At 43.0% G+C, this 941,553-nt stretch overlaps 5 protein-coding genes and 1 long non-coding RNA gene across 14 annotated transcripts; 4 read left to right on the top strand and 2 right to left on the bottom strand.

Annotated features, from left to right (window-relative positions):
- Positions 1 to 1,586: 1,586 nt before the first annotated feature.
- On the bottom strand, positions 1,587 to 25,270 carry PEBP1 (phosphatidylethanolamine binding protein 1). The gene is made up of 4 exons (XM_029570992.1): positions 24,990 to 25,270; positions 17,415 to 17,524; positions 6,627 to 6,727; positions 1,587 to 2,721 (listed from the first exon to the last, which is right to left on the bottom strand). Exons 1-4 carry the CDS (start codon positions 25,122 to 25,124, stop codon positions 2,504 to 2,506), a joined length of 564 nt encoding a protein of 187 aa, XP_029426852.1. The 5' UTR covers positions 25,125 to 25,270; the 3' UTR covers positions 1,587 to 2,503.
- Positions 25,271 to 39,628: 14,358 nt separating this feature from the next.
- On the top strand, positions 39,629 to 92,368 carry VSIG10 (V-set and immunoglobulin domain containing 10). Of its 3 annotated transcripts, none has more exons than XM_029571357.1 (9): positions 39,629 to 39,890; positions 51,315 to 51,578; positions 55,207 to 55,536; positions 58,917 to 59,195; positions 62,452 to 62,745; positions 72,346 to 72,456; positions 77,290 to 77,302; positions 78,394 to 78,551; positions 88,041 to 92,368. In XM_029571357.1, exons 1-9 carry the CDS (start codon positions 39,761 to 39,763, stop codon positions 88,103 to 88,105), a joined length of 1,644 nt encoding a protein of 547 aa, XP_029427217.1. In that variant the 5' UTR covers positions 39,629 to 39,760; the 3' UTR covers positions 88,106 to 92,368. The 3 variants fall into 3 exon arrangements, with proteins under 3 accessions (XP_029427217.1, XP_029427218.1, XP_029427219.1); XM_029571358.1 differs by having other exon boundaries at positions 55,228 to 55,536; XM_029571359.1 differs by having other exon boundaries at positions 39,755 to 39,982.
- A 6,898-nt stretch (positions 92,369 to 99,266) lies between these two features.
- WSB2 (WD repeat and SOCS box containing 2) lies at positions 99,267 to 225,530 on the top strand. 6 transcript variants are annotated; one of them, XM_029619554.1, is made up of 10 exons: positions 99,268 to 99,550; positions 101,354 to 101,411; positions 119,276 to 119,447; positions 129,416 to 129,672; positions 133,449 to 133,580; positions 139,592 to 139,692; positions 147,616 to 147,788; positions 160,332 to 160,448; positions 160,801 to 160,908; positions 161,819 to 162,831. In XM_029619554.1, exons 2-10 carry the CDS (start codon positions 101,375 to 101,377, stop codon positions 161,979 to 161,981), a joined length of 1,260 nt encoding a protein of 419 aa, XP_029475414.1. In that variant the 5' UTR covers positions 99,268 to 99,550; positions 101,354 to 101,374; the 3' UTR covers positions 161,982 to 162,831. The 6 variants fall into 6 exon arrangements, with proteins under 6 accessions (XP_029475413.1, XP_029475414.1, XP_029475416.1 ...); XM_029619553.1 differs by lacking the exons at positions 101,354 to 101,411; positions 161,819 to 162,831 and adding an exon at positions 191,812 to 192,394 and having other exon boundaries at positions 99,267 to 99,592; XM_029619556.1 differs by lacking the exons at positions 101,354 to 101,411; positions 161,819 to 162,831 and adding an exon at positions 225,489 to 225,530 and having other exon boundaries at positions 99,268 to 99,592.
- Positions 178,404 to 179,860, top strand: LOC115100742. The gene is made up of 2 exons (XR_003859182.1): positions 178,404 to 178,547; positions 178,602 to 179,860. It is a non-coding gene; the product is annotated as an uncharacterized LOC115100742 (long non-coding RNA).
- Positions 193,929 to 263,915, bottom strand: RFC5 (replication factor C subunit 5). Of its 2 annotated transcripts, none has more exons than XM_029619558.1 (11): positions 263,780 to 263,915; positions 256,212 to 256,276; positions 251,600 to 251,736; positions 247,301 to 247,380; positions 224,691 to 224,764; positions 220,268 to 220,427; positions 219,750 to 219,831; positions 211,645 to 211,774; positions 201,459 to 201,536; positions 195,710 to 195,764; positions 193,929 to 195,023 (listed from the first exon to the last, which is right to left on the bottom strand). In XM_029619558.1, exons 3-11 carry the CDS (start codon positions 251,609 to 251,611, stop codon positions 194,927 to 194,929), a joined length of 768 nt encoding a protein of 255 aa, XP_029475418.1. In that variant the 5' UTR covers positions 251,612 to 251,736; positions 256,212 to 256,276; positions 263,780 to 263,915; the 3' UTR covers positions 193,929 to 194,926. The 2 variants fall into 2 exon arrangements, with proteins under 2 accessions (XP_029475418.1, XP_029475417.1); XM_029619557.1 differs by having other exon boundaries at positions 263,630 to 263,885.
- Positions 263,916 to 281,558: 17,643 nt separating this feature from the next.
- Positions 281,559 to 893,409, top strand: KSR2 (kinase suppressor of ras 2). The gene is given in 21 exon segments (XM_029571387.1): positions 281,559 to 282,580; positions 358,869 to 359,009; positions 394,821 to 394,971; positions 429,199 to 429,262; positions 429,264 to 429,686; positions 483,351 to 483,532; positions 546,889 to 546,958; positions 565,841 to 565,924; positions 570,192 to 570,259; positions 571,078 to 571,196; positions 620,659 to 620,827; positions 632,158 to 632,244; positions 633,603 to 633,669; positions 663,050 to 663,098; positions 664,111 to 664,478; positions 775,766 to 775,862; positions 782,428 to 782,561; positions 832,938 to 833,069; positions 849,552 to 849,681; positions 858,458 to 858,591; positions 892,211 to 893,409. Coding segments are annotated over 21 exon segments (2,853 nt in total). The 5' UTR covers positions 281,559 to 282,403; the 3' UTR covers positions 892,218 to 893,409.
- Positions 893,410 to 941,553: the final 48,144 nt, after the last annotated feature.

The following is a 941,553-nucleotide window of genomic DNA, read 5'->3' on the forward strand; positions in this document are numbered from 1 at the left end:
GGCATCGGAGACATAGGCCCTCGAAGGAGAGTTGGGACCCGGACTCCCTGCAGGCCGAACATCGCGATGGTCGCGGCATGGGAGAGGTAAACTACCTCCAACACTCTCCCGAAGCTGTCAGCAGCCAGAGACAGGGGACAGAGGAATGGTGCTTCTCTGTTCCAGCTGCCCCGAGGAAGCGACTTCTCAGGGTGGGCTGCAGGGGGGAAAGAGGTCAGATCCACCAACTTACACCCCAGGACTGCAAGGTAAGCTAAACTGAAAAGGAAAAATACAAAAGAACTTACCCCCAAAGGAGAAACAAGTAAACAACTGTCCCTGACAGTTCAGCCTGCAAGCAGACGTGTGAGCAAGAGTAGATGTGAATCGGTTATTTACTCTTTCAGATAATAGAAAGACTAGGGGGCACTCCATGAAGTTAGCATGTAGCACATTTAAAACTAATCAGAGAAAGTTTTCACTCAACGCACAATTAAAGTCTGGAATTTGTTGCCGGAGGATGTGGTTAGTGCAGTTAGTATAGATGTGTTTAAAAAAAGGATTGGATAAGTTCTTGGAGGAGAAGTCCATTATCTGCTATTAATTAACTTAGAAAATAGCCACTGCTATTACTAGCAACGGTAACATGGAATAGACTTAGTTTTTGGGTACTTGCCAGGTTCTTATGGCCTGGATTGGCCACTGTTGGAAACAGGATGCTGGGCTTGATGGACCCTTGGTCTGACCCAGTATGGCATGTTCTTATGTGTTAGTGATGTATGGATATCTAACCCTTTCAATAGTTTTCTTTTTAAATTAACATATTATTCTCTTTTATATTTAGATGTCACTAGGGGCTTGTACTGTACTGGTGCCTAAGCATAATAAGTGTTTAGAAAAGGATAGGTAATATCAAGAATAACCTAAGAGTAGGAAACAATGAACAAATTTTATATTTTGAAAATTATCCATATAGATAGAATTACAGGCAGTGCTCCACAATGTTTACCCACACATAGCAGACATCTTCCAGGGATGAGGGTATGACAGGAGAGGCAACACCACACAGTTTTGGATTTTTAGAACTAAGCATATTTTAGCAGGAAAAAGTGATAAGTACTTGCAAAGATAAAGCAGGTATAAACATGTGTGGGTGTTTTTTCCAGGGTCAATAAAGCAAAAACTACCCTCAGTTTTGCTTTGATTATTCATACAAACCCACAGCTAAAAATCTACCTGCAGTAATGCAGCCAGGTTGATTCCTATTCCCTTAAACACCAAAAACTTTTGGATACTCTGAAAAACACCCTTAGGGACCTTGGTAGTCCAGTAAGTAAGCAGATCACCACTACCTATTTTATCACTTAAATATTAATAAGCTGTCATATTCACTTTCTGCATTCTGATTAAACCTCGGAAATTCCATGCATATCGCAAATAGGTGCACATTATTTCAAGCCCTATAAAATTATGAAGAATTAGAACAAAACCAAATGAAGACCCAGGATAAAGATGTGGGAAGGTGAGGGATAAACAACAAGACCCACTGCTTGAGGACTAGACAGCACTTTTTCTAATAAGGTACAATAAGGAAGCTGGCACACCTCTAGTGTTAACTGAAAATTTATTGATACATGAGCAAAAACACTAAGAAAAAAAACCCACCACCTCAAAACACTGTACTACCTCAGTGGAATAATGAACACTTCCAGGATTGAGGGAAAATGTATACAGTGCTTGAAATTCCCAAAAAATGTTTGCAGCTCACTGGAAGCAATCCTCCAGCATTTCCCAAGCCACACCATAGTTACTTAAGTACTTAAATTCCTGCTCCTCATCTTTGTTTAAACAGTAATGTAGAGTAGCATCATGCATCACAAACAAACAAACCCTCAGTGGATGGTAGAAGGGGAAGTTGATCCAATAATATAGAAAAATAATTTTAGGGGTAAGAAGCAGGTCTGAAATTAAACAGTCAATTTCTCAGACAAGATGGCTGCTCGCTCAAGTTCACTGTACACATCGGGCCATTCCCTCAAGCATGATGTGTTTCAGCGCTATAACTTTTTTTGCTTAGACGTAGTACAGCTATGACTGCAGGTAGTTTCCTAGGCAAAACTGTGAAATATTGAATTCTGTTTTCCCATTGGCACACCCAGCTATAGTTTATGTACACATTTGATAGCAAGTTGACATCCTCAAGACTGGCAAAAAGAAAGTGGCTTAGTCTTTTTGTTCTGGGAGCCCAATACAAGGACAGCAGCCAAGTGCTACAGGGGCATTCACTGATGAAAAATGGAATTCTGTGGACATATTAACTGGAAAGGGACAGATATTAATGAGTTCATTTCCAAGAACCCCACAGAAAGCATTTAAAGGAGGAGAAACAGGAAACTGAAAAGGAAGCTACCTTATTTTTGTGCAGGTTTGATCTGACCAAGGGAACAGTCTTAATTCACATGGATCTAGCTTTTCACTACATTAAGTGCAGAGATGTGTGGGCTATTACCAGTTCTGCACATTTCTACTTTCCTGAGAGTTGCTCATAAAGCTTTGGCACATAATCATCCCACTCAGCCTGGTAACATGTGCCTGCCACTGGTGCTCCCAGCTTGTACTTCTTACAGAAGGCTGCCACCTTGAATTTCCCTCGCTTGTCCCCTGAACGGTTGCACAGGACAGGTTCATCACACTGCAGCTGCCCTGCCTGCTCATACACCAGCCAGATGTAACGGTGCAGCCCTGAAGAGAAGAGACAGATAAGGGTTAGGTGATGCAAGCACTTATTCCATATATACAGCACATAGGTCTAGTAGCCACACTAGCCCTGGACCAACTAGATTTTTTGCAGATTAGAATAGCTTGATATGTTTGATAAAAGGTAAATTGCTTATGTATAACATATGTTCTCCATAGACAGCAAGATAATCAGCCACACAAGTGGTTTGATGTCATCCAACTGCATCAAGATAAAAAAGTTCTCAAGAGATCAGACAGAAGTGGTTCCAGCATGTGTGGACCTTCCTGTGCAGCTGCTTCCCATGCTAAAAGGTAGGAGGCATTCTGTAGCTGATTTAGCCTGCTGGTCTACAGTGAACACCTGTTACAAGTAAGCAACTTGGTTTTCCTTGGCCAAGCAGGATAGATTTCAGCCACACAAGTAGTGACTCCCAAGCTGAGGGTTACAGATGATTAGTTTGTATTTTCATACAAGTAGTGGATCATTGGAATTCATCTGTGTTGCTTGAGGATGGAAGGTAGAATTGGAGGAATTAAACAGGCTTTGCAGAACTGTCTATCCAAAGATGTTGCCTTGACAGAATGACACTGGCACTGAAACTGCCTGCATCCGAACCCTGGATGTCCAAACGGTAGTGTCTGGAAAAGGTGTGTAGAGATTTCCAAGTAGCCACCCTGCAGATCTCCTGCGGGGAAACCAGCTGACATTCTGCCCATGAGGCTGCCTGTGCCCTGGTGGAGTGAGCTTTCAGTCCATCCGGGACCGGTCGACCACGGCATATATATGCAGACAAAATAGCCTCCTTCAGCCAATGAGCGATACAAGATTTGAACACCTTCTGACCTCTCTTTGCACCGTGCCACAGCACAAATAGGTGATCCGATAAGCGGAAACCATTGGTAACCTCCAGATAGAGTAACAAGGCGCGGTGAACATCCAGCTGCCTCAGTTCATTTGAATGAGGATCCTTCAGTTGGGCATCTGAAAAGGCTGGCAGCTCCACAGACTGGTTCAGATGAAAAGCTGTGACCACCTTAGGTAAAAGTGATGGAACTGTGCGTAGTGAAATTCCGGAATCAGAGAAGCAGAGAAAAGGTTCCCTGCAGGATAAGGCTTGAAGCTCAGACACCCTCCTGGTGAAGCAAATAGCCACCAAAAAAAAATACCTTCAGCGCGAGATCCTTCAACTTGGCTTTCCTCAGTGGCTCAAAGGGGGCTTCGCACAATGCCCGGAGCACCAAGTTCAGATTCCATGAGGAGCAGAGACTGCGAGTTGGTGGACGCAAGTGTTTGACTCCCCTGAGAAAAAACGCACTACATCAGGATAAGATGCCAGGGAAGAACCCTGGATCGGGCCCCACAAGCATCCCCAGTGCCAAAAATCTGAGCCTTCAGGGAATTGTAAGACAGCCCTTTGTCAAGACCATTCTGCAGAAAGGAAAGGACCAGAGTCACTGGAGCTAGTCGAGGATGTACCCAAGCGGTTGACACCATGACTCGAAGACCCTCCAGACACGAACATATGCCAGAGACGTAGGAGGTCTTTCTGGCTCACAGCAGCATAGATATAACTGCCTCCGAATAACCTTTCTTCCTCAACTGTTTCCTCTCAAAAGCCATACCGCAAGATAAAAGCGATTCGCCTGATCGAAAAATACAGGACCTTGGTGCAGGAGATTTGGCAGATGACCCACATGCAGAGGCCCGTGCAAGGCTAGATTCACAAGATCCATGAACCACGGCCTTCGCAGCAACTCGGGAGCCACGAGAATCACTGGTCCTGAGTGAGATTCTATCCTTCTGATTATCTTGCCCACCAGCGACCAGGGAGGAAACATGTAGAGGAGAACACCAACCAGCTAAGGGACCACCAGAGCATCCACTCCCTCCACGCCGTAATCCCGTCTGCGACTGAAGAAGCGACGAGCCTTGGCAACTCAAGCAAATGCCATCAGGTCTACATGAGGATCGCCCCACCTACGACAGATCATTTTCATGGCCGTTTCGGATAGCTTCCATTCTCCTGGGTCTAGTTGCTGACAGCTGAGGAAGTCTGCTTGTACGTTGGTTGATCCTGCTATGTGAGACACTGCCAACGTTTCCAAGTGTTGCTCCGCCCAGTACAACAGCATCTCCACTTCAAGAGCTACCGGGCGACTCTTGGTTCCTCCCTGCCTGTTGATATAGGCCACAGTCTTCGCATTGACAGACAAGACAAGACTGACCACCTGACTGAGCAGCAAAGGAAGGAAGCTCTCCAGAGCCAGCTGAACAGCCTTTGTCTTGAGGCGACTGATTGACCAAGTCAACTTCTCTGGTGACCACCGGCCCTGAACAGCTTGGGCCTGACACACTGCCCCCCCAGCCGGACAGGCTGGCGTCCGTCGTCACGACCATCCACCGGGGTATCTCCAGATTCACGCTGTGCTCCAAGTGGCCATGGACAAGCCACCACACAAGACTGGACCTGGAGGTGTCTGGAAGTGGCAGCGGATGGTGGAATTGTTCTGACAGCAGGTTCCACCGGGCCAGCAACACTGCCTGGAGAGGTCTTATATGCGCAAAGACCCACGGGACTAGATCTAAGGTAGATGCCATGGAACCAAGAACCTGCAAGTAGTCCCAGACCCTGGGCACCAAGGCTTAAAGGCAGTCTAAGACCACATCCACCACCTATGAGAATAGAATCTCCGACTTTGCTCGGATGAGCCAATTGTCCAGATAGGGATGCATCAGAATCCCCTCCCTCCTTAGGGCCGCCGCTACTACCACCATAACTTTGGTGAAAGTCCGTAGGACCGTGGCCAAGCTGAATGGTAGAGCACAGAACCGAAAATGTTGTCCCATAATCTTGAATCTGAGGACCCCCTGATGGTCCTGGCGAATCCAGATATGGAGATAGGCTTCTGTCAGGTCCAGGGATGCCAGAAATCCGCCCTTTCGCACTGCAGCAATTACGGAAACAGGGGACCTTGAGAGCCACGTTCACCTTTTTCAAATCCAGGATGGGACGAAAGGCCCCTTCCTTCTTTGGGACCACAAAGTAAATGGAGTAATGTCCCTTCCCATGCTCCGATTGAGGGACAGGAAAAATGGCCCCCAGACTTTGGAGCTGACCCAGGGTCTGGCAAACTACAAATTCTTTTTCTGGAGACCCACAAGGGGATACCAGAAACAGGTGTCGTAGTGGACGAACAAACTCTAATGCGTAGCCGTGTTTTATCACTGAGAGGACCCACTGATCCAATGTAATCTTGACCCACTCCTCGAAAAAGACCCCCTATGACCACTGATCAGTCCAGACACCCGCCCGTACTAGATCTGATACGTCCGCTCAAATGCTCTGTCTTTTTCTACAGGTTTTTTCAATAATCTGATTTGTTGTCTACTATTACTAAAGGCACCGGAAGCATCTAACAGATGAAAATAAAATTGTATGCAAGAGCGTTTTTATTCATACAGAATCCTTTCAATTGTTTACTTGTTCAAATTGTTAGTTTTTTCTTATTGCTTGCTTGATCTTTGGGAAGTTATATCTGCTTTGAAAATACTTTATACTGAAGGGGTGTAGGGTAGGCTCTGTCCTGATATAGGATACCCTCACAGTTTTGGTCTGTCTCCACCTGCTGGATAGGAGGCTCAACCCACGGTCTGGACTGATCCGGGTACGTACAGGGAAATTGTTTTTTGCCTACACTGCATCATCCTATATACCACTGATATCGTCTCTGAAAAATGGTGTTCTTTGTCTCCTATTAGTATACACTCATGCATCTTGACTCGCCTAGCAGGATGAGGAATAAGTGTTGTATCATTTCATTCTGCCCACCTTCCATAACTGTTTCGGGATAAATCTGGGGCAGATCGACTTTCTCCACTTACAGAAGAATTGTGATTCTGTACTGACCTGATCCTTTAGGTGGACCAGACCCAACATAGTCGGCAAGGACATGACCACTGCTGATGTCACTTCCTTTCATATTTGTTACCAAGAAGTGATGCCACTCCCTACAGTAAAAAGAACCAAGTATTAGTATCAAATGCAGGGACATAGCTGAGTTTTCATTTTCAGATTTATCACAATTTCAGCCTATATACGAATACATTCAAAATTTATGCTCTTTACTAAAGAATATACAGTAACAAAAAAAATAAAATAAAATAGAAGGTTCATAGCAAAATACAGAAAAGGTGACAATGGAGAAAGTGATGTGTATCTAGATGGCTACCTAAAAGATGTGTGTCAAAATTAGCCAAAATTTGCAGTATAACACAAAAAAAATATGTTTGCTGTTGAGCTGGGATTAGCTCTTAGAAAAAACAGCAATGCAACAGAAAACAGCTAAAATTAAAAGCTACTTTGATTCCAGGTCAGCAACATCTAAGAGTGTGGTCAAAGGCCAGGCTGCATGTGAGAAGGCCTCATCCGAATTATAGGGGTAAGTGAATGAGGCACTTAGACTGACGCCGGAGCAAAGGAAATCACCCTTGTCCTAAATAAAGGTTTGGTTCAAAGAATTAAAAAGGGACTTGACCACTGTTAAAGGGGAGATACTGGATGCAATGAGAAATTACTACTTACCTGATAATTTAGTTTTCTTTAGGACAGATACATAAATCCAGAACAAGTGGGTTATGCACCTCTACCAGCAGATGGAGACAGAGCAAACTGACTTCACAGTATATATACCCCTGCAGTGACATCAGCATGCAGGTATTCTCTTCAAAAGCAACTGTGGACAGACTAACAAAACTGGATTAAACAGATAACTATTTCAATACTCAAAAGGCAACACTGAGCTCAGCCAAGAATATATTAACACTAGTCTAGGGACTAGAGGAGCACTTTACCTGTAATCCCTGTAACACAAAGCCATGGAGGAGGACCATAATACAACCATTCAGCACCAAGGGAGGGAAGCTGGATTCATCTGACCGTCCTAAAGAAAAGGAAATCAGGTAAGCAGTAATTTCTCATTTCTTAGCATCCAGCAGATGAATCCAGAACAAGTGGGATGTATCCAAGCTACTCCCGAATAGGGTGGGAGGCTGCCCGTGGTCCAGTCAAAACCGCATGTGCAAAGGCTGCGTCCTCCTGGGCTTGCCTATCCAGATGATAATACCTGGAAAAAGTGTTTCGAGGAACATGTCGCAGCTCAGTAAATGACAGGAGACAATTTCACTTCTGCCTATGACACTGCGTGAGCTCTAGTCAAATTAGCCCTGACCTGACTAGGTAACTGCTTCCCACCATCAACGAATGCAGCCGTGACTACCTCCTTAATCCAGTGAGTATGGTAGCCCGCAAGGCCGGCTCTCCCTGCCTAGTACTGCTGTGAAGAACAAACAGGCGATCCACCTTCCATAAAGGCTCAGTAACCTCCAGATATCAGACAATATGTCTCTTGACATCCAAGGGTTGCAACAGACGATACTCCTCTACATCTCTTTCTCTGTCGGGAGATGGACTGATTCAAGTAAGTGACCACCTATGAAAAGGAACAGTATGCAGCTGTACTGCCCCTGGAGACACTCAGAGAAATGGTTCCCAGTATGACAAGGCCTGCACTTCGGAAACCCTAAGCACAGAACAAATTGCCACAAGAAACACTATTTTCAAGGTCAGTAACCACAAGGTCAAGCTATGCATCATCTAAACGTAGCGCCTGCTAAGAAATCCAATATATATACCTCCTTTAATTGTGGATACCCCCCTATATATCAGAATCTCCCCCCCCTTTAGATAACCTCTTTCACGTATCCCACTTTGATAATTTTACTTATATAATCTAATCTGTTATTTGTATGTTCCTTATTTAATTATGCAATAATTGTAAAGCCTGTTGCTAAGTTCTGTTCTATGTAAACCGACGAGATGTTCCCAACGTTCGTCGGTATATAAAAGTTATTAAATAAATAAAATAAAATAAACAATACCAAATTAAGGGAGGATATTTCACTCCTTTCAGGCAACAGGCCATATCAGGATGAGCCGATAAGGATCCACCATTTACATGACCTCTGAAACAGGTGAGAGCTGATACTTGAACCTTTAAGGAATTAAGTGCTTAGCCTTTATTCAAGCCATCCTGCAAAAATGCCAAAATGAGCGGAATCTTGACCAAACAAGGAAGAGTACCTCGATCCTTACACTAGGCCTCAAACACTTCCAAACCCACACATAGGCCAAAGAAGTGGAGAACTTTCTAGCTCTTAGCAAGGTGGAAATCACTGCTGCAGAGAATCCATGTTTCAGCAAGCGAGCCCTTTCAAGAGCCATACAGTAAGACAAAATAGAAATAGATCTTCGTGAAGAATAAGACCCTGCTGCAACAGATCCCTGTATGAAAGGAGCCGAAGGGGCAATTCTGCTAGGAGTTGCCGCAGATTCGCATACCATGGTCTCTTGGGCCAATCTGGAGCAACCAAGAGCACCATCATCCCTCTGTGGCGCTCGATCCGTCAGACTAATCTGCCCAACATGGGCCATGGAGGAAAGACATACAGAAACTTGTTTTCTGGCCACTCCTGCACCAAGGCATCGATCCCCATTGACTTTGGATCACTCTTTCAAATGAAGAATCGCGGAACTTTCACATTGTAAGAAGCTGACAGCAGGTTTACAAACGGGAGACCCCAGCAATTCAGAATCAGCTGAAATGCCTCATTTGATAGCGTCCATTCTCCTGAGTCCAAACGTTCCCTGTGGAGAAAGTCTGCTCTTACATTGTCTTTTCCTGCTATATGCGAGGCCAAAATCATCTGGAGATATAGTTCAGCCCATTCTGTAAGTTGATACTTGCTTCCTCCCTGCCAATTTATATAAGCCACAGTCATTGCATTGTCAGACATTATCCAGTCCACACGACCCTGCAGCTTGTCACTGAACTGCAAACATGCTAGTTGGACTACCCTGGCTTCCAAACAATTGATGTTCCAGAGAGACTCTTCTGCATCCTAGTGCCTTTACGCTGTCAGCTCCTGACAGTGAGTTCCCCAACCATGGAGGCTCACATATGTCGTCAGTACTAGCCAGTCCTGTGCTGCTAGGGAAATTTCCTTCCTTAGATGATCCAGCTGTAGCCACCTCTGCGGTCGGGAACAGACCTCCATCGCTGTAGACGCATATGCGCTCTCGCCCACAGTACCACTTCCAAGTTGTCGCCATTAAACCAAGTACCTGCAGGTTGGACAATATGGTCAGGCGCAGAGTGTTCATCAATAGACATAGCTATGCCATCAACTTCTGAATACAAGCTTCCAGCAGGAAAACCTTGCCCTGCTCCGTGTCGAACTGAACCCCAAGGTAGTCCAATGACTGAGCAGGCTGCTCCTGTCTAGGTTCACCACCCAGCCGAGCTCCTGCAACAGGGAGATCACCTTGCGGGTCACCAGGCAGCTCTCTCCCAGCGACTTGGCTCGAATCAGCCAGTCATCCAAATACGGATGTACTAGGATCCCATCCTCTCTCAACTCTGCTGCAACTACCACCATTACCTTTGAAAAGGTACTGGGAGCGGTGCCAGACCAAAAGGCAGTGCTCGAAGCTGATAATGGCGTCCCAGAACTGCGAATCTAAGAAAGCATTGATGCCCTAGTCAAATGGGATTGTGAAGATATGCTTTGGACAGGTCCAAAGTGGTCAGAAATTCCCCCAACTGCACAGCCACTATCACCAAGTGCAAGGTCTCCATGTGAAAATGCATCGCCCACAGATGACAGTTGACACCTTTGAGAACCAGGACAGGATGAAAGAATCCCTCTTTCTTGGGCACAACGAAATAAACTGAATAAATCGCCCCGTATTTTCTTGAGACGTGGGTACCAGAATCACAGCCTTGCCAATGTATCCTCCACAGCCTGCTTCTTCTACGGGGAGTGGTAGGGAGAGACCATGAACACGTCCTGAAGAATAGTGTGAAACTCCAGTGCATATCCTTCTCGTATCACCTCCAGGACCCATTGATCCGATGCGATCTTGACCCACCTCTGATAGAAGAGAGAGGCGTTCCCCCTATCTCCTGTTCCCGGGGGTGGGTCAGCAAATCTTCATTGGGAAGCTCGGGAGGATCCACTATATTCTTACCTGAGCCCACACACCTTCTGGGCTGTCTTGGATGAAAAGACTGAGACCTACCAAAAGGTCAAGTCTTTTGAGAGGTCACTCCTCTATAGGGTTGAAAACACTTGGATCCCCTATCATAGCATCTGCTTCTTATCCTCTGGTGATTCACCACACTTACTGGCCAGTTTCTCCAACTCGCTTCCAAACAAAAGCAATCCTTAAAAGGGCAATTTCATAAGGTTAGCCTTGGAGGTCACATCAGCCAACCAATTTCTCAATCATAACTGATGTCTGGCTGCTATTACCAAAGCCACCCCTCTGACAGATGCAGACCAAATCGCAGCCTGCATCTGACAAGAAGGCAGCCACTGGCTCCATAACTACTCTGGAATTCACCCCCCAGTCATCAACCTCCAGAGAGAAGTAAACAAGAGTAAGTCACCAGAGAACCAAAAGAAGCTATTTGCAAAGTCATTGCCACTGCTTCAAATGCCTGCTTAAGGATAGTTTCAATCCTCCTATCGTGTACATCTTTTAAGGTTGCTCCTCCCTCTACGGGGATAGTCATCTGCTTGGAGACTGCACATACAAGTGCATCTGCCTTTGGAAAACAAAACACTCTCACCAGGGATCCAGAGGTTGCAGGCCTTCCAAAACCAGACCTCCTTTGAAATTAGCCTCTGGGGTGCCCCACTCAAGATCGATTCTTGAATGGTTTCCATCACAGGGAAAACACAAGAGGCTTTACGCAGAGAAACCAAAATGGGATTTTTCTTTGGCTCAGACATGGAATCTGCCCCCAGGCGTTGCCTGCATTTTGAAGGTCTGGGATATTAGGGCTGGCAGTTCATCTCTAAGGAAGAACCGTAGCATAGCACTATACGGTTCTAATCATGGAGGAATGTCACCATCCTCAAGAGAGTCAGGACTGGCGTTATCATCTGTGCCATCTGGATCTCTATTGGGCAGTCCCGCTGCCGCTCTAGGAGTACTCTGGTGATTAACAGTAGGTCCAGGCAAGGTTTGCACCAACACTGGACTGGGCTGAGGACTGTGCCTGAAGAGAAAAAACATTATATCCATGAAAATGTAGAAGGATCCAGACCAGGAGGTACTTGAGGCATACTCACTGACCTGCCTTCCCCTGCTGAAGAACCAGTTAGGGAGTTCCAAAATCAGGCACCCCACCTGAGAAGTCTTTACCCAGATCTACAAGCTGCTGGGAAGAACCAGGCTTAGTGAAATTAGAGGAAGATAACTCTCCCCGAGCCTCCAAACAGCACTGACACAAGTCAGTGGGCACTCCTAGTTGAGATGCCCGAATATGACAGGCAGTGCAAAGAGAAAGGCGCTTAGGTTTCTTAGATATAGGAGCCATTAGACCAGCAGCGCTTGTCTAGATTTTTTTTAGGCGTCCAAAAAATTCTAGGCGTCTAACCTAGGTGTACAAAAATTAGGCGTCCAACAACTAGGTGACTCACACCTAAGCGTCCCAATGCCTAAGGGTGCAAGACTTAGGCGCCCCTAGGATAGGCAACGTAAAAAAAATAAGCGCAGATCATCACTTACCTTGTGCGCACAGGTAAGGCGACAGCCACTTAAGATGCCACTTAATTTGGATGCACAGACTACTAAGCCTGCCTATGTGTCCAAAAACTGGACGCACAACTTAGATGCATAGCTAGACGCACACACCGAACAGACAATCCTGTACAGAAAGTGCACATATCGCCATTAAGGTCCACCACACAGCGAAAAAGCCTCAGAGCGGGGCCTAGCCTACAGAAGTTCCTTAACCCGCCAGGCTGCCCACCTCCCCTTGACCTCCCACAGAGCGGGATGAACGTCAGAATGGTGCGCCGAGCATGGAGACCAGGGAAGCAAGAAGGCTTTCCTTCTAAGTCTCTGTAAAAACCACTTTTAAAACTTACCAGAGCTCAGCCATACCTGGCTAAGTCCACGCCAGCTGAAAAACCAGCTACCAGACCAAGGCATTCATCTGAGGGACCACGGAAATCACCTCAGGAATTCTCAACTGTGGGAGGGACCTTTTGGTGTCACCACAGGAGAGCGGGGCAAATTATTTCTGAATTTTCCTTTTTTGAAAATGAAGCAATCCCCAGTGGGGAGAAGCATGTCCACCATCTGCTGGAGATTGAGAATACTGGTGGGTTGATGTAACTGCAGGGGTAAATGTACTGTGATGTCAGTTTGCTCAGTCTCCATCTGCTGGTGGGAATGCTTAACCCACTTGTTCTGGAATATCTGTCTGGATGCTAAGAAAACAAGTTTTTGAAAACTGCCTCCTCTTCCCCCGCACCCAAGGAAAATATACATGCACTATCCACAACAGGCACACTTTTCCCCTTGAGGGAGCAAGCTCTCTAAAGTATTTGTGGGTATTTCATTTTTAAATCCTTGCATGTACTTCACACATATGAAAGTACACGGGACAAAAAAGTTCTCTGGTGTGCCACTGCATTTTCAAAGGCAAATGGTGCAGGGCGTTTTCCCTCTGAAAACTGGCATGTAGATCCATAAGTAGAAAAAGGAAAATTAGTTTCTTACCTGATAAATTTTCTTTCCCGTAGTACCACGGATCAGTCCAGACTCCTGGGTTTTGCCCCCCTTTAGCAAATGGAGGCAGTTTACAAACAAAACTCCGCCTTATCTAGGAGGGTGCCACCTACAGTCTGGCAGTATTACTTAATGTCAAAGCAGAATGGATTCCAAAAAGCCCAAACTAACTATATACAGTAACCTAACAACTTTAAACCAGCTCATGGAACCCCCAATGGGATCAGTACCCAAGGTACTCGGAAGAACTTAATTGGTCTGTAAGAAAAAGAACTCCTCATGAAACAACAGCATGGACTCTCCAATTTCTGTTAAGACCCAAAATAGGGCGGGACTCCTGGACTGATCCATGGTAGTACAGGAACGAAAATTATCAGGTAAGAAACTAATTTTCCTTTCCCTGTACGTACCCGGATCAGTCCAGACTCCTGGAATGTACCAGAGCTTCACTTACTTGGGATGGGATCCGGAGAGGCCCGCTCGCAGTAACACCTGCTCCGAATGCCCCTGTCCATGACGCCTGAACATCCAAACAGTAATGTATGGCAAAGGTATGGAGTGACTTCCACGTAGTCGCTCTACAGATCTCCTCTGGGGAAATCTGATGACATTCCACCCAAGAGGTGGCTTGAGATCTAGTGGAGTGAGCCCGAAGGCCCACAGGCAATGACCAACCGCTCAACAAATAAGCAGAATTTATGGCCTCTTTCAACCAGCGAGCTATCTTAGTCTTAGAAGCCATATTAACCCGTTGGATGTCCACTCCAGAGCACAAAGTGATGATCTGAAACCCAGAACCCATTGGTAACTTCCAGGTAGCACAGTAAAGCTTGCCGAACATCCAACGTCCGCAAATCCTATAACAGGGGTCCGACCTCTCCAGATCAGAGGAAGCCGGAAGCTCCACCGACTGATTTAAATGGAAAGGAGATACCACCTTGGGAAGAAAGGAGGGAACCGTACACAGGGAAAATCCAGAATCCGAAATCCTCAAAAAGGGCTCCCTACACGACAAGGCTTGAATCTCTGACAGTCAGCGCGCAGACGCAATCGCCACCAGAAATACCACCTTCAACGTGAGATCTTTCAACGTTACTCCATGCAAGGGTTCAAAAGATGCCGCACACAAAGCTTTAAGAACCAAGTTTAAATTCCAAGACGGACACGGTTCTCTCACCGGAGGTCTCAAATGCTTCACTCCCCTCAAAACATGAGACACATCAGGATGAGCCGCTAGGCCCACTCCTTGTATGTTACCGCGTAAGGAACCGATTGCGGCCACCTGCACTCGCAAGGAACTCCATGACAAGCCCTTCGATAAATCATCCTGAAGGAAGCTCAAGATGTCGGATATTCCCGCTCGGGTAGACACAACATTCCTGGCGAGACACCAAGCATCAAAAACCAGACTCGGATGCAAGATTAAGATGTAGAGACCTTATGGGACCGCAACAACGTAGTTACCACAGCATCTGAATACCCCTGTGACTTCAAATGCTTCCTCTCAAAAGCCATGCCGCTAGACAAAAGCGTTCGACCTGGTCGAAACAAACTGGACCTTGATGGAGCAGGTCTGGTAGCTCCTGAAACCTCAGAGGACCGTCAATGGCCAAATTGACCAGATCCGCAAACCATGGGCGTCTCGGCCACTCGGGAGCTACTAGAATCACCTCCGCTGGATGTAATTCTATTCTGCGAAGAGTTCGACCTATGAGTGGCCAAGGAGGAAACACAAAGCAGGACATCTACTGGCCAGAGAAGAACCAGAGCATCCACACCCTCCACGCATGGCGGGCAAAGAAGTGTGGCGCCTTGGTGTTCCTGAAGGTCGCCATCAGATTAATGCAGGGAGTTCCCGAATGGGCACAGATGAGTTGAAAAGCTTCGTCCGCGAGTTCCCATTCTCCGGGATCTAGACAATGTCGACTGAGAAAGTCCGCGTGAACGTTTTCTACCTCGGCAATGTGGGAGGTCGCTATGCTGAATAAGTTCCATTCCGCCCAAGTGATCAGTAAACGAGCTTCCAATGCTACTGGTTGACTCCTCGTTCCTCCCCGACGGTTGATTTAAGCTACCATGGTCACATTGTCGGCGAGAACTCGTACTGACTTGCCTCGGAGAATCAGAAGAAACGCTTGCAGAGCTAACCTCACCGCTCTGGTCTCCAGGCGAATGATGGATCACCGAGCCTCCTCTGAGGACCACCTGCTCTGCACAGACTTCCGCTGACAAACCGCCCCCCCATCCGTATAGGCTGGCATCTGTCGTGACCACCGTCCAATCCGGAATCACCAAAGTTGTCCGGGTTGAGCCATCAGTCTAGGCTGGAGCGAGCGCATTCCGTCAGAGGAAACTGAATATGAAACTGTTCCGAGACCGGGTTCCAGCGGGAAAGCAATGCTGATTGCAAGGGCTGCATATGAGCGAAAGACCAAGGAACCAATTCCAGAGTCGAGGTCATAGATCCCAGCACCTGTAAGTAATCCCAAACTATCGGGAATGCTTGTTTAGTAAGGCCTGTACCTGGCCTTGAAGCTTGACCATACGCTCCTCCGTTAGGGATACCGTGCCCTGACGAGTGTTGAACAGAGCTCCCAAAAACTCCAAGGACTGGGAAGGAGCCAGTCGACTTTTAGACAGGTAGACCACCCAACCATGGCTTCGCAGCAATTGCAGCACCCGATCGATTGCTTCTTGGCAACGCAATTTCGACTTTTCTCTGATCAGCCAATCGGCCAAGTAAGGATGTACTAAATACCACTCCTTGCGGAGCTGCGCCGCCACCACTACCATAATCTTGGTGAATGCCCTGGGCGCAGTGGCTAATCCGAACAGTAGTGGTGATAGTGGCGTCCCAAGACGGAAAACCTTAGAAAACGTTGATGATCTGCTCGGATGCCGATGTGCAGATAGGCTTCGGTGAGATCCAAAGATGCCAGAAATTCCCCCCGTCGCACTGATGCAATGACGGACCTTAGGGTTTCCATACGGAAGCGAGGAATCCGCAGGCATCTGTTGACCCGCTTGAGGTCTAGGATGGGGCGAAAAGTTCCTTCCTTCTTGAGTACCATGAAATAGATGGGAGTACCAACCCTTTCGAAGCTCCGCCGACGGGACCGGCACGATGGCTCCGAGGGCGAGAAGTTGCTGTAGAGTCTCTTGAACCGCTCTGTGCTTTGGTGCCTGACCACAGGGAGAGAACAGGAACCGCTGGTAGGGGATACGTGCAAAATCTAATGCGTAACAGTGTCTTATCACAGAAAGGACCCACTGATCAGACGTGATTTTGGCCCACTCCTCGTAGAACAGAGTCAGTCTGCCGCCCACCACTGGAACTGAGGAATGAGTCGGCCGCCCATCATTGTGAGGTCTTTCCACCCGGCGTGCCCTGGCCGGATCCAGGCCTACCGAAACGCCACCCCCGAAAGAAGGAGTGTAGGACTGCTGCCTGCTGGCGTTGTGACACCTGCTGGAGACAGAAGAATATTGCCAGACTGTAGGTGGCACCCTCCTAGATAAGGCGGGGTTTGGTTTGTAAACTTCTGTCTCCATCTGCTAGAGGGGCAAAACCCAGGAATCTAGACTGATCCAGGTACGTACAGGGAATACAAGTTACCCACAAGGACTGAATATACTTCCTACATGGTTTAAATTAAACATGTTCCTAGTCATTCCTGCACTACAAAAGGTCTTTTCTGTGTAGTGTAGCTCATTCCCTGTGATTGCTGAGATTTATTCTGCAGAGTTTGAGAAGTTGAGGTTCACTTTTTAAATAAACTGACTCCTGAGCAATTTGTAAGCACATCACAAAACTTCAGTGGAGTGTTTCAACCAGCAAAACATGAGGGCAGTTAAACATAGAACACATTCTGATTTCCTGAAGTTATTTTGGTTTGAGCCCTTGATTTTATTGCAGATTGATAAGGGGTGTCACCCTGAAATACACAGGTGGCATGGATTACTTTCCAGAAGCAACAAAGTCAAGTGAAGTCCATAAGCTGCCAACTGCTCTTGGTATGGAACTAGCCAGCATGCTTTCTCCACTTCCCTCACCTATACTTTGGGTCTTTCCTGCTGGGGGCATCTGGGTCAACAAGCAACAATGTATAATGCTTGCTTGGGTCAATGCCATCCCATTCAATGGAGGTCGGTCTCTTCTGAACCTACAATAAATTAAACACAGTGCTGTTATACAAACTGTAATAACCTATCTAAAGTCAAACACAGCTAGTGAGAACAATCCCTACTGAAAATGTATCACACTAACAATTCTATACTTGGTGGCCAAGATTAATTTTTGAAACATACTGGGCAAGTGTGGAGGTTAACCAAGGAATTTATTGAAACTTAAGATGAGATTTTATTAAGATGTTAACCTGTCCTTGGCTCTTTGGTTTGTATTATGCATTTTATATGACAACTTTGTTGTTTTTAATGTATCTTATGATGTTTTAGTGCAAGGGGCCTTTTTTAGTAGGAGATGACTTTTACCTGGTGACTATTCCTCTATATAAAGCTTAAGGCTTTTTGGTTCAAATCAAAAATTTGGATGTATAGATACTACAGCAAGGTTATATTTTATTCTAAACATCTTTACGCCATGGATACCTTTTAGGGATAAACGTATCTTACTTTAGCTTACTTCATTATTTATTATGTAGGATAGGCTACTTGACTGTCGTTTGGCATTTTGTCTGTTTTATCACATAACGTATGAGAGTTATATTATGTGACCCACCATGAATGGATGATAGGTGGGAAATAAATCTTAAGTGAAATAATCTTTACACATACTTTGCTGTACATTGCTCTGAGCAACATATATGATTAATGTAAAATCACACATACAAAGTAGTATCTGCTCCCCCTGCATGCAGAGGCATCAATAAGCTAAAAGCATGGGCATGCTTGCTACAGCTCTGTAGCAGCATACTAGAAATTTTTACTTCCTCTTCATAACCATTAAAAGTATAGTTCATGGAGTGCAGAACAGCCATCATGAAAATTTTAAATTCCCAGAAAAGTCAAGTATAACAGGGTACATCCTTATCACAAGTACCAAATGTCAGTTTCATATCATAAGCTTTAAATTATGATGTTTAAAATTTTAAAACACAAACCATCCATTTCTTTTTTACAATTTAATTACACAACCCCTAAATAGTGACATGTTCAAAATCTCTGAAATCAATTCCACTGTGGATAATTCTCCTGATTCTTTCCAATTTAAAGCAATTCTTCATCATGTTGAAGCATACTGCCAGGCTTTTACATGAAATGCCTTCTTTTATATACCTTAAAAGAAGAATTAAAGTATAAAGTGGTACTGCAGTTATAAATCATTAACGGATTCAAAATTCTTCCAAATTCAGTAAAAATTAGACAAATATGAGGAAAATGGATGAAGTGGAATCAGAAGAGCAACAGCAGCTGCCATTTTAATCTCAAGCAGCTTGGCGCACAATGTAAGTGGAAAGTGCTGAGGAACTTCATGAAGCCTCGGAACTTAAAAGCCAGAGAAAACTAGATCATACCAAAAGGCAGCAAAAGCCCAATAAGCGTGCTGGTTCTTCAATATGTATTGGGGGGGGGGGGGGCTATTCAGTAAAGCAGAGTTGCTTACCTGCCACACAGGGTCCCCCCTTCAGTCTCTTTTGTAGCAAAAAAAGTACGAGCGAAAAATAAAATAAGAAAATGGTATCAAACCCAACTCTGCAGGGTGGCGGGCAGGTTTCGTGAGGACTAACATCCTCCTGTCCTGGGAAAACACCTGTTACAGGTAAGCAACTCTGCTTTCTCCCAGGACAAGCAGGATGGTAGTCCTCACAGATAGCTGAATAGCAAGCTACAGGTTGCCTCAGAACTAAGTGAGCCAACCAGCATCCAAAAATGTGCAACAGGCACAACAAACGGAAAGCTGTTGGCAACCAAGAGGCAGCCTGAAATTCACAGCGGGCCGAAGTAGGAAGATTTGGGTTTTTACACTGGGAATAAATTCCGTAGGACAGACTGGCCAAAGACGGTGTCTTGCCGACCAGCCTTGTCAAGACAAGGTATGGAGAGAGCTCCACGTCGCGGCCCTTCAAACGTCGGCAATCTGTACTGTATGGTAGTATGCTGACGTTACCATGGCCCTTACTGAGTGCGCCTTTACACGTCCCTGAAGTGGAAGGCCTGCTTGCTGGTAGCAGAATGCAATGCAGTCTGCCAACCAGTTGGAGAGTCTGCTTGCCCAACGCAACTCTAAGTTTGTTTTTGTCAAAAGAAACAGAGTTGGGTGGACTTTCTGTGGACTGCGGTGTGGTCTAAGTAAAATGCAAGCGCACGCTTACAGTCCAAGGTGTGCAGAGCTCGCTCACCCAGGTGATTGTGAGGTCTTGGAATGAAAGTGGGCAAGACAATAGACTGGTTTAAATGGAAGTCAGTTACCACCTTAGGTAGGAATTTAGGGTGAGTGCGGAGAACCACCCGGTCATGGAGGAACCTTGTATAGGGCTAGTAAGTTACAAGGGCCTGCAACTCTAACCTTGCTAGCAGATGTGATGACTACTAGGAAAATTACTTTCCATGTAAGATCAGTGTACTCTGTATTGGAGTCAATGGAGCAGAGCATTTTGAAGCAAACAAATGCTCCATCTTTTCCAGTCGAGCATGCCGGCCTTTGGGGGTCATTTGTGCACAACTAGGGCAGCGACAAATGTCATGTGAAGGCACTAGGCACAAATCACAGACATTGTGCGGGTCCGTTATGGACATAGTCCTCAGACACTCAGGGCACTTTCTAAGCCCGGTCGCCATGCCGAAGAAAAGAGGCACACGATTGGTGGCCGGACACAAAGGGGTATGCCGCCAGGAATCAACCGCGAATCATGGGAAATACACTAACAGAGCGTTGGAGGGAACGGAGTGCGATGGGGGACCCCGGTGAGGGTGAAATAGCGAAGATGGACTTCGAATTTTTCCGTGAGGAAAAGCGTGAGGAAAATTCTCAGAGCTCCTAAACCGCGAGGCAACTGCTGCACAGAAAAAAACAAACTGAAGAGGGACCATTATGAGAGCTTGAAAGCTTCCCTCGAGAAGCTCAGCCCCACCAGAAGATTCCGGCAAATCCGCTAGTCTCTGCTCACAGGGCAAAACACCCGGTGGTTGTGGAGGCGGTCAGCTTGTGCCAGGACTCAGAAAAACTCCTGAGAAGTTTACACTGTAGTCACTCGATGGCATCATGATGGTTCTCATAATGTGATCATCCACAGGGCCACGAATCACAGTTGAGGAAGGAGATGATGTAGCTGGTTTTAATTTCCTTTTCTTCACCATAAAAACAAAACAAAGTCGCACCCTTTTGGTGTGTGTGGCTTCAGCTGTGCGCCGTACTGCCTACGATTTTAAAGAGGCAGTCGGGCCCAAGTTGATGACATCAGCGCTGGTGTTTCAGAATGGGGAGGGGAAGCTCACCGTGATCCCTCCAGCTGGCTCGAATCTCCTGTTGCTGACCTAAGGATCTCACCAGCACTACTCGGCCAGGAACACTCCCTAATGTATATATTTAAAATATCCCATCATTCTTTTAAATGTCCATTTTATCCATATGAGAAGTTCATTGCAGAAACTTAATCCTTTTTGAGTTTTAAACGTCCATTATTCCATGCATTCTGAAAGGCTTATGTGATAGGCCAGAATAGAAATGTCCATAGGAAAATCCTACAGTAGACAAATAGGAAAAACGCCAAAAGAAAAAACTCCAAAAGAATGTCCTAACTTCCTTATCACTAATTATATGTAATTCTCCACCCCAGCCCTATATCATAACGTAAACTGCAGGTAGTTTACATTTTCAGCCTGCTTCCTGCTGAGGATTAAATGTGGCCAAAGTCTTTTACAAAGCCAGATATTAATGGGATGTGTAGAGATGGATTTAGCATGAACTTGAACAAGGAAGTCGCTAAGATGTTGAGATATGATTTCACTGGCGGAGAGGTAGGCCTCAGTTAAGTATATTAGTAAGTGTTTGGGCTCACGAGAAAATGAGTTAAAGGTTTTCTGTTGGTAACATTTTGAATATCTGATCCAAGGGAAAGCAGAACACTGGTGGATTGCTCTTTAGCTGGAACCAAAAATGTTCTTGATCGCTCTAGACAAGGAGAAGCGAGCAAGTATTCAGCATTTAACATCCAAACCATTGGATTGAGACATGGATGATGGTTTTGAGTTACCAATGTAGGGTGTGTCCCAGGTATATAGGGGCATGGTTGAAATTTGTACGAGATATTTATTTATTTAAAAACATTTCTATACCGTCTTTCAAAAGCGAAATCGCTCACCAAAACGGTTTACAGAAATAAACAAGAATTTAAAAGAAAAATAAAAAATAAAAATGGTAAATAAAATATGAAATAGTAGCAACTAAATTAAGTAAATAAAATAAACGAAAATATAAACTATACTGAAAACAATGAAAGTGTAAAGCAAGAGTAGTAAGAGTAAGAAAAATACAATAAATTAAATTAAACCCTAAATCTAATAAAATGTCTCTTAGTAATTAAAATTAACTAAATTATTTTACAAAGACAAGAAAAGTCAGAAATAAAGAATAAAAAATGAGACTAGAGAGGAACAAATCTAATGTCCTTTTGATAATATCTGCTGCAATACATTGAATGTTAACTGTAAATAGTATGAAACAGTGTGTGCCGGTTTAAAGGTAATTATGAAATCCTGTACCTAGGTCCCCAAACGCTTCTTTAAGCAACTGCAGATAGAGAAAAAAAACAGCGTATGACATTTCAAGGTTGATTATATTCCTGTGCCTGGATCCCCAAACGCTTCTTTAAATAAGTGTGTTTTCACTATGACTGTCCAGGTAACACAAACTATAACAAGTAACGAAGCATGGTTGTACAACAGCATTTGCACTGTCCTGGTAATCAGTAATAGTGGTGGAAAACCATCCATGAGGCTTGTCTCCCAATCAAGGAGAAAAAACACCCTAAGCCAGCCTAAGATCATTGGGCAAAAATAAGAAACACTCTATTCATCTGTTCTGTACCAATGCAAACAGGTCAAATGGTAGCTGACTCTCTAAAATGAATGGAGAAATTGCTACTTACCTAATAATTTCCTTTCCTTTAGTGAGTGGTAGGTAAATCCCAACGAATGGGTTATGCACCTCTGCCAGCAGATGGAGAAGGAAAGAGAAGGTGATGATGCCAGGGAGCAGAGAGGAGGGAAACAAGTAGGGAAAAGGAAAGGGAAGGTGATGATGCCAGGGGGTAGAGAAGGTGATTATGCTGGGGAATAGGAGGTGAGGGAAGGGAAGAGAAAGTCATGTTGCCAAGAGTGGTGGAGAGATGAAGACTGCAGTGGAGTGAAGGGAAAGGAAAAGATGGTCATGTTGTGAACGGGTGGGAAATAGAGATAGATGGAAGAAAAAAAGGTGATGATGCAGAGTCAGGGGAGGAGTGAAGGGAAGATGATGCCAGAGGGTTGGGGTTAGGGAAGGTGCTGGTGTGCCATGATGAAATGAGCCCAGTGCCAGGTGTGCCAAGAAAGCAGGTTGGGAACCACTACCCTAGAAGTACGCTTTAAGTAACCCTTCCACCTCTCTCCTTACTCTCCTGGCCAGACCTCTTTCAATCTGCCCTCTCAGGCCCCAACTCCTCCACACTCAACTTCTTCCACTATTTCCACCCCCCCCCCCCCCCCAGTTTGACCTCTCTCTCATACAGCCCTTCACACAGGCACCCTGTCCCTCTCATACACACACTCTGACACAGGCTCTGTAGGGAGATATCTCACATTTTACCACTGAAAGCACCAAATATGAATCATAATAGCCAAAGAAGTATGCAGTCAAATACTGACAAGCCCCAAAAGCACTGTTACATCTCAAGGAAAGAAACTCTGGCCAGATGAACTTTTAACAACTTTACACTGAAGGATACTTTATCTAGATCTGCCTGCTTTAAGTGCCTGTGTAAATAACCAAGGCAGAGACAATGCAACAACAAGCTGCTAAGCAGGAGTCATGAACCAACCAAGCAAGTCCAGAGGTCAGAAAGACCCCAACCCTTGGAAGAAAGGGGGCAGTCTGAGACAGAGAAAAACACTTTGGCATACAGATGTGGCAGTAACCCCGCCCCCCCCCAAAGAAATGGGGAGGAGGAAAAAGACCTGCAACGTGGCAAAGACCCTCCACCCACCACGTGATTATGCATAAGCTTAAGCATATTTATCAGCTGGAAAGTATAAGCGGGGGGGGGGGGGGGGGCAAATAAGGAAAACAGGAAGCAAAACCAGAGGAGCGACTGGGAGAGCAACCCTGAAACCATAGAGGGGACCCCTGGAAGAGAAGGAACCTGAAGAGCAAAAGGAAAGTCTGAAGCAGACCAGCATCCCCTGCTATCGAGAAGGGAGAAGACTAGGTGTGGCCAGGAGGCCTGAGAGACGACACACCATGCTCAGGAGCAAAGAGTGACATGGAGTCTGAGACTGTGAGGAGCAAGAGTAAGCCCCCAGACAGCCCAGCAAGTACCAGAGTCGGAAGCAAGTCTCCTTCCAGGACCGCTGCCAGCTTTGCCAGTACCAAACCCAGCAAGTAAGTCCTTCCCTGCACACATTCTCCAGACTTCCAGTCAGCATCTGCTTCATAGGTGAACAGAGGGATACTGCCTGAAGTTGGGACCAGGGGTAAGTTAGCTAGCCATAAGTATTAATATATTAAACAGGCTAAGGTTTATGGCATGTTTGCAACTACCCATGGTGCAGAACTTTCTTTAGGAAAAACTGGTGCTTAGTGGCCAGGATGTTACAGCCAGGAATTGTTATTTTCTAAAAACTATATCCTGCTAATAAATAAAAGTCCATTTCTGAGGATAATGCATTGTCTTTTTCCTGAGTTTAGGATTGTGAAGTGGGAGGTGAACTGGAAGAGTCCTGTAGCAGACAGGTCCCTGCACCCCTAAACTTGCTTATAGCTCTCTCATTCTCAAACACACATACAGTCACGCACTCTCACACTGGCTCCCTCTCTCTTATACCTGCACAATCACACAGACTATCATACTGGCACACACTCACAAGGGACACATACATCACCTTCAAAAAGGTGCGCTCTCTCTCACACACAAGCTTCCACTCTCTCTGACAGCACACACATAGAAAATCACACTCTCTCACTCAGGCACCCCACAGGACGCTTCCTCTCTCACGCACAGGCTCAGGTGCATTCTCTCCCTATGGGACAGCCTATTTTTGCTACGAACTGGTTGGCCTCCGCTCGCGACACGCCGGCCATCTTGATCTTCGGCTGCGAGCGAGACGGGGTACGCAACCCACCGAGGCTTGTTGATCCTCGGTCGCGAGAGGGATGGGTCCGGTCCGCTCGCGACCCATCAGGCTTTGTTGCTTCGCTCGCGGCCCGCCGGGCCTACCGCACGGGGGCGGGGGGGGGGGGGGATTCTCTCAGAAGTAACAGATTGTATAGAAAACTGCAGCAGACCAACCAGCACTAATGTAAGGTTAGCAACAGTCGCCTATATAGTTTATAGTAACAACACAAGCGGGAACCCCCCCCCCTCCCCGCACGCATGCTCCAGTTCTTTCCTTAAAGGTGCGGGAGGTGTTCACTACCTGGGTGGGAGTCAACGTTTGGCCCAATTCGTCTATCTCCAGCGATCCGTACTTCACCCGCAGGGGGTAGGTCGGCTTCTCCGCCACCTCCATCAGGCTCAACGGCCCGTTCCACTGCTCTAGATCCACAGGCATAATCACCTAGCGAGAAGCAGAGAGAGAAAAAAAAGACGAGAGACAAACTAAACGCTAAACCGGCTGCAAACGCTCAAAGCGGATTACGGTACCAGAAGACTCTACAATGCCAGCGCAGCCACGGGTCAGCTAACACTAAGCGCCTACCCTCTTCTGTCAACCAATAAGGAACGTGGAGGCGGAGCCCGGCTACCTCCCTCCCTTTCTAACGGTGCATATCAGAGGCTCGCGCTGTCTGTTATTTCTGTTTCCATGCCAGATTTACAGTGTGCAGTTTCGGTTCTTTGAGGATGCGCGGTGCAGAAATTTCTGGAAATTGGGCCTGGGCATTAAAATTGGATTTATTAAAGACGCATCTTTTTAATCCCAAATATAGAAACGATTTCAATTAAATGTAGTACACTTTTAAAGACGGATCCTTTGTATTGAGTAAACATGATCACAACTGTAAAACCAACTAGGTGTTTTAAATGTACTGCAATCAGACTCAACTCTATACAAGTTATTAATAGGGCCAGCTGGTGGCTGGGAGGGTGAGCGAACTATATTTAGAATGTACAGGGCTAAACAATATTTTTGGAAACAAGCAAGGGCTATTCTTATGCTTGTACAGTGATTATTAAAAGCCCAAAACGTTTTATCGAAAACCACTACACAGTAAAAAAAAAAGATGTGTAGGATTGGCAACGGTTGAATGATCTGTCACTGCTGGAAGTGATATAATGTTGCCTAGCCAAGCAAAAATAAGATAAAATTCAAGAAGTTAATAAAGCAAAGGTTAGTAAAGCAAAGTAAACTCTGGTGCAATGCATGAGGGTCAATAATGTGCTCAAAATTAAAATCAGAGAAACCTGAAGAACTGAAAAACAACTTTATTTTAATACCAGTATGAAAAAGAAATAATAAACAATCATTGAAAATTTATCCTTATCCTAGGGAAAGGAGTGGGATAATGGGCAATAAAATGACAGGACTGGGAATGAGGTTGGACTCTGTATTTGGAAGATTTTTTTGCATATTCAAGTTTAATAACATTCAAATTTGCTTTTATCCTAAGAAGAAAAAAAATCAACACCAGTATCACTGGTGCTAGGCCCAGATTTAGGTATAGGCAATGCAGGCCTAATTTTCATAGGCGCTTGAGTGCTACTGCCATGCCTCCGTCTGGGCTCCTGCTACTTATCATGGCTGGGCTGGCTGATTTGTGGATGCCCCAAGCACGGGGGAGCAGGAATCAGGAGGAGGCAGATCAGGCATACCATCTTCTGCAGAGGTCAGGAAGAGGCAGGACTGTCAGATCTTCTGCCTGATCCTTTGAGTTAAGCCCTCCAGTGCTGGAGACTGCCAGGTTTTCTGGAGTGAGGTGCACAGGGTCAGAAACAAAGAGTGCACTGGCAAGATGGCAGACAAGAAAGAACAAAGGTAGGGCAAGACTGAAACAGTGTACAGGGTAAGGAATATATGCAAACAGGATAGGCCACTGGGAGGTAATTGGATTCTTTTTAAACAGAAGAGTGGCTAACTGTTGAGGAGACTGATTAACAATTATTTTGGTAGAGTAAGAAAACTGCTGACCCTTGCCACTGAAGCCAACCAGAAGGCCAAGCCGGGATTAAGGGAATGGCACCCATACCATTGCTTGGGATCTAAATGTTGGAACTCTAGCTTCCACTGGATTAAAATCTTAGCACACAAACGATCAGAAATTACAACCATAAAGATCATTAGATAAGTGGGGTTTTTTTCTTTAATTTTCAACTCTGAAATGATTTAAGCCATACATAGATGACCCAGTACATCAGGAATCCAACTGGAGCACTAGCCACAAGGGGCGCCCTGCCATAGTGCTGCGCCTGCTGGCGACGTTGCTTATTGATGCCATTGGGAGCAACGCAGCCTGAGTAGGAGGAGTGTGGTGACCTGGAATCACCGGTAGGGCCTTGGGAGGAGGAGAAGTGGTGTGACCTGCTCTTCAGGAAGAAGCACAAGGCCAGAATTGAGTCAGCCCCTGAGGCCCCAAGAAGAAGTCCCATTGGGGACTGCTGTTTCAAGAGGGGGAAAAGTGAGAGAGTATGTGTGTGTGTGTGTGCAGGAGAGTGTGTGAGTGAGACTGAACATATATATTTGTGAGAGAGAACATATGTGTGTGTGCATGCATGTGTGAGTGAGTGAGAGAGAACGTGTGTGCCTGAGAGCGAGACAGCATGTATATGTGTGTATGTATGCTAATCCATGACAGTCTCACAGTATCTGGAAATCAAAAGTTCACAGGTATGGAGTGAATTTATAAAAATTCTTATGAGTTTTAATTATTGGGTATTATTTGATGTGTCTGTTTTGAAATATTTTATTGGTGTTCGGAAAATGTTTATATGAGCTTTAATTATTGGATGTTATTCTAGCCGTTTGCTGTTTTGAATTAAATGCTTTATTTGTGTGGTTTTACTACTATTGATGACATATTTCTTTATTTTATTGTTCTATGAGGAAGTAAATATTAATGTATCACAGTTCGCAAACTGCAAAATGTTATTGGATTTGTACGTTTTGTAAAGGGACCTTCATAATGAGAGGCTTTGCATCACTTTAATTATAGAGAAGTCACATTACTCTTTCTTGTGTCCAAATATAATCATAGGTCTCAAAAGTTTTTTTCAGCTGATTTTTTAATGCACTTCAAACAAAATGGTATAACCTAGCTTGTGAACAATGTCAACAAATCCAGACTTGGACCGTGGTTCAGGTAGTCCCTCTCCTTATAAGCAATGAGAAGTCTGCTAGTTGCATTGTACAAATCAACTCCTTTTCATCGCTTATGAGGACAACAATTCTTTAGTGATGTCACTTTTACAATGAATACCTTTGAATGTGTCTGTGACACCATCCACCTCAATTCAAAGTGCCCCTCTACCGAGATACCTTTATATAGAGTGTCAGACTAACCCTATGTAGAAATCTCTTCTCAGTCTCGTGCCTCATAAGAACCACTAGCAAAGTTATGCAGGCAACATTTGTGTGTTACCTTTGCAAAATTCATGGTTACATGCACCAGTCTTGGCCCACTCTTTTCTCCCTCTTTATTCTGAATGCACATTCTTCCTGGCTTCTTAAAATTGCATTGCTCAAGCACCGCCCACATAACACATATGTGGCCATTTTTGCATAGGCAATGCTTTTAAAATCTACCTTATAGCTCTGAACCCATTAATCAGAACATTTTTTTGTTTATTTTTGTTTCCTAATGTAAGGTCCTAATTGGTTGTCTGTGTGAGGGGTGGATTGTAATGGAAGTTTACTGAGTCTAGTTTGAAGGCTACAGGCCAACCTCTCTGTTTTACCCTGTGAAATGCTAAAAAATGCTTATGTACAAAAAAACCCCAAAAAGTGTAAGAATCTTTTCAATGATATGCATACAATCCCACTTCTCATGATAAATCATGGATAAAGCAGTTTTACTTTCCCAGAAGAATAAATCTTCAGATAAGTGCTGATTTCATTATAATAGAATGTGAAAATCTAGAGATTTTTTCAAAGTTTTAAATGCAAAACAAAAAGAAAATGCTTTAAAAATATGGACTCACACTTTAGAAATATGGAAACTCATTAAATATTAAATGACAGATTATTATATTTTAAGCACATTTCAGGGAATTTGAAACACAAATTCAGTTGTGTCAGCCCTGTGCTACATGATGGTCATTTTCACGTACTCATAATATGTGACTCTATGGTTTATCCCTGATTTATTGTGACAAGTGAGATTGTATGTATAAACATCTTTTATTAGGTGAACCAAAACAAGTAGTACAGAAACAAGCAGCAATGAAACAAATAAAATGCGAAGTGAACAGTACAATAGGAATATAATAATGCTGGACTTGAAACACAAGTGAGATTGTAAAAAATGCTTCTGAACAGGCAAGAATCTGAGAACTGTAGTGTCAGCAGTTTCTAGATGGGAAAGAAGGCATTTAAGTGGTACCAGAGTCAGAGATTTCAGGAGGCCTCACACCTGTGCTTGGAACTGATAAAATCACAGAGAGAGAAGGGACATTGCACCTGTCCCAATCAATTGCCAGTTTTTAGTATATAAAAAATGAGAGAATAGCTAGGGGAGAGAGGGATCGCTTCCTGGACATGATAGCACAGACTGATCCCTTGGAAATGTAAGCTTTGGGGCAGATTTTCAAAGCCCTACGTGCGTAAAACCAGGAGGATTTACGCGTGTAGGGGGGTTACGCGTGCCGGGCCTATTTTCAAAAGTCCTGCAGCGTGCGTAAAGTGTCCCGGGGCTTTTCTGAATGGGCGGGCAGGGGGCGGGATGGGGGCTGCAGACGGCTCGTGGGCGTGGAGGGGCAGTCCGGGGGCGTGTCTGGCTGGTCCGGGGCGGTCCAGGAGGTGTGGCCGAGACTCCAGCACAGCGGCTGGGGATTGCGCGCCGGCACAGCACTCGGCCGGTGTGCACAAGTTACACCTGCCTCTGGCAGGCGTAACTTCTAAAACAAAGGTATGGGTTTTTTTTTCCTGGGCTGGGGGGCAGAGCAGGTAGCAGAAGGGAGGGGAAGGTGGGGGTGGGAAGGAAAGTTCCCTCCGAGGCCACTCCGATTTCGGAACAGCCTCGGAGGGAATGGGGAAAGCCAGCTGGTCTCCCAGAGGGCTCGGCGCACGCAAGGTGCACTAGTGTGCATCCTCTTGCGCGCGTGCGCTCGCGCCGACCCCTGATTTTATAACAGGCGCGCAGCTGCGTGCGCATGTTATAAAATCGGGCGTACATTTGTGCGCGCCGAGTAGCGCACACAAATGTAGGCCACGTGCGTACGTTTTAAAATCTGCCCCTTTGTGTGTATATATCTATATATTTACATATGTAGGTATTCTCTTTAGTAATTGTTATTATCTGCAAGTAACTCTTCTGTATTTTATCATTTTATTTATTCTCCTTTCTATCCTCATATCACTTGAATAAACCTACTTTCATAAAGACCTGGAACCATGATGTACTGAGTCAGAGTGTGAGTATTTGTGTGGGGAATAAACTCCTGGGTTCAAGCTCCAGGGTATAATTCCAGTAATTGTGTGTGTGTTGACATTGGGGAAGCCCTTGAGGGAGTCCTGTGTGCATTTAGGTAATAAGCCCCTCAGGTAACTCTCAATGTAGATCCCAGTGAAATTAGTCCTCTGGGCAGAATGCCAGTGTGCATGGTCTGAACTGAGAACAATATGAAAATCCAAGGAGGAAGCTTCAGAATCAATGTTAGAAAATATTTCATCATCATAGAGATAATGTGTGGCAAACAATTTACTGGTCAATATAATTTACAATAGACTTTTTACAACATAGAAACATAGAAATGACGGCAGAAGAAGACCAAATGGCCCATCCAGTCTGCCCAGCAAGCTTTCACACTTTTGTTTTTCTCACTCTCTCATACTTATCTGTTACTCTTGGCCTTTAGTACTCTTTTGGTTCTATTTTCCTTCCACCCCCACTGTTAATGCAACCTTTTGGTTCTATTTCCCTTCCACCCCTGCCATTAATGTAGAGAGTAGTGCTGGAACTACTTCTAAGTGAAGTATCTAGCTTAATTGGTTAGGGGTAGTAACCGCCGCAATAAGCAAACTACTCCTACCCTTATTTGTTTACCCAGCCTGTGCCATTCAGTCCTTGTTGGTTGTTATCCGAATATAAATCCACTTTTCTTTATTTTCCCTTGCCGTTGAAGCAGGAATATTCTCTGAATATGTATTGAAATTGAAGTATCAGGCTTAATTGATTCGGGATAGTAACCGCCATAGCAAGCAAGCTACACCCATGCTTATTTGTTTACCCAGCCTGTGAAATTCAGTCCTTGTTGGTTGTTATCTGAATATAAAGCCACTTTTCTTCATTTCCCCCTGCCATTGAAACAGGGAGCTTCTCTGGATATGTATTGAAAGTGAAGTTTCAGGCTTAATTGATTCGGGGTAGTAACCGCTGTAGCGAGCAAGTTACACCCATGCTTATTTGTTTACCCAGACTGTGGAATTCAGTGCATACAATCACAGTGTTGGGTTTGTGGCATATTGTGGACTCTTGGTTGAAGTGGCGATGACTCCTCCCATGGGGAGGGGCCTCGTGGGGAACCACAACGATAGGCTAGCTCTAGGAAGCAGACACTGAGGAAAGAAAGCTTTATTATACTGCAATTGTAGAGTAGAATCTTGCCCAAGGAATGGTAAGTATTATTTTTATTTATTTAAAAACATCACATATTTCTGTTTTTATATAAAAATATAAAAACATTTCTATACCGTCTTTCACAATAGGAATTGACCAAAACGGTTTACAAATCATCAAAAAAAAACTATAGGGTATATTAATAAATTAAATAACGGTTCTTAAGAGAAATATGTTATGCTCAGGCTTGTGAACCCTTGGGCCGATGGGAGGATGGTATACCTTAGGAGGTGGATCCTTAGGGTCTCCCGTCGGGTGGCGAGGCGAGGCGAGACAGAAGATGTGACCGGCTGACCCTCGGCACTGGAGACTGAGGCAACTGTGATGAAGGCGAAGAGTCGAGACGTCGGAGGAGCCAACTGGGTCTTCGCCACTGGAAGCTCGCGGTCCCCCCGGGAGGCGCCCGTAGGGACCCGGGCCGCAGGGACTTAGGTGGGCCCTTGGAGACGATGGTCCAGAAGAAGTCCAAGGTCAAGTGCCAGAGGGTCGTCGCTTACCAGTCTGAGGTCACACACCAAGGGAACGCCGCTTGCCAGTCCGAAGTCACACACCAGGAATCACCGCTTGCCAGTCCGAAGTCAGGAACCAAGGAATCAAAGAGACGAGACAAGAACCAGGAAGCAAGGATCCGAAGTATAAGAAGACTCACCGAAGCAAGCAGACTCGAACAAGCTGTTGCCAAGTCAAGGAATGAGCAGAGGAAGTCTCCTTATATACTTCCTCTGCTCTGGCTCATTGGAAACAGGTGCAGGCTATTAAAGGGACGAGGTCCCTTTAAATCCTGTGAGGTGGCGCGGCCTCATGCCTAAGATGGCGACGGCCATCTTGGATTCCTGGCCACAGAGGAAGGTTGCCAGATGCCGCAAGGGAGGAGCAGGGACGGCTCTCAACCTGGCGGCCACCCCAGAGATCCGCACCAACATGCGGGAACAATGGGCACCGGATTCCCGCGGCTTCCCCCGACGTTGCCGCGGCGGCCTGCCGACAGGGCGAAGGTAGGGGACCGCGACCGCAGGCGTCCGCGGCCGCGGAACACAAAATAAAAGTCGAAGTAAAAATAAAAGAGTTAAAAAATATATAAAAATAAAAATAAACAAAAAACAGTAACAGAGAGAAATACAAATCATGGTTTAATCCCTATTCTCATACGTCTCAGTATATAACTCCTATGCTTAAAATTTACAAAAACAAGAAACAGTCAAGAAAGCAAATAAAACAATAAGAGAGTTCAATTGCATTAAGAAATGGCAGTAATAATATGATATATGAAGATGTTTGTTATTTATTTGTTCTGTTGCTCAAGGCCTGCAAATGCTTCTTTAAACAGATGCGTTTTTAATGATTTTTTTAATTCTTTGTGATTGAAGATTTGTCTCAGAGCAATTGGGATGGAGTTCCAGAGTATGGGACCAGCTATAGAAAAAGCTCTTTCTCTTGTGATGTTTAATCTTCCAAGCCGAACTGTGGGGACCTCAAGCAAATCTTTACTGTCAGATCTCAGATTCCTGGATGGTTTATACAGCCTTAGGGATGTACATAACCAGATGGAGTCCTGGGTATTTATAAGTGAGTGTATTAAGGATAGTATTTTAAATTTCACTCTGTACTTAATTGGGAGCCAGCGATACCTCAGTAAGCTCAGACAGTCTTGGTAGTAGATGGTCTCACCCAGGTGTAGCAAACGACCGGTAGTGTTCCGCAGCGCGGGATAAGCTGTGAACCTGAAAGGTGAAATGAGGAGAGCTGGAGCGTAGATGTACTCACAGAGAGGCAGTGCTGGTAGCTTCCTTTGGTGGTAGGATGAAGAGAAGGACCTGTTGTCCGAGGTGCAGGATACCCTGAGCAGGATAGGCCCTCGAGGAGCGAGTACCTAGAAGCGCTGAGGGATCCTGAAAGAAAGGTAGACAGGACCCCCGAGGAGTGGGTGTCCTTACGTTAGTCAGTAGAACCCTGAAGGGCAGGTAGAAGCGAGAGGCCCCCGAGGAGCGAGTACCCAGAGCTTCTGTAGGAGTGATATACCCAGGAGGGTAAGAGGAATCCAAGCGAGCAGCTTAGAAGCGGTCAGAGTAGCAAAACCGAAGTCCTTGCTAACTCGTTCTAGTGGAGCGGAGCGGAGGTTTAAATACCCGGAGGTACTGACATCATGCAGTGGGGATGCCCCCGAGGTTCCCGCCATGACGTATTCAAAAGCGTAGGGAGCGTGCGCATGCGCACCCTAACAGACCTCAGGAAGAAGCATGGCGGACAGGGATGCCCATGCTGTATCGGAGATGCCGAGGGTTTCGGCAATCAGCACCGGAGGCAGCCATCCTTCCAAGGGAGGAGGAAAAGGGTAGAAGAGAGGTGAGGCAGAGTGGTCGCAGCCGTCGCAGCCGTCTGCGACCGACGGACGCAACAGTACCCCCTTCAAAGGGCCCCCTCCAGGACCTCTTCCTGGTGGTCTGGGTTTCCGAGGGTGTGCGAGATGAAATTGACGTACCATGTCTTTGTCCATAATGTTGGCCAGAGGCTCCCATGAGTTTTCTTCTGGTCCATAACCCTCCCAGGAGATGAGGTATTCCCACATCTTGCCTCTCTTACGGACATCCATGATGTCATCCACAGCATACTCAATGTCGTCCTCTGTGTCCAGATTAGTGGGTTCTGGGGTCTTCTTAGAGAACTATGAGAGCATCAAGGGTTTTAACAGAGAGACATGAAAAGCGTTGTGTATTCTCGTAGATGGAGGTAGTTTCCAACTGTACGTCAAATTTCCCAAGCGCCGAAGAATTGCAAAGGGTCCTACATAGCGAGGTGCAAAACATGCTGAAGGTAATTTAAGACGGAGGAACTTGGTACTCAGCCAGACTTTGTCTCCAGGCTGAAACTGAGGTGCCTCTCGATGGTGAGCATCGTAGATCTTTTTTGCTTTCTGTCCTGCTTTGAGGAGCAGATCCTTCGTTTGCTTCCAAAGCTGAGATATCTCTGCTGCAGTGGCCTGTGTGGCAGGAGAAGCCACTGATAAGGGAATTGGCAGAGGAGGAAGTGGTTGTTGTCCATAGACGAGTTAGAAGGGAGAAGACCCCGTAGATGTAGCAGGATGCTAGTTGATAGCAAATTCTGCCCAAGGCAGCAGTTCTGCCCAGTCACTCTGTCTTGAATTAACGTAGGACTGTAGAAACTGTTTAAGCGTTCTGTTCATTCTTTCGGTCTGTCCATTAGACTGAGGGTGGTAAGCAGAGGTTAAGTCCAAGGAGACGTCAAATTTTTGACATAAGGCTCTTCAGAATTTAGCAGTAAATTGTATTCCTCTGTCGGACAGAATATATTTAGGAATTCCGTGAAGGCGGAAGATATGTTTGATGAAGAGTCTCACTAACTCCACAGCAGAAGGTAATCCTGGTAAGGCTACGAAATGTGCCATCCTGGAGAAGCGGTCAACGGTGACCCAGATGGTATTGCTCCCGTTGGAGAGTGGTAAGTCTACCTGAAAATCGGTTGTTATATGTGTCCAGGATTCATCTGGCGCTGGCAAGGGTTGCAGCTGTTGTGTCCATCGGTCTCAGACGGCCTCAACCTCTGTGCCTCACCTTTCTTCCTTCTCTGTCCTCAAGCCTTGGGAAGTTGGCTGCCACCTCGTCTTCATGCTGCTCTCCCCGGCGTCCCTGGATCGGCAACGGCGACGGCGTTCGCCATGATTTTCCTAAGGGCCTCCTAGGGTGCGCGCGCGCACGCCACCCACGTCTTTATCCACGTCATGGCGAGAACCTCGGGGGCGTCCCCTCCAAGTGACGTCAGCACATCCTGGTATTTAGCCTGCCCTTCATTTGCTAACAAACCGAGTTAGCAAGGATTGGAATAGCTCTGGTCTAAGCTGCTCTGCTGCTTCCTAGTTGCCGCTGGAAGCTCTCTCCACCCTTCGGGGTAATTCAACTCTAACTTGGGTACCCGCTTCTCGGGGGCCCTTTTGCTTTCTTTCAGGTGCCTATCCTGGGATACCAGGTACTTGCTCCTCGAGGGCCTGCTCTCTACAACTTCTGCCTGCCAGGAACTCTACAGATACAGCTTCTGCTTCAGTGAGTACTAACCATCGGTCTATCTCACCTATCTCTGTGTCTGAGTGTAAGAGTCTAGCCTGGTACTGCAGTTCCCCATGGGACTCCTCCCCATGGGAGTGGCCATCACTGTAGTACCCAAGAATCCACTCCAACACCTCATAACCATAACAGATTGCTAACTCCATGGATTCGGCTCAGCTCACTGCTTTACAGGCCATTCCGGGCTTGGCCCAGCGAATCTCCGAACAACAGAATTTGTTGGACAACTTGACTGCTGCCTTTAATCAGTTGCACGCACAGATGAATACACCAGCTGCCGCAGATAAACAAGTTACACCGCCAGAAGTAACGGTTAAGTCTACAGTGCCTTTATCTGCTCCAATACGCTATCTGCAGTTGCTTAAAGAAGCGTCTGGACTGATCCTTGGTACTACAGGAACGAAAATTATCAGGTAAGAAACTAATTTTCCTATTGTTTTTATAAACTACAAGTTTTGAAAAGGCTCAAACCCCTCCTTCATTTCCATGATTTTAGGACAGTCCTCCAAACCATGCTCTTTGCCAAAATAGACTACTGCAACGCTCTCTTCCTTGGGCTCCCCATTTCCACCACCAAACCACTACAGATGCTCCAGAACGCCGCGGCTAGAATCTTGACTAACACCAACCGCAGAGAACACATCACACCCATCCTCCGGAACTTACACTGGCTTCCAGTAAATTACAGAATCCTACACAAGTCCCTCACCTTAATACACAAAACCATCCACAAACAACTACAGCTCGACCTAGATATCCCATTCAGACTTCACACCTCTACTAGACCCATCAGAGACGCGTACAAAGGAACCCTGCAAGCTCCCCCAACCAAAGCCACATGCCACACAGCGACTAAAGACCGAGCATTCTCGACAGTGGGTCCTGCCATTTGGAATACTATGCCCACAGTCCTCAGACTGGAGCCCTGTCATCTAACATTTCGGAAAAAACTCAAGACCTAGCTATTCCTTCAAGCCTTCCCTTAAACTTTCCGAAACATGCAGATGGCCCATTAGCCATACTTCGCTTTATATGCAGCTAGGCACCTGTCTGCTAAGTATTTTTAATACATTCAATTTTTAATTTTAATTTGTTAACTGTCTTCTTCTGTCCTATGTTTCCGGCTACCTTAGCTCCCAAGTTTATTCCACCTTGTTTATTGTAACTGCTTGCTTCTGGTTTAATTGGTTTGTTAAAGTTATAACCCCTTGTTCTTTGTAAACCGATGTGATATGATAATGATCATGAATGTCGGTATAGAAAAGAGTTAAATAAATAAATGTATGGATGCTCTCCCTGCACCCGCACCTCCTGCTGCACCTGCAAATCCTGTTCTTCGATTACCCCTCCACCATGCTTCAATGGAGGTCTTCAAGAGTGCAGAGGCTTTATTAATCAATGTAGTATGCACTTTACACTTCAGGTGCCCCTGTTCTCTACTGTCAAGATGAAGATTACTTTCATCCTGTCTCTACTGGAAGGTTCTAACTTGGCCTGGGCATCTCTACTCTGGGAGTGAGAAGACCCTCTATTGGAGGATTTGGATAACTTCCTTCGGGACTTTTGTCTGGTGTTCGATGAACTGGGATGCCCCGCTTCAGTGGCTTCTGACCTATTGCAGATCTCACTCTGTCAGGGAGTAAGTTGTACAGTTTAGGACCCTGGCTTCTGAACTACAGTTGAGAGATAACAGCCTCATGGCAATCGTCTGGCAAGGGCTATCTGAAACCATCAAAGATGAGCTGGCCAGGTGGGAGCCAGCAGACTCTCTGGAGGATTAGATTCGGCTGGCAATCCGTTTGGATTGTATGGTTTCAGGGCCGGACCCGAGAGAGGGCTTCAATTCATCATCCAGCCCAACTAGCCCCCACCTTCTAATGCCCAGTCATTCTAGCCAAGCCTCCTCAACTCAGAGTCTCGTCTGAGGAGCCAATGCATAAGACTTGTCATACTGGGTCAGACTAAAGATCCATCAAGCCTAGTATCCTGTTTCCAGGTCACAAGTACCTGGCAGGTTCCATATCTGAAAGGAATAAAATGAAGAAATCTGAAGACCTGCAACAGGATTTTCATCGAGATGATCAGGACAAAGGCTGGTTACTAGGACTCATGTACAATTGTTCCATGTACTACAGGAAGCCCACACAGAGTAGGATTTTCCCCAGAGACTGGGCATCTTACCTCTCAGTGCAAGAATGCAGAGCCATAGCGTGCCTATGACCAATATGGCCACGGCCATAGGCACCGCTACCAAAAGGCACCATGTGCCAACGAGAGCAGTATGGCCAGCTGACAGCGGGTCCTCAACAAAAGAAAAGCAATGCAGCCTTCGTAAGCAGAAAAGCAGAGCAGCCCCGTTGGCAACATTGCTGATTCAGGACTTGGAACATCAGGACTTCAGGATGAGGAACAGATGATGAAGGAGATCCAATAAGGATCAAGACCAGGAACATCAGACGAAGGAGACCAGGAACATCAAGAACATGGAACACAGAACCATCTGGACAGGAGCAGACCACAGAAGATCTTGACCAGAGAAGAGGAACATGGACGACCATGGAACCCAGTTCGAAGGCCCAGAGGAAGTGAAGCTGAGCCCTTTTATAGGGCTGGACTAGGGCAAGGACTGATGACATCATCCGGTGGGGCCGCGGGCTTTTCCCGCCGCTGGCCCATTAAATGAAGAGGAGAGGCATGTGCCCGTGCCTAGAGGAGCCCGGAGGCAGATCGGTGTCGGCGGCGTCCCAGCCGCAAAGGAGCAAGGCCAGAGGTGGCTTCCTGCTGCGGCATCCTGCTGCGCAATTGATGAAGACAGCGGCGGCTCCATGCCACGAAGATGAAGACAGCGGCAGTACGGTCCGGGATGGGAGCTGCGCAGCAGTCCAGGCTGCGCCGAAGCAGAGTCTGGCGGCAGCAGTGGTGGCATGGGGGTGGCCTAGGCCACATGAAAGAGTCCTGTGGCGTCGGGCCAGCACAGTGGTGAGTGGAGGGCCTGCTCGCGGGATGGGCTCCACGAGCAGGATCGTAACACTATTTATAGTTTATGGTGTCCTTATTCTGTATTTGGTGAAGATCTGTCTGTGTTTTGCATGTATGACTAAAATGAGGTATTCTGCTAGCTTATAGGATTTACAGAAACCTGGCTTGTTCTATTTTCCTAATAGGAGGTGTATTGGTGTTTTAGGGCCTGGTGTAATATTTGCAGTGTTGTTTTTTCATAGGTAGAATTATTACTGTTTGAGTACTGATAGTACTGTTTTGGTATGAGAGGTTCACAATAATCATAATACCGTTTATTCCTGACTTTCTAAGGGCCAAGCCCATACCCAACAAACATTACAATAGGCCTAATATCAATTCCAAGAGTCCTTTTAACTTTTTTCTGCAGTTTTTCTGGTTGGCACCACAACAGTTCATATAAATATAATATACATGTTATAAGTGATATTTTTATCTCTGAAGATGGTATTTTAAATGCCTTTCTATGTCAAATTATTATAAATGCATCCTTTTATTTGTGTGTAGGGAGTGTGAGACCCTGGGGTGGGGTGGGGTGGGGTGGGAGGATGGGGCTGCAGGCTGTAAGTTTCACCTAAGGCACCTAATAACCTTGCACTGGCCCTGCTCACACCTAGAAGTAATAAGGGGAAATAGTAGTAGCAGAGATAGCGCCTGGAAAACTAAATTCTTTTGTGTGCCCTTTGAGATTAAGAAACTCATAAAAAGGGATTACAACTGTAACTTCTGTGGAAGAGCATACAGACTCTATGACAATGCATTTATAGTCTGCCAGGCCTCCTGCCTTCTGGGCACCTATTGATTTCATTTAATATATTTGAGTCTCCATCAAACGTATTAGATCTCCAGCAAAGATTTGTGGAAACAATGAGCATTTCTCTGAACATCATTCGGTAGCTTTTTTTTTTTTTTTTTTTTAAATCAAGTAGTACATTTCCTTTATTTCTAACATGTGAAAATATTAGGAGATATTTTAAGTGGATGGACAGGGAAGAAACTGCCTTTTTTAACTGAAAGTGAGAGAATGTGAGATGCCTTTTCAGATACAAAGGAAGAGATGTTTGCCCAGGAAATCATACGTAAAGTGTCAGTGTGTGTTTAAGAGCTGCTTACCTCACCTGAGCACAGTGGGCGTGCCTTCTCCTAGTTAATGAATAAGAAACCCGGAAGGATCAAATTGTGCAGCCCAGAAAGGAAGCATTGTAAACTACAGCAGCCTAGGCCAGGCTTGCTGCGAACCTGCTTGCTCCAATCACTCTCAACAAGTGTAGCGTCAGATAGATCTCAGCCTTTTGCCTGCTATAGTTTCATGGCAGCAACAGTGGATGCAGTATTCCTGCCTCATTCAAATCCTGATACAGGTTCTCACCGTTCCTAAGGAAAGACAGGACTGCAGTGCTTTGCACTTTCTGATCCAGGGCATCTGTACAAAGCTCCGCCTTACCCAGATTACAAGTAAGAGAGGGACAGTTTAAGCATGCGGATTGTGGCTGAAAATGCTATCATTGTGTGCTGGGCTTGGGAATTACTGTCCTGTGTATCCACAGGTAAGAGCTTGTTTTTGTTTCTGACATTTACTGAAATCCTAGAAAGCTCAGGTTTGGGTTTTGATACTGAAATGTCAAATTAACATCTAGTCCACTTGACAGTGTATGGAGGTGAACACTAGCTAAATAGTGGCCATTTCACATATAGTGCATTCAGAAAATATTCAGACTCCTTCATTTTTTCCACATTTTGTTATGATAAAGCCTTATTCTAAAATGGATACCATGCATTATTTTCTCTCTTCAAGCTACACAACACCCCATGACGACAAAGAGATATCAGGTTTGTAGACATCTATGCAAATGAAAAATAAAAAACTGAAATATCACATTTACACAAATATTCAGATCCTTTACTCAGTACTTTGTTGAGGCATCTTTTGCAGTGATTACAGCCTCAAGTCTTCTTGGGTATGACACTATAATGTTGACACACCTGGATTTGGGGATTTTCTCCCATTCTTCTTTGCAGATCCTCTCACGCTCTGTCAGGTTGGTTGGAGGAGCATTGATGTACAGCTATTTTCACGACTCCTCAGAGATGTTCGATTGGGTCCAAGTCCAGGCTCTGGCTGGGCTACTCAAAGACATTCACAGACTTGTCCCTAAGCACTCCTACATTGTCTTGGCTATGTTGTTGACCTGTTGGAGGGTGAATCATCGCCTCAGTCTGAGGCGATCCTGCCACCACTATCCTTTATCATAAGGATGGTATTTGCTAGGTGATGAGCGGTGCTTGACTTCCTCCAGACGTGACGCTTGGCATTCAGATCAAAGAGTTCAATCTTGGTTTCATCAATCCAGAGATTCTTGTTTCTCTTGCTCTGAGAGCCCTTTAAAGCCTTTTAGCAAACTCCAAGTGAGCTGTCATGTGCCTTTTACTGAGGAATAACTGCCATAAGACTGATTGATGGAGTTATTCAGAAATGGCTATCCTTCTGGAAGATTCGCCCATCTCCACAGTAGAACTCTGGAGCTCTGTCAGAGTGACCATCATGTTCTTGGTCACCTAACTGACCAAGGCCCTTCTCCGACGCTCAGTTTGGGCAAGCAGCCAGTTCTAGGAAAAGTCCTAGTGGTTCTGAACTTCTTCCATTTAAGAATGATGGAGGCCACAGTGTTTTTGGGGTTCTTCAATGCTGCAGCAATTTTTTTTTTACCCTTTCTCAACACAACCTTCTCCTGGAGGGCTACAGACAATTCCTTCAACTTCATGGCTTTGATTTTGCTCTGACATGCACTCTCAACTGTGGGACCTTATATAGACATGTGTGTGCCTTTACAAATCGTGTACAATTAATTGAATTTACCACAGGTGGACTCCAATCAAGTTGGAGAAACATCTTAAGGATGATCAATGGAAACAGGATGCACCTGAGCTCAAATTTGAGTGTTATAGCAAAGGGTCTGAATACTTATGTAAATGTGATATTTCAGTTTTGATTTTTTTTTAATTAATTTGCACAAATTTCTACAAACCTGGTTTTTCTTTGTTATTGTGGGGTATTGTGTGTCGATTGAGAAGGGAAAATTACATATTATCCATTTTAGAATAAGGTTGTAATGTAATAAAATGTGGAAAAGTGAAGGGGTCTGAATACCTTCTGAATGCACTGTACAAGCCCATGTACCCAACAGTTAGCTAAGAGTATGCTCTCTGGAGAAGTCAACATGAGCCTCTTCTGAAGTTTCACAATAAGGAGTTTCATGATTTGCTCTTGCTGGCTTCTTTGGAAACATACAATTAGCTTTCTTTTTTAAGGCCTGGGCCACATGGTCTTGCACGTGCGAAATTTGCCTAGTTGGAATGGCCAATGGTTCTCTAGCATGAAAGGTCATGTGGGTCCCAAACCTCTAACCTAGTTAAACCTTAAGACAAAAAACATACAATAAAAAGACAAAACAACAAAGCAAAGTTTCAAAATACGTGACCACTTTTTTAAACAACATTTGTAGTCACAACATTCAAAGCAATTAAACATCTTTGGTAATCACATTTTGCAAGGACAAGATATCAAATAGCACATGACACTATAACTGAAATAACCAGCACATTTTGTGGATCCATGTACATACATTGTTACAAATGTGCACACTACATATACAGTATTATTATCTTATCCTTCTGCAAAATGGTGATTACAGCAAAGAACCTAGAAAGTGGAAGTGGCAACTCAGTTGCTACAGCTCTAATGTTATAGCTGATGCCAACACAACAATGTGATGGCAAGAAAAGGCCCAGACAGTCCATGCTGAAAGACTGCACTCAAAGGAGACTGCAAAGGGCCTCACCAGCAAAGTTCACATAGCAGACAGCAGGACCAGGCCTGGAATATGCAGCATGGTGGCAGCAGCAAAAATAGGTGAGATGAGAGCAGCAGCCCCAGGAGATGAGACAGCAGCATGGAGGAAGCAGCAGGAAGAGATGAGATGAGACAACAGCAGGACCATGATAGAGACCACATCAAGGAAGCAGAACTACAGGCAGAGCATAGAGGAGGGTGTAAACAGTAAGCAGCAGACAACAGACCATCCACATCAGCAAGCCAGTGCAGGAACTCTGTAGACAGGATGGGCCCAGGAGTCATAAGAACATACTGGGTCAGACCAAGGGTCCATCAAGCCCAGTATCCTATCTCCAACAGTGGCCAATCCAAGTCACAAGTACATGGCAAGTACCCAAACATTAAATAGATCCCATGCTACTAATGCCAGCAACAAGTAGTGGCTATTCCCTATTAATTAATAGCAGTAACTTATCCAAACCTTTTTAAAACCCAGCTACACTATCTGCCTTAACCACAACCTCTGGCAACAAATTCCAGAACTTAATTGTGCGTTGAATGAAAATTAATTTTCTCTGAATTGTTTAACTTCATGGAGTGCCTCCTAGTCCTTGTATGATCCGAAAGAGTAAATAACTACTTCACATTTAACTGTTCAAGACCTTTCATGATTTGGGAGACATGACATATATTCCCTTTCAGCTGTCTCTTCTCCAAGCTGAACATCCCTAAAATCTTTTGCTTTTCCTCATAGGGGAGCTGTTCCATGCCTTTATCATTTTGGTCACCTTTCTCTGTACTTTCTCCACTGAAACTTTATCTTTTTTGAGATGTGGCAACCAGAACTTCACACAGTATTCAAGGTGTGGTCTAACCATTGAGCGATACAGCGGCATTAAGACATCCTCCATTTTATTTGCCATTCCCTTCCTAATAATTCCTAACATTCTGTTGCTTTTATTGACCGCCACAGCTTTCTTCCAACTAGACAGCACAGGAACTCTGTACAGAAAACAGGCTATTACGACTGTTGCTGCCCGACGTCTCTACTCCGCCCACCTTAGCTTTTTTGCGACTCCTCCCGCGGTTGATGGACATCTGGCTGCCGCGGCATCTGCCTGCCGACCTCTCTGGCGTCCCTGGTCCGGCTTGGGCGCTGCATCTCACCATATTGTCCAGGTACCATAGGGCGCGCGCACCCAGCGGCCCTGCTTCTTATTCTCTCTTTGGCATGAACCTCAGGGGCATCCCCCTGCGATGACTTCACATATCCCGGATACAAAAGCCTACACTTTTTGCTAGCTAATCGAGTTAGCAAGGAACTCCTTACGGATGGGATTCGCTCTCCGTGCCTAGCTACTCTGCCTCTCCAACTTTTGGATTTTTTCCTAACGAGGTACCCGTTCCTCGGGGCCCTCTCTCATTTCTTTCAGGCCACTATCAGGAACTGGTACTCGCTACTCGAGGGCCCATGTTCCCTGACTCGCTGCCTGAACTTATCGCTTCTGCTTGGAAGAAACCGCTGCCTACATCATCAGTGAGTTTCCAACTTTATCTCCTCAGAGCTGTTCCCTGGAACCAGGTACTCGCTCCTCGAGGGCCTGCCTCTATTCCAGCTTCTTCTTCCTTCCGGGAGAAACCGCTGTGTGAGTAACTTTAACAACGAGGCTCTATACCAGAACTCTGTGTATGCTCCACTGTACTCACTATCTCAGTTTTCTCCACTACAGCACAGCCATAGAGGGAATCGCTGTTCCAGTATCCTGAGGACCCAAGCCCAGCCGGGCTTCATCTCTACTCACTACTGCCACCTCTGGTGGCTTCTCAACTCTGTCTAATAAAAGGTATAACTCTGTTTTATGTATCCCAAAGCTGAGCCTGACCTGTGGCCCCTCACAGGACTTCTCCCCGTGGGCATGGTCAGCTGCCACAGTGTCCAAGGGTCCACCCATAACCTTACAAACAATAACAGATTGCTAACTCCATGGATCCGGCACAGCTCAGCACCCTGCAGGCCATTCCAGGCCTGGCCCTGCACATTGCTGAACAGCAAGACACATTGGGGAAACTCACTTCAGCGTTTCATCAACTGCATGCACAGAAGACCCAAGGCGCTACTTCCAGTAATGAAGGTCAGTTACCTGAAGTAACTTTAAAGACTATAGTACCGCTGGCTGCTCCAGTTCGTTTCTCGGGAGAGATTCAGAGAACCAGGGGCTTTCTAAACCAGTGCTACATGCATTTTGCATTACAGCCGTCCCACTTCCCCACAGCTTTTTCCAAGACTACTTACATTCTATCTTATCTTGATGGAAGGGCCTTGTCTTGGGCCTCTACACTGTGGGAACACAAGGATCCTATTTTGCAGGATATTGATGGATTTTTGGACTTATTTAAATCCGTTTTTGGTGATCCTGCCCGAGTGACCATTGCCGGTTCTGCCCTGGTGGACCTGAAGCAAGGCAACCGACCATTGGCTGATTTTGCGATAGAGTTCAAGACTCTTGCTACAGGACTCTGCTGGAACCCCAAATGCCTGAAAACTCTCTTCTTCAGAGGCCTGGATACTCGCTTGAAAGACAAGCTGGCCGCTCCAGAAACACCTGATTCGCTGGATGAACTAGTGGCTTTGGCTACTACAATCGACCATCGGCTTTGTGATAAGGTGAAAGAACTCCAGCCTAATAGAGGACCAGATCAGAAGGAGGCTAGTGCCAAACCTGCACCTCGGATGGTTCCAGTAATTCCTGTTGCCAGTGGAGATGAACCGATGCAACTTGGTCGAAGTCATTTGACTTCTAAAAAGAGAAGACTTTGGAAGAGGCATGGTCTGTGTATGTATTGTGGACAGGCTGGTCATGATGTTCCAACATGCCCAATTCGTCCGGAAAACGGATGGGCCTAAGTCCTGCAGGAGGACTGTTCTTAGGCCTTACTACGCCTTCTCCTCCACTCTTTCTCCCAGTCTCCTTGATCTGCGGACCATCTGAGTTTCAAACTCTTGCCCTAGTGGATTCAGGGGCAGGAGGCAACTTTATTCTTCGACACCTAGTGGAACATTTGAGGATTCCCCGCGTCACTTTGAAGGTTCCACTACTTCTATCTTCCATCCATGGGGAGCCCATACTGGGTGACGTGACTTGCCAAACCGAACCGGTAACTCTTCGCACCGGAGCTCTCCATACAGAGTCAATTCCCTTCTTTGTGTTAGAGAAGGCCATGCACCCTATCGTCCTGGGGTTACCCTGGTTGCAGTCGCACCAACCCCAATTTGACTGGGCTTCCTTGGAACTCTCCCGTTGGGGTCCAGGTTGTCATGGAAAGTGCCTTAAGGAGATTGCTCCTGTCATCTGCATGCCTACAACTCCAGCGATGCCGGGACTGCCGCCTCAATACGCATCTTTTAGTGATGTGTTTTCCAAAGAAGCTGCTGACATTCTTCCTCCGCATAGGTCCTATGACTGTGCCATAGGACTGAAACCCAATACTGATCCTCCTAAAGGACGTGTCTATCCACTCTCAGTGATTGAGAACAAGACTATGTCTGAATACATCGAGGAGAATTTACAGAAGGGGTTTATTAGACCATCGAAGTCTCCAGCCGGCGCAGGCTTCTTCTTTGTGGGGAAGAAGGATGGTACCTTACGTCCTTGTATCGATTACCGAGGTCTGAATGAGATCACGATTAAAGACCGATACCCCCTGCCTTTAATCCCGGAGCTGTTTGACTGGCTTCAGGGGGCCAAAATATTCTCAAAACTTGATCTGAAGGGGGCCTATAACTTAGTTCGCATTCACAGTGGCAACAAATGGAAAACAGCCTTCAACACTCGAGACGGCCATTTTGAGTACTTAGTAATGCCCTTCGGCCTGTGCAACGCACCCGCTGTATTTCAGAACATGATGAACGACATCTTGCGGGACCTGTTGTACAAGAGTGTCGTGGTATACCTGGATGATATCCTGATATTTTCTCAGGATCTGCCCACTCATCTAGAGGATGTCAAGCAAGTACTACGCCGACTCCGTGAACACCGGCTCTACACCAAACTATCCAAGTGCGAATTTCATAAAGACTTTGTGTCTTTTCTTGGCTATATCGTGTCTAAAGATGGCTTCCAGATGGACCCTCAAAAACTAGAGAGTATTAAAAATTGGACTCAACCTACCAGCCTGAAGGCCCGGAGACGATTTTTGGGGTTTACCAACTATTATAGAAGCTTTATAAAGAACTACTCTTCTTTAACAGTGCCCTTGTCCGCAATGACCCGCAAGGGTGCCAACGCTTCAAAATGGTCTGTGGAGGCCATTTCCGCTTTTGAGAAATTAAAGACTGCCTTTTCCATGGAACCATGCTTGCGTCATCCTGACCCCAACAAGCCATTCATCGTAGAAGTTGACGCTTCGGATGTCGGTGTGGGGGCTGTATTGAGCCAAACTGGAGACTCCAAATCCCTATGTCCCTGCTCTTTCTTCTCACAATGTTTCTCCCCGGCAGAGAAGAACTATGGGATCGGAGATAAAGAACTCTTGGCTATTAAACTAGCATTCGAGGAATGGCGGCCTTGGCTCGAAGGCGCTCAACATCAAATAACCGTATTCACGGACCATAAAAATCTAGAGTATCTCCGCCATGCACAACGTCTTAACCACAGACAAGCTAGATGGTCCTTATTCTTCAATCGCTTTAACTTTGTGCTTAAATATCGCCCCGGAGACAGAAATTCCAGAGCCGATGCTTTGTCATGCTCCTTTCACTTGGAGGATGTGCCTGAAGAACCTCAGCACATAATTGACCCGAAGAAAGTCATCTTGGTGACTACACATTCTGTGCCTGCTGGTAAAACCATCGTGCCTAAACACCTCAGGAAGAAAGTGCTCTTTTGGGCGCACAATTCCAAGCTGGCTGGCCATCCTGGTCAACGCCGCACCCTGCTCAAGATCCAGAAGTTCTATTGGTGGCCTACTATCAAAAAAGATATACTATCCTACGTGGCATCTTGTACCAACTATGCCAAGCACAAACCCGCTTCTGGCCAACCGTGGGGATTGCTGCAACCTCTGCCAGCTCCGGAACAGCCCTGGTCACACATCGCTACTGACTTTGTAGTTGATTTACCCCTTTCTGGAGGAATGAATACCATCTGGTTAACAGTTGATTGCTTCAGCAAGATGGCCCATTTCATGGCGCTGCCTGGTTTACCTTCAGCCTTGGAGCTTGCGAAGCTCTTCATACCACACATTTTTTGCCTTCACAGCCTACCAAAACACATAGTCTCAGACTGAGGATCCCAATTCACGGCAAGATTCTGGAGGGCCTTGTGCAAGCTATTCGACATCTCTCTAGACTACACTTCAGCCTATCATCCGCAATCAAATGGCCAAACAGAACAGATGAATAGAACCTTAAAACAGTTCATTCGAGCCTACGTGAGTTGCTGTCAGAACAACTGGGCTGAACTGTTACCTTGAGCTGAATTTGCCATCAATTCTCATCCAGCAACATCAACTGGAGCAACACCTTTTGAAGTGATATATGGAAGTTCACCAACACCGCCACTTCCACTGAAGCTCTCAGTGACATCCCCAGCAGCTCAATCTACTGCTGATGAAATCCATAATCTGTGGACTCAGATGAAAGACATGCTAGTTAAAGCGAGTGACCAAGCTAAGACATTTTATGATGCTCACCATTCTCAAGCGCCTGTCTTCAAATCTGGTGACAAAGTCTGGTTATCCACTAAACATCTCAGACTGAAGTTACCCTCCACTTGATTTGCTCCTCGCTACTTTGGACCATTTCCAAACCTCTGACGTCTTGGCAACGTCACTTACAGTCTGAAGCTACCACCCGGACTAAACATCCACAATGCTTTTCACGTTTCACTCTTGAAACCTCTCATACTCAGTGAATTCTCTTCCAAGACTCAGGAACCACCTGCCATCAATGCAGAAGATGACCTAGAATATAAGGTCAAAGCTATTCTTGATGTCTGAAGATGAGGCAAAACATTAGAATACCTTGTTTCTTGGGAAGGTTTCGGCCTCAAAGAAAACTCTTGGGAGCCTCAGGCTAATATCCTTGATAAAGAGATGCTCCATAAATTTCATCTCGCGCATCCTTTGAAGCCAAAACCTGGTACCTGCAGAGGAGACCGCCCTTTGAAGGGGGGAGGTACTGTTACAACTGTTGCTGCCCGACGTCTCCACTCTGCCCACCTTACCTTTTTTGCGACTCCTCCCGCGGTTGATGGAAGTCTGGCTGCCGCGGCGTCTGCCTGCTGTCCTCTCCGGCATCCTCGGTCCGGCTGGAGCGCTGCATCCCGCCATGTTGTCCAGGTATCATAGGGCATGCGTGCCGCACGGCCCTGCTTCTTATTCTCTCTTTGGCGCGAACCTTGGGGCATCCCCCTGTGATGATGTCACACATCCCGGATACAAAAGCCTACACTTTTTGCTAGCTAATCGAGTTAGCAAGGAACTCCTTATGGATGGGATTCGCTCTCCATACCTAGCTACTCTGCCTCTCCAACTTTTGGACTTTTTCCTAACGGGGTACCCGCTCCTCGGGGGCCTCTCTCATTTATTTCAGGTTGCTATCAGGAACCGGTACTTGCTCCTCGAGGGCCCATGTTCCCTGACTCGCTGCCTGAACTTATCGCTTCTGCTTGAAAGAAACCTCTGCCTACATCATCAGTGAGTTACCAACTTTATCTCCTCAGAGCTGTTCCCTGGAACCAGGTACTCGCTCCTCGAGGGCCTGATTCTATTCCAGCTTCTGTGTTACCTTCCAGGAGAAACTGCTGTGTGAGTAACTTTACCAATGAGGCTCTATACCAGAACTCTGTGTATGCTCCACTGTACTCACTATCTCAGTTTTCTCCACTACAGCACAGCCATAGAGGGAATCGCTGTTCCAGTATCCTGAGGACCCAAGCCTAGCCGGGCTTCATCTCTACTCACTACTGCCACCTCTGGTGGCTTCTCAACTCTGTCTAATAAAAGATATAACTGTGTTGTGTGTCCCAAAGCTGAGCCTGACCTGTGGCCCCTCATGGGACTTCCCCCCATGGGCGTGGTCAGCTGCCATAGTGTCCAAAGGTCCACCCAAAACCTTAAAAACAATAACACAGGCCTGGCTTGGTTGGAATTGTGATCTTTGAGTGCAATTTTTAGGGCTGGTTGGCATCAATCTGCTTCAAGGGACTTTTCCTCCCCAGGGCTTTTTGTGACTGGGAGTTGCATTTTTTTACTCGGCCTACTTATGGACCATCCTGAGAGTTGGGGACTGCTTCTTGGAGTGAACTCCTGTGAGGATGGGGATGGCATGGGTACAGGCTGTAGCAATTGTTGAATGAGTTGTAGTACTGCACTAGTCAAATTATTAATCAAAGTTGACACAGTGGTTAAGCCCTGTGTAAGTGCTGTTTGCTGGTGCATGGCATTGGTGTGGTTGATCTGAGTCCTCCTCAGGTGGACCAGCTCTGTCCATATATGGTGTAGCTGCAGTCCATGCCTCCTCTTGATGTGGTCTAGCGTAGCCTGCACAGTTGGATCCAGTGCTGGTGCTGCTGATGGTTGGGTTACAGGTTGCGGAGGTAGTGTCTGCGGCTGCAATGCTGGCATAGCTAGGCTCATGGGCTGAGCTGGCTGCTTGTCTTGGTCAAAATCCTGAAGGATATGTGGGGTGCTGGAGGCAGTTGGTGAATGGTCCAAGAAAACAAAGAGGTAGGCGATCTATAATGGCCGTCAGGTAAACACAAAGGAATAGATGCAGCAAACAGTGGAAGGTCAGGGGCCAGGCTAGGGTCAGGATCCAGGTAGTCAGGCGAAGACAAACAGGACAGACAAGACAAACATGGCCAACAAGACAAGTAAGTAAGAAAACAAGTAGGGCCAGGAACAAGGGCAGACAGGCAAGAGACTGGACGAGGAACAGAGCACAGAGGAAGTAGGACAAGACAGGGCAACAAGACAAGGAACACAGAACAAGGCACTGGGCAAGAACAAGACAAGGAAAGCAACTTGCACTGGAACACAAGAGCAACAGGATACCTGTTGCTGAGGCGCTGGCTGGTTACAAAGGCCTCCCAAATACTGATGGGGGGATGTGATGCCTTTGAAGAGTCTGAATGGTGGAATATAAATCAAATAAATAAATAAATAAATAAACCAGTACCACAGGAAGTCCTGACTAGGGAGCCTATAAGATGAAGTCCAGAATCACAGGAAGTTCTATCCCTAATCTTGTAATACTGTGCTGCTGGTGGCTATGCCAGTGTCATTTCAGATCAGAGGTGAGGAGCGAAACACAATGTATACAAGTTACAACCAAACAGTCTCTACCCACTTCTAGCACTCTTCTAACATTGAAGCTATATATTACAGCTGTCACACATGTCATTGCAGAAAGTCATCAACCTCATGGTATGATTATTGATGGCCCTGGCTGTTCTTCAGTATGTCCTCCAGTGATACACATTTGTCAGACATGACACAGTGACTAGGATTGACCCAAAATGCACAGCCCCCAGCTTCAATTGAACCAGTCTACCCCTATGATGATCAAGACAAACTGTGGCTAACACCCTGGCTGTCAGAGCACAAGCATTGCAGACAGGATACTGATATGGGCACCGTTAGCTGAGGGCTGGCAGAGCACTAACAGGGCACACCTGACCTGGGAGTCCCTTCACTGTAGACCCAAAAGGTTTTGGTTGACAAGTGATATTTAAACAGCTCCAAGAGAGAGGATTTGAACAGCCACTTGTTTAAAGCTGACATGTTGAAAGTCTGTAGTGCTCAGTCACACACTGGGCACACAACATAAGCAGGCATTATTTTGTACCTTGCATTTTTTTGGTGCAGACAATGTAGGTGCAAATGTCTGTTGATACATTCTTAAGTTAATTTTCAAAGAGAAAATATGCTCATATTGTCCCTTTGAGAAAATTGTGCAAATCCTACATGCAAAAGTATATGCAGAGTGTGTGCAGATGTATGTTTTGCCCTGCCCCCACCTCTAATGGTCTGATTCCTATTGATAGGAGCAGAGGTCATTGTCATTGGTGAAGTAAATGGAAGTATCATCTTATCTTGCAATAACCTGACGGAGAGCGTGGAGAACATGGTATGGTTTAAAGATGGGGTTCTTATCCCTATTCTATCCTTGGGGGACTCTCGGATTTCTCTGGTGAACAAGAGCTCTTTGCAGATAAAGGAGTTGCATCTGCAGGACGAGGGGAACTACACCTGTAAGGAAGACCAAGCTACCACCGACCACAAGTCACAGATCCAGCTCCTGATTACCAGTAAGTTCATCAATTAATATGTAACAATGGGGTTTTCAAAACAGGAGGCATAAAACTAACCCACTCAGAGACACTACCTCAAGAGAGGCTCTCGTTGGCACAATGCAGTAACTAGGAAAGACATCTGTAATCAATTTGAGAGATCATAGCCAACATATCCTGACTGCAGTCTCCCACTATAGTCAGTTGCCTTTGTTCAGTATTTCATTTATTGTTTTGCAGGCCATGTCTGCAGAAACGTGTGTAACGGTAAGAGCATGCTGCGATCATACACAATAGATGCAATTTTGCAGGATATATCTGCACTTTGGTGATTGGGTAATCATAAAGCAGAGGGAGAAGGGATCTCAGGATAATTGCATCTGCTGCCTGTGCTACTGTATGTTTACAGTGCCACATGCGCTTAAAAGAATACTCAGTATGCACTGTACAAGATTTCAGAATTCAATATAATAAGTAGTATGTGCCAAGTATCAATTACACTTTTTAAGGTGAATTTTAAAAGCTGGGTATGTGCCAAAATTGGGAGATGGGCACACACGTGTCCACCCAATTTTAAAAGCCGCCCACATGTGTACACAAGTCCCGATGTGAGGACATCTCGCAGCAGTGAAAAAAGGGGCAGAGTGTGAATGGTGCCTGGGTGATCTGGGGCGGGGTCAAGGGATGTGCGCGCAAGCACCTATGAGCCTGATATGCGACCAGGTCTAGTGCCGCATAATTCTACTTCTGCTATGGAGGAGGTGTAAGCCTACAAAAAAAAATAAATTACAGGCATCTGTGAGGTGTTAGAGGGGTCTGAGGTAACTGGGGGAGAGTATGCTAAAGAAACAGGTTGGGGAACCTAGCTGAACATTGGGCAAACTGGTAAAAGTGGTCATCAGCTGGACATGCGTCTGTTATAAAATACCCTCAGATGCATGTCCGAAAGTCAACTTAAGCTGCTGGACGTGCACAAGCTGAAAATTAGGCACACAGATACATGTACCTAGGCTATTTTATAATATGTGTGCGTGCATATGTACGTGCATGATATAAGATTGCCCCATCTCTGGGCGTGTGACCACACGCGCGTATATGTGTGCCTGTGCACTCGTTGAAAGATACCATCTTATTTTGGAGTGGAAGAGTAGCCTGGTGGTTAGAGCAGTGGGCTAACAACCAGGAGACCAGCGTTCAAGTCCTGCTGTCGCTCCTTGTGACCTTGGGCAAGTCACTTTACCCTCCATTGCCTCAGGTACAAACTTAGATTGTAAGCCCTCAGTACCTGAATGTAATCCACTTTGAAGTGCTGAAATAAGTGCTTTCGAATAATAGAAGGATTAGAGGGATTTCCATGAAGTTAGCAAGTAGCACATTTAAGACTAATCGGAGAAAATTCTTTTTCACTCAACGCACAATAAAGCTCTGGAATTTGTTGCCAGAGGATGTGGTTAGTGCGGTTAGTGTAGCTGGGTTCAAAAAAGGTTTGGATAAGTTCTTGGAGGAGAAGTCCATTAATGGCTATTAATCAATTTTACTTAGGGAATAGCCACTGTTATTAATTGCATCAGTAGCATGGGATCTTCTTAGTGTTTGGGTAATTGCCAGGTTCTTGCGGCCTGGTTTTGGCCTCTGTTGGAAACAGGATGCTGGGCTTGATGGACTCTTGGTCTGACCCAGCATGGCAATTTCTTATGTTCTTATGTTCTTATGTGTGTGGTATACACACTATTACAATCAGGACTGTTGCTGAAGCTTCAGAGAAATTATAAAGAAACATCTTACCTGTAAAAAATAAAATACAGCTGATAGGACTGACTATATATACCAAATTACATAAACACTAAAGATTATTTTTTTAGTGAACGCTGTAAAGATTCTCTCTCATAATGTGAGGGTAAACATTTCAGTATTTAGTGCTTTCTTTTGAATCCTCAACCATCCAAACTTAACTTCTGTATTTTCTTATTTATTTTTGGGGAGCTTTTATTACACGCTAAAAATGCAGAAGTAATCTCTAAGCAAGATGCAACATTTAATAAGAACAGTGAAACAGTAGAAAATGTAAAAAGAAATAATTACAAACCTAATATAACCAAGGTACAGATATCAGATAAAAGCTTACATAAAAAGAAATGCCTTTACTGCTTTCCTAAAGTCCAAATAATTTGGAGCAGCATGTTTGTCAAGGAGCAATTGGTTCCATAGAAAAGATGCAATGCACGAAAAAGGAGTGTTTCCACGTACTGACAAGCCTACGTTCTCTAAAAGGAATGTTAAAAGCACAGCCTGAGAGAAACAAAGTTGTCTAACTTGCTTATATTCAGACAGCCAGTCCTTTAGATATCCTCTCCCATTTTCATGCAGAGATCGAAAAAATAAACACAAGATTTTGAATTGTAAATCATACTCCACTGGAAGCAAATGTAAACTATTCAAAATTGGGGACATCCTGTCTCTATGGCTATAGTCTGATACTATTCGAGCAGCTGTATTCTAAATGAATTGCAAATGCTTTAAATATTTCTTTGGGAAATCAATCGGTAACACATTGCAATAATTCAATCTTGAGGTTATTTGGGCATGGGTGATTTTCAACAAATCCTTCTAATGTAAAAATGGTCTTAGTTGCTTATTCGGCCTTAAGTAAGAAAAGCAGACTTTATGTAAATAGTGAAAATGAAGAGCCCAGGGAAGTTCAAAATCAATATAAGCTCCTGAATTATGAACTTGATCTTATATGGGGATACTATCTCAAGCACTTCAATTTTTATGGACTTAAGCTTCAAAAAAAATGTGTTGTTTTTAACCAACGTTTAATGGCCTGTAAGCAATCAAATTTTGAGGAATCAAAATTGAGTTCTTGTGAAGGGGCACATGAAGCTGCAAAATATTGTATGATTTTCCCAACGGGCCCAATTTACAAACTAAATAACATGGGGATAATGTTGAACCCTGAGGGACACCTTGCAATGCTGGACCAAAATCAGAAAAATAGTCTCCTAAGGTTACCATTTGCAAGAGCGGTCATCCGCAGTTAAGAAAAGGGTGATTTCCGTGCAGGAAAACCCCCTAATCTTCGCCAGAGCCTAAGTTTGAGTGCAGAGATAGGGAGGGTAATTTAAAAATGCCTTGCATAGCAGTAAAGACTGTGCCTATCTGTTACGTACAAACTTTAGCACTAGTTTTCAAAGCAATTTTATACACACAAAATCATTTTGAAAATGCTGGTGTAAAATACCCTAGTATGTACATAACTCGTACATAGGATGTTACAGCTTCTTGTAGCAGTGTATAACTTTTGCATGTACAATTACATGCAGAATTTAGAAAATCCAAATGTCTGTGTCAAGTCCTGTCCCTGCCCCAAATCTGACTCCTGGCATGCCTATCATGAGTGTGCATAAAAGTGTGTCTGTATTTTTGCACACATGAGCATCAGAGCTATTTTCAAAGCCACCTGACATACATAGAGTTAGGAATCGTGTGCGTTAAGTGGCTTTGAAAATTGTTCCTGCAAAGTGGTGCGCCAAAGGCCACCTAAGTATCATGGGAGCTGGGATCTGAACCCGAGGCGCTCTCTCTCTCTTTCTGCTCCAGTGCCCTATGCTGACTGCTTGTCTTGCTTCATTTCTGCTCATCACAGATACGTTTCTCTCCATTTCAGACGGTCCGGATGACATCAATGCCACCATTTCCCCAGCAAGGGCTCTACCCAATGGCACCCTGATTGTGATGAAGGGCTCCAAGCTGGAATTCAGCTGTACAAGCCTGTCGCAGCCTGTGCCCCACATGGTGTGGATATTCAGAACGGAAAGCGCCACCTCTCCTGAACTCCTCCACGAAGTAAATAGCACCTCTATCAGCTTCGGTTTAAGCAACATGCCTGCCAATTATCAGGGGAACTACTCCTGTGTGGCACAAAACCTGTTAAGCAGAAGGAAGCAGACTTCTTCACTTCAAGTTCTGGTCTACTGTGAGTACCTAATGTCTATCAGAACTTAATATGTTCTGGGAATGTATTGGAAGTGGAGTTGTGTTCTTCCTGCTAAGGAGGAATCCTCACAGTTCTTTATTTCTTTATTTAAAAATATTTATATCCCGCACCCTCCAAAAAAAAAAAAAAGGTTTGTGGCAGGTTACAGGTTCACGTACACAATAACAGTAAAATAATGAAAATAAAAACAAGACAAAGTCAAATTGATGTAAAAGCGCTCATACAAAATCACTAGACTAGAGGGAATAAGAATGGGAGAGGCAACGTCTCTGCTGGCCTGTTCTGTTGGAGTAATTTGAAACAAGGGGAGATTGCTTTCTTCTTTCAAAGAGGAAAGTAAGCAAGGGTCCACTTGGCCTGAGAGAGAGAGAGAGAGAGGAGAAATGTTGTGATTAGTGGAAAAATCTGAATCTGTATTCAGAAAAGGGTATCCATCCAAAGTTAAAGGATGGTGTTGCCTTTATTACTCACAGGACAGTCTTGTGAGCAACTGCACTTACCCGAGCCTCACCAGCCAGGCCCCACAGCAGGAATTCACACTCTCGGTGCCTCCTGATGACGTCACACGGCCAGGTATTTAAACCCCAGCCATGCAGCATAGAATTGCCTCAGCAGGCAGGTCCCCTGCCTTGCCTTTGTCCAAAACAATATATAGTGACATATATCTCTCAATTTTTATTACATTGAAATCATTACAAAAACAATTCTTAAATATATCACATATCACCCTTGGGAATATGCATCTAAAACATACATAAATCAACACAACTCACACCATATTTTTCATACATCATACATCATACATACCCTTCACTATATATTGTTTTGTTTATGGTTTTGTGATATATAATTAAAGTTGCCAATACGATTTATCTTGCCTTTGTCCAAGCCTGCCTTACCCTCGCCTAAGGCTGCCCTGTTTTCATCCGAGCCTGCCTTGCCTTCCTCAGCCACAGTCCTCAGCCTTAGCCTGCTCTTCGGGTCTGACCATAGTTTACAGACTCCTGGACCTTATCCTAGCCTGGCCCGTGCAAAGACTCATTCGCCTGCTGGAGGCACAAACCTTGGGGCTCTGCCCAGGAGGTCGGATCAGTTACGCCACAGCAAGAGGGGCTCACGCTTATGCCATTCGCAACAGATAGGAGCAGCAGTTCAAAGTCTTTTCTTTGCTTTCCAAGACACCTTAAAGAGCAAAAGTTGGATCCTCTGTTGCTTTTACAGGCTCTCCCCTGAATACCTGCCTTCTGCCGATCCTTGAATTGGTGCGCCCGTCTTTTAACTTTGCATGGATACCCTCTTTTAAATACAGATGCAAATTTCTCCACTTATCCCAACATCAATACTAATTTCTCCTCTTTCTTAGGACAAGTGGACCCTTGCTTACTCTCTCCACTTCTGTCCAACTCCTCAAACGGAGCAGGCCAGCAGAGACGTTGCCTCTCCCACTCTGATTCCCTCTAGTCTAGAGATTTTGTGTGAGCGCTTTTATAGAACCATGAAGATTCCTCCCAGCGAGGAGACTCATGTATACAACTTCATCTCCAGTACATTTCCAAAACATATAAATATTTGCATGTGCTTTTTGTCACTTAAACACAGTTAAAAAAAAGCTGCAGTAAAAAGAGCATTTGCACTTAGTGTAAAACACTAAGGGGGTCGATTTTCGGAAACACGCACACGCGTCCATGTGCGCACGGTTCCTGGCGCGTGCACGTGGATGCACCGATTTTATAGCATGCGCGTATCGCCTCGCGCTTGTTATAAAATACTATTCCCGCGCGCACATGTGCGCCAGATTTTAATGTCTGCCCATGCTCGTGCATGCGGGGGTTTAAAACAACAGGCCTACCCCAGTTCCCTCCCAGTTCACTCCAGTTAAGGAGCGGACTGAGAGGGAACTTTCCTATCCCCCTACTTAACCTTCCTCCTTTTCCCCTTTCCTCCTCGACCGCTAACCCCTACCTAGCTAACCCAGTTTTTTTTGTTTTAATACTTATTGCTCCTTTGGAGCCTAAGTAACTTCGGCACGCTGGCCAGCTGCCGGCGCATGCTTCCCCGGGACAGCTCCTAATGGCCGCTTTCCCGGTCGGCCCCCACCTTGCTCCTTCCCAGCCATATCCTGCCCCCCGGCCTGCCTCTTTTGCATGGCCCGGAACTTCTGCGGGTACCAGGGGTTATGCGCGTGGCCGGACCCTTTCTAAAATGCACTTGGCCCAGCCACGCGCATATCCCCCAGTATTTGCGTGTACCAGGCTTCGAAAATTCAGGCGTAAGTCTTATCAAACCACTTCTCCCCCTCCCCCCGCCCCCGAGACAAGGTGCACTAGTCCAGAAGTATTTGTTTTGGTAAATAAAATGATTGATATGGTATAAAAGAGTGCTGTAGTCAGTGACCTGAACTTTTAGTCAGATGACTCGCCAAGGAGCAATAAAGGCTTACTGTGCACCAATTCTAATCATTTACCAAATGAAAAATATAATTTTACAACAAAGCTTTCAATATTGCAAATAAAACGACATTCAACATTAGAGATTCTCCCAAGTGGCAAACTGAAGATGTCAAATATCATCATGAGAAAGCTGAACTGTAAGGCTACTTAGCTTTCGTGGTTGTAGCACAGATAAGGAAACAGCAATAGCTTTGTATCGCGAAGAAAACCCAACACTGGCAATGTTTAGCACTTCCCGTACCTGCTTCAGAGGTGTCACTTGTGATAAACGAGAAAGATGAATCACGGTCTTAATCCTCTGGTGAGGGTTGAGAATCTCTGATGTTGATTGAAGTTTTAGTTGCAAAATTTAAAAATCTGTTATAAAAGTAATGCAAGTACATTTGAAAATGCATGCTAGTTCCATCCCAGGACCTAAACACGCCTCCAGATGTGCCTACGTTTTATATATTTTTATTGGTAAATGATTAGAATTTGTGCACAGTAAGTCTTTTCTGTCCCTCAGTGTGACGTCTGGCTAAGAGTTCAGTTTGTTGACTACAGCACTCTGTTATACCATATCAATTAACCAAATCTGTTATACCATATCATATTAACCAAAACCAATACTTTTGGATTAGTGCACCTTACATCGGGGGCTATAGTAAGGCTATTTAATTTGGATCGCCCTCACTATATTTTCTATTGTGTTTATGGAATGAGTCTGATTTTATGTTTAAAACATCTTTATTAAACAAAAGATATATTAATAAACATTTAAACTTTGGGGTCATGTTCACAAAATATATATATATCTTAGTATTATAATACCTGTAATTCATAACAAAATTGGTAAGTATTAGCCTCCTTAATTCCTCTTTTTTTTTTTTTTTATATATCATCCTTACAACCTTTAACCTTGCTTTGCAGACCCACCAAAGTTGAATCCAGTGTGCTGGGCAGAGACCTCACAAGTTGGATCTGGACTTCACCTCATTTGTAGCTGGCCTGGTGGATACCCAGAACCCTACCTCCAGTGGATGGACGATGGAGAAAGCTTCAGACCTATCATAAATGTCACAATAGCCACAGACTCCTTAGTGGTAAAGCTGGACAGCCCTCTGCTGCAAGATGGACAGCGATTTAAGTGCCTGGGGAGCCACTCTGCGAGGGATAAGAGAGAGGAGGCAGCATGCACTGTAGAGCTTAGTAAGTCTGAATTCCGCTCTCTGTTTTATCAAGAAAATCACAGCTGAGTAATAAAGCAAGGGTGCTGAGAAATGTCTTACAGTGGGCAGTGTCGAGGAGTCAGCAGCTTAGTGATAATGCCATGCAATATGGCTTTCCAACTAGATTATACATTAGGGTTACCTAGCAGTTCCATTATTTCAAGGCAGGCTGATCCAGTCTTGGTTTTTACGCACTACATGCATGGACAGTGTATTCCCCTTCTTTGGCAAATCAGGTCTATTTTATCAAGCCTGTTAACAAGTTATAGAGCAATAGCTTAGTTCTCCTTTTTCAAGGGAACCAAGAGAAGACTCAAAGAGAAAAATGGAAACCAGTTATTATGTGACTGCAAATCATACAAAAAACAGTGCACAGGAAAAGTGAAATGTATCCATTCACATTTAAGTCTTGGAGAACAGGAGCTGAGCAAAGCACACTATTCTGTTCTTACTGGTGAAGGCGCCCATCGGCCCAGTGAACACCATGGCTTAGTTTGGAGGCAGAAGCTCACCTTCGACTAGAGCAGGACCCCCATAGTCCAAAGGTGTCCCCAAACCAGCCACTGCCTCTTGGGAGAGACAGTTCTATCATTAGACAGGGTGAGGCAGCGGCCTCAGGCAGCAAACTTTGGGGGAACAGCAAGTGCCTCCCAAAATTTCTCTTCCGCGACTGCCTCATTTAATATTAAGACCAGTGCAGCTAGTTCGGCCTGCAAGCAAAGGGCCATTCTTGATCAGGCTGCGTAACATAGGGATATTATAGTATTCCTGAGTTCCAGCCTGTGGATCAGAAGTGAAAGCAGCAAGATGACCCACCTGGTCCTGGAAATAGGTGCACCAACTTGCTACTGTCTGTCTGCTTCATGTCTGAAGAAATAGGGCCAGCAGTGTTGCACTGGGCCAGAGTGATAGCAGCAAACAGCCACAGGCTGGTGGCAATCCCAGCATTGGGAAGATCAAGCAGTGGTAACAGTCACAGTAGTTGTAGCAGTAAGAGCTGCTTTATATTGTGTAGCTCCAGGCTGGAAAGTGAGGGAGGCTGAGCGAGGGAAACTGGTGGGGATGGTGGAGGAGATGAGAGAGAGGATGACTGGGGACAGAGGGGTGATCGGGAGGGGGATGAGAGATTAGGGAGAGAACTGATAGGGCAGGGATATGAGACAGGCAGACTGGTAGGGATTGTTGGGGGATGGGGGTTGCTAAAGAGAGAGGGAGAATGGTGGGAAGCAGGGGAGTTGAGAGAGGGAGACTGCTGGGGACAAGGCAGGGTGAGAGAGCGAGAGAGGAGACTGGTGGGGATGGGGAGATGAAAGGTAAATAAAAATAATAGCAGTGATATGACTGCATTGTGCTTCCTAGGAGGCGTGGAGTAAGTAACCTGCATGGAGCAGTATTATTATAGTGATTGTTTAATGGTTCTTTTTAAAGTTTGTACGTCACTCTGATGTCTTAGGGTGAAGGGCGAGTAATCAGGTGTTATATAAATAAATAAATAAATCCCTTTATGAGTGTATTCCTTTTGGATGCAGGATGGGGAAAGGGGCCATCTCATCCCTTACCTCAGGCAACAGATTGTCTTAAGCCGCCCCTGCTCTTGGGTTTAAAAATCTAGGAAAACACTGGTGATAAAACCAGAAAGCATGCAGCTGATTGGTAACCCTTATAGAGGAATGCTCCAGCAATGCCATCGGGAGTGTGGCATGCATAGAGGATAGCCCACGTCAGTGCTTCTAGATGCTTCCTTCGCTTTGGTCATTTTATTTAATCGGATGTGAAGTTATATGCAATTTGAATCACTTCAGTTACAGTAAAAGTAGATTCTGAGGATAATCCATGGCCCAGAATTTCACCCAGTGTTTGAATTGTATCTGTACGGATAAAATAAAGAAATGATTAAGCATGAAATGTTAGTCATTGATGTCACATAATAGGACATCTATACGTATAACAGCACCCATAATAGGATTCTAAAATTAATAAATCCAGGCATATCATAAATTAGCATGCAGTGATAAAAAGATGATTTTTAGGGTATACTTTTAAATTCCAGGAAAAGATCATGAAAAACATTGTTATATTGGCTTAAGTTTCCTTTTCTTGTTTAATATCTCTCCCCATGGTGGAATGTGCTGCAGTTCTCCGATAGTTTTTCTTATGTAATGGTTTAAAGAGCGTGTCTGCTTTTTTCTGTAACCAAGCTTTTCTTGGATTGGATTGTTTAATATTTAATAAATAAATAATATAAAAGACATTATTTATAATATCCCGTGCCCATCCGTCAGTGTTAATGCAGGGAACTCTACACAGGAAATCATTCTTCAGTGTTAGTGCAAGGTATGCTGTAGGGATGTGCATGAATGCACATTTGTTTAGGTTTTTTTCATTTTGTTTGTTTTTTTAAATTCATTTTCATTTAATTTGATATTTAGTTTCATTTTGTTTATTGAAACAAAATAAACAGGAAAAAAACCAGAAAAAGAATAAAAGACATGATAGGGCTTGGTTCCTTCCTCTCTAATCTGCTGCAAACCCCCTCCAGTATCACTCATTAAAAAAATTAAGGTAACCCTCCCCCCCCCCCAGCCATGCCCATCCCCCACCATTCCTGTTTCTATCTTACCCCATTCATTAGATTGAATAAGTCAAAGTGGGGTAGAAGCAATTACCAGTCAAAATGGTACCAGATGACCCTGAACTTGGCATCATTTTGTTGTACAATCTAGTGCCATCCTTGGCCCCAGCCAGCACCATTTTGAGAATGGGATAGAGTGGGATAGGCATGACTGGGGATCTCTCCTGCTCGGTTTGACTTATTCAACTCCATGAATGGGGTGAGATGAGAATGGGGAGAGTGAAAGGATGGGTAAGGGATGGGGTTAAGCTTTTTATTGCAAAATTGAGAGGGGTTGCATTTGGAAATGAAAGGAAAAACCCAATTAATTTTGTTGGGTTTCTCTTCATTTCATTATAAACCGACACAAAACAAAACAGGGTGTATCGTTGCATTTTTTCATGTCATTCCCTAACGAATGCACATCCTTAGTATATTGCAGGGGAAATCATCCTTCAGTGTTAGTGCACGGTTTGCTGCAGGGGGAGTGATTAGTCTGTGTTAGTACAGGGTACACTGCATGGAGTTGTTATTCAATATTCATACAAGGTACATTGCAGGGGGAAGTCATCATTCAGTGATGGTGCAGGGGGAGTCATATTTTAATCTTTTCCTCTAATTTTAGCGCTTCCTTTCCTTGAATCTCAGCCGCTCAGGACGTGTTTTGTGGGTGAAAACGTGACACTCATGTGCCAAGTATCAGGGGCAAACCCTGCAGCAAATATAACATGGCTGAGAAACATCAGCATGGCAGTGGAAGAGATCCAACAGAGTATTAAATACCATATTGTACAGAACTCCTATGTGTCAATCCTGACAGTACAGAACTGCTCACAGGACATGGATGAAGGCTATTTCATTTGCAAAGCAGAAAATGCCATTGGTGTGAAGGAACTCAACATCTGGCTGACCGTGATAAGTAAGATTTAAAACTTAACTACAGTTGGCTTGTGTAATCATGTACTGTATTTAAAGCATTTGACTCACAATCCTCTTCCATCCCTCAGTTACCAAGGTTGCATCTTATTTAGATATTGTAACTTCAGTTGAAAATTCTGGGTTTGTAGCTCATCACAAGGTACTCAGCTCCTAGCACTCTTTCATCAGGGGACTGATTTTCAATTCCTGTTTTGTACCTATAGGAAATCTGCTGCTGTGACAAAATAAACATCGGTGATCCTTGGGATGGGGGTATAAGGCATTGGCAAGTCTTTTTGTGACATGGAAGAGCAGGTGGTAGAGTTTGAGATAGGGTTTGAGGCCAGTCTTCCTGTGATGGGCTAACACACAGTATTAGAGCACTTGTTAATGTTTGGAGTTGGTTAGGAGACCAGTTTTTTTTTGAAATGTTAAGACACAGAGGAAGGGCAAGTGACACAGTTTCGTGTTGGGGCATAAAGCAGGTCTTCAATTGATGGTTTATAACACAATGGAAGGGCAGGTGGCAGTGTCTTGGGTTAACGTTAATTCACAAAGGGTTAGTGACAGAGTTTGCTTAGATTAATATAATAAATTGTTGGAGCTGCAGCATGGGCAGGGCTGATATTTTGCGATTATGTAGTCCCGACTTTTCCTTGACAGCGTAGAGAGGTAAGGAAATGGTTGCAACAATATCTTACAGTAGATATTGCATTCATCCTTTCATTGTACATAACCAAAATTTCTTCAGATTCTCTCAGATAAGACCTCTTCTTCTGGATCTGTACAATGTTCCCTCTAATTGTTTGTGGGCTATGTGTGTAAAAAAGTTCTCATGTGCAATTTTTTTGCAAGAAGTGTACAAATTTATGTGCAGTGTTCTTTGAAAGCTCATTCTATTTTCTTTTCTTGTGTGTGCTTTGTATTCATGTGTTGAGCTTGTTTCACAACCTGTGGAGCCGATGGAATAAAACTGTGTAGAAAACGGGCGCTTGCATTGAGCACCCATTTTCCTAACGTGCGCTCATCCACCTCTGCTGGGCACCCGATGCGATTTGGTAATGAGATGCCGCACCAAAAAGGATGCACTAGGAATAAATTGTGTGTCTCTAATGCGTCCTTGGCATCGGATGCTCAGGAGACAAGACTTTGTGGGTTAAGAAAACGGACACTCAATTTCTGAGCATCCATTTTCTTAACCCGCATACAACCACAGGCTAGGAAAACGGACACTGGTAAATTGGGCGTCCGTTTTCCTAACTTGACTGCCATCAAGACTTTTTATTTTCATGCTTCTGCTTTCTGTGGTTCCTCCTACTTAGTATCATGACAATATTAAGTTGGAAAAACAACAAAAAAGCAGGTTTTTTTGGCTGTTTTGTTGAGGCTTGGGACGCCTCAAAACTTAACAACAGCTCCTGGGCTAGTGTTAATTTTTGCGGGTTAAAATTTGCATGTTGGGCACATAGTGATTTTTTTGTATCTGGCATTTACAGATGCCAGATATTAGCTATGCGTTGGTTTGGATGTTCATTTTGGATGTGCTAACCCATTATTTCATTGGGAGTTATTCTAACAACTTCAACATGCACTTCCAACCATGCGTCAAGCTGTGTGGTAGTTTGAGCTCACTATATTGCATCGGCCTCTGTGTGTGCATGTTCACAGCTTACAGGGAACATTGATCTATAAAGGTGTCATCTGCATTGTCTGACATAACTTTCAAGATAACCATAATATAGGGTCACCACACTGGGGTCAGAGGAAACCTGACAACACCAATTTATCTTGACATAGGGTTTCTACCTCACCCCAGGTCAACCAAATAGGCTGATCCAGTTCTGGCTTTGCCCAATTGAGTTCCCTAGGAAAATTAGAACCACAAATCCATGCAGGCAATGAATCAGCCTGGTTGGATGATCTGGGGTTTAATGGCAATCCTACTTTGAGGGTGAACTCACAGTCACTCTTTACCCCGGTATAATTCATCTCTATAGACCTTAATGGCACTACGCTCTAAATACAAGCTCCCCTCCCTCCCATTATTCAACTTCTAAGACCCCAAACAAATGCTACTTAGTTACAGCAATTTTCAGACTAAATAAAAAGGTTTATGTGTTGTGCTCAGCTTCATTCATGGGGCCTTTAAAAAAAAAAAAAAAGGGACTTCTCCCCATTTTGTGCCTGTGGCAAAAAAAAAAAAATAATCTTAATTGCATATTTTCTTGTGTGTCATGGACATCTAGAGCTGCTGCTGTTCCTATCCTTTAAACATTGATGTGGTGTTTATTCTTTCTAGTTCTCCCCAGCAGGTGTGGGTACAGGGGCTTAACCTGTTTGAAAAGCTACTTTGACCATTATAGCTCTAAGTGGCATGTAGGAGTAGCCTAATGGTAAGCGCATGGGCTTAAAACTAGGGAAACCAGACTTCAATTCCCACTGCAGTTCATTGTGGTCTTGGGTGAGTTACTTCATTCTTCATGGTCTCTCTGGTACAATCTCAGAGCCTGATTTCCACCAAACAGGGGAGAAAAAAAGCATACAGATCATACAGGCATGTTTGGTGAGAGAGAGTCCCTAGACTCTCTCTCACCAAATGAATTCATAGGCTAGAAAAGGACAGCAGAAAAAAGACTAATTGGTTCATCTAGCCTGCCCAGTTATTTCTGTCTACTAGGGGTATGCAGGCAAAACTTTAGTTTTGGGTGGAGGTTTTTTTGTTTGTTTTTTGGGTGTGTGTTTTGGGATTGTGGCAATCCCTTAGGATTTAAACTAGATAGCCGTAGTCTGGGACATGGGAGTAGGCATTTGGAGAGGAGTGTACTATTTTCCTACAGGACCCTCATAAGGTTGACTGGAAGCCAAGCTTCTGTCTGTGCAAAGGCAAGCAGTGCAGGGGCTCAGTGTGGCATTTTTGGTTAGATTTAGATGGGGCAAGCATTGAAGCAATTTTTCTTGGATCCTCTGTCCCTGGGTGAGCCAAGCCTCACAATCTTGGGTCCTAAGATAAGAAAAGGCATTTTACCTTGCTGGTCCACAACCTGGCTGAAAGGGATGTCCTCAGGCTTTGCAGTTTGATGAGGATTTTTAATGTTTTACTTTTTGGTGTTTTATTTTGGATCCCCTGGTCCTTTATCAAGGAGGGAATCCTCTCTTTCTGGGAAGGATTAGAATAAGAGAAGCTTTTCGGTTCCATCTCACACCCAAATTATGGTTTGAGTGATTGAGAATTTTTGTGAAGATTTTTTTTCTTTGTATTTTGGGAAACAGTAGAGAAAAGAAAAGGGCTTATTTTCCCCAGCTCTCTTGGATCTTTCATGTTGAAAGATTGCAAGTTACCATCTGGAGAGGAGAAGTGGGAGTGAGAAGTTTGGTTAATCTGGAGATCCCCAGAGGAGAATTGGGAGTATGGGGAATCTTGTTTACACTTCAGGTGTTGTTTGGGAAAGGATTCCTGTACACCTAGGAGACCCCTAGCCTACCTGCAATGCTCACCTATCCAACACTTTATTGTATTGACCTGAGTCAATACAGGTCAATACTGACAGGTAAGACTATTTCAGGTCACCAATACTGAGGGACACATTCACAGACAGAAAGGTATTGGGGACAAGGATATAACCAGAATTAAGGTGTATGATGACAAATGATTTCTGTTGAAGATCTAAAGCTGTCAAGTTTTGTTTTTTTTAAGTTAGAACAGCTATCCAGAGTGTCCAGACTGCTGATTGTGGCTCCCAAATCCATCTAACACTATACAGACTGAGGGTAAATCTCACAGTAGAGGTTGCCCCTCGCACCTTGGGCTCCGAAAGTATATCCTCCCCCTTTCTCATTGGGGAATCCACACCCCGGGGCTGTTAAGACTGAGCAAGGACTTAGCTTCAGGACTGAGTTTGACCCCACCAGCCTTCCCAGATAATTGTAGAAGAGGTGCTAGAGGGATTTCTTTCTTTTCTTCAGTGCATGCTAATAGCCAGTAGCGCACAGTAAAGCATTTTAAGGTGTGCGGTTAGCAGTGTTCACTAAAAACTGGCAGCCAGCTCCACCACACCATCAGCCAACACCATGAGCAGAGCACGAGTGACTGGAGGAGAAGTCCATTACCTGCTATTAAGTTCACTTAGAGAATAGCCACTGCCATTAGCAATGGTTACATGGAATAGACTTAGTTTTTGGGTACTTGCCAGGTTCTTATGGCCTGGATTGGCCACTGTTGGAAACAGGATGCTGGGCTTGATGGACCCTTGGTCTGACCCAGTATGGCATTTTCTTATGTTCTTATGTTTCTTATTAGGACCCCAGAGATCTGTTAAGACTAAAAGTGGGAAGGCGCTGAAAGGGTGGGAGGGGTGGAGGGAAACCTGGGGTGTGGGACAAGTTCTAAGGCATGGGTTAACTTTCAGGGTGAGGAGGGGGAGAATGGGCAGGCTCTAACAAAGCGCAACAAAATGTTTCTATTTAGTTTCAGATGAAAGCATATCCAGATTGCTAAGGGTATATCCCTGCTGCCAGCCGTAGAGTGTGATAGGATATCACTTCTTATTCAAGACCGTTTTTATTTTCTTTTTCCATTGTACTCCACCTTCCTGAGTAACAGAGGATGCAAGATCCCCTTTTTACTTCACACTCATCATCTTTCACCTTCCATGCCCAACCACAAGGTCACATAATAAATCCAACAGCCACCAAGACCAGCATGACTGTTGACCAAATATCTGGCTTCTTAGGTCCCCAGAAAGTGCCCTGCCACCACCAACCCACTGCACTGATCTGGTCAACACACGGAATGCGTGGCCTACCAGACAGACCTGGCTACATTAAATGTTGGGCACTTAATATTAATTTATTCACTCCTTCACTATCTGCCGATTGGTCCCTTCACTGTCAGCAGACAGTAAAAGGACCAGTCCTCTTTCAAAAGGGTGTATTTTCAGCCTTCTGTAAGGGGATTGGTTCTTTCACTGGCAAATGATAGTGGAGGGGCTAATCCGCTGTCAGTAAGCAAGCGTGAGCAGCCCTGCCTGGAGGAGGTAAGGCCTCTCTGGCTGGGATTGTTTGGGGGTGGATCTGTTATATGGGATCTACCAGAAAGTTCTCGAACTGCCAATGTTTTTTAAGGTGAATGAGAGTGGAGGTTTGGGAAGGGAGGGAGGACCTTACCCCGCTGGCTGGCTCGGCCCAGTCCAACCCGACGAAACCCAAGCCTGACCCAATCTGAGCCGGCCTGGCCCAAGCCAGCAGTTCTGCTCTTGCTCGGCCTTCCCTCTGTTACAGTTTTGGCTGCAGTGCAACCGCCTCACCACCAGGGGTCCCTCTAGTGCTGGCTTTCCGGACAGGCCCAGTCCATCTTATCTGTCCACTCTGTGCTCTGGGTGTGTCCTTATAACCCTGCCTGACAGTTGCCTCGGTGCTTCGGCATCGAGCTCACCTGGGCTCCCTGCTCTAGCCTTGCGCGGCCTTCGGGCCTTTCCTTGCCTTGCCCTGCACGGCCTTCGGGCCTTTCCTTGCCTTGCGCGGCCTTCGGGCCTCCTTCCTCGCTGTTCTCACCTGGCCTACGGGCCTTCTGACCTGCCTGCTCTGCTTACGGTGTGTGGCCTACGGGCCTTCTGTGTATGTGTGGCCTATGGGCCTTCTGACCTGCTTGCCCTGACTACGGTGTGTGGCCTACGGGCCTTCTGTGTATGTGTGGCCTATGGGCCTTCTGTGTGTGTGTGGCCTACGGGCCTTCTGACCTGCCCTGCTCTGCTTATGGTGTGTGGCCTACGGGCCTTCTGTCTGTGTGTGTGGAGCCTACGGGCCTTCTGACCTGCCTTGCCCCGTTTATGGTGTGTGGCCTACGGGCCTTCTGTGTGTGTGTGGCCTACGGGCCTTCTGACCTGCCCTGCTCTGCTTATGGTGTGTGGCCTACGGGCCTTCTGACTGTGTGTGTGGCCTACGGGCCTTCTGACCTGCCTTGCCCCGCTTATGGTGTGTGGCCTACGGGCCTTCTGTGTGTGTGTGGCCTACGGGCCTTCTGACCTGCCTTGCCCTGCTTACTGTGCCCTGACCCAGCCTGAACTTAGACTCTGCTCATTGCCGCCTGCCCTGACCCAGCCTGAACTTAGACTCTGCTCATTGCAGCCTGCCCTGACCCAGCCTGAACTTAGACTCTGCTCCTTGCCGCCTGCTCTGACCCAGCCTGAACTAGACACTGCTTATTGCTGCCTGCCTTGACCCAGCCTGGAACCAGACACTGTTTCTAGCTTCCTGTCTCTCTCCACCTGGAGCCACCCTGCTGGGTGGTGTTCACGCCTCCTGACCGGAGCCCAAGCGTAACACCCTCTACTGCTAGTGTGGATTTGCGGTTGTAAGGCATGCAAATAGCCTCTGTGTTAAAAAAAAAAAAAAAGCATGCTTTTTACTTCTAGCATGCTTTTTACTTCTAGCATGGGGCATTTGTAGGCCATAGGTTACTACATCTTGTGAGGATCCCATGTTCCACTGGTGCAAAGAAAAACATGTGCTAAAATTTAAAGCCAATTTTAGCACGGGTTTTACTACATTGGACCCATAGGATGTTGGAAAGAAGTATGCTTTGAACTTTCTTGTTGGGAAAGTGTAATATAAATAAATGATGATGATGATGATATAAAAGGGATCAATGTTTCTCCATCCGTCTGCCTGTAGGCATAGCAACTCTCAAAAAAGGGACAGAATTTCACCAAATTTGGCATGCAGAAATAAAATGCAAATATCTCCAGCAAATGTATTTATGTATTTATTTCATCAATTTATATGCTGCCCATTCACAGCTCCAGGCGGCTTACAAAATCAACATATAAAAAATAGAACAAACAAAAACATTAAAACTGCTAGACAAAATATCATCCCAAGCCAGATTAGCTGAAATGCCCACGAGCAAAGTTTAGTTCTCAACTATTCAAATGCTGATTCTATTTATATATCAAAGGCTAATCAGAATAAGTGTGTCTTAAGCATCTTTTTAAAAACTGGAGTACATTCAATCATGCGTCGATCCATTGGTAGTGATCTCTGCAATGTGGGTCCAATGACAAAAAAAAAAAGTCTCTCTCTGATGTCGATTAAGCATACATGATGGAAAGAGGGTATCTCAAGTAAACCTCTTTGAGCAGAGTGGAGTGCCCATGTTGGGGTATAGATGCGGAACTGTTGATTGATCCATAGTAAGGAATCATTCTTTTGCAGCTGTGGATGAGTAGTGGCCCCTTAGACAGAATGCGTTCTTGGACTGGCAACCAATGGAGATCGCAGAATACAAGAGTAATATGGGCCGTCCTCGATAATCCAGAAACAAGTCTGGCGAATTAATTCTGGAGCACTTGCAGGGCAGTCTTAGGTCATGATATGAGGCTCTGAGAAGACTGGCTTGGGTATAATTTATTTATTTATTTATTTTATTTATTTATTTAATGGCTTTTTTTATACTGGTATTTGTAGGTACATCATATCGGTTTACAAAGAACTTAATGCATTACAAGGAACAAGGTGAATAGTAACTTGGAAGTAAAGGAGAAGAGACGATTGAAAGGGCAAGGAGTAGATACAGGGAGGAAAAAGTGGTAGCACTGGGCAAAAAAATACACTGGATAATAGAGATGTGAATCAGAACCGGAATCGGTTCAGATTCCGGTTCCGATTCACATCGTGGGGTTTTTTTCGTCCGGTCCGATTGCGGTTTTGTTTATCGGCTGCGCCCGAGCCGATAAACAAAAAACCCACCCCGACCCTTTAAAACTAATCCCTTAGCATCCCCCATCCTCCCGACCCCCCCCCCCCCCCCCGAAACTTTTTACAGGTACCTGGTGGTCCAGTGGGGGTCCCGGGAGCGATCTCCCGCTCCCGGGCCGTCGGCTGCCACTAATCAAAATGGCGCCGGCCATCCAGTGCTCCCTACATGTGACAGGGGCCGACCAATGGCACGGATACCCTGTCACATGGTAAGGGCAAAGGCCATCGGCGCCATTTTTATTAGTGGCAGCCGACGGCCCGAGAGCGGGAGATCGCTCCCGGGACCCGCACTGGACCAACAGGTACCTGTAAAATGGTTTTTGGGGGGGGTCGGGAGGGTGGGGGAAGCTAAGGGATTAGTTTTAAAGGGTCGGGGTGGGTTTAGGGGTTATTTTTGTGTGCTGTTTTTCCCGCCCTCCCCCAAAACGATAAGAGAACCCTCACGAACAATATCCTGGGGTTTTCCTATCGTTTTGGGGGAGCCCCCGATTTCTGACGATTTTGAAAATATCGACGATATTTTCAATCGTCCGAAGCCAGATTCACATCCCTACTGGATAACACAGGGCAAAATAATACAATGGTAACACAGGACGAGAATAATACAATATGTACAGTAAGAACAGGGATCGGAAATACCCTTTTGTCAAGAAATACCCTTTTCACGGAAAGAGTGGTGGATGCATAGAATGCCCTTCCAGAGTGAATGATGGAAATTAAAATGGTAACTTCAAGACTGCATGGAATAAGCACAAATAATACTTAGTTGCAAAAAAAGTGAAACAGTAGTGGAAAACGTATGTCCTTATTTACTAAGCTTTTTTCCATAGTCACTGAGAAAAAGCCTTAATAAATCTGGCCCTAATTAGCAGCTGGGTCTATTTGGCAGGCTACAAGTAAAGGAATAATTTGAAGAAGATGTCCCATTGGAAACTCAGGTTACCCCCCCCCCCCCCCCACACACCACAAAACGCCCCCCCCCCCAGCTACACATCTCCCGACACACATACACCACCATCATATAAATATCCACATATTCCTACATCTCCACATCCATCAAATACACACAACTCCCACAAATGCCCAAACACAGCCATATATATATCCATTCCAACTCTTCATACACTTCCACTCACTTTCCATGTATATAGATTCCTCTATATACCTCCACCCTCCTATCATCCTACTCCACATTCTTACATACCCACCACCCACATTCCATCCACCCAAGCATTTATACCCACACATCCACCCTCACACTCCACACATCCCACCTACAGTCCCAGCATACATCCACCCACCCCATTCAAAACAAATTTCCACGACAACCCCCCTTACACCCACACACATCCTTTCTACAAATCTATGTTGAAATTCATTCCTGAAGCCAAGCCTTTGCATGCTTTTCCTATTTGTTTAATATTGAAACGTAAGTGCCAAGTAGCTGACCACTCCCTGAGCTTTTTAAAATTTCCCCTTGTCTATTCTGTCAGGAGCTTCCATTCTGTTGCAGATCTTAGCAACATCCTTAAAAAGACAGTTTTCATCCTAACCTTCCCATAATATCATTCACAAAGATATTGAACAGAGCCAGCCCCAGGACCAATCTCTGAAGCACTTGATTCATTACCTTTCTTTCTTCAGAGTGAACCCTGTTTCCCACCACACTGCCATCTATCCCTCACGTTGGGCCTGATTTATAGGCAAGTCACCATTTTTGTATGAAGATAAATCCTCTGTCATCAATCTTGGGTTTATAGGTGTGTAAATGTCCCTGCATAATGCGAGACAGGTTCTGGGTGAAGTTCAGAGTATGACTATGAAAATAAACCCTTTCTTTTTACTTCAGAGCCGTCAAATATTGTGGGCATTGTCATCGGACTAGTGTTGCTGTTTCTGCTGGTCGTTGGGATTGTCACAACTGTTATTTTGTACTATAACCCATACTTGTATATAAAAGGTAAGGACAGGCAGAAAAATTAAATTTTTGATTTCATGGTGGAGGGTTTCAATCAAATATGGTGTCCACATTATCCAAACATGGTAAACAGCTATGTAAATTAACATATCCCTTAATGAACTGGTGTGCAAATATATTTCATAACTTTCTGTGGTTGTCGTAAAAACTGGATATACTTGGGGATCGTGAGGGCTGGATTTCAAAACCACTGTATTTGGGGCTTTATTGTTCTAAAAAATGACATCATTACCCTGTCCTTTGTGGGTTATTATGGCAATGATTACAAAACCCTTTTAATTTCTGGTAACAAGGTTCCAAGGTCATGAAATGGATTAGAAAGGAAAAGGGCGATTAGCCTGCCCGGGCAGCCAGTCCGACATTACAATGCCCTCCCAAGCCCCCCGCTCGGGTACCCCCGTCACCAGCATGAGGCAGTAGTTAACTTGCCTCCTGCTCCCCTAGCACCTCGTTGCGGCCATAGGATCCCCCAACAGCAAAGATTTCATCCAGTGCCGCCTGCAATGCATTGTTGAACAAGTCACGCCCTATGTCTGAAAAATGTAGAGCCCCCCGCATTGAGCATCGGCCCAACTGTGCTGGATCTGACGCCCCCTAAACTCAGCACGCATGCACCCACCTGCCTGTTCCACTTCCTGCACCCCCTGTTCCACAACTTGGAGTCACCCCATTTCCTATGCAGTATGATATCGGACCATACCAGGCAACTACATGTGAATAAAGTAGCTAACACCTTAAAGTCTTCCTTTATCGCTTTCAGTAGCTGCCTACATGACAATCTCTCAAGGTCATTCTCGCCAAAGTGAATAACTGCAACCTGCGGCTGTGCAGATGCTCCCAAAGCATGCCTCAGTGACCAACTCAGTCAATGTAGACCGCGGAGTATGCCAGCCTCAAATGGACCCCATATGGTCGCTTCTGGTGCCCTCTTGACTGCCCAATGAACGAAGGAGTATCCCACAATCCAGACGGTCCTTTGCCCGCTGGGCACACCTGCAACACAAATTAACGGCATCATTAGATACCATCCAGCCCCCTGATGTACAAATTAACCGCAGCCGACTTCCATCTACCTATTTTCTGAATTGTCTCTATGTTTAAACCTGCCCTCACAGCGCCGTTGCTGCACCAATTCTGAATGAGTGAGTGCCAAAATCCCCTTGGTTCCTTCCCAGGTGAGCTAGCACCTGTTTAAGCACCGCAGAAAACTGATATCTAATGAGTGGCACCCCATCGGTGTGCAACAGTAAATGGAGCCCCTCGGTCAGTCTGTATACTAAGTATAGATCCAAATTACTTAATGGGCAAGTGACTTAAGAATCGACTCTCCTCAAGCATAGCGTGGCATCCCTCCCCTCCCGGTCAGTTTCTGAACGATGGATTAGTAGAAACTCCGCCCCATCCTTGATATAGACGCTACGCATTAGCATGCCATTGGGTGACCACCGTCTGTTTTGGATTCGGCTACTAACTCGCTCACCCTCATTGCTCCGAAAAAGGCCAATGAGAACGCTGCCCTGAAGAGTTGAATCTCAAAATTGGAACTGCACACTGCTGGTAGGGCATTCCAAAGCGTATGTGAGTAACTCATGCATGATGGACTCCCTCAAATCCCTCCTTACATCCGCCCTCCGACCCCACCCCTGGGCCTTGGTGAAAAAGGAGAATCCGGCAAGATGGTTCGCCACTGCTCCCCTGGACGCTACAGCCTGCTTTGCCTTTGCTACATACTGGATCATCAGATTAGCCAGTACCAACCTCGTACCCATCTGTGCCCCTTCAAAAATGCCTGCTCATGATCATATCCCCGGGAATAGGAGGCCCACATTGCTGGGGCTAATGCTTCTTGAACAGGACTCTGGTGCTTCATAGGCACTCTGGGAATGTTGTAGCATCCATGTTTGGAACTTGCATGTGAAATGAATCCCATTTAGCATGCGAAAGTGCATCGGCCACCCCATTGCTTACCCCGGGCATGTGTCACACTCTAATTGTTATATTGAAACACAAACACCTCAGAACTATTTCCCTACAAAGTTCAGCAACACCCGAGCATTTGGCAGAGTGCCTATTGATGACCTCAACCATTGCCCAGTTATCACACCAGAAGATTATTTTCTTGTAACCAGCCTTCTGCCCAGTGCAACTAGTGCCACCGATATGGGAAACAATTCGAGGAACGTTATGTTCCTCATCAATCCCCCATCCCTCCAAGCTGCCGGCCAAGGTTCGGTGCACCAAGTACCTTGACATTATAATCCGAATACCCAGCCACCTGATGCATCCGAGTAAATATCTAAGTCGTGGTTGGAAGCCGGGGGGGGGGGGGGTCCTGCCACACAGATACCCCATTGAATTTGTTTAGAAAATTGACCCATATGGTCAAATCCTTCTTCATGTCTGCTGATATTCGGATAAAATGATGTGACCGGCTGATGCCCGCGGTAGCCCAGGACAACCTTCTAAGAAATACCATCTCCATGGGGATGACCTTACACATGAAGTTTAGGTTACCAATGAGGGACTGAATGCTGGCCAATGTTAACTTCTTTGCCACTAGTGCATTCTTAAGCATTTTGCGCAACTTGCACAGCTTGTGGGAAGTCTAGAAACCATCTCCTCCGAATCGAGATCTATGCCCCAGAAGGACAGGACCTTGAATGGGCCTTCGATCTTGTTCCTGGCTAATGGCACAGTGAACTCCTTGGCCATGTCTTGGAAAATGGCTAGCAATTTAGCACAAGTATCAAAATCGCCAGGCTCCACAAATGAAAATCGTCTAGGTAGTGTATGACATTAGGCACGCCAGTTCACTGTTCTACCACCCAATGAAAAAAGGAGCTGAATAATTCAATCCTAAACCCAAATCAAAACTCTTTTATGATCTTGCCAGTTGCACTTCGCTTGGAGTACCAGTCGAGCCAAACTATCATGTTGCCAAGTTGGATAGGAGTTGGCACCCTGGCGTATAAGTTATCTCTATTTTGCTTTTGCATAACTCCCTGCATTAAGCCTTTTTCTGCACCTCTCTGCCGAGTGAGACCCCGTGCACATGGAACAGGCGTGTTTAAACTTACAGTCCTGAAAATTTGCAAGCAGATATATTAAAGCACCAGCAGACCTTACTATTCGCAGGCAGGGACAATGCACCAGCCAAACTTCTTTTTTTTTGCGCAGCCATTCCCTGTGCACCCACGTCGGCCGCTTTACGCTTCATCTGCCTAAGCCACAGACCTATGTCCTGAGTGCCCCAAGACATGAACCGACTTTCCTCCATCTTGTCTCAGAAGTGCTCATCGTAGTTCAATGAAGCCCACCCTTCGTATTCCCTGTATGCTTCGAGAATAGTATCAGCATAACTCAGCATCGGCCCATACTGTGCAGGATCATCCTGGCCTACTATGCTGATCATCCTGAGGAAAGCCCTGGTCCAATTAACTATGTTCCTCGGTACTGTCATATCAGGGCCGCTTGCCTCCTCCTGCCCTTTGCCCTTTTTTCTATCTCACTTTTTCCTCCTCCCCTTCCACTAATCTAAAAATGTCCACAGAGATGCGCTTCTTGATTTTCTTACACAATGCCCTGGGAACGCTCTCCTGCAACTGCTACAAAGTGGTCAGCACGGGTGGGCCCCCTGCTCGTCTCAGCCGCATCCTCTGAAGGCCTGGGAGTGCCCTCGCCACAGGATGATTCTGAACCTGACGAGTTGGACAAACTGTTGGAACTGGAGCCCACCCTCACGGCCTGCTTCCTACTGTGTTTCCTTTTCTCCCCCCGCACCACAGTCACCGTATTAGACGACCTCCCTTGACCTTTACCCGTAGCCCCAGGTTCACTCCCATGTTCCCTGCCCTTGCACGCCATGGGTGTGTCTGTTTCTTCGCTGTTCAATAAAGTACCTGACACACTTGTAGCTGATGCTTCGGCTCCACGGCTGGCTGCGACGTCCGCTGCAGCCTGTACCGCCGACCCGGAGGGTCCCCCTGCATGATCATCGCTCTGTTGCTCTCCTGACACACCCAGGCCGCTGCCTCCTTGAAGAAGATGAGTCGCCACTCTGGACTTGACTGCCGTCTGCTCGCAGGGCAGCCGTCTGTCTGCCGCTTCCAGTTACAAGCACATGTGGCACATAGGGAGCCCAAAATGGTGGACGCACGTGTACGCCCCCGAATAGCCCAGGTAACCAGCACCCCATTGCGTGGCTCCCGCTTCCGTAATCGGCAATACGTTACAGGCCTGTGGGCCTGGCCCTGGCATCCAAACCCGAATCTGATAACGGAGTCTCCCAGCAGGCATTTTCTGCTTTGATCTTTTTTTTAACAGTATTTTACTTTTACAAGTTTAGCTAAAGGGCAGTGGTGTTTAAATTATCCTCTTAAAAGTGCAGGGGATTATGGATTGGCAGTGATTCTATTGCTTCAGTCCCCCTAACTCTTTAAGGAGATGACATGGCCCTGCTGTTAGGTGTAGAAGCCTGAGCCAAAAGTGAGTGGGCAGAGGCCTCCAATGGCTACACTACTGATCTGGCCCCTAAATCTCCCTAGAGAAACAGGAAATTGGAAGGCTCCCATACCACAGTGACACCCTCAAGGCATTATTACTGTAAACCAAAAATGCAAGCTGATCTTTTACTTTCATTGTTGCCACATTCATATTTATGAAACAAAAATAATGGAGTATATAAACTGTACAACTTTTTCGTATTAGCAAATATGTATAAAAAGAAATGAATGCTACTGAACTGGGAATGGCTTCAGCATTCATGTCTCAAACACTCATTCTTCTCCTTTTTTCTCCTCTCACCCCACCCTCCAGGGAACATCTTAAGGTGAGTATGGCTTCTTGAGACAAATCGGGAGAAGGAAGCCAACCCAAAGCCAGATGTATGTTATTGGAGTCTGGATGAACTCGTTAAATCAATTTTAGTTTAGTTATAGGGGCACATCCCAAGTGTTGTCCCCTTGGGACCGAGTCACAAGAACTGCCACAAAATTAACATCACCTTAGAATGCAAACCAGACTTTGCTTCTTATCATAGCTTTACAGATGGTAGACATAAGATTATTTAAATAATTTTCACCCTGCCAGTCTGATTCATACTTGGGATTTACTCCAGGGTTTTTCTCATGGGCATTTTACTTAAGGATCTGCCTGTAGGTTTTATGTGACCTACCAATGAGTTCAGACCAAATGATCATTGATTCAAAGCAGCCCATCATGTAACAGCACAGATATACTGAATCCACAGATTTTCTCTGGAAAATCAAGTAACAAGGATACATCCAAAACCTTGATGTGACCCACAGTATTTTCTATGCTGTGGCTCAAGTTAGGGGCAACTAGGCAGAGACATTTACCTTTCTGATGCTCCTGCCCCCCTCCTTGGTGATCACACAAAGTAGTTCTTTGTTCCACACCTGGGCAGAAACCTTTTGTAGGCAGATATTTAAACTGATTTTTTTTTTGATTGGGAAAGACAGTTTTAGACAATTGCCTTATGAATTGGGTCCCGCAGGCACAAGAAAATAAAGTAACTTGCCCAAAGTTACACAGAGTCAGTAGCAGAGGTGAACCTTGAACTCATGTCCCAGGACTTCTCCTGAATCAGGGTCCAGTGTTGTAAATGCTCGACTTCTTTGTTCTTCCAAATAAGTTACATGCAGTGTGCACACATGCTCAGAAATAACTTGGTAAAGGCATCCAGGAACCTGATGTCCTTGATGGATAGATGGGATCTATATTTTATAGTCTTAAGGCAGGCCATTGTCACTGTCTTATCATGAATGCACAGCTCCCAGCTCAGCTGAGCTGCGGTTAGAGATGCTGTGTGCATCTCAGGAGCAAGGATCCTTCATCTTGCATGCTTCATGACTTTGAAATCAGTTTCTCTTTTTTCCTCTCTGTCCCTTTTGAGAGCAGAAGTCCAGGTGCAGGAGACATGTTGGTATTGGTGGATTCAGAGAATGAGGAGGAGATGGAGGAGGTGACTACTGCTGTTGACTCTCAGGCATCTGATATTGGCAGTGCGGAGAATGGAATCATCTTGCACAAAGCACTCTACCACTGCACTCCAGAGGGTAAGTCCTTCACATCTTCTACAACAGGGTTAGACAACTCCTGTCCTGGAGTTCCATAAACAGATCTGGTTTTCAGGACATTCACAATGAATATGCATGGTGTTTACATACACTGCAGTGTTCCCTCTAATTTTTCCAAGCTGTGTATGGATAGGGCATGAGTGGCTGGGGGTGGGGGTGCAGGGGACTAGGACACTCCCCCTTCCAAGACTTAGTTTCTACTTATTGCTGCCACTGGGCCATTATCAAGGACCCATGTTCTGTCTTTCTCCTTCATTCTTTCCATCTCTCTCTTCTCAGATTCCATCTGTTCTCATTGCCATATCATTTCACTTCTCCCAAGTTTTTTTTCACATTTATTTATTTATTTAAAGATTTTTTATATACCGGGGCACGTTAGAAACATCACCTCGGTTCACAATTTAACGTAACATAGCAACAAGCTTTACAATAATTTAAAGTATAGTAACGAGACAGATAACTAAATCAACTTGAGAAGAATGGTTAAATAAATAATTCGAGAGGAGAAATGGGTAAATAAATAGCTCTAAAGGAGAGCATAGGAAGAGGGAAATTTTAACTATTAACAGGGTGGCAGGATGTAGGCGGTGTAGAGGGAAGAGGGGAGGGTGGTAGGAGTGGGAGCCGGGATGTATGAGGAGGCGGGGATGAGAAGAGGGGGGGTTGGGGAATTATTAAGAAGTGTAGAGGCATGTCAGTCTGAAAGGGCGTGTCTTTGGAGTACTCGGTTAGTCAGGGTATGCAAGTTTGAAGAGCCAGGTTTTAAGATTCTGTTTGAATCTTTTATGATCTTTCAGATCTCACCTATCTTTGCATTTTCCTCTCTCCTACGCACCCATTCATTTTGTCTTCCACCCCTTCCACCTCCTTCCCTATTCCTCCATGTACACATCACCCATCATCTATATAATGCCTCCATTTCCATTCTTAAACCTTGCCACCACCTAGCTTCTATTTCCTCCTTCACCAGCATCCACCCTCTTCCCCAACATCTGTCCTTTTGCCACCTCCTCATATAATATGGAAGAGGCAATATGAATTTAACAAAGAGAAGTCTTCCTTATGTTGCGCCGGAGGTGGACCCTTGGGCCGAAGTGGAGTTGACGCTACCCGTAGGAGGGATCCTACGGGTCCCCACCGAGAGAGGGTCCCCACAATTTGAGCCTTTGAGTGATGGGGCTGGCTGGACTTAGGTGGCCTCTGTCAGTGGTCGTTGATGGGTGGATCGAGGTCAGCCCAGAGGCAGCAACTGATGTAGGAGTCAGTCTGTACTGGACAAGGCAGAGTCCCGGGGATCCGGCACCAATAGGAACACAGTCTGACAAAGGACACCCGAGCAAGAGCAGGCCGAAGCCTGAATGAACCATGTCCAGGACAAAGGCTGAAGAGGCGTCTTTTAGCAAGCTGGGTTCTGGGCTGGGGGCAGTCTGGAAGCAGTGGCAAGCAAGGCTGAGGTCTACATGAGGAGAGAGTCATAGGATGGTCAGATGAAGCAGAAGTCCGGGGCTGGAGAGAAGCAACGGCATGGTCAGGCAATGCAGAGGTCCGGGGCTGAAGAGAGGCAACGGAGTAGTCAGGTGATGCAGAGGTCCGGGGCTGGAGAGAGGCAACAGAGTAGTCAGGTGATGCAGAGGTCCGGGGCTGGAGAGAGGCAACTGATAGTCAGGCGATGCAGAGGTACGGGGCTGGAGAGAGGCAACGGCATCGTCAGGCAATGCAGGGTCAAACCAGGTTAGCAATCTGAAGGAGAGATGAAAAACAGGAATACTGGGACAAGGGAACAGGAACGAAGGCGATCAGGAACCAGGAACAGAAGAAGCAACGAATACTGGACTAGGGAGGGGACCTGTTGCAAAGGCAATTTGAGAGAGCGGAGCCTGGCCTTATACACCGGAGCTTAGCCGATGTCATCATCCGGGGCTGTGGCCAGGTTCCCGCCGCAGGTCCTATTAAAGGATCAGCTGTGCGTGCATGCCTAGGGAGGGGTGAGGCGTTGGTCAGGACGGCATCTCTCCGCGGGCCATACGGAGAGAGAGGCCTGACGCAGATCATCAGGAACTGTAGCAGAACCAGAGGCCCCAGGGGCGGTCCGAGGATGGAGCCGGCGGCCCACAGCCGCCAGAGATGAGGGACCAGGTGCTAGATCACTTTGAAAGAGGTGAGGGGGCCGAGCCTCGGGTCTGCTGCGGCCGGCGCGTGAAACACCTTAACAATCTATTAGAATTCCTTGAAGGTATAAGTGCGAACGTGAGTAAAAGTTAGCCAGATGACATGGTGTATCTGGCTTTTCAGCAAGCATTTGACAAAATCCCTCATGAAAGGCTCCTCAGTAAATTGAAAAAGCATGAGATAAGAGGCAATGTATTGTGGCCTGGTAATTGGTTCAAGGATAGAAAATAGGATTATATGATCAAATTCCAAAAGGACAGAGAACAAAATGCTCCAAACTTATGCAAGTAGTTAAAATACAAGTAGACTAAGGAATTGCAAAAGGACTTTATAAGACTGGGAAACTGCAACTCTAAATGGCAGATGAAATTGAAGGTCAACAAATGCAAAGAAATGCACACAGGGAAAAGAAATCCCATATATACGTATGTATTGTTGGGGTTCCATATTTAGGAGATAGCATGGGCCAGCCAGCATCCTCAGCTCAGTGTGCAGTAGCGGTCAAAACTGCAAATAGAATGTTACAAATTATTCAGAAGGGAATTAAGAATAACTGAGAATATCATAATCTATAAATTTATGGTGCAGCTTTACCTTGAGTATTGGGTACAATAGTGGTTGCCTTATTTTAAAGATATAGTGGAACTAGAAAAGATACAGTACAGAGAAGGGCAACAAATGATGATAGTGATGGAATGGCTCCCTTAAACAAACATGTTTAACTTTTCTTTATATTTATTATGTTAGAGCTTTTCAGCTTAGAGAATAATGTGGAACAGGTTAATAGGGAATGGTTATTTATCCTTTCAAGTAGTACAAGGACTAGGGGACAGTCCATGAAACTAATGTAGAAAATTTAAAACATTGAATTTAAGAGTTTTTCATTCAACACACAATTAATATGTAGAAGTTGTTATTCAATGTCACCAAGGCTAGTAGTATAGCTGGATTTTAAAAGTTTGGAGAAGTTTCTGGAGGACAAGTACAATAATGAGCCAGGCAGACTTGCCGATTGCTAGCCCTTTTGAGACCGAGTAACAGGAATGGATCTTCTCATTTGGATCTACTGAGATGTCCAAGAGATCTCAATAGACCAGTGCTCTGACCCAGCATTGCACTCAGGGCCAGTGCTAGCATTTTCTGCCCTTTGCGAACAATTACTGTGCTGCTCCCCCCTTGTTTTGTTTTTTTTTTTAATTCCTTTATTTATAAGCTTTTAGAAAATTACAAATCAAAGATTTATAACAAATCACAGATGTCATATTATAGATAAACTAAAAGAGAATTACATCAAAAGAAAATCTTTATAATATATGACTTCTTACTTAATACGGTCAATGATTCTAATACCAGATCTAATGGGGACAGAAAAAGAGAGAATTTTTAAACAATTAACAAGAAATCAAAAGAAAGGGTTAAGAATACTGCGGCATGCTCACCTACTTATTTTTAATTATATCTCTGGGGAGGACGTGGGTTGTTTTTTAAACTCAATAAATCCTGCCAGCTGTTCCAGGGAAAAGAAAATATTACATTCGTCCCTCCTTTTTACTAAGCACTTACAAGGGAAACGTAATAAGAAGGTATATCCTAAAGCTAATACTTCTGCACGCAAATTTAAAAATTGCTTACACCTTTGTTGTGTTGCCAAAGCTAAATCTGGAAAGATTTTTACATTAGAATCATAGTATACAATATATATAGTAACCTCTTTGTTAAAACATTTATTCACTTTGTAAACCGGTATGATGGCTTCCCGAATAACGGTATATAAAACTCTATAAATAAATAAATAATTACAATTATGAAAATTTACTTTAGGAAATACCCAATCTTATTTACTTCATAATTTGTAACCAATGATATCAATAGAGTTCCTTTATCAATTACTGTTAATTCAGAATTTTCTAGGAAATTCGTCAAATTGCCTTGAAAAGGCTCATTTGACCTATTATTCTTGGAAATAGGCAAAAAATAGCAAGTATTTATTACCGGCATATCTACAGCAGAAAAACCCAAAATTTCAGTAAAGAATTTCTTAAGAGTAACATATGGAGTCTCTCCAACAATACGAGGGAAATTTAATATACAAAGATTTAAACTTTTAGAATTGTTTTCGAGTGACTCCATTCGTCTATCCAGTCTCAGGCGGTCTTTAGCAACTGCAGCTTTAAAATCTTTCGTTTTTTCATCTTCCTTTTCCAATAACATAACCCTTCTATTTGTCTCAGTCAATTTCGACTCCATAGCAGCCAACTCCTGGAGTTGTTTAGCATTGGCTTGATTCAATGTTTGATATGCGTTTTTCATCTCCAGCCTAAACCCTACGACCAAATCCCAGAGTCCCTGTAGGGTCACACCGGCTGGACTAGGGAGGACAGGAGGGGAAGAAAAGTCCCTTACACCGCTGGTTTCCCCCCTACCTGCTTCAGCGGGCGGTAGAGGATTTTCAGCGATTTCCGAGGCTAGTTGTACCGGCAGTATCAACTCCCCCGCAGCTAACTCCTCTTCTCCTGCGGGTTCTGTGGTACTGGTTGTAGCCGTTGTTGTAGTCATCCTCGGCGTATCTGGGGCAAAACTCCTCTCCAAAGCTGAGGTGACCCTGGAAGCGTTAACATTCCCCGGGTCAACATCGCTGTCTCCTCCGTCGTCTCTCTGTGCCGGCGGTTTCCTGTGATCGGGGCTCAGCGATGCCTCCTCCAAGAGCATAAGGGGCTCTCCCTCGTCTCTTCGCCCAGCGGGATCATCGGCTCCTGGACGAGTAGGTGCAGACAAAAAGCGAACTATTTCTTGCTGGATTGGTGAGGGTAAAGGTTCCATAGGAAATACCCTCACCTTTCCCTTACGTTTTGGAGGCATAATTTCACTTCTTCAAAGAAACTAAGAAATGTTCGCAAAGATGTTAAGAGCGTCTCTCTCATGCCGCCATCTTAACCGGAAGTTCCCCTCCGTAATTATTGATTTTATTCCTTGTTTTGTTTTTTTAATGCTCAATTGTTATTATTTTTCCAATAACCAACACACAATAGAAACAGTCTATCTCATATTCTGTCTCCCTTTAACTCAGTCTGTCCCAGGCCTTCCTTTCCTCCAGAAAATAGCCAGAGCAGACTTGGGATGCAGGCTGCAGAGCTGAAGACTGATGTCTGATGGGTCTGGAGCTCAGGCAGGAACCAAGGTCAGGGATGGAACACTGGAACAAAACAGAAGTTACTAATACTGGCAAGCTTGAGACAGGAGGCTTGGGAGCCAGGGAGCAAGGCTTGAGAAAGGAGGATTGGGAGCCACAAGGCAAGCTTGAAAACAGGAAGGCTTACGGAAGACACAAGGCAAGCTTGGAAACAGGAAGGCTTAGGGAAGACACAAGGCAAGCTTGGAAACAGGAAGTCTTAGGAAAGCCACAAAGCAAGCTTGGAAACAGGAAGGCATATTTATTTATTTAACTTATTTATTTAAGCATTTTATATACTGACATTCCTAATAAAGATCACAACGGTTCACAAGAAACATTTATAGATCATGGCTATTCGATAGTTTGAGGAGACATTCATAATATGGGTCTATACATTCATGGGGCCAGATCAATACGTTCATAACTCAGGTCGATACTTAAAAGAGGAGTAGTACATGGCATGGGTCTATACATTCATGGCTCAGTTTAATACATTCATAACTTAGACAATTCTTGAAGAGGAATAGCAGATGGCATGGAGAGTAAAAGACAAAGCAAACTGGAAAACAAGAAGGCTTAGGGAAGCAACAAGGCAGAAGGCTATGGAGAGCCACAAGGTATACAGAGACAAGAAGGCTTTGGAAAGCTACAAGGTATATAGAGACGAGGGGCCAAGCAAGGAGCTGGACAGACTCAATGGCAAGGCCCAGAGTGTGACTGAGGCAGGGCTAAATAGGCAGGGAAATGCAGAGTCATGAGGTCACTGAGAGTAAAGCTGGGGAGAGGACAGGCGCAGCTCCTGTATAACCTCTGGTGGTTTGGAGGCTGCATATCAAGCAGAATCACAACACAAACACACACACACTCAGGCATGCTATCTGGCTTACTTTCTTGCTCAAACACAGTTTGTTTGTTTATTTATTTATTTAAAAGATGTCTAGACTGACAATCACCATTTATCGGCAGTTTACAATATGTCCATAATCATCAAACAGACATACATATATTCAAGAATAACATAAAATCCAAAAACATAAAAAGTATAAATATCAATCAGTCGCATTCCCAGTACTCTTATGCTGTTATGCTATTAACCAACTTAAATCTGACGTAAATGAACGTTCAAACTCCTTTAATCATAAATTCCCTCATTTAGCTATATACAATCTCTGTTCTTTAGAACTGTCAATCTCAACTTAGTACTCAATGCTGCCAATGCATAAAAACTCAGAAAGCAGGTATAAATTGAGTATTAATGAAATATAACCACAATACAATAAGATGAATAAAATAATTCATAAAGATCTGTAAATACAACAAACTAAAAAGATTTGAAATGTTGAAATTCCAAGATCAAATCAGTAATTAAGAACATCGACCTAAATCCTGAGTCATCAAATCACATTAGAAAAGGCTTGTTCATAAAAATGAGATTTTACTAATTTTCTGAATTTTAATAATGCAAGTTAAGTCTTAATCATATTAGGGAGAGCATTCCAAATGATAGGCTCCTGACATAAAATAGACTCTGAATTCATCCAGTCTAATTGCTTTGAAAGTAGTGACACATAGCAAATTTTGTGATTCGGATCACAGACTCCGTTCTGGTTGATATAAATTCAGAGCCGTGTTAAAGTATGGAGGAGCAAGGCCTAGCCACGCGCATAAACCTTTTAAAATCCAGGCTTTCATGTGCTCCTGTTCCTTTTTTGGTTTGGCAGAAGTTCTGCCTTTAAGTGTAACTTCTACTGCAAGTAAGCTGCACAAAAGAGGGAGGGTCAGAGCATTTGTATTTTCTCAGCAGGAGGAGCTGGGAGAGCAGAGAGGAATTGCGGCCCGAGATTTGCAAAGGCTTGTTCTCTTGCCCTTGCTGGCCCGAATTTTGTTGGGGCCATGGCCCCTGCAGCCTACCCTTTCTGACGCCTATGAAACGCAAGATTGCTGTATATTTTCTTAGTGGGGATAAATAATGGTCCTTCAGCCTACATCAAAATCTATAGCCTTTTATACCCCTTTGAAATGGACGATGAGCAGTCACATCCCCTTCAGTTGAATCCCTGTACATTATTTATTTATTTATTAACTTTTATTTACCGACATTCGTGAAGCACATCATGCCGGTTTACAGAGAACTCAGGCGGGAAATACAATGAAACAATATAACAATATAACATTAATAACAGAACCAAAAATCAGAATACAAAAAGAACCAAAAGGGGCAAGGATGGCGGGGGGAGGGAGCGGTGGGGGAGGGGGTATGGGAAAGAGGGGATGGGGAGCGGATGGAAAGGCGTAGGTAGATGAAGTATAAGACAACAGAAACAAAAATGAAATAAAAAATAGAAGAGGGAGACTATGTACAGTTGAAGTATGTACAGGTACATACCGGCTATATTAATTAGGCGACAGTGTTCACTAGGATATAGTTTATTTAAAGGGAATCTGGAGGTGCAAAAGAGAGAGAGGTGTACTCGGGGAGGTGGTAGCGGCCAGGAGGCCCAAGGATCAAGGGATGGCTATGAGGGGGGAGAGGGGGTGGGGATGGGTCGGGCTAAGGGGGGATAGGGGTAAATGACATTATGCATGATGCATGATCTCTTCAGGATGGAATGATTGGGGAGAGATACTTCATGTACGATGGCTTCCTGCAAAGTGTAGGAGAGAAGCAACTGGGCTGACTGGTGAGCCACATGGTCCATATCTGCCAGCAAATGCTATATTACTATATTAAGCTATGGAGGGGAGAATGAGAAGATTTTCCTTATCTCTCTGTAGTCAGTCTTTTTCCATCACTGGATGTGAAAAAGAGAAAAATGCATCAGATCTTACGGTGATTGTAGGGAGACTAAGCTGACAATTGTAAGCTATATGTGCCTGATCAGTACCCTGTAAAATAAAGCACTGCTGGACCTGTGCCGCAACTGATGGATTAAGAGGAAGGGTGGGGCAGATGAGTCAGTCATCATGGGTCCAAGCTTAGAGGGGGTCCTATACAATGCCAGATTAAGGATAAAGGAGGTCTGACTGCCCCATCATCACCTTAACCTAAATATGGCCAAGACTGAGCTTCTTGTTTTGTCCCCAAATCCACTTCTCCTCTTCCCTCTTTTTCTGTCTCTGTGGATAGTATTGTTATCCTCCTGGTTCACTTGTCCTGCAATTTTGGGGTGATCTTTGATGCCTCTCTCTCCTCCTTTATACACATCCAAAATACTGCTAAAGCAGGTCTTTTCTTTATTTATAACATCTTTAAAATCTGTCCCTTCCTTCAGGGCAGGCTACCGAAATATTCATCCACGTTAATCAGCTCCTGCTTAGACTACTGCAGTTTGCTCTTTGCTGGCCTCCTACTGAACCAGTTTTCTCCAGGTCAATCTATTCAAAATTCAGCCACATAACTTATCTTCCTTCAGTATCGCTGTGACCATGTAACTCCTCTTCTCAAGTCATTACAGTGGCTTCCTGTCCATTTTCACATACAATTCAAGCTTCTCTTACTCGCCTATCAATGCAGTCACCCTGCAGCTCCTCATTATCTATCTTCTCTTATCTCTCCTTACACCCTTCCTCATGAACTCTGTTCATCGAGTAAGTCACTCTTATCATGTGCCCTTCTCCTCCACCACCAACTCCCAACGCCACACTTTCCAACTTGCTGTGCCGTAAGGCTGGAATAGATTTCCTGACTTTGTGCTTCTTCCTCCCTTTCTGGCTGTATTCAAATCCAGTTCAAAGACTCACCTTTTTAAGCCACTTTTAAATCCTAAGCACTTCTCTGCAATAAATATACCGTACTTCCCATAAATTCTTGTTTGTCATATATGTTTGTCTTGACTCGACTGTAAGCTCCATAGAGCAGGAGCTGTTTCTTATGTGTATCTGTAGAGCACTGCATATGTCTAGCTTCACTTTAGAAATGATAAATAGTAATAAAAGTAAGGGAGTAGGGGGACCAGATTTGGGGTACTGCCCATGGCACAAGGCATCCTTATTCCATCCCTGTGTGCTGCTTTGGTTATCAATCCATCCCTGTTTGGTTATCAATCATTTCTGTATAGAGCACTGCAGTATAAGAATGATAGCTGATAATAATGATGGGTTAGGATTTTCCATTTTGTCTCTTGCAGGTTACAATATTGAGCTGCATAGTGATGCCTCGCTGGAAGAAGAGAACCCAAAGCCTGATATTTAGAGCAAGGGAATGTGCTCTTTTTTTTCTATCTCTTAGCAGACATGCTCTGTATCTCCGCAGACATCTGGCTGCTTGTTTCTTCAGGGATGTTTTCTTTTTTTTTCATTCTTCCTCCCTTTCTCTTTTGTGTTCCCGTCTTCACTTTCCCTCTTTTGCTTCTTCTCTCTTTCTCTGTCCATGTTGACAGAGTATTTCTCAGGTTTTCTTATTCATATTATGAACTTCATGGACAAGCAGAAGATGCTGGAAAAGGTTACAATTCCCTGACAACAGGTCAGATTTGTGGTGCGCACAGGCACTAAAAGGGCAAGAATCAAACTGTCCGTCTTACTGCAAACTCTGCAGGCACATTTTACCTGCAGGGTTTGTGCCAGTAATCAAAGCAAAAGTACATGCAGTGATAGAGTTCACTCCTTATTTACTGCCTAGTGTCAGCATTTCAATATATCTAGGGAGAGATGCTAATTCTAATGCAAAATGAGAGTAAAAATGCACTGAATTTTGTATACGTGGATACTCATCGAGTTAGCATGATGGAAACATCAGTCTGGCAACCTAGATTTTTATTTCCTGGGAGCTTCTTCTTTTGAGCTGCTAGCTCAATCAGAATCTATCCCAGTCAGGTTATGGCATAATGAACTTGTGTAGGGGTTCCCAATTTGTATTTCCTTTTTCTCACACATCTAACCCAATTATTGTAGCGACAGTCCTTTGCTTCACAGGTATGGATCTTGACTGCTTTATTTTTTGGCCTGCTAGTTCTTCCTTTCTACTTTTTCTATCAGCTTTTATTCACAACTACCCAGGGATTTTTCCTCTTATTTATTTTAATAGACCCACCTTCCCATTGTTCTTAGTCTGATCGTTGCAGCAATGGTGCTAAATCTGGTCACCAGGTATCACCCTTAATGATGACTATGATTGACTCCCTCCCTCATCTAACAAGGGGGCTGTGAACATTCCTCCATAGCATCTCCAGCCCCGACTTAGGGATCTAATTGTGGACCTTCCGCATGGCACTGCTCAGCACTGGCCATGAGCTATTCCTCACCAACTGCATTCCTGACTCAGCTAGTAGGTGCCACTTTCAAGCAATGGCTGGGATTCCTGTCTATGGGGCTGGTAATTGTCAACTTTGTAGCACTCCTTGTCCCTTGGTGACCCAAGCAGAAGGAGCAGGGTGCAAGTATCAAATCTGGGTGTCTCACAGAGGTGCTGCCACTGGAATTCCTAGGCTGGTGACTTCCTGTGTCAGTGGAGCTCATTCTGAGTTGATAGTTCTACTTTTGAGTGCCAGTTGTGCAGTGTGCCATAAGCTTGTCATCATCCTGCTTTTCATACCTCAATATGCCTAGTGAGTTCTTAGCAGAGAAGCAAGAGTCTAGGTGATTCTGAAGCCTTCTACCGTAACAGGAAGTGTCCCGGTATAATCCATTAGTAGACTCTTTTAGGAACTTGGTACATGAACTATAAAAGCATTGTCTTCTGAATGCTAAGTCAATTTATGCTTGTTCAGTTTTAATCTCTGCCCATTTGTAACCAGCTACTACACCATCTTTTAAAATCAGCAGTATTTTATGCAAGGGGGTAGGCTTTGGATGTACACTCTGGCCTGGTCCCTCCACCTCTGAAACAGAACTATGGAATCCACTCTATTTGAGTCCAACCATTTCATTTATTTCCTGGCAGATTCCAGACATGAAGTAGAATATTGCATTGCAAAAGAATTCTAAATTGCAAGGGCATCAATAGATGTTAATACTGGCTGATACGATTTAATAGTCCAGCATCAGAATGTGCCATTCATACTCTTGAGAGTTCACTAATAGTGGAAATGATGTACCCCGTGGTACTCATGCACGCATATCTTGTTCCATGCCTTGGCAAGAGGAAAACTAGTTAGCATTATCTCCCCTGGAACCTCCAAATTGCTGTACAGGGTGCTGGGTTCTTCTAAGGCAGTGGTCCTCAAACCTGTCCTGGGGGCCCACCAGCCAGTCAGGTTTTCAGGATATCCACAATGAATATGCATGAGAGAAAATGTGCATGTTATGGAGGCAGTGCATGTAAATTTTCTCTCATGCATATTCATTGTGGATATCCTGAAAACCTGACTGGCTGGTGGGCCCCCAGGATAGGGTTGGGGACCACTGCTCTAAGGCAGCATGCTGAAAAGAGCAGATATTGCTCATTCCAGTGCCTCTAAACTGGAGCACGTCTATATATGGAGCAACAAAAATATTAAATTCCACTAGGAGCCGCTTGAGCACCATGCAGCTGGTAACCATGGGTAACACATTCATTCTATTACAGCTACCCTGAACAGTCCTTCTCATAAAAATATTTGGCTGGTCCTCTTAAAACATATGAGCTTGTCATTTTCCCCAACCAAAAATGTCTTTAATGGGAAACAGATGAATAGGTTGGACACAACAGGATTGGAGGCTGGGTTCCATGTGGGAATATGATCTACTCTGGGTAGATGTGTTAAAATCACTGCTGCACAGTCCAGATGGGCCTTTTTAGTCTTTTCTGTTGTCATTTACTATGTTATTGTGTTTTAAACATTAAGAGGGTGGAGATCAGTTTCCCTTAATTTTTTTTTTTGGTATGTGTGGGGAGCCTTGCTTGACAAAGCTAAATGCAAAAATTAAACTATGAGGCCATGTATTCATAAGGACAGTTTACAACAGACTCCATTTTTCACCAATAGCCAGATGCATTCCTGGTTTTAGCTCATTACATAAAGGAAATTTTAGTCCTGCTTGCCTTAGGGAAATCAGAATTAAAGTCTGAGGAGCAGAATCAGGTCTAGATCAGTTTGCTTAAAACAAAAAATGAGACAGCTAGGGTCATGGGTAGGCTGAATGGTGGTTATGTCATAGAATATACAACATACTTATTTATACGTATAGAAGTTTCACTTATAATTCTGAGAATAAGCAATGAAAGCATACAAGATTAGATTGTGCATTAAGAATATATACAAAGATACTTCCCCTTACTGTTTCCAGTGTGAGTCTTATATAACTTGGAAAATCAGAAACACAGTGCTGGAGATCAGGCATATGTCATCAGTCACTTTAATATCCAAAAAGCTTTTCTTTTGAGCTATTCTTTCTTCTGATCTAACCAGTCTGTCTTGACTTTGGTCTTTTTATGCAAATTTTCTTGACTTATGTCCCAGTTTTTTTCTCTGGGCTACTTCCATATGTTCTTGCCATTTGTTGAGGCCTCAACTATCTGTTGCTAATCATATCAGCAATAATTAGGTGTGGTTAGGTTGCTGATGTCCTATTTTCCCCTGACATCTGCATAGTTAGCCTCATGAGTAAATGCTCGTTAATATATTTGATCTCATGATTTGTTTCTTATTACAGGCAAGCTAAGAAAAATGGCATATTTATTCTTAGAGCGTATAGGTCTTATGTCAAGCAATTACACTAGCTATATTAGTGATTATCTTTGTTCTGCTAATTTCTATTGCGTTACAAAGTTCTTCACATTAACTAAATAACTCCTTAATAATTTTTCTACAGCTATCAATCCCTGTCTGTGATCTTTATTCCAATTATTCAGTCATTTCCTCCTTGTGTATTTAACTGTCGTGAGTGTCTATGTGGAAAGAGGTCATTCTAAAAGAGTGTGTTTAGTTCAACTAAGGTAATATGTCATAAGGGACAAGCTTAGCCAGGCCTGGTTTTACCCATTATGTGCACAGAGATATTCTGAATTCCCTAAGAGAAACAGAAATACAAGTTCATATGTGTAAAAAGTCAGAACAAGATCAGCATGTCTCTTTATAACACAGAGCTATCCAGTCATTTTCCATTGATATGTATCATAGGATCCAGTGTCTTGTTATCATTCTTCTGTATTTGCTGTGATAGCTTATGAGTTCATCTGTAATAGGTGAACCTATTGGCCAGTGCTGGGTTTTTTTAAACACTTTTTTAATTCTTTTTAAGTGAAAAAGAGCACGAGTGTTCTAGGATACACTAATGTGAGAAGTAGAAAGCCAGGAGTAGCCCAGAGCTGTCACTGAAGTCCAAGCCATCCAGGAGACATTAAGCTAGTCTTGCTTTTAAGCCTCTTGCCCTTAGTATGCTTTTGTCAATACAGAAGCATAAGATCTTAGAGAAAGAGCTGACATTACTGGCAGCTCTGACACATAAAATATCAGTTGGTATTTAAAAGTTATTTCCTGTGCTACAAACTGTTGCTCTAGTATATAGTATCTGTTTTATATTAAAAATTATTGAAATTTTCTTTAAAAAATCATGCTTCCTTTTTTATTATAATTGTTTGTTACAGTGTGTAAGGATGCATTCATTGTAGAAGAGCAGTATACTCTGAAAGATTCCAGTGATCAAAATTTAAAGGAGTGGTACAGCAAGAGACATCTATTCCAGGCATGGCCAACCACTGTCTCGCAAACTGCAAGTGGCTCTTTAGAGTATAAATTGCAGCTCGTGGGTGAAGATCTTCTCTACCGTCAACTGTTAGTCTGTTACTGCATGCTACGATCTTTACACTTCTCAGCAGCCAGCCCGCAGGCAGAAGCTGTAAGCTTACAACTTCTACCTGTGAACTGGTTACTCAGAAGGGTGAGGATTGCAGCATGCAGGATTGCCTATGCCATATCTGCCTTCCCCTCCACAGAGCTTGGGCCGAATTGGGGGCTTGTTTCCCTCAAACAGAGAAGAGAGAAAAGGGACCCAGCAGGCTGACATGGACCCCAGCCTGCAATGGCTGAAAACAAAGCCCAGCGGGGCTGCTGTGGATCCCATCCTGTGGTTGCCATAGACCCCATCCCACAGTGGCTGAAGAAGAGGCCCAGTGAGCAGCAGTATTCCTTGAGAGAATATATGTGTGTGTGTGAGAGAGAGAGAGATAGAGAGAGAGAGTGTGTGTGTGTATGTAAGTTAGAGCCTATAGGCCGGATTTTCAAAGCCGTGTGCACGCGTCCATGTGCACGCTGTTCCTGGCCCGCGCACATGAACGCACCGATTTTTAATATGCATGCGTTGGCTCACGCATGTCATAAAATATGGGTCCTGCACGCACATACACGCCTGATTTTCATGATCACGCATGCATGTGTGGGTAGGTGGCCTGCTCCGCACATGGTATGGGGGCAGAAGTTTAGAAAAATACACACAGCTACACAATCGGGCCTTAATTGGAGTGGACTGGGAGGGAACTGGGGGAGGCCTGGGAGGGAACAGCGCATCAAATGGCACTGTCCTGACCCACCCCCCACCCCATCTCTCCCCACCCAGACCACGCCCCCGGCTGCCCCTTTCTAGAGGTTCGGCACTTCAGTGCATAATGGGGGTTATGCACGTGGCTGGGCCCTTCCGAAAATGCGCACAGCGCTCACATGGCCCGGCCACATGCATAACTCCTGATTTTTATTCTCACACGTGTTTTAAAATCAGGCCATATGTGTGTGAGAGCTGCATGTCAGGGCCAGTGGAACATCTTTCTGACTGGGGGGTAACCAAGCTCCACCCCTAACTCTGCCACAAGCTCCACCACATTCCCATTACACATTTTTTCCATTACTTTTACAATTAATGTCATTCTATTTTACATATATTCCTCACATAAATCATAATTATTCATTCCCAATTAAATACTAGATGTTAGAAAACCGGACATAGGGCCTCATTTTCTAAAGTATCTAAAGTATTCGTACAGGAACTTCGGTATAGAAAAATTAAAAATAAATAAATAGAGAAAGCAGAGGGGGAGGAGCCGAATCGTTGTGGGACCACACTGCTGATCCTGGCCGCGGCATCGGCTGCTGGAGGAACAGGAAGAGGGCTGCCTGCACCCGCAGGAGCCCTCGATGAAGCCCGACGCCTCGGGTAATTATATTTTGTGCGACCGCCGGCCCGGACCTGAATGCGGCTGACCGTGGCCGGCAGCCATGACACCCGGCCCTGGTCGCGGCTTGCCGCGGCCGGCGGTGCTAACATATCCCATGCATATTAATTATGGATATCCTGAAAACCAAGCCTGTTTGTGGCTCTCAAGGACTGGAGTTTGCCACCCCTCATGTAGTGTATTTGGATTTCCAGAAAATATTTGACAAAGTCCGACATGAGAGACTTCTTAGAAATAAAAAAGTCATGGGATGGGGGCAGTGTCCAATTGTGGATTGCGAACTGATTAAAAATAGAAAACTGAGAGTAGGGCTAAATGGTAAATTTACCTAATGGAGGAAGATGAATGGTGGAGTGCCCCAGGGATCTGTTCTGGGTCCACTGCTTTTTAATAAATTTATAAATGACCTGCAAATGGGAACAAGTGAAGTGATAAAATTTGCCAATGACATAAAATTATTCAAAGTTGATAAAATACAAAAGGATTGTGATAAATTGCAAGAGAACCTTGCAAAACTGGACATGCAAATGGCAAATGTAATTTAATGTGGACAAGTGCAAAGTGTTGCACTTAGGGAAGAATAACCCAAATTATAGCTAGATAATGCAAGGTTCCACATAAGGAGTTATCATTCAGGAAAAGGATCTAGGCATCATTGTTGATAATTCATTTAAATCTTGTGCTTAGTGTGCAGCAGCAGCAGCCAAGAAAGCAAATAGAATGCTAGGAATTATTAGGAAAGGAATGGAGAATAAAACAAAGACTATCATAATGCCTCTGCATCACTCCATGGTGCGACCTCATACATAGATACATAGAAATGACGGCAGAAAAAGACCAAATGGCCCAACCAGTCTGCTCAGCAAGCTCCCACATTTATTTTCCCATACTTATCTGTTTCACTGACCACCAAGTTCAGGGCCCTTGTTGGTAACTGTTTAATTCGAATTTCCTCATCTTGAGTATTATGTGCAGTTCTGGTCACCACATCTAAAAAAAGATATAGCAGAATTAGAAATGATACAGAGAAGGGTGACTAAAATGATAAAGGGGACGGAACAATTCCCTTATGAGAGAGGCTAAAGAGGTTAGGATTTCAGTCTGGAGAAGAGATGGGTAAGAGGAGATATGATAGAGATCTATAAAATAATGAATGGAGTGGAATGAGTAAACATGAATTGGTTGATGCTCTTCTAAGGAGTACAAAGCCTAGGGGACACACAATGAAGTCTCTAGGTCAGGGGTGGGCAATTCCGGTCCTAGAGGGCCACAAACCAGTCTGGTTTTCAGGATATCCCTAATGAATATGCGTGAGAGAGATTTGCATGGACTCTGCCTCAATTGTATGCAAATCTATGTCATGCATATTCATTAGGATATCCTAAAGCCTCGACAGGTTTGTGGCCCTCAAGGACTGGAATTGCCCACCCCTGCTCTAGGTGATACATTTAATACTAATAAGAGAAAAGATTTTTTTACTCAAATGCATGATCAAGTTTTGGAATTCATTGCAGAGGATGTGGTGAAAGCTATTAGTGTGCCTGCATTTAAAAGTTTGGACAAGTTCCTAAAGGAAAACTCCATAAGCCATTATTAAGGTGGAGTTGCAGAAATCCACTTCTTATCCCTGGGATAAGTAGCAAGGAATCTATCTACCCCTTGGGAATCCTGCCAGGTACTTGTGACTTGGATTGGCAACTGTTGGAAACAGGATACTGGGTCTGATCCAGTATGGCAAATTTTATGTTCTCATGTTATTGAACAGCTGGACAGTATGTGCCCACAGTGCTGATTGTTTTTAGAATGATGGTATATAAAAGTTTTTAAATAAATAAATATTGTTCAGCTGTCAGTGCCTACCCAAACAGACTTCCCTTTGATCATATAGCACTAGGTGCCTGCCGTAGAGAGCTTATTCTTTTATTTTACTTGCCATCCCTTATCAAAATGGTTTTGAATGAGATAATGTCCCCACAAGCTGGGCTGCACAGCACCAATCTCATATACAATGTCATTATGGCAAGAAAAATCAAAGCATAAGCACTCTGGGGTGCACATCTTCAGTTGAATAGTATCCTCTTTAGTACTGAATATCCAACCTTGGCACCCTGTTCAGCTGTAGGTGTCTCCCCAGAGAGTTAATGCTTTGTTAGCCTAGCTATAGATGCCTTCCCCAGAGAGCTTATGCTTTGTTAAGATAGCTGTAGGTGCACTCCCAAGTGAGCTTATGCTTTGATTTTACTTTCATTTCCTGTTTACAATGGCCTTGGATGCAAGAATTTGCTCTCTGGAGCGGGCACTTATAGCTAGTTGAACAGATTGTTAGCTCCCTAGGGTGGGCATCTACAGTTAAAAAGTACGTTTTGTGGCACTGTTGCTGTAGAAGCACGGTGGATACCACCTCCGGAATGGGCAGAATGGCTTGATGAGACTAGGGATAAACTTGGGTGGTCCAGTGAGGCTGAAGTAAGACAGGCTCTGCAGACTAGACTGGAGCTCAGGAATGGACTGCAGGCTGGATTGGAACTCAGAAATGGAATGGAGGCTGGGCTGTAACTCAGAAATGGACTGGAACTCAGGAACGGACTGGAGCTGCATGGAGGTAAGAGTGAACTGGAACACAGGAGCTGTGTGGGGTAAGAGTAAATTGGAGCACAGAAACAGACTAGAGTTGGGTGGAGGTAAGAGTGAACTGGAATACAGGCTCTCAGACAGGATAGGACAGGACAAGGACAACACAGACCATAAAATATAAAGCCTAAAAGCTACAATAAGGGAAAGCCCTAAGGAGCCAGGCAGAGAGAGGCCTAGTGACAAGACAAGGTTAAGGAAGCCTCAGGGCTAGGTCTGAAGAAATCATAAGGTCAGGAGGCCACAGGACAGAGACAAAGGCAGAAGGCCGAAAGACCACAAACAGACTAGGATCATAGGGCCCAGGGGCCTCAAGGCAAAACAAGGCAAAGCTGTAGACAGAAGGCCCAATGGCCACAGGACAAAGCAAGGCAAGACTGGAATTAGAAGACCTGAAGGCCACAAGGAATGGCCTCGAAGGCCACAAGGCAGACATGGCTAGAGCAAGGAGCAACAAGGAGCACAAGGGAACTCAATGCTGAAGTATTGAGGCAGAGGCTAGACAGGATTAAATGACTGGGATCTGGGCGTGATGCAGGCAAGCAGGAGAAGCTTTTATCAGTCAGGGAAGTGTGCTCAATGAGATCTCCCTGGTAGAGGGGAGCAGGGCCGGTGCAAGGGGATTGGGCGCCCTAGGCACCTTCAGCCTTGCGCCGCCCCCAGCTGCAGCCCCGACTCCCCCCCCCCCAAAAGAAAACTTACAAAATACCTGGTGGTCCAGGTGGGGGACCGGGAGCGATCTGCCGCTCCCAGGGCCTCGGCTGCCGCTAACCAAAATGGCGCCGGTGGCCTTTAGCCCCTCCATGTGACAGGAGCTACTGGTGCCATTGGTTGGCCCCTGTCACATGGTAGGGGCTAAAGGCCACCGGCACCATTTTGCTTAGTGGAAGCCAAGGGCCCGGGAGCGCTGGACCACAAGGGGGGGCGTCAGGAGGGTGGCACGGTGAGGCGGGGGCTGGCAGAATTTTGAAAGGGCACTTTTGCCCTTTCAAAATTCTGCCGCGGTGCCCCCTAAATTGCAGCGTCCTAGGCACAAGCCTAGCTTGCCTAGTGGTTCCTCCGGCCCTGGAAGGGAGGCTGTAAGACTGGCTGAGGCAAGAAACCAGGAAAATGTAGAAGAGTAGAGTTTGGAGTGAGCTCACCAGAGTCCGCTGGTGGAGGGGAGACCCTGCAACGGCCGGAAGCGCAACAGTACGCCAAAGCTGAGATGCATAGCACTGGTGTACTGTTCAGCTGTAGGTACCCACCCTGAGAATTTACACTGAAAATTAAATTCATGGATCTGAGGTGGATTAAGCTAACATTCCTGGTTGCCAAAGTTATTCTATTGCTGTGCCCAGTCTGATACAAGGAGCTAGACACTACCATAATGGGCACAGTTAATTTTTTTTACTCCTGCTATGACCCAGGGGTTAAGGGGTAGATTTTAAAATGTGCACTTGTCCATGTGTGCGCGTTTCGTGGCGCGCACACATGGACGCGCTGCTTTTATAACGTATGCACCAGTGCCGGATTTTATAATCCGTGCGAGTGGCATGTGCAGGGGGGAGAATTTATGCAAACTCCACGTGACGATGCATTCAGGCCTTCCCCGGTTCCCTCCCAGTCTGCTCAATTAAGGAGCAGACTGGGAGGGAACTTCCCTACACCCCCTACCTAAATTCCCTCCCTCTTCCCCTCTCCTCCCCACCCCCCTAAACCCTACCTGGTTTTTTTTTGTTTGTTTTAAAACTTATTTCAGGTCCCCAGGCTGAAGTAAGTTGCACGTGCCGGCTGGCTGCCGGTGTGCGAGTCTTTGGGACAGCGTTCAATGGCGCTGTCCCGGCATGTTCCCCGCCCCGCCCCTTTGAAGAGGCCCGATGGTTGTGCACGTACTGGGGTTTACACGCGTGGCCGGGCCTCTTTGAAAATAGGCCGGGAGTGTGCAAGGCCCAGCCACGTGCATAAACCCCAGGATTTACGCACGTAGGCCTTTGAAAATCTACCTGTAAATTTCCAGCATTAATAAAATGTGCTTTAAGCTGTTTGCCCTTTAATGTACCTCCCTGCATTGGTGGAGTATAGCTAATGCTTTCTTTTATGTAGGATTTGCATGCAGCCACACTAATTGTAGCACTGGTTTTTACTTCTGATTTAGTGCACTTTTTTTAGGAGTTAAAAATAAGAGAGTTAACTTACCACAGAAAATTGCACACTAAAAACCTGCACTAGCGCACACCATACTACATTAACCCAATAATATGGCAGTGCTGGGGCCATGGTACAGCACAGAGAAAGTTAGTGCACATGTGGGTTTCTGTCAGAAAGGATGCATGTGTGTGTGTGTGTGTGGGGGGGGGGGGGGGGGGTGTCTTTGTGACAAAGAGCCACAGTGTGGGTGTGTATTTTTGTGTCGGCGACTGATCCACGCCTGGTAGTCCTTATGCCTATGCATGCAGATGCAATTCTGCTGTTTTAGAGAAATCAGAGCTTAATCTGTTCGCATGCAATGGGGTAATAGGGTAGACTCAATCTTTTTGGGTTGAGGTGGATTAAGTGACAGTCGCAAACGCAGAGAGCTTTTGCTTCCTGCTCCTGTCATCAACCCGTCCCTAGCGTGATACTGTCAATATGACAGCAGCAGACGTCTACGTTAGACTCGTAGCGCCGGTCCGACCGAGCCTCGGCGCCTCCCGTTGATCTCACGTGACCGGAAGTAACTGGTAGACGTTTCCTGCAGCTCCCCGGTAGACGGCCGGGAGCTGGGAGACTGCACGGAGGGGGCCGAGGTCGGGAGTTATGAAGAGTCGAAAGGAACCAGCGATATGTTGTCGGGCTGTGGGGAAGGTCACGCCCGAGTTTCGCCGCCTTTGAGCCCCGCAGCAGTCCCCCGAACATCGGCAGCCCCTCCCAGGCCCCCGCACCGCATGGAGCCACCCGAGGGTGAGTGCCTGGCCGCTCCAGACAACGATACTCTTCAGGAAGGTGAATACCCTCCAAATCCCGCCGTACACCCACCAGCTCCCCGCACATCTTCTGACCTGACTGTGCATCCCTTCAATGGCCCAGACGCCCATCAAAGCAGACTGCATGCTTCCTTTCATCTCTTCATTCCTTTACGTCCTCCCATTTATCCCCTTATTATAGGCTCTTGAGTAGCTGTACACACCCTCACTTGTGTCATACATCTACCGAGCCACATAGGACCCCACCCCAATCTTTATGAAACCAATCACCCCCTTGCTGCCCCTTACATCTTTCACGAGCTCTGCAGGGCCAGCGGTATATGGGGTTCTCCTCAGGGTTGCCAGATGGCAAACATTTTTAGAGCCCAATCAATCACCAAATCTAGCCCAAAAGTATCCAAAATCTCAAAAGCTGTAAAACAATTATTATGCATGATTGGTCACAAATTTCTGCATTTCATGCGAATTTACGGGGGGAGGGGACAGTGAGGGAGTTGGGCAGAGAGAGGCCTGGATTAGGGGGGCAGAGCGTGGTTAAGCAGCGACTAGACAGGATCATGGGGAAGAGGGGTGGCACAGTGGTTCAAATTTTGGGGAGGAGAACGGTTGTGGTGAAGCAGTCAGGCAGGCAAGTACTCCCGATCATGGGTGGAAAAGGGGCAGTGAGGCAGTTGGCCGGAATGCCCAAGGAGGGGGTGAATGGTGCCAGTTGGTTCCAATCGCAGGAATAGTCTGGTAGGGAGTGATCTGGATTGTGGTGGGAGTGGCAGTGAAGCGGTCAGGCAGCAAGTGGTCCAGATTACAGGGGTGGGAACGGTGGCAAGATGGTAGGGCAGTGAGTGATCTGGTTCATGTGGGAAGCAGGGGGAGTGCGCCAGGCGGTCGGGCAGTGACTGGTCCATTTCTTGGATAGGAGCAGCACAAAGCAGTTGGGTAGCGCATGATCTGTTGGGGGATGGGGGGTAAGGTGATCTGGCAGTCAGTGGTTGATTTGTGAGAGGTGCACTAGGCAGTCGGGCAGTGAGAATTGGCAAAAGGCAAATGCTTCCGGCTTTTAAGGCCGTATGCCTCGCCCACTGTGCTCTTCTTCTGGCAAGATGCCCCAAAAAAACACACACATGCCCAAAAAAATAGCCCCAAATCCTGCAGCCAAAAAAAATATAAATAAAATAATTTCCCACGCACACTCACAAAAAGTAGCCCAATTGGGCATGAAAACCACCCATCTGGCAACACTGCTGTCTCCTGCCCTCCTGCTGCTAGTATGCGGAAAGACTGGCCTTCAGTCTCTGACATACCTCCAGTCTGTTTATTCTTACTGGCTTTAACAGGAAGGAGCTCAGCAGGGTAGGAATGGGATCTCTGACTCCAGACTCTCTCCCCCTGATGTTACACTCTGCACAGCTTTTTACTGGTAGCTATTTATTCACGTATTTTGGGATTATCTGTGGTGACTAAAGGATTACTTAGATGTTACTTAGGGAAACAAGTTAAGTAATCCTAAGAGCGTCTCCAGACAACTGCAGAAAGCTGAGCCCGAGCCATGACTAGGAGGTTTGATTTCTCTGCTATAAGGAATGGGGTTAGGTCTGCAAGAAAAGTATGTGCTATTCAGTTGATAGTATAAAAGCAGATTTGGAATTTGCACTGTTTTACATTGGAATGGCTACATTTACCTAAGAATAGAGTAATGGGCTATATTTGTATGATCAGATTTAAATTTACCACTATGCTTTTGAGATGTATTTTCTAAACAGCATTTCTTTATTTTCCATGCCAGACCAGTCCAGACAAGTGGGTTATGCCCTCCTGCCAGCAGATGGAGACAAAGAAAAAAGGTCAAAGCTGACATCACTCACTATATAAAGGTCTTGTGCTGCCTTCAGCTTTTCAATGTTTCTCCCTTCTCCAGCAGATGATGCAGATGTGTGGACTGGTGCTGCAGCTAAAAGTAGACTGCTCCTGGGAATGTTTTAGGTCCAAATTCTGGTGGACCATAAGCTGAATCCTGGGATTGTTACAGGTGACAGGCCTGACAGACTGATCAACACTTTCCCTCAATTGACTCATCTGGGTTCGAGTTCCCACACCAATGGGTCAGGCACTGGGTGGTACCTAGTGATTTTATTCTCTTGGTGGCTCAGGCAGTAGGGCTCCTAGGGCAGAAATCTTTAGGCTGATTTTCCTGGTAGAGCAGGATCCTAAAAAGAAGAAAAAAGGCTTACAGCATAGCCTTTTCCCCAGACTGACTTCTGGTCTCCTGTGGTGCTGTGCCAGATTTAGACTTGGAAGGGAGTTGGAGGTTTTCACCCTCCCTCTCTCCACTGGCATCTGCTTTTTTTGGTGATGAGAGGAGGGTGAGGTAAGTCATGATGGCATAGGATGTTAGCTTGTGCATTTTGCATGGCTTACGAGCAAGCAGCAGGATGTGACCTGCTGAAGGTCGGCACCCTGCTGGAAGAAAACTGGGTGGGTTCCCCATTTCAAGCCCTGGCTCGTATGATGAAAGGCAGTGCTGTGGTGTGCATAGAAGGATTAGCAGCCATTTGACTTCCGCTATGAGCCAAAAAAATAGATGTCAAGCATAACAGGCTCTTTACCTTTCTCTTTCTTTCAATAGTCGAATGGTGAAGTTCCATGAAGGCTACAGATTTACTCTCCAGGATGGAAGTCTGCACAGCTCCAGTTTGCTATAGAGTTGTTATTACATAAGAAGGTACCATCCTGGGTCAGACCAAGGGTCTATCGGGCCCAGCATCCTGTTTCCAGCAGAGGCCAATCCGGGATACAAGTACCTGGCAAGTACCCAAACATTAACTAGATTCCATGTTACTATTGCAGTGGCTATTCCATAAGTCAACTTGATTATTAGCAGTTTATGGACTTCTCCAGAAACTTGTCCAAACCTTTTTTTAAACCCAGCTACGCTAACTGCCTTAACCACAACCTCCGGCAATGAATTCCAGAGCTTAATTGTGCGTTGAGTGAGAAACATTTCTCAAATTTGTTTTAAATGTGCTAATTGTTAACGTCATAGAGTGCCTCCTAGTCTTTGTTATCTGAAAGAGTAAATAACCGATTCACATTTGCCTGTTCTAGTCCTCTCTCATGATTTTATAGACCTCTATCCTGTCCCTCCTCAGTCATCTCTTCTCCAAGCTGAACAGCTCTAACCTCCTTAGCCTTCCTCATAGGGAAGCTGTTCCATCTCCTTTATCATTTTGGTCACCCTTCTCTGTACCTTCTCCAGTGCAACTATATCTTTTTTGAGATGCAGTGACCAGAATTGTACAGAGTATTCAAGGTGCGGTCTCACCATGGAGCGATACAGAGACATTATGACAGTCTCTATTTTATTCACCATTCCACTCCTAATAATTCCTGTTTGGTTTTTTTTTGATCGCTGCAGCTTTTAAACTAGAACAAGGGGGAAAACAGACAGTCACTCGGCAGTGCATGGTTCGGAGGAATGTATCTTTGAAGGATACCAATGAAATAGGAGAGTTAGGGCATCCCAACAGAGAGGTTTCAATAAATGCAAAAGTAGCCCATGTGCCTATAAGTAAAGAATTACCTGAGCTAAAGGATTCCAAATTATCCATATCAACTGAAAAGAAGGTTGTTAATACAAAGAAAAAATGCACTTTGAAATGTCTGTTTGCCAATGCCAGAAGTCTAAGAAGTAAGATGGGAGAGGTAGAATGTATAGCAGTGAATGATGAGATTGACGTAATTGGCATCTCAAAGATCTGGTGGAAGGAGGATAGACGTAATTGGCATCTCGGAGACCTGGGGGAAGGAAGATAGTGCTTATCAGGGTACAAATTACACCGCAGTGATAGGGAGGATCAACTTGGTGGGGATGTAGCACTTTATGTCTGGGAGGGTATAGAGTCCAACAGGATAAAGATCATAAAAGAGATACTATCAGTATAATCTATATGGATAGAAATCCCATGTGTGTTGGGTAAGAGTATAGTGATAGGAGTATACTACTGTACACCTGGCCAAAATGATCAGACATAAAATGCTAAGAAAGGTCAGGGAAGCTAACCAATTTGGCAGTGCAGTAATAATGGGAGATTTCAATTACCCCAATATTGACTGGGTAATTGTAACATCAGGACATGCTAGAGACATAAAATTCCTGGATGGAATAAACTGCTTCATGGAGTAATTGGTTCAGGAACCAAGAGAGGGAGCTATTTTAGGTTTAATTTTTAGTGGAACGCAGGATTTGGTGAGAGCGATAACGGTGGTGGGGCCACTTGGCAATAGTGATCATAACATGATCAAATTTGAACTGACTGGAAGGGAGACAATATGTAAATCTATAGTACTAACACTAAATTTTCAAAAGGGAAACTTTGATAAAATGAGTAAAATAGAAAAAACTGAAAGGTGCAGCTGCAAAAGTTAAAAGTGTACAACAGGCATGGATTATATTGTTTAAAAATATAATCTTAGAAGCACAGTCCAGATGTATTCTATGCATTAAGAAAGGTGGAGGAAGGCAAAACAATTACCGGCATGATTAAAAGGTGAGGTGAAAGAGGCTATTTTAGCCAAAAAACATCCTTCAAAAATTGGAAGAAGGATCCATCTGAAGAAAATAGGAAAAAGCATAAGCAGGCTAAGAGAAAATTTGAAATGAAGATGGCCGTAGAGGCAAAAACTCATAATAAAAATAGCCGTAGAGGCAAAAACTCATAATAAAAATATATCCGAAGCAAGAAACCTGTGAGGGAGTCGGTTGGACCGTTAGATGACCGAGGGGTTAAAGGGGCTCTTAGGGAAGATATGGTCATTGCAGAAAGACTAAATAAATTCTTTGCTTCTGTGTTTACTAAAGAGGATGTTGGAGAGATACCAGTTCCGGAGATGGTTTTCAAGGGTGATTATTCAGATGAACTGAACCAAATCACTGTGAACCTGGAAGTAGTAGAAGTAGTAGTAAAAGTAGGCCAGATTGAAAACTAAAGAGTAGCAAATCACTTGGACCGGCTGGTATGCACCCCCAGGGTTCTGAAGGAACTCAAAAATGAAATTTCAGATCTATTAGTTAAAATTTGTAACCTATCATTAAAATCATCCATTGTACCTGAAGACTGGAGGGTGGCCATTGTAACCCCAATATTTAAAAAGTGCATCAGGTGCGATCCAGGAAACTAGAGACCAGGGAGCATGACTTCGGTGCTGGGAAAAATAGTGGAAACTATTCTAAAGATCAAAATCACAGAGCATATAGAAAGACATTGTTTAATGGAACACAGCATGGATTTACCCAAGGCAAATCTTGCCTCACAAATCTTCATTTTTTTTTAAGGCGTTAATAAACATGTGGATAAAGGTGAGTCAGAAGATGTAGTGTATTTGGATTTTCAGAAGGCATTTGACAAAGTCCCTCATGAGAGGCTTATAAGGAAACTAAAAATCATGGGATAAGAGGTGATGTCCTTTCGTGGATTACAAACTGGTTAAAAGACAGGAAACAGAGTAGGATTAAATGATCAATTTTCTCAGTGGAAAAGGGTAGAGTGCCTCGGGGATCTGTACTTCGACTGATGTTTTTCAATATATTTGTAAATGCTCTGGAAAGGAATACGATGAGTGAGGTAATCAAATTTGCAAATGATACAAAATTATTCAGAGTAATTACATCACAAGCCGATTGTGATAAATTACAGGAGGACCTTGCGAGACTGGAAGATTGGGCATCCAAATGGCAGATGAAATTTAATGTGGAAAAGTGCAAGGTGTTGCATATAGGGAAAAATAATTCTTGCTGTAGTTACACAATGTTAGGTTCCATATTAAGAGCTACCACCCAGGAAAAAGATCTGGGCGTCATAGTAGATAATACATTGAAATCTTCATCCCAGTGTGCTGCGGCAGTCAAAAAAGCAAGCAGAATGTTAGGAATTATTAGGAAGGGAATGGTGAATAAAACGGAAGATGTCATAATGCCTCTTATTCGCTCCATGGTGAAACTGCACCTTAAGTTCTGTGTACGATTCTGGTTGCCACATCTCAAAAAAGATGTAGTTGTGATGTAGAAGGTACAGGAAGAAGGGCAACCAAAATAATAAAGGGGATGGAACAGCTCCCCTATGAGGAAAGGCTAAAGATGTTAGGGCTGTTCAGCTTGGAGAAGAGATTGCTGAGGGGGGGCTATGATAGAGGTCTTTAAAATCATGAGATGTCTAGAACAGGTAAATATGAATCGGTTATTTACTCTTTTGGATAATAGAAGGTCTAGGGGGCACTCCATGAAGTTAGCAAGTAGCACATTTAAAACTAATCTGAGAAAATTCTTTTTCACTCAACGCACAATAGCTTTGGAATTTGTTGCCAGAGAATGTGGTTAGTGCAATTAATGTTGCTGGGTTTAAAAAAGGTTTGGATAAGTTCTTGGAGGAGAAGTCCATTAACTGCTATTAATCAAGTTGTCTTAGAGAATAGCCACTGTTATTACTGGCATCAGTAGCATGGATCTACTTAGTGTTTCGTGCTTGCTAGGTACTTGTAGGCTGGTTTGGCCACTGTTGGTAACAGGATGCTGGGCTTGATGGACCCTTGGTCTGACCCAGTATGGCAAGTTCTTATGTTCTTACATTGAGCCGATTTCAATGTATTGTCCACTATGATGTCTAGATCTTTTTTCTGGGTGGTAATTCCTAATATGAAATCTAACATTGTATAATTATAGCATGGATTATTTTTCCCTATATGCATCACTTTTCACTTTTCCATATAAAATGTCATTTGCCATTTGGATGCCCAGTTTTCCAGTCTCGCAAGGTTGTCCTCTAATTTATCACAATTCACTTGTGATTTAACTGTGCTGAATATTTGATCACCTCACTTGTTGCTTTCCTTTCCAGATCATTTATAAATATACTAGTCATTAAGCCTGTTAAAACGGGCGAGATTCCATCGGTCAGACCAGCATGGTTAGAGCCGCTCTGTTCTCCACAACTTCCCTTTTCCTTCCATCCTCTCTCACCTCATCTACAACCCCTTCCCTCTCCCAGCCCTCCTCCACTCTTTTTTCTCTTCTCCAGAACCTCTTACCCTTCCCACTTGTTCAGTCATATACTCTTCCCTTTTCCCTTCCCCTCTCACCTTCCCTTTCCTTCCCCTTTCCCTCAGCCCTCCTCCACTCCCTCTTTTTCTCTACTCCACTTTACCCTCCCCACTTACATCCTCTTCCTTCCCCTCCCACCTCCTCCACAACCCCGTCCCTCTCCCTCATCCCTCCTCCACTCCCTCTTCTTCTCTCTGGCCCGCCTGACACTTAGATACTGCCGCCGCTGCTCCATGGGAGGTCTCTGGGGGTCTCTCTCTCTCGCGCGTGCCTCTCCACCGGGCTCGTAGCTGGCCCGCCCAATGCTCGGTGATGAGGCGCGCGAGAGAGAGACTCCCGGCGACCTCCCATTTGTGTCTGTGCCGCCGCTTCTCCCCGCGCGAGAGAGAAGACCCCCCGGAGACCTCCTGTGCTGCTGCCGCTGCTCCTCCTTGCCGTTTCCAAGACAGCCGTCCGCCGGGCTCCCCTCCGACCGTGCTCTCGCGCATGCGCAGTAGAGCTGCTCTCTACTGCTCATTTGCGGCACGTCGGTCCAAGCCCATTTATATGGTAGATTAAAAAGCACCAATCCAAATACAGATTCCTGAGGCACATTGCTGTTTACCTTTCTCCACTGAGAAAATGACTATTTAATCCTACTCTCTGTTTCCTGTCTCTTAACCACTTTGCAACCCACAAAAGTACATTACTTCCTTTCCCATGACTTTTTAATTTTCTTAGAAGCCTCTCATGGGAAACTTTGTCAAATGCCTTCTGAAAATCCAAATATACTATCTACCGGCTCACCTTTATCCACATGTTTATTAACCCTTTCAAAAACTGTGGCAGATTTGTGAGGCAAATCCATAGGTAAATCCATGCTGGCTTGTCCCATTAAACCATCTCTATCTTTATGTTGTGGTTTTGTTCTTTTGAATAGTTGCCATGATCTTTCCTAGCACTGAAGTCAGGCTCACCAGTCTATAGTTTCTCGGATCACCCTGGAGCCCTTTTTAAATATCAGAATTACACTGGCGACCCTCCAGTCTTCATGTTGAATGTATGATTTAATGATAGATTGCAAATTACTAATAATAGATTTGAAACTCATTTTTTAGTTCTTTCAGAACCCTGGCGTATATACCATCTGGTCCAGGGGATTTACTACTTTTCAGTTTGTCAGTCTGGCTTACTACTACTTCCAGGTTGATTGTGATTTGGTTCAGTTCCCATCTGAATCATCGCCCTTGAAAACAGTCTCCAGAATGTGTATCTCCTCAACATCCTCATTAGTAAACACTGAAGCAAAGAATTCATTTTAGTTTTTCTGCAATGGGCTTATCTTCCCTAAGTGCCCCTTTAACCCCTCGATTATCTAACAGTCCAGCTGACTCCCTCGCAGGCTTCCTGCTTCGGATATATTTTAAAAAGTACCTCTCTTGCCAACTTCTTTTCAAATTCTCTCTTAGCCTGTCATATCAATGTTTTACATTTAACTTGCCTCCTCAGAAGGGATGATACTGCCTGAGTGGGAAGACTATTCAGGAGATAGGAGATGGTGTCGGAGATTCAAGCGCTGTCCTGTCGGGAGCCCTTCCTGCAGTTTTCTGATTCGGAGGTTTCTCTCAAAACTGTCCCTTCCTTTTTACCAAAGGTTGTCTCTTCCTTTCATGTCAACCAGTCGGTGGAGCTTCCCTCGTTCTCTCCTGAGGACATCATGAGTTCAGTCGGGGGCGATCTTCGCCGACTTGACGTGAAACGAGCGTTACCGCGCTACCTCCAGGTCACCAATGACTTTCGGGTCTCAGATCACCTTTTTGTTCTCTGGAGTGGTCCAAATAGGGGCAAACAGGCTTCTAAGACCACTATTGCCTGGTGGTTGAAGGAGGTGATTTCGTCTGCCAAGATTGGGCGGTTCCTGAGGGCTTAAAAGCTCATTCTTTACGTTCTCAGGCTACTTCGTGGGCGGAGAATCAATCTGTCTCTCCACAGGAAATATGCAGGACTGCTACATGGAAATCCCTGCATACCTTTGCTCGTCATTACCGTCTTGATGTGCGAGCACCGGTTTTTGGTATTTTCGGTCGGCAGGTGCTTCGAGTGGGACTGTCTTGGTCCCACCCGTTTTAGGGAAGCTTTGGTACATCCCATGGTCTGGACTGATCCGGGTTGGTACAGGGAAAGGAAAATTAGTTCTTACCTGTTAATTTTCGTTGCTGTAGTACTACGGATCAGTCCAGACACCCTTCCCTGTTTTTTCTTTTTCGGCCGTCCTCTCAAAGCTCTTTTCTACAGGTCTCTGGAAGAAAGTTACCTATTATTGTCTTATGGACACAGGAAGCATTTGTATTTGATGATCAAGGGTATGCAAGAGCGTTCTTCTACAGAGGCCATTCAATGTTTGTAATGGCTTAGTTTGTTACTCACTTGAGTTTTCAGTTACTTGCTTGATCTTTTTCTTGGTTATCTTTGTTCTTATCTGTATTGACAATGGTTATACTGAAGGGCTGTAGGGTAGGCTCTGTCCTGATATAGGATACCCTTTCAGTTTTGGTCTATCTCCATCTGCTGAACAGGAGGCTCAACCCATGGTCTGGACTGATCCGTGGAACTACAGGAACGGAAATTAACAGGTAAGAACTAATTTTCCTATAGGCATCGCAGTGGAGTTGTGCCACATGGGCCATGGTTCGACTAATTTTGGGCAGGGCTACCAGACACTGTGCTGTCTTAAGTCTGTGTGGGTTGGCTTTTGCATTATTCTCATGCACCAGTTTTATTCCTGGTGCAGGCACAGAACAACAATGCAAGAACAGGCATATGCAGGAGGAGCTGCAAATGTTTGCTGTCTGCATGGACCACTTTCCAGACCCAAAAGCATGCCACTGTTTTCTGCCACTGCCAAGCGATTCTCACAGAGGCCTCAGCAGCTGCCTTGGGTGATGGTGATGGTTCCCTGCCACTGGGCCCACAAAGCCTCAGAAATACCTTAGGGTCAGGCTGGGGATGCTGGCCAAACCTTGGGTGGAGGGAGATGGCAGGGACGAGGGGATGGAGGGTTGTAGGAGAAGAGAAGGTGGGAGTGGCGGCAAACGGGAAAGAAGTGAGGGAGAAAGTGAATGGAAGTAGAGGCAGGAAATGGGGGTGAGAGATGGGGTAGTGGCTGGTGGGGAGATAAATCAGGAGAGAGGGTGATTGCAGGGAGGGGGTTTAGAGAGGGTGGGGCAGGGATAAAGTGCCTGCAGGGATTTGCACCTGTTTTACCTGTGAATACTTTTTCCCTGCAAACCAATGTACATGGAGGCCTATTTACTAAATTGTTTTTCCCGTTTTCTGTCTACGGGGAAAAATGCTTAGTAAATACAATGCTATGGATATTGTTGCCCCCCTCGGCCTAACCCGGACTTGGGAAGACCTCAACAGAAATGCAGATAAAAGGTACATTATTCTGCAATACACCTACTTTTATCCACATACAGGGTGTGCAATTTTCAAAAAGTCTTTTTTACCCCAGTAGCCATTTACATCACTAAATGACTTTTGAAAATTGCTTTCAATATGATTAATGCAAAGAAAGGATGTAAGAAAAAAATTATATTAAGTGTAAATATAAATTAAGAAATAAGTGTTTGGGGGAGTGGAAGGTGGTTTGTTTTGTGCCCCCCCAGCCAAATGGTGTTCCGTTGCCCCTGTGTTATATAATTTAGATTGTATAAATATAAAATATACCCAGAGATGATCATTAAATATTGAAGATTCATTAGTCCGTGGTATTTTAGAAACTGCACTGAATGTATGCAAAGCCATCCAGACCCCCCCCCCCCACCCCACCTTCCCCTCCACTGAAAAATATCTTTGCTGTACAAATACTTGTAATTAGAGGAATACTTCTCAACTGTCTCTAGTGGCCTAAATGGATTCATGGCCTGACCGCCATGGAAAAGTACAGGACTGCAAAACAAGAATTGTTTATACCTAAAAAGAAGATAGTGAAGAAATAGCCTGTAAGGACATGAATGAAAAAGACCGAGTCATGCGAATCGAATCTTCTGTGAAGTGATCTGGTTTGTGAGAAGGGCGCGTGATTTGAAAGATGCTCGTTTTGGGGAGGAGGGTAGCCTGGTCGGAGAAGTTAATGGAGTAATGTTACAGGGTGGGAGGGCAGTGGCGTGGGAAGGCGGAGTCAGCTGACTCATCATGGTAATGGAAAAGGAATGTCCAGAAATTCCAATGGCGAGATAAGAATATGCAGTTTTCCTGACGACAACTAGAATTGTAACTACCTATTACTTTTCCCTCTGCGTGGAAGCCTGATTCTCGGTACACAGAAAATAAAATGCATTCTGTTACAAAGGCTTGAATGCAGTGTTGTTCCCTGTAGAGAAGCCTGTGAATATTGAGGAAGAATTCTGTTCTGTGACACTGGACCAGACAGCTCCACATGTTTGGCATTCATTCTCATCCGCTCCCATGGAGCTCAGAGCTACCTCACATCTTCTATTCATCAAACCAGCAGATGCAATGCTCTCAGCTCTGAGGTGACAATGAGGTCTCTCCTGTGTGTACTTACAATCTCAGGAAATGCCTGTGACCATTTTAGCCATGAGAAGATGCAGATTTTTTAGCATAGGAAGTGGAGGATTGCATGGAATGATGCTGAAACTCCCATGCCTTCCTTTCTTCTTTCTGCCTAGGCCTGGCCTTCCTGTGTGATTTGGGGGAGGAAGGGTTAATTCATCTTCCTCAAGAATACTCTATATAGATAGTTGTTAGACAATAAGTGGACCTCTGGTTTTCTTCTAACCTAATTTCTGTTTATGATTGGAAAACTTAACCCTACCAGGGAAAATCAGTTTTCTGTAAAGTATTTCATTCATGGAATCAAGAATATCCACAGGTTTTAGCCTGTAGCCTTGAGCTTTTTGAGATCTCAAACAATTTCCTTGTCATCTATTTTTTTTTTGTGCTCATTGTTTTCATGGGTTTCAGCTGTACTAAGTTTTTGTGTTTTTTTATTTTGCTTTTTGGCTTTGTTTTGTTTGTTTTTTCTTTTTCTTTCTTTTTGTTGGTTTTTTTTTTTTGCTTTTTTTGTTTGCCATTTGTAGAATTTTTCTTTTGTGTCCACTATATTATTATTGTTGTATTTTTCTTTCCCTGTAACCTCTCTTTGGTGGAAGTAGGGAGCAGTCCTAGTTAGCAACAGCAGCTTCTCCTGTTGGGTTTGTAACTACTTCCTTCCATCTGCCTGAGTCTCTTAAACGAGTGGCAGCAGCTTCTGCTCTTGTGGAGCTCGGGCCAGTAAAGCGATCGAGGCTTATTTTGGGTCTAGCCTGGCTGAAGTGGCAACTATTCCCTTTGGGCTAGGCCAACAGAAGGCACTGTGTACCTGAGCAACCTGACACTTGGGAATTCCTTTGCACTCAGGCAAGCCAATCTACACCAGTGCATTATGCACTCCTGCCAGCAGATGGAGGAGGAGTAAAGCTGACTTGCTGATGCCACTGACATATAGCCCTACCCTAACATCAGCCTGCTAGTATTCTGTCTTCAGCAGATGGATGGACATGAATCTCTTTGTTTCTCCTTACTGGGGATAGTTTGTAATAATAAAAAAAAAAAAAAAGAAAATAGAAGATTTTGGCAAACTGCTTGAGCTCCTGAGGAGACACCCATTTGGTTCCTCCTTCAGGTTGAGTGTTTTAAGTCTGAGAGCCGAGCAGACGTAGACTAAAAAAAAAAACCAAAAACAAACAAATGTGATTTCTTAACATATGGATAGATGGATCCAAAGCCAGTGGATTATGCACCTTTACCAGCAGATGGAGATAGCAAAGCTGATGTCACTGCACTGACATCAGCCTGCCAGTATTCTCTGTCTCCAGCAGATGGTGGACATGCATCTCCCTAATGGGGATTGCTTAAAAATTTTTCAAAGGAGAAGAGAAGGAGATTTATTCGCCCCGCTCTCTTGTGGTGATACCTTATGGTCCCTCTCTCAATTGCGAATTCCTGAGTTGATATCTTTGGATCCCTTCCTCAGATGAATGCCTTAGTCCAATAGCTGGTTTTTCAGCCTGCGTGGACTTAGCTGAAAGGCAAGCAGGTGCAAGAAGGTCCTTACCTTCTCCCCCATAGCTGGAGACTGACCTTGTACTTAGCCAGGACAGGCTGAGCTCAGGTAAGGAGTAATAAAAAGAAAAAAAAAAAAAGAGAAAAGAAGGGGAGTTCAGTAGGGATTCCTTTTCCCCCCGGTCTCCATGCTCAGTGTGCTGATCTGACCCCTCCGGGAGAGCTTAAGGAATGTAGGCAGCTTGGATTGAACAGCCTTTCAGCTAGGCCCCACTCTCAGGCTTGACTTGTTCACCACATGGTAGGCTGCGACGGCGTTTTCGCATGTTTTCCTGCACATGACTGCCCTCATTAGTTGGTTTGTGTTTGTGTGCCTGGTTGGGCGCGTAGGAGCGCTGACTAGGGCTCTCACTTGTGCGCACAGAAAAGTGCATGTGCTTATTTTTGTGCATTATCTGGTAGGGACTCAGTTTGTGCACTTGTCAAGGTACAGTGTTGAGTGCCTAAATTTTGGGCGCCTAGTTTTTGCAGCATGAACTCAGCTGGGTGCACTTTTGTCAGATGCCTGTTGGGGTGTATTGACAGACTGATGGCACCCATAGCAAAGAAGCCCAAGTACGTTGCCCTTTGTGTTGCTAGTCATTTTTGGGCATCCCAGCCTGGCATTCCCTCTAACTTGTGTCAGCGCTGTTTGGAGGCTCAGGGAGACTTGCCTCCATCTGATTTTACTAAGCTTGGTTCTTCCCAGCCTGGTGTAGGAATGGAAAAAGAGCTGCCAGAGGTGTCACCTGATTTTTGGGGCTTCCCTAACTGGTTCATCAGCAGGGGAAGGTAGTTCAGTGCTCCCTGATTTTGTCATGGATCCCTCAGCCTTTTCTTGGATAGAATTTTTTTCAGTGACTGCAGTCCTTTCTTTGGTCGCAGTTCTCAGCCCCGGGCAATCTTAACAGTCAGGATTGAAGGCTGTGTATTCCTGCATGCCTGGTGCTGCAGGTAAGTGTCGGAGTAAGCCTCATCACCTCAATTCGCAAGTAAACGTTAAATCTTTTAAAAAAGAACTTAAAGCCTGGCTACTCTCACAGTCCTACAATGGTTGCTCACCTAATGACAACAGAACATAAATCTTTGATTTCATCCTCTGTACGTTCCATTCTACGTGAGCAATCCCCCTCCTACGACGACCGCCCTGACTCACAGAAACCTTCTCGCTTTTGTTACGGTATCAACCGTCCCCCTACAAGATTTTTTATACAATCATATTTTCTAATATTTAATGTATTTATTGACCATTACTAAGTTATTGTTCTGATTCAATTTTTTACTGTTATACTGTTATGGATTTAAATGTAACTGGTTTGTTATTATGTAAACCGGAGTGAAGGCAATGTCTGCTATACCTCGGTATATAAACGAATGCTAAATAAAAAAAAAAAAAAAAAATAGATGATCTGCAGGTCTCCCTAATAGGGTCCCAGATGGCACGGATGATGAAGCCGATCCTTACTCACTGGAGGAAGGGGAAATTCCTCCAGGATTGGAGCTGTATAGAACTATGTTGTATTTTTTTCATAGCGATGAGTTACTGGTTCTGATTTCCCAGACATTGGCTCGGACATGGATTCAGCCCCTGGTACTCCCAGCATCTTCAAAGAAAGATCCTATTTTGATTTCTTTACGTAAAGCCTCTTGATTCTTCCCTATTTTGGAGACCATTCAAGAATTAATTGATCTTGAATGGGGTGTCCTGGAAGCTAATTTTAAAGAGGCACGAGTCTTGGAAGGACTGTACCCTCTGGATCAAGCTGCAAGAGAGCAATTGCGCTTTCCTAAAATGGATGTGCTTGTGTGTGCTGTTACCAAGCAGATGACTATCCCCGTAGAAGTGGGAGCGGCCTTGAAGTACATACAGGATGGGAGAATTGAGGCCATCCTTAAGCAGGCTTTTGAAGCAATGACTTTTCAGATAGCTTCTTGTTCCCTGTTGGCATGCTCTTGTTTACTTCTATCTCAGGAAGTTGATGAATCTGGTGTGAACTCTAGGGCAGTGATGAACCAGCAGCCACCTTTTTGGCAGAGGTGGGCTGTGATTTGGTCCGCACTTCAGCCAGAGGGGTAGCTTCGGTAATAGTGACTAGACGTCAAGTATGACTGAGAAATTGGTTGGTTGATAGAACTTCAAAGTCTAACCTTATGAAGTTGCCCTTTAAAGGCTCGCTCACTCTTTGGGAGTGAGCTGGAGAAAATGGCCAACACGTGGAGTGAGTCCCAGGTTCCTCAGTTATCAGAGGATAAGAAACAGACGTTGCGCTCCTCCAGCACAGGAGGTTGTACTAGGGGGTTCAGATGTTTTTGACCCAACGGAGTAGCGACCTTTCAGAGGATTTGACCTTTGGGTAATTCTGAGTTCTTTTGTCCCACGCAGCCCTAGCTGGGGTGCAGGCTCAGGTAGTGGAGCTTTCCAAGCCTCCCAATGAAGGAGTGCCGACCCACCCCCGTGAACAGCAGATAGGAGGTCGCCTTTCTCTCCTTTTTTTTTTTTTTATCAGAGGTGGATCGAGATCAGATCAGAGTTTTCCTGATCCATGTAAACCGATATGATGTGCAAATGAATATCGGTACATACAAAACGTTTAAATAAATAAATAAGAGATGGCTATACACTGGAGTTTTGCAGTGTGTTCCTCGGGATGTTTTCATGGTGTCTCCCTCAACTCTCCACAGAAGAGACAGGCAGTGGAGTGTACATTGTCAAGACTCCTCAGTCTGTGGGCTGTGGTTCCAGTGCCCACTTCTCAAGAAAATGCAGGCCGATATTCCAATTATTTCGTTGTGCCCAAGAAGGAGGGCTCTTTTTGCCCCATCCTAGATCTCAAGGGGATCAACAGAGTAGTTAAATCTCAAACGGATTGTGATGAATTGCAAGAGGACCTTGCGAGACTGGAAGATTGGGCTTCCAAATGGCAGATGAAATTTAACGTGGACAAGTGCAAGGTGTTGCATATAGGGAAAAATAACCCTTGCTGTAGTTACACGATGTTAGGTTCCATATTAGGAGCTACCACCCAGGAAAAAGATCTAGGCATCATAGTGGATAATACATTGAAATCATCGGCCCAGTGTGCTGTGACAATCAAAAAAGCAAACAGAATATTAGGAATTATTAGGAAGGGAATGGAAAATAAAACAAAGGATGTCATAATGCCTCTGTATCGCTCCATGGTGAGACCGCACTTTGAATACTGTGTGCAATTCTGGTCATTGCATCTGAAAATGGATATAGTTGCACTGGAGAAAGTGCAGAGAAGGGCGACCAAAATAAAGGGCATGGCAAGGCTAAAGAAGTTAGGGCTGTTCAGTTTGGAGACTAGACAACTGGGGGGGGGGGGGTATGATAGAAGTCTACAAAATCATAAAAGGACTTGAACAAGTTAATGTAAATTGTTTATTTACTCTCTCGGAAGAGTCTCTCTGGAGCATCAATTGGCAGGAAGCCCGTGCCGTCTGGTTGGCATGCTTGTGGTTCGGCGACCGTTTGCAGGGTCGAGCAGTCCGGATAATGTCAGACATTGCAATGTCAGTGGCTTACATCAATCGGCAGGGAGAAACCAAGAGCCAATAAGTGTCGCAGGAAATAGCCCAAACTTTGGAATGGGCGGAAATGTATCTTCAGGAGATCTTAGCCTTGCACATTGTGGGAAAAGACAATGTAAGAGCAGACTTTCTCAGCAGACAGAGTCTGGATCCAGGAGCAAGGGAATTATCAAACGAGGCATTTCAGTTAATAGTGGATTGCTGGGGCCTTCCATTTCTGGATCTGCTGGTGACGTCTCACAATGCAAAGGTTCCTCGATTCTTCAGTCACAGGAGAGATCCAAAGTCCTTTGGCATCAATGCCTTCGTGCAGGAGTGACCAGAGGGCAAGCTGCTGTATGCTTTTCCCCTGTGGCCATGTTGGGCAGAATGGTTTGTAAGATCGAGAGTCACATGGGGATGGTGCATCTAGTGGCACCAGATTGGCCCAAGAGACTGTGGTATGCAGATCTTTGAAGGCTGGAGCACGGAGATCTGCTATGGCAGGGGACTGTTCTTCACGAAGAACTGACTCGATTTTGTCTTACGGTATGGTTCTTGAGAGGGCTTGGTTACTAAAGCGTGGATATTCTACTGCTGTGATTGCCACCTTGCTGCAACCAAGAAACATCGCTTCACTTTCCTTGCCTATGTGCGGGTTTGGCGAGTGTTTGAGGCTTGGTGTAAAGATTGAGGAATTCTTCCTTGTTCGTTTAAGATCCCGTTCATTTTGGAATTTTTGCAGGATGGCTTGAGTAAAGGGTTGGCCCTTAATTCCTTAAAGGTACAGGTGGCGGCTCTTACCTGTTTCCAAGGTCAGATGAATGGTGGATCCTTGTTGGCTCATCCAGATGTGGCCCGTTTCTTGAAAGGAGTGAAGCATCTTCATCCTCCCTTGCGATTACCGGTGCCCTGGTGGAGTTTTGTATTTTCTAGGGGGCCTTACTTTTTCACCGATGCTTAACCTTTCCTTCAGTTTACTGACCTTGAAAATGGTGTTTCTTGTGGCAGTTTTTTTGGCGCATAGGGTATCCGAACTACAGGCCTTGTCTTGTCGCAAGTCATTTCTAGGAGTGACTCTGGGGGTGATACAACTGCGTACTGTTCCTTCCATTTTGCCAAAAGTGGTCTCAGATTTTCACTAGAATCAGTCCATTTCCCTGCCATTTCTGGACAGGTAAAAGGATGCAGAGGAATATTGCCTATTATGATCCTTGGAAATCAAGAGACATATCTTGAGGTATTTGGAGATTTCTAAACCTCTCACGAAGACGGATCACCTGTTTTTTCTTCATGGTGGAAGTAAACAGGGCGAACCAGCATCGCAGGCTACAATAGCCCACTGGATTAAGGAGGTAGTCACGGGCGTGTGTGTGGATGCTGAGCTGCCATTGCATAGTCAGGTTAGAGCTCATTCTACTAGGGTTCAGGCAGAGTTATGGGCAGAGGTTAGATTGTTGACTCGCCTCATAAGTCCATAAGAACATAAGAGATGCCATACTGGGTCAGACCAAGGATCTATCAAGCCCTATATCCTGTTTCCAACAGTGGCCAATCCAAGTCACAAGTTCTTGGCAAGTACCCAAATAAATAAATCTCAAGTTACTATTGCTTATTAATTAATAGCAGTTTATGGATTTTTCTTCTAGGAACTTATCCAAACCTTTTTTTTAAACCCAGTTACACTAACTGCTGTAACCACATCCTCTGACAATGAATTCCAGAGCTTAACTATACGCTGAGTGAAAAAAGAATTTTCTTTGATTTGTTTTAAATGAGCTACTTGCAAACTTTGTCATTTGCCGAGCTGCGACGTAATCTTCCTTACACACCTTTTCCAGGTATTACCGCTGTACGTGCAGGCCCAGGAGGATGCAACTCCAAAGGCAGCCTCCCACCATGTTCGGGAGCTTTGGTACATCCCACTGGTTCTGGATTCACCCGTCTGAATGCTAAGAAGGTAGAAATTACTACATACCTGATAATTTCCTTTTCTTTAGTACAGACTAGTGAATCCACCTTCCCGCCCTGGTTGTACTATTGTCCTCTTGCATGTCTGTGTGTTCCAGGGGTTACTGGTAAGTGTTACTCCAGTCCTGAGAATAGTGCTAATATATTCTTTGTCTGAGCTCAGTGTTTTCCTGTTGCCTGAATGCTGGAATGGTTATCTGTTAATCAAGTTTTGTTAGTTTGTCCACAGTTGGCTTTTGCAGAGAATACTGGCAGGCTGATGTCACTGTAGTGGTATATATATACCGTGATGTCAGCTTTGCTCTGTCTCCATCTGCTGGTAGAGGTGCATAACCTACTGGTTCTGGATTCACCTGTCTGTACTAAAGAAAAGGAAATTATCAAGTAAGTAATAATTTCTCCATTGCTTAAATGCTGTCAGACAGCATTGTGGGCTTGATGGTACTTTGGTCTGACCCATTTGGTATTCTTAGACATGCGTTTGTTTTCTTTTTTCGGGGTTTGGCTGTTTCCTCCTGCTCCTTTGGGCTTCCAGCTTAGTTAAAACTCTGGCTGGGATCCTGTGTTATGGGCCTTCATTAACAACAGTTTGGATATTCTTTCCACTTATTTTATATCCTCTCCAAAGTCACCTAGCCCAGGCTGCAGCTGAGGGCTGTGAATCAGAGCTATTAAAGAAACCCTGCAATCATGGACCCTCTGGGCCACTAAATGTTATATTGCATCACAGGTGCTAACAGTTCTGTTTGCACAGCATCTCCAGCCTTGGCCACCTTAGGGAAGGGAAGACCTGATCCAAGAATTCAACCGGGGTCTTCCACATGGCAGTGCACAGCACTGCCACTGTTCCACCAGACCGGCCCATTATGCATGTTTTTATTGAAGTGGCAATAATGATAGATGGTGCGTTATAGCTGTCCTTGTCATACACTTTAGAAATACTACAATATGGATAGATGGTGCAGCTTTAGCTAGTAGTAGGAGGGATGATAAACTTCTGACTCTGTTTTCTCCTTCTTTCTGCAGATGTGCCTCTCCTGCTGGCAGAGCTGAGGCCAGGCCAGGCACAACAGTTTGATTGGAAGTCATGTTGTGAGACATGGAGTGTAGCTTTCTCTCCAGATGGTGCATGGTTTGCCTGGTCCCAAGGGCACTGCATTGTGAAGTTGATCCCATGGCCGTTGGGGAACACCAAACTGTGAGTGACTTATGTCTGTTAGGGGAAAGAAGGACCCTTTACTTGCAATACCCTTCTCACCAGCAGCACTAGCAACAAGGCAAAATGAAATCCTCCATTAGATTGACAGATATTTTAAGATGGAAACTTTTGAAATTACCAAGGTCCCATCAAATTCCTTAAATCATGCATTATTCTAAAAAGATATTCTCTTTGAACACATCTTTGAGGCACTCTATCATGGAACTTCCTTTCCAGATTCTCTGGAGTTCTTCATCCTTCTGTCACTTTAGAGAGTGCTAGTCTTGCATTTTTTTTAGACCAAATCTGGCAGTGCAAGTTCAGATCCTCTTTGATTGTCCCTGCATGGGTCATTTTATATCCCTGTTTCTCCTTTCCAATCCCAGCTCTGCTCCTGATAGTGTCTGACCTTGTGTGAGTCACTTTATGTCCCTGTGCCTTCTTACCTAGTTATAATTGGGCAGTAACAACAAAATTGCTCCTTTTCTCTACTCCCCTTTGAAAGTTGTTATGCTGCTCAGACACCAATATAAACATCCAGAGAAGGCGGTTGGTAAGTTAATTGCAATTGTATAAAACATATTGGGAATTTTGTTTGAATTAAAGACAGCAGAGCAAATCTCTCTCATCGTCATTCTCTTGTCTCCAAGCTGTCTCATAATAAAATGAATGACTTGATATACTTGTTTGCAGAGTTCTAGCAGTCATGTCAAACCTAGAGAAAAGTGGATTCTTCTCAGGTTATGATACCTTTATTTTTTTTAACTTATTTTTTATTGGATTTCAGAAACAAACTGCAGAATTTGCACTTTGGTTCCTATTCCATGAAAGTCTATACATTCAGTTATAAAATACATAACTGAAGCGACAGAATTAACATTTTTACAACCACTCTCTAATGATCCTTTCTTTTCTTTCTCCCCAAACCCACTGATAACTCATGACTCCACATCTTAGTAACGTAATATATGACAGCATATAAAGAACAAAATGGTCCATCTAGTTTGCCCAGCGAGATTTTGTATTTATTTATTTATTTATTTTAAGGGTGGTATAGCATAGTTGTGTCTCAGCAAAGTTCAGACTACAGCATTGGAATGGAGAATGTTGTTATAGTGTTGTAGCAGTTGCAAAGAGTTGGAATAATTTGAAGATATTTGGGGTAAAGAAAGCACCTCATTCAGCTGTAAGTATCTTGTCTTGGAGAGGAGCTGCTCCAATCAATAGGAGGCAGTCTAGAGCACAGCAGCAGAAATTCCATAATACAATCAATAACCATAAGAAAAAGCTCATTGTCCTGGGTGAACCAGTCATCAGAGGTACTAATCTGGGAACTCTTTTCGAGGGAAACGCTATAGTTAAAAACTTTCCAGGATTAATGGCTGGTAGAAATGCTATTCAAATAGTCAGTGCGATCAAAGAAGAAAGCAAAGACTCTGAAGTTGATATTATCATCCATTTGAGAATCAATGACCTTGCTAGAAACAACATCCAAGAGGTACAGAGAGAGTTCCAGTCTCTGGCGAAGCAGATTAATTACATGGCGAAGACTATTGCCTTTTCAGAAGTGTTACCTGTTCATGGAAAGGGGAAAGAGAGGCTAATCCATATAGATAACTTCAATGCATAGCTCTAAACTTGGTGTAAGGAACAAAGTTTGGATATATTGGAGGCTGGGGCCATTTATGAAACAGTAAGAGGCTCAGTACCAAAGATGGCTTACATCTGTCTGTGGCAGGAAAAAGGATCCTAAGAGAGAAATTCAAATCCTATGCCATAAGGCATTTAAACTAGACGTCAGGGGTGGCAGAAGGACTTTGGAATGTCACTTCCCAAATACAAAGGAAATGGGTGAAGGGGATAACAAAAGTCATCTGAATAAGACACAAAACAAGTCCAAGAAAAGCAATAACCTGAATGAGAAAAGCCAGGAAGCTATGAGCACAAATGCTCATAGTCTGGGCAATAAAATCCCAGACATGCAAGCCCTAATGGTGGAGGCAGACATGGATATTGTTGCTGTTACGGAGACATAATTCACGGATTCTCATGATTGGGATACGGTCATACTGGGCTATAACATATTAAGGAAGGACAGAGAGGACAGAAAAGGGGGAGGAGGAGAAGCTCTTTATGTCAAAAACAACACCCAAGTAACTGAACTGCAAGGAATATGGTGTAGAGAAGAAACATTACGGGGTTGTCCTAAAAAAAGATGATTATGCATCCATTTTTACAGGCCTCCGATTCAAATAGAAGAACTAGACAGAAATCTGGTTGAAGACATCCAAAAGGTGGGAAAGAAGGGAGAAGTGTTGATTGTTGGAGATTTTAATCTGCCAGACATATACTGGAGAATCCTTCTGCTGGACGTAGATTGGAGAATCCTTCTGTGGAATCTAACAGAAGTAGAGGGATAGTGGATGCCTTGCAAGAGGCTCTGTTCAAACAAATGGTAATGAAACTCATGAGGGAAGGAGTTATACTTGACTTAGTGCTCACTAACGGGGATAATGTCTCTAATGTCTGGGTGGGTGCCCACCTCAGCACCAGTGATCATTAAATGATATCGTTTGATATCGCAAATAGGATACGGAGAAGTTGCACAAAGACCTGAGTTTTGAACTTCAACAATACAGACTTTGTTGAAATGGGGACGTACCTGGAGGTAGAACTAGAAGACTGGGGAAAAAATGAGAGAGGTGGAACAATAGTGGGCCAAACTAAAAGGAACAATTTACAAAGACAACTAATCTATATGTTAGAAAAGTAAACAAAAGCAAGAGAAATAAGAAACCTATCTGGTTCTCAAAGGAGGTGGCTGATAAAATAAAAGCAAAAAGAACAGCATTCAGGAAATATAAAGGATCCCAAAAAGAGGAACACAGGGAAGAATATCTGGTGAAACTGAGGGGAAACTAAGAAAGTAATCAAGAAAGCAGAAAGTCAGGTGGAAGAAAGGATTGCCAACGAGGTAAAGAGAGGTAACAAATCATTTTTCAGATACATCAGAGAAAGGTCCAAAGTGGTATTGTGAAATTGAGAGACAAAAAGAAATAGCAGAAATATTAAACAAATACTTTAGTTCGGTGTTCACTAAAGAAGACCCTGGAGAAGGACCGTTGCTAGTTAACAAGACATTGGAGAGGGGTGGAGTAGACGAAACTCCATTTACAGAAGAGATTGTATGGGAAGAGCTAGGAAAACTGAAAGTGGACAAAGCCATGGGGCCGGATGAGATTCATCCTAGGATACTGAGGAAGCTCAAAGATGTGCTGATGGGTCCGCTGCACGACCTGTTCAATAGATCCCTGGAAATGGGAGTGTAAACTTTAGGGGGCGGATTTTAAAAAGGTTACGCGCGTAACCCTTTTAAACCCGCTCCTGTGCGCGCTGAGCCTATTTTGCATAGGCCCGACGACGCGCGTATGTCCCGGGGCTTGAAAAAAGGGACAGGGAGAGGGCGGGGGCGGGACCGAGGCCTCTGGCACAGCGGCTGGTCCAGGGGATTGCGCGCCGGCACGCACAACCTACGCCTGCCCAGAGGCAGGCGTAAATAAGAAAACAAAGGTGGTGGTGGGGGGGGATTTAGGTAGGGCTGGGGGGCGGGTGAGATAAGGGAAGGGAAGGTGCGGGGGGGGGGGGGACGGGGACGGAAGGAAAGTTCCCTCCAAGGCTGCTCTGATTTTGGAGGGGCCTCGGAGGGAACGGGGTAAACCATCGGGGCTCCCCTAGGGCTCGGCGTGCACAAGTGTGCACCCCCTTGTGCGTGCCGACCCCGGATTTTATAACATGGGCACAGCTGCGTGCCCATGTTATAAAATTGGGTGTAGATTTGTACGCGCCGGGTAGCGCGCACAAATTATGCCTGCGCGTAGCTACTAAAATCTGGCTCAAGGTGTAACAGAAGTTACCCCATTTCTTCATTTCTGTTCTCTAGCCAGAAGGGTATTTGTGTTTACACCAAGCCCTTTTGAATTCCATTACTTTTCTTGTCTTCATACCTCCTCTGGCAGGGCATCCCATGCATCCATTACCCTTTCTAAGAAGAAATATTTCCTGATATTTATTTAATCTGCTTTTTGGCACTTCAAAGCAGATTATATTCAAGTACTATAGGTATTGTAGCTGTCTTTCCCCTTGGAGTTTCATATTGCAGTACCTAGTTTTACAGCTCCCTTTCTATCAATATTTCAGTATTTAATTTGTGTTTATTTTGCATGTCTTTTCCCAGGTGTTCTTCAGGCTAACAGTATTTGTTTCCATCACATAGTCATCACACTTCAATAATAGAGGATGACTGTTTTTCCAATTAACTAGAATTACCCTATGACTAGCTAACAGTTTATTTTTCTGTCGAATTAGCCATTACTTGTGAGGTAACATCATTCAACAGCACTGAACAGACTTGTTCCCCCAAGCTGTAGCACTTTTAGCTCTTCTGAGCATGTGTGGGAGGTACTGCTGGGGTGCTGCTGCATAAGCCTTCCCAGTCATTTTTTGTTCAAGCTGAAGTATGGAAGTGTACTTCGTGTCTCCTATATTTTTTTACTTCAAACTTGCAATTTTCCTTCAAGAATCTTATTCAGCTTTGCCTTGCTGCTTCTACAGTCGCCCAAATAATGCTTTTAAGTGCTACCAAAAAAAAAAAAACCAGAGAGGAATCTTTCCTCTCACAGGATGTCAGACTACAAGAAAAAGCCTACAACGATGAGTGTTCAAAAACTGCCTGTGTGCAAAAGTAATGTCCTTCACTGACAGACCATAAGTTATGCTGTCGCTGTCTGGAACCAGACCATGACCAAAAAAAGTGTGAAACCTGTGGATGGATGTCCCCGCAATCACAGTGCTGCAGGACCATGTGCATGGAAGAGCTGCGTAATCTTTCTGGAGTGGTAGTAGATCTTTCTCTCACAGTGCAGCATCATCTGCCTCCTCGGCAAAGCCTTTGATTTGGAGCCATTCCAAAACTCCCCCAATCGTGAAGTAAGCAACCATGGGATTGAGTTCAGCTGCTTGGATGCCATCGAATCATAAGAGGCATCACTCCCTTGAGCCAGCCCTATCTGCATCAAAGAAGCATAATCAGCCCTTACAAGGTGCATTGGTGCTGGCATCATTGGCATAGGTCTCATCCCAATATGAAGCATTGAAGCACCGAAAGATTGATGTATCCAAGCATGCCTATGCTGCTTTGAAGCATGGTGCCCTGACACACTCAAAGCGCTCAAAAAATGGTGCATCGATGCATCTGCTGCATGATACATCGGTGAATCCTACAATGCACGATGAACCAGTGCAAGTTGTGCTGATGCACTTGATGCATCTTGACTCTTCTGATGAAGCAATGTTTTTTCCACTTTATGTCTCGGTATACCTGATGTGGACCATGATGCATTTGACTCATCATTTTGTTCTCTGATGTCCTTGGTCTTTCCTTGAGCATACAGCCTAAAAGGAGCTCATGATCCTCTACATTATCCAGATTCCGCATCACCTTCCTGGAACCCAAGAAGATTACCTACATAAAAATTTGCTAGCATCCAAGAACTACAGGAGAAAGGACAAAGAGTAACCTTACCTGTTCCATTGGCTAATAACCCCAAGGTTGATAGCAGAAGGTTTTGCATTACAAACCCCGGACCCTATCTGTTTGATAGTACCAGTGTCCTCAAATCCATCATATATCAGACTGCAGGAACCAGTTCTAGATTCAGAAGATGTCCCTCCACTAACCCCAGCCCAAAGGATATAGCAGTCCTATAACCAAGCTGTAAGGTTAGTGAGAAATTCTTTCTCATAGGACAATCAGGATGATACTCCTCACACATGATGACATCAGATGGAGCCCAAAACGTATGTCAAAATTTTTGGAACTTTGACTAAGCACACTGAGCATATCCAACTTGCACTATATCACTCGCCCACGCGAGGTCCCTCTTTAGTCTCTTTTTCTTTTCTATGGAGCTTTCTCCTTGCGGTTAAGTGAGCCCTTGGCGTTTTCCTTAGAAAATTGTCTTTGAAAAATGTCACCATTTAATTTTGGTTTTTTCACGTTTCCATCAATGCCAGATCTCTCTCGGTTCCTCTCCTTAGGCTCCTTAGTCAGATTTTTGGGCAGCATTGGTAAGTTTATTTTCGCTTCTGTTCCCCCATTGGCCCGGTGTCTTGGTGATCGCTGGATTCGACCTCCCGCTGTTACTGCTCTCTTTATTTCCCTTTTCGTTAGTCATGGCTGCATCTGGTTTTCGTCGATGCCCCCAATCCCCCAAGGACCATGTCCATCATGGATCATCACGAGATATGTGTTCTCTGCCTGGGGGCATCACATGACATTCAGGATTGCCACATGTGTGCCTAGATGACCCCTAAGGGACATCGAGCTCGACTTGATAAGGTGGAGAAACTCTTCAGGTTCAGAAAGTACGAGCCATCGATGATGGCATTGGTGGCATCTGCACCGATGGATGCACGCCAACAATATTGGCAGGGCCTTCGGTTCCGTCTATGCCGTCGGTTGGTAGTGGTGCCGGAAATCGGACCCTGTTGGTCTCTTCCAGGTTGAAGACGTCGGGTTTGTTGTCATCTACCTCTGCATCAGGGAAAGACCAGGCCAAGCACTGAGGGAAGCTGAGGAAGCATCGGCACTGATAATCTTTGATGCACAGTGTCAGGCTCACAGAGGCGCCTGCTCATGCCATGATGCACCCGAAGTGACCCCGCAGTGAGGACTGCCAATCCTCCATCGATGTCGCAGGTCCTTGATGGTCTCCACTGTTCCTGGTGCCAATTGCTGATCCACCTTGGGGTTCTGAGGAATATCTGGCCATCCCTCCTTTCTCCCAGTCAGTGTTGGCATCGGCAACTTTTGAGGAGGGGCTGGAGCGGAGAGTCCAGCTGGCGGTTGAATGATCGCTGCAGAGCATCGTGCTTGTGGCACTGACGCTGCCAATGCTCACGCTTTCCGTCCTGGAACTGCTGCTGGAACGGCTCAGTGTGCTCATCGGTGCGTTACTGACCCACCTGGCATCTATTCCCGGGAGGCCATTGATTCATGATGGGGCCCCCGATGCTTCCCTGACTAATATGGTGCTTGTTGCTGGTTCCTCCGAGGAGGAAGTTTCATCAAGGCCAGCAGGGATGCGGAGGCCTGCAATCCCCCTGTCTAGCTTTGCTGAGGCTGGCACTGGTGCCACAGGTGCCCGTGCCACTGGACGAAGGCCGAGCACTTAGGGCCCCATCCCCTGTGGACTACAGTGAGGGTGAGGCTCCATATGACCCCTGGGGGATGACACTGCAGATTCCTCCTCCAAGAACTTGAAGGGTCTCCCCTCAGAGCCTTTTCCTCCAGAGGAATGAAGGAAATCTCCACCAGAGGACTTAAACTTCGCAGGTTTTGTGCAGGCGAAGTCCAAGGCCATCCCTTTTCAGTTATTGATGGAGGAAGATGTCATGTACAAATGCTGGAAATCCTCCAGTTCGTGGAGGCTCCTAAGAAGATTGTGATAGTCCAGGTGCACGAGATCCTTAAGGAGTTGCTGCTGAGGATCTGGGAACAACCCCCTCATAGTTCCTCCCATGAACAGGAAGGCAGATGGTGTTTACTTAGCCAGAAGGCTACTGGATTTGAGAAGCATCAGCTATCACACCAAACAGTGGTGGTTGAATCCACCATCAAGAGGGCCAAGTGCTCTCGGACCCACGCTCTGTGCCTCTGGGGAAGGATCACAGGGCGATGGATGCTCTTGGGAGGAAAGTATTCCAGGGAGCCATGCTCATTGCCCCCATTGCCTTCTACCAGCTCTACATGAGCCAATAATTGCGGAACCTCTGAAAGCAAGTGCAGGAGGTGGCTGAGCAGCTGCTTCAACAGCAACAAGACACCTTCATGTCGCTGGCGCATAAGGGCCTGGAGTGCGGAAAACACAAGGTTTGTACAGCCTACAATGTTTTCGAAATGGCATTGAGATTCTCTGCAGAGGGAATTTGCGCCCATAGAATGGCATGGCTGCGGGCCTCAGATCTCAGACAAGAGGCACAGGAAAGACTTGCTAACTTACCGTGTACGGCAGAGAATCTCTTCGGAGATAAGGTGAAGGATGTGGTAGCCCATTTGCAGGACCACCATGAGACACTCCAACAGTTCTCCGCCAGCACTTTTGACCCACCCTCCTCTGCTAGGAGGTTGGCAAGACAGGGTCAGAGGAAGTCTTTCTACCGCCAAAGGAAGTACTATCTTCTGGCCCCTCACTCCCGCTAGCAGCGGGTGAGTTCCCGTTGCTGTCCCAGGCAGCAGAGAGCTCCAACGCCACAGCCGGCGCCCCAGTCAAATCTCAGGTCAAGTTTTTAACTGGATCGTAGGGAGCATGGAATGAAAGTGAAAGGGGCTAGACTCAGGAGTAATCTTAGGACATTTTTTTTTTTTTTTACAGAGAGGATACTGGATGCATGGTGATGGAAACAAAAACAGTATCTAAATTCAAGAAAGCATGGGATAAATACAGGGGGGTCTCTGAGTGAGTGATGGGAATTGTAAAACTAAATTAGATGGGCAGACTAGATGGGCCATTCAGTCTTTTTATACTTCATATTTCTATCTTTATCAATAATACTTGCATGAACATTACAAATAACGTGCATTAATGTGGTTTTAGTACACATTGTGCCAGATTCAGTGTTTAACATGTGCTACTGTATTAACACCACTTAATAAATAAGCCCCTATGTGTATACGGTATTAGGTTCTGTATTAGAAGGTACCACCCAGGAAAAGGAACTTGGAGTCATTGTGGATAGTATATTGAAATCTTGAACTCAATGTGCATCATCAGTTAGAAAAGCAAATAGGATGTTAGGCATTATTCAGAAGACAATTTATTTATTCAGTTTATTTAGATTTTTATATTCCACTTTTCGCCACTTCAAACTGTACATCAAAGCAGATTACATTCAGGTACTGTAGGTATTTCCCTATCCCCACAGGGCTCACAATCTAATTTTGTACCTGAGGCACTGGAGGGTAAAGTGATTTGCCCAAGGTCACAAGGAGCGACAGTGGGATTTGAACCCTATTTTCCCTGGGTTGTAGCTCGCTGCCGTATCCACTCCATAGAGAATAAAACTGAGACAATCATAATGCCTTTGTGCAATCATACCTTGAGTATTGTGTGCATTTCTCTTTAACTCCAAAAAGATATAGTAGAACTAAGAAAGCTACAGAGAAGGGCAACAACAATTTATAAAGGGCATGAAACAGCTCCCTTATGAAGAAAAGCTATCATGTTAGGGCTCTTCAGTTTGGAAAAGAGGCTGAGAGTAGATTTGATGGAGGTTTTGTAAAATCATGAGTGATATGGAACACTTTTAAGAAGGAATGATTATTCCGATATGTATTCTTTCAAATAGTACTAGGACTGGGTAATAGAAGGTTGAAAACAAATGTAAGAGTATTTTTTTTCAAGCAGCCTCTCAATTAAGTTGTGGAATTTGTTATTGGAGGATGTGGTCAAGGTTAATAGTTTTAAGCTGGATTTGAAAAAATAGTTATACAAGTTTCTGAACGGCAGCTTCATTAACAATTCTTAGCCAATTATTGGGCTTGCCATCTACATCTGGGTAATGAACTTTGGAATTGCTATCTACGTCTGTGCAATGAGGGACTATCCAATTAAAATCTGCTGGATACTATCCAGGTTACTTGGATTGGCTGTTTTTGGAGGCAGGATGCTAGGCTCTATGGATTATTGATCTGACCTATCATGGCCATGGCACCGCTTATGTTCTTACTCTCCTAACCCTTCACTAACAGTGCAACACAACACTGCAGGGCCGCAGCTTGCTCAGGTGATATAAGTATGCAGATAGTCTGAGAACCTTGGAGTTGTGATAAACCTACACTCTCTATAGTCCAGCAAGCTGTTGCTGGGGATCTCATCAGCTTTTTCTAATGTCTATTCTCTTCTTCATAGAATCCCCAAGGCATTTGACCATAAAAGCCACTGCCAGAAGGCTGCCGAAGTGAGGTCACGAGGGAGCAGCTTGAAAGAGAAGACTCTGGACTGTGGTCAGATTGTGTGGGGTTTATCCTTCAGCTTTTCACCTGTGCTGAACCAGAAGCAACTGTGGGAAACCAGTGAATTGCAAGCACCTTGCTCAGGCTTCTCCTGCCTGATCCTCGCCACGGGGCTCAATGATGGGCACATCAAAGTCTGGGAAGTGCGGACAGGTAGAGCAAGTTGTATTACATTCCACAAGTTGCTGCCCTTCTATGTACTGTGAATGATGCATTAGCTGAGACACCCTGCTGAACAGCTGTCATTCTGTATAGGATCATATGTTTTCAATTTCACTGACACACCCAAATGGCCTGGTATTGGGATCTGATAACTTATCTAACGTCAAGCTGCTACACCACCCAACAGTATCATCTGCTAGAGGCAGAAAATACCGGATCTCTGCTGCTAGCACCACCCCTAAATAGTGGCTGTGATGTCACAGTAGAAATCAGTATAATCTGCCTCCATCTGCTGGTAGAGGGAGATAACCTACTTGTCATGGCTGGACTGGTGTAGCAGGACTAATGGAAAGGAAATTAACATGTAAGGAAATTTCTCCATTTACAGGGCCAGTAACTTTAAAACAAGTATGCTGGTGCCCACACGTGTGTATGGGTACATGAGTGCTCATATGCTGGAATTTTAAATCGTGTGCATATGATGTAAAATATGCCTACCGTGTGTGCTCCTAATTTTAAGCGGTTGCTTGAGCAAATGTATTTTGCATATCTTCCTTGAGACTTTATTGGCTTTAATGTACGCAGGCATGCGGATTTTAAAATATGCTCATATGATGGACATTCCCAGTTTTACCAATTAGTCCACCAGTTTACTCAGTCCATCTCGAGGTCTTCCACATCCTCTGATTCTTCAGCCTGCACCCACCTCAGTTGACCCAGACTCCCAGTCGTTTTAGGCCTAAACAGATATTTATGCAGACTTAAACCTCATCAAGAGCAAAAGTAAACATATGCAGCTAACAGCCTGCCATGAACTGTGGCCACCAGATTTAAAATATGGATTTGTTCTTGTAAATTTTGGCCCCGCCCCCAACTCTGCCCCCTTTTTTTTTTTTTTAAACTTGCGAATGAGTGTATATGTGCATAATTTGCAGCTTTTAAAATTTGTGGCACTTACGCACAACCCATATACTCATGATTATGGACCTTTTAAAGTGAGCAGTGCTTTTAAAATTCACCCCTAAATGAATGGTAAAAGGGCAGCTAGTCCCGAGTATGATGTTGCCTCCCCTGTCCCCGGCAGAGTTAAACCATCCTCCCTCACCTCGCATCATGGCCCTTCCCCCTGGTAGAATTAAAGCATCCTGATCTTCCCGGTAGCCCCATCCTGTCTCCAAACTCTGCTTGCCACTAAACCATCAAAGGTACCTCCCCTCTTACTCAAGGAGTGTAAGGATTAATTAGTCTTACATGATTGATCTGACATTTAAATCAAATAAAATAAGGTCCCCGTTCATATAAAGAGCAGAATGTCTATACCTTTCTTGAGGTGGTAGATAATTTTATTATAGCAGCACAAGAATACAGTGGTTTTATATATGGTAGATATTGTTTGAAGTTTAACAGAGTAAATCGTTCTTGTTGCAATGATCTGAAAAGACCTTATGTCTAGCCCAAAGTTAACTTGCACATCATAAACACATTGCCAGTTAACTACCCAGCTTAATATAATAATTTAGCAAGGAGTGCATGAAGACTGCACGGGGACAATGTTGGGCTCTTTTATTTGCTGCAGTTGGGTCATCCTGGAGAATCAAGGTGCTGTTTTAGTATGGAGGACTGCCAGCTGGACCTCTGGCAGTAAAATGACAGGTTAACACCACTGTTTCAGGGCAGCAAACCTAGAGTTTACAGAAGTCTATGTAAATTGTGCAGGCAGGGGACAGATGCGGAGATTGGCTTGACCTGCAAAGGCTTGTGCCAGAATAATAACAGCAGGTACTCCAAACTTAATAGAGCAGGGTTGGGCTGAGCAGAGATAAGCTTCTGAATGTCTTTAACTGATAGGTTAAAGACCAGAGAGCAAAGTCACAGCATGTCACAAGATGATTGGTCAGCGAATACAGTGAAGAACCAATCAAAAGATTCTTCTTGCTTGGAAGATAAATGAAAGACATGGTATCCTTTTATTTTCGATAACAAAATTCTAAAATTGGATAAAATGGCACATCTAATTTCACAGACTAGTCGCTGCTTGTGTTGCAAAAATATATCATCAAAATCACTAAAAAAAACAAACAAAAAAAAAACCAACCAAAAATCCCTCCTAAAAACCATGATTTTCCTCCAACATTGGGCATCATTGGAGCTTTCATTCCAAATATTTAACTAGGCATTTAGAGGGAATCTAAACCAGAAAATTCCATTTCTAAAGATAAAATATCATTACATATTTAATAAATCTCCTCCTTTCAGCTGTGTTATCTGCAAATGTCATGGAAACCCTGTGAAGCTTGGAAATAAGAATCATCTTTATGGTGAAAAAAAGCTTTTGAGTCCAATTCTTGTCTGATTCCAGTTCAAAGCAAACCATCAACATGGATTTAGGCACCACTTTCTTCTGGAATGGCTTAAGTATTTGGGGAAGGTCCAAATTGTCCATTGAAAGTTGACTTTTCCCTTCAATTCCTTGGTGATCCTCATGCTGCTTGGCTGTAGGGGAGATAAGCCCTTATGGATGGCGGAAAGGCTTCTTCTGGAGTGCCAAGCACCTCATAGGAACAATGCTTAAACATTGCCAGTGGAAAAACGCCGCTTATTTTAGAGAAATTAAAATGCTAATTATTCTTCTTTAAAGGCATTTTCCAAATGTTCTTCTTTCCTATGTAGGACAGATTTATCACAAATAAGAGAGAATTATGTTCCTGGAGGGAGGAATCCTTCCTGTCAAGTAAATCCAAATGCCTAATACAAATTTTAGTATAATTGCTTGATTCACAAATTAAGAAGCTGTACCTTTTATATGAAAAATAAAAAATTCCAATATGGCCGGAAATGAGATATTCTGTATTTCCATGAAAGGTATTGATTTTGGGACCAGGAGAGTACTTTTCTACTCATTTTTTTTGTGAGGACAAGTAGCAGAGTTCAGTAGAAGGAGCCAACAGACTCAGTCTCACAAGCAGCCACTTTCACTCCTACAGCAGAAGAAACCCCTGCAAACTGACTCCTCTTTGTGTTATGCTGCTGCAGTCTGCATGGCTTTCTCCTCTAAACTTTCAGGTGCGAATTTTGTTTTTAGGGCCCCCTCCATCTAGTCTCCTGCCAGCACTACCATAATATGTGCGGGACCCAACGCTCCTTTAAGTTTGCCAGTGATGGGCAACCATATGGGAGAAACTCATTCTCCAGAGCTCAAAGAGTTATCAAACTCAGAATGTCCATATATCATTGGCACTCACCCAAGGAGACTCTGGAGCTGATGTAAAAAAAAAAAAATAATAAATTCATATATTGAGTCCAGGGTTATCTGAGGCAAAATGGAGGGATAAATTGTCACCTTTCCTTTTCTCTTTGACATAATGGAAAGACTTGCATTGTAAGGACTCAAAACCATCAGATCTGGTAAGAACTGACCTTGTAAGTCCTATTAGTTGAGGTCATCTTTGGACATTCTTCCACCACCTTATTTTCACTTAGATGAGTTCAAGGTACTTAGCACATCCAAGGTTTTGGGGGCTGTGAGTGCTCAGGAAGGCTCTGTATTATGGTAGACAGGTAAAAAAAGTAGGAACAGGTTGTGGAGGGGGGAGTTCCTTGATGCTGATATTATGCACTGGAGCCATGGAAGAAGGAGAATAACTGCTCCAGAAAGTGGCGCTGAACCCTTACAGCCCTCAGTTGATACGGGTTCTGGGTGGGTGATGAGAGACTGTGTGGAGCACATGGTGGTGAAGGTGAGCTGAAAGCTATATTCCTATCTGCAGGATGCCTGCTCTTTAACCTCTCTGGACACTTGGATGTTGTGAGAGATCTCAGCTTCGCTCCCAATGGAAGTTTGATCCTAGTCTCTGCATCCCGGGACAAGACCCTTCGTATCTGGGACCTGAAGAAAGATGGTATGTACAGTACGGCATGCTAACATCTTCTGAAGTCAATGAAACTGGCATCAGGGCAACTTTACCAGAAACACAGGATACTCACTATAACAGTTTGTGCTTATCCAAAGTGGAATAAGTGCATTTGGGCCTCTGCTATGTGAGTAACAAATCCCATACCAAAGAGGAAACCCTTTGCTCTCACTGTTCGCTGCACTGTTGTCATTTAAATTGTTGCAGTGCAGTGGGGTTTCTTTGGCTGATCCTTCACAAACAGTTTTGGCTTTTGCATTTGCTTTTTTTCCCCTCTAGTGTTCAGTAGAATTTGATGATCCTGTATATTATAATTAGACTACTATACATTGGATTCACCAGAAAGTGGGAATATCTGCAGCTCTTCTTTGCTCTCCCAGATCCATTTTTCAGTTAGAGGGTTCTGTGATGGATAAACTTCCAACTTTCTAGCTGAGATATGTTTTGGGATTTAAGGGTCATGGTATTGTGCATGTAATGCTCTGATTGTAAGGAGGGTTATATTTAAAGATGTGATAAAGGCACAGCCTTGGCCAGGGGTTTTCAATTCTGGACCATGAGAACTGTAAAGAGGCCTGGTTTTCAGGATGTCCTCATTGAATAATCATCATGTATATTTGCACATGATCCAGTGATTTTCAACCATTACCAAGTTGATGGGCTCCAAGGCCCCTTTCCCCCAGATGCTTTACTTTGCAAAAGGTATTTCAGCCGCCCTAATTCATTTTATATATCTCGCTGAAAGGAATACAGAAAACCTTTCTTTTCTTCCCTTGGACAGCAGTGAGGCAGACTGCTGTTACCCTCAACTCCTCAGAAAGGATAGGCTAAGAGTAGAGGCAAACAACCCTACTCATCTCTATCTCCTCTCTGATTTGTCAGGCAGGCAGGAAAGAGAGGGCAGACTACCCTGCTAATTTCCAACTCTTATTTGCTTCGTGGGTGGCCAGGGAGGAGGCAGACAGCCCACTTGTTCCTAGCTTCTTTCTCCTTCATTGAATGAGGAGGCCAAAGATTGTCTTGTTCATTCTCATCTCCTTTCAGTTTTGGCAGTTGGGTGGGAAACGGCAAGCCGCAGTTACCAAGGCACCCCTTATGTGGAGAACCACTGGTGCACAGAGTTGGGGGTTAATTTCTATTTCTCAGTCGCAAGCAGGACTAAATTAGCAATGACATGGATGATGTCATCTGATGTTGAATGGTTCCTCCATAAGCTCATAGAACTTTCGCTGTACTGAGTATGTGCAGGACTTCCTTACTGAGTATTGCCTTGTGAGCCCCTCAGTCTTTTTCATCGAGGCTTCTGTATGGGTGTGTACCCTATCTTTCTTTATTTTTTTTTTCCTTCATTAACATCTTACTCTCCATTTTTTCTAGTTGCCTCGCTGCCTTGGCAGCCCCAAATCAGCACTTTTCAGTGCTATAAAGAAAAGGATTTTATTTTCTTCACAAGATGTCTGGCTCTAAGAAGTCCTTATAAGTAGCTTTAAGGACTGTATATGTGGTAGGAAAATGTCCATTACAAATGGACACATTTGCTACTGCTGCCTAGGACCAAACCACAACTAGGCAAATTGTCACCACTGCAGCCAGATGTCTCTGTGCTCCCAAAAGTCCAGGGCCTGGAAAATGAAGAAACTTATAAGTATCTCAAGAGCCGCAGTTGGTCCTCTTCCCCAAGTGGAGCCTTGTCTGGTTCCCCTGATGTCGAGTTGAGCAGTAGCTCCTAGAAGTGTCTCCCTTCGGCGAACAAGATGAGTCCTAGGGATCAAGCAAACAGAAAAAGGCATCTAAGAAGAAGAAAGTGCCACTCTGAAGAGCTGGTGGTGCGTCTGTCACAGATTATTCGAGACAGTATATTTATTGCAAACTAGTATACTCTTAAAGTAAATTTTCAAAGTCACAATTCATTATTTTTCCATCTCGTTCAAGTTAGTGAATACTGTTGATTGTCTTCACATTTTACTCCAGGATGTAATTTTGAGCTTGGACTCCGGTCCATCACCATGTGCTAATTTCTGACCCCTGATGAAGAAAAAATCGAAATGTCATAGCATTGAGTGACATAATTTTGGCTGGTTCCTGTGAACTTTGAGTGACTCTACAAGCTCTTGGTAAAGTTTCTTTTCTCTGGAGATTTAAGATAAGTTTTCTTTGGTTTCATCATACTTACTTTACCTCTAGTATAAAGAATTTATTTGGAACAAAAAAATATTTAAAAAAAATATACAGACCTGGGATTTTTGGACATTGGATTTATCCTGGACCAATGATTATAAAATACACAGGCACCTGTTTTATTCATAAGACGTAGGACACCACATTCAATCTTGCAGTCCAAGTGCCCTTTATATGAGATCCGTTAGTGTAAAGAATGACATACAGAAAATATTGTACAGCATTGCTATTGGTGAAATCTTGAGTTTCGTGGCTAGATTCAGTCGTCCTTCAGAAGGGAGCTCCTCTTCATCCAAGTAACACTGGCGACAGATACCTCCACCAAGGGTTGTGGGTTCCATCCAGGCCTTTTCAAATTTAAGGCACTTGGCCATTGGTGGAAAGACAATTTCATGTCAAACTCTTAGAAATGTGGCTGTTCAAATACGCTTTTATGCGTCTCCTCCAAGAGAATAACATTCTCATTGAAACCAATCACTAGATAGCCATGTTCTACATGAACAAGCAGGACAGCATAGAGTCATGGGCTCTTTGCCAGGAGATGATAAAAGTATGGGAATGGGCATGCAAACATCAAATTGTTTTGCAAGCAACTTACTTTCTAAAGTTCTCCAGCATGTTAGTAGATTGCTTCAGCAGAGTATTCCAACCATACAAATGATCCCTGCAGTCATCAAGTTCAGTCTCTGGGGCCTTCTAGCAGTCAACCTTTTTGCATCTAAGGAAAACAGAAAAGTGGAAAGATTGTCTTCCATTCTTCCCAGCAAACTCAGATCTGCTCAGCATGCTTTTCTGCTCAACTGAAATGCAGATCTCATGTACACTTTTCCACTGATCCTACTCATAGCCAGAATGATGCGAAACATGCTCAAAGTCTGGGCCTGTCTAATTCTTCTTGCTCTAATGTGGCCCAGACTACTTTTCCTTACCTGTTTAGAGGAAATACAGAAAACAAAATTCAAACATAAGACATTTGAAGAACCAAATTGCCCCTCTTCATCATCAAAGATGTCTGCCATCTCTGCTTAATCTTCTGCGACCACCACACTTCCGTCTCTCATGAGATATATCCACGTTCCATAGGGCTTCCTTCTCAATAAAGTTTTGCCGTTTCTGCTTGTGCCTGACCCCATCAGAAAGACTGTAAGCCGCAGCCATTCATTCTCCTGCAAGGCCTGTGTTTCATGTTCCTTGCCACTGCCTCCAAAACTGCCATTTTTTTCATTTCCATTACTGCTTTGATTGAATCCTCCCTGTGGGTAGAAGAGGCCAACTGCGAAGCTGCACCATTTTGGCCACGTGAAGACAGAAAATGCATCGCTACCTTGAGTGAGTCAAAACTTTTCCAAACACCATTAATGTTGACAGTAAGTTTCGCTAGGTAGATTAAACAAAATTGCAACTGACGTTCATGCAGCAGCTTTTTAACCTCTTTTTTTTCTGTGTGGCATAGCTGTAGTTGGGAAAATCGCAGTCCAGCTACCTTTATATGAAAGAGATCCCAGCTCTTGTTCTCTCCTAAGAACCCTCTCCTTTGTTTGATATTTGTGAAATTTCAAAATAAAAGCACATGGAGAGTTATTGCCAGGTCCTGCCTTCTCTGGCGCCTGATGTCCCCGATCGATATCTAACTGGGGATTGCCAACAGCTGGACTCAACAGGTCATGGAGAAGCCATTCTAAGAACTCTCTCACGGTTTTCCCCTTGAGTTCTCAGGCACACCAACCACCTGTATATTGGATCTTCGATATCTATCCTCCAGATCCATTACTTTTTCTTCTAGGGATCAAACTTGTTTTTTAGTGCTGTTAACGTATTGGCAGCAGAGGATTTCCAAGTCCTCTACTGCTGATATTCTGTTCTCCAGTTCTTCCACCTGCGGGCACATGGTTTCCAAAATGAACCTTGATCGCCACTATAGAAGAGGACATCGATCTAAATCTTTGGTCACTTCAGCTCTCAGCTCCTTTATTTCCTATAATATTTGGGACATCGTGACTTGGCCACTCAGCTGACTGCTGTTTGAAACCTCCCATCTTCTCTGCTCCTTCTCCACTCCCCCCTTCCTAGTCCCCAGTCTTATAATAAAAATCAGTAATGTGCCTCTCTAACGTGTTGCGGGTACAACAGGAGCTCATTGCTAATCATAAAAATATCTCAGGACGGCAAACTCTTCAAATATCTGAAATCATGTTTTTAACTATACATTTATCTAAATCATTGGTTCTCGACCTTTTTCCCATGGTGACACACTTGGCGTCAGTGGTCACGTGTGACACACCGCTCACAACAATCCACAGCATAACTTAAAAAAAAAAAAGCCTCTGTATTACTTTTATTGTTGAGAATGACATAAGGGAATGTGGGCAGGGGAGAGGCGTGCTTCCTGGGCATGGTGCTGGCAGAGTGGGCAGGCTGTACAGGAAGGAGGCTAGTTTCTGGCTCTAGTGCTTGCCGGCTGTCTGGGCTGGTTCTCACCCTTCCTTGTCTATGACTCTGTGTCACTCTCTACACCTGAGCCGGGGTCTCCTCTCTCCAATCACCTAGCCACACCTGGTCATCTTCTTTCTTGATAGCCAGGAGGGCTAGTTTGCTTCTGGCCCACCTTTGCTTTCAGGGATGCTTCAGCACAGGTTTCAGGGTCGCTCTCAGGATCCGCTGTTCGGGTTTGCATTTAGGGTTTGTGCCTCTTTTCTTCAGGGATGTCCATTGCTTCCTTTTCCTCACTCTGTCCAGCTGATGAATATGCATAACCTCATGCATAATCTTGTCATCGGTGGAGGGTCTTTTGCCGCATTGCAGGTCTTTTTCTCCTCTCTCCATTACTTCAGGAAGGGTCCTGCCACGTTGCAGGTCCTTTTCCCCTCTCGATTCCTTTGGGGGGGGGGGGGGGAATAACTGCCACGTCTGTATGCCAAGCTGTGTGTCTTAGTGTTTTTCCCCATCTCAGACTGCCCCCCCCCCAGGGGTGAGGGTCTTTCTGACCTCTGCTTGCTTGCTGCACCTGAGGCTTAGGATCTTAAGTGGTTGCCTCCCTGTCTGCTTTATATTTGCACAGGAACTGACAAACAGGCACATCTGATAAGGTATCCTTCAGCGTATCAGGACAAGGCCTCTTCATTTTCCACAGCAACAATATTTTAAAGTTCACCTGGGCAAAGTTCCTTCTCTTGCTGTAACATTGTCTGGGGTCTGTCCAAATTTGGCCTGTACATGGCTATTATAATTCATAATTGGTGCATCAGTGGTAAACATGAGATATCTCCCTGCAGTTTAATGATTGGGCTATTCTGTGATACATAATAGTTTAATTTGAAACACATTAAAAATAACAGACCTGTTTTATCTGATCACTCATGTTTTCTTAAAATGCTACACGTCTTACATATTCTGCCAGGGGTATGTAAACTTGTGTGTGCTGGGAATACCAGATGGAGCTTCTTTATACTTCTTTTACATGGCAAAGGAAATTAGAATAAATTGTATGTATATTATTATGTGGAATCTTTGCAGGCTGTGATGTTGGTCATCCTAAGAATAATCCAGGTCCCTTCTTCAGGTTTGAATCACATCTGAAGCCAGCATTTGCAGGAGCTCCATAGCTCATGTACACCATCTTTGGATTGTATTTTTACATGGGGAAGGCAATTCTCAATCCTTGGGTCCTTAGTCCCAAAAGCTTGTGTTGTTGAGGGAGAAGGAAGTGGAGGAAGTCAGTTCAGCTCTGAACCTGCTCGCTTTTAGTAATGACCTGATATTCAAGAGTTCTTGCCCTCTTTGGATTTAGCTTCCTCTTACTTGTTGCACTTTGCCTTCTCCAGGTAAACAGATTCAAGTGCTATCTGGACACCAGCAGTGGATTTATTGCTGCTCTATCTCCCCTGACTGCAGCATGCTGTGCTCTACAGCAGGCGAGAATTCGGTAAGTACTAGTTTCACCATTTGCTCTGAACATGCCAGGCTCAAGGGTTACTGGTGATATATGCAAGATATAAGTTTTCACTCCAAGCTGGCCAATTGGTAAATGGTGTGCACTGCCCATATGGAAGGTCCCCAGTTTGATCCCTGGCCATATCTTAAGTTCCCCAGATCACTGGGGATGAGGTTGATACGGAGACAGCATTTACAACTCCTGAGAGGAAGGGAGTCATGGTCTTGCCTGAGGGTGATACTTAATGGCTAGATTCAAGGCCCATGATTGCAGGATTCCGGTAGGAGCCCCGGTGCCTGACCCCCCTTGCTCTAAATTGTCACTGCAATGACTAGACTAAATGTAAGCTAGAAAGAGATATAAAATAGAGGGGGAAAATTCCAAGGTAGATACAAATGAATGCTCATGGTGCCAGATCCCAACCCTGCTTCTGATTGAACTAGAAGTACAAAGGAGCAGAAGGAAAGTACCAGATTAAAGGAAAACAAAATCTTTCATGCCACAGTACCTCGTTTGCGCTGAGGCACTCAATGTCTGTTTTTCATAACACAAGAGACATTCTCCCACTGATCTGTCAGTAGTATGACATAAATAACAGATTGGAATAAAGAGTTGCTGAACATGTAGTGATAACACTTCTGCCTTATGAAGCAGGTGAGACTTGCAGTAGAAGTGGTGTGATCTGGTTTTATTATGATATTTATAATTTTATTTTATTTTTGTCTTGTATCTTGCTATTAACGTTTTGTGCTTTGTGAACCGTTGTGATAGAACACTGAACGACGGTATATAAAACCAGTAAATAAATAAAATAGTCTCTGATTTAGAAGGATGTTTTCAGCAAGGATTTAACTGTGAATTTAACAATGCATTTTATTTTCCAGTTAGGACCCAAGAAAAAGTAAAATCCATTATCCGTCAACTGTACACAAGTGGTTTCTCAAATTCAGTCCCTGAGAACCTCCAATAGGTTTCATTTTCAGGAAAATGAAAATATGAAAAATCTAGTTCTTAGACTAGCTGTATGCAGATATATCTATCTGTGAACAAGTAGGACATGAATCAGCCACACAAGTGGATGATGTTATCTGACTGTGCCAAGATTGAAAAGCTCTCACAGAGAACATTAAAATCAAGAAGGTGTTAGAGCTTGCACGAATATTCCCACAAGTTTCCACCATCTCTTTTTGCTGTCTGTACTTCAGCAGCTGTTCAAATTTTTTGCCTTCAGGTTTGTTTACTTATTTTTTGTGTGTGTAAGGTTCATGGAACTTTGTTGCTGTGGGGATGTTGGCTCAACCTACAGAGAAATCAGGGAGAACCTATAGGTTCTCCCTGATATCTAGTGGGACTAGACTGGTTGGAGACTGTTCTGGAGCTTCACCTATACCAGCTCCTTTCTGTCTTGGGTTTAGTCCTCGGGTTCCAGGGGTCGGCAGGATTTAGGCATGAGTCTCATGGAAATTGGAACTGGTGTAGGTCAGAGGCAGGTGGCAATTGAGGATGGTCAAGGTCCAGGCTGAGGTCAAAGGCAGGCAGCTGACCAGGATGGTCAGAGTTCAGGCTAGGGTCAAATCTGGTAGTCAGTCCGAGGGCAGGTGAGGAAGAAACTGGGAAGGATTAAGACAACAGGGCTGGAAGGATGAGGCAGGCAGGGCAGGAGAGAGAAGGCAGGCAGAATTAGGAATTCTGGAAACAGCAACACTCTCTTCAGAAAGCAGGTGGGTCATCTTGCTGAGGAATCAGTCTGTTGCATGACTGGGGTTTAAATACCCAGCCATGTGACGTCATCTCCTGGTGCCAGCCAAAGCAGTTCCCTCCTCAGGGCTTTCAAGGTTAGATGTGTGCCATGCGTTCATGCCTAGGGAGAGCCCCGCGAGCCTCATGGCAAATAGATGGCCATCAGTGGGCTTAGGTGAGTGCTCTGGCTCACGGGGGCAGCCTGTGAGCCAGCAAATGTAACAATGTGTTTTGCAAAAAGAAGAAATGAAATGAAAATCTTCAAAAAAAATTTAGAATTATTATTTCTTTCAGAAATTGAGTTCTATCTAGTCTTGGTTTTATTTACAGTGGTAGTTAGCAAACTGGGTTTCAAAATATGCTCCTGTTGCTCTGATAACCTCAAACGTTCCCATGTTATACCTAACTACACTGCCTATGCCTGTATATGCTCTAGGGCCAGGAGATCCAATTTCTGTTCAGTCAAGAGAATGGAGAAATTTGTTCGTTCTTAATAATTTTCTTTACTTGATCTCAGACCAGTTCAGAAATATGGGTTATGCCCACCAACCAGTAGATGGAGACAGCGATAAACAGGTTCACTAATGTCATCCCTTATAGGTTCCTGTGTTGACCTGCCAGTATTACTTGTAACAAACTAAACACATTAACACATGAAAATTCTCCCCTCCACCCCCTAACCAGTGGGCTTCCAAGAAACTACAAACAATAGAGACAAAACTATTTAGAGTATCAGCATAAGATTTACCTCCTCTTCTGAAGTGTCAACATGTGCACCTCATCCTAAATATTAATTGCTGAAATACGTTTGGCAGAACAGGGAGGGTCTTGCACTGGTCTTGCTGGATTCAAGGAAAATAAATTATTAGATGAGAACAAATTTCTTCTCCTCCTTCAGCCAGACCAGTCCAGGCATATGGGATGTACTGAAGCTACTCCTGAAGTGGGCAAAATATTGTCAAAACCACTGTCAAGACTTCAAAAGCAAAGGAAGCCTCTTCTCCTTTGCTTGAACATCCAAACGATAATGTTTCAAAGAAGAATGTAAAGAGGACCATGTTACTGCTTTACAAATATCTAAAGGCAAACTAAATGGAGCTCTACCCATGAAGCCCTGATACTCTTGGGCAAAGCCCTATCTCTGACAATGTAAACATTAGTGATATTCAGATATTACAAAAGAATCCTGCTCATTTCCAAACAGTAGAGTTGTGCATAGTCTTCCTTCCACAAATCCTTATCAAAAGAGAGCAGACATACTATCTAGTTAAGAAGATGGCACTGCAGGATTTTGACCATATCATTTGTAAACACTAAAAATGGCTCCATAAAAGAGAGCCCCCGCATTTCCTAAATTCTCCTAGCCAAAGAGATTGCCACCAGAAATGCACACATGGACGCGCCAATTTTATAACATGCGCACCCCAGTGCACGCATGTTATAAATTCCATGGGCCGCTCGCACATGCGCGCTGGAGTTTATAATCTGCACGCGTATGTGCGGGCTGTGAGTGCGGGGGGGGGGGGGGGGGACTTTAGCAATTTCTGTGGAGCGACGCATTTGGGCCTTCCCCAGTCCCCTCCCAGTCCGCGTGGCCGGGCCCCTTTGAAAATTTGCCCAGCGCGCGCAAGGCCCAGCCACACATGTAAACCCCAGGATTTACACGCGTGGGCCTTTTAAAATCTACCTGAAAGTGCTCTATGACACCATTCTAGCATTTTTCCAGGGAAAGAAGTTAACTAGATAATGGGCAAAAAGGTTTTGTCAATTGGCTATGCTGACATCTAGGATAGCTGCTTATCAATTTCATACGGTACAAAATACTCCCTTACAGAAACTACAAGACATGTCACAACACCTTCTTTCAGACTTTGCATCACCTCACTCATATAATAGAAGAAACGAAGAATGTGGGAAACATCTAATTCCATCAGCTGATGCGTATTTATTTATTTCTGTTTGTAGGCTGCTGATACCAAGGCCTAAGCAAACATAAGAATTGCCATGCTGTGTCAGCCCAAGGTCCATTGAGCCCAGCATCCTGTCAATGGCAGTAGCCAATCCAGAGCACAAGTACCTAGTAAATCCCATAATTCCTCTTACTCCCAGGCATAGCAATAGCTATCTTTAGTCTACCTGGCTAATGAGTTTTGTTCTTTATCTCCAGGAACTTGTCCAAACTTTTTAAACTCCACTATGCTAGTCACCTTGATCCTTCCATATTGGAACCAGTAGGCTAGCAAAGCTATGGGTTTTAGGTCTTTGTGAAGATGTTCATGAAAAACTTACTGATGCTCCATGAAAAGAGGATAATCTCTTTGGAGAGAAAGTGAAGAAACAGTGCATCTTATTAACAATCAGTGGTCCACTCTCCTTATCCTGTCAACATCTACACCCGAGCAATTTGAGTTTAGATTATTGATTTATTTAATCGCCTTTCTACCACGTAAATCAAAGCGATGTATAAAATTTAGAAATAAACAATATTAAATACTTAATGCATTAAAAATATAAATATGAAACCCTGTCTATTAAAAAACAAAAATAAAATGCATAATATAAATAAAAACTAGATATATCATTGAATAATTGCTAATAAGAGACCAGATAAAACAATAGTCCTAATTATTTAAAACTTGAGTAAAGATCCATATCTTAATATGTTTCCTAAACTTGAGATATTCCTTTTCAAGGCGACCATCCAAGGATAAGGAGTTCCAGAAGAGGAGTGCCTTATGATATAATCAGATCTCACAAGTCTCTTCCAATCTAATCTTTTTGGGAGATAGAAATCTGATGACCTGGTTTGTGCCAATTGAGTAGATTTGAAAGATAAATAGTGAACCTTCAATGAAGAGCTTTGAATGTAAGACATACAATCTTAAATCTAATTCTGCATAGAATTTTGAAGCCAGTGAAGGTTTTCCAAAAATCAGTATGTTACCTGTGTTTTGTAAGATTTGGAACCTTTTCAAAGTTCCCATGGCTACACCCTGATAAAAGGCATTTTAACCATCTACCGGGTGTTGCATAACCTTTGCTTCCCCACCCCACCCCCAGCGCCCCACTGGATTAACCCACTAATATTTTTGTACCATTTTGTAAGCCATTCAATTTTGAAATTAACAGTACCTTATAAATTACTTAAATTTATTATTTATGGCCGGAACATTGTTAGCGAAAACAGCGTCAGATTGACCCTATTAAGTATATTGTATTTTGTGATGCTGGATCAGTCTTTATTACAAAAATGCAGATTGCCGAAAAATTTGGTCGAAGTAAAAGTTGGGTTCAGAGGACATGGGGGAAGACTGCCGACCAGTGTTTTGACTGCTAAAATTGTCTCACGAAAGCCAAAAAATTATTGAAAATTCCAGCAATAAGAAAAAAAAGCTGTTACCCTGCTTATTTTAAAGCCATTTTGCAAGCTAACGGTGAGCACACCAACTATTAATTATGGGGTAGATTTTAAAAGGAGCGCGCATGGCGTACATGTGCGCGTGCTACCCGGTGCGCACACATGTATGCCCGATTTTATAACATGTGCGCATCTGCGCCGAACATATTCATACTCCTCTGCTCCGCTTCCAAAGAAAATATCTGCAAGGCCTGTTCTTTTGTCCATACCTTCACTGGTCATTGCTGCTAAGAAAATGCTTCATGTCAAGATAGTTTTGGCCAAGCAGTTTTCAAGAGCTTATTTAATTCCTTCAACTCTTCCTCTATCCACTAAGATGTGGGTTGCATGCTCCACTCGGAATATAGAAACATGAAAAATTTTCATTGCAACCCTCAGCTTGGGAGTCTCCCAGTTGTGTGGCTGATTCATGTCCTGCTTGTCCAAAGAGAAAGCAAAGTTGCTTACTTGTAACAGATGTTTTCTGTAGACAGCAGGACCAATAAGCCACACAATCCAACTTTCTTCTCCTTAGAGTTGAAAGTTAGCTTGCTATAAAGAATGAAGAGACTTGTGTGGTGGTGGCTTTGCGAGAAGGCCCATGCATGCTCAGAAGACCACCTTGGTTTTTCTGAGTTCTTGGAGATGTTTTCCATCTTGGTGCCATCAAAGGATATCGCTCCTTTGTATGGCTGATTTTTGCTACTGTGTGTGGAGAACACCTGTTATATGTTAGCAGCTTTGCTTACGAGGATATTCCGGATATCCAGATCAAAACAAGAAGGGAGAGAAAACGGAGGTATGGCTTCAGAAATGCTTTCCAACATGGATTTGTAGAGAAGGGGTGAGTGTGGGCATAGTGGTGGCGTGTTGGGGAGGGGAGAATGGGAGATGTGGCTATATAAGGGGATATAGGAGTGTGTGGGGAGAGTGCTTTTGTTGGAGTAGAATGAGATAGGTGTGATGCTAGGTGATGTATAAGAGAGCGTAGGAATGTGTGAGGGTGTGGATGTGTGTGTCAGTTTGATGGAGGGTGGGTGTGTAGAAAGTGGTGATGGAGGCTGGTGTATACTTTGGAAGTATGCAGGGGTGGCTTTGAAAAGGACCTTTTGATGCCATCTTTCACCAGCTGCTTCAGTTAATTTTCCTTCTGTTAACTATAGCAAAATGCTAGAAAGGTGAGGGGTAGGTGGGCATTTGGAATGGAGCACTGATCAGCATTCTAAACAGTTCTAACGGTTTCCCATAAAAAGCAAGTAGGATTTTGTTTGAGGCTTAGTTCTCTGAAAACACTGACCCAAATGTTTTTTAAACTTTGAGATATTCACATTTTCTTCCTACATGCCAAATTTGGTGAATTTCTGTCCCTTGTTTGGAGAGTTTTTGTGACTTTAGACAGATAATATTCCCTTTTATATACTTCTTTCCTACATTCCATATGTTGAAAAGCATAAAATGAGACCTGCTTATGGGGGTTCTCAGCCAGCCTTGAGAACCACTGAGCTAGACAAGAATACACAGTAGCAACCAAATATTTAATATTCCTTTCTTTCCAAATGATTTTCAGCAAGACACAGCATTCTTTAAGAGAAGTGCTGCCATGTTCTCAGTGGGTGGAGGAGGGTCTTTGTGTGTTGGGACGCACAGGATTGCACTTGAGGGAGGGTCTCGGTTTGCAGGAGATGCATCATCTAGCACCTGGGCTGGATCATGAGAGGAGCTCGATCTGCAGGAGAGGCACCATTTTGCTTCTGGGAGAAGTGGAAGGGGGTGGGCTTGGTCTTTGGTAGACACAACATCCTGCATCTGGGGGAGAGGGGACTTGGTTTGCAGGAGATGTGTGCTTCTGCACCTAAGTGAAGGGGAGGGATTTGATTTGTATGAGCACCCTATCCTGAGATGGGAGAGGAAGGGGGAGCTCGGTTTGCAAGAGACACTCTGTTCCATATCCGAGGGTGGGATAGAGTGCAGGAAATGTACTGTCCCGTACCTGGGGGAAAGGAGGGCTTAGTCCCCAGGAAATACTGTGCCGCTCCTGGGGGTTTTTGGGTCTGTCCCAGTCTGATGAAAATTCTGCACCCTGTGTAATTAATGTATTGTGTAAATCTCATGAAATGTAAACAAAGAATAATTGAAATTGAGGGATGGGGAGACGTGAATTCTGAGTACTTTGTTAGAAGCACAAAAATTATGCTTACCTTTTAATTGACATCAGTACATAAGTTTTGCTTATTTAGGAGCCAATAATTGGCTGTCTACATGAGAAAGCAGTTTGATTATTGCTCATCTACATTGTATAGCAGTAAAAGTATATATGCTGCTCCAGAGTGGACAAACTTACCTGCATAAAAAAAATGAATAGAGTTACTTTGGGGGAGTGAAAGTGCATGTTGTCATTGTCAGATTTTTACATGTTTTTACATGTGTGCTTTGCATCTGCTCCCATGCGGTTACTTTTGTTTCCACATTGTGTGCACTGGCTGCATTTTCAAAGATTAACTGGTTGAGGGCACAGCTGTATGTGGGATAGCAGGGAGTGTTCCACAGTAAGATTGAGGTGTGTTGGTGGAGCTGGGTGTGTCTCAGTACTGGAATAGCAGGGGGGTGCTGTGGCATGTGTGTGTTGAGACACTAGGAGGCCTGCACAGCTCCTGTCTGTCTTTACTTTTGAGAAGGAATTGGTGCAGACACTTCCATGTCTGAGCTATGATTTCACCCTATGTATATCTTCCTGTTATTACTGAATGAATTCTTTAAGTTTTGTATTTATGGCCCAGGTTCTTCTATGGAGCATGCGTTCTTACACATTGATCCGGAAGCTGGAGGGGCATCAGAATACTGTGGTCTCCTGTGACTTCTCGCCGGACTCTGCTCTACTTGCCACTGCATCCTATGATTCCTGTGTGATCATGTGGGATCCCTACACAGGGGACAAGCTACGAGAATTCTGGTATGAAGATGAAATAATGAGCTTTTATTTGGACTACTCAGTAATTCTTTGTTAGTGCTCTTTTAGAGGGCCTGCAGCCTTTAGTGCTTAACCACTAGAAGTTCAGGTTTGTTTTTTCCCCCCCTTTTTAGGGACATAGGAATATTGGGTTGTTTTATGCCACTGAGCTTAGTGTCTTTATTTCTGTGGATGTTTTTTATGACTTCATTCTCATCTCCCATTATTTTTTCCTCTTCGTTTCCATCTCCTCTTGTCACTTTTAAATTTCTTTTTGAGCTTTATAAAGGAAATGTGACAGCAGAAAAAGGCCATATGACCTATCTAGTCTGCCAGCCACCCAACTAATTCAGGTTTACAATTCCCATCACTCCCTCAGAGATCCCCTGTGTTTATCCCATACTTTCTTGAATTTAGCTACTGATTTTGTCTCTATCAACTCTACTAGGAGGCTGTTCCATGCATCCACTACCCTCTCTCTAAAGAAATATTTCCTAAGATTAAAGAGCCATGTTTTCAGTTCATGCTTGAAACTCTTGCTTTCTGTTTTCTGACATACTGGCTCTGGAAATGAGTTCCACAGCTTGGGACCTGCGATTGAAAACATTTGGTCTCTTATTTGTGTTAGGTGTGTGTTCCGAGTGGAGGGTACCATTAGAAGTCCTTTGTTTTGTGATTTTATGTCTCTCTTTGGTGTGTAGGGTTGAAGTGTCACCCCTAATAAGCATGGATCAATATTGTTGATGATAGTGAGAATTAGGGATAACATTTTATAATGAATTCTGGATTAAACAGGAAGCCAGTGCAAGGCAATCAGCGAGGGAGTGATGTGTTCAGATTTTCTTGTCCCTAGTAAGAGTCTTGCAGATGTATTTTGAAGTAAATGTGGTGGTTTTAGTAGACTTGAGGGGAGGCCTAGTAAAAGGGAGTTGCAGTAGTCTGTTTGAAAATATGTGTTTGTAAGACAGTGCGGAAGTCTTGTATTGTTAACAGAGGTTTTAGTTGATGTAATATTCTCAGCTTGGAGCATCCTGTTTTGATTAATTTGCTTATATTTATTTATTTATTTTTAATTTTTATATACCGAAGTTCTTGTAGGGGCTACAAATCACTCCGGTTTACATAAAACGAAGAACTGCTCAACAGAGAGCGGAGCTTTACATGGAACCGTATAACATATGGAACAGTATAACTGGTTGACAATTTAACATAGTACTAATTAAAGTAATATTTTAACTGGTAATAAATAAAGAAAGAAATATAATATTTTAACTAAGAAGTAATTAAAATTGAGATGAATAAATAATGTTATAAAAATAGAGGTTATTGAATCACATAGAAAATTGTATATGTACCTCAAGTAAAAGAATCATGTGTAGCAATGTATTTAATGAGCAATGCTCTCCAATGATTCCACATTTAAGGAGACAGTTATCTGCGTGGATGCTTTCACTGCAGGGTAATATACCAAACAGGTCAGGGTTTTGTTGTAGTCTCTTACAGATGGGATGAAGGTAATCTTGGATGTATGGGTGACTGTCCCATTTCTATTTGCAGATGATGTGTTAGTCGTGGAATATGCTCTATTTAAAGTTCCTTTTCATAGTGAAGTTCTTGTCAATCTGAATTCCTAGGCCTTATATGTCATCTGATGGAGTAATATTGGTAATTCCTAGGTTTTGTCTTTCCTATACTAATATGCTTAAAGCCTAAATAAAAGCAGAAGAAATCAAATTAAGAAAATTCCATCATTTCATGGACTCCCTGCATAATATTTCCACATTGTGTCAACGCAGCATGTACTGGTCCAAACCACAAACAACTTAACTATTCAGGCAATACATAAAAACATATATTTCACAGAACTGACTACATAATGCATGCATTCATTCATTCTGCATTCTCAGTATTACACATTTAACACATAACAGACATGACAAACTGTTGAGCTCAAAAATTAAAAATAAAAAGTACTTTAAAAAGATTTAAAAGAATTGGATCGATCCACAGTTTAGAGGTGGCAGTTTGATTATAGTGTTGTCTTTCCTTAGCCAAACAATTTCCATTTTTGGGGGGGTTTGGAGTTAATTTCAGTTGTGAAAATTTTTGTTGTATGGCCTTGACAGGGATGCTGCAGTTTTTTCTAATGTTTTGTCGAAAGGGACGTCGTCTGCATAAAGGAAGAAGTTGATTCCTAGATTTGTTAGTAATGTGCATATAGGCAGCAGTTAGATGTTGAATAGAGTGGCCGAGGATGCTGAGCCTTGGGGGGGCACCTGTATAGATTGGGAAGTTGTCTGAAATGTGATTACCTAGTTTGACTTGGAATGTCCTATCTTTTAGGAAGGAAGAAAACCATTTATTAACATTTCCGCCTAGTCTAGTTTCTCTCAGTTGGTGGCATAGTAGGGTATAGTCAACTGTGGCAAATGTTGCTGTTAAATCTATTAGTACCAGGATATATGATTCATAGTTGTCAAAGCCCTGTAGAACAGGGTTGGTTAAAGAAATGAGTAGGGTTTCTGTTGAGCGATTTTTTTTTTTTTTTGTTTGTTTCTGAATCCAAATTGGTTTGGGTATAATATATTGTCTTCTAGGTGGTTCTCTAATTGTGATAGAACTGCTTTTTCTAGGATTTTTGCGATAAAAGGTAGGTTGGATATTGGTCGGTAATTGTCCCAATCATTGATTCTGCTGGTTTTATTTTTAGAAATGGTTTAATCACAGCTTGTTTTGCCCTGTCAGGGACCAATCCTTCTGCTAGCAAATGGTTTATTATGGTTGTGAATATCAGGGTTATTACGCAGTTAACTTTTTTCAGGGCACTTGCCAGGATAGGGTCCAATGGGTGGGTTGCAAGCTTCATTTTAGTGATGATTTTGTTTACTTCAAGTTTAGATACCGTGTCGAATGAGGTCTATTTAACTTGACCAAATTTTTCTTCCGGTTCATTTGTTGGTAGGCATGGGGAGAATTGTGATTTGTGTATTGATTTTAACAATGAATTAGCATATTCATTGCATGAGTTCCTTGTAAAGTCGTAGTTATTTGAGATGGAGGAGGATGGATCCTTGATCAGGTTTTTAACTGTTTCAAAAAGTTTTGAATTAAATATTACACCATGAATATGCTTTGCGTAGTATTCTTTGTTTTGATTTATTGATTTGTTCACGGCATTTTGTTAATAGGGATTTGTATTTTTCTAGGGGTTCCATAGAATGGCATTTCCTCCATTGCTTTTCAGATTTTCTCAGGGTCTGTTTAGCATGTCTTAGCTCTTCGCTATACCAAGGCTTCTTTTGTTTAGTTGTGTTTCCTTCATTTTGGAACATTTTTTTCTGGATTGGGCATAGGGTATCCGCTATTTCATTGATGATTTTATCCCAGGAGTCAGAAGGTAAGGAGGCATTATCATGATCGAACTCAGTTATTTTACTTTTAATAGATTCTTCGAGTGTTTCAGGTTCTACCTTTTTTCAGTACGTGAAAGATGGATTATTATGTGTGTGTGTGTGTGTATGTTGTGTGGTGAGGAGAGTTACTTCAGCCTTTATTAGCTGGTGATCAAACCAGGATAATAATTTGTGAGAAAAAATTGATTACGCAGTTATTGCTATTGGGGAAAAATTTAGGTCAAAGATGTGTCCTGTTTTATGGGTGGGGTTGCTTACAGAGGGAGGGGCCGATGGTCTGGCGCCGGCACCCCCTGTCCCTGTGCAGCTCTCTGGTGCCAGTGGCTGGGCTGCCTGCTCTCCTCTCCAGCAGCGTTCTTCCTGTGAGAGGCAGCTACAAGGTATCTGAAAAATTTTTTTTTTTCCTGCAAGTAATCTCAACTGTTTAGCACTCCCTGTCAAAGTGTAAAGTGATTCTGCACTCAGCTTATTGTGTGAAACTTGTGCTCCCTCCCGATGCAGCCCTAGGCGAAACACGGGACCGTGTCGGGGGACGCATTCCAAGATGTCTGTACTATAAGTCAGTGGAGTTGCCGCAATAAATGAATAAAAGAATTTGATTTTCAGAACTTTGATGAATCCTTCTGATTAGGACTAATTATTTCTGCTCTGCACTATTATTGTGGATGGTAATTGAAGTCTCCCATTATTACCGTACTACCAATTTGGTTAGCTTCCCTAATTTCTCTTAGCATTTCACTGTCCGTCTCACCATCTTGACCAGGTGGACGGTAGTATACTCCTATCACTATAGTCTACCCCGACACACAAGGGATTTCTACCCATAAAGATTCAATTGTGCATTTAGTCTCATGCAGGATGTTTATCCTGTTGGACTCTATGCCATCCCAGACATAAAGCACCACACCGCCTCCTGGGTGCTCCTGTCAGTCATTGCGATATAGCAAGTGCTGCTTACCTGTAACAGGTGTTCTCACAGGACAGCAGGATGTTAGTCCTCACATATGGTGACATCACAGGATGGAGCCCTTTACGGAAACCTTTCTGTCAAAGTTTCTACAAAGCTTTGACTGACACTGGCACACTGAGTGCACTGAGCATGCTCAGCCTGCAATTATCCCTGTGAACCACAGGTGTCTCCCTCAGTCTCGTCTTATAGCTAAAAGCGCAAGCGAAACTAAAATAAAAGTAAAAACGTATACATACCCAACTCCGCGGGGTAGCGGGTGGGTTTCGTGAGGACTAACATCCTGCTGTCCTGTGAGAACACCTGTTACAGGTAAGCAACACTTGCTTTCTCACAGGACAAGCAGGATAGTAATCCTCACATATGGGTGAGTACCGAGCTGAGGATGCACGAGAGTGCATCAAATGCACCCAAGATGCACAAAAGGCGCAATGACAGGGGTGGAATTTGGAACGGAGGGCATCTTGAAACCCGTAATGAGTTGGTGGAAGGATGTTGGGTAGTTAAACTGAAAAGAATAAGAGTAGACGGACTGGCCAAACATGGAGCATGCCGGCTAGTCGTATCTAAGCAATAATGGGCTGCGAAGGTATGGAGAGATCTCCAGGTTGCAGCCTGATAAATATGTACAAGCAGCAGCGGCCAAGGGGAAGCTATTGAGGCTGGGACGGACGCAACAGTGTGTGGTTACACACAGTGTTGTAGTGAAATGCCTGCTTGTTGGTAGGAAAAGAGATACAGACTGTCAATTAGGAGGAATAGGTCTGTTTGCCCAGTGGAACTCGCAGGTTGACTCTTGCCACAGAAGGGAAGAGTTAGGTGGAATTCCTATGGAGAGTAGTGCGATCTAGATAGAATGCAAGCGCACTATTACTGTCCAAGGAGTGGAAAAACCCTCTCGCTTTGGTGAGAGAGAGGTGTTGGGGAAAAATGGGCAGAGTATATTCTGAGTAAGGTGAGATGCAATGTCTACCTTAAGAAGGATATGAAGTTGAATACGTAAAACCACTTGGTCACGGAGGAACGCAGGGTCTAATGAGTATGTAACAAGGTGTGTAACTCACTGACCCTGTTGGCCGAAATGACATTTATGAGGGAAAGAATTTCCCTTGTCATACTGTGAAATGAGAGGAATGGAAAGGCTCGAACGGAGAACGCATGAGACGTATAAGCATGAAATATAGGTTCCATTCCGTGACTAGTGAAAATAGAGGCAGCTTGATCAGTGGGTAATCCATGGTAAGCTGACTCAGAAGGGGTTTACCGTTAATCGGGTATCCCCACTCCCAAACGATACACCAACTGAAACAGAGGTGAACCTATGTGGAGGATGTCTGGGGAGCAGAATCCGAGGGAGCAAGAGTGGTGTAGAAAAAAAGAAAAAGGGTAATACCCTTTTGTATGCGTCATGTGGTAAATCATGCCATTTTGAATGGTAGGATTTATGTGTGGAAGGTTTTGTAATGCTACCAGTACTTGAGAACATCATTGAGTCTAAGATTTGTGACTGTCTGGTGAGAAGGCGAATTGGTTACTGGTGTGATAGACTGAGAAGTATGGGAAGCATACTGGTTTCGGCCAGGACGTGGGTCTGAGGAACAGTGAACCCCGTCCCGGTTCAGCAATAGAAGAGAGCTGGCTATGAGAGGCAGCGGAAGAGACACATTTAAGAGACCCTTGATGGAAGGAAGGCGTCTATGGGAACACATTGGAAACATGTGTAGGGAGTAGAATCTGTGCACCGTATGGCTCGATTTGGACGCAGAGGGCAAGTTCGGTTGACCTCAGCACCAGAAGATTTTTCTCGCCACACATGTAGTCCGAGACCTTTCGAGAGGATGAAACCTATATGGAGAAGGTCTGTTAGTGCGTTCAGTACGTCTCAAAGATAAGTGGCCCAAGGATGTGTAGCGTGAGCAAGGGCCAAGAGTAGAGCTGTGCAGCTTCCTTGCAGAGCAGCTAAGATGTGCGTGGTTGTGTGTTGGAAAGCACATTGTCTGTATGCACAAAGATTTGTTGCAGAGGTAGTATTGGAAGGCATAAGGGTATAACTCATGGCTACAAGCTCCAGGAAGTTTATGTAAAACTGCCTGGAGCGGAATAGACGCATATTGGGTTGAGAAGATTTTAGGTCAAACTTACAACCCTGAGTAAATGCGAGCATGAGCAGGATCAGACTAGGTTTTGGTTCTAGATCTGTAATATAGATGAGGGACGAAAGTGGTTGAACAGCTTAGACCCACTGATAATGGAATTTCACTGAATCTAACCCATAGCAGTTTTGGATCTATGAGGAACGTACATAGTGGAAAAAACCCCATAGCCTGACAATGAAGAATTGAGGGGCTGAGGTTATGGAATATGTGCACAGGGACATGTAGGAATTTATTAGAATGTCTGCGCGGTTGCTGGACAGGAAGGTCATTGTGACTGTGGTGTCCAAAAGTGTTGTATAAGGGATTTGTGGCAGTGACAGTAATCCCAGATAGTAAATTTATAGAGAGTCATGAAGAAGTTAGAACTCCTTGCGTGGACTGACTGTGGTTATGCAGCTGTCCATGCAAGGAAAAGCGTGAATGATGTTGCACTCCGTAGAGAAACAGCAGTCACCGATAGTGATTCAATGAAATACCCCAGTTGCCGAAGCTGGTGCAACCGGCAGAGCTTGGGATTGTAATATTTTTGACTCACCATGAAGCACATAGAAAGATTAGAAGTAATGTACTTACTGCAATATGGAAGCATGGTGACGAGAGATACCATTTTACCTGTGCCTTCTGAAGAAAGTTGGTATTTCTGAGGTCCAGGATGGGCGGGAGAGTAACTACTTTCTGTTGAAAGAAAGAATAGTGTAATTAAAACTCCCCAACCCGCCCCCCCCCCCCCCGTTTTGTAGCGTCTGGGGGAGTGTACCGGGAACCTTGGTGCAAAGTGGGGTGGCCGCTCTGATATCCGGCCAGTTGGGAGACCAGGAGGTGTCCAACTAGAGGGGCTGATGTAATCTGGATATCATGTAACCTCCCACGGGAGCGTGAGAGGTTAAAGTCTTACCCGCATTTCTGTGTGCTGTACAAGGAGACATTGAGACCTGTCATCAGGCTTTGAGATGGACTTGCACTTGAGGTAGTATTTGCTGGATCTTGTGTTTAGCAGATCAGCGAATACATCTGGAACTTTGGTTCTGAATTAGGAACTAGAAGCCAGAGTATTAATCAGTACAGAGCCCCGTTCCTGAAAATGGGAGGATGTCCTGATGCAATCCCAAAGAAATGATAGAGAGGTTCTCTTGGTATTGTGCCTGACATAGCTGGCAAAGCGATATGTGACACTAATACGGTTCTTGGAAGGTACATGACCTAGAACTTTTCGAACCATGTGGCCCGAATTAGAGAATATATCTCAATGGGAATGCCGCAGAAGCGGGTATTTACCATCTGACGTGGATCACCGAAGGACGAGCCGGTGAAGATTGCTGGCTCTGTGGATTTCAGGAGTCATCGAGGGGTGGCCTGTTGGCCGTAGATGCCCGTCTCAACTCTGATGCCTGGTATGGTGGCACAGGTATAGAGGAGACAGGCTGAGCGTGGCTGGCGCTACCACAGTAATTTTGTGGAGGCTACAATCCTGCACTGATGTCGGTGGGGCATGCCGCAGGAACAGGAGAGCCGATTAACAGCTCATGAACTTGGCCCTCGTCGCAGCGGCTTGATGTCTCGTGACGCCAGTGCAGAATTCTTCGGAACTCTTCCGGTGTTGCTGGAGCACCAAGGACTGCCAGCACTGTGCGGAACAGTGGCGATGGCAGTGGTGATGTTGCTCGGCCCGGGCGTTCTCCAGCACCGAGAAGGAAAGCACAGATGTGCTGGATGGCGTCTGTGGCGGACGGTCACAGTGTCTGTGACGATGCGTGCCACGGTGCTCGGCCCGGTCTTTCCCCAGCACCGAGATGGATGCCCTCGCTGTCTTGGATGGCGACTGATGACGGACTGTCAGCATGCCTGCACTGCTCCTGGCACTATGTAGTGTCGTAGGCTAATACGGGGCTTTAATAAGAACCCAAAGCATGGAGCACTGTGTTTAGGCGAGGGCATTACGTGGAGGTGCTATGTTGATATTGCCGGTGTCGATGGCGGCCGAAGCGGCCTCGAGGGTATCGTCAAAAATATATATGAAAAAATGTCGATGACCCAGGCAGAGCACTGATGACAGTGACGGAAGCACTGATGGCATCGGCGTAGGTATCTATGGAAACGATGTGGCATCGAATAATCGAAAAACATCGTTGGCATCGGAAAAATGATACCGGCATCGACTGAGTCGATGACCGCATCGATAGGAACGTCGAAGACACCGATGGAAACGATGTGGGCGTCGAGGGCATTGATGTATGGAGGTGGGCGCCGACGGCATCGGTGGCATGGCCACGGGCGTTGACTGCATCGATTGGATCGACTCAGGCACCAATGGCATCAATGCCACTGACATGGGCCCCGATGGAATTGACATTGGCATGGATGCCATCGATGGAATCCAGTTTGGCATCGATGCCACCGACATTGGCATCGATGGAAGTGCCCTGGGCGATGATGGCATCAACCCGGGCATGGATGTCACCGACACAAAAGTGTGGGTCGATGGCATCCATCCAGGTGATGGCACCAATGAAACCCAAGGAAAAATCAGTGCCATGGATGAAAAACATGGATGGCACAGAACGATGCAGGGAGCGATGGTATCAGTGTACCGTGGGGGGAGGGGTACCGATGGCATCGAAGAATCCAGGACGGTCTAAAAAGGGGTACTGACAGCGATGGGGGCATCGACTGCACGAGGGTACCGAGGAAATCGAGGGACCTGAACTCGACAGGGGTCCTGGCGGCAACGGAAACCGTGGAAGTTCCTGCCCCACTAGCGCTAATAACCAGGCAGAGTGTCACAGAGGGACACTCGCAGGCTATGTGTGGCTAACTGAAACATAGGTGGCGGGAAGGCCACAGTCGGTTGGCAGGCCAGGGAGGTGACAGGAACCGCCCGAATAAACAGGGCATAGCGTCTAATATACGTACGCAAAGGGAGCGTCGAATATTCATACGCGAAGGGAGACTCATGCAGGGAAAAGTGTTTGTGAAGTAAAGGTTTGTGTTTCCGTGGGGAAAAAGTGTTAACATTTCTCACAGAGCTCCTAACCGCTATGCTTACTGCAGAGCGGAAAAAAGAAGACTGAGGGAGAAACCTGTGGTTCACAGGGATAATTGCAGGCTGAGCATGCTCAGTGCACTCAGTGTGCCAGTGTCAAAGCTTTGTAGAAACTTTGACAGAAAGTTTTCCATACAGGGCTCCATCATGTGATGTCACCCATATGTGAGGACTACCATCCTGCTTGTCCTGTGAGAAAATTTGACCCCGGTATAGCACTGTCCCATTGGTTGTCCTCCTTCCACCATGTGTCTGAGATGCCAATTAAGTCTATGTCATCATTTACTGCTATACATTCTAATTCTCCCATCTTACTTCTTAGACTTCTGGCATTAGCATACAAACATTTCAAAGTTTGTTTTTTGTTTGTATTTTCATTCTGCTTTTTAATTGATAGGGATAAGTTAGAATTTTTTAGCTCAGGTGAGTTTTTTTAGTTACAGGCACTTGGACTACTTTTCTTATTATTGGAACCTCACTGTCTGGATGCCCTAATTCTAATGCATCATTAGTATCCTTTGAAGATACCTCTCTCCAAACCATGTGCTGCTGAGCGACTGTCGACTTTCCGCTTTGTTCTAGTTTAAAAGCTGCTCTATCTCCTTTTTTAAAGGTTTGCGCCAGCAGTCTGGTTCCACCCTGGTTAAGGTGGAGCCCATCCCTTCGGAAGAGACTCCCCCTTCCCCAAAAGGTTCCCCAGTTCCTAACAAAACTGAATCCCTCTTCCTTGCACCATCGTCTCATCCACGCATTGAGACTCCAGAGCTCTGCATGCCTCTGGTGATCTGCGTGTGGAACAGGGAGCATTTCAGAGAATGCTACCCTGGAGGTTCTGGATTTAAGCTTTCTACCTAAGAGCCTAAATTTGGCTTCCAGAACCTCCCTCCCAAATTTTCCTATGTCTTTGGTGCCCACATGTACCACGACAGCCAGCTCCTCCCCAGCACTGTCTAAAATCCTATCTAGGTGATGCGTGAGGTCCGCCACCTTCACACCAGGTAGGCAAGTTACCAGGCGATCCTCGTGCCCACCAGCCACCCATGTGTCTAAATTCTTAATAATCGAATCACCAACTATGACTGCCGACCTACCCCTTCCCTCCTGGGCAGTAGGCCTTGGGGAGATATCCTCGGTGCGAAAGGACAATGCATCACCTGGAGAGCAGGTCCTTGCTACAGGATCCTTTCCTGCTGCACCAGGTTGATGCCCTCCAATCATGAGACCTTCCTCCTCCAAGGCAGCACCAGGGCTGCCAGTCTGAAGTTGGGACTTGGCTACAATCTAACTTCAGTTAGTCAGCCAGAGTGACTCACTGCTTTCTTGATTAACATATGTTAGTACCTAATCAAACCAAATCACACTACCTCAACACCTTTCCAAGGTGAGTAACTGAACTGAACTTTTCAACCTTTTTACTTGGGTATAAACTACTCCTAGCTTATTTCTAGCTTCTGGCTACTTTTTTCTTTTTTGTTTTTAATATTGTGCTATCTATATTCTTTCCAAAGCACAAAGGAGAACAGGCTCTTCACGCCTTGGTCTGTAAAAGAGTCCTGGCATATCACCTAAAGAGGATTCAATCTCATGTCAAGCTTCTCCACTGTTCATGTCTGATCCCAATAGACTAGGAAAGGCAGTTGCCAAATGAACTCTGTCCTATTGGCTAGCAGACTGTATAGTGCATTGGCTGGCTTACAGATTATAAACTGTCAAGGCTTATCAAGAGCAAGCTATGGAAACTTCAGTGGTTCATCTTAGAGACCACTTCTGTTGAAGACATCTGCAAAGTTGTTACTTAGTCATCTGTTCACACTTTCACATCCTACTACTGTCTGGATAGCATATCCTGAGCAGGCTTGGATCACAAGTTGTTCATTTCAGTAATTCAATCTCCACCTGGTGAGCTGGGTTGTTCTACAGTGCAACTCTTAATTTAGGACTTCCCTTGATGGAGAAAACAAGTTTGCTTGCCTACAAATGGGGTTTGTCGTAGAGAGTAGGACGAATTAGCCCTATTTAATACCTGCCTGTTTCCCTGCGAAGTAGACTACCTCACTGAAGCTTATGCTCTGAAAGAGATGGAGTAGCTCACAAGGCTGGGTGTCAGCGCTATTGGATGATGTCACTCGATGTCCTGCTGTCTATGGAGAATTTTATTTATAAGTAAGCAAACTTGCTGTACAAACCCACAAGAGCACCAGAAACAGGACAGAAGTAACTGAAGCTGTACTATTTGGTCTTCTGTTTCCTAGAACTAAATTCAAAAGTTTGGTTTTCCATCAAAATAGGAATTAGATTTTACTTAGAAAAGTATTTTAATTTGTAAAATGTGTGCAGCACTAGGGAATAGTGCTACATATCATAGCCTTGCATTCCATCATAGGTGGTGTTTAGACATGGAAATGGCAATATTAAGTCACTTATTTTGCTTTCCCCTTTGTTAATTAGAGGGGAATGTTTTGTTTTACAGGAGGTGTAATCCTGCCAGTTTGACCAGGATCTTACAGATTCATGTCTTCAGTAGGTCAGGTGATAGGACATTAATCCTCCATATTGTACGGATTTCTCAGTTTCAACCAGAAGGCCAAAAAAGGTCCATTTTTAGCTCATGAATTAGACTTTATATTTGATCTAGGCCAAGAAATGATTTATTAAAGAGAGGGATGAGAAGTGTATAGAAAGTTTATATACAAATGAGCAGCACAGAAGGTAATTCGGAAGAGGGGTAGACATTTACAGGGGCAGAGGAAGATGGAAGGTGGATATGCGGCTGCTTCCAAAAGCTCAGGAATGCACATTGGTGACGAGCATTTCTGTAGCAAATGGAATGATTGTATCAGAAAAAACAATTTTACTAGTAATTAAATAACATAAACCAGTTTGATAGTCTTCTGTAAATCATGCATTCTTTCCACCTTTACCTACGCATGTTGTACTACTGGAATGTCTCTTGCTTTTTTCTGTCGTCAGCCACATTGCCCTCCTCCCTGCCCTGGATTATGGCACCAGTGATGAACAGCTCAGGTCACTGAGGTCCCTCTGCTTCTCCCCAGAAGGATTGCACCTTGCAACAGTGGCAGATGACAGGTGAGGAGAATAAGAGCTTAAAAATCTTTGGGTGGAGCCAGGGGTATTTTTGTACTAGTTACTTGAAATCTAACCCTCATTCTTACCAATCTGCAAATGTAGAAAATACCTCAAACACTTTGAATGGTAGCATTCTTTTCTCACAGCTCATGCTGTCCTCATCTAAAGATCTTGTGGAATCTCTCCATGTGAGGATGCTGTGTGTTGGATTTTGGCACTGCTGAGTTCCATTATAAATCTTCTAAAATGGACAGTGAGCAATTTCACCACTGAGTCTTGTCCATATCAGAGGCATGGGGGGCATAGGATGTAACATGCACTTGTCAATTTCATTCTACCTTGTCTAATCCAGGTTCCTGAGGATCTGGGCATTAGAGCTGAAAGTTCCGGTTGCTTTTGCACCTGTGACCAATGGCCTTTGCTGTACGTTTTACCCACGTGGTGGTATTATCGCAACAGGGTGAGTATCTACCACCCACTCACTGATCACCCAGCAGGAACCTCTGCTGCTGACATTGTGTGGGGATCTTTTTTCTGAGAGATGCTTTTATTTGTTTTGTTTCTGTTGTGTGATTATTGTGAATGTTCATATATAACCCGCTTTGAACTATGGAGTATGTGGGTAATACATTTTTTAAATAACTAAAAAATACTGCCTGGGAAGGACTTTGGGAAAATGAGCCAAACTCTTTTCTCCCATTCTGCCAAATCCTGGTTTTGATAGAGGCTGATGGCTTTCAAATAGCTATTTACAAAGAGCTGCTTTTTGGCACGTGATATTACCTAGATAGTGCTTTTGTTTGACTGATAGACACTGTTGCATTATACAAAGCAAAGTGGAAAGGAGAACATGGACATGGCCTGAGGCTTGTGGTGTTTGATGACCAGAACCTGTCCTCAGGACGCTGTATTGAACTGAAGCCAACAATCTCCAAGCTATATCAGTGTAATGCTGTACAAGAAACCTGAATGTTATCTTTGGATACTTGCCAATTGTTCATCAGAATCCTAGATGCTTTTCAAACACTAAAGCCTTTCTTATTGGCTCATCCTCTCTGGTTGCCATTATTTTTCCTGCTTTCTTTCATGTTCCTTTGCGATTTGAGGCATTGTAGTGCACTGTGTCCAGCTCCCTGGATAGAAAATGCCAACACAAGAGGAGTACATAGTTCTCACATGCATACCCACACACACGGGTTTCTGTGGAGGCGATATGCATAACAGATAGCTTGTTTGTTATTCCTCACCACTGGTATACATGTACCTAGGTATTTGAATGAACCCATTTTAGATTCTCAGGGTCTGGATATAGTGCTGGTTGGTCAAGGCAAGTTTAGGTTTGTGTTGACTAAATGTTCTGTTTCCTGCAGGACAAGGGATGGTCATGTCCAGTTCTGGACAGCCCCGCGCGTCCTCTCCTCACTGAAGCATCAGTGCCGCCAAACACTGCGACGATTCCTGACTACCTACCAAGTTCTAGCACTACCCATTCCTAGGAAGATGAAGGAATTCCTTACTTATCAAAACTTTTAATTCAGGTGTGCAGACAGCAAGGCATTGGCTGAAGACTGAGACATGAATGTAGGCTTTGTGGCTACAGTGGAACCTGAGAGCCATAGGGACCAGCTACAGCTCAACAGCTGCTTGTATTGATTATACAAATTCTAGAAAAAGACCGTTCTGTGGTCTTCCTAAAAAAAAAAAAAAAAAAAGTGTATTTACTCAGGGGGTTTCTGAATAATGTCTTAATCCGTGAAAAGAGAGCTCCTGTTTGACCAAATGAACTTATGGACTGAGGAGAACCAGTTTTCATTTAGCTCTTGTTACATGGGCAGGATTTCCTCTCCTAGAGGGGATTGTCCAAAGGCTCTGTGAGAATAGCGTGGGTGCAAATGTTCTGCCCTGAGGCCAGAACAATCCTCTACTTTCACAGTGGACTGCAACCCCCTCCCTCCCATCGTTTCTGCTCATGGAAGAGTCAGAAAGCTGTCTGGTCCTTAGTTGTTTCAGGGGCACATATTGCTGATGGCTCAGTTTGTGTTATCGATCACTACAGTAAAGAAACCAAAATTGTCAGTACAATATTGCTTGTCAGGCTCCTGGAACAGTTTAAAAATATGTATAAAAATGAGATGGTTTATAAGCTAGATAGGAACCTGAAAGTTTGATCATAGCCTGTGAGTTAAGACCCTAATGGATTTTACCTTATCTTGGCTGGGCATGAACTCTCAGAAAATGTCTTTTGGGGTGGTCACCATTGCTTAATGATCAGATAGGTCTGAGAATATCCTATGAAACAAGTGATGTGATTGGTCACTTTCCAGCTGGAAAGCTTTTTATTTTTTAATTTTTGAAATTTCACAGAATATTTATTTGCATCCAGTGTTTGATTCTTGACTTTTTATTTGGGATATTGACCTGCTTTATGTTTACCAGTATGTTTGGGTATATGGTGTCATAGATCCCTCTGGAGATGGATGTAACCACAGTCATGTACACAGCTTCCCTCCCCCAAGGCGTCTGTGTATTGTTTGGTGTCACTGGACATAGCATCAAGCATTATTGATGCTCATATGATGCAGAAGCTGTAGCAGTGAGGACCAAACCTCAGTAATACAGAATGTATAGAGGATCCAAAGCTGCTTAATGTACAGGATGGAGAGGAGATCAAAGCTCCTTAATGCAGATGTTCTAGAGGCTAGTGTAGCAGTGGGAAGGGAGGGTCACAGTTCCTTAATGCAGAGAGTATAGAGGCTGGGATAACAGCAGGAGGGAAGAGTTGAAGTTCCTTAATGTGTATAACGTGGAGGCTGGTTTGTCAGCCAAAGGGGAGGGTCAGAACTCTAATGTGGACACTTGCCATAGCAGGAGAGAGAGGATTGAAGCTCTTTAAAACAGATGTTGTAGAATATGGTGTAGCAGCAGGATAGGAAGATTGAAGCTCCTTAATATGGACAATATATGTGCTAGCATGGCAGCTAGAGAGGAGAGTCAAAACTAATGCAAACACTAGCATAGCAGCAGGGGGGTGAAACTAAAGCACCTTGAGGCAGAATCTGTAGAGCAGGGCTGGCCAATTTCAGTTCTCAAAAGCCATAAACAGATGTGATTTTCAAGCTATCCATAATGAATATTCATGAGAGTGTGCATATAAATCTCTCTCATGCATATTCTTTGTGGATATCCTGAAAACCAGATCTGCTTATGGCTCTTGACCAGAGTTGATTACCTCTGCATTAGAGAGGCTGGTATAGCAATGGAAGGGGAGGATGAAGCTTCTTGAGGTGGACACTCTAGATGCTGGAATATTAGTGGGAGAGGAGGTCAAAGTTCCTTGGTGTGGACGCTGCAGGGACTGACATGGTAGCAGGAGTGAGGGTCAAAGTTCTTTAATGCGAATGTTGGTGCAGGATGGAAGGGGAAGATGGCAGCTAATTAATGCAGAGTTTGTAGGGGCTGGTCGAGCAGTGGAAAGGGAAGATCAAAGCTCTTTAATGAAGTCCTAATTGGAATCAGTCCCACTGACAGTTGGTCAGGGAAGGGACCAGTCAATGTCCGAGTGTAGTGAATAACTTAATACTAAGTGGCAGTAGCTGTCAGAGTTATATACAGGCACATAGATTCAGCAGAGTGGGAGCAGGTAACAGCCTCTCCTGCTCCATCTCTGCTTTCAGAACAGTTGTAGGGATGGGGATTTTATACCTTTAAAAATTAAGGTGGTGGAAGTAACAGTACTACTCATCACAAGGTAAATTTAAATTATCTGGGGGCGGCAGTTGGCCCACTACAAGTTTTCAAAACATCTGGATGCGAACACAGTGGCCATCCTTGAATATAACCTCTATAACAAGGGAGAGCCACTTTGTCCCCTGATGTTAAGAGCCATGCCCTCAGAGAGGCCTTCCTGCCAAATTCCAAAATCAATGGAACTGGAATTGGCATGTTCCCAAGAACACTCTGTCATCTAGAGCAATAATCCACGCAAGCTCTCCAAACCTGCATATAGGCCAAGAAAGTGGAGAATTTTCTAGCTGTCAGCAGTTTAGCCACAACTGCCTGAGAATGACCTGAATTCACTAATTGTGCCCCTTCAAAAGCCAAACTGTAAAACAAAAACAATCCAGATCCTTGTGAAATGTCAGGACAATGGAAAGCCATGCCTTGAGCCTGAAGCCCTAGCAAGCTGCCATAGAGCAGCTGGAGATCCACATGCCATGGCCAATGGGTCCAGCCCAGAGCAACCAGCCTCAGCAGCCCTTGATGCCTGTCAGATCTTTGAAGACATCTGCCTATCTTGGGCCAAGAAGGGGAAAAACAGAAATCCCTGTCATTGGCCACGTCTGAACTAGGGCATCGATCCCAGATGAATGAATGTCTCTTTTGGCTAAAAAATCTGCACACCTTTGCATTCTGGCTGGTTGCCATCAGCTCCAGCAGATCCCATATGGAGACATTTAGAGTAAAGGCCTTTTGAGAGAGGGATTATTCCCTTGAGTCTACGACATGGCGACTGAGGTGTAATCTACCTGAACATTACTCATGCCTGCTATGTGAGATCCCAATCAAAAGGCCTGCAAACCTTTGAAAATATCCTGGGAAATGACAGCCCAAGGCAAGGAAGAAATTGCTAATGTGGTGGAAGTTGGCCCATTCAGTGTAGGAGCAGCTAAAGATTGCAAGATTACAGCTGCCTCTCCACTCACACTGTCCTGGCTAAGGGGTGGGCTGTGGCTGTAAAATGGCCAGCAAGGCCTCTGGGAAGCTAAATGAGTATGTAGTAACCTTTGTGCCAACTTAATCCCCGGTTCTGAACTGCCCCCCACCAGCATTAAGTCTCAGCTCCGGAACTCCACCCTGGACCAAAGAACACGTGTGGCAAAGTTTTGAGTCACTTCCTGTCCATGTCTCGCGAAGCAGATAGGTTGTGCGGAGTGCAGTTTTTCTCCCATGCTCCACAGCCTGCACCATTTTCCTCATACTGCTCTTCCAGGATGGGAAAAACGCAACACAATTGCAGACCCTCTGGCAGGCAATTAAAGTCAGTACTCCCCCACTCTGCAGTCCTTGAGCAGCATGCCCAATCCTCTGTTCTTTCTACTTTTTTTTTTTAATTGCTTAACCTTCCAGGAAGTGCAGCAAGGTACAGGCTTCAAATGGAAATAACCTGAGAGAGGGGAGAGGGCATGCAGAAGGCACATGGGGAAGGGAAGGAGAGAAGGAGCAAACCTCAATCCCTCTGGAAGCCTCCTGATCCTTGTCTGCTTGACACTTGAGAGGGAGCCCCAGGCTCACCTTTGTAGCAATATCTTTTCCAATCACAAGGACCCTGCTTAACTGAAAGGAACAATAAATCTTGAACTGTAGGATCTCCTTCTTTTTCATTCTGCTAGGTCTGAATCTACAGCACAAGATGGTGCAGATTCAGATTCTGTTATATAAGGAGTGGAATTTATTTATTTACAAGTTTTTTAATACCTCTGCTATTGGAGATACCGTAATAAGCGGTGTACACTGCAACATCTATAGTAACACATTACATCAGGATGATACTTAAATCAAAAATGCAAACAAAAGAAAAATTAGGAGTAAGCTTCTTCAAAAAGATAGGTTTTCAAGCTTTTTCTAAAATGTTTATAATCTGTGATTCTCCGAATGCTTAAGGGCAGTCCATTCCAAAGGACAGATCCCCTGACTGATAGAAACCGATTATGGATGGTTTGCTGGCAGACCATCTTTATAATGGGTATGAGCAAAAGATGTTTGTCCACAGACTGCAATGAATGTACTGGAATATAGAGTGAAAGTTTTATCACCTAAATAGGTTGAACTGTCTCCATAAAGGGATTTGAAAACCATCACAATAACCTTAAACTTAACTCGCTAGGTGATTGGAAGGCAGTGAAGTTATTTTAATAATGGCGTGATATTATCGCGTGCTGAACAGGATATCACCAAGTGAGTAGCTGCATTTTGCATTGCTTGCAGGGCCTGCAACATATAATTGGGTAACTCAATATATAAAGTATTACAATAATCCACTGTAGCTAAAATGAACGCCTGAACATAACTGATAGATGCAAGATTCCCTCATTCCTTTCCCACCCCTCATTACCCCCCTTTTTGTCTCCCCCACTTTCCCACAAATCACGCCACACTTTCTTTGGAGTAATAAGGCCGCAGTTTATTATACGAACCCGAGCCTCGCTAAGTACTTATACTACAATATAACAACCCCCCCCCCCCCCCTCCCGGTAACAGTCAAACAGCGCCCCCCACCGTTTCCAGTGGAAGAGCTTCCCCCCGTAAACAGTCCAACAGCGCCCCCCACCGTTTCCAGTGGTGGAGCATCCCCCTGTAAAGCCTCCGAGCATCGGCCCCCCTTCTTGCTCTTTGTCAATCTCGTGCAGCAGCCCCCCCGCACTGCACAAGATTTCCCCCCCCTTTGTAAACTTTAACAACACAATGCAATAAACAACATTTGAGGCTCGGGTTTACCGCCATAAAACAATAACAACATTAGTTGTCATTGTTTCCCCCCACTGCGGTCCTCATTTTACCCATTACCTGTTCTAAACCCTCTTGTATCGCATTGTTAAACAAGTCGATACCTACGTCCGATAGATGAACTCCATCGGAACGAAACAACCCTGGGATCACCTCCCAAGCCCACTCATGCCTCACCCAAAAACCCCCTTGCCTGACTACCCACTTACCAACCTGCGTATTTATCTTCTTAACCCCCCTACACCATAAATGGGACTGAAGGAATTTAAAACGCACAATAATATCCGACCACCCCCAATGTGTATCCTGCATAGCATTCAGCAAAGTACTGAAATCCTTTTTAATCTTAACTATCAAGTCCTTACAAGAACCTACTCCAACATCATTTCCCCCTAAATGAATAAGCACAATTTTTGGATGCCCGAGTTGTAATACACGTTGTTCCACAAATGATAGCAAATTGTCCCATTTCATCCCTCGATGACTGAGCCATAAGATCTGCCAACGCCGCTCCTCCAGCTCCAAGTTCAGTCCATACGGTCTGTGTCGTGCTCTCGACGCAGCCCAGTGAATAAAAGAATGGCCCACGACCCAGACACATTCCTGCCGCCCCCGCACTGTCTTTTTCTCTGGAAAAAACACACCACAATGAATACCAGCACAACAATCCCCATACACCCTTCATTCCTCCCTTTCGGTTAGGTATTAGAAGTCTTATTTTCCTAACGTATTTATTACTTGCTTATTCCTTTGAGTTTTGTTTTTTTTTGTTTTTTTTTTTTAACTGTTCCACTTGTATTCTTCCGCACTTATTTCTCATGACGAACGTATGACTGGAAAGCCTTCGATTTCCATCGCCCTATCGATTGGATTGCCCTATCCGGCAATCCCCATTCGGCCGCCGAAGTCGCCGCCCCTATACGGAATGAATGTGACGAGAAATGTCGTTCGTCCCAACCTAAACTCCTCAGCGCTTTCTTCAAAACCTGAACAAACTGATAGACCGTCACTGGCCATCCATCCCTATGAACCAAGAATAACCCCTCGACCTCCGGTCTAACTGCCATGTAACTCATGACATGCCCCACTGGACACACACACCCCTCCTCGGCCGGAATTAATCTGACTAATTGGCCTTTGCCATATGGATCCACCTTAGACCGATGGATACACAGTGTAACTATACCGTTACCTATCCAAACATTTTGCACCTTCAAACCCCTACCCCTTGTATTAAATTTTGAAGATGCTACCAACTCTCCCGCCCGCATAGCCCCAAAAAACGCTAATACGAACGCTGTCCTAAACAACAGCACTTCATAGGCAGACCAGCAAACCTCCGGCAAACAGTCCACTATCAACTTGAGATCTCTGTACCTTATGGGCAGCCGCATGTCCGGCAACGTGCCTTGCTCCCGTTTCCAGCCACCTAAAATTCGTTTAATCAAAAAGCTATTAGCTGGATTTCCCCATCCATACAACTTCTGAAAAAAGGAGAATCCCGTCAAATGCGCCCGCACCGCCGCCAAAGAATAGCCGCTAGTCTTGGCCCACAGGATAAATTGAACCAGCTGATCCTCCCGCACCTTTCCTCTGTGCCAGCCTTCACCCTTTAAATAACTCCCTACCACCCCGTATCCTCGCACATATGCCCTCCAAGTTGACTGCGCCAGTGACTTCCGAATCAGCGTCCAAACCGGCGTCCCAACAGCCATAGCTGGTCCGGCAGCTTCACTCCCTCTTCCTAATTCCTGCCACTTGCAACGAGAGAGAGCATCAGCTATCACATTAATTTCCCCAGGCACATGTCGCGCACTAACGGTCAGATTTAACTGTAAACACCGAAATACTAATTCCCGTAATAATTCGGATACCTTAGGACATTTTGCTGACTGTCTATTAATTACCTGTACCACTCCCAAATTATCACACCAAAACAGCACTCGTTTGTTCGCCAACTGTCTACCCCATAAATACAATGCCACCACGATTGGAAATAATTCCAAAAAGGTAATATTTTTTGTCAATCCCTGACACTTCCACTCCTCCGGCCATTGCTCCGCACACCACTGTCCCTGAAAACATGCTCCGAAACCGGTCCCTCCCGCTGCATCAGTATACAACTCTAGCTCCGCATTTGAAACCTCATCTTGTTGTAAAATGCAAATTCCATTAAAAGAAGCTAGGAACGCCTCCCACACTCCCAATTCGTCCTTTATTCTGGACGTCACTCTAATGAAATGATGCCTACCTTTGATGCCAGTCGTTGCACTGGACAACCTTCGAATAAAAGCCCTGCCCATTGGAATCACCCTACACGCAAAATTCAACACACCTATCAGGGACTGCATCTGACGCAATGTCACTTTCTTCAACTGCTGTGTAGACACTACTAACCTTTTCAACTTCTCCAGCTTGTCTGCTGGCAAACGCGCTTCTAAGGTTAAGGAATCTAGTTCTATCCCTAAAAACACCAAACTGGAAACCGGGCCCTCCGTTTTTTGAAATGCAATTGGTACCCCGAACTGGTGTGTCACCTGTAAGAAACCATCCAGGAGCCTCTGACATCTATCCGTCCCCTCTTCCCCAACAAATAAAAAATCATCCAGATAATGCAAAATACCCCCACCTCCCGTGCATTGTTCAGCAACCCAATGCAGGAACGTGCTGAATGCTTCGAAAAAGGCACACGACACAGAGCATCCCATCGGCAAGCATTTATCTACATAATACCTCCCCTCGAATCGAAAGCCTAATAAAGGAAAACATGCCGGATGAATAGGTAGCAGGCGAAACGCAGCTTCAATATCTGCCTTTGCTAGCAACGCACCTCTCCCTGCTGCTAACACCAAGCTGACAGCTGTATCGAATGAAGCATAACTAACTGAACAACAACTCCGCGGGATATAATCATTCACCGAACTACCCGAAGGATGCGATAAATTCAATATAAAACGGAACTTTCCCTGCTCCTTTTTTGGGATAACTGCCACCGGGGACAAGTGCATGTTAACAAACGGTGGCTCAATAAAAGGTCCTCCCACTCTACCCAATTGGATTTCAGCCTCTATCTTTTCCCTTACCATATGCGCATGCTGACTAGCCGACTGCGCGTTCCTGCCCGTACCCCCAAAACCGGGACCCACATAAGGAATCACGAAACCCACCCGAAACCCTTCCCTTAAAAACTGGGCCACCTTCTTATTCGGATATCTCTCCAACCAAGGTGTCATCGCCTGCACTGACACTGGAGAATCCGCCACCCTAAACAATGTATTACGCTTTCCCCCCTTTTCCTGGGGTTCCACTACCCCCTTGACCGCATTTGGGGGCTGAGTGCCCCCCTCCGCAACTCGAACACACGTGTCGAAATTTGCAATCGGGGAACAAGCAAACTGCCCTGTTAAATCGCCGACAGGTATCACTTCCTGCCCCTTTTGCCTTTCCCCCGGGCATGCTACGAAGGGCTTGCCCTCCCGCACGAAAGGACTGCCCTATCCCGCTACTGTACCCTGTTCCCACACCACCACTCGTAGCTCCACTGCCCGCACTAATAGCCTTGCTCCCACTGTTCCCTTTGGACGTCATTTGTGTTAACCACAAATTGATGTCTTGAGCGGCCCAGGACATCCCCTTGCTGCCTGCCATCTTATCTCTGAATTTCTCGTCGTAGTTGAGCCATGCCCAACCTTCGTAATCCCTAAACGCTCCAAGGATACTATCAGCATATGATAGCAAAGCTCCATATTGTGAAGCGTCATAATGCCCAACTACGCTGGCAAGCCTTAAAAATCCACGGACCCAATTAACTATATTCTTTGCTACCTTAACACCCTTTGGCTTCGAATGCTTCTTCTTATCTTTCTTCTTGCTCCTCTTCACCCTCCTCCTCCCTTCTAACAATCTAAAAATGTTCACATACCGTCGCTTCCTAATTTTCCTGCGCAACTTTCTCGGGACCCCTTCCCATAATTCCGCCAACGTAGCGCTAGCTGTCTGCCCAACCCCGTGCAAAGGCCCCTCCTCTAACACTCTCTTATATTTGGGGCCCGAATCCGAAGAAAACTCAGATGACTCCGACCCACTAGAAGATGAACTAGAGGGAGAGCAATGCCTCTTTCTTTTGGACTCCCTTTTTCCCCTCCTGGGTGTCTGCACGTCCTCACCTGCGCCTGTAGGCACCCTGCACCATTGCTCTTCCGCCTGGTTTCTTCTGTTGCAGTCTGATCCACTATGCACCGGCCTGGATAGTACCCCATGGAACTCCCGCTCTCTCCAAGCTTCCTGACTCGATGTCCCCGGCAGCTCGTCATCCTCAGGTTCTGTAAGGAAACACACCTCTCTCCCCTTTCGGGTACCCACCCCTTCTTTCCCGTGTGCCCCCAATTCCCTCGAAGAATGCCCTTTCCCCACCCTGCTAGCTCTACCCCCTACCTGGCCTACCTGCCCTCCGGCTGGGTCGCCCGCTGAAAGGTCCACCGCCCTCTCACCCGGCCCGGCCGAGCGCTCACTCCATGCCGGCCATCCTCCAAACCCCTCCCTCCCAAGTACTCTGCTGGACCTTTGCAGAGGGGGCGCCCGCACTCTAGGGGAAGCGCTAGGTAGAGCCTTACGTTGACCTCCTGAGCCTAATTGCTTGGATCGCAACAACCCCTTCCCCCGAGCCCCCAAATCCCTGCTGCGGTCCCAGGAGCTGGCATAAGTGCCCCTGGTGGATACTAGCGGTACTGCACTAACCCCTCTGCGATTCACCCCCTTCCCGCCGAGGCCTGCGGGGTCCCTGGGGCTGCGCATACTCACCGTACCGCTATCCTGGGGTGGGGCACACACCGGATGGGGGTTCAGTCCGGGGGACGAACCAGCGCTGCGCTGCCCGGGGGCGCCAATGCCAGGGAAGCAGGTTCGCGGCTTGTGGCTGGCAAGCTTGCCGGCTCGGCCCCTGGCGCCGGGGGCTCCCTTGGGACCCGGGGGGGCGGAACTGCTCGGGCGCGCACGGAGGGTGCCCCTGGGCTGCGCCGCGCGAAAACGGGAACGGCCGCGGGGGGCGGGCGCCGGGGTACAGGGTGGCTCGCGCAGGAGAGGCGGCAAGGGAGCGCGCGCGGCCGACGCAAAAGCAGGGCAGGGGGGGGAGGGGCTGGCCTCGGGAGGCAAGAAACTGAAATCAAAAACAGACGCGTTTAGGGAAACTTCAGCCGCATCGGCCGAGGATTCCTTGCCAGGGGAGGGGGGTGGGGGGCAAGCGAGGCCGGTGCCGACGTCCTCTGACTCGGGGCCGCTCTCACCGGACTCGGCTTGGGGGCCGGGGGGGGGGGCACGAACGGGAACGGAGGAGAGCCGGGACGGGGAAGCGCGGGCGGGCCAGCAGGCAGGGAACCAACCCGTGGGGGCCGGCGAGGAGGAGCTGGAGCGACCAGGTCGGAGGCGTGGGAGGGTGGCGAAGCAGCCCGGCGGGAGGCGGATGCCGCGGAGGCGCGACCCCGAACCCTGGCCTTCTTAGGCATGCCTAGGCTTAGGCAAAAGATGCCTCAAACAAATCGTACTGTTAAATTTGATATATCTATATATTTTTGAAGGAAATTAGGGATTTGAAAGGGCTATGTATATTTAATCTATATTTTTTTTTTTTTTTTTTGACAACCCGAACACTGCCAATGAGGTAAAGACTCACAATAGAAATAGGAGCTTGATACTGGGCAATCAGCTCACTATGTGAATTATCGATTGAGATGGAGCCTCAATTGACTTAGGTTTAATTTTGTTTATTATGAGATATAAATTACTCCGCTTACCCCACCCTAGGACAGAACGCAAGCCTCAACCTGTTGCCTCCTTCATTCCTCACCGACTGGCAGTTATTCCACCCCCTTCCTTTCCTTTTCCCCCTTTATCCTCCAATCCCTGTCTCCCATTTGAATTCTACTCCCACCCATTGGCTAGTGTCTCCTTAACGTCCCCATTCCCCCCCCCCCCTCCCCCTCCTTTCACATTAACCTAATATCCCGCCTTTCCTTTCACTCCCTTGACTACAGTTATGTTCGCAGGGGCAAGACAGGCTTGCCCTGCTTGAACAAAGTTCTAAAGTCCTCTGCTGATAAAAGATATTTTAGGGGATGGATTATTCTGAGTTTGAAGAAGGCAGATTTTATGACAGCTCCTAATTGAGGTTTTAAACAAAATAATGGATCAACAAGAAAGCCAAGATCTCTGATAGTACTAACAGAACTGAGAGGTGTACCTTTGACTGTAAGACCAAGCAACTGAGAAGAGAGAAAAGTTTTGCTAAGACACAAAGTTTTGATCTTTGTAATATTAAGAAACAAGTTCTGATGTAGCTAAAGATTGACTGCATGTAGGCAGCCAATAAGTATCTCAACAGTGACAGATCTGCATCAACTGATCGACTGAAAAAAATAGTTGTATGTCATCGGCATACATTCTAAATTCAGTCACATAAGAAGAGAGTACCGAGCAGAGCAAAAAAAAGGGAAAGATTAAATAACATGGGAGAGAGTGCAGAGCCTTGAGGAACTCCAATGGGTGCTTCATACCAAGATGAGACAATTAAGACTGAAACCAGCGATAAATACCAGCATCAGTACCATAAGAATGCAAACACTGTAAAAGAATGGAATGATCCATTCAAATGTTGCAGAGACATCCAAAGAGATCATGATTAGAGACTTTCCCTGCCCTAATTGCAAAAGAATAAAATTGGATAATGAGAAAAGTTGGGTTTCGGTGCTATGATTGGCATGAAATCTGCCCTGATGAGGGTGCAAAGATGTTGTCCTGTACAAAATCAGTTAATTGCAATTATTAAGCCTGTTGATATCTGTCTTCATCTGTTTCTTGGCACGCATAACGCTATTGTAAAGATTAGTCTGACTGGATGAAAGAGGAAGGAATGTTTTTGTATTCTTGAATCATAGTGGGGGATGGGAGGGAAAATTGGCTGCTGCTTGGCCATTATTTCTCTTCACCCTTCTCCCCCCCCCAAAATATTCAGTAACCTGTTGAACAGCAAAGTTACCTGGATAACTTTATCCAAGTATATTGTATGGCACATTTTATCTAGATAAGTGCCATTGAATATTTGGCTGAAGCCATCTGGGTAACTTCATCTAGATAATTTTTCTGTTCACCGGCTAACTGAATATTGACTTGGAAAGGACCAAATCAGAACAAATTTATTAACAATTAGTGAATGAATTGTCACAGGGATCTTGTAACAATTACACAGCTAAGGAGAATAAGCTATGCCCATTAATCAGCAGATGGAGATAGAAATTAACAGGTTCGCTGATGTCACCCCTTATAGGCTCCCATGTTGATCTCAGCTTGCCAGTATTATCTGTAACAAGCTAACTCAAAACCTTTCTTATCTTTCCAAACTAGAGAGCTTCCATGGAACATAAACAATATACAAACTATATAAAGCCACAGAGACCAACTTACTGGTAATATGTTCACACACCATGGGGCAGATTTTAAAAGCCTATGCGGGCCGGGCCTATTTTCAAAAGGCCCGGTGGCACACGTGTAAGTCCCGGGACTTGAAAAAATGGACGGGGCGGTCCGGGGGTGGGGTGTGGGCGTGGCCAGAGGTCTCTCCATTGCTGCTGGGCCCTGGGATCGTGCACCAGCACTTGGCTGACAGGCATAACTTCGGAAATATAGGTACCGGGTTTTTTTTTGTTCGGGCTGGGGCGGCGGACAGGGAGGGGAGGGAAGGAAAACTCCCTCCAAGGGAGGGAACGGGGAAAGCCAGCTGGTCTCCCTGAGGGCTCGGCATGCGTAAGGTCGATTAATATGCACCCCCTTGCGTACACTGACCCCTGATTTTATAACATGCATGTGGCTGCGTGTGCATGTTATAAAATCGGGCGTACATTTGGGCGCGCCGGGTAGTGCGCACAAATGTAGGCCACACACGTAGGTTTAAAAATCCTGCCCCATATTTCTTCGATGCCATCGATTGTAAGACGCACACTAATTTCAGTACCACCAATTAAAAAAGCTTTGCTTAAAGAAAAAATAAATTTCTCTTTATCTTTTAAAATTTTAGACATATCATTCTAAAAAATTCTATAAATTCCTAAGAATGATTCTAAGAATAAAATGAAACTCTAAAATACCGGTCTATCTAACAAATATTTTTAATATATGGTAATAGAATTCGATACAAAAAGAATACTGAAACACACTACAATAAACAATGTTACAAAAAGAAAAATACGGTACAAAATTCTAGGACAGGTATCTTACGGTATTAATTTCATCCTTCCAAATCCATACACAAGACAGATTCATCAGAGTCAGATTCTGAAACCTCTATATCTTCATTATCCCATAAAATATACTCTTCTGAGCCATTGAGAGTGTTAGTGATGCAACATTTTAAAAATGAGTGCTGCCACTATTCTTTGTGGGATTAGCTTCCAAGCTGTTGATACCCATTCTGCCAATTTTGATGCTGGTGCTTTCTTAATTTTTCCAGAAAGTTGTCAGTTAACAGCCAGGATTCATATTCCTTTCTCAAGTAATCCTTAAATGGTTTGTTGACTGAAACATCGAGTGGCTGTAATTGGCTAGTCATGTCACCAGGAATCACAACCAAGTCACCACGTTTTTGCACGATTTTATTTTTCACCTGGTCGGACAAATGTCCCCTAAATGCTCAAGTACTAGCATGTTAAGAGGGTTAAAAAGACATCCAGGACATCTATTCCACACAACTCTTAGCCAGTCTTCCATAAGCTCTGCCATCATTCATCCTTCTTTTTTGTGTACGCACAATAACATCTTTAGGAAAATGTCATTCTTCGGTATGCTTTTTCGATTTAAAATTAAATATGGTGGCAACTTATGACCATCAGTGGTGAGGCATAACATCAGTGATACGCTGTTTTTCATAGCCAGTACTTATAATCTTGACTTCTTTAGCACCTTTAGCATTGACGGTGTAATTTTGAGGTGTATCAAAGAAGACCAGTGTTTCGTCAGCAATTCCAATTTGACTGAACTCATATTTACTTTTTTTTTTCCCTTAGTTTGATCATATGTTACTGAAAGTTAATCAAATTCTGTTCAAAGTATGCAGGAATTTTTTGACAGATAGATGTTCGGTGTCTTAATGATAATCTACTATGATGCATAAATCTGTCATACCAGCCCGGAAAGCCTTTAAAAATTGTTTCTTCTATTCCAAGGGACTTGGTGATTTCTACGGCTTTCAGTTGCATGACTTGTCGAGTGATGGGTAATTCTTTTGCGCATGTCTGCATTACAAAATGTACCACAGCTTGATCGACTTGTGGAAATCTTCTTTTCTTAGGCCCTGTAAAGCACTTGGTTGTTGCTTTGTTCGAGAATATGGAATTGCGATCATTTCTACAACAACGAGCAATTGCTTCACTAATGTCAAAATGTCGACTTGCAGCTCTATTTCCATGTTCTTCTGCATATACAATAACTTTTTGTTTCAATGCGGCTTTGTAGTGCAATCTTTGTGCCAACATTTGATGTGCAACAAGGGATCAAAATGAAAGAAATTCAATTACCGGTACTCAACTTTTTACGTAGGTGGTTTCAAACAACTGAAACTTCCTATCAGTAGTTGTTGCTGAGCGAGCGCCACAATAATTAAATAATGGTGGCTCCACGCTTGGAAAGTGCACCACTTTATTCAACAATGGAACAAAGTGGAGCAATAATGGTAAAACTTGGCGGTGGGGTTTCCGTGTAAAAACAAACGTGGTGCTGTTTGCAAAGCATGGGAAAATTTGGAAAAACTGTGATTCTAAAACACACCCACGATTCTAAGATATATTTATTAACAAAGATGTAAAGATGCACCTTGTTTTTAGAGTTGTTTATGTGGGGAAAAAAGGTGCATCTTAGAATCGAAGAAATACGGTATATTTTTTTCTCCTTAATCATCAATGGTGTGATTTTAAAAAAAAAGTGGCACAGCAGGGAGGGTTTTGCACTGGTCTGGCTGAATTCAAGGAAAGGAAATTACCAGGTAAAAGCAAATTTCTCTCTACTCCTCATCTAGCCAGACCAGTCCAGATGAATGGGATGTACTCAAGCTATTTCTGACATGGGCAGGATACTGCCAAACCCACTCTTTAATATCACTGAAGCAAAGGAGAAGTCTTTCCCCATGCCCTGCACAACCAAACTATAATTTTTTGAGAGAGAATGTAAAGAATGTTTTATAAATCTTCTGAAAAGAAACCAAGCAGAGTTCTGCTCCTGATGGCACCTGAGTCCTAGTGGAATGCATTCTGATCTTCCTGGGCAAACCATTGCCCTTATCCATGTAAGCTCAAGTAATTACTTCCTTGATCCAATGAGCTAAAGCAGATGTGGTTGCTGCTTTTCCCTTACTTGAACAACTGAAAAAAATAAAAGGATGATGCAATGTCCTGAAAGCATTTGTGACTTACAGATTCTGCAAGAGAATCCTTCTCACATCCAAATGATGGAACTGTGAATACTGTTTCTCAGCAGAATCTTTACCAAAGGTAAACAGGCATACCAATTGGTTAAAATGGAAGGCTGTAACCATTTTTGGTTTGTTTTTTTTTGGGGGGGAGAGGAAAGCATCATATGAAACTTTTATCCCTCTCAAACATCAAAAACATTGTTCTCTACAAAAAATAGCCTGCAACTCTGAAATCTTTCTGGCAGAACAGATAGCCTCAAAAAGACCATCTTCAGCGTAAGAAGTTTCAATGAAATCTCGATAGGCTCAAATGAAAAACCTGCAAAGAAAACCCTAAATTAAGACCCCCAAGCAGGAACAGGATCCTTCACCAGAAGCTTAATAAACCTGACTCTTCTAAGGAAAATTAAAAACATCCATATGAAAAGTTAAAGGTTATTCAACTTCTATGGCAAGAGATAGCTGTCGCTTAGCCCAACCTTTGTAAGATAATTATAATCAGGCCAATTCAGTAAAATGTGCGGGAGAGCCGGTGCTCTGAAGCGAGCGCCCACTCTCCTGGGTGTGCGATTCACTATGCAAATGAGGGCCTGTGCTAATAAAGGAGGCTGTCAGCAGGTTTGACAGCCGATGCTTAATTTTACTGGTATCTGTTGTCGTACCCGCTGACAGCCACGGGTTCGGAAAACGGACACCGGCAAAATTGAGCATCCGTTTTCCAACCCGCGGGCAGATTAATTTATTTTTTAAAGATTTAATTTTTTTTTTTTTTTTGGGGCCTCCGACTTAATATCGCTATGATAGGGAGTCGGAGGGAGCACTTTCCTGGTGCGGGCCAAAATTAACTCCTGTCTTTGGCAGGAGTTAATTTCTGAGAGTAAAATGTGTGGCTTGGCTACACATTTTACTTTCTGTATTGAGCGAGACTAACTAATAGGCTCATCAATATGCATTTGCATGTTGAGGGCGCTATTAGTTTCTGGGGGGGGGTTGGACACACATTTTCCACGCGCTATTACCCCTTACTGTATAAGGGGTAATAATAGCGCATCAAAAACATGCGTCTAAACGGGGGCTAAAGGTGCGCTTGGCCTGAGCGCATTGTACTGAATTGGCCTGAATGTAAGGCATAGAAGCGACCCTAGGTACGATCCATGTTCCTGAACACCACTGAATGTAAGGCATAGAAGCGACCCTAGGTACGATCCATGTTCCTGAACACCACTGCTACAAAAACTCACTCAATTCTCATATCGGCCATGGAAGTAGAGTGTATCCACCACTTCCTGAGACTAACTCTTCCTGGTCACTCGACATCTCAAGGACCAGGCTATAAAACAAAATTGATCCAGATCTTGAGACAACAGGTCCCTATGCTGAAACAGCTGTAAGAGCTCCTTGTCCAATAACTTGACCAGTAACACCTTAGCCAGTCTGGAGCCACTACAATTACAAGCACTCGATGTTCTGAGATCCTCTGCGGAAGTCTGCCCATGAGAGGCCACATAGAAAACACATATAGTAAGAGTGGCTAACTCCAGTTCTCAAGAGCCACCAACAGGCCTGGTTTTCAGAATATCTATAATGAATATGCATGAAAGAAATTTGCATGCACTGCCTCCATTGTATCCAAACCTCTTGCATATTCATTGTGGATATCCTGAAAACCAGGCCTGTTGGTGGCTCTTGAAGACTGAAATTGGCCACCTCTGATGTATAGCACTGCTTCTGATGGTCATTCCAGAATGAAGGCATCCAGTCTGAATAACACCCATTTCTTCATCTGATTGAAAAACCTTTGCACTTTTGAATTTTGCTGGTCACCTTTAGATCCATCAGACGTTCCCCCCACTTGCGCACAATCTGATTGAATGCTTCTTGGGATAGTACCTATTCTTCAGGGTCTAAGAAATTGTGACTGAGAAAGTCCAACTGAATGTTTTCCACTCCAGCTAAATGTGACACTGAAATTACTGTAAAAAAAGACTGACTCAGAAGTGTACTCCCAACACACTGTTATGAAATCAAATACACCCCCCACTTGTCTATGCAAAAGCTGTTTGAGATTTTAATTTTTATTTTCAAATATAGCAAAAAAACATAACAGAAGTCAACCAGCTAGCCCCTGTATTTTAAGCAATGGTTTAAAAAAAAAGTGGAAAACCTCAAATAGCGCACCCATTGAATGTCAAAATGACAATCTTTAACAGTGCATCTAGGCACCTGGAGCTGCCTTCACTGTAAAAAAAAAAAAAACAAAACAAAACCCCTATATACCTGTCCATTTCAACATAACCATTGCTTTGACCAATCTCAGCAACTCCTGTATTTGCTTATATTAACTTTTAGATCCCAAAAAAATGGCTTCCTCTTCTAGTTGCAATGCAGCCAAACTGTATTATGTTTAAAAAAAAAAAAACAAAACTATATACAATCTTGTATAATCAATATCATTCAAGCACCAGTACTTATCTTATCCAGGCTTATGTAGACAAGTGGGGGGTGAATTTGATTTTGTAAACCTGAAATTACTTACATTCTTATCTGTCCAACAATAGTTCCATTTCCTCCAATATTTGAGGATTTATGGTGCTCCCTTGAGAGACATATGCTACTATAGTTGCATTGTCTGATAGAGATCAGGCAGTCAGGATCTTGAGAAGAGAAACAAAGTGCAGAAAAACAACACAATCACCTTGGTTTCCAGATGATTGATAGACCAGACTCTCTGGGCAGCCTGACCAAGGTTGTCCATCTGTTGCCACAGTCACCCAAGACAGAGATGCAAGATATGCTCTTCTCCAGATTCCTGGTATACAGCAATTACTTCAAAATCTCTCTGTTTTGGAACAGGGAATCACACAAAGTACTCCTGTGACTGAGGATTTCATCTGGCCTACAGCCTTTCTAATGAGGTATTATGTGTGCTGTTGCCACAGCACCAGATCCAAAGCCATCACTGTGGAGCCCAAGAGCTCAAGATAACTGCATATCATCAAATTCCTGTAAGCAAGCAATGAACCTGCTGCTGTAGTTTCTGAAATCTTTGTCCCATCCAATGAACATAACACAGCCTCATGTCAAACTACTCTTGGAGAAGTTCACCACCCACTCCAGCTCCTACAACTGGTCAGCCGTTGCTCAAACCAATTGTCCAGATAAGGATGAACCAAAATTATTTCCCAAAGCTACTGCCACTACCATTACCTTGGAAAAGGTCCTTGAGCTGTGTCCAGCCCAAAGGGCAGGGCCTGAAGCTGAAAATTTCACCCTAGCACCTCAGAGCAAAGGTATTTCTGTTGATATTCCTTATTGGTATATGAAGATAAGTCTCCATAAGATCTAAGGAGGTCTGGCATTCCCCTTTTCTCACTATTTCTATGATCAATTTCAAGGTTTCCATTTGGAAATGAGACACCCTCAAGTACTTGTGGACCTGTTTCCGATCCAGAATAGGACAAAAAGCTCCTTCTTTTATGGGAGTCACAAAGTAAATAGAAGCCTGACTCCATTGGTTCCTTGGAACCAGAACTATAGCTTCTGGTTCCAAGGAACCAGAAGCTATAGTTCTTTTCATATAGCTTCTATGAAAAGAGGCTGGCGGAGTGTCATCCTTAATACCACCCTCCTTTGAATAGAACAACAAATGTCTAAATTCGGATAGGAAAACTAGAAGGCATAACCAATCCATACTATCTCTATGACCTACTGATCCAAGGTAATCTGGACCCAACTCTGACAGAAACTCAATAGATGCCCATCTATCTACTGAAAAACTTCATTAGGACCTATGAGAGGGTCCTGCCATACCTGAGGTTATATCCTTGCCACCTATTTAGGATGAACGAAAGGCGTGAAACCTACTAAATGGTTTAGACCTCTGACTGCTTGAATACCTCCCCTGTTTGAACCTCTTAGAATTTCAAAGTACCTTTAGGCCTGCCCTCTAGTAGTCTAGTTACTTTGGAATCTTCCCTGATATTGGCCATCTTTTGAAGGCCTCGCCAAACTCCCCTGAATGGGGAGCTTTGACAGATTTGCTTTAGAAAAAATCTACAGCCCAGTTCCAAACCATAGAAGTCTCCTGGTCACCACAATGGAAGCCATACTCCTAGTAGAAGTGCACCAAGGCAAAGGAAGTATTAGCTAAAGGGGCTGTTCCAAATGAGATCTCTTTATCTATGACTGAATTACTGCCTTCCATGGCCCATGCCTGAAGTGCTGTAACAGACGTAACCCAGAAATTGTTACAATTTAGCTGCAAGCAGCCACCTGGGGTTCCATGCCGTAAGCTTCAAAGGCTTCCTTTAACACAGACTATCCTCATGTCCTATGCGTACTTAAGAGCCTTGCTTCCTACAGGAATGATTATCCACTTAGATACTAAACAAACCAGTGCCTCTATCTTAGGCAATTTCTTTCATGAGAAACTAGCAGAAATAACATAGATCGCATTCTTAAAATGTAACCTTTGGAAATACTGTTTCAGATCAATAAAGACCTTTAACACTTTATATCATGATGGGGATCCTCAGCTCAATTAGGATCCTCTTCCTTTTTGTCTATAGCAATATAAAATGTCCTCTACTCAATTAGGATCCTCTTCCTTTTTGTCTACAGCAATTTACAATGCCCTTAAGGACGGAGAAATTAAGGATGAAGAGACATACCATGGAAGTGTCAACTTTCCTTCCAGAGCATATACTCCTTTCACCCTCACTGTCATCTTCCCTCAGGACCTTAAATACCCCAAGGGGAATCTTCTAATCTGGATGACTTATCATTCACCTCTTTTAATAAGCGTGCGGTGACGCGATCAGGCCATCCCCAGTTCCCTCCCAGTCCGCTTCAATAAAGGAACTGACTGGGAGGGACCTTTCCTGACCCCTAAACCCCACCGCTCTACCCAAATTGTTTTTGTTTTAAAACTTGCTCCCAGAAGCAGCAGTAAAATTCCAAGCGCCGGTCGGCTGCCGGCATGTGCTTCACCAGGACAGTGCTTAATGGTGCTGTCCACGCTAGCCCTGCCCCCCACCCTTTTTAAAAGCCCAGCACTTTCATGCATACCAGGAGATATGCGAGTGGCCAGGCTGCTCTGAAAATGCGCTCGGCACACGCACGGCCAGCCATGCACGTATCTCCTGTATTGGCGTGTGCCGGGGATTTAAAATTCCTGTTAGTGCAGAAGGAAGCACCAGCGTGAATAGTGGATCAAACTCTGTCCCATACACCTGGTGCAAACATTTTGACATTGAAGCCCAGGCTACTGAAGAGGTTCCAAAGGCAGAGGAGTCAGGTACAGCGCCACTAAAGGCAAAATACTCCCAACGATGAAAAATCAGTACTTGCACTGTGGGACAGAGAGGGAAGCTCTAGCTGTTCTCTTTGCCACATTTCAAAGATGGGCCACTGTTCTGTTGTGGCAGGGCAGCTTGCTGATGGGAACTAGGTGAACAGCCTGCCCTGCTAATACAGCCTCCCCCCTAAATTAGTCAAAATGTCTGCAAAGTCAATCTTTCTCCTCCGCACAAGCCCAACAAAACCCAGAGCTTCCCCCGGCCTAGATTCACTGCACCCCACCGCCTTTGCACAGCAAGCACCCCACAGCCGCCCAGAGATCTGATTGGAAAAGGTTGACTCATCAAATCCTGTCTTTGAGTACCACTGCTGCTGTTCTGTCCCTTCAGTTCTATTATTTTTTTTTAATTTTATTTACTCCACTATAAAAGCAAAGAGAATTTTTTTCTTTTTTTTTAATAAGAAATAAAGAGGAAGTGGGAGGGAGGCAGGCTGACTATCATCTAACCCAAACCAGTCAATCTGGAAGCGCCCTGGGCTATGCTCAAATGGAGGAGGGGAGCACAAGGAGCAGCCCTTACTCTAAATCCTTTTCATTCAGTCTAACCGGCCTCAGCTCACAGTACGGGATATGCTTGCCTACCATCTGCTGGAGATGGAGAATACGGGAGGCCGAGATCAGCTCAGGAGCCTATATGAGATGACATCAGCAAATCTGTTAATCTGTCGTCTCCTGCGGTGGGATAGGCATAACTCGTTCATCTGGGCTGGTCTGGTTGAATGAAGAGACGGATTAAAAGATGAAATTTCTGGTAGCTTTCTATGTAGGGGCATGTTTAGGTGAGATGATTATGCTTTTCTTTTGTGACATTTTTTTTAGGGTAGCGGGAAGGGGACAGGGGAAAATAGTTTGCAATAGCTTGTTAGTGAGCATTGCATGGCAGTGCTTGGTATGTGATTGCCCACTCTGCTACATTGCCTGAGGGCTTGTCTTCAGAATGCATGTAAAGGGTCTGAATATAAATAAGGGGGTCCCTATAAGTCAATGACCAGATCGCTGGCATTTCTTCCATCTTCCATTCTGCACTAATATAGGTCTGGCTTACTCAAAACATTGTACCCAAATATGAAAAAGTTGGTAAGTACTAATGTATAGGCTTACCGTTACTAAACTTATGGAAATAAAACTGAAGGCTGAATAATCAATCAACCGATAGTGAAATTTAAAATTCACCTGTGCTTCATGGATACACCTTTGTGAAAGATACATATATGACCATCATATAAAAGATGGAAATATCTGCTTGTTAGTAGAAAATCAAGCTGTTTTTTTCCAGACCTCATCTTAAGTTATAATCATTGGTCATACAAATATATTTTTTGAAGAATTCTTCAATATGCAATTTTTTTTAGAAAAAAATAAAAGAACTTAACTTGAAACTCTTCTTCTTAAAGGAGAGCTGCCTGACACGGCCAGACCTGTTTCGGTTTCTTGGAACGGTAGTGTGACTGTCTTATCATTTGGCAGTAGTATTTCATTCGTAGAGATATCAGCAGATGAAACCGGCTTGATTTCTATAAGTGCTGGTGTTGAAGTTAGCTTTTAACCTGCTAATTGGGATGTGCTGAGCATATATTTGTATGACCAATGATTATAACTTAAGATGAGGTCTGGAAAAGACCAGCTTGATTTTCTATTAACAAGTAGACATTTCCATCTTTTATATGATGGTCATAAATATATCTTTCACAATGGTGTGTCCATGAAGCACAGGTGAATTTGGATTTTCACTTACTGTTACCAAAGATAAACATTTGTTTAATATTTCAGAGTATTCAGGGTTTGAGTAATAATAACAGGTGGCACTGCTGCTGAGTGGCTGTGACGTCCGTCACTTCCCCACAGTAATAGCTCCTATAATGGGAAAGCAGTAAATTTCACCTTTCACAGTGTATAGTACTATGTATGTTAAGAAGTGCAGTACAGGGTCAGAATAAAGGTCCATCAAATCCAGTATTCTGTTTCCAACAGGGGCCAGTCCAGATCACAAGTACCCAGCAGGATCCCAACTAGTAGATTCCATGTTGCTTATTTATTTTATTTATTTATTTAAGGTTTTTTATACCGGCATTCATGATAGCGTTCACATCATGTCAGTTTACATGAAAACAGGGGTGTGATGAATACAACCAAGAACATAAATAAACGTGATGAAGAGATGCAGTTACAATTAACAAGGGCTGATGAACTGGGGTGGAGGAAATAGAGAGAGAGAGAGATAAATAAATAAATAAAGAGAAATAAAGAGCTTATATCAAAGGATAACCAGTTTCCTGAAGTCTACCTAAGCATGTATGATACTTTCGCCCTAACACCATTGCACATGCTCCCTCAGTCATATGTCTGCCAACGCAAACCGTTGGGTCACTTTGTCTCTCCAATAGTCACCTCTATTAGATATAATTCTTCAGGATTTCTCTTCAATCCACCTATCTAAAGCAGACAGAAGTTCCAGGAAAGAACACCCTTTCAAACTTTGGGTTGTGACAAGAAGATGGGGGGGGCGACACCAGCACACCCTCTGCCTGACTTTCTTAGGCCTTGCGGTAACATGTTGCCTCGAGCCTGCTGCTACCATGTTCTCAAGTGCAAATATGAGAGACTCAACTCCAAATCATTGCTTAAAAGTGAAAGTGCATGTCTTTTCCTCAGAAGCAAGGGCAGCACTTCAGTAAGCAACCATCTGTACTTTCTCCTTTAATCGACTTCATCAGCTGTGTGGAGCGAAGCCATGGTTCCTTGTCAGCACCAGGATATGACAGAAAAGTGATTCAGGCTCTCTGAAGTATAGCACCAAGCTGCTGGTACCAGAGTCTCCCTGTACCAAAAGATGGCATTGACACACCGCAGCGAAGCCATCGTGTTGATAAATTGAGAATGCTCCCATAGTGCCGATTGCTTTGCATGGGGTAAACATTCAGCACCAAAGAAAGGAACACACTCAGTGCCAACAGTCATTTCCCCACTGGGAGCTTTACACGTTGGTGCCGAGGACAACAAAGTAGGAGTCTCTGAGCCTCATTGGACTTTGAAACTTCATAATTTTTGCTATGTCCCATAATGGATGCCAGATGAGTATCCCTTTGGGTTCTCCACTGTATTTACCCCCTAGAATATAACATGTTCCCCTTGCCTGTGGGATGCATTGGCTGATCCAGTGCATCCCACAGGTGAGGGAGCCTGATCCATATTGGTGTGCCTCAGGGATTAGTCCTGGGACCAGATCTTTTCAACATCTTCATGATCAACATAGTGGAAGGATTGTTAGAAAAGGTTTGTGTTTTTACTAATGATACCAAAACCTGCAACAGAGTAGACAACCAGGAAGGTGTGGAGGGTTCTAGCAAAGTTTGTGAATGGTAGCTAAGATTTAATGCTAAATATTCAGAGTAATGCATTTAGGATGCAAAACCTCAAGGGGGAGGTACAGTATTGGAGGTGAGATTCTTCTAAGCACAAAAGAGCAGGATGTGGGGGTGATTATCTTAAGGTGGCCACACAGGTGGATAAAGTGACAGCAAAAGCCAGAACAATGCTTGGCTGCACAGGGAGAGGAATGGTCAGCTGAAAAAGGGAGGTGATATTGCCCCAAATAAGTTCCTGGAAATATCTTATTTGAAATACTGTGTACAATGCTGTAGATCACACCTTCAAAAGGAGGTTGGAGTCTGTCCAGAGGGTAGCTACTAAAATGAGCAGTGATCTTCATTCCAAAGCATATAGGGATAGACTTAAAGAGCTAAACATGTATACCCCTAGAGGTAAGGTAGGGGAGATATGACAGACATTTAAATATTTCAAAAGTATCTATGCACAGGTGGCTAGCCTCTTTCAGTGTAAAGGAGGCTCTAGAACCAAGGGATAATGGGATAAGGGTAAAAGGAGCAGACTCAGGAGCAATCTTAGGAAATATTTATTTGCAGAGAGAGTAGTGGATGAATAGAACATCCTCTCGGTGGAGGCAAAAACTGTATCTGAATTCAAGAAAGCATAGTATAAATACAGGGGATCTTTAAGGGGGTGATGGACATTATAAAAAAAATTAATTGGGCGGCTGAGCCAAATGGTCTTTTTCTGCCATTATGTTTGTATTCAACAATTCACACACTATGGGATGTGTTTCTTAAATATGAAGTCAGTTATGAGAACTAAGGACATTAGGTCAATGTAGTCGCATGAGAAGGTGGCCCCAGGCCTTGCTATACACAGAGATTCCTAGGTGGAAGAATCTCTGGACTCTTTCTGTTCTCCCATATATCTGGCCATGCTGTTTTCCCTGGACATTTTCTTCAATCTGTCCCCAGAGCCATTGAGAGGCCCTACTACACCTGATCCCTCAACATATTCTACATTCCATACCCAAATTCTGACAGGTTAAGAAATTCAGTCTCCTTGGTGAAGATTCAATCCTGGCCTAAAAGCAGATGATGGTGGCCACCAGTTCTTTCAGCTGCCAAAATCCTATAAAGCTTTCCCCATGCATGATAGCCTCATGGACATTCATCGTAAGATGTGAACATTACCATACTCTAAATCTACATTTTCTAAATCTATAGACACTAAGTACAGGACTGCCCAGGCCATTCTAAGGTCCAGATTCCTCATGATTCCATCATTGTAGAGATCACTCTGCAACGAGCAAAGAGGACCAGAATGCACATCTATACCTTGGAGGAATGACTCCCCCAAACTACTAAATTTAACTGGCAAGAAAATATTTCAATCTGCCACTCATATCTCACAATGCAGCTCATCAGATGCAGATGGTGGAATTTATGTAAACCACTATCCAGAAACTGGAAGATATTGGCACTCATCTTAATTCTGATGTTCAACTGGAGGTACAGCAAATAGGCAATGATGCCAGGGACGGTCCCAAACAATTGACTAGATCCTCATATGACGTCTTCAATACTGCTGCTTGAGGTTCAGCCACGGATATCTTAATCACATGTTTGCTTGACTTAAAGTGTCCGGCCTTCGTGAAGATGTGCCCGAAAAATTGGCAGCCACACCTTTTACAGGTGAGAACCTGTTTGATGACAAAGTCAAAGAAGCTGTCGAGTATCTCAAAACACAGAGTTCTGTGATCAGTCTCTCTGTTTCTCAACCTTACCAGTCCACTCGATGTTAGTCCTTATCCCTCCCATTGTAAACCGTATTATGCTTCCCAGAGGTGGCATTTTGCTCCCACTTATTACAATTACAGACTGCATCCAATTAGTGGTTCAACAACTCCAACAGTGACAAGGTCAGCAGACGCAATCCAAAGGAGCAGGCACAGAGCAATGCAACAGCAGCCTGCTAGTGTCTCCCTCCTGGGCTTTTGACAATTATATCATTCCAGACAAATCTTTCCCACATCTCCCAGTGGGCCAGCATCTTCTTTGTTTTCACAATGTTTGGACACAGGTTACTTTTGACAAATTGGTGCTTAGTATTGTTTCTAAAGGATACTTCCTCACCTTTCATACTCATCCCTCAATCTCCCCAGTTTCTAATCACAGCATGCCAAAACATCTTCACATTCTTCAGCTGGAGTTGCATCATCACCTTCTCTGAATCAAGGTCATAGAACCTGTTTTCCCACAATCTGTCTTATTCCAAAGACAAGGAGGGATCTTCGGTCAATACTAGATTTGTTCTAGGGGACATTTCATGAAGTTAACAAGTAGAATATTTAAAACAAATAGGCAAAAATTATTTTTCAGTTGACATACAATTAAACTCTGGAATTCATTGCCAGAGGATGTGTTTAAAGCAGTTAGCATAGCAGGGTTTACAAAAAGGTTTGGACAAGTTCCTGGAGGAGAAGTCCATAAACTATTAACCAAGTTGACTTGGTTATTACTGAGCATTAGCAGAATGGGATCTATTTACTGTTGGGTTCTTGCTAAGTACTTGTTACCTGGATTGGCCTCTGTTGGAAACAGGATGTTGGGCTTGAAGGACCCATGGTCTGACCCAATATGGCAATTTCTTATCTTCTTAATCTGACTCTCCCTGGCCATAATGCAGGCTGAGTAGAGGCCCTGTGGTTGATGTGGCCTTCTTGCAGCTGCAGGCCCCACATTGGCACCTGTGTCTGTTCTTGTCAGTCGCAGCAGCATTAATGTCTCCCAGATCAGCTCCAATGAAGATTGAAGCTCAAAGCATCCCTGCCTCAAAAGCAGCCACTTACCCTGTAACAAATAGCCTCTCCCCCAAAGCCTACCGCCTGAATGGTCTTGCAGGTCCTACTGCTCAGCCATTACTCTTTTTTTTTTTTTGACAGTCGCTAAAGATGATCAGGTGATGGGAGTGGGGGTTGGGGGGAAATCAGGATCTCCTCTTTGAATTTCTTTGGTTTGTTTGTTTCTATTTGTTAAATATGAGATGACCCACTCCTGCCAAGCTTGACCTTTGGGACTGGGAATTCCTATTAGCAGGCTTGCTCTACTGCCTTACTAGAGGCCTGGCACGAAATAGCATCAGTGCCTTCTTCAAGAAATCCTGCTGCACTACCAATGAGTTGTATCATCTGCAGGAGGCAGTATATACTGGGTTCTCTCTGAGCTGCACCATCTAGTGGTGATGATGGCAGTGGAGTCTGCTGGTATGGGGGACATATCTCACCTGTTCAGACTGGACTGGTATAGCAAGATGAAATGGAATCAGCTTTTCTTATGAAATGCCCAAATTGCAATTGCTTGCAGCTTTAACCAGCTAAAATATTCAGAATGAAAATTAACTCTATTCCTTTCAGAACTACCAGAAAAAAGTGAGTAAATCAATATAAGTAGTACAATTTGTGACATTCTGGTAATCTGGGAAGCGGTAAAATATGGCATTTAATTTAGGGGGTGGGATATATATTTTATAATGGAATAACTTATGGAGAGACAACAGTGGTAGACATTTAACAGCTTTAACAATTAAGTGGAAGTGGTAGTAGCCTTATTGTTGAATAATGGTGTCAAAGATTGCAATAGATCTCTCCAGCATATATCTGTTTATATCTCTTTCCCCTCTTTTTAACCTGTTGTAGCTTAGGGTTGCCAAATTTAAAATGTAAAAGCAAAACAGCCAGCTAACTACTCCAGTTATTTTTTCTTGGAAGTGTTTTTCCAATGTCTGTACTAGCCAGGAAGGTAAACTGTGAAAGTAACTTGGGCAATGGAGCTTGGCATTTCATGATGGTAATCAAGAGTTTTAAAATGTCCCATATCCTAGAATGGTACTGTGTGCTAAGTATCTTTGCCAGCAGGCACAAAAGAGAAACCTGCTTTCTAAATACAGTTCACTGGTAAGAGTCCACAGTATTTGAAAGCAGTATTCTAGTTCATTTGTTAAAATGACCAACTACTAGATGTAGAGGTCCACTCTGTGTGGAATAGCTATTGTATATAAACTCCTAAAGTGTCCAGTCAAACCAGCTGATACAGCTGGTATGTTTTGCAATCTGAGCTCCATGAGCCAGTTCAGTCTGGAATGTATTCAGAAGTGTTTAGGCCAATCACTTTTGTTATTATTTCTTATCAGTATATGCTGATGCTTTAGTTCTGTCCAAGCAAGGCATCTATCTGGGAATTCAAAACAGAAGACTGGCATGAAGTACTCCCATCACGCTGCTCACCTATTTACTACAAGACTGCCTGTTCCTTTAAAAATGTAGACCAATTAATTTGAGTGCATTTACCCAGTATGTCTGTCAATACTCCTGCTCTTGCCAAGAGGCGTTTTCCTTAAAGAATTCCTTTTCTGCAGCTTTCTGAACATCCCCATTCTACTTCTAAAGGCAAAGGAGCATGTGTTTGAGTTGGAGGCATTTAAGACACAAGCTTTTGGTCTTTGTTCCTAACACGCATGTATATATCTATTGGATCCTTCAGAATACTAAAGCCAGAGGAGGGTCTGATTCTTCAGATGCCTCCTAGCTGTATTCACTTATACTATCAGCATAACCTGAGGAAAGGAAATGTTAATGCCTATTGACTAGAATGGTGCAAAAACCAGCACACCTTCTCTAGTAAATGCTAGTGCCTAGTGCTCATTGGCCTGTTTTTCATCAAATAATGTACAATGAAGATGTATGACATGGAATGATTTGACTGGCTAACATTTTTCTTCTGCTACCTTATAAGGAGCTCAAAATACTCACAACACTAACTGAAAATACTGGGAATGTTTGCACAGAAAAAAAAAAAAGAACTGTTTATTTTTGTAGAATTGCAGGATGGTATATTAATTCACTGTCTAGTTTTATCCTTAAATATAAAGTTAATATATTTTCTATAGTAATTTTGCTTAGTTACTGTGTTATCAGATCAGTTTAACGTTATTTAAATTAAAAGCATATGACAAATATATTGTTTGAAGTCTACATTACTGTGGTAACATTGTTTTCTGTATCACTTTTCATGCATTCATGATATAAAGTGTACCTTTAAGGTATTAATGGAAGTATTTGGCTGTGATGCTAGTTTCTGTCAGTCTTTTGGGTTAACTTCTGTTTGATCAATTATTTTTCTGCTGAATTTCATGCCAGAATTTTGCCACTACCCATGAAGAATTTAGTATATTAGGTCAAAACTGCATGAAATTATTTTAAAAAAAAAATGCTACAATTATTTTTCTAACTTTTCTATATTGGGCTTTTTTTTTTTACCTCTGTTCTATTACTACCTTTTTCTCCCCCTGAAAATATTTTTGCCCTTTTACTATCATCTTTCCCTCCCTGTCTTCTTCCCATTATTCAATTACTCTATAATCCCTCTTCTTTCCTTCTGTCTCCCCGCAATCATCTTTGCATCTTCTTCCCCTCCACAGCTTGTTATATCTCTTCCTTCATTCCTTACTCCACAACCTCATTTTCTCCCCCTTTATCAAACTAGAAACATGATGGCAGAAAAAGACCATATGACCCATCTATCTAATTACTTTAACATTATAATTCTCCTCACTGCTTTAAAGATCCCCTGTTTATATCCCCTGTTTTCTTGAATTCATCTGACTGCTGAGCAGCTAGAATCTCCCCCCCAATTTTTATTTTTTTAACTTTATGGTTATAGCAGAAACAGCTTCAAGAACTTGAAGGGGAAAAAAATCTCCAAAATTATCCTGAGAGAGAAATAAGCAGAGAGGGGAGGGAGAAGATGGACAACGGCAAGCAGTTCCCCCTTGTCCTGAATTGCACATCTGAGGGAATGAGCGAAGGCTTTCTTCTCAGGTTTTGTTTTTTGGTTAAATCCACCAAGGACCTCCCTCAATGGAGGGAGGGGAGGACAAGCCTTTCACGCCAGCAGCCACCTGCCAAAATCTTTCCTGTTCAGTCTTACCAGGCTGAAGTCCACAGCACAGGCTGCTTGTCTACTCTCTGCTGGAGAGGCTAGTGTCAACATGGAGGCATATAAGGCATCAGCAACGAGCCTGTTGATGTCTGTCTCCTGCTACTGGTTGACATGTATAACCCACTGGTCTGAATGGATGAAGAGCAATAACAGATTATCAGATTATCCCTCAGAGGACTCTGTAGTATCATCCCCCCAGGGGTCACTGGGACTCTCATCACTGTAATCAACGGGGTGGTGCCCTGTGTGCTCTGCCTTCGTCCAGAAGCGCAGTGACTGACAAACCCAGTGCAGGCCATGGCAAAGCTGGATATGAGGGGGAGGGGGGGGGGGGGCAGCAGGCCATGGTGTCGCTGCTTGTCTAGGCGGAGTTTCCTCCTTGAGGGAACTGGGAATGACCATTGCCATCGGTTGGGGAAGCATCAGTGCCCTGCTGAGCATTGATGGCATCCTGGGAACTGCACCAGCTGGACCAGTAACACGCCGATGAGCACATTGAGCCACTCCAATAGCTGTTCCAAAGCGGATAGGAGGTGCATCGGTGCAGTCAGTACCACAGGACCAATGCCCTGCAGTGTCCACTCCACCACCAGCTGGACACATGGCTTCAGCTCCTCCTCGAAAGGTTCCAAAGCGAACACTGACTGGAAGGAAGGAGGGGTGGCCAGATCTTCCTTGGATACCTGGGGTGGATTGGCAACTGGCACCAGGCCCGGTGGAGACCATCACAGACCCCCGGCATTGATGGAGGAAGGGCACTCCTCGCTGCAGGTCACTTCGGATGTATCATGGCATGAGCCGACACATGCCCATGCCTGGCACCGTGCATCGAAGGTGACCGGTGCCGAAGCTTCCTTGGCTTCCCTTGGTCCTTGGCCTGGTCTTTCCCCAGTGCAGAGGTCGAAGATGAGGAACCCAACTTCCTTGATCTGGAGCTTGGCTGGTCTGTGGTGCTCCTATCCACTGGCGTCATCGATAGTCCCACTGATGTTGATGGCATGGTGTCCATCGGTGCGGCTCCAAGGTCTAACGGTGTCGACGTTGCCGATGCCTCGAATTTGTCTGACCAGAAGAGTTTCTCCATCTTGTTGAGTCTGGCATGTCGTCCCTTTGGGATCATTTGGGTGCACCTGTGACAACCCCAGGCATCATGCGATAACTCCAGGCAGAAGACACAAATCATAGGGGTCCTTGGGAACTGGGCTACTTCCAGTTTTCATCGATGTCCCATGACTTGAAGCGAAAAAGAGGGACACAAAATGGCAATGATGGCAGCAAGCAACAATGACCAGCAGGCACCAAGGCACCGCCACCATGGGGAAATTCGAAACAAAAGAAAACAAAAAATGCCGAGAAACCTAAGGAGGCTACGGGAGGGACAGAGAGGGACCTGCAATTAATGGAACACAAGAAAAACTACAGGAAAATCAGGGAAAAAGTTTTAAAGAAAAAATTGAAGAGCTCACTCATACCGCAATGTGAAAGCTCTACAGAAAAAAAACAGACTGAAGAGGGACCCCGCATGGAAGCATGGTATAGGGCATGCTGGGCACGCTTAGTATTCCAAGTCAAAGTTCTGGAAACTGACAGAAGTTTTCAGTGCCAAGCTTCATCTGATGTCACCCCATGTGTGAGGACTACCATCCTGCTTATCCTTGGAGAACTCCAGTTCCCACACAAAACAGACATCCAACAAAAGCATCATTTCAACTACAGCTCTTGCTTCCAGCTCATCATATCCAGCTACCCACCCCTTAGAATACTGCATATGATATTCCTTCAACATTCCAGCACCTGTCTTAGAGATGGAGAATAAAAAAGAGCCATGTAAAACTCTGTACATCATTAAACAGATTTACAAATTTTAATAGTTTTTTGGGATAGATTGAATCTTTTTGATACTTGTTTAGTTTCACAAGGCCTATAAAGCAGTACCATCCCAATAAGTTTGGCATCACAAAATCCTGTTACTCATTTAAAGCCCTGCATGAGTTCTTTCTGTAGCTAACATGATTAGACTGTCTTAATCTTTGATAACATCAGCTACAAGACCTGCATACTATAAGCTTTCTAGTCTTTTTCATTGTGCAATAATGATTGAAAGAAAAAAAAAAAAAGACAGTAACCAGAACATTAAGCAGATCAACTAGAAGCTATACAGCAGGTTGACAGGGGTTCACATAAAGAAGCATTTACACACAACTTTTGTCACCAAGGGCACTTAAGAATTTATAAAAAGCAGCAAATGAAGAAAAAAAACATCTTTGGCGGAGATGACCTCTATGGCAAATTTTGTAGGTTTAACAAGATGAAATCAGAAAAATATCACACAGAGCTAGAAGTAGTTATAATGAAAGAATACAAAAGATGCTGCTTTCTCTAATAAAAAGAAAGTGCTATATCTGCCCTTTAATGACTAGGGAGTACCACTTCCCATTACTATAGACTAAGTAATTCTACTTAGCACATGAAGTCCTAAAGCAAAGCAGAGTGCATGGTATTCAGATTTTCCTTTAAGCCTTTTTATTCATTGATTCTCTACTTCCTATGCTGAAACAAAGTAACACTTCAGGGTGTATGCAAATACTGGGACATTGAGTATTCTGCATGACTCAATACAGAGGTCCCGCAGTTAGATGTAACATCCTAGGCTGTGCATGTGTACTACCCTATCTTACAACCTGTTTTCTAAGTCTGACAGTGTCCTTTCACCTTATGTACAGCAGGTGGGTAAAATAGCAGCTACCCACAATTTCCATGTGCGTCACATACGCTGACAAGGCCAGTCCTTTGGCCTCAATGCTCTCACAATGCTGGGATCCACTTTGAAAACAATTTAAGCTTCAGCTGCAATCATGTCTCGGGTAACCTGAAAGGCAGCAATAAGGGAGCTCAGCTGGATTTTCTCACTTGTCCCTGAGGCCAGTCTGTACCTGGAAAGAGCAAAAGAGAGGGAGAGACAAAAATAGTAAAAGCGTTGAGATTAGAGAGTGCTATGGCTTAGCAGAAGGATACAGTATTTCGTCTCTAGGTTGCCTGGCCCACAACCTGCTCAAGTTGGTAAGTGATCAAAACGCATTGCTTCATAAAAGCCACATAACAGCCTGAATGAAATGGTTTGGCAGTGGTATTCACATCACAAAAATGCACTATCACAAATGTTACCCTCATTGACAGACAGCAGAGAGCATGAGGAAACAAGATGCTCAAGAGGAGGCAAGGGACAAACGTTTTGAGTATAAACGTGTCTTAAATATGCAGGCAGTAACACATACATCAGTCATGAAGTCCTTCATACACAAGATAAATTTACAGAGCAAGTTGTCTTAAGTAAAAAAAACAAAAAAAAAACCCATTCACAGGAATCCAGCCTACACCATCTTGCTGCAGAATAACCCTCTTGTTATCAACCCATGTAATCGTCCCAGTGCAACACTCCAGTACAAAGAATGCAAACTACAGAGAGACGATCAGAAAAACCACAAGAGAACTCTACTGGTAGAGTCTAGATTAGGTGGTATTGGAACATGCGTATAGGAGGAACCCCAGAAGTGGCAAGAGACAACCCAGCAGGGTGTTCCTGTGCTGCCTAACCAAAGAAAAGCCAATGCATACTCACTCAATATCTGCCATCTTGCTCAGTAAATGTATTCGGACTGAAGGTGGAAAATCAACTGGGGAGAAAAAAAAAAAAGCATGAAAACTAGACTCTGAGGTGAAGTGGAAGTTTGTTTTATTTTAGTTTACATTTTTATAGATATTTCCATACCACACAGTGAATGCCCTAAACCCATGTAATTTCGAGAGCAAGTTTAAAAATGATTTCCATGAGTAAAAAGCATTTGACCTACATAAATCAGCTATCCAAAGACTGCCCATGCTCAATGCAGATCAGCACGCAGACCTTTAGCCACACTGGAAGTATGCCCTGGCACGTGTTTAGGTCAAGGGAGTAAAGTATGTGCATAAATTATATTTACAAATGTACACGCATACTTTTCCAGAAAAATGATACCCACACCAAAAGCTGGCACAAGTAACCATGCACACTTTGTACCTGTGACAAGTTTCAAAGTGTAAGTCCTTGCGTGTGTTCATGGACTTTGCATCTATGCAGGCAGTTTGAATATTGTCCATTTCATGTATTACAATGAATCATGTACAGTTAACAGAATGATAGTTATGCAGAGGGGGAGGAAGTATCATTTCTGTGCTGGGGCACTTCAGAGTGTTTACTTAATTAGAAAATGGAGAGGCCAATATTAAAAAAACCTCTAGAAAGCATAACTTATCCAGCTAACTTTAGCCAGACAAGTTATCCCGGATATTCAGTAGGATAAATGTTTTGCTCAATTATTCCCAATTAAGGTTATCTGGCTGCAAGGAAAAAAACAAAACACCTCACAGGCTTATTGACCCGAATGACACCCCGCCCCCCCCCAAGCTATGGCAACTAGTCCTACCAAGGCCCCACCTTAAAAAGATCTAAAACTTTTTTAATTAAAAAAAAAAAAAAAAAAAAAAAAAAGGTCCAGTTCTAGCCCTTCCCCCTCCTACACATCTTGTGTGTTAAAATACTCCTCCTTGTGCTTCCCTCCCACCAGCTTTAACTATGCTATTCTTCAGCCCAGATTGCGATACACAGTAACCACAGCCCAGGCCCAGAGCTTTCTGCATTGCTACAGGAGCAACAGACCTCTTTCTTAAGTGGCTGTCTCTTAGCTGGATGATGTCTTATCCAGCTACCTTTTAGCCAGATAAGCAAGGGGGAGGGGGGGTGTTCAAAACTTGCCATTTACTCTGATAACGTGTGAATTATCCAGCTAAATGGCTTTAAATATTGACCTCAGAATGTCTCTGGTGGCAGGATTCAGCCTGACAGCAGAGAGCTGACATGTCTTGATGCTAATCAATATAAAAATAAATGCATTCAAACTTGTGTTTTAAAAAATGGTTTGTGTATTCCATTTTTTAATGAAGCTAGTACATTTCATTACAGAGCTGGCCTCTACCTCCTGCACTGGTAGTCTATTCTAGGCTTTGCTGTCTTCTTTGGTTCTTATAATTCCCATGCTTAATCACACCTAGAACAGAAGTCAGTAAAATCCACAAACTAAAAATGCATAATTAGCAGCACACTACAGTGATTTCAAAAACTTGATAACTGATAAAGGTCTTTGTCACCAGGGAGAGGCAAAATAGTGGGAGTTACTTTTGTAGTATTATTGACCCAATACACTACAGATCAAGCACCTATCCGAAACAACATTCATAAGGCAATGCTGAAGAATGTTTCACTGGCTTATCGTTTACTAGAATTTATTGCCATCCATGTAAGCACATCCCCCTTCTGTGGCACATTCAAGGACTGCTGGCTCCAGGGCTTTCTCCAGCTCCACTCACAAAAAAAGTAAAAAAAAAAAAAAAAGCCACATGTGAACAAGTGACATCTTACTGCTGCACAAGCTGGAGAAAAGCAGGTAGGAAGGCTGCATCCAAAGAAACTATAACCTGAAAATATCCAGCCTTCCATGGCAGATAGCATTAGATTAAGGCCCAGTTCCCACTGGGATTTTCTACTACCTCTAACCGGCATAACAAGGCTGTCAGTGGTGCAGTTTATACAGCATATCCCAAAGGGGCTCCAGTCAGACTTCATCATTTGGACAAGCTGTCTCAAAGAAGCGAAAAACAGCAGCGATCCAGCAAATGATTCCCTGTAAAGGGAAGTGTCTCAGGAGAACCATGCAGCAAAAAGGCAGAAGTGAGTCAAAACTGCTATTCCCTTCCCCATTTTGGAATTTCAAGCTCAGGCAGCCTGAGATAAGGGTCTCCCCTTTAACCCTATCTTCACACATTCAGGCCAATACAATAAAGCTGCGTGGAAAACAGGCGCTCAGTGTTGAGTGCCTGCTTTCCTAATGCACGCCCAGCCATCTCTCCAGGGTGCACGATAGAATATTTAAAAGAGGGGACATTGCACTCGGTAATTAAAGTGGTCAGGAAAGGGGAGTTCTTGGCTTCTCTCGATCTCACATCAGCATACCTCCACATTCCAATCCAGATGGTGCACCATAAATTTCTATTTTCAGTTCTGTGCCCTTCCTTTTGGTCTTGCTACAGCTCCGCACATGTTTACAAAGGTAATGGTAGTTGTGCTAGTAGCCCTCTGCAAGGAGAGCATTCTGGTTGACCTTTATCTGGACAATTGGCTTATCCGAGCAAAGACTTGGGAAACGTGCCAGCAGTCAGTTCAAAGCACAATGCAAATTTTGGAGTCCGTCGGTTAGGTTGTGAATTTGACAACGAGCCACTTGGATCTTTCCCAAACCTTGAAATACTGGGAGCCCGTTTTGAAACCAAAGTGGGCAAGATATTTCTCACTTCAAAGAATTTTGAGATTGCAAGGTCAAATTCAAAGGTTGTTGCGTCTGCAGATTCCCTGGGTTTGGGATTACTTGCAGGTCCTTGGCTCAATGGCATCAACTCTCGAGCTAGTTTCTTGGGCGTTTGCTCAAGGCTTTGCTGTCGAGATGGAATCCTCAGAGAACTTCAGACGTCATCTGCCACTGTTTAGGGATGTCAGGGTAAGTCTGTCTTGGTGGCTTTCTTAGGCCAATTGGGACAGGGTCATGGACTTGGACATCCCAGATTGGATTGTAATGACAACGGATGCCAGTTTCACAGGATGGGGGACCATCTGTTGGGAGCAAACAGCACAGCAGCATTGGTCATCAACAGAGGCTGTCTGGTCTATCAACCATTTCAAAACCAGGGCCATTTGAATGGTGATGTTGGTGTTTAGTCTGCTGATGTGCAATCAGGCAGTGTGAGGTCTGTCTGAAAATGCAATGACAGTAACATACATCAACCATCAAGAGGGCACCAAGAGCCAGGCAGTGGCCTTGGATTTCAGGCATTGTTTCTTTGGGCATAAAATCATCTCCTGACCCTGTTTGCATCACATATGGTGGGGTAGAGAATATGCAAGCAGATTTTCTCAGCAGACACATTAGACCCCAGAGAATAGGAGTTGTTGGGCAAGGCAATATCTCTTATTTGGTCAAAATTGGAGTTCTGATAGCATCCTGGGCCAATGCCAAGGCTCAATGGTTCTTCAGTTGCAGAAAGGATTTGGGAGCAGAGGGGCTCCACACTCTCTCTCAAACCTGGCCACATGGGATTCTGTTGTACATATTTTCTCCGTGGTCTCTGATCGGCAATCTTATGGTGAACTGAAGTTCATCGGGAAATGTGATTCTGATGGTGCCGGAATGGCCATAGTTTGTGGATGTCATAAACCTAGTAGTAGTCAGACCATTGAAGCTTGGTCACCTTTCTGGGTTGCTTCATGAAGGCCCAATTTTCTTGGAGCAAGTGGATCATTTTTGTCTCATAGCCTTGCTTTTGAGAGAAGGTGGTTCATATGCTTCCGTACAGTGTATACACAGTGATTGCGGTTGGCAAAATGGCTTAAGTACCACAAATTCAGTGAAGCTTTGTTCTCTGTCTTCATCTACTGGTTGGGGAGAAAAAAATAAACACTCGTCTGGACTGATCTGGGGGACTTAAGGAACGAAAATTAGCAGGTAACAACCAATTTTCCTTTCAGCCAACTTCCAGGTTAGCCTGCTAAATGCTTTTGAATATGGCCCTTCTTTGATTCTGAAGAAACTCATTTCACAGACTACTAAATTTACCTAGATGAAAAGTAACAAAAGGTTACACTTATTTTGATACTTCCCTCAATCCATATCTTAGTTCAGTGCATTTAGGAAGTATTTAGACCCCTTCACTTTTTCCACATTGTTACGTTACAGCCTTATTCTAAAACAGATATATATTTTTTCTCCTCTTCAATCTACAAACAATACCCCATAATGACAAAGTGAAATCAGGTTTGTAGAAATTTGTGCAAATTAATTTAAAAAAAAAAAGACTGAAATATCACATTTACATAAGTATTCAGACCCTTTAACTCATACTTTTGCAGTGATTACAGCCTCAAGTCTTGGGAATGACGCTACAATTCTGGCACACCTGGACTTGAGGATTTACTCCCATTTTTCTCTGCAGATCCTCTCAAGCTCTATCAGATTGGATAGGGAGCATCTATGCACAGCTATTTTCAGGTCTCTCCAGAGATGTTTGATCGGGGTCAAGTCTGGGCTCTGGACCACTCAAGGGCATTCACAGACTTGTGCCGAAGTCACTCCTGCATTATCTTGGCTGTGTACTTGGGATTGTTATCCTGTTGGAAAGTGAATCGTCATCCCGGTCTGAGGTCCAGAGCGCTCTGGTTTTTATCAAGGATCTCTCTGTACTTTGCTTCGTTCATCTTTCTCTTGATCCTGTCTAGTTTCCCAGTTTCTGTAGCTGAACAACATCCCCAGAGCATGATGCTGCTACCACCATGCTTCACTGTAGGGATGGTATTTATTAGGTGATGAGCAGTGCCCGATATCCTCCAGACAGGATGCTTGGGATTCAGGTCCAAGAGTTTAATCGTAGTTTCATCAGACCAGAGAATCTAGTTTCTCATGCTCCAAGAGTCTTTAAGTGCCTTTTCAGAAACTCTAAGCAGGCTGTCTTGTGCCTTTTACTGAGAAATGGCTTTCGTCTAGCCACTCTACCATAAAGGCCTGATTGGTGGAGTTCGAGATTGCTGTCCTTCTGGAAGGTTCTCCCATCTCCATAGTGGAACTCTGGAGTTCTGACCACCTCTCTGACCAAGGCCCTTTTCTCCCGATTGCTCAGTTTGGGCCAGCTCTAAGAGTCCTGGTGGTTCCGAATTTCTTCCATTTAAAAATGAAGGAGGTCACTGTGTTCTTCGAAATTTTCAATGCTGCAGCAATTTTTTTGTACCCTTCCTCAGATCTTTGCCTCAACATAATCCTGTCCTGGAAGTCTACAGACAATTCCTTTGACTTCATGGCTTTCATTTTGCTCTGACATGCACTGTCAACTGTGGAACCTTATAAGGACAGGTATGTGCCTTTCCAAATCACGACCAATCAATTGAATTTATCATAGGTGGACTCCAATCAAGATGGAGAAACATCTCAAGGATGATAGAAACAAGATGCCCCCTCAGCTCAACTTTTTGAGGGTCATAGCAAAGAATCTTAATACTTATGTACTTGTGGTATTTCAGTTTTGTTTTGTTTTTTAATTAATTTACACAAATTTCTACAAACCTGATTTTGCTTTGTCATTATGTGATATTGTGTGTAGATTGAGGAAGCAAATAAATGCATATAATCCATTTTAATATAAGGCTGTAATGTAACAAAATGTGGAAAAAGTGAAGGGGTCTGAATACTTTCTGAATGCACAGCATGTTAACACATGTACAGAGACAATATTACCTCTGTGAACAAATAGATGCACCTCTGTCAAGATGTCATGCAAGGCCAGTCCCTTCAGGGTCTTCAGACTCAAGATATCTGAGGATGGTCAGTCAAGGAAGTGTCCTCAGCAGGGATCAGAAGGTCAGGCAAAAACTGGTTACTGATAACCATCCTCCCATCATTACACTTCCATCCAGCTGGATTTCACTTTAACATTTAGTTCCATTTGAGCTATAGATAGTTACATAGCTCTTTCCTTAGTCCCTGGCATTCAGTTTTCATTAGGCATACAGCAGAACTTCTGCATTTTCCTCTTTACTTCCATGGGCTCAGGAATATTAGAATGAAAACAGCACTATATCACATGGACAATTAAGTAATTAAGTGAATCAAGAACAGAGTTACATTAATGCATTTAGAAGACAATTCTCAAAGGCTTTTACCTGGGTTAACACGTTCTTACCTGAGTAAAACAGCCTTTTGGAAATTTACTGAGGCAAGTGGGCAGGAGGAGGCAAAGTATACATGCTGTTTCACAGAGTGTGTACTTTTGTCCATGGGAAAAAGGGGATGGAATTAGGTCGGGGGGGAGGGGGGGGAAGGGGAAGTATATGCTCTGATTTCATCTTAATCACTGTGTGAATTTTTAAGTGTAAAGTCTGAGTATTTTGGCACCCGAGCCAGATTTGTCTTTGAGACATTTCTAGGCCATATCATATCAGAGATTTGCCCCCAAGATTATTCCACAGTAAAAAGAGCACCTCGTTTTGTCCTAGCAATACTTTCCCATAAGATCTTCTCGAGCCAAGCTGTGGCATCCTATCGAGGCTATCCCCTTAAAGATGCAGAGGCAAGCAAGTAGCAATTCTTCAATGTTTCACAGAAAAGGAGAATATGAGAACTGGATATTTAAAAACAGAACATAAATAAAGACATCTTCAAAGTACAGTCTTTTGAGGTAAAACCATCACATAGGGCTTGATTTTCAAAATGACTTACCTGCATAAAACCCCATTTTGTGCAAGTGGCATTTTAATCATCATTTGGGTCAGTGAATTTAAAAATAAGCATGTAACTCAGTTTTGCATGTACTTTTACACATATTGAGACGAGATGTTCAGGGGAGGGTGGAGTTGGAGCAAAGTTGTGACTTACACAGAAACTTTTTTTTTTTTTTTTTTTTAAAGGTATGCATGCTTCCAGCAGGTATAAATTTTTGCGAGGTAATTTATGTGTGTACTCAGTCAATTAACTGAGGAATTTCAAAGTGAAATTACCCTATGAAAAGGTAACTTTCAAACTGTGTACAGAAGTGTAAAGTCTGCGCGTAGATTTTACCTGCAGACTTTACATCAGTTTTCAAAGGGAAAAATTTTCCTTTGAAAACTGAGGAGAAAAAAGCATCTACATAGTCCTGCACCTATTATTTGTGAAAGTACTTTTTCCAGCAAAATCATGCAGATACACATATGTGCATAAGTACTAACCCTCACCCCGCTCCACTCCCAGGAACATCTCTATCAGCATGTAAAAACATGTGTACTGGTACTATGTGCATATTTTTATGTGCAGAAAGGGCAGGTCATTTTTATCCATGGAAGTACCTTTGAAAATTGCCCTTCCTTTGTCACAAATATATTTACATGCTCTTAGTGCAATTAATTATTGAAAATACTGAAAAAAAAACCCCTCGGAACCAATTAATGTAGCAAAGCTGCCATGCCAAAACAGCAATAATTCTCAGGACTCAAATAACAATGATACCCATGAAAAGGCACCACTACAAATATTACATCAATATTCCTCCTATTGGAAAAACAAAATAAGATGAACTGCCCTCCGATTCTTACACAGAAAATACACACTAACAAATTACTGTGCGCCTCAGTCACAGTTAGAACAGAAAGAAAGCCTCATCAAATACAGAATTAGGGACCAACAAGTTAGAAATAAGACGACAAAAGCTGAACTGAAAACACCAAGAAGGCACAGTGCAACATCAAAGAAATAGAATTATTAGTAAAGAAACGGTGAATAAAACACAGAACGTCATAATACCTTTGTATCGCTCCATGGTGAGATTGCACCGCATCTCAAAAAAGATATAGTTGCACTGGAGAAGGGTGACCAAAATGTTAAAGGAGATGGAACAGCTACACTATGAGGAAAGGCTAAAGAGGTTAGGGCTGTTCAACTTGGAGAAGAGATGGCTGAGGGGAATATGACAGACATCTATAAATTCATGAGGGCTAGAACTGGTAAACGTGAAATTGGTTATTTACTCTTTCAGATAATAAAAGAGCTAGGGGGCACTCCATGAAGTTAGAAAGCAGCACATTTAAAACAAATAAGAGAAGGTTAAATAACTTTTTAAAAATACTATATTAAATTTCAGAAATATATTATAGGAATTAAAAAAGGAAACACAAACTTGAAAAACTTTACTATATACCATTCTTCTTTATTACACAAAAAGTATCAATATACAAGTTCACATTAATGGGAAACCTACAGACTTTCCAGAAAAGGAAAGGTTACAAATTAAGTAACCAAAATAATAGTAATATTTATAACATATTTATCCTGATTCCTAAACTCCTCAACCGTTTCCCACCCTAGTTTCTTTTTTCTATCAAAAAACCTCTAAATGTGAGGAGTCTCTAAACACAAATCTATTCCCCTATGTGATTAAACACTTACATAGGAATTTCAGGAAGAAAGAACTGCTGATAGTCAAAACCTTGGCTTTCAAAATTAAAACGCTTTTTCTCCTACATTGGGTTTCTCTTGAGACATCAGGAAAAACATTTTATGACCACAAAATAATTCTTTTTTTTATATTTGAAATATTGTTGGAGGAATATATCTATCATTATCCAAAGCAAATATGGCCACATAGGTAGCCCTAGTTGCAAACGTTTCCCCAGAAGATTGAAGAAAAGAAGATAAGTTAGAACTAGAAAAAGGAATCAACAAATCTACAAGCCCATTTTTCCCCAAAGGTTCCTTTCTTTTATCTGAAACATAATACAATTTGGACAGCAAAAAAGATTTCACCTTTGAAAATATTAACACCTTTTAAAAATAACTAGGTCAGAAAGAAATTGAGTACATTTCTAGTTCTCATTCTGTTCTCTAAATTTTCATTCTTAAGGTGTAGAATTAGATTGTCATTAATAGCAGATACTTCTACTATGAAGTTTATTTCCCATACCAGTTAACATAGAGGTAGATATTTCTACATTCTTAGGACTATTATCATGCTCCTCAGATTTTGCAAAGAACCCTCTTGTATATTCACAGAGTTGAGAAACTTATCTGTCAAATGCAACTTGATCCTTGAAACTATTCTCCAGATGTCTTTCAGAGATATTTCCCAAGTTCAAGTAAGAACTCCTGCTGTGTCACCCCATGCAAAGCTGGTTACAGGTGCAAGAACTGGAATATTTCACTTCACTTGAATTCCCAAAGGAGACTGAGGGGTAAATTACTTCATACCTTATAATTTCCTTTTCTTTAGAACAGTCATCCTGGCCATTCCCAATGGGTTATTCATGCCTACCAGCAGATGGAGACAGATCAAGAAACTCACTGTCATCATCCTTATATACTATTGTGCTGGCATCAGCCTGCCAGTATTCCTGAAAAAACTAATTGTGGACATGTGATCAACAACCAACTTTACAAATTCAATATGCTGATCATACATATCCATTCTCTTGTCCTTTATTTTTCATTTTTTTGTTTGTTTGTTGTTAAGGAAACAGAATAAAGAGCAACAGCAAAGGGAGAAGCTTGAAGCTCTAATAATGGAAAATGACATTAACCAGAAGGTCCATATTTATTTATTTATTTACTTACTTTTTTATACCGGTGTTCGATTTTACATATCACATCGGTTTACATTTAAACAAAATTTGCAGGAACTTGTGCGTTACCTTTGTCAAATACATTAAACATTTAAATATGGGGACTGTTAACAAGGGATATTTGATCTGAATGCCCAGACTCTTGCCACTCCTCTGCTATAAAGGCTCCAAAACACAGAAAATAAGAAAAAGCAGAATATAACATCTATAAGATGCCTACAATTCCCAATCCTGAAAGGTAAAAATACTGCACGATAAAGGCAATGCAGCATGATCAAGGCAATGCAGCATAGGGTGGGATAATGGACTGGTCTGACCATTCTAGAGGAAAGGAAATTATCATGTAAGAAGTAATGTAGGAGATACCAGAAGTTTCACTACTGCATGCAGCAAAATATGAATCCTGACTTCTCAAGATGGAAACTTGACTTGTATTTCAGCAAAAAAAACAGAGATGATTAACTTTGGCAAGAAGTGACTGAATTATCAGATCTGCCTGTTTTACTAAGCCTCTCTGTAGAATAGCATCTTTTCTTCACAAACAGAAGTCCTGAGACAAACAGGCCAGGTGTGTGTTTAAGGACAGTTCCAAGACCTGCAGCAGAGCTTAAATCTGCCTGGAGACAGGATACCCAATCCTGAATGCCATACTTATCAAACCAGCTCACAAGTAAAAACTCTGCCACAGCCAGGTCAGCTTGCTGGTGCAGATGTCACAAAACCGGACGATCACATGCCCTTGTCAGGCAATGTCACGCAGCAGCTGTCACAAGCCAAACGGGAGGAGGGGGGGTGCCTAGCAGTGCAAAGTAAAGGAGAAACTCCATTCTGTGCATATGCATATCCTTGCTTGTAAAAGCAGCATGGGAGAGGGACTCAAAAAAGGGTGAAGAGAGGGAAGACCCACTATCACCATCCGAAGACGATGACTGAACCATCGCTCCCAGCCCCTCCCCTCCATCCCAGCAGACATACTTCAGTATCCTAGACAGCGCTGCATGGGTGGTAAACTACAGCTCTTTTACAGCTCAGTAACAAAGATCTCTCCAGAGTGAAACAAAGCACCTTCTAAAGTCATGGGGATAGTTAGCTATGTTTATTAATAACTGCCTAAGCAAGTCTAGGTTATGTGATGTGTATTTACCTGAATTTTCTATTGATACACAAAGCTTTAATCATAAGTCTATACTATGTTAAGAATTGTAGTACTGTAACATTTTTTTATCTAGTCCAAGTTGCCTGTATTATTCTAACTGGGAAGACTGACCTGTCTGACAATAAAAATGTCTGATTCTGAGATTAACAATTGTCCTTTCCTGGGCTTCTCAGATCACATATAAGGTAGATAGAAGGTAGCACTGCTGCTCCCAAATAAGAAAGGGAGAGAAAGAAAAGGAAGGAAAGCGGGTTGTAGCCTACATGCTACCAGATAGTTCTAATATTCCTATAGTAATTTCACCTTCCTCTGCATCCAGTCAGGCCAGTCCATTACTGATCAGATATACCAAAGCTACCTCCTCATAGGGTAGGATGCTGCACTAGATCGTGGCAATACTACTGTAGGAAAGGCTGCATCCTCTCCAACTCGAATATCCAGACGATTATGCCTGGAAACAAAATATACAAGGAAAACTACCTTACTAATCTCCAAAGGAGATACTAGTTGCTACTCAACCTATGATGTGTCCTGTGCTCATGCATTATGAGCTCTAATTTGTTTCAGTAAAGGCATGCTAGAATTCAGTAATGCAGCTGCAACCACTGCTTTAATCCAAAGAACCACCCTAGCACAAGAACTCGCCTCTCCTTTCTTGACACCATCATGCAAAAACGAGGGGAAATTTTACCTGTTAAAATTTTTTACTTTAGTTCTACTACACCATTCCAGTCCCTTACAAGTGGGTTGTTCATCCTACCTGCAGATGGAGCCAGACAACACTGTTTTCCTCATGTGAAGTCATCATCATCAGCTGTTCCAAGCACAGGTCCCCAGAGATAGGCAGAGCTCTGGAGTCTCAATGCATGAATGGGATGATAATGCAGGGAAGAGAGATTCAGTTCTGTAAGGAACTGGCCAATCTTTTGGGGAAGAAGTCGTTGTTTCCAAAACGATGGGCTCCACCTTAATCAGGGTGGAACCAGGTTGTTGGTGCTAAACTTTAAAAAGTTGAGAGCAACTTTTAAACTAGAACAAGGGGAAATCCAACAGTCACTTAGCAGCACATGGTTTGGAGGGAGGTATCTTCAAAGGATACTAATGAAACAGGAGAGTTAGGGCATCCCAAAAGAGAAGTTCCAATAAAAGCAAAAGTAGTCCACATGCCTATAAGTAAAGAACTATCCAAGTTAAAAGATTTCAATTTATCCCTGTCAACTGAAAATACAAACAAAACACATATTTTGAAATGTCTGTATGCCAATGCCAGAATTCTAGGAAGTAAGATGGGACAGTTAAGAGTGTATAGCACTGAATAAAGAGGTAGACATAACTGGCATCTCAGAGACCTGGTGGAAAGAGAATAACCAATGGGATTGTGCTATACCAGGGTACAAATTATATCACAATGACAGAGTGGATCAACTTGGGGCAGGGTGGTGCTTTATGTTCGGGATGGCATAGAATCCAACAGGATAAAGATCCTGCAAGACACTAAATGCACAGTAGAATCTTTATGGGTAGAAATCCCATTTGTGTTGGGGAACTATAGTATTAGGAGTATACTACCATCCACTTGGCAAAAATGATAAGATGGATGATGAAATGCTAAGAGAAATAATGGAAGGTAACCAATTTGGCAATGCAGTAATAATAGGAGATTTCAATTACCACAATATTGACTGGGTAAATGTAACCTAAGGACATACTAGACAGGTAAAGTTTCTGGATGGAATAAATGTCTGCTTCATGGAGCAATTGGCTCATGAACCAACAAGAGAGGGAGCTGCCTTATGCATATCTGGAGTAATCATAAGAAAGGATTTCTGCACAATAGAGACTGCAACTCCAATATATGTCTTCCTGAACAGATAGCTACTAGCAAAACTGTTTTCAAGGTAAGTAACCATAGGGAAATCATCTTGAGGAAAACTGTGACACTGACAAAAAAAGAGAGAACTAAATTAAGGTCCCAACGGGGAACCAGAATCAAATTAGCAGCCAGATGTGCTTGACTCCCTGTAAAAAAAAATTTAAAAAATGGTCTATATTAGAATGGGAAGACAGGAGCCTTCCTTCAATTCAGTCCCTTTAATAAGAGAGGGCTGTTTCCTGCACCTTTAAAGGTATTAAGGGCCAACCCTTTGGAGAGGTCCTCCTCTAGAAATTCCAAAATCATTGGTACCGAAGTGCATCCTGGCAGCCACTGCCGCCTGTAGCACCAATCTTCAAAAACTTTCCAAACACATATGTAAGCAAGGGAAGTTGAAAATCTCCTCACTCTCAACATTTCACTATCACAGCCTGTGAATATCCTTTCTTCAACAATCATACCCTTTCAAGGGTCAGCCCGTAAGAGAGAATTTATCTGGATCTTCGTGAACCACCAGTCCCTGACACAAGAAGTTTCCCAAAGACGGAAACTGGAAAGGACAGTCGCCCAACCAGTGAGACAGATCTGCAAACCATGGTCTCTGGGGCCAGTCCAGAGTCACAAGAATCAGCCCCGGAATCCATTGAATTACTCTATTATAGGCCAAAGAGGACATACATACAAGGTTTCTCTTTGCAGCCACTCCTGAATCATCTGCATCAGTTGACCGCGAATCCCTCCTGCATCTGAAATAACGACATACCTTCGCACTCCTGCTGGTCGCCATAAAATCCAGAAATGGTAGCCCCCACCTTGCCACTATTAGGTCGAAGGCCACATCCAACTGACTTCATTCCCCCAGATCTAACATGCGTTGACGGAGATAAATCGGCCTGCATGTTTTCCGTACCCACTATGTATGACATCGATAAGGCTAGGAGATACTTCTCTGACCATGGAAAAAGCAGCTCCATTTCTAAGGAGATCTATCGGCTCTGGATTCCCCCTTGATAGTTTATATACACCACCATTGTAGCATTGTCAGACATCACTCTCACCACTTTTCCAATGAACTGGTGAGCAAATTCGAGAAAGGCTAACTTGATCACTCGTGCCTCTAGACAGTTGATGGACCAGATCGCCTCTACTGATGACCACTGACCCAGCCCAACCGACTTGCAAACATGGTTACTACTATCCAGAGGGTACCAAATCCAGCCCTCTGTTCAGATGGTCTCTCTCCAACCACCATTGTAGACTCTCTGCTGTCTCGTGTAGACCTAGGACCGAGGACTCCACCGAGACTGCAAGGCTCTTTACATAGGTCGCATATGGGCTCTTGCCTACGGAACTACATCCAAAGGTCACCACCATGGACTCTAGGGTCTGTAGATAAATCCAAACCGTTGGGCTCCTGGCCACTCAGAGTCCCAGACCTAGTTGTCCAATTTCAGCATCCGCAGTTCCGGTAAATACACTCTGCTGGCATCCGCACTGAACCAAGCACAGAGGTACACTAGGTTCTATGATGGATGCAGATTGCTCCTGGCAAGGCTGACTACCCAGCCTAAGTCCTGCAATAACTGAATTTCTCTTTAGGTGACCGATTAACTCACCTGGAAGGATTTTGTGTGACTCAGCCAGTTGCCTGAGGTTAAGCTGGATTTGGAGATACTGTCCATCGACCAGTTGTGAAAACAAAGAAGCCTGCATGCCGTAACAATGAAGGCCAAGCTCTAGCTGCAGAGCAAGCTAAATCATTCCTCGAATCTGTCAAAAAAACTGCCCCTGGCTCCAGAGGTGGAGAATATTCCCCCAACTCCTCTTGTACTTCCTGCGCCAACTGTAAGCCAGAACAAGCTATAATACAACAGGTCAAGATCTGAAGATTCATGGCCACTGCATCAAAGGCCTGCTTGAGCATAGCCTCTATCTTTCTGTCTTTGGAATCTTTCAAGGCCACTCCTCCCTCCACCGGTTGGTGGATCACTCGGTTACTATACATACCATAGCAACTACCCTCGGGAAACAGAACTGATCCTTCACCTGAGGCTCCAGGGGATATATGCCCGTTAGGGAACACCCCCTTTTAAAATTAGCCTCTGGAGAGCTCCATTCAATTCTATCCAAACTAGGCTAGATAAGTTTAAACCTAAGAGGCCATCTTTTGAATATAGCTGATTAGATCTAAATTTATCTGGCTAATGCTAGCTGGATACCTTTATTCAGGGATATTTATCCTACTGAAAATTCAAGATAATTTATCCAGCTAACATTCACTGGTTAAGTTATCCGTTCGAGGCTTTCTTGAATATTACATAGTAACATAGTAAATGATAGCAGTAAAGGACCCAAGTGGTCCAAATCCAGTCTTCTCAACAAGCTTTAGTTATTATTTTAATTTATTTATTTTTATTCTGTTAATGTAGTATTGACACTGATATTACTATACGTTCAGTACAGACATTTTGTTATTAAATGATATGGTGTCTGATGTGACCTGTGGTAAGAGGCCCTACTGCTGTTTTCCTTTTATTGGGGCTCCTGACTGATGAATGCAGGCAACACTGGCACAAGGGCCCCATCAAGTGCACATACATCGTATCTCCTCCTCTTCCTGTTCAACAAGCTGAGAAAACTTAGGGGCTGATAGCTCACACAACTTCCCTGGGTCTAAAGAGAAAGTGGAACATGTCCCATACTTCACACACATGCACCTTTACAGCATGGAGTAGAAAAAACTTTCTGAATATCAGGATATAGTGCAGCCAGTCAGCTCTCCCTATCTTTAAATTTAGTAATGATAAAACTATAACACAAAACATCTCAGTTGAACAAGACTGTCAAGTAGGTCTATGCACTTGTGCATTTTTCTGTATTTCAATCAAGATCCATACATTATTTATAATGAGGAGGTTGTGGGAGAGTTGTTTTTATCCTGAAAAGTTATCTAACTTCAGATATATTTTTACCATGCTGCAATACTAATCCAAACCTCTAAAAGAGGCTGCCCATACCCTTTATCCAAAGAGCTTCCAACTGGCTCTATTTTTTTTCAGGACAGACTAAGCCAGTCCTAGTTTTATCCCAATACCTGCATAAACCTGTAGCTTGGATTTCCTTAAGAAAATCAGGCATACAAATTCATGCTTACAGTCGTGTAAACTCAGGTCTGGATCAGCCTGACCATCAAAAATGGAGCCTGTAACCAACCCTGTACATCAAGTCACATGAAGCAATCGCTAAACCTCTTCCTCCTCTCTTAATATACTGAATGAAGCCTGTGCCTTCCCAAGGGAAGGATACTTTTATAGGCAGTGGTGAAGTCCTTGTTCAGCATCCAATCAAGAATACTGGCAATGTCAGTCTTCAATGGGTGCCCTGTGCAGGTGTACACAGTGTCCTCAGTCACCTTCCCATAAGCCATGTTTGTGCTCTGTGAAGAGACAAGCAAGGAATTGACTGTCAGAGACTAGCACAACTCTAACACACAAAAGAAAAATTGGTTCTTACCTGCTAATTTTCGTTCCTTTGAGTCCCAGAGATCAGTCCAGATGCATGGGTTTTTCTCCCCTACTAGCAGATGGAGACAAAGTATAAAAGCTTTACTGTACCCATGGTAATTAAGACAGTGTGCCACCTGCAGTGGCTGAGAATACACTGTACCTAAGCACAAAACTATGATAACCACAATTATCCTCACTCCCGAACGAGCAGGGGGAAGATATGCCCCCAACTGGAGGACATCAGAACATAGAGGAATTTGAACATTCTAAATAAGGCAACTTCTAATCTATTTACCTAGAGTACAGAGTGGTCTTCATATCCAGGGCAGGATTCTGGATTGATCTGTGAGACTCCAGGAATGAAAATTAGCAGGTAAGAACCAATTTTCCTTTCCTTATCATCCCCCAGGTCAGTCCAGATGAATAGGATGTATCCAAGCTTCCCTAAACTATACGAAAGACCCGCTGTAAGACACTCTTGCCAAAACCAGCTGAGTCCAGAATGCAAATATCCAGCCTGAAATGCTTGGCAAAAAAGTGTGCAGTGAAGACCAAGTTGCCGCTCAACAAAACTCCTGTAGCGACACATTCAGCTCAGAAAGCAGCCTGTGTCCTAGTGGAATGAGCCTGCAGTCCCTCCAGAATCGAGACTCCTTTACATACAGTATGTAAGCAGAAATAATAGCCTCTTAACCACTGGGATATGTTTACTTTTGAAGCCTTGTCCCCCCTTACTTCATCCACTAACCAGGACAAAAATGATTCGACCTATGAAAACTGTTGGTGACCTTTAAATAGCATAGGAGGACAACGCACATCCAAACACAGTTCCCAAGAATGTGTAGGAGAAGATGACTCTAAATTCCCAAAGACAAGCAACTCCACTGTCTGACCTAGGTGAAATGGAGATACCACTTCTGGCAAAAAATAAATAAATAAATAAATAAGGAACCGTGCACAGATACCCCAGCCTCCAAGAATTGAAGGAAGGTCTCTGCATGATACACCTGTAGTTCAGAAACATGCCTAATAGACCGCAATCAAGAAGACAACTTCAATGTGAGCTCTTTCAAAGATGCCTCTCTTGAAAGATCAAAGTTTGGACCACACAATATCTGTAAAACTAAATTAAGGTTCCACGGAGAACTACTCATCTCACCAGGGGTTGTATGTGTTTCACTATGTCTGGATGTAAAGCAAGGGAGGCTTCTCCTTCTGAAGCAGTTCAAAGCTGCTACCTTCCCCTAAGCAAACTTAGGCCAGAACCTTTTGCAAACACATCTGCAAAAAGGAAAAGTTCCGAGATACAGAGACATGAAGAGAAGCAATTCCCACCTCAAGGCACCATGACTCAAACACCTTCTACACCTGAACATAAACCAAGGAAGTTGAGGCTCTTCTTGCCTGAAGCAAAGTCACAATAACCTCTTCCAAATACCCGTTCAACCTCACATGCTGCGAGACAAAAGCAATACACCTACTCCAAGAAAACTGGACCCTGATGGAGCAACTCGAGAGATGCCCAAGCCTTAGAGGCTTATCCAACATTAGATTTATCAGATACGCTTATCATGATAGATGCAGCTATTCCGGAGCCACCAAAATCACCTTTCCACAATGACTCTGCCTATCAGAGGCCAAGGAGAAAACATGCAAAGCAGAATCCTGCAAACTCATGGCTGTGAGTGAGAAAGCATCATGAACCTCTGCTCCCAACTCTCATCTGCGACTAAAGAACCATTGAGTTCTGACATTTCATCTCGACACCATCAAATTCAGCTGGAGAACCCCCCACCCCAAGTAATGAGAGTCATCATCTTGCTTGACAACTCCCACACTTTCCAGGGTCCAACATATGCCTGCTGAGAAAATCCTCCTGCACATTCTCCACTCTGGTCACGAGACACAGACAGGACCAAGAGATATTGCTCCACCTAGCGAAACAGACCCTGGGCTTCCAAGAACACCATCAAACTCCTGGTGCCCCCTTGCCTGTTGAAGTAAGCTACCGCCATCGCATTGTCAGACAGAATTCTTACTGCCTGACTGTGAATTACTGGAAGAAAAAAGAGCAATGCTTTCCGATTCGCTCTGATTTCCAGAGTGTTGATGGACCATGATGCTTCCCATTAACTACTGCCCCTATGCTGTTTGACCCCCAGCAGATAGCTCCCCTAGACACTATGATCCAATTCAGGATCCCCAGCTCCACGCCTTTTCCCCCAAAGTGGCTTGTGAAAACCACCAGGAGAGACTCAATCTGGCCTCCCCCAGAAGAGGCAAACGGAGCTCAAAATCCTCCGAGTATTCCAGCACAACAGCAGCACCTTCTAGAGAAGTCGCATATGCGTGAATGCCCACGGAACTAGATCTAGAGTAGACACCAGAGAGCCAAAGACCTGTAAGTAATCCCAGACTCTGGGCATCTGGAATTGCAACTTCAACACCCTCTTTATCCTGTGAAACACTTTGCCCACATCTGTTTCGAAATGCAAACCCAGGTCCAGGTATTCCAGCATCTGCGAAAGAACCAAGTTGCTTTTTGCCAGATTCACATCCCAGCCCAGGGATTGTAACCTCTGCATCACCCTTTGTTTGGACTGATGGATGGCAAAGGTCCAATGACTTCGCTCAAATTAGCTAGTTGTACAGATAGGGATAAACCTAGCCACGACTACCATCACCTTGGTGAACATGTGAGGTGTTATTGCGAGACCAAAAGGAAGGGCTCGGAAATGAAAATGGTCCCTTAATACTGCAAATATGAGAAACCTCTGATGTTCTTTCTGGAGAGGTATATGCAGATAGGCTTTTGTGAGATCAAAACATGCCAAGAATTCTATTCTTTTGTTAAACCGTTATGATGTGAAAACGAATACCGGTATATAAAAAATGTGAAATAAATAAATAAATTCCCGTTTTCTGAGCGGTGTAATGACCTAGTATAGAGCCTTCATTCGGAAATGAAACACCCACAGGGATGCATTCAATGTTTAGGTCTAGAATGGGCTAATAGATGCCCTCTTTCTTTGGAACTATGAAATAAATGGAACATCTTACCTGTCCGCGCTTCCCTTGGAGCACGGATACTACCAACTCCAGCTCCCAGAGCCATTTTAGCATGAATCAGACCATGGCTTTCTTGTCACAGGAGACACAAGGAGAAACCATGAAGGCTTTGTGCTCTGGATGTGCCAATTCTAAGGTGTAACCTTTCCTTATGATGGACAGGACCTCGACTAGTTTGTCATTACCTTGGTCTACTCCTCATAAAACAGGCTGAATGCCCCCCAATGGATACATCCAGGGAGTGGACAAAGGATACTGATGGCCCAGAGAGGCTCTTGTGACCCACCACAGCCTCTTTGAGAGGACTGTGATTTGACTGCCTCCCACCACTGCGAGAAGGAATTCTTTCCAGGATGATAACACCTGGTCCCCCTTAATTCCTGCCCACTAGGGAAGGTTCTATAAATCCCTTTAAGCCAATTATTTGGCAAGTTATGGGATTATGATTCTCCAAGGTATATAACTCCTGAACTAATTTTCTGCAACTCTGTTAAGCTGCCAGAACAGACTCCTAGCCAAAACCACAGATACCATATTCAACATATGAAGCAAACCATACAAGGCATCCACTGTAAAAACTAAACTGGCCTCCAGGCACTCTGCCTCTACACTAAAAAGGGCACTGGCAGAGAATGTCACTAGATATCTGGTCTACCTAGTGCAACCAGACTTGAGTCCAGACAACTACTGCACCCTGCAGCACAGAACACCAGCACTGAAATCTAGCAGGCCTCTGTAAGATGGAGCTCCATCTTTCTATCCTGAGTGACTCTTAGCATCACACAGCCTTCCACTGGAATAAAGAGCCTCTTGGTAACAGCTGACACTAATGTCTCTATTTTTGACCCTTCCAGGAGATCCAAAGCATCATTAACCTGGAAGCAGGAAAAAAAATCCAATTCTGAAAAACCAGGGATTTATATTCCATTTCTTTCAGGCTCTTCAAAACAGATTTCAGGCACCATAGGTATTTATTTATTTTCCCAGAGGGCTTACAGTCTAAGTACCTGATTCACTAAGCGTTTTTCCCATAGACACAAAATGGGAGAAAAGCCTTAATGAATCTGGCCCTAAGTTTGTACCTGAGGCAATGGAGGGTGAAGTCACAAGAAGCAGCAGCAGGATTTGAATTCTGTTTTCCCTAGGTTGCAGCCCATTCGAAACTATTCTAAAGATCAAAATCACAGAACGTATGGAAAGACATGGTTTAATGGAACACAGCCAGCATGGCTTTACCCAAGGGAAGTCTTAACTCACAAATCTGCTACATTTTTTTTGAAGGGGTTAATAAACATGTGGACAAAGGTGAACCAGAAGGCACTTGACAAAGACCCTCATGAGAAGCTTCTAAGAAAACAAAAAGTCATTGGATAGGATTGCAAACTGGTTAAAAGACAGGAAACAGAGAGTAGGATTAAATGGTTAGTATTCTCAGTGGAAAAAGGTAAACAGTGGAGTGCCTCAGGGATCTGTACTTGGACTGGTGCTTTTCAATATATTTATAAATAATCCAGAAAAGGGTTATGACGAGTGAAGCGATCAAATTTGCAGATGACACTAAATTATTCAGAATAGTTAAATCACATGCGGATTGTGATAAATTGCAGGAGGACCTTGCGAGACTGGAAGATTGGGCTTCCAAACGGCAGATGAAATTTAATGTGGACAAATGCAAAGTGATGCATATAGAGAAAAATAAACCATGCTGTAAGCTACACAATGTTAGATTCCATATTAGGAGCTACTACCTAAGAAAAAGATCTTTAGCTCAGTGTGCTGCAGCAGTCAAAAAAGCAAACAGAATGTTAGGCATTATTAGGAAGGGAACAGTGGCATACCTAATGTATTTGGCACCCGGGGCAGATACTTCCTTTGACACCCCCCCAATATATAATTTTACAATTTCCTAAACCGATAAAATATTTGAAACAGTAGACAAATCAAATAACACCCAATAATTAAAACTAATAAGGATTTTTAAAAATCTCCTGCTCTCCAAATCTGTCATCCTAAGATTATTGTTGACTAGGGGTACGCATGCACACACACAATATGCTCCCTCTCACTCATACACATATGCTTGGTAATAGACAGAGGGAGAGTTTGTGTGTGTGTCAGAGAGAGACACAAACTTTCTCTGTACCTCTCTCACACACAAACACTTCCTGTGACTCCCTCTCTCACACACAGACATGCTTCCTCCATCTCTCTCACACACACTCACTTTCTTCTCTGTGCTCTCTCTGCACACACATGCTTCCTCTGTCTCTCATACACACACACACATGCAGACAAAACTGAACTGGAAACCACAAGCCAGATTCTATATGCAGTGAACAATGGAAAAGCAGAAAATCACTATTCCTCAAAACAATACAATCAAGAAATATAAATCAATCAGAACAGTAATACCATACTAAAAATTATACAATTCAAAACAACTGATGAATAGAATATTCAATAAGAAGTTCCTGTACAAATTTCCTAAACATTGATAAAATATTTCAAAACAGCAGACATCAAATAACACCCAATAATTAAAACTAAGGATTTCAAAACCCTCCCCTCTCTCCATACCTGTCACTCTGAGATTGTGTGTACCCCCAATCCATGACAAACACAAACAAATTATGTTCCCTCTGTCTCACACACACATACATGCTTGGTGAGAGACAGACAAATGTTTCCTCAGTCTCTCTCACACACAGACACACACACAACTGCTTCCTCTATCTCTCACACATGATTCCTGTCTCACGCACACACACACACTCTTATATACAGGCACACTCTCATACATACACATACACACACAGGCATCCTCTCACACACACACACATACAGACACACACAAGGCACCTTCTCATACACACATATACATACACACACATACCCCCTCTCATATATATATTGGTTTATTGTTACTGTTCAATGTTCCTTGTAAAAAGCCCCGGTCGGACCCCCCAGACCAGGGCAACTTATCGTTTCATGTAAACCGGATTGATTTGTATTGTATACAGGAATTCCGGTATATAAAAATTAAAAATAAATAAATATACACACGCACAGGCACCCTCTCATACATTGACACTTACTCTCACAGGGCCAGTCTCTCGCTCTCTCATACACATTTTGGAGCTCTTCTTCGGCCGCTGGCTGCACAGCAGGGCCTCTTCATTTGCCACACCATAGATCTGAGTACCTGAGACCATCCTTACCTTCTGCCATGGCTCTCACCAAACCAGCCAGCCGTCCTGCTGATCACTGGGTTTTTTTCTTTTTAAAACAAAACCTCTTAAAGGGAACAGACTCCCCCCCCTGTTTAAGAAAAGGAATTACATACGTCCCTTAGGTAGTCTTCTGTGGAGGGCAGGAGGATCCAGAGATAGAGAGAAGACACATGTGTAAGGGAGCCAGCACCACTGGCTACCATCACATCTGTCCAAGTAAGGGTCCAAAACATCAAGTACCACCGACCCCCTGCACGACTCCCTCAACTAGGGGGATGGTCCTATAACAGAGCCTAACATTCATGAGAATAACTTAGGTCTCCAAAGTCCAACTGCAGGTGTTGCACCTTTACCATTTGCTGGAGACAGAACACTGAGCACCGGTGGCACATTGCTTAAGTTCCATGGATACAGTAAAGCTTTTATTCTTTCACTCCGTCTGGTGGTAGGGGAGAAAAATCTATGCATCTGGACTGATCTGGGGACGATAAGGACAAGCTTATTTCATTAGGATGGAATTTGCCGAGCTGTGATTTAATACATTTTCAAAAATACTCAACAGTGCTATAGACCCCAGGTCTATTATACTGATATACCCTTGACTGCATGTTTCTAGGAGTAAGCCCTTAGTCAAAGATCCTAAAAGGATATCAGACCTCCACCTTCAAGACCACGCAGACATGTATCCAAATATGATTTTAACAACCATTGCATACATGATTTATGACAGTGAAATCATATATGTATAAAATACCACCAAACTGATGATTTAATTGAGACCCCCCCCCAAAAAGTGGAATTTTACTTTGGAGATTAGTGGGGTCTGGGAGAGTTGGCTGCCATTCACAGCTCTTTGCATACGGATCCAGACATCCACCCAGGACTGTCTCTGCAGAAGCAGGCTATACCCAAAGAGGACAGCTGGTATGAGAACAGAACAATTCAGGCCCCTTCTCATATACACACACAGGCACCCTCTCATACATTGACACTTACTCTCACAGGGCCAGTCTCTCGCTCTCTCATACACATTTTGGAGCTCTTCTTCGGCCGCTGGCTGCACAGCAGGGCTCTTCATTTGCCACACCATAGATCTGAGTACCTGAGACCATCCTTACCTTCTACCATGGCTCTCACCAAATCAGCCAGCCGTCCTGCTGGCTGAATTGCCCCTTGGTAGGAGGCAGATTCCCAACACATGGATGGATCTGCACTGGCTTAAGAGTGTCTTGGAAAGGCTGTTGCAAAAGAGATTTCCCTTCTATTCCTTGACCAGCAACAGCACCAACCAAGCAGCATCCCAAGATAATGGCAGGTAAGAGGGGCAAAAAAACCCCAAAAACCCCACAGAAAAAAAAAATACTTTTTTACTTGGAAAATTAATAATTAAAGGTTTCACACAAATAGCAAAGCCTTATTTAATTTTTAGTAAGACCTTAAAACAGATCTGAACACAACAGATCAAATAAAGGCACACAAGTCAGAATATGGAAGACAACACTGAAACAAGAGCCAGATGTTGTGGTTTCCAGCGGGACCAAGTGTGCATTCACTTGGCATTAGTGTCCTAGTGGAGTGCTTCAGTCAGGATCACCAGTAAATGTACCTGTAAAATATTCAAAGATCTACGCATGTCCCCACTGGAAAGAGTCACCAAAGCCTTCATGCCATCAGCACTGATATCAACGCTGAAAGAGAAAGGCTACATTAATCCAAAGTGTTTGATTTTATAGTGTACTCATCCTCCCCTTCCCATCCAGCTCTCACTGATGAGCCACTATTAACAGACTCCTTCACTGCATCAGACCTGGCTCTCATGAGAAAGCCATTGTTTAAAGCCTCTCTCTCACTACTTTCCACCTGACCCGCATAAGGAAGTCATTGAGCAACTCTTCTCCTTATTGCGATCCATTTAGCTGTCAGCATATATAGTCTCACCACTAGAATCCAGAACAAGCTTCAGCCAATGAACTATTAATGCTACTCTAACTAGCCCCAAGCTCAGCAATATTCCAGTAGCGACTTTAGCAGCATTCTTAGATTGGGGGGTTGTAACCTGAGCTGGGAATCAAACCCCAAACTCTCATTTGGCACCAAACGACTCCTGAGTGGACCTGCACTCACCTTTCCTGTTCAACGACATACTCCAAACGTGGTATCATGAGTTCAGGGGTAAGTGGGCCGAAGCGGAATCGTGTGCACCGGGACTGCAGCGCAGGTATAATTTTTGACAGGTAATTGCAGATCAAGCAGAACCGGGTGTTTTCTGTGAATTTCTCTATCACTGAAGAGGAAACAAGGAGAAATTAATTTTACCTGAATTTCCTTTCCTCTAGGACAGGCAGGTCAGTCCATACAACTAGGTTTTTGCACGCCAACCAGTAGATGGAGACAGATCAACAGATTTGCTAATGCCACTCCCTTATACCGACATTAACCAGCCAGTATTCCTGGAAAAGCTAATTGTGGACAACTGAGCAAAACTTCAATTGGTAAACTTTAACAAATCACCTTCCCTCCCCATGAGAATAAAAAATGTATTTTTAAACTTCCAGTAGCCCAAGAAGCTCTTGACCAAGAAAAGGGAATGGAAGGCACAAATTTACCAGGCCCTTAATCAACCCAGGTCTCATCACCTGCCTCCACCCTGCATCTGAAATGTCCCTGCAGAAGACGCAATAAAACTGTATATGCAATATAGGAAGCCCAAGGCAGGAATGTGGACTGGTCTGCCAGTTCTAGAAGAAAGGAAATTATCAGGTAAGAAGTAATTTCACCTTCCTCTTCATCTCGGCAGGCCAGTCCACATAACTGGAATGTACCAAAGCTACTTCCACCTAGGGTGAGAGGCTGCCTGAGCTTCTGTCAACACTACTCTTGCAAAAGATGTATCCTCCTGAACCCTAACATCTAGACAATGTTTGGAAAAGCTGTGCAAGGAAGACCACTTTGCTGCTCTACATATCTCAGATGGAAACACCAGTTACAATTCCACCCAAGACGCAGCCTGCAGTCTCGTAGAATTTGCTCGAATTTGTTTTGGCAATGGCATATCCACATCCACATATGCTGCCACTACTATCTCCTTAATCCAATGTGGCACCATGGCACAAGAAGCTCCATGAAGGACAAAGAGACGATCTATTCTCCGAAACTCCTTAGTAACCCTTAAGGTATCACAAAAGATGCATCCTCACATCCACAGGATGTAACTTCTCAAACTCCTACTTGTCCATACCCCTTATCCAGTGACGGCAACAATATGGACTGATTCGAGTGAAACTCTGAAACTATCTTTGGTAAAAAGTAAGGCATTGTTCTAATCTGCACTTTATCTGGAGTAATCAATAGGAAAGGCTCTCGACAAGAAAGTGTCTTTAACTCTGAAATCCACTGCACTGAACATATGAAGACCAGAAATACGGTCTTCATTGTTTAACAAAGGCAAGGAAAGTTGCTTGAAAGTTAAGTCCTGATAAAAAGGCCAATACCAAATTAAGATCTCAAAGAGGTACAGGTATCCTCAAAGGTGGTCAAATATACTTAACTCCATTCAAGAACCTAGACACATCCAGTTGTAAGGATAAAGTCCCCTATAGGAAGCCAAAGTTGCTACCTGTACTTTCAGAGTATTAAGGGCCAATCCCTTAGTCAAGCTTTCTTGCAAAAGTTCCAGAATGAAAGGAACAGATGCCAGAGTGGGCTGAAACCTCTACTCTAAACACCAATTCTCAAAATTCTCTAGTCCTGTACATAATCCGAGGATGTAGATAACTTCCAAGCTCATAACAAGTAATAACCCTGCTTCAACAGTCGAGCCCTTTCAAGGACCAAACCATAAGACAAAACCAATCGGGATTCTCGTGGAGGCTCAGATCCTGACGTAGCAAGTCCCTGCACATTGGCAAACACCAAGACCTGTTGACCAACAGCTGCTGAAGACCGGCATACCAAGGCCTCAGAGGCCAATCCGGAGCCACCAGAACAACCAATTTTGGGTGCCGAGCTATCTTCTGAAGCACTCTGCCGATCATTGACCATGGAGAAAATACGTTCAATACCTCTTCCTGTGGCCATGGTTGCACGAGAATGTCGACCCCAATTGTCTAAGTGATGCATTTTCGTATTCACATCTCTTGCCATCCAACCCAAAACAAGTTGACCCCCATCAGAAGACAATGAGTTGGAAAACATCATTTGCCAATTCCCATTCCCTGGATCCAGAGCATGGCGACAGAGATAATCTGCCTGAACATTGTTGACGCTCACTATGTGAGACGCTGATTGGGCCTGAAAATACCTTGCCTCGAGCTGTATCGACCCGAGCTCCCAAATATTCTAGTCTGAGTGCACTCCAAACTGCTCTTGGATGTACTGACTACCCATCCAAGCTCCTGCAGCAACTGAACAAACAAACCTGCAAGACACCATCTGACTCTCGTCCTTGATCAATTTTTCGTCTGGATATGGATGGATCAATATGCCTTCCTTGTGCCATTACCACAACCATGACCTTTGAAAAGGATCTGGGTGTCGTAGTCAAACCGAACAGCAAGGCCTGAAACTGTTAACAATGGCTAGGCACTGCGAAACACAGAAACCGCTGCTGATCCTTCCTGATTGGAAGATGAAGATAGGCTTCCATCAAACCTAGCAAAGTGAGAATCTCTCCCTTCTGTACTGCTATAACCATGGATTGCAAGGTTCCCATCTGGAAATTGGTCACTCGTAGAAACTTGATGGCCTGCTTCAGATCCAATATTGGATGAAAGGATCCTTTCTTTTTGGGACCACAAAATAAATGAAGTAACGGCCTGTTTCTTCCTGATCCTTTGGTACTGGAACCACCACCTTTAATGCGATCAGTCATTGCAATGTGGTACTATGGCAGCCCTCTTCTTGGCTGAATAATATGGAGAATGGATCCAGGCCGCGGTGCTCACACCACACAGAAAACCTCTTCCACTTCAGGCCATAAGACTTCCTAGTGGAAGGCTTCCTGGAAGCCACCAGGACTAGAGACACATCATTGAAGAGGCTGAGGGGCTGCAGGCTCAATATCCAGGCCATCAGGGACAAAGCCCGGAGATTGGGATGGTGCAGCCTGCCCTGATCCTGCGTGATAAGATCTGGGGAAGTCCCCAGACTGACTGGTTCCCGGAGATAGAGATTCTGCAGGAGTGAGAACCAAATTTGCCTCGGATCATAGTCCCCCTGCCCTGTCAAAGCTTCAGGAGAGTATTCGTCACCAGGGGAAGCAGAGGATACACGTACAGAAGGCCCTTGCCCCAATGGCGGGCAAACGCATCTGAGGCTGGTTTGCCGTCCCCCTGTACAGGGAGCAGAACTGGTCTACTTTCCTGTTGCAGGGGTATGCGAATAGACCTACGTCCGGGGTCTCCCAGAGGCGGAAGTTCTGATTCGCCACTTCCTGTTTCAAGGACCACTTGTGGGGTCAGAATGCTCAACTCAGCCTGTCCGCCTAATCTGACTCTACAGTTTCAGCAATCTCTCTCCGTGAGAAACACGCTCTCTGCCAGTGTGTCGAACTGAGTTCCCAGATACTCCAGAGTTTGCAAGAGGACTAAATAGCTTGTTGCTAGGTTCACCACACATCCTAGATACTTCAAGCACATCAGTACTTATGTGCTGATTGTCAGAGGTCATCTGATTTCACATGAATGAGCCAGTATTCCAGAGTCAGATACACCAACACACCCTCCCTATGGTAATGGTGGTGGGAGCAGCCACATTACCTTGGTGAAGCTACGTGGAGCTGTCGCCATCCAAAGGGAAGGGCTCGAAACTGAAAATGTTCCTTTAGGATCATGAACCTCAGGAATCTCTGGTGCTCCAACTCCGAGGTTTCTTTCCTTTCGGCACATAAGTTGAGACAATGGCTTCCTTTATCCAGACAGCCGCTTCCCCTTTACGTGGACCCCCAAAAGGTTTGAAGTCTGTTGGACTTGGGAAAAGCATTAGTCACTTCCAAATACCAAAGGAGAAGCCTTTGAACATCCAAGCATCTGAGAGTCAGGCGTGTCCATTTTGTTGCAGATTTCAGTGTCATTTGTAAGACAAACTTTCCTACTAATCCCTCTGTCATATTGCTCAAAGAAATTGAGCAGAACCAGACGCAATACTGAATTGCCCTGCCTTCCTCAGAAGAAACATTTACCATTATCTTCTATTGTCTATCACTATTCTCCTTTTGCTTTATTTCCCTTTCCCTCTTTTGCTCTCTCTTTCAACTCATTCTCCGCTTTGTCACTACCGGTTCTAATAAACCAAAATCTTAGCCCTAAGTAATCCCATGAAGTGTTTATTGCAGCCCTCAGGCTCTGCAGTAACAACTCTCCTCACAGTACATTTTTGGCACCCATCTCTCGATTTTTCCTCCCAAACCAATTACTGCCCAGGAAATGCTGTTAATCATAAACAAAGCTGCCAACCCTCTTACACTTTTCAAGTTCCTGCAGCACACCTTTTATATTCATATCCTCTATGACATACAGACTCCTTCCTCACCACCCGAAGTCCTCCTTACCTCGTCTCAGGGCATTCTGGGCATCCTGGGTCATGGCATCTGCTTCATCCAAGATAACAAGCTTGTAACCTTTTCTGACCAGAGAACAGAACAAAATGGCAGATAAATGTTTCTGCAGTCAGTATGGAGTAAATACAAATCACACAAAAAAAGCACACAGCAAAAGGGAGGGTGTGAAACCAATCACTAATGCTGTTCCATGACATGCTCATCTGTTCTCCAGGTTCAAGATGAACCCCAGAAGTATACTGATATTTATATTGACCCATTAACAGACCACAGCTTCCAAATGACAATTTGACACAAATCATGACATCACTAGTAACTATGTTCAAAAGGTTTTAAAAAAAAGGCATGAACAAGAAAGAAAACGGGTGACATTGAACAGACAACTTCCTTCAGGATTCGAATTAAACTTGGAATACAGAGAACAATTTTGGATTTTCACAGTTAATTCTACTGCTCCATATGACTTAAATGCTGAAATTGACTGGTATTCTCTGATTCAATGTTTGAATGATTTTTTGGATTTTTCTCTCCCGGTTTCTTCTGAGGTCTTGTTCATACCTTTTTTTTTAAACCTTTTGAGCATATTTACTAGTGATGTCATGATTTGTATCAAATTGCCAATTGGAAGCTGTGGTCTGCTAACGGGTCAATATAAATATCAGTATGCTGCCAGGGTTGGTCTTGAACCTGGAGAAAAGATGAGCATGTCATGGACAGTGTGTGTATGGATCTTAACTTGTTGTGCTATAAACTAGTATTCTATGCTTATGTTTTCCCTTTGTATTTCAGCATTTGATTTCTATAAGACAATTCCCTGAAACAGAGACTTACCTTGAAACACGGCGCATGTCGGAACTGATAGGATAAGCACATACAATAAATACAAAGATAAGTGGATTTCCAATTTTAACTGCATAAAAATAACCAAACACAATTTTTTTTGGATCAATGATTATTTAAAAAGCAATGAAGGACTGTGACCAGTAGTGCTTAGTGATGGTCCTTTTGTTCATGTCACCTAATTAAATGTGGGGGTTTTTTTGTTAAATTTTGTGCAATAGCAGCTTTTCTTGTGACTTTTGTATTGAATATCGCAATCCATACTAGTAGTAACTCCCCCTTCATTCACAGTTTTTACACACCTTTGACTAGATCTCTGTCCAGTTCTTCCATCCGAGTTGGAGGTCATTACATCAAACTGGTGTATATGGAAGTGCCAATTCCAAGATGATCCACAGTGCATCCTGCATATTGGAGGTTTGTTTTTTGTTTTTTTACACAAAGAGCTTTTCCTTTTTTCAGTCATCCCTATCCTTCCTAAAAAGATTATAGTCCGATATGATTTTATTGAACCACATATCTATCTATGACAACCATATCTAGATCTGCCTTCACCATAAGAACATAAGATATGCCATACTGGGTCAGACCAAGGGTCCATCAAGCCCAACATCCTGTTTCCAACAGTGGCCAATCCAGGCTAAAACTACTTGGCAAGTATCCGAACATTAGATAGATCACAAGCTACTATTGCTTATTACCATTACTGTCATAGCAGTTTATGGATTTATCCTCTAGGAACTTATCAAAACCTTGTTTAAACCCAGTTACACTAACTACTGTAACCACATCCTCTGGCAATGAATTCCAGAGCTTAACTATGTGCTGAGTGAAAAAGAATTTTCTTCAATTTGTTTTAAATGAGCTACTTCCTAACTTCATGGAGTGCCCCTGGTCCTTCTATTATCTGAGAGAGTAAATAACTGATTTACATTAACTTGTTCAAGCCCTTTCATGATTTTGTAGACTTCTATCATACCCCCCCCCCCCCCCCCCCCCCTCAGTCGCCTTGTCTCCAAACTGAACAGCCCTAACCTCTTTAGCCTTTCCTCATAGCGCAGCCGTTCCATGCCCCTTATTTTGGTTGCCCTTCTCTGCACTCTTTCTCCAGTGCAGCTACATCCTTTTTGGGATGCGGTGACCAGAACTGCACACAGTATTCAAGGTGTGGTCTCACAAAGGAGCGATACAGAGGCATCATGACATCCTCCATTTTATTTTCCATTCCCTTCTTAATAATTCCTAACATTCTGTTTGCTTTTTTGATCGCCACAGCACACTGGGCCGATGATTTCAATGTATTATCCACTATGAGCCTAGATCTCTTTCCTGGGTGGTAACTCCTAAGATAGACCCTAACATTGTGTAATTACAGCAAGGGTTATTTTTTCCTATATGCATCACTTTGCACTTGTCCATGTTAAATTTCATCTGCCATTTGGAAGCCCAATCTTCCAGTCACACAAGATCCTCCTGCAATTCATCACAATCCGCTTCAGATTTAACTGCTCTGCATAATTTTGTGTCATCTGCAAATTTGATCACCTCACTCATTGTACCCCTTTACAAATCATTTATAAATATATTAAAAAGCACCGGTCCAAGTACAGATCCCTCAGGCACTCCACTGTAAACCTATTTCCACTGTGAAAACAGACCATTTAATACTACTTTCTGTTTCCTGTCTTTTAATCAACTTGCAATCCATAAAAAGACATTAAAGCTCACAGGTCTGGAATTTTATTACCTATGACAGTGGTTCTCAACCTTTTTTCGGCTGGGACACACCTGACAAATGGCTCTCACATGTGTGACATACTGAACATGTGACCATCACAGGGCTAAATGTAAACATGCACTCTGCATCCACAGGAACCCCCTCGACCCCCAGCAATGAGAGCAGAGCAGAACTAGGGCATTATCCTGTACAAGTCACCATACAGAAAAGATATTCTGGTTCTGATGACATCTCAGTAAAAGCAAAACAAACTCCCTTTACTAGCAGGCACAATAGCCTCTCTTATGAAAAGACAGTAATTTACAACTAATGCATACCCTATTGAGAAAACCAAAAATAAGATTGATACAAATGCCTACATGCTAGTAATATACCTCACCTCTGTCACACACCAGAACTGACCTTCACCAAGTACAGAAAAAACACAAATTATAAATATGGAGACAGAAACTGGAATGGAAAACCAAAGCCGCCATTCTGCATGTAGTGCAAACCTGGAGAAATGGAAAGCGAAATACAGCACCTAACATAATCCCAGGATCTGCAATAATGCACACAAACTAACCCGCACAAAGTTACACCTGTATTATGGAACACACTCAAACAGTAACAACCCTATCTATGAAAATGCAACACTACAAATATTATACCAGGCCCTAAACACTAATACACTTCCTATTAGGAAAACAGAATAAGCCAAGTTGCTATAGAGGCCCCATACAGAAATAATTGTAAAGCTATACTAAAAATGTTACAAAACAGCTGCTGAACAGAACAACATCCAACAATTAAAAACTAAAAAATTATTAAAACATGTCCAAATATCAATAAAATATTTCAAAACAGAAAACATCGCATAATACCCAATAATTAAAATGGCAGTCAATCAAGAAAAATAAACCAAAGTCCTCCTGCAATTTATCACAATTCGCTTGAGATTTAAATATGCTGCATAATTTTGTTTCATCCGCAAATTTCATCACCTCACATGTTGTACCCCTTTTTAGATCATTTATAAATATATTAAAAAGAACTGGTCCAAGTACAGATCCCTAAGGCACTCACTGTTTACCTTTTTCCACTGTGAAAACAGACCATTTAATCTTACTCTCTGTTTCCTGTATTTTAAACAGCTTACAATCCACGAAAGGACATCGCCTTTTATCCCACAACATTTTAGTTTTCTTAAAAGCCTCTCATGAGGGATTTTGTCGAATGCCTTCTGAAAATCCAATACACCACATCCACCAGTTCACCTTTGTCCACATGTGTATTCATTCCTTCAAATAAATGTAGGAGATTTGTGAAGCAAGACTTCCCTTGGGTAAGTCTATCCTGGCTGTGTCCACTAAACCATGCCTATCTAAATATTTTGTGATTTTATTCTTTATAACACTTTCAACGATTTTTCCAGGCACTGAAATCAGGCTCACTGATCTATAGTTTCCCGGATCACCCCGGAGCCCTTTTTAAATATTGGGGTTACATTGGCCACCTTCCAATCTTCAGATACAACGGATGATTTTGATAGCTTACAAATTAATTGAAATAGGTCTGAAATTTCTTTTAGTTCTTTCAGAACCCTGGGGTATATACCATCCAGTCCAGGTGTTTTACTACTCTTCAATTTGTTAAATCTGGCTTACAACATCTTCCAGGCTCACCATGATTTGGTTCGGTTCATCTGAATCATCACCCTTGAAAACAGTCTCCAGAACAGGTATCTTCCCAACATCCTTTTCAGTAAACACCGAAGGAAAGAATTTGTTTAATCTTTCTGCTGAAATCAATATATTCTGTATCTTGATTTCAGCTGTGCTAGGACTGAGCATTCAACAACCAAGTTTTCAGATTCAGAGTTGCTAGCAAAGGAGTGTAGTAACAATTCGGCCTCCTGGGTTAGAAGTGTGGATGGATAGGGGTTTTTACGGAGAATTGTACGATACAGGCATACCATGGCTTTCTCCCTCATGAATTTTTGTATGGTCTTCGATATAAGTGGTAATTGAAGAACAGCATACATGAGGTCTCTGTCCCATATTATTAGGAATGGGCCCAAAAAACAAAGAGGAAGGCGGTCAAGAAAAGCCGTGAGGAACAAAAGAAGAAGGAGACCGGAGGTCCTTCAAAGGTGCTTTATTAGTTGCCCGACTCTAGGCCTGAGTTTCGCCTGTGAAGGCTGCTTCAGGGGCTACAGTAATAAATAACAATAAATATTATTTGAACAATCCAATAAAATACATAAATATTCAATTAGAATTATTAAAATAATTAAATTAATTAAAACCATGGAAAGAACAGACACATAAAACATACTAAACATACAATCATGGTTAATCTATCTAAAAATAATCTATCTGAAAGTAAAGGGAAACAGAGGAGGGACCTAGGGCAAGAGGAACAAACTCGATTAATCATATAACAGATGTTATAGTTACTGACATTAATTTATCAATCATAACTGAACAGATCTGAGATAAATGTATCAATCATACCTAAACTTACTTAAAATATATTAATAGGCATAATCAATTGGGTAATAGCACAGGCAATAAATGTAAACTAAATATAATTAATTACCTTTTGTAGATGTCTCTAACGAATTTTAGAGATATATTGTCCAATAAAAACAGATGTATAGTCATCCATTAATCAGGAATTCCTCAATTGTGATCAAAAGCAGTTTAAATTCAACTAGAAAAGGTTTGTGAAAAATAAGCCTCTTTAATACAGAAATCCTTTCATTTAAAAACTTAAATTATAATGTGTATTTTAGATCATAGAATTGTGTGAAATATAAGACTATATATAAAGTGATAAAAGTGCTACTAAAGTGTGTAAATAAATCAAGTGAACCATAAATTAGTTATATAAGTGTAATTGATAATTAATTGAAATTACTGAACGTGTCAGTTATGTGCATAAAAGTTCAATGTCGCAATTATATGACGAAACACAAGAAAGGATATTGCAAAAATCGATCCGATTTGGTAAATAATAATCAATTGTAACAATGAACGGGGAAAAAATCAATTGATACTCATAATACTGTATGGCCGCTATGAATAATAGTAATCAAATGAAGTGCTATCTTTTTTTTAAAAAAAATAATAATCTTTTAAAAAAATAATAATAATGAATCCATTTCTGAGCCACTATGGTTGTAAATATAGACACACAATGGTTAATATATCAAAAAGTATTTTAAAATCTAATAGTTGTACCGTATTAAATGTACCAAAAAACGGGGACAATTAAAATCAAAATGTTAATAAAAGTAGTAATGAGGATTGAAAAAATGAATGAATGCAACGCAGTGCACAAAATAAATGCCAAAGCATTTTTGAATTCATATCGGCATATTTAAATTAAAACGAAGTAAGTTAAAATTAACTAGTTTAGCCGAAATTTAAAAGTGCTTGCATGTTCTAATTTATAGAATATCTAATAAGTATACATTGCTTGAGTTTATATTCTCACTCCTTATTACTATGCGGTCGCAGGGACTCGTGGAAATGCAAGTCATGCAATGCTTAAGTTAATCTATCGAGACTACTGCGGCAACATACACAAAAGAGTCATAAAGAAAAATGAATGATTGCATACTTAAATGTTTTATAAACATCACTCCTTTAAAAAAACACAAGAACTTACGTAGCGTTTACTGCGCGTCTGGAATCGAATTGAATTGAAACAAACGTCGGAGGAACTCACACCGGAAGTTTATATGTTCGTATTTGGCGCCAAAACTGCTGTCAATCAATTGGAAGGGGAGTGGACAGAAACGTCCAAACAATATAATGCAATTAAAAATAAACTAAGTGAAAATATCAAGTGTGTGTCAAAAAAATATATAAAATTAATGAATAAATAAATGGAACATTAATAATAAAATTAAATAAAACATCAGTGATATTGTGTGAATATTTACAGGAAACCTACAGATTCTAATAAACTTTTACATTTTCACAGTTGCCATAACAGATCTCTAATGAACAATTTACCGTACTCTCAGTTTCTAAGACTTAGAAGACTTTGTGATGACGACGTAACATTTAAGCTTAGAGCTGGCGAAATGAAGCAAAGATTCCTTGATAGAGAATATCCTGAGAAGTATATAGTAAGTGGTCTCAATAGAGCTTTTAAACAAAAAAGGTCTGATCTTTTTCAGCCAAAAATCAAGAGTCAAAATAATAAGATCACTTGTCCGCTGACATATACCCATTTGTCACATAATATTATCAAAATTTTGCAACGACATTGGCCTATGATTCAATTGATAGAGGGTTTTGAGAACAAAGAGATACTAATATCTAATAAAAGATCCAAAAATATTAAAGACTACGTCTCTCCGTCAGCTCTTCCACAAAAACAGTCTATAGACATCAGACCAGCCGGACACAGACCATGTAACGCATGTTCTGTATGTAATGTTAACATCAAGACTAACCATGTCATCATCCCTGGTACTGGTAAAAAATTTTTATTGAAACGTTTCACCAACTGTAGGAGCAAAGGTGTTATTTATGCAGCCACTTGCCCATGCAACAAAATGTATATTGGGAAAACAGTGCGAGAATTTAGGAAAAGAATTATAGAGCATAAAAGTAACATCAATAGAAAAATTGCATCCAAACCATTAGTTGACCACTCTTTAGAAGCACAACATACTTTTAATGATTACAAATTTTGTGTCCTGTTGCAACCCCTAATACATTGGAGAGGAGGAGACCTAGATAAAACACTTTTGCAGCAAGAACAAAAATTGATTTATGATTTTAATACAATGTCCCCACATGGTCTAAACTTAGACATTGATTATTCTGTTTTTCTATAATTATGTATGGTCTTAAGGGGATGACAATTTTTCATACATTTTACTGAAACAGTGTGTTTAATTATTATATTTTTATATTAATTCTTCTTTTGCGTATCTTTGGGTGTATATCACAGGCTACAATTTATTTCCTAACTTTTAAGTAAGTAGTTACTATTTTCTACTATTTTAAAGGTTTGTTTTTTTTGTGTAAATATTTTTATTGGAGTACAGTAGGTAAAAGAGCATCTGAAAACACACAAAGTGCTAAGAGTGCGACAACAACATCAAGAAGAGCCATAGTGCAATGAAACACAAAACCAAGAGTCTGATCTGGAAGTCAGCTATGAAACACAGGACCCCAGTTAGGTAATCGCACAAAGAAACCAAACTGTAAACCGGTTGTTTTTTAACAATAATAAACTACAGAGATACCCTCCCCACCTCCCCCCCCCCCCCTTTTTCCCCCGGGCAGAGCACTGGTGTATAAGCTAAGAAACAGAACATTATCAGCAGAGGTTACGAAGAGCCATATACTTAACTAATATAGTTAGTGTAACGTGTAGAAGTCAAAAACAGGGGACAGAATACAAAAGTAATAATACACATCATGATATGACTCCAGATTCCTCCACTGGCAGAAGTTTCACATAGTCCTTCCATAATAATTGGATTTTTTGGTATTTCTCACTAGAACTGTGTTTGGCAGTTAAGAGTTCCATATGCATGAGGTTGTGAAATTTAGTTTTCCAGACTGGAATGTAAACAGGCGTGTGCTGAGTCCATTGCGCCAAAACCGCTGCCCGCGCAATAAGAATAATCTTTTGGAATAAGCCCTGTTGGAGGCCAGTAAGTTCGGTGTCCGCCAGCTCCCTCATGCCAAGGAGCCAAAGTCGAGGGTCTAGAGGAAGATCAAGTTGCCACATTGAATGAACTAAAGACTGCAAATACCCCCAGAAAACCTGTAAAGTTGGGCATGACCAAAAACAATGATAGAAATCAGGGTGTGAGGCGGCACATCGAGTACAGTGTATATCTGACGTAAGTCCCATATAATAAGCATGACATTGAGAGTAGAAAGCTTGGTGTAGAAACTTGTACGTCTGGTCCCGTAGCGTGACATTCACCACAGTTCGAGAGATATGTGTAAAGCATGCCTGAAGGTCCCGCGAGGAGACAGCCTGTGGCAAAACCTTATTCCATTTTGCAGTAACGCTCTCCAAGGTTGGTGCTAAAGTCAGTATCGCCAGTGCCGAGTAATATTGGGAGGCAGACATTCTTTTCCCGTCCTCACCAATCAAAAAATCACGGACCTTGTGGCCCTGAAAAAAGGTCGGATTTGCCTTTTGCTCCTCCAACATAAAATGCCGAAGTTGTAAGTATCCATACAGATCAGAATGAGGGACAGAAAAACGGTCCATGAGGTCTTGAAAACTGCACAGCCGATAGCGATCTGCTTCCGACTCCAGGAGTTGGTACATACACTGTAAACCTTTAATTGACCACAACTTGAAGATCATTTGCGACATTCCGGGCTGGAATGTTTGACAGCCACGAATGGGTAAGCAAGTGGTCACTCCCGGAGTAAGTTTAAATTGCCGACACAGCCGCCTCCACACTTGACGCAGGGGCCGTACCACCACACTGGTAGTTATTAATTTTGGAAGGGAGGAGTCCGATAGGTGTAGAGTAGCCCCAGGAGCGTGTGGAGAGAGCCAAGCTGTGTAGTGGTCCATTGGAGAATAAAAAGCCGTGCCACAGATCCAGTCCCTTACATGCCGTAATAAACATGCTTGATTATAGCGCTCCAAATCCGGGCAATTGAGGCCTCCCTGTCCTTTGGGTTGCATTAGAGTCTTTAAGGGAATGCGGGCCTTTTTACCATTCCATAGATATTGCTGAAGTCCTTTGTTAACATCTCGCACATCCTGTTTCCTAAGCCATAGCGGCAACATATGAAAAAGATACAACCATTTTGAGATTTCCATCATCTTTAATAGCAAAATTTTTCCAGATAGTGACAAGGGTAAGTCCCTCCACGCCGCGAGATGGGTAAGCAATTTCTGCTTCAGAGGGGTGACATTTAACCCATAAAGCTTACTAGGTAAGGCAGGGATGTGGATACCCAGATACTTTAGAGAGGTGCCCACCCACCTCAAGGGGAAGGTACCCGGCCACGTCGAGTGCAAAGTCCCCAGTATATCCAAAGCCTCTGATTTTTCCACGTTGATTTTTAACCCGGAAAATGTCCCAAACACAGCCTGTAAATGGAGGACATGTGGTAAGGAGGCAGCAGGGTTACAAAGAAAAACCAACATATCGTCAGCAAAGGCCGCTACTTTGAAATTCCCATTCTTGTAATGGAGACCCTGAATAATAGAGGATTCAGCCAATTTCCTTAACAGGGGGTCAAGGGTAAGAATATATAGAATCGGGGATAGCGGGCATCCCTGCCGTACCCCACGTGCAATACCGAAGGCTTCCGATATAGTGTCATTAGCTACAATATGAGACATTGGTTGATGATATAGAATAGAAATGGCCTGTATAATCTTATTGGGAAACCCAAAACGCCGCAGGACAGAAAACATATAATCCCAGGAAACTCTATCAAAGGCTTTTTCTGAGTCAAACCCTACCGCCATGGATTCAAGACCAAGGGAATGCGATGTTTCTATGGCAGAGAGTAGGCGAATAACATGGGCCCCTGCATTTCGGCCCCCCACAAACCCTGCCTGGTACTGTGAAATAATAGAGGGCAAGACAGAATTCATTCTTTGTGCCAAAATCCTTGCATATAATTTTAAGTCGCAATTTAACAAAGATATGGGGCGGTAAGAGGAGGCTAAAGTGGAATCCTTCCCTGGTTTGGGCAAAACAGTAATAAATGCTTTGTTAAACGAAGGGGGAAATTGGTTAATATCACAAGCATGGTTGAAAAAGGCTGCTAAAGGCCCCGCCAACGAAGCACTCAGAATTTTATAATATTCTAAGGTAAACCCATCCGGACCTGGGGACTTATGGTTTTTACCTGTTTTAATAACACCCCGTATCTCCCCTTCAGTAATAGGTCTGCAAAGAAAATCCCTCTTGTCCTCTGGGACCTGAGGCAATCTTATATCTTGAAAGAATGCCTCTTCTTCTGCCGAACCCCCTGCTCTGTCCTCACTGTAAAGTCTTTCATAAAAATCACGCAAAACTGTACAGATCTCTTTAGTAGAGGTAACATGATGGCCAAGGTGGGTTTTTAGGCCCCCAATAAAGGTTTTACGGCGTTTTATGGCTACCATCCGTGCTAGTAATTTACTAGATTTATTCCCATACTGAAAGAAAAAATTTTCAGAGGCTTTAAGTGACTTTTGCGCCCGAAGATGAAGGTGGGAATTTAAGGCAGTGAGGCAAGCGTTATAGGCATCTTTATGCACCTGGGACGGAGAGTTAGCTAACACTCTCTGGGCTGTGTGGAGCTGGGAATCAAGCTGCAAAATGAGTGCGTTTAATTTTTTCCTCTGCGCAATAGAATAGGCTATAACCTCCCCTCTTAACACTACCTTGCTCGTTTCCCAGTATAGAGTGGGGTCTACTACATGCTGCTCATTATTCTGAGCATACTCATCCCACTTTGTCCGGAGATACAACTGAAAATCCTTATCTGCATGTAAAGATCCAGGGAAGCGCCACGTCCTCTGTCCTGTCCGGGGAGCAGCTAGCCAGAGGTCCACCCACACTGGGGCATGATCAGCTATCACAATAGATTCAATATCTGCTGTGTCCACCTTGTCCAACAAGGGTTTGGACAGTAAAATGTAGTCTATTCTTGACAAGGTATAGTGCGCCCTAGAGATATGTGTATAAACTTTATTTTCTGGATTTAAGAGGCGCCAAACATCTAACAGCCCCAGACGTTTACAGAATTGGCGAACCCCAGAGTCCGCGGAGTCCTTGAAGCTTTTTGGAATGTAAGATTTATCCACGCCAGCCTGAAAAACACTATTAAAGTCTCCCACCAAAAGGAGTTCGCCCTGAGAGCTAGTTAGTAAGATATTAGTTACCTTAGTAACAAAGGCTGGGTCCGGAGTATTGGGAGCATATATAGTGCCAATAGTTACCGTGTTCCCTGCTAGAGTTCCTATAACTATTAAAAACCGTCCCTCCGGATCCTTAATTTCCTGGATAAGTGTAAAGGGGATATTCTTATTGATAAGTACCGCGACGCCTCCCTTCTTCCCCTTAGCTTCCGAGAAATAGCAAGCAGCAACCCAGTCCCTGCAAAGTTTCTTACTTTCAAGGGCAGTTAAGTGTGTTTCTTGTAAGCAGGCGATACCCACCTTTAAACGCTTTAAATGTTGGAAAACTTTCTTTCTTTTAATAGGGGTACCCAACCCATTAACATTCCATGAAATTATCCTGCATTTACTACCCATAACGGCCAAGGTATGGTGTGAGCCATAACACAGGATGAATAAAAAACGGAAGAGCAAGCTCCCAGCCTAACTCACCCTCCCTAGTAAAGAGCTGTGTCCAGCCAACAAAGGTGTTCATCACACAGAGAAATACCAGTAAGAAAGGAAAATGAAAATTCAAAAGCATACATAATCCCAATAACACCAGTGCCCTCCCCCCCACCCCCATCCCCGATCCCATAACCCCAACAACTAGTAACCCGTCCAGACACATAAGCCTGGTAGTGGAGTCAATCATGAGTGCTCGGACCTTCCAGAGCTCCCCCTCCCCCTCCATTTTAACTATATAGCCTTCCATGCGGTATTAATACTTAAGGGCTAGAATTCAGGGAGTCCAAGAACTTCGTAGCCTCTGCCACTGTTTCATACGATTGCCATTTGCCTTCATAATTAACGCGAAGCTTAGCTGGAAACTGCATGATAAACCGTAAGTTCTTGTCAATTAACTTTCCGCAAACAGGGGCAAAGGCTCTCCTCATTGCAGCCACTCTCGCCGAGTAGTCCGGTGCAAGCCGAACGTTTGCTCCCTGGAATTGCACAGTACCACATTTCCTAGCTGCTTGCATCAGTAGTTGCTTGTGATGGAAATTGAGTATTTTCATAATGACCACTCGCGGCCGTGACTGGTCTTGACCCTTGGCTCCCATCCGATGGGCCCGCTCGATTTCTAGACAGCCCTCCAATTCCGGCAGGCCCAAAGCCTCTGGCAGCCATTTTATAAGAGAAGGCCTAAGCAGGTGTTCCTCTACGCTTTCCGGTATTCCTAGGCATCGAATATTGGACCTGCGGGCCCTATTCTCAAGGTCATCAGTCTTAGCAATCTGCTCTTGTAGCATTTTATCAAAAGTAGCCACCTGCCCACGCAGGCCCGTGACTTCGTCTTCCAAGGAGGACGTGCGGTCCTCGATTTGATTGAGTCGTGGCGCATAATCCGTGATCACCTCTCTCAGGGCCCCAATCTGGTCTGAAATGCCCGTCAATTTGCAGTCCAAAGCCGCTAAGACTGCTTCTTTAATTTCAGTCACCGTAAGCGAAAGCGGCACAGTTACCTGTGCTTCGCTCTCCTGCATCGGCACAGCCGTTCCGGGCGCCATCTTGGGATCCGGCCCCTTGCCTTTTTCTTTATCACGTTTTGCCAGCTTAGGAGGCATGGGGGACGGCGTTTTGGACATAAACGAGGTAATCGACATAGGCTAAGTCCGTCTTGAGCAGAAAAGGGGTACCGCAGAAGATTGTTGCCAGTGGATGGAGGCGGAGGGGAGCCTGGCGTCCGGAGCGAGATCAGATGCGTCCGATCCCGTTCACCACATCACGTGACTCCTCTTAAAGGTTTGTTTTTAAATTATAATATTTTTTAGGACATGATTCCTTACAATAGTGCTTCTATTGTTTTTATGCATTTTATATTTATGTTATTCTTTTCACCTTATTTTTCACACCAATTTATATGCTTTTTATCATGGGTTTATCTGTGTGATTTACAATGTATAGCAGTCAAAAATTTTTTGTAGTTCACCATCTACAATTACACCTAATCGTTCACACACACAGTGCTCAGTTAGACACTATGCGCTTTGAGGCATTAAGACGACAAGGTAGTTAGTTGATCATGAGCATGACGTAGATTGTGAATCACGCCCATAGTTGTGATTGACAGTTGCAGACAACCACATTCACACAATATCACTGATGTTTTATTTATTTTATATATTTTATATATTTTTTTGACACACACTTGATATTTTCACTTAGTTTATTTTTAATTGCATTATATTGTTTGGACGTTTCTGTCCACTCCCCTTCCAATTGATTGACAGCAGTTTTGGCGCCAAATACGAACATATAAACTTCCGGTGTGAGTTCCTCCGACGTTTGTTTCAATTCAATTCGATTCCAGACGCGCAGTAAACGCTACGTAAGTTCTTGTGTTTTTTTAAAGGAGTGATGTTTATAAAACATTTAAGTATGCAATCATTCATTTTTCTTTATGACTCTTTTGTGTATGTTGCCGCAGTAGTCTCGATAGATTAACTTAAGCATTGCATGACTTGCATTTCCACGAGTCCCTGCGACCGCATAGTAATAAGGAGTGAGAATATAAACTCAAGCAATGTATACTTATTAGATATTCTATAAATTAGAACATGCAAGCACTTTTAAATTTCGGCTAAACTAGTTAATTTTAACTTACTTCGTTTTAATTTAAATATGCCGATATGAATTCAAAAATGCTTTGGCATTTATTTTGTGCACTGCGTTGCATTCATTCATTTTTTCAATCCTCATTACTACTTTTATTAACATTTTGATTTTAATTGTCCCCGTTTTTTGGTACATTTAATACGGTACAACTATTAGATTTTAAAATACTTTTTGATATATTAACCATTGTGTGTCTATATTTACAACCATAGTGGCTCAGAAATGGATTCATTATTATTATTTTTTTAAAAGATTATTATTTTTTTTAAAAAAAAGATAGCACTTCATTTGATTACTATTATTCATAGCGGCCATACAGTATTATGAGTATCAATTGATTTTTTCCCCGTTCATTGTTACAATTGATTATTATTTACCAAATCGGATCGATTTTTGCAATATCCTTTCTTGTGTTTCGTCATATAATTGCGACATTGAACTTTTATGCACATAACTGACACGTTCAGTAATTTCAATTAATTATCAATTACACTTATATAACTAATTTATGGTTCACTTGATTTATTTACACACTTTAGTAGCACTTTTATCACTTTATATATAGTCTTATATTTCACACAATTCTATGATCTAAAATACACATTATAATTTAAGTTTTTAAATGAAAGGATTTCTGTATTAAAGAGGCTTATTTTTCACAAACCTTTTCTAGTTGAATTTAAACTGCTTTTGATCACAATTGAGGAATTCCTGATTAATGGATGACTATACATCTGTTTTTATTGGACAATATATCTCTAAAATTCGTTAGAGACATCTACAAAAGGTAATTAATTATATTTAGTTTACATTTATTGCCTGTGCTATTACCCAATTGATTATGCCTATTAATATATTTTAAGTAAGTTTAGGTATGATTGATACATTTATCTCAGATCTGTTCAGTTATGATTGATAAATTAATGTCAGTAACTATAACATCTGTTATATGATTAATCGAGTTTGTTCCTCTTGCCCTAGGTCCCTCCTCTGTTTCCCTTTACTTTCAGATAGATTATTTTTAGATAGATTAACCATGATTGTATGTTTAGTATGTTTTATGTGTCTGTTCTTTCCATGGTTTTAATTAATTTAATTATTTTAATAATTCTAATTGAATATTTATGTATTTTATTGGATTGTTCAAATAATATTTATTGTTATTTATTACTGTAGCCCCTGAAGCAGCCTTCACAGGCGAAACTCAGGCCTAGAGTCGGGCAACTAATAAAGCACCTTTGAAGGACCTCCGGTCTCCATATTATTAGGAAGGCATCTGGAGCCTCACGTAGAACAGAATCAACTTAATTTTCTGCTTTGTTCTGTTTCAAAGAGGTCGATCTTTGACTTTCCCAAAGTCTGGACAGGCGATCAGTTATAGATAGTAACAGGGACTATTCATGTGGGTAGAATATTCTGCCGGGTTTGTAGGTATGTTGCTTGACGTGTCACACTGCTCTGTATCACAGATTCTCAGACTTGAAGGGTTTCTTGACATAGAATCTAAGACCCTGAACCTCTTTATTTGTTGATGTAAACATAGCAATTTGATTTTCTGCATGAATCATCATGTTTTTCTCTTGTAATGTGTTGAAAGGTTGCTAAAAAGTTGGCTTTGAATTCTAATAAGCTGACTTAAAATTTCTATTCCTGTAGAATCAGGTACCTTGTATCTTGTAATGGCCAATGTGGGATTGTAGAATTTAGAATAGAAAAGACCCTCTTGGTGTCTTAGAGTCTTCATTACTAGGCTGCATCAACCACACCACAGCTGAAGGGCCCACATCCGTGACAAGAGTCCAGCTGCTTCAGTCCTCCGGCCTCCTCCCTAAAGCCAATGCAATTCACTGTCGTACATTCACATTGAGCAGTGCAGTGAATGTACGTTATCCTAGGATAACTTACATTCGCTAGGATATTCAGTGGACTTACCCAGTTTTGTCTGTAGTTGAATGATTATTCCTAAAGTTACCTGGATAGTGACCCAGGTAACTTCAGGACTGATTTTCCAGACCAGACATCCACTGAGAAATTACTACTGTCCTGATAATTTCCTTTTCCTTAAGGTGGATAGATGGATTCACGACCAGCAGATTCAGGACCAGTGGGTTATGCACCTCTACCAGCAGATGGAGACAGAGCAAACTGACATCACAGTATATATAGCCCTGCAGTGACATTAGCCTGCCAGTATTCTCTTCAAAAGCAACTGTGAACAGACTAGCAAAAACTTGATTAAAAACAACCATCCATTTCTGTACTTAATTAACAAGAAACACCGAACTCAGGTAAGAATTAATGCATTCTAGTCTAGGGACTGGATGAACACTTAACAGTAATCCCCTGGAATACGCAATCACACAGGACCACCATCACATGATCATTCAGCAGCCCAGGGCAGGAAGCTGAATCCATCTATCCACCTTAACAGAAAGGAAATTATCAGGTAAGTAGTAATTACTCATTTCCCAGCATGTGGCTAGATGGATTCAGGACCAGTAGGATATACCCAGCTACTCCTGAATAGGATGGGAGGTTCCAGTCAACATTGCACATGCAAAGGCTGCGTCCTCCAGGACTTGCATATCTAGACGATAATACCTGGAAAAGGTGTGTAAGAAGGACCACGTCGCAGCTCGGCAAATGTCGATGGGAGACAACAATCTAACCTTCGCCTATGACACTGCCTGAGCCCTAGTAGAATGAGCCCTAACCTGAGTAGACAATGACTTTTTAGCTCCACATTCGCGGTCGTGACCACCTCCTTAATCTAGAGAGCTATTGTAGCCCGTGAAGCTGGTCTGCCATGTTTTCCTCCACCATGAAAGACAAACAGATGGCCCGTCTTTCAGAAAAGTTTAGAAACCTCATGACATGTCTCTTGACATCCAAGGGACACAACAGGTGATATTCTTCCGCATCTCTATCCTTATCCAAGGACAACAAGGAAATGGACTGATTCAAGTGAAAATCCGAGACCACTTTAAGCAAGGATGAAGGAATAGTACACAGCTGTATCACTCCTGGAGTCACCCAAAGGAATGGCTCTTGGCAAGACAAGGCCTGCAGCTTGGAAATTCGACTCGTAGAACAAATGGCCACCAGAAACACTGTTTTTAAGTCAATAATCACAAGGAAAGGCTATGCAGCCATCGAAACATAGGGCCTGCCAAAAAATCCAACACCAGGTTAAGACTCCACAAAGGAACCGGTAACCCCAAGGGAGGACGGAGATGTTTCACTTCCCTCGAGAAATGGCCCGCATCAGGCTGAGACAACAAGGATTCACCATTCACCTGGCCCTGAAATAGTCAAGATCTGCTACCTGTACCTTCAAGGAATTAAGGGCCAACCCTTTATTTCAGCCATCTTGCAAAAATTCCAAATTAACCAGAATCTTATCTGAATGAGGAAGAACACCTCGATCCTCACACTAAGCCTCAAACACTCACCAAACCCACACAGACTAACGAAGTGGAGAACTTTCGAGCTCGTAGCAAGGTGGCAATCACCACAGAAGAATACCCTCGCTTCAACAAGTGAGCCCTCTCAAGGGCCATACCGTAAGACAAAACTGAGTCGGATCTTCAAGAAGGACAGGCTACTGCTACAACAGATTCCTGTGCAGTGGAAGACGAAGGGGGGTTTCTACCAGGAGGCTTCTCAGATCTGCATACCATGGTCTTCTGGGCCAATCCGATGCCACCAGGAGCACCATCCACCTGTGGCCTTCGATCCTTCCAACTATTCTGTCCAACATGGGCCACAGGGGAAAGGTATACAGCAGCTTGTCTTCCGGCCAGACCTGCACGAGATCATCGATATCCAAGGACTTCAGATCTCTCCTGCGACTGACGAATCAAGGAAATTTCACATTGCGAGAAGTCACCAGCAGGTTTATAATGGAAAGCTCCAGCGATCCAATAACAGCCGGAATGACTCGTCCAACAATACCCATTCTCCTGGGTCCAGACTCTCCCTGCTGAGAAAGTCTGCTTTTACATTGTCTTTTCCTACAATGTGTGATGCTGAAACCACCTGAAGATGCATTTACGCCCATTCCATAAGTTGGTCTATCTCCTGCAATACCTGCTGGCTCTTGGTTCCTCCCTGCCAACTGATGTAAGTCACTATCGTTGCAACGTCCGACATTATTCAGACCGCACCCTGACCACTCAGCCAGACCACTCAGGCTTCCAGACTATTGATGTTCCAGAGAGACTCCTTTGTATTCCAGTGCCTTTGCGCCATTAGTTTCTGAAAGTGAGCTCCCCAACCTTGGAGGCTCTCATCCACTGTGAGTACCAACCAGTCCGGCAATGTCAGCAACTCCCTTTCTCAGATGATCCACTTGCAACCACCACTGGAAGTGAGAGCAGACTTTCATCGGCAGGTGGAGCCGAATCGAATAGTCCTCAGATAGTGGGTTCCAACTATCTGAGGACAGCAGGGAGCACTGAAGTGGATGCATATGCGCCCTCACCCACGGCATCACTTCCAGGGTTGCCGCCATTAATCCGAGTACCTGTAGTTAGGACCACACTGTTGGGTATACAGTGCTCACCAAGTGACGCACCTGAGACACCAACTTTTGAATATGAGATTCTAGTAGGAAAACGTTGGCCTGCATCGTGTCGAATCGCACACCCAGATACTCCAATGATTGAGATTGCTGAAGACTGCTCTTGGCTAGGTTCACCACCCAACCGAGCTGCTGTAACAGGGAGATCACCCTGCAGGTCACCAGATGGCTCTCTGCTACAGACTTGGCCCAAATCAACCAGTCTAAATACAGGTTACTAGTATTCCATCCTCTCTCAGTTCTTCTGCCACCACCACCATAATCTTGGAAAAAATTCTGAAAGTGGTGGCTAGACCAAAAGACGGTGCCCGAAACTGTTAATGGCACTCCAACACTGCAAAATGCAGAAAACATTAGTGCTCCACTTGGATAGGAATATGGAGGTAAGCCTCAGACAGATCCAAGGAAGTCAGGAATTCCCCCGACTGCACAGCCATTATCAGAGTGCAATGTTTCCATGCGAAAATGAGTCACCTGCAAATGATGGCTGACCCCTTTGAGATGCAGGATGGGATGAAAGGAGCCCTCCTTCTTGGGCACAATGAAATAAATGGAATATCAACCCATATGTTCTTGAAACATGGGTACTGGAACCACAGCTCTCAGACTGAGGATCCTCGACAGTGTAGACTCCACCACCTGCTTCTTCTGGGGGAGTGGCAGGGAGACTCAGAAACACATCCCAAGGAACACTGCGAAATTCTAGCACATATCCTTTTCGTATCACTTCCAGAACCCACTGATCCAATGTGATCTCAACCCACCTCTGATAAAAGAGAGAGAGGCATCCCTCCATCTCCTGTTCCTGGGAGTGGGTCAGCAAACCTTCCTTGCGAGGATCGGGCAGTTGCACTAACCGAGCCCCTACCCCACCTGGGCTGTCTGGGACGAAAGGACTGAGACCTATCAAAAGGCTGAGTCCTCTGAAAGGTAGTCCCTCTGTAGGGATGAAAACGCTTGGAACCTCTGTGTTTAAACGCTTGGAACCTCTGTGTTTAAAAAAGGATTGGATAAGTTCTTGGAGGAGAAGTCCATTACCTGCTATTAAGTTCACTTAGAGAATAGCCACTGCCATTAGCAATGGTTACATGGAATAGACTTAGTTTTTGGGTACTTGCCAGGTTCTTATGGCCTGGATTGGCCACTGTTGGAAACAGGATGCTGGGCTTGATGGACCCTTGGTCTGACCCAGTATGGCATTTTCTTATGTTCTTATGTTCTTATAACCCCTCACACCAAAGGGGCTCTGAAACTGCTTCTTATCCTCTGGCAACTGAGGAACTGGAGATTCGCCCCACTTACTGGCCAGCTTCTCCAACAAGCTCCCAAACAAGAGCCTTTAAAAGGCAATTTCGTAAGATTAACTTTGGAGGTCACATCAGCTGACCAATTCCTTAGCCATAACTTGCATCTGGTTGCTATTATCGAAGCCACTCCTCTGGCCGAGGTGCGGACCAAATGCAGCTGGCATCTGCTAAAAATAGGGGGGCAGGTTCCATAATTGCCCTGGAAGACACTCCAGTCATCAACCTCCTGAGACAGATGCAAACAAGAGTGAGCCACCAGGGAACAACAGGAAGCTATCTGCAAAGTTATTGCCAATGCTTCAAATGCTTGCTTAAGGATGGCCTCAATTCTCCTATCATGCACATTTTTCAAGACCGCTCCTACCTCCACAGGGATAGTTGTCCGTTTAGAGACGGCACAGACAAGCGCACCCACTTTTGGAAAATGCAGATCCTTGTTCGCCACTGGATCCAGTGGGTACAGGCCTTCCAAGGACCAACCCCCTTTAAAATTAGCATCTCATCCAAGATCAACCAATTCTTGAATGGCCTCCATAGCCAGGAAAAAAAAACCAAGAGGCTTTATACAAAGACACCAAAATGAGATTTTTCTTTGGCTCAGACATGGAATCTGCTCTAGGAACTCCCAGCATTTTCAATGTCTGAGAAATCAGGGCCGGCAATTCATCTCTATAAAAGAACCAGAACATAGTCCTATACGTACTAATTCTGGAGAAATGTTCCCATCCTCCAGAGAGTCAGGATCTGCCTCATCATCGGTGCCCTCTGGATTCCTGCCAGAAACACCTGCAGCTCGAGAAGTACTTTGGTGCTTAAATGTAGTACCAGAAGAGGAAGAGGCCACCGCCTGAGCGACTGATCTGACAGAACTGGACGGGGCTGAGGACTGCGCCTGAAGAAAGGATTGCAATCCCTGAAAAAAAATTCAACCCAAGAAAAGGCAGAAGGATCCATGCCAAAACCAGGAGGCACCTGTGCTGTGCCCACTGAGCTGCCATCCCCTGCAGAGGAACCAGTCAAGGGAGTTCCATTTTCAGGCGTTTCTCCTATTTACCCATGACCTCATCAGGCTGGGAAGAACCAGGCTTAGTGAAATCAGAGGAAGATAATTGTCCCTGAGCCTCTAAACAGCGCTGGCACAAGTTAGAGGGCACACCAAGCTGAGACGCCCGAATATGACAGGTGGTGCACAATGCAAAGCGCTTAGGTTTTTTAGCTATAGGCGATATATATATATATATCCAAAATTTAGGCGTTCCAAGACTAGGCGCTGCAAGGCTAGGTGTCTCAACTTAAGTGCACACAAGATAAGCGCACGGCCAAGCTGGACGCCACTTAACCTGGACATCCCAGCTGACTCTCAACTAAGTGTCCAAAACCTGGATGCACAACCTGGATGCATACCGAGAAGCACCGCTGAACCAATGTTCTATAGAGGGCAGCCGAATGCGTAGGCAAAAGCACGTAAACACACTGTTGCGGTCTACTATGCGGCACGCACTAGAAAAGCCTTGGAGCGGTGCTTAGCCAAGAGGCTGCTCAACCCACCAGGCTGCCCCCGTCCCTGAACATCCCTCAGGGAAGGATGAATGTCGGAACGGCATGCCGAGCTCAGAGTCCGATGAAGGGGAATCCCTGAACCTTCCTGCACTGTCTCTGTAAGGTACTTTTTTTTTTTTTTTAAAAAGCTTACCTTAGCTCAGCCCTTCACAACTGAGTAGAGATGGTCTCCAGCTGCAGTGGGAGAGGGCATCTGTCGTCACCACCACACTTGGCTTCCTGCATCCGCTGCCTTTATGCTATACAATCAGCTAAGTCCACGCTGGCTGAAAAACCAGCTACTGGACCAAGGCACACATTTGAGAGACCACGGAAATCAACCCAGGAATCCACCATCTGCTGGAGAACACTGGCAGGCTGATGTCACTGCAGGACTATATATACTGTCACGTCAGTTTGCGCCTTCTCCATCTGCTGGTAGAGGTGCATAACCCACTGGTCCTGAATCCATCTATCCACATGCTAGGAAACTAAATTTATCCATACAGCGTTGAATATCGGCGCTACCTGGATTTATTTAGGCCACACCTATAGAATGCATGTGCCTAACCCCACCTTCCTTTTATCCAGCTAAATAGCTACCCAAGTACAATTTCACCAGTCAGCAAGGCAGGACATTTAAATCTTGGGGTTTGTCTGGGTCGCTTTTCAATATGGACCTCATGGTATTTTCCTGTCAGGCAGTGATAATAAAAGCAGAAGTTTTCTCACAAATCAACTCACACATTATTTTCGGATTGTTAGAGTTTCTCAATAGCATTAGGTGGTGCACTTATTGTGTAATTAATGGGATCAGATACGTTCTGAGCATATCGTCCCCTTGTCCAGAATGATTGAGCATGACATCTGCAGCATTGAAGTCTTAGAATGACAGATCACTTATTCGTAGAGCCCATGACAACTTCACTTCACAGAAGCAGGTCAGAACATAAGCAAAAGTAAATACAAATAGGCAGATGCTAATCAACTGAGCTTTCTAACGTTCCTCTTATTTTTGTTTTTAATAAGGTCAAATAGGACAGAAGCTACATTTTGCATAAATGTTAATGAAGGCAAAACAAGCCCACACATACCCCGAAACAATAGCACTTACTTAAATATGGTCCTTGTACTGGCAAAACTGAGTATAGGTCCTCGGACAATGTCTATCCCTCTGTCATCTGAAGCATTCAGCTGAAGGAAACAGAAGGGTGGAAGATGAGCAGTTAGAACAATGTCAGCCATATAAAATAGCTCAAGCCACCCAGATAAGGCAAGGAGCAACTCACCCCTCCATTTTCCCTTAAATGGAATGGAAAAGTGGATTCTGGAGAATACATTTTCTTTTAAAAAAAAAAATAATAATAATAATTTTTAGTAGTTTCCCCACTAGTGGATTTCATGACAACCTATTAATTAAATCACAGCATCAGGGTCTTACAGTTTGTAGCATGAGCCCTGGAATTGCACAGCCCATCTTCTTCCATTAGAAATATCAACTCTACAGGGGCTCATGAAGGAAGAGGGCATATCCTAAATCTTGCTCGCCAGAGTGGGTCAATGAATAAAGCAAGTTTGCTTACCGTAAACATCTATTTAATTAATTAATTAATATATAACTAACCTGGTCACATATAACCCACAATTTTTCAAACATCCAATCCCCCTAACCAATACATTAATTCACCACTCATTCTACCACTTACCTCCAATCTTTTTTTTTTTTTTTTTTTTTTTTTAAATCCTTCTCCCCAAAATCTACTCACAAGAGAGCACGTATCGCATCATTTCTCAACTCCAAAGTATACACTTTCCATCCGCAATCACTAGCTAAACAAAACAACAATAACACAAACTATATTAAACCTACAGCTAAATTACCAACACCTTAATAATAAATCTGTATCACAAATATCACCCACCGGAAAATAAAGGAGTATTTTCTTTTTTTAGCTTCCCAATGCTTCACACGACTTCATCACAACGCTGTCGGCGTCCACGTTAAAAAAAACACGCCGTGGCTGTGCACACATCACATCCACACCCCTTATATACCTACATACGAAATGGCCCCATCTCCAATCAGCGAGCTCCACCAGTTCAACCAATCAAATATATGCACTCCACGCCACATCCTGATTCAGTCCCGTCGGTTTTATCGTACCCCAGTTGAAAATATACCACTGTTCCTTCTGCAATAATACATGCAAAACATTTCCTCCCTGATTCAGCTGTACCCGACAGAGTACACAAAATCTCAGGTCTTGCACTCCATGACCTGCCTGTTTCCAATGCTGAACCAAGGGTGCATTCTCTCTTTCTGTGCGAATATTGCTCAGTGTTCCACTATTCTTACCTTAATGGCATGCCTAGTCTGACCTATATACAATAATTTACATGGGCACATAATTACCGTAGATAAATTACTTGAGTGGTCTTGCAATCAAACATACCCAGAAAATAATATTTACAACCCAAAGGAACCTGAACTGAAGTGGTCTCAAACATATGGGCACTCTCCACAACTACCACTCGTTCCAATTTACCCACTACCTCCAGCATCATCGTAGATGTTAACATATCTTGCAATGATAGATTTTCCTTAAACGCAAAAATCAGAGGATATTGAAAAATCCTCTCATTCTCCAATATTAGCCAAAGTTGGTAAATGATAGATTTAATACCATTTACAAATTGCGAAAATGGCAACATGCACACCATCCTAGTTAAAGGAGTCTTATTACCATTCATTACAAGGTTATCCCAATTAGCATACAAAGCACGCTTAAACGACTTTTTAATAATCTTTTGTTTGTAACCCCGTGTCAATAATCTGACAACTCCTGTGCCTTGATCTTAAAATCAATTAGTCGTGCCTAGTGCCTTAGCCTCAAAAACTGACTAATAGGAATATTTTCCTTCAAACGTTTCGGATGAAAACTGGTAAAATCCAAAGTAGTATTCTTATCAATATCCTTCCTGTAAATTGTAGTATACAATTTACCTTGATGTTTATACACTACCATATCCAAAAAAGGTATTTGCTTTGATCCATATGAAATTCAAACTGGAGATTTACATCCAATGAATTAATCCACAACATAAATTCATCCAACCTCGCTCTAGTACCCACAAAAATACAAAATATATCATCAATAAACCTCTTCCATATAGCCATCTCCTTCCAAAAAGGGGATGGATATATGAACTGGTTCTCAAAATTTGCAATATACAAATAGGCTACCGATGGGGCCATAGAAGACCCCATCGGAATCCCCTTTATCTGGTGAAAATACCTACCCTCAAATTGAAAAAAAACTTTTCTTCAACACAATGGATGACAACTGACCCAATAACTGTTTATGTCTATCTGGTACTTCCAGTCGCCCCAACACCTCCTGAACAATTTGGACTGCTGAATCCTGCGGTATGTTCGTATATAGAGAGGAAATATCAGCAGTCAACAACCACCACTCCTCCTGTATCCCCTCTATATAATCCAACACTCTAATGAAGTCTGCTGAGTCTTTAATGTATGAGGAAATTTCTAATACACGAGCCATTTAGACGGATAATTATTATTCTCCCTAAAGGGAGAATGCTCTAGGGGCGGGACCCAACTGGTCAGGAGGAGCTCTATGGGCAGAACTCTAGGTGGTGTGGGGGGGGGGGGGGGGGGAGAAACGGGGACGTTAAGAGTTTGAACCCCTTTGAAACAAAATGCAGAACTCGGGGGTAATCCCCTTCAAGAGGGGGGCCCTGCAAAGACACATCTGCGTCCGGATCCTGATCTGGAGCCGCAGGAGGCTGAGGCAGGTACCCCTAGAACCACTCTGACTCGGACGGAGCCTTGTGTGTCTGGCGCCACAGCAGCGGGCGGAGTAGCCATCCGAGGGATTTTGGCAGGCGGGGGGCTAGGAGGGGGGGTGCTCCTCTTCTTGTAAAATAGCTAGGTAAGATTTGTGCAACAAAGCACAAATTCTGAGGAAAAAACGGGCCCTGGATTTAGGGTGCACCGGGCCCAAATCGGGGAGAGAAGGTTGAAAAACTGGTTCCCCTCCCCCCTGCAGCTCCGAATCGGGAGCTGCACAAACTCCCAAAATGTCCGCCGTTCCCGCGGTTTGCCGGGTCGAGAATGGGATGGCCATGCGGCTGGAGGAGCTCTCCTGGGTCCCTGAGGGAATAGGCGCCTCGGAGGGACCCTCACCACCCAGTAGACACCCCCAGCATAGCTCATCACGGGAGAGCCGCAAGGCAGGCTCCCCGCAGGCTAAACAAGCACGCGATCGCGGCATGAGGGTACGTACAGGGAATTTCTGATATGCTAATTGATATTTGCGCTTTGTTCCAGGCAGTGCAATGTACCATATGCTTTGATGAGATGTGCGCTGGGTACTCCTTTGCAAATGCATCAGGTTCTCCGATGCAGTGTGTTTGGGCTGATTTGACGCTTGATGCATTGGTTGCTTGTATGCATAGCAGTATGCTTCAACCTAATGGTCTTTGATTGCAATGAAGTCGTTTCTGACTCAGACATCGGTGCTTTTGATGCATCTCGATGCTTCTTGAAAGCAGGGGCTTGTTCCATGGCCCTGTTCTATTTTGTCTTCGATGCACTTCGGTCACCCTTTGCCATGAGGCAATCTGCTGGACCGAAGGTGGTGTTTTTGAAGAATGGTCACTTGAAATGCTGAGTGGGGAGCCAACCAACCCTGCACTTTCAGAGGATTTGCTCTCCATAAGGTCCAACACAGGCCTTCGATTTTGCAACCCTTGAACATTGAGACAGCAGGGTCATCCGATGACAGGCCAGACAATTAGGATGGTCATGGTCTGGGCTCAAACAATAACAACAAAGATCGTGACAGTCTCTTATGGATGTTGTCTGTCTACAGCTGCATGATTTGAAACCACTTACTGTGGGCTTCTTTTTGGCAGATACTGACGTTCCAGAAAGTTCTGAAGAAAATCTTCATGCCTTGTAGATGTTCTATCCTCTTTTTTCTTTTTTAGTAGAAGCACATAAAAGTGCTATTTTGGTGTACTGCAGAAGTAGCAAGGCAACAAAAATTAGAAAAAAACAGTTTTGCAAAGGTCTGTAAGGAGAAATTGAGGATCTGTCCGTGCAGCAGTTATGACAATAAAAAAGACTGAGGAGGCTCTGAAGCAACTCCCGCACACACTCAGAGCTCAAATCTCTACTAGCTTGGAGAGATGAATCCATTCGGTGCCACCACCCATAGATCATGGCTAATTCAGCCTGCTTATCGACGGAAAACACCTGCTACATAAAAACACATTTAGAAAATGAATGGCAGAGGGAAGGATGCTGAATGAAAGTGAAGCTTGGGAAGTCCCTCCTGCTCATTGTACATCCTCCTGCTTTCCTCTACAGCCTCCTCTGTATTCTTACCTCAAGCACCATAGAGCTGAATTCCCTGTCTTTGTAAAGTTGCTTGGCACATGCTAGGATAGTGGAGGTCTTCCCAGTGCCAGGAGGGCCATAGAATAGCAGGTGAGGGAGTTTGTCTTCATTAATGAACCTCTGAACTGAGAGGATAAAGAAAGCAGGAAACAGAAAATTATTTTAAGACAAGGAAAAATACATTAAGTCCTCTAATTATAGCCATCCTCACAGTCAAGCTTAGGAACATATTTAGAATTTTTGCTAGACCCATAGATCAAAACTATCTTGCCACCAAAATCCTGCAGCCCCAATCATCTGCTAACTCTAACAATTGTACAAGGCAGAGCAGTGCTGACATGCCACAGATAATCCATCCTCTGAAACTGTCTGTAATGCACCTCAGTACTGTAAATGCCCACATATGCACACTTCGTTCCTGCCTATTTTCCTTTATCAGTATGCTGGAAGGTCTTTAACTAGTACCAACCGCAGTAGCCACACTGACTAACCCGAGGCTACAGGAACTGGAACTCAAAATGATTTGTGTAGTTTTACTGCCTTACTGGGTACCATCCCGTTATTTTATTCCTAAACTGTTCAAAGAAATGGATCCAGTTATTCAGGTAAGGCTTGGTCTCTGGATTTTCCCCATTTGCCCACTCTGACCTTCCTGGGGGAACGGAGTGCTACTTCAGCAGCACTGTTGGTCCTGGTGTCAGCAAGAGTAGGGGAGCCAGAATCAGAAATGGAACTTGTAACTCATTAGCAACACATAGCACAAATCTCCAGGCTGCAGGTGCTCTTTCAGATCATGTGATGCATCATCCTTGGAAACTAGAGGTTTGGGCAATACCCAGTTGAATCCCTGAGTGCCAGGACCTTCCAATTTACATATATACATTTTGTATAAATGTGTTCATAATACAGAGATAAAAAGACAAGTGTCAATGAATAAATATCTCACCAAGATGTCAGAAAATACAAGTAATTTCACACTAACTAACAAAATCAAGGGATAAAGACAATTTTTACTGAGGCCTCATTATAAGGGTTTCCCCTCTCAATTTATACTCTCCCCACCCTTTCCTTCGAGTCCAATCACTGCAGCAACAGTCACAGACCATAGTTCCCTCCAGAATCTGCCAAAAATGCACTCTTGATCCAGACTGTAGGTGCAGATAGCAGGGGAAGGCAGCTGTGAGTTCCTGAAACATCTGAATTTCCAATTTCTAGCTGCCCTATGAAAACTGGCAGTCGAAGAGAGAGAGTGATTTAGCTCTTCTATGTATTGTGCAATAGATTAAAAATGCACAAATCAAGCAGCAATATTCACCCAGTGTCAACTAAATATTTCACTCTTCAAGGAACACTGTCAAAGTTGGTATCAGAGGAAACAGCATAATCTTTAAAAATAATCTTGATACTATAATTTTTTTAATTGTTTTTCAGGAAAAACAGAATGCTTATAATACTCACTTTAATGTACCACACAATGGCATGGTCATTCTAACATAAGAACTGCTATACTGGGTTAGACTAAGAGTCCATCAAGCCCACTATCCTATTTTCAAAAGAGGCCAGTACAGGTCACAAGTACCTGACAGAATCACAAATAGATAGATTCTATATTGCTTACACCCAGGAATAAACAGTAGCTTTCCTTAAGCCTACCTGGTTAATAAGTTCATGGACTTTTCCTCCAGGAATTTGTCCAAACCATTTTTAAACCCAGATATGTTAACTGCCTTTACCACATCTTCCAGCAATGAATTCTGGAGTTTAATTATTCATTAAATGGTTAAAGTATTTTCTCCAATCTTTTTTTAAAAAGTAAACTGGTTCGCATTTACTCATTCCACTTCACTCATGATTTTATAGACCTCTAATCTCCCCTCAACCAATTCTTTTGTAAGCTGAATAGCCTGTATCTCTTTAGACTTTCATTAATTGGGAAACATTCCATTGCCTTTATTATTTTGATTACTCTTCTCTGAACCTTTTCTATATAAATTTGATACTTTCATATATTTTTAATTATTCTCTCAATTTTTTCCTACATTCTGACATAAATTTAAGGGAGCTAAAACTCAGGAATGTTATGTAAGCCAGTTCTGATGCTTGCATATCTTTGGTGCTGCACCAGAAAGGAAGAGGAAAGGGAAAAAAAGCCATGTCAATCTTTAAATGTGAACTTTTTTCACTCAGCTGTCTCCTCCTACTCTTTTGGGCTTTCAGTTTTATGGGAACTGTTATCTACTGGACTACAGGACCATAAGCCTTCATTCACAACTAAACGAGTTGCTTGCCCCTCCCCCCACATCACTCCAAAGAAGTCTTCCAGCTGAGAGGCAGAGAATTCAGACCACTCAGAAAGGCAGCATCAGTGCACTGAGCCAGTCAGTAGGGTATCTTTAAATAATGACCCTCTCCCACACACAGCATTTCCAGCTCCAGATACTGAGCTATCAGGCCAGTTAGAAATCATAATGAATGGCATATTAAGTGCATATTCTCAGGAAAAAAAAAAACCTTGCGGTTTTATGGCTCTGCTTGAATTTGCTCTCTCTGTGGTACAGCAGCACATATGTACAGAATATGGTACAGCTCAGCTTGCAAAGCCAGTTCCACAGCAGCTTCACCTCTGCTTTGTGTTTGCATATGTTTGCTGCTGTAACAGAGGTTGTAAGGAAAAGAAAAAGTGATTTTAATAACACCAATCCTGACCGCATCCCTCCAAATGCACCATATTAGTCACAAATCAATAATTAAGACAATATAAAAATACAAGATATGCCATATAATGCAGTCAGATAATTGATTAGGAGTCCCTTTAATGTTCTAATTTTTATTTATGACCTGTAAGTATGGAGAAATTACTTCTTACTTGATAATTTCCTTTACTTGAATACTGTCAGACTAGTCCATACCAGCAGATGGAGACAGATCAACAGGCTCGCTGTCACTCCTTAAATGCATCCTTGCTACCATCAGCCTGCCAGTATTCCTGTAACAAGCTGTAGACAATTGCAATACAACAAGAACTCATCGGCTCTAACTTCAGAGCCTCCTTTTCTCTTTTTTTTTAAAACCCGGGGCTTCCAGTACAACAAGGAATAAAGACCCAAGGAAATTGAGAACAGAAAAGAAGGAATACTCACCTACTAGCAAAAGAATAACTCTCAGCCACCTTACTAACTTCATGGAGATAAGCATCATGAACAGGTTCTGCAAAGTCTATAACCACAACATATTGCCAGCTGCATAGGACAGGTCATGGACTAGTCTGACTATATTCAAGGAAAGGAAATTAACAGGAGAGATGTAATTTCACCCTCTCTTCATCCAGTCCATACCATGGGATGTACCCAATCTACTCGAGATTAGGGTGAGATGCTGCTTAGGCCCCCCTAACACTTCTATGGTGAAGGAGGCCTCTATCCTAACCCTGACATCCAGACAGTAATGTATGGAGAAGGTATGCAAGCAAGACCAATTTGCTACTTTACAGATCTTCAAAGAAGGCACCAAATGCAACTCTGCCCGAAAGTGCTTCACTCCTTTCAAGAAACGGGTCACATCAGGATGGGATAAGGAAACGCCATTTATCGTGCCTCTGAAACATGTAAGAGCTACAGCCTGAACTTTCAAGAATTAAGGACCACTTCTTTATTCAACACATCCTGCAAAAAAATCCAGAATAAGCGGGATCCTAACTGAATGAGCAAGGACACCGTGCTCCTTGCACCAGGCCTCAAAACACTCTCCAGACCCACACATATGTTAGAGATGTCCTCTCAAGGCGAGTCCTCTCAAGGACCAAACCATAAGAAAGAACTGAGCTGGATCCTCGTGAAGAACCGGCCCCTGTATAATAGATCCATGTGCAGCAGAAGACAAAGGGGTTCCTCCATCAGGAGTCTTCGCAAATCTGCATACCATGGACACCTGGGCCAATCCGGATTTTTTTTTAATAGACTATATTAAAAATCCACCCAACGTAACAGTAACCTAGCAAAAGGAGGTAAGGCCCAAAGAAAAATAAAAGAGAAAAAAGAGAGAACTCACAGCATCTCTTGTAAGACCCAGTTCCCAAAAGAAAGACCCCTGGTCATCGGGCACAGCTCAACTGGAAGAGGGATCCCGCAGACTTTCAACCAGAAGTAGCTCAACCAGAAGAAGAGGACGTCCCGAGAATAAACACCCAGGAGCAGCCTACTCCAAAATTTCCTTTTTGTCCGTCCTAAACACCAGGACTCTGATACAGTACAGGATGCTTGCCTACCACCTCCTGGAGACAAGAGAATACTGGCAGGCAGAATGCAGCAAGGGTCCCTATAAAGAGTGAAGTCAGCAAGTTTTGCCTCTCTCTCCATCTGCTGGTTGGGAGCATAACTCATGCATCTGGCCTGGACTGACTGGATGATGAAGAACAGATAATTTGTAATTGCTAAAAAATAGTGTTACTCCACACCTAGTGCCCAAGACATGAAAGCTGCAGTACAATACTGCTGTAACTGCTCATGTACATAGTGAAAACCTACTACACAAGAACCATTGATTGGATGTGTCAGTGACTGGGACTTTTCATCATGTTTACGTTCCCTCACTGAAAACTTACTTGTGCTCAGGATGTCCTGATGGGAAATCAGATCATTCAGTGTCTGAGGTCGATATTTCTCCACCCTAAGATAAACCAACATTTATATAGGAGTATATACAGTAAACAGCACAAAATATGTTGAGTTTTATATTATTTATCTCAATGAGGCACACAGAGTACATTAAGCCTCACCCAAGAGCCTAGTATTCCCCCTGGGTACAAATAAGGTCAAGATGTAATAGAATGAAATATTGACTGGCACACCTCACAGGTATACTTTTCCCTCCCCTTTTTAAACTTTTCCTGGGTGTCTTGAGTATTGTTTTTTCATTGAACAGTCACAGGTGCACCAATGTTATTTAAATTCTCCCTTTCAGAGGAAACGGATGGCTCAAGAAATCGACACAGAGCCTGTCACCTCTAAGACTGCATGGCTGAGGGCACTGGCACAAGGATAAAGAACATGTCACCTTCAAAGACTGGACAGGCACAGGGGATTGGCGCATAGACACATTACACTTAGTTGAGCTTAAAATTGGCATAAAAACAATCACAAATGAGCAAACTCATAACACAAAACAAAGAAAAATGCACTGCCCCACTCAATCAAAGAAGGGGGGAGGGGTTGCTTATGGCAATAGCTGTATACCCAAAACAGCCTAGTCAATAACACAGCCTAGCACATCAGCAGCACTTTCTCCTTTATGAAATGCCTTAACGGAAGGTGCTGATAAGAACCAAAACATCAGATGTGCTGGTCTGTGATCGTGTTTTGCTAATGTTTATTCTGGCACCATCATTACTTGCAACATTCTCAGTAACTTCAGTTTATTATTCTGCGTTGCCTTCATAAGAATGTCACCAGCACACAGACAGCTTGCTTACCTACTGAAGCTTGGGATTTTGTGGTTTTGTTTAACTGCTGTTGTCAGAGATTAGACTACCTTGGTAAGAGAGGAGTCAGAAATGTATTTAAAAAAAAAAAAAAAAGTCAAATTGTTTCCATTTTTTTTTTAATGTGCCACATAGTATACTTTTATACTCTTTAAAGAATCTACCTTGAGCTTGATTTATTTACAAATATTTATATACCGTCCTCCAGGTCAAAAGATAATTCAAAACGGAGAATGGGAAACATCAGCTGAAATAAAATAAATTATTCACACACTATTTGGGGTGGGTACCAGAATAGTCATTCGCAACAAGTGTTTCTGCTCCATGAGTAAATATTAGCAAAAATGGGCACAGCAGTAGCACATACTGCACTGTTCCTACAGCTGTAGTCGAGACCACCAATCGCAGCACAGAACTCACTCCTCAGTATTACCAAGAACCGGGGACACAATCAACTTGCTCTCCCCAAGGGACAAAATACCATCCCCCTGCACCTTTCCACAGATTCCAGCTCCTCATAAGGCAGAATGGAAAATTCTATGGATTTCAAAATGGCCTTCATTTCCACTGGAATGCTCCCTGCCTAGGCGGGAACCAGCTGATCAGTCGACTCAAAGCATGCGGCTCCCCCACCCCGGAGGGTTTCTACAACACGGCCCCTGGTCCAGCAGCCGAGAATAAAAATCACATCCCCCACAACAATATCTCCAGTGGTTCTGCACCAATCAACAGCTGTTGCTCTGTTCCAGCCACCAGCAGCCTTTCCTCCTTTTTTTTTTTTTTTAAATTTTAGTGCTGCTGCAAAAAAACAAACAGAATTCAAAGAGAGAGGAGCTTCCAAGGAATCAAACTAATACCAGAAATATCAGCTAGCATGAGAGGTGGAGGAGAACAGGGGGTAGAAGGGGGATAAATAAAAATATATCCTAATTCTACCAGCAATGCTGAAACATCACTTGGTCATAGAACTGCTCAACTGAGGAGGGAGACTATGGGGTAGATTTTCAAAGGGGTACGCGAGTAAGATACACGCATACTCCCCGAAAACCTACCCCAAACCCCCCCCCGCGCGTGCCGAGCCTATTTTGCATAGGCTCGGTGGCGCACGCAAGCCCCGGGACGCGCGTAAGTCCTGGGGCTTGCAAAAAGGGGCGGTCGGGGGCGTGGCCAGGGGGGCGCAGTTAGGGATCGGGGGCGTGTCCAGGGGCATGTCCAGGGGCGTGTGGGCGGTCTGTGGGCGTGGCAGAGTGCCCCGACACAGCGGCCTGTGTCGAGGCCTGCCGCGCCGGCAGTAGTAACTTCTCCGATAAAAGTGGGGGGGGGTCTAGATAGGGCCGGGGGGGGTGGGTTAGGTAGGGGAAAGTATTAATCAACAACAACCTATCAAAAACAATCAACCTCAACACCGGAGTCCCTCAAGGATCAGCTTTATCAGCCACCCTTTTCAACATATACCTTATCCCCATCTGCCAACTACTAAAAGAATATGAAATCACACACTTTCTCTATGCTGATGACATTCAGCTCCTCATTCCCATACAAAATTCGACTGAAGACACCTACAAGAAAACCTCAGAACTACTTATCTCAATCAAACATCTCCTAAATTCCCTGAAACTCATAATCAACTTTGACAAAACTGAAATACTACTCATGGATAAAAAACCCAATCCAACTCCGCCACCCCTGACAATACTTGACAAACAAATGATAACTATACTCCCTACCACCCACACCAGGAACCTCGGAGTTATCATTGATAAAAGAACTTTCTTTCAAGAACCACATAGCAAATAAAACTAAAGAAGGATACCACAGACTCCTAACCCTAAGACACCTGAAACCATTTCTCAACCCCTACAATTTCAGAACTGTACTACAACTTCTTATCTTCTCTACCTTCGACTATTGCAACTCCTTACTAATTGGAATACCTTTTTCATCCCTCAAACCACTCCAAATACTGCAGAACTCAGCTGCCAGAGTCCTAACTGGAACAAAAAATGAACACATAACATCAATATTGACCTCACGTCACTGGCTCCCTATTACTGCACGTATTGCTTACAAATCAATGACCATAATCCACAAAATCCTAAACAATAATCATCAAGGTCTTAACACCCTAAACATAATCCCTCAAAATCCTCCAAGAAACCTACGCTCTAATAACTCAGGTTACCTAAACATTCCCCCTATCAAAGATGTGCATCTGGCAACCACAAGAGAAAGAGCCTTTTCAATTGCCTCACCTAAACTTTGGTACACCCTACCTAAATTCCTGAGAACCCAACACGACCTAAAAACATTCAAAAAGAACTAAAAACACTTATGTTCCGCAAATTCTACATTGACCTTCAGACGTCTGATCATCCCAACTCTCAACTGAACTCTCAGTTTTAAACCTCTTAATACAGTCTCTTCACCCTGAACCTGCATACCCTCCTCATCCAACCTAATAATGCTCTCTGGACTTGATATGCTTATTTCTGATATTGTTCAAATTGTTTTTACTGTTGCACAACTGCTAAGAAAATGTATAACTTTCACATTGCTTTTCTGTTACACAACTGCTAAGAAAAATGTATACTTTTGTAAACCGTTGTGATGGCTCTACCGAATGACGGTATATAAAACTCAACAAATAAATAAATAAATAGATATCCTGACCAGGACGTGGGTTGCAGACCTCAGTCATGGCTCTTGAAAGTATCAGAGCTCTTTTCTGTTAGCATGCACACCTCTCCTTCCTAGCTACAGCGTAAGCCCCAGAATGTTATTCTTAATGGGCAGCATGCAGGGCCTGGGTAGCTGCCCCGCTTTGTGCAACACACAGTGCAAATAGTACCATCTTCTCTTGCCTCCTGAACCTCTCTCCCTGTGTGTTTTTCCAACCTCTTGTCTTGTCCCCAAGCTGAGTGAGATGGGGAGAATGAGCACTTTAGACTGGATGTGACTCACTCTGACTGTTGGGAGTAGCTATAGGAAGGAGCTGTGCCAGCTAAATTAGGCAACTAAGGTAAATAACCAAACTAGCTGTCTGCATCGCACTGACTTTTCCCTTCTCCTGTACTTGCATATAGAGGGAGCTGATACATCATGTTGGAATCATGTATGTTTCTGCTTCCCCTCTCCACTTTAGTTTTAAAATCTGGAAGAGAAACTAGTAGGAATTTCAGTGCTTTTCAGCCATATGAATCCCTTCCACGACATCTACATTACCTGCTTCATGGAGGCTAGTGTGCCACACAACATTTTTGTAAACATAGATAGGCCTTGGGTTTCAAAAGGCTGGGAAACACTTCCCTAGAGTGACTCTGGATCCTTCTAGTCCAGTGATGGCCAACCTTTGGCTCTTTCATGTGCAATATGCAGCTCTTGTCCTCAGGTCAACTGGGCAGCAATGTAAAGGGCAGAAGTAGAGAGGCTGGAGCTGGGAGCATGTACAGCATAAGAAAGCAGAGAAAAGCCATTCTGCTCAAGCCCTCCCCCGCCCCGCAATGCTGCTTGTTGCTGTGGAGATAGGGGAGAGGATGGAGCAGATACTTTTTCTGTTCTTCCCTCCTCTCTGCAACCAGCAGAAATGGATGGCAGGAGGAGCCAGAGCAAGGCTGGAGCTGACAGAACAGTAGAAAAAAAAGTCAGTCCGATCCCTTTTCCAACCCTTCCCATCACTGTCCACCCTATGCTGCCTGAATAAAGAGCGGATGTAGATGACACTGTCTCAGTCTCAGCAGACACTGTGCTCCCAGATGAAATCAGAGATGAAGAGGGAGCCATTTGGAGCTCCACTCAGGCACAAATGAATTGTGGCAAAGGAAAGGGGCTGAATGCATGTGATATGTTTTTTTTTTTTTTTTTGGGGGGGGGGTGCAGTAGGTGTGATAACTGGTGAATGCTAGGGGAGATGGGGACGACAATGTAAGAGGGGGTAAATGCATCTGGGGGGGAGGAGTTACTTGAAAGAAGTGAATGCTGGAAGAACTGGGGAGGGAGATGAATGTTGGGAAGATGTGAAGAGGGGGATGAATGTTGTCTCCTTTCTTATCTCTCTATAGTCAGCAATGGATACTGGGCTGTATAGCAACTTACTTCTCCAAAGTCTAAGCAGTCAAGTATTCTGCAACAGGTATGAGGGGCCCAGGGCTACGATGGAAAGAATAAGGGGCGGTAAGAGAGGCCAGGATAGGGAGTTACATGAGAACCATGTGAGAGGAGAGTTGTGTGTGAAATAGTATGAGAGTGGAGAGGACACAAGAGAGCTAGGAATGGGTATAAAAGTCGTTCAGAAGAACTGGGGAAAGGCAATGGAAGGAAAGAAGGAAACAAGAAAATAGGGGAGGGGAGAGGGAGAAAGCCAGAAAAGGAGAGGATGATAGACTTCATTTTACTACATCAAAATCAGACCCTTTTCCTTTTAAGTTATTACTAGAGCCATATCTTTTTCTTTTTGAACGTATTTCTCACATAGTCAATTATGGACAATCTAAAAGTCGCTTTCCCAGTTAAATGAAAATTGCAAGAGTTAAACCAATTTAAAAAAAAAAGAATCTTTGGACTTGAATATTATGGCCAATTATAGGCCAATTTCTAATTTACCAATGATTTTGAAAATCATTGAGAAAGTAGTTTTTAACCAACTTAATTTTGTTTATAAGACTAAATGATTTACACCCTAACCAATCTGGCTTTTGCACTAGTCATAGTACGGAATCTGCTATGCATTCATTAAATATTAGGCTTCATTCAGAATTAGGTGATGCTGCAATCACTGTATTTTCAGACACGAGTGCAGTATTTGACATCATTAATCAGTCATTACTCATTAATCATTTGGCAGAAACTGGCCTTGCAGATGCAGCCTTAAAATGGTTTATATCTTATTTTGCAGACCACTCATTTCAAATAGATTAGGCTAATCAAATAAAGTTGTGCTCATAAGTTAATAGACCCCTGGCAGAATTTGTAAGATGTGTAGCATTTTAAGAAAACATGAGTGATCAGCCAAAACACATCTGTTATTTTTAATGTGTTTCAAATTAAACTATTTTATGCATTGCAGAATAGCACAATTATTAAACAAACTACAGCAATAAAGGAAATAATAAAAATGGTCCTGTTCAAAAGTTTACATACCCTTGAATGTCTGGGCTGATAATATACACTCAAGCTGACATACATTGATTGAGATGGCAATGAAGGGTATGTATCCACACCTGTGCCTTGTTTTATTATAATTAGTGTCTGTGTATATATCATCACTGAGTTTCTTGGCACTTGAGAAACCCTTGTACATTTCATCCATGGCTGCACTGACTTTGGTGATTATTGAAGCATGGGGAAAGCAAAGGAACTGTCAAAGGATCTGCGAGGACCAACTGTTGACTGTTCAACTTTATAAATCAGGAAAATGATATAAAGATATCCAATCAGTACTGTTCAAACTCTGATCAAGAAGTGAAAAATTATGTGATTTGATTAATACCAAGCCAGACCAAGAAAGAATTTAAACATAACTGCCAGGAAAATTTGATGGGATGCAAGACAGGAACTTGAGGCTTTTTGCCAAGAAGAATGGGCAGCTTTACCACATGAGAAAATTAAAGGGCCATATTCACAACCATAACTAAAGACTGCAAGACGTCATTGATGCAAAAAGGGGCAATTCATGATATTAAGAACTAAGGGTATATAAACTTTTTAATTCACATCTGCTTTTGTATTCCAGCTTGGCTAACACAAGTCACAGGCAGTATATAAAATTGTAATAAATAATAATAGTTGTAGAGAGAGAGAGACACAGGTAGTGGAGGAGTTGGGATAACAGGGCCAGAAATGGTGATGAGTGGGGAAGAATTAAATATGGAGGGGTGAGAGGGAGCCACACAAGATGACTGGGGGGAAGGTATGACTACTAGAAGGAAGGGAATGCAGTCAGGGACAGGAGGATTGGGCACAGAGATACTGGTGTAGAAGTGGAGGAAAGGGGAGTAACACAAGGGGCTGGATGGGAAGTGTTAGCTTATGGATACTAAGCTTCCATAATGGTTGTATGGGGGGGATGCTATGCTGAGAGACAAGTTGAGGACTGGATGGGCAGATTGACAGAGACTGGTGGGGACAGGATTGGAGAATTGAGAAAGAGACTGATGAAACCACTGGGGCCAGGGTTGGAGGACCCAGTGACTAGTCAAGAAAAGGTGAGAGAACTAAGAGGGAGGCTAGTGGAAAGAGACTGGTAGAGACCAGATGACTGTTCTGAGAGTACTGGTGATATGGGGTTAGATGGGTCTCAAACAGTGAACACCATCCCATTCTCTATCCCCTTCCCAATCCTCATTTCTTGAAAATGATAGGCTGTTTAGTTCTGTGCATTGGGGTTCCTTGGCTCTTAGAAGGTTGGCCACCCCTGCTTTAGGCCAAAAACAATTGTCTACGGTAAGCATTCCGTTTCCGATCTATCGCAGGCTACTAACTTAGGACCCCACACAACGGGTGTTTTTATATGTTGCTCAGATTTCCAGACAGGGTCCGGTTCTTACCAAGGTAAGTTTCGGCTCTGCAGGGGCTGCTTGTTTACGGACGCCATGCTGCCTAAGCAGGTAATCTCCCCGCCTGAGGTATACTCTGAGAGCGTGAGTGGATTCGTCTTCAGCGGTCTGGCTTTAATTATTATTATTTTTTTTTTTTACCGTTTTTGCTTTTCACTGTGCGCCACAAGAAGAGGGGCACCGAAAGTCACAGTTCGCGCCACCACCGTTAACGCGCAGACCGCTTACGTAGTCTCGCGAGAACGGGTGGAGAAGCTTCCCGCCCTCTTGCTTGTCTCCTCCTCCTGTTGCTAAGGCCTCCATGCTGGTAACCAAGTAACGGTTAACCTCTTCGCCTCTACAGATACAGATTCTCCCGCGATGCCTCAGGATGGGATGCTCAACCTCTCTCTCTCTCTTTGCTACAAAGCCTCAGGCATTAGGAAGGTTAAGGAAAAACATAGGCATTATAGGATGTGTTATACCAAGGAATAGTTCTTTCGACCTTGAAACTGCTGCAAGACTGAAATGGAATTTCAAGAATTATGCAGACTGTTGACGTGAAGCTTAGCAAATGCTCGGAAGATATGCAAGGTTGCACTTTAAAAAATAAGGTTAATGAAAGCAAGAAATTAAGTATTTTGAAATAGAAAGGTATACAATAGTAAAGATTTTTGGAAGCTCCTTCCTGAAAACAAATAAAAGCGCGTTTCGATATTGTTTTGAAATTCAGAAGGCCAATAAATAATGTTACATGGGAGGACAGAGGAAATGGAGGGGGTAGCTGTATTAAATTGCTTCGCTTCCCCTCCCCCATAAGTAGACGAATAGTCCGTGCTTTTCAGAAAGAGAATAATAATTACAACTTGTGATTTTATATTTTAACCTATGAACTGAAAAAAATCCCAAATGCAAGAAGAAAATTTATTGGATAAAACCTCTTCCCCTAGTGGTCTTTCTCCCCTATCTTGGATGTTTTTGTGCCTTTTCTATGCAGATTCCTCAGCTGCACAGATGTATGTCTTTTTTATTCAACTGAATAAGGTAACCAGCAATAGTACATGTGCAGTGAAAACGCCAATACTGATTTTTTTGTATTCTCAAAGAGCTCATAATTAGCTCGAAAAATAAACTCCTATATTTAGAATTTATACCTAAGAATAGAAGATCTAGTTTATATTAATTATAGCAGGGATATTGTATTGATGTATGAGGTCTGCAGTGTAAGAGTTTTCAGACTTAGGGGAGCTGGAACAATTTTTAACGGGCACAAGAAAACTTTTTGACGTATGTACAGGGCTAAGCGAGCTAGGCCTAGGCCACTGACCATTAGGGTGTGCGAGCCATGTTGGGCTGCGAGTGGCGGCAGCAAGGAGTGGGGATTTGAATCTCCACTCCTCTTTGCCGCCGCTCACAAGCCATGGGGCAGCAGCTGCTTGTGAGAGGTAAGAGTCAGGGCTGTGACCAGGGGCGGGGAGTGTCAGTGCAAGGCAGAAGGTGCCTAGGGCACCTAATCCTCTTGCACTGGCCCTGCCCATGTATAAGTCTGTCCCCTCAGGGTCAACTAAAATTGAACTTATCTGACATGGGTACTCTATTGAATTCATTTTGGTCTTTCAGACCTTGTGTATCCCTCATTTTCCCAATAGGTAGTTTACTCTTTTTTTTTTTTTTTTTTTAATACTGGTGGAATGGGGATGGTATGAATGTCATGTTTTCCACTGAGTTCAGAAATGTGCCAACACAGCCTTTACCTTCAGGACATTAAAGGATGTCTTCTTCCAAAGTGGTACTCTTCAGTCACTCTTTATGCATTGAGAATTTTCAATTAAAACGTATAGCAATGGGTCTAGAATATGTCACCTTTGAGCAGAAATGTATAAAACCACAGCACAACTTTTAATTTGGAATATTTTTATTTCACAGCTTGTTATTGCCCTGTCAGGCCATGCCAAAAAGCATGAATACTTTCTAATGCACCATGAAGGTGAAGAGGAGTGTGGGATAGCATAAGCATCTGTACTTCTCAGAGGATAGAGACACTTGGACTCTGGTGTTCTCACATAAAACTTTGTTCTTCACACACAAATGGTTTCACATAAACCGCTTTCTCTCAGCAACATTTTCATACAGCCTTTACCTTCAGGACAGAGATGTTAGGTGCTGCCTTCTAGAGACATAGGGACTGTGTTCTCCTCTGGGCCCACACCTTTATTCCTGTTCTCAGGGGACCTGCCTACAGAGCTAAAAGCACAGAGATAGATTTACATATTCATTGTGGATATCATAAAAACCTGGCCTGTTTGTGGCTCTTGTGGACTGGATTTGGCCACCCCTGTACTAGCATATCTTTAAGGTGGACCAGGGTAGATGCCTGGTAATGCACAGGGAGAAATATTTAGAGGCAGAAGAGGAAAAAGCAGAATTACTTTACAAATATTTCTGTTTGAAATTCACTGTGAAAGGGCCAGGATAGGATTAGCTTATCTGGGATATTCACTGGTGTGGCTATGCCACTAAATATGCCCTGGTAAATTTATAGTTAGCCGGATTAGATAACCAGCTTAGACCCGCGCAATAGCAGGAGGGAAATTTTTGCAAAACCAGACAAATACACACTGCAGGTTGTTAGTTTTACTGGTCAGGATCCTGGGGCTGTCACGATTTGGTTGGATCTTAGTGAGATGTTACAAGTTATGTATAGGTATATTAGTACTCAATTATATTACAGATTAAGATAGGATGCAAATGCCCCTGATATTCAGAGACTATCAAGAGGAAACTATTATTACAGTTCCTTAACACAAGCACAAATTGTACTGCTCCAGGAAACACATTTAACTAGAGTGGAGCATGATACATTGAAAAGGGACTGGATGGAACAAGTGTGGGCGGCCCCATGCACATCACAGAATAGGGGAGTATGTATCCTAATACACAAGAATTTACTGCTTCAAGTATTATCATTATTTATTTATTTAATCATTTTTATATACCGAATTTTTCATGTGAACATATCAAACCAGTTTACAGCTGTCAAATATTCATTTAAAAATATTTGCATTTCCAAAAAAGAAAGGAAGTAAATACATAGTTTCATAATATAAATAAAATATTAATATAAAATAGTACACTAATCATAATATTTAATTTGATAGAGAGGTAGTATAGTAAGAGCAGAGATAATAAATTCAAAAATATACATTACCTTGATATATATTCAATAGTCTGAAATCGTTAAGTTAGTAGCTCCTGGAAGGCTTGTTTAAATAGCCGTGTTTTAATGGCCTTTTTAAATTAGATTACAAACCTGATGAGGAGGGAAGATCTCTCATTTTGCATTGTCGCCTTCAGTCTTGGGAGTTAGGTCTGCTAAATGTGTATGGCCCCAGTACTGATTCCCAATCATTTTATGCTGACTTGGTTGATAAACTGGGTGACGTTTCAGGGCTATTCTTGGTGGCCGGAGGTGATTGGAATGCATGCTTAAATTCGGGCATGGACTGTTCCAATGTAAGTTTGCATTGTAGAACGCCTGGCTCATTAATGGCAATGGTTTCCATGTTCCACCTGATAGATGCTTGTAGAAGTACCTACCCTTCCTCTCGGGATTATACATATTATTCTTCTAGGCACAACTCCTTTAGCTGCATAGACTATTTCCTGTGCTCTGAGCGATTATTGCCTCAAGTTTCTGAGTGTGGCATATTGAATTGTTTGCTCTCTGACCATCGTCTAGTGTCTATTACCTTGACATTGGTGGGGCATAGAGGGATGGCGGGGTTGTGGAAATTAAACCTTTCTTTGATGGGGGAAAAAGAATTTATAGATTTAGTGGAGAGGGTCCTTGAAGACTTTACCTTATCATCATACTCTTGAGGATTATGATCCTGCATTGAGGTAGAAAACATTTAAGGTGGTGTTGAGAGGGGCCATAATTGCTTATACTAGTCATTTAAAAATTATAAATTCTGCAGAGCAGGCACAGATGGAAAAAGAGATAAAGGAGTTGGAGAAGGAGTATAAACACAAGTGTTCGAACAAAGTTTATCTGCAGTTGCAAGGGCTGAGGGGTAATTTTAGAGCACCTCAGGTGAGGAAAATAGAGGTAGCATTACAATACACAAAACAAAAATACTATGAACATGGTAACAAGACAGGTGCTTTAACTAAAGTGGTCCAGAAGAGACAATCACAGGTCCAGATTTTTAAGCTACGATCGGAATATGGAAAGATAGTGCTGGATAATAAAGGGATAGAAGAGATTATGTGTAAGTTCTATGGGGAGTCTTTGTATACTGGACAGGAGAGTATAAATTACTTTTTAAATAATTTAGATCTTCAAACTCTGACAGCAGGGATGGCGCAGGATCTTAAGGAACCACTTTCTGGACTGGAGGTTCAGAAAGCAATTAGCAGGCTGTCAGCAGGGAAGAGTTTGGGACTATATGGCTACCAGATGGACATTTTTAAGAAATTTAGTGGTTTATTTCTGCCAAGACTGAAGGATCTGCTTAATTTTCTTAGATTCTCCAGCCTCTGCAACAGACTTAAATGATGCCATGTTGTGCTGTTATATAAACAGAAGGGGGATGAGCTGGAGGTGGATTCCTATAGATCCATATCCCTCCTCAATTCAGATGTAAAAATATTAGCCAAAATATTGCAACAGCGTATTGAGAATATGGTACCGCAGCATACTGCAGGAGATCAAAAGGGCAATGGTTCACACACAGTACTCGAAGACTTTTTAATATCATACACCTAACTCAAGAGCAGAAGGTGTCTGGGGCTATTTTAGCACTAGATGCTAATAAGGCATTTGATAGGATCCAGTGGCCTTTTCTTTTCTAACTTTATGGAGATTTGGATTCCCGGAAGAATTTAATAAAAGAATAAGAGCTTTATATACGTCCTCATAGGCATATATTATGTTTAATGGTCAATTAAGCAAGCCCATTCCAGTGGCCAGTGGGACATGTCAGGGATGTCAACTTTCTCCTCTTTTTTATTTGCTATCGCTATTGAACCATTGGCTCTGGCTCAGGCAATCCAGGAGCATAAGGGAATCCAAGGGATCAAAATAGACAGGGTACATCATAAAACATTTTTGTATGTTGATGATATATTAATTTACTTAATGCAAAAGGACAGTTCGGGCCCCTATTTATTTTAAATCTTTTCTATACCGTCGTTAAGATGGGTACCGTCACAACAGTTTACAGTAAGGCACATATTTAATGAGCCAGTTGGAAGAATATGGGATACTATTGGGATAGCAGATTAAGGGGGTCATTTTCCAAGGAGGTACCGCGGGAGATAATTCCGCAAATCGCACTAACAGCCGTTAACGCGATTTGCGAATGCAAATTTTTAATTTTGTATTCAGGGGGCGGAGTAAATGTAAAGTAGGGAGGAGTTAGAGAGAGAGAGAGAGAGGAGGTGGGGATTAGATATGAGTGTAGGGGGTTGGGGGCCACTTTGACATTCTACGTGATACCTACGAACAGAACAGTGGTCTCTTGTGAAGATTTGATGGCCTTCGGAGTGAGGAAACTCACTCCAAGATGAGATTTATGCAGTGTTCTCTCCACCTAGCTTGATGGACTCTCTACCTGGGCAACAACAAGCTAGGTGGAGAGAACATTGTCCAAATCTCATCTTGGAGTGAGTTTCCTCACTCCAAAGGCCATCAAATCTTCACAAGAGACCACTGTTCTGTTCGTAGGTATCACGTAGAATGTCAAAGTGGCCCCTAACCCCCTACACTCTTACCTAATCCCCACCTCGAGTTACTAGGTGGGCCTCCCATAGGGATACAAATACCTGTCTAGGGAGGAGGTACTATAGCAAGGCTCTCTCTCTCTCGCTCTCTCTCTCTCAGCTGTCCGGAAACATCGTGAACCGCGATAAGGTAACACCCCTTTTTGGTATCGCATGCGATACCATGCAATATTGGAAAATGAGGCCCTAACTTTGTAAAATCTGAGATCATTCTTATTGGGGGAGGGTCTCATATACCTAGGTGCCTTCTGGATTTACTTATTTGGGTATTAAGACCTCTACAAATCTGAAAGACAAGTTGAATTACACCCCACTTTTGGGTATTATTCGAAAGGATCTTAAGGAATGGGTGGATCTATAGATTTCTTGGTCTGGAAGTATTAACTTGATTAAGATGTGTATACTTCCCAAACTGATGTACCTTTTTCAACATGTTCCTTGTCTTGTTTTGCACTATGTGTTCAACTCTTTCAATGGGCAACTGGGGAGTTTTATTTGGAGTAACAAGGTGGCCCGCATCTGTCGGTCTATTCTTTGCCTAAGTCACAGGGAGCTATGGGATTGCTGGATTTTCAGTGCTACTATTGGGCAGCTAGATTAGTATGTAAATGGACGCTGTGCCGGAGACCTCTGGCCCTGCCCTGCCCCACCCCGGACCGCCCCTTTTGTAAAGCCCCGGGACTTAGGCGAGTCCTGGGGCTTTATAAAATAGGCCCGGCGTGCGTAACCCCCTCTACGCACATAAATCATCTGGATATATGCGCGTAGGGTTTTTAAAATCAGCCCCAAAGTGTTTTAAAAAGAATACCGCTGGTTCTCCCACTGCAGTTGGACAGTGAAAGAGTAACCAATGTTCTCTGGGGAGTCATAGGAGGCTTCCACTAGAAGTCTGATATGCTCTGTGTACCAAGGCCTTTTTGGCCAATTCAGCGCTATCAATATTACTTTGAAGGTGTGTCTTCCAACTTCTTTATCACCTTGCCTATCAGCAGCCACAGTGGAAACACATTCAGGAGTGTGAAGGAATGTCCCTGAAAATGTTACTTGACAAGAACTGAACCAGGCATCTAGCCTGGTCCACCTTAAAAACTAGAGACTGTCTCAACAGGAAGGAGTGAGTGTCATGATCCACTATGCTGATGGGAGGAGCAATCAGATAGGAGTGTCAATCTGATGTATTCCATAGGCGGACGTAGCAATCTGTTATAGACTGCCGGAGATAGTAGTAAGTGGATCCTTGGGCCGGTAGCAGATGACCACGCCCCTGGGGAAAGATCCCGAGAGGGACCACCGGCTAGGCTTAGAGTATGGAGACACACACACTAGTTCTTTTATTAAACGGGTCTTGAAACCGCCAGAGGTGGCAGTAGTGAGCTGAAGTGCCGGTAGGGCTGAAGTCTCTCAGATACTGTAACAGCGATCCCTGGAAGGCTGAGCTGTTGAGAAACTGTAGACAATGAGTAGGCAGGGTATGCAGAGATAATGAACAGAACTAGATGACAACACTCACATATTGGTCTCAGGGAGCTCAGGAGCTGGAAAGGATAGGCCCTCGAGGAGCGAGTACCGGTTCCTGTCTGTAACCTGAAAGGCAAAGAGAGAGAGCAAGGCCCCCGAGGAGCGGGTACCTCTGGTAAGTCCGAGGAGGCAGAGTAGCTTAGGCAGGGAACCCAATCTGAACCTTAGTCCTGTCCTTTGCTAAGTCAATTAGTAGCGATATCAGAGACCTTTAAATATCGGAAGCGGATGACATCATCTCGGGGATGCCCTTGAGGTTCGCACCCTTGCTGGTACTTCACTCGGAGCGCACGCGCCCTAGGCTTCAGGCAACATGGCGGATCTGCAGCATCGAGCCGGCCCGGGGATGCCGGAGAGAGACGGCAGGGAGACACTGCGGCAGCCAGCCGTCTTTCAGACCTGGAGGGAGTTGCCACAGAGGTAAAGAGGGCGGAGTGAAGAAGGGCAGCGACGGTCGCAACAGTGAGCCTTTGAGCTGCTGTAATTTGGCACAGCCTATTTTGTGCTAGCACAAGATAAGAAGATAGGCCTTAACAGGCAACTGCTGACACAGCACACAGACTGGGTTTTCTGCCTAGCCAGCCACCTCTCCCTTTGGGTTGAGCCTGCAGGTTCTGGTGGCAGGCAGGACTTTTCCTGGTCTGGTGCGAAGGTGGGTGATAGAACACTTAGTTGGTGACCCAACAGTAATGGAGGCAGGCGGTGAGCAGAACAAGGTCCAGTCCAAACCAAGGTCAGGGCAGGCAGAAAGTAAGGCGATCTGGGACTGATACGAGGTCAGCTATGTTCCGTCTCCATCTGCTGGTAGAAGTGCATAACCCACTGGCTCTGGATTCACCTGGCTGTACTAAAGAAAAGGAAATCATCAGGAAAGTTGTAATTTCTCCGTAAGTTGCGGCTGCAGAGCCTTTGCTGTTTTTCTTGGGAGCAGACCTCTTTTCCGGGCCACCTGAACTCTCCTCTTTCTCTCCTGCCTCCCCTCTATCTCCATTCTCTTTCTTTTCTGCCTCCCCACCTATATTCCCATCCCCTTTCTTCTTCAGCATGCCACCTCTCGCCCTATCCCCACCCTTCCTTGCTCTCTCCCTCTTCTCCAGCACCCTATAGCTCCTCATCACCAATGCTCTTGCTCCTTGTCCTATCCCCTTCATCTCTCTTTGGCTTCCCTGCTCCCACCTTCCTCCTGTTCCTCTCTCTTCCTCCTGCCCCAACCCATACTCACCTTCCACAACAAAAATTACAAAGGCTTAGCAGCTCTAGCATAATACCATATTATGTGTGTTCTGATCTCACAGCACCCATGCATTGCTAATCATTCAGCTAAACTAGATACTGAATCTTCAATGAAGATATCTTGTCTAAATTCCAACAGTGTTTATTCCAAATGGTAATCAAAACATATAATTTACTGGTTGCAGTCTTGAGGGGGAAGGAAGAGGAGAGGTTGATCTCAGGTTCAGAGCATTGACTCTAGAGTTGAAATAGCAGTTGTAGGAATTGAACTGGACATTTTAAGTACACCTATTGTGTGCACTTTGTTACGCCTGTAGGTCGCAGACGGCTACAACCGCTGTTGCTCACCTCTTGCCTCTCAGCTCTGACTCCATTGGATAGACTTGCAGCCTCCGCCAGGATCACCGGCCTGCCTGCCCCTGTTCCCGGGCCTCCCTGGACGCTGCCGACCGCCATCTTGCCCTCTGAGTTCCTTGGGTGCGTGTGGGCGCTCGGGCCAGTCTTAAGCATGTCATGGCGGGAACCTCAGGGGCATGTGTCCCCCCCCCCCCCCCCCCGGATGATGTCATTTATCATGGACTCTTAAGCTGGCTGGCTCTGTCTGCCTACAACTTGGCAACGAGTTCCCTCATTGATGAATCTGCTTCTCTTGCTAAAGGACTCTCCGTTCCAGCTTCTGCTTCCTCGGCATGAGACGTCTCGGGTATCAACTCCTCGGGGGCCCTTTCCTCTCTCTGGCTGTCCGCTCCTTGGAGGGCCTATCGCCTAGGACTGCTGCCTACCTCGTTCCTCTGGGCTTCTCCTGGAACCATCTCTACTCCTACTGTGAGTACCCTGCTCTGCGGACCCTTCTCATCTCATCTCCACTGAGGAACCCTCATCGGTGTACCTCGCTCTGCGGACCACTGCCATGTCATCTCTACTGAGAAACCTTCATCGGTGTACCCAGCTCTGCAGACCACTACAGTGTCATCTCTACTGAGGAACCCTCATCGGTGTACCCCGCTCTGCGGACCATTGCCGTATCATCTCTACTGAGGTATCCTCCTTGGATATCCCCCACTTCACAGACTTCGTGACACCCCTGTGTCTGAGGGCCTTTCCTCTTACATTCCCCGCTCCGTGGGCAGCGCCGCTTTTCTCTAATAAAGACTCTAGACCTGTAGCTGTGTCTGACGTCAGCTGAGACCTTGCCTCCCGACGGTGAGGCTCACGGGGCTGCTTCTCGTGGGCGGTACCCTCTCTCGCCTCGGCCCAGGGCCCACATACCCACAAATCCTAACACTATTTCATTTGTTCCATAGCTGCAACTAGCCTGCACCACACTCCGCCTTTATCTTCCCATTACTGTCTTATACTTAACATTCCCTCTGTTCATTTTTGCAATTGTGTTTCTTTTCACAATATTTAACTATGATATTTAAACATTTGTCTTTTTTGTTCCAATCATTACAACTTTTTGCACCCTGTATTTTATATCACTTTATTTAAATGTGATTTGCTCTGCTACTTAATCACTGACTTAACTAGCATGGACCTTCCAAATCCTTCAACTGTTCCTTATTTGTAATTAGCCTTTCTTTTTGTTTTGTTACTATTCTATCTAGTTCAATTGTTCAATTGTAAAGCACTGTTGCTAGTCGTTATGTTAATTGTAAACCGATGTGATGTTACTAAACGAATGTCTGTATATAAAAGCTGCAAATAAAATAAATGTGTCTGTCTGCGTGTCTGGTAAAAAGGAAATGCGTTCCCAAGGAATAGGAGAGAGGAAAAGCAGCTTGCTTCTTTCTTCGTTCTTTTAGAAGCACACATGCAAAATGAAAAAACTCCCAGCAGGCATGAACCAGTATCCAAGCCAATAGGAAATGCCCAGAATCAGTGGGAGCTGGAAACATGTGATCATAAAGAGCCAACAGCAACAAGGCTATAGGATTATAGGGGTTTGTAGTCCTGTGACATCACACTAACTTACAAGCAGGAACTGAACTTTTCTGCTCACAGTTAATGGGGGGTAGAACAATGTGGGCGCTGCCAAGCATTTGTCATATTTCTTGTTGGGGGGTGTTAGTAAAATAACAGCCTCTGCACAAGAGCTACATCAACTTTGGGAACACACAAACAACTTCTGCTGCAAGCCACCCAGAAGTCAAAGAAATTCTACGATGCCCATCATCGGGCAGCTCCACAGTTTAACCCTGGAGACAAGGTGTGGCTCTTCACAAGAACAATGAATGGGGCCCAGCTTAGTCAACAAGGAAATACATGTCTGTTTCTAGTGGTCCAGTGTAGCATGCAAAGTCTGACTTTGTTTATTCATTGAGAGTATTTTACATGTGTGACTAAGGTGAGCTATTCTGCTAGCATGTAGTTTCTATCAGGCCGATGCAATATTGGTGTGCGTTAATCGGGTGCTCATGATTGAGCTCCCGCTCTTTTAACGGATGTTCAATTTTACAAGCATCCATTTTCCTAAACTGTGCACAGCCTATGGTTGGGAAAATGGACGCTTGTTAATTGAGTGTCCGTTTTCCTAACCTGACCACTGGCGATACTTTATTAATTTTTTGTTCTCCTTTTTTAGGTTCCTTTGACTTAATATTGCCACAATATTAAGTCAAAGGATCTACAGAAAAGCAGTATTTTCTGATTTTCTGTAAACTTTTGAGGCTCCTCGAGAATTAATGCCTGCTCCGGGGGGAGGTGTATTGGTATTCTAGGGCCTGGTGTAATATTTATAGTGTTGCCTAATTATACATAGAGCTGTTGCTTTTAAAATCTTGTGAGTTAGTGCTGCTATAGTATGGCAAGTTTGCTATATGTTTTGTCCCAGATTTTGTTTGTATTTGTTTGTGTTTCTGTTACTTAGATGACACCAGAAGTTTTTGAATGGTGAGGTGTAGGGGAAAATATCATGTTCTGCCCCCATTGTTAGAGGGGGAATGTGTGTGTTTTGGGGGTGAAGGGGGATCGATGATCACAAAGTGAGTATTTACAGAACTAGAGGTACAGGATTTATTTTGGCTTGCCTTGCACATACAATAACAAGAATTAACCTCTCTTAGCCCAAGGTACAGTAAGTTAGGTATGATCTCAGTCCCTCATATTTACTGTTAGTGTTTTTCTTAAATCTTGCATTATGCCAAATGGTTTCTTTGTGAAGCTTTTAAGGTGTTATATATGCAATATATTGAGGTGAGCTTGGAAGTTTTATATTCAGGTAGATACTAGGTAGTGCCCAAACAAATAGGACTGTTTCCTTATCTTTAGGCTACATTTTCTTGGACTCAGATTATATCTCTTGGTATTTGCTGATCTCTCTATATACATAGTACAGAATAGTCACTTAGTACTGACACTTTTATTAGTAATGCTGTTTTTGTCATCTTCTCTTTTACCACTGTCTGGTTTTCTAGCATCAAACACTTAATTGGTCTAGGAATGTATAATTATACTTTATCATTTATAAAAAGAAGGTTGTAAGATAGAATGATTAACTGTAAATGTAAAGTAAAACAATTGGCAATGGAAATGTAGGCGGAGCTTGGGGCAGAGTTGGGAGCTGTAATGGAATTATTTCTGACTACTCTGGCTGAGGATGTATTTAGAAGTTAGGCTGTATGGATTCAGAGTTCTTAACCAGACACATACCAGTTTGAAGACCACAGGCCAACCTCTGAGTGAACTCATATTTACTGTTTTGCACTGTAAAATGCTCACAATATAATGGCATTATTTCTGACTACTCTGGCTGAGGATGTATTTAGAGGTTAGGCTGTATGGATTCAGAGTTCTTAATCAGACACATACCAGTTTGAAGGCCACAGGCCAACCTCTGAGTGAACTCATATTTACTGTTTTGCACTGTAAAATGCTCACAAGCAGGCAAGAATCTGTTTATTATAGTTATGCCAGTAGTTCTCTGGAGAGAAAGTAAGTAATTAATTGATACAAAGTCTAAGAGAGTGAAGGCCACACATCTGCGCCTGAAATTGATAAGAACTCAGAGGGAGAGAACATTGCTGCTTTCCCCAAGCATTTAGTGTATAAGGAGAAATAACAGAGAGAGAGGCAGAGTGAGCTTTTGGACGTGATAGTACAAACTGATCCTTTGGAAACATGTAAGATTTATATTTATATATATTTTTTCCCAAGATATATGTAGCAATTGTTATTATCTGCAACTAATTATTCTGTATGATCTGATTCTATTTGTTCTATCCTCTTATTGCTTAAATAAACTTACTTTCCTAAATACCTGGAACCGTTATGTACTAAATCAAAGTTTGTGTACGTGGCTATTTGTGTGGGGAATAAACTCCTGGGTTTAAGCCCCCAGGTATAATCCCCATAATTGTGCATGTTTACATTGGGTAAGCCCCTGAGGTATGCAGGGGCTTACCCTGCATACCTCAGGGGCATGCAGGAGACAAGCCTCTCAGGTAACTCCTAGCATAGACTCCGGTGAAATTAGACCCCAGGTCAGAGCCCCTGGAAAGAATGCCAGTGTTCACGGTCTGAACCCAGAACAGGAGTGGAGCTGGGACAAAGCTTGGCTGCTCCCCCCTCAACCAAAAGGCCATTCTGCTGCCCCTCCAGGTGGATATGATTCCTCGTCACAAAAATATAAGTAGGGAAGAGGCTGGGAATTACAGACTGTTTAGTCTGACCTTAGTGGTGAGTAAATTAGTAGAATTGCTGCTAAAACAGAGGATAGTGCAGTTTCTGGAATCCAATGGATTACAAGATCTGAAGCAGCATTATTTTTTTTACCAGAGGTAGATCTTGTAAGACAAATTTGATCAATTTCTTTGACAGGATGAGAAGAGTTGGAGCATTAGATGTTGTTCAAGACCAGCTCCCCAAGGGGGAGGAGCTAGCTGTTTATGGTGAATCCTTGGGCCGATGGCAGATGACAGCGCCCTCAAGTGGAGATCCTGAGAGGGACCACTGGCTAGGCTGGAGTATTGAGATAAACACAGATAGTTCTTAGACTGGAAGTAGAACCACCAGAGGTGGCAGTAGTGAGTTGATATACCCGGCAGGAACAACTGGATCAACGATCAACGATCAACTGGAACAACGATCTCTGAGTTGCTGAGCTGTAAGGAGAGACTACAGGTAGTGAGCAGACAGGGTATGCTGGGCATAACCAGTGGTAGATGATATACTAACAATTGTAGATCTCTGTAGTGTCTGCTTTATGCAAAAGAGTGTCCTCAATATTCAGGAACAGGATCCGCAGGCGAGTACTGGTTCCTGTAGGCAGTCTGAAATAGAACTCACAATAACTGTGTAGGGGATGGCTTCTGGATAGAGAGGCTAGAAGAGATTTAGGAACATAGGCCATCATGGAGAGAGTGCCGGTTCCTGTCCGCAATCTGCAATAGTAACTCACGAACTTCGTACCTGCAATAATGTCTTAGACTGAAGGGAGCCCTAGAGATATGGGAACAAGGGCCCTCGTGGAGCGAGTACCGGTTCCTTTCTGTAATAGGACTCACTGTGTTCATGTCTGCGATCACCACCAGGCAATAGGAGTCTTCTGAGTCTTTGAGACGGTAGGCCCTCGAGGAGCGAGTACCGGATCTCGTACTGCAAGCTGAAATCAAGAAGAGCGAGAACGGAGCCTCTGAAGAGCGGGTACTCCATGTAAGTAAAGGGAGGCAGAGTAGCTTGGGGAATCGTACCCAAAGGGAAGATTCGTGTCCTTGCTAACTCATTGGTGGTTAGCAAACAAAGACCTTTTAAAGTGAAAATGGATGACGTCACTACGGGGGGACGCCCCCGAGGTTCGCGCCCTTGCTGGTACAAAGTCTGGAGCGCGCGCACGCCCTACGTCATCAGGAACATGGCGGATCCGCAGCGTCGGGCCCGGAGGGAGAGTCGCCACAGCGGTAAAGAAGGTGGAGCGAGGGCGAGAAACAGGCATGAATGCAACAGATGTAGTGTATTAGAATTTCTGTAAGGTCTTTAACATAGTTCAATATATGCAATTCATAAATAAACTGGTATGTGTCCTATAGTGATTGACTGAGTTAGAAACTAATTGAGTGGGAGGCAATAAAGTGTAGTGGTAAATGGAGTTCATCTCAGCTTTATGGAGCTCTCTTCCAAAAGAAGCCTGCTTAATAAAATATTATACAATATTAAAATTCTAGAGAAAAACCTGGCTCTTTTATACATTTTTTAAGACTGAATTTTTGGGCTTTGATTTATGATTTTTCTAGTAACTTTCCTATATTTAAGGTTGGCTTTATGATTTTATTAGAGATTAATTTTATTATATTATGATTATCTATTGATGTCTTCAGTTATTTTCATGTAATTAGTTTTTTTTTTGTAGTATTTTATTAAATAGTATGATATAGTATTAGCTTGGGGATAGTCCGCACAGAGCAGCAGTTGCTACTACGCAAAACAAACAAACAAACAACCCCCCCCCCCAAAAAAAAAAACCCCAACTTACTGGGCAAAGTAGATGCCGTCATTTGCTACGAGGTAGATTTTAAAAGCGTTGCTCGCGCAAAAACAGCCACATACGCGCATTTGTGGGACGAGCGCAACTTACACGAATTTTAAGAATCCGTAAAGTTCGCGCATACATACCCATGCGCGCAAGTATAAGGGGATGGGGAATGGGTAGGGCATGGGTATCCTGGGGCAGGTTTAAGACTTTGTGCGCGTAACTCCGAATTTTAAAAAAGCTGACCATGGCGCACATCTGTGGGTTATCTGTGTAACTTTACTGAGGAGCAAGTCTGGATATCTCGAGTTTTAGGGCTTTCAGCACAACATGAAGGTTCAGTGTCAAGCGGGGGGGGGGGGGGGGGGGCTTACAGGATGAAGAACCAGAGGGGTCTTGAAGAGCTCAATATCAGCTGGTCCCATCTGTTCCCCCACCCCCCCTCCCCTGGAGTATAGAGGTAGAGCAGAGCCTGAGGAACCATAAAAGCAGCAGATTGCGTAGCCTGCAGTCAATGGGAATGCGCTAGAGTGGTGGGAGGGTTGCGGAAAAGTGGAGGCAAGTTACAGGCACAGGAAGGAAGAGGGTAAGCCAAGAGGAAGTACCTGTGCAGTGTTGGGGAGGTTTCTGACTGAGGTGACTGTACTGAGCTCTGAGAGAAGCAGCTGGCTGTGGAACCAGCGAGGTGCCTAGAGAATGAGATTGGGAAAGGGAGGAGGCTGCTGCAGAATGGGGAAGAGCTGGCAGCAAGCAAGAACGTTACACCATGGTGCAGCAGTGCTGGACTGGGAGCACGCTTTGTGTGAGCACATAAGCAACAGCACAGTAGATGTCAAAAAGTGTTTGTGTGTCTGTGTCAGCAAGAGTGAGAGAGAGAGACACACACACCCATTCACACTATGTGAGAGAGTGAATGTGTGGATGTTTTTCTCTCTGACAAAGATACACACCCACAGTCTGTGTGTGGATGTGTCTTTAGTAGGGATGTGCAATCGTTTTTGCTGAATTGGAAAATTTCAAAGAAATAGTCCAATTCGGCATGGGTTGGAGGACCCGAGACAGATTTCCCCTGAACTTTGGGGAAAATTCTTTGTTCGGGTTAGTGCGGGGGGGGGGCACATTTATTTAAAAACAAAAACAAACAAAAAACCAAACCCACCCCAACCCTTCAAATTTAGTTAATTACAACCCCCCCCCCCACCCTCCTGACCCCTCCAAAACTTGCCTAAAGTCCCTCGTGGTCCAGCAGGGATCCCGAGAGCGATCTCCTGCTCTCTGGCCGTCGGCTGCCAGTAAACAAAATGGCGCCGTGGCCCTTTGCCCTTACCATGTGACAGGAACTACCGGTGCCATTGGTCAGCCCCTGTCACATGGTAGGAGCAATGGATGGCCTGCGCCATTTTCTAAGATGGTGCCGGCCATCCATTGCTCCTACCATGTGACAGGGGCTACCGGTGCCATTGGTCGGCCCTTATCACATAAGGGCAAAGGGCCACTGGCGCCATTTTGTTTACTGGCAGCCGACTGCCGAGAGCGGGAGATTGCTCCCGGGACCCCCGCTGGACCACCAGGGACTTTAGGCAAGTTTGGGGGGTGGAGGGATTGTAATTAACTAAATTTGAAGGGTTGGGGTGGGGGGGGGGAATTTCGGTGAAAATTGCTGAGAAAAAAAGACTCGTTGGAAAACAAAGTTTTCCTCGGGTCGCTCGACCCGTCATAAAAAAATTATGCACATCCCTAGTCTTTAGGTCTGAGAGTATGTATCTTTGTGTGTATGTTCTAATAAAGTTTCTGCTATCTAAAAATCTGACTGTGTGTGTGTGTCTGACATTGGCTGGCAGTATCAAGACTATTAACCAGCACCAGAAAATATGATAACATCACTCCTACTTTGAGGACACTACACTAACTACCAATACAATTTAAATATAATATAAAGCATTTATGATCATATTCAATAACATTAACATAACAATGATCTGCTGAGAATATCACTTAAACACATCCCCCAACGAACGCTGAGATCACAAAATAAAGGTCCCCTCTCTATAACAACATTACAAACCTCCCACTTGTATACAAGAGAAAGAATTCTATCAATAGTGGACCTCTATACCGGAAGAATTAAGAACAACAACAGACAAAAAGAAATTCAAACAAGATCTGAAAACTTGGCTGTTCCAAAACACATATAACATTACATAATCTGTTAGGCTACATAATCTCTTATCAAAATAAACTGGCATCTCAAACCCTTTACCAACCTCTACATTTAGCACCTGAGTACCATACCTCAACGAGCATTCAATATGTGTTGTTCCCCTCTGTCTAGTCACTAATAATTGTGAATGTTATTGCTGTTACCTGTGATTTCTAATTTGTGAATTTTGACACTATGAACTGTAGTGACCTAATGAATTTCACTTGGAATAACGGTATATAAAACCTCTAAATAAATAAAGTGGTTCAAGGACAGATTGGAAATACAGGATATATCTTATAAGCAAATGTGTAAGGGACCCAACCAATTTGCATGGATGGAACAGGGGCTGCAGCTCTGCTCACCCCTGGTCTAGAATGTGCTCTACTTCTTAGTTATTTAGGAAAGATGAAGTTTATTTTGGAGATATTTTTGCTCAATTCTGCTGGGTTCTAGGGTTGACTTGGATTTTGGGAGCTGTTGACAGATGTGCTGCAGGGAAAGTGCATGAGGGTGTCAGATACCCCATGGTTGATTTTTGAAAAAAAAAAAAAAAAAAATCCCCTGGGCTGATATTTTTCTGCAATCTCCCTTGCCCCTCCCCTTTTGTTCCTGGAGGGAAGGGGCTGGATTAAGTATCAGAGTGGCACTTTGCTCTGCACAGTCCGCTCCAGGTTCACCTCCTCTCCTGTTGCCTACAGGCTGCTTAAGGGAGGGGCTGAAGCAGGTCCAGTGGAGTCTGAATCTTCCAGGTGCAGCAGTGACTGAGATCTGACAGCTTCCCATGCCTCCTCCAATGCATAAATAAGATTTGGCCCGCACTGCTGGGGGCGGGCTGTTGCCTGGACAGCAGTAGCAGCGCACCGGCTCTGAGCTTCAGCCATATCGGGCCCGAAAGGTGCTCCGGTGTCTTTATTAGTGCTGCAGAGCTCGGCCTTACCTCGCTTCCACTCTCCCTTCTACCCCCCCCCCCAACCGCTTTTCGTTTCTCTCCGGTGTGCTCGTGAGCACGCGCGCGCTCGCTCTGCCGGGCTCTTGCGGTTACAGCTTGCACGCGCTTGATTGACAGGAAAGATGTCGGGGTGGAGAGAGGCAGAAGGGGCTGCAGCAGCTGGCACAAGAGACGGGAAACAACCACCAGCAGCAATGCAGACAGCATCACCAAGGCGCTGAAAAAAACGTAGACAATACAAACCATCACAAATTAAAGTAAGATATTTCTGTTAACACAAAAAGCCGACAACGAAATTAAACAGCTACCTGGAAGCAATGATATACATACTGTATACTTTCCCCTCCCAATTTTTTCTTCACTACTAATGTTAGTGGTCAAGTACAGCCTCAGCACCTGGTCTGCCTCTGCTACAGCATCTCCTCAGGAGGGAAGAAAGAAGACACATTGATGGAGTCTTTCTGGAAAAAAAAATCAGAATTAATTGAAATATAAATACATTATTCATTCGCCCCGTTTTCTTTTACCCCCGTAAGGTATAGGCCGCCTTCATGGTGTTCTGCTGAGAACGAAAAGTGGGGAGGGGGACAAGGAGAAAACCCTTATTTTATTTTGGGAATAGCGAAACCAGCTATGGATGAGGAAAACATGACGAAAAGCGAAGAGCAGCATCTGAATGTGCAGAAAGCCTTGCAGCAGTGCGAGCTGGTTCAGAACATGATCGAGATCAGCATTTCCAACCTGGAAGGACTGAGGACTAAATGTGCCACATCTAACGATCTGACACAGAAAGAAATCCGGACCCTGGAGGTAGGTTCCCTTCACATATCGCAGAACAGCAGAAAATCCCCACTGTTTTCTTCAGTACACCTATGGAAGGGGGGAGGGGGGGGGGTGATGCATAATAATAAAAAGAAAAACGGATTGTCGTGTGGTAAAAAAAAAATAAAATAATAATAATAATAATGTATTCCCTCCCAGATTAGTGGAAGCTGATTTTCTATCTTTTCTTGGCAATTGATGACCTTCTCTTTATGGATGTGAATTTGTTGGTATACAGTAGGGGTTTATGTGCGGTGTAATAAATTAAGGAGCTGCAGTGAATTGAAATGAGTCTGCGCATTCTGCAGGTGGTCGAAAGGTGATTCTTCTCTAGAATCCGTGCATGCCCCTGCTGCCTGCAGAAACTGGCAGCTTTCTCCCCTCTTTTTTTTTTTTTTAATTGTCCTTTTGGAGTTTTAAGCAACGTTTGTATGCATTTGCTTTTTGTAATGTAAAACCTAGACAAATCCATGGGGGTGCAGCAAATACTTCCAGGACGTGGCTGAGCAAACTGCAAGTGGTGATCATGATTGGGAGGGGGGGAGGGATGATGCAGGTTCGCCTTATGTTTTAATTTAGCGGGCGGATTACACTAACCGTTGATTAAAGAGGTGGTGCAAACCCGAAGTCATTTTGTGCCGCCAATGGACACCAATGTCAGTACAAGCGATTCGCCTTTGTGTTTGCAAAGAACTGGTTTTCAGAATTACTTGGATACCGAGATTATGCAGTATAAATTGGTTTCACTGTAATATATATTTCGCTATCACATAAAACTGGTTTCGTTTTTATCCATTACTTGATGATTCCAGTCCACTGTTGGTACTTAAGATCGGAAATTGGGTGGAAGAGGAGAAAGTGTGGCGAAAAGTAGGCAGGCGAGTTTCTCTCCATTTCCACCATAAAAATAATCTTTTTTTTTCCACCTACAGTGCTTGCTTTAAAGTTGTTTTTTTTTTGCCTCTCTACCCCAGTGTAGTTCCGTGTGACCGAGTGAGAATCTTCCCTCTCCCCCCCGCTGAAATCGATGAAATAAAGTGTAATGTAACAACTGGGATCTGCCTTATTCTGTAGGTGGGGAGTTGGTTTTTCATTTTGCATTTCGAAGTCCCTCTGTATGCGATTTTCCAGTGATTCAGCTGAGGTAGTGACATCGAGCCGTTTCGGTGGCATTTGCACTTTCATCCCACGAGCGCAGCTCTGGGAAGGGAAGTTTGCACTACGTTTGAAGAGGAAGAGGAAAGACCAGTTTCTCTCTCTCACTACTGAAAAGCGCTGTACGTTTACTGCAGTGTTGGAGCTCGTTATTTTATTTTTAGAGAAAAACGAAATTGTTTCTAAATTGCAAAGGAGTGGGGATTCTCAGAGGAAAAGATGCCAGCAGTAGAAATCACAGTTAGTGGTTATTCAGATGGTAGATTCGTCCCGACTAGGTTATATAGATCCTGAATCAAGAATGGGCCAGATGTGCTTGGTGATTTTTCGTATAGACACATACAGTGGGAAACCCAAGGGTTATCAGTCTCATGTCTTAGAAGGCCTTTTTTTTTTAATGCAAATACCGAGCTGGATAAGTGACTCCGATGCCTTTATATACAAAGGTTTTGTACATGTGTGACTGGTGCACAGATGTAGCAGCCTCTCACCAGTGGTGAAGAAATTATGGACAGGTGTATCTTATTTTCAAGTGATATGTGTACATATCTCTTAAGATCCCTGTATGCTATGTGATACATTTTTTTTTAATCAGATGGGGCAGAAAGAATGTCTACAAGACTTTTGTGAAGTAGGAAGGATGTATCCATACATGACAAATTCTAATCTTTATATAATGACAGTATTCTCTGTGAGCCCATATGTAGACATAATTCTATATACAGTACATTATATTATACACACACTTAAATTTATGATAATTTCTGACCTAGCATTACCAACTAAGCTCCTATCTGTATTTTCATTCAGTTCTGTTTCTGATTGGACGTTTTCTTTTCCTCGGAGAGGGTTCCCAGCAATCATGGCTCAGATTAGGTGTATTCTGAATGAGGATGAGGAGGCAAAGAGGTGTTAGTTAAGGATAAAAAGGCCCACTGAGTTTTCAATACTGTCAATGTTTGACACATGACGAATGAACCCAGACAGGCAGGCCTAGATTTCCCAACAGGCACGCTAGACCTGTGCCTAGGGCGGCAAAAATCTGGGGGGAGCAGCAGGCCCAGATAAGATATTCTGTCTCCCAGCTATGCTGAATCTCAATCGTCAGAGAACAGCTTTCTTCTGCAGTCCCCCCCACCCCCCCATGCAGAGAACTGGCGGGGAGGGGTGAGGATGGAAGAGACAGAGCAAAGACAAATTTGTCTATTCCCTATTCCAACCCATCCCCTCCTGGTTTGTACAGGGAACAGGAAGAGAAAAGTGAAACAGTAGACAGCAGGGAACAAAGAAAAGCCACTCTGCTCCCTAACCCCCCTCCCCCCCCCCACACCTCTACTCTTGTTATTTAGGGACATGAGGGGAAGAGGTAAGTCTGAAGCAGATAGAGCAGAGCAAAAAAACCTGTGCCTTCTACTCTATTGGCCCTTATTATTGGGGGGAAAGGGACATCAGCACCTGGGGTATCAAAATCCTAAATCAGTCACTGCAGATAGGGGTCAGGTGCTTCCCCTCAGTAAGTTTGAAAACAAGGAGGATTCCATTTCTTTTTTTATATGCAACTGTCCCTTCCCTTTAGCAGTATGACAACTGAGAGCAGCTGCTAATCTAAGCATTATAACCATTCCAGTAGGAAAGGTGAAAGAGTTTAGAAACCATCTGATGTACCAAAGGGATTTTCTCATTTTGTCTATGGCAAAATGCTACTTTTTCATCGATAAACAGCACTGAATTAGCCATAATATGTGTAAGGGGGGGGGGGGGGGGGTGTAAGAGTCGCATCATCCGGCATTACTGAACAGACTCATCTCTCCTAGCTAGTAGAGTTTTTAGCTCTACTGAGCATATGCGTGAATTCCTATGCAGGAATTGCCTCATGAGCCTCCTCAGTCATTTTTTGTCAGAGTACAGCATGGATTTGTACTCATTTTGTCTGTATTTCTTCTCTGTCCTTGTGTTACTGAAATTTCTACTTACTTTCACTTTTTAATTACAATAGAGCTTTTCAATGCTACTTAAAAAAAAAAAAAATTACTTGCCGCCTCAAGATGTCGGGCAAAAAGAAGCCAACAGTGAATGGTTTTAAGAACTAAATTTGCAACAAGGTAACATCCATTAGATGGTCACAAACTTTGTTGCCGTTTGCCTGGGCCCAGACCACAATCAGGCAAACTGCTATGTCCCTGCGCACTTAATACGCCAGGGCATATAAAATAAGGGGGTGCATAAGTCTCTTAGTGCAGTCGGTCTTCTTGCTGCAGTGCACTTTGTCTGCCTCACTGGGAAAAGAGTTGAGCAGGAGCTCCTCAAAAACTCCCCCTTTGGTAAAACAGCCTGAAGCCTTTGGGTCGAGTAGTGCTGACTGTCCTGCATCAAAAAAGAAGCAACATCACTCCATGGAGTCATTGGGGCAGCCAGCATCGAAAAAGCATTGGTTTTCATCGTCTTAAACTCCGATGTAAAGACCTTCCAAGAATAGAGTATTGGTTAGGGATGTGCGAAGCCCAAACCTATTGGTTCGGGCTTCATTTTCGGCCCGCCACAGGAAATCTCATATTTCCCGCGGTTTGGGCCTTTAAAATTTGGGGAGGCCTAAATTTCGGTTTAGTGTGCACTAACCCCTGAAACTAATTTTTCCCAAAATTTCAGGAAAAAACACTTTGGGTTTCAGCCTCCCCGATCCGGGACGAATTGGGCAATTTCATTGAAATTGCCTAATTCATCCTGGACGATTGCACATCCCTAGTATTGGTACCATTGACATTTGCTGCATCAGCACCAATGACATATGGCATTTCATTACATGGCACATTGATGCATAGTGCACCAACCCACAGTGTACCAGCACCATTGACACATGGCGCCGGTACTCCATCAATGCATGGAACGCCAGCACTATCTGCATATGTGCCAATGGTGTACTTGTGCTTGGCGCCATCAGCGTCAATGCACTTAAAGCAGGGCAAGTTGATGACTTCGAAGTATCTGGCGCCATTGAATCATAAGCTAATAGTCTTGATGTTATTTACGCATCATACAATACATCATATTGAATTACTGATGCAACCTTACGCCGGTCACCCGATATCATCATCATTATCATCTTCGTTTATTACACACTCTTCCAGCAAGTGAGCTCAAAGCGAATTACAGAATAAAAGGGCTTGGAGGCCAACTTATTAACTTATATAGAACCAAACTAATGAAGATGTAGATGTCGAAGCTGTCGAGGTGGAAAAAGGAAGATTTAGTGACTGAATTTGGGCTTCAAAGGTGAAATTAGAATCCAATATGATGCCAAGACTCCTGACTTCATGGCTGAGGGTTTAGTTTAGTTTATTAAAATTTATGAATTGCTCAGTGCATGAGGCTCTGAGCGAGTTACAAGACTACATACATAATAAAATACATTAAAAAAAATAAGAATAGAAACATACATCACAATACTGCAACATACATGTAAAACAATAAAATAGCCATAACATCAAAATAAGAACTGAATGCCTAATAAAACCTGAGTAAGGATTAATAAAACACTATTTAAGAACATGTCAGTTTACAGGGTCAGTGTAGATCTTTCTAATACTACTCTGGGGCAGAGGTGGGAGTGGTCTGACTTTTCCAATCCACAATACTTCTGAATATTTTGGGATTGACTTTCAGATTATTGCAATGAAGCCAACTAGCAATCTTCTTGAGGCACAGGTTTAGGTTGGCAATATCTTGGTCAGGATTAGTGCTTAGGGGGCACAACAGTTGTATGTCATCAGTATATGTGTGGAAAGGGATTTGGTGATTCTTGATTAGCTTGCAAATGGGGATAAATAGATGTTGAACAAAGTAGGGGATAAAATTAAGCCTTTTGGGAGGGTGTGAGGTGTCTTGACTTATAGAGATGGTTTAGGTATGGGCCTATAGGAATGATTTAAACCAATGTAGCATAGACCTAGGTCCAATAGTCAGAAGCGAAAGATCTCATGGTCTACTGTGTTGAATGTTGCAATCAAGTCCAGGAACACTAGAAGAGCCTGTTGCCCCCTCTCCAGATATAGAGCTCTTCCACCAAGCAGATTAGGGTCACTTCAGTACTGTGAAATGGTCTGAATCTGGATTGGAAAGGGTCCATAAAGTTAGTAGCTTGTAGGAGCTCATTGCATTGATTCAGAACTGCTTTCTTAATGATTATACTAAGGAATGGAGTGTTCGAGTCTGGCCTCTAATTATTAAGGTTATTGGGGTCAGAGTTTCTTTAGTGTGGATTTTACCATAGCTTCCTTAAGGCAGAGATGAAGATGGCCCTCTTAGAGGGAGGAGTTTATGATAGTCTGAAGGCAAGTAAGGAGATCAGATTTGGCCTGCTTGATGAGCCATATTGGACATGTGTCATTCAGACAGGTAGAGGCCTTGATGTCAGACAGAAGGCTGTCTACCTCTTCCAGAGAGAGGGAGTGCAAGGTGGCTAGGGAATGTGAGGGAGTGGTGGATTTCATATCCAGAGTGTGATCTGTGTGATGAGATTAAATTCTGATCTGATGTTCGTGATCACATTAGAGCAGAGGGAGATGTATTACCTCTACCCCCTCCTCCAATGAGTAGTGCTCTTACTCCAGTAAAATTACTAGCAAAAGACTAATGGACGCCAGCTACAATATGCTCTTTAGTGATTCTTAACTCATACAGGCCTCCTATTCAAGTGCAGGAGCCCATCTTAGTTTCCAAAGAAGATACTCCACTGCCCACACCAGGTCAGAGGACATGTCAGCCACTCAATCAAGTAGTGGAGCTGGTGAAGAATCTCTGTGCCTCCTTTGACTAAGCAGAAAGAAGGTGCTATCCATCCTCTCCCATACTGCTACCCCACTCTCACAATACAAAGTTTCATTATCCCTGATTTGGGTGAATACATAATCAGAACCCCACTCTAGGAGTACTTCTACATCTCATTCACTAGCAGTGGAGTCCAGCTGCTCAGAGGTTGCAGACCAGAGTTATTCCCTTCCAAGGTGACTGAGGAAACTCTCCTCTCCCCCCAGTTCACCATCATTGGGGCTCTGGATTAGTGTTCCCACACTCTTGGGGTCAGAAGAGGGATTGACAGGAATATCCTCTGACCCACTACCAGAGCCTCCAGAGCATTCTTCTCCTCTGCAAGACCTGCCTTATTAAAAAATGTGGATAAACTGGGAAAAACAGAGTGAATGTGTGCAAAGAATAAGATCCTCAGATGAGGTCTTTGGCTTCCTTTCAAATTTTAGAAACTCCATCAGAACCAGCAGCTAGCTATCCCAGTTCAAATAACAGGTTTTCCCACAGTCTTATTTTTGTAGCTATGTCAAGAAAGTTAGCCCTTCAAGTACAGAGTGCAAAAATCACCAGGATCATCAATCTGTTGTGGAATCCACCCTGAAATTTGCAAAGAAAACAAGAATTTGACAATTTCAGAAAGTTTTTCAGAGCTTCATTTATTTATTTATTTATTTATTTATTTATTTATTTGTTTATTTAAAGCTTTTTTATACCGGCATTCATGATAGAATCACTTCATGCCGGTTTACAAATAACAAGGGGGGTGATAACCTAGAATATTTAACAGGTGACAAGAAGCAAGAAAGTTACAATAAAACAGGGGAAGCAGGAACTGGGAGAAGACAAGAGGCCTGAATAGTTTTTAGGAATAAGAACAAAAAGGAGAACTATTTACATAGTACTGGAATGTAACTTTGTGGTTGTTGCAGTCAGTCCGTTGGGTCCATTGGAGGAGTCAGTGAGATTCGGGAAAGGCTTGTCTAAATAGCCAAGTCTTAAGTCTTTTTCTAAATGTTAATAAGCATGGTTCCTGTCTGAGGTCCAGGGGAATTGCGTTCCAGATAGACGGTCCTGCTGTGGAGAAGGCTCGTTCCCTGAAGGTGAGGTGGTGTGTCGCTTTGGATTGGGGGACATGTAACGATCCTCTGTAGGCTTCTCTGATGGGTCTGAATGAGGAGTGTCGTTTGAGCGGGATTTGAAGGCTAAGAGGGGCTTGGGAATGGATGGTTTTATGGATGATGGTAATGGACTTATGGAGTCCATTACCATAATTCATGCTAATTCATGCTAAGTGCATGGATTTATTCCCACCAATTTACATGGTACAGTACAGACACCACCTCATACAAAAGTTAAAACCTTTCCTTCAGCCAAATGAAGGCAGAAAATTATTCACAGCTGCTTCTGGATTTGGAAGAGTGCATACACCACCTTCGTAGATTGGTCTATGAATCATTTGATGCTATCTAATGTACCTCAGTTGCTTCTGTAGGAGCTCAATGCATGTCCTGGTCGAGAGCCAGCAACATATGTGATGATGTTCATGAAAAGTTGGTGGATGTTCCTTATCTAGGAACACCTTTTTGGAAACAAAAGCTCAGAGAAATGGTAGCATAGATAAAAGAGCAGAATGTAGCGGTCAACTCACTCTCCACAAGACCTGAACAACCATCTTTTTGAGACACGCATTCTATGCTTTTAAGAAGCTGTACTTTCAGAAACTCCTCTTCTGGTCTTGTCAAAGGTACCAGCTCCTGCTCCTTTCTGCTCACCAAGAACAGCAACTTTCAGCTTATGCTCTTCGGCACAAATGCCATCAACTGAAAGTGACGCAACAAGTCCAACCCAAACCTGGACCTAGTTTTTGATTACTTTGCATGTTTACCAGTTGCCCTCTCCAGTGGGGGCGGGGCGGGGCGGGGGGGGGGGGGGGGGAGGAGATTCCAGGCTTTCCTGGAGGAGTAGCTCAAGATAACCAAAGACCATTAGGTTCTCAAGATCATGGAATCTGGATACCATTTGCATTTCTCTCAGCTACTATGTCTTCCTCATTGTTCGGCATTCAGTCCAGATCTTCCATGAGACACAACTCTGTCTGGAAGTGGAATTGCTTCTTTAACAGCAAGTGATTAGAGCCATGCTCCAGCATGGACAGGGATTATACTTCTGGTACTTCCTCATCCCCACAAAATCTTTGGGAATGAGAATCATTCTGCATGTGAGAAATCTGAACAGGCATCTGCTCTGGGAGAAATTCAAAATGAATTCCTTCCATGAACTTCTTTCCTACATCCAGAAAGGGGAATGGATGTGTGCTCTCAGTCTCAAGGACGCATATGCCCACATACCCATTCATACCACCCACTGGCATTACCTTCATTTCAAGGTGAATTCTTCCCATTATCAATACAGAGCACTCCCCTTTGGAGTGTTAGCTCAGAGTGTTTTCACAAAGTGCTTGGCTATAGTGGCAGCACAGAGTCAGGGAGTCCAAGTCCTATTGGCTAATAACGGCCAACTCCGAAGATGGTGTATTGCTATCCCTACAAAATCAATTCAGGTTCTGCAAAAGGTAGGTTTTGTGGTGAATTTCAAGAAGTCAAATTTAGTGCTGAGCAGAGCAAGCTTTTCTCCTGACAGAATGGGCAGATTCACAAGCTATTGCAGTCACAGCGCTCAAAAACTAGAGAAGGTCTGGTAGTTTTAGTCATAGGGAAGAGTCCATTCATGTAGTTCCACCTATCTGCCTTTATATCTGTCATCTGCAATGGGGTATATGCTGTCAATGGGGTCAGCTAACTCAATCCTTGACAACTAAGTGCAAGTTACAAGGAACATGTAAAAGGAATTATGCTGGTGGCTAAACCTCTGCATTTTTCAGGAACATAAGAACATAAGAAATTGCCATGCTGGGTCAGACCAAGGGTCCATCAAGCCCAGCATCCTGTTTCCAACAGAGGCCAAACCAGGCCACAAGAACCTGGCAATTACCCAAACACCTAGAAGATCCCATGCTACTGATGCAATTAATAGCAGTGACTATTCCCTAAGTAAACTTGATTAATAGCAGTTAATGGACTTCTCTTCCAAGAACTTATCCAAACTTTTTTTGAACCCAGCTACACTAACTGCACTAACCACATCCTCTGGCAACAAATTCCAGAGATTTATTGTGCGTTGAGTGAAAAAGAATTTTCTCCGATTAGTCTTAAATGTGCTACTTGCTAACTTTATGGAATGCCCCCTAGTCCTTCTATTATTCAAAAGTGTAAATAACCGAGTCACATCTACTCGTTCAAGACCTCTCATGATCTTAAAGACCTCTATGATATCCCCCCTCAGCCGTCTCTTCTCCAAGCTGAACAGCCCTAACCTCTTCAGCCTTTCCTCATAGGGGAGCTGTTCCATCCCCTTTATCATTTTGGTTGCCCTTCTCTGTACCTTCTCCATTGCAACTATATCTTTTTTGAGATACGGCGACCAGAATTGTACACAGTATTCAAGGTGTGGTCTCACCATGGAGCGATATAGAGGCATTATGACATTTTCCGTTTTATTAACCATTCCCTTCCTAATAATTCCTAACATTTTATTTGCTTTTTTGACTGCTGCAGCACACTGAGCTGACGATTTCAATGTATTATCTACTATGACGCCTAGATCTCTTTCTTGGGTGGTAGCTCCTAATATGGAACCTAACATCGTGTAACTACAGCTAGGGTTATTTTTCCCTATATGCAACACCTTGCACTTGTCCACATTAAATTTCATCTGCCATTTGGATGCCCAATCTTCCAGTCTTGCAAGGTCCTCCTGTAATGTATCACAGTCTGCTTGTGATTTAACTACTCTGAATAATTTTGTATCATCTGCAAATTTGATAACGTCACTCATCGTATTCCTTTCCAGATCATTGATATATATATTGAAAAGCACCGGTCCAAGTACAGATCCCTGAGGCACTCCACTGTTTACCCTTTTCCACTCCATGGACTCTTTCGTCAAGTAACCTTAGCGATTAAATACCTCTATAAAAGGTTGGAGCACTGAGAAGGGTTTATACAAGAAAGCCCCAGAATACCTTAAAGGACCAGATCCAGAGATCTGGCCTGGTCCACCTTAAGCTTTAGGCAACAGGGAATCCTGGTCTGGGTGGAGGCCCATGGGAAGGTGTATATCTAGCCAGGCCCACCGGAGAGAAGGAAGCCTAGAGAAAGAACACAGTTGTGATACTGATTTTTGTTGTTGGACTGCAGAGAATAGCAGAACTGCTTTTTGGTTTATTCTTGTCACTAATAAGAGTTTATACAAAGACTTCTATCAGAGTCCAACTTGACTCTATCCTCTGGTTACTTTGAGACCAATCACGGTGCCATATATGGTGTCAGTTTGGAGATTGCTCTGTTAAGCCTTGCACACGCAGAGAAACCATGCCAAAAGAGAAAAAAAAATAGAGAACATTTTTTTTTTCTTGGGCCTTGCTGCAAAAGCAGCTGGAGTTTATTTACAGCAGGCAAAGGAGGCTAGTTCTACCTGGAGACAGGGTTTGATATTCAGTAAGTTAGAGCCAAACAGGCAGCTTTTAGTTTGAGTGTTCTGGAACAGGACAAATACTTTAGGAAACCTCGTGTCACTGGAATACAATAAGCCAACATGGATCAGGTGATACAAATTCTAGCATAAGGCCAGCAGCAGCTCCAGAAAGCCATTTAAGAGTTGAGAACAGCTTACCCGAATGCTAGCTACAGCAACCCTGGGGAATCTACTCACTCCCATCCTGTTTAAGAAGGCAGGGGAGGACCCAGAGATTTTTCTGAGCAACTTCGAAAGGACCACCCACATGATGTGGTGGCCAGAAACTAATTGGAACACACATAAGGCAAATTTTCTCACAGGCAAATGCCAAGTGGCCTTTAAAGCAGCCAGTCCCATGGGAAGGGCCACCTATGCAGAAGTAAAAGATTGCTATCCTGAAAAGAGCAGGGTATACTTCAGAAACCTATAGGCAACAGTTCTGAAGTATCTTTCTACAGCCCAAGGAAAGTCCTTAAAGCCTGTTCCATTGACTGAAAGATGCTGGATGGAAGGGGCTGCAACCAGCGACAAAGATTGGCCTTAAGGTAGTCAGTTGGGTTCTTGGAACAATTCCTAGATGGGCTCAACCAGTCCATGTGAAATTGGGTCTGTCAGCAATCAGGATTCATATTTGAAACAGTATTAGAAGTGGCAGATGCCTTCCATCAAGCCCAATTAATACCTGATGTAGTCAGGAGGCTAGAAAGGCATCCCACACAGGTCCCCTGATGCAGTAATGAGAGCAGAGGACCCCAGCAACAGACCGCCGAAGTGGAAAGTTCAGGGCTTGGGCTCAGTCACAGATCATAACATTTCCCATTTGATTCAGCTGTGGAGGAGAGGTCACTTGGCCAGAGACTGTTGATACAATTGAAGCGAAGTGATGGACGTCAATATGGTGTCACAGCTGATGCTAGAGGCTAAAGTCCACATGAGCAAAGGAAAGTATTCAAAGCTAGACCAATCTTTCAGCTGGAAAAAAAAGGAAACCTTGGAGAAGCTCATTCAACCCAGTATGAGAGTATAGATACTTTCTCCTTCTGTGCCCTTTGTGCAGGGAATGGACTTGAGGAAGAGCACTGCTCGTATGGAAAAGCAGAAAGTCAAGAGAACTTGGGAGGAACTGGTAAAGTTTTATACAGGGCAGTTCTGTAGGACCAGCTCCAGTTCCTTCTGGGCTTGGTCTGAAACCAGCTGCTTTTTCTTGGTTGGAATTTTTTCAAGGCTTATAAGCCTTTCTTTGGGTGCAATCCTCCACTTCCCCCATTCTGTTCAGTTAGACTCTCAGCCGGTGGCTCCTCCCTCTTCCAGTCCTGTGCTTAAGCACAGGGACTCACCTTGGCTCCCTCCAGGTGTTCCCGACAGGAATCCGGATGGCACTGATGATGAGGTTGATCTTGATTACCTGGAAGATGGGGAATTTCCTTCAGGACTGGAACCATATTGAACCATGTTGCGGTTCTTTCATAGAGATGAACTACCAGCCCTGATTTTCCAGACCTTGAAACAGCTAGGTGACCCTGGTTCGGATGCCATGTCGGAGCCAAGGAAGAGTCCCATTTTGGTTTCCTTATGTAAAGCCTCTTGTTTTTTCCCTGTGATGGATGTCATTCAGGAATCGATTGATCTGGAATGGGACACTCCAGAGGCAAAATTTAAAGGGGGTCGGACACTGGAAGGCCTGTACTCCCTGTATCCAACTGTGAAAGAGTGTTTGCGTTTTCCCAAAGAGGATGCACTGGTATGTGCCGTCTCTAAGTGGACAACTATACCAGTACAGGGAGGAGCGACCTTGAAAAATATAGATGATAGGACTGAGGCTATTCTTAAGCAAGACTTTGAGGTGGTGGCGATGAATTTACAGATTGCTTCCTGTTGCGCCTTTGTGGTGCAGTCTTGTCTGCTTCTCTCTCAGGAGGTTGAGTCTGGAGGGAATTCCAGAGCTGTTATGGAGCCTGCTGCCGCCTTTTCAGAGGATGCAGGCTGTGATTTGGTCCGTACCTTGGCCAGAGGAGTGACGTCAGTGATAGCGGCCAGACATCATCTCTAGTTACGAAATTGGTTAGCTGACGTAGCCTCCAAAGCTAATCTTACCAAGATGCCCTTTAAAGGCTTGCTCTTGTTTGGGAGTGAGTTGGAGAAACTGGCTAGTAAGTGGGGTGAGTCTCCAGTTCCTTGGGTGCTGGAGGATAAGAAGCAATTAAAACGCCTGTTTGGTATGAGGAGGTCGTTTCCTGGGTTCCAGGCAGTTTTGTCCCTACAGAGGGTCGACCTTTCAATGGACTCGGCCTTTAGATAGGTCTCAGTCCTTTTGCCCTCAACAGCCCAAGAGAGGAGCGGGCTCGGATCTTTCTGAGCTTCCTAATGAAGGTTTGCCAATCCACCTTCTGGAAAGGACTGAGATAAGTTTTGGAGGTCGCATCGGACAATCAAGTTCTCAGCCATAATTGACACCTGGCTGCTATTACTGATGCCATTCCTCTGGCCGAGGTATGGACCAAATCACAGCTCACATCAGCGAAAAAGGCAGTGGCAGGTTCCACAACTGCTCTGGAATTCACTCAAGAGTCTTCAACCTCCTGAGAGAAGCAAACAAAAGCGAGCCACCAAGGAACAACAGGAAGCTATCAGCAAGGTCATTGCCACTGCTTCAAATGCTTGCTTAAGGATGGCCTCAATCCTCCTATTATATGCATCCTTCAAGGCTGCTCCTTCCTCCACAGGGATAGTCGTCCGCTTAGAGATTGTACAGACAAGCACATCCACTTTCGGAGAAAGTTTAATCATCCCCTTGTAGGACACTGTTACGGTTCTGGCCGCGAGCGCCGCGACCAGACTCTTACCTCTGTGTTCCTGGACCTGTTCCCGCTTCTGTTGGCCTAGTTCGCGGCCTGTTCGGTGGTGTCCCCGCAAGGGCCGCGCTGCTGGGAAGCCTCCCATGGACGCCCTGCCTCTAGGTGCGCGCGCGCCACTTGGGCGCTTTTCTAGGCCGTTTCCCGCCAGTGGTGACTCCACCCAGTTCCTGACGTCAGATGCCGCGGCCTTGATAAGCCGGCTGCGGACACTCAGTCTTGGTCTTGCAACAGGTTTACCTTCCGGTTCCCTGTTGCTCCGTGCCTCGGCGTGAGCTGCCTTGGTACTTGCTCCGTTCCTGCTTGCCAGCTACAGTACCTGCTTGGTTCCTGCTTGCCAGCTCCTGTACCTGCTTGGTTCCTGCGTGCCTGCTACAGTTCCTGCCTAGTTCCAGTTCCCGAGTCTTGCTACAGTTCCTGCCTGATTCCAGTACCCGAGTCTTGCTACAGTTCCTGTCTACTGTTCTAGTCTGGTTCCAGTTCTCAGTCCTGATCATCAACCCGCCTAAGTCCCAGCGGCCGGGCCCCTACGGGCTCCTCCCAGGGGGGCTTCGGCTTCTAAGGGTGAAGCCACCTAAGTCCCAGTGGCTGGGTTCCCACGGGTGCCTCCCGGGGGAGCACCAGCTTCCAGGGTGAAGAGCACCTCTACGTCCTGCCTGAACATCTGCCTTCTGGCCTGCGGTGTACCAGAGACATTGAATACCTTTCCCAGTCTCTTGCAGGTCGGCCCAAGGGTCCACTAAATTGAGACTCCATAACAGGACACTGGCTGATTAATTAGTAAATTCACCTGTAAATTTAAAGTACTCTAATTCCAATTCCCTTAGTATCCTAAACTTAACTAGGAACTCAATAAAATTAAGATGAAAGCAACCGTCCAGCAGCAAGAGGGAGGCTTTCCAGTCTTTTGCATTGAGTGCCACATGTATGATTTTTACCCGCCGGTGAGAGATTGTATGTGTGCACTCTGTGCAAAGAGCTCCTGGCTCTCAGGGAACAAGTCCAATCTCTGGAGGCTAGAGTAACTGTTGCGACCGTTGCTGCCCAACGTCTCCACTACGCCCACCTTACCTCATTGGCGACTCCCTTCAGGGTTGATGGAAGGCTAGCTGCTGTGGTGTCTCCAGGCCGTCCTCCTCTGGCGTCCCCGGACCAGCTCAATGCTGCAAGCCGCCATGTTGACCAGATGCCTAAGGGCGCGCGCGCGCGGCCTGATTGATTTACCAACGTTGGCGCGAACCTCAGGGGCGTCCCCCTGAGATGACGTCACCAGCTTCAGATATTTAAGGTCTCAGTTTTCGCTAACAGGACGAGTTAGCAAGGGATTGGTTTACCTAGCTTCCTCCTGGTCACTGTGGATGGGATTCGCTCTCCGCAATCCTAGCTTCTCTGCCTCCTTGGACTTCACTAGAGGTACCCGCTCCTCAGGGGCCTCGCTCTCTCTTTTTCTTTTCAGGTCGCAGTCTGGAACCGGTACTCGCTCCTCGAGGGCCCATGTCCCGGACTTGCTCCTGGATACCACTTCTGCTAAGAAGTCATTGCTGCTTACAACATCAGTGAGTTTCCATCTATCTCTCGGCTTTCCCTGGGATCAGGTGCTCGCTCCTCGAGGGCCTAATGCAAACCATCTCCTGGGCTGCCTCAAGAGACTATTGTGTGAGTGTTACCATCAAGGACTTGTTCCAGAACTCTGCATATACTGCCTACTCACTTTCTTAGTTTCTCTACTGCTCAGCCACCTGGGGATTGCTGTTCCAGTACCTGAGGGACTACAGCCCAGCCGGGCGCTTCCAGCTCACTACTGCCACCTCTGGTGGTTTACTATATTGTCTAATAAAAGAACAAGTGTGTGTCTGTCTCCTACACTAAGTCTGACCAGTGGTCCCTCTCGGGATTTCCCCCAAGAGCGTGGTCACCTGCCACTGGTCCAAGGATCCACCTACAACTATTCTGAATAACTACAGATTGCTAAATACCAGCTTTAACAGAGCTTTCTGACAGATTGCTAACTCCTCACAGAGAACACATCAGATTGCTAACTCCTCATGGAGAACACATCAGATTGCTAACTCATGGATCCGGCTTGTGTCCAGGGTTCTGGTTAACTCCAAGGATCCAGCTTGACTACATGATTCTGGCTTGATTTCAGGGTTCTGGCTTAACCCCAAGGATCCAGCTTGTCTCCAAGGTTCCGGTTAACTCCAAGGATCCGGCTTGACTACAGGGTTCGGCTTGACTCCAGAGTTCGGGTAACTACATGGATCCAGCACAACTCAATGCTTTGTAGGGTATACCGGGCCTGGCTCAGCGCATTGCAGAACAACAGGATGCCTTGGAAAAAAACTTACTTCAGCTTTTCATCAGCTACACACACAGAATGTTCAAAGTACTGCTTCTAACCATGAAAGTCAGTTACAGGAGGTAACTTTAAAGACTGCTGTACCACTGGCGGCTCCGATCCGCTTCTCTGGAGAAATACAGAAGACTCAGGGCTTTTTAAACCAGTGCTGCATGCACTTTACCTTACAACCATCTTTATTTCCTACTGCTCTCTCCAAGACTACCTACATCCTTTCTTACTTGGATGGTAGGGCTTTGTCTTGGGCATCTACCTTGTGGGAGCACAAGGATCCTATTTTGCAGGACATAGAAGGATTTATGGACTTATTTAAATCTGTTTTTGATGACCCTGCTAGAAATTCTGTAGCCGGTTTTGCTTTGGTGGATTTGAAGCAAGGCAACAGATCATTGGCTGAATTTGCCATAGAGTTTAAAACTCTTGCGGCAGAACTTTGCTGGGACCCCAAATGTCAAGACTCTCTTTTGCAGAGGCCTGGATACCCGTTTAAAAGACGAGCTGGCTACTCGTGAAACACCTGACTCGCTGGACGAATTAGTAGCCTTGGCTACTCGGATCGATCACCGGCTCCGGGACAAGGTGAAAGAACTCCGGCCTAGGATGTTATCTGGGTTGAATCAGGCTAGCTCTGTGCCTGCACCTCGAAAGGTTCCAGTAATTTCTGCTGCTGTTAAAGATGAACTGATGCAACTTGGTCATGGACATTTAACTTCCAAAGAAAGAAGACTTCGGAAAAAGTGCGGCCTTTGCATGTACTGTGGTCAGCCCGGCCATAACGTCTCTACATGCTCCATTCGTCCGGAAAACAGATGGGCCTAAGTCCTGCAGGAGGACTGTTCTTAGGCCATACCACACCCTCTCCTCCACTTTCTCTTCCAGTCTCTTTGACTTACGGACCGGTCACTGTTCAGACTCTTGCCCTGGTGGATTCAGGGGCAGGAGGCAACTTCATTCTCAGATGTCTAGTGGAAGACTTAAGGAGTCCCCTCATCAAGCTGAAAGATCCACTACTGTGTCATCATTTGAAGTGGGCTATGGACGTTCTCCAACACTGCCACTTCCACTGAAGCTCAGCGACGTCCTAGCAGCTCAATCCACTGCTGCTGACTTCATAACGCTTTCCACTCATACTCAGCGAATTTCTTCCAAACCTCAAGATCCACCTGTCATCAATGCAGAAGACGACTTAGAATTCAAAGTCAAAGAGGTCCTGGATGTTCGTAAAAGAGGCAATACTTTTGAATACCTTCTGAAGGAAGGTTTCGGCCCCGAAGAAAACTCTTGGGAGCCTCAGACCAATATTCTGGACAAAGAGATGCTTCGTCAGTTCCACCTCACGCATCCTTCAAAACCCAAGCCTGGTACCCGAAGAGGAAATTGCCCTTTGAAGGGAGGTACTGTTGCAACCGTCGCTGCCTGACATCTCCACTGCGCCCACCTTACCTCTTTGGCGACTCCCTCTTTGCCTGTTGGAAGTTTGGCTGCTGCGGCGTTATCTTGCCGTTCCCCTTCGGCGTCTCTGGACCGGCTGGACGCTGCACTCCGCCATGTTTCCCAGCAGCCTAAGGGCGCATGCGCGGTGCGGCCCCGACTCAAGTATCAGCAGTGGGGCGAACCTCAGGGGCGTCATCCTCACCGGATATTTAAGGTCTCTGAAATCGCTAACGAATCGAGTTAGCAAGGGCTTTCCTCCAGGTATCGGCGGATGGGATTCGCTCTCCACATATCTTGCTACTCTGCCTCCTCGGACTTACCAGGAGTACCCGCTCCTCGGGGGCCTCTCTTTCTCTTTGCTTTTCAGATCGCAGTCTGGAATCGGTACTCGCGCCTCGAGGGCCCATGTTCCCGGACTTGCTACTGAATACCACTTCTGCCAGGAAGTCATCGCTGCCTACAACACCAATGAGTTACCATCTCTCTCTCAGAGCGTTCCCTGGAACCAGATACTCGCTCCTCGAGGGCCTACTTCATTCCAGCTCCTGGGCTGCTTCTAAGAGACTATTGTGTGAGTGTTACCAGCAAATTTCTGTTCCTGAATTCTGCATACCCTGCCTACTCACTATATTCAGTTTCTCTACAGCTCAGTTATCCAGGATCGCTGTTCCAGTATCTGAGGGATTACAGCCCAGCTGGGCACTTCCAGCTCACTACTGCCACCTCTGGTGGTTCCATATACTGTTTAATAAAAGAACTAGTGTGTATCTGTCTCCATACTCTGAGCCTGACCGGTGGTCCCTCTCGGGATCTTCCCCCGGGGCGTGGTCATCTGCCACCAGTAGTACCACTGCCACCCACAAGTACCACGAACACTAACAGTAACAGACTTGGAGGAGCTGAGGCAGACAGAGAGGTACATTGATGAGACCTTCAGGGACATAGTAACCAAGTCCCAAATCCAGTCTGGCAGCCCCAGTGCTGCCTTGGATCAGAAAGGTCTCCCAGTAGGAGAACATCACCCTGGTGTAGCAGGAAGTGATCCTGTAGCAAGGACCTGCTCTCCAGGTGATGTATTGTCCTCTCGCACTGAGGACAAGTCTCCCAGGGCTACTGCCCAGGAGGGAAGGGTTAGGCCGGTCATCATAGTTGGTGATTCAAATATTAGAAATGTAGATAGCAGGGTGGCTGGTGGATGTGAGGACCGCCTGGTAACTTGCCTGCCTGGTGTTAAAGAAAAACGATCGGACCACACGAAACAAAATTTCACGATAGTCCCCGAACCTGGAATCGGAACCGGTTCCGATTCACATCTCTAATGCCAATGCCAGATGTCTACGAAGTAAGATGGGAGAGTTAGAGTGTATAGCAGTAAATGATGAGATTGACATAAGTGGCATCACAGAGACTTGGTGGAAGGAGGATAACCAGTGGGACAGTGCTATATCAGGGTACAAATTATATCACAATGATAGGGGAGGATCAACTTGGTGAGGGTGTGGCACTTTATGTCCAGGAGGGTATAGAGTCCAATAGGATAAAGATCATACATGAGACCAAATGCTCAGTAGAATCTATATGGGTAGAAATCCCAAGTGTGTTGGGTAAGAGTATAGTGATAGGAGTATACTATCATCCACCTGGACAAAATGATCAGACAGATGATGAAATGCTAAGAGAAATCAGGCAAGCTAACCAATTTGGCAGTGCAATAATAATGGGAGATTTCAATTACCTTTATCAAAAATATGTTGTATCACAAATATTTATTCTTTATATCACTGGTGCTATAGACTTTTCATAGTAATATTTCAACACAATTTGTCTATGAGTTTGGGACCTTCATAACACCCACGGTTTAACAAGCTTGAACTTGTGTTTACACCGTTACAGGTCCTTTTTAATCATTGGTCCACTAGTCCAGTTTTGCAAAAAGCTTTCTTTTTTAATTTTCAACATTTTTCTTAAAAATATCAAAGAATTGTACTTCCCTTTATTCTTTGAAATGGTACCAGAATCAAGAGTCCGACGTGTAGGCGTTTCGCGAGCTGCTGCTTCAGGGATGCCTCGTATTCACTCACTTAGCACAGCGCTCCTCCAGATAATTCACAGGGTCCTGCTGGGCGAAATCTCTAGGTATTGATGTGGAATGATTTTTCAATTCAATAGGGATCCCTTTGGATAATTCTGTAAGTTAAAATTCTTTTAGTTATGTGAACATTAAAGCCTCACATTTTCACAAACTCACAATGTGCACATCCTATGCAAAATAAAAAGACGCCGATCATTCTTGCTTACCGGACCTGCCACCATTTTCTGTTTCAGCGTGAAGGCAAATCACAGGGCGAAAACGAGTCTGATTTATAGTGGATTCACTGATCTCACTTGATACTTGACATGTTGTGATTTGACAGGGAAATCACATAAAATGAAACCATTCAATTTCCTTGTTGAGGCCGCTCGGGGTGACTGACTGCAATTGGTAAATTCATTTTTGTTCACATTGCTTAAACTGTTTCACCCTGTCTCTCCATCTCTAGTGCTGGTGTACAATTTCCAAAACGGTCCACTTTATATCTTTGAAATCATGATGAAGCTCTTTAAAATGAGCCACCCAAGGTTCTTCCATCCTGCCCGTATTTAAGCAACAGTTGTGTTCTGTTAGCCGAATCTGTACTTGGCGTTTGGTCATACCCACGTATGTCAAGGGGCATGGGCAAAAGATGCATAAACCACAAATGCGGTGTGGCAGGAAAACTCAGGCAAGGAGATAATTTGGCTCATTGCTGTGATGATGTTAGTCTGTGTGGACTTTAATGGACAGCACATGCATCTAGTGCAGGGTTTTGGAATCTCTGGATTCCTGGGGGGGTTGTAACAGCTAGTGTGAACAACGTGGTCTTTAATATTCCTACCTCTGGAGTATGCTATCCTTAATGGCTGATTATACAAGGGGTGGATTTGCTGGCGAATCCCCCAATGTTTCCTGATGGCTCTACTGATAGAGGGTGATGCCAACATATGTTTTGGTACAAAGGTCTGTGGGTTCAATTCCTCCCCCCAATGGTTTTTGCAAAAACAGGTAATCCCTATTAGCATATAGGGCTCTTCGAATTGCAGACTTAATACAATGAATTGGATATCCCTGTTGTAGAATTCGGTTAGCCATATGTTTGGCTTGGTTTTTAAATTCACTTCGATCCATACAGTCTTCTTAATTGGAGGAATTGACCAACCGGTAAATTGGTTTTGAAGTTGACTGGATGGAAGCTGTCAAAACATAGTAGGTTATTTTGGTCATTGGGCTTCTGGAATATGCTCGTATTGATGCTCTGACCCTCTTTTGAAATTAATATGTCCAAGTATGCTACTTGTTGCTGATGAAAATTCATAGTGAATTTAAGGCAAGAGTCTAGATTGTTTAACCAGGTATGAAATTCATGTAGTTCTGACTGTGGACCTTCCCAGATGACAAAAATATTGTCAATATATCTCTTCTAGCACTTTAGATATGGGGTCCATTTGCACCCTTGAATATGTAGTGATTCAAAAGTGGGGACAAAGATGTTTGCAACATCAGGGGCCATAGTGGCACCCATCGCTGTGCCCCGTATCTGTAAATAGAATTTGTCCTCAAACATAAAATAGTTTTTACTCAACGCTAATTCAAGTAATTCAATAATGAAGTTAGTGGGAATTCTTTGCGGATGCGAGCGAGTTTCCAACATCTTAGTAACTGCAATCAATGCCTGATCTTGCGGGATAACTGTATAGAGTGATTCGATGTCCATGGTGACTAATAAGCAATCTTGTGTCAAATTTATTGTAGCCAAAAATTGCAACATACAGGAACTATCCTTAATATATGATGTAGCCTGTGGTATGAATGGTTGTAAAATTTTATCCAAAAAATTTGAAATTGGTTCCAGTACCGATTCTTTGGCTGAGACTATTGGTCTACCTGGTGGATTAATGAGTGTGTTATGAATTTTGGGTACTATGTACAGAATAGGTATTCTGGGATTGTCGTTGATCAAAAATTTCCATTCAGAGTTGGTGAGATATCAAAGTCCAAATTCTTTCTACTACTTCCTTGACTTCCATTAGGGTGTTGCTTGTGGGATCTTCTCTTAATTCTTGATAGAAAGCCTTATTTACTAGTTGTCGATGTGCCTCCTGTAGATATGAAGTCTTACTCATGACCACTACTGCGCCCCCCTTGTCGGCAGGTTTGATGACAATGTCTTCCCTATGTTGTAAATGGTATAAAGCCTGTGATTCCTCTCGTGTCATGTTATAGGACACATGTGTCTTTGTTGCCTCCATTTTTTTCAATATCTCGCAGGACAAGCTCCTGAAATGTATTAATCGCGGAATCTCCCGGGGGTGGTGGACTCCATTTAGATTTTAATTTAACCAATGACTCAGTTGTCGATGGAGAGTCAAAGGGACTGCGTGATAGAAAAATGTTTCATTGTAGCTGTCTGATGAATTTATTAAATCGCACCGGAATTGGAAAGGGTCATGTTTTTGGGTTGGTATGTAATTAAGCCTTTTTTTCAAGACTGTTTGTTCATGTCCAGTCCTTCTGTCCTCCTTGTGGGGGATAATTGTTGGCCGCATATTGTGATCTTGTTCTGGGGTGGTTTCATTCCGTGTTCTGGTAATTCCTGTTGCTTCTTCTTCTGGTAACATGCCTACCTGGTGCGAAGGTGGCGGACCTCACGCATCACCTAGATAGAATTTTAGACAGTGCTGGGGAGGAGCCGGCTGTCGTGGTACATGTGGGCACCAACGACATAGGAAAATGTGGGAGGAAGGTTCTGGAAGCCAAATTTAGGCTCTTAGGTAGAAAGCTTAAATCCAGAACCTCCAGGGTAGCATTCTCTGAAATGCTCCCTGTTCCACGCGCAGGTCACCAGAGGCAGGCAGAGCTCCGGAGTCTCAATGCGTGGATGAGATGATGGTGCAAGGAAGAGGGATTCAGTTTTGTTAGGAACTGGGGAACCTTTTGGGGAAGGGGGAGTCTTTTCCAAAGGGATGGGCTCCACCTTAACCAGGGTGGAACCAGACTGCTGGCGCTAACCTTTTAAAAAGGAGAGAGAGCAGCTTTTAAACTAGAACAAAGGGGAAAGCTGACAGTCGCTCAGCAGCGCATGGTTCGGAGAGAGGTATCTTCAAAGGATACTAATGATGCATTAGAATTAGGGCATCCCGACAGTGAGGTTCCAATAATTAGAAAAATAGTCCAAGTGCCTGTAACTAAAAACTCACCTGAGCTAAAAAAAAAGTCTAACTTATCCCTATCAATTAAAAAGCAGAATGAAAATACAAACAAAAAACAAACTTTGAAATGTTTGTATGCTAATGCCAGAAGTCTAAGAAGTAAGATGGGAGAATTAGAATGTATAGCAGTGAATGATGACATAGACTTAATTGGCATCTCAGAGACATGGTGGAAAGAGGACAACCAATGGGACAGTGCTATACCGGGGTACAAATTATATCGCAATGACAGAGAGGAGCACCCGGGAGGAGGTGTGGCGCTTTATGTCCGGGATGGCATAGAGTCCAACAGGATAAACATCCTGCATGAGACTAAATACAAAATTGAATCTTTATGGGTAGAAATCCATTGTGTGTCGGGGAAGACTATAGTGATAGGGGTATACTACCGTCCACCTGGTCAAGATGGTGAGACGGACAGTGAAATGTTAAGAGAAATTAGGGAAGCTAACCAAATTGGTAGTGCAGTAATAATGGGAGACTTCAATTACCCAGGTAAACTGGTGCAGGACAAAATATAGAGTTCCATTCAAAGGTTAAAGTTATTTTATTTTAAATCCGAATAGTCACAATTCATTCAATACGGCAACTCCGTTCAGGATGACATGAGGTAATTTTTTTAATAGTCCCCCGACACGGTCCCGTGTTTCGCGGTGGCTGCATCGGGAGGGACCAAGACGTATTATAATCTGCAATATAATAATATCTATGAGGAATGGAACATTAAGGCTGCAAAACAAAATACAACATAGTGGTTACATACCTCTCAAAATAGCCTCAGGAGCGCAAGCGCCCTTTAACAGTGACAGCCATTTAAAGAGCAAAAAGGCGCGAAAGAGAACTCTCACGAGATGCAAACGCAGGCAAACCGACACATATGGAATTAATGACAGGTTAACAAGGAGTTAGACATAGAATGGCATAGAATGGTACCAGAGTCAAGAGTAGGACGCGTACGCGTTTCACGGGCCGCTGCTTTAGGGATGTCTCGTATTGATTCACTTAGCCCGGCGCTCCTCCGGATAATTCACAGGGTGCTGCTGCGGGAAATCTCTAGATACTGATGTGGAATGATTTTTCAATTCAATAGGGGTCCCTTTGGATAATTCTGTAAGTCAAAATTCTTTTAGTTGTGTGAACATTAAAGCCTCACATTTTCACAAACTCACAATGTGCACATCCTGTGCAAAATAAAAAGACACCGATCAGTCTTGCTTACCGGACCTGCCAACATTTTCTGTTTCAGCGTGAAAGCAAATCACAGGGCGAAAATGAGTCTGATTTATAGCGGATTCACTGATCTCACCTGATACTTGACACGTGATTTGACAGGGAAATCACATAAAATGAAACCACTCGATTTCCTTGTTGAGGCCGTGTGGGGTGACTGACTGCAATTGGTAAATCCATTTTTGTTCACATTGCTTCAACCATTTCACCCTGTCTCCCCCTCTCCAGTGCTGGTGTACAATTTCCAAAATGGTCCAGTGGCTCATTTTAAAGAGCTTCATCATGATTTCAAATATATAAAGTGGACCATTTTGGAAAATACGAGATGTCCCTGAAGCAACGGCTCGCGAAACGCGTTTGCGTCGGACTCTTGACTATGGTACCATTTCAAATAATAAAGGGAAGTACAATTCTTTGATATTTTTAAGAAAAATGTTGAAAATTCGAAAAAAACCTTTTTGCGAAACTGGACTAGTGGACCAATGATTAAAAAGGACCCGTAACGTTGTAAACACAAGTTCAAGCTTGTTAAACCGTGTTATGAATCGCGCTGCCCGCGGGTCTCACCCCATGCTGTTTCTCTTCAGCCGACGCGGCAGGACGCCGCCATCGGCCTGCCCACGCGGCCAAAGCCACGGACTGTGATCTCCCCTGCGGCCCGGAGGCCACCCGGATTCATCCTCTTCACAGCGGCCGGAGCCGTGGATTTTCCTGTCTTCTTCACGGCCCAGGACCGCCGCCGACGCTGATGCCATCTTTGTGGTGCTAGGCCGCAAGCCCCGCTCTCACCTGGTGGCTGGAGCCACCCCCGGGGCCTCCAGCAGCGGCTGGAGCTGCTGCCGTCTTCGAGGCCTGCCTTCCAGGCCAGCCCTGCCTCTGTACGCGATGACGCTGTGCAGGCCGCTGTCCAAGGTCCTGCACAGCCCTACTTCCTACTCCTTAAGCGCCAGCGTGCACCTCTCTGCAAGATTTAAAGGGCCAGGCACAGGAAGTGTGCTGACCCCACCTAGGGAGTGGACTTCCTGCCCAGCCCTATAAAAGGGCTGCTTCGTCATTCAGTCTTCGCCTTGCATCGGAGTTGCTTCACTCTGGAGGCTCCTGCCTGCCAGAGCTCCGTCAGGTCTTCTTCATCTTCTCCATGGAGTTCTTGTTGTTTTGTCTCGTCATGCCAAGTCATGTTCGTGCCTGAGGTCCCCGTCCAGGTGTCCTGGTGTCTCGCTTTGATCCTCTGTTTCCTGAAGTTCCAGGTTCCTTGATGTCCTGCCCCTGTGTCTTCGTCTTCAGTGCCCTTGAGCCTTCTGGTACCTGTTAGGCCGGGGGTCCCTCAGATGATGTCTTGCCCGAGCGTGGACTAGCCTACAGGTGGACGTGTGTCCTGTGCTCCTGAGCCGTCATGTCCTGCCAGCCGTTGGTGGAGCTTCGGACGACATTGGCTCCGTCGTTGAGTTCTGCTTCGACTGGATCCTTCCCTGCATTTGTCCTGCTCCCAGCGTGGTCCGTGACCAGCCTCCTCGGGCTGTTCAGGGCGCAGTGGGACAGGGTGGTCCGCGTCTCAATCCTGTGGGTGGGCTGAGAAGGGCATCCTGAGAGACAGTGCCAATGTCCTTCCGCCCAGCTTCTCGTCTCATCTGGACTTTGTCAGTTCCTCGTCTCGTCCTGGATGCCGTTGCATCACTCTTGGTATCATGTCTTGTTCCTGATGCCGTCGCATCGACCACTGGTCCGGGATGCCGTCGCATTGACCACTGGTCCGTGATGTCTTCGCATCAGCGTTGGTGTCAAGTCTTCGTCCGTGATGCCGTTGCATCAATCCTGGTGTCATGTCTTCATCCACGATGCCATTGCATCGATCCTGCTGTCATGTCTTCGTGTCAAGGCCAGTCTGCCCTCGACCTCAGGCCAGGCCTGCTGCTCCATGCTGTTCCATGCAGCAGGTCCGAAAGGGCTTGGAATGGTCGGAGGACCATTCACTTTCCAACATCATCTGTTGTTGGCCATGGGAGCTTGCCGGCCTGGCAGAGGGTAAGACCGTTAGCCATGGTGGAACACGCCGTCAACCCTCGGTTCGGCCCTGGATCCATCTGGGGTTGGTCTGAGGCCAAAGGGCGTACTAAAATACCCGAATCTCAACACCGTGGGTGTTATGAAGGTCCCAAACTCATAGACAAATTGTGTTGAAATATTATTATGAAAAGTCTATAGCACCAGTGATATAAAGAATAAATATTTGTGATACAACGTATTTTTTATAAAGTTACTTATGTCATTGTTCTGTGTATAAATAGACATTGAATTTTAGATTTCAATTACCCCAATATTGACTGGGTAAATGTAACATGAGCACTTGCTAGACACATAAAGTTCATGGATGTAATAAATGACTGCTCATGGAGCAATTGGTTCAGGAACAATGAGAGAGGGAGCCATTTTAGATTTAATTCTTAGTGAAACACAGTGATCATAACATGATCAAATGTAAACTAATAACTGGAAGGGCAACGATAAGTAAATCTACAGCTCTAACACTAAACTTTCAAAAGGGAAACTTTGATAAAATGAGGAAAATAGTTAGAAAAAAACTGAAAGGTGCAGCTGCAAAGGTTAAACGTGTTCAACAGGCATGGTCATGGATTAAAAATACAATCCTAGACGTGCAGTCCAGATGTATTCCACACATTAAGAAAGCTGGAAGGATATGCATTTTATGCAAGAAAATCGGTATAAAAAACCCAAAAATAAACAAATAAATAAATAAATATGGTTCCAGTCCCGGAGGAATTTCCCCATCTTCCAGAGAGTCAGGATCTGCTTCATCAGTGCCATTTGGATTTCTGTCAGGAACACCTGCAGCTAATCGAGGTGTACTTCGATGCTTAAATGTAGTACCAGAAGCTGGAGAGGCTACCACCTGAGGATATGACCTGACTGGATCGGACAGGGCTGAGGACTGTGCCTGAAGAAAGGATTGCAATCCTTGAAAAACTTCTACCTAAGAAAAGGCAGAAGGATCCATGCCAAAACCAGAAGGCACTTGTGTGGAGCCCACTGAGCTGCTGTCCCCTGCTGAGGAACAAGTCAAGGAAGTTCCAAGGTCAAGTGTGCCTCCTGGCATTTCCTTAACCAGGCAATCATCAGGCTGGGAAGAGCCAGGTTTAGTAAAATTAGAGGAAGATAATTCTCCCTGAGCCTGTAAGCAACACTCGACTGAGATGCCCGAAAATGACAGCCAGCATAAAGGGAAAGGCACTTAGGTTTCTTAGCCATTAGTGCCATTAGTGCATTAGTACACTTAACAGGCGACTGAAGATGTGTGTCCAGCCGAGTTCACACTGAAAAGTTTTAATTGCACAAAATTTAGGCGACCCAGGTCTATGAGCTGCAAAACCAAGTGCACTATCACTGTGCCAGACCTGGGCACACAACCAATATGTGCCAGAATGTGCGCACAGGCAGTGTGCCCTAAAGAAACTGGGCACACAATTTGGACACACAGCCAGACGCACTTGCACACACTGACGGTCCTGTAGAGGGCATCCGAACATGCAGAAAAAAGTATGTGAAAATGCTGCTGCGGCCTACCAATCGGTGCCCAGAAAGAAGCCTAATTGCGAGGCCTAGCCCACACCTGCTGCTCAACCCGCCAGGCTGCCCAATTCCCTTAACTCCCATGGGAGCGAAACAAATGTTGGAACAGCGTGCTAAGCTCGAAGATCAGAGGAAGTCCTACAACAACCGCTCTACTCACGCTGACTTTTTTTTTTTTCTTTTTTTTTTATAACTTACCTGAGCTAAGCCTTCCCAGCAGAGTACAAAAATGGTCTCCGGCTGCAGTAGGGGAAGGCATATACCATCATTGCTGCCCTTCAGCTGCTTAATTCAGCTAGGTCCACACTGGCTGAAGAACCAGCTACCGAACCAAAGCACTCATCTGAGGGACATCAAACATCACCTCAGGAATTCTCAACTGGGGGAGGGACCATTAGGTATCACTGCAGGAAAGCAGGGTACCTCAAATCTCCAATTAATTCTCCTCTAAATTTTAAAGCAGTCCCCAGTAGAAAAATGTATGACCACTATCTGCTGGAGATAGAGAATACTGGCAGGCTGATGCCACTGCAGGAGTATATATACTGTGATGTCAGTTTGCTCCATCTCAGTCTGCTGGTAGAGGTGCATAACCCACTGGTCCTGAATCCATCTGTCTAGATACTAGGAAATCCCTGTTTATTTAATCCTTTTCGTCCCCCTCCCCTCCCCCTCATGAGTAAGGCATACCCCAAAAAGGAGTTGGTATGTAAGCATCTTGCATCAATTTATCACTGATTTACAGATTCCTCCAAATGTATGAGGCCCAGGGGAATTGTAGAAGTCCTACAACAGAATAAAGTGATGTTCGAGGTGTATTGTGTGAGAATAGATGATTATAAGCAAGATTATATAAAAATGTATACATTATTAACTGGAGAATTGCATTATAAACTAAGCATTTTTAGTCTCGAAGCATGATTTTGGAGCTCAAATGGAAGAAGCAGCTTAGGATTTGTGCTTTCAATTTATGGCGAAGAGTTAGTCTCATCAAAAATTATAGAGAATGGTTATAAGATCCTTTACAGATGGTATTTGACCTCAGCCAAATTGGAAAAAAATGTTCCCTGATGTCTTGGATCTCTGCTGGTGTGGGTGTAGGGAGAAGGGACATTTTTATCACATATGGTGGGAATGCCCAAAGTTGAGTAGATACTGGGACATGGTTACTGATCTAATACATGAGATCATGGGCTGTAGATTCACAAAGAACTCTAGACTCCTATTGATTTTGATGGATGTAGCAGAGTTGGATGAGAGAGTTCAGCATCTGATATTACAAATTATCATTGCTGCAAGGTTTGAACTTGCAGCATGGTGGCATATGTTTATTTATTTATTTTTTTAAATAAATAAATAGAAGTGGATGCTCCACCACTCACACCAGGACAGAGGGCATGTTGGACTTTAGACCATGTGGCAGAGCTGATGAAGGATTTCTTTTCTTCTGAAGCAGCTAAGGAAGGTACTTTTCAACCTCTCCTTTCCAGAATATCTGATTTACTACCTCAAGAAGGAGTCCTAGTATCCCCAATGCATAGGGATATGCCATCAGAACCCCAGCGAAGCACTTAGTTCTCCATTGCAGCAGAAGACAGGTGTCCTCAGTCACCTTTATTAGTATTCTGGGTTAGTTTCCCTCATCTCTGAGCTCTGAAGAGGGTTCAATGGAAATACCCTCCGACTCACTACCAGAACCTTCCAAAACACTCATCTCCACCGAAGACCTCTCTTACTCCAGATTTCTGGACAAGTTGGGCAAAGCACTTGGTGTTAATGAACATAAGGACAAATTTAAAAATGACTTGAAAACATGGCTGTTCAAAAATGCCATGCAACGTTGGAGCAGTAGCAACTTGCGTGCGCGCTCAGTCCCTTCCTTGCTACAGTGGCAAATGGCCGCTGTACCGGCTGCCTCTAGCTGCCCCCCCTTTCCTTCAGCCTGGCACTTCTGCACGTAACGGGAGTTACGCGTGCGGCTGGGCCCCTTCTAAAATGTGCGTGGTGCGCACAAGGCTCGGCCACACATGCAACCTCCGTTTTCCCCGTGTGCACCTTTTTTAAAATCTACCCGTTAATTGTAAAACTAGGATGAAGTAACAAAAATTGTCTCCTACACTTTTGAGTAGCTTTTGCCACATTAGGAAAGATCCTGACTTCACAATTCAAAAATAATTGCTATGCTTAAAAGAAAGTCTCAAAATTCAATCATGGTCTGGTTTTAGCAAGAAGCTGATTATTAAGGTTGCCGAAGTAACTGGAGAGATATCAGAAGTCTCTAAAAAAGCTGAAAGATCCATATTAATATTCACAGAGAAGAGTGTTCCAGATTTTCCCCAAAGATCTCTTTTTGGCAAGGACAAATAAACCACTCTAGCCAGTGGAGGCAAAGCTTTTGATTTAACCCTTAAGATATCAAGCAGATATTTCTTAAATATTTGTTGCCAAAACATTTTCGGACTTTGGAAAATTAATTATTCTCAAATTTTAATATTAATATTTGCAAACTTCTTCAATTGTTATGCAAATATGTATTATTTCTCAGGAGAGAACTCTTCATATTGTAATTTCCCAATTTTAGCTTCCAGCTCCTCAGTTTTTTCTAATATTAATTGAAATGGAGTATTCCCGAGCTGAGACTGACAAGGAAGACATTTGTTGAGATAAATGAGAAATATGTCAGGCCAACATCTTACCCAAACCTTCAACTGCAATCCATTTTAACTCCAAAGAGACAACTTTAGGTTTCTCAAGAGTGAAGTTCCATCATCTCAGGTCAAATCACTGCTCCCATCACAATTAACTTCCTCATCAGGGTTAAAAAGCTTCATAATAGCTCTTAACTCTGTTGACACTGCTAGAACCTTGAAATAACTGGGGCTCTTTCTGCTGCATTATCACAGCATGACTGTGGCAGCACATCATCACAAACTTATGTAACCCTTGAAGTTCAATTTTCTTTATGACTCCTTGTGTCTGAAACCTGCACTTTGATTCCCAACCCAGTATCAGAAATGAATCCACACGCTCTTTAGTGAGTAACAGTTTTATCTTTACTGGAATGAATGACTGAAATAAATCTGTTCACTTCCTAAGCATCTGCATTTATCATATAAACACATGTATATAGTACAAGAGAAAACTCAACTTTGTCATAACTCATGTTAAGTATTTCAACCAGAATCAGCATGTGATATAGCACCCGACCTTAAGCAGTCTCTGAACAAGCAAAGTCCCAGATTGTATCCTACTGTGTGTCCATTTTGAATTTAGAGCTGAAGAGGGCGTCAGTACTGCTCTTTGCTTCAACTGCCAAATCCACAATACAGCAGCCTCTATCCAAAAGAAGAGCTTCAAATCCTGACAGGGCACAGTTCAATTACTCCCAAGTCGTCCACAGCAGGGTTCCAGAAAAGAGAACCTTAATCAGTACAGATAATATTTATTAATTCAGAGCAGGGCAGGAACTCTGTTCAAGCTGAGCAGTGATCTGTTTGCACATGCTCAGACAATCCAATTTTTATAAATCTCTTTAGGTAAAGTAAAAACAACTTCAATACATCTCAAAACAATGTTAACTAACATAAATACATTACACATGAATACAATTATAGAGGGCTGCTCACCTTAATCAGTACAGATAATATTTATTAATTCAGAGCAGGGCAGGAACTCTGTTCAAGCTGAGCAGTGATCTGTTTGCACATGCTCAGACAATCCAATTTTGAATCTCCTTTCCCCCCCCCAGCTCTTAAAGAGACAGCACTCTATTGTCAGTCTTTTCATGTCACAATGATGATTCAACATTTCTCTGCCCTAGTTCCTAGAGGTATGTTACATGGTCCCCTCCTAAAACCTGACGTCCCCGGCAGGTATTTATGTCCACAGCTTATATATTAACTCTGTTTGTTTGCTCAATATCTCTTGCATCATACTACTTAGTTGCTGCATGGATATACACGCCTCTAATGGATTCCTTGAATATGACTGTCTCAATATGTTGTGGCTGTGCAACCCCTTGGGCAATTGCACTTCAAAGTCATCGAATCTACTAGGCAGTCTCCTTGGTCTCTGCGATCTTTGAGGTAACGGTAGAAGTCCTATTTTGGTCATTGATTCATCAAGAGTTTTCTTCTTCCCCAAGGAGGATGCACGCTGTTCTTCATTGACTGAGCTGTTCAAATCGCATGAATTGTTATGATTTACTGGTATACTAACTTCCACAGGATCCTCTTCCCATGACTCTGGATGAAACTCCTCCGCATTAGGATTTAATGTTCCATTTGACTGAATTTCACCAGTAATTGGACTCTCTTCCAGTTCAGCTGGATCTGAACTTCCGCTCTCCATAATAGAGCCATCCATACTATCCTCAGCGTCCTCCTTCTGCTTTTTCCTCAATTGCTTGGTACTATTGAATGGTTCACAGTGAATATCAGCCTCTTCTCTTCCAGAAATAAATCCACAGGGGCGCAGTAGATCCCTGTGTAACGTCCTTTCGGGTCCATCCCCTGTTTCTGGCTTCACCACATAGACTGGTATACCTTCAATTTGTTTTACCACAATATACACTGAAGACTCCCACCGATCAGCCAATTTGTGCTTGCCCCTCAACTTCACATTCTTGACCAATACTCTATCACCCTCTTCCACTGAGGATGGCATTACTTTCGCATCCCATCTGCGTTTGTTGGCTAGTTGATGTTTCTCAGCTTCCTGAGTAGCCAGCTCATATGCATACTTCAACCTCTGACGTAACTCTCGTACATATTGGTGATGAGTTTTAGCGTTATGACCCACTGGACTGATGCCGAAGCATAAGTCTATTGGAAGTCGAGGTTCTCTTCCAAACATGAGAAAAAACGGAGAAATTCCAGTACTGTCATTCCGAGTACAATTATAGGCATGTACTAGTGGCCGAACATATTTTCTCCAATGTTCCTTACGCTTATCCTCTAATGTACCCAACATTTCTATTAAGGTTCTATTGAAGCGTTCTACTGGATTTCCTCGAGGGTGATATGGAGTGGTTCTGGATTTAGTGCCTGCTATTCTACATAGCTCTGAAATGAGTTCAGATTCAAAATTGGCTCCTTGGTCACTATGGATTCGTTTTGGAAATCCATAGTGGCAGATGAAATTCTCCCACAGGGTAACAGCAACAGTTCTTGCAGTCTGATCTCTAGTGGGATATGCCTGAGCATACTTAGTAAAGTGATCCGTGACTACCAAAACATTTCGTGTATCCTTGTCGTCAGGCTCTAAGGTAAGGAAGTCAATGCAAACTAGCTCCATGGGGGCGTAAGCTTTTATATTTACCAAGGGGGCTGCTTTTTCTGCTCTAGCTTTTCTCCGCACACATCTTTCGCATGTCTTCACCCATTGCTCTACCCCATGTGCCATTCTCGGCCAATAAAAACGTGCACGTGCTAAGTCCAAGGTTCGTTCACAACCCAGATGGCCAGTTTCATCATGTACCCCCTCCAGAGCTCTCTGACGATATTTTCTTGGAATCACAAGTTGTTGGTGTGGTCCTCCACTCCTCATCACTTTTCTGAAAAGTACTCCCTCTTGAAGACATAGTTTTTGCCATTCTCTGAAGAATAATCGCAATTCTGGATGCTCCCGATTCCTGTCTCGATCTTCAAATTTCTCACCTCTCTCCAGCATCATTATGACTTGGGATAAACATGGGTCTTCCCTCTGGAACACTCTCCAGTCACCCAAGGTAAACCCAGGTAGGGTGGGTTGTCCAGGCCACAGGTCCGGGTCATCAAAATCATCTGGAACAGCATCTCCTCCTGCAGGTAAGATTTCCACCAAGGCACCAGGGCTGCACTCAAACTTGGAAGTAGAATGAGGTGTAATGGGAGTGTCGTAGTCTCCCGAATCTTCTGAAATATGTGTCAAAATAGAGACATCATGCTTCTGGAATGCCGCCTTACATATTACCTTAGATAGAGTGTCCATTCCTTCTTGATCTGTCTTCACACGAGATAGCATCTTGGCAACCCTCTCCTCATATTTCAAAAATTCTTCATCATCTTCTTCAGGATCATGTGGTCTCCTAGACAACCCGTCAGCATCTATATTGGCTTTACCAGATTTGTATCCGATGTCAAAGTTGTACAGGGAGAGGGATGCTAACCATCGATGACCTGTGGCATCCAGTTTAGCAGTCGTCAGGACGTACGTCAGAGGGTTATTATCTGTCACTACTTTAAACTCTGCACCATATAGATATTCATGAAATTTTTCACAAACTGCCCATTTAAGGGCTAAAAATTCCAATTTGTGGATAGGGTAATTCCGTTCACTTTTAGTGAGCCCACGACTGGCATATGAAATCACTCGCAGTTTTCCTTCTTGAATTTGGTAAAGTGCAGCGCCTAGCCCTGTAGTGCTGGCATCAGTGTGTAATACATAAGGTAGCTTCCAATTTGCGAAAGCCAACACAGGGGCAACCGTGAGTTTTTCCTTTATAATTTCGAATGCTTTCTGACATTCTGAGGTCCACCGCGTACCCAATAGCTGCTGACTTTGAATCCGGGCTTCTTTCCTATCCTTTCGACTGTTTGTTAGTCCCACCAACAGATTACTGAGCGGCTTCACCAAGCGTGAGTATTGATTCACGAATCTTCGGTAATAGCCCGCAAATCCTAGAAAAGATCGCAGCTCTCTAATGTTTTTAGGTTGTGGCCACTTAGTAATGGCTGAAATTTTCTCTTCATCGGGGAGCACCCCCTTCTCTGAGATATGATGACCCAAATATTTCACTGACTTCTGAAAGAATTTACATTTAGATGGAGAGAGCTTCAATCCGCATTTCAACAGTCGTTGTAACACCCTCATCAATCGGTCCTCATGCTCTTCCAGTGTGTCCGAGAATATTATAAGATCATCCAAGAAGGCCACAACTTCATGTAGATTAATATCAGTCATTACTTTCTCTATCATTCTTTGAAAACTTGCTGGAGCATTTGTCAGTCCTTGAGCCATTCTCTTAAATTGCCAGTTTCCAAAGGGCATGGTGAATGCAGTTTTAGGCCTATCCATTTCTTCTACCTCAATCTGATAGTACCCACTCTTGAGATCTAGTACTGAGAACCACTTGCTACCTGATAGGAGAGTGAATGTCTCCTCAATTCGAGGCAATGGATAGGAGTCTTTTCTGGTTATGTTGTTCAATTTACGATAATCAACAACCATCCTCAAGGTACCATTCTTCTTTCTAACCAATACCACAGGTGAAGCATAAGGACTATCAGACTCCTCAATCACTCCTGTGGCTAATAGCTCCTTCAGGTGCTGCCTGAGATCCTCAAAGTCAGCTGGGGATACATGACGTGTGCGCTCTTTAAATGGAGTTGGATCCAACAGGGTGATTTTATGCATTATTCCTGGAATACATCCAATATCAAGGTCATGACAGGAAAATGCTCCTTTTGCCTCTTGATTAATTCTCTTTTCTATATGCTGTTTAAACTCTTCAGATATTGGAGAATCTCCGAAGTCTAGCGACACCTTCTCAGACTCCATGTTACCCTCTCCAATAGATTCTAGTTTAGCACCATCCTTATAGGTCGAGCCTGTAACGTTCATGGTCCTCACTATATCGACTGGCTCACCTACACCCAGTGTCCTTCTAGGAGGCAAACTGATGCTACAATCCGATATATTCTTCATTAGCACCCTAGCCTTTGTGTGCGACTTACTGCCAGTTCGGATGAGTTGAGGTTGTATTAATAAGCCTCCGGGTAGAGGATAATTTTCTGAAGCCTCAAGCAATATGGACAAACTCTGACCATGTCTGGGCATTCTCAGAATGCATTCCACTTCCTTCGCTTCATCCCTTTCGAACACTATTGGTCTGGTGCTGGTCAATCTAGCCATCATTGGCCTAGTAACTCTTTGATTGGAACTTTGATGAGAAACATAGGTCTGATATGTAGTTACCCAATTTTTGTCCATGGCTAACTCCTTAAGGTAATTTGGGCCAGCCAGTTCTTTACAGTCATGTATTAGATGTCTGAGAATATTCGTTCCCACTATTAAAGGCAGGGGTTTGTTCTTTTGATCGGGACAGACTAGAGCAAGGACAGAATATTTGTTCCCACTTCCACAGGCCTCCTTGGGAAACTGTACTTCAACTTCAATATACCCCAGATAAGGAACAGGTTGACCTCCTGCACCCGTAACACAAAGTAAGTCTTCTAGCGGGTATAGCTTCCGATGTGATAAATAGTCTTCATAGAAGGTTTGTGTTATGCACGTCACTTGAGAGCCAGTGTCCACTAAGCAAGGGCACTGCACACCATCCAAATAAGCGGTTGCAGAACAAACCTTTCCCACGAGGCGTTTCAAAACATCATCTGGTAGAGGACATGGTGGGATATGATCACTGGATATTTTTCTTTTGGGACTTATCTGAATTGCATTTGGTGCCTTTGTCTGCCCCTCGCAAAAGCACCTTTTTAGTTTAAAGGAGTATTTGAAACCTGCCTAATGCTGGGTATTTTTTTTTTTTTCAAATTTTTCCCGCAATTTCTGTTGGACTAGAGCAGCATTTACAGGATTGATGCATTCTCCCATCATGTGTCCATTCTCTCCACAGTTATAGCAAAATGAAAGTATCTTGGGATGATGCCTCCCTTTTTGAGGCATCTTCTCTACCCAAGAGTTTCTTCGCATCATGCTGTTTGCAGCAGGGCTATTTACTATTTCTGAATTGGCAGCTCTACAATGAGTGATCAATGGGGCGAGCAAAACATTATCTTCTCCTGAAAATGTTCCCAACTCAGATCCCACCTTAAACTCACTTGCCTCTGGTGTCATATGTTGAGCAATGCTTATGTCATTTGCTAGGTAAGTCCTGCTTACAGGTTTAATCTGGGTAACTCCCAATTGACGTATCCTCCTAGATTCTTTCATGTTTCTTTCTTCCTCAATCGTTCTAATTTTAAATAGCAGCTCCGAGTACTGTGGCAGTTTCTTCGACTGGCTCTCTAATAAGTCCCTCAATTGCAGTCGGGTAATCAGGGTCTCCTCCCAGCACCCACGTACAAACTGTTGTAGTAACTGCCTGTCTGGGGCGAGCCCAAAGAAAATTCCCCGCTCCACGACTTTCTGTAACAGGACCTGAAGCCTTCTCAAATAGTCTGAAGATTTTTCTTTGCCATTCTGGAAAGTTTCAATAAATTGAAAAAATAATTCCTCTCCATTAGTTACACTGCCATATGCCTTCTCCAGTTCCTCTAAACACTGCTCTGCTGTGGTGCTTTTATCTATGTAAGAGACAATATTTAAAGCTGGAGGAAGGAGACTTTCAATTAATTTCCTTTTTTTTGCACCTGCGGTGAGATCTGGATCCTGCAGTAATTGCTTAATTTGAATATGCCAAGTTTCATAGTCTCCTTCATTACTAGGTTTAGGGACATTTCCAGAGAAAACTTTAATTTTGTAGTACGTATGATTCAACTCTGCACCCTTTTCCTTAGGAGTTTTGATCACATGCTCCACTATAACCTTTGAAACATCCGCAGGAATAGAAATTGGTGGAATGGAATATTGAGAAGAATTGACTGCCACAGAATGTTGGGTCAGCATAGCATCCCGCCACTTGGGAACTTTTTTTTGGCTTTTAACTGGAGTCTGCAATATACTCTGGGGTGATTGATCCATATCTCGTGTTTCTTTTTCTTGTGACCCCAAACTCTCAATCATGAGAGCAGATGTTCTTTTCCTCAGATCTTGAATATTGATTTTATGACTGTCAGCTATATATGCTAATTCTTCTTGAAGTCGATCTGTCATATCTAAAAGTATGTCACTCACTAGTGGGTCAGTGCATGCTTCAGGGGACATTGACTCAACATTCTGTTCTGATACTGTCTCATCTAAGACAGGTAAAATTATCCACTGACTGTCCAGTTCCCCTTTTAAGCTCATTCTTTCTAAAATAATTATAGAAAGCGGTTCTTCAAACTCACACAAAACTTGATCAGATGACTCAGCTCTTAAACGTTTCAATTTTGTAACTACACCCGCTGGGCTTAATGCATCTTCTACACTTGCTAAAGATATTTCAGGATTTACAGAACTCAGAATAACAGATCTATCAGGAATACAATCATAGTACTTGCAATACTCCATTTTGTATGAGAAAGAAACAAAGAGAATACTGTGCTCACTTCACTAATGATGCTGGGTCGCTCAGTAGCAGGTCAGACAGAGAGAAGAAAAAAAAAAAAAACACTGCCCCACGTTGATGCGCCAGAATTTGTTGTAACCCTTGAAGTTCAATTTTCTTTATGACTCCTTGTGTCTGAAACCTGCACTTTGATTCCCAACCCAGTATCAGAAATGAATCCACACGCTCTTTAGTGAGTAACAGTTTTATCTTTACTGGAATGAATGACTGAAATAAATCTGTTCACTTCCTAAGCATCTGCATTTATCATATAAACACATGTATATAGTACAAGAGAAAACTCAACTTTGTCATAACTCATGTTAAGTATTTCAACCAGAATCAGCATGTGATATAGCACCCGACCTTAAGCAGTCTCTGAACAAGCAAAGTCCCAGATTGTATCCTACTGTGTGTCCATTTGAATTTAGAGCTGAAGAGGGCGTCAGTACTGCTCTTTGCTTCAACTGCCAAATCCACAATACAGCAGCCTCTATCCAAAAGAAGAGCTTCAAATCCTGACAGGGCACAGTTCAATTACTCCCAAGTCGTCCACAGCAGGGTTCCAGAAAAGAGAACCTTAATCAGTACAGATAATATTTATTAATTCAGAGCAGGGCAGGAACTCTGTTCAAGCTGAGCAGTGATCTGTTTGCACATGCTCAGACAATCCAATTTTTATAAATCTCTTTAGGTAAAGTAAAAACAACTTCAATACATCTCAAAACAATGTTAACTAACATAAATACATTACACATGAATACAATTATAGAGGGCTGCTCACCTTAATCAGTACAGATAATATTTATTAATTCAGAGCAGGGCAGGAACTCTGTTCAAGCTGAGCAGTGATCTGTTTGCACATGCTCAGACAATCCAATTTTGAATCTCCTTTCCCCCCCCCAGCTCTTAAAGAGACAGCACTCTATTGTCAGTCTTTTCATGTCACAATGATGATTCAACATTTCTCTGCCCTAGTTCCTAGAGGTATGTTACACTTAGAAAAATAAGAACCCAGTAATGGCGGTACCACCGTAACCACCAAAAAGTAACCACCAATAGCTCATAAGGGGGGTCCTTTTGTAAGTGTATCGCACGTGAAAAGTCCCTTTTCACGTGCAATACCTAGATCGGGGTGGCATCAACACCGGAAGAGGAGGAGTCGGGGTGGACACCGCAGAAACTTCACTGATGGGATAAACACTGTGGATCCCTAAAGGCTAAAAGATGGAATTAAATAAAAGAATGCATAGGCGTAACTGGTGTGGCAGTTGCTACCCTTAACAAATAACAACAGATTCCAGGCTTAATGTAACTCCATCATTGCTTTCAGCTTCAACGGCAGTGGGAAGAGGGGAAATGAATTCAGACACCAACCAATGAGGGCTGCAACGTTTATGGTTTGGGGAACAAATAAACATGGGGGTAACTTGCTGAAGCAGCTTTTACTACCCTTAATCATTAAGCACATCATTGCTCTCTACTTCCACAGCAGGGGTTAGGGAAAATTGGATTTGGACAGCATCCGAGGGTCCTGACTTTTTTCGTCTGGGAAACTGATAAGCATGGGGGTAACCTGCACAATGCAGCAGATACTGGCATAAACTTGCTGGGCAGACTGAGTGGATCATTTGGTCCTTTTCTGCCATCATTTCAATGTTTCTATGTTTAACATCATATGAGAGAGTACCAATCAATTTCTTCATTTAAACCATTAGGAAAAATGATGTTTAAAAGAAAAATCCAGCATTGTTCTTTTTGACGGAGTAAAAATGAAATGTCACCACCATATTTAGAGGGATGAATCACATCAATAATCCCCCACCATAGAACTTCAAAAACATGATTGTAAGAGATGCAATGAGACACAATAGGTGCCTGCAATCTCTTGGTTTTGAGGCAGCTCCTATGTTCATGGATACGGATTTGAATTAAGTGCTTAGTTTGCCCAACATAATCAAAAGGACAGGGACATTGAATAACATAAATGACATTACAAGATTCACAGGTAGTATGAAATGTCAAACGAATGACAAAACATGAAGTAGGATGTGTCCAAGTGTCACTGGAAAATGATATACATAAATCTGTGTCCACAGGGGTAGTGTCCCAAATTCAGATTTGCCAATGATGTATTGTCAGGCTCAGGAAGAGCAGCCTGAGCCACATAGTGTCTAATGTTAGTCCCACTAGTATATGAGATCAAAGGAGGGTCTTGAAAAACATGGTGAAAAGACAGAACATGATAGTGACCTTTAATGCAATCCACAAAAACAGACGCTTTGTTAGAAAAAGGCATAACACATACAGTGGAAATGCTTGTCACAATATTGTAAAAGAGAGCTTTGATCAGAGTATGTTTATAAATGTTTCTTACATTTTCCCACTTTATTAGCTATTGGTGGTTATTTCTTGGTTTTAGCACATCATCGCAGCTGCAGTTGGAACCAATGGGATCCTTCATTCTTCAGAGATCAATGTTACTTCCTCGGGTAGAGAGGCTCACAGGTCTCCTGATCTTGTTGTAGATTCCAGCAGCTGCCCCTCCAAAGAAGTAGATAACAGTAACTCCTGCTGGACAAAGCAATCCATTGAGTCAAGTAATGACTCTGAATCCAGTGGAAAAGTACAGCTCCTCCCTTTCCTCTTCCCCATTTAGAGGAATGTTTACAAATGTTTACAAATAATAATGGAGCACTGGGGGAGCCTCAAAGTCTATCCGCTGTATTGCTCCGGATCCCAGTACAGATTTTTAAAAAAACTTTTTATTTAACAGTTTTCAGGCATACAGAATATACATAAGAACATGTCATACTGGGTCAGACCAAGGGTCCATCAAGCCCAACACCCCGTTACTAACAGTGGCCAATCCAGGCCATAAGAACCTGGCAAGTACCCAAAAACTAAGTCTATCCCGTGCTACTGTAGCTAATAATAGCAGTGGCTATTTTCTAAGTCAACTTAATAGCAGGTAATGGACTTCTCCTCCAAGAACTTATCCAATCCTTTTTTAAAGCCAGCTACACTAACTGCACTAACCACATCCCCTGGCAACAAATTCCAGAGTTTAATTGTGCGTTGAGTGAAAGAACTTTCTCGATTAGTTTTAAATTTGCCACATGCTAACTTCAAGGAGTGCCCCCTAGTCTTTCTGTTATCCGAAAGAGTAAATAACTGATTCACATTAACCCATTCTAGATCTCTCATGATTTCAAACACCTCTATCATATCCCCCCTCAGCCGTCTCTTCTCCAAGATATTCTCCACAGATATTGCAGTGAAACACCTATAGAAAAAGGCAGATGACAGTTATAAATGCATAGAACTAAGCTGTTTTAAATAGGTAGTCAAAAAGGCAGGCAACAAACAGAAGTTTGTGTTGTATTAAAAATGGTAGCCAGAAGATAGAAATAAGCTAGGAGCAGTGTATACCTAAGTAAAAAAGTTGAAAAAAGTTCACTCACTCACCTTGGAAAGGTGTTCAGGTAGTGTGATTGATTTTATTAGGTATCAACATTTGTTAGTCAGAACAGCAATGAGTCACTCAGGACAACTAACTGTAGTCTAAATCTCCAAAGATATTGTTTTTTACTAATTTACGTTAGAAGTACAAGATATATTACAAGGGAAGAGCTATGTAACCCACAACCAGTGGTAGCACTGAGAACAGAGGATCACCTTGCTGCTGGCTGGCAAGAATCAGTAAGTACTGCTTGGAGAAATTTTAAAAAATTAAAAGTATTGGGGAGAAGTAAACTATTGGGGTATATTTAGTGTGTTTGTGTGCTTTGTTTTAAATAGGCAGTCAGAAAGGCAGGCAACAAACAAAAGTTTGTGATTGTATTTCCCAACCCTCCCACCCATCCCTAGCTCATCCTTTAATTTATAGGCATGTGTCACTTTCACACTTAAAAAAAAAAAAAAAAAAAATCAGCCTTTTAACTTAAACTCAGAAATTCCCCACACCTTTTATCAAGAGTTTGATCATTCCCTTGTAGGTCACTACCAGGTATATAGTGAATACACGAAAACATTTAAAGGACCCTAATTGTATGCATTCCTACTCCCATAGCAACCTAAAATTTAACTAGGAATTGAACAAATTTAAGATGAAGATTGCAGTCCAGCAGCAAGAGGGGGGCCTCCCAGTCTTTTGTATCGAGTGTCACATGTATGATTTTTTATCCACCAATGAGAAGTTGTACATGTGCATCTGATGCAAAGAGCTCTTGTCTTTCAGAGAACAAGCCCAATCTCTGGAGGCTAGAGTAGAAGACCTGGAGGAGCTGAGGCAGACAGAGGTATATAGATGAGACCTTCAGGGACATAGTAACCAAGTCCCAACTCCAGTCTGGCAGCCCTGGTGCTGCCTTGGAGGAGGAATGTCTCATGATCAGAGAACATCAACCTGATGCAGCAGGAAATTATCCTGTAGCAAGGACCTGCTGTCTAGGTGGTGCATTGTCCTCTCATTACTGCCCAGGAGGGAAGGGTTAGGTTGGCCCACGTAGTTGGTGATTCGGTTATTAGGAATGTAGACAGCTGGATGGCTGGTGGGGATGAGGATTTCCTGGTAACATGCTGACCTGGTGCAAAGGTGGCAGACCTCAAGTGTCACCTAGATAGGATTTTAGACAGTGCTTGGGAGGAGCCGGCTGTCGTGGTACATGTGAGCAACATCGACAGGAAAATGTGAGGGGGAGGTTCTGGAAGCCAAATTTAGACTCTTAGGTACAAAGCTGAAATCCAGAACCTCCAGGATAGCATTCTCTGAAATGCTCTCTGTTTTATGCCTGGGTTCCTAGAGGCAGGCAGAGCTCTGGAGCCTCAATGTATGGATGAGAGAATGGTGCAAGGAAGAGGGATTCAGTTTTGTAAAGAACTGGGGAACATTTTGGGGAATGGGGAGTGTTTTCTGAAGGGATGGACTCTACTTTAACCAGGGTGGAACCAGGCTGCTGGCACTAACCTTAAAAAATGAGAGAGAGCAGCTTTTAAACTGGAACAAAGGGGAAAGCTGACAGTCGCTCAGCAGCACCATGGTTCAGAGGGAGGTATCTTCAAAGGATACTAATGAAGCAGTAGAGTTAAGGCATCCCAACAAAGAGGTTACAATAATAAGAAAAGTAGTCCAAGTGATTATAATTAAACTCACTTGAACTAAAAAGATTCCAATTTATCCCTGTCAACTGAAAAGCAGAATGTAAATACAAACAAAAAACACACTTTGAAATATTTGTATGCTAATACCAGAAGTCTAAGAAGTAAGATGGGAGAAGTAGCTTGTATAGCAGTGAATGATGACATAGACTTAATTAGCATCTCAGAGACATGGTGGAAAGAGGATAACCAATGGGATAGTGCTATACCGGGGTACAAATTATATCGCAATGACAGAGAGAAGCATCTTGGTGGCAGGGTGGCACTTTATGTCTGGGATGGCATAGAGTCCAACAGCATAAAGATCCTGCATGAGACTAAGTGCACAATCAAATCTTTATTGGTAGAACTAGAAATCCTTTGTGTGTTGGGGAAGAGTATAGTGATAGGCGTATACTACCATCCACCTGACCAAAATGGTGAGACGGACAGTGAAATATTAGGGAAGTTAACCAAACTGGTAGTGCAGTAATGGAGATTTCAATTACCCCAAAGAAAAGGGGGAAACCAAAAAACTCACAGGAAGTGGAGATGTATGCTGAGACACTGAGTCCTATGCAAAACGGCAACAGCCTTTTATATATAAGAAGTTTAATGTGCCCTTGAAGAAGCAAAGTGATTGTGAAACATCGGCAGCGTTGTGGGCTGGTTTTTCAATTCTTTTCTATGGGCTGTTATTATTATATATACCTTTCTTTGGACTGTGGGATTATAAAATAAAGTAAAAAATATGGACATAAAACATTTTTTAGACACTATGAAAAATAATAAAGTTTTTTTGTTTTTCTAAAAAATTAGATCAGTGAAGGTGAATGATAGAAAAGACTGGTTGGTTTCTTTGTAGATACAACGTCTGGCTTGCTGACACCTTCAATTAGGCTTTACCACTATTTAACATAGTGGGGCATAGGCTCGGCGGTGCGTGCAAGCCCCAGGACGTGCGTAAGTCCCGGGGCTTTCCTGGGGGGGGGGGGCGTGTCGGGGGCGTTATGGGGGCGGGGCCACAGGCATGGTTATGGCCCGGGGGCGTTTCGAGGGCATGGCTGAGGCCTCCGAAACTGTTCCTGGGCCGGGGAATCGCGCGCCGGCAGCTGGCCGGCGTGCGCGAGTTCCGCCTGTCTCAGGCAGGCATAACTTTTATAATAAAGGTAGGGCGGGATTTAGATAGGGCTCGGGGGTGGGTTAGGTAGGGGAAGGTGGGGGGAGGCAGAAGGAAAGTTCCCTCCGAGGCCGCTCCGATTTCGGAGCGGCCTCAGAGGGAATGGAGGCAGGCTGCGCGGTTCGGCGCGCAGGCTGTCGATTTTGCGCAGCCTTGCGCATGCCGACCCCGGATTTTAAAAGATACGCGCATATCTATTAAAATCCAGTGTACTCTTGTTTGCGCCAGGTGCGCGAACAAAAGTACGTGCTCGCATACTTTTTTAAAATCTGCCCCAATGAGTTTTTTGATTTCCCCCTTTTCTTTGGGATTATTACTCCTTTGGGTAACTGTCTTGACTCCATTTATATTAGATTTCAATTACCCCAATATTGACTGGATAAGTAAAACATTAGGGCCTGCTAGAGAGAGAAAGTTCCTGGATGGAATAAATGACAGTTTTTTTTATGGAGGAATTGATTCAGGAATCAATGAGAGAGGGAGCAATTTTAGATCTAATTCTCAATGGAGCACAGGATTTGGAGAGAGAGGTTATGGTGGTAGGGCTGTTTGTCAATAGTGATCATAATATTATCAAATTTGAATTAATGACTGGAAGGGGGACAGTAACTAAATCCACAGCTCTAGTGCTAAACTGAAAAAACTGAAAGGTGCAGCTACAAAGGTTAAGAGTGTGCAACAGGTGTGGACATTGTTAAAACAAAACAAAACAAAAAAATCCTAGAAGCACAGTCAAGATGAATTCCATGCATTAAGAAAGGTGGAAGGAAGGTAAAATGATTACCGGCATGGTTAAAATGTGAGATGAAAGAGGCTATTTTAGCCAAAAGATCTTCATTCAAAAATTGGAAGAAGAAAATAGGATAAAACATGAGCATTGTCAAGTTAAATGTAAGACACTGATAAGACAGGGTAAGTAAGAATTTGAAAACAAGTTGGTCATAGTGGAAAAAACTCAAAATAAAAACTTTTAAAAATATATCCGAAGCAGAAAGCCTGTGAGGGAGTTGTTTGGACCGTTTGATGATCAAGGGGTTAATGGAGCACTTAGAGAAAATAAAGCCATCATGGAAAGATTAAATGATTTCTTTGCTTCAGTGTTTACTGAAGAGGATGTTGGAGAGATACCTGTTCCAGAGAAGGTTTTCTTGGGTGATGATTCAGATCCACTGAACCAAATCATGGTGAACCTGGAAAATGTAGTAGGCCTGACTGATAAACTGAAGAGTTCAAATCATCTGGGCTGGATGGTATACAGCCCAGGGTTCTGAAAGAACTGAAAAATGAAATTTCAGACCTATTTCAATTAATTTGTAACGTATCATTAAAAATCATCTGATATACCTGAAGATAGGAAGATGGCCAATGTAACCCCTATATTTAAAAAGTGAATGAGGGATGTTCTTGGAAACTACAGACCAGTGAGCCTGACTTTAGTGCCGGGAAAAATTGTGGAAACTGTTATAAAGAAGCAAAACACAAAACATTTAGATAGACATGGTTTGATGGGACAAAGTCAACATGGATTTACCCAAGGGAAGTTTTGCCTCACAAATTTCCTACACTTTTTTGAAGGGGTGAATAAACATGTGGACAAAGGTGATCCGGTAAATGTGATGTATTTGGATTTTCAGAAGGTGTTCAACAGAATCCCACATGAGAGGTTTCTAAGAAAACTAAAAAGTCATGGGATAGGAGGCGATGTCCTTTTGAGGATTGCAAGCTGGTTAAAAGACAGAAAACAGAGTAGGATTAAATGGTCAGTTTTCACAGTGGAAAAAGGTAAACATTGGAGTGCCTCAGGGATCTGTACTTGGACCCGTGCTTTTTAATATATTTATAAATGATCTGGAGAGGGATATGACTAGTGAGGTGATCAAATTTGCGGATGACACAAAATTATGCAGAGTAGTTAAGTCTCAAATAGATTATGATGAATTGCAGGAGGACCTTGTGAGACTGGAAGATTGGGCTTCCAAATGGTAGATGAAATTTAATGTGGACAAGTGCAAAGTGATGCATATAGGGAAAAATAACCCTTGCTGTAGTTAAGAAAATGTAGCTTGTCAACGCTTCAGTAAGACTTATCAGTTTGTGTGTTTGCCAGACTACATTTTGTGAATGCTTTTGGTCTGTGTCCTTGAATAATATATAGTCTTCGCCCCCCCCCCCCCCCCCCCCCTCGAGGAAGCCATCATAGATGAAACAAAGGGCCTTTTGTTGGGGTACAAGGCACTCAGTTTTTTATTCTATCTAGTTTGAGCATCTGATCATCTAAACATAACTTTCAGGATGTTGAGATAATAGGACTTTTCTACAACATATTTGGCATCCTTTGAGCTTCATCTATCTAGGGTCTGTTTTAAGACTTATAATATATCTAGGCAATTAAGCTAACAGCTGCTGAGACTACTAATAACCAGATGGTTTTATCACATACTAAGAGATATTAGGTTTTGTATTTTAGTATACAAGTGTTTGTACAATATGTTGTATACATTTCTACTGGCTTGGTATTTTTGTATGACAGTTTATGCAATATTTTTGTACATATTTATATTCAGTTGATTTAAATAAATAATTGTTTTTGTCCACGCTAAAGGCATTTGCATTTGTGTTCCTTTTTGTTTGTTTCTAGTATATGTATATATATTTACTTGAAACTATATATATATACATAATAGATAACAATAGACAGTACACATACAAATAAAGTGCTTCTCTATAGTTATATCAGAACAAATATTCACATGTAGCAATAATGTAACATTTAAATATAATAACAATTTGTATTTGAATATAAAACACACCTAAGTTAATAAATTCCAAAAATAAAATCAAAATGTACAAAAACATCTTCAAAAAATAAACAATCTCTGGAAGCAAAAGAATCCACAGAGCTAAAGTAAGTGAAAGTACTCCATTCTTACAAAGTTTAAATGTACTGGAACCATAGTTAATGATGTTTGCTTAGCAAATTAGTGATTCCTCTTCCTCCATTCAAATCTGTCAGTTTTTTCTTCCCAATATAGGCCATTGTTTCGCCACAATAGGCTTCCTCAGGGGGAAAAAAGCTTCACAGCTCAATCAGGGAGTCTAACACACAGTATGTATTACACCACAATGTGTGCTGAAATGGATGCTTGTATTCAGTAATGAATCTGCTCCTGTTAGTGTTTCTTCACACGTAATTTTACCAAATGTTAACCAAACTCAGCCTTCCTCCTTCATATTGTTTCTTCTTGAAGGTGCTTTTGTACATTTTAAAGTGAATTTTAAAAACCCGAGCAGTAATTAGGGGGTGCGCAAATGTTAAGCTCATGCATGCTGAGCAGATTTTGAAAGGCACCCGGGTGTGTGTTACGCGTGCTGTCCACAGCATGGCCCCCTCACCTCTCCGCAGTAACTCCAGCTCCTGGTTCCTCCTCTCTGGTGGCGGTGGGCATTTGCTGGACTTAAGGGAAGCCTACTGGATTTTCTCGCTGGGTATGCAATCTCCACAGGGATTGAATGAGGAACTAGAATGGAATACTATTATTTAGTAATTGTAATACAAATAACATGTTCCTTTCATATAGAATGTGTTATAAATATCATCACACAAGTATTTTTCAAGAAGGTTCAATAATTGGTGTTTATATTCTAATATGTTACATCGGTGCTAAATAAAAATGAAAGGAGGCACTATGGTACACCTTTAGGGAAATCCCATAGAGATCACGTTATCAACGTGTTTCAGGATTGGTTAAATTTGGAGTAGTAGGTATGGATATGTCACGCCCACCTGGACATTTAAATCAAAATGGTGACCATATCGATGGCGGATTAAATTTGAGGAAACGCCAAACATCACCAACCACCGAACTATAATATTTTGTCCCCTGATGAAGAATCGATTCAAAACAAGGCCCTGTTGGGACATGGAATTGGATATGACAAATGAATATATACACAGATAAGTTGAAGGGAAGTCGTCCCGTACAACGGCATTTGTCAATACGAAAAAAAATGTGTTGGCGTTTTTGGTAACAGTTCGGCGTCTTGTGAAAATAGAAAAAATATCTCATAGAAAAACCAGTTTGGTGAGATATAGCCAACAAAAGAGCTTTTATTTCACGTTATTCACTATAAATGTATACACGCTAAAAAAAAAATAAAAACACAATTACAGGTTGGAGGAGGTTGGTTTATGATTAGACTTACTATACACTGCTGGATGCAGTGATATAATGAAATTGTATGAAACCTTCCTCTTCTTTCCAAAAAATGTTTTTGGTGGTGAGAACTTAGGGCCTCATTTTCTAATATCGCATGTGATACCAAAAAGGGGTGTACCTTATGCTAATAAGCATGTGTAACGCAAGTTGCACTATCACATATGTGAAAGGCTGTTATCGCAAGTTGCACTATTAGCCCAATTTGGGCTACATTGCCGGTATATCGCGGTTTCACGATGTCTCCTGACAGGCCTGTTTCAGTGAGAGTGAGAGAGAGAGAGAGAGATATGTCTCCTCCCTAGACAGGTATTTGTATCCCTATGGGAGGCCCACCTAGTAACTCGAGGTGAGGTTTAAGTATTAGTGTAGGGGGTTAGGGGCCACTTTCACATTCAACGTGAGACGTACGAACAGAATAGTGGTCTCTTGTGAAGATTTGATGATCTACGGAGTGAGGAAACTCACTCCAAGATGAGATTTGGGCAATGTTCTCTCCACCTAGCTTGATGGACTCTCTACCTGGGTAACATCAAGCTAAGTGGAGAGAACATTGCCCAAATCTCATCTTGGAGTGAGTTTCCTCACTCCGTAGGTCATCAAATCTTCACAAGAGACCACTGTTCTGTTCGTACGTCTCACGTTGAATGTGAAAGTGGCCCCTAAAACCTCACCTTGAGTTACTAGGTGGGCCTCCCATAGGGATACAAATACCTGTCTAGGGAGGAGACACTATGGCAAGTCTCTCTCTCTCTCAACGTAATGCAAATGAAAGAGGTGTAGTTATTGGCCGCGCTAACAGTGCGGCTCTTTTGCAGCACACGATAAATCCTCCCTACTTTACATTTGCCCCGCCCCAACTCTGCCCCCTGAATACGAAATTAAAAATTTGCATTTGCAAACCACGTTAACTGCTGTTAGCGCAGTTTGCGGAATTATCGCGCGCGGTAACTCCTTGGAAAATGAGGCCCTTAGTCTCTTGTTTAGTTGAGATACTTCAAAAACAAACAATTGGTTAGAGGCAGTCTCCTTTTGAAGATATTTAATGATAACAACATGGCATAAATGGTTCATTAGAGGTAAATTACGTTGGGCATGAGAAAATCTTCTCCCCATTCTTCCTGTTACTTGTGCTGCTACCCTTGATCACTGTGCACTTCTGAAGGCAAGCAGCTGGTTGTCAAAGGCATGTCATGTAAAATCAGAGGCCCTTCCTTTATCCCTATCCCAGATGTTCTCTTTGCTCTCAACTGGAGCCACATATGTTTCTCCTTATTGGGAACATTTAGTACAATCATGTACCTGCTGGTTGAGCTCCTGTACTTGTAATAAGGGCTATCTTTCTTCTATTCATGGCAAACCTGATTATAGCTCTGAGCAGAAGTTACTAGTGCTTTGGAGGCCTGAAAGATTTTTTTTTTATTTTATTTAAACATTTTTATTGCCTGGCAATTCCACAAAAAGTGCACAAAGCGAGATACAAAAGTAAAACAATAGCATTAAAATGGTGAACTACATAAGCAAATAAAAACTAACCAATTAAAATACTAAATAAAAATAGATTTAAAATACCAACACAAAATGAACATAGTAACATAATAAATGATGGCAGAAAAAGTGGTCCACTCTGCTGAGCAAGTTGCCTAGGGTAGTGACTGCTACTCCGTGCAGGTTACCACAGTTAACACAGGCTACGCCTTTTCTTCATTTCCATTCTTTAACCATTAGGGATCCTCTGTGTTTATCCCATGCCCTTTTGAATTCCATTACCATTCTTGTCTTCACTACCTCTTCTGGGATGGTATTCCATGCATTCACCACCCTTTCCATGAAAAAACAATTCTTGATGTTGCTCCTGATTCTATCCCCTTGGTGCTTCATATTATGTTCCCTAATTCTACAGCTTTCTCTCCATTGGAAACAATTTGATTCTTGTGCATCATTACTACCTTTCAGGTATTTAAAAGTCTGTATCATATCTCCCCTGTCCCTCTTCTCCTCCAAGGTATACATGTTTAGGTCCTTCAGTCTCACAAGTCTTCTGGTGCAGATCCCGTACCATTTCGGTTGCCTTTCTCTGGTCTGCTTCCATCTGTCTCTATCCTTTTTTTGAGATATGGTCTCTAGAAATGAACACAGTATTCCAGATGAAGTCTCACCAAGGACTTGTATAGGGGTATCATAATCTCCTTTCTCCTGCTCATGCCTCTCTGTGCAGCCCAGCATCCTTCTAGCCTTAGCCACCATTTTGTCACATTGCTTTGCCACCTTTGTATCATCAGATATTATCAACCCGAGGTCTCTTTCCTGGTCAGTGTACATCAGTCTTTCATCCCTCATCAAATAGATCTCCTTTGGATTTCTGCACCCCAGATGCATGACTCTGCACTTCTTAGCACTGAATCCTAACTTCATCCGCTCTCACTCTTTTGCTTCTGAGGCAGAATAGTGAGTGGAGGAAGAGTTTGCTGGTGGGTAAAGTGGACTAGTGAGTATTGATTTGCCTGGTAATTTTGGGACTTAAAGTTTGGGGAGAGGAGCTGATACTGGTGCAAAGTGCTGATAAGGACTGGAACAAGAGTCTACACTGTCTGCTGCCTTGTATAATGAATACGTTACCTCTGTTTTTTGTTAGACCAACATTCTATGGTTTTTCGAATATTTGCAGATGACATTCAGATGTATTTCTTTATCAAGGACTCTTTAATGTCTACTTTGGCAATGGTTACTAACATTTTTCATGTTATAGGATCTTGGATGTCTGAAAATCATTTGAAACTTAATGCAGATAAAACCTAGCTTAACTGTTTTTCAAGGGTGTCCCAATTCTTACAAAAAAAAAAAAATACCTCCTTTATGGTAATGGGAAGAGACCTCTCTTTCCAGCCTTTAGTTCAAAATTTGGGTTTTCTTCTTGATTCCTAACTGACTTTTCAGCCCCAAGTCCATCATGTGTTACGTACAGGATTTTATAAATTACACCGTTTCAGACACTTGAAGCACTTTTTAAATAAAAATGATTTTCGGACACTCGTTCAAGCATTTGTACTTACTGTTTTAGACTATTGCAATGCACTCTATATTGGACTGCCTGCCTCTCCAATCTGGCCCTTGCAGATAAATAAAGGATAGTTATTTACTTTTTAAAATAATACTTAAACAAGGGACACTCCATGAAACTACCTACCAGAAGATTCAAAGCAAATAGTAGAAAGTACTTTTTCACTCAAGGCAGAATCAATCTGTGGAATCTGTTGCCAGAGGATGCAGTGAAGATAGCTAGCATAATGTGGTTTAAAAGAGGTTTGGATAAGCTCCTGGAGGAAAAGTCCATAACACATTATTAGACTAAAGAAACCTATCCTTTGGAATGAGAAACAGGAATTAGATCTGCCAGGTACTTGCAACCTGGATTAGCCAGTGTCAGAGACAGGATGCTGGGCTCAATGAATCAGTCTGACCCAGCATGGCAGTTATTATGTTCGTATGATCTTAGAGCAGGACAGAGAGCCAGTAGTAGGACAGCAATGTGAGTATGTGTCCCAAAAGTTCTTCCAGGTTGTCAGATACAAAGCTGGCACCATTGCTGAAAGAACACACTGACCCCTGAGCTCAGGTTTTGCTGTGCAGTAAATGTGTTAAAAAAAAAAAAAAAAGTGATTATTTTTTAAATCACTGCATGCAAAAATGTATAAAAATAAAGTAAATAAAAATGAACTAGAAAATGCAAAGGAGCTGTACAAACACCCTGAATCTCTTAGTGATTTTTAGCATCAAGTGGGTATTTCAATCTATATAACTCCATTATTCCTGACAGTAGACATTAATATTATATTTATTTATTCATAATTTATAAGCATTTTATATTCTGCCTTAACCAAGCTGGTCTCAAGACAGATTGCAATTAAATTTGTTGTAGAATTCCTATACATTGGTGTTTACATTTATATTAAACATAAATGAAAACATTTCAGAATGGGTATATAAGATATGGTAGAGGTTTGAGGATTGAAGTAGTTAATTAGAGAAGTAATAAGGTGAAGTAGTAGCTAGGAACTACTAGAAGTCTTAGAGAGCAGGGTGACAGAAGATATACTTGGATGAGTCAACAAGTGCAGGAGAAGTACAGTTAATGGGAGGAAGTCCAGGGGGTTGGATAGTTTTGTGATCAAGTTTCAGAAGTAGAGTTGTTGAATTAAACTTTTGTATATGCATTCTTCATTAATTTAGGAATTCTCAGAAGTTCCTTCTTTCATCTTGGGCTGTTCCTACCAGATGAGCAATACTGGACCTGGTGCCTGCCAACTAGGACAGTGTTTCTGATGTTGTAGTGGATGATCATCTGGTAACCAGTGATCATTGGATAGTGTGGTAGGGTATTGGAGCATAGGAGATAAAAGGTTCATTCAAAAGTGAGGGTCCTAGATTTCAGGAAAACTAAGGGGGTTATTTTCTAACCCTTTTCGCATGCGATAGCTAGATCAAGGCAGCGTCGGGGCGGACGCTGCGGAAACTTAGCTGGCGGCGATAAGGTAAGACCCCTTATTGCTGCCAATAGCACGCCCAATAGCACCGCCTTTCAGGAGGGTGCTATTGGGTGCGAAAGCTGGCAGCGATAACACCACGGTGGTGCGATCACGCCTGGCTTCGCCCCTTCCCCGCCCCCCGTTACCGCGCGATTCACAAATATTTGCAATCTTAGAGAATCCAGGCCTAACTTTGTTAAAATGGGTGAGTACTTCAACGAGTCATTAATTGGATGGGAAAATCTGGGGAAGTAGAGCAGTGGGCAAAACTAAAAGGAGACATTAAAAGGGCAATTAACCTTTTTGTTAAGAAATTAAGAGAGAGGTTTTTAAAGAAGTAACTGAAAAGGTAAAAGAAAAAAAGGTTAGTTTTCAAAAACAACAAGAGATCACAGAAAGAGGAAGACAGGTAACAATATCTGGAAAAGCTAAGAGAAGCTGGGAAAGTAGTGAGGAAAGCAAAGATTCAGACAGAAGAAAAAATAGCAAATACTGTAAGAACATAAGAAATTGCCATACTGCATCAGACTAAAGGGTTCATCAAGCCCAGCATCCAAAAGTATCCAATCTAGGTAACAAGTAACTGGCAAGTACCTAAACAGTAAATAAATCTCATGCTACTATTGCCATTAATAACTTAGTAATGGCTATTCTCATACTGGTCGATTTTAAAAGTCCTACGCGCACCAACGCTCGGAGATACATGCCTGACTCAGCCCAGCATGCACTGTGTGGGTTTTTAAAACTGCATAAGTACGCACATATCTCCCAGTAAATGCATAAACATTTTTTCACAAAAAGGGGTGGGGTGTGGTCTGGGCAGGCTGACTGCACTATGAAGTCTGTGCATAAGTATTTACATGCACAAACATGTGCCGGCATCTCCTACCGCATAACTTTACCTGTGCTATGGTAAAGTCGAAATTTGCCCACGGATGCACTCATCAATATAAAATCATGCACGCATGTACACACGTATAGCCAATTTTATAATGCACACATATATCATATCATTAAGCTGATTATAATATTATTGTATACAACTGTATTTTATGTTAATGTACACCGTTGTGATGGTCTAACGACTGATGTAACGGTATAAAAAACCAATAAACTATATGAGGTAGATCTTTAAACAATACGCGATCGCGTACTTTTGTTGGCGCACCAGACGCAAACAAAAGTACGCTGGATTTTATAAGATACGTGTGTAGCCGCGCATATCCTATAAAATCTGGGATCGGCACGCACAAGGCTGCCGATTTTGGGCAGCCTGTGCGCGCCGAGCCAAGCAGCCTGCCTCTGTTCCCTCTGAGGCCGCTCCGAAATCGGAGCGGCCTCGGAGCAGGGGGTTTAAAATCCTCCCCTATATATATAAACTGTGCGTATGTTATAAAATTGTTATGTCCATGTGCTCGCACGCGCGGGTCTTAAAATTTTCTTTTAAGTCTACTTGGTTAATAACAGTCTATAGACTTTTTCCTTTTTCAAACCCACCTACACTAACTTCATTAACCACATCTTCCCGCAATGAATTCCAGAGCATAATTGAGTATTTTGGGGTAGATTTTTAAGCACATGGATGCGTGATTTTATAACATGCACGCAAATGTTATAAAATCTGGGGCAGCACACGCAAAGAGGGGTAGAATTTTGCAAGTTTTGCATGGTGACGTATCGCACATGTTATAAAATACAGGGTCGACGCGCGCAAGGCCACGCAGCCATCCTCCGTTCCCTCTGAGGCCGCTCTGAAATCGGAGCGGCCTCGGAAGGAACTTTCCTTCCGGTCCCCCCACCTTCCCCTATCTAACCCAGCCCTAACTAATTCCCCCCCCCACACACACTTACAGGGGTACCTAAGCAAAAATGTAGCACCCAAAGACAATGTTGCTTGTCTGAGAGAAAGAAAGCCTTTACGCCTTTCCTGCGTTACTCTGGATAAATCTGGAAAAATTCTCAAAAATTGATCATAGAAAGGAGAATCTAAATTCCTGAAATAAAGTTGCATCACCTTATTCAGGACTGCTTCTGAAACAAAATATACCACCAGAGTTCCTCTCTCTAAAATTTCAGATCTAGAGCTCTCTAAGAAATTAGATTAAATGGTGAAGAATGTGAAGGCTGATTTATTACTGGTGCATTGCGAGAAGAAACAGGCAGGAAATATCTTATTGACCAAAGGAAAAGAATCAGAGTAGCAATGCAATGTCTCCAGAAAATATTTTCTTAGTCAACAATGGTTGCTCGCCAATAATTTTAGAAAAATTATGTATATGAATATTAAAACGTCTGGATCTATTTTCCAAATATTCCAGACATCTTGACAGAACAAACCTATCCTTACACAAAGAGCCATTCAAAGCTTTAATTTCTAAAATGTCTTTTCAAGAACATAAATTTTAGATGATTGCTTCAAAATTTTGAACCCCGTGTTGTAATACCATGGGTTCTAATGAAGAGGTTAAATAGTCAATTTCTTTCGCAAATGATGATTAGATTCTTTTTGGGAATTGATGACCTGTTTTGGAATCTCAATGTGACCACCTCCGGTTTAGTTGGCATAAAGGAAGGATTCACCACATGGAGCAGACTCCTCAACCCCAGCTGTAGATGACCTTGAGACTACCATACCGGGAGTCCCATCCTCCACTTGTGCAGGCACATGCCGTTTCTGGGTCGGCTCACCGAAGCCACTCAATCCACCTAACAGTAAACTAACTGAGAATGCCATGGATGCAGCTGCCCCCTCCCAAGCCAGTGCCACAGTGGAATCAGCAGTGATGAGTCAGGCAGACTGAGTGATTTGTGCCTTTCTGCCAAGGGTAGACATAACTCTAGAGGACTGAAGGAGATCTTCTCCCCTAGCAGCGATGGCACTCCCTCACTGATGCCGACAATGGGGAATTCTTCCCTCTGTAGAGCAGAGTCCTGGGTAGCTGGAAATGAGATTCACTGCTGACTGGGGAGTAGACCAGGGTCCAGAGGTAGGACCCTGATTTTACCCTTGTATTTAGGAGGCATTGTACAAAGTAACTTCAAAATAAGAGGGAACAAAACGCAGAGCAGCTTAACCAGTCTAAGTTGTGCCACCATCTTGGCTTCCTGGAACTTTACCTTTCTTGCATGTCCTGATGTTACATTTACCCAGTCAGTACTTGGGTAATTGAAATCTCCCATTATGCCTTATTTTATGGCCAAAAGGTCTTGTTTTATCCTGACCTTACCAAAGCAACTCAATCCAGAAGGAAACGTTTTTTAACTATGCATTCAGACGTATTACAAATGTGGGGGCACAGTTTTTATTGCACTACCAATGTAAATGTTGCATTAAATATCAAAATCAGAATTATGCTTTTTTTGACCCTTCTCAACTAAGAGCATTCCTAGATTCACACACCTAATATACCCCTAGAAGGCTTGGCATTGAGAGTTATTTGCTAGGTCTCATTTAGAGACCATTGCCTATTACTTTTTCTTGTAATTGTTAAAGCTCATATTTCAGAGCCTCCTTATTTCTTTTATTTTTATTAGTGCAGTATCAATTTGGATATGTGTATTATATTTGCTATTGTACAGGATTTCTGAACTGTGCTGATATTTCTTTACGGTGTTGCTTGTGAATATTTGAAATGCTGATAAATAAAAAAAAAAGAAATCTCCCATTATTATTGCCCTGCCAAATTTGATAGCTTCCTTAATTTCTCTTAGCATTTCATTATCCATCTGATCATTTTGGCCAGATGGACAATAGTATACCCTTATCGCTATATTCTTCTCCCACTACACATGGGATTTCTACCCATAAATGTTCTACTGTGCATTTACTCTCCTTCAAAATCTTTATCTTGTTAGACTCTATGCCATCAAGAACATAAGTGCCATCCCCCCACCATACTGATCCACCCTAACACTGAGATATACCAGCAATTTGTACCCTAGTAGAGCACTGTCCCATTGGTTATCCTCCTTCCACCAGGTCTCTAAGATGCTAATTATGTCTACCTCTTCATTCAGTGCTATACACTCTAACTCTTCCATCTTACTTCTGGCATTGGCATACAGACATTTCAAAGTATGTATTCTGTTTTTATTAACAACCTGCTTATCAGTTGACATGGATAATATGAAATCTTTTAACTCAGGCAGTTCTTTACTTATGGGCACATGGACTACTTTCACTTTTATTGGAATCTCTCTGTTGGGATGCTCTATTTCTCTTGTTTCATTATTATCTTTTGAGATACCTCCTTCCAAACCATGTGCTGTTGAGCAACTGTTGGCTTTCCTCCTTTTTTGAGTTTAAAAACAGCACTATATCCTTTTTAAAGCTTAGTGCTAGAAACCTGGTTCCACCCTGGTTAAGGTGGAGCCCATCCTTTCAGAAGAGATTCCTCCATCTCCAAAAGATTGTTTACTTCTTTACAAAACTGAATCCCTCTTCCCTGCACTATTGTTTTATCCATGTATTGAAACTCTGGAGCTCTGCCTGCCTCTGGTGACCTGCGTGTGGAACAAGGAGCATTTCAGAGAATGCTCTCTGGAGGTTCTGGATTTCAACTTTCTACCTTGAGGAAACAACACAAGAATAGATGCCCAAGGGTCTTTTCCAAATCTTTAATTGGTGGAGACGTATGTTATTAGTTAAAATAGCCCTGGACTATATACCTCTCTGTTTGCCTCAGTTTTTCCATGTCTGCCACTCTAATCTACAGAGATTGGACTTGTTCCCTGAGTGCCATGAGCTCTTTTCACTGGGTGCACACATGCAACCTCTCACTAACTGGTAAAAATCACACGGGTGACACTCCGTACAAAAGGCTGGATCCCCATCTCAATGCTGGAGTGCTGCCTTCATCTTAATATTATTGAGTTCTTTGTTAAGTTTAGGTTGCTAAGGGAGTAGGGATAAATAAATTGGAGTCTTTTAAATTTATGAAGTGTACTTACTGTTAATATGGTAGTGACCTGCTAAAGGATGTTTAAACTCTTAAAGGCTGGGTCAGTCCTGTATTTTAGATAAAACCCTGATTGATTTTTAATGTGAAAATGTCCCTTGACCATTAATCAAAGAATACAATGACCTAATTTATGCTACCTTTTTATTTCAACAACTCTTTATTCCCCACCACATCAAAAAAAAATTTTTTAAAGTAGGAAGAGGAAGGTTTCATACATTAACTGCAACATGCCACCATAGCCTTTTGTGCAAAATATTTTTAATAGTAATCATGAACCAACCTCCCTCCTACCTGTGATCTTTTATATTTAATTTTTGTTATTTTTTTATGACCTTTTTAATGTGAAAACAACTTTTCGCGTACTTTTGTTCGCGCAACCGGCACAAACAAAAGTACGCCAGATTTTATAAGATACATGCGTAGCCGCGCGTATCTTATAAAATCCGGGGTTGGCGCTCGCAAGGCTGCGCAAAATCGGCAACCGAGCCGCGCAGCCTGCCTCCATTTCCTCCGAGGTCGCTCCAAAATCGGAGCGGCCTCGGAGGGAACTTTCCTTCCGCGTCCCCCCACCTTCCCCTATCTAACCCCACCCCCCAGCCCTACCTAAATCCCCATACCCTTCTACGGAACCGGATAGTTGTCAAAACAGGGCACTCTTACAAACATAACGCGTTACGGCGCCATTGCTAAAGTTATGTTTGTAAGAGTGCCCTGTTTTGACAACTATCCGGTTCCGTAGAAGGGTATGGAGATACGAAGAGTTCGTGGCGTGATGACAGTGTTTGATTAAAATATCCCCTGATGAAGGCTAATTTAGCCGAAACATGGTCCGTGTTGGGAACAATTTATGACTATTTGAAATGATACAGTGTCAAAAAATATTACACCCATACGCCAGCGATTTAAGCTAAGTATCTTTTTGAAATCAAGTAACTACAGGTCACAATTAAAATAAAATATTGTACTTTTAGAGATTTAATAATAAAGTGAAATAACAAAAAATATAAAAAATAGTATATAAGGGAGATGGTATATGATTATAATTAATGGTGCCATAAGAGCTGATACTGTGTGGGGCCCTATGTGGCGGGAGACGGTGGATTGGCACTAATAGGCACTTTGGTTCTATGATACCATTCTCCTTATATATATATTTTGAGAATATATTTTAATATTTTTGTTTGGGAATAATTCTCCCTCTCTGTGTTTTTGTGCTTATATGTGCAATTTAACCATTGAGGGTTCCCATTGGGAGGATCCAGTAACAGGATATAAGATCATAAGAAGAGGAGATACAAATTGCATATCCAAAAACATGGTTTATATCATACAGTGCCCTTGTCCGAAAAATTATGTGGGTCGAACGGCACATACAGTGAGAACTAGGCTCATCGAACATAGATCGAGGCTAAACACTAGGATGACGGAAGCCCCGATAGTTGAGCACTGTTTAGAAAAACAGCATTGCTTTGAGGACCTCCGATGGTCTGTGATAGACAGCGTTGAAGACAATGAACAAGGAGGGGATGTAAAAAAACTCTTGAACATCCGTGAACAGAACTGGATATTTAAGTTAAATACTACAGTCCCGGGTGGACTGAACGAAGATATAGAGTGGGCTTCATTATTATGACATTCATTACTGCATCCCAATCAAAGCACACTGAGAGCAGAGAGAAACTATTGGACATGAATGAATTCACATTGGATACGTAGCTCTTCATTGGTTGAAGTTGGATCACATGTTTGGTTTAAAAGACGAGGAGCGAGCAAGAAAAAGTATGCACAAAAATGCCATTTGAGTGGTAGAAGAGTGACCCGACAGTGAGGAGAAGGATCAGAGACTCCCTTGATGAAGATTAATTCGATTTGTCGAAACATGGCCATGTCGGGAGGAATGAACAAGACAAGCTAAGTAGATCGGGAACACATTAGTAAAATATACATTAATGACATTTAACAAGCAGACGGAGAGTTAGAAGCAAAGGCGAAAAAGACGCGGAAGGTGTCTAAGATTTAAACGTACTTGAATTGGATAGCCATCTTTTCAGCTCTATTTACATGAAATGTTGTTGCCATATTTATAACGCTGAAAGAAATGGGTTGCTGAGCTGGAATTTGCCATTAAATTTGAGCGACCAACCTTAAATTTGAAGAAACATCTGTAATAAGCGACAAGTTATGAATTTGATTGAAGTAACAGCAGCGTTTCATGAATTATCGATGGAGTTTGAATACTTAAGTTAACTCAGACAGGCTAAGTTACACAGCCATTTTTTTATAGAAGCACAATATTTATAAAGAGAATTTTCATATGAAAGACTTGTTTTCACATTAGAAAAGTCATAAAAAAAATAACAAAAATTAAATATAAAAGATCACAGGTAGGAGGGAGGTTGGTTCATGATTACTATTAAAAATATTTTGCACAAAAGGCTATGGTGGTGGGGAATATAGAGTTGTTGTAATTTATACAGAAGTCCTCATCAGTATTGGGGATTGATTCTACCTTTTTATTTCAGGCACACACACTAAAGAATATACTCCACTATTTCACTCTCCCCCAAACTTTTTAAATCCTAAAATTCTCCAGAGCAATACATACCAATCTTCTTCTCTTTTCCATACTTACACAGGAGTATGTTTAAATTGTTTAAATTGTGTCACGGTTATGGTGTCATTATCCTCTGCATTAATCTATTTCAAGCATCCATCTCCCTCTCAGCAGATAAGTATTGTTTGTTTGTTTAATTTTTGGATTTATTTCCCACCTTTTTAAACTATTGCTCAGCCAAAGTGAGGTGTTACAGATTGGATGAATAATGTGAGATACAGGATAAATGAATGAAAAAACTGAGGATTAATAATAACATAAATAATTAACAGTGATGTAGTGGCGTACAAGAGATTGCACAGAGCAATTAGGCTGTATGAGTCATTTGAGGTTAAATTGGGTGGGGATGAGGAAGTTGAACAGTGACATAGATCAGCAAACAATAATAATTGTTTATTAATATAAATAATAATATAAATATATAGAGAGTGATATTGTAGCATGAGATGAAAATTCTTCCCTGCAACTTCATATCATCCTTGAATTACCTTTGGTACAGAAAATTTTACCTTCCCATACTTAAAAGTCTGTCAAATATTTGAATGTTTCTCTCATGAGGGGGGTAAGGGGTGCCTGATAGAAACATGACAGATTGTGAATTCTCATTGCATAATTTGTTTTAAATAGTTGTTAATGTTCAGGTTGAAGTAGTTCTGGGGCCGAGGTTGATTGCCCAATCTCATTACCAGTGTTTGTCATCTGAGAAGCAGTTCCTGTGCACATTGTTCAATAAAAAAAATAGTTGGAAAGGCTCATTCACCACTTTACCATCATCTTCCCCTCTCCAGCATTTACGCCCTCATCTCCCCCACTTCAGCATTCTCCCCTTCATCATCTCTTCATCCCCACCCCAGGATGCACACCCTCATCATCATCAACCTCTCTCCAGCCATCACCATAATCTCATCTACAAATTTCACCCCTCATCATCTTGCCTTCCCTTTAGCATTCACCCCCCTTCTTTGCCTTACCACCCCTATAACTCAGTGGTTCCCAACTTTTTCATGTTGTGACATACACAGCATAAGGTTTACTTGGTTGTGGCACACCATCGCCTTCCTTTCCTTCCAATTCCCTAGCATAATCACCTTCCTTCTCCCCCCACCTGGCATCATCACCTTCCCCTGCTCCCCATTCCATAACATAATCACCTAACTTGTCCACCATCTTTGTTGTACAATCTATTTTTCTAATCTGTTCGTCCCAGGTTCCCCCACCCACCCCCCCACCATGTTCCCTTTCTAATCTTTTTCTAATTTGTTTACAGAGTCTCTTTTTTATTCTGTTTTATCTCTTGCCACCTATTTATTCCTTTCCTCCCTTCCTCCCTCAAACACTCACATGGGCTTACACTCTTTCATGATCTTTGAGAGCCTGTGTGTGTGAGTTACATTCTCATATGCTGTCTCACACACACACACACGCTCTCACTCTCACACACTGTCTCCCAAGGCAGGGAAGAAAATCCTCCTTAGGCAGAAACAGGATCCCAAAAGCAAAAATCTCATAAAAACAAAATAGCTCTTTTCAAACTTCTTTCAAACTCTGCTTCATTCTTCCAAGACAATTCCTTCTAGACCGTGGGGTACTGGCACTGGACTTGGATATGGCTGTGAAGGCTAAACTAGGGATCAGCTTCCACACAATTCCTCTAACTCAACACTCCAAAAATAAAAGCCACTTCACCTGTATCTGACTGTGGGACCCAAAATTGGGGAGAACTTAAAAAACTCCAAAATCTGCAACTCAAAGCCAAACAAAACCTACAGAAGGCCACAGAAAAGCCACACTGCTCCTCATTCACATGCTGTTTTGTAGTGCACTGCTGACCCATCCAGTCAAGCCTCTGCAGAGGTGCCTGCATGGATGGTATGCAAACTACAAAAATCCTAGCCTGGGAATATATTAGGAACCAACCAGTTAGTGGAGACCTAGGGGTCTCTACACGCATAAAAGATGCGAAACTGGGTTATGAGTGCGCTTGTATGTGTACTGAGCCCAGGTTTAGAACAGCTATAACATGCATAAGAACAAGTTTTATGTGCATAAATGGGTTTGAAAAGTAACCTTTTGAAGTGTTAAAGACAAAATGAAAAAATATTTTTTTGCAGTATATCATTGTCTCATTGTAATTTACAGGGCTTAGGTTGGGGGGTGGGTGGGGGTACAGGCCCTTGGCAAATCAGTTGGCTTGTGACCCCCCTCCTTACTGAGATTAAAGACTGAGAGTTTGTGTGTGTGTGTGTGTGTGTATGCGTGTGTATGAGTGGAGGGAGCGAGCTGTCCTTACTATCTGCTGCTGTAGCTCCTTCCCCACATTATCTGTGCCCTGCAAGCCGTGGCAGCTCCTGGCCTACTGGTGCTCACTCTCTGGAATGGGCAGTAATGTCCAAGAGCCAGGGGCAGGGCTCTGTGGTGGAATGGGGCATGGGCATTCACTCCGATTTTATCATTCCCCCTAAAGGAAAGCCCTGGGAAGGAGGAAGAAAAACACCTTAATAGAAAAGTTAGGAGATGGAGCATCCGATATTTGCCTCTGATATTTGCCAACATTTTCAGCATATTAGGGGATTCTCCAATATATTCAGCACCTGAAAGACTTTTTAAAAAAAATATTCTGTTTCAACATTACAAAGCAGATTACATTCAGGTACTATAGGTATTTCCCTCTCCCCAGAGGGCTTAATATCTGAGAGAGATTTATTAAACCATGATAGTTTATCGCGGGAAGGGCCAAATGCCATGGGGAGAGGATGTGTTCCATGATATTTGTTCCCTCCACTACAAATTATCGCGCCATCTAGGCCGCAGCCACCATTGTTTAAAGGGCCAGTGGCATAAGTTCTTCCCCCACAGAAAAATGGGGGTCACTGTTAACCCCTGCCACCCCATCCACCACCTATCGAGGTGGCACTGGTCATCCCCCCCACCTGAATTTAAAAATAAATACATGACACACATGCAGTGATGGCCATTTCCCTTCCCACCCTCCCCTTCAAAGTCCACAAGATCCTTAGATAAAGGATAGCCCCCCCCCCAGCCCATTCCTAGTCCTGTCTTCTAAACAATGGCGTAGCCAGAAATTAATCTTGGGCCACCCCAAAAAATTAACATGGGAGGGAAGTTGTCATTCAGATCCAGGCAATACCAGTTGTACTCTTATCGATAAATAGTGCCTTAGAGTGTACCTAACAATGGATTCGTAAGTATTATCATCTTGACTAATGCTTTAAAATATTTTAATTCTATTATTTCAAGCAGTTACCAGAATAAAATTACCTTTATTAATCTGTATTAATTTATTTTATATTTATTGCAGTTTATAAATTCACATTTAAAAGTAAATAAAGAACACTTAACAAAAACATCAGATCCAATCATGTAATAAAACAAATGTCAATGTATTCTTTCATGAAGGCTCTTTCCTAAAATGTGGAGAATATCATAACTATAATAAAACTGCAATAATCATTATCGTCATAAGAACTTAAGATTTGCAACAGGTGCAGAGCAGAACTAGGACATGCAAAAATAAATATTCAAATTCTGGTGTCACCTCAGTGACAGCAAAACAAACTCTCCAATGCCAAACACTTTGTGAAGTAAGACAAATCCCTACATAAAACAAATCCCTACAGAGAAACCATATGCTAATAAAAATATTGCATTTCTCTCACACATGCTCAATATAAACAGACCCTTACCCAACACAGAATAAGGGACTGTAAACTAGAAACAAAAATGCAGAAAAAACTGAAATGGAAAGCCTGAGAAACCAGACTCTGTGAATGCTGGAATACTGAAGAAACAGCAAAATACAGATATATAAGAAATGCACATTCCCAAAGCTGGCATATTTCAATCACTGAAAGTCAAAATCTTTTTTTTTTTTTGTACCTTTGTTCTCTGACCTTATTTTTCTAATTTGTTGGTCCCAGTCTCTGTTCTCCTTGTCTGTCCTAATTCCTTTTTCAGGGTCTCTTTTATTCTGTTTCTTCTCCTCCTGTCTTCTTTCCTTCCTCCTTCATATACACACACAGACTATCTCTCACATGCGCTCTCACAAAGCCTCCCACTCTTGCATACTCTCACATACATACAGGCTTCCACCCTCATATGCTATCACATGCAGGTTCTCTTTCTCTCACACATACTCTCTTGCACACACAGTTTCACACTTCCACACACACAAGTCTCACTCTCACAAGCAGGCTGCCACTCCGCCACACAGAGGCTCCCACCAATGCCCTGTCTCTCACATGCAGGCTTCCACTTCCATACACATACTCTCCCTCACATGCAAACAAGGTCCATAGGCTCCCACGCGCTCTCTCTCTCTCTCTCTCACACACTCACACAGGGTCTCTCACCTACATGCTGTATCTTTCACACACACGCACATATAGCTTATGTGCTCATAAACACACACACCCCCCCAGACAGGCTCCCATTCACACACATACAACCCAGGCAGGTTCCCATTCACTCCCACAAACACAAAACCCAGACGGTCTCCCCATCAGAAGCAGAAAAGGGAGCCCATTCTGCTACTTCTCCTTGTGTGCTGGCCCCTGCGCTATTCAAACTTTTTGTGGTTAGCACTTTCTTTATGCTGATACTGTGCATCATGAGATCATCATAGAGGACGTCTGCTAGCCACGAGTTTTGAATTTTGTAAGGCCAGTACACATGGTGGAGCAAGTGAACAGGCCTCTCAGGCCTTTTCTTTCCTTGATCACCGGTAGGATAGGTCCTCCGACTGCCTCTTGTGCCTTATTCTGTTCCTGGCCGCCAGAGGAGTGGAAGCCACTGGCGGTCTCGCAGACCTCCTTCTCTCTTTGGTCACCCTGGCAAATGTTTACAGGAAACAACCTGAGAAAAGGTGAGAAAATGAGAGCAATGTGTCTCTGTTACAGTGTAGTACTAATTTTTCAGCCTTATGAGATATCTGAGCTCCACCTAGTGGCTAGAACTGTAAACTATATCACTTCTGCAATGGAAAAGAAACTTTTAGGATCAGATTTCACTTTTAGTGAAAAGTATAAGAACCCTGCCAGGCTGTTTGCTTGAACAGTTTTGAACTAGTCTAGCTTCTGCCCAAGGATTTAATATCCTTCAGCTTCTGGAAGAGAAAAATAGCAATCTTGAAAACAATAATTTACGGAAACAGTGCTGTGAGAATTTGTCCAGTTTTTAAATTTAGTACAGGAAGGAACAGCAGTTGTTGTAGAAGATTTTGCCTGCCCATCTTCCTGTCAATTCTCAGTGTTAAAGTATGATGAAATTCTGTTTAAATTTTAGGTGTTTAGTAGGTCTCATTTGCTAAAATACATGTATAAATATGCTTTGGACAATGGAACTTGGAATTGGTATACTATATAGTTCCATGCTGTTAGGATTTTGTCTGCTACACAGCCTCGTCCTACCCTGCTGCCTCCTGCTATGACAACTCCTCACTAGAGGAGGCCTCTAATGAACTCTGCCCTCAGTCACTGGGGCCAGCTCCTCAGTGACTAACCTGACTCAGCGTGTGGTGCAGCCTTCTCTCCACCAGGAGAACTCAGCAGGCATGGCTTCCAGAACTTTCCAGGCTCCTTCTTCCTGCCTGCGCCACACGCAGTGCCAGCTCTGTTTAGATTTGCCTTGTGAGAATCTCCTCACTGGCTTATTGAGTCGCTCTTGGCTTTTTGTCCTGGCCTCTGTTTCTTGTTCTTGCACTGTGGCCTCTGAGCCTTCTTGCTCCTTGCCTTGCTTTATGGGCCTAAGGGCCTTCTTGCTCCCTGTCTTGCCTTATGGCCTAAGGGCTTTCTCATTTCCTGCCTTGCTTTGTGACCTAAGGGTCTTCTTGCCCCTTGCCTTGCTCTGTGGCCTATCTAGGCCTTTCCTGACCATGCCCTCCAGGGCCCGTTGCTTAGTGGCCTTCGGGCCTCCAAGCCTTGCTGCCTTTGGGTTTATATGTACTGTGTGATCCTTGTTGGTTCTTACCTTGTCTGCCTTGACTAATTCCTGCCCTAGTCTGCCTTGTTTGATCTTGTAACCCACTGTCTCCTGTCCGTTCCAGTATCCTATCCACAGTCCCTGTCTGTTTCAGTACCTGGTCCACTGCTCCCTGCCTGTCCCATTGCACAGTCCATGCTCCTTGCCTATTCCAGTTTCCTGTTCTCAGCTCCTTGCCTATTTCTGTAACCAGTCTTCAACTCATTGCTATTCCAGTCTCTCTGCTTACTACCTCCAGCCTGTGTCTGCCCAGCCCTGACCAGCTTATCCAGCCTGTCCAGCTAAGTCCTACTGGGCTCCTTGAACACAAGGGCTCAACCTGTGGGGAAGGGGGCTGGCTAGGCAGAAGACAGATCCAGCTCCTGCTCTGCTTCTGAGAGGATATTCCTAAACCCCCACTGGTTATGACACATGATTTTTGGGGGAGGCTGACCCAACCCTGATTTTATTCTCATTACATAGATTAACTTTTTTTTCCAGTTTCTTAAGACACAGGAATTACAGGATGCTTGCATGGAATGGAGGGAAAACCTGGGCTGACTCAGGGGCCGATGTAATAAGACCCACAGTGAAATCTGTGCTATCTTTCAGCATGGATTTTTGTTAGCGTGAGCAGCAAAAGCAGGCGCCTCTGCAGGATGTAATAAGGGGACGGCATGCAAATGAGATACGCACAGAAAATCTGCACAAAACAAATATCCACGCAGATATGTGCACTATAGCATGCACTGAAGGCCTTATGCAATAAAGCATGCATAAACCTGCATTAAAGTGGCGTCCTGTGATTGATTCTTGGATGAAAGCCTTACAATTTCATAAGACAGTAATGAATTAGTGGTCCGGGAGTGGGGCAGAGCAATGTCTAACCTCGTCGTGGTCCATCATCAACCACATGGGAGCTATAATGGTGGATGCCAGTGAGTGGGGAAAATGCAACAGAGATTTGGAAGGGGTTGCAAAAGTATTCAGCATTTGACAATTGCTGTTCCCTCTTGGACCTCAGTTCTGGCCTCTGCCGCTTTAATTTTTTAACCTCCAGACAGGCGCTTACACTTAACTCCTGCCCTGACTCAGACACTAAAAAGCCCGCACTAATGCCAGTGAAGCTTTCTGCATTGCACATGAATTTATTTTATGTATTTATTTTTGAACTTTTCTATACCGACCTTCATGTTGAAAGTAACATATCAAATCGGTTTACAGTGTAACAACAATATTGCAGAAGGCATTACATAGAACATGGGGTTACATAGAACTGGGAGAACAGGGGAGAACTGGCGAAGAATTAGCAACAGATAACGTGAGAGTTAACAAATGATAAAGGGAACGAATAATTGGGGACAGGGATGTCGATTAAGCACAAAGGAAGAGGACCTGAAAACCTAATTGCCTCCTTTGCATGGCATTAGCATGGACTCGCGCTAAACCAGCCAAGGCTTTGAGCGGATTTGGGCACGCGTTATTTCTGTTCTAATGCATTATTACATACACACTTAAGATTAGCGCATGAAAACACATATTGTAACTAATAACGCGCAAAACCCACAGTAGTCTATCACAGCTTTTCATTTATTTATTACTTTTATATACTGACATTCGATCGAGATATCACATCGGTTTACATATAACTAAACAAATAAGACACGATCTGCTTATTTTACATTGTAACATGGTAACTGATAAGAACGAACATATGACTAAACAAATAAGACACGATCTGCTTATTTACATTGTAACATGGTAACTTATAAGAACGAGGAAGAGAAATATTTACATGGAACGTTATAACATTGCATCTTGGGAAATGCTATATAGGATACATCGGCCCTCAGTTTTTTCCTAAGGACTTAGAGTTGTATCGGAACCTTATTCTTGCGATGCCTCTCCTTGTTTTTACATAAATTCATTGTTCAGGTCTCAACATGAGAATGTTGGAAGGGACAAACATGAGGACATTGGAAGGGACAAACCAATCAGAAGTGGTGAAGAAGGCAACATCATATAGTGTCATCACTTCGTGTGTCAGATCCTCATCTTTCTCAGTGTGCCCAGAACTTGCTGCAAAATTATTACAGAGTTTGCCACCACCAATTTAGTTTTTCTTTAATGTTGCGCTGCTTTCTTTTGTTACTGTCATTAATAATTAATTTGCTTACATGAGCCTCACCAATTTGGGGGGGGGGGGGGCGGGAGCCTGTGCAAGGATGCCATTAAGTATCAGCTCACACCCCTGCAGCATGTATCTGTCCCGTATGGTAGTAACTCCTTACTATTTTTGCTACAACATCACTTTGACGAGGCATACATTGCAAAACAAGGACAACAAATTCAGTCTTGATTATGCTGTATTTTCTTGATTGAGTGACCCAGTGTATAACCAGCCAAACATTTTCTGAAGTTTCCCAGTGGCCTATATGATATTCTCCATAAAATGTGTGCAACAAATTTCTCCCACTTTTCTTAAAATTAAATAAATTCTCAGATGTAGTGGATGCATAGTTACAAAGGAAAACGGGAGGGAATCCAAGATGGCGTCTACCAGTAAAATGCTTTTGTTTGAGCTCCAGAGTTGTTTCTTTTTCTCCGTTATTATTAGTTACAATATGGGATTAATGGGGAAGAAAGGGAAGGCTAAGTCTTGGGTTTACTCTTCAGCAACTCTGACTGCTTCAGAGTATGCTTGACTTTTGGGTCTCAACGTCGGTGAGATCTCAAACCGATTTGTATGTGGGAGGGAGCCCCATAGAGATGTGCAGACCAAAAGTTTATGTTCATAAGTCCATAAGTCGAAAGGGGGGGGGGGGTCAATTTCGGTCAATATGGACATATGGAGAATTCCATAAGTTGAGTCTATGTCCATACGTGCAAATAAAATTTAAACCCCTCACCCTCCTTAATCCCCCCCCCCAAGACTTACCAAAACTCCCTGGTGGTACAGCAGGGAGTCAGGACGCCATTTCTGAACTCCTTTGCGAGGAGCACGTCGGAGTGACGCGGCGTCACGTGATTCCCCGCGCGTTCGCTCCGGGACCCTCGTTGGGGGCCCCCCCCTTGGGGGACCTCCTGACCCCCCCAAGCTGGCCAAAAGTTCCTTTTGGGTGCAACGAGGGTCCCGGAGCGAACGCACGGGGAATCACGTGACGCCGCGTCACTCCGACGTGACGCCGACGTCACGTGCTCCTCGCAAAGGAGTTCAGAAATGGCGTCCTGACTCCCTGCTGTACCACCAGGGAGTTTTGGTAAGTCTTGGGGGGGGGGGATTAAGGAGGGTGAGGGGTTTAAATTTTTATTTAGGATCAACAATCGTGATTTCCAACGTATTCAACATAGCTATGTTGAATAAGTTGGAAATCCGATCGTTTTCGCCTCATCACTTTTTTAAGTTAAAAAAAAAAAAAAAGTTGCGTTTTACATTTAAGTTCAAAACGAATGCACACCCCTAGAGCCCCATGAGTACGAGAAATGGTTCCCTTGCGGTATATCAGTTCTTCCCTAATCAAGAACTTATAAACCACTACCACTGCTGGAAGGGTTTCTGTGTTTGGAGCAAAAAGAGTTGACAACTCAACCCAAGTTGGTTGTAGCTGCAAATTGGTTTGGAGTCCCTGCCTAAGCAGTGACCCTGATGATGGGGGGGGGGGGGGGGGGGGGGGGGTGGCAAAGATCTGAGAATCTCTTTGAGTACATGTGTGTTGTCCTTGTAATCTAAGTTGAAGTCTCAGTGGGAAGAGCTGGTAATGCTGAGGCAAATATGCAAGGCTTGTTTGAGAGTAAATATTCTAGCCAAAGTCCAGTTTTCTTGTTTAGAGGCCATCTGAACCAAGAAAGCAGTGAAATCAGCTCCATATCTCAGCTTTGCTCTTTCACGTGCCAAGCTTCCCTCAAGTTTTGTGAGCAGGATGAAAGAGTGGATCATTACTCCTCCCAGTAAAGTACTGTTTCTTCCCACATTCTTCTTTACAAGGTTTCAAGGCAGGTTTGATCAAGGAAAATCGATATCATAATGGAAGAGTAAGTTCTTGACAATTCTTCTAGATATAGGAACTTGAGTGATTAATTTTCTTAAGTTAGGAATTTTGCCATTGTGGAAATTTTGAAAATGTCACTGCAACAGATTCCTCCTGTAAGCGGGGTCTATTTTCTACCTGTAGTCGAGACAAACTATGGTCAAAGAAGGTGACCTAGAACCATTAGTTTCAATGGATAGTTTGGATATTTTGGGCCTCTTGGAAACATCCTAGGAAGGGGACACTGTGGTTTTTTTTTTAACAGAAATGGATCGGGAGAGTGTTTTGAAACTTTACTTTCAGAGTAGATTTTCTGGACTGAGAATAAGTGTTTTCCATGATATGTCAAGTTCTTTTTTTTTTTAATTCTCTTGTAAATGTCTCATTGTATTTCAAGGAAATAAGTATTTTATAATCAGTCACATCTAGAAAAATTTCTTGGGGATAAAGCTCCTCCTTGATCTTTATTTTTTTTTTAGTCCCTTAGAGATCCAGTTGTAATTGTGGGATAGTTATACTTCATCCTGGGTATTTTTTTTCCCTAATAATTGATTAGGTTTCTTGATTTAATATTTGCCAATATGCCAATGGATTCACCCTTAGGGAACTTGAGTTAGAAAATTGTTTTCATAACATGTTTGCCTATTCTTTCTTTTTATATTACCTAATTGATTTTTTGTAACATTTTGTTACCTCTAGTGAGTGTAGGGCTCTTCTCCAGCACAAAAACCACTATGCAGATGCCGAGGTCAGTTCCTCATTGCAGTAATAGGTCTGTGTCCAGATTCTATTGAAGGTCTCTGCAGTCTTAAAAGTAAGCCTAGACCCTGGAAGATAGTCAGTCCCTCTAAATGTATAGCCTTCTTGAGCAAACACTGATCTCTCCCTGCACTGCCTCTCCTTTTGAGGGACAAAGCCTGGGAGCCTCTGAAATAGGCTCAGGCACTCCAGTCCTATTTAACAGTCCTTTACACTTTGATTTCCAACATGCATAGTGGGGATAAAATTCGTACAAATCTCTTCATGGTTAAAAAAAAATAAAAAAAATTTCAAGGATGCCTGGATTGCTCCAACCTCTAGTTTTGGTAAGGATTATTCCTCTAAACCTTATTTAGCATAGGGTAATTTTTACCAGCATTGATGGATTATCTGTCCTAGCTGGGTCAAAAATTTGGTGAGCGACAAGATTGGTTTTACCCAGGACTGACGAAATGACCTCTTGCACCCAGGCCAACATGTTCTGCATGTGTTTCTGTGAAGTATGAGCCCCTCAGCTAAAGCCACTTCGTCAGTTGGGTATATCCCTCCTATCTGTGACTTCATTTCCTGTGAGTCATGGACTTTTGTTGTGACAGTAAGAGTTTGATGTTCTACTCTTGGATTTAACAAATTGACATATATCTGATGGCATCCTCCTTGCATGAAAAGTTAATATCAAAAACTTAAACTCAGTTCGAGCCCTCAATGGTAACCAGTATAGCTTCCTAAGCACCGGGGAAATACATTCCTTTCTTGAACAACCTGACACTATCCTCGCCACCACAGTTTGGACCATCTGCAGTCTTTCAGAAGGCCCACACAGAGACTGTTACAATAGTCCAAATAAGAAGTAACCATCGCTTGAATAACTATCTTAAAAGCCTGATTGTTCAAATAAAGGTGCAACCTCCTTACCAGCTTCAGTTTTCAAAATGCTGTACAGACAATATGGGCAATATAATGCTCTAACGTAAAGCCCGCAGCCTTCACACCACTGCGGTGTCTTTGCTGCCGGTTTTCGCACTGAGTAGCGCCACCGTGAAAGGTGGTGCTATTCGGCGCACTACTGCCAACGATAACATTGGTAACGTTATCGCCAGCAGCGAAGACACCGCCGACTCCTCCCCTCCCCCTAATTTGCATTATATCGCGTGTGTTAGGGCCCTAACGCACACGATAAAGCTTTAGTGAATGACCCCCTTAGACTGCTATCCATATCAAAATTCAGATCCAGTAAAGATTTTAACCCATCCCTCCCCAATGTTACCAAAATATTTGTCATCTGTATACAAATATCCCCTTACCCCCAAATCATCTAATAATCTTCCTAGTGGATACAAGAAGATATTGAACAAAAGAGGGGAAAAAAGTTAGGTTTGAGGGACCACATGTTGAATTGTACTAAGAGAAAACATTGCCCCATTCACAAAAGCTCTTGCTGAACTATTGGATAAAAAAGAACAAATCAATTGCATTGCCCTCCCAACAATACCTAGCTCCACACAAAATCTCAATAGTATCAGATGATCCACCAGGTCAAAGGCAGCAGATAAATTTAATAACACCACTGCTTCTTGATGTGTCAATTCCATGCAATACATCATCACTAAGAGACACCAAATTGTCTCTGTACAATGCCGTGACTGAAAGGAGTATAATCCACCTGCCTCTTACAGAAAAGATGTTAACTGCAGAGTCACTGCTTTTTCCAGGAACTTTTCCACAAAAGGTATATTTGACACTGGTCTATAACTAGCACAATCTAACACATCTACAGACAGCTTTTTTAGAATTGAATTAATAATAGAGGAGCACAAGGATAATGATACTTTTTTCCTCTTCAAAAGACACATAGAGGTTGATGTAACTGGCGATATTGAAAACCGAATGCGGCTTAGAATTTTTATGGTAATATTGGTATTAATGAGTTTAGACCTTTGTCTTTTTTGGAATTCATGAAATTGTTCTCTCTGGTAAGACCAATGTTTTATGGGCTGGGGCATTATGGGAGCAGATGGGAGCAGATGGGCTGGGGCATTATGGGAGCAGATGGGCTGGGGCATTATGGGAGCAGATGGGAGCAGATGGGAGACGTTTTCAGGAGGAGCGGAGTTAGCTGCTTAAATTATGCGGCTAACTCTGGTCGTGCTACTGATCTGTCCTAAAGTTAGCCGTATAGCCATATGCAGCTAACTTGAGATAGCCAGGTGTTTTTAGTGGACGACCGTGCCACTGAATATACCCTGCTAGTTAGCCAAATAAGTATATCTGGCTAACTAGCTGATCTGCTCAGCTGCTGAACATTGGCCCCTTAATAATCTGTAACAGAAACAATAAACCCTTCTCTGACAAACCTTTCACCAACTTAGCTGCACAGGGATCCAGCCCATAAAACATTGGTCTTACCAGAGAGAACAATTTCATGAATTCCAAAAAAGACAAAGGTCTAAACTCATTAATACCAATATTACCATAAAAATCGGCACTTTCATCCAACTCCCTTCCCTGACCCAAACTAACCAACCCCCCCTTTCTTCTCCACCCTAGCCCGCAAATCCATCACTTTGGACACAAAATAATTAGCAAATGATTCACAGTCAAGTACCCCCAAAACCACATTCTTTTTCAGCACATCTACTCCCAGTAATCTCCTTACAATTATAAGCATCTCATGTGATCCATTTTCTGTTTTTTCAATAACCGTCCCATAAAATGCCATTTTAGCCTTCTCTATGTCCTTATAATAATGATTAATCAGAACCCACCACAATTTCTTAACATATCTCTCTTCTTAACTCATTTCCGTTCTAAAATTTGAAACTTCCTCCTCAAAATACGTAATACATCTGTCGGTTGGTTTCTTGTTGCTGTAGTTAGGCAGCGAGACATCTTAACACTTTATCGGAGGACATAAATTACCCCTTCAAAATGAGCGAATCCACATGGATTTATCATAGTATTTCTTCTATGGTTAACTGCCCCTCCCTCAGCCCAGATAACGCTCTGAGAGGGGGAATCATACGGAGGGCTAGATTTTAAAAGGTGCGCATGCGCACTTCCTAGCACGCACACATGGACGCACCAATTTTATAATATATACACGCCGAAGTGCGCATCTTATACAATTCGGTGGCTGTGCGCACATGCGCGTCAGATTTTATAATCTGTGCGCTAATGGCCGCTGTCCCGGCCGGCCTCCTTCCCATCCCGCTCCTCCCTGCCCACTGGCCTGCCGCCTTTTCAATTATGTGCGTATTGTCACTTTCATGCATGGCCGGGCCCTTTTGAAGATGCGCACCGTGCGTGCAGGGCCTGGCCACGCGCATAAGTGCCAATATTTACGTGTGTGGCCGATTTTAAAATTCGGAAGTTAGCTTGTTCTTGGGATCTAAATTCCCACCAACATGAGAGCTCCTCTTCCTGCATCACAACTGTCCCTATGTTAGATACCTTTTAGCTTCAGCAACTTACTGCAAGCATTGTGGGGGGTGTAGGCAGTCCTCTGGATCAGCCTTGATTGTAGTCTTTAGCTGCAGGAATAATAATTAGATCCCACTGCTGCCACAACTTTGTCACCTCCAGCAGGTGTAGGCCTCTCTTCCGCACCAAAACCACAGAGCAGATGCCGAGGTCAGTCCCTCATTGCAGTGCTAGGTCTGTGTCCAGATTCTGATGGGAGGACTCTACAGTCCTAAAAGACAACCTAGACCTGGAAATTAGTCAGGCCGTCTAAATGCAAAGGCTTCTTTAGTCAAATAATGAACAACCACCTTGTTCTTTTCTTGCACTGCTTCTTTTGAGGGATGAAGCCTGGGTTCCTCTAAAATAGGCTCAAGCACCCCCAGTTTATTAAACTGTCTTTATACTTTTATTCCGGCATATATGGTGGGGACAAAACTCAAAATTCATATCAATCTCTTCATGATTAAAAAAAAATAATAATAATAATTCAAGGATGCCTGGATCACTCCAACCTCTAGTTTTGGTCAGGAGCTTAGGTGCAACTCTCCCCCCTCACTCCCCAATGAGTTGCAGGTTCAGATATCCAGTAGGTATTAGCCTTGCAACATTCCCCCAGCTAAACAAACAAACGACTCGGTGCATCCCCCCGCCCCCCTCAACCCCTAAAAAAAAAAAAAAAACCAGCTTCAAAACAGGGAAGAAAAAAGGAAGAATAAAAAAAACCACAGGATTTTTTTTTCCCTTTAAACCGAATTTTAACAGCCCGGCACATGCATCAATCGGGGAACGCGCGAATAAGTTGGGCTTGTGCGCGCCAAGCGTATTTTGAAAACCGCCTGGATATGTGCAAACATACCGCAGCACATACATCACGAAAGTTTTCAAAAAGGGCGTGGTCTCGGCAGGGCATGGGCGTTTCAAGGCATGAACTAGGATGTGCTTGTAAATACTCATGCGCCCAGGCCCCCTGACGCGTAACTTTAAAGAAAAATAGGCAGGCCTGTGGGATTTTAAAGGTCGGAGCTAACTGGAAGGACTGAAGGCTATCAAACCGTGAGGGGTTGGAGGATCTCTCTCTTAACTGGGTGAACTGGGGATGAACTAGTAAAACTGGAAATAGCGTCAGTGCACGTCCCTTTTTAAAAATCCCTCGATTTATGTGGTAGAAGGCGGCATTGCGAGCGCACTTAAAAATTTGCCGCACATCTGCACGCAGCCGGGCTATTTTGTAATATTTGTGCATATACGTGCACAAGTTATAAAATAGCCGTGTCCCTGGGCGTGCGAAAATGTGCGCCCGTGCGCGTGCCGGTTTGAAAGCTACTGTCCCTGTGCGGGCAAAGGGGCTTCCTCTCCACTTTCCCCCTTCTAAAGTTGTTCCTCTAAGGACACAAGCATGCTGAGCTTCACAGACAGACCTCAATCGATGTCAATGGCCGGGTCCTCTATTACGCTGTTCTGTGGTGAGAAGGAATCCACTTCCATCTTCTCTATAGAGAGTTCAGAGACTGCTGCTGCAGACGTTTATGAGCCTCAGGCCCAAAGTGTGCCCCTCTTTGTGATTGTTGTGAGTCTAAATCTCTCCTCCCATGTCAGCTGATCCAGACAGTGCTGAGGGCTTCTGGGACATGTTCCCCTTTTGAGCTGCCGCCCTACTCTAAGCTCCCTCTTCCTCAGTCTAGCCCGGTGTTTCTCTTCCTGTACAGGGGGGTAGCAGTCTGTTTTGGCAACGAGTCCACATTACCTATTTACTAACTTTTCCTCTATTGTATTGGCTATGCTAGAAGGAAAAAAAATGTGCATATGAATAACAAATAAAATAAACAAATGAAAGCAGTTTTTGTGGCTGCTATAAGGTGTCTTCTTTAATATTTTTGAACTGAGATCCAAACATCCCCCAGGGTTTGTCCCAGGGTGACTAAGCCTCTAATCTCTCTCTTTTATTTCAGAGCAAACTGGTGAAGTACTTCAGCCGCCAGCTGTCTTGCAAGCGGAAGGTGGCCCAGCAGGAGCGCAGCGCTGAGCTGGAAGGGTTCCCCCAGCTCACACACTGGTTCCGCATTGTGGACATCCGCAAAGAGGTCATGGAGGTAAGAGGTTAAATGCAGCACACAGGCGGGTAGCTCAGGAGATAGGGCCCTTGTTCTTATTGAAGAGCTGGGCATGGAGATCTTTCTCCTTGGAAGGGGACAGTGAGGATGAAGCCTGTGGGCAACATTTCTATATTCTGTTTATATCCTGCAATGAACACCAATGTTAGTTAAAGAGATGTTATATTAGCTCTTAATGTGACTTTTTAGGCTTTCTTTAATCTGTATAGTGTGGTACGCCTTATATGTCTGAGCATGTCTGTGCGTCTTATTTTTAATTGTTCATGAGCAGTAACTTCCCTATCAATGGAGATTATGCACATAAGTGGAAAATTATAAGGTGAATTTTCAAAAGTTGAGTGCTGTCCCTTCTTAGTTGGGAGGAGGGAATCATAACACCTTCCTAACTTCCCAGGGCACTGGAGAAATTCCTCCTGAGGCATGAACAGGTTCCAAAAGCAAAAACCTTATAAAAACAAAACCTCTCTTTTTAAATTTTTATAAACTCTTCTTCACTCCTCCAAGACAATCCCTTCCAGACCGTGAGGTACTGTCACTGGACAGAGTGTCTTCCCTTGGATTGGGGTTGTGAAGCCTAAAATAGGGATCAGCCACCACATTATTCCTCTAACTCAACACTCCAAAAATAAAAGCCACTTTCCCCTATCTGGCTGTGGGACCGAAAAATGTGGAGAATTCCAAAAAACTGCAATTGAAAGCCAAATAAAATCTACAGAAGACCACAGAAAAGCCACACTGCTCCTCATTCACATGTTGGTTTGTAGTGCACTGCTGACCCATCCAGACAAGCCCCTGCAGAGGTGCCTGCATGGATGGTCTGAAAACTCCAAAAATCCTAGCCTGGGGATCTACTAGGAATTGAAACAGGGACCTTCTGCATGAAACTGCATAATTATTGCTACTAAGTCACTGTGCCAGTCAACCATCATCATTTTGTGTACAGCTGTATGTACTATGTCAAGATTCATTGCTTTGTGCTCTAAGTGATAGTCCTCAGCTCCTGAGTATTGCAGTTTTGCAGAATCTGAGCCCAGGGCACTGGAGACACAGGTCCTGTCACTCATGGTATTTTTACTGACATGAAGTTATTTTTACAATGTCATCTGTGTTTGCTCTTTTTATTTTTTTAATTAATGACAGTAGACAATCCTGACCTTAATCCCTTCCCCATGTTATACATGTTCTAAATCTCAGCCAAAAAGGCCAAAAAAGTGAAGACATACCATAGAACTGTAGTTTTAATTGACAAAATGTACCCTCAAGCTGCCAGATGTCTGTCCCTTACTGGTCCACAAGATGGCAGTATGGTTACATAGAGACTAAAAGTTAAGCAGTATGAATGGAAATTCTGGAGGTTGCAAATAGAATGCAGGAGTTCTGAGGGTTTTAACAATTTATTTTTCAGGGATGAATAGATATATTATTTTGTGTTCCTCTACATAAGAACATAAGAAATGCCAGAATGTATCAGACCAAAGGTCCATCAAGCCCCGTATCCTTCCTCTGACAGTGGCTAATCCAGGTCACAAGTACTCAGCAGGATCCCAAAGAATAACTCCAATCCTCCTTAACCAGGACTTTCCCATCTACATGGCTCATAATGGTTTATTGACTTTTCCTCTAGGATCTTTTCTAACCCCTTTCTAACCCACCTAACTGCTTTCATCACATCCTCTGACAACAGATTCTGCAGTTTGTGTTCTGAGTGAAAAAAAATACTTAGAAACGTGCTCCCCTATTAGCATCATGGAGTGTTTCCTAGATGGTAAATAAACATTCCGTATTTACCGTTCCACTACACCCAAGACTTTATAGTCCTCTGACATATCTCTTCTCAACCCTCTCTTCTCCAGGCTTAAGAGCCCTAATCTTTCCCCCTAGTGGAGCCGTTCCAGCCCCTTTATCATTTTAGTTGCCCTTCTCTATACGTTTTTAGTTCTGCTATTTATTTTTTGTGAAGGTTTGACCAGAACTGCACACAGTACTCAAGATGTGGTCGCACCATGGATTGATACAGAGGCATAATGATATTTTCTGTTTTTGTTTCTATTCCTTTTCTGAATAATATCTAAGATTCAAAATCCTCAGCCGCACACTGGGCTGAGGATTTCAAAGTACCATCGACAATGATTGCAAGAACTTTTTCATGAGTGATGACGCCTAATATAAAACCCAGCATCTTGTACCTAAAGTTTGGATTATTCCTCCTTATATACATCACTTTACACTTGTGCACATTAAATTTCATCTGCCATTTAGATGCCCAAATCCCCAGTCTCTTAAGATCCTCCTGCAGTTCCTTGGCAAGTGATCTGACAACTTTGGACAGTTTTGTCATCTGCAAATTCACTCCCTTTTCCAGACCATTTATAAATATATTAGATTTCACTGCTCCCAATACAGATCCCTGGAACACTCCACTATTTACCTTTCTCCATTGTGAGAAATGACCCATTTAGTCCTATCCTCTGTTTCCTATTGTTTAGCCAGTTACCAGTCCACAGTAGTACAGTACCTTCTGTCCCATGACTTTTTAATTCCTTGACGAGTCTCTCATGAGGGACTTTGTCAAATGCCTTCTGAAAATTCAGATGCACTCTTTCTGTCAACTCACCCATGTTCACATTTTTGTTAACACCTTCACAAAAATCTAACAGGTTTGTAAGAGAAGATTCCTTTTGCTAAATCCATGTTTAGTGCTGCCCCATTAGTCTGTGTCTATCCAGTTGGCCAGTTATTTTGTTTTTCAGAATATCTTCTATCATTTTGCCCAATACTGATGTCCGTTTCCTGGATCACCTCTGGAACTCTTTTATGTTGGACGCCCTCCAGTCCTCAGGTACTGTAGCTGATTTTAATGAGAAGTTGCAAATTACTAGTAATAAGTTTGCAATTTCATTTTTCAGTTCTTTCAGAACTCTTGGCTGTATACCATTCAGTTCCGTTGTTTGTTACTCTTTATTACATCATCCCAGTTCATCCTATTTCCTCTGAATCACCACCCTCAAAGATTGTAGTCGGCTTATGTATCTCTCATAAACCTTCCTGAGTAAGGACTGAAGCAAAGAATTCATATAGAAGTCCATATTCAGAATCATTTAACTGGATAACTCAAAAGTTATCCGGCCAAATGAATATTTACAATAGGAAATCACGGGAAACAGCAGGACATTCACTTTCCATACCCCCTGAGGAAGGACAGCGAGTTTGAAACATGGCCATGTTGGGAGGAAAGTATCCCGGTTTTTTGTTTGATTTAATCAACTGTGGCACTTCATTTATGGAGATTTACGAGCGTTGAACTGTTTCTTTGGAGTTTGTAATTTTAGACTCGCTAACAAAAATATAGAGCACTCAGAGCACTTCAGTAACCAAAAAACATATGTGGAAGGAGGGCAGCGGTTAATGATTACATACACTGCATAAACATTACCATGGGGTAATGTAATCATATGAAACCAATGCCCTTTTCCTTAATATTTACACACAGTTCATTGAATTGCTCTAATAAGATTTAAGCTTGAAGTTTGCCAGTAAAAAGGGAGAGCGATGTGTTGCTTTTTCAGTAACTTTGAAGATATAGGTTTTGTAGCAGTTTGGGAGGTGATTATATTTTGTAGATTTGCAAATGAATACTTAGGAATTTATCTGGCTAAATTCTAGTTGGCTAACTTTTTTTTATCAGGATAAAATTTAGCTGGACAAGTCAGAGGTGTTCCGGGGGCTTAACTGGGAGAAGCTGGATTAGCTGGATAAGTTATCTGGTTGGCCCATACACCTGTCCTTTATCTGGCTAACTTTAAGACAGCCAAATGCCGCACCACTGAATGTATAGGTTAAGTTAGCTGGATAGGTTCAATCGGCTAACTCAAGCCACATAGCAGCTGAATATGGACCTCTTAGAAGCTAACTTGGCTGAGATATTCAGCATAGACGTGTGCTGCTGAATATACTCAGCGATCTTAAAGTTAGCCAAATAACACCGAATATCAGTATTTATCCTGCTAAGTTAACCAGACATGTGGCACTACCCTAGAATGCCTCCACCCTGCCCCTCTGTTAACCAGCTAACTTAGTCTTCCCTGAGCACCCTTTTTAACATTTTATCTTCCAGTGGCCCAATCAGTTCCCTCACTGACTTCTTGCTTTGAATATACTTCAGAAATTTTTCATATTGGGCCGGATTTTAAAAGGGTTACGTGCATAAGGTACACGCGTAACCCTTTTAAAAACCCCCTGTGTGCGCCGAGCCTATTTTGCATAGGCTCGGCGGCGCGCACAAGCCCCGGGACGCGCGTAAGTCCCGGGGCTTGCAAAAAGGGGCGGTCGGGGGCGTGGCCAGGGGGCATGGTTTCAGATTGGGGGCATGTTCGGGGGCGTGTTGGCGGTCTGGGGGCATGGCCAAGTGCCCCTACACAGCAGCCTGTGTCGGGGCCTGCCATGCCGGCGCGCATAAGTTACTACTGTCCGGAGGCGGTAGTAACTTTTCTGATAAAGGTAGGGGGGTCCTAGATAGGACTGGGAGGGTGGGTTAGGTAGGGGAAGGGGAGGGGAAGGGGAAGGGGAGGGGAGGTGCGGGGGGTGGAAGGAAAGTTCCCTCCGAGGCCGCTCCGATTTCGGAGCGGCCTCGGAGGCGACGGGCAGCGCGCGCAGGGCTCGGCGTGCGCAAGTTGCACAAATGTGCATCCGCTTGCGCGCGCCGACCCCGGATTTTATAAGATACGCGCATATCTTATAAAAGTACGCGCGCGCTCTCTCTTTTAAAATGTACCCCTTTGAGTTTTTGCCTCTTTTGCAAGTATTTTTTTTTTATTATTAACACATTTAACTAATGCATTGAGCAGATGTATTTCAGCAAGCACTGATTCTGCTAGAGATATGCCTGACCACCCATCATACTTGGTATGATGGGTGGTCAGGCATACTTGGTAAAAAAAAAAAAAAAAAAAAAGGGGGGTGGTACGACTAGGAGAAAGGGCATCAGAAATCCCACAGTTAGTCAGGTTTTCAGGATATCCACATTCAATGTACATGAGATACATTTATTTCTACTGCGCCTCCAGTGTTTATAATGCGGATGTATTCATTGTGAAAATGCTGAAAACCTGACTGGTGGAGTCAGCAGGATAGGTTTGGCAAGCCCTGCACTAAGTTTAGTTAGACATGTGAGAGCATGAGAGAGAGCTGAGTTTCTGTTGGTGGTCAGGGTCCTGTCCCGTGCTGGTCACTACTAGAGATGAATGGACAGATACAACAATAGCAGTGCACAGTCTATCCTAGTTGTAACACTGCCAAAATGAGTGCAGCGGTCTGCCAAACGCAACAAACAGTTCAGGCTCCTAACTTTTGAATTTTAAGCTCCTAAATTAGCCCTTTTGAAAATGTTCTAGGTCTGAGTTCCTAAATGCAGGCCTCTAGATTTATTAGGATTCTAAATTTAGGATCCTAAAAAGTGGGTAGTTACAGGGGTGGAGTTAGGGTGCAAAGTTAGGGGCTTAGCACTGATTTTCAGAACTAGGCTTCCTATTTAAGATCCTAAATTTAGGAGGTAGGGACCTAATTTAGAGGCTAATATAGTTCAGCTTGATTTGAATATCAGCCCCTTTGAAATTAGGAACTGATAGTCTTCATCAATTGGAAAAAGTACACATTCTCAATCACTTCTAAATCCAACCCTGAGATTAAGGGTTTTAGGGTTTGCCTTTCCCAAATTAAAGAGGAGGAAAAAAACTAAGAACTGAAAGAACACACTACTGCCTCTTGAAAAGCTTAATTAAAAACACAGAGAGCTCTGGTTTTTTTTTATAGCAGAAGGAAGCAACCAAATACAGCAGCCCACATGGGGGAGCTGTAAACCAAAAGGTATATTTTTCTCTATCCATACTAACGGAATAATCTTTGTAGTAGAGACCCAGTAGGTCTCTACACTAGCAGAGCTGTTACCCAAACATCCAGCCTCCTAATGTAGGTGCAAAACAGCCAGGGGGATAGAGGGGTGTGAGACACCATAGAGGGAGGGCTAGAGAGGAGGTAGAGGGAGTGCAAGAGAACCAAGGGAAGGGAAGCAAGAGAATCAACGGGAAGGTGGGAGGCAAGATGTATGGCAATGGCACAGAAACAGCCATCCAGCAGGTGTGTTGCGACAAGGTAGAAAAGGTCCAAATATAATTTCAAACAATCAATTAAGTAGCAGAGAAACCATTCCAAGTGGTCAAATATTTATTGAAACATTAGTCCCCCGACACGGAACCGTGTTTCGCTAGGGCTGCATTGGGAGGGACGAGTAACGTATAATATAACAACATTGGCAATACACCATTGAAAGGAATCTCCCATTTAATCATATAAACATTACAAAAGCATAGGTGTGTATATGAATAATGAGGAACTGTGCAAAAGTTGAATTGTGTAACCACGTAAAGCAAATTGCATGTAAGGAGTACACCACTCTCTTGTGCACAGGCAAGAAAGGAAATTTTGAAAGCCACACTGGGTGGCAATGTAGGCTAAAGCACTCTGCCTAGAATAATATTGTTCAGGGCTGTCAAACGGATCCAAAACAAGATTAATGTGGAATGGAAACTTAAAGATAACAGAAGGAAGATCTCGGCACTTTTAAGTGCAGCCGAAGCTGGTACAACATGAAAGCAGGGCTGCCACGGCTTTGCAGGGCCTTTCTACCTTGTCGCAACACACCTGCTGGATTGATTAATATTTAGTGTATTTGCTCGTCGTTCCACACCTTGTTGTGGCGTTTTCCACAGAAACAGCCATGCCATGGAGCTGGGCTTGCACTTCAGCATGCTCATCTCCATACCTAATTCACCCCTCCATTTGCAGACCTAAGTACTTTTGTCTATAGAGATGCCACTACCATGCTCCTTATCCCTTGGTTGCTCTTACACATGGTGCATTCTTCATTTGTAATTAGGGAATATAAGAGGAGGAGCAGGAGCAGTCACAGACCAAGGTTGCATGCCTTCTGCTGCTGAACTGCCGTCACTGCCACTGCTGTGACTGCCAAGAAGGAGGGCAGGTGGGGGAAGTTCGGCTTTTTAAATGTGGTAGTATTTGATATGACGTTTACAAAGGAGATGTGGTATATTCTGTGCGACCCTTGGAAAGATTCCCCAGGCTCCCAAGAAAAAATGTGGATGCTTACTTGTTCCAGTCACGGATCCAGTATTACTTAGTGGGTCAGACCCTGCCAAATAGAATCCTGGATCTAAGTTCCAAGAAGCAGGTACTCCAGACCTGGTTTTTCAGTTCCTAAGTAATTTATGTATTTTGGAACTCAGAGGATGCTTTAAAACAAGAGTTGAAAACCTAGGAGCAACTTTCCTGTTCCTTATTACTTGAAACTGGGTCTTTTCCTGTTTATGGAACAGAAGGAAATGCCAATGGAGTCACTGGTGAAAGTGCTGCACTAACTAGAGCCAGTACTGGTTTTCATAATCTTCTTAAACTTTTCTGCTTGGTACAAACACGTTGTAAAGGCAAAACCAGGACTAGCTCACAGGATCATTGATGACTTGGAGCTGGTGGTGAGCATTTTAAAGGGTAGCTCTCTAAATCTGTTTCTGTAATATTGGTATTTCAGCTGGAAAAATGTTTTGCTGTTTGCTAACTTTCCTATAAGGGCTATAAGAATGAAAAAAGGGAGAGAGAGAGAGCAGCATCTATTTATCTCAGTGGTTCAGGCAGGGAACGTCTTAACTAAAGCCTTGCTATCACTCTGACCCCTTCAGTAGAGAGAGATGAGTTTGTGCTGCTGGAAGTGGTGATAACCAGCTTACTTTAAAAAGCAATTTTCTTCATTTAGATATTTCTGTCTTGTGGCCTGCAAGTCAACATATAGTTTAAAGTCTGTGGACATATCTTATTGTGTTAACTGTGTTATGTTTGCTTGACACTTTAGTGCAATGGTAGTGATGGTGAGGGGTAGGAGGTTAGTCTTGAAAATGAAATAAACATCTATAGAAATGGAAAATCTGATCTGAGCTTGGGGTGGTTAATTTAAAAAAATTATTTTGGATATAGTGCGACATTGCCTACAACTGAGCTGCCCTGTTCTTACTGATGTTGGAGACTCTAATGACTCACAATCACTTTCACACCCTATTGGCAGCTGTCCTCACATCTCAGGCATGTGGGATCACCACAAGACTCCAGGGATGGGGAGTCTGCCTTTATTTCTGTCTCATTTTCAGTCCTAGGGGTGTGCAAGGGTAAAAAATATTTCATTTTTCATTTTGTTTTCAGGTGAGGGGTTCCCTACAAATTAAAAAAACAAACAAAAAAAAACCGCAACCCAAAATAACCCATTTTATTTGTGGAGGGTTATGTTTATGACGCCACATCCAGGCCTGATGCCAAGGTCCGGCCTGGAGGTCCGGTCCCAACGCCTGGAACTTGGCCGGGCTCAGGCCTGATGCTGGGGCCTAAGCCCAGGGTCAGGCTCAGAGGTTGGAGTCCAGGAGTCTTCCTTCTTCAGTCTTCTTTTCCTTGATATGCCATCTGCTGGGGACGCACCATAGTTAATTTACTTTGGTGTATCCTTCTCAGTGGAGGGTACCATTTTGCTGTATGGCAGTTCAATTAACCCTCTTAAAGAAAAATGGCGTCCTTTGCTGAGGTTGTGCCGGAGATAATTTATTCCGGCACATTCCCAGCAGATGGCATCATTTCAAGAAGAAAGAAAATAGACATAAGACTCTGAGGCCTGGTTCTGACCTCCGGGCATGGGCCTGATCCTGATCCTGGATTGTGGCCGTAGCATTGGACTTGGCCACTGGGCTTAGTTGTCAGGGCTGGAGCCCAGTTCTTGGCCTAGGCCGAGACCCAGGCATCAGGATCTGGCCTCTGGACTGGGCTCTGGCCTAGATGAGGCCCAGGAGTTGGGAACTGGCCTCCAGGCTGACCCCGGCTTTGGACCTGGGCTGAGGCTCAGGCATTGGGATCAGGCCTCCAGACCATGCTCTGGCATCGGGTCCCAGTCTCTAGGCCAGGCCTGGCATTGGATCCCTGATGGATCAGGTAGGTGGGGATCGAGAAATTTCACTACTCCGTGAAACCTTTTTTGGGCTTTTGCTTGGGTCTCGGCCAAGCCTCCGCATCAGGCCCAGGCCTAGGCTGAAACCCCAACATCGCACTTGGGGGTAGGCTGCTGCCCCTGCTTTAGGCCCGATGGGAGATTTTTCTTTTTACAAACAAAACAAATAAGATTCATTTAATTTTGGGGGCCCCTCAATTCATTTTTTGGGCCCCATGAAAGAAATGAATTGAGCCTATTTGTTTCTTTTTGCAGATTCAGTTTATCTGAATGTATATCCCTATCCTATATTCAGTTTTACTTTTACTTTAGTTTTTCTCCAGGAACTTGTCTAAACCTCTTTTAAATCCCATTATGTTAGATGCTTTGACCACATGCTCTGGGAACAGATTCCACAGCCTGACTGGGCATTGCGTGAAAAAATACTTTCTACAATTTGTTTTAAATATTCTAGTTGTTAGTTTCTTGGCATGTCCCCTTGTTTTATTATTATTTTTTGTTATTTTGATTTTATTTATATTTGCCTTTCGTGACTGGTCAGCCAGTTCAAAACAGATTATATTCAGGTACAGTAGGTACCTGAGGGCTTACAATCTAAGAGCTTCATTTGCAAAGCTACGTTAGGTATTCTCCATTGACAAGCAGAACTGAATTAGCCATGACATATGGGGAAACATCATCTGAAAGCACTGAATGGACCCTTCTCTCTAAGCTCATAGAAATTTTGCTCTACTGAAAATGTGCAGGAATTTCTGTGTGGGGGTTGCCTCCTGAGCCACTTAGTCTTTATTGGTCTGAGTTCCAGCATGGATGTATACTCTTTCTCTCTGTGTTTTTCTTGATTGAAATCTCCTGGTATTGTCACTTGTTTAAACTTTTTTCATTCATTACGTTGAGATAGATCTTGTCCCACTCAATCAATATGGCAAGGGATTCTATTTCTACTATTTTCTTATCCCCAAGAAAACAGGGGGATTGCGATCCATCCTGGTTTTAAGAAGTCTGAACACAAACCTGTTACAGGAGAAACTCAAGATGAACTCCTTAGATCTGAAGGACATATATGTTCATGTTCCCATTCATCCCCTCCACTGGTACTTTGTAGTCAAATCTTCTCACTCCCAGTACAGAGTGCTTTCATTCAGTCTGTCAGCATTACTGAAGGTCTTTATCAGATGCCGATCTGTGTTAGCAATGCATCTCCGTTATCAGGACATCTGCATATTCCCTTACCTGGTCAACTGGCTGGTGACCACAATTTACCAGGAGGAAGTACCGTCCTCTCTACACTCTACAGAAGATAATTCAACTCCTTCAATTCCTAGGATTTTTAATAAATTAAAAAAAAAAATCAACCCTAGTTCCATCTCAGAAAATCAAATTCATTGGGGCATGGATAGACTCACTTCAGGAGAGATAATTTATTCCATTAGATTGAGCACACACTCAGATCCCTGGTTCATCTATTAATGAACATGGATCAAACAATAGCCAGAAAAGTGCTAGTGGTTCTAGACCATATGGTGGCAGCAGTTCATGTAATATCACTAAAATGCTTCCAGATGCAGCTCCTGCAATGGAGCCTCCATTCCCAATTGGATCAGCTGACTCGGCTCTTGTCAACTTTAGTGAATATCTTGCAAGAAATGAAGCAAGAGCTTCACTGGTGGTTAGAAACCCTACATACTACTGGAAGGGGCACCACTTTGGTTACTTGTTAGTAGAAAGACAGTTTCAGTAGAAGAGGACTGGAAGGCTCATCTGCATACTGTTCCCAGCATCCCCTGGGAGAAGACTCCAGAGGTCACAGTGAGCAATCCAGGCTTTGAATTCCACAGCTCAGCTTCCATAGGCTCCACACTCCTTGCAGTAGAAGAGGACCGGAAGCATGCACTATTAAGCACATGAAACTCAAATCTTTCAATCCAATGGTAGCACTAAGAGAGGATCATTTTGCTGGAGGCTGAAGAGGATTGGTAAGTATAGCTTTGGGAAATCTTAGGACAAAAAAGTTTGAAAAAACGGTGCAAAAACAACTATCTGAGCACTTAGATAACAATATCCTTTACCCATCACAACGTGGCTTCCGTAAGAACTACAGCACTGAAACTCTTTTACTTGCACTAACAGATAATATACTAAGTAGGGATGTGAATCGTTTTCCATATCGTCTTAACGATAGAAATCGTGTGGCAGGGCAAGAAAATCGTCTTAGGCACGATTTTTTAGTTAAAAAATCGTTAAAAATCGTTTTTTTCCGATTAGTGCGCACTAACTCGAGTTAGTGCGCACTAACGGGAGTTAGTGCGCACTAACTGGGAGTTAGTGCGCACTAACTGAAAATGATACAATTTGACACTTTTCAGGTCAGTTAAGGTCAGTTTAGGAATGAATATGTATTCCTATTGGCTGCCCTCTTATTTATTCATGTTACCAAGTTTCCTACTGACAGTATATGGGGGATGGGAAATGGAAACAGTTGGTAGCTTGACAAAACAAGTAATGTGATCAGTCAATGTGACTAGAACTTGTGCCCTAACCCTGATACCAGGGGTATTGTGATCTTCCTGCACACAGTGCCCTATCCCTATTAATACCAGGAGTGTTGTGATCTTCCTGCACACAGTGCCCTATCCCTAATACCAGGGGTGTTGTGATCTTCCTGCACACAGTGCCCTATTCCTGATACTGGGGGTGTTGTGATCTTCCTGCACACAGTGCCCTATTCCTGATACCGGGGGTGTTGTGATCTTCTTGCACACATCCCGGTATCAGGGATAGGGCACTGCATGCAGGAAGATCACAACACTCCTGGTATTAATAGGGATAGGGCACTGCATGCAGGAAGATCACAACACTCCTGGTATTAATAGGGATAGGACACTGCATGCAGGAAGATCACAACACCCCTGGTATCAGGGATAGGGCACTGTGTGCAGGAAGATCACAATACCCCGGAGGAGTGAGGGTCAGGCAGCTCCCCCCTGTCTGTGAAGCCAGCCTCTCACTAGTAATGCAGGGAGGGAGCTGTCTCAGACTTCACCATCCTCCCCCCCCCCCTTACCCACACACCATTCACTAGCTGGGACATGGGGGAAGTCAGGAGTGAGGGTCAGGCAGCTCCCCCCTGTCTGTGAAGCCAGCCTCTCACTAGTAATGCAGGGAGGGAGCTGTCTCAGACTTCACCATCCACCCCCCCCCCTCACCCACACACCATTCACTAGCTGGGACATGGGGGAAGTCAGGAGTGAGGGACAGGCAGCTCCCCCCTGTCTGTGAAGCCAGCCTCTCACTAGTAATGCAGGGAGGGAGCTGTCTCAGACTTCACCATCCTCCCCCCCCCCCTCACCCACACACCATTCACTAGCTGGGACATGGGGGAAGTCAGGAGTGAGGGTCAGGCAGCTCCCCCCTGTCTGTGAAGCCAGCCTCTCACTAGTAATGCAGGGAGGGAGCTGTCTCAGACTTCACCATCCTCCCCCCCCCCCTCACCCACACACCATTCACTAGCTGGGACATGGGGGAAGTCAGGAGTGAGGGTCAGGCAGCTCCCCCCTGTCTGTGAAGCCAGCCTCTCACTAGTAATGCAGGGAGGGAGCTGTCTCAGACTTCACCATCCTCCCCCCCCCCCTCACCCACACACCATTCACTAGCTGGGACATGGGGGAAGTCAGGAGTGAGGGTCAGGCAGCTCCCCCCTGTCTGCGAAGCCAGCCTCTCACTAGTAATGCAGGGAGGGCGCTGTCTCAGACTTCACCATCCTCCCCCCCCCCTCACCCACACACCATTCACTAGCTGGGACATGGGGGAAGTCAGGAGTGAGGGTCAGGCAGCTCCCCCCTGTCTGTGAAGCCAGCCTCTCACTAGTAATGCAGGGAGGGAGCTGTCTCAGACTTCACCATCCTCCCCCCCCCCCTCACCCACACACCATTCACTAGCTGGGACATGGGGGAAGTCAGGAGTGAGGGTCAGGCAGCTCCCCCCTGTCTGTGAAGCCAGCCTCTCACTAGTAATGCAGGGAGGGAGCTGTCTCAGACTTCACCATCCTCCCCCCCCCCCTCACCCACACACCATTCACTAGCTGGGACATGGGGGAAGTCAGGAGTGAGGGTCAGGCAGCTCCCCCCTGTCTGTGAAGCCAGCCTCTCACTAGTAATGCAGGGAGGGAGCTGTCTCAGACTTCACCATCCTCCCCCCCTCCTCACCCACACACCATTCACTAGCTGGGACATGGGGGAAGTCAGGAGTGAGGGTCAGGCAGCTCCCCCCTGTCTGTGAAGCCAGCCTCTCACTAGTAATGCAGGGAGGGAGCTGTCTCAGACTGGTATCAGGGTTAGGGCACTGTGTGCAGGAAGATCACAACACTCCTGGTATTAATAGGGATAGGGCACTGTAAGAGATGACTGTAGTAGATTGAATAAAGATCTGATGTTTCTGCTCTCCTCACACCAAACAAAAACAACACACAAGCAGAGAAGCCCTTCTTACAAAGCTGAGCTAGTGAGTTAAGTAGGAGGAAAAGTAAACATACTGGTGCCAGTGTGGCTACTTAAAAAATACACTTACCAACAATCAATTACATATATTTGAACTGTGTACAGTTCCAGCCAGGACCACCTTTCTAAAATGCACAGTGATTGGCAAATTCAACATGCACTAGCATTTCAGGTGCCTGCTAACAAAAATAATAAACAAACAAGTTCTAGTCAGGTGAGTGCTGATCATTACATTACTTTTTTTGTCAAGCTTCCAACTGTTTCCATTTCACATCCCCCCAACCATATTGGTAACATCAATAGATAAGAGCACAGCCAGCCAATAGGAATACATACATACATATTCATTCCTAAGTGACCTTTACTGACCTGGGAAGTGTGAACACTTTGTTTCATTTTCTGTTGGTGTTCGTTAGTTTCCAGTTCCATTTCCCATCCCCCCAACCATCACCTCAGTGGTAACATCAATAGATAAGAGGGCAGCCAGCCAATAGGAACACATATTCATTCCTAACTGACCTTCAGTGACCTGGAAAGTGTTTATTTGTATCATTTTCAGTTAGTGCGCACTAAATCGAGTTAGTGCGCACTAACGGGGAGTTAGTGCGCACTAACTCGAGTTAGTGCGCACTAACACGATTTAACGATTTTTAACGATAAATCGTTAGAATTTCTATTGTATCGTGTTCTATAACGATTTAAGACGATATAAACATTATCGGACGATAATTTTAATCGTTGAAAAACGATTCACATCCCTAATACTAAGAGGTTTCGACAGTGGAAAACATTACATTCTGGTATTACTGGATTTATCATCAGCATTTGACACAGTGAATCACAAAATACTAATAAAAAGACTTGAAGAAATAGGACTACATGGTAAAACAATCACATGGTTCAGGTCATATCTAAACAGAACATTTCAAGTACAAATTAATAACACTCTATCTGAAAAAATAACCCTAAAAACAGGAGTTCCACAAGTACTGGCACTTTCAGCTACTCTCTTTAACATATATCTACTTCCACTATGCCATCTCCTCGCAGGACTAGGAATCATACATTATGTTTATGCCGATGACATTCAATTAATCCTACCAATAGAGGACACCATTGAAAAAACAATAAGTTTAGCCATTATGTATCTAGACATAATAAAACAACTACTAAACCAAATGGAGTTGATAACTAACATCGATAAAACTGAATTCATACACTTAGAAAGAAAGAGCATAAACATTACATAAACTCCAATAATTCTCAACAGCAACCAAAAAATTGAATTAGCTGAGAAGGTAGGCAACCTCGGAGTAATAATTGACACAGAGCTAAACCTCAAACAGCACATAACACTAAAGGTTAAAGAAGGGTATGCTAAACTTATGGTACTTAGAAAACTTAAACCATTACTGTCGCTGCCAAACTTTTGCACAGTGCTTCAATCACTGATATTTGCAAGCACTGACTACTGCAATGCATTACTACTTGGTTTACCTTACACTACAATAAGACCACTGCAAATATTACAAAACTCCGCAGCTAGAATTCTCACTGGAAAAAGTAAAAAAGATCACATCACAGATACACTAGCTGAACTACATTGGCTACCCATAGAACAAAAAGTTCAGTTCAAAGCACTTTGCACAATACACAAATTGATCCATGACTGAAAAGCAGAATGGCTGAACACAGCACTTCAAGTACACATCCCACATAGGGATCTAAGATCAGCAAACAAAGTTCTCTTAACCATTCCATCTGTGAAAACAGCATGACTAACCCAGGTTAGAGAACGTGCACTGTCTCTAGCCGGTCCCAAATTATGGAACACTATGCCCCTTGATCTAAGATTTCAGAGAAATCATAAACTTTTCAAAATAAACCTCAAAACCTGGTTTTCAAACAAGCCTTTGATAAATAAGGTTAAGCAGATATAGAGCATCCAGCACACAATCTCCAGATACTACCTGGAAATTATTTTATCCCTCAGATAATCATAGTCAACAAACCGACAGATTGAATAGCAAAAACATATACTCTCCCATGAGAATTTCATCAATGTAAATTCCATGTCATAAACCAAATAGTACTTAATGTGTATTTGTTACCGGATAATATTGGCACCCTCTATGTAAAGTATGATCTATTTTTTTTGGGTTTTTTTGTTATATGTGCCCTATTGTAAACCGTTATGATGGTAAATAACTTAATGACGGTATATAAAAACTTCTAAATAAAAAAAAATAGTGGAGTATATTCTTTAGAGTTTGTGTGTGCCTGAGATAATAAGCAAGCCAGAGGGAGTTAATTCTAGTGTCTGTCTTTCCCTCCAACCCCACCCCTAGCTCATCATTTGATTTATAGCTAAGGGATACTTTCTCATTAAAAATAAACCAGGCTCTCATCTAAATCATACTATTGCACCAGCCCTTATTGAGAGTTTTATCATCCCCTCCCAGATTAGTGAATACACCTATAAATTTAAAGGACTCTAATTGTACACATTCCAACCCCCGTAACAACCTAAACTTAACTAAGAGCTCAACAAAATTAAGATGAAGGCATCAGGCCAGCAGCCAAGAGAGGGGCTTTCCAGTCTTTTGCATCGAGTGTCACATGTATGATTTTTTTTACCCACCAGTGAGAGGCTGTATGTGTGCACCCAGTGCAAAGAGCTCTTGACTGTCAGAGAATGAGTGTGATCTCTAGAGGTTAGAGTGGCAGACCTGGAGGAGCTGAGGCAGACAGAGAGGTTCATTGATGAGACCTTCAGGAACATAGTAGCCATGTCTCAAATCCAGACTGGCAGCCCCAGTGCTGCCTTGGATCAGAAAGGTCTCCCGGTTGGAGAGTATCACCCTAGTGTAGCAAGAAGTGATCTTGTAGTAAGGACCTGATCTCCAGGTAATACATTGTCCTCTTGCACTGAGGACGAGTCTCCCAGAGCTACTATAATCAGGAGGGAAGGGTTAAGTCTGCCATCATAGTTGGTGATTCGATTATTAGAAATGTTGATAGCTGGGTGGCTGGTGGACGTGAGGACTGTCTGGTAACTTGCCTGCCTGGTGTGAAGGTGGTGGATTTCACATGTCACCTAGATAGGGAGGAGCCAGTTGTCATGATACGTGTGGGCACCAATGATATAGGAAATTGTGGGAGGGAGGTTCTGGATGCCAAATTTAGGATTTAGTTTTGTAAGGAACTGGGCAACCTTTTGGGGAAGGGGAAGACCTTTCCGAAAGGACAGACTCCATTTTAACCAGAGTGTAACCAGGCTACTGGTGCTAACTTTTAAAAAGGAGAGAGCAGCTTTTAAACTAGAACAAGGGGGACAGTTGATAGTCACTCAGCGGTGCATGGTTTGGAGGAAGGATACTAATGAAACAAGAGTTAGGGCATCCCTACAGAGAGGCTCCAATAAAAGCACAAGTAGTCCATGTGCCTATAAATAAATAATCACCTGAGCTAAAGGATTCCAAATTATCCCTATCAACTGAAAAGCAAGTTGTTAATACAAACAAAAAACACACTTTGAAATGTCTGTTTGCTAATGCCAGAAGTCTAAGAAGAAAGCTGGGAGAGTTAGAGTGCATAGCAATGAAGGATGAGATAGACATAATTGGCATCTCAGAGACCTGGTGGAAGGAGGATAACCAATGAGACAGTGCTATAGCAGGGTACAAATTATATCGCAATGAAAGGAAGGATCAACTTGGCGGGGGTGTGGCGCTTTATGTCCAAGAGGGCAAAGAGTCCAACAGGATAAAGATCACACAAGAGACTAAATGCACAGTAGAATCTATATGGGTAGAAATCCCATGTGTGTTTGGGGAAGAGTATAGTGATAAGAGTTTACTACTGTCCACTTGGCCAAAATGATGAGACGGATGATGAAATGCTAAGAGAAATCAGGGAAGCTAACCAATTTGGCAGTGCAGTAATAATGGGAGATTTCAATTATCCCAATATTGACTGGGTAAATGTAACATCAGGATATGCTAGAGACATAAAATTCCTGGATGGAATAAATGACTGCTTCATGGAGCAATTAGTTCAGGAATTGATGAGAGAGAGAGATATTTTAGATTTAATTCTTAATAGAATGCAGAATTTGGTGAGTGAGGTAACGGTGGTGGGGCCACTTGGTAATAGTGATCATAACATGATCACATTTGAACTAATGACTGGAAGGGGGACAATATGTAAAACTACAACTCTAATACTAAATTTTCAAAAGGGAAACTTTGATAAAATGAGGAAAATAATTAGAAAAAACCTGAAAGGGACAGTTACAAAGGTTAAGGGGTAGATTTTCAAAAACCGCGAATAGGCGTACTTTTGTTGGCGCTCCAGGCGCCAACAAAAGTACGCTGGATTTCAGTAGATACGCGCGTATCCGCTGAAATCCGGGATCGGCGCGCGCAAGGCTATCGATTTCGTATAGCCGGCGCGCGCCGAGCCGCGCAGCCTACCCCCATTCCCTCCGAGGCAGCTCCGAAATCGGAGCGGCCTCGGAGGGAACTTTCTTTTGCCCTCCCCTCACCTTCCCCTCCCTTCCCCTACCTAACCCACCCGCCCGGCCCTGTCTAAACCCCCCCCTTACCTTTGTTGGGGGATTTACGCCTCCCGGAGGGAGGCGTAAATCCCCGCGCGCCAGCAGGCTGCTAGTGCGCCAGGACGCGATCTGGGGGCGGGTCCGGAGGGCGTGGCCACGCCCCCGGGCCCGCCCCCGGAACGCTCCCGACACGCCCCGAAAACGCCGCGCGGTTCGGGCCCGCCCCCGACATGCCCCCCGACACGCCCCCTCCGAAAACCCTGGGACTTACGCGAGTCCCGGGGCTCTGCGCGCGCCGGTAGGCCTATGTAAAATAGGCTTACCGGCGCGCAGGGCCCTGCTCGCCTAAATCCGCCCGGATTTGGGCGGATTTAGGCGAGCAGGGCTCTTAAAATCCACCCCTAAGTGTACAACAGGCATGGACATTGTTTAAAAATTCCATCTTAGATGCACAGTCCAGATATAGTCCACGCATTAAGAAAGGTGGAAGGAAGGCCAAATGATTAGCAACTGGGTTAAAAGGTGAGATGAAAGAGGCTATTTTAACAAAAAAAAAAAATCCTTCAAAAACTGGAAGAAGGATCCATCTGAAAAAAATAGGAAAAAGCATAAGCATTGTCAAGTTAAGTATAAAACACTGATAAGACAGGCTAAGAGAGAATTTGAAATGAAGTTGGCTGTAGAGGCAAAAACTCATAATAAAATCTGGACCCCCGCTGGACTTTTGGCAAGTCTTGTGGGGATCAGGAGGCCCCCCCCAGCTGGCCAAAAGTCCCTGGGGGTCCAGCGGGGGTCCGGGGGCGATCTCCCGCACGCGTGACGTCGGGAGCCAGGAAACAAAATGGCGCCAGCGCTACCTTTGCCCTGTCACATGATAAGGGCAAAGGGCCACCGGCGCCATTTCTCAACGCAGCGGTGGCCAGAGAGCGGGAGGAGATCGTGTCGGGACCCCCCCACTGGACCCCAGGTAATTTAAAACATTTTGGGGGGGGGGGGGTTCGGGAGGGTGGGGGATTTGTTTTAAAGGTTCGGGTGGGTTTTAGGGTTTTTTTGGTGTGCTGGTTTTCCCGCGCCCTATTTAACGATACAATACAAATGCCCCTGACGATAAATCGGGGGCATTTGTATTGTATCGCGTATCTAACGATTTTGGATGATTTTAAAATTATCTGACGATAATTTTAATCGTTCAAAAACGATTCACATCCCTATTAGATGATGAGGGGTTGAAGGGGCTCTTAGGGAAAATAATGCCATTGCAGAAAGATTAAATAAACTCTTTGCTTCTATGTTTACTAATGAGAATGTTGGGGAGATATTGATTCCAGAGATGGTTTTCAAGGATGATGGGTCAGGATGAACCAAACTAAATCACAGTGAACCTGGAAGGTGCAGTAGGCCAGATTGACAAACTAAAGAGTTGCAAATTAACTGGATCAATTGGTATTCACCCCAGGGTTCTGAAGGAACTAAAAAATTAAATTTCAGATCTATTAGTTAAAATTTGTAACCTATCATTAAAATCATCCATAGTACCTGAAGACTGGAGGGTAGTCAATGTAACCCCAATATTTACAAAGGGCTCCAAGAGTCATCCGGGAAACTATAGAGTGGTAAGCCTGACTTCAGTGCTGGGAAAAACAGTGGAAATCTTTCTAAAGATTAAAATCACAGAGCATATAGAAAGACATTTTAATGGAACACAGCCAGCATGGATTTACCCAAGGGAAATCTTGCCTCACAGATCTTCATTTTTTTGAAGGCATTAATAAACATGTGGATAAAGGTGAACTGGTAGATGTAGTGTATTTGGATTTTCAGAAGGTATTTGACAAAGTCCCTCATGAGAAGCTGTAAGAAAACTAAAAAGTCATGGGATAGAAGCAATGTCCTTTCAAGGATTACAAACTGGTTAAAAGATACAAAACAGAGAGTAGGATTAAATGGTCAATTTTCTCAGTGGAAAAGGGTAAACAGTGGAGTGCCTCAGGGATCTGTATTTGGATCGGTGCTTTTCAATATATTTATAACTGATCTGGAAAGTCTTTCTGCAATGGCCTTATCGTCCCTAAAAGTCATCGTGGCCCACAGCCCCATGGCCACCATCGACTATTAGTTATGTGAGTAGCACAGACGCAATATTTTGTTCACCACCAAGTCAAAAAACACAAGATTTTCAAAGCTGCAGACCGATTACTGCAGTTTTCTCTCCAAGAAAAATACTGCAGCATAGTAAATGAGGCCCCAGGTTTGTACTTGAGGCAATAGAAGGTGAAGTGACTTGTCCAAGGTCACAAGAAGCAGCAAGGAAGGGTAAATAACTGTCTTTTATTTACCTGTTACACCCTACTCTTTGTTTCATAAATATATATCATGACCCCTCTCAGCTGTCTCTTTTCCAAGTGGAAGATTCCTAATCTGTGTGGTTCTCATCACAGAGGAGCCATTCCATCCTGTTAATCATTTGTGTTGCCCTTAACTGCACTTTTTCTAGTTCCACTATGCGTTTTTTGAAATGGGGCAATCAAAACTGCACACAGTACTCAAGGCATGGCCAAATCAAAAGAACATAAGAGGTTGCCATACTGGGTCAGATCATCAAGCCCAGCATCCTGTTTCCAACAGTGGCCAATCCAGGATAAAAGTATCTGGCAGACTGGCAAGTTCCTAAACATTAAATACCATGCTACTAATGCCATGCTACTAATGCCAGTAATTAGCAGTAGCTATTTCCTAAGTTAACTTCATTAATAGCAGTTTATAGTATTATCCAGGAACTTGTCAAAACATTTTTTAAACCCAGCTTCGCTAACTGCCTTTATCACAACCTCTGGCAATGAATTCCAGAGCTTAATTGTGTGTTGAGTGAAAGAATTTTCTCTGATTTGTTTTAAATGTGTTATTTGCTAACTTCATAGAGTGCCCCCTAGTCCTTGTATTATCTGAAAGAGTAAATATCCAATTCATATTTACCTGTTCTAGTCCGCTCATGATTTTATAGACCACTATCATATCCCCCCTCAGCCATGTCTTCTCCAAGCTGAACAGCACTTCTTTAGCCTCTTCTCCTAGGGGAGCTCTTCCATCCCTTTTTTCATTTTGGTTGCCTTTCTCTGTACCTTTTCTAGTGCCATCATGGCTCAATGCAGAGGCATTATGATATTCTCCATTCCTTTTTGGATCATTGCAAATGTTTTCTCTGTCAACAAGCAGGGCTAAATTAGCCATGACATGTAGATGACATCTGACAGTGCAGAATGGACCCATCTCACTTAGGTCATAGCGCTTTTGCTCTATTGAGCATGTCAGGGAGTTCCTGCACAAGCGTTGCCTTGTAAGATTGAAATCAGGGATCTGGTTGGCAGCTCTTATGCTAATCAGCTTCTTTTTGAAAGGACATAAGGGACATTTCCTGCAGTGTGAGCAGTGAGGAGGATCTTGGCAAGGCTGGAGGCCAAGCTCACTGAGGACTCCTGGTGGAGCAGAAGCTGCAAGACCGGCTAATTCAGGAAACCTTTGAGAAGGTGGCTTGGATAGCCCTGCAGGTAGGGAGCTGTCATAGTAGTCTGAATCAGGGTACAATGAGGCTGCGCAGCAGACAAAATCATAACACATTGCCTTTGAAATTGTCGGAGGTAAGTAAAGTGTATCTCCTTTTGTTTCTGATAATCTTCTGAAGAGTTGCATTGGAAGTACAGTGAGGACTAGAAGATGCACCAGCTTGTTTTGAATCTCTGCAGGGCTGGGTGTGCCTCACTGTCGTTGATGTTCTCAGTGGCTCCACTGGGCTGCAGAGCTAAATATAAACAGTTTACAGGTCTTATTTGCTTTACTCTAGCATGGTTGTGTGATTTAATCAGCAGTCTGAGTTTCAGTGCCCTGCTGTTGGGTCTCACATCACTCTAGAAGAGTTACTGTAGTAAGTGCACAGACTTTCTTACAATGGCCAGCAAGCACCCAATGATTGAGGCCTTGTAATTTTAAAGCAAAATGACTCATAGAAACATAAAAATGACAGCAGAAAAGGACCAAATGGTCCATCCAGTCTGCCCAACAAGCTTATGATAGCATCTGCCATGCCACACAGGTCACCCCCATGCTTATCAGTTTCCCATACCATCACAGTCAAGGCCCTTGTTGGTTGCTGTCTGAGTCCAATTCCCCATTACCTCTTACCGTTGAACCAGATAGCAATTTTGGAGTGGCATCAAAAGTATCAGGCTTATTGGTGAAGGGTACTAACAGCCACATCAGCAAGTTACCTCCATGCTTATTTGTTTTTCCAGACTGTAAATTTCAATGTCCTTGTTGGTTGCTGTCTTAATCTAATTCCCCTTTTCCTCTTTTCCCCTTGCCGTTGAAGCAGAGACAAGGCCCTGGACACTTCTAAAGCAAGGGCCGGTAAGAGAGATCAATCAGTAACCTAATGTATGCTACAGATGCTAATACCTTTTGCATAAGATTGGTCACATTTGGTGGAATCTTTGTGACCATCTTGCGGAAAACTGTACACTTGTACTTTTATTCTTTATACTTATAAGTTCTGATTTTTTTTTCCCATAGGCGCCAGCAGTCAGGCTCCAGGTCCTAGCTGTTGTCAGGAGGATGTTCCAATAGCTTCTCAGTCAGAAGAGGGAAAATGCTATGTGTTTGATGCGCAGACACAGTCATGGAGGAGGGGGAAAAGCCTATAGGTCTGCAGCAGCTGGAGGAGGAGGAGCTGCTACTGGACCCCTTCCTCTAGAAACCAGCTTAACTCTTTCCACCTTCATCGATGAGACTGTAATCCTGTGGTCAGAGATAGAAGCACCAGAGCCAGCAGAGGGATTGTGCACTCCCATTGTGTTACTGCAGGACATCTCTGAGGCACTAGAGGAGCACCGAGGCAGCCAAACAGATGAAGAGGTACAGGCCTAGCAGAGGCCTACTCAGACTCCACCCCCATCCCCACCCCCACCAGTATCAGCTGTGGATCAAGGAGGAATGCATGGACATTTGGCCTACATAGAAAGAAGACATGATGTTCACTTGAGGAATATATGGGGAGACCTTATATGCATGAGGAGGGCTCATATTTTACGTACACAGGCCATCCAATAGCTCCACTTGACTGTCTTGCAAGGCTTCAATGTCATGACAGCAGCCATTAATAATCTGAATGCCACTTTGGGCCATATTTGCCAGGTTTTTCAACTGCCAGCCCCAAGTCCTTAACCATCTCCCCAGGAATGCACAACTCCTAGAAGCAGTCCCCATCTGTCAGTGCAGGCCAGGGACCGGGGCCAGGAGCATATTCTACCACCCAGCAAGAAGCCTTGTGGTGGCAAAGGCTCTTGAGAGAGCCAGAAGAATGAGCCTTTACTATAGCAGGTGCTACAAATAGTTATTGAACCAGGCCTGTCCTGGATGAAGATTGCTTGTGCTGGCTAGATAGAGTGGCGCCAGGCTTGACCAAAGAGTCCTTGTGCCGGCTAGATGGAAGACTGCTGGTCCTGTCCTTGCTGAAGAATCTCTGTGCTGGCTAGATGGGAGTCTTCTGGCCATGTCATGGCTGAAGAGTCCATATGCTCGCTAGATGGGAGAATGAGGCCTGTCCTGGCTGAAGAGTCCCTGTACCAGTCTGCTGATGTCTTTGTGTCTGCAAGTAGCATCCTCCTGCCTCCATTCTGCAGCCTCCATTCTGCTCTCTCTGTTCTTCTGCCTCCATGCTGTAATCCTCAGTCATTGTGTCTCTGCCTCCATGCTGTAATCCTCAGTCATTGTGTCTCTGCCTCCATGCAGCGGTCTTCAGTCATTGTGTCTTTGCCTCCATGTTGCTCTCTCATTAATCCTCTACCTCCATTCTGTTGTCTCATTGTCCTCCTGCCTTCATGCTACTGTGTCCTCATCTTTTTGTCTCCATGTTGCTGATTCCAGTTATTGTCCTTGTAGTGAAATCTTTATAGGCTGGAGCAGGAATCACAATGACTCCAGCCTCTCTTCATGCAACTTCAACTTTTATTAGTGTAATCAGCAAAGCAACTTATCAGTAGACTATCTACATTCGCACTGTTCTTACAACACTAACTTCCAGAGAGGGTCAGGAGATGTGGGGACTCTTTATCCCAGAGGGGCTCACATTCTTATTTTGCCCCAGCAGGGTCCCAGCCACAGAGCTCTCCCTGTAGGATTTAAGGTGGACCAGGCTAGATGCCTGGTCCAGCACAGGTTAAGTAGAGGAAGTAGGGCCATTTTTCACATACCCTCCCCTCAGTTTGAACCCTTTGGTCTGAGCATCTTCACTCCCCCATATCCCATTGAGGGAAGTGCCTCAAATACCCACTCCTCTTCATCTGGCCTCCTGCCACCTAGGCTTTGGGTTCTAGGGTCACACTCACCCCCACATATTAGGGTTACCCCTAATAGCACCACCACACACTGCAGATTTTGCCCAGTATGCACCCCCAGCCCTTTAATAAAGTCCATTGATGGCTCTGAGTTCCACTCCTTCCCCTGCCAAACTCCTTGGACTTCTTTTGGGTATTTCCATGATGGTTTTTCTTGAAGTTGTTGCAAGTGCTCTCCACTGTTCTCTGTAGGTTTTAAGGTGGACCAGGCTAGACTCCTGGTCAGGCACAGGTTAAGGATGGGAAGTAGGGTAATTCTTTCACAGTCCTCCTGCCTCCAAAGTCACCTTAGCTGCCTTGCCCCATTTCAATTCACGTTTTCAACATGAATTGTCTGGGCCCTTACAAATAATTTTCTGTCTGGGCCACTATCAGTGCACTTTCTCATTATGGATTGTCTGGGCTCTTACAAATACTTTGCTGCTTGGCCCCATTTCAATGCAGTTTCTCAACATGCTTTGTCCAGGCCCTTTCCTAGCATGTTTTGTTGTATCAGCTGTTACATTTCTACACAACCTGGCTTGCCACTTCCGCTTTCTGTCCTCATTACTTTAATCTGTGCTGTTTGTTGTAATCACCATTTTGTTGGAGGATAAGATGACATCTCAGCATATGGACTGTAGCCTTTAGTGATAAATGTTGTTGCTGTATCATTAAGAAAATACACATGTTCTCTCACTTAGGCATGTCCTATAATATAATCTTGTCCTTGCATTCTGTGATTTGCAAAGATGCATGCATTGCTAAATTTTTGTGACTACATCTTCTTGCCAATAAAGTGGTCACTTAGTTCCAGCTTTAAAACAGTTGTGTGTTTCCTTTCCTGAAAAATGTAAAGGGTAGAAACTTTGGAAGGAGTTAGACCTAAATGATCTTGCATGCAAGATTGGCACAGGGTATCCAACCTGGCCACAGTCTTTCATGCAAGACTGATTGGGCAAGGCATTCAAAGAGAAATGAAAGGGTAAACTCTCTAGGGATGACACCTACATATAAACAGTACACACTTTGCTGCTGTGCATCTCAAATGGCTGTAGTTGCCTGTTGCAGAGAGCATACCCTTTGCTTACACAGTTCCAAATGCTTTGGATATGAGATGTAGCAATGTAGCAAGTGCTCACCTCTTCTCCAGGTTAAATGCACTTAATAGATTTTCAAGTGCAGTAACACTGTACTCACACAAATGGTGAGTACAGTGTTACTGTACCATGGTGAAATATATTGCTGTGCCCATGTGGTTGTGGCTTTCTTTCAGACAGGGTACAGCAATAGAATACCATTAATCACCTGCAGAGAAATACTTCTGGGGGAAATCTGCACAGTATTCCTGTCCTATGCGGAATTTGTATTTTCTGAGTAGAATTTGGAGGAAAGCCCGGTGGGCCTCAAATGGAGCCCATCCTGCTCTCAGCTGAAGATCAGGATGGCCGGCAGGCTGTGGGGCAGATTTTAAATACTTGCGCGAGCACGTACTTTTGTTCACGCAGTAGGCGCGAACAAAAGTACGCTGGATTTTATAAGATACGTGCGTAGCCGCGCGTATCTTATAAAATCTGGGGTTGGCGCGCGCAAGGGGGTGCACATTTGTGCAACCTGCGCGCGCCGAGCCCAGCGCGCGCTGCCTGTTCCCTCCGAGGCCGCTCCAATTTCGAAGCAGCCTCGGAGGGAACTTTCCTTCGCCCTCCCCCCACCTTCCCCTCCCTTCCCCTACCTAACCCACCCCCCCGGCCCTATCTAAACCCCCCCCCTTACCTTTGTCGGCAAAGTTACGCCTGCTGAAAGCAGGCGTAACTTTGCTCGCGTCGGCCGGCTGCCCCGCTCCATGGTCCGGTCCCAGAGGCCGCGGCCACGCCCCGGAACGCCCCCGGGCTGAAACCACGCCCAGGAAACACCACGCCCCACTTCCTAAACGCTGCGTCATCCCGCCACGCCCCCGCCACGCCCCCGACAGGAAGCCCCGGGACTTATGCGCATCCCGGGGCTCTGTGCGCGCCGGCGGCCTATGCAAAATAGGCGCGCCGGCGCGCAGGGGTTTTAAAATCGCCCCTGTGAGCGGAGCCCATCCCATTCATGGCAAAGATAGGCAGGCCCAGTGGCAGAGAAGGCTCAGCATGAGAGGCAAGACAACAGTGCTCGTGAGACTGAGAGAGAGGAAATGGCTGTGGGGTGCCTCTGTGTGTGTGAGTGTGAGGGAGAGAAGTAGCCTGTGAGAAGGAGTCTATATGTGAGGAGAGATTATAAGGGAGTGTGTATTTGAGTGAAAGAATGGGATCTTGTATGTGAGAGAGAGGGAGCCTGTGTGAAGGGTATGTGTGTGTGGTGAGAGAGAGTGGGAGCCTGTGTGTAAGAGTATGTGTGTATATGTGAGAGAGGGAGGAAGCCTGTGAAAGAAAAGTCGCCTGTGTGCCAGAGAGAGAGAAAGTCTTTGTGAGGGGGGTGTATGTGTGTGCAAGACAGACAAGGAAGGAGCCTGTGTAAGTGTGTGTGTATGAGAGAGAAGGAGCTTATATGAGTGTGTGTGTGTGAGAGAAAGGTACAGAGGGAGCCTGTGTGAGTGAGAGAGAGACAGAGGGAATCTGTGTGAAGGCATGTGTATGTGCGGGAGAGAGAGAACCTGCGTGATGGTGTTTGTGTGTGCGAGAGAGAGAAGGAGCCTGTAAGGTGAATTTTAAAAGCCCGATGTGTGCATCAATCTGGTGATGAGTGAATATGTTGGGTTGGCATGCACCAAGAGGATTTTAAAAGCCACTTGGATACATGTATCTCCCACTGTGCGCACAAAGGAAATGTTTTCAAAAAGGGGTGGGGCATGGGTGTTCTAGGATTTTAACCTTAAATTTGCGCATAAATACTTATGTGCACTGCTGCATAATTATACTTCTGCTATGTACGTGTATGTTATAAAATCGCACATCCATGGGCGCAGGCCAATGAACATGTGCGCCGGTTTAAAAGTTATTATCCCTGTGAAGGGGTGTGTTTGTGCAAGAGAGAGAGAGGGAACCTATGTGAGGGAGTGTGTGTTTATAAGAAGGACAGAGGGAGCCTGTGTATAAGGGACTGTATGAGAGAGAGGTCAAATGGAGTGGAGGGCTGGGGGTTGGACATAGAATGGAAGGAGTTGAGCCTGGAGTGGGAGAGGAGAGAGTGAAGAGCAGAGCAGTTGGGACCTGAGAGGGCAGAGTGAAAGAGGTCTGCCAAGAGGAATACGGAGAGAGGTGGAAGAGACACTCTTACAGTATACTTATAGTGGAATTCTGCTCAAAATATTTAAAACTCTGCATCTTTGAGTAATAACTTTTCTGTATTACATTTTAAATTAATTACTGAAAGACTGTGATGTATATTGTGTTATTTTAACCAGTTTAAAGTATACAGAATTTTAAATTTTTTTGTGTGCAGAATTTTAAATTTTACAGTGCAGAATTCCCCCAGGAGTAATAGTAACTAAGTGCACTGTACCTCTGACCAAAGAAGGCGCCAGCTCTCTGGGTCTCGCATCTACAGCTGAACAAAATAGAAGCTCTTGTGGTAAGGCAAATTCAGCTGTCTGGTAAAAATATTGGCGTAGTGTATCGAGTTTGAAGTACTGTTCAGCTGTAGGTGCCTGCCCCAGCAAGATTACACTGGAAGTAAACATCCTTCTGTGTGCAATGTGGAGTACCGCACAAGACTAAACAACAATAGCAACATTTGCTGCCAGAAAAATGACTTTACTTCATCTAATACCCAGCAGTTACATTTCCTATGTAATGTCTCTGATGCTAGCAACTGTTGCATGTTTTCAATGTGTTCTTGAACAGCAGGACAGCACATGCAAATGTAATGCTAAAGTGTGGATAGTTCTGTTATTTCTGCACACCCAGAAAGAATATGCTCGGTTCATCTAGCTATGGGTGTGTTCCTCACACAGTGTATGCTTTTATTTGACATGCCAGTCTTTGTCAAAAAGATCTTGCGTGAGAGAATGTGCCCATAAAGTAGGAGGCACAGCACTTATCTCACATGCAATGCTATTTTGGCAAGGCCTGGCAAAGTATAAATTTATTTATAAAAATTATTAAATAACATAAATAAATAAAATAAGTTATCTGGGCTGGTCACCTAGAGCTGAACAGTATGCACTTTGTGCTTCGTACTTGAATTTGGCACCCTGTTCAGCTGTAGGTGTTCCTCCCAGAGAATAAATGGTTTGTTAAGCTACCTGTTGTTGCCCTCCCCAGAGAGGTTATATTTAACTTTAATTTGCATTATCTGTCCAAAGGGCTAAGGATGCAGCAATACTCTCTTGGGAGAGGGCACTTACAGCTACCATAACAAAGTGTTAGGTTTCTAGGATTGGGCATCTATAAAGTTAAGCAGTACACCTACAGTATGTTGTATGCAGAATGCTGGTGTACAGGTCAACTGTAGATGCACTCCCCCCCAAGAGCTTAGCCAGATAAACTCCTGAGTCTTAGAGTAAACTAAAATTTCTGATGCCCTGTGTAATTGTCAGGCTGTGCCCTGTGTAGTAGAAGCATCTATAGCTGTGCAATAATATGATTACCATAATTGTGATTTAAGTTGTCGTCCTGCTCAGACCCTGGAGTAAAGTTTCCAGCGTCAAACAAAGGTGCTTTATAGGGATTTTCTTCCCAAATAGGCTTGGTAAAACAGGAGGAAAAACCAGCACCTTCATAAGTGGGTTTTTTTTAAATCCTATGTTAAAGAAAGCTTCAGCTATTCCACTCCCTGAATAGATGCGGAAGAGCTGCAATCTTAAGAGCTGGGAAAAACTATCCTCATTTTTAGAGGACCATGTGGAGTTTTTCTGTTTTATTGCACAGCCGCCTTAGCCAAATGATAAGTGGCAGAGTTTTTGTTAATGCTGTCCCTTTAACATAGAAGCAGCCACCTAAACTCTGGGTGCATGTTTCTTACATGGTTTTGCATGAAACAGCAGCTGGCAACCATGTTCATGTGTCACCAAATCTACTTCTGTCATACTCTTCATGGGCTCTGCAAGCCTAACAGCATAAATAGTTATCGATCTTTATTGACAACATGTGAACGCTATCATAGGGCCTTAGGCTTAACACTGACTAGCACAGAGAAGAGAGCTATGCTATGCTTTGCACACTTTTCAGCCTGGCCTCCATGAATCGTAGAGTTACTTGGCTCATTGAGGCCTTGATTCCATATGTGCATATAAGGCCTGCTACTTATCTTTTTCATAATCTTGATATTTCTTATTGTTAAAATACCATTGCCAGAGCAGTTCCCTGTATAAAATATACATAGCAAAAATAATACCACTTCAACAGCACAGATCCAGACAATGTCCTTTGAGTAATTGTTCAGTGGCCTTTTTTAAAGCATTGAAAGACATACTGAGTTCAGTGTTGACTGCGATCATAAACAAGTCCAATCCTTGCTAACTCAACTAGCTAGCAAACAAGCGTAGGCTAAATACCCGGATGGCGTGATGTCACTCAAGGGGGATGCCCCCGAGGTTCCAGCCATGACGTGGATAAAGACGTGGGTAGCGTGCGCGCGCGCACCCCAGGAAGCCCTGGGTTCAGGAGCCAGCAGGTCTTACGCGAGAATCTCAGTGACAATGGGGTAGGCGTCAGTCCGGGGTCAGGCTAGGGTCAGAGGCAGGCAGAAAACAAGAATATTTACTGTTCGGGTAAGGGTCAGAGGCAGGCTGCAAGCAAGAATCATCAATGTCCAGGCAAGGGTCAGAACCTGAAGTCAGATCTGGGGAAGGTGAGGAGACAAGGCAGGGTTGGAGTGGAGAGACGAGATGAGGATCAGGAATGAAGGAGCAGCAACACACACTACATAGGCTATATAGGAGACTTGTTGCTGAGGCACTGGTAGGGCGTCTGAGGCCAGCTTACATATCGGTGGTGACCGACATCATCAGAGAGCACCTGGACCCAAAACGTGGGACCTGGGAATCGTGCCAGCATGTAAGCCACATGGCGTGGTTTTGACGGTGGGGAGCGGTGTTCCTGCCATGGGTAGAGACTGTTGGCTTCAGGGGCAAGTGCAGTGGCTTACGGGGGTATCTCGCAAGCTGCCAAATGTAACATTTTCATACTCATTTTCACATTTTTATGTTACCAGTCACTGTGCTATTCTTCATGCAATATTCCTAGTTATCACACAATATAGCTCCCTAATAGACGGTTAAGTTTCAAAGTTATCTGGCTGCATAAGCCAGATAACTTTATCTGCAGATATGTTGCAGGACATTTATTCCACTGAACTTTAGCCAGTTATCTAGGTTTTTAAATATTGGCCTTAAAAGTGACTAAATGATCACCAGAGTAGGGTGCAGTATGAGTAGTGCACCCTGTCCTGCCCACCTCTGGGGGATAGAAAGGAGGCAATGGAAGGGGTGAAAGAGAAAGAGATTGGACAGGATAAAAAAATGAAGATTTATTATGCTATTACCTTAATGAGTTATATTACTGTAAAACCTGCATACAGTCAGTAAAACCTTAAGCACATCATTCTATTGTTAAAGGCACCTTGGGGTTTTTTTTTAGCTTTCCTGCTCTTGTGCTATATCTTTCTTTACTTTGTTCTGTGATATTAGAAGCACACAAAAGATATTGAAGAAGCTCATTGTTCATAATAGGGCACAGAATTGCCTAAAATGTTACTAGTTAATAAGATGTAATAAGTAAAAAAAAAAAAAAAATGTAGTTACTCAGAAAAATCAGTTAATGCTGCTAATTAAATGGCAGTTTTGAGCCTCCCTCTCCTCTCCCCTGCAAGTAGTGTATGTGGATCCATATATAATACAAGTATGGCTCAACCCTCCTGAGCCTTTTCCTCTATTCTGTTCTGGTGACCTTCTAGGCATGGCTCACCACTATCATAGACTATAAGTGTGGCTTATTTCCAGTGCTGGACATAAGCATGAATATTTATTTTGTATGTTTAGAACTTTTTGTGTTAAGCGACTAATAAATGTAAATGTAAGCAAATGCCCAATTAACCAGGCCAACATCCCAAGCAGAGAGAAACTTCAAAAAGCATAATCAAGCAAACTTCCCAGCAGAAAGAAAAGTTTAGTTAAGCAAGTTAGATATACCCCGGTTTTTTATAGCCAGTTTTAAGATCCACTTTCAGCAGCTCTTGCTTCAACAGCAAATCCATCAGTTTTTTCTATCCTTGCCTTTCTATTTATCTACCATTCCAACGATTTCTCCAAACAAGTGCTTGATGATTCACACTACCCTTCAAACAAAATAAATCCTTATTCAACTACAAATAAACAAGGAAACAGCTCTATTATACTCTCAAAACAGAAAGAAATAAAGTTCAAAAGGCATAATCGATCATACAAAGTTCCCTAGCAAAAAGAAATAAACTTCAAAAGCACAATCAAGCAAACATCCCAAGCAAAAAGAAATAAACTTCAAAAGGCATAATCAAGCAAGCAAACTTCCCAGCAGAAAGAAATAGTTTAGATAAGCAAGCTGGATAGACCCCATTTTTTTAGCCAGTGCCATGTCCCACGTCCCACTTTCAGCTTCTACAGCAATTCCCTCAAGACTAAGGTTTGTTCTGTCCTTGCCTTTCTATTTATTTTCTATTACACCAGTTCTTCCAAACAAGTCTTTTGATGAGTCACACTACATTTAAAATAAATAAACCCTTATTCAACTATAACTTTGAGTCACACTACATTTAAAATAAATAAACCCTTATTCAACTATAACTTTGACTCAAAAGCTCTTTTTGCCTTCGTTTCCAGCCTCACTAAACCCATCATTCCAGATATCCCACCCGAGCTAGCCCAGACAAAGGCTGATGAACTGGCTCTTCATTTCAACAAAAAAATATCTGATCTCCTTAACCAGCTGACTACAAACAATACTGATCCAGATAACACATATCTCCCCCAAAACAAAGACATCCAGCTTAACGCTTTCGAACCCATCACAATCACAGAGATACATTCAGTGCTAAAGAGAATGAAGCCATCATCACACCCATTTGATCAAATCCCCTCCAAAATGCTTCTTCTCATCCCTGACACTATAGCAAAAACACTGGCAGACATCATAAACTGCTCCCTATCTCATGGTATCTACCCAGATGACCTAAAAACAGCTTCAATCAAGCCACTGCTGAAAAAACCAAATCTAAATGCATGTGATCCCAACAACTTCCGCCCTATTTCCAATCTCCCATTCATAGCTAAAATCATAGAAAAATTGGTAAACACCCAACTATCCAACTACTTAGAGGACCACAGCATTCTTTCACCAAACCAATACGGTTTTCGCAAAGCTGCAAGCACAGAAACATTACTAATCTCTCTCACCGACTTCCTCATTTCTGGAATTGATAAAGGCCAAACATTTCTATTAATCCTCTTGGACTTCTCGGCGGCCTTCGACACCGTCAATCACGCCCTTCTTCTAAAACAACTGGCAAACATTGGATTGACAGGTGCTACACTAAACTGGTTCAAAACATTTCTAGAAAACAGAGGATATAGAGTCAAAATTCACAACAAAGAATCCCAATACCACCATTGTAACAGAGGGGTGCCACAAGGTTCATCACTTTCACCCACGCTCTTTAATCTATACCTGTTACCATTATGTCAACTCCTTACAAAATTGAACCTGAAACACTTCCTTTTTGCTGACGACGTACAGATCGTGATTCCCTTAAAAGAAACAATTTCAAAAACAATGGAATACTGGGACAGTTGCCTTTTACAAATTAAACCCCTTCTCACCAACCTAAACCTCATACTCAATGCTTCAAAAACAGAATTCTTAATCATATCACCGGAAAACAATAACACACTTCAAAAACCACCCGCACTCCCTCAAACAGTCCACGTAAGAGATCTAGGAGCTATCTTAGACAATCGTCTCAACCTTAAAACATTCATTAACCAAACCACCAAAGATTGCTTCTACAAATTACATATTCTGAAAAGAATTAAACCACTTTTTCACGCTCAGGACTTTAGAACTATATTGCAAGCAATAATCTTTTCCAAACTAGATTATTGCAACTCATTGCTACTAGGCCTCCCAGCTTCTTATACCAAACCCCTACAAATGGTTCAGAACTCTGCAGCCAGAGTCCTTACAAATTCCAGGAAAATGGACCATATCTCCCCTATCCTCAAAAACCTCCATTGGTTACCAATCCACTTTAGAATCATGTACAAATCCATCAACATTATATTCAAGACCATTAACCAACATACGCATCTCGATCTACAAATACCATTTAAAAAATACACTTCCACCAGACCCATCAGGGAATACTACAAAGAGTCACTCCAGATTCCAAAAGCCAAAACCTTCCAACATAAAGCCTTGAGTCTCAGAGCCTTCTCGTCAGCAGGTCCAGCGTTGTGGAACTCCATCCCTCCTGATTTGAGACAGGAATCATGCGCTCTAACATTTAAGAAAAGACTTAAAACTTGGCTTTTTAAAAAAGCATTTCCAAGCCTTGAATAAAACCCTTATGCATCTTCATAAACTCGTTTGCAATAACTGGATCTAAGCAAGAATCCACCTACCATAAACTTATACTCATCTTTACCTACTGAGTATTATCATCTTTACCTGCTGAGTATTATCATACCATTACCTTGCACTACTGTGTCTTATTTATTTATTCTCTTGGTTATATACTACCGTTCCATTCTATTATCATATCTTTCCATGCACTACTGTGTCTTATTTATTCCCTTGATCACTTATTTTTACCGTCTCTTATATTTTCCGTCTCTTATCTATGTACCATCACATGTATCCACATAGGCTTATTTATTTACATGTACCATCTTATTTATGTACCATCATATGTATCCACATAGGCTTATTTATCTACTCTACTATACTATTTTATTAATTAGAATTTATTTACATGTACCATCTTATTTATGTACCATCACATGTATCCACATAGGCTTATTTATTTACTCTACTATACTATCTTATTAATTGGAAGAAATGTACATATTGCATTGTTCAACTTCCCCCTCTTCCAGATCCAAGTTAATTTTCCCTATTTTATTGTAACTTTCTCACACACGGTTTTGATTCACTGTATTTAAAGTTTCACAGTTTATTGGGAATATTGGTTATTACGTTACTCTATGCTTTACACACATTGTTAAATGTAAACCGGGTTGATGTGATATCTGTCATGAAACTCGGTATAACAAAAATAATAAATAAATAAATAAATAAATATAAATAAAGAAACTGCTCTATCACACTGTCCAAGCAGAATGAAATAAACTTCAAAGGCATAACCAATCAAGCAAGTCTTCCAAATTCATCATAGACCATCCAAGTCAGCGCCACATCACACTCTTCAAATATCTTTTATGCTTGCACATGTATTGTACATATATGTTGTTACATGCTTTAAACTCTTCTGCTGGAAAAGTATGAAATGAATAAACAATGATGCTGATGATACTCTGTATAGTCCCAAAGGTTTGCAATCTTGATCCTTTTTTAGCCTTATAAAAACTACTTGGTTGTTTTTCTTAATTTCTTCCTATTTGCTTTTTAGCAGGCTAACACGGTACTCATACTATGTCCTTATAGACTGCTTCTAGTCTTTTGGGAGATGAAAGGAGTCAACTTCCATAGACTTAATGGAATTTCCAAAAGTAGACCATGACTTACTCAATGGATAAGGCTGAAGGAGCTCCACCCCCTAATACTCAGCTTGCTTCACTCCCATCCTCTACATTGGATTTGAACAGGGCTACAGGAACATGCTTTACTGTTCTGCTAACAATACAGTCTCTTCTTTACCTGTGATATCATTGTGGCATTTCATGAATTTGGCAGTATTGCTGCACCTGATAATGCAGTGTCTTCACTGGATGTTAGGGGAAAAGCTATTTGTAAGTGTTTGCAGAGCCCATGTAGTCAGCGTCTCTCATAAACCTTTTACCGTTCCTCATTGTTTGGGTATGTGTCTCCATCAAGTGGGAGGTAGGTGAGGGTGGGGGTAGGGGAACGGTGTTAAAAGGGAAAGAGAGGGAACTGGGGAAGAAGACGAATATGCAGTTGGTCTTATGAAAGCTTCTTGGTCTTTTATTCTGAAGTGAACTCTAATTACAAGCCTTCACAGAACACCCCTTTGATTTCTACGGCCTCTTACATTCAGCACATGCGTGGCACATTAACAATTCCTTTTTGACTTTTTTTTTTATCCAACAGGGAATGTAGATGCTGGTTTTCAGTGACAGCTCTAACTTTTATTGCCTTTTTTTTTCTTTGTTACCTGCTTTTGTTGTAGGAGATTAACACTGGCCAGCTGACCCTGGAGGAGTTGCTAGAAATGGCAGATGAGAAGGTGTGCGAGACTGTGATGAAATTTGGTGCAACCAGTGAGGAGTGTGCAAGGTTAAATGCCTCCCTCTCCTGCCTTAGGAGTGTTCACATTTCAGGTGAGGAATTACCACCCTTGGCCCTCTGCAATACACAATACAAAGATACCAGAAATCATGGTATTTGTCAAAACGACAGCACTGTAAGCAAACAAATCTGAATGCGCAGCAAACAGCAAGAAAGTCTGTAATCTAGAGGAACATGTGTTTGTATGTGCATAATACCGAATAGCAGAATGAAGTCCTGGATTCCCAACATACCATAAATTCAAATATTTGAAAAGTTTGCATAAATAATGCATACAAAGGAAACCTGCTTCAAAGGAAAATATGTTCTGGAACAAGGGATCATGATATGAGGCTCTGACAGGGATAGACAGAGAAAAAAAAACAGGATTTTTTTTCCCCCGGAAAAAAATGGTGAAAGTATAGAATACCTTCCTGGAATAGATGATGGCAGCTATAACAATAATGGAGTTTAAGAGGCCATGGGATGAGCACAGACGATCCTTAGTTGCTAAAACTGGAAAAAGCAGAAAGTACAACTTAGTGACAGAGTAGTTGTTCACAGGGCCATACTCACTTGATTCAACAGTGGGTGTTGGGGCTGTATAGTAACGTGGTTAATATGAAATATTGGAAGCTCTGACGGTAACACAGGCATCCATGTGGCTGGGTTTGTCTGACGAGCTTCGGTAGTAGCAATCATTAGCAGATGTGTCTGTCTAGCAGGCTGCAAGTTCTGAAATAACTAAGGATGCACTTTTGTTTCCAACCAAAAACGAAATATCAACAACGTTTCCTTTTTCATTCAGTTTCATTTTGAAAACAAAACTGAATACATTTTTGCTGTTTTTATCTTGTTTCCAAAATCCTGCTCCCTGCCAACTGAATGAGCTGTAAAATAAAAAAAAAAATCCTCTTCATTCTTGCCTCATCCCCCCCCCATTCCCCAAGACCCTGCAAGACTTCTCACTATTCCTGAGGTTGCTCCTGCCTTGCCAGTGCCATATTACAAAATGGTGCCACATGACTGGAGGCTGCTACCAATCCTTCATCTCTGGGGTCCCTACCCTGACATATTACCCCATAGCCGTGGCCTGCAGGGTCCAAAGGGTACAGGAGCGATCCCCAGTCACTCCTGTCCCGCTGATGCTATATTCCAAAATGGTGTTCTCAGTTTAGCCAGTTTCAGTTTGGAATGTAGCGCTGGCAGGACAGGAGCAACCTGGGATTGCTCAGTTCCCCTTTAAGTCTGTTTCCATATGTTTTATTTTATTTATTTATTTATTTATTTATTTAGAGTTTTTCTATACCAGCATTCGTGATTAAAAATCACATCATGCTGGTTTACAGATAACAGGGGGAGTGAGTCAAATAACAGAACATTAACAAGTGTGAAGGTCATAAAGTTACATTAAAACAGGGTAAAATCTAACTGTGGGAAAGAATTAGAGCAAGATAACTGATCAGTTAAGGAATACATATTTACATTATATTGTGAAATAGATTTTATGATATTTTATGATGAAGAGCATTAACCATTTGCACTGACTTCATCTGGTTTAAAACCTTTTGAAGGTATGGTCTCCAAAATTGTACACAGTACTTCAAATGAGGTCTCACTAAAGACTTGTAAAGAGAAAATATTGCCTCCTTTTTCATGTTTGCTATTTCCCTCCCTATGCACCCAGCATCCTTCTGGCTCTTGCCATCACCTTATCTACCTGTTTGGTGACTTTAAGGTTATCAGATATCATTCCCACCAGATCACGCTCTTGTTTTGTACACCGAAGAATGCCACCACCTATATTGTACAGCTCCCTTGGATGTTTGCAATCCAAATATATGACCAAGCATTAGCTTTAAATCTTAGCTGTCAGACTCTAGACCATTATTCAAGTTTACGAGATCCCTCCTCATGTTTTCCATACCTTCCAGTTTGCAATAACATGATAATCTCTGATTTTGGAATGCTCAATGACAATCAATAATGGAACATCCATCTCCCATGAAGATTTTTAAGACATCTAGTGTGGTGGTTAAAGAATTGGTTATGGAGATGAAAAATAGTTCCGCTCACATCCCCAGGTTATCTGTTCCTTCATCCCCTCCAGCCTTTTTTGCATCCCCCCATCTGATCCACCCTTATCTCTATGCTCTTTTAATAATCCCCAATTTATTCTATAATTCCCTCCTTCTTACTTCATCTTCCATTCCCTCCTCAGTCATCCCTCATTTCTTCTTTCTTACCTCCCAACCTCACCTTCTCCCCTCAAACCCTTCTCTGACAGCCTTCTGGCGGATTCCCTATTACTTCTTTCTTAATCCCCCAGTCAATATTATGTTGTTCTCCCTTTCTCACCCTCCACAGCCAATCCTTTCCACCTCCACAGTCAAACAATCTCCAGCTGATACCTCTTCAAATCTCCTTCTGCCAATTGATCCTCTTTCTGAAACTCTCTGCCAGCTGATCCAACCCTTAAATCCTCCCTGCATCTGATCACTTCTTTCAAACAGCTCCTCCTGCAAACATTCCCCTCCTACAAATATTTTTCTTTGGGCCCCAGGCCAACAGTAGATGACAACTGGTGGAAAGAGAGGGCAGATTGATGACAGGAATAACATTTTTCTCTTTAGGTAGGTATGACGTTAAGTGAAGGGAGAGGAGCAGTGGCAATTTTCACCGGTCTGTGTACACTCTCTGGCCCATCCCCTTGTAACTGGTTTTGAGCTCAACAGTGATCTGCATGCGGCGATGGCATTAATAATTGAAGTTACTGCTGGGGCCTGTGATCCAATGCAAGCTGACAAGCCGTGCAGCAGCCCCAATCCCACCTTATCACAGAAACTCATTCAAGAGTGAGACCACTGCAGGGCCTGTGAGAGCGTGCTGGCTTACAGGCCCCATATTGCCTTCCAATACTAAATCTGTTGCTGCTGATGTGTGAAGAGCACTGCCATGTGAAGCACTTGTGACCCCAACTAAAGGTTTTGTGACCCCATTTGTGGTCATGACCCACAGTTTGGGAAGCCCTGATACAGCAAAACTAGAAAAGGTGCAGAAGAGGATGCCAAAAATGAATAAAGCAAATGGAATGGTGTTATGGTTTTGGATGCGGTGCAGCATCCCCAGCCCTGTTATGAAGTGTATTCTCCAGCACATCCCTGGTTTGTTGCCTCAGCTGGTCTTGCAGTCTCTGCTCCACCAGGGGACCTCCATAAGCACACTTGCCTGGCTGGCCAAGCTTCTCTTGTCTGCCTGCACCACACCCAGTCTCTAGCCCTACTTAATCTTGCCTGTCCCTTGCCTCAGTGCTTCGGCATTGAGTTCATTTTGGCTCCTACCTCTAGCCATTTCTTGCCTTGCAGCCTTCTCAGGCTTTTTCCTTGTTTGCTTCATGGCCTTTGGATCTTCTGTCCTCAACCCTTCCTTGCCTATGCTTTGTGGCCATCTGGCCTTCAGCATTTTCTTGCCTTGTGGCCAGGTTCTAGCTTACCTTTGTTGCCTTTGGGTTTTCTGGCCCTTTCCTTGCTTGCGGCTGTAACAAGATTCCCGAGTGAGAGATCTACAGAGACCACACACACACACACACTCTATAGTATAATATACAAGGTATACAGAAGTAAAATATAGCTTTATTTACAGCACACATACTTCATTTCTCGTGACTATAATACATACCAAATCAGCATCCTGCCACTCATCAGGTCAGGGAACCCCAGTGTGACCGAAAAACAGGAGCAAGCAGCAAATCAGCATCTTGCCACTCATCAGGTCGGGGAACCCCTGTGCGACCGAAAAACAGGAGCACACAGCTTCAATGGGAAAGATCCTGCACCACTCGTCAGTGCACAGGTGAGACTCCAGCCTCCCACTGGAGAACCCTGACCTTTTATAGGGCTAAGTAAACAAGTGTGCACGTAGATGAGCCAGCAGCTGGGTCTGGGAACCTTTCTGTACAGGGTAGGGCTGCTGGCCAGGTATTCCCCCTCCTGTTGAGTCAGGTCCCAGGCACAGAGAAGCTACTCTCCCCCACAACCACTTGCATAAGCCCTGCTGATACAGTTCTTCACTTGATCAACAAGTTTTTCAGAGCTCAACATAGTGTTTGTCCTGAGAGCATTTTTTTTTATCCCATCGTATTACAGCGGCCTACCTAGGCCATCCCTGACCTCTGTCCTACTCAAGGCCTTGCCTAGCCTTGAGGCCTCTCTTGGCCTCTCCCTATCTTGCCCCTCGGGGCTATCCTGCTTTGTTGCCTCTGGGCTTGTGTTTCATGTTCTTTGTTGTCTTTGTCCTATCCTGTTCTACTTTTTGCTTTAGGCCCCAAGACACAATTCTTTGTATCAAACAAAATTTTTTCAGCTGTTTGGCTTCTGTGCTGTCCCTGAGCCACATTCTTTTAATCACACAGCTAGCAGCACTGCTGCTGCCCCAAGCTGCTTCTCTGGGCAGGAAACACACAACAAAACTTGTATTTTCTTTTCTATTCTCTATTCCTGTCCTAGAGGCTTGGGTTTCTGCCTGTGCATTTGTGTAGTGTAGAAATCCCCAAACTGACACCATATGTGGGATAGCAGTGTTAACTTCTTAGGCTGGAGACATATGCCACACTGACTCCAGCTTTTTTTTTTTTTTTTTTTTTTAAAGATTCCACTTTATTTACAACATAACCAATGTGTACAACATGCAAACTGCTTACCTCCAGCAGTACATCACACAGGTTTTACCTTAGGACAGAGATGTGTCAGGAGCTAGCTTCTTCTGGAGATGCGGGGCCTGTCTGTTCCCTGCTGGGCCTACGTTCTTATTTCTGCTCAGCAGGATCCCACCCACAAAGCTCTCTCTCTCTCTGGCTTTTAACATGGACCAGGCTAAAAGGGTTTCTAGGGACGTTCTTTCACAGTCAGGTAGACTAAATAAAGGTATTGCTATTTTTGTGAGTGAGTAACAGGAAATAGATCTACTTTGTGGGATCTGCCAGGTACTTGCAACCTGGACTGACTCTGTTAGAGACAAGATGCTGGGCTTGATGGACCTTGGTCTTACCCATCATGGCATTGCTTATATTCTCCTCTCTATGATTCATTGAGCCAAACTTTATACTACCTCCAAAACTCATCCCCTAAGGGTGAAAGGCCCTTCTTTCACCTTGGACCTCCCTTTGCTGGAAAGTTCCTAATGCTAAAAAAATAGTACACACTCTCTCCCACTGCCATAAAGTTACTTTTGATACATTCTATGCAGTACTCAGCAGTATCATTCATGCCAATGTAGATAAGCAGATTTGGATAATAGTAGGCTTGATGAATCTCTTGAATCTTGGCATACAACAGCAACATATCTCCTGGAACAACTTGTTTGGTAAAAAGATAGATGCTCTTCAGAAGGGAGTCAACTATCACTACTCTTCACTTCCTAGGTGCAGTGGTTGCTGAGACTATAGCATTAGGGTTTGAGTTCTGGTTCTTCCTGTTTCTGGAATAGTTTCTCCTCTTCCACTTTCAGGACTGCTTATTGGTTCTTCAGCTGAAGGAGAGTTGGGGTGAAGGGTCTAGTAGCTATGGTAATCTGGGTCCCAGGTGGCTAGAGGATGGAAATAGAGAACAATGGTAACCTATGGTAATTTTTGTTAAAATATTTCTGAATAGGCATTCAAGGGATCTATCTGGGCATATTTAACAGTAAATGTATGGTTTTGCAATCTGGACTTTTACTTTACTTCAACAAAGTTTGATCAAGTTCACTCATAGAGGCTGTAGAGCAGGGACAGTCTGCTTTTGTGTTTCTATGGCCGGATTAAGCCCTCTCTGCGTCACAAGAAGGAATGAATAAATAAAATTGGGAGGGGGAGGTCTAGTCATCACCTGCTTTTATGGCTTATATGGCACCTTCTTTCTCTTAGGGTAATCTGCACAGAGCAGCAGTTACAAGCCTAACACCTTGCTGGGCAGACTGGATGAACCAATCTGACATTTATTATATTATTATGTTACTATACTACATTCCCTTCTGCTTGAGTTTTTCATCTTTGATACCTCATTGCTTTTATCCTTATTGTCCATGTTGCTTCTCAGCTTTGCCACCTTCTCTCTGTTACATTATCTGTTTCATCTTTCACATTAAATAGTTCCTTACTGTGGATCAGGATATCCATCTGGAGAAAAGCAGATGTAGTAACAATGGTGATAGTGTAAGGAAAGTGTACTTTTAGTGCTGTGGTGTGGTTGGCACTGCCTTAGGGAGTGAACCTCCCACACCAACAGCTGGTGCACATATCCTGGGATGGAACTGGGTCTGGAGCTTCACCTTTACCAACCCCTTTCCCTGCAGGTTGAGCCTTTGGGTTCCTGGAGCCAGCAGGACTTAGGTGATAGTCCCGCAGGGCAAGGGAGAGACAGATGGTCTAGGGCCAGGCTAGATCGGGGCAGGCAGCAAGTGTCCAAGTCCAAGCAAGGGTAGTCGAGGTCCAGGCAGTGGTCAGATCCAGGAAGTCAGTCCGATGAGAAGCAGGATCAAGGCAAGGAGGACTGACAAGGCAGGGAACACTGGACAAGATGAAGCAGGGAAGGCTGGAGAGGCAAGACTGGAACACTGAGGCAACACAGACTGCACTGGATGCAGGAGATCCATTGCATAGGCATCTGCTAGGAGTGCAGCTGGGGTTTAAATACCCAGCCATGCTGACATCATCACTGGGTGCCGTTGCTAATGTTCCCACTGTGGAGCCTATTGGTACCAGCACACACCTAGGAGAAGTTTGGGGAAGCAAGATGGCGGTGTCAGTCACATCGATGCTGGCGGTATCCCAGTCTTGCGGCCGTGTTGGGGGATGAGTGCAGCCACTCGCAGTAGCCTGCCGTGACCGGCAAATGTATCAGATAGCTTTGGTAATATGATGTTTCCTGGACATTCTTCTGCTGTTAGGAGCTTTTAGTATTTGTTGAAAGAAATGAGAAAGACTTACCAAATTTTCCACCTTTTCTTCAGCTGTCTTGCAACTAAAATCAGCTAGCCTCTTTTCTGTGACATCTACTGTATCTTCCACCTCCACACTCATTATCCCTGGTTGTAGTCCTGTTTGCTTGCTTACCTGTTGCTTTGAACTATGAAGCAATTTATTGTATCCTTTCAAACTATAATATATTTGTACGATCTATGAGGTGTATGGTTTACTAGTTATTACTGGCAGACTATAGATATATAAATAAATACAAGTAAATCAAACCAACTAGAAATAATTACCATAAATATCTAATAAGATACTACTAATCAAGTTCCCCCTGAGGGCTTAATCCGAGAGTGAGGTGGCTAGTATAGGTAGAAGATCCTGTTATCAGGCCAGTCCTAGTCTTGTTCTAGCTAGCTCTAACTGGGTTTAGCTCCGTTCCTCCCCTGGAGGATATTAAATAACAACAGTAACAGAATGTTGACTTTCCTCCAAGTTCTAGTTTAAAAGCTGCTCTATATCCTTTTTAAAAGTTAGTGTCAGCAACCTGGGTTCCACTCTGGTTAAGGCAAATACTGGTGTGTGATTTTAAAATCAAATATTGTTAGAGACAAGAAGGGAAATTAACTGAGAGGGTCACTTTGTTAACTACTTGCAGTGTGAATCTCTGAGGAGATTGTTTGTTTTTTATTTATTTTGTTTGAAGTAACTGAGTATCTCTGAGGGAGAGTCCTAAGGGACCAGCTGTGTCTGCTCGTGGGTAAGCAGGATTTGAGTATTGATTTTCTGGAAAAGACTGCTTAAATCTTGCAAAGGAATTTTTTGAGGATTGAATTATTACTGCTTGTATTTTTTGTGTGTTGGGAAATAGTTTGAAAACTACTTTACCATGTGTGTGTTTGTGTATTTGTGTGTGTATATGTATGTATATATATATATATATATAGTTATATACATTAGTCAAAAAAGCAATGGACAGTAAATAGTATCAAAAATGAGTTCCTGCAAATTACAAAAATGTCAAAAACAAAATATTCTTTATTCAAGTATCTAATGCTAATTCACAAAAACTACTTGTTAAAAACAATTAAAAAACCAAACATGAGAGAGTCCTTCTTGCAAAGATAATAGTATAAAGCTGTAGTGCATTCCACAAGTAGCAATCATGTTGCTTAAGATATCCACAGTGATTTGGAGCAGACAATTTCGGGGTATCAAAGACAGCACATCAAGCATCCAAAAACTATAACCATAAAGATGGCATGAATTTGCATTTTCTTGTCCCCATGAAGATGGAAGGTGTTACAAAGTAGCCATTCCGCCTCCAATTTGATGTTCCTGACAGCATCGGGGAACGGCAGAGGTGAGCTCTCAACGAATTTGTCTCCTTATGCTATAATCTGATTTAAAGTGATTTTTCTTACATTTTTATTGTATGATTATTTACTAATTTCATTCTCTGAACTTATTTAGAAATGCAACCCAGATTGTGATTTGGTATCGTCTTTATTAATGCTGACTGGCATACTGTAAATGTAAGTAGTGCAACTTTTATAAACTTTAAAAATTGTTAGCAATATTCTTTTACTTTATCATTCATTGTATTTTGTACTACCATAATAATTGTTGGTTACATTTTTTTTTTTTTATCAGCACACGATTATCGTTTCCTCTTGATGAAGCCGTTCAGCAGCAAAACATAAAGGCCTTTTGTGTTGGGGCTATTTATAAAACGGCTGATTTGTAACACACTACAGCTTCATGCTATCTTTGCAAGAAGGACTTTCTCATGTTTGGTTTTTTAATTGTTTTTAATGATTAGTCATTTGTGAATTAGCATTAGATACTTGAATAAAGAATATTTTGTATGTGATGATGTTTTTGTGTTCCTTGGTTTGTTTGTTTTTGACATGCCTTATGAATGGTAGCTCTAATACTGAACCATACTATCCAGTGATCACCGGATCCCAAATGATCGTCCATTACAACATCAGAAATGCTGTCTCTGTTGGTAAGCACCATGTCCAGTTTCGCTCCCTTCCATGTGGGTTCCATTAACAGTTGACGGAACAGTTTTCCTTGCAAAAAATCCAGGATCTCCCTGCTTGTAGCAGACACTAGGGATGTGCAATCATTTTTCCCGAATTAGGCAATGTCAATGGTATTGCCTAATTTGGAATGGTTCGGGAGAACTGAAAAACGATTTAATTTTTTCCGAAATTTCTGAAAAAAATCATTTTTGAGTTAGTGTATACTAACTCGAAAATCGGGGCCCCCTAAATAAAACAACTCGAACCAGTGGAAAAACAAAATTCCTGTGTGTGTGTGTGGGGGGGGGGGGGGGGCCCTGAAACAAAGCCTGACATGAAATATTTTACCCGAAGCACATCTCTAGCAGACACCATGGCTGGGATGTCCCAATCAACATCCAACAGATTGAGATCTGCTAGCAATAGCATCTTACCTTTCATACTAATTTTGTGAGAATCCTCTATGAACTCTCTATCCATTTCTTCTGTCTGTGATGGAGATGTGTATATTACACTAATATAAATAGATGCTCCATCCCCTCTTTCCAAGTTAACATACAGTGCCTCCTCCTTTCTTCGTAAGCCCTGCAATTCCATTGCTTTAATATAATTTTTTATATATATTGCCAGACTTCCACTCTTCCTTCCTACCCAGTCTTTTCTGAATAGATTGTAGCCTGGTATAACTGTACTCATGAAGGTCCAACAAATTCAACAAAAAATGTAATTGAAAATATTTAAAATTACACTGGGGAATATTGTGGTGTTTTTTGATAACTATATCCCAGTCATGGTTTTCTGTATTCCACCTTTCTGTGACAGTCACTACATCCAAGTCAGCATCTTCTATGACTGCCTCTAAATCCGGGACTTTATCTTCCATACTGTGAGCATTAGTATACATAACTTTTCAGATGTTGCCCTTTTTTCCCATTTCTATTCAAATTCACCTATCCCTAATGATCCTAGTTTAAAGCCCTCCTCGGTAGGTTTGACAGTTTGTGTTGGAAGATGCTATGCCCCTTCTTTGACAGGTGGGCCCCCATCTCTACTCAACAGTCTTTCAAACATCATCCCATGGTTCAGGAAGTCAAATTGCTCCCACTGACACCATCTACACATCCATTCATTCATCTCCAGAATGTGAGTTTCCCTGCTCAGGCCTTATTCTTGACTGGGAGGATAGAGAATACCACCTGTGCACCTATTTGTAACACATAACTTATCTTAGAATAAGAACATTAGTTAGAAAGAAACTAAAAGGAACAGATGGCATGAGTCTTGCATATTTTTATTTATTTATTTATTTATTTATTTATTTATTTATTTGTAGGTTTTTATATACCGACAACCGTTTGCACATCGTGTCGGTTTACAGATAACTTAAAACTTTTTGGCAGTGTCATTACATAGAACTTTTTGGCAGTGCCATTACATATTGTTTAAAAATCAAGAAAACACAATACCACCACCAAATTCTGGTGTAAATAGATATCAAAAAAAGTTTTAAGGGGCAATCATAAAATGAGTCTCGGTGCTTAGTTGTATTGCCAAATGCTATATTTCTAATCATACATCCCAAAGTTCATTTTCCTTTTTTAAAATGCAGGTAAAAGCATCCCAGAAAGAGAAGGAACCAGAACTTGTGAACCCCAAAGCTTCAGGCTTAGTCTTGTACCATGCAAACCTTTCTTACAAGCTCCATCTGAGGGAGTTTGTAAGAAATGTTTGCACAGTACAAGACTGCGCCTGAAGGAGATTGCCTTTGTAATCACCTTTTTGATTGATATCCAGAATATAAGGGCCACTGCAGTCCCAAGGCCAATCTTATCTTCCTGGTCCTCTAATTTATCCTGCTAGACACCCACCATGTTTTGACCAATGGGATGTTGGGGTTCTACAGGCAGAGAGGAGGACAAGTCTCTGAAGCCTTAGGTGCACAAGGGTTGGGATCACTACACAGTCTCTCCAGTCCCTCAAGTTCCACTCGATCATTCTCACAATAGTACTCACTCCTGTAGATTTTAGCAAGTTGGTTCTTGAACTCAAAAAAAGCAGGCTGGACATTTGAAGTGGTGTTGAAATAAAAAACTTTACTGTAACTTAAAAAAACTTGATCAAAAATTAAAAAAAAAAATCACACAAATTCTAAAGAATCTCATGACACAATAGAATGAAAACTTCATGTGCCTTAGTTTCTTTCTGTCCAACTCTGAGTCAGTGTACCTACCTTCTGGTGACAGGAAAGTAGGAAAATTCTCTGCTCTAGAGAGTGGGTAGGAAGTTGGTGATAAAAAGGCTTCTTCCCATCCAAACATAAAGAAAAATCTTCTCCAAAAAACAGTTCTTATTTCTGGGCAACTACAGTCCACACTATAACTGGATGTAAGGCAAAGTAGCCCCTATCACATTCCACTGAGGCAGGAGTGATTGTTCTCCTGAACTAGGAGCAGGTCAGGAGCAAAAAAACAACTCTTTCAAAAGTCAAAATCCTTCTTCTCTTCTCTGCTCACCAAGGGCAGTCCCTTCCAAGTGCATGAGGGTTCTATTAAGGATACTGTGCTTGTTTTTCTCAATTCTGTAGGCTGTGGGGCCTATGGGGATCCACCAGAAAAAACATTCCTTCTGTTCCAAAACCAAACTATAACCAACCACACATTGCACATGCTCAGTTCAAGTTGTGTGGAGGAAGCCTGACCAATCCCAAGACCCAAGGTGGGAAAAAATCTTGGAGTTGGTCTAGAAAGTGGCAAAAAGCTTTTCCAGGAGATAGAAAAGGGGAAAATTAGTGGTAAGGGAACAAAGTACCTCTTACACCTCTAAACATAAATGTGTGTGGGGTGAAGTTGTTCATGTTTCATATGATCAGGGAAGTATGATGCAATTTGCATGGATTAATATGAATTAAGTGAAAATGTTTACTTGCAGAGTTGAGGCACTGCCACTGTACGTCTCCTGCTAATTTAGATCAGTGGTGGTGATAGATTTCACTAGGAAGAATGGGGAGTGGGACTAAGCTCCCATGGGCCACATACGAAGGGAGGGAGCAGGGGTAGCACTAGCTTCAGCCATCCACTGGCCACAACAGGAAGGAGCAAGGGCATTTCTGGCAGCCCAAGTTGTTGGACAGTGCTTGAAAGACTTGGGGCTCAGGCCCTGCCCTGAAAATATGATAATTATACTCAACTATTTATATATTTGTTAAAATCTGATAGCCTGGTTATCTGGGTAACTTTAGGACAGGTATTTTTCCAACCAGATTTACCCAGGTAACTTTAGCTGGATAACACTGGATACCTGTGCTCACTGGCTAAAATTTAACTCTTCCCTGAAAAGCCTCTATTACCACCTCTTTTTATCAAGCTAAATATTGTGCTGGTAATGAGTACCTATTCAAAGAGACAATATTCAAAGGCTTTGTTTGGTTAACTGTTTGAGTTACCTGGACAAAAGCCAAGATGCGAATATTGTCCTCTGCTTTCTAGCTAAATTTTGTCCTGGTAACTCATTTCCAACACAGAATTTAGCCCGATAAGAAGAAGTGGTGATAGAGACAGGGGCCTTTCCATAATGAAGCAGGGTGAGGCGGCTGCTTCAGGTGGCAAAACTTTGGGAGTGGCAGCAAGTGTCTCCTCCACCTCCAAAAAAAAAACCAAACAAACCCCTTGTGGTGGCTGCCTCACTCTTTTTCAGTCTCACCCCATCACTGAGGCCCCCATGGTGCCATGCGATGATATGCTGGCAGGGTTCCCACCATCTGCCAACACTAAGAAGACCCCCAGTGGTGGCATGTAATTATGACCTACTGGCAGGGTTCCCACTCCCACCCCAGCACCAAAAAAGCCCCGACGACAGCGCAGAATGAAGAAGTGCTAGTGAGATTCCCATTCCCTACCAGCACTAAGAAGGCCCCTGCGGCAGAAGAAAAGGTCTTGTGAAGCTGCTGCCATTTCTTCTGCATCTGGCAGTTGAAGAAGAGGCTGAATATTTGGGCAACTTTACATGGGTAGCTTTCCTGTGCAGCAGCCTACCAAATATGGACCTCTTTGTTACTATGTTAAATCAAGAAAGCAAGGTAGGCATGAGTGATGCCCCAGCCTGCTGCTTAGCACATTCTCAGATTTGAGAAAGTTACATTTAAATACCACCTATGTACCGTTTCATAGTCTTATTTTTTCACTTGCTATTCTAATGTATCAATAGGCTGAAATGTAAATATTGTGCTGTTCAATTTCTCCCCTTCCATCCCAAGTTTATTTTCCTTGTTTTTTGTAACTTTCCCTCTCCCTTTTTCTGATTCACGTATTTAAAGTTTAAGGTTCTTATTGAAAATATTGTTTTTTACGTTACGTTATGCTTTACACTCCTTGTTATTTGTAAACCGGGTTGATGTGATGCCTATCATGAAACTCGGTATAACAAAAACAATAAATAAATAAAATAAATAAATAAATAAATGTTCTTATATGTTTTTCGTTCTATGTAATGCTATCAGGCAAGTTTAATTGTTCAATGTAAACCGATTAGATTTGTATCCAATGCAAGAAGATCGGTATATAAAAAACAAACAAATAAATAAATAAATAGCTTTTTCCCTTCACATTTTTTATTGTCTTTGATCCCTTAAGCCATGTACGTTGCTCAAGCTTCAGTATTGGAAGGGGTGGGGAGGTTTACTACTCGAACTTGTACAGTATCATAACGATCTCTCCTGCCACTAGAGGGCAGCAATGGTCCCTGGAAAAGATATCAAAAGCATGACTTTTTGATTTCCTACAGCAGCCAGAGCTCCCTAAACTTTTTTTTACAGGGGTTGTACACGTCTGTCTCTGATTTTGCTTTAGCAGTTGATTTGCAAACATAGTATATAATCTTAAGAGTTAAAAGAATGGGATAAGGACAAAGGAACCTTAGTGGTGGGGAAGGAGGAGGGTTAAAGCAGAGATCAGGTAAGCCTGCTGTATAGCAAAAGGAGTGGAAAATGAGCAGACTAGATGGGTCTTGAGGTCCTTGCCTCCTGTCAAATTCTCTGCGAGCTCATTCTGCAAGCATTCCATTGCAAATCTGGGTAAACCTTGTTGATCAGATGGCTTGGGTGACCAGCTGCCTGATTTTGAACTAGACAGTCCAGTTTTTTCCATTGATTGTACTGTGTTCGATTACAAGTGTAACCAGACACTGTAAAATTGGGTCAGGAGTGGTGCACATGTGGCTGGCAGGAAAGAACCGAGAAAAAACAAGTTACGCATGATCAGAAGAGATGCTGAGCACTTTGATCCCCCTTCCCCTTTCCTGCAACTTGCTCACCATGGAAAATGTCATAATGCCTCTATATCACTCCATGGTGAGACCACACCTTGAATACTGTGAACAATTCTGGTCGCCGCATCTCAAAAAAGATATAGTTGCGATGGAGAAGGTACAGAGAAGGGCGACCAAAATGATAAAGGGGATGGAACAGCTCCCCTATGAGGAAAGGCTGAAGAGTTTAGGGGTGTTCAGCTTGGAGAAGAGAAGGCTGAGGGGGGATATGATAGAGGTCTTTAAGATCATGAGAGGTCTTGAACAGGTAGATTTGAATAGGTTATTTACACTTTCGAATAATAGAAGGACTAGGGGGCATTCCATGAAGTTAGCAAGTAGCACATTTAAGACTAATCGGAGAAAATTCTTTTTCACTCAATGCACAATAAAGCTCTGGAATTTGTTGCCAGAGGATGTGGTTAGTGCAGTTAGTGTAGCTGGGTTCAAAAAAGGTTTGGATAAGTTCTTGGAGGAGAAGTCCATTAATGGCTATTAATCAAGTTTACTTGGGGAATAGCCACTGCTATTAATTGCATCAGTAGCATGGGATCTTCTTGGTGTTTGGGTAATTGCCAGGTTCTTGTGGCCTGGTTTGGCCTCTGTTGGAAACAGGTTGCTGGGCTTGATGGACCCTTGGTCTGACCCAGCATGGCAATTTCTTATGTTCTTATGGAAGTTATGTTTTAAAGATGCAGCTGTGAGCAAGTTCAAAAAAGCAGTGGCAGAACCTGTGAGCCCTTTTTGCAGCCAAAGACCTTCTATGCGTTTCCGCTGCTGCTGGGCAGCCAGGACCTGTCGTCATCCTCTTGCCGCCGCTGCGGTTGCAGTGCTGAAGTGCCGTGATGGCGGGAATCGGTACCTGCCTTCCTTTATTTCTGCTGCCAGAGTGTGCCACCACCAGACCACCTGCCTTGCCCTTCTGCTGCTATCCATAAGTATGTCACTGTGGAACAGCACGGTGGTAGATGGATGATGGGGAGGACTAGGAGCAAGGGGAGCAGGGTTGAGGCTGCAGTGAGAGAGAGAGCAAGGAGAAGGGAGTGATGAGAGAACAAGCGCATGGGAGCAGGGAAAGAAGAAGGAGAGATGCTGAAGAGAGGAAGGGAAGAGGCAGAAGAGAGCATGCATGCAGAGAGAATGGGGGGGATAGGGCGAGGAAGACAGGATATGGGGCAAGCACAGTATGGGTGGGCACAAGATGGGGATGGGGCTGAAAGGAGAAGAGGATTTTGCTAGAGGGGAAAGAAGAGAAGGCTGTGAGCAGGGGGGAGGGGCAGGTGTCAGAGGAAAAAGCTGAGAGACTTCTCTCCCTCTACCCCAGCTGCTCCTCTCTCCCCATCCTCCTCTTCCCCACTGCCTCTTGCTCTCAATCCCTCCCTGTCCTCTCTCTCCTCATCCCCTTTCGTACCTGTCAACAGCCATTTCTCCCTATTTTCACTCCCTGACAAATCACATTGGTACCCCCATTACCTTCTCTGCCTGAACCGTGCACTCTGAATGGTTGTCTGCCCTTCCAATAGCCCTGGCTTCTCTCTCTCCATCCCTACCTGTTAGCAGCATTTACTTTGCCCCTTTTTATTTTGTTAAAGGTGAGCACTACAACACCCCAGTTATTCCAGAAAATTTCCTCGCAACACACAAACACCGTTCAGCAACTGATGTCTTCCTCATCTCCCTCTCTCCCCTGCAATTCACAGACAAGCACATGCTAGAACACTTACAACGCCACTTGGAAAATAACCTAACCCTTACCCTCCCCATCTGGAGGAAGTCATCCCCACCCAGCCTTAATATGTCAATCTTAAAGATTGTATGGAGTCAGCATGCACATGTGTGTGAGCATTCTTGCCATTTTCGGCTGGTCTGAATGAACATATGTGTGAGAATCAATGTGGGTTTTAGAGCAGAGATCCCCAAACTTGATCCTCAAGGGCCACAATCCAGTCCAGATTTTAGGATTTCTACAACGAATAGGTATGAGGGCTATTGCATACAATGGAGGCAGTGCATGCAGACTTCTTGCATTTTCATTGAGGCAATCCTAAAAGCCTGATCGGCTTGCAGTTCTTGAGGATTGAGTTTGGGGACGTCTGTTTTAAAGTGTGGGTATATATGAGAAGAGGAGAAAGTCCTTGCACACCCTCCACCCCCTGACTAATGCATACATTTTTTAGTGTTAATTGCTGTCTGGTGTTTTGAAATATGTTATTGGTATATTTGGTACATTTTTAAAAAGTTTGTTTTTAATTATTGGATATTCTATTTGTGAGCTGTTTTGAAATATTATTCTGTTTATTAGTATAGTCTTACTATATCAGTGTTTTATATTTCTTGATGTATTATGCAAATTTATGAAAATGAGAAGAGAGGGCCAGGGCACAACCTCTCTCCATTGGCCGGCCCCTGTCACATGGTAGGAGCACTGGATGGCCGGCGCCATCTTTAAAGATGGCGCCGGCCAGCTTTACTCATCAGCCCCTATTATAGAGTATAGTATAATAGGGGCTGATGAGTAAAGATGGCGCCGGCCATCCAGTGCTCCTACCATGTGACAGGGGCCGGCCAATGGCACGGATACCCTGTCACATGGTAAGGGCAAAGGGGCATCGGCACCATTTTTTTTTAGCGCAGCTGATGCCTGGGAACGGGAAATCGTCCCCCGAGGCCCTCCTGCACCACCAGGTAAAGTTAAAAGGTTTTGGGGGGGTCGGGAGGGTGGGGGAGGCTAAGGGGGGTTGATTTAAAGGGTCGGGTGGGTTTTTTTTTTAGCGGCACGGGCCTCCCTAAAAAAAAAATTAGCAATGTGAATTGGAATCGGAAACGATTCCAATTCACATATCTTAACGATCAGATTTCCCCCCCCCCCCCCCCCCCAGCCGAACCTGATCGTTAAGACGATCTGGCACACGATTCACATCTCTATTATATTCCAAGTAAAACAATTAAAAGAGATAAGCAGCCAGAAAAATCTATGAATTTAACAGAAATTTTAGAAATGTCAATTGACACAGAGATATTAGAGAGGGAAACTTTATTTGTCTCCTTCATATTTCCAACAGAAAGGGATACAGTACTGCGTTTATTTTTACGCAACAGAAATCAGAAATATCATGGTCAGCAAATTTGGATGTATCCTGATCTAGCAAGAACAACACAATTGAGGCGTAGAGTTTCTTAAATTGAAAAGTTATTGTTTGTCAAGAGGAGCAAAGTATTTTTTGCGCTACCCATGTAAATGTGAAATATGGTATGAAGACAAAAAATACCTTTTTTATGAAGTTGCATCTTTGCAAACATTTCTAGATACACACCCTTTAAGAAGCAGTTAAATGTTTGAGAGCAATTAGTATAAACTGTTGCATTGATTTCCTAATGTGAGTGTGATGCTCTATTTCTTTTGTAATATTCGCTCAATAATTAATTCAATGTCTTACGATTTCTTATGGAATGAGTTACTATATACTGATTGTAACGATAATATTTCAGTATGTTATATGTATTGTTATTTAAATCAGTAAAAATTGATAAAGAATTATAAAATGTACATACTGGGGTAGATTTTAAAAAATAGCGCAATCGCGTACTTTTGTTCGCGCACCAGGCGCAAACAAAAGTATGCTGGATTTTATAAGATACGCGCGTAGCCGCACATATCTTATAAAATCCGCGATCGGCGCGTGCAAGGCTGCCGATTTTGGGCAGCCTGCGCGCGCTGAGTCGCCCAGCCTGCCTCCATTCCCTCCGAGGCCGCTCCGAAATTGGAAAGGCCTCGGAGGGAACTTTCTTTCGCCTTCCCCTCACCTTCCCCTCCCTTCCCCTACCTAACCCACCCCCATCTAAAGCCCCCCCACCTTTATCCGCGCGCGCCAGCGGGCTGCTGGAGCGCCAAGACCCGACCCGGGGGCTGTTCCGGAGGGCGCAGCCATGCCCCCGGAACGCCCCCGGGCCGGTGCCATCCAGTTCTCCCTCTGCTGTGTCTGTCTCTCTTCCTGTTGCAGTTCTCCCTCTGTCTCACCCCACCATCTCTATTGCTTCAATGATATGTCTTTGATGGTTCTAGATCGCCAACTACAGTGGATCCATCATGGCCTCTCCAAACAGCTTAACGTCAAGGTTGCTGTGGGATAGATATTGATTGTGCTCTATGGGGCTGATCTAATAAAACCCACATTTAAAATGGTGCCAAATTTTTTTTTATTTATAGTTTATTAAATTTTCCATGATTTTAAACATAGATAAAGGCAATATTACATTGATCATGTCATTATTACTTCACAAAAGAATATATCATAACATATATATTACATAATCACCCATAATGTGGGGGGGTTTTAAACTAAAAAGACATAATAATCACGCAGCATATTAAAAATAATTATTATGCTACCATATTTTCACATGGATTGAGGAGAGTGTTCATTCTTTATGTACCATTTAATGGTGCCAAATTTTAAGCACTGATTTTTTTTTTTAATAACATGCATGTTAATAACCTGTCGCCCCACTCGATGTTTAGACTAATAGTATGCAAATAAAACAGTTGCTAAAAATCCACAGTAATCCCAAAAAGCATGCCAAAACCAGCATTAAAACCAATATGCAGAAAACCATGGTAAAGACCATGGTAAAAACGGCAATAAAAATAAACTTGTCAGATGGCTAACTTCTGAGTTATCCATCTAGATGGCTTTGAATATTGACCTCAGTGGCTATGGCAGATGTTGCTTCTGGTAGCCACTGGGTGGTGCTGGCAGCCTGGCTACATTTGAGACAGCAAGCTTGCTTTAAAAGCCTTTGCATTTTTCATCCAGGAATGCTACTGTAACTGAGAGCAGCACAAATGCTAAAGATAGTTCAGTTGACAATTATAAAAAAGTTATGATTCTTTTGTTCAGTTTTGTATTAGGTTTTTTTTTAAATATAAATGTGGTTAGAGCATTTGAAGACTCCTACTTCCCTTAAGATTACTAGATGGCTTCATGTCATCAGGGAGAAGCTGAGCTAGTCTCTGTTTTTACCTCTATATACTTGTAGGTTCTGCTGTTCTCAGAATTCCATAGAGGTAATGGAGATTAGGATAGCTCAGTCTGGTCCTTTTTAATATGGGAACTGCCTGATCACCTTAATTTAGCAACTCTCATCACTCTGAATCTAATTTACAGCTTAGAATAGATACCTGTCACAAATAGAAATGGAAGAGAGAGGTAGATCTCAATACATTTTCTAAAGACTATGTTCATAAGGAGCTAGTAAATCTAAATGTATGTAAAGCAATTGGGCCAAATGGAACACATCTGAAAGTATTAGGGGAAGTTAAGGAAGTTCTGGCAGCTCCATTCTCTGATCTTTTTAATGCTTCTTTAGAGTTGGGAGTGGTTTCAAAGGATGGGAGGCAGGAAGATGTAGACTTCTTCACAAAAGCAGAATGAAGGAGGAGTTTGAGAACTATAGTTAGTTTGACTTTTGTTGTGAGTAAATTAATTGAATCTCTTCTAAAACAGAAGATAGTGTAGTTACTGGAATCTAGTAGATCATAGATCCAAAGCAGCATGGTTTTGCCAGCAGAGATCTTTTTAGATGAATATAATCAGTTTCTTTGCCTAGATGACAAGAAAGTTAAATCAGAGCAATAGATGTGATATACTCAGGGGTTGATTTTCAAAGGATCGCGCACCCGTCCATGCATGTGCGGTTCCCAGCGCACGCACATGGACGTAGCTACTTTATAACATGCATGCATGCTATAAAATACAATATCCGTGCGCACATGCGCAGCAGATTTAACATCCGCTCACACTCATGTGCGGGCGGATGGCCTCCTCCATGCGCAGAGGGGGAAATTTTAAAAGCCCACGCATTGTGACGGGACAAGGGCTTCCCAAGTTTCCTCCCAGTCCACTCCAATTAAGAAGCGGACTGGGAAGGAACTTCCCTATACCCCTACCTAACCTTCCTACCCTTTCCCCTCTCCTCCTTGACCCCTAACCTCTTCCTATTTACTTTTTTGTTGTTAGGTTACTAATGCTTTGGATGAGCAGTAATTAATCTACATATGCTGGCTGGCTGCCAATGTGCGCTGCGCCAGGATAGCAGCTAATGGTGCTGTCCTGCCCTGCCCCTCCCTGACCAGACCATGCCCCCCGGGCCGCCCCTTTTTCATGGCCCGGCATTTCTGCATGTAACGGGGGTTATGTGCGTAGCTGGGCCCATTATAAAATGCACACAGCGCATGCAAGGCCCAGCCACACACGTAATCCCCACTTTTTACATGCGTGGCCCTTTGAAAATCAACCCGTTACATTTCAGCAAGGCCTTTGACATGGTTCCACATAGGTGACTTATATACAAACTGAGCACCCTAGGTATAGGTCCTAAAGTGACTGATTGGGTTAGAAACTGATTAGTGGGAAGTGACAGAGGGTAATAGTAAACAAAGTTCACACTGGAGAAAGGGGGATACCAGTGGTGTGCCACAGGGATCGTCTTTGGTCTGGTTCTTGTGGCTGATTCCAAAATAAACAACGGGGTATATTCTCTGGAACATTTGATAAACATTAGGCGGGATCTAGTGAAGCTTGAAGAATGGTCTAGATTTTGGCAGTTAGTGTGATGCTAAAAAAATGCAGGGCTTATGGATTTAGGTTGCAAAAACCCCAGGGAGCAGTATAATGTAGGGGATGAAGTTCTGAGCATCAAGCAAGCTCAGGATCTGGGAGTGATCATATCAGATGATCTTAAGGTGGCCAAACAGGTGGACAAGGTGGTAGCCAAAGTAAGAAGAGTGCATGGGTGCATAAAAAGAGGAATAGCCATCAAGAAAAAGGGGTGATAATGCCAATGTATAGGTTTCTGGTGAGACCACATTTGGAGTAATGTGTACAATTCTGGAGACTGTGGGGTAGATTTTCAAAGGGTTGTGTGCGTAAGATACACGCGCAACCCCCAAAAAGATACCCCTGCCTCCCCCTGCATGTGCCGAGGCTATCTTGCATAGGCTTGGCGGCGTGTGCAAGCCCTGGGACGCGCGTAAGTCCCGGGGCTTAAAAGAAATGGGCGTTCCGGGGGCGGGGCCGTGGGGGGGGGTGCCAGCCCGGGGGTATTCCGGGGGCGGGACTGAGGCCTCTGGAACAGCCACCGGGCCGGGGGATAGAGAGCCGGCGTGCGCAAGTTACGCCTGCCCAGAGGCAGGCGTAACTTCGATAAAGGTTAGGAGGGGGATTTAGGTAGGACTGGGGGGTGGGTTAGATAGGGGAAGGGAGGGGAGGGTGGGGAGAGGCAGAAGGAAAGTCCCTCTGAGGCTGCTCCGATTTCAGAGCAGCCTCGGAGGGAATGGAGGCAGGCTGCTCGGCTTGGCACGCGCAGGTTGCACAATTGTGCACCCCCCTGCGCGTGCCGACCCTGGATTTTATAACATGCGCGCGCTGGGGACCAAGAAAGGAAAAGGAAAGAGAGCCACCAGTGGCAAAGAAAAGAGGCCAGTGAGGCCACTGGTGGACCCCATCCCACTGGCAGAGATGAAAAGCTGAGGCCCATGAAGCCACCGTTGGACACCATTCCACCGGGGGTGAAAAAAAAAAGAAGTGGCCTGTGTATGATCTGATTGGGAGCAGAAGAGGAGGGAGCCGAGTCTGCTGATCCTCCTCCTGCCGGCTTGTGACATTAAAAAATTGTGGCTGACTTGTGTGTGTGTTGGTTTGAGAATATGCGAGCCTACCTGGGTTGTGTGTATGAGAGTATGGGAGCCTACCTGAGTTGTGTGTGTGAGAATATGGGAGTCTGCTTGGGTTTTATGTATGTGTGTTTGTGTGAATGAGTGAGTGAGAGAATGGGAACCTACCTGGATTGTATGTGAGAGAGCATGGGAGCCTTCCTGGTTTGTGTGTGTGTGAGAGATCCTGGAAGCTTGCTTGTGTGTGTGTGTGTGTGTGTGTGTGAGAGAGAGAGAGAGAACAATAGCCTACCTGGGGTGTGTGTATATGTGTATGTTAAAGAACATTGTTTTTTATTTATTTAGCATTTGTTTATATACCGAGGTACAGCTGACATTGCCTTCACTCCGGTTTACATTACAAACGAACCAGTTACATTTAAATTCATAACATTAAAACAGATAGAAACAGAGTATTAACTTAGTAAAAGTTAATAAGTACATTGAACAATAGATAAGAATGTATGCAGTTCTTGAAGTTGACGGTTGAAGCCGTTAAAGAGAAAGAAGGTTTCTGCAAGTCGGGCGAGAGTCAGAAGGATTGTTGGAATAAAAAGGGGGCGAGAGGTGGATATGAAAAAGGATTTATGCTCTGTTATCATTGGGTGAACAGTCATTGTAAGACTGTGAGAGTAGCCATTCTTTAAGTTCCTTTTTAAAGGATTTAAGATTTTCTTGTGAATTGAGGTGTAGAGGTAAAGAGTTCCATAATTTTGGGCCGACTATAGAAATGGCTCTATTTCTAGTGGAGGAAAGTTTGGCTTGTGGTAATGAAGGGACATCCAGCTGAATTTTATATGTAGATCTTGTTGTACGTGATGGTTTATGCAGATGTATAATATTGTCCAGGGCAGTGAAGTCTGCTTTGTGAATTGTCTTATGTAGAATTGTGATGACTTTGTACTCTATTCTTTTTTTAACAGGGAGCCACTGTAGGTTGTGGAGTACTGGGGATATATGGTCGGATTTTCTTTTACCAGTCAGGACTCTGGCAGCTGCATTTTGGAGTAACTGCAGTGGTCTTAAGGTTGCATTGGGAAGGCCAATTAGAAGGGAGTTGCAGTAGTCAATACTGGAGAAGATGGAGCTTGCCTGGACTGTGTGTGTGTGTGTGTGTGTGTGTGTGTGTGTGTGTGAGTGAGAGAGAGCATGGGAGCCTGCCTGGGTTGTGTGTGAGAAAAAAAGCCTGGTGTGTGTGTGTGTGTGTGTGTGTGAGTGAGAGAACATTAGAGCCCTCCTGGAGTGTGTGTGTGAGGGAGAGAGCATGGGAACCTGTGTTGGGGTATGTGTGGGGCTATGTGTGTGTGTGTGTGTGTGAGAGAGAGAGGGTCTGCCAGTAGCTGAAGTGAGGAAGGCCCAGGGCTACTGGTGTATCCCAACCAAAGAAGTGCTGTAGATGCCCAGATGTGTGTGAGAAAGGAAACGTGTAAGAGCATATATGTGTGTGCGTGTGTGTAGATATATAAGAAAGAGAGCAGAAAGTTTGAGCACCCTGATCCCATTAATTTACTACAATTTCAAGGCGGCTTGAAATCAAAAGTTCCCAGCTATGGAGAGCGTGAATCATTTTTTATCCATATTAGTTTTATTTTTTGGGTATTACTGTCTGCTGTTTAGAAATATTTTACTGGTGTCTGGGAAATTAAAAAAAAATTGAATGAGTTTTTAATACAATCTGTTTTTGAAATTTTTATTAATATGTCTTTACTATTATGATTATGTATTTATTATATTTCTTGATTTTTATTTTTTGATGTTTGAGGAATGATGATAGTTCTGTTTTTCCATTGTTGCACTACATAGATTGTCTGTCTTTTTGCGGTTTCTATTTCAGTTTTTGCCTGTATGTTTCTATTTATACTTTATGGTTGTTTTATTCTCTAGTTGGGTGAGTTTCTGTTTGTATTCTTCTAATAGGAAATGGATTGGTATTTTAGGGCCTGGTATAATAATTGCCGTTTTGCCTTTTGCTAGTTAGGTTTGATACTGTTTGAGTGCTGGTATATAGTGCTATTTTGGTATGGGAGGTTTATTATATTGTAATTGTAATTCAGTTTACTCTTGGTTTATCTGAGGGTCAAGCACACACCCAACACATGTTGGGTGTGTGCTTAGTATCTTATGTGTTCCAAGTGTCTTTTTTTTGTAGAGATTTCTGGTTGGCTCTACAGCAGTATATATAAATATAATGTGATATTTGTAATTTAGAATACTGTACTTTGAGATCTTTTTCATGTAAAATCTATTATAAATGTATAATTCTTAAGAGTGTGTGTGGAGGGGTTTGGGTGTGTGAATGTGTGTGTATGCACGGATATAAGGTTTGCCTAGGGCAACTAATACTCTTGCACTAGCCAGAGGTTCTGGAGATGGAGTGAAGACCTAGGGATTGGGGAAGGTGTCATTTTTTAAAGATTGTATTGCTGGAGGGAGCTGGGCTTTTTCTGGTAGACCCGGGACAGAGACTGAATGACCGGGGGTGGGGTTATGGGATAGAGGGGGCCAGCATAGTAATTCCTCGCACGGGGTAGCAATAAAACTAGCACATCAGAACCTCAGTTGTGGCTCCTTTGATATGTTAAGCTTAGCTTTTCACTATTCATGGTAATAGTTAACTTGGGGAAAGATGTTTTAAAAATAAGGCCTAGTTGCTGCTAAGAGGCACACATTTCTTATTCTCAAAAAAAAATCAGTTCTCTGCCCTTTTCTGGAGGGACATCTAACTGGCCTGGTTTTCAGGCTATCCATAATGAATTTGCACAAGACAAATTTGTATGTAACATTTCTCCAGTGTATGTAAATCTATTTCATGCATATTCATTATGGATAGCCTGAAAATCAGACCAGTTAGGTATGCCTCTAGGACAGGATTGAGAACCGCTGCTCCAAAAGATTAGTATTCAAAGAAATAAAATTACCAGACAAAAAAAAGAAAAGAGCTCTAGGAATTAGAATAACATATACTAACAAAAGTAAGAACTCCCAGACTGGATTAGATTTGAGCTTCACTTCATTAACATTCTGCTCTATACAGTGACAAGCAGTGGGTGTTTAGAGCAATGGTTTTCCACCTAGTCCTTGGGTGTCAGCTCGCACATGTTATAAAATAGCTGCATCCATGAGCACACGCCGGAAACTGCGCGCACATGGATGCACACAGGTCTTAAAGTCGACTTCTTAGTGTGTTGCTAACATAAGGGTTCTCAGCTCAAGTGGTGCTGGAGTGATGCACAAGTAATGTACACAGGTCTGGTCTTCAGGCTGTCCATAACAAATATTCTTGGACAAGTTCATTTCACCCTCCATTGCTTCGGGTAGAAACTTAGGCCTGGATTCTCTAAACCATGATATTTTATCGTGGGGGGGGGGGGGGGCGGTCTCATAATAATTTGCCCCTCCCAGACAAAATATCATGGCAGTATTGCTGTGTTCTTTTGACCCACAGAAGAAGCCTGAGACACAAAAGATCGAGGCGGAGGCCTATTCAAAGTGCAATGGTGGCCCCCAATACACAGGGCCGCCATGGCCTTAAAGGTCCCTGTGGCCCAACATGATTTCCTTCCACAAGTAAAGAAAAAGTAACTGTGTGCCTTAGCAGACCCCCTCCCTACCCACCCTGGGGCAATCAATTGAGGCAGCCCCGCCCCCAGCCAACATCCTCATTTATTCACTCAAATGCTCTACAAAGAGTGAGCCCCCCACTTTCCATATAAAAGGATAGTGGCCCATCTCCACCCCCAACTCTTAACAAATTACATTGGTGGGTTAGTGGCCCCTCACCCTGGACTCTCATACCTGTTACCTTAAAACTATCATTGGTGTTCAGTTTGAGGGCCCTGGTACTCACGTGACGAAGACGAGGTATGGTCAGTACCATTTTGGAAAATGGTGCCGACCGAGACTAAAGGGCACCCCTTGCCCTCAAACTGAACATCAATGATGGTTTTAAGGTAACCAGGGTTTGTGGCCCCCGGGGAGTCTGGGAAGGGGGCCACTAGCCCACCAATATAATTTTTAAAGATTTGGTGGGGGAGTGAGGTGGAGCCACTACTGGCCTATTATGTATATGGAAATGGGGGGAACCGGAGAGTGATAGGCTCATTCTTTAGAGGGGTTGGAGTAAATAAGAAGAGGTTGGCTGGGAGGGTCATTATCACTTGATACCTTTAAGTTATTTTACTTTTTTAGTGGGGTTGCCTCGATTGACAGCCCCAGACTGGGGGTGGGGAAGTCTTATTATATATCCCAGTGAATAGTTGTCTAGGGGAGCCATGTTGGGCTGCAGGGCCCTTTAATTTTATATGGGAGCATCAGAACTCACGTTGGGGTATTGGTGCTTCCACAGTAGAATAATGTTTTGGGAAAAGGTGTGGTTAAAATAACATGACTGACAAATTTCTAATTCAGCCATGTTATTATATTTTCGTAGAATTAGGTATGCATGAGCTGTGTTGCATGGATTTGCAAAATGTATGCATGCAAATGCCATGCAAAGCAGCTCATTGTAATAAGGGTGGGGTTTCTGACCCGTACATTGTGCAATATCACCACGATAGGGCTATATTACGCGATATTCAGCATTTATCGTGCTTTATAGCCCTTTCGTAGCTTGATAAATCTCCCAATTAGATTGTGAGCCTTCTGGGGACAGGGAGGTACCTAAAGTATCTGAATGTAATCTGCTTTGAAGTGCCCAAAAGGTGGAATATAAATCAAAACAAAAAAGTATTCATTGGATATATTTGTATATACATGAATTAATTTGCATATTTTGGTTACTCTGAAAATCAAGCCATTTGCAGTTCTTGAAGACCAAATTGAGAATTCCTGTGCTAACCTGTTCTTCAAGACATTGGCCCAGCAGCATGTGGTCTGTTGCAATTTAAATTAATGTCTCAGGATATAATTTTTGCATTAAGAAGAAAGGAGAAATACAGAAACTTGTCTCTGCTGCTTTTCTGAGAGTGTTTCGTTGTACCTCAGTCTGAAAGATTTGTTTATTTTGCTTTGAATACCAAATGGAAGTAAATTACTTCCAAAAATTCTTCAGCTTTGCTTTTTTTAATCTTAACAGCAAAGAGAGTACGATAGTGCTTCTGCATTTAGATGAGTGAAAGTTTTTTTAACTTCCAAAACTGAACAGTTTTTGTTCAGGTTAATCAAAAGTGCCTGTTCCTTGAGTCACCCAGTCCCCTAGTCACCATTGTTCTATCCTGTGCTAAGTTCTATAAAGTTATGGGGAGAAAGGGAGGCAGAGAAACAAGGTACTGAGTGAACCCATTTTTTTCTTTCTGCTTTCCTGACATGAGCCAAGGCTATTATCATATTTCCTTTATTACTGCTATTCTTATTCCTCCCACTCTTGTGCTTTGCTTATAATTAACCAAGATCTCATGCATATGCAGGCAATTTTTTTTCTTTAGGGAAGAATCCATGCCTCAACTTATTTGGATACATGTTCCAGGGCTTTAATACCATTGAAGAATACGATTCCCAGGTTCATTAATTCAGAGCCTCTCTGCCTTTATATCCTTTGCCTGTGTTATTAATTGATTGCAACATTTTCATTTTGAACCTCTTATCACTTAGAGTGTTCCGTTGATTATAACATATCCTGAACTTTTTCATCTAGTTTTACTTATCTGAACACTAAAAATTTGGAGGCTGATAGTTATTGCTTCTTAGCTGGATAAATAAGGACTTATCTGGCTAAGTGGTAGCTGCTGAATATCTGGCTATGTTTAGCGGCTGCTATCTTAAGAAGTATTTATCCGACTAAGTAGATAGCCGGATGCCTTGGGGGTGGGCAGTGGGCGGATTGAGGTGGATCGAACTGCCTATAATCAGTTGCATTTGATTAAGTTAACTAAAAAAGTTAAACCTGTTGAATAGCAGGTCTAAAGTTATCCGGATATCTAGAACTTATCCAGTCATATTCAGCAGCATGGCCATGCCACTGAATATCCCTGCTAACTTAGCCTGATAAGTTATATCTGGATAATTGGATATCTTTGAATACTGGGCCCTTGATGTTTTTCCTTTGTTTACACCAGGGGTTCCCTGTTATGTACCTACCAGTCTTGTTCCCCTTCTTTAGCCACTCCACACAATTCTCTCCGCTCTAGCCACTATCCTTCAACTCTCCCCATAAGACGTGTCTCTCATCAGCCTTTCCTCAGTCTCTCTCCCTGCCCAGCCCTTCTCTACAAGTCTCTCCCTCGCAATTCCTGCCCAGTCTCATGCCATCAATCTCTCAACCATCAGATCCTCCCCATCAGTCTCTCTCTTTCTTGTCCCAGTACATCTACAGTAGGCTTTTTCTCCCATGTGCTCCCACCCTACCGGACATTCTCTCTGTCTTTCTCTTGAGTTTCTTCCCACCAGACTCTATCACCACCAGCCCCAGTGTCTCTTTCACCAGTCTCTCTCACTCTTACAAGTTTCTCAACCTCCCAAGTGCCAACTCACCAGCTTCACTCTCCCATCCAGCCTTCTTCACCAGTTTGTCTCTCACCCCTTCATCACTCTCCTCTCCTAACCCAGCTCCAACAATGTCTCTCTCTCTTAGCCCCTTTCTCTGCCCTCAGCTGCCAAACCAACAGTCTGTCTCCACTCCAGCCTCTCTCCGAAATTCTCTATCTCCCCATCCTTTGTCTCTCTTTAGCCTCTTCCCACTAATCTGTTTCTAGCCCCTTCCCATAATCATGCATTCTGACTACAGCCTCTCTCTACAATAAAAACATAATATTTGCTATACTGGGTCCATCAAGCCCAGTAACCTGATTCCAACAGTAGCCAATCCAAGTCACAGGTACCTAGCAGGATATCAGAAGGTTAATAGATTCCATGTTGCTTATTCCAGAGATAAGCATTGGATTTCCCAAATCCCCAAGTCCAGGTTAATAATGGTTTATGGAAATTTCTTCCAGGAACTTGTCCAAACCTTTTTAAACCCAGCTAAACTAACAGCTTTTATTGCATCCTCTGGCAATGAATTCCAGAGTTTAATTATGCATTAAGGGATACATTTTCCAGGACGCTTGCGCACATGGATGTGCAGATTATATAGCATGCACATGTTGCTGCGCGCATGTTATAAAGTAGGATATACATGCGCACATGCATGCCCGATTTTATATCAGCGCACTCGTGTGGGCGGGTTGCAAATCGTGCAGGCAAGCAGGGAGATTTTCTAAAAATTGCACAGTGATGAGATTGGACCATTCCCAGTTTCCTGTATGTTATTTAACATATATTTCCAATTGATTGAGATAACTGATTGCATCCTTTGATATCAAATACATGATCTTCGTAGACAATGTTCAACTTTTTCTGGCAGTCAGACTCACTTTGAAACCATGGTGCATCTTAAGCCTGTGTTCTAGTTATTAATAACTGCCTTTTGTGTAGTAAACTTATCTTGTCCCAACAAGACTGAAGTTGGTTGGATGAGTCAGGTGATCCAAGTGCTAGAAGAATATGTTTTTACAAACAGATGCCATAGTGTTTCCTTTTCTTGCAGAAATTTGTGATTCTGGTAGGATACAATTATCAATAAGAGATCAGATCAAAAAGATGCTTAAATTCACATTGTTTAAACTTAGACTGTTGTGGCATTTAAAATATATTTTGGAACAAAAAGATTTCCAAGTTGTCCAGAACTGCAGCATACTCTACATTGGGCTCCCAAGTCCATATTGCATGTGCTGCTTCTGTTGCAGAATGCTGCGATATGCCTCATTACAGGCTATCCAATGTGAGATCATAGAATCCCTTATTTCCATGAGTTATTCTCTGCTTCCAGTGGATGAGAGACTAAATTTCAAGGTCATTATGCTGGTCTTTAAAGATATGACTGGAGAGACCCCAAGTCACCTGCTTGATATGATACAGACATGTTCCATTATGTTCTTTGCATTCTGCTACTCAATCCTAATTGGTTATACCTGCTTTTCAATCTCTACGACTTTGAGAGACTTGCAGGCATGCCTTCTCCTTTATCAGACCTATCTTGTGGAATTGTTTGCCTTTAACTGCCAGAAACCTTCACATTCAGGTTAAGACCTTTTACTTTATTCTAGCTTTTGGCTGAATAGATGTGCTATGTACTTATTGTTTGGCCACTGTGAATCTTTTTAATTATTTTGCATTTGTGTTTTGATTGTTAGATTCGTGATATAATTGTATGTTTTTTTAGATTGTGATCTGCCTAGAACAATTAATATATTATGGCAGAATATAAACATTTTAAATAAAGATACACACAGTGTATGCCCTCTGATCACTGCTGAAAATATTTATACTGAATCATTTAAGAAACACAAGCCTTGTGTTACCTGTCCATGATCTGGCCCTCTCTTCTTCCCTTTTTCTCCCAGTATGTAATTGAGGCATTCACCAAAGATTAAACTATGTTGCTACTTTCTGCTATGCTAGTACAAAGTGCCCAAGTTGTACAATGTAAAGATGAGAACTCACCTCCTTAGTAAACAACTTCATTAGGAATGTGTTGATGACTGTCCAAATCTCCAAAGCCATTAGGTTTTACTTATAAAGGGGTCAGTATTTAGCCATGGAGAATTTGGCTAAGTTAGACGGATAAACATTTCTGACTAACTTGAACTGTATCATGTCACCCCTGCATCTCCTCTCTTCCAGGGTATACATATTTAGATCCTTCAGCCTCTCTTTATAAGTCTTCTGATACTGACCCCACACCATTTTAGTTGCCTTTCTCTGGACTGCCTCCATTCTGTCTCTATCCTTTTTGAGATTTGGACTCCACAAGTGAGCACAGCCTCACCAAAGGCCTGTACAAAAGTATTATCACCTCCTTTTTCTTACTGGTTATTCCTCTTTCTATGCAGCTCAGAATTCTTCTGGCTTTAGCTATCACCTTGTCACATTACTTCGCCATCTTCAAATTGCCAAACACTATTACCCCAAGATCTCTCCTTTAGTCCATGCATATCAGTCTTTCACCCCCATCATATACAGCTCTTTTGGATTACCACATCCAAGATACATGATGCTGCGCTTTTTCGCATTGAATCCCAGCTGCCAAATCTTCTACCACTCTTCAAGCTTTCTTAAATCACTTTTCATTCTCTCTACTCCTTCAGGTGTGTCTACTGTGTTGCAGATCTTCATATCATCCGTAAATATATAGACTTTACCTTCTATCCCTTCTGCAATGTCATTCACAAAGATATTGAAAAGAACTGGTCCCAATACGGATCCATGTGGCACTCCATTTAACACAGTTCTGGCTTCAGAATAGGTTCCATTTACCATTACGTGCTGTCTCCTATCAATCAACCAGTTTGTAATCCACCCCCCCACTTTAGTGCTCACTCCCAAGCTTCTCATTTTATTCACAAGCTGCCTATGCGGGACCGTATCCAAAGCTTTGCTGAAATCCAAGTAGATCACATTGAGTGGTCTTCCTTGATCCAGTTCTCTAATCACCCAATCAAAAAGGTCAAGCAGATTTGTCTGACTGGACCAGCCCCTGGTGAATCCTTGCTGCCTCAGGTCCAGTAACCCACCCAGTTGTAGATAGTTCACTAACCTTTCCTTCAGCAGCATCTCTATTAATTTTCCCATCACCAAGGTGAGGCTAACGGGCCTGTAGTTTCCAGCCTTTTCTCTGCTACCACTCTTGTGAAGCAACTGGCCTTCTCAAGTCCCGTGGCACCACTCCCATTTCTAGTGATCTATTGAACAGGTCCTTTAGTGGATCCAACAGAATATCTCTGAACTCCCTCAGTATCCTGAGATGTACGTCATCTGACACTATGGCCTTGTCCATACATAGCTCTTCCCATACATTTTGTTCTGTAAACTGAGTTTTGTCTACCACATCCCCAACTATGGTCTTCTTAACCAGCAATGGTCCTTCTCCAGGGTCTTCTTTAGTGAACACCGAACTGAAGTATTTGTTTAATATTTCCGCCATTTTGTTTTGTCTCTCTCCACACATTGCTCCTCGTCACCTTTCACTTTCATTATACCTCTTCTGGCCTCCCTTCTTTCTCTGATATATTTGAAAAATGTTTTGTCACCTCGCTTTACCTCTTTGGCAATCCTTTCTTCTGCTTGACCTTTTGCTTTCCTTATTTCTTTCTTCGACTCCCTCAGTTTTAACAGATATTTTTCCCTGTGTTCCCTTTTTTGGGATTCTTTATACTTCATGAACACTGTTCTTTTTGCTTTGTTTTTTTAGCCACCTCCTTTGAGAACCTTATTCTTATTTTCTTTTCTAAAGTATAGATTTGTTGCCTTTGAAATAACTTCTTTTAATTTGACCCACTGTTGTTCCACCTCATCCATTTTCTCCCTGTCTTCCAATTTTACCCTCAGAAAAAAAATCTGAAACTATCCAAAGTCCAACAAAAATCTATTGTCAAAACTCTGAAGCAGATCCTCACAGGCAGGGAATACACTGAAAAGAATCTCCTCCTTTTCAAAACCCCATAGTTAGGTGGGTACACCCTAACTTAGGCAGGGATAACCAAAAACAGCTCCTCACTCTCTGGAAGCCAACTCAAAAAACCACACATCTTTCTGACCTGACCCTCCCTTCTAGGCAGGGATACAGTCATCTCTGATAATCCTCAGGGGAAGGTGCTGATGCCATGGTATCTCCCTTACTACTCCCTTACTACTACTACAGCTCCCCTATGAGGAAAGGCTGAAGAGGTTAGGGCTGTTCAGCTTGGAGAAGAGACGGCTGAGGGGGGATATGATAGAGGTCTTTAAGATCATGAGAGGTCTTGAACGAGTAGATGTGACTCAGTTATTTACACTTTCGAATAATAGAAGGACTAGGGGGCATTCCATGAAGTTAGCAAGTAACACATTTAAGACTAATCGGAGAAAATTCTTTTTCACTCAACGCACAATAAAGCTCTGGAATTTGTTGCCAGAGAAGGTAGTTAGTGCAGTTAGTGTAGCTGGGTTCAAAAAAGGTTTGGATAAGTTCTTGGAGGAGAAGTCCATTAATGGCTATTAATCAATTATACTTAGGGAATAGCCACTGCTATTAATTGCATCAGTAGCATGGGTTCTTCTTAGTGTTTGGGTAATTGCCAGGTTCTTGTGGCCTGGTTTTTGGCTTCTGTTGGAAACAGGGTGCTGGGCTTTATGGACCCTTGGTCTGTCCCAGCATGGCAATTTCTTATGTTCTTATGTCTATCTAAGGAAAGGGATCTAAGGCTATCTAGTGGAGGCCAGAGGGTCTCTACACATTAAAGTAATAAAACCTTTTGTATTTGCTGGTACTCAGGCCTGGTATACCTTTGAATTATCAGTGAGCTCATTATATTTTGTCGGGGGTGGGTATACAGCTCCACTAACTGCTGAGCACAATATTGTTCATACATAAGTAGAGACGCTTCTCCCCACCCTTTCCACAGATGTGCACTGTGTTATGTACAGTTCCTTGACTCCAGGAATTAGCAGTGAAGGGTCCTTAATCTTCTGGGAGTGGCAGATCATATTGTAGCACAATGCAAACAGAAGCAAATGGAGGAGTCCCTTCACCCCTTGGGTATTGTAATGGGGCTAAGGCTTGAAGGATTAATTGTTAGAAAATTCAAACTTGGGTTGGCTTGTAATCCTGTGGTTTATAGATGCTGCAGATAGTTAACTTTCTTTGAAATAATGAGTAAAAATGGGGTAAAAGCAGCTCAAAAACAAAGATTAACCCAGAACCCTGTGCTCAATGTCTACTCCCTATCACAGAAGTACTCACACTTCACAGCAGTGGATCTGGAAGTCTTTTATCTACAACTGGAGAGGCAGCAGAAACAGCTTACAGTACACCTATCAGGGACTTTTCTGCAGCTGCCATACACTACTTCTTTATTCTGAGCTTGATACAACTCTTCTGCCAAAGGGGCATTTAAAGCAGCTTCCAATCCAACACTGGAGACTACTTAATGTGCTGTCTGTTTGTTTTCTGTGTAACTGTTCAGACTAAGTAGGGAGTTCACTGTCCTGATCCCTGCATAGATTAGCAAACCTTTACCCAGTCATAGCAACCTGCTTTTCTGCCTCTTCTTCCCTGAGTCTCTCTAACTGACCTTTCCCAACAGGCCTCAACTGTTTCAAAATCTCTCCTCCTCTCTCTTTATTTGCTCTTAAAGTCTGTGTTTGTGCATAAGATGATAGTGTGTATAAGTAAGTAATTGTATATATCATTTTCCTTGTAATATTTCAAGCTTTTGAGATTTTAAACTGAAAAGAGAATTAACATTTTCAGTCTTTTTCTGTTTGTTTTTGAACATAGGAAGTGGCCTTTCCAAGCAAGACTTGGCTATTCAATGGCCTGAAACTGGGAAGGATGATACTCCAGAGTCCACCCCAGTGGATCAGAAGCCACCTGTTACAGAGCCCTAAAGTCCAGTCCAAGAGCATCCAGCACTATTGCCACCCTGCTCCAGCCCACAGCTCGGTATACACTCATGTTGACCATCTGACTGTGGAGGGTTACCCGGGGCATTGCCAGCCAGTGGAATCTGGGCACCGTTCTCTACCACCTTCCCCACGGCAGCGGCATGCTGCACACATCCCACCACGGACTCCTAACATCGTTACAACGATGACACCACCTGGCACACCACCCGTGAGGCGGAAGAACAAGCTGAAGCCACCCGGGACGCCGCCTCCATCCTCCCGCAAACTCATCCACCTCATCCCTGGCTTCACCGCCTTACATAGAAGCAAATCCCATGAGTTCCAAGTGGGGCATCGCGTGGACGAGGCTCATACACCCAAGTAAGTGACTTTCACAGCAACCCAACAGGTGAAGATATTACTTAAAGGGGCGCTATTTTAGTTGAATTGTCTGTCTTTTTTATTTTTAACAAACATATATAAAGAGAGTGAGGGAGACAGTAAGAGAAATCCTAACAATTTTGAATAAAAATTACTCTTTGTACTTTTGGAGATATCTCTTAGAGCTTTTGCTCACTGATGGAAGATTTGAACTAAATTACTGACCCAAGTAAAACATGTATTACGAAATTGATGTATGTGTGTACTGTATGTACATATATTGATATACAGACTTAATAATTCTGCAACCTTAACACTCTTAGTTTATGTTTTAGAGGCTGCTATAGAAAGTGATAATGATGGTCTAGTAGGCACACTCATCTATGTGCCTTTGTTGAAGCACTATTAGGGTGGGGGATCACCATACTGCTGAAAGTAGCATCTGAGGAAGGCGTTTGCCCCAAAATGCTACTCTTAGAAAATCAGAAATTCTCCTGAATAACTACAGCAGCATTTTGGGTTATACCCTTCCTCAGCTGGCATTTTCAGCATCATGGCAGCCCTCACCACAGTGGGAGAAACCAGCATACTTTGGAACGGTTTTCAACATTTTTGTCAGTAACCTAGCGGAAGAATTGTTAGCAAGGATTTCTCTTTCTGCTGCTGATACCAAAATCTACAACAGGATAGAAGCCAGAAAGGTGTGGAAAATGAGGAGAGATCCAAGGCAGCTCGAGGAATGCATTTTGGATGCAAAAACCCAAGGGAGAGATACGGTGTTGGAGATGAGCTTCTTCTAAGCACAAAAAAGAGTGATATTTGGGGGTTATTGTATCTGGTGATCTTAAGGTGGCCAAACAGGTGGATAAATCGATAGCATAAATCAAAAAAATGCTTAGCTGCATAGGGAAGGGAATGATCAGCAGAAAAGGGAGGTGACATTAATTTGAATTTTGAGTGTTTTATGAAATGAACATCGCTTTGGGACATTTATTGTAATCTAGAAGGCAATTTATACATATTTTAAAATAAATAAATAAATATTGCCCCTTTATAGTTCCCTGGTGAGACCTCATTTGGAATATTGTGTATAATTCTGGAGACCGTCAGTCCAGAAGGTGGATACTAAAATGGCCAGTAGTCTTCTTTCTAAAGCTTATGGGGATAGACTTAAAGATCTAAACATGTATAACCTAGAGGATAGGTGAGATAGGAGAGATATGATAGAAACATTTAAATATCTCAAAGGTTTCCATGCACAGGAGGCAAGCCTCTTTCAACAGAAAGGAGGATCTCGAATGAGGGTACATGGGATACGGGTGAAATGGGGTAGACTCAGGAGTAAGCTTAGAAAATATTTAATTACAGAGAGGGTAGTGGAAGTAATCCATCTGCTGTCTTTCTGTCTTCTCCACCTCAGTCTTCCTATTTTAGACAACCTTATGGTAACTTTCATACTAATTCAAATACCACAAGTGCAGTAAAACTTTCATAGTCCAAGTACTCTTCAAAAAGGTTTTAATTCAATTTCAGCAACTCCACTGTTTTAACACATATTAAAACAGTGGAGTTGCCGAAATTGAATTGGATTATGAAAAATTTACTGCACTTGTGGTGTTTAAATTATAATTGTTGAGTGCAGTTACAGCTCATGTGTATTAACTTTCAAACTAAACCATCCTCCCTCATAGACACATCCAGTCACCATCTACACCTTCAGGAATTTCAAAACTGTTGACCCTTGTATCTTCTCCATTACTGTTTTATTTCTCCTATCCTACATGACATTGTCTGAGTCAGTTGACTAAGCAGTTTTTTCTTACAACACTATACTCTCTTCAGCATTAGGCACTCTTGTCCCTCACCTGTTCTGTAGGACACACCAAACCCCAGCCTTAGTTCACCCCTAGAATTTGCTACTACGTTCCTGTGCCTGCTCTGCTAAACATCCCTGGCTAAAAACCCATGCCAATGCAGATTTTTTTTTCATTCATGTATTTATTGATTTTCACTTTCACAGCATTTCAAACACCATAAACTGACAAACATAGTAACCAATGTTCACCTCAGTCTAATACAACAAGACCTCCTTTCTAGCCCCCACACCCTTCCTTCCCTAGTTCCTCTTATCCAATAGGGAATAATGTAATGATCATTACTGTATCTACTTGTAAACCATTGGGTAGTCATAGTAAACACATTTAAGATCGATCCTCCTTTGCCGAGCTGTAAATCTCACCAGCAACTTGTCCAATGGGGTCATAAGAACATATGATATGACATACTGGGTCAGTCCAAGGGTCCATCAAGCCCAGTATCCTGTTTCCAACAGTGGCCAATCCAAGTCACAAGTACCTGGCAAGTGCCCAAATATTAAATAAATCTCAAGCTACTATTATTTATTAATTAATAGCAGTTTATGGATTTTTCCTCTAGGAACTTAGCTAAATCGTTTTTAAACTCAGTTATACTAACTGCTGTAACCACATCCTCTGGCAATGAATTCTAGAGCTTAACTATAAGCTGAGTGAAAAAGAATTTTCTTCAATTTGTTTTAAATGAGCTACTTGCTAACTTTATGGAGTACCCCCTGGTTCTATTATCTGACGGGCCGATGCAGTAAAGTGTGCTCAGGCTGAGAGCACTGTTAGCCCCCATTTGGCCGTGCGTTTTTGACATGCTATTTTTACACCTTATACAGTAAGGGGTAATAGCATGTGGAAAACACGTGGCTAACCCCCCGAAACTAACAGCGCCCGTAACATGCAAGTGCATGTTGATGGGCCTATTAGTCATTCCTGTGTGATACAGAAAGTAAAATGTGCAGCGAAGTCGCACATTTAACTTTCGTAAATAAACGCCTGTCAAAGGCAGGAGTTAATTTTGGCCGGCACCAGAAAAGTGTACAGAAAAGCAGAAAAAACTGCTTTTCTGTACACCCTCCGACTTAATACCATAGCGATATTAAGTCGGAGGCCCCAAAAATAAAAAAAATAAATTAAAAATCTGCCCACAGGTTGGAAGACGGACACTCAATTTTGCCAGCGTCCATTTTCCGAACCCGTGGCTGTCAGTGGGTTCGAGAACCGACGCCAGTGAAATTGAGCGTTGGCTATCAAACCCGCTGACAGCCACCGCTTCTGTCAAAAAGGAGGTGCTAGGGATGCGCTAGTGTCCCTAGCGCCTCCTTTTACCGTGGGCCCTAATTTGCAGATGGGAAGATACAGGCCTGTGGCCTGTGCGTGCGTCAGGAGAGCGGACGCTCGCCGGCTCTCCCGCGACTTTTACTGTTTTGGCCCGTGAGAGAGTAAATAACCAATTTACATTAACTTGTTCAAGTTCTTTAATGATTTTGTAGACTTCTATCATATCCCCCCCTCAGTCATCTCTTTCTCCAAATTGAACAGCCCTAACTTCCTTAGCCTTTCCTCATTGGGCAGCCGTTTCATGCTCCTTATCATTTTGGTCACCCTTCTCTGCACTTTTTCCAGAGCAACTATATCTTTTTTGAGATGCGGTGACCTGAATTGCACACAGTATTTAAGATGCGGTCTCACCATGGAGCAATACAGAAGCATTATGACATCTATCGTTTTATTTGCCATTCCCTTCCTAATAATTCCCTGCTGTACACCCAAGATCTCCGCACAGTGATCCAAGCCACCCTTACCTCCAAACTGGACTATTGTAATGCCCTCCTCCTAGGGCTCCCCTTATCTTCAATAAAACCCCTTCAACTTTTGCAAAACGCCACTGCAAGGCTCATTACCAACACACGCATACACGAACATATTACCCCTGTCCTCAAGGATCTACATTGGCTTCCCATCCTTTTCCGTATACACTACAAGACCCTGACCATAGTACACAAATCTATCCACACACACAACTCCAACTGGCTTGACCTCCCTTTCACTGCGCCCCTGTCCTCCCGAGCCACCAGATCTGCCAACAAAGGTAATCTACATGTACCGTCCTTGAAGGCAGCTCATCTCTCATCCACCCGTGACCGCTCCATATCCATTGCCGGCCCCGCCCTCTGGAACTCCCTACCCGTCCACTTGCGCCTTGAACCCTGCGCCATCAAATTCAAAAAGAAACTAAAAACATTCCTGTTCAACCAAGCCTACACAGAATAGACCCTCCCTTCCCTCTATTGCTCATACCCCCTAGGTGACCGCCCTTTTCCTTATATTAAGGAATCTAATCACAATGTACATTGTTGTCTTCTTGTTATGACCTCTTGTTGATTTCTTGTTGTTTAATCTATTTTCCCTACTGCTCTAGGTTAACCCCCTGCCCAGTTCGCCTCCCCTGTTGAAATGTACTTCTAAATCTTTTGTTAATATGTGAACCGGTATGATGTCCCCACTAATACCGGTATATAAAAGTTTCTAAATAAAATAAATAAATAAACATTGTTTGCTTTTTTGATTGCCAGCACACTGAGCGGATGATTTCAATGTATTATTCACTATGACACCTAGATCTCTTTCTTGGGTGGTAACTCCTAAGATAGAACCTAATATTGTGTAACTATAGCAAGGGTTTTTTTTTCCTATATGCATCACTTTGCATTTGTCCACATTAAATTTCATCTACCATTTGGAAGCCCAATCCTCTGGTCTGGCAAGGTCCTCCTACAATTTATCACAATCTGCTTGAGATTTAACTACTCTGCATAATTTATCATCCACAAATTTGATCACCTCACTCATCGTACCCCTTTCTAGATCATTTATAAATATATTAAAAAGCACCGGTCCGAGTACAGATCCCTGAGGCACTCCACTGTTTACCATTTTCCATTGTTAAAATTGACCATTTAATCCTACTCTCTGTTTCCTGTCTTAACTATCTTGAAATCCACAAAAGGACATCGCTTCCTATCCCATGACTTTTAGTTTTCTTAGAAGCCTCTCATGCAGGACCTCATCAAACGCCTTCTGAAAATCAAAATACACCACATCTACTGGTTCACTTTTGTCCACATGATTTTTCACCCCTTCAAAAAAAATGTAGGAAATTTGTGAGGCAAGACTTCTCTTGGGTAAATCCATGTTGGGTGTGTCCCATTAAACCATATCTATCTAAATGTTATGGAACTTAAGTCAGGCTCACAGGTCTATAATTTCCCAAATCATCCCTGGAGCCCTTTTGAAATTTTGGGGTTACATTGGCCATCTTCCAGTCTTCAGGTACAATGGATGGTTTTAATGATAGGTTACAAATTAATTGAAATAGGTCTGAAAGTTCATTTTTTAGATCTTTCAGAACCCTGGGGTGTATATCATCGGGTTCAGGTAATTTACTACTCCTCAGTTTGTCAATCTGGTCTACCACATCTTCCAGGTTCACCAAAATTGGGTCCAGTTCATCTGAAACATCACCCTTGAAAGCCATCTCTGGATGGGTATCTCCCCAACATCCTCCTCAGTAAACACCAAAGCAAAGAAATCCACGATGGTCTTATCTTCCCTAAGTGCCCCTTTATTCCCTTGATCATCTAACAGTCCAACCGACTCCCTTGCAGGCTTTATGCTTCGGATAAAGTTTCTATTGTGAGTTTTTGCCTCTACAGCCAACTTCTTTTCAAATTGCTTGGCTTGGCAAATCATATGTGGCCACCTTACCTTTCTTCCAAATCTTCAACTTAGCTGGAAACAGCATGGCAAATCTGATGTTACAGTTGTTAAACTCACCACAATTGGGGCGAAAGCCCGGCATTGCACTGTGACAGTCGCTAAAAAGTCCTGAAAAACCAGTACTCTGTGATCCTTGAATTTTAAACCTCTCATTTTTTTGTATGCTGTGAATATTGCCATTTTTTGTGATGAGTTCAGGAACTGGCAATCACGATTCTCGGGCGAGCCTCTGCATCCTGCTTAGGCCCAAGCCTGTACGCTCTCTCAACAAGTTTTCCAGCCAGATTGGGCAGATTTAGCTCTCACTGCAGCCAGCTTTCAATCGTTTCCAGCAAATCACTCTCTGGGATACTTTCTAGCAGGCCAAAAAAGCAGATTGTTTCTATGAGAGCGATTTTCTAAGTCTTCTAGTTTGGCAACATTCACAGCTAAGGACTTCTTCAGCGTGCATATGCAAGATTTCAGAGCCACTGTGACTTCTTCAACCACCAAAATCCAGTCTTCCATTATATTCATTCTCCTTGCCATGCCAACCATCGATTCTTTTAATTCAGAGAAGTTGTTGCTGATGGGTTCAAATTTATGTTCTAAGGCTGCAACAACCGTATTGGTAAGTCTCTGCACCATATGTTCCTCCATATTAGCCATGCTTAAAGAATCTCACTTTTCCGCCTTTTCTTTATCTTTTTTTAAGCAGTTTTGCTGAAATATCCCCCTTCCAAAGTGCACCAATAACATTCTACACCATTAATATAGAAATAGTCCTGCAATTGGAGCCTAAGGGAATTTGTTAATTTAAAATTTCTCACAATTGAAAGGGTGGCACCCGGAGCTCTAGCAGAGTGTGACTCATTAGGCTCACCGCATCATGTGATCTCTCTCACCAATGCAGATTTAATGCATTTCAAATTCATGCTGACCACCTTCCAGTGTGCTATTTCATTTGTCAAACAAGACTGCTACATGTTGGTGTTTGAGGAAGTTGTGGGTGGATCCTTGGGCCGGTGGCAAATGACCACACCCCTGAGGGAAGATCCCGAGAGGGGGACCACTGGTCAGGCTCAGATTATGGAGACAGACACACACTAGTACTTTTATTAAACAGTATATTGAACCACCAGAGGTGGCAGTAGTAAGCTGGAAGTGCCCGGCAGGGCTGTAGTCCCTCAGGTACTGGAACAGCAATCCTGGATAACTGAGCTGTAGAGAAACTGAATATAGTGAGTAGGCAGGATATGCAGAGTTCAGGAACAGAACCTTGATGGTAACACTCACACAATAGTCTCTAGAAGTAGTCCAGGTGTTGGAAAGAATTAGGCCCTCAAGGAGCGAGTACCTGGTTCCAGGGAAAGCTCTGAGAGAGAAAAGGTGACTCACTAGTGTAGTAGGCAGCGATGACTTCCAGGCAGAATAAGTATTCAACGACCAGTCCGGGAACATGGGCTCTCGAGGAGTGAGTACCGGTTCCCGACTGTGACTTGAAAAACAAAGAGAGAGCGAGGGCCCCCAAGGAGCAGGTACCCCTAGTAAGTCTGAGGAGGTAGAGTAGCTAGGAGAGTGCGAAACTGGTCCGTATCCAACTCCTTGCTAACTCGATTAGTTAGCGATTTCTGTGATCTTATATATCCGATATGGATGACGTCATCTCAGGGGGACGCCCCTGAGTTTCACGCCACTGCTGGTACATCAGTCGGGGCTATGCCGTGCGCGCGCCCTTAGGCTCTTGTGAATCATGGCGGTCTGCAGCGTTGAGCCGCTCCGGGGACACCAGAGGGAGTCAGCAGAATGACGCTGCTGCAGCCGACCTTCCAATTGAGCAAGAGGGAGTCGCCAAGGAGATAAGGAGGGCAGAGTGGAGATGTCAGGCAGCGACGGTCGCAACATTACATCCATCTGACAAACTGTCTTGCATCAAACCCTCTCCATCTCTTTGCCATACTCATTTCCCTCCTTAAACTTCCCTTGCCTCCTTTCCCCCCCTTCACTTTTTGTCTAGGCTATGACTGACTACTTCCATAACAAGATTCACAAAATTAGTCTTGAGTTCTCAACCAGGTCACCTTTACCTCCCTTTCTCCCACTTCCTTCTTCTACCCTTCCCCCTAGCCTCCGCCACTCTATCCTCCTTTCCTGAAGTCACAGTGGAGGAAACTGCCCATCTTCTGTCTTCATTCAAACTGAATACTTGTTCGTCTGACCCTATCCCACTCAGTTCCTCAGCTCTCTCTCCTCTACAGTCATACCTTCCATCTGTCACATCCTGAATGTATCACTTTCTACTCCTACTGTTCCTGCTGCCTTCAAATATGATGTGATCATATCTCATAGAAACAGAAATGACGGCAGAAGAAGACCAACAGGCCCATCCAGTCTGCCCAGCAAGCAAGCTTTCACACTTATTTTCTCATACTTATCTGTTACTCTGACCGCTGAGTTCAGGGCCCTTATTGGTAGCTTTTTGATTATAATTTCCTTCCACCCCCACCATTGATGCAGAGAGCAGTGTTGGAGCTGTATCAAAGTGAAGTATAAGGCTTAATTTTTTAGGGTAGTAACTGTCATATCGAGCAAGTTACCCCGATGTTTGTATATTCATACTGCTCAGATCAATGCCTTGTTAGATGTTGGCTGTATGTAACTCCTATTACTTCATTCCCCCTGCCATTGAAGCAGTGAGCTGTGCTGGATATGCATTCAAAGTGAAGTATCAGGCTTAATTTGTTAGGGGTAGTAACCACCGCAATAAGCAACTACTCCCATGCTTATTTGTTTACCCAGACTGTGCAATTCAGTCCTTTGTTGTTGTCTGAATATAAATCCTCTTTTCTTCATTCCCTCCTTTTCTTCATTCTTTCCTTAAATAAACCTCATTTGGCACCTACCTGTCCTGCCAACTATCATCCTATCTTCTTCCTCCCTTTTGCCTCCAAACTGCTTGAACCGCCATTGTCTTGATTTTTACTTCTCAAGCCTTACTTGATCCATTCCAGTTTAGTTTTCACCCTGTGCATTCAACTGAAACAGCCATTGCCAAAGTATCAAATAACCTCTTTATTGTCCTGTTTGATCTATCTATGGCTTTTGACACTGTTGATCACCACCTTGATACTCTGTCCTCACTTGGATTTTGGGACTCTGTCCTGTCTTGGTTCTCTTCTTATCTCTCCCAATGCACTTTTAGTGTTTCCTCCAGCGGATCCTCCACTACTGCCATCCCACTATCAGTTGGTGTGCCTCAGAGTTCTGTCCTGGGTCCTCTTCTCTTCTCCCTGTATACTAATTCTCTTTATTTCCTCTCATGGCTTTCAATACCATTTTTATGCCAATGAGTCTCAAATCTACCTCTCTAAACCAGAAATGTAATCAGAAATCCTGTCCCAGATTTCAGCCTGCTTGTCTGACATTGCTACCTGGATGTCCCATTGTCATCTTCAACTTAACATAGCTAAGACCGAGCTCCTTATCTTTCCCCCTAAGCCCACCTACCCTCTTCTTCCTTTCTCATTTCTGTGAATAACAGTCATTCTCTTGGTCCCCTTAGCCTGTAACCTAGGAGTCATCTTTGACTCCTCTCTCTCCTTTTCTACACATATCCAAAACTCTGCTAAAATATGCTGTTTCTTTCTCTATAACATAGCCAAAATCTGTCCCTTTCTTCTTGAACACACTACCAGAACCCTTATCCAATCTCTCATCTCTTCCTCAGAGGTCTCCCAGTGAGCCATCTCTCTCCACTACAATCCATCCTAAATTCAGTTGCGTGATTTATCTTTTGCCAAAGTCGCTACACACATATAGTCCCTCTTCTGAAGTCACTGCATTGGCTCTCTATCCATTCCTCTCATACAGTTCAAGCTCCTCTTACTTACTTACAAATGCCTTCATTCTAAAGCTCCTTACTACCTCTCCTCTCTTCTCTCTCTCTCTACACCCCTCCTCATGCCCTTTACTCAAACAAGTCACTCCTAATTCTGTCTGTCTCCTCTATCACCAATTCTCGACTCTGTGTTGTCTACCTCGCTGCATCATGTGCTTGGAATAGACTTCCTGAGCTGGTGCATCATGCTCCTTCTCTCACCTTGTTTAATTCCCATCTAAAAACCCACTTTTCTGAGACTGCTTTTAAATCTTAAGCCTCTTGTTTTGCCTTCAGTTTCAATAACTAATTGTAACAATTGTCTGTTGACCTGTATGTTTGTCTTGATTAGATTGTAAGCTCTGTTGAGCAGGGAATGTCTCTTGTGTGTTTGTACAGTGCTGCTTACATCGAGTAGCACTATAGAAATGTTAAGAATTAATATTAGTAGTTGTGGAAGATAGTGGAGACAAAACCAATATCTGAATACAAGAAAGAATGTTATAAATGCAGGGGATCTCTAAGGGAGTGTTGGGAATTGTAAAACTAAATTAGTTGGTTGGATGGGCAGACTAGATATGCCATAGGTTGTTTTTTTTCTGCCATCATATTTCTATGTAATTTCAAGAAGGACTTGATTTGATAGAGGGTTGGTATTACTTTATGCCAGGTGTACTTTTGAGGCAGTAAGTACAGCTTCTTTTTGAAGCAGAAAGAGAAAAGGAAGATTTCCCTCATCAGAAGCTTTGTTTTCCAGAGGTTAGGCTGTTCAATATAGGCATCATCTTGCCCTAGTCATCCTTGCAGGCAGTCTGTTTTCAGAGGCAGGAATTAATGAAGCAAAAATTACAATAGGAGATGGGTGTTGGAAGTGGGAGCCCCTTGCTAAGCAGCATAATGCAGATATTGTTTCCTGTCTCCATTTCTTTTTTATCTTTTAAATTAGTGGTAGCTGTATCTGAGAGGCACATCTTCCTTTCTATTAATCCCCTAGCCTTTTTCAGCTACCTCTGGTAGTATGGATTGGACACCATGTTAAATGGTGCTTCTTTCTCGTCTATGGAAACTTTCAATGTTCTGTTTCATTATTTGATGGGACAGTTAGATTTCGAGAATCATTTTTTTTTTTTACTGCTACCCAGAGTAAAAAGCTAAGAATTGATGATAAAATAAATTAAACATCAAGAGGCAATTTCAGGAAGGCATATGCTGTGTGTATTTCAGAGCCTAGACAACAGCAAAAATGTGGTTGCCATAGTGATCATGGTGGGGTGTAAATGATAAATCCCTCTGTTATGAGACTGTGCTCGCAGTGGGATAGCAATGGGGCAGATAGAGGGACATCTTACCCTGTCATTCCAAACCCAACTACAGCTGCTCTCAAAGCACAGCAAAACAGCCACCAGGAATTTTTAAAGATATGTGAGACCCACCTGAAACCAGCATGTCTCTGCACTCGAAGAGTTGCTGCTGTTATCTCATATCATCTGCTGTTATCTCATATCATCTGCTGTATCTGTTGCGTTGCCATCAAACTGCCCATGATCTCTGCTTCCACGAACATCAGGAGAGAATATATAGTGGCTGGTCCATCAGGTGGTTATTGTCACTAATTGAGTGATTAATTTTCATAAACGTAAGGAAGAACAACTGGTAGAGAACATCATTGTCATATTTGCTAAATTGCCAAAAGCACAGCAAGGATTTCATGATTTTAGAAGTTATGTGGACAACATTTTTTAACTCTTCTGGAAATGGCAATGCAGGGAGGAGGCCAATCAAAATTGTAAATCACATGAAATAGTCAATATAATGCAAACGAACTATAGAGAGGCTATATATATTACTATAATCAAACGTAACTGCAGTACAAATTTTAGTTTTCAAAATTCAGAGAGAAAAGTGGTTTCAAAAGGTCTTATTAAAATGTATACACTTTAATTTATTAATTTTCAAATTTCTAAGAAGGACCTTCATATCACCCTCTGCGAATATTGGGACCACTCTAATCAGTTTCCCTAATTTTAAAATGAGCATGCATGTGCCCATACACGCTGTATGTGAGCGGAGATAACGCTTGAAACTTAAATCATGTGCACACTTGTGCGCATATGATTTAAAATACACCTATCGCACGTAAGTATGCTCCTAATTTTAAAAGGTTACTCGAGCAAACATACGTCATGTATCTCCCATAACACTTTTCCAGCTTTTACGCTCATATGTAAGCAGATTTTAAAGCATGCTTGCACAAAGGACATTCCTAGTTTTTCCAAATATTCTACCAGTTTGCCCAGATCAATCTCACAGTCATCCAGATCCCTTTGGTACTTCATCTTGCATGCTTCTTAGTTGACTGTGACCGCCCTCACCCTGTCATGTAAGCCCTAAAATGTGAGATCTGCAGATTTGCTTCTCATCAGGAGCAGCAGTAAAGTTATGAGGCTAACAAGCTGCTATGTGTTGTGGCCATTGGGTTTTAAAATATGGAGTTAACGTGCATAACAGTTGGCTTCACCCCTTTTCCATCCCCTTACTTTTTGCTACAAACGAACATATCTGCACCTAAATCATGGCTTTTAAAATCTGTATTGCTCACATGCGGCCCACATACTTGCATATATGGGCATTTTTGTGTGAGCAACGCTTTTAAAATTGACCCTTCAGCCAGGAGAGATTGAAGTCTTTGAAACTGTTCCCTGGTACAGCAGCTAAATTTATCCACCTAATTTCACAATTGTGCAGTTTTACTATCAGGGAGGTAGGACTGCTAGCAAACTCTACTTTGTAAGGGAAAGGCTTAGCCAGTCCTGATTTTACTGAAATACATTGCTAGTAGAGCTTCTATGGCAGAGGAGCACATATTTGAATTTAGAATAACTGGCCCCCAAAGTAGCTTTCTCATTAGCACAAAATACATTCTAACAATTTCCATACCAAGTGGTTAAGTCTAGCAGCTAGTCACTCCTGGACCACTATCCTACAACCCATGATTCATTATTCTCTTCCTATATCAATTTGATCATTGGTTGATTAGGGATGCTGGAGTGTAGAAAAGGGGCCAATATAGCGGGAGGCCAAACGCACGGAAGGCACTCTCAAGTGTATATCGTGTGCTTAGCCATACATTCTTTCCTACTTTAAATGGAGGATCTGGTCTTCTGTGAGCATCAATAGTTCTTTTGGCCCTGTTAGAAGCTTCCTGGATAAGAGTATTGGTTTGTTCACAAAGCTCTTGTAATTCCTGGGCAGACAGTTGGGCTGTTGGAGAGGACACAGTCATGGGGAGTGGCAAGGGTAGCAATGGTTGTTTCCTATAAACCAACTTAAATGGAGAGGGCCAGTAGCAGCATTGACATGGGTATTGTGCGAGAACTTGGCCCATGTTAAGAGAGTGGCTCAATTGTCCTGGCATGGAGAAAGGTTTTCAGTGTGTGATTCATGCATTCAGACTGTCCATTTCCTTTGGGATGGTATGCTGCAGTGAAATCTAGCATGATGCCAAATGTTTTAACAGGACCACACACTACAATTCACCCGGTGTATAATTTTTACAAAATGTTTTTTACATATAGGTGACCCTCTATATACCACCTTGGCACTGTTGATAACAACAATTCTATATACCAATTTCTTCTTTCTAAAAAATTTTTTTAGAGAGCAGGAGATGGTTTCATATATTTTATAACACCATCCAGGTGTCAATGTTATTTCTTTTAATCATTAACACACCTTCCGCCTCCAATAGTTTATTTTAAATTTTTATGTTAAATGCCAAGCTGGGTTACAGAGCGTAAACCCTTTAATTTTAATCACTGTTTGTGTTCCATTGTTAAAAAAATTTTTTTTTACTGTGTCTAGCACTTTTTTATTTTAATAAGCCGTCCCGGGACCAAATGCAAAGTACTTAGCTTTCTAGTGAATGTCTTTTTTTCTCCCTAAAAAGACATTCGCTAGAAAGCTAAGTACTTTGCAGTTGGTCCCGGGACGGCTTATTAAAATAAAAAAGTGCTAGACACAGTAAAAAAATTTTTTTTTAACAATGGAACACAAACAGTGATTAAAAATAAAGGGTTTACGCTCTGTAACCCAGCTTGGCATTTAACATAAAAATTTAAAATAAACTATTGGAGGCGGAAGGTGTGTTAATGATTAAAAGAAATAACATTGACACCTGGATGGTGTTATAAAATATATGAAACCATCTCCTGCTCTCTAAAAAATGTTTTTAGAAAGAAGAAATTGGTATATAGAATTGTTGTTATCAACAGTGCCAAGGTGGTATATAGAGGGTCACCTATATGTAAAAAACATTTTGTAAAAATTATACACCGGGTGAATTGTAGTGTGTGGTCTTGATTATGCTCATTTGGTGAGGATCTATATTTAGAGGAAATGTTTTAACAGAGCAAGCACCGGTATTTCACAGCGAATTGCAACCCCCCCCCCCCCCTCCAGTCAGACAGGATGTACTTAGGTAAGCCGTGGAGATTAAACACATGGAGTGTAAAGATCCGTGCTAATTTTGGTGCAGAAGGGAGGCCTGGGAGTGGCACAAAATGAGCCATCTTTGAGACATGATCTATGACCACCCAGATTACAGTGGCGCCTTCTGAGATAGAGAGGTCTACTTTGAAATCTGTGGACAAGCGGGTCTAGGGTTCCCTAGGTGCTGGCTCGGCTATAACAGCTCCCAGGGTCGGCCGTGCAGTGTTTTTTCTGCTCTGCACAGGTAGGGCAGAAGTCAACATAAGCCCTGACATCCTGCTTCATTTGTGGCCACCAATAGTATTGCTGAAGCAATGCAAGGATTTGAGGCTGTCAAGGGTGACTTGTGATACGGGAGTCATGGACCCATTTTAATATCTTTTCAAGAAATTGGGAGATATGACTATCTTCCCTGCAGGGACAGTCATAGAGGTGGCCAGTAGAATCTTAGTGGGATCAATGATGTGCCTGAGAGACTCAGGGATGTCCTCAACTTGAAAGGAGTGTGAGAGAGCATCGGCCCATAGGTTTTTGAGAGCTGGGTGATACCACATTTCAGAGTTGAAGCGAGCTTGTCTCACATTCAATTGTTGAGCATGATGAAGGTGTTCAAAACTTTTGTGGTCCATATAGTGATATGGTGTTGGGCTCCCTCAAGTAGATGATGCCACTCTTCGAGAGCCAATTTGTTGACCAGTAGTTTTCTTTGACGCTGATACCAGAGTTATGCTCTGTGGGAGAAAATATCTTTGAAAAGAATGAATAGGGCTGAAGGGCTCCTTTTGGCAAATACTGGTTTAGAACTGCGCCTACCCCCAGTGTGGAGACATCTACTTCTAAGATGAAAGGATGCATGGGGTCTGGAAGATGGAGGCAAGGTTTCTTCAAGAGGGCATCTTTGAGTTCCTGGAAAGTCTTTATGGCTTTGTAGGGCTAGTCATTAGTTATTGGTGCCCTTTTGGTTGAGGGCAGTAAGGGGTGCCACCATGGAGGAGTAATTTGGGATAAACTGGCGATAGTAGTTGGCAAATCCCTAAAATCTCTGCAGTACTCAAAATCCCACTGGGCGAGACCAGTCTCATGTGGCTTTTACTTTATCAGGGTCCATATGGAATCCAGTACGTGAGACAATGTATCCCAGAAAGGGCAGTTTTTCCTTTTCAAAAAGGCATTTTTCCAACTTGGCGAATAAGTTGTTTTCTTGTAGACATTGTAGGACTGTGTGAACATCCCGGTGATAAGTGCTGAGATCCAAAGAGAAGATTAATATGTCATCTAGGTATATGACTACACAAATTTAAAGTTGGTCCCTAAAAATTTAATTAACCAACTTTTGGAAGACTGCGGGTACATAGCACAGCCCAAAAGGCATAACTAAATACTCTTAATACCTGTCTCAAGTGTTAAAAACGGTCTTCCACTCATCACCAGCTTTGATCTGGACATGGTTGTATGCTCCCTTGAAGTCTAGTTTGGTGAATATCATAGCTCCTTGAAGATAAAGAGTTCCGATATTAATGGCAGGGGATAGCAATCCTTTTTGGTGATGGTGTTTAATCCACCGATAATCCAATACATGGCCCAAGTGAGCCATCGTCCTATGCCATGAAGAATAATCCGGCTCCCTCCACAGAGGAAGGAAGCCGGATGAAGCCTCGCCCTAGATTCTCCTGGATATAATCCAACATTGCTTTGGTCTCAGGGAAAGACAAGGGATAGACCTTCCCCAATGGGGCTTGGTATCTGGGAGGAGTTCAATATTGCAGTCATACAAGCGGTGAGGAGGTAGAGTTTCTGCTTTTTTCTTTGAAAACACATCCTCACATATTGAGTGGGGATACCAGGAAAGATTGTAGTCACGGTCATGCATGGAGGTCCCACTTGCTCCAGACAGTTGCTCAAACATTCTGGGCTCCAACAGGAGAGCTGTAGGGTGGCCCAATCAATTTGAGGACAATGTCGCTGGAGCCAGGGTAATCCCAGGACTATAGGATAGACAGCTTTGGCAATGATGATTAAATTTATTTCCTCCTGTTGGAGAAGGCCAGTACGAAACATCAGAGATGCAGTAGTCAGTGATCTGGCCAGGAAGAGGGTCTCCATGGATAGATCTTTTGTGAAGGGCAGACTCTCCAATTCTAATATATTAAAAACCTTACTGGCGATTCATTCGAAGGTCCGAGGAAGATCTGGCCATTCCTTCTTCCTCCCAGTCCCTCTCTTTCACTCTTCTCCATGCATAAACATACTGTTACTCCCACAGATTCCCCTCCCCACACATACACACACAAACAGGTTCTCATTCCCACAGGTTCCCTCACACATACACATATATACATGCAGGATCTCACTTTCACATGCTTTCTCACATGTTCCCTCACACACACTCACAGGCTTCCTCACTCCCACATGCACTCTCACAAACCAGCTCTTGTTCCCACAGGTTTACACACCTACACATATGCACATGCTCTCACTCTCATAGGCTCCCTCTAACACATGCACACACACATACATATATGGTCTCACTTTCAAAGGCTTCCACACATACACTCATTCTCACAGATTCCTACACACACACACACACACACACACACACACACACACACACACACACACACACACTGTATATTAGACCCTCCTTAAAAACCCAGGACCAGGCATTTAGCCTGGTCCACTTCAAGCTACAGATAGGAAGGGATTCCACTATGAGAGCATTCTCCTTAGAAAGGGATAAGAAGCTAGGCCCAGGGAGAACATGGAGGCCCCAGGGAAAACAAAGAAGCCTAGGGAATGCCAGTATTGCTGTCTTTTGTTTTGAGAATTACTAAGGTAAGCAGAGCTGCTTTTGTTACATTTTTCTGTGATTAATAAAAAGTTTGAGAAAAGAGCCAGAGTCCAGCCTGAGTCTGTTCTCTAGTCAGCCACTGACCACTCATAGTGCCACATATGGTGTAAGTTTAGGGATTTCTATACTAAGTTTTACACAGGCAGAGAACCATGCCAAAAAGAGAAGGAAAAGAAAGTACTTTTTTTTCCTCCTGGGTCCTGATTGCAGCTGTGGCCAGAGATTATTATACAGCAGGCTAAAAAGGATAGCTCCATCTGAAGAGAAGGATTTATCTAGTGAGTCAGAGCCAAACAGGGGTGGGTTTTTGTTTTGTATGTGTTTTTGGTTCCCCGTTAAGGGAAAATTTTGTTTTGTATGTACTTCTGAACAGAGCAGAACTGTTCAAGAGAACATTTGTGCTACTAGAACCAGTAGGCTAGCATAGAATGAGTAATACAGGCCCTTGCTGAAGAGCAGCAGCAAATCCAGAGACTGAGGCAAACTCTACTCAAACAGTTTGACCAGCAGCTAGGGATTTTGAGCCAACAACAGACTGTGCTGACCCAGATGATCCAAGTAAGCCCTTTACCTCATGTTCTGTTTAAGATGAAGGCTGGTGAAGAACCGGATATGTTCTTAAACATTTTTGAAAGAACTTCCCTCCTGACTGGCTGGCCAGAAGCCAGATGGACCACTTAGCTGGCAAATCGACTTGCCGGCAAAATCCAAGCAGCTTTTCAAGCTGCCAGTCCAGATTGGAGAGCCAGCTACTCCAATGTCAAAACTGCCATCTTGGAAAGAACAGGGTATATGATGGAAACATACCAACAAAAATTCCAGAGAAGCACCCTATAGCCTGGGGAAACTCCACAAAGCCTTCTTCATTTGCTAAAAGATGCTGGATTAAAGTGGCTACAACCCGGCAAAGACAAGTCTCAAGGTAGCCAATCTCATCCTTCTGGAGCAGATCCTGGATGGGCTGGACCAGCCCATGCAGAATTGGGTGTATTGGCATCCAGGGCTCACCCTGGAGAAAACGCTGAAAGTGGACAACACCTTCCAGCAGACTCAGCTAATATCAGAATTACTTCAGAAGCTAGACCCTCCTTAAAAACCCAAGACCAGGCATTTAGCATGGTCCATCTTAAGCCACAGGAAGGGAGTTCCTGCCAGCCTTAAGACCTCTGCAGTACATTCACACAGGATTATGCTGCAATAGTGATTTATATAAAGATGCGACCAACAGAACACTTTCTGACGTATGCACTGCAGGTAACTTAAAAGGTAAATCAGAAGTAGGATAAGGCTTGCTTCCAGTCCAGGTAATCAAGCCATCCCAGATTAGGTATATTGATTACAGGATCAAGACGGTACTCATCTGTATAGATGATGACCAGTGACTGAAGATTCTTTTCAGTAATTACACACACTCAAAGTTTCATTGTAATGACAGCAGAAATGGTCCAACCAGTCTGCCCAGCAAGCTTTTTCTGGTAGTATCTGCCACATTATACAGGCTACCCCCATGTTTCTCTTAAGGGTAGCAATTGCCACTATATGCAATTATCCCCAAGCCTTCTGATAAGGGTAATAATATTTACAATCAAAACCAAGCAACTGTCAAACCCATAAAAAAAAATTACTGCTAGCAACATTTTTACTGGGTCAGGAGCCTTCTTGAAAGTTCAGACAATGCTCCTTGACATGCTTTGCTTTTGGACGTGGCCTGTCCTATACGTATCAGTACCCCAGACTGTAATAGTCAGGGTCCGTGTTGGTTATCAGCTGAATCCAAGTCCTCTTTATCCCCCACCATTGAAGTGGAGAGCGATTTTGCAGTTGCATCAAGGCTTATTGGTTAACTGTAGTAATCCCATGCCTTCTGTTGAGGATAGTAACTGCAGATCCATGTGGGTTACCCCCATGCTTATCAGTACCCCAGACTAAACAAGTTGGGACCCTCGTTAATTGTTTGAATCCAATGCCCCTTTTTTCCCGTCATCAAAGCACAGATGTTATGTTGCAGTTGCATCAAAAGCATCAAGGTTTATTTGTTAAATGGTAGTAGCTCCCATGTTTCTGTTAAGGGTAGTAACTGCTGCATGATGGGAGACAAGACTTCAACTCCTAGACATGGTACAAGATTTCAACAACTTGACAGCACAATATAACATTAATACATATAGCAGCAGAACTTGAGGGTCTCCTCTGGAATTCAACACCTTTGTTTGGCATCCATGCTGTCTAAATGCTGGGAACACCTACGAGATGTTCCAGGACTCCTTTTCAGTCCGCTGAAGACAATCTGGAGCCTCAAGGGCAGGGCCATATTGTAGGCTATCTTTAGGTTGAAGCAGGCTTTCTCTGAGCCATCCTGTGGCTCAATGCACAACATGCTTGTCTTGAGCTGTGCAGTCCTTGGTTCAAAACCAGGAAATGTGATTTCTTTCCCCTGACAGTACTGGCTCTCAAGGGGAGTCTTTCAGGCACTCCAAAGAATCATTTATTTATTTAAAAACTTTTCTGTATAGTCGTTTAGTAATGCACCATCACAACGGTTTACAAATAGGCACGTAAATAAGTTTGGTTTGGTTTATAAATTATCTAGTAGGTGCCAATAAATTTTTCGGTTACATGTTTCAAAAATTATAATAGTGGATTGGTATTTCCATTTATATGATTGATAGGATAATCATATGTTTTATACTGTACTTCTTTTAAATTAATACTTAATTATGAGAAAAAATAATATAGTAAGCAATTACGCTGTTAGGTGACTTTCAGCTGTGTGTCTGTGTTCTTTTGCGTTTCTTACTCACCGATCTCACTGTGAAAAGCTTTTTTGAAGAGCCATGTTTTTAAACTTTTTTTGAAGAGTTTTAAATCTCTCATTAATCTTATTTCGAGTGACATTGTGTTCCATAATATTGGACCCGCTAATGATAGTGTTCTCTCTCTAACTTGGGTCATTGAGATCTGGCATCCAGGAGCACACCCTATCCCCCTTAGTAGTAGGTTTGCCAGGAGATATAATAAGAAGTACTGCAATGGAAATGTGTGTGTTAGTTCTGGGAGCAAATACATCCCCTGTTTAGAGGCTTTTCAAGAGCCATACCCACAGGACCTGTCAGCATAGGGCTAGGTTCTTGATCAGTGGCTTCTGAAATAAGAACAGAATGGTTAGTTCAGACTGTATATAAACAAACATTTCTTAACATCTCAGACTTGTCTAGTCCCTCAGACCTCAAAATCCAATTCTGTAGCCAAAGGATTGCTTCATTCAAGCTTAATGTGTGATGTATCTGGAGCCCTGTGTGAAGTACCCCCTTCAGGCATAGAGTGTGTCTCCTCAGGAGTTCTGACTGCAGCACCATCCTTGTGCACAGGGTCAGGATGGAGTCTAACTTGGTAGCAGGGTCTAGCTTGGCAGGTGAAGAGTCCATCCCAGTAACCTCAGAAAACTGGTAGGGGTATTGATATTGCTCAAAAGATTTTGGTCCTTCTGCATGCTCCACTTTACTTATGCAATAATTCCTGTTAGATCAGGGGTATCCTTTCTGGAATGACTTCATCACTTGCTGACCAGTCAGGCAGAACAGACACAAAATCTGGCATTGGGCTTGCAGCAGGGTCCAATCTGGAATCAAAATCCGGGTGGATGGTTGGCATAAAATTTGGTCCAGAAGTTGGAGTCTCAGTTGGCTGTCAGAAGAGAGAGTCAAAGATTGGTATGGTCACCTCTTCTCGGTTTCCAAACCTTCAGACTAGGATGGTAAAATACCCTGTAAAATGATGTAGAGCTGGGCAGTCTTTCAGGTGCCATCACTATTTTAGGGCTTCCCCTGTGAGCAAGAAGCTCATTGAGTTCATTTTGAGGCAAGGTATGCGGTATCCAAGCATGGCACTGGTTCAGATATCTTTGAAGTTATCTCTGGCACTATCAAAGGCTCTGGATATAGCCTGTGGCAGGGATTTCCCACATGTGAGGCATGCCATCCTGCTTGTCTACAGAGAAAGCAGAGTTGCTTATCCATGTTCTCTGAGGACAGCAGGATGTCAGCCTTCACAAAAACTGCCCACCTCCCCATGGTGTTGATTTATGTGTTTTTCTCACTAAAATACAAGACTAAGGGGCCCTCACGTGAAAGCTTTGCATAGTGGCATGTGTGGGCATGCTCAGTGAAACACAGTGAAAGTTCTGGAAACTTTGACATACGTTTTTTCTGGGCTGGGCTCCATCAGATGATGTCACCCTATGTGTGACTACTGACATCCTGCAGTTCGTGAAGAACACCTGTTACAGGTAAGAACATAAGAACAAGCACTAGTGCTCTTGGCAGCGGATCGTATCAATCCATAAGATGCCCCTTTCTCTTGTTTGGATCTTGCAATTTTCAGTGAAGTTATTTGGTCATAAAGTGTGCTTATTATGTAAATTCTATAGAGAGCCATATTCAGCTACTGGCCAGTTAGTAAAGTTAGCCAGATAAATTTATTTAGCTAACTTTGCAGGGATATTCAGTGGTGCAGATATTTATCCGGCTAACTTTAGGACTGCTATTTGCTGAAAATCGGCATTTATCTGGCTATTTAGCTGGATAGCTGCCTCTACCTAGATATGTCTCCATCCCCTTTTTAGCCAGATAAACAGTTATCCGACTATCTTGGGCCAGTCAGCAGGACAAGATTTTCAGATCCTGCCATTTGTCTGGTTAAATAAAAAACTAGCCGGATACATCTCACTGAATATAAACCTCATCATTTTTACTCTGATCATCTATTGAGGTAGAAGACATGTCTAAATCCCCAGGAATCTATTCTGAGTGCTGCATTGCCTTGAGCAATGGTATCCAAAGGGCAGTTTGTCTTATCTGGAGAAACTGAAAAAACCCTGAAAGAGCCATGAACTGATCCATAAATATTGTTATCCATTGGAGATTTTTTCAATAAAAGATATTTGTTTTAAAGGATTTTAAAAATGTTTTCATAATGCATTTCTTTGAGAAGTAGAAGACAAATATTCCAAGGAAATTAAATGTCAGTGAAACAGTGCATTGCTAGGGCCTACTGGCCTGTGTCCTGGTTGCTTGGGATCTAATCTCACATTCTGTTTAATTTGCCCTGCATTTAATCACTGCAGTTTCCATACTGGTGTTTTGACATTTTACATCCTCCGGTATGATAAATTTACAGTTACTGTGACAAGGCCCTTTGAGAGCCTGTCTCCAGGAGTCAGGAAGCAATGGATTCCCACAGGCCTTCTGAACCTATTAATCTGTATTAAGAGGACTGAGATATGAAAATACCAACAGCACTCTGAAGCTTCTGCCATCTGATGGGAGAAAGGGGCTCATGTCAAAGATCCTCAACAACACAGACCAGGACACATCTCCTAAAAGCTGCTTGAAGAAGAGCTGCAGTTAATTTACTCTAATGATTCTTAATGATTTTCCGAGAGCAGGCACTGATTTCTGCCTTCTAATTTCATTAGCAATCCAGGATTGCAATTATTGCATTAGGGAAACTGTGTTCTTTCCCTTTTTTCCATTTAAAACTTTGTAGGAAGTCACGTGGTGTGATGTAAGGGGAAGCCACGCTTTCAGCTCGCTCCGGGACCCCACCTCTCCTCAATTTGATTTACTTCGCACAAGTGACTCTCCAACGACCCTGCTGTCCACTGCTAGCATCAGGTGAGTGCCCTCACCCCCTGAACGGTTCAGACTTCGCTGGACTGCAACGCTTGCATGTCTAAAGTGCTCCGAAAGGAGATAGAGCGAGCCCGCTCGGGAGCTAAAATGGCAGACGGGGCCCACAGCCTGGCTTCCCCGGTCAGGGCAGACCGCAGCACAGCGGATGTTGCCATGGCAGTGGCTCTAGCCCTGGAAGACAAATTCCAAAAGATAGACACCAGGTTTGCCAAAGCATACTTGCTGCTAATGGAAACGGGCAAATGCATAACAGTCCTGGAAACCGACTTCTATGTTATCGACGACCACGTCACTAACTTGGAACAAGAACTTCACATTCTCAAGACCTTAACAGAGAAACAATCTGAGAAGCTAGAAGATTTGGAGAACCGTTCTCGCTGCAAAAATCTTCGCTTCATAGGATTTCTGGAGACCCTCAAAGATACGGACATTAACTGCACCCTTGAAGAATGGCTACCGCGTGCTCTACCGCTCCCGGACTTGATATCTCAGGTATAATCAAATCCAAGTGGTTTATATATTAAAAAAAATATAATCAAATAAATGGTGACAATAACAAACAATATATAAATTCATTAAAAATAGGGTTATTCTCTATCATAAAAACTATATAAACGAGTATATTTAAATCTAGTATAAATATGAAAAAGGTAAGTTACACTTCATGAAATCAACGATATACTGTGCATTATTTTAGCTGAATAACATATATATTAAACCTAACTATAATAAGTATAGCCAAATCCTAGTTAGTATCTCCTAAACTCCAATCATTGAGTACAGCAAAACTCAAAAACCTTCAAAAAAGAACTAAAAACCTGGATGTTTACCAAAGCCTACCAACTCACCCAATGACTCTCAAACATCACTTCCCTCCTAGTGACCCTATGCAAACATATGGAGCCAATGCAAGCACGTAATATAACACATAACCGAAACGGTATAATTTGACATCCGATCTAAGTTTATAAAGCCTACAATATCTATGTTAACAATTACAGGAACCTTTTGGAAACTCTGTTAAACATCAAAACTTTGTAAACCGTTGTGATGGCGAATCCGAACGACTGTATATAAAACTCGATAAATAAATAAAATTAAATAATATCATGGGCCACAGCATCAGAAGTAAAATGCCTGGGCAAAAAGCCATGCTTTTACATTTTTTTCTAAATTTAAGATACTCTGATTCTGTCCAATTATCTACCAGCGGACATTCCACAACTAATCTCTAAAGGTGTGGAATCCTCAGAAGTCCTTATCAGGAGGAGTGCAAAAACCTGGTTGGATGATATGGAACCAAAATATTCACGAGTTACTGATCCCAGAGTGCTCAAAAGACTAAACATAATATCTTAAACTTGATTCATCATAAACTGGCATCCAATACAGGAGTGACATAATAAAACTTTTAATCCAAGGATTAATTTAGCGGCTGTATTTTGTAGATGCTTAGAATCGAAGGCAAAATCTAGTACAAGGGGTTATAGTAATCAATATGAGAACACACTAGGGCATGATGTTGCAGTTCTGGCCCTTACCTCCGGGTTCCTGGACCTGCTCCCGCTTCCTGAGACCTGGTTTGCGGCCTGGTTGGTGGCGTCCCCGCTGGGGCTGCACCGCTGCGAGCCCTCCCATGGACGCCCGGCTCCTAGGTGCGCGTGCCACTTGGGTGCTTTTCTAGGTCGTTTCCCGCCAGTGGTGACGCTGCCCAATTTCTGACGTCAGATGCCGCGGCCTTGATAAGCCGGCCACGGCCATCCAGTCTTTGCCTTGCAATGGGTTAGCCTCCCGGTTTCCTGTTGCGCTGTGCCCCGGAGTGACTCGCTTCGCTTCGTCGCTCCGTTCCTGCTACAGTATCTGCCTGGTTCCTGCCTGCTTGCTACAGTACCTGCCTGGTTCCTGCCTGCTACAGTCCCAGCCTGCCTGCTACTGTTCCTGCCTGGGTCCAGTACCCGAAGCCTGCTACAGTTCCTGCCTGGTTCCAGTACCCGAATCCTGCTACAGTTCCTGCCTGGTTCCAGAATCCAAACCCAGTTGCAGTATTGCTACTGTCTTAGTCTGGTTCCAGTTACCTGTCCTGATCCACAACCCGCCTAAGTCCCAGCGGCCGGGTCCCTACGGGCTCCTCCCGGGGGAGTACCAGCTTCCAGGGTGAAGAGCATCTACGTCCTGCCCGAACATCTGCCTCCCGGCCTGCTATTCACTAGAGACATTGACCACCTTTCCCAGTCTCCAGCAGGTTGGTCCAAGGGTCCACTAAACAGAGACTCCCATAACACATGAACCCAGTAATGAGAAACATGGGGGGTAACCTACACAGCATGGCAGATACTACCATAAGAAGTCTGCTAGGCAGACTGAATGGACCATTTGGTCTTTTTCTGCTGTATTCATTATGTTACTATCTAACTAACATTTGCAAATGAAAGCTGTTCAGGAATGGTTGTAAACAATATATATAATGGATAAAATAAAAGTATTGGATTATTTTGGAAATTTTCTGTAATATAATAAGATTAGAATTAAAATGATTCCCAAAGTTAATGCCATCCCTTTGAGTGAATTTCTGTTCCTGCCATGCACAGGGCAATTGATTTCAATAGGAATTACATAGTATGATGGCAGATAAAAATCTAAATGGTCCATCCAGTCTACCCAGCAAGTGCTCCATGCAGGTTACCCCCATGCCTTCTGTTAAGAGTAGTATCTACTCTTCCATGCAGGTTACTCCCATGCAGAAATGTTATACCTAAAGTTAACACAGTTATCTCATTTCTTCATTTTCATCCTCTAGCCACTAAGGATCCTCTGTGTTTATTCTCACCCTTTTCATTGCCAATATCATTCTTTTCTTCACCACCTGTTCTGGGAGGGCATTCCATGCATAGATTGAACACTTGGTAGCATGGTTCTAGTACTTTTACTCTGGACCCACTGCTCATTAAATGGATAGTGAAACCAGAATTAGGTATTACAAAGTACTTAGTTTCCATAATGAGCTACATTTTGTTGAAAGGATATGATCCTACCCTATTAAAACAAGCTAGGCTGCATTCAATCCTAAAGAAGGAGCACCTTCATCCAACCATAGTGAGTATTCTCCAATGTCAAATTTTCCATTTGTGTCCAAGATTATTGAACAGACTGTTGCTGGCCAGCTCAATTCTGAACACAAAGCAAATATCCTTCACCCCCGACAGTCAGGACTGAAGCGTAATCACAGTGGCAATGGCCAACAAGATTAGAATAAGAGCTGATGGTTGAAAGAACACACTCATAATTTTTCTAGACATGTCATTTATTTAATGGATGTAAACTGTTGTACTTCACATTGAACAGGACTTTGAGGATATAGTGGACTATAAATGGTTTAAATAAATAAACCTTTGACACAATTAGTCACAGATTCTTATTACAAAGATTGTTGGTGCTAGAGACAGAAGGAACTGTTTTGACATGATTTCAATCATTTCTTTCTGACTGTACCTATCAATTGGGGAGCCAAATTATCATGCTTCAGCAACTAACATAGAGTTCCAAAGGATTTGGTGTTCATGCCACTACTTTTCAATGCATTTCTGGCCCCATTGCAACCATCATTCAAGACCATGATTACATTGGATTTTTCATGCAGATAAACATTCAGATCAGATTTAAGATGATCATGCTAGTTTTAAAGGCCATCAATGGCCCAGCACATAAATGTTTCAATGCAATATTGAAAATTTCCCAACCACTTCATTCATTAAGATCTTCTTTTCGGAGTTTGTTAAAAGTCCCTTCTATAAAACTAGTTAGACTAGCAGAAACTCATGATCATACTTTACTCTATTTGAAGTGGTTGAGCTTTCTCTTTAGAATGCCTTTCTTGACAGTTTGAAGGCTGAAACCTCAATGATTAGATTCAGGAAACAACTTAAGGCACTATTGTTTGCTCAGGATTTTGAGCTTTTCGATGAGTAGATTAATGCTTGCTCACATGTTACCTTGAGCTTCTGTCTGCCTTACTTGGGTTATTTCTGTCATTAAGAGGACGCACTCTATTGTTTAGCTTGTAAAAGGTGATGCTGTTTTCTTTTTTCACTGTTTATCTATCATTTTCAAACATATACAAGAAGAATCTTCCACAGAAAACAGAGTAGAACATACTAGAGATGTGCATTCATTTTTGACGAATTAGACAATGAAATTTAATAATTCACCATGGTTCGGGGGCAATGAAACCCGAAAAGAATTCTTCTGAAATTTTGGAAAAATTCATATTTCAGGTTAGTGCACACTAACTCCCATTAGTGCGCACTAACCCAAAAATCAGGGGCCCAAGAAAAAAACACCCCGAACCGCAGGGAAAACTAAGTTTCCCACGGTTCCCTGAAAATGAAGCCTGAAACGAGACTACAAACCAATGCACATCTCTAGAACATACAGATTTTAACATACTCAGGTAAACAAACCATTAACAAAGAAATTAAAAACATTTTCTCACTCTCTGTAAGTCTTCAAAAAGCATTTAAAGGGTGGGAATCACATAGAAATAAGGAAGGAAAATATAAACCTTGATACTATTATTATAAAAAAAAGCTGAAGAAAAGACTAAACAAACAATTTACTATGTTGCATCTGAGTTGGTATAGGATTAGAAGGCATTCTATTATCCCCACCCAAAAAATCCACAGTTTAGTATCATGAAAGATATAACTAATATTATAAATTTTCACCAAACATTTAGAATTAAAAAAAACAAAACCCACTCCCCAGATCTTTATCCTTCTGTTGTATCTAGAAAAACAATTTCTTCCTATTCTGTATCTACTTGCACAAATCTGGAAACAACCATATCTTCTGACCATAAACAAAGCATACTTATGATGAAAAAATAATCCCATAAGAGAATTATCTTACTAAAATACACAGGAACTCAGTAACATAGCACGCAAAGACACTTCTTTAGTGGAAGCCTCTGAGAATGCAGTCAAGTTCAGGCTATCTGTGGAGAATTGAGAATTATTCTCTATAAATACAGTTCCTTCTTCCCATCTCTTGAATTGAAGATAATAAACCTTATTTAGCAGAGGTACCAGCATTCAGAGGAATATGTAAAACCTCTATCAAATATTTTTTAAATAATTCTCTTGGGTCAATAGCTGGCATACGAGGAAAATTAAGAGCTCATATTTAACTGCCTCGGTCTATTCTCGCATTTCTCCAATTTGTGATGAATTATCATGGAATCCTGACTAAGGCAGCTTTAAATTCAGAAAACCCCACGTTTTGAGACCTTAGTTCTTTAACTTCCTCGGCCTGACTCTCCAATTTAGTCTCCACAGTCACAACCTGCTCTTAAATTGTTCCCAAAGAGGTAACTTATCTTAGATCTCATGGCTTTCATCAATACCACAATAGCTTGCCAAATGTTTTCCAATCCTTTTTGGGCACCCTCCTCCAGGGGAAGAGTCTGGGCAAATACAGGAGGGATCGATGAAATTGAGGAGGCCCTGGATTCCACTTCCACCTCCATCACATACAACACACTTTCTGCTGCACTCATCGCTGTCACATCCAGGGTCCAGGGCAGGTAGAGATCCCCTCCAGCAGCCAGGGATTGAAATGCAGCACTCACTCCTCCCATCTGGACAGCCGGCTCAACCTCAGCCAGAAGAGATTTCTTAGAGCATTCCTGGCTCCTTTGGCTCCACACTAATTTTGCAAGGACTTGGAGCAATGAAGGCATGCAGCACACAGGGCTGAGAGAAACCTCTGTCTCCAGCCGGGGTGATCCTCTCTTGTTAACCCTGTCACTGCTAGATCCCCCTGCAATTTCCCCAGAATCATATACTGTGAGATCAACATCTGCACCAGAGTGTCCTCCCAAGGTAGGCCCCTTTGTCTTTCCTTTTCTTTTGAACAATGAGGCAGGAAAAATGCCAGAGCAAAAAGAGAAATTTAAGAAGGTAGTATGCAGAGCCTTTGGAGAGTGTCTCAACCTTCCAATGCTATTTAGGATTCCCTTTTTTTTTCTTTTTGATTGCAGTGTTTTTAATGTCTTATGTTTTTTTAAAGTTTTTATGATATTTTATTATGAATGTTGCTCTGTTAGCCATCTAGAACGTGTCATTGTGTGGAGTGCAATCGATAGCTCCCATTATTGAGGGAAAGTGTGCGATTTGATAGAAATCGGTTATTATTTGCTGCTGTTCCTGTCTTCTGCAAGGGAAGGATATAAATTGTTGTGAATTCCTGAGCAAGGCATCCTGGACCTGCTGTATACCCTTAGAGGTGGCAGATTGAGTGATTCCAGATGTGACCCCTAAAGGTGTTTTGTCAGTAGCAAAAAAGGCTAGGGTGATAGTGACCTTGGCATGTACTAGCAAGGCATGGCCCCTTTGTGTAGTAGGTTGTAGTTCTGGCTCTGACAGTTGGCATAGGTACTGTATGGTTTCCATGTTGAATCTGATCCTGCGCTTTACTTCCTCCTCTGACAGATCCAGAAATTGTGTCAGAGTCCTGTATTTATTTATTTAAAAGAATTTATATTTCACACCCTTCAAGGTTTGGGGCGGGTTACAACAAAACATACAAACTCTGTGTAAGGGGTACCTCCTCCTCGAGTGCATTCTTCTCCTCCTATCTTTCTCTTCTCAGCCACATTGCTCTGAGTATCCAAGAATGAGTATCTCCCCCCCCCCCTCAATAGCTGTAGGTACAACACAGTCTCCTAGCCTCCTGTTCCTGTCTTGCCCCTATCTATTTCTGTAAGCACCAGTCCACACCTGAAAATCGCCTTGCCCAGCCTCCCCCAGTAGTCTGTCCTTGAAACACCTCCTCTACTTCCTACCCTGCTCTTGTGTCCACTGACCCAGGGTGACTAGCCCAGTCTCGGCAAACTCCCGAGCAAAAATGAAAGTTTGCACTGCCTCGCATGAACAGGCACTAGCAAATGTACGTGCGTGTGTATGCCTGAAAGCTTCGTCTCATAAGTGTGCGGCCCTTATAATATATGTCATATGCGTGTATGTCTGCGGCCCGCCCTGACACGCCCACGCATGTTTGTACATGCAAGTATACATATGCAGACAAATGCCTCCAACGCAAAATAACGTCTGCGAGCATCAGGCACATATGCATACAAATCCCCATGATTTTGCGTGTGCAGCACTTTTAGAATCTACCTTAAACTGTTTGGAAGACTGTTTTTAAATTCCTGCAGCCTGACTAATACTTTTATTTGGAAACGGAAATGCTACAGCATAAAATTTTAGGATTGCAAACTCACTAATGCATTTCAGTGGTAAATAGAGTTCATCTTTTCTGCTTCAAATCTTACTCAAGAGCTTTTAAATGTTGTCATGTTTTATTGCTATTGGCATAGATATACACAGAAGGAAGCTGTGTGTAATGAATCTTTGAAAGATGGATGGGAAGGAGAAAGGCAATGAAAGTATTCAGGAGTTACTGAAAAAACATTAAATGACCCCAAAAATTAATTGGATATTTTACTCTGCTCTGAAGGCCAGTCAGGAAAGCTGATCATTCTGGAATATGTGCAGGGAGATTTGGAAGATAATCAAAGGATTCTAAAGATTTGCCAATCAAGGGACTATTTTAAGAAGTAATGATCTATACAGTAACGGAATGGGATAACAGATGGAACTACTGCACTGGGACCATTTATTCTCTTAAACAGCAGGAACTGTTCTTAAAGTTTTGCTGAGGATTACATAATCATGGTGAATTGGGGTGCATGGAAAAGTTCAGCTATGAGCATTCCCTCTTTCCTCAGCCACCCCAAGTAGCGTCAGTTTCAATAATAAGTCTATAAGAGTGGCATGAAAGGAAGAAAAAGTGTAACATATTTCTTTGCAAATGTATTATTATGCCATTCTTCATCTCAGTACCCAATTAAAATTATTATATACATATATGTGATGGGGCCTTAAACTAGGCCCTATATCACTGAACATGGCCCTTAGAGAATTTTTATTTCTTTTTTATATTCAGTCAATCACTTCTGCAAAGATACACTTTGTAATGGAAATTGAGAGAAATACAAAAGAAATTACATACTACAAATACATAGGAAATAATCATAGAAGGAAAAAAATCTCTTTCATTTATAATAAAGAAAAAGAGGAGAACAATGGAAATTAGACATACATCAAGAAATACTGCGTGAATTACCCCATACACATTATACTATAAGCCTTTACAAAATGTGCTAATTAATTGCAGGGAGCTGTCACTCTAGCATCCAAAAAAATCCCGCAACTGCTCTGGACTAAAAAAGATATATGTATTATCATTCAACTTAATTATGCATTTACAAGGGTATCTTAACAAAATGCTTGTGCCTAAAGTAATAACTTCAGAACGCATATCCAGAAAAGCTTTGCGACGAAACTGAGTAACTCTGGCTAAGTCTGGATAAACCCGGACCAAGCCACCATGAAAGAGAACGTTTAAACTCTTGAAATAAGATTTCATAACAAGACTTAGAGCCTGCTCAAAAAAGAAACAAACAAAATTGACCTTTCAGTCACTTCCACATTTGAATTTTCCAAGTACTCAGATAAATTGGAAAAGTCCACCACATTATTAGGAAAATGGGGCTGAGGAGAGCTTTGTCTTTGAGGAAGAAACAATATCTTCTTAAGAGCTGGAATTGTATCAGATGGAGTTTTAAGTGCTTCAACCAAATATCTCTTGAACATAATTAATGTTAGCACACCAAGAACCTTGGGGAAATTCAGTAATCGTTGGTTTAAATGCCTCAAAATGTTTTCCATGGGTTCTAGCCTTCTCAAGGAAGACATATGCTCATGAATGATTGTAGTGTTAGAGGCCTGCAAGCTTTTAATATCATTCCCCAAAGCCTGAATGGAGGAAGAATGTTCCTGAAGGATCTGTTGATGGTCCTTTGCAATGGAATCCAACTTTTGAGAAACAGACTCTAAGCACCGGGATTGATCATTAAAAGTGAGAGACTTACTTGCAATTAAATCCCAAAGGAATTCAAGAGTGACCATGGCTGATTTACAAACTCCAAAGGGGGTCGAGGAGCTGAATGAATAGCTTTGGATCCAACTCCAACCACACATGTGTTCCCCTCAGATGAATCCAGGAACGAGACTCCACCGACCGCTCCCCTCTCCATGGGAATATCAAGCTGCAGGGAGCTGGGAAAATTGTTATGTTTTGTAGGGTTTGGGTGGACTCTTGGACACTGTGGCAGCTGACCATGCCCATGGGGGGAAGTCCCGTGAGGGCCACAGGTCAGGCCTCAGTTCCAGACACACAAACACAGATTATATCTTTTATTAGAAAGTTTATGAAGCCACCAGAAGTGCGCGGTAGTGAGTAGAAGATGGAGGCCCCGACTGGGCTAGTATCCCTCAGGGCGCTGGAACAGCGACTTCTCCAGTAGCAGTGCTGTAGGAAGAAGAACTGAGAAAATGAGTACATTGAGATATTCACAGAGTCCCCAGTATGGAGAAGCCCCGAGATAGGGAGAGCTGGCCCTCGAGGAGCGAGAACCAGATCCCTGGGCACAGAGACTCGTTGGCAAGAACTCATGTAGCAATTCTCCGTGGAAGATGGCACTGGTGCTGGAATGGAGGCAGGCTCTCAAGGAGCGAGTACCTGGTTCCAGGGAAACAGCTCTGAGGAGTAGATGGTAGTAGTACTCACAGATGGTGTCTGTAGCGAATTCTTCCAAGTAGAAGAGGAGATGGAGACAGGCAGCGAGTCAGGGAATATGGTCCCTCGAGGAGCGAGTCCCGGTTCCTGATAGCGACCTGAAAGAAGCAGAGAGGTCCCCGAAGAGCGGGTACCTCGTTAACAGCAAAGAGTCCAAATAGAAGTTGGAGGCAGAGTAGCTGGGTACGGAGAGCGAATCCCATCCTTAGGAATCCCCCTTGCTAGCTCAAAGGCTAGCAATAAACAACAGGTTTAAATATCCAGGCAGCATGACATCATCACAGGGGGGATGCCCCTGAGGTTCACGCCATAGAGGAAATAATGAGGGCCACGCGATGCGCGCGCCCTAAGGTACCTGAGGAGCATGGCAAGAGGCAGCGCCCAAGCCGGTCCGGGGACACCGGAGAGGATGGCGGGCAGACGCCGTGGCAGCCAGATGTCCACAGGGAGCAGGAGGAGTCGCAAAAAAAGAAAGATAGGCGGAGTGAAGCCGTCAGGCCGCAATGGTTGCAACAAGACCCCCCTTCAAAGGGCGGTCTCCTCCACGGGTACCAGGTTTTGGTTTCCAAGGATATGATAGATGGAACTGATGGAGCATCTCTTTGTCAAGTATATTTGCCAGAGGCTCCCAAGAATTTTCTTCAGGCCGAAACCTTCCCATGAAAGAAGGTACTCCCAAGTCTTGCCTTGTCTTCGGACATCAAGAATGGCTTCAACCTTGTAGTCTAGGTCATTTTCTGCATGATGGGCGATGGTTCCTAAGACTTGGAAGAGAACTCACTGAGAATGAGTGGTTTCAGAAGTGAAACATGAAATGCGTTGTGGATGTTTAATCCAGGTGGTAGCTTCAGACTGTAAGTGATGTTGCTAAGACATTGGAGGATTGGAAATGGTCCAACGTAATGAGGAGCAAATCGAGTGGAGGGTAACTTCAGTCTAAGGTGCTTAGTGGAAGCCAGACTTTGTCTCCAGATTCATAGATAGGCGCTTTGGAATGGTGAGCGTTGTAACATCTTTTAGCTCGATCACTCACTTTGAGTAGCATTTCTTTCGTCTGAGTCCATAATTGATGGATATCATCAGCAGTGGATTGAGCTGCTGGGGACATCACTGAGAACTTCAGTGGAAGTGGCGGTGGTGGTAAACGTCCATATACCACTTCAAAAGGTGTTGATCCAGTGGATGTTGCTGGATGAGAATTAATGGCGAATTCAGCCCATTGTAAAAGTTTGGCTCAGTTATTCTGATGGCAACTCACATAGGCCCAAATGAACTGTTTCAGGGTCCTATTCATCCATTCTGTTTGGCCATTTGATTGAGGATGATAGGCTGATGTATAGTCTAGAGAGATGTTGAAGAGTTTGCACAAGGCCCTCCAGAATTTTGCCGTTAATTGTGATCCTCGGTCCAATACTATGTGCTTTGGTAGGCTGTGAAGGCGAAAGATGTGGGTTATGAAGAGCTTCGCAAGCTCCAAGACTGAAGGTAAGCCAGGCAGTGCTATGAAGTGGGCCATCTTGCTAAAACGGTCGACTGTGACCCAGATGGTATTCATACCTCCAGAGGGGGGAAGATCAACTACAAAGTCAGTAGCGATATGCATCCAGAGCTGCTCTGGAGCTGGAAGCGGTTGTAGCAATCCCCAAGGTTGGCCAGAAGTAGGTTTGTGCTTGGCACAGTTGGCACAAGATGCTCCGTAGGAGAATATCTTCCTTGATAGTTGGCCACCAATAATAATTCTGTAGCTCAGCAGGGTATGGCGTTGACCAGGATGGCCAGCCAGCTTGGAATCGTGAGCCCAATAGAGCACTTTTCTTCCTGAGATGTTTCGGCATGATGGTTTTACCAGCGGGCAAAGAATGGGTAGCACCCAAGATTACTTTCTTCAGGTCAATTATGTGCTGAGGTTCTTTGGGAATATCCTCCGCGAGAAAGGAGTGTGACAGGGCATCAGCTCTGGTATTCTTGTCTCTGGGGCGATATTTGAGCACAAAGTCAAAGCGGTTAAAAAATAAGGACCATCTGGCTTGTCTATGGTTATGATGTTGCGCATGGCGGAGATACTCTAGATTCTTATGATCCGTAAACACGGTAATTTGATGTTGAGCGCCTTCAAGCCAAGGTCACCATTCCTCAAATGCCAATTTAATAGCCAGGGGCTCTTTATCTCCGATCCCATAGTTCTTCTCTGCCAGAGAGAAACGTCGCAAGAAGAAAGAGCAGGGACGTAATGCTTTGGAGTCTCCAGTTTGGCTCAATACAGCCCCTACACCGACGTCAGAGGCGTCGACCTCTACGATGAATGGCTTGTTGGGGTCTGGATGATGCAGGCAGGATTCAGTGGAAAAGGCAATCTTTAAATTCTCGAACATGGAAATGGCCTCCGTAGACCATTTAGAAGCGTAGGCCCCCTTCCGAGTCATGGCAGTGAAGGGCACAGTTAAAGAAGAGTAATTCTTTATAAAGCTTCTATAATAATTGGTGAACCCCAAAAATCGTCTCAGGGCCTTCAGGCTGGTAGGTTGAGACCAATTTTTAATACTCTTGATTTTTTGGGGATCCATCTGGAAGCCATCTTTAGACATAATATAGCCAAGAAAAGGCACAGAGTCTTTATGGAATTCGCACTTGGATAGCTTGGCGTAGAGCCGATGTTCTCGTAGTCTTCGTAGTACTTGTTTGACGTCCTCTAGATGGGTAGACAAGTCCTGTGAAAATATCAGGATATCATCTAGGTATACCACGACACTCTTGAACAACAGGTCCCGCAAGATGTCGTTCATCATGTTCTGGAACACTGCGGGTGCGTTGCACAGGCCGAAAGGCATTACTAAATACTCAAAATGACCATCTCGAGTGTTGAAGGCTGTTTTCCGTTCATCACCACTGTGAATGCGAATTAAGTTGTAGGCCCCCTTCAGGTCAAGTTTTGAAAATATTTTGGCACCTTGAAGCCGGTCGAACAGCTCTGAGATTACAGGCAGGGGATATCTGTCTTTGATCGTGATCTCATTCAGACCTCAATAGTCAATACAAGGACGCAAGGTACCGTCCTTCTTCCCCACGAAGAAGAAACCTGCGCCGGCTGGAGACTTTAATGGTCTAATGAATCCCTTCTGTAAGTTCTCCTCGATGTATTCGGAAAATTGTGACTTAATAAAGTTTCCTCTGTGCTTATCCCATGCCCACTTAAATTCCATTACCATTTTAGATGTCATCACCCACTGCAGAAGGGCATGCCATGTAACATAAGAACATAAGAAATTGCCATGCTGGGTCAGATCAAGGGTCCATCAAGCCCAGCATCCAGTTTCCAACAGAGGCCAATCTAGGCCACAAGAACCTGGCAATTACCCAAACACTAAGAATATCCCATGCTACTGATGCAATTAATAGCAGTGGCTATTCCCTAACGGGCGGATTTTAAAAGCCCTGCTCGCGTAAATCCGCCCGGATTTATGCGAGCAGGGCCTTGCTCGCCGGCGCGCCTATTTTCCATAGGCCGCCAGCGCGCGAGGAGCCCCGGGATGCGCGTAGGTCCAGAGTTTGTCGAAGGGGGCATGTCGGGGGTGTGTCGAGGGGGCGGGACCCGATGACGCGGCGTGTCGGGGGCGTGGCGTTTCGGGGGCGGGACCGGGGGCGTGGTGCCGGCCCAGTGGCGTGGTCCAGGCCTTCGGACCAGCCCCCGGGTTGGAGCACGGCGCGCCAGCAGTCCGCTGGCACATGTAGATTTACGTCTGCTTCTTGCAAAATGGTGGCGCAAAATGGCGCCGGCCGTAGACACAATTCGACTGCAGGAGGTCGTTCCGGAACCCCGCTGGACTTTTGGCAAGTCTTGTGGGGGTCAGGAGGCCCCCCCAAGCTGGCCAAAAGTCCCTGGGGGTCCAGCGGGGGTCCAGGAGCGATCTCCTACGCTCCTGACCTCGGGAGACAAAAAACAAAATGGCGCCGGCGCTACCTTTGTCCTGTCATATGACAAGGCAAAGGTAGCGCCGGCGCCATTTCTACAAGCACCGGAGGTCCGAGAGTAAAAGATCACACCGGGGACCCTTCCTCTGGACCCCAGGTAATTTAAGGCATTTTGGGGGGGGTTCGGGAGGGTGGGGGATTTAATTTAAAGGGTTGGGGTGGGTTTTAGGGTTGTTTTAGTGTGCCGGTTTTCCCGCCCTCCCCCCCACTGGACACCAGGTAATTTAAGACATTTTGGGGGGGGGGGTTCGGGAGGGTGGGGGATTTATTTTAAAGGGTCGGGGTGGGTTTTAGGGATGTTTTAGTGTGCCGGTTTTCGATTTTCACGATTTTCACGATATTTAAAAAACCCAAACGGCGACGATCCAATTCCCTCCCCCTCCCAGCCGAAATCGATCGTTAAGACGATCGATCACACGATTCACATCTCTAGTATTGACTGCTAAGTCACATTGAATTTTGTGCATGGCTGTTCCTTTTTAGCTATTGGGCTAGTGGTTACCCCCTTTCCTTCTCTGTCTTCACACTTTCCTCTTCCACACTGCAACATTCAGGGCTGGAAGGAGAGCCGAGGGCATGGCTAGTCTGAAACTGCGGAAGGCATTTGTAGAGAATATCCAATAACCTGCAAAACTGCAGTGCTCTCCCGAGTTTCCTCCAACCCTAATATAATCTCTCTCTATAGTATAATTAGTGCTTGACACTGTTATGCAAAACCAGATATACTAAGCAATTCCGCTAGGAACAGAAAGCAAGAGGAACTGTTTTAGGAGAGTTCAACCAATACCATTTACTTTTCTGTAATTATGGGCAAAATTAACTAGTCACACATTGTAGGATTTGGAATTTCACATTGCAGCTGCCCATGTTCTTTACTGTGGAACAAAAATATTTTGCTTAAGGTAAGAGATTTTCCACAGTAGCGTGTACCAACACAAAATAGTAAAAATCTCTTTTTCCATTCTGGTCCTTGACATTTAATAAATTAAGGAAAACGTCTTCAGCTGTAAATTAAGGCAGGCTTCTCTCCAAAGATAAACAAATCTTTTTTACAAGGAAATGCCATCTCTGGTCTAACTCCTAAAGAAGTTCTTATGTTGAAATCTGTGATGTGCTCTTTGAACTGTGGTTACCGAAACTGTAAATAAATGATGACAAAAAATCATTTGGGTGTGGAGAAGTATGAATCCTACCTGACAGAAATTCTTTCATTAAAAAGATTACTTCAAGATAAAAAAAAAACAAACAAACCAGCTGTCTATAGGATGACCAAATTTGATTGTACTACAATTTAATTTTTTTTTTTAAGTTTTGAATATGTTCCCAGCTGCTTGGGATAAAGAAGAAGTAAGCAGTAAACTGATTTTTTTTTTTTTAATTGGAATGTTATTCTCTGGCAGCAGAAAAACTGTCAGGACCTTGTGGACAATGCTGCTTGTAGTGAGGGTAACAGCCTGTAACATTGTTGCAATGACTGTACAGTAGTTTCATCATATATTGTTTTCATTGTGATGTACTTAGGAACATTTACCCAATCCAGTGGGCAAATCTTCAGGACCGTTCCATGCATCCTGGAAGGAACAGAAGTTTTGTTTGATTAACTGGCCATTTTATAGATCTCCAAAGGACTCTCGTATTAACTAGGGCAAAAGTGATTTTTTACATCTTGATTTATTTGGGGAATCTCTAGTCAGTGGTTTTTCAACCTAGCTGGCGCCAGGCGCGAACAAAAGTACGCCGGATTTATAAGATACAACGCGTATCTTATAAAATCTGGGGTCGGTGCGCGTGAAATCGGAGCGGCCTCGGAGGGAACTTCCTTCCACCCCCCTGCACCTTCCCTCCCTTCCCCTACCTAACCCACCCTCCGGCCCTATCTAAAAAGCCCCCCCCCACCTTTATGCACGAGTTACGCCTGCTCGAAGCAGGCGTAAGTCGCGCACGCTGATAGGCCCGCTGCCGTGCTATCACCCGACCCGGGGGCTGGTTCCGGAGGCCTCGGTCCATCGCCCCCCCGGAATGCCCCCTGGGCCGGCACCACACACCCCAGAACACCCGCTGGAATGCCCGGAACATTGCGCCGCCCCCGACATGCCCTCCGACACACCCCCCTAGCAAAGCCCCGGGACTTACACGCGACCTGGGGCTTGCGCTCACCGCCGAGCCTATGCAAAATAGGCTCGGCGCGCGCAGGGGGTGGGGTTTAAGGGTTACGCGCTTAACTTAAGCGCGTAACCCTTTTAAAATCCAGCCCTCTATTTTTATTTAAAGCCTAGATCCAATATACTATACATACACACACACACATACATACACAAGTCAAAAAAATATTTTTTTATGTTTTCTTTTTCTATTATATATTGATCAGATCTTTAAATAGACAGTCAATTATCTTTGAAAAGTGCTGACATAGTTCATCCACTTTTTTCTTTTTTCTTCAAAATAGAAACGCTACGCAGAACTACAGCTGTTATACCGTATAAAACACCAGATGCGCTATGTGTTTCAGTTCTTCATCAGGAGCAGTAAATATTTCTTCAAAAAGATAAAACAAAAACATGTAATATAAATAACCAATATAGTTCCCATTTTCTACATTCATATGGTTAGCTAGAATACCGGCATCGCAAGTTACGCTTCCTTTCTTCTTATAAACAAAATAGCGTCTGCAGTATAAAACAGTGCTCTTTAATGTTTTATTACAAAAAAGGACCAATCAGAAAAGAATACTTCAGAAAAGGCCAATCAAAAACCTTTCCCTTTTTGGAACCAGACCAAAGGATAAAATCAAATCAGATTGTACCAAACAATGGCCTCATTCATTCCTAATGGAGCAATCGTATTTAATTTAAAAATCCACTGTTGTTCTTTAAAGTTCAGAAGAGAAGCGATATCACCTCCTCTTCTTGTACTTACTACTGAATAAATAACTATCCAATATAAATCCTCTCAGCGAATCGAATTGAAGGCGATGTTTTACAATCGGGGCTTCTTCTTTCTTTAAACGAAGATGTCTATGATGTTCTTTCATTCGTACCTTTAAAGAACGTGAAGTCCTAACAATGTGTTATAACGGGCGACTGCACTTAATCAGATATATCACATTTGGTATGTTACAATCCTTGAAACATGTATGTTTGAAAATCACCTTCGATCCTGGATCCTCCCATGTTTCACCCACCAAAGAATTTGTGCAGATGTCACAGTTGTTACAAACAGCATGGGCAATGTATACTTCTTGTTGGTTTTCATTTCTACGCCTTGGTAAATCAGCTCAAATGACCAAATTCTTGATATTTCTTCCCCTTTTATATATCATTAAGAGGGCCTCCGATAAAATGGGGTGGAAAGCCATAAACCCCCCCCCCCCCCCCCAATGCCATCTTATACCTGAAGCCACCAGAGCAGATTTAGTTGAATGTGGCAAGATACAAGTAAGTTGTGGGGGCTCGGATTTATCACAATATTGTAATAAAGAGCAGAAATCTGAATATAAAGCTCTTCGACAAGCTGACTTTATTACCAGTTGGGGATAACCCCATTGGACAAATCTTTCAGATAATGCCCACGCTTGCCACTTTGAATTCCTCGGTCTTCGATCAATATATAAAAATAATAGAAAAAGAAAATGCTGTGGACATTCTTGAGACCTATAATTATGAAAAATAGGGAAAAGTAATTACGCTAGATGGTCCACCCCTGTCTCAAGTCATTGCAAATATTGCAGAATGCTGCAGCTCCTCTCATTGAGACTTGCTTAGTTTGTGATCATATTATGTCTGTTTTAATCACTTATATTTTAAGTTGTTAACATTGGTTTTTAAAGCTTTTCATTGTGAGAGTCCCCATTACTTAGTGGAATAATTGGTTAAGTATATTCCTTCAGACTCTTTCCATTCTGCACATAAAAGTCTGCTGTGGTTCCCTCCTTTAAAGAACCTTTATCTTCAATTAACCTGCCATCAAGCTTTCTTGGTGGCAGGGCCAACTTTATGGAATGCATTTCCACAAGAGATATATGAAATTGAGGATAACAAGCTCTTTCGTAGTAAGTTAAAACCTATTTTTCAAATGAATTTTACCTATTTAAAGTAATTATTTAAATGTATCAGCGTTGTTTTTGTTTTAAGTTGAATTTTATTTCATTGTGTTTTAATCTATGTTTTTGTTATATTTATTTTGCGTGTTCAAATTGTAAAACATCTAGAAAGGATGTCCCATTATAAATGGTTATAGTAACTTGGCAATAGCGGCTTGGAAACAGCCAGAAGGAATAAGGAGGCAGATTCTGGTTGTTTCCTTTTGTGCAATTTATTTACAGTGAAAAACAAAGTGCAAAGAAAAACAAGGAAATGATGCATCTCACCTTAAAGTTCAGGTAACACACAGACATCACACATAGCAGGTTTTCTCGTGCACTGTCATCCTGCCTGCTTCCCAGGGCCTTTTTAACCTTCTAGACCCTGAGTTCTTATACTCTGGTGAGGGTCTCCTCCTTTAACCCAGGATTCCTTGTGGGTCTGGATCTTAGGGTGTGCCCAGTCCTTAAGGTAGTCTGAGGGAGTTTCCTATAGACTCACTCACAATGCTATGTGAAACATTTCGAATAAATAATTAAATAAACAAACTGCAGCGTCTCAGGCCAAATTATATTTTTTCTGATTGTCTCTCCAGGAGTAATCACCCCTTTGCATGCTTCCGAAACAAAATGAAAGCCAATGATTTACTCATCCCACCTCCTTTTAGTTTTATTTTTAAAATGTGCAGTTGTTGGGAAGGGTAGTTAATAAAAAGCCTCTGTCCAAAATAATCCATCCTTTAAATAATGAATACTGTCATAGATCCTGCCTCTAGCTATGGAAATTGTTCTTTTGTGTAAATATTTTGGTCTGTAACCTGATTTATGGGTAGAAAAAATAAGATTAGTGGGTATAATCAGCATGCTGCAGGAAACTCTGTCAGGACTGGAGGCCTGCAGAGATGGCAGTTTGCAAGAAGGGGGGGGCTTTGTAGTTTGAGATGAGCTCAGAGTTGGTTATGTTCCAAGACTCTGGAAATGGGGAGTGTGTGTGTACGTGTTTCTGTTTGTGTCTGTTGGTGTCTGTTCCCTGATTTTAAGCCTCAGAAAATTCCATTTAAATTCACCTGATATATTATAAACTAGCACAGGGGAGCATGAGAAATGTTTGCATACATAGGAGGTAACGCATGCAAATAAATGTCAAGCATAGATCCTTAAAACCTGACTGACTGAGTGGCTCCCAAGGACCGGTTTGTTCATCTCTGAACTAGCACTTCATGCTATAGTTACATAATAAAATACATCAAAAGACGAAACATGGTTAGTATTTCCTTTATTTTTACTCCTGTCTTTGTCTCACTTCTTCCACTTGATGATTATATGAATAGTTATGGTTCCCTATTTGGTTGAGGGGAGCAAGAGAGCCTGAAACGTTTAATGCTGTCAATGCTTTTTCCTATTTTCTTCAGCATTGACAAGTTACGTGTAAAATATTAATAAGGCAGGCTAAGAGAGAATTTGCAATGAAGTTGGCCGTAGAGGCAAAAACATAATAAAAACTTTTTAAAAATATATCCAAAGCAAGAAACCTGTGAGGAAGTCGCTTGGACCTTTAGATGAACGAGGGGTTTAAGTGGCTCTTAGAGAAGACAAGGCCATTGCAGAAAGACTAAATGAATTCTTACTTCTGTGTTTACTAATGAGGATGTTGGGGAGATACCAGTTCCAGAAATGGCTTTCAGATGAACTGAACCAAATCACTGTGAACCTGGAAGATGTAGTAAGCCAGACTGACAAACCGAAGAGTAGCAAATCACCTGGACCGGATGATATGTACCCCAGGGTTCTGAAGGAACTAAAAAATGAAATTTCAGATCTATTAGAATTTGTAACCTATCATTAAAATCATCCATTGTACCTGAAGACTGGAAGGTGGCCAATGTAACCCCAATATTTAAAAAGGGATCCAGGGGTGATCCGGGAAGCTATAGACCAGTGAGCCTGACTTCAGTGCTGGGAAGAATAGTAGAAACTATACTAATCTAAAGATCAAAATCACAGAACATATAAAAAGACTTGGTTTAATGGAACACAGTCAGCATGGATTTACCCAAGAGAGGTCTTGCCCAACAAATCTGCTTCATTTTTTTGGAGGGGTTAATAAACATGTGGATAAAGGTGAACCGGTAGATGTAGTGTATTTGGATTTTCAGAAGGCATTTGACAAAGTCCCTCATGAGAGGCTTCTGAGAAAACTAAAAAGTCATGGAAAAGGAAGCAATGTCCTTTTGTGGATTACAAAGTGGTTAAAAGACAGAAAACAGAGAGTAGGATTAAATAGTCAATTTTCTCAGTAGAGTGCCTCTCAGATCTGTACTTGGACCGGTGCTTTTCAATATATTTATAAATGATCTAGAAAAGAATATGAGAAATGAGGTAATCAAATTTGCAGATGAAGCAAAATTATTCAGATTAGTTAAATCATAAGCGGATTGTGATAAATTGAAGGAGGCCCTTGAGAGACTGGAAGATTGGGCATCCAAATGGCAGATGAAATTTAATGTGCACAAGTCCAAGGTGATGCATATAGGGAAAAATCACCCATGCTGATACATGATGTTAGGTTCCATATTAGGAGCTACCACCCAGGAAAAAGATCTAGGCATCATAGTGGGTAATACATTGAAATAGTTGGCTCAGTGTGCTGCGGCAGTCAAAAAAGCAAACAGAATGTTAGGAATTATTAGGAAGGGAATGGTGAATAAAATGGAAAATGTAATATTGCCCCTGTATCGCTCCATGTTGCACCTTGATTACTGTGTACAATTCTGGTAGCTGCATCTCAAAAAAGATATAGTTGCACTAGAGAAGGTACCGAGGAGAGTGACCAAAATGATAAAGTGGATAGAACAGCTCCCCTATGAGGAAAGGTTAAAGAGGTTAGGGCTGTTCAGCTTGGAGAAGAGATGACTGAGTGAGGATATGATAGAGGTCTTTAAAATCATGAGAGGTCTAGAACAGGTAAATGTGAATTGGTTATTTACTCTTTCGCATAATAGAAGGACTAGAGGGTACTCCATGAAGTTAACAGATAGCACATTTAAAATTATTCTGAGAAAATTCTTTTTCACTCAATGCACAATTAAGTTCTGGAATTTGTTGCCAGAGGATGTGATTAGTGCAGTTAGTGTAGCTTGGTTTAAAAAGGGTTTGGATAAGTTCTTAGAGGAGAAGTCCGTTAGCTGTTATTAATCACGTTGACTTAGGGAATAGCCACTGCTATTACTGGCATCAGTATTAGGGAATCTACTTAGTGTTTGGGTTCTTGCCAGGTACTTGTAGTCTGGATTGGCCACTGTTGGATACTGGGTAGGGGTGTGCATTCGTTTGCAACGTATTGGCAATCCGCAACTTATAGGGCCATATTCATTGTATTCGTTGTGTCGTGAAACGTATCGTGATTCCTACGAATACAACGAATCTTCACCGAATGATTCAGCCATCTATAGTAGTGAATTTAAACAAAACCCCCACCCTCCTGACCCCCCCTAAGACTTGCCAAAAATCCCTGGTGGTCCAGCGGGGGTCCGGGAGCGATCTCCTGCACTCGGGCCGTCGGCTGCTGGTAATCAAATGGCGCCGATAGTCTTTGCCCTTACTATATCACAGGGGCAACCAGTGCCATTGGTTGCCCCTGTCACATGGTAGGAGCACAAGATGGCGCCAGCCGGCCATTGCTCCTACCTTGTGACAGGGGCCGACCAATGGCACCGGTAGCCCCTGTGGCATAATAAGGGCAAAGGCTATCGGCGCCATTTTGAATATTGGCAGCCGACGGCGTGAGTGCAGTAGATGGTTCCCAGACCCCCGCTGGACCACCAGGAAGTTTTGGCAAGTCTTGGGAGGGGGGGGGGGTCAGGGTGGGGGGTTGTAGTTAATTAAATTTTAGCCGGGAAACGAATAAGAATGGAACGCATGAATGGATCGGGGGCCCCCTTGCCGAATGCAACGTATCTCCCCCCCGATGAATATGAATACCGAATGTAACGTATGCGGTCCCTCTGCACATCCCTAATACTGGGCTTGATGGACTCCTGGTCTGACCCAGTATGGCAATTTTTTATGTTCTTATGTTAACACTCATGGTGCTATCCTGTATTCACATCTCATGATGCATGAGTTGAGAATGCAGGAAGTGCTAGCACCGTGAGTATTGAATTACCTCGGGACCAGCACATGAAGAGGAGTTGCAGAATGACTGCTCTGAACAAAGAAGAAGGTATAGGCTGGCAGCAGCAGCGGAGGAGTGACCCATGGACCCTGACTGCCTGGTCTGGATGTGTGTGAGTGAATGGGAGGCTACCTGTGATAAGTGTCTGTCTGTCTGTCTGTCTGTCTGTCTGTCTGTCTGTCTGTCTGTCTCTCTGTCTGTCTCTCTCTCTCTCTCTCTATATATATATATATATATATAGCCTGACTTCAGTGCCAGGAGAAATAGTGGAAAGTATTCTAAACATCAAAATCACAGAACATATAGAAAGACATGGGTTAATTGAATAAAGTCATCATGGCTTTGCCCAAGGCAAGTCTTGCCTCACAAATCTGCTTTACTTTTTTGAAGGAGTTAATAAACATGTGGACAAAGGTGAACCAGTAGATGTAGTGTACTTGGATTTTCAGAAGGTGTTTAACAAAATTCCTCATGAGAGGCTTCTAGGAAAAGTAAAAAGTCATGGGATAGGTGGCAATGTCCTTTCGTGGATTACAAACTGGCTAAAAGACAGGAAACAGAGAGTAGGATTAAATGGACAATTTTCTCAGTGGAAGAGAGTGGGCAGTGGAGTGCTTCAGGGATCTGTATTGGGACTCTTACTTTTAAATATATTTATAAATGATCTGGAAAGAAATACGACGAGTGAGGTAATCAAATTTGCAAATGATACAAAATTGTTCAGAGTAGTTAAATCATAAGCAGATTGTGATAAATTGCAGGAAGACCTTGTGAGACTGGAAAATTGGGCATCGAAATGGCAGATGAAATTTAATGTGGATAAGTGCAAGGTGATGCATATAGGGAAAATAACCCATGCTATAGTTTACACAATGTTGGGTTCCATATTAGGTGCTACCACCCAAGAAAGAGATCTAGGCGTCATAGTGGATAACACATTGAAATTGTTGGTTCAGTGTGCTGCGGCAGTCAAAAAAGCAAACAGAATGTTGGGAATTATAAGAAAGGGAATGGTGAATAAAATGGAAAATGTCATAATGCCTCTGTATCGCTCAATGGTGAGACCACACCTTGAATACTATGTACATTCTGGTCGCCGCATCTCAAAAAAATATAATTGCGATGGAGAAGGTACAGAGAAGGGCTACCAAAATGATAAGGGGAATGGAACAGCTCCCCTATGAGGAAAGACTAAAGAGGTTAGGACTTTTCAGCTTGGAGAAGAGACGGCTGAGGGGGGATATGATAGAGGTGTTTAAAATCATGAGAGATCTAGAAGGGGTAGATGTGAATCAGTTATTTACTCTTTGAGATAATAGAAAGACTAGGGGTCAATCCATGAAGTTAGCATGTGGTACATTTAAAACTAATCGGAGAAAGTTATTTTTCACTCAGCGCACAATTAAACCCTGGAATTTATTGCCAGAGGATGTGGTTAGTGCAGTTAGTATAGCTGTGTTTAAAAAAGGATTGGATAAGTTCTTGGAGGAAAAGTCCATTACCTGCTATTAATTAAGTTGACTTAGAAATAGCTACTGCTATTACTAGCAACGGTATCATGGAATAGACTTGATTTTTGGGTACTTGCCAGGTTCTTATGGCCTGGATTGGCCACTGTTGGAAACAGGATGCTGGGCTTGATGGACCCTTGGTTTGACCCAGTATGGCATGTTCTTATGTTGTTATGTTCTGTATGTGTGACTGAGGTGAGGCATCCTCCTAGTAACTTCAGATGGACCTGCCATTGTCACCAGCCCTGTGACCAACCCTGAGCCGTGGAAGTCCTGCTTTCTTGAGGGGAACACTCCCCTGCCCACATTTCAAAATGGCTACCAAGAAAGCACTTTGCGAAGCCAGCCCTCTTTTATACAAATCCCGCCCCCCAACTCCTCCCCTTTTAAAAATTAGCATCGCGCCATGCAATATGGTTCTTTTCGCATGTGTTAAAGCATTTTTCGCATGCGAAAATGCCATATTGCATGTTGGAAAATAACCCCGAAGTGCAGCATCCAAAGGAACAGCACTGCCCGCCCAATTAGAAATATGAGCAAAACTCAGAGCCCAAAATGGTTGAATCTCTAGGCAGGCCCAGAAACAAAGAAAGAAATGTCCCTTCAAGGAACTACATTTTAGACATTTACCTTCTAAGGGTATCTTTTTGGGCTCGCAAAGGTGAGAAGTATAATCTATGAAGGATTTTAAACTGCATTTCATGTAAATTAGCGCTTCCTATTAGTTTTCACAAGCAATCTAGGGAAAAGCACAAGTTGTAACTTTCAATTTTCAAGGGTACTTTAAAATAAATAGTCACTGGGGAGGGGTGCTTGTTGTTAATTTAGTAGCTCCCTACACCCTGGAATAGCGAACACCATGGATTTTAGACACCGAGTTTACTTAACATTTAGTTAGCCTAGGTTGCAGTAAAATGACTTCATAAAATACAAATACCCCCAGGTTATCATTGAAAGGTCTCGCTAATTAAACTTTCCATTTGGTTAATGGGACCTGACACTGCAAATGATCCCACTTTGCAATGAGCCATTTATTCACACAGATGTTCAAATAAATGGGAACTTCCTGTACTTGGAAATTATTTTATTAAATCTTCTAATTATTTTTTGGGGGGAGGAGGGTGTGGAAGGAGGACTGGAAAAAGCTAGTGTGCTGTCATTTCCTATAAACTGTTAAATCCGCATACTCCTGGGTTTGGTGAACTTTAAACTTGATAATTTGGTTGAGACAAACCAAAGTACGTGCAGTTAATACAGTGCTGAAATCAAAGCAGCAAGACAGTGGCTTCCTCTATCTAATAAGAACAATCTGAGGTCAGAGAAAAGTGTTCTTGGAACATGAATTACTTCCAGGGAAGGTTGTGTGGAGAATTTTAGAAAGTTGCTGTAACAGGCAGTGTGAGCCAGTAAGAGGGTAATACTTCCACAAAATCATGTGCAAAAAAAAATCTATGGGAATTGTAATGTCCTTGAGAGACATGTAAGCTCCATGGAGCTGGGACTGATTCTCATGTGTATTGGTACAGTGCAGTATCATTTGTTTCATGCTTCCTACTAGTTCTGATTGCCTTATTCCCCACCCCAGGTTTTGGGGATAGCAGCACTAAGCTGCCAAAGGCTGAGAAAGCAGGGAAGCAGTTCTCTTGATTTTGTTTTCATAACGTGTCTTAATAAATCTGTTAAATAAATTCAGTCTCAGCCTCAGTCTGGATTTCTGAAGCACAGTGGGACTCTACGGGACTTGCGCTTGATTCTTAAATCCAGGGCTATTGAGCAATAGCCCCCTCAAATGAATTTTAAAAATGATTATCTGGTTGCCCAAATTTGTGTCATCTGCAAATTTGATCACCTCATTCATCTGACTCCTTTCCAGATCAATTATAAATACATTTGGATGAGAGTAAATAGTATATTTTTCTGCTATATAAGCTCTGACCACCATTAAGGGTGTGGATGTTTCTGTTTCCTTCCTAAGGGCAGCATGTTCAAAGCTGTCCCCTGTTTTTCTAATTGATTTAAGATATTGAATCTCCATTGAGATTTTAAGTTACTCTTAGATATGGGAGTTTTATTTCATCCTCCCTATCTATTTAACTTTTAAGCTCCTGAACCTTAAAAGGGAAACGTCTCTTCATTGATAAGGAACCTGCGGATCGACAGTATACAGAGAAGGGATGACTTACAGCCATCTAGTGGAGAAGGACAAAGGAGTTGGAATGAACCCCCAAAGGGCCCAAGATCATCTACTAAAGATTTGGGAGGAGTATCAATCTGATCCTGGTAGGGAGAAGAGGAATATACTTGGTGCCTTTCAAGTACTATGTGGAAATTAAGGAGTTCAGAGGAGAAAACTAAATGGAGAGCTAGAAGACAAATGACCTGGAACTCAGAAAACCATGACTGGGATATGTGTTTCTTAATGGTGAAACTACACCTTGAGTACTGTGTGCAGTTCTGGTCACTGCGTCTCAAAAAACATATAATTGCACTGGAGAAGATATAGAGAAGAGCAACCAAAATGATAAAGCGGATGGAATGACTCCCCTATGAGAAAAAGCTAAAGAGGTTAGGGCTGCTCAGCTTGGAGAAGAGATAGCTGTGGGAGGATATATTAGAAGTCTATAAATCATGAAAGGACTTGAACAGGTAAATGTGAATCAGTTATTTACTTTTTCAGATAATAGAAGGACTAGGGGGGTACTCATTAAAGTTAGCAAGTAGCATATTTAAAACAAATTGGAGAAAATGTCTTTCACTCAGAGCACAATTAAGCTTTGGAATTTATTGCCATAGGATGTGGTTAAGGCAGTTAGTGGCTGAGTTTTAAAAAGTTTTGGTTAAGTTCATCGAGGAGAAGTCCATAAATTGCTATTAATCAAGCTGACTTAGGGAATAGCCACTGCTTATTACCAGCTTTAGTAGCATGGGATCTATTTAATGCTTGGGCACTAGCCAGATAATTATAACCTGGATTGGCCACTGTTTGAAACAGGATGCTGGGTTTCATGGAGCCTTGGTGTGGCCCAGTATAGCTATACACCCCCACTATTCTCATTGCTTCCTCCCAGAACATAAAGTGGTTTTCTCCTACACTTGTTCCTAGTAGGGTTTCAAAGGATCTCTACTTATAAGCAGTTTGAATATTCAGGCATAAAATTAAGTGACTTGTTTTGGATGTCACCTGCCACAACTAATACACCTTTGTTTCAGTTTTGTTGGAAGAATCCGCTTCACTCTGGTTCCCTGCTTTCACCTCATAGCACTTCACAACTATAAAGTAGAAAAATGTTCTCAAATTACTCCCATAAAAACATCAAGTCAAAGGTTAACTGTGCCCAGCATACTGCTGAATAACCTAAATTTACCTCCAGGTGTCTTCTGTTAGACTCACAATAAAGTAAAATCATAATCAATGTGTAAAATTTACACTTTATTTAAATAACATGAACTCTGTTGTTGCATATTCCAGAATCACATAAATAACCACATGACTCACAGTTTCCAGACATTTTTCCCCCCACTTACTATCATATAGATTTCTGAGCAGTGGAGTTATTTAGCCATTGGTTACTGAGATTACTAGGAGAGACCCAGGAGGAGAGACCCCCATAGGCTCTCTGGATTGCATATTACAACCTTAGATACTAGCAGTGCAAACAAGCATGTAACCTCCCCCTTTACAAGGAAGTCACATTTCCAAGCCCTACAAAACACTGATCTACTTGTTGAAGGTTTGGGGGACATGGGTTTCTGTGATTGGAACATGCTGAACCTGTAGGACCTTAAAAAGAATCACTCTCAAAATTAGACAGTCCCAAGTTTTTGTTCCAAACAAAAAGTAGCTTTTACGTAAAAGATTTCAAAAGTTCAACAGGTACAAAAATAGCAAAAGTCCAATAATACAGAAAAACAAAATCAAAACAGAGGCAGACAACAGCTCTTTAAATTCTCAAATTCATGTAAAGGTAGAACAGTTCCTTATGTTTTTTATATCAGGTTCAAAAGGACTGGATTCCTTTGGTATTCCCTGAAAGGCTTCTATCTCTTCCAGCCCCACTGAAATAGACACTGCCCCTCATTTTCCCAAAGATACTCACAGATAACAAGCTCAACAAGAACAATCCTTTCCTTGAAGTATAAAGTCTGAATCTTCCTGGGTTAACCTTTAACATGCAGAAAAAGAAATCCCTCTCCTATGAATCTAATGGAGTCCCAAGGCAAAGCGCAACCCCCTTGATGCCACTACCTAAAACTCCTAAGACGTTTCTCAAAATATTCTCATCAGCTTCCTCTAGTTATTCACGGAGTCACCATTTGTACTCTCACATAGACCTACCTTTCATGGAATGGACCCTCTTATTGCTCCTAAATGACCACCCACTACTGGGTAATATTGGTATCCAGGACATACACCTCTCCCTGCATCCTCCCTTTTACAGCAACCTTACCAAACGTTCGCAGTAAACACACCAATACTTGAGCGGAATCAAAATAGGCTGCAGCTTTATTACAATACATAGCCAGAAGCCCGAGCTAGCTGTACACCAAAGAATGACTAGCCCACGGTGAACATCCGTCACCACCCAGCAAGATGAACATGCTCAGGCCACCGGTATTGCAATACCACGGCTTACATGAGCCCTGCCTTCACCCAGCAAGGAGCCGTGCATGGAACAACTACACCCCAGTTGTTCCAATGCACAATTCCCATTCATGACCTTCAGCAAACCATTCAGCATATCACTGAACTCAAACCAGCAAGGGCAACCAGCGAACCCCCCCCCCCCCCCCCGCTGCGACAATCAAAACCCCTGTAGAACAAACAACGCACAAAGGAACATAAGGACGGGTGGGAGGGATGCAGCTGCTGCAAGTGAGCCTTCAGCCTGCTGACATCCAAACCCCTGAGTCAAACACCTCCCCAATTCCTTACCTCCCTAGCAACCCACAGCCAATCATAAACTCCCCCATCCCACAATTTACTTTTAAAATATCTAAACTGACCCACTACCCTGTCAGGAAACTGACAATCAACCCCCCCCAACCCCCCGCCCTTTCCCTCACAATGAGCCACCCGAGGTGAGCCTGGCACCCACATTACCACAAAGAGGCCAGGTACTTGCTCTGTGCACAAACTCCCCTTACTAGAACATTTCTCTGTTGAAACACTATAGGGGCAGAATTTTCAAAGGGGTACGCTTGTAAGATACGCGCGAACCCCCGAAAACCTGCCCCAAGTCCCCCTGCGCGCGCCGAGCCTATGTTGAATAGGCTCGGCGGCGCGCACTAGCCCTGAGACGCGCAATAAGTCCCGGGGCTTTCCGGGGGGCGTGTCGGGGGCGGGTCGCGGTGGTGCGTCATCCGGGGTGGGACCGCGGGCGTGGTTCCGGCCCGGGGGGTGTTTCGGGGGCATGGCCGGGGCCTCTGAAACTGCTCCCGGGCCAGGGAATCACGCAACCGGTGCGCGCAAGTTACGCCTGCCTCAGGCAGGCATAACTTTTCGAACAAAGGTGGGGGGGGGGGGTTTAGATAGGGTTGGCAGAGTGGGTTAGGGAGGGGAAGGGAGGGGAAGGTGCAGGGGGGTGGAAGGAAAGTTTCCTCTGAGGCCGCTCCAATTTCGAAGCGGCCTCGGAGGGAATGGAGCAGGCTGTGCGGCTCGGCGTGCGCAGGCTGCCGATTTTTCACAGCCTTACGCGCCCCGGGCATACTCTTGTTTGTGCCTGGTGCGCGAACAAAAGTACATGCGGGCATAGTTTTTTAAAATCTACCCCATAGTGGGGACCTAGTCAGCTCTATAAGCAGGAAAAAAAAGAAGAAGTAGATCTTAAAAAGAAAAAAAATATAATAGGAAAACATGCAGAAAGATTTTTGTGGAGGTGAAGGAAGACTTGTGTTATTTGGTATTCTATCAAAGAGAAAAGAAGTTGTGAGAAAGTAATCCAGACAAAGATAAGTTAAAGGCATCAAGCCAAGGAAAATGTGCACGGAGGTAGAAAGAAGAGATGACAAACTATCCCTAGGTAATGGTTCAAAAGACAAGAACAGGCTCTTGCACAGCCCTTAGCAGCTGGTAGAGTTTGGGGGCCTCACATCCTTGTTCTGATTAGAGTCAACATAAGTCAGTGAGACATGATGAGGTCTAATCTCATGAGGGCTCAGTTTACACACACTATTAATTTCTTTCCTCCTTCATCTTTTCTCTTTTTCTTTCTCTATGAATGAACTTACATTAAAGAAATCCATAAAAAATAACCGGGAAATTAAATGCAGCTGACAGAGTGAGAAAGTGAGAGACCATAATTGGAATGAGGGACTCTGCTGTTGACATCATAAATCATAAGCAAAGATCTTTCTGTTATCTGTATGTGTTTGAGAGTGCAAAACTGAGTGATTGCACTGATGGGCTCTTCCAAGGCTGTGTGACATGATTCATAGCATCAAGGAATCATTAAATATCTGCAGGATTTAATCAAGTAAAGAAAATGTTTTGTTGTCAATTTAAGTACTACAATTAGAAAGGAATAGGTTTATATCCAGGACATGTGGGAGAGTGAGCAGAAGGTTAATGAAAAAGTTAGGATCAATGTAATTATTATTTGTGGTTTCAAAGTTGAGGGTTGTTTGGATGCTGTTTTGCTCTTAAAAATGTTGGGAACTGATGACTATTGAATATTGTAGGGGAATGGAAACTGTAGAAGAACTCAAGTGTTGCAACTGCACAATTAGCAGTCATTAATGTAACTGTTCAAACTAAAAGAGCTGACTTTACAAAACAGAAATTGGGCAGGTGCCTTCTAAGGTTAATCCAAATGATTATACACTTTTTTTTTTTTAGCAATTAAATGTCATAATATCTTGCATTTCCCTATCCTCAGCAGTCCCTGCTCTCCATGTTCATACTGCTGGGCCATTCCCCCTATTCTTAGCAGCCCCTGCTGTCCCTGCTCATCCTGCTAGGACTTTCTCCCTCTCCTCATCAGTCCTTAACTCTCCCTGTTCATTCTGTCAGAACATTCTTTCTCTCCTCAGTTGACACTGTTCTCCCTGCTCAAAGTGCTGGGGCAATTCCCGTCTCCTCAGCAGCCCCTATTCTCCCTGCTCATACTACTGGGGCTTTCCTCTTCTCTTCAGTAGTCCCTGCTCTCCTTGTTCATACTGCTGGGACATTCCCCCTCTTCTGTAGGCATGGTCCATTTTATCTAATTGGACAAAGCTTTTTTTTTTTTTTTTTTCTATTTGTATCCTCCTGCTATACCAATGATGGTTATGTCAGCATGTCCCCAGTGGGATCAGATAGCAAGGCTGAGATGGGACCATCTACTCATAGCTCAAAATCACATGTGTGATGCTACACTTGATGTTAACCAAAAGGCTAATTGAGTAGAATCTTTGCCCCACAAAACAGGAAATAGGGCAGGGTGGAGGAGAAGCCCCATTTAGCTGATTGTGGACCATGCTGAAGGTTACCAGTTAAGATGACTTAGTTTCTTTGTGTGCATGACTTTCTAATATCTCTTGGGGATATGCTCCTATGGAAGGAATTGATGCTATAGTACAAGGGAATCTCAAAAGCTAGAGAAGTTTGTTTTTCCAAACTTTCAGTAGGCATACAGTAATGCAATATTTAGCCCTGAACATGACTGTAATATATTAAGCTTCTGAGTCCATTCATGAAGAGAAAACTGACCCCTTTCCTTTCTTCCTCTCAGAACAAAGAAAAAGAACAAGCCCCTGAACCTGAAGATTCACAACAGTGTTGGGAGCTGTGAGAATATACCTTCCCAGCGTTCTCCCCTTCTTTCCGAACGCTCCCTGCGTTCCTTCTTTGTGGGGTACCCGCCTTTCCTGCCGTCTACGCCTCCTGTCCACACTGAAACCACGTTCTCAGCAAGTAAGTGTACATAGTTCTGACACGTCTCAAGCTGTCATTTCTTTACATTCAGATAGGTGGATCCAAACCAGTGGGTTATGCACCTCTACCAGCAGAAGGAGATGGAGCAAATCTGACATCATGGTATATAACGATGGTGCCTTTTCAGCACCATCGTTATAGTTATGTTTACTATGTTTACTATGCACCCATGTTCTATGTGAACAAGCATGATGTGACTGCTGTCTCGAATGCCGGTATATAAAAATCGGAAATAAATAAATAAATAAATAAATATATACCCTTGTACTGACATCAGCCTGCCAGTATTCTCCATTTCCAGCAGATGGTGGTCATGCAGCACCCTATTGGCGATTGCATTAAAAGCTTTTTGTAGAAGAAGAAAATAAATTTATTGCCCCATTCTCCTCTGGTGATACTTTATGGTCCCTCCCTCAGTTGAGTTTCCTGAGGTGATATCTTGAGATCCCTCCCTCAGATGAGTGATTGTCTAGTAGCTGGTTTCTGCAGCATGGACTTAGTTGTAAAAAAAAAAAAAGAAACAACTTAAAGGAAAGCAGGTGCAGGAAGCTGAGCACAGTGGTGAAGGTCTATGCCCTCTCCCCCCACAGCTGGAAACCGACTCTATACTCAGCAAGAATGAGCTGAGCTCAAGTAAAGAGTAATTAAAAAAAGAAAAGAAAAAAGAGGTAAGAGGGAGTTGATTTTAGGGATTCCTCTCCCCTTTGGTCTCCATGCTCAACACACTGACCATGGAGACGGGTTGAGGTTGGCGGGTTGAGCAGCCTTCTGGGCTAGGCCCCGCTTTCAGGCTTGGATTGTTTGTTGCATGGCAGGCTGCGGCAGCATTCGCTAGGGATGTGAATCGTTTTTGAACGATTAAAATTATCGTCAGATAATTTTAAAATCATCCAAAATCGTTAGATACGCGATACAATACAAATGCCCCCGATTTATCATCAGGGGCATTTGTATTGTATCGTTAAATAGGGCGCGGGAAAACCGGCACAGCAAAAAAACCCTAAAACCCACCCGAACCTTTAAAACAAATCCCCCACCCTCCCGAACCCTGACCGTATGACATAGTGAGGGCAAAGGTAGCGCCGGCGCCATTTTGAAGATTGGCAATACGGCCCGCGTGCAGGAGGTCGCTCCCGGACCCCCGCTGGACTTTTGGCAAGTCTTGTGGGGGTCAGGAGGCCCACCCCAAGCTGGCCAAAAGTCCCTGGGGGTCCAGCGGGGGTCCGGGGGCAATCTCCCACACGCGTGACGTCGGGAGCCAGGAAACAAAATGGCGCCGGCGCTACCTTTGCCCTGTCACATGATAAGGGCAAAGGGCCACCAGCGCCATTTCTCAACGCAGCGGTGGCCACAGAGCGGGAGGAGATTGCGTCGGGACCCCCCCACTGGACGCCAGGTAATTTAAAACATTTTGGGGCGGGAATTCGGGAGGGTGGGGGATTTGTTTTAAAGGTTCGGGTGGGTTTTAGGGTTTTTTTTGCTGTGCCGGTTTTCCCGCCCTCCCCCGATTTACGATTTTTAACGATTTTTAGAAAAAAAAAACTCGACGATCAGCTTTCCCTCCCCCCCAGCCAAAATCGATCGTTAAGATGATTGATTACACGATTCACACCTCTAGCATTCGCACATTTTTCTCTGCACATAAGGCTGCCCTCTTCAGGTACATCAGTTTGCACTTACGTGCCCGGCATTGCATCTAGTTGTGCGCCTAGCTGGGTGCTCAGTTGTGCGCATAGGAGCACCTCGGTGGATGCACAGTGGTGCATTTAAGAGTGTCTAGGCGGGTGCTCAAGTTGTATATGGACGGTCAGCACTCGGATGGGTGCTCAGTTTGTGCGTCTACCTGAACAGTGTATTAGGTGTCTAATTTTTGAGTACTTAATTTTTTTCAAGCATCTATTGTGAGCACAGCTGGGTGCATAGTTCTCAGATGCCTATTGAAGCTTACTGACAACTCTATGGTGCTGATAGCAAAGAAGTTTAAGTGCCTTACCCTTTGTGCTGCTTGCCATTTTCAGATTTCTCAGCCTGGCGTCTCCTCTAACTTGTGTCAACACTGAACAGGGAGACTTGTCTCTGTCTGACTTTGCTAAGTCCGGTCCTTCCCAGCATGATGCGGGAATGGAAAAAGAGCTGCCGGAGGTTTCACCTGAGGTTGGGGCTCCCCTAACTGGTTCGTTAGTGGGGGAAGGTAGGTCAGTGGGCACTAGACTGATGCCCCCTGGTTTTAGCATGAACCCCTCTGCCTTTTCTTAGGTGGAAATTTTCCAAGAGCTGCAGTCCTTTCTTCAGGCACAGTCAATGGCCGTGGCCAATCTTAACAGATCATGATCGCTGCGGATTCCCACGCACCTGGTGCTGCAGGTAAGCATCGGAGTACATCTAGACCTGCTGCGGGTCTGCTAATAGGGATCTGGAAAGCACAGATGATGAAGCCAATCTTTATTCCCTGAAGGATGGGGAAATTCATCTGGGGCTGGAGCCATATAGAACTATGTTGCATTTCTTTCATAGAGTTGAGATACTGGCTCTAATTTCCCAGACATTGAAGATGCAGAGGGAACCAGGAGCTGATTCCATGTCCGAGCTAAAGAAAGTTCCCATTTTGATTTCTTTGCATAAAGCCTCATGTTTCTTTCCTATTATGGAGGCCATTCAAGAATTGATTGATCTTGAATGGGATGCCCCAGAAGCTAATTTTAAAGAGGGATGAGCTTTGGAAGGGCTGTATCCCCTAGATCCTGCTGCGAGAGATCAATTGTGCTTTCCGAAAATGGATGCACTTGTGTGTACCATCACCAAGCGGATGACTATCCCCGTAGAAGGGGAAGCAGCATTGAAGAATGCACAAGCTAGAAAAATTGAGACTATCCTTAGGAAGGCCTTTGAAACGATGGCAATGAATTTGCAAAAAGCTTCTTGTTGCTCCCTGTGGCTCGCTCTTGTTTACTTCTCTCTCAGGAAGTTTATGAATCTGGTTTGAATTCCAGAGCAATGATGGAACTGACAGCCACCTTTTTGGCAGATGCAGGCTGCAATCTGGCATGCACTTTGGCCAGAGGGGTGGCTTTGGTAATAGCAGCCAGGCATCAGCTATGGCTCAGGAATTGGTCGGCCAATATGATTTCAAAATCTAATCTAATGAAATTGCCCTTTAAAGAATCACTCTTGTTTGGGAGTGAGCTGGAAAAAATGACCAATAAGTGGGGTGAATCGCAGGTTCCTTGGTTGCCAGAGGATAAGAAGCAGATGTCGTGCTCCATCAGCATGAGAGGTCATGTTAGGAGTTTCAGGTGCTTTCAACCCTACAGAGGAGTGGCTCTTCAGAGGACTCTGCCTTTGGGTAGGTCTCAGTCCTTTCATCCCAAGTAGCCCAGAAGGGGCACAGGCTCAGGTAATGGTGCCCCCTGAGCCTCTCCCACCCCTGGGAACAAAAGATAGGGGGTCACCTGTCTCTTTTTTATTGGAGGTGGGTCGAGATCCCGTCAGGCCAGTGGGTTCTGGAGGTGATTAGAAATGGCTATTCTCTGGAGTTTCTGAGTGTCCCTCGGGACATTTTCATGGTGTCTCCCTGAAAATCTCCAGGGAAGATACAAGCAGTAGAGTGTACGTTGTCAAGGCTCCTTAGCCTATGGGCTGTAATTTCAGTGCCCATGTCACAAGAAAATATGGACCGATATTCCATTTATTTTTTTGTGCCCAAAAAGGAGGGCTCCTTTAACCCAATCCTAGATCTCGAGGGAGTCAACCATTATTTGCACTCACTTTCGTATGGAAACCTTACGCTCAGTGATAATGACAATACAGTCGGGGGAGTTTTTGATGTCTCTGGATTTGTCAGAGGTGTATCTTCATATTCCCATCTATCTGGAGCATCAACGGCTGCTGCATTTCACTGTTTTGGGGTGACATTATCAGTTTTGAGCACTGCCTTTTGGGTTGGCCACCATGCCCCAAACCTTTTCCAAGGTTATTGTGGTGGTTGTGGCAGTATTGGGAAAGGATGGCATTCTGGTTCACCTTTACTTAGGTAATTGGCTGATTTGGGCCATGAGTCTGGAAGAGAGCCTTTGGGTCTCACACAAGGTGATCTTCTTGCTACAGAAACTAGGTTGGGTGATGACCTTGGCCAAGAGCAATCTACAGACATCCCAGACACTCTAGTATCTTGGTGTTTGGTTCGACATGAAGCAAGGCAGGGTATTCCTGCTGGAGGGCCACATTCAGAAGCTGATGGCGCAGGTGCAACTATTGAAAGAAACAAAACGCCCAACAGTGTGGTCATATCTACAGGTGTTCGGGTTGATGTGCCACCTTAGAGGTGGTTTCATATACAATGGTGCATATGCGCCCTCTTCAGCACATTCTGCTGGCTTCTTGGAGTCTACAGTCTCAAGACTATTTGATACGGTTTCACCTACCGGTGGAGATCAGCATACAACTGCAGTGGTGGTTGCAAGTGAACCATCTCAGGAAGAGGGCTTCTGTATGATCACTGAACTGGCTAGAACTCACAATGGATGTGAGCCTCCAGGGTTGGGAGGCTCACTGTCAGGAGTTGACAGCACGGAGTACAGAAGAGTCTCTCTGGAGCACCAATTGTCTGGAAGCCTGTACCATTCAGTTGGCATGCATGCGATTCATCGACTGATTGCAGGGTTGAGCAGTCTGGATAACGTCAGACAAAGCAATGATAGTGGCTTATATCAATCACTAGGGAGGAACCAAGAGCCAGCAAGTGCAGCAGGAAATAGCTCAGTTCATGGAATGGACAGAAGTACATCTTCAAAAGATCTCAGCCTCCCACATTGCAGAAAAAGACAATGTAAGAGCGGTCTTTCTCAGCAGATACCCAGGAGAATAGTAATTGTCAAATGAGGCATTCTAGCTCATAGTGGACCACAGGGGACTCCCATTTCTAGACCTCCTGGCGACATCTCACAGTGTGAAATGTTTTCGTTTCTTCAGTTGCAGGAGGCCATGGTATGCAGATTTGTGAAGGCTCCTGTTGGACTCTTCTATTCGATTACCAGTTCATAGGGATCTGCTATGGCAAGGGCTTGTTCTTCACGAAGATCTGACTTGATTTTGTCTTACGGTATGGCCCTTGAGAAGGCTCGGTTGCTGAAGCAAGGATATTCCACTGCGGTGATTGCCACCTCGCTACAGGTGAAAAAGTTCTCTTCCATAGCCTATTGTTGTAAACACCACAGTGGGACTGGCACACAGGCAGCATGCTCATCTCCCTTGCCAGCCAACGCTGCTGTTCCACATGGCAGGAGGATGCCCAACGTTGCCACTTCCTGCTTCTATGCGGCTTGTGATGCTACCAATGTTGCTAGATGTCCATGTAGCCAGGAGCCACAGCTGAGTGCCACCACTGGCTTCTGTTCCTTTGCAGATTGTAAGAGCCACCAACATTCCTCTTTGTGTCACTCTGCCTCCCTAGTTGCACACATGCCTCACCTCAGAATTTAAAGGGCTTGCAGCAGGAAAAACCCCATAGCCCTTCCTGATGGCATCAGCCTGCTTGGCCTATAAAACGGCTCTTCAATCTGTCCCTTATTGCCTTCAAAATGAGTTATCCTGTTCCTGGAGCTCTATTCCAACACTCACTCCAGAAGTCTTCGGCATTCCAGTCTTCATTTCTTCAAGTCCTTCATGTTATTCAATGGAGCTCCACCTTGTTTATTCCATGTTTCTGGTCTCTTAATGGTCCCTCATCTTCTGTTCCTGATGTTCCATTCTTCATTTCTAAGCTTCGTCTTCCTGGTTTTCTCTCTCTTCCACTCTTCCAGGCATGCCAGCATCGTGGTCTGTGACCAGTCCATGGCGGGTTACGTAGGGCGTCTCGTGACACAAGGTCTGCCTGCTTCACTGGTCAAGTCTCCAGAAGGTCCTTGCTTTTAAATGCTGGGGTCCTGTCCCTGGTTCTGAGTTCCTGAGTCCCTGAATACTGTTCCTGGTCTTTGGAGTTCCTTGTTCAGCTGTTGTCCATGTCAAAGACTCAAGTACCAAGTCCAGAGTCTGCCTCGCCTTCAGCATGGTCAGTGATCAGTCCGTAGGGTGCACAGCAGTGCAGGACAATTCCTGAGTCTTCATCATGTTCCAAGTCCAGAGTCTGCTTCTCATGCAGCATGGTCAGTGACCAGCCCACAGTCTGAGTAGGGCACACTGTGGCACAGGGCTCTATCTGCACCTGAATCCTGCATCCTGAACCTGAACCTGAATCTGAATCCTTGAACCTGATCCTGAGTCTGCACCCTTAAAATGAACCCTGAACCTGAATCTTGAACTTGAATCTGAATCTGTCTGAACCCTGAACCTAAGTCTGAATCCTGAACTTAAACCTGAGTCATAATCTTGAATCTAAAACTGAGTCTGAATCTTGAACCTGAATCTGAATCCTGAACTTGAATCTGAGTCTTTGTCTAAGTTTCTTGTCTTCAGTGCCTTCGTCTAAGTTCCAAATCTTCTGTGCCTTCATCTAGTCCTTGTTTCTAGAGTCATTTTCTGTCTTCAACCTCCATTTGTTCTGACACACACGCCATTCACAAGCGGCAGGTACAAAAGGGCTTTTGAGTGGCCGGAGAGCTACCCCAGAGACCAGCATTGTATTGCTGAATCTCACTCCTCTGCATGCAGGTTCAGTGGAGTCTCTAAGTGTTCCAAGCCTCCGAGTGTTCCAAATGTTCCAAGTCTCCAAGTGTTCCAAGTTTCCAAGTTTGTCTAGCCTGTGCCCAGATGCTCTTGCCTACCCATAGCGTGTACCTTGGAGCTTCACCCCGGGGTTGTGCCATGGCTCAAGGGCTCATGCTCTCACTGACTACCAGGCCCGAGACTGCTCGCAACAACTATGTGTCAGTTTGGTGAGTGTTTGAGGCTTGGTGTGAAGATTGAGGGGTTCATCCTTGTTCGATTAAGATCATGCTCATTTTGGAATTTGTGCAGGATGGATTGAGTAAAGGGTTGGCCCTTAATTCATTGAAAGTACAGGTGGTGGCTCTTGCCTGTTTCCGAGGTCAAGGAGATGGTAGACCCTTGTCAAATCATCCAGATGTGGCTTGTTTCTTAAAAAGGGTGAAGCATCTTCATCCTCCCCTGCAGTTGCCAGTGCCTTTTTGGAGTCTTAATCTGGTTTTGGATTTTCTGGCGGGTCCCACCTTTCAACTATTCCACGTACTGAGCAGGAGTAAATATACTCAAGTAAAAGACTTATGCACATCACTTTGGCAGGATGTAAAATAGCAACTTATGAGTATAAATGTTAGAGAAACTTATAACAGGTTCTGTGGTATCTATAAAAAGTTGTTTGCAGGAAGTACTACACTGATCAGCTACAGAATTCTTTGAATTGTCCTTTTGAAATGTTTGTATTGGCAAATAATTTAATTCAACCTGCTAAGACAGTTGCTGAAACAGGCTTAGACTATAAAAGTTTTGTGAATTATTGCGAACAAAAGGTAACAGACTTTCAGCATGGGTTATATCTAACTCCCCTTACTGTTGAGGATATTATGGTTAACTGTTCAAGAAGGCATGTAATTTGGGATACTTTTGATTATATTGCTTTCTCAGAGATTGAGCAAATATTACTCTGTTTGAAATCATCCTATTGCTTCCTTGATTATTGTTCAGAAGAACTTCTGCCAGTTAAAGAGCAAACTTTTGGGATCATTACTAATTTAGTTAACTTGTCATTACAAAGTACCAAGATCCTGGATATTTTAAAATGTTCTGTAGTATATGGGCTGCTTTAAGGAAAGGAGTTAGAGATTTTGCTGATATATCTGGATATTGTCCAATTTCTAACTTACCAGTCTTGAGTAAGTTATTTAGAATAGGCAGTGCTGGTCCAATTAACTAACTTTTTAGAAGAAAATAATGTTTGATATTTATCAAACTGGTTTTCATAAGAATAACAGTACAGAAACATTATTAGTAACTGTCCATGATATGCTGTAACGTCATCTCAATAAGGGCCGACTCCATGTATTGGTTTGTCTGGATGTTTTTGTAGCTTTCGACACGGTAAATCATGTGCTGTTACTGGACAGACTTTCTTTGCTGGGAATAGGGAGCCAGGTTTTAGAGTGGTTTCTGGGAGGTCCTTATTCAGAAGAATTTAGATGGATAATTGAGATGTTATCGGGCTAAATGACTATTTGGCCATTTAGCTGGCTATATGTTAGCTGGGGTGTTCTGGGGATCATTTCAGGGAGGGGTTAGCTGATATTCAGTGTTATCTGGCTAAGCCTGGTCAGGCCAAAGAGTTGTCCCAAAGTTAGCTGGACAAAGGTAGCCAACCACCTTTCAGATGACTACTATATTCAATAGTGTGCCTGCACTACTGAATATACCTCCAAAGTTATCCAGCTAAGGGGGTCATTTTCTATGCATATCGCAGGCGAAAAGGGAATTTTCGCTTGCGATAGCTAGATCGGGGCAGAGTCGGCCCAGGAAGAGGAGGAGTCGGGGCATGTTTGGGGTGGACATGGCAGAAACTTCGCTGGCGGCGAAAAGGTAAGACCCCTTATCGCCGCCAGTAGCGCGCCCAATAGCGCCACCTTTCACGGTGGCACTATTGGGTGCGAAAGCCGGCAGCGATATCACCATGGTGGTGCGATCGCTGCCGGCTTTCGCAGGCCCACCCCTTGCTTTGTCCCACCGATTACCGCGCGATTCATAGAGCTGTGCATTGTTAGAAAATCCAGCTCTAACTTTGCTATCCGGACAGTGACTGAAAATGGACTTCATAATTTTTTATCATCACAAAAAAAAAGTTGGGTTAGAGAGACGTTTGTCATCTTGGCATGTAATTAAGGCTGGAGTCCCTCAAGTTTTTGCCATGTCTTCTATTCTTTTCAAAGTTTATATACAGCCGTTATGTTCTGTTATTTCAAAGTGTGGAATGCAGTTTATGATTTATGCAGATGATAAATAGATCTTTGCTGTTATTTATAATTTGGACTACTTCTAATTTTTTGATGAGTTGTCTGCATGATGTACATGTATGGCTGACTCTACATTGCCTTTCTTTAAACATGAAAAATCAGAGGCTTTGATAATAAGCCATGCCAGTGCAAAAACTGATTTGCCTAATCTTACTATTGATGGGGTTCCATTGAATATTTCATCTTGTGTTTGTAATTTAAGGTTTCAGTTTGATTCCTATTTATCTTTAAAGCCTTAATTGCAGTCTTTGTTAAGGTCTGCCTTTTCTAAATTATGAATGGTGAGTTGACTGAGATATGTGTTAACACCCCAGGATTTTTGCACAGTAATACAGGCATTTATTATTATATCCTTGGATTACTGTAACTTATTATACAGAGGTTTTCCTAAAACTAAGTTACAGATTCTTGAAATGCAGCTGTGTAGCTTATTGCATTAAGTTCTCATCCCCTGTATTAAAGCAGATACATTAGCTGCCAGTACACTACAGAATATTCAAGGTTATGATATTGGTTTTTAAAGGACTGCATATGGGGAAGCCACACTCTTTAAGAGATATTTTACATCCTTATGTTTTCTAGTGTACATTGTTTCCCAGGATCATGAGTTATTATTTAAACCTTCAATAAAAGAGACAAAGTTGATCTATACAAGAGAACAGGTGTTCTCTATAGTAGGTTCTATGTTATAGAAGACTGTTCTATCTGAATTATGTTTTATTCTGAATGTGAAGGAGTTCTGTAAACACCTTTGGTTCATTGTATTATGTTTATGTATGTTTTATATGTTGTATATGATTTATTTTACTTGTCAAGATTTTATTTCATTTGTTTTGAATTATATGTATGTGTTTCATAACTTGCTTAGAATGGCTTCCACTGTGATAAGTGGGATATAAGCGAATAAAATAAGATAAATAAATACTGTGGGGCAGATCTTAAAACCTGCACGTAGGTGTAGATTTGTTTGCGTAACCCGGCGCTGGGTTGCGCCGGGTTATACATAGGCTTGCACAATTGTGCACCCCCCAGCGCCGGTTTGCACAATTGTGCACCCCCCAGTGCGCGCAAGGGGGTGCACAATTGTGCAACTTGTGCACGCTGAGCCGTGCAGCCTTCCTCTGTTCCCTCCCACTTCCCCCCCATCTTCCCCTCCCTTCCCCTACCTAACCCGCCCCCCAGCCCTTCCTAAACCCCCCCTTACCTTTGTTCCAAAAGTTACACCTGCCGGCCGGCTGCCAGCACATCATGCCCCAGCACAGGCCGCTGTGTCGGAGCACTCGGCCCCGCCCCTGGACTGCCATCACGCCCCTTTTTTGAAGCCCCGGGACATACGCGCATCCCGGGGCTTGCGCGCGCCACCGAGCCTATGCAAGATAGGCTCGGCACACCCAGGAGCAGCTTGAGGCAGCTTTTCAGGGGTTACACGCGTATGTTACACGCATAACCCTTTCATAATCTGCCCCTGTATTTCTTACTATGTTAAAGATAGGACCAGTGCCAAGAATTTCAGATTTGGCTTCCCTATGTGTCATGACCCTCTTTGGTCTTCTACAAAAGTTACATTATCTTCCTTTGGAAATCAGATCATATAAATCAGTAGAAGAATTTTTTTCAAGCTCTTCTGACATTTCATCTTATATTGTTTTATTTGTATATTTATATGTATTTGATTTATATTCTGCCTTTTGGCACTTCAAAGTAGATTACATTCAAGTACTGTAGGTATTTCTTGGAACATAGGAAACCATGTTCTTACCCAAGGTAATGCTTCAGATCGGAAGGTGTGCTTTGGAGAATCCTTAGTATTGAAGGTCATTGAATGAATCTAGACTCTAAAGCTACACAACAGCAAAAGATTCAATTTTGGTACAATTTTTGGGTAAGTCAGAAGGGCTAGGAATTCTGCTGGGATCCTCAAGGGATCAAATATATAACAAACATGAAAAAGCATAGAAAGTAGAACTATAGGAAAACCTTCTGGCACATTAGGTAAAGTAGGGGGATGATCAGGTTTATTTGATTTATTTATACATTTCCACAATTTATATTCCGCTGATCAACTCCCTCAAGTACCCCCTGCCACAAGCAAAGCCATTAATTCTCATGTGAAACTAGTTCACCGTCACAGATCACATTTTTATTCTGATAGCATTTGCCTTTTAGGTCTGCTCAGCCAGCTATGGCTGGACAATTCAACACAATGCTGGCAGCTGTCTCCTTTATGAAACTACCTTCAGCTCTGACAGATGTTCTAATTTAGTTCTGCTATGATGAATGCAGGTAGCTAAGCTGACATATAGGGTATATGCCTTCTGCTTTTATCATAGCCCCTGTGTGCACTGAGCCATGCAGCTGAGGTGGAGCAAGGAGTTAACTGGTATGATCAATGTAGGTGTTTTGGGGTAGGAGGGGGAGACATAAGAAAAGGAAAAGAGAGAAAAAAAGATACAAAGAAGAGAGTACTGTGCCTAACAGCCCATCCTGTTGCACTATTGCTAAGATTCTTCCTCTGGCACGCCTCTACCTCACTTAATTATAATTTGATTCCAGTTAGAGCCTTTCAGGCAACAGAATTTGCAATCACAGCATTTCAAAAGAATGCATGCAGCCAACTTTGGAGTGGAAAGCTTGGTTTAAAAAGATCATACCTGTACTATTTTGTGACATCTTCCAGTTTCAGAGACAAGGGACAATACTATCAGTGTTTCTGTCTCTGGAAAAGTGGACCCCCTTTGGTTTTAAAGAAAAAGAAAGTAGTCCAAAAGAGCAATTACAAACATTTTAAAAATAAATAAGTGTTTCTGAATGACAAAAAGTGCAAAGTAATAGAAGCTTTTTACACTTCTTTCCTCTGGCAAAACATCACAAGTTGCAGTCAAGTAAATGTACTTAAATGCAATACATTGATGTACCAAAATGCCTTTGTCAGATGGCCTGACCTGACAAAGGTGAGGGAAGAATGTTGGCAGATGGAGTAGTAGTCACTGGAAGGGAAGTAGACATAAGAAAATAGGCCTGATTTTATAAAGCATTTACATACTTAAAATTGGGTTTTACACATTTTAAATGCATTTTACCCAGGTAAGTGGGCTTTTGAAAATTGCTACAATATATGCCATTAAATTGACCAAAGTATTTGCCCATGTAAGTGCCCTTTACAGGGATAAATAGCTTTTGAAAATGTCTACAGTAGTAATTACATTTACACATGTAAATCCTGTTGAAAATTAAACCCATAAGATTTGCTATACTGGGTCAGACCAAAAGTCCCTCAAGCCCAGTCTGTTTCCAACAGTGGCCAATCCAGGTCACAGATACCTTGCAGGATACCAGAAGGTTGATAGATTCCATGTTGCTTATCCCAGGGATAAGCAGTGGATTTTCCCAAGTCCATCTTAATAATAGTTTATAGACTTTTTGTTGCGACCGTCGCTGCCCGACGCCTCCACTACGCTCACCGTACCTCTTTGGCGACTCCCTCTTTGCCTGTTGGAAGTTTGGCTGCCGCGACGTCATCTTGCCATTCTCCTCCAGCGTCTCCGGACTGGTTGGACGCTGCACACTGCCATGTTTCCCAGCAGCCTAAGGGCGCGCGCATGGTGCGGCCCCGACTCAAGTACCAGCAGTGGCGCGAACCTCAGGGGCATCCCCCTAAGGTGACATCATCCTCACCGGATATTTAAGGTCTCAGTAATTGCTAATGAATCGAGTTAGCAAGGGCTTTCCTCCAGGTATCGGCGGATGGGATTCGCTCTCCGCATACCTTGCTACTCTGCCTCCTCGGACTTACCAGGGGTACCCACTCCTCGGGGGCCTCGCTTTCTCTTTGCTTTTCAGATTGCAGTTTGGAACCGGTACTCGCTCCTCGAGGGCCCTTGTTCCCGGACTTGCTACTGAATATCACTTCTGCCAGGAAGTCATCGCTGCCTACAACACTAGTGAGTTACCATCGCTCTCTCAGAGCATTCCCTGGAACCAGGTACTTGCTCCTCGAGGGCCTATTTCATTCCAGCTCCTGGGCTGCTTCTAAGAGACTATTGTGTGAGTGTTACCATCAAGGTTGTGTTCCTGAACTCTGCTTACTCTGCCTACTCACTATATTCAGTTTCTCTACAGCTCAGTTATCCAGGATCGCTGTTCCAGTATCTGAGGGACTACAGCCCAGCCGGGCACTTCCAGCTCACTACTGCCACCTCTGGTGGTTCCATATACTGTTTAATAAAAAGAACAAGTGTGTGTCTGTCTCCATATTCTGAGCCTGACTGGTGGTCCCTCTCTGGATCTTCCCCCGGGGGTGTGGTCATCTGCCACCTGCCCAAGGATCCACCCACAACTACCATGAACACTAGCAGATTGCTAACTCCATGGATCCGGCACAATTTAATGCCTTGCAGGCCATACCGGGCCTGGCCCAGCGCATTGTGGAGCAGCAAGACGCCTTGGAGAAACTCACTTCAACGTTTCATCAGCTACACACACAGAAGGTTCAAGACACAGCTTCCAACCATGAAGGTCAGTTACAGGAGGTAACTCTAAAAACTGCTGTACCACTGGCGGCTCCTATCCGCTTTTCCAGAGAAATCCAGAAGACCCGGGGCTTTCTGCAACGGGGCTGCATGCACTTTACCTTACAGCCAACTTTATTTCCCACGGCTCTTTCGAAGACCACCTACATCCTGTCATACTTGGATGGAAGAGCCCTGTCGTGGACATCTACCTTGTGGGAATGCAAGGACCCTATCTTGCAGGACATAGAAGGTTTTATGGACTTGTTTATATCTGTCTTTGATGACCCTGCTCGTAATTCTGTTGCCGGTTTTGCTTTGATGGACTTGAAGCAAGACAACAGATCACTGGCTATAGAATTCAAGACTCTTGCAGTTGAACTACGTTGGGACCCCAATTGTCTCAAGACACTCTTCTGCAGAGGCCTGGATACCCACTTGAAGGACGAGCTGGCCACTCACCAGACACTTGACTCGCTGGACGAATTAATAGCCTTGGCTATTCGGATTGATCACCGGCTCCGAAACAAAGTGAAGGAACTCCGGCCTAAGGTGTTACCTGGGTTGAAACAGGCTAGTACTGCCACTGCAGCTTGGATGGTTCCATTAACTGCTTCTGCCGATAAAGATGAACCAATGCAACTTGGTTGTAGAAACGACTTCCAAGGAGAGAAGATTTCGGAAGAAACGCGGCCTGTGCATGTATTGTGGTCAGCCCGGCCATGATGTCTCTGCATGCCCCTATTCATCCGGGAAATGGATGAGCCTAAGTCCTGTGGGAGGACTGTTCTTGGGCCATACTGCATTTTCTCCTCTGCCCTCTCTCCCAGTCTCCGTGATCTGCGAACCGGCTACGGTTTAGACTCCTGCCCTGCTGGACTTAGGGGCAGGAGGCAACCTTATTCTCAGATGTCTGGTGGAAGACCTGAGGAATCCCTTCATCAAACAAGAAGATCCTTTACTGCATCACAACGTGAAGTGGGCTTTGGACGTTCCTTTACATCGCCACTTCTCCTGAAGATCTTAGTGATTGCATCACAAATTGAAGTGGGCTTTGGACGTTCCTTTACTTCGCCACTACTCCTGAAGATCTTACTCACGTCCACGGCAGTTCATCTCATGGCTGCTGATATTCATAGCGCCTTCTATGTTCACCTTGGCTCAAATGCGTTCAACTTTAACCGTCTTCACGGATCACAAGAACTTTGTGTATCTTCACTTCGCACACCGATCTGGAGATCAAGACACCAGAGCAGATGCACTATCTCGCTCGTTTCACTCAGAAGGTGTGCCTGATGAACCACAGCACATAATAGATCCAAAGAAGATATCTCTAGCAACCAGCCAGTCTGTTTCTGCTGGTGATGCTACCATCTCTCATCCAGCAAATTCTACTGGAGAGTCATCTATAGAACACCTCTTCTTTCAGAGGCTCAGTTTTAGACCTCTGTCATATGGCACAGTCATAAGGCTCCAGTGGAGGAAGAATATCAACTACCTCTTTGGAGAAGATATCCCAAAAGGGGGTGTACTGGAGCGGCAGTCCTGGTACTGCTGGAGTCATAGGTCTGGCAATAATAGGTGATATCTCCTTAAAGCATCTCCCATGACATTCTGGGCCCCAGTGGGAGAGATCCAGAGATGCCCAGTCGAATTGGGGTTGGGGAACTTGCAACCAGGGTAACCCCAGGACGATGGGGTGCATGGCCTTTTCCGGTACGAAGAAGGAGAGCGATTCCGTATGAAGGGCTCCGGTGCGGAGAGTAACAGATTCAGTTTGGCAAGTAACATTGGAAGTTTTGGTTGTGTAAGGTCTTGTGTATGAGAGAGGATTTTGTAAAGAATTCTGTTTGATATGGGGAGCCAATGAAGGTCTCTCAGAATGGGTGTGATGTGGTCGTTCTTACATGATTTTGTGAGGATTCTGGCTGCAGCATTCTGTAGCATTTGGAGGGGTTTTATGGTGGATGCCTAGGAGGAGGGAGCTGCAATAGTCAATTTTTGAAAAGATTAAGGCTTGCAGGACTGTACGAAAATCATTGTGGTGTAGGAGGGGTCTTAGTTTCTTCAGGACATGAAGATTGCAATAACATTCTTTTATGGTGGATTTAATGAAGGTTTTGAAGTTTAGTTGGTTATCAAAGGTAACGCCAAGATTACGTACATATTGTGTGATAGGTGTGGGAGGGGGCAAGGTGTTGGGGGGAGTATGGGTAATGGTGAGGGGATTGTGAGAGATGATGAGGAGTTCTGTTTTGGTAGTGTTGAGTGAGAGGTTAAGTTTCATGAATAGTTGATTGATTGCATTAATGCATTCGCCCCATATTTTAGGGAGGTGTGTTAGGGTATCAGTGATAGGGATGAGGGGTAACATGTCGATGTTGAAGAGGGTAGAAGATAGGACAGGGCCTTGTGGTACCCTCAGATTAGGTCAGTGGGGTCAGATTCAAAGTTACCCAATTTGACTTTGTAGTGTCTGTTTTTGAGGTAGGATTCAAACCAGTGGAAGGCGGTTCCTGTTATGCCGATGTTTGTGAGTTGGTTTAATAGAATTGTATGGCTGATCGTATCGAAAGCGGATGATATGTCGAGCATTGCTAGGATGTAGGAATTCCCATTGTCTATACCTTTGAGAATTGTGTCTGTGAGTGATAACAGGAGTGTTTCTGTGTTGTAGAATTTACAGAATCCAAACTGAGAGGGGGCTAGGATATTGTGTTTGTCAAGGTATTCAGAGAGACGGATGTTGACTACTTTTTCAGTGATTTTGGCTAGGAAGGGAAGATTTGAGATGGGATGAAAGTTAGAGAGTTCTGTTGGGTCAAGACTGGGTTTCTTGAGGATGGGTTTGATAATTGCTTGTTTTAGCATGGTGGGGATGTTACCAAAAGAGAGGGAGTAATTAATTATCTCAGATATGAGTTTGGCTATTATGTTTGGAATGGTTAGTAGTAGTTTGGTGGGGATGGTGTCAGTTGGGTGTGAGGAGGGTTTAATTCTCTTTATTAGGGATTCTGTTTCAAAAGCTGATGTTGTTTCAAGGCAGTCAAGGCTGGCCATGGGGTTTATGGGAAAGACATATGAGTAAGAAGTGTCGGTTGGAAAACTTGATGTGAGTTTGGATATCTTATTGTTGAAGAAAAGGGCAAGGTTGTTACATTTGTCTTTGGAGTCAGTGTCTGGGCTGGATGAGGGAGAGGAGTTGGTAAGGTCAGGCATGAGGGAAAAGAGGGCCTTAGCGTTTTATTGAAAGTCATGAATTTTGAGGGCATAGAAATCTCGCTTTGTTTTCAGTATGGTGGTCCTATATATATGCATGGATGATCTGTAAGAGGCAAGCAGTTCAGGTGAGGGATGTTTACGCCATTTTCTTTCTTTGTTTCTTAATTCACATTTAAGTTTTTTTTAATTCAGGGGAGTACCATGCTTTTTATTGTTGAGTGATGGTTTGTTTATTTTTGTCATAATTGGGCAGATTTTGTCTGCTAAGTCATTTGTGATGTTGTTCCAGGATGAGAGTGCTGATGAGGGGTTGGTTAGATCTATTTTTAGATCTATTAAATTATGCAACAATAAAAATATAAGTAACGGAAGTACAAATAATGCAATAAGTTGGGTGTTTGTAGAGAAGAGTTTTTGCTGTGATTTCCTTTTTTGACATTGTTTAACTTCACAATAATAACATTGTAACATTTTGCAGCATCTACCTGAATCAATACATTGTATCTACTTAACAGTTCAGAGGTATTGTTGACAAACATATAGGGTTTGTATCAGTGATTGGTAATCTAAGTGTCTAATTGCAGAGTGTTATCAATGTTTCTTGAAACTGTTTGTGTAAGTTATGGCCAGTATGAATTTTATACTTAAAATATCCTTTTTGATATGCATGATTCAATTGTGCTCGTTTTTTTAATCCATTAAGTACAAATACATTTTTTAAATATCTTTCATATACATCATTCATGCTCTTTTACCCTAGTTGGGTTTTTTCGGTTGTGTTTCTTGAGCACTTAATATTGTATACACATAGCCCGTATTTTGTGTTTTATCTATATATCTATGAGAGAGAGAGATCTTTGCTTAATCACTTCAAACAAATATACTTGAAAACAATCGCCTGTGAGTGATTTACACTGCAAGTAGGTTACAATTAGCCTTCTCAGCTAATCCTCTTTCTTGTTTCCTGTTTAAGGATATTTCTCCTTAATACCTTTTCAGATGAACACTAGTAACTAGTTGCCCAGGAACCAGTACTGTCACCTTCTCAGATCACGAAGTACGCGGACTTTGCAAACTCACAATTTAAATTAATTTCTTAATTAGTCACATTTTCTTACATTTCCTAAACCAAACCAAAGTGATGTACAAATCAATATGAAACATATCAAAATAATAGTTAAATACAAATAAAAGAAGATAAAAATTAAACATTGCTCACAAGCAATGACAGGAGTCGAGTGTCTACTTCATCAGTCATCTGAAGGACATTGTCCGTGAAAGCTCATGCTTCAATAAATTGGTTAAGTCTATAAGGTGCCACCTAACTCCTGTCACTTTTTGCTATACCACAGCTATTCTTCTGAAGATGTCAAAGAAATACTATCTTTAACTAGTTCAGAGAATCAGTCTGTTTTCCTACTATACACACAATTCTAGCACTAACAAACAAATACTATCCTTATAATTAGCAGATATTATAAACATCTGTCAATTGGGAGAAGGGGGATAATAGGGGAGAACTGTCAGCACTCTCTCTCTCTCTCTGGACTGGACATAGTGGCTAAAAGCAATGGTAGCAGATGAACCATAGGCAGAAAGGGGTTCCTCACAACATGTACAATACAATGAAACATATACCATTTTAAGGCATGATGGTCACTTTTGACAGTACTAGCCTCCAAACAATCTGAAATTTTGTTCTAGTATCTGTCAACCTCTCTTGTCTTGCCAGTTGATTGTTTACAAATTGATAAAAAGGCCCCGAGTTATGCAACTTTTGGCTTCTGGCATTCTGGGCATTTTTCCTCATAGTCTTGTAAACAAATTGCTGGCAGGACAGTATTCAGTGTAAAATATAAGATGTGCACATTTCCTAGTCAAAGGGAAGAGAGGAATGGGGTGTGGAGAAAAGAACCCCACTTTTTATGAGAAAGATGTTTTTCCTGGGACTCTTAGTGCCCCCCCCCCCCCCCCCCCCCCCCCCCCCGTTGTGTACTTCAGGAGTGACAGACAGGCTGAAGACTGTCAAAGTGCATGTATTATAAACTTGCCAAAGACAGGAGATCAGTATGCCAATTGTAGAAAAGACAGTTAAAATAAAAGAAAATAGACTATAGGAGAAATTACAATTGTGTACAGTGGCACCACTCATAATCCAGCACATACTGGGGGTTTGCAATTTGAACTACATGCAGCAGAATGCATTCAAATAAGAGCTAAAGCAGCCTGGATAGTAAGAGAAGAATTTCCTAAATGATCTGGAATTTTCTGTGTACTTTAAATATTCACTTTATAGTGCAGCATCATTTTGGTGCAAGTGCATGAAATCATTGCTCCTTTCAGCTGCACTAGACATACTTTTAACTATCTTTGTTTTAGCTGTCTCTTTGAATCTTAATATTTACAACTATATCCTGTGATATGAAGTTGTGCTTTCCATCTGGGTTCTGAGTAAACATTTTATTTATTTGTATGAAAACACAATCTGTACAAAAGGATCCTTCCCTCTGTATGTACAGGAATTAGCTATGGATGATGAAAATCAGCCACTGAGCAAAAACAAACAAGCATGAACCTTTTAATACTGTGTTGCTGTGTCACTGAACTGTACTGTAACAGTTTTATTTTTTATTTCTTCCATTAGAAATAAAGGATGAAAGTGCAGCAACTGTGCTATAGCTGTACACTGTAACACTTTAATTGTACTATACATATGGGAAGGAGGGAGTAATTTTATGACAGCCAACCTAAATTACACAGCAGATATGCTCATAAGTTACACTAATTTTCAAAGTGGACTTATGCACATAAATCCTGCTATGAAAATTATCCCAACAGGTTTACCACATGCAATTCCACCTGCTATTATAGGCTCGGAAAAATTTCAGGAAAACTTACACTCATATATATGAAAATCCAAAACGTTTGTGTGCATATCAGGCAGTATGCAGATAATTTTGTAAACGGCCATTTCTATGTGTAAAACACTGCCGTAGTGCCTTTGAACATTAGCCTCACAGTGCTCTGAGTTATTTTGTTCAGCAGTTTAACATTACTGCAATTTTCAGTATTCTGATATGTCAGTAGATTCAGCATCTGAGAATTCTTAGTATAGAAAATTTCAGCCTAATGAGTTACTTAAAGGTAATGTAGTTCCTATTATAAGAACATTTTGTTGACAGGTGCGTATTTGGTCCAAAGAGTATTCTTACACAAAAACATCACTGTTTGTCACAAACATGTAGGGGAAATTATGTAGACTTTACATCAAATTTCAAAGAGAAAGTCCCTATGTACTTTCAATTTGAATTCTGTTGCAAGTACAAAGTACCTGAGCACCTCCTTCAGAAGAATACTAGACTAGATGAACTTCTGGTCTTCTTTTAACATAATAACTAGGGATGTGAATCGTGTGATCGATCGCCTTAACGATCGATTTTGGCTGGGGGTGGGGGGGGGGGGGAGGGAAATCTGATCGTCATGGTTTTTTTTGTTAAAAAATCGTAAAGCATTCCAAAGTGACTCTGTTTAGATAACCACCCCAAAACACATTTATTTATTTATGTATTTATTTATTAAAAATGTATAAACTGCATATCAACATTTCTAGGAGTTTCCATAAGAACACTCATACCCACTCACTCACCCAGGCATTCATAAGTGCAAATGAATCCAGTACTAGAGAAGATTAGTAAATAAATGCATTAACAAACAATCAACAGACATACATTACAACCCTTAGCCAGATCATCTGACAACCTACCAGAGGTGAAAATATTCAAGGAAACCCCTTAAACTACATACCTCCCCCTTTCTCAGCAACTTCAATATTGCAGTGTGCTGCATATTTTCTTTCTATGAGCAAAAGGTAGGTAACTCATCACTCTTCCAATGAAAAACAAGTTTTTTTAGCCAGCAGGAGAGAAACAGAACAACATTTCATTCCCTCCCTTGGTAATATCTGATTCATATCAAAAAGGTTCAAGTATTAGGGATGTGAATCGGGCTTCGGACGATTGAAAATATCGGACGATATTTTCAAAATCATCAGAACGATAGGCGCCATTTTGAATACTGGCAGCCGACGGTCCGAATGCAGGAGGTCGCTCCCGGACTAGCTTGAGTGCTGGTTCACTGATACATTGTCAAAAAAACACCATATGAATGAGCCCTTCACTGATACACTGTTCTTAGGCTCACAGACTGATGCTATTTTGAGCTTGGATTCTGGTCTATCACCGTGTGCTAATTACTGACCCCTGACAAAGAAGTAATTGAAACATCGCAGAGTCTGGTGATACAAGTGACAGCACTTCAGTTTGGCCATTTCCTGTGGACTTAGAGTTATTTTACACATTGGCTAAAGTCCTTTGGCGATTCAAGATAAATTTCAGAGCATTTACTCTATTCACTTTACCTCTAGTAAATATTTATTTGCAACAAAAAAATACAAACCCGAGATTCTTGGACATTATGTTAATTCTGGGCCAATGATTATAAAATACACAGGCACTCATTTTATTCAAAAGACATAGGACACCACATTCAATGGTGCAGTCTAAGTGCCTTATTATATGAGGTCTGTTTGTGTAAAGTATTCATATATAGAAAATATTTGCACAGCATTGCAACTGTTGGTGAAATCTTGGTTTTGTTGCTTCAGTGCTTTTTCACCATTTGGCTTTTCACTTATTGTATTGTTATAAACTTGGTTCATGCATTTTTTAATTCCTATGGTGGGTTTGTAGATATTTTCTTTACTTCTTTGAGAGCTGCCTGGACACACACCAGTGGTGGAAGAAGGTGGGGTTGTGGTACCTTGAAGCGATGGAATATCTGTGGTATGACTGACTGTATGTGCATGCGTGATTACAGTGAGGATGTATGTGTTTGTCAGTGTGTGGGGTTCCTAGAACAGGTCTGTTAGACTACATATATGGTAACAATAAGTGGTGGCAGAAGTATTTGTTTAATGTAGTGGATCCTGCTTTGTGGGGGGGGGGGGATGGTGACCTGGGTATTGAGGTGCTCAAGGCTATTTCCTTCTTTCTTTCAAATATTATACTATATTTATCTTGCTCTCTCTTTTTTTTCCTAGGTATAAAATATGGTAAATATTAAGCTATACACACTAAACATGGACAGGATACAGTCACCACTGAAGCTTAAAAAGTTGTCTTTATTTCATAAACAGAAATTACATATTGTCTTTTTACAAGAAACACATCTCACAGTTCTAGAATATGCTAAATCGAGGCATGAATGGGTGGGTAGGTTTATATTTTCATCTTTCTCGAGGCAGCAGTGGGGAGTGGCAATAATGATTCACAAACAATTGCCTATGCAGATTGATCACTGTGTCCAGGATGTGGAGGGTAGATATGTGATAGTGCCTTGTTCACTATATAGACAAAAAAATTGCCCTTTGCAATATATATGCACCCAATGTATATTTGCATGATTTCTTTGTGGAACTCACAACATAGTTGTATAGATAACCTGAACATAAGTTTATTGTAGGAGGGGACATGAATATTGTGGCAGGTCACAGAATAGACTAAAGGCCATCAAAAGCAGCTTTAAAAGGGGATGTAGATATAATAGTAAATTTTCTTAGATTTATGGCAGATTCTCCATCTAGGTGATCTGGATTTCACATTCTTTTCCAACCTACAAAAAGCATATTCAAAGTTAGATTACTCCTAATTTTGGAAAAAAATGTTTCCTAGTGTTGTTGATTTCCTCATTGGGCCCATATCCATCTCTGATCATGCCCCGGTATCTTTTGGCTTGGAGATGGGGGACTCTTGACATATAGAAACATAGAAACATAGAAATGACGGCAGAAGAAGACCAAATGGCCCATCCAGTCTGCCCAGCAAGCTTCCCTCATTTCTTCTCCCATACTTATCTGTTTCTCTTAGCTCTTGGTTCTAATTCCCTTCCACCCCCGCCATTAATGTAGAGAGCGGTGGAGGAGCTGCATCCAAGTGAAATATCTAGCTTGATTAGTTAGAGGTAGTAGGAGTAGTAACCGCCGCAATAAGCAAGCTACACCCATGCTTATTTGTTTTTACCCAGATTATGTTATACAGCCCTTATTGGTTGTTTATCTTCTCCCCTGCCGTTGAAGCAGGGAGCTATGCTGGATATGCGTGAGGTATCAGTTTTTTTCTTCTCCCCTGCCGTTGAAGCAGAGAGCTATGCTGGATATGCATCGAAAGTGAAGTATCAGGCACATTTGGTTTGGGGTAGTAACCGCCGTGACAAGCCAGCTACTCCCCGCTTTGTGAGTGTGAATCCTTTTTTCTTCTCCCCTGCCGTTGAAGCAGAGAGCTATGCTGGAAACAGTTTAGCCTGGGACAAGCTGGGTAAAGTAGGGCACTTCTGGACTGTTGCCTTTGCTTTTGGTCAATTGTTTTAAAAAACAGTCTTTATGCCCCAATTTTTAGTTTGAACCGATTTTTTGTGCCAACTAACTCCAAGGGAGAGTTTAAAAGGTGTTTTAAAAGCTGGAGAGCTGTCTACTTGGAGGTTTCTTTTTTTGGTTTTTTTTTTTTTTTCCTTCTAGCTTTATTCAAACAGCAAATCAACTTACTAGATTAAAAACTTACTATAAAGAGATGAAACACAGACTATTAAGAAAATTAAAAACAGACAGGAATAATCACAGAACCTTTCTACAGTAATAGTAATTACTTTCTACAGTAATAGTAATAACTATAAAGAAATGAAACAGACTAAGAAAATTAAAACCCACAGGAATAATCACAGAACCTTGCAATAATCAAAAACCTTGCAATAATCAAAAAATATACTTAGCCACAATGCAGATTCCACAATGTAATATACACGTCCACCAGGAGAAAAACCCTTCCAGCTTGTGCTCAGGAACACAATGGCTCCCCTCCTCTACGAATACCTTGCCCGAGGTCGGGGACACACCCAATTCAGTTAGATTACGTCACTTCTGGACTGTTGCCTTTGCTTTTGGTCAATTGTTTTAAAAAACAGTCTTTATGCCCCAATTTTTAGTTTGAACCGATTTTTTGTGCCAACTAACTCCAAGGAAGAGTTTAAAAGGTGTTTTAAAAGCTGGAGAGCTGTCTGCTTGGAGGTTTCTTTTTTTGGGTTTTTTTTTTTTTTTTTCCTTCTAGCTTTATTCAAACAGCAAATCAACCGTTTTGCTGTTTGAATAAACATCAACCGTTTTCTTGGAGAATGAGTCCAGGGCTGTTTTGAGATGAAGCCTTCCACACTTATCTGAATAAGCAGTGGGTAGATTATTTGTCAGAGAATGCTTCTCTTGATACCTCCCCTTCTTTCCTGTGGGAAGCGGGGAAAGCCATGATGCAGAGTCATATCCTAGCCTATGTGGTGTGACTGAATAGTGCCAAAAACACCAAAGTTCTAAACATACCAAATCTCTCAAGACAGCACAAGATAAAAATGCCTCGGTTGTGTCTGTGGAGCATGAGCAGGAGATGGTGCAGGCGAAAACTCCTTTGAAGCCAAAGGGCAGCAAAATCTTTGTGTTTCTATTTATTTTTATTTATTTATTTGTATTTTTCTATACCGGCATTCACGGAGTTCGTATCATGTCGGTTTACATAAAACAAGGGGTGAGAAATACATTATAACGTAAATAACTAATAACATAAGAGTATACATTAAAAGGTAAAACAAGTGCATGGAAGAAAAAAGTTACAATAAAACGGGGTCATTCTAACTGGGATTAGAGTTAGAGGAAAGATAAACAGTTTAACGAGAAGTAAAACATTGTAATGATTGGTAGATAGAGACTGTTTCAGTTTAATAGGAAATGATCAGTAATGCTGCATTTGATGGTAGAGAATCTTTATATTCTATAAATATCAGCTCTATATATTTGGGAATAAACCAAGTAAAGTTTTAGCAAATCTTATTAGAGTTTGGGGACCTAAGGCATGTATTACAAGCATAAAAGATAAAAATGGCAAGCTGAGTCACACCTCTCAGGATGTTACTAGATGGTTCTTGGAATACTTTCATAATCTTCATGGACATAAAATGATGGATGAGATGAGAAAGCAACAGTTTTTGAACACGTTTCATGGCCCCAGATATTATTGGAACAGTTGTAATGGCTTAATTTACCAATCCATGATGAGGAAATATATCAAGCTATCCAGGGGCTCAAACTCGGTAAGGCCACAGGCTTGGATGGGCTGGAGTCAGAATTCTATAAAATCTTGAAATTTCTGGTTTTGCCTACAACACATTACTTTCGGCAGGTGTCATTTCTTCTGAAATGAATCAATCTTTGATAGCCTTGTTACCAAAAAAGAATAAAAACGCTTCAGAGGTAGGGTTTTATCGCCCCATTTCACTGTTAAACATTGACATAACAATTCTGTCAGTAATATTAGCCTATAGAATCAATTTACTACTGCCAACTCTCATTGCGGACAATCAAACTGGGTTTGTGAAAGGGAGACATGGGGTGCGCAGAAATACTTACACGCCCTTGCACATGCCCAGATCCATTGCCGCATACGTTTACTTCTAATAGCAAGGATGTTTTAGTTTTAAAAAATTAAAACCAGCCATTTCTGTCAAGTTTAAAGGCCTGGGATAACTGAGGGGAATGCAAGTTATCAAACCGGGGGGGGGGGGGGGGTTGGAAGACCTAGCTCTTAACTGGGTGAACCGGTGAGACTGGCAGTGATGTGGACATGCGCCCATAATAAAATACCCTGATTTCTGTGGTAGAATCGAGATTTACACACCTAGATGTGTGTCCACTTAAAATTGGGCACACATGTACGCATGGCCAGACTATTTTATAACATGTGAAGAAATTTGGGCAATAATATTCATGTATACTGGATTTATAAGCTAAGTGATTCTAACATTCCCACATTGAATTTGAATATAATGCAGAAATAGATATACGTGGCAAGAAATGAGTTTTAAAAACACGGAGCACTTATGATTTAAGCACAAAAAATTCAGAAAAAAATGGGACTGACCAATGATTAAAAATAAGGCAGAGTGATAAATGGTACGTGTTGCCGCACAATGATGCCTATTATGAAGGTCATACTAGCAGTGTGTCGCCAAAGGGGTTGTTATTAGAGTGGCGGGGATTTCCAATAATATCATATGCAAATGTGTGTAAACATTCTAACAGCCACATTCTTGGGCACGCTGACGCACATGCAACAAAGTGTGCCCACACACCGGTTTGAAAGTTACCATCCCAATGTTTCCTGCCTATTGTGTTTTGCTCAGGACTGGATTTGTAGAGATAGTAAGTTTGATGTGGAAGGTTTGATGGCATAATGGACTAGGCCTTATCAACCCAGTAACTTGTGTTGCGCCTGTCGGTCGCAGACGGCTGCGTTCTCTCATGCTCACCTCTTTTTTCCCTGCACCATCAATCATTGGAAGAGTGGCAACCTCCGCCAACTAACGCCGACCTCCTCGGCATCCCCGGGATGGCGTGGGTACTTCCGACCACCATCTTACTTCCGGAATTACCTAGGCGCACGCACGCAGGGCCTCCTTTTGTCTATGTCATGGTGGGAACCTCGGGGGTGTCCCCTCCCGATGACGTTAACCCGCTGGTATTCTTAAGCTGACTGGCCCACTGCTAAGACAAGTTAGCAAGGAGTTCTCTCGTTGTTAAATCCACTCCACATTGGGATCTTCTGTTCCATTATCTACTCGTGGCATTGGGATGCTCTGGGTACCTGCTCCACGGGGGCCCTTCCGCGTCTCAGCTATCCGCTCCTCGGAGGGCCTTTTCGCCTTGGACTTCTCCTAACCCGACCCTAGGGTTCTGCTCCTGGAACTTCCTCATGTGAGTACCTTCTTCAGCTTCCTACGCTGTCTCCATTGCTGGATTTCCACGGTGTACCCCGTTCCTCGGGCCATTGCTGTTTATCAGCATATCTCTTCTACCTATCCTGAGCTACAGGGTATTGTTACCACTACTCAAAATCCTTTACCTGGTTCCTGAATCTCCAGACCTCAGCTACTTCACCTACGGGACAGCTATCCTCGGCATACCCTATGCTGCGGGCCACTACCGGACCTTCTCATCTCAGTATTACCCTGAGTATATCTTGCTCAAGAACTGTCTTATTGCATTTCCCGCTCCTTGGGTTATGCATTATTTTTTCTCCCTAATAAATGCTCTTTTCAGCTGTGTCCTACGTTGCTGAGACCATGCCCACCAACGATGAGGCCCACAGGGCTCCTCCCTGTGGGCGGAGACATCTCTCATGTCGGCCCAGGGTTCACAATTTCCAACAAAGTTATAACAACTTGTTGCATTTACTTTGGGGAAAATTGACATCATTAAAGTGTTCCAATTTCTGGCTTATTGCACTGAAGGTGTGGATTTGGTGGAGGAGGATCATGGGATGGAATCTTTGTACTTCCTCATTTTTGTCGCTTGTGGGTAAAGTGGATTTTCCATTGAGTCTTTTGGCAAAATAATTTTTTATTCTATAACCATTTAGCAGAATAAATACAAGGAAATAGCAACAAAACATGTCAGCTACCATCATTTGGGCTCATAAGCCCCATTATAAGGAATATGACAAATGTAACATAAAGACAACCTTAATGTATAGGGAGTTCATCCAATACAATTACAGGTTTTCAAATACTTATATCAAAGTTCCACTCACAGACAGTCATCCCCCCTTCCATATTACCTTTCCATGGTTTAATGGAACAAAGTCAGCATGGCTTTACCCAGGGCAAGTCTTGCCTCACAAATCTGCTTCACTTTTTTGAAGGAGTTAATAAACATGTGGATAAAGGTGAACCGGTAGGTATAGTATACTTGGATTTTCAGAAGGCGTTTGACAAAGTTCCTCAAGAGAGGCTTCTAGGAAAAGTAAAAAGTCATGGGATAGGTGGCGATGTCCTTTCGTGGATTGCAAACTGGCTAAAAGACAGGAAACAGAGAGTAGGATTAAATGGACAATTTTCTCAGTGGAAGGGAGTGGACAGTGGAGTGCCTCAGAGATCTGTATTGGGACCCTTACTTTTCAATATATTTATAAATGATCTGGAAAGAAATACGACGAGTGAGATAATCAAATTTGCAGATGACACAAAATTGTTCAGAGTAGTTAAATCACAAACAGATTGTGATAAATTGCAGGAAGAACTTGTGAGCCTGGAAAATTGGGCATCCAAATGGCAGATGAAATTAATGTGAATAAGTGCAAGGTGATGCATATAGGGAAAAATAACCCATGCTATAATTACACAATGTTGGGTTCCATGTTAGGTGCTACAACCCAAGAAAGAGATCTAGGTGTCATAGTGGATAACACATTGAAATCGTCGGTTCAGTGTGCTGCGGCAGTCAAAAAAGCAAACAGAATGTTGGGAATTATTAGAAAGGGAATGATGAATAAAACGGAAAATGTCATAATGCCTCTGTATCGCTCCATGGTGAGACTGCACCTTGAATACTGTGTACAATTCTGGTCGCCGCATCTCAAAAAAGATATAATTGCGATGGAAAAGGTACAGAGAAGGGCTACCAAAATGATAAGGGGAATGGAACAGCTCCCCTATGAGGAAAGACTAAAGAGGTTAGGACTTTTCAGCTTGGAGAAGAGACGGCTGAGGGGGGATATGATAGAGATGTTTAAAATCATGAGAAGTCTAGAACGGGTAGATGTGAATCGATTATTTACTCTTTCGGATAGTAGAAAGACTAGGGGGCACTCCATGAAGTTAGCATGGGGCACATTTAAAACTAATCGGAGAAAGTTCTTTTTTACTCAACGCACAATTAAACTCTGGAATTTGTTGCCAGAGGATGTGGTTAGTGCAGTTAGTATAGCTGTGTTTAAAAAAGGATTGGATAAGTTCTTGGAGGAAAAGTCCATTACCTGCTATTAAGTTCACTTAGAGAATAGCCACTGCCATTAGCAATGGTAACATGGAATAGACTTAGTTTCTGGGTACTTGCCAGGTTCTTATAGCCTGGATTGGCCACTGTTGGAAACAGGATGCTGGGCTTGATGGACCCTTGGTCTGACCCAGTATGGCATTTTCTTATGTTCTTATACACAGGTCACACCTCTGACCTCACCACAAACCATTCATTTCCTCATTCACACATCCCATTTACACTTGGAAAGGGTTAGCAATCTTGAACAGCACATCTAACACTTACATGTACAATTACATGCACAATAAAGCATGAGAATTATATTATGATTCCAAAATCATATTACGAGTCCAAAAGGCCCACCCAATTCAGTGAGTACCCCAAATTACGAGCAGATTGTTGCATATCTGTTATGGTTATTGGTGTTTGGGTGGATCTTTGGACACTGTGGCAGCTGACCATGACAACGGGGGGCAGTCCAGTGAGGGACCACAGTATCAGGCTAAACTCCGGACAGACAGATTGAATCTTTTATTAAACAGTATATGGAACCACCAGAGGTGGCAGTAGTGAGTAGTGGTTGTAGAGCTCGGCTGGGCGCATCTCTCCCAGAACGCTGGAACAGCGGATCCTCTGTAGGCAGTGCTGTAGTGGAAAGAGACAGAGTTAGGAGCACACAATAAGATTAGCATTCAGAGTCCCAAGTAGAATAGGAGAGCTCTGAGACAGGGAGAGCAGGCCCTCGAGGAACGAGTACCTGATCCCTTAGAGCAGAGAGACTCAGTAGCGTTGTACTCACTAGCAGTAGCAGAGATTCCACTAGACGAGAGGTCTGGCACCGGAGCAGAGAGCAGGTACCTGATTCCAGTAAAGCAGTACTGTGGAGAGAGATGGTGTCTGTACTCACTGATGGAAACTGTAGTCAGTTCTTCCAAGTAGAAGGTAGAGGTTGCAGGCAGCGACACAGGGAACATGGGCCCTCAAGGAGCGAGTAGCGGTTTCCTGATAGCACCTGAAAGAAGCAGAGAGGCCCCTGAGGAGTGAGTATCCCGTTAGTGACCCCAAAGGGTAGTAAGAGTTCCAGATAGAGCTGGAGTGGCAGAGTAGCTTAGGAACGGAGAGCGAGTCTAATCCGTATGAATTCCACTGCTAACTCAACGAGCTAGCAAATGCTGTAGGCAGATATACCCTGGATTCATGACATCAGAACAGGGGGACGCCCCTGACGTTCGCGCCAACATGGAAATAAAGATGAGGGCAGCGTGCGCTCGTGGCCTGAACCAAGATCTTCAGCGCCCTAGAGGTACCTTGGAGAATGGCGGGAGGCAGCACCAAAGCTGGTCCATGGACACCAGAGAGGTAGGCAAGCAGACGCTGCCGCAGCCATCAGTCCAAGGTGAGTGGGAGGAGCCGCAAGTAGAGAGAGGAAGACGGGGCGAAGCCGTCGAACACTGACGGACGCAACAATATCAGAGCCCAGTTGCTCAAAAAATAACTTCCAAGCAATAATCTGAGGTTTTGACACATTCAGGCCAATGCAATATTGTGTGCTGCCCACAGCGCACAGCTCAACATGCAACTGGACGTGCGTTTTGTATGCTCATCCATAATCCCCAATGAAAATCATCCATAACGTCCAAAATGTGGTGGGAAGGTATCCCATTTATAAGTAGCAGAAGGATTATTGTATAAGACTGAAGCCATATCAGAATACATCCCTGAAGCCCATATTGCTCTAGCGCCCAAAACAAAATCCCAAGCCAAAGAGCTGAAGGTTTTTAGGGTCCAAATTTAGGATTTAACCCATTATCATCAGTTCTGGTTATGGCAGCTATCAACCTCCACACATTCCGCACCCCATCCTACTGTGCTCCTCTTCCTGTTGTCCCCTCATGCAAATGCAGCAGATAGCATGTGCTTCACGGCTGCACCTGCACACTCGAGAACCTCCTGGCTCAGAGGTATGACACTGGTGCTGTTGCATGAGGGGGGGGGGGGGGGGGAGGGGAGGTGAGGAGATATATGCTGAATAGTTTGTTGGCTTTTACCCTATTGCTGCCTGGGTGCCTCCTTGACTCACATTGGCTGCAGGGGCCAGCTGCTGAACCAGTCTTTCTGCTGCCTCAGGGACTGTGGACTCTAGATGGCTACCTAGTCCATGTAATGATACTATTGACTCTAGGTATGGAGGTAGGGGTGGGAGGGGATGGGAACTTTTCTATAGCACTCTGAGCAGCTTTTGATTTCTTGATATCTTTTAAATCTTGACAGTATTGCACTTTCCAACCCAGCTAAAGACATTAGCCTGCATACCTTTTCTCTTTGCTCAGGGTATTTTTTTGCATTAGCACGCAGACAGAAACAAAGCTCTTTCTTGACTGCAAAAGTTTTCACCGTGCCATATTGACAATTATCCTAAAAGACAGTATATAGCTCAGCTTACCTAAACTTAATTAACTCTGTTAAAGAGAGAGAAGATGGGGAAAACCTGAGCAACAAAACCAGCCAGTTGAATAAATCTGGCATGCCAGCAATTGAATATAAGCAGGAAAAAAAGAGATTCCATGATGAATTGCCATTTTCTATCTAGTGGGGAATTTTATGTCCAAATCAGCAAAACTCTGCCTTGAATGGTTCATTTAGCAGTTAGAACAGAAAAAAATAATTATGATATCCCTCTGTAATTGTTTATCTTTGATTAATTACAGAGGCGGCATTAGCATTTTAAAGCAGCAGTGCCTTCTACTTTAGGCAAAAATTCAGAATAAAAATGTTCCATGAACAGAAGACGGCACACTTCTCTTTTCCCTATGGCCTAAAGGTTAAATTATTTTATATAAACAAAGTTAACTTATTGAGCAGAGGAGAGCTGGTGAGAGCCCCTTGAGATGAAATTAGAGATTGGCAGATTAAATTAGAGCATCATTATTGTAAGCAATGCAAACTCCTAGAAAGATGGTATATTAATTTATTAGTTACAAAGAACAAAGAGCAAAATTGGTTATTGTTAATAAAGTTAAGTGTTTTATGCACTACATACATTCACAAGGATTTCAGAGTAATGCACATTGTAAACTCTGGTAACAAAATATATACTCAGCATAGTAATAATAACAATAGTAAACAACAATAGTAAAAACAGTACAGAAGTTAGTACAAAATTCTGGTAGCCATATTGGTCCTGGATAAAAATGGATTCCCACAAGGTACAAGTATTCTTAAGTAAATCAAATAACCCTCTCTCACAAAAAAAAAAAAAAATGGATGCAGCAGGAGCAGTTATGCTCTGGGGTCCTAGGCAGTGCTAGAGAAGTACAACAACAAACCAGGAATGCCAAAGAACAAATTATTGTAAACAAATTACATTTAATTCATTCATCTGCTATCCATGAGGCTGGTCCATAGCAAGGACTGAAACATCAGATTGCAAATTAATAAATTAATTGTAGCTTCTGGTTTTTTTTATGTGTACCTGGTTTATGGTTTTACTTATGTTTTATTGGACCAACATCTGAAGAAGGGACTCATGAAGTTCTGAAAGCATTTGCAAAACACCTTCTTTGGAAAATTCTTGTGGTGATTAAATAAAAGGCATCACCTTTTACAGTGAACGTGGAAGTCTTTTAAAGAAAGATATGACTTTCAGACAGATGCAGAAAGGTGCGTTCAGTCAAACACACATTTTTGCCTGTACTTCAGCATGCAGTTTCTTTGCATAAAATTTATTCCAATGCAGCAAAGAGGGTTGCACACAAAAAAATGCACGCTTCTAATCGGGATCTTAGCGCTCTCGCATGGAAATCCCATGCAAATGAGGGCATTAAGCAGTAAGCCGCAATGCAGAAAGACTTTATCCATCTAGCACATATTTTTTAGCACTGGAAATTTAACTCTTGGTCAGAGCTGGAGATAAATTTCCAGTACTACTGCGCTGGCACTTAAAAGCCCTAAAAAAGGGGAAAAAGAATTTTAAAAACAGTTTAAAAATGTCCAAGGCTAAGGACAGACTTATCTACTGGGTAAGTGACTGCACTTACTTATGTAGATGTTACTATTGGCACTTACATACGTAAGTCTGTACTTATCCAGTTAAGTAGTGGTTGTTGCCACCTAGCTGGATAAATACCGATTTATCTGTTTATCTGTCAGCGGGAAGCAGCTACCAGTCAGTACTTATCCATCTCTCTGCTTCCCCGCTGACAGATAAACAGATAAGTACAGACTTATGTATGTAAGTACTTATCTGGTACCACCCAGCTAAGTGGCAGCCACAGCTGTCATGAAAGGCTCCCCCCTGCCTTCCTGAGTTAAAATATGCATTCAGTGTGTGCTGAATGCATATTTTAAAGTTTTTGCGCATTTTTTAACTCCCGATGTAGTAGCATATCATTAGCTTACTGCATTAGGAGTTAAAAAAAAAAATAACCTGAGCGTTAAAAAATGTGCACTGGAAATTTAAATTATATGATGGAAGAGGTGTGTGTTCTAGCTGTAACCTAGAGGTGAATATGTTTTAGGGTGGACTCCTAATTCTCCTGGGGAAGAGCTCTAGAGCTGGGGTCTTAGTGCCACAAAGTGAGCTGGCTCATCACAGCAGATCTTAAGCATTCCAGGTATACTGAACCTGGAAAATGTAAATCTTCATAAATATTGTTCACTATGACGTTGAAGAAATATTCTCTTTGTACTACTATAATTTCTGAATAGTCAGTGTGCTGTGGATCCTCTTTCTTTCCATTCTGAGTAGTGACTACCAAGCACAGTCATTCCGTTCCTATCGATTCTTGATGGATTATAACTCTTCAGTATTCACTCTGACACGGCGATGAACAAGCGCAGCCTCCAGCACAGAAAAATGCATACCGATGACTATTAAAATGCCCCTCCTGTTATGGTAATAAAAAAGCACTTAGGAAAATTGGACCCACAGGCTGCATATTAAGATAAAAAAGATATGCCATGTCATGGATATAATGTGTCCCTACTGTGTTTCTCCTGCATAAAAAAAATTGACTTTTTAAAAATAAATTATTCGGTCTACCTGTGGTTCTGCTCTGTGTCAGCCAGGTCAATTGTCCAGTTCACCAGTGAGGATTGCTTTTATACTGCATAAGAGTGAAAACAACCCACAAGGCTCTTAGCGTGTTCTTCTCTGATATAGAATCTTCAGATTGACATTCTTTAGTGTGAGGTACACACCGGCTGTTGTGACACCATTATTAATGTCTTTTGTCATTATTAGATCCATGCAACAATCAGATTAGGAGGGGAGGGAACACAACATGGGTGCGAGGTTGAGTGCCTGATCTCCTGGCAAGTCTTATCTTCGGGGATGTGACTTGGGTAGGGAGGGGGAGGAAACGGGCTCTAGTGAAGGCAGTCAGGTGGGAGTTAGCATCAGTTAGGTGGGGGGAGGGGGGGGGGGTTAGGATGCTCCGGAGCCCCCATTACTCATACTTAAGGTAGGCCCGTGACTCACAGAGCTCACTTGCATTGTCGACCTCGGCTTCAGCTTTGCTCCTGTTGCAGTTGTTGATTGCACCCCTCCCCAATGCTTAACAGCTCCACATGGAGATTGTGAACTGCCATGGTCAGGGCCAGATTTGCTAATATGGGCCATCCCCCGGAATTTTGTGAACCAGTTTGTGATGCATGGAATGGTAGATGATCTAGGCTTACATTAGTTAAAAAAAAAAGTTTTTGAATTTTGCAGGGGTCTGGGCACAGTATCTAACTTTGATTTTGTCTCCTTTCAAAAGTTTTCTGAAGATTTTGTCTGACAATGTAGAATGGCGCCAAACGCCAGTCAAAGAGACTAAGGCAGCAGAAGTAAAGGAACATGAAGGATGAGAATTTGTAGAGGTGCTGGGTTTTCCAAAAAGCAAAACCCATTACCTCTACAGCCTCTTGCAAGGGCACAAGGCGCAGTGCCTCCTGCATTCCCAAGGGCAACCAGCAAGCATTGGCTGGCTTAACGCAGGAAATTTAACAACAGGCACAGATTCATGGGACTGATTGGATACAACAATGCTTGTTCACAAGGTCATAGCAGGAGTTGGCCAGTGATGTAAGAAGTGGCTGGGCACATTGGATAAGAAATAACAAATCAGCACTAAAGCAGATGATATGAGCCAGCAGTGAAGCAGCCCCATTGCAGAGAGACCCTTGGTAGTATGGATGCATTCATTTCAGGCGAATTTCCAAAATGTGACAAATAAGGCCAATTTGTTTCATTCGGGGGCCTCCTGAATAAAACTAACCTTATTTGTTGCATTCGTTTAAAAAGAATGCACTGGACCTAATTCTAGGCCCGAAGCGGGGGCCTCGCCTAAAGTATAAGCCAATGCCCAAATCAGGGGCCGCACCTAGGGCATAGACTGAGGCCCAAAGTAGGGTCCATGGCCTACATCTGAGCATGATGCCAGGCTTTCAGCCTAGGATCAGCCCAACACCGAGGTCTCGGCCGAGACCCAAAAAATATCTTAACTAATCCGTCGGGTATCCGATGGCAAGGCTGGGCTTCAATCGATGCCTCAACCTGACCAGGAGGCTGGGTCCCAAAGTCTGGGCCTTGGCCCTGACCCAGGCCCAACACCGGAGCCTGGCCTGGATCTGCCACCTGGGCTTCAGCCTAGGCCTAGGCTCAGGCCCGGAGTCTAGGCTTCGCAGATGCTCCTACATTGCCCTCTTCTTTTCTTTTGATGCCATCTGCTGGGCTTGTGTCAGAGTTTATTAACACATTGCTGTACATCAAAATGGTGCCATCTGCTGGGATGAATCCACCGGAGTTAATTAACTCTGGTACAACTCCAGTGGCCAGCGTCAGAAGGACAGAAGAGGATGACATGGAAGCAGCTGCGAGGCCTGGGCTCTGGCTCTGTGCCAAGGACCAGGCAGTGGGACCCGACCTCCAGACCAGGCATTAGGAACCAGCCTGTGGGCTGGGTCACTGCATCGAGCCTGGGTCTGGGCTCCAGTCTAGACCAAGGCCCAGGTGTTGGGACCCGGCCTGCGTGCCAGGTTGTGGCTATGGGCCTGGGTCTGGAACAAGGCCCCAGTATCTGGACCCAGCCTCCGGGGCAGGGTCGAGATGTTGGGACTGGATTCAGGCACCAGCTGTAGCCAAGATCTAGATGTCGGTACCTGGCCTGCGGGCTGGGTCATGGCATTGGGCTGGGTCTCGGCTTAGGCCCCGGCTTTGGGACTCAGCTTTTAGGCCGAGTCATGGTATTGGGCCTGGATCTGGGCCGAGGCCTCGACATTGGGACCCGGCCTCCAGGCTGGGTTGCGACATCAGGCCTGGGTCCTTGCTGAGACCCCAGCTTTGGGACCTGGCCTGGGTCTGGGATCTGGCATAGGCCCAGGCCAAAGCTTCAGGCTACCTCAGCCTACGCCTCAGCCTGGGCCTAGGTCTTGGCAGCAGATCCCCACCGGACCAGGTAAGTGGGGGCCAGGGTGGATCTTGGCCCCGATATTTTTTTGTGGAGGGGCAGATGGGAGGCCTTGTTTTTGTTTTTTGGCCATTTTGGGGTTTGTTTTGTTTAATTGTTTGATTTGTTTTTTCTCGTGAATGAAACTAATCAAACATTCCACAGACTGAAATTTGTGGGGGGAAAAAAATCTCCCAAAAGCAAAGTGAAAGTGAATCTTTTCCCCCTGTACATCCCTACCTGGTAGGTCCTCTGTACCCAGGATGAAGTTAGCTCATCTGATTCCATTAGCTTATCTGATTCCGGCACTGCATCGTCCCATAGTGACAATGAAGTGGCTTTAGCCAATATTATCTAAAATGTGCTTAAGACAGGTTTTTTGAGATGCGGTGACCAGAATTGAACACAGTGTTCAAAGTGTGGTCTCACCATGGAGTGATACAGAGGCATTATGACATTTTCCGTTTTATTAACCATTCTCTTCCTAATAATTCCCAACATTCTGTTTGCTGGAGGTTGTTTTAATTAATACATCTATTATGTTATGTGAGTTAGGGAAACTGCATTTTTGATTTGTGCCTTTCCTAAAACATATTAAGGGAGTGATTTTCTAACTGTCCTCATTGGTGCAAAGTCCATGGATACTTTTTAACTTCAGATTTTGCACCAGTTTTCAAAGTGTAAGTATGCACATACTCTCTCTTTGAAAATTGTCAGAGAGTGTCTTGAGACAATTGGGGTCCCAACGTAGTTCAGAGATGTGCAGGCAGGTCCACTGAAAGACCTGCTCAATAGATCCCTGGAAACGGGAATGGTGCCCCAATATTGGAGAAGAGTGGTGGTGGTCCTGTTTCTCAAAAGTGGGAGCAGAGAAGAGACTGGAAATTATAGGCTGGTTAGCTTCACCTCTTTGGTGGGGAAAATTAATGGAGAGACTACTGAAGGAAAGGGTACTGAACTATCTACAATCCAGTGGGTTGCTCGACTCAAGGCAGCTTGGATTCACTGGGGGAAGGTCCTGTTAGACAAATCTGATTGATTTTTTTGATTGGGTGACTAGAGAATTGGATCAGGGAAGAGCACTCAATGTGATTTACTTGGATTTTAGTAAAGCTTTTGATAGGGTCCCACAAAGGAGACATGAGCAAAATGAGAAGCTTGGGAGTAGGTGACAAACTAGTGGTGTGGATTACAAACTGGTTGACTGACAGGAGATGTTGTGTAATGGTAAATGGAACCTACTCTGAAGAGAAAACCATATTGCTAGAGGGATCAGTTTTGGGAACATTTCTGTTGAATATCTTTGTGAGCGACACTACAGAAGGAATAGAAGGTAACATTTATCTGTTTGTGGTCGATACTAATATTTGCAACAGAATGCACATGCCTGAAGGAGTAGAGAAAATGAAAAGTGATTTAAGAAAGCTTGAAGACTGGTCGAGGATTTGGCAGCTGGGATTCAATGCCAAAAATGCATCTGGGGAGCAGTAATCCCCATCAGGGAGCAGTAATCCCCATCTGGGGAGCAGTAATCCCCATCAGAGCTAACGCACCGTTACTCAATCTACGCTCAAAGAGATCTCTGATTCCAATCATGATCTCCCCAATAACACAATTCCTAGGTCTATCCTTAATAACCTTAAGCCTTCTAAACTCGCAGTCGCTCTCAAAAAAATCTCACTTGCTCAACGACCATCTCCTAGACTCTCAACCGGACATTTGTGCCATTACCGAAACATGGCTGAAAAACACTGATACAGCCATAATCAACCAACTACCAATACAACAATATGACGTCTTCTCTATCCCCAGACCTAAAAAAAGAGGGGGTGGAATAATGTTAATCACAAAAAAAGAATTAAGACTAACTCAACAAGCCTTCAAATCTACGACTAAATTAGAAATCGGATTATTCAAATCCTCCCAACTCCAAATCTGCCTTATTTACGCCCCCCCAGGGCTCCTAGAAACCGACCCCTCTCCACTCATCGAAATTATAGCCAAACATATCGACTCCATCTTACCCGCTATCATTTTAGGAGATTTCAACATCCATGTTGATTCTCCCTCCCCATCTTCCAATTGCGAAGCCCTACTTTCCTCCTTCCAGGCTATGGGATTCAATCAAATCATAAATAATCCCACCCACAAGGCAGGCCACACGCTTGACCTGATATTCACTAATGAAACCATCTCGCCCATCTCCCCACCTTCCTGCTCCCCCATCCCCTGGTCAGACCACTCGTTGATAGTTACAAAACTTGCCATTAATCAAAAACAGACCCCTATTGCTTCCAAATCCTCCATCCAATTCAGGAAACCTTGTTCAATGGACACACTCAACAACAGCCTTGCCAAAGACCTATCCAAACTGGACTTCAGAGATGCTGATACCGCAATTAATTCCTGGCAAACAATCACACACGCAGTAGCAAACTCAATTTGCCCATTATCCTCAAAAATTATCAACCCAGCACGCTCGAACAAAAAACCCTGGTTCTCTACGGAATTAAGAAAACTCAAACAAGACCTACAACACAAGGAACTACGCTGGCGGAAAGACCCCTCCCCCACATCATTGGCTTCTTACAAAACAGCAATGAGCTTCTACAGAACATCGATCACCCGCACCAAACGAGATTTTTATGCCAAAAAAATACACGGTTTCCTATACGACCCGAAAACGCTCTTCTCATATGTGGCAGCCCTCACCACTCCCACTTCCCCTACCTTCTCAGAAGAAGAAGCCCAAAACAAATCTACAGAGTTGGCGATTTTCTTTGACAACAAAGTAAAAAACCTACTTGGCCCACTGGCAACATCCAACAAATCATCAATAGCCTTACAACCCCCCAGCCAAACTCCTAGCCAAAATCCATCCTCTACTATTCTTAAACAGACGCTAGTATCTCTTGAACCTACATCATCCCTGGAAATAGAATCGATTATCAAGAAAATGAAACCCTCGTCTCACCCTCTAGACCAAATACCAACCAAACTTCTCCTCACCATTCCTAACACCATTGCCAGATCTCTGGCAGACATCATAAATTGTTCCCTCAATCAAGGATCTGTCCCTGACTCCTTAAAAATTGCTTCGCTGAAACCCTTACTAAAAAAACCCAATCTGGACCCAGCCAACCCAGCAAATTTCCGCCCCATCGCAAACCTACCTTTTATAGCTAAAATAATGGAAAAACTTGTCAACTTCCGTCTCACCGACTACTTGGACTCCCACAATATCTTATACCCTTCTCAATTCGGTTTCAGGAAACGCCTAAACACAGAATCCCTCCTTCTTTCTTTAATGGACACCATCCTGATGGGCCTTGACAAGGGACAATCTTACCTCCTAGCCCTACTCGATATTTCTGCGGCGTTTGACACGGTAAATCACGACATCCTCATCAGCCGTCTAATGGAAATAGGCATCTCTGGCTCCGCACTGCTCTGGTTTAAATCCTTTCTGAACAACAGGCACTACAAAGTTAAAATAAACGACAAAGAATCCCACCCCGTCCCATCAAAACAAGGAGTACCACAGGGCTCTTCTCTGTCCCCTACCCTGTTTAACATATACCTACTTCCTTTATGCCAGCTGCTCAATAGCCTCAATCTCACCCATTTTATATACGCAGACGATGTGCAAATCATAATCCCCATCTCGGACCCCATCTCCTCAACTCTAAATTTCTGGAACGACTGCCTACATGCCATCAACCAGCTTCTCATGAATCTCAACCTGGTCCTAAATACGTCCAAAACGGAACTCCTGGTTATCTCCCCTAGCGATAACCACCCCTTCACTAATAACACAATAACCCCACTAGCAAGCCATGTCAGAGACCTTGGGGCCACCCTTGACTCCAGAATGAATTTCAAAAAATTCATTAACGCTACAACTAAAGAATGTTTCTTCAAGCTACAGGTCCTGAAGCATCTAAGACCGCTCTTACACTTCCAGGATTTCCGTTCTGTGCTTCAAGCAATACTGTTTTCAAAGATTGACTATTGCAACGCTCTTCTACTCGGTCTCCCCGCCTCTTCGACCAAACCTCTACAGATGCTGCAAAACGCAGCAGCCAGGATCCTTACAAACACACGGCGCAAGGACCACATCACACCTATCCTAAAATTCTTACATTGGCTTCCTATTCAACATAGGATACTGTTCAAAGCTCTCACTATCATCCACAAATCGGTCTACCAACAATCCTCTCTCCAACTCACCTTCCCTCTGGAACTACATACATCTTCAAGACCAATAAGAACTGCCTACAAAAGTAAGCTCATGGCCCCTCCCAACAAATCATCAGTTCACAACTCCATTCACAAGCGAGCATTTTCAACAGCAGGTCCCCTACATTGGAATTCGCTTCCTCAAGACTTACGCCAGGAACAATGCCATTTAACCTTCAGAAAAAAACTTAAAACCTGGCTGTTCACACAAGCCTATCGTTGAAGGATTCCATATTAACCAACTCTCTCTCACCCTCCAACCACTCTTCTCACTCCCCGCACTCCCAACCTTTTTCCCTTTTCCACTCGCAACCTCAACCCACCCTTTTCCCTCACCCCCGCCACTCCTCCCATTTGACATACCATGTATATTCCAGCTGTATATATTCCATATATATATATATTTCCATGTATATTTCCGCTGATTATAATCCATGTTTCTGTATTATTAATTTATTGTTTTATGTTAATTTATAGTTTGTAATTTTGTTAACTTATTGTTCAATTACTTAATTCTGTCCTATCTTCCGACATCCATGTTTTTACTCTCCCTGTTTTAATGTAACTTCTCTTTTCCACTTATACGTTAATTGGTTTTTCCCCTTGTTCTAATGTAAACCGGTACGATAAGACCTGGTCTTGAGTGTCGGTATAGTAAAAGAAGTTAAATAAATAAATAAATAATCCAAAAGAACTGTATGTGATTGGTAGTGAAAAACTAATATGTATGGACTGGGAGAGCACCTTAGGGTGATAGTGTCTAGCAAATTGAAGGCAGCAAAGCAATGTGACAAGACAATAGCTAAAGCTAGAAGAATGCTAGGCTGCATAGAGAGAGAAGTAACCAGTAAGAAAAAGGAGGTAGTGATGCACTTGTACAGGTCCTTGGTGAGGTCTCACCTGAAGTACTGTGTTCAGTACTGGAGCCCGTTTCTCAAAAAGGATAGAAACAGAATGGAGGCAGTCCAAAGAAGAGTGACAAAAATGGTATGGGGTCTATATTGGAAAGGCTGAAGGATCTGCATATGTATACCCTGGAAAAGAGGGATTGGTGCAAGGGAGATATAATACAGACCTTCAGATTCCTGAAAGGTTTTAATGATGCACGTACTTTGAACCTTTTCCATTGGAAAGGAAATAGTAGAACTAGGGGGTCACAAAATGAAACTCCATGGTAGACAACTCAGAACCAATGTCAGGAAATATTTCTTCATGAAAAGTTGTCTGGAATACCCTTCCCGAGGAAGTGGTGAACGCACAGTCAAAGAATTCAAAGAGGCATGGGATAATCACTGATCCCTAAGGCTGAAGGATGAAAATGAAGAAAGGGGTGCATGGGGGTAACCTGATTGGTAGCGGTTACTACCCATTACAATATACATGGGCATTACTACCCTTAACCAATAAGCTTTGATGCTTTCGACGCAACTGCTCTCTGCTTTGACATCACTCTCCACTTTGATGGCATGGGGGGAAAGGGTAATTGGATTCAGAGGACAACCAACACAGGCCCTGACTTCTATGCTGTGGGGCACTGATACGCGGACATAAGGGAAAAAGCACAGGACTGCTTCTATGGCCAAGTACAAAAGCAAAGCATTTCAAGGAGCATTGTCTGAATTTTCAAGAAGGCGCCTCACCCACTAAAAATGTTGCTTTAATATATAGTATAGGGCTTGGGGGTAATCTGCATGGAGTTACTATTATAGGAAGCTTGGTGGGCAGACTATTTGGACCATTTGGCTTTTTTCTGCTATCAATACTATGTTATTATATTAGCTGATTCCCCAAAAAGGGTGGGGGAGGGCAACCCTAGAAAACTTAAGCAAGCCTCACTTGAAATTAGTTCCCTTGAATTGGGCTAGAGGGGGAGGGCAAGGTACCCCTCTGGTCTAGAGGATCCCATATCGACCCTACCCTCTGTAGCAAAGAGAAATGGTCAATAGCAGTTTAGGGTAGGAAAAGAATATAAGAAGGATGATTTATTTTCCCAGGAGTTAATCCAGATAATAACAGAGGCTTGATCTGACAAGGTCAAGCTGAGGGGGGAGGGTATGTGAAGGAGTATATGTTGGATCCTCCTTAAAAGCCTGGGACCTGGCGTTTAACCTTGACTACCTTAAGCCACAGAGAGGAAGGGAGTTCTGCTCTGAGGGTGTTCTTCTTAGAAAGGGATAAGAAGCTAGGATCAGGGAGAACAAGAGAGACTCTAAGAAACAGAAGGAAGCCTTGGGAAGGCTAAAACTGGTGAAGTTATGTTGCTGTCTTTATTTTGTGACCTGTGGAGTAAGCAGAGCTGCTTCTGTTTTGTTATGAAAGAACAGCTAGAGTCCAGACTGAATCTACACTCTGGCTAGCCCAAGACCACTCATAGTGTGTCAGGGTAGTTTTTCCAAGACAAAATATGCCCATATACCTGATTTTTAAAAGTATTTACATGCTTAAAACTGGGATTTATATGTGTAAATTCACTTTACCCAGATAAATGGTCTTTTGAAAATTGCTACAATATATGCCATTGAATTATCAATAGTTTAACCCACATTAAATGCACTTAACACAGGTAAATGGCTTTTGAAAATTGCTATGATAATATATTATATTTAAAAGTATAATTCCTTTAAAAATTCACCTATAAGGCTATGTTGGGAAACATGAAAGGTGGTGTTGAGAGGAGAAATTATATCCTATGCTAGTTACAAAAAGAAACAGTATATGTCTATTTATTTATTTATTTATTTATTGGTTTTTATATACCGGAAGTTCCTGTATACAATACATATCACTCCGGTTCACATTTAACAGGTATAACTATCGCCGGGGAGGCGGTTTACAAGGAACATATCGAATATAATGAACGGAAAACTAAAATACAGTATAATCTATTGTGAAGCTAAGATCAACTTAGAAAAACAACTAGGAACATATAACTGGGCAGAAAGAACTGATGTAGGTCATTAATAATTTAGAGCATCAGCATAAGATTGATTGCTCTCCTAGGACCTATAAAGTCATTCAACTTGCTAGAGTCGAGCTACTTAAAGCACAAACTTCGTTGATTGAGAAAACCTTTAGCTTTAATAAGCAAAGGTACTATGAGTGAGGAAATAAGCCAGGCTCCCTACTGGCACACTTAATTAATATCAGATACTCTTCTTTCACAATTAATGCCCTTCAGGGATCATTGGGTAACCTCTTGCATTCTAGTAACAGGAGTTTAAAGCCTATTATCAACAGCTGTACACTGATCCCGGTACAGCCTCAGATGAAGAAATTACACAATTTCTAAACTCTGTTTGGCTACCATGGCTTCCTGTGGAATCCAAGGTTCAAGTGAAGGGTTCAATAACAGCATTTGAAATTGAGCAGGCTATAAAATCCTTGGCAACGGAAAAAAGTCTGGGACTGTATGGTTTTCCATTAGAATACTATAGCTGTTTTAGAGGGGAACTGGTCCTTCTATTACAGGAGCTTTTCAAATTTTTGGGCACTTCTAATTCTCACTCAGGGAATTTACTTGATGCCCTCATCACTCTGATCCCCAAACTGGGGAAGGACCCTTTACCATGCAGTTCATGTAAGCCTATATCCTTAATAAACTTTGGCCAAGGTGTTACACCTTTGGCTGGAACATGTGTTGCCAGTATTAATTAGCCCAGATCAGACTGGGTTTGTGAAAGGGAGAAACGCCACTGCCAGTATCATATGGTTGATGTAGTTCAGCTGGCCGGGAAGTTAAAAACTCCTAGTGCCATCTTATCCTTAGATATCCTGGTCTTACGTCACTGCGGTCTACCTGAGCAATTTATTAATTGGATATTGACAGTGTGTAAACATCCTAGAAACCAGATATTGGTTATCAGGTCCATTTCATACCCATTTGTCATATTTCTCCCTCGTTATTTAACTTGGCCCTCAAATCTGTGGCACAAACAATCAGAGAGCCAAAGGAGAATAAGGGCTTTAAGTTTGGGTCTACAGCTCATAAAATTTCTTTGCTTTTTATGCAGATGACATTTTATTATATATTATATGACCAGAAACATCAGTTTCTGCCATTTTATTGCTCCTGGAAAAATATGGGACCTTGTGCGGATATACAATTAACTACATTAAATCTCTTCTACTGTGCTTTAGGCCTAGGAGTATTCAGCAACCATTCAGAGGGAATTTATACATAGTGGAAAATGGCATTATATATTTGGGTATAGAGGTTCCAACAAACTTACAGGGTCATTTTTCAAATTGCGTTAGGGCCTTATCATGGGCATAAGAGGCCACAATGCATCACAAGATGTGTATGCAAATTTTAAATTTTTTCCCAAATTGGAGGAATTTGGGCAGAGTTAGGGTGGAGTAAATTAAAATGAGGAGTGCTAAGCGTTGTGTGCGATAGCGTAATGCACATTATTGCAGGTTTTAACGCCAGAAATAACCACACCTTTTTTCATGGCGTTATGCTGTACGATATGCCTGAAACGAGATTTGTGCTAAAAATCGCAAATCCTGTTTTGGGCAGAAGAGAGAAGAGGGGAGAGGAAGGAGAGAGAGAGCCTCTGTGGAGGCACATACTTAGTTCAATGTAAACCGAGTTGATTTGATCTGTATCAAGAAAGTTGGTATATAAAAGCCTTAAATAAACAAATAAATAAATAAATATATTAGCCAACTTTTTATACCACTGTAGGAGTGGGCAACTGGTCACTTGGGTTGAGGTTTTGGTGGTGGGCTAGGTTTTGGGGGCAGTTTTACATGCACAGTAGACATCAGTGAAGATTTGATGTGATCTGGAGTGAGAAAAGGTACACAAAGTTGAGATCTGTACAATGTGCAAATTGACCTAGTTTGATGCACTCTCTATTTAGCTGCTTGTGCCTTCAGGGCAATCCGGTTTTATCTCATCTCACATTGTACCTGGACTTGAAGGACTGGGTTAAGAAGAGTTTGAGATTTTTATAGCAGATTTAGGTGGCTGAATTTCATATTGAAGAGCATTTATGATTATACACCGCTTTGAGCAATTTGTTTTAAATCAGGAAAGGAGTTTATAAGTTTCATTAAAGAAATAAAAGAGCATACACATTGGGGTACATTTTAAAAAACAGCGTGCGCGCGTACTTTTGTTCGTGCACCAGGCGCAAACAAAAGTACGCCAGATTTTATAAGATACGCGTGAAGCGGCGCGTATCTTATAAAATCCGGGGTCAGCGCGCGCAAGGTGGTGCATATTTGTGCAACTTGCGCACGCTGTCCTTTCCCTCCGAGGCCGCTCTGCACCTTCCCCTCCCTTCCCCTACCTAACCCACCCCCCAGCCCTATCTACCTCCCTACCTTTATTGCACAAGTTACGCCTGCTCGAAGCAGGCGTAACTCATGCGTGCCGGTGGCCCACTGCCGTGCCATCACCTGACCCGGGGACTGGTCCAGAGGCCTCAGTTATGCCCCCCGGAATGCCCCGAACGTCGTGCCGCCCCCCGACACGCCCCCCAACATGCCCCTCTAGCAAAGCCCCGGGACTTACGCACGTCCCAGGGCTTGCACGCGCTGCTGAACCTATGCAAAATAGGCTCAGCGCACGCAGGTTTTTTTTTTAAGGTTTACGCGCTTAACTTAAGCGCGTAACCCTTTTAAAATCCAGCCCATTATGTTTTCTCACAATTTAAACGAGTCATTATGTGGCAGCTGGATCATGGTGGGATATTGCGCCTCGTACAGGTCTCTTTATTAATTCACCCTAAGTTTCAGAAATGGTTGATGTCAACAATATACACATTCTTGATGGAGGATACTAGCAGTGGCGAGAATGTGATGAGTGACATAATTGTGTGCTGCCATATTCGGCTTAAACACCTTTATAGCTTATGTTTTTGTATATTGCTTTTGTTTTATCGATCATGATATGCATCTTACTACGTTTTATGTTTGTATCATTGTGAGAAATATCGTTTTGCTTTTTTTCTGCGATGTCATGTATTGTTGCTTCCCTAAATAGAGATATATTAAAAAATTCATCTTGTATTTGCACAAGTGCAGAAATCTTGTCAATCCCACTCCTGTGAGTTCCTCTTCTCACTGCAGGTAAAGTTATGCATGGAGTTGCACTGCACGCAATAGTTTACGTACATACAGGGAGGGCAGTTTTCTAAAAACATTTTTGGAGGGAATGCACTATTTTACCCGAGGAAATGGCATTGAAAATTGCCCGGCACTACCGCATTCTTTCTAACGCGTCCTTACTGTATCGGCCTGAAGGTAATTTCGTAACAGCCTGCATGAATTTTGATGGAAAATATGCATATGTTACACCAATTTTCAAAGCAAACTCACTCATGAAAGATAACTTTGAAAATTATCCCATCAAAACTGCCTGTATGCAATTAAACCTGCTATTGTGTATGCAGACATTTTGGGGGAAATTTTACATGCAAATGCATATAACTGCGATTCACTTTCTAACCTTGCCTCTGGAAACACTTCCACTCAGTCTGGATAAACTTGCACACATACACAAGTGTATACATTTACGTGCATAACAGGCCATTTTCACAGGTAAAGAACATTGTTTTATGGTCGGAAATGCCTTAGAGGATAATATCCAAGGTGGTTAAGCATGAAATAAATGCTCAAATAAATAAGTGTTAAGAACATAAGATATCACACAGAACAAAGTTGCACCCACTGACTTTTAAAATGGTAATTATTTGTTACACCTTTATATGAAACACACCATTCTTAAGTGGCTGTTGGGCAGCAGCGAACTATGAGAAATCTTGCCACATCTGGGAATTTTTGAAAAGTATTACAACTGTCCCCTGAAGAAGGAAGTACAGCTTCCGAAACATGGACCATATCAGATGTTTCCCCAGGTCATTTATTTATTTATTTATTTAACGATTTTTTATATACTGACGTTCGTTAGAAACATCACATCGGTTTCCATAAAACAATAAAGCAGCCAACATGGCTTTACAGTGAAACTGATGATAAAACTGGGGAGAGGGGGTGGGGAAATAAGGTAGGGGTAGAGTTAGAATTAATAATTGGATATTATGTACATTCATTAAATGCTTAAGGACGTTATGTACATTGGTTAAATGGCAGTATGTACAGGAGGAAAAGTGAGGGTAAGTACATTTGAACTGAGCGAACATTCTGTGCAAGGATTAATAAGCAAGAGGTTTGGAAGTTATGTACAGTCGCTAGAAGTGATGAGGGCATTATATACATGGTCATGCGGAGTGAATTTGAGCAAGCTGTTCCAGGACACACAGCCTACCTCAAAAAAAAAAAGGGGCTACATGAAGATGGATTTTATTTATTTATTGAAAAGCATTTCTTTACTGCCCATTCCAAGGACAGTAGTGGTGTACAGAGTTTAACATATATAAAAGTACAAGATACAATGTACAAATGACTACCTAAGCTGTTCTGATACTATTAAATTATCTAATTCATCCGTGTCCAGCAAATGTTGCAAATCAAAAGCTTGTTGAAACAAACATGAGGTCAGTATTTAAAGCACGTTCAGTGCTATTTAGCCGGATAAGCGAGATTTATGCGTGTAAGTAGCAGCCTCGGAATATGCGCCCATGTTAGCCGCATAAATTGTGAGCGGGCAGTGGGCGGATCGGGGCGGGGCGAGTTAACCTTACAACTTATGCAGCTAATTGCCAATATCCATACTTAGACGCTTAAGTTGTACAGCTAAGCTAGATGTGCATTAGAGCAGGTTTAAACTTAGCCGGTTAGTGCTTATCTGGCTAAGCACTCGGTTACATGCGTATATTCAGCAGCATAGCCGTGCTGCTGAATATACATCATAACTTACTTAGGCCGGATAAATTCTAACTGGCTAAGGGGGTCATTTTCGTAGCGTATCGCACGCGATAGCTAGCTCAGGGCGGAGTCTGCCCTGGAAGAGGAGGAGTCGGGGCCGCGAAAAGGTAAGTGGTGCGATTGCTGCCGGCTTTCGCAGGCCCACGCCCCCCCGCTTCTCCGCCCCCACCACCCCCCCCGTTACCGCCGGATTCTGGTGACCTTAGAAAATCCAGGCCTAAGTTACTTAATCGGCCAGTTTTGAATATTGACCTCATGTTTTTAAACATATATTTTTTAAAGGTTCTATACATGCAATCATTTCAGTTTTGTTGTCTCTTGGAGCTCTTTTGTCTTCATCCTCTCCACTTTCCCCCTCATCACTGACAAACAACTCCCATGTACTAGACTTACTTGTATGCTGAGCATAGTATGATCATGTATTTAGCTTGCCTTAGTCAGTAACATGTTCATGCTACATAGTTAATGCATTCTCAGGTTTCTGTGTATGAGAATAACATGACCTTGCAGTTTACATTTTGCCTGCCACCATGCTAAATCTTATTGCATCGCAAGCTAAGTGCTATTTTAATGTACACATACGTTTATTTTTTGGCTAGTCCACGTTAAACCTTTTTTCAGCATGAGTTTTATTACATAAATCTGTAGTACCGAAATGTACTAAAAGAATCTCAAAATAAGACCACAGACTTGACAGCCTCAGCATTCTGCAGCAGTAGGTTTATTCTCTCTCCTGTTTTCTTTGCAGTTTCAGCTCTTTGGCTGAAAACTTCCTCAGTGTAATTTGGACTGCAACTACTAACTGTAAACAAGAAAATGCAAAACAAAGTTTCAGGTCATGGATCTATATATACATACTGCATTAGGCACATATGCTTTTGCACACTGACAGAAATCATGTTACCATTATCACGAGCTGCTCTATTGAGGCTGAAATATAAAAAAACAAATAATTGAAAAACTCCCAAACTTACGAGAGTGTGCAGATGTCTCTGTGTCATGGCCAAGGTCCTTCTGCAGCTTCATTTTTGCATAATTGATGCCACAAATGTTAACCCTAACGTCATGAAGGAAAACCACACCACTCAGTCTCCTGAACGCCCTGTCATACCCATCCATCAGCTCCTGATCTCCAGGGCCAGAGAGGTAAAGGTGGGTTTGTTGCCTGTCAGACAGCATTCATGAATAGTTGTCATCAGCATCAATTGGCATTGCTAATATTGCTGCAGGCATTGTCAGATTCCTTCAAGGGCAGGTCTCTCATTTTCAAACTTAGGGTGTGATGTGAGTACTATATTCTATTAAATAAAATACTGTGCCCTTATATATTGTATAAATGCCAGCATGTAAATGCACATATGTGTATAACATTATCATTTGAAGGACAATTTTCAAAGCAATTACAAGGGTAAAAAGGGTTTTAGCTGTGTTAATTGGCGTTTCAAAAATTACCCCCTGTAAATGCTGCTAAAAACGACTCTTATCCCAAGGCGTGTTTATGCCATAGGAGGAAAAGTGTGCATGTAGTTTGCATTTTCAACTCTATAAATGTACTTTAGTAGTAAAAAATCTACCTGCAGAAGAAGCAGGTACTTTGTGCCTGCTATAACCATAGCTAGCCTATGGCCAATATGGCCTGGGCCATAGTCACCACTGTCAGAAGGGTGCCCTGCTCCTACAGCCCAGAAGAGGAAAAACAACAAGTGGGGAGGGCTGGATTAGAGAGCAGAGTAACTGGTCTGTTCTGCCTTATCCACTCCAAATTTTCTCCCTCCCTTCCTGTTCCATGCAAAACAGGATGGAAGGGGCTGGATTAGGGAAGGGGAGCATCTCTTTTCTTCATCTCCTGTTTGCTTCAGCCACTGCCTCACCCAGCCCTTCCTTTTCCCTCCTCTGCGGGCTGCCTGCTAAGGAGAGGCTGAAGCAGGAAGCAGAGGGCTGTTCTCTGCTGAGTGAGATTCTTTGTAGAATCCTTGTGTGCCTATGGCTAGGGAAGAGGAAAGTGATTTGGTCAATCCTGAGGCAGGGGGAAGATAGAGAATGTGTGTGTGTGTGAGAGAGTGGAAGAGAGAGTGGAAGAGAGAAAGTTGATGCATGCACTTTCCCCCAGTCTACCCTGAATCTCAAAGTGCCCACAATTCAGAAGTTCTTAGGTATAGCATTTGCATTTATCAGAGGTGGGTCGAAATCACATCGGATCAGTGGGTCCTGGAGGTGAAATGAGAGGAGTATGCACTGGGTTTCGCAGTGTTCCTTAGGACGTGTTCATGGAGTCTCCCTGCCACTCACAAAAAAAAAAAACAAAAAACAGGCAGTAGAAACTGCATTGGCAAGGCTCCTCAGTATGAGGGCTGTGGTTCCAGTGCCCATGTCTCAAGAAAATATGGGGCAATTTTCGATTATTTCATTGTCAAAAAGGAGGGCTCTTTTCACCCATCCTGGACCTCAAAGGTATCAATCATCATCTGCGAGTGAAGCATTTTCGCATGAAGACATTACACTCGGTGATAATGGCCGTGCAGTCGGGGGAATTTCTTACTTCTCTGGATCTGACAGAGGCGTATCTCCACATTTCCATCTGACTAGAATGTCAGTGCTTCCTGCGGTTCGCAGTTCTGGGATGCCACTTTAATTTTGGGCGCTGCCCTTGGTCTGACCACCGCTCCCAGAACCTGTTCCAAGGTAATGGTGGTAGTTGCGGCAGAGTTGAGAAAGGATGGACTCCTAGTACACCTGTATTTGGATAATTGGCTGATTCACGTCAAGTCACTGGAAAATAGCTGCCTGGTGATTTCCTTATTGTGGGAGCTCGGTCGGGTGGTGAATGTAGCCAAGAGCAGTCTTCAGCCTACACAGTTGCTGGAATACCTGGGGGTTCAGTTTGACATGAAGCAGGCCAAGGTGTTCCTGCTGGAAGTTCGAATTCAGAAGTTGCTAGCTCAACTCTGTCTATTGTTGAACACTCTGCGCCTGACCGTATGGTTTTACCTGCAGGTCCTTGGCTTAATGGTGGCAACCCTGGAAATAGTGCTGTGGGTGAGGGCGTATATGCGTCCTCTTTAGCACTTCCTGCTGTCTTGGTGGAAGCAGTCTTAGGACTATTCATCAATTCGGCTACACCTGCAGGCGGATCTTCTATGGAAGGGAGTTTCGCTGTCCCCTCCAGACTGGCTAGTCCTGACAACAGCTGTGGGTATGCTTGGTTAGGGAGCTCTCTGTCAGGAGCTGTGCAAGGATGCTGGAGTGCAGAGAGTCTCTCTGGAACATCAATCGCCTGGAGGCCAGGGCGGTCTGGTTGGCATGTTTTCAGTTCAGCAACAGGCTGCACAGTCACTCAGTCTGCATAATGTCGGACAATTCAACGACTGTGGCTTAAATCAATTGACAGGGAGGTACGAAGAGCCAGCAAGTATCGTAGGAAATAGATCTGCATCTCCAGATGATCTCAGCCTCGCACATCGCAGGCTAAGACAACATAAGAGTAAACTTTCTCAGCAGGGAGAGTCTGGACCCAGGAGAGTGGGCACTGTCAGACAAGGAGTTTCAGCTGATTCGGGATTACTGGGGACTCCCATTCCTGGACCTGTTGATGACTTTATGCACTGTGTAAGTTTTGCAATTCTTCAGCTGCAGAAGAGATCTGAGGTTATTGGGAATTGATGCCCTAGTGCTGGAGTGGCTGGAAGAGAAGTTACTGTATGCCTTTCCTCCATGGCCCATGTTGGGCAGATTGATTTGAAGGATTGAACACCACAGAGGGATGGTGCTCTTGGCTGCTCTGGATTGACCCAGGAGACCGTGGCATGCAGATCTATGGAGGCTCCTGGTGGTTTTGCCTCTTTGACTTTTGATGCACAGGAATCTGTTGCAGCAGGGGTCTGTCCTTCATGAAGATCCGACTCTATTTTGTCTTATGGTATGGCCCTTGACAGGACTCGCTTGCTGAAACATGGATACTCTGTGGCAGTGATCTCCGCCTTGCTAAGAGCAAGAAAGTTCTCCACTTCCTTGACCTATGTGCAGATTTGGAGAGTGATTGAGGCCTGGTGTGAGGATTGCGGTACTCTTCCTTGTTCGGTCAAGATACCATTCATTTTTTAATTTTTGCAGGATGGCTTGAATAAAGGCTTAGCCCTTTATTCCTTAAGGGTACAAGTAACTGCTCTCGCCTGTTTCAGGGGCCTGGTCAATGGCGGATCCTTGTTGGCTCATTCTTATGTGGTCCATTTTCTGAAAGGAGTGGAACATCTTCATCCTCCTTTGCGTTTCTGGTTCCCCTATGGAGTCTCAAGTTGGTTTTGGATTTTTTGATAGGCCCTACATTTTGTCTGCTATGTACTCTGTTCTTGTGGTTTTTGACCTTAAGAACAGTGTTCCTTGTGGCAAATTGTTCTGTGCATAGGGTTTTCGAGCTGCGGGCCTTGTCTTGCCAGGAACCATTTCTCTTTTTACCAAAAGTGGTCTCTGAGTCTCAATTGAACCAGTCTGTCTCCCTGTCATCTCTGGTCAGGGAAAGAGATATAGAAAAGATGCATCTGTTGCGGCCCTTGGATGTCAAGTGGCATATGGTCAGGTATCTGGAGGTCACTGGGCCTTTGCATAGATCAGATCATCTGCTTGTCCTCCATGGTGGTATTAGACAGGGAGGGCCAGTCTCACGGGCTACAATAGCTCGCTGGATTTAGGAGGTAGTCATGACCGCATTCGTGGATGCTGGGAAGCCATTACCTAGTCAGGTTTGGGCCCATTTCATTTGAGGTCAGGCAGTGTCATGGGTAGAAGTTAGATTGTTGTCTCCCGTAGACATTTGCCAAGCGACATTTGCCTTACACACCTTTCCAGGTATTATCGGTTAGATGTGCAAGCCCGGGAAGATGCAGTCTTTGCATGTGTGGTTTTGACTGGACTGCGGGCAGCCTCCCGCCCTATTCAGGAGTAGTTTGGGTACATCCCATTTGTTCTGGATTCATATGACTGGACGCTAAGAAATAAGAAATTACTACTTACTTATAATTTCCTTTTTTTAGGACAGTCCTGCACAGAGTGGCAGGTATTATCCTTAACAGAATAAAAATAAATAAAATAATAGTTCTCTGGCAGACTGGATGGACCATTTGGGTATTTTCTGCCTCTCAAGAATGCAGAAATGCTCCCTCTCACCTTAAACAAAGGGGTTCAGGGTCTAGTTCCTTTCCACCCCTAACTTTGCCGAACTAACTCCTACTTCTGGAAACCACCCCCTGACCCAGGAACCCTGGCCAGAGAAGACATTACCTCCTAAGGATAGGTTGTTCCCCTTCTGAAAGTTGATTGGTCCCTCTACTGTTAGATATCAGTGAAAGGCTAGCCTTCTGAAAGAGGATTGGTCCTTTCACTGACAGCTGACAAAGAGGGAGGAATTACTGGCTTGGCCACACTAACATCCACCTGGATTAGTGGCCATGGGCCAATTGGGAGGTGGGAAAAATGGGGTTTTTTTGTTATTATTGTTATGGATTGGCAAAAAAAAAGCATGTTTCTTTTAGTTTAGTGAACTTTTTTTTTTTTTTTTTTACTCCTGGCCTATTTGCATGTAATTCGTTTCTGCATCCCATGGGGACCCAAAGTTTTACCACATGCGTTAAATAATACCCGCATTAAAATCTATCTTTGATTTTAGCACAGGTTTTATTACACTGGTCCTCTTGAGCCTAAGCTAGAGATCTCCTGTTGAGCACATGTACTTTGCTTGCACATCTCCCTTTGTTGATCTTAACAACTGGAGCTTTAGAAAAGTCTGTGGCAACTTTGCAAGGACACCAGTAAAATTGCTGCAGCCCTGGGACTGGGGAAGGTGTCACATCTCAATAGCGAGCTTATGGACTTGAACAGCCAACCAGCAAAATTGTGTGTAATAGCTTTACTATCCCTGGATGAGCTCAGTGATGCCAGACTTTTTAAAACTCTTATTAAACTGTTACTGGAAGAGCTTTTTTAAACATCAGCATGTGGTCTGTGTTCGCCAAACTCGCTGAAGTGGTAAATTTCAGGGAATAAGTCTGTATAGTAATGCTGCTGGCCCTGTGCTTTTCTGCATGGAAAACTACTCCCTTCTGTAAAAAGTATAATGACTGTGAATAATTAAAATAAAATAATTAAAAAATCACTTTGTAGGTTTAGGCTAAAGTGATTCAACATTCCCCTGATTTCAAGTGCTATAAAATGTTTTGAGTGGAAAAAATGCTGGCAGTGGATGCCTAGGGGAGTTGGGGGTGGCAGGTTAACATGCTGTACATTATTATCGCAGGTTAGCAGTTTCAAGCAAAGTGCTGCACAAGCAAATTCAGCACAATGAGAAGTAAACAATTGTGGAAAAATTGCATAGGCAAGATGCTGCTGTGGCTGGAATGGGAGACTGTGGTGAATGATACTTTGGGTGAGATTGGGGGTAGCTAGAGAGAGGAGAATAATTCCAGTGCTGGAGGGCGAATGGAGCAAGAAGTGAAAAAGTATGATGAGGTGTCAGAGAGTGAGAGATAAGTGAAAGAGGGAGAGAAGTCATGATGTCACAGAAGATTGCATTGGCCTGAATCTGTTAGCAGTGTTTTATTTTTTCCATATTCCAGAATTATGATTGTTTATAAAGGATAAGTGAATTTTATATTGGCTGAAGTTTCAGTCTTGTTGATTTGTGTTACTGCTCAGAAGTTTCAATTACTGCTTAAAACTTTCAAACTTTTGCTAATACAACCATTTTTTTTTTTTTGGTTTCTCCTAGGAGTAATGTCTTGAGCTTGTTTAGTTGATTTGAGGAGTAGCCTAGTGGTTATAGCAGCAAGCTACAAGCAAGAAAACCAGCGTTCAAATCCTGTTGATACTCCTTGTGACCTTAGACAAGCCACTTTGCTTTCTATTGTCTTAGATACAAACTTAAAGTCCTATTTGCTAAAAGCTTTTTTTTCGCATTCTGTGTCTATGGGAAAAATATATGATAAATGAGCCCCCTTAAATTGTAAACCCTCTAGGCATAGGGAAATATCTACAGTACCTGAATGTAATCTGATTTAAAGTGTCATGAAAGATGGAATATAAATAAAACATTTCTATTAGTTGTTGCACATAACCTGACAGGAATGAACCTCACTCGTAAACCAGGATATGTTAGACATAATCCCAATCTCTCAAGTTTACTGCTAATGTGCTTCTTAATTTTTGCATTATAATAAGAGTCTCCTTCTGGAATTCATAAAATGTAATATATATGGGCATCAGGCGCTTGAAAGTTCTTTTTAATCAGGCCATTGGTGCCCAATGCAATTGGGACTGTTTCTCTATCTTTTTGCCAAATCTTCTTGGTCCCTGGTCGCATCTTTTAGCGTAACTCTTCTTTGAGAACCTCTCGGAATACGGGAGCACAGCAGTCCTGTGACCAATTTTATTCCTGTTTCTCCTTTTTTCTCCATTTTATATCAGTACAGTCACAATAAGGCTTGAGATGTCAGGGTTCTTCCAGCAGGGAGGAGGATAAAACTGTGAGGCCCTAGGCTTTTGTGGGTGAGGACCCACACACAGTATCTCAATCTCTCATTGGCAGCAGAGTGACTCCACTGTACTGACACTGAGGATGTCCTTGTTTAAGGGCATCTCTGACATAGATGCTGGACATGGCTGGTTGGGTGTTCAACAAAAATTTATTGTAACCAAAAATACTTTAAAGTCCAATTCACAAAAATAATTCTTCAAATAATCTCCATACAAAAATAGCAGTCCAAATTACCTTTTAGTTAGCCGAGTTAGTGACCCTTTAGATGGTAAATACCAGGGAATCCACACACTCTTGTGATAGAACTCCTAATTGTGCTGAAATCTCCTTATCTCTTTCTCTGATGGTAAATTGGGGCTTTAGGTGGCAGAGTCCAAAAAAGATGTTCTCTATGTGGACAGGAATTGATGGCCAAAGAATTCCTCCCGAAAACAAGAATAAAGTCCCTACAGAAAACTTTTCTTTTCTTCTTCTCAGTCTAGATACTGCTGTCCCTTCTTTAACTGGACTGAATGAGTCACAGCACCTACTTACCTCCCAAGGCATGGGTAACAGCCTCCTCAGGCAGGCTCAGGATCTCAAAAATCAAAATTCCAAAAAACAAGCAAACCTCTCAAATCTTCTCTTCACCTTCAATCCCTTCCAGACCTGTGGAGATACTGGCAAGGGCAGAGTCTGCTTCCTCTGGTATAGGCCATGGAGCCTGTCCAGCTTCCCAAAACTTCAACTAAGAAGGCCAAATCAAACACCACACTGCACTGCCTTTTATAGTGCACTGATGACCAATCCAAACTGACCTCAGTGGAGGTGAATCTGGATTGATGGCTTGGATCAGCCATCCCTTCACTGATTCCCACCCTTCATTAGCATGTTAGGCTTTTCTTTATTGCAAGTCTAGATTACATTTTCCACAGGCTCGGATCACTTCCCGACTCTACACTCCTGTTAAGGACAGCAGCATTTAAATTTGTGGTTTGGGTATTCAGCACTGGAGGACATAGTGACAGAGCCATGGAGACTCTAAACAATGCAGATCCTCTGGTAAATATCAAGAGAAGAAATGTTAAGGTAGCCTGTCTCTGAAGGCCCCCTATTGGACTAACATTAGATGTGACTCCCACACCTTTGCTGGTCCAATAGCCCACTTTTTCATCTCTTTTTCTGGAGAAAAGCAAACACCCCAGTACAACAAAGAAATAAGGTTCAGTAAGAAAGAAACAAAGAAAAGCGAACAACATGGAAGCACCAAAACACCTGCATTCATATATAGTAATAGGCAGACAAGAATAGCAGGTAGGACGATAGTATAAGGGTCATAGGAGGTAGGTGTGTGCCAGGAAGACATCTATATTGGTAATAGGCCATGACAGATAGGCATATGCCAGCTAGACCCTATGCTGGTATACGGGGCATGGCAGGAAGGCATGTGCCAGCAATATGCAAATATATCACACTTTGGGACAGCCCTTTGTGCTGAACTCTCTTCTGCTTGGGGGTGGGGGAGGGGGTGCTGTGATCTTTTCTTTAAGCCAGCTGCTGTTTAGATCAGCATGGGAGTTAGCCCTTTATGCTGTGGGGTAGTTGACGCAGCCTTGTAGGTGAACTCAAGAAACCTATGCTGACAGCAGGCAAATGCCCTGTAGTGGAACAGCTGGAGCTTCACCTATCCCAGCCGCCTCCCCCACAGGTTGAGCCCTTGCGTTCTGGTACCCAGCAGTGCTTAGATGGGTCCCTAGCGTGGTAGAGAAAGCAAGAATCCAAGGGCATGCTGAGGTCTGTGCAGGCAGCAAGCTACCTGTAACGGGTGCTCTCTGAAGACAGCAGTCCTCACTAGGTATGCGTATTAATTTACAACAAATTGGAGAAACAAAATTAATAAGAGCCAATTTCTTTCTTTTGTGGGGCCCCAAAATGAATTGAGAATGCCCCCCCTAATTGAACAAATCCTATTCATTCATTTGAAACAGAATTATTTCTGTAACACATTGTAGTCAATGGACTTGTAGAAATCATAGGAGAGCAAAGAGGTGTACAGTTAAAAATTGAAACAGTGTAAAAGAGCAGGCAGACAGCGGACAGGGGTGGGATGGTCATATTGATACCCACCAGATACCCTTAAAATCATTGGTATAGTTTATAGGAGGGACGGGGGGGGGGGGGGGGGGCAATGTGCCACCAAACCTTCTGGACTAGTGCTGACTCGGCCTCCTTAGTCTTTCCCTTCCTCCCCCCAAAAACTAAATAGACAAACTATAGCTATGCTAAAATCCTGACTGACTGAGCAGGCCTCGAGGACCAAGTTGGGGATCATTGCACTACAGCACAATTTGTTTTCAGAACTTCAAACTGAACTCTAATATTATAGCAATAAAGATTACATAGTGGCTATCAAAGTGAAATCTGAAGGTTCTTTTTACTTACCACCAAATGATCACAGTTGTAATTTTGGGTATTGACATGCTGCTGTCATACAATAAGCCTAAATTAAGGAGTGAATTACAGAGGCCAAAACCCCTTACAGCTGTTATCTAGAGCCTATTATAAGTTACATACCTTTTTAGATCCAAGATGTTAACCAGATCATGCCAACTGAGCTGTTCAGCTAGCAAGAAACATATCCCTCGACTTAAAAAAAAATCTACTGTTTATTTCAGGCTAAGCAAAAGAGTGGCTCATGGTCCTTGAGAAGGCACACTTTTGTTAGACAGCTTGGATTTGTCGCAAGTTTTAGGAATATCAATTGAGGTGGAGGTTTCCTCCGCTATTCTGGTCGTGGGGTTATTTTTTGATTTTGTAACTGCAATGTTTAATTGTTCTGTTACATTTTTTTTTTCTTTTTTCTTTTCCTTTCTTGGATTACCTAACTGAAGGCTTGTGTATACTGGGGAGTAAACTGTTTTCTTTGTTTACCTTTTTCTTATAATAACTTGTAAATTATGAGGTCCATATTCAAAAGCATTTAGCTGGATAACTCAGACGTTATCCAGCTAAATGAATATTTGGGCACGTATCTGGAAAAATTTGTTAGGGTGAAAGTGGTAAGGTCTGGGGATCAGACTTTTGCAACTTTGCCGAGGTCAGATCCCTGGATTTTGTCCAGTCATGTGACTGGACCAAGGTCAGGTCGGCGCCATTTTGAAAAATGGCACCAATCAGGCTCGGAACTAAGGGACACCCCAGCCCAATTGCGGGATCCTCTTCCAGTTTTTAAGATTTGAGGTTGAAAGGGGTCAGGGGAGTAGAGGGTCCCTCTGAAAACCAATGATTTTTTTTAGAGATGGGAGAGGGGAAGATAGTGGGGGTGTCACTATACGTCCAACAATTTTGTTTGACTATTATGGGGGTGGGATGAAGGGGCGGGGGGGGGGGGGGGACGGGACCTACAATAGCCCTTATTTCAATGGAAAGGGGGGTGAGGGGAAATTTTATTTATTGAAGATAGGATTGGGGAGTTGGGAGGGGGCAGTCATCGTGTGAGCTATATTATTGCTTTTTTAAACACTTTTGAGTGTTGGGCTGCCTCCAGTGGTGGCCCTGGGTTGAACAGGAGTCAGCTATGAGTCCCACTCAATTTGTTCTTAGTGCAGGAAATTTTTCTTTAATTGCATGGCCCTTTAAATCGAATGTGGGAGCCTTGGTACCCACATTAGGAGGAATTGTTAATTTGTCATGGCTGACCAATTTCTAATTGCCTATTAATGAGCTGCTTTTCATGGATCTGCAAAATTCATGCATGCAAATCTCATTTAAAGCAGCTCATTGTAATAGGAAGGAGTTTGGGCAGGGCCATGCAAAATATCATGTATACCACATGATATCGCTGTGATAGGGCTATATCACGCAGTATACATTTAACGTGCGTTAGAGCCCTATTGCAGATTGATGCAACTCCTAGTAAGTTAGCCAGCTAATTCCATTATTCAGAGTTTGCCAGATAATTTAGCTAGCTAATTAGAGTCAGGCAAAGACCTGTCCTAAAGTTTGCCAGTTAGAGTTAGTTGGCTAACTTTAAGATACTGACTATATTCAGTAGTGTGGCTGTACCATTGAATATACTGTACCCTCAAAGGTAGCCAGATGGGTATCTACACAGATGTAAGGCTTGGCCTTTTACTCACAGTTAATTGTTTCAATAGTTCTCTGTTTCTAATGCAGTCCTTGTTCTCTCTTAGCTTTGATGATCCCTGATGGGAGGGATCCCCTGAAGCAGGACACTTTTCAATACCAATTCAACAATACTGTGTGCTAGCCGCTGCGCATGGCCTAACGTGCGATTGGACGTGCATTTTAGATGCACTTCCATAACCTCCAATCCAATACAGGGATTAATGCGTCCAAGTCTCCACATAGCTAATAGCACTCATCACATAGAAATCCACGTAGATGAGGCTATTAGCTAACCCCTGCAATCCAATACATTTTCTGTGTGGCCAATGCGCCCTTGCAGTGCAGCAAATTTTACCCAGCATAGGGCTGGCGTAAAAGTATGCCACGCTCAAGTGTGCAATGAAAAAAAAAGAAACATCCTACTTTCTGAGATTCCTCCTAATAGTATCATAGCCATACTACTGTAGGGGGAACCAAATAATGCAGTATTTATTAAAAAAAAATCTTTGAAAAAAAAATATTGGATGTCCAATACACCTACAAGATACATGGTCCAGGCTGTGTATCTTGTGAGTTTATATGCCAATAGCAGGAGAAAACGGACGCTCATAGATTGAGCGTCCGTTTTCCCAACCAGCTTGACAGCCACCTCTCCTGTGTGCCTGATTCTGAGGAGGTGCTAGGGGCGCACGTTTGTTCCTAGCCCCTCCTTTTTAGCGCAGCCCCTCATTTTAATATTGGATCAGGAGCCCAGGAGAGGTGTCTGGGCGTGCGTTAGGAAAACGGGCGCTGAACACTGAGCGCCCGTTTTCTGGGCACATTTATTGCATTGGCCCCTCTGTGCTCCAGAAAGGCAGGAAAGGCAGTCAGAACTTCCTCTTGGATTTTGAAATTAAATCTTCCAAAACTGAAGATAACACCGGAGTGCACCCTTACAGCAGATCACTGATACCCCCTACCTCATTGAGGGTATGGAGGGCAGGGCTTCCCCTAACCTGCCCAGGCCCAGACCCAGGGCTCCTCATTCCCTGATCCCAGGAGCTGAACAGGCTCCAGTAAGGCTTCTATCACTTAAAATGTTAAATTACAAAAAATGTACCCAAAGAGGAAAATCCAGACCATCCAGTGAGTGGACTGGAAAGGAAGACCCCTCCCGGCCCTGGTCAGAACCAACAAATAGGGTTTGTTTGGCTCCTCTGACTGGGCCTGCAAAACAACAAAAAGCTGAGCTCCTATTTACCTCTGCACTCTTTTCCAAACTCAAATGACTGCCACCCAAGCTGTAGCATGGAAACTGCTATATAGTATTATCAGATGGATGACCAATCCAGACCCTGCAGAATGAGGGGCTGTATTTGAATGGATCTTCTCTTCTAAATCCTCCTACACTAGCTAGATGATACTTAACACCCAGGACTTACTGGTAGCATGACCGTAGGGTTCTCTACACTAAGGTGGAGCTGGTCTTTCCAACATTTTTCCCTGGCCACATGTCCATTAAGGGGAACAAACATTGCACAGTTTGGACTACAAGAGAGCCTTGATTTTTACTTGGAGTTGACTAAAACTCAAAGAAAGTCCACCCAGCTTTTTTTTCTTTTGACACTAACAAACTGGGGATTGCTGTTGCCAAACAGGCTTTAGTCAGTTGGCTAGCAGATTGCATTTCCTTTTGTTATGCCCAGGTGGGCCTGAATCTGGTGGGCCATGTCAAGGCTCACTCTGTCTGAACCATGGCAGCACTGATGGCTCACCTATGATCAGCTCCCATGGAGGAGATATGCACACATTCACATCTCATTACTGTGTGGACAGGGCTGGCTGATGCAACAGTAAGTTTGGCCAGTGTGTCCTATGGAATTTGAGGTGTAGAACCAGCTTCCATTTCCTCCTAAGGCCTGCTGTTTTGTTACAGGCTGCTCCTCATAGGATAAGGATACAATAGAAAGAAAGGCTTGTTGCCAACAAAAATACTGTTGTTACCATTGTCACTGTTGTTGTTTCCTCTTATTTTTTCTTTCGGGGTAGTCTGTAGCTAGGGATTCCACTCATGTAAGGATGGCCAACCTGCTTGTCATAGGAAAAAGCAGACTTGCTTACTCTTAACAGATGTTCTCTGAGGACAGCAGGATATCAGTCCTCACGAAACCTGCCTGCCTCCGCTTGGAGTTGGCCTCAGTTACATATACTAAAGTACAAGATTGAAGGGACTTTCTCACGGACATGTTGTATGTTGGAATGTGCATGCTTAGAAACTTTGACTGTGCCTCACTAAGCAAGCCCACACATAAAGGGCAAAGTTCTAGAAATTTTGACATATAAACTCCATGCTAGGCTCCATTGGAAGATGTCACCTACATGTGTGAGGACTGACATCCTGCTGTCCTTGAAGAGCACCTATTACAGATAGGCACTATTACAGGGAGGATTACCCCAAAGTATGCTTTGAAAATTTCCATGTAAGCGACCTGGTACGCACACAAACTCACCTGTACAATGTTATACTTGTTGGTGTAACTTGTGCAAGTTAACTTATGGCACATACTTTATAAAATATAAAACTATGCGCATAAGTACTGACTCAGTCCCCGAAATATTTCTCTGCAATGCGCATAAAAGTATGTATCAAATCAGGTTACATGCATACTTTTACTTGCACTGAATCCTGGGCAATTTTATAAAAGTCATACATGTGCATAAAAATGAGTTTTATGAGCGTAAATGGCTTAAACATTTCAAACCAGAATGGGACGTGTTGAGCAGTGCGCTGTCTGACTCGTAAGTCATCTGTCTACAGTATAAGATGGAGAGTGATGGGGTAGTGCTATGGAATTGATTGTTGCTCTACTTAAACTTAAGCAGTTCCTGGAAATGATCCACAGACTCTAGGTTTACCTCTGCTTCCACCTTGAATGACGTGAGAGAGGGATGGAACAGAGTAAGTCAGAAATCCATTGAAAAGGAGGGAAATAGCTGATGGTTGAGTATATGTGACTCCTTTCTAAAGAGGATGTATTTGCCACTATGTAATCTCCTCCAAGAAATAACCTTAAACTCATTGGGCCAGATTTTAAGATGTACGCGTGGGCGTAGATTTGTGCTTGCAACCCTCTGGCAGGTGTAACTTGTGCGTGCCGGCTGACTGCCGGCGTGCAATCCTCTGGCAAGGCCGCTGTGCCAGAGGCCTCGGTCCCGACCCCGGACCGCCCCCGGACCGATGCCCTGCCCATGCCCCCACCCCTTCCCCCTTCTTTTCAAAGCCCTGGGATATACGGCGACCCGGGGCTTGCGCGCATTGCCAGGCCAGGCCAGATGAGTGAATTATTCCGATTGCATTGTTATTTTACTTGAATATGTAAATAAGGGTGAACAAACAAGTTGTAGGTAATATCTTTTTTTATTGGACTAACTCCTTCATCAGGTCAGTACTAAATGAAAATATCTTGGGAAAACTCTGTATTACTTATGGCAGCTTTTCATTGCTTTTTGGTTTATGAATTGATATTTATTTTTCATTTGTTTGTTTTATGGCTGAAAACGAGATTAACAGAGTTCTCCCATCACCTCCACCTTCTTTTTAATTTTGCTTTCATTTTTTTTGTTGCCTTCCAGACACACTGTCGGTACCTCGCTGGTCCCCTCAGATTCCCCGCAGAGATCTAGGAAATTCAATAAAACACAGGTACTGTATCCAAATGTCTTCAGGTTTGGAAAGTGCAATGTTAATAAAAAGCTTTTGCAGCAGGTTCTAGCCTAGGGCAGATAAAAAAAAAGAAAAGCAAATCAGAGGAGATATAGGAGAAGCACAGTAAGTAAATGTCTGATCCACCGATAATGATTGGGCTATGCAGTGCATGGTGAGTAAGCCCTAAACCAACTAAGTAAGGCACCCACCAGCATTACCTAGTCATTTTTGTGTAAAATACTGTCATGGATTTAGAATACACTGCCGTCTTCCTGTATAGCACCCAACCAATAAATGAAAAAAAGTGTATTTTTTTTCTCTCTGCTCCTTTTCACTTTTTCTCTTTAACCCTTCTCCCTAAAACGTCTACTCAACTGGCTGTTTGAAACACTGGCCGGCTGGGGGGCTGAAGGGGCCACCCCAATAACAGCAACAGTCTTTCCTCCCTCCCAGGGCCTGAGTGCATTGCCTTCTGCGGTGGCCCTGAAGGATAAGTGGTAGGGGTAACATTCAAAGCAGGATCTCCCATGCCACAGGATAAAGCAGGGCCAACCTGCCTTTAGTTGACTTCATTACAAAATGAATGTATTTTTATTCATATGACTTAAATTCCATTAAATTCAACTGGGATTTGGTCAGGGCAGATTGAACCCAATTTTCAAAATTAATATGTGTCATGTCTATGCGTCAAATATCCTTTCACTGTTTGTTATCTTATATATTAAATAATATAAATGGAAGAGGTGATTAAACAAAAGCTGAAGTCTTTATCTATGCCAATGGAGATGATGTTTTTTTCCATATTTGCGCCCCCCCCTCCCCGGTAGTAATGTGGACATGGAATACCTCGACTGTGGGGTAACCACTACAGCATGCTTTCCCATTCTTTAGCCCCCAACTTCCACATCTCTATTTGCTTCTTTCCCTGTGTCTTGAATAATGGGATGGCCCTGGGGTAATTCTTATACACTGGATCTCTGTATATATGATCAACCTCACTGTAATACATCAAGTCCAATAATATTTATTTATTATTTTTATATACCAACATTCAATCAGAGATATCACATCCATTTAATCTAAGTTTTGTACCTGAGGCAATGGAGGGTAAAGTGACTTGCCCAAGGTCACAAGGAGCAACAGCAGGACTCAAACCCTGGTCTCCTGCATTATAGCCAACTGCTCTAACCACTAGGCTATTCCTCCTCCCACAAATATCAATAACCTGCAGGACCAGTGCTGGGCCAGGGACACTCACAAGAAATAAAGCATTGTCCACTCAGTATTTGTGCTCCAACATAAACATCGTTTACTGCGGTAGCCTCGGAATAAAATATAGTGAAACAGGAAGTAGCAATAACAAAAACAGAAATCAAAGTTCTTAATCAAAATCTTCTCTTCCCTCAGCAGCAGCTACTTCTTTTGCTTTACACAGTATCGTCTTCGACCTGCCCTGGCACTCTTTTCATTTCCATAATCAAAATTAGTTACTCACAATGCCCTGATCAGCTTAAGGAAGAAATCCCTCTGTGTCTGCAAACAGGAATCCACCGAGCCCTGCAGAGAATCTTTGCTGTCACAGTTTGCCTCCTGGTCCAAGAAAGTTCCCACCAGAGTTAAGTACAGGTTTCTTTAAATCTTCCAAACAATATTGCAAAAATTGTAGTTTCTGTCCCTTCAGGCTTCCTGTGACTCTGGTTGAGAATCTATGCCTTACTCCTGCTTCTCTCCTGTTGTAACCCTGGGAGAGGGTCACAGCTACATCCTCAGTGTAGATCTGCACCCTGGAGATGCCTCAGACCAAGTGTAATCAGGGTTTTTATCATCTTCTCCTTCAACCTAGCCCTTAGGGGTTGCACTGAACTGTCAAACACCCTCTGAGTATTTGTAGAATGGTTTAATACAGATATGGGTTATTGGAATAAGTGGTAACTTCTTCTGAGACTATGGCTGATGGTTAAATGTTAGTTTGTAGAATATTAATAGATGTTTCTTAAGGAAGCATGATTAAAATATTTTAAATATATTATTGTGGTTGCACCTTAGGTTGCGGATTGGTTGACTTTGTATAGACATGCATACATGGATGAATTGTACCTTTAAGGGTAAGGATTTAGCACTCCTGTGTTTATGGTTAATGAAATATAATTTTTCATTTTTGTTGTTTGCAGATTCATTTTTATTTACAGATATTTAAAGGTGGAGATGTTAACACCAGTGGAGATGGTTATACTTTATCAGAGTAGGTTATAGAGTCGTGTTACATCTGACTTTGAAGTGTTTGAATTGGTAAAATCTGGCACTACAACGCCACTCATTTGTATTTGAACAATGCCATTCATTTGACTTGAGGAAGCAATTAGCAATTTGGGAGCTTAGTTATAATAAGAGATTCAGACTATATAATCCCCTGATTAAACTGCTTTGTAGGGCAGATCAAGGGTCCCTTGTCAGGATCAATTGAAGGGATTTTTTTGGGGGGGATTATTTAGTGTGTAATATTTAGAAATCTGATATTAGCCTTGTAAAGGCATTTGCTGGTAGGGGTTATATTTAGAATCCTGGTATTAGTGTACCGGCATATGCCTGCAAAGTTTATTGGGTAGGTTATATTATAGATTAACTGAAAATGTGGAATGTTAGTATGTTTTATGTATGTAAATTCGTGTGCAATAATCGTGAATGGATTGTAGTATTTGTACCACGCCATTTTAATATAAAAACGTTTGCTTACAATATTTTGTATTAATTGATTTGTATAGAATAATTCAGGTCTTTTATAGTTTTCATTTATATGTATTTTAGCCCTGTTATATTTACCTTCAGTGTATTTATTTGCATATAGATATTCATCCCGCTGGAGGTGACAGGCAGTTCTTCTTCTCCTGCTGGGGTACTGCAAGGCTTTGCAGAGGTTGGGTTTGTTGGCCCTACTTTTAGAAATGCCAGAAGGGGAAGAATCAGACCACGGAGGCTACAACTTTAATATTTTAACATTTTTTAAAAACTGCCAGCTGGTGGGAGAGATCCAGGATGCCAAGGGCCAACATTTTCAATCTTAACTTGCTAGAGGGTTAGGGGAATTGGATGTGGCAGGTCCAGCAGTTTTGTTTTGTTTTACACTTGACATGAGTATTGGGCATTACAGGAAACCAAGTTTGATTAAAGTGATTTATCCAGGAAAACATTATTTTAGGTCTGCTCTGACCACAGTCAGATTTACCCGGCAAATTTTAAGCCCTGCCTCCCCCCATAATGACCCCATGCCGACTCCTTTTTTTTATCTCACTTACCCAGTTAAAACTTATCAACAGGGGTTTGTCTGGCTAAGTCCCAAACTTAGCTGGTGAAAGCCTTTTAAATATGGTTTTTATTAGTCTTAGGCAATTCTCTTATAGGAATACCCACTCCAGTACTATTAGATGAAGCAGCATGAATAATAAATCCCTTTTATCCAGGATACTTTTAATTTTCTACAGCTAGTTCCCTCTAAATAGGACTCTTTTAAAAAGTATATATCAGCATCTAATCTATCTAATTTACAAAGGGTTTCCTATGTTCAACGGGACCCTGCAGACATCTTACACTATAAGAGGACATTTTCAAACTACCTGACTGTAGTCCATACATATTACAATCCCAACTCTTTCTTTATCTGTTATGAAACACAGATAGAATAACCAAAATACTATAAAAAGAGAAACAAATGTGGAGGGCCAGCAGCTTCCAAGATACCAGGCAGCAGCTACTGGAAGACCAGTAAGGGGTTGTAAGCTATTCTGGCAGCAAACGCTCAGATTACTGCTGAACAGGGGGGAAAAAAAGATGGCAAGCACTGCTCCCATTCTTGCAGGGGACTCTGACTGCAGTCAGATGATCTCCTGTCAGGGCCCAGAATCAATAAACATTCCACAAAAAAAAAATCTTCTGAGGGAGTATCCATCACGGAAATATCAGCAAGCTAAAACTTTGAGGCTCCTTACAGCCCAGAATTCTGTGGCATTTAAAAGATCAATGTCTCTGCAGCTCAGACTGACATCCTAGATATATTATTCATCCTCAGCTAGGAAAGAAGCAATTTCCTTCTTCACATATAGAGTTTGTCATGTAGTCTTCTGCAAACTTCTGTCTCTTCTTTTTCATTGTGACAGAGCTCTTGAAAATGATCCATTATCAGGGAAATGCAATGAAAGAAACTTCTGGGCTTTTTAAATAGAGGCAAAAACTATTTTGTAGTTTTTCCAATTAATCTTCACTTTAGCAAGGTATAACAAAGAACAAGATATATTATGCCTCTGAAATCCTCTGTTTAACCCCTCTGAACTGCTTCCAAGCTTTATCAGTCTCATGACTGAAGTTAGAGGGAAACATCATTTTGTCCTTTGTATCTTACCTCTTTGGATTGTCTGGTCAATCTTAAAATAAGCTCTTTATGCTGGAAATTTCACAAATTCATAAGTACTGTTCTGAACCAAGCATCCTGTTTTACCGGACCCATAGGAACTTGATGCACCATTTCTATTACCAAATCACAGGAAATTGTAGTTTGTCAAATACTTCTTGCATTAGAACCTCATGAAATCTGGCATCGCACTGGTTTTGGATGTCTTCGCTAATCTGTCCACTCTTACATTATTTCTCCTGGCCTGATTTTCACAATCATTCATTTTATTTCAGTTATTTTCTGTAGCAAAGTATGATGGCTATTAGTATCTTGTTTCATATTATTAAATTCATCTTTACCAATGAAATTCTCTGTTTTCCATCATCAATATGGGATATTGCCAAATGCTGATCAGAGCAAAACCATCCCACCCCCCACCCCACGCAAGGTCTGGCTGCTCCCGCCAGCTGGTTGCTGCTGGTGAGTTGCCATTGAAAGTGTGACTCAAAGGGAAAAAGACCCTTTGGGAGTCCCCGAAGGAGTCCTAGGATCTAGCTGTTATCAAGTTATTTGTGACCATATAGGGTGGGGGGATTATGTTTGATATTTGCATTTATATGGATGTGTTTGTATATTTAGAGTTTTGATCGCTTATTGGAGTGGGATTTTTACATTTTCATTTACCCATAGTGAGAATAGAGATTGGGACTGGGGAATGTTTACATTTCTATATTTCTATGATTTCATAATAATGTATGTTATTTTGTATTATTTGTATGTTTATTTTACTTAGGGATAATTTTCAAAAAGTTTTAGCATGTAAAATTGAAAGTTATCTAAGTAAGTAGCATGTATGTATGCCAGAGCGTAGATGGGAGTTGGGTAGATTCAACACATTTTACAGAAGATAATATATGCGAAGAACTAGAAAAATTGAAAGTGTACAAGGCCATGGGCCGGATGAAGTAAATCTCAGGGATGTGCGGGCGAGACCCCTGAAAGATCTGTTCAACAGATCCCTGGAAATAGAAGTGGTGCCACAAGATAGAAGAACAGCAGTAGTGGTCCTGCTTCACAAGAGTGGTAGCAGAGAGGAGGCTGGAAAATACAGGCCGGTTGGTCTTACCTTGATGATGGAAATATTAATGGAGACTCTGCTGAAGGAAAGGATACAGAGCTATCTATAATCTGGTCAGTTACTGGACCTGAGACAACATGGTTTCACTAGAAGAAGGGATTGTTAAATGAATCTGATTTTTTTGATTGGGTGACTAAAGAATTTGATCAAAGAAAAGCTCTCGATGTGATCTTCTTGGATTTCAGCAAACCTTTTGATATGGTTCCGCATGGGAGGGAAGTTCATGAATAAAATGAGAAGCCTGGGAGTGGATAACAAAATTGGTAGACTTTATTACAAATTGGTTGACTGACTAATACCTCAAGTATCAGTTTTGGAGTCGATTCTCTTCAATATCGTCATGAGTGATATTGCAGAGGAGATAGAAGGAAAGGTTTGTCTCTTTGTGGATGACACTAAGATCTGCAACAGAGTGGACATGCCTGATGGAAAAGAGAGAATGAAAGGTGAATTAAGAAAGTTTGAGGAGTGGTTGAAGGTTTGACAACTTTGATTCAAAGCTAAGACGTGCAGAGTCATGCATTTGGGGTGCAGTATTCCAAATGCACTGTATAAGATGGGAGTGAAAGACTAATGTGGAGGCGAGAAGCCCCTTGAGGTGATAGTGCCTGGTGATATGAAGGCAATGAAACAATGTAACAAGGCTGTGGCAAAAGTCAAAGGGATGCTGGGCTGCATTTAAAGAGGAATAGCAAGCAGGAAAAAGGAGGTGATAATGCCTTGTACAGGTCTTTGGTGAGGCCTCACCTGGAGTACTGTGTTCATTTCTGGAGACCGTATCTCAAAAAGGATAAGGACAGGATGAAAGAAGTCCAGGAAAACTTCTTGTTAGATATTTGTATGAGTGAAACACACACCTTGGATGTTCTTAATATCCAAGTCCCAAGTAATGCTTTATGATGTAGATTTTAAAAGCATTGTTCACACAAAAACAGCCACATACATGCGAGAAACGGAATTTTAAGAAACCAGGAAGGGCATGTACACACATTCAGAATAAGGAGGTGGTAAAGGGGCAGGTCATGGGTGTTCCGGGGACAGAGCCAAAACTGATGCATGTAACCACAAATTTTGCAAAGGCAATGCATGTATGTTGCCTGTATAACTTTGCTACTGCTCCTCTTGAGGTGCAGGAGCCTGGGGGGGTGGGGGAGGGGGAGAGAGAGAGAACCTTTGTATGGGGGTCAGTCTGATACTCTATATATAGGTACCACTCTAGTTGGGCACTTTGAATCGGGGAGGGTTTTCAGGAGGTGGGTTGGGGCTAGGGGGATGTTACAGACACATTCAGAGGTATTCATAAATATTGACATCAGTAAAGAATTATAGCACTTATAAGTGCTGAAAGGGAGTAGAGTTTTACAAAGCAGCTAGCACTGCAGTGTACAAATCAACTCCTCTTGTTAGACATTTTATCACTTATAAGGACTATATTTCTTTACTGATGTCAATTTTACTTTGAATACCTCTGAATGTGTCTGTAACAACCCCCCTCCCAGCCCCAACCTAGTTCCCGAAAACCTCCCCATACTTCTGCCAGAGCAGTGGCTTCAGTGATAGCAGTCAAGCATCAGCTGTGGCTGCAGAATTGGTTGGCCGATACAATTTCAAAGTTTTATCTTATGAAATTGCCTTTTAAAAGATCACTCTTGTTTGGGAGCGAGATATAAAAAATGATCAATAAGTGGGATGAGTCCCAGGTTCCTTGGTTGCCAGAGGATAAGAAGCAGGCACCGCACTGGTTTGGCACGAGAGGCTGTGCTAGGAGTTTCAGACATTTTTGACCCTTCAGAGTAGCGGCTTCTCAGAGGGATAGACCTTTGAGTAGATCTTAGTTCTTGCAGCCCAGTTGGGGCACAGACTCAGGTGACGGTGCCTCCCGACCACCTCAATGAAGGTATGCCAACCTACCTCCTGGAGCAGGAGATAGGGGGTTGCCTATCTCTTTTTTTGGGAGGTGGGTCAGGATCACATCAGACCAGTGGGTTCTGGAGGTGATAAGGAACGGCTATGCTCTAGAGTTTCTCAGCATTCGTTGGGACGTCTTCATGCCATCTCTCTGCAGCTCTTGGCAAACAAGGCAGACAGTGGAGTCTACGTTGTCAAAGCACCTGAGCTTGCTGTTACACTAGTGGATCCTTGGGACAGCTGAGACAGTGGATGGTATGCTGTGGAGGCCCACAGCGAGCGTCACAGCTGGGAGGTGGCACGGAAGAGACTCAGAAGAGGCTTCACCACTGGAAGTCCGCCCCCCCAGGAGGAGCCCGTAGGAACCCGGACCTCTTGGACTTAGGTGGGACCTATGCGACCAAGGATCCAGACTGTGGCCAAAGAGATGGATGAAGGATGGCTGGGCCCAGGTAGTTGAAGAGTCTTCACCCTCGGAAGCCCTTGGCTCCCCTGGGAGGAGCCCGTGAGAGCCCGAGCCGCTGGGAATTAGGAGAATCCTCTGGGCCAGCAAGTACCGGATACCTGAGGTGATGGAAGAAGCTGAAATCAGAGTCCAAGAGCGAAGCCGGGTCAGAAGCCAGAAGTCAGAGATCCAAACCAAAGCCAGGGATGAAAGCGGAAGATGGAGTCATGGGACGGAGCCGGGTCAAAGCCAGAAGTCAGAAGACAAACCAAAACCAGGAGCAGAAGCTGAAGACGAAGTCAGGAGACGAAGCCAAGTCAGATGCCAGAAGTCAATACCAAAACCAGGAGTGGAAGCCAAGGACGTAGTCAAGAACAAACCAGGTCAGGAGCCAGAAGACAGGACGATCAGGAAACACTGCAGCAATTAATACTCAGGGACACTGAGGAACCTCGTTGCAAGGCGAGGTACTGCTATAGCTGCCGGGTTTAAATAGCCCGGCAGTGTCTGACATCAGCAGAGAGCTGTCCGAGGTTTCCCGCGCTGGCCCCTTTAAATCGGCAGCCCTGGCATGCGCACGCCCCGGATTGATGTCGGTATCTCCCTCGCAGGGAGGACGCCGCGGAGGGCTGATCTCAGGCCTGGGAGGATGAAGTGGAGTAACACTTGCGGGCCATGATTCCAGTGCCAAGTCACAAAAAGAATGGGCTGTTGTTCCATTTATTTCATTCTGCCCAAGAAGGAGGGTTCTTTTCACCCCATCCTGGACTTAAAGGGAGTCAATCATCATTTGCGAGTGACTCATTTCTGCATAGAAACCTTATGCTTGGTGATAATGGCAGTATATTCAGGGAAGTTTCTTTTGTCTCTGGATTTGTCGAAGGCATATCTACATAATCCCATTCTACTGGATCCTCAGTGGTTTCTGTGGTTAGCCGTTTTGGGGAGACAGTTTTGAGTGCTGTCTTTTGGTTTAGCCACTGCGCCCAGAACCTTCTCCAAGGTCATGGTCATGGTAGCAGCAGTGTTGAGAAAGGATGGCATTCTGGTCCACCTGTACCTAGAAGGTTGGCTAATTTGGGCCAAAAGCTTGGAAGAGAATCTTGGAAGAGAGTCCTCAAGCCTCACACAAGGTGGTCTCCTTGCTGCAGGAGCTAGGTTGGGTAGTGAGCTTGTTCAAGAGCAATTTACAGCTATCTCAGACACTGGAGTATCTTGGTGTTTGTTTTGACTTGAAGCATGGCAGGGTTTTTCTGCCAGAGATCTGCATTCAGAACCTGATGGCTCAGGAGCGACTATTGATAGAAGCGGTTCGCCTGCAGGTATTTGGTTTGATGACGGACACCCTAGAGGTGGTTCCATTGGCAAGGGCGCATATGCGTCCTATTCAGTGCTCACTGCTTGCATGGTGGAGTCCATAGTCTCAGGGCTACTCAATACGGCTTCAGTTACCGGTGGAGATCGGGATCCAACTGAAATAGTGGTTGCAAGTGGATCATCTAAGTTAGGGAGTTTCTTTGCAAGTTCCAGGCTGGCTGGTGCTCATGACGGATGCAAGCCTCCAGGATTGGGGGATTCACTGTCAGAAGTTGATGGCACAGGAATACTGGAGTGCAGTGGAGTCTCTCTGAAGCATCAATCATCTGGAAGCGCATGCCATCTTGTTGCCATGCTTGCGGTTCATTGACCACTTGCAGGGACAAACAGTACAAGTAATGTCAGACAATGCAACGACAGTGGCTTACATTAATCACCAGGGAGCCACCAAGTGTCAACAAGTGTCATTGTAAATAGACCATTTCATGGTATGGGTGGAGGTGCATCTCCAGGAGATCTCTGCCTCTCACATTGCAGGAAAAGACAATGTGAGAGCTAATTTTTTTCAGCAGATGAGTCTGGATCCAGGAGAATGGGAATTGTCAGACAAAGCATTCCAGCTGATAGTGGGCCACTGGGGCCTACTGTATCTAGAATTGCTAGTGAAATTTCACAATGTGAAAGTTCTTTGTTTCTTCAGTCATAGGTGAGATCCAAAATCTCTGGACATTGATGACCTAGTGCAGGAGTGGCCAGGAGCAAGCTTCTATATGCTTCCCCCCATGGCCCCAGTTGGGCATTAGTTTGGAGGATTGAGAGGGATATGGAGATGGTGCTTCTGGTGGCTCCTGACTGGCCAAGAAGGCCGTGGTATGCAGATCTGCGGAGACTCTTGTCGCACTCTCCACTTTGGTTACCAGTCCAAAGAGATTTGTTACGACAGGAGCCTATTCATTACGAAGATCCGACTCTTTTTTGTCTTACGGTGTGGTCCTTGAAAGGGCTTGGTTGCTGAAGCGTGGATATTCCTCTGCTATGATTTTCACCTTGCTTCAAGCTTGGAAGTTCTCCACTTCCTTACTCTATGTTCAGGTTTGACGAGTGTTTGAGGCTTGGGGTGAGGAATGAGGAGTTCATTCTCATTCAGTTAAGACCCCACTCATTTTGAACTTCTTGCAGGATGAGTTGATTAAGGACTTGGCCCTTAATTCCTTAAAGTTACAGGTGGTGACTCTTGTCTGTTTCCGGGGTCAGGTAAATGGTGGGCCCTTGTCAGCCCATCTGGATGTGGCCCAGTTCTTGAAGGGGGTGAAGGATTTTCATCCTCTCTTGCAGTTGCCAGTGACTTTGTGGAGCCTTAATCTGATTCTGGATTTTCTGGCGAGTCCCACCTTTCGACCATTGTCTGGCCTTTTCTTACCTTGAAGATGGTTTTTTTTGTGGAAATTTGTTCTGCACGTAGAGTTTCTGAACTGCAGGCCCTTTCTTGCTGGGAACCATTCCTGCGAGTGACTCTAGGGTCTGTCCAGCTGTGAACTGTTCCATCTTTTTTGCCAAAAGTGGTTACGGACTTTCACTTGAATCAATTGATTTCCCAGCTAATGCTGGACAGGGAGAAAGAAGTGGAGGAATATCATCTGTTGCAGATCCTTGGATGTCAAGCAACATCTCATGAGATATTTGGAGGTTTCTAGACCTCTTAGGAAGACTGACCAGCTGTTTGTATTCCACAGTGGGGGTAAACTGGCTGCAATAACCCGCTGAATTAAGAAGGTTATCTCAGCAGCAGATGTGGATGCTGAGGAGACATTACTTAAACAGGTTAGGGCTCATTCCACTAGGGCTCAGACAGTATAATGGATGGAGGTTCGATTGTTGTCTCCCTTCGAAATTTGCCGACGGTGACATGGTCCTCTTTACACACTTTTTTCAGGTATTACTGTCAGGATGTGCAGGCCCGGGAGGATGCAGCCTTTGTGCATGCAGTGTTAGTTGGACAGCAGGCAGCCTCCCGCTCTCTTCAGGATTAGCTTGGGTACATCCCATTAATCATGGGTTAACCTGTCTGAATGCTGAGAAATGAGAAATTACTACTTACTTGATAATTTCCTTTTCTCTACTAAAGACAGGTTAATCCACCTTCCTGCTGCTGGTTTGTAGTTCTGTTGTCCTCCTGAATCACTGTGTTTCCAGGGATAACTGGTGTCAGTTTCAGTCCCTAGATTAGTCTGAGTTCAGTGTTTTCTTGTTGGCTGAGTGCTTGAGTAATTGTCTTTTAATAGTTATCATCAAGTATTATTAGTTTGTCCACAGTTGGCTTTTGCAGAGAATATTGGTGGGCTGATGTCAGAGCAGGGATATATATATCATGATGTCAGCTTTTCTCCGTCTCCATCTGTTGGTAGAGGTGCATAACCCACGGATCATGGATTAACCTGTCTTCACTAGAGAAAAGAAAATTATCAGGTAAGTAGTAATTTCTCATATTGTTTTTTTAAACTTAAGAAACAAAATAAACATTAAACGAAAAGAAATTTGTGAAATCCCCCAAAAACAAATCGAAAAACAAAAGGAATTTTTTACCTCTGCACACCCTTATTTGGCTCACAAACAGAGGATAACTATGAATTTTCAAAGCATACTTGAGTGCATAAGTACAAATTACTTGTAGGTTTTAGCCCTATGCTGGCTGTTTGAAAATTACTCTCCCTCTGTACAGAAACTGGATTCTGCCAGACTACGTTGCTCATACCATGTTATCAGTGGGAGGGCAGCAGCCTGTTCCTTCTGAACCCAATTTGCAAAAAGCAATAATCCGGTTGGAGAAGAGCATCCGGGATATTATTTCTCATTGGCTTATCTTGATAGATTGATTGATTAATTTAGTTTGCTTAAATGATGTTTGACTCCAGCAGGCCATCTGTGACAAAATCCATGAGATATTTTTTTTATCTTTTGAAAGGCAGCAGAACCCTTCGTATTTCACTTAACTCCTGCATAAAGAAGACAGAAATATCCAGTATTCTAATTTAATTTTGGCTCTAGTGCTGCTGAAATGAAATATCATTCCTAGCTGATGCTAATAAAAATTTCAATTAACTTCTGACTTGACTTTTTTCAATAAATTTTGCAAGGATATATATGCACAGCTGCCTCAAGTTACTACTTTTAGCATTTGTGTAAGTTTTATGTATAATATATGTTATGAATTGCATTTGGGAAATCAGGATCCCTTAAGAGAACCTTAGGTGAAGTCCCCAACCAACAAAAAACTGATACACAGCCTAAAAAACTTTTCCTCTGGCTTTATATTGGATTTGTGAAGGTATAATTATTGATTTTTTAGAGTTCTTAACTACATGATAACAGTTGCAATGTCTATGTCACACATTTTTTTAAATCATAGGTCAGTCTTTAACTCTCAATAATTATTTTATAACTATTATCATATAGTTATGAGGTCTAAAAAAATCAATAATTATGCTTTCATAAATCCAATATAAAACAACAGGAAACATTTTTTAGGTTGTGTTTCTGATTTTATGAATTTGGAAAAACCATCTTATAAATCTGGTTCTGATGATTCAGAAACTACTAGTAAGCAAGTATGATCCAGGCACTTTTATTCTATAATGCACATTCTGGTTCAATTAAATCCAAGTAAACCCAGACCAAGATTAGCCAGGCTTCTAAAAGCTGCTTATTCAATACAGTAAATGGTTATTCTCTCCCATTTTTTAAATCTCATGTCCAAAATATTGTTGAAATATTGTATTATAGGGCATTTAAAATCCTCTTTATCATACAGAAAAAGCTTCACTACCAAACCAAGACATTAGAAAGAAATAATGGGATATTACCAAAGCAGCTGGAACGTTGCCATATCAGAATAAAAACTACTTGGAAACCCAGAATGTGACAGAGCTCACATGATTTTCAGAGGAGGCTCAAATAAAGGAGGATCCTGGGGGCAGTCCCATATGACCTGATACCAAAAGAGAAAGTGCAGTCACAAAAACATTATTGCATTTATAGATCACATTTAATAATTTACAAAGTTGTATCACTCTTCATGGTTTCTTCTTTTTTTTTTTTTTTAATAAGAAATACAACAATGCATTGCATTGTGAATCAAGCCTACATGTGTATTTGTCCTTTCATCAAAGGCAGATGCCCCTTCCGTATTGTTTTGCTCAGGGTCTCGGAAATCCTTAATCTAGACCAGATAACAGTGTGTAGTGGAATCAAATGGATGTTATGAAAAAAAGTTTGCTCAAGCTGAAGGTGCATTGGGTTTATCAGCCAACATCTGAAAGCTCAGGAGATTGTGAGTTACAGAAAAAGAGACCGGGAAATGTCTTAATCCCTCATTGAAATGCATTAATCATAAAGTTTTAGTGGAAGAAAGTGCAAACATTTTTTTCTTCCTTTAAAAGACATGATTAAAAATAAAACCAACAATCCAATAATTATAATATCACATCTCTAGTATAATACTGTGTACGTTTTGAATGATTATAGGTATGGTTAAACTGGGTCAATTTATCATCTCTGGCACTTGCTCAATGATAATATCTTGCTTGTATGACAATATCTGTCTTTCTCCAAGAACAAGCAGGACATCACCCCAGGTAGGTGGGGTGATGTCATCTGACAGAGCCCAGCCAATGAAGTTTTTGGCAAGCTCTGTTGAGTATGTGCATGGTATCCACATCACGGAGATTGTATAGGGCTCCCTACATTTCTTATTTTTCTGTGGAACCCAACGGTCATGCCTCTTTTCTCTGAAAAAATTGAGAAACGTTTGCATGTTTTTGTTGCAGGGCATCTTGATTTGCCTTATTCTTCTCAGCTTTTTCATCATTTTCTTGATTTTTTTTCAGCAGCTGCAATGAGTGTCTGTATCAATGTATCGGGTGACAGGCTGTTTTTTTTTCTTTTAAAAATAGTCATTTGCTTTTGCCTTGGAAATGTTTCAGGCTGATCTCCCCAGTACAGAAGAGGGCCTGCAGCTTCAGCAAGTGCCCCTCGTATGACCGCATCATATTTATCATGGATCCCCATGAGAGGGTGCTGTTCCTGTGGGATGAACACAATATCTTGGGTTGCTTCACATGTGGGAACATAATCCCTAGAGAACATCATTCCCAATTTATAGCTGATGGCAATCTCTCTGGGGAAAGTAGTACAGCTCATCAGCATTGGAGGCATGAACATTAGTATCGAAGGGCCAAGAAGCTACACCTGATGCCGGCAGTGCATCAGTATTGAGGAAGCAATGCGAGTTAGATAAAAATCACCAGGTGATTGCAGTTTTCTTGGATGTGTCTGCTGTTTTCATTTCAGTCTCATTTAAAATACTATTAGCCAGACTTGTTGAGGTTGGGATTGGAGGGATCCTTTTTGAAGGGATGTTCAAGTTATGATAAATCAGGATTCCTCTAAATGGTTGCCACTTCAAATGGAGTTTCACAAGGGTCCTGTCTATCTGCAATGCTGTTAAATATTTATGTACTTTATGCCCTTTGCTGGAGAAGATGAACATTATCTTCCATCTTTATGTTGATTATTTATAGTTGCTTTATCCAGTGACAACTAATCTTGAAACTGTCTGAGATATTGTTAAGGGAATAAATGAAACTATTCTTTGGATGAATCAGAATGGTTTACTGGTGAATGTTAAAAAAAACAAACCAAAAAACTGATATCATTTGCATGTACTGTAACTGGAAATTCTTCTTTTTCCATTTTCGTGGGTTTGATATTTCAGTTAGGGAATCAGTACACGACTTAATGGTGCTTCTAGACTCTGAGTTTATTATGTGCCCACAATTTCAAGCTGTGATAAGGAAAGACTTCTTTAAACTTAAGAAGCATCGTAGATTAAAACATGTTCTTGATAACAATGATTTCAGAATTGTAATGCAGGCCTTTGTTCTATCTTATTTGGCTTTTTGCAATGCCCTCTATATAGGACTGCCTAGGTGCTATTTGGGAGCATTACAGGTTTTAATGCATGCTGAGGCCCAAGTGATTTCTGGTTGTCCCCTTTTTGCTCACATATTGTCAGTGTTGAAAGCTTTACATTAGCTTTCAATCTTATTTTAGATTTGATTTAAAATGTTGTCATTTGTCCATTGGGTTTTATATGGAGAGAGTCCTGCATATATTTAAAACTCTGGTACATCCGTGTAGTCTATAATGGAACTTGAGTTCTGAAAGCCAACAATTAACTATCCCGAATGTTAAGGAGGCATGACTAGAGCAAACTTCCCACTGTGCCTTTTCTCAAGTAGCACCTGCTTTGTGGAATTCTATTCCTTTAGAACTACATTTAATCAATTATTATAAATGTTTTAGGAAGAGGTTGAAAGCTTTTTTTGTTTAATGATTCTTTTAAATGAGATATTTTATGTGATGCTATAATTATTGTTTTAAGATTGTAAGTATTGTTTTATGAACTGCTGTGATCCACTTTGAACAGCTTTTGATAATGAATGCATAATATAAGCATTTGTAAATGAATAAAATCAACATTGATCTCCCTCGACATCAAGTACCCATGGAGGCCAAGGGGATACACAAATGTCTAGGTTTTCCCACCCAATGTAAAGGAAGGATTCTGCTCACTGGCACTGGCATCAAAGAGTACCAATACTGAACATCAGGCATAAGAACATAAGAATTTGCCATACTGGGTCAGACCAAGGGTCCATCAAGCCCAGTGTTTGTTCTGTTTCCAACAGTGGCCAATCCAGGTCACAAGTACTTGGCAAGATCCCAAACAGTTAATAAATCCCATGCTACTATCACACATTGATAAGTAGTGGCTATTTCATAAATCTGTTTGATTAATAACAGTTTGACATGTCCAAGAACTAGTGTCTTTCTATATGTTCTGTGATTTTGTTCTTTAGAATAGCTTCTATGATTTTTCCTAGCACTGAAATCAGACTCACCAGTTTATAGTTTCCCAGATCACCCCGAGCCATTTTTAAAGATTGTTGTTAAATTGGCCACCCGAGTCTTCAGGCATGATGGATGATCCCAACAATAGGTTACAAATTACCAGTAACAGATCTGCAATTTCATTTTTGAGTTCTTTCAGAGCTCTGGGGTGTATACCATCTGGTTTGAGCGATTTTCTACTCTTTAGTTTATCAATCTGGCTTATTACATCTTCCAGCTTTATAGTGATTTGTAACAGTTCTTCTGAATTATCACCATTAAAAATAGTTTCTGGCACAGGTATCTTTCTAACATCCTCTTCAGAAAACACCAAAGCAATAATTCATTCAGTCTTTCTGCGATGGCCTTATCTTTCCTAAGTACCCCTTTAACTCTCAGTCATCTAACAGTCCAACTGACTCCCTCATAGGTTTCCTGCATTGGATATATTTTAACAAGTTTGCTTTATGAGCTATTGCCTCTAAGGCCAGCTTCTTTTCAGGTTCTCTTTTAGCTAGCCTTCTCAACTTGACAATAATTATGCTTTTTCCTATTTTCCTCAGATGGAGCCTATTTCCAATTTTTGAAATTTCTTTTTGCTAAAATAGCTTCTCTTACCTCATCTTTTAAACATGCCGGCAGTTGTTTGGCTTTTCTTCCACTTTTCAGTTTCAGAGTCATGGTGATATTAGTGGCCCACCGGAGATCAGCTTCCATGTAGGAGATTTGCAAAGCTGTGACATGTGAAGTTCACTCCATGTGTTCACTTACCATTACTGTTTTGATTTGGAATCCCATCGCAAAAGTAGATTTGATCAATCTGTTCTGTGGGGTCTTTTTGAGGATTAAGGCCTATTATTATTTTTCCCAGGCTGCCTTTCAAATACAGAAAAAGAAGAAATACAAAAAAGACTTGTTGCCACAAAAAATATTTTGCTGGCTGGCATTATTTTTTGTAGTTCTATTTTCCTCCTTTCGTTCATTAGCCTGTAGTTAAGAATTCCCCAACTGTGAGGACCTATTTTCCTCCTTTCGTTCTTAGCCTGTAGCTAAGAATTCCCCAACTGTGAGGACCTCACATCATGCTTATTCTCAGAAAAAGTGAAAATTGCTTACCTGTAATAAGTATTATCAGGACAGCAGGATATAAGTTCAACAAGTTCAACTCCCCTTGCAGTTGGTTCCTATTGCTATTAGCTATACCAGGGATAGGCAACTTCTATCCTGGAGTACCATAAACAGGTCTGGTTTTAATGCTATGCACAATGAATATGCATGAGATATATTTGATACAATGGATGTAGTATTTGCAAATATACCTCATACATATTCATTGTGTCACTCCAGAACTGGAGTTGCCTAATCCTGATCTATAAGAACTGAATGGGGCCCAACATGATGACCATAATGCAGGATAGCATACACACGCTCAGTAGAACATGAAAAAAAGCTTCTAGAAGCTATGATGAAAACTACTGTGGTCTGGGCTTAATCAGAAGACATCACCCCACCTACCTGTGAAGACTTACATCCTGCTGTCTTCAGAGAACCCCTGATACAGGTAAGCAACTTTCACTTTATCTTCTCAAAATAATAAAGGCTGTCCACGACAGTGTTCTGCCATAAATATAATAAATAAATAAATAAATAAATAAACAATACATTTGATCACTTTGTTACCTTTTGAGGTGAAGTATAGGGAAAGCAACCTGAGGCATGGATAGTGTGTGGTTCAAAGTATCATCTTCCTTATCTAGATTCTAGCTGAGTAACTATTTCTGAACTTTATTTTTCTTGTCTATCCCTTCTTTGTAACTTTCTGGGATTAGGCTGCCCTCACCACTGGCTGACAGTAAGGTCCCCTGATGTTGACTGGGATTTTGTTCCCCCTTCCCTTGTCAGGTGGGATCAGGTTTCTCTTGTTGCTGACTGGGATTGGAATCCCCTCAGTGCTGGCTTGGATTAAACTCCCCATATTATTGTTTTTGATCAACTATCTCCCCATCGCTGGCTGGTATCAGGCACCCTCAATGACAGAAGAGATCACGTTCCTTCTGCCTTGCTGGGATCAGAGTCCTGGGTGCTCAAGACTGTCCCGCGTCTTTGGCTTCGTCAGGGAATGACAGGTGACATCCTGGGGTGTAAGGTTGATACATGCCAAAAGAAACTGTCTGAATCTCTTCCTGCTGCATTCTCCTAATCATGCCCCTCATTCAGAAGAAAGTGTGATGTACTGAGGCCTGACTGGCACAGTATTCCAAATGGATATTTCTTTATTAGCTGTGTAGCATCACCTCTGGCAAACAGGATACTTTTTTCAATTTCATGCCCTGCTTGCTAGTATTTCAAACTCAGCTACTATAACAAAATAAAAACATTTTTAAATACTGTAAATGTTTCATTATAGTTATGGAATGCCTGATGATAACATGGGCTGAACAACTAGGCTTATAGAATTACAAATAGTTATATGTGCATCATCATCCCTGTTTTGTTAATTATCATCCTAATGCATTCTGGGAGTTGTAGTCCTTTCTCGTTGACTTGTAGGGTACTAAATTCCAAACTAGGGTGGGAGTTAGAAAATTAAGACTGGTATCACTGAGATAGTACCCAGCTATACCTGCTGATCATAGGCAATAATAGAGGATGACTTCTCCTTATTTGAAGTTGGTTTAATGGTTATTTCCCAAATGCTGTGTTCAATGTTTTGAAGTGGTTTTTTTTGTTTGTGTTCAGGTTTTCTACCAAATACTGGATGTCCCAGACCTGCACCGTCTGTGGGAAAGGAATGTTGTTTGGACTGAAATGTAAAAATTGCAAGTATGTCTATTCTTCCAAACCTTTTTCCTTTTTTTTGTGTCATATCGTAAAGGACGTGACAGCTCCACAGTCATTTCTGGTTATTCTATGAATCAGCAGCATCACACATCTACTTTTGGAGTTTTAACTGTTTTTGGGGATGCAAGCTACTGTCTCTGCAGTATTAAGTTCTGGCGATCACAATGATTGAGGTTTCAGAGTAAAATCATGTAATGATAATTAACTGTTTTTAGCATTGATGAATGATTATTTATTGAAATAAGCAAGCTTCAGAAGTGTAAGACTGATGGAAATTTTCTTTGAAGCATGCTTGGTAGGTCTGCTGTAGTATCTGTCTTCACCATTCCATAGCCTTACATTTTCAAATCTGTCATGTCTGACTCTCTTCTCTTTTTTATTTATTTAAAAGCTTTTTTTAATATTGTCTCCCAACCCGAATCAGGCTGCCCAAAGTGGTGTGCAACAATTAAAAACAATAGCAATACTATATAACAATAACAAAGTATAAATTAAATTATGAGCACAATATTCTTTCAAGTGAGCTGCAGTTAGAAAGAAAACTCCACCTACAGTGCTGATGTTAAAACAATTATTGGTAGGTCAGAAGCACGTGCATTCAGGATACCGAAGGTAGTTCAGCTGCTCTTTCCAGGCAGTGCAGAATACAGCTGCAAGACTTATCTTCCACTTTCCAAAATTTGATCTCATCTCCTCACTGTTCCAGACATGCCAGCCATTGCTAGTTCAGTTTTCATAATCTTACTGCCAACCAAACATTCCCTTCATATGCTTCTTACTTTCTGCCATTTACATGCTTAGGCATTCCCTTGTCCTCAGCATGTTAGCATCTTGTTCTAATATCCCTCCCATTGCATATTTTCTCATCTCCATGCCTTTTCCTTATTATCTCCTTTTTAGTGGGAAAAGTTATCCACAAGCAGTCAGCTTTCCCTTCTCTCTCTTCATCCTCCAACCCACCGAAAAATCCATCTATTACTCAGCCCTCTTGTAGTTGTTCAGATTTTTTATTCCATCTCCTTCTTTCTGTCTTTCCCCTTGAGTTTTCCTCTACTTTCCATTGCCTTCAGACTCTATATTATGTGCCATTTATGGTTTTGCGTGATCCTTTGGAATGCAGGAATGCATTAGGGAGGCGCCCAGGCAACATTTTCATTTCAGCTCATTCATTCATTTCATTAGTTTCAAACAAAAACAAAATTTGCTTGTTTCATTTGTTTCCCTTTTAAGTCAACATGGGAAGCAGTGCAGCCTATTTTAAGGTTCAAAATTGGGGTTTTCTAATCAATTCTAATGAAACCTCTGGGGAGACAATATTAGAAGGGAGAACTCCCAGGTATGAAAACTGTGGCAAAGTGGCACCAAAAATGGCATGAATAGCCTAAGGTACCATAAAGAGGCAAAAGATTACCAACAGTGGCGGGAATTCTTCAAGGCATCATCAGAGAACCAAAGCAGCACAAGAGTGTCAAGAACATCTCAAGGCTGCAAAAGAAAGGCAGAGATAACAGTGGGATGAACACCCCCCACCCCCACCCAAGGCAGCATGAAAGGGGAAAAGTGGCACCAAGAGTGCCATGAACATCCTAAGGAACAAAAGTGGCACCAAGAGTGCCATGAACATCCTAAGGAACAAATCAAAAAAGGTGCCTGTAATGGAGTGCCCTGTAGAAACCGTCAGAACACCTTAATAGACCAGTCCCAGCAGTCTGTGCCCAGTCCACCTTAACTCAGGGCATACTGGGTACAGGGTATCTCCTCTGAGCAGGAATAAAGCGTAGGCTCAGAGGAGAGCAAGGCAAGCCTTGGGGAGAAGGAGAAGGCAGCTCCTTAAACATAACTAATCTACTGAAGTTCTTTTGCTGTTATATTGTGAGAGAAGCAGTCTTATATTCTGTTTTGTGTGTAAAGAATAAAGTTATGCAAGAGGTATACTGCAGTCCAGACTGTGATTTTGTCCTCCAGCCAGTCATAGACCCCTCGTGCTTTGTGACTGCCAAAAACCCCCCAAAAACCCAGACACGGACAGAGGGTAAAACAGCAGAAATAGTGGCATGAAGACCCCAAAGCACCATGGATGGTGCAAAGCAGCCACCCGTGGTGGCAAGAACACCCCCAAGGTGTGGAGTCTGTGGTAAGTCAGCAAAGCTGAGTGTCTTCAAGACCCCTAATGTGTAGAGTCTTTGGTATTGCAGCAAGTCTGAGTAGAAGCAAGTCTTCCAAGGTGTATCATCTGGAAAAGGGAAGCTTCACTTTGATGGATCCTCCATCCAATGCTCCCTCTAAGGAATGACTAGGTGTGTGCAAATCATTTTTTTTGTGTGAGCAACAATTTTTTTAAACCAACAATTTTTGAGCACCAGTATTAGCGTTGCAGTTCTGTATATAGCAGAAAGAAACATTTATGTGAGCAACCATGTAAAACCTATGAGTGATGCCCCTAAATGTATTAGCAATCACTCATGCGGTCAGCTTAGAGGGAAGTATGCCTCCATCCTGTCTACTTGCCCTGTTTTCCTGCCTCAGCTCAGTCTTAGCTACGGCCTCATTCAGGAATTTATTGGTAGCTACTAGCTATACTTACTAGTCTTACTGCAGTACTTTTCAATGAGCCACAGACTCGACTGAGAAACAAAAATGAATGAAACTAAAACTTTTGTTTAATTCCTGTGCATTCTGCATTCATTTTGGGGGTCCAACAAATGAAACAAAAATGATCTCATTCCTTGCATTTTACTCATCTATTTCAAATGAATGCACAGCCCTAGAATGCATTAATAATCATCATTTTATATGTGGAAATATAAGTGCAGGAAAGATAGATTGTGGTTTTGGCTAACAGTTTTCCAGAATATAATAGTAACTCTTTCACATAAACAAGAAAATGAAATTTAGGATCCATCGTTGAATGTTGCTGGAAGAATCAATCTTATGCTGTCATTAATTCCCTGCAGGCACCGAGCTGCCAAATTTTTATTATATTTCATCAGGTGTCCGTGTTTTGTCCCCAGCTTCAGCGCTTAACTTTTTTTTTTTTTTTTTAATAACATTGTTCCTAGTTTATGTGTTAGAGACCTGGAAGGGCACATCCTAGCTGCCACAGGACCACAGTAGCAGAATCAAGGATAACAATTGTTTTATGCTTAATTAGAAACAAATAAGCTTTCAGCTAGGCACAATTTCAGCGTGATTATGTGCAGATATGCGTATACAAAAATGCACACGTGTGTGCGCATACACACACATACACACTATTATGCCTTAGCTGCAGGCATATTGAGGTCCATAGTCGGATACAGTCTGGCTAGATGCCTAACTTTAGGTCGGCAATTTGGTGCAACCAGACGTAGCCGGCTAAGTCATTCAGCTAACTTTGAATATTGGAGTTAGATGGCTAACTTAACTGGCTAACTCAACTCCTCCCAGTTGCGCTCCTGGAACACCCCTAACTTAGCTGGCTAAATTCAAGCCGTTTATCTTATTAGTCAGCTAGAATTTAGCAGGATAAGTGCCCAAATATTCATTTAGCCGGCTGACTTCTGATGCTTTTTGAAGTAAGGATCCTGTTTTTATCCTGTAACTTTTTGAAGTCTGTTTCAGTTTAGCCTCCACCACCTGTTCTAGGAGAGCATTCCAAGCATCCACTACTCTTTCCTGTAGGATGCTACAGATAGTAACACATTTGGCAATGCACATAAGTAGGTGTACATGTAGAAGGTGTAAATAGGTAAGTGCACATAAAGAAGCAGAGTACAGAATAACACGGAACATTCTAGTGAAGCAGATATCAAAGTTGAAGAATATATTACCATGCCATCATTCTGAAAAATAAACCACAGAAGGTCAGGAGAATATTCTTGACCCTACATTAATAATAGAACCCTATGGTTCTTCTAGAGCTATAACCAGGTCTGTTTTTCAGGGTAACCAACATAAACAAATTAACCTGAATCATAGACCAAATTTATTCAGATATAGCTGATGAATATTCATTGTGGATATACCTGACTCGTTTGCAGCCCTTGAGGATGGAAATAAATACTTAGGTGATAGTTTATTTTTAATGTTATAAAATTAAATAGTAAATCATCTAAATGTTCCTTCTTTATACATTTATCCATAAGTAGGAAGCCTGAGACATTCTAATAATTTGGGTGTAAAGTACAGTGGGAGGGAGTCATATGTTCACTGTGGAAGATGGATGCAGATGAGGCTTTCATGTCTCCTTGTATTTTATTTCTGTTCTCAGGTTAAAGTGCCACAACAAATGTACCAAAGAGGCTCCTCCATGCCACCTACTCATTATCCACCGAGGAGGTAAGGGGCTCCATATGCTGACAGGATGCGTCATTCCCATCAATACCTGAAAAAGTGACTCCTGGGTCAACAGTACTTTTTTTTGTTTTGGTCCAGATTTTATTTTTAAACTCTATATTGTTTATTTTTGATGGCAAGAATGATGCTCATGATGCTTTGTTTTATTTTTTTCTGGTTCATTTTGTAATTGTTTCTGGTGATAGTTTTGAAGTATTTATGACTTTATTTGATATATTTTAATTTGTACTTTTGCTAGGAGTGTGTTTATATTATTATAGTTGTTAATGAAGTTTGATGTCGTAACCTACTATGTGCACTATTGGTGGAAGGGCAGGAAATCAAGTCTAAAATGATAAGCAAATAAACTACTGTTGCATTCTGGGATTGGTAGTCTTCCTCTATTTCAAAATCAGGGCTGTAAATCCCAGAATTCTTCAAACAATTACAGTAGAAACACAGTCTCAGCATAAGAGGTATTAGATTTCTAATATATAGCATGAAATATTCTTTTTTTCTGACAGTGGAATAAAAAAGGAGTATTGTCCTCTCCCCCCTTCTCCAAATTGATTGTTAATTCTGTTGTAAATAGTTTGAAGTTTTCCTTCACTTTATTCTCTACCAGTGATCACAACATTTTTTGAGTAAGATAAGAATTTCTGTATTTTTGTAGCAAAGGCAAATGGGGACTCAGGAGATAAGATTCTGGATCAGCTTTTCTTACAGAGCTCAATAGGCTTTTTGTTGAAGCTGTAATAAATTTGATTTGCACCTGCCCAGTTCCAGCTCTACAGTTCACTTTGTCTGTTTTCATGTTGCAGCAAGATTAGTTCGTACAGAATCTGTGCCATGTGACATCAATAACCCCTTACGGAAGCCCCCTCGTTATGCGGATCTGCACGTCAGCCAGACCCTCCCCAAAACCAACAAAATCAACAAGGTAAGAAGAGAAGACTGGGAGGCCTTGGGAATTGCTTCCGACTCAAGTTATGTGGCACAGACATTGAACAAAGTGAGAATGGGGTTGAGGTATCACGCAAGGTGAAGCAGCATTGGTAAGTAAAGTGGCCAGAAATTACAATGCAATAAGAACGACAAGTGTGAACTTGAAAATAGAGTCAAGTGCACCCTCGACTCTGTGCTATGCACCATCTTTAATGAGAACCATTTATAGGCCTTCCTTGAGCAGGCCTCAGAATCTGTGAAACTGATTAGATTGAATTGTACAATGCAGCTAGCAGACACTACAGTGTACAAATCAACTCCTCTTGTTATAATTTTCATCGCTTATAAGGTCTAACATTCTTTAATAATGATGTCAATTTTATAATGAATAAATCTGAATGTTTCTATAACACCCCAACCCACCTCCTGAAAACTCACCCTGATCAAAGTGTCCCCCTTACAATGGTGCATATATCGAGTGTCAGGCTGAGACCTATAAAGAGTTAGCCTCTCTCTCTCTCCCTCCCTCGCTACTGAGGAGCAGTAGCAAAGTTATACTGATGACATAAGCTTTCTGGCTAAGGAAAATTCATGATTACATGCGTCCATGCTGGCCCCACCTCTGGAATGCCTATGCTCTGCTCCTTTTCCACCTACTTTTTCTGGACACATGAACATGAATGTACGCGTGTCCTTCCCAGCTATTAAAAATTTGCAATGCTTCCGCGATGCCCACTTTCAAACATATGTGGCCGTTTTTGCCTGTACAAGGCTTTTAAAATCTACCATAGACACAAAACGGGAGAAAAACCTTAATGAATCTGGCACTTAGCCAGATAAATTTATCTGGCCAGCCTTTGAGATATATTGAATAGTGCAGTCGTCTTATTCAATATATCTTATTGACTGGCTAGAATTTAGCCAGATTAGTGACCAAATCTTCATTTAGCTGGATAACATTTGAGTTATAAAGTATAAAGGATCCCTAAAAGAGAAACACAGTGAAAAATACCTGGTGAAACTGAGGGAGATGAAGAAAGAAATCAGGAAAGTAACATGTCAAGTGGAAAAAAGGATTGCCAAAGAGGTAAAGTGAAAACATTTTTCAGATATATCAGAGAAAGAAGGAAGGTCCGAAGTGGTATAATGAAACTAAAGAAATGGCTGAAATATTAAACAAATACTTCAGTTCAGTGTTCACTAAAGAAGACCTTGGAGAAGGACCGTTGCTGATAGACAAGGTCGTAGATGGGGATGGGGTAGACGGAACTCCATTTACAGAGCAGAATGTATGGGAAGAGCAGGCAAACTGAAAGTGGACAAGGTCATGGGGCCAGATGAGCTACATCCAAGGATACTGAGAGAGCTCAGAGATGTGCTGCCGGGACCACTGAAGGACTTTTTCAATAGATCTCTGGACACGGGAGTGGTGCTGCGGGAATGGAGAAGGGCGATGGTGGTCCCGTTTCACAAGAGTGGCAGCAGAGAGGAGGCTGGAAACTACAGGCCGGTTAGCCTTACATCAGTGGAGGGAAAATTAATGCAGATGCTGCTGCAATCTGGTGGGTTGCTGGACCCAAGGCAGCATGGATTCACTAGACAAAGGTCCTTTTCAGACAAATCTGATTGATTTTTTTTTTGATTGGGTAACTAGAGAATTGGATCAAGGAAGAGCGTTCAATGTGATCTACTTGGATTTCAGCAAAGCTTTTGATATGGTCCCGCATAGGAGGCTTGTAAATAAAATGAGAAGCTTGGGAGTGAGTGCCAAGGTGGTGGCATGGATTACAAACTGGTTGACTGATAGGAAATTGTGTAATGGTAAATAGGACCTACTCCGAAGAGAGAGTCATGTTAAGCGTAGTGCCACCAGGATCAGTGTTGGGACTGGTTCTGTTCAATATCTTTGTTAGCAACATTAGGGAAGGGATAGAAGGCAAAGTATGTCTATTTGCAGATGATACTAAGATCTACAACAGAGTGGACATGCCTGAAGGAGTAGAGAGAATGAAGAGAGATTTAAGAAAGCTTGAAGAGTGTTCAAAGATCTGGCAGCTGGGATTCAATGCCATGAAATGTAGAATCATGCAGCTGGGATGTAGTAATCCAAAAGAGCTATATGTAATGGGAGTTGAAAGACTGGTGTGCACGAACCAAGAGAGAGATCTTGGGGTGATAGTGGCTGGGGATCTGAAGGTGGCGAAGCAATGGGACAAGGCGATAGCTAAAGCCAGAAGAATGCTGGGCTGCATAGAAAGAGGAATAACCAGTAAGACGCCCTTGTATAGGTCCTTGGTGAGGCCTCACCTGGAGTACTGTGTTGAGTTCTGGAGGCCGTATCTCAAAATGGATAGAGACAGGATGGAGGCAGTCCAAAGAAGAGTGACAAAAATGATGTGGGGTCTGTATCAGAAGACCTATGAGGAGAGACTGAAGGATCTGAATATGTATACCCTGGAAGGAGGTACACGGGAGATATGATACAGACCTTTAGATACTTAAAAGGTTCTAATGATCTATGGACTTTGAACCTTTTTCATTGGAAAGAAAACAATAGAACTATAGGTCACGAAATGAAATTCTAGGGAGATGACTCAGAACCAACATCAGGAAATATTTCTTCACTGGGAGAGTGGTGGAGACCTGGAATAACCTTCTGGAAGAGGTGGTGAAGAAAAAAACAGTCAAAGAATTCAAAGGAACATGGGATAAAAAATATGCAGCTCTACAGGCTAGAGGACGAAAATGAGATAAGCGTGCAGCGGGGTAACTTGCTGGTACAGTGGTTACTACCCTTAGAAGAAGACATGGAGATTACTACCCTTAATCAATTTGCTTTGAGGCTTTAAATGCAACTGAAACATTGCCCCCCACTTAGACATCAAGGGGAAAAGAGGAATTGGATTCAGATGACAACAGAGGACCCAAACATCTGTAGTCTGAGATATTGATATGCAGACATATGGGAAAAAGTACAGGACTGCTTTTACGGCTAAGTCCTAAAGAAAACAAAAAGTGTGCATGGGGGTAACTTGCTGGTGTGGTAGTTACTACCCTTAACCAATAAGCCTTCATACTTTTGTTGCAACTCCAACATTGCTGTCCGCTTCAACGGCAGGAGAAAAGGGGCATTGGATTTAGACAATTACCAATAAGGGTCCCAACTTTAATCTGGAGAACTGATAAGCATGGGAGTAACCTGGACAGCACAGCAGTTACTATCCTTAACAGAAGGCATGGGATTACTAATGTTAACCAATAAGCCTTGATGCTTTTGATGCAATTGCAAGATTGCTTTCTGCTTCGGAGAGGGGATGGGGGATGGAAACATAGAAACATAGAAACGACGGCAGAAGAAGACCAAATGGCCCATCCAGTCTGCCCAGCAAGCTTCCCTCATTTTTTCTCTCATACTTATCTGTTTCTCTTAGCTCTTGGTTCTATTTCCTTTCCACCCCCACCATTAATGTAGAGAGCGGTGATGGAGCTGCATCCAAGTGAAATATCTAGCTTGATTAGTTAGAGGTAGTAGGGGTAGTAACCGCCGCAATAAGCAAGCTACACCCATGCTTATTTGTTTTTACCCAGATTATGTTATACAGCCTTTATTGGTTGTTTATCTTCTCCCCTGCCGTTGAAGCAGGGAGCTATGCTGGATATGCGTGAGGTATCAGTTTTTTCTTCTCCCCTGGCGTTGAAGCAGAGAGCTATGCTGGATATGCATCGAAAATGAAGTATCAGGCACATTTGGTTTGGGATAGTAACCGCCGTAACAAGCCAGCTACTCTCCACTTTGTGAGTGTGAATCCTTTTTTCTTTTCCCCTGCCGTTGAAGTTATGCTGGATATGCGTGAAGTATCAGTTTTTCTTTTCCCCTGCCGTTGAAGCAGAGAGCTATGCTGGAAATTCGTGATGTATCAGTCTTTCTCCCATGCCGTTGAAGCAGAGAGCCATGCTGGATATGCGTCGAGAGTGAAGTATCAGGTACATTTGGTTTGGGGTAGTAACCGCCGTAACAAGCCAGCTACTCCTGTCTTTGTGAGTGCAAATCCTTTTTTCCACATTTCCTCTTGCTGTTGAAGCTTAGAGTGATGTTGAAGTCACAGTAACCATGTGTATGTTTATTGAATAAGGGTATTGTCTCCAGGCAGTAGCCATCATTCTGGCGAGTCACCTACTCTTCATTGGCGGCCTCTTGACTTTATGGATCCACAGTGTTTATCCCACGCCCCTTTGAAGTCCTTCACAGTTCTGGTCTTCACCACTTCCTCCGGAAGGGCATTCCAGGCATCCACCACCCTCTCCGTGAAGAGGAAGAGGAATTTGGATTCAGAAATAACCAGCACGAGCCATGACTTTTTTACAGCCTTGCACAGACTTTAAGGAAAAAACACAGGACTGCTTCTACGGCCAAGTCCATAAATAAAGCATGTCAAGCAGCACTGAGTGATACATGAGGGTAACCTTCAAAGTGTGGCAGATACTACCATGGGAAGCTTGCTAGGCATGTTTTTCTGCCATCATATTTCTATAAGTTATCTGGCTAAATGCTTTTGAATATGAACCTCATGGAGTCTGCAGCTATCCCATGTCTAGAAGGGACATCTTGGGTGTGAGGAAGGTAAGGAATGTGTGCATGATGAACTGGATATTTTATCTTTGGGACTGCAATTGATTTCATTATACCTGGTATTTTCTTCCTAAGAAACAGAACCTTAAGTCACTACAAACTATTTCTTAATACATTTTCTTTACAGCATGTAATAGTTACACTCTCCATTGTCACAATTTAGGGTTTTAATAAATGTGTTACTCTTCTCTTCTAAATTCTTTAACCGGATGATTAAATCTAATTGGAATCCATCAGATCTATTCCATTTCTTTTTGTGAAGTAGTTTTGTTTTGGTTTTTTTTTAGCTTCCTTCCCCTTTAGTAATGAGATAAATGTATTCCAGTTTAGATGTTAGTATCAAGACCTAGTTTCATACTTTTCAGTCCTTTGGGTCAGCAATCTCCTCTTGTCCTTAATGCAATACCTGAAGGGTACTCTCCCAACTCCTTTCTCCTCTATTGAATCTCCTCAAGATGACTGTGGTCCCCTGAATACTGCTACTGGTGGTCTTCTCTTACTAACTCCTCCTCCTACAGAATGAATGTGGATTCATTTTTCCTTGAGGACACAGATCCCCCTGAATGGGAGACAGCATTTCCTAAAGATATTGGATAAAAACTAAGCCCTGGGCCCTAGGGTACTTAGATAAAACAAAATCAAAGTTCCTGAAAAGGGAAACAAAAAAATGAGGCAGATAGGATGGAAAATAATTCCTCCTCAACAAGAAAAACGTTTCCATAAACCATGGGAAAACCAGTGAAGACACCCTTGCTTCTTTACTTCACCTAGACCTCAATTACAGAGATCCAAGTTCATTTCCCTGAAAAAAATAACCAAAAAGGGAACAGCAAGAACACATTGACTCTAGGAGGGTTGACTTAAGATGCTACAACTTTAAATGGTGGCATGGGTTTATAAAGGCTGGGAGCTCACAACCTATAGCCCAAAGGGGGTATGGGGGGGGGGGGGGGAGAGCTAAACTTTAACTTTGTTTTCTCCATAATAAATGGATCATTCCTTCTGCTAGAGATCCTTTAAGTTTTCTACATATTGTTTAGATGGGAAGCAGCTGAGGGAAATTATAGTTCTGACCCTGCTTCAGGTGATAGCCAAGCTCTGATAACTGGCTGCAAATAGTATTATGTGTGAGTACTTACATATAACAGGTGGTGGAGGTGGGTGAGGGGGTACGTTTATGGAAACAGCAAGGAGACCAAGCTAGCTCACAGCTGGGAGCTATTGTGTGAGAGCCCTCAAATAGCACATTATCTTATATTTCTTATACAACACAGGACAAATTAGTCATCTTGCAGGCAGATATCCATTGAAAGGTGGGTCTTTCTGAGATATGTGCGGAGAAGTCCATGAGGGGATTTGGAGATTGAAGCAGGGAGCTTTGTGGAGATAAGCAGAGCCCTACCAAGGAGGCTAGCCAGTGTGAGCAGGGAAAAGGTTAAGCTTAGTGCTAACAGAGAAATCAGACTCCTGTATTAATTCAGGTAGGCCTTCATTTCTGTGGGATTAACACCGTTTTTTTCCATTTTTTTGACATCTCCAGCTTTTTGGACATAGAGATGAATTATTTGAACTTGCTGCAGCATATGTGCTCCTTGACTCCCTGTGCTGTGCTTTTAGCAAAGGGGAAGCATACCCGAATGTTCTCTCTGTACGTTCAAACTTAGTACCTGATTCACTAAGAGGTCCACATTCAGTCACAATCCGTCTAGCAAAGTTAGCCGGATAAACTTATCTGGCTAACTTTGGAGGTATATTCAATAGAGAGACTGCACTATTGAATATAGCCTCTAACTATAGCTACCTAACTTTAGGACAGCTCTTTCACCCAACCAGACTTAGCCGGCCAAGTCATCCGGCTAAATACTGGAGTTAGCTGGCTGAGTTAACTGGCTAACTTAACTCCTCCCAGTTATGCCTCTAGAATGCCCCTACCTTAGCTGGCTAAATTCTAGCTGGTTATCTTATTAGCCGGCTAGAATGAGGTTGAATAAGTGCCCAAATATTAATTTAGCCGGCTAACTTCTGAGTTTTTGTTCCATAGAAACAAAATAGGAGAAACGTCTTCATGAATTGGGCCCTTAGATTGTGAGCCCCCTGAGGATAGTGAAATACCTACAGTACCTGAATTTAATCTGCTTTGCTAAACAGCGGAATATAAATCAAATAGATAAATAAAAGAAACCCCTGCTTGTGGCTTGGCTGTACTCACATATTTAGCCCTTTGGGGAGGTACATAGTAAATGTAGACTTCAAACTATGAAGTGTTGTGTCCCTTATTTGGTTGGTCATTCAGGGGTGTTAAGTATGGACAGCATACCCAAATAACCAGGAGTTACAGAAAGACTGCTATAAGGGTAGATGAGAGGAGAACCTGCATGGCAAATTTACATGCATGGCTATGTGTGGGTGAGAGAGTAATTGATATATGTTATCCTTAAAGGGGCTTTATTGTATGTGGAAATGTATCAAAGCATGCATAAAAAAAGAGACATGCTGAAATATAAAAATAATAGAGGTCAGTATTCAAAGCCATTTAGATGGATAATTGAAAAGTTATCCATTTAAATGGCAATCCCGGCATATTTAGAGACTAGTTATCCGGTTAGAATTTAAGTCGGGGGCGTTTTGGGAGTAGGCGGGATGTGTTTCAGAGAGGAGCGGAGTTAGCAGGATAAGTTAACTGGCTAATGCCAATATTTGAAGTTAGCCGATTAACTTATTTGGCTAAGTCTGGTTATGCTGCGGATCTATTCTGAAGTAAGCCGGATAAACTTTTCCAGCTAACTTTCAGATACTCTGGTCATCAAATCTCAAAAAAGATATAGTTGCATTGGACAAAGTGCACAGAAGGGTGACAAAAATGATAAGGAGGATGGAACAGAACCTCTATGAGGAATGGCTAAAGAGTTAGGGCTGTTAAGTTTGGAGAGGAGACGACTGAGGGGGGATATGATAGAGGGACTTGAACTGGTTAATGTAAATCAGTTATTTACTCTCTCAGATAATAGAAGGGACTAGGGGGCACTCCATGAAGTTAGCAAATAGCTCATTTAAAACAAATCAAAGACAATTATTTTTCTCTCAGTGCATAGTTAAGCTCTGGAATTCATTGCCAGAGGATGAGGTTACAGCAGTTAATGTAACTGGGTTTAAAAAAGGTTTGGATAAGTTCCTAGAGGAAAAATCCATAAACCGCTATTAATAAGGAATAGTAGCTTGAGATTTATTTAATGTTTGGGTACTTGCCAGATACTTGTGACTTGGCTTGCCTTGGTCTGATCCATTATGATATATTTTATGTTCTTATGTTCAAAAACTGTGTGTCAGTACATCTTATATGCTCCAGGGTATGATATGCATGATTCTACAAGGAATTAGATGGCATTGCATTAATGGGAGTGGTGGAGGCAATGGTAAGTGCTCCTAGCAGTGGAACACCCATATCCTATAGGGGATGGAAAGGCCATAGATACTGGGTTCCCAGAGATATGGAAGCTTCTTTAAAATGGTCTTGTAACACCTGATGGCCTAGGTAGTGTTTGTGGCTTAGAGTAGGCCCATCATCTGGGTTTTTTGTGTTGGGATGTGCCCTATTTAGTAAGATGGACCCAAAAAACAACAAGGAAGGCAATCTATAAAAGCCATGAGGGTAAACAAAGAAAATAGATGCCGATAGTCCTTCAAAGTGATTTATTGAGACGGAGACGGATTGTATTAAAATAGCCCAACTCTGGCTGAGTTTCGCCACATGTGTGTGGCTGCCTCAGAGGCTACAACAAATAATCAGATCAAATTACTTAAAATACATAAAAACACATATATATCAACTTGAAGGACTATCGGCATCTATTTTCTTTGTTTACCCTATATAGTAAGATGTCAAGGGCCGGATGCTGCCACTTATCTATGGGTCTTTGTTGAATGGGAGGCATTGAGTTTGCCTGGTAAAAATATAAGGAGTAGGATCTAACACGCTCTTGAATTTCATACAATGCCTGTGAGTGCATAACAAATAGTGCTTCATGACAGTGCTGCCTGTGACACAGATAAAATGCAAAGATTTATTTTTTTGTATTTTTTTGTTTTATTTTGTACATTGCTTTGGGTGATAAGATTTTTATCTGGAAAGCGATCAATAAATGTCAATAAATAAATAAATAAATAAATAAAAAGAGATGAAGTATCTAGAGTGTTTCTTGAAGCTAAAGGCAGAGACTGAGTATTGTATGGTGGCAGGGAAATAGTGGGAACTGTGATGTAATCTGGAAATCAAGAAATCCTGCTGAGATCTCCCTGAGGGTCATATTATAACCCTACCTCTGTGCCCTCCTGCCAGGCATACAGCTGGATGAGCTACTTTTCTTTGGAGCTCCCGTGTCACCTTCTTCATGTCCTCAAGCTGCACAGAGACATTGGAATAGTTATTAGATCAATGTAGCTGAGTCAGTCACCTCACCAAAGGTATCCTTCCATTTATTAACTTATTAAATGAAGCCTTGAGGGCTCTAGGCTTTCCCTGTGGGCAGCTACCGGTATATGTGGTGTGCTGTCATGTGCCCAGGATGTGGAAAAGCTGGTCCTCATAGATCACCACCAAGGACGCAAGGTTATGCATGTTCCTGGTGGTGAAATTCGGCTGCCTTGATGTGGGGGCCATCTCAGAATTATCCCGCCCCAGAAGAACTGGAAGCATGTGTATATGCAGAAAAACATACATGCATACGTTCGCAATTTTTCGAAAATGTGTGCGCATATGAGTGTACATATGCACGAACATTTGTGCATCTTGTTCACATATGCACGTGTGTTTTCTATAAAAGATATGCATATTTTATTTTTTTATTTACAAATCTATTTTATTGAATTTTCCCATGTACAAGAAAGATAAGAGAACAGTCAATTCACATGAAGAAGGTGTACTCTTCTCATTTTCATGTGCTACTAGGTCATGGTCTTATAATATACAATTAATAGATTTAACATCAACATTTTTCAAACAATCCATACACCCTCCCTTCCCCCTCTTTATCCCCCACTTCCCCCCAACCCCACCCAAACCCTGGAACTTGGGTGACTATTTTTGAACCTCTGGAAACCATTCAGTTGGTATGACTCACATTGTTTCTAGTACATAATGTTTAGAAAAAGGCTACATGCCCTATGGGGCAATGCTTGTATATAAAGATCCCAGACTTTCAAAAATACTCTTTGCCTAATGGTCAAATAAGTCTTCTCCACATAACATTCCGTGGTGCACTGGTGATGTACAGCTATCTTCAGTTGTGTAACTGTGGGAACCTCTGGGAACATCCACGTTTGAAGAATAACTTTGTTTGCTAATAATAGGATTTTTCACCTCCATTGCATAATATGTACATTAGGAAAAATGAAGTTCTGAAGCTCATCAAACAGAAGGCACCGGGCTTTCAAAGGAATTAGTGTCACTATTACCCACTATATGTATATCTGCACCTTACCCCATAATACCTGTATAACTGGGCACGACCAGAACTGATGCCCCAAGGTACCTCGTACAACTTGACATTTGGGACACTTGTCAGACTGAGATAATCCCATGGTACATGTTACGAGCGCGCGCGGGCGCGGTCGTCTCAAGAGGGTGGTGAGCCCTTGGGCCACGGCGAAAGCTAGGGAGGAGCCCCAGCCACACCGTGGGAGGTGAGCTGGGCAGGCATGGTGAGCCAGGCGGGTACAGAAGCAGGCACAGAGTCTGACCCTCAGCCGGACCTGCACGCCCATGGTAGCCAACACGGGGAAGTTGACTGATGAACGGTCCTCCGACTGTTCCCGGCCCTTTCGGACCTGCCGCAGGGAACGGCAATGGGCAGCAGGCCGGACAGAGGCGAGGGCAGACAGAGTCCTTTACACTGAAGACGTCAGACGGGGGCTGAAGCAGACATCGTAGACAGGCTGAAGCAGACATCGTAGACAGGCTGAAGCAAGACATTGTAGAAGAGGGCAGGAAGGAAGACACGGGCACTGTCCATTAGGGCGCCCTACTCAGCCTGCACAGCTGGACTGGTCACGGACCACCCCGTCCCATACGCGCCCTACTCAGCCCAGGAAGACTGGTCGCGGACCACGTTGGGAACAGGAGAGTGCTGGGAAGATCCAGGCGAACAGGAACTCCGATGCTGGGATACTGACATCCGAAGCCCCTTCGGCTGGCAGGAACAGAAGCTCAAGGGCCCGGGGGACGAATCCCTCCTGTTGGCCACTCCAGGGCCCAACAGGACAGAAGGCTCAGGAAACCAGACGAAGACACAGGGCAGAACAACCGGAACTGGAACAGGAACGGAATCAGGCAGCTTCAGGAACAGACATCAAAGCAAGGTCAGGAACAGACATCAAGGCAGAGACACTGGACAGGGATCCATCAAAGCAAAAGTGATCACGGAAGACCTGGATCAGCAAGGTTACAGACGACTGTAGGACCTGATCCGCAGGCCCGTTGCAAAAGAAAAGGAAGTCCTTATATACTGGAGGTAGAAGGCAACTCCCTGGGAGGAGCTTGCCAGGACCGCCCACCGCTGGCCCTATAAATAAGGAGGAGAACTGCGGGCCGGCCCCTAGGAGAAGGGCGTCGCCAGACAGGAAGTCCAAACGCTGGCATGCAAGCCACAGGCACAGCCAGGCCTCTCAGGCCCTGGAGCAAGTCCCGGGTGGAACACAGGCGAGGCCCTGGCTTCGGAGCGGCCTCCGGGAGGAAGGTGAGAGACCACCTGTAGCGCAGCAACAGGGGGGATCGCAACAGTACAAGCACGAGCATTAGGTACATAAGCTCTCATCAAAAATTTATATTGTTTTCTGGAGTCTCACATTATATGTGAGAGAGCGAAGTGTAGAAAATAATTTTGCAGAATTATCTGATAAAACATCTATATCAATCTTCTATTTCTACCCCCTTTTTAATATTATCATTTTCAATAGGGGATTCCTTCTTTAATAATAATTTATAAAAATAAGAAATGGTATGTCAGCCTGGGTCTTCCAGATCAAATATCTCAAAATTATTTCTCGATTTCTATGAGGTAGATCATGTAAATCCAAGGATTGCATATAATGCCAAATCTGGAGATATGCATAGGATTGTTTATTGTCCAAGTCAAAGGCATTTTTAAATTCTTGAAATTTCAAGATCTCATTAGACTCATTTAATAAGTCTACTAATAAATGTATATCTTTATTGCCCCATTCTTTAAACACTCTACATTGAAAGTCTGGGACAAAGTCCCTGTTATATAAGTAAGTAATGTGATACTCTTCAGCGTAATTGGAGTTTTGAACATAAGCACCTCCAAGCTTTCCAAATAGACATGACTAATGTACTGTTCTGTGCACAAGGAGACATATGTGCCCAATTACCATGGAAAAGAAAACTGGGATCTAATGGCAATGTTATCTCCCTCTCCATGTCCAAAGGTATATAAAATGTTGAGCTCAGCCAATCTTTAAGTGTTGTAAATTAAAAGCTGTTATACAGTTGCAGGTTAGAGAGACCAAGTCCTCCTTTGTCCCAGTTTCTCATCAACGTAGCAAGGGCAATTCAGGGTTTCTTACAGTGCCAAATGATCTGCCGTATCAATTTCTCAATCCCTGACATCTCCCTTTTTGTTAAATGCATAGAAAGAGCTGTAGATTTACATATTGTCCCTTTTCCGGTCATTAGTTCAAATTTGATCATGTTATGATCATTATTGCCAAGTGGTCCCACTACCATTACCTCTCACCAAATCCTGCGTCCCCCTAAGAGTTAGATATAAAATTATTCCCTCTCTCATCAGTGCCTGAACCAATTGCTCCATGAAGCAGTCATTTATTCCATCCAGGAACTTTACATCTCTAGCATGTCCTGATGTTACATTTACCCAGTCAGTATTGGGGTAATTTAAATCTCCCATTATTACTGCACTGCCAAATTGGTTAGCTTCCTTGATTTCTCTTAGCATTTCATCATCCGTCTCATCATTTTGGCCAGGTGGATGGTAGTATACGCCTATTATAATATTCTTACCTAACACACATGGGATTTCTTCCCATTTAGATTCTACTTTGCATTTAGTCTCTTGTATGATCTTTATCCTGTAGGACTCTATGCCCTCCCAGACATAAAGTGCCACATCCCCACCAAGTTGATCCTCCCTTTCATTGTGATATAATTTGTACTCTGATATAGCACTGCCCCATTGGTTATCCTCATTTCACCAGGTGTCTGGGATGCCAGTTATGTCTATCTCATCATTCACTGCTATACACTTTAACTCTCCCATTTTACTTCTTAGACTTCTGGCATTAGCATACAGACATTTCAAATGTTTTTTGTTTGTATTAATAACCTGCTTTTCAGTTGGTAGGGATAATTTGGAATGCTTTAGCTCAGATGATTCTTTACTTAAAGGCACTTGGACTACTTTTGCTTTTAATGAAACCTCTTTGTTGGGATGCCCTAATTCTTCTGCTTCATTAGTATTCTTCAAAGATATTTTAATCTGAACAATGCACTGCTGAGTGTCTGTCAGCTTTTCACCTTGTTCTAGTTTAAAATCTGCTCTATCTCCTTTTTAAAAGTTAGCACCAGCAGCCTGAGTCCACTTTGGTTAAGGTGGAATCTATCCTTTTGGAAACATCTCCCCCTTCGTGAAAAGTTCATCCATTTCCTTAAAAAACTGAATTCCTCTTCCCTACACGTTTATCTCATCCATGCATTGAGACTCTGGAGCTCTGCCTGCCTCTGGGGACCTGCACGTGGAATAGGGAGCATTTCGGAGAATTCCACCCTGGAGGTTTTTGATTTAAGATTTCTACTAAAATCCTAAATTTGGCTTCCAGAACCTCCCTCCCACATTTTCCTATGTTGCTCATTCTCACATGTACCATGACAGCCAGCTCCTCCCCAGCAAATCTAAAATCCTATCTAGATGATGCATGAGGTTCACCATCTTTGCACCAGGCAGGTAAGTTACCAAGCGGTCCTCACATCCAATAGCCATCCAGCTATCAACATTTCTAATTATCAAGTCACCAGCCCTTCCCTCCTGGGCAGTAGCCCTGGGAGACTCGTCCTCTGTGTAAGAGGACAGGGCATTACCTGGAGAGCAGGACCTTGCTACAGGATCACTTCCTGCTACACCAGGGTGATAGTCTTCAACTGGAAGATCTTTTTGATCCAAGGCAGCACCAGGGTTGCCAGACTGGATTGAAACTTGGCTAATATGTCCCTGAAGGTCTCTTCAATGTACCTCTCATAGAAACATAGAAACATAGAAATGACGGCAGAAGAAGACCAAATGGCCCTTCCAGTCTGCCCAGCAAGCTTCCCTCATTTTTTCTCTCATACTTATCTGTTTCTCTTAGCTCTTGGTTCTAATTCCCTTCCACCCCCGCCATTAATGTAGAGAGCGGTGATGGAGCTGCATCCAAGTGAAATATCTAGCTTGATTAGTTAGAGGTAGTAGGGGTAGTAACCGCCGCAATAAGCAAGCTACACCCATGCTTATTTGTTTTTACCCAGATTATGTTATACAGCCCTTATTGGTTGTTTATCTTCTCCCCTGCCGTTGAAGCAGGGAGCTATGCTGGATATGCGTGAGGTATCAGTTTTTTTTCTTCTCCCCTGCCGTTCAAAGCAGAGAGCTATGCTGGATATGCATCGAAAGTGAAGTATCAGGCACATTTGGTTTGGGGTAGTAACCGCCGTAACAAGCCAGCTACTCCCCGCTTTGTGAGTGTGAATCCTTTTTTCTTCTCCCCTGCCGTTGAAGTTATGCTGGATATGCGTGAAGTATCAGTTTTTCTTTTCCCCTGCCGTTGAAGCAGAGAGCTATGCTGGAAATTCGTGATGTATCAGTCTTTCTCCCATGCCGTTGAAGCAGAGAGCCATGCTGGATATGCGTTGAGAGTGAAGTATCAGGTACATTTGGTTTGGGGTAGTAACCGCCGTAACAAGCCAGCTACTCCCCGCTTTGTGAGTGCGAACCCTTTTTTCTTCTCCCCTGCCGTTTAAGCAGAGAGCTCTGCTGGATGTGTGAAGTAACAGTTTTTCTTCTTCCCTGCTGTTGAAGCAGAGAACTATGCTGGATATGCATTGAAAGTGAAGTATAAGAATGGAGTGATCAAGCTAGTTGAAAGGCATCAGGTATAGAGGAAGGTGGAGGTAGTAATTTGGATATTTGGTTTGGGGTAGTAACCGCCGTAACAAGCCAGCTACTCCCGTCTTTGTGAGTGCAAATCCTTTTTTCCACATTTCCTCTTGCTGTTGAAGCTTAGAGTGATGTTGGAGTCACAGTAACCATGTGTATGTTTATTGAATAAGGGTATTGTCTCCAGGCAGTAGCCATCATTCTGGCGAGTCACCTACTCTTCATTGGCGGCCTCTTGACTTTATGGATCCACAGTGTTTATCCCACGCCCCTTTGAAGTCCTTCACAGTTCTGGTCTTCACCACTTCCTCCGGAAGGGCATTCCAGGCATCCACCACCCTCTCCGTGAAGAAATACTTCCTGACATTGGTTCTGAAACTTCCTCCCTGGAGCTTCAAATCGTGACCCCTGGTTCTGCTGATTTTTTTCTTATGGTAAAGGTTTGTCGTTGCCTTTGGATCATTAAAACCTTTCAAGTATCTGAAAGTCTGTATCATATCACCTCTGCTCCTCCTTTCCTCCAGGGTGTACATATTTAGATTCTTCAATCTCTCCTCGTACGTCATGCGATGAAGATCCTCCACCTTCCTGGTTGCCCTTCTCTGTACCGCTTCCATCTTGTCTTTGTCTTTTTGTAGATACGGTCTCCAGAACTGAACACAGTACTCCAGGTGAGGCCTCACCAAGGACCTGTACAAGGGAATAATCACTTCCCTTTTCTTACTCGATATTCTTCTCTCTATGCAGCCCAGCATTCTTCTGGCTTTTGCTATCGCCTTGTCGCATTGTTTCGCAGACTTCATATCATTAGACACTATCACCCCAAGGTCCCTCTCCTGCTCCGTGCACGTCAGCCTTTCCCCCCCCATCGAATACAGTTCATTCGGATTTTCGCTCCCCATATGCATGACTTTGCACTTCTTGGCATTGAATCTCAGCTGCCATATCTTCGACCACTCTTCCAGTTTCCTTAGATCCCGTCTCATTCTCTCCACTCCTTCCGGCGTGTCCACTCTGTTGCAGATCTTAGTGTCATCCGCAACAAGACAAACCTTACCTTCTATCCCGTCCGCAATGTCGCTCACAAAGATATTGAACAGGACCGGTCCCAACACCGATCCTTGCGGTACACCACTTAAAACCGCTCTCTCTTCAGAGAAGGTTCCGTTTACCATCACACATTGTCTTCTGTCCGTCAACCAATTTGCAATCCAGGTCACCACCTTGTCACTCACTCCCAAGCTTCTCGTTTTATTCACCAGTCTCCTGTGCGGAACCGTATCAAAAGCTTTGCTGAAATCCAAGTATATGACATCGAGCGCTCTTCCTTGATCCAAGGTCTGCCACTCTAGCCTCCAGAGATCAGACTCATTCTCTGAGCGCCAAGAGATCTTTGCACCGGGTGCACACACACACACAACTTCCTACCAGTGGGTAAAAAATCATACATTTGACATGCGATGCAAAAGACTGGAAAGTCCTCCTCTTGCTGCTGGACTGCTGCCTTCATCTTAATTTTGTTGAGTTTCTAGATAAGTTTAGGTTGCTATGGGAGCTGGAATGTGTACAATTAGAGTCCTTAAAATTTATAGGTATGTTCACTAATTAATCTGGTAGTGACCTAAAAGGGGATGACTAAACACTCAATAAAGGCTGGTACAATAGTATGATTTAGAAAAGGGCCTGATTGAATTTTACTAATAAAGTATCTCTTGCCTATAAATCAAGGGATGAGCTAGGGGTGGGTGGGAGGGAAAGACAGACACTAGAATTAACTCCCTCTGGCTTGCTTATTATCCCAGACACACACAAACTCAAAGAACATACCCCACTATATCACCTCTTTCCAAACCTTTTTAAGTCTTAAGATTTCCCAAAGCTATACTTACCGATCCTTTTCAACCACCGCAAATGCCCTTGACATGTGCATATACTCCTTTTCTAGTTTACCATGTCCAGGCTATGACACAAATATTTAATACCCCTTGCTGACCTAGGCTCTCTTGACCTTGTCATAGATTATCTATACAAATTAGCATCATGGACACAGTTAAAATCCCCTGCCCCCCCAATCTGCCAGCATTTCTTACAATCATTGTGAAAAAATAATGCTCATAAACATTAGGAGCATTTATGTTACATATTGTAACTATTTTTCTATATAATTTCCCAGAAATCAGTATGTATCTTCCCTCTAGATCCTCCATTACTTTAGACCTGAAATGGAACCCTCTTGCCAATTAAGATAGCTACTACTGCTTTCCTAGCACCAGATTGGGAGGAGAAGACCATTCCCATGCATTGTTTACTTAGCTTCTGGTATTCTTCTTTGTTTAAGTGGGTTTCTTGGAGCATAGCAATGCTAATACTTTTCCTTTGTAGAGCCTGTAAAATTTTATATCTCTTAATTATTGATCCTATCCCCGAACATTCTACACAGGCCATCTAATTGCATTTGAAATTTCACAAATAATAACATATCGCATACAACATCGATATTTCCATGGTTCCCAGCACCAGGTCTCTCAGCCTAAACCCAGCCCCACATGGAGTAGTATGAGCCAGTCTTCTTGATTAGTCCAATTGTCCTCTTATAACTATTCAAAATTTGCCTTATCCACAGAAAATGTTAACCCAGTCCTGTTCCAAACCTCTCTCCCCACCACAACACCCACCCCATCCGCCTTCCCTCCTACAGTTGCAACTTCCCTCCCCCAAACCCTCTTCTCTTCTCAACCAACATTCTTAACCTTTTCCACTGCCCAACTGTGGGCTCAGAGGTCGTGCGTGCATAGGGACTCCACTCCTCTTTTAGTCAGTCCAATGTCACAAGACAAATGTCTCAGAATATTAAAAACAAACAAACCACATTATACACCCATGCAGTTAGGTATTCCTGTAAGTTATTCATCATGTATCAATGCCTCCACAAATGGCTCCCGATAATCTGCCATCATCTTTGTCATTCACCATTTCTCTGGAGCCATCTTGAAGTCAGTCACTCCCAGTAAACTACTTTCAAACAAGAATCAAAGAAACTGAACAATATATTGAACTGTCATAGACCTTACCTTACAAGCCCACTAAAGCTAGAGTAGTTAAACCACCAATCAGTTGACTGCAGATCGCAACAACATCTATCACAATGAATAAAAAACTTTAGGTGTCAGAAGAACTGGATACCTACTCTGATCCTAGGCCCTTAGCATAGGTCACCCGTAGCTTTACTGGATTTTATAATGCAAACAGGATATTAGATTCTACAAGCTTTGCACAAGTCGGTGAAAAAGCTTTTCTTTGTGCTGCCACTCCAGCCGAAAAATCTTGAAAAATAAGGATATTGGCACCCTCATAGGTTAGAGCATGATTCTTCCTAAATGCAAACAAAATGTCCTGCTTGTGTGCAAAGTTTAGGAATTTAGTGAGCACTGGGCATGTTTTTTTAGCTAGGTTAATCCCCAAACGGTGCATCCATTCCACCTGGATTCTACAATTTTGATCAGCTAAAGCCAGTGCATGGGGAAGCCACATTTCAAGTATATTCGTTAGGTCTCTATCTTTAATAGTCTCTGGAAAACCAATGAAGTGTAAATTATTTCTTCTAGACCGATTCTCTAAATCCTTGAGCTTGTCTGATTGCTTCTCCACCAGCGATTGCAAGGCACACACCTCCTCCTCTAATGTGACCACTTGGTCATCTATGCCGGATACATTCAACTAGAGCTCTGATATTTGTTTCCCTGATTCAATTAGTAATGTATATGCTTTGTCGAATCGGGCATCAATTTTTGTAAATTTCTCTTCCAGTGCCAGAACTACCGCGTTGGCCACCTCATTGGTATTAATATCAGAAGCTCCAAGGGACAGTGAGTTACTAACTGCGGCTGCCATTTTGCCGCTCCCTGCTCGTGCTCTGTCCCTTGCTTTCCACAACACTTTAGTACTCATCAAAACTCATGTCAGTAGCAGATGATTGCACCCACATTGCCAGTTTATGTACTGCTTAGGACTGGTGTATCAGAAAACACAAAAGTTTTATTTAAGCCACGATTTTCCACTGTATCAGGGAGTGGGGTCCCTGAGCCAGCAAGGAACATGTTCTCCCCCTCACACCACACCACGTGATCCCCATATTTTATGATTATAAAGTAAGAGCATACTTATGTTTGGCACATATATGGGGCTGTGTGCACTTGTTTGAAAGTTATCCTCAAAGAGTATGGATACCTAAAAAATGTCTTTGAATATAGTAACTTAACTTTAACTTTAGGCACTTTAACTTTCAATCCCTAAATTTAGGCCAGGTACAGGGACCATCTAACGTAGGATAATTCTGAATAACAGGGTTAGCTGGACAACTTATCCAGCTGTCATAACTCTTCCCTGAAGCATCCCTAGAGTACTCCTAAGTTATCCGGCTAACTTTTAGCTGGATAATAAGATATTCGGTTATAATTTAGCCTCATAAATTCCCAAATATTCATTTAGCTGAATAGCTTCTGAGTTATCTGGCTAAGTGCCTCTGAAAATGGACTTCCTTGTGATTTAAGATCTCTAAATTTAGGCACTGATCCTGGGAATATGTTTAAATTCTGTAAAATCCTGCCAACCGTGGGATGCTGCACAGCAGTCAGCATTCCGTCCTTAAAATCCTGAGTCCAGCATGATTCCTGGTGTCCTTATCATCTGATGTATCCTGCAGCTCTGACAAAGGGGCTTCACCAACTCAGCAGTTTTATAGGCACAGTGCACAGGATTTCCTGAGGGTGCACCCTGAAGACATTATCACTGATTTCCTATAAAAGAAGCTTAGTCCTCTGAGCTGATAGCTGAGTATCAGGTTTTGATTCCATGTGTTCCTATGTATTGCTGTTCTTGTTGCTGCTTTCACCTGTGACCCAGTCTGACCCTTGACTCTGCCTTGTCTGCTGCCTGTCCTGAATTCTTGCTTGCCTCTGGTCTGTGATTGAACATTACCTGCCCTGAACTTGTCCTATCCTCTGACATTGCTTGAGCTCTGCCTGCCTCGACCCTGGCTATCTGACTACATGACTGCCTCCTGTTTTTGTTCTGCCTCTAGATCCTGACCATCAGCTGTTGTGTTTCCACCTCTAGTCCGTGACAAATTCAAAAGTCTAGGCACTTAACTTTTAAAGTTAAATGTCTATGATTGTTGTTTCATTGACGAGGAGACTTGGTCATCAGGCTGCTCACATTACTAGGAGTCTTGGTCATCAGGCTGTTCACATTAGTGATAGCATTATAGGGTAGACTGCAAGAAGACTGTTATTTTCGACCCTACTGTTTGGACTTATCCTCCAAAACAGATTTTTCCAAAATGTGAGTCTGGACCCGTCATTGGGCCTCAGAAAACTATTTGGTGGCTTGTGAGATGAAGCTCCACTAGGTGACATTCACCAGACTAGAATTATATCTATACATAAAGGGATAACAAACATAAAAATTCAAGTAAAACACCTATGGAACAGAAAAAAACAACCAAATCTAGCAGCAATTTGCTAATTGGTAAAAGAAAAGGAAGGAGGACAAATTAGATAAATCAAAAGAAATTAAGGATAAGACAATTGGCATCGTAAAACAGAGACAATGAATACAAAAGCAGCTGGGCAGTCAGCCAACAACGGCTTTAAGAACATGTCAGACTGGGTCAGACCAAGGGTCCATCAAGCCCAGCATCCTGTCTCCAACAGTGGCCAATCCAGGCCATAAGAACCTGGCAAGTACCCAAAAACTAACTCTACCCATGTTACTGTTGCTAGTAATAGCAGTGGCTATTTTATAAATCAATTTAATTAATAGCAGGTAAAGGACTTCTCCAAGAACGTATCGAATCCTTTTTTAAACCCAACTACACTAACTGCACTAACCACATCCCCTGGCAGCAAATTCCAGAGTTTAATTATGCGTTGAGTGAAAAAAAAACTTTCTCCGATTAGTTTTAAATGTGCCCCATGCTAACTTCATGGAGTGGCCCTGAAAGAGTAAATAACAAATTCACATTTACCAGTTCTAGACCTCTCATGATTTTATACACCTCTATCATATCCCCCCTCAGCCATCTCTTCTACAAGCTGAACAGTCCTAACCTCTTTAGCCTTTCTTCAAAGGGGTGCTGTTCCATCCCCTTTATTATTTTGGTCGCCCTTTTCTGTACCTTCTCCATCGCAACTATATATTTTTTGAGATGCGGTGACCAGAATTGTACACAGTATTCAAGGTGTGGTCTGATCATGGAGTGATACAGAGGCATTATGACATTTTCCATTTTATTCACCATTCCCTTTCTAATAATTCCCAACATTTTGTTTGCTTTTTTGACTGCCGCACCACACTGAACCGACGATTTCAGTGTGTTATCCACTATGATGCCTAGATCTCTTTCTTGGGTGGTAGCTCCTAATATGGAACCTAACATTGTGAAACTATAGCATGGGTTATTTTTCCCTATATGCATCACCTTGCACTTATCCACATTAAATTTCATCTGCCATTTGAGTGCCCAATTTTCCAGTCTCACAAGGTCTTCCTGCAATGCATCACAATCTACTTATGATTTAACTACTCTGAATAATTTTGATTACCTCACTCGTCGTATTCCTTTCCAGATCATTTATAAATATTTTGAAAAGCACGGGTCCCAATACAGATCCTTGAAGCACTCCACCTATCCCATGACTTTTTACTTTTCCTAGAAGCCTCTCATGAGGAACTTTGTCAAATGCCCTCTGAAAATCCAAATGCACTACATCTACCAGTTCACCTTTATCTATATGTTTATTAACTCCTTCAAAAAAGTGAAGCAGATTTGTGAGGCAAGACTTGCCTTAGGTAAAGCCATGCTGACTTTGTTTCATTAAACCATGTCTTTCTATATGTTCTGTGATTTTGATATTTAGAACACTTTCCACTGTTTTTTCTGGCACTGAAGTCAGGCTCACTGGTCTGTAGTTTCCCGGATTGCCCCTGGAGCCCTTTTTAAATATTGGGGTTACATTAGCCACCCTCCAGTCTTCAGGTACAATTGATGATTTTAGTGATAGGTTACAAATTTTTACTAATAGATCTGAATTTCATTTTTGAGTTCCTTCAGTACCCTGGGGTGTATACCATCCAGTCCAGGTGATTTTACTACGCTTCAGTTTGTCAATCAGGCCTACCACATCTTATAGAAACATAGAAACATAGAAATGACGGCAGAAGAAGACCAATCGGTCCATCCAGTCTGCCCAGCAAGCTTCACACTTCTTTTTTCTCATACTTATCTGTTTCTCTTGGCTCTTAGTAACCTTAGGTTCTATTTCCCTTTCATCCCCACCATTAATGTAGAGAGCAGTGATGGAGCTGCTTCCAAGTGAAATATTAAGTTTGATTAGTTGGGTAAGCAGCAGCATAGCTCTCGGCCGTTGAAGCAGAGAGCAATGCTGGATATGCGTGAAGTATTAGTTTTTCTTCTCCCCTGCCGTTAAAGCAGGGAGCTATGCTGGATATGCCTTGAAGGTCACATTAACTATCATCAAATATTGAAAAGCCTAATAATTGGTAATTGAATAAGCCTAATAATTGGTAATACCTATAGCCCATGAACCCATCCCTGTTTTTTTTTTTCGTTTTTTTTAATTGGGAGATGGCAGCCCTCCATCCTTCCGCTCCGTGAAGGTGGAACACCAACCACTGGCCACTGGCATCCCGCTCCATGAATGCCTCTATGGCTACTGCAGCTCCGTGCAGTGTTTTGCTGCCTGCTCTTTATACGCGTCCTCTAGACCTGATGGATCCACAGTGTTTATCCCATGCCCCTTTGAAGTGCTTCACAGTTTTGGACTTCACCACTTCCTCCGGAAGGGCATTCCAGGCATCCACCACTCTCTTCTAGGTTCACTGTGATTTGGTTCAGTCCATCTAAATCATAACCCATGAAAACCTTCTCCAGTACGGGTACCTCCCCAAAATCCTCTTCAGTAAACACCGAAGCAAAGAAATCATTTAATCTTTCTGCGATGGTCTTATCTTCTCTAAGTGCCCCTTTAACCCCTTGATCATCTAATGGTCCAACTGACTCCTTCACAGGTTTTCTGCTTCGGATATATTTTAAAAAGTTTTAATGTGCGTTTTTGCCTCTACAGCCAACTTCTTTTCAAATTCTCTCTTAGCCTGTCTTATCAATGTCTTACATTTAACTTGCCAATGCTTATGCTTTATCCTATTTTCTTCTATTGGATACTTCTTCCAATTTTTGAATGAAGATCTTTTGGCTAAAATAGCCTCTTTCACCTCACCTTTAAACCATGCCAGTAATTGTTTTGCCTTCCTTCCACCTTTCTTAATGTGTAGAATACATCTGAACTGTGCTTCTAGGATGCTATTTTTTAACAATGTCCACACCTCTTGCACACTTTTTACCTTTTTAGCTGCTCCTTTCAGTTTTTTTCTATTTTTCTCATTTTATCAAAGTTTCCCTTTTGAAAGTTTAGTACTAGAGCCATGGATTTGCTTACTGTCCCCCTTCCGGTCATTAATTCAAATTTGATCATATTATGATCACTATTGCCAAACTGCAAATCTTCTGGAAAATCATGTATTTTAGTAGTGTTGTTATGAGTGACCCACATATGAGCAGGATATGTAAGACTATATTTTGTGCCTGTTTCCTTCAACCGTGGTTTCAGTGTCAAAAATGTTTTTTTTTACGTTGAGCCATCATCTTAGCAAGATCTGGGACAAAAAACAGCTGCATCAAATCGAATTGCATAGGCAGTTTGGCTTTTGCTGCAGATAGGATAGTTAAGGCCTGTTGATATCACAGAACCTTTAAAACAATAGGCAAGGGTATTTGGAGTGGTTGTATCCTAGATGGAACATGATGTGCATGCTGAATTTCCAATGGGGTTCAAAGCTGAGTTGCAGACAAACTGGAATAAGATGTCACAAATAGGAAATCATATCCCCTTCTTTACCTTCAGGAGCATCCAAGATTCTTAAATTTTTCTGTCTATTTTGATTGGAAAGATCCTCAATATCATGCAGTAGCTCAGGCATTTTGGATGCTGCTGCTCGAATGTTTATTATGACAAATAATAAACCAAATTATTTAAAATGCCAATGATATATCACCTATTAACAACAACCCTTATTCGGGAGCCAAATGTTTACACTATATCGTGTTTCATTCTATTCACTTAAATGAATATGGGATTTATAACCCACCATAAAGTGAATTGCTCACCACGACTCATATATAATCATCGGGTTTGTTGCAAAAGGTTTTTTATAAAAAGTAATGAACCCTGACGGTTCCGTTTTTTTCTTTCAATTTTCAATGTTTTAACACTTTCATTCACATCTGTTATCCGCACTGCAAAGTGTGTCCACAGAAAAAGAATAAACGCTTATCGTAATGTGGAATCGCAATGGCACTTGGCTTCTGTGACCTGCTCGAAATGCCTGACTGTTTTCCGCAGTTTAGGCTTTAAACTGCTTAGTCAACAACGCCCGACACTGCGCGTGTTTCATGGAAAAAACTTCATCAGGGGCTTGGGGTTCAACTTCAGTATTTTTCTGCGGATGGAACTCCTCTCAGCGTCTTATCATGATCAAAAAATGGAGCCCATTTTGGTTTATTATTTGTCATAATTGTTATATCATTACCATGGTTTACATCCAGTTTTTCAAAAAATATACGAACGTTTATTATGGCATCCTCACAAACACCAATGCAATATTCCAAGTCTTCGAATCGCAGATGGAAAGCAGCAATACTAGAAGCCTGATCTGTGAGTCCCAGTTTTATTGCATGTCTTTGAGTTGATGAAGTTCCGCTTATTTGGATCTGATGATGCAGCAGACTTCGCCTTCTCTGGCATTAGAGGATTGTGTTTAGAACATTTTGTTCCCATTGCCTAGTGCAAAGAGTGCTTTCGATCTTCCCAGGTTTAGTTCCCAACATCTTCACTTTCTGTTAGCAAAACTTCTAAAAGAGAATAGTGATAAAGACAACTGAGAAATAAGAAAAACAGCTGGAGTCTTGAGGAGCTTAAAGATTAGGCTACCACCTTCCTTGGTGCTCACTAGTGCCCCCTGAAATTTGTATTTTTGAGAATTGGGTATGGCACTAGGTACAAAAACACAGAATAATTTAGCACATAATTAACCAAGCAAGTATTCAAGAACAGACTCAGTCTTGCTTGTGTAGGGCATTTCAAATGTGTTCACCTGAATTGCAGCCTAACAGTTGGGTCAGCATGCATACCTGTAATAATTCTTTCTTCACATGTTCACATCAGAAACCTCACTAAAAAATACTAGCTCCTTCAGAGGCCTTCCTAAACATGGAATAACAATTACCTCACTATTTGGAGCAAGGATAAGCCTTTTAGCCCATAACAAAAAAAATTCTGCCACTGCAAGATAAACATAGATATGTTACACACACATTTGTTCTTTAGTTCACTACAGCTTATATCCTGCCTGGGGCATTTCAGCCAGCTGCAAAAGCTGGCAGTGGATTACCAAGTGTTGAGTCTCTACTGTTGCGCTCTGCTGGCAGGGAGCGTTAGGGTGAGATGTGTGCCCCTTGCGGTAAGACGGACCTAGTCTAGGGTTGGAGGTGACCAGGCCCCTGCCAACTTGCATGCCTGAATGAGGCCAACCACGCAAGGTTGGTCTCTGAGTGGTCCTCTGACTACTCCCAGCCCTTTCGGACCTGCTGCAGGGAGCAGCACAGGTGGCAGGCCGGACAAGAGACGAGGGCGGACAAGAGCTGAAGCTTGAAGGCTGAGACGAAGGCTTCAGGACTCAGGAGAAGAACACAAGGCATCAACAACAGGAACGAAAGACCTCCGGAAGGGCGAGCGGGTGGAAGCTCTCCCATGGAAGACATCTGGAACTAGAGTAGATGGAGGCTCAGTGCATCAGGAACGTCCGAGGCAAGGATAACTCTTACGGACCTTGGGAAATCCAGACAAGAAGAAAAGAACTTGGAAGACTTAGATGAAGACAAGTGGGCACTGTTCCTCAGGGTGCCCTACACAGCCCACTACTCAGGGCGGACCCAATGGGCTGGTCACGGACCACCCTGTCCTCTACGCGCCCTACACAGCCTAAGGAGGCTGGTCACGGACTACGCGGGAGCGGGGCAGGTTCAGGAAAGGAATCCAACTGAACGAGGCTCCAATGTCCGAGAACAGGAACCGGACGAAACGGATTTACCCTCGGGATGGACATCTGGAGGACTCAAGCTGGAACATTGCAGGAACAGACATCAGGAAGATCAGGTACATAAGGACCTCTAGCCATCGAGGACGTCAAGCTTTCTGGAACATCAGGAGGGCAGAGACGGAGGACGTCAGGCTCAGGAAAGGGATCCAACTGGCAGAGGCTCCAGTGACCGGAAACAGGAACTGACGGAATGGATTTACTCTCGGGTAGTCAAAAGGTTCCTTTCAAGTCGCGCTAGTATTGCCCGGCCGGGGCTATTAAATGGTCGTCCTGAAAATGGGTTAATTTCAGGTATTCTTCGCTGCTCGCTGTCAAAACGCCCGACCCTGCAGGGTTTCGGAATTTCTTCCTTCTTCAGGGGTGCAGCAAGCTTGTGAATGTGGTAGATTCTGTAAATATACTAAGAATCATGTGCGTGTGATGCAGATTGATGCGGCTTCTACTTACATGAAAAAATACAAGACAAAAACAGTAAAGTATGTGCCATATTCTTATTTTTAAAGGCGTACACATTTGGATCATAATTTTTGAAAAAGCTTAACTGATGTTATGTGCTTATTTTTATTTATTTATTTTATTTATTTATTTAAAATCTTTTCTATATCGTCGTTTAGTAGTGCACCATCACAATGGTTTACAGGGTGGCACGCATATATATATTTGATTAAATTCTTACTAACAAAGTGCCAAAACATTTACGGTAACAATTTTAATAATCTAAGGTATATAATGTGAAATCTGGATCTTGTCTTTTATATGATTAATAGGAAATCATATAATAATTGAACTTTAAACTGCAAGTTTCTTAAGTTATTCTATAATGATGATGGATATACAATTATGCTAATAGGGTGACTTTAGCTTTGTGTAGATGTTCATTCGCTTATTCCTTTAAACTTCTTGTTCCCCATTCATATTGTAGAATGGTTTTTTGAAGAGCCATGTTTTAAAACTTTTTTTAAAGCTTTTTAAATCACTTTGTAATCTTGTTTCGAGTGGCAATGAATTCCATAATGCTGGTCCGGCTAAGGAAAGGGCTCGTTCTCTAACTTGGGTAAGTTTTGCTGTCTTGACTGAGGGGATGGTTAGTAGAGCTCTGTTGGCTGATCTAAGATTTCTTTGTGGGACGCGTAAGCGTAGTGCTGTGTTTAACCAGTCTGCTTTTTCTTCGTTAATCAGTTTGTGAATTGTGCATAGTGTTTTATATTGCACACTTTGTTCTATTGGCAGCCAGTGTAATTCGGCCAGTGTTTGAGTGATGTGTTCCCTTTTGTTTTTACCAGTCAGTATTCTGGCAGCCGAGTTTTGTAATATCTGAAGAGGTCTTATTGTTGAGTATGGTAGTCCCAGAAATAGAGTATTACAGTAGTCTGTACTGGAGAATATAAGTGCTTGTAAGACTGTTCGGAAGTGCGCTTCTGAACCAAATAGGTGTCTGAAATCAGCACTGAATTTGAAAAATCTTCCTGTCACTGCAGGGATTATGTTAGCGTCTGACATAGCGCGGTACATGCGCTGTCTTTATAACTTTAAAAAAAAAACCGCAAAACCGCGGGACTCATTAGAAACACTCCTGATTAATAGCTGAAAAATACAATTCAGTGTGCATCGTGTAATGAGAATATTAAGTCTGAATTGACTGAAAAGTCAGAAGTAAATGAATAACTGATAACTAGGTGGAACTTGACTTTTGCCATAAAAGAGATTATTATGATATGGTTACCATTCTATCCTTTCATTAAGGCCAGCTGGTTCTACTGTATTTAATTTAAAGATCCAAAAATTCTCTCGATAGTTAAGTTTAACATTGTGATTTCCTCCTCTTTTGAACGCTGGAATGTGCTCAAGAATTGTCCATTTAAAATCTGCAAAAATATGTCCTCTAGAAACACTGTGTGATACAATGGGTGCCTTAAAATCTTTAGTATTTAAACGGCTTTGATGCTCAATGATCCTGGTTTTAATCTTCCTGGATGTATGTCCTATATAAATTTTAGGACAAGGGCACTGTAGAACATATATTACATGGTCTGTGTTACAGTTGGTACTGTGTTTTTGTTTGACTATGTATTCTGTGTGAGGGTCTTTCCAGGATGTCCCTGCCATAGTAGTGTTACAAAAATCACATTTTCCACACATTTTGTGGCCTTCTTCAACATGAGGCTGTGCCAGGTCATGAATTGCTGCTCTGACTATGTGCTGTTTAATATTTGTTCATCTGGAATATGAAAACATTGGACTATGGTTAAAAATGGGATGAATTTGAAGAACGTGCCAATTACGTTGAATGATTTCTTTGATCTTTTTAGTGAGGTTAGTGTGTTTGAGCACACAAACTAAGGTCTCTTTATATGGCCGTGCTTTGTACTGTAATAATTGATCTTTATCAGAAAATTTTGCACGGATGAATGCTTTCTTGATGGCTCGCTTTGGATATCCTCTCTGCTGAAATCTTGTAGATAGCTGTTGTGCTTGATTTAAAAAGTCTTCTTCTTGGATACATATTCTCCGTGCTCTGAAAAATTGACCAACTGGCAGTCCCTTTTTGAAATGTATCGGATGGTGACTTTCAAATCTAAGAAGGTTGTTTCTGTCTGTTGGCTTGCAATAGAGTGTGGTCTCTAAATTGTCATTAACATGTTGAATCTGAATGTCCAAAAATGACAATGTCTTTTGATGATATAAAATAGTGAATTTCAAATTGGAATCGGCTTGATTTAACCAATTATGAAAATCAATAATTAACTGTTCTGTTTCTAGCCAAATGAAGAATATGTCGTCGATGTAGCTTGTCCATAATTGTACGTGTTGAAAATATATGGACAGGTAAACTTGGGTTTCTTCAAATCTTGTGACATATAAGTTGGCTACGTCTGGAGCCAAAGGTGAGCCCATCGTGACCCCATGTTTTTGCAAAAAAATGTCCTTATCAAAATAGAAGTAATTGTGCTTAAGTACCAACTCAGTAAGTTGTGTAAGAAAATCTGATAGGATGCGGTGTGGTCTTATTTGACATTCAAAAAGATCACTGACAATATCTAGTGCTTCTTGTTGAGGAATATTTGTGTACAAAGCTTCAACGTTCAGGGAGACTAGAAATGCTCTTGGGGCTTAAATGTAGCAAGTTTCTTCATAAGTCCAATTACTTGGAAGGACTTTATACAACTGGGGTTTTCATTCCAACAGACACATACAAGTTCAATTCACTTTACTCACACAGGTCCTGACCAAGATCAAAATCTCCAGGTACTCAGTTCCTTCATTTCAACTTACTTCAATAACAAGACTTCACAGATCTCCCATTAGGTTCTCCTGAATAGCTCAAAAGGAAATATTATTCCCAGAGATCCCTGTTGTCAGCCCTGAGGTTCCTCAGAGGTGGGGTTGCAGATCTTAACCTGAGATCCTAAGCATGCCCCCTCTGTAAGGGTATATCTCATTATTATCTAATGGTATGTTAGGAAGAGACATATCTGAAGAAGCTGGATGTCCAGATGAAGGTTGAGCCAAGCCAGTAAAACCAGATCTACCTTGGGAGGCATTTTGGCATGAAGCTGTAACACTGGAACAAGCTCAGGATCAGGAACCTAGGAGAGAGGCATGAACAGGAATACTGGAGCAGAACTACAGAGCTGAATATACCATAGGAGCAATGCTAGCAATCTAGACTAATCGGAGAAAATACTTTTTCACTCAATGCACAATTAAGCTCTGGAATTTGTTGCCAGAGGATGTGGTTAGTGCAGTTAGTGTAGCTGGGTTCAAAAAAGGTTTGGATAAGTTCTTGCAGGAAAAGTCCATTAACTGCTATTAATCAAGTTTACTTAGCTAATAGCCACTGCTATTAATTGCATCAGTAGCATAGGATCTTCTTGATGTTTGGGTACTTGCCATGTTCTTGTGACCTGGTTTGGCATCTGTTGGAAACAGGATGCTGGACTTGATGGACCCTCGGTCTGACCCAGCATGGCAATTTCTTATGTTCTAATGTTCTAACCAAAGTTTCTAGAGGATGTGTTCCAAGACTCTGTTGCACCGATGAAAATATTGCTCCATTGATCGTCTTATATACTGTCACCAATCAGGGCACACCCTTTGCTGAAGCATTGAGAACTTCTGAGGATATGTTTAACTACCTGGCAATTGGATGGTAAATATCCCCTAAGCTTTCTCTGAATCTGTGGCTCCTCTGTAGCTGCTCAGCCTCTGCCCTCCAGGGTCTGCAGTTCAAGTCTCATCAAACCTGATATCCTCCCTTGTATTTCCTTAAGCTTACTAAGGTCCATATCCACAGTTGGCATATTCAGCCACTTATCTTAGCTGGAGAAAAAGGGGGCGTTACTGGAGCATACAGGGAGGAATTGAGTTGTCCGGCTAATTTAACTGAATATGGCATATATCTGGCTAAGTTATTCAGTCTTGTGTAGCTGAATACTGTAATTTGCTGTTTACCCGGATATCTTTAAAAGTTATCCAAATAATTAGCATTTTTGCTTCCAAAAAACTCCAACCAATTTTTTTTCTCCCCCTTCTGTAATAAAAGTTGCCCTATCAGGCCGTGCATCCCCACCTCAAATCTCTAAATATAATGGAGCTGTCACGCTCCCTTGGACAAACCCTTTCTTCCCAGAGTAACCGATGAGGCCAGCTCTCCCTCCCCCCTTAACAATCTAACTTATCACCTTGCTACACCACAACATCCCCCCCCCCCCGGGTCCTTCCCCCCATTTACCAAGGTCATAAAATCCTCACCAGGAGCGGAGTCAGCACTTATCTGCTCCCAGTGAGATCTAGCGCAGTTTTGTCAAAGTTAAGCTAGAAGCCTAAACTAGATGTATCCCAGTGCTGGAAGTGTAAACCTGGCCAGGAGCAGATAAGTGCTAACCCTGCTCCCAGCAGGGATTTTGTGACTTCGGAAAGTAGGGGGAAGGGCCAAGAGGGGGGGTTGGGGTGCAGCAGGATGGTAAGTTAGATTGTTAAGGAAGGGAGGAAGGAAGAGCTAAGTTATCCAGCTAAGGAACTTATCCTTAGCCGGATAATTTGTCCTCTGAACGGCCTACTGAAATAGGCCTCACCGTGACTCAAAGGTAGAGTACCAGCCTTGCATCCCTGTAGCCTACCAGCTCATGCATTTTTGCCCTTCCACGTGCTCGCCAGTGAAAAGTACAAAATCGCTTTTCCAAAAATTCATGTTTTTCACAAGTAGCCATTACTAACTCAAAGGGAATTTTGCAGTGGAAATTAGAACAAGCAAATGTAATTGTTAGTAGATGATGATCGAGCAGAACTAGTCTGCAAAGATGCCTTAAATCTCAAAGATTACTCATAGACCCCATTTTGTTTGAACACAATGCAATTCCTCACCTTCAGGCCAGCTAGCACATCTGTATTTTGTAGAGCAAATGAAATGGATGATTAAAATTAAGGTTTTTCCTTCCGTTAATGGTGTTAACCATAAAACAGTAATTATCAAATAATCCATGCAGCACGTCTTCATATTTAAATGAATACATACTTGGAACCCTGTTTACAAGCAACCATGCACCATGCAAATGCAAAACCATGCTTTCCATTTACAGGAAAGGATTTGCTTGATTGCATTTCTCATTTGTTATATTCTAGTTGCTGCAATTACCGAGTGCCATTCTCATTTATAATTTAAGGCACATTTCCGCAGCCTTATTTTTTTTCTTCCATGTAATGCACACAATTTACAGATCTCTGTCTCATCCAGGAAATGTGTTTCATTGAGACCTTTATGATACAGAACATGGTACAGTACTACAAGTGAATGCAAAAGTTAGAAAGCAGGAGTTTAAATTATGAGCAAAAAATATAGTGAAGGAGTAGTGGTCAGAGTAGCAGGGTGGGAACTAGGGAAGCCAGGGCTCAAATCCCATTGCCACTTCTTGTGACCTTGGGCAAGTCACGCCACACTCCATTGCCACTGGTGCAATCTTTGATTGTAAGCCCTCTGGGGACAGGGAAGTACCTGCTATGTTTGAATGTAACTCGCCTTGAGCTACTAATGAAAAGATGTGAGCTAAATATAAAAATAAACAAAAATAGTGTAGAGCAGAAAGGAAATGTGATGTATGCTGTAGACCAGAAAACAAAACTGGAACTGGAACTCCTGTATGCTCTTACTGAGATTGCCTATTTGTGTGGCCTTCAGCAAATCACTTATAACTATCTGTGCTTTTTGCTCACCTCAATTTAAATAGTACTAGCTAACGTTAGAGAACATGCTTGAACAGGCTCAGTGGTTAGGATATATGGCTTGGAAGAAATCTGAGTCCTGAATCAGCTACTGGCCGTTTGTATGACCTGGAACAAATCATCTTGTCATTCTCTTGCTCAATTTACTTTATGTTAAGGCCCTATTTGCTAAGCATTTTTCCATAGACACAAAATGGGAGAAACACACAGGTTGCAAGTAGTCCAGAATACAGCTGCCCTGATAGTGTCTGGGAGTTCCCATAAAACATCTATTACTCTAGTTTGACATGCACTCCATTAGTTACCAGTAAAAGTACTTATTCAATTTAAGATGTTAGTGCTAAATTTTCATGTTCTTTTGGGTTTGGGACTGGCATATTAGAGTAGCAAGTTAAAATGGTATATATCAAGGCAGCAGTTGAGATCTAATTGGTGGGTATTGTTAGTCATCTTACTCTAAGGGAGATGGATTGAGTTCAGTTGCAGTTGAGGGCTTTCTCAATGTAGCACCTGTATTATGGAATTCACCTCTGGTAGACTAAAGTAGATTGGAAAAAACTATCTGATCTTTTGTTAAAAGATTAAGACTTGATTCTTTTCTCAGGGACAATAAATAGATGTCTACATTAATTTAATGTAAGTTTAGAAGTTCTGTTGTAGCCCTTATATGAAGGACTGAGGATATAGAAACATAGAAATGATGGCAGAAAAAGACCAATCGGCCCATCCAGTCTGCCTAGCAAGCGCCCACACTTATTTTCCCATATTTATCTGTTTCATCAACCACCAAGTTCAGTGTCCTTTCTGGTAACTGTTTGATTCAAATTTCTTGCCCTCCCCTGTCATTGATGCAGAGAGTAATGTTGGAGTTGCTTCAAAGGTGAGCATAAGGCTTAATGGTGCCCTCCCCTGTCATTGATGCAGAGAGTAATGATGGAGTTGCTTCAAAGGTGAGCATAAGGCTTAATGGTGCCCTCCCCTATCATTGATGCAGAGAGTAATGTTGGAGTTGCTTCAAAGGTGAGCATAAGGCTTAATGGTGCCCTCCCCTGTCATTGATGCAGAGAGTAATGTTGGAGTTGCTTCAAAGGTGAGCATAAGGCTTAATGGTGCCCTCCCCTGTCATTGATGCAGAGAGTAATGTTGGAGTTGCTTCAAAGGTGAGCATAAGGCTTAATGGTGCCCTCCCCTGTCATTGATGCAGAGAGTAATGTTGGAGTTGCTTCAAAGGTGAGCATAAGGCTTAATGGTGCCCTCCCCTGTCATTGATGCCTTATCCTGTGCAAGAATATGCGCACAGCATCGGGGTAACTTGCTTGATGTGGTGGTTACTACCCTTAACCATTAAGCCTTATGCTCATCTTTGATGCAACTCCAGCATCTTTGATGCTGGAGTTGCATCAAAGATGAGCATAAGGCTTAATGGTTAAGGGTAGTAACCACCACATCAAGCAAGTTACCCCGATGCTTATTTACCCCGACTGCACAGATCAATGCCTTGTTGGATGTAGTCTGAATGTAAATCCTGTTTTCTACATTTCCCCCTGCCGTTGAAGTAGAGAGCAACGCTGTATATGCATTCAAAAAAATGTAATGGAGAAGGGAACAGGATAGTTTAAAATTGGTTTTTAAGGAAAGCTGTATCCTATAGGTGTTTCTTGTGAAATGTAAAATAGTTAAATATTTCTTTGTCTTCTATGCATTTTTTACACTCTTATGTGGACTGCGCATGCATCTTTGTTCACTGTCTTGGGTGATTCTTTTGAATTGGGGAGATGGTCAATAAGAAATTTTAAATAAATAAAATAAATATATCATTTAGCAGATAGGCCCCATAATTTGATAATGATAACAATAATTTGGAGCAATAACTTGTTCCTTTTATCCTCTTCAATTTAGAAGCTGCCATACTGCATAATGCAATGAGGATGATCATCTACTCCAGATTTCGTCATGCTGTGCGCATATTCTTGCACAGGATAGAAATGGAAAGAGTCTGAGAGAAAAGCTGTTGGGACACACAAAATGATAGTGCCTGGTGCCTGTGTTTGAGCTGAGACTTCAATTACCCCAATATTGACTGGGTAAATGTATCATCAGGACACGCTAGAGAGATAACATTCCTGGATGGAATAAATGATAGCTTTATGGAGCAATTGGTTCAGGAACCAACGAGAGAGGGAGCAATTTTAGATCTATTTCTCAGTGGAGCACAGGATTTGGTGAGAGAGGTAACGGTGGTGGGGCCGCTTGGCAATAGTGATCATAATATGATCAAATTTGAATTAATGACTGGAAGAGGAACAGTATGCAAATCCACAGCTCTCGTGCTAAACTTCCAAAAGGGAAACTTTGATAAAATGAGAAAAATTGTTAGAAAAAACTGAAAGGAGCAGCTACAAAAGTAAAAAATGTGCAAGAGGCGTGGTCATTGTTAAAAAATACCCTTCTAGAAGCACAGTCCAGATGTATTCCACACATTAAGAAAGGTAGAAAGGAGATCCAAGATGGCCGCCGACTTGTAAAGACGTGCAAGTAGCAGCTCCTGGCTATCGGAGGAAATTTTCGAGCCTGACTATTAAAATATTTCTTTGAAAGGACAAAATGCCGCATACGAAGAGGAAGGCTCGCGTGAGAGATTCTACTTCGACACCTGAGCATGATATCCGACAGCCACGGATTGAGGCTGCTTTTGCGAAAACGCCGACGAGTCACCCAGAAGGAGTCACTGGGGCCAGCAAGGAGCAGCTGCTGAGCCCCTTGATGCTGGAGACCACACTGAGCCCGGGTGCACCTATTATTCCTGACCCACCGACAGGGCGGTCTGGCTATGCTGAAAGCTCGCCAGACGAGAGGGGAAACCAGAGGAGAGAAATGGAACTCTCTCCGGTGAACTCTGAGGATTCAGGTTCCAGGTCCCACGCCCAGAATGCACAACATCGCAAGGAACAACGCAGCGGTGGAGAAGGCCTTACAGAGGTAGGAATGTTGAAAGAGGACAGTATAACCCTATCTAGTTCGGTTCCGACCCTCGTTCCCTCTTTGGAAGAGATCAGAAATATTTTACTGGTGATGCAGAAGTCCATAAACTCATTAACAACAACAGTGCAAGAGGCGATAAAGAAAACACAGATAGTAGAAGAAAAAATGATTAATATGGAAAAACAGCTTGGTGCAATGCAAGTTAAGGTAAAAGAAATTGAGAATGTGCAAATAAATTTAATAAAGTCAGAAAAAATGTTTGAAAGTAAAATGGAGATCTTTGAGAACGAGGCTAAAAGGGCGAACTTGAGAATCTTAAATTTTCCCAAAACCAAATTAATGTCACCAATGGACTTATTTAAGAGCTATCTCTTGAATATACTAAAGTTTAAACTTGAAGAAATTCCTGTGATATCATCGTTGTACTACCTACCTCAGAGGCCATTACAAGGAGAAAGATCTAAAGAGGAGGTTTGTCAAGAAGAAAAATCTAAATATATCTGACTTTCTTGAGAAATCATTTGAGATGGATATACGCTTGAGAGCAACTCTATTTGTACAGTTCTCTTTTCTATCAGAAAGGGATAAAGTTTTGAAAACTTATTTTCGATATCAGAAATTAAAGTTTTATGGTTATTCAATCCAAATTTTTCCGGACATAGCACGAATAACTCAATCCAAGAGGAAATAATTCCTTGCTATGAGGGAGGATGTGACAAATAGGGGAGTTAAGTTCATTTTGCGATTTCCTTGTCAATGTGTTTTGCTTTGTGGTGACACTAAGAATATATTTAATGATCCTATGCAACTTCGAACTTATCTGGACTCTTCCATGCAATCCTAAATAACCTCTGTAAGGAATGGTGTACAATAGAATTAGTTGGGTTACTATTTACAATTCAGTATTGTTTAATTTGATATATTTCCTAAAGTATCTGCTATATTTTCTCCTCTTGGTTCTCCATATTACCTATGATTTGTTCAATGTGAGAAAGATCAGATATTATTATTGATATGAATATTTTGAATTTTCTTTGAGCTATTTGGTTATCTGATCATTCTGTATAAACATTGTATACATTCTTGTTAAAATGTTAAAAATGCAATAAAATATAAATTAAAAAAAAAAAAAAAAGAAAGGTAGAAAGAAGGCAAAACGATTACCGGCATGGTTAAAAGGGGAGGTGAAAGAAGCTATTTTAGCCAAAAGATCTTCATTCAAAAATTGGAAGAAGGATCCAACAGAAGAAAATAGGATAATGCATAAATGTTGGCAAGTTAAATGTAAGACATTGATAAGACAGGCTAAGAGAGAATTTGAAAAGAAGTTGGCCGCAGAGGCAAAAACTCACAGTAAAATATTTTTTAAATATATCCGAAGCAGAAAGCCTGTGAAGGAGTCAGTTGGACCATTAGATGATCGAGGGGTTAAAGGGGCACTTAGAGAAGATAAGGCCATCGTGGAAAGATTAAATGATTTCTTTGCTTCGGTGTTTACTGAAGAGGATGTTGGGGAGGTACCCGTACTGGAGAAGATTTTCATGGGTAATGATTCAGATGGACTGAATCAAATCACGGTGAACCTAGAAGATGTGGTAGACCTGATTGACAAACTGAAGAGTAGTAAATCACCTGGACCGGATGGTATACACCCCAGAGTTCTGAAGGAAGTAAAAAATGAAATTTCAGACCTATTAGTAAAAATTTGTAACCTATCATTAAAATCATTCATTATACCTGAAGACTGGAGGATAGCAAATGTAACCCCAATATTTAAAAAGGGCTCCAGGGGCGATCCGGGAAACTACAGACCGGTTAGCCTGACTTCAGTGCCAGGAAAAATAGTGGAAAGTGTTCTAAACATCAAAATCACAGAACATATAGAAAGACATGGTTTAATGGAACAAAGTCAGCATGGCTTTACCCAAGGCAAGTCTTGCCTCACAAATCTGCTTCACTTTTTTGAAAGAGTTAATAAACATGTGGATAAAGGTGAACCGGTAGATGTAGTATACTTGGATTTTCAGAAGGCGTTTGACAAAGCTCCTCATGAGAGGCTTCTAGGAAAAGTAAAAAGTCATGGGATAGGTGGCGATGTCCTTTCGTGGATGGCAAACTGGCTAAAAGACAGGAAACAGAGAGTAGGATTAAATGGACAATTTTCTCAGTGGAAGGGAGTGGACAGTGGAGTGCCTCAGGGATCTGTATTGGGACCCTTACTTTTCAATATATTTATAAATGATCTGGAAAGAAATACGACGAGTGAGATAATCAAATTTGCAGATGATACAAAATTGTTCAGAGTAGTTAAATCACAAGCAGATTGTGATAAATTGCAGGAAGACTTTGTGAGACTGGAAAATTGGGCATCAAAATGGCAGATGAAATTTAATGTGGATAAGTGCAAGGTGATACACATAGGGAAAAATAACTCATGTTAGGTTCCATATTAGGTGCTACAACCCAAGAAAGAGATCTAGGCGTCATAGTGGATAACACATTGAAATCGTCGGTTCAGTGTGCTGCGGCAGTCAAAAAAGCAAACAGAATGTTGGGAATTATTAGAAAAGGAATGGTGAATAAAACGGAAAATGTCATAATGCCTCTGTATCACTCCATGGTGAAACCGCACCTTGAATACTGTGTACATTTCTGGTCACCGCATCTCAAAAAAGATATAATTGTGATGGAGAAGGTACAGAGAAGGGCTACCAAAATGATAAGGGGAATGGAACAGCTCCCCTATGAGGAAAGACTAAAGAGTTTAGGACTTTTCAGCTTGGAAAAGAGATGGCTGAGGGGGGATATGATAGAGGTGTTTAAAATCATGAGAGGTCTAGAACGGGTAGATACAAATCGGTTATTTACTCTTTCGGATAATAGAAAGACTAGGGGACACTCCATGAACTTAGCATGGGGCACATTTAAAACTAATCGGAGAAAGTTCTTTTTTACTCAATGCACAATTAAACTCTGGAATTTGTTGCCAGAGGATGTGGTTAGTGCAGTTAGTATAGCTTGTTTAAAAAAGGATTGGATAAGTTCTTGGAGGAGAAGTCCATTACCTGCTATTAAGTTCACTTAGAGAATAGCCACTGCCATTAGCAATGGTAACATGGAATAGACTTAGTTTTTGGGTAATTGCCAGGTTCTTATGACCTGGATTGGCCACTGTTGGAAACAGGATGCTGGGCTTGATGGACCCTTGGTCTGACCCAGTATGGCATGTTCTTATGTTTCTTATGTTCTTATGTACCAGTCTGAGGGTTTCAAATATGGTCATGCAGATGGTATAGTGGACCTGAGTCTGAGGCAAGGGTGATATTTTCTTTGCTGGATAGGGAAGCCTCCAACAAGTGCCTCTTTTCCCCTGTGTGATTCTCTCTACTGGTCCTCAACTTCTTCTATAACTGATAGCAACTTCTGTCAAAACCACACCTTGGGGAAAAAGGAGGATTTCCAAAGGATATTTTCAAAGAAAACCATAATTTTTTTTCCAAAATCTGAGGTTACTAGCAGATCAGGGTACACAGGTTTTTTACAGCATTAGTAGCAGCAACAATGTAAAAAAAACAAAAAACCCCCAAACAAACTTTTTCTATGAATCCCTTTCAGAATAACATCAACTCCTGTCTTGTCTTCCCCTTTAGAATAGAGACTAACCTTTAGTCCATTCTTTTCAGCAAAAAATAGCTTTCACTATTCTTCCCTGGTCACAGGATGGAATCCCGTACACTTGAACCCATGATTCTTCCCAGGTGGCTAATAGCACTGCCCAGGAAACCGTTCTGCTTTCCTGGAGTCATGGACCTGCTGGAACTGGACAGTGGCTGCAAGGGACGAGAGCTCCTCCACCCTGGCTTCACTTCAGCTTGAAAAACAGCTTCCAGGCAAATAAAATTAACGCATTCACACCCTTATGCATCAAATTACCTTGCTCCCATACACCCTTCCCTCAGAGCTTCTTCCACACAAAACCACTTAAAGAGATATAATAAACCCTTAATAAACCTCTGCCATAATGATACACCTCTCAGTCTCAAAAGTAAGGGCTAAGTGGACTTTGCCCAGAACTTCTCCAAGGGCCCATTTCTAGTAACCAGGCGCTGTGTTAGGGTCTCTGTCACATAATTAATAAATGTTACCCTGGCCAAAGGATAAAAACATATTTTTCAAGTCTTACTGTATTCCTTCCTTTGGAAGTAATTCCTGGTAATAAAACAATAGACTGATAATATATGTTCTGAGTGCTATCAGATTAAATATACTATTTATGAGGACAGGTTTTAAAATCCATTATCCGCTGTAACTTTGTGACAATTGCCTAACCCTCATTTTATTGCCTCTCATGTAAATAATGTTACATTCCTTTTAATTTCCCAGCTGCTATCTTCTTCCTCCTTTACTTTCTCCCCTCTCCCCCTCCCCCTTTTTTTCTCGAACCTGCTCCATCCCCCTCTCCCTGTTTATTGTAACTTCCTCCTTTCGCAAGTTTATTGTAAACCGGCGTGATGTGCCCGCACGAACACCGGTATATTAAAAGCTGTTAAATAAATAAATAAATAAATTTATCTGGTTGAATAGGTTGTTTTACCTGTGGGAAAAATAATGGGGTCGATTTTAAGACCTGCACGCGCGCATCCATGGGTACGAGGTTGTCGGCGCGCACACATGGACATGGCCGATGCGCATTTATTATAAAATACGATATCCACATGCACGGTGGATTTTAACATCTGCATGCGCATGTGTGGGTAGATGGCCTCCTCCGCGCGCAGGGGGGATTTTAAAAGGCCACGCGTAGTGACGGGAGTACGGCTTCCCCAGTTCCCTCCCAATCCGCTCCATTTAAGGAGCAGACTGGGAGGGAACTTCCCTATACTCCTACCTAACCTTCCTACCCTTTCCCCTCTTCTCCCTGACCCCTAACCCCTAACCTCCTCCTAGCTACTTACTTTTTTTTTGTTAGATTACTTACTGCTCCTCAGGAGCAGAAGTAATCTCCGCACGCCGGCTGGCTACTGGTGCGCACTTCCCCAGGACAGCATCGAATGGCGCTGTCCTGGCCTACCCCCGCCCCTCCCTATCCCACACAGACCACGCCCCATGGCCCGCCCCTTTGGAGAGGCCTGGCACTTCAGCGTGTATCGGGATTTATGCTTGTGGCCAGCGCACAAGGCCCGGCCACACACGTAACCCCCAGTTTTTACACGTGTAGTCCTTTTAAAATCATGCCATATGTGAACTAGGAGATGGGGTTGGGTCAACGGTCGCAATAATGTGCATAGTTTTGCATTTTTAAATCTGCATTGGTTATTTGTAAGAGTAGAAGTACCAGTAGAAAAAGAGCAGGTGCAAATCTCTGCAGGAACTTTTTTCCTAGGTCAATTTTCAAATGGAAAGTACTTACAGATTTTGCAGCTACCTACATAGTTTGAAAATTGCCTCCTATGAGAACACGTTTTATGGTTCCATGTTGTTCCTCTGTCCCTTTTATTGAGGAAATATTCATAATAATAGGTACACTATTAGTACTCTTATGTAGGAATATGCAGAGGCAAAATTTTTGTTTTATAAGAACATAAGAAAATGCCATACTGGGTCAGACCAAGGGTCCATCAAGCCCAGCATCCTGTTTCCAACAGTGGCCAATCCAGGCCACAAGAACCTGGCAAGTACCCAAAAACTAAGTCTATTCCATGTAACCATTGCTAATGGCAGTGGCTATTCTCTAAGTGAACTTAATAGCAGGTAATGGACTTCTCCTCCAAGAACTTATCCAATCCTTTTTTAAACACAGCTATACTAACTGCACGAACCACATTCTCTGGCAACAAATTCCAGAGTTTAATTGTGCGTTGAGTAAAAAAGAACTTTCTCCGATTAGTTTTAAATGTGCCCCATGCTAACTTCATGGAGTACCCCCTAGTCTTTCTACTATCCGAAAGAGTAAATAACCGATTCACATCTACCCGTTCTAGACCTCTCATGATTTTAAACACCTCTATCATATCCCCCCTCAGTCGTCTCCTCTCCAAGCTGAAAAGTCCTAACCTCTTTAGTCTTTCCTCATAGGGGAGTTGTTCCATTCCCTTTATCATTTTGGTAGCCCTTCTCTGTACCTTCTCCATCGCAATTATATCTTTTTTGAGATGTGGCGACCAGAATTGTACACAGTATTCAAGGTGCGGTCTCACCATGGAGAGACCGCACCTTGTTTATTTATTTCATTGGTCACCTCCATTTGTTTCAATAGCTTCCAATGAAAATTTGTTTTCGCTTCTTTGATTGATTTTTAAAAACTTCAGTTTTTCCATCTACTTTGGCGCCAGCCATTGAGAAGACATGTTTACTGGGCATGCTGGTGGATGGGCATGCTGGTGGATGGGCAGAAAAGATATCACTGAGCCACCTTGGCTAGGTCTAGCTAGACTGCAGACTTGTGTTCCCAATATGCTAGCGTATCTGTGTCCATGTCCTCGATGGGCTCTGTGAGTTAGCGTTTCACAGAAATTCCTGCTGCAGTCTCCTTTGCTGGGCCTAGGGTCTCTCCTGCCAGCTTCTTTAGATATGGCCTACATCAGGAGAAATGGTTCTTTGTGGGCAACATGGCTTTGGTGTATTGAGTTGGGGGAGGAAGTAGTAAGCTGACAAGGTGCTGCTCCTGCTTGCTCTACTCTCTGAGGTCGCCACAATTTCCTGTGCTGCATCCCTACTGTGGCTCTGCCTCTGGCGCACCTGCTCACACACCCTAGCTACCAGCATCTCCTTCATGAATGTGAGACACTGGGATTTGACGGCAAGACTCCCTTTCGCCTGTGGATCATAAAGTATAGAAAGCATGCATGTATTGTTTTCTGTGAAAGGTTTCAGACCCTCTTGCACCTGCTGCTGCAAGAAGTCCACAAACTTCAACACCTTTGCTTCTATTCATACTTCAGCATGTTTTTGTTGCATGACTATGTTGTTTGTTTTATTATGGATGTGATTTTGCTAGCCACTCAGGACCATGAATAATGCGGCATAGAAAAGCTTTTAAATATAAAAATAAAAATCAAGCCCTCTAGATTTTCCTGCAGAATATTTAAAATAGGGATGACCCCACCCCAGGATAGCGCTTTTGGAACTCAGATCCTCCATAGCATCCTTGAAGGGCTTCAGAACTACTCAGTCATGATGCTCTAGGGAGTGAGTGGAGGAGTAGCCTAGTGGTTAGGGCAACAGGCTTTAAATCAAGGAATCTGGGGGTCAAATCATGCTGCTGCTTCTTGTGACCTTGGGCAAATCATTTCACTCTCCATTGTCTAAAGTATAAAGTTAGTTTCTGGTTTTCAAAAGCTTTTGCATGCTTAAAACTGGGTTTCATGTATGTAAATGCACTTTACCCGTGTAAGTGGGCTTTTGAAAATTAATTACAATATCTGCCATTTAATTATCATAGGATTTACCCACATTAAGGGGGTAAATTGCTATGATAGTATATTATATTTACATGCGTAATTCCTTTGAAAATTCACCTGTATGATTGTATGCCCTCTGGGATATGGAACTACCTACAGTACCTGAATGTAATCCACTTTGCATATAAAATAAATAAATATAAAAAAAATATATAAATATGTCTCTGTTTCCAGAGGCAGATCATGAAGGGATGTCTGCAGCCCCACTAACCTCTAAGTTTTGAGGCATCCTGAATTATTCATTCTTTGATGGAAATACCCTGTTATTTTCCTGCAGCTTTCTATCAGGTCCTTTAGGAATAGATTCCCATGGTCCTTGGGCCCCATCCCTAGGGCATCCCTCACTGCCAGATGAAGCATTTGTGAAAAGCAGGGGATATTCCAAAAGCCCCTATCTTCTAGTACCTTTACCATATTTGCACCACCATCTGCCACAAAAAACCTGCCTTAATACTCCTGCCTCTCAGTTCTAGCTGCCAACCCTCCAACATGTTTCTTACAGCTGGTCATGAGGTATGGGGGCTATGCATCAACTTGATGTGCAGCAAAGCTCACCTGCACCATGATGTTTTGTCCCCACTAGAGCTACTGCCAGCCCCTGCCTCAGCCAAGGCCAGTGTGCCATCAGGGAGAGGTAAGCGTGTGTAGCATTTGTGCTGGTCCAGATATCACTGGTGAAATGCATTCCACTTCCCTCTTCCTTAGCCAACTGCACCTTCATGCAACTGTGACACTGGTTGTACAAGGTGGTGATCACCTTCCTGGAGGGGCTGGTCATCAAAGGCAATAATTTCCCCTGTGCTCCTCCTTACTACTTTAGATGATGTCTGCCTCTTGTTCCCGTACAGTGATACGGAATACTGACCCATTTTCTCCATGGTGGGTTGCCGCTTTGGACACATGGCTGGGGATTGCTGGCCTGCCATCTGACTGATGAAAGGGGTTGTGGGATCAGCATAGAGGAAAGTCTTCCCCTTTTCAATCTCTTTTCTCTGGCTTTTACTTTGAGCTGCTTGCAGAAGGGGTCCTCAGGCTATTACTGCCACCCTCTCCTTGTGCTAATGCTAGCTGCTGCTGGTTCTGCAGGTGATGCTGCATGCCAGCATTTATCAGATGCCCCATTTGCTTCCCGTGACTGATATCCTTGTGGCAGTGAATACACTGAGCAAAACATAGGTCCTCCCTCATTTTATAGTGCTTCCAGGTCTGGGATGTCATTTGTGATCTCTTCTCCTTAACTTTGGAGCTGATGTTGAAATTTAGGTTAAGGTCAACCGTGATGAAAAATACCAGGGGCATCACTCTCTACCTGCACTGCCTGCTCTTGGTGGGGGTTGCTCTCATAATTGTCAGTATCCTCGTCTCCCTATTACACTAAACTGGAGGCTAAGACACTACTGATAAACCCTCCCAAATTTTCTTCAGCTACTAACTGTTCAACTTCTGATTCAGGTAATCCCAGACAAAATTCTTCTTCAGAATCAATTGTTTGAAAATACTGCCTTCAGTGTCTCAGTAAAGGAGCATACAGCTGGTTTTGGCTATTGCACTTCTGATGCCTCAGTCCATGCTCCTGCCCTGCTATTGTTTGACTTGGATGGCTCTCTTGCCTTTTCACTCTGCTTCAAAACAAGAGGCAGAGGAACAAGTGGTGCTGATGCATGCTCTCTAAATTCCAATTTCTTCTGCCTTGAACTATCTTCCATTCCTGCAACTCTGTGGCTAAGAAAGTCTCTCTTTAATTTTGGAGCAGGGCTGCCTTTTTCTTTTAATCACTTTTACTATGCTAGGTTACCTATGCACCAATTCTTCTTTACTCTGTCAGCCTTGCAAGCATTCCCTCCTCTCTTTTTTTCTGACATGATGGAATTTGTTGACATGCACTGCCTACTTGGATTTGGATATTACAAATGAATTTATTTGTTGTCACTATAACTGTATCCCCACTCATAGTACCACTCATTGTATGGAGAACTGTCTGTCACACACACAGACATAGACACATGAACAGTGTATGTATATTGTGCTGTGTGCATTAGTGCTGACTGACCCACACACAAAACACCTGTTAAACACTAAAAGAACTGAAAAGTCTGGTGGTCTGGAAAAACTTCAGGCTCTGAGTGTGCACTGCTCACCTTATTGGTGTCCAGAGACAAAAACCTCATTAGCACTGCTTCAAGTACAATCTCCATACTGACTCCTAACCTTACCCTCCTCCCCCAGTGAAGTAATAAATCAAAATCAGCAGCAGTGTACTGTCTCTTTTTCTGGCACCATGAGAGAGACCAGTACAGCACAGAAAAAATCAGAAGCAGCCCTTTACAATGCCACATCAAAGTCTTTACAATGGGAAGGCATCAGCATCACTTGATCCAGATAGTAGCTATAGGCTATTTAGAAAGATGCCTCATTATAATTTGTCTTCTGTGAGGTTTCCTTGCCAACTTGTCTTGCCTCGGCTCTGACAAGGCTGTGAGGTCACAAAGGCAAGAGATGGTTTTCATAGTTACCAGTTGTTTTTTACCTCAGCAGTACACATAGGGTTGCCAAATGGTTCCAGGTTGATCCAGTCCTGGTTTTATCCCATTGCATGCTGGGGTTTATTCTGGTTTCCCTATTGCATTCCCTAAGAAAAGCAAGACTATAAGTACCTGCATGCAGGGGAGTAAACGAAGGGCTGGATCTACCTGTCCTGAAAATCTGGAGCCAGTTGGCATCCCTAAGTATACAGTCATAGAACTGAATGGGAAACGTTAATGAATGAGACAAACATTTTGTTTCATTCATGGGACCCCTCCATTCATTCAAATGAAACAGATAGTACTTATTCATTGTGATTTACCCATCTCAAAGCAGATGATATTCATTTGTTGTATATTCATCCTTACTATACTCATTCTTGGTAATGCTGCTGGGTAAGGTTGACATACACATTCCTGCTGCTCACTTCACATGCACTGGAACAGCCATGTAGAAAGAGTATGACTGAGATATTATTGATGAGGTAGAGCCAGGAATGCATTCACTATAATTTATGTTTACAGCTTTGCTAAGTCATTTTAATTCACAGAAAAAAAGGCAGTAATTAAGTTGGGCAAACTGAGTACATTTACGACTAGTTTTTGAGAGTTTTATTCCCTTCTTGAGGTCAGTTAAAAAAAAGCAAACTCTGTCCCCTCTAGCTTACTTGTTGTTTTGCTGTATTTAAATTTAATTGAAGCGTTCAACAGAAAAACCACAGAAATCTGCCTGTAACAGATGGGAAAAATTGTTTCAGGCTTTGAAGAGAACTCTTGTAACTTTTTATGGCTTTCTCTTTTTATCAGTTTTTCATGTTTACTTTTGTTCTGGCCTGGCAACTTCTTCTTGCTCCTTTTGGTCTTCCAACAGTTATATCTGCCCTAACTAGGCCTATGAGCCTTAATTCAAAGCAATCGAGGATTCTCCACCATAGTTTTCTCTCATCCTTGTCCCTATATCTTCTAACCATTGCAGTGATGGTCCTTGACAGAGAACCATAGACAATGGCTTGCTATGGAGCCCAATACATATGCACCATAAATGTCATCTGTAGTCCCTGTCCCAGGGAAGCGAGCGCCAGCAGCCGGCCGGTGTGCAGAGATTACTTCTGCTCCTGGGGAGCAGTAAGTATTAAAATAAAAAAATGTAGGGATAGGTAGGGTTAAGTTAGGGGTCAGGGAAGAGAGGGGAAGAGGTAGGAAGGGTAGGGTTAGGGATAGGAAAATTCCTTCCCAGTCCACTCCTTAATTGGACTGGACTAGGAGGGAACTGGGGGAGGCCCAATTACATCGCTGCACATATTTTTCTAATATTTTTCTCCCCCCCCCTGCGCACAGAGCAGGCCACCCACCTACACATGCATGCACGGACATGAAAATCTGGCAAGCATGTGTTCGGGACCCATATTTTATAACATGCAAGTGCCAATGCACGCATGTTATAAAATCGGCACGTCCATGTGCGCGCACCACCGTGTGCAAAGGAACACGCTTCTTTTAAAATCAACCCCATAGTCATTATTATTTTATTATTTTTTTTTTTTAACGTATTTATTTCTTAAATTTTCAAGTATGAACAAGAATAACAAGAACTTGACATATGTATGAACATACAAATACACCCCCATGAGGATTAGGATGGGTAGCACTGGGCATAGTGGACTAAGATGCCAGAAATCAGCCCAACATAAAGACAAAAAGACAAAACTGAGGTACATAGAAACTTACAGATGGATCAGCCAATCCCTGTGCCACCCTCCCTCCCCCGGCTCCCATTCCCCCCATCCCAATTTCACAGTCCACAGGTTAGGGGTTAGAGTCTATAGTGGTCACTAATAGTTCAAGTATCCAGTTCGTGGCTCATGAAGTATAAAGGTGTACTCTTATCCTGTGCAGGTGTATTAGGCACTAGTCCATCGGAGCCATGAGATCCATAGGGTTGCAGTTTGACTGATGAGGTATCTGTAACATTGAGGGCCATAAACACAACTGTGCCCAGTGATAAGGAGGAATGAGAAAAGAGGAAAGAGGAGTGAACCCCCAGCTATTGCATGGCTCATAGCTGTTAGTGTTTGAAGTAGTTGTAGGTGGATCCTTGGGCCGGTAGCAGATGACCATGCCCCAGGGGAAGAACCCGAGAGGGACTACTGGTCAGGCTCAGAGTATGGAGACAGACACACACTAGTTCTTTTCTTAAACAGTATATCGAACCACCAGAGGTGGCAGTAGTGAACTGAAGTGCCCAGCTGGACTGTAGTCCCTCCGATACTGGAACAGCGATCCTGGATAGCTGAGCTGTAGAAAAACTGGATATAGTGAGTAGGCAGGGTATGCAGAGTTCAGGAACAGAACCTTGATGGTAACACTCACACAATAGTTCCTTGGAAGTAGCCCAGGAGCTGAAAAGAGTAGGCCCTCGAGGATCGAGGAGCGAGTACCTGGTTCCAGGGGCTATCGGTGCCATTTTGAATACCGGCAGCCGACGGCCCGAGTGCAGGAGATCGCTCGAGGACCCCCGCTGGACCACCAGGGACTTTTGGCAAGTCTTGGGGGGGGGGCAAGAGGGTGGGAGTTTATTCGTTAGTGTTATGTTGTATTCGTGGGGGTTCACCATACGTTTCGTGACCTCCCACAAATACAACGAATATGGCATATATGTTGCGGATTGCCAATACGTTGCAAACAAATGCACACCCCTACTGGCCCAATGGTCAAGCAGCAGCGCTGTTAGTTGTCTGATAGTCCTAAGTTTCACTAGCTCACCATTGGCATCTCAGTTTAGCCAGGCTGAGGATGTTGTGGAGGCAGCATCCACATCTCCTTGATGGAGGGAGGCCTAGCTATCAAGTAAAAGTGAGACATACTGACTAGCTTAAGATCATGTTTACTATGTAAAAATAATAAGACACCATTGTCATATTATCTCATGAGTTGCTCTGTAAACCGATGTGATACTCCATATCTAATGTCGGTCTATAAAAAACAAATAAACAAATAGATAAATAAATACTGGTGTTGGGTTGCAGAGGGAACCACAGTCATGTCCATCAGACAGAGGCATTTTGAGGCATCGGGTCTTTTTTATAGTGTTTCATTAAAAACTCCAGATTGTGGGAATGGATAGGAGAGATAGCATAAATCACTCTTAAATCTTTTATCTACTATTACAGCATGGTTCTGGGTTCTAGTCCCAGCCACTGACCCTTTGTAGTCTTGAGAAAATCAAGAAACAAAGTGGCATCTTTGAGCTTTAGTTTACCTACATGCAGTCGGGTTAAACTGACATTCTTCTGTCTTTGTCGTATACATGACCATTCAGATGGAGTGACATGTATGATTCTCAAATGTTCTGGCTACAAAATGCACTGGAATCCCTATTAGATTAAGGACAGGAGTTTATATAGGCTAATGATCATTTATTATTGTAGTGTGCTGTGGGGCTGAGAGGAAGGATAATGTGCAGTTCTTATGTACCATAAGGAAGATTTTCTGTGGTCATGCAGATTTCTGTTTGTTCTTGGTGTATGTACTTTGTTGTAGACCTACATGTGTGGAAACATGAACACTGGGTGGGCAGTGTTTGTGTGTGTGTGTATGTATCCATCTGTATATGTATGTATGTGTGTGGATTTGTGTGTGTATGTGTCTATATCTGTGTATGTGTATGTGTGTGTGTGTGTGTGTGTGTATGCATGTAGAGACAGGGGACAAGGAAGGCAGCACTCGAAGACTTTTCCCTATGCATGCAGCATCCCCTCACAATGTGTATGTGCTGGTCTGTTCATCCATCTGGCAAAAACAAACTTCACAGATGGCTCTCTGGGCTTCCAGGCACGCTTGCTTATATATATATATATATATATATATATATATAGTTATTTTATTTTTTCGTAATTTAAACAAAGCAAAATGAAAGAAAAACAATCACCGGAAGATTTGTTTTTCAGGGTCTCTTGGATAGAAACATGTTAGATGCAAGACAGCAATGGAGCAGTAGTTTCTGAAGTCAAGTGTCAAAAAGTGGCAGAAATCTAAAATTACCTTGTTTGTGTGTTTGAGTGAGATGAAATTTATTTTCACATGGGAGCAGTACCCTTTGGGTACCAGTAGAACAGGCCTTGTGAGCCATTGCTGCTTTAGCACATTGGCCTGTTGTATGGAATATGTCCAAAGCCGTTCAAATATGTTACACTATGCACCACCTCGTCTTGCTGACCTTTGTCTTGACCTCATACTCTTGACCCTGCAGGATCATATTCCAGTGCCCTACCAGCCAGATTCCAGCAGCAACCCGTCATCAACGACCTCTTCTACGCCATCCTCACCAGCCCCTCCGCTGCCACCTAGTGCTACCCCGCCATCTCCCCTGCACCCTTCCCCGCAGTGCACACGGCAGCAGAAGCAATTCAGCGCATCAGGTAAAGAGCACATCCAGAATCCTGACTTTAATTATACTCTTTACCAAATCCCCTGCCTTCCTGTGATTTTGTAGATAAATTATTTGCACAGATTCGTCTTTCTGCTGCAGAAGTTCTCACTTTAAAGCAAAAAAACTATTTTTAAAACAGAATTGTTAACTATTGCATTGAATGAAAGCCATTTACCTAAAAACTAATCAAACTCAAAAGGTTTTATCTGTAGATATCAATTCAATATCTTTGGAGACTGCCTCAGGTGTACCATGAATATAAACACACAAGGTTAAAAGCTTGTAAAAAAAAAAAAAAAAAAAGACATCTATGTGTGCACATTTATGCTCCCAAACTCCCTGGGAGTTAACCAATGTTATTTAGTTTGTATTTAATTTTGATTGTGTATTGCTGGACTTTTAATTGTATTTGTTTGTTTTGTTATGTTGGAGTTAATTTATGTTATTTGAAGTCTGATTGTTTTAACTAATTATGGGAGATTGGTGGGTTTTTTAATTAATCTCAACAAAACGGAACCCTGCCACTTTGGGATAAAGTAAGAACTCTATGTGGGAGTCATTTTCCTTTTAGCTGGGCTCAGGATTCATTCAAATATTTAGGAGTTTTGCTGCATAGAAATGTGACAAAGGTACATGGGGTGAATTATAAACATATATTACTACATGCTACAAATATTTTGCAAACCTGGATGGATTATCCTCTTTCGTTAATGGGGTGGGTAAATCTGTTTCAGATGATGATACTTCCAAAGTGGTTATATTTGTTTCAGACAATGCCAATTTTACTGAAAAAAGGAGAAATTGGAGGTATAGAATGACAAATTCAACTGTTTATACAGTGAAAGGCAAAAAACCCTTGCATACAGCTTGCTGTGTTAATAAGGGAGCAGAAGCAAGGAGGACTAGGGCTAGCAAATATAAAATACTCTAAAGGGCATGTAACTTAAGACATGTGGAATGCTGGATTATGGGGACAACATTTTTCACTCCTGTGGAAATGGAGAGAAGTTTGGTGATGCCTAAGGATTTCTGATATATTCTGCATAGGTCATGCTTGGCATTGCCGGAACATCCTCAGCAGAGTGCCCTTACAGTTCTGGTAATAAGAACCTGGCAATGGTATTGTAGGAGGGCAAAGGTGGACTATCATACCTCTCACTTTTTGCCTATAGTGGGGATGATGATTTTATTCCTGGCTCACAATCCTGAATTTTTAAAGAATGTGAAAAAAAGGATTATTCATTATAAAACATGCTCTGATCGACGAGGGGACGATACTATACTTTCCTGAGATCTGCTGGCAGTTTGACCTCTCTCTGGTGCATGGTTTTTCATATGTTCAGTTAAGGACACTACATGGCAGTTATTTATCCTTAAGGCCCTGGAAGGAGAACGACGAGAGATAATGTTAGAAATATTTGACTTAGAAGACCCTGACCACCACTCTGTCTCTTATTGGTATAAAACTTTACAAAACATGCAGAAGAGATCTGAATTTGAACATGTATCAAGGGGTTGGAGTAAAGAACTGAACATGGAGATCTCAGGGACAGTCTCTTTTCTGGTCTGTTGTGAGGACACATTCTCTTACACCAAATGTGTCTTTGAAGGAAATTCAATATACATTTCTTCTCAGAGCTTTTTGTTCTCAGGCTCGGGCAAATAGGAGTAACTTAGTAGCATCTAGTCTTTGCGTGACATGTGGACAGGAGATAGGAAAACTAGGCCATAGCTTTTGGAGCTGCTCTGCTGCACAATGCTATTGGGTAGTGGTGCAACAGTACAGTTTGGAAGTAACTGGTGTAACACTTGCCTTAGATGCTAGAGTTTTACTATTTGATGATTTGAGAAATAATGCATTTCCATCAGGCTACATAAGATTGTGGTGTAGGAAATTATTACTGTTGGCAAAAAAATGTATTTTACAGAAGTGGATGACATCTGAGGTGCCCAATTTAGGGCAGCTCAGGAATATGTTTTTCCAGACATATCACTCAGAAAAATATGTTAAACAAATGGACATGACTAAGACGCATCAGCCCTTTCTAAAAATCTAGGATTTGTACTCACAGTATTTGCCATTCCATGGCAGAAGTTTGATTTTTAAATGATATAACTCAATAATTGCATCAGGTAGATTGCTATGTCTGTTAAGAAACTAGACACATTGGACAATCTCCAGATTGGCTTCGGAAGTCAAAGAGGGGTGGGAGTTGGGGTGAAGGAAAGGAGGTTTGGAGTAAGATGTTTATTCCTGTAATAAAAGTGTTGCATTAAGCCTGAGTTGGGAAGAACACACCCACTCAAGGCTATGATTGATTGTATTGTGTTAACAAATATTTTAATAAAAAAGGATATAAACATACATTTTATACCACCACTTGGATAACGTGTTTTACAAATAGAGAGGATAGTAGATGCCTGGAACCCTTCTGGAGGACATAAGAACATAAGAAATTGCCATTCTGGGTCAGACCAAGGGTCCATCAAGCCCAGCATCCTGTTTCCAACAGAGGCCAAACCAGGCCACAAGAACCTGGCAATTACCCAAACACTAAGAAGATCCCATGCTACTGATGCAATTAATAGCAGTTGCTATTCCCTAAGTAAACTTGATTAATAGCCATTAATGGACTTCTCCTCCAAGAACTTATCCAAACCTTTTTTGAACCCAGCTACACTAACTGCACTAACCACATCCTCTGGCAACAAATTCCAGAGCTTTATTATGCGTTGAGTGAAAAAGAATTTTCTCCGATTAGTCTTAAATGTGCTACTTGCTAACTTCATGGAATGCCCCCTAGTCCTTCTATTATTCGAAAGTGTAAATAACCGAGTCACAATTACTCGTTCAAGACCTCTCATGATCTTAAAGACCTCTATCATATCCCCCCTTAATCGTCTCTCTCCAAGCTGAACAGCCCTAACCTCTTCAGCCTTTCCTCATAGGGGAGCTGTTCCATCCCCTTTATCATTTTGGTTGCCCTTCTCTGACATTCTCCACCACAACTCTATCTTTTTTGAGATGCGGCGACCAGAATTGTACACAGTATTCAAGATGCGGTCTTACCATGGATCGATATAGAGGCATTATGACATTTTCTGTTTCATTAACCATTCCCTTCCTAATAATTCCTAACATTCTGTTTGCTTTTTTGACTGCTGCAGCACACTGAGCCGATGATTTTAAAGTATTATCAACTATGATGCCTAGATCTTTTTCCTGGGTGGTAGCTCCTAATATGGAACCTAACATCGTGTAACTACAGCAAGGGTTATTTTTTTCCTATATGCAACACCTTGCACTTGTCCACATTAAATTTCACTTGCCATTTGGATGCCCAATCTTCCAGTCTTGCAAGGTCCTCCTGTAATGTATCACAGTCTGCTTGTGATTTAACTACTCTGAATAATTTTGTATCATCTGCAAATTTGAAAACCAAAACAGTAAAAGAATTCAAAAGGGCATGGGATAAATACTGTGGATCCCTAAAGGTTAAAGAATGGAAATGAAGATAAGAGTGCATGGAGCAACTTGATGGTGTGGCGGTCACTACCCTTAACCACTAAGCCTTATACTGTTAATGCAACTCCATCATTGCTCTCTGCTTCAGCAGCAAGGCACAACAGGGAATTGGATTCAACAGCAAGCAACGAGAGCTAGTATGGGAAACTGATAAGCACGGGGGTAACGGGTAATTGGATTCAAACAGCAACCAACGAGGGCCCTGACTTTTGTGGTCTGAGAAACAGATAACCATAGGGTAAACTACACGGCACAGCAGATACTACCATAAGCTTACTGGCTGAACTGGATGGACTGCTGTCATTTCTGTGTTTCTATGGTTATAAAGTTTGAATAAATGAAATGAATGAAAAATTCCTTATTTTGTGTCTGCTGTGCATTAACAAATAGTTTAATTCAGTCCTTATTTATTTATATTCTGCTTTTCACACTTTCTTCAGTGCTTCAAAGTGGATTACATTCAGGTACTGTAGGTATTTCCCTATCCCCAGAGGGCTTACAATCTAAGGGGGCCATTTATCAAAGTGCTATATGGCATTTTCGCATGAAAAAAACACCTTTAACGCATGCGAAAACACCATAATGCTTAGTGTGATACCAATTAATTAGTGGCCAAGCTTCATAATTTGCAAAGCCTTATCACATGGCAATAATGTGTATTTTAACTACATTTTTTTCATTTGCATAAAGCTGTGTGATAGGGCTTTATTGCACTATGCAATGTTTTTGCAAAAGCTGTTTTAAGCTCCTGGAGATCCACCCTAGCTGAGAGACTGATACTGAGACTAGTTGTAATTCCCTGACCTTAGATAGGTATTTATATCCCTATGGGAGGCCCACCTAGTAACTCGAGGTGAGGTTTAGGTATTAGTGTAGGGGGTTAGGGACCACTTTGACATTCAATGTGAGACGTACAAACAGAACAGTGCTCTCTTGTGAAGATTTGATGACCTTCGGAGTGAGGAAACTCACCCAAAGATGAGATTTGTGCAATGTTCTCTCAACCTAGCCGAGTCCATCAGGCTAGGTTGAGAGAACATTGCACAAATCTCATCTTTGGGTGAGTTTCCTCACTCCGAAGGTCATCAAATCTTCACAAGAGAGCACTGTTCTGTTCGTACATGTCACTTTGAATGTCAATGTGTCCCTTAACCCCTGTATCTGTAGGAAAGAAAGATTGGCCTAGTGGTTAGAACAAGAGGTTATATATTAGGGAAACCGGTGTTTAATTCCCACTTCTCCTACTAACATGATCTTAGGCAAGTCACTTTCTTGGAGGATAAGCAGGATGGTAGTCCTCACACATGGGTGAGATCATTGGATAGAGCCTTGTTCCAGACTTTGCTCTCAAAGATTATAGAACTTTCAAACATGCCCTACTGAGTATGTTCAGCTGTAGCCGTTACCCTGCCCCCTAGGCAGAGTCCCTCAGCATCTTTTTTTCCATGGAGCTGTGTGGTCGCAGGGGCATTGTGTGTCATGGTATTCAGCTTTGCTCTCTCCTCAGTTTTTGTAAGTGATTTTTTCTAGAGCTGCAGCTGTTTTCTTTCCTTTCCCTTATGCTAGTTTTATATTCTTTTCCTTTTTTCTCTTCTTTCCACTGTCTGCCAGCTGCATGACGGGCCTTAATCTCTGTGCAGTCTGGCAGAGTTTAATTCTGTCCCTTATTAAATAAATACTGCACCTGCAGTTTAGTATCTGTATCCTCTCCTTGCTCTGTTTGTTTTTGTACTTTTGTCAGGTGCTGGCAGGACTGACTGAATGCAGTGCGTAGGTAATCCATGTAGGCCACTGATCCTGGGGACTTACATGAGTTCTACATGGGCAGGAGTTCCATGTCATTTCACCAATTGATCGGCATTGTTTGAGGTTCAGACAGTGAAGAGATTGAGGACCACACCGTTCCTGTGGGGGGAGAGCTCATCCTCCCTACATTCAAAGGAACTAGTCCTCAAGGGCAGGAGCCCTGGACGACGTAGCCTCCCCTCCTGCTTGCCTGTGATGACAGTACAGTGTTCTTGAGAGAGAGGGTGAGCAGGAGCCAGGGCAAGCAGTTTGCTTTTGCCCCTTCAGTGCCATGCCCAGTGATGGTTGTCCGTGCATATCTGTGACCAGTGCACCATTGATCTGACGCATTGATGTCAGAACCATGTTGGAGACCAGAACTGCCATTGAGTGCCATGGTCACACTGGACTCTGTTGAGGTGCCGGGGGCGCCCTCAATGCCATCGAGGTGCATGACTGCCCTCTATGCCGTAAGGGCCTTCTATGCCGTGGGCATCATCTTGATGCACCAGAATCATCGTGCACCTTGGACCTTGATGTGGGGGGAGCAATGATACCAACCTCTAGTGTCAGGGACCAGGACTGCTATTGAGTACCATTTTCCCCCTCAATGCCATCGATGCCTTTGATGCTTCAGTGCCATCGATGCTCCTGGGACTTTCAATGCCCTCGGGGCCTTTGATACCATTGAGGCCCTCAAGGCCATCGATGCCCTTGATGTCATGTGTGTGCGGGGCCACCCTCGATGCCGTCAAGTTACGTGGCCTCGATGCTGTGGCTGTCCTCGATGCTGTCAAGGTGTGTGGCCTATATGCGACAACTGCCCTCAAGACCATCGCAGTGCGTGGCCTCGATGCCATCGCAGTGTGGAGCTGCCTCGATACCATTGATGCCATTGAGATGCGGGCTGCCATGGAGACCATCGGTTGTGTTGGCCACTGATGCCATTCGTTGCCGCTCTCGATGAGGTTAAGCACTATTAAAGAGGCATTGGGATCGCCATTGAGTGCCACGGTCGTCCTCAAAGCTATTGACCGCCATGGCTATTGAGAGCCATTGAGTGTCACTAAAGCCCTCGGGCAATAGACATTTTGGCCTTGGATGGATCGAGTGCTGAGGTCGCTGTCCACTCAAAGTACACTGGGTTGCCAAGGCATCCAGGCACAGTAATCCAGTGCTCTCCAGGCTACTTGCAGTGTCCTGATGGGGCACCAATGGCATCCTGCTGTCCCATCACTGGATTACAGCTGTCGGGCACCACAGATACTGAATATCTCCAGGGCCTAAGCCACTTGGATGAGGGGTCATCAGAGGCCCCACCTGAATTCGTGCACCATCCGTGCTAATGAGTGCTAATGAGGCTATTGTCAGCCATAACCCCTGGTGAGGAATGCCATCGAGCTCACAGCATTGAAGCCCTCGGATGGATAGGTGAGCTGAGGGGAACCATCGATTACGTTGGCAGTCATTGGTTCCTTTGGACACCAATGAGACATGGGGCCGAGTTGGGACTGCAGGGCCTCTGCCTGCAGTTGCCCCTAGCATTCTTGGTTGCCACTGATCCATTGATGCCTTCTGGTACTGGGGTCTCTATTGGTGCCGCCATGCTATTGGTGTCCACAGGCGCTTGTGGCACCAGGATTGTGCTATATATCGTTGAACTGATCAAGACACAGTCAAGTGCTGTATATGCCCTGGGTGTAGCATCATTTGGTGGCCTTGATGCAATCCATCATTAATGAATGCAAGAGTGGTATTGGCCCTATGGGCGCTGTTCCTACAGTGAGCACCAGTGGACACGGTCGGATGCCACAGGACATGACCACAGAATACCATGGGCATCATTGGTCACCATGGACTTCGCTATTGCCACCGTTTCATAAGGGAAATGGTGGTGAGCCATTACTCACACAATTTCAAGGTCTGTGTCCAGTTTCCTGGAGCATTATCAGATACTGGAGGGGGCAATGCCATGGAATGCCACCCATCACCATGCTATAACTAGTGCCCCACTGATATTGGGGATGCCGTTGTCACACTGTTCCCATTCACTTCATTGCAGTTAGTGTGACAGTGGAGTGCAGCAAGATGTTCTTCCTATCTGTGCAGTACTCAGCCATACCAGGGTTCTGCAATCGTTGTGCCATGGTATCAGCCTCCTCATCAGTTCTGTACCACAAAGTGCTGGGGTGCACTTGTGAGGAAGGTGTCATCACACACTCTGATTGCTTTTTGGCAGCACACAGCCAATGACCATAACATTTTAGTTCATAATTATTACTACCTTGTTCTATGTACAACGCCTTGATGTTTTGTTTTTGTTTCCTGTAAACCGACGTGATGTCCTAGGATGAACGGCGGTATATAAAAACCATTAAATAATAATAATAATAATAATAAATGTGATGCTCGGTCCTTACTGTGCTGTGGAATTCTACCCACAAGCACAGTGAGTGGGTTCATAGGTGGGCTGCCATCTGGAGGTTACAATTAAGAAGCCAAGTCCTGACCATTACGAGCCCCGCAGAATTCCTAGAAAAGAGAACATACCTAGTGAGGAGGGGTGAAGACAACTTTAAAAGACTGTTCCTGTTTACTACAGAAGGGACTCTGTTTTGTCTATTTTTGTTGTTTGTCTGTGTTTTGTTCCAGGGTGTATCCTGTTAGCTGGTTGATATTTCAGTTAAGGAGGCTGTTGCTTGCCCTTCATGGGAAGGTGAAGATCCTATAGCCTCTCTGGGTGAGGGTGGACTGCTTTCTCCTGCAGAGATAAACCTTCTGTCAAGGAGATGACCTGGCCTGGACCAAAAGCCAAGAAGAATAGATTTCTCAGTTTCTGAACTGTCAGCTCTTTGGGGAAGGGACTTAAGATTAAAATCACCAACATCAGAGGGTTCTTTAGTTTGAATCTAGTGTGAATTATTTGTCCTGAGTTTGATGTGACATGTTTAATGTTGATCCTCCCTTTTATAAAATGTTGATCCTCCCTTTTAAAAACTTCATAAAATGGGTGTTTGATTTATTTATTGCCATTTTTATGATTAACTATTGCTTTCTTTCTCAGGTGGAGTCTCCTAACAGTATTCAACACCCCTCATACTAATTCTTGATTTAATTACAGGAACTTAGTCTCCTGATGAAATAGAAATCCTGAGTCCCAGGCATTAAAGAGAAACCTGTCATCGTATGTGTGATAGGAAGTAGCAAGGAAGTTTTAAGGAGAAAAGATTTCTAGTTAACAATATTCTAATGTATCCCAGGGAGACATCAGTGTAAATGGGCTGAGATCTAATGGCTTTTTCTACAGGGATGATATTTGAAGGACTGGTTTAACATGTGTATGTAATATGCTTACAATCCATGCGATGGTGAGACTGTCTACCTCATTCCTGATTGGTGGCAGCATCCTCTGTGTTCCAGCAATGGCACTGCTGGCCTTGGTTCATAATTATTCATTCTATAGAAAAATATGGGCCCAGTGGTTTTGTATGTGTTATAATGTATTCTCTCACGTGTGCTTTGGTTTAAAGTAAGTCTTTAATTCTCCAAGCTATGCTGCTCATAGTTTCCCCAGGGGAAGTGCACCCCCTGGTGGCAAGGTTTATAATTACACCTGCTTACTATTGTATGTTGCACTCTCTTGTGAAAAATTGTGAGAAAGTATTTTTCCTCTTAGACAAAAATGTTTTGGGTGGGAGGAGAGAATGGCAGCCCCACAGCTCGGCCACTAAATGTCACTAGGTTTCTGTAAAAAAATTTAATTTCATGAGCCTTCCATCCTCCATCAGTCCCTCCCACCTCAAGGGTCTGGATTGGATGCCTCAACCCTATCTAGCCCAGCCATGGTATGAGATAGAAGAAGCTTTGGAACAGTAAGGATGTTTAAGTTTTACACTCTGGTGAGGCCTCCTAACTTCACCCAGAAGGAGTTTCAGTTAGAAGTGATATTTCACTATGTACTACCTGCCAGAGGGTCCTTCTTTTACTAATTTACAGAACAGAGATATTTTTATACTAGATACCCTCTTAAGGCAAGAAGCCTCTCATCCAGGGGACTGAAGACCTGTGAGCCCACTCTAAACTCTAGATGGTCAAGCACCAGTGACTGATCCTGCTGAGGGATTCAGTGATAGCTGAAGGTATATCTAGTTTTCCATTAGAAGTATTTTTTGATTCTGAACAGTGTGAGGAGATTTTTGGATCTCACCTCCTCATAGGGATTGCTAAGGTCACCTGATCCCATTTTGACTTTCCCCAAGAGAAGTCCCCTAGAATATCAACTAAGGATGAAAGACCAAGATTGGGAGACCCCAACCGGATCTCCACTCATGGGGCCAGGAAAGGCTGGGTGGCCAGGATGGAGATGGATTAAGGTAGGACTATAACTGCTGTGAAATTGGGGACTCCTCCAATAGGATTCCTGGTTAGCTGCTGGGTGAGCTTTGTGCACTTAAAATCATCATGGGAGCTCTACCCAGATGTCTGAAATAAAAGGACACCTACCTACAGGGAAACACACATGTACCCGCAATCAGATGTATCTTCAACATTATGGACAAATTGACTTTAATTTATTTATTATCAAATCAGTAAACTTTAATTTAACACCCAGAGCCTGGTCCAGTCTGATTTGTCCCAGCTTCTCACCCCATGGGATGCACCTACAGTCTAAACACACTGACTGCACATACTATCGTCTGGGTCATAAGTGAGAGCTTCCCCCCATAAAAAGAATCCTCCCCAGAATTTAGAGCTAAGCATGGGATGTAAATTGCTAGCCAGAGCAGCCCCAAAGAAATAAATATGTTTGCGTACCCTTGGGATTTAAAACCCCACTAAGGATTACATTTGCATCAAATGCTGAGTCTTATGAAACAGTAAAAAGCTCCTATCTTCTCTGCTTACTGTTCCAGCTAGGGATGTGCAATCGTTTTCCCCAAATTAGGCAATGTCAACAAAATTGCCTAATTTGGAATGGTTTGGGAGAACCGAAAAACGATTGAATTTTTTCAGAAATTTCTGAAAAAAATTCATTTTTGAGTTAGTGCGTGCTAACTCCTGATAGTGCGCACTAACTCTGCTAGGTTAGTGCATACTATCGGGAGTTAGTGCATGCTAACTCCTGTTACTGTGCACTAACTCTCGATAGTGTGCACTAACCCGAAAATCGGGGGCCCTCCGAAAAAAAAACAACCCAAACCGCGGGAAAAACGAAATTCCCATGGGGGGGGGGGGGCCCCGAAACGAAGCCCGACACAAAATTTTTACCTGAAGCACATCTCTAGTTCCAGCCACTTGCAGGTAGGAAAGGAGTAAGCATGGAGCAAAGACATTACAGGCAGTATGTGTGGAGAAACTGCAGTTGTGATTCCTGGTCTAGTGACTCAGTTGAGGATAGAGTAAGGGTGCACAAGTTTGAGAGCTGTGATTTATCAGAGGATGGTAGCCGGGAGAGTGCTGGGGTCAGGGAGGGAGGAAGGGAAAGAATGCTGGGATCTTCCCTTGAAAGGAGAAAAAAGTGATGTGGTGGAGAGAGAAGAGTGTGCATTAGCAGGGAGGGGTTGAAGCTGAGAAAGTTGATGGGATGAGAATGAAAGGGGGTAGACTTCAGAATAATCTAAGGAAATATTACTTGACAGAAAGGATGGTGGATGCATGGAAAAGCCTCCCCACAGATGTGGTGGAGACAAAAGCAGTATCTGGGTTCATGGGACAAGCACAGAGGATCTCTTCGGGAATGGAGAGAGTGTAAAGCTGGGCAGTTGGTGTGGATGGGCAGACTATATAAGTCATCATGTTTGCTTGATACACATTATTCCTTCCTCTTATCTTCCCCCTCCTCTTTCCCCCCCTCCCCCCCACTAATCAACAGCAGTCTCAAAGTGACCACAACTCAAAATTTCCCAGGTATGCACATTACAGATCCTACAAAAGAGGCATGCCTTCTAGAAGTTCAAATCTCACTCTTGTTTTTTGCTCATCATTTAATGTTTGCTCTGTTCTTCCAGGTTCCAACAGCACTGTTCACCCTTGTGCATCTTCTCTGTTGCAAGCTTCCCATTACTATAAATACAAGCAGCAATTCATTTTTCCAGGTAGGTGCCTGTTAATTGGCCATAATTCCTTCCCATAATGCATCTTGCACACAACTCCTCTTCCTTTGATGTGAAAGCAGAGCTGCTTTCTGTCCTATATCCAGATACCCAAGCAAGCTCCTCCCCTCCCCCCACATGCTTTATTAGCATTTGAGGGGGGTGGAATCTGGTGCTTTAATCTTGTGACTTTCTTGTCTTTTGTAGATCTAAAAAAAGGTCCTTTGATTAATATTTGACTAGAGTGGCATGAATAAATTCCACACAAGTTTTTGCTTAAATTGTCAAGAGGGCCATATGATCCTGAGCGTATTGATGAAGTGGCACCTTTCTCTGTTTTGTTTTTTTTTGTAAGATACCTGATATTCCCTATTACTTTTCAAGTTCAAAAATTACTTCTTTTTCTCTGTATGTTTCATGCTCACTTTCCACTCCATCTCTCTCTTTCTCACTCCCTCCTGTTTATTCATGTAAACCCTTCTGTCTCTCTATTAGTCTCTCTCACATTCTTTTGCACTCACTTTCTCTCCTTTCTTTATCACTTTCATGCCTTTTTCTCTTTTACTTTTCTTTCTATTATCCATAAGCTCTCTTTCTCATTTGAAGAAGAGACCTGTTTGGTCTCAGAACTTCAGGAATGTTAATCCTGTCTGAATAATTCTCATGTTGATCTAATAAAGGGTATCACAACTGCCAAAAAGTTCAGTTCTTTTTCTTTCTCTCACATTCTTGTTTAGATTCAGACTCAAGAAACTTTCTTGATATACCTGTTTATATATACAGTCTGTTATCAAAGTAAAACATAAAGTAGGAAAAGGAAATAATTGTAAAATTCAGAAAAGAAATAACAAATTCAATTCCAGGCTTCTGATGATGTTCACTAATGTCTGTGGTCATATTATATTTCTGGCCTAGTGGCGTGATACCACCTATTTTGCTGGCAGAGCAAAATTCAGTTTCTCCTGTTTTTCCAAGGATTATGTGGAGATTTTCCTGCTCCTTCTTTTGCGGGAAGTTTCTTATGTTATCTCTACAGCTTTGGGAAATGTGTATCTCAGATATCTTTGTATTTTGCACTGTAGAGGAAGAAATGTAATACTGTATTCTGTTTCTATTTCTTCGGTGTTGCACTGCATGCAGAGTCTGGCTTCTTAGGGCTTCCTGTGCAGTTTTTGTCTGCATGTCTCTGTTTCTAGTTTGTGGTCATTTGGGGCTGTTTATGAAGGCTGTTTTTCCCATCCCATGTGTGTCTGTCTGTGGCCTTCACCTGTAACTGGAATGAGGGATTTGTCTAACGCGTAGTTTCTGCATTGCTTTCTCTCTCTCGCTTTCTTACTCACTGTAAAACATTTTACTTTCAGACGTTGTGCCTGAGACCCCAAAAAGAGCACCACAGGTTATCCTTCATCCGGTGAACTCCAACCCAGTGTAAGTGAGCAATAGGGCCATATCCAAGAACATCTGTTAATGCCACAGGCTGTTAGTGCAAGACCAGCATTGTTGAGCCCTTTTTAAAATGAGGGCAAATTGCATTAATTTTTTCATTGTTTTAGTTTAGTTTATTTAATTCCTGATTAAGCGCAGTATCATAATAAAACATCAATGCAATTGCGTGTTCTGTCCATTCAGCTTTATAGACACTCAGGCCTGAAACCCACCAGTCCCTTTAACATTAAGGCAAGGATGTTTATCAGAACCTCATGCAGAGGCTTTATACCAGAATCAGTATGTCCTCTCCCCCCATTTACAAAGAGATTGATTTTCAAGGGAAGCTGAGTGCCTAACCTAGATGCCTCAATTTTAGGTATCTAAAGTTTAGAAGATTTCAGCTGCATTTTAGGATGAAAAATTTGTCAAACTTAGGTGTCTACATTTATGCCTGCTATTTCTTCCCCTAAATGTAGGCCCCTAATTCTGGAAATCAGTACTAAGCGCCTAACTTACTTTCTCTGGCCCTGGCCATGTCTACTTTTTCAGTACCTAAGTTTAGGCTGTTAGCAAGAGGACATTTTCATTTATGAAGATCTAAATGCCTAACTCAATGCATTATGCACCTAGATCTTTTGGATATTGGCTTCTTAGTGATCGCTATTATTCCAGTTATAAATAATAGTCTCTGATAACTGGTTGCCATCAGCTATTGTAGTGAAAATCCATAGGGGATATTAATATAGGTGATCTAGATAAGGTCTAGAGAAGGGCAACCAAAATGATAAAGGGGATGGAATTTAGAGATGTGAATCGGAACCGGAATCGGTTCGGTCCGGTTCCAATTCAAATCGTGCATTTTTTTTCATCCGGCTCAATCGTTTGTTTTTTTTATCGGCTGCGCCCGATCCGATAAACAAAAAACCCACCCCGACCCTTTAAAACCGCTCCCTTAGCCTCCACCACCTTCCCGACCCCCCCCAAAAACATTTTAAAATTACCTGGTGGCCCAGCGGGGGTCCCGGGAGCGTTCTCTTGTACTCGGGCTGTCGGCCGATAAACAAAAAACCCACCCCAACCCTTTAAAACCGCTCCCTTAGCCTCCACCACCCTCCCGATCCCCCCCCAAAACATTTTAAAATTACCTGGTGGTCCAGCGGGGGTCCCGGGAGCATTCTCTCGCGCTCGGGCTGTCTGCCAATAAACAAAAAACCCACCCCGACCCTTTAAAACCGCTCCCTTAGCCTCCACCACCCTCCCGACCCCCCCAAAAACATTTTAAAATTACCTGGTGGTCCAGTGGGCTCCGGGAGCGATCTCCCGCTCTTGGGCCATTGGCTGCCACTAATAAAAATGGCGCCGATGGCCCTTTGCCCTTACCATGTGACAGGGTAACCGTGCCATTGGCCGGCCCCTGTCACATGGTAGGAGCACTGGACGGCCGGCGCCATCTTTAAAAATGGCACCGGCTGTCCAGTGCTCCTGGACTCAGAACCAATGTCAAGAAGTATTTCTTCACGGAGAGGGTTGTGGATGCCTGGAACGCCCTTCCGGAGGAAGTGGTGAGGACCAAATCTGTGAAGGATTTCAAAACAGCGTGGGATAAACGCTGTGGATCCATAAAGTCTTGAGGATGTGAATGAAATGAAATGAAGAGAAGAGGCATGGGGGTGGCTTGCGGGAATGATGGCTACTACCCTTATTCAATAAACATTCACAAGGTTAATGCAACTCCAACATTGCTCTATGCTTCAACGGCAAGAGGAAATGTGGGAAAAAAGATCTGCATTCACAAATAAGCATGGGAGTAGCTTGCTTGTTGCGGCGGTTACTACCCCAAACCAAATTAGCCTGATGCTTCACTTTTATTGCATATCCAAGCAGCTCTCTGCTTCAGTGGCAGGGGGAATGAAGAAAAGAGGATTTATATTCAAACAATCAACAAGGACAAAAATCGCACAGGCTGGAAAAACAAATAAGCGTGGGAGTAGCTTGCTTGTTGCGGCAGTTACTTCCCTGAACCAATCAAGCCTGATACTTCACTTTGAATACATATACAGCACAGCTCACTGCTTCAACGGCAGGAGGGAATGAAGAAAATAGGATTTATAGTCAGACAACGACCAACAAGGACTAAATTGCACAGGCTGGGTAAACAAATAGGTGTGGGAGTAGCTTGCTTATTGTGGCAGTTGCTACTCCTGGCCATGTAGGCTTGATACTTCACATTGATACAGCTCCGGCACTGTTCTCTACATCAATGGCGGGGGTGGAAGGAAATTGGAACCAAAAGTTACCAATAATGGGCCCTGACCTCAGCGGTCAGAGTAACAGTTAAGTATGAGAAAAATAAGTACGAAAGCTTGCTGGGCAGACTGGATGGGCCATTTGGTCTTCTTCTGCCTTCATTTCTATGTTTCTATATGTTTCTATGACACCTTTTATTGTGTTATCATAACTTTTAGTTGATCATAAGGACATAAGGCTTGCATTATGGGTCAGACCAAGGGTCCATCAAGCCCAGTTTCCTGTTTCCAACAGTGGCCAAGTGAGGTCACAAGTACCTGGCAGGATCCCAAGGGGTAGATAAATTCCTAGCTGCTTATCCCAAGAATAAGCAATGGATTTCTACAACTCTACCTTAATAATTATAGAAATGAAATGAAGGCAGAAGAAGACCAAATGGCCCATCTAGTCTGCCTGGCAAGCTTTCACACTTTTTTTTCTCATACTTATCTGTTACTCTTGGGCCCCATCAGCACCCCCTGGTTCTAGTTTCCCTCCACCCCCGCCATCGATGTAGAGAACAGCGCTGGAGCTGTATCCAAGCGAAGCATCCAGCTCAATTGGCCAGGGGTAGCAACTGCTGCAATAAGCAAGTTAGTCCCATGCTTATTTGTTTACCCAGCCTGTGCCATTCAGTCCTTGTTATTTGTTGTCTGAATATAATTCCTCTTTTCTTTATTCCCCCTGCCATTGAAGCAGTGTGTTGCACTGGATATGTATTCCCAGTGAAGTATCAGGCTTAATTGATTCAGGGTAGTAACCGCCGTAACAAGCAAGCTACTCCCATAATTATTTGTTTGCTCAGACTATGTAATCCATTCCTTGTTGGTTGTTGCCTGAATATAAATCCTCTTTTCCTCTTTCCCCCCTGCCATTGAAGAAGAGAGCTATGCTGGATATGCACTGAAAGTGAAGTATCAGTCTTTCCCCCCTTCCATTGAAGCAAAGAGCTATGCTGGATATGCATTGAAGTGAAGTATCAGACTTATTTGGTTTGGGGTAATAACCACCGCAACAAGCAAGCTACTCCCTGATTTTTTTTGTGAATGCAAATCCTTTTTTTCCACATTTCCTCTTGCCGTTGAAGCATAGAGCAATGCTGGAGTTGCATTGACAGTGAGTATGTTTATTGAATAAGGGTATTAATCTCCAGGTAGTAGCCATAATTCCCACAAACTACCCCCATGCCTCTTCTCTTCATTCACATCCTTTAGACTTTATGGATCCACAGTATTTATCCCACGCCCCTTTGAAATCCTTCACAGTTTTGGTCTTCACCATTTCCTCCGGAAGGGCGTTCCAGGCATCCACCACCCTCTCCGTGAAGAAATACTTCCTGACATTGGTTCTGAGTCTTCCTCCCTGGAGTTTTAAAACGTGACCCCTGGCTCTGCTGATTTTTTTTTCCAATGGAAAAGGTTTGTCATTGTCTTTATATCATTAAAATCTTTCAAGTATCTGAAAGTCTGTATCATATCACCTCTGCTTCTCCTTTCCTCCAGGGTGTACATATTTAGATTCTTCAATCTCTCCTCATAAGTTATTCGATGAAGACCCTCCACCTTTTGGTCGCCCTTCTCTGGACCGCTTTCATCCTGTCTCTGTCCCTTCGGAGATACAGTCTCCAGAACTGAGCCCAGTACTCCAGGTGAGGTCTCACCAAGGACCTGTACAAGGGGATAATCACTTCCCTTTTCTTGCTCGACATTCCTCTCTCTATGCAGCCCAGCATCCTTCTTGCTTTAGCTATCGCCTTGACACATTGTTTCGCTAACTTCACATTGTTAGACACTAACACCCCAAGGTCTCTCTCCTGCTCCGTGCACACCAGCCCTTCCCCGCTCATTGAATACTGTTTTTTCGGATTTCCGCACCCCATATGAATCTCAGCTGCCATATCTTCAATCACTCTTCCAGCTTCCTTAAATCCCATCTCATTCTCTCCACTCCTTCCGGTGTATCCACTCTGTTGCAGATCTTAGTGTGATCCGCAAAAAGACAAACCTTACCTTCTATCCCGTCCGCAATGTCACTCACAAAGATATTGAACAGGACCGGTCCCAACACCGATCCTTGCGGCACTCCACTTAACACCGCTCTCTCTTCAGAGTAAGTTCCATTTACCATCACACATTGTCTTCTGTCCGTCAACCAGTTTGCAATCCAGGCCACCACCTTGGCACTCACTCCTAAGCTTCTCATTTTATTCACCAGCCTCCTGTAGGGGACCGTATCAAAAGCTTTGCTAAAATCCAAGTAGATGACATCAGGCACTTTTCCTTAATCCAATTCCTTAGTCACCCAATCAAAAAAGTTGATCAGATTTGTCTGACAGGACCTTCCCTTGGTGAAACCATGCTGCCTCTGGTCCATCAATTCTGCTGCTTGTAGATAGTTCACAGTTCTTTCCTTCAGCAGTGACTCCAATATCTTTCCCACCACTGAGGTGAGGCTAACCAACCTGTAGTTTCCAGCCTCTTGTCTGCTCCCGCTCTTGTGAAGCGGGACCAGCGTCGCTCTTCTCCAATTACTCGGCACCACTCCTGTTTCGAGGGAGCTATTGAAAAGGTCACACAGCGGAGCTGCCAGCTCATCTCTGAGCTCCCTCAGTATCCTGGGATGAATTTCATCAGGCCCCATGGCTTTGTCCACCTTCAGTTTTCCTAGTCCACCTTCAGTTTTCCTAGGACTTTAATGGACTTTTCCTAGGACTTTAATGGACTTTTCCTCCAGGAACTTGTCCAAACCTTTTTTAAATGCAGCTGTACTAATAGCTTTCACCACACCCTTTGGCAACAAATTCCAAAGCTTAATTATGCGTTGAGTAAAAATATATTTTCTCTTACTAGTTTTAAATGTATTACCCAGTAATTTCATTGTGTGTACCCTGGTCTTTATACTTTTTGAAAGAGTAAACAACTGTTTAAAGTTTACTTGTTATAGTCCACTTATTATTTTATAGAGCTCTATCATATCTCCCCTCAGCCATCTCTTCTCCAAGCTGAAGAGTCCTAACCTCTTTAGCCTTTCTTCATAGGGGGAATTGTTCCAGCCACTTTATCATCTTGGTTGCCCTTCTCTGTACCTTTTCTAATTCTGCTATATCTTTCTTACATAGAAACATAGAAATGACAGCAGAAGAAGATCAAACGGTCCATCCAGTCTGCCCAGCAAGCTTTCACTTTTTCTTGAGATGTGGTGACTAGAACTGAACACAATACTCAAGATGAGGTTCCAGCATGGAGCAATACAGAGTCATTATGATATTCTCTGTTTTATTCTCCATTCGATTCCTAATAATTCCTAGCATTCTCTTTGATTTCTTGGCTGCTGCTGCTGCACACTGATCAGACCATTTCAACGTATTTTCAATGATGACATCTAGCTCCTTTTCCTGAGTGGTGACTCCTAATGTGGAACTTGCATTTTGTAGCTATAATTTGGGTTACTCTTCCCTAAATGCATCACTTTGCAGTTGTCTACATTAAATTTCATTTGCCATTTGCATGCCCAGTCTCCCAGTTTTGCAAGTTCTTACAATCCTCTTGTGATTTGACAACTTTGAATAATTTTGTGTCATCGGCAAATTTGATTACCTCACTTGTTCCCATTTCCAGGTCATTTATAAATATATTAAAAAGCATCAGTCCCAGAACTGATCCCTGGGGTACTCCACTATTCACCTTTTTCCATTGGGAAAATTTACCATTTATCTCTACTCTCTGTTTTCTATCTTTTAACCAGTTGGCAATCCACAATAGGGCATTGCCACCTATCTCATGACTTTCTAATTTCCTAAGAAAATCTCATGATGGACTTTGTCAAATGCTTTCTGGAAATCCAGATACACTATATCAACTGGCTCATCTTTATCCAGATGTTTGTTTATGCCCTCAAAAACATGTAGCAGATTTGTGAGGCAAGACTTCCCTTGGCTAAATCCATGTTGGTGCTGACCCATTAAACTATGGTTATCTAGATGTTTAACAATTTTGTTCTTTATGATAGTTTCTATTATTTTGCCTGGCACAGGCGTCGGACTCACTGGCTGTAATTTCCTGGATCCCCTCTTGATCCCTTTTTAAAAATTGGCATTACATTGGCAACCTTCCCGTCTTCAGGTTCCATAGATGATATTATTGATAGTTTACAAATTTCCAATAGCAGGTCTGCAATTTCATTTCTCAGTTCTTTCAGCACTTTGGGATGTATACCATCTGGTCCAGATGATTTGCTACTCTTTAGTTTGTCAATTTGCCCTAATACATCTTCCAAGTTCATTGAGATTTGTTTTGGTTCCTCTGAATCATCACCTTTGAATATCATTTCCAGCATTGGTATATCTCTTACATCTTCCTTAGTGAATTCTGAAGCAAAGAATTCATTTAGTCTCTCTGCTATGGCTCTGTCATCCTGGAGTGCTCCTTTTCCCCAATGATCATCTAATGAGCCAACTGACTCCCTCGCAGGCTTTTTACTTTGAATATACCTGAAGAAGTTTTTATTATAAGTTTTTGCTTCCATGGCAATCTTTTCAAATTCTCGCTTTGCCATCCTTATCAATGCTTTGCATCTGATTTGCCAGTGCTTATGCTATTTCCTGTTTTCTTCATTCGGATCCCTTTTCCATTTCTTGAAAGATATTCTTTTAGATATAATCTCTCTCAACTCACCTGTCAACCATGCCGATAGTCATTTAGCCTTCTTTCCACTTTTTCTAATGAGTAGAATAAATCAGTTTTGAGCTTCCAGGCTAGATAGAATATGCAGATGAACCTTCCAGCCCTCTTCTGCTGCCTGAGCCTTCCGGTCCAGGACAAACTTTCTCAAGGTGGTTTGCCCTGGTCATATCTGAGATGTCATCTGATGCACCAATCTTGAAACTTGGATCATTTCTGGTCACTGCTTGATCCTGGATGAACCTGGAGAAAACTGTAAACCCCTGGTGGTCCAGTAGGGGACCTGGGACTGATCTGCCACTCCCGGGCCATTGTCTGCCAATAACCAAAATGGCACCAGTGGCTTTTAACCCTTACTATGTGACAGGGGCTACAGGTGCCATTGGTTGGCCCCTGTCACATGGTAGGGGCAATGGACAGCCCGTGCCATTTTGGTTTGTGGCAGCCAATGGCCCAGGAGCAGCAGATCACTTCTGCCCCCCCCCCCCCCGCTGGACCACCAAGGGTTTTCATGAGTCTTGGGGGGGGGGGGGGATCAGGAGGGTGGGGGGGACCGGGCAGAATTTTGAAGGGGCACTTTTTTACCGCTTCAAAATTCTGCTGCCTGAAGCAGCCGCCTCACCCTGCCTCATTGGCTCATGAGTGGTGGTTGCACCCCCTAATAATCGGAGCCCTAGGCCTAGCTCGCCTAGTGCTTCTGCTGGTCCTGTTCCTGGCGCACATGATTCATGCTTAATGCGTTAGATTTATTGAGGTCTAGGGATGTGCATTCATTTTAGTGTAAATCTGTTTATTTAACATCAGCAGGAAATAGGTAATAACACAAGTAGAAAGCAAACGAGCAATAACAAATGGCTTATCTCAAATTGTCTATTTTATCTTTTTTGAGAGTGCAATGAAACAAAAGAAAAAATGGCAAACTTTCATAAAAATTGGTATTTCATTTTAGTATGCACTAACTGACAGTGTTACTGATAAGTTAAAAAGTGTCAATTGGGGGAGCAGTTCATTAACTAGAGGAATGATTCTTCATTCCCAATCGCCTTCCCCTTGGTTACTTGTTTGTGTTGCCAAGGTTGCAAGGTGGTGTTTGTGGGGAGATAGCCAGTGCCTGGTGACAAATGTAAACAAACAAATGATATAATATTATCTACTAGTCAGCAAAAGCATGTGATGTAAAAGCATATTTTGAATTTGTCAATCCCTTTGTATTTTAGGAAAGGGGCTCTGGCATTTTGAAATATGCATACTTTTAATTTCCCAGGAGCTAAATTCTTAACCTTTGCATTTGCTCCTTTCAGTGTTTTCCTAACCATTTTTCTCATTTTATCATAGTCACCTTTTTGAAAGTTAAATGCTTTCACAGTAGATTTCTTTAGTACACTCCTTCCATTTATTAAGTTAAATTTGATAATGTTGTGATGACTGTTGCCAAGTGGCTCCAACACTGTTACCTCTCATATCAAATCCTGTGTTCCACTAAGGACTAAGTCTAAAATAGTTTCCCCTCTTGTTGGCTCTTGTACCAGCTGCTCCATGAAGCAGTCATTTATTTCACCTAGGAACTTTACTTCTCTAGAATGTCCTGATATAACATTCACCCAGTCAATTCTGGGATAATTGAAATCACCCATTATTACTGTACTGCTGATTTTGTTAGCATTTCATTGTCTGTTGGTTTTATCTGGCCAGATGGATGGTAATACTCCCCCACTTTCAGTGCATATCCAGCATAGCTCTCTTCTTCAATGGCAGGGGGGAAAGAGGAAAAGAGGATTTATATTCAGGCAACAACCAACAAGGAATGGATTACATAGTCTGAGCAAACAAATAATTATGGGAGTAGCTTGCTTGTTACGGCGGTTACTACCCTGAATCAATTAAGCCTGATACTTCACTGGGAATACATATCCAGTGCAACACACTGCTTCAATGGCAGGGGGAATAAAGAAAAGAGGAATTATATTCAGACAACAAATAACAAGGACTGAATGGCACAGGCTGGGTAAACAAATAAGCATGGGACTAACTTGCTTATTGCAGCAGTTGCTACCCCTGGCCAATTGAGCTGGATGCTTCGCTTGGATACAGCTCCAGCGCTGTTCTCTACATCGATGGCGGGGGTGGAGGGAAACTAGAACCAGGGGGTGCTGATGGGGCCCAAGAGTAACAGATAAGTATGAGAAAAAAAAGTGTGAAAGCTTGCCAGGCAGACTAGATGGGCCATTTGGTCTTCTTCTGCCTTCATTTCATTTCTATAATTATTAAGGTAGAGTTGTAGAAATCCATTGCTTATTCTTGGGATAAGCAGCTAGGAATTTATCTACCCCTTGGGATCCTGCCAGGTACTTGTGACCTCACTTGGCCACTGTTGGAAACAGGAAACTGGGCTTGATGGACCCTTGGTCTGACCCATAATGCAAGCCTTATGTCTGAGGGCTTGGAGCTCTTTGCACTTAGCGCACAGATATGACCTTTCACCAGCTGGGAGATAATCATACACATGGCACTCAGTAAAAAAGACTGGAAAGCTTTCCTCTTGCTGCTGGACTACTTCTTGCATCATAATTTTGTTGATTTGTTATTGATTTAAAATTTCTAAGGGACCAGGGCTGTAAAGATAACCTAAAATACTTTTAGTCTATGGATTTACTTTGTGTGTCTGGCAATGACCCTCAACACACTACATTTAATCTACCTATATCTTCCTAGTTACCCAATTTATTGACTCTTGTTTTGAATTAGATTTCTTATGTATAAAATCTGTAACAAATTACTCCTACCAAATACAATTACCATATAAAATCAACACATACACCAAATAAAAACAGATAAGGTCTAGTAAACAGATAAGGTATAGCTAGGTAAATGGATAGAGTATAGTAAGGAAATTTGAGGTGCGGTGCGTGCTTCCAGGCCTCTTCTGCTGCAATGGATATGGGGCCTCTGAAAGCTGGGGCTGTGGAGGTCGAAGCCTGAATCATTCGCTGTGATTTCTGGAGCACTCTCCCAGGGGCTGCTAGATAGAATATGCAGATGAACCTTCCAGCCCTCTTCTGCTGCCTGAGCCTTCCGGTCCAGGACAAACTTTCTCAAGGTGGTTTGCCCTGGTCATATCTGAGATGTCATCTGATGCACCAATCTTGAAACTTGGATCATTTCTGGTCACTGCTTGATCCTGGATGAACCTGGAGAAAACTGTAAACCCCTGGTGGTCCAGTAGGGGACCTGGGACTGATCTGCCACTCCCGGGCCATTGTCTGCCAATAACCAAAATGGCACCAGTGGCTTTTAACCCTTACTATGTGACAGGGGCTACAGGTGCCATTGGTTGGCCCCTGTCACATGGTAGGGGCAATGGACAGCCCGTGCCATTTTGGTTTGTGGCAGCCAATGGCCCAGGAGCAGCAGATCACTTCTGCCCCCCCCCCCCCCCGCTGGACCACCAAGGGTTTTCATGAGTCTTGGGGGGGGGGGGGGATCAGGAGGGTGGGGGGGACCGGGCAGAATTTTGAAGGGGCACTTTTTTACCGCTTCAAAATTCTGCTGCCTGAAGCAGCCGCCTCACCCTGCCTCATTGGCTCATGAGTGGTGGTTGCACCCCCTAATAATCGGAGCCCTAGGCCTAGCTCGCCTAGTGCTTCTGCTGGTCCTGTTCCTGGCGCACATGATTCATGCTTAATGCGTTAGATTTATTGAGGTCTAGGGATGTGCATTCATTTTAGTGTAAATCTGTTTATTTAACATCAGCAGGAAATAGGTAATAACACAAGTAGAAAGCAAACGAGCAATAACAAATGGCTTATCTCAATTGTCTATTTATCTTTTTTGAGAGTGCAATGAAACAAAAGAAAAAATGGCAAACTTTCATAAAAATTGGTATTTCATTTTAGTATGCACTAACTGACAGTGTTACTGATAAGTTAAAAAGTGTCAATTGGGGGAGCAGTTCATTAACTAGAGGAATGATTCTTCATTCCCAATCGCCTTCCCCTTGGTTACTTGTTTGTGTTGCCAAGGTTGCAAGGTGGTGTTTGTGGGGAGATAGCCAGTGCCTGGTGACAAATGTAAACAAACAAATGATATAATATTATCTACTAGTCAGCAAAAGCATGTGATGTAAAAGCATATTTTGAATTTGTCAATCCCTTTGTATTTTAGGAAAGGGGCTCTGGCATTTTGAAATATGCATACTTTTAATTTCCCTGGTGGGAGTAGGGGGTGACTGGTGATAGGGTGAGTGACTGAGATTACTCTATGGGATGACAGATGGGAAAGAGACTGGTTAGAGTGGAGACTGATGAAAGAGAGACAACCTGGTATGTGAAGGGGTGATTAGTGAAAGAGGGAATTACTGGGTTGTCTGTAAGGGGGACAGTTGGAGAAAGACTGACTGGAGTGGTGACTAGTGAGAGAGAGAGAGAGACAGCTTGGTGTGTGTGAAGGTGACTGGTGAGAGGTGGAGTGACTAGGGTGATTGTCTGGGGTGACAGGTGGGAAAGAGACTGGTTGGATTGGTGAGTGATGACTGACAAGAGGCAGCTTGGTGTGTGTGGAATTACTGGGATAACTGTATGGTATGACAGGTTGGATAGAGCCTGGTTGAGGTGATGATTGGTGAGAGAGAGGTAGCCTAATATCTGGTAGGGATGTTCAGGGGTAAAAAATGTGTTTTGTTTTTCGGTTCATTTTATGGAGGGTTTTTCTCCATGAATTTAGATTCTTTTAATGTTTGATTTGTTTCTTTCCTTTAAAAAAACCCCAACAAATCAAACATTAAAATTTTTTTTCCCAAAAATGAAAAAAAAAAAAAGGAAACTGGGTCTCCCGACCCCCCCCCCCCCCCCCCCCCCCCCCCATTTCTCCCACCTAGAAAAATGCTGGGGCCAGGATTGCCTCTATCCCCCACTTACATGGTGTGGTGGAGATCTGCTGGTGAGGAGGATGCGCCAGAGTTAATTTACTCTGGCGCAATACCTGTGGACGCTGTCATTAGAAGAAATAAGAGAAAAGACCTAAGAAGAGGACCATCGAGGCCCGAGCTCTGGGCCTGGGCCTGATGCTAGGCTGATGTGCAGGCATTAGGACCTGGCCTCCTGGCCAGGACCCTGTGTCAGGCCTGGTTCCAGGCCTTGGTCCGGGTGTCAAGACTTGGACTCCAGGCCACAGAGTCAGGCTTTGTCCCAGACCCTGCCCAAGGCCCAGGTTTCAGGTCCCGGCCTCTGGGCAAGGCTAAGGTGTCGGGCCTGGGCCCAGACCCTGACCTAAGCTTAGGCCCAGGCATTGGGACCCAGTGGCCGGGTGTCAGGCCTGAGCCTGGGCTGAGGCCTAGAATCGTGTTGTGACCCAGCATCCGAACCAGTCCCCAGCATCGGGCCTGGGCCTGAGCTCCAGCCTAGATCAACATTCAGGTGTTGGGACTGTCTCCGACTTGGCCCTGAGCCTCAAACTCAGTCTCCAGACCAGTCCCTGGCATCAGGCCTGGGACTGGAATATGGCCAAAGGCTCTGGCTTCAGAACCCAGCTGGTTTACGCTTCGAATACACGATGGATCAGGTAAGTAATTTTTCGGGGGGTTCTGGGTCTTTGCTCAGGTCTCAGTAGAGACCCTATTATCACGCTCATGCTTTGGGATAGGCCTTGCTTTGGGATATGCCTATGCCCTAGGTGAGGCCCCAGCCTCAGGCCTAGACCTAGATCTGACTGCAAGTTGTAAATAAATTAAAGGAAAAAGATTTGTTTAATTCAGGGAGCCCCTCAATTTGTTTCATGGACCCCTGGATGAAACCAATTGCCCCTTATTCATTGCATTTTGCAAAATCATTTAAAATGAATACACATCCCTAGTATGTGGGGGATGACTGGTGAGAGTGGTTGAGTCTGGTTTTATTATATGGGGTGACAGATGGGAGAGAGACTGGTTAATGTAGCGAGTGGTGACTGGTGAGAGACAGGCAACCTGGTGTGTGTGTGTGTGTGTGTGTGGGGGGGGGGGTGACTGGAGAGAAGGATGTGACTGGGGTGACTCATGAGAGGGGGAGTGACTGGGTTGACTGTAAAGGTGACAAGTGGAAGAGAAACTGGTTGGAGTGGTGAATGGTGCGAAAGAGGCAGCCTGGTATGTATGAGGAGGTGACTGGTGAGAGGGGGGTATGACTGGGATCATTGTATGGGATGACAGGTGGGAGAGAGAGGCACTCTGGTGTGTGTGTGGGGGGCTGACTCTATGGGGTGAGAGGTCACTCCCCTCACACACCAGGCTGCCTCTATCTCACCAGTTACCACGCCAAGCAGTCTCTCTCCCACATGTCACCCCAGTAATTTCTCCTCTTATCAGTCACTCTCCCCCACCACAAAGACACAGACACATACCAGGGGAATTAAGTGTGCATATCCCAAAATGACAGGGCCCCTTTCCTATAATAAAAAAGGATTAGCAAATTCAAAATATGAATTTGCATTACATGCTTTTGCTGAATAGAACTTGATGCTATTTTTTGTTCACATTTGTTACCAGGCACTGGCCTTCCCCCACAACCACCACCTTGCAATCTTGCCAACACAAACAAGTAACTAAGGAGACAGCCAATGGGAATGCAGAACCATACCTCTAGTAAACAAACTGCTCCCATATTTGATACTTTTTAACATATTAGTATCATTTTTAGTTAATGTGCACTTACTATGGTTCATGCACTAACATCCAGGTAGTGCACACCAAGTCCCATTAATGTGTACTAACTCCAAAATTAGGAAAACCTAAAATAAACACCCCTGAACCATTTTAAAAAACAAAATCAAACAAATAACACAAACAATCCTCAAAGCACTCCCTTATTGAGGTCCATATTCAGCTGATGTGTGGCTCAGCTAGTTAGCTGGATAAACCTATCCGTCTAAGTTAGCCTGTATATTCAGCAGCATGGGTGCACCACTAAATATACCCTATTAACATAAAGTAAGCCTGATAAATGTGTTTGGCTTACTTTAGGACAGGTCTATGGAATAACTAGAGTAATACAATATCTTATCTGGCTAACTCTGAATATTGTGAGTTAGCTTGACAACTTATCCAGCTTACTCAGCTCTTCCCAGTTACACTCTTATCCCATCTGCCACTTAGTTGGCTAACTATTTATTCAGATAAGTAGTTATCCAGCTATGGCAGCTGCTGATCCTGGGCACATATTCAACCGCTTCCACATAGCCAGATAATTTGAAACTTATCCGGCTAAGTGGCGCTGACTATGGACCTCATCATGTCCTGGAATGTGTTTTGTGATTACCCTTTTCTGCTGTGAAGATGATCTAATCTTTTAGATCTTGTTTTGTTCTGTAGCTCAAGAGCCAGGTTTTGTAGCCAGCCTGCATACGCTAGAGCAGTTCTACTGAGAATTTGCCTATCAATAACTGTATAACATTGCACCTATTAGGCAGCGACTGACAAAGTTATGATTTTCTGAACTATCTGTGATAGGGCAGAAAGTTCCTGATCTTTCATCAATAGGTCAATGTTTTACTGACCTTGCATCCAAAGGACAGTTTCTTCCTGACCACATACCAATAGTAATATGGGACACTACATGCCTGAGATATGTTGTCTCTAATGATCTGGAGTCATCTGGTATCTGAGCAGAAGTGCAGTTGCTATTCGCTTATTTGAAAAAACAGTGACTTCTATGAAAGAACCATTATTTTTATATATATGCCTACGCACTGTCCTCCTTGTTGCTTCAGCATAAAGTGTAATTATTCACAGAGTAACTTTTGAGGTAAAGAGAACTTGGCACCATCCATAAAATGATGAATGATTGAGTACTAAGGTAGCATGCTGTGCTCTTTCAGCAGTATTTCGTTAATAAAACGGATTGAATGGACAGCTCTGACATTTCTTTCATAATCAAGAAAAAAAATGTTAAGCCTTGTATCAATAATTCTGATTACAAAACAGATAAAGAAATAATGAAGGCAGTATCAGAGACAAAGAGAGAAAAAAATGTCATAACTTGCAGCAAAAGTATTGTAAATCTGTAAAATTGGTCTAAATGACTGCATCCGAGTGAAGCTAAATGTCAGAAACTGAAATTCTGATTTGATTGATTCAATAGTGGCCACATGTAACCCCAAAAGCTTAGTTCAGGCATTACACATGAAGAACATCTTAAAGTGTTTGTTGAAGTCTGTATGTTTGTTCTATGACTTTATTATTATAATTATCATAATTATTACTCCATATAGTTCTAGTGAGACTGCACCTGGAGCGTGGAGCATAAGCTTTATTCTTCCTGTCTTATGAGAGATTTATCAAAGCTGAAATTAGTATGATAAAGAACAGCTCAATTAATTAGGGAAATGCAAGATTTACCATATAAGGAAAGGCCAGATGACTTGGAATAATTATTGTAGAGAGGAGGAGACTTAAAGGCAACATGATAACTGTTTATTAATACTTGAAAGGCCAATTTATGGTTGTGGAGGCAATATATTTACACTGAAAAGCATAGAAAAGTAAGAATACAACTTTGAAATTACCTAAAGAAAAAATAAATTTGATTTTAAGCAGTGTTGCGCTATGGAGATGATCACATTATAGAGTCCTACACCACTGGATATTTTTAAGAGTAAAGTTAAAAGTTTGATGCATGTGTGATATCAGTGGGTAAGGTAGTGTAATACATCAGTGAGTAGGATCGATTTCATGGCATCTAGAGGAAAGCTGAACCTGATATCCTGCAGGTCTTTTCATCAGTCTGAAAATCATGCAACTTTATAAAGTGTCTTCAGTGTCACAAGTATGTAGAAAAACATGAGAGCACAAATAAATCAGATTTTCATGTGCAACAAACAATGAAGTCAGAAAGGATAGTTGAACTTAACTCCATGAGGCTTACATTTGAACAGAAATGTGACAGAGTACACCAGAGAAACCCTTAGAATACCTTAAAGGACAGGTCCTAGTTGTCTGGTCCCGGTCCATCTTAAGACAAGGCATTATGGTTGCAGGGTGGTTCCCCTGGAGGAATATAACTTAGGCTTAGTGGAGAACAGATGAAGGCCCTAGGAGAAGAGAAGGCAGCTCCTACAAAGATAATTGACATATTGCTGTATTATTAAGAAATAGTGCTGAGGTAAGTAGCTTCCGTTATTCATTTGACTATAATAATAAAGTTTGTACAAGAGAATGCTGGAGTCCAGACTGATATCTATCTTCCAGACAGTCACAGATGACTTGTGCTGTGCCACAGATGGTGGTAGAAGTGGGACTTTCTGCACTAAGCAACCACACAAGCAGATGCCCAAGCCTCCAAATAGAGACTGGAAAGAGAGAATTTTGTTGAAAGTGTCTGCACAGGCAGAAACTCTGCTTCAAAGTGGAAAAAAATACATTTTTTGTGAGAAGGTGCTTTTGCTCTAAGCAGGGCATGGAGCATAACTTGGGTAAAGGAGCATCAGGAAAAAATGAAATTCCCAGGCCTTACTGCGGGGGGGGGGGGGGGGCAGTTTAAAATTTAATTACAACAAGCCAAGAAGAGGATAGAGGGGCTTAAACAGCAAGTTAGCTCCAAACAGGCAGGATTGATTTTAGTTTAATAGTTTAATAGTTTATATAGACCGTCGTTAAGTATTTTACCATCACAACGGTTTACATCCATGGGGAAAAGAGAAAAAAAAGAGAAGAGAATGTTTCTGTGCAGTTTTTAATTAATTAATTAATTAATTAATTAATTAGTTATTTTAAAGATTTTTTACCTGCCCTTTCATAGTTCAGAGTACAATAAAAGTTCAGGGTACAATAAAAGTTCAGGGTACAATAAAACATCCATAGTAAGTTTAAAGCAAAGTACAATAGACAAAAAGAAATCTCAGTAGTGTACGAGGAATGTCATAAGGAGATCAGCCCTCTAACAATCTGCCTTCTGGAACAGATAGATCTTAAAAGCCTTGCAGAAACATTTCACATTTGATATTGTTTTTATCTCAGTGGGGAGAGAATTCCAGAGCAGGGTCAAGCCATTGAGATGGCACACTCTTGGATCTTGGACAAATAGGCTTCTTCCTTTGGCCTATTTTAAAAAGAAAGGAAAGAATGAGCAGGGTGGAAGCCTCTGAAATCAAAGCAGCATAGATCTTCACTAGAATTAAAAATGGAAGACTGGATTTGAATTCTTCAGGAGGGACAAAGGTAATTACAGAAGAGCCTCATAACGAGCCAGCTTTATTGGACTGATGCCAGGAAAGAGCTTTCAGGAGGGTTTGCTCTCATAACCTCCAGCATACTAGAGCCACAACCAGAGAAGGACTTGAGATGTCTGGAAGCAGAGGAAGTCACCTGACTGGGGTTATACCATCCAGGTGCCTAAAGACTGGGAGATGCAAGAAGAAAAGAAACTTGGCCAAGGCCGACCGACTTGTCCTAGAGAATGGCCTGAAGATGACACTAAAGGGAAGCCTGGCGAAATATTAGTGGAGCTGACAATGACCAAGGCCAACCGGGATTATTTCAGAGAGTGACCTAAAGACATCACTACAGGGAGTCCTGGCTTTGGGCCAGAGAAACTAGAGTCTGCACTGGGGGAGCAGATGACAGAACTTCACCCAGGTGAAGGACAAGAGAAGAATAGGGAAAACCGGTAAAGGAGCTCACAGTAACTGTGACTCAGGTGCAAGGGAGCTTGGGGTGAGATCTGGTGGTATGGATATCCATGAGAGGGCAGGAATCCCATGTGCTACCACAAACTAGAAAGCAACAGCTAAACTGGAATCAACAGCAACAGTATTTTGGCATGGCTAACCTACTTCCTGAGGACTGTGTGACATATTTAGCTGGGAGGGGGAGGGGGCTGAAATCAGAGCAAGAAGGAGAGGGAAGCACAGAGATGGGAGATAGTTGCCGTGAGTCCAGATTTCTAGCAGGCAGAAGAGAAACCAACTGGATTTGGGAAAATTGGGCTGCCAATCATCAGTGAGTAGAAGAGGATGAGGAGGCCAGGAATGAAAAGAAAATGGAGATCCTAGAGATCCAGCCAGGATTGGAGAAGCTGCAACTCGAGACTTGTAAACTGGACATTCTGGGGAATGAGACGGTAGGACTAACCAGGGCAGGTTGCAAAGAAGCAAAAGAAGTTGGGGTTGTACAGGGAAACCTTAGCTAAAAAACCCAAAAGATTGGGGGAAGGGTACCTCGATAGAAAGTGAAAGTACTCTAGGCAAAGGAGATCGCTGAGGGTTAAAGGGCAAGATGTTCCTTTGCTTAGGATCTCAAGAAAGTTGGGGTCAGAATGGAAAAGAGGAAGTCCCAAGTTAAAGCAGGACCCAAAAGCAAGCCTAGTGGGTTCCAATTTTGGGACATAGCCCTGGTAGGGACAGATGCTCAATCCGGCAAGACTGAGTTGAGGGGGGAGGATATGTGACAAAAAGCACCGGAAAAACCCTCAGAACACCTTAAAGGACCAGTCCTAGCTGCCTGGACCTGGTCCATCTTAAGACAAGACATTCTGTGTACAGGGCAGCTCCCCTGAAGAGGAATATAGCTTAGGCTCAGTGAAGAGCAGAGGTCTTGAGAGAAGAAGAGAAGGCAGTTCCTATAAAGATAACTGACCTATTGCTATATAATTGAGAAGTCGTGCTGAGGTAAGCAGCTTCTTTAATTTATTTGACTATAATAATCAAGTTAGTACAAGAGACAGCTGGAGTCCAGCCTGAAATCTGTCGTCCAGCCTGCCACAGACTGCGCGTACTATGCCACAAGAAGATGTTAGTGATGTTTACACAAGGTATTATGGAATAAACAAAGCAAATCCCTAATTGTGAAGAAGTGAAGGGAAAGCCAGAGATCAACTGGGCTGAATGGCATTGCACCAGGAAGTAAATTGGTCATACTGGATGGATTTTATGATCCTTCTCTGCCATCAGCTTCTATGTTTCTAAAACCTTAGCAGTGCAATTGTAGTGCCCATTAATGTTATTAGCTCAAACCTTTAAAAGTCTGATTGAATACAGGCCACATTGGATAGGTGTTTGGACAATAAAGGGGCCAGTGTGTCTGATGATATAATCAAACTCTAGGGCAAAGTGCTATGCCTCATATTTGGGATCAGGAGAGACTTTTTCCCATGCAGCTGAATTGCCCACACACATATACAATGGTTTTTGTCTTCTTCTGGATTATCATGAGGGGATAACCATAAGGCAAGAGAGATATATTTATTGAGTCTTTGGTCTTCTTTCAGGCTTACTAGCCATATAATAAAGTATATATATGTAAGTGGGTCCCCAAATTTGCCCCTTATTAGAGGAATTGCCATAACTGATATAGCCACAGTGATCTCAACAGACTTGGTATGTCAGTGATTTAGAGCCATGTGGTCTCAACAGACTGCACCCTGTTATTGAGGTTAATGTAGAGTAGAATTGTTTAAGAAGGTATAATGCTGCTTTAATGGGAAGGTCTATGTTTTGATAAAACTCCTGTACCCTGGTGATGTGAGAGGAGTCTGAAAGTCTGAGTATTGAGAAGCCAATCTGTTTCCTGAAGTTTGGAGTGCCCCTTTCTCCACAGAAGGATACCACAGGGGTCTGGCCTCTCCACAGAGAATGTCCAAGGAAGTGCTTTCTCCCAATGGAGGAGTGTTGAGAAACTCAATTATTCTTGTTCAAGAAAGGTGGCAGAAGCCCAAGGACAGGGTTGCCTAGATTTTATTAGGAGTCTTGGTGATCAGAGGAAGGAATGCCTGGGAGTTGTTTGTGTCATCAAAAAGTCTGGGAGGAGAGGTCAAGGATTCCTTATCCATTACTGAGAAAGTTCTTGGAGAAGTGTGTTCCAGAGAAGACTGGTCCTCAATGGGAGTTCTTGGAGAAAGGAAGCTACCCAACAGAGGAAAGTTCCTGTCTGACACAGGAGTGCAAGAAGCTGTTGAAAGAAAGAAGGACAGCTGCTCTACAGACACATATTGGAGAAGACCCAGGGAAGGAAGAACCCCTATCTGAGCTGCTGAAGGAGAGTGAACTATTTTTTTTTACTTGTTCGCTATGTGGACTTGATTGCCATTCACTGGTGTATCATAACTTTGGACTTTGTGTTTTCCCATTCTCTGTACTGGTAAAAGAGCATTTACTACAAAAATCTTAGCGTCTGAGTGGTGTTTTGGCATGTGACTGGACTGATGAGTAGACGACCCCAATAAGAAGAAACCCTAACTTAACTGGAGGATTCTCTCCCCCCCCCCCCCCTCAGCCACCGAGCAGGAACCCCAGGAGATATGGGGCCTGTGCCTGACCATGAGCCTCCCTGTGAGCCCCTATGTTCAGGACAGGATGAGACATAGAAAGCATATAATGTGAGAGGAAAAGTGTCCTACTTAAGAAATTCAGACCATACATAGACAGATGTTTAAATTAGAGGAGGAGATGGCAGATGGAAGCTCACTTATAGACTGTCAGCCCCACTGAACAAATGAAAATAGTCGACAAAAACACACAGGTGAAACTCTCACAAAGCTGCCCTTATGCCACAGAGGAAATAAGGGGAGCAGGTAAGAAGCTATACATAGCATAGACAAAGCAAGGAGAAATAACTGGAAGGCAATGAACACAAATGCTTATAGACTAGGCAATATTCACAGAAAGGGTGATATATACCTGGAATACCATCCAAATGGAGGTGATGGAGAAAAATGATACCAGAATTCAAAAAGGCATGGAATAAAGAGAAAAAAATCTCTAGGATGTTAATAAAGTACTGGGGTAACCGCTAGAGAACAGCAACTACAACCCTAAAAAACCTTGCAAGCAAATTAGATGAGCCATTTTGAATACTGTGTGCAATTCTGGTCGCTGCATCTCAAAAAGATATAGTTGCACTGAAAAAAGTAAGAGAAAGGAGACCAAAATGATAAAGGGGATGGAACAGCTCTGCTATGAGGAAAGGCAAGAGAGGTTGGGGCTTTTCAGCTTGGAGAAGTGATGGCTGAGGCGGGATATGATAGAGGTCTACAAAATAACGAAAGGACTTGAACGGGTAAATGTGAAATGGTTATTTACTCTTTTGGACAATACAAGGACTAGGGGGCACTCCATGAAAATAGCAAGTAGCACATTTAAAACGAATCAGATAAAATTATTTTGCACTCAATGCACAATTAAATTCTGGAATTCATTGCCAAAGGATGTGATTAAGGTAGTTAGTGTAGCTGGGTTTAAAAAAGGTTTGGCTAATTTCCTGGAGGAGAAGTCCATAAACTGCTGTTAATCAATGGGGAATAGTCATTGTTCATTGCCAGCATTAGTAGCTTGGGATCTATTTAATATTTGGATACTTGCCAGGAACTTGTGACTTGGATTGGCCACTTTTGGAGACAGGATACTAGGCTTGATGGACCCTTGCTCTGACCCAGTATGGCATATCTTATGTTCTTATGTTCTTAGTTATTAACGTACTTGAAGCATGCCAGACAGAACCAGATGCTAGTTAATTCATGCCAAACACAACTGGCTGTACAGTTGCCAGTGTTTCCACTAGCATTTCTAATTACCCATTTTGTCAATTGTTCTGGCAGCCCTCACACTCATTGTTGAACTGTCCAAGTCAAGCACTTTAAACATATCCTGCTCAGTTGTGCCTCTGCTACCTCTTCACTTTTTTAAAACTAATGGGCCGATGCAATACAGTGCGCTCAGCCGAGCGCACTGTATAACCCGCACTCCGACACGGGTTAAATATGTGCTAATCCACTCCAGACATGAAGTGAATGTAATAGCACTTATCACATGCAAATGTATGTGAATGAGCCTATTACTTATTCACTTCACATGCAAAAAAATAAATCTGCGTCTCAGATGCACATTTATCGCTCAGCTAGTAACGCCTGCCTGCAAAATGGCCGCCGATAAACTCGGCGTCTGTTTTCATTACTGGCAGACGGCCGGTTATGAAAACTGATGTCGAGTTTACCGGCGTCGATCTTCATAAATTGGCGGTCTGCCGAATTATTATTTTTTTTTTTTACTTAAAAAAAGTACAGAAAAGCATTTTTTTCTGCTTTTCTGTTCTTCTTTTACCTGTGCTCAGCTATTAACGCCTGCTCCAGGCAGGCGTTAATAGCTGAGCGATAAATGTGCGTCTGAGACACACATTTATTTTTTTGCATGTGAAGTGAATAAGTAATAGGCTCATTCACATGACTAAGTGAATTGTGTCACTACACTATTTATTATCCAAAAATAAACATGATTTGGATGCTATCTCGGCATCAGGAGTGGTTTTGCACAATGAGCACACAGTGTGAACTTTCTTAAGGGATACTCCTCTCCCAGGGTACACAGACATACACGAGATACTCTTAGCATTTGAGGCCTTAAAAGGTAACTTTCTCCCCAACCAACAGAGGACCTACACCTCTGGGAGAAAAGAGACAGTGTCTAAAGCTAGCCAGGGTTCCTGCCCCAAAGAAATAATAAATTCTTTTAGGGCTCCACCTGGGCAGGACAGGCACACCGGGGTGGGGTTACATAGCCTTTACCACATGGTCTGGGAGGGCATTCTACATATCTCCACCCTCTCTGTGAAAAAAGTATTTTCTGATATTGCAAGGATTGCTAACTGGCTCCAGATTCTCATGACAGATGGATCCAGTCCTGGTTTTACCTCAGTGCATGCTGGGAACTATAGTTATGATTTCCCTATTACATTCCCTAAGAAAAGCAAGTGGGGTAAAATCTTCCTATCAGGTAATTTAAGAAGAGAGACAGAGCCTAAAAATTGTAAGATCTTCCCATCTGGAACATGAGTAGTTTCCTCATAAACACCTACAAAGTATTGTTGAAATTCAGTGAGAGTTTGAGAGGGAGAATCTATCTGTTGCAGACTACTTAGATATATATTGTCAGGTGCAATCTAAGGCATTATTTATCAATAACTAGTAGGGCCTTGACCTGTATGCCTACTGCTCATTCATGTTAACCCTACGGTCCCCCAAATATTCAGTTCTGGCTACGCCACTGGCACGTAGACCAAAGCAAAAGTACAGACCTAAGCAACATAAATACGGAGTCTTTAGCTATGTGATGATCTTGACAAATTCATATGAGACTGATTCACACAGAAGAGAAGAAGCTGCAATTGTTCTTCCATATCAAACATTTGTCAACACCTCACACTGTGAGACGAGAGCCTTGAACAAAAACTGTGCACATGTCCTTGGTAAAAACTTTGTATCCAGCCATGAGACCAGCTCTGAAATGGGTTTTGTTCTACTGATGGATTCTATGAACTTCATTAACCCACAAATGGAATATTCATATGTATCTGGACTCAGATGACATAATTTGCATTCCACCAATCCTTTGTCTACAGAAGGTAGTAGTATCCAATTAAGAAAAGTGTTGGATCCTATGGAGCTGAATATGCAATAAGATTTGGACAAAGAAAAGGACTCTGATTTACCCAGATTGTGGCTTTTCCTCATGGCTTTTCCTCACGATTACCCCAGAGCTCTGCTAAGAGAGCTTTGCTTCCAGAACTTTGACAGCTGCAGTAAACCTGCAAGCTAAGACTCAGCCTAACCTGCTCTGTAACCAAGATGCAGGAGTCTTACCAACTCCTTATGTTCTTCTTATGTTCTTAATTTACATTTGGCAGGTTAAAATCTCTTGTCAACAGCTCCCCTTTCAATCCTACCTTCTGGATATCTTTGACCAGATCTTTGTCCAGTTCTTCTATCTGTATTGGAAGTTTACACATTACAATTACACCACTGTTGATGGAAGTGTGATCTCCCCTTTCCACAGTGCCCACTCCTTTCCACATGCCATCTGCATGATACATATTTTTTTTACATAAAGAGCTACTCCCTCCCCCTTTTTTGCTATCTCTATCCTTACTGAACAAATTTAAGCCCTTTATGCCCATATCCAGGGCCGGTGCAAGGGTATTAGGCGCCCTAGGCGAAACGTCAGCTATGCCGCCCCCCCCCCCCCCACACACACAATTAACTTACATTGTGCATTAATGAAAATAACGAAGTCTGTATTTATAACAGAACACTTATTTGACATTTTTATGCCATGTAAACCATTGAGATGATTTGTCTTATCGACGGTATAGAAACTCTTTTATAAATAAATAAATAAAAATAAATAAAATAAACATAAACCAAAGCTATACTTGTTGCTCAAACAAAAAAAGCAGACACATCACATAATATTAAATAATTAAAATGGCAGTCAATCAAGAAAAATAAACTTAAAAAGCCATCTTTACTTACCCCCTCCAGCAGCTCTCTTACTCCTCTTCCATGCAGGCTGTAGTACACACCAGAAGCAGCAGTAGTGGCTAAGCTCTATACTCATGGTCCTCTTCCTTAGGGCCCATGTCTCTCACACACACACACCATATCAGTCATGCCCCCATGACCAGTTTCTGTCTCTCACACACCAATCATCTCCCAAACAGTCTTTGACAAACACACCAGTCACCTTCCTGAACAGTTTCTCTCATGCCATACACACACAGGCTTCCCACTCCCGTGTTCCACTTACATATATGGGCTTCTCACTCTCATAATCACTTTCTCTTTCTCACACACACTCACCAGTCTCTCACTCCCATGCTTGTTCTCTCCACATGCACAGGCTTCTCATTCCCATAATCACTTTCTTTCTCTCACACACATACACAAACACACACATCAGTCACCTGATCTCTCTCATGCATACACACACACAGGCTTCCCACTCCCAAGTTCTCTTTCAGATATACAGGCTTCTCACTCCCATGCTGTATCTCACACACTCCCAGCTTTCTCACTCCCATGCTCACTCTTCACATGCACAGGCTTCTCATTCCCATAATCACTTTCTTTCTCTCTCTCACATACACACACCAGTCACCTGTTCTGTCTTACATATACAGGCTTCTCCCTCCCATGCTGTGTCTCACACACACCCAGGTTCTCACTCCCATGCTCACTCTTCACATGCACAGGCTTCTCATTCCTATAATCACTTTCTTTCTCTCTCTCACATACACACAAGCACACACCAGTCACCTGTTCTGTCTTACATATACAGGCTTCTCCCTCCCATGCTGTGTCTCACACACACCCAGGTTCTCACTCCCATGCTCACTCTCTTCACATGCACAGACTTCTCATTCCCATAATCACTTTCTCTCTGTTACACACACATACACCAGTCTCTCTCTCATTTCCATGCTCGCTCTCCAGGTGCACAGACTTCTCATTCCCTGAATCACATTCTCTCTCTCTCTCACATTCACATACACACCAGTCACACCGTCACCTTACCAACCAGTCTCTCTCTCATACACACACAGGCTTCCCACTCCCATGCTCTCTCTCACATAATCAGGCTTCTCACTCCAATGCTTTCTTTCACATACACCTCCACAACACCAGGCTTCTTACTCCCATGCTTTCTCACATACCCAGAGTTCTCACTTCCATGCTTTTTCTCTCTTTCACACACACACACACACACACACACACACATCAGTCACATCCCTGACTGTCTCACACTCTCACACATCAGTCATCTCCTTGAGCAGTCACTTTCATTGTCTCTCACATATACACATACATCAGCTCTCTGACCAGTTTCTCTCAATCACACACACATGCTCTCGATCAAATACATTCTCTCACTTACCCACAGGCTCTCAATCACACACAGGCAGGCTGGCTGCTTCTCTCTCTTTCTCTCACTCACTTCCTCCCCCCCCCCCCCCCCCGAGCACAAACGGTAGCTGCTCCTCCTCCTCCAGCCCCCGCAGGCCAAGAAGGAAGAATCCCATCGGCCGCAGGAGGCTCGTGCTGCTGACTCCCGATTACCGGCTGCTTCAATTGCTCGGGGGCCGATGCTGCTGTCGCCGCTATTTTTTTCATGCGGCACGGCTCTTTCTCCTTCCCGCGCATCACTTCCTGTTCCGGGTCAAGGGGGGGGGGGGTGTCAAGCGCGCGGGAAGAAGAAAAAGCCAGCCGCGGATGCCACAGCTTTTTTTTTTTTTTTTGCACCGCTGCCGTTCCCGCTGGGCTTGAACGTGCTGATAGCCCGGCGGCAACGGCAGCAGGGAAGAAAGAGCAGCGGGAGAGACCGGGAGCACGCGAACCGCTGGGGGAGGTCAGATGGGTCTTTTGGGGCGGGCTGCCGGCAGCGGCTCTTTTATTTTTATCGGGGGGGCGGCGGCTGCTCTCTTAATTTTACCGGGGCAGTGCCGCCCCCGGGAAGCTGGCGCCCTAGGCGACCGCCTAGTTCGCCTAGTGCTTCCGCCGGCCCTGCCCATATCACATTCAAGGGGCTCACTGAGCCACATCTCCATATATAGGTCTGCTTTGCCATTATGGCTTGGAGATCTGGAATTTGCTTATAGAGTAACATAGTAAATGATGGCAAAAAAGATACAAATGTGGTCTAACCATGGAGCGATACAGAAGCATTATGACATCTTCTGTTTTATTCACCATTCCCTTCCTAATAATTCTTAACACTGTTTGCCTTTTTGACTGCCATAGCACACTGAGCTGACAATTTCAATGTAATATAGCTATGACTCCCAGATCTTTTTCCTGGGTGGTAACCCCTAATATAGAATCTAACATCGTGTAACTATAGCATGAGTTATTTTCCCCTCATATGCATCACTTTGCAATTGTCCACATTATATTTCATCTGCCATATGGACGCCCAATTTTCCAATCTTGCAAGGTCCTCCTGCAATTTATCACAATTGACTAATGATTTAACTAGTCTGAATAATTTTATGTCATCTGCAAATTTGATCATTTCGTTTGTCATACCTTTCCAGATCATTTATAAATATATTAAAAAGCACCGGTCCAAGTACAGATCCCTGAGGCACTCCAATATTTACCTTTTTCCACTGTGAAAACAGACCATTTAATCCTACTCTCTGTTTCCTGTCTTTTAACCAGTTTGCAGCCCACAAAAGGACATCTCCTCCTATCCCATGATTTTTTTAGTTTTCTTAAAAGCCTCTTATGAGGGACTTTGTCTTGTGAAAATCCAAATAGACCATATCTACCAGTTCACCTTCATCCACGTTTATTCACCTCTTCAAAAAAATGTAGTAGATTTGTGTAAATCCGTGCTGGCTGTGTCCAATTAAATCATGTCTGTCTATATGTTCTGTGATTTTATTCTTTATAATAGTTTTCACAAATTTTGGTCTATATTTTCCTGGATCACCTCTGGAGCCCTTTTTGTGTATTGGGGTTACTAGAAGTCTTAGTGGGAATGCTGATGCTCAGATAGACTATGCAAGGGACCTAGAAAGCCAGATGTTTGGGTAACAGGTCACGCTAGTTTTCTTAGCTATTCAGTTTTTTGCAATGCTTTGAGGCTAGACATGGGAAGAATGGGGTGCTGAATATAAACTTGGTGGGGAGACTTTCATGCTTATCTGCCAAAAATGACAGAGTACAAAATGAGGAAAAAGAACAAAAAGCAACCCTGGATAAGCAGTGATACTAAAGTAAAATGATTTATTTATTGTATTGAATATTCATTGTATTGATTGTATTATTTTCTGATGTAAACCACTTTGGGATGTGTCTAAAATATACAATTTATAAATGTAACATGATATATCTTACAGGCTTGCAGCTAGGATAGGACAGAAATAACTGGCTAGACTGGATGTTTGGATTTTTTCTGCTGTCATCTTTCATATTACTATGTTACTATATAAAACAAGAGATAGGTGTTATCATTCCATTCAAGTATTAGAGGCCATTTATCATTGACCTGTACTTCACATGTGGTTAAAGTCACTCAGTTTTCAGGTTTGTGCCTCACTATACACCAACATATCTGCTGACTCAGCTTAACATAAGCTTCTCTTAAAGGATAGCTAATGTACTTTTTGCCTATATGGATTTGTTGTCTGTCTACACCCTTCGCAGAATTGTATAATTGGTTTTAAATGGAAATATTTATTTTAAGATAGTATAAGATGAGTCTTCCTTAAAATGTGATCTTCTCAATGGGACAAAGTAAAGAAGAGACAATACAAAAAAAGAAATTAACTGTATAGGTCTTCCTTTTGGAGCTACTGCCTTGGCAGGCGTGTATACACTAAAGATCTTGAGAGCTATATCAGTGGAGTGTACGTCCTACTAGAAACACCCTTACCAAACCAATCTCAGGAGAAGAGTCAGACAAAGAGGGAACCACAGGTCCTCCAAGTTGGGAGTTTTGCTACCGGCTAGTAAACTATTTACATAAGGGCGAATTTTAAAAGCCCAACAAGTGGCAAAACTGGGAGAATAGCATGTGACTCAGCCGCACGTGGATTTTAAAAGGCACACGGTCACGCGTGTATCTCCCGGTACGTGGATAAAAAAGATTTGACAAAAAGAGGCGGGATGTGGGTGTAATCTGGGCCGGGCATGGGCGGGCTTCTACTGCACCCGTGAAATCACTTACATGCTCTAGCATGCGCCGGGAACCCTCAACGGCGTGATTTGCATCTGTTATGGACAGCATATAAGTAGTGAAATAAATAAAAAAGGGTAGTTAGCAGGGTTTTAGGGGTCAGTGCTAGTAGGGTAAAAGGGAGGCAAATTAGGTAGGGGGGTTTAGGAAGTCCGCTCCTTTACTGGGGCGAACTGAAATGGAATTGGGAAATAGGCCTATTGCGTCGCTGGGCATACCTGCTAAAATTCTCCCCCTTATGTGCTCGAGATGGGATTTGCATGCACATGCACACATCGATATAAAATTGTGCAGGCATGTACATACAGCTAGATGATTTTATAACATGCGCACATAAACGCATGCATGTTATAAAATCGGCGTGTCCATGTGCGCATGCTGGAATACACGTGCAAATCTGCACCCGCGAGCGGCTCTTAAAATCTACCCTATAGGGCCTTATTTTCAAAAGCATTTACATGCTTTAAAATGGGTTTTACACAAGTAAATGCACTTTACCTGTGTAAGTGGGCTTTTGAAAATTGCTACAATATATGCCATTGAATTGTCATAGGATTTACCCATGTAAGTGCACTTTGTGTGTGTAAATGGCTTTTGAAAATTGCTGCGATAGGTTACATTTACATGTGAAACTCCTTTGAAAATTCACTTGATAAACATTAACTTACTCATAAACTTCAAAATATAAATAAACTGGAAGGGCGTAATGGATTAAAAAAGATGGATTGATGGTGATCCATAATGAAGCCGGAACAAGCACTGTTGCCTAATCCATGATAGATGATGACGATGATGACAATATAGGTCTGCCAGTAATTAGCTGAATTTTATCAATTTGTTTGTAAATTGCTTTAGCAAATGATAAATAATTTGAGTAACTTAACTGGAAAAGGTTTGGTAAATTAATTTTAAGGAGCAGTAAAGTCATTTGTATTGTTACATTTCAGCAATGAAGGAAATCCATTACTTCAAATTGAAGTGGAGCCAACATCTGAGGTAAGCTATAGTTCCTTGTAATGAGCTTTATGAACCCTGTAAAAGTTTTGGTAAACTTCTAGAACCTTTGTAAACAATTTTAAGTTCCAGGGAAAATTTTTGGGTGTTGAAAATTTGCCCAGGAAGATTTTGCTGTATCATTATAGCCATAGCAGAAGAAAGAGAGGAAAGTTCTATATACTAAACTGAAGCTAGGTAGCAAAATAAGCATTAGTCTGAAGAGGGCAATTTTTAAAAGCCATTTACCTCTGTATCTACTCACCCAGGTAAAAAGGCTATTTGAAAATTGCCCATACCATATGCAGGTAAAAGTGTGCATGTAGTTCTACAACGTGCGTTCTTCTACCCCCATTGTAGTGAAGATGTTCTGGGGTGGAGTTAGATTGCTGGGAAAAACTACGCACGTTGTTTTGGCGAGTAAAACTATCCGCAAAAAAACAAACAAAAAAACCTACCTGTAAATCTCTGCAGCTTCTTTTTCCCTGGGGCGTACTTTCCCTTTGAGAACTGGTGCAGAAACCACGGGTAAAAAGTAGCCATGAACTTTCTGCAATGCAGACATTGTGAAAATTGTCTCTGTGATGGCCCGATTTACTAAGCTGTTTTCCCATAGACACAGAATGGGAAAAAGCCTTTAGTAAATGAGGCCCTGAATGAGCAAAATTCTTTAAAATAAAATTATAGACTGCAAAACTTTAAAATGTAAGCATCCGCCTGCCCTCTCCTGTCATTCCTCATCTCACATCTTTTTCATTATTAGTAGTAATTTATTATTATTAATATATTTTTAACCATTGTAGTAACTATCATCCTATCCTCTCTATAATTCCTCTTCATTCCTCTTGTTCGAGGACCAGGTACCGCAGTTACCCCTGCATAGGGATATGTTCCCATTTTGTTCCTTCTCTCCCTTCTTCCCCCCCCCCATTTTCCTTGTACAACATTACACATGATATTTAGAAGGAGCTTTTGTAAAACTGTGGTGAAAATATTTTAATATTTATTCCTTCAGAATGAGGAAGGGAATGATGAGGCTCAAGAGTCAGAAGATGACTTTGAAGAGATGAACCTCTCCCTTCTCTCAGCTCGGAACTTCCCCCGTAAGGCCAGTCAGACCAGCATCTTTCTGCAGGAGTGGGACATTCCCTTTGAGCAGCTGGAAATTGGAGAGATGATTGGCAAGGGCCGTTTTGGTTTGGTGTACCATGGCCGCTGGCATGGCGAGGTGGCTATCCGGCTCATTGACATTGAGAGGGACAATGAGGATCAGCTGAAGGCCTTCAAGCGGGAAGTGATGGCGTATCGGCAGACGCGGCATGAGAACGTGGTGCTTTTCATGGGGGCCTGCATGAACCCTCCCCACCTGGCTATTATCACCAGGTAAACCAGCAGTCAGTACATATAAACAAATGAAGATTTTTCATTGAAAAATGCTAACTATAAGATCAGTGGCTGTCTTGGGTTGGAAAGGAATATTAAGTAGAGCAGAACTAATCAGATAGTGAGTGGATTGGGGATGTGCAGCCCAAAATTTTCAGTATCGTTCATTTTAATTTTTTTTCTGTTTCATTTCGTTTGTGGTTTTTTTTTTGCTTTAGTTCATTTTCCAAACTGAAAAAAAAAACATTAAACAAGCAAAAATAAAAAAAAGTCCAAAACAATAAAAATAAAAATAAAATCAAGCCTCCATTGGTCCTGGCTGGACTTCATGGGATAAAAACTGCCCCAAGCCAGGCCCAGCACTACGTTCTAGCCTCAGTGCTGAATCCTAGTATTGGCAATGATGTCTAGCTTCAGGCTGGGCAATGTGCTGAGACCTAGCCTTGGGCTGGGCTTGGCACCAAGACCTATCCCAAGTGCCAAGTTCTAGTCCCTGGATGGATCCGGCATTGGGGCCTAGCCACTAGATCTGCCCAGAGCAGGCTGTGGAGCTGCCACCCCTGTCTTACCCACTTCCCAGATCCAGTGGCAAAATAGGCAAGAATGATACCCAGTCGCTCCCAACCAAGTCCCAGTGCTTTAAAAACTGGGCTGTCTATCTGGAGACAGCATAGAACTAACGTGACTTAGGTGCCTTCCTCTAGTGTGGCTGGTACCATTTTGTTGTACATGTCTGTGCCATATACCAAAATAACGGCAGCTGCACCAAAGGAAGGAGCCCAAGTGACATCATTTCGGCACTATCTGCCTGGGGACTAGGGCTAGACCTTGGTACTGGGGCTGGGCCTTGGCATCAGGCCCAGCTCAGGGCTAGGCCTTTGGGCCCAGTCCAGTCCAGACCTGGGCTAGATCTCAGTGCCAGGCCTGGCCTAGAGCTAGGCCTTCACACCAGGCCATCAGGTATTTTCAACAGAGGCTATTTTTGTTTTGTTCCATTTGAAACAAACTGAAAATGATCTCATTCATTTGATCTTTTGCATTCGTTGAAAATGAATGCACATTCCTACTCTATATAAAAACGCTTGTTTTGCTATCTCTGTTAATTTTTAAAGGAAGACTCACAATCAGTAAGGCATGAAAATAAACATCGTTATCCTCTGTTTTAAAACACTCATATATTTTGATTGTTTCCTGATTGCTCATTTGGCAAAAATATTGATATTTAAATAGGACTAAAAATGGGACAGGAGAGCAGCCAACCCAGTTTTCAACAGCCCTGGACTCCCCTAGTACACTGCAGTTGATGACATTGCTCAGAGACACACTTAAATGTCAGGGAGAAGGATATAAACAGGTCAGTTTTCAAAAGGTTTACCTTGCTAACTTCTGAAATTAGCTGATAAACCTTGAACTTTACAAATTATTGCCCGCTAATTGACTCTGGAGGTATTCCCGTGGTGGGTTATCGATGTAGCCAGTCAATGTAGATTTTTCAGCGCTAACCAACTACATTTAGTTGGACCACTCAGATCACACAAATAAATAGCCTAAATCTAGCCACACAAAGCTGGCTAGATTTAAGCAAATTTTCAGCCACAAACCTAACCAATTAGGTGTAGCTGAAAATTTGTCTAAGGATAACCAGGTAAAATTATCCGGTTATCTTTGCTGCTCAGTAACTTATTGAAAATTGGCCCCCTTAGTTTTTAAAAAAAAGGTTGAAACCATGAAAACGGATGACTAACTTCTTGAAAATGGAAATAGTGTTCATAGCTGGGAAACATTGTTGTATTGTACAGATTTCCTCTTATGAGTGTTACCAAACTCCCTATGATGTTAGTTCTCATTCTCATGTTAATTGGAGGCTGGTGTTTTCTGACCTGTAGAATACATTGAAATTTGTGTTAGTAAAGCAGGACTTGATCATAATAAAGTCTTGACAACGTGGCATTAAGGTAGTGACACTGCAGCCTCCTCAAGCCTATGACCTCATCAGTGTGAGTCAATTAACAATAATAGAGTGTGGAACAAGGTGAGGGGGTGGCAACAGGAGTTCTGTATGAAATAGAGTCCAGCATGAGTTAGTACATGATTGAAGCAGATCAGCAACATGGGACAAATGCCACAGATCCAATTTAGCTGTTACACAAGGCAAGTAAAATGTGTAAATTGTATATATATTTGGAACAGACAGTATAAACCCAAGTGACGACAACATAAAAATAAAAAATTAAATCCTTGGAAAGTTAATTGAGAGGCATTTTGAGGGGAAATCTATACATTTCTGTTGGTGATTTAGCAGAGCGGATGCGAAGGGGAATCCAGGGTGAAAGAGGGGGAAGGTGAAGGAGTTGCAACTCAAGGGGCATCCAGGAGCAAGGGTAAAAGCGAGAAGGTAGAGCAAATGAGAAGGAAAACCTAAGGTGGGAGATAATACTACTAATAAAGTGAAAGCAAGTCTTCCATTCTAGATGAAAACAAGTAAATCTGGTGTCCTGGTTCTTATGGAAGTAATATTCTGCTGTAACAAGCCCCCTTAGTACCAAACTCATTGGCTCACATGTATGTATTCCCTTTGTGCAGAAGCACAGGGGTAGATTTTCAAACACGGCGCGTTCGTGTACTTTTGCTGGCGCATCAGGCGCAAGCAAAAGTACGCGGGATTTTAGTAGATACGCGCGTAGTCGCGCGTATCCGCTAAAATCCTGGATCGGCGCGCGCAAGGCTATCGATTACGTATAGCCGGCGCGCGCCGAGCCGCGCAGCCTACCCCCGTTCCCTCCAAGGCCGCTCCGAAATTGGAGCGGCCTTGGAGGGAATCCTCTAACGCCCTCCCCTCACCTTCCCCTCCCTTCCTCTACCTAACCCACCCCCCCGGCCCTGTCTAAACCCCCCCCTTACCTTTGTCGGGGGATTTACGCTTCCCGGAGGGAGACGTAAATCCCCGCGCGTCAGCGGGCCCCTAGTGCGCCGGGACGCGACCTGGGGGCGGGTACGGAGGGCGCGGCCACGCCCCCGGACTGCCCCGGGCCGTAACCACGCCCCCGGGCCCGCCCCCGGGCCCGCCCCCGGGCCCGCCCCCAAAACGCTGCCGACACGCCCTGAAAACGGCGCGGCACTCGGCCCCGCCCTCCGACATGCCCCCCTCCGAAAACCCCGGGACTTACGCGAGTCCCGGGGCTCTGCGCGCGCCAGTGAGCCTATGTAAAATAGGCTCACCGGCGCGCAGGGCCCTGCTCGCCTAAATCCACCCGGTTTTGGGCGGATTTAGGCGAGCAGGGCTCTTAAAATCCGCCCCACAATGTTTTTGGACTGAACATAGCCTAGAAGTTTAGAGTTCCTATTCCGCAGCACTGGACATGGGAAGTTACCCAGATAACTTAGTAGAAAAAGTCAGCCGGACTTAACCCATTTAAGCCTGCCACTGAATATACTCAGGTAACTTTAGGGACAGTGCCTTTTCTGACCAGGCTTACCCAGGTGCGTTTAGTTGGGTAGTGCTCAATATTGGGGTTCTGTCCCCAGATTGCCCCAGCCCTCCCTCTTTTGACTTAGGTAAAAAGTTACCCTGGTAAAATTTACCTAGTGAAAAGAAGAAAATTTTCTTTTAAAGGGTAATTGAAAAATTATCTAGACAAACCCATTTTTATTTATTTTATTTATTTATTTATTTAAGTTTTTTATATACCAACATTCAAGACGGTGGTCCCATCATGCTGGTTCACAAGAAACAGGGGTGAAATTATAATAAACTTTACCATTTAAACAATAGTGCAGAAAAGCAGTTACATATAACAAGGAAAACAATAACTTGGAATGAGAGAGGAAATGAAGATCAGATAGTTATATACAAGTATAAATAACATTGTGAAAGGTGGCTATTAACGCTAATGCTAGCGGAGCTTGTTGCATGAAGGGAGTTAGATGGAGTTGGATGGAGTTAGATGGAGTTAGGGAAGGCCTGTGTGAACAGCCACGTTTTGAGTCTTTTCTTGAATGTTGAAATGTTGGGTTCCATTCTAAGATCGGGGGGAATGGAGTTCCATAATGTTGGACCGGCTGTGGAGAATGCCCGATCTCTAAGCGTGATGTGTCTGGTAGTCTTGGCTGGAGGTACTTGAAGTGATCCTTTGTAAGCATCTCTTGTCGGTCTTGTGGAATGGTGTAATCGGAGAGGAATATGGAGATCGATTGGGGCTAATTGATGGATGTTTTTGAAAATGGTGAGAATGGCCTTGTAGATTATTCTGAAGTGGATGGGCAGCCAATGGAGGTCCATCAAGATGGGTGTTATGTGTTCTCTTCTCCTGGTGTTGGTGAGTATACGGGCGGAGGCATTTTGTACCATTTGTAATGGTTTGGTATGTGATGAAGGGAGACCAAGCATGATGGTGTTACAATAGTCCAGCTTTGCGAAAATGATTGATTGTAGGATCGTTCTGAAGTCATGTGTGTGGAAGAGAGGTCGTATTCTTTTCAGCACTTGGAGCTTATAAAAGCATTTGAAAATAAATGCATTTGAAAATAAATGCATTTGAAAATAAATGCATTTTGAAAATAAATGCATTTGAAAATAAAATATAAAAGCTTATAAAACCATTTGAATATACAGCTCCTAATCTTCTTTTGACTGCTTCTGATAGCAAAACACACCTGCCGGATTTTATAAGTAAATCAATATAACCCAAAGGTGCAGCTGAAAAACAGAATACTTCAAATTGTGAAAATTTCAGCTGAAAAAGAACTCATAAATGGATCTATCTAGCAACCGTCATAAAGTAGCCTCAAAGGATGTGTGGCTTATTGATAAAGCCTATATTACTTCAGGCTTAGTATAATCATAGGTTGCAGATAGATTTGTTTATGCACCTGCCGGTGCGATGTAGCTGAAGCACAATCACTGTATACTTGAATTGACTAGTGAGTGCACTTATCTTGAACTACCACGTAGAGAGAGTTGGCTTGCACGGTCCTGAAGTTACCTCCAGGACCGTGCAAGCCAACTCTCTCTACGTGGTAGTTCAAGATAAGTGCACTCACTAGTCAATTCAAGTATACAGTGATTGTGCTTCAGCTACATCGCACCGGCAGGTGCATAAACAAATCTATCTGCAACCTATGATTATACTAAGCCTGAAGTAATATAGGCTTTATCAATAAGCCACACATCCTTTGAGGCTACTTTATGACGGTTGCTAGATAGATCCATTTATGAGTTCTTTTTCAGCTGAAATTTTCACAATTTGGATTTTATAAGTATTCATCTAGAAATGGTTCATTCCAGTCAGACATGTGCAAAGGGAAAGACCTTCCTCTCTATGGAAGCCTCAAGTCAGGTGGTAGGCTGTGCTTTAAGTAAGGGTAAGTGTGCACCCCATCATCTAGTAAGGAGCTGGGGTCAGTAGTGTTCTGTGCTTTAGGTAAGGGTACTGTATGTACCTCAGTGTCTGGAAAAGATCCTGGGTCAGTGGTGTGCTGTGCTCTAGGTAAATGTAAAGTGTATGGCTCGTTGCTTGATGAGCAGCCCGAGTGAGTGATACAGTGTGAACCTCAAAGATGTACTAAGGCAAATTGACAAACTAAAGAGTAGCAAATCACCTGGACTAGATGGTATACTTCCCAGGCTGCTGAGAGAACGGAGAAATGAAATTGCGGACCTGCTATTGGAAATTTGTAAACTATCATGAACATCGTCTATGATACCTGAAGAATGGAGGTTGCCAATGTAATACCAATTTTTAAAAAGGGATAAAGGGGGGTGATCCAGGAAACTACAGACCAATAAGTCTGAAATACATGCCAGGCAAAATAATAGAAACTATTGTAAAGAACAAAATTGCTGAACTTACAAATAAGCATAATTTAATGGAACAAAGCCAACATGGATTTAGCCAAGGGAAGTCTGGCTTCACCAATCTGCTACATTTTTTTGAAAGTGTAAATAAAACATATGGATAAAGGTGAGCCAGTTGATATTGTATAACTGGATTTCCAGAAAGCATTTGACAAATTCCCTCATGAGAGATTTCTTAGGAAGTTTAAATGTCATAGGATAGAGAGCAATGTCATACTGTGGATTGCCAGCTGGTTAAAATATAGAGAACGGAGAGTAAGGCTAAACAGTACATTTTCCCAATGGAGAAAGGTGAACAGTGGAGTGTCCCAGGGATCTGTTACAGGACCACTGCTTTTTAATAAATTTATAAATGAACTGGAAATGGGAGCAACAAATGAGGTGATCAAAATTTGCCGATGACATAAAATTACTCAAAGTTGTTAAATCAAAAGAGCATTGTGAGAAATTGCAAGAGGACCTTTCAAAACTGGGAGACTGGGCATGCAGATAGCAAATGAAATTTAATATGGTCAAGTGCAAAATGATACACTTAGGGAAGAGTAACCCAAATTATATCTATACCATGTAAGTTCCACAATAGGAGTCACCATTCAGGAAAAGGATATAGGTGTCATTGTTGATAACATTTTGAAATCTTTTGCTGAGTGTGCAACAGCAGCCAAGAAAGCAAGTAGAATATGAGAGATTATTAGGAAAGGAATGGAGAATAAATCAGAAAATATCATAATGCCTCTGTATCGCACCATGGTGTGACCTCATCTTGAGTATTGTGTATAGTTCTGGCCATCATATCTCAAAATAGATATAGGAAAATTATAAAAGGTACACAGAAAGGTGACCAAAATGATAAAGGAGATGGAATGATTTCCCTATGAGGAAAGGCTAAAGAGGTTAGGACTCTTCATCTTGGAGAAGAGACTGCTGAGGGTAGCTATGAAAGAGGTGGAATGGAACAAGTAAATGTTAATTAGTTATTTTCTTAGCATTCAGACAGATTAATCCACACCAGTGAATTATGCACCTCTACCAGCAGATGGAGACAGAGCAAAGTTGACATCATGGTATATATACCCCTGCACTATCAGCCCACCAGTATTCTCCGTCTCTAGCAGATGGTGGATGTGCACTCCCTACTGGGGATTGCTGAAAAAAATATTTTGTAAAAGGAGAAAAGAAGAAGGAAATTAATTTGCCTGATCTCCTGTGGTGATACCTTATGGTCCCTCCCTCAGTCGAGTTTTCCTGAGGGTGGACTTAGCTACAGAGAAACAAACAGCTAAGAGGCTAGCGGGTGCAGGAAGCCAAGCATGGTGGTGAAGGCCTTTCCCTCTCCCGCTGCAGTAGGAGACTGACTTTGTACTTGGTCGTGATGAGATGAGCTCAGGTAAAGAGTATAAAAAAAAGAAAAAGAAAGGGGGGGGGGGGGTTATTTTTAGGGATTCCATCCCCTTCTGGTTTCTGAGCTTGGCGCGCTGATCTGACATCCGTTCCCATCTCTGGGGGAGTCATGGAGGCTTGGTGGGTTGAGTGGCCTTTTTGGCTAGGCCCCGCTCTCAGGCTTTGCTTAGTCACCGCATGGTGGCCCACGACGGTGTTCATGCACTTTTCTGCACACAATGCTGCTGCGAAACAGTGTCTGATGTCGGTTCGCGCTTGCATACCGGGTGTGCACTTGAGTGTGTGCTCAAGTGGGCGTTCAGCGGTGCTCTTAGGGGTGCTCAGGTGGGCGCCTACATTTTGTGCATTCATTGTATATGCTTATTGCAGAGTGCAGCTGGGGCACAGTTACCGGACGCTTTTTGGAGCTTATTGAGAGTGGGTGTTTATCCATGGCACTGGTAGCAAAGAAGCCTAAGCACCTTATCTTTTGTGCTGCTTGCCGTATTTGGTCATCACAGCCTGGCATCCCCTCTAACTTGTGTCAGTGCTGCTTGGAAGCTCAGGGAGAGTTGTCTGACTAATTTTGCAAAGCTCGGTCCTTCCCAGCCATGATGCGGGAATGAAACAGGAGGGGGAACTGCCAGAGGTGTCACCTAGTTTTGGGGCTCCCCTAACTGGTTTGTCAGTGGGGGAACATAATTCAGTGGGTGCAGGGCCGATGGCCCCCTGGTTTTGGTTTGGATCCTTCTGCCTTTTCTTGGGTGGAATTTTTTTCAAGGGCTGCAGTCCTTTCTTCAGGTGCAGTTAGTGGACATGGCCAAACCTAACAGTTCAGGATTGCAGGCTGCGGATTTGCGCACACCTGGTGCTGCGGGGAGGCATCGGAGTACGTCTAAATCTGCTGTGGGTCATGCTAATAGTGATCCAGATGGCACGGATGATGAAGCCGATCCTTACTCCCTGGAGGACGGGTAAATTCCTCCGGGATTGGATCTGTATAGAATAAGGTTGCATTTCTTTCATAGAGATGAGTTGAAGATACTGGGGGTGCTGGGTGTTGATTCCATATCTGAGCCAAAGGAAAAATCCCATTTTAATTTCTTTGCTTACAGCATCATGTTATGGATGCTATTCAAGAACTGATTGATCTTGAATGGGACACACTGGAAGCTAATTTTTAAAGGGGGACAGGCCTTGGAAGGGCTGTACCCCCTGGATCCATGTGTGAGAGAGCAGTTGCGCTTTCTGAAAGTGGTTGTGCTGGCTTGTGCTATCACCAAGCTCCTCCCTGTAGAAGGGGGAGTGGCATTGAAGGATGTGCAAGATAGGAGAACTGAGGCTATCTTTAAGCAGGCCTTTGAAGCGATGCCAATTAATTTGCAGATAGCCCCTTGTTGCTCCCTGGTAGCTCGCTTCCTGCTGCAGCCCAAGAAGAGGAGTCCATGCCACAGGACTGCTGCGGAGCTCATTCTGCAGGGGCCTGAGAAAAAGAGGCTGCTAACCTTGGGGGGGGGTTGGGGGTGTCCCCCCCACGAAATTCAGTTCCGGCTAAGCCACTACACAGCAGGCTTCTGCTAGTGGGGTTACTGCTCATGCGCAGGCTGTCTTTCTGTGCCTCAGGTGACTGTTTTGGCCTTGGCTTGTGGTTCTGGGGTGGGGAGTGCACGGCTGCTGGGGGAGGGGAGGTCATAGGCATTGGAATGGGGTGAACCACCCGGGACCTGGCCTCACCAAGTTTTCTAGCTGCCAGCCTGCTGAAATGTTTTGGCTGGACCCACAAACCACTAATCCTGGCACAGAAAAGCTTTCGCCCCATAGGCTGTTCACAAAAGTCTCTCAGTTAATTTCTTTTTTGAGGTTTGTATTAGTGTAACTTTCTGTATTCTTAAGCATTACTACAAAAAGGATGGAGGTGTGTGTGTGGGGTGGGGTGGGGTGGGGTGGGGGAGTGTGTATGTGTGAGGGAGGAGCACAAATGCATTGGTTCCCAGGAGACTCTCGCTACACCACCGAGTATAAAGGTAGTTTAAATCCAGAGTCACAGTAATTATTTGAGAGAACGAAAGGCGAACTTTTAATTGGTAAACACAGTACAAATGATCATAAGTCATATGGCTGGCGCACATGGACCATGCAGAGGGCTCACTCGTAGAGTGACTTTTAACCCCAAAGGCACACTTTCCCTCCTCCCTCCTCTCCGCACAACCCCAACAAACAAATAAGCAAAACAAACTGTAGTTTTCTGTTTAAAAAAAAATCCTCTTTCTCTTCACCTACCTTTTTTTTTATTGCTACGGTTGCTCCATAATCATATTTAAAATAATTAAGGACATAAATCAGTCAATAAACCCTGTATTGACATCCTGTCAGAGATATCACAATAATTGATTGATTCATGGCAGGAATGTTTCCCTCAATCAATATTAGTTTAGAACAGTAAATAAATCTTGTTAATAACTGAAAAACAGGAAAGTCGATAAAGATATTAATATACCTATTAATTGGTTATGCACCTTTTTACGAAGTGATAGCATTACCTTTTTGCAGGAGAAGAGAGCGTGTGAGAAAGGAAAAGTGACTGCAGTGCCTCCGAGGCTGATTTTAGTAAACCTGTTGTCAGTTGATCAGTTTTGCAGTGAACTGTGTGCAACAATCAGGCTCAGACAGGAAGTGGCAAAGGGAGATCAACAGGTGCAATTTCTCAAAATCCCTACCTCTGTGTCTTCACTTCCTCTATCCCCCTGTATAACTGCTCTCACTAAGATATGCAGCCTTGTGGTCAGATAGCAAGAATTCTGATTCTGCACACAAGCAACTCATGAATCTATTCAGATCAGAGTCTAATTATTACCATGGTGGCAGCAGAGGCAGAACGCACTGTGTACAGGTAAGTAGCCCTCGGTGGGGACACTGGCTTACACCAGCAGCAGTTTCTGATTTGCTCAGTAGTCTGCTGCAACCCAAAAAAAGAGACTTTGTGCACAAGACCTGTGCATTGTTTAGTGAAGATTAGTAGATACCTAGGAGCTGCTGGCTATTGCCCTTAGAAAATGTGGGGGGAGTTCAGATGCCACTAGCTCATGCTGAAAACTACAAGAGCTGCAGAAACAGATTAATCTGCTGCAACTACCGAGCAGGAAGTTGTCATGAGGCGATCAGAGAGACTTTTGGTATAACAAAAAGCAGTAATTAAGTTTAAGTATACCTCACCAGTGATGATACAGGGAGAGAGGCAGTTTATCTCTGGCACTTGAATCTGACATTTTACCTGTTCAAGCTCTTGCAACCATTTGAACCTGTTACAGTATTAATTTGAGTCAAGTCATTTCTTTCATAAGAATGCTGAATAACAGATTGGAAAAGAGCCAAAATAAGGCTCATAAGGGTGCCTGTCTTGTTCACAGTCTCTTTAATGCCTTAAATCAGAATCTAAAGAGTTATAGAATGTTGGGAGAAGAACATCATGCTCACATAGTAAATGATGGCAGATAAAGACCATACTAACCCATTCTGTCTGCCCAGTTGTAATTCTTTCACTTTGGTTAGATGAGCACACAGATTCTTATGCTCAACCAACCCAACACCAGCTCCCAATGTAATTTACCTGAACTTTCAACCCTTTTCTTACCACTGCCCTCCATATCAGTTCCGAGCGTGCCTAGAATTTGCCAAATTTCTGGCCTCTACCACTTATGCTGGAAGGCCATTTTAGGTCTTGTCATCTTCCTCTCATTCTTACAAGACCAACACTAAATCCAAACCCAAGTTGTCTAATAATTCACACAGTTATGAAATTTACAGTAGTGAAATAATTGTCTAAAACATATGACACTTCCCCCTCTTCCACCTGTGATCATTCTTTTTTTCAAAACTTATTTATTGAAGTTTTGGAAACAATAGTTAAAACTCAAACTTTAATGAACACAGGTGGATGAACCTATGTAGTTCAAAGTAACCAATGCTCTGTTTCATGCATGACCATTGATTGCATGACCATCCACTTATGTTCATTAAAGTTTGAGTTTTAACTATGGTTACTCCTAAGCCTACTTGGAAGTCTGATGCAGTCATAGCACTGCTGTTAGGGTCATAACTATTACCTCATACAGGTTACCCCAATGCCTTATTGGAAGCATAGGTTAATAGGATCATAACCACCATCTTAACAGCAATGTTGGTCCCCATGTTTTAGATGGATATGTGAAATTTAAACATAGAAGATGACAGCAGATAAGGACTGTATGGCTCATCTGTTCTTTCCAAAGTTTTTCCTGTTGCCCTGCCTTAGGCCCCAGTTTAGCTCTGTCTTTGTCTTCAGTGCTTTACAGTTTACGATCATCTGTGCCTATCCCAGACTTTGATGAATTCTTTTACTGTTTTTGCCTTCACCACCTCCACTAGGCATGCTGTTCCATGTATCCACAATACTTTTCTGTCAAGAAATATTTCCTTCACTTTTTCTCTGGTATAGACATTTACAAACACAAGACTAGCATATTGAAAACATCCTTTTCAAAATGAAGGATGTCCCGGTCACTGAATCTGCTGCTACTGCTGTTATTGCTACAGCTTCTCTGCCTGCTGCAACTAAGTCTACCCCCCATCTTAGGGAAGATGACCAATGGATTGCCTAAAGAATCAGTGTTAGGCCCATTCCTCTTCAGTGTCTTTATAAGTGACATTGAAAAAGGGTTAGAAGGTGAAGTATGCCTGTTTATAGAAGTTATGAAAAATTTCAAAAGAGGAGACATGCCTGAGGGCATAGATAAGATGAAGGTGACTTCTATAATTAAAAGTATGGTCAAAGATATGGCAATTATGTTTTAATTTAAAAAAAAAATGCAAAACCATACATTCAAAATATAGAAATTCAAGGGCCAAATACTATTGTCGAAGGGAAGAACTAGGAAAACACACATGGGTCATCATCTATGATGACTTCAAAGTAGCCAATTAGTGTGGCAAAGCAGTTGGGAAAATTATAATTACTATTACCATCATCAATTGTATAGTGCATACTGGATGTATGCAGCTTTATGCAGACACACAGTAGACAAGCCCTATTCTTTGGAGTTACAATCTAGCCAAGATGGACAGATAGGATGCACAGCAAAAAAAAAAAAAAGAGGCTTTACGTTAAGAGAACAAGGTTACAAGTTCATACACAAAGAGAATGAAGGAGCTAAAGATGTACACGTGTCTTTTTCGTGTACAAAATGAGGCTCTTGCTCTTCTGGCCATATGGGATGTGCCTAGGGATGTGCCTTTGTTGCTTCCATTTCGGCAGGTACGTGTGTACCTTGCGAACTTTCTAGTACATGTGAGAAAACGGATGAGTTATGCGCATAATATCCGTTTTTCACGTGTACTAGAAAGTCAGCCAAAATAGAAGAAATGCGTGCGTATCCCTAATGGCAATTGAGAAGCAATGCAGAGTGCTTCTCAATTGCAACCTGGTATGGTAGCACAGGTACAGAGGAGACAGGCTGAGCGTGTCTGGCACTACCACAGTAATTTGTGGAGGGTCAGAACCCCGCACAGGTGTCAGTGGGGAACGCCTCGGGTACAGGGGATCCATTATGACTCATGAACCCAGCCCTCTTTGCAGGAGCTCGATGTATCGTGATGCCAGTGCAGAATTTCTCGGAACTTGGTATGGTTATTCTGGAGCACTGAGGACTGCCAGCACTGTGTGGAACAGTGGCGGTGGCAGTAGCGATGTTGCTCGGCCCAGGCATTCTCCAGCACCAAGTAGGATAGCACCGATGTACTGGATGGCGTTGGTGGCGGACGGTCACCATGCCGGTGACAATGAGTGCCATGGCGCTCGGCCTGGTCTTTCCCCAGTGCCGAGGTGGATGCCCTCGCTGTCTTGGATGGCGAATGATGATGGACTGTCAGCATGCCTGCACTGCTCCTGGCACTATGTAGTGTCATAGGCTAATACGGGCCTTTAGTAAAGAACCCAAAGCATGGAGCACTGTGTTTAGGTGAGGGCATTGCGTGTAGGTGCTATGTCAGTATTGACAGTATTGATGGCGGCATGGAGCAGCCTCGAGGGTATCGTCAAAAATATTTATGAAAAAATGTCAATGGCCCGGGCAGAGCAACGATAACAATGATGGAGGCACCGACAGCATCGGTATAGGTATCGATGGAAACGATGTGGCATCGAAGGATCGAATAGACATCGATGGTATCGGGAAATTGATACCGGCATTGACGAAATCGATGGCTGCATCGATAGGAACGATGAGGACACCGATGGAAACGACCTGGGCATCGACGGCATCAATGGATGGAGACGGGCACTGACGGCATCGGTGGCATGGCCATGGGCATCGATAGCATGGCCACGGGTGTTGACGGCCTCAATGGCATTGACCTGGGCATCTATGGTATCGACATGGGAATTGATGGCACCGACATGGGTATCGATGGCACCGACATGGGCATCGATGGCAATGACATGGGAATCAATGGCCTCGACATGGGCATCGATGGCATCGATGTGGCATCAATATGGCATCGATGGAACCGACCTGGGCATCAATGGCATCGATGGAATCGACCCGGGCATTGATGGAACTGACCTGGGCATTGATGGCATCAACCCAGGCATCTATGGCACCGACGACACTGAGGTGTGCATCGATGGCATTTGCCCGGGCATTGATGACACCGATGGAAAAATCAGCACCATGGATGAAAATATTAATGGCACTGAAAGAATCGATGTGGGGATCGATGGCATTGACAGACCGCCGGGGGAGGGGTATCGATGGTATAGAAAAAGGCAGGACAGCCTGGAGGGGGTACCGACGGTAGTGATGGGGGCATCGACTGCACAAAGGTACCGAGGTATGAATTCGACAGGGGGCCCTGGTGGCAACGGAATCCATGGCAGTCCCTATCCCACTAGTGCTAATAACCAGGCAGAGGGTCACGGGATGACACTCGCAGGCTATGTGGGGCTAACTGTGAAAACATAGGGAGAGGGAAGGCTGCAATTTGGTTGGTAGGCTGGGGAAACCGTAGTGAGGTGACAGGAACCGACAAAAAAACGGCATAGTACTCACCGAGTGTCAATTAAACGTATGCGAGGGGAGACCCGCACAGGGAAAAAGTGTTTGTGAAGTAAAAGTTTGTGTTTCCGTGAGGAAAAATTGTGAGAATTTCTCACAGAGCTCCTAACTGCTATGCTTACTGCAGAGTGGAAAAAAGAAGACTGAGGGGAGACACCTGTGGTCACAGGGATAATTGCAGGCTGAGCATGCTCAGTGCATTCAGTGTGCCAGCGTCAGTCAAAGCTTTATAGAAACTTTGACAGAAACGTTTTCCGTAGCAGGGCTCCATCCACTGACGTCACCCACATGTGAGGACTACCATCCTGCTTGTCCTCTGAGAATACACAATCTGTCACAACGCCCGGTGTCCTGTCAGCTAATCTACTCTAATCCCGCTTCAGCGACAATCCCATTGAGACCTATTCTCTAAATCAGGCCATATGGTTCAAAAGGTTCTAGGTCGTCTGGCCATCCAAGAACTGTATTAGTGTCACATATTGCTATTGCCAGCTATGTCGGACACAATACCAAGAGAACCTCTCTACCAATCATTTGGGATTACATCAGGACATCCTCCCATTGTTAGCAATGGGACTCTGTACTGATAAATACTCTGGTTTCTGGTTCCTAATTAAGGACCGAAATTCCAGATGCATTCGCTGATTTGCTAAACACGAGATTCAGCAAACACTGCCTCAATTGCAAGTCCACCTCGAGACCTGGCAACAGGTCTCGACGTTTTCTTGTGCAGTGCACAGAAATGCGGGTATGACTTTTACCACTCACGCTCCCATGGGAGTTTACATGATATCCTGATTACATCAGCCCCGCCAGTTGGACACCTCCTGGTCTCTCAACTTGCTGGATATCAGAGCGGCCACCCCACTTTGTACCAAGGTTCAGGGTACAGTCCCCCGGACGCTACAAAGCGCAGAGGGGGGGGGAGTTTTAATTTCACTATTCTTTCTTTCAACAGAAAGTAGTTACTCTCCGTCCATCCTGGACCTCAGAAATATCAACTTTCTTCAGAAGGTGCAGGTAAAATGGTATCTCTCGTCACCATGCTTCCATATGGCAGTAAGTAGGTTGCCTCTCTCCTCTATTCTTTCTGTGTGCTTCATGGTGAGTCAACAATATTACAATCCCAAGCTCTGCCGGTTGCACCAGCTTCGGCAACTTGGGTATTTCATTACATCACTAGCAGTGACTGCTGTTTCTCTACGGACTAAAACATCATTCACGCTTTTCCTTGCATGGACAGCTGCATAACAACAGTCAACCCAAGCAAGGAGCTCTACCTTCTTCATGACTCACTATAAATCTACTACCTTGGATTGCTGTTCACTACCATAAATCCCATATAGCACACTTCTGGACACCACAATCACAACGAACGTCCTGTCCAACAACCGCGCAGACATTCTGACAAATTCCTATATGTCTCTGCGCGCATACACCATAACCTCAGCCCCTCAATTCTTTCATTGTTGGGTCACGGCATTTTTTCACCATGCATTTACTCATAGGTCCCAAAAACTTGCTATGAGTAAGATTTAATGAAATCCAATTATCAGTGGACCTAAGCTGTTCAACTGCTATCGTCCCTGATCCATATTGCAGATCTAGAACCAAAACCTAGACTGGTCCTGCTCATGCTCGCATTTACTCAGGGTTGCAGAGTTCGAACTAACATCTTCTCAACCCAATATGCGTCTATTCCACTCCATGCAGAGTTTCACATCAACTTCCTGGAGCTTTGAGCCATGAGTTATGCCTTACAATACTGCCTATGCAGCAAACCTTTGTGCATACAGACAGACAGCATAGTGACATTGTGGTATTTCCAACACACAAGCACGCACAACCTCTTAGCTCCTCTGCTAGGAAGCTGTGCAGCTCTACTCTTGGCCCTTGCTCACTCCATGCATCCCCGGGCCACTTATCTAACAGACTTACTGAACGCACTAGCAGACCTTCTCCACATAAGTTTCCATCCTCTCGGATGGGCTTGGATTATATCTGTAGCGAGGAAAATCTTCTAGCACTGAGGTCAATCAAACTTGCCCTCTGCGTCTGAATCAAACCATACGGTGGACAGATTCTACTCCCTAAACATGTCTCCAATGTGTTCCCATAGACGCCTTTGCTGCAACAAAGGCCTCTTATATGTGTCTCTTTTGATGCCTCTCATAGCCAGCACCCTTATTATGCTGCAACTGGGTGGGGTTCACTGTTCTCAGACCCACATCCTGGCCGAGACCAGTATGCTTTCCCATAGTTCTTAATCTATCACACCAGTAACCAATTCGCCTTCTCACAGGTCAGTCTCATATCATGAACTCACTGATGTTCTCAGGTTCTGGTAGCGTCTCAAAAACCTTCTACACATAAATCTTACCATTCAAAATGGCATGATTTACCACGTGTCGTAAAAAAAAAAAAAAGGGTTTTACCCCCTTTATTTCTACACCACCACTCTTTTCTCTTACTCCCTCGGATTCTTCTCCCCAGACATCCTCTACATGGGTATGCCTTGATTCCAATTGGTGTACCACTTGGGAGTGGGGATACCCGATTAATGGTTCAACCCCTTCCGAGTCAGCTTACCATGGGTTATCCACTGATTAAACCACCTCTATTTTTACTGGTTATGGAATGGGGCCTATATATTAGTGCTTACAAGACTCATGCATTCCCCGTTCGAGCCTTGCCATTCCTCTCACTTAGTCTGCAATGGGAAATTCTTTCCCTTGTAGTCATCACTTCTGCCAACAGGGTCAGTGAGCTCCTCACCTTGTTACATACTCACCCGACCCTCTGTTCCTCTGTGACCGAGTGGTTTTATGTGCTCAGCTTCATATCCTTCTTAAGGTAGACGCAGCTTCTCTCCTTACTCAGAATATACTCTGCCCACTTTTTCCCAACACCTCTCTCTCACCAGAGCGAGAGGGTTTTCCACACCTTGGACTGTAAAAGTGCACTTGCATTCTATCCAGACCGCACTACACTCTATAGGAATTACACCTAACTCTTTCCTCCTGTGGCAAAAGCCAAGCTGCGAGTTCCAGTGGGCAAACAGACCTATTCCTAATTGACGGTCTGTATCTCTTTTTCCTACTAACTAGCAGGCATTTCACTACAACACCATGTGTAACCACACTCTCAGGCCGATACAGTAAAGCGCGGCCGCAGTTACCCCGTTTCTAACCTGCTGTGTACTCACAATTTCGCCGCGTAAGTCTAACTCGCGATTCACTATCTGTTTTTACCGATCCTTACCGCTTCTTTAACTCGACGCATATCCCTTTCCGCCCGCGGCATGTATATGTATGTAAACGATCCGATTAGCTATTCCCTCCCATACAGTAAAGTGTGCCCCGACTATCGCCTTTTTAACCTGCTATCTTGCCGCGTCTTTAACCTACTAATTTACCGCCTACCCTGACCCTTGCGTTAGTGTGGTGAACTTAGCCGCCCAGTCCCAAACCAACCCAATCCACAGAAAAAAAAATGCTTCTCGCACTTAGCCGCCCAGTCCCAAACCAACCCAATCCACAGAAAAAAAAATGCTTCTTGCACTTAGCCGCCCAGTCCCAAACCAACCCAATCCACAGAAAAAAAAATGCTTCTCGCACTTAGCCGCCCAGTCCCAAACCAACCTGATTCCTTGGCTCTTGGAACGTGAAAGGTTGGTCACCCCTGCTGTAGAAGAAAGAAGAGAAAGGGTGACTCTGAGGACAATTTTCATATTGACTTATGTAAGATAAAACGTACCCATGTTAATTGACTTTTTAAAAATTGCTGTCCCTCAATGCAGCTACAAGATCACGTGTTGTTCTACAATGCACCTACTTTTAGCTGTATTGAGAAGAGATGTTCCTAGGAGCATGTTTAGGTCAGAAGAGGATAATATGGACATAGATTGCATTTTCAAATCTTTGCATGCACTTTTCCTTCAAAATTGTATCTACAGAAAAAGGAGATGTAAGTGAATGTGCATACTTTCATTTACTTTGTACCTGCAGCCTCAATTCTTACAAACCCAGCAGACCTCTGTCCCTACAGTTACTGGTTGCAGGGGCAAAGTGGCTGAAAAAAAATCCAATCCCTCCAGCAAGGTGTATTGACCTTTCTGTTGGCAACTAGTCAAGAATCACTGGCTACAAAACTCTTCTGTGCAGTGGTCTCTGCCCCACTGTTAGCTGGTCACAGATTGAAAACACTGTGAAATCCAGCTCTTTCAGAAAGGAGTGAAATGGCCTTCCTGTTAGAGACAAGTCAAAAATTCAAAAAATCTCAAAACCTCTCAAAAGTCTTCCAGAATCTTCCATTAGTAAACTGTTAAGCCCACCAAAAGCACTACCTCCAAACTGTCTTCTCTCCAATTCTCCAACTCAGAGGATCCATGGAATCCAAAAGAGAAAGTTCAAAAGCTGGGGGCAGTATCCCCAAAATGCAAACCCTTCTGAAAGCTGGAAAAAAGTTTCATAATGGTGTGAAGCTACCTTTCTCCGAGGACAAGCAGAACGGTAGACCTCACACATAGGTAACATCATCAGATGGAGCCCCGATGCAGAAAACTTATGTCAAAATTTCTAGAACTTTGATTAGGCACACTGAGCATGCCCAGCATGCCCTATACCATGTGACTATGTAGGGTCCCTCTCCAGTCTCTCTTTTTCCATAGAATTGTAAGCCTCATGATGTGAGAGAATTCATTTTGGCTGTTTTTTGGCCTTGTGGAAAATGTTACTTTTATTTGTGTTTTTCGTGGTGTTTTCTTCATTGTTCCGTTACCAGGTCCCTCTCTGTAGCCTTCCCATAGTGTGTCCTAGTAAGGGCTTTCAGCGATTTGGGTAAGTTTCCTTTCACGGTCAGTTCCCCAGGGTGGCAGTGCATCGGTGCCTACCGGCCATCAACGCCCTGATACCATCGTTATCGGTTCATGCTCCTTTAGTTTCATCTGACACGGCCATGTCCAGGTTTTGGCAAAATCCCGGTGCCCTAGGACCATGTCCATCGTGGATCTGCATTAGATATGTGTCCTCTGCCTGGGGGCATCACATGATGTCTGGGTTTGCCGGCTATGCATCCAGATGACCCCGAAGGGACATCGGCTTCGACTTGACAAGATGGAGCAGCTCTTTGGGTTGAAGAAGTCTGAGCCATCGGCATTGGCAGCATCGGCACTGAAGGAAAAAGGAGCTGCACCAGTGGACACCGAGCCATTGACATTGGCGGGACCATCTGTTCCATCGATGCCATCCAGCCTCCAGAATTGAACACAGTACTCCAGGTGAAGCCTCACCAATGACCTGAACAGGGTCATTATCACCTCTTTTTTTTTTCTGCTGAATATGCCTCTCTTAATTCAGTCCAGCAACTCTCTGGCTCTGGTCCCTGGCTTGTCATCATGCTTTGCTACCTTCAAATATTCAGACACTATCACCATAAGGTATCTCACTTCCATCATGTAAATCTTTGAGTTTCTGCACCCCATATGCATGACTGCATTTTTTTTGTATTGAATCTTAGCTGACAAGCATTCAACCTTGCCTCAAGCTTCCTTAGATCACTTCTCATTTTATCAGCTCCTTCAGGGGTGTCCACTCTGTTGCAGATCTTAGTGTTATCTGCTGAAAGACAAACTTTTCCTTCAAAACTCTGCAATATTGATCACAAAGATATTGAATAAAATTAGATTCAGAACTGATCCCTGAGGCATTCTACTAATCACCTTGCTCTCTTCAGAGTGAATTCCATTTACCACTATCCTCTGTCATCTATCAGTGAACTAATTTCTAATACAGTTCACTAGTTTGGGACACACTCCCAGGCTGATGATTTTATTCAAGAGCATCCTATACATACAGTATCAAATAGGGATGGGCATTTGGGAGAAAAGAAATAGGAAATGAGATGAAATTTCCTATTTCATTTCGGATTGTTTTCAAAATGAAACAAGTTAATTTCTGATGAATTTTGGTGGAATCTCATTACATTTTGAAAACCTCTTTAAAAAAAAAAGGTTGTCGGTCAGGCCCTAGGTGAGGCTCAGCCTAGGTCTGAGGCTGGGCCTCACCTAGGGAGTTAGCCAAGACCCAAAGCAGGGGTTCTGGCCTTCACCCGAGCATAACTCTGCCACCTTGGCCTAGAACCTGGCCCAATACTGGTGCCTAGGCCAAGACCCGAACTTAAGCCCAGGCCTGGGAAATTTCCAGATTGCCCCCCCCTCAGCTGGACTCAGGCTCATTTCCAGGGCCCTGCCAGGAGGCCAGGTTCTAACACCTGGGCTTTGATCCAGAGGCTGGATTCTAACACCTGAGTCTCTGTGCGTACTGTGGGGCCTGGCCAGGAGGCTGGGTCCCGAAGCCTGGGCTCCGACTGGGGCCTAAGCCTTGGAACTCCTCTTTGGCGGCTTCTTATTTTGGCTCTTCTTCGCCAACTGATCCAGTCTGCTAGAGTTGTGCTGTAGTTAATGAGCTAAAGCGCTATACATCAAAATGGTGGTCTCCACTGGGGAGGATGTCCAGGAGTTCATTAACTCCAGCGCAATACCCCAGTGGATGGCATCAGTTCTGAAGAAGAGCTGTAGAAAGAAGAGGAGCTCTGAGGCCTTGGCTCCGGGCCTTTGCCTGAGTCTGGGTTGGAGCCCAAGAATCAGGACCTGGCATCTGGGCTGGGCCCGAGTGTTGGGCCTGGATCTGGGCTGAGGCACAGGTGTTGGGACCTGGCCCAGGGTCAGGCAAAGGCCCCTTTGCCTGACCTGTAGCACCTGGCTTAGGCCAAGGCCCAGGCATTGAGACCTGGCCTCTGGGCCAGACTTGGCATCGGGCATGGGTCAAGGCCAAGGCCCCGATGTCAGGACCTGGCTTCCAGGTCGGGCAACGGCATCAGGCCTGAATCCAAGCCCTGGCCTAAGCCGAGGTCCATGCGTTGGGATCCAGCATCAACCATGGTCTGGGCCAAGGTCCCGATGTCGGGATCCACCCTCCATACCTGGACCTTCCATAGGGCTTAGACTGTGGTCATGACAATCTACCATGGCTTAGGCCTACGCAAGGCTGAGGTTTAGGCCTGTGCCTAGGCAGCGGAAGGTTGCCGCGTACTTGACCTAGGCCCCACGCAAGGCCCAGGTTTGTGCCAGGGTCAAGGCCTCATGTACAGTTCCCCCCTCCCCCCCCCCCGGACCAGGTAGGTAGGGGCCAGGAAGGATTCTGACCCCAGCATTTTTCCGGTGGGAGGAATGGGTAGGATGCACGGGAGACCCCTTTTCTTTTGTTTACTGCTTTTCTGTGGTTTTTTTTCCAATGTTTATTTCATTTTTTTTAAACTAAATAAACGAAATAAACATTACACAATGCAAAATTTGTGGGGGAAAATGCCCCCCAAAAATGAAACAAAATTTTCTCCCCTTTCCACCTGTAGTACCAACAGCTTTGTTGAAATCCAAACAAACAACATCCAGTGCATGCCCTTGATCCAACTCTCTAGTTACCCAATTGAAGAAATTGAGCAGATTTGTTTGACACAATTTTTCTCTGGTAAAACCATGCTGTCTTGGAACCTGCAGTCCTATTCATTCCTTTAGTAAGGTCTCCATTAACTTTCTCACCACTGAGATAAGGCGAACTGACCTGTAGTTTCCAAACTCCTCTCTGCTGTCACTTTTTTGAAGAGGAAACACAATTGTCCTTCTCCAGTCTTACATTACCGCTCCTATTTCCAAGGAACTATTAAACAGATGCTTCCTTAGACCCACCAGAACCTCCCTGAGCTTCCTTGGTATCCTGGGATGCCTCGTCTGGCCTCACAGCTTTGTCCATTTTCAGTTTTTCTAGTTCCATATTACCAAAAAGGCACAGGGGTGGACTGATAGCAATTCTACAGTGCTCTGAATACCACTGGACTCCCCCTGTGCTTTAAAGGAGCTGGGTCTGACGGGATGGGATGCTGAGTGGTGCTTAGAAGAAAGTGCCTCTAGGCTAGAGATGCCCCTTTCTCATAAGGCAGCTGCCTCTAGGCAGCTGCCTTATGAGAAATTCAGGCCTGCATAAACTGAGAATTGAAGAAAATTCTATGTATAGTGGAAGTATATTGGGGGATAGTATTGCAGTTCTGGAGAAATAACAGCAATGCCAGCTTTAAGTAAACCAACATTCAGTTTGGTGGGTGCTTCCCTCTGTGAGGAACCTTTTAATTTGTATGACAGACCTTCTAGTTGATTGCACACCATTTCTTTTATTCTTTGATTTCCATTAATGACATATTTTTAAATTATTATTTGTAAAGTGTATACATGCATACACAGTAGTGGAGAGGGGAAAAAAAGTAGCCACTGAATCAACTTTTTAATTAAAAGGTTTGGCTTACTAGTCTCTTCAAAAGAAATGTTCTTCTGCTTTCCTAGAGTTCAAAAGACTGGGACAAACATGGAGCAGAGAATATATTAGATATCTTCAAAGGCAAAGAAGAGCTCATATCTCCTTTTTATATCCTTTAAATGTTCCTTCCCAACACTGCAATCCAATTATAAGCAAATACTTTCAAAAGGGAGTAGGAACACTTTTAATATCAGTAATTCACTGAATGGAGCTGTGAGTTATGTTAGTAAGATCCACCATCACTTTCTCACTCTTCTTTGTCTCAGTTTTCTCATAAGAACATAAGATGTGCCATGCTGTGTCAGACGGAAGGTCCATCCTGTCTCTGATGATGGCCAGTCTGGGTCATTAGGGCTATATCACACAATAAACAGCATATATTGTGCGACATATGCTGTTTAATGCACATTAGAGCACTATCACAGCCTGCTGCATCTCCCAGTTACATTGTAAACCCATTGGGGAGAGAGGAATAGTCATGCTACCTGAATGTTATCCACTTTAAAGTGAATAAAAGGTGGAATAAAATAACAAAATGTATGCTAACCAATTAGTAGTCCACAGTAAGACATGAACTCCCAAATAAAGAAATGGCTGAAAAAATAAGGATTGAAAAGGTAAGGGAAATAAGCATTCATAAACTATAGGAAATAGCATAATTAGAAATAGTAGCTTATGATTTAGCTAATGTTTGGGTACTTGCCAGGTACTTGTGACTTGGATTGGTCACTATTGGAAACAAGATTCTGGGCTTGATAGACCCTTGGTCTGACCCAGTATGGCATATCTTATGTTCTTATGTCCGATTTATTTAAATGTGCTACTTGCCAACTTCATGGAGTGCCCCCTAGTACTTGTATTGTCTGAAAGAGTAAATAACCAACGGGCCGATACAGTAAAGTCCGCGGGAGAGCAGGCGAACGCCTGCTCTCCCAGCGCGCGCACAGGACACTCTCCTGTGCGCGCGATACAGTATGCAAATTAGGTCCGGCAGTAGAAACAGGTAAAAAGAGGCACTAGGGACACTAGCGCATCCCTAGCGCCTCTTTAGGGACAGGAACAGCGGCTGTCAGCGGGTTTGACAGCCGACGCTCAATTTTGCCGGCGTCGGTTCTCGAGCCCGCTGACAGCCATGGGTTCGGAAACCGGACGTCGGTAAAATTGAGCATCCGGTTTTCAACCCGCGAGCCGCGGGCCTACTTCGAATTTTTTTTTTCTTTTTTTACCCTTCGGGACCTCCGACTTAATATCGTCATGATATTAAGTTGGAGGGTGCACAGAAAAGCAGAAATTAGCGCTGGCAGAAATTAGCGCCTACCATTGGGTAGGCGCTAATTTCTTAAAGTAAAATGTGCGGCTTGGCTGCACATTTTACTTACTGAATCGCGCGGGAATACCTAATAGGGCCATGAACATGCATTTGCATGTTGCGGGCGCTATTAGTTTCGGGGGGGTTGGACGCGCGTTTTCGACCCCTTACTGAATAAGGGGTAACGCTAGCGCGTCGAAAACGCGCGTCCAATCAAGGGTTAACAGTGCGCTCAGTCGGAGCGCACTGTACTGTATCGGCCCGCAAGTCACATTTACCCTTTCTAGTCCACTGATGATTTTATAGAGCTCTATCATATCCCCCCTCAGCCATCTCTTCTTCAAGTTGAATAGCCCTACCCTCTTTAGCCTTTCCATCCCCTTTATCATTTTGTTCGTCCTTCTCTGTACTTTTTCTAGTGTAATTATATCTTTTTTGAGATGCAGTGACCAGAATTACATACAGTACTGAAGGTTTATTTTATTTATTTATTTAGCATTTTTCTATACCGACTTTCCAATAACAAAATTATTGATCAATTCGGTTTACATTTTAAACAATAACAACAATGACAAGTAAATGTCTTACAATGAACAGGTCGAATTAACTTGGATTAAGATATATGGGGGTAATAACATAATTAACATGAGCGGTGCCTAATATAGGCTAGAGGCTGGGTTTTAATGATAGACTGCCAAAGATAATAGTCTGCCAAAGATAATAGACTGCCAAAGATCATGTGATTTCTAGAGAAGATCTATATAGTTCTCTAGCGTGTTACCACTGAGGGGATATTGGCAGGGATATTTCGCAGGTTGATGTTATGGGAAAGCTTGGTTGAATAACCAAGTCTTGAGTCTTTTTTTAAATGTAGTGGAGCATTGCAGTGATCTGAGCTCTGATGGGAGAGAGTTCCAGAGTTTAGGCCCAGCTGTGGAGAAAGCTCTTTTACTTAATGCTGACTTCATCGGTGGAATTTGAAGGTTGTTTTTGTAGGCTTGTCTCACTGGTCTGGAAGATGTGTGGAGTTGGAGAGGGAATGTGAGCTCAAGTGGTGCCAGGTTGTGTATTGCCTTGTGGGTTAGTGAGAGCACTTTGAATAGTATTCTGAATTTGACGGGAAGCCAGTGTAGGCTTTTTAAGATGGGTGAGATGTGGTCTCTTTTGTTGGACTTGGTTAAGATCCTCGCTGCAGCGTTCTGCAGCATCTGTAGCGGTTTTATGGCGTTGGCAGGGAGACCCAGTAGAAGTGAGTTGCAGTAATCTATTTTCGTGAGAATGATTGCTTGTAGCACTAATCGGAAGTCTTTGAAATGTAGGAGTGGTCTCAGTCTTTTTAAGACTTGTAATTTGAAGAATCCATCCTTTACGATGTTATTTATGAGTGATCTATAATTCATTTGGTTATCAAGTATAACTCCTAGATTTCTGACTTGTGGGGTTATTGTTAGTTGAGTTGACATGATGGTACTTGGAAGTGTGTAGGTTCCGTTTTGGGAAATGAGGAGGTATTCTGTTTTGTTTTGATTAAGGATCAAGTTGAGGTTAGTGAGTAAGTTGTTGAAGGTGCGGTCTCTTTGACAGTTGCAGCACACAGAGCCAACGATTTCAATGTACTGTCCATTGTGATACTTAATATTTTTCCTAGGGAGTAACTCCTTATTTGGAACCTAACATTGTTAACTACAGCGTGGATTATTTTTCCCCATGTGCATCACTTTCCACTTATCTAAATTAAATTTCATCCGCCATTTGTATGCACAGTCTTCTAGTCTCGCGAGGTCAGCTTGTAATTTATAACAATCTGCTTGTGATTTAACAACTCTGAATCATCTCTGTGTCATTATAAATTTGATCACCTCACTCTTTGTTCTCCTTTCCAGATCATTTATAAATATATTAAAAAGTGCCAGACTGAGTCCAAATCCCTGTTTACCTTTCTCCACTGAGAAAATTGACCATTTAATTCTACTTTCTGTTTTTTCACTGAGTGCTTCTTTACCCAGCTCACCCCAGTCTTCTAATATCCCAACTGATTCCCTCACAGGTTTTAACATGATTTTATTTTTTTTATTTAACAGTTTTATATACCGAAGTTCTAGCAACAAAGTTACTAATCAATTTGGTTTACATTGTAACAATAAAATTGACAGAATGTAGAATAATGTCTTACAGAGAACAGGGAAGATTTAACTTGGAAATAAATAAAATAACTTAATGATGTGATAAATATGTTGTCATCTTTTAACAGGGTTTCCCAACTACAGTAGCAAATGACAATCAAAATTCTTAGCATTGCCACACTAGTAAATAACCTGCATGTTTAGCCATTGCTTTATCAGAAAACTGTAGTTATCTCCTGATGCAGCTGTAAAAGACCCCTATTCACAGCAGTCAAGAAAAGCTTTTTTTTGTGTGTGATTGTTATCAAGTATTGGCATCTCTATCAAATAAAACCTCAAAATCCTGTGGTGGAATGACAGGAAAGGATAGTGTAACAGGAGCTGTGGGTTGCCATTGACTATTTTACAGTTTTATGACAGATACAATCTAGCTTGGTTCCCTCTCACCTCAGACTTATCCATCTCTTATTACAGAATGGAAGTTCTCTAAAACCCTCCTCTTCAGCTAGTATTTGCAGGGGGAGATGGGAAAGAGTGAGGGATGGGAACCGGGTAGGGAGGGAGGCAAATGTGAATGAGGTAGGTCATGCTTTTCCTTTCCCTCCTGACAGGGTTATTTTCCTGGATTAATTTATGTGTGCGGATGTGTCCACAGCCCAAAAAGTAGGCTCTGTTACGTGTGCAAGTAGCATGTAATAAATATATAATATATACCTGTATCTGTTATCGACAAGAATTTTTGTATTATTCACTTAATTACACTCATAATACCATTAAAAGTTTTAACCATTATCCACTTATACCACATTCATCCACATAATATAGTATTGCACATATCCCTATTTCATTAAAATACATACATTTACCATCAATATTTCATACATATATATTACATACATGTGCCTAATCCCATTATCCAATGATTATACAATTCCCAAATAGTTCCCTAACATTCACTTAATTATATCTTAATTTATCTTACACAATTACCATAACATTTGTTCTCATAATTTTTTGTTACACAGAAGCACCCAAAATTTTCTCTAAATATTTCCTCACATAACTCTAGATGTTTTCTTCATACAACTCCCATAGTTTTCCCTTAGTGCTTCCTCACACAGCTCCCTTTTCTCTCGATATTGATAGAACTCCCTTAGTGCTTCCTCATACAGCTATCGAGAGAAAAGGGAGGGAACAATTTGGGAATTGTTGTATAATCATTGGATAATGGGATTAGGCACATGTATGTAATATGTATGTATGAAATATTGATGGTAAATGTATGTATTTTAATGTAATAGGGATATGTGCAATACTATATTATGTGGATGAATGTGGTATGAGTGGATAATGTTTAAAACTTTTAATGGTATTAGGAGTGTAATTAAGTGAATAATAAAAAAATTCTTGTTGATAATAGATACAGGTATATATTGTATATTTATTCATGACAGAATAATACCTGTAGATTACCCATATGTTGTAATTTATATTTGACCAAGTAGCATGTAACACACATATGCTATTTTACAAACTTTTAAACTTTAAAAGATGTGCATGCGCACCCATATACAGTATGGGCTAAATTTTAAAAGCCCTGCGTGCGTAAATCCAGCAGGATTTACGCGTGCAGGTATGCCTATTTTGCATAGGCCACCGGCAGGCGCAAGTCCCGGGTCTTTGTAAAAGGGGCGGGAGGGGGCGTGTCCAGGGGGCGTGTCGGCAGTCCGGGGTGTGTCCTGGGGCGTGTCCGGGGTCAGGGGGCGGTCCGGGGCAGGCCCGAGGGCGTGGTGATGGTTCGGGGGTGGGCCGGGAGGGTGGTCCCGAGTCCCCCGGCACTGCGGCCTGTGCCGGGGGATGCCAAGGCAGCGCGCGCAAGTTACGCCTGCTTCAAGCAGGCGTAACTTGCACAACAAAAGGTAGGGGGGGGGATTTAGGTAGGGCTGGGGGGTGGGGTAGATAGTGGAAGGTGGGGGGATGCTGAAGGAAAGTTTCCTCTGAGGCCGCTCCGATTTCGGAGCGGCCTCGGAGGGAATGGAGGCAGGCTGTGTGGCTCGGCGCGTGCAGGCTGCCGATTTTGTGCAGCCTTGCGTGCGCCGACCCCGGATTTTAAAAGATACGCGCGGCTACGCACGTATCTTATAAAATCTGGTGTACTTTTGTTTGCACGCGCGTACTATTTTAAGATCTACCTCTATGCATGTATATGGCTGCACTCAGACTACTCTATTATTCTGTAACCCCTGTGTGTCATATATGTGCAGGTTATAAAATTTAAGAATTCTTCACTGCAATATTCACACTTATTTAAAAAATATTCGTGAACAGATATTCAGCTTAGTCAATATTTCTGTTGCTAAGCGCTATATTTTTTGACTTTCTCTTTTAAAAACTTGATGTGTGGAGATTTGATATGCCAAATTTACAGGGTTATTTATTTTTTTACCATAGGGCCTTAACGACGCACGTGATAACTAACCTGATTTTTGGTGCATTGTGCTTGCGATAGTCTTGCATTATAGTGAAAATATTTTTAGCTCATGGTGAGGCAGTTTGATACTCTCTATAAGAATTAATTAATTAATTAAATACATAAATAAATATGTACCACTGTAGAGGGGCACTTTGAATTGGGGTGGGTTTCTGAAGGTGGGGTGGGGTTTCAGGGGATATTGTAACAGAAACATTCTGAGGTATTGATAGTAATATTGATATCACTAAACATTTGAAGTCATTATAATGGATGAAAAGTATAACAAGAGCAGTTGATTTGTACAATGTAGCTAGGCCACTAGGCTGAAACCCCCCTGGGATTCAAAGTGTCCCTCTATAGTGGTACATATATAGAGAGTGCCACTGACTCTACACAGAGTCTCTCTCTCTCTCTCTCTGCCGTAACACCCCCCGTGTGAAATAGTGCAGGTGCAATAAATTTATCGTACCTTGCAGAAATTGCCTATGCGATGTGGGAGCAGGGTAATTATCCCCCTGGCACCATTCAAGTCCTAGTGACTTCGTTGGTGTGCAAGGACCTGGACAAATTAATAAAGTATTAACAAAAGGCTTCTTCAATTGAACTGTAAGCCACTTCCATCCCAAAATATGTGTTTCTTTAAGATGATGGAGAGTTTACCAAAATATAATGAAAGGTACTGTATCTTAATGCAACAGAATAACTTTACAATTCCATCCAAGTACTGGGCAGCTTTGCTTATCATGTATTATTTCTTACATAAAGATCCAACACTACAATTAAATGTTTAGACCTCTCAGTTGCCCCTTTCAAAATCTCTTTCCCACATATTGAGGATGCTATAATTAAATGAGACACTCACCACCAACAAACACTTGCTCAATTATACCCTGTCCATGATTTCAGTGTTACTATGCCTGAAAATCTTTTAATTGTGCCTTGTTTTGCAATATAATAAGATTTATGTATATTTAGTTTTAATTTCTCTGGATGGTTGGCAAGAAGGTGAGAATCATATGATGCAAAGTCCTTGAGCAGCATATGTTACTGAGTTTTGAATAATTTTGCTTTCTGTCCTCTGGTAAAAACTGTTATTGTGTCAGGACAACTGGGGATGGGGAAATACCTACTGTACTTGAATGCAATTTGCTTTGAAGTGCCTGAAAAAGTGGAATATAAAGTAAATAAATAAATTATATTGTTAGAGTGTAGAGGAATCTGTAGAGTAGAAAGCACAAATTGAACTGAGCTGCTGGTTATTTGTTAGTGCTTTCAAAATATATGTAGTTGAAATCGATTCTTAAGTTCTTGTTACTAACTTTGGAAAGTTAGTCTGATACCTGCAGTACACCTGTAGGAACCTCTGACCTTATGGACTCTTGTCTAACTGCATAATTTAATAAAAATAAAAATGCTCTTTTTGGAAACTTTCATACCACTTGGATTTGAATTTAATAACTTGCCTTTCCAAACCTGAGCTGAAGGCAAATTACCTAGGTATTTCTCTGTGGAACTGCTTAATTTATAGAAAAAAAGGAAGTGGAACTGTGGCATGGGGGTGAGAAGAGGAGGCGGAGAAGTGCCAGGTATAACCTCGGTAAGGGAGCAGAGCCAGGTCAGGTGTGAACTTTCTTTCCCAAACATACATTTTCTCTCTTACTCATAAATATGTATTTACTGTTGTGGGAGTCTCAGTTTAGTGGACCCTTGGGCCGACCTGCTGGAGACTGGGAATAGATGGTCAATGTCTCTAATGAATAGCAGGCCAGGAGGCGGGACGTAGATGCTCTTCACCCTGGAAGCTGGTACTCCCCCGGGAGGAGCCCGTAGGAGCCCAGCCGCTGGGACTTAGGTGACTTCACCCTTGGAAGCCGAAGCCCCCCCCGGGAGGAGCCCGTAGGGGCCCGGCCGCTGGGACTTAGGTAGGTTGTGGATAAGGACAGATAACTGGAACCAGACTAGGACAGTAGCAATACTGTAACTGGGCTCGGGTTCTGGAACCTGGCAGAAACTGTAGCAAGACTCGGGTACTGGAACCAGGCAAGAACTGTAGCAAGACTCGGGTACTGGAACCAGGCTGGCACTGTAGGTGACAAGCAGGGACCAAGCAGGCTCTGCGGCTGGCGAGCAGGAACCAAGCTGGCACTGTAGCTGACGAGCAGGGACCAAGCAGGCTCTGCGGCTGGCGAGCAGGAACCAAGCTGGCACTGTAGCTGACGAGCAGGGACCAAGCAGGCTCTAAGACTGGCAAGCAGGAACCATACTGGCACTGTAGCTGACGAGCAGGGACCAAGCAGGCTCTGTGGCTGGCAAGCAGGAACCAAGCTGGCACTGTAGCTGACGAGCAGGGACCAAGCAGGCTCTGTGGCTGGCAAGCAGGAACCAAGCTGGCACTGTAGCTGACGAGCAGGGACCAAGCAGGCTCTGTGGCTGGCAAGCAGGAACCAAGCTGGCACTGTAGCTGACGAGCAGGGACCAAGCAGGCTCTGTGGCTGGCAAGCAGGAACCAAGCTGGCACTGTAGCTGATAAGCAGGGACCAAGCAGGCTCTAAGGCTGGCGAGCAGGAACCACGCTGGTACTGTAGCAGGTAACCGGAACCAAGCAGGTGCTGTAGCAGGAACGGAGCGACGAAGTCAAGCGAGTCACTCCGGGGCACAGCACAACAGGAAACCGGGAGGCTAACCTGTTGCAAGGCGAGGACTGGATGGCCGCGGCCAGCTTATCAAGGCCGCGGCGTCTGACGTCAGGAACTGGGCAGAGTCACCATTGGCGGGAAACAGGCTAGAAAGGCGCCCATGTGGTGCGCGCGCGCGCCTAGGAGCGGGGGCGTCCTCCGGCACCTTCGCGGCGGCGCAGCCCCAGCGGGGGACGCCGCCAAACAGGCCGCAAGCCAGGGCTCCGGAGGTGGGAGCAGGTCCGGGAAGAAGGAGGTAAGGGCCTGGCCGCGGTGCTCACGGCCAGGACCGCAATGTATGAATCGCTTAACGCTAACAGGTCAAACTGATGTACAACACAACATACAAATTCAAAAAAATACAGAGCAAAAAAAAACAAACCCACATAAATTAACTTTTAAAACAAAGACACTTCTGACACATTTGCTTACGGTATATAATAAGACCCTATCGCACCTTAATGTTAAAAATACTAAAATAAAGCATTTCATAATAAAAGGCGGAGGGTTCTGTATAAGCCATCCTGAATAGATATGCTTTTAATAATAACCTCTGAAGGTCTTTAAGCACTCACACAATCAAAAGTCTTGTGCCAAGGAGTTCCCACAAAGTTGGGGCTGCACCTGAGAAAGACCATTCTCGAGTTATAGACAGAAGTGCAGCTCTTACCGAAGGGATGACAACCAAGCCTCTCTGTGAGAATCTGAGCTGTCTGCTGGTAGGCTGGCACAAGTTAAGGAGAGCATTGGACCAAGGGCAGGAGTTGCTATTGATCAATTTAAAAGTGATCATTCCAACCTTATATTTAATTCGCTGATGTATTGGAAGTCAATGGAGATTCATTAAAATAGGTGTAATATGATCACGTCAACTGCAGTCAGAAATAAGACGAGCAGCAGAATGAAGTGGTAATTGCAAGGGGTGTAACGTGAAATCAGAAAGACCCAGGTAAAGACTATTACAGTAGTAAAAGGGAAAGTGGATGGCTGGACAACGGTCCGGAAATCAGATTCATGGAGCATTTTATTTAAGCCTGATAGGGCACACAATTTGAAAAAGCCATGTTTGATGACCATTTTAAGTTGTGGTTGGAAAGTCAGATTACTATCTAAAATGACACCCAGACTTTTGACGCATTTCTGAATAGGTTAGTGTGTGATTCTCAAGGCTCACCGATGAGTTTGAGAAAACAGAATAAGGAGTATGAGAACAAATTTGGCTCTTCCTCCTTATCCCAGTGATCCTCCATTCCTAGCCCCCACCATTGCTCATCCCCAAGCCATTCTTTGATTGATGAGCACTGGTGGGAAAAGGATGGCTGAAGATTGAGCAATGCAGGAGCTAGGGATGGAGGATCACTTGGATAAGGAGGAGTCGAACCAAGAGCATGGTCCTTCTCTGTCTATTTTCCTCCTCCTCTCTGCCCTGGTCCTTCATTCTCAGCCCCCTTCCCATGAAACATCCAGTGATCCTAGGATCCTTATTTCTCCAGTCCCTGGTAGTTCTCAAGCCTGCCCCCCTGAACAATTACCCTCTCCTAAAACTCTCTTCTCCCTTCCTTAGCCAGTAAGACACTGGTCTCTTGGGGGTAAGGCAAACTAGCATGTACTCCTCCACACTACCCACAGCCCCTCTGATCTGCTTATTCACTCTTTTGCTCTCCCACATTCTTCACTCATTTACCCACCCCTCCCTCTGATTCCCTCACTAGTTGTTTGCCCCCATCTATATCCCCTCATTATCTTGCCTCTTCCTCCTCCCCCAGTGTGATCAACAGGGACACAGATTATGGGGCCCAGGAAGCCAGCACAAGAAGCAGCATTAGGAACCTATAAAAAAAACAAAACAGTAGCAGCAGATGCAATAGGGCTGATAGGCATTCACCCTGTATGTCTTCGATCTTTGCCATTCTCCCTCATGGTCTCCTCAATTATGCTGGGGAATTGTGCAAGAATCAAGGACATGTGGCTGCCACAGTCTCAGGGTAAGCATCATCTATGCTCTGCTCTGCTCTTCTACCTCCAGGTGCTGTGGGGGCCAGCAATGATCTGTACTACTACTACTACTACTGGCTCTGCTCGATATCCAGTTTAATGAGCCAGAACTGACTAAAAAACTGCCGGCTCAACTCGGTTTCCTTGGGTCTGAAAAATAGGTGGCAGAATGCTGTCCTGGGTCAGATTAAACCAGAGATGAAGTCCTAGGTAACAGACACAAAAAGGAGTTGAATTAATTTAGCATAAGTTTGAAACCTGTGAGCAGAAGTGCTGTTCATCAAGGCAAGGGTTGAATACTTGACAATTGGCACTACTGCTCACAAGTTTCAAATTTGTGCTAATTCAACCTCTTTTTCTGTGTCTGTTCTGCAGTATCTGTTTCAGGATCACCCTCTTCCATTTTGTTTCCTAGAGTACAGGAGGGGGGGGGGGGGGGCGGACTGTATTAAGGAGCAATTTGGCTGTTCTCTTCTCTGTCAGCTTCAGGATCACCCTCTCTCCTCTTTCTTGCAAGCTGTCTGGATGTGAGAGGCTGGAGCAGAACACCCCTGGCTGCTCGGTCTATTAAGTCTGAAAAGGTGGAACTCAGTTCTAGGCCACTTCCTTACAAATTTAGTTCTACTCTATGGACAACAGGATCAAATTCCAGTATACGAGTGGTGACATTGTACGGCACCAGTTTGAAACATGCTGCCTCAAAGCTCAGAGAGATCTAGATGTTCCTGTGCAGCCACTGCTGCATGAGCTTTTAAGTTGTTCTCTGTTTATTTATTTTCTTTAGTTGTATTCTTTTCTGGTTTTTTTTTTGTTCCATTGAGGCTCCTTAACCCATTTAAGAAGCTATCCTCCAAATAGGGTGCTGGGACATAATGGGTTAAAAAAAAGAAAGAAAAGAAAATTAGTCTTATCATAGTTTCCATGTTCTAGGTCTATGTCGGAGAAAAGGTCTAAGTTGGGTAAGAATGCTTTCAAATTATGTCCTAAATGAAGGCACAGGGAGCCCAATTTCCAAACTTATTTGCAGTACAGCATTTGCATGCATAAGTGGATGTGCGGAAATTAATACTAGTGTGTAACCCCATCTTTGGGTAACCATGTAATACCGATAGGGCTATGAAAGTATTTGTTGTCTCTTGGGTATGGATCTCACAGGATAGCTTGAACACAAATCTCATTCCCCAGGACTTGAGTTTTTGTTAAATGGGGGAAAAGGAATTCTCTTTCAGGTCCTGGAGTGCCAGGCGTGCTTTGTACTCTTTTCCCTGGGAGAGGCATTGTATCTTTTTCGCTATTATGTGTGCACTGTCAGTGCCAATAATACACGGGAGACTCTGGTTGAATGTCCATTTAAAATACTTTACTGATAGTGAATCAGATAAAATATGGTGCAATAAATATAGTTTCCAGCAGCACAGATGGTTTTCCTGTTTACAGACCATTCTTCTTTCTGTGCAAGTATTTCTTATCACCAAGACATGGGAAATAGGGATGTGAATCGTTTTCCATATCGTCTTAACGATAGAAATCGTGTGGCAGGGCAAGAAAATCGTGTTAGGCACGATTTTTAGTTAAAAAATCGTTAAAAATTGTTTTTTCCGATTAGTGCGCACTAACGGGAGTTAGTGCGCACTAACGGAGAGTTAGTGCGCACTAACTGAAAATGATACAATTTGACACTTTTCAGGTCAGTTAAGGTCAGTTTAGGAATGAATATGTATTCCTATTGGCTGCCCTCTTATTTATTCATGTTACCAAGCTTCCCACTGACAGTATATGGGGGATGGGAAATGGAAACAGTTGGTAGCTTGACAAAACAAGTAATGTGATCAGTCAATGTGACTAGAACTTGTGCCCTAACCCTGATACCAGGGGTATTGTGATCTTCCTGCACACAGTGCCCTATTCCTGATACCGGGGGTGTTGGGATCTTCTTGCACACATCCCGGTATCAGGGATAGGGCACTGCATGCAGGAAGATCACAACACCCCTGGTATTAGGGATAGGGCACTGCGTGCAGGAAGATCACAACACTCCTGGTATTAATAGGGATAGGGCACTGCATGCAGGAAGATCACAACACCCCTGGTATCAGGGATAGGGCACTGTGTGCAGGAAGATCACCCCGGAGGAGTGAGGGTCAGGCAGCTCCCCCCTGTCTGTGAAGCCAGCCTCTCACTAGTAATGCAGGGAGGGAGCTGTCTCAGACTTCACCATCCTCCTCCCCCCCCCCCCCTCACCCACACACCATTCACTAGCTGGGACATGGGGGAAGTCAGGAGTGAGGGTCAGGCAGCTCCCCCCTGTCTGTGAAGCCAGCCTCTCACTAGTAATGCAGGGAGGGAGCTGTCTCAGACTTCACCATCCTCCCCCCCCCTCACCCACACACCATTCACTAGCTGGGACATGGGGGAAGTCAGGAGTGAGGGTCAGGCAGCTCCCCCCTGTCTGTGAAGCCAGCCTCTCACTAGTAATGCAGGGAGGGAGCTGTCTCAGACTTCACCATCCTCCCCCCCCCCCCTCACCCACACACCATTCACTAGCTGGGACATGGGGGAAGTCAGGAGTGAGGGACAGGCAGCTCCCCCCTGTCTGTGAAGCCAGCCTCTCACTAGTAATGCAGGGAGGGAGCTGTCTCAGACTTCACCATCCTCCTCCCCCCTGCCCTCACCCACACACCATTCACTAGCTGGGACATGGGGGAAGTCAGGAGTGAGGGTCCGGCAGCTCCCCCCTGTCTGTGAAGCCAGCCTCTCACTAGTAATGCAGGGAGGGAGCTGTCTCAGACTTCACCATCCTCCCCCCCCCCCCTCACCCACACACCATTCACTAGCTGGGACATGGGGGAAGTCAGGAGTGAGGGTCAGGCAGCTCCCCCCTGTCTGTGAAGCCAGCCTCTCACTAGTAATGCAGGGAGGGAGCTGTCTCAGACTTCACCATCCTCCCCCCCCTCACCCACACACCATTCACTAGCTGGGACATGGGGGAAGTCAGGAGTGAGGGTCAGGCAGCTCCCCCCTGTCTGTGAAGCCAGCCTCTCACTAGTAATGCAGGGAGGGAGCTGTCTCAGACTTCACCATCCTCCCCCCCCCCTCACCCACACACCATTCACTAGCTGGGACATGGGGGAAGTCAGGAGTGAGGGTCAGGCAGCTCCCCCCTGTCTGTGAAGCCAGCCTCTCACTAGTAATGCAGGGAGGGAGCTGTCTCAGACTGGTATCAGGGTTAGGGCACTGTGTGCAGGAAGATCACAACACCCCTGGTGCCAGGGTTAGGGCACTGTGTGCAGGAAAATCACTTAAAATCTACACTTACCAACAATCAATTACATATATTTGAACTGTGTACAGTTCCAGCCAGGACCACCTTTCTAAAATGCACAGTGATTGGCAAATTCAACATGCACTAGCATTTCAGGTGCCTGCTAACAAAAATAATAAACAAACAAGTTCTAGTCACGTGAGTGCTGATCATTACATTACTTTTTTTGTCAAGCTTCCAACTGTTTCCATTTCACATCCCCTCAACCATTACCTCAGTGTTAGCCTTGGTAACATCAATAGATAAGAGCACAGCCAGCCAATAGGAATACATATTCATTCCTAAGTGACCTTTACTGACCTGGGAAGTGTGAACACTTTGTTTCATTTTCTGTTGGTGTTCGTTAGTTTCCAGTTCCATTTCCCATCCCCCCAACCATCACCTCAGTGGTAACCTTGGTAACATCAATAGATAAGAGGGCAGCCAGCCAATAGGAACACATATTCATTCCTAACTGACCTTCAGTGACCTGGAAAGTGTTTATTTGTATCATTTTCAGTTAGTGCGCACTAAATCGAGTTAGTGCGCACTAACTGGGAGTTAGTGCGCACTAACTCCCGTTAGTGCGCACTAACACGATTTAACGATTTTTAACGATAAATCGTTAGAATTTCTATTGTATCGTGTTCTATAACGATTTAAGACGATATTAACATTATCGGACGATAATTTTAATCGTTGAAAAACGATTCACATCCCTAATGGGAAACAGTCACACTCCAGGGCTTGGCTAAGTGAGGTCCCCATGTGTACAGAGTACCCTTAGATGGGCAAGAAAACCCCTCCAAATCTGGTAAAACTTGGAAAAATACAGTCTGTGCATATAAAGTACGCTGTATTTTATAAGATACGCGCGTATCTTATAAAATCCGGGGTTGGTGCGCGCAAGGGGGTGCACATTTGTGCAACTTGCGTGCGTTGAGCCCTGCGCACGCTGCCTGTTCCCTCCAAAGCCGCTCCGAAATCGGAGTGGCCTCGGAGGGAACTTTCCTTCCACCCCCCCCCCCACACCTTCCCCTCTCTTCCCCTACCTAACCCACCCCCCGGCCCTATCTAGACCCCCCTCTCTGGGCAGTAGTAACTTACGCACAGCGGCGCGGGAAGCCCCGACACAGGCCGCTGTGTCGGGGCCTGCCGCTCCGTGGCTACTGCCTCTGTGGCTACTGCCTCTGTGGCTACTGCCGCTCCGTGCAGCAAAACACTGCACGGAGCGGCAGTAGCCACAGAGGCATTCACGGAGCGGGATGCCAGTGGCCAGTGGTTTGTGTTCCACCTTCACGGAGCGGAAGGATGGAGGGCTGCCATCTCCAAAAAAAAAAACCAAAAAACAAAACAAAACAAAAAAACCCAAAAAACAAACAAACAAACAAAACAGAGGTGGGTAAGAGTATGGGGCAGGGGTGTAGTCTGCTTGTTGCGGCGGTTGCTACCCCTGATTGAGCTGGATGTTCACTGGGATGCGGATACGGCGCTGCTCTCTGCATTGGTGGAGGGGTGGAAGGGAATTGGGGCCGGAGGGTGCTGGAAGCCAATAGTGACGGGTGGGAGGGAGAAAAAAGGCAGGGGGGGGGGGGGAAGATAAAAAAAAAAAAATGGATAAACTGCGTAGCTTGCTGGGCAGACTGGATGGGCCGTTTGGTCTTCTTCTGCCGTCATTTCTATGTTTCTATGTCGGGGCACTCAGCCACGCCCCCGGACCGCCCACACGCCCCTGAACATGCCTTCGATCCGACACCACACACCCTGGCCACGCCCCGACCGCCCCTTTTTGCATCCCCGGGACTAACGCGTGTCCCGGGGCTTGCGCGCGCCGCCAAGCCTATGCAAAATAGGCTCGGCGCGTGCAGGGGTTTTTTAAAAGGGTTACGCGCGTACCTTATGCGCGTAACCCTTTTAAAATCCGGCCCATATAGTTGAAATTCCTATCTCCCCAGGGCGAGAGAGCTCCAACTGGGGGTTCTCAAAAGGTGTTCAGATGTTTTTACTTACAGTTTGTTATCTCCTTTTCATGAGCTTTATTAATCTTTTTTCTTTCTTGAATCTTAACGTGGAAGGGATCACCTCAGGAACATGCAGTCATCAATGTTCCTCTTCAGGTAGGAAGAGGACAGCAAATCTCTTCCTCCTGGATCTTCTATCAAAATTCCTTTTTTCACAAAACTAAAGTCAAACACTAGAATGTCCTTGTATCAGGTCACCACATTCCTCTGGTTCCAAATGGAGGTTGCAGAGGGGCAGGTATTCCTTAACCTGGGTTCCCAGGGAAAGGGTTCCCCATGCCCTTCTACCCAGACAACACCCAGGAGTCTTGCAAGGCTTGTAATCCACGATGAACAAGTCTTGGTAAGATGGCAGACTATTAATCAATTACATGATGACCTGAGTAATATGCTGGCTAGAACTATCTTGGATTTGGTTTCTGATGCTCTCATTCATTCTTATATTACATAAAAGGAAGCTGGTTTTCTGAAAGAATCCTCTCCATTGACCCCTACTTTCTATACGCTGCCAAAAATACATAAATATGTGACTTATCCACCAGGCCGATAATAGTAGCTGGAATAGGTTTGATTTTAGAACCTTTGGGGTAGATTTTTAAAACGCGCGCCGTAGCGTACTTTTGTTGGCACATCAGGCGCAAACAAAAGTACGCTGGATTTTAGTAGATACGCGCGTAGCCGCTAAAATCCTGGATCGGCGCGCGCAAGGCTGCCGATTTCGTGTAGCCGGCGCGCGCCAAGCCGCGCAGCCTGCCGCCATTCCCTCCGAGGCTGCTCCGAAATCGGAGCGGCCTCGGAGGGAACTTGCTTTTGCCCTCCCCTCACCTTCCCCTCCCTTCCTCTATCTAACCCACCCCCCCGGCCCTATCTAGACCCCCCCCTACCTTCGTCGGGGGATTTACGCCTCCTGGAGGGAGAAGTAAATCCCCGCGCGCCAGCGGGCCTCTAGCATGCCGAGACGGGACCTGGGGGCGGTTCCGGAGGGCGCGGCCACGCCCCCGGGCCTGCCCCCGAAACGCCGCGTCCCACCCCCAAAACGCCACGCCGATCCGACACGCCCCCGACACGCCCCCCTCGAAAAACCCCGGGACTTACGCGAGTCCCGGGTCTCTGCGCGCGCCGGTAGGCCTATGGAACATAGGCGCACCGGCGCGCAAGGCCCTGCTCGCGTAAATCCGGGCGGATTTACGCGAGCAGGGCTCTTAAAATCCACCCCTTTGTCGTTTTTTGTGGATAAATTTTTGCGTCCCTTTGTATCCTTGGCCTGGTTGCATGTTCTTGATTCATCACATTTTATTGAATGGATGTGCTAGAGATTATCTCATGGAAGGTTCTTTTAGTGACATTAATGAGTCACTTTAACTGAATATCCTCCAGATGGAGGCAATTAAGACTGTTGAAGAAGTCTTAGATAAACGTTCTGAAACTGCATGGGTTCCTACTTCTTTTTTTGGTAGATTTGGCATCACTTGCCCTTACCAAAAATATTTTCATGTTCCATGATGAATATTTTCAGCAGATCAAAGGGATGGCTATGCAGCCACAATGGACCCTGACATAGCATGTCTTTATGTTTCAGCATTTGATGGAAAATTTTTATATTCATCAAGGTTTTGGTCAAAAGTTGCACTGTCAATGCATTTTATTGATGATATTTTTCTTCTGTGGTTGGGTTCCAAGGATTCTTTTCAAGAATTTTCTGATTACTTGAATGTTTGTCATTCCAATTTACATTTTTTGTATGTTGCACATGAAAATCGTGCAGCCTTTCTAGATATGTGGGTCAGTTGGACATCTGATGGTTTTGAGACCACTCTTCATAGGAAAAAGACGGATTGTAATTCATTGTTATGTTTTAGTAACTGTCATCCACTTAGCATGAAGGAAGGCATACCTATCACTCAATTTCTTCGCTTGCATCAAATTTGTTCTTCTTTATACTGTTTATACAAACAGTAATACGTATTGATGGAAGTTTTCTCAAACTTTTCTTTCCATTATATTTCATATTTGACTTCAGCAGGGTGAATACCACAGTTAATCTTTATTATGCTTTTGGCTGCCATGTGGGCAAACTAATAGCTCACTTAAGGTAGTGAGGAAACTCATTATATGACTGACAGCACATTAGATACTGTAATGATCATTTCCTCCCTTCTCCATCCCTTCTTCCCTGCTTGACTCTGGCAGCTTGTCCATGGGTGTTAGGATATTGTCTTCTAAATTTACTGCTCTGAAAGTAGAGCTAGAGCCATCCTGCTTTTCAAGTTGCTGCTACCTGTATAGGTTTAGGCAAAGAACACTCTTTCCTTTAGTGTCCTTAAATATGTTCAATAAGAGATCATTTTAATACAATTCAGATTTTAAGGTTATTTCATGTTTATTTATTTAAAGTATTTCTAGTCCGCTTATAATGAGTTCATGCTAAGCGGATTATAGATTAGTAAATAACAAAGTACAATAAAACAATTCTATTATATCACAATAAAATCTGGTTATACATTTATGGCTACTTCTTGTTCTGTAATGCTGTTTTCATTAGAATAGATTACAGAATGAGAAGTAGAAATAAAAGGGTGATGAGAATAGAGACAAGAAAGTTAGAAACATACTGTATTTACATAATATATTGTATTTACTGATTGGTTTGTTATTTACATTTCTTGAGTGTTTTAGTGTTTGTGAAGAGGATGACAGAACTAATTTAGTGCCTGACAAAATATAGACAGGTGCTGTGCAAGTTTGTGGAACTAATCTATACTGCCTAACCCTTACCTTCAGCAGCTCCTGTTATTTCAGAACTGCAACCCTGAGACACAGCTCCACCAATGTACCTGAGACCTGCCTTGCTGTATCCCCTGTTTTTCAGTACTGAGATCTCAACACCCAGCTCCACCAGTGCACCTCAGGCTTGCCCTGTGGTACCCTTTGCTATTCCAATACCAAGACAGTGGCTCACAACTCCGCCAGTTCACCAAAGGCCAATCCTGCAGTACTCTTTGCTATTCCAGGACTGAGAACCAAATACACAGCTTTGCCAGTACACCTCAGTCCTGCCCTGACACATAGATCTGCCAGTGCACCTCACTCTTTCTTTTTACTCTTTATTAAAAAGTTGAAACAATATTAAATCTAAGAAAGCATTTTGAAATCAAATAACAATATACACAAATAAGCATGACCAACAAGTAGCCAAAAAAAGAAAATAAAATAAAACATATTCAAATGCCTTCTTCAAAATTCAACTGCATAGCTCCTGTTATTCCAGTACTGACACCACCTGCCCACATCTCTGCCAGTGGAGGAATAGCTTAGTAGGGATGTGCATTTGTTTAAAATGAAACTGCAAAACACGACAAATAAGGCTAATTTGTTTCATTCGGCGGGCCTCTGGGTCAGGTCACGGCGTCAGGCCTGGGTTCTAGGCGTCAGGCCTGGGTTCTAGGCGTCAGGCCTGGGTTCTAGGCGTCAGGCCTAGGCCAAGGTCCCAGCATATGGGCCCTGGCTCTGGATTGGGTTGCAACATCAGACCTGGACCTAGCACTGGGTTGGGTTGCAGCATCAGACCTGGACCTAGGCCCGATGGCGTGACCTGACCCAGAGGCCTGGGTCCATGCCCCAGCCTAGGCCAAGGCCACAGCATGAGGACCCGGCCTCTGGGTCAGGTCGCGACATCGGGCCTAGGTCCAGGCTAAGGCCCCTGCATCGGAACCCAGCTTCTGGGTCAGGTGCGGCATCGGGACTGGGTCAGTGCCCCGACCTGGGCCAAGGCCCCTGCATCGGGACCCAATCTCTGGGTCAGGTCGTGGTATTGGGCCTGCGTCTGTGCCCCAGTCTAGCTCGAAGTCCCAGTGTCAGGACCCCGCCTCCGGGTCAGGCTGTAGCCTCAGCCTTGAGTAGGCTGAGGTCATGGTGATCTGCGCCCTCGGCCTATGCAAGGCCAAGGCTTTGGCCTAGGCCAAAGCTGGCTTATCTCCACCAGACCAGGTAAGTAGGGGCCAGGGGGGTCCTGGGAGGCTTCATTTATGGTTTTTGGCCATTTTTGGGGGGGGGGGGAGGGGTTGTTTGATTCATTTTTTTCTCACAAATGAAAATGAATCAAACAATCCACAAATCAAAATTCGTGGAATAAATACCTCCTGAAAATGAACCAAAAACAAAAACAAATTTTTTTCTCCTGCACATCCCTACAAAGCCTGGTGGTTAAAGCAGCAGGCTACAAACCAGGGAAGCCAGCATTTAAATCCTGTTGCCGCTCCTTGTGACCTTGGTTAAGTCACTTTACTCTTCTTTGCTTCAAGTACAAACTTAAGATTGTGAGCCCTCAGGGGACAAAGAAATACCTACAGTACCTGAATAATCTGCTTTGAAGTGCCTGAAAGGCACAATATAAATAGCATGATGTATATTATAAATTATATTTCAGAAATTCCATTTATTGGAAGTGCAGTGATATATATTAACCACACTTTTATGGTACTACTGGAGGCCTGGTGAAGATCGCTGAAATATTTTTACTCAGGACTTTAGGGTTTAAAAAAACCCTAGTCTGAGCTATGAGAGTTCAGCATACTGATAGGCATCTTCTATCCTTTTCCTCTCTCTCCTGCATCTAAAAGCTGTAGCTCCTAATTGACAGGTTCTATTACACACATTAACCTCCCTGCAAAATCTCAAGGGCCTGCATTACTTTCAGACTCACCGCCTTCTCTTATCCCACTACCATCCTGCTTTTTGAATTTAAATTAATAAATGGAGCTGCCATATGTCTATCAGACCCCAGGGAAGAAGATTGCTGGCTTTATACTTCATTAAATATGTTTTACTCCTCCACTGTGTAGGATTTTTAATAAACAATGTTTGATATTTTTGTAATTATTGCATAATTCCATTATTGGTGTAAGGTGGAAAGGTCATAGCTTACATTATCTGCAGCTAAAATCCTTCCTATATATCTATATATCTATATCTTGTAAAGCAGCTACAGAGTCCCTGACAGATTGAATTTCTAAAGGGAAACATGCAGGGTTTAAAAATTGCCACCAAAATGTTTTCCTTTGCAGATAAGTTGAGCAATTCTTCCTGCAATGACACCCAACTCATTATAGAGGCAATAATTAAACTGCCTGCATTGGTACAAACCCTGCAGATAGTTTTTACCTCAAAGCACTAATAGCCTAATTTAATATGCATTTTTCCCAAAGACTCAGAATGAGAGAAAAGCCTTAGTAAACCAGGCCCTATGCATTTAGTTTTGCTTTATTTATTTTATTTATTTATTTTTAATTTTTATATACCGAAGTTCTTGTAAGAACTACAAATCACTCCGGTTTACATAAAACGATGAACTGCCCAATAGAGAAAGGGGCTTTACATGGAACCAAAGAATTCCATATAATCAAAGAACTTTGATTATTTCCTTAGGAAAAAGAATCTGCAGAGATTTGCACCTGCTTTTTCAGCTGGTTACTTTTCCAGGAAAAACAAGGGTACACAGTTTTGAAAATCCAAAACTATATATATTGTTGCCTTCCTCATAAGCCCAACCATGGGAACGTCTCTACAGTAATGTGAGTAAAAGTATGTGCATTGTTGAATAACAAACATACTTTCTCCTGTATAGAGTGTGGGCAATTTTCAAAAATCCTATTTCAGTAGAAATTCAACCTGGTTTTGGTTATTGTCTTCTATATTAACAATGGAGACAGAAGTCTGGTTCTAGCAAAGTCCCATCCTATTTAAAACATTTCACAAATCCCATACATGGCATACATACCTAACTGTCTGATTTCAGGTCCATTTTAAATGTACCCCATTGATCATGACAATTCATTTTACACTTTAAAACTGCTTTGATACCATTTGCCAAACTCATGTGGTAAGATGTAATGCTCCATTTCAACATTGCTCCTATCCTATCCTATCCTATCATGTCTTCACTCTTCAGCCTTCAGTGATTCATTTCTGGAATGAAGGGCTGTGAATTGAGGAAGCTACCAAATGCATGTACTGATCAGAAAATGAAGCCACCCAAGCAAAGGCAATTGCACTCAGCCAAAGTGTCGGCTATTTTGTGCTTTCCAGCTGGTACTGAACATGCTGGACTCAACAAACTGTCCTTCTCGTTTCTTTCTGATTAGAATGCTTAGTGACAATGAACTGGATGTGCAGGTGAAGAAATGGCTGTAATGAGTTCAAAGCTGTATTGCAATAATTAAATATTTTATTTTTTATGCGAGAGATACAGTACTTAAACAAGATATGTTTGTTTAAGCTAACTGCTTACTTATAAATATTCTGCAGTTGTTAAGTTGATATTTCTTTTTACTCTTGTTTATTCATCTGTTTTATATTATGCTTGATATTCTATTTAATTCACTTTGTTATTTTCTTAATATTAATTGGTTGCTTGGTTTTTATAATTAGTTTGTAAGGTGCTTTCTCCTAGGACCAGCAGGATGTTAGTCCTCAGAAGTGGGAGATATCATCAGATGGAGCCTGGCATGGAAAAGATTTGTTTCTAGAAACTTTGACCTGCACACTGAGCATGCCCAGCATGCCACTATCCACGCATCCCCCTTCAGTCTTTTCTTTTCCACGGAGCTATCATCTCGCAGATATGGAGCTCACAATGTTTTTTTGGAAAACTTCCACGTTCAAGTTCTTTTTGTTGTTTATTTTCCTGCGACGGCCCCTCAACTTCGTTTCGGCCCTAGTTAGTGGGCATCTTGGTGAGTTTTGCGTTATTCAAGGTCAGTCCCTGAAGGTGTCATTCCCTGGTGACCACTGACCATTGACTACTCGTCGGTTGTTTTTTGACATGGTGGCATTGGGCTTTTGCTGCTCCCCCGGTGCCCTCAGACGATGTCCATCACCGACCCCCATGAGGTCTGTGTCTTGTGTCTGGGGAAATCACATGACATCATGGAATGCCCCCTCTATGCCCAGATGACCCCTAAGGGTTGCCGTGTGTGCCTAGATAAGATGGAGAAGCTGTTCAGCCCCAGGAAGTCCGGTCCTTCAACCTCCATGTTGGGGTCGTCAACGCCCTTGGAGAAGGAAGATCCGGTGGCTGCCGGGGCCATGCTGTCTTCTCCACTGCCGGGTCTCCAGGTTGAATTGGGCACTGGAGACTGGCCTACATCTCTTTCCAGGTCTGGATCATCATCGTCTCCCTTGGTGCTGGTGAAAGACCGGGCCGAGCACTGTGGGAAGGTGAAGAATCACTGTCATCGGTCTCCGTCTTTGCATGAGACCAAGCTCGGAAAGGCTTGGTGTCGTATCCAGCTTACACAAAGTTTTTCTACTATAGGGTGACCCTCCACACACACGCTAAGTTCCTGCCTAAGGTGGTGACGGATTTTCATCTAAATCAGTCAATCATCCTACCCACCTTTTTTTTCCAAAGCCTCATTCGTACCAGGGTGAATGGGCTCTGCCCAGTTTGGATTTCAAGAGAGACTTGGCCTTCTACCTGGAGCAAACAGCAGGCCATAGGAAGTCCATGCAACTCTTCATCTTTTTTAACAGGAACTGATTGGGAGTTGCAGTTGCTAAGCAGACTCCATCCAACTGGCTAGTGGATTGCATCTCCTTCTGCTATGCTCAGGAAGGACTGCAGCTTGGGGGCCATGTCAAGGCTCATTCTGTCAGAGCCATGGCAGCTTTGGTGGCCCACTTGCGAGCGGTCCCCATGGACGAGATCTGCAAGGCTGTGATATGGAGTTCCCTCCAAACCTTTGCCTCGCACTACTGTCTGGACAGGGACGGCCGAAACGACAGCAATTTCAGCTAGTCTGTCCTCCAGAATCTCTTTTAACTGTGAAACCCAACTCTTTCTACCTCAGGCCCCTTGTTTGGGTTCAGGGTGTCTCCTTGTGTTACCAACAGCACTTCAGTTGTTGTGCCCGTTGGCACCTGGTTTAGTGTCTGTTGGTCCCCTTGTTTTGGGAACAGCCTGTAGCTAGGGATTCACCCACTTGTGAGGACTACCATCCTGCTTGTCCTAGGAGAAAGCAAAGTTGCTTACCTGTAACAGGTGTTATCCTAGGATAGCAAGATGTTAGTCCTCAGGAAACCGACCCACCACTCCATGGAGTTGGGTTTTCTCCTAGTTTATTTTATTTTTTGTACCCTGCATGGATGCGTGGATAGTGGCATGCTGGGCATGCTCAGTGTACCAGTCAAAGTTTCTAGAAACGTTGACAAAAGGTTTCCGAGTCGGGTTCCATCTGATGATGTCACCTACTTGTGAGGACTAACATCCTGCTGTCCTAGGAAAACACCTGTTACAGGTAAGCAACGCTGCTTAATCAAATCTAAATAAAATAAAAATAGAGCACTGTTAATACAAAATGGATGGGATTTAGACCATCCTGGATAATGGTGTTGAAAATACCCAATGCAAAGTTAAATTGTTTAAAAGAACAACTCTGATTCTACTTTTCCTTATTATTCTTTAATGTAAATCATATACTGTGTATAAACAAACCGAGAGCGATACATACAGGAAAAAACAAAACAATATACTTACATTATATTGAATAGCACAGCGCTGGCTTTGGAAAAAACCCCCAACAACCCTTTTCTTGAGCTGTACTGTTTAATATATGTTAAACTAGCAAAGTCAGCAAAGCATCTGGTTTCTGCTTGCATGTTTTCACACCACAAATTTTATTGCTTTGTTAGTTTTGTCTCCCCCTTATCTCTCCCTTGCATTCCTTAGAACAGATTGCCTGCTTCGTACCCTTCAAAAGCCGTCTCTTGCTTCACCCTGTGTCTCACTTTTGTTGATTCTTGTTGATTCTTCTGTTATCTATGAAGTCCTGCAAGAGTTGTTTATAACTTTTCCTGCAGAGTCTGGCATTCAAGGTTTCTGGTGTTAGCTGGTATTTTTTCCTTTAGCAGAAATATCATCAGTATATTCAGCAATGGTTGAGAAGCCGGGGATGGAACCCGGGCATAATCAGCAATGGACATGCCCAAATATTAAAAGTTCCCCAATATGTTGAATAAAACCCTCAGAAAAACAATGGCTGATCAAAGAAAAAATGATTAAGTAGAAAATATTAAAAAATGATGGGTAAAAAGTTGGAAGCAGCATGTGTGGAGTCCCTAAAACAGGAGAGTAGTGATAATCCTGCCATGGCTGCATTTGCATACAAACAAACTGAGATACTGAATTATAATGTCTGTGCTGTGCCAAATTCTAGATAACAGAAGTTTTTCTGGGTAATAGAACATAGCCTGGGGATCATATTTTTTTCTGGAGCTTTTGGATAATGGGTCTTTAGATTAAAGGTGCTCTAAATTACAGAATTTGCAACTGAACTAAAAGACATCAGGAAGACATTCGTCAGGTGTGTTCACTGCACACAAGAAGAGGTCGTACTGTATCCCATCACACTAAAACAGAATCACATTTTTTTTCACATAAGGGCTGTTTCTCTTTCACCTTGTCCACTCTAGGGGGCTGAAGAAGTGGAAGAGAGAAACGGCTGCTGAAACACTTTCTCTGCAGGTGGGCTTTTGAAATCATTTTCACAGCTCCAGGCATGCCTCATCAATGTCTCTTATTACCATGCGGGTGCTTCAGATGGAGTTATTAATAGACAAAAGATGCAATGGAAAGCACATGCAGTCAAGTAATCTGATTGGATGAAAGTGTTAGCAGCACCTCACTGTATTCATTCCTGACCCCCTCCACCTTTGTGGAAGAAAAGCTATTGAGTGTGGATTCATTGGCTTCTTATCACTCAGTGGATTATATAGATACTCCTCTGCTGCAGGTGCTCTGAGAGCCTCCTGCTTTGGCTGTCATACCCTCCATAAAGGATTGGAGGATCTGTTCAGTAGGTTTGTTCACACTTTTGGAGTATCTGAAAGTGGCTGAAGATATGCAGAGCCCTTGTGAAAAGTGTTTAGAAGGTGCCACAGTACACAGGCAATACAAATTTAAAAAAATGTATGTTCAGTGTTGGATTTTATTGTGGACCTCTTTCTGTACTACTTCTTTTTTACTTGTTAATTATGGAGATCTTGGGCAGTACGTAGAAGAAATGTTCTCATACAGTCATCGAGAAGATAATGTGATAGGAAGCTATATTCCATGGGCATTCTGGGTTCAGGATCTCTTCCTGGGCAATGGCTGCTGGGCACCCAAGGGAGGTGATGTGGTTAAAAGGAACACATATACCATCATAGGGTTACGTGATTAATAATGGGGGAAATCCTATTTGTGGATGTGGATTAATTCTTAATGTGCCATTGGCCCATTAGAGAAAAGCTGCATTTAAAATGGAAGACCAAAAGAACAGAAGGAAATTGCCCTCCTTCCACAATGAAAATCTGCCCCTTTACCTCTTTTCAATTATCTTTCTCTCTGTCCTTACCTCTTATCCATTGTAGTACTTCATCCCTCTTTATTTGAGCACTAAACCTCTTCCACTATACTTTAGGGGATGTGGTGTGCTGGACAATGATCACTTTCCCTTCTGTGACTGATGGAATAGACTTTGATGTTAGCTGCATCACATCTCTCTCTAACGTGGCTCCTGCTCTTCCTGAAGTTGAAGGTGTGGGTCCTACTAGACAGTTCAAATGCTCCTCTATCCACTTCTTCACAAGACGCCAACTTTTGCTCCGTCACCTGGAGTTTTATGCTTTCATGTGGGAGATTGATTCCACTGTGCCAAGGATATTTCCTAGCTGTCAGCCTTATATGCTTGTTTACCTGCAAGAAACCACTCCTTTTTGCCCTTACATGGTGAGTGCAGCTGACTTAATTTGCTGCTTATGCTAGGCAACTTGCCCTCTCCCTCCAATTACATCTGAGAGTATTCCAAGGTCTTACCATGGCGTCATTCTGACTGACTCTGCAACTTCACCCAGTCCCAGGTCCAGCTTTTTTCTGTGCCCAGGGCAGATATTCAGAATTGAGCCCCCCATACCCCCACCATGATTTACCAATGGATATTCCAGCATGGCTTTGTCTCCTTTGGTGGCAAGGGAACAGCTGTCCCTTTAGTGGTGGTAGCTCTAGCAAAACATGTCCCTCTTTCTCTCCTTCTACTCAGCATCCCACTCCTTTTCTTTCCTCATCCCTTGTCCAGCATGCCCTTGCTCTTCCCTTCCACTCCTTCCCCTGCATTGTCCTCTCCCCAATCCATTCTGTGCCCTGCATGACCCTCCTTTCCCCCACTCCTTTTCCCTGCATCCCCCTTCTTTTTCTCCACCACTTTCCCTGGGTCTCCCTTTTTCTCTCCCATCACTAGTTGTCTTGCACCCCCTTTGACTCCTACCCACTCCTTAACTTGAATTCCCCTTTCTCTCCCCCACCTACTCCTTGCCCTGTAGTCCCTTCTTTCTCCCGCACTCACTCCTTGCTCTGTATCCTCCTCTTTCCTCTCCATTCATTGTCCAGCAGCAAACTCCTCTCTCTGTCTCTCTTTCACTCAGCCTTTGACCAGCAGCATCCCTCTCTACCACCCAGCGCTTGCCTAGCAGCTTCTCCCTCTCTCTTCCTCATCCCATGCCCAACAGCAGACCCTTCCCTCTTCCTAGCAGACCTCACTCCTATCTGTCTGCTCAGCAACAGAAGCCCCCCATCTCCCACAAACCCTTACCCAGAAGCAGTAACTCCCCTGCCCCCAGCCCAGCAGCAGAAGTCACCTCTCCTCCACTATCCCTCTGCCCTGAAGCAGCAGCCCCCCCCTTCTCTCTGCCCCCACTCTCCTACCCAGCAGCAGTACCTTCTTTTGGTCCTCTCATCACTCCCTGCCCAGGAGTAGCCCCATCTCATCTCTCTCTTTCATTCTCTCTGCTCCCCACTATGCAGCTCAGCCTGCAATGCTGTAGATCTTTGTAAGGCAGAAGCAGCAATAGCTATGGAAACTTAAAATAATATCAGCACAAGGTCTGTGAGCCGTCATGCGCCCACAGGCCCAGAGGCAGCGCCGACCCTCCTCTCACACAAGTTTATTCATTACAGCATCCTGAAAATCTGAATGGCTGTGGGAACCTAGGGCAGGTTTGGGAACTTCTTCCCTAGGTACTTCAGTCTTTAACCTTGGACCTCCTTCCTAATTAATTTTCAGGCCTATAGGTACCTCTGTTTTTTTTTTTTATAAACACTTTATTTAAACAACACAAGCTTACAAAACATATAACCAACAAGTGGTGCATAAATCAGTAATCCAAAATCAATATTAAAAGAAGAAAAAAAGAGAAGAAAAAGAAAATCAATACATGGTATCATTTCTCTAGTCCCAGCAGCATTGCCAAATCTTTCTTCCTTAGCCCTGCAGTAATCTGTTCCAAAACAGCAATTTCTGCACCTTGTTGGCATCAAAAGTTCATCTGATGTTTTGTCTTCCAGAAACAAGTTACAGTAAATCTGGCAGCATGTATTAAACGGGAAAGCAATTTCCTCTGGGAAGAAGGCATATCAAGAGAATCACAATCCCCCAACAAACAAAAGGAGAGTGTTAACGAGAAAGCCACTCCTACTAGGGCTATACATTCATGCTCAACATTTGTATATATCGGCATTGCCACCACACAGGAAAGAATGAACCCATTGTACCACATCCTCTCCAGCACACAGAGCTGGAAGAACTAATCCTGAAATACCATGTTGGATGATAATAAATATGGTGGAAAATATATAACATTAACTCTTTCTGGTGAATACACAGAGACATTTTTTATGCAGCGGTCCATTGTTTAGTCCAGTCATCTTGATCCAGAGATAGCTGAAGATCAGAATTCCATGTCCATATAAGGGAAAGGGAATTCTCCTCCCCTACTAAAAAGGGCCCAAAAACTTCAGTAACAGCATGAAATAAATTTCATCTTGGGATTCTTAGTGGTTAAAACATATTGGAGACAGTACGAAGCATAAGAAGAATAAAGTTCAGCTTAATAAAGTCCTTCTCAATTGCAAGTATAGTGTGAATGAACTGGTACATTAAAAACAGTAGAAAGAGCATAAAAAGGCAAAAAGTCTGACCCTCACACAATTGACTTTCAAATTGTTGACACTCCCACCAAAGAGTTGCATCTGGGGGCTTTCACAATCACTTTGAAAACTACAAATAAGAGAAATATCCTGGTAATCAGAGATAGTGAATGGCAGAATATTGCAGTCTGAGACCAGTAAACAGAAAGAGGGAGCACAAAGAAAAAAGTCAATCCGACCATAGGAATTAAATCTAGGTGAAAAAAAGACATAATCTTTGCTCGAAGGGAACCTAGTTCTCCATATATCTTGCAAGGAAAAATGTGAAAGTAGACAAAAGAATCTTTAAGGGGCAGTTGGCAATAAAGTGAAAAACTGGACCTTTCCAACACTACAGACATTTCAATCCCCACCAACAATTAAAGGTCCTGAAGAAAAATAATTCAAAGCATGCTGAAGTTTAAGAAAAAACTCATTGTGGTCCAAATTAGATCTGTAAATATGTGCCAAGGTAAATTTATCTTCAAATAGCTGACAATTGAGAAAGACATAATGGCCCTCTGGGTCCAATAATGCTCCTTTGATTTTAATTTTAAGTCGTCTTGCTTCTAGAATTAAACAGAGCTGCAAAAATCTTCCCAACTCATTGCCTTTTGCATTTTAGATGCTCTTATTTTGATAAATGTGTCTCTTGCAAAAAAATAATTTGGCCTTTCTGATCTTTCATAAATTTTGATATCCATGCCCTCTTAACTGGAGATTTAGAAATATGATCTCAAGGTTAACTGACATTATTAAATCTCCTAAAGCAATAAAAAAAGAAATAAAGAATGAACTGTAAGGTATAACATAATTTTGACAGCAGTACCGTTGCATATTGTAACAGGACCAGCCTAAAAAAACAATAAAATAAAATAAAACAGCTGGGTAAACTTTTTTTTTTTTTTTTAATATATATAACCCATAACCCTAAAACCTCCCCATTCAACCACCCCTTCACACAGCCAGGGAGATTCCAGGTATATACAAGAAGGGGGTATGCCAGAAAAATATCCATGTAAAATATCCATGCCCCTTCAAACCCCCAAATCAACCCTGCAATAAGACTGTGAAGCGCAATGCTAAAAAACAGTAGCCACCTATCCAACATCCCCAAAAAAACATATCTAACCCTTCTACTCCATCCCCTTCCATTCCAACAAATCTCCCCTCCAATCAGGCCACATCCAACAGGGTAAGCCCCCAAAGGATGCAACTCTCCTCCCCAAATTCTCATTCTTGGACATAATACAGAGGTCCTGCAACATTGCCCTCCTAAAATGTTGGGAAGATTATTGCTGCTCTGTTTAATTCTAGAAGCAAGATGACTTAAAATTAAAATCGAAGGAGCATTATTGGACCCAGAGGGCCATTATGTCTTTCTCAATTGTCAACTATTTGAAGATAAATTATCTGTGCAATAGAAAAACCACATAGCTACATGAAATAAGAACCAGACTGAAAAAACACCAGACTAGAATTATATCTATACATATAGGGATAACAAACATAAAAATACAAGTAAAAGCACCTATGAACCAGAAAAAAACAACCAATGTAGCAGCAAATTGCTAATTGGAAAAAGAAAAGGAAGGAGAGCAAAATTAGATAAGTGAAAAGAAATTAAGGATAAGACAATCAGCATCATAAAACAGAGAGAATGAATACAAGAGCAGCTGGCCAGTCAGCCAACAATGGCTTTAAGAATATGCCATACTGGGTCAGACCAAGGGTCGATCAAGCCCAGCATCCTGTTTCCAACAGTGGCCAATCCAACTCACAAGTACCTGGCAAGTTCCCAAAAACTAAGTCTATCCCATGTTACTGCTGCTAGTAATAGCAGTGGCTATTTTCTAAGTCAACTTAATTAATAGCAGGTAACGGACTTCTCCAAGAACTTATCCAATCCTTTTTTAAACCCAGCTACACTAACTGCACTAATCATATCCTCTGGCAACAAATTCCAGAGTTTAATTGTGCGTTAAGTGAAAAAGAACTTTCTCTGATTAGTTTTAAATGTGCCACATGCTAACTTCATGGAGTGCCCCCTAGTCCTTCTATTATCCAAAAGAGTAAATAACTGATTCACATTTACCTGTTCTAGACCTCTTATGATTTTAAACACCTCTATCATATCCCCCCTCAGCTGTCTCTTCTCCAAGCTGAAAAGTCCTAACCTCTTTAGTCTTTCCTCACAGGGGAGCCATTCCGTCCCCTTTATCATTTTCGTCGCCCTTCTCTGTACCTTCTCCATCGCAACTATATCTTTTTTGAGATGCAGCGACCAGAATTGTACACAGTATTCAAGGTGCGGTCTCACCATGGAGCAATACAGAGGCATTATGACATTTTCCATTTTATTCACCATTCCCTTTCTAATAATTCCCAACATTCTGTTTGCTTTTTTGACTGCCACAGCACACTAAACCACCGATTTCAATGTGTTATCCACTATGATGCTTAGATCTCTTTCTTGGGTGGTAGCTCCTAATATGGAACCTAACATTGTGTAACTATAGCATGGGTTATTTTTCCCTATATGCATCACCTTGCACTTATCTACATTAAATTTCATCTGCCATTTGGATACCCAATTTTCCAGTCTCACAAGGTCTTCCTACAATCTATCACAATCTGCTTGCGATTTAACTACTCTCAATAATTTTGTATCATCTGCAAATTTGATTACCTCACTCATCGTATTTCTTTCCAGATCATTTATAAATATATTGAAAAGTACGGGTCCCAATACAGATCCCAGAGTCACTCCACTGCCCACTCCCTTCCACTGAGAAAATTGTCCATTTAATCCTACTCTCTGTTTCCTGTCTTTTAGCCAGTTTGCACTCTATGAAAGGACATCACCTCGTATCCCATGACTTTTTAGTTTTCTTAGAAGCCTCTAATGAGGGACTTTGCCAAATGCCTTCTGAAAATCCAAATACACTACGTCTACCGGTTCACCTTTATCCACATATTTATTAACTCCTTCAAAAAAATGAAGCAGATTTGTGAGGCAAGACTTCCCTTGGGTAAGTCCATGCTGGCTGTGTTCCATTAAACCATGTCTTTCTATATGCTCTGTGATTTTGATCTGTAGAATAGTTTCCAGTATTTTTCCCGGCACTGAAGTCAGGCTCAACGATCTATATTTTCCTGGATCACCCCTGGAGTCCTTTTTAAATATTGGGATTACATTGGCCACTTTCCAGGTACAATGGATAATTTTTTATTAGGTTTTTCATTTAATACAATGAAATACATGGCAATATACAGGGTTATTCATTAAAACACGATGGGCCGCTATTGCATACTTTAGGGTGTTATCGTTTTACACATTTTCGCCAGCAGTAGCGCTGGAAATAACACCATCTTTTGCAGTGGCACTATGGGGGCAATAGTGTGCGGCATGGCTGCAACCTCGGTGGGTGAAAATGTACTGCCGCGATGTAGCTAGCTGCACACTATCGCCCCTCTGCCCCTTTCCTGGCTGTGGCTCATCATTCCACTATATTTATAGTGGAATGATGAATCCCGGGGATAGTTTGCAGCCAGTAACATAATTGCAAAGATATAACTAAAGGAAAATCTGGTTGCAATGTATCCTATAAACACATAGGGGTACATTTTAAAAGACAGCATGCGCGTAGCCGTGCGTATCTTATAAAATCCATTCCCTCCACCCCCCTCGTACCTTCCCCTCCCTTCCCCTACCTAACCCACCCTCCCGGCCTTATCTAGACCCCCCCCCCCCCCAACCTTTATCTGAAAAGTTACTACTGCCTCCGGGCAGTAGTAACTTACGCGTGCTGGCGAGGCAGGCCTCGACACAGGCCACTATGTCGGGGCACTCGGCCATGCCCCCAGACCGCCCACACGCCTCCGAACATGCCCCCGATCGGAAACCATGCCCCTTGGCCACACCCCCGACCGCCCCTTTTTGCGAGCCCCGGGACTTACGCGCGTCCCGGGGCTTGCGCGCGCCGCCGAGCCTATGCAAAATAGGCTCGGCGTGCGCGGGGGATTTTAAAAGGGTTATGTGCGTACCTGATGTGCGTAACCCTTTTAAAATCCGGCCCATAATATGGAGAGTATTACTTAGGAAAAGATACATTGTATCATACCAGAAAAAAAAAAAAGATTTAGGAGTACCATACAATTCTATTTATAAACGTAATTATTCACCCATAAGTTAAGCTTGCAATCCACACTCCATACTTTTGTTAACTATAAAAGTCTCCAAATGCATAGGGTCTATGAAAATAAACATAATAGACTGTAAAGTAATGAAATATCTACAGGGAAACCTTAAAAAGAAAGAGGCTCCACGAGCCAACACTTTACTTTTCAGAGATAGGAAATGCCTCCTCTGGGCTTGTGTAGTTCAGGAGACATCAGGAAATACATAAATTTTCTGCCCACAAAAAGAAATATCCTTATTTTTTAAATATTTAGAAAACACTAAATCCTTACCTTGTTCAGCACAGAATGAGACAATTAAAGTAGCCCATTAGATATTAAAGCAAAAGATTCTTCCAAAAATGTGGTAATACCTGGGCCATCTACTGAAATAACATTATTTAAATTTCTCTGTCTAGGCAAATAAAATATTTTAGATATAGATGTAAATCTCTCCTCATCAAAAGCTAGAATCTCTCTTAAATACTTTTTAAAGATTTCACCTGCTGATAGTAATCCAGTACAGGGAAATTCCCAAATTCAAGTATTCTAGCTCTAAAAAGATTTTCTAATTCCTCTATTTCGTTACGCATAGACCAACTGTCTTTAATATGAGTTGCTGAGCATTTTATAATGATGAAACCTGAGAGTTCAGGGTGGGTGTGAATTTTTTCAAGTGCTTCCAGCCTCTTCCCCTGTGATTCAAAGGAGGATTTAGTTTCGGCTACAAAGGAACCAAGTTGTGAGATGGATTGAGAAATGGTTTTATCAAGCTTAGCTATTAACCTCCAATGGTCCAAAAGAGTTACATTAGGAAGCTCAGGGATTTCAACTTCATTGCCTAATAGTGTAATGGATACTGGTTTTTGAATACTGTCAGACTCAAATATGGAGATTATAGGTACCAGAGTAGGCAAATCAGGAAGTGCTTCCACAGATTTAGCACTTCCCAGATCTCTCAATGTTGCTTCTGCCACAGAAAGGTTTTCAGGATTTACCAAAAACCTCTCATCACAAGAAATGGTGCCCATCAGTTAGGGAGGTGGTCGGCCTGAACCAGGACTCAGAGAGGCACCCAGAGAAGAGCTCCTACTGCAGTCACTAATTGGCAACTCAGCCATTCCCTGCAGGCAATTGTCCGTGTGGCCTTGGACCACAACAGGAGCAGGAGATGAAGTAAGGATCTTTGACTTCCTCTTCCTCCCCATTAGTACAAAGCCGCATGCCCCTTTTCACGCCAGTGGCTGCATGCCGCAGCACTGAGGGTTTTATCGAGGCAACCGGTCCCTCTTAGATGATGTCACCACTGGTGTCTTGGGGTGGGAGGGGGAGCAGCTCCATGATCGCTCTCAGCTGGCATGGGTCGGCAAGGCTCCAGGTCTCCCATGATACTTTGTGCCCATCATTGGAAATGCTGCGTTTCAGCCAGGGTTAGATAGTGGGATTTTCTGACAGTGGGAATTATGTGGGTTAAAGAGGCTTGATAATGTTCTATTAGATAATAGACAAAGGGTATTAACTTTTCAAGAGTTAAAAGGAAAGTATAATCTAAACAACAGAGATTTCTATGCTTATCTGCAGTTATACCAATATATTGAATCATTATTGCAAATTGATAAAGACTATTTTTGGCAGGCAATTTTGAAACTTATGTCATCCATCCCATCTCGAAGAAGGGGATATTGTCCAAACTATATAGGAATATATTGGGAGAGTGGAGCTCAGATCCCCTAACTCTGATAACAACAAAATGATCTAAGGCAGACCTAAATTCTGCCTTGGAGGAGGATGATTTATGATTTGCACTGGGGAAAATAAGCAAATTGATTGAGAGTGTGGACGTGAGATGCACTTTAAAATATTACACAGACTGTACTTTTCCCCTATGAGAGCTTTTAGAGCCCTTATTATTTTGGAAAAGAAATGTTTAAAATGTTAAGTGTTAGAAGGCACCTTTTTATTGTTTTTGGTCTTGCCAATTTCTTTGGAAATTTTGGGATATGTTTTTTAGCATATTTCAAAATGGGCAGGATGCCAAGTAATGGTTGAAGTAAAGTTGTGTTTATTAGATATAATGGATGAGCATACTAGAGCAACTGCAAATTTGTTATTATTTGTATGGAAGGCAAGCTATATGATTAAAAAATGCATATTATCACAATAAATGATGAGAACTCTCCTAGTCTAGAAATGTGGCAAAATCATATGCATGCTTTATTACTGATGGAAAATTTTTACGGTGGTTTGCAGTAGTAGAAAGAGCCATCTAAAGTTTCAAAAAATTTGGGATCTATAATCTTAAATTACTTTATAACCTGGTTGGAAAGTTGTTACGTATTTAAATATTATTGATTGGAATTTTCAGGGGGGAGGGGTAGGGGAAAACTGAGCTAAAAGTGTTTGGAGAAACTTTTAGTTAATATGTCAAGCTCCATTTGTGTATTTTCTAATATGTTTTAAATGCTGTTATTAATGGTGCATTGTTTGTTGATAACCTTCTGCTCAATAAACAGAATTACCTAAATATTTTAAAAAACAAACCAAGCCCAGATTGTAAACTGAAAGAATTGAAAACAATGTATAAGTATACCAAATTTTATCCTAAGGAGATTTGCAAATTCCCATTTAACCATCAGCAACAGCATTCTTTTAAATGTGTTGTGCTTTTAAAATAAAAATTAATAGTGGCTTTGAAGTCATACATTTATCAAGAAACAATATAATATAAAAATGTTCCAGATTTGTTTCCTTTTTTATGTCATGTATATTTTCTGTCTTATACTGTCCTTATACCTAAAGTAGTAGGGATTATTAAAAGGTTTTGGTCTGTAATGCAGGAACATTCTGTTTTTGATCAATTGCCCATTTTTGCTTTTAAATGGGGACATAATGTTAGGGATTGGTTGTTTTCATCTCGCTTTTTTTTATCTACCTGATACATATCTCTTTGGGTGGGTATCAGGGATGTGGACACTGTAGGGTTTGTTCCCTATCTTTAACTACTCAGTATTTTCAACATCCAGTATCAGGAGTCAGGAAAGATTTTTTGTTTAAGATCTATGACTACCTGTGACTCTTCACATATTATATATGTGATCCTTTGTCCATATAACCTTATTTATGTTGGTAAGATGAAATGCAAGGTAAAAACTTGTATTTTGAAACAATGTAGTGCCATTAGGAATAATAAAATGGAAGCACCCCTTACTCAACACTGTAATCATTTTGTAGATTCCCTACAGTTTTTTTGTGATTCAGCAAGAGAACCTAGGGGAGATGGGTGGATCGTTTGCATTTGCAATTTGAACAGCATTGGTTTTATAAATTGGGTTCCTTGATCGCACATAGTTTAAACAACAGAATTGAATGGGCTGTCTTTCTTTAAATTATCTTGTTCTTAACATTGTTCTGTGATTGACGTCACACTTTGGATATTCAGATGATTGGCTGAAATTTGTTTAAATATGTGTGATTGTTTGAGTTTGTTTGATATTGCCTTTAGAGTGTCAGTCTGGATGGATGGTGAGTTATATAATTTATTTGTTGCATGATATATAATTTATTAGAGGTTTTTGGTTAGTTTATTGAGTTTATTTGTATGATTACAGTGAAAATACTGGAAGTCGTCATGGTTGGCGATCATGATGAAGTCCTTGGAGTAAGACACAAGTGAAATTTTATAACATTGCATTATTAAGATTATTACACCCCTGAAGAAGCCAATAGGTGAAACATGTTGGGTTTCTTGCTGCAACGTGTGTTTTACAGAAGATGAATACTACAGTGTCTTTGTTGATGTCCATGTCAGCTGTCTAGAGGTGTGGCCAGTCTCTAAATTTTGGGAAAACTACACTCACATTTCTGCTTTGTTGACCAGTTTTGAATAACGAACATTTAATATAGAGTTGTAAATTCCTTGTCTGGAGACTTTGTTGGAGATGAAGTTGAGTGCTTTAGATCCTTTGGTGAAGATTTCCTTTCCAAGAACGACTTTGGACATCATCATATTTTTTACTTCAAGATATTGGTGGCATTTTTTGCCTTTCAGAAGAGAATGTGTGTGTTTGTGTGAGTGTGAATGGGCCCTTTTGTTTTGCTTGTTCTGTGTTATTTTGTATATATTTTGTATATATTTAGTATATTTAAAAAAATGATTTTTTTGTATAATTGGTTGATATTCTTTATATTGGTTGATATTTTATAAGTAAAAAGAGAGTTCTTGTGGTATTTGTTATATATATTTTGTTTATTTTGACATATGTATCTTGACATATGTATGTCAAGTACCATGGATTGGTAGAAGATGACAACTACTCTCCCACTGCAGCCCATAGACCATAGTGTGTGATGCACCTGGGAGGCAGAGTTGGTTAGGAATGATAGTATCACTTTCTCCTATCCAGGTCTCTGTACGGCATAGGATGTTGAGTTTTTGTTTTTCAGATTTTTGTTGAATTTTGTTTTTCCTGTAGATCCTAGAATCATAATCTGGGCTGGTAGGGCCTTCACAAGGTCATCTAATCCCCTCCTCTACCTCCAAGCAATCATGTTTGGAAAAACATTAGTCCATTGATTGCACATCCAGTGTCAACTTCAGTCACTGGGGACAGCATGGGTTACTCTGTGAACATAGGATGTGGGAGAGGAATGTTAGGAGGGACAACTTAATGGCTGTTTTGTTCATGTCAACCTTCTGCTTGGTAGGGATGTGCAGAGCAAAATTTTATGTTCATATTTTTTATGTCCGAAAGGGGGTCCCACTTGCGGCCAATATGGACATAAAAAAAATCCAATGAGTTGGGTATATGTACATATGTGCAAAAAAAAAATTTAAACCCCCTCACCCTCCTTAATCCCCCCCCCAGACTTACCACAACTCCCTGGTGATCGAGCGAGGAGTGAGGACGTCATTTCTGCAATCCTTGGCGAGAAGCATGTGACGTCGGTGGCACGTAGAGTGACGCGGCGTCACGTGATTCCCGGCTCGTTCGCGCCGGACGGCTCGTTCGGCCCAAAAAGAACTTTTGGCCAGCTTGGGGGGGCCTCCTGACCCCCTCAAGCTGGCCAAAAGTTCTTTTTGGGCCGAACGAGCCGTCCGGCGCGAACGAGCCGGGAATCACGTGACGCCGGCGTCACTCGACGTGCCGCCGACGTCACATGCTTCTCGCCAAGGATTGCAGAAATGGCGTCCTCACTCCTCGCTCCATCACCAGGGAGTTGTGGTAAGTCGGGGGGGGGATTAAGGAGGGTGAGGGGGTTTATATTTTTATTTTGGCTCAACAATCGCGATTTCCCACATATCGAACATATCTATGTTCGATATGTGGGAAATCCGATCGTTTATGTCGAATCAATTTTTTAAGTAAAAAAAAAATATGAGTTGCGTTTTACTAATGCGGTCAATCCGAATGCACACCCCTACTGCTTGGCATATGGAAGTTTATATAGTTTTTCTGTTTAACATCCCTTCAAGTAACAGTAGATTTTGAAGGGAAGAACGTTTGAAAGCCAAAAAGATTTGTGAAACTCAGAATATTTTGTAAAATATCCAGTGAGCTGCTGCTGAGTTTTTTTGGTTTTTTTAATAAAGGGGCTCTGACTAGTTCTGTTCCACTTTTGTCTTTGTAAAGTAGTTAAATAAGGGGGATTCTCAGCATTCCCAGTAGCCCAGAATATCATTGGAAGCATACAGAGCTTATCAAAAGTTGCAGACAAAACTTGAAACACCCCTGAGTTATCCCATCCCTAATGGGCACTGGGAGTTGAAACATTTCTGCAGCACAAATTTAGTTTTAGGTTGTCTTCAAAGTGCTCTTTTATTCTGTATCTGTAGAGATACTTTTCTTAGTTCCTGCTGAAGAGTCATTTGGGATGAATAAGGCAGTTGCTGAAGAATAATACAAATAATGTGTAAAGAAGTGTATAGTAATTATGAAATGCAGAAGGCAGTTTCAGATGCTCAACTCCTTCAATTAGATACTCAACATGTCGAGGTTAGCAAAAAAATGACTGCATATTCTTTGACACAAGTGTACTTTCTCTCCGCACTTTCTCCTCTTAAAGACGAGTTGGTATGTTGAGAAATGCTTCAGCAGAGTGTTTCTAACCAGCATGTGAGAATCAGTGTGAAATGTTTATCTAATACTTCTGTGGTAAATAAGCCAATAGTGTTTTTAAAAGGGTTCATGTACAGATTAGAAAAAATAAACATGTAACTTTTAGAGAGTTTTTTTGCTTTATATTTTAAAATAATAACAGCCTTGCAAGTTTAGTTTACCCTGCCCTGGGTCTGAGTGATCAGGCTGGCGCGTTATATTTTAGCAGAAATGAATGACTGTGTGTGCATGTAATTGATGGAAACCAAGATAAGGGCAGACTATTGCAGAGGGAAGGAGTCTTTCTTACCTATTCATACCAGGTTCTGTAGGATCCCATGGGAAAGCAGAAGTTGAGCGAGTTATCTTTTTCCCATTTGTAAACTTTTAATTTTGTTTTTAAAGGTTTTTTTTCTATATAGCTTACTGCTCTGGTCCTCCCCTTCGTCTAGTAAAACCACCAAGTAGAAAATTGTAAGTTGCTCACTGAAAATCTTTGATTGTAGTTACATCTGGAATTGGCTTTTATAGAAGGAGATGCCCACCCATGTTAAAGTGACAATACCAAGTCCATTTTAGCAGAAGGTAAAAAAGATTGGGCCATACCTAAGAAGATAAGAATTGTCATATTGGGTCCATCAAGCCCATTATGCTATTTCCAAAGGTGGCCAATCTAGGTCACAAGTACCTGTCAGGATCCCAAATAGTAGCAAGATCCCATGCTGCTAATGCCCAAGGATAAGTAATGGCTTTCTCTAAGTCTAACTGGTTTATGGATTTTTCCTCCAAGGGCAAGAACTTCTCCAAACCTTTTCTAATCCAGGTACACTAAGGGCCGGATTTTCAAAACGTCCCCAGGCCTATTTTCAAAAGGCCCGGGGACGCGCATAAAGCCCCGGGACGCGTGTAAGTCCAGGGGCTTTACAAATGGGTGGTCCAGGGGTGGGGCATGGGTGGGGCAGTCCAGGGCGGGGCAGGGGCGGGGTCAGAGGCTCCAGGCACAGTGGCCATTTGCTGCTGTGCCAGGGATCGCGCGCCGGCAGTTGGCCAGCGCGTGCAACTTACTTCAGCCCCAGGGCTGAAGTAAGTTTAGTAATAAAAGAAAGGGAAAAAAAAGGTAGGGGGGAAAGGGCGGGGGCAGTAGGGGAAGGGAAGGTGGGGTGGGGGTAGGGAAGTTCTCTCCGAGGCCGCTCCGATTTTGGAGTGGCCTGGGAGGGAATGGGGGAAGGCAGCATGCTCGGCGCGCGCAAGGTGCACAATTGTGCATCCCCTTGCGTGCCGACCCCGATTTTATCACATGCGTGTGCCTGCTCGCACATGTTATAAAATCGGGCATACATGTGTGCACACCGGGTAGCATGTACACATGTACGCTGTGCGCTCTCCTTTTAAAATCTACCCCTAACTCTCTTTACTACTAGCAATGAGATCCAGAGCTTAATTGTGCTTTGAGTGAAAACATATTTTCTCGGATTTGTTTTAAAGTTGCTACTATCACAGGCTTTGAAGAGTGGAGCCTGGTACCGCTGACTGACAGTACAGAATCATGAGGCAGAGACTTGGTTGGGCAGGCAAGATCGATGCACGAGTGGAGTCCATTCAGAAGCAGGAGTCCCACATGGATCAGGGCAGGGAGCAGACAGAATCACAGTCAAGAAGCAGGCCGAAGTGCAAAGAGGAGTCAGAATCAAGAACAGCCAGACGCAGAGAAACAAAGAAATGGGACCTGTTGCTCAGGCACCTGCCTAAAAGAGTGAGCTAAGGTCCAAAGAAACAAACCAGAAACTGATCCAATATTGCAAGTAGCGACCAAATAGAGAGGATCGGTAAACACCAAGTGAACTTTATTGAATTAAATGCCCGACTCAGGCCGAGTTTCGCTCAATTCTGAGCTGCTTCAGGGGCTATTATAAAAACAGACATAATAAATATAACCAAAAGAACCATCTATAGCTGATTAAACAATTATAAACAAATATAGACATATATACACCATACAGACATTAATGGTTAAATCGTAATAAATGATAACAGGAGTGATTTAAAAGAAGAAAAAGTCACACAAATATATATAGATGGTTCACTTGGTGTTCACTGATCCTCTCCGTTTGGTCGCTAAAAGAGTGAGCTTCATTTTATGTTAGAGCAGTGCTGATATAATCAGTCCATGCCATAGGAAATCCTGGGTGCTGATCCAATAAAGCTGGTGAGTTGCTATGGGCCCTTAATCACAGCAGAAGAATGCAGCAGAGGAACAGAATGCTGGGAGGCCCCAGCAGGTCACATGACATAGCGCTGGGTCCAGGACCGTGAGGTACAGGACGTTGACCGCAGTGCAGCACCCTGTGGTCAGCAGCATGTTACACTTACTAACTTCATGGAGTGTCTCCGATTATTTGTATTTTTTGAAAGAGTAAACAACAGATTCACATTTACCCTTTCTACTTCACTCACAATTTTATACGCTATCATATCCTCCCTCAGCTGTCTCTTCTCCAAGCTGAACAGTCCTGACCTCCTTAGCCTTTCCTCATAGGGGATCCGTTCAATCTCCTTTATCATTTTGGTAGCTCTTCTCTGTACCTTTTCCAGTTCAGCTATATCTTTTTTTAAGATGTGGTGACCAGAATTGAACATGGTATATGGAATGGCACATTTTATTCTCCATTCCTTTTCTATTAATTCCTAACATTCTGTTTGCTTTTTTAACTGCCGCATATACCGAGCTGAGGATTTCAAAGTATTACCCGTGATGACACTAGATCCTTTTCCTGGGTGGTAATTCCTACTATGAAACCTAACATTATGTAACTGCAGTTTGGATTACTTTTCCTCTATATAAATCACTTTACATTTGTCCACATTAAATTTTATCTGCCATTTGGAGGCCCATCCTCTGAAGGTCCTTCTGTAATTTCCCACAATCCGCTTGTGTCATCTGCAAATTTGATCACCTCATTAATTTTTCCTTCCTCCAGATCATTTGTAAATACATTAATGTAACCCCTGCGTGGGCAAACCCTGGTAAATAGGTCACAATGAAATAAAATAGACCCTATTTTCAATCAACTTTACATGGTCCAGAGGTCCCTGTTAGGGGAAGCATAGCTTCAAGGCCCTTTTGCATGTATCACATTTTCATGGCCCCTTACTCCCTTTTGTACTGATAATCTCCACAGTCTTTAGCAGCAATAATCACAATGAGAAATAAAGTGGTTCTGCTAGTTGATTAAATGGATGAAAAAATGTTGTTTACTGCTCTTTGATGTTAATTCCCATTAATTTTATAGGTTGAAAGAAAATAATACATTTGTGACTTTTCTTTTCCAACAAAAATCTGAATTTGACAAATCCTGTTCCTTTATAATTTATCTCCTTTTCCTACTCCCAATTTATCTTAATCTTCTCTCCACTGTAGAATGGTTAGCATTTAGTCCCAACTACTTATCAAAATACAAGAAGTCCCAATTCTCATACCTCTCCTGCAGTCTTCTTAAATCTCATAGATCTGAATCTGGACACACTGAATGGGCACTCTCCTCCAGTCTAAGTTACTTGAATCAGCAGAAAAAATACTTTTGATACTACTTTCAATTCCTTCTCTCCGTTCCTATCCAATGACACAGCTACTCTTCAGATTCTTTCTGGATGAAAGACACCACTTCCGCAGGTAAACAATATTAATGAGATCCAGGACCCTTGGGTTCTCAGAAGACAACAAAGCAGACAATTGTTACTCAAAAAGGGGAAACTCTATGAGAAAGGAAGGGTGGTAAACGTCCTTCTCACTAACTAAAGTTTAAAAAAAAAAAAAAATGGACCAAACATAAGGGTAAGGCACTCAGTTTCAACTCTCTTTACTCAGATTTCTGTAAAAAAAATACCTTCACAGTCCTTTTTCCCTGGAAAATAATCAAAATAGAGCTGTCCCAACACAGGGCAACTCAAGGAAAATCTGAACTAAGAATCCATGCCCCAAGATGGTGGCAGGGGTTTTTAAACACTCAGGCACACACCATCTCTTTCTCCCACATAGGGGAGCTCAAACTCCAACTTCTATTCATTAATCTCTCTCTTGCTCCCTACAAACTTAGTTCACTCCTTACATTAAAAAGCACAGATCCCAGTACAGATCACTGGGGCTCGCCACTGGTTTAGCTTCCTTCATTGAGAAAACGGAACATTAAGTAGGGATGTGCATTATTTGTAATGAAACAATTTTCCTATTTCATTTTTTCTCATTTTTAAAACTAAACAATAGAGTAAAATACACAATTTTGTGTTTTATTTTCTATCAATTTTTGTGTGCACTATTTGCAAATGGTGCGCACTGGTTCCCTGGACAAACATCAGCAACCTTAGTCAACTCTCTAGAACCCCCCTTCCCTAGACTTAGCAAATCTGTTCTGGTGGTCTTGTAAGGACCTGAAATGACCCTTGTACTTCAGGACCTGGCAGCCAACATTTTCCAAAATGGCACCAGATGTACAGCCTAAACCCAAGCCTAGGGCCTGGGCTGGATGTTGGGATCCGCCATTAGGGCCACAGCTTCTGCCTAGGCTCAGGCACAGAGGCCAGAGACCAAGCTTTCGGGCATCTTCATTGGTCAACATTCTCTTCAAAATAGCACCCTCCCTTGAAGAATGCACTGGAGTGACATTTATCTGGCGCCTTCCTCCTGAGTAGAGGGCAACATTTTGAAGAGGACATCGATCGAAGGTATCTGGAAATCCTTGTTACACCTCTGGGCCTCGGCCTGTGCCTAGGCTAAGGCCTCAGCTTTGGGACCTGGCCTCTGGGTTTGGCATCAGGCTCAAGTCTGGGCCTAGGCATCGGGCCTGAGTCTGGGCCTAGGCCTCTGCCTCAGTGTCTTGGCTTTTTGAGCCAGGCCCCAGTATCAGGCCAGGGCCTAGACCTTAGTTCAACCACATCACGGTGACTCTTCACAGACAGGGTAAGTGGGGGCTGGGGAGGTTTCTGGCCCCAGCAGTTTTTAGAGGGTGGGAGAGATGGGGTACAGGGGTCCTGGGAAGGCCCCATTTCATTTTTTTCTATTTTTGGCGTGATGGTATGTTTATTTCATTTCTGCAAAGTACAGAAACAAAATTAACATTAAACAAAACAATACTCGGTGGGGGGTGGGGGAAATAAAAACCAAAACAAAGAAAAAACAAGACAAATTTTATTTTCCTGCACATCCTTATCATTTAGTCCTACTCTCTGTTTCCTATCTTTTAATCAGTTATCAATCCACAGTAGGACATTGCCTCCTATCTCATGTCATTTTTATTTTCTCAGGAGTCTCTCATGAGGGACTGTGCCAAATGCTTTCTGAAAATCCAAATATGTTATATCCACCAGTTCGTTATTATCCACATGTTTATTAACCCCTTCAAAAAATGTAGCAGATTGGTGAGGCAAGATTTCCCCTGGGTAAGTTCATGTTGGCTGTGTCCATTGATCTGTGTATTTCTATATGTTCTGTGATTTTGGTCTTCAATTTTCATAATTTTTCCCAGCACTGAACTCAGGTTCACCAATTTATAGTTTCCTGGATCACCCCAGAGCCCTTTTTAAAAACTGGCATTATAATCTTCAAGTACAATAAACGATGTTAATGATAGGTTACAAATTACTAGTAATAGATCGCAATTTCATTTTTTAGTTATTTTAGAACTCTAGAGTGTATATCGTCTGGTCCAGGTGATTTGCTACTCTTTTGTTTGTCAGTCTGCCCTATTACATTTTCCATGTTCACCATAATTTGCTTGTTCATCTGTATCATCAACATTACTGACATGGGTATCTCCCCACACTAATAACCATCCCAACATATGAAAGTTTGGAAGTAAATGTACACCAAAAAACAAACAAACCTGTACTGTTACTTTATAAGGACCATCATAAGCTAGACGCAGGCACTTAGACATCTTCCAATACTTTGAACTCAGTGCTACAATTTTGTATTAGAAGATGTCTAGAGACTGAGGATTCCAGCAATTCCCCTGAAGCAGACCTTCAAAACATGAATTCATGTCTGACCTTCACATATGCTTTCTAAATACCTGGGTCCAGCTTATGATGATCCTTATAAAATATATAAAGTGTCCAAGTTTGGTTTTTTTTTTTGGTATGTGTTAGGCTTACCGGCCTCCAGTCGTCTCCTCGCTCTGCTCCGGCCTCTTCAGCGGCAGCACGGGCAGCCCCCAGCAGGGCCGATGCTCTCCCGTGCTGCCAGGGCGTGCTCCACTCCTGCTGCAGGCAGGGATGCCACCAACGTCGTCCTCGTCGGCCCCGCCCCCTAGACGCGCGCGCACGACCCGTGCAGATATAAAGGGCCCGCAGCTGGGAGATGCAGCGGACCCCTCCAGGTTACATTGGGAGCTGGCCTATTTAAATCCCAGAAATACCTGTGCCAGACGACTTGGCAATAGGTCTCTTGGTGCCTCCTGCTGCTCCAGCATTGGATCCCATTCTTGCTTCCTGCTTTTTTCTTCGCCCACCTGTTCCTGTTCCTGCCTTTGCCTTCCTACGCCTGTTCCAGACCCCAGTTTCCTCCTCTTCATAAGAACATTGCCTAATTGCTGCCTGCCACTGACCATTGTACCTGCCCTCATGTTGCCTGATTTCCACCTGCCACTGACCTTCGGACCAGACCTCACATTGCCTGATTGCCGCTTGCCACCGACCTTCGGACCGGACCTCATGTTGCCTGATTGCTGCCTGCCACCAGCCATTGTACTGGACCTCACGTTGCCTGATTGCTGCCTGCCACCAACCACTGGACTGGATCTTGCATCCACTGTTTCCCGCATTTCTGCAGGGGCCCCTCCTAAGCCCAGCCGGTCCCGGCACCCAAAGGCTCAACCCGCGGGGAACGGAATTGGTATTGGTGAAACTCCAGCCGGCCCCTGTCTTCTGTCAGCCTCGCCTCCTGTCACTGGGAACCTGCGGCAGGGCTTCCTCCCAGATAGCATCAATCCCAGCATAGGCCAAGGCTCCACATTTCCACCAAGGTCACAACAGTATGGGTATCTCCCATACATCCTCAGTAAATGCTAAAGAATTAATTTAGTTTTTGCACTATGACCTTGTCTCTCCTAAGTGTCCCTTTTACTCCTCAATCATCTAAGGCCCAACTGATTCCCTGAGAGGTTAAAGTCCCCAAGAATAAGAGAAGGTAAGATGGTATAAGGAAGAAGGAAAGCCAGGAATTGAGGTCGGTGAGAAAGGAGAGGGAGGATTTATCATGGAGTCAATAAACGATATCTGCTCGAAGAGGTAGTGTGGTGAATAGGCAGATGGAGAAAAGGACTGGGACAGAGATGCAAGAAGGGGGTTGAAACCTATAAGAGGAGGAAAGGATCAGTCCAGCACCATCACCACAGCCTTCTGTGCATTGTATGTGGGAGAAAAGATTATCTCCATGATAGAGAGCAGCAACTGGAGCAGAGTCCTCAGGGGAAAGCCAAGTGTCAAGTCAAGGCATGAAGATGAAAAGTATAAGAGATAAAGAGGTCATGAATATAGACAAACTTGTTGGATATAGAGTGGTCATTTGACAGAGAACATGAGGAAGGAAGAGAAGAAGGAGGGTTGTTATTTGATGTGCACAGATGGGGTGAAAGTTGCCTTGGAGGATCAGGTTTGGGATTGATACCCCAGCTAATAGGAAGAGCAGGAGAATATGGAGAAGAGAGGTGGATGCATGATAACAGGTACAAGGAAGATATGTTCTCAGGGATAGTGGAGATAGCTGGACGACAGGAAGAAAACTTTGAAGCTCAAGAGCAGTGGACAGGGCAGAAGACAATGGCAGGTGAGATGAAGAATGTAGAGAATGGGAACAGGAGACTTGATGTTAATAGTGCTTTACAGGAGGGATTAGGGAGGATCAACATCAGGAACAGTAGATATGGTGGAGCCATGGGAAATAGAGGGAAAAATCTACTGATCTGAGGTAATGCTATGGCATGCACTTTTTGCCCAGCTGGCAGAAGCCCATATAAGTTTGGGTATCCTCTGAAACAGCTGAGAAAAGCATACAGATGTACTACAACCTCCCTAGTACCTGGGTGGCTGCTCAAAGAATACCGGGTGGGAGCAGCCTAAGCCCGAGGTAGAGTTTGATTTTCAAAGTCAACCCTCAAGTCAGCTGGGATTAGTATGCAGATACACTGAAACTTTCCCAGTACCTCCGTAGTTGAACCTGTAGGACTTTGACTTTCAGGTGATATGAGGCAGGCTCTCCAGGGCTCTTGTCCATAGTGGGGAAACGTATTTTTCAAGACTCTATTGGTGGGGGAACAAAGCAGTGGTACTGAGTGCAGGGTAGAACGAGGCCAGATTTCAACTGAAAATCTAGATGGCTATAATTGTCTGAAAATCATCTTAACAAGAACAGAACCCACACTCTGAACACTGTGGGGTAGATTTTCAAACCGCGCGAATTGGCGTACTTTTGCTGGCGCATCAGGCGCAAGCAAAAGTACGCGGGATTTTAGCAGATACGCGCGTAGCCGCTAAAATCCTGGATCGGCGCGCGCAAGGCTATCGATTCTGTATAGCCGGCGCGCGCCGAGCCGCGCAGCCTACCCCCGTTCCCTCCAAGGCCGCTCCGAAATCGGAGCGGCCTCGGAGGGAACTTTCTTTTGCCCTCCCCTCACCTTCCCCTCCCTTCCCCTACCTAACCCACCCGCCCAGCCCTGTCTAAACCCCCCCCTTACCTTTGTCGGGGGATTTACGCTTCCCGGAGGGAGACGTAAATCCCCGCGCGCCAGCGGGCCGCTAGCGCGCCGGGACACGACCTGGGGCGGGTACGGAGGGCGCGGCCATGCCCCCGGACCGCCCCGGGCTGTAACCACGCCCCCGGGCCTGCCCCCAAAATGCTGCCGACACGCCCCCAAAACGCCGCGCCGACCGGGCCCGCCCCTGACACGCCCCCCTCGCCAAACCCCGGGACTTACGCGAGTCCCGGGGTCTGCGCGCGCCGGTAGGCCTATTGAACATAGGCGCACTGGCGCGCAGGGCCCTGCTCGCCTAAATCCGCCCGGATTTAGGCGAGCAGGGCTCTGAAAATCCGCCCCTGTGTGAGTAATCAAATGCATTGATTCTCCAATTTCAATTCAGCAGTTGTTAATTTTGATTATTATATATATTGTTTTATTGTAAAGGCAGCTATTCAAAGTTGAAATTAAATAAATAAATTCCAATTGTTTGCTGCCACCTCTTTGGCACTGGCGCGCACTGCAAGTTAGCATCTTTCAGAATTAGGACTACCATACTTCATTATTTTAATAGTTCACTTGTGTGAATTACTCCAATATACTGTATAAGCAGCTGCCTCTTTCATGCTGACACATTTATTCAGTGTATTCTGTAATAAAAATGAAAGAATGTTGGTCTATTTCATATATCCTATGAAAATTCAAATAGAAAGAGTAGACAGTGTAAAACTCAAGTCCTTTGCTGACATCATAACTGCATCTAAATGTTAAGCAATACTTCATTTTCAATAGGCTTCCTCTTCAGCTGCTAAATGAAATTTTAATTGGCAGCAAAATAATATTAACAAACATTTTTCTTGGGAATCAGTATTTTATATAAAAATATCAGTTTTTCATTATTTCCTCACTTTATGATTTTTTTTTCATATTCAGTATGACAAGCTTTAATCTAAAAGTATATATGCTATTTTGAAGTATTTTATCCAAGGCAATCTTCAGTGGAACTTAATAGCCAGCTTTCTTTCTTTTTATTCCTTCAGGATTTAGGACTCTTGATCCTGAAATAGAGCAAACACTAACATACAAAATGATAGAAACCAGCAGGCAGCCTTATTGCAAATGGACTGTAGGTAACATTTTATAGTAACCTCCTGTGCTTGGGAGAGTCGAATTTATTTGCATACACACAAACACAGATATAAATTAAAGGATCCATTTTCATCCACAAACCAGCTAGCAAAGTTAGCCAGATAAATGTATTCAATTCACTTTGCTCAGATATTCTATAGCACGACTACACCACTGAATATACTAGGCTATGTCAAAGTTAGCCAGATAAATTTATCTGGCTCAGTTTAGGATTCTATCCAGCAAACCTAAAGTTGTCTGACTATATTAGCCAGATTACATTGAAAATCAGCATTTATCCAGGTAACTTGATCAGATAACTGGCCCCACCCTTATCCTACTAACGTTTTAGCCAGATAAAAAGTTAGCTGGCTAAGGGGGTCATTTTCAAAAGGGATTGCACGCGAAAAGGGTGCCGAGTCCATTTAAATCTTATTTTGTTTGCGCCAAGGCTGGCTAAGAATGGTGTAAAACGCTTTAAATCAACATTCAAAATGCGCTGCCATGATCGCTGCTGTCAGATCGGATTTGTGTGATTTAAGGCGTTTTACACCATTCTTAGCCAGCCTTAACGCGAACAAAATAAGATTTAAATGGCCTCGGCAAGCACGCATGACCACCACACTCATCTAGGTTGTTAGCAGTTACCGCGGAGGTGAGCTTGAAATGTGGTTTTAACAGTTACTATCCAGTTTCAAACTACCCTAGTCACAGGCAGGATTTGGCGCATAAACACTCTGTTTTAAAAGGCTTTGAAAAGGAGGTACTCCTGCAGTATACTTTGGTCTGACAGTGAAGGTTGAACAATAGCAACAGATGTGGATGAGCACACTACTAGAATTGATGCCAGTTGAATCTAATACTAACAGATACCACTGACTTCAACAGCCCCTGAAGCAGCTCAGAATTGAGTGAAACTCGGCCCAAGTCGGACATTTTTTCAATAAAATTCACTTGATGCCTACCGATCCTCTCCGTTTGGTCGCTACTTGCAATATTGGATCAGTTTCCGGTTTGTTTCTTTGGACCTTCCCTGTCTGGAATTTAGACATTTGTCAGTCTGCACATAGATAAGCTTTATATGATTGGTGTAGATCATGAAGGGATGGTGAGCTCCTTCAGGAGATGTTTCCATACCTTGAGTGCTAGTTTCACTGCTAATAACTCCCAATCATCAATTTAATAGCTAACCTTGGTGGGGGAGAATTTCTTGGAAAAATAAGGATGAAGAAGTAATATCCCAAAGGTAAGGTTTGTGACAAGATGGCCTCCACTCTCACCAATGAAGCATCAAATTCCAAGTAATATGGTTGAGCCGGGTTGGGCTACTGCAAAACAAGTGCTGTCTGAAAAATCTTCTTGAGTTGAAGAAAGACGAAGTGCCTCTGGGGGCCAATTCCTTAGTGTTGGAAATCTTATTAGTGAGAGCAGCGATAGGCACTATCAAGATGGAATACTGGTGGATAAACTATCGGTAATAATTAGCGAAGCTGAGGAATCTTTGGATGGTTTTCAGGCCTACCAATTGAGGCCAGCCGGTAATTGCAGATAGCTTAGCGGGATCCATTCGTAGTCTGTGAGCTGATATATAACCCAAGAAGAGCATCTTGGTCTGTTCAAACAAACATGTTTCTAACTTGGCATACAAAGTATGGTCACGTAACGCTGGAGCATCTGGTGAGACCATACAGATGAAGAGTAAATCAGGATGTTAAGGCAGATAATCATACAGGTATAAAGCAGATCTCTGAAGATATCATTCATGAAATTTTGGAAGACTGCAGGGTCTGTTGCTGAGGTAATATAGAGGGACGAGTTGGGCATTTAATATCCTGGCTCGTTGATGTCATTGGAGTTTGCCGGCATCCAAGTTCCTGCAGCGGGGTTCATATCCAGGGACAGCGTACTGATGTGTGCACCTAGCAGGAGAATGACGACTGAGTCCAGAGGACACTGCTAAGGTGCACTGGCTGCGAAATGGATTCCACGGTTGGCAAGGTGTAACCCAGAGTTTTTAGTTCAATTAGATTTGTCTCCTGAATCAAAAGTACCTGCTGTGTTAGTTCTATTTCCTATGAGGAATTAATTATTCATTTTTCCCTTGCTGGCTATTAACTTCCATACTTTACCAGTTGTGATGTAAACCGGCATGATGTCCACAACTAATGCCGGTATATAAAAATGTTTAAATAAATAAATAAATAATTTATTTTCTGGTTCTATATTCTGCAATTCCATTACAAGTTCAATGTGGATTACAAATTTCAACATACATAATAAAACAATAATACAATTAAAACTTAAATAATATAATAAAATGTTAAAAACATATATTATTAAAAACTCACAATTTGACAAGTCATTCTGAGCTTTGCTTTTGTAGCAGATTGGATCTGCTTATCTTTAGGCATGATAGTGAGCTTTATTTCATAGTGGAATTAAATGTTTTGTGTCTAATCCTTTCCAAATGAGATGTAAAATTGCAGACCTATGTTAGTAATCTGTGAACTGTCATTAAAATCAGCTATGGTACCTGAAGATCAGAGGTTGGCCAATGTAAAGCCATTTTTTTATAAAAGGTTCTAGAGATAATCCAGGAAACTACAGACCTATGAGCTTGACATCAGTGCTGGGAAAAATGGTTGAAAGTATTCTAAAGAACAAAATTACCAAACTTATAGTTAGACATAGTTTAATGGGACAAAATCAACATGGATTTTGTCAAGGGAAGTCTTGCCTCACAAATTTGCTATTTTATTTTGAAGAAGTGAATAAACAAGTGGATAAAGGTGAACCAGTTGATATGATGTATTTGGATTTTCAGAAAGCATTTGACAAAATACCTCATGAGAGACTCCTGAGGAAATTAAAAAGTCAAGGGATAGGAGGCTATGTTCTATAGTGGATTGAGAACTGGTTAAAACAGAGAGTAGGGCTAAATGATCAATTTTCTCAATGGATGAAGGTGAATAATGGGGTGCCCCAGGGATCTGTACTAAACCCCGCTGCTTTTTAACATATTCATAAATGACCTAAATATGGGAACAACAAGTGAGGTGATCAAATTTGTGGATGACACGAATTTATTCAAAGCTGTTAAATCACAAGAGGATTGTGAGAAATTGCAAGAGGACCTTGTAAGACTGGGAGACTGGGCATCCAAATAGCAGATGATTTTTAATGTGGACACTTGCAAAGTAATACACGTAGGGAAGAGCAACGCACATTATAGCTATACAATGCAAGGTTCTACTTTGGGAGGCACTACCCAGGCAACAGATCTAGGTGTCATCGTGGATAATATGTTGAATTCCTCTGCTCAGTGTAGAGAACTTCCACTGGTTTTAAACATTGACATACCTCTCTACTAGTAAAAGCTGTTAAATGTTAAACCTTCGGTATGCATGTGTTTACCTTGTCTAAAATTTCCAATGTATTGAGCAACATAAGACACAACAAATAAGACAGGAGACATATGCTCTGGTCAAGAAAATGACTGTCTTAAAATAGGTGTCACCTCTGTGATCAGATGACTTTAGCAGATATGAAACTCATATTATTATAGAATGACCACAGTAAAACATTGGGGGCATCCTTGAACATCTATAGTTTTAAAGGTGGTAAAAAAAATGTTGGCAAAATGTTAAATAAGTTTAAAATACCCCAGAAAACAATCTGAAGAACCAGAAATGTATTGGTGCTCAGAAAAGCTGTGACTTTATAAATTACCTAATTACAGTAGGATCTCTGCTTAATTACTTTTCTCTAACACATAGAATTTGGTTTCAATCAAATCAGCTAGGGAAACTCTAGCAAATTACTTAACTCTTCAAAGCTTTGAGCCCTGGGACTTGAGATAATGATGCAGCTTTCATTAGTTTTTTCTGCAATCTTTTAACTTAATGCTGTGTGTAACAATTGTGCTATAACCACTCAATGATGCAGCCTATTGTAATGTTAATTATTTGTATACCTCAGGGCTGTTAGCATATAGCTATAGTGCTGTATAGCATAACCCATATTATGTAAAGTTTTCCAGTCCTTCCTTGAAAGAACTTTGCACTGAAAGCATGTTAACATATATTGCTTGAGGCTGATCTCTGCCTACGATTCCATTCCTTTCAAAACTATTCATTGAGGGCAAAACTTGCCCTAGGAATGAAGTTCTTCATACAGCGAAAAATCATAGAAGAGTACAGGTTTTTGTTTTTTTTGGGTGGGGGTTGGGGAGGGGGGAGGGCACATCACCAGGCAGCAGAAGTGGATTTGGTCTCATCAGTTTCCTTTTGCTCCAGTTCTATTGGAACTGCCCTCTGTTGGGCTATGGCACCATGTGCCTTCATTCACAATCACCTGATGATTTTCCACCTGTTTTACATCCTGTCTCATCTCACTTGGCTTTCTCATCATAGCACAGTCCTTGGCCAGGACCAGTGCACCAGGGTGCCTTCCTGAACCATGCAGTCATGATCCCTTAATCTGGCAATTAGATGTCACCATTACATAATAACAGAGACTTCCTCCCCACAGGGGCTGTGAATACTTCCTCTACAACAGGGGTGGCAAACTCTAGTCCTCGAGGGCCACAAGCAGGCCAGCTTTTCAGGATAACCACAATGAATATGCATGAGATAGTTGTGCATACATTGGAGGAAGAGCATGCAGATCTATCTCATGTATATTCATTGTGGATATCCTGAAAGCCTGGCCTGTTTGTGGCCCTCAAGGACCGGAGTTTGCCACCTGTGCTCTACAATATCCCCAGCCGGATTGACTTGGGGAGCAGCAGGCCTGACCTTGGAATCAAACCAAGTCCTCTGCATAGCAACAATCAGCACTTGCTACTGAATCACATGAAAGGCATTAAGATAGGATCTATCCCATCAACAACATTATTTAATAAATATGTAGCTTCCCCCACCTACCTCTACCAGGGAAATCATCAAGGACTATCATATCACCTACTACGTACTGATATGCAGATGGTATTCAACTGCTGCCCTCCCTCACCCCTGGACTCTGATTCAGGCAAATCAATTGCCAAACTGAATGAATATCTGGTAATGATCTCCAGCTAGCTTCACCAAAGTAAATTGAAATTAAATGTACAAAAGACAGAGGTACTGTGGATAAGCAAAAAAGAACCCAACCACTTCAACTCCAAGGTGATCCTGGAAGGAGCTATCCTTTGAGCTATCAAATCCACCACTTGGATTGCATCTTGAACTTCAAGCTCATTATGGAAGCTCAGGTCCTAAGTGTAACCAAATCAGCCTTCTTTCTACTACACCAACTATGACACCTCCATCCTTTTCTTGATGGCTCTGCCTTTGCCACAGTCATTCATGCTTGTGTGATTTCCACCTGGATTATTGCAAAATGCTTTACACTAACATACAAAAAAAACTAAACTGACACCTACAACTCATTCAGAATATGGCAGCTCAAATTCTGCATAATATGATTAAATTTGAAAGAATCATTCGTATCCTAAGTTCAAAATCTTGGGGGGGAGAGAAGGGAAGGAAAGGGGGAAAGAGTGAGAAGTTCTCTCTCAGCTTTCCTTCCTTTTTTTCCAGTGCCTCACCTCTCCTCCTCACAGTGTTCTTCTTCCTGCCCGTGGGATTTGTGACACTGCCACAGCTCTATGGCCCACAGGGGGTGGGAACCCCACCGGCAATCAACTCTGGCAAGGCCAAGGCTCTACTTCAACCTGCAGGGAGTGATGACCCTGCAGGCATGTAATCAAAGCACGCTGCCACCACTGCCACCATGGTGCCTTCTTTCCTGCCTGTGGGGAGTGAAGACCTCAAGGGCATGGCATCAAAAGAGCGCTGCCACAGAATCCTGGAGTGACAGAGTGACTTGAATGCAATCCTGAGTGGCCTGAAACTACTGGAACCACAGGATTCATTGGGCTCTTCTCATGAACAGGCATGCCATGGGAGTAACATACACAGTCATGGCCATGTAAGCCTTAACTTGTGCCAAATGGATGTCCGCTGGCTCACTTGGATCTCTGCCATGATGGCCATCAGGGTGATAACCCTTTGCTGCAGCAGGAAGGCTTTGACCTGAGCTATGTCTAGCAGAGCTCTGATAAATTCCATTTGAGGTAATGGACTGAGATGAGACTTAGGGTAGTTGATGACAAACCCTAGTGACTCCAGCACCCAGATGGTCAAGCACACAGACTCTTTGGCCCCTGCCCGAGAGGTGCTCTTGATCAGCCAATTATCCAGATAGGAAACATGTGCACTTCTAATCTATGAAGAAGTGCCATCGCCACAGCCAAGCATTTTGTAAAGACCTGCAGGGCGGATGCCAGCCCAAACGGCAGAATGCAGTAATGGTAGTGCTGGTTTCTCACCACAAATCAGATACTTCTGGTGACTGTGAACGATCTCAAAGTGAGTGTAGACATCTTTTAGATTGAGAAAGCCAGGAAAAGCATCTTGAAGTTTTCTCTTTTGAGAAACTTGTTCAAAGGTCTAGGATGGGATGGAGCCCCCCTGTTTTCTTTGGAATCAGGAAGTAGTGGGAGTAGATTCCCCACCCTCTTTGCCCTGATGGAATGGGTTCAACTACTTTGGCAATTAAAATGGAGAAGAGCTCTGATGAGAGCCTGCGGGCAATGATTTCTATGGCAGAGACTTATTTATTTGATTTATATTCTACCTTTCAGACACTTCAAAGTGGAGTTCATTCAGGTACTGTAGGTATTTCCTTGTCCCCAGAGGACTCACAATCTAAGTTTGTATCTGAGGCAATGGAGGGTGGAGTGACTTGACCAAGGCCACAAGGAGTGGCAGCGAGATTTGAACCCTGTCTTCCTTGGTTTGTTGCTCTCTATGGCTTCCGTGTTTTCCACACTCCAGAACCTTTTGCACAAGTGACTTGAGGATGTCATGCTGCTGTTGAGGCAGCTTCTCGGCCACTTCTTGCACCTGCTTCAGGATGTCCCACATATATTGGCCCATGAAGAGCTGGTAGGCCACTATGTGGGAAATGAGCATAGCTCCCTAAACACATTCCTCCCAAGAGTATCCATGGCCCTCGGATCCCTCCTAGAGGGCGACGAGGAGTGGGTCTGAATGCATTTGGCCTTTTTGAGAGCAGATTCGACTACAATCTATTGGTGTGGCAGCTGGTGCTTATTTAATCTGCGAGCCTTCTGGACGAGGTACACCTCATCCACCTTATTGATAGGAGCCACCGAAAGGCAGTTCTCCCACATCCTCTTCAATAACTGTAAGTCACAAGAGGATGTCCAGGAGGATATCCAGCATTTTGTGGCAGCTATCCTCCTCCATCTGCAATGTAAAAGGGATGACCTCAGCCATCAACCGAAAAAAACCCTGTAAAGGAGAGGTCTTCCAGAAGAGACTTTCTTCTGCTGTCAGGAGGAAATGGGTTGGAGGGGAGGCTATCCAATACCTCATCTTCCAAAGCCTTTGAGGAGCCTCTACCCAGGAATCAAGAGGGTCCTCTTCACTGTCATAGACAGGGGATGGATCCCATGGTACTTGGTTCTTGGCCAGTGGTATGAGAACTAGAGCAACTGGCCTATGGTGTGTTCGTACCCCAAGGCCGCCCCCGTCCTCAGGCGAGCTTCCTTCTCCAAGGAACCATGGACAACCACCAGAAAGTTAGGTGGCAGCGTGGATGCCTCACATGGCATTGATGCTGCAAAGACCAAGTGTTAGAGTCATGAGGACTGGGTGAATGCTGAGGAAGTAAAAAAGAGGGAGTGAATGCTAGAGACCAAGGCTAACAGGGCAAGGCGAGAATATGGGGATAGTGAAAAGCTAAGATAATATGTGCATGTACCAGGTTTTTTTTTCTCTCTGAGTTGGCAACCCTATCCAATGGCGAAAGGAGTTCAGTTATTTCTTTTTTTACATTTATTTAAATGTGCAGGAGACACAGTAATGTTCAGTGATGTTATATAAAACACAATGATCAAGTGGCAGACAGGATGACCTGCCAACTTGAAATGGCAAACAGAACCTTGAATTAGAAAGGCAAGATAAGGAGCTTAATCTACTTCGTCTTTACCAAGGAGAATAGGCACTAAATCTACCGTTCCATTCTGTGCTACGATGTAATTTGTATTTCTGAATAATAAATGTGTCTTGTACAATAGTAGTCATTCCTCCTTCTCTGCTCACTCACGCCCTGTCTTCCTGTCCCTGTCTCACCCTCCCTCTCTTCCATCTCCTATCACTTCAACAATGGTGACTTAGTACAAAGTAATATGCATTAAAACAGCAGTTATAGCTACTGTAGATTATTTAAAATCTCAGCTTGCCTGTTTCTGGGCCCTCTTGCTTCCTCCTTTGCTCTTATTTCTAGGATTCCTCTCTCTTTTCTTTGTCCTGACATACTGAAAGAATTTTTCAAACTCATTTACGAGGGTAAATAGCGATTCAGGAGTCATTTTTCAAACTGTTCACATTGTGACAAAGCCTGCTGTACTTTTGACCTGCTTGCTTTGCAGCAACTCGCAAAACAAAAGCATGCCTGTACTTTCACTTTGAAACTTGCCGTGGCTAATTTACATTCGCACCTGCTTTTTCTGTGGGTACTTTATTCAAGGAAACATTGCATGCAAAGATAAGAAAATACAATCTTGACACTTCATATTCCTCCCCTGACCTAAACATGCCCCCAGGAATGCCGCCATTAAATGTGGATAAGAGCGCCAATGGCATACTTTTAGCCACATTGAGGGAGGGCAGTCAGCCAGTAGACATGCAAAAATGGCTTTGAAAATTGTCCTTCTTCACCTGTAAATTGGCTGACTGGAAAGCAGCCTCTCTCAGTTCCTGGCACTCCACAGCAAGCATGCTTTTATCTGTACCTGGGGGGAAGTGTTTCTGGTGCTGTGTTTTGGGTGAGAGTAGAAAATAATCCATGTAGAATGGATTTTCAAATCTACCAGAGGTCTATATTCAGCTGCTGCATGGCTTATGCTAATTAGCTGGTTATACTTAAAATTGGCTAACTAATGCTGTATGTTTAGTGGCGCAGCCTCGCTGCTGAATATACTCGGCTATCTTAAAGTTAGCCTGTTCTTTACTATGCAGTAAACACACAGGGGTAGATTTTTAAAGTTATGCGCAGGCCTGCCGCACGCATGTTATAAAATCCAGGGTCGGCGCGCGCAGGGGGGTGCACAATTGTGCAACCTGCGTGCACCGAGCCAAGCAGCCTGCCTCCGTTCCCTCCTAGGCCGCTCCGAAATCGGAGCGGCCTCAGAGGGAACTTTTTTCCTGGCCCCCCTCCCTCACCCACCCCCCCAGCCCTAACTAAATCCCCCCCCACCTTTGTTCAGAAAGTTATGTCTGCCCAAGGCAGGCGTAACTTGCGCCTGCCGGCGGGCTGCCGGTGCACCATTCCCTGGCCCGGGGACTGGTTCGGAGGCCTCGGCCACGCCCCCGGAATGCCCCTGGGTCAGCACCATGCCCATGGCCCCGCCCCCGGAACGCCCCCGAATGCTGCGCCGCCCCCGACACGCCCCCGACACACACCCCATGCAAAGCCCCGGGACTTACGCTCATCTCGGGGCTTTGCGCGCACTGGCGGCTTATGCAACATAGGCGTGCCGGCCGCAAGTCCCCTGCTCGTGTAAATCCGGCTGGATTTACGCTTGCAGGGCTTTTAAAATCTGCCCCACAGTGTTTACTGCGTGGTCCAGTAAATACCTTAACGCAATGTGTGGAAATTCAGTGCACAGTTTCTTAATGCATGTGCTAAAAATTTGTTTTTAACTCCTGATGCAGTAAGGTAATGTTATGCTAATGCTGTGGGAGTTAAAATGCACTAACACAAAACTCTGCCTACAAACAGACCCAAATTAAGAACATAAGAACATAATAAATTGCCATACTGGGTCAGACCAAGAGTCTATCAAGCCCAGCATCTTGTTTTCAACAGTGGTGAATCCAAACTATAAGTACCTGGCAAGTACCCAAAAACTAAGTATCTCCCATGCTATTGATGCTAGTAATAGCAGTGGCTATTTTCTAAGTCAACTTGTTTAATAGCAGGTAATGGACTTCTCCTCCAAGAACTTATCCAAACCTTTTTTAAACCCAGCTACACTAACCACATCCTCTGGCAACAAATTCCAGAGTTTAATTGTGCGTTAAGTGAAAAAGAATTTTCTCCGATTAGTTTTAAATGTGCTACGTGCTAATTTCATGGAATGCCCCCTGGTCCTTCTATTATCTGAAAGTGTAAATAATTGGTTCACATCTACTCGTTCAAGACCTCTCTTGATCTTAAAGACCTCTATAATATCCCCCCTCACCCGTCTCTTCTCCAAGCTGAACATCCCTAACCTCTTTAGTCTTTCTTCATAGGGGAACTGTTCCATTCTCTTTATCATGTTGGTTGCCCTTCTCTGTATCTTCTCCATTGCAACTATATCTTTTTGAGATGCAGTGACCAGAATTGTACACGGTATTCAAGGTGTGGTCTCAACATAGAGCGATATAGAGGCATTATGACATTTTCCGTTTTATTCAGCATTCCTTTCCTAATAATTCCTAACATTCTGTTTGCCTTTTTGACTGCCGCAGCACACTGAGCCGACAATTTCAATATATTATCCACTATGATGCCTAGATCTCTTTCCTGGATGATAGCACCTAATATGGAACCTAATATTGTTTAACTATATCATTGTCTTGCACTTATCCACATGAAATTTCATCTGCCATTTGGATGCCCAATTTTCCAGTCTCACAAGGTCCTCCTGCAATTTATCACAATCTGCTTGGGATTTAACTACTCTGAATAATTTTGAATCATCTGCAAATTTGATTACCTCACTCATCGTATTCCCTTCCAGATAATTTAAAAATCCATTGAAAAGCACGGGTTCCAGTACGGATCCCTGAGGCACTCTACTGCCCACCCCCCTCCACTTAGAAAATTGTCCATTTAATCCTACTCTCTGTTTCCTGTCTTTTAACCAGTTTGTAATCCATGGAAGGACATCGCTACCTATCCCATGACTTTTTAATTTTCTTAGAAGCCTCTCCTAAGGAACTTTTTCAAATGCCTTCTGAAATTCCAAATACACTACATTTATCGGTTCACCTTTAACTACATATTTATTAACCCCTTCAAAAAAGTGAAGCAGATTTGTGAGGCAAGACTTGCCTTGGGTAAAGCCATGCTGCTTTGTTCCATTAAACCATGTCTTTCTATATGTTCTGTGATTTTGATGTTTAGAACACTTTCCACTATTTTTCTTGGCACTGAAGTTAGACTCACTGGTTTGTAGTTTCCGGATTGCCCCTGGAGCCCTTTTTAAATATTGGGGTTACATTAGCCACCCTCCAGTTTTCAGTTATAATGGATGATTTTAATGATAGGTTACAAATTTTTACTAATAGAGCTGAAATTTCATTTTTATTTATTTATTTGTTCAGTTTTATATACCGTCATTCGGTTCAGCCATCATAACAGTTTACAAAAATCAAACAGAGAATAAACCATTAAAAACATTGATGCATAAATTAATAGTAGAAAAGAAGAAGGGATCGGGGAGAGGTTGATGGTGAAAAAGGGAGCATAAGGAAAAGAAGGGAAAAGGAAAGTGGTAACAGTATTGGTATTTAAACATATTCGGGATGGTCTTCTAGTGTTGTTAATTATAAGTTCATATTGCTATTATGATGGTCGTTGCCAGACGATATTTCATTATCTCTTTTGCATGAGTATGGTTGGTAGTCTTGGTTAAAATTAGATTGTTGAAATAAATAATCATTAACGTAGACTTTATGAAAAAGAAAAGTCTTTAGATCTTTTTTGAAAGTTTTGATATTCGTTTGAGTTCTTAAATAAGGTGGTAAGGAGTTCCATTTTTTAGGACAGGCTATGGAGAAAGCTCTATTTCTTGTTGTTGAAAGATGAGCATCTTTGATGGGTGGAATTATTAGACGAGAGGTATTATTTGAGTTCCTTCAGAATCCTGGGGTATATACCATCTGGTCCAGGTGATTTACTACTCTTCGATCTGTCAATCAGGCCTACCACATCTTCTAGGTTCACCATGATTTGCTAGTCTTTTGCAAAGGCAAAGTATACATTTTAATGGGGAAAAGGATCTCAAACTCACAAATCATGATTTGTGAGCAAACATTCAATACACAAGCATGCAAAAAAGGAGGAGAGCAGAGTAGGGCACAATCCCCCTCTTTCCTACCCCCCCCCCCACCTACCAATCAAGTTAAAAAAAATATAACTGGGATCTGCGGGCAATCCCCATTCCTCTCTTCAACCCACTGGTTTTATTCCTCTAGTCATTACCCATGAATTTCCCTACTATCACCATGGCTAATTTGGCACTGGAGAATGAAGTACATTTGTGGGTTACCCATGGCTTCTGTATGTTTTTTAGGAACACTTGTTTGGGCTTCAGCTATAGTTTGGGAAGTTAAAAATGTATCTGACCTCCAGGCTATTATCTGAAATGGAATTCAAAAGAGCTTGGGAGAAACACAGAGGATTCCTAGTGACTAAAGGATGGAAATGACGATAAAGGGAGAACTTGTATTAGGGCAACCTGCATGGAGTGACAGTTACTGTCCATAATAGAAGGCATGGAGGTAACCTGCACAGAGCTGCAATTAATTGCTCACTAAACAGAATAAAAATAAATAAATTACAAGAATAAATAAATAAAGCTTTCTGGGCAGACTGGATGGATGACTTGGGTCTTTTTCTGCAATTATTTACTACATTACTTTGCTAGAAGTAAAGTTTCAATGCTAAACAGGAAGTAAATAGTGTGCTAAGTTTTAGCACACTTTCTCTCCATTGGAAGAAATTCCATGTACAGGTCATTAGCACACATTGGCATGCCAATTGCACTAACATTAACTCACTCCATTTTTTCCCATTTAGCACACATTTTTGTGTGCTAAAATCCTTCTTACATGGGAAGTAATTTTAGTGCACAAAAATCTGCACTAAAAGGGAAATAATCCAGACTGTGCTACAACTAGTGTAGCTATTACATTGGCCTTATTATGTGTGAGATGTATCTGATAGCTTTTCTGATAATATAGCCTCTACCACTGGAGCTAAACAGCGGAATTTTTTTTTTAAACTAACGTTAGAGAAAATATTGTGAGTCTAGAAGCCCTATGTGATGCCATGCATGAGACCCCAGGTTTGGTTCCTCAGGTTTTGCATGGGATGTGGCACAACCCCTCTGGAGAAGGCTAGGTTTAGCTATGTGTGTAATAGTAACAACTACTGAAACATAGGACACACAGAACCTGATGGCAGATAAAGACCGTATGACCCTTCCATTCATATAAATACAATGTAATAGAAACCAATTCAGATCACATAACCTAATCCAACCAAAACAAGTGGTCACTTTAAATGTTATTTATATGTGTATATATATATCTATATATATATATATATATATATATATAAAGAAACAAGAAGATGTGTTGTGAACATTTCACAATGCCACATTGCTTTCTTTGGTAGAGAAATTTGCATATGTCTATGTCTACTGTGAAACAGAGAAGTAACAACCTGAACACGAAATGAACGCTGAAGGCTAAACCTTAAGTAAACAGAAACAATTTGTCTCACTTCTGAGTGGCTCTAGTCATGATTGATGACATTTCTATTAATGATGGAAGATCCCTCAGTCTCTGAAGAAGAGAATCTGTACTAATTATCCTTAGATTATATGTTTTAGTATTAGATTTTGACACTCTTTGTGCTAATTAGCTTTAGATTATGAATTAGCATAATGCATATCTGTAATAATTAGTATATCTTATCAGAAATCTGTTGTCATTTTGCATGCAAGAGGCTGCCTGAACTTAGGAGAAGGGTTGAAAGAATAGAGTGGTGAGAGCTGCAAGGTCAGCCTGTGACAAGATGAAGATGAACAAGTGGGAACACAGGAGAAACATGATGAAGAACCTGGAAGCTAAGTAAGGAGGAATCCCAAAGCTGATAACAGTAGCAGAAAGACCTGAGAAAGACAACGAGGAATTCAGTAGCAGAAGGAACTAGGAAATGGATGAGGACATTGTATCTGTCTGAATCTTATCTCTGCCCAGCTGTGCTGAGTCCAGCCAATTCAGTGCAAGGTGAATAAATCTGTAATATTCTGAAGCAGTGAAAGGACTGAGAAGGCTTCTGTCAGTGTCTTGCATAAAGTTCATAAGGGGATTCTGGCTCTAAGTGAATCCATTGCTGCTATTATATTACACACACTCCCAGAGATTCAGTACTGCACCCAGGCTTGGATTTATGCATAGACAACATAGGCAACTGCCTAGGATGATAAATTTGAAGCTGATAAATATTTCCAGGCACTTACCTAGATACTGGGATGGCATTGGGTAGAGGGTGGGGGTAGCCATAGCAATTGCCTGGGGTCCCCATGTCAAAATCAGCACAGCCTGAACTGCCCAGTCTTGGCTCGCAGGTGGCAAAGACCTTTAGATGGCAATGGCATTAATAATAAGAAAAATGCATTTGTTTTTAAAACAAAAGAATAAAATAAATGTAATTTGTTTTCATTTGTTTCATTTTAAAATTGTGGTGTCATTGATACCAGCTCTACCTTTTTATCCCAAGCATTCTCTTACCATATTTATTTCTATATGGGGCAGGAATGATCCCCAATTGCCCTGCTGAAGGTAGAAATGGCACCGACAGACGGAGACTGGCACCATTGTTAATGTCTTGTCTTCTATACAAAATAGTGCTAGCCAGACCTAGACCTAGGTCAGTACCATTTTAGAAGAAATTAGCAATCAAGCCGGCCTCAGTTTGCTAGTACCATTTCTAAGCATACCTGCAGCAGGACAGGAATGACTGGGATCGCTCTTGAGAAATATGATAAGAAAGTTGGAGGGAATTTGGGGATCAGAGAGGAGGCCCTGAAGGTTTGGTTTTTTTTTTGTCTGGAGTGGTTTAATAGGGCCCATTTTTGTTTTGCTTTGTTTTTGCTTTCATTTGTTTTTCTTTGCTTTTTAAATTGTGTTTGTTGCTTGTTTCATTTTTTGTTTTAATAAAAAAGAAATAATCAAATGAAAAAAACATAGCAAAGCGAAGCAAAAAATAAAATGAAAAAAAAAAAAAGTCTGTGCAGAGGTGTCCTGTAATAGGCGATACCATATTTGCCCAGATGTGTGTATCTATAATAAGCAGAGGCTGCTACATTTGGTGCCATGACCTTTCCTTGTCTCCCATTCCAACCCGAGGCTGTAACTATACCTCTTGCTCATTAAGTGCATGTTTGGTAGGTTTTAAGTCATTTTTACCAATACAGTGAGTACACCCTTTGTCCTATTTTTCATCAGATATCAAGCGCTGAGAGGTAGCTTTAGTGAATTTATTTTATTCACTTTTATACCACTTTTCAGTGGTTACTTCTGTTTTAAGTAAATATTTATGCTGACAGCATGGCTCTGTCGAATAGGATGCCTCATTAGGAGATTCTTGGTGCATCATTAAAGCTGAAACTAGGAAAACATTTAATAACAGCATAGGAAACAGTAAATGCAAGAAATGCTTTCACTCTTAGCATTTCTGCATTAACAGAAAATGTGACACTGATGTTACAAATGTGACACTGACATTACAAATCAATGAAATTAATTTACATTTGGAACAAGCGAAGCAGAACAAGAATTTCTTTACTGCTCAGAGTTGGAAGCATGCTCTGAGTTTTTAAGATTGTTAGAAGAAATAAAATGTAAACAGGTAGAACTGTTTTCTGTTTCAAAACCTCATTTGGAAAATGCTTATTTGACATTCTCTGCAGGAGTTATTAGATAAAAGAAAAAAAAAAACGAATTCTAACCTTTTCCGCACCCTTAATTGAAAAAATTAGGCAAGGAAAACTTAAAGTGAAATCAATTTTTACAAAAGATTACTTTGCAAATGAAGTATATCTGGTAAGAAATGAAACAGGATAAAGAAAATCAAGAAAAAAGCAGGCAGACTGCACTCTTCCTACCCCATTTGTAGGTCCCCAGATGCCCCCCGTTGCTGCTAGTTAGGGGATTGGTCTGTCCAAACTAACTAGGACCCTTGCTAGCCCTTCCCTACCCACCCCTCCCCCATCCCAGCATGCCTCCGCCCTTACCTACCCTCCAGGATGGCAGTCTTGGTTATGTGGCCCATGCCTTCTACGGGGGCTGGGCCTTCTAAACCATTAATGAGTTTTGTTAACGAGAATCAAACAAGTCCTTCCATTATTGGTATTGTCTATGCTTCATTTGAGAAACAGTATTTATATGGAATGCAAAGGCTACTTTAAAGCAAGAAATATTTTGAAAAATTCTTAAGAAAGTAGCCATTACTGACACGCATTGGTATTTCTGACACAAAGCCAATTCAGGATTTAAATTAAATAAATAATGCCTATACAGTCTTTCTAAGCTGCTTGGGCTGCTCATTTAAATCTTTGTTGGGTCTGTTTCCCAGGGCAACCTCTCAGGGAAGCTGATTTATGTCCGCTTTAGTGATGACAGGGGTTTTCTATGTGATTTTTACCATTGTGTAGGTTAACAGCTGGCATTCTGAGTATTGCAGTATATTACACATTTGTTTGTGCACAAATTGCTACATACATTTACCTATGTAGCAGGGACAGTGGAATTCCTCACATTCAGGAAAAAAAGCGAAAGCAGGGCTTTTCGCCCAGGCCTTCCCTGCAGGATCATTCATTCCTATGACCCAACCACCTGAATAAAATCTACAATTGGACTTTTATTGCTTATGCTATAACAATTGTAAATTTGATTTAACTGATTCTAGTTGTTCAAATGATTGTAATCTGCCATGAGACCATTCTTGGTAAAACGCGGAATATCAAAGATCTATCAATAAATAATATCCCAAGAAGAGAACCTGACCCTATAAGTAAATCTACTGTAATTTAAAATGGAGCATATAAATTAAGAAATATATAATTATATTCATATACATTTGATTTAGTATTTTGATCAAGCTATCAATGAGATTTGTTTAATAAAGCTCATAATCTTCTTGCGTTTCATAATTTTAAGCAAAGACTATTAGTCTGTGCTCTTCCTGTATTTCAGTGTCTCTGAAAAGTTAGTGAGTGTGGGAGTATTTGGAGAATTTAATTAAACAAGCAGGACACTGAACCCTTTTTTCTTTACAGAATTCAATAATTGTCTACAAATTCTGTACTAGGGATAACAAAAGATGTGAATGGGCATTGGCCAGATTTGATTACTATGTGTAATCTGTACCTTTAAAATCTAGAAATCTCGCAAGTTATCATTTAATAATTGAATTAGGCTTGTTTGTGCAGTGAGTTTTGTTTTTCAGGCTTTAAACTGCCATGCCGATTCCTGTGGGATGAGATTAGCATACTTTGCAAAAGCTTTCCATACCATGTGAAAATGGTTAAAATATTTATTTTAAAACTGCACTTAATATGAGCCTTTTTATAATTTCAGACAAAGATTTTCTATGAAACTATTAATTCATTTTTAAAAGAGCAGTTGCACGCAGTGACTTTTATAGTTGGGAATTCAGTCTCGCTCCCTCAGCCCCTTTTCTACTTCCAACTCCCCCTCCCCCCCCCGAATTCCTGAGTCACCAATAATCTTGCTCTTTCCAGTCTCTCTACCCTCACACACCCCTCTAAACAACCCTTCAGTCGTCTCATGCCCTCCGTTCCTTTTCCCAAACATACAAAAAACAGTTGGAGCCGGTATGGCATTAGGCTTTTTGTAATATGCATTGGGTGTGGGCTTGGCTCTCAGAAAACCATGATTAAACAATTACAATATAGTAAACCTCCCACACCGAAACAGCACTAACTGCCAGGACTCGAACAGTAAAAACCTTACGTATAAAAAGGTAACAATGCAAATATTACATCAGGCTCTAAAACGCCAATACACTAACTATTTGGTAAACAGAACATCCAAGCTGCTTAAAATTACCTGCAAAATAAATATCTTTACCTAAAAATGTTGTACAAGAACTTCTAAAACTACATAGGCCGCTTCTTCAGATGTCAGATCAGAGATATTCACATCTAAAGATGGATCCTATATTTTCTCAATAGCCCAAGTACAATATTTTGGGATAATACTTACATAGCTCCAATAAAAGCTAGTACAGCCTGCCAAGAACAAGTTTACCCCAACAGACAAATCTGCCATATCAAAATAACACCAACTCCCAGGACTCAAACAAAAACTCAGGAAAGAAATCCAAATATTATATCAAAAAAACATTTAAAAACAACAGACATATCAAACATATCCAATAATTAAAACTAATAGGGATTTAAAAAATCCTCTGCTCTCCATACCTGGGAAATTTTGATTTCCAGTCACCTTGAGATTGTCCTGGATTAGTTGGGAGGAGTGTGTACAAACTTTATCCTCTTTCTTCCCTCCATATGCACACTCTTAACCCACACACATTCTCAGTGGCTCTTTCTTCTTCTTCTTCTTCTTCTTCACACACACACACACACACACACACAAAGGCATTCTCTTACACTCAGTGGCTTCTCTCCCCCTCACACAGACAAAGGCACTCTCTCACACTCAATGACTCTCTGTCCCTCACACATACAAAGATACTCTCTCAAACTCAGTGGTCTCTGTCCCTCACACATACATACACACACTCACACTCAGTGGCTGTCTCTCCCTCCCACACACTCACCCAGGATACTCTCTCACACTCAGTGGATCTCTGTCCCTCACAAACACACACATACATATACAGGCACACTCTTACATTCAGTGGCTCTCTTCACACAAACACACACATAGATACTTTCTCACATTCATTGACTCTCTCTCCCTTATACACACACACACATACACACACAGTCAGGCATTCTCTCACATACAGTGGCTCTCTTTCCACACACACACACACACACACACACACACACACACACACACACACACACACATACACATACAAACATAGGCATTCTCTCACATTTATTTTTATTTTTATTTATTTATTTGTATTTTTCTATACCGGCATTCACGGAGTTCGTATCATGTCGGTTTACATAAAACAAGGGGTGAGAAATACATTATAACGTAAATAACTAATAACATAAGAGAACATTCAGTGGTTCTGTCTCCTTCACACATACACACACCAGTGATGTAGCCATGGGTAGGCCTGGCTGGGCTGTGGCCCACCCACTTTGCACTCAGGTGTACCCAATCAGTGTTCCCTGGCAAAGAGAAGAGGAGGCCTGACACAGGTCTGTCACAGAGCTCATCTTGCATGGCTCGAGAAAAAGAGGCCCAATGCAGGGTCATCATAGAGCTATTCCTGCCCAGCCCAAGAAGAGGAGGCTTGTTGCAGCAAGGAGGCCTAGAAGAGAGAGAGAGAGAGAGAGAGCCTTGATAAAGTGTGTGGGAATGAGAAGCCTGTGTGTGTATGTATGAGAGATAGCATAGGAGTGAGAAGCCTGTGAATGTATGAGAAAGAGCATGGAAATGAGAAGCCTATGTGTGTGTGTGTGTGTGTGTGTGTGTATGTGTGTATGTACGCATGAAAGAAAGCATGGAGTGAGAAGCCTGTGCATAAATGTGAAAGAGTACATGGGAGTGAGAAACCTGTGTGCATGTGTATGTGTGAGAGAGAAAACATGGGAGTTGGAAGCCTGTGTGTGTGTGTGTGTGTGTATGTATGAGAGAGAGCATGGAGTGAGAAGCCTGTGTATGTGTGAAAGAGTGCATGGAAGTGAGAAGCCTGTGTGCATGTGTATGTGAGATAGAGAGAGCTTAGGAGTTGGGAGCCTATGTATGTATGTGTGAGAGAGAGCATGGGCGTGAGTAGCTTGTATGTGTGTATGTGTGAGAGAGAGCATGGGAATGAGAAACCTGTGTATTGTGGGTATGTGAGAGAGAGAGAGAGAGCATGTGGGAGTGAGCCTGTATTTTTTTTTTTGAGAGAAAAAGCATATTGAGAGCCTGTGTGTGTGTGAAAGAGAGAGAGAGAGAGTGAGAGAGCATATGGGTGTGAAGAGCCTGTGTGGGTGTGAGAGAGAGAGAGAGAGCATGTGGAGTGGAGATCCTATGTGTGTGTGAAAGAGAGAGAGAGAGAGAGAGCATGTGGGTGTGAGATCCTGTGGATGTGAGAGAGAATAAGTGTGTAGGAGTGGGAGCCTGCATGTGACAGAGAGTATGTGGGAGTGAGAGTCTGTGTGTGTGTAGGAGTGGGAACCTGCATGTGAGAGAGAGTATATGAGAGTGAGAGCCTGCATGTGAGAATGGGAGCCTGAGTAAGAAAGAGTGTATGGGAGTGAGAGCCAGTATGAGGGAGAAAGGAAAGAAGACAGGAGAAGAGAGAAGAAACAGAATAAAAGAGATCTTGAAAAAGAAATTAGGAAAAGACAGACAAGAGGAACAAAGAGACTGTGAACAACCAATTAGAAAAATAAGATCAGACAACAAAGGTAAAAAAATTATTTTGATTTTCAGCATTTGAAATATGCCATCTTTGAGAATGTGCATTTCTCGTATATTTGTATTTTACTTTTTCTTCAGTATTCCACTGTTTACTGAGTCTGGTGTTTTGGGTTTCCCATTTCAGTCTTGTCTGCATATTTCTGTTTTTAATTTGCAGTCTCTTATTCTGTATTAGATAAAGGTCTGTCTGTGTTGCACATGTATGATAGGGGTGCAGTATTTCGGCTAGCGTGTAGTTTCTCTGTAGAAATTTGTAGCAGTTCAGCTTGTTTGCCCAGTAGGTGACGAATTAGTGTTCTAGGGCCTGGTGTAATGTTTGCCTTGCTGCCTTTTCAAAGATAAGTTTGCTGCTGTTTGAATCCTGAGAATTATTGCTGTAATGGTTTGGTATGGCAAGGTTCTAGCTGGTGTTTTATTATAATTTTTGTAGGGGTTTGTGTGTTACTTCATAAAGTGCTTTGCAGTGGAGGGTGTTTGTTTTGCTGTTACTGAGGTGAAACCAGAATCTGAATATACTTTTTTGCATGTTGGTTTATAATATAATTTAAATATAAACAATCCTAGTTGTTCTCTGCACCCATTACAAATCTTAAGTTTTTATGATTCTTATGATTATTGCTGTTTTATTATAGTTAGGATACATTCTGCATTTTTAGAAACAGGATTCATAAAAGAATACATTAATATTTGTTTTATTACATGATTGGATCTGATGTTTCTGTGAAATGTTCTTTGTTTACTTTTTATATGATATTGTATATTTATAAACTGTAATACATATAAAATAAATTAATACAGATTAATAAGCTATTTTTAATGTTGGTAAGTGCTTGAAGCAAAATACTTTTAAGAGTCACTCGTGATGCATGATGGCTATTGCAGACTACAAAGAAATCCACTGTCAGGTGCGCTCTAAGGCATTATTTATTTATAAGAGTCCAAATCTATGCCGACTTTGTCTATTATCAATCTGCATCTTAAAACTATTAGTACCTGGCTTTCCCATAACCTAGTCCCTTCTAGTCCTCCTAGGCTGGGCCTCTTCTAAAATGCCCAGCCACGCACATAACCCCCGTTTTCCCTGCCCGCAGGGGATTAAAAATCAGGCCTTTAATACTTTACACTGGCTTCCCGTACGGCAACAAATTCAATACAATACTCTGACAGTCATTCATAATTTAATTCATAAATCCTCTTTTGTATAGTTGTGTTCTATATTGCATATATACCAACCATCACATCACCTCCGTTCCATAGACAAAAACCTTTTACAAGTTCCAAAGATTAAAACTGTGAAGCCTGATTTAACTGGAAAGCATGCTTTTTCAGTAGCAGACCCTATCCTCTGGAATTCAATCCCAGACTCACTTAGGCTTATAACAAATCCAAAGGAGTTCAGGGAAAAATAAAAAACATAACTGTTCTGCTGTGTTCGGCAAGCTTCAAGCAGTATAACTTTATTTCCTTCTTATGTTCCATTTTGTAAACCACTTAGACCTACACAAATTGTATAGGAGGTATATAAAAGATTTCAAATAAATAAATAGATAGATAAATAATAAGGCTCCAACCTACATGCCTACTGCCCACTCATGTTAACCTTGAGCTCCCCAAAAAAATTCAATTCTGGCTATGCCACTGACACACACAGACAGACATTTTCTGACCCTCAGTGGCTCTATCTCTAGGTAACATTTTTGGCACTTTTCAGGACCAACCCTAAGATTTTGCCACGCATTAGGTCCTGGGATTGGTGAGGTTCCCCCCTAAGTAATTTGGGTTGAGCATGAGCAGTATGTGGTTGGTGGTAATTTTGGTTTTGGAGCGTCCTCCCTGTTGGGCCATGGGTCTTTTTTTGTTTGTTTTTTTTGAGCAGCCAGCAGCCCTTTAAGATGATGGTGGCCCCGTGAAGCTGGGGCCGCCATCGTGTTAAAGGGCCACTTGCCATGGTCTTTTGTGTCTCAGTGTTTGGCCGTGACACAAAAGAATGTGCCATCGAGCCCCAATATCTCAGTGACACCCTCGCATGGCAATACCACCCCCCCCCCCCCAACAGCTTGATGAATCAAGGGGTAAGTTGGCCATATAACTTTAGACCCTCGGTTCTGTTTTTGTTTTTTTTTTAGTAAATGAAAAGAGCAGCCTGCCCCCTCTATATTCCCTTCCTCCCACCCACCCACAAGGATTATAAATCGCACAGACCTCCCCCTGTCCCTCCCTCCCTTCCTGATACCTTCATTTTTATTGCTTAAGTTAAGCTTATGTTTCCAGCGCTGCCCTTAGAGCGGCATCGGAGGCGCCAGGATTGAGGCAGAGGGTCCCTTGTTCCTGGCATTAAAAATGAAGGTATCGGGGAAGGGAGGTAGGGACAGGGGTGGAGTGAGATCCATGCAATTTATAATCCATGCAGGTGGGTGGGAGGGAAGAATTAGTGGTAAAGGAACTATAATATCTTGCTTTATTGAGCAAAGATCATTAATGGAAAACAAGAGAGGAAATTGTTTCCAAACGTTTTGAACAGAACTTCTGTCTCTTAAGAATAACCAAACTGTCTTTCTCTAATTTGACCTTTGATTTAACAGTCTGACAAATGGACAAAATAATTAATATATATAAATTATAACTTCTGAATTCAGTTAGTCGCAGAAAGGAAAAAAAAAAACCCAAGGGTTGTGGAAGTAGGTATTAATTCTGAGTGAAGGAAGAGGAATAGAATAGTTTTAATATGAAAGCTGTAAGAAACTTAAATGTACATATGAAATTGCTTAGATCTCAGAATAAACAGTCCAAGACCATTAGAGACAATGTCTTTTCACTTCTCATAGTTTCTATTAGTTTTTATTGTGGCATGCAATAGCTCACAATAGATTACTGTTACATTAAAAATTAATTGTTTTAGTTTATTGTTTAACATAGAAAATTCATTCTTTGTTCTAAATGCCTTAAAACACCCTGTGCCAACTTTAATACAATTTGCACTTTACTGGAACATTGTCAACTGAATACCCAGCATAAACGAGAATAAATAGCCCAGTTTTACATATGCTGTGCAAGAGCTTACAGACATCTGGAATTTCCTTTGACGATGTCCTGGCTGCCTGGTCCAAGGTCGGGTCTTAGGGGCCGTTACACAGAAAGAGTTCCAGCTACACTGATGGCTTAGGCAGATGTCCAAGTGGGGGAGGCCCTGAACCTGAGTGAGTGAGAGTGTGAGTGTGTCTGAGAGTGAGCAAGCTACTGAATGTGAGAGAGTGCCTGTGTGTATGTGTGTGTGTGTGCAGAGAGCCACTGAATGTGAGAGTGCCAATGCCTGTGTGTGTATATGTATGTGTGTGTGTGCAGAAAGCCACTGAATGTGAGTGCCAGTGCCTGTGTGTGTGTGTGTGTGTGTGTGTGTGTGTAGAGAGCCACTGAATGTGAGAGTGGCAGTGCCTGTGTGTGTATGTGTGTGTGTGTGTGTGTGCAGAAAGCCACTGAATGTGAGTGCCAGTGCCTGTGTGTGTGTGTATGCAGAGAGCCTTTAAATGTGAGAGAGTGCCTGTGTGTATGTGTGTGTGTGCAGAGAGCCACTGAATGTGAGAGTGGCAGTGCCTGTGTGTGTGTGTGTGTGCAGAAAGCCACTGAATGTGAGTGCCAGTGCCTGTGTGTGTATGTGTGTGTGTGCAGAAAGCCACTGAATGTGAGTGCCAGTGCCTGTGTGTGTGTGTGTGTGTGTGTGCATAGAGCCTTTAAATGTGAGAGAATGCCTAAGTGTATGTGTGTGTGTGTGCAGAAAGCCACTGAATTTGAGAGTGCCAGTGCGTGTGTGTGTGTGTGTGTGTGTGTGTGTGCGATCGCACACAGAGAGCCACTGAATGTGAGTGCCAGTGCCTGTGTGTGTGTGTGTGTGTGTGTGTGTGCAGAGAGCCTTTAAATGTGAGAGAATGCCCGAGTGTGTGTGGCAGTGGAAGGTGTTTGTGCTGCTGTTACTGGTGTCAACCAGACTTTGAAAATATTTTTTTGTATGATGAATTTTAAGGAAAACATCCAAGCGCCATTGTTGAGGGAATTTCTGTGGATGCGCAGTATTTTACAGAACTGGAGGTGTAGGATTTATATAGACATTCTGTCTCTTTCTGTATAGATTCCAGACAACTTTTATAGCTATATAGAATCAATTGAATGAGGCTATCAAATAATTTTTTTTTGTGATTAAACTGTTTATGGGACATTGTCAATAAAACACAGCAACAAAAATTTTCTTACAGCTGTAACACCTAGTCCACAAATTTTTCAGTACCGTCCCCTTTACCCCCCCCCTCCCAATAATTTTAATAGTAGTTGTCCAGTTTTGTAAAAACAAAAGATCCTTGGGACTTTCTTATAGAAATGTTTTTAAAGCCAATTTTAAGGCAGAGGGCCATGCTATGGAGGTGAGTGTGATGTGTGGAAATGTCACTTTGGCTTGGTCTCTCTGTTGCCCCCCCCCCCCCAAAAAAAAAATTCTTCTGTATAGAGGCACTGCTGATTTTCTGAGACCTTAAGCATTAGTACAAGAAGGATGGTGGGAAGAGTGGGGGTGGGCTCTGGAGAGGTGTACAGATGTATTGGCCCTGGGGTGCTAGAGACCCTTGGTATGCCACTGGTTGAGTTGATCATATCATCACCATCAGACAGATCCTTGAACAATCAGCTGAATGGAACAGCACCATTTATTCCAAGACTGTAGACACTGAAATGGCTTTTGATAAACTTCATTGTGAATCTCTCTTTGAAAAACTCCTTCACTTGTATGGAATCCCTCAGAAGATGGTGAACATCTCTCCCCATCCTCCCTTATTTGATTTGGTATCTCCCCTCTGTTTTATGCCTTTTCCATACTGAGGACTTCTCAATGGCATAAAGAAAGGACAGGCTGGTGGGCAGAGAGAATGGTGGGGCTGGGGTTGTATGGGGGCCACAAATGAGCCTTGCTGGAGATAGTGTGAGCCTTAGGGGGCATGTGCTGGTAGTAGTTGCTAATGGGAATGTGAGTATTGGTTTGTTACGGCAGCACACTGTGTACACACACATCCTGCACCTTCAGGAGCTGGGCACAAAGAAAGAATCTCTGATAAGATTTTGCTGTTTGGAGTATATATTGAATATTTGCAGGACTATTCAAACTCCTTTAAAACACTCCCCTAGATTCATCAAAAAGTGTTAATAATGCATTGATAATGCCCACATTAAGAAAAAATTATGGAAATTTTACAATTACTGCACTATGTGGTAACTTCACCCTGCAATAATCAATGAGAGAGAGAGAGAGAGAGAGAGAGAACCTACCTACAAGGCCCTCATAGAAGTTAAGTATTTATATCTCTATAGAAGGGCCATCTAATAGGTTGAGGTGAGGTGTTGGTGTTGGTTTAGGGGCGAGTTTCACACAGTACACCTTGGTGAAGACTTGAAGTCATTTGGAGTGAGGAAAGTCTCAAAAAGATGAAATTTCTACTATGTTCTCTCACCCTAGCTTGATGGACTCTATAACAGGGTAAATAACATAGTACAAAATTTCATCTTTGTGAGACTTTCCTCACTCCAAATGACGTTAAATCTTCACCAAGGTGTACTGTGCTGTTCGTATGTCTCACTCTACATGCGAAACTGGCCCCTAAACCACCACCAACACCTCACCTTGACCTATTAGATGGCCCTCCTATAGAGATATAAATAGGTGCACACAGTGAGGTCCTCCCCAGAGATGCTCGCTCTCTTTCTTTTTCTCTCTGTCTCTCTCTTTCTCTCTCGTTATGCTATCGCATGGTGCGATATTGCCCCTTATTTAACTAAATCCCGCCCAAACTCCTCCCCAATCCTGCCCCTCCCAAAAATTTGCATTCATGCCATGCATTACAATTTTTTTTGCGTGCGTTAATGCCATAACGCATTTTGATGAATGACCCAGACTGCTATATTAAGAATTGATGGTGTAACTTTCAGAGTCATTTTTAGAATACTGGTCAGTTTATATACCTTCTCTTTTATAATTTTATTTTCTTTTGTACTGTTAAATGCTGAGTTGTTTTAATGTTTTTATTGTGTATGTTATTTGTAAGCCACCTAGGGCTATTGCATAGCCAACATATAAATAATGTAACCATAACCATAATCATTGTTAGACATTTCCATTTCTTCAGCTCTTCCTGAGCAGGTGAGGAACTCTGCCAAGAGTCAGTATTCACTATTCAGTAGGGATGTGCAGACAAAAAGTTTGCATTGATAAGTTGATAAGTTGAAGTTGAGGGTCGATTTCGTTCAATATGGACAAATGGAGAATCCCATAAGTTGAGGGTCTGTCCATACGTTCACCGGTTCCCTAAATAAAAATTTAAACCCCTCACCCTCCTTAAGCCCCCCCCCCCAAGACTTACCAAAACTCCCTGGTGGTCCAGCGGGGAGTCAGGAAGCCATCGCTGTTTCCCTTTGCGAGGAGCACGTGACGTCGGCGTCACGTCGGAGTGACGCCGACGTCACGTGTTTCTCCGCGCCTCCGCTCCGGGACCCCCGTTGGACCCAACCGGAACTTTTGGCCAGCTTGGGGGGCCAAAAGTTCCGGTTGGGTCCAACGGGGGTCCCGGAGCGGAGGCGCGGAGAAACACGTGACGTCGGCGTCACTCCGACGTGACGCCGACGTCACGTGCTCCTCGCAAAGGAAAACAGCGATGGCTTCCTGACTCCCCGCTGGACCACCAGGGAGTTTTGGTAAGTCTTGGGGGGGTCAGGAGGGTGGGGGGTTTAAGTGTTTATTTAGGTTCAATGTATTCAACGTAGCTATGTTGAATAAGTTGAAAATGCGATGCGTTGCGCATCATCACTTTTTTTAAGTTAAAAAAAAAAAAAGTTGCGTTTTACATATGCGTTCAAAACGAATGCACACCCCTACTATTCAGCATCACTGTCACCTGGCTGAGAGTGATGCTTTAGGGATAGCCTTATCCCAGGACTAGTCACCCTGGGACTGCAACTGGATTGAGATTACTGCTTAAAATTCCTTTTAAATTATTATGTGCTCAGTTAAAGATATGAATTTTCTGATGCTTTCAGGATTTTGGTTCTTTAAAGGGACATGTTTACAAATTATGGATGTATGTATGTGATCCATACTGAATACAGTTTACTGGAAGTAGTGCAATACAAGAATTTATAAATACTTAAATTAAATATATACATTTGTGTTATAAAAATGTATGTTTTTAATTAACCCAAAAAAGGTATACAATAGAATCTGTGCCAAAAAATCACAGATGAACACTAATTTTATGTGACCTCAAAGAACCCCTAGTTAGCTGGAAAATAAACACCTAAATCTACAATTTATAAACACCTAAAGCTAGAAGCCCTAATTATGTACTAGTTGCACATCTTGGTTGAATGAGGGCACAGTACCCTTGCTAATTCTTGAACCTAGGATATGCAGCCATTACAATTGCTTTTGCCCTACTACAACTTATTAATTCACCCTTTATTTTTATATTTGTTTATAAATAATAGAAAATGTTCCACACACTTCCTTATTGCAAATGATATTTAGAGGCAGCAAGTAAAACATTTATCTAAACTATATTGCCTGATTTTGAACCCAGCAGAGCACTTCAATAGCTTTCTCTAATTGTGAAGGACATTTACGTTGTTGGTGCACACCTTTGTTGTGGAAGTGAGGTGAGTATTCTGGCATCAGAATTAGTACAGAACAGCATCTGTGGGTGGACCCTGGATGAAGAGTCCATTCAATGGAATGGCCACGCTCCTTGCAGTCATTGTCAAATTTCCAACTATGTGAAATAGGCAAAAGCTTTAAACATGTGAAATTCTTTTCAAAACCTAATGCCTTAAGATATTTGGTTGCTACAGCAACTCATTCCAGGGATCTGTTCTTTCATTTTCTTTTAATAGCTAAAATGCCTTGACATGTAAGACCAATGTACTGGGCGATTTGTGTTCTGATTATTAACTACAAATGCAGTCCCTTAATAAGAAGACATTTTGAACTTTGAAAGATATTATTGTAAGTAAAAGCTGCTATAATGAGAATTACTTGCCTAGGAATAAACATAAGACTCTGAAACTCACTTTTAAATGCAGCATGTACCTAATTAGTGAAATTCTTTGTGGTATTAGAAAATTGAATCTCTGCATTAACCAATCAGTTGTGGGATTCATCAGGCATTATGTGACAATAGATGCCTGTTGAGACTCACTGCTGATAAAATAGTTTATAAAACGAATTCTTTAAATCACTAAAAAATATATTGTATGTACTATGTATATTTTAACTGCATTTTCTAATAACAGTTCTCTTGTTTTGACTTTTCTCTACTATCAGATGATAGTTCATGTCTTGATATTAGATACCCACGCTTTCAATCTGGAATATATTGCTTTCAGCATGGGCAATCTTTTAATGAGTCTGTAATTATGGGGGCTGTCACTTGCTCTGGAAAAGAGGATTAAGAAAAATTCTAACTATGGCTTATTAAAAGGACTGGGTAAAATCTCATGTCCATAACATAAGGAACAAAAGATTTGCCATACTGGAGTAGAGCAAGGGTCTATCAAGACCAGTACCCTGTTTCCAGCAGTGGCCAATCCAGATCACAAGTACCTGACAAGATACCAAATAGTAAATAGATCCCATGCTGCTATTGCTCAGTAATAAGTATTAGCTATTCCCCAAGTCTATTTGATTAATAACAGTTTATGGACTTCTCCAAGAACTTGTCCAATTTTTTTTAAACCCAACTATGCTAACTGCCTTAACCACATCCTCCAGCAACGAATTCCAGAGCTTACTTTTGTGTTGAGTGAAAAAAAAAATTCTCCATTTTGTTTTGAATGTGTTACTTACTAACTTCATGGAGTGTTTCATAGTCCTCGTATTTTTTGAAAGAGTAAATAACCGATTTGCATTTACCCGTTCTCCAAGCTGAACTAGTCCATTCCCTTTATCATTGTGGTTGCCTTTCTTACTTTTTCCAATATAACTATATATTTTTTCAGATATGGCAACCAGAACTGCACACAGTTCTCCAGGTGAGACCTCACCATGGAGCGATACAGAGGCATTATGACATTCTCTGTTTTATTCTCCATTTCTTTCCTAATAATTCCTAACATTCTATTCATTTTTTCATGACTGCCTCACATTGTGCTAAGGATTTCAAAGTATTGTCCACTATGACACCAAACTCCTTTTCCTGGATGATAACTTTTTTAAATTTACGTTTTATAAGGATGTGATACAAACATGTAGCAATCATTATATATGACAACTTAAAGAATGTATAATTACAGTGTGAGTTAGTTTTCCCCATGTGCATCACTTTACATTTGTCCAGATTAAATTTTATTTGCCATTTGGATGCCCAGTCTTCCAGTCTTGCAAGATACTCCTACACTTTTTTCATAATGTGCTACTGATTTAACAACTCAAAATAATTTTGTGTTGCCTGCAAATTTGATTACTCACTCATTGTTAGATTTTCCAGATCATTTAGAAATATATTAAAAATCATCAGTCCCAGTACAGACCCCTGAGGCACTCCATTGTTTACCCTTCTCCATTGAGAAAACTGACCATTTAGTCCTACTCTCTTTCTTATATTTTAACCAGTTTGCAACCCACAATGGGACATTGCCTCCTATCTGTGACATTTAAATGTTCTCCGAGGACAAACAGAATGGCAATCCTCACACATGGGTGACATCATCCAATGGAGCTCAACACAGAAAACTTATGTCAAAGTTTCTAGAATTTTGGCTGAGCCCTACTGAATATGCCCAATAAGTATGTGCATTCATTTAAAACAAAACTACAAAACATGACAAATAAGGCTAATTTGTTTTAACAGGGGGCCCCAAAATGAATCAGGGGCCCCCAAATTAAATGAATCTTATTTGTTTATTTTGTTTTAAACTAATGATTTGGGCCTAGGCCCAAAGCTGGGGCCTTGCCTAGGGCATAGGCTGAGGCCCAAAGCAAGGGCCATGGCCTATGCATGAGCATGAAGCCGGGGCTTCGCCTAGGGCATAGGTCAAGGCACAAAGCTAAAAGGTTATAAGATAAGGATTTCCTACATTTGTCTGTAACACCTTCCTCTTCCAAATGCAGTCATTAATTTTTTCCTTTTTTTCCTTTTAGTTATTTTAAATATATTAACTGCTTTTGAAGATACACATTTTTTTTAATAATAACTGATTGAACGAGCTTGTAGGTTTCATATATTATCCATTACAACTCGGTAATAAATTTAATGTGTGTTTATAATCATTAACCACCAGATATATTGGAGAAAGAAGTAATATAGTGAAACTGAATGGTGACAAAGAGCAATGTGTGGAGAGAGATGAAGAAATGATGGAATTATTAAACAAATACTTCATTTTGGTGTTCACTAAAAAAGACCCTGGAGAAGGACCACTGCAGTTTGAGAAGACCGTAGGTGGGGATGGGGTAGATGAAACTCCATTTACAGAACAGAATCTTTGGAATGAGACACGTAGAAAGAAAGTGAACAAGGCCATCTGACCAGATGAGATACATCCCAGGATACTGAGGGAACTCAGAGATGTGCTGGCTAGGGATGTGAATCGTTTTAGGACGATTAAAATTATCGTCCGATAATTTTAATATCGTCTTAAACCGTTATGGAACACAATACAATACAGATTCTAACGATTTATCGTTATAAATCGTTAGAATCGTGAGCCGGCACACTAAAACCCCCTAAAACCCACCCCCGACCCTTTAAATTAAATCCCCCCCCCAATAACTTAAATAACCTGCGGGTCCAGCGGCGGTCCGGAACGGCAGCGGTCCGGAACGGGCTCCTGCTCCTGAATCTTGTCGTCTTCAGCCGGCGCCATTTTCCAAAATGGCGCCGAAAAATGGCGGCGGCCATAGACGAAAAAGATTGGACGGCAGGAGGTCCTTCCGGACCCCCGCTGGACTTTTGGCAAGTCTCGTGGGGGTCAGGAGGCCCCCCACAAGCTGGCCAAAAGTTCCTGGAGGTCCAGCGGGGGTCAGGGAGCGATTTCCCGCCGCGAATCGTTTTCGTACGGAAAATGGCGCCGGCAGGAGATCGACTGCAGGAGGTCGTTCAGCGAGGCGCCGGAACCCTCGCTGAACGACCTCCTGCAGTCGATCTCCTGCCGGCGCCATTTTCCGTACGAAAACGATTCGCGGCGGGAAATCGCTCCCTGACCCCCGCTGGACCTCCAGGAACTTTTGGCCAGCTTGTGGGGGGCCTCCTGACCCCCACGAGACTTGCCAAAAGTCCAGCGGGGGTCCGGAAGGACCTCCTGCCGTCCAATCTTTTTCGTCTATGGCCGCCGCCATTTTTCGGCGCCATTTTGGAAAATGGCGCCGGCTGAAGACGACAAGATTCAGGAGCAGGAGCCCGTTCCGGACCGCTGCCGTTCCGGACCGCCGCTGGACCCGCAGGTTATTTAAGTTATTTGGGGGGGGTTCGGGAGGGTGGGGGATTTAATTTAAAGGGTCGGGGGTGGGTTTTAGGGGGTTTTAATGTGCCGGTTTTTCGATTTTTCGATTTTTCGATTTTTAACGATTTTTAACGATTTTTCACGATATTTTACCCCCCCAAACGGCAACAATACGATTCCCTCCCCCTCCCAGCCAAAATCGATCGTTAAGACGATCGAGGACACGATTCACATCCCTAGTGCTGGCGGGTCTACTGAAAAACCTGTTCAGTAGATCCCTGGAAATGGGAGTGGTGTCACGAGATTAGAGAAGTGCAGTTGTGGTCCCTCTTTACAAGGATGGTAGCAGAGAGGAGGTTGTAAACTTCAGGCCGGTTAGCCATACCTCAGTGGTGGGAAAATTAATGGAAACTCTGCTGCAGGAAAGGATTGTGATGACTGACATTCCTTCTGTCCTTGGAGAACACCTGTTACAGGTAAGCAACTCTGCTTTCTCAGGAAGTCTCTCATAGGGGGTACTTTGTCAAATGCCTTCTGAAAATCGAAATACACTTACCAACTCATCATTAGCCACATGTTTATTAACCTCTCCAAAAAAAAGTAGCAAATTGGTGAGGCTAAATTTTCTTTGTGTCAACCCATGCTGCGTCCCATGAAACCACATCTTTCTATAAGTGTTTTGATTTTGTTCTTTAGAGTACTTTCCACGATTTTCCTGGCATTGGTCTATAATTTTCTGGATCACCCCTGGAGCCCTTTTTAAAGATCAGGATTACATTGGCCATCCTCCAAACATTGCTTCACACTCAACCAGTTTCTAACCCAGTCAGTCACTTGGGGCCCATACCAAGGTTGCCCAGTTTATTTCTAAATTGCCTATGTGGAGCTGTGTCAAAAGCCTTTCTGAAATGCAAGTACATCTCATTTTACATTCTCCCCTGATCCAACTGTCTGGACACCTAGTCAAAGAAATAGATCAGCTTTGTCTGACAAGACCTATTTCTGGTAAAAAAAAAAAAAAAAATGCTGCCTTGGGTCTTGGAATCCCTTGGGTTCCAGAAATTGCACCACACTCTGTTTTAGCAACAATTCCATTAACACTACAGAGGTCAGGCTAACTGGCCTGTAGTTCCCCCCTCTTCCTCCTACATTTTTGAAATGGAACTGCATCTGCTTGTCTCCAGTCCTCCAGAACTGCTCCTGGGTCTGCTCTTGAGCCCTGTGGGTATATGGGTACACATCACCTTTTACCAGATGGCACTCTAGGAGCAGGCTCACAATGTCTGAACTACTCGCTTATGTTTGCAGTTCACTCATTATAAGAATGAATATGACATCACCTTTATAATGGTTGCACCATGTTCCATTTATTCTGATTGTAATATGGTCATTTTTACTGCTTATTTTTTAAATTCAATTTGGTTTTAGAGAGTTTTGATTTCATAATTTCTGCTGGATACAAAACATATGAATCTCATCACAAAAATAGTTTTATAAACCAATGAAATAAATAAATAGCATTCAAACATTTAAGCAATATATTATAAAGTTGTTTATTGTAATATCAGATTTACTGTAAAACTCAGCTATTGTTTCTGCAAGCAATCATGTTGACAGTGGGTTTATTTTTATGGGAGGCCATCTGTTCAGTTAAATGAACTTGTTCAACAGAGGCCAAATAAGATGATATATTTCTTCTTCTCTTTTTAAAGAACTTTACTCAATAATTTCAGCAAAAATTATCTTCAGGCTCATTTAAACACCCTTCAAACCTCAAGCCTGTGGAGTTTCTCTTTCTTTGTCAAGGGTTCCCTAGACTGAGGACCATGCAGCATTGATATTAACATTAGGATTAACAGGCAAAGCATGATATGTTTGCAGAGCTGGCCACTTTTTTAGGTATGTATCACTAGCTCAATCAAAGGATGAGAGCGAAAATCAGTTTGGGCCTGGGTTCTGAAGATAAACAATAATAATAATAATGAGGTTGATATGCAGTGCTACTTAGTCACATACCTTTGGACTTATCTGGCTAATTATCACTGTTTCAGTATTCAGCAGCTGCCACTGTTAGCGATCACCCCGCCAGGAGGGCAGAGTTAACAATCTGTTAGCGATCCGCCCACCAGGAGGGCGGAGTTAGCAATCTGTTATTGATTTCCCCGCCAGGAGGGCGGAGTTAGCAATCGGTTGTAATCTGACTCCTGTAGAAGAGAGGGGTTAGCAATCTGTTATGGCTTACCCCGCCAGGAGGTGGAATTATCAATCTGTTAGAGTGTCTGCTAGGAGTTAACAGTCTGTTATAGGTTAGGACTGCTGCGTAGCAATCTGTAATAGAAGCTGCTATGGAGTTGCTCCCCAGAGAAGAAAGGTCAGCTACCATCCAAGATCTGTTCTTCCAGAGACAAGGAAATAGTATCTGTTATGAATCTCCGCACAGAGTGGCAACCTGATATACGAGAGTCTCCCTGAAGGGAGGTGTAGGCCCTCTGTATGGTTCCTGCTAAGAAGTAGCAATTGGTTATATAATACAGTTCCTGAGGAAGAAGATGATAGCAACAGTTGAGGGTAGACTGCAAGGTAGCAGTTTGTTGTATTCAACTCTTGAAGTGTTAGAGATGAGCACTCTAATGTAGAATGGTGAATCCTTGGGTCGATGGCAGATGACAGCACCCTCAAGAGGATATCAAGAGAGGGACCACCGACTAGGCTGGAGTATGGAGACAGACACAGATAGTTCTTTATTAGACAGGTAGTAGAACCACCAGAGGTGGTAGTAGTGAGCTGATGTGCCTGGCAGGGCTAAAGTCCCTCAGATCCTGGAACTGCAATCTCCGGGTTAGCTGAGCTGTAGAGAGAGACTCATAGATAGTGAGTAGACAGGGTATGCTGGATACATAACCAGAAGTAGATGATACACTCACAAAGATTATACTAAGGCTCAGTAGCTGGAGAGAATTAGGCCCTCGAGGAGCGAGTACCTGGTTCCAGGAACAGCTCTGAGAGAGCGATGGTAACTCACAGTTAATTATCTCTGAAATGGTTTCTAGGCAGATTGTAATAAGAACTCACAATATCTGTATATGAAATAGCTTCTGAAATAGAAGGGAGTCTTCGTAAGGTTTTAAGAATATAGGCCCTTGAGGAGCGAGTACCGGTTCCTATCTGCAATCTGTAATAACTCACGATCTCCGTACCTGTGATAGCATCTTAGACAGAAGAGAGTCTTCAGAGTTCTAGGAACATGGGCCCTCGAGGAGCGAGTACTGGTTCCTATATGCAACTGGAAAGGAAACTCAAAATGTTCACGTCTGCGATCGCTTCCAGGCAGAAGGGAGTCTTCTGAGCATTCAGGGACATAGGCTCTCGAGGAGCGAGTACCGGATCCCGTCTTAGCAATCTGAAAACAAGAGGAGAGAGTGGGGCCCCTGAGGAGCGGGTACCCCTGGTAAGTTCGAAGAGGCAGAGCATTGGAGAATGAAGCGGGTCGGAATGATCCCCGCAATCATTGCTAACTCAATTCGTAAGCGTAAGCAAAGACCTTTTATGTTGGAAGTAGATGACATCACTACGGGGGGACACCTCCAGGACCAGAGAAGGCTACGCTCTAGAGTTTTCATGTCCCATGCAGGAGGTATTCGTGGAGTACCACGTGGCCTCGCGCAGCAAGCAGGAAGCAGTGTGGGAGACCCTGCAGCGCCTGATCCAGTTACAGGCCATTGTCCTGGTTCCGGAGGCAGAAGAGGGTTGGGGACGTTACTCGGTTTACTTTGTGGTTCCCAAAAAGGAGGGCACGTTTCGTCCCATCGTAGACCTACAGAAGGTGAACCATTGTCTCCGAACCTCTCGTTTTCACATGGAAACCCTGCAGACAGTACTGGCTGCTGTTTGGACGGGGGAATTCCTTGCGTCCCTGGATCTTATGGAGGCTTATCTGCATATTCTGATACGGCTATGTCACCAAAGGTTTCTATGCTTCAAGGTCTTGGGACAACACTTCCAGTTTCAGGCCCTTCCATTTGGTCTGGCGACGGCTCTTCGAACTTTCACCAAAGTCATGGTGGTGGTAGCAGCCTTCCTTCGCAAGCAGGGGATCCTGGTCTATCCATACCTGGACGACTGGCTGATTCACGCCAAGACCAGGGAGGACTGCGAAAGATCGGTTCGCATGGTGATGTTCACCTTGAGATCGCTCGAATGGGTCATCAATCTTCAGAAAAGTCACCTGGAATCCACCCAAGAGCTGACCTATTTGGGAGCCCGTTTCGATACCTTGCGAGGCAGAGTCTTTCTGGCGTCGGACCGGGTAGCTAGGTTGCAGAGCCAGATACAGGCGCTTCTCAGACAAACACCCACTGTGTGGCATCATCTGAAAGTGCTGGGATCCATGGCATCCACCTTAGACTTGGTTCCGTGGGCGTTCGCCCACTTACGTCCACTACAGCATGCGCTGTTGTCACGGTGGAGTCCGGTATTGGAGCAGTTCCACCTACCCTTGTCTCTGCTTCCAGAGTCCAAAGCCAGTCTGTCATGGTGGCTTTTGCGCGGACTTTACTGAATTGGCCTGATTTTGCTTTGGTGTCTTGATACCACTCTATGTGCTGCTTGGCCACTTTTATCAGTGCCTTGTGGTTTTTCCTGCAGCATTTTCTGCTTTGCTTCCCTTAGGATGTTGATGCCACTTCAGGTGCAAGTTTGCCTCTTTTGCTGTCCTCAGAGGTTCATGTCCCTGCTGCTGGTACTCTGTTTTTGAGCCTTGTAGTGTTCTTCCCACATTAGCTTTCTTCTTGGTTTGTTATACTGGGGTGTTTTGTTCCCAGAACTAAAACGTTAAAAAAGACAAAAGATGCAGGTTACTACTACCACAAATTCTGCCCTAAAATTCTTCTTTTTCTACTACTTATCCACAGTCTCAGCCTGGTTCTCCTACCCTGTTTGTTTGTTGATTATAGTGGGGTGGTTTGTGCACAAAAGCCATCAGTCTAAATGAAGAAATACAGGCAGATTAGAAAAAATGGAGAAAAGAAACCATTTGCATTTTCTGAGAGAGTTTAAGGGCATTGTGTGACCCTTTCAAGCACAATTTCCTTTATACTGCAGTAATTAAGGAAATCTATTTAGCTGACAATCAAATTCAAGAAGTATAAGACTCTATCACACTTGAATTAGTGTGGAGGGTTTCAATTTAAAAAAGAGGTAGAAGGTAAGGGTTAGCAGATATATGCCAGCATCTAAGTCAAAGGTAGGGAAAGGTTTCAAAAGATGTTATTATCATTATTATTATTAATCATTTGTTTAATGCTACCAGATGCATTCAGAACTGTATGGAGGCATATAAGAGACAGTCTTATCCCCTGATTAGAGGAAATAGTATATCATGTCTAGCTTCAATCAAAACTAGAGCCTGAAAGCCTGGAGAAATAACAGAAAAATTCAGAAATTTCCAAATTTTCAACTTCTATACATGGGGGAAAAAATGTTCCCTCCCCCTAAATGTTTCTGGGTTGTTTTTTTTTTTATTTCTAATCAAAACCCATTATCAGCTTTGAATGATAAACAATGCTGAAGCTAATTTTTTAAATCTGTGCTCAGGCATTTGTGGTAGTCTTTGTATTTAGGTGATCTGAAGTATGTAGCATGGCTTCTGCAAGATTCTCTGTGCTATCAGGTGGCTATATTACGTTAGTCAAGCAAGTTGAATGTTATACTATCTAGGACCAGACTCGGCGTTATGGGGTGTGCCCACCATGCAATTGCACAGGGTGGCACACCTGGGGGCAGCAGAACAAGAGGAGTCCCACAAAGCCACCGGTGTACCCCATCCCGCCAGCGGCTGAGAAGAGAAAGAGGCTGCTGGTGTGCCCCCCTCCCACCAGCAGCAGAGAAGAGAAGGTGGCCCGCAAGGCTGCCAGTGGACCCCATCCCACTGATGGCCGAGAAGAGGAGAAGGCCTGTGAGGCCGCCGGTGGAGCCCAACCTCACCGCTAGCCGAGAAGAGGAGGAGGCACATGAGGCCGTGGTAGAAAGAAGAGGGAGCCCGTTATCCTGCTCCTTGTTGGTGCAGGCTTGTGCTATCCAGAACACATGCAGCTAGCAAGGGCTCCATGCTAATCTCACGATGCACAAATTCAGCATAGAGGAAATACTAGCCCCACAAGATTTGATTAGCACAGGGTCCAGCGCATGAGGAGAAGCAGAATGGCTCCTGATGGTATGTGTGTATGTGAGTGAATGAATGAATGAATGAATGGGAGCCCGACTGTGGTGTGTGTATGAGAACCTGACTGGGATGTGTGTGAATGTGAATGGGAGCCTGACTGGGATGTGTGTGTGTGTGTGTGTGAATTGGGAGTCTGACTGAGATGTGTGGTATTCTAACTGGAGTGTGTGTGTGTGTTTGTGTGAATGGGAACCTATCTGGGAGGGTGGAGGTTGAATGGGAGTGTGCCTGGGTGAGAAGAAAGTTTATTCTTCCCCACTAATCCACACCATACTCGGGATGACTGAACATGAAAGGTTTTCAGGTATGGAGGGCAATGAATTTCCATCCTTATTAGTTGTAATTATTGGGTGTCTGTGTCCGCTATTTTGAAATATTTTATTATTTTGAAAATGTTTAAAATTTTGTATCATTTCTTAATTCTTGGATGTTATTCTATTCCTTAGCTCATTGGAAATATTCTTTTTATAAGTATGGTTTTACTAATATGATTGATTTATATTCCTTGATTTTATTGTTTGATGAATGATTTATGAGGATTGGTGATGTTTTTCTCCATTGCTGCATTATATACAGAGTCTGGCTTATTGCAGTTTCCAGTTCAGTTTCTGTCTACATGTTTCTGCTTATACTTTATAGTCTGTTTATTCTGTATTTGGTGAGGGTGAGTCTGTGTTCTACATGTTTAACTGAGGTGGGGTATTCTGTGTTAAAAAAAAAAAAAAAAAAAAGAATGAGGAGAGGCAGCACAGTAATTGCTCATACAGGGCAGCAAAAATGCTATCAATGGCCCTGTCTAGGACAGCTTTGTAGAGGATGTGCAACTTAATCCTATTCTCATTAGCCACATAGTATCTACAGTATACACAGTGATATGCATCCACCAGGTACAAACACTTTCCTGTTCTTTTGTGTGTTAGTCAGAAAAAATAATTTCATGATGTAATATAGCTAGGTACTTTGAGAGTTATATATTTCAATTTTACTTTTCAACCCTTGATGACCATATCTGTCCTTGTGGTTTTATAAGTAGTAAATTTAATATCCTTGAATTACTCTTCGACTTGATAGTAAATAGGGGATAATGGCATAAAGTGTCTTTTACTGTAAGAGCTGCTAAATGGTAGTAATTGGATACAGCTGCTCAAATTTTGTGCATGCAGCTCAAATACAATGGCACCCACTCCTTATTGTCATGAAAGACCTAGGAACCCAATTGCTCTTTCTGGCAATGACTGCAAAGCATTGTGTACAGAGTGGAAGTAAAATTCACAGGGTACAAGTAAAGACAAACAGAAAATATGTGTACTAAGTCAAAATCTTCATCTGTTAGAAGGAAACCTAACAAATATAAATACAAAGAGAGAACAAACATATGTTAATTCTTCCTTTGTTTCAGTTTGTGCAAAGGACGAACACTCTACTCTGTGGTGAGAGATGCCAAAATTGTCCTGGATGTCAACAAGACCAGGCAGATAGCTCAAGAGATTGTGAAGGTAAGCAGACAACATAACTTAACAGCAGGGAATGTAGGTGAGCTTCCACAGTTTTACTTTTTTCCAGGTTTTCTGTACAGCAGTCAAATCTTGGCATGTACATCTTGGCTACTGTACATTGTAAGCTTTTTTTGCTTAGAAGAGTAGGATCAAGATCTGGGGCAGAGAAAGAAACAAAAGGAAGAAACTGAAAAGCCAAAAAGCTAATCCCTTCCTAAATTCTTACAGTATATCTAATAATCTGCAACTTTTGGTTGCTGTAATAGTTTGAAGGCATTCATATTTTAAAATGCAAGAGCTGCATGCTTAAAGGATCGTCTGTGGGAATGGTTTCACCAGGACTAAATATTCCTTATGACTAAGACTTTTACTTCGGGTAGCACAGAATTTTCAGCCAGTCATATGAGTCTCTTTAGAGAAGGTGAAGGTCTGGTGAGTTGTGCATGAAAGCACATAAGGTTCCTTTGAACTCTGAGAAGGAAATTGTCCCTTAACTAATTATGCTTTATTAGAGTCCGGAATAGTTACAAAGGGCCAGAAAAATGCAGATGTGCTTCCTTTTCACAAAAGTGGAAGGAGGCTCCGGAGAACTACAGGCCAGTTAAGCTGACCTCAGTGGTGAGTAAATTAATGGAATTGTTGTTAAAACAGACTAATGCAATTTCTGGAATCTAATCAGACCAATTTGATCAATTCTTTTGACTGGGTGACTAAAGAGTTAGATCAGGGAAGAGCTATAGATGTATTGTACATGGATTTATGCAAGGCCTTTGACACAGTTCCACATAGGCGACTGATAAATAAATTGAGTGCCTAGGTATGGACCTTAAATTGAATAATTGGTTTAGAAACTTAAAGGTGAATTTTAAGACTTGTGTGCATAAAAATGAACACATGTGTGCACAAGTAGTGCATATTTGTGTACATGCAATTTTCTAAACCTCAAATATATATGCACATGGTAATGGTGCATGAATAAATTTACTCAGATAAAAAAAAGGGGTGGGCCAAAGGTGTTTTGGGATGGTATCAACATTTCTTCGAGGACGAGCATGATGGTAGTCCTCACAAATGGGTGACATTATCAGATGGAGCCTATGCGAGAAACATGTCAAAGTTTCTAGAAACTTTGACTAGGCACACTTAGCATGCCAATGCCCCCAGTGCCTGAGGACCATGTTGATCACCAATCCTCATTATGTTTGTATCTTCTGCTTGAGGGCATCGCATGAAATCCGGGATTGCCACTTGTGTGCCCAGATGATGCCGAAGTGATGTCAGCTTTGACTCAACATGATGGATCACCTCTTCGGGTTGAAGACATCCAAGCCATTGGCTTCAGCATCAGTGGCATCAGCATCGAAGGCCATCGGAGCTGCACCAGTGGATATCATGCCATTGGCATCGGTGGGACTGTCGGTTCCGTTGAGGTCATAGGTGGATAGGTGTGCCAGAGACAGACTGTTGTTGATCTTCTCCAGACCAAAGACCCTGGGTTCATTGTCTTCGACCTCGGCACTGGGGAACGACCGGGCTGAGCATTGTGGGAAGACCAAGAAGCATCAGCACCAGTCCCTGTCAATGCACAGTGGGAACATACTGGCTTTTGCTGCAGTGCCTCCAAAGCAACCCCCTTGGTGAGAGGCACTCATCGTCCATCGATGCCCAGGGTTCATGATGGTCTGCACCAGTCCTGGTGCCAGTCACCAATCCCCCTTGTGAGTCCGAGGAAGATCTGGCAACCTCACTTTTCTCCCAGTCTGTGTTGGCATTGGCAACATTCGAGGAGTAGCTGGAGCATCAGGTCCAGCTGGCAATGGAGCAGGCGCTGCAGGGCTTTGGTCCTGTGGCACTGACGACACCGGAGCTGGTGCTGCCCATTCTCTACTGCTTCTGGAGAAGCTCAATGTGCTCATTGATGTGTTATCAATCCTAATAGCATCTGTTTCTGGGATGGCACCAATGCCTGGCTGGGCAACGAAGCCTCCCCCTACTGATACGGTGGTTGTCGCTGGTTCCTCCGAAGAGGAAGCTTCACCAAGGTTGGTAGAGAGGCCACAGCCTATAGACCCCATCCAGTTCCATCAGTGCCTGCACCTCTGGATATTGGCCAAGCACATAGGGCCCAGTCTCCTTTGACATACAGCAAGAATGAAGGTCCCTATGACTCCTGGGGGGATGATCAAATGGAGTCCTCCTCTGAAGACTTGGATAGTCTCCCATCAGACTTGTTAGGAGTTTGGGCAGTAGCAAGATGAGGTGAATACCACCTCCAGGAGTGGCACGGGACAGAAGGACCGGAGCAACTGCAGGTGGTCCTGTGAGGCTGGGCAGAGTCTCTGGAATGAGGAACAAGCTATACTGAGTCTATGGAGCAATGTAGAAGCTGGCTGAGTCTTTAGAGCTAGGTGCAGGCTGGGCTGAGTTTCTGGAGTAAACTGAGGTACATGGAGGTAAGAGTGAACTTCAGGAACACTGGAACAAAGTGTGGGTATGTGTGGAAGTGGGTGCGGGTATGGCATGGAGCTAGAGAACTGAAACTGGGTGCAGGTGTGGGTGTAAGCAGAACACAATGCAGGTAAGCATGGTACTGGATGCAGGTAAGCGTGGTACTGGAGGAAGGGAACTGGAATTAAGAAGACAGACAGATAATGACAAGACAGGACAAACACTACACCGAACATGAAACACAGAATGCCCAAACGCAGCAAGACGAGAAGCCCCAAGGGAAAGGCAGAGGCAAGAAAGCAGAGCAAGAGGCCTAGCCTCAAGGAGGAGACCAGGAAGGCTCAGGATGGGGAAATGGACTAGAAGGCTAGGATATGCCACTGGGCAAGGAGGGAACCAGAAGAGCCATGGGCCCCAGAGCAAGGCAAGAGGGGAACCTAAAAGGCCATAGACCATGGAGCAAGGCAATAGGGGAACCAGAAGGTTCATAGGCCACCAAGCAAGGCAAGCAGGAACCCATAAGGCCTGTAGGCCACAGAGCAAGGCAAGAAATGGGTGACTAGATCAGTGTGCCCAAAGGAACTCAATGTCAAAGCACCGAGGCATTGACTAGCAGGGTTAAATACTGGAGTCTGGGCATAGGACAGGCAGCAAGGAAGTCTGGGCCAGCCAGGGGAGAATGCTCATGGAGGACCTTTGGTGGTAATGAGACTGCACAGCAGCTAGAATCGTAACAAGACTTTTCTTCTCCAGGAGGAGCGAAGGAAGTCTCTGCCTGAGGACTTAACCTTCGCAGGTTTTGTGAGAGAGGTGGCAGAAGCCATCCCTGTCTAGCTTTTGACTGAGGAGGATGCCAAACACAAAATGCTTGAGATCCTCCAGTTCGTGGAGCCTCCTAAGGAGATCTTGGTAGTCCTGGTGTATGAGATCCTTAAGGAGCTGCTGCTGAGGATTTGGGAATACCCCTTCACAGTGCTTCCCGTCAATAAGAAGATGGACGGGGTTTACTTCATTCAAAAGGCTGCTGCCTCACCAGTCAGTGGTGGTTAAGTTAATTCTCAAGAGGGTCAAGCACTCAGACCCATTCCTCAGCACCCCTGGGGAAGGACCACAGAGCAATGGACGCTCTTAGTATGAAGGTGTTCCAAAGTGCTATGCTTATTGCCCACATCGCTGCTTACTAGCTCTACATGAGCCAATACTCATGGGACATCTGGAAGCAGGTGCAGGAGATGGCTGAGAAGCTACCTCAACAGCAGCAGGACACCCTCATGTCACCGGTGCACAAGAGTCTGGAGTGCAGGAAACACGAGGTCCATGTGACCTACGATGTTTTCAAGACAGCATGGAGGCTCTCTGCAGCAGGAATCGGTGTACATAGAATGGCATGGCTATGGGCCTCAGATCTCCGATCGGAGGTACAGGAAAGACTCGCTGATGTGCCATGTACTGGAGAGAATCTCTTTGGAGACAGGGTGAGGGATGCTGTGGCTCAACTTTGGGACCATCATGAAACCCTCCAGTAGCTCTCCACCAGTACTCCTGACCTATCCTCCTCCTCCAGAAGGCCATCGAGGCCAGGGCCAAGGGTTTCTTTCTTTCACCAAAGGAAGTACTATCCTCCACCTCCTCAATCCCATCAACACCATCAGAGCTTCTGTGGCTATCCCAGGCAGCAGAGAGCTCCCAAGCCCCAGTCAACTCCTCAGTTAGCTCCAGGGACAGGGTTTTGACTGGGCCGAAGGGAGTGTAATCCAATCACCCATGCCTGGGACGATGGACCCTATGATCAGGGGCAGGCTCTGGTTCTTTGTGAACCAGTGGCCTAGTGTGAGCTTGGACTAGTGGATTCTGTCCATTGTCCACTAAGGGTATCAATTAAATCTACTGGGTGTCCCACCAAATTGCCCACCTGTGCCTACACTGGGGGCCAGTAGCACCTCAGTAGGTACTATGAACAGAGCTCTCCTCCCTCTTAACAGTCAGAAAGGTTGAGCCTGTACCACCACGGCAAAGAGGGTGGGGATTCTACTCCAGGTACTTCCTGATTCCAGATGTTATGATGACTGTTAATATAACCTAACGAAAAGAATTAAAGCTGGATTTCCTGAAATTTACGACACTCTAAATACAGTGGGTTGTACAAGTATGATAGTAGCATGTATTTCCTCACATCATTACTTAATTATAATGGAGGTTGTAGAAATCTTGAAATCTGAACATAACATAAGAATTGGGATGCTGGGTCAAATCAACGTCCATCAAACTCAGCATCCGACAGTGCCAATCTATGTCGTACGTACTTGGCAGATTCCATAAAATCGATCTAATGCCTATTATTCATTCCCAGAGATAGCAATGCTTTCTTTAGCCTATCTGGCTAATAATGTGTTATAGACTTTTCCTTCAGAGATTTGTCCAAAAATCTGTTATGGTAGTAGCCTTTTTGAATAATCAATGATGTGAGGAGATATGTCATCATCATGCATGTACAACCCACTGCACTGCTTGGTGTATATGTTGTATATGGAGAAGAGAAATAGTCTGGTAGTTAGAGCAGCGGGCCGTGAACAAGGGACACCAGGGTTTAAATCCCACCGATGTTTTCCTTAAGACCTTGATCAAATCACTTCATACCCCCCTCCCCTCCATTGCCTCTGATATAAACATGGATCATAAACCCTCTGGGAGCAGGGAAAATACTTAGGGGTAGATTTTAAAAGAAGTGCACATGGCGAGTGCACATGTACACCCGATTTTATAACATGCGTGTTATAAAATCCGGGGTCGGCGTGCGCAAGGGGGTGCACCTTGTGCGTGCCGAGCTGCGCTGCCTTCCTCCATTCCCTTCCCCCTAACCTAACCTTCCCACCCCTTCTCCTAACCTTTCCCCCCCTAGCCCTACTCTAACCCCCCCCCCCCAAATGTTTATCCTACCTTTTGCGCATGGCAGCAGCCTGCCGGCATGCAATCTTCCGACACAGCGGCAATGGCCGCTCTGTTGGAGGCCTCTGGCCCTGCCCCCGTCCTGCCCCGGATCGCCCCTTTTGTAAAGTCCTGGGACTTACACACATCCCGGGGCTTTATGCGTGTCGCCGGGCCTTTTTAAAATAGGCCAGGCACACGAAACCTTTTTAAAATCAGGCCCTTAATGTACTTGATTGTAACTTAAAAAGCACAAAGGAAGGCGATCTATAAAAGCCGTCAGGATGAACAAAGAAAATAGATGCCTGTTGTCTTTTGTAAATCCTTTATTGAGGTGGAGACACAAGGGTAGCCCGACTCTGGCCTAGTTTCGCCGTCACAAAACGGCTGCCACAGGGGCTTACATATGTTTTCTTGAGATCCCAATTAATATTTAAAACAAAAAAAGTGAGATGATCATATACATGACTATATGATCCTCAACGGTATACAGTCTTAAAGCACATTCAGAACCGGATCTCCACTAGTAAAGTCAAACATTCAATGTTTGACTTTACTAGTGTCGGGCTACCCTTGTGTCTCCACTTCAATAAAGGATTTACAAAAGACAACAGGCATCTATTTTCTTTGTTCATCTTGATTGTAACTTGCCTTCAGCTACCACTGGAAAAATATCTAGTTATGCATAGCTGTGATGTGGCATTCTGTTTCAAAGGAAGGAATATCTTAGGGGTAAGGTGGGATGCCAGTTGAGCTTCCCTGAAAAATATCTACTGCTTTCAGTTTATTACTCTTGCTAACATTGATGCTTCTCTATTCCTTTACCCTTTCCAAAGGCTATGCCATACCAGCTAAGAAGCCTCATTAGCTGTAAAATCTGTACACATCCTTGCACTGGTCAAAACACTATGAATTATGTAGAATATCTGCTCCAGTACTTGAACACGCTCTATACCACTTTCACAATGCTTGACATCACAGCAACATTGCATTATCAAGCAGTAACTAGAACATTATAAAAAATAGCAACCAATTAAAATTATTTTAGTCAAAAACACTTAGTACTTCAGCATTATTTATGGATGCAGCAAATGATAACTAATTTCATTATTTTTTTTCTTTCTTCACACATTATCTCATTGGATTCAACACCTATCTTCTCTGATATCTGTATAACTGTTTATACTTTCAGGGAATGGGGTACCTGCATGCTAAAGGGATTGTCCACAAAGACCTCATGTCCAAGAATGTTTTCTATGATAATGGAAAAGTGGTGATCACAGACTTTGGGCTCTTCAGCATCTCTGGAATTCTTCAAGCTGGCAGGTAGGATACATTCCAGCCTTTTCAAGGTTATTCAGAAAGAAAAAAGATGGCGGGTGCAACATGAGCAAGAACAGTCAGTAAAATGAAGTACATGAATTGCACTAAAGAAAATGTAGTGATCAATGCAAGCTACCAAGAGCTGCTCAGAGTGTGAATGCAGCTCCAGTCACACACTTCTGAATACTGAATTAAACTAAAAGATACCTGAACTTATTTAGCCAATCCGATCACTGGTGTTTTTTTGTAAGCAGCGATTTTGATGCATGCCTTTTGAGACATCCTGCAGTGTGTTATTACATTTCTAAAATGTCCTGAAGATTTAAAAAAGTTAATGTTTTGCTTTCAAAGTGGTGCATTTTAATTTTGAGTGCTTGTTCAACTGTGTTGGGATATCTATACAGAGCATCTTGTGGAGGCATCAGCCACTGGTAAAGCTGCCTGTGTCCTTCTTCATTATGTGTTGATTATACATCACAGAATTTCAAAGCATATTCATTTGAAAGTAGATTTTATAATATGCGTGTGGGCATCCATGTGCGCGCAGTTCCCAGTATGTGCACATGGACACGCCAGTTTTCTAACATGCGCGCGCCGATGCCCGCATGTTAAAAAAATGTACTACCTGCATGCACATGCACACCCGATTTTATATGGGCATGTGCATGTGCGTGCCAAATGCTAACGCGCGCGCCGAAGTTGTGCACGGTGAAGAGAAAAAGAAAGGAAAAAGGATAAGATTGGAGTGGGTAACAATTTGATGTACACAGATGGGGTGAAAGTTGTCTCTCATGGCTAGGTTTGGGATTGATATTCCCAGCTGAGAGGAGGAAGAGCAAGAGAATATGGAGGCAGAGCTCAAGAGCAGAAGACAGAATGACAAGTGAAGTAAAGAATTTAGAGAGTGAGGACAGTAGACTTAATGTTAGTAATAGTATACAGTAGGGAATACGATTGGGAAGGATAAGCATCAAGAATAGAAGATGTAGTAGAGACATAGGAAATAAAGAGAGGGAAAATTCTACTGACCTGAGGTAATGCTATGGCTTGCACCTCATGGCCAGCTGGTGGAAGCCCAGTGGGGCTGGAGTTTCCTCTGATGCAGCTGGGAAAAGTATGCAGATATATTTCAACCTCCCCAGTACCTGGAGCGCAGGGTGGGAGCAACGAGCTTAAAATTAGGGGCACATATACACACGCCAGGGCTATTTTATGTGTGAGCAGGATATAAAATTTCCTCGCATCTGGCCATGCACCCATATGCATATATGTATATATGCACTTGCAAACCGTTTGAAAGTTATTGTCTTATGCTTGAGTCCAGAAGGAACTGCAATCTAAGCCTCTCAGCTACAGGAATGTTGTTGCAATAGCTGTGCAGATGAGAGGGAGCTACAGATGGGTGATATCTCATAGGGTAGCTGTATATGAAAGCTTGTAGCACAATAGCTCCAGCTGGGGCCTGTTCCATTTGTTTTCAAAGCCTAAAAGGGAGCAAAAAAGAAGTGCCTAGCCAAAAACAAAGTTTCAGCTTTCAAACTCCAGGGTGATATCTCTATCAAGTGTTTTGGGTTTATTTTTTTCAAGCAGGTTCTCCCTGCAAACTTCACCACTTAAAACTTAACTTAGTAATTAAATCGCTGGAAATAAATGAGATCACGCTTCATTGTCTTATTTTTAATCCCTACTTTGACACATTATGATTATAAAAAGATTCTTTTTAAAAATGTATTTTATCCTGTGCTTTATTGTAACTTTATAGCAAGCTTAGCAACGACAAATCATTACAATATGCCATTTTAATTTGAAGAGTGTATAATAAATGAAATCTACATTATTAAGTGTCAGGATGTAGCAATCTGCCTGGAGCTTCTCATATGACTGCAGACAATGAGGTCCATATTCAGTAAGCAGGCACGCAGGAAAGCTTTTTAAATACATTATTTTTTGTATTTAATTTTAGAATTATTATATGAAGAAGCATCTTGAAAACAATAAAAAAAAAATGATTGCCAAATAAAACAGAAGCAAATATTTCGACATGAAATCAATTCATTTCCTCCTGCTTAGCTAACAAAATAAAATGATCCCAAAATTTTAAGCCCATGAGGAAATAATATCCAGGAAATTAAAAAGAAAAGAAAATTAAGATGAGATGCTCTTAACAAAAAATGTGGGCATTTATGTAGAATATTACACATAGGGGGTCATTTTCTAAAGGGATCGCACGCGAAAAGTTCTTTTTCACGTGCGATACCTAGATCGGGGTGGAGTCGTGGCGGCGTCAGCACCGGAAGGGGAGGAGTCAGGACAGCACTGGGGCGGACATGGCGGAGACATCGCTGGCGGCGAAAAGGTAAGAACCCTTATCGCCGCCAGTAACGCACCCAATAGCACCACCTTTCACAGCGGCGCTATTGGTTTGCGAAAGCCGGCAGCGATAACACCACGGTGGTGCGATCGCTGCCGGCTTTCGCAGGCCCCCTCCCTGCCCCCCAGTACCACGCGATTCTCAAAGGCCTTCGACCTTAGAAAATCCAGGCCATAGACATCTTTAAATAATAGAACTACCCAAACCATCCACTTTCTTAGCATTCAAAAGTAGCTCCTCTTCAAGGATTGACTAGGAAGGTAGGGCCTGCACTCATTCATCTTTATTTATTTATTTAATTTTTAAAAATAGATTTGTTGACCACACCCTCCAAGGTTTGGGGCAGTTTACAATAAAACAAGCATAATAAGAAATTATAGTACAGTATTTACATATTAAATAAACTGTGCGCACCAAGCCGCACAGCCTGCCTCGGAGGGAACTTTCCTTCAGCCCCCCCCCCCCCCCCCCCCCTTACCTTTATTGAAGAAGTTATACGCACTGGCCAGCCCGTGATCCTGGGCACAGTGGCAAAACGCCCTGCCCCTTTTTGCAAGCCCTAGGACATACACGCGTCCTGGGGCTTGCGCGCGCCGCCGAGCCTATGCAAGATAGACTAGGCGCGTGCAGGGGGAGATTTTCGGGGGTTGCATGCATATCTTACGTGCGCAACCCTTTGAAAATCTACCCCTAAGTTACTGCAAATTGCGATAATGTTTTCGCACTTTGAGATAAGTGCCAGAATTGTTGTATTTCCTACATACAACCTCTGGGGGGACCATGTTTAGTAGTTTTAAGGTCCTGGAGAGCCAGCCTAGCTATCAGGGCCACTGAGGGGGAGGGGGAGAGAGAGAGAGAGAGAGAGACTAGCCATGATGGGTAACATCAAGCTAGGTTGAGAGAACATTGCACAAATCTCATCTTTGAGTGAGTTTCCTCACTCCAAAGATCATCAAATCTTCACAAGAGTGCACTGTTCTGTTTGTACGTCTCACTTTGAATGTCAACGTGGCCCTTAACCCCTACACTAATACCTAAACCTCACCTCAAATTACTAGGTGGGCCTCCCATAGAGATATAAATACCTATCTAGTGTGAGGGCATTATGGCTTATGGCTAGTCTCTCTCTCTCTCTCTCTCTCTCTCTCTCTCATCCTGATAGCTGCATTTCAGAACACATCACAATAAAGCCTTAATACAACCTATCACATGGCTTAACACTACTGAAAAAGGTGTAGCTCTGCATTACAGCCATGCAATAGGACTTTACAAAACAGCGAATCCTGCCCCTAACTCCTCTTTTTCTGATTTGCATCGCACCATATGTTATGGTGCTATCGCATGCGTTAAGGGGTTTTTGCATGTGTTAAAGGTGTTTAACGCATGCGAAAATTCTATTTGATAATTGACCCTGTTAGTTACAGGGGATATACAGCTGCATGGCTTTGCCACTCTATATCTATGTAAAAGTCGCTACTTAGCCGGATACGTTTTATCTGGTTAAGCTGAATCTGCTATATGGCAGGTCTAACTTATCCAAACAACTTAACTGGATAAGAGCGAATATTGCTACCATCCTGGAAATTAATTGGATAAGAAGCACCACCCTGATCTGCCTACTGCCCACCCACTGACTATCTGGCTATTAAAATAGCTGGATAAATGACTTATCTGGCTATCTAGCAGCCGATGAATGTAACCAGATATTCAGCGGCTGCTAGATAACCAGATAAGTCCGACTTATCTGGCTTTGTAATGCTAAATGCTCTTTGAATATGCCAGCCTCTATGTATATTTCTCTTGATATTTGTCCTAGGTTTCATTTTCCTCTAGGAGGTGGAAAACTTAAGGTGCCCAGGATGGGATCTCCTATCTTTCGTGGCTCTCTTTCCAAAAAGAGTGTAACCCCTACACTAATACCTAAATCTCACCTCGAGTAACTAGGTGGGCCTCCTATAGAGGTATAAATACCTACCTACTATGAGGGCCTTATAGTTATTCTCTCTCTCTCTCTCTCTCTCTCTCTCTCTCTCTCTCTCTCTCTCTCTCTCCCCCCCCCTAGTGGTTGTAGATAGGAATTACAACAATTGTGGCACTTACCACAAAGTGTGAAAAAGGTATCACACTCTGCAGTAATATCTATGTGAAGTGCTTACTTTGTGATAAGTAAGCTATTACCATAAAATATGCCCTCTTCCTATTGCATGCAATAGTTTGATGTATCTAGCCCTTAGCTTGTAAAGTATTTAATAATGAAAGTTCCAGTTATTTGTCAGACATGATTAAAACTATGGTTTATCATCAGCTTTAGTCTTTGGAGCAGTGTTTGGCAGTAATTCCTACTGTGAAAGAGATTCATCTCCAAGAGATGTGGAAGTGTACCTTTTCAACCTCTAGATCTGCACTTTAGAATATTTTGCCTTTGTCTTTATGAGTGGTAACTGAATTTTAGGAAACAAGTTAAAGCCTATCATTTTGCTTAGGTATATGTCATGAGCTAATTTTATTACTCTGAATGGTAGCAGTACTTGAATGTTGCATGTTTTAAGTAGTTTTTAATTTTATTGTTATTTTAAATTTACGTTTAATTGTAATTGAAATCTGCTCAGAACATATTGTTGAATGTGTGGAATATGTGTTTTAAATAAATACAATAAATTATTAGCATGTAAGCTATTGAAGTTATTTTTTGGTGCTCACGCTTTATAAAACATGCTTCAATCTACCCAACAACATGCTTGCATATCTAAAAGATATGCGGCATGTTTTTTTATTTTTTTGTTTTGTATTTAAACATTTTTATTAAGTGATTTCAATAACAGAAACATGTACAACAGTCGCCCACAGTACATTAAACAAAGTAAAAAACCCGGAACTGTTGAGAGATAAATCAGCAAATCACAACAGATTTTCCATAACATAGCTGGATAAGTAGCATTTTAACACTTGCCTGGTTATATTACTTAGCCTGATAAATAGCAGTTTTTGCAACTTATCCAGCTAAGTGGCAGCAAAGCCAACACTTACCCGGATAAGTCTAAATTTATCTGGATAAGTGATGCAAATCTCCTATATGCAAGTATGTGTGCTCGTGTATTTTCCTTAGCAGTTGTCTGCTTTTAAGCATGTAAGTCATCAAATTTTGTAACATGCATACGTGAAGGAAATTACCAGTTTTACCAATTAAGCCACCAGTTTGCACAGTCTATCTCCAGGCCATCAAGGCCTTCTTGGTTTTTCAGCCTGAACTCCTCTCAGTTTAGCCTGACCCCTCACCCAGTCAGCATTTAACTATAAAGAATATTATTCTCCCTTAACACTAGAAAATTAGCAGGTTTAAATATACGGAGGAAACATATGCATGCGAGTTGCTTTGGCAGGTTATAAAATATGCGTAAATGTTGGCCCCGCCTTGTAATGCCCCTGGCCTGCCCCTATTTTATATGCTAAAACTTATTTGTGCACCATTACTTGCATGTGTATGTTTGAGTTTTATAAAATGCCATTTATACAAATAAGTGCTATTTATGTGCACATCTGCTAATTTTTACACTTGCAATGCTTTGAAAATTCACCTTAAAGTGTTTTTCTAGGAAAAATCATGCATGTTCCTCCCCAACCCTGCCCATAAGAATGCCTTTTTACATGACAGGCAAAAGTATACAAATAAAGGCCCTGTACACATACTTTTACCTGTGTATTGGGTGATCAGTTTTGTAAAACCTAGTTTCCTTGGGAAAAGCACTAAATTATAGATATGTACTGTCAAAAATATTTTAGTTTTGTTGTTTTGTGTTGTTTTTTAATTTTCCCTGGGGTTTTTTTTTCTCATTTTGCTAATTTTTAGTTTGCGCTAAATGTTTTGGTGCACACTAAATCAAAATAGCGTGTACTAATTGGAAATTAGAACATACTCTCTTGATTTAGCACACTAAATTGAAATAGTGCATACTAACTGAAATGAAATGAAAAAACTGCTGCATATCCTTACTATTTTACCTGTGGAAATGGCTTTGACAATTACCCTCTTGGGTAACAACCCACATATATTAGATGGCAAATACTCACATAAGTTTCACCAGTTTTTAAAGGGAAAGTATGCATATACTTTTATTTTTGAAAATCATCCCACTGAAACTATTGCACACATAAATTGTTAAATTGCGTGTAGAAATTTTTCTGGAAATTTTATGTGCACTCTTTTCAAACTGCAGGTGTTTGTATAAATATAAACCCTTCCCCAACTCCACCCCAAGGAGTGCCTATACTCAGTCTGAGTAAACATACACGTGACTATGACATATGCATAAGTTTACCCATATAATCAGGTGGGCACTTTTGCAAAAAGGGCAATCCTGCACAGAAAGCCCTTTGACAATTACTTTCTTAAATTTTTAGCAAACACATAATGAAAAATGTTGAGCACATGTTTTAATGTATAGACTCATAGGAATCTATCATATTACTATAGTTATGGCAGGTTGGGTCATTGATATCCCATTGCTCTTCCTCCCCACTTCCACAGATTCATTTCACCAAACCAAAAGTAGCCCAAGCACTATTGCAACATGTACTCTTTTTAGCCTTCCGGTTTATATGTTACCTGCTTCAATCCTGCTCACAGTCATTAATGACAGGGGGACTCTGAGGTTGAGGTGCTATTGGTCTTCATTCATGACTTCCCTTTTTTTTTTTCTCCTAAATTTAATCCATCACCTCCCTCCAGTGTAGCCATTACAGTAGCTATCCTCTGATTGGCAGAGAGCAGTTTATTCCCAAATCTGACATAAGTGCGACATTGTATGAGTGAACAGGTAGCATCTGAAAGCAATTGTTTGGCACTCCCTCCTGTCTGGGCACTATGACCCCTGCCTCCACAGCATGTCCCACCCCTAACTCCTGCTGCGTTTCAGAGCAAGAGCCGGGTCTGCAGCTCAAATGTTTGAAGCACAAAGCATGAACTGCCTTTACAACATGTTTTATACATACTGCATGCCAGACTATTGATGGATGGTTGGACTTGTGCAAGGAGTTATACTTTGTTGTTGGTGAAAAATCACCCCACTATATTTATTTCCTCATGCTGATAATCCAAAAGGCATTCTGCTATGTCTGGAACAAACTGCCAGTTTTGTATACCAAAGGGTGATGTTTGTATTGGGAGGCTGCGTTAAAAGGACCACAGATCGTTTGCTGACATCTTGGGCTTTTTCCAGTTGGTGCTAAGTGACTAGATCAAGAGAACCTGTCCCAAATGATTGGCTTTTAACTTATTTATTTCTCTATTTGATTTCAATCAAATGCAACTGTAATCACTGAATTAATTCACTATTCCCAAAGGCACAACAAAGGGAATCCAATTAAATAGATATATTAGTCACTGCAGATTTGAAAATTAAGTTGTCTGCTATGGCTTGCAGTGTGTTTGTTGATCTGTGTGTGGGCCTTTTTTCATAAATATAGAGAGATATAGTTAGATATAGATATAGATATATACACACACTTGTTGAAAACTGGTGAAATTTCCCAGAGGCTATTTTCCCTCCCCAACTGATTCTCAGCATACTTGGAACCCCCTTCCCCAGCCCAGCACAGCACACTTCGACCCCTCCCCTCCCCAGCCAATCCCAGCATATCCTGACCTAGGTATACACTGCCCCGCCTTCCTCAGCCTGTCCCCAGTTTTCCCTTCCCTTCCCTTCCCCTCTCCCCAGCTCAACCGAAGGACAATCTGATCCCCCTTCCCAGCTCGACCCCAGAACCCCGTTCCCTCTCCTTGGGCCCCTTTCTGAGGATGAACCAGTTTCAGAGCACCCTGCCCTTTACAAAGAAAAGAGAATTCTCCATGCCAGGAAGCCAAGCGCAGTGCTTCCACTACTGCTCTGGCTTTCTTCAAGGTTTCTTTCAAATGCTATTCCTGCACTCTGCCTTTCTTTATGATACCTGCCGACTTCTGGTTTGCTCTGGACATCTGTTGCCCTGCATGCTTGCTACACCACTTCACAAAACACTATACCTATCATGTGTACTTATTCAATGCATGGCTTACTCTTTGAAATAGGCATATGCTACGACTGTTTGATCAGCCACATGTAGCCATAGATCATGGCTCTGACTGAGAGAGACATTCCCTACTCTGCTGTCTACGAGGTTCTTTCGTATTTCCCTTCCACTTCCTCTAAGGTACCCGCCAACTCGTTGTCCTCCCCTGTTCATTTGTTGCTCTGCATACTTGCTGCACCACTCCTGGACCCCTTCATGCCATTCCAGATGCTGCTTGAATTCTACTATTTCATGGAAACATACCAATTTGTAAGATCAGCCACATAATGCCTTTGACTAGGAAAGGCATCCCTTTCTCCAGCTTGTAGTGTCTATGAGGTTCTTTCAAAATCTCCTTTTCCTATGATACTTGCCAATTTATACTCTGCCATAGCTATCCGTTACTTTACATAGGCTTTAATGGTTTCATGATCTCTTGAACATTTTCTTCAGATTCCATATCTTTACAGATCTTGCAATTATTGGTCTCATCAGATATTTAGCCTTCAATGGATTGTACTACAGCAAAAGGAAAGGGCTGGGCTGCAGAAGTGCAGTACCCAGAACCACCAGAACTGATCTCCTTGCTAGGTAATGGAGCCAGTATTTACAAATACTGATTCAGAAGAAGAATCATATCCTGGATTCTTCAATCATAAAATATTACATAGTTACTACCTAAAGAGCATTTGGTGCCTCTATTCAGTAGCATCTTAGCCTCCAGTGAAGACCAAATCCAAGTCCAAACAGCCAGATCCTTTGGAAATGACATTAGGTATCCTCCAAGGATTTCCTCTGCCTTCTCCCTGCACGCTTGTTGCTTTCTACCAATTTCCTTGGTGCCCTTTGCTCCTCATTGTTACGATTGGGCGATCGTCAGGTGTGGTGAACACTACCTGCAGGAGTGACTCGGGATAGAGAGAACAGGATTCACAGTAAAGTCTCTGACAATGGCTGGAGAGGAATCTCTGGTGCTGCTGGAGGTGTCTCTGATACCAGGTGCTGGCTAGAAGGAGTCTGTGGTGCTGGGGGCTGGCTGGAAGGAGTCTGGTGCAGGCTGGAGTATGTAGAGCTGGGTGCTGCCTGTAAGGGAGTCTCAGGAACAGGGTGCGTGGGGGTAAGGGTGAGCTTCGTGATACACTGGAACAGGATGGGAGTACGCGTGAATGTGAGTGCAGGTAAATGTGATCTGAACACTGGAACTGAGTGCAGTAAGGGTGGATTCAGGATAGCGTGTGGGTAAGTGTGAGACTGACTGTAGGTATGTGTGAACTGGAATGAGAGAACCAAGAGAGCAGGACAGACAATGACTGGACTAGACAAAACCAAGACAAGACTTACACTGAACAGGAAACACAAACACCCGAAGGCAGCAAGGCAAGGAGGCAGGACAGAAAGCCTGAAGGCAGCAAGGCAAGGAGCCAGGATACAAAGCCCGAAGGCAGCAAGGCAAGACAGAAGGCCCGAAGGCACACAGAAGGAAACTGGAGGCTAGAGCAGGGAGCCCAAGGGAACTCGATGCCGAAGCACTGAGATATTGGCTAGGCGGGGTTAAGTAGGAAGTCCAGGTCATGGAGCAGATAGGTAGGACAGACTGGGCCAGCCAAGAGAGCGTGCTCGTGAGGGACCTCTGGTGGTGAGGAGGCTGCATAGCAGCCACAGTCGTAACACTCATTTGGATCCTTGGGGTGCTCTTGCCACTCTGGGTGACATTTTGCACTTCTTATGATGCTTTGGTTTCCATATGACACTCTGTCAGTTGATTTCATCCTCAATCAATGCCTTGAGGGATTTTCTCCCTCTTCTGGTGCTTTGTTCCCCATTCATAGTGCCTTCAACTAACCATTCATACCACACATGGTGCCACTTTGCCCCTCTCATATAGCTTGGAAAGTTCATACCAAACTTGTTGCCATCCTCTTATGAAGCCTTGGAATGCTCTTTCCACTCTAGCTGTCTTCTTTATTTATTAACAAACAGACAGAGTCCACAGACCCTCCCAAAATATAACCAAAAGCAAAAAATAGATGGGGATTAAATAATGCAAATTAAGCAAGATCCGATCAAACACAAAACCTTAGTTTTGTCAAAGCTTTAAGGAAAGGGGTCAGCAATCCTGTCGGCATGCCATGCAATAGGCTAAGACCGTCTGGACCATTCAGTCATCCACCTTCAAAAAATGGTATATTTTTAAAGTTTTTAAGAGCATGTAAAAACAAAATGACAGTCCAAAGTGTTAATGAATAATAAGCCCAACAGCACGGCCGGCGTTTCGCAGAGAAAAGCTTCCTCAGGGGCAAGTTCAAAATATGAATCCACTTTGACTGTTAACATTCATGACAGGACCATGCTGCTTCATAGAAAGCCTTCTATCAATCAATACCCCCAAGTCTCTTACTACAAATTGAATCTTTAGTTCATGATTATCAAAGTGAAAAACAGCTGGCTTTTCAATTGTTTCACACCTCGAGATGAGTATTAATTCTGATTTATTCACATTTAAAGCTAGCCTATTATATGACATGTTAGCCATTTCTGAATAGCAGATGTAAATCCTGAGTTCCTTTAACGATTTAGCCAATGATATTGTTATGGGGAAAGAAAACTGGATATCATCCACATAGATTCTAAAATTCAAACCCAATCCATCTAACAGCTTACAGAGAGGAGATATTTATACAGGGCCAGATTTTCAAAGGGTTACGCGCGCTGGGCCTATTTTCAAAAGGCCGGTGATGCGCGTAAAGCCCCGGGACGTGTGTAAGTCCCGAGGCTTGCAAAAAGGGGCAGTCCGGGGGCGGGGCATGGCCAGAGGCCTCCGCAAGTCCACTGTGCTGGGGATCGCGTGCCTGCAGTCAGCCGGCACACGCAACTTACTTCAGCCCCAGGGCTAAAGTAAGTTTGGAAATAAAAGAAAAACAAAGAAAAAGATAGGGGGGAAAGGGCAGGGGAGGGAAGAGAAGGGAAGGGAAGGTGGGGGTGGGGGGTAGGGAACGGGGGAAGGCAGTGCGGCTCGGTGCCTTTCTGAACGTATAATTTGTAATGTCATATATAGTGTCTTCTGTATGTACTAGTTAAAGATAATGTATATTGTTGTATATAGTGCTTTTTGGAGTGTATAATTTATATATAGTGTATAAGGTTATCCACAGTGTATAATGTTATACACAGTCCCTTTTTGAGTGTATAATTTGCAGTGTTACATATTATGTTCTTTGTTTTTCCATCCTGTTCTCCTCTTCCTCTTTTTCCCTCTCTTCTCTCGCCCCTTCTCTCTTCCTAGCTGCACCCTTCCCCCCACCCTGGTTTTTTGTATTTTCCTCCTTCAGTTGTAAACCGGCATGATGTACCCACGAATGTCGGTATATAAAAGCTAATAAATAAATAAATAAAATGTTATAAAATCGGGCATATATGTGCGCGTGCCGGGTAGCGCGCGCACATGTACACCCGTGTGCAGGTTTGAAAATCTACCCCACATTGAATAGGGTTGCTGGCAAACTTGATCTTTGTGGAATCCTGTTTCTGTGGTAACCCATGCAATACTGAATGCAATTTTTCTATTACTAAGAAATGATCAAAACCAGCTCAGAACAGTGTTGTTTAACTCAAACTTAGACAAACGGGTAATCAAGATGTTATCATCTAAGGTGTCAAATGCCACCAATACATCAAGTAAAGGCAAGAAATATCAGTTGCTATAATCAAATCCATGGAATATTCAATCAGACCATGAAAGGAGCAAAGTTTTTGTGCTTCTGTTCTTTCTGAATCCATACGGTCTTTGATTTAATAAGGCATTGTCTTCTACATAGTCACAAAGTTGTTTATGAACAGTTTTCTTTAGTATCTTTGCTATACAAGGGAGATTTGAAATTGGCCTGTAACTTCCAGGCTGTAAAGGATTTAACTGAGAATTTTTGAGAATAGGCTTAACTATAGCCTTTTTCAGTGAGTCTAGAATCACACCTTCCTGCCACCGAATAGCAGTGCCTAGGGATTTTTCCTGCCACCTTTTCTGCTTCATTCACCCTTCATGGTGCCTTAGCATGCTGATGCCACGTTTGGTGCCACTTTGCCTACTGTGATGCCATCAAGGGCTGCTGCCCTCTTTTTGATCCTTGGGGTATTCTTCTCTTGCTGCTCTTATGGTGCTTTGGAGAACTCCTGCCCATGCCGGTACCCCTTTGCCCCTTTGCAGAGCCTTAGGCTGTTTACACCATTTTTGGTACCACTGTGCTGCTACAGTCTTCAGTAACTTGGAGTTCTTTCCCCATTCTGATGATTTCTTCCCACCAGTTTCATGAGAATTGATAAGAAATCCACATTTCTGGAGCCCAATCTAGGCTGCAATGCTTCCCCTATTGACTTTAATGGAAAATAAATAAACTAATGAAGCAAATAAACCACATTTTTTTTAAAATTTTGAAACGAATGAAACTAATGTGAGTCCCATGAAATGAATGAATGAACCGAAATACATTTTTATCTTCTGCATATCCCTAGTGCGCAGGACCTATAGATGCCTCTTCTATTTCACTAAGTTTTCATCTTTGTCTTCTAAATACTATTGGATGGGATGTGGAGAAGAAGAGTCCTATATTTATGCCTGGTGGTTCTGTAGATTTATTAATAATTTCTGGGGCAAGAAGGAATCCAAAATCCATGATATTCTGGATCTTTGGGTGAAACCTCTCCCTGTTTTAGTTTTATGGAGAGATGCAGCATTAAATACTTATCAATGCAGACTTTGTAATCTTCTGTACCCCAGATAACACACTGGTCCAAATAGGTGCACGGAATAGCACTAATTGAAAAGCTTACTTTTTCTTTGTGTAAGAATGTAGCTATATATGATAAAATATGGGGTAAATATTAGGATTTTGTGGCACGTGTTGGCTGAGGTCTTTCTCAATTAGGCTTTGTTATTCTGATCAAGTGATGTGCTTTTTGTCTTCTTGACTCTTGTATTTAGCACCTACTGTTTATGCCTGCTGCACAGAGCTGGGTTTTTTGGGGTTTTTTAAAATCTGTATATATTGATATTACTTGCCTCTGTTGTTTCTGTATTATCCAACATGGTGTAAGGCCTGCCTGCTTGTTTTTCTTAAATGAAAAGTTTAAAAAATATAAACAAATAAAAAGATGTCTCCACACCTAGCTTAGGAGAGCCTTGGAATTTCCTGCAAAAGAAAGAACTGACATGACAAAAAAGTCGAATAAGGCAGTTTAAGGTTAACAGCAAAAGTAAGACAAATTCCAAAGACATGATTCGAAATTACAAAGCTCTCACAGCTGAACAGGAATGAGACCAGGCAAATTATGTCTGGAACAAAGGATCTTTGGCAGAAATAAATTACTCACGACTGGACACAGGAACAAGACCAGAGAAACAATGTCAATCCATTCCAATGAACCAGTGTTAGAGCCAGGGCAAAGTAAAGTAGATACACCCAATCCCACTAGGGACTGGTCCACCGCTGGGTCAATCAGGATCATACAGGAGGAAGTGAGGGGCACAGAGCCAGGAGGACTGAACTGATAATCCAAAAGGCGACCCCAGCACCACCTATAATCTGGAGGCGGTACCTCAAACTGCACTTAGAACTGTTTAAACTGACAAATATGATCAAGATTCTCCTAATGCAGTTTGGATATTGATCTTATAATTATAAATGACAAAATGGAAGGGGAAGACTAGAGCCTATCCATTGGTTGAGTCTGCTAAGCCTGATATGTTACCAGGAAATCCCAGTTGAGGATGCCATCCAGCAACTCAGCAAAGCCCCCCTGTGGCTTCCTTCTCCAACAGAACTTCAGCACAGAGGAACCTCATATCATTACATGGCAGGGATTGGAAGAAGGAGAGACCTTTTTGGACTCTTTTATTTGCTTTGGCTTACAATCTGAATCATCTGATTTGCCCTTGGCCTGTTTGTTGTTGACAACTTGGTCAAAAATTGAACAGATGCACATGGTTGTTGGATGGATATTTTCCTGCTGTTGGGGCTGGTATTGGTGGCTGTCTGCAAGGTGGAAGTAAAGCAGGCACGAGAGGTTCTGAAGAAGATAACTTTGGAGGGCATCTGAAGAATACTGGCATGTTTGGAGGGTACAACCTCTGCAGCATGCACAGCCCCAGCTGGCTTGAGCAGCGGAAGTCAGGTCCAGGAATCAAACCTGGGTCTCCCAGATGGCAGGATGCAGCACTGCTACTAAGTCATCCACTTGCTCCGCTATCCCACCCACTCCTGTTCCTATTCATGTACCTTTCTTCCCCGAGCACAACTGGATACAGTGAGGTAGTTGGAAAGTATCTGAAACTCCACATCCTTCTTAGAATTTAAAGTTACTGCTCAGGAGAAAATTTCACAAAGTTTAAAAAAAAACAAAAACTGATGACCTAGATTTAAAATATGAGTTTTCATGCTGCCTATATGGCTATTATTATTATTTGTTTAAAAAGGATGTTTTCTTATGTCTGGAGAAAAAAATATTTATTGAATAAGTTCCAATGTGTCTTTTAAGGCATATGCTGGACAATTTGGAAATTGCTTCTAAAATTAATAATGAGATTTTTAAACTTTTTCCAAGGTGGGTGGGCATTTCTCTTAAAGATCTGCCTGGTAAATATTTCAATGAAGTGATATGTTTACTTTCTTAGAATTACCCTGTCCCTTACCCCTTACTAACAAATGTTTATTACTTGTCCTAAAAGATGGAGAAGAAGCTCTATTACCCAGTGAAGCAGGGCACAGAAGCTCCATCAGTGATGGTAAAAAGACAGTGACCTTGGATTTATTTATTACACTGCTTTGTAATAGCTTTATATTGCCTTAGAAAATAAAAACCCTCATCCTTCTTTTTCAGTGTCAAATGACTGGGAAACAAGGACGCTTTAATTATTGTCTCTGCTGCTTAGTTCATGAAAAAAAAGATGCTTGGTTTTGTATGTGAATGCTCTTTTCAGTGCTTCTTTTTTCCCCTCCCAGTACAGTTCATTCGGCGCCAGCAGAAATCTACTGGTAGTCTGTGGACATCCCATGGATCACCACAGCAGCCTTACCATTATCTATGTGAGCTGCGTTGAAGCATTCTGCACAGTGCTATGAATGGCTAACTGCTTATAGGCTGATATTCAAAGACAACTGAGCACCTGACCTAAGCAATTCAATTTTAGATCCCTAAAATTAGGTGACTTTACAGTCAAACTTAGGCCTAGATTTTCTAACCTACCGTGGCGTCGTGAATCGCGCAGTCCAGGGGGGTGGGGGGGGGGCAAAGCGGGGGTCGGGCCTGCAATAGCCGGCAGCGATCGTACCTCTGCAGTGCGATTGCTGCCGGCTTTCGCACCCAATAGCGCCATCATAAAAGGTGGTGCTATTGGGCGAGAAATAGGCAGTGAAAAGCCTTCTTATCTTTTCGCTGTCCACGCTGTCTTTGCGGCGTCCGCCCCTACTCCTCCTGTTCCGGTCTTGACGCCGCCCCTTTTTAGTGCCGTTAAGATGCCTGTCTTAGAAGGGAGAGAGTTCTTGGAAGACTCCCAAAACAGCGATGGTAATCCTCAACATGCTTCTATGGTAACTTTTTCTTATAAACCATTTTTGGTTAAACCCCCTGTTGTGACTTTGGATTCTTTATGGAAGGCTATATCAATATTAGAAAGTTCTATTCTTTCTTTAACAACAGCTTTGAAAGATTCTCAGAACCAATTCAGCTCTTTAAAGCCAGCGGTTATAACACATTCATCTAAAATAGAAAAGTTGGAATCTAAAGTGTCTCAAATTCAAAACACTCAGAGTGCTTTAATACAGGGAGTATCTGTAATTTCTAAAAGAGTGGAGAATTTGGAAAATTCAACCAGGTATTTGAATTTGAGAATATTAAACTTTCCACAGTGTAAATTAATTTCTCCCAGAGAGCAATTCAGGAAGTATTTGCAAGAGACATTACATTTTTCACTGGATGTGATACCACATATGTCAAAGGTTTATTTTCTTCAAAATAGTAAGCAGCAGGGATAAATCCCGGATCCTATCTCTGTTTTGCCACCGAATGTAAATCTTTTACCATCTGTGAATGTGTCTGATTTTTTGGAAACATCTACTGAGGCCCAGATTGAAAACAGAGGAACTCTTCTGCTTAGTTTTGTTTTCTCCACCGACCGGGACGATGTCCTTAAGATATTTCTTCGAAACAGAGAATCCTTGTATTTAGGCCAGAGGGTATGAATTTATCCAGACATTTCTAGAGCAACACAATTACGTCGGAAAAGATTATGTCCTCGTGCATGATTGTTAGGTGCTCAAATAACTATACAGTATCCACGTAAGTGTGTAATGAAAATTGAAAATAATAGATATATATTTTTTGAACCTTCCCAATTGGGTTATTTTCTGGATTCCCATCAATCTTCTGCTGAAGTCAACCAAGCAGTAACCAGTGATTGAATATACCTGCACCTCCTCTCTTTACTTATTCATTTTTTTGTTAGTTAAATATTGCTCTACTTTGTATTGATTCTCCCCAATTTCATTGTAATTCAAGATATGGTTTAATATGGAAATAGAATTGTAAATTTTTCTTATGTTGATCACATGCCATTCTTGTGTTTTCCGTGACATGTTATTGATGGCTATATAATTGAAAATTTCAATAAAGAAAAAATTATAAAAAAACCCCAAAACCCTAACTACCCACAGATAAACTGCATGAAGCGACACTTCAAACCTAACAGCAGCAGTAACACGGTAGATGACAGCAGAAACCCCCCTTCTAGCCCATTCCATCTGTTTAATTATTCTGTCCATGTTCGCTAAGGATACATCCTAGTTGGCAGCTACAGACTGTGACCACCTGCACGGTATCACTCCCTATCCCGGACAGTCTTTTTGTTTTGTTTTCCTCCTTTGTATTCCACCATCTTGCTTAGTTCCCTCCAGCATTCTACCTTTCTCATGTCTAACCAAAAAGTTTCATAATAATATAAATAACCAGCAATACTAGCATGGCCATTACCCAAACCATCAGCTTCCTAAGTCCCCTGCATATTCTATCTGACATACCTGGCTATGTGAGTGTCTACGTTTCTGTTAAATTATCTAGTTACTTCTGTACTTGCAGCCTGCCAGACAAACCCAGCCAAATGATTGCCTGAATTTCTGACAGGACTTTTAATGTTTCTTTGACATTCATTCTGGCAGTTCTAATACTCACTGTTGAACCAGTTGAGCACAGCACTTTATGGAAAAATATTTTTATTATTAACATCAAGACATAACATCCAAACAATAAACCTGATTTCAAAGGTACAGAAATAAAATCAATACCTGAAAAAAATCCATACCTGTGGATCAAGATATATTCTCACTGAAGCATGATGTTCCATACCTTCTCATCTCCCTGGCTTCCATCCTCCCTGCCATATATACACTATAATTATAGCAACCAGTCAGACTTTAAAAGAATTAACTGTGCTTTGCAATCGAGATGAAATTGAGTCAAGAAATATACTCCAAGGGCCAGATTTTCAAAGGGTTATGCGCATAACCGGGCTTACTTGCGCCGGGCCTATTTTCAAAAGGCCCGGTGACGCGCATAAAGCCCTGGGACGCGTGTAAGTCCCGGAACTTTACTAAAGGGGTGGTCCGGAGGGCGAGGCAGGGGTGGGGCCAGAGGCTCCAGGTACAGCGGCCATTTGCACGCGCAAGTTATAAAATCGGGTACATGTGTGCACGCCAGGTAGCGCGCACACCTTTTAAAATCTACCTCCAAATTTGTAAGAATTTCTTACATTGCATAGTAGTGCTCTTAAGTACAGAATCTTCCATATTCATTAGGTTATGTATTTGTATACAACATGAAGTCAAAATTCAAAGCTGGCTGTTTAAGAAACTTAGCCGAATATAACTTATTCAACTAAGTTACGATGTATATTCAGCAGCGCAGTGAAACCACTGAATATACACATATATGTGCACTCTTTGCTGGATAAGTCTACCTGGCTAAGCTTAGACCTGGTCTATGTGGCATCTAAATTTATACATACACTTATACTCCTAGCTACGAATATCGGAAGGCACATACGTTATATGTCTTACTCGCTCTGCCCTTGATCCGCCCAATGCATGCTCACTTTTTTTGTGTGTACATTTATCCTGGCTCTTCTCTTACATTTCCCAGTTCATTTTCTGCCATTCCCCCTCATCCTACACAGCCAATTCTTCTCCAGAAGAACCAATCCTCAGATCCCTTTCTGTATCTGATCCCTGCATTCAAACAGCCCCTCTTCCAAATGACCCTGGGTCTGTATGCTAAAGCAAGCTCTCAGGCTCTGTGGTTGTTCTGATCTCTCCTCATACAGGGCTTCCTATCACTACAGAAATGTATGCAAAGGCAAGATCACTGCACCATGCTGACTTCCACTACTATTGCTGCTGCTGGTACCTGAAAGGATCTGCACTTTGAGGCATTTGTGACCCCAGCTAAAGGTTTTGTGACCTCATTTGGGGTCCCGACTTACAGTTTGGAAACCCCATGACCTAAAGGATCCCTACTAAAGAGGATTGTTCCATTTGTTATAGGGGGAACAGAAGTGGTAGAATTATGGGTTTTAGCTCCCCCTTGAGGGAGCCTGAGATGGTGAACTCTCTGAGTATATAAACCGCTGCCATCATCTTAGGGTGGATCTTATCCCTTGATTTTCGTAGGGAATGCCCTTTGGATCTCTAGGGTTGAGATGTGGGTTTAGACAAGTGGAAAGGATACCTTTGCTTAACCTTAACATGTCTTCTTGGGAATCTTTTGCTTTTTGGAGGAGGAACTTTGTGCACCCTTCCTTTCTTGCTTTTGATTTTCCCTTTTTCTAAGTGTAACCCCCAAGATGGGGGTACATAAAATGATGGGGGGATTCCCTATTGTTTAAGGATTCATTTCTTCCATCTTTTATGTGGGTTTCTCTAAACTGGTTGTGCAGATGGTTGCCGCATCTCAAAAAAGATATAATTGCGATGGAGAAGGTACAGAGAAGGGCTACCAAAATGATAAGGGGAATGGAACAACTCCCCTATGAGGAAAGACTAAAGAGGTTAGGACTTTTCAGCTTGGAGAAGAGACGACTGAGGGGGGATATGATAGAGGTGTTTAAAATCATGAGAGGTCTAGAACGGGTAGATGTGAATCGGTTATTTACTCTTTCGGATAGTAGAAGGACTAGGGGACACTCCATGAAGTTAGCATGGGGCACATTTAAAACTAATCGGAGAAAGTTCTTTTTTACTCAACGCACAATTAAACTCTGGAATTTGTTGCCAGAGAATGTGGTTCGTGCAGTTAGTATAGCTGTGTTTAAAAAAGGATTGGATAAGTTCTTGGAGGAGAAGTCCATTACCTGCTATTAAGTTCACTTAGAGAATAGCCACTGCCATTAGCAATGGTTACATGGAATAGACTTAGTTTTTGGGTACTTGCCAGGTTCTTATGGCCTGGATTGGCCACTGTTGGAAACAGGATGCTGGGCTTGATGGACCCTTGGTCTGACCCAGTATGGCATTTTCTTATGTTCTTATGTTCTTATGATGGAGACAGCCTGCTTCAAACACAACTATCGTTCTCCCCTGTTAGGCTTAAAGAGGGACACTGAAACATGGTATCAACTTTCAAACTCAAACTGCAAATTTATTGTCTGGTATAACCAGCCAACATCAAGAACTATGTAACATGGATGAAATGTTATACACATTGAAACACTGAACAAGGCAGAAAAATCATGGGCTTCATAACAGTGAATATATACCATTACTGCTAACCATAATGGTCACTATTTATCCTCTTCACTGCCTTTTTCTCCTTTGGAGGGATGGTTGGTTCAAGTATACCATATCAAAACTCTCATCCAATAGGCACACAAATACATAAGCACCATAATTTCAATGCAGTACTATACACCATCACTTTTCCCAAGGCACTGGTCACACTCCACAACAGTCATGGACCTCTTTATACTAAATCTCCCCATTAATCTCTTTTCATACTGGTTTCACTGGACACAGCACTAGTAAGGATTTCTTGATACACTACCTCTGTATGATTTCCCTTCTCTTTACCCAAGTTTCTTCCCCTTTTGAGGCATCCTGCTATGCACCTTTTGGTTAATTACTTAGAGGAGAACAACATTTAACAATTAAGCCACCAGTCTGTCAGCTTCACCAATATGGTAACCTCTTCTGGGGAGGAGGAGGACACCTCTCCTTTCCATTTGTGTTAGGTTCCCTGGACCCCACGCATAAAGAATACTACAGGCACTTCACCATTGGGTTAACTCACCCTATTCCTGCACGTCTCCTTTTCAGACATGTGGTAGTTCTCCTGGGAGGAAAGACCCCACTACTTGCCACTCCAGTACACCATGGCATCCAATCCAACCCTGAAGGTGAACAGACTCTTCTCCAATTCTTTACGGCCTCGGGTCTTTCCCTTGAGGGGGAGAGCCTCTGCAGGATCCCACTCCACTTGGGGTGGGGTCCGTAGGCTGGGTACTCCAATGTGGTTGCATCCCTGGAGGTCCCTACTCTCCACCTTATACTGGGGAAGAGTGTGGAGGTGGGGGGGGGGGGGAGGGCAAAAACCCACCAAAACCTTTTCCCTTTATACTGCCCACTCTCTAGAATCCAACAATAAGAGAGTATCAAACTCTTAAGGGAACATACACTCTTTCCCCAAAAAGCACCTTAAACAATTCACATCATGACTCATCTCCTAAAATGCCATTCAATGGTCATTTCATGGTACTTCATGATAACTATTGATCACTTTTGTTAACCAGTCAAAACACGATGAGGACAGGGTATCCCCCACACAGATAGTTTTGTACACTTCAATCCAGCACAATCAGGGTCATCCCAAAGAGGCAGCCACATAAGCTTTTCTTTTTCCAACATGCCCGAGTACCCTAGTGCCCAGGGACTCAGTGTGGTTTAGGGAAGAGAAGTGGTGTCTCTCAACCAGATAGCACGAATGGAATATTGGATGTCCTGTGGAGGAATGAATCTGGGTTCATTCCTGGGGGAAAGAAGGAGATGATATGTGGCACTCATCCAGTGTACATATCATCAAGATATTGAAGAGAGGAGTATGGAGGTATCATCCAGGTATAAAATAGAGAAGTAAGGAGAATGACCATCAAACTGGACTAAGTTATGAAAAATGTGACTTTATTTAAATATACTTAAACTGGAAAAAGATTATCCTATCCACCATATTCTGGGAGGAAGTTCCAAAACTACCCCATTAATTGGAATGGATTAGAGCTAAGAAAACTATTGGACATCAATAATAGACTACATTAACTGTAAGCTGAAAGTCACAAATTTATTAGAAGATCTGAAGCTGTAAAATGGATTGTAAATAACAGGAACTTGTAACTAAACCTTTTTATCAACTTTTCATCATTAATCAGTAAAAGTTAAATTGAAACCATTAATGAGTCCAGTGTGTTTATTATTACTGCTATTTAAAACATAATGATTATTTCTGCTGGAGACTTTGATACTGAATTCTTTCTTTCTTTCTTTAAATAATTATATTCTGCAAATAGCTGGTCTTTGAGGTCCTGCAAAGGAACACTAGCCCAGGGCTTACATGTATCTACCAAACTGATAGAAAATCAAAGAGGAAGAACTGAGCAGATTGGATGAGTCTGTTGGTCCTTATCTGCCATCATCAATTGTTACCAGGTCTGCCCAGTCTCTTTTTATATGAGTATATATGAGATATGTTGGCATGCATTGCCTCCACTATATTCAGATATCTCATGTATATTCTTTGTGGATATTCTGAAAGCCAGACTGGCTGATAAGTTGCTTAGAAACCATTGTTATAGACTTATAACTGGATGCATTAAAACAAAAGACTTTTTGAGATATGCTTTATTCTTAATTTACCAGATTAGGATTGGGCTCATGGACCTGCAGACAGTGCAGAAAACTTAGGTTTGGTTCCTGTATTTTGCTCCTGCACTTTTAACCTACAATACATGGATAAAATCTACTTTGAAGTGCCAAAAAGCAGAATATAATAAATAAATTATTATTAATTATTATCTTTATTATTACTAACTGACCAGAGATGAAGCTGCTGCCAAGGCTTAGTTCACTGCCTCCCATAGAAAAGGAGTTCCAGCTGTAGCTATTAGCTGGCACAGGCATACATTTGAACCAGTTTTAGTTGTTAGCTATGGAACTGTTGCTGAACTGGCTAGACTAGATGGGAGGAATAAGAGGGATAAAATTGGGGGAAAACCCCATGTAGTGGGAATAAAGGCTCATGGCACCATAGTCCCACTAGAGACTGGTTTTGAGTGAGCTAGGGGAAGCTATCAGGAAAAATAACTACCACATGAATCACAATATTTATATTGATTAGTTAATGAGTAAGACAAAGAATAGCCAGATCAGAAGACATGTGAAGGGACACAAGGTTAAAGAATGAAGCAGAAGAGACAGGCTGTGGCTATATAATAGGTCCGAGAAAGAATAAACTCCAAAAGGTTAATGGCTTTGTCACCAGGGAAGATTGGAAGATTTACAGCTAATTATAATGAAGTATGGCATGACAGGGGAAGTCAGCAGATGGATATACATGGTGGACAGCAAGTCTCGGAAATCATGATAATGGAGACTGCCTTGACTTAATGCTGAAGGAGGAGGGGAAGACTGAATCAATACCTGATCTTGATGCAGACTGGTGGACTTTATTGCTCTAGACATAAGGTTTTGACTAAAACTGATGGAAGATGTAAGGTGTTATTAGGTGAAAAAAATGGCTCTAAGGTAGTGAATGCTTTATGCAAACCTTACTTCAGAGTTAGTCTAATGCTAGGATCTTGCTATATATTTATTTATTTATTTATTCAAATTTATATTCCACTAAATTCCAATAAAATTGACTAAAGTGGATTAGAATATTAAGATTCATAATTCAATAAAAACAAAGAAAACTACCTCAGGTTTAATCTTTCTACAGGGTTTGGCAGCACCCCAGCATCATACTGTTGCTCTCTTTTCTGTTGGCGTTAATATTATACCATATTCAGTCACTCATTCCATGCTAATAAGATTTGAGTTTTTTTGGGGCAGGGAATTCCCCTTGCCCAATTCCAAAACACAACACACAAACACCCACACACCCACACACTTTCTTCAAATACATTTTGCTTGTTTGTTATTTATTTTAAAAGATTTATAGCCCACACAGATCCAAAGATTTCAGCAGAGTATAAAATACAATATCACATAAAACATCACTGCAGAGTGTTAGACTAGCCCTGGGATAACTTTATAAACTCAACAAAGAAAAAAAATCATCATAATTGCTACAGCTCAAAACAGAAATAAATGGTACAGAAAGTATTTCTTGTCTTAATCATTTGGTCTTATTCTGTAATACATTTTGAAATAATAACAGGGTTGATATTATTCAATACCATTTGGCTGGCTAAATTCGGACTTAGCAAACCAACTTGCAACATTTGAATATCCAGCTGTGGTCAGTGGCTAGCAATTATCCAGCTAACTCTTTATCTAGATAAAACATTAATTGGATAAGTCAGGGAGGGATGGAGCATTCCAGGGCAGAGTTTGTTATCCCTCTAACTTAGCCAAATTAATGTGATATTCAGTGTTATCTGGCTAACCTAGCCAGATAACTTTAAGATAGCTGAGTACATTCAGCAATGCGGCTGTGCTACTGAATATCTCAGCCAGTTTAGCCAGCTAAGATTATCCAGCTAACTTTGGCAGCAGGATAGTGACGGAATGCTTCAATGTCTTATTTGTGCATTCTTGATGCAGATGTATTTATGTTCTCAGTGCCATGTAGCCATAACTGAATATAAACTTCATGAGAGTAACCGAAAGTAGTGGAGGAGGAATCTTGTGTCTGGTTATAGATAAACATTCATTTTTCTTCAGAGGCCCATTGTCTCAGTGCTAAATAAAATAACAGAATGTTCTGCCTGACCATTTTGGAGCATTGTATTTAAACTTTAATAAAGATGTATTTTATTTTAATTTAAACATTTCTATGGTGGCAGGTATGATCATACCATAATGGTCTTCTCTAACAGAGTTTCTGAACAAAAAGCCAGAGATCTAAACACATTAGAAACATTTGCAGAAGTAAAATGACCACTGATGAAAATCAAATGGCTAACCCAATCTTCCCAACTGTTGCCATCTGCATTGCTCTAGGTAATGATATCTCCCAACTGTCCTCCATACAAACTTGACCATCTGCAGGATACATCTCCCTATACAAGGCAAGTTTGTGGGTAGGGAGGCAGGACAATTTGAATAAGTAAAATTAATGCTTTGTAAAACATTTTTGATGATTTTCTCATGTTTGGAGTTTATTGCTTCATTTTTTAAATGCTACATCAGATACTAGGGCCATAGCTAGTCTATGGCCAATATGGCCTTGGCCATAGGCACATTTGATCAAGGGCAGGGGCCGGCAGTGCAGGAAGAATATGAGCTCCTTTCACAATCCAATCTGGTCTGTGGCACCTCTTTCTTCTTCTGGCCCCGTGGTTGAATTCTGAACTCTTCTATTAAGGGGTCCTGTGAAGTACAAAAATCAGTTGTTTGTATTTGCAGTTCAAACAGGACTTATTTAACCATATGTATGAAGCTCTGTACAGACAGAGGTGAGAGGCCCAGATCAAGGGCTTTCTGTCGAGCAGGGACATAATATAACTAGTCTTGACCAGGTCGTTAGGGAATTGAGCAGGCAACAAGGAAAAACGGACCTGGCACTGGCTCAGGAATCCCCAACACAACTTTGCGTCTCCGGCGTATCGAGAGGGCGCCGGGAGTTGCATGGGGATTACCTGCCCAAGATCACCCACGGTGACCTGCACGGGGCCCTGACGAGTAGAGCGGCCCCCTGGAGCTACAGGCAGGGACGGCAGCGTGGGGTTCATGGGCCCTAACGCCTCGAAGCATTAGTTCAGGCCCTCCACTGCAGAGACAAGGGCATCCAGGGTCTTTTGCAGGCACTGAGGCAGGGAGAGCAGGCCCTCGAGGAGCGAGTACCTGTTCCCTGAATGGCACCTGAAATAGAACAGAGGGCGCCTGAGAAGCGGGGTACCCAGGTTAGTAGTAAAACCCCGAAGGGCAGAAGGAAAGCTTCCTGCAGGCAGCAGGGAAGTGGCAGAGTAGCGCAGACAGGAACAGTTCGAGTCTATTTGAGCCTTTGCCAACTCAATGAGCTAGCAATCTTGAGAAGTAGATATACCCGGATTGGCGTGACGGCAGATGAGGGAACGTCCTCGAGGTTCGTGCCACTGGGCGTACTTAGACGTGGGTTGTGCGTGCGCACCCTAGCAGGTACCTGGGAGGAGCAATGGTGTATGGCTGCACCATAGCCGTTCCGGGGACGCCAGAGAGGTCGGCTTGACGACGCTGTGGTAGCCATCTTGCCCAGGTAAGCGGGAGGAGCTGAGATAGGGGTGCAACAAGCGGGGCGAAGCCGTCGAAGACCGATGGACGCAACAGGCACATTGTGATGCACCACAAAAACCTGCCAAAGACACGCTCAGAACCTTTATAGCAAACCTGGTGTACCAGCACTAACACTCAGGACTCACACAGCAACAACCTTACCTATGAAAGGGTCACACTACAAATATTACTGCAGGCTCTAGAACACCATTGTGCACCACTTAGAGGTTTTTGTTTTTTTTTTTTTAGTGTAAGCGGTATATTAAATTGAATTTATAAATAAATAACTAATCCGTTGGATAAAGGGTAAGGGTCACATCCATACAAAATTAAGAGTCAACTTTATGTCTACTTATTGATAATAAACTAATAGTATTATGTATGAAATTAAAAATAAATTGAGAGAGTCTCCAAACTCATGTTGTGTACAGGGCAAGGGCACACTTTTTTACTTGGCCATAGGTGCCAAATTGCCTGGCTAAGCACATACATATCTATAAATACAACAATCATGGCTTTAATGCCTATGGAAACTAGTCAATAATAGCAGTGTGGTATTAATTTTGGACAATTTCATGGTAATTTTAAAATTTTCCTCAAACTGTAGGGGCCAATAGATTGTCAGGAATGGAACATGGGGTAGATGTCACAGAATCAGCCCTTTTGTAAAATATATTTAATTTATATTTTCAAGATATACCTCAAAATCCAAAACAAGGAACATCATTTCAAACAAGCTTCTGATAATACAATCAAAAAGCACTTGATACAAATTGATAACAGCTGACTACTCACTACAATTTTCAAATAGGACAATTTTTTCATTCCTAAATATAATAACACGTACAATGTCACTACCCCCATCCAGCCCAATTATCCCATTACATTTGAACAGATCTTACAAACATTTCTCAAGTCTTACTCTAAGTTTCCTGATGATGCCATTCTTGCCTTACATGCAAACTTCTCCGCATTAATTAAAATAAAAGAGCTCTCTATCCAAGCCCGAACTGCAGGTGGGTGAATCTGTTTCCAGAGTAACAGGATAAATCTGCGAGCTACAAAAAATAAACTATGTAAGCACTATTTGTACTTTTGGAAACTGGAAAGCCTGGATGCCAATAGCAAGTAACTGAGACATCGATATTGAAGTAAGTTTTCTAACTAATTTTGAGACTTATCTAAACAAACTGCAGGATTTAACTATTACACTGCGCTGACCACCAGTGATTTATCCAGGTAAAATGTATCTGGATAAATAACAGGTGTTCTGAAAGCCTTCCCGAGCAGGGTTAACTTATCTGGATAATGCCAATCAGCTTTATCTGTGTAAGTTATCAGACAAGTCTGGTCGTGCTACTGACCAATCCTAAAGTTATATGGATACACACTAAGCAGCCACCTAGAGTGCCAACCCATAGGGGTTGGCAAAATTGCCCGCTCAGGCCCCTGGCCACCCGTGGAGCCCATCCCGCTAACAGCCAAAGAAAAGGGGAAAGAGGACTTACTTGGCCACTGGTGGAGCCCATCCCGACAGCGGCAGAAGAAAGGAGAAACAGAGGCCTGGCAGGGCTGCCGCAAAACCCGTTCCAAAGAAATGCGGAGAGAGGCCCAGAGTGAGAGAGAGGATGTGTGAAAGAGAGAGAGTGTGAGCACATGTGTGTGAGAATGGTGAGTATGATTGTTTGTGAAAGCATGTGTTTCTGTCTGTGTGTGTTAGTGACAGAGAGGGAGCATTTTTGTGTGAGTGAGAGAACAAACACGTGTATGTGTGTGAGTGAGCATGTGTGTGTGAGAGAATGAACAAATGCGTGTTAGCCCTGCTTCCCCCTCCCATGCCTGACTAATCCATGACAATCTCAAGGTAACTGGAGATCAAAGGTTCCCAGGTATGGATAGTGGAGGATTTTTTTAAAATTCTTATTTGTTTTAATTATTAGGTGCTATTTGATGTGACTGCTGTTTTGAAAAATTGTATTGGTGTTTGGGAAATTGTAAAAAATTTGTGAGTTTTTAATTATTGGATGCTCTATTCATCAACTATTTAGAAATATTAATGTAATGTTTTTGGCCGACCGCGGAATATCCTATGACCGGCCGAACTCACCGGCGGCCAATGTCATCAGCTGCTTGCAACAAGGTCACCGCCATGTCATCTCCCCCCACTGCTCCCTCTAGGCAAGCATATGTGGCATGCACCAACTTTTTAAGACCCCATGGCAGGAAAGACCTTGGAGGTGCCCTATGATGATATCAGCTTGGCAGGATACTTAAACCCCACCACTCTTCAAGCACTTGCCTCAGCAACAGGTCTCCTACCTAACCTGAAGTACATGTTGATATTTGTGTATGCTCTCTGCCCAGGGCTGGTGCTAGCTTTTTTGCTGCTTTGTGTGAACAATTACTGTGCTGCCCTCCCCTGTCTTCCCCCGTTCATTCATTCTCTGTCCCAGGCCCTCCAAAAATAAAAAGCCCAGCTCCCTTCAGTGTTACAAACTTTAAAAACTGACACCCCCAGAAACCCATGGCTTGAGCAAGGGTATTAGGTGCCCCAGGTGAACCTTATAGCCGTGAACAACACCCCCCCCCCCGCCCCTTTCCACACACACAGTTAAGAGTTATGCATTTATATTTTACATGAAAATTATCAAATTACAGTATTCTGAGGTAAAAATAACACATTATATTTACATGAACTGCTGTGATGCCAACAGGAAATCTCTGCAAAAAAGACATTTGGAACCCATATGGTATTAGGCCTATTACTGATGTGTGTTGAGTATGGGCTTGACCATCTGAAAGGCTAAATACTCTAATACACTTCCTATTAGGAAAATGCCTCACCTCAGTCACACATGCAGAACATAAACAGACCCTCACCAAATACAGAATAGAGTAACTATAAACTATAAAGTAGAAATACAAATGCGCAGACACTGAACTGGAAACCACAAGAAGCCTGACTCTGTATGCTGTGCAACAATGAAAAAAGAGAATCATCACCATTCTTCAAACATAAAAGAATAAAATCAAGAAATAAAATAAATACATAATCATAATACTAAAATCATACTAATAATATTTTAATACTAATAAGCTGATGAATAAAAGATCAAATAATTAAAAACTCATATACAAGTTTTATTAAATGTCCCAAACACCAATAAAATAATTCAAAACAGCAGATACAGCAAACATCACCTGAAAAATAAAACTAAAAAGGATTTTAAAAATTCACTCTTTCCATACCTGGGAACTTTTGATTTCCAGTCACCCTGGGATTGTCATGGAGTAGTGGGAGTGGGATGCACAAACTTTCTTCTCTCTTTCTTTTATATATATATATACACACATACACATGCTCATATACACATATGCTTCCTCTCAGACAAACCTGCAGGCACCTCCAGCTCTTCTTTAGTTGGAATCTATCAGTAGCCCCAGACCCTCATCTTCATTTCAGCTACTGGCAGGTTGGAATCCAAATGGGCTTCCTCTTCTGCTGTGGGCTGCTGCTTCTGCTGCCAGTGGGATCGAGTCCACTGGCAGTACCACGGACCTCCTTTTTCATCTGCCAGTGGGATTGGGTCCACTGGGCCTCTTCATGCTCCCACCGCCGCCTCCGAACTGGGTGTGCCACCCTGTGCAATTGCACAGTTTGCACATCCAGTGGCACCGGACCTGTCTCTGCCTAGTCCTATTCCTGTGTCTTCATAACTTGTCTTGCCTTGTTGACTTGTTCCTTGCCTTTCATTGGTCTTATTCTGGTCTTCCGTAGTCTTGGTCCACTGTGTCCATCTTTGCCATGGTCCCCTGCGTCCATCCTGTACCACTCTCCTGCTTGCTGCCTGGTATTGACCTCTGCTATGGATCCAATCACTCCAGCTCTTGTTGTGAATACCACCTTTTCATGATCTAAATAAACCATCTTTGGTTACTACAAATAATTTCAGCTTCATTTATGTGTTATCCATACAAGGATCTTCAGAACTGTGTTTACTGCACTACCCTTTGCCTCTATTGATGTTTGTGGTGCAGTTCCTTCCCACTTATGCCTCCATTTATTTATCCAATATATTTTCCAGTTACATGGGATCCCTCTCACATCTTCTCGGACTGAGGGGTACAGTTTACAGTTTGCTTTTTGAAAAGCCTCTGTAGGAAATTTGGCATCATCTTGGACTTCACCTCAGCATATCATTCTCAAAGCAATGGTCAGATGAGAATCTAAATTAATGAATGGCAAGACGATTGGGCTTCTCTCCTCCCTTTGGCTGAATTTTGCCACAACAATCATGTGAGGAGTTTGGCTGGGTCTTCACCCTTCCAAATAGTCTTCGACCAACATCCTAGAATGTCACTCCCACTTCTGGTATCAGTTGCCTGCCCAGTGGCCAATGCCATGTGTCATGATCTCAAAGACTACGACAAAGAACACATCATTTTCTGACAACCGTGGCCAACTGATTCATGAAATAGGCAGATAAAAAATGCTGGTCCACACCTCAATATAAGCCCGGAGAGCTGAAGTGGCTAAACACCCAGAATCTTCATCTCAAGATGCCTTCTGCTAAATTTGCACTAAGGCTTATATGGCCAATCCCTATTATCCGCCAGGTAGGACTGGTAGCCTACCAACTGAAACTGCCTTCCACGCTCAAGATATATAATGTGTTCCATGATTCACTTCTCAAACCAGTGATCCTGTTGTGGCCTTCAAGGCCTCCTCTCAAACCTGCGGAAGTCATTTCCTAGGAAGATACGCAATACAAGGTCCAGGAGATCCTAGATTTCAGAAGAATGTGGAATAAGATATAATACCTCATCTCTTGGAAAGGCTTCAGCCCTGAGGATAACTCATGGGAGCCTGCATCTAACCTCCAAGCTTTTCACTATGTCAAGGCCATGGCAACATCAGCAGCGCACCTACACTCGGTGCTGCTTGCTGACATCTGTAAGACTGCTACCTGGAGCTCTCTCCACACCTTCGCAGCCCATTATTGTTTAGACAAGGCTGGCAGACAAGATTCCATCTTCAGCCAGTCTGTGCTACACAACTTATTTGCGAACTGAGGTACCAACATCCTTCCGCCAACCCGGTAGGGTTCAGGATGCCCTCTACCAAATTCCACCCCAGTTGTTGTGCCTGTTGCATGTCTTTGGGTACATTTGGTGCATTTCTCGGGCATCCTCAGCTCAGTACTCACCCATATGTGAGGACTACCATCCTGCTTGTCCTGTGAGAAAGCAGAGTTGCTTACCTGTAACAGGTGTTCTCACAGGTCAGCAGGATATTACTCCTCACGAAACCTGCCCGCCACCCTGCGGTGTTGGGTTCGTTTACATTTTCTTATTTTATTTTCGCATGTACTTTTTACTATAAGACAAGACTGAAGGGGGACCCCTGCTGCATGCAGGGTTGGTGCTATGCTGGGCATGCCCAGTAGGTGCCAGTCAAAGTTCTAGAAACTTTGACAAAAGTGTTCCATGATTGGGCTCCATCCTGATGATGTCACCCATATGTGAGGACTGACATCCTGCTGTCCTGTGAGAACACCTGTTACAGGTAAGCAACTCTGCTTTTCCATTACTGTTTGACCATGGCTGCACCCTAAAAAAACCTTCTGCCTTGTGCCCACCCCCCGCGGTCGTGCCCGGCCCCTCCCCGGTCTCAGCCCAACTCCTACCTCATTCGCGCCTGCCAAGTGTGTGCTTCTCTGGGCCATGAGCAGGATGGGCACTGCTCGTGGCCTGCCAAATCTCTTCTCCTCTTTGCCATGAGCGGGATAGGCTCCACTTGCGGCCCCACATGGCTGCTCTTTGGCGCCCCCTAATGGTCGGCACTCGAGGCGACCACCTAGTTTGCCTAATAGGACGCACCGGCCCTGTGGCTACTTCAGAAAGTCAGCAACAACAGATCAGTACCTCTTGCAGCAGATGTAAACACTATAAACCTACACTTGGATTAATCAAGCCATGATGTTTTTTGCAGGAGGGGCCCAACTATTGCAAGGGAATATAGCTGTGAAAGTGAGGCCCTCCCTCGAACAATATAGTGGCTGTATTCCTGCATTGTTTTATCTTGCCCAAAAGTTTAAAAATTGTGCTGCAGTCAAGCCTGACCCTCCCCCCACGCCCCTTCAGCCCAGGGCTGCCACTCAAGGCAGCCCCAACATGCAAACCCCAAAAATATAAGCATAATTTTGCACTATGCCGGAGCCTAACCACCTCCAATCAAAATGCAAACATTATGGACATAAGGTTTCCCACCCCCCAATTTAAAAATCAACCCACCTCATTGGGGTATAGTGGTGCCCCCTCCCCCAGACATTACAAGTGCTAATAATTGTTGGGTTCAATTGGGAACCACCCCAGGCCTCCCCACCTCCTGCACCCCATCTCCTCAAAAATAAGAAAGCCCGTACTCAGAAGGGCCCGGGGTGCTTCCTAGCAGGAGAGGATCAGATGATAAGCTGCAGCTGGGGAGGCTAAAATCGGGACATTTCCAAACATCTTAGCCCTCCCTCTTTTTTCCGTAAAGTACCCCAACAATCTGTACAGTCCTGAAAATATCAGGACAATTGGCAACCCTGCTATCTTTAGGGGGATACAAATGGGGAACAGATTTTGGTAGAGATGCTGAACTGGTTTATTGTATCTGCAGCTGAAGAGATAATGTTTGTCTAGCCTGCCTGCATTGTATTTCCCCAAGTCTCAAGCGCTTGTTACAGTAAACCCTTTGCACACTGGCCATTTAATTTGTGATAAGATGTCAGGTTCTCATCGCATAACCATAGTTCTTTCTTTCTTGAAAAACAAAAGGTGCCGGTACCCATATGTAGGATGTATGTTTTTTTGAGGAACTAGAGGGGCAAATCAAGCAGGTGAAGGAGAAAGGCTCTAATACTCAATACCGGATTGTATCCCCTAAAACAAATTCCCTGCATAACCTAAACTTTCCCGCATTTTAGCAATCTGAAACAACCAGATTCTTGTCCCCAGTGGCAAATGGAAAAGTCCCTGTCAAAACATTCAAATTTTTGTGTTCTGGCTGCTCTTTCATTTCATCTTGAAAGTAAAGTTCATACCATAGGGCTATGCTAGGGTTTATCAAGTTTGTCTAATATAACTTTCACAGATTTATATAATTGTTATTAATATGTTGGAATGCTAAAAATATAAACAAACTACCCAGTTGGAACTATTACGATTACTATTGTATGTTCCATGATTATATCAAAATAAATTCCTTTTTGTCCCTCAAGAAAATGCTTGAAACAAATCCCTGGTCCTGGATCAGCACTAGTCAATCAGATGCTAACCAAATATTAACTCTCAGTGATGCTGTTGTCCTCTATGGTCTCAATATTTAAAAAAAAAAAAAAATGTTTATAGCTATGTCAGACCCATTGAATTAGAAGAAACCCTGGGTTATAGTTCCAATGACAGGTAAAATAGACTTCAGAACTGGAGAAACTGTTTTCTGAGTCTGTTCAGTTGTATTTTTAGCTCTTTTAATTTGTTCCTCAGATGCTTTATTCTGTTGTGAAAATCATGCAGAATTGTACAGCTTCCAGTACTGTTTTGGGTTTGTTTGTTTTTTTAAATTTGGAAAACATATTTCATTTTAAAGGTGCCATTGCAGTCTCAATAGAATCAAAAGTAATCAAGATCATATTCTAGGGGCCAGCCAAATGGCTGAGGCCAGAGCAGTGTACTGCAGTCCAGAGGATCCACATTAAACTCCTCTGTCTGGTTAGACCTGGATGCACCAAAGTGATGTGCAGTGCACAGACCTGGGGAAGGAGGGAAATTAGTTTCCACTTCAGCAGCATCCTCTATCAGCAAAGGAGAGTTGACTGGGATTGGGCCTCAGAGGAGGCATCCCTGCAGTTCTCTAGATGGCCCAGATTGTGGTCTGGAGAAGATGAAACAAAAATGGCAAGTTTAATTAGAGAAAAAGAAGAAAACAAATCTCATGCTGGAAGATCAAAGAAAATGACCCAATCTAATAAAACCAGTTTCCATCAACCTACTTCGTTCTGTGCACTTAGCAGTATTCATCCTGGGCAAATACTGTACATGTACAATATTCTATAGTTTGGTGCTATGAATTTATTTTCACTTTAATGAAACTGTCTCTTATTAAATATGTGAGCACAAATCACGCTTATATGTGCATTTGGTGCACTTTTAAAATTTGACCATAATGAAAATTATCTTACCCTTATTGGATAGACCCCATGTCCATGGTCCATCTTTCCTCCAGATTGCAGGTCAGTTGTTTCACTGACAGGTAAGTTATGATGCCTTCGGATGGACAGACTTAACCAGCACATAAGGGCTTTTCCACTTTGTTAAAAAGCACTGAAAAGGGTTAGACCTCAGTTCTGCAGAATTCTTAAGCTGTGTAAATGTCCAATTGTGTGGAGATATTCAGCCTGAGTTTATTTTTTCATGCTGCAAATTAGATATCTGTTCTGCAAAGATGTAGTCCTATTTTTAATTCACCCCTTAACTATATAAACACTTAAAAACTATAATTTTTCAAGCTGTTCCCTTTACTCAGTTTGACCTATGTATGATTCTTACAGATTATATCTTTAATTTACTGCGTGATGATTTTCACACATCTATTTTTTGTTCATTTATAGTTATACCATGGTACTATGAGGTGCTACATTTTGTAAATGTACATATTACTGTGTACATTTTGCTTATTAACTTTTGAAAGTTATTAAAGCTGAATTTTAAAAAAAAGTAGGAATACTAGCCCAGCCATGGTTCTGGTGTAATGGTAAGAGAATCTTAATCAATTTAGTTTCCTAGGAGGGCTGGCAGGGCCTGGGTGCATCTCTGAGGTGATACGCTCAAGCTGCGGGAAGGGAGGGAAGGCCAGCTGCTGCTGGCAAAACAGTCTCTCAGAAGAGACTTCCTCTCTAGCTCTCTGCCACTGAGGGAGACTGGGTAGCCCGAGCAGGTCACAGGGGCAGGAGGACTTAAGCAGGAAGAACACGGGAGTGAAAAAAACAGATGTGCACATTGAGACGGTCATGAGGCACTACTTCCTCTTCGTATTTTTGACAGGAGGCGTCGCGTTCTGATTTGATTCAGAGAGACTGTAGCCAGAAGCTTGTCATTTCTAGGAAGCGGAGGAGGAAGGGGTGGGCACCGCTGTGGCCTTTGAATTCCAGTCTACAATTGCCAGAGCGTTCACTATTTTGTTTCCTTAATGAGGCTTGGAAGCAGGTGTGTGTGTGTTGCGTGGCAGCCCCTATGCGCTCTGACATTGACCTGAGTTCAGTCCATTAGCGAACAAATGTTTAATTGCTGTTAATGATGGGTTTCCTGGGGATTATTGCTTAATTAATATGCAGCATGTTTTTTAATGATGGGAAATATAGTGAGCATAAGGTCATAAATTGGTCCCATGCCAGGGCCATGATCTTACCAGAGTTCACTATATTAATATTAATACAGTGGCTGTCACGCAAGCTAATTAATATGTTATGCTGTGTTCTATGGTGGGAACAATCACTTTGTATCAAGTAGACCTTAAGTTTGCTTATGTGTCTTTTCTCATCAACTTCCAGTTCATATTTGTTTGGTTTGCTTCAGTGGAACTTGTCTATTCCAAACCATATGCTTTAAGAATGTCTCTTTATAAAGTACATCTGACTGACCTTCTGCTGGTCATGTTACCTCCACATTACACAAACTTGGTTTAATCAAAACCCAAAGGGGCGGATTTTAAAACGAGCGCGAATAGCCTACTTTTGTTTGCGCTCCAGGCGCAAACAAAAGTACGCTGGATTTTAGTAGATACGCGCGGAGCCGCGCGTATCCGCTAAAATCCTGGATCGGCGCACGCAAGGCTATCGATTTCGTATAGCCGGCGCGCGCCGAGCCGCGCTGCCTACCCCCGTTCCCTCCAAGGCCGCTCCGAAATCGGAGCGGCCTCGGAGGGAACTTTCCTTTGCCTCCCCTCACCTTCCCCTCCCTTCCCCTACCTAACCCACCCGCCCGGCCCTGTCTAAACCCCCCCCTTACCTTTGTTGGGGGATTTACGCCTCCCGGAGGGAGGCGTAAATCCCCGCGCGCGAGCGGGCCTCCTGCGCGCCGGGCCGCGACCTGGGGGCGGGTACGGAGGGCGCGGCCACGCCCCCGGACCGCCCCGGGCCGTAGCCACGCCCCCGTACCCGCCCCCAAAACGCTGCCGTGTCGACCGGGCCCGCCGAAACGCCGCGACGACCGGGCCCGCCCCCGACACGCCCCCCTCGGAGAACCCCGGGACTTACGCGAGTCCCGGGGCTCTGCGCGCGCCGGGAGGCCTATGTAAAATAGGCTTCCCGGCGCGCAGGGCCCTGCTCGCGTAAATCCGCCCGGTTTTGGGCGGATTTACGCGAGCAGGGCTCTGAAAATCCGCCCCAAACTGCATAATTGTTAATTAGATGCACATATTCAAATTTGTACACATAAACATACAACTTACACACATAAGTAATGAAACAACCCTTACTGTTCATTTTGCAATTGGAGCCTCTTCTGCTCGCTATTCACCAGCGCCGTGAGATCCAGGGCATCCGTTTTGGCCTGTGCATTTTTAAAGGTGTAGCTTTTGTGGATGACCTGTTTGTTAGTCGTTGTTAGGGACCCTCGGGCATCACCTGCCCCCATTATTGCGCCTAATATGGGATTTCGGTGTGTTTTCTGGGCTAAGATTAAATGAGTCTAAATCTTCTGCGTTAGCTTATCCGCTTACCCTGCCAGCTAGCTGGCCGGATTCCTTCCCATTGCAATGGGCTGCCGATCACTTTTGTTATTTAGGGGTATACCTCCTGACGGACCCAGATCAAATATACCAGGCCAACATTCCCAGGCAGTTGCAGGTAACAGTCGACAGTTTGGCTAATTGGAGTAACTTACCCCTTGCCTTAAGTGGCCGCGTAAATTTATTTAAAATGACCATTTTGCCGAAATGACTTTACCTTCTCCAAACTTGCCAGTTTTATTGAAGCGGGATGATCTCCACAAGCTAGATGGCACCCTTCGGTGGTTTATTTGGAGATGGGGAAATCCCGTATCCCTTTAGCTTGGTTAAAGGCGAGAGGGGGAGGGGTGGTCTGGGGGGGCCTGCCCATAATTTGGCTTGCAATTTAAGGATTGTTAGAGATTGGCTGACGGACAAACCAGTCTATACCCCGTTATACACAGATGCTGCCTTGATGGCTCCTGTGGCCCCTACATATGCTGTCCAGTCCAGACCGGCCCATCTCCCTTCCTTTCTTATACACACAGTCCTTGTGCACCCACTTCGGCAGATGTGGAGGAGGTTGGTAAAGCTATTGAAGATACCCGCCTTGTGCGCTTACTTCCTCCCTGTATCGGGGAATGTGGAGTTTACCCCATGCTCTCAGTCTTCTAGTTTTCGGGTTTGGGAGTCTAGGGGTATTACCCGCCTGGGTCACTTGTTAACACAAAACGGGATGATTCTCTCTTTCAAAGACTTCCAGGCGATCTATGGTTTGGGGGCCACACACGCCTTCCCTTATCTAGAGATTGGACATTATATACGGGCAATATCTGACATACATAAGAGTCCTGCGGTATTTCACACCCTGGATCAGGTGTTTTGCTTTGAAAAAGCTGCAGCCCCATCTCTGTTGGCCTATTATAAACACTTACGAAAGTGCTCAGAGGTGGACATGTGTTTGATTTTAGAATCCCGCTGGAAAAGAGATGGAGACTTTGTTGTTACTCAGTCCATTCTAAGGGTGTGTTTTTGGCACATAACCAGGATCTCGATCAATATGTATTGTCGAGAGCTACAATTTAAATTCTTCAGTCGGGCTTATGTGTCGCCCCAAATGTCATTTCATTTAACTATAGCTTCTTCGGCGGGATGTATCCGCTGTGGACATGCCACAGGTACTTTGTCCCATGTGTTCTGGACCTGTGCTCCCATACAGCACTTTTGGCGCCGCGAGGCAGATTACATGGCTGATCTGCTAGATGTAGCTTTCCCAGTCACTCCTTTATGGCTGCTATTTGGGTGCATATCCCTGATTCGGATCCAAGATCCTGGCTCGCGTATGCTTTTACGCAAAGCTTGTCTTGTGGGGAAAAAGGTGATCCTATCAGTTTGGCGGTCTCCAGATGCCCCGTCCTTTTGGACCTGGATGAATATGGAATGTATGGCCTCCTGGGAATCCCTGCACTATAGGCAGAGGTTTCTTACTGTATGGCAGGCCTAACGTCAGTCACTTCAACATCGTGCTTGTAGCTTGTAGTGAACGATTAACCGCAATACTCTGTACTGTGTGATGTACCTGGATGGAACAAATTGATATGGCAGAGTGTAGCTCACTAGATTACTTCCCATGGGGAGGGGGAGGGGTAGGGGAGGGGAAAATTTGACGACTGTAACATGTTGGCATTTAGTTCTGAGGAGGGCTCAGGATCCCACCCTCCTCAATGTTGTTTTATTTATTGCTGTCAAAAATGTAATAGAAAACATTTAAACATAAGTAATGAAACAAAATGGAATTTAAAAATGCAATTGAAATGAACAAGAAAAACAAACTGAATAACATTTTTATATAAAAAATAGTACAAATATTCCAATGTTTATTTATATTACACTTTTTCATTAGAGGGTCAAAGTGAATTATATTTCTGTATTAATAGGTATTTCTTTATCCCCAGAGAGCTTAATCTAAGTTTATATATAAAGCAATGGTGGACATACTAACTTGTTCAAAGAATATCAGCAGGATTTGAAACCTGAATTCCTTGGTATTTAGCTTGCTACTCTACCCCATAGGCTACACCACCATGTATACAGATGGATCATTCCTTAACTTCAGACCCAGACACCTAACTAGTAAAGCAAAGATGATTGGTGACTTATTTTTCTGCATATACCCATTTCCCTATCCAAGCAGCAAATCAGATTTTTCCTGCTTGGATGGGTGCAGAGATGCATTTTTAAAAGATTGTCAGCTTTATAAAGGTATCATCTATTACCAGCCTCTTTGTTCCTTTTGTTTTAACTAATTTTCGGGTGATGTACTAAAATAAATCAGAATCTGTCATTAATGTGGTATTTAAATGCTTATTAATGGTTAATGTTAATGAGATGCAAATGAGACATCATAGACATAAAAATATGCACATTAATGCATACAGTAATGCAAAACCTTAACTGCATCTCCCTGAGGAAGTTATTGTGTTACTATATCTGTGTTACATTTTGTGCATTTTAGTGAGCATTATTTTTCATTATGCTAATAGGTAATGAGCTATTTTGCAACATTTGCATCTCAGTACTTCATTAGCTTATATTTTGTATTAAAACTAATGCAAACTAGTTTATGTGCATTAACAGCAGTGTTAATGTGTATTAACTGGGTTAGATAACTCAGGCATTTAACATATATTAATATTTGTATTACCATAAATTAGTATATTGACATTTATATTCATGACAGGCTCCCTATTTGCTTTCTCACAAAAATAAAGCTGTTTTTTAATGTAACATTGTAAATCCTTTGTTCTGAATGCCTCTTTCAAAAGAGAACCCTATGTCATATGATCTATAGGCCATTTAGCAATACTCATTGTTTTAATATATTTAAAGCATCCTCAGCATCCTTGGGTACTGCCATAATTGATAGGATCACAAATGACCTCACATAAAGTTTAACCTCTGAGTCTGCAGTTTCTTCCAGAAGATCTCGCTAGAAACTCACTAAGGGTCTGCTACAGGCCTCGATATCCAGGAAACCCACCTGGAGAGTGGCATGAGACTGCAAGGCAGAACTTGGGATGAAACAAGGGCCGCTCTTCTGCCTAGCCATCCCTCTCTCCTGCAGGTTGAGCCCTTGGGTTTTGGGGGCCAGTAGGTCTCTGCAGCAGCAATACATCATAGTGGTAGTCTACACAGGCAAGGCTGGATAAGGCAAGGCTGGAGACAAGGTGTGAACAAAGGCAGGCTTGGCTGGCAGGACAAAACAGGCAGGCTTGGCAGGCAGGACAAGGCAGACAGGCTTATGGTAAGGCTGGATACTAAACAAGATTTGGAACTAAACAAGACAAGGGTGAGACAAAGCAAGGACAAGACTCTGGTATAAGCAAGACTGGAAACTGGAACAGGCAGGACAAGACCAACAAGGCAAGCTGGGGCAGGTCTCTGGAACAGGTAGGGCAAGAGCAACAAGGCAGACAAGTGAAACACCAAACTCAGAAGCCTGAAGGCAGCAAGGCTTGGAACAGACAGAATAGGCCTGAAGGCCTCAAAGGAGGATACAAGAGAGAATAGGCCTGAGTGCCTCAAGACAAGGTAGAAGGCCCATAGGCCATAAGACAAGGCAAGGCAGAAGGCCCACAGGCCACAAAGAAGACAAGAACAAACCAGAAGGTGTGTAGGCCACAAGACAAGGCAGAACAAGGGTCAGGTCATGGAGCCAGAAGCAACACCATGGGAAGACAAGGCTACTATGGCAAGATGGGTTTACATAGGGCTGGGACTTGGGCGTGGCAAGGGCAGTGAGGAGGAACTTGACAAGACTAGTGATGAGTTATACTGAGGCCTCTGCTGGTGGGGAGCATCATGAAGGTAGGATAAGGCAAAATCTTTATATATCTTTCTAGGAGTACTCCATTTAAAGCCCAAAACAAAGGAGTATATTAAATGTGTTCCTCCCCTCCTTGATCTGGACTATGAATTTCTCCTATGCTTGGGGTGGGGTATACCACATGATAAATTATATTTGCTAATATATTTTTTTCAGTTTCATAGCCTAAGTAGGGGATGAGCCAGAATCCTAGTCACCCCAATACCACAATTCTGAGCCCTTCTCAAACAACCTCTCACATGTGGCACCACAGAACAAATAAAATTATCACACCAGAATAAAACAGTAATTAACCCTTTACTAATATTGTGTAAGTAGATAGTAAATCCAACCAGAATAGTAAATGGGAAAAGTACAGTAGTGAAGTATATTATAAACTTGCAGTTTTCTTATTTAAATCTAGCAACGCAGAAATAACAGTTATGGCCTGTTAGCCAGGGCAACCAACATACTTATATGTATAGTAAAAAAATATTAAGGAACACTAATAGAGAAAGGTTGGGGGGAGGGAGAAGTGGTGAAGTACACAGCTTTCAAAAACTGTCTTTATCCCTGAGTAAGGAGGGAGGGAGAATAGATCCACCCCAATGACACCAGTTTGTGTGGAAAAAAAACAAGCAAGAAAATGAAGAAGTCCCTCTTGATGGTGCAGCTGGCTAGATGACAAATCAAATAGATGAGCACTGCAGTGTGTGAAAAATCTCTCTCTTCTGGGAAGCTTTCCCAAATGGTTGATTTGGTACTAAACAGAAAGCTGGCCTGGTTTCAGTCTCTTACAGAAAGACCATGGCCCATCAGCTTCTTTGTCCCTGACTTATCTCGTGTGTCTGTACCTGCCAACTAGGGTTTATGCTTGACTTCGGCTGAAAGGCTGAAGCAGTTAAGATGAGCTACTGAATTTGGAACAAAAGACAAGGAATTAAACCTTCTCCCTCCTCTGCTAACATACTCTCTGTGCAAAGCTTAGATTTAAGAGGGTAATCCAGCCATGTGCTCCTAAGCTGGATATCTCTTGAAAGCAAGTCTCTCAGTCTCTCATCTCTTGGCTCCTCTGACCTTTGTTGAGATTCTACATGTAGCTCTGCTATGAAGCAAGAAGAACTGTCTGTCTATTTTCTCGGAGCACAGACGTCTATCTCCCCCGCTCAATGATTAGCTTTTCAGGAGAAGAACTGATTGCAGAGCTGCCAGATGCACTCTTTTCTTCCTGGTTTCTAGCTCCAACTCCTGGCAATCCCCGCCCCTCACACAGAGAGATAGCTATTTAATTTGCGCCTTTTCTTCCTTAAGTGGTCTCCCAGCATTCCTTTCATTTCCTCCTCTGCCGGCTATGTAGTGTTGTTCTCTGGGCAGGCTAAACAGCACAGCCCTTTTTCAAACTTGTTAACACTGAGTGCTGGATGCTGTTTCTTGCAGAAAATTTGTCATTCACAGGAGAGTACACATTGGTTTTGATGTATTTTTATATTCCTTCACCTTGGCTGTGGCAGCTTGCAGACTCTGCAGGACATTTTTGGAAGATCCAAAACACATCACTCAAATCATGACACAGCTCGGTCCATATGTAAGGTTCCAACAAATCATAAGCTTGTGGGGGCAAGAACATGATTTATAGTAGTTTGATACATTAAAAGCAGGGGAAAAAACAATTATGGACATTGATTTAGTGGGGATTGGGGGACTCAATGGTGTTCCTACATTTATATATTTAGGACCTGCACCATTTTGTAACCTTGTTCTGGGCCTCCTCCATACTTTCTATATTCTTTCAGATACAACTTCCAGAATTAGACACAATGTTCTAGGTGTGGTTGGTACAGAGCCATTATTGCTTCCTTTTTCCTACTGGTTATGCTTTTCCCTACAGCCCTTAATGTACCTCAAGCCATTGCCTTATCATGCTTTTTTGTAGGAATATGCATTCATTTGAAATGAATGGGTAAAACATGATGAATGAGTCTGTTTTTGATTCATTTGTGGCCTCCTAAAACAAATGGAGGGGTTCCACAAATGAGACAAAAGTTTTTCTCTCATTTGTTTGTTTCCATTCAGGTCTCTGGACCACTGAAGTTTATGGCTGTGTATTACTGAGCAAAAATACAACTGGTAACTATAGCAACCAGCTCTTTCCTGTGTGACCTCAGTCTTGTCAAAGCTGAGGCAGAACAAGTTGGCAAGGAAATCACACAAAGGACAATCACTGTACAGCATCTTTTTATATAGCTTGTAGCTGCAAGCTGGATCATGTGGTGCTGAGCATGTGAAAAAACTCTTTATTTCCTCTGTAGTACATGGTAGAAAAGCACAAGTTTGGAGAAGGCTTTGAGTTAAAAAAAAAACCAACAACAACAAACTTTGGGATTTGGTACTGGTAAAGGGCTGCTTCTGATCTTCTCTGTGCTGTAGTGATCTCACTTACTGTGCCAGAAGGGCAGAGGTAATGGTACTGTTGCTGGTTTTTTTATTTTGCTCTTCACTGAGGGATGATCAGGGTAGGCTACAGCGAGGAGATGTTAGAAGTGCAAGTAATCTTTTTTGTCTGTCTGTTTAAACACCATTAAGGTGTCTTACCAGGCTGCCATCTTTGTGGTGGTTAGATTGGAAAAGGAGTCAGTCAGCACTGAGTGTACATAGCCCACACACACACACATACTGTATATGTCTGTATCTGTGCATGTGTGACAGACAATTGTCCACTCTGTGAGTGGGGGTACAGTTACAATATCAAATAAAAAGTTCCTTTGTAATATCAAAACCCCCAGTGGGCAATGCATTTAAACAAATTCCATCATGCCAGAAAAAGAGTAGGGAATGGTAGGCTAGGCAGCTTTAGCAGGGATAGAGGAATTAGAGGAGAGCCAGCCCAGCCTAACAGCAGGACTGGCTGTTTCCAAGTTGTGTTCTAAGTTGATCTTAGTTGTTTTTCCCAATAGATTGTACTTTATTATATATTATCCGTTTATTAATTCGATATGTTCCATGTAAACCGCCTCCCCGGCGATAGTTATTTCTGTTAAATGTGAACCGGAGTGATATGTATTGTATACAGGAACTTCCGGTATATAAAAACCAAAAATAAATAAATAAATAAATAGGACTTAAAAAGCTGTTCTGCCCTAAACTGAAGCAATACTTTTTTTTTAAAATGCAGAATTCCAGGAGAGGAAGGCAGCTCAAGGCAGAAGTAATTGAAATTTTGGGAGGATGTGCCACCTCCACCTGTTCATCTCCCTTTTGTTTTGGAGGGAAAAGGCAGGAGATCCATCCAAGGCTGGCATTATCAGGGCAGGGGCATTGACAGGGGCAGTAGAAGGGCAACAGCCAAAACCAGCAGTATGCTCCTCTACATTGGTTACTGCTTCTCAGGCAATGGAGGCAGTATTTTCAATAACTGATTCTGAGGAAGAATTTTATTTGGGACTTCCTGAATTAGAAATAAAAGAGCTAGTAGTTGAAGAAAATTTGGAAGGATTAGTCAGTAATGTCTTAGCCTCCAGTGCGATGATGGGAGAGATAGATGATGATACTGACCGTGATGGGAGCAACCCCCAGGAAGAGCAAACAGTGCAAATAGAGAGTGTGAGTGATACAAGATGACTGAAAGCATCTTGAAAGTCTTGCTACTGCTCTGCCTACCTGCTATACTCCAGATATACCACCTTGGGAATTATGCTGTTAATATGCTTAATTGCCATATAATCACAAATTATAGATCCTGCTATATATATGAAAATGGGTAAATCAAATTTATATTTTCATAGTGACCTCATATAGCGTGCCCAAAAGCTACTGGCTTATAAGCTCTAGAGAGCGCTAGGCCTTTTTAATCATTGGTCACCATGAATAGTTGAATGATGCTTCGGGTAGAAGCTACCGTTATTGCATTTAAAGGATTCTTCAAAATTGAAGCTATCGGAAGAGGCACTTATCTTGTTACTGTAGGATTCAGGCCGCCTTCTAGTCCGTGTTGCTAGTAATGGCGGACGGTGTGAAGTACACAACTGAGTCAGGCCAGGCTTGATAATGAAGATGTTTAATTCTCTCCGACACTGCGGTGTTTCAAAGGACACGCCTTGCTCAGGGAAACTGAAGATTCTTAATGCCGGCAAAAGACTGTCAACTGTAGGTTGAGAGATTTGGTTAGTGTGTTGCTGAGACCATATCATCAATAACAATGCACTGTGTATGAAAACTACCTGCTGCCACGACGTGAAAGGCCTAGCGCTCTCTGGAGCTTACAAGCCAGTAGCTTTTGGGCACGCTATAATAGGTCACTATGAAAATATAAATTTGATTTACCCGTTTTCATATACATAGCAGGACCTATAAATTGTGTCATTCCGTTGTTCCATGCTATTTGGATTACTTTAATAATTATTGTAACTGCCATATATTAGCATGAAAATGTTGATGCCTCTGTGAAGTTTGCTGTTTGGATCTTAGTCTAATTCTCCCAACCTACTTCTATATTGGTTATATTGGAGTGTATGGTCCACAGAAAAAAAAACAAAACGTTCTTTTCTCTTTTCTGGTTTTCTGTCTTGCTGTCTAGGCCATTGTACTGTTTGAGATGTACTAAACTTCAAGCCTTGGGGTTTAGACACTCCATGAAGTTAGCGTGTGGCACATTTAAAACTAATCGGAGAAAGTTCTTTTTCACTCAACGCACAATTAAACTCTGGAATTTGTTGCCAGAGGATGTGGGTAGTGTAGTTAGTATAGCTGTGTTTAAAAAAGAATTGGATAAGTTCTTGGAGGAGAAGTCCATTACCTGCTATTAATTGAGTTGACTTAGAAAATAGCCACTCCTATTACTAGCAACGGTAACATGGAATAGACTTAGTTGTTGAGCACTTGCCAGGTTCTTATGGCCTGGATTGGCCACTGTTGAAAACAGGATGCTGGGCTTGATGGACCCTTAGTCTGACCCAGTATGGCATGTTCTTATGTTCTTTGGCAATTCTCTGCACTATGTCTTGGGGGTCAGTGTTCAATGGCATGTATTAGCTCTTCACTCACCACAGTTATACAAGTAACAGATGGAACCATAACTGATTTAATGAGCCATTCACAGTTTCAATATACCTGCTGTCTGTATATAACATATGCATGGCTTGATCTTTACAGTTTGACAGAAGCATATGCTACTGGTAGGATCAACAACATTCCTCCCACTGAGTCCGGCATCCTACACTCTGACTTTCTTCAAGGTTCTTTTCAAATCTTCTTCTCATTGGTCTTGCCCTGTTCATCCATTGCTTGCATGCTTGCTGCACCAGTCATCTAGTCCTTCATGAAATCCTAGATACCACTTTGCCCATTCTGTTTCCATTGGCTTTTGATGCCATTCTTTCTCCTCTTTCCTCAACCCTCAAAGTACACCTTGGGGGTTTTTACCAAGCTAGTCATGGTATCTTAGGATGCTTCTTCCACTGCTCTGGCTGGCTTCTTGGTGCTTTCCAAATCTCCTTCCTCTATGGTGCTTTATGATTCTTGCTCTTGCCCTAGCTATCCAATGCTTTACAAAGTCCTTACCCACCCAGTTATCTTTAACAGTTTCATGCCCTTTTGGACATTTTCTTCAAATTCTGTTTCCTTAAAGTTTTGCAATTATTAGTCTCTTCCAGTATTTAGCCTTTGATGGATTATGTTTCAGTAAAAGGCAAGAGCTTCAGAAGTACAGAACCTAAAACCAGGACCATATGTCTCCATGATTACTGCTTCTGAGGTAATGGAGGCAGTATTTGCAATAATTGATTTAGAAGAAGAATCATGTCCTAGAGTCCCTGAATCACATGATATTAAAAAGCTAATGACTAAAGATCATTCGTGCCCTTAGTTGAAGATTAACTCCAAGCCCAAAGAGCCAGCTCCTTCACCTAATGCTGCCATACAGAAATGACATCAGGCTATTTTCAGGGATTTCATCTGACTTCTCCTTGCCTAGGGCTTTCTATCAATTTGGTTGATGCTCTTTGCCCCTCATTTGGAGTTTTGAAGTGTTGTTGCCACTCTGGGTATCTACTTTGTGCCTCTCTTCACACTTTCACTTATTTTGACCCTCTATCTCTGCTTTTGGGGTTTTACTGCCTCTTTTTATGCTTTGTTCCTCCTTATTGGTTCCTTGAGCTGTTCATGCCACTCATGGTGCCTCTTTGCCCCTCTTGTACAGTTTGGAGGATTCATGCTACTGCTGCTGCCCTTTACCCCACTTTTAGAGCCCTGGGGTGTTCTGGCCACTCTTGCTGCTGCTTTGCTTCTCTAATGATGTCTTAGAGAACTCCTGCCACTGCTGGGACTGTTTTGCTCCATTGTGGGTTCTTAGGCTCTTCATGCCACTTATGGTGCCATGTTGACATACTCTTGATGCATTGACATGCCTCCACACTTCTAATGATGTCTACCCACCAGATTAATTGGAAATGATTAGAAATTCCCAATTTGTAAGCCCAAAATAGCCTGCATGTTTCCCTCATTGACTTTAATGGTAAATGAATGAACTAAACTGAGCAAATCAAATTTTTTTTATTTGAAACAAACCTAACGGATGACTGTAATCTAAAAATGAATAAATGAATGAAAATAATTTTTTTAATTCTGCACATGCCTACTGTTTTGCTACCTTGTTAGTCTTATAAGAAACCAGTGGAAAGTAAGTTATCTTTTTTCTCCAGAAATATTACACTGTAGTTCAAGGTGGACTGCAAGAGTGGGAAAGATGGAGGTGCCCACAATGCCCAGGGACTGAGCTATACATGACTATCCTGATGCAATTGCTCCAAGAGTGAGCTCATAAAATATGCCAAAATGAAATCAGGAAAAGGGGTACCTTTTTCATCTTGCCATTAGCTTTGAAAAGGTCTGTATTTGCTTTAATGACAAATCTGCTGCAGGTGTTGTCACATTTTCCAGATTTTTATTCTGTTTACTAATAGTTTTCTGTGTTTTCCTTCCCCCACTACTTCTGCAAATAGAGAAAGTGTTTTCTTCCTCATGGACTAGCATCTTGCTCAGCTTGATTCTGTATGCAAGTTGCAATTTGCTATTAATGCCATGAGGTCTGTTACCATGGAAATGGTTGTAATATGCAAATGCATTTTAGTTTATATGTTTTTTAAAAATTTATTTATCTCTTGTTTACCATTTTGTTTTTTCTGGAGTAAGTGATCACACCTAACGAAACCAATAACTTTATCTGGAGAAGACCTAAACCTACAAATCACTCCAACTCTAATTAAGAGAAAGGCTAAAAAGAAGGTTCAATGGCAATCAGTAAAAGACCTGCCTGGAGTCTTTTCCCAGCCCTCTCCTGAAAGTACATCTAATCAGTTGGGTTTTCAGGATAACCATAATGAACATGCATGAGATAGATTTGCATGCATCAGAGACCCAGGGTTTGTAAATCTATCTCATGCATATTTAATGTGGAAATTCTACAAGCCTGACTAGCTAGGTGTGCCTCCAGGAAATGGTTGGAAAACACTGCTGTAATGCTTTCCCAGCAGATGGAGTGAATGTAGGCATGCACATCTCTCAAAAACTGTGCACAGTGAAATGCAGGGCTTACCAAAACTGTCCTGGTGACCCCACACCCAGTCGGGTTTTCAGGATATCCACAATGAATATGTATGAGAGATTTGCATGCACTGTCTCCATTTCATGCAAATTTATCTCATGCATATTCATTGTGGACATCCTGAACACCTGACTGGCTGTGGGGTCCCCAGGACAGGTTTGGGAAGCCCTAGGGTATCTGTGCTTGTAGTAAGGTTCCCTTTGCCTTCATTGATTCAGGAACACAGCTATTGCTTCAGCCTCTGTATTCCCTCTGTATTCCCTAAATGTAGATTTAAGAAAAAAGTCTCACCTCTAATGTGAACAACTTCTCTAAGCACTGAAATACCCTTTCCCTGAAACTCAGCAAAGTTAGGTGGTCATTTATCAAATCGGGATAGGGCCCTAATGGCCGTGATAATGCCATAATGCATGCAATAAATAATGCATTGTGAGATGCATATGCAAATTGAAAAAAAATGAGGGGCGCTTAACATTGCATGAGACAACATAACACACACGATCACCGGATTTAACTCCACCTTTTTTCCCAGCATTATGTGTTACAGCCAAAACAGGATTTATCACAAATCTTTTTGTAAGAGAGAGAGAGAGGCACACATATTAGACAACTTTTTATACCACTGTAAGAGGGGCAACTAGTAACTTGGAGTGAGGTTTCGGTGGTGTGCTAGTTTTTGGGAGGCAGTTTTACATGCACAGTCAGAGATACAAACAGCACAGTAGACATCAGTGAAGATTTTATGTGATTTGGAGTGATGAAACGTATAAAAAGATGAGATTTGTACAATGTACTCTTGACCTAGTTTGATGCAGTCTCTACCTAGCTGCTATCAAGCTAGGTTGAGTGTACAATGTACAAATCTCATCTTTTTATACATTTCATCACTCCAAATCACATAAAATCTTCACTGATGTTTACTGTGCTGTTTGTATCTCCGACTGTGCATGTAAAACTGTCCCCCAAAACCTAGCACACCACCAAAACTTCACCCCGAGTTACTAGTTGTCCCTCTTACAGTGGTATAAATAATTTACTTATATAAGAGCCTTTTAAAGAGTCTCTCTCTCTATCTCTCTTTCTCTCATAGCTATGTGATGCAGTATCAGGAAAAATACCCTAACCACACCCCTTTTATTCTTGTGGGCACTATTCTCATGAAATTTATAGCAAAATGATGAATCTAGGCTTTAGATAGGCAAAATGTTGCTGTTATCTCTTTGGGTCTGAAGCAGGAGCAGAGTTTAACCAACACAGTTCAGAAAATTCCCATAGCTCAAGGCTCCCTTACAGCTCAAACAGACTCTGAAATATATGCAACATTTCTCTGTTTATAACCCAAGTAAGCTCTGAAACACTTTTAACATTTAGTATTCCAGGTTTAACACTCCACTGTTGCTTGCAAATTTCATATAGTCTATGTAAACGTTGAAACACAAGGAACATTCAGTTTTCTCAGTTTAACAAATGCTGCTGTTTCTAAATCTCTAGTAGTCCAAGCAAGTTCTGAAACTTTGTGCAGCATTTAATACTCAAAGTTCACCAAACATGATCCTTCCCTCATTCAGCACACTTACACTGGGAGTCCATACCTTACCTTCCCTGAGACTCCACTTACAAAACCCCTCTTCCCCAGCTCTTTGTTAGTCATCTGACTTAGTACATCCTCACTGTGGCATGCTGGGAGTTGTAGTTCATACCAGCCACTGGCGGCCATCTTCTTTGCCCATAAGGAAAATATATGTCTTCACAGTACCTTATTTGTTTTTATTGTTTTAATTTTTTGATACAGTACCATTAGTAAGCAATGTTTATATCAATTGTGTTAATTCTGAATTCATACATCTTTCCAGTTAAAAAATAAGTTTCTCAAAACATTGTAGTGTGTATTTTACGGATCTCTTCTTTTTTCCCTCTTTACTTTTCATTTCTTTCATTTTTGAATTTCATCTTTTTCCCTTGTCTGTTTTCTTCCTGGTTTTTATTGTTCCTCCTCACCTCTTCTGTATGCGCAGTAAACAACTAATTAATAGTCAATTAAAACTATAGTTCATCATATCCTTGCCTTGAGTGCTCAGCCTCTTGCAGAACTTTGTCTGAAATGTAAAAGGCAACCATTCTACTCTGAGTAGTCCCTGTTTTTCCTCTGAAGCCTTGTGTACCGAGAGTGGGAATGCCAGGGAAAAAGAGGTAGTCAGAGGAGCCAGCTGAACTAGCAGCTTACTAACTCACTTATTTTCTTTTGTGTTTCCTCAGGAGAGAGAGCAGGATAGGAATCCCAAATGGTTGGCTGTGCCACTTGGCCCCAGAAATCATTCGTCAGCTGTCACCTCATACTGAAGATGACAAGCTGCCCTTTTCCAAGCAGTCGGATGTTTTTGCACTTGGGTAGGTACCAGCTCTTGGACTGAAACACCTAACATAGGGATGCGAGACTTGCGCCTCTTTTCTTCCCTTCCCCCAAAAAAAGACACAACAGCATTATGGCTTACAGAAGGCCACAGTTTATTAACCAACTCTAACCTGAGCCCATATAAACTAACAATCCACACTTGTCCCATCCCTACCCCCATATCATTAAGCCACCACGCCCCAGTGGCATACAAATTAATCAGTCCTCCACTCCTGCTCACCCCGCCACATCCCAAGTGAGGGTAAGTCCATAGCTTGAGCAGCATCCTCCACTGCTCATTAGCCTCCCCTAACTACATGAGGTTCCCCCCCCCCCCCCCTCCAAATGTTCCCTTTAACTCATAATTATTAACAATTAGCCATACATTGGGCTCGGGTTTTCTGCCACAAACAAGGACAACCATAGTTTCCCAAACTACAAGCCCTAATTAATCTCTTGAAGGCCTCTTGCAATGCAATGTTGAACAAATCCAGCCCCACTTCTGACAAATGAACTCCATCATTCCTATATAATCCATCACACATATCCCATGCCCATTCCAAAAACCACCATGTCTTACCACCCACCTCCCAATCTTCTTATTTATTTTCTTGACACAGCTCATTCATATAGACTCATTCTTGAATTTAAGTCTAATAATAATATCAGACCATCCCACCTTTGTATCTGGCATCGTGTTCATAATGCATGCAAAATCCTTCCTCACCATTGCAATGAAATCTTTACACAACTGAGTTTCAATATCATTACCCCCAAAATGAAACAAGGGAATTTAAGGAACACCCCACCTTGAGACCCACCCTTTCATCCTTGCCAACAAATTTCCCCACCTCATTCCCCAAGTACTAAACTATCGGATCTTCCTGCCAAGGTTAGATGCTCTCTATACAGCCTCCGCACAGCCCTTTGCTGAGCCCATTGAACAAAGGAATGGCCACAACCCAAGCACACCCCTGTTCAATAGATACCCCCCACAATTTTGCAAAATAATACACATAGCATTAGAATATTCCCTATTGCTCCCCCCCCCCCCAAACCGCACCCTTTCCTACTCACATAGGACGTAAAAGCTTTTGATCGCCACCTCCCAATGGACCAAATCCAGCTCTCTGAAAAACTCATCTTAGCCACTGAGGTAGCTGCCCCTATACGGAAGGAATGCACACCATAAAGATCCACATCCCACCCTAAGCTCCCAACTACCAAATACAACACTCTCGCAAATTGAAACCTTGTTAGCAAATATCCGTTAGCATGCACTAGGAATGTACCTTGAACCGCCAGTCTGACACTCAAGAACGCTTATGCACAGCACACTATGCAAGCCAATTCGTCCCCAACCAGAAACAGTGTAATAAAGTGCCCCTTACCCTTTGATCCACTTTCGACTTATGAATATGGAAACACACACTACCAGCATAAACCCAAACATTCTTGAAATGTAGCCGCACCCCATTCACATTGTCCTTTGAATCTGCCACCAGCTCCCCAACTCTCATAACACCGAAGACGAATGCGAACGCCACCCGAGAAAGCATAAAGCAATACCTTGTATTCCAACCTACACACCACCCCAACTACCCCGATATGGCTACCAATTCTGAGTATCTTATTGGCTGCCTTTTATCCCCTACCCAGTCCTGAACCCTAGCCTAACTGCCTAGCTCTCATTTTACCACAAAACTGACTGATGGGTTACCCCAGCCGTTAAACTTCTGGAAGAAATAAAAACCTGCAATGTGTGACCTAACCATTGCCAATGAGTAACCCTTCTGTCTTGCCCACAAAATATAATGAACTATACCTGCCTCATTAACCGTACCCCCTTGTCATCCCCCAAGCTGTAAAAACCTTGAAACAGCACCTCAACCAACCACGTAGGATGCTCACGTAGCAGGTGCATAGACATCCTCATCAACTGCCATGCTTTGGAAGGCCAAAACTCCACAGATGCTCTAGGAAAGCCTCTCCCTCCTGCTTCACCTGTGGTGCCAAGCTTCTGAAGGTATTCCACTTGAAACAAGAAAGGGCATCAGCCATCAGATTTTTTTGCACCTGGCTCATGCCTGGCTGTGATACACACATTCCATTTCAAACACAAGAACACTAACTCCCACAACAATGTCGACACATGCTCACATTTTGCTGATTGCCTGTTAATAACTTGAATTACCCCTAAGTTATTGCACTAGAGGACTACTTTCTTGTCCTTACGTCCCTCCCCCCAAATGGTCATAGCTACCAAAATGGGAAACAATTCCAAGAATGTGATGCTTTGAGTGATGCCTGACTCAAATCAACTGGCTGGCCAAGACTTCGCGCACAACCATCCCTGAAAATATACTCTGAAATCCTAAGCCCCAGCTGCATCAGAGTATAATTCAATATCGCAGTTCGATACCGTGTCCTCCTGAATGATGCACACACTGTTGAAAGTCTCTAGATATGTCAACCAAACCCCCATTTCTTCCCTGATTCTCCTTGTCACCCTAATAAAGTGATGACCTGCCTTAACCCCAGCAGTGACTGCGGACAAGTGCTCTATGAAAGCTCATCCCATCAGGATAACCCTACAAGTGAAATTCAAAGAACATGTAAAGGACCACATGCAAACAAGGTCACTTTCTTCAAAGTCCATACTGACCGAACCAATTCAAGGAACTTCTGCACTTTATCCACTGGTAATCGAGAAAACTATGTTGACAGAATCAAGCTCAATTCCTAAAAATGTAAGCCTATCAACTGGTCCCTCAGTCTTGTCCTGGGCAATAGGAATACCAAATAAATCCACTATCCACATGAAACTGGCTAGCAATAACTGATATACCTCTGAATGACTAGGGCCGACAAATACAAAACCATCCAAGTAATGCAGCATGCTATCAATGCCTGTCTGTTGTATCATGACCCACTGAATAGAAGTACTAAAAGTTTCAAAAGGTGCAAGACACCACACAGCCCGTATGCAAACAGCAATCCATGACATACTGCCCCTCAAAACAAAAACCCAGAATATGACTCCCTCCACATGTCAAACAAGCGTGCCTAAATTTGTGATCTGGGAAGAGACAGGTTGCTTTGTTGAACCTCCAACAAACATCTGCTATCCCTGCCTGTGATTTAACTGAGATGTTGACCCTAAAAGCATTACCTGACATGTGAAAGGAACTAGATGCCCCACCCCCATCTACCATCTACGCTGGAGAGGACGGCGGGCAGATGCCGAGGCAGCCAGACGTCCACAGGGAGCAAGAGGAGTCTCAGAAAAAGAAAGGTAGGCGGTGAAGCCATCGGGCGGCAATGGTTGCAACACCAGCGTAGGAGGAGGGTAGGAAGGCTGAGCCACAGGGACAGAACCACTCCCAGAAGAAATAACTTTCCCCACTGAATGAGCCTACTGCGGCAGCCTGGGGGCCGAAACAGAGGGAGGGAAAGAATCCCCAGTTGATAAAGAAACTCTGCCCAAACTACCACAGCCAGGCACAGCAGCACTAATGTTCCCAGGTGCGGGAGGCGAAGGGGGGAGGGGAGAAAATCACCCAATGAAGCATTCAAGGACTGCTCCTCCCCTGTCACCACCTCCTCTTTGCTGGATACTGCATTCAGGGAAGGCTCGGCGGGAGGGGAGAGGGGAGGAACAGGCTTGAGCAGCTCGGGGCCGCTCTCACCAGAATCCCCGCTATCGAGGGTGGAAATGCCTCGCTCCGACGGCCCAGCAGGGACCGCGCTTGACTTTGAAAGCATTGCAGAAAGTAAAAGAGGCGGGGCAGAGCACCCCGAACTTGCCTGGCTCTGACTTTTCTCCACCTCAGGAAGGCCCACGGGGAGGAGGGGCCACACCACATGCCTGACTGGAGTCTGCAGGGGTCCTTAAGGGAGGAATCCACCAGCTGGAACAGCCTCTCAATCCTTTTTTGTGACCTCCCATGCTGGAAACCACCGCACCAGAACAAAGAAGAAACACTCGAGGAAACAATAGAAAAAATGGCCGCTTCACTGCCCGATCAGCAAAATTGATCCCGGTGACCAGGGAAGCTGGGTAAACTTAGCCCGCACTGCGCTCGAGAGCCAATCGCAGCATGTCATTTTAAATTGTATCAAACAACAAAGGCTCTCGAGTGCGGCACACCTCCCTCAACCCACCAACTAACTGGGTCTCCCGATGCCTGTCCCGCCCCATGTTAACATCGGCTGCGAGGGACTGCGCCCCCACAGCCTTCACATGGAGGATGTGTGCTTCCTGCAGTCATACTGCCAGCCAAACTATCCCACAGGATTTCAGAAGCTGCACAAAGTCAGGCCTGACTAACCTTGGAAGGCAGATTTTCAAGGACCACAGGGTGCTGTAGGAAGTCATGTTAGTGATTCAGAAGGGTGCGCTCCTCTCACCAATCCTGTTTTGTATCCTCTTAGTATAAAGGGCAATATGCTGCTCAGGGTGCCATCTTTAAATTAAGGTGGGGAAGGAAGATCCAATTGCTGGTAGCTCAGTGTGCAGTGTTGTGAACTGTGGCACAGGAAACTTGTATTCAAGTTGGAAAGGTCTGAGAGCACTGCAGTAATGATGTACTCAAGCCGAGGGAGGGAGGAAAGATGACTGCTGCTACTACATCAGTGCCTGCTGACCACAGAAGTGGTACAGAGAATAAGATGAGACTTCCTTCCAACTCTCTTGGACAGCGAGGGAAGATGTGTTGCCGATGCATATTACTTTGGGTGGTAGGGGGAGAGCTGTATAAGAGGGAAAAATGGGCTAAAAGACATTTTGAAAACCGCATATCTTATTTTCGTAATAATAGGGATACTAATCCACGAGTAATAACAGAATTTCACAAGAAGCTGAGCAGTCTAGATTGCTGAAATTTAACTTGCAGAAAAAAATCTAATTAGGCCCATAGATGACTGTGCCCCTTGCCCTTTTGTTTAAATGGCAATCTTGTAAAGTTCTGATTAGAGCAGTGGTCACTCAGGCACGCTATATAAATTCAGTCATAATGATGATAATAAAAACATAGGACAATGTCAGGAGATAAGGAACACGTTCTCCACCCTGTCTACCTTGCTACTTTGCTCTCACAAATCTGACGCTATAAGTTAAGGGCCAGCATACGTTTCCTTTTGGCCTAATTTTTATATGAGGTGAAGAAATCGGGGGGGGGAATTAAATTTAAAGATAATTCACCAGGGTTTCTTCCCTAGTGAGTCATAATGCTATCTGTGGTCTTCTCCCTCCCTCCCTTGCCGCTAGGATCCCTTTGTGACTATCCCATGCTTGGATCCTGCCACTATTTTTGGTCCCTACACCTCTTCTGGAAGCTGTCCCAGATGTCCGGCACCTTCTCAGTTAAAAAGTATTTTCTTACATTCCTTTAAAGATTCCCTTCCTTTAACATCACTTGATGAATCTTGCCTTCAGCCTTACATTCTATGAAAAATATCTCCTTCTGATACCTTATTGAAGTCTATTTGATATTTGAATATTTGTATCATATCTCACCTTTCTATTTTCTTTCTATAGAGTACATCTTTAAATCCCTCCATTTCTTTATGTACTGTATGTCTTCTATAATGTTCTTTAGATGGACCTGCTGCTAAGATTCTCTGTGTGCATATGACACAGACAACTGCATTGGGACTGCCATTCTTGGCAGCTGTATCAAATACGTTTTTCCACTTACAGAGTGATGAATTGCCTGCATTCCTAGTGATATTCCATTGGGATGGTGAATGATGTTTTTTTCTGAAGATTCCATTTAAACATGCTGCACAATAATCTGAGGAGGAGACATAGTAAAATAATGTCTCATAGTACTGCAGCTGCACAATTAAACTTGAGTAAACTGAAGCAGAAAGACCGAGTGGCAGAAATGAGAATGCAGCCCTTGGATATGGTTATGAAAACTAACTCGCTCTGCCTTTTCCCATAATTCAGAAAGAGTTCCCTGACTTGTTATCCTCTTTTTATTGGCAAAATACAAATCTCAGATTTAATCCCATGTATATTTTTTTTACCCTGTGATGTACAGTAAGGGTCAAATTGTCAAAGAGTTGGAGTTGAATGCCTAACTCCAATGTTAAGCATATACAGGTCAATTTTTAAATATTACCCGGTAACTCAGCAGTTACCAAACCTTCCCCTATGTGAGTAAAAGTAGCTGCTCTGTAGGTACTGTCATCTATCCCACAAAAGAGTAGGGGCAGGGGAATGTGTGGTTGACAAGCAACATGAGGGGATTTCAAAATGAAATCTCTGCATGTATTTTACTGTACATGCTCTGCACCTGTTGTGAAGTATCTGTGGGAAGTTTCCCTTTGAAAATTCACTTGTAAATGAGCGTTTCAGGATGATACATTTTTAAAGATGCCTGCCTCCCGCAAAACAGCGTCACTAGCCATATTTAATCCTCAGGAAAGTTGGATTCTTTTCAGGTACTGATACCTTTTTATTGAACCAACTTAAGAATTACTCAAAGATATTGCTGTGCATAAGCTTCCAAGACCATAGTTTAAAAAGACATCTCAAGAAGGTTCCAATGTGACCTTGAAAATGCTGCCTAATAGGGTTTTCATACTGTGGGAAAGGTACCAGCAAACAACAGCAGATAACCTGCCCAGAGGAAGGAAGTCAAAAAAAGGAATTTTAGAAGAGCAGCTTCCTGGGGTGGAGCTCTGGAAGGAGGAAGGTCAGGTCTCCACCCAGATGAAGCCAAGGTCCAGAGGCTCTGAAAGGGGGAAACCAAGCCGGTGCAAGGAGTGGTGGAAGTCAAAGCAGGAGACATGGAAAGATGGAGATAAGGTACTAAGGGCCAAAGTACGAGATCCCAAAGAGAGAGAACCTAGGGACAGGGGTTAGACCTGCCTAATGGCGGGCTCACTGGTCCTGGGAAGCTGGACTCAACAAACCAGGAGAGTAAGATGGACCAGAGGCCAAGGAGGACTGGTGATTATTATTATGCTGGAAGGGTAATTTATGAGGGTCAAAGGATCTTTGGGCTCATCATTGTATAATATTATCATTCAATAATTCTTACTAGAGATGTGCTTTAGTTTCATTGCATTTTGAAAAAGAAACAAAAGAAAAATTAATGAAAATTTTTCTTGATTCATTTAAGAAAAAAAGGCAGTAGCAACAAGCCTTGGGTCCCTTCCCTGCCACAAAAGTTATAATTCTAAAAAATAATCTCACCAAGCCTTTACCCTAATACCTCTGCCCACTTAGCCCCCTGCTCACTTGCATTGGTAAGCATCATCATGGAGCGGGAGTGATCCCCAGATGCTCCTGCTCCACCAGTACTCTATTTAAAATGGTGCCTTCGGGCTCTGAGGCCAGTAATGTTTTGCTATATGGAAGTACCTCTGTACCTCAGGGTCTGCCAGTACCATTTTGAATAGAGCACAGGTGGGGCAGAAGCGTCTGGAGATCTTAAGAATATAATAAATATCTGGCTGGATCAGACCAAGGTCCATCTGACAGTGTTCATTCCAGATCCCATGAAATAGATCTATTTCCTGTTTACTCACCTTAGCTTCCTATAGTCTGCCTGGCTAATAATATGTTATGGATTTTTCCTCCAGGAACTTGTCAAAACCTCTTGAAACCCCGCTATGCTTGTCACCTTGACCATGTCCTCTAGCAACAGATTCCACAGTTTGATTGTGTACTGAGTAAAAAGATACTTTCTACTATTGTTTTAAATCTGCTGGTTGTTAATTTCATGGAGTGTCCCCTTGTTTTAGTATTATTTGAAAGTGCAAATAACCATCCTTTATTTACCTGCTCCACCCTACTCATGATTTTATAAAACGTGTCCTCTCAGCCTTCCTTTTTTCCAAGCTGAAGAGACCTGACCTGTGTAGCCTCTTATCATAGGAAAGATATTGAGAACTGCTCAAGGTGTAGTCACTCTGGGGCGGATTTTCAGCGCCCTGCTCGCCTAAATCCGCCCAAAACCGGGCGGATTTAGGCGAGCAGGGCCCTGCGCGCCGGTAAGCCTATTTTACATAGGCCTACCGGCGCGCGCAGACCCCGGGACTCGCGTACGTCCCGGGGTTTTCGGAGGGGGGCGTGTCGGGGGCGTGTCGGGGAGCGGGCCCGGTCGACGCGGCGTTTCGGGGGGCGTGTCGGCCGCGTTTTGGGGGGCGGGTACGGGGCGTGGCTATGGCCCGGGGGCGTGGCCGCGCCCTCCGTACCCGCCCCCAGGTCGCGGCCCGGCGCGCAGCAGGCCCGCTGGCGCGCGGGGATTTACGTCTCCCTCCGGGAGGCGTAAATCCCCCGACAACGGTAAGGGGGGGTTGTAGACAGGGCCGGGTGGGTGGGTTAGGTAGGGGAAGGGAGGGTAAGGTGAGGGGAGGGCAAAGGAAAGTTCCCTCCGAGGCCGCTCCGATTTCGGAGCGGCCTTGGAGGGAACGGGGGGAGGCAGCGCGGCTCGGCGCGCGCAGGCTATACAAAATCGATAGCCTTGCGCGCGCCGATCCAGGATTTTAGTGGATACGCGCGGCTCCGCGCGTATCTACTAAAATCCAGCGTACTTTTGCTTGAGTCTGATGCGCAAGCAAAAGTAGGCTGTTCGCGCGCCTCTTAAAATCTACCCCTCTATGTCACAATACAGAGGCAACATGATATTTTCTGTTTTATTCTCCATTCCTTTTATGATCATTCCTAACATTCTTTTTGCTTTTTTGACCACTGCTACACACACAGCCATGAAACTCTCCATTCAATAACATTGATACAATAAACCTGAATAAGGCTGTTGAAGATTATGCAAAATAATATTGCCTTTTTTTTTTTTTGTAACAGAATTGTCATTTATTCCGACTCACTAGGTACTGCCATTAAACTTATTGTGTCACACTTCAAATTCCATAATATCCAGGAAATGTACACACTAATAATTTATGGAAGGGTTCAATGGTAATCACTTTTTCCTTCAATTTGTCCTGGGTATAAATCATTGTAAGTGACATTTGAAAATGTAATTCTGTCCCCCCAAATTACAGTAGCAGTAAACTATACAAATAAATCATCCATTTCTTAATGTGTCAGATTTTAGCCTATATGGCTTTTGAAATTATGAAAGCCAGAAATAAAAATAAAAGTCAGAGGATATACACTATAGCAGAATAATAATAAAGAATAGTAAAGAAGGGCCAATATTATTATTACCCAATTTCCAGGGGGGGGGGGGGGTAAACTGAGGCAAAAGGAGACAATTTATTTGACTTGGGTGACCAGAGAGTTGGATGAGAGGAAAGCATTAGATGTAGTTTACTTGGATTTCAGTAAGGCCTTTGAAACAGTTCCACATAGACAACTTGTAAATAAACTGAGTGACCTTGGTGTAGGTCCTAAAGTGACCAATTAGGTTAGAAACTGGTTGAATGGAAGGCGACAAAGGGAATTGATACAAGGAGCTCACTCGAAGAAAAAGAGTGTTACTAGTGGTATGCTGCAGGCATCATTTCTTGAACTGGTTCCTTTCAACATTTTTAAAGTGATATTGCAGAAAGATTATCAGGAAAGGTTTGTCTTTTTGTAGATGATACTAAAATATGCAACAGGGTAGACAGCAAGGAAGGTATGGGATTTTCCTTCAGAGGCTTGTGCAAACCTCTTTAAACCCCAATTGCTAGTCATCTTGACCACTTCTTCGGCAACAAATTGCACAGTTTGACTCTGTGTTGAGTGAAAAAGTGCTTTAAACAATTTGTTTTAAATCTATTGGTTGTTAATTTCATGGGGTGTCACTTTGTTTTAGTAATATTTGAAAGGGTAAATAACTGTGTTTTATGTAAATGTTCCATGCTAATCTTGATTTTATAAACATCTGTCGTGTCCCCACTCAGCTATCTCTTTTTCAGGCTGATGAACCTTAACTTATGTAGCCTCTCATAGGGAAGCTATTTCATCCCATTTATCATTTTTGTTATGCTTCTCTCCACCTTTTCTAGTTCTGTGAAGCCTTTTTTGGGAAAAGATGACCAGAACTGCTCATGGTGCATTTGTACCATGGCTTGATACAGAAGAAATAAGATATTTTCTGGTTTATTCTCCATTCCTTTTAGGAAAATTCCTAACATTCTCTTTGCTTTTTTTGAACACTACCAGACACTAAGCTGAGGATTGCAATGTATTGTCCTCAAGGATTCTAAGATCCTTTTCCTGAGTGGTGATTCCTAATGTGGAACCCAGCATTGTATACTTGTAGTTGAGATTATTTTTCTCTATGTGCATCACTTTGCATTTTTCCACATTAAATTTTATATGCCAATGAGATACCCAGTCTTCTAATCTTGCAAGTTCTTTCTGCAGATCCTCACAATATTTCTGCTTTTTTAATAACTTTGAATAATTTTGTACCAACTGTAAATCGAATAACCTCATTTGTTGTTCCCTTTTCCAGATCATTTATGGATGTTAAACAGCACAGGTCCCTGTACAGATCCCTGGGGTACTACACTAATGACCTTTAGTCCAGTTCTCTGTTTTCCTGTTTTTTAACCAGTTACCTCCTATCCCATGACTTCAGTTTCCTGAGGAGTCTCTCATGAGGGACTTTGTCAGATACTGTCTGAAAATCCAAATATACCATAATCAACTGGCTCACTTTTACCTACATGTTTATTTACACCTTCAAAAAAATCTAAAAGATTGGTAAGATAGGATTCCCTTTTGCTAAAACCATGTTGATTCTTCAGCCATGCATATTTATCTATATGGCCAGTAGTTTTGTTTTTTTAGAATAGCTTCTACCATTTTACTCAGTACCAATGTCAGCCTCACTAATCTATAGTTTCCTAGATCACCCCTGGAATCCTTTTTAAAAAATGGCATTACATTGGCCACATTCCAGTCTACCAGAACTGTGGCTGTTTCAAATGATAGGGTAAGGATTACTCTCTGCAATTTTATGTTTGAGTTCTGGTGGTTTATTACTCTTGAATTTGTCAAGTTGATCTATCACATTTTACATTATTACAGAGATTTGCTTTAGTTTCTCAAAATCATTTGCATCAAATAATGGTTTGGTGTGAATATGGTCCCCAACATCCTACTCCATGAAGACAGAGGCATAAAATTCATTCAGTGTTTCTGCTATTTTCTTGTTCTCCCTAAGCACCCCTTTTATCTTTTTGTCATCTAATGACCCAAATAGACTTGATAAAGTTTTTATTAGTACTATTTGCTTCTAAGGCAAGCTTCTTCTCAAATCCTTTCCTGGGCTATCTCACTACTTTTTTATAGCTAGCTTGCCAGTACTTATGCTCTTGCCTATTTTCCTCATTTGGTCTGCTTTCCAATTTTTTAATGATGGCTTTTTGACTTTAACTGCCTCTTTCATATCATCCTTAAATCATGCTGCCAGTCACCTGATCTTCATTTGACCTTTTTGAATGAATGGAATACATTTTATCTGGGCTTCCAAGATTTTTTTAAATAATGTCCATAGCTCATCTAAACTTTTTACTTTGGCAATTGCATATTTATTGTGGATAACCTGAAACCAAACTGGCTGAGGGGACAAGTTTGAGAAGATATGCACTAGATCAAACTTTTGTCAAATAAAGCAACAATTGAATAGATATTATAGTAATAGTCAAGCTAACTGCCCAGCTATTAACACATAAGTACCAACTGAGGTTATTCTAGGGGCACCCCCCATGTTCACTTATTCTAGGGGAAGTAATATTAAGCAACATGTGGTCAGGGCAGCTTTTCAGTGCAAACCAGCAGTAAATGGGGGAGGACAAATTCAATGTGTGAAATGTATTTTTTGTTCACAGGCACATACTGGCATAACATGGGTAGACCCCAAGAGTGGCATTGAAGTACGAAAAAATAGGACATTGACTGTAACACAAATTTCATGATTTATGGACTACAATACCCTTGCCCCATGACATATGTGGGCCATATCAAATGCAAAATACAGATACGATTAATTGAACATAAAAGTCGTATTAAAAATAAGGACTTTAAAGTGCCAATTGTTAACCACTGCATCTCCGCTAAACACTCTTTTGAAGACTTCAAGTGGCTTATTTTTTAACATGTCCCTCCCTCGTGGCCTGGAGAAGACAGACAATCAATCCTTAATTTTAAGGAGAATCAGTAGTTCCACTGCTTGAGATGTGTTGAACCATTCGGACTCAATGAAAAAATTGAATGGTTGATTTGACAATGTTAAAGTCCCCTTTCAAATTGATTTGACAATGTTAAAGTCCTCTTTCAAAATGGCCACCTTATGACGCATATACCAATATTTGGTCTTAAATCTATCCAACCCGGTGTTCAAAATGGTCTCCTTATGATGTAACCTTTTTTGGGTATTCCCACTTCACTTCCGCTTGTCATTCTCAAAGACCGGTGGGATTTCTTGTGTATAAATGGCAGCGTTTTTCAGCACGTACTTGTCAATGCTGGACTCATCAGATGCAGCAGGTAGATTGCCTCACCGTGCATGTAAGTTTGTATTGCTGATGTCCTTTTGACAGCATTACAAGATTGAGAACACAAAATTAAGATTTTGGGTTGTTTCTCTTTCAGTGTCAATGAAATCTTGGTCAATAACGCATTGACTGTTCTCACATACATCAAATGCATAAAAAACCCTTTAACAGATAAATAACATCTTAAACATGGAGGCGCACTGGAATATGGAGAGACACCTACTTGATGTATGTGAGAACGGTCAATGCGTTACTGACCAAGACTTCATTGACACTGAAAGAAACAACTCAAAATCTTAATTTGCGTTCTCAATCTTGTAATGCTGTCAAAAGGATTTCAGTGATACAAACTTACATGCATGGTGAGACAATCTACCTGCTGCATCTGATGAGTCCAGCATTGACAAATGAGAAGATCGAGGAAAGCGGTTTGGAACATATTTCTCAATCTTCCTTAACAAATATTCAGGAGCCTTATTATGGAGCATCTTAAAGGCTAGGCTAACAACTTAAACTGGGCATGGTATTCTCCTGGGAGCCAAGGTGGCACCTGAAGCATCAGGAACACATGGTCATTCATTTTAAGGCCTCTGATTAATATAGCTGCCTTGTTCTAAATAAATTATAGTCAGAAATACAAAAACAAAAAAAGCACTAGAAATAGCCAATTCAAATATCAAAATGCACACAAAAAAGAGAAAACGCCAACGCTTAGACAAAACAACTTCATTCAAATGGTATCATAATCTAATGTCTTAGACATAATCTTACTGCATTGGACTATAAAATCATTTACCACTTGAGATCAGAATGATAGGTGAATTTTTAAACTGGTGTGTGGGCGTCCATTTGTACACGGTTCCCGGCATGCGCACATGGATGTGCCGATTTTATAACATGCATGCACACACATGCATGCCCAATTTTATATTGGTGCATGCTTGTGCACATGGGTGCTGACTCGCACACGGAAGGGAGGGAATTTTCTAAGAAGCACATGGCAGTGTGATAGGGCCTTTCCCCAGTTCCCAACTAGTCCATTCCAATAAAGGAGTGGACTGTGAGGGAACTTCCTAAACCCCCTACCTACCCTGTCTGCCTTTTCCCTTATCCTCCCCGAGCCCTGAAACTCCCTAACTATCCTTTCTTTTTTGTTTTTCAACTTACCTGCTCTCTGGAGCAGTAGTAAGTTGTGTGGGCCAGCCGGCTGCCGGTGCGTGCTTCAGCGCGTCAGCACCTAATGGCTTTGAAAATGCTCACATTGCATGCGCAGCCCAGCCACATGCATATCTCCTGGTATTGGCATGCTCTGGCCTTTTAAAATTAGGTCGACAATGCACAAAACTATAAAAGGATTAATATGAGAGTCAAACAATGTCTTCAAACATAGTGTAAATGAAAGACCGAGAGTACTTATCTCAAATGAAGAAAATATCTTCAGCCATTAATGTATAGACACAAAAGAGCCAACACCATGATGTTTCATGCCTGCTTCTTTATTTGGAATATCCCTCCTTTGTCCAGAAGTAGAATCAGATCTTAAACAAATATTCTCTAGAACTGGTACTGCTCATTATTGAGCAGGCTAAGTTGATTACTGAACAAATCAAAGTTCAATTTTGAAAAAGCATTGTTAGAATTGCAAACTCATATTCCCTAGAAGCATATATAACCCCAATTCATGGTATCTACTGAATCTCAACTGGGCCATAAAAAACGAAACAGTACAACCCCGGGCTAACTCCAAATTATTCTCTCTGACAGACCTTCTGACTCCTGGATTGTGTATTCTTATCTCTTGGGGTGAAGGTTATCCTTCAATTCCCAGGGCTGGGATGAAATCCTTTCTCTGTGTATTACTAGGGTTGGGCTCACTGGATGGGTGTTCAAAATAAAGCTTACTGTGATTGATTGCAGAATAATTAATAAAAGCAAATAATAAAGTGTACAGTTACATCCAGGTTCTTCAGCCATATGGGAGTACAGATTTTAAGTGTCTCTACCTTTGTGGATGTTTCCCTCAGGGCAGGGGCTTGGAACTTGCTTATCTTCCATGGGGTAGAAAGGTAATTGTCCCAAGTTGACAGGGGTGTCCTAGACTAATCTCCTCCACACAGTACCTGAGGTCCACAGGTACTCATGATTTCCAACCTGGCCATGTCCTGCATCCCCAGGGTGAAAACTCCTTCGGGATATCTATATGTTCTTTGCCTCTTCTTTCCCTTGGATTCCTCTTCCAGGCTATACGCAGACCTTCCTTGAAGAATGGCCTTTTATTGGAATCAGTTCTTCAAGCTTCCAGCTCCTGGAAAGGAAGGGGGGGCAGAAATAAATCTTCCTTTCCAAAATCAGACAGATAAAACAGCAAAAAACTTTCTTAAGCTTGTTGCTTGCTACAACCCCCTCTTGGATGGAATGAAGAGGTATACAGCTCCCTCCTGACCACCTGGGCAGGGGGTACAACCTCCCAGAAAGGCACAGGTCTTACAGGAAAAAAATCAAGAAACTCAAAAAAAGGGAAAAAAATGTATTCTTCCTCTCTCAGCCTCCCTGCCAGCCCTGTACAAGGAGCTGACAAGGTACTGCCTCTCCCCTTCCTGCTCTAGGCTGGGGCCTAAAACTGGGAGAGCATACCAAACACTATTAACTTTCTCAAAACCAAATCCACACTGCCACACTCTCCTATTTCCTAGCCCTACCCCCTCTTGTGGGGTTATCCATTCCAGCAAGCCTCTGGGGAGGTGCTGTTGAGAATGGTATGTTCTTCTAATCTGGGTAATCAAGGCCATCTAGTGGAGACCCAAAGGGTCTCTGTACATATAAGATGCAATTTCAAGAGTATCAAACCCATATGGAGATTTTTCAAGATGATCTTAAAAGGTTTAAATATAATTAGTTTCTTTGGGACTAACAAGATTACAAGAAAAGCTCCATATATACTAGGGATGTGAATCATTTTTATAACAAATTGAAATATCGTATGATATTTCTCAGTTCATTATATATCGGCAAAAAAGCGAAACAAACATTTTTTCCCCAAAATTTTCATGAAAATTGTTTTTCGGGTTAGTGCGCACTAACTCCTGTTAGCGTGCACGAACAAAAAACCATTTATTTTTGTTATTTTTTGTTACTTTTTGTTATTTTTTGTTCGTGTTCGCTAAGCTGAAAAACGATTTTTCACTAAAAAAAAACATGCCGATCCACGGGAAAACGAGATTTTCCTGTGGCCACATGAACCCAAAAGCGCAAACGATCGGGCACCAGATTCACATCCCTAATATATACCACTTGAGTCAAGTTGTTTAGTCTTCTCTTTTTTGTGTGTAGTTGTGGTCAAGCCAACACCTTTTTTGAAGTCCCTAAAAAAAAAAAATTACAATAGTCTTATCTCAAGGTCACTAAAGCCTGAAGAATCAATCTCATATCTTGAGGTAAAAGATAAGATCAAATCTGTCAAATCACCAGCAAGAAAAAATAAGCAGTTTTAGTAACAACAGACAAATGTTTAGACATTGACAAATCCAAAGAGAGCCTATCCCCCATATCATGGACTACCTCAACAGGTATCAATTGATGAGAGGAAAGACAAATTGTAAAATCTGTCATTCAATCGGGGGTCATCCACACAAAAAATTTCCGACTTAAGAAAGTTAAGTTTAAGACCATATTCCAAGGTCCATTGTACTATCTTTGATAAAACAGAATTAATTAAATTCTGCTATTCTGCTCAGCCATACTTCCATCCTTAACTGGGAAGATTGACTGCACATCATTCACAAAAAATAATAATCAATTGCAAGAGATTTTAACAATCTACACAAAGAAAGCATAAAAATATTAAATAAACAGGAAACCAGGATTAAAACTTAATGGGAAACCCACTGTAAGTTTATTTCTATTGCAATTGTTTGCGTTAAATCCGCCTTGAGTCCAGTCTTGGGAAATATCATATGTCTATAAATAAATATATAATTCTTTTCTATCCTGCCTTATTCCCACTACAGGACTATATGGTATGAGCTACATGCACGTGAGTGGCCATACAAGAGCCAGCCATCAGAGGCAATAATATGGCAATTAGGAACAGGAATGAAGCCAAATCTCAGTCAAATTGGCATGGGTAAAGAGATATCGGTAAGTGGACCAGACAGTATATATTTGGGGTAGCCAGCTACAATGTATGGGAAATCTAATGGGACAAATTCTTTGTGATCATCGCTGCTCAGATCCTTGTTCTTGACAAAGAAATATCCAGCCTCAGACTAAGTTCTAGTGCTCAGAGCACTGCTGAAGGTGCCTAAGGATTATATTAATAGTGTTACTATAGCCAAAGTTGTTTTGATTTGCATCATCCAATGTATTACAAAAAATCCCTGATGTGACATATTTCAGTTCTAGCTGCCCAGCTTATGGACAAAAGGTTACCATACTGGTAACACGAGACAAATTCAGTGGATCTAACATGAGATAAATACAGGGGATCTCTGAGGGAGTGATGAGAATTGTAAGGTTAAATAAATTGGACGGATGGGCAAACTAAATGGGCCATGTAGTCTTTTTCTGCCATCACGTTTCTATGTTCCTATGAAAGCTGGGGCAATGATATAATACCATACTGCCAGTGATGGATTTTATCTTTTGCCATCTCTAGTCACTGTCATCTCCCTTCACCAGATCTCCGATTCTCCCACTCTCCTAGCAGACCTCTTATTACACAGACACACACACATACGCATACTCTAACGTGGTGGACCTCTGAATTCTCCTCCTGTCCTCTACCAGAACTACGACTTCCTCCCATGCTCTTGAAGACCTTTGATTTACTCCACTCATACACCTCACTTCAGAATCAATTAAATACGTACTCCCCTTCCTCCAAGTCTTTCTCTCTTGCCCCCTCCCTCTTTTTACCCCTCCTTATAGACCTCAGCACTCCCTTCGGCTCAAATGGTGCTGTTATCAGAAGGCAGTGAGTACAGGACTGCGTCAGCCATGGTATGCAGCCCCCCTGCAGCTCTGCCTGCCACACAGCAGCCTGTAGGGGTGGTGGCACTGCAGTGTCTGTGAGTGTAGGCTGACTCAGTGCCTATTCTCTCTGGCTTCTGCTCACAGCACTGCTGGAACTGGAGGGAGCCCTGAGATCTGCAAAGAGGGCTATGGGAGGGAAAGGACTGGAGGTCCAGCAAGAAGGAGAATTGGGAATCTAATTAGATTGGAGGTCAGTGGTGGAGGGAGGGAGGGAGGGACTAAACGTTTGTGGTATGGCAGGGGCAGAACCTTTGGTGCCTGCAGTATTTTGCCACCTAAGACAGAGGCCTTGTAAGCCTGTACATATACCTAGGCCTGAGTCCCCCACCAATTGTAGAAAATGTTTATGCTTATTATATTTCATATAGCATATATTTAGACAATCCTAGTGATTTACAGAAAAAGTACATATATAATTCATTCTGGCACAAGTAACCATTAAATAATTATAAATAAGTATGTGATGCTGGTGGAAATGAGCGGCGTAGCTGGTGGGGACCCACGGCCCTGCCAGTGGAGGACGACGCAGTTCTGGCGGGCAAGCCCAGGCCTCGCCAGACAAAGAGCATGCAGAACAAGCAACAGTGAGCTGAGCTTCCAGTAACCAAAGTGGGAACTGGGGAGGGAGGATTGAACCGATGGGGAAGGAAAAGGGAGAAGAGGCCAAGGAAGGGCAACAAGAGTAGGGGAGAGCAATGGGGAAAAGGAGGAATCAGGCTGACTAGGTAAAGAATAGAGGAATGAAGGAATAGAGAGTGTTAAGGGGAAAAGAGGGAGAAAGTATTTACAATAAGTCTTTACAGTAATGATCACCTGCATCTTTCTGTGAGAAAAGAAAAAATCCTAAGTGAGAAATTCAAATAATTAGAGATGTGAATAGGAACCGGAATCGGTTCGGATTCCGGTTCGGATTCACATTGTGGGGTTTTTTTTCGTCCGGCCCGATCGTGGTTTTGTTTATCGGCTGCGCCTGAGCCGATAAACAAAAAACCCACCCCGACCCTTTAAAACTAATCCCTTAGCTTCCCCCACCCTCCCAGCCCCCCAAAAACATTTTACAGTTACCTGGTGGTCCAGTGGGGGTCCCGGGAGCGATCTCCCGCTCTCGGGCCATCGGCTGCCACTAATAAAAATGGCGCCGATGGCCTTTGCCCTTACCATGTGACAGGGTATCCGTGCCATTGGCTGGCCCCTGTCACATGGAGGGAGCACTGGATGGCTGGCGCCATCTTTAAAAATGGCGCCGGCCATCCAGTGCTCCCTCCATGTGACAGGGGCCAGCCAATGGCACGGATACCCTGTCACATGGTAAGGGCAAAGGCTATATGTCTCAATCTGGATAGGGAAAGCTCGACAACACAATTCTTTCTCCTCTATAACCCATCTGACTGCGCTCTAATTCCTCTAAGGACAGACCAATGCTTCTCTCAAACCTACACCTTGAGATAAAGGAGGGTCTTATACAAAAAGGTATTTTTGACATATAGAACTTTTATTTTCTGGGGTTTCTAGCAGTCAGAGGTGAATAAGATTAAAAATCACTGTTTACATCAGGATTCACAGATTCACAGCACTGAGGTAGCAGCAAAACAAAATACTAGGGATGTGAATAGTTTTTTGACGATTTAAAATATCGTCCGATATATTTTAAATCGTCAAAAAATCGTTAGGGCCACGATACAATACCAATTCCCCCGATTTATCGTTAAAAAATCGTAAATCGGGGGAAGGGGGAGGGCAGGAAAACCGGCACACTAAAACCCCCTAAAACCCACCCCCGACCCTTTAAATTAAATCCCCCACCCTCCCGAACCCCCCCCCCAATGCTTTAAATTACCTGGGGATCCGGCGGTGGTCCAGAACGGCGGCGGTCCGGAACGGCCCCCTCAATAGAATCGTGTTGTCTTCAGCCGGCGCCATTTTTCAAAATGGCCGCCGCAAAATGGCGGCGGCCATAGACAAAAATGATTCGACGGAGGAGGTCGTTCCGGACCCCCGCTGGACTTTTGGCAAGTCTTGTGGGGGTCAGAAGGCTCCCCCAAGCTGGCCAAAAGTTTCCTGGGAGTCCAGCGGGGTTCCGGGAGCGATTTCTTGCCGCGAATCGTTTTCGTATGGGAAATGGCGCCGGCAGGAGATCGACTGCAGGAGGTCGTTCAGCGGGGGTTCCGGACCGCCGCTGAACGACCTCCTACACTCGATCTCCTGCCGGCGCCATTTTCCGTATGAAAACGATTCGCGGCAAGAAATCGCTCCCGGAACCCCGCTGGACTCCCAGGAAACTTTTGGCCAGCTTGGGGGGGCCTCCTGACCCCCACAAGACTTGCCAAAAGTCCAGCGGGGGTCCGGAACGACCTCCTCCATCGAATCGTTTTTGTCTATGGCCGCTGCCATTTTGCGGCGGCCATTTTGAAAAATGGCGCCGGCTGAAGACAACACGATTCTATTGAGGGGGCCGTTCTGGACCGCCGCCGTTCTGGACCACCGCCAGATCCCCAGGTAATTTAAAGCATTTGGGGGGGGGGTTCGGGAGGGTGGGGGATTTAATTTAAAGGGTCGGGGTGGGTTTTAGGGGGGTTTAGTGTGCCGGCTCACGATTTTAACGATTTTTCACGATAGTTTACACACCCAAACGGCAACAATACGATTCCCTCCCCCTCCCAGCCGAAATCGATCGTTAAGACGATCGAGGACACGATTCACATCTCTACAAAATACTCTTCTTCCATATTTTCATGTGAATAGCATAGTACAAAAAATACCTCCTATTCTTCCTCATTTCAAATGAAATTTAATACTCACATCTGATCACAGGATTCTTCTCAGTTATTCACTTCCCATAGGATTTTCTCAAGGCTTTTATAGTCCATACTCCTCCCAGGACACAACCTGGGAGCCAAGCAATAATTCACTGGTCTCCCGTGGTTTGTCCTGGCTAAACTGAATAGGAATAGTTGTCCTCCAAGGAATGTGAAGCTCCCCTCTCAACTCTGCAGCAGGAAGAGTACCAAACTAACACCCAAAATAGACCCTTTCCCACTCCAAATACCACCTTATATTAATCCCGTGAGGATCCCCTTATGGATCTCCTTTACACCTTTACATGAAAGAATATATCAAATCCCCTGATAACTTCTAGTTGTTGGTTGTGGTGATAAGTCATCGTGGCAGAGATTAAGTAACAACCCTCAACTCTTCCCAAGAAACATTTCTAATGACTAGGACCTAATTTAAGACCCCGTCACACTGACTTTGGTAAAATGGGGTAAAGGGAGGGGAGGGAAGGTATATTGGGGACAAACGTAGGTTAATCAGCTGTCATCTTTCATTTCAATCTACCTTACCTCCATTTGTCTCTTCTCAATAGATTCGCTTTATCTCAGGTTTTAGCTATGGGATATTTTTTTAACATTCCCTCAGAACCTGAGGAGTTAAACTTAATGATGTTGTTATTGTTTATTATTATTACTGTGCATATTCCCACCACAGCTGTATGTTCTGTATTTTTCTGTTTAAGGGAGCTCAGAAAGGTTCTGGCAGGACCATTGAAGGACCTGTTCAAGGATCTTTGATCAGAGCAACACTGAAAGTTGCCAGGAGAGGTAGTAGGTAGCGCAGTCCCTGAGGTTGGAAGAGATTTTCAAAGGAACAGGGTGGGTGGAAGGGCTAGGATTTTGTTGGAAGGGAAAGCAGATGAGGGGGAGGGCCTTTCCAATTTGATTTTTGCCAAAGGGATGAGAGAAGGGGGAGGCTGTCAATCACTATAGGGAGAGGCTTTTCATATGTTAAACTTTACTTGGGAGGGCCTTGGCTCAGCAAGGTTCCTTTTTTACATATTAGGTAAGGGTCAGGGATTCAGGCTTCCAGGCTCAAATTGCACTTTTTTCTACACTAAAGCCACCTAACCGGTTATATTCCTTTGAATATAGCCAGTTAAGGCTCAAGTTAACCAGGTACACTTATAGGGTTGCCAATTGCCTGCATTTTCTCCAGACTTTATGGAAATTAGGGGGAGTGTCCAGAAGCCAGGAAGGAGGGTAAAATATCCAGAAATTGTCTGGATTTTAACCCTCCAAGCAGGGGCTGTTCTTTCATGAGGCAGGGTGGGGCAGCAAACGTTTGGAGCAGTATAAAGTACCCCTCAAAACACCACTGTGGCAGCCACCTCACCCTGCATTCACATCTGCACAGAAAATGTCACCAGCTGCAAAATAATGGGGATCCCAGGCTCTGAGGGCAGGAAGACAGACCAAGCCGGTAGCAAGGAATTCTGATGTGCCCACAGGTTTTCCGAGCCCCATGAGCAGGAAGAGCAAACCCCCCCCCCCCCACCACCGATGGCGTGGCACAGGATTATGACCCCCGTGGCAGGAAGAGGAAAACCCCACTGACGTCACGGCCCATGATTATGATGTACTCTGATGATTGCAGGCAGGAAGATTAAATCCTGAGCTGTTGATGTGGGATTATGACATATTTTGGGGCTCGCAGGCAGATAAACAAAACCTGAGCTGGCGGGGATCCCAGACCCCTCGGCCAGAAGAGACATAGTAGGGAAGGTGTGAGAGAAGTTGTAGATAATTGGGTGATCAGGATGTGAGGGAAGGGGGGGAAGGGGGGAGTCGAGTGAGAGAGAATGGCATGGAAAAAGAGAGAGGATTAGTGAGTGACATAGGATGGAAGGGAAGAGTGGTGAGTGAGAAGGGAAGGGAGGGGTAAGTGAGCATGTGAGAGGGGAGGGAAGAGAAGCAAAGAAGGGATGAAAGAGAACGCAGGGTAAGTAAATGAGGAGGAAGGGTAGAAAAGGGATTGAGTGAGAAGACATCGAAAGGAGAGGGGGAGCAAGACTACACATATGTGGGAGAATGTAAGAAAGTATAAGCGCGTGTGTCTATGTGAGCTAGCATGTGCATGTGAGAGTATGAGTGACCGAGCATGTGTGAGTATGTTAGTGTGAGCGAGCATGTGTATGTGTATAAGTATATGAAAGTGTGACTGAGCGTGTTTTGATAATGAATATATGTAGATTAAAAAATGTGTGTATATGTGTGCATCAACCCAAAGAGGAGAAATCTTGACTGGGTGAACCGTTTTGGTCTTTATTTGTTAAGAGCAAATTGCAAAAGAGTTGGTGTGGAGTAAATAAGGATCACACAAAGAGCACAAATAGTAAGGAGGAGAGCGTGAAGCCAATAAGTAATGCTGTTCCATGTAAAATGAAGTGAAAACAATATGAGGCATTTCTCAGGACAGCAGCTTTATATAATAAGCTTCAAAGAAATATTAAAGGCCAATGCAATACTGGGTGCTCAGGTTAACCTGCGGTTGGACTTAATGCCAGCCCCAGAACTGGCATTAAGTCTTGAGGAACCCAAAACGTTGAGAGAAAGGCAGAAAATACTACTTTTCTGTAATTTTTCCAAATTAATATCGTGGCAATATTAAGTTGAGGAATGAGCATCCATTTTTCTAATCCATGCCTGTGCACAGGTTAGGAAAACGGACACTTATAAATTGAGTGTCCGTTTCCCTCACCCGCGCACAGCCACTCCTCCTGGGCATCCAATGCCATGGATGCGCTAGGGATGCACAATTTATCCCTAGCATGTCCTTTTTAGTATGGTGGCTCATTTGCCTATTGCATTGAGCACCCAGGAAAGGTGATTGTGCATGTGTTAAAAAAAAGTGCATCCAGTTTGGACACAAGTTTTTAGCATGTGGGTATTGCATTGGCCTGTTAAATCTTAAGTCATTAATTTAGTAAAAATATCAACAAAAATATCAGGTAATGCATTAAAAAGCTAAAAAGAGCATACATCTAGTGGGCAACATGATGAACACAAAGCCTTAACCACACAAGCCATCTCTGTCGAGGCCACTGATTCAAATACAGATCATTTACTCTGCTCACTGATATCAAAATGCAGTGCTATTCTTAAACCAGTAACCTCCCCCCTTAATAGATGAAATCAGAGCAGAGATCTTAGTAGCACAATGTTGGGCAAAGTTAGTGGCATCTATAGCCTCCTTGCTGGAAGCTTCGGGAAACTCTACTAACCAAGATACTAGATTAAATAAATCATGAGGGCAATTTATAGAGCCCTATAATTTAAGACTATAATAAGACCTCCACTGAATCATAAATTCTTGTCTAATGTCTATAACTAGCCCTAGCCAACAGATAAGCTGTCTTGGTTTTGGTGGTTTTCTGCTATCTCCAGAAACACTCTTTTTTCGCATATACACATCTCATGCATTTACACACACACCCAATCACACACCCCTACAAACACACACACACCCCTACCCCTCACCCACTCACTTCCACCTCATCCACATTCCTCCTTCAGATACCACCTGCCAATGCAGCGCCACCAGCCACTAAGCCCCAGATGTGGATATAGTTAGAAATCTTGTAGCGTGCTTTTATGGGGGAATGGCTTTCATAAGGGGAAGGAAGTATGTGGGAAACTGAGTTTACACTCTGCTATATGTTCTTCCCTACAGTACCTGAATGTAATCCACTTTGAAATGTCTGAAAGGTGGAATATAAATCAAATAAATAAATAAATAAATAAATACAATTTTATTATGGATTTTCCTACTAGTTATACTATTAAGGCTGCCACGGAGACATTCCTCATATACCCCTTCAAAGGTAGCAGCATGTCATGGCACTGAATAGGGAAATGAGTCTTTTTTTTTAATCTTTACTTATGATTTTTCAAAATACGTACAATCAAAAATATATTGACTTCAAGGAAAGTACAGCTATGAGTAATTAACAACATAACAACAATAAACAATACATTTTTTCTTCATTAGACAAGCTGCTAGTTAGTTCATTCTAGGGAAAGTTTATCGAAGGAAAACATAATAATACAGAGAAGAGAGCATTGTGCAGGTGTCTGCCCTTCTTCGTGCACACACACTCAGAGTAAAAAATCTGTAGGATAGCACCTATCCATCACAAGTTACGTCACAGGTGGGGAGAAGCAGAGCAGGCAGACAGACCAAAAACATAAGAGGTGGTGGCACTGGGCAGCCCATATTGGCATTCAGCACCACCTGGAAACCCCACTTTTACTCAGCACTGTGCAACTACCAGACTGCACTCACCCTGCCACACTTCCTCCTCCAGCTGTTACTCAGCACAGCCTCCTGCCCACAATCTCCATATCTCCCCCACTTACTGCTTCTCCTCGGGTCAGTTCTCCTTGCCCAGGCTGTGTTCCCTGCCTCCGCACTGACAGAAACTAAATGCATCAGCCAAGGGCAGGAGATTCTTTCCTGGTGACATTGATGGTATTTCAGTAGAAAACCCATAATTGGAACGGAGGAATGTAATTAATGGAAGCAAGGTCATATGTTGTTGAGCAATGAAGCAGGAACCTGCCCAGCTCTGCACAGGCACATTGATTAGTAAACGCGCCTTAGGGAGAGTGGAAGGCATGTTTCACAGAGGGTAATGCATGGTTTAGGCTGATGTATTCAGCAGTACAATGTAGCTTAGAGCAGCTCGCTTCATTTGTCTATTATACATTGCAAGTATTTTAACATTTGAAAATGATTAACGTGCCTGTACTAGCCACATTGTGGAAAGTTTAATCCACCTGATTTTTATTTCTTTTGTTTCCAGTTTTGGCCCTAATTTTAGATTTTGCCTACAGATGTTTAGCATGTTTTATGAAAGAAATGTATTAAAATAATTTGTATTTTCATAAAATATGCTCTTTTAAATTGCCATGCAATTCTCGACTTTTTGATTCTGGACTTTGAATCCTGCCTGAATATCTTGGCAGACTCGTTGTTAGCCCTGACCCCAGAGGGTGTTGTTTGCCATATTACTTGTTTGTTTTCTGACCTTGATCTTTGTTCATTGCAGGACATCCTCCTTTTCTGTTGGGCCTATGAGCAGGAAGAGAGACCCAGCTTCACCAAGCTCATGGAGATGCTGGAGAAACTGCCAAAGCGGAACCGCCGCCTTTCCCACCCTGGGCACTTCTGGAAATCAGCAGAGTAAGGCAAAACTCCCCCTTATTAAATTAGAATGGGGGACTGAGAGGATCCAGAGTGAGGGCCAAGCCCAGCTTCCCATTCTTGGAAGTCCTTTTAATCTACACACGTCTTTCAGATATCCTAGACTTCCAGCTCGCTTTTATAAGGCTCCGAATGAGTGACTCACTAATAAGTGGAAACTCTGATTTCCCAGACTGAAAGCTGAAATTTTTCTGGTTGTCTTGCTATAAAAGCTAATATCAATAAGGGTCATGACATTGGGCTCTATGGAGGCAAAAGATGGGGGAAAGAAAGTACCACGTCAAATTTATGATTCTGTCTTAAGATAAAACTGAATATGAATGTCTGCATTCAAGATGTGAAAAACCTCAGTTTATGATAGCTATCAGCGCCAATTTGCAGCCTGTATTAAAGGAGGGGGCTGAAAAGCAGAGATCTCATTGAACAACTCTTTCCATTGCCACAAACCACCTACTCTTGCTCCCTCCACACACTAAAGATTCTTGTCAACTTTCCTTTAAAGACCGTGGAACCTGCTTACAAAGAAAATTTCTAATCAGGTCAATATGATGTCTGGCAGCACATTAGCTATGGGAAAGTTTCATGTAATGCAAGGAAATACTATAAGACAGTGGTTCTCAGCTTTTTTCGGTTGAGATGGTTCTCACATGCGTGACACACTGAACACATGACCATCACGGGGCTAAATGTAAACATGCACTCTGCATCCACAGGAACCCCCTCGATCCCACGACAATGGGCGCAGAGTAGAACTAGGACATTGCCTGTACATTTCACCCTACAAAAAAGATATTCTGGTTCTGGTGTCATCTCAGTAACAGCAAAACAAATTCCCTCTACTATGAGGCGCAATAGCCCTCTTTATGAAAAGACAGTATTTTACCACCAATGCATATCGTATTGAGAAAACACAACAAATAAGATTGATACAAAGGCCTACATGCTAGTAAAATACCTCACCTCGGTCACACACCCAGAACTGACCTTCACCAAGTACAGAAAAACCACAAATTATAAATATGGAGACAAAAACTGGAATGGAAATCCAAAAAAGCCATTCTGCATGTAGTGCAAACCTGGAGAAATGGAAAGAGAAATATAGCACCTAACAGTTCCAGGATCTGCAATAATGCACACAAACTAACCCGCACAAAGTTACACCTGTATTATGGAACACACTCAAACAGTAACAACCCTATCTATGAAAATGCAACACTACAAATATTATACCAGGCCCTAAACACTAATACATTGCCTATTGGGAAAACAGAATAAGCCAAGCTGCTATAGATCCCCACACAGAAATAATTGTAAAACTATACTAATACATGTTTCAAAACAGCTGATGAACAGAATTACATCTAACAATTAAAAACTCAAAAACATTATTAAAGATTCTTCAAACACCAAAAAAAAAATTTCAAAAAAGCAGACATATCATATAATACTCAATAATTAAAATGGCAGTCAATCAAGAAAAATAAACTTAAAAAGCCACCATTACTTACCCTCTCCAATAGCTTACTCCAGAAGCAGCAGAGGATGCTGAAGCTCTGTCTTCATGATCTTCTTCCTTAGGGCCCACAACCAGTCTCTCTCTCACACACACACCAACTACACCCCACGACCAGTCTCTCTCACACTCCAGTGAACTCGCCGACCAGTCTTACTCTCTCTCTCTCTCTCTCTCTCTCTCTCACACCAGTCACCTCCCTGACCAGTCTCTCTTCCTCACACATACCAGTCACCTCCCTGACTAGTCTGTCTCCCTCACACACACAAACATGTCACCTCCCTGACCTGTCTCTCTCTCTCTCAATCACACACATGCTCTCTCTCTTATTTATGTATATGCTCTCATTCACGTACATGTTCTCTCAGGGCGAGATTTATCATCCCCTGTGGAATGATGAGCTGCCGCCATAAAGGGGGTAGGGGCAAAAAAAAGGGGTGGGAGGGCACTAGTGTGCAGCCTGCCACATTTTGGTGGTGTGGTTTCGTCTGCCATGGTGTGGCTGTGCCGCACACTATCGCCCCCATAGCACCACACTAAAAGGTGGTGCTATTTCTGCGCTACTGCTGGCAATAATGTCCAAAACATTATAGCTGGCAGCGGTGCTGCCACCCCATTTCCCTAAACCCCTCCCAAACTCCTCCGTAACTCCATCCCTTCCCCTAATTTTAATGTTGCCGTCACGATATTGTTAATCACGCTTGCACAAACATGCTCTCATTTTTGACCAAGCCTGCTCTTCTGCTACTATTTTATGCAGCATGGTCTCTTCTTCCCACGCACCCCACTGTACATCACTTCTTGTTCCGGGCTGTCTGGGCGAGAATAAGAAAAGGCCATACTGCTGATGTTACCGGCTTCCACTAACAATGCTACCATTCCTGCCCAGACTGAATGGCAGCAGTGTTAGTGGAAGAATATGTGCTTCTCACTGCAAGGAAGGAGAGAGATGGAAGTGCAACCATGGCAGTGGGACACCGGGAAGCCATGACAAACCTGCCGGTGCTTGGTGACAAACTAGTGTGACATGACACAGTGTTAGAGAATCACTGCTATAGTATACTAGTTACATACCAGAGTGAGCCATTCCAGCTGTACCCAGCTAAACTAGGCATAACTAACAATTCTAATTTGTTTTACTTTTGAAAAGGTATTTCTAAGGCCTAATTAAACTTACAGTAAAAGTTGGAATAGCTCAAACTGCTACATAGAGAGGGTCTTAATACATTCCCTAGGAATGGCAAACATTAAAAATGTGAATATTTTGGTGAATATAGGGCATGCTGCCGTAAAGATGTGAGGGGTAAAAGTGGTATAGATAAGATAGAGAATTAAACAAGACATTAGTAAGTAAATCATTAACAAATGGCTCCTCTATTTTATTACACCTTTTAACTGTGCCAAAGCTAGGAGGCAAGGACAAAATTAGTAGGCAATAAGTTTTATGTAAAAGAGAAGTTCTTTCTCCACCAATTCTATATATTATGTACCTTACCTTAGTAGAATTTGCAAATGAAAGGTTTTTAATTTTTTACTAGGTGTTTTTTTTTAAAGTTACTTTGTTTCTTGCTTTAATATTAATCTGCTTGCAGCCATCTTGCATTCTCTGCTGGTGCCATGTTATATCCCAAAATGCACCTTGACGTGTAATTATAACCGTGTTGTTTACTTTGCAGTATAAGAACTGCAGAGCCAATCCACATTGTTGATGCTAGCAATTGTCTCCAGCTTCTGCTACTTTGTCCACAGCCTGCACCTTCAGAAACTGCTCCTTCCTAGCTCCTGATGCTGGAACGTAAAATAAAAATATAGTACTCACAGGCTTTCTTAGCTGCTGCAACTGAGTCTTTCCCTGAGCCATCCTCTTTTATCTGCTACCCACTGACGTCAGTCCCTGAACCTAACCTGACTCAGCCCCTAACCCAGCTTGCCACGCATGTATTCTGGTCCCTGGCAGCACTTCTATCTACTCTGGTGCACTTTCCCTGCAGGAGCCAATACAGAGTACATATTAGGGATGTGAATCGTTTTTCAACGATTAAAATTATCGTCCGATAATGTTTATATCGTCTTAAATCGTTATAGAACACGATACAATAGAAATTCTAACGATTTATCGTTAAAAATCGTTAAATCGTGTTAGTGCGCACTAACTCCCCGTTAGTGCGCACTAACTCGATTTAGTGCGCACTAACTGAAATGATACAAATAAACACTTTCCAGGTCACTGAAGGTCAGTTAGGAATGAATATGTGTTCCTATTGGCTGGCTGCCCTCTTATCTATTGATATTACCAAGGTTACCACTGAGGTGATGGTTGGGGGGATGGGAAATGGAACTGGAAACTAACGAACACCAACAGAAAATGAAACAAAGTGTTCACACTTCCCAGGTCAGTAAAGGTCACTTAGGAATGAATATGTATGTATGTATTCCTATTGGCTGGCTGTGCTCTTATCTATTGATGTTACCAATATGGTTGGGGGGATGTGAAATGGAAACAGTTGGAAGCTTGACAAAAAAAGTAATGTAATGATCAGCACTCACGTGACTAGAACTTGTTTGTTTATTATTTTTGTTAGCAGGCACCTGAATTGCTAGTGCATGTTGAATTTGCCAATCACTGTGCATTTTAGAAAGGTGGTCCTGGCTGGAACTGTACACAGTTCAAATATATGTAATTGATTGTTGGTAAGTGTATTTTTTAAGTAGCCACACTGGCACCAGTATGTTTACTTTTCCTCCTACTTAACTCACTAGCTCAGCTTTGTAAGAAGGGCTTCTCTGCTTGTGTGTTGTTTTTGTTTGGTGTGAGGAGAGCAGAAAACATCAGATCTTTATTCAATCTACTACAGTCATCTCTTACAGTGCCCTATCCCTATTAATACCAGGAGTGTTGTGATCTTCCTGCACACAGTGCCCTAACCCTGATACCAGTCTGAGACAGCTCCCTCCCTGCATTACTAGTGAGAGGCTGGCTTCACAGACAGGGGGGAGCTGCCTGACCCTCACTCCTGACTTCCCCCATGTCCCAGCTAGTGAATGGTGTGTGGGTGAGGGGGGGGGGGGGAGGATGGTGAAGTCTGAGACAGCTCCCTCCCTGCATTACTAGTGAGAGGCTGGCTTCACAGACAGGGGGGAGCTGCCTGACCCTCACTCCTGACTTCCCCCATGTCCCAGCTAGTGAATGGTGTGTGGGTGAGGGGGGGGGGAGGATGGTGAAGTCTGAGACAGCTCCCTCCCTGCATTACTAGTGAGAGGCTGGCTTCACAGACAGGGGGGAGCTGCCTGACCCTCACTCCTGACTTCCCCCATGTCCCAGCTAGTGAATGGTGTGTGGGTGAGGGGGGGGGGGGAGGATGGTGAAGTCTGAGACAGCTCCCTCCCTGCATTACTAGTGAGAGGCTGGCTTCACAGACAGGGGGGAGCTGCCTGACCCTCACTCCTGACTTCCCCCATGTCCCAGCTAGTGAATGGTGTGTGGGTGAGGGGGGGGGGGGGAGGATGGTGAAGTCTGAGACAGCTCCCTCCCTGCATTACTAGTGAGAGGCTGGCTTCACAGACAGGGGGGAGCTGCCTGTCCCTCACTCCTGACTTCCCCCATGTCCCAGCTAGTGAATGGTATGTGGGTGAGGGGGGGGGGGGGGTGGATGGTGAAGTCTGAGACAGCTCCCTCCCTGCATTACTAGTGAGAGGCTGGCTTCACAGACAGGGGGGAGCTGCCTGTCCCTCACTCCTGACTTCCCCCATGTCCCAGCTAGTGAATGGTGTGTGGGTGAGGGGGGGGGGGTGGATGGTGAAGTCTGAGACAGCTCCCTCCCTGCATTACTAGTGAGAGGCTGGCTTCACAGACAGGGGGGAGCTGCCTGACCCTCACTCCTGACTTCCCCCATGTCCCAGCTAGTGAATGGTGTGTGGGTAAGGGGGGGGGGGAGGATGGTGAAGTCTGAGACAGCTCCCTCCCTGCATTACTAGTGAGAGGCTGGCTTCACAGACAGGGGGGAGCTGCCTGACCCTCACTCCTCCGGGGTATTGTGATCTTCCTGCACACAGTGCCCTATCCCTGATACCAGGGGTGTTGTGATCTTCCTGCATGCAGTGCCCTATCCCTATTAATACCAGGAGTGTTGTGATCTTCCTGCACGCAGTGCCCTATCCCAGATATCGGGATGTGTGCAAGAAGATCACAACACCCCCGGTATCAGGAATAGGGCACTGTGTGCAGGAAGATCACAACACCCCCAGTATCAGGAATAGGGCACTGTGTGCAGGAAGATCACAACACCCCTGGTATTAGGGATAGGGCACTGTGTGCAGGAAGATCACAACACTCCTGGTATTAATAGGGATAGGGCACTGTGTGCAGGAAGATCACAATACCCCTGGTATCAGGGTTAGGGCACAAGTTCTAGTCACATTGACTGATCACATTACTTGTTTTGTCAAGCTACCAACTGTTTCCATTTCCCATCCCCCATATACTGTCAGTAGGAAACTTGGTAACATGAATAAATAAGAGGGCAGCCAATAGGAATACATATTCATTCCTAAACTGACCTTAACTGACCTGAAAAGTGTCAAATTGTATCATTTTCAGTTAGTGCGCACTAACTCGAGTTAGTGCGCACTAATCGGAAAAAACGATTTTTAACGATTTTTTAACTAAAAAATCGTGCCTAAGACGATTTTCTTGCCCTGCCACACGATTTCTATCGTTAAGACGATATGGAAAACGATTCACATCCCTAGTACATATAGGCATGAACTTTCCACAGCACTATGGCTTCACTTTTACCCAATAATCTTAGGAATAGAAAATAAAAAATACAAATGTGGCAATTCACAAGGAAAACAGGAAATAACTTCAAAAACATTTTTGCTGGCTAGATACTAGGCAAATCAAAAATACTAAAAGTAAAAAAAAAAAAAAAGGCAAATTCCAAATAAATCAATAACAAGGTAATTCAATCTTGAAAAACAATACAAGGTACTTTCTGTTTTATGAAAGAGCTACAGAGACACCTCTGATGTTTTAAACAAATGCACATTCCCCTCCCTGCTCTCTGCGCAGGGCACATCATGTTATGGAGATGGATGACACTGAGAATTACAGTAATTAGAGATGGCACACGCTACAATTTTAATGACAGGCCTGGCTGACAAATTCTCTTCCATGAGCAAATGATTACAACATTTTAAGTAGTTTAAAACAAAACAAAAAATACCCCCACAATTCTCTCTCCTTCATAGCTTTGTTTACCACCTTGATCAGCTGAGCAACAGCACTATCTACTGCAGTATACAATGGGTCACAAACTGTGGTAATTGTAGTTTGGGGTCTGTGGACCTTCCTCCCATGAAATTATAAGCAGCTTCTACTGAATTTGGGTGGTTCTCCTTGAAAGGTTCCAAGTGGCTTCATGGCAGTAGGGATACAAGACCTACACCTGTTTGAGGAGTTGAAATTCCAACATTATCCTTCAACATGACTTTCCTGGTGCTTCTGAGAAAACTGCAGTATTGAGACAGAATGCAGTTCTGTAGTCACACATTTCTAGGAATTCTTTACCACCTCCTGGCACCAGATACAGAGTTTACCTGTATAGCTACCTGTTCTGCTGGGCTTCCTAGTGCAAACCTATGCCTCTTGTTTTTATCCTGCTGACATACCCGGCACAGAGTAGAAATTATTCTAACTTCTATGATAGGTGACTAGAATTTAAACTGGAATGAGCTGGTTTGTGGGTAGAAGATGATTAAATCCAGCTGTCACCCTAACAAACAAGCAAATGTACTGAAGAAAAATAGAAAAGTGTGTCTCTCTGAAGGCTGTCCATAAAGAACAAGGAAAACAAGGAGGCTATGGGTGAGGACGTGCTGAGAGGAGACAAGGGAAGGAGGAATACCTGGAAAGCTAGCAGGCTGATGCAATAAAGTACCTCACTATGTCAAACGGGCGACCGTCGCCCGTATGACATAGTGAGGGCAAAGGTAGCGCCAGCGCCATTTTGAAGATTGGCAATATGGCCCGCGTGCAGGAGGTCGCTCCCGGACCCCCGCTGGACTTTTGGCAAGTCTTGTGGGGGTCAGGAGGCCCCCCCCCAAGCTGGCCAAAAGTCCCTGGGGGTCCAGCGGGGGTCCGGGGGTGATCTCCCGCACGCGTGACGTCGGGAGCCAGGAAACAAAATGGCGCCGGCGCTACCTTTGCCCTGTCACATGATAAGGGCAAAGGGCCACCGGTGCCATTTCTCAACGCAGCGGTGGCCAGAGAGCGGGAGGAGATCGTGTCGGGACCCCAGGTAATTTAAAACATTTTGGGGGGGGGGGGTTCGGGAGGGGGGGGGATTTGTTTTAAAGGTTCGGGTGGGTTTTAGGGTTTTTTTGGTGTGCCGGTTTTCCCGCGCCCTATTTAATGATACAATACAAATGCCCCTGACGATAAATCGGGGGCATTTGTATTGTATCGCGTATTTAACGATTTTGGACGATTTTTAAATTATCTGACGATAATTTTAATCGTTCAAAAACGATTCACATCCCTAGTATTTTCTACTTTTAGGTTCAGGGCTTGGGGCGCTTCAAGACTTAACGCCAGCTTTGGGGCTGGCATTAATTTTTGAGGGTTAAAACATGCGCGTCAGGTGCACAATGATTTTTTACATCGGGGGTATTAGCTAACAGCCTCATCATCTTGGCATTTACATGTGATGAGCGCTTTTAGCTATGCACTGGTTTGGATGCGCATTTTGGATGCTTACATTTGTTGTCAGAGGTGAAGTTAACCAAGTTAGCCAGATAGGTGTATCCAACTAACTTTAGGACAGCCCTACAGTGCGACCAGAGTTAGCTGCATAAGTTAAGCGGCTAACTCCGATCTTCCTGGAAACACCTCTTGCCCACCACCGATTTATGTGGCTAATTCTGGAATGAAGCCGCAAATGGTGATGAAAATCGCTATTTTGCCATTTAAAGGATTTTGAATATCGACCTCACTGTACATTACCTTAAAGGGGAAAGATGTCACTTCCATCTAGATTGTAGTGACATAGAGATGTCCACCACAGAAAAGAAGATTTGGAAGGAGATTTAGTCAGATATATACAGTATAAGATTTTGTAGGCCTCTATCATATCCCCCCCTCAGCCATCTCTTCTCCAAGCTGAACAGCCCTAACCTTTTTAGCCTTTCCTCATAGGGGAGCCATTCCATCCCCTTTATCAAAGGAATAGCCTAATGGTTAGAGCAGTGGGCTATGAACCAGGAGACCAGGGTTTGAGTCCTGCTGTTGCACCTTGTGACCTTGGGCAAGTCACTTTACCCTCCATTGCCTCAGATTGTAAGCCCTGTGGGGATAGGGAAATATCTACAGTATCTGAATGTAAACCAATGTGATATCTCAGATCAAATGTCGGTATATAAAAAACAATAAATAAATCATTTTGGTTGCCCTTCTCTGTACTTTTTCCAGTACAACTACATATGTTTGGAGATGCAGTGACCAGAATTGCACACAGTATTCAAAGTGCAGTCTCACCATGGAGCGATACGGAGGCATTATGATATCCACTATTTTATTTGCTATTCCCTTCTTAATAATTCCTAATATTCTGTTAGCTTTTTTGGCCGCTAGAGCACACTGAGCCGACAATTTCAATGTATTATCTACTATGATGCCTAGATCTTGTTCCTGGGTGGTTAACTTCTAATATTGAATCTAACATCGTGTATCTATAGCAAAGGTTATTTTTCCCTATTTGCATCACCTTGCACTTGTCCACATTAAATTTCATCTGCCATTTGGATGCCCAATCTTCCAGTCTTACAAGGTCCTCCTGCAGTTGAGCTTGAGATTTAACTACTCTGCATACTCTTGTGTCACTTGCAAATTTGATCACCTCACTTGTCGTACCCCTTTCCAGATAATTTATAAATATATTAAAAAGCACCAGTCCAAGCACAGAAACCAGAGGCACTCCACTGTTTATCTTTTTCCACTGTGTAAACAGACCATTCAATCCTATTCTTTGTTTCCTGTCCTTTAACCTGTTTGCAATCCATAAAAGGATATCACCTCCTATCCCATGACTTTTTAGTTTTCTTAGAAGCCTCTCATGAGGGACTTTGTCGAACGCCTTCTGAAAATCCAAATACACCACATCTACCGGTTCACCATTGTCACATGTTTATTCACCCCTTCAAAAAAATATATGAGATTTGTGAGGCAAGACTTCCCTTGGGTAAATCCATGCTGGCTGTGTCCCATTAAACCATGTCTATCTAAATGTTCAGTGATTTTATTCTTTATAACAGTTTCCATGATTTTTTACACCACTGAAGTCAGGCTTACTTGTCTATAGTTTCACAGATCACCCCTGGAGTCCTTTTTAAATATCGGGGTTACATTGGCCATCTTTCGGTCTTCAGGTACAACGGAGGATTTTAATGATATGTTACAAATTAATTGTAATAGTTCTGAAATATAATTTCTGAGTTCTTTCAGAACCCCCGGGTGTTTACCATCTGGTACAAGTGATTTACTACTCTTCAGTTTGTCAATCTGACCTACTACATCTTCCAGGCTCACCATGATTTGGTTCAGTTTATCTGAATCGTCACTCTTGAAAATCGTCTCCAAAACAGGTATCTCCCCAACATCTTCTTTAGTATACACAGAAGCAAAGAATTTGTTTAGTCTTTCTGTGATAGCCTTTTCTTCCCTAAAGGCCCCTTTAACCCCTCTATCATCTAACGGTCTAATTGACTCCCTCACAGGCTTTCTGCTTCAGATATATTTTTAAAAGTTTTTATTATGAGTTTTGCCTCTACGGCCAACTTTTTTTCAAATTCTCTCTTAGCCTGTCTTATCATTGTCATACATTTAACTTGCCATTTAACTTCCTTACATTTAACTTCCTTGTGGCTGGAGCCGCTCCTCAGTCTACCCTCTGCGGCTTGAGAGCTGCCGACAATGCTGGGCCTGTTCCTTGGCCCTGTCCTGCTCTTCAGTGTTAGTAGCAACATGGCCGCAGACCATGGAATAGACTTAGTTTTTGGGTACTTGCCAGGTTCTTGTGGCCTGGATTGGCCACTGTTGTAGACAGGATGCTGGGCTTGATGGACCCTTGGTCTGACCCAGTATGGCATTTTCTTATGTTCTTATGTTCATGGTTCTGCATTTCCTGTTTCCTGCTTCCTAAGGCGCGGGCCACGCCTTCTTCAGAGATATTCCCCAGGCCTCACCTGGACTCCTCCCAGGGTGTTTCCTGATCTTCAGCCCTATTTAAGGGCCCAGCTTCCAGTCCTTAGTTGCCTTCACAAGGAGTTAGTTCCTGTCAAGGACTTCTTGTCTTCGCTCTTGCTGGTATTTCCTGTTCTTCATGGGATCCCTCATCGTTCTTCATGTTCCTGGTATCTTCTGGATATCCTTTGTCTTCCTGATGTTCCGTGGTCTTCCTGATGTTCCTTCCTGATGCCTTGTCTCTGCTTCTGCTTCTTGGACCCGTGGTTCCTAATTGCTATCTTTTCTGGCATGCTAGGTCGTGTCTCATCACCTCATGGCATGAGCCTGTCTTCTTGTCTGCAGCACAAGCTTCCGGAGGGTCATCCTCGCCTGAAGCCAAGTCTCGTCTTGGTCCAGTGTCTCATGCCTGAAGACAAGTCTCGTCTTGGTCCCTTACCCTGAATCTTGTCTCAGCCCTCGGATGTTCTTGTAGCTGCTCCGTCCATGCCTAAGACTCTGACTGAACCTGCTCCATTCCAGCGTGGTCCGTGACCAGCCATGGGCGGCAGTGTAGGGTGTGTCTCGGTACAGGCTTCTATTGAATCTTCGCCATGTTCCGGCTTCATCTTCCATGTATTCATATGGAGTCTGCTTCACACTCAAGCGTGGTCTGTGACCAGTCCCATGGGTCCGCCCTGTGGTGGGCTGTGTAGGGCGCGTTGCATCGCAGCCTCAACCCAATACTTGACTTTGTTCCTGAACCTTGATCCTGAGTCTTCGTGCTCAAGCCTCTCATCTGAGTCTTCACGTCTTTGTCTTCACATCTCCAAGTTCCTCGTCTTGAGCCTTCATGTTCCAGAGCCTTCGTCTGCCCTCGTCTCCTGTCTGGCCTGCTGCCTTTGCCGTTCCCAGTGGCAGGTCCGAAATGGCTTGGGGTAGTCGGAGGACTATTTAGAGACCAACCTTGTGTGGTTGGTCTCACTCAGGCTGTGCAGGTCGGCAGGGGCCTGGCTTCCTGGTCTCAGCCCAGGCTCGGACATGTCTCGCCTGCCTCGGTACTGCCTTGGAGCCCTCTGGGGTTGTGCTGAGATCCAAGTGCACACAATCTCCTCAGAAATGGGACCGCTCTCCTAGCGCTCCCTAACAGATTGCGAAGGCCTCTTAGCTTTCCCATGCTCAAGGTCTCCATCTTCCCCAACAATGCCAAAGACTGAAAAGACTGGAAGATCCCCCTCTTGCTGCTGGACTGCTGCCTTCATCTTAATTTTGTTCAATTGCTACTTAAGTTTAGGTTGTTATGGGAGTTGGAATATGTACAATTAGAGTTCTTTAAATGTATTAGTGTATTCAGTATTTATCTGGTAGTGACCTAAAATTGGATGAGTAAACTGTTGATAAGGCCCGGGGCAATCCCGAATTTAAGTTAAAAGACTGATTTTTTTTTTAATTGAAAGTGTCTTCTGCCTTTAAATCAAAGGATGAGCTAGGGGTGGATGGGTGAGAGGTGGAAGGGAGGGAAATACAAACACACAAACTTCTGGATTTTGCCTGCTTCTGACTAGCTATTTAATACAATCACACAAACTCCTGGCTTTTGACTACTTCTGATTAGCTATTTAATACAGACACAAAAGCAAAATAAAGAATATACCCCAATAGTTAATTCTCCCCAAAAACTTTAAGTTCTAAAATTTTCCAATGCAGTACTTAACAGTTCTCATCAACTACCAGCAATTTGATTCTCTCCTCTCAGTTCTCCCACTTGCTTGTGGGAGAACTGAGAGGAGCATTGTGATGATAAGGTAATTAAGATGTGTAAGTTAAATAAGGTCCCAATACACCCAGGTTTTGTGGTAGAAAGAGAGTACAAGCATACAGTCTCTCAAGTCCTGTGTAAGTGACCCTGATTGTGAGGAGTTGAGATTTTGTTAACCTCCATGGAGGAAAGAATTAATATTCCAACATGGCCAAGGGGTCCTAGCAGAGGGTAGAGTCCCTGGGTCCCAGGGTACCTGAGATCCACAGTGCTGTCCCAGCTTTCCAGCCTGGCTGTTGTTCTGCATCCTGGGGTGGAAACTCCGGTGAGGGTTTTCAGATGGTCTTCAAATCCTTTTTTTTACAAAATGTTGGGACTTTCCAAGGGAAAAGACCTCTGCTGGAAGCAGAATATTAAAGCTTCCTACTCTGGTCAGGAATGGGACAGAAAATATTTCCTTCCCAATTGGTGAAAAAACTCAAAAAATCAGAAGAAAAATTATGGAAAGTATCCTATGTCTCTGCAACCTCCTCATACTGGACGGTCAGGTATGCAGAAACCTCTATGGGTGTGCATTCGTTTCTAATGTATTTCTCATCCGCAACGTATAGGGCCCTATTCGTTGTATTTGTGGGGAAGCAAAACGTATCGCGATTCCCCACGAATACACCGAATCTGCCGAATTATTTGGCTGTCTAAAGGACCCAATTTAAACAAACCCAGTGCCTTTGCCCTCACTATGTCACAGGGGCCGACGGTCAGCCCCTGTGACATATTGGGGGCAAAGGCGATCGGCGCCATTTTGAATACTGGCATCCGATGGCCAGAGTGCAGGAGGTCGCTCCTGGACCCCCGCTGGACTTTTGGCAAGTCTTGTGGGGGTCAGGAGGGTCCCCCAAGACCTGGTGGTCCAGCGGGGGTCTGGGAGCGATCTCCTGCACTTGGGCCATCGGCAGCCAGTAATCAAAATGGCGCCAATAGCCTTTGCCCTTACTATGTCACAGGGGATACCGGTGCCATTGGTCAGCCTCTGTCACATGGTAGGAGCACAAGATGGCGCTGATGGCCATGTGACAGGGGCTGACCAATGGCACTGGTAGCCCCTGTGACATAGTAAGTCAAAGGCTATCGGTGCCATTTTGAAACCGGCAGTGAGGGTGTGAGTGCAGGGGATGGCTCCCGGACCTCTCCGCTGGACCACCAGGGAGTTTGGTAAGTCTTGGGGGTTGTAGTTAATTTAATTTTAGCAGGGAAACGAATAGGAATTAACGGATAAACATATCGGGGGGCCCCCTTGCCAAATGCAACGTATCTCCCCCCCCCCCCCCCCCCCCCCCGACGAATCCGAATCCCGAATGCAACGTATGGCATCCCTCTGCACATCCCTAGAAACCTCCTGCACCTCTGGAGAGATTGTTTCTGACTCTCAGCAGGTGCTGGTCTAAAGCCCAAAATATCAAACCTAGAAAAATGTCCAAAACTCTCTTTTGAACTCTCAACCCTCCAGTCCTAATCCCAGGAACAGGTTGGGCAGTGTCTCTCCCCTCACTTGCTAGACAGGAGACCTAACCAGGAGAGCACACTAAAACACTTCTATATCCCTCAAAACCAACTCCTTTCTGGAATGAGAAGACACTACCCAGTCAGCCTTGGGGGAGGGGCTGTAAGGAATGGTATATCCCTTCCAGCTGTCTAATCTCAAAGGCAGGGATCTAGGGCTATCTAGTGGCGGACCAGGGAGTCACCACACTAAAATCTCTTACAGTAATGGCAAGAAATGTTCATGTTGTGAAAGTAGTAGGAGAAAATAAAGATTGGTGAACAAAAGAGGCAAACGAAAAGTTAGGGGCAAAAAGATAAGAGTACAAGGACTCACAGAGTAACTCAGGGAAAAATATCTGGTAAGGCTAAAAGTAGCTGGGAAGATAGTAAGGACTGCGAGGGCAAGATCAGAAGAAAAGATGGCAAAAGCAATCATAACTTATTTCAGGTTGTGACAATGAAAGAAAGCAGTATAGAGATGGAATTGTAAGACTGAGAGAAGTAGAGGAGGACTGTGGAAAATGACACAAAAAAGCAAAAATGGTAAACAAATATTGTACTTTTGCTAGGTTGCAACGAAAAAGGATTGAAGAAAAACTATCAAATGTTGGCAGGGGTACATATGGGAGCGAGATACATGCCATGGCTTCTACAGAAGACATTTTATACAGAAAGAAGTTTGGAAATTACAGACCAATTATTCTTTCTTTGGTGGTGGTAAAATTAATGGAGATGCAGCTAAGGAAAGGATAGTGGAGTATCTAGAATCCAGCAGATTGCAGAATCTGAGGCAGAATGCTTTTGCCAGATTGGGTCAAATAAATCTGATTAATTTTTTTGATTGGATGACTAGAGAATTAGATCAAGGGAATGCATTAGATGTGGCTTATTTGGATTTCAGCAAAGCTTTTGATGCTGTCCTGCATAAGATACTCATAAATAAAACAGAGCATCCTGGGAGTGGGCCTCAAGGTGGAAGGCTATATTAGAAACTGATTGAGTGATAAATAACAAAAAGTAGTGATAAATGAAATTCACTCTGAGGAGATGAAGCTGATTACAATGTTATAAGGAAGTGGCCAGAGCTAGAAGAATGCTAAGGTGCGTAGGGACAGGCATAGTTTGCAGCAAAAAGAAGGTGATAATGTCTCCCTACAGGTCATTGGTGAGACCTCAACTAAAACATTTTGTCCAATTCTAAAGGCCTTACTTCCAAAGAATACAGACAGGCTGAGGTGATAAAAACAAATTCTACCAAAATAGTGCAGGGTCTATTACAAACGGCATATAAGATAACTAGCCGTTAAGCCCGTAACAACGGGCTCGGTCCGTTTCCTTCCCACTCCCTCCCCCTCATTCTCCCTCCTCCTTCACTCTCTCACCCCCTCCCCCTCTCACCCCCTCTCTCCCTCCCTCACCTCCCTCCCTCACCTCCCTTCCCCTCTCTCTCACCTCCCTCTCTCTCACACCTCCCTCCCCCTCTCTCACCTCCCTCTCTCTCACCTTCCCTCTCTCCTCCCTCCCTCCCTCTCACCTCCCTCTGTCACCTCCCTCTCTCTCTCTCTCACCTTCCCTCTCACCACCTTCTCCTCCCGCTCCTGCCGGCAGATCTCGGGGGGTGGGTGTCACTCGCGCACGGCGCTGCTGCTTTCCGCGCGTGCGCGCGGCGCTGCTTCTCCTGCCGCTCCTGCCGGCAGATCTCGGGGGGGGGGGGGTCACTCGCGCACGGTGCCGCTGCTTTCCGCGCGCGCGCACGGCGCTGCTTCTCCTGCCGGCAGATCTCGAAGGGGGGTGTCACTCGCGCGCGGCGGCGCTGCTTCTCCTGCCAGCAGATCTCGGAGGGGGGTGTCACTCGCACGCGGCGCCTCTGCTCCTCCTCCCGCTCCTGCGGCCCCACCGCCATGTTTTTTGTTTCGGGCACGCACGGCTCTGACCAACGTGCTGGCCCGCACATGCGCGGTAGAGCTGCTCTCTACTGCGCATTTGCGGGCCGTCGGTCAGAGCCCATTTATAAGGTAGATATTTAAACAACTGCCTATAAATAACCTAGAGTAGAGGGAGGTCAAAAGCAATAAGATAGAGACATTCAGATACCTCAAAAGTATAAACTAGGTACAAGAAGCAAACCTTTTTCAGTAGAAATAATGCTGTAGAACAAGAAGTCATGATGCAAGCCTCCAAGGAGCCAGGAAAGTGTGGAAAACATGAGGAGGGATCTAGCAAAGCTTGAGGAAAGGTCTAGGGCCTGACAGCTAAGACTTGATGCTAGAATTGCAGAGTAATACATTAAGGATGCAAAAACCCAAGGAAGAGGTACAGTATTGGATGTGAAATTCTTCTAAGCATAAAGGAAAAACAGGATCTGGAGGTGATTGTATCTTAGGGGGCCAAACAGGTAGGTAAAGTAATGGCAAAAGCCAGAAAGATGCTTGGCTGCTTAGAGAGAGGAATGATCAGCAGGAAAAGGGAGCTGATATTACCTCTTTATAGGTCTTCGGTGAGACCTCACTTGGAATACTGTGTTCAGTTCAGGAGACTGCACCTTCAAAAGGATATAAGCAGGATGGAGTTGGTTCAGAGTGGCTACTAAAATGGTCAATGATCTTCTTTCTAAAGCATATGGCCATAGACTTAACGATCTAAACATGTACACCCTAGAAAGGCAAGATAGGGGAGATTTGATAAAGACAATTAAATATCTCAAAGGTTTCCCAAACACAGGAGACGAGACTCTTTCAATGGAAAGGAGGCTCTAAAATAAGGAGTCATGGGATGAGGGTGAAAGGAGGTAGATTCAGGAGTAATCTTAGGAAATATTTCCTTACAGAGAGGGTGGTGGATGCATGGAACAGCCTCCCAGTGGAGGTGGTAAAGAGAAAAACAATATCTGAATTAAAGAAAGCATGGGATAAATATAATGGATCTCTAAGGAAGCAAAGAGAATTGTAAAGCAGACGTGCAAACTAGATGGGCCATAATGTCTTTTCTGCCCTATGTGTCTATGTTTCTGGGAGTAAAAACAGAAATATCTCTTCACAGCAGGGGTGGTAGATATATGGAATAAGATAATAAAGACAAAAACAGTAATAAAGAAAACTTGGGATAAGTACAAAGTTAGTTGTAAAGAAGTGAGGGGAAAACCAGAGACCAACTGGGGTCTATGGCATTGAAACAGGAATAATCAAAAAACAAAGAAGCAGAACACCTCTCTAATAAATCAAAAAGTCACAGAAGAGAGGGAAAAGGATCAAAGTCCAATCATTGAAGTCAAAGCGAAATAATGGCAAATGACAATATCATAAATAGTTGCTTTGGAATTTCAATCTGCAGCCTCTCGCCTCGCAATGGGCCGCAAGCTTAAATCAGCTTACAAAGCAAAATATAGCATTCAATCATTTATTGTCATATTGCTCACCATTGATTCTAATTTTATGATTTCAAAAAATTCTTTTATTTATGCTGAGTTAATTTAATCACCCAAAAAAAGGTATAAACGTGTCTATGAAAAAACCATATACTTCCCACATCTAAACTATCCAAAAAAAATTTTCATTAAAATTCCCACATCAAAAATGTTGGAAAAAGGAATACTTGGCCAATTCGTTAGAGTTTCCTAAGAAGGTCATGAAATATAATTTAAAGTACTCCCAACATGATTCATGTTTCGATTGTGGTAACAATCTTCCTCAGGGGATATTTTCAAGTGCTTTTACTTGGAAAAAGCCAATATTCTTCAATACCTTTAAAAACAAACAAAGAACAAATAACATGAAATCTACAAACTCACAGAACCACACATTATTGTATAAGCATGGACATAGTTCAAATGAAATTCAATGACAGCACAGCAAAGGAAAAAACTCACCTGGACGGCAGAACTGCCTCACCCAACACTTTCAAAGATGGCGCCAACGCGTCTCTAAAGCCGTCCTTCCCATCTGGCATTTAAATTTCACTTCCACTTCATACGTCACCGGACATCCTATCCAAAAAATTTTGCTAAAGAAACTACTAATCCCACACTGCAAAGGGCTAAAAAATGGACCAATCAATTTCTTTGTTTAAGCCCTTAGGAATGAAATCATGCAGCCTTAGATGGGTTTAATGCTCACTTTTCTATTCTTTTCTTCTACATGTGTTTCTATGAGTCAGGATAATGTTTCTCCTTTCCTTTCTCTATTGAAGTTTTCTTTTATTTTGTTTTATCCTTTTTTTCACTTTCTTTCTTTTCTTAGCCTCTCCCTAACTACAACTTGCTTCTTCTCTTACATAGATTCCTCATTTTATTCGACCAACCTCCCCCTCCCACTGCTAGTTTCTCATTTTCCCCTTCTTTGCCAGATTTTCCTTTCCTACCTCACTCTTGCTCTTTCACCTTCCCTCCTGCCCTGCCTTTTGCTGCAGTGTCACAGGAAATGGCTCCTCTATATCCCTAAGGAACTGACAGAGAATATATGATGGAGACATTCTCAAATATTTGAAAGGTGTTAATGTTCATGAAGCAAACCTTTTTCAGTGGTATGAAATTTCTAGAACAAGGGGTTATTATATGAGGTTCCGTGGGCATAGACTCAAGAACAACATCAGAAAATATTTTTTCACGAAAAAAAGGGCTAGATGTGTGGAACACCCTCCTGGAGCAGGTGGTGGAGACTAAAAAAGTAACAGACTTCAAGAAGGTGGGGATAAGCACAAACAGTCTTTAGTTGCAAAAAGTGAATGAAAACTCTGAAGCATGACTTAGCAACACTGCAGGATATGAAGATAGCTGGATTAATACCAGCAGGCTACAATTTGAGAGTAAGGATGAATAGGAAAAGGGAGGTAGCAAGATTATCCTAGTGGGCTACAAATTAAGGGGCAGCTGAGTCTGTCTGGCAGGTTGACTGCAACTAGGTCTGTGGCAGGCTGCAGAGAACTAATAGTAATTTGCAATTTAAGAGTTTGGCTGCGTCTGTCTGGCATGTCAACTGCTGTTGGGTCTGACTGGTAAGTTGCAGAGAACTAGTAGCAATCAACCGGACTTAGACATTGTAGAATCAACAATACAAAACCAAAAGAGTTGGACGTTTCACACACTATGGATAGAAAGATAATATGATCTGATATTGTTAAATTTGCAATTATTAGGGATGTGCATTTGTTTCATGTTTCATACGTTTCCTATACAAGCATGTAATATGAAACATATGAAACGAATGCACATCTAATTGACATGTCTCCGAAATTATTAACCGATCCCTCACCCTAGGTAAGGTCCCCGATGAACTGAAACAAGCCACCCTCAAACCCATCCTAAAGAAGCCCAATTTGGACCCAGCAGTCCCTGCCAACTACCGAACGATATCCAACCTTTCATTCATAGCAAAACTCATGGGAAGGGTAGTTAACGCTCAGCTCATAGAACACCATGATAGTCACAACTTGCTATTCCCTTCTCAATTCGGCTTCCGAAAATTCTTCAATACGGAAACCTTGTTAATTTCTCTTACCGATACAATCCTCAAAGGGTTAGATAAAGGCCAAACTTACATCCTGGCCTTGCTAGACATCTCTGCAGCCTTTGATACCATCAACCATAAACTCCTTATCAATCGCCTTTCAGATATCGGTATCGCGGGCTCAGCCCTGAACTGGTTGTCCTCTTTCTTAGACAACCGCTTCTACAAAGTCAAAATTGGCAATCATGAATCAAACTCAGTCAAGTTATCACAAGGTGTTCCCCAAAGCTCTTCCCTCTCCCCCACCCTTTTTAATATTTACTTACTACCTCAATGCCAACTTCTTGCAGATCTTGGACTTACACACTATGTATATGCGGACGATGTCCAGATACTCCTATCGGTCACTGATTCTGTAACAAATGCCCTTAAAGTCTGGGATAAATGCCTCTCCTCAATCAATAGCCTCCTCACCAACCTTAACCTCGCCCTAAATTCCTCAAAAACTGAATTACTCTACATCTCTCCTGCCCGCCACCCTCCCACTTCTCCTCTTCCTCCTCACCCTTTCTCACAACATGTTAGAGACCTAGGGGTCACCCTGGATGACCACCTCAATCTCCAAAAACACATAACCAACATTACAAAGGACTGCTTTTATAAATTATACATACTGAAGAAATTAAGACCCCTTTTACACCATAACGATTTCCGAACTGTCCTCCAATCTACACTATTTTCAATAATCGACTACTGCAATACCCTACTTCTAGGATTGCCTGCGTCCACCACCAAACCACTGCAAATGCTGCAAAATGCAGCAGCTAGAATTCTTACCAACTCCCGCAGATCAGACCACATCACTCCAATCCTCAGAGACCTCCACTGGCTTCCTATCCCAGCTAGAATCCTTCATAAAAGCCTAACTATTATCCACAAAACCCTACACAATAATGAGATTCACTGGCTTAATGACTCTCTCCAGTTTCATATCCCCAACAGACATACTAGATCCGCCTACCTGGGGACTCTAACTACCCCCTCATACAAATCCACCCAGCTCACTTCCACCCGAGAACGTGCTCTCTCCATCGCAGGTCCTACGTTATGGAACTTGATGCCTCCAGACCTACGCTTGGAGCACTGTACAAACACTTTTAAAAAAAAGTTAAAAACCTGGTTGTTCAAACAAGTATTCACTTAATCCCATCCTCGTCTCTGTCCTCACCCCCGGTTTCATAACTTAATCCCATCCTCGTCTCTGTCCTCACCCCCGGTTTCATAACTCTAACAATGTAACCCCTATTGCTACCTAACTTCCCTATAGCCAATTCCGGTAAACCTCAACTATTATACATTGTAACTACAATTTGCTGCATTAACTAGTGCTTATTGACTGTCATACAGTTATGTAAATATAATATGTTATATAGTTGCTATCTCAACAAAGTTGTTTAATTTTGCTGTCTCCTTCCTTGCTATTACGCTCACTTGGTCTCTTCGACCGTTCCTCATTCTCACCCCGTTCCTTACAATTCCCTGTTAATTGTAACTTTATCCTTCCTTTCACCCTTCTAGTTTTTTTGCTCCCCAGTTGTATGTGAACCGATGTGATATTCAATTGAATGTCGGTATATAAAAGTTATAAATAAATAAATGTAATGGGAAACGTATAAAACGAATTAAACAAATGAAACGAATGCACATCTCTAGCAATTATGTTAACAAAGCTACAATACCTAGAAACTGGGTTGGTGTGGCAGGTCAATGGTGGTGGGATACCATGCGGAAAGGCTATAGGAATCTAGGCAGCCAGATGTTAAGGCATTCAGATTATTACAAAACTGATTAATCATGAGAATCGAAGGGGACTGGGAGTGAACTAAACAGGGAATCTTATATGCTCATCTACTCAAGATGGTGGGGGTACAGAAGGAGATGACAAAAACTGTTTGGAGAAGAAGTGATGAGGTCGATATTCAAAAGCCATTTTGATGGATAACTTAAAAGTTATCCTTCTAAATGCTAAGATCAGTATATTCAGCTACTTCTCTAGCTAAATTCTAGCTGTAGAACTAGTTATTCAGCTAAAATTCAGGTGGATAAGTGAGGGTGTTCTGGTGAGGAGCGGCATTATCCAGCTAATGCCGATATTCAGCATTAGCTGTTTAACGTATCTGGTTAACTCTGGTCAGGCCACAGACCTATCCTAATAAAATATCCTGCTAGTTAGCCAGATAAAGTTATACGGATAACTAGCCGAGTCGCACAGTGGCTGAAAATGGACTTCAATATCTTACAAGTGGTCATTCTATATAACTGGCAGCTGGGATATGTCCTTGCAGCATAGGCAGGAATGATTAGGCAGACTGGATAGGCCAATTGATATTTTTCTGCTAGTATCTACTATGTTATTATTCTGTCATCAGTCATCACCCACTTTACCTCCTTCTTTCTCAGCCTCTATTCTCCTCCATTGCTTATACTGACATTACCCCCATAAGCTGTTACTGTTGCCCCCTCGCTTTTTCTCCACTCATTCCCTAGCCTTCTATTCTCCTCCACCCCCTACCCAGTTGCTGACTGCCTCTCGCCCTTCCTCTCTCTGTTTTTCTCACTCACTAATTAGCTATTAATCTCCTCTCTCCACCTCATGCACGGGATGCATGAGTATGAATAGTTCCAGCACCTTGCAATAAACTGAATTGCTTAATGGCAGAAGAGGATCAGAACAGCAGCAGCAGCTCTTCAGCAAAAAAGTTGGCAGCAGATGGGAATGGGGAAGGGAGAGGAAGAGGAGGGAATCTGGTGTTTGAGGGGAGAGGAGAGGAGAGGAGGGGAGAGGAGGGGAGAAGAGGGGAAGTCGTCAGCCTCTGGGGGATTTGAGAAGCCATTTCCCCTGTTGCTGAGGCAAAAGGTAAATTGCGTAGCAAGGGCCATTGCTATGCAAGAAACTGTATCCATGGTTATAGTGCATTAAATTTTTGAAAACTTTTGTTAGCTAAATGTTTTTTTACCACCACACAAGGGGATTTCTCATCAGCATTGCTCTTCCCAGTAGCATTAAGCATGTGCCACCCAATTCAATTTTAGAGGATCCATCTGTGCTGTTTTCCCTTGTAAGCATGAATGGGAGCAGAATACCATGTGATGCAATAGTCATACAGCTTTCCCTTATCCTGTATTTCTTCATAGTTTTAATTTTTAAAACATAAAAAACTATTCTTTTTACTAAATTATCAATCGTGCCATAGTTATGCTGATAGAATTTTTCTCCTCTAGTACTATTTGCCCAAACTGCTTGTCCAGGGTCAAAACTGGGTGTATGCAAAGGGAACCCCATGCTCTCATGAGACACTTACTGTGAAGCAGAAATGACTCAGAACATAGAAACATAGAAATGACGGCAGGAAAGGACCAAAAGGATAGTGAAGGAATATGAACATTGTTACATATTTGCCAGCATGGGTATATTTGCTGTGATTTGTTTGAAGTGAAGCTTATGAGGTATTAGATATTATATATACAATACAGGATTAAAGATGAATGTAAGACCATTTTTGGAGTTATAAGAAAATATGAATATATTGACTCCACTGTGTTGTAGTTGTTAATATCTTGTTAATGATTTGGATATATTTTGATGTAATAATAGTACTTTGTGAATGGTCTTTAAAGGATATTAGTTTCTGAAGCAAGATGTTTTTGTACCTGTTGGTAAAAACTATTATCCTTGAATACCAGTGTTTTTATGGAGTGAATGTGGAGTGAGTGTGTTTGATTTTATATTTTGCATTGTTCTATGAAGCAGTAACAATAAATTAATTTATATATGTTTGTAATATATTTTGTAATGTTTTTGACTCTCATTTAATACATTGATTTCGTATATGGTTTTTGAGAGACATATGTGGTTCTACCCGGATTTATTTATCTTTCACATTGTAGTCATATGGCTGGTTACAACCAAATCAATACACCAGTCTCCTTACCTATGGACCTACACATGACTTTTAAGAAGCTGCTTAAGACACACTTAGTCCACTTATTCTGCACAGAGTTTGACGCATAGATACATTGATTCCCATGTATGTAACCATAAGAATGAGATAAACTGAAGGTAGTTGTGGTACCTGACATGGACAATTTTTATCAAATGTGTTTATTCCTTGTGTAATTTTTTAAATTTTATTTACTGAAGACATATGTATGTGAATTTTTGTAAGCCACCTTGAGCTGTGAATAGGCAGCATAGAAACTGAATTGAATAAATAAATAAATATTACTTATTAAGCTCTGGAATTCATTGCCGGAGGATGTGGTTAGTGCAGTTAGTGTAGCTGGAGTTAAAAAAAGGTTTGGATAAGTTCCTGGAGGAGAAGTCCACTATCAGTCCACTATCAGTCCGGTATCTGGACATCGTAGACTTAACAAATAGCCACTACTTATCACTGTGCGATAGCAGCATTGAATCTCTTTACTGCTTGGGTACTTGCCAGGTACTTGTAGCCTGGATTGGCCACTGTTGGAAACAGGTTGCTGGGCTTGAAGGACCCTTGGTCTGACCCAGTATGGCAATTTCTTATAGAAACATAGAAACATAGAAATGACAGCAGAAGAAGACCAAATGGCCCATCTAGTCTGCCCAGCAAGCTTCACACATATTTTCTCTCATACTTATCTGTTTCTCTTAGCTCTTGGTTCTATTTCCCTTCCACCCCCACCTTTAATGTAGAGAGCAGTGATGGAGCTGCATCCAAGTGAAATATCTAGCTTGATTCGTTAGGGGTAGTAGCCGCCGCAATAAGCAAGCTGCACCCATGCTTATTTGTTTTACCCAGACTATGTTATTAGCCCTTATTGGTTGTTTTTCTTCTCCCCTGCCGTTGAAGCAGGGAGCTATGCTGGATGTGTGTGACGTATAAGTCTTCTCCCATGCCGTTGAAGCAGAGAGCCATGCTGGATGTGCATCGAAAGTGAAGTATCAGGCACATTTGGTTTGGGGTAGTAACCGCCGTAACAAGCCAGCTACTCCCCGCTTTGTGAGTGCGAACCCTCTTTTCTTCTCCCCTGCTGTTGAAGCAGAGAGCTCTGCTGGATGTGTGAAGTATCAGTTTTTCTTCTCCCCTGCCGTTGAATCAGAGAACTTTGCTGTATATGCATTGAAAGTGAAGTATCAGGCTTATTTGATTTGGGGTAGTAACCGCCGTAACAAGCCAGCTACTCCCCTCTTTGTGAGTGTGAATCCTTTTTTCCACATTTCCTCTTGCTGTTGAAGCTTAGAGCGATGTTGGAGTCACCGTAAGCCTGTGTATGTTTATTTAATAAGGGTATTGACTCCAGGCAGTAGCCATCATTCTGGCGAGTCACCCACTCTTCATTGGCAGCCTCTTGACTTTATGGATCCACAGTGTTTATCCCACGCCCCTTTGAAGTCCTTCACAGTTCTGGTCTTCACCACATCCTCCGGAAGGGCATTCCAGGCATCCACCACCCTCTCCGTGAAGAAATACTTCCTGACATTGGTTCTGAATCTTCCTCCCTGGAGCTTCAAATCGTGACCCCTGGTTCTGCTGATTTTTTTCCTTCGGAAAAGGTTTGTCGTTGTCTTTTGATCATTAACACCTTTCAAGTATCTGAAAGTCTGTATCATATCACCTCTGCTCCTCCTTTCCTCCAGGGTGTACATATTTAGATTCTTCAATCTCTCCTCGTACGTCATCCGATGAAGATCCTCCACCTTCCTGGTCGCCCTTCTCTGTACCGCCTCCATCTTGTCTTTGTCTTTTTGAAGGTACGGTCTCCAGAACTGAACACAGTACTCCAGGTGAGGCCTCACCAAGGACCTGTACAAGGGAATAATCACTTCCCTTTTCTTACTCGATATTCCTCTCTCTATGCAGCCCAGCATTCTTCTGGCTTTAGCTATCGCCTTGTCGCATTGTTTCGCCGACTTCAGATCATTAGACACCATCACCCCAAGGTCCCTCTCCTGCTCCGTGCATATCAGCCTTTCCCCCCCCATCGAATACAGTTCATTCGGATTTCCACTCCCCATATGCATGACTTTGCACTTCTTGGCATTGAATCTCAGCTGCCATATCTTCGACCACTCTTCCAGTTTCCTTAGATCCCGTCTCATTCTCTCCACTCCTTCCGGCATGTCCACTCTGTTGCAGATCTTAGTGTCATCCGCAAAAAGACAAACCTTACCTTCTATCCCGTCCGCAATGTCGCTCACAAAGATATTGTTCTTATGTTCTTATGTTCTTAGGAACATAAGCATTTCATAATTATTTATGCTTTCTTTGTTAGGTCCCCTTTAGCTGTTTGCACAGCGATAAGATCCTAAGCATCTAATGTGTTGGAGAAGTGTTCTTTGTTTCCTCAGGGATAGACTGAGAATCATTGAGAATGATGTGACTATAGATACTACAGTTTCCATCAGCTTCATATAAAATGGTGTGGTAGTCAATATGTTAGCCCACTTGGATGCACCAGAAATATAGGTTAGCAAACAAAAAAAGGATATAAAGTAAAACCTTTTTACTGGATTAACTTAATACATTTCTTGACTAGCTTTGAGGAATGAATAATCTCTTCCTCAGGTCAAAACAGAATGAGCAGGTCAGAGTAAGAGATGGCTTTGCCAGAAAATACAAGTAAGTAATAAAATACATTACTATGGTAATGGGAAGGAGGAAGGAGAGTTGATGTGTTAGAGTAAACTTCACATAAAAGGAATAATTTTCATACTAACCACATAGCTGCAAATTATCCATAGAAAAAGTTGGTGCAAAACTCTGTGAGTACTCACTTATGACAGGTGCAAATTGCCTTCTCCCCCATCCTATTTGTTGCCCAGCTCCCCATTTTTCAACTGGATCTGTAAAAGAAGTCTCTATCACACCTCTATTCAAGGAAGAAGATCTTTATTGGATATATATGCCACGCATTAATCAATCACATACAACAATTCAATCACTGAACATAAACAACTATGCCCAATAACTTCTCAAATACCCATAGGGTGGCCACAACTTTGTTTGCTAAATTTCAATTCACAAAAACTCAATAAGCATCATGCTGCTTCAGGGGTGGCCATTGAAGCTGACCCCTTTTACAGTGTTTCACTGTCAGGGATGCAGGGCCATCAAAGCCTCTCCCCTCAAGTTATCCTGCAATTTGATCCTTAATTACCTGATAAAACATTCTCTGCAATGCACTGAGGTCCTGGTCAGTAAAAAAGGAGTCACATGAGAATAATCAGAGAGAAAGACAAAGAGTTTCCTAAACTGGAGGTGGAGCACATGATGCTGGCCAAACCCAGAATTCTGTTGGCAATCAGAATTACCAAAGAATTGCTTTGAAACTGCAATTATAACTCTTAGAGAGAAGGCATGTGACAAGCTGGCATATTATACCGACACTGACTGTAGTTTGAAGATATAGTGAATCTAGCAGGCATTAAAAGCAGTATAAATGTAAATCAGACCTCGCAGATTGGAAAATTTAAATGTATTTCTCTGATGAGAAGAAGAATAAAAAAATGTATGAAAGCACTGTTGAGTGCAGGTTCAGAATAATCATGTATGCATTAGGCTTGTAGGCCTGCCTGCTGCCAGGTGAAAAAGGCCTGATGAGATAGGGGGCTCAATGTCCACTTCAGCACAGTGAAGTGGACATTGAAGCGGATCATTTTGAATTTCGCATATACTTCTTGATTTTCATTAGATATTACTTCTAGTATCCAATGAACTACCTTCTGAAACAAATAGAAACACTGTAGAATCACAAGGAGCATGCAGCAGTGACAAGCTGCAAGTTCAGCATAAACCTGAAACCATCTGTGAGGTCAGCACAAGAGAAAACTGATAAAGCAAGTCAGCATATCTCAAAAGGTAGTTAATAACAGAACACCAAAGCCCCGAATAGAATGATATTGCGAAAGGATAGATCGCACACTGATGGAGATAGAAGGAACCTGGCACATATAACCTGAATTATCTGAAGAACTTGTTGTCCAGGCTGCGGGAAATGTGACCCAGTAGAAAAACCTCTATTATACGTACCTGTGAGGAAGAAGCCAAAGTAAGCAATCTAGCCCAGATGGCATGCCGCTGGCATAGAGCACGCCTGGCCAATGTTACAGAATCCTATTCTCTTGAGGAGTGCAAGGTAAGCAACCTACACCACTACTCGGAAACCAGCACCCCACCTTAAGGTTGCCTTAGACCACTCAGCAATTTTTAAACAGATTTCACTTCAACGCAGACTTGGTGGAACAGGTACCTAACTCACCCCAGCACTGCAAACACATACGATACTGGCTTGTGGGGAAAGGGTGCCTCAATGCAATAAAAATGTGCTAAAGCTATCACCATGCACCATGCCTGAACTGTCTTAAGGCAGGGGGGTGCCCTTAACTCTGGGGACATGGAGCCCAGGCCCCGAGACTTCCTTGAAATGTCCCGAGTCTCAGCTGTTCTTCCAGTAGCTTGAAACTTTATTTTGCCCCCATCTTTTTCTCCCTCCCTCTGTGTCTGGGTCCAGTGTTGTAAAACTTGAGCTTTTTCCTGCAGTGCTGGCTTCTCCTCGCTGCCTGTGCGATTCATGCAGCTGCCGTCTATGGAGCTTGTGGTTCAGAGAGTGCTGCTGCAGGAAGGGCAGGGGTCCCTAACAGGACGTGAGGAGGAACTAGCACTGCAGGAAGAAGCTCAAGCTTGACAGCAGTATCCTGGACCCTCATGTGGGAGGTGAAGGGAAAAAGGCAGGGCAGGATCAAGCGCCTAGCTCCTAGAGAGGGCAGCGGGGGGACAGGTTATAGGGGAGAAGTGTGGAGGGGGAATGGGTGTGGGTGTGTCGGAAGGGAGGAAGAAAACCACTAGGGACCCCAGATTAATGGGTAGAGAAAGAAGAGAACTGGGCCTGCTAGTCTTGGCACAAAGAGAAGGACTCCCAGATTGGGTGGGGAACTCAGATATGCAAGGGGAGAACAGGAGCTCAGAAAGTGAGTGGGGAATGCAGATATTGAAGGGAGAGCAGGCACTCAGACTGGGTGGGAGAGTGAGGATATGGGGATTAGAGAGAGTTTCCCCACACCACAACAGACTCAATGGCCATGGCTCAGCTACACATATAGACCCCCTCTCTTTTCTTTTTAATGAATCGCTACTGGCTCTGGCACCTCAAACCTCTACTGGACAGCTGCCCTTCCCAATCGCAACTGCCTCCCTGGTTCGGCACACTCCCTACCCGAGAAAAACAAGGCCCCTGCTGCATCAAAAGCCCACCGTGACTGTGTGAAGCTTGCAGCATGGTTGCCCACACGGCGCAGCAATTTGTAACTCCTCAAAACAGGTCCCTACCTCTGCCTGAATGATGCCAGTGCAGGGAATACCAGGAGCTGACTGCCAAAACTTCCAGCTCCCGGAGGCAGCTGTGCATCTCCACTGATCATGGAGGGGGGCCAGAAACTGTTGACCTCTCTGGTCTCTACTACCTTTGCCAATCCCCAGAGTGATTCCTCCATTCCTTTTTTTTTTTTTTTTTTTTAATAATTAATTACTGAGCAGGCAAAGGCCACTGATCATGGGCTTGAAGAACTGGCTGCCATGGGAGGAGCAGGCACCGCATGCCTCTCCTCCAAAACAATTCCTGCTTGAGAAGGCCCAAGCAGAGAGATGTGGCAGAGGAGGAAACAACAGAGAACAACGTAAGGGAGGCTGATGGGTGGATCGGCCCACTCTTATATTGTGGTGGCAAACCCCTTTCCTCCCACCACCTTCCACCTTCTCTCCCCCCAAGTTTCTCCCCTGGGATCCAGAGGTGGAGCATCAGCCCAGTTATGGCATCTCTACCCCTACATAGAGGTGGAGAGCCCACGAGTATGTTTACTTTGAAAACTGCCGGAGGAAAAAGTACCCACAGAGATTTGCCCCTAAAACAACATGTAGAGTTTTGAAAATTCAATTCTATGCATATAATTTTCTCTACCAATCTAATCCTGCCCCAGGAATGCCTCCACTACAGCAGGGCTAAAAGAGCACATGTTGTGGAACAGTGTGCATACTTTTACTTGCATACAGGGTGGGCAGTGTTCAGAGAGCCCATTTCCATGGGTAAACGTGTTAAGAGGTGACAAAAAAAAAAAACTCCTTATTGGCTTCTAGACTAGGTTTATAATCTGGAAATCTGAGAGAAGTTTAATGGTTCCATTAATTACTGCTTTAACCTTTTACTTCAGGAGAGTTTGGTTAAACCCATATTTGGTCAATTGTAATCTTAGTGTATGGAACAGAATACAACAATACAGTTGGAGATTAGTGGTGATGGTTGAAATGCAATGGTGGGAGTAGAAGACCTCAAGTCTGGAAGGCAAGATCAGGACAGTGATGGGGTGAATAACAGAGGGAAACTGAAATAACAAAGGATGCCACAAGTTAGTATCAAGATAATTTACAAAACTGTGCATGTTGCGAGGATAGGGTTATGCGAGTCAGTCATGCAGGTCCCTTAAAAGCTCATGTACTATATAATCTTTGGATTGTTCTTATGTTGGTCCAATATAAGGTATTGCAACTTTTTTAAAATCCTGTTTTCTTCAGAACCAATATGACTTCTAGTATTCTGCACTAAATAAAGGAGGAAAGTGAAACAATATTAGCTAACCATGGTAATGGTAACATTATTCCTCTGAATGTGAAATCTGAGAAGGTTTTCCAAAGTAACGAGTCTGGCATCAGCTCTGTGCTCTTGCTGCTCTCAGCAAAATGAATGGAACTCTGACCCGTTCCATGGTATAGCATTTCTGCTCTTGTCTTTGATATTTTTGTGGATTGACACTTTGGCAAAGTGATATTTTTTAAAATAGTTTTAACTTTGCTCTTTTAGTTTTCACTTTCCAAATTAGCTAAATCGGTTATAAATGTAACTTCAGGGCAGAATGGCTCCCATAGACAACCCAGGTGCACAGAGAAAGATAGACCCTATCTTCACACAGCTCTCCACGGATAGCTTTTCACATCCTACCAGGGCTCCCTGTAGGGGGAAATGTAGATTCAAGGCCCTTTTGCATTAAAACACTACAGGCCCTTTTCCTTCTCTGAAAACAGCACTGATAATAGTCACAATCTTTGCATCCAAAAACACACTGAGAGGCAGTGTCTTTACTGATAGTTGATTAAATGACTGAACATTATTTAAAACACTCAAATCAATTTAATTAAATTCAATGAAGAAATAAACAGAAGAAAGATGAATACATTTGTGACCTTAATCTTCTAGTAAAGTCTCTGAATTTCTTTGGAAGCCAATTCCTTAACACTTGATCTCCTTCTCTTGCCAGTTATTCAGACTGAGGACAGTTCAAGCCTCCTTCCACTCCCAAATTTATCACATATCTTTTCTCCACTGTAGAATGGTTGGAATACAGTCCCAATTATTTATCAGAATGTAAGTCCCAATTCTCATACCGTTCCTGAAGTCTTATTAAATATTTGAGACTAGCCGTTAAGCCTGTAACAACGGGCTACATTTAAAAAAAAATTTTCGGTCCATTTCCTTCCCACTCACTCCCCCTCGTTCTCCCTCCCTCCCTCTCACCTCCCCCCTCTAGTCTCCCTCCCTCTCCCCTTCCCCCCTTCCCCCCTTCCCCCTCCCCTCCATCTCCCCCTCCCACACCTCACTCTCTCCACCCTCCCCCTCCCCTCACCTCACTCTTTCCTCCCCCTGCCCTCTCCTCACTCTCTCCTCCCTACCCCCTCCCCTCAGCTCACTCTCTCCCCCTCCCTCAGCTCACTCTCTCCCCCTCCCTCCCTCTCACCTCCCCCCTCTAGTCTCCCTCCCCCTCACCTCCCCCCTCTAGTCTCCCTCCCTCTCACTTTCCCCCCTCCCCCTCTCCTCCCTCCCCTGAGCTCACTCTCTCCTCCCTCCTCCCCTCCCCCTCTCCTCCCTCCCCCCTCACCTCACTCTCTCCTCCCTCACCTCACTCTGTCCTCCCTCACCTCAGTCACTCCCCCTCTCTCAATCCCCTCCCCTTTCAGCTCATCCACAACCGGCAGATGGAAGATCTCTGAGGTGGGGGTGTCCCTCTCTCCCTCGCGCGGCACCGCCGCCGCTCCTGTTCCTCGTCGCCGCTGCTTCTGCTCTTCACCGCTGCCGCCGCTCCTGCTCCTAAGGACCCAGCGCCATTTTTTTTTGGGCACGCTCCGCTCTGACCGATGTGCTCGCCCGCGCATGCGCGGTAGAGCTGCTCTCTACTGCGCATTTGCAGGCCGTCGAACAGAGCCCATTTATAAGGTAGATGTCCTTATGACAGTATCAGTGGGCACTCTTCTCTCAACTGCAACAACTTGAGTCAGCAGCAATACAGTTCTTAAATACATTCAGCAACTTCCCTCTAACAATGCACAAGAATCCATTTCTCCTCTGATGAAATCTCCACTCTTCAGGTTCTTCCTAGGTGAAAGATGTCGCTTCCCAATAGAATGGAAACTGATTCCCTAGTACCAAGAGTATTCAATTTCAAGTGGAAAAATAATCGTCTTTGACTCCAAAATTAGGGAAACAAACAAGAGACAGGAAGGGTGGAAAAACTTCCTTGCCTCCAAAATGAGAAGATAGTTACTGATAGAAAAACAACTAAAGGACGAAACTCCTCTGCAGTGAATCACTGACAGGGCTATACCCTGAAGGAGTAATAGAGCACTGTCAGAGTCTTCCCTACTCCTTGATCTAACTTTGCACAGGGATGCTCCAAGCCACTGTGAAGGGGTACCAGGGTTTTCAAAGGAGAAAACCCCAAAAGACAAAAAGAGTAAATATAGCTTCAAATAAGTCAGTCTGTCTGGCTGGCCTAAAAGGGAAAACCCCACTAACTTCTCTCTTCAGTAAATTACAAAACTTAACAGACAGCAGGCAGAGACCTCCTGCCTACAGGAAATCTAACTAAAAATCCCACACAAGATGGAGCCTGCTGGTCAAAAAGGTTAAGGCTACACCATCTCAGTCTTCCACATGGGGGAGCAAAATTCAACCCAATGTTTCCTAAATCTTTCTGAACCTCCCGTCTAGTTAGTAACATAGAAACATAGAAACATAGAAATGACGGCAGACATAGTACATGCCTTTTGGTAAGGAAATCAATGGTTCCTTACATAAATAAAAGGGAAATCTGGCAAAGAAAGAAATGACTTCTCAATATTTTTTATTTCTTAGTTTGAGTGATACATCTAGAAACTAAATGCAAGCTCTTGTGCCATATTAAAGGGCAGCCTTGGCAACCTAATCAGATGAAAGAGTCTGGCAAGTTGGACATTAGTGGGAAATCTTAAACCTTTGATTAAAAAGCTTTCTATACTCACACTTTTGTTGACAGATGCATCCATCTTGTGCTCAGCAGTGGGCATTGTCTGTAATGCCAGTGCATCTCCCATTCTACTGAAGGAAAAGCAGTGGCTTTACAGTACCACTCCTGCTGCTGGGCACAAGATGGATGTGCCTACTGCTGTGTTACCTGCCTTTTTTATACTAGTATCCAACTAGGCAAGCATGTTTACCAGCTGAACTCTAGGGCTTCCTTGTAATAAGGTATTCAAGTTCTCTCTTACCTTACCCTCATCCTCTTGGAGACTGCATGATATGAGCAGCTGCCTTGGCATAGTAGCACTTTTGGCACTCAGCAAGCGAGCCAAGCTTCAATGCAAATGTCATCCTTTTTGTAGCTTGTAATTTCAGTATTAACCTCATATTATCCTGTTCTATTTGAAATGTCATGATGCGTAACAATTACATGAGGGGTTGGTTGAGGGCCTGAACCTCAGGTTGAATAACATCTCTTCTAATGCATTTTGTCAGTTTGTCAAAGGGTTAAGTATGCTTTTTGAGCTGTTCATTTTTTAATTGACTGCCAAATCTAATGTGTGATGTGACCCTCATGAGGCCACCTTATAGCTCATTAACTACAATATTCGGGGAATTCTGATGCTTCTTGGTATGAGCGAATTTCCTGTGCTCTTGTAGCTTTCTGGGGTAAATCCCCAACTGTATACAGAACTGGAATTGCTGCCATTTATTTTAAGATTTCTTATTTTTGTTGTCTGTTTCCTCTTGTGCTTCTGCTGCAGGCTGTGACTGATGGCGTGATGGGTCAAGGCCTTTCCCACCTGATTGTCTCCCCTCTGCTGTCTCCACTCTCCTTCTCCTTTACTTCTCCCTGCTCTTTTCTTCTCCATGGGCTGAGAAAGGCCAGAGGCTGAAGACCAGGAAGAGAGACCTCCATCGTAAAACAGGAACAAAGCCGCCTGCTACTCAGTGCATGCGCTACCCGTGGCCCTGACTTCCTCCCCCAGACTGCAGCTGAGGAGCTCACTATTAGCAGGATGATACTGAAACACAGCAATGGGTCTGTGCGCTGATAAGGGGAGAAGGAGGAGGAGGATTGCAAGAGCAGCCGGTTGGAAAGAATTATACAGCGCTGTATAGACTTGTACGGGTCAATCTATTGTTCCACTTGGACAGGAATTTATTGGGGGGAAGGGTCAAGTGGCATTTGTGCATGTGTGTATGAGCAAGAAGGTGGTTAATGTATACCCATTTGTGACTGGCTAAGCAGCATGTGTGTATGTGTGTGACTGGGGGATTCACCATGAGTGTATGGGTATATATGAAAGCGGCAGCCAATGCCATGTGTGTGGGATAAATGATGTTTGCGTGTGTATGTTTGATTAGTGAGGTGGACAGTGGAGTATGAGTGAGGTCAAGACAATCACAGATTGTGAGGATGACAGTTGTAGGAATCCTTTATTACTACAACAGTGATGTAAATCTATAATAAGGGATTGTTGAGGGATGGTCAGTGCTATTTCTGTTTGATTATGGGATCACATGTTTACTTATATGTGATTCACTGAGAGAGTCCGTGGCATATCTGCATTTGCTCGAAAAGGGGCTGTATATGTGATGTGCCATAAATGTTTCAATATCATTTTATCACCAACCAACAGAAAGACTAAAGAAAAGTTTGTTTCATATCATAGCTACTTAGGTCCTTATCTTTGCTCTCTATACTAGTGTACTTATTTTTTTTTATTATTATAATAAAGCTAACAAAGAGAAAGGATTGATGAATTCTCATAGTTTCCTAGTTGTAGGAGGTTGTTGTGTCTCTGATTGTTAGGGATTTTATAGGGCTGGGATGTTCTAGATCAAAGGTTCCCAAATCTGTCATGCAGGACCCTCAGTCACCCAGGTTTTTCAGGATATCCACAATGAATATGCATGAGATAAAATTTGCATGCTTTGGAGGCAGTGCATGCAGATTTATCTCTTGTATATTCATTGTGGATATCCTGAAAACCCGACTGGCTGGGGGGTTCTCCAGGACAGGCTTGGGAACCACTGTTCTAGAATGATATCAGATATCCTTTGCAGAAATCAGCAGTGGCTCAGTGTTCAAGGGCAAGCTGCAATGCTATGTTTTTTCTTGTTTCTCTGTCTCTGTCATGCCCTGCCTTTTTCTATCCTTGCATCCGTCTGCCTCCCCTTTTTTGTTCCTCTGCCACTCTGTCTCTTTTTCCCTGTGTCTGACTCCTTGTTTGCCTTCCCTTCACCATTACCAGACCTCCTTTTCTTCGAAAGATGGGAAATCCAAGCCTGGCTGAAATCCAGACCCTGGCCCTTGTCCACTCAGCCTATGAATAGGGAAAGAGTGAAGAAAGAAACGAATTGGCACAAAATTGCACTGATTACAGTTTTTCCACTCATCTCAACTTTCAGGTGATTTCTGAAACTCTTGGAAAGTCTCAGGGATGTGTGATTACATTTTGCTCTTAGGACTACAGTAATTTGGCTTGGGTCATTTTTGCTGTTAGAGTCATGCAATCCAGACATTTTGCAGAAATCCTCGTCTGTAGCACAGATAACATGCACATACTACATGCTTATGAACAGGGCCGGAGAGAGCAGGAATTAGGCCCGTGCCAGCTAAGAAAAGTAGGCCTCTATGTAAGGTTCTGATGTGATACTTAATAAGAGAAATCGTTTTCTAAATTTCCCAAATAATTTTTATTTATTTAAGAAGGCTTTACGAGCTTTTTTGTTAGCAAATTCTTCAATTACAATTGAAAAGTTAAGTAACTCTGCTATATCACTATTCATATTCAATATAGCCAATCCATTTAGTAGTTCTCATCCCATTGTCGATCGCAAATAGGATTTAATTAATTTTAGGACACTAAAGCTTCTTTCATTTGATGCCACCATTGCTGGAAGTGTCAAGAAAATTCTCAGTGCAATAAGGACATTCGGAAAAATATTAGATAACTTCAAACTCAATATTTGACCTTAATTTTTTTTTGGTGACATATTATCAGTTTTAAAATTTACGTCAAACACTCTCTTAAGCAAAGCTATTTCATCGAGGAGTTCAACTGAAACTCGCATATTGGCTCACAAATCTATTAACTTTTTGAAATAATTTGTCTTCACTCAAGTTCTTAAATTCCCATAAGAAATCAAAATGGTTGCATATTTCTTTAACTGCAGAAAATCGACGCTGAAGCCCATTAAGTATAAAGTTTATTATGTGATGGAAGACATTCACCATGAAGTAATTTTCTGCATGTTGTTGAGTTGAGTGTGTGGAACCACCATGCAAATTAAAGTTAGTCAATATACCTTTTTTACTTGACACTGTTCGGGCTTCTTGAAGTATTTCATCCCACTTGTCTCTAAGCTTCAGAAAATCTTTTTGTAATTGATTGATATTGTCTCTTTCTGCGTCCAATGTTGCATCACGACATTCCAATAGTAGATTTACCTCATGTATCATTGTTAGCACTTTAATCCAAACTGAAGCCATTAAAACACATTCAAAACTGTCCAGATACTTTTCAATACCACCAAGATCAGCCTTACATTCTGCTGTTAAGTTTGTAAGCTTGCTCACCTCTATAAAATAAAACCATCATATTTAAATTTAAAGAACAAAACGACTGAATCCTTCTCTTGCATAAAAAAGTTAGTACAATAAGCTGAATACATTTTTTATTTATACATGTTAGAAATAGATATAGTTAGCTTTTTTTAAAATTTTGCCCAACAAAAGAAGGCCCCTTGAACATTGTAGGCCCTAGCCAAATGGCCATGCTGGCACCCCCCCCCCCCCCTCTCCTGGAGTGCTTATGAAACATGGGGTGTGTGTGTTGTGCACATAGATATATATATATATAAATCACTTTCCTAAATCCTGCCCTTAATCTGGGGGTTTTCCCACCATCTAAATACAGGCCTAGATTGCTTAGATCCCTTGAAATTGAGGGGATATATGGCAAAATTCATGAACTTAGTATTATACTGGTTCATATTATTGCAGTCTATGAATACTATTCTATAAAACTAGAAACATCCTGAGATAAAGGGTGGGATTTAGGACTGCAATCTTGTTGTGTGAATTTTGCACAACCTACTATTGCACACATGCATTTTAAAAGGATTTAGCATAGAATTCTGGCTTTCTGTATATTCGGTTTTTTTCAGAATAGCACCAGGGCCTTTTAAATATTATTGGACATCAAATATCCCATGCATCCCAAATATGGACTTTCATATTGTTTTAGAAGTTAGAATGTTAATAAGACTCCTAGTTTTCCAAAAAAGGAACAATTTTTTAATTGTTATGCTGCCAGCTTTTTGTTTTTCAAAATTCTTAGAAATTAAAGTCACCTAAAGCCCTGCTTGGAATAAGTCCCCATCTGTCTGCACAGTATTTCATACTATCACCCTGCAAATGGTTTCCATTCTTATTATCAGCAAGTTTAAAATATATATAAACATGTCCCTACAGGATGTAGTCTTGGGTTACTCTCTAAGCACAGTGATGTTGTTTCTTATTCTAGTATATTCTGCCAACAATAGACAGATCAGAAGTACAATTCCCAGGATGCTCTGGGATGGGAATTAAACTAAGACTGGATCAACCCTAATTGAGTACCCCAGGGCTGTTCAGAGCAGCCAAATGATGCAGTTTTTGGAGAGAGAATTGTATCCAATCCTTACTGAATTTGACCTTTTTATGTAATATAAAGGTGACTTTTTCTGTGCTGAGTTTTGGACATTTTTATAAAAAGTTAATTATGGGTCAACCTGGTGGCTTAATGGCGAGTGCTACATACTAATAAAATATCCAAAATAATGTCAATAACTATTTTTCTAATAGTAAAATTTCCCAGGTGGTAAGATTTTTTTGCATGCTAGTGAGGAAAAATTAGAAAAATAGTTATTGACGTTATTTTGGATATTTTATTAGTGTAATCGTCAAAAACACCTTAACAAAGAGTACCTGCCATGTAGAAACTCTGGGTTCAATTCCCAGCCAGGCATCTCCTCCCAGGTCAACTAGTTATGCCTTCAGCACAATCACAGCCTCTGGAAGCAGGGAATCTGAGCCATTCCTCAACAGCAACCCCTAGTGGCCAGGCTCAGGGTCCATGTTTATTGGGTTCTTGAGGGAACATGTTTTTTAACCCTTGGTCAAGGACTGACACTGCAATGGCTGTGCTAAGTTGGAGGAATTTAAAAAAATAGGGACCCCCCCCCAAACTATTTGTGAATGAATGTTCATGTTGCTGTAGCCCACTAGAGGCCAATTCCAGTAGAGGTAGAAAACACCCAGGAAGAAGCTGCTGGGCAAAAGTTAATGAGGATTCTTTGAACTTCATTTCTCCTGAATAAAAATTGAAATGTATTTTGTGATTAGATTGGAGTGACACCATCCAAGGGCGCTGAGAGAGTCCCAAAAAGGAGCCTTTCTTTCTCAGCATGCACGGACTATCCCATGCAGCTGCTACCGCATGAGGTTTTTTTATTGTTTTTTTCTTCTGCTAGAGCAAAAGAATACTTTTATGTCTCTCTTTTCAAGACGCTTGTCATTTTTTTCCCTGACAGGGATGGTTTTTTACTTTTCCCTTGTTTATTTTCTTTATATTTTCATTCATAAGTCTCCTAAAAAAAATGAAACAAAATAGGGAATTAAATTATTGTCTTCAAAACTGAGTTTGATTTAGTGTTGGTCCTCTTCAAAGTGGCAAACATGCCAGAGTTCAAGAGATGTCCCCATTGCTCTTTCAAGATAATTCTGTCAGATCAGCATGACCAATGTCTCCGTGGTATCTTGGGCCTTCTCATAACGCACCTATTTGCGCTGCTTGTGTTTGCATGTCTGCAAGAGCCAGAAGGTTAAGAATCTACACCTTGAAAGAGTTTCTGAGCTTTCCTCCAGCTTCTACCTCAGCAGTTAAGATAAAGCATTCTTCGGTGCACAGGCTATGATCTAAATCAAAAAAGATGCAGTTCTCTCATGGTCAGCATCATGACTGAGAAATCTTGGTGCAGGCACCATTCTTCCTCCCAGGTTGGTGACAGTAAGCCCAACAGCTTGGTGCCAATACCCATGGCACTCTGTGCTGACAGGTGCTTCCTCGTTGCAGATACAAGCTCCAGCAGAATCTCTTTCCAGTATGGAAAAGTTATTGGCACCATTCACAAGCAAAATCACAGTACCATCTGCACATATAGGGGCAGATTTTATAAATCTGCGCACACTCGTACTTTTGTTCGCGCACCAGGAGCGAACAAGAGTACACGGGATTTCAATAGATACGCACATAGCCGCGCGTATCCATTAAAATCCAGGGTCGGCGCGCGCAAGGCTGCCCAAAATCGGCAGCCTGCGCGCGCCGAGCCGCGCAGCCTGCCTCCGTTCCCTCCGAGGCCGCTCCAAAATCGGAGCGGCCTCAGATGGAACTTTCCTTCACCCTCCCCCCACCTTCCCCTCCCTTCCCCTACCTAACCCACCCCCCTGGCCCTATCTAAACCTCCCCTGTACCTCTATCACGAAAGTTATGCCTGCTAGAAGCAGGCATAACTTTGCGCGCGCTGGGCCGGCTGCCGCGCTCCATGTTCTGGTCCGGGGGCTGGTCCAGGGGCCGCTGTCACGCCCCCGGAACGCCCCTGGACCGGAACCACGCCCCCGGACACGCTCCCGGAATGCCGCATCACTCCCGACACGCCCCCGAAACGCTGCGTCACTCCCGGCATGCCCCCGACACACCCCCCGAAACACCCCTCCATGCAAGCCCCGGGACTTACGCGCGTCCCGGGGCTTGCGCGCACCGCCGAGCCTATGCAAAATAGGCTCGGCGCGCACAGGGGGGGTTTGGGGTAAGTTTTCGGGGGGTACGCGCGTATCCCTTTGAAAATCTACCCCATACTGTTTCAGCACAAAAAAAAGTCAAAACAGGACCGAAGCTCCCCAATACCAGTTTTATTACTTGCATAAGATAGTTCTTCCACTGTATTTCCTTCAGCTAACCACTATAGTGAAAAAGATGCAATTAGAATTAGTACAGATTATTTTACTGATAAGCCACCTCCTTCATCACTGGAGCAATGGAAAAAATCAGCCTATTAACTCTTAACTGGGTAGACAAGACATAGCACAGCCTAATTTCCATGGCTCACCCTCTTCTATTGAGAGGAAGACATCAGAGGAACCACTTATTCTATTCAGATAAAACCACCTAGGAGTATGTCTCATCCTGAGGACATGACATATCCAGCTTTTGTCCAGAAGATGGCCAAGGAGATTCCTTTCTCCTTTCAAGAGGCAGAACATAGAAAATATATATTTGACTTGTTAAAATGTATTGAACCTTTAAAACAAGTTTTAGCCATACTAATAAATAAATTGCAACAAGAGCTTCAGACAAGGATGCAGCAGACACCTTTGTCATTGTTACCAGGGTTGAGAAAACTGAATATTAAGTTTAAAGTTCAGTCTTGTCCAGATCATTAGAAATTCCAGCTGACCCACCAATCTGTGATGGTAGAATCATCTAAGTTTAAGAACTATTTAATGCCAGCTCTCTATGAAGCTGAAAAATGTGGTAACTACCTCATCAGATCAACCAATGAGGCATATGGCACTTCTTCCAGGACATCAGCCACAGCCATTGGAGCAAGAAGATTTACTTGACTTTGAGCTTTAAGGCTCCATGAAGATGTACATGAAAAACTTGCTGATGTCCTATGTATGGGAAATAATCGTTTTGAAGAAAAGTTGAAAGAAACAGTAGACGTTATAAATCTTCCTTTCAAATCCCCTCAAATCCCTTCAAATCATTCAAAAATCCCACTGCTTGCATGTTAACTGGTTCTTATATAAAAGATCGTATCACTCCTGTCTTGTTTACCCTCCATTAGCTGTCTATACAATGGAGGGTTAAATATAAATTTAATTTGAATACTCTCCCTGAGCAACTGTGATCTTTGACTGACATACAAATTTTCAGAAAAGCATTAAAAACTTTCCTCTTTCAGTGTGCTTTTGAGGCAGAGGCATAAGTTTGATCAGATCTGTTAACATCCCTATTGAATTTTACTGACTGTCTTACCATAAATGTTTGTTTGTTTTTTGATTTTATGAATATGTTAATTGTTCCTCACTGCAAAACCTGGAGAATTTTTTAAATAAATAAATAAAAATAAATAAATACTACTCTGCTTATCAGCAACAACCTCAGAACAATCTTCTACATGTAGGAAATCCCACCCTCAGTATCAGCTTTACCCTTTACAGTAACCATCCTCTCACCCTCAGCCCAGGCAACATGTCAGAGAAATATCACAATCCAAATCTTCATAGCTTTCTCAAACCAAACCAAACCAGAATTTTTGAATACACTATTAAACAGAATTCCTGGTTAGCCTTAGGCAGTCTTCCAGTGGGGGAAAATAATCCATTCTCACATGGTTTTTGATAATAACAAATCATTGAGTATTAAAGATCATACAGCAAGGGAACTGTTTTTAAATTTCAAAATTTCCCCTCCAAACAATCCTCAATGGAGGCACTTTCTAGCTGCAGATCAAATTATTCTTCTGCGGTAGGAGCTGTCAGCTCTTCTCTTGGCCAGTTCAGAATCTGTTCCGTCACAAGAAAAAAGCAATCAGGAGAATTTTCAAAGGACTTATAAGTGTAAATGTAACATATTATGTGCCTGGTTTTCAAAAGCATTTACATGCATGAAATTTGGTTTTACATGTGTAAATGCACTTTATTCATGTAAGTGGGCTTTTGAAAATTGTTACAATATATGCCATTGAATTGTCCATAGGATTTAGTCATATAAGTGCACTTTACACATGCTATGATAATATGTTACATTTAAGCGCATAATTCCTTTGAAAATTCACCTGCATTATAACAATTTTCAAAAGCCATTTATGCACATAAACTGCACATATGCAGGTAAATCCTATGGATAATTCAATGGCGTATATTGTAGCAATTTTCAAAGCCCATTTACACAATAAGATGCATTTACATGCATAAAATCCAGTTTTACATGTGTAAGTCCTTATGAAAATCAGACCCATAGGTTTCTACACCAAGTACTTTCTAATTCTAAAAAAAAGACAGTATCTCAGAAAGAAAGTTTAAGATGAACTTGTGTATCATCCCCCCTCAGTTGGAAATCAATGACTAGTTATCTATCCTAGATCTCAAGGATGCTTACACACACATTCCAATTCACAAAAATTTCAGGAAACATCTATGTTTCACCATAGAGAATGATCAGTATTGAGTTCTTCCTTTCAGCCTCTCATCGGCTCCCAGAGTATTCATGAAATGCCTTGCAGTAGATGCTGATCATCTAATGTTACACAACGTATTTCTTTTTCTCTGCATGGACATCTGGTTCATAGTGGGCTGATCCTGTCTGCAGCCATATTTCTCCACCCTTCATACGATGAAAACCCTTCAATCCCTAGGATTCATCATCAATTTGCCAAAATCCAAGACAGAACCCTCTGAAGTAATAGACTTTATAGGAGCTCATTTGGACACAACATGAGAGAAAGCATATTGTCATTAATAAAGAGCAACTGTCTTGATGAGCCTAATTCTGACTTTTTCCAAACAAAGACAAGTCACAGCCCATTTGTTTATATAGATGATGGATCACATGGGAACCAAAGGTCCATGTCATCCCTCTTGCTAAACTTGCAATGGGTCTATCTCAGAGGTGAATAAAATTCCAATGGAACCAACATTTCCAACCACTATCTCACATGGTGCAAATATCCATCAATCTCATACATTTTCTGACATTGTGATTAAATCCTGCCAATCTAAACAGAGATCAATATTTTAATCAACCTCATTTTCAAGAAACAATAATCACAGATGCTTCCAATTAAGGTTGAGGAGTTCATTTCAACCACTTATGTTCTCAAGGAACCTGATTGTCAGTAAAAAAAAAATATTGCTTCACATGAACCATCTAGAATTGAGAGCCATTTTCAATGCTCTATAAGATGAATTTTAAAAGTGCATTGCGCACCCATACTGGGAGATACAGACACAAGTTGGGCCGGCGCACCCTGAGCGGATTTTAAAAGCTGCCTGGACACACGTGTACTTGCCGTTAAGCGCTCAAATGAAAAGTTCAAAAAAGGGTGGGACGTTGACGGGGCATGGGTGTTCCTGGATTTTAACTTGAAATTAGCACGTAAATACTTACGCACACAGGTGAACGCCAGGATCCCCTGCCATGTAACTTTACTTCTGCTCTGGATGATGTGTAAGTTATAAAATAAGGATAAATTGATAGATTGGTGGGGTTTTAAAGGTCGGGGCCTACAGGGGAAAAGGTACACTATTAAACCAGGAGGGTTTAGAAGTCCTATTCCTTACCTGGCCAAACTGGGAATGAACTGGGCAAAGTGGTAATGGCGTCGGCGCACGTGTCTTTTAAAATCCCCCCACTTATTTGGTAGAAGCAGCATTTGCGCATAGGTGCACATTCACTTAAAAATGTGCGCACATCTGCAAGCAGTCAAGCTATTTTATAACATTCACGCATATACGCACGTATGCTATAAAATAGCTACATCGCTGGGCACGGGTCGCCGAAGGCATGTACATGTGCACCTACACACCTGTTTAAAAGTTATTAAGTGGTAGATTTTAAGAGTGTTGCTCATGCAAAAATGGCCACATAAGAACGTATGTGGGCCGTGCATGAGCAAATTTTAAGAAGCCGGGAAGAACAAGCATACATGCCTGTACATACGTTCAAAATAAGGATGCAGAAAAGGGGCAGGGCATGGGCATTCCAAGACTGACACATCATGTAGCCATAAATTTTGCAAAGGCACTCATGAGGTACAGGAGTCCTTAACATGGGGGGGGGGGGGGGGGGGGGAGAGAGAGAGAAAAAGAGAAAAACTCTGTATAAGGTCAGTCTGACCCTCTATATATAGGTACCACTGTAGAGGGACACTTTGAATTGAGGTGGGTTGGGGTTGGGGTGTGGTGTTACAGACACATTCAGAGGTATTCATTGTAAAATTGACATCACTAAAGAATTTTATTCCTTATAAACGATGAAAAGGAGTTGATTTGTACAATGCAGCTAGCAGAGATTGTAGTGTACAAATCAACTCCTCTTGTTAGGCTGTTCATTGCTTATAAGGACTAAAATTATTTAGTGATGTCAATAAATAAATAAAGTAGATCATATTCTAGACCAGTGGTGAGCAAACAAAGCTGTAACCCCAGTTCTATCCATGCAAATTGGTTGGAACCCCCCCAAAGTCTGCTTTATCTCTTATATATCCTGGATTCCTGGTCTGGCCAACCAAGCAGCTCTTGAACCAGTGCAAGTAATGAGACAACTACACTATCAGCCAGTGCCAGACACACACACACACAAATGCTCAGTCACAGAAACAGATTTATAGATTGCAGAAACTTTATTGGCACATATATACTGACACGCTCTCTTTCTAAGACACTTTTTCACAGATTCACAGATATACCAACACAGATAGCGTGTGTGTCTGTCAGAGGGAAAGATACCCAAATACTCTCTCTCTCTCTCAATCACAGATTTTCAAAGTGTTGCTTGCGCAAAATGGCCCCATACACATGTATGTGGGCCGTGCGCGAGCCACGCAAATTTTAAAAAGGGATCTGTAACAGCTTGTCTTGTTCCTTTTTTCCCTTAGCATGTTGTGGCAGAGTGCTCTATAGAAACCCGCAGAACATTTTAATAGACTGATCCCAGCAGCTTGGGCTCAGTCCACCTTATCACAGAGAATTCTGGGTCCAGAGTGACTCCTCTGAGCAGAAATAAAGCATAGGCTCAAAGGAGAGCAAGAGAGGCCCTGGTGAATTCATGGAGATGGCAGCTCCGTTGAATACTGCTTGATAGATGTTTTTGGGAAGAAGTATTGCTGAGGTAAGCTGCTTCTATGCTACGACTTGAGTATGTATCATAAAAGTGATGTAAGAGAAAACTGGAGTCCAGACTATAATCTGTCTTCTAGCCAACTACAGACCGCTCATGCTCTGTGATATATGGTGTCAGGTCGGGGATGTTCTGCACTAAGCAACTGCACAGGCAGAAGTCCAAGCCTCCTAGAAATGTCTGAAAAGAGAACAGTTTGTATTAAGTGTCTATACTGGCAGGAACTCTACTTCAAAGTGAAGAAAGTGTTTGCTCTAAGCACTGCACAAAGAATGATTAGTACAAAAGCACACTCAAGGAAGAGAGAATTTTTATTTTTGGAGAAAATGTTTGCTTTAAGCAGTGCACAGAGAAACATTAGTGTAAAGCACAAAGAAGGAAGAAAAAAAACCTGTAGAGGATTTTTTTTCCTTCTTTTCCTGGGGTCTCACTCATCCAAACCCAGCATTGGCAACAGGTCAAGGGGGCAATCCCTGCCTGTCTAGTCAGGGATCAAGCAATGAGTAAGGACCAGACAGGCCAGCGGGGGTTTCTTTTTTGTTTTCCCTCTTCCTATCCCTGGAGAGATTTATGTAGAGTTTTTATTTCCTGGAGAAAAGAGGAAAGAGAAGCCGGAGGGCTTAAGAAAAGTGCACAGTAATGTATTTCTGCATCGTTTAAGTTCCCCAATCCCAAGAGCTGGCTGAGAGGGAAAATCTGAGACTGGAGGTGTGGCAGATGGAAAGGCCAGCTAGGTAAGTGGGTTCAATGAAGCCCCTCCCAGATCCCATAGATGCCCAGATAGAGGAAGGCAGAATTAAATGGTGGCAGCTGATCACTGAACTATAGGAGATTGCAACAGAGGTAATCCAATGGGAGGTGGAGCTAAGGCAAGTCACCAGAGACAACACTATGGTAGTGAGTGAACTGGAGCTACGTACGATAGCAGAGGAAGTGCAGCAAGCCTGTGATGTGCCTGATTGGAACTATAACCTCCCAAAGCACATAGGCTTGGAATTACAAAAAGGAGAATCCAGCATGGTCATCACAGAAACTGGCCTGGAAATGGCACTGCCATAGAGGATGGAAAAGTGTCAGTGGAGCCGGTAATGACCAATGCTGACCAGGAGCAACCTCAAGAATGGCCAAAAGGGGATGCTACACTGAAGCCTGGCAAAGCATCAGTAGAACTAGTGATGACTAATGCTGACCAGGAGCATTCCCAAATGCAGCCTACAGGGGACACTACAGTGGAGCCTGCTGAAGCATCAAGGGAGCAAGTAATGACCAAACCTAACCAGTATTATCCCGGAAGGCACTATAGGGAGTCCTGGTAATGGGCCAGAGAACCCAGAAACTGCTCCACTGGAACAGACAGTACAACAAACCCCAGAATGGCAAGGTCAGTTCCAATGCAGGATGCCAGTGGCCAGTGGTTGGTGTTCCACCTTCACGGAGCGGAAGGATGGAGGGCTGCCATCTCCAAATTAAAAAAAGAAAAAAAACAACAAAAAAACAGGGATGGGTTCATGGTCTATAGGTATTACCAATTATTAGGCTTATTCAATTACCAATTATTAGGCATTTCAATATTAGATGATAGTTAATGTGACCTTCAAGGCATACTTCACTTTCAATGCATATCCAGCATAGCTCTCTGCTACAACGGCAGGGGAGAAGAAAAACTAATACTTCACGCATATCCAGCATTGCTCTCTGCTTCAACGGCAGGGGAGAAGTAAAACTAATACTTCACGCATATCTCTGCTTCAACGGCAGAGAGCTATGCTGCCGCTTAACCAACTAATCAAACTTAATATTTCACTTGGAAGCAGCTCCATCACTGCTCTCTACATTAATGGTGGGGGTGAAAGGGAAATAGAACCTAAGGTTACTAAGAGCCAAGAGAAACAGATAAGTATGAGAAAAAAGAAGTGTGAAGCTTGCTGGGCAGACTGGATGGGCCGATTGGTCTTCTTCTGCCGTCATTTTCTATGTTTCTATGTTTCTAAGAGAAAAATATAAAAGACCTGTGAAAAGACTCATGATAAATGGGGCACAGGTACAAGGAAACGTGCCTTATGATCAGGTGGTATGGATTTCCATGGGATGACAGGAGTGCAACGCACAGTTGTGAACAGGATAGCAACAACCTTCTAGTATGGCTAATCCACTCACTAAGGGGCGGATTTTAAGAGCCCTGCTCGCGTAAATCCACCCGGATTTACGCGAGCAGGGCTTGCACGCCGGTGCGCCTAATTTACATAGGCCTGCCGGCGCGCGCAGAGCCCCGGGACTCGCGTAAGTCCCGGGGTTTTCCGAGGGGGCGTGTCGGGGGCGGGGCCGAGCGGCGTGCCGTTTTCGGGGCGGGACACGGCATTTCGGGGGCGGGCCCGGGGGCATGGTTTCGGCCCGGGGCGATCCGGGGGCATGGCTGTGCCCTCCAGAACCGCCCCCGGGTTGTGTCTAGGCGCGCCAGCGGCCCGCTGGCGCACGGGGATTTACTTCTCCCTCTGGGAGGCGTACATCCCCCAACAAAGGTAGGGGGGGTTTAGACAGGGCCGGGGGGGGGGGGGGGTGGGTTAGGTAGAGGAAGGGAGGGGAAGGTGAGGGGAGGGCGTTAGCGAATTCCCTCCGAGGCTGCTTCGATTTCGGAGCGGCCTCGGAGGGAACGGAGGTAGGCTGCGCGGCTCGGCGCGCGCCGGCTACACGAAATCGGTAGCCTTGCGCACGCCGATCCAGGATTTTAGCAGATACGCGTGGCTACGCGCGTATCTACTAAAATCCAGCGTACTTTTGTTTGCGCCTGATGCGCCTACAAAAGTACGCAAGAGCGCCCTTTTTGAAAATCTACCCCAAAGGGCGATGTGACACAGGAAACGAGGGGATAAAGCCAGAACAAGAGGACAATGCTGAGAAAAGTGGTAGAGGTCTGGAGCCCAGAGGTCTAACAGACGGAGGAGAAGTGAGACCAGTCTGGGGAAAATTGGGCTGCTACCCATCAGCAAGAGAAAAAGACTGAAGAAGCCAGGGCGGGCAAGAAATCGAGTTTTTGGAGATCCAGCCCAGAGAGGACAAGGTACAGTAGAGACTTGTGAAATGGACATTCCGGGGAATTGGACTCTGGGACTAGCCAGGATGGATCACCCAGAGAACCAAGAGGACTTGAGGGGGGTGTAAGAAAGTCTCAACTAAAAACCCTGGGGGAGGGGTACTTCAGTAGAGAAGGAAGCTATACTTGGTAAAAAGAATCCCCAGCGGGTAAGGTGCAAAGCATTCCCTGGTTTGAAACCCCGTATTATAGTGTAATGTCATAGTGCAATTTTTTTCTAAAAAAAAATATTTTAAATACACATTACAGTCTGGACTTCAGTTTTCTCTTGCATCACTTTTATGATACACACACAAATCATAGCATAGAAGCAGCTTACCTCAGCAATACTTCTTTCCAAATACATCTATCAAGCAGTAGGGATGTGAATCGTTTTTCAACGATTAAAATTATCGTCCGATAATGTTTATATCGTCTTAAATCGTTATAGAACACAATACAATAGAAATTCTAACGATTTATCGTTAAAAATCGTTAAATCGTGTTAGTGCGCACTAACTCGATTTAGTGCGCACTAACTGAAAATGATACAAATAAACACTTTCCAGGTCACTGAAGGTCAGTTAGGAATGAATATGTGTTCCTATTGGCTGGCTGCCCTCTTATCTATTGATGTTACCAAGGTTACCACTGAGGTGATGGTTGGGGGGGATGGGAAATGGAACTGGAAACTAACGAACACCAACAGAAAATGAAACAAAGTGTTCACACTTCCCAGGTCAGTAAAGGTCACTTAGGAATGAATATGTATGTATGTATTCCTATTGGCTGGCTGTGCTCTTATCTATTGATGTTACCAAGGCTAATACTGAGGTAATGGTTGGGGGGATGTGAAATGGAAACAGTTGGAAGCTTGACAAAAAAAGTAATGTAATGATCAGCACTCACGTGACTAGAACTTGTTTGTTTATTATTTTTGTTAGCAGGCACCTGAAATGCTAGTGCATGTTGAATTTGCCAATCACTGTGCATTTTAGAAAGGTGGTCCTGGCTGGAACTGTACACAGTTCAAATATATGTAATTGATTGTTGGTAAGTGTATTTTTTAAGTAGCCACACTGGCACAAGTATGTTTACTTTTCCTTCTACTTAACTCACTAGCTCAGCTTTGTAAGAAGGGCTTCTCTGCTTGTGTGTTGTTTTTGTTTGGTGTGAGGAGAGCAGAAACATCAGATCTTTATTCAATCTACTACAGTCATCTCTTACAGTGCCCTATCCCTATTAATACCAGGAGTGTTGTGATCTTCCTGCACACAGTGCCCTAACCCTGATACCAGTCTGAGACAGCTCCCTCCCTGCATTACTAGTGAGAGGCTGGCTTCACAGACAGGGGGGAGCTGCCTGACCCTCACTCCTGACTTCCCCCATGTCCCAGCTAGTGAATGGTGTGTGGGTGAGGGGGGGGGGGAGGATGGTGAAGTCTGAGACAGCTCCCTCCCTGCATTACTAGTGAGAGGCTGGCTTCACAGACAGGGGGGAGCTGCCTGACCCTCACTCCTGACTTCCCCCATGTCCCAGCTAGTGAATGGTGTGTGGGTGAGGGGGGGGGAGGATGGTGAAGTCTGAGACAGCTCCCTCCCTGCATTACTAGTGAGAGGCTGGCTTCACAGACAGGGGGGAGCTGCCTGACCCTCACTCCTGACTTCCCCCATGTCCCAGCTAGTGAATGGTGTGTGGGTGAGGGGGGGGGGGGGAGGATGGTGAAGTCTGAGACAGCTCCCTCCCTGCATTACTAGTGAGAGGCTGGCTTCACAGACAGGGGGGAGCTGCCTGACCCTCACTCCTGACTTCCCCCATGTCCCAGCTAGTGAATGGTGTGTGGGTGAGGGGGGGGGGGGAGGATGGTGAAGTCTGAGACAGCTCCCTCCCTGCATTACTAGTGAGAGGCTGGCTTCACAGACAGGGGGGAGCTGCCTGACCCTCACTCCTCCGGGGTATTGTGATCTTCCTGCACACAGTGCCCTATCCCTGATACCAGGGGTGTTGTGATCTTCCTGCATGCAGTGCCCTATCCCTATTAATACCAGGAGTGTTGTGATCTTCCTGCATGCAGTGCCCTATCCCTATTAATACCAGGAGTGTTGTGATCTTCCTGCATGCAGTGCCCTATCCCTGATACCGGGATGTGTGCAAGAAGATCACAACACCCCCGGTATCAGGAATAGGGCACTGCGTGCAGGAAGATCACAACACCCCCAGTATCAGGAATAGGGCACTGTGTGCAGGAAGATCACAACACCCCTGGTATTAGGGATAGGGCACTGTGTGCAGGAAGATCACAACACTCCTGGTATTAATAGGGATAGGGCACTGTGTGCAGGAAGATCACAATACCCCTGGTATCAGGGTTAGGGCACAAGTTCTAGTCACATTGACTGATCACATTACTTGTTTTGTCAAGCTACCAACTGTTTCCATTTCCCATCCCCCATATACTGTCAGTAGGAAGCTTGGTAACATGAATAAATAAGAGGGCAGCCAATAGGAATACATATTCATTCCTAAACTGACCTTAACTGACCTGAAAAGTGTCAAATTGTATCATTTTCAGTTAGTGCGCACTAACTCCCAGTTAGTGCGCACTAACTCCCGTTAGTGCGCACTAATTGGAAAAAACGATTTTTAACGATTTTTTAACTAAAAAATCGTGCCTAAGACGATTTTCTTGCCCTGCCACACGATTTCTATATTTAAGACGATATGGAAAACGATTCACATCCCTATCAAGCAGTATTCAACGGAGCTGGTATCTCCATGACTTCACCAGGGCTTCTCTTGCTTTCCTCTGAGCCTATGCTTTATTCCTGCTCAGAGGAGACACTCTGGACCCAGAATGCTCTGTGTTAAGGTGGACCGAGCCCAGACTGCTGGGAGCAGTCTATTAAAATGTACTGCGGGTTTCTATACGGCACTCTGCCACAACCTGCTATTAGGAAAACAGAACAAGCCAAGCTTGTCCCTAAACAGAAACTACATGCTAGCAGAATACTTCATCTCAGTCACACACACAGAACACAAACAGACACTCACAAATGTAAAAAGATAATAAAGTATACATAGAAACATGCAGATAAAAACTGAAATTAAAACTACAACAAGACTCTGTATGCAGTGCAACAATGGAAAAACAAACATCACCATTCCTCATTAAACATCAAGCAATAAAATCAAGAAATATAAAACATCAATCATAATAGCAAACCCAAACTCTTAAATAGAATAAATATTTCAAAACACCTGATGAATAGAACATCGAATGATTACAAACATATAACATTATTTTTTTAAATTTCTCAAACATCGGTAAAATATTTCAAAACAGCAGACACATCAAACAACACCCAATAATTAAAATTAAGGCTAAAATTAATTCCCTGCTGTCCGTATCTGGGAACTTTAGATTCCAGTCACCTCAAGATTATCGTGGATTAGTCAGGGGTGGGAGGTATACACAAACTTTCTCCTCTCTCTAACACACATGTTCATTCTCTCTTATCTTCTCTCTCACACATATGCTCACTAGATCACACTTTCTCTCATGTATATGCTCACTGGTTCACATGCTCTCTGTCTCATAGACATGCTGAATGTGTCACATACACTCACATTCATACACATACTCACTGTTTCACACACATATTCACTGACTTGTTCTTGCTCACACACATGCTTACTAGCTCACTCTCTTTTACGCTCACATTCAGGCACAATGGTTTAAATAGTTCTCTTGTTCACATACATGCTTTGGAAAACACAACAAGCTCGACTGTATTATGAAGTGCAACAATAGAAAAACAGAAATGTCATCATTCATCACAGAATATCAAACAATAAAATCAAGAGATATAAAACATAATTCATAATATTAAAAACCTATGAATAAAAAAATTAAATGTAAAAAATGCCAAGAAACATCCAATAATTTTAAATCATATAAATTTGTTCTAATATTTCCCAAACACCAATAAAATATTTCAAAACAACAGGCACATGAAAAAAAACTCCAAAATTTAAAATAATAGGATTAAAAATTCTTCAGCTCTCCATGCCATAAACTAAATAATTAAATACATAGGATTTTTTGATTTCCAGTCACTCAGAGATTGTTGTGGATTTGGGGAAGGGGGTGGCACAATCTTTATTCTCTTTCTTTCTCCTTCATACACAGGCTCTCATTCTCTCTCTCTCTCTCTCTCTCTCTCATAAACATGCAGGCTCTCACACACATGCAGACTCTCTTGCTCTCATTCACACATGCAGGCACTCTCATACACATTTGTCTCACACACATGTAGATTCTATCTCATATGCACACAGGCTCTTACACGCAGGCTCTCTCAAATGCACATGCAGGCACTCTCATGCGCACATGTAGGCTGGATTACTCTTGTACACACATGCAGGTGCTTTCTCTCACACATATGCAGACTCTCTCTCTCATACTCACACAGGTTCTGTTTCTCATACACACATGTACGCTCTCACATGCAAGCTCTCTCTCTCTCATACACACATAGGCACTCTTTCATGCACACATGCAGGCTCTTTCTCTCTCATACATATGCAAGCCCTCTCTTTCATACACTCATACAGGCTCTCTCTGTCTTATACACAGAATCTCTTTCACACATATACTGGCTGACACTCTCATATACACACAGGGGGCACTCCAGGCCCTCCACTTACCACTAATGAGCATTTTAAAGATATGGGGTTTAGGAGGGGTGTCTGTGGGGCATTATTCCACCTGGATAATTTTTTGAGGTTGAGGGGAACCTAAATGAGGGTATCAATGTAAAGAGGAGTGGGGAAGGTGGGGTTTGCTAAAAGGGGACCCTTTTCTTTACCTAGGGGAGTTTTTGATATAATGGGAAGGGATTTAGGGAGGGTCTTGGACATCATTATGTGGTTATTATTCTATTTTTTTAAACTTTTTTTTGTGGGGCCACCTCAAAAGTCAGTGTTGGGGTGAGTGGGGGATCTTGGAAGACTCCCAGTGGCTGTTTTAACTCTTTTGGGAGGGGTTTGTATCGGGCTGCATAATCCTTCAAAGTGATGGTGGCCCCATGCATAGGAGGCTGCCATCGCATGTTTAAGAGACCACAGCCATGTTCTTTTGAATGGTGGAATTTTCCCATGATAAAAAAGAATGAAGCCATAGCACCACAATATTTTGCCAGCATGGGGCAAAATATTGCTGGACCGCCCTTCCCCCACCCTGCAATATATTGACCCTTCTGTGATAAACAAAAATTTCAGCTTAGTAACTCTAGTCATATGTTTGCACCTGAGGTAATGGAGTGTGAAGTGATTTGCAAAGGTCATAAGGATCAGCAGCAGGATCTGAACCCTGCTTTATAGCCTGCTGCTCTAATTACTAGGGAACTTGTGGTTAGAGCAGAGGGCTGTTGAAAGCAAGTTAATATCTTCTCTAAAATTGCTTTCCGAGGTGGATAAAGTTCCTATTGCATCTAGAAAATGTTCAATGAGAAGATCATATCACTTCAGATGGAAAAGGTCCATTATCTGGTGTTCTATTCTGCAACAAGACCCCTTTATGTGCCCTGTTCCTCTGTTACTTCAATATCTATTAAGCCTTTCTAGACCAGGATTGAAGACAAACTCTGTCAGAGTTCATTTCAGTGCTATAGCAGCATATCATGAAAATTTCTAATTCTTCCTATTTCTCATCAACCAATTGTGGTCAAATTCATGAAAGGTTTAAAATAGCTTAAACGTCCAATTAAAGATCCTCCTGTACCCTGGGATCTGAATATAGTTCTGGCTCAGCTCTTGAATCCTCAATTTGAAGCTTTTGTGATAGTAGACCTGAAGTTCCTTTCTTGGAAATTTGTATTTTTAATAGCAGTTACAACTGCCTGGAGAGTAAGCAAGGTACAAGCCAGGATATCATACTCTTCCTATAGTCAGATTTTGCACAACAGAGTTGTAAAATCTCATCCTAAATTTCTATTAAAGATGATATTTCAATTCCTTTTAAATTAATCCATCATTTTACCAACAGTCTTTCCAAGACTGCATGCTATCAAAGGCAATCAAACTCTTAATACTTTGGATTGCAAAAGAGCTTCATTTTTCTATTTTGAAAAATAAAAAAAGTATTTGCATCTATTCATTGCTTACAACCCAGTAAAGCAGAGTTTCTCAGTCACAGAGAACACGTTCAAATTGGATCTCTGCTTGCATCTCTCACTGCTATAATCAATCACAGTAACATCTTCAGAATAAAGTGAAGGCCCATGAAATCTGAGCTCTGGCAACTTCCTTAGCACTTCATCGCTCTGCCTCCATAGAAGACATATGCAATGTAGCCACCTGGTCTCCCAGACATAACTTTACTGCTCATTACTGCCTAGAATATGAATCATGTCATGATAGTAGTTTTGGCCGAGCAGTATTAAAAAAATAATTTCCTTCATCTCTACCCTCCAGCCTATGGCTACAATATGGGTTGCATTCTCTTATCAAAGAATAAAAAATATATATCAAAGATTTCCACACGTCCTCAGCTTGTGAATCCCTGTTTGTGTCTTGTCCTGCTTGTCCATGGAGAAAGCAAAGCTGCTCACTTGTAACAGGTGAAGAGGAGAAATCAGCCATACAATTGTACCTTCCTCCCTATAAAATTGAAGGTCAACTTGCTATAAAGACTGAGGAGATTTGTGTGGTGGTGGATGTGTTGGAAGGTCCTTGCATGCTTAGAAAGATCTTGTTGGCCTTTCTGAGCTCTGGGAGAGCTTTTCTGTCTTGGCGCCATCAGATGATGTCACCCCACTTGTGTGTTGATTTGTCCTGCTATCTATAGAGAACACCTGTTACAGGTGAAGAGCTTTGCTTTATTGATAGTAGTGGTTATGTAAGACTTGCCATATTGGTTTTGGTTTTAATCAGATTGGTGAGCTGTTATTATATGTTTGCAGACCTGGAGTCCTTCTCCTTACATTTGAAGTCAGCAGTTCAGATAGTAAAATATATAAAGATGGAATGTTCCAGGGTCAAGACTGGACTAAAACTGAGTCACTGTACAGATCTGGTTGGGCACTTACTTTGTTGTACCATTTGCCAAACGAGCCATCTTGAGTCTTAGGAAGGTGAGGCAGTGAACTCAGGACAGAGGAGTGTCTTGCTTCCCTACCCTAGTCCAATAACTATAATGCACTACAAGTCAGGAAGCATCTGAAGCAGTACATTTAGAATTGCTATTACAGAGATTTTGAAGGCTTTCAGTTAAGCGAAAAACTCCTCTTTTAAAATATTTTAAGTATACAGAAATAGTTAGCAGTGCTATGCTTATGTAAAATCAGCTAATGTATACCTGTACTGCTGCTTCTCATTGTAGTAATTGTCTTCTGCTATTGTTTTTTACTCCCTTATAATCCTACTTTGTACGTCTTGTCACCATTTGTGGAGTACACATAGATTCACCATTAGTCACATTATAAGAGTTCCCATTGGCACAATGGGAAATGCAGTATGGCATGACCTAATCATTCCAGGCTTCTTTTTGATAATGCTTTACATCGTTGTGTTTTAGTTTGATGTCTCTGATGCATTCACTTTACAGAAATTCTAGGACAGCAATGATAATCTTTGCATACATATGTCATGGAAAAACAGGACTGCAGGCCCCAGAATTCAGTGGGATCTTGTCTGTTGATTAGAACAGGCTCAAGTGAAATTTTAAGTACAAGTTTGAATCCCTGACTGCCTGCTCTACCACTAATTCAGTGCCTTAGTTTATCCCATTCTAAAAGGGACATTTCTCTATCCCTTTCTTCTATTCACTATGGAAGCCATTTTGAAGTCCAGAAGTCCAAAATGCACCCCCATAATAGTCACATGTTTGCATCCAAGGTACTAAAATCGTAAACTACAATGGGATCCTGTTCAAATGAAAGATGCTATATGACGTCATATAAAACTGCTGTCACAGATATCTTTCAGTCATATGGGAGACTTAGCTGCTGACACGCCAGTCCTACTTTATTTCTGACTCCTGTTTCATCCCCACCACAGTTAGTGGCACTAACGTAAAGTCTCCCTCTCTTCAGGCATAGCCCCTACTTCTCCCTCCATTCTTTTCTTTCCTTCCTGAAGAACTTCAGCTCAGTAACAAGTGCGTTCATTTTCAGAACCTTATCTGGTTGTTGATTATTTTGGGTCAGTTTGAATTAGTTTTGTTTTTGTTTTTTTAATTGTCCCAATGCATGCTTGGACTTGTAGTTCTTCTCTAGTGTTACCAAGTTAAATTTGTTGTGATTTGAAGTCCAGTCCTGGTTTTCTTACTCCCCATTCCAACGTTTTTAGTTCACTGTTCAAAGGAAAAGAAGGTTTATGAGACCACTGTCTGTGTTTGTGTGTGTCTTTCTTCTCTTCTCTCCCCAGTAACCTTTGTCTTTGGTGTTCTCTTGACACCAGATTGTCAGGATATCTCAGAAGGAACATGAGGACTCTGACAAGGATTTATTTTCTAGATCCACACATATGTTTGGACTATGGATTTGCACATGCACACACATATCCTGGAAAGTAGGCTTCTTTACTTCTGGGTGGAATTTCTTGTTCAACCTTGCCATCCAATCCAAAGCAGAATGCATTGAGGTGAATGTTAGAAGTCCAGGCCTATGATCACTGGTTCACTGACTCTGTGATCTATGTTAAACATCGATTGTAATCTGTGTTATTTCTATGTATTTTTCTTTAAAGCTCAAATGTAATAAAACAAAGATTAAAAGAAAACCAGGACTGGTTTGAAATTTCATATTGATGTTGCGGAATAAGATAAACAATACTCATTTCATGATAAGAGAAATAATACTACAAGTCCCAGAATGCTTTTCAGCAGATGTTGAAGAGAAACAGATCTATCCCAAAATTGACTAAGCAGCAGGGCTATGCCATCAGGCAGACATATGGGGGTAATTTTGAAGCTGCCCAGGAAATCTGCAAGCTAACTTTCAAAGGGAAATTGCCTTTGAAAATTTAGGGCCGGGTAGGTTTTATATTAGCAGATTTTGCACCTTCTTAGTGCTGCTTAGTTACCATGGCAAATCCCATTAAAAATTGTCCTCAAGAGCCTCATGACTGCTGTGATTATGCCAAATGCTAGCAAGGTGGCATACATCCTTTAAGAATAAATGCACACTGCCCCTTGAAAGACAGACTCCACTATCTATGCTATTTGTGGCATTCAAATTCTCTTCTATATGTTATTCAAGTGAGTTTACAAATGTGCTTTGTTATTATTACATTATCTTTCTTCCTAATGTTTCTCTTCCCTTTGTCTCTCTTTCTGTCCCTCTCTATTGCCACTGTCTGTCCATATTGATCACTACCCTTGCCCTTCATGCCTGTGTGTCTGACTGGGACGCTCATACGTTGCACTAATCTTCACAGCCTAATGAATTCCACCAGTGCCTTCTCAGTGACTGAATGGGAATGGGACCCCTTTGGAGATATTTTTATTTTTGCACCTACATTGCATGTATAGAAAGGCAAATATATTAGGTTTATACTGTTCCGTATGCATCACTGGGGTATACTAATGAGGAAAGCATTTTTTTTTTTTTTAGATTATCCAGAACTAGGGAATTTCAGTAGTATCGCTTTTATATGTATCTCTGTGTATAAATGTATGGAGGGAATGAAATCGGTGGAAATTAATAGGAAGATGAATATAAAACAATTAAAGTATGACAAAAACATTATATGGACTAATTTCCATGAAAATACTGCTCTGCATGGATGCAGCTGCTTTGATATAAAACATCAGAATTGCTTATTTTACCAAACAGAAAAAAAAAAAACCTGCTGGGAATGCTCAAATTTAAAAGGTCACTAGACTTAAGTTATTGTAGAAACTCTTTACTTCAAAGGTATATTTCTTGGTTGAGACAAGGGACTTTTCAATGCTAGCTATCTAATGGCCAGATGACTCCATGAACACTGGAACTTTGTCTTGCTGTGCAAATTGCATAGTGAGAGTAAGATTCAAAGTCATTTCCTTGACTAAAACAATATTTACCCATGGAAATGGTTATTTGAAAATTGCCCACCCTCAATGAGGATAAAAGACTATATGTTGTTCCATAACACACTAACGTTTGCCCGCATAGTGTGGAGGCATTTCTGGGGACAGGGTTAGGGAAGAGAAGGCAACGCCGCATTTAGTTTTCTCAGAAAACATACCCGCAGAAAAGGCAGATGCAAAATCTCTGTGGCTACGTTTTCTATGGTAATAATGAAAGCAAAAGTGTGCACCTATTGGGGTGATAATTAAACTCCCTACATCGGTGCAAACCCCACAGGTAATTTTTACCCTGTAGACATAAGGCCAGATTTTAAAAGGGCCACGCGTGTGCCGCGCACATTTTCATAAGGGCCCTGAAAAAGAGGTGGGCTGGGGGGTGGGGTCTAGGTGGAGAGGAATGGGGTGGGCGGGATGGAGGCCGGCCGAGACAGCAGCCATCCCGCCCACCCAGGGAAGCACGTAACGGCAGCCGATGGAGCAGTAAGTAAAAAAAAATTGTTAATTCTTATAGTTAGGTAGGGGGTAGGGGTTGGGGTGGAGAAGGGAAAGGGGAAAGGGAAGGAAAATTAGGCAGGGGGTAGGGAAGCTCCCTAATTGGAGTGGACTGGGAGGGAACTGGGGGAGGCCCTATTGCATCACCTCATGTAATATTAAAAAATTCAGCCCCCTGCACGTGCCGCCCACATATGCGCGTGTGGATTATAAAATCAGGCGCGTGTGTGCGCACAGCCAATGGATTCTATAACATGCGCTTGCCAGGAGCAGCGTGCACATAGACGTGTGCGCGCTTCTTTTAAAATCTACCCCATACGGTTTTGCAAAAATAATCAAAGCCAAAATCAATGCATACTTTTGCTGTGATTATTGTCACAGGAAAAAGTATCCACAACGATGTGCACCTGCTTTTTCTGTAGATAATTTTCCTTGTAAAACAACATGCATAGTTTAGAAAATGCAAAATTGCACACATTGCCTTCCCCAACCTAACCCCTGGGAGCACATCTGCACTATACAGGTATGAAACAAGACACATATCTTTATCCGCATAAAGGGTGAGCAATTCTCACATAGCTCATTTCTGCTAAAATGTTGTTTAACTTGTGGAAATGACTTTGATTATTGCCCTCTATGAGGTCTGCAGTAGCAATACTGCTTACATAGTAAGGCAAAGCTTGCCAAATGACTTTTTTCAGGAAAGGTTAATTAAGTTCTGGTTTGCCCCATTGCATACATGGATTTGGAGTTCTGAATTTTCTAAGAATAGCAGAACTATAAGTCTGTATATGCAGTGAGTTAAATTCCTAAATAAGATTGTTAATATTTTGGGGGTAGCATGAGAAAAATAAGATTTACAGCCTGATGATACAGTGGATAGCACTGTACTCTGTCAAGAGAGAAACCTGAGTTTGATGCCTTACTCAGGCACCTGTATCTCAATACAACTAGTATTTTGGGAGCTGTGTAAGTAACGTTTAAAATGCTCTTGCAGCTGGGATTAGACAGATATTGTTCTTATACACGCATCTATTTAGTGGACAGACAAAGAGTAATATTGGCAATAGCTCTTGAGAAAATAGCATGCTGCTATGTTTGGTACATACAGTCACTATAATATTTGGTATGTACAAAATATGAAAGAGGGGAAGGATAAAAATTGGGGGGAAGTGTAAATGCTAATGACTTTGCCGTGGTGGTAAATATAGTAACAGGTAAGGATGGAGGCATGATGGCTTCATAATGATAACTGAGTGGGGGGTAGGGGAATAAAGAAAGAGCCTGTTCATGATAACTAATAGGAATGGTTAACAAGAGAAACTGTGCTTAAGGACATCAAGAGTAGGAGTAAATTGTGCATTATGACTTTCCAATAGAGCTGACTGGGGAGGAATAAGTTGAAAGCAGCCATGTACGTTGGCTCTCTCACGACAGCTGATGGGACAGAATAAGAAGGAAAGCAGTGCATAATGGTCCCCTTTTGATAGCTGCATAATGAAGACGGTGTTCATAATTCCCCAGTGAAAGCTGGATGAGAAGGAGTGAGGAGGAGGAGGAGTTTATAATGAAAACTGGATGAGAAAATTGAAGAGAATTCCAAGAGTCACCTTGTCATCCTAAAGTACCTGCAAACAGGTGATTGGTGTGATGAGTGGATGAGTGGATGACATAGATGCTGTACAGGCCTACTTTAAGTAACGAGCAGCTGCCTCCATTATACTATTTTGTACCTGTCCATTAAAAGACCCCTTTAGTTCTCTCTGTTAACCCACTGTATCATTTGTAAGAGATGAGCAAAGTGCACCAGGTAATTCTATCAGTGTTTGCAGTGCACAAATGCCAGTTGCCCCAAATCCTGTCTTCTGGGTTGCTGTTGTGCATGCAATTGCTGCTGTATGTGTACCAATGGAGTTCTTGTTTCTACTCTGTACAAAGGCATTTCTCCACATTTCTGACTGCAGGTGAACAATATGACATTCAATTTTTAAAAATTATTGTTGTTATTACAGAAGGACAAAGGAAACAAATGTAATGTGTGTCTGTTACTCTTTTTTTCCATTACTGTAGTCTTATTTTGTTGTAGAGTAATTGAATGGCCTATTAAATGACAATTAAATGCCCAAATTTCAAATAATACCATTGCAAAAAAAAAAAAAAGGACTGAGTGAACATGGAGACTGCCTTCTCTCCCCTAAAGTTAGTCCCTTCGGAACAAGTTTATTGGCAGGGCAGTGTAAGGGGAGCTGCCACTGCTCCCTGTCATGCCCTGTTTTCTCTCCAAGCTTCATTTTACAGTACTGTCATTTTGACACCTTTCACAGACTGTTTCAAATTTAGTAAAAATGGAAGGTGATGGCTGGCACAATGCAATTAATTCCGTATCAAGTGACCTTTTCCTTCCCACTGCTCCTGTGGATATAAAGGGGGAGGGAGAACAGAAATGTTTTCTTGGGAAAATAATTTTGAATACATTTTTTTTCATGAACGATACTTTATAATAGATCTACCCTGCCTTTAGGCTACATATTATTGAAATATAGGCTCTATTTCATGGTACTGCAATGTTAACCACTAGTGAGGAACACAATAATTTAATTACAAAGACCCGAGGGGCGCTGTATAAATTTACATTATGTCCTTGGTCATTTTGTTGCTATTTAGTCTCCATTCACCATGCCATTAAATGGAAGTGTTCTGCACATTAATACTAGCAGGTCACATTTACATGGCGTGAAGCTGCCAGCGCAGGCAGTGGTGGACTTATTAAGTTAGACAAAATAGATTGTTTCAGAGTGCAATTCCATTGCATGGAATATGTGGAGATTTTATTTGGTGTGAAAAACTGTCAGTATAATTTAAAAAATATAAACACAAAATAAAATTACAGCATTCAAATATGAGAGCAGGAGGGTTATCACTGTATGCCAGGAAAGATCCATCTGGATTTATATTGAAGTAATCAGAAACCTTAACATTGAACATGAATAACTGTGTGAAGAAATATTTAAATTTCTTGCATGTGCAAAATATTTTAAAATTTAAATAGTTGAACTCACTTAACCTCCTGGGTGTATCGCTGAAAGTTGAGAATACCCTGTGAAACAGACATGCTATTGAAACACAGCTACTGTATATCGGGGAGCTTAGAAGTTTGCTTGAGGCTTTTAGAATTTTTATTTTTATACATATTTGAAGATTAACATGTTTCTGTTTATATTTGTACAGTTAGGTATTTTTCCACAATATTTTAATTGTGCACTCAATGCTAGATCCATTTGTACCCAGAAATGTAATATGGGCCAGCACATTTGTAGAGTGAGAAGCGTTTGCTGTATATCTTTCATTCCCAATGAGAATAATGCACTATTCTTGCAAGCTTCCTTTGCTATGTTGTTTTAACAGATCTCAGTTTCTTGTCAAAGACTGTCTTGGGGTAGGTCTTCCTGGAAGAGAGAGCATAGGTTGAGTACACAACCACCCCCTAGCCTTATCTGGTGTCCCTTGTGGCCAATTAATCTCTGTGCTGTTCTCTCTATATTTTAAGCCCTGCTTATCATCTTTATGTAAGATGCAAATGTTATTGCTTTACTAGCATTTCACATAATCAGTCATGGCAGCAGGCTGCATGGGGAGACCAATAGCACCATGTATCCTTTACATACAATGGAGACTAGCTGTGATCTTTGAATCAAATCATGCGCAGTCCCATGTTGCCACAAATACATAATAGGGATTTTAATAAGGAGAGCGATCAGTAGTTCTCCCTCTCCGTTGAGGAAAACACAGGAAGTAATGGATTCAAATTACAGCAGGGAGAAGTTTTGTTTTCCAGTTGTTAACTGTGAATATTCAACAGTGAAACAAGTTATATGGGACATGATGGGATTGCTGGGATGGTTAGTTTTTAAGAGCAGCTTAAACAAACATTTGTCTGGGCCAGTTTAGGTGCAGTCGATCCTGTTTGGATATGGGGAATGGTCTAGGTGGTCTCAAACCTAACAGCTCTCTCTATATGGGAAAGCAAAAAAAATGTATAAGACCCCAATGGGATCCCTACTAAGGGGTGTGGCCTAGTACCTAGGTCATGCAGTGCAGAATAGATTAGAGGAATGCACTACCTTTGCCACAACACCTGCATTGGAGGCTTCAGCAATCATATATTCCTTGCTCTGTATAATAGAGTGTGTGAATTTTTTTGCATGAAATTCAAAGGGAAACAGCTATTCCTTTCACTTCCTTTAAGTTGGTATAGAACAAGGCCCGAAGCCTTGACTGAAAAGGTTTTGTCAGTTAATCTCTATTTACAACTCACAGTCAGTGGTTGATAATTTCTCTCTTCTATTTGACTGATAACTCTTTATGTGACATTTCTTGGGAGGATGTTTTACCCACCCTTCCTACCCATGCACAAGAGAGAGGTTTTTTTTAGTTTTTTAAAGTTATCCAGGCATCCCTCAGTTTGAGGGATTTGTTTGACAATCCATCAATCGGTTGTAGAAGGAGTGGATACCCTGCTGGCACCAAGACTAGGAGAAGAGCAGAGAAAGCGAGCCATCACACTATTGCTCCCTAAAAACAAACAGCTAAGAAGGTGCCCACAAGGTAAAAGAGGAAAGGAGAAAATTGGAAGATTCCAGAACAAGCAGTGGATCGCAAGTATTTCAGAGTTTGTACAGCAAAATGATTCTGGCCTTGCATTGCTGATGCCATTTTGAAAAATAGCAGTGGCAGGGCAGGAACCACTGGGGATCACTCTTGCCCTATTTGGAGCCAACAGATGCAAGGAGATACTGGGGAGAGAGGCCAGAGGGGGGTCAGAGGGATGGGGGACAAACAGAGAGTAACCTGGAAATGTTTTAAATATGTATTTTGGTGGGAGAAGTGGACAGAACTTTATTTTGTTTTCTTTTATTTCTTTTCATTTTGTTTTTCTTTCATTTTAAATCAATGAGACAAAGCAAAGGGAAAATAAACAAAATGAAAAAGATGTGCAGTGCACACCTCTACATTATAGTTGTCTGTTGGTTTGAGAGGAGAGGAAAAAGTTGGCCGGTACAGAGTTGACATATGCATAAAGATTCCTATTCAGTTTAATTCTACTGCTCTAGAAAATCATGTATTATGATACATACAGTGGAGAGTTAAGAAAAAGAATCTTTTAAGGCTGAAATATAGTTTACTGGCGCAACAAGAACAAAAAACAAGTTATACTTTTTCAGATTTGGTCCAAAATTTGTTTTTGTTGGTCCAGTAAAAGATATTGCTACTTCTATCATCATATTTCTCTGGGTCCAATGCAGCAACAAACATACAATTAAAACAAACAAAAGCATTAAGATCCCATCTTCATTTCAGTTTTTATTTCCTTCCTAAAAAGTATTAAGGCTTGATTGATTCACCCCTCTGGCCTTTTGGGTACTAGATGCTGAGTAGGGATGGGCATTTAGGAAAAACAAAATAGGCAATGAGACAAAATTTCTTATTTCATTTCACTTCATTCTCAAAGCAAAATGATTGAAAATCCAAAAAATGTTGTTGGTTTTCACGTTTTGTTTACAAAACAAAAAATTTGATCCATTGGGCTTAGACCCAAGGCAAAAGCCTGGGTTTTGCCTAGGGAATAGGCCAAGGTCCAAAGCAGGGGCCTTGGTTTACACTGGTCTCTGGACTGGGCTGTGGCATTGGGCCCTGGAGGAAGCACTGGAGTTAACTCTAGCTCCTGCCAAGCGGATGGCATCATTTTATTGCAGAAGAAACAAGACAAGACCTCGAAGGCCTGGGCCTGGGCCAAGTCCCGGCACTGGGACATGTTCTCCGGACTGGGTCGCAGCATTGGGCCAAGGTTCAGGCATCAGGACCCAGCCTCCAGGTCAGGTCCTGATGTTTGGCCTGGATCCGGGTTGAGGCCCTAGCATCAGGATCCAGTCTCCGGACCGAACTACAGCATTGGGCCTGGGTCCGGGCCTTGGCCTAGACATCGGGTGCAGGCCTTAAACTTGCTTAGGGCCTAGAAAGATGTCCAGGAAACCTACCGTAGCCTAGGCCTATCCAAGGCCGAGCTTTCAGTCTGTGCCTAGGCATTAGAACCAGTCCTTGAAGCTTGGTCCTGACACCTAGGCCCAAGCTGAAGTCTCAGTCTTGGGTAGGCCTAGGCCACTGTAGATTGCTGTGTTCTCAGCCTAGGCCGTACACAATGCCCAGGCTTCAGTCTAGGCCGAGGCTTTGACATCTGATCTCCATGGACTGGGTAAGAGGGGGCCAGGGAGGATCCTGGCTCCGGCATTTCTTCGGGTGGGACAGATGGGTGGGGGCATGGGAGGCTTCAGGAGGCCCTGTTATTTTTTTTATGTTATTTCAGTTTTATAACTAAGTAAATGAAAAAAACATTAGACGAAACAAAATTTGTGGGAAACCAAACCCCCAAAAATGAAACGAAAAACTAAACAAATGTTTTTCTTCTTCCCATACTTAATGCTGAGTATTATGAAGTAGTTGGGTTTTCTTGAATAGCAACTATTATAAAAATGGATGATCTGGCTAGTCAATAAGATATTCAGCATGGTCAGAAAAACTATATCCAGACCGAGGCAGAGGACGAGCAACCTGTTCATCTCTGGACATACATTAAGGCCAGGTATATCTAATCCTTCATGAGGCTGGAATATTTCTGAGCTAGAGTGCTGCTATTTCACACATAGGAAATGGGTGTGATTTTGACACTTTTTTTTCCTGTTATGGGAAAAATAGAAAGCCTACCCAGAATAACTTTTCAACTGAAGAAGAGACTTGTAAGGTCTTTAATGCTGCACATGTGCTACAACATCTTTTTTGCTGGTCCTTTAAAAGATATCACAACCTCCAGTTCTTTCCAGGACCAATATGGCAACTAGAACTCTACGCTCAGTTTTCAAATATGATTTGGCACTGGCATTAATATGCACAGCTTTTTAGCCACATGCCATCTCTGTAATCCCCAAATAAAAATACTTTCACTTTCCTTTACTCTTGAATTCTCACTCCCTTTCAGGTGAATTTTCAATGGAATTACGCGTGCAAATGTAACATACTATTCTAGCAATTTTCAAAATCCATTTACCCATGTTAAGTGCACTTAATATGGATAAAACCTATTGACAATTCAATGGCATATACAGTAGCAATTTTCAAAAGCCCACTTACATGGGTAACATGCATTTATACATGTAAAACCCAATTTTAAGCATGTAAATGCTTTTGAAAATCAAGCCTGTCTCTCATACAGTCATTCACTCAGACCGCAAACAATAATAAGTGCATTTATAGATATTTTATACCTGCAGATAGTCCTATAATTCCTCATCTATTTCGGCACAACATAGTCTTGGTGATCCTCTGGTCATTTTACTCTAAACTGAGTAATTGTACCATGTCTTTTCTGGACTAGATGGAAATTAATGTATACAAACAGTATAGAATATAGATCATCTACATTTCATTGCACTGCATAGAATTTCTACATCATAAACAGATATGTTTTCATATTTCTATCACACACACACTGTTGCGTATCAGATGGTGGACCCCTGTTCCGAGGTAGAGTAGGCATTACCCAAATGGACGGATAACTCTATAGGTCTCTACCGTCGGAGGGCAAGGCTTGATGCAATAAGCGTAGTATGAAGACTTCACCCTGGAAGCTCGAGATCACCCTGGGAGGAGCCCATAGGGAGCTGGCCACTGGGACTTAAGAAATGCCCTGAAGACTAATGAAGGTCTGGAGGCAGGCACCTCCTGCAGGTCATGGATTCCAAATGGCTGGCACCTCCAGCTGGTCGTAGATAGTCTGGGAGTAGAAGACGAAGGATAGTCCAAAGCCGGTCCAAGGGTCGAAGTCCAAAGAGAGGTCGAGAGCCAGTCCAGGAACAGATGAGAGAGTGGTCCAAAGCCAGTCCAGGGACAACACAGGAGAAGGGTCCAAAGCCGATCTGAGTCAACACCAGAGAATCACCACAACTGGTCCGAAGGTCTGGAGCCAAAGAATCAATCCCAACGGAGAGGAGGAACCAAAGCAGGATGAAGAACAGAGCAAGTCCAGGAACACGGAGCACCGGAAACCAAACACAGAGCCTCTAAACCAGGTAAGGTCTGAGGAGCAGACCTTGCCTAAATATCCAAAACGAGGGAGGAGTCCTGGGAAGGAGCCACCACAGCTTCCTGTCATGGCCCCTTTAAATCTTATCTTCAGCCAGAAGGGGGTGGAGTCATCCCGGCCGTGCAGGCCCTACGACTGGCCTCGGCAGCGGCCAAGGCTGCAAGGAGAGCGTCGAAGAAGGCTGCCTGCTCCTGCAGGAGCCTCAAGACCAGCCCGACGCCGTGGGTGAGTACTTGTCCCGGCCGTGGACCGCTGCAAGCCGGCGGCCAATGACAGTCGGCCCCGGTCGCAGCCCACCGCGGCCGGCAGCCATAACAGTACCTCCTCCTTTAGGCCTCCCTCTAGAAGGCTTGGGTTTATCTGGATGTTCATTGTGAAAGTTCTTGAGAAGAGTCTTATCCAGGATGTTCTTAGCAGGCCTCCCAAGAATTCTCCTCAGGTCCGAATCCTTCCCACGCTAGGAGGTATTCCCATCTGTTGCCTCGTCTCCTGACATCTAGTACTTCACGCACTTGATATATAGTCTCCTCTTCTGCCCTGGGTTGAGGAATGTCAGGAACCTTCCGATGAGACCAAGAGGAACCAGAGGCTTCAAAAGGGATATGTGGAAGGAGTTATGGATACGTAATGTGGCCGGCAACCGAAGTTGGTAAGTCACAGGACCAAGCTGTCGCAGCACCATAAACAGTCCAATATAACGTGGTGCCAGGTGCATGGAAGGAACTCTCAACCGGATGTGACTGGTACTAAGCCACACCTTCTCTCCTGGACAGAACCATGGAGCAGGTCGCCGATGCTTGTCTGCAAACGTCTTGGCAGCATGGGCCGCTTTTCGGAGCATGTGTTGGGTCTGAATCCAGAGCTGCCACAACTGTACCACTGTGAGTTGAGCTGCTGGTGAAGGCACTGCCAAGAGCAACGGTAATGACGGCCTGGGTTGTCATCCAAACACAATCTGGAATGGGGAGGCCCCCGTGGAGGTACAAGCATGAGAATTATGAGAGAACTCAGCCCACAAGAGGAGTGTCGCCCAATCATCTTGACGGGAGTTGACTTATAGCCAAAGAAATTGTTTCAAAGTACGGTTAGTATGTTCTGCCTGACCGTTACCTTGTGGATGAAATGCAGTAGTATAGTCCAGAGAAATGCTAAAATTTTTACAAAGATTAAGCCAGTAACGAGCCGTAAACTGAGGTCCACGATCTGATGCAATGTGTTGAGGAAGGCCATGGAGACGAAAGATATGAAGCATGAATAGTTGAGCTAAGTGAGTAGCAGACAGGAGGGTGGGTAGCGGGACAAAATGGGCCATTTTAGAAAAATGATCCACTACTACCCATATCACAGTATTACCCTCTGAAGGCGGAAGTTCCACACATATACATGTTTTAATGATTTTGATTTGTTTGTGATGTCTTACATCTATACATGTGGTTTATTCATTTGATTTGTTCTTGTATATGTGTTTAATTTTATATTTATTCTGATTTTTAATTTTTAGTTGCCCCTGAGGCAGCTCTTGTCCAAAGATCGAAACTCGGCCAGTCGGCTATTTCAATAAAGGTCTTTCTTATACACTGATCTCCACTTTGTTTACTGCTACATAGATTAATTGCTGTGCATTTGTTTGAAAATGTAGTCCTTTGCCACTATGGGGAAAATGGCATTCTTTTTTTTTTCTTTGTATTTATTTTTGTGCAACGTGATACAGTAACATTTTCAAATCACCTGTACAAAACCAATTTGCTTGGAAAAAGCCAATAACATTACAAATCGTGAATTAATACAACGTCCTATCACATTACCTTTTATTTATTTATTTAATTTATTTATTTATGTATTTAAAACTTTTATATACCGACATTCATTTGCATATCACATCGGTTTACATATAACGGGATTAATAAAAACCATAATTTAGAAAGTGAAAAATAAAGTTACATGTAACAGGGAGGTGAAGGAACAGGATGGAAATGTAGAGGAAGTATAAAGGGTCCAGAGGATTTGATGTTATGATCAGGGGGGATCGTGAACCCTTGGACCGACGGGAGGTTGATATACCTTAGGAGATGGCTCCTTTGGTTCCCCCATCGGGTGGCGAGGTGGAACAGAAGATGGAACTGGCTGGTCCTTCGGCGCTGAAGACTGGGACGGCCGTTGACAGGGCTAGAAGGCATGAGGTCGGTGCCAGGGCCAACTGGATCTTCGCCACTGGAAGCCCGCGGCCCCCCCAGGAGGAGCCCGTAGGAGCCCGGACTGCTGGGACTTAGGTGGGCACTGTTAACCTGCATTTGGACGCGCATTTTCAACGTGCTAGCTTTACCCCTTATTCAGTAAGGGGTAATAGCACGATGAAAACGCGTGTCCAACCCCCCTGAGACGAATAGCGCCCGCAACATGCAAATGCATGTTGATGGCCCTATTAGTCATTCCCACGCGATACAGAAAGTAAAATGTGTAGTCAAGCCGGCACTGGGAAAGTGCACAGAAAAGCAGTAAAAACTGCTTTTCTGTGCACCCTCTCATGGCAATATTAAGTCGGAGGTCCCAAAAGTTAAAAATAGTCAAAAAAATAAAAAATCTAAAATTGGCCCGCGGCTTGCGGATTAAAAACCGGACGCTCAATTTTGCCGGCGTCCGGTTTCCGAACCCGTGGCTGTCAGTGGGTTTGAGAACCGACGCCGGCAAAATTGAACGTCGGCTGTCAGACTCGCTGACAGCTGCCGCTCCTGTCCAAAAAGATGTGCTAGGGACGCGCTAGTGTCCCTAGCGCCTCTATTTACTGCGGGCCCTAATTTGCATAGGCCACCCTCCTGAATAGCGCCACCAGGAGAGTGGCCTGTGCATGCACCGGGAGAGCAGGCGCTCTCCCACGACTTTTTCTCTTTCGGCCTGCAAATCCTCTGACTCTGCCCCCGTTCTGGAGGATTTTCCCAGGTTTTACCTTAGGGAATATTCTTCCTAGTGGAGTCTCCTCATGCCCTCTCAAATGCTGCAAAATAACCATCACACAATAAAATATTTAAAAAATATGTATGAAAGAAAATCCTCCTATGAGACTATAATGATTAATGAACATATATTAGCTCCCCCTGGAAAGTGCATTTGTTGCCAGCTATAGAGTTAATGCTTCAGCTAACAGGTAAATTGGACAGAGCTGTTTGCACCGAAGGTTTGTGACCTGTCATCCTGGCTGTGTCTGTAGCTCAGAAAACTGTCCAGACTATGCACTGCAGAACAGTCGCCCTGTGCCTATTCTTGTTTGCTTTCACTCCTTCTCTGGAACAAGTCTCTGAGCTCTACAATCTGCATTGCAATTGCTGCTCTAGCATGTCCCATGAGAGCTATACCTGCCAGTAATTAATTAGCATGTCATTCTCAGGCCTTACTCTTTGGGTGAATGACTTGAAAAGCTTTGCCAGCTGCAGGAGACTTTTTATTTGTCATCTCTCTGAAAATGTTGCTGTCACGTTTTATACACACACTATACACAAACATTTAATATAAATATGTATATGTACATCTCTCTCTCTAGAAATTTAGAAATGTATATCTGTACATGCAGATGTATATCTAGAAAGAAAGAAACATGTATATACAGTACTGTATATATATGTACTGTATATATATTTATATATATTTATATAAACAGATGACTACGCTATCTACCTTATATTATATATTGAGGTGAAGTGGAACAAAAATACTACAAATATGCTAATCCTCGTCCTCTCTGTTCACAATATGCTATTTACTGAGACACTGGTATAATGACCTTCATAATAGGCATCATTGATATATGTTGCCACTTAATCACTCTGCCTTATGTATAATCATTGATCACAATATTATCACAGTCTCTATTCAATGAATGTGAAACTAAAGAACATTTTTTGCGACGCATATCATATCATATCAGTTGTAATTCCTTTCCAACAGGCCGATACAGTAGGGATGTGAATCGTTTTTGAACGATTAAAATTATCGTCAGATAATTTTAAAATCGTCCAAAATCGTTAGAGTGCACGATACAATACAAATGCCCCCGATTTATCGTCAGGGGCATTTGTATTGTATCGTTAAATAGGGCACGGGAATTATTTGGGGGGAGGGCGGGAAAACCGGCACACCAAAACAACCCCTAAACCCACCCTGACCCTTTAAAACCAATTCCTTACCCTCACCCACCCTCCCGAACCCCCCCAAAATGTTAAGTTACCTGGTGGTCCAGTGGGGGGGGGGGTCCCGGCGCGATCTCCCTCTCTCAGGCCATCGGCGCCATTTTGGCTGCCACTAATTAAAATGGCGCCAATGGCCCGATAAAAAAAAACCCACCCGACCCTTTAAATCGACCCCCCACCCTCCCGACCCTCCCGATCCAATTCACATCGCTAGGGAGGCCCGACCCTTTAAATCGACCCCCCACCCTCCCGATCCAATTCACATCGCTAGGGAGGCCCACGCCGCTAAAAAAAACAAAAAACACCCGACCATTTAAATCGACCCCCCCTCCCGACCCCCCCCCAAACCTTTTAAAATTACCTGGTGGTCCAGGGGGGCCTCGGGGAGAGATCCAGGGGGGGCCTCGGGGAGAGGAGAGATCCAGGGGGGCCTCGGGGAGAGATTTCGTGGCATCAGCTATTCTAAAAAAAAAAAAAAAATGGCGCCGATGCCCCTTTGCCCTTACCATGTGACAGGGTATCCGTGCCATTGGCCGGCCCCTGTCACATGGTAGGAGCACTAACAAAAAACTATTTAGTTTTGTTATTTTTTTGTTACTTTTTGCTATTTTTGTTAGTGCGTACTAAAAAAAAATGGGGATCCACGGGAAAACGAGATTTTCCTGCGGCCAAATGAACCCGAAAGCGGGAACAATTGGGCACCCGATTTACATCCCTACTGCAAACACCCCAGCCTCCTTGTAGCTACCCTGGATCTTCAACTCCTATTTGAAGGTTAATCACAAAAACCAGCCTCTATGGTTTTCATTGAAGTTGAGGGAAGAAAAACAGGCTTTACACCAAGCTGAATGAAAATGGAGGAAAAACAAGCTGGATCAAAACCGAGAAAGATATACATTATAACTATAAAGATATAATTCTAAATTTCTATTTACAGTGGAATAGCTTATGAAACCTACATCTGAAAGCTGCAGGAACATGGTATCTTGCTCTTCTCCCTCTCATTTTCATAAGAAAGGTAGAAAACTTATATAGTAAGTTTCCCCCTCTTTCTGACACTTTGCTAACAAGTTCTCACAAAGTCATATTTTATTAGCAATAGCAATTCCTACAATTCTCCAAGCTCAACTGGAAGAGGTAAGAGATAGAGCAATCTCAGGGCCTCGTTTACTAAATATGTTTCCCATGACACAGAACGGGAGAAAGTAAATCAGGCCATCAGTCAGCAAAACCGATCATACAGAATACAATACCCAAACACTTTATAATTATATCAGACTCTATAACATTTAAGAAACCACTGAAAGCATGACTTTTTCAACAGGCATTTGGGGGATCAGTCATATGAAGTATTTGTCATCTTCATAGCTAGAATCAAAACCAGGATTGAGCGCAGATATAATGACTATACCATCACGCATAATCCATACGTCCCTGTATGGTTTATTATGTAATGTTTTTATAAACCAACAAGTGCATAGGAGTGGGCAGTAAATACATGATTTTAAATAAATTAATTAAATTAAAAAACCCTGAGCACAGGTTTATAAGGACCTCAGATATACTCGCTCTAGTGGATACTCTTCCCATTTCCAATTAAAGGGGACACAAAGCAGAACATGATACACGTTTCCAATAAGACCTTCCCTCTAGTTAATATACACCCAATATTAACCAAACAATATGGCAGCAAATCAAGACATTCAAAGCTATTTTGAACACCATCCATTAACTTGTTTCGTTCCGTTTCCAATGACTTGGTATTATACCATGATACACAACCATTTCTGGCTCTGGCTGAATGTTGTCCTCTGGCATTCTACATAAGGTAATCATCTGCATCAGTCCATTTTATCTATTAAAGCCAAACCAATCAGATTCTCAGAAATATCTTTATTTTATTTATTTACTTTTCACAATTTATATCCTGCTATATCCGTAGCTCTAGGTGAGTAACAAAGGTAGGAACATAAGAAGAATATACATATTAAATTAATACAAATAAGCATACAAAAAATAAGTAGTATATGAAATAAAATTAAAAAAGCAAACATATTAAACAACAAATAAGTGTATTATCTTCACAAATCAATGGCCACACTGAGGCACTCTCCCCCCAGGTACTCATAAACTATCACCAAAAACTGCAGAAGAGGTGTTAGGGACTCTCCCCCAATCTTCTCTAAAAACTATACTCTAGTGACATGAAGCCCAGTTTAGGGCCTATCACATAACATTTTGTTTAAAGAAGCGAGTGTTTCCTAGAGAAGGATAGTTGAGAAGATGAAGGTAAGCTAAAGAGTCCTTCAATTGCCCTGTTCTGTGGCTGCTCCATTCCTCTGCAGTCAACAATCCAGGCATACAACTTTGATTTGTACAATTTGGAGAATCCCCCTGTGAATACCCAGTGGGATTTACAATGTGCCAAGACTACATCTCAAACATCCTTGTGGATGAAAGAGGATGGAGGCCAGCAAGTGCATAAATAAATGTATACAAGCAGACTTATATTTAGGATTATGACAGCATGTTATTTTCACAGTAGTGCAGTGTGTTAGCGTCAAGTTATTCTCATGGTAGGGTCTTTGGCATTGCCATGGCTGGATTTACTTCACAATGTGAAAGTGGTTTCCTAGCAACTGAAACAATAAACTATAATGAAAATTACCTGCCTGGCCACTGTTTTTTGCTAGTATAGTCCAGAGTAGGAGGCGCTTAATGAGAAGGCATGTAGACTTTTTTAAAAGCAAACCTTTATTTTCAACTTTCAGACAGATTTGCAGGCAGGGACAGAACTGCCTTGTAGAAATGCTTAAAGTAATCCTCTGTCTTAGCTGAAAATGCTTCCCCTAACTAAAAGTGAATAAGTATGAATGTAGTATAGAATTAAAACAGTTTAACTGCAAACTTCTTGTGCTTTGGTTTTTTTTTTTGTTACTGGGTTGCTGTAGTGTAACAATCACAGATCATAATTCCCTATTTGGGAGATAATAATTGGCAAAGTAAATATTTCTCATGATCTGAAAAAGATATTTGGACTATGCAAGAGGAGGAGTTGCCCTCAGTGCTCCATAATGCCCTCTATCCATAGATCTTTCATCCAAATACATATTCCTTTGATTCACCTCCAGTAGCTTCAGACCCAAGTCCAGGCTAGCACAAGTCTGGGTCAGAACATTGCCATATCGACACTGCTACACGAAATGTACCCCTCCTTCATGGGATGCAGCGAAGTTAGGGGGTCACAAACTTCCCCGGGCTGCTCTTCTCTATCCCGGACTTCTTCCTTTCTCATCCATGCCCCCCAGTCCTTGGGGACACCAGGGTCCATCCAGTGGGAGGGAGGATTCCCCTGGTGATGTCTTGGGCACAGTCATTAAATTTACACTCGCCCTGCTCTTCCTTGTCACTGGCCAGTGGCATTCTGAGCTAGAAAGCATTTCAACTGGAGAATTCAGGTAGCAAATAACCACGGAGATGGTGTTCAAAGAAAATTTACTTAAAGTTTGAAAATCAACATCCAGGCCAGTGGAGAAATTCAGAAAAATCTTAATCAAAAAAGCAATAGTCTCGTTGTCCACGGTATATCCCCTAAACGTTCTTCTCTCAACTGGACCAGTGTCCAATTCTAAAATCCCTTCCCCTTGGAGGGTAGGATAGCCTCTCCAGCATGAAACAAGTGCTAAAAAGATGGCAAAACCCCTTGTTCAAAAAATAGATCTTTCAGACAGGTGACTCCAAAAAAGTCTCTTCCAAAATCTCCAACCTGCTGTAGACTGGTAGCAATGGCAAAAGATCAAGAACCCAACCCTTCAAGATTCTGGGAATTTGCCCTTCTATCAGGTAACTGGTTCAAATCCAAAACTCTTCCAAAACTCCAGAACTCTCAAAAATCTGCACTCTGCTTGTGCACCATCTACCAGGGAAGCAGATAGGCCCCTCCTGATCAGTCCTCTTGGGGAGAGGCAAACATCAAAACCACATGCTCAGAGGAAAATGTATATCTCTGAGACACATCCCACAAAAGGGTAGGGATATAGCAGGGGGACGACCCAAAGATGCAAAACCCTTACAAGTTGAAACTGGGCAACATTAATGGCAGGCAAAGCCTGGTCAGAAGGACAATTGTGACATTTTGGAAACAAATAGGCATGCTAACTGAACAAATTACTTTCTTTTTACTCTATCAGATAACACCAAAATAAAAAATGAACAACTTCCTCCTTATTTTAAAGGCTGTCAAAACTTTCCTATTCAAATGATGTTTTTAAAGGGCCAGTGTCACTTTTCCTGCAGATAAGGACGTAGCTCAGTTTTCAAAAAGTGCTTTGGCTGAGGATGTCATTATTGTGTAAAACAGATAGAAATCACATTTTCTGTCAATCTACCCTTCCTATGCTACTTTGTGTTGTATAATTCCGTTCTCAGCTATCAGAACATCCTATATTAGGATTAGAGAAGGGCAACCAAAATGATAAGGCGAATGGAACAGCTCCCCTATGAGGAAAGACTAAAGAAGTTAGGACTTTTCAGCTTGGAGAAGAGACAGCTGAGGGGGGATATGATAGAGGTGTTTAAAATCATGAGAGCTCTAGAACGGGTAGATGTGAATCGGTTATTTACTTTTTCGGATAATAGAAAGCTAGGGGGCACTCCATGAAGTTAGCATGGGGCACATTTAAAACTAATTGGAGAAAGTTCTTTTTTACTCAACGCACAATTAAACTCTGGAATTTGTTGCCAGAGAATGTGGTTAGTGCAGTTAGTATAGCTGTGTTTAAAAAAGGATTGAATAAGTTCTTGGAGGAGAAGTCCATTACCTGCTATTAATTAAGTTGACTTAGAAAATAACCACTATTACTAGCAACGGTAACATGGAATAGACTTAGTGTTTGGGTACTTGCCAGGTTCTTATGGCCTGGATTGGCCTCTGTTGGAAACAGGATGCTGGGCTTGATGAACCCTTGGTCTGACCCAGTATGGCATGTTCTTATGTTCTTAGATGGAATAGAAAATGAAGCTTCAGAATAGAAAGAGTAGGTTTATGTTGTTTGTGAAAGGAATGTTTATGCTTCATGTGCAGTGCATGCCAAAACCAGTAGATATGCGAGTACGTCAGGCTGGTGCTCGCTGAGTGGATTTTAAAAGCCGCCTGTGTACGTGTGTATCTCTCGGTATGTGCACAAGTGAGAGCCCCAAAAGGGGGCAGGGCGTGCTCTGCGAAGGGAAGGGCAGGACATCAGCGTTCCAGGACTTTGACATGAAATGTGCACATAAGTATTTATGCACACAGGCACGCGCTGGGGTCCCCTGCTGAGTAATTTAACTACTGCTATGGATGGCATGTAAGCAATAAAACCAAAAACCTAGACTAGTCAGCAGGGTTTTAAGGTTTGGGGCTAATGGGGAAAGGGAGGCTAATAACTGAGGGGGTTTTGGAAGTCCTATCCCTTAATTGGGCGGACTGGGAATGAACTGGGAAAGCTAGTAATGGCGTTGGCACGTGTCCCTTGTAAAATTCCCCCACTTGTGCAGTAGAGGTGGCATTTGCATGCACATGCATGCTTCCATTAAAATTGTGCACACATGTACACGCATTTAGCCTATTTATAAAATGTGTGCATATACGTGCGTATGTTATAAAATGGCCGTGTCCTTTGGCGCGAACTGGCATACATGTGTACATATGTGCCGGCATCAAAATTGGCATCCATGGTAATAAGAACAAGATAGGGAGGATAACTTTCAAATAACTGCTTGTGGCAGCATACATGCACATATATGGTCGCATATAGTTTTACCATATTATTTTATAACCCGCACGAATAATATATATGCATTTTATAAAATATGCATATCTCTACCCCACAATATACACGAGTATGTAGGCTTTTGCACAAATACATGCAATGCATTGAAACCACGTATATCAATGTATTGAATGCTCATACTTTTTCTACCTACTATAAAAAATATACATGTGTATATTTTACGTGTAAAAGTAAAGAAGGATTACTCGCATAAGTCCCAATTTAAATGCATAAGTTGGCCAATTTTAAAAAATATGGGGCAGATTTTCAAAGCTTACGCGCGTAAATCCACCTGAGCGCGCCAAGCCTATTTTGCATAGGCTCGGCAATGCACACAAGCCCTGGGATGCACATATGTCCCGGTGCTTGAAAAAAGGGGCGGGGTGGGGAGGGGACGGGGCCGGAGCCTCCAGGCACAGCAGTCATTTGCCACTGTGCCAGGGATCACGGGCCGGCCTTTGGCCGGCGTGCGCAAACTACGCCTGCCCGGAGGCAGGCACAACTTATAAGATAAAGGTAAGGGGGGGGGGGTTTAGGTAGGGCTAGGGGGCGGGTTAGGTAGGGGAAGGGAGGGGAAGGTGGGGGGGTGGAAGGAAAGTTCCCTCCGAGGCTGCTCCGATTTCGAAGCAGCCTCGGAGGGAACAGAGGAAAGCTGCACGGCTCGGCGCACGCAAGTTGCACAATTGTGCATCCCCTTGCGCTCACCGACCTTAGATTTTATAATATACGTGCGGCTGCGCACGCATGTTATAAAATCGGGCATGCATTTGTGCGTGCCGGGTTGTGCGCACAAATGTACGCCCAGGGCGTACCTCTTAAAATCCGTCCCTATATGCGTAAATGAAATGAACCAGTTTACCTATTAGCCCACCAGTTTTCCCAGTCCTTCTCCAGATCTGAGACCTTCCTGGTTCTTTAGGCGGAATTCCTCCCAGTTCACTCAGACCTCCCACCCAGACAGTACTACACAATAAGCATGTTTAATATCATTTGCACCAGATAATTAGCAGGTGTAAAAATATGCAAGTAAGTTGACAAATATACACATGTAAATATCTTTTAAAAGATCAATTTATACGTATAAGTGTTGACTCCACCCTGGAATGCCTCTAGATTTCCCCTTTTTTTTACACATGCATATGTATGCATGAAAATGAAAATACTCACTGATTTTTTACGTTTATAAAATACGGACTATGTGAGTAGAGGCTACTTGCATGCATATATGCTAATTTTATGTGTGTAACGTTTTGAAAATTCACTTTAAAGCATGCAAAGGGGATGAGACTTGTATCAACCTTTATTTTTATTCTGTATATCTACAAGCCTTTTCTCAGTCCTGTTTAGCATTGTGTTTAGCTTTCTTCAAATAATACATTTTAATTTTTTTATAATTTTTTGCTCCATTAATTTCTATGGAATAAGATTATGTAAGTGATTTCGTATTACATAAATGAAGCAGACTGAGCTGGCATCACAGCAGGAACACGCTGAGATGGCTTTTTCCAATATGGACAAACAAGAGGGTCAAACAATCCACAATTCATTAATAATGCCAGAAGAAAGAGAAAAGGGATAAATTTGCAGAAACAAGCTTTGGTGATAGAAAAAATAGTATTCCTATAACACACTCATGCTGTTCTCTCGCAAAATTCACAGAGCAGGCAATATTAATCATTTACTCAATGTATATGCAGAGGACAGTTTGCAAAGTTATTTACCCATTGGCCTGTATATATTGTTGTTCCCGGCTCAAAATTCGGGATAAAGCGGGTTATAAATGTTTAAAATCAATAAGTAAATAAAATAAAACTACTTTCTCAAATGCAGTTAAAAGCATGTGCAGGAGCCATAGTGCACATACTTTTAGCTGCTTTAAGAAGAGGCATTCCTGTGGGAGTATTGAGGTCGGGAAGGGTGTACTGCCCTTGGCACTCAATCTCTAGTTTGAGCCCCTAGCCAGTCAGTTAGAGCTTTCCCCAGCTAAAGATATCAGAAAAACTCAGATCTTAGATACCAAAAACACTTATTTGAATGAAAAACAGTTCAACATGCACTGTCTGCTTTATGCAGTTTGTCAATATAGACATCACCTACTATCACCCATCCTAGGTCGAGGCGATAAGCATGCGGGACATTGCATGGACCATTGCACAGCTGATGGACATTGTGTAACCCCAGGGCATCTCTGCCAAGGATGAGTATGATTTGAGCTCCAGGATCCTTAGGTGGGAAATGTTTAACTATAAGCTTTAGATAGGGATGATGCCATGCTACTTCTGGTGTAGGAATTTTTCTCTCCTTTTGTTCGGTAACTGGTTGCATTCTAACAATGTGGGAAGTGATGATCTGATGCTACCATCTATGGCTTCTATCAGAAATCCCTCTGCTCTTCTCCCTTTTGTCTCTTCTACTCCTGCACATGTTTCGAGCATGTATTGGGAGAAGTCTTCTTTATGCTAAACAAGTCAAACATCTCTGACCTTGCCAGGGACCTGTTGCTTTGATCATTCATGATGACATATATCTTTATGATCTCTTTCCCTTGGGGTATACTCTAACTAGGCATATCTTGGAACAGGACTGTAACATGCTCGTAACCATGGGGTGCTGCACTCGAGCTGGCGTCCTGAACCACATGGTTCCAGGTCCAGCGCTATGTCCTGCAACCTGCTGGAGCCTCCCGGCATGGCTCCTGGTGCCTTGCTCCTTTGCTGCCTCCTGCGGCTCCGAGTAAGGGCCTGTAGCAACTTACCAGCTTTACAGAGCCAGCTTCTAGGATTTCCTGTGGTGCGGATTGATGACATCACTACTGCTCTAGCATAAAAGCAAGCTATCTTCCTGCATTGGGTAGGGGCCTGAGCAACGGGTTCTGTTTCGCCATTTTGCATGTATGACTGTTCCTGATTGAGACCTGGCCTCGTTCCTAACCATGCTTCCTTCTTCCTTCTGCTGCCTGCCCTGATCCTTGCTTGTCTCCTGCTTCTGTATGGACGCCGTCAGCCTCGACCTTTGCTTGCTTATTTATTTATTTATTTATTTATTTATTTAAAATTCTTACATACCGCATGAATAAGGCAGGTACCTGCCCGACTAGGCGGTTTACAAAAACATAGGATTCATAAAAATAGTACGCACATTAAAACGAATACATTACTTTTAGTTACATTAGGTCTGAGTACATCTTTAAGCAGATTGTGTTACTGAATGTTGAAAGCTTTGTTAAACAAATAAGTTTTTTGTTTTTTCTTGAATTCATTATGATTAACTGTCAATCTTAAGTGATCTGGTAGGGCGTTCCATCATACTGAGGTGGCAGAGGCAGGTGAAGTGAAAGAGTAGTCAGCAATGAAGTAGAAGCAATGGCTGATTGTGGCAGCGGTGGGGATGGGTATTGGCTTTGCTAGGGATGACTGCACTTTGTTTAGCCACAAAGAAACCTTGTAGAATCCCAATAACGTGATCTTGATTTTTTGTTGCTGGACTGTCTGTAAGAGTTCCCACAGAAAATCTGGCAGAGGAGCATCAGCCGGGTCCATGGCCTAAGCAAACTGTTACAAGCTTGGAAGAGTAGATCCTGGGACAACTGACAGACAAGGCCAAGGCTCGGTGCAGAATCGTGGAACAGAATAACTGCTACTCATGCAGGTCACCCCTATCTTACCTCTCCATCCTCCTCCTACTCGCTCAGCCTTCCCATTTTGCTGGGTACATCAAGTCATAAGTGTACAATGGAGGGAAGGTTCTTGTGTATATTTGTCTGTATTGAGATAATGTAAAAATGTTTTCTTTCTTTCTGTTTAGCACTTAGAGCTGGTGATTGGACAAAGGGGTTGAGCTGTTGTCTTAAGTCACATCTTCTTCTTCTCTCTCTCTCTCTCCCTGTTCGCTGTTTTCAGGTTTCACCTCCTGATCTGCCCTGCAACTGTGCCGCAGCTTCTAAAGCAACTAGGCTTTCTTGTTTTGCATAAATGTTTTGTTTCTCAAAATAATACTGAACATTTCTTTTTGGATCTAACTATTAAGTGGCTTGTGAGTTCTTTCTGCTGGAGGTCAAACCACAGCCTCCAGCACTTTTGTCTATCTCCCTACTGCACCTTCCCATGTTCTTCAGCTTTCCTATCCTTTTCTTCCCACCTTCTCTCCCCCTTTTCCTCGGACTCCCATTTCAATAACTCTCCACTGCCTCTCTCTTGCTGCCAGTAGAGGTGGATCAAACACTTGTGGATTATTTTTTTTGCTATGCCATCTAAAATATTTTGTGATTTGGTTTTGGCTTTATTTTCTAATGTTGCTCCTGAATCTACCCCCTTGGAACTTTATATCATGACCCCTTGTTCTAAAATTTCCTTTCCGCTATAAAAGGTTTGCTTCTTGTGAATTATTGATATGTTAGCTGTATTTGAATGCTTTTATCATAACCCTTTTCCGCTCCACTAGGATACACATATATATTGGTCATAATAATATATAGTAATGGGAGATGATGGCAGAAGAATGGCTAACTAGCCCATTTGGACTGCCAAGTAATTCCTGACCACACTGTCAAGGATACAGTGCATTCAGAAAATTTTCAGACCCTTTCACTTTTTCCACATTTTGTTATGTTACAGCCTTATTCTAAAATGGATAATAAGCATTTTTCCCTCATCAACCTACACACAATACCCCATAATGACAAAGAGAAATCAGGTTTGTAGAAATATGTGCAAATCCATTTTTAAAAACCTGAAATATATTTACATAAGTAAGGGATCTGGACTAATCAGGTGATAGGGGAAAGGTCTGGCCAGTACCATTTCCAATATGGTGCCGACAGGTCTAAGACTAGGGGGGCACCCCTGGCCTTTGACTTTTGAAAAATGGCCAATTTTAAGGTAAAGGGGTGTGAGGGGTCCATGGGAGTCCAGTGTGTGTGTGTGTGGGGGGGGGGGGGGGGCAACTAGGCCACCAATGATTTTTATTGACAGTTGGGGTTAGGGGGGTGGGGGACTTTAAAGAGGGGGGGGCCCTATTGGCCTAGTGGTTTTATGGAAAAGGAGTTGGGGTAACTATTTGGGGAGGTTTCAGTACTTCAGGATGTGAGGGGGTCACTATTGCGTGCCATAGGCTTAAATTTATTTTAAACTTATGGGGGACTGTCTTGATTGGTTACCTTGGGGTGGGTGGGCAGGGGGTCTAATAAGACCCATAGTGATTGTTTTACTTCTTTAAGGGGGCTGCTGTGTTTGTTTGCATGGATCCTTTAACATGATGGCAGCCCCATGTGTTTGGGGTGACCATCGCCCTTGGCGATGGCCCCTGACATGTTTTCTCTTGCAGACTTTTACCATGAAACAAAACAGTGTGGTGATACTTCCACGATATTTTGATGAGGAGAGGCAAAATGCCATGGGACCACCCCCTGCAATATTGGGCCCCTCCCACAATAAAATATCGCAGCTTAGTGAATCCAGGCCAGAAACTGAAAAAATCCTTTTATGTAGGAAAATAGCATTTGCTTTATAGAAATCTATGCCAATTTATGAGAGTATTCAGCAGAATTATCCCAGAATTTTAGAAACTTTGCAGTTGAATTTTCTAACTCTTGACATAGGAAACTGGGGGCTGAGCTAGCCTGCATATTTATCATACCATTTATCTCCTGGCCTATCAGATCTATAGGAATGTCCAGAGTGGCTTACAACATTTAGAAAATACAACATTTCAAAACAGTTCAATTGCACAAATTAATAAATGCTTATAAACAAATCATACATCAATACATACTAGAATTTAAAAATAATAACAATAAAAGTACAGTAAAACTCTTAATCCCCAACTAATTCACATTCCCTGCTCTCACTAGGGATAGAAGCATCCAGGATACTGTGAATGGATATAAAGGAGTGACAGGATGTTGCACTTCGGCAATTCCAATCTGGCACTATTGTTCTAGTATTCAGCTACATTTACCAGACACCAGTAATATTATGTTTGTGCCACTAACTAGGTGTTAAGAAAGATCATTTAACACTCAGCCAGCAATCATTAGGGCATGCAAGTAGAAAAATATACACACTTAGTCAGATGACTAATATTTAACAAAGGCATGGTAAATCGAGACCTGTGTGCACATAAACAAAATGAGCATACATCCAAATGAAATGTAGACTATTTATTTGAGTATATGTATCCCTGACTATGATGCTTTTGTTTTATTGGGTGAGAAATCACCCAGTTGTTAATCGTTTCTTTAGAAGGCATTTTAGTAGGATGTGGGACCTATTGATTTCTTCTTATGGCAAAGGGCTGCCTTACCCACTTTAATATTTAGGAAACTGGAGCCTATAATGAAATGAGGCGTGCAAGGGAGAGGCATCTGTGTTCTTCACAGAGCTAGTAAAAAAATAAA

This window comes from Rhinatrema bivittatum, chromosome 11 (genome assembly GCF_901001135.1).
Source record: "Rhinatrema bivittatum chromosome 11, aRhiBiv1.1, whole genome shotgun sequence".
NCBI classification, from domain to species: Eukaryota; Metazoa; Chordata; class Amphibia; order Gymnophiona; family Rhinatrematidae; genus Rhinatrema; species Rhinatrema bivittatum.

Excerpts from the sequence above, each read along its gene's own strand:
- PEBP1 (XM_029570992.1), bottom strand. The coding sequence starts at position 25,124 with ATGCCTGTGGATCTAGAGCAGTGGAACGGGCCGTTGAGCCTGATGGAG. Across the intron at positions 17,525-24,989 it reads AAACGTTGACTCCCACCCAG|GTTCAGAAGAGACCGACCTC; the intron begins GTAGTGAACACC and ends AATTTATTGTAG. Across the intron at positions 2,722-6,626 it reads TGGTCCACCTAAAGGATCAG|GGCTGCACCGTTACATCTGG; the intron begins GTCAGTACAGAA and ends TCTTCTCTTCAG.
- VSIG10 (XM_029571357.1), top strand. The coding sequence starts at position 39,761 with ATGCAGTATTCCTGCCTCATTCAAATCCTGATACAGGTTCTCACCGTT. Across the intron at positions 62,746-72,345 it reads CATCTGGCTGACCGTGATAA|AGCCGTCAAATATTGTGGGC; the intron begins GTAAGATTTAAA and ends TTTTTACTTCAG. Across the intron at positions 78,552-88,040 it reads CTACCACTGCACTCCAGAGG|GTTACAATATTGAGCTGCAT; the intron begins GTAAGTCCTTCA and ends TGTCTCTTGCAG.
- WSB2 (XM_029619550.1), top strand. The coding sequence starts at position 99,433 with ATGTTGTCGGGCTGTGGGGAAGGTCACGCCCGAGTTTCGCCGCCTTTG. Across the intron at positions 129,673-133,448 it reads AGTCTGGGAAGTGCGGACAG|GATGCCTGCTCTTTAACCTC; the intron begins GTAGAGCAAGTT and ends TCCTATCTGCAG. Across the intron at positions 139,693-147,615 it reads CTACAGCAGGCGAGAATTCG|GTTCTTCTATGGAGCATGCG; the intron begins GTAAGTACTAGT and ends TTTATGGCCCAG.
- RFC5 (XM_029619557.1), bottom strand. The coding sequence starts at position 263,676 with ATGGCGTCCGTAAACAAGCAGCCCCTGCAGAGCCGAAACTTACCTTG. Across the intron at positions 224,765-247,300 it reads AGTACAAGGACCATATTTAA|AAAAGGTTACAAGCTTGTTA; the intron begins GTAAGTGCTATT and ends TTCTCTGGTCAG. Across the intron at positions 201,537-211,644 it reads CTTCACCACTGCCTATAAAA|ATATCTTGAGTCTGAAGACC; the intron begins GTATCCTTCCCT and ends GACCATCCTCAG.